A 1,153,433-nucleotide genomic window follows, 5' to 3' on the forward strand; every position below is an offset into this window, starting at 1 on the left:
GTCATGGTTGGTACCATCATAGATGAAGGGGCTTCTGTGAGTATCCTTTCCTTGACTGCTTGGAAAGCGCTTGGTTCGACATCGCTTTTGCCTGAGATGAAAAATCTAACAGGCTTCGACAAAGGAACCAGTCGACCATTAGGGATCCTTCCATGTTTGCCTATAACTTTGAGAATGAAAACCATTTATCTAAATGTAATGGTAGTCCAAGGACCTTTAGATTACAATCTACTCCTTGGGCATGACTACATTTATATCATGGGAGCAATTGTTTCCTCACTCTTTCGAGTGATGTGTTTTTCGCATGAAGGAAGAGTGGTCCAGCTCGTAGACCAGCTTTCATTCCCCAGTTCACACATAGCTAATAGTCAAATGCCATCCCTAACAGGTCTTTTTGTGAAAGGAATGTCTTATAAATCTCCAGTCCATCCACCTGATGAACATGAGTGATTCGGTGGTTGTGACTGAAGCCCATGGGGCATGCACCCTAGTCTGCTTCAACAAAAAAACTTCAGGTATAGGGTAGGTTTCCACGGAGGATATATGACTAGTCTGACACACCCGTCCATTTAGGAAAATGGGATTAGACCGAAATAAGATACCTTTGTCAGAAGGTATGCGTTTCCCGACAGAACAAATGTTTTGTCTACAAATTGAGGGGTAACCTGGGAAACTCTACTTCGCTATACCTGGGAGCATGAAAACCTTTTTGGGTGAAAGTGAAAAGTGACCATTTATTTTCTTAGTTTGTAGGTTCTTAACCCTTTAAACTCATAGGATTGGTCATTCCTAGCTTACATAATAAAAGGAGTCGAAGCATAACTTTGAATGGTGCAAGCTCCCTAAAAAATGAACCTATCGATGAGATATCCTTATTATACAACTGGCAAGAGCAGTTTTATGCGAAGTTCAAGCTCATTAAAAATTAAACCTAGCAATGAGCATATGTTCCACCAGAGTTTAAGCTCATTAAAAAATGAACCCACCTCCGATAAATAACCATTGTGAATGAGTATCATCAGCTTTGAGCCTTGGTCGTGTTCTTACCATCACCTCCACTCTGTTTTAGCCGATCATTCGCCTCCATTTGATTGTTTACCCCTTTTGAGGAACAGTTGCAGCGAATGATCCTATTAGCCACCTTCTTTACACTTCCATGATTGGAAAGTTCCAAACCTTACATGGAACCAGCTGCTATCTGAAAACATCACTCGTTCCTCAAAAAACGAGTCTCCTTTAAGCTCTTTTCATCTGACTCGTAAAATATGAAAAGATTGTCGAGCAATTGGCCTCTCCAGCTCATTAAAGTGATTGGAAGTGCCATACCTCCTCTAGATTTTAATCTTTTTGGACCTGAGGGATCATTACACAAAAAGATCGAGCGTTTGTCTTGTTCGACTCGTTAAAACTATCGAAAAGTCATCCCTTTCGCATTTTTTTATACTTTTTGAGACTTAAGGGATTATATTACGAAAAAGGAATAGTGGAGTTTCCTTTCTGTCTCTTTTTAGACTCTCTAAAATTGAAAAGGACCGAGTTATCCTTGTCGTTAAACTCGTTAAAACAATAGCGACAAACTTGTCCATTCAGACAAGAGTGAGTTTCACTGTCGCTAGGCTCGTTAAAACACAGTGACGGGTTTGCCCGAAGGGCAAATTATAGAAAAAGCATATGTTATCCTCCTCAAGCTTGACAAAAATAAAGAGGTATTGGTCAGAAATTACTGGGGAAAATTGGGAAGAAAACTTGAAGAAACTTTATTGGTAGCAGGTCGCTCTTGAACATGACACTTTCACTCCATCACCATGATTGAGTCGGGTTGGGTTATTTTGTTCACCAGTCATATCACCATTGGTCCACCGTACCATCCACTTTTGGGGTTAACGCTACCAATCCATTTCAATGTCGCCGATATCTTCAAGAGAAGTCGCTAAGAGGATTCACCTACCCAGCTTGTGTCTCATCCGCTGCAATACCTTCACACTTCATTCTTTCATGACCACCACCCTGAACCTTCTATCATCAGATCATTTTCACCTCTATAAAATCATTTGCTCCGTTCCGTGTTGCAGATGTGAGATCCATTAATGCCCTCCTACAACGGGTCACTTCTTGTCGACATCAATTCATTATCCAAGAAGCTGACCTAGGGACAACCCTTTCAGTACTTTGAAGCTTGCATGCCTCAATGGCAAGTTTCTCACTTCCGACGACAGGTTTACATTAATGGCCTTCAACCAAAAGATTTTGTGTGGTGTTCGACATCGACTCATGTATTCGCACCACGTGAATTGTACTACAGTACCTTGAGGGTCATCATCATCATCGGTGATTCCTCTCATTCCTGTTAACAACTTACATCATTGGCTGGTAATCAGGCGATGCCCTTCCATGTTCGACATCAGAACATCTTTTTCACATGGATCGACTTGTACTTTCAGGCGAAGATCGAACGAGTTTTGAAGACCCCAGATCTATTTTCATCCATCTGGGCTGTGATATATTTAGGAAAAATAAAGACATGAAATGTACATCATTGCTGCATACATAATCATCCAAACTAAGGGATGATGGCTCTACCAAAATCATCAGTGTGTACATAGACGGTTGTCTGTCCTATCTACATGAAAATGAATTTATCAAGCTAAGCATGGGAATGCTCGCCTCAGTTAGATCATGAAAATATTATGAAGATAATGTATTGTATTGTATCTTATTACAAGTCACCTTCCAGTTCGAAAAACCTCGGATCCTCATTATAAAGCATTTCACCCGACATCAAGAGATTTACAACCTCATGCTTTAGGGGGAAACAGTTATATACATATTTGGGCACTGCAACCCCAATCACATATGTCCATAAAACAAGGGCTTCTAAGTCCCTAAAAGTGTTGTTTCATACCCTAAAGGAGCAAGGTCAGTTGATTACATCATCTCCCAGAAGTTTTCCATGAAAAACCACTCAGAACTGGTCAAAGCAGGGCCATACAGACTGCCCAGTGCAAAGGGTGCAATGCATCTCACTTGCCACTTGTAAAAAGTGGATTGCATACTGGAAAGACCTTCTGTAGGGTGCGATGAGCGAGAGCAAACAAATGGCATAAGAAGTTTGCTAGGTGGAGACCCCGAGAATCTTTTAGAAGCTGCTCATTTGACACTTGCCTCCCTGAGTTCGCCCAAGGATGAGTAAGAGATCACGAAATATCCAAGTGGAACCAAGAACTATTAGAGAGATGACACTAATCAAAATCCCAGAAGCTGACTCACCCCCCTGCAAATATCTATATATGGATCCCTCATCCCAGAGATCCAGAGGTTGGAATTGGGTAATTTGCAAAGAGGTGTTGTTGGTTCCTCTTTGAAGACATTGTTGGGTGATCTTGCTTTGTATGAGGTGAAGAGGGCTTTCAAGCTGGGAGGATGGCGTTGGGTCAGACCAAGTGGTTATAATCCTCTCTTCTACTACTTTTATCAATAAAGCTATTTAAGTTTTCCTCCATATTCTTGTGTATCTCTGAATATTGTGTTGATATATGCATTTGTATGGTCACTATATATCTGATACTATATTGTTTACAGTGATAGATCTCTATGCTTTGATGGTATTACGCTGCTGTGACTCTACAGGTGCTCTTTGAAGCAGGACAAGTAAGGAAGCAGTGACGAGATTTTTTCAAAGGGGAAAGGAAACAAGCAAGGAGCCAAGTGAAGGACTGAGGTTGGTACTCTTTTCTTCTTTCTCATCTCTCTCTCGTAAAGAAAAAACAAGTGACTTTAATTTGTTTGTTTCTAAGATAGCTACCCGTCTTAGTGGGACTAGCAGTTCTAAATAGACACTAGATTTCTCGGTAACAACCCGCAACATTTGAGAGCCATATTTTTACAATGTTTACACTACAAAATTTGACTCAATCCACATAAATGTGTGTTTTGTGTTGGTTCTGATCATTTTCTTCATTTTGTATGTCCAAAGAAGGAATTCTACTCGACCCCTTAAAGGTTAAGGCAATTCTTGATCTGCCTCCACCTTCCAATTTACTTCAGTTACAGAGACTCCAAGGGAAGGCTAACTTTCTAAGGAGATTCATTCCCAACTATGCTGAAATGGCTAAAGGATTCAATTGTCTTTTGAAAAATGGAATTCCCTTCCATTGGGACCAGGTTGTGCAAGCTTCCTTTTATGCTCTCAAAGATACCCTGATCCGAGCATCATTAATGTATTCCACTAATTATCAAAATGACTATTTCTTGTATCTTGTCACTGCAGATACAACCATTGCTTTGGTTTTAGTCCAAGAAGAAGATGGGATTGAACAACCGATCTATTATTTGAGTCGTAATCTCAATGATACTGAAGTTAAGTATTCTTACGTGGAGAAGCTAGCTTGGGCTTCCATTCAAGCTGTACAAAAATTTCACCATTATATCCTGCTCCAAAAGACCACTGTCATTTCGAATTGCAACCCTATGACATACATCTTGTCACGTCAATTGTTGGGGGGGAAATATTCAAAATGGATTGTCATTTTGTAGGAATTTGATTTGGAATTCATCAAATCCAAGTCAAAGAAATATCTAGTTTTTACCGAGATTATTTGTGACCTTCCCTCTACCACCATTGACTCAATAATGGAACCATCAATTCTGGATGAGTCTATGTTTCTGATCTCATCATCTAACCCTTGGTATGGATATATATTGATCTATCTCCAAACCCAAACTTTTCAGTTCGATACCTCTCGCTCGCAACAACGACGTATTCGATATCAAGCCAAAGATTATCTGATCATTGGCAACACCCTTTACCATCGTGGTATCGATGCAATTTTTTGTAGGTGCCTCACACATGAGGAGGTCGAGAAAGTTCTAAATTATTATCATTCTGGTGCTTGTGGTGGACATTTATTTGGTTATGCTACCGCACATAAAATTCTCCATGCTGGTTACTTCTGTCCTACCATATTTAATGATTGCATTACTGTTGTCAGAAGTTGTCATGCATGCCAAATTTTTCACTGTAAGACTCAATTACCACCTGCACCACTGCATCCTATCATCGCTGTTGGACCATTTGCAAAATGAGGCATTGATTTCATGACATGTAACCCTCACTCGGCAGGGGGGCATGGGTATATTATTGTCACCATTGACTATTTTACGAAATGGGCCAAGCCAATGCCTACATTAAACAATAGTGGTGAGACATCTGCACTTTTTTCTTCAACCATGTGGTTTCACGGTTTGGTGTACCACAAGCTATAGTTACAAATCATGGTTTGCATGTTCGCAATCACATGATGACTGAATTCACTGCCAAGTTAGGACTCTCACATGATAGTTCTACTCCTTATTATCCACAAGCTAATGGACAAGTTGAAGCCATCAACAAAGTCCTTAAGCGAATGCTTCAACGAATGATAGGAGTTCACAAACAAAACTGGCATTTGATCATGTACTCAACTTTGTGGGCTTACCGAACCTCAATAAGAAACGCAATTGGATTCACACCTTTCAAATTGATGTACGGTCTTGAGGCAATCTTGCCAATACAATGTGAGATTTCATCACTAAAACTCATAATTGACTTGTTACCTGACACTTCTGATGAGGAACCACATTTCTTAGAACTCATCCATCTAGATGAAACATGTCATGAAGCCACATTGGCCAACGAAGCACATAAGAAATGAATTAAGGCACAATATGACCGCAATGTCAAGCCTCACATATTCTCAAAAGGAGACCTGGTCTTGCTTTATGATCAAGAAGCCGATAAATTAGGAATAGGAAAATTTGAACCACTATGGATGGGCCCCTACATTGTCAAGCGTGTTTTGGCAAAAGGCACTTACGAGTTGGTTGATTATGATGGAATTCCATTGTTGCAGCCCCGAAACATGTTGTATCTTAAACATTACTATGCTTGATTGTGCGTAGTAAAAACACTCTATATATGCTTTGATTGCGTGTGTGTGTTACAGTGTGACTTTTGGTGTTTTTATGTGGTTAGTAATTTGCTTTTCATTTATTTCAGATATCGAAATCTTTGGAAACATTTGTTGGTTATGCTGATGGTGCTAGTCGTAGTATGCAGAACCTATCCTTTGCAGCATGGGCCATATTCACTCCAAGTGGCGAGTTAGTGAGCTTTCAAGGGATTTGTATCGGTCGTTCTACGAACAGTATCACTTAGTATAATGCATTGATCGAACTCCTCTCTGATGTCATTTCACTTGGAATTTTCCGAATCATCATTAGGCTAGACTCACAACTTGTCATACTACAACTTACGAATGTTTATACCATCTAAAATCCAAACATTCATATTATATTTCTTAGAGTTCATCTCTTGGAAAGACATTTTGATTACATCCAATATCAACACATTTTCAGAAACTTTAACACATTGAGTGATTCTTTAGCGAACTACGTTTTAATCAGACATTTACGACATATGTAAAGAGTAAATTTTCAATTCACATCAATAGTTGAATAGGATTACACATAAAGATAAAAAAACATTGAAAGTAAAATAGATAGATGTTGAAAGTTTTTACAAAAATTTGTGTCCAAGACATGTTGGTCATCTAACCTCAAAACCTCAAAATGCATATAGTAAATCATCCTAAGTAGATCTAATGATGCTCATGATAGCAAGTCACTGCCTGAGCTATCATGCGCAATAGCCTCATCCAATGGCTAGGTACACCAATAGTATGGCATTGTAGTCTCATCGGTAACTCCTCGATCCGAACATCTGGTATGCTGAGGTTTAACCCCTCTATATGATCTTGCAACTCCACCAATGTCTCAATCAAATCTAAATCCCGAAGAACTGCTCTTCTGACATTTCTCCCCACTAGTTCACCCACCTCCTGTTGATGACCCATTAGTCGAATGGTGTCAACATCTGTATACATGAGAATATTTTTAGCTTAGTCTTGGAAAGATCAAAAAACACAAAAACATGTAAAAACTCAAAAAATCAAAAATACATGGTCAAAACAATTTACCTATAGCACCCCATTGAGCACCTACTGGTAATCTCAAATCTAGATCTCCACGAAAATCCATCCTTGCAAATGGATGCTCCTCGATGAAAATATGTTGTCGATGGAGCCAACTGAACAATGTGGTAGAAAATGAGATTGATGATTGACCAACATGTCTAGCCATCAACTCTACCCATCTCTGCATCCGTGGATCTCTAGGACCAGCTAAACTTAGTGTCACATGCTGAGGTTGCATCAATGGAATTCTCTCCAAAGTAAAAGTGATCAAGATCGATCCATAGCTAAAAATTTTCGTCTTACTGCTTTTTACTTTAGCCAGCTTCTCTTTCATCAAAGAGAGTATTGCCTCACACCAGTTGAACATAGTTGGCTCAAGACACTCGAGCGCATACTGCACGTATGATCTATTCGTGACATGAAGTGTCACGCTACCTGCCAAATTTGCGATAGTAAAGAGGATTGTTTGCAAGGGTAAATCATGAACATCCATGATGTTTATCTATCCATCTTTGCTAGGCACCACGTCTTAACAATCCTGTGAGAAAGTAAATATCATTGATCAATACATGGACCACTTTCTCCCCTGTGTGAAAAACCTATTCCGTTGGATCCCATGAATGAACCAAGAACTGTAATAGTTCTAACTGTTGCCTCATCTTGAATAACCTAAAATATTTGAGTAACCCACTATCTCTAAGGGCCTCAAAAGTATCAGGATCATTTAGGGAAACCATATCCTGTTCTTCATGTTCTCTTTCATGCCATGTGATAGCCATTCTGATCCAATCAAAGTCTGAAATCACACCATAGGCTTAGTTAGGATCCATTTCATGCAAAAAAATAAAGATATTTTGGGTAAGAATGATGAATCAAATTTCCAAACTGCACTCAACGCACCCCTAGTCTGTAGACAATGCGATGCAGACCAACTTCCCTTCTATTTGACTACTCTGTAGCGTAGTTTTTAGTGCATAAGGGTGCCCTAATCCCAGGGGATGATATATTTAACGTAGCGACCCCAAAACCCTAAAAATTTTACCTAAAATTGAAAAAGAATTATCTTAAATGAAAGAGAAGAGGTAGATCTCCTACGTAGTCCTGAAGGCATGAATATTGATCCACAGAATCTCCTGCAATCAGTTGCTGAAGTTTGAGATAAAAAAACTAGTTCATAGCACAAAACTGAATGGTAAATGTCAAATGGCAAAATGACTTAATAAATTCTTGTTTTATGGTTATTTCATGTTCATTAAATAAACTATAGTTTTTACCTATTTTTACCAATGAAACAGGTATGTTTAATCCATTTGGTGGTTGTTTGAGTAGGTTTATAGCTGACATAGTGAATTTGATGTGCATGATCGTAAAATGTACTTTTAACCACATAGCATAGTTTTATCTCTTTTTCGAGCTTTGTTAAAACATCGAAAATGGAACCCCCCTACAGTCCTCTTTCAGCTCTTTTCAGACTCTCAAAATATGAAACGATTGTCGGGCGCTTGTCCTTTTCATCTTGTAAATGGATTGGAAATGACATCTACTCAATGTAAGTTTAACCCTTTTCCGCACTGAGATAGATTACTTACAAAAAAGGAATATGTTGATTGAACATGGTCAATAGGTTCTCTCTTTTATTATTCTACGTATTTTCAGACTTAAGAGACAAATTTACGAAAAAGAACTTGTGGATTTTTCTTTTTGTCCCTTTTCAAACTCACTAAACATGAAAAAGACCGAGTTCTCATTATCGTTAAACTCTTTAAAGCATCAAATAGCGACAAACTTGTCCATCATGACAAGATCGAGTTTCACCTTCACTAGACTCGTTAAAACATCACATAGCAATGGATTCACCCGAAGGGTAGAATTATACATCAATCATATGTTATCCTCCTCAAGCTTGTTAAAAAAATAAAGAGTTAATGGTTATCAATGACTGGGAAAATGGTAAAAGGGATAAACCACTTTGTGGTAGCAAGTCACTCTTAAACATGACACTTTCACTTCATCTCTGTGACTATTTGGGTTGGGTTATCTGCTTGATGGTTATCATACCTATGGTCTATCACACCATCCATCACTTTGGTTTTGGGTCAATGTTGCCAATTCATTCAGTTTCGCCGACATGTTCAAGAGAAGTCACTTGGTAAAATTCATCCTTTGCAATACTCATAAACCTTCATTTTCATGATGCCATTCCTGAACATTGTGTCATCAGTCACATTCTATGTTCAAAATCATTACACTCGTTTCGTGTCGTTGATGGGGGATGTTAGCTTTGTTGGCGTTTGGCCCAAAAATGGATCCAAAACACTCCCAAAGTCTCCAAAGTTTGCTTAAAATCATGCAAATGGATCCAAATATGCTCCAAATCACTCCCTAAGTCTTCAAAAGTGCTTAAGATCATCCATCGATTGAAACAAGAGAGGGATGAGAGCCCTTGGAAGGATAGAAATGCACTATCAGGAGGCTAAAACACTTCAAAATCATGAAAAACCATGTATCGGAGGCTTAAAACTCAAGAATGCACAACAAATGTTAGATCTGGCTGATCAATGGCCCAGATCTAAGTGGCGAATCGTAAATCGGTGTTCGTAGGTAGTGACAATCGGCGCTGGACACCGCCGATTAGCGATCGCCGATGATCAGATCGGCGGGTCGCAATCGGCGGAGGAAAATCGATGATATCAGCACAAACAATATGGAAGTTGCGACTACGATTAGCGATTAAACGTGGACCATCGATCACGCGCGCAGATCGATGGCCCATGTTACATCGCCAGACCACTATCGGTGGAAACCATGGGGCAGGGCCTTTGCATATACATATGGGAAACCTGATAGCCAGACCCGATGGCATTATATATGATCTTTTATAATATTTGAAGTCTGCAGATTGGCCATTTTTAATGTATTTCGTGTATTTTCATTATATAACGAAAATACAAAGGGAGTCTTGGGGCAGTGTGATTGTGATGAAGCTCGGACCTGACAGGGTCTAGGAAGTAAAATATATATTATTTAAAATCTGCCAAAGCCCATTTTTCAATGTATTTTTGTGTTTTCATTGTTTAAACGAAATACAAAGGGAACCATAGGACAGGCCGAGTGTGACTTGCGATGGCGACATGGATGGACCCGATGGGTTTCGAAATAGAAATGCATATATTTTCAAGTCCGCCAAAGCATTTTTCATGCATTTTTTAGTGTTTTTCACATATTTCATAATACGAGGAAAATACACAGGAGCAGGCTTTTTGCGACTTGCGATGGCGACAAGGGCGGACCCGAGAGATTAATAAACTATTTTTGAGGACTTTTGAAGTCCAAAATACACAGAGAAGGTGGGATTTATCAGTGATTGCAGTGTTTTCTGTGTAAATACAGGAAATAGTCAAAGGAAACCTTTAAAGGGATTACAGAGGCCAAAGACCCATTCCACTACATGGCAGAGTCCGGGAGGTGGGCTGCCGGAAAACAGAGACCAGAAAGGGAATAAAAGGGGCCACAGAGCAACACAGCATGACACAACCACAACAACAAACATTGTGGGGCATCTCTGGCACGAGAGAGCTCCCAGACAGCGCAGCAAGCTACCCAAAATATTTGAATGTGATTATTCTTCTGTCAGAAGAAAAAACCTCCAAGCCCATGATTTCCTAGAGGGCATCAAAGTTGTTAACAAGACAGATTAGATAGATTGAGACCTATCGAGCCTCAGAAGGCTTGAGAGCATGTAAAAAGCTATAAATATATGAAAGTAAGATGTAATATTGGTTCAAATTTTGGATATTGTTCCTCTTTGTTCCTTCAAGCTTCTCATATTCATTCTAGCAATATAAGCTTCTTTTGTTATTATATGTTCAATGTCCATTCTATTTGTTGTTCAATGCTTACACTTGAATAGGTTATTCAGGTTTTCTGTTGTGTCTAGTGCCAGATAACTATCATCTTATCTCTGCATTGATAAATTAGATTTTCAAGTCTCATTTACTTCCTGTAGCTGGCCATTCATATGTGTTTATGTATGCAATCTATTGGTATAATCGGTATTCTCCATCTATCCATTGAATCTATAAATTATTGAGCATTGGCGGTCTAAAGCCTTGTATTGGTGAGAGTGTTCATGCATGTCTTGAGTGAGAATAGAGCTGAAAGGGTTATCTGACTTGATCCAAACCATTATCCATTCCAATAGTTCTAAGAACAATATTGAAGATTATATGTTACCAAGCATCTCCAAGCTGCAACCTAGGAGAGTTTCCAGGAGTGATAACATAATTGGTGTTATTTTTGGGGAGAGGAAACTGAAGCTGAGCTTCCCTTGGAAATGACATAGATCCATCTTTGATGATAGACAAAGTCTAGGCACTTTTTTTATTGTAATCATCTATCTGGCGACTCTACTGGATGTCGAACCTCTTGGTGACTCCACTTGATAGTTCTAGCTCATTTTTTGAGGCATACTCGGAGAAATCCTCAGAAGCTACAAGTTGACCCAATGCCTGACCCTAAAAAGATCATTAAAGAAAGAAAGTTATTGCATAAAGGATCATCAGTTTCAGGTAAACCGAAACAATCTCCTATATCTCTTCAAGAATGGCATGTAATAGAACAAATACATGTTGACAGTATAGCATCTAATACTAGCAGTGAAGAAAAACTCTTAGAGATTCATAAAGCTCCTTATTCTTTAGGTTTTCCTTTTGTTATATGCCCAAAGGAAGCCTCACCTCCTATCCATCATACTCCTTTACTCTTATCAATCACTCCTCAACCCTCTATCATTTAGACTACCAGTACTCTTTTAGCCACCACAGCTATGGCAAGTCCACAAGCACCCACCAAAATGGAAAAAATCATAGCTTCTAGGTATGGACCTCTAATACTGCCCACTCCTTTGAATGCCATGCCTACTGGAGAATATCATAAGTATATGCCTAAGTTCACTGGAACTAAAGGTGTTTCAACTGAAGAACATCTTGAGTCATTCTATAGCTATGTTGATAACCTAGACATTAGTGAAGATGATGTCTGGATGAGAGTCTTTGTCCAAAGCCTAGATGGAGAGGCTAGAAAATGGTTCAGGGAAGTAACCCCAGCATCTATAGCAGATATTGAGGCCTTAGATGATGCATTCCTAAAGCATTGGGGGGATAAGAAGGATCTCCTTTACTACCACACTGAGTTTGGGAACTTACAAAGGGAAAATGGTGAGCTGTTGTCTGATTTTAATAAGAGATTTAACCACATGTACAACAAGATACCAGTTGAAGTGAAACCCACCACTACCTCTGCTAGACTCATCTATGCCAGCGCCTTTGATTCTGACTTATGTTTACTGTTGAGGGAGAGGCAATGTGCTTCTTTGGCTAATATGCAAGATGCAGCCCTAGAAGTAGAATCAAACATCATGGTTGCAGAAAAGATCAAAGGTAATGCTGACAGAAGGAGATAGAGGGGCAAGCCTTCATCATATTCAGATCCCAAGATCGATAAAATGGCCAAGATGATAGAGTCATTAGCCTCTAAAGTTTCCAAATTAAAGGTTGAGCAACATTCTGGGAAAGGAAGGGTTCCTAATACCTTTGCTCCTCCAAATCCAAATCCATATAGAAGAGCAAATGACCAGTTACAGATTTTGCAAAGAAGCAAAGAGACCAATGAAGACCAAAGGGTGAAGGTCACTTTTCATAACGCAGTCATGGAAGAAGAGCAGTTTGAGGAAGATGATGAGATCCATTGTATGGAAGACAAAGGCAGCACCAAATTTTTAACCAAAGCTGCCTATGAGAAGTCATTATTCAATGACTAGATCAGCCAAGAATGGGATGGTGAAGTTGTTCTACAAACTAAAGATCAACACCAATATAATCTGAGGTCAATGATGAATAATGTCAAGGAAAATCCTATTCATAAAGTTGTTTTCCCTGTAGAACAGCGAGCTAATAGGCAGAAACAACCAGTAGTTGATCCTATCATCCTCAAAGCTCCATCCATAGAGGTAAGAGGCCTTGACAAGCCCCCTTCTTCTTTCAATTTTCAATTAGAAATTCAGAAGCCAAGAATACCTATGCCTCTGATTAAACCAGTGAAGAATGAATCCTTCAAGAAATCTATCCTTGAGGCTCTTGAGCCTAATGCCATCCAAGCTTCTACTGACCATGTAAATCTACAAGATTATCAACCCGCTGTTATTCTCAACCCAATGATTGAAAATTGTGAAGACATCTCCCCATCATTCTATGTTTCTCTGTCTATTCATGATGAAATCCTTCATAATTGCCTTCTAGATACTATAGCCAGCGATAATCCAATGCCAAAGGTTGTTATGGATAAGCTCAGTCTTGACATTACCAAGCTTTATCAGTTGGCCTCTACACAGCTTAAAAAACCAGTTTGCCAGATCACAGAGGAAGAAGGCCCACAGATTTGGGACATGTTCTTTGATGGGGCTTGCTTTAAGGAAGCTGTAGGAACAGGTGAAGTCCTTGTGTCCCCCAACAAGAATAACAATGTAAACTTTGAAACAGGAACTATATACTCAAAACTGGAACTCTAGCCAAAAAACCCTGAAAAAACATCAAAAACAATGCTAAAAACAAAAAGTGTGTATACTGGAACGATGTTTTTATTTTTTAGGCATCAATTTTGAACATGTTTGAAAAATGGCAGTGACAACGAAATTTACTATGAAATTTTCGTGCAAAATATAGCTTCAAAACGAAAGTGATGATACTGGAACAATGATTTTTTTTTTAGGGTCAATTTTCAAAATTTTAAAAAAATGCTAGTAAAACCAAATTTTTATGTGCCAAACAAAGTTGTTTATGAGGAAAAAAACACATTAATGTTTTTGGTAGAATATCATTTTTCTTTCCTAAGTATAAATTCAACATGTTTTCAACCATAACATGCTAGATACAAAAGAAATTGATATTTTTTCAACTATAAAATTAAAAAACCATGACATTATGAACAAATTACATCACTAAATGAATTCAAAGTCATTATTTGTATATTGAATAAAACATACATTATATCTCTAGTTTAATATTGCATTGTAGATATTTTAAACAATAAAATTTATCATAATTAAGACATATAATCCAACAACATAATAATGCCTCATAACTTCTCATTTAACACCATATGGAAATCATTAATTTTATTTGAAGATACGATGCATACATCAGTTATATAAACTGTCTTAAACAATTATTCAAAATCACTCATATTTTCTTGCACATCATCAGAATTCACATATTCAGATGAGTGACTGGATGCTGACGAAGATGTTCCATATTCTTCTCTTTCATCAACTAGTGCCCCATCTGAGTCCACATGCATGCCCAACATTTCAGGTTTCAAAATTCTTCTAGATCTACAACTGGTTTCAGTAGACTCCCATCTCAACATTGTTCCTTCTGGTAACAACCTTTTCAGAATCTCTATCGTCTTGAAGCGAAGAGTTTCTCTATTTGTTAAATTGAAGTAATAAACAAGTATGTCAACATCCTCCAATTTTAATATGTCTGTGCGGCGGCGATTTATATTTATGCCCTTTCTTTTTCTCTTTCCGCCATTTTTTTTGTCAACTACCATATTTGGCTTATACACACCATTGAATGGGTGTGTATTTGTGGCATACCAATGTACTTCAACACTTGTAACATCCTCATTTTCTGTAAATACCTTTATAACTTTAGAAACCCAGAATGGATAGCCATTGGGATCTCCATCTGCTAGCACTGCAATCATGCAACCCTCCTTAATATCATGTACTGAACCCCTGTAAAGGTCTTCCATGGCTTCACGTTGTGCACAAGATCTTCTGAAACCAATATACATCTCTCTTTCCGCTGCCTATGAAGAATTAATAATACCTTGAGATTGTTGCTGTTCAACAATGTTTATTTCCTCATGTTCATTTGACAGATTTTGTGGCCAAATAAATGGATTTTTCAAAGATATATCTTCATTTGTTGTTGTTGAAATGATATCACTTTGATTATTGAAAAATGACTCCCACCAAACTGAATCAGCAATGTCAAAGTACTCATATGTATATCTAATACATTTTTTAATTTCTTCCAGGCAATCAGAGTAATTTATATCTCTATTCTGTCTGCGTGCATTCTGAACTTCACCAACTGATTGTAATAACAATATTTTTGATGCAAATATTGGATGATCTAGAATGAACTTCAAAAATTGCAAACATGATGACGGTGCCCATTTTGCAATAGTTGAATACTTCTTGCCCCATATTAGTGTTTTCCCTTCAATTTTTTTGATACGAAATTGATGTTGGAAGCTAATGTCATTAAGTTGTTCAATGCATTTCCCCTCACCATATGATCCCAGAATAAACCTTCGCATGTCAACAGTTTCTTCCAACACATCAAAAGTAGACTCTGGCATGTATCATTTCTTAATACATTCAATTAGTGATGGAAAGCTCCCAACTTCCTTACTCCTCAATGTGACTGAAAAACGACTGAACATCTTATCAATATGGTCATGAGTGTGCCCAACAAGAAGGAAACCAACATTTACCTTTTGAAAAATTCTCAATTCAACAAGCATGTTTAGATATCCAAAAACAACTTGATTTTTGTTTTCACGGCAAGTGTTGTCCAATTGTAAATACGAAACTTCAGGAAGATTACCAGACCAATGAGAAATCACATCATGAATTATGGTTATGGTCAGATTTGCATCATTATGAATATTTGGAGCTGTGGGCGGGGGAGGCCATGGGCGACGGGTGTGGGGGTGGACAGGGTCAAGGAGGGCATGCGGGTGAGGGGGTGGGGAGAGTGTGAGTGAGGGGGAAGGGGAGGGCGCGGGGGGGAGTGGGGAGGAGGGCGACGGAGGGGGAGAGTGTGAGGGGTTGGGCGTGGGGAGGGTGGGTGAGGGGGAGGGCACGTGAGGGGGTGGGTGAGGGGAAGGCGTGCGAGTGAGGTGGAGGGCGCGTGGGTGGGAAGGGCGTGGGGAGGGCTGGGGAGGGTGAGGGGGAGGAGGTGAGGGGGAGGGCATGTGGGTGAGGGGGTGAGTGAGGGGGCAGGCAGAGAATGGGAGGGAAAGGGAGGGCGAGGGCAAGGGCGAGGGTGGGTGGAAGGGTGGGCAGGGAGGTAGAGGCCGCGGGTGGGGCTGTGTGGGGATGGCTGTTGGGCAGGGGTGCGTGGGAGTGCCTAGTGTGTGAGGGGGTGTGGGAGGGGTCGGGTAGGTGGGGGAATGTGAGGGGGAGGCGAGAGGGGTGAGGGAGAGCCGGGTGGCTGTGAGGGGGTGAGGAAGTGTGTGAGGGGGGGGGGGGGCAAGAGGGATGAGGGAGAGGCGGGTGGGTGTGAGGGAAGAGGGTCGGCGTGGGCGCGTGGGGGTGGAAGGGGCCGGGTGTGGGTGGGGATCGAGAGGTTGGCGAGTCAAGGGGGCTGGGTGTGGGTGAGCATGGGGAGGTTGGGGGTCGACCCACCCGGCCCGCCCGCCCCTGCACGCTCACCCCCACCCACCATCCGCCTGCCCACACTCGCGCACCCCTCTCGCCCACACCCACCCAGCCCACCGGCCGACCCCGCCCACCCTCACCTGCCCGGCTACCCACCTCGCCCCGTCGTCCCTCACCTGACCTCCCGCCCGCCCACTGACCCAACTGGCGTCGACCCGCCCACCTACCCGTTAGGGGTGGCTGGGCAATTCTGATTATACAAATAAAAAATCTATGATATATTTTTGTTGTTAGTTTAAGTTAATATGTTTTTGTTATTTACTGATTTATGTGTTTCTATTTTTCAGGAAAATGGCATCAAAGAAAATTTTTGTGAATCTTTTTGGACCAAAGACACTTAAAGGTGCATATTCAAGAAACATTGGTGAAAGAACTCCACCTGAGATCATGGTTACAAATATTTCAAGTGCCTCAAGTGATAAGAAGATGATTTCAGACTGGAAGAATTCAAAAGAGGTGAAATTTCCATCAAGAATTTGGTATGTGAAAGAAAGAGAAAGCACAAATGTGAATATATATCTATATATTGATATACCGAATGATAATGGAATTTTTGAGGTGATGGGAAGAGTCATAGATATGTGTTCGGTACCAGACATTGAAGATGTTTACGTACTTGCAAAAGCTCCCAAGTCACATGAAAGGATTAAATACTGACTATCATATTCATTGTATGACATGAGAGAGGTATCTACAAAGTTGTGTAAACAAATCGTAAATGAGATGACACAAAACATCGTAAGTATTGTTATTTATATTTGTATTTTGCGTTCTTGAAAGTGTCTCGCTATATTTTTTTAACTTTGTTTTCATTGACATATGATATTTTGTTTGGCAGAATTTTGTTAAAAGTTGTTCAATTAGGTTGGGAGGCATTCATTTCATAGAGCATGATATCATGAAAGTTGTCAACAGTTTTTACTCAATGTCCAAAGAAGATATGGAAAATAAACAAAATGTAGTAATTGATGATGCTACAAAACTACATCCAAAGAATCAGAAAAAAAAGGCCTCTGGTGGATAAATCTAGCAAGGGTAAACAAGTTACTTTTGAGGACAATGAAGTTGAAACTAACAGTGAAGCATATGTTTCCATTACTGAAGATGACATTGGAACTGAGAAGAGCTGTAAAAGACCAAAAGTAACAATGCCCAAGAATAAATCTATTGGGAATTTTATGACGAAGAAAAGTAAAGTTGAATATTTTGAAGTAGTCCTTACTAGCAGTCAAGAACCTAGTGAAACTTCAAAAGAAAGCAGAGAAATCATTACACTAGGAGTTGATTTAGATGATGGCATTATCAAAACAAAACAAAATGCCATTCGACAGAATTTGACAAAGAGAAACTTAATTGATGGTGGTCATTGTTATGAAACCAGCTCAAGAAAAGATAGAAAAGATAGATCAACGCCTTAGAATTCAGCCTCTTCGAGGGGGCAACCTCCTTTACATTACATAAATGAACAATTCTTGGATGATACAAATGACAAAACCTCCTTTCTATATATAGGAGTCTAAGGAGTCACAATATAATCCAGCCGACCTAACAATAATAATATAAAGCCACAAAAATAACAATAGAGGGATTCTATGGGGCACAGAAATAACAATATGGGGGTAATAGGGGCACAACAATATAAATAAGGGGTATAACTACAATAGTAATGGGGTAATCACTAGTATTATAGGGACCCAACATGCCCCTCTCCTTCAAAAAGTGTTGTCCTCAACGCTTGAGTAGTTCTGGATACTTCTGCATAAAATTCTCATCCTCCCATGTGGAATCTTCAGCGGATAAGTTCTTCCACTTGATAAGATACTCTGAAATTGATCGATTTCGTAGCTGTCGAGTTCTTGTTTCTGTGACTGCTTCCGGTTCCAATATAATTTTTCCTTCCTCGTCAAGTTCTGGCAATATTGTTTGAACTGGGAGCTTGTCGCCTATAACCTTCTTTAAACATGAAACATGGAAAACTGGGTGCAATCGAGAAGCTGCAGGAAGCTCCAATTTGTATGCCATAGTACCAATCTTTTGCAACACCTTGTACGGACCATAATACTTTGGTGATAATTTATTATCCTTCTTAGCTTGCTTTAGGGACATTTGCTTATATGGTTGTAGCCGTAGGAATACCCAATCACCTACATCAAAACTTCTTTCACTGCGATGTTGATCTGCCTGTTGTTTCATTCTATTTTGTGCCAACACGAGGTTATCCTTTAAGAGTTGGAGGACTTGTTGTTGATGTTCGATGTGATGTTCCACTGCCTGAACCTTAGAATTTTCTCTTAAATATGATGTGATGGATGGTGGTTGATACCCATAAAGTGCCATAAATGGGGTCATTTTTGTTGCTGTATGGAAGGAAGTGTTATACCACCATTCAGCCAGAGGCAACCATTTGACCCATTGTGTCTGTTTATCAGATACAAAGCAACGAAGATATCCTTCCAAACATTTGTTTACTATCTCAGTTTGCCCATCAGATTGAGGATGATAAGATGAGCTATGAGCTAACTGAGTACCAAGACAAGAAAATAATTCTGTCCAAAAATTTCCAGTGAAAATGGGATCTCTGTCACTTACAATAATCTTTGGGTTTCCATGTAGCTTTTGAACTGTTTCCATAAATGCAGTAGAAACTGTACTGGCTTTAAATGGATGTGATAATGCACAAAAGTGTGCATACTTGGTAAGTCTGTCAACTACCACCATGATGACACTCTTTCCCTCAGACTTGGGTAAACCTGTGATAAAATCCATTGAAACCTCCTCCCAACGTTGGCTTGGAATGGATAAAGGTTGTAATAGACCCGGTGTCTTAATTGTTTCAACTTTATTTTGTTGGCAAACCAAACATTCCGCCACAAACTTTTGAATATCTGATTTAAGGCCATCCCAAAAAAATTCCTTCTTAACCCTGTGGTAAGTTTTTAAAAATCCTGAGTGCCCTCCTAAGGGAGAAGTGTGCAATTCCATAAGAATCTTTTGTTTTAGCTGGGAATTCTTACAGAGGTATAAGCGATCTTTGTACCATAACGAATCATTTTGCCAGCTAAATGTATCAGAAGTACTGGAATCTTGTTGTAGCTTTCGAATAAGTGCCCACACTTCTTCGTCATTCTTCCATTCCTCCCTTGCTTCGTTTATCCAATCTGGTTGGATAATAGAAATGGCACACAACAATGCTTCCACATCCTCATCCTTTCTTGAGAGTGCATCTGCCACCACATTTTGCTTCCCTTTTTTGTAGATGATTTCAAAGTCATAACCCAACATCTTTGTGACCCACTTTTGTTGCTCTTCAGAGGATAATCTTTGTTCTAAAAAGTATTTAAGGCTATCATGATCCGTTTTTACCTTGAAGTGTCTTCCCATTAGGTAGGGTCGCCATTTCTTAAGTGCATGGAGTATTGCCAACATTTCCTTCTCATAAATAGCTTTGCTTAAAAACTTTCCCTTGATTGGACGACTTTCAAAAGCAATGGGTCTTTCATCTTGCATTAGAACAGCACCAATTCCATTTCCTGAAGCATCACATTCCACAATAAAGGTTTTTGTGAAGTCCGGTGTAGCTAAGACCGGTGCTTGGCACATTGCCTCTTTAAGATGTTCAAAGGCCTTTGTTGCTTCCGGAGTCCATGAAAATGAATCTTTCTTCAATAATGTTGTTAGAGGTGCTGCTATTCTCCCATAATTCTTAACAAACTTGCGATAATACCCTGTCAACCCAAGAAATCCTCGCAGATGCTTTATGGATGTGGGGATTTTCCATTCCTTAATGGCTTTAATTTTGCTAGGGTCTACCTTAACTCCTTCATGAGATACAATATGACCCAAATATTCCACCTCCTGGACTCCAAAGAAACATTTGGATCTTTTTGCATATAATTGTTTCTCCTCCAATAGTTGTAGCACCCTGTCAACATGTTCAACATGATCCTTCCAAGACTTGCTGTAGATTAGTATATCATCAAAAAATACTAACACAAATTTTCTAAGGAATGGTTTGAAAATTGAATTCATCAAACCTTGAAATGTTGAAGGTGCATTGGTAAGGCCAAAAGGCATGACCAAAAATTCATAATGACCCTCATGAGTTCTAAATGCCGTTTTCGGAATGTCTTCAATCTTCATTCTGATTTGATGATATCCCGAACGAAGATCCAACTTGGTGAAGTAAATTGATCCATGCAATTCATCCAGTAATTCATCAATGACAGGAATGGGGAACTTATCTTTAATAGTGAGCTTGTTGAGCTCCCTATAATCTGGACACATGCGCCATGATCCATCCTTCTTGTGCACCAATACTACTGGAGCTGAGAAAGAACTTTGACTCGGTTGAATTATACCAGCCTCTAGCATTTCTGCAACCATACGTTCAATTTCACTTTTTTGGACATAGGGATATCTGTACGGCCTGATGTTTGGAGGAACACTTCCTGGAATCAGATGAATAGCATGATCATGATCACGCATAGGTGGGAGACCTTTGGGAGTCTCAAATACCTTGGAATGATTGTCCAGGACTTTTTGGAGATCTGGAGAAATAGATGATTCCAATGTGGAAACATCTAGCGAACATAATTGTGCAATTACACCTCTTTGCTCCTTTTTTAGAAGCTTTGTCATGCCATTAGAGCTGATTATCTTTCCTGGTTTCCCTGCAATACCCCTTAATTCAACTTCCTTTCCTTCCACAGAAAATTTCATGAAAAGTTCTTGAAAATTAAAAGCTATTGTACCCAAGGATTGTAGCCATTGGACTCCTAGTACAACATCAGCACCTCCCATTGGAATGGAAAGCATTGGGCTAGTCAATACATATTCTCCCATGGATAGCTTGATATTATGGCACTTTCCAGAACAATTTATTGTTCCTCCATTTGCAATCATCACTTGACACTCTGGTGCTGGATATAGGAAGCAATTCAATTCTTTTGCTACCCTACAATGAATAAAATTGTGGGTGCTTCCTGAATCAATCAACACTATTACCTTTTTCTTCTTGATTTGTCCTTCTATCTTGATGGTTTGAGGAGTGGTAATTCCCGCCAATGCATTACAAGATATGGTCGGATTTATTTGTTCTTCATCTAGGCTTTGTTCCTGGAATATATCCTCTTCTTTTGACCTTTCTTGCTCCTTTTCTTCTTCCTCTTCACAATCTATGTAGAATAATTTCTTCTCAGCACACTTATGACCTTTTGTGTATTTGCTATCACAATTGTAACAAAGCCCTTTTGCTCTTTTTTCTTCCAATTGTTGTGGTGTCAACCTTGTAGGTTGTGGAAGACTATGGGCAACAACACTTCCGTCTTTATAGTTGTGAATGGTATGCTTCCTAGTTGCCATAATTTTGCTTTCCATTTTTCTTGCTAACCTGAATGCCTTCTCTAATGAATCAGGTTCCCAAAGGCGCACATCATGTTGGATATTATCCTTTAAAGACCCTATGAACACATCAATCCTATGCTCCTCTGGAATATCTTTTACCCTTATGTTCAATTTTTGGAACTCCTCAATGTGCTCCATTATTGAACCCTTTTGTTTGAGACTTATCAATTGGCTAAAAAAAGTGTTGCTTTTTGTATCCTCATAATGTGCTATCAATTCTTCCGTAAAAATTGCCCAAGTGATAAATTGTTTACGAGAACAAAGCCATTGATACCATACAAACTGATTTGGTTCCAAATATAAAGTTGCCATACGTACCTTTTGTGTGTTTTGCACATTATTGAGATCGAAGAATTGCTCCATCTGTAATATCCATGTGGCGGGATCCTTGCCATCAAACTTCCTCATATCGATTTTTGGAACATGGTGAGTCTTCGATCCAACATTAGAGTCTATGGAATCATGATTAACATTTCTTTTGTTCTCATCATGAGTTTCCTTTACTACTCTTTCACCTTAGTGACCATTTCTTGTAGCAACTTATTCATATTTATCTTCAATTCTTCCATCTTATCATCCATGCCATCAATTTTAGCGTCCATGCCATTCACCTTAACTTCCATGCCATCCATCTTAGCTTCTACGTCTTTCTTTAAACATCCATCTTAGCTTCTACACGTTTCTTTAAACCATCCATCTTAGCTTCTACATCTTTCTTTAAACCATCCATCTTAGATTCTGTTCCTTTTTGTGCAAGGGACATTTGTTGCACTTGGTCTTGTAATTTTGATATATCATGTAGCATTTCTTCCTCTTCTTCATGAGTCATGCTAGAGCTTTCAGGTTCCTTACTAGGTGTTTGCATTTTCTTTCCTCGGGGCATCAGTTACCGATAATAATGCTCTACTATGCCCTTTGAATTCCTTCAAAATAAATTTTCAAACCAAGCTTAAGCAAAAATTTAAAAAAATCTACACACCTTTTTTCACTTTGTAGGAGCTTGATATTGCCTCTGATGTATCTCTGTACTTTCCAATCATCTAGTTCTAAATTGTGACCTGTAGTAGCTCTCTGTGTCCTCTTTCCAATGCCACCAGTCTGATCCAAATTGGATTCTCCAAGAAAGAGTTATGCACAATCTCCCAAGTGACTTGATTATAGACTTTCAGTAGAGCGAACTTGTATGAAGTGCCACGTGTACAATTTTCAACCTTTGGTTCTGAAAAAGATATACAAGAAACTACAGTCCGTCCTCTTTCTGTACCTTCTTACGAAATTTCAATTCGATCCCCAGAGAGAAAGTTATGACGATTTTCCCTAGGTCACCTGTTTTGAATGTAATTCAGGAGTCTGCAAAAAGACCAACTTCCTCAGATCATATCTCCGCAAATATCACGCGAAAAGCTCTGAAATTTATACCCAAGGTTCAGCACAATTTCTTCTCAAATGGGTTTTTTTTGTGACTTCTGAAACATCACAGAAAAAAAGTTATAGCGAAAATGCCACGATGACCTGTTTGGAGCAGCGAAACCCTAGAATCCAAAGCTCTGATACCAAATGTTATGAAACCAGCTCAAGAAAAGATAGAAAAGATAGATCAACGCCTTAGAATTCAGCCTCTTCGAGGGGGCAACCTCCTTTACATTACATAAATGAACAATTCTTGGATGATACAAATGACAAAACCTCCTTTCTATATATAGGAGTCTAAGGAGTCACAATATAATCCAGCCGACCTAACAATAATAATATAAAGCCACAAAAATAACAATAGAGGGATTCTATGGAGCACCGATAATAGAGAGCAAACTACCAGAGGATCATAATAAAGAGCTGGAACAAGACCTCACTGAAGAGGAAATCAGAGCGGTGACCTTCAGCATGCAGCAAGACAAGGCTCCGGGCCCAGACGGTTATACGGTAGCTTTCTACAGGCAACATTAGGAAACAATCAAAAAGGATTTTGTGAGAATGATAAAGAATGTTTTCAGAAATCACAAGCTGGGAGAAAAAAAAAAATCTTCCCACATTGCTCTGATTCCTAAGGAAGCAAACCCCACCTCATTTGACAGATTTCGCCCTATTTCGCTCTGCAATGTCTCATACAAGATTATAACAAAAATAATCGCCAATAGGCTAAAGAAATTTCTCCCTCTTTTAGTCTCTGAAAACCAGGGAGGCTTTGTCCCAAGCAGGCAAATCACAGACAACGTCATATTAATTCAGGAAGCCATACACAGCAGCCTTAATAGAGGAGAGCGCGGAATGATAATCAAACTGGATATGGCCAACGCATTCGATCGGGTGGATCACTCTTTTCTAAGAGCAGCTCTAAAAAAATTTGGGTTCTCTTCCAACTTTATCAGCATCATCAATGGCTGTATCTCCAATCCTTGGACCGCACCCTTGATCAATGGCCGTCCTAGCAAGTACTTCAGAAGTTCCAGGGGGCTGAGACAAGGCTGCCCTCTCTCCCCTTTCCTTTACATACTTATGGCTGAGACCTTGAGCATTCATCTAGATCATCTTCGCAGCAACAAAGAGATTACGGGAATAAGCATTGAAAGAGGGATAAAGGAGATAAATCACTCGCTCTTCGCGGATGATACTCTCTTAATTGGGGGAGCCTCCAGTCTGATGGCAAGGAGATTCAAAAGAGTTTTGGATGCCTTCCTCTCAGCCTCTGGGGGCAAACTGAACAACAGGAAATGTAAAATTTATACATGGAATGTTTCCTTCCAGATTCAACAAAGAATATCCCTGATTTTGGACATTCCAATACAAAGAAATTGGAGCTCATTCTCTTACTTGGGTTTGCCTATGGCAAAAGAACCTATCAAAGCTGAGGTTTGGACAAAACATATAGAAAAGATGAGAGGTCTCCTCCAGAGTTGGGGAGCCTCTTGGCTCAACTTAGCCGGCAGAACCATCCTCATCAAGGCTGTTCTTTCAGGCCTCCCAATCTACCAATACGCGGTAATCATGGCCCCAGCCAGCATCCACAAACATATGGAACTTATTATGAGAAGTTTCCTCTGGCAGGGAGGAAAACAGGAATCCAAGAAATTCAGCCTCGTCAATTGGGATCAGGTCACTCTCCCTTATGAAAAAGGAGGCCTCTCCTTAAAAATTCCAAGTCTTTCCAATCAGGCTCTGGGGCTCAAACTGATCTGGAAGATTCTCTCAGGGAACGGATCGTGGTGGGTGGAGACTATAAAAAGAAAATACCTCAGAGGCTCGAACTCCAACATACTCATCGAACCAATTGTGGACAGGCCTTGCACCCCGATGTGGAGACTTATTAAAAAAGTTCTGCCTCACTTTAAAGAAAATGCCTCCAAACTCCCAGGTAATGGAAGGGATACCAAGATATGGACCGACAGAATAATGGGCTCAAATCCGAGAAACCTTCTCCAAGGCCTCCGGCCACTGCAAGATTGGATGGAGGAACGAAAGTTAACCACCCTGTTTGACATATCTTCCTGGAATCAAAACAGATGGCTCGATTGGAAGGATTTGCAACCCCCCCCCCCCCCCCCCCCCCGACCTCAGAGAGCTATGGCTCAATCTAAGACATTCTCTCTCTGGTTCTGCTCCAACCAACATGGGGACTGAAGATAGATACATCTGGGACACCTGTGGAGGGAACTTCACGGTGAAAGAAGGATACAAATCCTTGCAAAACATAACTCCCACAGCAAACTGGAATCTCCACACAGCTGCTTGGAAGTCAGAATGCCTTCCAAAGGTGAAACACTTTAACTGGACTCTTTTAAAAGGGAAAATTCTTACAGCGGAGAACTTAAGGAAGAGAGGAATTCAAGGCCCCTCGATTTGTTGTTTCTGCCAAGCAGAGGAGGAGTCCATCCAACATACCCTCTTACTCTGTCCCTTCGCTCAGAGTTGTTGGAAGCAGCTGACAAGTCCCATGGAAGCCCGAGAAAGCTTTGATCAGGTCTACAATCTCCAGAAAAATTGGAAGAAAGGTTACCCCTTCTCCAGAAAAGGCAAGAACAATCTAATCAGAGTGTGGAAATGCATCCCTGCCACCCTTTGCTGGAACCTCTGGCTAGCCAGAAACAATCATGTATTCAACAACAAACAGCCTAATATGGCCAATATCCTTGCAAAGACAATCGCCAGTATTTCTGAAGCTATTAGTGCAAACTACATAGCTCTCCCAGACCAGACGAGCTGGGCTCAAGAAGAGAGAAACTGGTACAACAAGTTCAACATTAACCACTCTCAAATTCACCCCCCCCAGGCCAAAGCTCATCAGAATCGGCCCAACTGGAAACTCAGAGGATCCAAAGATGAGATATATCAATGGATCCTCAATCAGAAGCGCTCTTTCCTCCTCTTTGATGGCGCTTCGAAGAACAACCCCGGGAAAGCCGGAGCAGGGGGTATAATCAAAGATCACAATGGGAAAACCATTCTCAGCTACGAATGGGGATTGGGGAATGCCTCCAATAACGCTGCTGAAGCCTATAGCCTCCTCCTGGGCACTTCAATTTTGTCTAGACTGGGCTTAAGGAATGTAATAATTCTGGGGGACTCGGCCATCATCATCGCCGCCATGACCACAGGTAAAGAGTTCATTAAGGCTGGCCTTAACAACATCAAGACCAGGATTCTTGACAATCTCAGGCACATGGGCAACACAACGTTCCTTCATGTGCTAAGAGAAAGCAATACAGAAGCTGATTCCTTAGCAAACAAGGCAGTCAACAGGCAACAAGGACAAGTTCGAGAGAATGAAAGGCTTTATGAAAAGGCAATCCCGTAGGAGATCAAGCTGTCAGACAGCTCATCCGATCAGCACCCCCAGAACTCGACCTAACAGCAGTCATTTCATTAGTTCTTCCCTCCTCGCTCCTCACTACGCCTCCATTACGCTGTCTTTCCCTCTATCCATCGCTTCCAGAGCAATGCATCCTCTTTCTTCTCGTGACCTCCCCCCTGCAATTTCAGGTAAACGTCCCCTCCGCCTCCTCTCCGACTGCACCACGAATCTGGAACAGGATATGCACTCATCCCTCACAAATAAAAATAATCCGCATCTCCATCATGACTGGCCTCCCACTTTCCTTTATATACACTTCCCTTCCCCCGATCTCCACAGAACTTCTCTGCTTCTTCAGAATCAGACTTGCAAATTTGCGCGCTCAGAGAGGGGCAGTTTTGCTCCCACCAGCAGAAGCAAACAGTGCGCTCTCAAGACACTGTTGTCTCTCTCGCACGACCTCTTCAGCATCAAGCGAGGCAGTCAGCAGAGCAATCACGAAGAGCTCGCTCCCTTCATAGCCTTCAGGTATAAATCGGACCACTCTCAAGCTATTTGTTTGCTAACTCACCTTTTCTTAGCAATGGCAGAGCCCTCAGAGAGCAGACAGCAGCAAGAAGCTCAGGAGGGTCAGGAGCAGCAAGAGAACCCGTTGGACCGAGTGCTCGGAAATAACACCTGTACTCTCTGTAAAGAACACTGCTTTATGATAGCACGGTTTGTCAAACACCACAACGAGCTCAGAAATGACTTCCAAGCTGACAGCAGGTCCAAGCGGAAAAATCTAGAAAAACAAAAGAAAGAGATAGAGAGCCTCAAGGAAAAGTGCCAACACCTGGAGGAGGCCATCGCTCACATAAAGAATATTACAGAGAGTATGCAAGCAGAGGCATCCACTAAGGCAAGCCAAAAGGAGCATCAGAAGGAAGACCAGAAGGAAGACATAGTTAATCAGTTTTGGTTAATTTTTATATGTCAAGCAAAGTTTGTCTCCTAGCTGGCCTTTTTGTCAGACAGTATAGTCGTTATCTATTCCAACATATTCTCTTTAAGTTAAACTCTCAGAAGCCAAGGGCTGCGACCCTATTCTGGACTTCTTCCCACCTTCTTCTTCTCGCATCCTATGTAACAGCTCCTGCTTAATGCAGTTTTTTATAATACAAGAGTAGACAACCATGTTAAAAAAAAATATAAAGCCACAAAAATAACAATAGAGGGATTCTATGGGGCACAGAAATAACAATATGGGGGTAATAGGGGCACAACAATATAAATAATGGGTATAACTACAATAGTAATGGGGCAATCACTAGTATTATAGGGACCCAACAGTCATACATTTCAGCTTAATATCAGACAAACTTATAAGGCAAGTGAAGGACAATGTTAATTTCAAGTCAGAAAGCCACATCATCTTCATGTTCACAACTTGAAAATCCATATGCTCATGTGGTTAGTTATGTGCTTCTTGTTGATCCACTTCAAGTTCCCAACAAAGAAGCATTTGATAAGTCAAAATGTTTTGAATACAATTATTATGTGCTTGGGGGGAACCATTCTGTAGAAGCTCAAAGACAATTGATGGAGGAATATCCTAATAACCCACATTTTGAAACAATGAAATGTATCATTTATGCTGGTTTATCAGAAACAGAAGCAAAGTTAGTGGCATGAGATCATAATTCAGATAATGAATATAGGATGTCTATGACTTTCATCCAAAGGGTTAGATTTATTCATAGTGAATTTCAAGAAAAATGTGGTGGGGATAGGATAAATGTTACTGCAGATTTCCGAAAGGAATGTTGTATGGAAATAGGCTATCAAATTGAAGAGAAAACCAATTCAAAAGGTGGAAAAGGCAACAAAAATAGTGACTTATTCAGAGGTGTTGATAACATTTTCCAATTGGCATTTAGAACTAGAGATGTTTGGCAGTTGATTGATGAGATTTTTAGCATGTGGGAAGACATTGGCATTAAAAACCAAAGGGTCAAAAAGTCTAAGCCATTGATATGTAGCAACAGTGAATCGGCTCCTGAAATGAAGCAACTTCCAGATGATATGACTATCACACCTTGGAGGGCGATGCAAGGAGTGAAAGATGAAAAATTTTCAAAACAATATTATCTCGTGTGAGATCAGGGGAATTATCATTGGAGAAAATGTCTGAAGAATTTCAAAAGTAAGTTTGCTGAATTATTTTTATTTATTTCTAGATTATAGTTATCTTTTAAATAAAACATGTTGTTCTTGGTAGTATTTGTTATACAAATCATTATATTAACTTTTTGTTACTTTATCTATGCAGTCATAAAGTTTACATGAAAATTCAAGAACAAATGTTTAGATTTTTGAATGAAGATAGTTGGGATGATGTTGTACGTAACTATCCAAATTCAAGTTCTACATCAACATTAAAAGCTTTTTATCTTGCATTTAAAAAGGTATCTTGATTTATACATTCATTTTTATTCATCTATGTACTATTTTTAATTTATAACTTACACATATATTTGTTTATTTTATAAAAGATGAAGGAAGATAATGGAGCACCATATAGTTTCAAAACCTTTATTGAAAAAATAAAGATCGAAAGACTGAGGAAGCAACGTATTAAGAATGTTGAACTTGATCCAACTCTTAATCATTTCATTTGGAATGGGCTAGACACTATTCAATATCAAGTAATACAAGGCGACTGTGAAGACATTGCTAAACTCATACTGAAAAGGGATTATGCCCTAGTTATTGCAGATATTCCCCATGGTTTCAATCTTCCAAACATTTACTATGATAGTGACTCTTATACTTATCAAGCTCTTAGTAAAGTGGTTGTGGGAGTTGTAGAATTCATGTCATCACCATTATGGAGATTTACGACATTTCATTCAGACACACAATTGACAATGATATTGTCAAGCTTCAAGGGGAAAACAAATTCAAGGATGCAGCGTACATGGTAAGACGTTTAAAATGTATATTTGATTAATGTTGAAAAATTCATTTATGTACAAGTTAATTGAAATTTTACTATTTCATGTTACAGGCAAAAATCAAATCTTCTTAACAATGAAGATCAGCAATTTATAAATGATTGTGAGTTCATTCATATTGATAGTTGAGCAAAAGATGATAGCTACATGTATATGATTTTTAATCGGGTAGACAGAAAGAGTCATAGCCAAATACTGACTTATGATGCTATTGTGAGAAAACTAACATATGAAGACAAAGAAGCAAAAGGAGAGATAGTTAACATTTATCAAAAACCACAATTATTGATTAACTATCTTATAGACATATGTTCAAATGAAGGAGATTGGGTTCTGGATTTATTTTATGGCTTAGGTAAGTTTTATTATATGGAATTGAATTTCAATATATTATTTTTTAATTAATATGTCATTGTACTATTTTACTTCATTATTTCTTTTGTGCTTGATAATTAGGTACAACACTAGCATGTTGCCTTCAAAAAGGAAGAAATTGCATTGCAATTGAAAAAGATCCATTATAATGCAATTTCATTCAGCAAAGAATTAATGCTCTTGAATTTCTTGCAGATGCAATGCAAAAAATTGGGTTGAAGAAAGGGGACTTTAGTGAATCATGTGTGGCAAAAAAGGCAAAGGAACCCCAACCACCATTACATGGAATGTTTGGAAAGACATATATTGGGATATTCGCAGACATCAAAGATCCATTAGAAGAGGAAAATGAGCAAAAGGAAGCATAAAATATTGTGGAAGAAGACAATGATGAAACTCTAGAGGACGAAGAGTTTGGATTACGTGACATTGTTGATTAAATTTAAGTTATGCTTGGAAATCAAACTTTGCAATGTTTTGACTATGACATTTTATGAGAAGAATAAACACGCAATTAAGGTTGTTATGCGTTCAATATTTGTAATATGTGATTTTCGCATTGATTTTTAATTTAATCATTATTTTTTGAAAAAAAATGATTATTATTATTTTTTTGACATGAAATTCATAAAAAAAACTATTATTTAACCATTTTTAGTTAAAATTTTCGTATAAAAATTGTGATTTTGACATGTCAATTCTAGCAAAAAAATATCAAAACGTGTAGTTTTTTTTGTTATATTTATGTTAAAAGTGGTTATTTTTATGTCCATTGTTAAAAAATATTGTGTTTTAGAAACAATTATTTCATGTGGATTGAAAAATTAATTAAGGATGTATAAATATGTAGAATATCGAAATTAAAAATATCGACTTTCTAATTTAAAAATGCAAAACAATAAAAACCTCACTACAAAAAAAATAAAATTAAAATAAAAAACAAGAAAATATGAAGAAAACGACCACTTCAAAAATTATCAAATTTAGAAAATAATTATTTACATTTCATACATTAGAAAATTTAAAGTCAAAAAATAGGTCTTTTAAAAAAGGGTGTGATGCAGAATACCCACCTTTTTAAATAAGCATGAAAATCACTACCATTCTAAAACGTAATGTACATAAAAAAATTAAAGTGCCAAAAACCATGCTCTAAAAAAACCATGTGTGTTCTGCATCACCCCTTTTGAAAATCAGGTCACTTTTTTGCTATCTCTACGAAACGGGTAACAGTATCAGTTCATGTTTCAAAGTTTACAATGTTGAATGCATTGATTCATCTTTTTTATTAAATTTTTAGGCCACAAATGACACAACAGAGTATGAAGCAGACCTTATCATTCAGCAGGTGTACAAAACCTTCCAAGAAAAACATCCAAGGCTAAAAGCATACAGAGAGGAGGTGAAATATAGACCATCTATGCCTGATAATGTCAAATGCTGGAAAGTTTTTGAAGTAGATGATCAAATTAATAGGATTTTGCAAGTCTTTGATGAATTTGCTGATATACACATTGACCAAGAGAAAGAAACCTTTGTTAGAAATGTAAAAAGGGTCAATTTTCAGTTTAGAGACTGTTTTCTCAAAGGGAATGCATTAAAGGAAGGAGGAGATGTTTTTGATGGCCCATTCAATGGGCTGTTCTTCGAAATTTATTTCAGTTAAGGCTTTCAAGCCTTGGTATTGTAAATATGTTGTTTTCAATTTTTTATTTCATGCTAAATAGACTCCATGCCCAATGCAACATTAGGAAGAAGATTTGATCTTGTTTTTTACAGGAAAGGCATTTTTCTATAGTTCTTGAAACCTCACAGGGAGGCTTTCATCCCCAGAAGGAGCCAATGTTAGCTTTGTTGGTGTTTGGCCCAAAAATGGATCCAACACACTCCCAAAGTCTACAAAGTTTGATTAAAATCATGAAAATGGATCCAAATATGCTCCAAAGCACTCCCTAAGTCATCAAAAGTGCTTAAGATCATCCATCGGTTGGAACAAGCGAGGGAGGAGAGCCCTTGGAAGGATAGAAATGCACTATTGAGAGGATAAAACACTTCAAAATCATGAAAAACCATGTATCGAGGCTTAAAACTCAAGAATGCACAGTAGCTGTTAGATCTGGCCGATCAACGGCCTAGATCTAAGCGGCGAATCGCAAATTGGCGGTTGCAGACAGTGGCAATCGGTGCTGGACACTGCCGATCAGCGATCACTGATGATCGGATCGGCGGGTTGCAATCGACAAAGGAAAATTGGTGGTATCAGCGTAGACAATATGGAAGTTGTGACTACGATCAACGATTAAATGTGGACTGTCCATCACGTGCGCAGATCGACGACCCAGGTTACATCACCAGATCGCTATCAGCGGAAACCATGGGGCAAGGCCTTTGCATATACATATGGGCAACCCGATAGCTGGACCCGATGGCATTATATATGATGTTTTATAATATTTGAAGTCCACGGATTGGCCATTTTTAATGTATTTCGTGTATTTTTGTTATATAACGAAAATACGAAGGGAGCCTTGGGGCAATGCGATTGCGATGAAGCCCGGACCCGAAAGGGTCTGGGAAGTAAAATATATATTATTTAAAATCTGCCAAAGCACATTTTTCAATGTATGTTTGTGTTTTCATTGTTTAAACGAAATACAAAGGGAACAATAGGATAGGCTGACAGCGACTTGCGATGGAGACATGGGTGAACCCGATGGGCTTTGAAATAGAAATGCATATATTTTCAAGTCCGCCAAAGCATTTTTCATGCATTTTTTAGTGTTTTTCACGTATTTCATAATACGAGGAAAATACACAGGAGCAGGCTTTTTGCGACTTGCGATGGCGACAAGGGCAGACCTGAGATATTAATAAACTATTTTTGAGGACTTTTGAAGTCTAGAATACACAGAGAAGGCGGGATTTATCAGTGATTACAGTGTTTTCTGTGTAAATACAGGAAATAGTCAAAGGAAACCTTTAAGGGATTACAGAGGCCGAAAACCCATTCCACTACATGGCAGAGTCCGGGAGGTAGGCTGCCAGAAAATAGAGACCAGAAAGGCAATAAAAGGGGCCACAAAGCAACACAGCATGACACAACCACAACAACAAACATTGTGAGGCATCTCTAGCATGAGAGAGCTCCCAAACAGCGTAGCAAGCTACCCAAAATATCTGAATGCGGTTATTCTTCTGTCAGAAGAAGAAACCTTTGAGCTCATGCTTGCCTAGAGGGCATCAAAGTTGTTAACAAGACAGATCAGATAGATTGAGACCTCTCGAGCCTCATAAGGCTTGAGAGAATTGTAAAAAGCTATAAATATCTGAAAGTAAGATATAATACTAGTTCAACTTCTGGAGATTGTTCCTCCTCTGTTCCTTCAAGCTTCTCATCTTCATTCTAGAAATATAAGCTTCTTATGCTATTATATGTTCAATATCCATTCTCTTTGTTGTTTTATGCTTGTAATTGAATAGGTTGTTCAAGTTTTCTGTTGTGTCTAATGCCAGATAACTGTCATCTTATCTCTACATTGATAAATTAGATTTGCAAGTCTCATTTACTTCCTGTAGCTGGCCATTAATATGTGTTTATGTATGCAATCTGCTGGTACAGGTATTCTCCATCTATCCATTGAATCTATAAATTATTGAGCATCAGTGGTCTAAAGCCTTGTATTGGTGAGAGTGTTCAAGCATGTCTTGAGTGAGAATAGAGCTAAAATGGTTATCTGACTTGATCCAAACCATCATCCATTCCAATAGTTATGAGAAAAATATTGAAGATTATATGTTACTAGGCATCTCCGAGCTGCAACCTAGGAGAGTTTCCTAGAGTGATAATAGGGGATACATCAAGGCCCTCCTGTGACAAGTCGCTTCTTGTCGACATCAGCACATTATCCAAGAAGTTGACTTAGAAACACCCTTCCAGTACCTTGAGGCTTGCATACATCAATGGCAAGTTTCTCACTTCTCGAGACAGGTTGACATCAAAGGCCTTCAACCGAAATATGTTGTATGGTTTTCAACATTAAAACATCTATTCACACCATGCAGAATGTACTGTAGTACCTTGAGAATCATTATCATTATTGTTGATTTCTCTCATGTCTTTCCATGTTTGACTTCAGATCACATTTTTACATGGTTAGACTCGTACTTGAGAAAACGATTGGACGAGATAGAAGACCCCAGATCTAGTTTCATGCATCTGGGCTGCAATTTCAAAAGAGTACTAAATCAGCTATACGATGGACTTACACAGATGATCATCTTATCATGGGTCTATATCTATAGACGACTATCTGATTTATGTACATGTAATGAAAAGTTTATATGCTAAGCATGAGTACGCCTTTCCTCAGCAATTCATGAAAAATTCAAAGATATCATGATATTATATATTGTAATTGTTGCAGGTCACTATCTTCTTTAGATCCTCCTCATCACATCATAAAGAATATCACTCAACATTATCATTTTTGACTTCATGCTTTAGGGGGCATCTGTTACAGGTCTATTTGGCACATCACTCTCGATGATCAGATCAGTGTAAACAGGTTCTATCAAACTCTAATTTAGTTGCTACATGCCCTAGACATGCCACCTCATTGAGTGCTTTCATCCATGAGAGTTTCCTGACTTCAAAACTTGTTGATGTGCTTCCTTGGGCCACTAGTGCACCCCTGGTCAAGGGTAAGTGCTTTGCAGAGCAGGTAGCCCCATTCAAAGCTATGTTGCAAAGCACCTAAGCCCACTCAAGGCTATGTTGGGCGAGAATTCTCAAAATGTTCATTGGATCCTGAGTATATTCCTTCTTTTTAGAACCTTCTAGAAGGAACCCAGCTCCTATCCTATCAAGATGAGCTCGACTTAGGATAGCCTTGGATCATCTAATCCTCTATACTCTCATCCCTTTGAACATGGAAATTAATCATCCAATTATGGAAAACCATTCAATGCCATATTAATGACAAAATCACTCGCATTCATCTATAAATTGGCCTCCCATCAAAGAGCCAAGGAGCTTGGATATTATAGAGAAATATTGTTGGTTTAGAGACTTGAAATCATTGTCAAGTAATGTTATGTTGTTGTATTGATGTTGCTATTGGTGTGATGAGGGTTTGGACTAAGCTAGATGAATGACACAAGATTGAACCACATTGGGTGTAACTTCTCCTTCTATCAATCAATAAAGTTGTTTGTTCCTTTTCCAATACTTTTGTCTATATCTATGATGAATTTATGTTCAAATGTTGTCGATTCCATTTTTTTACAATAAATAGATCATATTCTTTGATTGTTTTTGTCTTCTGTTATGTTGGTAGGTACCAATTGAGTGAATTCAGATTGAGCAGGAGCTGCGGGAGAAAATCACAGGAGATCAAAGGAAGCAAAGGATCACAAGTAGGTTCTTTTATCTTATCTGTTTATTGTAGGAAAAGGTTAAACATCTTTACTTCAGTTGTTCTAAGTGTAACTACCCACTTAGGGAAGATATACATATCTGTAGGTATAAATTTCATATAACAGTAGCAGTGACAAAGAAAGGGATGTAGAATTTTCAGTAAGTAAACAGTCACTTTTTCGACATAGTCCTAATTCTATGGACTATAAGAGTAGCACTTACAATGCACATGAGGGAGAATATCCAATAAACATCGAGTCAAATTTTCCATTTAGTCCTAATTCTATGGACTATGACAGTAGCACTCAAGAAGGCGAAGATGAAGAATATCCTCCAAGTCAGTGTTTCAAAAGCACAACTGATCATAGTGAGGATAACATTCCTCAAAATGATGATGAAAATGCTTATACAAATGATGATCCGATGATGGAGATGTTTCCAGGAAATATTGTATCGAGGAGTAGGAGCAGACCTTCTCGTATCAATCCAAGACATTCTAGTTATACAAGGGGTAGAGCAGAATATCTTACGAGAAGAAGTTCTATCAACACTCTCATTTCAAGTGAATGTTGTCAAAAATATTACTTGAAACATATGGATTTCAAATTTTCATTAGAGAAAAGGAAGAGATATTTGTCAATGAATAAAATCATGCAAAATTCATATTTAGTTGGGTGCATGCAATCTACATTGTCATGTTATGATTATCATATTCATTCTTTATTTATTTGTAGAAAGGCTTTCAAAATGTTTCATTCGATGGGTAATTTTTGTCTCTCAAGAATCTAAGAAAATTTGTAAAAGGATCCCACATTTTATTCAGAAGTACGTCATAAATGACCATTTGGGCCATTATAAAACACTGCGATGTCATGGATGAAAGATTTATTTTCAAAGCATGGAGAGTGTATGCCAAATAGAGAGACAATACATATTCCAGATAATTTTTCAAGATGAGAAATCTACAACTTGTACAAAGAATATGTAGAAGGTTCTGAGGGACATGGTAGGTTTATTACATATCAATATTATGTGAAGGTATGGAAGAAAGAATTCAACAATGTCTGTATTCCTAAGAAGAAAAGGATGGGGATTTGTAGTACATGTGCTTCTCTTAAATAAAAATAGGACAAATGTGAAGGGTTAGAAAGAGGTAAGCATTCATAACTTTAACTTTTAAAATTGTATAGTTGTTGGGAACGAGTTCCCCCAAGAACAGTTTTGGGATAATTCTGTAATAAAGTTGTAAAAGTCTCTGCATTTTTTGGTCGCAGAGCGTGAAGGTGTCAAGAGTCATAAAGGGTTGTCCGCCCTTATTTTTTAAAGTTTCAAGTCAGTTGTAAAGGTCTACCAATGGTCCGCAGACCATGGAATTGTATAAAAAGGAGCTAAGTAAGTAAGCTCTAAGTAGTAAAAAAGAGTAGGGAGAATAGAAGAATTGGAGTTTTGGTAGGGAAGTCTAAGTGTTTTGGGTCTTACCGTAGGTATAGGCTCTGCAGCTGAGTGCACAGAGGCCTAGGGTGAAAGTCTGCAGATGAGTGTGTGGACCCCTGCAACTATGTGCGCAAGGTGGATAGAGTCTGTATTAAAATGAAAGTTATCAATAAAGAGAAGTATTATGCAAATTTTGTGTATTTATTTCTTGTTAATGCACCTGATTATATTACATTTTGGGTTTAATTTACAATGTTCATGTGATGCACGAATATATGTGTTTGTATTGGTTAATTCAACGCAAGTAAGGATATCAGTTTACGTGGCATTAACTGTGATAGATTAGTAAGATAAGTAACACACTTGAGATAACTTGGGAACCTACATAATACATTGTCATAGCTGCATGAAAGTACCTGGACCACGGGTTAGGGCTGTGTGAAGTTCAATCGTACACCTTCACAGAGACACTGAAGAGTGAAATAAAGAGTAGACTGACAGAGCCCTAAATCTCAGTGACCTGCATGAAAATAGGGGCAGAGGGTATAAACCGACATCATGACCATCTCAGGGTGTGGAAACGTGGTTCCAGCATCCCCCCATACTGCTTCAGGTGAGACTTCGGTCCACGCTCCGCGGGCTGACACCAAAAGGGCCAGTAGTGTAGGGATTTGTTTGGCAAACTAACGCTGAACTTGGGTCAGGCCCCACAAAGCCAACAAATGGTTTCGTTGCCAGGACCAGAATCTGCATGAGATATGTGTGATGTCGTATCACTGGAATCCAACTAAGAAAGAGGTCAAAGACTGGTTGGATAGGAAGATCCATGAATTCTTGGCATAGGAGAATAGAAATCCATGACTGACAAAGGAACAGTGGCTAGACAGGTACCTATATATATAAATCCAAGAGATCTTTTTATGTTCCTTTCCAGTTGAGTTATACAAGTGGATCACGAAGCTAGTGATAGCCAAGGAAGGTGGAGGCTTGACAGTCCTATTGTCTGGACTCCAGAGCTGGTACAGATACTGGAAGCCTCTAAGGATAAGATCGCCCACGATGTTGATCATTGGCTCGATCATATCATAGGAGGATTTGTGATAGAATTCGCAGTCGATACCTTAGTTAGTTACAACAAGGCAGAGCAACACTTTTTCAAAGGTCCGTGAGGTAAGTACTTGAAGTCCTTAAATACCTAGATTAAGATGTTATTGTACGAAAAATGGGTTATGCAGCTACCTTGATGTTCGAAGCTAAACGAAGTGGAAAGACTTACATGAACAAAGGAAGAAAGGGTCCTGAATATAGCCCACTGATTTCACCTCCATTGGGTGATGAAGAGGGAGTAGCGTAGGTTTCTCTGCGAAGTTCAGTTCAATTAATAAAACAGGGATTCTCGCGACTACCACCTCCACCTACACCACCTCCAACTTCACCACCGTCACCTGCGACTTCGCCCACACCACCCCCACCTCCACCACAGTTCAATATGGCAAATTTAGTGAAGCTCCCTTTGTTTAAGGGCTTGGGAAATGAGGACTCAGACCAATTCTAGTTCGTCGTAATAATTATATGGGAAGCTTAGGGCATCACAGAAAATCACATGAAGAATGCAACATTGGTTAGAACTTTGTAGGATCGTGCACTAACTTGGTACATCAAGTAATCTAATGATAACCCAAACATTGGATTGGCAGAAATCTAGACCACGCTAAATAAAGAGTTCAATAGGCCTAAATCCGAGGTGCAGTCGATTGTGGGGTTCAAGTAAATCACAATGAAACTAGGTGAGACAACTTGGGAATTAGATCAGAGATTGAAGTGTAAAATACGCAAAGCTAATATGAACTTAACAGATGGAAAACATCGAAAATGGTTTGAGGCTTCACCCCTGCCTCACCTAAGGGTTGCACTGTCACAAAAGAAGATTAAGACTCAGGCAGAGGCCTTGGAGATTGCAATAAGACTGCATAAAATGCCGATGCAAGATCCAAATCTAGGGGTTCAGCAAATCCATGTGCATTTGCAAAATATTTGCCTTGAAATGCAAAGTTTGAAGCAGGACAGAACAATTTGACCGGAGGCACACGAAGAGATATGGTGCCTGAAATGTAAAGGTCAGGGGCATGATAAATACCATTGCCCAGTCTTTGCAAACTATACTATAGGAGGAGGACCGATGCCTTTGAGGCCGAAAGCCCAAGAAGGACTGAGTGTGGGGCTTGCGTTGTGGTGTGATATATGTCAGGTAGCAGGGAAACATACGACTGATAACTGTCATTTGTTGCAAAAGTTTGTACAAACACTGCAACAACTGTTCTGCAACTTCTTTAGGTTGGTAGGGCATGATGAGAGCAATTGTTGAAGTTATGAATTAATGATGGAAAGATCACCTACCTATAGAGTTCAGGCAGAAACGCAGCCCCCTGACCAGAGCATTGGGATGGCGCGAACATGATTTTAGGGGCGCGAACGAGGCCGAGGTAGAGGAGGACCTGGCAGAGGTTGGGGATGGCTAATATGCTACAATTGTGGAGGACCAGGACACTATGCCCGTGAATGCACTAACCAAATGCATTCGTCATGCAAATAGTGTACTCAGTTTGATCATGAGATAAAGGATTGTCCTACACTAATAGCAAGGATACGTGACAAAGGGTTGCTACCACTGCAGCCAACTTAGAACCTACAATTGATGAGGGATGAGCCTCGCGAAGAGGATCCAAATGTCAATATAGTGCTCTGAAGTGGGATTGCAACAGGCAACTATAAGGGGAAATAACTCGAAGACAGAACATGGGTTTGCAAAGCTCCGGCGAAGGAGGCTGAATTTGATTTGGAGCGCGCACGCGAAACGTTCATGGAAGCAAAGAAGAACTTCACTGAGACCTGTACCTCAAGAAGTTGGGATAAGCTTGATCAGGAAATGGACCCTTCTATGCTTACGACCTTTGTAGAGACTTGCATGAAGCTGTTGCGTGATAGCAAGGTTGTGAAGGGGTTACATGAACTTATAAATAGATGCGCTGGAAACACTTCAGGGGAACCGCGTGTGGTACAAAAGATTGGTAAGCATAAAGCAAGGATAGGGCATGAGATGAGAGTCACCATGCAAATAGGAGAATATGAAATGGATCAGGTTATTCTGGACCTAGGGTCAGATGCGAACATTTTACCAAAGCAGAATTTGGAGAATATGGGGAGACCCACGCTGCAGTGGTCTTCGATTCAGTTACGGATAGAAAATCAGCAGAAGATCATCCCCATGGGACAACTGCAAGGAGTAATTGTAGATATTGAAGGCGTGAGTGCATTGACTAATTTTTAAGTAATAGAAATTGTGGATGACAACAACCCCTACCTTGCGCTCCTTAGAATTGATTGGGCTACTGACATGAATAGGGTAATCAACCTAAAGAAGTGAAAGACGATATTCGAAAAGAAATTGCTTCGTGTAATAGTACCCCTATATCTTGCTAAAGGATCATGCTATAAGGAACCAGTCCGTGATTACGAAAGAAATGACGATTTGGACTGCATATATAAAATAATAACATGAGACCAAGATTGGGTGAATTTGACAATGGATGGCCGAATTACATGGGATCGTGAGAGTTCCTACACCTCAGAATTAGATGAAGAATTAGAGTGTTGGTAGAATCGGCTACATGAAGTAACCACGTTGAGCTGTAACATGATGACCCAGTCGCTACACTATGTGTCATCAGAGGTAAGACATATACCCACTTACAATGGCTTGAATGATGTGGATGTGTTTTTGGATGCATTTGAGAGGGAAGTACCAGAGAAGAAGCGCTTCCAGGATTTTGACTGGGCACTGTGCGCTACGCCCGCGAGATAGTGGGGTACACACAAGGGTAGCTTTAATGATTGGCACAAGTGTAGGAGGATGATGTGAACATGCTTTGGGAAGTTGAAGGTACGAGTGATAGACAAATATGACAGGAAGGATGATCCGCGCACACACTTGGCCAAATGGGCTAAGGTTTATGGAGCGAAACCCCAACTTGAATGGGTGCACTTATTCTGTCATACCTTGGATGTCATCCCGGTGAACTGGTACTTGGAGACAGATCTCTGCCATGGCATAGGTGAATTGGATATTCTACGCGAAGGATTCATAATGACATCCAGCTTCAAATATGGGTTTGACTGTATTGATGAAGCCCTACAATAAGTTAAAGCAGCAATATTTAGGATACCGCAGGATCCTTTGGATCTTATTCAACCTGATTGGACTACTCAGCTGAGCCACGTGCTGGAATGCTATAACGTGACTACTGAATAAGAAGACAAGGATCCACGAAAGATTAATATCCCTGAAATCGAGAGTCACCGTGAGGTCGAGGGACCACAGATCGAGAATCTTGATATAACCACGCCACTGAAAATGAAATAGGTAAATATTGGGAAGGAGGTAGAGCCCAAATTTGCAAAAATTGGAGCTTACTAGGATGACGCGATGGTGTTTAAGGTCGCCGAATTGCTCTGCGAATACTAGGATTTGTTCCCTACCAAGTTTATGGAGCTAAAGGGGATAATAGGAGACCTGGGCGTTATGAAGATCATGTTAAAACCTGACGCGAAGCCGGTTAAGCAAAGACCTTACCATCTCAATCTGAAGTATAAGGAGAAGGTCCGCTTAGAGCTAGACAAGATGCTCACGGCAGGCATCATTGAGCCCGTAGAAGAATCTGATTGGGTAAGCCCAATGGTGGTATAGGAAAAGAAGTAGAAGGATGAAATAAGGATATGCGTAGATCTCAGGAAGTTGAATGACGCTTTGTTGGGTCCCTATAATACTAGTGATTACCCCATTACTATTGTAGTTATACCCCTTATTTATATTGTTGTGCCCCTATTACCCCCATATTGTTATTTCTATGCCCCATAGAATCCCTCTATTGTTATTTTTGTGGCTTTATATTATTATTGTTAGGTCGGCTGGATTATATTGTGACTCCTTAGACTCCTATATATAGAAAGGAGGTTTTTTCATTTGTATCATCCAAGAATTGTTCATTTATGTAATGTAAAGGAGGTTGCCCCCTCGAAGAGGCTGAATTCTAAGGCGTTGATCTATCTTTTCTATCTTTTCTTGAGCTGGTTTCATAACATTTGGTATCAGAGCTATCCATGGGAGAATATGTATTGACTAGCCCAATGCTTTCCATTCCAATGGGAGGTGCTGATGTTGTACTAGGAGTCCAATGGCTACAATCCTTGGGTACAATAGCTTTTAATTTTCAAGAACTTTTCATGAAATTTTCTGTGGAAGGAAAGGAAGTTGAATTAAGGGGTATTGCAAGGAAACCAGGAAAGATAATCAGCTCTAATGGCATGACAAAGCTTCTAAAAAATGAGCAAAGAGGTGTAATTGCACAATTATGTTCGCTAGATGTTTCCACATTGGAATCATCTATTTCTCCAGATCTCCAAAAGGTCCTGGACAATCATTCCAAGGTATTTGAGACTCCCAAAGGTCTCCCACCTATGCGTGATCATGATCATGCTATTCATCTGATTCCAGGAAGTGTTCCTCCAAACATCAGGCCGTACAGATATCCATATGTCCAAAAAAGTGAAATTGAACGTATGGTTGCAGAAATGCTAGAGGCTGGTATAATTCAACCGAGTCAAAGTTCTTTCTCAGCTCCAGTAGTATTGGTGCACAAGAAGGATGGATCATGGCGCATGTGTCCAGATTATAGGGAGCTCAACAAGCTCACTATTAAAGATAAGTTCCCCATTCCTGTCATTGATGAATTACTGGATGAATTGCATGGATCAATTTACTTCACCAAGTTGGATCTTCATTCGGGATATCATCAAATCAGAATGAAGATTGAAGACATTCTGAAAACGGCATTTAGAACTCATGAGGGTCATTATGAATTTTTGGGCATGCCTTTTGGCCTTACCAATGCACCTTCAACATTTCAAGGTTTGATGAATTCAATTTTCAAACCATTCCTTAGAAAATTTGTGTTGGTATTTTTTGATGATATACTAATCTACAGCAAGTCCTGGAAGGATCATGTTGAACATGTTGACAAGGTGCTACAACTATTGGAGGAGAAACAATTATATGCAAAAATATCCAAATGTTTCTTTGGAGTCCAGGAGGTGGAATATTTGGGTCATATTGTATCTCATGAAGGATTTAAGGTAGACCCTAGCAAAATTAAAGCCATTAAGGAATGGAAAATCCCCACATCCATAAAGCATCTGCGAGGATTTCTTGGGTTGACAGGGTATTATCGCAAGTTCGTTAAGAATTATGGGAGAATAGCAGCACCTCTAACAACATTATTGAAGAAAGATTCATTTTCATGGACTTCGGAAGCAACAAAGGCCTTTAAACATCTTAAAGAGGCAATGTGCCAAGCACTGGTCTTAGCTACACCGGACTTCACAAAAACCTTTATTGTGGAATGTGATGCTTCAGGAAATGGAATTGGTGCTGTTCTAATGCAAGATGAAAGACCCATTGCTTTTGAAAGTCGTCCAATCAAGGGAAAGTTTTTAAGCAAAGCTATTTATGAGAAGGAAATGTTGGCAATACTCCATGCACTTAAGAAATGGTGACCCTACCTAATGGGAAGACACTTCAAGGTAAAAACGGATCATGATAGCCTTAAATACTTTTTAGAACAAAGATTATCCTCTGAAGAGCAACAAAAGTGGGTCACAAAGATGTTGGGTTATGACTTTGAAATCATCTACAAAAAAGGGAAGCAAAATGTGGTGGCAGATGCACTCTCAAGAAAGGATGAGGATATGGAAGCATTGTTGTGTGCCATTTCTATTATCCAACCAGATTGGATAAACGAAGCAAAGGAGGAATGGAAGAATGACGAAGAAGTGTGGGCACTTATTCGAAAGCTACAACAAGATTCCAGTACTTCTGATACATTTAGCTGGAAAAATGATTCATTATGGTACAAAGATCGCTTATACCTCTGTAAGAATTCCCAGCTAAAACAAAAGATTCTTATGGAATTGCACACTTCTCCCTTAGGAGGGCACTCAGGATTTTTAAAAACTTACCACAGGGTTAAGAAGGAATTTTTTTGGGATGGCCTTAAATCAGATATTCAAAAGTTTGTGGCGGAATGTTTGGTTTGCCAACAAAATAAAGTTGAAACAATTAAGACACCGGGTCTATTACAACCTTTATCCATTCCAAGCCAACATTGGGAGGAGGTTTCAATGGATTTTATCACAGGTTTACCCAAGTCTGAGGGAAAGAGTGTCATCATGGTGGTAGTTGACAGACTTACCAAGTATGCACACTTTTGTGCATTATCACATCCAATTAAAGCCAGTACAGTTTCTACTGCATTTATGGAAACAGTTCAAAAGCTACATGGAAACCCAAAGATTATTGTAAGTGACAGAGATCCCATTTTCACTGGAAATTTTTGGACAGAATTATTTTCTTGTCTTGGTACTCAGTTAGCTCATAGCTCATCTTATCATCCTCAATCTGATGGGCAAACTGAGATAGTAAACAAATGTTTGGAAGGATATCTTCGTTGCTTTGTATCTGATAAACAAACACAATGGGTCAAATGGTTGCCTCTGGCTGAATGGTGGTATAACACTTCCTTCCATACAGCAACAAAAATGACCCCATTTATGGCACTTTATGGGTACCAACCACCATCAATCACATCATATTTAAGAGAAAATTCTAAGGTTCAGGCAGTGGAACATCACATCGAACATCAACAACAAGTCCTCCAACTCTTAAAGGATAACCTCGTGTTGGCACAAAATAGAATGAAACAACAGGCAGATCAACATCGCAGTGAAAGAAGTTTTGATGTAGGTGATTGGGTATTCCTACGGCTACAACCATATAAGCAAATGTCCCTAAAGCAAGCTAAGAAGGATAATAAATTATCACCAAAGTATTATGGTCCGTACAAGGTGTTGGAAAAGATTGGTACTATGGCATACAAATTGGAGCTTCCTGCAGCTTCTCGATTGCACCCAGTTTTCCATGTTTCATGTTTAAAGAAGGTTATAGGCGACAAGCTCCCAGTTCAAACAATATTGCCAGAACTTGACGAAGAAGGAAAAATTATATTGGAACCGGAAGCAGTCACAGAAACAAGAACTCGACAGCTACGAAATCGATCAATTTCAGAGTATCTTATCAAGTGGAAGAACTTATCCGCTGAAGATTCCACATGGGAGGATGAGAATTTTATGCAGAAGTATCCAGAACTGCTCAAGCGTTGAGGACAACACTTTTTTGAAGGAGAGGGGCATGTTGGGTCCCTATAATACTAGTGATTACCCCATTACTATTGTAGTTATACCCCTTATTTATATTGTTGTGCCCCTATTACCCCCATATTGTTATTTCTGTGCCCCATAGAATCCCTCTATTGTTATTTTTGTGGCTTTATATTATTATTGTTAGGTCGGCTAGATTATATTGTGACTCCTTAGACTCCTATATATAGAAAGGAGTTTTTTTCATTTGTATCATCCAAGAATTGTTCATTTATGTAATGTAAATGAGGTTGCCCCCTCGAAGAGGCTGAATTCTAAGGCGTTGATCTATCTTTTCTATCTTTTCTTGAGCTGGTTTCATAACACGCTTGCATGCATGATCCCTTCCGACTCCGTTCATTGATGAGGTATTGGATAATGTAGGTGGCCCGGAAGCATACTCCTTCGTTGATGGGTTCTTTGGGTACCATCAGATCAAAATCATGCCTGAAGATAGAAGCAATATGACCTTCGTGACTGAATAGGGGTGTTTTCAGTACACTGTAATGCCTTTCGGATTGAAGAATGTGCCTGCGATTTTTTCACGCGTAGTCATTGCTGCATTCAAATAATTAATTCATAAGTTTTTGGAGGTGTACTTCGATGACTGGACTATGTTTGGGTTGGTAAAACACCACATGGCTAGTTTTCTCTTAATTCTAGATACTTGTCGAAGGTACCAGATTGCGCTCAATCTAAAGAAATGTTTGTTTTGTGTTCTTTTTGGGACTTTGCTAGGTCATGTGGTTTGTAGACAGGGACTGATGGTATACCCCATGAAGATCATAGTGATACCTAACTTGGAGGCGTCGAGGAGTGTAAAAAAGTTGCGCACAACCTTGGGACATACTGGGTACTACAAGAAGTTTATCAAGGGCTATGCCTAGATCACCCCGCTTATGGAGAAGTTGTTGAAAAAGGATATCACATTCTGTTGGAACAAGGACTGTAAGAAAATATTGGATGTATTGAAAGGAAAAGTGGTCACCGCACGGATTTTAGTCTTCCCGTATTGGAAGAAGGAGTTTCATGTACATGTAGACACATCATGTATAGCACTGGGAGCAATACTGACATAGGCCGACAGAGGAGAATTTGACCATCCTATCGTGTTCGCAAGCAGGAGGTTATCCAAGGCTGAGAAGAACTATTCCACGAATGAGCACGAAGGATTAGCCATGGTTTACACGCTCCAGAAGTTTAAACACTATTTGTTGGGTGGGTATTTTAACATGTATACGTATCATTCTGCGTTGAAATACCTGGTCAATAAGCCTATGTTGGGGGTGGAGAATCTGTAGGTGGTTGTTATTGTTCGAGGAGTGTGATTTTGAAGTTATTATGAAGCCTGTATCACTGAACGTAGGACTAGGCCATCTGTCGTGCATCGAAACAGGGGAAGAGCCTGCTAATTTGGAGGCTGGATTGCCTCACGTGCAGCTATTTGCAGTGCACATCGCGGATGGCCACTTTGAAGACATCATACACTTCCTAATGATAGGAACTGCCCCAGAAGGTTACACCATCAAGAAGAAAAAGGAGTTAGTAGTGCGGGACAGACTTTTCTGTCACTTCCGGCCATCTACAAAAAATGGGATCTAATGAAGTATTACAAAAATATGTATCAGAGTTTGAAAGGAGCAGTATCCTTGCAGACGCTCATGGGGGCATTGCGGGAGGGAATTATGTAGGAAGGGTGACCGAGCAGAATATTCTACTTGCAGGGTTGTGGTGGCCAACCCTCCATCAGGATTCCAAAGCCTACTACAGGGCGTGTGATGTGTGTCAAAGGACTGGCGGGTCATCATGGAGAGATGAGCTACCTCTAAACCCACAAAAAACGTTACAACCTTTCGAGAAATGGGCTATAGATTTTGTGGGACCCATTCAGCCCCAAGGAAAGAAGACAAGAGCGTGGTACATTATCACCGCGACTGAGTATTTGACTCGATGGGTGGAGGCACAACCTATGAAGGACTGCACAGGTGCGACCACCGCGAAGTTTCTCTTTGAGTATGTATTAACGTGATTTGGGTGTCCAAATATTTTGATGAGTGATCGTGGTACGTACTTTTTGAACAAGACGATCAGCGTGCTGATGAAGGAATTTCAGGTATATCAACAGAAAAGCACGCCTTCTCACCCATAGGCTAATGAAACGGTGGAAGCATTCAATAAAGTGCTAGAGAATGCGCTGACCAAGGTTTGCAACGCTCAACGTAGTGATTGGGACCTGTGCATACTGCCGTACTATGGGCATATCAAACGACATGCAAAATGTTGACTGGACAGACACCCTTTAGGCTCGTATATGGTGTTGAAGCAGTGATTCCCATGGAATACATTGTGCCTAGTCTGTGCATAGCGGAACTCACAGATATGACGGATCACAGAGCCTTGGAAGAGAGGCTTGCACATCTTGCTGAGCTTGAGCAAGAAATATTTCTTGCTGGATTTCACCAACATGTCCAAAAGTAGCGCGAAAAAGCATGGCATGATCAGCACATTAAGCTGCACACCTTTAAGCTAAATGATTTGGTTTTGTTATATGATAGTAAGTTTGATAAATTTCCAGGGAAATTCATATTGCACTAGCTAGGGCCCTATGTCATTAAGGAGATTACCGATGGTGGAGTAGTTCAGTTAGTTAAATTGAATGGAGATCCCTTCCCAGGAAAGGTGAATGGCATCCGATTGAAGCCATACACCAGTGATCCATCCAAGTGACTATATGAGGGTAGCATAGTCTTAGCACTCCAGGCAGCTGAAAGGAGGCGTGGGACTATAAACTACACTACCCGATTTGGGGAACTTCATGATTAGAGGATTGTGCAGAACAAAGAAATGTCACAGGGTTCGTGACAGCACGACGAGAGCCGCACTAACCCGGGAAAAATCACACAGGTCAACAAAAAAGTTACCGTTAAAGTCATTGTTCATGATTTGACGATAAGAATGTAGCCAAATGGAGCGGGCAGCCGACATTTAAGACAAAATTTATGGGTAAGATCCTTGGAAATCTGCCACCAATCCAGCATTAATGAACCGAATGTGGGGGGAACGATCGGATTTGAATTCAAAATGGCCTATAAATTATAGGTGGAGGCCCAACGAAAAACACTTGGCATTTTGAACATTGAGTTGGTGAGCTCTTAGATGTGCATGATCTGCGTGTTCCTCAAAGCAATGCTTGACTACCCAGTGTTTGATTGATTTCCAGAATCCAATCGCAATTTCGTTTATGATTTTATCCTAGGATTAGAAGATATGGATGCCAAAGCAGTGAGAACCGAGAGGGTTGTGCCAGAGGTTGTTATGGAGGCAGAGGGAGTTGCTCCAAAAGTTCCAAAGGTACTGGCTAAAGTCCCCAAGTCACCACGGATGCCTATACCAAATCCCACCTCGACCAAGGAGAGTGAGAAGGATAAGAAGCGCAAGCAGGCTGCGATACCGTTGCGCACGTCACCCAGAAGAAATTCACAAAAGTGTAAGCCCACTGCATAGGAAAAGGGAAAAACCATTAACTTGGAGCTGGAGGAGGAACAAATTGAGGACATCTTGATGGATGATGAGGACTTTGGGGTGGAAGTGGAGGAAGTTGAAGTCAAGGGTTCTGACCCTATCACTAAGTTGCCTGAATACATCCCTCCATGCAAAGGCAAGACCAAAGTACTGGAGGAAATTGACGAAAGAAAGGTCGCCTTGCAAACTGTTGGGCATGGAATCCCCCAAGGCAGGTTTTGGGGCTTAAAGCCCAAGTTTTGACCGAATTTTTTTGTAAAAGCTCCGCGAATTGTGGGTGCGGGGCACAAAATTATAATAGAGTCACAGGGTTGTCTGCCCTATTTTTTGTACTGTAATGTCGGCTAGATAGACCTACCCATGATCTGCGGAACATGGGATTGTATAAATAGAGCAAGGCTCTAAATGTATAAGATAACTAATAGAGAAGATAGAATAGAAGAGCATGAGAGGTCTAAGTGATTGAGAAACAATGAAAAGTGTGTCTTTTGGGTTGTAGAGTAGGAAAAGGCTCTGCAGCTGAGTGCGCAGACCCCTGCAGCTAAGTGCGTAGGGCAGGTTGAGTCTGTAACCATTGGAGGAATCAATAAAGAGAAAGTTTACCATACTTCTGTGCATCTTTTCCTATTTTAATATATGATTGGGTATAATTTATGAGTATACTGTTTATATGCTGCGCGAAATTATTTAAATGTTTTGTATAACTAATTATAAAATAAGACATCCAAGTATGCAAAGGTAATTAACTAGAATAGGAAGATAAGTAAGATCATGAGTAATAGCACAGAGTGTGGCTCTATTAGCGCGGAAGCTCCACAATCCCTGGTTAGGGCTACACGAAGGCAGTGTATTAGGGCATAAGGGACAAGGAAGTGTGCGGAGTGACCTGCGCGTAGGAACAAATAGTGGGACCAGTCGAACCTCTCAAACATCTCAAGGGTGTGGAAATCTGGTTCTAGCACCCTCCCATATTACTTCAGGTGAGACCTCAATCTGCGCTCCACAGACTATTACCGAAAGGGCCAGTAGTACTGGGATTTGTTTGGCTAATTAACTCCGAATGTGGGTTAGGCCATAACCAGCCAACAAATGGTTCTGTCGTCAGGACCGGGATCTGCATAGATATGTCTAATGTCGTATCACTGGAATCCGACAAAGAAAGGAATTGAAGATTGGTTGGATAGGAAGATTCACGAGTTCGCAGTGTAGGAAAATAGGAATCCACGACTATCAAAGGAAGAGTGGTTAGACTACTACTTATATACAGAGATCCATGAAATTTTCTTTGCATCCTTCCCCAATGAGTTGTACGAGTGGATCGTGAAGCTAGCAGATACCTAAGGAAGGTGTAAACTCGATAAACCTATTGTGTGGACTCCAGGAAGCATCGGAAGATAAGATCGTGCACGCTGTCAATCACCGGCTCGATCAAATCATAGGAGGATTCATCACCAAATTTGCGGTAGATACTTCAGTCAGTTATAGCGAGGTAGAACGATGCTTCATCAAAGGACCGCGAGGTAAGAATGTCAAATCTTTAAACACTTGGATTAAAATGCTACTGTTTAAAAAGTGGGTTATGTGAATAAATTGATGTTTGGGGCTATGCAAAGTGGGAGAATCTACAGAAACAAAGGTAGCACAAAACTAGAGACTAGCTCCTTGATTTCACCTCCGTGAGGGGGTAAGGAAGAGCTCGTGAAGGTCTCGCCAAAAAATGCAATCAATCTGATAAGATAGAGAATTCCGCACATACCACCCCCACTAACATCACTGCCATTTTCACCGTCTTCACCCTTGTCTTCGCCCATACTACCTCCACCACCACCCTGAAGTAGTATGGCAAGCGCAATAAAGCTACTAGTGTTCAAGGGAGTAGGGAATGAAGATCTGGACCATTTTTGGTTCGTGATAAAGGTTGTATGGGAAGCACAGGGAGTCACGGAAGATAATATAAAGAAGGCAATGTTGGTCCGCACTCTGTAGGATCGTGCGCTGACCTGGTACATTAAGAATTCCAATGATAATCTGAGACCCCGTGTGAATTGGATCAAAGACTGAAGTGCACAATTCCTAAAGCAAACATGACATTAATAGATGGGCAACACCGTGAATAGTTTGTAGCATCATTAATGCTGCTTCTATGGAATGTGTTGGCAATAGAGGCTAACCACTTAGGCCGAGGCCTTGGAGGTCGCGATGAGATTGCACGAGACCCCGATACAAGATCCTAACCTGGGAGTTCAGCAGATTCACGCATAGTTGATAAACTTGTGCCTGGATATGCAGAGTTTGAAACAAGACTAAACAACCCGCCCAGAGATGCACAATGAGGTATGGTGAGTAAAATGCAAGGGCCAGGGGCATGACAAGGACCACTGCCCGGTGTTCGTGAATTACCTTGCAGGAGGAGGGCCAGTGCCACTAAGACTGGAGGCACAAGTAGGACCAAGTGCGGCGCCTGCACTGTGGTATGCGATTTGTTAGATAGGGGGAAAGCATGCTACAGATAACTGCCATCTATAACAGAAGTATACACAAAATTCACAGCAGTTGTTTTGTAATTTTTGTAGGTCAGTAGGACATGCTGAGTGCACCTATATAAGTTATGAGTTGATGATGGATCAAACTCCTACCTACAGAGTTCAGGCCGAAACACAGCCCCTCGATCAAAATGCAGGAATGGTGCGCACCAGATTTCAGGGGTGCGGACGAGGCGAGGTGGAGGGGGACCAGGAAGAGGTCACAGAAAGCTGATATGTTACAATTGTGGAGGGTCAGGGCATTATACCCACGATTGTATGAATCCAACATGACCATCATGCTTGTATTGTACATTTTTTGATAATGAGATGGAGGACTGTCCCACACTAAAAGCGAGGTTGCGCGATAAAGGAGCACTCCAAACTCCCCCGACTCAGAACCTGCAAATGATGAGATCTGAGCCGTGCGAGGAATACCCTAATGTAAATATCACGCTCCGAAGTGGAACTATGACAGCGGATGACAAAGGCAAGAAACCTGAATAAAGTACCTAGGTTCGCAAGGTTCCAACAAAGGAACTAGTATTTGATTTGGAGCGCGCTAAGGAGACTTTCATGGAAGCTAAGAGGAGCTTCATTGATGCCTCCATTTTAGGAAATAAAGATAGACTAGAGCTGGAAATGGACCCATCGATGTTCACTATGTTCTTGGAGACATGCATGAAGCTACTACGCGATAGCAAGGATGTAAAGGGGCTGCAAGAACTCATAACTATATGTGTTGGGACCTCGCCAGGAGAACCACATGTAGTCCAGAAGCATGGGAAGCACATGACGTGAACAGGAAGAGAGATGAGATTGATCACGTAGATTGGGGAATATGAGATGGACCAAGTGATTTTGGATCTAGGATCGGACACGAACATCCTGCCAAAACAGGCATGGGAGCGCATGGTTAGGCCTACGTTGTAATGGTCTCCTATCCAACTGCAAATGGCGAACCAGCAAAAGATCCTACCTGTGGGGAGGTTGTAGGGAATCATAATAGATATTGAAGGAGAAAGCGCACTAGTAGATTTCGAGGTAATATAGGTTGTTGATGACAATAATCCCTACCCCGCGCTATTGGGAATAGATTGGGCCACTGACATGAATGGAGTGATAAATCTGAAGAAGCGCAAGATGATCTTTGAGAAAAAGTCACTATGCATAGTGGTAACCTTAGACCCTCCAGAAGGATTACACTACATGGAGGCAGTGCGCGACTATGATAGCGGCGACGATCTGGACTACATCTACAATATAACCGTGTGGAAGCAAGACTGGGTAAATCCAACCACAGATGGCCAAATCTCAGGGGAGCACGAAAGTTCTTGCACATCAGATTCTGACGAGGACATAGAATGAGGACAGAACCAGTTACACGAGGTAACCACACTCAACTATAACATGATGATGAGATCGTTGCACTGCATAGCGACAAAGGTAAGGGATCTGCCTACATATGATGGGTTAAGCGAGGTGGATGACATCCTAAACAAATTTGAAAGAGAAGTACCAGAACAACAGCGTTTCGATGCTCTGAAATGGGTACTGCGATCTACACATGCAAGATGGTATGGTACGCACCAAAGAAGTTTTGAGGACTGGAACGAATGCAGAAGGATGATGCGCATGTGGTTTGGGAAGCCTCTGATGCGATTAACAGGGCAAGATTGTCGAACAAACTGACACGCACACCCACCTATCTAGGTGGATACAGGCATATGGCGCGAAACCTGCACAAATGAATATCATCCTCATGATAAGAGACACGATCAGTAAGCAGGTGCGGGTAAGGCAATGGCGCAAAAGACCCCTTCGGTTGGGACCACAAAGTATGGAAAGACCAAGTGCGCTGAAGGATATCCACGAAGAATACTTTAAAAAAGTACGCGAAGCACTGAACAAGGTCCACAATGCGAAGCGAACTGACTAGGACCTGTGCGTACCAGTAGTTATATGGGTTTATAGGACCCCGTGCAAGAACCTAACTGCACAGGTATCACCAAGGCTAGAGTATCAAGCAAACATTGTTAGCCCTATAGGTAGAAAGCTTAGACCATGCATGATAGCACCGGTAGATACAACAATTCGCAGAACCTTGGAAGAAGAAATCCAACTGGGAAATTCTAGGCTCCAAGAACTTGAAGAAGAAAGGGTACGATTAAGGAAGAAAAGCACTCTGGTGGACGTGGAATTCAAAAAGATGGAGGACGAGATAAAGGGATATTTTCTCGGTAAAAATACTAGGGTGATAAGGCAAGATGCGCACGATCACAATAATAGGATTGAGGCCTATCGCTGCGAATTTATCAGTCTGAAGCCTTGGCTGGACCGCACATTACTAAGTGAATCGACTAGGGTAGCACATTGCAAATGATAAAGTGCGCAATGTTGCCTATAACAATCAAATGTAGGTATTTTCCAAGAAACATGATAGATGATAAGATGAAATTTTACATAGGTGGTGCGACCACCTGACTAGCCAAGGGAAGTAGAGTCTTAGCACTCCAGGCAGTTGAAAGGAAGCGCGGGACTATAAACTACTCTGCCCGAGAGCTGCGCGATGTTGGAGCTGCGCGAAAAAGCAAAGAGTCAGAAGCTCCATGACCGCACATGGGGGGTTGCGTTGCCATGCAAGTTGGCTAGAAAGTGACTTTGAAGTCACTACTCATGATGGGATGCTCGACTTGAGACCAAATGGAGTGGGTGGCAGGCATTTAAGACGTGATTTATGGGAAAGATTTGGGAAAATCAGCTACCAAGGGATCATTAATGAACCGGATTTGGGGGGAACAGTCGAATTAAAATTCAAAAAGCACTATAAATTACAAGGCACTGCCCAGCAAACAACACTTGGTCATTTTTGAATTGAACGATTGAGCAGAGCCCTGTTTGTTTTGTACCGAGCGTTGATTGAGCCCCTGAGTTCACAGGTGCTAGATTTCTGGACGGACACAATGGAAACAATTGAGGAAGTTATGGAGATAACAGAAATTACCTCCGCAGAGGCCGTGCAGGCCTTGACTGTGGGGGATGATCCAGAAGGCGCTGGGATTGTGGCAGAAATCCTGAAATCACCACGCATGCCAAGACCCAAGAAGGACAAACAAGCGATGGTTCCCGTGTGTGTCCCCGCGAAACCCGCTGCGCACCAAGTTGTCAATGGAGGACAGGGGGAAAGTCGCCGCCATAGAGACTGATGAAGAAGAAGAAGACTTTGAGGTCCTAATTATCGAAGAGGATGAGGACGAAGGCATGGAGGAGGAAGCTGAGCCTGCGCACCCCTGATAAAGCTACCTGCCTATGTCCCCCCGTAGAAAGGGAAGGTTAAAGTGCCCAAGGACCTTGATGAGACCAAGAGCTCGCTCCAGACCCCGCTCCGCCCAGACAACATTATTTTTTAAGGGACGCACCTGGGACGGGTTTCGAGCTAAAAATTCGAAGATTGGGACCTCACTGACCACGAGAAGTTCCCTCACCTTGAGACTGTGCACCTCATGAAGCCTAAGTAGAACACTGCGATAGGGGTTACAGAATTAGAGCCGCGAAAGTGGTTGCGTGGAGTGGAAAAGGAAGGGCTACTTAACCTGCTCTGGGTGTCGTATTTTCACCGCGCCCTAATAACCATTTTCATCATTAGGTAGCTGCTCTACCTGGTGCATGATGGGTGTTTGTGGCTGGAGGAGGCCATCCCCATCACGGCAGATTTGATTCACCACATTTCCAGGCTTCCATGCAAAGGGGAGGATGCCTTAGACATCTCAAAAGGGAAGAGCAGTGACTTGGCCAGAGTGGAGGCCATGAAAAAGAAGTACAAGCTAGCGAAGAAGAAAAGGGGCTACACCATATCCAACATCAACGATAAATCAATGAGAGTGGCCACCCAAATACTGGCCAGTAAGGTTATGCAAAAGTGCCGCGCGGACGAGGTACCTACGTCGGTGGTAGCACTTGCTGAATAGTGTACGAAGGGGGTCTAGTTTAACTGGTCTGAGATCCTCTGTAATGAATTCTTGGAGAATTTCCGTGAAGCTCAGGAACAGGGAAAAATGTTTCACTATGCATGGCTTCTGCTATCCATAGTGCTCATGGCAAGGGAATTTCTGGAAGATAGTCAATTCCCCACAATTTACAGGGATCTGCAGGAGGCCGCTTAGTACACTTTGCTCTGGGCCACAAAGGATGCCAATAAGATCCCTGACAGTAAATCTTTTGGGTGTTAATGGAGATGAACCTCAGAATGGGGATCAATCACAAGCCGCGGTTGTCACCCACTGTCTACAACAACCTACAGAGTTTTATGGAATTTAAAGCGGACATCCATAGCATATACATTAGAGCATGCAAGGACCCGACCAAACAATGGAGGAAGCTACCCTTTGTAGCCACAGACGACGTCATGTTTGACGTCTTAGAGACATGGTCGCCAGAGTGGCACACCCCAGACATTGCGGAGATAGAGAAGTCAGTGGCACAAAGGAAGAAAGAAGAGGCCAAACTGCGCATCTCATAGTTGGTAGAAAAAATAAGGAAGGAGACAGTGACAGCAGAAGCGCAGGTAGCGCTGGACACTACACAAACAACAACTAAATAGGAAAAGGCCGCAGCTGTAGCAGTAGTGCAGGAGGTAGCTGTGAAGGTGTGCAAGGGCCAAACATCGCCTTCACAGGGTAGGAAGTAGAGGAAGAAGAGGGAGGCATGGACCCACAAACCGCGTCAACACAATTGAAGCACCAGCACCCAACCGAGCAGATAGGGTGTTATAGACATATTTGGGCACTTCAACCCCAATCTTATATGTCGATAAACTAAGGACTCTTTAACCCCTAAAAGTTTTGTTTCATACCCTAAAGGATCATGGGATTACATCATTCCCCAGAAGTTCCACCTGAAAAACCACTAAGAACTGGCCAAAACAGGACCATACTAACTGCTCCACTGTCAAGGTGTGATGCATACTGACTGCTACACTAGCCAGGTGTGATGCATACTGAAGAGGCTTTCTGTAGGGTGTGCCGAGAGAGGATGGACAAATGTCCGAGACAGTTTGCTAAGTGGATGCTCATGGAATCTTCTAGAAACTTCTCCTATGACACTTGCCTCTCTGAATTCGCACAGGGATGAGTAAGATATCCAAGAAATCTCCAAGTGGAACCAGGAACAACAAGTGGAATGACACTAATCAAAAACCCAAATATGACTCACACCCTTGCACACATCTATAAATGGATCCCTTATCTGAGAGATCTGGAGGCTGGAACTTTGTAATTTTCTAGGAAGTGTTGATAGTTTGTGGTTGAGAAAGAGCATTAAATTGTTGGTGTGATCTTGCTTTTCATGAGGTGAAGAGGGCTTTGATGCTGGATTAGACAGCTGGGTTGAATTCTCCCTTCATATTTAATAAAGTTCTTTGAGTTTTCCTCCATACAATCGTGTATTTGTGAATGTTGTTATTTGTGAATGCCATTGTATGTTCATTGTATTTCTGATTATACAATGCTTATGATATAATAGATCAAGATGCTTTGATGGTGTTTTGTTAATTTGTTTCTAAAGATAGTCTCTAAGCGGGATAAGTAGGAGAGGAGTTGCAAGCTCTGTCAAGGGGGAGAGATATCAAGCAAGGAGTCAAGTGGAAGATCCAGGTTGGTTCCTTTGCCTCTCTCTTATCTATCATACACAGAGGAAATCCCAAATTGCTTTGATTATTTGTTTCTAGGATAGCTACCAATCCTAGAGGGATAGCAGATCGAAAAGACACTAGTTTTCCCCGAAACACAGGGCCGTGCAAGAAGGTCAAGGCATCAAAGTTGTCTATTGACCCGATCACCATATCAAGGGTGATCTGCATGACATCGGTGAGACAATGCGCGATGTCACCTCCGAGGCCCTCCGAAATTTCATGCAGGAGAACCAGATTATGTTGGGGGCCCTTAGAACGCAGTTGTAGGAGTTGCAAGTGCACCCTCCTTCAGCTCGTACCCTTTCAACCAGCCTCATAGTTGGAACAATGACAGCAGAAAAGATGATGCGCGCTCAGGTGATGAATACCATAGTGCTTCTAGAAGGGTCACTAGTGACAACAAATGAGGTCGACAGGCCTACGATTAGTGCACTGAAGGATCTCAACATCAACCTGGCTACACTCCCGCAGGAGACCTTATATGTTCTGCATGATGGGATAACTACAAAACTATGAGCTAGGGAGAGTCGTGCACTGCAAGTCCTCAATGAGCAGAAAATCAATATGGAACAGTTGAAGTTGTAGCGTGATGAAATGTTGTCACAGAATCAACAGCTGGTACAGGTAGTAGATGAATCTTGTCAAAGCATCCTGGAGCTGGCCATCCCAACAGACACACCAGTAGAGGTGCGCATCCACAAGTTAGCAACAGGGGTGCATGAGGCTAAGGAGGAAATGGCAAAGGTTCAGCTGGAGCTAAACCTTCAGATCACTGATCTGCGGTTAAAGGTGTAGCCATCCACCCCTCTAGAAGTTAGATAATAGCGCGCTAGCGCTATTACAACGGGAATGGATGAAATTGGCAGTGCAGTGCGAGACTGCACCGGCATGTTGGAAGAATCATTTGAGCTCCTCACAAATCTAGAGGAGGATCCCAACATCCAGTGCTTAGAGACAAAGGTGTGAGAATTCCAACAGCAGTGTGACAACGTCAAAGGAACTGCGCAGATGGTGGCCCTCACTCAGAGGCTCGCGCGGATGCAATAGGCCAAAGCGCTGAAAGAACAGGTGGACGTGGCATGACATAAGGAAGCAATCCTAAAGGCGCGCGTTCAACCTTGGATCGACGAGGCCTTCACCATCACAGTAGAAATTGAAGGCAAGCTCGCACACATGTAGTTCATACACGCACAGATGCAGAGAAGCACTTCCGACACTGCAGTCTCGGAACAACGCACACAACATATCCAGCAGGCAGCGGCTCAGTGTGCTGCCGACCTTGCCGCAATTCAAGTAGAGTTGGAAGGACTCCGCGCAAAGATCTTCGCACCGATAGAGTGACTCGAGGGTGGGTCACAATGTTTTTGTTGGGGGCCTGTTGGGCATGGACTTCCCCCAAGGTAGGTTTTGGGGCTTAAAGCCCAAGTTTTGACCGAATATTTTTGTAAAAGCTCTGCGAATTGTATGCGTGGGGCGCAAAATTATAATAGAGTCACAGGGTTGTTCGCCCTAGTTTCTGTAATGTAATGTCAGCTGGATAGACCTACCCATGGTCTACAGACCATGGGATTGTATAAATAGAGTGAGGCTCTAAGTGTATAAGATAACTAATAGAGAAGATAGAATAAAAGAGCATGATAGGTCTAAGTCATTGAGAAACAATGAAAAGTGTGTCTTTTGGGTCGTAGAGTAGGGAAAGGCTTTGCAGCTGAGTGTGCAGAGGCCTAGTAGTCCACAGCTAATTGCATAGACCCCTACAGCTGAGTGCACAGGGCAAGTCAAGTCTGTAACTATTAGAGGAATCAATAAAGATAAAGTTTACCATATTTCTGTGCATCTTTTCCTGTTTTAATATATGATTGGGTATAATTTACGAGTATACTATTTATATGCTACGCGAACTTATTTGAATGTTTTGTATAACTAATTATAACATAAGACATCCAAGTACATGAAGGTAATTAACTGGAATAGGAAGATAAGTAAGATCGCGGGTAATAGCATAGAGCATGGCTCTAGCAGCGCGAAAGCTCCAAATCCCTGGTTAGGGTTGCACGAAGGCAGTGTATCAGGGCGTAAGGTACACGGAAGTGCACGGAGTGACCTGCACGAAGGAACAAATAGTGGGACCAGTCGAACCTCTCAAGCATCTCAAGGGTGCAGAAACCTGGTTCTAGCACCCTCTCATACTACTTCGGGTGAGACCTCAATCCGCGCTCTGCAGACTGTTGTCGAAAGGGCCAGTAGTACCGGGATTTGTTTGGCTAATTAACTCCGAACTGGAGTCAGGCCCCAACCAGCCAACAAATAGTTCCATTGTCGGGACCAAGATTTGCATAGACATTTCTAATGTCGTATCATTGGATTCCGAGAAAGAAAGAAATTGAAGATTGGTTGGAAAGGAAGATTCACGAGTTCCCAGTGTAGGAAAATAGAATCCGCGACTATCAAAGGAAGAGTGGTTAGCTGCTAGTTATATACAGAGATCCACGAAATTTTCTTTGCATCCTTCCCCACTAAGTTGTACAAGTGGATCGCGAAGCTAGCAGATAGCCAAGGTGTAAACTCAATAAACCTATTGTGTGGACTCTATAATTGGTGCATAGACTAGAAGCATTGGAAGATAAGATCATGCATGTTGTCGATCACTAGCTCGATTGAATCATAGGAAGATTCATTAATGAATTCATGGTAGATACTTCAGTTAGTTATAGTGAGGCAGAACGACGGTTCCTCAAAGGACCGCGAGGTAAGTACGTTAAATATTTAAACACTTGGATTAAAATGCTACTATACAAAAAGTGGGTTATGTGAATAAATTGATGTTTCGGGCTATTCAAAGTGGGAGAATCTACAGAAAAAAAGGTAGCATAGAACTAGAGACTAGCCCCTTGATTTCACCTCCACGAGGGGGTGAGGAAGAGCTCGTGAAGGTCTCGCCAAGAAGTGCAATAAATCTGATAAGACAAAGAATTCCACGCATACCAGCCCCACCCACACCACCACCAATTTCACTGTCTTCACCCCTGTCTTTGCCCATACCACCTCCACCACCACCGTGAAGTAGTATGGTGAGCGCGATAAAGCTACTAGTGTTCAAGGGAGTAGGGAATGAAGATCCAAACTAGTTTTGGTTCGTGATAAAATCTGTATGGTAAGCACAGAGAGTCATGGATGACAATATAAAGAAGCCAATGTTGGTAAGCACTTTGCACTGACTTGATACATTAAGCATTCCAATGACAATCTGAATGCGGGGATCACGGATATCTAATCTGCGCTAAACAAAGAATTTAGCAGGCCAAAGTCAGAGGCACAGTTGATCATTGGATTCAAAAAAATCACAATGCTGCCAAGTGAGACCCTATGGGAGTTGGATAAAAGAATGAAGTGCACAATTCGTGAAGCAAACATGACATTAACAGATGGGAAACACCACAAATGCTTTGTAGCATTGTTAACGCCACATCTATGAAATGCGATGTCGCAACAAAGGCTAAACACTCAGGCTAAGGCCTTGGAGGTCGCGATGAGATTGCACAAGAACCTGATACAAGATCCTAACCTAGGAATTCAGCAGATTCATGCGCAGTTGAAAAACTTGTGCCTGGAGATGCAAAGTTTGAAACAAGACAGGACAACCTGCCCAGAGATGCGCGATGAGGTATGGTGCATAAAATGCAAGGGCTAGGGGCACAACAAGGACCACTACCTGGTGTTCGTGAATTACCTTGTGGGAGGAGGGCCAATGTCACTAAGACCGGAGGCATAAGCAGGACCAAGCGCAGCACCTGCATTGTGTTGCGCGATTTGTTAGATAGGAGGAAAGCATGCTACAGATAACTACCATCTATTACATAAGTATACATAGAATTCACAACAGTTGTTTTGTAATTTTTGTAGGTCAGTAGGACATGATGAGTGCACCTATAGAAGTTATGAGCTGATGATGGATTGAACTCCTACCTACAGAGTTTAGGCCAAAACATAGCCCCTCGATCAAAATGCAGGAATGGTGCGCACTAGATTTCAGGGGCGCAGATGAGGTTGAGGTGAAGGGGGACCAAGAAGAGGTCGCGGATAGCTAATATGTTACAATTGTGGAGGGACATGGCATTATGCCTGCGATTGTATGAATCCAACACAACCATCATGCTTGTATTGTACATTGTTTGATCATGAGACAGAGGACTGTCCGAAACTGATAGCAGGGTTGCGTGATAAAGGAACACTCCAAACTCCCCCGACTCAGAACCTACAAATGATGAGGTCTGAGCTGCGCGAGGAAGACCCTAATGTAAATATCGTGCTCTAGAGTGGAATTACAACAAGGGATGACAAAGTCCATCAACCTGAAGAAAGTACCTGGGTTTGCAAGGCTCCAATTAAGGAACCAGAATTTGATTTGGAGCGTGCTAAGGAGACTTTCATGGAAGCTAAGAGGAGCTTCGTTGATGCCTCCACTTCAGGAAATAAAGACAGACTGGAGCTGGAAATGGACCCATCGATGCTCACTATGTTCTTGGAGACATGCATGAAGTTGTTGCGTGACAACAAGGCTGTAAAGCGGCTGCAAGAACTGATAAATAGATGCGTTGGGACTGCGCTAAGATAACCATCCGTAGTCCAGAAGCTCAGGAAGCACACTACGTGAATAGGAAGAGAGATGAGATTGACTGCACAGAATGGGGAATATGAGATGGAAGAGTGATTCTGGATCTAGGATCGGACGCGAATGTCCTGCCAAAACAGACATGGGAATGCATGGGCAGGCCTACATTGCAATAGTCTCCTAGTCAACTACGAATGGTGAACCAGCAAAAGATCCTACCTATGGGGAGATTGCAGAGAATCACGGTAGATATTGAAGGAGCAAGTGCGTTAGCAGATTTTGAGTTAATAGAGATTGTTGATGACAACAATCCCTACCCCATGCTATTGGGAATAGATTGGGCCACTGACATGAATGGAGTGATAAATCTAAAGAATCACAAGATGATCTTTGAGAAAAATTCACTACGCATAGTGGTACCCTTAGACCCTGCAGAAGGATCACACTACACGGAGCCAATGCACGACTATGACAGTGACGACGATCTAGACTACATCTACAAGATAACTGCATGGGAGAAAGACTGGGTAAATCCAACCGCAGATGGCCAAATCTCATGGGAGCGCGAAAGCTCTTGCACATCAAATTTTGACGAGGAGATAGAACGATGGCAGAACCAGTTAGACGAGGTAACCACGCTCAACTGTAACATGATGATGAGATCGTTGCGCTGTGTAGCGATAGAGGTAAGATATATGCCTACGTATGACGGGTTAAGTGAGGTGGATGAATTCTTGAACAAATTTGAAAGAGAAGTACCGGAATAGCAGTGTTTCAACGCTCTGAAATGGGTACCACGAGCTACGCCCACAAGATGGTGGGTTACACACCAAAGAAGTTTTGAAGACTGGAATGAATGCAGAAGGATGATGCACATGTGGTTTGGGAAGCCTCCGATGCGATTAACAAACAAGATTTTCAGACAAACCGGCCCGCGTACCCACCTATCCAGGTGGATACAAGCATATGGTGCGAAACTTGCACAAATGAATACCGTCCTCACGATAGGAGACACGATCAGTAAGTAGGTTCGGGTAAGGCAATGATGTGAAATACCCCTCCGGTTGGGACCATGAAGTATGGAAAGACCAAGTGCGCAAAAGGATATCCACACAGAAGCCTTTAACAAAGTATGCAAAGCATTGAACAAGGTCCACAATGTGAAGCGAACTCATTGGGACCTGCGTGTACCAATGGTTCTACGGGCTTATAGGACCCCGTGCAAGAACCTGACTGCGCAGGCATCACCAAGGCTAGAGTATCAAGCAAACGCTATCAGCCCTATAGTACATAGAAATTTTAGACCACACATGATAGCACTGGTAGATATGACGGTTCGCGGAACCTTGGAAGAAGAAATCCAACCGGGAAATTCTAGGCTCCAAGAACTTGAAGAAGAAAGGGTACGATTAAGGAAGAAAAGCGCTCTAGTGGACGCGGAAGTCAAGAAGCTGGAGGACAAGATAAAGGGAGATTTTGTTGGTAAAAAGACTAGGGCGATAAGGCAAGATGCGCACGATCACAATAACATGTTTGTGGCTTATCGTCACGAATTGACCAGTCTGATGCCTTGGCTTGGACCACACATTACTAAGAAAATCAACTAGGGTAGCTCATTGTAGATGATAATGTGCATGATGTCGCCTGTAACAATGAAAGATAGGTATTTTCCAGGAAATGTGATGGATGACAGGATGAAATTTTACACAGGTTGTGTGACCACCTAACTAGCCGAGGGAAGTACAGTCTTAACGCTCAAGGTGGTTGGAAGGAAGCACGAGACTATAAACTACTTTGCCTAGGAGCTACGCGATGTTGGAGCTATGCACAGATGCACAGATTCACAAGGTCTACGAAAGCACATGGGGGGTTGCGTTGCCACGCGAGTTGGCCAGAAAGTGTCCATTGAAGTCATTATTCATGATGGGATGCTCGACTTGAGACCAAATGGAGCGGGTGGCAAGCATTTAAGACATGATTTATGGGAAAGATTTTGGAAAATCAGCCGCTAAGGGAGCATTAATGAACGGGATTTTGGGGGAATGATCGAGATCAAATTCAAAAAGCACTATAAATTACAAGGTACTACCCAGCAAACAACATTTGGTCATTTGCGAATTAAGCGATTGAGCAGAGCCCTGTTTGTTTTGTGTCAAGCGTTGAATGAGCCCCTGAGTTCACGAGTGCTATATTGTTGGATGGACACGATGGAAATAGCTGAGGAAGTTATGGAGATAATAGAAATTACCGCTGAAGAGGCCACACGGTCCCTAATAGTGGGGGATGCTCCAGAAGGCGTCAAGATTGTGGCAGAAATCCTGAAATCACCACACACGCTAAGACCCAAGAAGGAAAAACAAGCGATGGTTCCCATATGTGTGTCCCCGCGGAACCCACTGCACACCAAGCTATCAATGGAGGACAAGGGGAAAGTCGTCACCATAGAGACCGATGAAGAAGAAGAATACTTGGAGGACCTAATTATCGAAGAGGACAAGGATAAAGGAATGGAGGAGGAAGCTGAGCCTACACACCCCCTCACAAAGCTTCCTGCCTATGTCCCCTCACGGGAAGGGAAGGGTAAAGTGCCCAAGGACCTTGACAAGACCAAGAGCTCGCTCCAGACCCTACTCCTCCCATACAACATTATTTTTGAAGGAATGCACCTGGGATGGGTGCTGGGCTTAAAATTCGAAGATTGGGACCTTGCTGACCACGAGAAGTTCCCTCACCTTGAGACCGCACACCTCATGAAGCCTAAGCAGAACACTGCGACGGGGGTTACAGAATTAGAGTCACGAAACTGGTTGTGTCAAGTGGAAAAGGCAAGGCTACTTAACCTGCTTTGGGTGCCGCATTTCCACTGCACCCCAATAACCATTTTCATCATTAGGTAGCTGCTCTACCTAGTGCATGATGGGTTTTTTGGCTAGAGGAGCCCATCCCCATCAAGATAGACTTGATACACCGCATTTCCAAACTTCCATGAAAATGGGAGGACCCCACAGACATCTTGAAAGGGAAAAGCAATGACTTGGCCATCGCAGAGGCCATGAAAAAGAAGTACAAGCTAGAGAACAAGAAAATGGGTGACACCATATCCAGCATCAACGATAAATCAGTGAGAGTGGCGACCAAAATATTGGCCGGTAAGGTTATGCGAAAGTGTCGCGTGAACGAGGTACCCACGCTGGTGGTAGCACTTGCTGAATAGAGCACGGAGGGGGTCTAGCTTAACTAGTCCGAGTTCCTCTGCAGGGAATTCTTGGAGAATTTCCACGAAGCTCAAGAACAGGGAAAAACATTCCACTATGCATGGCTTCTACTGTCCATAATGCTCGTGACAGGGGAATTGCTGGAAGATAGTTAATTCCCCACAATTGATAGGGTTCTGCCAGAGGCTGCGAAGTATGCTTCACTCTGGGCCACAAAGGATGCCAATAGGATCCACGACAGTAAAATATTCTAGGTTTTCATGGAGATGAACCTCAGAATGGGGATCAACTGCAAGTCGCGGTTGCCTCCCACTGTCTACAATAGCCTACAGAGTTTTACAGAATTTAAAGCGGACGTCCATAGCATATACATCAGAGCGCACAAGGACCTAGCCAAACAATGGAGGAAGCTACCCTTTGTAGCCATAGACGATGTCATATTTAACGTCTTGGAGACACGGTTGCCGGAGTGGTGCACCCCAGACATCGCAGATATAGATAAGTTGGTAGCACAAAGGAATAAAGAAGAGGCCAAACTGCACATCGCACAGTTGGTAGAAAAAACAACGAAGGAGGCATCGGTAGTAGAAGTGTGGGCGGCGTGGGACACTACACAAACAACAATTAAACAGGAAAAGGCCACAGCCACAGCACCAACGCAGGAGGCAGCCGCAAAGGCACGCAAGGGCCAAACGTCGCCTTCACATGGGTAGGAAGAAGAGGAAGAAGAGGGAGGCGCGGACCCATAAACCACATCAACACAGTTGAAGCGCCAGCACCCAACCGAGTGGATAGGGTCACGCAAGAAGGTTAAGGCATAAAATTTGTTTATTGACCCGATCACCCTAACCAAGGGTGATCTGCATGACATCGGTGAGATAATGCACGATGTCACCTCCAAGGCCCTCCAAAATTTCATGCAGGAGAACCAGATTATGTTGGGGGCCCTTAGAGCATAGCTGCAAGAGTTGTAGGTGCGCCCTCCTTCGGCTGGTACCCTTTCGACCAGCCTCACAGTTGGAACAACACAGCAGAACAGATGTTGTGCACTTGGATGATGAATACCATAGTGCTGCCAGAAGGGGAACTAGTGACAATAAATGAGGCCAACTAGCCTACGATTAATGTGTTGAAGGGTCTCGGCATCAACCTGGATGCATTCCTATGGGAGACCTTATATGTTCTACAGGATGGGATAGCTGCAAAACTGCGGGCTAGGGAGAGCTACGCAATGCAAGTCCCTATCGAGCAAAAAATCAATATGGAACAGCTGAGCTTGCAGCGCGACGAAGTGTTGTCATAGAATCAACTGCTAGTACAGGTAGTAGATGAAGCTTGTCAAAGCATCCTGGAGCTCGCCATCCCAGCAGACACACCAGCAGAGTTGCACATCCACAGGTTAGTAATAGGGGTGCGTGAGGCTAGGGAGGAAATGACAAAGGTTCAGCTAGAGTTGAACCTTCAGATCGTCGAGCTGCGGTTAAAGGCGCAACTGTCCACCCCTCTGGAAGTCAGAGAATAGCGCACTAGCACTATTACAGTGAGATTGGACGAAATTGGCAGTGCAGTGCGAGACTGCACCAGCACGTTGGAAGAATCATTTGAGCTCCTCACAAATCTGCAGGAGGATCCCAACATCTAGCACTTAGAGATAGAGGCGCGAGAACTCCAATAGAAGTATGACAATGTCAAAGGAACTGCATAGATGGTGACCCTCACTCAGAGGCTTACGCGGATGCAACAAGCCAAAGCGCTGAAAGAACAAGTTAACACGACACGACACAAGGAATCAGTCCTGAAGGCGCACGTTCAGCCTTGGATCGACGAGGCCCTCACCATCATAGCATAAATTGAAGGCAAGCTCGTACACATGTAGGGGATACATGCACAGATGTAGAGAACCACTTCTGACACCGTGATCTCAAAACAATGCATGCACCAGATCTAGTAGGCAGCAGGTCAGTGCGCTGCCAACCTTGCCGCAGTTCAAGTAGAGTTGGAAGGACTCCGCACAAGATCTTCGCGCCAAGAGAGTGAGTCAATGGCAAGTCACAATGTTTTTGTTAGGGTCCTGTTGGGCATGGAATCCCCCCAAGGTAGGTTTTGGGGCTTAAATCCCAAGTTTTTACCGAATCTTTTTGTAAAAGCTTTGGGAATTACAGGCATGGGGCGTGAAATTATAATAGAGTCACAAGGTTGTCTGCCCTAGTTTTTGTAATGTAATGTCAGTTGGATAGACCTACCCATGGTCCGTGGACCATGGGATTGTATAAATAGAGTGAGGCTCTAAGTGTATAAGATAAATAATAGAGAAGATAGAATAAAAGAGCATGATAGGTCTAAGTCATTGAGAAACAATGAAAAGTGTGTTTTTTGGGTCATAGAGTAGGGAAAGGCTCTGTCGCTGAGGGCACAGAGGCCTAGTAGTCTATAGCTGAGTGCATGGACCCCTGCAGCTGACTGCGCAGGGCAGGTCGAGTCTGTAGCCATTGGAGGAATCAATAAAGAGAAATTTTACCATATTTTTATGCATCTTTTCCTGTTTTAATATATGATTGGGTATAATTTACGAGTATACTGTTTATATGTTGCACGAACTTATTTGAATGTTTTGTATAACTAATTATAACATAATACATCCAAGTACACGAAGGTAATTAACTGGAATAGGAAGATAAGTAAGATTGCGGGTAATAGCACAGAGCGTGGCTCTAGTAGCGCGGAAGCTCCACAATCCCTGGTTAGGGTTGCGCGAAGGCAGTGTATCAGGGCGTAAGGGACAGGGAAGTGCATGAAGTGACCTACGCACAGGAACAAACAGTGGGACCAGTCGAACCTCTTAGACATCTCAATGGTGTGGAAAGTTGGTTCTAGCACCCTCCCATACTACTTCGAGTGAGACCTTAGTTCGTGCTCCACAGGCTGTTGTTGAAAGGGCCAGTAGTACCGGGATTTGTTTGGCTAATTAACTCTGAACCTGGGTCAGGCCCCAACAAGCCAACACACACACCTCTACTTCCAAATGGGATTATATGTGAAGGACCATGCTTGGTGTGGGTTCCTCTGTTAAAACTATAAGATTGGGACTTAGCTGACCATGAGAAGTTCCCACACTTGGCGACAGAGCAGCTAATGCGCCGCGTTGTTCACACAACAACCAGGATGACCGCATTAAAACCACTGAAGTGGCTCAGGGGAGTAGACAAGGTAGGTCTTCTCAACCTGCTATGGGTGCCATACTACAATCGCACACCCATTACTGTATTGGTCATTAAGCAGTTGCTATGCTTGGTGCACGATGGGTGTCTATGGCTGGAGGAGCCGATACCCATCACTGATAGGTTAATCCATAGGATCACGTGGTTTCCCTATACATGGGAGAATCCAGACATGACATTGGGCAGAAAAGGTGGCGATCAGGCCCTCACGGAGTCTAAGAAGGATAAATTCAAGCTCATAAATAAGCCACCAAGCTATGCCATCTCGAGTATAAATCCCCTTTGCGAACAGAGACGATCCCTACTAGCCCAGACCGGGTCTAACAACAATCAAACAATGCTATCACGCAATTTCCTAATTGCAAATTAAAGGTGGATGATGAGAACCTACTTGGATTCCAACAATAATATTCGTAGAAGAGACGTCGCTCTTGTTCCTTTGCTTCGGTCGGTCACGATCCCCACGATCTCCGTGATTGGACACCTGCACATGCAAAGAACAACACAAATACAAGCATAAAATCCAATAGATGCAATTATATATCAGTTAGAAAAGATATAAATCAACATCAATTATTACAAAGGACAATTAGATTGGAACCATAATGATAGTCATCTATTATTGATAAACAACAAAGAAGAATACAACCATAGTTCTGACGTCAAATCCTCCTTTGGCTGGGTGATCAGCTACACAAGTCTTGCAAAGCTTGTTGGGATGGGAAACAATCCTCTCTCTCTTTGGTGACAAGAATCTCCTCACTTAGATTTGGCCTTATGGATGCAAAGAAGGCTCTTGCAACTTCAATCTCTTGAACTCCTGGAACTCTTACTATCACTAGCACTTTGCTGGAACAAGCTTGCTCAAGGCATAGAGACAAGCTTTTATAGATAGAGGGGAAGGAGATAAGATCAATCACAGTTTCCATGGAATTGGCTTTATCACTTAGAAGCTTCCATGAAAGGTGGAAAACCACTTCCCTTCTATGGAGATTTGAAGCCAAACCATCCTAGCTCAACATAGATTCAGTTGATGAATGGGTTAGGGAGAACCTTCGGAAGTTTGTTTGTTAAAAACTTTACCCAACTGGGTTGGTGCGAGTGCGACACTGAGACAGAGCGCCAATGGTGCGCCCTCTTTAGAGGATTTCCCTCATTGGCGCGAGCAGTACACTATGGAACCGCACCAATGCAAAAAGAGGTCTTTTTATGGGTATTCTGCAGGAGATGTCTTCAGGGCATATGAAGCTCATACTTAGAGGAATATAATGCAAGTGGTTTCAGGTCATGCCACTTCTCACAGGTCCCGGAATGAGTCCTCCAGCGTGCGGTAGAGGGGTAACAAGGACGATGACAAACGGTGACAAATTACTGTGTAACAGATGCCCCCTAAAGCATGAGGCCCGAGAGAGAGAGAGGGGTGAAATGCTTTACAAGAACATGTGTAACTGAAAACACCACCGCCGGAGAACCTGCGTAAAGAAGTACAACTGATATCTCAAGTACATGATATATGTGGTAGGGGCGTAGCCATCCATAATAGAGTACACAATAATCTAGATCCAAGGTATGGGCACAGCCATCCAGTGAGGATCAATAAATAGACTCAGGCATGGTCACATCCATCCAGTGAATGAGTCATGTAATGATCATAATAAGCCACAAATTGCAGCCTAGATTCCAATAAACAAAATCTAGGGTCTTGCGCTCCATCTCGACCCGAACAGAGTACAAGTTCAGGCATGCGAATACATGAGTTGGAGTCGAACATGCATGAACATCGTCTGATTACCAGCCAATAGTGAAAATTGTTAACAGACGTGAGAGGTACCACCAATAATGAAAATGGCCCTCAAGGTACTATCGGTACAATCTACGGTGTGCGAATGAGTGAGCTGGCGTCGAACACTCGTAGAATCATTCGATCGGAGGCCAATGATGAAAACCTCTTGTCGAACACGAAGAACCTACCATTGAGGCATGCAGGTTCCAAGGCACTGGAAGGGAGTCTCTAGATCAGCTTCCTGGATAATGAGCTGAAGTTGATAGGAAGTGACCTTGATCAAAGGTGGGCCATAGTATTTCCCACATCATTGACATGAGACAGAGGAAGAATGTTGTGGTGAATCAGAATTATGTGAGGTATCAGAGGGAGGTTGTAATTCTGCAGAGGTCTTCTCTTGAACATATCGGCGGCACGACAGTGGACTTGGCAGTATTTGACATCAACGGATCAAAGGTCATGGTGACGAAGCAATGAGTAGATGAGAGGTCAAACAGGATAACCCAAACCCACGGAGGCCAGTGTAAAACAAGATGAGAGGTTCCCACCCAGAAACGAATGCAGACAAGTGCCATGTTCAAGAGTGACATACTGCCGACACGACAATAATTATGGGTCCATTTTCCCCACCATTTCTGGCGAGTACCCCAGTTATTTTTAACAAGATTTACAGGGATAGCATATGCTTGAAAGGTGTCATTATGACAGAATCCGATGTCATTAAGTTTTAACGAGTCTGACAAATGAAGAACTCGGCGTCTTTTCCTGTTTAGAGAGTCTGAAAAGACAGCAAAAAAGTGAACTCCAGGGGGGTCCTTTTTCGTAAAGTTGTGTCTCTCGAGCCCGAAAAAGTATAAAACAATGCTCAAAAGAACCGCCTGATCATTACGATCGAGGAGTACTTTTCATATGTAGTGATTTCAACCTGAAAAAGTAAAAAAGCGATCGAAACCACGTCACTTCGTAACCGTTAACAAACCTGAAACGACAAGGGTCCGACGATCTTTTCGTTTTTACACGGTCGGAAAAGGGTTTAAAGATGACCGCCTCTTATTTACGTTTAACGAGTCAAGAGGAATAACTCGGCAATCTTTTCATCTTTTAGACGGTCAGAAAAGAGCTAAAAGCAGACCTCCATTTTTATTCTCTTTAACGAGTCAAAAAGGGAAAAATACTCGGCAATCTTTTCATCTTTTACGAGTCAGAAAAGAGCTTAAAGGAGACTTGTCCTAGAGGAACGATTGGTATAAAGGGTAGCAACTGGTTCCAGTAATGGTGGAACTGCTCAAAACATGTAATGGTCAAGAGGCTGGCTAATAAAACCACTCATCGCTGCGGCTCCTCAGGAAAGGAAAAACCACCAAGTGAGAGCATATGATCGGCCAAAGAGATGGTAGCAATAGAATGAAACAACCAAGGCTCATTTAGCAAAATTTAGCGGATAAATACAGCAATCATGAGATGTAAAATGGGTATGGGTTCATTTTTACACAAGCTTGAACCATGGAGAACTTTGCTTGGATTCAGTTTCATGTTTACACAAGCTTGAAACAAAAAACTATGCTTGTTATAAGTTCGCATGCCCCCAGCATAATGACACAAATCGAGGTACATGCCCCCCAAGCTTCATTGCATTCGACAAAGTGAATGGAAGGAAGGTTCACTTTCGAGATCTTGGAAAGACTCGACTTGGATTTTATGAGATCTTAATCAAAGACTCGATTTGGAAAAAGAGGAGTTGTTTCATATTTTAATGAGGTTGACACAGTAAAAGAACTATCCTCATAACCCTTGTTTCATTTTTTTAACGAGCTTGACACAAGATCAGGAACTATGCTCGACCACTTTGTTTCATTTTTTAACGAGGTCGACACAAGATCAAAACTATCCTCGGGACACATTGTTTCGTTTTTTAACGAGGTCGCCACAAGATCAAAACTATCCTCGGACACCTAGTTTCATTGTTTAAGGAGCTTGACACAGGGAAACGAACTATGCTCCATTGGAACTTCACCATAATGAATAGGAAGTTGAGGCTCCCAAGAGTGCCACTCCTGATGGAAGGCCAACATCTTGGAAGTCAGGGCCCAATGCCTCCAGGACACTATGCACGACGGTGGCATCACTGGATCCAGGCACGGGATAGGTGGCCACGTAGTTGATCTGTGATGGGGCAGATGCAACTGGTGGATGAAAACTAGGAGGGGATGACAACTGCGCAGGAGGCACCCGGGGACGGACGAACGATAATTGATCTATCGTCACTATTCTTCCATCGTGTGGAAAGAAAACCACCCGGAAAAGTGAAGAGACCAGGGCCCCCATGGCATAAACATAGTCACGGCCAAGGAGAAGACTGAAGTCTAAAGCACCTTGGGTAACCGATACGTCTATATAGACGGTCTTGCCTCCCAAAGTAACAGGGAACTATGGAAGGATCCCTAATGGTTGACTAGTTCCTCCATCAAAAGCCGTCAGATTCAGTGCGATTGGCACAAGATGTGGGGAACCCAAGGCTTGCCAAGTAGTGGCAGGCATAAGACTAACCGATTCTCCCTCATCCAACACAGTGCCAAGTAGCGCCTTATTATAGGCATGTACCGTGACCCAGAAAGGCACATGGGATGGAAGGCGGGAGGTAGTCAAACGACTCCAGTCGAAGGAAACGACTGAACTACTTGGTGGGGGAATCATATGATTGCCCCCCTGCTATAAAGGAACTGAAGCAGGACTCTCGGGAGCAACTGGGATAGGAGAGTCATTTCTGGACTCAGGGGAATCTGAGGAGACGAGAAGAACATGGGAGTGATGCTCTTCCAAAACGGAGTGATCGATGGGTGGTGAACTCGAGTTGACACTCTTTCCGACCAATGGTTGGTCTAGAACAGGCTGGGCATAGCCAGGTTCGGGAAGAGGAGGCTGGACAAGAGAAGAATATGAATCAATCTCGTTGTCAGCAGGGGAACGATCTGCGGCTACAGAGAGACGTTGATAACCAACGGGAAGTTGGGGTGAAGGAGCTGTAAGACTTTCCAAGACAACGGAGGCTTTATCCATGAGTGGACAAAGGTGAAGGGGATGATTGCCTTCACAAAGTCTACAGGGGATTCGAATCTTCCCTTTTCCCTTACCATTCCCAACTGATAAGGTAGCATCACCGTGAGCTTCAGAGGACGATGAGGGGCGGGCCGGATCGCAAGACCATACTTCTAGTACCTTGGGAATGCCAGGACAATCGCGAAGAAGATGGTCCTCCTTGCATAATCGACAAGGAAACTTGACCTTCCGCGGAGGAGCAGAAGGGGGCCCAACTTTAGGTATACTTGAGGGGGTAGCTGCACTTGTAACCTCTCCCTTAGGAGCCTTCTTCTTCTTCATTTTCTTCTTCTTCTTCTTAGCCACCTTGTTACTCGAATCTAGACTTTCACCAGGTGAAGTAGAAGATGAGGACGTAGAAGTGGGCGTAGAAGGGGAGAGATCCACCTTAGAATCAACATGATGTTGTTCAGGTGGAGGGACGGATTGACTAGATGGTGAGACGACAGGGACCAAAGAGGTTGAGAACAACCAAACCGGCAACCCAACAGTTAACCCTGAGAGGGACAACGTTGCCATATAAGGAGCATCGACATTTCCAAAAGGAGCGAAATGACCAGGGTTCCCGTCAGAGGGGATCCCTGGGTTGGTGAACCTCGGAAAAGTTGCCATCGAGAACGAAAAGAAGCCTACTCAAGCCAACGCAAACGAGATCTAACCGGGTAAATGTGAACGCGGCCGAATAAATTTTAAGACAAAGGAACTGAACTTGACCTTTTCATGTTTTAAGAGTCGAGAAAAGGACAAAAAGGTGACTCTAATCGCCTTCAAATGTTTGTGAGCCCGAAGTGACAAGTGCTCAAGGGAGCCTTTTCTTTTAAGGAGTCCGAAAAGGATCAAAAGTGACTACTCTGGAGAAACTAGGCAAAGGGTTTACCAGACAACCCGTAGAACTGCATATACACCTTGGCAATCATATGAAAACCAAGGACTTTCCGTACGGCAGTCAATCTTCACGAATGTTGTGTTCGATGCGTTACGGCTTGTAAGGCGATAGACACGGCTTCCTGTGGATAAAGGATGATAACCTAGTGGGGTCTCCCCATATACTCGATGGTACGTCGGAGCTCAAGTCCGTGCTAGACCACTTGTTGCGTCACGAAAGGAGGAATCACCCAACCTTAAGTGAAACAAAAGTGACTAGGTTTGACGACGCCAGAGCACATCTCTAGCCTAGACCTCTAGATGTTTGCGTTATGTTCCAATGCGTTATTAAGTTTATTCAGTTCATTTTACGGTTGATCTTTGATTAGGTTTCGATTTCCAGGTCCTAGCATATGTAATCCCTCACAATTCCCTAAATGCAAGCTATATGCCAAAATATATCATTTTGTTCGATGAATGCTAACTAGGAGAGGGTTGAGAGCTTTCACACAAACAAAAATGACCATAAAACAATCAACAATAACTCTAATGCAGCTAATGGCAATTAACAAAACTTTTCTCTAAAGTTACTAATCGCTAATAACAACGAAAAGCTTTATTTTCCATTAACTAATGCAAAGCAAAAGAGATTGTTTGTTTCTTTTTTGATGGCAAAATGCACTAAACAAATTTTGAGAAAAAATAACAAAGAGTAAAAAGACAAATTTCACTCAATGAAAATACAATCAAGTCCATAAATACCAAGGCAGTCCTTCAGAACCAAGAGAAGATCTCAAAGACCTCAATGGGCCATGTAATATAAGCCCAAAACGAAGCCAAGCGAAATCCAAGCGAAAAGAAGAGAATCACTCAAATAACGCAATAAAAAGTTTAACAATCACTGAACAAGTGCAAGAGAGTAACCAAAAAGTTGACTGGACCAACAGAAGACCAAAACTCCTAAGGAAGGCTCGATGCACAAAGCCACTAGATGCCCTAGGGCTAAAATGTGAAATCAGTGGAAAATGGCAAACACCCAAAGTATGCAAATGTAATCTATGGACACTTTTCGTTCATATCCTGAAAATGAGAATTCTAATTATGCAAGTGTGATCTATGCAAGAGAATTCTCAAACACACGATGATTCTAATGTAATCTAAGAACCAATCAAGTGCAAATCAAGAAAAACGGGTGTGAGTTCCAAAGATCATAAACTAAAAACACTCAAAGGCGATTAACACTCATACACAATGATCAAAGGAAATTGTGAAAAGACTGAGACAAACCTCCAAGTAATGATCAAAGGAAATCAAATTAATAATTTGCCAAAAAAAACTCAAAACCAGTCAAACAAGACTCTGACACACTCAAGTGATTGAAAAAGGTGTAGCTAGACAGAAAACCCAAGCTTGGAAGGCTGCAAACAAGAAAACTGGAAAAGTTCACAGGCCTGGCGCGACTGTCAGGTGGAAAACTAGCGCCAATTGAGGATTGGCACGGTCTATACACTGGCAAGTGGCGCCAATTGGCGCGAATGTCATGCAAAAAAGAGCGCCAATCAAGTTTGCTATCTTAAAAATAAAAACAAGCAGTCCAAGGGTTGGTCGACAGTATCCAGACAGACCAGGCAGCAAGAGACAACAGAGCATCCAACCCAGAAAGCTATCTAAGCAATCAAAACAAGAGAAACCAAAGAGACAAGACAAACTCCAAGTTGTTTAGTTCGTAAACCAAACCGGAGATTGACTGAAGTGGCGTTGATCTACTTCGCTAATGCAAAGAAATAGTGTTTCGAAGGCTATCTGGCCGTACTTCAGGCTCCATCTAAAGTTTACAAATCAAACAACAAGCTAACTCCCCAGTGGAGTCGCCAAATTGTTGTGGAGGTAAATCCCCTCTGCGGACAGAGACGATCCCTACTAGCCCAGACCGGGTCTAGCAACAATCAAACAATGCTATCACGCAAGTTCCTAATTGCAAATTAAAGGTGGATGATGAGAACCTACTTGGATTCCAACGCTAATATTCGTAGAAGAGACGTCGCTCTTGTTCCTTTGCTTCGGCCGGTCACGATCCCCACGATCTCCGTGATTGGACACCTGCACATGCAAAGAACAACACAAATACAAGCATAAAATCCAATAGATGCAATTATATATCAATCAGAAAATATATAACTCAACATCAATCATTACAAAGGACAATGAGAGTGGAACCATAATGATAATCATCTATTATTGATAAACAACAAAGAAGAATACAACCATAGTTCTGACGTCAAATCCTCCTTTGGCTGGGTGATCAGCTACACAAGTCTTGCAAAGCTTGTTGGGATGGGAAACAAGCCTCTCTCTCTTTGGTGACAAGAATCTCCTCACTTAGATTTGGCCTTATGGATGCAAAGAAGGCTCTTGCAACTTCAATCTCTTGAACTCCTGGAACTCTTACTATCACTAGCACTATGCTGGAACTAGCTTGCTCAAGGCATAGAGACAAGCTTTTATAGATAGAGGGGAAGGAGATAAGATCAATCACAATTTCCATGGAATTTGCTTTATCACTTAGAAGATTCCATGAAAGGTGGCAAACCACTTCCCTTCTATGGAGATTCGAAGCCAAACCATCCTAGCTCAACATATATTCAGTTGATGAATGGGTTAGGGAGAACCTTCGGAAGTTTGTTTGTTAAAAACTTTACCCAACTGGGTTGGCACGAGTGCGACTCTGAGACAGAGTGCCAATGGCGCGCCCTCTTTAGAGGATTTCCCCCATTGGCGCGAGCAGTACACTGTGGAACCGCGCCAATGCAAAAAGAGGTCTTTTTATGGGTATTCTGCGGGAGATGTCTTCAGGGCATATGAAGCTCATACTTAGAGGAATATAATGCAAGTGGTTTCAAGTCATGCCACTTCTCACAGGTCCCGAAATGAGTCCTCCAACGTGCGGGAGAGGGGTAACAGGGACGATGACAAACAGTGACAAATTACTGTGTAACACTTGCTGTCAAGGTGTCCACGCAGATTTTGGCAGGAAAAGTTATGAGGAAGTGTCGCGCAGATGAAGTTCTGGCACCAGTCGTCACTCTAGTGGCCCAATGTGCCGAAGAATTCTAGTTTAATTGGGCACGCTATCTCTGTGGTGAGTTCCTTGCGAACTACCACGAGGCACAGGAGCTCAGCAAGACCTTCCACTATGCGTGGCTCTTGCTGTCTATTGTGCTGGTAGCCTTGGAGCTACCGGAAGACAGTCAATTCCCCTCGGTCATGTCGGACCTACCAGAAGCAGTGAAGTATGCTTCATTGTGGGTGACCAAGGATGCTAAGAACATCAAGGATAGCAAGATCTTCTAGATATTGATGGAAATGAACATATGCATCGTTATCAATCGCAAATCGCGATTGTCGCCTACTGTGTTTACCAAACTATAGGAGTACGCAGAGTTCAAGGAAGACTTTCACTATGTATCGATTAGGGAATATAAGGACCCTAAGCAGACGTGACATGAATTTCCTTACTTGGCAATGGACAACGCGATTGGTGCAGTTCTTGATCATTGGCCGGTAGAGTGGCACACTGCCTCAGACTTGGCGGTGAGGTGGAGTAAGTCTGCCGCACAATGCAAAAAGGAGGAGGCCAAGCTCAAGATGGCGCAACTTGCCTAGAAAAGGAAGAAGGAGGTCGCTAACAAGGCCCAGGTAGAGCGCGATGCTGCCCAGCAGGCAGAAACGCAGACAGGTGAAATAGAGCGGGGCTCTGACAAAGGCGTGAGGTCGCCTTCGCTCAAAATAGAGGAAGAAACGGATGAGAAAATAGAGAAGCATGGAGTGGACCCACAGATGACGTCGAACTGCATTGAACGTCCAAGAGAACAAGAAAATGTGGGGCAACATATGAAATCCAAGGCCAACAAGATGTTGCTAGACCCAATCACCCTAACAGAGAGAGATTTGCATGACATTGGAGACACAGTGCGGGATGTCACCGTGGAGGTACTGCAACAGTTCGAGTAGCAGTAGTAGCAACTATTGGGGGCCATCTAGATGGGTCTGCAAGAGCTACAAATCTGCGCATCACAAGCTAGCACGATGTCCACCAACCTTACTATCAGTACTTTAGAAGCTGCTGAGATGCTATGTGCGAAGCCTTCACGAGCAATAGTACTACTGGATGGAGCACTGACCACAAAAAATGAAGCTAAGAGGCCCACTATCAGTGCCCTCATGGGAGTGGGGTTGAACTTGGCAGCGCTCCCTGGCTAGGCACTCCACCTACTACAAGATGGACTGATCACGAAGTTGAGGGCCCACGAACAGCACGCTGTGCAAGTGATCAGTGAACAAGAGATCAATAATGTGTAGCTGGCCCTAGAGCAAGACTCTTCCCTCGCCACCCTGACCGAGGTAACCGACTGAAATAAGCGCATAGTTCAAGTCGTGGAGGAGGCATACCGAATGGTCCTAGAATTGGCCATTCCCGAGGGAGAACGGATCAAGGTGCGTGTTCGCAAGCTTGCTACAGGGGTGCGCGACGCTCGCACAAAGTTGGCTAAGGTTCAGCTGGAGCTGAACCTATAGATTACAAATTTACAGTTGAAGGCCTAGCCTTCAACTTCGCCAGAAGTAAAAGTGTAGCGTGAAACCGCTGTCACGGAGGTGATATCAGCGGTAGATAGTGCAATAGCAGACTGCACACGAATTTTTCAATAGTCATTCGAGGTCCTGACGAGCCTGGAGCAGGATCCTAATGTACAGTGGATGGAGATAGAGGCGCGAGAACTGCAACAGTGCTATGACGAAGTAAAAGGTACAGCACGCACCGTCGCTCTCACGTAGAGACTGGCAAAGCTGTAGGAGGCCAAAACATTGAAAGAACAGGTAGATGCAATGTAGCACAAAGAGGTGGTGCTGAAGGCGTGCTTGAAGCCTTGGTTGGATGAGGCTTATTCAGTCATGGCCTCTATTGAAGGCAAGCTTGCTAATCTGCAAGTGACTCATCAGAAGCTTCAGGTTGACAGTTTAGGACCAATGACAGAGTAGTTGGTTAACGAAGTGAAGCAGGCAGCCGCATAGTGCACCACCGAGGTTGTCGTCATACAGATCGAGCTGGGAGGTCTTCGTGCCAAGATCTTCGCACCCGCAGAGTGACTCGAGGGTGACTCACCATGTTTTTTTTGGGAGCCTGTTGGGAACACGTTCCCCCAGGAATAGTTTTGGGGCTAAAAGCCCATGTTTTGGGATAAATCTGTAATAAAGTTGTAAAAGTCTTCACATTTTGTGGTCACAGAGCACAAAGGTGTCAAGAGTCATAAAGGGTTGTCCGCCCTTATTTTTTAAAGTGTCAAGTCAGCTGTAAAATTGTATAAAAAGGAGCTAAGTAAGTAAGATCTAAGTAGTAAAAAAGAGGAGTAGGGAGAAGAGAAGCATTGGAGTTTTGGTAGGGAAATCCAAGTGTTTTGGTCTTAGTGTAGGTAGAGGCTTTGCAGCTGAGTGTGTAGAGGTCTAGGGTGGAAGTCCGCAGCTAAGTGCGTGGACCCCTGCAGCTATGTGTACAGGGCAGATAGAGTCTGTATTAAATTGAAAGATATCAATAAAGAGAAGTATTTTGCAAATTTTGTGTATTTATTTCTTGTTAATGAACCTGATTATATTGCGTTTTGGGTTTAATTTACAATTTTCATGTGATGTGAAAATATATGTGTTTGTATTGGTTAATTGAACGCAACTAAGCATATCAGTTTATGCAGCGTTAGCTGTGATAGATTAGTAAGATAAGTAACAAACTTGAGATAACTTGGGAACCTACATAATACATTGTCATAGCTGCACGAAAGTACCTGGGCCACAGGTTAGGGCTATGCGAAGGTCAATCATACACCTTCGCGGAGGTATTGAAGGGCAGAATAAAGGGTAAACTGACAGAGCCCTAAAGCTTAGTGACCTATGCGAAAGTAGGGGAAAAGGGTATAAATCGACATCACGACCATCTCTGGGTGCGGAAACTTGGTTCCAGCATCCCCCCATACTACTTCGGGTGAGACTTCGGTCCACGCTCCATGGGCTGATGCCAAAGGGGCCAGTAGTGTAGGGATTTGTTTGGCTAACTAATGCTGAACCTAGGTCAGGCCCCACAAAGCCAACAATAGTCATCAACTATGAAAACGTATTTCTTAATGACTTTCTTTTATGTTGTGTATATTCCATTGTCAAAGAACTTTAGGAGCATTGCGAACAATAAACAAGTGAAAGGAAAAAGTTGTACAAGCATTGAAAGAAGTGTTATGATAATCCGAATAAATATGTGGGTTTGATAATTGATGGTATGGACTAGAAGAAAACACTTTTACCACATTTTGTTCGTACACCCAAAAATTTACAGGAGGAAAATTTTATTCAATATCACTTGGTTGATTGTATGGTATTCAATGGGAAAATGTTGCCAAGGTTGTACTTCACAGCTCCAAATATTCATAATGATGCAAATCTGACAATAACCATAATCCATGATGTACTTTCTCATTGGTCTGGTAATATTCCTGAAGTTTTGTATCTACAATTAGACAACACTTTCCGTGAAAAAAAAAATCAGGTTGTTTTTGGATATCTAAACATGCTTGTTGAATTGAGAATTTTTCAGAAGGTAAAGGTTGGTTTCCTTTTTGTTTGGCACACTCATGACCATATTGATCATATTTTTAGTCGCTTTTCAGTCACATTGAGGAGGAAGGAAGTTGGGAACTTGCCATCATTAATTGAATGCATTAAGAAATCATACATGCCAAAGCTTACTTTTGATGTGTTCGAAGAAACTGTTGACATGCGAAGGTTTATTCTGGGATCGCATGGTGAGGAGAAATGCATTGAAAAACTTAATGACATTAGCTTCCAACATCAATTTCATATCAAAAAAATTGATGGGAAAACACTAAAATGGGGCAAGAAGTATTCAACTACTGCAGAATGGGCACCGTCATCAGGTTTGGAATTTTTGAAGTTCATTCCAGATCATCCAATATTTGCATCAAAAATATTGTTATTACAATGAGTTGGTGAAGTTCATAATGCACGCAGACAGAATAGAGATATAAATTATTCTAATTGCCTAGAATAAATTAAAAAATGTATTAGATATACATATGAGTACTTTGACATTGCTGATACAGTTTGGTGGGAGTCATTTGCCAATATAAAAGTGATATCATTTCAAGAACAACAAATGAAGATATACCTTTGAAAAATCCATTTATTTGGCCACAAAATGTGTCAAATGAACATGTCGAAAGAAACATTGTTGAACAGAAACAATCTCAAGGTATTATTAGTTCTTCATAGGCATAGGAAAGAGAGATGTATATTGGTTCCAGAAGATCTCATGCACAACGTGAAGCCATGGAAGACCTTTACAGGGGTTCAGTACAGGATATTAAGGAGGGTTGCATGATCGCAGTGCTAGCAGATGGAGATCCCAATGTCTATCCATTCTAGGTTGCTAAGGTTATAAATGTATTTACAGAAAATGAAGATGTTATAGGTGTTGAAGTACATTGGTATGCCACAAATACACACCCATTCAATGGTGTGTATAAGCTAGAGATGGTAGTTGATAAAAAAAATTGGCAGAAAGAGAAAAAGAAAGGGTACAAATATAAATCGTCATCGCACAGACCTCTTAAAATTGGAGGATGTTGGCATACTTGTTTATGACTTGAATTTTACTAAGAGAGGAACTCTTCTCTTCAAGACGATAGATATTCTGAAAAGGTTATTACCAGAAGGAACAGTGTTGAGATGGGAATCTGTTGAAACTAGGCATAGATCCAGAAGAATTTTGAAACCTAAAATGGTGGGCATGCATGTGGAATCAGATGAGGAACTAGTTGATGAAAGAGAAGAATACGGAACATATTCGTCTGCATCCTGTCATTCATCTAAAGAAGTGAATTTTGATAGTGTGCAAGAAAATATGAGTAATTTTGAATAATTGTCTAAGACAGTTTATATAATTGATGTTTGCATCATATCTTGAAATAAAACTTTTGATTTCCATATGGTGTTAAATCAGAAGTTATGAGTAATTTTTATGTTGTTGGATTATATGTTTTAATTATGATGATTTTTATTGTTTAGAATATCTACAATGCAACAATAAATTAGAGATATAATGTATGTTTCATTCAATCTACAAATAATGACATTTTGATTAATTTAGTCATGTAATTTGTTCATAATGTCATGGTTTTTTAATTTTATGGTTGAAAATTTTCCATTTTTTTTTGTATCCTTAATGTTATGGTTGAAAACAATTAGAATTTTAGCAATATTTAGTGTGATGTTATTATATGTTTAACAACATTGATGAAAACTAATAGAATTTTAATGTGTTTCAGATCCCATTATTTTATCTTTATTGACATTACTAAAACATGTTGAATTTATACTTAGGAAAGAAAAATGTTATTCTACCAAAAACATTAGTATGTTTTTTCGTCAAAAACAACTGTTTTTTCGTCAAAAACAACTGTTTTTTGCACATAAAAACTCAATTTTATTGGAATTTTTTTAAAATGTTGAAAATTGACCCTAAAAAAAAACATCATTCCAGTATCAACACTTTTCATTTTCAGGGTGTTTTTTGCACGAAAAATTCGTTTTAACTGCCATTTTGAAAACATGTTCAAAATTGAGCCTAAAAAAAACCATCGTTCCAGTATACACACTTTTCTTTTTTAGCACTATTTTTGATGTTTTTTCGGGGTTTTTTGGCCAGTGTTCCCATTTTGAGTTTATTGTTCCCATTTCAAAGTTTACATTATTCCAACCAAGTCATTGAAAAATAGTGTTGTGCCCAACCCAAAGTCTCCCTTTGTCAAAAACTTCTTTGACCAACCCCTTATAATTGTAACCATAGGCTTGCATCCTACAATTCCTATTCTAACCTTCTCCTAACACACTTTTTCCTTGAGACACCTGGAATTCATTGACACTCCTTGACACACACACTTATTTGTTCATTTCCATGTATTTTGACCCAGTTCTCCCTTGGCATGCCCTAACACTCCCTAACATTCCTCAACATGCATCAGCAATGTTTGACATGTGTTAGCATGCCTTTTCATTCCTTAGCAGGCCCTGACACTCCTTAGCTATAATGCCATCACAACTACCTTTACTTTTTTTGGGACTTGGGTACCCAACCAATTCTTGCCTCGACTATATCAACTTGACCAAGTTACAGTTACTACAACTAGAATATGCCTTGTTCACCTAGGAATTGACTATACCTCATCTTAGGCTACTCGTGTATAATCTCAACTATCCAACTTAACAATTTACAAGTTACCATGTCAAGGCTCACGTCCAACCATGGCCATAAAAAAACTAAGCAACATATTTTACATCTTGACATGCCATAAACCTGGCACATCTAACAATCCCTTGGAACTATGTGGCACGTGTTAGAAACCCCTACTTTCCTTGTCATGCTTTCACATGCTTTGGAACTCCCTAGCACTCTCTAACATCCCCTCGAAATCTAGCATGCCTTGGCATTGTCTAGCATATAACCTTGTCACTTCCTCCTTAACACACCCGAAACTCACCAACACTCCCTATCACATGTTGATTTTCCTGTAGATTCACAACTCATGTAATGTACTAAAACACAAGACAAGAATCTACTCTACTCTTTAAACTGCGAAAACCAATAGATTGATGAAAACAATAATGAACAAGAGGAAGATAATCAATGGCACATAACACAATAATTTCTCTCAGGAAAGCCACTGATCAAAACCCCGACTATCTATTGCATTAATCATAAATATGAGTGATAATACAAAGCTTGTTCTCACAAGAACAATTCCTGCACAAGTATGACCAACTCTTTGCCTCACAAGCCCGCTCAAGCTAATACTTAGCCAATTATGTTTCCTGCCAAGCCCCTATTTCCTTGTGCAATTCCTTTGAGGATCAACCTATATTTAATGTGGGAAATCCATTCTCAAAACTATGCAATCCAAATTAGGTCCTTTTCTTGATTGCATGCATGATATGTACTACTTGTATCATAATACAAATGATAGTACACTATCCCTACACTCTAGTATCAACTGGATCTTTCTCTAAACTGACATGCTTGAATTTCTCATGAGGAAATCTTCGGTTAGTTGGAGTAGCACCCAAGGATGCACCGGTGCACCAACTCACTACTAATCCTCTACTAGTTCGACAAACAGTTAGAACTAGTTTAACTGTCTATAACTCAGTCAAACTGAGTTATCTAATTGCAACTCAAATAAACTCATCCCAAAACCATTAAATTTAGGGAGAACATATACATGACTACAGAAACACTTCCAACTCGAAATTCCTAAGCCAATTAAGTTAATTAAACTTAATTAACTATTTACAAGTTGCTATGAGAATAGAATTCGATTTTAACTCTCAGTTTAATTCAAGGACAAATTAAACTAGAATTCCTTGTTTCCATTTCTCAACACTCCCTCTCAACAAGAAAGGGATTATCAGCTACCCAAATCCTATCTCTGTGAAACTCAAATCTACATATTGACAATTTCTTTGTCAAAATGTCAGCATCTTTCTCCTCCGTGAGAATGTACTCTAACAATATAATTTGCCTCAATACACAATCTCAGAGATGATGATATCGAATATCAATATGCTTGGACTGATCATGAAAAACTAGATTTTCAGAGTGTTTGATACAACTATGATTACCACATTAAATCATAGTTGGATCCATTTGCTGACCAAACAAACCAACCAAGATTTTCCTCATCCAGATGGCCTCACATGCTTCCTGACTTTCAGCCATGTACTCTGCCTCTACCAAACAAAGTGAAACTGACCTTTGTTTCTTGTTGTACCAAGAAACTACCACTGACTCAATACTGAAGATCCCTCCTGATGTTCTCTTCCTAAAGGATGGACTCCCTACCTGAGCTACATCAGTGAAGCCTTGAAGCTTCACTTCCCCTATCTGTCTATACCACAATGCATACTGAGAATTGCCCCTGAGTTATCTCAACACATGCTTTTCCGCCTTCCAATACATCTTGGTAGGCCTAACCATCGCTTGACTAAGTTGGTTAACTGCATAACACATATCCGGTCGTTTTTTCACCAAGTACGTGAGTGAACCCATAAGTTGTATGTAAACAGTAGCTTTCACTACTTCCCTCGAAGTAGCATCCTCCTTCCGCCAGTTACCTGCTAAAGGAGTCTCCATGGGTTTGCTGCTCTCCATGTGGAACTCCTAAGTATCTCATTGACATACTTTCCCTAAGACACAAAAAACTACCCATCACCCTACCATACTTCCATGCCTAGAAAGTAATGCATGAGCCCCATGTCCTTATCTCAAACTCTCTTGCAAGATCCTCCTTGAAGACTTGATCAGTTGATCATCACCTTTCATAATCAAATTGTCAAAATACAAAACTATGATAAAAAATTTACCTTCCACCACTATGTGGTAGAGGTTCGTATCTAGTTCACTCTTAATGAAGCCCAACCTAGTGAACTAGTTATCGATCCGGGTGTAACAAGCATGGGGTGCTTGCTTCATCCCATATAACGCTCTCTTGAGCCTGCACACATGCGACTCACGGTCGAAGGTCTGAAAACCTTCAGGCTACTCTATGTACACATCTTCCTCAATCATGCCATTAAGGAGGTTTGTCTTTACATCCATCTAATGTATCTTCCAACCCATCTACACTGATAGTTCCAATATAGATTTAGTCGATGAGTACCTTGCAACAAGAGCAAAGGTCTCATCATATTCAATCCCCTCGACATGTGAAAAGCTACGGGCCAAAAATATGGCCTTATGCTTCTCCACACAACCATTTGCATCTTGTTTTACCTTGTAAAGCCATCAGGAGCTCACCACTAACTTGTCCTCCGATCTTAGAACCACATCCCAAACATTGTTACAAACTATGGAGTCATACTCCTCCACTTGTGCACTTGTGCTTCCAAATATGTGAACTCAACAATAAAACACACCTTAAAATACATGAATGTCTCTCAACATGTGAAAGAAGTAAACCCTTACCTAAGTCTTCTTTTGTTGGAAATTTGGGCTTTTTGTCACAAGATATCTCCTCTTCTTTGGAAAGAGGACATAAACAAGATTTTTTATGTTTCTAAATGGAGTACTCTTCACCTATGTCCTTCTCCTTTATGCCATGTGATACAAATGCCAATTTTCTTATTCTTGGCTATGGTGTTCTTCTTTTATACATGTGACCCTTGATTATGCCATAAAATCCTCCAAAATATTCTTAAAGGATGGGAGCTCCTCTTCATGCATGAAGCTAGTGGAATGTGACAAGTCAATTATGCCTCTTGTTGATGATGAAACCAACACCCTAGTTGTGCAAGGCTCTTGCCATTGTCACCTCAGCAATCAATCCTCTCACTTTGGATTAATTATTGAATCCTAGGGGTGTCCCAAACCACAAATTTATGGGGTCTTTATGTGACTATATCACTAACATTGAAAACCATCTTTATATTGGATGGTTTAACATCTTGATGATCCTTGTCCTATATACCACAACTTTTCTATTCATTATTGCTTTCATCGCGACACCTCCAGTAGATATTGATGGTGTTCATGAGCCTATTTTTAGTTGTGATAAGGGGATTAGGGGGCCCAAGGGTGTAGTTGTAGCGGTATTGGGACCAAATTTGGGGGTTCATAACATTAGGAAACGTGGAATGGCATGACCAAAAAGGTTGTGTGGGGGTATGTTATGGTGTATTGAATGGGGCAAGGGGACACAAGGGTAGAATGGATGGTAGAAGTCAGAGGTAAAAGCATGCTTTACTAAGATCTATAATCCTAGAATTAGAGAATGAGAAGGGGGCTTAGGACTTAATTTCATATGGTCTATGGGACCTAGTTCTCCCTTGTATTTCCTTGGCGCTCCCTAACACTTCCTAGCATATGTTGGCACAGCCTGGCACCTAGCACATATTGGCCACATGTCGCCCTGGCACTCTAACATGACTTAGTGTTTCCTAGCATACCATTTCACTCCCTCCTTAGCACACCTTGAACTTACTGACACTCCCTGTCACACACTCTTATTCATTCATTTCCATGCATTTTGACCGACTACTCCCTTGTGTTTCCATGACACTTCCTAACACTTCCTAGCACATGTTGGCACACCCTCGCACCTGGCACATCTTAAACACATGTCACCTGGAAATCTAGCATGACTTAGCGTTGCCTAACATAGCATATCACTCTCTCCTTAGTACACCTGGAACTTGTTGAAACTCCTTGTTACACACTCTTATTTATTAATTTCCATGCATTTTGACTTGGTACTCCCTTGTGTTTCCCTGGTACTCCCTAACACTCCTTAGCACACATTGGCACACCTTGCACTTGAAACATCTTGGTATGATTCCCTAGCATTTTAGCATTCCTTGGCACTGTTTAGCATACCTTTTCACTCCCTCCTTAGAACACTTGGAACTTGCTGACACTTCATTTCCATGCATTTCAAATTGGTGCTTCCTTATGTTTCCCTAGCACTTCGCCCTCACACTCCCTAGCATGCGTTCACCCACACCCTGGCACCTGACACATATTGGCATGCCTATCATGCCTTAGAACTATCTAGCATGTGTTAATACTTCCTGACATTCCGCAACACACCTTGGTACTCCCAAGCTTTCATGGCAATTCATGCCCTCGTAGATAGCCTTACTTTTTTGTGACTTTGGAACCCAACCAAGTCATTGGAAAAACATTGTTGTGCCCAACCCAAAGTCTCCCTTTGTCTGAAACTACTTTGTCAATCCCCTTACTATAACCATAGTATTTCCTCCTACAAGTATTATTCTCACCTTCTCCTAACACACTTTATCCTTGAGACACCTAGAATTCAATGACACTCCTTAGCACACACTCTTATTCGTTCATTTCCATGCATTTTGACCTAGTTCTCCCTTGTGATGTTTTGGCACTCCCTAACAATCCTGAACATGAATTGACATTATCTTGCATGTATTAGCACACCTTTTCATTCCTAGGCATGCCCTAGCACTCCTTAATTATCATGCCCTCACAACTACCCTCACTTTTTTTGGGACTTGGGAACCCAAACAAGTCTTGCCTTGATTACAACAACCTGACCAAGTTACGGTTACTACACCTAGACCGTGCCTTGTTCACCTAAGAATTGAATATAACTCATCTTAGGCTACTAATGTCCAATTTCAATTTATCCCACTTAACAAGTTACAACTTACCAAGTCAAGATGCACGTCCAACCATGGCCATAAAACAAATAAGCAAAAAAGTTTACATCTTGACATGCCATAACACCTGGCACGTTTAAAAATCCCTTGGCAACAAACTTTACATCTTCTTGACTTGGGTATTATTCTTTTGTAAATATAACCCTTGACTATGCCATGAAAACCCTCCAAAACATTTTGTTGATGGTGTTGGACCTGCCAACATGTCAAAGGGATCTCCCTGGTAAGAAGTCCCAATTAGACCTCAGACCATTTTGTGTAGGAGTCCCAGTGGTGGGTCATAAGGTAATGCCTTGACCGCGACGTCACACAGAGGCAAGTAAGATAACTCTGCCAGTAGAAAGGGTGTGACTGATGCAGAGAGTCAAGGAATGAGTATGAGAGGTTCCAACACTTCAAAGGGAGAGGAAGGTGAAGGTGAGTTCTAGGTTGAAAGGGATCAATCCCAACTTGGCTAGGAACACACAACACAAAGAACTTGCACAGCTTCCGGCAGAGCATTTGACACGGATCCGGTAGTCACAACATATAATGTAAGATAACATGAACAACACTCATGGATCAGTCTGAGACGAGTGTGACAGTTGATATAACAAGGTTCAGAGAAAGATCTGTCTAATGTCTGGCAGAGCAGTCGACATGGATGGTGACATAATTAGCAACATATTTAACAACAACATCCATATAATTGCATACAAATCAGTTCATACGTAAGTTAAACAACATATATCATTAATGCAACCAGAGCAGTCCAACTACAATAACAACATATGCATGAAAATGTGTTGGATTTTATTATATAAAGAAGTGTAAGTCACAATCATACAATACACCATGTAAACCTACTAGCCCTCTCAGTAGAACGTTACAGCCACATCCACCTACTCCTCCAAAGAGATGTACTAGCTCCGTGTAGCGGAGAAGCCAAGGCATGTTACAATAATGTCCAAGCCTTCTTCAAGATAGTCCTAGTAGAAGTTTGGCTGACCAAATTCCTATACAATGAGTTATGAGGGACTATTTATATCAAAGGGTGGGGTGACCCTTGACACTCCCCTTTGTGATAGTTCAACTACACTCATGACTCTTCACCTACTCTATGACTGTTGCATCCAACTGTTGACACTCGACTTACACTTGTCATGACTCAACATTACAATGCACATGTACTCATGTGAGACAACATGGCTTGAGCAAGCCTTGCAAGACATCACTGACACTCGGTCCACTGTGGTGAGACCAACTCTTTGACATGCTTGTGACCTAGTGAGCTAATGCCAAGCTTGGTCATCCGTGATGGTGTGCATGCACCTCATGGTGACATCTTACTGAAGTGAATTCTTGCCTCTGTTGCAACTAGTGCATTGGTTCAACCCCTTCATCCAACTCGTCCGCTAACATGTGCATGGTCTTCTTGGGTACAGCTGAACTAGAAACACACTTATGCATAGTGTCTGTGCTGATCTTCAAGTGTGCGTTGGTGGTCATGCACATAACCTTGTTGAAGTGCATGTTCAGCCCCAGTTGGACTGGACTCTTGTCTTCGCCTTGGTGAGTGTGTTGAATGGGTTGGATTGCATGTGTGTGCTCAACGACATGCATGTTTTTGGATTCTTTGCATGCAATCAACAACATTCCTCACCATGTTTTCTCTGTGTCAACTGCTAGGATGGATCCTTAACTTGTACTGGCGCAGTTTCATCCATAAGTGCATGTTGCACCCACTATTGTTCATGTTCCTACTGCAACTCATTGGACTATTTGTGCAACTTCATTTTCTTCCTTAGTTGCTTCTTCAACACATGCAACTCCTTCTTTGTTCCATCTTTTTCCTTCGCTCGATCTTCATGTCACGTTGTCACTTCATAGCTTGAGTCTCCAAAGTTTCTTTCATTATCAGTGGATATGCTTGATCTTGCAACTTTTCTCTACCTCTATGTTGTTAAAAACCTTCCCTTTGCATTCTTTGTGTTCACTTCATTTGTTTCATTCGCTACGTTCGGTATGCTGCCTTTAGTTGTTGTTCATGATACTACTTGTTGTGATGTTGTTGCTTGATGTCCTTGTCCATGAACTTAGGTAACCCCATGGACACTTGATCGACTACATCCCCAAGCGTGCTCTAAATGGTGTATTCATCTCTGCTCCCTTGGAAACCATTGTACTTGTACTGCTAAGAGACAGATGAACACCTGTGATACCTGGAGACATGAAAACACTCATAGAAAGCAATCTATTAGTCAAAAAACAAAATGAACATGAGAAATAACTTGCAACATACCTGGGTGAATGATCATGAAGGTTGTGCAATTTCGACCGGGAGGTGAGGAGACTGACTACCAAGATTGCACAAGGCATAGTCTGGGCTACTGGGAGACTTACTGACTTCTGGAACTGTGCAATGCACAGTCCATTGGGCAGTTGGATGTTGGGATTGTGCAATGAGCAATCCCCGCTAGGAAGGACTGTTGGCCCAAGGGCAAATTTGCACAAATTTTTGGGCCAACTAACCTTTAGAAATGCGCAATCAATCCAAGAGGCCAGTGTTTGGCCATAATGTATAAATCTAGAGAGGAAGGTGAGCCTTCCTTCTCCAGATTGCGCAATGTAGCCTTGGTGAAGGCACCAGGCCAAGGTTGGCCCAACTCATCGATGGGCAACTAAAAGCAATTTAGTCGATGAAATGCATGGTGACATTAAGTGATAGCAGAGGTGATAAATAATGCATGCAAAACATGAATGTAAGATTGAACAAACAGATCAACATGCATGTGGGTGAAGTCGTTCACTGGTTGGGCGAACGTCTGTGCAAAGCAGTTTCATGAATGCAACAGTAGTTAGATAGCAACGAAAATTGAAATAGAGCTAGGAAAAGATATAATATATGTAAATGACAGTAGCGAATACACAAAAAGCGACAAAAATGCAGTACAAGGCATGGGAAGCGAGCTTACCTCAAAACAACTGAGATGAATGTGCCGACTACTCCTAGATGTGATGTTGGATGTCATAGCTACAAGGTTGATGTGAGGAATGAGCTTTGCAGTGTCCGGTTGATGAGTTTTGATAACATTGAGGTTATGACACACATGCCACAAACCTAGGGGAAGCGACACTTGGAGGGAGGTTTCAGAATTACTCCTTGCATGTAACCTCCAACAGCTAAACATAGATCCCTAAAACAAGTAATGCCTTTTCATTTTGCCTTGGGAGAAGCATCCTATGCATGCAAGTCTGTTTTGCTCAATCCCGGTGGGAACTGGTCAACTCAGTTGCACATGCAAGAGACTTTTTGACTGTTGGAGAAAAATGTGCATTCTTGACTGTAAGCTAGGCTAACTGCATAGGGGATTGCACAATTTCTAGGCCTAGAAATTGACTACTGCCTAGATTTGCACAAATCCTAGGTTGTACTACCTGTTGATGGGAAAATTGCAAAAATCCATCTGGGAGGGTTGGCTGGCAGGATTGTGCAATCCTGGAGCCCAGCAGGTTGATAGAGAGGATTGCACAATTCTTGGAGGGAACTACTGGTTTCCCTCCAGGAACACACAATTTTCAGGGGGAAGCTTCTCAACCTGCTACTGGACCAAGTTCGAGTAAGCAGCCTATGAGGGGAATGGATCAACTGTGTTCGACAGGCTACCTTTGTACGAGGAAAGTACTAAAGCTTGAGTACTTGACAAAGCAAGACAAAGTGTTGTGCAAGGTTGGTAGGGAGGCTCCAAAATAGGATAAGGAAAAATTTTGGAGGGTGGTTGTAGTCGCTACAACACTTGGTGACACACTACTAGAACTCCGACTCTCTGCATAGACCTTGTTCGTGAAAAGCAAGTCTAACACCTCTGGAAGTATTGTTCAGTTCTTAGCTCATCTTGGTTTCACACTAACTTGATTTTAAGATGTAGCATCTGCCAAACTCTTGGTCAATTGACACACATTCCAAGCCAAGGAAACAAAGTTGTTTTGATTGGGGTTGAGGGGTATATGAGTGTGCAAGCAATATAGTCGTCAAAGTCTTAGTTTCATCTCTAGTGTTGCTCCACTACCAGCAAGCCTGGATAGTACCCCAATGGAGTCACATAGGAACACAAGCATGGCTCCGCTACCAACGAGCCTGGTCAATACCCCAGCAAAGTTACTTGCATCACCTTCCTATGTAGGAAGCCTTTATCTCCTTTCACCTTATTCATTTTTTCCATTTTGAATTTTTTGACTTTTCATTTTTATTTTCATTTCATTTTCACTGTGCATAGCACTTATTCATTTCAGAGGCGAAAGAGGGATCCCGAATTATTGAGAGAAGAGGAGGCTTTTCTGGCAGAGAAGTAGTTTATTATATCTCTGACGTGCTTGTTAAGGTTTTCCCCTCACCTTACTCTACTTGACTGAGCTGACAAGGGTTAACCCAAAAACAATCGACTAGAGAAGGTGACACTAGTTAGCGCACAAGCATTGTGTTTACACCAAGGTTCACTTCGAAGAGTACGTATTTTCCTTTGATGTATCATGGACTAAGAGTAACAAGTTCATCATACAGAGGTATGATGACAGATAACTAAGTATCAATAGTTGTACAAACGCTCTTGGACTTTACCTAGCTCGTTTTATGAGTCACACATGGTTTCATGCAAACTAACCTACGAACGAATGAAACAAACAAACAAATCAAAGCAAGAGTAGAAGTAAAAGTGAAAGAAAACAAGTGAACAAGCAAGCACACAAACAAGTGAACGAAGCATGAAACTAAAAAAGCATGCAAGCAGACAACTGAAAGCAAACACTACTCCTACTCCTACACTAACGGTGCATGGGCCTGATCACATGAAGTGATACTTCCAATACAACCACCAACGCATTGGTAGACCCATGAGAGTGAAGGCTTGGTCCGCAAGTAACTCAGTTGTGTAGACTAGCATACAAGGAAGATATGACAGTGAAGACAGCCACACTTCGTGTTTCAAAGTGCCCACAAGACATAATGAGTGCATGTGCATGACGAGCAGTCCGTGGACTTAATATGATGATTTCTGACACTACGTGCAACTTTGAAGCAAAAGCACACTCTTGACTAAGACATGCAAGAAAACTAAAGAAATAAAGATAACTTGCGTCGCACATGAGTGCTTGCAATGTAAGACTCCTCCAATGCATGACTGATGGGATCGTGCAGTTCAAGTGGAGGAAGTGTGATATGTGTGTGAGATGGATCTTCAATGCATACATATGAGTGATGAGGAGTTGAACAATTTCATGATAAGAAGTGATACTAACCCCAAGAGGGCAAGGGCCTGACATAACCATCAACTTGGGCTGAAGTGCCTCAATAGTCTTGGGTGTATTAACTTCATCATCAGGTAGATCATCATAAACCGGTGGCTCAGAAAGATCAACTGCGATAGATTCGTGATCGTGATCAAAATTGGAAGAAAATGGATCACGACTACCATGATCAGAAAAATCAATGAATTCTTCAGCATCCTCATGATCAAATGAATCAAACTGAGGGGTAGATGAAAAGTGAATGAACTCATCCTTTGTGTTTCCAGAAAAGATAGATGAAGGATCAAGTGGATTTTAAATGAATGATTGGTCCTCTCCGTTTTTGGATGATGGGCTAACATACGGTGTGTCCTACGAAAGATCAATAATGGATGCATCCATGGATGAAGACACACATGCAAAATCATGGATAGAAGGTTCACCAACGATGTTAGGAAAGAACGGAGGGGGCTTAGATGGAAGGGATTCATCCTTTGCCGAGTGTTGATGCTTAAGCTCCCACTGATACTCTTCATGAATGACAACGCATGTTGGTTGTGCAATGCTGACTCCGTCAGTGGGTTGTTCCTCATTTGCAAAAAGTGAATAGTCTGGAATGGATGAAAACAAGACATTATCATCCAGAGGAACACCTAGGTGCCAAGACGGAGGTCAAAAAAAAGAATGCATATGAGAACTCGAAGGACTCACAACCAAAACTGCGCGAAAATTGTGTGGAGTGATGTTGGGAGGGTGTGAAGGTTGAACAGGTGTTTGAACATGATCCTCAACATCACAGAGCAATGGTGGAATTGTTGAGTGAAAGGGAGGCGGACAATCCATTGAGATAGTGCCTACTCCTGCATGGGATTGTGCAGTTCCATCAATGAAAAAGGTTGAGCGAGGTTTGACATCAAGATTTCTCTTGGGATGGGCAGATTTCTTAAGATAGTACTCGAACCGGTCCTAGAGATAAGCGAACTTCATCTGGCTCCTCGGAGCTTGAAACTATAATTCAAGGAAGCGCTACCAAAAATCAATAACAGATTCATACGAAGCCCTCCATTGCTGTAACATTTTACGATGAAGATGGTCTAGATCAAAATGATGGAACATGTCTTCAACAAGATCACAGAAGTGCTCACATGAGTGCATGGTGTCAGCCAGTAGGTTGAGTACCCAACGAAATGGGGATTCGCGAAGTGTGAATGCAAGCAACAGAGTGGTCTGTTCATCAGTAAACTCATCTTCCTCATAAATCATGGAAAGAAAGTTATGTAAGTGCTTAGGCCAGGCCACTTCACCTTCACCATCATATGTGTGAGTGGACAAGAGATTGAAAAGATTCCCTAAGATGGAGACATATTCATGATTCAAAAAATGCCTCGGGGGAAGAAGAATGCAAGACTCCATGGAAGATATGCAAAGGTTCAAAATTGGATGAGAGGACACTTCTTATCATCAGGCCCTCCTTCTAGTGCCAGAAATGTTGATGGTGCTAGACCTGCCAACATGTTAAGGGGATCTCCCTAGTAAGAAGTCCCAATTAGACCGTTTGGTGTAGGAGTCTTAGCAGTGGGTCGTAAGGTAATGCCTTGACCGCGATGTCACACAGAGGCAAGTAAGATAACTATGTTAGTAACAAGGGTGTGACTGATGTAGAGATTCAACGAATGAATATGAGAGGTTCCAACACTTCAAAGGGAGAGGAAGGTGAAGGTGAGTTCCAGGTTGAAAGGGATCAGTCCCAACTCACCTAGGAACACACAACACAAAGGACTTTCATAGCTTCCCGAAGATCAGTCGACACGGATGCAACAATCACAACATACAAGGTAAGATAACATGAACAACACTCATGGATTAGTCCGAGACAAGTGTGATGATTGATATAACAATGTTTAGAGAAAGGTTTGTCTGATGTCCAACAGATCTGTCGACATATACGGTTACAGCATTAACAACATATGCAACACATTAACAACAAGATTCATATAATTTCATACAAATTAGTTCATATACAAGTATGTAAGTTAAACAACATATATCGTTAAGGCAACCAGAGCAGTTCAACTACAATAACAACATATGCATGAAAATGTGTTGGAATTTATTATATAAAGAAGTGTAAGTCACAATCATACAATACACCATATAAGCCTGCTAGCCCTATCAGTAGAACGTTACAGCCCCATCCGTCTGCTCCTCCAAAGAGATGTACTAGCTCCGTGCAGTGGAGAAACCAAGGCACATTGCAATACTGTCCAAGCCTTCTTCAAGGTAGTCTTAGTAGAAGATTGGTTGACCAAAAACCTATACAATGAGTTATGAGGGACTATTTATAACAAAGGTTGGGGTGACCCTTGACATTCCCCTTTTTGACTGTTCAACTACCCTCATGACTCTTCACCTACTCTATGACTATACATCCAACTGTTGACACTCGACTTACAATTGTCATGACTCAACATTACAATGCACATGTACTCATGTGAGACAACATGGCTTGAGCAAGCCTTGCAAGATGTCACTGACACTCAGTCTATTGTGGTGAGACCAACTCTTTTGCATGCTTGTGATGGTGAAGCTGGTGAGCTAATGCTAAGCTTGGTCATCCGTGATGGTGTGCATGCACCTCATGGTAACATATTGCTGATGCAAACTCTTGCCTCCGTTGCAACCTGTGCATTGGTTCGTCCCCTTCATCCAACTCATCTGCTAACATGCACATGCTCTTCTTGGGTATGGTTGAACCAAAAACACACTGATGCATAGTGTCCATGCTGATCTTAAAGTGTGTGTTGGTGGTCATGCACATCAACTTGCCGAAGTGCATGTTCAGCCCCAGTTGGACTTGCTTCTTATCTTCGCCTTGGTGAGTGTGTTGAATGGGTTGGATTGCATGCATGCACTCAACGACATGCATGTTGTTGGATCCTCTACATGCAATCAACAACACTACTCACCATGTTTTCTCTGTGCCAGCTACTGGGATGGATCCTTAACTTGTACTGGCGCAGTTTGATCCATGGGTGCATGTTGCGCCCACTATTTTTCTTGTTCCTTCTGCAACTCAATGGATTGTCTGTGCAGCTTCATGTTCTTTCTGAGTTGTTGCTTCAACATATGCAACTCCTTCTTTGTTCCATCTTCTGCCTTCACGTGATGTTCATGTCGCATCGTCACTTCATAGCTTAAGTCTCCAAAGTTGCTTTCATTATCAGTGGATTTGCTTGATCTTGCAACTTTTCTCCACCTCTATGTTGTTAAAAACTTTCCTCTTGCATTCCCTGTATTTGCTTGTTCAGTATGTTGCCTTCAACTATTGTTCATGATGCTTCTTGCTGTGATGTTGTTGCTTGATGTCCTTTTCCATGAACAACTTGATGTCTACGTGAGTAGGTAAGCCCATGGACACTTGATCGACTGCATCCCCAAGTAGGCTCTAAATGATTTATTCATCTCTGCTCTCTTGGAAACCATTGTACTTGTACTTCTGAGAGGCAGATGAACACCTAGGATACCTGGAGACATGGCAACACTCATAGCTAGCAATATGTCAGTCAAAAACCAAAATGAACATGAGAACTGACTTGCAACATACATGGGTGAATGATCATGAAGGTTGTGCAATTTCGGCTAGAAGGTTGAGAGACCGACTGCCAAGACTACACAAGGAATAGTCTGAGATGTTGGGAGAATTATTGACTGCTGGAACTGTACAATGCACACTCCAGTCAGGAAGTTGGCTGCTGGGATTGCGCAATGAGCAATCCTAGCTGGGAAGGACTGCTGGTCTAGGGGAAGATTTGTGAAAAAATTTGGGCCAAGCAGCCACTGACCTCCAGAAATGTGCAATTCAGTCCAGGAGGCCAGTGTTGATCCATAATGTGCAAACATAGAGAGGAAGGTGAGCCTTCCTTCTCCAGATTACGTCATGCAGCCTTGGTGAAGGCAGAGATCGGGCCAAGGTTGGCCCGACTCAGCGACGGGCAACTGAAAGAAAGTTAGTCAATGAAATGCATGGCAATGCTAAGTGATAGCAGCAGTGATAAATAGTGCATGCAAAACATGAATGGAAGATTGAGCAAATAGATCAACATCCATGTGGGTGAAGTCGTTCGTCGGTTGGGCGAACGTCCATGCAAAGAAGTTTCATGCATGCGACAACAGTGAGATAGAAATCAAGCAAAAAACACTCACACAAGCGAATACAAAAAAAGCAACAGAAATGTAGCACAAGGCATGGGAAGTGAGCTTACCCCAAAACAGCTGAGCTGAATGTGCCAACTACTCCTAGATGTGATGTGGGATATCAAAGCTACAAGGTTGATGTGAAGAATGAGCTCTGCAGCATCCGGTTGATGAGTTTTGATCATCGAGGTTATGAAGCACATGCCACAAATCTATGGGAAGCGACACTTGGAGGGAGGTTTCATAATTACTCCTTGTATGTAATCTCCAACTGCTATATATAGATGATTGAAACAAGGGATGCCTTTGCATGCTACCTTGGGAGAAGTAGCCTATGCATGCAAGTCTATTTTTCTCAGTCCCGGAGGGAACCGGTCAACTCAGTTGCACATGCAAGAGACTACTTGACTGCTAGAGAAAAATGTGCATTCCTAAGTGTAAGTTGGGCTGACTGCCTAAGGGGATTGTGCAATTTTTGGGCCTAACAGCTGACTGCTACCTAGATTTGCACAAATCCTGGGCTGAACTGCCTGTTGATGGGAAAAATTGTGCAAATCCTGCTGGGAGGGTTGGCTGGCAGGATTGCGCAATCCTAAAGCCCAACAGGTTGATAGAGAGGATTGCGCAATTCCTGGAGGGAACTATTGGTTGCCCTCCAGGAATGTGCAATTTTCAAGGGGAAGTTGCTCAGCCTACAACTAAACCAATTCTAGGTAAGCAACTTGTGAGGGGAATGGATCGACTGTGTTCGACAGGCTTCCTTTGTGCGAGGAAAGTACTAAAGCTTGAGTGCTTGACAAAGCAAGACAAAGTGTTGTGAAAGGTTGGTAGGGAGGCTCCAAAATAGGCTAAGGAAAAATTTTGGAGGTTGGTTGTAGCCACTACAAGACATTCTTAAATTATGGAAACTCCTATTCATGTATGAAGCTAGTGAAATGTGATAAGTCATCCAAGATACCTCCAAATATTTGATTTGTGCTTTAGGGAATGTGAAAGATACCTTTAATAGAAGACATGCATAAAAATTTATAGCCAAGTTCCCCAAATGTGATATGTTACCACTTGTGCAATTTTGCTTCCAAATATGTGAACTCAACAACAAAACATGCCTTAAAATACATGAATGTATCTCAACATGTGAAATAAAAAGTAACCCTTACCCTAGTCTTCCTCTATTGGTAATTTGGGTCTTTTTTCACAAGTTATCTTCTCTTATTTGGAAATAGGACAGAAACAAGCTTTTAGATCTTTCTAAATGGAGTACCCTTCACCTATGTCATTCTCCTTTATGCCACATGATACATGAAATGCCAATTTTCATATTCTTGACTATGGCATTCTTCTTTTATACATGTGACCCTTGACTATGCCATGAAATCCTCCAAAATATTCTTAAAGGATGGGAGCACCTCTTCATGCATGAAGCTAGTGGAATGTGACAAGTTATCCAAAATTCCTCCAAATATGTGATTTGTACCTTGGGAAATGTTAAAGGTGCCCTCAATGGAAAAACACATAAAGATTTGTGGCCAAGTGCCCTAAATGTGATATGTTTCCACTTGTGAAATTTTTCCTCCTTTTGATGCTCAAACTGGCACCCTAGTTGTGCAAGGGTCACAATATGTCACTTTGGGTCAACTTAGGGTTGTTGGTATTGTCACCTTATCAGCAAATCCTCTCACTTTGGATTACTTCTTGAATCTTGGGGGTATCTCAAAGCACACATTTATGGGGTCTTTCATGTGACTAGATCACTATCACTAAAAACCATCTTTACATTGGATGGTTCAACATCTTGATGGTCCCTATCCTATTGACCACAACTTTTGTATTCATTATTGCTTTAATTGCAACACTTCCAGTAGATATTGATGGTGTTCATGAGCCTATTTATGGTTCTTTTCTTTATGGAAACAATATTATCTCCAAGGCACATGGTTTTGTGGATCCAAGGCTTGAAGGAAGCATGACATAGGGTTTTGTGGCTCCACTTAGCAGATTGAGGCTTGAAGAAAGCATGGTATAGGGTTTTATCACTCCAGTTTTTGATGGGGTCTTACCTCTTTCTGGAGATTTACTCAAGGCGGGTTTTCATTGGTGGGATTCTATTCAAAGTAACAACATGGGTACAACTAGATATTAAAGTCCTCACACTAGCATTAACAATTTTCTAGAATCCTCTATTAGACGGGGTTTACATTCCTCGGAGGGTTTCTTATTTCCATCTCCCCCCAATCTTGTCTATTTTTGATGATCTACTTGTAGGTTTTAACCCCGTACATAAATTACGTGCATACGAATTCTAAGACACAAAAAATAAACAATGCGAGAGCATAACTGAGAAGAAGGTACAATATCCCTGGATCCCAAAACCGGGACTTCTAGATTGATTTTTTATTATGTTCCTTTCAATGTTACAATACATATTTATACATGTCTAGGCATCCAATACCATGGACCGAAAACCATCATGCCCAAAACCATGTGTGAAAACCATGCACAAAACCATAGGTAAGTCCGCCCAACCTAATATAGGGTCCAAAAAAACTTTCCCTGGGGCGCTGCCCTGAACCCCGTTGAGGGGGGCTGCCCGCCCCCCTCAAACCCCCTATGACCCCCCACTGTGAAATCAATGCAACGAAGGGGGGGATCTGCCCCCCCTCTAACCCACCAGCTAACTAGGGAGGCTAGTCATGGAAAGAATATAACACAACCCAACATTCTCCCACCTGTTGTTTTATTTCCACAGGGGGCCACAGGAGAAATTAGTCATTTATCCAGCCCTGCAATGCCCATTGTTTCTCTACACCAAGAGAACTTCTCAAACATATTTTTTCAATGCATCTGCAGTATTCTTCAAAGTATCCACCTTTACCAGCAACACCTTTTTGTCTTCTATCATATCCCTCACAAAGTGATACTGAACATCAATGTGCTTTGTCTTTGAATGATAAGCAGGCTTCTTTGCCAAGAAAATTGCAATTTGGCTGTCACAGTGTATCCTTATAGCTCCTTGTACTAACCCCATACTTGAACACAATCTCTGCAATCAAACTGCTTCCTTGCTTGCATGCGTGGTTGCCATGTATTATGCCTCTGTAGTTGATAGTGCCACTACAGATTGTTTCTTACTCATCCAACTAACTGCACCTCCAAATAGGTTAAACACATACCCACTTGTAGATCTTCTATGATCCAGATCTCCAACCTAGTTTGCATCAACAAAGCCACAAATATCCAAAACTCTGTCTAATCCTAGTCTTCCTTGGTAGCAAAACCCATAATCACTAGTGCCACACAAATACCTAAAAACCCACTTCACTATTGTCCAATGCTCCTTCCCTAGTTTTGACATAAACCTGCTTAATACTCCCACTGCATGTGCAATGTCTGGTCTAGTACATACCATCAGATACATCAGGCTACCAACTGCACTTTCATATGGAACACGGGACATGTCCTCTTCCTCCTCTTGTGTCTTGGGACACTGTTCAGCAGATAGCTTTACACCTACATGAATAGGAACCTTCACCAGTTTACTATCCTGCATATTAAACCTCTGCAATATTGCCTTGACATACTTCCTCTAGTTTAACCAGAGCTTCCTCTTTTCCTGATCTCTTTTAATTTCCATGCCCAAAATATAGTTTGTAGCACCAAGATCTTTCATGTCAAATTTGGAGGACAACTCGGTCTTCAAATCCCGGATAATTTCTTTGTCATTTCCAACCAGCAACATGTCATCCACATACAAGACTAGATAAATAACATGATCACCAATTAATTTAAAATACACACAGTGATCTGCTTTGCTTCTGGTGAAGCCAAATCCCCGTATAAATGTATCAAATTTCTTATACCACGTCCTTGGTGATTGTTTTAGCCCATGCAGAGAATTCTTTAACTTGCATACCAGTTCTTTCTTACCCTTCACCGCAAATCCTTCTAGTTGCTACATGTAGATCTCCTCTTCTAGATCCCCGTGAAGAAATTTTGTCTTCACATCCATCTATTCTACCTCAAAATCAAAAGCAGCAGCAACAGATAAAAGCAATCTAATAGAAGCTACCTTGACAACAGGAGAAAAAATATCACCAAAATCAATTCCTGGCACCTGGGAATATTAACCTTTTGCTACCAACCAAGCTTTGTATTTCTCCACCTTTCCTTCTGCAGTCTTCTTCTTCTTGAACACCCATTTGCTACCAATGGGTTTCCTTCTAGCCAGCAACTCCACCAGATCCCAAGCCTCATTTTTGTGCAAAGATGTTATTTCATCAACCGTGGCCTCTTTCCAGAGTTTTCCATCCTCTAAATCTACTGCTTCCTTCACAGTTCTGGGATCATCATTAGTAATAGATAAAGAAAAAATTGAACATAAAGCAAATGGACTATATCTTTTTGGTTGCCTCCTTTCTCGAATTGATCTTCTCACAACCAGAGTTTGTGGCTCTTCATCTTTTGATTCCTCTTCTACTATAGAGTCTGATTGTTCCTCCTTTAGCTCAAACTCTATCTTCTCAGGTTCCTTTGATGGTACTTCATGTTTAATAACATTTTTCACCTCTCTGAACACCACATCTCGGTTTTTCACAACCTTCCTTGTTACTGGGTTCCAAAACTTATAACCCTTTAAACCATCCTTATACCCAATAAAGATGCACTTTTCATATTTACTATCCAACTTTGTTCTTTTCTCCTTTGCAACATGTACATATGCATCAATTCCAAATACCCTCAAATGTGAAAGAGAGGGTTTCTTACTAGTCCATACCTCTTATGGAGTCTTATCCTCCAACGCTGATGAAGGTAATCTCTTGACCAGGTAACATGCTATCTCCACCGCCCCTACCCATAATTCTTGTCCTAACCCAGAACCACTGAGCATGCTTCTTGCCCTTTCCATCAACGTCTTGTTCATTCTTTCTGCAACTCCCTTTTTCTCAGGTGTGTATGGAGTAGTCTTCTATCATGCTATACCACACTCCTTATAGAATTCCTCAAACTCCTTGTTGCAAAACTCTCCACCGTTATCTATCCTCAGCACATTTATCTTCTTCTCTGTCTGGTTTTCCACCAGAGCCTTAAATTATTTAAACCTATCAAAGACTTTAGATTTCTTCTTGAGGAAATATATCCATGTATTCCTTGAGAAGTCATCTATAAATGATACATAGTACACAGACTTACCCAATGATGGAACCCTCATAGGTCCAAACACATCACTGTGCACAAACTCTAATATCTGTTTCGCCCTCTTACCACCAGAGGGGAAACTCACCTAATTCTGCTTCCCATAAACACAATTTTCACAAAAAACAAAATCCAAAGAGCTATTAGTCATACCTTCTACCATACCTTTACCATGAAGTATGAAGGCCCTTCTTTGCAATATGTCCAAGCCTTTAATGCCACAACATGGTATTTTCTCCAGAGACCACTAGATTTTCTGCTCCACTTTCAGGAACCACAGAACTGTTGCACCCATCAATAACAATGCTACCTTGCAGCTTGTACAGAGTTCCAATCCCAACTCCCCACATCAATACCAGTGCTCCCCAAACCATCTTGCAGGCATCTTTCTTGAACACTGTTTTTACACCTGCATCATCCAACTTGCTTACAGAAATTAGATTTCTGGCTAATGCAGAACACCCGGAAGTGTTCTAATCCTTCCACCTTGCAACTTCAACTTAAATTTTCCGCAACCAACAATTCTAGCCTTCCAGTCATCCCCCAAGAAAACATCACCACCATCACATTTCTCATACTCGCAGAACCACTCTCTATGGGGAGTGAAGTGAAAGGATGCATCTGAGTCAATAAACCATGCCTCATGATCTACATGTGTACTTGAAGAAGCCAAATACACATCCCCACCTTCATCTGAGGTGGTTTTTTCCTCTGCGTAAGGAGCATCATCAGATCCCTTTCCTTTGTCATGAGCTTTAGATTTACAATCCTTTTTGTAGTGCCCTTCCTTTCCGCATTTCCAGCACACCACCTTTACAGGTTTTCCTGGATATTTAGATCTCCCTCTAGATTTAGATCTCCCACTCGATGACTTATTTTTGTTTTTGTTTTGGGACCGTCCTTGTACAGACAAGGCATCACCATTTTGGCTCTCCATATTTTTTCGTCTCATCTCCTCCGTCAGCAAGGATGAGACTATTTCATCAAACTGCAAGGCAGTTGCATTGCTACCTATTGCAATAACCAAACTGTCCCATGAATCTAGTGGAGAACACAACAAACTGATGCACTTATCTTCATCTGAAATTTTAATATCAATAGATAATAACTAAGTTTCCATAGTATTAAATGCGTTCAGATGCTCTGTCACTGAGTCTCCATCTTTCATCCTCAAGTTATACAGATTTTTCCATAAGAACAGTTTATTCACCAAAGACTTACATTGGTACAAAGTCCCTAACTTGTCCCACAAAGCCTTCATCGTAGCTTCCCATGATACATTCAACAATACTGAATCTAAGACAAACAATCATATTGTGCTCTTTTCCTTCCAATCCAACTTCTTCCATTCTTCATCGGACAATCCCGTTGCTTTAGTACCCAGATCTACTGCGATCCACTGATCTTTATCCACCAACAGATCCTCCATCTTGAGTTTCCACAACTCAAAACTCTGACCATTAAATTTCTCGATCTCTATATTTCCACTGCTCGCCATCTTCTTTCACCACCAGAATCGATCCCGCAGATCTCGCACTGAACAGGGTCTACCACGGGCCCGAGAGAAACCCATTAGCAACAAAGGTGTCCCCATGAAGCCAAAACAACTCTGATACCAAATGTAGGTTTTAACCCCGTACAGAAATTACCTGCATATGAATTCTAAGACACAGAAAATAAACAATGTGAGAGCATAACACATAAAACACATATACACGGGGATTTTCCCCTAGATCCCAAAATTGGGACTACCAGATTGATTTTTCATTATGTTCCTTTCAATGTTACAATATGTATTTATGCATGCTGAAGCATCTAATACCATGGACCGAAAACCATCACGCCCAAAACCATGTGCAAAAAACATGCACAAAACCATAGGTAGGTCCGCCCAACCTAATATAGGGTCCAAAAAAAATTTCCCGGGGCGCTACCCTGAACCCCGTAGAGGGGGACTACCTACCCCCCTCAAACCCCCTATGACCCCCCCACTATGCAATCAACACAACGAAGGGGGGGCTCTGCCGCCCCTCTAAGCCCCTGTTAACTAGGGAGGCTAGTCGTGGAAAGAATATAACACAACCAACACTAATTGCATATGGGCCGCCAACCATGGTTTTCTCCTTGTGGTTATTTTCCCCATGTATTTCTCCTCATGGGTTACCTATTTACGTTACAGAGCCCTACCTTTATGAAAATATTTCATTGTTGTTGACAGAACTGACTACCCTTGTTGCCCATGGGCTCTCTTCCCCCTCGTAGCCTCTAGATATCTCTATCTTGCCTGTCGGTTTTGAAGGATTGATTCCTTTCAATTCTTCAAAAATTGATCCTCCACCTAACAGTCTTGCCTCCATTCCTTTTTCTTCTCACAATGTAGTCCCCCCACCAATCTCATTGAAACCTCCTCCCTTGACCACAATCCCCTCCACAAGAGCCCACTCATTCCCCCAAGCCCAACCCCCCATTTTCTACTAAAAAATGAAAGAACCCCTCATTTAAGGAAATAAAGGCCAACTCTCCTTAATTTTGGGTGACAGGATTGAGATGCATGAAGTAGTTTAAATGTATGAGTTTACATTGATGGGTTGCGCTCGTGGTCGTCATTTTAGTGGGAAGACAATATCAGAATGGATGATAAAGGAGGAGGGGGCTCATTCAACTCACCACCAACTTTCAAATACCAGTAAGAGGTTGGGTCATTTTATTTTTCAACAACTCTAGAGAGGTTCATTGGGATTTGAATAAGGTTTGGAGTATCGACTCCAACCCTTTCATGCTTAATCATTGGACCCCTCTTTTTTATCCCACTTGGATAAAGGCTAGATAAGGCCCCTATATGGGTTCAAATTCCAAAACTAAAAGTATAATTCTAGTCAGAGTAAGCTCTTAAGGAAATTGGAAACAAGCTGAGGGAATGCTTGTAGGTTGATCTCACTTTCAAAGACTCTGTGGAGATGAAGGTGGCAAGTGTATTGGTAAATTTGGACATCACATATGAATTATGGGGTGAAATGAAGCTCCAACATCAAGGCATCCCTTCTCTTCATACTTTACACTATGAGGTAATCCCCTTTATATGTTGTAGATGTTAGAAGAATAAGCACAATGCTATGAAAATTTCACTGGGGTTACATGGCATCAAAGGAAAGTACAAGCCCTTGTCTCCCAAGATGAAAGAAAAAGGATTTGTCCTGATGATGATGACTCTTTCTGTCTTTTCTGTAACTGTCTTAGCTACCCCTACTATCTTGATGGCTTCAACTCTCGAACTCACTACAATTGTTCCTATGATTATTGACGGGTCTTCCACAAAGCACGGATATGATCAGCCACAACTCCACTTAGCCACTACTTCGATGGTGCCGCCTTTGGGTACTCTCTCTTCACCTGTTTCTTTAACTTCTATTCTTAGTTGTATTTTGGATTTGGGGAAATATTGGAATACAATAGAACATGAAATCCTTGTATATATGTTATTGAAAGCGATTATAAGTTTGTGTGGCTAGGAGCAGGTGGTAGATATCAACTTCTTCAATGAGTCCTAGAAGTCACATCCCTTGGGTAGATGACTTCAAGAACAAACTAAATCTAATTTCCATTGTGGCTAATAATTAGAAATGGTTAACTTGATATGAAAAAGGGTATTGTAGGAAAGCCTTATGATTTTTTGATAGCATGATTAGATCCTTAGATCAAATGCTTGTTATGCAACCAACTCACAAAATAGCAGAAAAGATAAATCAACAACTTGAGAAATAGCCTCTTCGAGGGGGAAACCTCCTTTACATCACATAAATGAACAATTCTTGGATGATACAAATGATAAGACCTCCTTGGTATATATAGGAGTCTAAGGGGTCACAATATAATCAGAGCCTACATAATAATAATAATGTAAGGGCACAACAATAACAACATGGGGGATGCATGGGCACAACAATAACATTAGGGAGCTACACTAACAATAACAATAAGGGGGATACACTAGTATTATAGGGACATAACATGCCCCTCTCTTTCAAAAAGTATTGTCCTCAACGCTTGAGTAGTTCTGGATGCTTGTGTATAAAATTCTCATCCTCCCATGTGGAATCTTCAATGGGTAAGTTCTTCCACTTAATGGTTAGGTATATCACGATCTAGACAATTTTCCTCGTTACTGCTCAAATAAGCCATGTCGGGAGAAATAAATGGGAAACAATTGGGGTATGCCCACAATCCACATGGATCCATATGTTTACACTAACAATAATAATAAGGGGGATACACTAGTATTATAGGGACACAACATGCCCCTCTCCCTCAAAAAAGTATTGTCCTCAACACTTGAGTAGTTCTGGATGCTTTTGTATAAAATTCTCATATTCCCATATGGAATCTTCAATGGGTAAGCTCTTCCACTTAATTGTTAGGTATATCATGATCCAAACAATTTTCCTCGTTACTGCTCAAACAAGCCATGTTAGGAGAAATAAATGGGAAACAATTGGGGTATGCCCACAATCCACATGGATCCATATGTTTATCGAGCAAGTTCACTTTAACATATTGATGTCACTTTTAGAGATGGTGTACCAATTACCCTCTATGGAATAGAGATTAAAAATTTAACCACCCAAAGGTTTTTTATTGTTTTATCTCAATGGGAAAGGAGAAAAATCTCATGCATGAAAATTAATTTGTAGGTCTCTCCGCTGTGAAGACAACTTGTGTGAATGAAAAGTAGTAGGATAAAACACAAGTGTAGGTGATATATGGTTGCTTCTAACAGTGTAAAGTCCAAGAGTAGAGGTGATATATGCATTGTTTTCACCTACAACATCTCCTCCATCCACTCTTATCGACTTTCCTTTGTACCTTTTCATAAAATTGCTAGTTTTAATAATTTAAAAGATTAGAAAACACTTCGTGATTTGAAACGCGTCGACTCAAGAATATGTAATGTGATTTACCGAAAACGTTATCTTGAAAAATCGCTATGAATCACATAAATTTTCATTCTCAAAAAATATATATATTATAACAAAAATTTTGAACTTAAATCTCATTGGGAAGAAAAAAATTTATATTCCATTAGGAGGGAAAGACATCTCTTTATCTTTCCTTTTTAATGAACCATGTCACTTTTTGAAACCTTCACATATTTTCTCTAATTCACAATTCATGCAGGTCGCCATTTTTTCCCACCTATTACCTACTTTCAAACCTTTCGTTTATGCAAGTATAGTTATGCTCTACCCCACTTTTATAAGGTAAACTCCAAGTCGTGCATTAATTTTTATCTAAATTCAACGACTAGCAATTTTTCCCTCTATATTCACCATACTCAACTGGTCTAGCATTCGATGGTAGCGGATCCTAGCAACGCGGGTGTGCCTTCTCTGTGTCCTAAAAAAAATGATGAGTAAATATGATGCATATGTTGGGGTTCCAAACACCCTCAATGTCAGGTAAGAAGAAGGAATCTGATCTCTCTCCTGCAAGTCCTTGGACTCCTACAGTCGCGGGTTCAGCTGGCCCGGCTAGGTAGCTGAAGTCGGTGGACTACGATGAGAAGGGAAAATTTAGAATTAACATGAGGCCGCACTACTCTTTAGCTATTCAAGGGGCCCATCAGCATCATTTCTGTTTGTGGCCAAGGACACATTTATTAGGAGGTCGATATTTCGATTGGAGGCAGAAACTATTCAAAATTACCAGAATTATCTCAAGGACAAACTCAATTACTGGAAGGCCAAGCCCATCAAGCATTGTGACCATATTTCTGAAGAGGATGAATCTATCTAGAGGTGGATTTATTATCATAGGGGTTGAATTATTCAGTTAGGGAAAGATCCTCATTTTCTGAAGCCCTATCCTTAAGCAAAGAGTAGCAAAAGTTGTTGAAGGTTCCAGTGTTTTGGAAGACCAAGATCAGCTTCTTCTAAAAGCCGAGTTGTTTCATTGTTGCCAGATCTATAAGCCAGGTTCGACAATGCATTGTAAATCTTCAAATCAAGCTAATATGAATCATCATTTTGTCCCTTTTATATCTTTGTTTCATTTGTTCATTACTTTGTCTTCCCAACATTTGACGAAATGTTTGTCTTTGAAATGTTTGAAGAAATGCATTAAAGAGAGATTTAATTTTTTGTGAATTAAAACCAACATATTTTAGCTTGGGAACATTACATGACAATATCTCCCTTTATCTTTTGGAATTTCTTCATGCTCTCATCATCCCATTTAAGATCTTACTCCTTCAACAAATTTGATATGGGTTTGGTAATCTCTACAAAATTTAGTATGTACCTCTTGATGAAATTTATTTTATCAAATGAAGATTGATCTAATTTCTTGCTTCTAGGTAATGAGATTTTTTGAATTGCTTATATGATGGTTGGATCGAATTGGATGCCTTCCTTTGACACTATGTTCCTAGGGAGATTTTTTTCATAAACTTTGACAACTGACTTCTTTGGATTCAAGGATATCCCATACTTTCAACTTCTAAAGAAAACTTATTAAAGAAAATATATTTAAGAAGATGAACATGGGCACTTTTTTTTGGACATAGATTACCTTAGGGATCCGCCCCTTGTATTGGATAAGAGGAAACCTAATGTGAGGGAAGGTACCACTGAGGTGATAATGGTAGTCTTTCTAAGTTTCCCTTGGGGTTTCACATTTATAGTTGGGGATTTTTATCATAAGTGAGAACTTGGGTAGTAACAGTTTGGCATTATTACCAAGGATGCCCATTTCCTCATGTATTAAATTTTTACATTCATATATTGATGATCCTACAGTTAAAATTTATAAAATTCCATCTAGTGACTCCACATAAGGAGGTTGTGTTGAAGAGATATTCTACAATAACATCCTCATAGGGCATTTTTCACTAGATTGCAAAACTAGAAAGTTATTATAGAAGAAAGGTATACAAACTAGCACGCCAGTCACAAAAGTCATGTAGCTCAAGTATTTAGTTTATTGATGATATAAGTTCCTTATTTTTAATAGATATGGCCACACCATGGTTAGATGACATCTACAAACCACTTGAATTCTCTAAAATTAATGAAGCTCCATATGACGTTCTATAAAATTCCATTGATAACATTCCTACATTCCAAGAAAATAATGTTCTTTTTGCCTTGGATCATTAGCCAAAATTAGGAGTGTGATATTTAAAATGGGAGGAGCGAGACACTTAGATGTCACCACAAAGTTGTTTACATTGTCTCATGTGGATGGTGTTGTGGAATGGTGGAAAGGATTTCTTGATAATTAATTCAATGAATGGCCCCCTTCAAAATTCTTTCCTTGAGAAATGGGGAGAACGAAAAGATAATAGATACTTATTGGTTTCTCTTAGTAGTTCTAAAGGAAATCAGACTGAAACTATAGAAGAGTTTAATAAGTGGTTTAACTGGATTGTGGAAAAATCACCATGCAAATATTAAAAGTCTAGAGGCAACCATACTTATATATTACCTTGATTCAATTGATGAAGAGCATGGTTTCCAGATCAAAGAAAATGATCCCCAGAACCTTAAGGTGGTCCAAATTTGTTGAGTTCAGGATAACATGTTCTTTCTTAATATAAATACTTCAAATTCCATGTCAACCCATTTGTTAGTCCAATTCACTTTCATTAGCACTGAATCATTATTACATTGAGAGAAACTTAAGAAATAACATATGATCGAATCAGAAAACAAGCCAAGACAAGAGAACACAATAATTGGCACAAGCTATGGAAAAACCCCAAGATGGGGGAAACCCTTGATCAAATGTTCATATTATCAATATCAAATGTTTAATAGAGAAAGAGAGAAAGAGAGTACAATCAATGTCAAGGTTGACTTGCCAATATGATGACTAGAACCATTGACCATGTGCCAAATATACAACCCAGACAAGTTTGCAATTATGTCTTCAAATAATAGCAGACAAGTTCTACCCTAACCAGTAGACAATAGTATTCAAAGCTGCAACTCAATAGGTTCCAAAATGAGCTTGGTCCTGGTTTACTTCAAGCAGCTTCCTTTGTTGATTATAAAGAGGCTAAGACATTCCCAAATTGAGCAGTGAAGCCTGGTCAAAGGGTTGACAAGTTCTGAGGTCGAAGATTTGTAGTTAGGGCTTGTAGATTAGCCTAGATCTTGAGACACTTGTTGTAGTCCTTCCTTCAGGAAAACCTGATCTAAGGTTCTATGCTACAAACAAATTCCATCAAGGTTTCATGTCTACTTGTACTGTGGCATGTTCTGCCCCTTAGAACAGCCTTTCAGCCCCCCTGTCCAAGACTCACAAATCATGCGACCCTCCTGAAATAATTACAAGAAGATGCATCCTTCAATAGAGAAGAAATATCACCAAAATTATATGCCCTGACCTGCAGTTGCCATACTACTTCAAGATCGAACCTATGGAAGGAAGAACACACCAAAAACATACCCAATACTTTTCCTCCTAGCTCCTTCAAGCTATTACTACCTCAAAGATATATTAGAGCCCTTGAGATGTGTCAAATGACATTGAAAGGAACCTTTTTATATACAATTCAATGGGGTTGAAGAGACGTGATTTTTGGGCTTATTGAGCCGACATATAGGTGAGGCCGACCTTGATGATTCTATATGATAGAAACATAAATTCAAAAAACTCACTTTTCCTTAACCAAATTTGATGAACTTTAGGTTGATTTAGTCCTCTCGGAGAGAGGAATTCAATGCATTAATTATCTTCTTCAAGAGACCTGCACAAAGTGGAATTTGGCCCTAGTTTTCAATTTTTACACTCCCTCTCAATTATGGAGAATTCCACCTTCCAATCCATCCAACATCAATCATGCCATCCTGTCGTCGTGAACCATCTCAATATCTCTTCTCTGGTCTGCTCTGTTGAACACTGATATGAATAATAAAGAAGAATCGATCGAGAGTGAGTCACAAGACCTTGCCACTCTCCACTGACAAAAGTCAGTCCATATAACCAAAGGGTGAACTCCAATCAGACTTGATCCCAAGTGATCAAGTTGAAGAAACATCATTCATCCTAGACATAGGGAGTATGACAGTACATGTGTCCATCGATAGTGCTATGGTCCCAAACCATTTTTCCCAACTCATTGGCCAGATGAGAGGTACTTCCCATGTGTCCCGGACTACATGGGTAGGATGATGCAAGAACATTAGTAGGGAAAAGAATATATCACATCCTGCTCACAACCACTTGTAGGGAAAGGGGAAACCACATCCTACAAACACATGTCATAATCACACGTACGGAAAGGATGAACTGCATGCTACAAACACATATCATAATCATCATAGGGAAAGGATAAAGCACATCCTACATACATGTAAAACAACAATAGTAGGAAGGATCCTACATGTGAATAAAGGATGAACCACATCCTGCAGATATTTCAACCACAAATCGTACGGAACAAGCATCCTACATGTGGGGAAAGGATGAACCACGTCCCACCGACATGTCAACAGATGCCTATATGCATCTCTCACTAGGGTATCCATAGGAGAAGGTAAACCACTCATCCTGCTCATATGCCATAGGAGAAGGTAAACCACTCATCCTATGCATATGTCAGCAATAGTAGGGGAAGGTGAACCACTCACCCTGTAGACAACACACCAATAGAGGAAGGTGAACCACTCACTCTATGGTCACTCATAGCTCAATAAGTACCCTAGGCCCCAGGAGCTCCTAGAGCTCAATGTTCAACCAGGACCCTCATAGTAGGGTCTATCTATGACTGCCTGTCTCTCCCCGAAGAAAGATAATCTTGACCTTACCATGAGGATGATAATAATATGCTCATCCAACCAATAATGATGGAGCTTGGTAGCTCTCCAATGTACCATATCAAAATAAGGCGTAACCAATACTTGGAGTTGTCATGGAACATGGATTCCCTGACAAATGAACCCCACTCAAAAATATCACAATATACCATGGTGGTTACTAGTACGTGCTCAAATGGCTCACTAAAGAGCTTCCTCAACCAACTAGCTTCATAATAAGCCATACTTGATCCTATATACATCCAATGTCAATAGTGCTTCCAGAGCAACCAAATCAAGAGATACAACACTGAATGTCCTTTTCTGTCCAACACGCTGCCAGCTGATCCAGTATCAGAATATCCAATATATGAGGCTTTATCCATAGATCAACTCAGAGTCTTCATAGCGAGGCATATGACTGATACAGTTTTTATCAAGAATACCAGGGATCCCACAAGATATACATAAGAAAACTTGCAGCGTTTCCAACTCATCAGACCTTTAAGTGTAGGAAATAGTGCAACATGGCTAGGTCTTTCATCTTGACTTTAAAGGTCAACTCCCTCTTACATTGATAAACGAGAGGGTCATCAATCAAACATCTGTTGAAATTCCATGACCTTGGCTCTAGGTTAGAGTCTTAAATCATTAACACTACCAAACCAAGAGTCTCAACCATAAACTACTTTTCACAGCGGAAAATCTAAAGCAGTAAATCATACAATGCACAATGAACACGGTTTTAAACAAAATTGTACAATGATGTACAATGACCAATCTTCATTATATTAATACAAACTGATAAATACAACAGCCTATGGTTACAAGATACAATGACAAACTTGTTTGCAGCACTTCTTGTCGTATATTCTCCTGTCGGTTGCGTTGCACCCATTCTTCTCACTAGTAGTGCCTTAGTCCATCAAGGCCACTACACATCGAGACTTTAGGAGGGCTGCCCTGTAATATTGTTGCACATCCTTCTACACGGTGTACTTGGGCTGATTCAATCTACTCCTATGGGTTGGTCAATACCCGTGATCCAGTCCAGGCTAGCATTAACTTTCATCCATCAAAGTGCTGCACTTTGGCACCGTCCTTCACCCAACCTTCAGCTGCTCTTTTTCCTTCAAGATAGCTTATCAAGGGCTCCTTTGGGTGGTCAACTCACTACCCTCCAACAGCTCTATGACACCCAATCCTCCACTGCAGAATCTGCTCCTTATTGAAGTCTTCCAAACACCCTTGTCCACTCCAATACTTGGCTTCCATAGTCACATCACCAAACTGATCCAAACTAGTCAAATACCTTGACCCAACACTGTTGTTGCACCTTGTTGTACCACTACACGTTGCACCTCTGGTTAGGGCACACTTTCCAACCCTACACCCTTCAAATAGTCAGAAACCAACCTTCTATAAAATTGTGGATCACCTAGGAGAGACTCTCCACACCTACGCTACCCCAAATCTGGGCTTATCTCTTGAACACATACCTTTGAGATAGCCTAGCTACTAGCTATGGCCTATGGCCTAGCATAGTAGCTCCTATAGGCTTACAGTCCCCTCCAACTCTGCCCAGCAACCCTGAAAAACAATATCATATCCTTTGATCCCCTCGGCCTTCATTGCACAATAATTCATACTTGAAACAGGTTGATTTCCTAGTTGTTCCAACCCTAAAAACAAACCGCAAACCTGCCTAGAAAACACAGAAATTCTCTAGTGTCTAGGGCACACCCAAAACATTGTTCCAAGTCTCCTTCTGTGGTTTTCATATCTGTAACCGAGTTTATTGGAGGAATATTGACAAAAAGGATGCCTCAAATGACTCCATTCGACCTCTATTTATACTAAATGAGGCCTCCCCAAAGCCAATCTTGAACCGAAATTTCTTTATGGAATTTCTCACATTGACCTACCTGGAACTCATGTCAGCTTGCTTAAAAAAATCCATAATTATTATGTCGAATTCAAAATTTAATATCTCCCAAACAACAACTCGGATTCAAACGATTTTCAATGTGTTGGAATTGTCTTTCTGAGCACAATCATTCAGATCCATCACATGCAATGAGACCATCATATTTCAGCCCCAAAAACATGATTGGTTCTAAACCCCCTTTCTTGGGTTCCAAGCCCACAAGCTTCCCTTGTATTGCTTTGTCCTCCAACCCCTGAACCCCTAGGGCTTGGAGTACCTCCCAAGATAAAAAATTCAACACTCCCTCTTAGCAAGGGAGGTACCTCCATGCCTCAGAAGTACTTCATCTTCATCATCACTACTCGCAACACTTACCTAGCTCCTATTACTCACAATAGCAGCAATCCCAGAAGCATGAACTATGCCTCCCTCAGAAGTGTTGTTGTCGCTTGAAGCCTCCTACTTCTTTTTCTTTTCCTACAATTCTTTCCATTCCTTCCATGGTTCCTTCGTGCCAAATGTGGAAGCACCCTTGCTCCCCACTGACCATGCGCTCTTCTTGGGTTATTTTCTCCCTCTGAGTCTGCAAACTCCCTCTCAAACTTGACTCCCTCTAAGCCTCTGGATCCTGGACTTTCTCAGAAAAGTGTACCTTCTTCTTGGGAACCTGTATCTACTCCTTTGAAGTCTGCAATTTTACCTGCACCTGTTCATGCTCCTCTGGAACCTGGACTTGCCCCTGCTTCTTTATATGATCCTCAGGTTCGCCCGTCAACTTGTAGAGACCATTCTCCCTGACTCCAAGCACAATCCCATTGGACTTAGAGCCTCTAGTCTTGAGTCTTTCTTTCCCATCTTGGAACGAGACCTCAAAACCCTTCCTCTCTAACATCGAGATGGAGAGAACATTATACCTGAGTCCTGTTACAAATAGTACATCCTGGACACACAAAGTATGTCCTGTCTCCAACCTGAATGGCACCACAACCGATCCTCAGATCTCCAACTGACTCTTGTCACCCAACACCATGTGCAACTTCGAGTCCCATTTAGATAGAGTCTCTAAAACATCCCGTGACCCTATCATATGCTTCGTCGCAATATTGTCCACATACCATCCATCCTCTTTGATAGTACTTTATCATAAATGAGAAATTAGTGAAAGGGAATCCTCTTCTTCTTCCATCTTTTCTTGATGGGAAATAAGTGAGTTCTGCTTCCCTTTTTTCTTCTCATCATCTCCTTTCTTATTCAGATATTTTGATGCATAATGACCCATCTCGCCATAGTGAAAACACTTGATTTTAGTCAAGTCATTCTGCTTACCCTTCTTTTTTGTGGAAGTGCCACATCCTCGTATACCTTCTTGGAAGGATGAAGATCCACATCTCGCAACTCTTCCTGAATGAAGTCTTCCCATAGTATATTCTAGTCTGGAAGCTTCTCCTGGCAACGATTCCTTTGATGAAGGGTTTCCATTCCTTGGTGAACCCTTTCAAGGAAATCCTTACCATCTCCGCATCTGAAACTTTGACCCCGACAGCAGCAAGCTCATCTCAAACCTGAGATATCCTTGTTAGATACGAAGTCGTTCCTTCACCCTTTATCATCTTGGTGGATTTCAACTTATCCTCCAATACCATCACTCGGTTCTCATTCTTGTTCTGGAACAAATTCTAAAGAGCCATCCACATCTCGTGTGCATAGTTCTTCCTGAACACATGAGGTATCAAGGGATCCTTCACACCATCAAGGATGATCAACCTCACTTTCGTATCCAATTCTTCCCATATTTCCAGCTCCTTAGGGTCAAATGACTTCTTGATCTCTTTCTTGGAAAAATACCAGATCATGTTGACCTGCAAGACCAACTTGATCCTTTCTTTCGAAGTAGTGTAGTTGGACAACCCTTCCAACATGTCTTCATACCGAAGACCAACCTGCAACTTTGACATTGTAGTGACTCCTTCACTCACAATGTGACCAAATCCCTCTCACGCTATACTTCGTTGTGTAATCTCTAATTTACTAGCTTTCAAAGTAGCTCTGATACGCTCTGATACCATGTTGAAATTACGTGACCTTAGCCTTAGGTTAGAGTCTTAAATGACTGATGTTACCAAACCAAGAGTCTCAACCATAAACTACTTTGCACAATGGAAAATCTAAAGCAGTAAATAATACAATGCACATTGAACATAGTTTTAAGAAAATTTGTACAATGATGTACAATCACCAATCTTCGTTATATTAATCCAAACTAATAAATACAATAGTCTATGGTTACAAAATACAATGAAAAAATTGGTTGCAACACTTCTTGTCGTATCTTGTCCTGTTGGTCTGTCGCACCCATTCTGCTCACGTGCCTTAGACATCAAGGCCACTACACATCGAGACTTCAAGAGGACTGCCTTCTAACATTGTTGCACATCCTTTTGCACGGTGTACTTGGGTTGACCCAATCTACTCCTCTGGGCGGGCCAACACCCGAGCTCCAATCTGCCAGGCTAGAGCAACTTTCATCTATCAAAGTGTTGCACTTTGGCAATGTCCTTCACCCAACCTTCAGCTGCTCTTTTTCCTTCAAGATAGTTTGTCAAGGGCTCCTTTGGATGGTCAAATCACTGCCCTCTAACAGCTCTATGACACCCAATCCTCCACTGTAGAATCTTCTCCGTATTGAAATCTTCTAGACACTCTTGTCCACTCCAATACTTGGCTTTCATAGTCACATCACCAAACTAATCCAAACTAGTCAAATATCTTGACCCAACACTCCTCCAACGTTGTCGTTGCACCTTGTTGTACTACTACATGTTGCACCTCTAGTTAGGGCACACTTTCTAGCCCTACACCCTTCAAACAGTTAGCAACCAGCCTTCTAGAAAACTACGGATAACCTAGGAGAGACTCTCCACACTTACGCTACCCCAAATCTAGGCTTATCTCTTGAACGCATCCCTTTGAGATAGCCTAGTTGCTCGCTATGGCCTGCGGCCTAGCATAGCAGCTATTGTAGGCTTACAGTCCCCTCCAACTCTGCCCAATAGCACTCAAAAACAGTACGGTATCCTCTAATCCCCTCGGCCTTCACTACACAACAGTCTGCACTTGAAACAGGTTGCTTTCCTAGTTATTCCAACCCTAAAAATGACCGCAAACCTACCCAGAAAACACATAAATGTTCTATTGTCTAGGGACATCCAAAACATTGTTCAAAGTCTCCTTCTGCAGTTGTATTGTCTTTCACTGAGTTTTCTTGGAGGAATATTAACAGAAAGGATGCCTCAGATGACTCCATTCGACATCTATTTATACTAAATGAGGCCTCCCTGAAGCCAATCATGAATCAACACATCTTTATGGAATTTCTCATGTCAACCTACTTGGAATTCATGTCGACCTACTTAAAAAAAACTCCATAATTATTATTTTGAATCCAAAATTCAATATCTCCCAAACAACAACTAAGATTCAGAGTATTTTCAATGCGTTGGAATTGTATTTTTTAGCACTATCACCCTCATCCATCAAATGCCATGAAACCATCATGGTTCTGCCCCAAAAACACAATTGGTGCCAAAACCCCTTTCTTGGGTTCCAAGCCCACAAGCTTCCCTTGTGGCGCTTTTTCGTCCAACCCTTGAACCCCTGGGGCTTGGAGTACCTCCCAAGCTACAAAATTCAAGAACATCATTAATAGTTTCATCTTTACAATCAACATGGCTTGTCCATAACTCCCTCTAAATATAGGGAAAGTGACCATGCCAAAGCATAGTCACCAAGCCATCTATAACCTGACCCTTTTCCTTAGGTCCATGTGACAAAGTCATCAAACATAATTTGTTTCCATGACTTGCCTTTGTCAACAAACATTAGGCAAGAAGACTCATTAGGATATACTATTAGGTGTTCTGAAGCCTTGCTTGATGAGCTTCTTATGAGAAAGACTTTACATAAGTCACCTGCAACAACAAACTTCTAAGAAGCTTACCTTAGAACAGAAAGAAAGCTTTGTAGAATCATCATGTCCTTCTTCAACCAAAATGAAGAAATAAATGCATTATCCTCCTTTGCTAGATGACAATGACCAATGAATTAAATTACCTTGTCCATGATGTCCATGTATCCATATTCATAAGCCTATCTTTCATAAGATCTGGCCTTAATGCATCAAGGAACTCAATAACATAATCAAGATGTCAAGATCAGGGTCCTCATAGTTCCATCTGCTTATCGTGCTTGTCAATACACAGGGTTTGATATGTTTTCATGCTAATAAGGGATATTATAAGGAATATCTCCAAAAATTCCATGAACTTTTTCTCCTAGCTGCCAGACTTCCAAGGATACTCAAGGGTACCAATATAAAGGTGTTGCATAAAATTCCATTGCTCCAGCTGCTAGATAAATATGTAAATGTTTGCTTCCATACACTATCATTGATCCTTTGATTATTTCTACAATTCATTACGTCAAATACCACCATCATTGCTTTAAATGACAATTTTCGTTGCTCCTCCATTCCTCCTGCACTTCTCTGTTTAAATTTTTTTTGTTGACTACTTAACTCATCAAGTTCTTATAGACATTAAAGTCAAAGATAATTTCTTATTGATTATTGTCATGAACACTCCCAGTGGAGCCTCTAGCATCTCTAAACTTAAGGGCTCTGATCTAGAATCATATATTAATCAAAAGCATCTGAAACAACTTACCTACTGTACTTTGTTTTGTTGTGTTAATGATAATTACACCTCAAGTGTAATGATCCTTTTTGTACTTGAAGCATCTTGTTATCAATAATACATCACAAGGAGTAGGCTGGTTGATGCTTTTAGGATCCCTTCAGGTTGATGACCTTGATCTACAAACCACTCATTCAATACCATGCCAACAAACTCTAGAATATCTCTGTGCTAGTGAAACAATGTGATCTTTAGAACTTCCTTACCCTAGGTATTCTTCAGTTAGGCCCACAGGTGGACTATCATGAAAAATTTAGGATTACGGTCATACAAACAATTACTATCACTATGGTGATGTGTCAAATTGATAGTCTTAAGCAATTTCTGTAGGGAAATGATGAATTTTCTCTTCCCTTACTACTGTGAAAGGATGCTTGACCTATCGTAGTAACACTGCAAATATTGATGAAGTCCTATCAGCTATAATATTGCAACTATCCTTTAAGACCCTTTATTGTAAAGGTCGTATCAGGAATACATATACAATCATTGAGATGAACGTTCAATTTTTTCTACCAAAAGTGCACTGTAGCTTTATTTAGGAATTGTTTATTCAAGTTTCAGGAGAATGACTTCAGCATGTCTCTTAATTTTCTATATGTAGATAATCACTTTCCACGCTACTTCTCAATAAAAAATTCTTAAATGAAGGCCAAGCTTGGAGAATGCCTTTCAGTAGCCTAAACCTTCATGCTATTTTCTGAATCGGTTCCCTAAACTCTTTGCTACCCAGACAATACAAAAGAATTGTCACAGATCCTTCACAACTGCACTGAATGATGTCATTTATAGTCTTGCATTGAACATACAGAAGATGAGACTTAGCTTAAGAGAGCTATAACAACCCTTCAAGACTTGTAGAATATTCTCAGATCCAAACACAAACTTTGTTCTTCACCTTGCAGAATAGTTTCCCATAAACAAGAGAATTATGTTGTGTCTTAGGTCTTTAGGTCTGCAAAATAAAAACAACTTCGGTGTTCTACAATTGATGCCCTAATTGGGGCTTGTCAATGGAACTTCTTTCTTCTACCTCAAGGATGACCATATCCCAATTAGACTGTTTGATCTTTTTCAGTCTGGGATATACAAGAGGATGTCCTCAAAATACTTCAGTTTTTACCAGCAAGAGAAAGGAATACACCTCAGCAAAATACAGGTCTACAAAATATTCAGCTCTTTGGTCTAGAAGAAAAACAAAATAAAACCTTTTTTGTTGTGCATTAGCATCCCAGGACTGCAAATATTTAGAGAGAATCGAATTCTCTGTCTTGGACCATTCGCTTTGATCAGAATGCTCTGAAAGAATGCACTTGTATCTTGACTTGAAATAGGAACTTGGTTCTAGGTATGCTACTAAGAAACTGGCCTTCTTTTCAACCATTTTTGAAACTCTGACAAACCATAGATCTGTAACTTCAATTGTGGCTATTTCCATACATATTCTTCAAGAGAAAGGAGCTCTATATCAGACCTTGTGGAGACTTGGTCTAGTACAAGGTTTCTTTGATTTTTGAGTCAAAACAAAAGATTCATCCTTCTTTCTGTTGTTGATCAACAAAATTCACTTAGTGATGCTTTCTCTTTCACTATTGCTTGGGCTTTTCCTCACCCAAGCTCTGATACTACGTTGAGTTTAGGATGACATGTTATCACTTAAGATAGATACTTCAAATTCTATATTAGCCCATTTTTTAGTCCATTTCACTTTCATTAGCACTGAATCATTATCACATTGTTAGAAACTTTTGAAAGAACATATGATCGAATCAGAAGACAAGACAAGACAAGAGAACACAATAATTGGCACAAGCCAGGGAAACACCCCAAGATGGGAAAACCCTTGATCAAATAATTTTTTTATCAATATCAAATTTTCAGTAGAGAAAGAGAGAAATATAGTAAAATCAATGTCAAGGTTTACTTGGCAATATGATGACTAGAACCACTTACGATGTACCAAATATACATTCGAGACAAGTTTGCAATTCTATCTTCAAATAATAGTAGACAACTTCTACCCTAACCACTAGACAATAGTATTCAAAGCTGCAACTCAATAGGTTCGAAAATGAGCTTGGTCATCGTTTACTTCAAGTGGCTTCCTTTGTTGATTATAAAGAGGCCAAGACAATCCCAAATTGAGCAGTGAAGCCTGGTCAAAGAGTTGTGAGTTTTGAGGTTGAAGTTCTACAGTTAGGGCTTGTAGATTAGCCCAAATCTTGAGACACTTGCTGCGGTCCTTCCTTAGGCAAACCTGATATAAGGTTTTGTGCTAAAAGTAACCTCCATCAAGGTTTCATGTCTACTTGTACTGCAGCCTTTTCTTCTCCTTAGAACAGACTTTCGGCCCCCCTGTCCAAGACTCACAAATCATGCGACCCTCCTAAAATTATTACAAGAAGATGCATCCTTCAATAGAGTAGAAATCTCACCAAAGTTATATGCCCTAACCTGCAATTGCCATAGTGCTTCAAGATCGAACCTATGGAAGGAAGAACACACCAAAAACATTCCCAATACTTGTCCTCCTAGCTCCTTCAAGCTGCAGCTACCTCAGAGATATATTAGAGCCCTTGAGTTGTGTCAAATGAGGTTGAAAGGAACCTCTTTATATACAATTCAATGGGGTTGAAGAGACATGACTTTTGGGCTTATTGAGATGACATATAGGTGAGGTCGACCTTGATGATTTTATATGATAGAAACATAAATTCAAAAACACACTTTTCCTTAACCAAATTTGATGAACTTTAGGTCAATTTTGGCCCTCTTGGAAAGAGAAATTAAATGCCATAATTATCTTCTTCAAGAGACCTTCCCAAAGTGGAATTTGGCCCTAATTTCCAATTTTAAAAAAATTTCAACAGTTAAAATTGTGAAGAAGATGACCATTACTTTGGCTCCATGCAACATTAGTTGCAAGCAGATAAAGCCCTTCCATGATTCAAATCAATCACCGAGATTTAATTAGAATACCCTTTATTACATATTCACATCCTACATGTTTATAGAAGTAGGAAAGTCAGTATTTGTCTACTCTTTCTTTACTAGGAATATATTTTAGTTAGCATGGCTAACATGCACACCATGTACTCGATTACATCCTAAAATTCAATGGCATTAAATCTGCACAAATAAAACAAATTGAAAGACCTTGAACTTATAGAAACCACAATTTTGTAATATGGTGTACCTTCAAGGACCACAACCACTCATTTCATTAGGACTGGAAAGTCCCATACAATAGGAAAGCAAGCAAAAGTTGAAAATTTTATTTAATTAATCCATATAGGTCAACTGATGGAGGGTCACTAACAATGAGAACCAAGGTATATATTCTCTCTTATATATCTTAGCAAGGGGTCATAACTTTATAGCTCTTTGTGAAGATTAATTATTGTAACCAACACTATTACTAATATAACTACCACTAATTTTATCAGAGTTTTTAGTTGGGACTGTGAAGATGTTTTAATCTAACTTATTTTGAGTTAACATTTCACTCATCATCAAAGAAGTGAACTCTTCAAGAAAAATGTGTCATATTAAATCTTTTTACACTGTTCATACCAAAACTCAATAGTGTTAACCTGAGAAAGCCTCCACTTGAATTCTACTTGATTATTACCAAGGCACATCAACTATAACATGGAATATAAAAACCATTTCTAGAGCATCTCTCATAATCTTTTGGATCATTCTAGCACTTAACATCTGCTTGTTGAATGATTTGTTTGCGTGGATGCATGTTAGGATCTTTTGCAGGATGTTATTTTTATTACTATGGAATTTCTTTAAAAATGAAATGCTTTTAGAATTGAGATTCCTTTGGTACTTCCAATTCTGGAATGGTGGCCTTTGACACTTATACATCTTCTTTAAAATATCTTGGGCTTGGAGCTTCAAATAGCTTATTGTCAAATCTCTACTTGACCTCAAGGAAAAAAATTTAGTACCATATAACTTGTTTTTTGCATCATAACAAGAATCCTAACAAACTTTTCTTTCTCTAGAACTTATAAACTATATAGACACAAGCACCTTTTTAGGTTTGGCAATGAAGCAGGTGTGATGCCCCATAGTTTCAATTTAAAATTGTTAGAATGATACCCACAAAAAATCAAAAAATACATTTACATCATAACCTTTCCTTCCCCTCCCTACACTCAGGAAAGGTATTTCCTTCGCCTATCTATAGGTTTGGGATTCTAAATCATCGAATATTGGGCTTTGATGCTCCATGCGTGCCCATGCATGATGAGGGGAGAGGTTGAGCGCTTATTTCTTCATGGGGGGGGGGGGTGATGTGTTATTAGGCATGCATGAATCCTACTTCAGTCTATGGTTACGATTAAGTGACACTGGTGGAGGTTTTTCAAGATCTCCCTAATAATTAGGCCCCACGAGGATGCGCAAGCAGGCTCGGCTAAAAGGAGAGGAGGCGGAGGTTCCACTTCCATGACTATACGTAGATTTGAATAACCAATTTTCTACCAATACCCTATTGTTATAGACATTTTTGGGCACTGCAACCCGAAGCATAAATGTCCGTAAACCAAGGGCTCCTAAGTCCCTAAAGGTGTTGTTCCAACCCCTAGAAGAACAAGGTCAACTAATTACAGCATCTCCCAGAAGTTCTCCATGAAAAACTACTCAGAACTGGTCAAAACTGGACCATTTCACCTGCTCCATAGACAAAGTGCATTGCATCCCACCTAAATACACACAGTAGGTGTGTTTCATGTCAAAAATCCATTCTATGGGGTGCAATGGGCGAGAAGGGACAAATGGCAGGGTCAATCCGCAAGGTGGAGAAGCATGGAATCTTCCAGAAAATTCTCCTGTGACACTTGCCTCTCTGAATTCGACCAGGGATGAGTAAGAGATCATCAATCTCCAAGTGGAATCAAGAACTATCAGAGGGAAGACACTAATCAAATCTCAAGCTGACTCACCTCCCTTGCAGACATCTATATATGGATCCCTCATCCCAGAGATCCAGAGGCTGGAATTTTGCATCTTGTAAGGAAGTGTTGTTGGTTTCTTGAGACAACATCATAGTGTTGGGTGATCTAAGCTTTTCATGAGGTGAAGAAGGGCTTACTTACTGAGAGGATGATGCTGGGTCAGAACAATCGGTTGTAATTCTCTTGGCTCTTTCTTGATTATCAATAAAACTATTCAAGTTTTCCTCCATACACTTGCGTGATTGATGTTTTATGCATTTGTGTGGTTAATATACATCTGATCCTATATTGCTTATGATAATAGATCTATGTTCTCGTATAGTGTTATGTTGCTTTGATTCTACAGGTGCTCTGTGAATCTGGGTACGAAAGCAAGTAGCAAAGGACTATCAGAAGAGAGAGGAATCGAGCAAGGAACCAAGCGCAAGATAGAGGTTGGTCTCCTTTATTCTTCTCTCATCTATCTCTCATAAACGAAAACGAAAGTAGTTTTAGTTTGTTTGTTTCTAAGGTAGATACCAGCCTTAGTGGGATTAGCAGTTCTGCATAGACACTATTCCCGGTAACAAAATGGCGACTCCACTAGGGAGCGAGTAGATTGTTTGTTCATCTACATTTGTTTACTTTATAAACTTACAGATGGAGCCTGAAGTCAAGCCAGCTAGCCTTCGAACTGCATTTGCTATGCAAGTGCAAAGTAGATCAACGCTGCTTCAGTCAATCTCCGGGTTTTGTTTATGAATTAAACAATTGATTTACAAGCTTTCTAATTGCCCTCGTGGTGGCTCTAGTAACCTCCTTAGATCTACCCCTGTGATTGATTTACTGATTACTACTTGCTTGGTCTAAATCCCTGAACTGAACTGCAAATTGTGACCCCGAATCCAATCAAAGTCTCGTCCCTAGTCCAGTGCACTATCTGTTATGTGAACTTCAAATTTAGCGCACTTCCCGAGTGTAGTAGGTGCGTTGCATTTCAGTTTCACTGTGTTATAGGTGCGCTGATCAGACAAGGCCTTTTTCCTAAAATTTTGGTTTCTGTGTTCACGCTTTTCAGCTCTATTCAGGAGTTTTGCTGCCTGTAGTCAGTACACCTCTATTTGAAACCCCTTTCCTTGCTGTTATTCCACCTCCATTGTGCAAAGAACTGTAAATGTTTTTATGTATTTTGAGTCATTTTCAGTTCTCCTTTACAAAGAAGTAGCATAATTGTACTGTCGTTTCTTGATTTGAAAGTGTCGCAAGTGTCGTTTTCAGTCATAGAAGAGAATCTGATTGTTCTTGATAGTCGATTACACTGTTACTATTGTATTTGATATGAATTAGTAGTTTTTCTAGTGTCAAAAGCAAGTTTTCAATTCCAAATCGCAAAGTATTGTCATTGTCCTCATTTTGTTTTGAAAAGAAACTTGTTAGTAATTGTCGCTTTGGAAAATAATTTAGATTTGCGCTTAGCTTTCTTTTTATCATTCGCACATTAAGAGGGCTGAAAACAAATACATGCATGTGCATTTGCATTTAGACTGTTTGTCTGTTTGATTTAGGACATTGCATATACTGTGTGCTCTTTGCTCTTTGTTGAAAGAACGCCATCTCTCTTTCCTTAGTAGCTAGGATTTTCATTGCAGAAAAGAAATTAAAAACGACTATTTATCATCTTAGATTGCATTTTAGGAATTGTACATCTACATCACGTGGTGAACCTGAAAGGAAAATTTCTTAAGCAAGATCAACTATAAAATAAATTTAATGAATCTAAAAACGCTTTGGAACCTAACACACAACATCTAGAAGTCTAGGCTAGAGACGTATTCTGGCATCGTAAAGCCTGGTAACTGTTGTTTTCACTGTTGGTTGGGTGATTCCTCCACTTTGAGACGATAAGTGCCAGTACGGACTTGTGCTCCCACGTACTATTGAGTGTATTTTGGGAGACCACAATAGGCTTTATCCTTTATCCATAGGAAGCCGTGTCTGCTGCCTTATCGATCGCAATGCACTAAACACAGCATTCGGGAAGATTGACTGCCGTACCGTAAAAAGTATTCTGCAGTTTTGCGATTGGTTTGGTAATCCCTCTGTCTAGATTTCCAGAGCAGTCCCTTTCGTTCCTTTTTAGACTCCTTAACGGAAAAGGTCCATCTGAGCACTTGTCACTTCAGGCTCATTAAAAATCGAAGGCGACTAGAGTCATCTTTTGTTTTTTCTCAACTCTTAAAAATTGAAAAAACAAGTTGTGTCAAAGCGTCTAAAATTTATTTTAAATGGAATAATTATCACCTTTCCTACGTTGGTCTTAGGTTGAGGAAAATGGATTCCACCAACCAAGGAGTTCCCCTTGGAGGAAATCCTAGTCCCTTCTCCTCTTGGTGAGATGTTGGTGCACCCCATATGGCCACATTGTCACTTCCAGGATTGACAATTGGCTTGCCCGTATGGCTCCTCTCAACCTCCGTCGTTCAGAACACCACGATTCCTGAACAATCGAGTCAGCAACTAAACGATTCCAGAGTTACCCCAAAACCCTCTACTTCATCCAATTCTTCCTCTCCTCCTTCCTCTTCGCTTGATGAAGCTGGTAAAGCCAAAAATCAAGTACCTAAGAAGAAGAAGGAAAAGAAGAAGAAGAAGGAGCCAAAGGCGAAAAGGGGCAACCAAGCATCGTCTAGCAAAAATCCACACACTGCACCGAACAAGCCTAAATCGCCATGTGTCATTTGCAAAGGAGACCACTTCCATCAAGATTGTCCTTGCATCCCTCGGATCTTAAGGGACTGGTCCCCTCGTTTGCACAACCTGGTGTCGTCAACCTCTGATGATCCTATTGAAAATACACCGTCAACTAGTGAAAGTGAAGCCCCTGGACAAAAAGGAAAATGTAAATTTCCTTGTAAACTATGTGAAGGCGATCACGCCTTCCACCATTGTCCCTTCTTAGACGAAGCTAAAAGAGTCTTGGAGGACTGTCCGGTTTCACCGTTACGGCTTCCTCCTGGATACAAGAAACTCTTGTCGAGTCTGTCACTAGTTGAAAATCCGGCTGACACGCCCTTATGGTCGGTTGAAGCATCTATCATTGGAGAAAAACCATCTGAATCCATACCAGACGGAAGTCAAAAGGTCGAGGCGGTAGTTGACCCGGTGGTGTCTTCAAAGGATCAATCTTCAGATGATACAGTCACCGAAGAGAACAAGAATGACACCATTCAAATTCTCTTTGTAAACACAGACTCCAATGAACATGGAAGCAGTCTACCCGTTCCTTTACCGCAGGAAGGAAGTTCGTCACAGTCATACCCGGTCATCTATTCGGTCCCACCTCCAAGCAACCTAGTTGTTTCCTTTGACTGGAATCTACTAGGCAGACCCCGTTTACCGGCTAGTGTACCATTCCAAATCATCACTCAAGTATATAGAATGGTTATGGCCGGTACCATCATAGATGAAGGGGCTTCTGTGAGTATCCTTTCCTCAACTGTTTGGAAAGCGCTTGGTTCGCCATCGCTTTTACCTGAGATGAGAAATCTAACAGGCTTTGACAAAGGAACCATTTGACCGTTAGGGATCCTTCCCGATGTGCCCATAACATTGAGAGGGAAAATCGTTCACATGAATGTAATGGTAGTCCAAGGACCCCTGGATTATAATCTACTCCTTGGACGAGACTATATTTATTGCATGGGAGACATTGTCTCCTCACTCTTTAGAGTAATGTGTTTTTCGCACGAAGGAAGAGTGGTCAAGCTCGTAGACCAGCTTTCATTCCCTGGTTCACGCATAGAAAATAGTCATATACCATCCCTGAATGGTCCTTTTACGCAAGGAATGTCTCATCAATCGCCAGTCTGTCCTCTTGATGAGTGCGAGTGATTCGGAGGGCATGACTGAAACCCAGGGGGCATGCACCCTGGCCTGTTTCGACAGGAAAACTTCAGGTATAGGGTAGGTTTTTGCAAAGGATATCTGACTAGTCTGACACTCTCGTTCGTTTAGGAAAAGGGGATTAGACTAGAATAAGATTCCCTCGTCAAAGTTATGTGAGTGGAGGCGTCTGCGCCACTCACCTTTGTCTATTTCGATAGACATCGTCAAAGAAATGTTTTGTTTGTGACACAAATAGAACAATCATTGGTAACCTGAAAAAGGTAGGCCTTTCCCGATAAAACAAATGTTTTGTCTGCAAATTGAGGGGTAATCTGAAAAGGTAGGCCTTTCCCGATAAAACAAATGTTTTGTCTACAAATTGAGGGGTAACCTTGAAACTCTATTTCACTATACCTAGGGGCATGCAAACCTTTTGGCATGAAAGCGAAGAGCGACCATTTATTTTTTAAATTTATAGGCCCTCTAACCCTTTAAACTCGTAGGATTGGTCGTTTCCTAACTTGCATAAAGAAAGGATGTGGGGCAAAACTTTGAAATAATGTCGTTTTTATATATGAGACATCCTTATTATGCGACTGGATTACTCGAGCATTTTTAACGCGAACCTCAAGCTCATTAAAAAATAAACATAATCAATGAGCAAGTGTTTCCTCCAGCGTTTAAGCTCATTTTAAAATAAAATATGAACCAATTTCCAGTAAATAACCATCGTGAATGTATTACTTCAGCCTTTGAAGCCTTGGTCATGTTCTCATCATCACCTCCACTCTGTATTGGTCGATCATTCACCTCCACTTGATTGTTTACCCCTTTTGAGGAACAGCTGTGAAGAGTGATCTTGTTAGCCATCCTTGTGAGACTGCCGTGATTGGAAAACTCCAAACCTTACCTGGAATCAGCTGCTACCCGAATCTATCACTCGTTCCTCAAAAAACGAGTCTCCTTTAAGCTCTTTTCAACTGACTCGTAAAATATGAAAATATTGCCGAGCCATTGGCCTCTCCAGCTCGTCAAAGTGACCGGAAGTGTTATCCCTCCTTTAGATTTTAATCTTTTTGGACCTGAGGGATTATTACACAAAAAGATTAAGCACTTGTTTTGTTTGGCTCGTTAAAGTTACCGAAAATTCATCCCTTTTGTATTATTTTATACTTTTTTGGACTTAAAGGATTAGATGACGAAAAAGGATTTTTGGAGTTTCCTTTACGTCCCTTTTTAGACTCTCTAAAATTGAAAAGGATCGAGTTATCTTTGTCGTTGAACTCGTTAAAACCTAATAGCGACAAACTTGTCCATAACAGACAAGAACGAGTTTCACTATCGCTAGGTTCGTTAAAACATAGCGATGGGTTTGCCCGAAGGGAAAATTATAGAACAAGCATATGTTATCCTCCTCGAGCTTAAAAAAAATAAAGAGGTACTGGTCAGCAATGACTAGGGAAAAATTGGGAAGAAAACTTGAAGAAACTTTGTTGGTAGCAAGTCGCTCTTGAACATGACACTTTCACTCTGCATCTGAGTCGGGTTGGGTTGTTCCATTCACTGGTCACATCACCATGGTTCCATCACACCATCCACATTTGGGGTTAATGCTACCAATCCATCATGTCAGTGTCGCCGATATGTTCAAGAGAAGTTGCTCAGAGAATTCACCTGTGTCTCACCCACTATAATACATTTTCGCTCCATTCTTTCATCACCGCCACCCTGAACCGTATATCACGAGATTGTTTTCACCTCCATTAAAATCATTTGCTCCGTTCCGTGTCATTGATGTGGGATTCACTAAGGCCCTCCTCTGACAGATCGCTTCTTGTCGACATCAGCTCATTATCCAAGAATTCGATCTAGGAACAACCCTTTCAATACTTTGAAGCTTGCATGCCTCAATGGCAAGTTTCTCACTTCCGGCGACAGGTTTACATCAATGGCCTCCGACGGAAATATTTTACATGGTATTCGACGCCAAGTCCCTTATTCACACCACGTGAATTTTACTGCAGTAGCTTGAGGATCATTATCATTATCGGTGACTCCTCTCGCACCTGTTAACAACTTACATCATTGATTGGTAATCAGGGGACGTCTTTCCATGTTCAACTCCAGAACATCTCTCACATGGATCAACTTGTACTTTGAGTGAAGATCGAACGAGATTGAAGACCCTGGATCTAGTTTCATCCATCCGGGCTTCGATATATATTTAGGAAAATAAAGACATCAAATGTACATCATTGCTGCACAGATAATCATCCAATCTAAGGGATGATGGCTCTACCAGAATCATCAGTCTACACTCAGACGATTGTCTGTCCTATGTACATGAAAATGAATTTATAAAGCTGAGCATGGGAATGCCCGCCTCAGCTAGATCATGAAAATAAAATGAAGATAATGTATTGTATTGTATCTTATTACAGGTCGCCTCCCAGCTCGAAAAAACTTCGGATCCTCATGATAAAGCATTTCACCCGACATCAAAAGATTAACGACCTCATGCTTTAGGGGGCAACTGTTATAGACATTTTTGGGCACTGCAACCCCAAGAATAAATTTCTGTAAACCAAGGGCTCTTAAGTCCCTAAAGGTGTTTTTCCAACCCCTAGAAGAACAAGGTCAACTAATTACAGCATCTCCTAGAAGTTATCCATGAAAAACTACTCAGACCTGGTCAAAACTGGACCATTTCACCTGCTCCATAGACAAAGTGCATTGCATCCCACCTAAATACACACAGTAGGTGCATTGCATGTCAAAAATCCCTTCTATGGGGTGCGATGGGAAAGAAGGGACAAATGGCAGGGTCAATCCCCAAGGTGGAGAAGCATGGAATCTTCCAGAAACTTCTCCTGTGACACTTGCCTCTCTGAATTCGACCAGGGATGAGTAAGAGATCATCAATCTCCAAGTGGAATCAAGAACTATCAGAGGGAAGACACTAATCAAATCTCAAGCTGACTCACCTCCCTTGCAGACATCTATATATGGATCCCTCATCCCAGAGATCCAAAGGCTGGAATTTTGCATCTTGTAAGGAAGTGTTGTTGGTTTCTTGAGACAACATCATATGTTGGGTGATCTAAGCTTTTCATGAGGTTAAGAAGGGCTTACTTGTTGAGAGGATGATGCTGGGTAAGAACAATCGGTTGTAATTCTCTTGGCTCTTTCTTGATTATCAATAAAACTATTCAAGTTTTCCTCCATACACTTGTGTGATTGATGTTTTATGCATTTGTTTGGTTAATGTACATCTGATCCTATATTGCTTATGATAATAGATTTATGTTCTCGTATAGTGTTATGCTGCTTTGATTCTACAGGTGCTCTGTGAAGTTGGGTACGAAAGCAAGTAGCAAAGGACTATCAGAAGAGAGAGGAATCGAGCAAGGAACCAAGTGCAAGACAGAAGTTGGTCTCCTTTATTCTTCTCTCATCTATCTCTCATAAAGGAAAACGAAAGTAGTTTTAGTTTGTTTGTTTCTAAGCTAGCTACCAGCCTTAGTGGGATTAGCAGTTCTGCATAAACACTATTCCCGGTAACACCTATCCATTCCCATCATGAAAGGTAGGTTCCACTTCCAAACCGAAGAATAACATTCCATCCTCGGTCCACACTGCCACTAAAATAAACTTTTGTAACATATAGGTCCATTATATTCAATGACCAGATACATTCTCACATTAAAAAATAAAAACTTGAAGAAAAGTGACAATCTAGAATCAAAACTTCAATAAGTTAGATGCTTTATTACATTTTATGAGAAATAATTCTTTGTAGTTGCCCATTTTGTTTGGGACAAATTCTTTAAATGGTGTTTCATGTAATTTATTTGAATCTTGTTGGATTGTGATAAAAAAAAAATATAATTTGTACCTTGGTTTTACATTTTTTGGGATTCCTCTATAGAGATTTATGACAAAGCTTGGTGGACCTAAATTCTCTTTTCAACATCTTAAGGTAATGTTCTTTGATAAACCCTAGTATACATGTTGATTTTTAGTTTTGCAAGACTTCAGAAATTCCATTAGCTTTATGTGTGACCTAATTAGTTATATTTTTTGCATGTGCATGTTGGAGTGTACATCTAGACCAATTTAATCATTTTAATTAAAAAATTGTTCAGAATATTAACAAACCATAGTATGACACTTGTAATCAATTATGCAAAATTTCCAAGCAAACATAAATAATTATATAACATATCACTAAAAAGAGGTACCAAGCATTTATGGAAGCCAAATCTATACAATCTTTATTAACTTTTCATTGGCATTAAGAATGTAAAGTCTACTTTTATGATTATTGAGAAGTAGGGAACTTTTATAAGTGAATATTTATTCACCTAGTGGATGAGTATCCCTCATGGTCTATAACTTTTACCATATTTTCCCTATTAATATCTTTCAACAAAGCACACTTCAAGGGCCCCTACAAGCAAAACGTCCTAGTATTTTTAGGAAAATTTCACATGATTTTCTTGAGGGAAGTAGAGCCAAGTTTATGATATATTTTTTGGCCTTTTTATGGTTCAAACACACTCTGGGATGGAGTAAATTTTTCTAGTAAATTCTAGATTAAAAAATGAAACAAAATGGTGTAAAAAGGAGAAGAATTTTGGATTTTTTTTATTAACAAGGGAAGAAGCCTAGTGCATTGATATGTTATGGGCGCATTATAGCAAAATATAGCACCTAGTGAAAAGCCACACTATCTTGAAGAGAGCAAGAGTATATGAAAATGTTGTTCTTATATAAAATATCTTTGAGGCAATCCAACCTTGTTGTGAAATACATTGCCTTTAAAATGGGCTATGATTAACTTAATGACAAATGATATGCAAAGTAAAAAGTACATAACACATCTGACCTTGTTGGTTTGCTTTTGTTTTTATCAACATATAGATCACACACATCGTAATCAAGTAGAAGAATATGGTATTAATAGCATGATATTCAAGAAAAATGACATTTTGCAATGAAGATAACTTGTTCTGAGCCATGACCATAGTGGCTTTCTTTGACTCAAATGCTTCCCGAGTTGACAAAACCACATAGGAGCTGTGTGCTAGGTGATTATGACTTGGCTAAAGTTCCTCTTGGTAAGTAGTGAACTCAAGCTAGTGTTGGCAAGCATTATCAACAAGCTTTTGTACTGATACTTGCTTTATTCGAATGCTTCAGCTTGAGTTTGTGTAAGAGTATCAAGGCCTTGCAAAGCAAGACTTTGGTCATCCAATAATAGTTTTTTTTGACCCAATGACAAAGTCACTGCATTGCCAATGTTATCTATTTTATTTTGAATATTGTCTAATTGAGATGATATAGTGCTATCCACTTCAATGATTTGCTTTTATATCTGTGAAGTTAATTTTTGAAGGTACCCGATGTCTTGTCCTAATATTACATAGAAATTTTGAAGACCAACCATACTAGTATCCACAACCTTCTGCATATCAAACTAATGTTCTTGCAACTTAAATTGAGTGACAATTATCTGATGAGATTGCTCAAAATAATGGAATTGCACTGATTTATAACATTTGTGATTTTATCTTTTACAACCTTTGAATTTGAGCCAGTAGTTCTTCTTGAGAATCAATAGAGTCTTTGGAATTATGGTTTTCGTTAGAGTTCTCCAACTGAGAATTTGGTTGTTGCTCTCTTTTATCCAATTTGTTCACTACTCAATGAGTGGATGACTTCAAATCATTTACAACCCTTTATGTATCTTGCTTGAATGCATTTCTCTGCAAATGATGGCACATAGCTCTTGTACCCTGTATGCAATAATGTAATCTCCAGAACACTTCTTTGTAGAATCTAATACTAGCATAATAACAACAGTAAGTAGGGAGTACTCAACTTGATATGATAATTACAGGTAGAACAGAGAATAACTCTGCTTCTTACTGACTTGGTTCTAGAATTCTAACATAATTTAACAACAAAGGTGAAAAATGTAGGCAATTATATCGTCTCTTCATCAATATTAGTATATATAAACCCTTAATTCAAGTAGAGACAAATTCAGTTAATAAACAAAACCAAGAATTTGTATTAAGTTTTATTTTTTCCACTGTTGAGAAGATATTAATTTCATTTAATAGTTGATCTACTCCATGAGAAATCCCAAAATGGATCCCTTTTATAGCAATAAGGTGACCATCAATGAGCCTCCCAACATATATAGTCCCACAAGCACTATGTCCACACTTTTTTTTGTAGTAGCAAATATTTTAGTGTCCTTATCCAACATATTATAAGAGAATAGATCAGGTTTGAATTCTTCAGAGTGCATAGGTAGAAGGCTTGCAAGTTGGCTTCCTCCCTGGACTATCTAATTCAAAAACTAAGTTATTTATGTTGTCTGTATAAAGCAAGTGCAATAAGACTTGTTTCCACAAGTGTTGTCGAAGCCACAAGCCCAACTACAAGGATTATTCTCTTTGTTGCATTTTTTTCTCTTCGAAAGTCCTTATCGTATGCCTTCTCACCATGCTTTTTGCATACTTACGTATCCAGTGCCTTGACAAAACTCATCTCCTTGATAGCCATCTTTACAAGCACACCTCACATTGTCAGTTACATCTACTACATGTTGATAGACCACATTGGGTTCCTAGTGAACATCATCAAAAAGTTCCCATAACACCCAATTCCCACGTAGCCCACACTATGCATCCAAACGGGCCAATATGGGTGTGAGTATCCAACTAATGAAACTTTGGCACTGCAACTAGGAGAATTGAGAAAAGTCATCATCTCCATGGTGCCATATTGTCTCATTCAGAAGGGGATAGCAAAATGTCCTATCAAACATGCACTTCTCATTGCAGCTCTGCATATAAGGAATATTACACTTCAACAGACAATCTGGAGTGTTCTTGCAGTCAGACAACTGGAGAAAGTTGTTGATATAAATTGCATAATTCTTCATGCCTTTGACACTGAAGCCCTTGAGATTTTTAGGATAGGAAGATTTGAGAGGATTGATGATGATCCCATCTGATGAGAAACTTATAGTAAAGGTTTTTCACTTAAATCCTCATAGTATTGTTATAGCATTGCAATTTGAATCCATCTAGTTGATAATGCCTTGAATTGATATAGAAAGGATATGGAATTGAGGCATTCCCATTGTCCACAACTCTCGTTGCATTTACTTGTGCCCTGGGCTATGTTAGAAAACATTCTAATCGAGAAGAATTGAGATAGCCATGAACCCAAAAAGGCCAGAATAAAAAGATAGGAAAGGCTAATACTCATTTGTCTTGAAAGTTACCACATCATTTTAAGGGATTCTAAGACAATAGATACTTCCTAGAATTACAAAGAAAATACCTATGTATGTTTTGTATATCCACCTGGTTTTGAAGCCTGCTATGGGAAGATTTTTCACCCTATATGATGGTAGTGTTCATCCTATGCTCATTACCTACTCTAAACTTCCTCTTTAAGCTTCACTACTTCATTCGATTGCAAAGTCTACAATGGTCTGTATAAAATCAACCCAAAAGTAGGACAATCATGACTCAATATATATATATATATATATATATATATATATATATATAGATATATATATATATATATATATATATATATATATATATATATATATATGCATTCAATTTCTTTGTTCATACTTCTTCTTCTTTTTCTCCACAAGGTAAGAGGTTAAATAATTGCTTAGACACTATAGTAGCCTGTCTTTCATAGTGTGCTTGATTAGTATTTCATTGTATGTCCACAACCACTGAGTATATGTCATATATATTTAATTAGCCTACTACATATACATACTACATATCTATCCAAATAACAAAAATGAGATTTTGGACATGTGGGTTCAAACCTCTTTCATTTGGGTCATGAATCATGACTGGTGCTTCATTTTCGAATCCTGACAGCTACTGTGTATACATCCTAGTCTACAATATACACATAGGGTATATCACAAAATCCTTGAAATGAAATATTTTTGCATGTAGGCCAAGAGTCCTACATTTCAGTCGCCCATTCACAATATAAAATATCAGGAAACCACCACTTTGATACGAGTGCCAAAATTCAAGTTCCACTATGATAATATGTTTGTTTGCACAAGAACCAGGAAGTAGTTACACTGAGGCATATGGAATTCAATTCCATATCTCTGCAATTAGTGCAATAAAACATTTATTTTGCATATATTTTTACCAATCTACCAAATCTTGCAACGCTTTGACAATAGCCATGAACCATTCCAATAAAAAAATACAATATATACCCGAGGAGGGGGTCTTCATTTTTGTCTAAATAGAAGTATTACCACTTGGTGAAAGTTTTCTTAGGAAAAATATGGAAGAGACTACAATGATTTTGGATCTTCGTAAACATTCCTGGCCACTGCTATGTGCCAAATTGTAAATTGATAAGCCGTGACAATCATATGACCTCTTAAGTGGATATTTAATAAGAATAGAGCTATGTTTGAGATTTGAGCAGTTTGAAATAAAATTGAATGTCTGAATATAGAGGCATTTGGTGCTACTTGTGCAGTTGATCCACCCTTTGTTAAACTTGGGGAGAAAACTTTAGAGGGAGACCATTTGTACTGCCTCAACGCATATTCTTAGTGGAATTTTAACAAACACTTCCCTTGCAAACTCTAATCTCTCACTAGGAATACCACTTCTGTTGCAAACTCATATGCTAGTGTTGTCATTGGTAGGTTGTAGGTTCCAACCCCACAACAGCTAGCTTTCACCAGATTGTGTGGCCCACCAGTTCGATGTGCATGGTAGTCTTCAAGTTAGGTGGCTTCCCATTTTAACTTGAGTTCACTTATGATAGTGTGTACATTGAATTTCCTTCCCTACTTCAAAGTTGTTAAATGAGCACATGAACTTAAAACACTAACAAAGGTGACCCAATCTATCTTCATTCTTGCCAAAAACATTTCTCTAAAAATATGTAGGGCTTTCTCACCATACCCAACCTGGGCATATGTTGCCATCATTGCATTCCAAGAAACTGCATTCCTTGTAGGCATTGTATCAAGTAATTGGTGTGCACTCTCTAAAGTGCAAAATTGGTAATGATTAATGTCCATGAAATGACATCTCATATAACCATTTTATCAAACAGAAGGTGTGCATCATCAATACTCCAACACATTTAGTATACATGTTCGCAAGGGAACTCCTGAAAAAGACATCCCATTCAAGTTCACTTATGATTATCAAGCCATGTAGATGTCTTCCTTGCTTAATGGAGTGTAAGGTAACAAGAATTGAGGGCACTATTGAAGGTAATAAAATTCAGCCACATGCTAGACCTATGCATTTCATGAAACTGTTGGAGGAATTCCTCACTATTCCCATGTTGGGTGTAGATCCCAATCAATGTACTCCAAGAGACCACATCCCTCTCAGGAATCATATCAAACAATTACCTTGCACGCTCTAACCTACCGCATCAGGCATATCCAACAACCAAAGAATTCCATGTGAAAACATTAGGCACGCAGATGTGATCAAACACTTGGATTGCATCCTCCATTCTATCACACTTAACATACATTTCAATAAGAGAAAGCTCTAGAAATGAATTTGATTCAAATCCCACTTTGATTACCTTATCTTGAACTTGTGCACCACAATGCGGACACATCAAGTTGGCACATGGATTTAGACCACTTGTCAATGTAAATTGGTATGGCCTTAAACTTGAAAGCTTCATCTAAAAGTAAATATTTTGAGTCTCCTTATTGTGATCTTGTGTGGAAAAAGCTGAAATGATTGCATTCCAAGACACAAAATCCCAATCAAGCATTTTGTCGATGAGTTCAACTGCATCTTCAATATTTCCCCTTAACAGCCCGGGGTGGAGATATTTCCTTGGATTCCTGAATGTTTTTGTTCTTAAGCAACCCTCCTTATGCCCTGGAATCTCGCTTGGGGGTGATTGGATAGTAAGAAAGACCACAATGTTTCCCAATCTATGGCTAGGTGGAAAATCTTAGTCCCTAACTCAGTTTCCCATTTTATCTGAGGTTAGTACTTCTTATGATTGAAATGTCCATTAAACTCTAGGTCAAATTCAAGGTATGAGGCATAATATTTTATAAGGCAATATATCACTGATGATATTTCTTGATAGTGCATGAATTAATTTGATGGTTGTAAGAGTTCAATTACAAGCATATGAGTCCAACCTTGAAGCATATACAAGTGCAGTTTATGAGTTAGATATGCATTTTTTCTTGTCACATTACAACCATTATCACTATGCTTTAATAATCATATCAACATTATGATGCAATCAATAATGGAAACTTGTAATTTATCCTTGTTTCTTTCTATCCTAACTGTGACATAGAAATAGTTGCAACTACTGTATATCCTAAGGTCTGCTAGAAAATGCAGATTTGGTAGCAAACTTTTGGGGGTTGTCATCTTTTGTTTTGCAGTTGGTATTTTTATTCTCTTTATCCAACATTTATTTTTGTTATCCAATGGTTTTACCTATGAGCCATTGACTATTGTAAGAATACATCTAGCTTAAAGAGCATTGAAAGGCTTACAAACAACCTATAGGCTTAATTACACACACACACACACACATATATGTGTGTGTTTGTGTGTGTGTATCACCCACAAACTTCATGATACCTAAAGGAATAAATAATCACATAGGTAACATCGATCTGTTTTGATGTGTAAGTTGTGGTTTTACCTAGTGATTGAAATAAGGGAGAAAGATCTCCATTTACAGGAACTTTCACATAGTCTTTCCAACTCTAAACCTTGACAGTTATTAAAGTTTCCCTCATTGTAGAGGTTGTCAATGACAAGAAAGTGAATTATTTGAGAAGCTAAAGTCCCAAAAGTGTGGTTAACAGTATGTCCAAATTCTATAATTCTGTGCTTTGGTTTCTAAACTATCCTGCAAGGTAGATATCTCCTTTCTTTCATTTCTATCTTCATTTTCATTTTCTAAATGTTGATGAAATTGGTTTGTTGCTAATAAACTGACTCAGCTTGTAAATCTCTATATACATCCAAAAGATAATGTTCACAATTGATATTATAATTTAATGGAATGCATTATCCCAATGATTCATGATTGTCACCGTTATGAATATTTGAAAGGTATTGAAAGTGTTACAATTGTTGGATTATTGAGCGCTTAATAATTTTTTTGGTTGGTGACATATTAAATTTAAATTTAGATTTTATGACTCTTTAAATGGAACAAGTGTCCTTAAAATGAATTTGTAAGTTTTTCACCTTAACCAATTCTGAATGATTAATCATTCAGTTATGGACTTGAAGAAACAATGCCGACTGCTAATTTTCAAATTGTATTATGTCTCCTGTGAGATTGCCCATTGAAGTTTGTTTAGCTTGAAAGTGTTTCATGAACCTTAATCTAAATGAAACTTATGTTATGTATAAGTGTACCTTATTATGTGGTTGTTTGCTAAGTCCCCTTGACATGTAGTTGAATTTATCCTCCTTAATCTTCACTGTCACAAAGATATATTTTTCTTTTCATTGATGTGTCCCAAATGAGAGAGAATCCTCCTCTATATATAAAATTTAGTGGAGTTGAGGGGGTGTGACTTGATCTTCTCAAGATGACATATAGTTGAGGTCGACCTAAATAATTTACATGAGAGAAACATAAATTCAAAATTCCACTTCTACCTATCCAAATTTGATGATATTTAGATCGATTTTGGTCCTCTCGAAAAGAGGAATTCAATGCCATAATTATATTCCCCAAAGGATATATTCAAAGTGTAATTTGGCCCTAGTTTCCATTTTTAACAAAAATAACCATCAATAATTTTTTCTAGCATTTTGGGCTAAATTCACAATAGTATGCTAAAAAGTGTCATTTCAATGTGTAGAAATTAGGATATATAAATGTGAGATATATACTCTACATATCTGGGTTATCTCCTTTTCAAATCTGAGCTTTTTTAGGCTACATGTTAATTTTTTGAACTTTGAACTTTGAAGAAATTCCTGAATGGACTTCGTAAATACTCAAATGAATGGACTTTGTAAGGCAATGGTACCATAAATTGTGTTATTTCAAATATTTGACTTCCATATTTTCACAAAATACAATGTCCTCAATAAATACTTATATGTATAGATACTTATGTTTAGGATTATATATGTGTTGGAGTGGTTCCTTTATGTTTTACTATAATCCTGATGTTGACAAGCTTTAGTTGACTTTTTTCAACAACTTTTCATATGATATGCAAAAGGAAATGATTGTCAAAATTTTAGGTCCCTACACTACTCATGTTAGGTCCATATACTACTAGTGTAGGGACCTAACACAAAATGTGGAAAAAATTACATTTCTCCTTATTTCTTTTTTTATTGTTCATGACAAGGTAATTATGTTGCAATAATGAGTTATCCTACAATGTGTTTCAATTTGTGGATTTTTTTTTCCTCCCATTTTTTACAACGATGTAGATTTCATACATGTTGATGGTTTTTGCATGTATCTTATCTAGCCCCAAATGTTGGTAATGGAGTGGATCTTGAGAAGTAGTCATGGACAAAGACTCTATCAGAGGTTAATGTTACAATACCACTTCCACCTGGTATCAAAAAAAATTTAATGGTCTGTGACATAAAGAAGATTTATTTAATGACAGGGTTGAAAGGGCATCCTCATGACTTAGTTGTCAGCCATTTATTTGTCTTTCTTAGCTGTAATTCATTTGTTTGATTTTGATCTTTATCAGATCAATTATTTCACTAATCCAGTATGCATGGCCTGTATTTCTCAGTCGATGTTAGTTACTTGACATGGTTGATATAACATTCAATTCTAGGCCACTTTTATTTTAAGTCAGATATTTTATTGATTAAAAGGATGTTCATATTTTAATTTGTTTACTTGGAGTTTGATTTAAAAGAGTTTTGTAAATTCCAGTAAGGTTAGATGAATCCTAGAACATAGATATACAACAAGCGCATCCTTGGCCTTTGTTGTGTATCTGTTATTCTTTATATCATTGATGGATGGCTACTGATTGATGTAAAACAAAGGATGGGAAGGTCTTTCCAATTCTCTTCACAAAACAAAATCAAATGGAGTGGTAGAATTGTGTTTTAAAGGGTGAGCCAAAAATTGGCACTTTAAAGGTAAAACTTGAGAACAGAAAGTTATATGACCAGGATCTAGAGACACAACAGGCCCTGGAAAAAAATGATGGTAATGGCAAGTCTTCCCTGCAAATAAGCTCTAACTGTTAGACCACTGCCCAAATTTCAGTTATCTGCAATGGAAATAGTGACTCTAGATTTATTTGTATGAATAGCTACTTTGACCATTGTCTTGTTCGTTTCCTATGAATGATTTTGATTTTCAAACTCCAACTAGTTTGCGTTAAACTAATTAAATCTTTGATGACAAACATATAGTTTACAAATCTCTTTTCTAAATCTATTTTCTTGAGCAAATTTTTCTTTTTACTTTAGGTACTGTCGAATGCTATCATGTGACGTATGCTATGACATAATTGCATGGATAAATAGACAGAAGTGGTGTACAATGTAGTCTTTTTTAAATCTAAAGAAACATAATTTCCAAATACAAATTTTATTAATTAATAACATCTTTTAGACTTCTTAGCTAAGTTACGATTATATTTTTGTAGGGGATTTTGTGTACGTTGATATTGTGTTGTCTCTTTGGTTTTTTTCAGGTAACAATGATTAATAAGGAATGTGTTCTTGAGAAGCAGGCACACATCTTATTCTACTATCGACATGGATCTCCATGGTTTTCAGGCATGGCAACAAAGATTTCAGTGGGATCTCCAAAGTCCGTGTCGGATGAATTTAATACTAGTGATGATTTTGATTCCTTGTCAGATAAAGAATGTCACAAGTCAAATTCAAATAAACAAAAGTAGCTCAAGAATGAAGGTGATGCTATTTCTTTCTGTCCAAGTCAATTTTTTTTATTTGTTGGTTTTTGTTATGGTTTGAGTGCGTACTCGTGAAATTCCAAATTGCATGTTGGTTTATGTGAAGGGCGAATATATATATATATATATATATATATATATATATATATATATATATATATAATTGTAACCTATGACATTCATGGTTTCTTGAGATCCATGTTACATTTGCACATAAGTTTAGATATCATTCAGATATCTAAACACCGAACAACAAAAACATTGAGATTTTTCTTTCACTCAACCTATAATATATTGTATCTGTCTTCATCAATGCTCTTCTTCCATATGCTATCCACTTATTCCATTTCCTTTGCAATATTTGGTGCATTTGGTGGTTATAGTTCATTTATAGGTTATAAATGTCTTCAGATTTTCACTTCTAATTGAGTATTCAACTTAACATATTGATTCTCTTATATGTAACTATTTTTCCCTCCACCCACATTTCATAACTTCCATAACCATTAGGTAGGGACCTGCAACTTCGATGTTGCTTTGCTTGTTTAGTAAAAGATTTCCGAGACTTTAATTTATTGAAAGTTGTAGAATTTACAATTTATGAAGTTTCAAGGTCTAATTTTTAAAAGTCTAATTCTTTAAAGGGTGCTAGCTCAATGGAAGAGCATCCGCTTTACAAGTAGGAGGTTGGTGGTTCGATTCCATCGTGCCTTGATATCCATATGGAATGGTAACGATCAATTTTTGGTGATGGAGGCTCTTTTGCCCATCACCAATGAGCTTATGGTGACATTTTTTGACCCTCACCAAAATATGAAATGGTGACAGTCAACGAATGCCACCATATATACGCATCAATAGTGACGACCATGAAAGGTCCATAACCATAAATCATTGTCATTTATATGAAATGGTGACGGTCTTTGTCTGTCATTATAGTCATTATTCGTGATGGACCTTGAATGTCACCACAACACCTATACTTTTGGTAATGTGACTTTTGGTGACGATCAACGAACGTCACCATATATATGCACCAATAATGACATCCATGAAATATCCATCACAATAAATCATTGTAGTTCATATGAAATGGTGACGATCACTATCCCTCATTATAATCAATATTCGTGACGGACCTTGAATGTCACCATAACGCTTATACTTTTGGCGATGCCACCTTTGGTGACATTCAGTTTTTGGTGACCAAGGCTATGGTTCGTCACCATTGCTCATATGAAATGGTGATGGTCTCTATTTGTCATTATAAATCATTTTTGGCGACGAAATTTGAATGTCACCACAACACCTATACTTTTGGCAGTCCCACCTTTTGTAACGTTAAGTTTTTGGTGACAAAGGCTCTTTTGACCGTCACCAATGAGCTTATGGTGACATTTTTCGCCCCTCACCAATGTCCTTTTTTCTTATAGTGGTTGATAAATAGAGTTGAGAAGCCCTTGGGAGTTGCAGCACTCTTGGTGCAATACTAGGGCTCACCATTTTTTGGCACCGTTGCTGGGGAGGTGTCTGGGTAGATGTTATTTTTTCTTAAGCAATGCTTTCTTTTTTGCATACAATTTTGAAGAAATCACATAAAAGAAGAAAAACATTTATTTCACTCATTGTAGGAATATATATACTCAAGGAAAAATCTTACCAAACACCTCCACACCCTCAAACAATCAACCTTCACTCTTCTTCGGTGACTGTCATCTTCCCTCTCTGATTATAGGGGAGTTAGAAGATCCCTTAGGTGAGAAACCTGAGATTTTTGAAGAACCTATTGGGGAAGAAGAAGAACCCATTTCACCTACCCAAACCATGGCTGAAAACATGAATGAGGACGTTTTCATTATCAAAGAGACTAATGGAGAGGTTAGAATGAAGAATACAAGCCCTACTTCCCTTCCTCCCTTTCATGGCTTAACATCTAAGGATCTTGATACTTTTATGTTTGAATTTGTCATTGTTTATAGAACCTATGACTATATCTTTGATGACCAAAAGATGAAGTTATTCCCATGTACCCTTATAAAGATGCAACCTTGCGTTCATTTATGGGTCTTCCTAGGGATAGCATCACTACCTGGGCTTAAATGCAACAAGCCTTTAACAACAAGTACAAGGAATAATGTATTCCCAAAGAAAGAAAACAAAAAATCTTTAGAATGACTCTTGGACCTAATGAATCCCTAAAGGACTATGAGGAGAGATTCCAGCTCAATTATAGGAGGGCCAGATGCACCCTTGATCCTGAATCACTCAAGTTAGATCTTCTCTGAGGGATCGGGGAGGACATGATGGAAACATCAACATGACATCTGGGGGAGAAATCTACTAGTTATCCTATGAATACATCAAAACAGTGTTCAAGAGCCACTCTAGGGCTACTAGGAAAAATGGCAGGGCAGGTCAAGCTTTGGTCAGTTCCTATCCCTCCACAACATCCACTAAGAATGAAATTGGAAACATGTTGGAGGAATTTACAAGTGAAATGTTGCATACCTTTTCTTTGCAAATGGATACCTTGTAGATCAAGAGGAGATAATAGGAAGCAGAGAGTGCCTTAGCCATTTTTTTCTCTAAATGCACTAGAAGGCACCCCATAATGAATGTCCATTAAATGTCATAGAAGGATGCTCAGTCTGTGAGGAAAACCATGCCACAGATAAATTTTCTTCTTTGCCTGGAAAAAGTTGTATACCAAGGGGCAGAAGGTGGGGTTGAGCAACTCTATTTTATAAATCAAAGGAGACCTCAAGGACCTCGACCATACCAGTAGGGCATGCAAGGTGCATCCTACTCTTATTACCATCATAACCAGAATGCACCCTTGCCACCTTGGTACTCTTCCACTCATCCATAATGGTCCACACCTCCTTCTTTGCCTTATGCACCTCAATATCCTCCCCAACTTTCCAATCAACCATTTCAGCCATATGCTTCTTCACATCCTCAATGGAATAAACCATCACAACAGAGGAGGCCTCAACTTAACCAAACTCCTGCTTTACTACCTCCACCTCCACCTCAACCATAGCTCACTCATCTTGCCCCACCCAAGCAACCTCAGATGCTTTCTCAACCCAATCTGAACACGAATAATAAGCAAGCACAACAGATATTGGGATGAAGAAAATACAAAAGATATTTTCGACCTCCTAAGAGAATATGATGACTCGTTTCCTTCATCAGTTGCAGAACTAAAATGGATCAAGGGAGACCTAGGGGAGATGAAAATTGTATTAAAACTTGATGCAAAGCCAATGAAGCACTGGCCTTACAGACTAAACCCAAGAGTCAAAGAGAAAGTGAAGAAAGAGATAGACAAGATGCTAGAAGCAAGGCTTATTTTTTTGGTGGATGAGGTAGAGTGGGTGAGTCCTATTGTAATACAAAACAAGAAATATGCTACAGAAATAAGGGTTTGCATGGACTACCACAACTTGAACAATGCTTGTGTGCATGACCCATTTCCTACACCATTCAGTGATGAGGTTCTAGATAATGTAGCAGGGAACAAACCATACTCCTTGACATATGGATTTTCAAGCTATCACCAAGTCAAAATCATCGAGGAGGATAAGAAGAAAACTACCTTCACTACAGAATGGGGATCCTACACCTATCATGTTATGCCATTTGGTCTCAAGAATGCACCTTCAATGTTCACGAGTTGGAATTGCATCCTTTAGGGATTAAATCCATAGGTTTTTGGAGGTCTGCATGGATGACTAGACAGTCTATAGTCTACTGAAGAAACATTCCAGTCTGCTCAGGATAATGTTTGATCATTGTAGACAGCTACATATACCATTGAACTTCAAAAAATGTGTATTTGCAGTCTCATTTGGTACACTCTTGGGCCACATAGTGTGCAAAGAAGGGGTATGCGTAGATCCTGCGAAGGTTGTGGTGATATTGAATATGGACCCACCCGCAAGTGAAGGGGTATGCGTAGATCCTGCCAAGGTTGTGGTGATATTGAATATGGAACCACCCGCAAGTGTAAAACAACTCAAATCCACTTTGGGACATACCATATACTACAAAAGATTTATCGCAACTACACCTCCATTATTGCACCAATGGAGAAATTATTGAGGAAGGCTGAATGATTTACGTGATCAGAGGAGTGTCAATCTGCACTCAACATACTGAAAGAGAAGTTAGTAAGTGCATTGATTATGTTCTACCCTGACTGGAACAAGAAATTCCATGTCCACATTTATGCATCCAGTATTCCTCTGGGGATTGTTTTAGCTTAGTTGGGGAAAGGAAGCCTCGATCACCCAATCTACTTTGCCAACATCAATTATCCACAACAGAAAAAAATAAAAAATAAAATAAAAATAAATAAAAAATAAAAATAAAAATAAATAAAAATAAAAAAATAAAAAAATAAAAAATAAAAAAATAAAAGGGGTATGCATAGATCCTGCCAAGGTTGTGGTGATATTGAATATGGACCCACCCGCAAGTGAAGGGGTATGCATAGATCCTACCAAGGTTGTGGTGATATTGAATATGGAACCACCCGCAAGTGTAAAACAACTCAGATTCACTTTGGGACATACCATATACTACAAAAGATTTATCGCAACTACACCTCCATTATTGCACCAATGGAGAAATTATTGAGGAAGGCTGAATGATTTACGTGATCAGAGGAGTGTCAATCTGCACTCAACATACTGAAAGAGAAGTTAGTAAGTGCATTGATTATGTTCTACCCTGACTGGAACAAGAAATTCCATGTCCACATTTATGCGTCCAGTATTCCTCTGCGGATTGTTTTGGCTTAGTTGGGGAAAGGGAGCCTCGACCACCCAATCTACTTTGCCAACATCAATTATCCACAATAGAAAAAAATAAATAAAAATAAAAATAAAAATAAAATAAAATAAATAAAAAATAAAAATAAAAATAAAATTAAAAATAAAAATAAAATTAAAATAAAAAATAAAAATAAAAATATTCCACGACGGAGCGAGAGGCTCTCACAATTGTATATTCACTCCAAAAATTTAGACACTATTTGCTTGGGGCCCATTTAAGTTTTTCATTGACCATTCCACTTTGAATTACTTGGTGAACAAGCCTATGCTGGAGGGAAGAATTTCAGGTGGTTGTTGTTATTTCAGGAATTTACTTTCGAGGTAATCGTTAAGCCTGTCTGACTGAATGTGAGACATGATCACCTCTCACGTCTGGAATCAGGAGAAAGTGGAGGATCCTTGGATGATCAGCTACCAGATGCCGACCTGTTCCAGATTGAAGTAGTACCATATTACCTAGAAGATATTGCAACCTTCTTAGCTATAGGAAAATTTTTGGATGAATACACAACTACACAAAGGAGACATATGGTCGTTCAAGCGATCGATTATCAATTAATCACGAGACAACTGTATAAATTGGGCCTTGATCACATGTTGCGTCTATGTGTCCTCCACCATGAGAGACATGATGTGCTATGGGAATGTCATTCAGGAGTCACGATTGGCCACATTGGAGGAAAAGCTACCGCAAGGAAAGTGTTGCAGCAAGGACTATGGTGGTTGATGGTTTTCAAAGACACAACATAATATATGCCAAAGTATGCGATGTGTGCCAAAGGGTTGGAAGGCTGTCACATTAATATGAACTCAAATTGCAACCGGTATGTGCATTGTATATATTTGAGAAATGGGAGGTATATTTCATAGGACCAATCAATCCATCAGTGCGTCACTCTCATGCTAGGTATATAATCACCGCAACATAGTACCTCACTAGATGGATTGAAGTAGCACCTGTAAAGGACTTTACAACAGATATCACTGCCAGATTCATAATTGAGAACATTATATCCAGATTTGTGTGCCCCAAGATTCTCACCAACGATCAAGGGACCCACTTCATAAATGATACATGTGCTTCCCTACTTCATAATTTCATGATATAGCACCACAAAATCAGTCCATACCACCCGCATGCCAATGGTACCTAGAGGTATTCAATAAGATATTAGAAAAGGGTTTGAATAATATATGTTCAGCCAACCAAGATGATTGGGATGAGAGGGTGCCAATGACTTTATGGGCATATCGTACAACTATCAAGTGATTACGCAAGCATACACCTTTCCAACTTGTGTATGTATGAAAATTCGAAGTGTCGGTTAAGTTCGTTATCCCAAGCCTTTTCATCGCCCAAGCCACTCAGATTACAGAGGAGGAATCACTTCAGAAGAGATTAGACGAAATATCGGAGCTTGATAAGGCAAGATTTATGGCATATTTCCACCAAATGGTTGAGAAGCAAAGGCAGAAGGCGTGGCATGACCGGCCTATCAAGACGAAATGATTCGCAGTCAGCAGACATGTTCTATTATACGACAGTAAGTTCCTGAAGTTTTCTAGGAAGCTACAAATGCACTGGTTAGGATCATTTGTTGTTGTGGAGGTAGGAAGTCTCGAGCTGTCAAGCTCATGCAACTAGACGAGGTATTGCTACCAAGTTGGGTGAATGGTGCATGCTTGAAACCCTTCCACACATCAAACAATGTTACTCCGAATTGATTGGATCTCTGAAAGGGGAACATCGGTAGGAATAGGAAGAATCAATATGAGTCATTTAGTTGCACCGCCATTCATCGTGTCAATCATTTTTTTTCATTTCTTTTGCTTTGATAAGTCAGTCCTTGACATTTCCAAATAAGGCTCCGCTAAGTCAGTCCGAGTTGTGGATTTCATTCCACCACACCGCAACTATTTGTGGTCGGGGGGGATTCACACATGTTAAGCGTCCTTTCCAAAATAATTAGACAATAATTCTGGTGTTAGCCCAGATTCCCATAAAATATTTCCCACTATATAAATAATTAATTCCTAAGCGTCTTCAATTGCGATAACATAATTACCCATCAACTCCTCCTTTCCTTTTTCATAATTGCGTCAGCCAAGTCAGGTCCATCTCAACTGACGACATGATTAACATGATCAAATCTGCATAGGGAAAGTTTTCGTAGTAATTAGTTAGAGGGTCTCATCAGAAATGTCGTGTCAAGCTGGTCTACTTAATTTTCATGGAAATGTTGAATTCCACAAAGTCTGAAGGAAAGGTGGTAGATTCGCTCCATTTGCAGTTTGGTTCAAAGTTTTTTTGTTCAAGGATTAGCTACCATCCCTCGGTGATTTTAGTTTATCAACGCCACTGTAGTATGATGTGTTTTTCCTCAAAATTCTGTTTTGAGGAAAAAACAGAGTATTTTTCTTTTATTGTACAAAAATCATGAAATTTTGTTTTCTTCATTGTATATCACTCCATCTGCAACCCTGGTTTCTTTCCTTAGCCCCAGTAGTTCCAACACCTGCAAAACAAGCAAAGCTCAGGTCATTTAGTTCATCACAAAGCTCAAATGAAGTGAAAAAGTCCAAAAAACAGAGTTCGAAAATAAAGTCATTTTCAAAACATTATGAAAGTGGGTTTTGCAAAATTAAAATTTAAAAGCTCCATGCATAAATCATGTCTCTAAATGTTTAAAGCTCATTTGCACTCCAAGAGCAAAGAGGAAGCAAGGCAAAGTCATTTTGGTGAGCAAGTGAGAAATTTTGGTGAAAATCGCTCCAAGTCGCTGGGCGCGGCGCACTTACCAGGCATGGCGCATTGGGCCGCATTACTCAGTGCAAAAAGACACGGGCACGGCGCATACACTGGGTGTGGTGCATTGGGTTGGATGCGCGGCGCACACAGCCAGAGAGCCCGAAAACTGCCAGAACTTGCTCCAATCACCCAAAACGCATGAATTGTCACTTGTCCAAGTAGGTTGACCCTTTGTCATTGCTCTTTGTCCAAATTTGATGGTTGTTTGATGGTGTTTGTTTCATGGTGAATTTTTAAAGGAAAACAAACCCTATCTCTTCAAAATTTTCAAAGGAGATTGCTGCTAGGGTTTTGTATTGGTTGTTTTGCTACCAAGTATCCCCTCACCTCATCACTCCCTTATTTCATATTTTCCTTTCTTTCCCTATTCCCCAAATTCACATACCCCTAAATTCACTAATCCCATACCCCAATTCCCTTTCCCAAAATCCCAAATGCACCAAACCCTGGTCTCATAATTAAAACTCCCAAACTACACTCTAATTCCCTGTTCCCTTAACTAACCCTACTCCAATAGTCCCTAATTCCATATTTCCCTAAATTACCCCTCCACAGTCCCTCATTTCACTGTTTTCCCCTGGTGGCAGAGGTCAAACACATCACTAAAGACAGTTCAAGATAGTTTAACACATCAGCACCTACAAACTCCAAGATAGTTTATCCACCAGTAGACATGGCATCTGATCCTTCATATGATTATGAAGAGGAGACCCACAGTGACTCACCTACAAAGGGACATGCACCCAGGAGGCCTCATAGAGGTGGCAAACACATTAGAGAAGAACCAACCACTCTTGTTGAATTACAGGCCTACCCTCTTGCCATCTCTTGTTTCCAACATCAGTCATGTTATGAATTTTGTGAGAAGGTTGCTAGCATTCGATTTCATCATGAGTTGGCTCGTTTGTTTGTACTGCATTTACATAGTGATCAAGCCACTCTAGCTGGTGTCACTTTCACATTAACACCAAAATCCATTTCACTAGCAACCAATATTCCCAACATTAGAGAGCAATGGAACAAGAGGCAGAAAATTGACCCGCAGCATTATGAACCATACATCAAGCCCGACTTTTTGAGACAGCTCAAGAGAATGTTTCCTTTTCGGTACCTCAAAGACGAATATGCTCCTTTAATGAAACTGATCATGAAGTATTTCAGCTGTGAGGGTTGGTTGTCCCGTTTATATGCTTATCATTTCAGGCTACTGATGCATTTTACCCGACTACGGATGATGAACATTCCTTACTTCATGTACCGAAACATAGAGAAGATGACCACCCTAGTACAGCACAAGACTCCTCAACAACAGTTCAACAGTATTTACCATTTTGCTCTCATCAAAATTGTGGTCATTCATCAACTTGGCTTACAGGGCATCACTTGGGAGGACTTCATCTCTCATGATTTTTTCAGAGCTCAACAGGAACCTTGAGAGGCTTGACATGAGACAGGTGGACCTTCTTATCAGCATGAGGGCCATGAGACACAGATCGCTAGTGTGTCGGTGTTCATCACCCATCAGAAGGGCACTAAATGGTTGTTTGCAGCAGCAAAGCGAGTGTTATCTCCATCCGGGGTGGAAGGGGCCTCGCTTCCGTCATCAACACAGCAGGTTCAGGACCAAGGCAAGAGGCCACTACAGGAGGAAGGACCATCAGGTGAGCAGGAGACTGATTTCATTCTCATCAAGGGTGATGATACTGATATGGGCCCGCAAAGCACAAATCTTAGAGAAATCATTCAGGAGCAGCAGGCAGACATTGATGCCTTGTCTATCAACTTGGATAGAACCCAATGGACAATACAGTACCTGTAGCAAAGGAATAAGCAGCTTGAGGACCAGCAGGTGATTATGGAATTGCAAAACATTCGGGAGAATCGCCAAGCTGCCCAAAGGAGGAGGGTGGAGCTCACTTCACTTGAGCAGGAGATTAATGCCGATAGGGAGTCATGGATTGAAAGAGCCAATATCCACTTGGAGAGGAAGCTATAAAATTCCAACAAGGAGAAAAACTTGTTGAGACACATGGTTGTTCATTACATGGCGAGGAACAAAGTTTGCAAGGCGAGAATCAAGAATTTGAAAGAAAAATTGAAGAAGGCATCAAAGAGGCAAAAGGAGCATGATCGACTTCAAATATTGGCCGAGGCTTCCTTGGCCCAACATAGCTCTTGATAGAGAAGACTCAACCCAAATTTCAAAAAATTTAGAGCAATTTTTGCATTTTGGAAATTTTTGGCACAAAAACAGGATTTTTTGCCCTATGCGCCGCGCCACGTGGCACTCTCTTTTTCTAGGAGCATCCAAATCACAAAAACTCAACATTTTTGGATTTGGAATGAAAAATTATTCTTTCCTACCTATGCCCAAGAAATTTGGGCAGGTTTTGAGCCCTCAAAAGGGTCAAAAACACTCAAAAAATGACCTCACTGCCCCTATTTTGACACATAGGAAGCAGTGTTGGGAGAACTGACTTTTGGAGGGGCAAATGGAGGCCAAATTGAAAAATTCCACTTGGGTTGGAAAGTAGACAGGTAGACCTTTCCAACAAAGAACACCTGGAGCTCATTTGGACACTAGGAAGGCCTCCAAAAGTGGGTCCAAACAGGCGCGATGCATAGAGAATCAGGCATGGCGCATAGAGGAAAATTTGCCAGTTTGACCAAGTTTTGCTCTATTTTTCGCCCAGTTTTGGCTAGTTTCACTTTTTCACTTTCCTAATGGAAAATTTGTAATGTAATTTAATGTACATTGATGGATCATGAGGTAAATATGTCAAATTTTCACTTATGGAGGTAGATTCATCCATGAAAAGGTAGTTTGCAATTGAATGAATAAGTTCCCCAGTTTATAGAGGCAATCTGTTCCACTGCCTAATTTGTAGTTCTCAGTTTAGAATTAGTTGGAATAGCTCCTAAACTCATGAGCTCGACCCTTAGAGGCTAGGATGAGCTTTTTTTTTCCTATATCTTATTTTTTTTCAGTCATTAGCATGGTTGGACTTTTGAGAAGGCCTTGAGCTTCATTGTACACTCATATCAGCATTTTGGCTAAGGAATTGAGATCAAGATTTGCAGCACTCTTTGGGATCCCTGTGGAATTTTTTTTGGTACAGTGCTTTTCTTTGTAATTGTGAATTTACTTGTGTTATGTATGCCATTATCTCTCTTATTTCTTCTCAGCTAAATCAAACAAGTGTGTAAGTAGAATCCATTGAAATTGCAGTGCTCTACTTGAGGTTTGCTTTAGTCTTTGATGTTTTCAACTGTTTGGGGAGGATCCATGATTGCTCTTGCCCTCCTCAACACCTCACTTGTATATTCCTTCCATCTCATTCAATTTTAAGTGCCAAAAAAAATTACCTACCTTGCCCCATTGAGATCTCTGCAGGACTGAGCCTCAATCCCCACACCCAAAATCTATCTTTCCATCCGAGCCAACAAATCATCATTTTATTCAGTCAAACTCTATTGCACATATACCTAGCCTAAGATCAGTAGATATTTCAATCATATCAAGCCCTCATCAATCACAATTTTCTGAGATTGACCCAAAGAGAGCCCTCTCCTAACCTGGTAGGGCTAGCTACCAGGCTGAGCGTGGTTTGATGTTGGCCCTAGATCCTACATTTTCAGCCTCAGGTAAATCTAGGCACTAACATAGTGGCAACCATACTAGGGAAAGAAAGTTTATTATCATTGTTTTGCTTTATATACTACAAATGGAGCCTAAAGTTAGCCAGGTAGCCTTCGAAACGCTTTTGCTTTGCATCAACGAAAGTAGATAAATGTTGCTTCAGTCAATCTCTAGTCTAGTCTTATAAATGAAATATCTAACCTACAAAATGCCCCAGTACATGTATCAAGTTCAGATCTTATTGTTGATGGTGGACAACGATCAGACACTAGCAAGGCTAAAATCATTCACCAGGCGACTCTAAATCAGTTTCGAGATTAGATCCAAGGACTCCATTGGAGGATCAACCTGACCAGCAAAAACATGAAAGGACAATATGGAAAGATAAGGTATTCAAGTTGGAATTTCATCCAAGACATTTTGTTCTTTGTTATAAATTATTTCTTCTCTTTTCCCAAGAATGTCAAGAAGGCTTTGCAAAGTATACTATGTTTGAGAAGAGATCCTCGGCCTGCATTTGATTCCTTCCCTTTGAAGATTGTAAATACCAAAGATTTGCATGCCTTTGAGCTTGATCAAGACCCTTCTTCTGAATCTTGTGATGACCGTCTTCAAATTGATGAGCCCCAAGAGACCAAGATTGATTCTATACCTTCTGTACATACCCCTACACCTTGTAAAATTCCAGATCGATACAAGCCTCTGATTTTACCTCCTATATCCCATGCTTTCCCTAAAAATCATGACCTATATCTACCAAGATTTGATGGTGAACGCGACAACATCACTACTGAGAGACATGTTCTGAATTTTGAGTCTTTTCTTGACCTTTTTGAAGTTGATGAAGAGGATGTCAGTATTAGGCTTTTTGCTCTTTCTTTGCAAGGAAAAGTCAAGAGTTGGTTCAAAACCTTGCCTAATGCGAGCATCTCAAATTTCCAGCAGTTCGTCAAAGTTTTCCTCGATAGGTGGGTGGTCAGAAAAACCCTTTCGTGATTATAGAAGAGTATAACCAGCTGAAAAGACAGCCAGGGGAGACAGTACAACAATTTTCTGCCAGATTTAACCAAGTTTATTATTTGATGCATGTTAATATAAGACCTCCTCCTAGATCCGCTCTCTTGCACTACCCGGGTGCCTTTGATCCGGAAATGGAGTTTCAGTTGAGAGAAAGGAATCTTGCAACACTTGAAGAGATGCAGAATAGTGCAGTAGATGTAGAGGCTCATTTGCTAATCCGAAGGGCAAAGTTGAAGGAAGAAGAGATGAAAAACATAGATCCGGAGGAATCGACATCTCTAGAGGTAAAGCTTGACATTTTGGTAAGTGCAGTGGAAGAGATGATGCAAAGGATCATCACAAGGAATGAGTATGATGTTCAAGATCATGGCTCGCTGATTGAAGAATAACAAGTTGCTGATCCAAAACATCTTCTTTCTTATCCCAGTTGTCATAGATCTGATAATAAATGTTTTGTAGATCATTTTGGGGAAGAGAGATCTGTTGATATGACATGTATGCTTGATGATGTGTTTTATACTGATGATTTGCCTCAGTTTGATCAGTATGATGATGATTATGTTCTTCAAATAGAAGCTACTCTTGCAAACAAATCAGCAGCTAGTTTGTGGAAGGAGGAAGTTCACTTTCAGCAGCTCGAATACAGTGATCAACCGATGCATATCAGCTATGACAGTGACGAGGAAAGTGTAGCAAATTTTGAAGTAAGTGAAGGATCTTTGCCTTTTTGTTTTGCTTCATTTCAGTTCATCAGAGACAACATTCATGCACTCAGAAATCAATTGTCGACAAGTTTTGATCTGGATCATCTTGAGGACAATGAAATCCTTGTGCAAGACTTCTCATATCCAGATTTGCAGTCCCCAAATGCCATTGATTGTCAAGTTGCAGATGAAGACTTGGAAGCCGGCACATATGATCAGATGATGCAAGATGATTTCGTACCTTTCTGTTTTGAATCATTTCAGTTTTTGAAGGGGAAATTGCATAGTATATCTTCAAATGAGCAGCCTGTATAAAGTCATGCAATCTCATCGGAACTAATAGAAAATGGGTTGTAGAAGTCTTTTCAAGTTTTTCATGATCCAATAGCTGATGTTTTGGATGAGGTCTGCAGTCAAAGTCCTTCTCCATTGACTACATGTGAGCTTGAAACATGTACTGATATAAACTTGATCTGGCAGCTAGTTTCTTTGTCATTTTCAGCAAGAGTCTCGTCACAAAGCTCAGATGAAAGTTTGCATTCACGGTATGAGGAAAAGAGAAGTAATCCATTGGATGAGCTAAGTCCCAGTGTGCATGAACTTCAAGATCCTTATGCAATGTTTTTGGAGGCGGATAGAGAATCCATATTATTCAACGGATCTATTCACAAGTTTTCATGGGAGCTGCCTTTCAGTAGTTCTCTCTTATTGTTCAAAAGCGAGCACTTGCAGAGAATTCAAACAGCAGTCAAAATGCTTGCTTGGTTGCATTGGTTGTTCCATTTCACTTGATCAAGTGATGAATGGAACAACTAGAGTAGGTCATATTGAATAAGCTTCATATTGAGCATATTTTCCAATTTCTCGGTTGTGTTTAAGTATCGAGTCAGTTTTTAGTTGAGTGAGAGTCAATTTGTGTCGTCAATTCATCAGTTTTCAGTCATGCATTTCAGCTTGAGTTTTTGACTCCATTACCCAATGTATGAAGGCATTGTCTGCTTTCCAAAGATCTGTAGTTCTTCGCACCTCCAAGGAGCTACCATCCCCATTGGAGCCAATGTTAGTGTCGGTATCTTCATCCCTCCGTCAGAGATCAAATCCTCTTGTTGCATTTCATATTAGGTGTCTCGCCTAGTCATTTGCATTCCATTAGGCACATGGATTATCTGACGATAGTGGCTTTCCTACAGTCTCCCTGATGTCATATATCTGTTGGGTCATGTTTGTTCATTTCAAAGCATATACAGTTTTCTTTTTGTCTTAAAGATTGCAAAGGTCTTTTAGGGTTTCATTGTCAATTAGGTCTATGATTTCATTAGGGTTTCGTCAAAAAATATTTCAAAGTGTCTAATAACAACTAGTAGGCCATGAGGAGGTTTTAGCATCAATAAATTTCATCATCAAGTGTTCGAAAATGTGTTTTTCCTCAAAACTCTGTTTTGAGGAAAAAACAGAGTATTTTTCTTTTATTGTACAAAAATCGTGAAATTTTGTTTTCTTCATTGTATATCACTCCATTTGCAACCCTTGTTTCTTTCCTTAGCCCCAGTAGTTCCAACACCTGCAAAACAAGAAAAGCTCAAGTCATTTAGTTCATCACAAAGCTCAAATGAAGTGAAAAAGTCCAAAAAACAGAGTTTGAAAATAAAGTCATTTTCAAAACATTATGAAAGTGGGTTTTGCAAAATTGGAATTTAAAAGCTCCATGTATAAATCATGTCTCTAAATGTTTAAAGCTCATTTGCACTCCAAGAGCAAAGAGGAAGCAAGGCAAAGTGATTTTGGTGAGCAAGTGAGAAATTTGGGTGAAAATCGCTCCAAGTCGCTGGGCGCGGCACACTGGGCAGGAGGCGCGGTGCATTGGGCCGCATTTCTTAGTGAAAAAAGACACGGGCACGGCACATACGCTAGGCATGGCGCATTGGGTTGGATGCGCGGCGCACACAGCCAGAGAGCCCGAAAACTGCCAGAACTTGCTCCAATTGCCCAAAATGCATGGATTGTCACTTGTCCAAGTAGGTTGACCCTTTGTCATTTCTCTTCGTCCAAATTTGATGGTTGTTTGATGGTGTTTGTTGCATGGTGAATGTTTAAAGGAAAACAAACCCTATCTCTTCAAAATTTTCAAAGGAGATTGCTGCTAGGGTTTTGTATTGGCTGTTTTGCTACCAAGTATCCCCTCACCTCATCACTCCCTTATTTCATATTTTCCTTGCTTTCCCTATTCCCCAAATTCACATACCCCTAAATTCACTAATCCCATACCCCAATTCCCTTTCCCAAAATCCCAAATGCACCAAACCCTAGTCTCATACTTAAAACTCCCAAACTACACTCTAATTCCCTATTCCCTTAACTAACCCTACCCCAACAGTCCCTAATTCCCTATTTCCCTAAATTACCCCTCCACAGTCCCTCATTTCACTGTTTTCCCTTGGTGGCAGAGGTCAAACACATCATCAAAGACAATTCAAGACAGTTTAACACATCAACACCTACAACTCCAAGACATTTTATCCACCAGCAGACATGGCATCTGATCCTTCATATGATTATGAAGAGGAGACCCACAGTGACTCACCTACAGAGGGACATGCACCTAGGAGGCCTCATAGAGGTGGCAAACACATTAGAGAAGAACCAACCACTCTTGTTGAATTACAGGCCTGCCCTCTTGCCATCTCTTGTTTCCAACATCAGTCATGTTATGAATTTTGTGAGAAGGTTGCTAGCATTCAGTTTCATCATGAGTTGGCTCATTTGTTTGTACTGCATTTACATGGTGATCAAGCCACTCTAGCTAGTGTCACTTTCACATTAACACCAGAATCCATTTCACTAGAAACCGGTATTCCCAACATTGGAGAGCAATGGAATAAGAGGCAGAAAATTGACCGGCAGCATTATGAACCGTACATCAAGCCCGACTTTTTGAGACAGCTCAAGAGAGTGTTTCCTTTTCGGTACCTCAAAGATGAATATGCTCCTTTAATGAAACTGATCATGAAGTATTTCAGTTGTGAGGGCCGGTTCTCCCATTTATATGCTTATCATATCAGGCTGCTGATGCATTTTACCCGGGTACAGATGATGAACATCCCTTACTTCATGTACCGAAACATAGAGAAGATGACCACCCTAGTACAGCACAAGACTCCTCAGCAGCAATTCAACAGTATTTACCATTTTTCTCTCATCAAAATTGTGGTCATTCATCAGCTTGGCTTACAGGGCATCACTTGGGAGGACTTCATCTCTCGTGAGTTTTTCAGAGCTCAACAGGGACCTTCAGAGGCTTGGCATGAGATAGGTGGACCTTCTTATCAGCATGAGGGCCATGAGACACAGATCGCTAGTGTGCCGGTGTTCATCACCCATCAGAAGGGCACTAGACGGTTGTTTGCAGCAGCAAAGAGAGTGTTATCTCCAACCGAGGTGGAAGGGGCCTCGCTTCTTTCATCAACATAGTAGGTTCAGGACCGAGGCAAGAGGCCACTACAGGAGGAAGGACCATCAGGTGAGCGGGAGACTGATTTCATTCTCATCAAGGGTGATGATATTGATATGGGCCCGCAAAGTACAAATCTTAGAGAAATCATTCAGGAACAACAGGCGGACATTGATGCCTTGTCTATCAACTTGGATAGATCCCAATGGACAATACAGTACCTGGAGCAAAGGAATAAGCAGCTTGAGGACCAGCAGGTGATTATGGAATTGCAAAACATTCAGGAGAATCGCTAGGCTGCCCAAAGGAGGAGGGTGGAGTTCACTTCACTTGAGCAGGAGATTAATGCCGATAGGGAGTCATGGCTCGAAAGAGCCAATATCCACTTGGAGAGGAAGCTAGAAAATTCCAACAAGGAGAAAAACTTGTTGAGACACATGGCTATTCATTACATGGCGAGGAACAAAGTTTGCAAGGCGAGAATCAAGAATTTGAAAGCAAAATTGAAGAAGGCATCAAAGAGGCAAAAGGAGCATGATCGACTTCAGATATTGGTCGAGGCTTCCTTGGCCCAACATAGCTCTTGATAGAGAAGACTCGGCCCAAATTTCAAAAAATTTGGAGCAATTTTTGCATTTTGGAAATTTTTTGGCACAAAAACAAGATTTTTTGCCCTATGCGCCACGCCACGTGGCGCTCGCTTTTGCTAGGAGCATCCAAATCACAAAAACTCAACATTTTTGGATTTGGAATGAAAAATTATGCTTTGCTACCTATGGCCAAGAAATTTGGGCAGGTTTTGAGCCCTAAAAAGGGTCAAAAACACTCAAAAAATGACCTCACTACCCCTATTTTGACACACAGGAAGCAGTGTTGGGAGAACTGACTTTTGGAGGGGAAAATGGAGGCCAAATTGAAAAATTCCACTTGGGGTGGAAAGTAGACAGGTAGACCTTTCCAAAACGCACACCTGAAGCTCATTTGGACATCAATAAGGCTTCCAAAAGCGGGTCCAAACAGGCGCGATGCATAGAGAATCAAGCGTGGCGCATAGAGGAAAAATTGCCAGTTTGACCAAGTTTTGCTCTATTTTTCGCCCAGTTTTGGCTAGTTTCATTTTTTCACTTTCCTAATGGAAAATTTGTAATGTAATTTAATGTACATTGATGGATCATGAGGTAAATATGTCAAATTTTCACTTATGGAGGTAGATTCATCCATGAAAAGGTAGTTTGCAACTGAATGAATCATTTCCCTAATTTATAGAGGCAAGTTGTTCCACTGCCTAATTTGTAGTTCTCAGTTTAGAATTAGCTGGAACAACTCCTAAACTCATGAGCTCGAACCCTAGAGGCTAGGATGAGTTTTTTTTTTCCTATATCTTATGTGTTTTCAGTCATTAGCATGGTTGGACTTTTGAGAATGCCTTGAGCTTCATTGTACACTCATATCAGCATTTTGGCTAAGGAATTGAGATCAGGATTTGCAGCACTCTTTGGGATCCTTGTGGCCTTTGTTTTGGTACAGTGCTTTTCTTTGTAATTGTAAATTTACTTGTGTTATGTATTCCATTATCTCTCTTATTTCTTCTCAGATAAATCAAACAAGAGTGTAAGTAGAATCCATTGAAATTGCAGTGCTTTACTTGAGGTTTGCTTTAGTATTTGATGTTTTCAGCTGTTTGGGGAGGATCCATGATTGCTCTTACCCTCCTCAACACCTCACCTGTCTATTTCTTCCATCTCATTCAATTTTAAGTGCCAAAACAATTGCCTACCTTGCCCCATTGAGATCTCTGCAGGACTGAGCCTCAATCCCCACACCCAAAATCTATCTTTCCATCTGAGCCAAAAAATCATCATTTTATTTAGTCAAACTCTATTGCACATATACCTAGCCTAAGATCAGTAGATATTTCAGTCATCTCAAGCCCTCATCGATCATAATTTACTGAGATTGACCCCGAGAGAGCCCTCTCCTGACCTGGTAGGGCTAGCTACCAGGCTGAGCATGGTTTGATGTTGGCCCTGGATCCTACCTTTTCAGCCTAAGGTAAATCTAGGCACTAACATGATGAAGGAAATTCTATCTATTCCGCAGTTCGAGCTGGATGAAAGAATTGCAGTAAAAGAGCCGCTCTATGGCAATTATGACAAAGCAAAACTAGTTGATAATGATCTTTCAGACTCATTCCAATTTCCAGCCATGAAATGCGAGGTTTACACAGGTTCAATCACAAAATATGATGCCATGACAATAATCAAATTCAGTAGTCCACCCTACTACATTTGAGGAGTTTGCATTTGTTTGGCACAACTCTGGCAGCGATTGAATGCACCAAGTTGTTGATTAGAAGAATGCATGGCAGGTTTCTCTAGCTAGACAAGGAGTACCTAATTCATGCAGTTGACATTAAAAGGATTAGGGGTCTATTGGCGGTAGGAGTTGTAGTTTCAACCACGTTCTAGACTAATTCCAAGAGAGTGAATAAGGAAGTTGATGCAGACTACTACACCAAGTATTCTACCCTGAGAGGAGGAAAGGGAGCATGCATAGCTCTTATCAACTCTCCAAAATTAAGTTCACCTGCCACATTATTGTGGGGAAGTTGATGCATCACTTTTTTAAGAATGAGTGCACGCTGGATACGATTCCAGTCGTGGAGCATTGTGTAGCAGGCGCTCAGCTGAACTGGTGTGCTTTCCTCCTCCAAGAATTGTTCAAAGCATGTGAATATGTCTACAAGCGGTCCATTAATTTAATTTACAGTTATCTTGTCATTGTCATGGCAATGTGGAAATGGTGTCCACCAGAGGGCCAAGATTTAACTCCAGTCATAGAAGACCAGCCTTTGGCCCTCCGATATGTGCCTTGGAGAAATTCACGAGACCCGAGCAGCAAAGAGATAAACGAGGCTTCATTCAACCACTAGTACATAAAGATAATTAGAGTTATGGAACGAAAATAATTAGTATTCAATAGAGATTTGGTTCAGTGTTTCTCATGGAGCACCTGGGTGAGGCTGCACTATGTTCACCCTCATACCTTCCAAATTCAGGCTCAGAAGTTTTTATTATCAGCCGAACCTTCCACACAAAGGTCAGGTCGTGGTCAGGAGTTACAGGGGAAATTCGAGAAGGAAGGTACATATATTTCTTTGACGGGATGCTGCCTCCACTGGTACTAGGGGAAATAGTTGTGGAGTCCAAAAAGAAAATGGTTGAGTAGAAGCTACAGTCAGTCATCAAAAAATTGAAGAAGCACGTGAGCTTCTTAGAGGAGACAATTGCCAATATCAACATATCAGCAAGTTTGATTTCCAAATTTTCTAAATCCCAAGGTTTAATATAGCAGAATCCGTTATTGCCCCTCTTGTTGTTGCAATGCCAGTTGTAGGGCCCCATTCTCAATCCAAGCCCACCATCCCAAAACCTCGCAAAGAAAAAGTTATTAAACCTTTAGTCAAGGCCAAGAAGCAGAAATCAATCCCTGCCACTCACATTGTTGACCTCACCCTTAAAGCGCCCCAATCCAACACTACCTCATCCATAATCAAAGAGATTCCACCTTCCACTTCGGTTGCATTGTGTAGCTCACACAACCCATCCCCACACATAGCATCCACATATGACACCCTCTCAAACATCATACCCTCTGGGACACTGTTGGGCACAGAGATAGACATGGAAGTTGATTTAGTTATCTAGTATATCACGATAGTCTCCAGTGGAGGAGTTGTCACCGCTTCCATGATGTTTTTATTACTATATTTAGGTCCACTACTGAATATGAGGCCCATCATTACACAATCACTCACCACCACCGTCGATCCCACCCCACTACCACTTCATCCATTTCCTCCCATTTCCTCACTCCCTGTTCCCATCCAGACAACTCCTCCAATTGTTGAACCGTCGCAACAAGTTACCTCGCCTCGTGGACACTCAGACAAGTTCATCGCCAATGGGAAGCCCCTACAGAGTCGATCCATCAACCATGTAGAATAATGATCTTCAGGGCTGGTCAACAGTCTAGTTGTTCAATTTTATTCAATAAGCCGCACAAAGGGTCACAAAGCTACATAAAGACCTAATTTTTTATCATAAAGAACAACAACAACAAATTTTTGCACTAGCAACTGAACGTGATCAACTCCAAAAAGACAAGAAACAACTCCAGGAGCAAGTCAAGCAAATCACGTCATAATTCCAGGCACTGTGGTCATCCATTTCTAATGTTGTAACCGATGCTCCAAAATATTTCTCAACTTGCACATTGGTTGAATGCTACGACCATATCCAAACCGCATGCAATGATTTAAACATGACCAATAAAGAGCTTAGGAAAACCCTTTCCGCTACAAGGAATGCATTTTCATACCTTGCCATTGTTGAGAATAGCAACAAGAAATGCTAAAAATAGCATTTAGAATATTCCAATTTTAATTTGTCCTTGAATTAAAATTAAGAATTAAAATTCGAATTTAGTCTCACCAGCTGCTTGGAAAATAATTAATTAACTCATCTTGAGTTAATTAGTTGGAGAAATTCAAGCTAGAAGTCTTTGTGAAGTCATGCAACAGTTATCCTGTAAATTAAGGAGATTATCCCTTGATTAAGGAGATAAGAGTGAGTTGTATTTGAGTTGTAATTAGTTAGCTCAGTTAACTAAGTTAAGTCCAGTTAAATTAGTTCCAAACAGTTTGAGGAAGTAATTGTGAGTTCAGTCAGTTAATGCATGCATGCATCAAACTAGTGTACTCCAGATAACTGAAGATTCTCTCATAAATAACTCATGCATGTCTATTTAGAGAAAGACCCAGTTGAGATTAAACATAGGGACGTTGTACTATCAGTTGCATGAGTTTTCCTATAAAGGAAACTCATCCATGCAGAAGGAACAAGGTTCCTTAAGGATAGTGTAGTTTTACAAGGTGTGAGATTAGTGTGAGTGATCAATGTTACACTTGGTAGCAGTAGGATCACCCAAGAGAAATAGTGCAAGGAAATAGGAGGCTTGGAGGGCAGAGAAAAAGACTTTTGAGAAGATTTGTTTGCCTGTGAGCATCCAAGAGGATTGTACTGAGATTTGGATAGTTGTGGGAGCTAAAGCATTGTGTGATCTTGATGTATTTCCACCTTGTATGATAATATAGATAGTGGGGTTTTTAGCTGAGGCTTTCCCCTGAGTATTTTCTGTGTTTCATGTGTATTGATTCTTCTTCTTCTGGTTCTATGTGTTCAGCTCGATCTTGCTCGATCTTTAAGCTTCCGCAAGTTTGATAGTAGAAGTAGATTATAGTATTTTGATTTGGTATATTGCATTATTGAGTTAATCTACAGTCATATTTTCTACATAGATCTCGAGGTAGATTTGTAGAGAATTTGCAGGAAATTCTACATGGTATCGAAGCTAAGTTTATCAGAGCAAAGTTTATCAAAGCTGTGAACAGTATACAGAGAAGGAAATTCGAAGTTTGAAGTTCTTGGTTGCGGGTACAAATCGAATTCATCTCATACTTCAAGTTGGTCAATGGCGTTCTATGGCTTGAGACTTGAGTATGCCTTGGATGGCAGCTCAAATTACATAGCATGGAAGTGGTATTAGAAGACAATGGTTTGAAGGATTTCATTGATTAAGAAATCCCCAAGCCAGTTGCAGCTAATGCACAAGAGTTGTCTGAATGGAAGAAGTGTGTGGCGAGGGTGAGATGGATCATCCTTGAGGGAGTTCAAGACCATATTATCTCGAGTCTCCATGGGAAGAAGACTTTGTTTTCAATGTGGAAGACATTGAAGGACCTCTATCAGAACAGCAGCGGCCAGAGGAAATTGGCGCTCAAGGATAAGCTTCGAAGAATCAAGATGGAGAATGGTGATACTATTTCCACATATCTGAACAAGCTCACCACCTATATAGATAAGCTTGGAAGTGTGCGAATAACTACTACCAATGATGATATGGTGAGCCTTGCTCTCCTTGATCTTCCAAAGATCTGGAATAGCTACCAAGACTCTATGAATGGAAGGGAGAAACTGTCGGATTGGGAATGACTGTGGTTGGATCTCATGCAGGAGGAGATCAGGAGGAGCACACGAGATGGTTCTTCAACCAAGGATGATGAATAAAATCTTGCCTTAGCAAGTAAGGCAAGGAAAGGGAAGGAGAAGGATTCTCATCCCAAATCGAATTCTTCTCATGGAGGGAAGAAGGGTGACAAATCTAAAGTGAGATTATTTAATTGTCATGAGATGGGTCATTATGCGACTAATTGCCCAATGAAGAAGTCCAAGAAGGGATCCTCGAAAGGATCTGAAGGTAAGGCATTGGCCTCTCAGTTCAAAATGGACTTCACCCTCATCGCATGCATGGTGTCTTTGATTATGGGTTGTGGTTGGTTTCTTGACAGTGGAGCCTCATTCCACATGACCGGCGATAAAAGTTTATTCAATACCTTGGAGGAGAAAGACCTCAAGATACTCATAGATGGGGGTGACGATGAAAGATATAGTGTTTCAAGAGTGGGCACAATTTATTTTCAGAGGGAGCATGGAGCTTCTATCACCTTGATAGATGTGAAGTATGTGCCTAGACTGAAGAATAATTTGGTATCAATCGCGATGTTGGAGGACAAAGGCTACGATGTTGTCTTCAGTAAGGGAAAGGTTTTCCATAGACACATCACCACGGGACAAGTGACATAGTTCGGTTCACGAGTTTAGAACCTGTATTCTCTTGAGGTTCAAGATGCATGCAAAGCCTTGAGGAGCAAGGAAAATGTTAGAGACTTGGTGCTTGAGAGGGAGAGTAAATTACCTCTCAACATGCAGCCACTGAAGAAGTCTCAAACAATTGTGGAGGAGCCACAATTGGAGATGCTGAGAGGAGATCGAGTGGAGGCATCCACTCATGCAGAGATCTTCGGTAGGGGGGAATTTCGAGCCAAGTGGGCAGAGGGAGCACATGCAGCCATACCTCCAGGTGTGCAATGGGGCGATGTGAAGTGATAGTCCCAAGAAGGCTGAAATTGGGCAGGGTCCATTGAGAGGTTTTATCTCATGGATCGTACCTTGCTACGGGAGCCCAAAGTACATAGTAGCAGGAGGAATCAGTGGGATTGATGTAGTCAGAGATCAAAGTGGCAGAGGCTAGAGCAGTCAGATACTAAAGAGCACAAAGAAAGATTGACAACAGTGCAGAAAGGCTAAGTCAGCAGAAGCGCAGAGTTTTCAGTCGACAAAGGCAATAGCAGTCAGAGACTTTGATGACAGATGCATCATACTGATTCAGGTTGGATATTTTTTTTGTTTCTGGAGTTGTTGGAGCAACAACACTAGAGAGAAGTGTTGCATGCAGAACATTCCAAAGGTTCAGGATTGGGATCGAGTTGAATTCCTTTCTTGTTGAGAGGGAGTGTTAAGAATAGCAACAAAAAATGCTAAAAATAGCATTCTGAATATTCCAATTTTAATTTGTCCTTGAATTAAAAGTAAGAATTTAGTCTCACCGGCTACTTGAAAAATAATTAATTAATTCATCTTGAGTTAATTAGTTGGAGAAATTCAAGCTAGAAGTCTTTGTGAAGTCATGCAACAGTTATCCCTTAAATTAAGGAGATTATCCCTTGATTAAGGAGATAAGAGTGAGTTGTATTTGAGTTGTAATTAGTTAGCTCAGTTAACTAAGTTAAGTCTAGTTAAATTAGTTCCAAACAGTTTGAGGAAGTAATTGTGAGTTCAGTCAGTTAATGCATGCATGCATCAAATTAGTGTACTCTAGATAACTGAAGATTCTCTCATAAATAACTCATGCATGTCTATTCAGAGAAAGACCCAGTTGAGATTAAAGACAGGGACATTGTATTATCAATTGCATGAGTTTTCCTATAAATGAAACTCATCCATGCAGAAGGAATAAGGTTCCTTGAGGATTGCACAATTTTACAAGGTGAGAGATCAGTGTGAATGATCAGTGTTACACTTGGTAACAGTAGGATCACCCAGGAGAAACAGTGCAAGCAAATAAGAGGCTTGGAGGGCAGAGAGGAAAGCTTGTGAGAAGCTTTGTTTTCCTGTGAGAATCCAAGAGGATTGTACTGAGAGCTGGATAGCTGTGAGAGCTAAAGCTTTGTGTAATCTTGATGTATTTCCACCTTGTATGCTAATATAGATATTGGGGTTTTTAGCTGAGGCTTTCCCCTGAGTATTTTCTATGTTTCATGTGTATTGATTATTATTCTTCTGGTTATATGTGTTCAGCTCGATCTTTCTCGATCTTTAAGCTTCCGCAAGTTTGATAATAGAAGTAGATTATAGTATTTTGCTTTGGTATATTGCATTATCGAGTTAATCTACAGTGAGATTTTCTACATAGATCTTAGAGGTAGATTTGTAGAGAATTTGCAGAAAATTCTACAACCATGTCTTATGCCAACCCAATTGAGCAAAAGATAACCGTTGCAGCTGCTCTTAAGGACTCCATTGTCGAGGCGACGAATGATGCATACACCTTGTTGCAGTAGATTCATGACTGGTCAAGTCGCCTGGTAAAGAAGAATCAACCGATATAACCACTCCAAAACTGAGTTAATCAGTTCCCCACTGCTATCAAGAACACAAAGGACAAAGAGCAAAGGAAGCAGTTCCAGTCAAAAGTCACCACTCTAGAAGTCTGCATCTAACATATTGAAGATGAGTCGACATGACAAAACAGATACTTTGTGATCTCTAATCCCCATTTCAAGCATACGTAGAGACACTACATGAGCTAACTGAGGACATGGAAGTACAATGGACTTCCTTGCTAATTGCACAACCATCTCAACCCATGTCCAACACAACAACTGAATTCCTAGTGCAAGTAGCCGCGATCACAGAGACCTGGAAAGCAGTCCCCAATAACTATACTCAATTCTGCCATGAGACTATTGCAGTTGTTCCTGAATTGAGGCCTTCGTTTAAAGAAACTAGCCAAGAAAAAGCAGCGACAACACCAGAGGAAGCACTAGCAGAAGCACCAGTAGAAACAACAACAAAAGTACCCGCAGCAACACCAGCAGAAGTGTCAACAACATCGATGGCACCAACGGAGGATTGACTTGGGGACGAGTCAATGAACTGTGGTTGGGGCCTATTAGGGCCTTCGTTTTTGTGATATTTTGTGGAGAAAGTTGCTAGTGACAAGTGGCGGAAATGACCATTGGGAAGTTGCGCAGCTGACACCCGAGGAAAGACAAGAGACTGGTGGAAGACTAGTAGTTGCGAAGGAGTGGTGGGAAGAAGTAGAGACAGCCAAGCGAGAAAAGAGCAGGAGTAGCCGAGGATGAAGACAACTGAGCAGGGGAGAAGGATATGGTAGTTCGGTTTGGCGTTCAAGAAAAGAAAGAAGAAGAGAAAGAAGAAGATAAAAAGCATAAAGGAGAACCGAGGATGGATTGGTTATGTTTGTTTTTGGTAATTCTATTCGTCTTGTGTTGCGGAGCTATGAGAACAACTTTGTGACTATCTTTATATGAGTTTGTATCCCATCTGTAGGAGTTCTGATGTTGAGGAATAGGCAATGAGCCTGATGTAATATACTTATTTGATAATAATGAAGAAGACTGTTATGGGATCATAGTGTATTCACTGTGTGTTATTCTAGTTATTCAAAAATTTTAAGTATGCACATGTTTAGGTAGTCTCTATGTTACAACATGTATAGACTGTTGCGATTTGGTTGCTTAAGATGTTATTTATGGTTCCTTACTCTTATCCTTTGATATGGTTACCCTGGTATCGGATTCCAACCCTACTCTAACTTAGGTTGCAACATGCCTCAGGTGAGACTCCTTACCCATCCCGAGTAAGGTGAAAATGCCATCGTTGTGCTAGACTACAATGGAGCCTTGTTGTCCCTTGTGCTCGAACCTAAGATCTTAAACCTGTTGCTATTTCTGCACCAACAACTCACATATGCAAATTCTTATTATTCATTTCAAACATACATACTCAGAGGCAGGAGAAGAGCTCTCTCCTCCCCATTCAATGCCCCTCTTTTATTCACAAAGTCAAACAAATTATTCATTTCTCCTTCCCTTTAAATGATGGAAGTCGAAAAGACAATTAGTGAGCTGGAAAATAACTCCCTAACTCAAACTCTTCAAGCTACTCTATTCTTGTATTTACATTAGATAATTAAAATTTCAACAAAGATAACAAAATTGATTTTCTAGCTCAACATGTGACCAATCCGCCACATTGTTGATCCCCATCCATTTCTCCATCACGAGCTTGGTCTAATACTCCTACATCAATAAATCATATCAATGTAATTACTAAGGTGCATGCAAAAACATTCATGAGGAAAACATTATTTGCAGGGAAGGGATGGCTCAAGCATGACATAGAAATAAGATTGTGGAATGAGTTTCATATACCAAACCTAAAGGTATGGAAACATCAATGTGAAAATGAATTATCATATTATGTAAAAAACTTCCTATGAAAATTGGGAGTGGTAATGAAAGGAATTCTCATCATAAAGCTTAGAATATTTTCACATATATTAATATTTCTCATTTGGTGGCACTATAATATAGCATATAACAATGAAGTATAACCTTATATGCAATGAAATAGTATGTCCTATCATAAGTGGCTATGTGGTGACATATATGACCCATCATGTTTCAGGGCTATGTTTCTTTTCAAACTTTTCAGGGAACACCATTTAGGGTGCGAGAGTATAGAGAATGTAAATATGCCAGATGCATACGTGTTTCTTCTTTTTTATTTATTCGCATGACCGAATGGAGAGTATTCATTTGACAATACACCCTTTCTTGACTTACAAAATTAATTGGTTTATATTGGGTGACTCGTAATGAATATTTTGGCAAAGAGTATTCAATGGTATAACGTATGATTTGTAAAGTAGAGAAGTATGACTGGTTGAACATTAAATATAACCTAGTTGAGTGACCATTTCCAAAACAAAAGAATGGATGGACGAAAAAGCAAAGTACAAACTTGACTTAAATGCATAACACGTCAATCTGTGAAATCATGTATGATATATCACCCCGTGTTGTGTATTAAATGCATGGAAATTATAGCTCATAAGGAACAATCCTACAACGTGCAATTTCAACGAAAGAAGGAAAATAAAACAACTACCAATCAAATGTAAATGCGGGAACAAATCAATTCTATATCTCTATGTAAGAAAATTAAATAACACCCTCTTGAAATATTCAATCAATGAGGTGACAAGGTTGATAGATGAGAGTATTATTATAAATGTTTAATTCTATTATTGCATTATTAAACCCTTGGTTTTTATTTATTTTTTTATTCGCAAAATTAAAATAAGATATTAATGAATGTAGAAAAATATATATTAAAGGAAGAATGAATCCTAAAATAATAAAAATAAAGCATGAAATATAACAAGCAAAGAAATGGTTGTACAAAGAAATAACTTGACACATTTATACAAGAGAAGAATAAGGTGTGAGTATTATAATAATAAAAAATCAAACCCAGATGTCACAATAAATGTTTTGATGAGATTTAGACCAGTAAGAGATTATTTATTATTGATTCAAGAATTATAATACACAATTTTACAAATCAGGATGGTAAACACATGTAGGAAGGATGATGAACCAGAGTCAAATTTAAATGAATCATTGGCTGGAAGTGTGATCTTGCTCATGCAAATCCATAACGTTGCCAATACCAACAAAATGATAAAGATTTGAGGAAAAAATGCAGAGAAACAAAATATATACCTTCATCTGGCCATTACTACATAGATCCCCACCTTTCACTTCCTTGGACGCATTCGAGAGGATGAACTGCAATTAACAAACTTCATCAAGCACTACAAAAATCCATGCACAAGAAAACTAATTAATTAAGCAAGAAAAGAAGCCTCTCAAACCAGAAAAACCCTCACTCAATGTTTTGGCAAATTTCATCAAGCACTACAAAAAATCCATGCACAAGAAAGCTACTTAAGTAAGCAAGAAAAGAAGCCTCTCAAACTAGAAAAACCCTCACTCAGCATTTTGGCAGCACGCAAAAATTGGGGATGCCATGAACTAAATGATTGCCTAATTTTCTAGATTTTTTTTTGTTGATGAACGGTCTAGATCGTTCCTAAGAGATTGGTTGGAAGATTGGATGGGTCCTAGATAGTTGCACATGTCTAACTACTTTGGAAATTGTTTCAAATTTTCTTTAAACTTCGCTCCATCGAGTAAATACAATGGGACCACTTTACATTTTAATTGTTTACCTTCCTTCGCTAAATCTACATGTTAAAGAATTTAATAATAGCTTCATAATCGAGGTGAATGAGGTGTGAAATCGCTTCAATCATATAGTATTTTTATTATCTGTAATATTGGTCATTAGTCCAAAATCAAGAATAGCTAATTTTTTATTTGGAGTCTAAATCATATTCCTAAGACATGGATCAACATGGAAAAGACTAATATCAAGTAGTTGTTTGAGATAACATATTACACCAACATTGACCAGTTCTCCAGCATCATCTATTATGCTTTGTGACAACTTTTCCCTTTCAATCTAATATGTGGTTATAACTCTTCTTGAGGCATACTTGGAATATGTTTTTAGCACAACCACCTGAGGAAGGTCCTTTCTCATCATTTCTGCAAACATAATTCTATTTCTCCCCTCATTTATATAGTCAATTTCTTCAAGAAAAATGGTTTTTTGATTCATCTACGAGTCTAAAAACGTCAACTTCTATTTGTGGAAACTTGTGAAGATTCAACCCCGACTTCTGAATAATGAATAAATCAATAGTAATTGTCTCAAGAACAAAAGGACATTACACTTAAAGTGCCACCACATCACCATTTTCTCCTAAAGTACTCATATATACCTATCCTAAAGATGCAACAACAATCGAAGATGGTGAAACTCTGAATATATTTATGTCCAAGATTGGCCTAACTCCTCTTCAAGCAGGGCCATAGCCACATCATCTAGAAATGAAGGAACCTCATAAAAAATGAACTCCCAGAAAAACGCACCTCCCTCTGATAGAAGAAATGTTAAAGTGGCTCTTGTTTGAACTTTTCATGGTTTCTTTCAAAATCAAAGTGTCACATAACTTTAGATTCAAGACTTCCTTCAGGTTGCTTGCTAGAGGAGGTGCAAGCATATGGAATAGATATGTGTACATAACCACTACACCAACCCATTGAACAAATGGTATATATGCATTTACCATGTATTCTATCAACTCCAAATTTCCATCAATTTGGTGCTATCGAGCCACATAAATCTATTCTTCGAAAAGTTATCTCTTTTGTAGATATACAATTATCCTTTGTGCGCTTAATAAACTCCTCATTTTATTGTAGTGACATGTAGATAACGAAGGTGAGAGTGGTGCATAGCCATTTGTAATGAGATTTTGTTAGAATCATGTTACTCGCGCTTTGACCAGTCCAATTCTTAAACATGATGACACTTGCAAATATGGTCAATGTTGCAAACATAACATAGTATATAGGATATACCATAGTGGTATTGAAAGTATCAAGAGCCTTGTTCAAATAATTCAGTTGCAGTGTAATGCATGTAATTTCCATCATTGTAAACAACCATGTTGTGGGATAAACTAGTTGATTTATTCCCTCTATGGTAATTTTTATGGAAGGTTTAAAAACTTCTTATGCTCACTTCATTTGTTTGCAACTAAGCTCATGAAGTGATGCATTCTCAAATGGTACTAAAAAATAATATAATGAAACATCAACTCAGGCTACCGAGCTAAGAAATGACCTGTGATAAAGCAATAAATCATAGATTCCATGTACATTTTCATTTCCAACAAATGCCAAAAGTGATTGAGAAGTATTGTCAATATAGCCATGAAGTCAACAACTCGAGATTGCCTAGCATTTATTTTCTCAAACTCAGATATTTAGTGCAAATCCTCTGTTGTAGTTTACTCCACTTCTAATGAGTAGCCTTGTTAAATCATAAATGGAGATTTATAACATTATCATGCATAATTCCATATGTTACTACAAAAGAGCTAGAGCAATTTGATGCACATATGCCTTCGATTGTAGCTCCAAGTCCAAGATTTAAAGGGAATAATAAACCATAGGGTAATAAATATTCATTTAGCTCTTTCCATCCAATGCCTGGCTCAACTACCACATCCATGTCTTCCAGATGCAATTCTTTGGCATTCTTCATTAATGTCATGTTAATGCATAAGCCTCCATGGGGAGCTAAAGCGTTTCCTTCAATTGATGTAGCCCCACCATATGGTACAATAGGAATCTTGAATTTATTGCATGCCTTAACAATTTTGGACACTTATTTTGTGGAAATGGGACAACTAATAATATTGAGGATATTTACAACAATGTGGAATCTATGTTGAGGCTTTTCATGAAATTATCTCTCATTATAATTCAATATGACTCTATCAGGAGACTATAATGTTGGATTTAGATGCTTGAGGTGATATATTTTAGTTGAGCCAAAATAAACATTGTTGATGAAAATTGTTGTCAACAGATCACATGTTGAAAACTAAAATGAGAGAGCAACCACCAAGCTCATTAAGTCTCCAATATATCCAATGTTTTACTACCCTGACATTTTCCCCATACATGCAATGTGAATAAAATTCACACAGAAGTAGGGTAGCAATATATGTTTTCAAATGAACAATCATAACTTTTGTATGAAACTATAAATATTTCCATATTTGCACATGAAAATAGGAATGTGTAGTATACTCATCTCTTTATTGCACCAAGAGAGAGGGGAATCTACTTACCATTTCGATTTAATTTTTATTGTTTGAACTTTTAATTCTTAGTTTTTAGGAGAGAATCCAATTTCAGCCTAAAAGTGGCCATGTAGACTATTTTTTAATATTATTTTACTTTTATCTATGTTCTACAATAAAAAATAAAAAATATATTATTTCTATTTGTTTACTTTTATCGCACTTATATATATATATATATATATATATATATATATATATATATAATTGTTTATATATATATATATATATATATATATATATATATATATATATATTATATTAATATATATATATTATATTTAATTGTGTATATATATATTATATTTAATTGTGTATATATATACACAATTAAATATAATATATATATATATATATATATATATAATTGCTTATATGTAGATTTTATATTTAATATATATATATATCTATATATATATATATATATATATATATAACTGTTTATATGTATATTTTATATTTAATTGTGTATACATATTTTATATTTAACTATTTTTTTTGTTTTTTAACAGTTGAAGCCACAATTTTGTCTGAAATATATTTTTTCGCTGGTAATTTGTCCTTTCTCGAATACATTTTTTCAACTATTTAACTATTTTTTAATTGTTTAACTATTTTATAATTAATTATATTTAATTATCTTATAATTAATTATATTTACCTATTTTATATTTTACTATATATTCTAGATTTTTGGCAATTTGTCCTTTTTAGAATAAGTTTTTTAACTATTTTATATTTAACTATATTTAACTATATATTTTATATATTTGGCTAGAATCCTGTAATTTGTCCTTGTCCTTTTAAAATGCGTTTTTTAATGGCGTAGTCTAATTTATAGACAAAATGGCCTTTTTCACAACCATTTTTCTGGTCAATTTTAATCAAAATATGATAGAAATTTTTAAAATCTTGAGTTTAAATTGTTTAATTTGCATGATTCGAGTGCCCCTGGGTTTTTCAAGGTGCTAAATACATTTATGCATTCAAAATTATTTTTTAGACAACAAAAAATTGTATTGTCGGATTTTAGTGAATTCAAGCTATTTCATCTATAAGTTAGACTATGTCTTTGTTAACTATTTAATTATTATATATTTAACTATAACTATATTTTATTTTAAACTATTTTATATTTTATATTTAACTACCTTTTAACTATTTAACTAAAATTATGTCTTATTTTTAACTATAACTTTCTATATTTATATTTTATATTTTATATTTAACTGTCCATATATATTTTTATTTAACTATTTTTTTGGTGCTTTTTTCGGCATGGTTATTAATGTCAAATGGACCCCCATTTTTAATTTATATTTTTTCACTAATATCAAGATTTACATTGCATTAATAACTTTTTAGATATTCTAATTCATATGGTAAGGTAGGTAAATAACATTAATAAAATATTTCATGAATACCCAAATTAATAATAAAATATTTCATAGATATCCAAATTAAACAATTTAAAATTATTTAAGGCACATACCTGTTTTTAAATTTAAAGGTTTTGATTGGTTTACATATTATGACATGGAAATTACGTGAAAATTTAATGGGCACTTTTAGGCTAAAATTTCCTCTAATAGTATACGTCGCAATGGTTTGCATTTTTATGGGTAGGTGTGTCAACATTATGGTGATTCTACAATGAGGGTTGTGTGAAATAGATTAGAACTTAGGATATCTAGGGTCATTGAATGTAGCTTTCAACTGTGAAAAAGAGAGTAAGCAAGTTGTCATATGGGTATGGGAAGCAAGGGATGCAAGAAGTGCAAAAAGAGAAATAACCTGTGGTGCTTTTGTGTAGGAAAAGATGAGTAAATAACTACCAGTGTAGCGGTATCATCTTTCACATAAACATAAAGGCGTCTTTCTTTCCTACTGTGAGAATATCTTGTTGATCAATGGTAAAAGATGTTATCATAAAAATATGGAGAGAAAACAACTTCTATTGATCATATCAAAGAAGGACCCAGCTATAATAATGATATTGTTTTACTCAAGCATGGTTGATGAAATAAAAGGATTCAAACAGAAAAGTAAAACAATAAAGAAACAAAGGGTTGGAAAATGAACTTATTCAAAAAACAAACCAAGAAAGGCTAAGTTTTGTGAAAAGAAAAGAAAGGAAAATGATCGAAAATAAAAGAACTTAAGAAAAAATAAAAGGTGTATAAACAAAAGTAAAATGTTGTATTTTATTCCTTATCCACCTCAATGTTGGGCTTAAGTTCAGACCCATTAGTTGTGTAAGAGAACAAGTGATCATTATCATCCTTCAACAAATATGAATTGGTTCTTACAATAGCAATAATGATGAAAGGACCAATCTATAATTTCTAAAACTTTGAATGTTTTCCCTTCTTGACATGTTTGAATCCCACAAAAGGACTTTTTGACCAACCTAAAAAATTAAGAATTTTAGAGTTCTTATCAAAACACCTTTTAAGACTTTGCATTCTTCTTTTTAGATTGTCAAGTGATTGATTTCTCTATTCTTCGAGTGCTAATAATGTAATAACCCTTTGGGGAATGTTAATGGATTTTAATTCTTCATCTTGTAAAGCTAATCACAAGGAGGTTAATTCAAGTTCAACGAGCATAATTGCATCTTGACCATATAAAAGCTAGAAGGGAGACTGGATACTTGATTTGACTATGGTTCAGTTTGCTCGTAACATATATTTCAACATATTGTGCTAGCTTCTCAGTTTATCATGAATGACTTTCTTGAGATTCTGATCAGTTTCTTATTGGTGTATTCAGCCCAACCATTACCTTGAGAGTAATAGGTCAAATATGTGGAATGTTTGATTCGATATTTGGCACAAAATGCAGTGAATTTGGTTGAAATGAATGTTGTCCCATTATCAGAATCAAGTTCAAGGGGAAGACAAAATCTAGAAAAAATATTACTTTCAAGAAACTCAATCACTTGTTCATCCTTAGCATTCTTCAAAGGTACCATATCTTCCCACTTGGTGAACTAGTCAATGGTAGATAAGATGAAGATATGTCTAGCTGAAGAATGTGGGTTAATAGGACTTATGAAGTCTAAACCCCATTTTGAAAAAGGAAAATCAAGCATAATTGATTGTAAAAGCAGCACATAGAATTTCGCTTTTCCAATAACCTTTGAGCACTCATCACAACTATAAACAAACTTATAACCATCTTTGAAATTAGTTGGCCACTAGAATCCATATCTTAATATTTTATGAGTTGTGGACTTGGCAACAAAATGGATACCAATATGCATGTAAAAAAAGGTAAACCCATGCAAGCCTTTTAAGAGCATATCGATCACTTTGTCATCTTTACAATGTAACAAAAGTGCATCAAAGCATCTAAAAAAGAGCATAGCCTTAAGAATTAACTCTTTGGAAGATTCAAGTTGTACTCTCCTATGTTGAGATTTATCAAGATTATCTGGAAATTTTTCATTTTGTAAATAAAATACTATATCATTATACCATAGATGATTTTCAAGGTCTATTTGTGCTCATTAATAAGAAAAGGAGCTAATAAGGAATCATTGTTGTCATCAACTTCACTTGGCTCAGGGTGTTGGACCACATGAAGGGTGAGACCACATCCCTTAATAGTTTTTGAAGTGATAATCGTCAAATCATGTTCTTGGATCTTAGCAAGCCAATGTGCCAACTTCCCAAACAATAATGTCTAAGAAAGAAGAAATTTAATAGTAAGTAACAAGACCCTTACAAGTGTGTGCTTACCCAAGATATAATGCCAGAAATTTTCTATAGCCTTAACCAATGTGTAAGTGTGTTTTTCAATCAATGAGTATTTAAAGTCATCATCTAATAAACTCTGACTCATATAGGCTATAGGGTGCTCCTCACCCTGATCATTATTTTTCATGAGAATGTTGGAAATGGATTCCTCTATCGTAATAGTGGCTAGGAAAGATCTTTGAGAAGCATGATCCCATTGGAAAGTTTGATCTTTCTTAAGAAGATTATGGATTGGTTTAACAATTCTAGAAAAATCACAAATAAAACCTCAAACAAAATTAATTTTACCCATGAATTATTGAATTTTTTTTCTTGGAATTCAAGGCTGGAAGGTTTTTTATTTCCTCAATTATCTTTGGATCAATACCAACTCCAACTTCAAAGACAATGCATCTGAGGAGTTTACCCGCAATTACACAAAGATGGAATTGTTAGTGTTGAGGGACATGCCATACTTCCTGCATCTTTGGAGTACTCTTCTAAGGTGATCAAAGTGATTAGAACGACACTTAGAATAGACAGTTAAATCATTGAGATATATTGATATGGTATTCTCAATGAGGTCTACAAAGGCTATTTTTATAACTCATTAAGAGGTAGCACCCGCATTGATTAGCCCAAAAGGCATACATTCCTAAGCAAAGATGCCCCAATGTGTAGTAAAGGTGGTTTTATATTTGCTTTCCTTCTTGAGGCAAATCTAATTGGAACCAAAAAGGCCATAGAGAAGGGGCATCATCAGTGAAATTGTAACTTGTTGTAAAATCTAATCCATGTTAGGAAGGGGGAATTATATTTAACACTTGCTTTATACAAGGATTCATAAGTCACACATAATCAAATTTATTTGGTTTTATTTCTAATTGGGACTAAATTAGCTACCATTCTAAACATTTTATAGGAAAAATAATATGGGAAGCAAGAATTTGTCGATCTCCTTCCTGGTCGTAACTTCTAAAGCGAGGTTTAAAAATCTCTACCTCTACTTAACTAGATTGGAATTCATTAATTAGAATAGCCTGTTGAATTATGCATGGATCAAAACCATGAAGATCCTTCTAGAACCAGGCAAAGACATCATTGTATTCTTAGACAAGGTCAATTAACTTATTCTTCTAGTCTTCAGAACATTGGGCCCCAATTCGTAGAATCTTAGGTTCCTCAAGGGTCCCAATGTTAACCAACACAATTTCACCGATTTTTCTTTTAGACTCCTCCTTATGTTCCTTCCTTATATTTAGTGCATCTATGGGAGAGAAAGAATTTTCTAAAGGATAAATCCCACTATGGTACTTATTGTCTTTTAAAGAAATTATCTCATTTTTATTAGATGGTTGATTTTGGATGAAAGCATAGATGCTCTCATCTTTGGAAAATACCTACCAATATTCTTCTTTTTTTCAGAAGACGAGGCCTATATAAATATTGAAGAATACAATCAATCCTTTCAAGTAGGATGTGTCTTGAAGGATTAGCAACGTACACAACCAAGCGATCATCCAAGGAATTTAATTCCCTCCAAACATGAATGATATTGAAAGTAAGGAGTTCATATATTTTCTACCAAGCATCCTACATGTATCAATTAATAAATTTGTTATAAGGAGAATAAACGTTCTTAACCAAATTAATAGTTCTAAATCACCAAATGTGGTGAGATATTTACAAAGTAGGTTAAGAGCTTGTTCAATTCCCAAAAGTAATGCTTCAAACTCAGCAATATTGTTAGTACAATCAAAATCAAGTCTAAACACATATTGATGCATTTTACTTTGAGAATAAAAGAGCACAATCCCTGCACCATTCCCTACATTGGAAGATGCTCCATCAAAGTGTAGATGCCAAAATTGGTCATCTTGATGGACTTCAAGTGGAGGAGGTAGATCTTCTACAGTAAAGAGAGAATAAATGCCAATATCTTCTTTAATTATAATTTACATGAGGTTGAGGTAAGCATTCAATTTAGGGATACATCTTCCTTCCTGTTAAGACAATTATGTTCTTACCATCCTTAAGAAGACTCATATGGATACCATCAAAAGACAAATACCCACATGTTTTCATTTTCCAGTCTCTTCCAAAAATGACTAAATAGTTACTTACTGACATGTCCATCATCTAAACATTGCAGTTGGTTCTTATTCCTAGATTAGCACTCAAGACGAACGTTGTAGGTTTAAACTATACAAAAATTACCTACAAATGAATTCTTAAAAATGGAAAATATACAATGGTGAGAACTTTAAAATATACACAAAGATTTTATCCTGGAACCCAAAACTAGAAAAACTAGATTTATTTTTCATTATATTCCTTTCAATGTTACAATACATTATATACATGTCGAAGCATTCATAAACCCCAATCCATTAACCCTGGATTATAAAATACCATGGGAGGAAACCATCATGCCCAAAACCATGTGCAAAACCATGGGTAGGTCTGCCCACCATCCTTGGGTCTTCCCAACCATTATTTTGTCCACATAAAAAAAATCTGCAGGGCACTACCCTGAGCCCTATGTAGGGGGGATACCACCCTCCTACAAACCCCCCACAAGGTGGCTACTATTCCCTCTACCCCTAGTGCAACGTAACAATACTTGGGGATAGTCGTGGAAAGAATATAACACATGCCCAACATTCTCCCACTTGTTATTTTCTTTCCACACAAGGGTGCGCAGGAGTGTATAATCATTAGTCACTGGCTACAACACCCATTATTTCTATACACCAAGAAAACTTCCCATTTCTCACAAACTTTGCCAATACATATGCAACATTTTTCAAAGTGCCCACCTTTACTAGTAACACCTTCTTGTCTTCAACCATATCTCTCACAAAGTGATATTGAACACCAATGTGCTTTGTTTTTTAATGATACGCAAGGTTATTGTCCAAGAAAATTGCACTTTGGCTATCATAGACTATCCTTATAGCTCATTGTACCAACCCCATACTTGAACACAATATCTACAGCCTTTGTAGCTAAAAGTGACACTACATACTATCTCTTGGTCATCCAACTAATTGTTCCTCCAAATAGGTTAAGCACATACTCACTTGTGGTTATTCTCTGATCCATATCTCCATCCCAGTCTACATCAACAAAGACATGTATGTCCAACACTCTGTACAATCTTGGTCTTCCTTGGTAGCAAAAACCATAATCACTAGTGCTACACAAATACCTGAAAACCCGCTTCATTGTTGTCCAATGCTCCTTACCTAGCTTTGACATAAACCTGCTTAATACTCCCACAACAGTGTAATGTCTGGTCTAGTATAGACAATTGCATACATAAAGCTACCAAATACACCCACATATGGAACACAGGACATCTCCTCTTCCTCTTCCTGTTCCTTGTGACATTGTTCACTAGATAACTTTACACCTACAAGAATAGGAACCTTCACCAGTTTATTATCCTATATATTAAGCCTCTACAATATTGTCTCAACATACTTCCTCTAGTTTAACCAATTTTTCCTATTTTCCCGATCCTTTTTAATTTCCATTCCCAAAAGATAGTTTGTAGCACCAAGATCCTTCATGTCTAATTTAGAGGGAAATTGAGTCTTCAAATCCTGGATTATTTCTTTATCATTTTCAATCAACAACATATCATCCACATACAAGACCAAATAAATAATATTGTCACCAATTAATTTAAAATACACACAGTGATATACTTTTCTCCTTGTGAAGCCAATTCCCCGTATATATGTATCAATTTTTGATATCACGTCCTTGGTGACTATTTTAACCCGTACAAAGACTTTTTTAACTCGTGTACCAGTTCTTTCTTGCCCTACACTACAAAACCTTATGGTTGCTTCATGTAAATATCTTCTTCTAGATCCCTGTGAAGAAAAGTTATCATCACATCCGTTTGTTCTACCTCAAAATCAAAAGAAACAACAATAGATAAAATTAATCTAATAGAACCTAACTTGGAAACAAGTGAAAAAATATCACCAAAATCAATTCCCGAGATCTGGGAATAACCTTTTTCTACCAACCGAGCTTTGTATTTCACCACCTTTCCTTTTTCATTCATCTTCTTATTAAATACCCATTTACTACCAATGGGTTTCCTTCGAGCCATCAAATCCACTAGATCACAAGCCTCATTTTTGTCAAAGGCTTCCATTTCTTCAACCATGGCCTTTTTCCAATGATTACCATCCTTTGAATCTATTGCCTCCTTGACAGTTATGGGATCATCATCAGTAGTAGATAAAGCAAAATTTTAATAGAAATCATATGGACTATACCTATATGGTTTCCTTCTCTCTTGAACTGATCTCCTCAAAACTGGAGTGTGTTCCTCTTCCTCTTCTGATTCATGTTATGTTGTAGAGTATGATTCTTCCTCCTTCAATTAAAACTTTATCTTCTCTGGTTCCTTTTTCTTTGGTAGAAATTCATGTTTAATAACATATTTCACCTCTCTAAACAACACATTTGAGTTGTACACAACCTTCCTTGTTTCTGGGTTCAAAATCTTAGAAAATTTTAAACCATCTTTATACCCAATAAAGATGCACCTTTCAGATTTACTATCCAACTTGGTTCTTTTCTCCTTTAGAATATGTACATATGCATCATAGCCAAATACCCTAAGATGTGAGAGAGAGGTTTTCTTACCAGTTTGTTATCACTCCTCCGGAACTCCAAGGCTGAGGAAGAGTCTAGCTGAGGTAACCACAGACCAAAATTTTGACTTGGTAGTTAGCCCTACCAAGCTGGAGAGGGCTCTCTCCAAAGGATCACAGCCAAAACGGACTAGATGGAATAGGGTTTTAGGCTAGATATAGTAGCTCAGGGTTTTGATTTGATTTGATTGGGGTAGTCACTAGATGATTGAATTAGGTCAGAGAGTGAACTAGGTCAGGGCAAAAGACAATCAGAATTGCAAACATTTGATGGGGCAAGGTAGGCAAGTACTTTAAAACTTTGTAGTATATTGATGAAATGCTTTAGACTGATGAGGTGCTAAAAAGACCATGGAAATCATGAATTCTTTTTACACTGAAGAAATGAAACAGATTAGGATGATTTTCCCAAAACAGAGCATAGAAGATGAATTTTTCTTCACACTTTGAAAATAAAACATATTTAGAAGTGAAATGGATCAAGGAAGATACAAAACATTCACACACATGTAACTGAATAAGAAACAATATCAAAATACCATGCCACGGGAATCCCACCAAAATAGTTACAACTCATCCAGTATATTCCATGCTAAAGTCTGAAACACTAGTACAACATCCAATGGAGTCCAACCTCTCAAAAAGTGAAGAAATGGAAGATATAGACCTAAAAACAAACTCCTCCCAACCTCAGGGGTCGAATCCATGAGAAGAGGATCAATTCCACCAAAATCTAAACTGATAGCTAAAGTGTAGGGTGGTCAAAGTGACTCATCCCTAATTACAGTGCAACTAATTCATCTGACCTGATGAATAATATTAACCTAACGTATTTAACCATAGGTAATAGTAAAATACCATAATTACATCTATCATATCCATTACATCAGTAAAATTTGATTTTCCATAGGTAAAAATCAAATCTGGAGTGGAACAGTGAAAAACTAGGCCAATTGTCAAGTGCGCAGCACCTGTGTAAGCGCGCATTGCCTATGGAAAACGCATATCACCATATTCAAACCCACTTTTTCCTTCCTTCTCGGGGTCCAAATTGAGCCCAGGATAGCTCTTTGGAAATATTATCTTGTCTAGTTTCTAAATACACCCTTATTTTTCAAAATGGGCTTGATTTGACCCTCCAAAACTTCATTCTCCCAAGACTGGTCAAGTGCACAGCGCCTAGCTAAAAAAGAGGGCAGAAACATGATTTTAGCTAGTTTTTTTCCCTTTTCACCTGCCAATTTTGCAATCCAGGGCTGGAAACATGGTTTTCCTAGATGTATTGGTCCTTCTACATCCATTGGTGGCTTCCTTTTCTCCAAAAAGTGTCCCAAAAAAGTGCGCAGTGCCCTAGGCGCTATGTGTTTGACTAGGAAAATCATATTTAATTTGCCTAAAAAACACAGAAAACATATATTTGCCAAAATATGCTAAGAGACTTCAAAATTGGTCAAGGAGCTGATGTTTGGTGTAGCTAGGCTTGGAGTGAAGCCTCTGCAAGTATTTCAAGCTTCTCCTTCTCCTTTTGGTGAGTTAGGGCTTCAATTTTTGCCTTTGTAGCCTTGAGTTTTTCCCTGGCATTCCTTTCTCTGTTGGCATAGTGTTTTGCCATCTTCTTCTGAATCTCATTTTGCTATTTAGCTTTGTCTAGGAGCTTCTCTAGATGTTGATTGACCTTATCAACCCAATGCTCCCGGTTTTCATTGACCAAGATGGCAAATTTCTCATTCCATGTGAGCTCATTAGCAAGCTCAGCCTCCTTTTGTTTCTCTAGTTCTAGAGCTCTTTTTAGCCCTCTAGTTCTAGGTATTTTTCTAGGTTCTTTCTCTTCTTCAGGTTCACCATACCTGTCATAGGCCTCATCTAGCAATGCCTTGGCTTTCATTGCTTCCCTCTTTGCCTTGATGAGCTTAATCTCCATGACATCATGTTTGGCTTGAAGTTGCTTATTCTCCTGCTCATAATATGAGATGATGTATTTTGCTCTCTCTAGGTTGATCTGGAGCTCCCTGATGAGTGCATATTTTTATTTGATGACAATGCTTGTGCTCTCATTGTCATCATGCTCACCTAGGTCAACCAAGTCAAAATCCTACTCTGTCTCATGGAGGTCCTCCTCCTCATGTTGAACCTCTATCTCTGTCATCTTTTCCTTACCCTTCTGTACCTGCTTTGCTGATGAAGAAGGCAGGGCCCCTCCCACAATTTGTGGGGCAAACACTTTCCTATGGCATCTCTAATAAATGTGTGTCAAAGTGCCCAAATCGGCCCCTTTAGGCTTGATGACCTCAACTTATCCAATATGCTCCTGCTCTCTAATTTCATCTTTGTTAGGTGAATGGAAATGCTCATGAAATGGTGATGATTGAGGTGATGATGAGGGTGACTGATCAGATGAAGATGAATGATCTATGGGCCGAGATGGAGAAATGGAGGTGGAAGGGTGAGATGATGAAGGGATACTTTGAACATTCTGAGTGGATGAATAAGTGAATATGGGATTGGCTATGAAGGTACTCCATGTAATGTTGAGCTCTTTGAGATGATAAAGGACTATTATTTTAATGAGGGAATGATGAAAGAGACTATTCATTTGTTGCTTATACTCCCTTTTCTGGACAATGTAGGCCATCTTATCAATGCTCCAGAATAGATAGTATGGTATATTGAGCATTTTCACCCTAGTGAAATGCATTAAAAGCAAATGTGATAGGTATAAAGCATAGAAAATCTACCTTCACATGAAAAGTATTTCATGATAATTTTCATCATGGGAGCATATCTGTCTAGTAGGTGAGAAAAAGGAAAATAGCCCTTTATTTCATTTATGTGCCTTGGTTTTATGAAAGGCTCATAATAATGTCACTCCAAATCACCTTGTTTAAACCATTTCTCCCCAACATTTGGGATTCAAGTGGTAGCTGATATAATTGTAGAAGATAAAGTAAAAGTGAAACCTGCTAAAGTAACTTGGTTGTCTTGGAGTTTAGATATGAAGAGTCTAGTCAACATAGGATGGTGTTGGAATGCCTGAACTTGCTCACAAAAATTATAACAACCTAGATATTTGAAGGATGTCACAACCATAGGAGATACCAAGAGTCCCCTGAGATCTGTTGGCTCAAATATGAGTATCTTGCCTCCTTTGTGTGTTTTATTGACCTTTGTTGATTCTCCCTCTATTTCTTCTTCCTCATTGTATGGTTTATATTCCTCTTCTGCCATAGTGTTGTAATATCAAACCCTAGGGAGGTATAAGGTAGTTGGAATGTGGTTTTTTGGGAATAGGAAATGGGGAAGGGGAAATATGAAGGAGATGGGTGAAGGGATGTATGTAATGGAGGAGGATATGGGGTATTAATATGATAGATTTTTGGGATGGGGAAATTGTTTGCAATGTAGGGGGTTTGGGAGCCTAGGTAGTTGTAACACCTAGGACTTAGGGTTTAGGTACAAAGGTTTAGAGAGTATTTGGGATAAAAGGGTTTAGGGAAAGGGAATGAAGGTGTAGGGGGTGTATGAAAGTGTAGGGGAGTTAAAATTTAGGAATTGAGAGTGCAAGGGTAGTTTTTAGGGAGATACTAGGGTTTAGATGTGAAAATAACACAAAGACTTCAACAAATTTTCAAAACACCATGAGAATGATTTTGGGAGGAAGAAACAGGTAATTTTCAACAATTACTTACTTGTGGGAGGTCGAATGCAACTTTAGTGGAGCTGAGGAGGCGATTTTAGCTCTCCTGGACATACGCGCAGTGCCTGTGGGGAACGCATAGTGCCTGTAGCAAACGCGCAACACCTAAAGAGAACATGCAACACTAGAAGAGAACATTCAACACCAGAAGAGAACGCGCAACACCTGCTCTATTTGGTGACTTTTGCCCAGAATTGGTGAAAAATGGTCTCTTGGGGGTTTTCTCAAGAAATGACAAGAGGCAATGGAGTTGAGTTAGATTCTAGGAAAGCCTTTATACTCAAATGAATTTGATATTTTAGCTTTTAAACCCACTTTATAATGTTTCATTTCTCCTTTTTGAAATGCTTGCTAATTTCCCTTTACTCTCTAATTTTCTTTTTGCAGGTTGATGATGCATGGAGTTTTGGCACTCTTCACATTTGAATTTGCTTGGATGAAGTTGGCACATAGTTCTTTGAGTTGACAACTTTAGGAATAGTAAATTATTACATATAATAAACATAAAATTACATGAATTAGAAAAAAATATTACATCTATTTTTTGAAATAAAATTACACTCTGAAATAGAACTGATACTTGGAATAAAAATTAGAACTTGGGAAAACATAGTCACATGTTTACCAATCCTTTTCAAATGACAAAAGGATATTATTTTTCTCACTCTCATACTTTTTTGTTGGCTTTATGCAGTGAAATGGAGTATTATTGGACCTTGAAAGAATGAAACCTAGTGACCTAATGGGACCTTGAATGAGCAGACTCCAAGTGGACTTGACTGACACAAAACATGATGAAATGAGCCTTTATGGTCAATGTATGCTTAGTAGGACACATGAAGGTGGGCCAGCAAATATTGATTTTTTGAGAGAGAGTAGGGCTTTTGACATAGGGCTACCATCAGTGAGTAAATTTTTAAATGAGGACCTAGGTGGAATGACAAAAATTTCAGAATGGGACCCTAATATGATATAAAAGAGGGGTTTTGATCACTGATGGCAGTATGCAAATACTGACTCTAACATCGGCCTTATTTGGGGATGACAACTCCTTGGAGGTGTCAAGAACACCATAGACCAAGTGCCTAACCATGTGGGCCAATACAGTCAAAAACTTATACTGAAATGCATGACTAAATTCTGATGACTCGAATAACACAAACTGACTCAAAACTGACTTACTTAACTGACAACTGAACATTGAAAATGGCAGAAAATTAGTGAAGCTCCATGGCCTTCACTTCGGGCTCCGAACTCCAGTGATTCTCTACTTCACACTTGCAGAAAGTTAAACTGTTATGTACAATGAAACCGGGACAATTCAGAAAAGATAGTGCTTAAGGAGCCTACCATTGACTGGTCCTCCTAAGCATGGTTCTCCATTCATCTCATCCAACAAGAAAGAATTTTGTCCTCGAAAAGTTGAAATCTGATAAGGGCCTTTCCACAGATTTTCAAATTTACCATGCTTACCCTTGTCTTCGTTTCTGGCATCCCAACAAAGCACCACATCTCCAATTTTGAAATCATCCTCCTTTGTTTTCCAGTCATAGATTTTCTTTATCCTCTCATGGAGCTTAGAGGTGTTCTGAAATACCTCATCCTGTGTCTGTTGTAGGTGAATCATTTGATTGATCCGGTGTTGAATATCATTCTCTTCACTTCCCGCTTCTTGTAACAATTTCATGACCGGGACTGCTAATGATGAAGGAAAAACAATATCTACTCCATACACAATTTGAAAAGGAGAACGTCCAAGAGATTTCTTAGATCTGCCCACAATGCATTGATCAGCTTTTTGTGCCAATTATTTTTGTTGGCCTCCAACATTTTCTTGATGATGTTGATTAAGGATTTATTGGAGGATTCCGCCAGACCATTTCCTTGTGGATAGTATGTTGTAGAATGTCCCAACTTAATGTTGTATTTTTCACAAAACTCTGTCATCTTTTTAGACTTGAAGGTTTCCACGTTTTCTGTGATGATCTTAATAGGACAACCAAAACGGGACAAGATATTAGTTTCTAAAAACTAAATGATAACTGAATCTGTTGCTTGCTTGGTTGTGCAGATGATGATGGGTTAATCTTCCCTATGAAATCTAGGCCCCACTGCTGAGAAGGTGCATGAACTGATATAGGTTGTAGAGGAAAACAAAGAAGTTTTCTTTTACCTTGGAAAACTTAACACTCGTGACAACTCATTACTGCCTTGTAGATATCTGAAAAACGTGTAGGCCAATAGTAACCCGATCTCAGTACTTTGTTCGTTGTGGTCTTCCAGTAAAAGTGGCCCCCACAATCTCCTTTGTGGAAGTCATTTATTACTTCTTTAGACTCATCTTCGCTCAAACAGTTCAGCAACACACCTCCAGGATCTTTCCAATAAAGTGCGTTGTTCACAATGAAATATTTAGAAGCCTTCAGCTTCAATGACCTACTCTTACCCTTAGACATGCCCGGAGGGGGGTTTAGATGTTGCAAAAACTAAATAATATCAAAATGTTGTGGAGATGATAGGAAGATATCAGATACCTGAATGAGATCTACTTCTTCCTGATTGTCAGACAATGCTGCTACAAGGTTGATATCTAGAGCATGGAGATTTGACTCAGCCATGAGTTTGGCTAAGCCTTGATCCTTGATCAAGTTGGTAGGCTTGATCTCAAGATCATATTCTAATAATGTTGTTATCCATCTACCTCTTCTACCTTTTGGGTCATTCTGCACAAGAACTTCTTTTACCACTGCATTAGGCACATAAGCAAGAGTATGCAAATGTAGAATGTAAGCTCTAAAATCTTTCAATGCCTTTACCAAAGCCAAGGCATGTTTCTCAATGATGTTTTACTTAAGGGCTGCATCCCTGACATTGCGACTGAAAAATGTTATTGGCAGCTCAGTTTTATCTCTTTTTTGTGTTAATATTGCTGTCATGGTATGTTTAGAAGCAAAAGAGAATATAATAAAATCATTGGAGTAATCGGGACTGATTAAAACAGGGGCAGTGGTGAGGGCAAGATTTATTGCATGAAAGGACTTGCGGGCTTCTTCAGACCACTTTACATCATTCTCTTTTTTCAACATATTTGTCATCTCTCTAAGATGTTCAGCCAAATTAGGAATAAATCTGTGTAAGAAATTCATCTTACCATTGAATGCTTGGATTTCTTTCTTGTTGCAAGGGAAATCAATTTTTTGAATAGCTTCTACCCATGAAGGGTCTATCCGGAGTCTGTCCTTTGAGATGATGTGGCCAAGAAGTTTGCCTTCCTCCATATCAAACAAACATTTCTTCGGATTGAGAGAGATCCCGAACTTTCTACATATGTAAAAAATAACTCTTAAATGATGAAAATTCTCATCATCTGAATGTGAAAATACCATTACATCATCTAAATATACAACCAAGAAAACATATTTTTCATTGGCAAAGGCTATGTCCATGGCACGCTGAAAAGTGGCCCCTGCCTTTTTGAGATCGAATGTCATTTTTGCATATTTAAATGTCCCCCAAGGTGTGGTGAATGTTGTCTTGTCTTAATCTTCCTCATGCACTAAAATCTGATTGTAACCGGAATAGCCATCCAGTAGTGACATCCAGGAAGCGCCAACAACTCTCTGAAGGATATGGTCCATTTTGGGAAGCGGATAATTATCTTTCAGAGATAATTTGTTTAAGTTTTTGAAGTCTACACAGAGCCTAATTTCTCCTATCTTCTTTCTCATCAGGACTAGATTTTATATCCAATCAAAAAATCTGATGGGAACAATGATGCCCGCCTTAAAAAGTCCGTTAATTTCTTTCTCTATGGATGGCAGCAACCTTGGGTTAATCCTTCTTATCTTTTGTCTAAAGGGATTTTGATCCAGTTTAATTGGGATGATATGTTGAATTATTTTCTTGTCATACTCCTTTAAATCTGCATAATCCCATGCAAAAACATCACAAAATTCAAACAATAAATGAATATATTTTTCCTTTACCTCGGGAGATAATATTTTGGATAGCTTGACAATTTTTGGTTTGTCTATTGTTCCAATGTTCATGTCTTCGACACCTTTCTCCATAGGAACTAATGTAGGCTTCCTTGCTACATCATCCTGATCAAACAAGTCTTCCAAAGGTACAAGACCTTTCGGAATATTGTTGTCCTTCAGTTGTAGTATATCAACTTGGGTTGCCTCGATGACTTGATCATCCTTGTCATAAACTTCATCCATGGAATAATTCTCAAACTCTCCTTCACTCAGGAGAAAGTTATTTACCTGCTTGTCATCCCAGAATACTTGCCAGTGTCGCATGTTGTTAGGAATAGAGGGCCGGTGCTTTACATGAATCTCAAATTTCTTGTTTGAGAAGATGGGCATTTTTAAATTACTTGCAGTTGTAGCCAAAGAATCTTCCATAAGATTCTAACTCCTTGATACAACTGAAAGTGTATATTCCGGAAACATTCTCAAAATATCTAATACAAAATTTCTATATTGTCTCATCCGTGGATGGTGAGCTTGATATTCACCTTTAACTTGCTTGATCACAAGTTCTAAATCAACATACACAGAGATTCTTTGTGCACCCAATCTTTTCAAGATCTTTAAGCCTGTGATCAGTTCTTCGTACTCTGCCTCATTGTTAGTGCAATCAAAAGTTAGCTTGTATGAGCATAATCTAACATTCTGAGGGACCTCATCTTGCTGATGATGTGGACTCTACATCCAAATTCCAATGCCTACCCCATCTTTCCGGAGAGCATCATCAAAGTCCATGGTCCAAAGACCGTGCTCCTCTTCCAAGGGCTGTAAATTTGGTCTCTTCTTTGGGTCAATTTTCTGAACTTTCTCTTCAGGTTGTTCTAAATTTTCCATTACCTTCTCTGATTGCTTTTCTGAGCCTTTCTTTGCCTTGTCCAATGGTTGTTCAGATGAACTTGGCAGCTTTTATTTTTCCTGATCTGAAACTGTCCTTATACAATTGGAAACCTCCAGTACATCTTTAATTGCCACAAGCTAACTATCTACATCATTTAGCCCACTATGATTATATAAAATAAATGACTCTAAATATGTATGTACAACATTTATAGGATGATTATTGGGCTTCTCCTTGCTAGTTATCATGAATTTCATTTTGGTTTCTCGGTACAATTTCCTCAATTGCCCGAAAACTGGAATAGTGGCATAGGAGAAGTCTAACTGCAATGTGCCTCTTAGTTTCGCTCCCTAGGACCTTGACAATAACATACCAAACCATGGTGGTATATCAGCTACCACCACATCCATTAAGACATTCTTTGTCGGGATTTGGTCGAGGGATACTACCAAATCTTTTATTAGACCAAGACAACAGACCTTACCAGAATCAAAAGAATACAAGTCATGGTATTCATGAGTTATATCTAGACCCAACTTTTCCATGATGGCCTTGGGCATTAAATTATGGGAGGCTCCGAAGTCAAGCATGGAGTTATGAAGAATGTACTAATGGATTCTTAAACTTAGGTAAAATGGAGGAACCTCACTATCTTCTGACTGACCATCTATGGTTGGACCAAAAATCAATTCAAGCTGGTCATCTTCAACATTAACCATGTCGAACATAGGGTCAACTTTCAACATTTTAACTATATCAGACTTGTAATGGCTATTTTTGACAAGTTCAGTAAGAGGGATTGACACTTTCAACTTTGAAATTTCAGTTTCTAAATTGAATGAGCTAGATTTATCTACCTCTTTTTGGATGATGTCTCTTTTCTCGAGCATATCTTTTGATGTCTGATCTTTCTTCTGACTGTCATGGTCCTTGTTTGGATTTCTTGTAGATGGATGATTTACTTTGTTTTGGTTAGTTGTTGCCAGCTCTTTGCCTTTACTTTGATTACCTTGAGGAATTGTCTTCAGTTGAGTATCCTTCTGCTGTGATGTCCTTTTCTGGATGGGAGTGATCGAGACATCTCTATTTCTCAAGGAATATTGCTTCTACTAAGAGCTAAGTGCATTCAAGTATCCTCTTTGATAATTATCTGATTGGGTTTCCAATGCATAGCCATTTTCTAGTATGAGGTCTTCATCTTTAGGTTCCTCTGCCTTCTCAACATAATTCTCATTTTCAGTCAAGAAAATGGGATAGTAATCTTCCCTAAAGAAGTGGTTTTCTTCAACAATCAGGTTTGTTTCATCCTCTGATTCTCCTTGAGCATAATTTTGCTGCAAGGGTGTCCAAATTTTCTGTTGAGATGTTGATGCCTCAGGAGATTTATGCTCTCTTTGTTTTATCCTGTACTGAGGTTGCTGCTAGTTTCTGAAATTCAGATTCCTAACTTGTGGCTCCTACTGTCTATCTGAATTTATCATTTGGTTAGCCATCCTCTCCATGGTTCTGATCAGGGCATCTAGTTTGAGATTGGTGGAAGAAGAGGGTTCTTCTTTGATTGTTACTTTCTTCTCTGGTTTCTCATGTTTCAACTGAGACTTTTTAATCATCAAGTTTGCTTCCACACTCACTGCATTATTTTTCATTTCTTCTAGAGTGGTAGGATCTCTTTCCCTTAGTTGATAAGCCATCTCCAAATCAAAAGCATCCGGATAATGTTGAAGTGCCAAATTAGTTGGAGGTTTCATGTTCTCTGGAATGGAATTGTAGATCTGATTTAACCTTATATTAAACTCCTGAACTATCTCGTTAGGATTCGTTTTCAATGTATTGTATTCCGCCGAGATCTACAATGGATTCTTCTTTTCCCACCACATGGCTAAGAACAACTAATTTGACCTCTTAGGAGTATCAATGGAGCCAGATGCCAAACCACGGAACCATTTTTCACATCTCCAGGAAAACTTTGAGCCATTAGTCTCATTTTGGCATCATCATCATCAACCTCCTCTAAATCAATGAAATCAGCCATCTTGTCAATATGTTGTTGTGTTGTGATTCCCGGGCTGCCATCAAAAAGAGGAAGTCTCTGGCCATAGGTCTAAGGTAAATCTGCCAACTGACCAGGTAATTGTAAGGGAGAAAATCTCGCCATGACTACTGGGGGAGGGCATACGGGGATTAAAATGGGTTGAGTTGGCTGGGATGAATATGGAGGTGCGGATACGGTTGTTTTTGGAGGTGCAGTAGAGGGTATGGCAGAAGGTAATCTTTCAAGTTGATACTGGATATAGTCTTTTTCCACAATAATTTGTAATTGATCAGCTAGGCTTTGAAGTTTCTCAAAATTAGACCAAACCTCATGCTCAAGTTTTGAAGACTGTGATGTAGCAGAAGGTTGATTAAACAAAGATTTTGAGGCGGGTAAGTATGAATCATTCTTTATGGGATCAAAAACTTCCTCTGTAAGACAAGACTCAGACTTCAAACGAAATAGGGAAAGCTTGAATTTAATATCAAAAGGATTATCCTCAATACTTAGTATTTGATCGGGCAAGGAAGTGGTCCTTTCCAACTTTGTGCTTTCAGTCTCAAGGAAAGGGACTTTAGGTTTTCTTAACAATATTTCAGGATCATCAACAGGAGAAGGAGGGTTCGGGTCAGGGTTTGACCTGGTATATATTTTCGGAGCCAGAATCTAAACAAGGTCAAAGACTATGTAAGGTAAAAGAATTCAGACTCGAGTAGAACAAAGAAAGCTTCAAACTTAACCAGCGAGGAATTTCTTTCAATAGAAAATTTTAATAAGTAACTATCAAGAGATTACCAATGGAATGAGGTTTGACTTGAACTTGTGATTTATAAATTTCTTTATTTTTGAACAAGCTCTGAATATATTCGACCGGATCAACTGGATCGGGATGCAGAATTGGATCTTATTTGTCTCCTTGAAGCCAGCTCTACAATATTGACACTACAATTATGGAATCAACATTTTTTAAATTTAGTCCCATCATCCAAAGGACCAAATTCCAATGAAATCTTGTCGTACACCTAGGGAAAATGAATCTTTCGTTCCTCAGCAACGACGCCAGTATGTTATCACTCCTCCGGATCTCCAAGGCTGAGGAAGAGTCTAGATGAGGTAACCACAGACAAATCTTTTGACTTGGTAGCTAGCCCTACCAAGCTGGAGACGGCTCTCTCCAAAGGATCATAGCCCAAAAGGGCTGGATGTAATAGGGCTTTAGGCTAGATATAGTAGCTCAGGGTTTTGATTTGATTTGGATGGGGTAGTCACCGAATGAGTGAATTAGGTCAGAGAGTGAACTAGGTCAGGGCAAAAGAAAATCAAAATTGCAGACATCTGATGGGGCAAGGTAGGAAAGTACTTTAACACTTTGTAGTATATTTATGAAATGGTTTAGACTGATGAGGTGCTAAAAAGAGCATGGAAATCATGAATTCTTTTTAAACTGAAGAAATGAAACAAATTATGATGATTTTCCCAAAACAAAGCATAGAAGATGAATTCTACTTATCACACTTTGAAAATCAAACATATTTAGAAGTGAAATGGATCATGGAAGATAAAAAAACATTCACACACATGTAACTTAAGAAAAAACAATATCAAAATACCATGCCACAGGAATCCCACCAAAATAGCTGCAACTCATCCAATATATTCCATTCCAAAGTCTGAAACACTAGTACAACATCAAATGGAGTCCAACCTCTCAAAAAGTGAAGAAAGGGAAGATATATACCTCAAAAAAAACTCCTCCCAACCTCAAGGGCCAAATCCATGGGAAGAAGATGAATTCCACCAAAATCTAAACTGATAGCTAGAGTGTAGGGTCGTCAAAGTGACTCATCCCTAATTACATTGCAACTGATTCATCTGACCTAATGAAGACTATTAACCTAATGTATTTACCCCTAAGTAATAGTAAAAGACCATAATTACATCTATTATATCAATTACCTCAATAAAATCTTGATTTCCCATAGGTAAAAATCAAATCTGGAGAGGAACAATGAAACACTGGGCCAACTATCAAGTGTGCAATGCCTGTGGAAAACACACAGTGCCATCTTTAGACCCACTTTTTCCTTCCTTACTGGTGTCCAAATTGAGCCCAAGATAGCTCATTGAAAATATTATCCTGTCTAGTTTCCAAATCTACCTTTAGTTTTCAAAATGAGCTTGATTTACCCTCCAAAACTTTATTCTCCCAAAACTGGTGAAGTGCGCAGCGCCTAGCTGAAAAAAAGGGTAGAAACATGATTTTTAGCTAGTTTTTTGCCCTTTTCACCTGCCAGTTTTGTGATTTATGGTTGGAAACATGGTTTTCCTAGATGTATTAGTCATTCTGCATCCATTGGTGGCTTCCTTTTCTCCAAAAAGTGTCCCAAAAAAGTGCGCAACGCCTTTGACCAGGCAGTTGATATTTAATTTGCCTAAAAAACATAGAAAACATATCTTTGCCAAAATATGCTAAGAGACTTTAAAATTGGTCAAGGATCTGATGTTTGGTATAGGTAGGCTTGGAGTGAAGCCTCTGCAATTATGTCAAGCTTCTCCTTCTCCTTTTGGTGAGTTAGGGCTTCAATTTTTTCCTTTGCAACCTTGAGTTTTTCCCTGGCATTCCTTTCTCTATTGGCATAGTGTCTTGCCATCTCTTCTGAATCTCATTGTGTTGGTTAGCTTTGTCTAGGAGCTTCTCTAGATGTTGATTGACCTTATCAAGCCAATTCTCCCATTTTTCATTGAACAAGATGGAAAATTTCTCATTCCATGTGAGCTCATTAGCAAACTCAACCTCCTTTGTTTCTCTAGTTCTAGATCTCTTTTTAGCCCTCTAGTTCTAGGTATTTTTCTAGGTTCTTGCTCTTCTTCAGGTTCACCATACCTATCACAGGCCTCATCTAGAAATGCCTTGGCTTTCATTTCTTCCCTCTTTTCCTTGATGAGCTTAATCTCCACGACGTCATGTTTGGCTTGAAGTTTCTTATTCTCCTACTCATAATATGAGATGATGTATTTTTCTCTCTCTAGGTTGATCTGGAGCTCCCTGATGAGTGCATCTTTTTCTTTGATGACAATGCTTGTGCTCTCACTATCATCATGCTCACCTAGGTCAACCAAGTCAAAATCCTGCTATGCCTCATGGAGGTCCTCCTCATGTTGAATCTTTGTCTATGTCATCTTTTCCTTGCCCTTCTGTACCTGCTTTGTTGATGAAGAAGGCAAGGCCCCTCCCACAATTTGTGGGGAAAACACTTGCCTATGGCCTCTTTGATAAATGTGTGTCAAAGTGCCCAAATCAGCCCCTTTAGGCTTGATGACCTCAACCTGTCCAATATGCTCTTGCTCTCTGATTTCATCTCTATTAGGTGAATGGATATGCTCATGAAATGGTGATGATGGAGGTGATGGTGAGGGTGACTGATCAGATGAGGATGAATGATCTATGGGTTGAGATGGAGGAATGGAGGTGGAAGGGTGAGATGATGAAGGGATACTTTGAACATTCTGAGTGGATGAATCAGTGAATATGGGATTGGCTATGAAGGTACTCCATGCAGTGTTCAGCTCTTTGAGATGACAAAGGAATATGATTTTAATGAGGGAATGATGAAAGAGACTATTCATTTGATGTTTATACTCCCTTTTCTGGACAATGTAGGCCATCTTGTCAATGCTCTGAAATAGATAGTATGGTATATTGAGCATTTTTACCCTAGTGAAATGCATTAAACACTGGATGTGATAGGAATAAATCCTAGGAAATCTACCTTCACATGAAAAGTATTTCATGATAATTTTCATCATGGGAGCATATCTGTCTAGTAAGCGAGAAAAAGGAAAATAGCCCTTTATTTCATTTATGTGCCTTATTTTTATGAAAGGCTCATAATAATGTCTCTCCAAATCACCTTTTTTAAACCATTTCTCCCCAAAATTTGGGATTCCAATGGTAGAAGATAAAGTAAAAGTGACACCTGCTAAAGTGACTTGGTCGTCATGGAGTTTGGATATGAAGAGTCTAGCCAACATAGGATGGTGTTGGACTGCCTGAACTTGCTCACAGAAATCATAATAGCCTAGATATTTGAAGGATGTCACAAACATAGGAGATGCCAAGAGTTCCATGAGATATTTTGGCTCAAATATAAGTATCTTACCTCCTTTGTGTGTTTTCTTGACCTCTGTTTCTTCTTACTCACTGTATGGTTTATATTCCTCTTCTGCCATACTGTTGTAATATCAAACCCTAGGGAGGTATAACGTAGTTGGAATGTGGTTGTTTTGGAATAGGAAATGGGAAGGGGAAATATGAAGGAGATGGGTGAAGGGATGTATGTAATGGAGGAGGATATAGGGTATTAATATGATAGATTTTTTGGGATGGGGAAATTGTTTGCAATGTAGGGGGTTTGGGAGCCTAGGTAGTTGTAACACCTAGGACGTAGGGTTTAGGTACAAAGGTTTAAAGAATATTTGGGATAAAATGGTTTAGGGAAAGGGAATAAAGGTGTATGGGGTGTATGAAAGTGTAGGGGAGTTAAAATTTAGGAATTGAGAGTGCAAGGGTAGTTTTTAGGGAGATATTAGAGTTTAGATGTGAAAATAACACCAAATCTTCAACAAACTTTCAAAACACCATGAGAATGATTTTAAGAGGAAGAAACAAGTAATTTTTAGCAATTACTTACTTGTGGAAGGTCACATGCAACTTTAGTGGAGCTGAGGAGGCGAGTTTATCTCTCCTAGACAAACGTGCAGCGCCTGTGGGGAACGCATAGCGCCCGTAGCAAATGTGCAGTGTCAGGTGAATGTGCAGCGCCTGAAGAGAACGCGCAACACTAGAATATAACTCTCAGCACCAAAAGATAATGCATAGCATCTTCTCTGTTTGCTGACTTTTGCCCAGAATTGGTGAAAAATGGTCTCTTGGGGGTTTGCTCAGGAAATGACAAGAGGCAATGGAGTTGAGTTAGATGCTAGGAAAGCCTTTATACTCAAACGAATTTGATCTTTTAGCTTTTAAACCCACTTTCTAATGTTTCATTTCTCCTTTTTGAAATGCTTGCTAATTTCCCTTTACTCTCTTATTTTCTTTTTGCAAGTTTATAATGCATGGATTTTTGGCACACTTCACATTTTAATTTGCTTGGATGAAGTTGGCACATAGTTCTTTGAGTTGACAACTTTAGGAATAGTAACTTATTACATATAATAAACATAAAATTACATGAATTAGAAAAAATATTACATCTATTTTTTGAAATAAAATTACACTCTGAAATAGAACTGATACTTGGAATAAAAAATAGAACTTGGGCAAAATAGTCACATGTTTCTCAATCCTTTTCAAATGACAAAAGGATATTAGTTTTCTCACTCTCATACTTTTTTGCTAGGTTTATGTAGTGAAATGGGGTATTATTGGACCTTGAAAGAATGAATCCTAGTGACCTAATGGGACCTTGAATGAGCAGACTCCAAGTGGACTTGACTAACACAAAACATGATGAAATGAGCCTTTATGGTCAATGTATGCTCAGTAGGACACATGAAGGTGGGCCAGCAAATATTGAATTTTTGAGAGAGAGTAGGGCTTTTGACATAGGGTTACCATCAGTGAGTAAATTTTTAAATGAGGACCAAGGTGGAAAGACAAAGATGTCAGAATGGGACCCTAATATGATATAAAAGAGGGGTTTTGATCACTGATGGAAATATCCAATACTGACTCTAACATCAACCTTATTTAGGGATGACAGCTCCTTGGAGGTGTTAATAACATCGTAGACCAAGTGCCTAACCCTGTGGGCCAATATGGTCAAAAACGTATACTGAAATGCATGACTGAATTCTGACGATTCAAATAACACAAACTGACTCAAAACTGACTTACTTAACTGACGACTAAACATTGAAAATGGTAGAAAATCAGTGAAGCTCCATGGCCTTCACTTCAGGATCCGAACTCCAGTGATTCTCTACTTCACACTTGCAGAAAGTTAAACTATTATGTACAATGAAACCAAGACAATTCAGAAAACGGAGTGCTTAAGGAGCCTACCATTGACTGGTCCTCCGAAGCACAGTTCTCCATTCATCTCATCCAACAAGAAAGCATTTTGTCCCCGAAAAGCTGAAATCTGATAAGGGCCTTTCCATAGATTTTCAAATTTACCATGCTTACCCTTATCTTCGTTTTTGGCATCCCAACGAAGCACCACGTCTCCAATTTTGAAATCATCATCCTTTGTTTTCCAGTCATAGATATTCTTTATCCTCTCATGGAGCTTAAAGGTATTCTGAAATATCTCATCCTGTGCCTTCTATAGGTGAATCATTTGATTGATCTAGCGCTGAATATCATTATCTTCACTTCCCCCTTCTTGTAACAATTTCATGACCTGGACTACTAATGATGAAGGAAAAACAGTATCTACTCCATACATAATTTGAAAAGGAGAAAGTCCAAGATATTTCTTACTAGTCACCCGATCTGCCCACAATGCATTGATCAGCTTTTTGTGCCAATTCTTTTTGTTGGCCTCCAACATTTTCTTGATGATGTTGATTAAGGATTTATTGGAGGATTCCACCATACCATTTTCTTATGGATAGTATGTTGTAGAATGTCCCAACTTAATGTTGTATTTGTCACAAAACTTAGTCATCTTTCTAGACTTGAAGGTTTTCGCGTTGTTTGTGATGATCTTATTAGGACAACCAAAATGGGAAAAGATATTAGTTTCTAAAAACTGAATGATAGCGGAATATGTTGCTTGTCTGGTTGGAATCGCTTCGATCCACTTAATAAAGTAGTATGTAGCTTTCAATATCCACTTGTGTTGTGCGGATGATGATGGGTTAATCTCGCCTATGAAATATGGGCCCCACTGCTGAAAAGGTGCGTGAATTGATATAGGTTGTAGAGGGAAAGGAAGAAGTTTTCTTTTACCTTGGAAAACTTGACACTCGTGACAACTAATTATTGCCTTGTAGATATCTGCGAAAAGTGTAGGCCAATAGTAACCCGCTCTCATTACTTTGTTGGTCGTGGTCTTCCAGTAAAAGTGGGCCCCATAATCTCCTTTGTGGAAGTCATTTATTACTTCTTTAGACTCATCTTCAGTCAAACAGTTCAGCAACACACCTCCAGGATCTTTCCAATAAAGTGCGCTATCCATAATGAAATATTTAGAAGCCTTCATCTTCAATGACCTGCTCTTATCCTTAAACATAACTGGAGGGGGATTTAGATGTTGCAAACATAAATAATATCATAATATCGTGGAGATGATAAGAAGATATCAGATACCTGAATGAGATCTACTTCTTCTTGATTGTCGGACAATGTTGCTACAAGGTTGATATCTAGGGCATGGATATTTGACTCAGCCATGAGTTTGCCTAAGCCTTTACGCTTGATTAGCTTGCTAGGCTTGATCTCAAGATCATATTCCAATAATGCTACTATCCATCTACCTATTCTACCTCCCGGGTCATTCTGCACAAGAACTTCTTTTACGCTGCATTAGGCACATAAGCAAGAGTATGAGAATGTAGAATGTGTTAGACTCTGTCTCATGTCAGAGATTGATTCTTCTTCAAAACCCTGTTTTGAAGAAGAAATCATTTAATGTATTGATTTAAATTATGTAATTTATGCTCCAGCTCTTCAAAAGGCAGTGATTGCAGCTCCTACCTCTGTAAAAGCACAAAGAAAACAAAGCATACATCAGACTCTACTGTTGATGAATTTGGTCAAGTTTTATCTTCATATGGTTTCAATTATCATGGTACAGAGGTTCTCTACAGTGGCACATCCAGTCATTCATTTCGAAGCTTTGCAGGCCCTTAGAGCAGCAATACACAATTATCCATCCATTATGTCTTTATGTTGGCATCTAAATTCTTCAACTGTATTGGGACTACTTGAGTCATCTTATTTTGACATTGGCGCACATGCAACATCGACAAAATTCTGCAAGGGAAACCTCTAGGCAAAATCTGAGACCAGTTGATGACAAAACATTGCCGAGTGCTGTAAAGGAAGATTGGGATTCTCAAAGTGATAGTGTGCCAAATATCAGTCCTGTAGTATCAATGTTTCAGTTAAAACAGATAGTATCAGCTGACAGAGAACACAAAACACCTAATGGAAGGTCTGATATTAAGAGATGAAGTGAATCAGAAGATAAAGTTTCAATACTTCCGTGGACAAGGAAATCCAAAAAAGGTGACCATGCCACTGGGGCTTCAAGCGTTTATGATGAAGTAGGATCGAGGACATTACTTGGTTCTGGAGTGGCTTGTATAGATTCGGAATCAAGCTCATCTTCAGGACTCATCTTATCTGAGTTTGCAACAAGTAGAAAGCACAAGTCCCTTATTTCAGATTATCAAAGAGGAACAACTTGGCCACAGAATGGTCTACCCTCAAATCCATTTCTTTCCGCTTTAATGTCTGAAAGTAAGTATAATGGTTATACTTTGCCTCACTTTGCTGACAGTGATCATTCATGGGATATGCCATTATTAAAATCTTTTGAAAGGGCTGCTATCCATAGGTATCCTTATATTTCTGAGACTTTTGTAAAGAATAGGAACATGATTCACAGATCTCCATTGGACTTTAAAGCTTTGAAGCTAGAAAAGTTTAACAATCTTTCAGATGGTGGCCATTCTTTGGATTATGAAATTAGTCGCTGCAATGAAAGAAAATATCCATGATGATAGCCTGTACAAATTTCTGGGCCAGATGTTTGATGCAGATGTTCTAAATGTAGAATTTGGTGGTTTTCCAAAGGTCCAAGGATATGTTCAATTAGGGTTGATTGAGTTACAGTGCTTTGCCCACGCTCTTACACAGTATTTTGTTAGTTGTTAATGGACGTTGGTGTTTATCACAAAATGAATGTACTCTATTGAATGAATAAAAGGATTGGGTCTTTAAAGATAATACACATGGGCCTGGAAGAGGCGGATTGAAGGTCTGATCTTATTTTCAGAAAGTGATTTGGAGAATATGACTGGAGGAAGTATTACATGTATTCTATGGATATCATCTACCGTGTGTTAATGAATTTTTGGTCCATAAATTCTGCTGGAAAGTGATGATTGCAAAGGAGCTGTTTGTCAAGGCATTTATTTGTCAAAAACATGTTAACAGGAACCGGAAGGAGCACTATAATTATGAATTGCACGTTTTTGGTGAACAAAGGAATTAATTGCAGTCAGGAGTTCGAGTTAAAGTCTGTTGCCATATATTGAAAGTTCACTCTGGCTCGCATGGCTTTCAGTTATATGGATCTTCGTTATCTTCAACTAGTAAAGGAAGCAGAAGTAGGATAAGCAGCGATCATTCTTCAAATCACCAATATTCAGTGTCCGATAGCATTGTTTCTTATTTAAGTAGTCCATCTGACAGTTTCCATGGGCAGCATTGGAATGCATTCGCGCAGGGAATCAGCAATGAAAGCCAAAGAGCAGTTTCTTCTACAACAGGACTTATTCCTTGAACTGAAAGGGGCCATGGCATTTTCAAAGCAGAAAACTAAATTCATTGATCGCCATTGTCACCTGCTATATATTGATAGAGGTTGGATGACTGTTGGAGCGTCATTTTGACATGGGATAAGAATTGTTAACTAGAACCAAGATTGGGATGTCTGCCTTAGTTGAAACTCTGGCTAGAGACACGCAATCTCATTTTGGTGCCGCTGTTTGTTTCTATCGAACGAGATTCGATCCATAGGTTTCGTATGTCAGATGAGAAGTCAAATAAAAAATCATAAGCCTGTGTTTATGCTGATGGAAGCGGTTTGGAAGCGGTTTAGACAGCGCAGGCAGAAACAGAGTATCTATATATTGTAGATAAGTTTGATGGTGGCGGTGGCATCAGGTGAGCACTTCCAATAATTGAAAACGTTGATGTATTGCTTGGTCAAGAAACCACAGGCCTTCTTGATCAGCAAAGGTTTGAGAATTTTGTTCAAATGGAACTTCTTGAAGGTTTCTCAGAACATTATTTATACTGGCATCAATCATACATACGCCAAAGGACCCTTTTCACTGCACATCAACTAATGTCAACGCCATGAGGGTGCATATCTCTGAAACAGTTTAGAATTCAAGCTATGTGGACCGGCCACGGAGCATCATTTGCGTATGTATCAGCGCCTGGCAAAGTTCATCAAAGATGCGTGCCAGATAGCGCTCTCCCACCCATACAGATGCGCATAGTAAGGAGATTGGTTTATTGAACAGATTACATAGCATCCAATGACACCAAAGATGGATTATAAAAGCATTTGCATTAAAAAAAAATTTATTAAGTTTTCATTCAAATGACAAATGTAAAACAGGGAACCACGCCAAGGCACTAAGTCCGATCCTCATTCATGCCACCAAGACAACAACCGCAACAGAAAAATAGGAACCAATTTCCTATTTCAAGACCTCAGAAAGATCTGCGCTCCATGTTTATTAGTCAATCAGAGGATTTTTAGGGACATGGTACTGTTTTAGAATAGAAGGATTTTCTCTTTTCGAATTGTTTTGTAATTTCAGTTTCAAACAGCGCCCAGATTGTGGGTCAATCTGTTGTTTTGTTTTAGAATAGTTTATAAAAATAATGATTTTGTAATAAAAAAGAGAGAGAGGGAAGGAGGGAGAGTTTTTTCTGAGCGCTGGGAGCTGCTGGAGAAGCAGAGAGCTTTTTATTGTACAGTTTTATGACAGAGAATTTAATGGAATTTCACAGCTCTGTTTGCTGAGATTCATGTGGTATGTTGATTTAGCATAAGTTTTTCCCTTTGTCTCATATGTAATCAGTTATGTTCCATTTCATTTCATGACCCTTTCAAGCTGAACAAATGAAGTGATTAGGTAGGAATTCATAGTATTATATGCTCCTCCTATAAGTTTGTTCGCATTCGATGTTTTCTACTATTTAAGGAGGATTCAGAGTTATTGTCTGCCCTCCTTAGCTCCTCACCAGTCTTGCCATCCCATTTGAAACCAGATTTGGTGTTAAATTGCATGCCTACCTTGCCTCAGTTGATAACCTGTGTAGTCATTATATTTCTCTGTTTGAAGCTGTGATTTTGCCCATGCAGCGCAGAAAAGCCCCGTCATTCCATTAAAAAAACCCCACAAATCATCAAATCAAACCCCTTATCAATTTACTAGCCTAAAATCTTTATTCTTAATTGGTCAGCCTAATCCTATTGAAAGATCTATCAAATCTGACCCGAGAGAGCCTTCTCATACCTCGTAGGGCTAGCTACGAGGTGAAATGGTTTGATGTAGCCTTGAGAGTTTGTCTATCTCAGCCTAGGTGAATTCCAAGCGCTAACAGAATGTATACTCTAAAATCTTTCACCGCCTTTACCAAAGCCAAGGCCTATTTCTCAATGATGTTGTACTTAAGGGCTTCATCCTTGATATTGCGACTGAAAAATGTTATTGGCAGTTTGGTTTTATCTCTTTTTTTTCATTAATAATGTTGCCATGGTATGTTCCAAAGCAAAAGAGAATATAATAAATTCATTGGAGTAATCAGGACTAATTAAAATAGGGGAAGTGGTGAGGGCAAGCTTTACTACATGAAAGGACTTGCGGGCTTCTTCGAACCACTTTATATCATTCTCTTTTTTCAACATATTTGTCAGCTCTCTAAGATGTTCGGCGAAATTAGGAATAAATCTACGTAAGAAATTCATCTTACATTGAATGCTTCGATTTCTTTCTTGCTGCGAGGGAAATCAATTTGTTGAATAGCTTCTACCTGTGAAGGGTCTATCCATATTTCTTCCTTTGAGATGATGTGGCCAAGAATTTTGCCTTCCTCCATAGAAAACAATCTTTTCTTCAAATTGAGAGATCCAAAAATTTCTACATCTCTAAAAAATAACTCTTAAATGATGAAAATTCTCATCATTTGAATGTGGAAATACCATTACATCATCTAAATATACAACCAAGAAAAGATATTTTTCATTGGCAAAGGCTATTTCCATGGCACGCTGAAAAGTGGCCCCTGCATTTTTGAGGCCGAATGGCACTTTTGCATATTTAAATGTGCCCCAAGGTGTGGTGAACGTTGTCTTGTCCCGGTATTCCTCGTGCACGAAAATCTGTTTGTAACCGAAATAGCCATCCAATAGTGACATTCGGGAAGCACCAACAACTCTCTGAAGGATATGGTCCATTTTGGGAAGTGGATAATTATCCTTCAAAGATACTTTGTTTAAGTTTTTGAAGTCTACACAGAGCCTAATTCCTCTGGTCTTCTTTCTCATTGGGACTAGATTTGATATCCAATCATAAAATCTGATGGGAACAATGATGCCCACCTTGAAATGTCTATTAATTTATTTCTCTATGGATGGCAGCAACCTTGGGTTAATCCTTCTTAGCTTTTTTCTAAAGGGCTTTTTATCCAGTTTAATTAGGATGGTATTCTAAATTATTTTTCTTGTCATATTCCCTTAAATATGCATAATCCCACGGGGAAACATCAGAAAATTCAAACAATAAATGAATATATTTTTCTTTTACCTCGGGAGATAATGTTTTGGATAGCTTGATCATTTTTGGTTTGTCTGATGTTCCAATGTTCACGTCTTTGACACCTTTCTCCATAGGAACTAATGTAGGCTTCCTTGCTACATCATCCTGATCAAACAAGTCTTCCAAAGGTACAAGACCTTTCAGAATATTGTTGTCCTTCAACTGAAGTATATCAACTTGCGTTGCCTCGATGACTTGATCATCCTTTATGAAACGTTTTTTGGCGTAAATCACATGATAATACATTTGTCGACGCGTTTCAAACCAACAAGTGTGGTTCATCGTCAGGGCAAGTTGAAGAATCCGATCATGGCTACAAATTAAATAGGGAGAGCAGATATTCCAACGGCTAGGTTTGGCTGAAAAACGGATATATTAGGTCAAGCATGATAAATGGCTAAAATTGACTAAGAAATGGCTAGATTTGTCAAATCAAATATATAGGAATATTAATATGATAAAACAAATATTATTTTAATACCTATCAGGTGTTATTTTAAGTGAAAAATTTAAGAGATATGAGTTTATAATAAAAGGGATGGAAATGTTAACATATAATAATAGATCTAGGGAAAGTAATTGAAAGGATTTAATATAAACTACATTAATAATATTATTATTATAACAAGGTTATAGTATTAATCTTCATATCACTGGCTTGTCTAACTAATTATAAATTTAATAGTAAGGTTATTTAATGAGAATATTAATAGATCTATGTATATTAGTAATTGTAAGGATAATATTAACTAAACTAATATCAATAATTGTTATATTATATAATATATATTAATAGTAATATACTATTAGTTTTTATTATATTCTTGTTATAGTAATAGTATTATTATTCTTATTATTAATGGTTAGAGTAACTAAATAATATCAATTTATTAGTAAAGTTATCTACTAGGAACATATATTAATAGCTCTAGGGAAAATTAGTAAATGAAAGGATTTATTGTATTATAATATAATAGTGTTATAATAATAGTATTACTATTAAAGGATGGGTATCTGATTAATATAAATTTATTAGTGAGGTTGTCTAATGGAACATAAAATTGTTATTTAAATATCTAGATAATTTAATCCAGTTATGAAAAGGACTATCTCTTAAAAATAAGAAACCAAGGGAGAGGACCAAAGAATTATGGCTAAAGAAAGCAGGTTAAAGGATAACAAGGGAAAAATTATTATTAGAAATCTAGAAAAAGTTACTAATAGAGGGAGGGGAGGAAGGGGAAGAAACGACTAGGAAGAGAGGGCAGGGATCCAGCAACTACTGATCTTCCAACCGTCATCTCTGTTGAGATTGCTTGGCCTTCTTTCAATCTCAATGGCTTCCCTAAATTTTCGGTGATGGAACTGCGCAACTTTAGTAATAACACTGGCCTCCTCAATACAAACATGATGTTTGGTCTTCTCCGCATGCTCTGCTAGTGCAGAAGTCTTGGTTCTCCTATGTTTTAGGTCAGCTACATGCTCATTAATCCTTTGATTAATAGAGCATCCAGTCTCACCAATGTATGGGGTCCCACAGGAACAAGGAATAATATAGACACCCTTCATGTCCTTAGGGTCGATAGGATCCTTTACAGAATGAAGGGATCTACGAATGGTGTTAAGGGGTCTGAAGGTCGAGGGAACATTATGCTTCTTAAGAATCCTCGCAATCTTGATCATCCTTGTCATAAACTTCATCTATGGAACAATTATCAAATTCTCCTTCACTCTGGAGAAATTTATTTACATGCTTGTGATCCCATAATACTTGCGAGTATCGCAAGTTGTCAGGAACAGAGGGCCGATGCTTTACATGAATCTCAAATTTCCTATTTGAGAAGATGGGGATTTTGAAATTGCTTGCAGTTGTAGCCAAAGAATCTGCCATAAGATTCTGACTCCTTGGTATAACCAAAAGTGTATATTCCGGAAACATTCTCAAAATATCTAATACATCATTTCTATATTGTCTCATCTACGGATGGTGAGCTTGATATTAACCTTTAACTTGCTTGATCACAAGTTTTGAATCACCATACACAGAGATTCTTTGTGCACCCAATCTTTTCAAGATCTTTAAGCCTGTGATCAGCGCTTTGTACTCCGCCTCATTGTTAGTGCAATCAAAAGCTAACTTGTATGAGCATAATCTAACATTCTAAGGGACCTCACCTTACTGATGATAAGGACTCCAGATCCAAATTCCAATGCCTGCCCCATCTTTCCCAAGAGCACCATCAAAGTCCATGGTCCAAAGACCGTGCTCCTCTTCCAAGGGTTGTAAATTTGGTCTCTGCTTTGGGTCAATTTTCTGAACTTTCTCTTCAGGTTGTTCTGAATTTTCCATTACCTTCTTTGATTGCTCTTATGAGCCTTTCTTTGCCTTGTCTAATGTTTGTTCAGATGAACTTGGCAACTTTTCTTTTTCCTAATCTGAAACTATCCTTATACAATTGGAAACCTCTAGTACATCTTTAATTTCCACAAGCTGACTATCTACATCATTCAACCCACTATGATTATATAAAATAAATGACTCTAAATCTGTATGTACAACATTTATAGGATGATTATTGGGCTTCTCCTTGCTAGTTATCATGAATTTCATTCTAACTTCTTGGTATAATTTGCTTAATTGCCCGAAAACCGGAATAGTGGCAGAGGAGAATTCTAACTGCAGTGTGCCTCTTAGTTTCGCTCCCCAGGACCTTGAAAATAACATACTGAACTGTGGTGTTATATCGACTACCACCACATCCATTAAGACATTCTTTGTCGGGATTTGGTCGAGGGATACTACCAAATATTTTATTAGACCAAGACAACGGACCTTACTAGAATCAAAAGAATACAAGTCATGGTATTCACGAATGATGGCCTTGGGAATTAAATTACGGGAGGCTCCGGAGTCAAGCATGGAGTTATGTAGAATACACTGATGGATTCTTAAACTCAGGTAAAATGGAGGAACCTCACTATCTTCTGACTAACCATATATGGTTGGACCAAAAATCAATTTAGGCTGGTAATCTTCAACATTAACCATGTCAGACATAGGATAAACGTTCAACATTTTAACTATATCAAACTTGTAATGGCTATTTTTGACAAGTTCAGTAAGAGGGATTGACACTTTCAACTTTGAAATTTCAGTTTCTAAATTGAATGAGCTAGATTTATCTACCTCTTTTTGGATGATGTCTCTTTTCTCGGGCAGATCTTTTGATGTTTGATCTTTCTTCTGACTGTCATGGTCCTTGTTTGGATTGCTTGTAGATGGATGATTTACTTTGTTTTGGTTAGTTGTTGCCAGCTCTTTTCCTTTACTTTGATTACCTTGAGGAATTGTCTTCGGTTGAGTATCCTTCTGCTGCGATGTCCTTTTCTGGATGGGAGTGATCGAGACATCTCTATTTCTCAAGGAATATTGCTTCTGCTGAGAACTGAGTGCATTCAAGTATCCTCTTTGATAATCATCTGATTGGGTTTCCAATGCATAGTCATTTGCCAGTATGTAGTCTTCATCTTTAGGTTCCTCCGTCTTCTTGACATACTTCTCATTTTCAGTCAAGAAAATGGGATGGTAATCTTCCCTAAAGAAGTGGTTTTCTTCGAAAATTGGGTCTGTTTCATCCTCTGATTCTCCTTGAGCATAATTTTGCTGCAAGGGTGTCCGAATTTGTTGTTGAGATGTTGATGCCTCAGGATATTTCTGCTCTCTTTGTTTTATCTTGTACTGAGGTTGCTGCTGGTTTCTGAAATTCGGATTCCTAACTTGTGGCTCCTGCTATCTATCCAAATTTATCATTCAGTTAGCCATCCTCTCCATGGTTCTGATCAGGGCATCTATTTTGATATTGGTGGAAGAAGAGGGTTCTTCTTTGATTGTTACTTTCTTCTCTGGTTTCTCATGTTTCAACTGAGACTTTTTAATCATCAAGTTTTCTTCCACACTCACTGCATTATTTTGCATTTCTTCCAAAGTGGCAAGATCTCTTTCCCTTAGTTGATAAGCCATCTCCAGATCAAAAGCATCCGGATAATGTTGAAGTGCTAAATCAGGTGGAGGTTTCATGTTATCTCGAATGGAATTGTAGATTTGCTTGAACCTTATAGTAAACTCCTAAACCATCTCATTAGGATTCTTTTTCAATGTATTGTATTCCGCCAATATCTTCAATGGATTCTTCTTTTCCCGCCACCTAGCTAATAACAACTCATTTAACCTCTAAGGAGTATCAATGGAGCCAGTTGCTAAACCATGGAACCATTTTTTCACATCTCCAGAAAAAAATTCCCATTAGTCTCATTTTGGCATCGTCATCATCAACCTCCTCTAAATCAATGAAATCATATATCTTGTCCATATGTTGTTGTGTTTTGATTCCTGGGCTGCCATCAAAAAGAGGAATTCTCTGGCCATAGGTCTTAGGTAAAGCAGCCAACTGGCCAGGTAATTGTAAGGGAGAAAATCTCGCCATGACTACAAGGGGAGGTCATACGAGGATTACAATGGGTTGAGTTGGCTGGGATGAATATGGAGGTGCGAATACGGTTCTTTTCAGAGGTGCAGTAGAGGGTATGGCAAGAGGTAATCTTTCAAGTTGATACTAGATATAGTCTTTTTCCACAGTAATTTGTAATTGATCGGCTAGGCTTTGAAGTTTCTCAAAATTAGACCAACCTCGTGCTCAAGACTATGATGTAGCAGAAGGTTGATTAAACAAAGATTTTGAGGTGGGTATGTATGAATCAAACTTTATGGGATCAAACACTTCCTCTGTAAGACAAGACTTAGACTTCGAACGAAATAGGGAAAGCTTCAATTTAATATCAAAAGGAATATCCTCAATGCTCAGTATTTGATCTGGCAAGGAAGTGGTCCTTTTCAACCTTGTGCTTTCAGTCTCAGGAAAAGGGACTTTAGGTTTTCTTAACAATATTTAAGGATCATCAACAAGAGAAGGAGGGTTCGGGTCAGGGTTTGACCTAGTATATATTTTCGGAGCCAGAATCTTAACAGGGTCAAAGACTATGTAAGGTAAAAGAATTCAGACTTGAGCAGAACAAAGAAAGCTTCAAACTTCACCACCGAGGAATCTCTTTCAATATAAAATTTTAATAAGTAGTGATCAAGAGATTACCAATGGAATGAGGTTTGACTTCAACTTGTGATTTATAAATCTCTTTTCTTTTTGAACAAGCTTTGAATATCTTCAACTGGATCAGCTGGATCAGGATGCAGAATTGGATCTTATTTGTCTCCTTTAAGCCAGCTCTACAACATTGACACTGAAATTATGGAATCAGTGTTTTTGAAACTTAGTCCCATCATCCAAAGGACCAAATTCCAATGAAAACTTGTTGTACACCCAAAGAAAATGAATCTTTCGTTCCCCAGCAATGACGCTAGTATGTTATCACTCCTCCGGATCTCCAAGGCTAAGGAAGAGTCTAGCTGAGGTAACCACATACTAATCTTTTGACTTGGTAGCTAGCCCTACGAAGTCGAAGAGGGATCTCTCCAAAGGATCACCTCCCAAAAGGGTTGGATGGAATAGGGTTTTAGGCTAGATATAGTAGCTCAGGGTTTTGATTTGATTTGGTTGGGATAGTCACTGGATGAGTGAATTAGGTCAGAGACTGAACTAGGTCAGGGCAAAAGAAAATCAGAATCCTAGACATCTGACGGGGCAAGGTATCCAAGTACTACACTTTGTAGTATATTTATGAAATGGTTTAGATTAATGAGGTTCTAAAAAGAGCATGGAAATCGTGAATTCTTTTTAAACTGAATAAATGAAACAAATTATGATGATTTTCCCTAAATAGAGCATAGAAGATGAATTCTGTTGATCACACTTTGAAAATCAAACATATTTAGAAGTGAAATGGATCATGGAACATACAAAAAATTCACGCACATGTAACTGAAGAAGAAACAATATCAAAATACCATGCCACAAGAATCCCACCAAAATAGTTGCAGCTCATCCAATATATTCCATGCCAAAGTCTGAAACACTAATGCAACATCCAATGGAGTCCAACCTCTCAAAAAGTGAAGAAAGCGAAGATATAGACCTCAAAACAAACTCCTCCCAACCTCGGGGATTGAATCCATGAGAAGAGGAGCAATTCCACCAAAATCTAAACTGATAGCTAGAGTGTAGGTTGGTCAAAGTGACTCTTCCCTAATTACATTGCAACTGATTCATCTGACCTCATGAAGACTAAGAACCTAATGTATTTACCCCTCGGTAATAGTAAAAGACCATAATTACATCTATCATATCAATTACATCAGTAAAATGTTGATTTACCATAGGTAAAAATAAAATCTACAGAGGAACAATGAAAAACTAGGCCAACTTTCAAGTGTGCAGCGCCTATGTCAAGTGCACAGCGCCTGTGTCAAGCGCACAACGCCTGTGGAAAACGTGCAGTGCCATCTTCAGACCCACTTTTGCCTACCTTCCCAGTGTCCAAATTGAGCCCAGGATAGCTCATTGGAAATCTTATCCTATCTAGTTTCCAAATATGCCTTTATTTTTCAAAATGGGCTTGATTTGACCCTCCAAAACTTCATTCTCCCAAGACTGGTCAAGTGTGCAGTGCCTAGCTGAAAAAGAGGGCAGAAACATGATTTTTAGCTAGTTTTTTGCCCTTTTCACCTACCAGTTTTGCAATCCAAGGCTAGAAACATGGTTTTCCTAGATGTATTGGTCCTTTTGCATCCATTGGTGGTTTCCTTTTCTCTAAAAAGTATCCCAAAGGGCATTGAGCGTTTAACCGGGCAGCTGATATTTAATTTGCCTAAAAAACACAAAAAACATATATTTGCCAAAATATGCTAAGAGACTTCAAAATTGGTCAAGGAGCTCATGTTTAGTGTAGCTAGGCTTGGAGTGAATCCTCTGAAAGTATGTCAAGCTTCTCCTTGTCCTTTTGGTGAGTCAGGGCTTCAAATTTTGCCTTTGCAGCCTTGAGTTTTGCCCTGGCATTCCTTTCTTTGTTGGCATAGTGTTTTTCCATCTTCTTCTGAATTTCATTTTGCTGGTTAGCTTTGTCTAGGAGCTTCTCTAGATGTTGATTGACCTTATCAAGCCAATGCTCCCAGTTTTCATTAACCAAGATGGAAAATTGCTCATTCCATGTGAGCTCATTAGCAAGCTCAACCTCCTTTTGTTTCTCTAGTTCTAGAGCTCTTTTCAGCCCTCTAGTTCTAGGTCTTTTTCTAGGTTCTTGCTCTTCTTCAGGTTCACCATACCTATCATAGGCCTCATCTAGCAATTCCTTGGCTTTCATTGCTTCCCTCTTTGCCTTGATGAGCTTAATCTCCATGACATCATGTTTGGCTTGAAGTTGCTTATTCTCCTACTCATAATATGAGATGATGTATTTTGTTCTCTCTAGGTGGATCTCGGGCTCCCTGATAAGTGCATCTTTTTATTTGATGACAATGCTTGTGCTCTCACTGTCATCATGCTCACCTAGGTCAACTGTTACAGGGAAAAGTGTCTACACAGAACTGCTTATCCCACTAAAGTGTGGTAGCTACCTTAGAAACAAGCAAAGTAAAGCTACTTTCGTTTTTCCTTTATGAAATATATATGAGAGAAGAACAAAGGAGACCAACCTCTGTCTTGCGCTTATCTCCTAGTTCAATTCCTCTCTCTCCTGATAGTCCTTCGCTACTTGCTTCCTTGTACGCCCCGCTTCACAGAGTACCTGTAGGATCAAAGTAGCATAACACTATACAAGAACATGGATCTATAATCATAAACAATCTAGTATCAGATGTAAATTAACCATACAAATGCATAAAACATAAATGACACAAGAGTATGGAGGAAAACTTGAATAGCTTTTATTGATAATCAAGAAAGAGCCAAGGGAGTTACAACCAGTTGTTCTGACCCAGCATCATCCTCTCAGCACGTAAGCCCTTCTTCACCTCATACAAAGCTTAGATCACCCAACACTATGATGTTGTCTCAAGAAACCAATAGCAATTCCTTACAAGATGCAAAATTCCAGCCTCTGGTCTCTGGGATGAGGGATCCATATATAGATATCTGTAAGGGAGATGAGTCAGCTTGTGATTTGATTAGTGTCTTCCCTCTGGTAGTTCTTGCTTCCACTTGGAGATTGATGATATCTTACTCATCCTTGGTCGAATTCAGAGAGGCAAGTGTCACAGGAGAAGTTTCTGGAAGATTCCATGCCTCTCCACCTCGCGGATTGACACTGCCATTTGTCACTTCTCGCCCATCGCACCCCATAGAAGGGTGTTTTGAAATGCAACGCACCCACAGAGTGTACTTAGGTGAGATGCAATGCACTTTGCCTATGGAGCAGCTGAAATGATCCTGTTTTGACCAGTTCTGAGCAGTTTTTCATGGAGAACTTCTAGGAGAAGCTGTAATCAGTTGACCTTGTTCCTTTAGGGGTTAGAACAACACTTTTAGGGACTTAGGAGCCCTTGGTTTATGGACATTTTATGCTTGGGGTTGCAGTGCCCAAAAATGTCTATAACAATTGCCCCCTAAAGCATGAGGTCGTTAATCTTTTCATGTCGGGTGAAATGCTTTATTATGAGGATCCGAAGTTCTTTCAAGCTGGGAGGAGACCTATAATAAGATACAATACAATACATTATCTTCATAATATTTTCATGATCTAGATGAGGCAGGCATTCCCATGCTCAGCTTTATAAATTCATTTTCATGTACATAGGACAGACAATCGTCTGAGCGTAGACTGATGATTCTGGTAGAGACTCATCATCCCTTTGATTGGATGATTATCTGTGCAGTAATGATGTACATTTGATGTCTTTATTTCCATGAATATATATCACAGCCCGAATGGATGAAACTAGATCCAGGGTCTTCAATCTCGTTCGATCTTCACTCGAAGTACAAGTCTATCCATGTGAGAGATGTTCTGGAGTCGAACATGGAAATACATCGCCTAATTACCATCCAATGATGTAAGCTGTTAACAGGCGCGAGAGGAATCACCGATAATGATAATGACCCTCAAGGTACTGCAATACAATTCATGTGGTGTGAATAAAGGACTTGGCGTCGAACACCACACAAAATCTTTCGGTCGAAGGCCATTGATGTAAACCTGTCGCCGAAAGTGAGAAACTTGCCATTGAGGCATGAAAGCTTCAAAGTACTGAACGGGGTGTTCCTAGATCGAATTCTTGGATAATGAGCTGATGTCGACAAGAAGCGATCCGTCATAGGAGGGCCGTAATGAATCCCACATCAATGACATGGAACGGAGCAAATGATTTTAATGGAGGTGAAAATGATCTGGTGATATAAGGTTCAGGGTGGCGGTCATGAAAGAATGGAGTGTAAATGTATTGTAGCGGGTGAGACACAGGTGAATTCTCTGAAGGACTTCTCTTGAACATATCGGGGACACTGACGTGATGGATTGGTAGCATTAACCCCAAATGTGGACGGTGTGATGGGACCATGGTGATGTGACCGGTGAATGAAACAACCCAACCCGACTTGGATGCGGAGTGAAAGTGTCATGTTCAAGAGCGACTTGCTACCAACAAAGTTTCTTCAAGTTTTCTTCCCAATTTTTCCCCAGTCATTGCTGACCAGTACCTCTTTATTTTTTTCAAGCTTGAGGAGGATAACATATGCTTGTTCTATAATTTTCCCCTCGGGCAAACCCATCGCTATGTTTTAACGAGCCTAGCGATAGCGAAACTCGTTCTTGTCTGCTATGGACAAGTTTGTCGCTATTAAGTTTTAACGAGTTTAACGACAAAGATAACTCGGTCCTTTTCAATTTTAGAGAGTCTGAAAAGGGACGTAAAGGAAACTCGAAAATTCCTTTTTCGTCATCTAATCCCTTAAGTCCGAAAAAATATAAAACAATACAGAAGGGATGAATTTTCGATACTTTTAACGAGCCGAACAAAACAAGCGCTCGATCTTTTTGTGTAATAATCCCTCAGGTCCAAAAAGATTAAAATCTAAAGGAGGGATAGCACTTCCGGTCCCTTTAACGAGCTGGAGAGGCCAATGGCTTGGTAATCTTTTCATATTTTACGAGTCAGTTGAAAAGAGCTTAAAGGAGACTCGTCTTTTGAGGAACGAGTGATAAAATTGGGTAGCTGCTGATTCCATGTAAGGTTTGGAATTTTCCAATCACGACAGTGTTACAAGGATGGCCAATGAGATCACTCTTCGCAACTGTTCCTCAAAAGGGGTAAACAATCAAATGGAGGTGAATGATCGGCCAATACAGAGTGGAGGTGATGATGGGAACACGACCAAGGCTTTAAAGGCTGAAGTACTACATTCACGATGGTTACTTACCAGGAAATAGTTCATTTTTTAATGAGCTTAAACGCGGGGAGAAAAATTTTCTCATGACTTATGTTTATTTTTTAACGAGCTTGAACTATGTGCTAAAACTGCTCGATGCGGGTTTATTTTTTAACGAGCTTGAACCCTGCAGTAACACTGCTCGTGGCGGGTTTATTTTTTAACGAGCTTGAACCCTGCTGTAACACTGCTCGTGATAAGCTTGCATTCCCCCAGCATAATAATGCAAATCGACGTGCATGCCCCCCAAGATTCATTGCATTCAACTCGATGGTTGGAATGAAGGTTTACCTTTGAGATTTGGAAAGGGGATTTGTTTCATTTTTTAATGAGGTTGACACAGTAAAAGAACTATCCTCGTGACTCCTTGTTTCATTTTTTAACGAGGTTGACACGAGATAAGAACCGTCCTCGGAATCCACCGTATTTACAGTATTTGATAGAAAATCAAAAACTGAAGGATGATTAAGGTTGCTGGAATAATCTTCGTGGTAATACGGAAGATGGGAGCAATGGTTGTAATCTTCCCATGGTGCCTCTCCTATCACCATTGATTGAATGATTCCTTTCTCTGTAGAATGTACATGCGACCAAGGATCTGAAGAGGTGCCATATTCCTTAGACCTATCTACCCAAACACTCGATGAGCATTGATTTGGGTTTGTCCCCCAGGCCAAGAAAATTGATTGCTACAATATTTCTAAAATGGCGATGATCCATGCTGACAAAATGTTTAGGAATCTTCCGAATCCATTAGATATAGAAGATTTCATATTGCAGGTTTCCATTGTGGCCACTTCCGCCAAATTACTCGGAGGCGGTAGGGCAAAAGTACCCATTAAGGCAGGGTCTTTTAGGAGGCCTACTCCAATATTTTGAAGCGAATGATTGCTTCCATGGATCATTGGAATGCTTCCCGTAACTTGTGAACTGTTGGGGAGAAATGTTTGTTGGTCGACGATTGTAATTCCTCCTTGAAAGGGAAATGCAATCTTCCTGAAGTAGGTCGACACAACTGCGGCCATGGCATATATCCAGGGCCTTCCCAGTAGGATGTTGTAATCGAGGTTTCCGTCGATTACTTCAACATCTATTTCTATTGTTTTTCCCCCTAGTTCAACTTGCAAGTTACTTAAAATCCCATATGGGGTGTATGATCGTCCATCAAATGCTTTTAACGTCGTTGACGATCTCAACAAGGGTGGTGAGCCTAAATTTTTCCAGCAACTCATCGACATAATACATGTAGATGCCCCCTCGTCAATAGTTGTTCAATGAACAGTTTTGTTAAGGGCTTTCACTTGAATAAGGAAAGCTAGTTGAGCTGGTAACTGAGGGTCATATCCTTTGTGATTAAAGGATAGAAGATTGGAATCCGTTGGGTCAATCCCACCTATTACTGATAATAGATCCTACTTTTGGGAGGGGAAATTTTGCGGTACCTCAAGTGTCGACATAGTGGACGGTGATTGGGTCAGGTCCTCTACTATATTATAATTATGTGCTACTTTGGCACAAGGATTAAATGTTGATTTGTGTACTACTCCCTTTGGCGACTTTATCATTGGTTCAGGAATGATGGGTGGCACAACTTCGGTCAAAGTTGTTGTCGAACTACTAGGTTGTTCATTAGCCTTGTTATTCGACAGCTGTGGATTCCCGTAATCTTTATTCCTTGTCAAAGCATCATTTTGCTGCTTTGAAACGGACAGCATAAGCACTTGGGATTGGGAAGCATTTTGATTAGCAACCAGTTTGGTTCCCGGGTTTGGAAACGGATCAGTCAATACTGCTGAGGTTTTTGAACTCTTAAAGAGTTTCTTAACTTCAGCTTTATGTGGACAATCTCTCGTCTGATGATCCTCATCGCATATATGACACCCCGCAGGGGGTTTCTTTTGCCCATAAGGGTTTGCATAAGCTTTTTCAGGAGATGACTCATCCTGCTTCTTTTTTCTCCCTTTCTTTTTCTTCTTGCCCCCTGGTTGCTTCAGTTGTTTGCCCTTGTCGGTCGACACGGCATTTACCTCCGAGGCGAGAAGTTCTTCATTTGCATTTTGATCAGAAATCTTACCGGCTTTCTTAGATGTAGCCTTTGTCGATTTCATGATTGTCATACCTATCACGCCATCACCGGCATGAGAGTCTTTGTTTGATTTATGAGGGGGAAGGACCGAGAATTCCGGTCTGGGGGCGTTAGGTATTTTATCGTAGAGCGTGCCAGACTGAGTGTAAATCAAGTCTAAATATTGCGCACGAGCAATAACTTGCTCTTCGGTGACGACTCCCCTTTTTACCACATCTTCTGTAATGGAAGGTAACAAAGACTTAATAAACCATTCAGCTAAAAGTTGATCACGAACATACGTTTTTACCATTCTACGACGACGTCGCCACTCATGTATATGATCAGATATGTGAGTGGTCATTGTTTGTTTGAAATTGGTAAGAAGTTATGTTCCCGTTTCGTACCTTATCGGTAACTGAAAATGGGTTAAAAAGGTTGTGGCTAGGGTACTGAAGTTGTCAAACGAAGCTCTGGGCAATTCAATATACCATTTTGCTGTCGGATCAGTTAACATCCTCTGGAAAAGGTGAAGCCTAATCGAATCATCGATTAGGGTGTTTGATGAACACCACAGATGAAATGTCATCACATGATTCAACGGGTCTTCACCCGGATTTCCATTAAATTTAATAATATCTGACGGAAGTTTATGCGGAATCGTTGGCCACCAAGGGGCATAAGCAATTGGATCATTCGTCAGCCGGTTTAGATCTGGTAATTCTAGAGTTGCTACAAAGGGCAACTGTTGATTCAGGTTAGGCGAAGCATACCCAGGATAAGATGGAATCGCCTGAGCAGTGGGTCTTTGCATACCAGCATAATGTATTTGATGTTGGCAACTTTGACAAGGTTGATGGGCATAACCATTAAAATATGGTCGTTGATAACCGCTTTGGAATTGCAGTTGCCCATTACTTACAAAGACTTGTTGCTCAGGTCCTTCATATGATTGCTGGAATTGCGGTTGTTGAGATTGAACCAGCCATGGTTGTTGGACCATTTGTTGTTGCCCAATACTGGATGATTGACCAAGATGAGGAGTCATAGTACTTGTTTGAGCCTGAGTCACTCTAGATAAGGAGGTACTAACCTGAGGTTGTGATTGAGTCGTTGAGACAAGAGGCTGTTGTATTGCAACCTGAGAAACTTGGGGTTGACATACAACAGGTAGCGCTTGTACTTGCGACGCAGTCACCATAGCAGGTATAGTGGGAATATTTGACACAGGATGGACTGGTTGCATTGAATATACAACCCTTGGTTGCTGAGGCAGTATTGGTATCCAACCGCTGGATGTAATTCCAGTTTGACCTGAACTTTGTTGTAAACTCTCATATGGTTGTTCTCCAGGAGGGAACAATGAAAAGGCATACTGCCCTCCATATGGTGGAAATCCAGTACTTAAAGGGTAGATTGGCCTTTGAAGACACATTGGATCAATTTTTTGAGTTTCAACATAAGAAATACCAAATGATAATCCAGATGAAGAAATAGGAACTGACCATGTCGTCGAAACAGTCCCTGATTGGACTCCGGCTTGTTGTTGATAACTTGCCAGGACAGATGGTATACCAGCGAACATCGTTGGAGTAGCAGCAAGAGGCTCTGCCGCTGCTACATCAAATGACACAGTCCTGGATGTTGATGGTTGTTCAGACATATCTAGTCTATCCAAAAGATTTCCTAGCTATTCTACAAGAGCTTGCGATGAAGGGAGACTAACCTCTAAGATCAACGAGGGAACAATGACGTTATTCCAATTAAAATAAATTTTAGACGCTTTGACACAACTTGTTTTTTCGATTTTAAAGAGTCGAGAAAAAACAAAAGATGACTCTAGTCGCCTTCGATTTTTAATGAGCCTGAAGTGACAAGTGCTCAGATGGACCTTTTCCGTTAAGGAGTCTGAAAAGGAATGAAAGGGACTGCTCTGGAAATCTAGGCAGAGGGATTACCAAACTAATCACAAAACTGCAGAATACTTTTTACAGTACAGCAGTCAATCTTCCCGAATGTTGTGTTCAGTGCATTGCGATCGATAGGGCGGCAGACACAGCTTCATATGGATAAAGGATTAAGCCTATTGTGGTCTCCCAAAATATACTCGACGGTACATGGGAGCACAAGTCCGTACTGGCACTTATCGTCTCAAAGTGGAGGAATCACCCAACCAACAGTGAGAACAACAGTTACCAGGCTTTACGACGCCGGAATACGTTTCTAGCCTAGACTTATAGATGTTGTGCGTTAGGTTCCAAAGCGTTGTTAGATTCATTAAATTTATTTTATAGTTGATCTTGCTTAAGAAATTTGCCTTTCAGGTTCACCGCGTGATGTAGATGTACAATTCCTAAAATGCAATCTAAGATGATAAACAGTCATTTTATCTTCTTTGTGCAATGAAAATCCTAGCTGTTAGCGCTTGAAATTTCACCTCAGGCTGAGAAAGGTAAACTCCAAGGCAACATCAAACCACTTAGCCTCGTAGCTAGCCCTACGGGGCAGGAGAGGGCTCTCTCCGGTCTATCTCAATAAAGATCTTCAATGGGCGAGATGACCGATAGGGAAACACTGATTTTAGGCTAGTAAACTGATCAAGAGGTTTAATTTGGGATTTTTAAAGTTTTGGTGGAAAATTGGGGAATGGCAATTTCGGGTGCAGGGATTGGACACAGTTTTCGCAGGGAGTTCTTTGGGGCGAGGTAGGAAACAGTATCGATGCCTTTGATAGATATGGATGGATGAGAATGACTAGTGAGGAGTTAAGGAGAGCAAGCAATAACCTTGAATTCCCCTTAAACAGTTGAAAACATTGATATCAAGCAAACTTAAAAGCAGAGCATGACAGTCATGAATTCTACTTTAACACTTCATTTGCCTAATTTGCAGAAGGAAAAGTAAGGAAATGATTCACATAACACACTTACAAGTACAAAGAGAAACACACCATCAATACATGTGACCACAAGAATCCCAAAAAGGACTGCAAAACCCTGGTCTTCCTTTGCCAAAAATTGCAGAGATACAGTGAATAATACAATAGGAGCTTCTCCCTCAAGAGTCCAACCATGAAAATGAGCAAGAGAGTACATAATATAGATCATCTAACATCTTTCCCTGCCTCTAGGGCTCGAGCTCAATATCCTAGGAGCTGTTTCAACCAATTCTAAACTAAGCACTGAAAACTAGGCAGTCAAAACAACTTGCCTCTATAAGCTAGGAAACCAATTCATTCATTTAATTTTCACCTATCTCATGAATGAATCTTCTAGAAGAGATACATAAGTGTAAAAGTGTCATAAAATTACATAATTTACAACAAGGAGGATAAAAATCAACTCCAAAAAGTCAAACATAGTCAAAACTGCGTTTTGCTGAGCTGTAGGCTGAAATCCTGAGCAATTTGCCTGATGGGTCGCGCGCCATTCCTGAACGGGTCGCGTGCCTTTGAGAGCACTTTTGGGGCACTTTCAGGTGTCCAAATGGGGCAAGAGTAGGCTTGTTGGAAAGGTCTGGATGTCTATTTTCAAACCCCAAGTGGAATTTCTGAATTTGGTGGTCATTTACCCCTCAAAAATTGCAATCTCCCAAGACTGCTTTCTGTGTGTCAAAAATGTGGCAGAAAGTCATTTTTTGCTTGTTTTTTGACTTTCTGGAGGCCCAAAACTTCATAAAATCTCTTGGCAATGGGTGAGCATGTGTAACTTTTCATGAAAAATCCAGAAATGCTGAGTTTTCCCGGAACGGAGTAGCCAAATGAAAAGGTCGCGCGGGGGGTGAGACCCGTTGAGGGGACAAAACCTGTTTTTTGCCTAAAAAAACCAAAAATGACCCAAAATGCTCAAAATTTCTTGGAATTTCTGCTGGGGCTGAGCTATTTAGTGCCATGCTCCTTCAAGGAAGCCTCGGCCAAGATGTGGAGGGGGTCGGACCTTTTTCTTCGTTTTTGTGCTTTGGCCAACCGCCTTTGGAGCACTTTCATCTTCGCCTTGCACACGTGCATCTGTGCCCAATAATGATTCTTCATGTTTCTAAGCAATTTCTTATCTTGGTTTGCCTTGGCCAACAGCCTCTCCAAATACGCATTGAGCCGGATAAGCATAGACTCTCGCTCAACGGGTACTAAATAACCGGGTCTTCTTCGATTCAAGTTGCGGTCACTACGAATCCTCCACAACTCATCAAGAGTTTGCTCATCCTCCAACTGCTTGTTGCGCTGCTCTAAATAGGTGATCGTCCACTGTGCCATCTCTAACTTCTGCTGCAACAAGCGGTTCTCAGCCTCCTTTTGCTGAATGACCTCATGAAGCTCCGTGGTAGGAGAGCGGGTATCAAGATCAATGATATCAATGTCGGGATCACCGGTCATTCCCTCCTCGATCATGGGCTGCTTGCCCCTCTGTGCTGCCTGTGCTACTGAAGAAGGCGAGGCCCCTTCCACCTGATGTGGAGATAGCACTCGCTGAGCTAATGAAGAAGGTGAGACCCCTTCCACCTGCTGTGGAGAAAATACTCGCCGAGCTGCTGCAAATAAGGCCCTTTGGCCTCTCTGATAAGTGACCAATGGAGAAGAGCTGACATATCTAGTCACGGGGATGTCATGCTACTGTGATGGTCCTCCCTCCTCATGAACAACCTCAGGATGTGGTGGTGGTGGTGCTGTGAAAAGCTCACGAGAGATAAACTCCTCCCATGGGATGCCCTGCTGAGCCAACTGATGTATGACCACAAGCTGAATCAAACCATAATGATAGAGGCTCCTATACTGCTGTGCTGGGCTCTTCCTCTGCATCAAGGGCACCATCCTCTCAATATTCCGGCACAAGAAAACAGGGATGTTCATCATCCGTACCCGTGTGAAATGCATCAACAGGTGAATATGGTACGAATATACCTGTGAAAATCTGCCCTCACAGGTGAAATAGAGCATGATAAGCCTCATCATGGGGGCATACTCACTCCTCAGAAATCTGAAGGGAAATACACCCGTCAAGTGTCTCATAAATGCAGGTCTAATGAAAGGCTCATACTGAACACTGTCCAACATCTTGCGCTTATTCCACACCTCTCCGACATTAGGTATCCCTGTGGCTTGAGCAATCATCTCGGGTGTCAATGTAAAATCCACCCTGGCAAGGTTCACATGTCCATCATGCAAATGCAAAACAAATAAGCGAGCCAACTCCCTGTGATGCTGAATCCGAGAGATCCTCTCGCAAAACTCATAGCAAGACATATAACGAAAGCATGATACTGCCATTGGACAAGCCTGCAAATCGGTCAAATAGGTGGGCTCCTCTCTCCTATGATGACCGCCCTTTCCACCCTTGTGAAGCCTCCTCTGTACCTCAAACTCTGAAGCTGACGCATGGTCATCACTTTGCTCATAATTGGTTTCGGTTTCTGACATTGTTTTAGGAGCAAAGTGGCTGAAATATACTGTTGTTTCTGCTTTGTAAACCGCTGATTAGAATGTTGTTTCAAGGGGACAAGGAGCACGAGGGAAATGTTAGGGGAGGGATACTTTAAAGGGAAGACGGGAATAATAATAAAACGAGGGAGTTTAGGGGAAGAATTATTGCATATACATCATTATACAATTTGATTTACAAGGATATTATGAGAGGTAGGGTTAGGGTGTAATTTTTTGATTTCTTGGGAAGAGGGGTAGGGTTTAGGGCTTTTCACATATTTGGAAGGGAAATTTACATAGAATGATAAGGAATATGAAATGGGAGATAAAAAAAAATGAGAACAATGGGATACCTCAAAACAGCATATAAAACCCTAGCAATTTGACAACTTCAAACCAAAAGCACAATGGAGACTTTCACTTGCAAATGGAGACTTTTACAAATACAATCATGACCTTCTTGAACTGTAGCAAGCAATAATTTTTTATGATGGAGGGCCTACCTTGCAAAATTTGGCAATTTGTGGTTCCTTGGCAAGTTTGCTGGCAGTTTTGGCAGAGAGAGTGCTGATGGGTCGCGCGCCTCACCCAACGGGTCACGCGCCTTCAACGGGTCGCGCGCGTTATAACTTAACACTGGCACAGGGCGCCTGACAGGTCGCGCGCCTCCAACGGGTCGCACGCCTGGTTCAACGGGTCGCGCGCCTTCCCAACTCACACAATTCGCTCAAACTCTCTTGGAAACAATTGCTCTATCACTTGAATGCACAATGAGGCTTGATGGAGGGAGATTAGGGCTTTTATAGCCTTGTTTGAATTAATTTCATGTCATAACCCACTTTATAATGTTTTTCCATGACACTTTATAAACTTGACTTTTTTGGTTTCCTTTTGTCCTGAAATTGATTGATTTGATGCTTTTCTTTGATAATTTTTGCAGGGATAGCATCTGAGGGATATTGACAAGGGAGCCAGGGTTTTGAATTTTTACAATTTTTACAAAATTTTGAGAAATGACCTTGGCTTTAAAAAACAGGGTTTTTAAATCCAAGGTGAAAATTAACTGTACAAGATGAAATTTTTCGAAGAAACACTTTGAAAATCATCCCTCTGGCTTGTTGGGCACTTATTGACCTTCAGAGACGTGACCTTGAAAACAAACTGGACCTAAACCCTAGACTTAAGACTTTGACCTCAAGACAAGACAAACAACTTTGAAATAGTTTAATGACTGAAACAACTTGATCCAGCAGTGCCAAGAGGGGGACAAAGACACCAGCTCCTCCATCATGGTTATGGCATGCCTAACGGAATGCAAAGAATGACACTGATGAGACACCTATTTATGCAAATGCAAAGAGCTTTGATCGCTGATGGAGGGCTACTAGACCAACTCTAACATTGGCTCCAATGGGTATGGTGGCTCCTTGGAGGTACCAAGAACCTTAGACCTCTGGGAGAGCAGACCAGTGCTTTATCATCATTGGGCAATGGAGTCATTATTTCGGCAAACGACACAAGACTTTGACTCATTTATTGACTGAAACCTGACTCAAGCCGACACAATTATGAAACCAACATGACTGAAAACTGACTCATAAATGACTCATGACTGACTTAATGAAAACAAGAACTTACAAAGCTTATTGAAGGGCAGCAGTCCATCAAGATCTGAAATCATGATGACAACCACCTGTGTTTCTTACAAGACAATATACCATCAAACTATATCAAAATGCCAATGCAACCAATCAAGCAGATGCCTTCTTGATTGGTTCTCCTGATCATATCTTCTAGTCAACAGTACAAACCTCTCATTGGACATCCAAAAACATAGTTGACCATGATCTCCTTCATCACTGAACGCAACAATAATCACTTTCACTGCTGACTGTAACAAATCTGCCATTGGATCCTGGAAAACATGAAGACTTGACATTGCCACCTCCTGCTGAAAGAACAAGGTATCCTTTGTTTCAAATTCTGATCTGCCTTCATCATGTGCTTCGGAAAGAGTATGTTCCTGGTCCTCAAAAAATTCTGAACAAGTAGATGAGCAGATCTCCTCTTGAAACAACATTTCAAAACATGAGACATATGAGGAAGAATCTGAAATGGAATCCTGAATGGTCTGATCTTTTGTAGTTTGAATATATGGTAGGTCATCCTCATATGATATGACAGTCAGATTCTCATTACATTCATTAATCATGAGAAAAGAAATTTCAGATGTTTCGTGAAACCCAACACTAACATTTCTATCTGTTATCATAGATTCATCCGGAGAAACCTTTTCACTTACTTGAACGAAGATCTTGTCTTGTTTTTCACAGAGGCAATGAACTACCTCCTCATGAAGATCTAATGCTGGTGAGATGAGAGCATTTAGGTCTGCTACTCCATTTTCTTCATTTGAGGCAGCCGCGACAATACAACTTTCTTTTATGAGATCCGAAACAACATGTTTTGCCTCATCACAATTTATCTCCCGATCTGATTTATCATCATCACTTTCTGAGATTGGAACATTACTTTCTTGCGTTACCTGCATGTTGTCTTCTTCTATGGACAGATCTGAAACAACAATTTCTCTTTCCTCATTTTCAGCCATATGGAAATCTTCAGCCTGCTGATCTTGATTCTGCTGCAAAATGTCCTGATCATCTTGATGGGAATTCTCTAAGTTTTCTTTATGCTGCTGAAATGGATTCTCATACAGAGCCTCCATGATCTCGACATCCATAAAATTATCATCTTCATAATAATTCTCAAGGCTTTCAATAAAAGTTGAAGCATGTTTGCAACAGTCATGAACCAAATTTAATGATGGATAAGATGCTTGATATCTTTCAATGAACAAGGCATGAAAATCCTTTAAACAGTAAATACAAGCAGGCGGCAAACTTTCATACCATGATTGGGCTTTACCTTCCAGAGTGGCCAAGAATATCTTCATCAAGCAATCTTCAGGAAAATCAACCTTCAACTTGCGAATATGCATGTGAAATCTAACTAGATGTAAAGCAGCATCCTTCTTACCATCATCATTAAATGTAGGCAAATTCCTTGACCAATCTACCTTCGGAATTTTATTTGGAAAACCAGGGATGTGATCTCGGCTCAGGGGAGCGTATCTTCTGGCAATCCGATCCATTTTGAAAAGCTCAAAGCTACTAATCTTCCTGCAGTGAAGTCACCATGAAGCACAGGTTGCTGGAGTTTTCAGTGAAGGAGTCGCCAGTGAATGATTTCAGCCTTGTCAGTGTCTGATCGTTGTCCACTATCAACAATCAGATCTGAACTTGATACATGTACTGGGGTAAAATGCAAATGAAGTGCTGTATTCACAAGCTCATGGAGATGGACTGAAGCAGCGTTTATCTACTTCTGCTTATGCAAAGCAAAAGCGTTTCGAAGGCTACCTGGCATAACTTCAGGCTCCGTCTAAGACTTATGAAACACACATCAACCCACAAACAAGTTTGTTCTCCCCAATATGGTCGCCAGTATGTTAGCGCTTGAAATTTCACCTTAGGCTGAGAAAGGTAAACTCCAAGGCAACATCAAACCACTTAGCCTCGTAGCTAGCCCTACGGGGCAGGAGAGGGCTCTCTCCGGTATATCTCAGTAAAGATCTTCAATGGGCGAGATGACCAATAGGGAAACATTGATTTTAGGCTAGTAAACTGATCAAGAGGTTTAATTTGGGATTTTTAAAGTTTTGGTGGAAAATTGGGGAATGGCAATTTCGGGTGTGAGGATTGGACACAGTTTTCGCAGGGAGTTCTTTGGGGCGAGGTAGGAAACAGTATTGATGCCTTTGATAGATATGGATGGATGAGAATGACTGGTGAGGAGTTAAGGAGAGCAAGCAATAACCTTGAATTCCCCTTAAACAGTTGAAAACATTGATATCAAGCAAACTTAAAAGCAGAGCATGACAGTCATGAATTCCACTTTAACACTTCATTTGCCTAATTTGCAGAAGGAAAAGTAAGGAAATGATTCACATAACACACTTACAAGTACAAAGAGAAACACACCATCAATACATGTGACCACAAGAATCCCAAAAAGGACTGCAAAACCCTGGTCTTCCTTTGCCAAAAATTGCAGAGATACAGTGAATAATACAATAGGAGCTTCTCCCTCAAGAGTCCAACCATGAAAATGAGCAAGAGAGTACATAATATAGATCATCTAACATCTTTCCCTGCCTCTAGGGCTCGAGCTCACTATCCTAGGAGCTGTTTCAACCAATTCTAAACTAAGCACTGAAAACTAGGCAGTCAAAACAACTTGCCTCTATAAGCTAGGAAACCAATTCATTCATTTAATTTTCACCTATATCATGAATGAATCTTCTAGAAGAGATACATAAGTGTAAAAGTGTCATAAAATTACATAATTTACAACAAGGAGGATAAAAATCAACTCCAAAAAGTCAAACATAGTCAAAATTGCGTTTTGCTGAGCTGTAGGCTGAAATCCTGAGCAATTTGCCTGATGGGTCGCGCGCCATTCCTGAACGGGTTGCGCGCCTTTGAGAGCACTTTTGGGGCACTTCCAGGTGTCCAAATGGGGCAAGAGTAGGCTTGTTGGAAAGGTCTGGATGTCTACTTTCAAACCCAAGTGGAATTTCTGAATTTGGTGGTCATTTACCCCTCAAAAATTGCAATCTCCCAAGACTGCTTTCTGTGTGTCAAAAATGTGGCACAAAGTCATTTTTTGCTTGTTTTTTGACTTTCTGGAGGCCCAAAACTTCATAAAATCTCTTGGCAATGGGTGAGCATGTGTAACATTTCATGAAAAATCTAGAAATGCTGAGTTTTCCCGGAACGGAGTAGCCAAATGAAAAGGTCGCGCGGGGGGTGAGACCCGTTGAGGGGACAAAACCTGTTTTTTGCCTGAAAAAACCAAAAATGACCCAAAATGCTCAAAATTTCTTGGAATTTCTGCTGGGGCTGAGCTATTTAGTGCCATGCTCCTTCAAGGAAGCCTCGGCCAAGATGTGGAGGGGGTCGGACCTTTTTCTTCGTTTTTGTGCTTTGGCCAACCGCCTTTGGAGCACTTTCATCTTCGCCTTGCACACGTGCATCTGTGCCCAATAATGATTCTTCATGTTTCTAAGCAATTTCTTATCTTGGTTGGCCTTGGCCAACAGCCTCTCCAAATAAGCATTGAGCCGGATAAGCATAGACTCTCGCTCAACGGGTACTAAATCACCGGGTCTTCTTCGATTCAAGTTGCGGTCACTACGAATCCTCCACAACTCATCAAGAGTTTGCTCATCCTCCAACTGCTTGTTGCGCTGCTCTAAATAGGTGATCGTCCACTGTGCCATCTCTAACTTCTGCTGCAACAAGCGGTTCTCGGCCTCCTTTTGCTGAATGACCTCATGAAGCTCCGTGGTAGGAGAGCGGGTATCAAGATCAATGATATCAATGTCGGGATCACCGGTCATTCCCTCCTCGATCATGGGCTGCTTGCCCCTCTATGCTGCCTGTGCTGCTGAAGAAGGCGAGGCCCCTTCCACCTGATGTGGAGATAGCACTCGCTGAGCTGATGAAGAAGGCGAGACCTCTTCCACCTGCTGTGGAGAAAATACTTGCCGAGCTGCTGCAAATAAGGCCCTTTGGCCTCTCTGATAAGTGACCAATGGAGAAGAGCTAACATATCTAGTCACGGGGATGTCATGCTGCTATGATGGTCCTCCCTCCTCGTGAACAACCTCAGGATGTGGTGGTGGTGGTGCTGTGAAAAGCTCACGAGAGATAAACTCCTCCCATGGGATGCCCTGCTGAGCCAACTGATGTATGACCACAAGCTCAATCAAACCATAATGATAGAGGCTCCTATACTATTGTGCTGGGATCTTCCTATGCATCAAGGGCACCATCCTCTCAATGTTCCGGCACAAGAAAACAGGGATGTTCATCATCCGTACCCGTGTGAAATGCATCAACAGGCGAATATGGTACGAATATACCTGTGAAAATCTGCCCTCACAGGTGAAATAGAGCATGATAAGCCTCATCATGGGGGCATACTCACTCCTCAGAAATCTCAAGGGAAATACACCCGTCAAGTGTCTCATAAATGCAGGTCTAATGAAAGGCTCATACTGAACACTGTCCAACATCTTGCGCTTATTCCACACCTCTCCGACATTAGGTATCCCTGTGGCTTGAGCAATCATCTCGGGTGTCAATGTAAAATCCACCCCGGCAAGGTTCACATGTCCATCATGCAAATGCAAAACAAATAAGCGAGCCAACTCCCTGTGATGCTGAATCCGAGAGATCCTCTCGCAAAACTCATAGCAAGACATATAACGAAAGCATGATACTGCCATTGGACAAGCCTGCAAATCGGTCAAAGAGGTGGGCTCCTCTCTCCTATGATGACCGCCCTTTCCACCCTTGTGAGGCCTCCTCTGTACCTCAAACTCTGAAGCTGACGCATGGTCATCACTTTGCTCATAATTGGTTTCGGTTTCTGACATTGTTTTAAGAGCAAAGTGGCTGAAATATACTGTTGTTTCTGCTTTGTAAACTATTGATTAGAATGTTGTTTCAAGGGGACAAGGAGCACGAGGGAAATGTTAGGGGAGGGATACTTTAAAGGGAAAACGGGAATAATAATAAAACAGGGAGTTTAGGGGAAGAATTATTGCATATACATCATTATACAATTTGATTTACCAGGATATTATGAGAGGTAGGGTTAGGGTGTAATTTTTTGATTTCTTGGGAAGAGGGGTAGGGTTTAGGGCTTTTTACATATTTGGAAGGGAAATTTACATAGAATGATAAGGAATATGAAATGGGAGATAAAAAAAAATGAGAACAATGGGATACCTCAAAACAGCATATAAAACCCTAGCAATTTGACAACTTCAAACCAAAAGCACAATGGAGACTTTCACTTGCAAATGGAGACTTTTACAAATACAATCATGACCTTCTTGAACTGTAGCAAGCAATAATTTTTTATGATGGAGGGCCTACCTTGCAAAATTTGGAAATTTGTGGTTCCTTGGCAAGTTTGCTGGCGGTTTTGGCAGAGAGAGTGCTGATGGGTCGCGCGCCTCACCCAACGGGTCGCGCGCCTTCAACGGGTCGCGCGCGTTATAACTTAACACTGGCACAGGGCGCCTGACGGGTCGCGCGCCTTCCCAACTCACACAATTCGCTCAAACTCTCTTGGAAACAATTGCTCTATCACTTGAATGCACAATGAGGCTTGATGGAGGGAGATTAGGGCTTTTATAGCCTTGTTTGAATTAATTTCATGTCATAACCCACTTTATAATGTTTTTCCATGACACTTTATAAACTTGACTTTTTTGGTTTCCTTTTGTCCTGAAATTGATTGATTTGATGCTTTTCTTTGATAATTTTTGCAGGGATAGCATCTGAGGGATCTTGACAAGGGAGCCAGGGTTACATGCTGTCCTTTGAATCATTTTGAATTTTTATAATTTTTACAAAATTTTGAGAAATGACCTTGGCAAATTTTGAGAAATGACCTTGGCTTTGAAAAACAGGGTTTTTAAATCCAAGGTGAAAATTAACTGTACAAGATGAAATTTTTCGAAGAAACACTTTGAAAATCATCCCTCTGGCTTGTTGGGCACTTATTGACCTTCAGAGACGTGACCTTGAAAACAAACTGGACCTAAACCCTAGACTTAAGACTTTGACCTCAAGACAAGACAAACAACTTTGAAATAGTTTAATGATTGAAACAACTTGATCCAGCAGTGCCAAGAGGGGGACAAAGACACCAGCTCCTCCATCATGGTTATGGCATGCCTAACGATTTGCAAAGAATGACACTGATGAGACACCTATTTATGCAAATGCAAAGAGCTTTGATCGCTGATGGAGGGCTACTAGACCGACTCTAACACTAGCTACTAAGGAAAGAGAGACATTATTCTTTCACAAAGAGCATAGAGCACACACTATATGCATTATCCTAAATCAAACCAATCGAACAGTCTAAATGCAAATGCACATGCATGTATTTGTTTTCGGCTTTCTTAGTATGTGAATGATAAAAGGAAAGCTAATGCGCAAATCTGAATTGCTTTTCAAGCGACAATTACTAACAGGTTTCTTTTCAAAATAAAAAATGAAGAAAATCACAACACTTTACGATTCGGAAATGAATATTTGCTTTCGACACTAGAAAAACTACAAATTCAGACCAAATACAATAGTAACAGGGTAATCGACTATCAAGAGCAACCAAACTCTCTCCTATGACTGAAAACGACACTTGCGACACTTTCAAATCAAGAAACGACAGTACAATTATGTTACTTTTTGCAAAGGAGAACTGAAAATGACTCAACAAATACACAAAAACATTTACAGTTCTTTTGCACAATGGAGGCGGAATATCAGCAAGGAAAGGGGTTTCAAACAGAGATATACTGATTACAAACAGCAAAACTCATGAATAGAACTGAAAAGAATGAACACAGAAACCAAAACTGAGGAACAATGCCTAGTTTGATCAGCGCACCTGTAACACAGTGAACTTGAAATGCAGCGCACCTACTACACTTGGGAAGTGCGCTGAATTTCAGATTCACAGAACAGAGCCTGCGTTGGGCCAGAGATGAGACTTTGCTTGGGTTTCGGGTCACAGTTTGCAGTTCAGTTCAGGGGTTTTGGCCGAGCAAATGGTAATCAGTAAATCAACAACAAGGGTAGATCTAAGGAGGTTCCAAGAGCTACCACGGGGGAAATTAGAGAGTTTGTAAATCATTTGTTTAATTCATAAACTAATCCCGGAGATTGACTGAAGTGGCATTTATCTACTTTACATTTGCATAGCAAATCCAGTTCGAAAGCTACCTGGCTCGACTTCAGGCTCTGTCTGTAAGTTTATAAAATAAACAACAAGGAAGATAAAAAAAAACCTAGTCAATCCCCAACGAAGTCGCCATTTGTTATAGGGAAAAGTGTCTACACAGAACTGCTTATCCCACTAAGGTGTGGTAGCTACCTTAGAAACAAACAAAGTAAAGCTACTTTCGTTTTTCCTTTATGAAATATAGATGAGAGAAGAACAAAGGAGACCAACCTCTGTCTTGCGCTTATCTCCTAGTTCGATTCCTCTCTCTCCTGATAATCCTTCGCTACTTGCTTCCTTGTATGCCCAGCTTCACAGAGTACCTGTAGGATCAAAGTAGCATAACACTATACAAGAACATGGATCTATAAGCATAAATAATCTAGGATCAGATGTAAATTGACCATACAAATGCATAAAACATAAATGACACAAGAGTATGGAGGAAAACTTGAATAGCTTTTATTGATAATCAAGAAAGAGCCAAGGGAGTTACAACCAGTTGTTCTGACCCAGCATCATCCTCTCAGCACGTAAGCCCTTCTTCACCTCATACAAAGCTTAGATCACCCAACACTATGATGTTGTCTCAAGAAACCAATAGCAATTCCTTACAAGATGCAAAATTCCAGCCTCTGGTCTCTGGGATGAGGGATCCATATATAGATATCTGTAAGGGAGATGAGTCAGCTTGTGATTTGATTAGTGTCTTCCCTCTGGTAGTTCTTGCTTCCACTTGGAGATTGATGATATCTTACTCATCCTTGGTCGAATTCAGAGAGGCAAGTGTCACAGGAGAAGTTTCTGGAAGATTCCATGCCTCTCCACCTCGCGGATTGACACTGCCATTTGTAACTTCTCGCCCATCGCACCCCATAGAAGGGTGTTTTGAAATGCAACGCACCCACAGAGTGTACTTAGGTGAGATGCAATGCACTTTGCCTATGGAGCAGCTGAAATGATCCTGTTTTGACCAGTTCTGAGCAGTTTTTCATGGAGAACTTCTAGGAGAAGCTGTAATCAGTTGACCTTGTTCCTTTAGGGGTTAGAACAACACTTTTAGGGACTTAGGAGCCCTTGGTTTATGGACATTTTATGCTTGGGGTTGCAGTGCCCAAAAATGTCTATAACATCAACCAAGTCAAAATCCTGCTCTGTCTCATGGAGGTCCTCCTCCTCATGTTGAATCTCTATCTCTATCATCTTTTCCTTGCCATTCTGTACCTGCTTTTTTGATGAAGAAGGCAAGGCCCCTCCCACAATTTGTGGGGAAAAAAGCTTTCCTATGGCCTCTCTCATAAATGTGTGTCAAATTTCCCAAATCATCCCTTTTAGATTTGATGACCTCAACCTGTCCAATCTGCTCCTGCTCTCTGATTTCATCTTTGTTAGGTGAATGGATATGCTCATGAAATGGTGATGATGGAGGTGATGGTGAGGGTGACTGATCAGATGAGGATGAATGATCTATGGGCTGAGATGGAGGAATGGAGGTGGAAGGGTGAGATGATGAAGGGATACTTTGAACATTCTGAGTGGATAAATCAGTGAATATGGGATTGGCTATGAGGGTACTCCATGCAATTTTGAGCTCTTTGAGATGATAAAGGACTATGATTTTAACGAGGGAATGATGAAAGAGACTGTTCATTTGATGTTTATACTCCCTTTTCTGGACAATGTAAGCCATCTTATCAATGCTCCAGAATAGATAGTAAGGTATATTGAGCATTTTTACCCTAGTGAAATGCATTAAAAGCCGAATGTGATAGGAATAAAGCCTAGAAAATATACCTTCACATGAAAATTATTTCATGATAATTTTCATCATGGGATCATATCTATATAGTAGGTGATAAAAAGGAAAATAGCCCTTTATTTCATTTTTGTGCCTTGATTTTATGAAAGGCTCATAATAATGTCTCTCCAAATCACCTTGTTTAAACCATTTCTCCCCAACCTTTGGGATTTTGGTGGCAGTTGATATAATGGCAAAAGATAAAATAAAAGTGACACCTGCTAAAGTGACTTGGTTGTCTTGGAGTTTAGATATGAAGAGTCTAGTCAACATAGGATGGTGTTGGACTGCCTAAACTTGCTCACAAAAATCATAACAACCTAGATATTTGAAGGATGTCACAGCCATAGGAGATGCCAAGAGTTCCCTAAGATCTATTGGCTCAATCTGAGCATCTTTCCTCCTTTGTGTGTTTTCTTGACCTCTATTTCTTCTTCCTTTGTTTCTTCTTCCTCACTGTATGGTTTATATTCCTCTTCTGCCATAGTGTTGTAATATCAAACCTTAGGGAGGTACAAGGTATTTGGAATGTGGTTTTTTGGGAATAGGAAATGGGGAAGGGGAAATATGAAGGAGATGGGTGAAGGGATGTATGTAATGGAGGAGGATATGGGGTATTAATATGATAGATTTTTTGGGATGGGGAAAGTGTTTGCAATGTAGGTGTTTGGGAGCCTAGGTAGTTGTAACACCTAGGACTTAGGGTTTAGGTACAAAGGTTTAGAGAGTATATGGGATAAAAGGGTTTAGGGGAAGGGAATAATGTGTAGGGGGTGTATGAAAGTGTTGGGGAGTTAAAATTTAGGAATTGAGAGTGCAAGGGTAGTTTTTAGGGAGATACTAGGGTTTAGATGTGAAAATAATAGAAAGTCTTCAAAAAAAATTCAAAACACCATGAGAATGATTTTAGGAGGAAGAAACAGGTAATTTTCAGCAATTACTTACTTGTGGGAGGTCGCATGCAACTTTAGTGGAGCTGAGGAGCCAATTTTAGCTCTCCTGGACAAACGTGCAGCGCTTGTGGGGAACACGTAGTGCCCGTAGCAAACACGCAGTGCCGAGTAAATGCACAATGCCTGAAGAGAACGTGCAACACTAGAAGAGAACACGTAGCACGAAAAGAGAATTCGCAGCGCCTGCTCTGTTTGTTGACTTTCGCCCAAAATTGGTGAAAAAGCGTCTCTTGGGGGTTTGCTCAAGAAATGACAAGAGGCAATGGAGGTTAATTAGATGCTAGGAAAGCCTTTATACTCAAATGAATTTGATCTTTTAGCTTTTAAACCCACTTTCTAATGTTTCATTTCTCCTTTTTGAAATGCTTGCTAATTTCCCTTTACTCTTTGATTTTCTTTTTGTAGGTTAATGATGCATGGAGTTTTGGCACTCTTCACATTTGAACTTGCTTGGATGAAGTTGGCACATAGTTCCTTGAGTTGACATATTTAGGAATAATAACCTATTACATATAATAAACATAAAATTACATGAAGTAGAAAAAATATTACATCTGTTTTTGGAAATAAAATTACACTCTGAAATAGAACTGATACTTGGAATAAAAATTAGAACTTGGGCAAACATAGTCACATGTTTACCAATCCTTTTCAAATGACAAAAGGATATTATTTTTCTCACTCTCATACTTTTTTTTTGGCTTTATGCAAGTGAAATGGAGTATTATTGGACCTTGAAAGAATGAAACCTAGTGACCTAATGGGACCTTGAATGAGCAGACTCCGACTGAGAGTAGGGCTTTTGACATAGGGCTACGATAAGGGCGTAAATTTTTAAATGAGGACCTAGGTGGAAAGACAAAAACTTCAGAATGGGACCCTAATATTATATAAAATAGGGGTTTTGATCACTGATGGCAGTATGTGTTGGGAATGGAATCCCCCCAAGGCATGTTTTGGGGCTCAAAGCCCAAGTTTTGACCGAATATTGTTGTAAAAGCTCCATGAATTGCGGGCATGAGGCACAAAAGTATGATAGAGTCACAAGGTTGTCCGCCCTAGTTTTGTAATGTAATGTCAGCTGGATAGACCTACCCATAGTCTGCAGACCATGGGATTGTATAAATAGAGCGAGGCTCTAAATGTAAAAGATAACCAACTAATAATGAAGAAATAAGGAAGTCTAAGTGATTGAGCCGAAGTGTAAAGTGTGTCTGTGGATCGTAGAGTAGGAGAAGGCTCTGCAGCTGGGTGCGCAAAGGCCTAGTAGTCCGCAGCTGAGTGCGCGGACCCCTGCAGCTAAGTGTGTAGGGCAAGTCGAGTCTGTAACCGTTGGACGAATCAATAAAGAGAAGTCTTGTTATAATTTTGTATATCTTTTCCTGGTTTAATGGATGATTGATATAGTTTGCAAATATCCTATTTATTTACTGTGCAAACCTATATGAATGTTTTGTATTGTTAATTATAACTTAAAACACTGAAGTAGGCGAATGTGCTTAAACAAGACTAGAATATAAATAATATCTCAAGTAAAAGCGCAGAGCGCGGCACAGCCCCTGGTTAGGGTTGCGAAAAGGCAATGTACCAGGCAGTGAGCAACGGGAAAAGTACGCAAAGCCACCTGCGTGCAGGGACAAACGAAGGACCAGTCGAACTCATCAGGCATATCCAGGGTGTGGAAACCAAGGAAAATTTTAAGGATGGAAAATTTTCTTGAAGTTTAAAACATTGGCGAATCTCACTAATCCCTAATATGCAAATTATAAATGTTTATTGATATATTTGTAAAATTAATCAAATTTATAATTATTTTATATATAGTCTCTCTATAATGTTGGCGATTTTTAAGGTAAAATAATTTTATATTCTAAAATTTGGGCGAATCGTCTTTTATAAAATTGGAAATTGGCGAATCTTTTTTTTGGAAAAATCATGGAAAATTAGCCCACTGGGCGAACATTAGCCCCTAAAATTTTCCATGGTGGAAACCTAGTTCTAGCACCCTCCCATACTACTTCAGGTGAGACCTCAGTCCGCGCTCCGCGGACTGTTGCTGAAAGGGCCAGTAGTACCGGGATTTGTTTGGCTAATTAACTCCAAACTTGGGTCAGGCCCCAACAAGCCAGAAAATGGTTCTGTTGCCAAGACTGGGATCTGCATAGAGATGTCTAATGTCGTATCACTAGAATCTGACCAAGAAAGGAATTGAAGAGTGGTTGGATAAAAAGATTCACGAGTTCGCGGTGCAAGAAAATAGGAAGTCGCGACTATCAAAGGAAGAGTGGTTAGATTTCTACTTGTATACGGAGATCCACGAAATTTTCTTTGCATCCTTCCCTACTGAGTTGTATGAGTGGATCGCGAATCTAACAGATAGCCAAGGAAGGTTTAAACTCAACAAACCTATTGTGTGGGCTCCATAATTGGTGCACAGGTTGGAAGCATTGGAAGATCAAATCACGTGCATTGTCGATCACTGGCTGGATCGAATCTTCGAAGGATTCATCACTGAATTCGCAGTAGATACTTCAATCAGTTATAGCGAGGCAGAACGACGCTTCCTTAAGGGACCGTGAGGTAAGTACGTTAAATCTTTGAACACTTGGATTAAAATGCTACCGTGTGAAAAGTGGGTTATGCGAATAAATTGATGTTTGGGGCTACACGGAGTGAGAGAATCTACAGAAATGAAGGTAGCACAAAACCAGAAACCAGCCCCTTGATATCACCTCCACAAGGGGGCAAAGAAGATCTCGCAAAGGTTTTGCCAAGAAGTGCGATCAACCAGATAAGGCAGAGAATTCTGCGCATACCACCACCACCAGTTTCACCATCTTCAACCGCAACTTCTCCCATACCACCTCTGCCACCACTGCGAAGCAGTATGGCCAGCGTGATAAAGCTACTAGTGTTCAAGGGAGTAGGGAATGAAGATCCGGACTAGTTTTGGTTCATGATAAAAGCTGTATGGGAAGCACAGGGTGTCACAGACGACAATACAAGGAAGGCAACATTGGTTAGTGCTCTGCAGGATCACACACTGACTTGGTACATTAAACATTTCAATGACAATCTGAATGCAGGGATAGCAGATATCTAAACTGCGCTAAATAAATAATTTAGCAGGCCAAAGTCGAAGGCACAATAGATTATTGGATTCAAGGAAATCTCAATGCTGCCAGGTGAAACCCCGTGGGAGTTGGATCAAAGACCGAAGTGCACAATTCGTGAATCGAACATGACCTTAACAGATGGGCAACACCGCGAATGGTTTGTAGCCTCATTAACATCGCATCTATGGAACATGTTGTCACAACAAAGGCTAACCACTCAGGCTGAGGCTTTGGAGGTCACGATGAGATTGCACGAGACTCCCATACAAGATCCTAACCTGGGAGTCCAGCGGATTCACGCGCAGTTGAAAAACCTGTGCCTTGAGATGCAGAGTTTGAAACAAGATAGGACGGCTCGTCCAAAAGTGCACGATGAGGTATGGTGTGTAAAGTGCAAGGGCCAAGGGCACGACAAGGACCACTACCCGATGTTTCGCAAATTACCTCGCGGGAGGAGGACCAATGCCATTGAGACCAGAGGCACAAGTAGGACCAAGCGTGGCACCTGCATTGTGGTATGCGATTTATCATATAGAAGGGAAGAATGCTAAAGATAACTGCCATCTATTACAAAAGTATACGCAGAATTCCCAGCAGTTGTTCTGTAATTTCCACAGGTTAGTAGGACATGATGAGTGCACCTATAGAAGTTACAAATTGATGATGGATCGGACTCCCACCTACAGAGTTCAGGCCAAAACATGGGCCCTCGATCAAAATGCAGGAATGGCGCACACTGGATTTCAGGGGCACGGATGAGACCGAGGTGGAATGGGGCCAGGAAGAGGTCGCGGAAAATTGATATGTTACAATTTCGGAGGACCAGGGAATTATGCCCACGATTGTACAAATCCAACGAGACCATCATTCTTATATTGTATGCAGTTTGATCATGAGATAGAGGACTGTCCAACACTGATAGCGAGGTTGCACGATAAAGGAGCACTCCAACCTCCCCCGACTTAAAGCCTACAAATGATGAGGTCTGAGCCGCACGAGGAAGACCCTAATGTAAATATCGTGCTTCGAAGTGGTATAACGACAGGGGATGACAAAGGTAAGTAGCTTGAAGAAAGTACCTGGATTCGCACGGCTCCAACGAAGGAACCAGAATTTGATTTGGAGTGCGTTAAGTAGACCTTCATGGAAGCTAAGAGGAGCTTCGTTGATGCCTCCACTTCAGGAAGTAAAGACAGACTAGAGCCGGAAATGGACCCATCGATGCTCACTACGTTCTTGGAGACATGCATGAAGCTGTTGCGCGAAAGCAAGGCTGTAAAGGTGATCTGGAATTTATCCAGGACAAAGAATTAAAGGTATTACAAACTCATGTGCATGGATGTGCCTATGTTACTTATGCAACGGATCGATATTATTGCTAGAATACATAGACACTGAGGCAATCAGAGAAAACATAACAATCAAACATGTAAACAAAACAAGTTTAATAAGGAGTTCACCCAATGCTCCTGGGCTATGTCTCCTGGTCCAGAATTTTAGTGGTGGCCTCTCTATTATGTTTTCAAGCAGAGTTTTTACAGCAGTGAGCTCGATTCGAGACTCACTAAACAGAATGAAGTCAGTAGGAATGGAGTGCACAGAATCTCCTTACTGGAACTCGAAGTCTGAGGGACACAGTAGTATGACAGGCCTATGCCGAGGAGTTTGCTTGAACCTCTCAAGCCTTCAATGGAGTACACAGACTTTCTGACTCTCTCTGGCTCTGTCTGGCTTGATACTACCTTCAGGTTAGCTCGGGTTCTACTCTATGTTCTCTGCTATTAGCTGCTTGCGTCTATGTGTGTGCCTGTCCTCTGCTTCTGTCAGTTCATGGCTTTAAAGCCAGTATGTTCTTTGACTGCTCATTTCCACTTCCCAGCCTTTTGGTTTCCTTACCTCTGTCCATTCGAATTCCTCTGCTCTACGTCATCATCACTGGGTAACGCCTCGCAAGGAGGTGGCCACCTATTTCCCAACGAACTAGGTGTCAAATTCCTTGAATCATTTTTGAATGGCTGTTAATTCTGTTTACTTCAAGATCGCCTGTGAATCATGAATCCTTTGCCAACTCATCATCCACGTCAGACTTTAAATCCTCTGTCATCTTACTTTTTGACCTGTCAAATCCAGTCAGTCATCGGGATGCATCTCCGTCGTTGATCTGGGCCCCCCAGATCCTACGGTTGTCCTTCATATCGGGCGGACAAGTCGCACGATGTTTACCCGTCCGATGCGGGCGGTTTTCTCTCTCATCCACCGGACGCATGTCGCTCGATGTGTGGCATCGAGCGGGACTCAGTCAAAACTGCTTACTACCTCGAAGCCTTTTGATATCCTGCCAGTTTGGGGAATCCTGCACTACGGAACTGAAATAGTTACTTTTCTATTTTTTTATAGCGATTTCAGGTCTGGGTGCTTCAGGGCTTTCCTTCACTGAGGGGGATGCCCTACGATATGCGATTAGTGCTAAAGCGCTATTCGCGTATCAGAAACCACCCCTGTTTCTTGATTTGACCTCCCATTTTACCAGTTTGTACCAGTGCGCATTACCATGGGCCAGCGGTCTACACGCTCGACCAAGGGTCCTCGTTGCTCCACTCTGGCCAAAACTGCAACTATTTACGAGGATTCCTTCTAATAACTTTGATTTTTCTCAGACTTGAATCTTTTAGCATAGTTTGAAACAGTCATGAAAACTTAGAGAGTGTTTTAGGATCCAATTCAAATCAGGGCCTTCCCACTGAAAAAGCTTTTGGACCACCAAAATTTGGTTTTCTTTCAAGCATCAATCAAGTGAGGATATTGCTTCCTCGCTTGCTCAATTTCTATCCATTTCGTACTGCTTGGCTTTGAACCTTTGAGTCTGATCCTGAGGTACTCAGCATTCCCTATGTGTGTAGTTCTTACCTTCCTGTCCAGAACTGTATCTTCCTACTACTCATTAAGATATTCAGGTAACAGATCATCAATAGAAGGCAATTGACTCTGCTCTTCGAGATCTTCAATTAATGAAGGTTCAAATAGTCTCAAGTTGTCTGCATTAACAACTGAGTAGATGTCCATGTAAGCTGGTAGATCAAGGTGAAAAGCATTCTCACCAATTTTCTCAAGTATCTTGAAAGTCCATACCTTATTGGCTTCAGCTTCTTACCTTCACCTTGCATTCTGTCTTTGCTGATATATAGCCAGACTTGATCACCAACTTGGAAACTATGCTCCATCCGATGCTTGTCATGCCTTGCCTTGTACTTGGCTTGGCTCTTTTCCAGTTGTTCCTGTACTGCCTAGTGAATCTCTTGGATTTGTTCAATGAACTTGGTTTCCTTGTCCACATCACTGTGTCCATCAACTGCTATGTCTTTACCAAAGACAAAATCCAAGGGAGACCTTGGTGTGAAACCAAAACAGGTCTCAAAAGGAGATCTCTGTGTAGAAGAATGTTTAGCTCGGTTGTAAGCATGTTGCACATAACATAAATGTTCATCCAAAAGTTTGGGATGCTTGCTGCAATAGCCTCTGAGAAACTGGATCACTGTCATGTTGACCACTTCTGTTTGGCCATCTGTTTGCAGGTGAAAAGTTGTGCTCTTCTTTAGCCTGGTGTCCATCAATTCCCACAAACTTGACCAAAATTTTCCAACAAATCGGGTATCTCGATTAGATATAATGGAAGTGGGTAATCCAAAATGAACCCATACATGCTGAAAGAACAACTTTGCAGTTTGTTCAGTTGTAATATGTTTGTTACAAGGTATTAAAATACATATTTTGTTGAACCTATCCACAACAACATATAAATAGTCATGACCTTTCCTAGATTTAGGCAGTCCTCCAACAAAGTCCATGGAAACACTTTCCCAAGGATGAGAAGGAACTGGTAGTGGATTATACAAGCCTAGTTTTCTATTGTTGGGCTTGCTTTTAGCACACATGGTACACCCTCTTACATATCTAGAAATTGTCCCATTCATTTTTGGCCAATAATAAAATCTTTACAGCTATGCAACTGTTTTACTTACACCAAAGTGACCTGATATTAGAGGTGCGCTTCTCAAATTATCTTTACTCTTTCAGTTTGTGGAATGCATAGCTTCCCAAAATGATACAAGAGTTGGTCCTTAACATGATAATCCAATTCTTCTACTCGTTTGCCTTGACTTAAAGTTGCATATACATTTTTAAAATCTATATCTTAAGCATATTGTTTAATGTAGCTCTCATGCAATACTGAATTATGCTTAAGTATAGTAGATGCATTTATAATTGGTCTGGACAACATATCTGCAACTTTATTGTGTATGCCCTTTTTATATCTGATGACGAAATGAAACTATTGTAGAAAACCCATCCATCTATAGTATCTTGATTGCTACAACTTAGTTTGGGAGTGTCTCTTGGCCCATTAAGTAATGTTTCCACTTTTTCACACTCTATACTAATGCATACAATTCTTTATCATATGTGGGATAGTTAACTACTGCAGAATTAAATGTCTCAGAATGATAACATATGGGTTTATCGTGCTGCATCAACACTGCTCCCATGGCATAGTCACTGGCATCTGTTTCAATCTCAAATGGTCTTTGAAGATCAGGCAGTGCTAGTACTGATGCTGTACTAATCTTTTCTTTCAAGGTGTCGAAGGTTTTCTGCTGTTTGCCTCCCCACTGAAACACCTTGTTCAATCCTGTTAAAGCATGTAAGGGAGCTGCAATTAAGGAAAAGTTAGAAATAAACTTTCTCCAATATTGTGCTGCTCCTAAGAAGCTTCTAACTTCTGTAGCAGATTTAGGTTTAGGCCAGTTTACAATGACTGCAACCTTAGAGGGATCTATCTTCAATTCACCACCCCCTACTATATGTCCCAAATAATTCAAGGATGTTTTTCCAAATTCACATTTTGAGAGTTTAACATAAAGATTTTCTCTTTTCAAAACATCTAGTGTCTGCTTAACATGCTTTAAATGTTCTTCCCACATTTTGCTAAATATAAGAATGTCATCCAGATATACAATAACAAAATCATCAAGAAAAGGTCTGAGTACATGATTCATTACTCTCATGAAAGTATCAGGAGCATTAGTTAAGCCGAAAGGCATAACTAGCCACTCATACAATCCCTACTTTGTTTTGAAAGTAGTCTTCCATGCATCTTGCTCTGCAACTCTAACCTGATGATAGCCACTATGCAAGTCTAACTTGGAGAAATAAACAGCTTCTTTCAACTGATCTAATAGATCATCTATGCGAGGAAGGGGATAACGATTTTTTATCGTTATCTTATTCAATGCTCTGTAATCAATGCACATTCTCCACCAGCCATCTTTATTTTTCACCAAAACAATTGGAGACCCACATGGTGATGTGCTAGGTCTGATGAACCCCTTCTCGAGCAGCTCCTGTACCTGTTTCTTGATTTCTGCATTCTCTAAAGCGGACAACCTGTACATTTCGATGTTAGGCAATGGAGCATCTTACTGCAAATTAATATCATGCACTATCTCCTTTTTGGGTGGCAGACCTTTAGGTTCTTGAAACAATATATCATATTTTGAAACAACTTTTTCTAAATCAGCTTGTTGTTTAGCATCACAACCCTCAAATACATTGGTTTTATCAGGTTTCTTTTCCTTTAAAACCATCAGTAGAAATTGTTTGCATGAATTTACAATTCATGTCATTTTCCCTGAGTTTATGAGAGTATAATTATTCTTAAGCTTATGAGCTCTTACAATATATTTGATTCCATCTTTAACGAGTAGATACTTGTTCTCAGATCTATAGAAAATAGCTTTTCTATCATACAAGTAAGTACTTCCTAAAACAATTCCACATATATCCAAAGGAACTATATCTAACTCAACCTCATCTACAAATGCTGACCCAAAAGAAAACTTAATTTTACATTTTCAAGTCACTTGTAGCTTTGCTTTATCACATAGCCAACCTAATGGATATGGTTTCTTGTGAGGTGTGGTTAGTAATCCCAACTTCTTTACAATTTCTTCAGAAATTAAATTTACTTCTGAGCCACTATCAAACAAAGTATCAATCTTTTGATGGTTGGAAATAACTCAAATACGAAAAAGCTCATGTCTTTCTCACTCATTTTCTTCATTATCAGTAGATTGTGCAAAATTACTAGTAGATGCTTCAAAAATTTTACCTTTTATACCTGTGGCTACGATTGTTGCTTCATCTCTTGAGTCTGACCCCAAATCCTTTTGAATAGCTGCAACAGTCTTCTTCTTCTTGCCCTCGAACTTCTTAGGTTTCAGCTCCAGATGCAGAATCTAGCAGTGTTCACCGTTATGCCCATCCTTCTTACAGTGAGTGCATGAAGACTTGCTTTTCTGTACAGTGTTTGTCTTCCTCTCTTTCCATTTCTGTTTTCTTTTCTCCTTATTTTTGCTTGCAGTGGGTTGGGATGATCCCCCAACTTTTGGGTTCCCATTCTTACCTCTAGCTTCTAGATGTGTAGCCTGAATGGATACCTCATCTATGCTAGTGGGATTAAACATGAGGATAGTGTGCCTCATGTAGCTGTGTAGACCACCTATATACTTCAACAGAGTCTCAGGTGAGTCTAAAGAAATTCCTAGAATCAAAGCTCTTTTCCTAAATTCTTGGGTGTAACCTTGTACACTTTGCCCTTTTAGTTGTCAAAGAGTTTGCCAGCTCATCATGGCTTGCTGCATGTAGGCTAGTAGATAGAATTGGTTTTTAATTGCAGAAACAAATTCACTCCAGATAGAAAGAATCTCGCCATGTTTCTTTATGTCAGCTTATGTCCTGCCTTCCCACCATACCAAGGCAGTGCCTCCAAGGCGCAGGCTGGCCCGCTGAATCTTACTCTTGTCTGAGTCAATGCTCTGCACTCTGCAATAAACATCAATCTGTCTAATCCAATTATCCAGCTTCTCTGCATTCAACTCTCCATCATATATTGGTAAATCAAATTTAACATCTAATTTAATCAAAGATGTCTTCTTTTTATTTTCAGGGCTATTAGGAGACGTGAGAAATTTATCTTCTTTCCCTTTGCCCTTAGAGTGGTCATGGAGGGAAGATTCTTCTACTCCTTTGTCTTGTTTGGAGTTTGATGAATCTTCATCTCTAGCTTTCTTAAATTCCCTATAAATTTCCTCCACCATGGATCTCATGGTCATAAAACTATCCATGAACTGGGGGTCTGATTCCAAGGGATTTTCTTCTGACATTTTCCTCTTAGAATAGACTCTTCCAATTTCCGGGCTAGTTTTAACCAACTCTCCTTCTCCTAATTTAAGCTTTGATCTAGTTAGCATTCAACAACAAGATCTAGCACAAGCTTGTCTAACCTTAGTAACCTAGAGCTCTGATACCACTTTATCTAGAATTTATCCAGGACAAAGAATTAAAAGTATTACAGACTCATGTGCATGGATGTGCCTATGTTACTTATGCAACAGATCGATAAGATTGCTAGAATACATAGACACTGAGGCAATCAGAGAAAAATAACAGTCAAACATGTAAACAAAACAAGTTTAATAAGGAGTTCACCCAATGCTTCTGGGCTATGTCTCCTGGTCTAGCCTTTCAGTGGTGGCCTCTCTATTATGTTTTCAAGCAGATTTTTTACAGCAGTGAGCTTGATTCGAGACTCACTAAACAGAATCAAGTCAGTAGGAATGGAGTGCACAACCTCTCCTTACTGGAACTCGACCTCTGAGGGTCACAGTAGTATGACAGGCCTATGTCGAGGAGTTTGCTTTAACCTCTCAAGCCTTCAATGGAGTACACAGACTCTCTAACTCTCTCTAGCTCTATCTGGCTTGATGCTGCCTTCAGGTCAGCTCGGCTTCTACTCTTTGTCCTCTGCTATTAGCTTCTTGTGTCTTTGTGTGTGCCTATCCTCTGCTTCTGTCAGTTCATGGCTTTAAAGCCAATCTGTTCTTTGACTGCTCGTTTCTGCTTCCTGGCCTTCTAGTTTCCTTACCTCTGTCCATTCAAATTCCTCTACTCTGCATCATCATCAGTGGGTAATGCCTCACAGGGAGGTGGCAACCTGTTTCCCAACGAACTGGGTGTCAGATTCCTTGAATCATTTTTGAATGGTCGTTAATTCAATTTTCTTCAATATCACCCGCGAATCATGAATCGTTTGCCAACTCATCATCCACTTCAGACTTCAAATCCTCTGTCATATTTCTTTTTGACCTGTCAAATCTGGTCAGTCATCAGGATGCATCTCCACCGTTGATCTGGGACCCCCAGATCCTAGGGTCGTCCTTCATATCAAGCGGACAATTCGCACGATGTTTACTCGTTCGATGCGGGCGGTTTTCTCTCTCATCCACCAGACACGTGTCGCTCGATGTGTGGCATCAAGCGGGACTCAGTAAAAACTACTTACCGCCTGGAAGCCTTCTGATATCCTGCCAGTTTGGGGAATCCCGCGCTACGGAACTGAAACAATTACTTTTCCATTTTTGTATAGTGATTTCGGGTCCAGACACTTCGGGGATTTCCTTCACTAAGGGGGACACCCTGCGATACGCGACTAGCGCTTTAGCCTCCCCTGTTTCTTGATTTGGCCTCCCGTTTTGCCAGTTTGCGCTAGTGCGCGTTACCATGGGCCAAGGTCTGCGCGCTCGACCGAGGGTCCTTGTTGCTCCTCTCTGGCCACAACTGCAACTGTTTACGAGGATTCCTTCTGATAGCTTTGATTTTTCTCAGACTTGAATCTTTTATCATAATTTGAAACAGTCATGAAAACTTAGAGAGTGTTGATGATCCAATTTGGATCAAAAGGGGTTACAAGAACTCATAAATAGATGCGTTGGGACTGCACCAGGAGAACCGCGCATAGTCTGGAAGCTCAAGAAGCACACGACATGAACATGAAGAGAGATTAGATTGACCATGCAAATTGGGGAATATGAGATGGACCAAGTGATTCTGGACCTAGGATTGGATGTGAACGTCCTGCCAAAGCAGACATGGGAGCGCATGGGCAGGCCTGCGCTACAATGGTATCCTATTCAATTGCAAATGGAAAACCAGCAAAAGATCCTACCTGTGGGGAGATTGCAGGGAATCACAGTAGACATCAAAGGATCAAGCATGCTAGCAGATTTCAAAGTGATAGAGATTATGGATGACAGCAATCCCTATCCCATGACAACGACAGTGACAACGATCTGGACTGCATCTACAAGATAACCGCACAGTAGCAAGATTGGGTAAATCCAACCACGGATGGCCGAATCTCTTGGGAGCGTGAAAGCTCCTGCACATCAAATTCTGACGAGGAGATAGAATGATGGCAAAACCAGTTACATGAGGTAACCATGCTCAACTATAACATGATGACTAGGTCACTGCGCTGCGTAGCAGCAGAGGTAAGAAACCTGCCTACGTATGACAGGTTAAGCGAGGTGGATGACTTTTTGAACAAATTTGAAAGAGAAGTACAGGAACAACAACGTTTCGACGCTCTGAAATGGGTACTGCGCAATACACCCACAAGATGGTGGGTATGCACCAAAGAATTTTTGAGGACTGGCGCAAATGCAAAAGGATGATGCTCATGCAGTTTAGGAAGCCTCAAGTGCAACTGAAAGATAATTATGACAGACGAACCAACCCGCGCACCCACCTATCCAGGCGAATATAGGCATATGGTGCGAAACCCACACAAATTCCTACCGTCCTCGTGGTAGGAGACACGATCAGTAAGTAGGAACGAGTAAGGCAATGGCGCGAATGGTTGGGACCATGAAGTATGGAAAGACCAAGTGTGAAGAAGAATATCTACACATTAGCGTTTAGCAAAGTACGCGATGCACTGAACAAGGTCCACCATGTGAAGTAGACCGACTGGGACCTGCGTGTACCAGTGGTTCTCTGGGCTTATAGGACCGCGTGAAAAAGTCCGGCCACGCAGGCACCACCAAGGTTGGAGTATGAAGCAACCGTAGTAAGCCCAATAGTACTTGAGGAACTTAGACCGCGCCCAACAGCACCAATAGATACGATGGTTCGCGGAACCTTGGAAGCAGAAATCCAACAGGGAAATCTTAGACTCCAAGAACTTGAAGAAGAAAGGGTACGGTTAAGGAAGAAAAGCGCTCTGGTAGACATGGAAGTCAAGAAGATAGAGGATGAGATAAAGGAATATTTTCTCGGCAAAAAGACCAGGGTGGAAAGGCTGAATGTGTACGATCGCGATGACAAGTTTAAGGCCTATTGCCATGAATTGATCAGTCTGATGCCTTGGCTTGGACCGCACATTGCTAAGCATAGTGACTAGGGTACCACGTTGCAAATGGTAAAGTGTGCATGACAACCGTAACAATAAAAGGTGATTCTCTAGGAGAGATGATGGATGATAGGATGAAAATTTTCACAGGTGGTGCGACCACCTGACTAGCTGAAGAAAGGACAGTCTTAGTGCTCTAGGCAGTTGAAAGGGAGTGCAAGACTATAAACTATTATGCCCGAGAGCTGCGCGATGTTGGAGCTCTGCGCAGAAGCAAAGAGTCACAAGGTCCGCGACCGCGCATGGGGGCTATGCTGCCACACGGGTTGACAAGAAAGTGACTGTTGAAGTCACTATTCACGATGGGATGCTTGACTTGAGGCCAAATGGAGTGCGCGACAGGCATTTAAGACATGATTTATGGGCAAGATTTGGGAAAATCTGCTGCCAAGGGAGCATTAATGAACTAGATTTGGGGGAATGGTCGAATTGAAGTTCAAAAAGTGTTATAAATTACAAAGGGCTCCCCAGCAAACAACCCTTGGTCATTTGTGAATTGAGCTATTGAGCAGAGCCCGGTTTATTGAGTGTCGAGTGTTGATTAAGCCCCTGAGATCGCGAGTAATAGATTTTTGCACAGATACAATGGCAACAGCTAAGGATGTTATGGAGATAATAGAAATAAGCGTCGAGGAGGCCGCGCAGGCCCTGACTGTGGAGGGTGCTCCAAAAGGTGACGGGATTGTGGCAGAAATCCCAAAATCACCACGCACGCCAAGACCCAAGAAGGACAAACAACCAATGGTTCCCATACATGTGTCCCCACGGAACCCGCTGCGCACCAAACTATCAATGGAGGAGAAGGGGAGAGCCGTCACCATAGAAACTGATGAAGAAGAAGATTTGGAGGATCTTATCATCACTGAGGATGAGGATGAAGGCATGGAGGAGGACACTCAGCCTATGCACCCCACGACAAAATTGCCTGCCTATGTCCCCCAGCAAAAAGGTAATGTTAAAGTGTCCAAGGACCTAGACGAGACCAAGAGCTCGCTCCAGACCCCGCTCCTCCCAAACAACCTTATGTTTGAGGGCACGCACCTGGTACGCATGACAAGCCTGAAATTCAAATATTGGGACCTCGCTGACTGCAAGAAGTTCCCTCACCTTGAGACCGGGCATCTTATGAATCCCAAGCAGAACATCGCGCGCAAGGGTTACAGAGCTAGAGCCACGAAAGTGGTTGTGCAGAGTGGAAAAGGCTAGGCTACTGAATCTGCTATGGGTGCCGCACTTCCACCACACCCCAATAACCATTTCTGTCATCAGGTAGCTGCTCTACCTGGTGCATGATGGGTGTTTGTGGCTGGAGGATCCCATCCCCATCACGGCAGACTTGATTCACCACATCTCCTGGCTTCCATGCAAAGGAGAGGACCCCATGGACATCTCGGAAGGGAAGGGCAATGACTTGGCCATCATGGAGGCTGTGAAGAAAAAGCACAAGCTAGAAAAGAAGAAGAGGGGCTACGCCATCTCCAGCATCAAGGAGAAAGCAGTACGCGTGGCGACCCAAATCCTGGCAGGAAAGGTTATGCGCAAGTGCCACGCGGACGAAGTACCCGCGTCGGTGGTAGCACTGGCTGAGCAGTGCACAGAGGGGGTCCATTTTAACTGGTCTGAGTTCCTCTGCAAGGAGTTTTTAGAAAATTTTCGCGAAGCTCAAGAACAGGGCAAAACGTTCCACTATGCATGGCTTCTACTGTCCATAGTGCTTGTGGCTGGGGAATTGCCAGAGGATAGTCAATTCCCCATAATTGACAGGGATTTATCGGAGGCCGTGAAGTACGCTTCGCTCTGGGCCACAAAGGATGCTAAGAGGATCCGCGACAGTAAAATATTCTAGTTTTTCATGGATATGAACCTCAGAATTGGGATCAACCGTAAGCCGCGGTTGTCACCCACTATTTACAACATTCTGCAGAGTTTTGCAGAATTCAAAGCGGACATGCATAACATTTATATAAGAGCGCACAAGGACCTGACTAAACAATGGACAAAGCTACCCTTCGTAGCCATAGATGACATCATTTTCAATGTACTGGAGGCATTGCTACCGGAGTGGCGCGCCCCAGACATCACATAAATCGAGAAGTCGGTGGCACAAAGAAAGAAAGACGAGGCTAAGCTGCGCATCGCATAGTTGGCCGAAAAGTGAAGGAAGGAAGCAGTGGCAGCAGAAGTACGAGCAGCACGGGACGCTGCACAAAAAGCAACTGAGCAATAAAAGGTCGCAGCAACACAGGAGGCAGCCGCGAAGGTGGGCGAGGGTCAAATGACGCCTTCGAAGGGGCAGGAAGCATAGGCAGCAGAGACAAAAGAGGGAGGCATGGACCCACGAACCACATTGACACAGCCAAAGAGCCAGCACCCAATAGAGTGGGAAGGGTTGCATAAGAAGGTCAAGGCATCAAAGTTTTCTATTGACCCGATCACCCTAATCGAGGGTGATCTGCATGACATCGACGAGATAGTGCGCGATGTCACCTCTGAGGATCTCCAAGATTTCATGCAGGAGAACCAGATTGCATTGAGGGCCCTCATAGCGTAGTTGCAGGAATTACAGTCGCACCCTCCTCAGGTTGGTACCCTTTCAACCAGCTTCGTCGTCGGCTCAACAGCAACAGAGCAGATGTTGCGCGCGCAGATGACGAATACCATAGTGTTGTTGGAAGGGGCACTAGTGACATCAAATGAGGCCGACAGGCCTACGGTTAGCACACTGAAAGGTCTCAGTCTCAATATGGCTACACTTCCGCGAGAGACCTTATATGTTTTGCAGGATGGGATAACTGCAGAGCTGTGAGCTAGGGAGATTTGCGCATTGCAAGTCTTCAGTGAGTAGAAAATCAATATAGGACAACTGAGCTTAAAGCGCAACAAAGTGGTGTCGCAAAACCAACAACTGGTATAGGGAATATGCGACGCTTTCCAAAGCGTCTTGGAGCTGGCCATCCCAGTAGACATGCCAGTAGAGGCGTGGATCCACAGGTTAGCAACAGGGGTCCTCAAGGCAAGGGAAGAAATGACAAAGGTTCCGCTAGAGCTGAATCTTTAGATTGCTGAGCTGCGGTTGAAGGCGCAGCTGTCCACCCCCGCAAAAGTTAGAGAACAGCGCGCTAGTGCTATCATAGCAGGACTAGAGGAGATTGGCAGTACAGTGCGAGACTACACCAGTATGTTGGAAGTATCACTTTAGGTCCTCACAAATCTGCAAGAGGACCCCCATATCCAGTGTTTAGAGACAAAGGCACGAGAACTCCAACAGCATTATGACGGCGTCCGAGGAACTGTGCAAACAGTGGTCCTCACTCAGAGGCTCACACGGATGCAACAGGCTAAAGCGCTGAAAGAGAAGGTGGACGCGGCACGACACAAGGAAGCAGTCCCGAGGGCGCGCGTTCAGTCTTGGATTGACGAGGCCTTCACCATCATGAAATAAATTGAAGGCAAGCTCGCACACATGCAGGGGATGCATGCCTTAATGCAGAGAAGCACTCCTAACATAGAGGTTTCTGAACAACGTATGCAGCAGCTCAATGTGTTGCTGACCTTGCCGCAGTTTGAGAACAATTGGAGGGACTCCACGCAAAGATCTCTGCGCCGACAGAGTGACTTGAGGGTGAGTCACGATGTTTGTGTTGGGGGGCATATTAGGCATGGAATCCCCCCAAGGCATGTTTTGGGGCTCAAAGCCCAATTTTTGATCGAATCTTGTTGTAAAAGCTCTATGAATTGCGGGTGCGGGTCGCGAAAGTATGACAGAGTCATAGGGTTGTCCACCCTAGTTTTGTAATGTAATGTCAGTTGGATAGACCTACCCATGGTCCGCGGACCATAGGATTGTATAAATAAAGTGAGGCTCTAAGTGTAAAAGAAACCAACTAATAATGAAGGAATAAGGAAGTCTAAGTGATTGAGCCGAAGTGTAAAGTGTGTTTGTGGGTCATAGAGTAGGAGAAGGCTCTGCAGCTGAGTGCACAGAGGCCTAGTAGTTCGTAGCTCAGTGTGCAGACCCCTGTAGCTGAGTGCGCAAGGTAGGTCGAGTCTGTAACCATTGGACAAATAAATAAAGAGAAATTTTGCTATAATTTTGTATATCTTTTCCTGGTTTAATGCATGATTGATATAGTTTGCAAATATCATGTTTATTTACTGTGCAAACCTATATGAATGTTTTGTATTGTTAAGTATAACTTAAAACATTAAAGTAGGTGAAGGTGCTTAAACAAGACTGGAAGATAAATAAGATCTCGGGTAAAAGTGCAGAGCGCGACACAACCCCTGGTTAGGGTTGCGTGAAGGCAATGTACCAGGCCGCGAGGAACGGAAAAAGTGCACGAAGCCACCTGCACGCAGGGACAAATGAAGGACCAATCAAACTCATCAGACATCTCTAGGGTGCGGAAACGTGGTTCTAGCACCCTCCCATACTAGTTCGAGTGAGACCTCAGTCCGCGCTCCGCAGACTATTGCCGAAAGGGCCAGTAGTACCGAGATTTGTTTGATTGATTAACTCCGAACCTGGGTCAAGCCCCAACAAGCCAAAAGTATGCAAACATTGACTCTAACACAGTCCATACCTCATGTGGAGTCTTATCCTCCAACGTTGATTAAGGTGATAAGTTAAATAGATAATATGCAATATCCACTACCTCTGTTGAGAATTCTTGTCCCATCTTGGCACTACTGAGCATGCTTCTTTCCTTTTCCATCAATGTCTTATTCATTCTTCGTGTGTATGGAATAGTCTTATGTCATGCTATAACATACTTCTTACAGAACCCCTCAAATTCCTTCATGCAGAACTCTCCACCATTCTCTATCCTTAACACTTTAATCATATTCTACGTTTTATTTTCTACTAGAGCCTTAAATACTTTAAACCTATCAAAGACTTCATATTTCTTCCTAAGGAAATATATCCATGTATTCCTGGAGAATTCATATATAAATGAGACATAATACATAGACGTACCTAGTGATGGAACTGACATAGATCCAAACACATCATTGTGCACAAGCTCTAATATCCCTTTCACCCTATTAGCACCAGAGGGGAAACTCACCCAATTTTTCTTCCCATATACACAATGTTCACAAAAATAAAAATCCAGAGAGAAAGTAGACATACCTTCGACCATACCATTACCATGCAGTATTCGAAAGCCCTCCTCTCCAATATGTCCAAGTCCTTGATGCCACAACGTAGTCTTTTCTCCAAAGATCACTAGATTTTCTACTCCACTTTTAGGAACCACAGAACTATTACACCCATCAATAAAAGTGATACCCAAAATCTTGTATAGAGTTCCAATTGAAACTACCTGCATCAATACCAATTATCCCAACCATCTTATATTTATTTTTCCCAAACACTATTTTCACACCTGCATCATCCATCTTGCTTACATAAATTAGATTTATGGCCAATGCAGGAATGTGTAGAAGACCAGGAAGTGTTCTAATCCTTCCACCCTATAACTCTAGCTTGGATTTTCCACATCCTATGACGTTGGTCATGCTTTAAAACCCTAGGAATACATCATGACCATCATATTTATTCTACTCATAAAACCAGTCACCATGTGGAGTCATATGAAAGAATGCACTTGAGTCAATGAACCAAGCCTCATGATCTACATGAGTACTTGAAGAAGAAGCCAAGTACATATCCCCACCTTCATATGAGGTGGTGCTTTCCTCTACAAAATGGGCATCATTAGTCCCTTTCCTTTCTCAGTAGTTTTAGATCTACAGTCCTTTTTGTAGTGCCCTTCTTTTCCACATTTCCAGCATACCTTTACATATTTTCCTGGAGATTTATATCTCCCTCTAGATTTAGATCCACCACTTGAGGACTTATTCTTGTTTTTGCTTTGGGACCATCCTCTTATAGAAAAGGGATCTTCATTTTGGCTCTCCATATTTTTCCATCTCATCTCCTCCAATGACAAGGATGAAACTATTTCATCCAACTTCACTATCCAACTACTACTTATAACAACAACCAGATTATCCCCTGAGTCTGGTAGAGAACACAACAAACTGATGCACTTATCTTTGTATGAAATTTTAATATAAACATATAAAAATGGACATACCATAGTATTGAATGCATTTAGATTCTCTATCACAAGTCTCCATCCTTTATCCTCAGTTTATATAGCTTTTTCCATATGAACAGTTTATTCACAAGAGACCCAAATTGATACAAAGTCCCTAACTTGTCCCACAAAGCCTTTTTTGTAGCTTCCACTGATACATTCAACAATACTGAATCTGAGAGACATAATTATATTGTTCTCTTCACGTTTCGATCTAACTTTGCCCAGACTTTTGTCGACATTCCTGTTGGTGTCATACTTAGATCTACAGTAATCCATTGATCTCTATCCACCAACTAATCCTCCATCTTGAGATTCCATAACTCAAAAATTTGTCCATTGAATTTCTTGATCTTTATCTTTCCATTGTTATCCATCTCCTTTCACCGTAAGAATCAACCCTCCAAATCTCCCACTGTAACAGGGTCTACCACAGGCCTGAGAAAAACTCCTCAGCAACAAAGGTGTCCCCTCGAAGCCAAAACTACTCTGATACGAAATGTAGGTTTTAACCCTGTACAAAAATTACCTAAAAATCAATTTATATATATATATATATATATATATACAATGGCGAGAACTTAAAAATATGCATAGATATTTTATCCTCGAACCCAAAATCAAAAAACCCGTATTGATTTTTCATTATATTCCTTTCAATTTTATAGTACATTACATACATGTCGAAGCATTTATAAACCTTGATCCATTGACCCTAGATTAGAAAATACCATGGGAAAAAACCATCATGTCCAAAATCATGTGCAAAACCATGGGTAGGTCCACGCATTATCCTTGGTCCGCCCCCCATCCTTGGGGATTCCCAACCATTAGTGGGTTCGCGTATAAACAATTCTTGGGCACTACCTCGAACCCCGTGCAGGGGGGATACTAGCCCCCTGTAAACACCCCAGAAGGGGGGATGTCACCTGTGTTGTACCCGACACAATGTAACAACACCCGGGGCTAGTTGTGGAAAGAATATAACATATACCCAACATTTTCCCACTTGTCATTTTCTTTCCTCAAAGGGGGGTTTGCAGGAGTGCAACCATTGGTCCCAGGATACAACACCCATTGTTTCTCTACACCAAGAAAACTTCTTAATGCTCACAGACTTTGTTAATGGATCTACAACATTTTTCAAAGTGACCACCTTAACCAGCAACACCTTTTTGTCTTCAACCATATCCCTCACAAAATGACACTAAACATTGTCTTTGAATGATAATAAGGGTTCTTTGCCAAGAAAATTACACATTGGCTCTCAAAGTCTATCCTTATATCTCATTTTACCAACCCCATACTTTAACACAATATCTATAGCCAAATTGTTTCATTGCTTGCATGAGTGGCTACCATGTATTTAGCCTCTGTAGTTGAAAGTGCCACTACAAACTGTCTCTTTCTCATCTCATTGATTGCTCCTCCAAATAGGTTAAACATATACCCACATATAAATCTTCTTTGATCTATATCTCTAGCCCAATCTACATCAAAAATCCACGTATGTCAAACACTTTGTCTAATCTTGGTCTTCCTTGGTAGCACAAACCATAATCACTAGTGCCACACAAATACCTGAAAACCCGCTTCACTAGTGTCCAATGTTCCTTCCCTAGTTTTGGCATAAACCTACTTAATACTCCCATTGCATGTGCATTGTTCGGTCTAGTACATACCATTACATATATCAAGATGCCAACTACACACATATGGAACATGGGAGATGTCCTCTTCCTCTTCCTATGTCTTGCAGGGAAACTGTTCAGTAGATAACTTTACACCTACAGGAATAGGAAACTTCACTAGTTTACTATCCTACATATTAAGCCTATGAAATATTGTCTCAACATAATTCCTCTGATTTAACAAAAAGTTTCCTCTTTTCCCGATCTCGTTTAACTTCCATGCCTAAAATATAATTTGCAGCACTAAGATCCTTCATGACAAATTTAGAGGACAATTGGGTCTTGAAATCCTCGATAATTTTTTTATCATTTACAATCAACAACATATCATCCACATACAAGACCAAATAAATAACACCATCACCAATTAATTTAAAATACACATAGTGATCCACTTTTTGCCTTGTGAAGCCAAGTCCCCGTATATATGTATCAATTTTTTTATACCACATCCTTGGTGACTGTTTTAACCCATACAAAGACTTCTTTAACCTACATACCAGTTTTGTCTTACCCTTCACTGCAAATCCTTATGGTTGCTTCATGTAGCTATCTTCTTCCAGATCCCCATGAAGAAAATTTGTCATCAAATCCATCAGTTCTACCTCAAAACCAAAAGCAGCATCAACATATAAAAGTAATCTAATAGAAGTTAATTTGGCAACATGGGAAAAGATATCACCAAAATGAATTCCCAACACCTAGGAATAACCTTTTTCTACCAACCAAGCTTTGTATTTCACCACCTTGCCTTTTGCATTCATATTCTTCTTAAACACCCATTTGTTGCCAATGGTTTTCCTTCTAGTTGGCAACTCCACCAAATCTCAAGCCTCATTTTTCTCCAAGGCTTCCATTTCTCTAACCATGGCCTTTTTCTAAAGTTTTTCATCCTCTAAATCCACTGTCTCCTTGACAATTCTAGGATCATCGCCAATAATAGATAAATAAAAATTTGAACAGAAAGCAAATGGACTATACCTCACTAGCTTCCTTTTCTCTTGAATTGTTCTCCTCAAAACTAGAGTGTGTGTCTCTTCCTGTTATGGTTCGTGTTCTACCGTAGAGTTTGATTCTTCCTCCTTCAATTCAAACCATTAGAGAAATTCGGAGGTCCAAAATAGGCCTCCTAAGGAATATTATAAAATAATAATAGTGGAAATAATAAAATAAGATTAAATTACATCATCAAATTTTAGAGGGAAAAAAGAAAAAAACTACTTTTTCAACTCGTATTTTCAACTTATCTACCTACGGTTTTACTCAAATTTCAAGTGAGAGCACTTGTTGGATGTGGAATTTAATTCCTCATCCAAGGAGTACCCACATTGCATAATTTCAATAGACCCTGATACAAGAGAAATGAGAAATAGATGAAAAATCATTATTGTAATCATGCTTTTCATGTATTTCTAATTTTTCATGTAGCGGGGTCCATCAAAAATATGAAACATGGTTACTCCTTGGCTGAGGAATTAAATTATACATCCAACGAGTTCTCCTGCTCAAACTTTGAGTAAAATCGTAGGGAGATAAGTTGAAAATACGAGTTGAAAAAGTAGTTTTTGTTGTGTGTGGAGCATGATTGTTCAGAGGTCTTTGTTTCAGCTGGATGTATACCCCAGGAAGTTTTGTACACCCCTCCACGCGGGGGGGTGCGGGGGGGACTTATCCCCCTCGCGGGGGTTCAGGGGCCAGCGGGGGCTCAGGGGCAGCGCCCCCGAAGCCAAAAATAAATGTAAAATTGCCTTGTAAAAGTATAGTAATTTCTAGTCAATCTGGGCCGTTCATTAGGCGGATGATCTGACATAGAATTTATGTTTAGTTTAGGGTTTTTTGCCCTAGAAGGCAACCCCTCTATTTGTATGAGGGTATTGTATTTGAGGCTGTGAAATAGATGTGTATTCTGTGAGCGAGAAACAGAGAGGTGAGACTGTGAGAGAAAACAGAGGATATTACAGCGGATTTGCTGTAGGTTGTGTCTCTTCATTTTGCTGGATAAGAGAAAGGAAGGACTGGCTGTTCAGGGTAGATGTAGCCCAAACTGGGTGAACCACGTATATCTGTGTCTCTCTTGTTTTGTGTGTTTTCTGTGTTTATATTTTTGCAATATTTTATGTGTTACATTGCTCCGTAATATATAATTTTCTAACAACTGGTATCAGAGCCGAAGGTCTATTTGTCTGATAAACTCGCAGGAAAGAAGGGTTCCTAGTTCGAGTGGGAGCAATGGCAGAAGATGGTAAGTTTAGGGTCGAGAAATTTAATGGCCAAAACTTCTCGCTGTGGAAGATGCAGATGGAAGATTATCTGTATCAGAAAGATCTATACCTACCATTGGGCAGAAAAACAAAGATGCCGACGGGTATGAAAGACGAAGAATGGAACCTTCTCGATAGAAAGGCACTCGGAATAATACGGTTGTGCCTTGCTGCATCAGTCGCCTTCAACATTTCGAAGGAAACCACGAGAGAGGGTTTGATGCAGACGTTGTCGAAACTATATGAAAAACCCTCGGCCTGAAACAAGGTATTTCTTATGAAACGGTTATTTAATATGAATATGTCGGAAGGTGGATCTGTTGCAAACCATTTAAATGATTTCAATACAGTTACAAGTCAGTTAAGTTCTGTAGGGGTAAACTTTGATGATGAAGTTAGAGCTCTGTTATTCTTGTGCTCATTACCAGAAAGTTGGAATGGTTTGGTAATGGCCATTAGTAACTCCATTTCTGGATCTAGTACTTTAAAGTTTGATGATGTTGTCAGTGCTATCCTTAGCGAGGAAATGCGACGGAAAAGCTCCGGTGAGACATCGGGAAATGCTTTGAGTGCAGAGTCTAGAGGAAGAAAAATGGAAAGAGGAAAGAGCTCAGGATATCGCAGTAAATCAAGGAAAGGCAGATCCAAGTCCAGATCGGGGATAGTGTGCTGGAAATGTGGAAAGAAAGGACACCTAAAGAAATACTGTAGATCTCGAAAGGGAAAAGAAGGAGATGCACAGCAAGAAAACAATCATGAAGCAAATGTGACAGGTGAGGTGTTACAAGATGCTTTGATTCTTTCTTTCGAAAATATTACTGATTCCTGGGTGGTAGACTCAGGGGCTTCATTCCATGCCACACCTGATAAGAAATACTTTCATGACTATGTTCAAGGAGATTTTGGACAAGTTCATCTGGGTGATGATAAACCCTGTAAAATCGTTGGAATGGGTAAGGTTCTTGTAAAACAGCAGAATGGAAACCAATGGCTATTAAAGGAGGTAAGGCATGTTCCAGATCTAAAGAAAAATTTGATTTCAACAGGGCAGTTAGGCAGTGAAGGTTGTGTGAAAACTTTTACAGATAAAGCTTGGAAGGTCACCAAAGGAGCCCTGGTAATAGCAAAAGGCGAAAAGGTTGGTACATTGTATTTATGCAATGGTATTTCTAACTCTGTTAATGCTTTAACTTCCAAAGGAGCAGATGCAGCATTATGGCATCATAGGCTCGGACACATGAGTGAAAAGGGGATGAAGATTCTTCACTCAAGGAATTTGTTGCTAGGTTTGAAGAATGTTGATTTGGACTTCTGTGAGAATTGCATTTATGGAAAACAGAAGAGAGTCAGATTTCTTAGAGTTGGGAAAGAAAAGAAGAATGAAAAATTAGAGCTTGTGCATACAGATGTATGGGGACCTGCTCAGGTATCATCTCTCGGTGGCTCTCATTATTATGTTACTTTTATTGATGATGCAACTAGAAAAACTTGGATTTATTGTATTAAGAATAAATCTAATGTATTTGATACTTTCAAGAAATGGAAAGCTTTGGTTGAGATTGAGACAGGAAAGAAATTGAAGTGTCTTAGATCAGACAATGGAGGTGAATATTGCAGAAAAGAGTTTGATAGGTACTGTTTAGAGCATGGAATTCGTAGAGAGAAGACAGTTCCAAGAACACCACAAGAAAATGGTGTGTCAGAAAGGATGAACAGAACAATCATGGAGCGTGCAAGGTGCATGAGATTGCATGCAGGATTGCCTTTACAGTTTTGGGCAGATGCTGTAGATACTGTTGTTTATCTAATAAACAGAGGGCCTTCAAGTTCCTTGGATGGTGGTGTTCCAGACGAAGCATGGACAGGTAAAAAGGTAAACTACTCTTTTTTAAAGCCTTTTGGTTGTGAGGCCTTTGTCCATATTGATAAAGAAAATAGAACAAATCTTGAGGCAAAGTCAAAGAAATGTACCTTTATTGGATATGGTGTTAATGATTTTGGTTATCGCTTATATGATTATGAAAATCACAAAATCATTAGGAGCAGAGATGTAATATTCAATGAAAAGGTCTTGTATAAGAATCAATTGCAGGAAAAGAAGCAAGAAAAAGAAAACAAGGAATACGCAGTTCTTGACGAAATCACTGAAAAAGTAAAGGTGCCTGAAAATAATAATAATCAACAACCACAACAACAGCAACCACCACAACAGCAACAGGCACCCCAAACACCTGAAAGTGGTGTTAGAAGATCTACCAGGATAAGTAGACCCCCTGAACGATACTCTCCTTCATTATATTATTTATTGTTGACTGATTCTGGTGAACCCGAATGTTATGAAGAAGCAGTGCAGGTAGAAACCATGAAGAAGTGGGAGCAATCCATGAAGGAAGAGATGGACTCCTTAGCACATAACCAGACTTGGGACTTAGTCAGGTTGCCTGCAGGTAAAACAGCATTGCAGAATAAATGGGTTTATAGGTTGAAGGAAGAAGATGGAGGAAAACAGAGGTACAAAGCTAGACTTGTGGTAAAGGGGTTTGCATAGAAGAAAGGTATTGATTTTGATGAAATATTTTCTCCTGTTGTTAAAATGACTTCAATCAGAATTATTTTAAGTCTAGTAGCAGCTGAAGATTTGCATCTTGAGCAGTTAGATGTAAAGACAGCCTTTCTCCATGGGGATTTGGAGGAAGAGATATATATGCAGCATCCACAAGGATATGAGGTGAAAGGGAAGGAGAAACTAGTGTGCAGGTTGAAGAAGAGCCTGTATGGCTTAAAACAGGCTCCAAGGCAGTGGTATCTAAAATTTGACAAGTTTATGTCTGAACAAGGTTATACTAGATGTCACTCTGATCATTGTGTTTATCTGAAAAAGCAAAATGATGGCAGCTATATTATATTGTTATTGTATGTGGATGACATGCTTGTTGCAGGATCTAACATGCAAGAAATAAATGTACTCAAAAGAAAATTAGCAAATTCATTTGCAATGAAGGATTTGGGAGCTGCAAAACAAATCCTTGGTATGAGAATCACTAGAGACAGGAAAAATCACAAATTAACATTGTCTCAGAATGAGTACATACAAAAGGTCTTGAAAAGATTTAATATGCACAATGCAAAACCAGTTAGTACACCTTTTGCTAGCCATTTCAAACTTTGTAAGGAAATGTGCCCAAAGACCCAAGAAGACATGGATTATATGTCTAAAGTTCCATATGCATCAGCGGTTGGAAGCTTAATGTATGCAATGGTCTCCACAAGGGTTGATATTGCACATGCAGTGGGAGTTGTAAGCAGGTACATGAACAATCCAGGAAAGGAACATTGGATGGCAGTGAAATGGATTCTCAGATATTTGAAAGGCACCACAAATCAAGCATTATGCTTTGGTGGTTCAAACATCTCCCTACAAGGATATGTTGATGCAGATATGGCAGGTGACAGAGATAACAGGAGGAGCACTACAGGATATGTATTTACTGTTGGAGGAACAGCTGTCAGTTGGGTTTCAAAAATCCAAAGTGTTGGTGCACTTTCAACAACAGAAGCAGAGTATGTTGCTGCTACAGAGGCTAGTAAAGAAATGATTTGGTTACAAAGGTTTATGGGTGAGTTGGGTAAGGAGCATGATATGGGCAGGTTATACAATGATAGCCAAAGTGCCATTCATCTTGCAAAGAACTCAGCATTTCATTCCAAGACTAAACACATACAGCTCAAGTATCATTTCATACGATCAGTGTTGGAAGATGGAGAGTTGAAGCTGGCAAAGATACACACTAGCCAGAATCCTGCAGATATGCTAACAAAAGTTGTAACCAGGGAGAAACTGAGAACATGCTCAGTTTCAATTGGTCTTCAAGGATGATGATGAAGATGAGAAACAGCCAGGTCCAAAGAGGAGTCATTGTCCAGCAAATGAAGCAGCGGTGGAGTTGCTACAATCATTCTCCAAGTGGGAGATTGTTGTGTGTGGAGCATGATTGTTCAAAGGTCTTTGTTTCAGCCGGATGTATACCCTAGGAAGTTTTGTACACCCCTCCACGCGAGGGGGTGCGGGGGGGACTTGTCCCCCCCGCGGGGGTCCGGGGGCCAGCGGTCCCCCGGCGGGGGCTCGGGGGCAGCGCCCCCAAAGCCAAAAATAAATGTAAAATTGCCTTGTAAAAGTATAGTAATTTCTAGTCAATCTGGGCCGTTCATTAGGCGGATGATATGACGGTAGAACTTATGTTTAGTTTAGGTTTTTTTGCCCTAGAAGGAAACCCCTCTATTTGTATGAGGGTATTGTATTTGAGGCTGTGAAATAGATGTGTATTCTATGAGCGAGAAATAGAGAGGTGAGACTGTGAGAGAAAACAGAGGATATTACAGTGGATTTGCTGTAGGTTGTGTCTCTTCATTTTGCTGGATAATAGAAAGGAAGGACTGGCTGTTTGGGGTGGACGTAGCCCAAACTGGGTGAACCACGTATATCTGTGTCTCTCTTGTTTTGTGCATTTTCTGTGTTTATATTTCTGCAATATTTTATGTGTTACATTGCTCCGTAATATATAATTTTCTAACAGTTTTTTTTTATTTTTTTATCTTTTCATATTTTTACTTTTTTACTCCAGAAATAGTGGATCATCCCCCATACTTGACATCATCATCTTGAATCCTGTTGGTTCTTATAAATTTTATTTTGGTTGTACATTTTTGTTTTCAAACCCATTTTAGACCTCAAAACTTTTGTAATGTCTATCTTCTCTATTTCCTTCTCCTTTGGTAGGACTTCATGTTTAATAACATCTTTCACCTCTCTAAAAACCACATCTCAGTTGTAACCTTCCTTGTTTTTGTGTTCCAAAGCTTATAGCCTTTTAAACCATCTTTATACCCAATAAAGATGCACCTTTCAGATTTACTATGTAACTTGGTTTTTTTCTCCTTTGGAGCATGATATTCATCACAACCAAATACCTTGAGATGTGAGAGAGACGCTTTCTTACCAGTCCATACCTCATGTGGAGTCTTATCCTCAAACATTGATTAAAGTGATATGTTAAACATGTAACATGCAGTATCCAATGCCTCTACCCAGAATTCATGCCCTAACCAAGCACCACTGAGCATGCTTCTTACCTTTTCCATCAACATCATGTTCATTCTTTCTGCAACTCCATTTTTCTGGGGTATGCATGGAGTAGAATTTTTCCATGCTATACCACACTTATTATAAACATTTTTAATTCCTTCTTGTAGAACTGTCCACCATTATCTATGCTTAACACCTTAATATTCTTCTATGTCTAATTTTGCAACAAAGCCTTAAATTATTTAAATGTATCAAAGACTTCAAGTTTCTTCCTAAGGAAATATATCCATGTACACAGACTTACCCAGTAATGGAATTGATACAGGTCCAAACACATCATTGTGCACAAACTCTAATATCGCTTTCACCATCTTAGCATCAGAGAGGAAACTCACCTAATTCTTCTTCCCATATACACAATGTTCATATAAATATAAATCCATAGAGAAATTAGACATACCTTATACCGTACCATTACCATGTAGTATTTGAAGGCACTTCTCTCCAATATTTCCATGTCTTTGATGCCACATCATAGTCTTTTATCCAGATACCACTAGATTTTCTGCTTCACTTTTAGGAACCACATAAATGTTGAACACAACAAACTGATGCACATATCTTCGTTTGAAATTTGAATATCAATAGATAACAACTAAATTACTATAATATTGAATTTAGATGCTCTATCATCAAATCTCCATCCTTCATCCTTAGGTTATATATATTTTTTCCACAGGAACAGTTTGTTCACCAGACACTAGATTGATACAAAGTCCCATACTTATCCAATGGAGCCATTTTTGTAGCTTCCTCTGGTACATTCAATAATATTGAATCTGACAGACCTAATCATATTGTTCTCTTCACCTTTCGATCTAACTTTTCCCAGTCTTTTGTCAACATTCTTGTTGGTTTCGTACCTAGATCTACAACAATCCATTGATCTTCGTCCACCAACGAATCCTCCATCTCGAGCTTCCACGGCTCAAATATTTTTCCGTTGAATTTCTCAATCTCTTTATTTCCACTATTCGCCATCTCCTTTCACCACAAGAATCGATTTCATGGATATCCCACTATAATAGGGTCTACCACAAGCCCAAGAAAAACCCCTCCGCAATAAAGGTGTCATGTGAAGCCGAAACTGCTCTAATACAAAATGTAGGTTTCAATCTTGTACAAAAATTACCTACAAACAAATTTTTTAAAATATAAAAATATACAATGGCGAGAACTTAAAAATATACACAGATATTCTATCCTAGAACCCAAAACTAGGAAAAATAGATTGATTTATAACTATATCCATTTTAGTGTTACAATACATTATATACATGTCGAAGTATTCATAAACCCCATTCCATTAGCCATGGATTAGAAAATATCATGGGCAACACCCATCATGCCCAAAAGCACACACAAAACCATGGGTAGGTTCGCCCACCATTCCATGGTCCTCCCCCTAGCCATTATTAGGTATGCATAAAAATAATTCTTAGGGCACTACCCTAAACACCTTGCAGGGAGGCTCCTGCCCCCTGCAAACCCCCCCCCCCCCCCCCCCCCCCACCCCCCTGCTTCACCCAGTGTAATGTAACATCACCTAGGGCTATTTGTGGAAAGAACATAACAAATATCCAACATTCTCCCACTTGGGTATGTGTTATATTCTTACCACGATTAGCCCCAGGTTCTACAAGAAGAAATTCAAAGAAAACTTCTCAGTGCTCATAAACGTTGTCAATGCATCTGCAACATTTTTCAAAGTGTCCACCTTTACCAGCAACACCTTTTTGTCTTCCATCATATATCTCAAAAAATGGTACTAAACATCAATGTGTTTTGTCTTTGAAAGATAACAAGGGTTATTTGCAAAGAAAATTTCACTCTGGTTATCATTGTTTATCCTTATAGCTCATTGTACCAACCCCATACTTGAACACAATCTTTACAACCAAACGTCTTCCCTTCTTTCATGAGTGGAAACCATGTATTCAACACTTGCAATTAAAAGTGCCATTACATAGTATCTCTTGCTCATCTAACTGACTATCTTCCAAATTGGTTAAAAACATACCCACTTGTAGATCTTCCTTGATCTAGATCTCTAGCTTAGTTTGCATGAAAAAAGCCACGTATTTCCAATACTTTTTCCAATCTTTGTCTTCCTTGGTAGCACAAACCATAATTAATAATGCCATACAAATACTTCAAAACCCACTTCACTGTTGTCCAGTTATCCTTCCCTGGTTTTGACATAAACCTACTTAATACTCCCACTACATGTGCAATGTTCGGTTTGTTATAGACCATTGCATACATCAATCTTACAACTGCACTCGCATATAGAACACGGTACATGTCCTCTTCCCCTTCTTGTGTCTTTGGACACTATTCAATAGATAACATTACACCTACAGGAATAGGAACCTTCACTGGTTTAGTATCCTACATAGTAAGCCTTTACAATATTGTCTCAAAATACTTCCTCTAGTTTAACCAAAGTTTCCACTTTTCTCGATCTCATTTAATTTCCATGCCCAAAATATAGTTTGCAACACCAACATCCTTCATGTTGAATTTATAGGATAATTTGGTATAAAAATCCTAGATAGTTTCTTTATCACTTCCAATCATAAACATATCATCCACATACTGTTATAGGATTAAATGCACAGCGTATGGAGAATGAAGAGACCCTCAAGGGTCTTCCCGGGACCCTTGGCAGACTGTAAGATTATCTGCAGTTTTCACAAAGCTACATGCATGTCCATACTCAATAACTAACTATCAAAGCAAACTAGATTCATTACCTCAAGTCTCTATGTAGATTTGATGGAGAGCACTATGCAGCGAGGTGGAAGTCCCCTGAGCCGGATACAGATCAAGTCCTACACATAGAAGAGACAAGCGTAATCACAGCATAAAACTTTAACAATTAATGCATAAATATACAAAAGACATCTAGTTGCACATAAATAAGCTACTCATGTTAAAATGCATTGAACAAACAAATAAATGAATTATAGTACCAACACCATGAAGTAGACAGTACAACTGCAGTTCTATATTAATGTCGAAAGAGTGATTACAACCATCAGTTGCATCAACCTTCCTTACCCCTACAGCTCATCTCTCTCTCTCCCTTCTTACCAACTTCTTATGCTTAGGTTTGAGACTCTGCTCGACAATCAAGTAAGCTATCCTTTCAAATGATCTAACCCTTATCACAATAGCCCTAGCTATGCTTATGTAGCATTCAAGGTTAGGGTTGCCAAGTTTCTCCATGAGTTTCCTTAGGTCAAAGCAATGATGTTGCCATTCTTTTGAGCTCTGTCCCATTTTCCTTCTTCATTAGGATTAGAAATCCCTCAAATAGGTCGAAATTTGATGTTTCCTTGCTTTTCTGAGTAGATTTAGGAGATAATGTAGGGATATTTCTTAGTCAATTCGCTCCTTTTACCTTTAGATCTTCGTTAGGGTTCACTAATGTTGTCCCCGAACTAACAAGTAGAGTTACTGGGGTCACTAACGCTCCCTTAGGCTTGCAAATAAGCTTTATAAAGCATGTTGTCAATGTATAGGCAACATTAGCTTGGAAACAAGGCTTGTGAACTTGGCCATTGTTTCAGCCATCATGTCTTTCCCCTCTAAGCTAATGAGGAGGTCATTTTGCTATATAACAGATGCCCCCTAAAGTGTGAGATCAGAGGCTGCGATGATGGCCGAAATACTTTACTTAACTGTTATTTTTCTTCTTTGACAAAAAGAGAGAGAGGATCGGAGCTTCGGGTGGTACAGGAAACCTGATACAACACATATATATAAAACAACTAAAATCATGTCCTGAGTCGGGCATTCCCACGCTCAGTAGCTATGTCAGAGTGATTTTCTCATAAAAGAGATATGACGATGTTGGCCGCCGATAAGCACAATGCAGAACCGGTGTCATAATAAGATCATTCTGATGATTTGTCTCCAACAAGGATAATTTTAGGGGCGAATGTTCGCCCTTTGGCGAAATTAAAGGGTTTTAAATTTTTAGTGGGCGAATATTTTGTATCATAGTACATTTTTACAAATCACCTCAAATAGCCCACCTTATTTTAAGGGAGAGGGTAAAAAAGGTAAATTTTGCCCTTGAAATTAGGACTTACAACCTTCCATTCGCCCATTTTCAAGAATATGTTTTATTTAAGTGAATCCATTCTCCCATTTTCAAGAATAGGTTTTATTTAAGTGAATCCTATGGGCCAAATACCATATTTATAAAAGAGGTATGGTAAATTAATAAAAATATAAATAAATGAGAGGTATGGTAAATAAATAAAACATTTTTTATATTTACTCCATAAGTCACCTTATATACATGTAAGGGTGTAAACAAATAAAAATATAAGTAAAGTCGAGGTATGGTAAATAAATAAAACATCTTTTTATACTTACTCAAAAGGTATGGTAAATAAATAAAAATATAAATAAACTAGACGTATGGTAAATAAATAAAACCTCTTTTTATATTTAGTCCATAACCCTCATTATATTTATGAAGGCTCAAGAAAGAGGTTTTATTTAAGTGAATCCTATGGGCCAAATACCATATTTGTAAAAGAGGTATGGTAAATTAATTAAAAGTATAAATAAACGAGAGGTATGGTAAACAAATAAAACATTTTTTTATATTTACTCCATAAGTCACCTTATATTTACGAACACTCAAAAAATGGGTTATATTTAGGTGAAACCTATGGCCAAAATACTATGGGACAAATACCATGGACTAGATTGTTATTGATACCATGCAAAAAACCATTATTAACCCTAATATTAGAATTAATAAAAATAAAAATGGCACATGGTATTCACCAAAATGGCACATGGTATTGACCCATGGTATTCACCTGGAATGTAGCCTATTTAAATGGGGGAATTAAACCAGCATGTAGCCTATGCTAAGATTCACTAGGACTTTACAAAGTTTTATTATTTAGTGAAAGACCCGCCAAGATCTTACAATATTTTATAATTGAGTAAAATATTCGCCATGCCTGGTGAGAGATTCGCCAAAAAAATATCTATACATATTATATTATTGATAAAATCGCCTTTCATTTTTCTTATATACCATGGAGATTCGCCCATTTATTATATTTATAAATTTAGGGGGGTTCTTAAAATTTTCCCTAGTCTCCAAAAAACAATATATGCAACTTGGGAGAGGAAACAAGGTTGAGTGATGCAAGCCTCTACCCAAGGTCTTGATTTCCGCTTCACCAAACAGCATAGATCGATGCATGCGAATATATGTGTTGATGTCGAACATGCATGAAATCGTCTAATTTCCAGTCAATAATGGAGACCGTTAATAGAAAGCCACCAATAATGGTGATGGTCTCCAAGATGCACATTACAATCTAGCAAGTGTGAAAAATGGTTTTGTCGTCGAACACTTGTAGAATCGCTTAACCAGGAGCCAATAATGAGAACCCCTGGTCAAACACAAGGTGACCTGCCACTAATGTCTGCAAGTACCAAGGCACTGAATGTGTTTATGGCTTGTCTTCCTAGATAGAGTGTTGAAGTCGTGTTGGCTTATATGGGCCTAACCCAGGTTCGGAAGAGTTATTTAGCCAAACAAATCCCGCAGCTACCGGCCCTTTCAGCAACAGCCCGCGGAGCGCGGACTGAAGTCTCACCCGAGGTAGTAGGGGAGGGTGCTGGAACCAGGTTTCCGCACCCTTGGGATGTCTTGATGTGGTATAGAGGTTTCGCGCACCATTCGGTAGCCTCGCACTGCTCTGCTTCCATGCAGATTCGAAACAGGGCTATTCCTCAATACTAATTACTTAATGAGTTATTATAGATTAGATCTACTTCTTATGGTCTTTAAGCAAACATTTAATAGAAATAACCAATTCACGCACTTAGAAAAGATACAGATTTGCATAAACTCATACCATAAGCATACGCACGTAGATCAAACAGTTATATTAACCCCAAATTAGCCAGATCCGCAATAATTTAGATTTAACACAGAATTTTAGAATCAACTTATCTTTATTCAATTCTTTCACCAATACATCCAGATCCGTCCTACGCACTCAGCTGCAGGGGTCTGTGCACACAGCTGCGGACTCTACTAGGCCTCTGTGCACACAGCTGTAGAGCCTCTATCTACCTACCAACACCCTTGACTCGGACTTACAGACGCTTCAAGACTTTGCTCCTCAAAACCCCATTACATTCCAGATCAAAAAGTACATACTAAAAAACTGCTTTCTACCCCATAGAGCCTCGCTCTATTTATACATTCCCATGGTCCATGGACCATGGGCAAGCCAACTTACTTCCTATTATTCTATATTATTTCTTGGGCAGACCACCCTTTGACTCGATCTATTACATTTCGTGCTCCGCATATTTTGGAGGTTTTACAATATTTTTATCCTAATTTATAGGCTCTAAGCCCCAAAACTGTTACGCGGGACCTCTGCTACCCAACAATCCCCCAACACAATCATCATGACTCATCCTGAGTCACTCGTTGGTGCAGCGAGACGTGCTACCTAGGCTCCGCGGTTCACCTCCCCGTGAGTGACATCCTTCATTCTGCTGCTCCTTCTTCGTCTCCTGCAACGCTTCTTCCAACTCTTGCTTCGTCGTTTCTACCAATTCTCGCAACCGATACTGCTCATTCTGCTCTGCTCAGTTAACATAGAACACCCCCTCATAGGATTTTAGCTCTAGCTGGGGTGCCGCATACGGGACCTCCTTGTACCAACGCAACCAATTTCTAAGTTCGTAGCTTCTCTTCGCACTGTCTGTTGCAGCTTGTGTTGCAATTTTGCAAGACCATTGTTGTTGTCCGTAAGATCCCAGGCTTCAAGATACACCAGGGATGACTTGTTAACTACAATTCCACCAATTGGCTCTGTATTCACAGCTTTTCCTTTACCCTTTATGGTTCGCTGACCAGCCCATGGGTAAGGCGACGACATCCAGACCAATTCTTCTTTGTGTCTATAAACTTCCGACACACCCCCTCCTGTCGATGCTGAATTCTGCGTGGTGCCTGCATCTATCCACATCGTATTTCTCAGAAAGCCCGGCATCTTTGGCCATATCACCACTCTCGGCCTTACTCCTTGAGCATAGATAATGAAGAGTTCCATAGCGGCGGGGAAGCACAATAGCTTAAGATTCTCAAAAGCATAGCTTGTTCGGTGAAGGCCCCTCTATGATTTATAAGTGTTTCAAAATTCAAATTTGTTGGCGCCCACCTTTTCCGGTGTCCTCATGTTAAGCCTGCAATAGATCGTTCCAGATCTGGTTTGTACCGTGTCTCTTAATTGCCCGTCGCCCACTCCCTTTTGCCATAACTCAGACATCTTGTCATGAATAGTGACAGCAATGGTCACCTCTCTGCTTGTCAACGCAGCAGCGCATCCCTGTCCACACAACCATGACCCTTGTGACAGACCATATCCACGCGCACCCCGGTGGTCGCGCAACTTCCCCCTAGACTGCTTTATCATCCCACGCTCTCTTTCAACTGGCTGGAGTGGTGAGACTGTCCTTCAGTCGGTTAGTCAGGCGGTCAACCCACCCGTGTAGAGCTTCAGGCAACTGCCATTTACTCTTCCCAGGAAGGGGTCTCCATTGAGCTTAGCAAGCTGGACCGTGCCTCCATCTATAACTTCTTTGACTACATAGGGACCCAACCAATGCATTTGGAGCTTGCCAGGGAATTTTTCAAACTTGTTGTCATACAGTAATACTAGATCATTCTCCCCGAAAGTGCGCACCTTGATATGGGAATCATGCCACGCTTTCTCTCGTTGTTTTTCTACTTGCTGACGGAATCCAGCCAAAAACCGTTCCTCCTCGAGTTGCTCCAGTCGTGCGAGCCATTCCTCCAAATCCCTGCGGTCGGCCATTCCTGTTATTGCCACAATTTGCAAACTCGGTACAATATATTCCATGGGCATAACGGCTTCCTTACCATAGACTAACTAAAAAGGTGTCTGGCCCATCAACTTCTTGCACGTGGTTCAGTAAGCCCATAGCATAATAGGGATGCGCAAGTCCCAGTCATTTCACTGCACGTTACAGACCTTAGTCAACGCAGTCTCCAAAAAAAATTTGAACGTTTCGACAGTCCCATTTGCTTGCGAATGGTATGGCATACTCTGTTGATGATAGATCTAAAATTCCTCAGTGAGTGCGTTGATTGTTTCATTTAGAAAGTGCATTCCCCGGTCGCTCATTAGAATTTTGGGACATCCAAACCGTGTCAACACATTCTCGAACAAAAATTTCGCCGTTGTAGTAGCCATGCAGTCCTTAACCAGTTGTGCTTCTACCCACCGAGTCAAATATTCTGTTGCGGTGATGATATAGTGTGCACCCGTCTTCCCTTGAGGTGCAATAGGTCCCACGAAGTCGATTGCCCACTTCTCGAATGGTTGCAGCGTCATCTGTGGATTGAGCAGCATTTCATCCCTTCACGATGGTTTCCCAGTTCGTTGACATACGTCGCAAGCCCGATAGTATGCTTTCGAGTCTTGATGTAGAGTTGGCCACTAGAGTCCTACACGAAGCATCTTCTGTGTTGTGGCGCGACCCGCATAATGTCCTCCAGCAACTCCTCCATGTTCTTTGGCTAGGATTTTTCCTCGCTCGAATTCAGGTACATATCTGTGTAATATTTCATCATTGCCCATCTTATAGAGGTGTCCTACAATAACAATAAATTCTGTTGCACGTATTACCAATTATTTCTTCTGTTGAACGGAATATCCTTGCGGTGTGGTTCCTGTGGTTAAGAAGTGGATTATGTCCTAAAAATGGCCATCCGCGACGCACACTGCATACAACTATGCATTCGGTAGTCCTTCCTCCAAGTTTGTGGGCTCTTCGTCATTCTCAATTCGATATAGGTGGTCTAGGCCTCTGTTTAGGCATCCTAGCTTTACGACAACTTCGAAGTCATATTATTGAAATAATAATAGCCACCTACAAATGCTCCCCCCCAACATAGGCTTATTCACTAGGTATTTTAGCGTTGAGTGGTCAGTATACATCTTAAAGTGCCCTCCAAGCATATAGTGGTAGTATTTCTAGAGCACGTATACCTTCGCCAATCCTTCTCGCTCAGTAGTGGAGTAGTTCTTCTCAGCTTTTGACAATCATCGACTTGTGAACGTGATCAGATGATCGATTCCCTCCACTCCTTCTTGAGTGAGTACTGCGCCTAATGCGATACACGACGTGTCAACGTGCACATGAAATTCGATGTCCCATTTCGGAAAGACCAATATAGGAGCTGATGCCATATTTTCCTTAAGCATTTCCAGACTTCTGTTGCATTCCTCATTCCAGTAATAAGTAGTATCATTCTTCAGCAACTATTCCACTAGCGTCGTGATCTGCGCATAGCTTTTTATGAACTTCTGATAGTAACCAGTGTGTCCCAGTGTGGCACACAGTTGTTTGACACTTCGCGGTGCTTGCAAATTGAGTATGACAGTGATCTTCACCGGATCCACCATCAGACCTTGCTTACAAACCACATGGCCGAGCAGGTTCCTGAAGGGGACAAGGAAAGTACACTTCTTTAGATTAAGCGCAATCTGGTGCCGTCGGCAAGTATCCAGCATTAACCGTAAGCTCACGGTATGTTTCTTAACTAGCCCAAATACGGTCCAATCATCAAGATATACCTCTAAGAACTTGTGTATAAACTCCTTGAATGCAGCTACCACAACGTGGGAGAATATCGTCGACGCATTCTTTAGTCCAAAGGGCATCACCGTATACTGAAAACAGCCCCACTCAGTGGCGAAAGTTGTCTTACTCCTGTCCTCTGGCGCGATCTTAATCTGGTGGTAACCCAAGAAACCATCCGTGAATGAGTAGGCTTCCTATCCTCCCACATTTTCTAGTACCTCGTCAGTAAATGGCGTCGGAAAGGGGTCGTTGACACATGCATCATTGAGCTTTCTGAGATCGACACAGATGCGAATTTCACCCTTTTGTTTCTTCTCCTGCACAACCATAGGACTTACCCAGTTAGACTCTTCTACCGGTTCAATTATTCCTGCTGCAAGCATCTTATCCAACTCTTCACGAACCTTCACTTTGTATTTTGGATTCAACCGGTAAGGCCGCTGCTTAACGGGCTTTGCATCCAGCTTCAGGGTTATCTTCATCATTCCTAGATCACCGAGGATCCCCTTTAACTCCGTGATTTTTGTGGGGAATAAGTCTTGATATTCTCAAAGCAACTCGACCACCTTTTCCATTGTGGCATCATCCCAATAGTCTCCTAGCGTTGCATACTTTGGCTCTTCCTTTGTTCCGATGTTTACTTGTTTTGTTTTCAGTGGCGCGGTGATGTCTGGATCCTCGATTGTTGGTCTGCACACCTCGCGACTCCCCTCTATTTCTGGAATATTGATGTTTCTAGGGTTGTCCTCATCATCTTCTACCTGCACATTGTAACATTCCAAGGCCTGGCTCAACTGTCGCGACCAGTCTGGCTGCACGATTTCTTCTAGTTCCAATGGTATTTTGAAAATAGTGGCCTTTACCACTTGCAATGCATCGTCCACAGTATCCATCCATTGATCCTCAAAGAGGAATGTTGACAGAAACCCTTCGCGCAGGATATCCCATTCGCTTGTGCCATGTCGGAGCTCTGTTTCAGTATACCAATTCCTTGGGACAATGTCCAGGGTATGATAAAATAAGTGTACCCACTCCTGTTGAGGCTCTTCTCCATAGGCTTGGACCCATCTGGTCAAGTGCATGCGCGGATCATCACGTCCATCGTATTTCTCTGTTGTGCGTAGTTTCGGCCTCCCAAATCTTATCTGCATCATTCGCCTACAGTTGCGCCAATTTTCGAAGGTTCCTTCATGTGTGCCCCACCAACGCACAGGCGTCGTATGCAATACCCATTTCAACACATCGAACCACTGGTGCTCTGGTATCGTGCTTTCAAATTTGATCAAGAATTCATCTACTATTGTTAACCCATCATACATCGATAGTTCACGATCCTACGCTTTAACGCAACACAGCGATTTAGTCACCATATTGCAATTTAACGTGGTTACCCCATTCAGTCGGTTACGCCATCGCTCATCTTCTTCATCTGAATCTTCGGTGCAGGATTCTGCATGCTCCCACGATATTCTTCCTTCCACCGTCGGATTGTCCCATACTTGATGTCATGTAGTGATTTTATAAATACAATCTAATTCATCATCACTACCTCCGTCGCACATGGGTTTAGTGTAACGCGGTCCTTCATCCAGGTCTAGCAGAATGACTACGCAGAGCGACTTCTTCTCGAAGATCATTTTCCGCTTCTTTAAATTAATAATTCCATTCATGTCAGTGGCCCAGTCTATTCCTAATAATGCAGGGTAAGGGCTACTTTCATCCACAATTTCGATTACCTCGAAGTCTGTTTGGGTGCTTGCGCCTTCTATATCTATCGTAATCCCTTGTAGTCTTCCCATGGGCAGGATCTTTTGTTGATTCGCCATCCTCAATTGAATAGGAGACCATTGTAGTGTGGGCTTGCCCATGCGCTCCCACGTTTGTTTAGGTAGTACATTTGCGTCTGAGCCCAAGTCCAGAATGATCTGATCCATCTCATAGTCACCAATTTGTGCTGTTAACCACATTTCCCGCCAGTGCGCGACAAATGTTTTCCCAATTTCCGGATCACACGAGGTTCACTTGACCCTGCACACCTATTTATCAATTCTTGCAAGCCCTTAACCACTCTATTGTCGCAAAGCAATTTCATGCATGTCTCTAAAAAGGTAGTCAGCATCGAGGGATCCCTTTCTAGCTCGGATTGATCCCTACTACCTGGGGTAGAGACCTCTGCGAAGCTCTCCCTAGCTTCCAGACCTGTCTCCTTGTGAACTCCTGCGTCCTCCTTAGTTGGTTTCCCCTTATCTTCTCTTGTGATTGTGCCACTTCTGAGCACCATATTTACGTTGGGATCTTCTTTGTGCGGTTCGGACCTCATCATCTGGATGTTTTGTGTCATCGTAGGATGTGCTACCTTTTTCTCATGAATCTATGCTATTAGTGTGGGGCAATCTATCAGTTCATGGTCGAATTGTTCGTAATAAGGGCACGATATTATGTTCGGATTGGTACAGTCCCATGCGTAGTGACTCGGTCCTCTGTAGTTGTAACAGATGAACTACCCGTGACCCCTTCCTGGCCCCATTCCTCCCCGTCCTCATCCACGTCCCTGGAACCCACCGCACGCTATCGCCACGGCTGGATCCTGACCTCGCACTTCAGTCTGCATTCTATAGGCAGGTGACTGGTCCATCAATAATTGATAACTACGGCAGTCTCGTTCCTCGTGGCCCACTGATCTACAAAAGTTGCAAAATAGCCGCTAGGGAGGGGTTTGTCTCATGTTCTGTAATAGATGACAGTTGTCTATGGCATGCTTTCCTCCCTCCTAACATATCGCACACCAGAGTGCGGGTGCCACGCTTGGCCCTACCTGTACCTCTGGTCGCAATGGCGTTGGTCCCCCCACTGCCACATAGTTCGCAAAGACTGGACAATGATCTTTATCGTGACCCTGGCTTCTACACTTTATACACCATACTTCCTCCCAAGCTTCTGGGTGAGGTGCCTATTCCTGTTTTAATTTCTTCATTTCTAAACACAAGTTTTGTATCTGCGCTTGGATTTGCTGAACTCCCAACCCCGGGTCCTGTAACGGAGTTTCGTGCAACCTCATCGCTGTCTCCAATGCTTCAGCCTAGGTTGAGATCTTTTGTTGTGACAAAGCCGTCCTCAGATGCGGTGTCAATGACGCCACAAACCAAGCACAGTGTTGTGCATCCGACAGTGTCATGTTCGCCTCGCGGATGGTACTTTTCAGTCTTTGATCCAGATCCCACGGGGTTTCACCAGGCATCATCGCGATCTCCTTGAACCCTATGATCAACTATGTTTCTGACTTTGGCCGACTAAATTCTTTCTTCAATTCGGTCTAGATCTCTGCTGTCCCCGCATTCGGGTGATCGCTTGAGTACTTTATATACCATGTCAGTGCTCGGTCCTGTAGTGCACTAACTAAGGTAGCCTTTCTGATATTATCGTCTGTAATTCTGTGTACGTCCCATACCAATGTCACCACGAACCAAAATTGTTTTGGATCTTTGCTTCCTGCTCCTTTGAATATTGGTAGCTGGATCGCGCTCGTCATTTTTAACCTCTGGTTTGCGTGTCAGTGTACTTTGAACTACTATTGTTCCTGATCCCTTTGATCCTTAAATTCTTTCTCTATAGAGTTCCAGCATTCCTACATCAGACACCCCTTAGGCAGATCCCGGTCCCAACAATGGAACCATTTGTTGGCTTATATGGGCCTGACCCAGGTTTGAAAGAGTTATTTAGCCAAACAAATCCCGCAGCTACTGGCCCTTTCGGCAACAGCCCGCGGAGCGCGGACTGAAGTCTCACCCGAGGTAGCAGGGGAGGGTGCTGGAACCAGGTTTCTGCACCCTTGGGATGTCTTGATGTGGTCTGGAGGTTTCGCGCACCGTTCGGTAGCCTCGCACTACTCTGCTTCCGCACAGATCCGAAACAGGGCTATTCCTCAATACTAATTACTTAATGAGTTATTATAGATTAAATCTACTTCTTATGGTCTTTAAGAAAACATTTAACAGAAATAACCAGTTCGCGCACTTAGAAAAGATACAGATTTGCATAAACTCATACCATAAGCATACGCACGTAGATCAAACAGTTATATTAACCCCAAATTAGCCAGATCCGCAATAATTCAGATTTAACACAGAATTTCAAAATCAACTTATCTTTATTAAATTCTTTCACCAATAAGTCCAGATCCGTCCTACGCACTCAGCTGCAGGGGTGTGTGCACACAACTGCGGACTCTACTAGGCCTTTCCGCACATAGCTGCAGACTCTACTAGGCCTCTGCACACACAGCTGCAGAGCCTCTATCTACCTACCAACACCCTTGACTCGGACTTACAGACGCTTCAAGACTTCACTCCTCAAAACCCCATTACATTCCAGATCAAAAAGTACATACTAAAAAACTGCTTTCTACCCATAGAGCCTCTCTCTATTTATACATTCCCATGGTCCGTGGACCATGGGCAAGCTGACTTACTTCCTATTATTCTATATTATTTCTTGGGCGAACCACCCTTTGACTCGATCTATTACATTTCGCGCTCCGCATATTTCAGAGGTTTTACAATATTTTTATCCTAATTTATAGGCTCTAAGCCCCAAAACTGTTACGCGAGACCTCCACTACCCAACAAGTCGATAGGAAGACACTTGTCGAAAGGTAGGCAATAATGTGTCCTACATCAATCGACACGAAACAGGACAAGAATGATTTGTTTTTTTAGGAATATTTGAGCATTTGGTCAAAATGACAGAGGGCATGATGAAAGGATATGCTTGATGGGTTGATGGAGGAAACAAAAGGTTAGCCCTTGAACAATAGAAGGCACGACAACAGTTTTAACCATGCAGCACTAGACTCATGAACACCAAAGAGTGTTAGGATACAAAGATGCAAGAACATCGGGGTATTTAGGCTAAACTCATAGGATGGTAGGATTCATATTGAGAGGCCATCACAAGGAAGGTTTATCTAAGGGAGTGCCATGTTCAAGGGAACGACTGCTGCCAAACCACGGTTTCAAATACTGAACATAGTTGTATTGTCTACTTTCCCAATCTGATTAGTTTAGTGAGTCCAACAGGGTAAACTCATCGACCTTTTCATATTTTAAGAGTCTGAAAAGGACCACAAAAAGAGAGACTCTATGCCCTATCTGATTAGTTTAATGAGTCCAGACAGGGAAACTCGTCGATCTTTTCATGTTTTATGAGTCTAAAAAGAATCGTAAAAAGAGTGACTCTATGCCTCCTCTATGTAATTTAATGAGTCTAGATGAGACAACTCGATGGTATTTTCATATTTAGAGATTCTGAAAAGATCGTAAAGAATGACTCTAGGGTGGTCCCTTTGTCATATTTTTTAACTGGGTGCGACAAAAGTTTAATAGTATACCCAGATCAGTTAATTTTCCGTGAGTTAATCTATTGAGTCAGGATAAAGAGAAACCTATTCTCAATAGATGTTGACATCATTTTGTTACGAGTACGAGGAGATGGACTAAACTCGATATTCATCGTGAATTTTTATTGAGTCACGCGACAACAAACTCAATACCTTCATCGAATTTTAACGAGTCAAATGAAGAAAACTCAAGGTATCTTTTTCAGTTTAGTGATCAAGGAAAAAGAGGTAAAAGAACTACTCATTCCTTCTTCATATATTTAACAAGCCCGATGACTAAAACTCAGGATTTTTCAGTTTAACGAGCAAGAAAAGTACCTAAAAGAATGCTCAGTCATCTTCATAAGATTTTAACTAGCCTGAAGAAAAAACTCGGGATTTTTTCAGTTTTATGAGTGAGAAAAAAGTGCCTAAAAATAATGCTCTAATGATCTTTTTCAGTTGAATGAGCTAGAAAAAGAGCGAAAAAGAGTTTCTCAGACCATCATCGTATGTGTTTAACAAGCCCAACGATGAAATACTCAAGGATTTTTCAGTTTTAGAGCAAGAAAACATCCCATAAAAGAAAGTGATCATAGAGAATTGCATGCAGTGATTACTGCCATTCATTCCTGAAAGTACTAATTCATCAAAAAGCGGAAAAAGAAAAAAACAAAAACAAAACAAAAAAAACAAAAAACAAAAAAAGCAGCAATTCCTATCTGTTAGTGTCAGTCTTTGCAGCCTTCCTTCAGCGATCAAATATGCTCTTTCAAAGTGATTTTAAAGTGTCAAGGTCAAATTTTGTCATTTCAAAGAGTTTTCAAGCAAAATTTGGTCACTAGCCATTAGGTCTAGGGTTTGCCCAAATGTCAGTCTATGTCATCATTCAGCTAAGTCTATCATCATTCAGAGTGTTGTCATCATCATGTCAGTGTCTAATGAGTCATTTTACACCTTGTTCATGCTTCCTGTTGCGCCCAGGCAAGGTCATTTCCCTCTCCTAGGGTTTTGAAAGCAATTTCTCTTGGGCGGTCAAATCACCGGCAAAACTTGTTTCCTGATGTTCATACACTTTCCCTATCCTTAAAGTACCTTATCAAACACTTCCCATCCCTTAGATCCGCCAAATTCCTCATTTTTGCACAAACCCTAGTTTCTAGCTACAACCTGGCAATTTTCTAGGTTTGACCTGTGTTTTTCCCTTTTCGACCCCTTCCCCTCACTCAATCTCTGAGATTCCACTTTCCCCTGCTTCCTAACATCCCTCCCCACTCCCAAAAATTTCCCCAAGAATTTAGAAGCCCTCTATCCCCTTCATTTCGCTCCATTTCGACAAAATCCCTTGTTTCACACATCGGGACAAGTTTCACTCAAAAGCTGTTTCTGAGCAATCAAAGATGAATTTTGCAAAACTGAGAGAGGTTTTTGTCCAAAACATGCCAAGGAAGAAAAACCTCTTTCACTTTTTACACAGGTGTCATGGTTTGAGAGAAATGTCAAAAATACCGGCGAGAACGAAGGTGCTCCAAGGACAGTTGGCCAAAGCACAAAAACGAAGGAAAACGTTCGATCCACTCCAAATTTTGGCCAAAGCCTCTTTGACTGAGCATGGTACTTGATTGGGGACTCCCAGCCCAAATTTCAAGAAATTTGAAGAAAATTTTGTCATTTGTGAATTTTTTGTGTAATTTACAGGTTTTGGCCGTGGAATGGTCTCACCCCGGGTGAGACCATTCTGGAGGATTGCTCGGAATTTTGAAAACTTGGCATTTTTGGAAAGGGCATGCAAAGAGAAAAATTACCAATACTTGGGAGAAGCCTGATTTTGAGATTTGAGCCTCCAAAAGCTCAAAATACATCAAAAAATTGACTTTCTGCCCACTTTTTGAGTTGCAGAAAGTGACCTTGGGAGAAATGGTTTTTGAGGGGGAAAAACAACTCCAAATTCAGAAATTCCACTTGGGATGGAAATTAGACAGACCAAGCTTTCCAATGAACCATCTTGCACCTGATTTGGATCAGTGGAACCCACTCAAAAGTAGCTGCAAAGGGGCGCGACCATTTGAACAGGGGGCGCGACCATTCGAGCCAGCTTTACCAGAATTGACCTTTTTTGTCAAAAAACACTGTTTTGACTATGATTGACCATTTTTACTTGTAGATGATGGATAAATGTAATATTTTCATGGCACTTTGATAGATTTTATCTCTCTTTACCCTTCTAGAAGCTTCCATGATGTAAAAAGTGAATAATTAATGCATGAATCAGTTAGCTAAGTAATAGAGGCAAGTTGTTGGACTGCCTATTATCTAGTGCTTGATTTAGAATTAGTTCAAACTGCCCCTAGGAAGCTGAGCTCGACCCCTAGAGGTGGGGAAAGGAGTTAGATGGTCTAGATGGTCTATATTATGCTCTCTCCTTCTCATTTTCATGGTTGGACTCTTGTGGGAGAAGTATTATTGTATATTGTACATCTATTACTGCAATTTAAGGAAAAGGAAGGCCAGGGTTTTGCAGACATCATTGTGGATTCTTGTGGATTGTTGTGTTGATGGTGTGTTTTCTACATGTTCTTGTAAGTTTGTTTATGTATTCCACATCTCTCTTTTGCTTCTAATTGGACAGATGAAGTGGTAAAGTTTGAATTCATGCTTTGACATGCTCAGCTTTTTAGTTTGTTCAATATTTATGTTTTCTACTATCTAGAGAGGATTCAAAATGGTTGTTTGCCCTCTTTAGCTCCTCCTCTATCATTCCTGATCATCCACCTTAGATTAAGGCATCAGCACTCACTCCTACCTTGCCCCTAAGATCACCCTGCAAAAACTGTGCTCATTCCCCGCACCCTGAATTGCACTTCCACCAATTGCCACCAAAAACCCCAAAAACCATTAAATCAACCCCCCTTATCAATTTACTAGCCTAAAATCTTTATTATTAGTTGGTCAGCCTAATCATATTGAAAGATCTATCGAATCTGACCCGAGAGAGCCTTCTCATACCTCGTAGGGCTAGCTACGAGGTGAAATGGTTTGATGTAGCCTTGAAGATTTACCTTCCTCAACCTAGGGTGAAATCTCAAGCGCTAACATAGTGGCAACCATACTGGGGAGAACAAACTTGTTTGTGTGTTGATGTGTTTGTTTCATAAGTCTTAGACGGAGCCTGAAGTTACGCCAGAAGCCTTCGAAAACGCTCTTGTTTTACATCAGCGTAAGTAGATAAACGCTGCTTCAGTCAATCTTCGTGAGCTTGTGAATACAGCACTTCATTTGAATTTTACCCCAGTACATGTATCAAGTTCGGATATGATTGTTGATGGTGAACAACGATCAGACACTGACAAGGCTGAAATCATTCACTTGGCGACTCTAAAACATTTTCGAGATCAGATCTAAAGACTCCACTGGAGGATGATCCCGACCAGCAGAAACATGAAAGGAGAATATGGCAAGATCAGGTATTCAAGTTGGAATTTCATCCAAGATATTTTATTCCTTGTCGTAAATTATTTCTTCTCTTTTCCCACGAATGTCAAGAAGGCTTTGCAAAGTATATTGTATTTGAGAAGAGATCCTCGACCTACAGTTAATTCTTTTCCTTCGAAGATTGTGAGTACTAAAGATTTGCATACCTTTGAGCTTGATCAAGACCTTTTTTCCGAATTTTGTGATGGCCATCTTCAAGTTGATGAGCCTCAAGTGACCAAAACTAATTCCATACCTGTTGTACATACCCCTATACCTTGTAAAATTCCAGATCGGTATAAACCTCTTGTTTTACCTTCTTTTCTTCATGCTTTCCCCAAAAGCTATGATCTATACTTGCCGATGTTTGATGGTGAATGTAAGAATGTCAACGCTGAACAACATGTCCAGAATTTTGAGAATTTTCTAGATCTTTTTGAAGTTGATGAAGAAGATGTTAGTATAAGGCTTTTTGCTCTTTCTTTGCAAGCCAAAGTGAAGAGTTGGTTCAAAGCCCTGCCTGATGCGGGCATCTCAGATTTCCAGCAGTTCGTCAAAGTTTTTCTCGATAGGTGGATGATTGGGCGAAACCTTTTCTTGATTGTAGAAGAGTATAACCAGCTCAAAAGATTGCCAGGGGAGACAGTACAACAGTTTTCAGCGAGATTTAACCAAGTTTATTATTCAATCCCAGTTGATATAAGGCCTACTCCTAGATCTGCTCTCTTGCACTATCCGGGTGCCTTTGATCCGGAGATGGAGTTTCAGTTGAGAGAAAGGGATATTGCAACACTTCACGAGATGCAAAACAGTGCAGTGAATGTAGAGGCGCATCTGCTGATCCGACGGGCAAGGATGAAGGAAGAAGAGATGAAAAACATAGATCCGGCCGAATCAACATCTTTAGAGGTAAAGCTTGATATTTTGGTAAGTGCAGTAGAAAAGATGATGGACAAGATCAACACAAGGAATGATTATGATGTTCAAGCTCATGGCTCGCTGATTGAAGAAGAACAAGTTGCTGATCCAAAACATTTTGTTTCTTACCCTAGTTGTCGTAGTGATTGTTTTATAGATCATTGTGAAGAAGAGAGAGTTGTTGATATGATGTGTATGTTTGATGATGATTTGCCTCATTATGATCAGTATGATGATGATTATGTTCTCCAAACAGAAGCTAATCTTACAAACAAATCAGCAGCTAGTTTGTGGGAGGAAAAAGTTCATTTTCAGCAGCTTGAATACAATGTTCAGCCATCACATATCAGCTATGACATCGATGAGGAGAGTGCAGCAAATTTTGAAGTAAGTGAAGGATCTTTGCCTTTTTGTTTTGATTCATGTCAATTCATTAGAGACAACTTCCATGCAATCACAAATCCGTTGTTGACTAGTCTTGATTTGGATCCTCTTGAGCGCGATGAAAACTTTGTTCAAGACTCCTCATATTCAGATTTGCAACCCCCGAAAGCCATTGATTGTCAAATTGCAGCTGATTTAATGATTCAAGGTGACTCCGTGCCATTCTGTTTTGAATCATTTCAGTTTTTGAAGGGTCGATTGCATAGTACATCTTCAAATGAAAAGCCTATAACAAATCAACAATCACTCAGTTTTAATGTTGAGGATGAAGGTCAGATTATAGATGAAGTTGTGGAAGATGAAATACATGATGTGATGATGCAGGAAGATTCTTTACCCTTTTGTTTCGAAGCATTTCAGTTTATAAGGCAGAATTTTCATATTATCTCTAAAGAACAAGATGAGCAACATGTAAGAAATCAGGTAGTCACATTGGAACCAATAGAAAATGGGTTGCAGCAGTCTTTTCAAGTTTTTCATGATCCAATAGCTGATGTTTTGGATGAGTTTTGCAGTCAAAGTCTTTCTCCATTTACTATGTGTGAGCTTGAAAAATGTGCTGATATGAATTTGATCCGGCAGCCAGTTTCTTCGTCATTTTCAGCAGGGGTCTCGTCACAAGGCTCAAATCAAAGTTTGCATGCATGGTATGAGGGAAAGAGAAGTAATCCATTGGATGAGCTAAGTTCCAGTGAGCTTGAATTTCAAGATCCTTATGCAGTGTTTTTGGAGGCGGATAGAGAGTTCATATCATTCAATGGATCTGTTTCTCAGTTGCAATCAGAGTTGCCTTTTAGTAGTTCTCTCTTGTTGCTCATAAGCAAACATTTGTGGAGGTTTCAACCAGCAGATGTGATACTTACTTGGTTGCATTGGTTGTTTCATTTCACTTGATCAGGTGATGAATGAAACTGTTAGAGTAGGTTGTGATGAATAAGCTCCCCTTTGAGCATCATTTTCAGTTTGTAGGTTGTGTGTAAGTATCGAGTCAGTTTTTAGTTGAGTGAGAGTCAATTTGTGTTGTTAGGTACTCTGTTTTCAGTCATGCATTTCAGCTTGAGTTTTTGACTCCATTGCCCAATGGATAAGGCACTGGTCTGCTCTCCCAGAGGTCTAAGGTTCTTGGCACCTCCAAGGAGCTACCATCCCCATTGGAGCCAATGTTAGTGTCAGTCTTTGCAGCCTTCCTTCAGCGATCAAATATGCTCTTTCAAAGTGATTTTAAAGTGTCAAGGTCAAATTTTGTCATTTCAAAGAGTTTTCAAGCAAAATTTGGTCACTAGCCATTAGGTCTAGGGTTTGCCCAAATGTCAGTCTATGTCATCATTCAGCTAAGTCTATCATCATTCAGAGTGTTGTCATCATCATGTCAGTGTCTAATGAGTCATTTTACACCTTGTTCATGCTTCATGTTGCGCCCAGGCAAGGTCATTTCCCTCTCCTAGGGTTTTGAAAGCAATTTCTCTTGGGCGGTCAAATCACCGGCAAAACTTGTTTCCTGATGTTCATACACCTTTCCCTATCCTTAAAGTACCTTATCAAACACTTCCCATCCCTTAGATCCGCCAAATTCCTCATTTTTGCACAAACCCTAGTTTCTAGCTACAACCTGGCAATTTTCTAGGTTTGACCTGTGTTTTGCCCTTTTCGACCCCTTCCCCTCACTCAATCTCTGAGATTCCACTTTCCCCTGCTTCCTAACATCCCTCCCCACTCCCAAAAATTTCCCCAAGAATTTAGAATCCCTCCCCCTTCATTTCGCTCCATTTCGACAAAATCCCTTGTTTCACACATCGGGACAAGTTTCACTCAAAAGCTGTTTCTGAGCAATCAAAGATTAATTTTGCAAAACTGAGAGAGGTTTTTGTCCACAACATGCCAAGGAAGAAAAACCTCTTTCACGTTTTACACAGGTGTCATGGTTTGAGAGAAATGTCAAAAATACCGGCGAGAACGAAGGTGCTCCAAGGACGGTTGGCCAAAGCACAAAAACGAAGGAAAACGTTCGATCCACTCCAAATTTTGGCCAAAGCCTCTTTGACTGAGCATGGTACTTGATTGGGGACTCCCAGCCCAAATTTCAAGAAATTTGAAGAAAATTTTGTCATTTGTGAATTTTTTGTGTAATTTACAGGTTTTGGCCGTGGAATGATCTCACCCCGGGTGAGACCATTCTGGAGGATTGCTCGGAATTTTGAAAACTTGGCATTTTTGGAAAGGGCATGCAAAGAGAAAAATTACCAATACTTGGGAGAAGCCTGATTTTGAGATTTGAGCCTCCAAAAGCTCAAAATACATCAAAAAATTGACTTTCTGCCCACTTTTTGAGTTGCAGAAAGTGACCTTGGGAGAAATGGTTTTTGAGGGGGAAAAACAACTCCAAATTCAGAAATTCCACTTGGGATGGAAAGTAGACAGACCAAGCTTTCCAATGAGCCATCTTGCACCTGATTTGGATCAGTGGAACCCACTCAAAAGTAGCTGCAAAGGGGCGCGACCATTTGAACAGGGGGCGCGACCATTCGAGCCAGCTTTACCAGAATTGACCTTTTTTGTCAAAAAACACTGTTTTGACTATGATTGACCATTTTTACTTGTAGATGATGGATAAATGTAATATTTTCATGGCACTTTGATAGATTTTATCTCTCTTTACCCTTCTAGAAGCTTCCATGATGTAAAAAGTGAATAATTAATGCATGAATCAGTTAGCTAAGTAATAGAGGCAAGTTGTTGGACTGCCTATTATCTAGTGCTTGATTTAGAATTAGTTCAAACTACCCCTAGGAAGCTGAGCTCGACCCCTAGAGGTGGGGAAAGGAGTTAGATGGTCTAGATGGTCTATATTATGCTCTCTCCTTCTCATTTTCATGGTTGGACTCTTGTGGGAGAAGTATTATTGTATATTGTACATCTATTACTGCAATTTAAGGAAAAGGAAGGCCAGGGTTTTGCAGACATCATTGTGGATTCTTGTGGATTGTTGTGTTGATGGTGTGTTTTCTACATGTTCTTGTAAGTTTGTTTATGTATTCCACATCTCTCTTTTGCTTCTAATTGGACAGATGAAGTGGTAAAGTTTGAATTCATGCTTTGACATGCTCAGCTTTTTAGTTTGTTCAATATTTATGTTTTCTACTGTCTAGAGAGGATTCAAAATGGTTGTTTGCCCTCTTTAGCTCCTCCTCTATCATTCCTGATCATCCACCTCAGATTAAGGCATCAGCACTCACTCCTACCTTGCCCCTAAGATCACCCTGCAAAAACTGTGCTCATTCCCCGCACCCTGAATTGCACTTCCACCAATTGCCACCAAAAACCCCAAAAACCATTAAATCAACCCCCCTTATCAATTTACTAGCCTAAAATCTTTATTATTAATTGGTCAGCCTAATCATATTGAAAGATCTATCGAATCTGACCCGAGAGAGCCTTCTCATATCTCGTAGGGCTAGCTACGAGGTGAAATGGTTTGATGTAGCCTTGAAGATTTACCTTCCTCAGCCTAGGGTGAAATCTCAAGCGCTAACACTATCCATATGGGGTCATGCATGACAAAAAATCATGGGGAATGGACTACTTCCTCTTTAATTATTTCAAAAAATCATGTCTCCAAAAATAAATATAAGAAAATTCGTTGAGCTTTCATATTCACCATTTTCACTATTTGAGAACTGTGAGAGCATTTTGGAGCCAAAGAGGAACAGATTTTCCACGGACCATTATGGGAGATCCGAGTGACCATTTGATGTGCCGTCAATTCCAGGTAGATGCCAAAACCTTGCTCTATGTGTTTCTTAACCTTTCTTATCAGTTTCTGGGGAGCCCTAAAGCAGTATTTGCGCACTAATGCCCTCTGGCAGGCCTGCAGGGAGTGTTAAATGCCCTATACGACCTGCTGGAGGGCATTAATCCTCCTTGTGTACTACTGGGGGGAGCGTTAAAGCTTTAGGGTGCAGTTTAAAACCCCATGAAACTATTCCTGAGGCTTTTTTGCCCCATTTTGACTGATTTTTGGGTTGTTTTGCATAGGTTTCAGGCCATAATGACTAGCCTATGGAGAGAACGGGCCCATGATAGCCAGGAAATGCTGATGCGAAACGATCCAGCATGCATACTTGCTTTGCACCGCTGCGATTTGCTAAAGTATGAAAAGTTGGAGCTGATGAAAGGGCAGGAGGATTTGTTGAGATGGATTATCCAGCACTAGGATGAACATGAGTAGGTGTTTAGGCTTATAGATTGTCAGGCCAGGCAGTAACTCTCCAAAGGCAGTAAAACTGATTCGTTTGATTATTCCATAGGTAGGTTATTGTTATATACATTAGGAGTGATTGTTCAGTTCATCTCCCGATGATTGTTCACATTCCTGATTTATTTATTTACAAATTCCCCCAATCACAAAGATTAGGTGTCAACATTCCCCCCCTTAATCTGAAGGGATGTTGGTGAATCCAAGCATCATTCTGAATCATTCAAGCTTTTCCTTTCCAAGTGCTTTGGTGAAGATGTCTGCAATTTGCTCATTTGTGGAACAATGACGGAGATGGATTGTTTTGGCCTCAACATGATGTCGAATCAGATGATATTTAGTATTGATATGCTTTGTTCGATCATGGAACTTTGGATTCTTGGCCAACTTTATTGCAGAGGTGTTATCAATCATGAGTGGAGTTTATTGTACTTGTTTTACCTGTAAATCTTCAAGAATTTTCCTGAGCCACACAATTTCTTTCGTTGCTTTAGCTGCTGCCACGTATTCTACTTCTGTTGTGGAATCTGCTGGAACTGATTGTTGGTGTGATCTCTAGGAGACAGCTCCTGATCCAAGACTCATAGCATATCCTGAAGTAGATAGCCCAGTTTCTTTGTCTCCATCGAAGTCTGAATCAGAGTATCCAATCAAGCTGAAGTCGTCCACCTGTGTATACTTGATTCCAAGGTCTTGAGTTCCCTTCAAGTACCTTAGAACTCTTTTTGTAGCAGACCAATGTCCCTCACAAGGCTTTTGCATGAACCTGGAGAGGATTCCAACAGTAAATGAAATGTTTGGTCTGGTAGTAGTGAGGTAGATGAGACTTCCTACAAGCTGTCTATACTTTGTTGCATCCTCAAATTCCTTTCCTTCAATAGATGTGAGCTTTAAGTTTTGTTCCATTGGAGTAGAAAGAGGATTGCACTCTGTCATGCCAAATCTGTTTAACAAATCTCCAATGTATTTCTTTTGAGAAAGAAATATGGATTTTGGATGTTGGGTTCCTTCAATGCCAAGATAGTAATGAACATAGCCCAAATCAGTCATTTCAAAACTTTTCCCCAATTCCTTCTTTATGGATGCAATGTAGCATTCATTGTTCCCTGTCATTAAAAGATCATCTACATATACCACAAGATACACAACTGTTTTGCCAACTTTCTTGACAAATAAAGTTGCATCATCAAGATCAAAATGATTGAAGTTGAGTTTCAGAAGATGCTCAGTTAGTTTTTCATACCAGGCTCACGGTGCTTGTTTGAGGCCATACAAGGACTTCACAAGTTTTCATACTTTATGTTCATGTCCTTTCACAGCAAATCCTTCAGGCTGGGACATAAAAACATTCTCTTTTAGATCTCCATTCAAGAATGTAGTTTTTACATCCATTTGATGGACTTTCCAACCGTTCTGAGCTGCTAATGCAAAGAGTGTCCAGATGGTGGCCCATTTTGCTGTGGGGGCAAAAGTTTCCTCATAATCGACCCCTTCCTTCTGTGCAAAACCTTTTGCCACAAGCCTAGCTTTGTGCTTGTCAAGTGAGCCATCAGCTTTGTACTTGTTCTTGTAGACCCACTTGCAGCCAATTGGTTTGGTTCCAAATGGAGGATCAACCAGCTTCCAAGTGCCATTATTTATGAGAGCATCATACTCCTTTTGCATCGCTTCTTTCCATTCATCATGAGAAGCAGCTTCTTTGAAGGAAGTTGGTTCAAAATATGTAGACAAGTTCAATTCACAATCATAAGTAACATCCATATCAACAGGTGAATTAGAGTCATCTACATCACATCCATTTTGTCGGTTTGAATTTCTGGTTCCTGTTTTTCCAATTTCATCAGGATGAACACTTTCAAGTGTCTTTGTCAGCCACTTTGGGGGACCTTTCTGAGATGGTCTAGGCTGCTCTGTTGATTGAGTTGGGACTGAATCAAGATTGAGTCTCCCAATTCTATCAATTAAATCACTTAAAGCATCATCCGTTGTTGGAGTTTCATGCAGAGGAGATTGTTCTTCAGAAGAAGATTCCACATGTTGATCTAGTATAGGAATCCTCCCTTCAAGATGTGGAATCTGATTATCAAACTCTTGAAATGATTTCGTTTTTGCAAATCTATCCAAGCGATCAAGTTTCCACTCAACAACATTGTCAGATTTGGATGATTCAAGAAAAATTACATCTCTAGATACAACAAACTTTTTATTTACTTCATCATAGAGGCGGTATGCTTTGGAGGTGTTCAAATACCCCAGGAAGATACACTTACGACTTCTAGCACCAAGTTTGTTTCTATGTACCTTTGGTATCAAAGCATAACAGGTGGAACCAAAGATCCTGAGATGTTTTACCGAAGGAACATGTCCATACCACAATTCATAAGGAGTCTTGTTTCTTATAGCATTAGATGGACATCTATTCTTTATATATGCAGCACATAGAACAGCATCAGCCCAAAACATTATCTTTACATTTTTGAAGAAAAGCATGGATCATACCATATTCAAGATTGTTCTATTCATTCTTTCAGCTACACCATTCTGTTGGGGATTATAAGGCACAGTTGTTTGATGTTTGATCCCATGTTGGTGAAGATAGTTTTCAAATTCATTTGATGTATATTCTTTTCCATTATCAGTGCGAATAGACCCAATATGAGATTGTGCATCATTTTCAATCCATTTATGAAAATTCTTGAATATTTGAAAGGCATCAGATTTGTTCTTCAATAAATAAACCCAACACATTCTGGTGTAATCATCAATAAATGTCATGATATATTTATTTCCATTTGGAGAAGGAACAGGCATTGGACCACATAAATCTGAATGAATGAGTTCAAGCTTCCTATGTGCTCTTGAATGTGAATCATGAAAAGACTGTTTGCTATGCTTTCCTAGAATGCAAGCATCACATTGCTTATGTTTCCTAGGAATTGTAGGCAAACTAGCAACACCATTTTTCTTCAATAAGCGGAGATTGTCATAGTTTAAATGTCCAAATCTAGCATGCCATAATAAACTTGATGGAAGTGTACCTTCTTCATGATGAGAAATATATGAGAAATGTTGTGCATGAGCAGAGGTTCCTTGCAGTTTGAGAAGTCTTTCTTCTTCTATTCCCCTCATGACAAGTGAGTGGTCAGATGCTTTTCTTACCTCAAGCTTGCCATCAAACATATGGATGGAGTGACCTTGCTGGCAGATGTGGACCAAGGACAGCAAGTTTCTCTTGAGCTATGGGAGATATAGAACATGATCCAAAAGAAAGTCTGGAAGACCAGGCAGTTTAAGCCTGATTGTGCCAAGCCCTGATGGCTTGATTTTTGACTGATCTGCAAAATATATTGCTCCATCAACATTGTCAGTGAAATCTTCAAAAAAATCTTTTCTATGAGTCATATGATAGGTTGCTCCTGAACCAAGCAACCAACCATTTTTCGAAGAAGCAAGTGAAGCATTAAACAAATCTTAATTTACTCCAATGTTACATTGTGCCTCAATATAGTGAGCGGATTCAAGTGATTTACCTTTGTCTGTATCATCAGTTTTACCTTTCTGCTGGTTTCTTTTCTGCTCAATTTTGTCCCATGGTAGCTTGCATGTAGAAGCATCATGTGATCCATTTCTTTTGTAGCGAATGCAATGCAGATCTGCCTTTTCTCCTTGAGAATGTCTGTCCCCCCTGCCTCTGAAGTATCTTCCTCTTCCTCTTCGTCCACCTCTTCCTCTTCTAAAATCTTGAGCAGGATGCTTTTCTTTATGAGCAAGGCACACAGTCTCTTCAAAAGATTCAAGGGTTGTCTTCTTTCCAAAGGCTTTCTCTCTTTCAGCAAACTTTTTCACAAGAGAGTCAAAGATTATATCTTTAAGATTTCCATTTGCTTGTAAAGACTCAAGATAATTGGAGTAGGTAGGATAGAGTGCCTTGAGAAAAGCAATAAGAGGGATATCCAGCTCAACCTTAGTGGATTTGATATCATGCATTATAGACTTTACTTCAGATGCAAGAGCAAGAGGATCATTATTTTTCAGTTCAAGAGTGAAGAGTTTAATCATGAGCTGAACAACTTTAAGTGCAGAATGTGAGTCATAGAGTTCTTTCAGCTTTTGTAAAGCTTCAAAGGCAGTTGAATATGATGAAATATGGCGACTCACCTCTTCATTTACAGATGCTGCGATTAATGCATAGGCTTTGCTATTCTTGTTTTCCCAAATGACGAGCTCTTTGTCTGATGTAGGCTGCACTGGATCATTGTCTCCTTCTCCAACACACAGTCCTTTCCACAACTCATTGAAGATGAGGGTGTGTTTTATCATCCGGGACCATTCAGGATAGTTCTCCTTGCCAGTGAGAACTATTCTTAGCATAGAGATGATTGAATGCATTTTGTTAAAAATACTTCTGTTGATAAAAAAAAACTTCTGCTGATATACAGTGAAATTGCACTCAAAAAGGCATTCTCAAAGGATTTCAAATCTCTTCCTTACGCTACAACTTTATGCACTATATTTTCTTCAAATCCCTCTAATGTTAGATAAAAGCATCAGCATACCATGTCATGGGCATTTAATATCAACGCATACCCATCACAACTCATAAAGCTGCACTAACTATATTCCATATTACATATAATTTCATTGCATCAAATGTGTATGCACAATATTCAATAGTGTGAGCAAACCACAATACCCAGAATTTTACCCCAAAAATCTAAGCCAAAGGAACTCCCCAGAATCGCAGCGGCTATGTGTCGAAACCGCAAAAGGAGGCCCAAACTGGTAAGGACCAAAATGTTGGAGGCAGAATAAATCGTAGCTGGCGAGTGCAGAGATTTAGGGTCTCGCCGGGCACTTGGACGCAACCCGGATGCTTTTGGAGAGCGGGGCAATCTGTGCCGAGCACACCTTCGATGGGGATCGTTGCCACTATGCGGCGCTCAATCTCAAGGTCAGGAGGCTCCTCAAGGCCTTCGAAGCTCGGCCCCCGCCCTTGGCTCCTCTCCAGAGCGCCCTCCGTGATGTCTTCGTTAGCTGCAAAGCCAACGGACTCTTTCACCACGAATATTCCAATACAGGGCTTCGGCTACGCCTGCACTGCAATCTCCATCTCTATTTCTTCTACTAATAACAGCTCAGGAGCGCATACCAAAAATAAACAAATCTCCAATATTAACATAACAAATCAGCGCAAATTCAAATCTACGCTTCAGGTTCTGCTTAAAACTTTAATGGATATAATCGAGATGTTTTCCAACGGATGGTTTTGCAGAAAAGATTCAATATCTAAAAGTCAATGAAAATGGAGGAAGTAAGCAGTTTGTGAAGGCATTCTCTTTTCAATTTCGAATACCCCTCCTTAGCTTCTTACTGAATGGCCTGCATGCTTCAATGCTCAGGTCTACAGCTGCAGTTAGTGCCATGAAAAGTGTGTGCCACAGAGAGCCAATGTCTGGAAAATTAACCCGAAAAGAAAACCACGGAACTCGTGAAATCGATTCATTGACGTAAACATTGGGGCAGTGGAAATGGCACAAAAGAGGAAACCGTTTCTCCAACGGGATGTACACAGAATAATCAATGGAGGAATAACGCTTTTTTTTAAACGTTTATGACATGGCTCTGACTGTTCAGAGAGCGATTATTGGTATCAGATACCATGTCAGTCCATGGACAGAGGCAGAGCAGCGCTATATCTGCTCATGGTCTAAACAGAGGCAGAGCAGCGCTATATCTGGTCAGGCAATGGACAGAGGTAGAGCAGCGCTCAGGACAGAGGCAGTGGCAAAAATGAAGGGAGTTACAACTATTTTTAGAACTGGCTCTGATACCATGTTAGGCCAGGCAGTAACTCTCCAAAGGCAGTAAAACTGATTCGTCTAATTATTCCATAGGTAGGTTATTGTTATATACATTAGGATTGATTGTTCAGTTCATCTCCCGATGACTGTTCACATTCCTGATTTATTTATTTACAAATTCCCCCAATCACAAAGATTAGGTGTCAACATAGATCATGAGCTGGCCATTGACCGTGATGACATTTACTTTTTGACTAGTTTTTCGTGTCGAGGAGCATAAGCAAACCTGACTGGGGGTAGGCCTGATCCTCGACCCACCCTAGAGCTAGTTCAATCCTACTGCATCCCTGAGAGTGGACTTGTCAACAACAGAGTCCCCATACAGAGGATTAGGTCCAGGTCTATGAGGGCCATTTTATGGTTGATTGTGTGTTTGGCGAGGTCAAAGAGTCCCCATGTTGCAACAAAAACCCAACTGTTGCTTGTAGTTGACAGTGTCCAGCCTCAGATGTTCAACTGGTGTGAATTATTGCTTCACCAGTTGAAGGCATAATTAATCGCATGCAAGACTCGAACCCAACAGAGTTTTGGGTACGACACTCTCATTGTCTCATTCATTCTTGAGAGGGTACATGTCATGTGCCCAAGGATGAGCTTAGGTCCCTTTGATCCGAGGGAGCCAAGGCAGGGGCAATGGTCATTACTTGATCCTCGCACAGGAGGTGGAACTATCTGACATTTCTTCAAGGAATATTTCTTCCAGTGGCTTCGTGGCCATATTGTAATGATTGATGACTATGCCTATAAGGGCATGGACTTCACCGGCGACCCTGACTTGATGCTGCCGCCTAGGACCAACTGGGGTCCTCAAGGTGAGAATGATTTTTGAGAGTACTTAAAGTATTTTTTAGCTTTTGAATATTTATGTGATGTTTTTGTTGATTTTATGGGTGAACAAGTACTGACATGAAGCTTTTTGCTTGACACAGATGTGGCGCCATTACGACCTGCAGGCAAACCCCGCCACATGAGGCGGGGAGGCCAACTACCTACTGGGGGTAGTGATGCTGACAGTCTTCACGAGGTTCTAAGGAACCTGGAGGGCTTAAGGATGGGTGTGCCCCCCTTCCTATGAGAGAGATCCACGCTCATATACAGCGGCACACAATCAGTGTACCTGAGTGGTTTCTGGTTCCTTTTTAGAGGATAGCTAGAGCAGTTTTAGAATTTCAGGAGCAGTAGGATCTTTTTAGCAGGTGTTTTGGCATAGCCAATGGGTGTTTATAGCTAGGCTTAGTAGCCATTTTGTACTTAAAACATCCAAGTTTTGGAATATTTTGATGTAAAATACTGGATTCTATCTATATATATCTACAGACATTTTGGTATTTGTATGGTGTAAATGTTTTTTAAGTGTTTTTAGTAAATTTTTAACTCTGTAAATTTTTACTTTTCATGCATGTTTCTATAGTGAATGAGACAAATGCCAATCTAACACATAGTTTTCCAATGAATCAGCAACTGTATTAAATTCTCTAGGAATGTGCTCATATGTGATAACTTCAAATTGACGTTCCAAGAGTCGTACCCTTAAATAATGACGTAACAAGGTTGGATTATGAATGTGATAATGATTTGTCAATTGCATAAGAACAAGCTGAGAGTCTATCCTAACCACCAAATTGGAGATATCCCTTGATGACACTTCAGTGAGAAGTGAAATTATGGACATGTACTCAGCAATATTGTTGGTGGCAGTACCAAGAAAGACTCCCCTGAAACAAAACAATTCTGACTCAGGTGTGTAGATGATCCAAGAAACTGATGCAATGTGCCATGTGTGACGACTGGCACCATCCATGTATCCTACGTATGCTAAGGGTAATGAAGGCATCTGCATTGCAAGAAAGATGTATGAGACAAATACTTCAATAAATACCAAAACAATCCAAACAAATCAAAAAGAAGCAAAACTTATAAATACATAAAATTACAAAGCACATGCCTAGTGCAATACAAGGCATAATACTTTTTCAGATAGAACCCATTTCGGGGATCAGCGAGCGGGACTCCTTCCCAATCCTGAAGTTCATATGCCCCTTTTGAGAGAGCTTTTTTGACGACATATAGACCGAGCCATAAGGGTTGAAGCATTCCTGCCCCCAAGAGGTCATGTTTTTCATCGTAGAGCAAAACAAGATCTCCCTCTTGGTAAGAATGAGGCTTGACCTTTTTATCGTACTGGGCTTTTACCCGATGCTTGTGGGCCTCGAGTGCCAATTTGGCATCTCGACAGGTTTCATCCAGTTGATTTAGGTATAGCAGGCACTCTTCTTTGGCAGTAGTGTCAGGCAAGAGTTCAACAGCGATTTGTAGGGAAGGAATCTGACACTCAATTGGTAAAATTGCTTCCAAGCCATAAGCTAGTTGAAAAGGTGTGAAGCCCGTAGCAGTCTTAACTGAAGTTCGGTATGCCCATAGCGCCGAATATAACATTCGATGCCAGTGATTTTTATGATTCCATACTAACCTATGGATCATGGTCTTTAAGACGCCATTGACGGCCTCTAATTTACCATTAGCTTGGGGGTAGTAGGAGGATGATTAGTCCTGGTGAAAACCTAGCAACGATGTTAAGTCAGACATCATGTGATTTTGAAAATGAGACCCATGGTGTGTAACGATCGTTCGGGGTACACCGAAGTGACAGATGACCTAATTAAACAGGAATAGCGTCGCGGTTTCCCCATCGGCCCGGAAGGTGGGAAGGGCTTCGGCCCATTTCGTGAAATAGTCCATAGCTACAATAATATAGTTGTGTCCAACAGAGGAAACAAGATTGCAAGTTACAAAGTCTATCCCCCATTTCGCAAAGGGGCTGACGAGGATAATTGGGTGTAGTAGGGTCGGAGGAGCGCACATTTTCTTTGTGAACACTTGACAAGGATGGCATTGCCAGATTTCCTTGACACAATCTTTGAACAAGGTCGACCAGTAGTAGCCTGCAAGCAAAAATTTTTGTGCAATAGATATGCCAGAAAGATGACCGCCACATGCCCCAGCATGGCAATCATTTAAAACATGTTTCACCTCTTCATGAGTGAGGTAATGTCGAAGAACTGTATCCGCACCATGACAATATAATGAATCGTTAATCACTAGATAGTGTTGCTCTTGGTGGCGGATGCAATGACGGTCACTTGACGATAGCTCGAGGCGAAACTGTTGCACTTGGAGGTAGACAAGAATGTCACCATACCAAGGGTCAATAGTGTCGATAAGATAGATAGCTTCATCCAGAAGAGGATCATGGGCTATCTCGTTAGGATCAACAATGGGAAGATCCGACAAAATTTCAGCGAAGACTAAGGAATTTTTCACCTTGCCAGTAGTGAAAACCAAATCAAATTGTTGGAGGGTCATGATCCATTTTGAATATTTCCCTCCAATTACTTGACGAGACAAAATGTGTCTCATGGGATTCTCTAAGGTGATGACAGTAATCTATCCCAGTTGTATGTAGTGTCGGAAGCAGTTAACAACAAAGACGACTGTCAATGACAGCTTTTCCACATGTGAATATCTAAGTTTGGGCCCAGCCAGGCCTTTTGACAGATAATATATCACATATTCACTCTGATCATCATGATTTTGAACTAAGACCATTCCGAGAGAGGATGGCGAACCTACTAGGTATAGAAGAAAGTTGTGGCCATAGTTGGGAGCATTAAGGAGTGGAGCTGATATAAGCGCCTTTTTCAAGGCATCAAATGATTGTTGAATTTGATCATCCCACAAATATGGAACTCCCTTCTTAAGTAGGCGCATAAATCCTTTCGTCAACTCAGCATAGTTTACGATGAACCATCGTAAAAAGTTTTCTTTCCCTTGCAAATGTTGGAGCTGCAGAATGGATTGTGGTTTGGGCAATTGAGTAATTGCCTTTACCTTGTCAGGATCAACCCTATTCCCGTACTTGGAGACAATGAATCCAAGTAAGCGTCTAGACTCGACAAAGAAAATGCATTTATGTAGATTCAAACGTATGTTATAAAACCAACACCTAAGAAAGATGGATCTTAAATGATTTAGGTGTTGTGTTCGCTGCTTGGAATGGGCTGGAAGGTCATCCAAGTAAGCTTGAACGATATTACCGATATCGTGAAATGCGTAGTCCATGGCTCTTTGAAATGTTTCTACAGCATTCTTTAAACCAAATGGGAGTTTTTGATAAGCAAAGATTCCCCATGGGAAAACGAAGGCGGTTTTGTGCTAGTCTTTGGGTTTTATAGTAATCTGGCTATAACCTGAGAATCCATCCATGAATGAAAATGATTCACAATTGGCGCAGTCATTGATGATCAGGTCGATGAACAGTGTCAAATAATTATCCTTGGGACACACGGCGTTCAAGTCTCGATAGTCGACACATACGCGGATGGCTCCTTGTTTCTTATAGACATGAACCAGATTGGAAACCCATTCTGTTAAAGGAATAGGATAGATGAAACCAGCATGTAACAACTTTTCCACCTCATTTTGGATGGCTGCCGTTTTGCCGGGATGGACCGGTCGAAGCCTTTGGAAGACAGTTTTAGCATTGTCATATATCTTGATCTCATGCTCGACAATAGACGGATCTATGTCAAGCATTTCCTCGTAATACCAAGCGAATACATCACGGAATTCATTAAAAAGGCAGGTGAAGCTTGCAATTTCCTCAGGATTGCAATCTGCTCTAATCTGGATGTTTTTCACGATGCTTGTCGTGACAGAAATATCAATGAGGAATGTATTTTAAGTATTGCCCATGTTTCCTTCCATGTCCAAAGTTTGGATAGTCGTATATGGTGAGGAAACAATTTCAGGTGTGTCGGGTGACAGGATTTTAAGAGGCATCATGCCTGAATCAAATATCGAAACACGATGGTGCGAGTCCTCCCAAGGTCGCTCTTCTAAACTCATGATTTCTCTAATAGCTTCATCCATAGGTAGGACTTGATTGAGTGGATCGAAAGAAGGAGCAGTTATGGAAGGGGCAGTGGTACCATTGGTCGTAACCAAAGTGACCGGAGATTCAGATGCAGATTGAATGGCTTGGTAGGCCAATTTAGCTGGTGACAGCGGCATTTGTTCTCCATAAGTGTCAATGTCTGAAGGGTCCAGTAGGATCCAAGGATTGATCGATGCATGTGGAATGGATGAAACCATATTGACTGTCTGTGCAACTATTGGCAGTAGAAGAGGGAAACAATCCATCAACGAAGAAGCCTTCAAAATACCAGTACCGATACTAATGTAAGAGTCAGGTACACCACCCACTAAGGGTATAGAGCCGCTTGGTAACGGGGAATAATCAGGGGTGCAAAAGGACAGTTGGTCCATTGTGACTACCTTTCCATCCAATGGAAATAGGATGATGTGAAAGATAGTAGACACAATGGTCATCATGGCATAAGTCCAACTATGACCCAGCAAGAGATTATAGTCGAGCTTTTTATCTACGACTTCGATGTCCACCATTACCGTTTTCCCATACAAGGTGATGGGGTAGCTAGCTAGGTAACCTTTTGGGATGAAAGTGTGGTCGTCGAAAGCTTTAAGGGAGTTCGATGGCAGGGATAGGGTTGGAGAACCCAAAGCAAGCCAACATGAAGCCAACATTACGCAAGTAGAAGCACCTTTGTCGATGACAGTTCTATGTATACCTTTACCTTTCGAAAACATTTGCACCTGAAATGCAAGCCAATGAGAAAGGGGAGGTTTACACTTTTCCATGTTGAAAATTGCAAGCATGGAATCCTGTGGTTCGATACCACCAATGCCCGAAAGAAAATCTTTCCTTTGCTTTGGACATGTTTGTAATACTTCAAGCACCGACATAGCCAACGGCGCTTGCGCCAAGTCTTCTACAATGTTGTACTTTTTGGCGGCATGTGCAGATGTATTATGCATTGTGCATCAAAGTTCCCCTTTAGGGGGGCGAATCACAAGGTCAGCAACCGGCCTTTCGATATGAAGATCATTAGGCAGTGGTGGGTTTTGACTTGAGGAGGGTTCCTCTGCATGAGCGACAGGAGCTCCATAAGATTTGGCTCTAGTTTGTAGATCTACTATTTCAAAGGTGTAAATGGTAGAGGGTCCTTCAGTTGAAGGATGTTGTGAACCACCATTGCCCCCTTGCGGGGGTTGGGGTTGGTTTGCAATAAGGTGTTGCTGCTGTTGAGCGGGGAAAGGATTATTCAGGACAGCAGGGGTCCTACCAGTATCCTTTTTAGCAATGAAATCTGTGCATTCCTGAAGACGCGGGCAGCGATAGGTCATGTGGTCTTCAGCACAGATTTTTCAAGGGAATCTGGCAGGTTTATCCTTTCCATCGTCAGGGGGTGTAGCGGCCTTCTACTTTGGGTTTTGCTGCTTTTTTTACTGCTCTTCAGAAGGAGCAGTCTTTTTCTTATTCTTCTTGTTCTTACCACCAGGTTTTTGTGTAGACTGCACAGAGTTGATCGTGGTGGTAGGAAGAGCAGTCGATTTGGTAGAGGGGTCCACTGACATCTGGGCAATGTGACCGCTAAGTTGTTTTACAGCAGCCCCAGAGGTTGCGCCAATAATCCCATCGGCGTGCGCTCCGGGTTGCTGAGTAGCGGGAGCATTGGAGTTGCGAGGGGCATTGGGAATTACGTCATATAGAGTGCCATACTACGAATATATCATATCTAAGTGATGGGCATGACGTATGGATTGGTCTTCTATGGCTGTACCACCTAAGGCGACATCCTTAGCAATTTGGGGGAGTAGATAGTTGCAGAACCAATCCGCTAAGAGATAGTCTGAGAGGGGAGCTTTGACTAACCTCTGCCTACGTCTCCATTCATGTATATGATCAGAGATGTGGGTGGCAGTATCCTAACATAATGAAGTGATGAGTTTCGTCCCAATTTCATAGCAGATGGGTAGCTGGAAGTGCTTTAAGAATTCCACTGCTAGAGCGTCAAAGGTATTCACTGACGCGCATGGTAACTCGATATACCACTTGGATGTGCCTGTAAGGGTGCGAGGAAAAAGACGTAACCGGATACTATCATCCACCATGGAGTTAGATACACACCAAATATTATAGGTGGTGATATGGGTACCCGAATCCTCCCCTTGTTTCCCTTCGAACTTAGGGATGTATGTCGATATTTTATGCGGGATTGGCGGCCAGAGTAAGTTATGATAGATGGGGTCATTTGTAAGTTTGTACAAGTTGGGGATATCAAGTGTTGCCAAGAAAGGAAGAGTGTGTGATGCCCCCGAATCGGACCAAGGCAATGACATATGACTTGAGGATCCTTGTGGTCCTCCCATCATGTGATTCCCAATATTATACACAGGTTGCGTGGTATAGTAGGTGCCTTGGGGTATGGTATTGTAATGTGGATTTCCATAGGGATTGTTAGGCTGGGGTATAGAGTTGCCCCCAGGATAAGCAGTTCCCCCTTGACTCATTTGAGGTTGTGAGTAGGGTGCCCCCATGGATTGATTTGGACCTCTTTCAGGATTCCCGCTCACCACATAGCTAACCATAAGTCCTTGACTAGCATAAGGAGTGCTCATGTCAATCAGTGACTGACCATGCATGCCTGAAAACGGAGGGGGAACTGTTATGTTCCCGGCCGGTATATGCATATTGGGAGTGCCCCCAGATACTTGAATCTAGGGTTTATAACTATACAATGGATGCCAACCATATTGTTGGTTGAAGGGACCCACACTAACTGTTCTATATTGAGTGTTATAAGGAGTGTTGTATGTAGCACTTGTCGAAGGTATAGAGTTTGACACTAAAGGGGTGGAACCCAGAATAGACTGGGTTCCACTCATGGAGGGTGTCATGTTAGGGGTTGTACTTGGGACAAATGGGATAGCAGGGTTTGCCATCAAAGGTGTGGTATTGACTGTCGACTGGGGAAGTGGTGGGGGACCAAAAGTGTCCAAAAAGTCCCACAACCCGTTAGTCATCGACGGGATGGGTGGAAGTGTTCCAACTGAAGACAAAGGAGGTACAAATGCAACAGGAACCAAGAGTGGGCCCAACGAATTTGTGATCGGAGGATTGTATGGAGGAATAAATCCTGCAGTAAAGAAATCCTCCGGTAAGCTTGAATTGTCGGATGTCCAAACTGGTCCTATGTCAGAGACTGATTTCCCAACGACAGAGAATCCAGTTCACTGGAGCTTGGTGGATCCTCCACAATGAGTGGGGGAAGTCCTAACAATCGTCTAGATTGATGATGAGGGCCGGATGTAGCCACAGTGGCCGATAATTTTTATCAATAAATTTTTATAGTGATGTTTATTAAAGTCTCAATGATAACACTCTGGCACCTAAAAAATAAAAAAATACACTAAGTGAATCAATCAGCAAGCAGAGGGAAATGACCCTATCTGATAAGCACCAATCACTGGAGATGAAACCCAGTATCACAATGAATAACAGAGAGAGTTGGCCAAATGTATAGTTACGATTACTCTAGAGCTTCACCCAAACCTCAGATTGAGGGGCCAAGTACTCTCGTGAAGACGAGCACCCTCCCAAAAATTGAAGATAGAGTAGGTCCGTCTGTGTTAGGTACTAGGGAAGCCCGCCCTAGTCACCTTGTGTTAGTCCCTAAAAGTATGGCCACTAAGGATTCCTTAGATCATAGACACTACTGGGGGGGCCATAGTCGCAGACAGTATGCTATGTGGGCAGGATACCTAAGTCCCCGACTCAGCTCCGATATCCCCGAAGGGATCCCCGATACACAGAATACCCAAAGGAGATGCAAGCGAAGGTGGGCTACCTTCACTTACAGTCCGATGTTGTCTCGTATTTAGCTCTGCTTTTACTGGAGTGGTCTCGATAGTAGTAGCGCAGAAGGATTTCTCTCTTTTAATGACACTAGTTTTGGTGTATGATCTTGCGCAGTTTACTCACAATGCCTATCCCAAGATCCTAGCCTAAACTAATGTTTGTTTTCTATAGAAAGAATTACTGATTGATTTTAGGTAGATTTTAAGTGTACTTTGTTAGTCTTCGGTAGGGGTGTTGACGTATGATATTTGGTGGGACTTTGACTCAAATCATGCAAAAGACAATGCTTGTAAATTTTCAATTTCGATGAATAAGCTGTTTTTTACAAAGGGAGAGTCTTTCATACATCAATATTCATTCCATGCATCCTATTCATTACAACACTAGCATAACCGACAAAAATTTTCAATGCTCTCTAACAACTACTGAAACCAAATAATGCAGAACTTAACCAGCTAAGCAGAAAAATAAATAAAAAATTTTGATTTTTTCTTTTATGAAAATAAAAACTTTTAAGAAGAAAAGCTATTTTCTTAAAAAAAAAAAATCTTTCAAGACACAGATCTTGCAAACAAAACACAGCTACAGATCCCTTATCAGTCTAGAAGCAAGTTTCCCAACCCTTTGAGGTCACAGACACAGCTGTATATCAAAATTTGGGTGACTAACACTCTGTGCTAGAGGCCACAGAGAGTTATTGGAGGCACTAACGCTCTGTTTGTGCAGACACAGAGCTTTATAAAGCTCTGTTTACACTGCTAACCTACGTTAGTGAGGGAAAACACTTCAAAAAGGGTTGTGGGGATTAGATCCAAGGCTGAGCAATGAAAGAAGAGTGTTGCAAGGTCCTGATGGGTCAGAAAAGGAATGAAGAAGTACAGGAAGGTCTAGAAGGAGGAGGAAACTAGGAACTTTCTGGGTAAACCAGGAACTAAAGTGTAGTCCCCAGTGGAGTCGCCAATTCTGCTATAGGATTAAATGCACGGTGTATGGAGAATGAAGAAACCCTCAAGGGTCTTCCCAGGACCCTTGGCAGACTGTAAGATTATCTATAGCTGTCACAAAGCTACATGCATGTCCATACTCAATAACTAACTATCAAAGCAAAACAGATTCATTACCTCAAGTCTCCATGTAGATTTGTTAGAGAGCACTATGCAGCTAGGTGGAAGTCCCCTGAGCCGGCTCCAGATCAAGTCCTGCACATAGAAGAGACAAGCGTAATCACAGCATAAAACCTTGACAATTAATGCATGAATATACAAAAGACATCTAGTTGCACATAACTAAGCTACTCATGCTAAAAGGCATTGAACAAACAAATAAATGAATTATAGTACCAACACCATGGAGTAGACAATACAACTGTAGTTCTATATTAATGTCGAAAGAGTGATTACAACCATTAGTTGCATCAACCTTCCCTTACCCCTCCAGCTCCTATCTCTCTCTCCCTTCTTACCAACTTCTTATGCTTAGGTCTGAGACTCTACTCGACAATCAAGTATGTTATCCTTTCAAATGATTTGACCCTTATCACAATAGCCCTAGCTCTACTTATGTAGCATTCGAGGTTAGGGTTTCCAAGTTTCTCCATGAGTTTCCTTAGGTAAAAGCAATGATGTTGCCATTCTTTTGAGCTCTTTCCCATTTGCCTTCTTCATTAGGATTAGAAATCCCTCAAATAGGTCAAACTTTGATGTTTCCTTGCTTTTTTTAGTAGATTTAGGAGAGAATGTAGGGATATTTCTTAGTCAATTCGCTCCTTTGACCTTTAGATCCTCATTAGGGTTCACTAACGTTATCCCCAAACTAACAAGTAGAGTTACTGGGGTCACTAATGCTCCCTTAGGCTTGCAGAGAAGCTTTATAAAGCATGTTGTCAGTGTATAGGCAGTGTTAGCTTGGAAACAAGGCTTGTGAACTTGGTCATTGCTTCAGCCATCATGTCTTTCCCCTCTAAGCTGATGAGGAGGTCATTTTGCTATATAACACATACAAGACCAAATAAATAACACGATCGCCAATTAATTTAAAATACACACATTGATCTGCTTTTCTCCTTGTCAACCCAATTCCTCATATAAATGTATCAAATTTATTATACCACATCCTTGGTGACTGTTTTAACCCATACAAATGTTTTTTTAACTTGCATACCAGTTCTTTCTTACCCTTCACTGCAAATCCTTCTGGTTGCTTCATGTATATCTCTTCTTCCAGATCCCTGTGAAGAAAAGTTGTCTTCACATCCATATTCTATACCTCAAAATCAAAAGCAACAGCAACAAATAAAAGTAACCTAATAGAAGATAACTTGGAAACAAGGGAAAAAATATCACCAAAACCAACTCTTAGCACCTAGGAATAAATGTTTTCTATCAAATGAGATTTGTATTTCCCCACCTTTCCTTTCGCACTCATATTATTCTTCTACACCCATTTTTTTCAAATGGGTTTCCTTCCAGCCGACAACTCCACCAGATCCCAAGCCTCATTTTTTTCCAAGGCTCCAATTTCTTTAACCATGGCTTTTTGAAAGTTTTCCATCCTCTGAATCCACGACCTCCATGACAATTATGGGATCATCATGAGTAATAGATAAAGAAAAAATTGAACAAAAATCAGATTGATTATACCTCTCGGGTTGCCTTCTCTTGCAAACTAATCTCCTCAAAACTAAAGTGTGTGCCTCTTCCTCTTTTGATTCATGATTTTTTGTACAGTTTGATTCTTCCTCCTTAAATTCAAACTCTGTATTCTTTGGTTCCTTTTCCTTTGGTATGAATTCATGTTTAATAACACCTTTCACCTCTCTAAACACCATATCTCAATTATACAAAATATTCCTTGTTTTTGGGTTCCAAATCTTATAACCTTTTAAACCATCCTTATACCCAACAAATATGCAACTTTTAGATTTACTATCCAACTTGCTTCTTTTCTCCTTTCGAACATGTACATATGCATCACAACCAAATACCCTGAGATGTGAGAGACAACTTTTCTTACCACTTCATATCTCATGTGGAGTCTTATCCTCCAATGCTTATGAAGGTGATATGTTAAAAAAAATACATGCAATATCCATTGCCTTTGCCCAAAATAATTGTCCTAACCCATCACCACTAAGCATGATTCTTGCCTTTTCCATCAACGTCTTGTTTATTCTCTCTACAACTCCATTTTACTGAGGTGTGTATGGAGTATTATTCTGCCATGCTATACCACACTTCTTACATAACTCTTTGAATTCCTTCTTGCAGAACTCTCCACTATTATCTGTCCTTAAACCTTAATTTTCTTCTATGTATGATTTTCCACTATGGCCTTAAATTCTTTAAACCTGTCAAATACTTTAGATTTCTTCTTGAGGAAATATATTTATGTATTCTTTGATAATTCATCTATAAAAGAGACATAGTACATAGATTTATCCAGTGATGGAAACAAAACAGGTCCAAACACATCATTGTGCACAAGCTCTAATATCCCTTTTCACCCTCTTAGCACCAAAGGGGGAACTCACCTATTTTTCTTCCCATAAACACAATGTTCACAAAAAATCAAAATCCAGAGAGAAATTAGACATACCTTCTACCATACCAGTACCATGTAGTATTTGAAGGCCCATCTCTCCAATATATCCATTTCTTTGATGCCACATCATAGTCTTTTCTCCATAAACCACTATATTTTCTACTCCACTTTCAGTAACCACAAAATTGTTGCACCCATCAATAACAATGTTACCTAGAATCTTGTAGAGAGTTCCAATACAAACTCTCCACATCAATACTAGTTCTCCCCAAACCATCTTGCAGGTATCTTTCTCGAGCACTAGTTTTACACTTGCATCACCATATTTCTTACAAAAATTATATTTTTGGCCAATGCAGGAATGTGCAAAACACCAGGAAGTGTTCTCGTCCTTCCACCTTGAAAATTTAGCTTTAGTTTTCCACATCCTATGATTCTGGTCTTTCTATCATCCCCTAGGAAGACATGACCACCATCATATTTCTTGTATTCTCAAAACCACTCCCTATGGGGAGTCATATGAAAGGGTGCACTTGATTCAATCATTCATGCCTCATGATATGCATCTGTAATTGAAGAAGAAGCGAAGAGCACATCCCCACCTTCATTTGAGGTGGTTTTCACCTCTATAGAAGGAGAATCATCATATCCCTTTCCTTTCTCAAGAGTTTTAGATCTATAGTATTTTTTGTAGTTCCCTTCTTTTCCACATTTCCTGCATACCTTTATAGATTTTCCTAGAGATTTAGGTCTCCCCCTAGATTTAGATCTCTCACTAGAGGGCTTATTCATGTTTATGATTTTGGACCGTATTCTTACAAACAATGCATTTCCATTCTATATCTCCATATTTTTCCATTTCATCTCCTCCAACAACAAGGATGAAATTATTTCATCAAAATTCATGGTAGTTGTATTAATACCTATAGCAACAACCAGAATACCCCATGAGTCTGGTAGATAACACACAAAAAATGATGCACTTATCTTCCTATGAAAATTTAATATCAACAAATAACTACTAATATACCATAGCATTGAAGGTTTTTATATGCTCTATCACCGAGTCTCCATCCTTCATCCTCAGGTTATACAATTTTTTTTTTTTTTTATTTTTTTTTTTTTTCTGTGGGAACAATTGTTCACTAGAGACTTAGATTAATACAAATTCCCTAACTTGTCCCACAAATCCTTTTACGTAGCTTCCCCTAATACATTCAATAATGTTGAATCTGAGATACATGATCTTAATGTGTTATTCACCTTCCGATGTAACTTTTCCCAGGTTTCCACCGACATTATTGTTGGTTCTGTACCAAGATTTATAGAAATACACTAATCTTTGTCCACCAACAGATCCTCCATCTTGAGCTTCCACAGCTCAAAAAAATTTCCATTGAATTTATCGATCTTTATCTTTCAACTATTCATCATCTCCTTTCACCGCAAGAATCGGTCTCATAGATCTCCCACTATAACCAGGTCTACCATGGGCCTGAGAAAAACCCCTTAGCAATAAAGGCAACCCCTTGGAGCCAAAAATGCTTTGATACAAAATGTAGGTGTTCACCCTATACAAAAATAACCTGCAAATGAATTCTTAAAAATAGAAAATATACAATTTTGAGAACTTAAAAATATACACAGAGATTTTCTCCTAGAACCCAAAATGGGAAAAACCAAATTGATTTTTCATTGTATTCCTTTCAATGTTACAATACATTATATACATGTTGAAGCATTCAATAAACATAATCCATTAACTATGGATTAGAAAATACCATGGGAAAAAACCATCATGCTCAAAACCATGGGTAGGTCTTCCCACCATCCTTTTGTCCGCCCCCACCCTTGGGTCTGCCACCCCATTATTGGGTCTGCATAGAAAAAAATCTTGGGGCACTGCCTCGGACCCCATGCAGGGGGGATACTTGTTACATATCATTTTGTCACTATCCCTACACTCCATGTTCCATGATCTTGGAGGACATCTATAGCGAACCATATATTATTTCCCATCACGAAGAAACTCCCATCATATCCCTCTTCATGAGCAGAACAATTCCCTTTTGCATCATTTCCCGAGAATCTTCCTTTTACCCCAGTTTACAAGACCAATGCTACTGATCAGTTTCCTCCTCGCGCCGATTTGCAGAGATTAAAACTAGGACTAGCATTGTATGGCGCTACTGAGCCTTTTCTCAGTCGCATTGATCCTCTTTTGGCAAGTTTTTTAAATATGGAGTCGAAGCTTCCAAGTCTAGAAGCTTCGTAACAGAAGTCTGGTAAATGGTTTGGATGGATGGAGCTGAGGAAGTCAATTTGGGCTCCTTTCCCATATTAGGATGGAACCAACCCAAGATATAAAGTCTTCTCCCATGATAAGAGGAACCATCTCCCCTCTATCCAAGCTATATAAACCCCTCCTTTTATAAGCTTCACTAGTTTCAATATTGGTATTTTTGGAGCTTGAATAATCAGCAAGACATCTATAGCTTGTAGCTTTCTAGTGTATGTTTGAGGGAGAATAGTGTGTTTGGTTTGGTTTGAGACTAAAGGGAAGAGGCCTTAAAACTTCCATTATTGGGGTTATCCATGAGATGCTAGCAGAAGTGTAGGAACTCGGATACGTCAGAGGAGGCCAGCAACATCAAGGCATTGGTTGTAATCTCTTTCTGCTATTGATTGATTTCCTACATTGATGTGTTATCTTACATTCAATGGCTTAATGTTCCTTGACCTGTTAAGTAGGTTGAATACAATATTGTATGATATCACGTTTGTTGTTGTTGCTTGTTTGCTTGCTTGAAGTATTCAAAGGAAGGAAATGAAAGGTAGCTGGAGTGAGGAAGCGGGATCATCCTCAAGCGGAATAGCGTTCTAAGAGGTAGGCCCTCTTATTTGATTCTAGCTTAAGGATATTTTCTGTAGATTGTTTTTTTGTTGCTAGAGGAATTGTTTGTGTCCACACTGAGAATTTACTTGCACCACAAATTGGCAACTCCATTGGGAAGCCAATCCTTTTGTTTGATTTATTTTCATTTTATGGTTTTGTGTGAAATTTTCTAGTATCACCATTTCCCTTTATTGTTCTATGATTTTCCTGGTTTACTGCTCTGAGCCTGAAATTTACAATGGCAAGTGTGGTTTTAGCCTTTGAAAATTTTTATTTTTTTCCTTCAATCCTCGGTCAAAGCATTTATTTTTCTGACAGTCGCACCGATCAGTGCAAGTTTCTCAAAAATAGTCGCGTCGACCCCCTTCTAGCGCTTGTTGTCAGATAGGCAATCGCGCCGATTCTTGTAGGCAAAGATCAGGGTTTCCCCTATATCAGAACCAGTGTTTCTTTCCCTTCTGATTTCTGTCTCTTAGCTTGTTTTGACTGTGTTCTCCCTGACTGGAAAGCTCTATTAGCTTGGTTTATATGCTTATTTGTTTTTCATTTTCTTCACTTGGTTTCTTGATTTCTTGGATGGTTTGTAGCCCTACGGAATCTAGGTCGTCATCCATTCACCTGTTTGTGTGCTCAACAAGTCAAGTTGATAGTTAAGTTACTCCTTGCATTTCATTTTTAGTCCTTTTGTTGCTTTGATTTCCATTTAACAAGTTTGAAAAGTTTCGTTTGTTGATTAAGCATCTCTTTTCGGGCATAGATCACATTGCTCATCATGTTTTTGGTTGAGTCTCTACATCATTAGTTTGGAAGGAATTCTTTTTTTTGCCTTACATTTGCCTGAGGTTAATTGTATTGGAAATGTTTCATTGAAGTGTTTGTGAAAGATTTGTTTTCTCATTTCATAGAAAAATACATAATTCTAGTTTGATGAATCAATGTGTTACATTAGTTAACATCATTGAAGGCTAGAGTTGCATTGTCATTTGCATTGGAAAAGAAATGGATTCTCTTTACTACTCGAAGTGCGTTTGGTAGGAAAGATAGGAATTGGAAAGAGTTTTTCATTATTTTGTTTTCAAAAAGCGAAGTAGTGAAAAGGTCATTTTTCTTTCGATTGCTTGTTTTGTTGCATTGAGTGTTTTTTCTACTCTCATTAGTGTAAACAATTCATCGAATTGAAAGGGTCTTGTCTCATTTAGCTGCATATAGGAGTTTTTCGAGTCACATTGATAAGGCCTGAAAACCGAGACATAATTTAAAGATAAACTCTAAAATGTATTCAATTAACCTAAGGTGCATTTGAAACCTAACGATCACATTTAGAAGGTCTAGGCTAGAGACGTGTTCCAGCGTCTTTAAACCTAGCAGTTGTTGTTCGCTTTGGCACTAGACAGCACTAGTACGGACTTGTGCTCCCCGTACCGTCGCGTATATAAAGGGAGACCCCACTAGGTTGCAATCCTTTATCCATAGGAAGTTGATTTTGCCGCCTTGTAAACGTGATACACTGAACACAACATTCAGGGAGATTGCCTACCCGTACTTCTTAGTTCGCCGAGAGGTATTTTGCAGTTCACAGTTACCTGGTAATCCTTTTTGCCTAGATCATCCTGAGTAGTCATTTTGATCTTTTTGACTCCCTAAATATAAAATATCACCCGAGCGCTTGTCCTTTCGAGCTCGTTTCAAACCAAAAGTGATAGAGTCACCTTTGCTTCTTTCTCGACTCTTAAAACATGAAAGAGCACCAATTTGTTTTTGCGTCTTAAAAAATTGTTGCCCACGATCATATAACATTCCTATTAGTATTTTTCTAGACCACATCGTGAGTATACCTTTAAATACATTTTAAAGCCTTGGAATCAATCTCTCTCTTCTGGTTAATTGAGACAAAATCATCGTGGCTGAACCATCAGGTTCACCTAGTTCCTCTTCCTCTCCTCTGTCTGAAAGATCGTCTGAGGAGCCTTTTCCTAAATTTCCGCAGTCACTTGAGGACCAAGGTGTTGAACTTGGAATTGTTCTGAGCATTCAACCTTTGTCATCTCATCCTCCCCCTCCCTCAGATACTGGGTCACTTTCTGACATTGGCCCGGAATCTTCGGATAATCCTATCCAGACTCCCGAGAGTCCGCCGACTTCTGAAGGTCAGCTTGGACTAGTTGTTTATCCTCTAAATCCTTTATTTGATCTTGTTGTGATATCACCGCAGCATCCATACAGTCTATACGATCAACCGGGTATTCCTCTAGAATTATCCCCTTGAACATCTTCGGTAGTCTGTCATTGCATGTTTTCACCCATGGAATCAGAAGGTGAAATCCCAGTCTCCTCTCCAGGTCACTCAGAGGTTTCCATTCCACGCACACTCGAGGAGCAGGAATATCATTTCCCTCCTGAAGATTTCCCTTACACGGGAAGCATTTCGACCAGTGTTCATCCTAAGTTGCCTCGTAATTACGTGACTTTAGCTCAGTTGATTTCTGGTACACCTACTGCCTCATCACTATATCACAACCCTATCTTGGCATCTGGTGCTATGCCTACCTTAAGTCTATTCATTCAGAACCCGACCTCCCAATCAATGGTGCATTCTATAGTTACTTCAATTTCAGTGCAACCCACCGTTCTGAATCCTCTTGTTTCGTCAGTCTAAGTAACCCATCTGATTCAATCGATGGTCTCGAGTCATGTCTCTATCAATTATTCAATCCCTCTTGTAAGTGGACAGAATGTGCCACCGCCTGGGGGACAAAGTTTGAATGTTTCTATGATGTCTGGCACAACTAATGTGAGTGCCTCACAAGCTCACATGGTTGGAATGAACCAGCCCTCTTCAGGTGCCATTCTAAACCCTGTTGGTCCTACTGGATCGAGTAATGTCCAGTACCAATAGTTGAACCTTGTTGGTCCGTCTAGGTTAAGTAACATCCAGTACCAGCAGCCTAATATGGCTCAGGTTCAGTACCAACCTCCTTATGTTCCATATGGTTCACAAGTGATGGTTAATCCACCTTACATCCCTCAGCTTGGACCTTATGTCCAGCCTGGTCCATCCGTCGCTCCTGGTGGATATGGCCAGATACAGTTCGGGAACTTTCAAGGTGTCATTCTGGGAACTGTTCAAGTACCCTTGTAGCAGCAAGGACAACTTCTACAGCAACAAGGGAAACTTTTGTTGCAACAAGGGCCATCCATGCAGCAGCAAGGGAAGATGATGTCGCAACAAGGACAACTGCAACAACCGCAAGGGCAACCCTTGCAATCGTTGCAGCAAACCATGCAACCACAAGTGTAGTATGTGCCACAATCCTCCCAGCCTATTCCTTCACAAGGTTAACCTCTACAGCCACAAGGACAACCTTTACAGCCACAAGGTCAGCCCTTGCAGCAACAAGGTCAACCCGGGTAGCAGCAACCCTTATACTCATATCAACAGGGTCAACCTTTGCAAGGGCAAGGTCAGGGTCAAGTCCTACAGCAGCAGGCGCAAAATCCTTATGTCCAAGGGCAACAGGTTCAGCATCCTTTTGTCTAAGGGCAGCAGGTCCAAAATCCTTTTGTCCAAGGGAAGCAGGTGCAAAATCCTTACGTCCAAGGGCAGTAGGTCCAAAACCCTTTTGTCCAAGGGCAACAGGTTCAAAACCCTTATGCTCAGGGACATCAGGTGCAAAATCCATATGTCCAAGGCCAGCAGGCTCAACAACCTTTTAACCTGTATGTTTCTTATCAACAGCCTATGGTTGGATAGTTTCAAGGCTTTTAAGGTCAGAATCCTCCCTACGGGAAAGGTAACCTATAGTGGGGGGAAAAATCAAATGCCATATGGACAAAACCCTCCACTATGGGGACAAAATCCTTACCAGCAGGGATGGGTCCCACCAATTGGGTCCCCTTATCGACCTCAAATGCCTTTCAATACCCAATTGTCATTCTTGGCTACATTGGAATTTCCAAATGTGTCTAGACTCACAAATGACCTGATTCTTCATTCACCATATTGGCCTCCAGCTCCATCCAAGATCTCAAGTGATTTTTCGAAGTTTGAAGGAAAAGCAAAAGAGGATCCACAAGCCCACGTGATGACATATCACCTCTGGTGCTCCTCGAATTCCTACGTTGATGATTCCATTCGTCTTCAGCTTTTCCAATGAACTCTTACAGGTGCTGCAACCAAGTGGTATATCGAGCTACCTCAAAATACCTATCATGACTTTAACACTCTCGCCATGGCCTTTCTCACACATTTCTAGTTTCCAGTTCGCTATGAAACTGGCACCCATATGCTAACATCGCTCAAGCAAGACACTACGACCCACATCTCTGATCACATCCATGAATGGAGATGCAGGTGTCACCTGATTAAGTTTGAAATTGTTGATCATTTGTTAACCGAGTGGTTCACCAAATCATTCATCAACAAAATTGTTGAGGACATTGCTATGGGTGGATGCATCACTGAGGAACAAGCCATTGTGCGTGCCTAGTATCTAGACCTCGTATATTCACAATCTAGCATGTTATATGATGTGTTACCCAATGCACCCAGACCATCATCTGATCTGATGACATCTAAGTCTCCAGCTACACCTCCTGTTGATGGAGTAATTGGTTCAGTGACTCAAACCCCTGCAAAATCTTCTTTCAAACAGAAGTCGATCTCCAACACTGCGATTCCTCTCACAATTCATCAGGCCCTAGTAAAACCTCATAGGTTCACATTGTCCAGTCTACCGCAATGGAAAAATCCTATAAAGGTAAGAAGAAAGGCAAAGGCAAGGGTAAAGTCGATGCCCCGAAACAGGGCCCTCCTAAGTCATCTACTGGTGATGCTTCCCAACAGAAGCCCAAATATCCATGCCTCATCTGTGAGGAGGATCACTATACTAAGGATTGTCCCAGACGATCTGAAGTTAGTCATTTTCTCAAAGGGACCCCAGCTATCCTGAAAGATCCCTTTCTATCCCAGCAAACCCAAATGGTAGACCAGCCTCAGTCATTCGCTTCCTCAGGTTCATAAGTTTTCATGATGAATACACCAATTAATGTGGCTACCAGGTCAAAAGATTATCAAACTCCTACCCTGACAACAGGGAAAGAGAAAGAAGGTACCCCTTCTTCTTCTGCCCCGTCCATTTCTGGTCCTCTCCATATAGAGCGACCTAATCTTGATTCCGCCATTCGACCACCTTCTCGAGGTGTGCTACGAAAGTCCTCGTACAATCCAAACGCTCGAGTTGCTCAACATTATAACATTATTGAAGATTTGGCTCAAGCGCCATCAGCTATGTCTGCTCTTGAGGTCCTTCAAAGTTGTCCTTCTCAGCGGAAATCATTACTGTCAACTATTGGGGGTATTGATCCAACTGACTCTAATCTCATTTGTTTTGATCTAGAAAACCATATTCCGCATTTACCTCATCAGATTGCCTTTCTCATTCAGGTGATCATAAATGAGAAAACCATTCATAGGACCATCATCGATGAAGGTGCTTCTACCTGCATCATGTCTGTCACTTGTTGGAAGGAAATTGGTTCTCCTACTCTGAACCAGTCCCCTAACACTTTGGAAGCTTTTGACGGGCGCGATTCACGACCATTCAGTGTCCTTCCCAACCTTGCCATTACCTTGGAGGGCAAGATAGTACATGTCGAAGTAGAGATCGTTGACGCTAATCTTAACTACAATCTTCTACTCAGACGGAGTTGGACCCATGCCATGCATGTTGTAGCCTCCTCCCTTTTCCGTGTGATTCGTTTTCCCCATCAAGGGAAGATAGTCATAGTCGACCAACTGTCCTTCTTTGCCTCTTCCTCCTTGGATGGCAATGTTCCTTATGTAAAGAACAACGGTGCTACTTATGAGAGTGTGGGGGCAGGACTCTTTAAAGATCCTTCCTTTATGGGTATTTTTTCTGCTCCCGCCTCCTCATATTGCCTCTGTCAACATGATTTCGGTCAAGTCTTATCCTTGGGTCATTCCCTCACAAGATCTTGTTGATACATGGGGCAAGGTTATGCCATTAAGCCCTGCCGAAATTAATTATATGGAAATCGTTTCGGCTTCACCTTCGGTATCCTCTGACGTCTCTGTTTTGATAACATCTCTCGATGTGTATTCTCAATCCCCGTGGCTTGGTTCTTCGGAATCTCCCGATCACTTATCCGAGACTTTTCTTTCTGACAAATTATCATGGAAGTAATGTCTCTAGAGGAAGTACCTTGGGACGACACTCATCATCATTCCTTGTTCTTGCCTGGCCCGGCGGTCATGTCTACTTGTCTCGAGAAGTTCTCTTCTCAGTTCCGAACCTACCACTTCAAACACAAATCATGACTCATGAAGTTTGATCGGAAGGGAACATGGGTAAAATTACCCAAATGATGCCAATTGATATTTCTGTCAAGCCTAGTGTCGTTGAAAATGTCCATATCGGGGTAACTTGTTCTCCAGATGAGATCAAGCTCTATACTTGTTTGTTCCAAGAGTTCCAGGATGTTTTTGCATGGTCATATGAAGAAATGCCCAACATTGACCCAAGTATAGTCGTGCACGAGATTCTGACTTACCCTCATGCGAAGCCTGTTCGCCAACGACTTCATCCAGTGCACCCTAGAAAAGTGGCCACCATCAAGGGTGAAGTTGAAAAACTTTTGAAAGCTGGATTTATTTATCCAATCCCTCTTATAGATTGGGTGTCGAATATTGTACCGGTGACAAAGAAACAAGGCATTATTCGTGTTTGCGTCGATTACCGTGATCTCAATCATGCCTGTCCAAAGGATAATTACCCCACTCCCTTCATTGACCAGATCATTGATGAATGTGTTGGGAGTGAATTATTTTCCTTTATGGATGGTTTTTCTGGTTACAACTAGATAAACATTGCGCTGACTGATCAAGATAAGACAACCTTTATCTGTCCGTGGGGGACCTTCGCGTATAAAAAGCTCCCTTTTGGCCTTAAGAATGTTAGGGCTACATTTCAAAGAGAAATGTATTATGCATTCCACGACATTTGAAACATCATTCAACCTTACTTGGATGATCTCCCCACTCATTCTCATAAACGCCATGATCACCCTGATCATCTCCGGCAAAATTTTCTTCATTGTCGACACTACAACATTCGGTTGAATCCACATAAATTTGTCTTCTATGTCAAATCCGAATGACTCCTCGGATTTATCATTTCAAAATAAGGAATTCTCCTTGATCCTATTAAGGTTGAGGCCATATTTAATTTACCCCCTCCATATTCATTGCATCAACTGCAGAATCTACAGGGAAAATTAAATTTCATTCGTCATTTCGTATCGAACTATGTCGAGCCAAATTCAGGGTTCACCTAGATGCTCAAGCAAGGAACCCCATTTGTTTGGGATGGGGTCGCCCAAAAGTCTTTCGATGACCTAAAAGTTGTCATCATCAATGGTCCTTTGCTACACCACCCGAACTATCATCGTGATTACTTCCTTTATCTAGTTGCAACCTCTAGTACCATCGCTATGGCGCTGGACTAGGACAATGACGAAGGAAATGAAAATGTTATTTACTACCTCAGTCGCAACCTCCTCAACACCGAGATGCATTATGCCCATGTCAAGAAGTTAGCTTTGATTGTCGTACAAGATGTTCAGCATTTTCGGCATTACATTCTCCTCCGCACTACCACTGTGATTTCCGAATGCAACCCCATGACCTACATCCTGACTCGTCAGTTGCTGGGGGGAAAGTATTCGAAGTGGATTGTTATCCTCCAAGAATTTGATTTGGTGTTTACTACTGCCAAATCTAAGAAATCATTGGTCTTCGCTGAGTTGATTTTCTCCCTTCCCTCTGCTTCTCTTCCTATTGGTGTCGATGAGCAACTCCCAGACAAGACTCTTTTCTTGATTAGCACTCTCGACCCCTGGTACGGTGATATCATCATGTATCTCCAGACATCCACCTTCTGTTCTGCATTGACCAAGGATGATCTCCGACGCATTCGGAATCAATCCCAACCTTACCATATCATTGCAAATACTTTATACCGCATCGGTGTCGATTAAATTCTTTACCGTTGTCTCACTCTCGAGGAGGCTGAGAGAGTCTTGAATGACTGCCATTCTAGTGCATGTGGTCACCTCTCTAGATATGCTACTTCTCAAGAAATCCTTCATGCTGGTTATTTTTGGCCCTCCATCTTCAAGGATTGCATCCTTGCTATTCGCAAGTGCCATGAGTGCCAAATTTATCAGTGAAAAATGTGCGCCCCACCCACTCACCTACACCTCGTTATTACCGTTGGTCCTTTTTCCAAATGGGGCATCGACTATATGACCTGTAACCCTTGTTCGGTTGGGGGGCATGGGTATATTATTATTGTTGTGGATTATTTCACCAAATGGGCCGAAGCAATGCCTACATACTCTGTGGACGGTAAAATGGCGGCTCAATTTCTATTCAATCACATTATTTCCAAGTTTGGAGTGCCTCAGGCCATTGTCACTGACCATGGCTCCCATTTTCGAGATTACATGATGGTTGAGTTGACTTCTATGTTGGGTCTGTGCCACGATGGCTCAACCCCATATTACCCTCAGGCCAATGGCCAAGTTGAAGTTGTGAACAAAGTCTTGGTTACGATGCTTCAGTGCACCATTGGGATGCACAAGTCAAATTGGCATCTCATGCTCTTTTCATCTTTGTGGGCTTACCGAACCTCGACCAAGGATGCAACTAGATTCACACCGTTCCAGCTAGTCTATGGTCTGGAAGCAACTTTACCGATTGAGTGTGAAATTCCATCCCTCAAGCTGGTTGTCGAACTTCTCCCCGAGACCTCACCTCAAGAAGAGTGCCTCTTGTATTTAGAACGACTGGATGAGACTCGCCATCTTGCTGCTTTGGTCATCAAAGCACAGAAAAAGTGGGTCAAGTCCCATTTTGATTAGTCTGTCTCTCCTCGAGCTTTTTCTGAGGGAAATTTGGTTCTTCTGTATGATCAGGCTAATGACAAGCTGGGGGCAGGCAAGTTCGAACCCATGTGGCATGGGCCCTACATTGTTAAACGTGTGTTACAGAAAGGGGCCTATGAGCTAATTGACTATGAGGGAAATCCCTTAGATAAGCCTCATAATGGGCTTTATCTCAAAAAGTATTATGCCTAGTTCATCTTGCATGGCTACTTTTGTACCATAGTGTGTTATTCATTTTTGTGCAGTGTGGTTTGGTGTGTTGTTTTGCAAGCAGCTTTCTTGCTTATTATGTTTCTACCTGCTTTGCAGAAGTCGGTATATCCTCACATCGGTTTCGCTGATGGTGCTTGTCGTAGTATCCGAAATCTATCATCCATGGCATGGGCCATTTATGACCCCCATGGTGAGTTGATTGATCTTCAAGGTATTTTTTTAGGTCGAACAACTAATAACATTGTTGAGTATAGCACAGTTATTGAATTGTTGTCAGAAGCTATTGCTCTTGACAACTGGGAATTGGTTGTCAACCTTGATTCATAATAAGTTGTTCTTCAACTCAACAGGCAATATTTCATCAGAAACCCTCAGATATTGAGAATATATCTATGTATTCGTCTATTGGATATAAATTTTGATTACATTACATATCATCATATTCCTAGGCATATGAATACATTAACAGATGCATTAGCTAACTATGTGTTGGATAGACATTTGTGAAACATGTGAAAATAAAAAACAAAACATTTATATCATAGTAAGAAAGAAAATATAGCGTATATATATATATATATATATGATAATGTTTGTCATACATCAAAACCCCAAAAAATAATATGTGTGTTCAAATACATTTGTGGCTCGCAGGCCTTATACATTCGTGGCTCGCAGGCCTCAAAAATGTGGAATGCTAGACCTATGAACTAATCGGCATGGTGCTCATGGTAGCATGTAACTGCTCGTACTACACGAGTCAGCAGTCGGCGGATCCGGTCTGATACCCCCACTGTGTGCCTCTGATACTGGCGTGGGATGTCACCCAGCCGGGCATACTCTGGGATACCATGGGTCAATCCCTCAAGGTTCCATGCGATCTCCTCCTCATTATCGCTTCCTTCCTGATAAGGAGTGATATCGAACTACCGAGCAACGCGCCTGGCAATCGGGGACATCCTAACAGGACGCTCTGGTCCCACATCTACATTTACAAAATCAAAATGTCATGAATGCATGTATTTCAAAAAAAATCAAAAATCAAAAATTAAAATTGTTTGTTTTTACCTCCATCATCATAATCCTCTCCCTCTAGGAGTGGCATATTTGGATCACCGCTATAGGGCCAGTTCTCTACTACGATTAGCTATCTTCGTAGCCACGATAAGAAGGCAGGCTTATAGGACATCTGTTGGAACCCAGTAATCCTAGGCATCAATGCATTCCAATGGACAATCTATGGGTCTCGTGGAAATGATGGTTCCACATCAGCAAGTCGGTAGTGAATAAGTGTTACCCGCTCTAGAAAGAACGTCACTAGAATGGAACCATAGCATAACTACTTCAGGTTTCTCGCCTTGGCTTTAAATAGTTGGCGCTTCATGTTTACCTTCATGGCTTCCGCCCAGTTGAAGATAGTTGGTGTCGTACATTCGATAGCATACTGAAACTTCGACTTGTTGGACTCATGATGTGCTTGAGCCCCAGCCACTCTGTTGATGGTCAACAGTAGCACTTTCAGCACAAGATCCTGAACACTCATGATCTCTATCTTTCCGCTCTTTGATTTTAGTGCTTCCAGGCAATGTTCTGCGAGCAACATGTTCACACTTGCCCCAATAGGCCTAGACCCATACAGATTGACTGGTTCCCCACTTGGAGATAGTCCTGTGATGAAATAAATTGTCGAAAATTTCAAACTCCAGTTCTTGGTCACAGATCATAAAAACTTCCAAATTGACATTCGAGAGACTGATCAGATACCGTAGTAATTCAGGTTGAGCCCACAGACCTGGTGTGAGGAAGAATTTGAGGAGCCCACAGACCTGGTGTGAGGAAGAATTTGAGGAGCCCACAGACCTAGTGTGAGGAAGAATTTGAGTAGCCCACAGTTCCTCAGAGCATTCAAGCAATTTGGGTCTGTCATTACTTCTGTGTCAATGTCCTCATGCTCACGTTCCTTCCAATCAACCATTTTTCACGATGTTTTCCCTGCAAAAACCATACAATCAAGTCTATAATCATCCTTGGCTCAAATAATTTGGATTAAATTAGAGAAATTAGGCAAAAACTTGGAAATTTTATGTTCGCGGTGTCGGCATGACTGTTTTAAAAACAGTAGCACCGACAGCACACTTGAAAGTGTTCATAACCCCCAATCGGTGTGATTCCGTGCCCGAAAATCACGCTAACCGAGGGCCAATTTTTTTTGCTAAATCCTCCTCAAGAAATCCAAAAAATGGTTAAAAACAGGAAAAACAAGCATGAAAATGAAACTAAAAGTCTCGGCTCTTAGATACAACTGACGGATCGTCAAATGGCCTCCTGAATCTCATGCAATCTACTCCTGAAAAACTAGGGCACAAATGGGTGAAAAGTTCTTCACACAAGGTAAAATGGTAAAAATTATTTACTTTTTCCTCCTTTTATTCTTTTTTCATGAAATATCAGGGTTTTTAAAGTATTTTTAACTTATTTTGCCTCAGAAATTGGATAATGCATTTACCTTTTTTGCAGCAACAAATGACGAATTACTGATGATGGTACTGGAGTCACGTTTAAGCTCTTTTCTCAACTCATAAAACTCAAATGAAAATATCGCCGAGTATTTTTCCCTTTTTAACTCGTAAAAGAGAATAAAATGGGGGGTCCACTTTCAAGCTCTTTTCCGACTCTTTAAACATGAAAATATTGCCGAGCTCTTGCATTTTTGAACTCGTTAAAGGCTACAAAATGTCGTTTACCTAGTATATGTTTACCCCTTTTTCGGGCTGGGCTAAACTATTTACGAAAAAGGTACTCCTTGACTGAAATGGTCAAGCGGTTCTCCCAACTATCGTTTCCTACCTTTTCGGGCTCGAGGGACACAAATGTATGAAAAGGGACCATGTGGAGTTTTCTTTTCCATGTCTTTTTCAAACTCTCTAAACATGAAAAAGATACCGAGTTACACCTTTGTCGAACTCGTTAAAACATTAAATGACATTGGATTCGTCGTCATGACGAACGTGAGATTCTCCTTCCTAGGGCTCATTAAACTTACTAGGTCAGATTCGTCCGAAGGATGAACTTATAGTGCGAGCACATGCTATCCCCTTCAAGCTTGCAATAAAAAATAATTGTGGTACCTGCCAGAAATGGTGGGTGAAAATTGGAAATTCTATCAGTCGTGTCGGTAGCTCACTCTTGAACCTAACACTTTCTACTTCGTGTCGGGTTGGGATATCCTCCTTTCATCTTTGACCTTCTAGGGTTGGGCCATTTATTTTTTCCTTCCATTTGATCTTCGCCACATCATCATGACCACCGATCCTATGGATCCAAAAGCTGCCAAACTCCGAAGTCGTGTCGCCGATATGTTCAAGAGTTATTCCCTCTACAGTTACACTTACTCCTAATTCTTTGTATCATTTGAAATCATTTCCATCCCTTCGTCTCGTGTCGATGATGTGGGATACATCATGGCCTTTCTTTGACACGGTCGCTTCCTATCAACTTTAGCTCATTATCTAGGTGAAGCTAGCTGAGAGACTCCCTTCCAGTACCTTAGAGCTTGCATGCCCTAATGGCAAGTTCTTTGCACTCGACAACAAGTTCACATCATTGGTTTTCGATCAGGTGATTTCACGGATGTTCGACTTCAGTTCCTTTATTCACATTCCGTGAACTGTGCTGCTAGTACCTTGAGAGCCATTGTCATTATTGGTGGTTTCTCTCGTGCTTGTTAATGGTTCACATCATTGACCAGTAATCAAGCGACTTTCTAGCATGTTCGACTTCAACACATTCATTCACATGTTAGGATTTGTACTTTGATCGTGTTGTTTGGAGTGAAAGACCCTGGGCTCAGATTACACAAGTCTAGGTTGCGAGGTGATGTGACATGATCATTTTTATATATATGACTCTTTCAGATGGATGGCTGCGACCATACCATGAGTTATTCTATGTGATCCTTCTCATTATTGGATGGTTGTGACCATACCTTGGTTTCATTATGATCCTCTCTATTGGATGGTTGCGCCCATGCCTTAGATCCATTTACATGATCATTCTCTAGATGGTTGCGTCCATACCATGATTCATGTATCATTTGTTAGATTTTTCAATGATGTATATGTATCTATGCTTGCTTGCAAGTTTTCCGACGACAGACTCTAGTTCCCCGTATCCACTTGTAAAGAATTTCACCCCACTCTAGTTCGGCCTTCATGCTTTAGGGGGCATCTATTACACAACATTTTGTCATTATCCCTACACTTCTCATTTCCACAATCCTAGAGGACCTCTACAGTGAACCCTATATGCTTTCCCATCATGAAGAAACTCCCATCATGTCCCTCTTCATGAGTAGAACAATTCCCTTTTGCATTATTTCCCAAGAATCTTCCTTTTACCCTAGTTTAAAAGACCGACGCTACTGACCAGTTTCCTCCTCGTGCCAATTTGCAGAGATTAAAACTAGGAATAGTGTCGTATGGCGCTACTGAGCCTTTTCTCAGTCACGTCGATCCTCTTTTGGCAAGTTTTTTAAATATGGAGTCAAAGCTTCCAGGTCTAGAAGCTTCGTAACGGAAGTCTGGTAAATGGTTGGGTTGGATGGAGCCGAGGAAGTCAGTTTGGGCTCCTTTCCCCTATTAGGATGGAACCAACCCAAGAGATAAAGCCTTCTCCCATGATAAGAGGAACCATCTCCCCTCTATCCAAGCTATATAAACCCCTCCTTTTACAAGCTTCACTAGTTTCAGTATTGGTATTTTTGGAGCTTGAATAATCAGCAAGACATCTATAGCTTGTAGCTTTCTAGTGTATGTTTGAGGGAGAATAGTGTGTTTGGTTTGGTTTGAGACTAAAGGGAAGAGGCCTTAAAACTTCCATTGTTGGGGCTATCCATGAGATGCTAGTAGAAGTGCGGGAACCTGGATACGTCGGAGGAGACCAACAACTTTAAGGCATTGGTTGTAATCTCTTTCTGAATTTATATGAATACAACTATTTATTGGTTTCCTACATTGATGTGTTATCTTACATTCGATGGCTTAATGTTCCTTGGCCTGCTAAGTGGGTTGAATACAATAGTGTATGATATCACATTTGTTGTTGTTGTTTGCTTGCTTGCTTCAGGTATTCAAAGGAAGGAAACGAAAGGTAGCTGGAGTGAGGAAACAAGATCACCACCAAGCGGAATAGTGTTCTAAGAGGTAGGCCCTCTTATGTGATTTTAGCTTAAGGAGATTTTCCATAGATTGTTTGTTTGTGGCTAGAACCGCTCTCTCGGACTAAAGTAATTGTTTGTGTCTGCACTAAAAATTTACCTGCACCACAATACTACCCCCCTCCAAACCCCCCAACAAGGGGGGTTTCCACATCCACTGCGCTTAGCGTAATGTAATAACACCTAGGACTAGTCATGGAAAGAATATAACACATACCCAACATTCTCCCACTTGTTATTTTCTTTCCACAAAGAGGCCTATAGGAGTGCATAGTCATTGGTCCTAGACTAAAACGCTCATTGTTTCTCTACACCAATAAAACTTTCTCATTGCTCACACACTTTGTCAATGCATCTGCAACATTTTTCAATGTGCTTATTTTTCAAAGTTCCCACCTTTACCAGCATCACTCTTTTGTCTTCAACCATATCCCTCACAAAGTGATACAGAACATTAATGTGATTTATCTTCGAATGATAAGTAGGTTATCTTCCAAGAAAATTTCACTTTGGCTATCATAGTCTATTGTTATAGCTCATTGTACCAACCCCATATACTTGAACACAATCTCTAGAACCAAATTTCTTCCTTTATTGCATGAGTGGTTTCCATGTATTCAACCTATGTAGTTGAAAGTGTCACTACACACTGTCTCTTCCTCGTCCAATTGACTACTCCTCCAAATAGGTTAAACACATACCCACTTGTAGATCTTCTTTTATCCAGATCTCTAGCCCAATTTGCATCAAAAAAGCCACCTGTCTCCAACACTATCCACTCTTGGTATTCCTTAGTAGCACAAAACATAATCACTAGTGCCACACAAATACCTAAAAACCCGCTTCACTTTTTTCCATTGCTCCTTCCCTGGTTTTAACATAAACCTGCTTAATAATCCCACTACATGTGCAATGTTGATACATCAAACTGCCAATTACACTCTCATATGAAACACGTGACATGCCCTATTCATGTTCACGTGTCTTGGGACACTGTTCAGTAGATAAATTTACACCTGTAGGAATAGGAACCTTCACTAAGTTACTATCATGCATATTAAGCCTCTACAATATTGTCTCAACATACTTCCTCTGTTTCAACCAAATTTTCCTCGTTTCCTGATCTTATTTAATTTCCATTCCTAAAATATAGTTTGTATAACCAAGATCCTTCATGCCAAATTTAGATGACAATTAGGTCTTCAAATTATGGATAATTTTTTTAGCATTTCCAATCAACAACCTATCACCCACATACAAGACCAAATAAATAACATTGTTGCCAATTAATTTAAAATACACATATTAATCTAATTTTCTTCTTGTGAAGCCAAGTCCCCGTATATATGTATCAAATTTTTGATACCACATCCTTGGTGACTGTTTTAACCCATATAGAGACTTTTTTAACCTGCATACCAGTTCTTTCTTTCCCTTCACTACAAATCCTTATAGTTGCTTCATGTAGATCTATTCTTCTAGATACCCATGAAGAAAAGTTGTCTTCACATCCATATTTTCTACCTCAAAATCAAAAGTAGTGACAACAGATAAAAGTAATCTAATAGAAGCTAACTTGGAAATAGGGGAAAAATATCACCAAAATCAATTCTCAGCACCTAGGAATAACCTTTTTCTACCAAATGAGTTGTGTATTTTACCAACTTGCCTTATGCATTCATCTTCTTCTTCTGCTATAGATTCTAATTCTTCCTCCTTCAATTCAAACTATATCTTCTCTAATTCATTTTCCTTTGGTATGAATTCATGTTTAATAACATATTTCACCTCTCCAAACAGCACATCTCGATTGTTCAAAACCTTCCTTATTTCTGGGTTCCAAAGCTTATAACTTTTTAAGCCATCCTTATACCCAATAAAGATGCACCTTTTAGATTTACTCTCCAACTTGGTTTTTTCTCCTTTCCAACATGTACATATGCATCACAACCAAATACCCTTAGATGTGAGAGAAATTTTTTCTTACGAGTCCATACCTCACATAGAGTCTTATCTTCCAACACTGATGAAGGTGATCAATTATAGGTAACATGCAATATCCACTTTCTCTACCCAGAATTATTGTCCTAACCCAACACCATTGAGCATGCTTCTTGTCTTTTCCATCAACGTCTTGTTCATTCTTTCTACAACTCCATTTTTCTAAGGTGTGTATGGAGTAGTATTCTACCATGTTATACCTCACTTTTTACAGAACACTTTGAATTCCTTCTTATATAACTCTCCACCATTATCTTTCCTTAAAACCTTAATCTTCTTCTATGTATGATTTCCCACTAGAGCCTTAAATTATTTAAACATGTCAAATACTTTAGATTTCTTCTTGAGGAAGTATATCCATTTATTCCTCGAGAAATCATTTATAACTGAGACACATTACATCGACTTACCCAGTGATGGAAACAACACACGTTCAAACACATCATTGTGCACAAGCTTTAATATCCCTTTCTTCCTCTTAACACCATGGGGAAAACTCACCAGATTTTGCTTCCCATATACACAATGTTCACATAAATAAAATCTAGAGATAAATTAGATTACCTTCTACCATACCATTACCATAAAATATTTAAAGGCTCTTCTCTCCAATTGTAAATCCCCCACCACACATTTACCCACTTTTACAATCTCTCCAGGGTAAACTCGAGTTGAGTGATACTATGACATGACCCAACCTCCAAGTTCTGGTGATGGAAGTGGAGCCTAAAAACTAACAACTTACTGGAATCCTTTAGGGAATACAGATCACTCATGAGCCTGACAACCACCCCAGTTGATCAATCCCTGAGCTGGAACTCTTTTTCTCTAACCTAACTCCACAAATTCACCCTTGACACTTCATGCATGCGGTTATGAGGCTATAACCGCACCCACAAGATTGTCTTCCAATGGTTATGACACAAAATCCCTTATTTTGTGCATGCAGTTACAAGATCTATGCCACTTTTTTAGGCTAGCATCCAAACCACTGCCTATAACTACCTGTAACTTTCCAAAATCATGATAATGATGATAATAATGCTAAATAATCGAGTGGCTTGAGCAACATATTGACCAGAACATGCCTAGTACATGACATACATTTTGTCAAAACTATGGTAAACATGAAGGCACATCTAATCATAATCTTTTGAACTTCATATGAGAATCACCAAGAAGGTTCAATGCCATCTCAAGCTATCTACAACAACACTTTTTATCCCATGCATTCATCAACCATTCCATAAACTATCAAATCATGAACAAGAGCCATAACTAGAGCACATACTAGAACCATGCTTATAACCAACATATAACCTGTAACACCCTCCTCCCACATCCACCCAAGTAACCATGCCAACCGCGGTAAACATGAGATGAGAGGCTACTATGATCAAATTCGACCTCCTAGGTGACAAGGAGACAAGGCAGCCAACATCATCAACAGAACCTTCAGGAGACAAGGCAGCCACTCAGATAGCCTGTCCCTGGGTCCCACTGTTGTTCTAGACCTCTTAGGCCATAGTTGCTTGCATGCTATGCGTAAGGGAGCGACCAGAGACCTAAAGTCGCTCTCATAGGCCTTAATGCCAGCGACTGTGGACCAAACTTGCCAGTTATGTGCCAGCGACCTTGGAATTTAAGCCACTTTTTCAGGCCCAGAGCCCAGGTCACTGCCCAAAATGGAATGAAAGCTTAAAATCAGGAAAAGTACATGGAAATAATGATGCAAAATTAATAAGTTCAATAAGAACTTAACTAGACCCCTACTAGCTAAGACAGGCATTTCGTCAAACATATCATCGACATGTAACCTACAGGTGTAAACAACAGAATTAAGTGTAGGGATCTCATACTTTTTGAGAATCACTATAAACCATTGTTCCCTCATGTCATTTTTTCCATATTCATCTATTAGGTCATAGACACATTATCCATTCATATACAAGTAAAAACATGCTGAGAGCCTGACGTAACCGCTACAACACCACCCAAATTTTTGGGCATATCCAAAATTTTGGGTGCCTCACCACTCACCCTAAGTTTTTAGGGTTTTGATAAGGCCCCCAACCGGTTTCTCTCCTAGCGAATTTGCCTACCCAACCCCCTTTTCTGTGCCCACTCACATTTTGTTCATTGCATCTGCACACCATGTTTTATCTCAAACATATGCCTTAGGACTGCATTAGGGTTTCAAAGGTTGGTGGATTTATTAATGCATCAAGAGTCTCATGATTTTGGAGCCCATCTGAGGAAACGTACATGCAATTTAGCTTTCCTTACGATGGACAGTTTTGAGGTTTGGGCGAAACCCTAAATGGGAAAAGGTGATCCCCCTCAATTTTGACCTAATTCGCATCCCATTGAGAGTGTGTTCCCATCGACATTGTCGATCACCATGGAAGAAATTGTTGCATGTCATAGGACCCTAGGTTCATGATTGATTCCTCATCTCGGCATGCACATTAAGATTTTTTTTCAAGGCTTTCGTTCCCATGGGTATTCAAAACCCTAGATCGTGGTAACCTATAGTCCAACCACTATAAATGTTTCAAGAGACTAACTCTATGAGTGCATCACCCCTCGAGCATCAAGTGTTATCAAAATCGATTGTAATTGATAAATCCATGAAAGCATCGGAATGTTGAGTTGGCCTCCAAAGGACGCCCTAAAGGTACCACGAACTACGCTACATTTACAGAAGTGGTCCCTTGGCACGACAACACTAAGACGCTCTGATGCCAGAATTCCTTAATTACATGGCATGGTGGATGTTTTAAAAGTTATAAATGGATTATGTTTTGGAGTTTTAGCCATCACAATGCACCCACAAGTTGTATGGGAGGTCTCTTCACTCAAAAAACCATAAAATCCAACAAAAAAACCGAAGCAAGGCATGGGGACGTAGATAAAAAAAGGGATGGAAAGCATATTTCATTGAAGGTGCCATCAGAGGTATAGATCAAAGGAAATGTTTGAGCCCAGCACGGTTATTTAGATGCTAGGTGGAAGCAATGCCTCAAGCTTGTCGAAAGGTTCCCTAGCTATTCTAGTTTGGATCTTCATCTATAGTTATCGTTCTCTCTTATTTGTTGCAGCTCAAAGTACAGATCTTGTTGAAGTTGTTGCCCTTAAAAAATTTTAAGGCGAGTCTTGGAGATCCACATGGAAACCTAAAAACTAGGGGAAAGGTGATCCATTGTAACGTACCTTGGACATAAGTGATATGCTATAATGCAAATCTTTCAGATGGCTACTTTCATAACCATGAACCTAACAGGAAATATAGCTCCAAAAATCAAAAATTTATGGCAACTTAAAATTTCGGGTTTCATGTGGAATAATATAAGCGGCAATATTCCGAAGGAGATTGGAAATATAACAACTCTTCACTTTTGCTTATGAACGGAAACAATCTATCAGGTCCATTGCCTGAAGAGCTTGGTAATCTTTCCAATTTGGGCCGAATACAAATTGATCATATATTCCTTACGTGAGGTGGTTTTGTCTTTTGCCAAAATGAGCTTTGAAAGAGGATCATAAAAATAATCGATGTTAATATAAAAGGGTGTTGAGCACCTCTTAGCAGCCCCTAATGTAAACCCTTCGAATACGACCAACAGGTTCATGGACCCCTCGCGCAGACAGAGGTGTTGTTTGTACACCATTCGAACCCGTGAATATTTGTGTTCACATAGCCAAAGCAATATTGAAAGCCCAATTATCACACGGAGACCAAGGGAAGGTGGTTGGGTTTCATATCAAAATGATGCAACGCTTTCTATGTCATAACCCACAAGCCATGTTTATTCATTGAAATCGCATTTGAATAGACTCCTCTAGGCATTGGACAGGACGGTCAAGCTAGAATAGACGCAGATACAAATGAGTAAGAAAGAACATAAGAAGTCATGATATAAGGTAAAACAGAGACGAATACCCAAGGATTGGGTGTTTACATATCGATGGATACGGTCAGATCCTCTACGCCACAACATAGCCAGGCCAACCTTCCAGTTTTACACGGTTGCAGAAGTTGAATACTGAAATGACTTGTTTTTCTGCACTGTCACTAGTCGCAATTCCGTCGGCAAACCCGTAAGTCACAGAATCGCACTCTAGGAGAAGACTGGGAATGCGACCTACTGTAAAGCATGACTATGCAACCTCTTGGAAGTCACACCTCCACCAGAGTCGCAACATCGCACTACACAAGAGGCCAAAGGGTGCGACCTTCATTGTAATACGACCATGCGACCTCACCAGGGGAATGCTGATCTCAAATGCATTGTCTCCCACAGCCTTAGTAATGGTGTAAGGACCATATCGGAGTGGTCTCAGTTTCTGATAGGCTCCAGTAAGGCATTCCTTTTGCAAATGCAACCAGACTTTGTCGCCCACCTAAAACTTGTGTGGCACCCGATGTTGATCATGACGCTCCTTGTACTTGGCATTTGATTTCTCCAGAATGTCATGGACCTGCTCACGAATATGTTGGATTTGCTCAATGAAGTTGGTTGCCTTATCTGTTTTGGACTGGACATGAGCCAAATCTGTGTGAGTAGCTGCAAGTGGCATGGCCACATCAATGGGGCATAGTGGCTGGAATCCCAAGCCCACCTTAAAAGGGCTGTGGCCAGTCGAGTTGTGAAGAGCTCGATTGTAGCTGTGTTGAACATAGGGGAGGCTCTCGTCCCATGTTTTTGGATGCTATGAGTTGTACATGCACAGAATGTGTATAATCATCCGATTAACAACCTCTATCTGGCCATCAGTTTGAGGATGGAAGGCTGTGGACTTAGTGAGTTTGGTGTCCAACATTGACCAGAGACTGGACCAAAATGTACTGAGGAACCAATTGTCCTGATCTGAGATGATAGACTGTGGGATCCCAAATTGCACCCACACTCATTCAAAGAAGAGTTTAGCAGTGGCTTCTGCTGTGATATTCTTCTTGCAGGCCGCCATAAAAGGCCATCTTCGAGAACCTGTCGACGACCACAAAAACACAATCATTTCCATGCTTAGTGGAAAGAAGGCCTGACATGTAATCCATGGAGATGAATTCCCAAGGTCGACTAGGGGTAGGCAGCGGGGTATAGAGGCCTTGCTTCTTCATGGTTGGTTTGGCAATGGCACAGGCAGTACATGATCTGATGTACTTCCCGACATCCTGTCGAAGATTTGGCCAATAGAAATACTTTTGCAGTACTGCCACCATTTTCTCACCCCGAAATGCCCAGCAGCCCGACTATAGTGTGCTTCCCAAATCATCTTGGCACGCTCGCTTGAAGGAACACAAAGGTGACCCAAGTGGCATAACAGGGCATCCTGGAGGTGAAAATCTGGAACATGCCGACCCCCCAAGAGTGTCTGGTATGTGTGGCCAAATTCTAGGTCACTTTTGTAGAGAAGTGGCCAATCAGAAGTCTCGTGCCCACAAGAGTTGAGCACGGTGGTTAACGCCATGATCGGTGGTCAACTGAGGCAATCTGCAACATTATTGGTGTTGCCCTTTTTATACTTAATATTCAAATGGAACTATTGCAGATATGTAGACCACTTCTTATGGTGATCATTCTGCAATTTCCCTTGGGTCTGTATGAACTGCAGGGGTCGGTGGTCTATGTGGATGACCGTTTCCTTCCCCAAAATGTAATGCTTCCATTGTCGGCAGGCCTGCACAATGGAATACATCTCTTTATCATAAGTGGGATACTTCCGGACCGTGTCTGAAAGTTTTTCACTGTGATATGCCAGTGGATGCCCGTCTTGAGTAAGGCTTGCCCCAATAGCATAGTCAGAGGCATCTGTCTCAACCTCAAATGGTTGTTGTAAATCTGGTAACGCAAGAACTGGTGCCGTGCAGAGGGGATATTTCAACTCTATGAATGCCTTCTATTGAGATTCAGACCAAAATAATTTTGCTTTCGCTCCTCCCTTGGTGACTTGACTTAAGGGCCAAGTGATATGAGAAAACCCCAACACGAACCTGCGGTAGAAGTTGGCAAGACCTAGAAAGCTGCGGAGCTCTGTCAGAGTGGTTGGAGATGGCCAATCCCGAATGACTTGGATCTTGGCCGGATCCACATGCACCCCCTGTTCATCAATAATGTATCCCAGATACTAAACCTGGGTCATGCCAAAAGTGCATTTCTCCAAATTGCCACATAGCTTGTGTTGCCGCAGTGTTTAAAGAACCTGTCGGATGTGGTGGAGGTGCTCTTCCCAACTCTGGCTGAAGATCGGAATGTCATCCAAGTATACCACTACAAATGAGTTGGTGAATTGCCGCAAGATGTCATCCATTAGCCTCATGAAGGTTGCAGGAGCATTCGTCAATCTGAAAGGCATAACCAACCATTCAAAGAGGCCCTCCTTGGCTTTGAAGGCAGTCTTCCACACATCAGAGGGTTCGATTGGTACCTGGTGATATCATGACTTCAGATCGATCTTGCTGAAATATTTTTCCCCCTTTAGTTGGTCCAAGAGGTCATAAATCCGCGGGATTGTGTACCTATTACGAATAGTGATCTTGTTCAGTGCCCGATAGTCAATACAGAGTCTCCAAGTCCCATCCTTCTTCTGTACCAACACAATCGGGCTCCCACAAGGCGATGAACTCGGATGGATGTGACCTTTCTATAGTAGCTCCTAAATCTGCCTCTTGATTTCATCATTCTCCATAACGGAGCACCGATAAATTGGTCCATTGGGTAGCAGCGCATCTGGGGCCAAATCGATGGAGTGCTTGACCTGACAGTGCAGAGGAACCCCTGCAGGGGAGGTGAAGATGTCCTCGTACTCCTTCATGACCTTATCCATCTGTAGTTGTCGTGTAGAGGGGTCCTATATGGAGGCCGTGACCACCATCTTCTTCTTTCCTTGAGGGTGTATCATCAGGAAAACAAATTTCCCAGTCTTGGAAATGAGCTTACTGCATTGTTTTACAGTAATCAAAGAGATGGCAGTAGGTGGTGCTACCTCTGGTATCCTGTACAACTTATTCCCCAATGTAATAATAATTGCACGGGGCCTTTATTCATACACAACATGTCGCTTCCACAAGTATGGTTTTCCTAATAATACATCACAAACTTCAAGGGGAGCAATGTCACACAATACCTCATCCGTGAAGGGCTTGATGTTGTACGGAAGGCGACACTGCTGGCTCACGCGAAGATCCCGTCCTTGGTGAAGCCACCCGATGGTGTATGGTTGTGGATGTGCTATGGTTGGTAAGCCCAACCGCTTCATGACCTCTGCCGAAATGAGGTTCTTTTGGCTCCCGCTATTGACAATGAACTATAGCAGGGAGCCCTTTACCCACATCTGGGAGTGGAGGAGATGCTCCTCTGCCTCTGGATATTCGGGTTCATTTTTCTGGACCTTGGCGGTAGTAACAGTGGTGTTGGGATCTGCATCAATGATCTGCTTCCCTTTGTCATTCCCCTTGTCGGGTTCTAACTCAGAGTCAGAACATGCATCTGATTCTGGAACCTTTAGCTCAGCCACCAGTGAGTGCTTGGCCCGACACTCACTGGTGTTGTGAGTGGAGCTCTTATGGAACTCACACCATTTTCCCGTGTCTTTTTTCGTCTTCGCGGCGCTATTCTTTGCCTGCAGCTTTGGCGGGTTGTCTTGGGCTACCCCGCCTTGGCTTTGTCCTTTGTTCTGTGTTTTAGGGGCACCTTTCCCTTGCTTCAGATTCGCAAATCCAAAGTCTCGCTTCTTTTGTTTAAACTTCTGCTCGACCTTGACGACATATTGGTACGCTGTGCCGAGCGAGGAGATGTTCAGGAATTGTATTTCTTACTGGATGTACTTGTGCAAGAAGCTGTGGTATTTTAGTATCAAATGCTGCTCCGTATCCTTGATACCCAACTTTGTTCGAAGGGTATGGAAAATATTGGTGAACTCCAGCACGTCTTGGTCCCTTCCCTGCCGCAACGTGGTCCATTTTATGTATTCATCCTCATAGCTTCCGACAGGGTAGTACTGCTCCTTGAAGGTATCCCGAAATGCATTCCAGGTGGGTGCAGCTAAAAATAGTGAGCCGATATTTTCATCCTTCTGCTCGCAGTAGGTTTCCCACCAGTCCTTGACGTGTGGGGCTACTTTGAGAAGAGCGAAAACAATCTTTTCCCGACTCGAAAATTCATGAACAGAAAAATAACCCTCCAGCAGATTTAACCATTTATCTATGGCATCTGCATCTATCTGACCCTCAAATATGGAGATTTTAAAATTAACTTATGCCTTAAAGGGCGTGGCGTTTCCAGAGTAGCTGCTGGAAGCCGATGCGTTGCTTCTGGATAGCCACTAAAGGATTTGGGCAAAGATGTCCATCATCGCGTTCCGTTGTCGCTCGAGAGCTTCTTCGAGCAAGATTTTGATAGGATCTCCTGCCCCCTCATTTTTCTTCTCATCCACCATAGGAGGCTATCGGGATTTGTGAGGCTGGTCTCACAAAGGTTTGACCAGTTCAAGCCCTAACTCCTTATATCCTGACCTCGTTGGGGACATGCAAAGAAAAACAAAGAAAAAGCAGACCGCTCTGATACCACTGATCCAGACTTAAACAGGAACGCAACAAATTACAGAGATAACCATAAACACAGATATGCAGCGGAAATAATAATTCACTTCATTAATATAAAATACTGAAATATGCTTACAAATAGTAATGGAAATAAACCAGCTAGGGCGATGGTAGCTTATCTCTGAGAAGAGATGTGGTGGCTACATGCCTCTGAACTGTCTTACAATGAGGCTCGAAGGCCTATTTATTGTTGAGAAACAATGGAAAACCCTTAACATTCCAAAACATAACCCTAGAAGATGAAACACCAAATTGTGGGCCCCGTTTGGGTAAATTGGTACATCAACTTCCCGGGGTCATAAATTTGGCATATGATCTCCGTTTGACGCGTACAATAGCTCGTTAGAAAGATCTATCTGAGCACTACCACTTTGGGAGGCAACAACAATCCATGGACCCATGTTGCCCCGGATTTCCCAAAAAACATCGTTTAGGGCCTCAAAACGGCTCCGGAAGTTCAGGACCCGAAAAACTGCTAAAAATAGTAAGTTTTGCTACAATTAAGGAAATTGAAAATGCTGAGAGAAATAATGGTGGGGGTCCAGGTGGACTTGGCAGGTGGCCACCAAGATCCACCTGGATCAAAGACTCCTTCGGTCGCAGCTCCTTTCAAGATCTTGGGAACCTCTAAGTCGCAGCTCAGGGCCTCAATGATACAATATGACCAACCTTATTGCGACCAAGCATGGTCATGTCTTAATGCCTCAGCGAGCTTTCACAGAATGCGACCAGCCCTGCCCTATGACTTTGCGACTCTCAATAAAATTTCACTCTTACATAGGTCGCAAAGTCACGTTTTCAAGCCTCGGGTGAAGCCATAAGCATGACTAGTCATTATTTGCGACCATGCGACCTCTGGTCATGGAGTCACACTCCAGCATGAAACTAGAAATGCGACCCGCCCTCTGCTCCGACAACGCGACCACTTCGACAGAGCTGCAACCTAAGGAACACACATATACAACCTTCGTTTTCCACTGACATCTTCCTCATGATAAAAGGAAATGGGAATAGGAAGGGCGCACTATAGCAACACGCAGGCCCGAAAGGTCAAATTCAATGTGGACAAACATATAGGTGCACGATATTATACTCAGAGCAGCAAATTTACAGGATAGATCATCTTCTAGGGAGGGATCTCATCGAGAACCTGACAGTATTGCGCTTCTCTAATCTTGTCTTTGTGCCTTTATGGAGCCGGACATACATACGAAATGTATAGGTGATAGTATTAGAAGATTGGGGAATGGAAGGAAGAGGATGATATTTTAAGAAATATGAAATTGTTCGTGATATCGTCCAAAGTCATAGTTTGCAGACCATTGCCTTATTTGCTATAGGTCTTGATGGAGAAGATTTTCGAAATGAAAATCTCTACAGGTTAAGGTTTTGTGGTCAATGAGAAGCTACACCTTGAAGATGTTGTCCTTGGTCAGTATAAAGCGAGAGCTTTAAAATATGGGGACAAATCCGATGTCCTCTTGAACAATCTTACTCCAACTTTCATAGTTGCAGCTTTATATATTGATAATGCCCGTTGGGATGGATTCCCTTTCTTGATCAAAGCTGGAATGGGGCTTATAAAGCATAGGGGTCTAAATTAATTACTTATTAATTTCGTTCTTTCAATTACTTGATTGTATTTCCGGTATTATTCTTTTTTGAAAAGTAAATATGAACCATTCCGTTTGTTTGCAAATAGAAAGTTTGCATTGAAAGAGTTGTGGTTTCCACAGAAGCTACAACTAAGGTTTCAAAAAGATTGAAACTGGATCCATTCAATCCCTTGAAATACAGTGGAAATGTCAAGAACACAACATCATAGGTGATTGGATGTAAGCAAGGTGCAACGACATGTATTCCAACAATCCAGGTCTTCATGATTTCTCAACAATGTTGGCAATGAGATCTAGCACCAGGGTTCCTTCTCAACAAGCCAGTTGCTCCCTTCCAGGTGCCAAGAACCTTTTTAGTGAATGTGAAGGTGCATCAACAGAAGATTAATGAATGTTAGTGAAGCACAATGGTAGGAAAATAAGGCGGTTTCAGGACCAAGCATCTGCATCGTTCTGAAATATGGGCAACAAGCATTTTAGGGTTTTCAATAACCCTCTACACCCATCTCCTCTCTCTTTGTAAATTTCACCCACCATTATATCAAGAGGTATGTTGGGACTGATGTGCGCATGTAACAAGCATTCTTGGCTTGAGAAAGAAGTGAGGAAGCTCAAGAGTCAGGAGGGTAGCCGAAAGGGCATGGGGAATGTCAAGAGTCACGGTAGGTGAACAGTCACCTGACCCCTATAAACGTACCCTCATACCTCATAACAAAGGACTTTAGCACTTGAGTTGAGGCCAATAGAGATAGTTGATTGATGCTTGAGAGCTAAGGCCACTCAGCTCTTGGTAGCTAGGAGAGTGGGTTTGCAGTAGGGCTAGGGTTTTGACACTAGGTGATGGTATGAACAGTCCATGTTCCACTATTGGGTATTGACCAGTTGCATGATATGTATTTGAAGTTGCAACAATATTAATAAGATGTTTTATTTTTCCCTTTGCACTGATTCCCATGTTGAATCATGGTGGTTGTATTAGTTGTCTGGTACCTCACCATATCTGTATGAGTGCTTTCATATACGTGAGATGTTATGTACTGATACATAGTGGTTGCATGTATGTTTTGCTTTAGAATCTGTGTTTACTTGTTCCTTGCCATGTCAGTGACCTATTGTGAACTACTTCGCAATTGACCTCCGACATGTTCTTGTTTATTATGTCCGATGGGGTTTTAGCTAACTAATCATCCTCATCGTTCATCTCTTCTTATCATTGTTGTGACTTGTTTAAACCTCTTTCTGCAATTTGTCAATCTTGGTCTGATTTTGTTTCGTTGCCCGAGCACTTCATTCCCACCCCACTTTGGCACCTTCTCATTTGATAACCAAGAGCAGAAAACATTCATGGTGGCAGTCGGGCCCACATACTGGATGGGGCTCCTATCCCAAACGGTGTGAGGTCTAATTGGGACTTCACACTGGGGAGACCCCTTAGTTGTTGGCGGTACATTTTTGGCCCGTCAACATAGCCATACATAGTTGTTGCCATAAAATGTACATGTAACCAGCATAATAGGAACAGAAATTTAATAAACATATCAACCATCAAAATCCAAACATACACCAGTAAATTTACATGTGAAAATCAATGGAATGAATTTCTCATTAATCGATGCAACGAACCAACCGGTGATGGGACTACCATGTTCCACCCGACCATAGATTGGTTGATGTTATAGACATTTTTGTGCCTTGCATCACTGAGCATGAAATGTCAATAATTAAGGGATCCAAAGTCCCTAAACATGTTGTTCCTACCCCTAGAGGAACAAGGCCAGCAAACCACAGCAGTTCACAAAAGTTCTCCACCTGAAAACACTAAAAAACAGGCCAATTCTGGATCATGTCAACTGCTCCATTGAGCATCTGCGCTGAATGTCAACTGTTCCACTGTCTACCTGCGCTGAATGTCAACTGCAAAGAAGGCTACCTGCGCTAAGCGTAACTGGACAAGTGGCAGACTCATTTCTCAAGGTGTCAATGCCCAGGAAGCTTCCAAAATGACACTTGGATCAGGGAATTCGACTGGTGATGAGTAAGAGGTTCCAAATCTCCAAGTGGAAGCAAGAACCTCCAAGTGGACTCAAGAACTGAAGTGGGAGAGGACACTAGTCAGCTCCATGCCAGCCTCAAGCTGACTCATCCTTTCTCCAAAACTCCTATATATAGATCTCTCTCAGGAGGTCATGGGAGGCTGGAATATTGTATTTGCAAAGAATTGATGTTAGTTTGTGGTTAGATCATTGGGTGTTTATGCTTTGAAAGGGGCTGAAGGAGGAATTCCATTCTGCTGGGAAGGAGATGCTGGGTTGGAATCCTTTGGGTTGTATCTCTTCCTGAACCTTGTTTATCAATCAATAAAGCTTCTTGGTTCTTTCCTATATGCTGGTGTTTATTGTATGATTTGCATTAGTGTATTTGATTTACTTCTAATCCTGAATCATTTATGAATATGTATATTTGCCTTTGTATTGTGTCCTTCTCTTGTTGCATGTAGCTGTTCTCCTGTGATCTCGTGGGAGCAAAAGCGAGGAGGCAAGTAGCTGTGGACACACAAAGAGGAGAGGATCTAGATCGAGGGACAACCAAAAGATAACGGTAAGTCTACCAATCTCCTCTCTTTCATATTTCATAAAGGAAGAAACCGAAGTAGCTGTATTCGTTTGTTGCTAAGGTACTGTCACACCTTAGGTGGATAGGATCGTCCTGCATAGGCATTTTTCCCCACAACAAATTGGCGACTCCGCTGGGGAAGAACTTTGTTTTAGTCATTTTGTTTGTTTGCATCATTGTTTACCTCATAGACTTAACAACAACAATCGAACTGCTTTGCAAAGTAGAATGCTGCTGCTTTGATCCCTCACTGGGTTTTTGTCTATGATCTCAACAATGGACTCACAAATGAATTGATGATCCTTTGTGATAGTCTTTAGTACCCTCTCAAAGCATCCCTCTGTTTATACCTTGCTTGTGTTTCTGATTTGGCCTGAAACAGTTGATTTTTGAGCATTTTATGACCCGGAAACCAAGAGAAACGAGAGTTTCTCCTTTCAGCGCAGACACTGTGAAGGCAGTCTGCATTTCAACGCAGGTCCCGTGAAGGCTACCTGCGCTGAATGTCAAACTGACAGTGTTACACCTGCGCTGAATCAGTGTGGCCTTGTGCAGCTGGGGTTCCTTGCTGTCTTTTGCCCTGTTTGATCTCTATTTTTGCAGCCTTTAACCAGCATAGGTACCACCTCTGATACCCCTTTTCTTTGCTTGAATTCCGCCTCATTTTTGTACAAAAAGACTGTAAGTGTTTTTATGTGTTTGTGGCGTCATTTACAGTTTTCCTTTGCATGAGCGAAATAGTCATCCTGTAGCCTTGATTCAGATCTGATTGATTGATTGATTGTGATCTTAGGAGAGAGTTCATTGGCTGTTTGCAGTTTGATTATCATTTGCTTTTGCTTATTGGTTTGAATTTGTCACTTTTAAGTGTCGAAACGAGTATTCCTTTCGAAAAATCGCAAAGTGCTTGTAATCTCTTCTACCCTTGCTGATTTTGGAAAAAGTAAACTTGTTTATTTTCAGTCATTTAAAAGCAAATTCGAAGTTGTACAAAAAGCTTTCTTTGTAGGCATTTATACTAGGAAAGTGAAAACAAACACCTGCATTGTGCATTTGCATTTTGATAAGTTTGCATGTGTGATTTAGGAAGAGTGCATTAGAGTGTGCTGATTTCTCTTTGAGAAAAGATAGTCGCTCTCTTTTCCCTTAGCAGCTAGGATTTTCAAAGTTGAAAGATTATAAAGCTTGCTTATCATCTTAGACTGCATTTAGGAATTTGTACCAATACATCTCGTGGTGATCCTGAAAGACAAACTTTAAAAAGATCAACTTAAAATATATTGAATGAACCTAACAACGCTTTGCAACATAACGCACAACATAGAGGTCTAGGTAGAGACGTGTTCCGGCGTCGTTAAACCTAGTGACTGTCGATCTCGGGGAAGGTGGGTGATTCCTCCTGAGGGACGATAGCGCTAATACGGACTTGTGCTCCCACGTACCGTCGCGTATATATTGGGAGACCCCTATAGGCATATATCCTTTATCCTTAGGAAGCCGTGTCGGCCGCCCTACTGATCGCAATGCAGTGAACACAGCATTCACGAAGATCGACCACCCGTACCGTAAAAAGTATTCTGTGGTTTTGCGAAAAGTTTGGCACACCCTCTGCCTAGATCTCCAGAGCAGTTTCTTTTGGCCTTTTTCAGACTCTATAACAGAAAAAGTCCATCCGAGCATTTGTCACTTCGGGCTCGTTAAAACATCGAAGGAGACTAGAGTCATCTTTAGCTTTTTCTCGACTCTTTAAAACTGAAAAAGCAAGTTGTGTCTAAAGCGTCGTTAACAATTTATTTTAAACGGAACAATCACCCTTTATTCCTGCGTTGATCTTCGAAGTTAGTCTACCTTCATCACAAAGTTCTTGTAGAATCGTTAGGAAATCTTTTGGATAGACTAAATATATCTGAACAACCGACGACATCCAGGACTGTGTCATCCGACACAGCAGCGGCAGAGCCTCCTGTTGCTACTCCAACGATGTTCGCTGGTATACCATCTGTCCCGGCAAATTGTCAACAACAAGCTGGAGTCCAATCAGAGACTGTTTCGACGACATGGTTAGTTCCTATTTCTTCATCCGGATTATCATCTGGTATTTCTTATGTTGAAACTCAACAAATTGATCCAATGTGTCTTCAAAGGCCAATCTACCCTTTAAGCACTGGATTGCCACCATATGGAGGGCATTATGCTTTTTCATTGTTCCCCCCCGGAGAACAACCATATGAGAGTTTACAACAAAGTTCAGGTCAAACTGGAATTACATCCAGCGGATGGGTACCAATACTGCCTCAGCAACCAAGGGTTGCATATTCAATGCAACCAGTCCACCCTGTGTCGAATGTTGCCACTATACCTGGTATGTTGATTGCGTCGCAAGTACAAGCGCTACCTGTTGTATGTCAACCCCAAGTTTCTCAGGTTTCCATACAACAGCCTCTTGTCTCGACAACTCAATCACAACCTCCGGTTAGTGCCTCCTTATCTGGAGCGACTCAGGCTCAAACAAGTACTATGACTCCTCATCTTGGTCAATCATCCAGTATTGGACAACAGCAAATGGTCCAACAACCAGAGCTGGTTCAAACTCAACAACCGCAATTCCAGCAATCATATCAAGGACCCGAGCAACAAGTCTTTGTAAGTAATGGGCAGCCGTATAATAACGGTTATGCCCATCAAGCTTGTCAAAGTTGCCAGCATAAAATACATTATGCTGGTATGCAAAGACCCACTGCTCAGGCGATTCCATCTTATCCTGGGTATGCTCCGCCTAACCTGAATCAACAGTTGCCCTTTGTAGTAACTCTAGAATTACCAGATCTAAACCAGCTGACGAATGATCCAATTGCTTATGCCCCTTGGTGGCCAACAATTCCGCATAAACTTCCATCGGACATTCCTAAATTCAATGGAAATCCAGGTGAAGACCCATCGAATCACGTCATGACTTTTCATCTGTGGTGTTCGTCGAACACCCTGAACGATGATTCGATAAGGCTTCGCCTTTTTCAGAGGACATTGACGGGTCTAGCGGCTAAATGGTATATTGAATTACCTAGAGCCTCTTTCGACAATTTCAGTTCCCTAGCCACGACTTTCTTAACCCATTTTCAATTACCGATAAGGTATGAAACTGGAACGGAAATCTTAACCAACTTCAAGCAGACGACGGCCACACATATATCCGATCATATACATGAGTGGCGTCATCGTCGCAGGATGGTAAAGACTTACGTTCCAGATCAGCTGTTAGCTGAATGGTTTATAAAGTCGTTACTTCCTGCCATAACGGAAGATGTGGCCAAGGGGGGAGTCGTAACGGAGGAGCAAGTTATTGCTCGTGCACAATATCTAGACTTAGTATATACTCAGTCCGGCACGCTCTATGATAAAATACCTGACGCCCCTAGACCGGAATTTTCAATTCCTCCTCCTCCTAAATCAAATAGTGACTCTCATGCTGGCGATGGCGTGATTGGCGCAACAGACATGAAATCGACAAAGGCTATATCTAAAAAGGCCCGTATGATTTCCGGTCAAAATGCAAATGAGGAACTTCTTGCCTCGGAAGTAAGTGCCATGTCGGACGACAAGGGCAAACGACTGAAGCAACCAGGGGGCAAGAAGAAAAAGAAAGGGAGAAAAAGGAAACTCCCTACGGGGTGTCATATATGCGATGAGGATCATTGGACAGCAGATTGTCCATACAAAGCTGAGCTTAAAAGATTCTTTAAGAGTTCGAAAACCTCAGCTGTATTGACTGATCCGTTTCCAAGCCCGAGAACCGAACTGGTTGCTAATCAAAATGCTTCCCGATCCCAAGTGCTTATGTTGTCTATATCAAAGCAGCAAAATGATGCTTTGACGAGGAATAAGGATTACAGGAATCCAAAGCTGTCGAACAACAAGGCTAATGAACAACCTAGTAGTTCGATAACAACTTTGACCGAAGTTGTGCCACCCATCGTCCTTGAGCCAATGATAAAGTCGCAAAAGGGAGCAGTACACAAATCGACATTTAATCCTTGTGCGAAAATAGCACAGATAGAGGACCTGGCCCAATCGCCGTCCGTTATGTCGACACTTGGGGTACCGCAAAATTGCTTCTCCCAAGAGCAAGCTTTATTATCAGCAATAGGTGGAATTGACCCAATGGATTCCAATCTTGTGGCCTTTGATCATAAAGGATATGACCCTCAGTTACCAGCTCAACTAGCTTTCCTTATTCAAGTGAAAGCCCTCAACAAAACTGTTCATCGAACAATTATTGATGAGGGGGCATCTACATGCATTATGTCGATGAGTTGCTGGAAAACTTTAGGATCTCCAACCTTGTCGAGGTCTGCGACGATGTTAAAAGCATTCGACGGAAGGACATATACCCCATATGGTATACTAAATAACTTGAAAGTTGAACTAGAGGGAAAAACGGTAGAAATAGATGTTGAAGTCATCGATGGGAATCTTGATTACAACATCCTACTAGGAAGACCATGGATATATGCCATGGCAGCTGTTGTGTCGACCTATTTTAGGAAGATTGCATTTCCCTTCCAAGGAGGAATTACAATCGTTGACCAACAAACTTTTCTCCCCAACAGTTCGCAAGTTACGGGAAGCATTCCAATGATCCATGGAAGGAATCATTCGCTCCAAAATATCAGAGTAGGTCTCCTAAAAGACCCTGCCTTAATGGGTACTTTTGCCCTACCGCCTCCGAGTAATCTGGCGGAAGTGGCCACAGTGGAATATGAAACCTTCTACATCTAATGGATTTGGACGCCGAGGACGGTTCTTATCTCGTGTCAACCTCGTTAAAAAATGAAACAAGGAGTCATGAGGATAGTTCTTTTACTGTGTCAACCTCAATTAAAAATGAAACAAATCCCCTTTTCAAATCTCAAAGGTAAACCTTCATTCCAACCACCGAGTTGAATGCAATGAAGCTTGGGGGGCATGCACCTCGATTTGCGTTATTATGCTGGGGGCATGCAAACTTATCATCGAGCAATTTTACCGCGGAATTTATGCTCATTAAAAAATAGAAAAGCGAGATCCGAGCAGTTTTAGCACATAGTTCATGCTCGTTAAAAAATAAACATAAGATTGAGCAGTGTTTTGGCACATTCAAGCTCGTTAAAAAATGAACCCATACCGGTAAATAACCATTGAGTATGTAACTTGATCAACCATAAAAGACTTGGTCGTGTTTGTGTACCGTCACCTCCACTTTTCATTTGGCCGATCGTTCACCTCCATATGATTGTTTACCCATTTTGAGGAATAGCTGCGAAGAGTGATTTCACCTAGCCATCCTTGTGACACTGTCGTGATTGGAAAATTCCAACCTATACCTGGAATCAGCTACTAACCCTGTTCATCACTCGTTCCTCAAAAGACGAGTCTTCTTTAAGCTCTTTTCAACTGACTCGTAAAATATGAAAAGATTGCCGAGTTTTGGCCATCCAGCTCGTTAAACGACCGGAAGAGCTATCCCTCCTCTAGATTTTAATCTTTTTGGACCTGAGGGATTATTGCACAAAAAGATCGAGCGCTTGTTTTGTTCGGCTCGTTAAAAGTACCGAAAACTCATCCCTTCTGTATTGTTTTATACTTTTTCGGACTTAAGGGATTAGATGACGAAAAAGGAATTATGGAGTTAACTTTATGTACCTTTTCAGACTCTCTAAAAATGAAAAGGGCCGAGTTTTCCTTGTCATTAGACTCGTTAAAATCACTAAATAGCGACAAACTTGTCTTTAGACGAGAATGAGTTTCACTATCGCTAGGCTCATTAAAACATAGCGATGGGCTTGCCCGAAGGGCAAGTTATAGAACAAGCATATGTTATCCTCTTCAAGCTTGACAAAAATAAAGAGGTACAGGTCAGCAATGACTGGGGAAAAATTGGGAAAAATCAAGAAGTCTTTGATGGTAGCAAGTCGCTCTTGAACATGACACTTTTCCTCCGTACCACATCGGGTTGGGTTGTTTCATTCACCGGTCACATCACCATGGTCTTTGCCACACCATCCATATTTGGGGTAATGCTACCAATCCATCGCATCAGTGTCGCCATATGTTCAAGAGAAGTCGTTCAGAAAGAGTCAACCAGGTCCCATCCACTGCCATACATCCTTCATCCATTTCATGACCGCCACCCTGAATCATATGTCACAGATTGTTTTCACCTCCATTAAAATCATTAGCTCCGCTCCATGTCACTGATGTGGGATTCATTAAGGCCCTCCTTTGATGGATCGCTTCTTGTCGACATCAGCTCATTATCCAAGAAGTTGATCTAGGAACAACCCCTTCAGTACTTTGAAGCTTGCATGCCTCAATGGCAAGTTTCTCACTTCCGGCGACAGGTATACATCAATGACCTTCGACCAGAAGATTTTGCGTGGTGTTCGACGCCAAGTCCTTTATTCACACCACGTGAATTGTACTGCAGTACCTTGAGGGTCATTATCATTATCGGTGATTCCTCTCGCGCTTGTTAACGGTTTACATCATTGACCGGTAATCAAGTGATGTCTTTCCATGTTTGACTTCAGCGCAATTCTCACATGGATCGACTTATACTTAGAGTGAAGATCGAACGAGATTGAAGACCCCGGATCTAGTTTCATCCATCCGGGCTGCGATATATATTCAGGAAATATAAAGACATTTGACATGTACATCATTGCAGCAGATGATCATCCTACTCAAAGGATGATAGTTTCGCCAGAATTATCAGTCTACCATCAGACGATCGTCTGTTCTATGTACCAAAATGTATTTATAAAGCTGAGCATGGGAATGCCCGCCTCAGCTAGATCATGAAAGCAGAATGAATCATAATGTATTGTATTGTATCTTATTACAGGTCTCCTCCCAGCAAATGGATGAACTTCGGACTCCCCTGGATAAAGCATTTCACCCGATAAACGGCCTCATACTTTAGGGGGCAACTGTTATAGACATTTTTGTGCCTTGCATCACTGAGCATGAAATGTCAATAATTAAGGGATCCAAAGTCCCTAAACATGTTGTTCCTACCCCTAGAGGAACAAGGCCAGCAAACCACAGCAGTTCACAAAAGTTCTCCACCTGAAAACACTCAAAAACAGGCCAATTCTGGATCATGTCAACTGCTCCATTGAGCATCTGCGCTGAATGTCAACTGTTCCACTGTCTACCTGCGCTGAATGTCAACTAAAAAGAAGGCTACCTGCATTGAGCGTAACTGGACAAGTGGCAGACTCATTTCTCAAGGTGTCAATGCCCAGGAAGCTTCCAAAATGACACTTGGATCAGGGAATTCGACTGGTGATGAGTAAGAGGTTCCAAATCTCCAAGTGGAAGCAAGAACCTCCAAGTGGACTCAAGAACTGAAGTGGGAGAGGACACTAGTCAGCTCCATGCCAGCCTCAAGCTGACTCATCCTTTCTCCATAACTCCTATGTATAGATCTCTCTCAGGAGGTCATGGGAGGCTGGAATATTGTATTTGCAAAGAATTGTTGTTGGTTTGTGGTTAGATCATTGGGTGTTTATGCTTTGAAAGGGGCTGAAGGAGGAATTCCATTCTGCTGGGAAGGAGATGCTGGGTTGGAATCCTTTGGGTTGTATCTCTTCCTGAACCTTGTTTATCAATCAATAAAGCTTCTTGGTTCTTTCCTATATGTTGGTGTTTATTGTATGATTTGCATTAGTGTATTTGATTTACTTCTAATCCTGAATCATTTATGAATATGTATATTTGCCTTTGTATTGTGTCCTTCTCTTGTTGCATGTAGCTGTTCTCCTGTGATCTCGTGGGAGCAAAAGCGAGGAGGCAAGTAGCTCTGGACACACAAAGAGGAGAGGATCTAGATCGAGGGACAACCAAAAGATAACGGTAAGTCTACCAATCTCCTCTCTTTCATATTTCATAAAGGAAGAAACCGAAGTAGCTGTATTCATTTGTTGCTAAGGTACTGTCACACCTTAGGTGGATAGGATCGTCCTGCATAGGCATTTTTCCCCACAACAGTTGAGCTAAGTCTCTCTTCAGCCAATCACTCCATGCCATATTCAAAGGATGAATGTGGGACTCATAGAACACATCAAAAACACCAATCAATGTGGATGCCACCGTAGTTCTCCACCTACACTGTAAGGAATTTGAGTGCCTCCTAGTCTCTCAGGATTTACCATGCATCCGCAGTCTGATCTAGGGATCACTAGGTGTTACACCGAGACATACTCTCCAGGATTTATCATGCATTCCATCTCGGAATCAATAGGCCCAACGAAGAGAAAATCCACCTCTTGGATTTATCGTATATCCCACCATTCCCCGGCAAGGATTGCTAGGCCCACCGAGGCACACAATCTGGTTACTATGCCAGTGGCTTCGTGCATCCTCAATCTAGTTCAAGGACCACTACACCATGTGATTTTCAATTCACAGATCCACCCCACTGAACTTTGAATCCAATCCAGCCATCCCACATAAACTGAATGAGAGAACCCATCTCATCAAAGCTATCAGGAAATGGCAAGGCTAAGCTGAAAATACTGACACACCTAGAAAAACCCATGCCATGGTAGAAAAGAAACACATGCAATCCCATGCATGCCAAATCTAGCGAGGAAAATACACATGCAAGCCGATACCTGCAATGAAGCATATTGTAGCTACTTGATCCTGCCTTTCCCTTCTTGATTTTTTCTTCCTCTTGTCTTCTTTGACTTTCTTGCTCAAATGCCAAAGTGCTCCAAGAAAACTCTAAGTGTCCAAGAGTATGAGAGAGAGAGAAAATAATGAAAGAATTCCAAAGCTAAACTAACAAAAGGTTACCAATTGATCCCCAGAAGCCTTTTTATGAATGAGGCCTCTATTTTCTTCATTTTCCTCCTCACATGCAACTTGTGACTTTTCTCCTCATTTTCTCCTAATTTCCATTATTTTCGTAAATAATTGTGCCAAAAATGGCATTTTGCCTTTCCAAAGCCTTAGCCACTACCTTTGCCAATTTCCTTAGCCATAAACAAGCAAACGAACACCCCCTAGGATGTCTTGCCCAACATTCATCTTGGAATAAGTGTCCCATTCATCCGTGGTTATTGTTTTTAACTTTTATTACATGAAATTTTCACCCATTTTGTTACAAAACCCTCTCACTTGGGGGACACCGTCCTTGGAGTTCAATCACTCATATGCCTCAGTAACCTGCTAAAAGAAGACATACTTCTCATGAAGCTTTATAACATAGCTCGATGCAGTATTTACAATTAAAGATTTTCTCAAGAGAAAAACATCATGACAACATACCGCATATTGTAGCTTTATATCGCAGCGCATTATACCAAACAATATGCCAAATCATATACCAAAACATATATCAAACATATATTAGTCATCATATCTAAACACATATCAAAACATCATATAGCATATATGAAACCATCATAAAGCTTATATTGAATCACCATAAAAGCATATACCAAACCACCATAAGCAAATACCAAACCACCATGTCAAGTTGCTTTGCCTCAACCGGAAAACAAGGAAGGATACATGGCCCGCGTCTGATCCATCATCTCCAATGTAGCTTCATCGGGCCCAACGTGCTTCCATTTCACTTTAACTTGCTCGATTGCTCAGTTCTAGAGCATGAGCACCTTTTTCTTCAATATACACTAAGGCTCTTGCTGGAATTATCAATTTGGTTCCACCTGCAATACACACCAATCAATTACATGATCAACATCTTTAGCATACTTCTTAAGCAATGAGACATGGAAAACATCATGGACTGTCATTGTCAGAGGCAGTGCAAGTAGATAGGCTAATGGCCTAATCCTCTCAACGATACTGAAGGGTCCACAAAATCGGGGTGCCAGCTTGGCACATGATCCACTCCGCAAGGGTCTCTTCTTTGGTTTGATGCGCAAGTACACTTATTCCCCAACCTTGAACTCCTTGAACAACTTGTTCCTATCAGCATAACTTTGTTGCCTATCCTGTGATGCATTAAGATTTTTCTTGATCACCTGTGTTTCCTGTTCCATGTCTGTTAACATATTTGGTCCAATCAATATCCTGCTAACCGGATTACTCCAACTGATGAGAGTGTTGCAATTTCGCCCATACAATGCCTCAAAAGGACTCATCCTCAGTGACTCCTGATAACCATTGTTGTACACGAACTCTACCAAGGGGCTCTTCCCACTTCTGTTGTTGATGCATCACATACATCCTCAACATGTCCTCTAATATCATGTTGACCCTCTCTGTCTTTCCATCCATCTGCAGATGATAAGCTATGTTGAAGGCCAACTCTATGCCCAAACCTGCAAATAACTCCTTCCAAAACTTGGAAGTGAACTTTTCATCCCTGTCTGATACAATCTTCTTTGGAATGCCATGTAGTCTAACCACATCTCTAATGAATACCTGTGCCACATCACTAGCTGAGAACGTAGACTTCACTGGAATGAAGTGTGCAACCTTTGTTAACCTATCCACAATGACCATGATGGAATCATGTTGCTTCACTATCTTCGGCAACCCTATGATGAAGTCCATGGAAATGACCTCCCATTTCCATTCTGGAATCACAATCAGTTGTAGAAGTCCACCTGGATGTTTACACTCTGCTTTCACTCGCTGATAGTCGAAACACCTCGCCACAAACTCTGTTAAATCCCTCTTCAAATTCGGCCAATAGAAAGATCTCTTCGCTACTCTCAGTGTAATTTGGTAACCTAGGTGACCTGAATATGGTTTCACATGAAACTCCCTCAAGTTCTCCTTCTTTAGATCACTGTCATCCAGCACATATATCCTGTCTTGGAACTTGACTAATCCATCTGTTGTAAGAAAATAGTCCAAGCCCTGTGCACCTGCACTTGTACCTGTAACTGTACCTATACATGTACCATCACCTATACCTCTACCATCACCTATACATGTACCTATACCTGTACTCTACCGCAACTTGTGCACAATCTCCATATATCAGACATCCTAATATCCTGCCTGCAAGATCATCTCCTGTAAATCTGTCCCATAAGAGCTCATAGCTACTAAGTGATTCACCTGTACCCGCCTGCTAAGGGCATCTGCCACTATGTTCTCCTTGCCTTTGATGTATCTGATCTCAAAATCAAACTCGTTGATCATGGCCAACCACCTGGCCTGTCTAGCATTCAAATTTGGTTGGTCAAATAAATACCTCAACCCACTGTGATCACTCATCAATGTGAACCTCATGCCCAGGAGATAGTGTCTCCACATCTTCAGTGAATGTATAATTTCCACCAACTCAAGATCATGCGTGGGATAGTTTTGTTCATTCTCATTTAGTTTCTGTGACTCATAGCATACTACATGTCCATCTTGCATAAGGACTCCACCAATTACTCTCTTGAACGCATCTATGCACACAACAAACTCTCTTTCCGGGTCTGAAATCTTCAACATCAGTGCATGTGTTAACAACTGCTTGAGCTGCTCAAAACTAGACTCATGCTCCTCAATCCATTCAAACTTCTTACCTTTCATTTGCAATGATGTGATAGGATAAGAAATACGTGAGAAGTTCCCGATGAACCTCCTATAGTAAGCGACCAAACCCATGAAGGATCTCACCTCATCCACATTCTTAGGAGCTACCCACTCCATGATGGCTCTTATCTTTTCTAGATCTACTACAATGCCTTCCTTGGAGACGACATGCCCCAAGTAATGTACCTTCGTCTGAAAGAAACTGCATTTGCTAAGATTAACATACAATTGATGCTCTCTCAACAATTTCAACACTGTTGCTAGATGCTCGACATGCTCTTTTTCATTTTTAGAATATACCAGTATATCGTCAATGAACAGAATAACAAACTTATCCAAATATGGACACAATACATTATTCATCAAACACATGAATTTAGCTGGAACATTAGTTAAGCCAAATGGAAAAACAACAAACTCATAATTCCCATACCTCATCCCACATTAGGGGAATTTTGAGGTCTAAAATGGGCCTCCTAAGGAAATTATAAAATAATAGTGGAAATAATAAAATAACATAGATTGCATCATCAAATTTTAGAGGGAAAAAAGTAAAAACTACTTTTTCAACTTGTCTCCATATGGGTTTACTCAAATTTCAAGTGGGAACACGTGTTGGATGCAGAATTTGATTCCTCATCCTAGGAGTACCCATGGTGCATACTTTTGATGGACCTTGCTACACAAAAAATGAGAAATACATGAAAATTGTGATTGCAATCACGTTTTTCATGTGTTTCTCATTTTTCGTGTAGAAGGGTCCATTGAAAGTATGTAACATGAGTACTCCTCGAATCAAATTTTGCGTCTGACAAGTACTCCCACTCAAAATTTGAGTAAAACCTTAGGGAGATAAGTTAAAATACAATTTGAAAAAGTAGTTTTACTATTTTATTATTTTTAATCTTTTAACTTTTTTACCCCAAAAGTGGTGAATCATCCCCCATGGTTGACATCATCATCTTGAATCTTATTGGTTATTATAAAATTTATTTTCGTTGTACATTTTTCATAGGAGGCCCATTCTAGACCTCAAAAGTTCTCTAATGAATGTAGTCTTGTAAATTTCCTCCTCTTTGATGCGTACCTAATGGTATCTGGATCTCAAGTCAATCTTCGAGAACACTGCTACTCCCTTCAGTTGATCAAATAAGTCATCAATTCTCGACAAAGGTTACTTGTTCTTGATAGTCACTTTGTTCAATTGCCTGTAATCAATCCATAATATGAGGGTACCATCTTTCTTCCTCATAAACAAGACTAACGCGCCCCATGGTGATAAACTTGGCCTAATGTATCCTTTGTCCAACATTTCCTTCAGTTGTAGCTTCAATTCTACCAACTCGGGTGTGCTCATCCTGTAAGGTTCTTTTGATGCTGGAGCTACCCCTGGCACTAACTCAATAGAAAATTCTACCTCCCTGTGAGGTGGAAACTCTGTAATGTCCTTGGGAAATACATCCCTAAACTAATGTAAAACCGGGTACTTGTTCAACACATCTGCATTCTCAACCTCCTTACCCTTATCACTATAAATATGCACTACGAATAGCTTGCACCATTTCCTACAACTATGCTTTTCTTTCATAGTTTTCACCATCCTAACTGATGTGGCCTTCTTCTTACCTTGTAAGACTCTTGGTTCTCCATTGTCATCAACACACTCAATATTTTTGTCGTAGCAGTCTACCTTGGTTCTATGAAGATACAACCAATCCATGCCCAACAACATACTGTATGATCCCAACGGTAATACATTTAAATGTGATTTTGTAGGCATACCATTCAAATCAAATGCACAAGCTCTTACCCAATGATGAAATCGCTTCTTCATACTTGTAGCCAACTACACTAACCAAGATTCTACATGCAATTCCTTACTCAACTGACACTTATCCACCAAGTCAGGACTAACATAACTATAATTAGATCCAAGTTCAATCAAAACAAAAATAACTTGATCGTAAATCTTATGGTCCATCTCAATGATAGATGCATGGTGTTCTACCTGCCCATTGTCCACTGCTGCATAGATACGTGGAATACTCTAACCAATATCCCCAACAGTCTGCACCTCATGTACACTGTATATCTCAGGCCTTCCACGATGATGTTGCAAACAATCTCTCCTAGGGTGTTCCTCACCGCATGTGCAACATTCCAACTAGCCAGTGCCCTCACCCCTATGTTGTTGTTGTTGATTTTGTGACCCATGTCCCTGTCTAACTGCATTAAATCTCTTTTTCGGAGCCACATTTTCTTTATCATCTACATGTTGATGCCTTGTCCTCTTAGGCTGTCATTTACCTCTACCTTTGTCTTTTCCCTTCCATCCATGTTGAGATTCATTATTACACTTTGATTACTCATAGAAATTCTTCAATTTCCCAATAACTTCCTCAAGTGATTGAGGCTCATCATACTCAATCCAATCTCTAAATACTAATGGCAAACCACTGACAAATCTATGAACTTTAGCCTTCTCATCAGTAAGATACAATACATGCCTCAATAGTTCTAGAAACGTGGTCGTGTACTCTTCGTATGTCATTGATCCCATCTTTAACTCATAGAATTATTTTGCCTTACTATCGTAGCACCTTTCTGACAAGTACTTCTTCCTGAAAAGCCTCTTGAATTCCTACCAACTCAATTCATCTGTCTTTATGTCTCTAACCCGCTTAACATCTTCCCACCAGATGTCTGCTTTACCTTTCAAGATGAAGATAGTTATTCTAGCCTTCATGTTATCTATGTACTCATGCAACTCAAAGAATTTTTTCATCCCAAGTATCCAAGCCTCTGCATCTTTTGGCTTCTTCACATCTCCATCAAAAGTAGGTGGTTTTTCTTTCTTGAATTCATCTGGAATGTTTCCCTTATCATTCCTCCTATAAGGATGATAGCAACGATGATCATGATGTCTATCAGAACCAGAACTAGAATAATACTTGTACTCATCGCCCCTCCTTTCCGGAGTGTCCAACAACCTTCCATCTCTCATTGTGTCAAATCTATCTGACCTGTGTCTACCAGGAGATCTACTGCCATATGCTCCATTATTCCCATCCTCATGTGCATGGTTGATCTGAAGCGGACCTTGTAGCTAAAGTTCTAACAAACTCTGAAGAAGTATAGCATTGACCTCTACTTTCTTCTCTTGTGCCTGTATGATTCGATCATTCTTTGCCTTACAACTCCTTATCTCTTCCTTCAATCTTCTCAATGTATTGACCAAATCAGAAGTATGCCCCACACAACGCTTCTCATTGTTGATCAGTGGTTGTCATTGATGTCAACCCAAGTAGCACCAGGGGTTACCCTGATCTTGCATGGGAATTTTGACTTGACAACTCATCATATTCTGAGTCAAGGATATTTTATATGGATTCTACTCGTCTATATGTTTCCGTTGATATATGGCATCCCGCATAGTTCTTCACGGTTTGAGAGTTACTCGTGTTTGAAGTTAGTAACCCCAGTTAGTGGGCTATAACCCCATGGGGTTGTGGCATGGCACTCATCGTTGGTTGTGGTCATTGAATAATCAATAATTAATAATTTTTTGTGCTCCTAAAATCCTTCCAATGTTCACTTGGTGAAGACCCTCCCAACCTAAGAATTTCTATAAATTGTGACCCTCATATCCTCCTCATGTAAGCACTTTTAAACGAACTATATTGTGAGAATACCTCTGTAATTTTTCGACCCTCATGAGCTTCCAATGCAAGATCTGTTGCATGGAGTTTAAGGTTTCGTTAAGGTCTGGTTAGGGTAAAAAATTATGATCAAGTTTGAAGGTTTGTTTTGAAGCAAGTTTAGAGCCTTGGATTCTAGAATTTCACTGCCTTGAACAGGCCATCATGGAATTGTCACTATAACTTATTTTATACGAATATTGTAAAGCTAAAATTAAAACCCATTTCAGCTGACATCTTGATGAACCTTGTGACCAAATTTTAGATCTTGGTTCGCTATATTTTCAGAGATATGTTCTAAGGAAGTTAGGGTTTTTGCAGGCTCCTAAATTCCATGTCAAACAGGTGACCTTGGGAAAAATGTCATAATTTTCTCTCTAAGAATTGGATTCAAATTTTTCAAATAGTGACAGGATTTAAGATGGAATTTAGTTTGTTGGGTACCATTTTCAAGGCCGAAGGTCGAAATAGTGACACGTGGCACTTCGTACAAGTTCTCTCTACTGAAACCGTCTATAATCAGGTCATCGTGGGATATTGGGTATAACTCTTTCTTGAAGAATCCAATCTTGATCAAACTTGTGGGGTTGGAAAGAGGACTCAGAGGGATACCACAGGACGTAATTTCAGATCTTGGAGATCCGAAATTACATAGATACAACATATTCAATATCGAGCTCCTATAAGGCAAGAAAAGGATCATTGTAATAAGGACCACACATCAAAGGTCAAGGGTAAGTCTACTACAACAAGGTATGTATGATTAGTGTTTGCATTTGAATTTTGAATATCATCTCTGATATGTGTTTTTGCATGACAATGTAAATATTTTATTTGTGTATTGGTTTGGGTCTTGTTCATTAATGCATGTGCAGGAAGGAAGACACTTCAGGACAACTCGGACACATACTAGAAGGACATGCAGCACCAACGTACCATTACTTGAAGCAAGCACAACAGTACCTCAGCAGATGCAAGTGATCCAAGAAGTCGTGTCAATTCAAGGTCAGTCTTGTAAAAGATCATCATTGTAAAATTGTAAAAGAGTCAATCTACCTAGAGTTTAAGAGGCATTGTTAGGAGGTATAGGATTCATTGTCAAATGATGTCATGATTGGGTTGTAGGTCATAGTGTGATTGGGTAATTGGTCAAGTATAATAAAATCATTGTAAATCATATTGTATCGTGGATCATTGTCCCAGGTACGGGAGTCCACTCTCTTGTCTCATTTATGGTTATTATAAGGTGGAAGGGAGGTGCTAGGCAAGTGCATGAAGTCGCCTACAGGTTGGAGCCTGTGAACACTTCAGGGTGGTAACTTGGTCTAGGATGTTGAGGCATCCATTCAGTTGACTATTGAAGAAACCAGGGCGTTGGGGCGTCCTTCCAGTGGGAGCTGGAGAATAATGCTTTTCTAAAATTCTAGGAATTTGTAACTTTCATTTCAGTTGGAGCTGAAGATTAAAGAATTTATTAGAAAATCATTCGGTGGTTTTTGACCCAGAGGGGTTTTCCACCTAAAATTCTTGTGCCTATTGTGTTCTTTTGTTTATTGTTGTTACTGGATATGTTGGAAACGGGGGGGTGAATCAGTGTTATCAAATCAGTATAACTTTTCATTTCCATATATAGATTCATATACGCTACTTCAGTTAAGGCAAACCGCGTGTATACGCAACTATGTTTAATGCAACAAGCGTATATCCAGTAAACTTATGATTCAGTTAGTTGATCCTTAATGAGTGCATCAGAACATTATGAACAGTAAACAGGAGCAGTAAAACAGAACAAATAATCACACACAAGAAGCACACATGAACACCATGATATAAGGTGGAAACCCAATGTGGGTGAAAACCACCTGCTGCAAGTCGTCTCTATATTCTTTTAATAAGAAACTTCTTTTTACAATATTTCTGTACTGGTGCAGTCTTATACCAGTACACAGGCTTCTACCTGCAGAAGGCTACAACCTTCTCTCGTTCTCCAACTTCTCCTGGAAGGGAGCTGCAACCCCCTTTGCTCTTGTACTAGCCGATCCTTTTACTAGTACGTAGGTGTCGGCCTACTGGATACTCGTTTTCCAGCTGCTACTGGAAGGGAGCTACCACCCACTTAGCTCTTGTACTAGCTGATGTACTAGTACGTAGGTGCCGACCTACAGAAGGCTACAACCTTCTCTTTCTTCCTCCAGGTACCACGTTTCATAAATTTTCAGACTGGATACTCCTGAAGCACAACACCATAATCTGAAAGGCCACGTTTCATCCAATTTTCATACTAGACCCATCAATATCATTGAAGCACAAAATCAATCAACACTAGCATCATCAATCTTTGAATCACTCAATACTGAATCACTGAAACCCTGTCAACAAACTGCAATCACCAGAACACAGAGCAGAACACAGAACTCTGCAACAATATTCAGAACCAATTGTATCATTAGAAATCATGCATACGCTACTTGGAAGAGCCGAACTAGCGTGTATACGCAACTTCACCAAAGTGAGCCAGCGTATATGTCAACAATTACTTACTGATAACTTAGTTGCACTTCCTGACTTCAGACATACCTAGATCATTACATATACAAGGATAATACATATGTTAGCAACCAAATCTAGTGCATCAGATCACATAAAGATAAGTCATTATGATCCTGATCCATTATAGATCTCATCCATCAAAATTGAAGCTAAACATACTCAGCCAATCTGAATATGCAGAATACTAACACCAGTAAACAGTCACCAGAACTCAGACTTTGCATCAACAACCAGAACCACCTGTAACTTCAAACATCATAGTTCATATTGTATACGTTACTTAGATGTATCTAACCTGCGTATGTACGCGCTTTTATCAAAGTAAACCAACATATACATCTATAAATATTCATTCATGAGTTGTAGCTATTTCAAACTTAAGTTATACCCAGATCAGAATATTACATGCGTCAATATACAGATCTAGAATAAGCATAATCAAATCATATAGAGATGATTCATTCCAAACCATTTGATCCCGATCTATCCTTAGATCTTGTTCTCCATCAACCGGTGAGATTCCTCCTTAGCTCAGATCAAGCAAAGCATCATGAACCCATAACCTGCATACTGGATCTCATACTTCATCAGATATTCAAGACTTTCTCCATACATTTGCCTAATGATCTTCTCCTCCTTTTATAGTCTAAGGCCTTACTCAATACCATGGTCCTAAACCATAAATAATCAATATATTGGACCAAATACATGGGATCAACACTTCAAACGAGATACCATGGTCCAAAACCATAGGTCCAATTACCAAGGACTAAATACCATGGACCAAGCCCAATGTACGCGCCTTCCCTTACATGAAAGTGCATGTATATGTATACGCACCTTTTGGTCGGTTAACCCGTGTGTATACGCGGATTTATCAAGTGTAACCTACGTATATCTCTTTTTCTTCATTCTGTGATCTGTCATCTGAGTAAGTTGCCATCAAGGACAACACCTGTATCATAATGCCAACAACTCCCCCTTTGGACTTGATGGCAAAGCTAACTTGTCATACTGAGAACTGTCATCTTAATGAGTTGTCATTGTTCATTACATCTAAACTGATTCCTTTGAGCTGTCCTGCATCCCATGTATTCTGTCACATCTAATATCTCTTCTGTAGATTCATCCAGTTATATATAAGTGAGTTGTTCTTCTACGAGTGGGTTGCCATCAAGTACAACACATGCATCATAATGCCAACAATCTCCCCCTTTGGACTTGATGGCAACAACACCAAATCACTCTCTGTTATGAAACCAGCTCAAGAAAATATAGATCAACGCCTTAGAATTCAGCCTCTTCGAGGGGGCAACCTCCTTTACATTACATAAATAAACAATTCTTGGATGATACAAATGAAAAGACCTCCTTTCTATATATAGGAGTCCAAGGGGTTATAACATAATTAGAGCCGACCTAACAATAATAATATAAGGGCACAATAATAACAATAGAGGGCTTCTATGGGGCACAATAGTAACAATATGGACACTACATGGGTACAACAATATAATAAGGGGTTGTACTAATAACAATAAGGGGTAATCACTAGTAGTATAGGGACCCAACATGCCCCTCTCCTTCAAAAAAGTGTTGTCCTCAACGCTTGAGTAGTTTTGGATACTTCTGCATAAAATTCTCATCCTCCCATGTGGAATCTTCAGCGGATAAGTTCTTCCACTTGATAAGATACTCTGAAATTGATCGATTTCGTAGCTGTCGAGTTCTTGTTTCTGTGACTGCTTCCAGTTCCAATATAATTTTTCCTTCCTCGTCAAGTTCTGGCAATATTGTTTGAACTGGGAGCTTGTCGCCTATAACCTTCTTTAAACATGAAACATGGAAAACTGGGTACAATCGAGAAGCTGCAGGAAGCTCCAATTTGTATGCCATAGTACCAATCTTTTGCAGCACCTTGTACGGACCCTAATACTTTGGTGATAATCTTCTTAGCTTGCTTTAGGGACATTTGCTTGTATGGTTGTAGCCGTAGGAATACCCAATCACCTACATCAAAACTTCTTTCACTGCGATGTTGATCTGCCTGTTGTTTCATTCTATTTTGTGCCAACACGAGGTTATCCTTTAAGAGTTGGAGGACTTGTTGTTGATGTTCGATGTGATGTTCCACTACCTGAACCTTAGAATTTTCTCTTAAATATGATGTGATGGATGGTGGTTGATACCCATAAAGTGCCATAAATGGGGTCATTTTTGTTGCTGTATGGAATGAAGTGTTATACCACCATTCAGCCAGAGGCAACCATTTGACCCATTGTGTCTGTTTATCAGATACAAAGCAACGAAGATATCCTTCCAAACATTTGTTTACTATCTCAGTTTGCCCATCAGATTGAGGATGATAAGATGAGCTATGAGCTAACTGAGTACCAAGACAAGAAAATAATTCTGTCCAAAAATTTCCAGTGAAAATGGGATCTCTGTCACTTACAATAATCTTTGGGTTTCCATGTAGCTTTTGAATTGTTTCCATAAATGCAGTAGAAACTGTACTGGCTTTAAATGGATGTGATAATGCACAAAAGTGTGCATACTTGGTAAGTCTGTCAACTACCACCATGATGACACTCTTTCCCTCAGACTTGGGTAAACCTGTGATAAAATCCATTGAAACCTCCTCCCAACGTTGGCTTGGAATGGATAAAGGTTGTAATAGACCCGGTGTCTTAATTGTTTCAACTTTATTTTGTTGGCAAACCAAACATTCCGCCACAAACTTTTGAATATCTGATTTAAGGCCATCCCAAAAAAATTCCTTCTTAACCCTGTGGTAAGTTTTTAAAAATCCTGAGTGCCCTCCTAAGGGAGAAGTGTGCAATTCCATAAGAATCTTTTGTTTTAGCTGGGAATTCTTACAGAGGTATAAGCGATCTTTGTACCATAACGAATCATTTTTCCAGCTAAATGTATCAGACGTACTGGAATCTTGTTGTAGCTTTCGAATAAGTGCCCACACTTCTTCGTCATTCTTCCATTCCTCCCTTGCTTCGTTTATCCAATCTGGTTGGATAATAGAAATGGCGCACAACAATGCTTCCACATCCTCATCCTTTCTTGAGAGTGCATCTGCCACCACATTTTGCTTCCCTTTTTTGTAGATGATTTCAAAGTCATAACCCAACATCTTTGTGACCCACTTTTGTTGCTCTTCAGAGGATAATCTTTGTTCTAAAAAGTATTTAAGGCTATCATGATCCGTTTTTACCTTGAAGTGTCTTCCCATTAGGTAGGGTCGCCATTTCTTAAGTGCATGGAGTATTGCCAACATTTCCTTCTCATAAATAGCTTTGCTTAAAAACTTTCCCTTGATTGGACGACTTTCAAAAGCAATGGGTCTTTCATCTTGCATTAGAACAACACCAATTCCATTTCCTGAAGCATCACATTCCACAATAAAGGTTTTTGTGAAGTCCGGTGTAGCTAAGACCGGTGCTTGGCACATTGCCTCTTTAAGATGTTCAAAGGCCTTTGTTGCTTCCGGAGTCCATGAAAATGCATCTTTCTTCAATAATGTTGTTAGAGGTGCTGCTATTCTCCCATAATTCTTAACAAACTTGCGATAATACCCTGTCAACCCAAGAAATCCTCGCAGATGCTTTATGGATGTGGGGATTTTCCATTCCTTAATGGCTTTAATTTTGCTAGGGTCTACCTTAACTCCTTCATGAGATACAATATGACCCAAATATTCCACCTCCTGGACTCCAAAGAAACATTTGGATCTTTTTGCATATAATTGTTTCTCCTCCAATAGTTGTAGCACCTTGTCAACATGTTCAACATGATCCTTCCAAGACTTGCTGTAGATTAGTATATCATCAAAAAATACTAACACAAATTTTCTAAGGAATGGTTTGAAAATTGAATTCATCAAACCTTGAAATGTTGAAGGTGCATTGGTAAGGCCAAAAGGCATGACCAAAAATTCATAATGACCCTCATGAGTTCTAAATGCCGTTTTCGGAATGTCTTCAATCTTCATTCTGATTTGATGATATCCCGAACGAAGATCCAACTTGGTGAAGTAAATTGATCCATGCAATTCATCCAGTAATTCATCAATGACAGGAATGGGGAACTTATCTTTAATAGTGAGCTTGTTGAGCTCCCTATAATCCGGACACATGCGCCATGATCCATCCTTCTTGTGCACCAATACTACTGGAGCAGAGAAAGAACTTTGACTCGGTTGAATTATACCAGCCTCTAGCATTTCTGCAACCATACGTTCAATTTCACTTTTTTGGACATAGGGATATCTGTACGGCCTGATGTTTGGAGGAACACTTCCTGGAATCAGATGAATAGCATGATCATGATCACGCATAGGTGGGAGACCTTTGGGAGTCTCAAATACCTTGGAATGATTGTCCAGGACTTTTTGGAGATCTGGAGAAATAGATGATTCCAATGTGGAAACATCTAGCGAACATAATTGTGCAATTACACCTCTTTGCTCCTTTTTTAGAAGCTTTGTCATACCATTAGAGCTGATTATCTTTCCTGGTTTCCCTGCAATACCCCTTAATTCAACTTCCTTTCCTTCCGTAGAAAATTTGATGAAAAGTTCTTGAAAATTAAAAGCTATTGTACCCAAGGATTGTAGCCATTGGACTCCTAGTACAACATCAGCACCTCCCATTGGAATGGAAAGCATTGGGCTAGTCAATACATATTCTCCCATGGATAGCTTGATATTATGGCACTTTCCAGAGCAATTTATTGTTCCTCCATTTGCAATCATCACTTGACACTCTGGTGCTGGATATAGGAAGCAATTCAATTCTTTTGCTACCCTACAATGAATAAAATTGTGGGTGCTTCCTGAATCAATCAACACTATTACCTTTTTCTTCTTGATTTGTCCTTCTATCTTGATGGTTTGAGGAGTGGTAATTCCCGCCAATGCATTACAAGATATGGTCGGATTTATTTGTTCTTCATCTAGGCTTTGTTCCTGGAGTATATCTTCTTCTTTTGACCTTTCTTGCTCCTTTTCTTCTTCCTCTTCACAATCTATGTAGAATAATTTCTTCTCAGCACACTTATGACCTTTAGTGTATTTGCTATCACAACTGTAACAAAGCCCTTTTGCTCTTTTTTCTTCCAATTGTTGTGGTGTCAACCTTATAGGTTGTGGAAGACTAGGGGCAACAACACTTCCGTCTTTATAGTTGTGAGTGGTATGCTTCCTGGTTGCCATAATTTTGCTTTCCATTTTTCTTGCTAACCTGAATGCCTTCTCTAATGAATCAGGTTCCCAAAGGCGAACATCATGTTGGATATTATCCTTTAAAGACCCTATGAACACATCAATCCTATGCTCCTCTGGAATATCTTTTACCCTTATGTTCAATTTTTGGAACTCCTCAATGTGCTCCATTATTGAACCCTTTTGTTTGAGACTTATCAATTGGCTAAAAAAAGTGTTGCTTTTTGTATCCTCATAATGTGCTATCAATTCTTCCGTAAAAATTGCCCAAGTGATAAATTGTTTACGAGAGCAAAGCCATTGATACCATACAAACTGATTTGGTTCCAAATATACAGTTGCCATACGTACCTTTTGTGTGTTTTGCACATTATTGAGATCGAAGAATTGCTCCATCTGTAATATCCATGTGGCGGGATCCTTGCCATCAAACTTCCTCATATCGATTTTTGGAATATGGTGAGTCTTCGATCCAACATTAGAGTCTATGGAATCATGATTAACATTTCTTTTGTTCTCATCATGAGTTTCCTTTAGTACCCTTTCACCCTTAGTGACTATTTCTTGTAGCAACTTATTCATATTTATCTTCAATTCGTCCATGTCTGTCTTCAAATCTATCTTCAAATCATCCATCTTAGCTTCCACGTCAATCATCTTAGCTTCTACGCCTTTCTTTAAACAGTCCATCTTAGCTTCTACACCTTTCTTTAAACCATCCATCTTAGCTTCTACATCTTTCTTTAAACCATCCATCTTAGATTTTGTTCCTTTTTGTGCAAGGGACAGTTGTTGCACTTGGTCTTGTAATTTTGATATATCATGTTGCATTTCTTCCTCTTCTTCATGAGTCATGCTAGAGCTTTCAGGTTCCTTACTAGGTGTTTGCATTTTCTTTCCTCGGGGCATCAGTTACCGATAATAATGCTCTACTATGCCCTTTGAATTCCTTCAAAATAAATTTTCAAACCAAGCTTAAGCAAAAATTTAAGAAAATCTACACACCTTTTTTCACTTTGTAGGAGCTCGATATTGCCTCTGATGTATCTCTGTATTTTCCAATCATCTACTTCTGAATTTGTGAGCTGTAGTAGCCCTCTGTGTCCTCTTTCCAATGCCACAAGTCTGACCCAAATTGGATTCTCCAAGGAAGAGTTATGTGAAATCTCCCACAGTGACTTGCTTATAGACTAGTTCAGTAGAGCGAACTTGTACGACGTGCCACGAGTCACTGTTTCGACCTTTGGATCTAAAACAAGCATACAAGAAACTACAGTCCGTCCTCTTTCTTTACCTTCTTACGAAATTTCAATCCAATCCCCAAAGAGAAAGTTATGACGATTTTCCCCAGGTCACCTGTTTTGAATGTAATTCGGGAGTCTGCAAAAAGACCAACTTCCTCAGATCATATCTCCGCAAATATCGCGCGAAAAGCTCTGAAATTCGCAACCAAGGTTCAACACGATTTCTTCTCAAATGGGTTTTTTTTTGCGACGACTTCTGAAAAAAAAAAAAAAAAAAAAAAAAGAAAGAAAGAAAGAAAGAAGGTTATAGCGAAAATGCCACGATGACCTGTTTGGAGCAGCGAAACCCTAGAATCCAAAGCTCTGATACCAAATGTTATGAAACCAGCTCAAGAAAAGCTAGATCAACGCCTTAGAATTCAGCCTCTTCGAGGGGGAAACCTCATTTACATTACATAAAGAACAATTCTTGGATGATACAAATGAAAAGACCTCCTTTCTATATATAGGAGTCCAAGGGGTTATAACATAATCAGAGCCGACCTAACAATAATAATGTAAGGGCACAATAATAACAATAGTGGGCTTCTATGGGGCACAATAGTAACAATATGGGCACTACATGGGTACATCAATATAATAAGTGGGTTGTACTAATAACAATAAGGGGTTACACTAGTAGTATAGGGACCCAACACTCTCCCATTTTGAGATCAAGGGCAAAGGGCGGACCAAGATATTCTCTTTCCTTGATAAACATTCCGTTGGGCATACTCCCCCTGAGGACCTGCTGAAATCTCTGATTGAGCTCCCCTTTGTATATGCCAAGGTGTACCAATCTGTCCATGCTCCCTCTGAGTACATGTTGAAATCTCTGCTCTGCTGAAGTGTGATGTTCATGCTCCCCCTGACTGTAAGCAAGGTCTGCAAAAGGATGTTCTACAAGAATAACATGACTCTATACATCATAAATGAACTTCCTATCACCAAAGACTTATACATAAATCCATCTCCCAACCAAGCGGGGATGCACCAGATACCAATACATGACTGAAATATTACATCATCCTTCCCATTTATAGTGGGGGTACAAATTACATCAAATGACCAAGAGGGATTCATCAAATGACTACAATAGATAGAGACAAACTATTACATCATGAGTCTTGATATGACCTTTACATTGAATGATATACATGACATTTATAACAGAGACCAAACATCACAAAAAAAAGACCATGATAGTCATTAGCAACTATCATACATAGTGTATGATTTGCTCTATAAACATCTGTCAACAGCAACCAGACCAGCAACATGTATACGTCGATTAGTGTAGATAACATCAACCTGTGACAAAGTATGTCTGCATATAGATATCAACTCATCCTTTTGAATATTATCATAGCCTTCCATGAATGAATTCTGCATATGACATACAAAATCATTCACATTATATCATATGTGAAAAACACCATAGCCATCTCATCAACATCAAGATCTGCATGATCTTATATATCATCCATGTATCATCACTTGGGAACATCTGCATCAATCAACATATGTAAGTATCAACCTATCATCATATAGGTAAGAACTCATCATCATCATGTCTCCAACAATGCAACTTTGAGTAATCATTCATGTATCAAGCATACTGAATATAGCACTATGTATCTTGAGCTCAAGATCATTTTTTAAGATTTCTTGATATCATCAACAGCAACAATCCTCATCCATATGAGTGCCAAGAACTATAGGAATCCTGCATCATGATCTTTATGCATATGACGACAGCAGCCTATGAGTGACTCGTCATCAAGAAATGAAATTGTGTATTCAAGCTTTGTACTTCTCCTTATCCTTATGAAGATCACCATGTAAGCACCATATATGCATCATCAGAGAATCAACCACAAATCTGATCTGAACACCAACTATGTAACCCCAAGAATCATATGAGATTTTATCATGGAAAACTCATAACCATATCATAGCAAGATGTATCATTTAGCCATATAAGCATCATCACCAAGGACTACTAACCATAATGCCAACAATGCATTATTAAAAGCATATGCTCCCCCTAAACCTGTGCCATCTTGTTTACTGTCAGATCTGATCATGCATATATCAGCAAGAAGTATCAAGGCATCATCATCAACAAGTTAGGATCAAAACACTTCTAAACATCTTACAAGTATCAAGACATTTCCACACATCATCAGCAGATTGTAACCATCATCAAACAGAGCAAGTGATGGACTGAATCATATCAGACCCTTTTCCTGAGGCTGTCTCACTGCTTTTCTCAAACTGACATATACGCGACTATGCATTGTCTAACTCGCATATATACGCGACTTCTCTTTATGAAACTTGCGTATTAGATTGAGAACACTGAATTTTTACACTTTCAGCTTCCTCTGAGTCTGTTATGTCTGTATATTATGCTGAGCCACATCTTTCTGACTGTACTTGCTTCTTCTTCCATATCTTCAAGTGTGATGATGTTTTCTCCTTTTGGTATGGTGCCCATACTTTGTTCCTGCATTCCTTTGCCTTATGTCCCAGCTTGTTACATGCATAACATCTTACATGTTTCATATTCCTTCTGTAGCAATCAACAGCTTTGTGACCAAACATATTGCAAGAAAAACAATATCCCTTAAAGTACCTAGAACGTGATGATCTTTCTGTGTGATGATCTTGAACCATTCTACTTCTGCATCTAGCTGCAACATGTCCAAGATTATGACATACATAACATTCAACATTATTCATCGGAGGAGTAAAAGATTTTCTTTGAAGAATTTCTTTCCTTGGTTGTTGATGGGGTTGACCTCTCATCTCCTTGTTGAGTATTTCAGATTGTGCATTAGAGTTCCTTGTCATATTTTGTGAACTATATTCACCTTCAATAGATTCATGAAAACCAAGATCAGTTTTGATAGCAGGAGACCTTTGACTACTAAGAATATCATCCAAGATCTTAGTGCTATCTTGAAATCGTAAGAGCTTATCCTTTTCTTCTAAGTTATCTTTTAGAATATTTACCTCAACCTGAAGTTTCTCTTCCTTTTCACGATATTGCTTCTCCATGTTTTCTTCAACTTTTCTTCCTTCTTCCAACTAATGTCTTAATTTAAGAACTTCGTTTTCTTGTTTTTCAAGAGCTTGGAGTAGTTCTTTATTCTGCTTATTTGATTCTTCAAGATCTTCTTTTAGCGAGAGGATCGTAGCTTCAAGACTTTCATAGTAACTGGATCTATCTCTGAGTTTCTTGATTGTTGTGCTCCTCTCATTGACTTCATTTCTTAATGATGTCACTTCATCCTGCAACTTTTGACATTGATCTTCCTTGTCCTTGAATAACTTCCTTACCTTGTTTCCTTCCTCTAGTTGAGCTTTTAGTTTGGTAGCTTCTTCTTTGAAGGCACATTCCCTTTTGTTCAATAGATCTTGTTGATCTCTAATTTTGTCTGTAAGCCTTTTAAATTTTGCCTCTATTTTATATCTTTCTTGCTCGCCCATAAGAGAAAATTCAGTTGTTTCGCTATCACTTTCATCATCTTCAAATGGATGGATAAATGTATCACCAGAGAACAACAAATTCATACCTGATAGTTCTTTTGCTTGTTCATCTTCATTCTGAAGTGATTCTGAATCTGAAGTGCTTCTTCCACATATTCCCCAATCGATTCTCCCACTATCATAGCTCTTCTGAGATGTCTTCTTCTTCTTAGGCACTTTCTTCTTAAGCTTCTTTCCCATTGTTCTATGGATCTCCTTCAAGCGATCAAGCTTCTACCAAAGGACCTGCTCTGATACCAATTGTTGGAAATAATACTGAGAGGGGGGAGTGAATCAGTATTATCAAATCAGTATAAATTTTCATTTCCATATACAGATTCATATACGCTACTTCAGTTAAGGCAAACCGCGTGTATACACAACTATGTTTAATGCAACAAGCGTATATCCAGTAAACTTATGATTCAGTTAGTTGATCCTTAATGAGTGCATCAGAACATTATGAACAGTAAACAGGAGCAGTAAAACAGAACAGATCATCACACACAAGAAGCACACATGAACACCATGATATAAGGTGGAAACCCAATGTGGGTGAAAACCACCTGCTGCAAGTCATCTCTATCTTATTTTAATAAGAAACTTCTTTTTACAATATTTGTGTACTGGTGCAGTATTATACCAGTACACAGGCTTCTACCTGCAGAAGGCTACAACCTTCTCTCGTTCTCCAGCTTCTCCTGGAAGGGAGCTGCAACCCCCTTTGCTCTTGTACTAGCTGATCCTTTTACTAGTACGTAGGTGCCGGCCTACTGAATGCTCGTTTTCCAGCTGCTACTGGAAGGGAGCTACCACCCCCTTAGCTCTTGTACTAGCTGATGTACTAGTACGTAGGTGCCGACCTACATAAGGCTACAACCTTCTCTTTCTTCCTCCACGTACCACGTTTCATAAATTTTCAGACTGGATACTCCTGAAGCACAACACCATAATCTGAAAGGCCACGTTTCATCCAATTTTCATACTGGACCCATCAATATCATTGAAGCATAAAATAAATCAACACTAGCATCATCAATCTCTGAATCACTGAAACCCTATCAACAAACTACAATCACCAGAACACAGAGTAGAACACAAAACTCTGCAACAATATTCAGAACCAACTGTATCATCAGAAATCATGCATACGCTACTTGGAAGAGCCGAACCAGCGTGTATACGCAACTTCACCAAAGTGAACCAGCGTATATGTCAACAATTACTTACTGATAACTTCACTGCACTTCCTGACTTCAGACATACCCAGATCATTACATATACAAGGATAATACATATGTTAGCAACTAGATCTAGTCCATCAGATCACATAAAGATAAGTCATTATGATCCTGATCCATTATAGATCTCATCCATCAAAACTGAAGCTAAACATAATCAACCAATCTGAATATGCAGAATACTAACACCAGTAAACAGTCACCAGAACTCAGACTTTGCATCAACAACCAGAACCACCTGTAACTTCAAACATCATAGTTCATATTGTATACGCTACTTAGATGTATCTAACCTGCGTATGTACGCGCTTTTATCAAAGTCAACCAGCGTATACATCTGTAAATATTCATTCATGAGTTGCAGCTATTTCAAACTTAAGTTATACCCAAATCAGAATATTACATGCGTCAGTATACAGATCTAGAATAAGCATAATCAAACCATATAGAGATGATTCATTCCAAACCATTTGATCCCGATCTATCCTTAGATCTTGTTCTCCATCAACCGGTGAGATTCCTCCTTAGCTCAGATCAAGCAAAGCATCAAGAACCCATAACTTGCATACTGGATCCCATACTTCATCAGATATTCAAGACTTTCTCCATACATTTGCCTAATGATCTTCTTCTCCTTTTATAGTCTTAGGCCTTACTCAATACCATGGTCCAAAACCATAAATAATCAATACCTTGGACCAAATACTTGGGATCAACACTTCAGACGAGATACCATGGTCCAAAACCATAGGTCCAAATACCAAGGACTAAATACCATGGACCAAGCCCAATGTATGCGCCTTCCCTTGCATGAAAGTGCGTGTATATGTATATGCACCTTTTGGTCGGTTAACCCGCGTGTATACGCAGATTTATCAAGTGTAACCTGCGTATATCTCTTTTTCTTCATTCTGTGATCTGTCATCTGAGTAAGTTGCCATCAAGGACAACACCTATATCATAATGCCAACAGGATAAACATTAATAATATTTGAATATTAACTAATGCTATAAAAGGATTTAAAAGTGATAATTGTTAAGGAATACTGGTTCACCCCCCCTCTCAGATCAAATGTATGAGATCAGATAATGGCGGAGAATTCACGTCCAAATAATTTCAGCAACACTATGACGAAAATGGAATAAAAAGGCAATTCTCAATAGCCAGGACAACACAGTAGAATGGAGTTGCTGAAAGAAAACACAGAACCGTACAGGAAATGGCTAGAACAATGTTAAATGACTCAAGATTTGTTGATAAACTATGGGTTCAAGCAATTGATACAATCGTATTCATTATAAATAGGGGTCTTCTCAGGAACAATTGTAACATGACTCTATATGAACTATGGAAAGGAAGACCGGCTAACGTAAAATACTTCAAAATATTTGGGAGTAAATGCTACATCAAAAGAGAAGACTAAAAATTGGGCAAGTTCGATTCCCATGTTGACGAAGGTATTTTCATTGGTTATTCATGCAAAATAAAGGCTTATAGATGCTACAATATAAGGCAAAAACAAACAGTTGAGAGCATAAATGTTACTTTTGACGAAGACTATGTTCTGAAGGATAACAATGAGATTGCCTCTTCAAGCAAATCTGAGGGGCCTGAAGTAGAAAATGTGAGGGATGAAGAAGAAGCTCCAGAACAAGACCAATCAAATAAGGAAACAACAAACAACCAAGAGGAAATAAGAAATGATCAGTAGGATGTACAAGAAACTTCTCCAAAAGTTTTAAAATAATGGTGTCAAAATAATCATCCGTCAAATCAAATTATCAGTGACATAAATGAAGGAATTGGAACCAGAAGAAGTTGACAGCTTCATTCATCACAGCAAGCCCACCTTGCTCTTTTAGAAACTTTTGAGCCTAGCAATTTTTAGGAAGCTAGTCAAGATGAGAAATGGGTAGCAGCTATGAATGAATGAAGAACTGGATCAAATTGAGAAGAACGACACTTGGGAATTAGTTCCATGACCAAAGGATAAAAATGTTATTGGAACTAAATGGGTCTTCATAAACAAATTGAATGAGGATGGACAGGTTACCAGGAATAAGGCAAGATTAGTTTGCAAAGGATATGCACAAGTAGAAGGAATTGATTTTGAAGAAACATTTTCTCCCATTGCCAGAATGGAAGCTATCAAGATGTTTCTCGCTTATGCATGCTCGAGAAAAATCAAGGTGTACCAAATGGATGTTAAGTCAGCCTTTCTAAATGGTGAATTCGAAGAAGACGTTTCCATTGAATAACCCAAAGGTTTTCTTCTCTTTGACAAGGAAGACTATGTCTGCAGATTAAAAAAGGCACTATATGGTCTCGAGCAAGCTCCTAGATCTTGGTATGCTCGTCTTGATGGATATCCACATAAACAAGAATTCAAGAAAGGAAGCACCGCCATCAATCTCTATGTGAAAGTGGATCAAGATAACTTAACAATTATCGAGGTATATGTGGACGACATAATCTTTGGAAGAAATGATGACATATTAAGTAAAAAATTTGCCACAAAGATGCAAAGTGAGTTTGAAATGTCTCTACTTGGCGATCTGACATACTTTTTAGGGCTTCATATATCTCAGCAAGATAAAGGAATATTTATATATCAAACCAAGTACATCAAGGAAATGCTCAAGAAATTCAATATGGAAGATTGCAAGCATGTATTTACCCCAATGGTAACACGTTACAAGTTAAGTTTAGAAGATTCGTCAAAGTATGTGGACCAAAGGTTGTATAGATCTATGATTGGCAGTCTTCTATAAGTGACAGCTTCTTAGCTAGATGTAATGCAGGCAGTTGGACAAGTAGCAAAATTCCAAGTAGCACGAAAAAATTCTCATATTATTGTCATCAAAATAATTTTTAAATATTTTAAGGGCACTGTAGAATATGGTTTATGGTATCCCAAAGGAAATGATCTAGTTATACAAGCTTATAAATATGTATATTGGGTAGGAAATGTTGATGATCGAAAGAGTACCAGTGGAGCAGCATTCTATCTAGTTGGTTGCCTTATTTCATGGTTAAGTAAAAAACAGTCTTCAATCTCATTATCCACAATGGAAGCAGAATATATCGTGGTAGCAGCTTGTTATACTCAAGTTCTCTGGATCAGTATCTCCAAGAATCCTGTGATTCATTCCAAAACAAAGCACATTCAAATCAAATATCATTTCGTTAAAGAGCAGGTCGCCGAAAAGAATATCAAGCTTGAATATGTTGGCACAAAGGAACAACTTGCTGACATCTTTACCAAATCATTACCTCGTGAAGAATTTGAGTATCTTCGCCAAAATTTTTGGATTCTTCCAAGTTCTCATTAGACTCTTTCTCTTATCTAACTAAATAGAAAGGGGGAGTGGAGGTGTGTACAAGTCCGCAGGATGACGGCTTGTCAGGGGAAGTTACCCTTTTCCATTGATGACAAAGGGTGAGAGAAGGCAGTAGGAAGAGTTGTCATGATCACAGGGGGAGTACTTGTGTTTACATCAATGCCAAAGGGGGAGATTGTTGGTCAGTGGTTGTCATTGATGTCAAACCAAGCAGCACCAGGACTACCCTGATCTTGCATGGGAATTTTGACTTTACAATTCATCCTATTTTGAGTCAAATATCTTATAGATGGATTCTACCCGTTGATATGTTTCCATTGATATATGGCACACCACATAGTTCTTCACGGTTTGAGAGTTATTCGTGTTTGAAGTTAGTAACCCCAATTAGAGGGATAAAACCCCATGGGGTTGTGGCGTGGCACTCATCATTGGTTGTGGTCATTGAATAGTCAATAATTAATAATTTCTAATTCTCCTAAAATCCCTCTAGCATTCACTTGTTGAAGACCCTCTCAACCTAAGCATTTCTAAAAATTGTGACCCTCATATCCTCCTCATGTAAGCACTTTTAAATGAACTATCTTTTGAGAAGACCTCTGTAAATTTTTGGCCCTCATGAGCTTCTAACACAGGGTCTATTTCAGGGAGTTTAAGATTTTTTTGAGGTCTGGTTATGTCACAAAATTATGATCAAGTTTGAAGGTTTGTTTTAAAGCAAATTTAGAGCCTTGGATTCTAGGATTTTGCTGCTTCAAATAGGTCATCATGGAATTTTCGCTATAACTTTGTTTATATGAATCTTCAGAAGCATAAATTAAAACCCATTTGAGCTGAAATATTGATGAACATTGTTACCAAATTTTAGATCTTGGTTCGCTATATTTTCGAAGATAGGATTTGAGTAAGTTAGGGTTTTTGCAGACTCCTAAATTCCATTTCAAACAGGTGACCTTGGGAAAATCGTCATAACTTTTTCTTTGAGCATTGGATTCAAATTTTGTAAATAGTGATAGAAATAGGACAAACCATAGTTTTTTAGGTAATAATTTTTCGGGCCGAAGGTCGAAATAGTGACACGTGGCACTTCGTACAAGTTTGCCTTTCGCTCTATGGAACTAGTCTATAATCAGGTCATCGTGGGAGATTGGATATAACTCTTTCTTGAAGAATCCAATCTCGATCATACTTGTGGGGTTGGAAAGAGGACTCAGATGGCTACCTCAGGAACAAATTTCAGACCTTGAAGATCCGAAATTACATAGATATAACAGGTTTAATATCGAGCTCCTAGAAGGCAAGAAAATGATCAATGCAGTAAAGACCACACATCAACAGTCAAGGGTAAGTCTGCTACAACAAGGTATGTATGATTATTGTTTGAATTTGAATTTTGAATATCATCTATGACATGTGTTTTTGTAAGACATTGTAAGTATTTTGTTTTTGTATTGGTTTGGGCTTTGTTCATTAATGCATGTGCGGGAAGGAAGACACTTTAGGACAACTCAGATACATACTAGAAGGACATGCAGTGCAACATACCATTACTTGAAGCAAGTACGACAGTACCTCAGAAGCTACAAGTGATCCAAGAAGCCGTGTCAAGTCAAGCGTCAGTTATTTTCAAGAGTTAGTATTGTAAAAGATCATCATTGTAAAATTGTAAAAGAGTCATTGTTGTAATAGAGTCAATATGCCTAGAGTTGAAGAGACATTGTTGGTAGGTATCAGAGTCATTGTTGAATGATGTCATGATTAGGTTGCAGGTTATACTGTGAATGGGTAATTGATCAAGTACAAGAAAATAATTTTAAATCATATTGTATCATGGATCATTGTCGCTGGTACAAGAGTCCACTCTCTTGTCTCATTTCTGGTCATTATAGGGTGGAAGGGAGGTGCTAGGCAGGTGTATGAAGTCGCCTACAAGTTGGACCCTGTGAACACTTCAGGGTGGTAGGTTGATCTAGGATGTTGGGGCATCCATTTAGTTGACTAATAAAGAAACCAAGGCATTGGGGCATCCTTCCAGTGGGAGCTGGAGAAGAATTCTTTTCTACAATCATAGGAAGTTGTAACTTTCATTTTAGTTGGGGTTGAAGATTAAAGAATTTATTAAAAAAGTGTTCGGTGGTTTTTGACCCGAAGGGGGTTTTCCTCCTAAAATTCTTGTGCCTATTGTGTTCTTTTGTTTACTGTTGTTACTAGATAAACATTAATAATAATTAAAGATTAACTAATGTTATGAAAAGATTTAAAAGTGATAATTGCTAAGGAATATTGATTCACCCCCCTCTCAGTATTTCCAGCATTCATCTGATGCATAGGGAGATTCTACGTAATCTAACATCTCACTAGACATTTGATATTTCTCTTCCTGCAATGCATAATATGCCAAATAAACCAAATCACAATAAACCAACGTACCTTAGTATAGATTGGGGAGGATACCTTATATGCAAGATCACCAAATCAATGTGATACATGTATAACATAATCATAACAGTGTATAGACATTCGCAAGTAATTATATCAACACATAATCATCACTCTAGTTAGGGTCCAGTCATCAATGCAATGCCATATCAACAATACATGCTATGACCTCATGCCTGACAACAACCATTACTCCATTATACACACTGCTACATGAAACTGAAAATATACATAAGAAATGCCTAACCAACGACAAATACGCATAAACGCATGTAGTCTAACATAATCGTTCAGTTCTTGCAATCAACCTACAAAAATGATACATGTAATCTAAATATAAAAAATGTAACCTAACATACAAGGATGTAAGTAGGTGACATAAAATCAAAATGTAAGTGAAAAATAACCATATATAGTTAGTCACATACTCATGTCAAATACTCTTCACGAAATCAACATCAAATTTTCCATGATTATTGACGAGCCTCGATATTGCGACAAGAATGTTGCAACTCCCAAGGCTACCAACCTTAATTATCAATCTGGGGTTCATACAAACTTAAGAGGTATCGACACTATATGTGAAACATACATTGTGTCCTTCCTTGGATGTCATGATGTAATGGAGTGAATGTAATAAAATCAGATCCTAAACTAATTGCAGAAAATGAAATGTTTGAAATGGAAACCTTAACCTATTGCAAGAAAGAAAATACAAGGAAATAAACCTATTCTATTTTCATAAAATAAAGATCATGAACTAAATTTAAACCATTAAATTTCAAAGAGTTTAGATCCATTAACAGAGTTCATTGGAGAAAATCATCATTGGATTATCCAATTCATAAATTTGTCCATTAACCCAGATCGTTGAGATATTTTGCATGGGTAAAAAGGCAAGTCTTAAGTGGTGTTTATTCCTCCTAAACCATTTATTTAGAGTCTAGGGGCCATGATTCAACCCTAAGGGGAAAAAACCAAGCTTCTTGAGCGAATCTGGGCAAGTATATACATGTTGGAAAGCTACTACAGGAGATCCTGTGGCTGCTACAGGAGATCTTGTAGCTACTACAGGAAACTGCAAATTTACTACAAGAAACTATAATTCACCAAATGACCAAGAAAATAAAATCAAAATTGGATGGGACAAACTTTTTTATTGACTAAGATGTCTTAGGTCTCCATTCCAAGTGGAATCACTAAAAAATGCCTCTCTTAACCTATGTTAAAAATAACAAAAAATTACTAGTCTAAAATCTAGAAATTTGAGAACTAATGAGCTAGTAAATATATCAAATGCCTAACCTAATCAGGTGCAAATGAAATGGGGGGAATTTTGTTATTAAATAGAATATTTTTGTGATCTAATTCAAGTGGAATCAACTAGATTGAAGCTCGTTAGCATGTCCTAAAAAATAGCAGAAATTTATTATTATTTCCCACAAGGGACTTCCAGAAATCTAGATTTGGGAATAAGCAAACTAATCCAAGTATCTCAATGATTACTATGACCTTCCAAAGCTTTTCCAAGGATGAAATGATGCTTTTGATCTTGCAAAAGAAATTAATTGAACCATTTATCCCAATCCTACAACAAGAAATCATCAATACTAAATGCAGAAATAGGAAAAAACAAGAACAAGAAATGCATGTGAATAAGAAGTGGAAAGAATAAAAGCAAATGATACAAAAGGGCTATGAGGATCCTAGAATGGCCAAGCACAAGGAAACCCAGATTTCTATGAAGAAGACCAATATTTAGAAGTTGAACATCGTTCCAATCTTCATTATTTCCATCAATACAATTACATCCCTACAAGAAATGAAAGTGGAGCAGCAAAAATACGAGTTCTCTCCACAAGAAGACTAAGAAAAATAAACCCCTAGAGGAAAATTCGACTTGGTACTTATACAAAATGATTAGGAAGAATTCCCCATGAAAGGAGGAATCTTTCCCCACCAAAATCCCTTAATTAGTGGATCTGGTTCCCAATACTAGGAATTTGCATTAAATGACAGGGAACACATTCCTAAATTTTCTCAATCATTGGAGCTCCAGAATCTGTGCAATTATTTCAGAATATCTTCTTGATTTATTATTTAATATTGATCCTCTAGTAATAGGGATAAAGTCCCTAAATTATTAGGCACAAATATGCAATTATCCATAAACCTTCCTAATGAACATATTAAAGTTAAAAATACATTATCTAATACAAAAAGAGAGGTTTAATGTGCTAAAGGATGGTCAAATGGGCCTTAATTTATGTCTAATTTAGAAGCCCATCAATAACCATACTACAACCCTAATCCATCATCAAGTAAACATAACAATAATATAAGTGTAAGGGGCACACATGCAATTGACATGCATGCATGACTAACACATTCAACCCATCCAGTCTGAGAGTTGAACCATGCTTTAATACCACTCTGTAACACCCTCCTCCCACATCCACCCAAGTAACCATGCCAACCGGGGTAAACATGAGACGAGAGGCTACTATGATCAGATTCAACCTCCTAGGTGACCTTAAGGAAGTGTAATCGACGAAGCATCACACACAGTCATTCAACATTGTCAAAAAAACCCTTAGGATACAAGTCATCCACTCAGACAGCCTGTCCATGGGTCCCATTATTGTTATGGACCTCTTAGGCCATAGTCGCTCTCATGCTATGGGAAAGGGAGCGACCATAGACCTAAAGTCGCTCTCATAGGCTTTCATGCCAACGACTGTGGACCAAACCTTCTAGTTCTGTGCCAGCGACCCCAGGATTTAAGCCATTTTTTCAAGCCTAGAGCCCAGGCCACTACCCAGAATGGAATGAAATCTTGAAATCAAGAAAAGTACAGGGAAACAATGATGAAAAAGCAATAAGTTCAACAAGACCTTAACCAGACCCCTACTAGCCATGATAGGCATTTTGTCAAACATATCATCGACATGTACCCTGCAAGTGTAAACAATAGAATTAAGTGTAGGGATCTCATACTTATCTGAGAATATCTATAAAGCATTGTTCCCTCATGTCATTTGTTGCATATTCATCTATTAGGTCATAAACACATTATCCATTCAAATACATGTAAAAACATGTTGAGAGCCATACATAGTTGTTGTCATAAAATGTACATGTAACCAACATAATAGGGAAAGAAATACAATAAACATACCATCCATCAAAATCCATATATACACCAATAAATTTACATGTGAAAATCAATGGAATGAATTTCTCATTAATCGATGTAACGAACCAATCCGTGATGGGACTACCACGTTCCACCCGATCATAAATTGGCTGAACCAAGTCTCTCTTCAACCAAACACCCTCATGCCATATTCCAAGCATGAATGTGAGACTCATAGAACACATCAAAAACACCAATCAATGTGGATTCCACCGAAATTCTCCACCTACACCGTGAGGAATTTGAGTGCCGCCTAGTCTCTCAGGCTTTACAGTGCATCTGCAGTCCGATCCAAGGACCACTAGGCCCTACACCGAGACATACTCTCTAGGATTTACCGTGCATTCCATCCTAGAATCACTAGGCCCAACAAAGATAAAATCCACCTCTTAGCTTTACCGTATATCCTTCCATTCACTGGCAAGGATTTTTAGGCTCGGCGAGGCACACAATATAGCTTTACCACAACCCATAGTCTGCTCCAGGGGTTACTAGGCCAGTGGCTTCATTCATCCTCAATCTGGTTCAAGGACCACTACACCATGTGTTTGTTAATTCGGAGATCTACCTCACTCAGCTTTGAATTCAATCTGGCCATCCTACATAAACCGAGTGAGAGAACCCATCTCATCAAAGCTATCAGGAAATGGCAAGGCTAGGTTGAAAATATTGTCACATATGGAAAAACCCATGCCATGGTAGAAAAGAAACACATGTAATCCCATGCATGCCAAATCTAACAAGGAAAATACACATGCAAGTCGATACCTGCAATGAAGCCTGTTGTCGCTGCTTGATCCTGCCTTTCCCTACTTTACCTCTGCTTCCTCTTGCCTTCTTTGCCTTTCTTGCTCAGATTCCAAAGAGCTCCAAGAAAACTCTAAGTGTCCAAGAGTATGAGAGAGAGAGAATATTGAAAAAATTGACAAAATGTTACGAATTGATCCTCAAAAGCCTTTTTATGAATGAGACCTCTATTTTCTTCATTTTCCATTATTTTCATTCATTTTCCTCCTCACATGTAACCTATGACCTTTCACCTCCTTTTCTCCTAATTTCCGTTATTTTCATAAATAATTGTGCCAAAAATGTAATTTTGTCTTTCCAAATCCTTAGCCACTGCCTTTGCCAATTTCCTTATCCATAAACAACCAAATGAACACCCACTAGGTTGTCTTGCCCAACATTCAACTTGGAATAAGTGTCCCATTCATCCATGGTTATTGTTTTTAACTTTTATTACATGAAATTTTCACCAGGGATGTTACATAACCATAATAGTAACCATGAAAAATCAACCATAAAATCCACATAATAACAGGTACATGTGATCATTAATTACATTAGAATAATAGATCATATTAACTTATGCATAATCCAACCAAGTCGTGACTTCCATGTACCACCCAACCATAGATTGGGATGAACCAAATCTTTCTTTCAGTCAATCACTCTTGTGACATATTCCAAGCATGAATGTGGGATATCGTGGGTTAAACCAAGACACAATCAACCAGGGATTTCATAGATTAAAACACGTCCACCCTAAAGCTACCCTGATCTCACCTATACCGGTCCCGAGATCACAAAACCAAACCAAGCTTAGATTCCTCAGAATTTCCTCACCATACCTTGAGGAATTTTCTTGTCTCCACCCACCTGTCGAGGGATTCTTGGAGAAAATGATCTCCACCCCCAACCCTTGGGATTTTCTTAAGACCACCTCACCCGGTTCCAAAACCTTCTAGAAACCCAAAGCTCAACCAAGCATGAATCCCATCACACCATGGCTATCCAAGAAATGGCAAGGCAAGGTTGAAACCACTATCAAACCAGGAAAAACCCATGTGAATGATAGAAAATTAACCAAATAAACAAATGAATGTACCATGCATTCACATCCCAACAAAGGAAATCACACATGCAACTTTTTACTTGCAAAATCTTCTTGTTGAAGCTACTGATCCAACCTTCTCCTTTTGCTTCCTTGTGTTCCTTTGCTTCTCTTTTCTTTTCCTTTGCTTTCCTTCTCCAAATCCAAGTGAATGCTAAAATGCTCCAAGAATACTCTATGTGTGCAAGAGTGTATGAGAGAGAGAGAGAATGAAAGGAGAGAACCAAAATTGAACTAACAAAAGTTGTGAATTGATTCTTTGATGCCTTTTTATCATTGATCTCCCTTTTTCTTCATTTTTCTTATAATTTTCCCTTGCATGAAATTTGTGTCTCTTCACCTTCCTTTTTTCCTATTTTCATTGATTTTCATAATTAAATTCCATTTATTACCTCTTTTCCTTTTCCAATTTCCATATCCATTAATAAACCACAAGTGATGCCCACTATAATGCTTGCCCAACATTTAGCTTAGAATATGTGTCCCATGATCTTGGTCTTATTTGTATTTGACTTAAATATCCTTTATTACATGAAACTTTAACTCGGGGTGCTACAAACCCCTCCCCCTTGGGGGAACATCATACTTGGTGTTCTATGACACCTATGACCATCAAATTGTAGAAAACAAAACATACTACCTATGAAGCTTTATAATACAGCTTATTGCAGTATTTATAACAATACATACACACACAAACATATATATATATATATATATAGATATATATATATATATATATATATATATATATATATATATATATATAATCATCTATCTCCCATGTAACTTCATCAGGCCCAAAGTGCTTCCACTGCACTTTAACTTGCTTTATTGCTCGGTTTCAGAGCATGACTTGTTTCTGTTGCATAATGCATTGTGGCTCTAGCTAGAACACTCCCTCTGGTTCCACCTATAATATAGACCAATCAATCACATGACCAACATCCTGCACATATCGGTTAAGCAATGAAACATGGAAAATATCATGGAATTTCACTGTTGGTGGAAGTGCAAGTCTATAGGCCACTGGTCCAATCCTCTCAAGGATCTCAAAAAGGCCCACAATACCAAGGTGCCAGTTTGGCACATGATCCAACCCTCAAGGATCTCCTCTTGGGCTTGATGCGGAAGTACACATGCTCCCCAACCTGAAATTCCTTGAAACTCCTGGGTGACCTGAATATGGCTTGAGATGAAACTCCTTCAAGATAATCTTCTTCAATTCGATGTTATCTAGCACATAAATATTGTTCCTAAATCTCACCAAGCCATCTATGGTGAGGTGATACTCCTCATCCCTATCACCTTCACCCTGTTACAACCTATACTTCAATTGCTGGTACCTATCATCATTTTGCCTTGTCTGCAAGATCTACTCCAACAAATTTATTCCATTAGAGCTCACAACTAAAATATGATTCAATTGCACTCTCCTACTGAGAGCATCTGCAACCCAATTCTCCTTGCCCTTAATGTATCTGATCGCGAAGTCAAACTCACTAAGCATATCCATCCATCTAGCTTGCCTGGAATTCATATTAGATTGGTAAAACAAGTACCTCAATCCACTATGATCACTCATCAGATAAACCTCCTGCCAAGGAGATAATGTCTCCACATCTTCAATGCATGAATGATAGTTGCTAACTCAAGATAATGAGTCACATAGTTATGCTTGTGCTCATTCAAATTCCTTGACTCATAGCATACTACATTTCCTTCCTACATCAGGACTCCACCAAGTCCTTTCTTGAAATCATTTGTACAAACCACAAACTCCTTATTAGGATTTGCAATCTTCAAGACTAGATCATTTGTAAGCAAATGCTTCAACTGCTCAAAACTAGTTGCACAATCTTCAGTCCATTCAAACTTCTTCCCTTTTCTCTGCAATAATGTAATAGGATAGCCAATCCATGAGAAGTTTTTGATAAACCTCTTGCAATAACCTGCTAGTCCCATGAATGACCTGACCTCATCCACATTACTAGGAGTTGGCCACTCCATGACAGCCTTAATATTTTCTGGATCCACTATTATCCCTTCCCTGAAAACAACATGTCCCAAGTAATGAGTTTGAGACTGAAATAAATTGTACTTGCGAAGGTTGGCATATAAATGATGCTCTCTCAATAATCTCAACACTACTTCCAGGTGCTCTGCATGCTCCTCCTCATTATTGGAGTATATCAATATATCATCAATAAAAACTATCATAAAATTGTCCAGGGAAGCAACAAATTGTTCATCAAACACATGAAAGTGGTTGGACAATTACTAAGACCAAAAGGAACCACCACAAACTCATAATGCCCATGTCTGGTACAGAATGCATTCTTGTAGATATCTTCTTCTTTCATGTGCACTTGATGATATTCTAATCTCATATCAATCTTTGAGAATATCGCTACTCCCTTCAGTTAAGCAAACAAGTCATCAATCCTCGACAATGGATACCTATTCTTGATCATCACCTTGTTCAGTTGCCTGTAATCAATGCACAATCTGAGAGCACCATCCTTATTCTTTACAAACAACACTAATCCACCTCAGGGCAACACACTTGGCCTTATGTATACCTTATCAATAATTTCCTCAAGCTGCAACTACAATTCCACCAACTCTAGAGTGTCCATCCTGTAAGGTGCCTTTGATTTGGTTTTTGCTCTTGGTACCAACTCAATAGAGAAATCTACTTCCCTGTGAGGTAGTAACTCTGAAATCTATGCAGGAAACACATCCCAAAACTGCTGCAAAATAAGGTACCTCTCCATAACTTCATCATCCTCAACATCCTTCCCTTTGTCATTGGAAAAATGCACTACAAGCAACACACACCCCATCCTACTACTACATTTATTTTGCATAGTTGTAATGGTTCTCGCTAATGTAGGATTCTTCTTTCCCTGTAATATTCTCCTTTCTCCATCATTATCCAGGAACCCAATGGCATTCTCATAACATTATACGTTGGTCCTATGAGTAAACAACCAAACCATACCCAAAAGAAGGTTATATGAACCCAAAGGAAACACATTTAGATGTGCTGATGTAGGCATACAATTTAGCTCAAATGCACAAGATCTCACCCAATAATGAAATCTTCTCTTGGTCGCTACAGCCAACTACACCAATCAAGATTTTTCATGCACTTGTTTACTAAAATGACACATGTCCACCAGGTTAGGACTAATATAACTATAATTAGATCTAGGATCAATCAAAATGGAAACAACCCGATCACAAAGCTTACCTTCCATCTCAATGATGGATGCCTAGTGATCTACTTGCTTGTTCTCAAGTGTTGCATAGATTCGAGGAATTCTCTAACCAACATCCCCAATTATTTGCACCTCTTGAGCATTGTAGATCTGAGGCCTGTCACCCTAGTATAATGGAAAATCCTTCTTTCGATGGTCCTTGCCATAAATCCAACGCTGCAATGGTTCTATGCCACTACATTTATTCTGTTGAGATCCATGTCCTTTCTTAGCCACATTGAACTTCTTGTTAGCATCCACATTCTATTTATCACCAACATCCTGAGATATTCCCTACTTCTAAGGCCATTTTCCCTTAGTCTTCTCATTCCCTTTTCATTCACCTTTGTTCTCAGGCTTACTATCCGACTACTCATAAGAATGCTTCAATTTCCTGATGGCTTCCTCTAATGACCAAGGATCATAAAACTCAATCTGGTCTCTGAATGTTATTGGAAACCCATTGATGAACCTTTGAATCTTTGCTTTATCATACTTGATGTAAGGTACATACCTCAACAAATCCAAGAATCTGCAAGTGTACTCATAATCTATCATAGAACCCATCTTCATCTTATAGAACTCCTTGGACCTACCATCATAGTATCTTTCGAATAGTTATTTCTCCTTGAAAATTCTCTCAAACTCATCCCAAATCAACTCCTCTTCTCTAATGCTTTTGACATTCTTCGCATCCTCCCATTAGATATTTTCTTTCCCTTTGAGACTGAAAGTTTCTATCTTGGCTTTCACGTTATCTGAATAGTCATGTAATCTTAAGAACATCTTCATCCCAAGCAGACATGCTTCTGCATATTTTGACTTCTTTATCTCTCCATCAAACATAGGAGGCTTGACTTTCTTGAAATCCTTTGGAAATTACTCACTCCTCATATAGCATTAGCAGTGATGATGATGATGTCTACTAGAAGAAGAACTAGAATAAAACCCATACATACTAGTCCTCCTGTTAGGCGTCTCAAAGAATTTTCCACTCTTCACTGTATCCTCCCTATCCAACTTGTGTCTCCTCTGAGACTTGCTACCATCTGCCCCATTAGTCTTTTTGTTTGTCAATTTAATTGTCTTAAATTGATTACATAAATTATCGACTGTAGTTGGTAAACTTGTGAAGTGAAAGTGCACAATATATGCTAGAAGCCCTTTTTATTAAATTGGATTATTAATATGAATGATTGAGTTATTGAAAATTTATTTCTAAGATTTATTTGATATTTCGTATTTCAAAATGAAATCAACATTCCTATATAGTGAAATGAAACTAAAGCAAACTTCTTACTTGAAAAATGGAACCGTAGTAAAATCACACTAGCATAATGAAACTATAAATAATTCACACTTGCAAAATGAAATCACTCTTACCAAATGAAACGAAAATAAACTCACACTTGCAAAAATAAAAACTAAATTAACTCTCACTTCCTAAATGAAAACTAATTAACTCACACTTGCAAAATGAAATTAAGCAAAATCACACTATCTTATTAAAGAAACTAGATTGATCTATTGCAACACACATCTAAATTTCTAAAAGATTAATTACCTATCTATTGATCTATCATTCTTACATAAACCCAAAGATGAAATTGAATTCTAAAAGTTCATGCTTGAAAATGAAACATTCTATGAATGAAAATTCATAACGAAACACACTAATACACTGAAAGTAAATTCACTCATGCGCTGAAAGGAAAATCACTCTTAATTTTAAATGAAGCTACGAAGCATCCTATGATAAAAATCATTACTCTGCAACTATCAATTCAATCTACTTAAGAATGATAACGGAAAAGCACATGAACACAATTAGATGACTATATCAATTGATGAAAGGAAGGCATATAAATGACTATATCCAAGGAAGCATGTAAATGACTAAATCTAATGATCAAAGAAAGCATGTAAATGATTGTAATAAAAGACAACTGAAACTACATCAAATGATAATGAAAACATGATAAAAACTACAACAATTGATAATAATAAAAAATATGTAAATGAAAAACCTTCACTGTTTGCAGGGGCCCTCCACAAACAGGCAGTATCAAAGCTTTAAACAATCAGTCAGCCATGCATTGGAACTTCAAGATGTCTTCTTCATTAACAGAGTAAAAGAAACAGAGATTTCAAATCAATACTGTTGCATATCAAAATTAACCCCCTCTCCTTTGCTTCAATGGAGTGTTTATATAATGATTACAATGTAACTTCATGGAGATTCATATGGCTAAATATCATAACTGAATGGACACACAATGTCCAAGAATTTGATGAAGCACAATCCATTCCAACCTCTATTTGCTTGACTGGGCGTTTATAGATACATATGTGCATTGTTTGCTCACGCAACCTGCAAAATAGAGCTCCAAAGAATCAAAAATATCTCCCAAATGGTAACGAATTTGGGAAAATTGCTTCTTAGAAACATAATTGGGTCCGTTCTAAACAAAACCCATGTTTTTTTTTTTCTTAGATTCACTTTTATTTGCTAAGAAAACGCGTTTGAAGTTAACTGGTCAAAACTGCTACGATTTTCCCTTGATCTTTACTTGGAGGTCCACATGTGCGAGCTGGGTGGAATTTGACCAATCGCAATCCATATTGGAGCTTCTAGAAACAATGTCCATGTGTCAGATTTCATTCTAGAGTTGTGCTACTACCTCAACCATAGAGGCAGCTACGGAAACTTGACAAATTTGCAGTAACTTGAACTTGCTAAACTGTCATTAGTAAAACCATGCAAAAGTCTTAATTCATTAAAAATAATGGAATAATAATAATAAACCATGTAAACATGTATACGAAAATTTGGTGCGTTTTATGGAGGAATATGGTTAAAAATGCTAACAATGGATTAAAGGAATGATGTAAAATGGATAGTTTGGTTAATGGAATTATGACAATTTGGAGGCCCAACATTCCCCCACACCGAAGATTTTGCATGTCCTCATGCAAATAAAGCATTGCAAAGTTTTATAATCCAACCGGTTCCTTGTGTTCCTTTATTCTGTCATTTCAACTACATCCTTGACCAAAGCTCCAAGAGATCAATATTGACCATCTATCTCAATAAGATGCACTTTTCTCTCTCCGTTTTTCAAGATTACATATCTGATATCATAACTCTTTATTTCCACATTTGCTTGTTGTGTCGTAAGAAAGAAGAGTTACCCATCCTCCTTTGAAATTCAAATAAGTTGAAGTCTTCACATACTAGGTTGCTCATGGATGCTATAAAGGTAGAAGCAATGCCTGTTGATTTGTTCTTCTCCAATAAAACAAACATCCCTGCATTACTTATTAGCTCCTTGCACATTATCATATACAACTTGTGTGAAGGGAAAGGGTGCCCACAAAGTAGCACATCCAAGTACATTTTCATTGTTGTCAAAGCCTTTGCAAATTCATGTTTTTTTTTTTAAATATAACTCTTTCAATAACTTGGAAACTATTTATGAGGTTCTTGTCACTACTGAGTTATGCACAATTTGTTCAATCCTTGGTAGAATGTCATATTGTGAAGAACACATCAAGACTCTTACTACATCCATATAATGTGCTTTCCCTCTTTGTAAAATTCATCCCATTAGCATGGTTGGAAATGATCATAAATTGCATCCTATAATGATTATCTTCTTATCATCCATGCATAGAAACATTTTTTTTTATACCAACCAATCCTACTTCAACAATGTTATCAAATAGTTTCTTCAAGAACTCACAAACTAATGAAATAAGAAGACTTTCCAATGTGAAGCTTTGATAAGATGAGTTGCACTTAACATAAAATAAGAGTTGTAGGTGAGGGTTGTACAATTTATGAAAACCTAAAATATACTTCCAAGTGATTTCAAGCGTGTGAAAAAATCCTTCTTGCAACCTTTTAGTGTCAGTCTTTCCAGCCTTCCTCCAGTGATCAAACGTGCTCTTACAAAGTGATTTTGAAGTGTCAAGGTCAAATTTTGTCATTTCAGTGAGACTTCAAGCAAAATTTGGTCACTAGGCATTAGGTCTAGGGTTTGCTCTCACTCTTTTCAAAGTTGCCCAAATGCCAATCTATGTCACTATTCAGCTGAGTCTATCATCATTCATAGGGTTGTCATTATCATGTCAGTGTCTAATGAGTCATTTTACACCTTGTTCATGCTTCAGTTGCGCCCAGGCAAGGTCATTTCCCTCTCCTAGGGTTTTATTGGCAATATCTCTTGAATGGTCAAATCATTAGAAAAACTTGTATCCTGATGTTCATACACCTTCCCCTATCCTTAAAGTACCTTATTAAATGCTCCCCATCCCTTAGATCCGCCAATTTCCTCATTTTTGCACAAACCCTAGTTTCTAGCTACAACCTGGCAATTTTCTAGGTTTGGCCTATGTTTTGCCCTTTTGGACCCGTTCCCCTCACTTGATCTCCGCGATTCCACTTTCCCCTGCTTCCTAACATCCCTCCCTACTTCCAAAAATTTCCCCAAGAATTTAGAAGCCCCTTATCCCCTTCATTTCGCTTCATTTCGACAAAATCCCTTGTTCCACACATCGGGATAAGTTTCACTCAAAAGATGTTTCAGAGCAATCAAAGATGAATTTGGGAAAACTGAGAGATTTTTTTTTCCACAACATGCCAAAGAAGAAAAACCTCCTTCACTTTTTGCACAGGTGTCATGGTTTTAGAGAAATGTCAAAATTACAATCGCCAGATCCAAGGAGGTTGGCCAAGGCACTAAAACGACGGAAAAGGCCCGATCCACTCCAAATTTTGGCCAAAGCCTCTTTGACTGTGCATGGTACTTGATTGGGGACTCCCAGCCCAAATTTCAAGAAATTTGGAGAAAATTTTTTCACTTGTGAATTTTTTGTGCCAAACACAGGTTTTCTCCACCAACAGGTCGCGCGCTGCGCGCGACCTATTCGATGGGCAACTCCATTTCGGGAAAACTCAGCATTTTTGGATTTTTCATGCAAAGATACACCTTCTCAGCAATTACCAAGAGATTTCATCAAGTTTTGAGCCTCCAGAAGGTCAAAAAACATGCAAAAAATGACTTTCTGCCACCTTTTTGACACACAGGAAGCAGTCTTGGGAGATTGCAATTTTGGAGGTGCAAATGGCCACCAAATTCAGAAATTCCACTTAGGTTGGAAAGTAGACATCCAGACCTTTCCAACAAGCCCACTTTTGCCTCATTTGGACACCTGGAAGTGCCTCAAAAGCAGCTCCAAAGTAGCGCGACCTGTTCAGGATCAGGGCGCGACCTATTGGGCAGTTTTCACAGAAATGCACCTACAGCTCAGGAATTCGCCCAGCTTTGACCAGTTTTGACTTGTGATGGGATTTTTCACCCTCTTTGATGTAATTAATGTAATTTTATGATGTCATGGCACTTATTTATCTCTTCTAGAAGATTCATTCATGAGATAGGCAAAAATTTAATGAATGAATTGGTTTCCTAGCTTATAGAGGCAAGTTGTTTTGACTGCCTAGTTTTTAGTGCTCAGTTTAGAATTGGTTGAAACAACACCTAGGATGATGAGCTCGACCCCTAGAGGCAAGGGAATGGGTTGACTTGCCTATATTATGTATTTTCTTAGTCATTTTCAGAGGTTGGAGAGGTTGAACTCTTGAGGGAGAAGCTCTATTGTATTACTCATTGTATCTCTGCAATTTTGGCAAAGGAAGAAAGACCAGGGTTTTGCAGTCCTTTTTGGGATTCCTGTGGTTACATGTATTGATGGTGTGTTTCTCTTTGTACTTGTAAATTTGTTATGTTATTCATCTTCTTACTTTTCCTTCTGCAAATTAGGCAAATGAAGTGTTAAAGTAGAATTCATGATTGCCATGCTCTGCTTTTAAGTTTGCTTAATATTTATGTTTTCATCTGTCTAAAGAGAACTCTTGAAGGTTTCTTGCTCTCTTTAGCTCCTCACCGGTCATTTCTATCCATTCAATTAATTTAAAGGCATCAGTACAGTCTCCTACCTTGCCCCAAAGAACCCCCTGCAAAAACTGTGTCCAATCCCCGCACCCAGAATTGCCTTTCCCCAACTTTCCACCAAAATCCTAAAAATCATAAATCAAACCTTTTATCAGTTTACTAGCCTAAAATCAGTGTTTCCTCATTGGTTATCTCGCTCGTTGAAGATCTTTACCGAGATAGACCGGAGAGAGCCCTCTCCTGCCTTGTAGGGCTAGCTACGAGGCTAAGTGGTTTGATGTTGCCTTGAAGTTTACCTTTCTCAGCCTGAGGTGAAATTTCAAGCGCTAACACAACCTTCTTCTTCTTATGGATTTGTAGTCATTATTTCTTGGCTTCCATTAGAAATCTGAAGATGAACAATATAACACAATCCAAATGCCCCATGTACTTTTTTATCATGTACTACAACCATGTACTCTAATGGCTAATTAAGAAAATCATCTCCACATTTGAATTAGTCTCATATGAAAGTCAAAAAGTTCAAATTGTTCATCAAGAAGATATAAGCCAATTTATATTGCAACAAGAAGATAAAGTTAAACATGAGAATGGTGAGAAACAACATTATTACTAGGGAAAACATAAGACCTTGTGAAGGAAAAGATTATGCAATCATGGTATGGGGTTCAACCATAACAAGGTTTGTAGAGTATCCAATAAGGAATGAAGGCTGGAAACAATTATTGGGATTGATTATGCATGCAAAGTAGAATATGAATGAAGGATTGAGAAAATGGTTTGAAGAGTGTGGATATGAGTTAAACATGAGAATGGTGAGAAACAACATTATTACTAGGGAAAACATAAGACCTTATGAAGGAAAAGATTATGCAATCATGGTATGGGGTTCAACCATAACAAGGCTTGTAGAGTATCCAATAAGGAATGAAGGATGGAAACAATTATTGGGATTGATTATGCATGCAAAGTAGAATATGAATGAAGGATTGAGAAAATGGTTTGAAGAGTGGGGGTATGATAGGGTTAAATATATAGATCACATGTTTTACAATAGCTTTCTTATTACAATTTCCAAATTTTTTAGCAAATTAGGAAGTTTAAGGCTAGTTTTACCTCAAGTTTATCTTTTGGAATTGGAGAAGAGAACACGATCTGATGGCTGATTCGGTGTTGACTTGGCTCAGGTACTCTACTCCATGATGCGTTGACCTCTACTTTGACCTTGCTCCACAAAATGTATCTTTTTCATGTAGCAGACTTGTTTTTCCCATTTCTCTCAAATGGTAAATCATATTCTCCTAAATTTTTTTGATATTGTTACCATTAATATTATGCATCTTCCCACAAAAGATATCGTCCAATGGGTGCATGAATTTCGAGAAAAATGAGAAATGGTTGTAGGTGAAAGTGACCAATTTCTTGAAAACTACACACTGGAATTTCTTGAAATTTTGTGTATTTATTTACCCTACCTCAATGCATTTACCATAAAAATTTCAAGACCAACGGATGCACAGTTTGCAAGATATGGTCAAATCAATTTATGCCCTATTTCACCCTTCACATTGCCCAATGTTGCAACAAAAACATGTCACGAACTCATTTTAAGGCCAAATTGAGTGCTTCAAAAAGGAAATGGTGTATTTTTACCTTTTTTAATGCCTCAAGCCTTTAGAATCCCATTTTGATGAAGAAAATACGTTGTTGTGCAAAAATACCGAAATCTGGCCTAATCTATCCATAATGGTGAAAAATGAAAATCTACCTTAAAATCCTGCTGAAAAATCCTGAAAATTTGCACTTTTTTGGAATTTTGTTCGCGTTTTACTCAATTTACCATATTCTGAGAAAAATCAGAAGCTCGGAATTTTTATTTATGCTCCAATCTCCTACAATATTTGTGCCAAAACTACCTCTGGAACAAACTGCTACAGCAAAAACAGGCTGTTACAACAATAGCTGTAGAAACTGCAACTTCCCGCAGTTGTTGCAGAAAAAGTCAATTTTTGCAGAGAGTTGTTTTCTCCGAGTTTGAACTGTTGATTTGGATTGTGTACTGCATGCTGAAGTAAAAACCATGAAACATAATGCATATTGACTGAAATAGGCCCAATTTTATTGTTTTGCTTGAAAATGAAATGAATGAAAAAGTGTTGTAATGGTGCCATCATGGTGCTGTTGAAAAACAAGATGAACATGCTGCTACAAGAAACTAATAAAATATACTGCTACAAGTTGTTGTTGATTCCATAAAACCATTATTCTTCATCCAAAACCAAAAATCATGGTACAATTTTTACCATGTGAATGAATGTGCCGAAGTCAAGCATGGAAAGAAATCATTGGATTACCGATCATTAATGAAAATCATTAACCAATGCAAGACAACTCACCAATAATGTAAATGAGTGTCAAGGTATCTAATTGCATCTTGACAGGGACGACTGACTGTGTTGAAGTCGAGTCACCTGAAAGATCTGAAAATCAAGAGACATTGTTGTATTCCCATTGTTGTCAATGAGGAGGCTTGCCATTGATGTATGCAAGTTCCAAGGCACTCCAAATAATATTTGATCTGGATCCCAGATAAGGTGTTGACTTAGATGAGACAAGATCTTTTGGGAGGTGGGCCTTAAGGAATCCCACATCAGCCAACTCGAGCATAGAAACAAAAAATGATTTGAAGAACCATAATAAAATATTGAAACCATCATAAAATTGCAGAACTTATTGTGAACTTTGCTCACCAGTTGCCTGGTTTTCAAGCAAAGATCATGTCCAATTGCGCTAGCAAGCTGGTTTTCACAATAGGACTTATTTTTCTCTTTACTTTTTTTTTATATGTCCTACTCTACTTGAAAAAGAAATCTCGTTCAAGTATATGAATACTTCCAATGGAACCATGTGTGTAACAAGATGATAGATAAACTCATATGCAGGTTTGAAATATACTCTTTGATATGTACCAGTATATGAGAGACCAACTGCCTTGATTGAGATGATGTTAGAAGATACTAAAGAATGGAGTACTGGGATCCAATGACTGTCTTGAACCAAGATTCAATGTAATCTTGTCTTCCTTGGCTTCCTGCTATCGTGCCATGCAAGTATTTAGAGATGTGATTTCCATTCATAGAATCTGTTGATAGGCATGCATGGAACTTTTCAATCTCAGGTTCCAACAACTGCTCTTTATTGACAGGCATCCATGATTCTTGGACCTTATCTAAATCTTCTTCTTCTGGTTTTTGTTCTTCAATGGTAGTTGGTGAATCATTTTGCAATACCTCAACATTGTAAGTGGATTGAGGTGTTTTATTGTTGGGGATATGAAATGGTTGTGTAGGTAGTGGAGTGGGAATGGATTTTTGGGGTGCTTGTGTGGGTGGTAATGGGAAAGGTTGAATTGTGGTCAACTGAGGGTGATATTGATGTTGTGGTGGAGGTGAATGGTATGGATAACATTGATGTTGGTATTGAGGATAGTGAGGAAAAGATTGAGGATATGGTGGATTTCCTCTGTAGGGCCTTTGCCAAGATTGGTGTTGAGGTTGGGATGGCCAAGGTTGCAAAGGCAAGGGTGTATTCCAATTACCTTGAGACTATTGTGCATAACCTTGAAATTGTGCATAAGGATATTGCATCATATTGGGTTGATGAGGCTGCCATAGCCCTCTTGGAGCTACATAACAGAGTTGTTATTTTGCTTGATTCACTCCGTTATCCTTCTGGTAAACTACCTTCAACCCTGGTAATGATGGGAAATCTTCAGTAGTATGTGATCCTGCACAAATTTTACAAATTTTAATGTTATCAAGTGGACATTCATGCAAAGCATGTTTCTTTCTACATTTAGGGAAAAATATAAATGAAGCAACATTCTCAATTTTTTGCTTGTTTTGCATTCTTAGCATATCAATTTGTTCATTTAAATTACCAAGAATGTCTAGCAAATTGTTAACTTTAGTTTGACTTACCAATCCTGATGTCGACTTACTTACTCTTTCCATAACTAGATCTTGAGGGGATCTTCCATACTTTGCTTTTCCTCTTAATATGTTCTTGCACAGTTCACAAATTTCTTGAAATGACAATTGAGATACATCTCCTTCTCCCACCAAGATAAGAAGATCAATCCATTCATTCATTATAGTATTTAGTAAGAGAGTTTTTAATGTGTATGATTCTAAATTATATAATTTAGATCTTTTGGTATGATACGTAAATCTCTTCACTAAATCTTCTAGGATTTCATCCTCTTCTTGGTTCATCTTAAAGATATGATTTCTAAGGTTATGTTGTATGCAATAGTTTTTATATTTTTCCAAAAATACTCTTTTCATATCATACCATGTCCTTATAGAATTTGTTTCTTAAGTCATGAAACATTTAAGAGCTCTATCCTTCAATGTTGTCAGAAACAAATTCAATTTTTGAATGTGTAATGAGTAGCCATAAGATCTACAAATTATTTCAAATTCAAAAATAAAGGTTTCCGGGTCTTCTGATCTCATACCTTTGAAGTTAGGAAGTATGGATGGAGGGATGTTCTTCATATGAACATTCATATCAGTTTCTTGAATGGGAAATCCAAAAGGATCTTCCTCATTGTCATCATCTCCATCCATTTCTTCAACCTCTTCTTCTACCTGCAAAAATAAGAATTCATGATGTGGATGTGTGGCTCTTACTGCACCATGTGATATAGTGGGGGTGGTAGGTGATTGAAGTTTTTTTGATTTTGTTTTTTTTTTTAATGAAAATAAAAGGACTCCTATATACACTTCCCCAGCAACGGTGCCAAAATGTTTGTCAATTTAATTGTCTTAAATTGATTACATAAATTATCGACCGGAGTTGGTAAACTTGTGAAGTGCAAGTGCACAATATATGCTAGAAGCCCTTTTTATTAAATTGGATTATTAATATGAATGATTGAGTTATTGAAAATTTATTTCTAAGATTTGTTTTATATTTCCTATTTCAAAATGAAATCAGCATTCCTATATAGTGAAATGAAACTAAAGCAAACTTCTTACTTGAAAAATGGAACCATAGTAAAATCACACTAGCATAATGAAACTATAAAGAATTCACACTTGCAAAATAAAATCACTCTTGCCAAATGAAACTAAAATAAACTCACACTTGAAAAAATAAAAACTAAATTAACTCTCACTTGCTAAATGAAAACTAAATTAACTCACACTTGCAAAATGAAATTAAGCAAATTCACACTATCTTATTAAAGAAACTAAATTGATCTATTGCAGCACACATCTAAATTTCTAAAAGCAGAATTACCTATCTATTGATCTATCATTCTTACATAAACCCAAAGATGAAATTGAATTCTAAAAACTCATGCTTGAAAATGAAACATTCTAGGAATGAAAATTCATAAAGAAACACACTCATATACTGAAAGGAAATTCACTCATGTGCTGAAAGGAAAATCACTCTTAATTTGAAACGAAGCTACAAAGCATCCTATGATAAAAATCATTACTCTGCAACTATCAATTCAATCTACTTAAGAATGATAATGGAAAAGCACGTGAACGCAATTAGATGACTGTATCAATTGATGAAAGGAAGGCATATAAATGATTGTATCCAAGGAAGCAGGTAAATGACTAAATCTAGTGTTCAAATAAATCATGTAAATGAATGTAATAAAATACAACTGAAACTACATCAAATGATAAAGAAAACTTGATAAAAACTATAACAATTAATAATAATAAAAACATGTAAATGAAAAACCTTCATTGTTTGCAGGGGCCTTCCACGAACAAGGGGTATCAAAACTTTAAACAATCAATCAGCCACGCATTGGAACTTCAATATGTCTTTTTCATTAACAGAGTAAAAGAAACAGAGATTTCAAATCAATACTATTGCATATCAAAATTAACCCCCTCTCCTTTGCTTCAATGGAGTGTTTATATGGTGATTACAATATAACTTCATGGAGATTCATATGGCTAAAGATCAGAACTGAATGGACACCTAATTGCCACGAATTTGATGAAGCATAGTACATTCCAACCTCTGTTTGCTTTACTGGGTGTTTATTGACACATGTGTGCATTGTTTTCTCACGCAACCTGCAAAATATGGCTCCAAAGAACCCAAAATATCTCCCAAATGGTAATGAATTTGGAGAAAATCCTCATTAGAAACTTAATTGGGTCCATTTTGAACAAAACCTATGTTTTCGTTTTCTGAGATTTTATTTTATTTGCTCAAAAAATGCGTTTGAAGTTGACTGGTCAAAATTGCTACGATTTTCCCTTGATCTTTGCCTAGATGTCCAAATGTGCAAGTTGGGTGGAATTTGACCAATCACAATCCATATTGGAGGTTCTAGAAACAATGTCCATGTGTCGGATTTCATTCTAGAGTGGTGCTACTACCTCAACCATGGAGGTAGCTACGGAAACTTGACAAATCTGTAGCAACTTGAACTTGCTAAACTGTCATTAGTAAAACCATGCAAAAGTCTTCTTAATTCATTAAAAATAATGGAAATAATAATAATAAACCATGTAAACATGTATGCAGAAATTAGGTGCATTTTATGTAGGAATATGGTTAAAATGCTAATAATGGATGAATGGAATGATGTAAAATGGATAGTTCGGTTAATGGGATTATGACAATTTGGAGGCTCAACACTTATCCTCCTTCCTATCTCCATGAGTGTTCCCCATCTGTCCTTGCTTATATAGCTTTGAAAGACTATAAAATCATTGCATTAACCTCTACTTGCTTTTCCTGAGCTTTGACAAGCCTTTCTTGTGCCTCAATCAAATTTTTATTATCTTCCTTGCAACTTCTGATATCTACCATCAAACTCCTCAATGTATCTACTATATCATGATAATACTCTTCTCCTTGCTGCTCAACTTACTTCTTCCATTACATAGAATTCACATCAGGCTTGTAAGGGGAGTCATGTGAACTATATTCCACCATTTTTGACTTCATCTTTGACCTTCTCTTTCTTGCAAACATGTCATGTTAGATAAACCAAAAATAAACATAATCAAAATCATACCCCAATGTATTTTAGGGGAGGCTATCTCGTCTACACAAATCAATCCAAAATAGCACGATATACATGTATATATATATATATATATATAATGACATCAATATACTAACATATTGACATCATGCATCATAACCATAACCATCACAATGCATGTTGTTATACATGAATTTAGCCCATCCAGTCCAAGTGTTTGAACCTGGAATATCTTATACTAATATGTAACCCCCCACCCCATGTTTACCCACTTTTACAAGCTATTTAGGGTAAACATGAGTTGGGTGCTACTATGACATGACCCAACCTCCAATTTCCAATGATGGAAGTGAGGCATACAAACTTACAGCTTACTGGCATCCCTCGTGGACTACATAACACTCAGGAACCTGAAAACCACCCAAGGTGATCAATCATCAATCCCTAAGCTAGAACTATTTTTCTCTAACCTAAATCCACAAACGCACCCTTGACACATCATGCATGCATTTATGAGGCTATAATCGCACCCACAAGCCTACCTCCCAGTGGTTATGACCCAAAATCCTCTTTTTGTGCATGCGACCATGAGATCTATGCCACTTTTTTAGACTAACCTCCAGACCACTGCCCAGAAATGCCTGCAACTTTCTAGAATCATGACAATGATGATAATAATTCTAAAAAATCAATACTTGAGCAAGATCTTGACCAAAACATGCCTAGTACATGATAGACATTTTGTCAAACATATGGTAAACATGAAAGCTATATGTCATGAATATATATCTGATCATAAAATTCTAAACTTCATCTGATAATCACTAAGAAGGCTCAGTTCCCTCTCAATCTAGATGCAACAACACTTGTTAGCCCATGCATTCATCAACCATTCCATAAACTATCAAATCATGAACAAGATCCATAGCTAGAGCACATCATAGAACCATGCTTATAACCAACATATAACCAAAATAGAAACCATGACAAATCAGCCATAAAATCCACATAATAACAAGTACATGTTCTCATTAATTACATTAGAAGAATAGCTCATATTAACTTATGCAAAATTCAACCAAGCTAAGGACTTCCATGTATCATCTGACCATATATTGGGCTAAACCAAATCTTTCTTTCATCTAATCACCCTTGTTCCATATTCCAAGCATGAATGTGGGATCTTATGGGATAAACCAAGACATAATCAACCAAGGACTCTAGAGGTTAAACCGCCTCCACCCTCAAGCTACCGTGATATCACCTAAACTGGTCTTGAGATCACAAAACCAAACCAAACTTAGATGCCTTAGAATTTATTCGCCATACCTTGAAGAATTTTCCTATCTCCACCCACCTTTCGAGGGCTTCCTAGAGAAAACCATCTCCACACCCAACCCTTCGGATTTTCTTGAGACCACCTCACCTGGTTCCAAAACCTTCCGATAATCCAAAGCTCAACCAAGAATGAATCCATCACACCATGGTTATCCAGGAAAGATCAAGGCAAGGTTGAAACCATTGTCAAACCAGGAAAAACCCTTTCAATGACAACAAATGAACCAAATAAAAAAATGCATGTGTCATGCATTCATATCCCAGCAAGGAAATCACACATGCAACCTGTTACCTATAAATATTCATGTTGAAGTTGTTGATCCAACCTTCTCCTTGTGCTCCCTTGCTTTCCTTTTCTTTCCTTTGCTTCCCTTTTGCTTTTCCTTTGCTTTCCTTATCCAAATCCAAGTGAATGATAAAATGCTCCAAGAATACTCTAAGTGTGCAAGAGTGTATGAGAGAGAGATAATGAAAGGAGAGAGCCATAACTAAACTGACAGAAGCTGTGAATTGATTCTCTTATGCCTTTTTATCATTGATCTCCCTTTTCTTCATTTTCCTTCATTTCTCTTCTAATTTTCCCTTGCATGAAAATTTGTATCCCTTTACCTTCATTTTCTTATATTTTCATGATTAAATGCCATTTATTACCTTTTTTTATTTTTCCAATGCCTTTGCTAATTTCCATAGCCATTAATAAACCACAAGTGATGCTCACAATAATTATTTCCCAACATTCAACTTGGAATATGTGTCCCACAACCTTGGTCTTATTTTTATTTTCCTTTAATATCATTTATTACATGAAACTTTAACCTAGGTTTGTTACACCAATATATCCCGGTCTTTGATGCCACAACATATTCTTTCCTCGAGAGACCACTATATTTTCTGCTCCACTTTCAAGAACCATGGAATTGTTGCACCCATCAATAATAGTGCTACCAAAAATCTTGTGCATAGTTCCAATCCAAACTCCTCGCATCAATGCCATTTCTCCTTGAATAATCTTGCAGATATATTCTTGAACAATGTTTTTGCACCTACATCATCCATATTGCTTATAGAAATTAAATTTATAGTCGATGGAAGAATATGAAAAACACCAGGAAGTGTTCTAATCCTTCAACCTTGCAACTTTATCTTGACTTTTCCACATCCTATGATTCTAGTCTTCTTGTCATCCCCTAGGAGGACATCAACACCATTATATTTCTTGTATTCGCAGGACCACTCCCTATGGGGAGTCATATGAAAGGATGCAATGGAGTCAATCAACCACGCCTCATGATCTACATGGGTACTTGAAGAAGAAGCCATGTACACATCCCCACCTTCATCTAAGGTGGTTTTCACCTCTACAGAAGGAGCATCATCAGATCCCTTTCCTTTCTTACGAGTTTTAGATCTACAATCATTTGTGTAGTGCCCTACTTTTCCACATTTCCAACATACCTTTATAGAGTTCCTTGGAGATTTATATTTCCCACTTGAGGAATTATTCTTGTTTATGTTTTGGGACCATCCTCTTACAAACAAGGCATCTCCATTCTGGATCTCCATATTTTTTTTATCTCATCTCCTTCAACAACAAGGATGAAATATTTCATCAAACTTCAAGGTAGTTGTATTACTACCTACAACAACAACCAAACTATCCCATGAGTCTGGTAGAGAACACAACAAACTGATGCACTTATCTTCATATAAAATTTCAATATCAATAGATAACAACTAAATTACCATAATGTTGAAGCCGTTTAGATGCTCTATCACTGAATCTCCATCCTTCATCCTCAATTTATACAACTTTTTCTATAGGAACAATTTGTTCATCAGAGACTTAGATTGATACAAAGACCCTAACTTGTCCCACAAATCCTTTGTCTAAGCTTCCCCTAATGCATTCAACAACACTGAATATGTGAGACATAATCGTATTGTGCTCTTCTCCTTCTAATCTAACTTTTCTCAGTATTCTTCCAACATTCCTGTTAGTGTCGTACATGGATCTACAAAAATCCATTGATCTTTTTCCACCAATAGATCCTCCATCTTGAGCTTCCACAACTCAAAACTTTGTCCAATTAATTTCTCGATCTCTATCTTTCCAATGTTCACCATCTCCTTTCACTGCAAGAATCGATATTGCAGATCTCCCACTATAACAGGGTCTACCACAAGCGTGAGAAAAATCCCTTAGCAACAAAGGTGTCCCCGTGAAGCCAAAACTGCTTCGATACCAATTGTAAGTTTTAATTTTGTACATAAATTACCTACAAACAAATTCTTAAAAGAAGAAAATATACAATGGAAAGAACTTAAAAATATACATAGATATTTTCTCCTGGAACCCAAAACCGGGAAATCCAAATCGATTTTTCATTATATTACTTTCAATGTTACAATACATTATATACATGTTAAAGCATTCATAAAACCCATCCATTAACCTTGGATTAGAAAAAACCATCATGGCCGAAATCATGTGTAAAAACCATGTGCAAAGCCATGGGTAGGTCCACCCACCATCCTTGGGTTTTTTCCCCCATCCTTGGTTATTCCCAACCATTATTGGGTCCACGTAAAAAAAAATTCTTGAGGCAATGCGCCTGGTCGCCATAACAACACCTGAAGCTAGTTGTGGAAAGAATATAACACATACCCAAAAAATGTCACATCTTCAATTTCACCAATGGTTTCTTGAAGTTAATTTTTGAAGGTCAATACTTTCTTGGGTGTCAAATCATAACACTCTAATCCTAGACCTTCCATAATAATCTTTGGCATCACAATAGGGCGTCAACTACCATCAACTAGGCAACAATGTGTGATTTTATTGAAACATAAAAGGGAGGGTCTTTTGGAAAATTCCTAGAATTATATACCACTAAGACCCTGTATTCGAATGGATCCTCTTCTTGTTACCTAAAAAGTATGTACAAGAGAAAGTATTCCTCCTTCATGGAAGTTTTTCAATTGTTGCTGATGTTTAGGGATAGTGGCCATACCATGCAAAGAGAGCATCAACTTTAATGTTAGACATATTTTTAAGAATGTCAAATCAAGGAAATATTAAAGAGGAAGAGGAATTACAATTTTCATTCAAGGGAGAGGGTATAGTGCAAGGGGTTTCTGTATTCTCATTTTCTTTGAAAGATTGGTTTCTACCATTTTGAGCCCTAAAAACGTTTCTAGTTTATACAACCATTACCTCATTGTCATCAACCTAATCTAATGTGGCAATTGTAGGATCAATATTTTTCCAAAAGTTTCTCTCTTGTGTATTTTCTTAATTTTGCAAGTTTTCTCATCATGATATTATTTACAGAAATTACACCATGGATGAGAGAGGAGAGAATTTACTTGATAGGCTTGGGGGGATTCCTTATAAGCACTGAAGTTGAAGCCTCAGGATGAGGTTGCATTTGTGATCTTACTTTCAAAGGAAATCATCCAATTACTCATGTATTGCATAAGTTGAAGGATTGAGGACATCTCAGATTGATTTGTATGATCCTCTAATGGAAGACCAATTCGGTGTGACTACTCACTCCAAACAAAATTGAAGTGCAGACCCTAAATTGTCAGCATTTTTCTTTTTTAATCAATGATGATAGGGAGGAAGCGAAGTGTTGTAATAATTCATTGTGGCTGATTGATTATGTAGCCTGATGATATTGGGAATTTGATTGAATAATTTAGTAAAGTGTTGATTACAAGATTTGATAGATTCACCTTTTTAGAAGCTGACATTATTGTATTCCCATAAAATATCGGCAGGGCTTTGGGTTTGGCCATAAGTGTATCTAAACCAATAGAAAAATTATGCCCAGGTAGATAAAACCTTAGGTCGTAACTCGGAAAAAAATATGTGTTGCCTTCCCTTGTAAATAATTAACAAAAAGGCACCTACATGTGTCATTATCATTAGCACCAATATTATGAAAAGCATTTGAGAAGGCTATTAGATGCTCATTAGTTGTGATTGTACCGTCAACTAAAAATTTAGGTAGATGATCCTTGAATTTAGGTAGTGGTGCATTAGCAGAGGTCATATTCAAGGAAGAAGACACATGCCAGGGAGAGGCATTCAAGTCCTCTTCAATTTGAAATAGTCTATATTTCATGATCATTTTGGTAGGATTCATCATAGATTGAACAAGATTAAATGTAGAATAGAGGCTACCAATTGAACAAAGAATGAAGTGGATGATGAAGATGATGTAGAAGAGGAATAATATTGAATTGAGGATTGGGTAGAAGCCTGAGTTCCAAACATGATTTTGCGTGAAGGAGTAGTCCTTGAAGAATAACAGAGGTCTTGAAGGAATTGTTGACTAGCTTGGACAACAAGAATAACCTTTCATCATTGGATCTCATCATTAATATTCTATTTGGGACTTTGGCCATGAATTTTCCTAGATAAGCAGGAGTCATTGGTTATAAGCCAATTATATTTGAGCAACACACTCCCAGAGATGCATTTATAAGGCTTCTCTCTTCTCTTGTAGTTCAATGTCTTGTACTATAACAACCCAAGACTGTTCAATTTCACTGAAAGAATTTAAATTATAGAGGATGTAATCAAATAAATAATGTGCAAAATTATGTTGATCATTCAATTGGATTGGAAGATTAGGTTGATTAGGGGATTGAATGGTCATATATCAAGAAATATTAATCAATCAAGGATATTTGGATTGATGTCCCTAGTATGTTCGCCAAAAGATGTTGATGGATGAATTCTTTGTGCTTCACCAACAAATCCTTGAATTTCATAGGGCATGTGAGATAATGGAACTAGTCTTGGTGCTTAACGTCCTTGGTTTTGTGATCTACTATTTATTTATAATGATTATTTGCAACAAAGAAAATATATACGATACAATATATATTTCAAATAAAGTAAAGTATGTACAATAGGAAAAATTGTAATAGGAATGAAATAAAGATATCAACAATAGTATGAATTGAAATGAAAGCTAGTTTATGAGCGTATTTAAAGAAATACTCCATTAGTTACAAGGCTATGCAAGCATATAACAGACAGTGATGTAAGTTGTTCATGAATATAAATAAAATGCCATAAAGGTATTCACAATAAATATGGCTAAAAAATAATTGATTTTATTGATAAAAAGTGAGTGCAGGTTGTTGTTCATATAGTTCTTGTGAAAGCTATTGACCAAAACTTAATTCAAAAAGCAATATAGCATTGCAAATCCTTCTAGGGTCATTCTGATATGATAATTTCCAATTCAATTCTACCAACTTCTAAGTTGCAGAACCTAAGCATACAAAAGGATTACAATCCAACACTTAAAAATTTCTAAGAAATCATAAACAAATATTTTTGGGTTGTTGTTGTAGATCTTCCAACCATTCTTCCCACAAGAAAGGTGATAGGCAAACCTTAAATTACAATTTTGCAATATAAACCTACTTAAGTAGTAAAATAAATTCCACAAGAGAAGAACAAAAATAAAATACAAAATAGGGACTAAATTCTCTAGGTTGGGCCCAAACCCAAGGGTTTTAGCCCTCCAAAACTAACTCAGATGGAGGCCAATAGTAAACTTTCCATTAACAGAAAATAAGAGTCACATACATAGCATGAAAGATGAAAATAACAAGGTCAAGCACTAGGCTCTCAATAGCTATCCTATCTCCCACAAAATTTTGAATCCTAATGAGCCTTTAGGCTTGTTTATTTATACAAAAAGTAGTTGAGGGAAGCTCCCTTGAAAAGAGGAGTGATTCCCTCCAAAATCTCAAGATTGGTGGATCTGGTTCCCTTGGATCTTCACATGCACTTGAGTTCCTCGGCTGCTAGTGAATTCAAGTTATTGGTGAGGAATATTTGATCTAAAGCCAAGTTGGGGAGTTAATGCAGTGGACAAGCCCCCTTATATTCTCTCTAGATGTCTCCAATTAGCCTCTGCATAGTAAATATCTCCAAAAATGCTTCTTTTACCTGCATATTAATCACATTAGACCATGAAATACGACAAGCACCCTTTAGTCTTCGTATTAATCATATTATGGTTAAAAATGCAAATTAATGTGAGAAAATGAGAGTTTTAATGGCTGGAGGATAGCACAATGGGCCTCAAAATATACCTATTGATGGGACCCATCATCACCCCCCTTCTGAAGATGTTTCTCACCCTCTAAGAAACTCAGTCACTGATATGAAGTTCATTCATGGCCCTAATGGCCTCTTTGACATCCCAAGGCATCTCTGATGGTGTGCCTTCTTGTGGATAGAAAACTACATTTTCTTTTATGCATGTCCATTCCTTTTATTATTCTTATTGGTTTCTTCTCTCCTGTAGGCCCAATAGTAAGGGAGGACTAAGTTTGAGTCCTATCCACTTGATATTCAACCTTTTCATGATTCTCTTGTATAGTGGGGTTCTCTCTAAGGCATTCCTTAGTATTTCTGGAGAGTGATACTCTCTGATTTGCAAATTGTGAGGCAAGGCATGCCATATTTTTGGGCAAGTCTGAAAACTTTCTGTCCCAAACATGCTAAAGGTGTATTCAAAATGGAGGACAGTTTGTTTTTGGGCTGCCATATATTCCAATTCAAGTTCAGTGGAGTTGAGGTTGTGACCGTTACTGATGATAGTCTTGGGACTCACTAATTCTACTATGATGTATAAGGGATCCCTCCCTTCCTTTGCAATCACCCTATTTACTTCCTTGGCTCTTGTTTCCTAATGAGTCAACCAAGAGGCTAATTCCATTAGTTTCATGTCCCCCAACATTGATTTGGGGTCCCATAAATTCATGTTTGTGAGGATCATATTGCGCATGCAGAACTCAGCCAATTTGGCTTTATCCTCAATACTTTCCTTTTTCCAAAAGTCAATGAACTTCCTATAGTCTTGAAAAGGTAGAGAGCCATATTGTGCTATGGTCTTTATCTAAAATTGCAACCACTTCACCTTGAGGAAGATGGCATAGGATTTGGATGGTTGCTTGCATTGTATGGATTCAATGGATAAACTTGCCATAGTGGCAAGTTGTACCTCTTTTTCTTGTAGCTACTCTCTTAGCCTTATGTTTTCTAAGTGTAGCTACTCCCTCATTATTGAATCCCTTAGCCTTAAGCTGCTTAATTCCTGTCTCATTTCATTCACTTTCTGCTCCACGAGGTCAACATCTTCCACCTTTTTAGATTTTTCAATTTGCATCCACCTATAAGTCCTGCCTCTTTCCTTTTCCAACTAAAAGAAGAGTGGTATAGCAAATTTCTTAGGTATAATCCTACCTCCTTCAACAAATTTGTAATAGGATTTGAGGTTAGGTTGTGGGTCAGGCTCCTGGAATTCTTAGGGACCTTCTTCCTCCCTTTTGACGTGGTAGCCTCTTCCTGTAGCATCTCATGTTGCTCTTGTAGCAGCCCTTGTTTCTCCTATAGCAGTCCTTGTTCCTACTGTAACAGTCCATGTTCCTCCTATAGCTCCTCCGTTTTCTCCTATAACAGGGAATCTTGTGCCTTAATCTTGTTATATGTGATTACTCTAGTGGTGGGCCTCCCTATGGGTGGTACAGGTTATCTACTTTTGGCGTTGGGAGAGGTAATTTCTTCAATATTCCCTTCACTAGGTACAACTTCTTCCCTTTTCCTTGTTGATTCCTCAATGATGATAGGGACCTTTGAAGGAGGTTGAGGCTTCCCTTGCCTTATCCTGGTGCTCTTCCTTGTTTTAAAGTACAAGGGGCCTTGTCTTGGCTGCCTCCTTTTGGGCTTGACTGGTGTACCCGGTGTGGCCAATGTGGAAGCCACCTCTTGCTCTATGTTTCTTGGTGAGAGGATCATTTGTTTCCCTTATCTTTCTGTCCCTTGAGGTTTGGAGGGCTCCTCAGGGTTCTCTTCCTCTACTTTTTGTTCCTCTTCCTCTTTTTCCTCTATTTATGTTTTCTCCTTCTCTTCTTCCTTCTCTTCCCTACCCCCAGTACTAGAGGTTGGTGTTTCTTCTTACTGTGTGGAGGTGAGGGCTTGTGTTTCAATGAAAATATCCTTGTCCATGTCTACAAATTCATTCCATAGCATAAGGTTTCTTAGGTGTCTCAAGGCATCCATGACAATTAGCTTGATGAGGCCATGATGGACAATGTGTTGGTGCTTCCCTTCCCTCACTTTTTGGCTCATTTCATTGATGTATCGCAAGAGGAAATGTGGGATATTGAGTCTATTTGGAATGAGTAACTCTATCTGGAACCTTATCTCATAGAGAAACCTAAATTTATGGGCATACACAATGCTCAACATCCCCTCACATAATATGTCTTTGAGGATGTGATAGGCCACTTCATCCCAAGATTAAGGGAGGCTCTTTCTTTTTACTCCATTTTTGTCTTCCATAGGCTTCTCTCTATGGAGGAAGAAGTATTTCTTGGTTGTAACACTTATTACCTTATCCTCCTTTCTCCATCAAACTCCTAAAGATATGGTGGTTACTATACTTATAAGTTCTACGCTAAAATGGATTGCAAGTCCTCTAACAACAGTAGTGGCACTATTTTCTCCCTAAGAGTTGAGGGTCGTGGAAAATTCTTGAGTTATCTCATCATCATATCCCTTTAATTTCTCAAAGAATCCCATCCATTGATGTCTCAGAAAAATGTCTAGAACATGGGGATGCTAATGGATTCCTTTTGTGTCTATGGGTTATCTTCTGTTGAAACCTCCTCCCATTGCTCCTACTGCTCCTTCTCGAAGTTATCTTAGGTGTATTTTCAATATTTTCCTCATAGAAGTCTTAGGTGCAAAGATAGTGGTTGGTTTTCTTTTTGACAGGGGAGGAGAAGGATTATATTTTTATTATGAAAAAAACTTTTCTTTGTCCCTATATTGCCTTCTTATATGATAAATTTTCAAAGGAAATTATTGCACAATGGTTGCTACAGGGTACCCAATTTAAGTAGAATTCTTCATGCAGGTGTATGGAAATTAGAGAGGGATGAGGCCACTTACCCTTTTCATGATGACTCTTTCATGTGCATGAGGGTTTGAGGAAAACTTTTGGTGGTTTTGGCTCCCTTTCCCCCTTAATTTATCCTTACAACTTCTTTTTTGTGCTCCTGTAGCACCTGCAACTTGACCTGTAGTACTTCGGTGGCACCCTAGGCAGACTCTGGTAGAATCTAGCTCATCCTTCAGTACCTTAGTGGGTCTCTCTAATTGTTTTCTAAAAATGAGCAATTGTGCAAATGGAATCGAGCCTCATACTTTTATTCCCTTTTTTGGAAATGGCTCAGAGCACTTTCGTGACTTGGTTCTTACATGAATATCCCTTTCTTAACTATTTCTCCCACTCCTTGTAATCATCACCCCACTTAAGTTGAATTTTACATGTGCATGGGTGGCTGAGTGAACTGTAGTTTACTAATCAAAGGTGGCCAAGTTTACTGGCCACCTCCAACCCATAAAAACTCCATTCTCGGTCATTAAACACATTTTTTACCATTATGTGCATAGGGAAGAGGTGAGGGGTGTCATACCTGAGCCTACCTGTGATGTCAAAGTGTTGGAGATGCATGCAGGTTGTTGCTAAGCTGATGATTGATTAAATGACCCTTGGAAGTGTTGTCTTTGTTTGTTTGTTTATGCACAGGGCTTCACACATAGTAATGTAGTCGACTAATGAAATTTGTCTTCCATGCATACCTCTTTCTAGTGTTTAATTTATTGTTGTTGGAGTGGATATATGACCTTATATCTACCCTTTAAGGATGGTGTGGCCTTTATAAGCTTCAGGAATGGCCTCATGATGACTTAGGGTGACTGAATCTTCTACTCTAGAGCTATAAAAAAAATTGGTTCAAGGTCTTGCTGGAACTGTGCAATCTGCTACAGGCCCGATCTCCTTCATGTAGCAGTCACTTAGTCCCCCCTTAAGACACCATATTGTATTTAGGGAATAGGACAAATAATATTCGGTCTAGGGACAGGATTATAATCATCAGAGGGTGTTGAAGGTGGTGAAAAAGGTGAAGGTAGAGTCCTTTTCCTGTGTTTTTTATGTATGGAAGAAGTGGAATTTTAAGGATGGGTGTGGTTGAATGGGGTGGATGAGTGATGAAGGGATTTTAGTGGACCCCTCCCAGGATTTCCCATGGGAAAACATGACCTTCTTGGCCCCTTTTTCAAGTGGATCTCCCTCCTATATCATTTCAAGTCGCTCTTATATCGTTTCAAGTCGCTCTTATAACATTTCAGGGAGGAAGAATTCGATTTAGTTGCTTACTAGATGGTGGAGAGAGGTAGGGAGGTGGATGGATGAGGATGATAATGCAATGGATGGATAGAAAAATGGAGGAATGGGCTATGCACTCTATCCTATAACCACTATCCCTTTGACTATTTGGAGTCCGACAAAAAAAGAAATGTTAGCAAAATCGATATAAGGACTCCTCCTTGTGTTTTTTGCCTCTTTCTCTTTTTATTTTGAGACATGCAAACTACCTATGAAGAGGTTTTCAACCTACATGCCTACCCTAGGTGCCTCAGAGGAGGTTTTCACCTGGGATATTTTATTATATATATATATATATATATATATACCTCATAGAGGTTTTGAACCCAAGAATTGGCCTCAGATGCCTCATGGAGGTTTTCATCTAGGCATTTTTTTCTTTTTCTTTTTTCTTTTCAGAAGCTTGGTGCACTGAGGGTTGTGAGCCTCCCAATCACATTCAATTCCTTGCTAATTGAAGTAATTAACTCTTTTTTAGACGGAGGTATTTTGTACAACTTCAACCTATAACCATCAACCAGCAAGGGAATTCCTTCTTCATCAATTGTTTTGATTTGGATAAACCCATTCTCATGAAATATTTCCACCAGATAAGGACCCAACCATCTTGTCATTAATTTTCCTTTAAAATCCTTGAATTTGGAATCATACAGCAGGGCCCAATCACCTTCTTGAAAATTCCTCTCCCTAATGTGTTTGTCATGCTAAATCTTTCTCTGTAGTTGGATTACCTCAGTGTGTAGGAGAGCTTGCAACCTAAATTCATCTAAACCATTGAGTTGGAGCAGCCTCTCTTGTTGTGTTGCAGTGAGGTCTAAGTCTAATTGAGCTGCCATCCTTAAGGTATTGTATTCAAATTCAATGGATAGCAGGGCCTTCTTCCCATAAACTAGTTCAAATGGGGTAAATCCAGTGGTGGTCTTCCAAGTGGTGTTGTAGGCCCAAGTGGATTCTACAAGTATGTATTCCCAATCCTTCTACTATAGCTAACAACCTTGGTTATAATTTTCTACAATGACCTGTTTGTGACCTCCACTTGCCCATTTTCCTGAGGGTGATGGGCAGTGGATGTCCTGTGCTTGATGTGGTGCTGCTTCATAAGGTCCTCAATTAAATTTGATGTGAACTGTGTTCCTTGATCAGTGACTAACTCTTGGAAAATAAAACTTGTAGAAGATGTTCTCCCTCAGAAATTCAACTATCTTCTACTCAATTTCTACCTTAATTTCCTTTGTTTGATCCCATTAGTTAAGTAACCATTGCACACAATGATATACTTCTTCTATCTTAATGAGGGATAAATGGGCCCAATGAATTCCATGTCCCATTTCTCAAATGGCTCTAGAGTCACCTGAGGTTGTAAGGGCATTTCAACCTTAGGTGTACGCTTACCCATCCTTTGGCACTGATCACACTTGGTGGTGTATCTTCTCGCATCTTGATGTAGAGCGGACTAGTAATATCTTGCTCATAGAACCTTGAAGGTTGTCTCTTAGAAGCAAAATGGCCTCAACAAGGTCCATTATGGCATGTTGAGAGGATTTCAAATACCTCCTCTTCTCTCACACATCTCCTCAATATCTGATCTAGACCCAACTTGAAGAGATTTCCCCCAATCCAATTGAATGGGGCACTTTTCCTAACAATCTTGATTTTCTCCTTGGAAGATAGATTAGGAGGTAACCTTCCAGTAACCAAGTAGTTGGCTATATCAAAAAACCAAGGAGAGAGCGTTGATATGGAAAATAGGTGTTCATTTGGGAGCTAATCATCTACCATTTCTTCCTTTTCTGTAGGCAAGGTTATTCTTGATAAGAAATATGCAACCACATTCTCTTTTTCTGGTTTGCCAGTAATAGTCAAATCAAATTGCTGTAATAAAAACCATCTAATTATCCTAGCGTTAACATCAGGTTTATTCACTAAATACTTAATGTATGCATGGTCAATGTGAAAAAAAGTTTGATAACGAGTGATGTAATGCCTAAACTTGTTCAAAGAATATACCATAGCCAAGAGTTCCTTTTTAGTGACTGTATAATTTAACTCGGCTACAGAAAGGTTCTTGCTGATGAAATAGATAGCATAATGAAATTTTCCTTCCACTTGTCCTAAGCAAAACCCTACATCTTTATGTGAGGCATCTATGTGTATATGGAAAGGTAATTCCCAATTGGGACCCCTAAGGATGCGTGGAGGGGTCAACTTTTCTTTTAACACTTCGAAGGCTTCCTGACAATTGTCTATCCAACAAAAGTATGAATATTTAGCCAATAGTACAAACAAAGGTGAAGCCAAATTACTAAATTGTTTAATAAACCTTCTATAATACCCTGATAATCCAAGGAAGCTTTGTACATCTCTATTTTTTTAGGGACAGGGACCCTTTTAATGATGGAATTCTTTTTTGGGTCAACCTGTATCCTTTCCTTAGATATGGAATGGCCAAGGACAGTCCCTGCATTCATTAAAAATTCACATTTCTCAAGACTCAATGAAAGATTCATTTCAATGCATTTCTTTAAGAATTTTCATAGGTTAGAAAGAGCTTCGTAGAAGTCACATCCATAAGGAGTGAAGTCATCCATGTATATCTCAACAGTGTCATGAACAAGTTCATTAAAGATACTTAGAACTAGCCTTTGGAAGGTAGCAAGGGCATTGTTGCACATACCGAATAGAAGGAATCTATAGGAAAAGGTACCCTAAGGACATGTGAATGTGGTCTTATCTCATTCTTCAGGGCTAATCGGTATTTTGTTGTACCCATTAAATCCATCCAGGAAGGAGAAGAATTTCTTCCCTGCAAGGTTATCTGGTACTTGGTCAATGAAGGGAAAAGGAAAATGGTCCTTATTTTTAGCCTTGTTAAGTTATTAGTAGTCAATACAGATCCTCCACTTCCCATTTTTCTTGGGGACTAAAAAAGAGGGGACACCCACTCACTATCTAAAATGGGATATATGAACCCTTCATCTAGTAGGTTTTGCAATTCCTCTTTCACAATGTCCTTAAGAGTTGGGTTCATCCTTCTCTAGGGTTGGTGCATGGGCTTGCATCCCTCTTTGATGTAGATATGATGAGTACAGACTGAGGGAAATTTCCTGAGGCCCAACGCACTTGACTGTTAATGACAAGGGGGGTCTACTATGGGCGACAATGGCTATAACGTCAATTTTAAAATCAATAGTGGAGATTGAAAGTGAACCCACCCCCTCTCTTTATCACCTAACTGTTAAGGGGGGGGGTGACTGTGACCGTAACATGAACATGAACACATCATGTGATCATGGATGTGGCTAATCGACAAGTGATGGAGGGGCCAACAGATGATGTGACACATGGAAGATAGATGTAGGGCCAATGGACATGTGACAAGGGCATGACAAGGACACATAAGAAGACAAGTGGCAGACGATGGTTTTCTCCCTCTTCCTTCTCCTTCGCTCTTCTTTATTCTTTTCTTAGTGCAGAGATTGAATGCTTGAAAGAATGTCTTCTAACCCTTCTCAAGGGGTTGAATAAGCCTCTCCTAGGTAAAATTTCTTTCACAAGGCCAATTTGATCTTGGGAGTCAAAATTAACTTTCTAGCATATATTTTTTTCTTATTACAAAATGCCCAAATGAGTTTTTTACATATGACAAGGACTCTTTTGACTCATTAAACCCTAGGAGCATGAAGAACATGCTTGACCTATACTTGAGCATGAAACCCATTCTTAAATAAAATTATTTTTCTTCTTTTTTTCATGAAATACAAATTGATACAAGTACAAAGATAATTATGAATATCGAGCCTAGTGACTTTTCCAACACCTAGAGGCAATGGAGATGGGGACTAAAAGGATTGAGCATGAATGATCCACATGGGGATCTAAGATACCTAGTAGCCAACACTTGTACATATCATCCAACATGATAGGGAAAAAATTCCACACATTTGGGCTTCTAATGATGTTGACCATGGAAAAAAATGTAGGGTATGCTATAGAGGATTTGGGGTGTAATAGGTACTAGATAATCCTTTAAGGCGATGACTATGATATTTAATGGATTTTAAAATGAATGTGTGTAAGTATGACAAGGACATGAGAGATATGGAGGGGTGGGGGATTAATAAGGTGGTTAAGGGGAACTGTTTTAGGATAATTATTTAAAATTTGACATAGGGGGCAAACAAATTATGGCATCTTCGAATTGTTTTTGTGAGAATAAATTTTTCTATCTTGCTTTTATGTTAACCCATATTGGTTGTGAGGGCTTGTCCTTGATATCTTATAAGTCCCAATCTACAATGACAATTATGCCAATGGGGGTAGCTACGAGGGATTGATATCTCCTACTAACATAATTGTTGACTATTCTGGGGTGAGTATGTCTCCTTGCTTGACCTTCCATCCTCCTTTGTGGTACATGTCATGTGGGTACATATGTGTGAAGCAATAATCATATACATCTACTTATGGTGCCTTAAAATTGCTTTTATGACCATAAAATCTCCTTTACTCCATGTGTTTTATTGCACATTGATTGTAAGGGTTGATCCACATTAGAATCTAAGTCTCAACATACCATGATCCTTATGCTAATAATGGTATACATAAAGGAGTTGTGTCTCTTACTAACATAATGGTTAATTGGTTGTGGGATGAGTATTTTTCCATACTTGACCTTCCCCTCCTCTTTTATAGGATGTGTTATGTGGGTGAGTGTGTGAAACAAAAATAATAACTTGTATTGAGTACAATGAATATTCCTCACTCTTATTATGCAATAGTTTAATGGTGATTTTGGATCCCCCTTTCACTTCTATGTTACTGAAACCAAGATTTAAAACACAGTTTTATCCCTTTCACAAGAGCATTTATCTAAACTTAGTTATTATAAAATATCATAATTTTGACCTCCCTATATTGAAGTAATCCTATCACTTCAGTGGGTCCCATATTTCCTTACACCATAATGGCAGAGTTAAATTTTACCCAATTTTCCTTTTATCTTGTTGCTCATCTTCTATCTTTCAAACAAGAACACAAGAGAAATTATCAAAGGCAACACTCAAACATTATGAGTTAAAGGCAATTATTTATTATAAATCTCTATCGTTATATTTATATTTGAAGGCAGGGGTTGAACACTAGGTAAGAAATCCCCCTTTCTAATTTTTGATGAATTGGCTATATATTCCTTTTAGGAGTAGAATTAGAGGGACCAAACAACATGTGGAGAAATAATTCTTTCATACGATCAGGTACTGTAGGAGCATTGTTCTCAATAGGCTTAAAAATGCAGCTAAGGAATGAATTGTCGACTATCTATCCTTAACAAAATGTAGGGTTACAACTACTCCTCTCTCTACTATGGATGGATCTATGCTAACTAAATACTATTTATTAGTGCTACGCCATGCCATGCATAGTAGTTTCCTGAGTTGCACCCATTATTGGAAAAGAGCGGTACCAACAAGAACTGGTCAGGTAGGTAGCATAAAGGTCCCAATATACTATGATCTTTACAAATCATCCTACTAACATAACCACTCAATGGTAAGCGAATATGCATGCTTACTTGACCTTATCCTCTCTCTTTCGTATACTCTTTCTATAAAAGTATTTATGTGAATAATAAAGAAATATTAAACAACTCAATTTTTAAAAAATTCTTCATTCAACCATAAAATCCCTATCCTTATATACATGTGACAAAATTATAATTATTGATACAACTCAAAATTATTTGGTTCCCTCAACTTTATTTGGACTCTTGTGAACATAAAATACCTTCTCTATTATGTTTCCTAAAACATCAAATATATAATAGTTAATATTTTAATAAAAAGGTTTTCTAGCACATCTTTTTTTTTTTTTTTTTTTTTTTTCGTTTTTTTTATTAGGTGTGAAAACTTATCATAATTAGATTTTTATTTTTTATTAAAACATGGCAAAACCTATCATAATTCAATTGTGCATTGACAATGAGGACAACCATCCTTAATTACTATTCACAAATAAAAATTGACTTAATAATATAATCTATCTTAACAAAAAAACTAAATCATTGGAAATGAACCATGGTTTATAATTTATAAGGGCACAACACACTTAAATACTTCTAAATCTTATGTTATTAACATATTTCTTTATATATAAAAAAACAAACTCTTAGTTAATTGAAAATAATTATATTTATAAATAATGAATCACAACTTCACAACGAGAAAAGCATATACCTTTTATAATAATAAACTTTAATCCTATGCATAAAACAAAAGCAAAATACATAAACACATTGTTAAATTATAAATAAACTATTTTTATATTAATTTATATATATATATATATATTTTCACTATACTCACCTCAAATATATAATCTCGGTATTGAGTATATATACCAAAATATTGAGTATATGGGTTTGTCTATCCAAATCACAATAATTTTGTTAGGATTATTAAATTCTGGCCGGAATCCAATTTTAGAAGTGTATGAATCTTTTTTTGTGAAAATTGATTAAACACTATTAAAAAAATCCTTGAAACGCTCAAAATCCTAAATTTTTTCTGAATTTTAGATCACGACATCCTAACTTTAGCAAGTATTTTAATGGAAAGTCGTACTCACAACACGCGTATAGGTTTTGTCTATGAATTATACTACGCGCACACCTATATAATATAATAGTTTGATGAAAAGTATCCCAACTTTTTCGAAACACCAAACAGATCATATTATGTTTTAATGAAAAGTCGTACTGATAGCAAGGGGCTGAGCTATATCTAAGGTACCTTTTTGAAGCCTCAGAAGCATAAAATCGTCGACTCATCATACCGAGACGCAATTTAATCTTTGATCTAACGTGTTTAGGCCCAGGGTTTCGAATTTGAATGGAGAAGTGGAGGCGAAGTTCGCGGTCGATCCTTTCAGCCATAACAAGATCAAATGCAGGTTCTTTCTCATATTCCTGCACTTAATTATGGCTAATATCAACTGTAATCATTTCATAAACGGATTCGAAACGAACAACCATATAAGTCTTTGTGCCTCTGAATATAATTTCGAACACAGTAATCCACCAACAAGAAGTTCAAACGCAGAGCTGCATCATCCATCACGGATAGGCGGTATTCGGACGAAAGAATGGCGTGATTAAATTTTTGCGTGACAATTTAAAGATGATGTTACTTCGGTTTTTTATTCACTTGTAATTTCTGAATTTGCCGTGGACATTTAACGCGTGATATTTACGGATTGGTTTCGTTAAATAATCTCAGAAATATGACGAAATCTTGGTCCTCTTTGCTGAGTCTGCGTAGCTATTTACGCTAGACATTTAAGGATTAGTGTTGTTAAATTATTTCTTGAATTATGAGAAATATATTGAAATCCCGTTCCCAACTCTTGAGTTTAATTCCGAAAACAGTCATCTATTAATCAAAATTCCAACACAGAGCTTTATCCATCAATTTGACAGAAATGTGAAATTTGAAAAGAGAATTGCGTGGTTAGATATCTCCGCGATTATTTAAGGATTACGTATGTTTTCATCTTCACTTATAAATGCTTAGTTTTCCGTCCTTATTGTTCAGTTGTGCGTGGCAAGTCATCCCTAGATATCCAAGGATTAGTTTTGTTAAAATATTTTGTGATTTTTCAGGAATATAACAAAATTCCCGTTCTCAATTGTTGATTGTTCCGTTTTATTCTGCCGCCGGATCTTTAAATATTCGTTTCGTTAAATTATCTCTTAAATTGTCAGAAATATAACAAAGTTATTGGGCCCTTGAGTTTTCTTGTCAATTTATCACAGTGTCAATTTATCAGTATATTATGCCAAATATAACTACTTTATAAATGTGCCAATTACAACATGTCTCGTCTCGGCCTAGATTTGAACCTACGCCACTGGGAGCCAAACCGCTAGAACTAAGATTTTTTTGAGTTCCATTGTGATTTATCACGAACATTTAAATATTGGTTTTATTAAGTCAATTTTAAAATGTATTACAAAAAGCCGATTCCACTCTGATTCCCTGCACATCGCCTATCAGTGGTTTTAGTTTCATATCATCAATAGGAAAAACTGGGATATATATTAAACCGCCTTGAGTCGAATCGAAATTTTGGTTTTAGTTTCATGTCATCGATAGGAGAAACTGGGGATAGATTAACCCGTCGGGAGTCAACCTGAAATTAGCAAGTTGATAAACTAATATGTATTTTTGTAGTGTAAGATGATGCAAGGCCAGATTCCACCTCAGTAGTTTGCATTATAAATGCTGAAGTTTGACCAGAATTTTTGGCCTAAGTGTAGTTGTCAGGTGTTAAAAACATGGAGAAATTGAGAACAAATTTGTGGCATATGCCATTCATAGTTTTAACTTTTCGGTGGATTAGGCCACTTTACACATACTTATCTTGGCAGATTATGAAGTGTTCTCAGACTAGGTTATGATGCTTTTAATAAATATGTTTCTTTGAATACCTGGGACTTCTATTAGAGAAATTGTGAATGGGTGAACCACAAGGATCAAAAAATTGTAAGTAGTTGTTGTGCTCCTCCCAAGATGCAGTGAGACAACAAAAAGTCAGTCTTAGTTCTAGCATTCTAATTCAAAAGATTAATTTTTAGAAACCCTGGATTGCAAAAAATAAACAAAGGAAAAGGGAAAAGGGTGAGAAGGTTTTTTGGTTGAAAAGATCAATAAGACTGTTGCTTAAGAATGGCTATGGAATTCTGTTAAATTATGGTATGTTCTATGCTTAGAGCAATTTACTTCAATTCTTCTTATTAGCCCAATGTCAATTCTCAGTATAGCAATCACATTAACATATAAGTAAAATGCTAATAGAACATAAATAAAATCGACAGAAGACAAGCCAAAACAAGAGACACAAGATGTGGCGGCTAGCCAGGGACAAACCCCAATGTGGGGAAACCCTTTGATCAATTCTTCAATAATTCAGCAGAGAGAGAGATAGTACAATATCACAAATCTATGATTTATAACAGCAGCAGCATAAATCAAATCAGCAAGGTCAAAGCTGGTCAAACAACTCACCAATGACCTTAAGATATCCTAGGAGAACTCGGCCTCCAACAGCAAGTATGTGCAGCCCAAAACAGTCCAAGTAAGAGGGACAAATCAGCAATGAAAGCTACAGCAACCTGCAGCCAGCCCTAACCAGTCAACGCTGTCCCAAATCAGCCCTCCAAAAGTCAATGCAGCACTTCGTCTAGCCTAGGAGAGGCTGCCCATGTAAAGCTGCAGTCAAAGAGGGTAAGGCGCTGGTCAAAGCAGCCCTAAATCACCCCAAACAGATGGTTGTACCCTCCTGCGTCCTCGCTGCCCTAATCTGCGTCCTCACAATGATGCCCTAGAGATTTGCGTCCTTCTTCAAAGCTGCCCAAGAGATCTGCGTCCTCCTTCCTTGTGTATACCCAAGAGACAAGGAAGAGATGAGAGGATGAGAGTGAGTGAAATGAGACACAATGTCTCCTCCTTTTATATGCAACGTTGAGGTTAGTTGGGGGTGTGCAACACAACTTAACTTGCTGGCCGACCTTGACAAATTGTCAAGAAATACAAATAAATTCATATCTCCATGAATACATGTCAGAATCGGATGATCGTTAGATCAATCCTACACCTCTCGACGAGAGGAATCCAAGAAAAATATCAACTGCCATAAATAAGATTACCCACATGGAGTTTGGCCCTAGTTGTCAATTTTAACACTCCCTCTCAACTAGGGAGAACTCCATCTGCTAATCCTGTCTGTCGGTACCATCTTTGCCATCAAATACACTGCTCTGTACTGCTAAAATCTGCGTTGCTCTGCTGAACTATGAAGAAGAAGAAATGATCGAGAATGTATCATACCATCCTCTACTGACTCGAAGTTAATCCCAGATAAAAGAAAGTGCCCAATAGCGCTCTTATTGACCCGAAGTCAGTCCCAATGAAGAGAGTGTGTCATACCACTCTTACTGATCCTAGATCAGTTCCAAAAGAGAGTGAGTTATATCACTCTTACTGACCCGAAGTCAGTTCCAATTGATCCCAGATCAATGTCATCCTAGCATAGGGAGTACGGTAGATACACGATGCATCCATCGGTACTACTATGGTCCCTATCCTCATTTCCCTACTCATTGGCTAGATGAGAGGTACTTCCCATGAGTCCCAGACTGCATGGGTAGGATGTCTCGACAGGAGAAGGATGAACCACTCATCCTGCCTACATGTCGCCACGGGGTATCACAGGGGAAGGCTGAACCATTCACCCTGTACACAGTGCACCACTAGGGGAGGGTGAGTCGCCCTATGGTCGCTCGTCGCTCCAAGAAGTACCCCAAGCCCCCCAGAGCTCCCAAAGCTCAATGTATGCATCATACAGGACCCTCATAAGAGGGTCTCTCAACGACTCCTAGTCGTTCTCGGAAAGTCAAGAATTTGACCTTTCCCAGGGGCTTCGTTAGAATGTCGGCGACTTGCTCATCTGTCCCAATATGATGGAGCCTTATTTCTCCTCGCTGTACCATATCCTGGATAAAGTGGTACTTGATATCGATGTGTTTGGAGCGATCATGAAATACAGGATTCTTTGATAAACGAATCCCACTCTGGTTGTCACATAGGATCACGATAGTATCCAGCGTATGTCCAAATAGCTCACTGAAGAGCTTCCTCAACCAGACAGCCTCACAGGAGGCCATACTTGCAGCAATGTACTCTGCCTCAGCTATTCTCAAAGCCACCGACTTCTACTTCCTGCTCATCCAGGAGATCGAGGCAGAACCCAAAGAGAAACAACACTCGGAAGTGCTCTTTTGGTCCACCACATTGCCTGCCCAATCAACATTGGAATATCCATGTAGCCTCACATCTTCGGCAGTGTATCTCAACCCATGAGTGATTGTGCCTCGAAGATATCTCAGAAGATTCTTGGCACCAATCCAATGTGAGTGATGAGGCTCAACCATATATTGGCTCAACGTGTTGACTGCAAAACATATATCCGGATGGGAGTTCACCAAGAACATCAATGCTCCTATGAGTTGATGATACTCAATAGCATTTCCCAAATCAGGTCCGACAACACTACCGCATAACTTCTTGAAGTTAAGCTCCATTGGGGTAGTCATGGGCTTGCAGTCCACCATACTGAATTTCTCCAATATTTTCACCATGTATTTTCCTTGAGATAGGAAAATCTCTCCTGGCTTCTGCTAGACCTTCAGCCCTAGGAAATAGTGCATCAGTCCTAGGTCTTTCATCTCAAATTCGGAAGCCAACTCCCTCTTACATTTGTGAATGAGAGGGTCTGCACCTGTCAGGAAGAGGTCGTCAACATACAACACTAGTATGAGAGGCTTATCATCCTCAACCTTAAAGTAAAGGTTTGGATCGACTTCATTCCTAGTGAAGTGAATCCCAACTTCATTAAGTAGCTATCGATCCTCTCATACCAAGCTTGGGGTGCTTGCTTCAGCCCATAGAGAGCTTTCTTCAACCTGCATACGTGAGATTCCCGATTATGAATCTCAAACCCCTTGGGTTGTTCCACATAGACTTCCTCTTTAATCGAACCATGCAAGAACACGGTCTTGACATCCATTGATGTAGGTTCCATCCTTGCAAAGCAACAAGGGCTATGATCAAGCAGATGGTGGTGTATCGGGCAACAGGTGCAAATATCTCATCATAATCTACACCTTCCTTTTGAGAGAAGCCTCGAGCAACAAAGCGAGCCTTGTATTTTTCAGCACTCCCATCAGCTCCATGCTTTATTTTGTAAAGCCACTTCGAGGTGACAACTGTTTTGTCCTGGGGTGTGGGAACCACATCCCAGACATCGTTTTTCATGATGGAAAGAGTAACATATCATAGTTGCTATTCATCGATAACACCAATGTCCATGTACAAGAAGCAACCATTCAAGGAAAGAAAATTGAGCTATGGAAAAATCACTTGCCATAATGGCCTGCATGCCTTCAACACCACTGATACCAACTCCAATATCTACCTCTTGAAGCATGCATACATCATTGGCCCCATCAACAATTGCTAATGTGGTTTTCCCGATACCTTCCTCAACCAACCGTTTAACAAGTGCTTTCAATTTTGGTGAGAGTCCACAACAAATAGTTGATGCACAACTGTTGACGGTGCTGGACCCGCCAACATGTCAAGGGGATCTCCTTGGTAAGAAGTCCCAATTAGACTTCAGGCTGTTTGGTGTAGGAGTCCCAGCAGTGGGTCGTAAGGTAATGCCTTGACCGCGATGTCGTATAGAGGCAAGTAAGATAACGCTGTTAGTAGCAAGGGTGTGACTGATGCAGTGAGTCAAGGAATGACTATGAGAGGTTCCAACACTTCAAAGGGAGAGGAGGGTGAAGGTGAGTTCCAGGTTGAAAGGGATCAGTCCCAACTCGGCTAGGAACACACAACACAAAGGATGTGCATAGCTTCCGGCAGAGCAGTCGACACAGATGCGACAGTCACAACATACAAGGTAAGATAACACGAACAACACTCACGGATCAGTCTGAGACGAGTGTGATGGTTGATATAACAAGGTTCAGAGAAAGGTCTGTCTGATGTCCGACAGAGCAGTCGACACAGACAGTGATATCATTAAGGCAACCGGAACAGTCCAACTACAATAGCAACATATGCATGAAAATGTGCTGGCTCTTATTATTAAAGAAGTGTAAGTCACAATCATACAATACACCATGTAAACCTGCTAGCCCCATCAGTGGAACGTTACAGCCACATCCGCCTGCTCCTCCAAAGAGATGTACTAGCTCCGTGCAGTGGAGAAGCCAAGGCGTGTTACAATACTGTCCAAGTCTTCTTCAAGATAGTCTTAGTAGAAGCTTGGTTGACCAAAAGCCCCTACAATGAGTTATGAGGGACTATTTATAGCAAAGGGTGGGGTGACCCTTGACATTCCCCTTTGTGACAATTCAACTACCCTCATGACTCTTCACCTACTCTATGATTGTTACATCCAATTGTTGACACTCGACTTACACTTGACATGACTTAACATTACAATGCACATGTATTCATGTGAGAAAACATGGCTTGAGAAAGCCTTGCAAGACATCACTGACACTCGGTCCGCTGTGGTGAGACCAACTCTTTGACATGCTTGTGATGGTGAAGCTGGTGAGCTAATGCCAAGCTTGGTCGTCCGTGATGGTGTGCATGTACCTCATGGTGACATCTTGCTGAAGCAAACTCTTGCCTTCGTGTTGCAACTGGTGCATTGGTTCGGCCTCTTCATCCAACTCGTTTGCTAACATGCGCATGGTCTTCTTGGGTACGGTTGAACCGGCAACACATTGATGCATAGTGTCTGTGCTGATCTTCAAGTGTGTGCTGGTGGTCATGCACATCAACTTGCCGAAGTGCATGTTCAGCCCCAGTTGGACTTGCTTCTTGTCTTCGCCTTGGTGAGTGTGTTGAATGGGTTGGATTGCATGCGTGCACTCAACGACATGCATGTTGCTGGATCCTTTGCATGCGATCAACAACACTGCTCACCATGTTTGCTCTGTGTCAGCTGCTGGGATGGATCCTTAACTTGTACTGGTGCAGTTTCATCCGTGAGTGCATGTTGCGCCCACTGCTGTTCCTGTTCCTGCTGCAACTCATTGGATTGTTTGTGCAGCTTCATGTTCTTCCTGAGTTGCTGCTTCAGCACATGCAACTCCTTCTTTGTTCCATCTTTTGCCTTTGTGCGATCTTCATGTCGCGTCGTCACTTCATAGCCTGAGTCTCCAAAGTTGTTTTCATTATCAGTGGATTTGCTTGATCTTGCAACTTTGCTTCGCCTCTATGTTGTCAACAACCTTCCTCTTGCATTCGCTTCATTTGTTGCGTTCGCTGCATTCGGTATGCTGCCTTCAACTGCTGTTCATGATGCTGCTTGCTGTGATGTTGCTGCTTAATGTCCTTGTCCACGAACAACTTGATGTCTTCGTGAGTAGGTAAGCCCATGGACACTTGATTGACTGCATCCCCAAGCGTGCTCTGAATGATTTCTTCGTCTCTGCTCTCTTGGAAACCATTGTACTTGTACTGCTGAGAGGCAGATGAACACTTGTGATACCTGGACATATGGAAACACTCATAGCAAGCAATTTGTCAGTCGAAAACGAAAATGAACATGAGAGCTGACTTGCAACACACTTGGGTGAATGATCACGAAGGTTGTGCAATTTCGGCTGGGAGTTCGGAAGACCGACTGCCCAGACTGCACAAGGCACAGTACGGGCTGCTGGGAGACTGACTAACTGTTGGAACTGCAAAATGTGCAATCCCGTTGGGCAGTTGGCTGTTGGGATTGCGCAATGCGCGATTCTAGTTGGGAAAGACTACTGGCCTAGGGACAAATTTGCGCAAATTTTTGGGCCAAGCAACCACTAACCTCCAAAAATTCACAATTCAGTCCAGGAGGCCAGTGCTGGGCCAGAATGCGCAAATTTGGAGAGGAAGGTGAGCCTTCCTTCTCCAGATTGCGCAATGCAACCTTGGTGAAGGCAGAGACGGGGCCAAGGTTGGCCTGACTCGCTGACGAGCAACTGAAAGCAAGTCGATAAAATGCATGGCGACACTAAGTGATAGTAGAAGTGATAAACAGTGCATGCAAAACATGAATGGAGGATTGAGCAAACAGATCAACATGCATGTGGGTGAGGCCGTTCGCCAGGTTGGGCGAACGTCCGTGCAAAACAGTTTCATGCATGCGACAGCAGTGAGATAGCAACGAAAATTGAAACAGAGCTAGGACAAGCTAGTATACATGTAAACGACAACAAGCATTCAAAGAAATCAAGCAAACAATACTCATACAAGCGAAAACCCAAAAAGCGATAGAAATGTAGCACAAGGCATGGGAAGCGAGCTTACCCCAAAACAGCTGAGCTGAATGTGCCGACTGCTCCTAGATGTGATGTGGGATGTCAGAGCTACAAGGTTGATGTGAGGAATGAGCTCTGCAACATCCGGTTGATGAGTTTTGATAACATCGAGGTTGTGACGCGCATGCCACAAATCTAGGGGAAGCGACACTTGGAGGGAGGTTTTTGAATTACTCCTTGCATGTAACCTCCAACTGCTAAACATAGATCCTTGAAACAAGGGATGCCTTTGCATGCTGCCTTGGGAGAAGCAGCCTATGCATGCAAGTTTGTTTTGCTCGGTCCCGGAGGGAACCGGTCAACTCAGCTACACATGCAAGCGACTGCTCGACTGCTGGAGAGAAATGCACATTTCTGACTGTCAGTTGGGCTGACTGCCCAAGGGGATTGCGCAATTTCTAGGCAGAGTAGCTGACTGCTGCCCAGATTTGCGCAAATCCTGGGTTGAACAACCTGTTGATGGAAAAAATTGCGCAAATCTTGCTGGGAGGGTTGGTTGGCAGGATTGCGCAATCCTGGAGCCCAGCAGGCTGTCAGAAGGAATTGCGCAATTCTTGGAGGGAAGGCTGGTTGCCCTCCAGAAATGCGCAAATTTCACTGGGAAGCTGCTCAGCCTGCAGCTGGACCAAGTCTGGGTGAGCAGCCTGTGAAGGGAAAAGATCAAATTGTGATCGACAGGCTGCCTTTGAGCAAGAAAGACACTGAAGCTTGAGGACTTGACAAAGCAAGGCAAGCTGCTGTGAAGGTTGGTAGGGAGGCTCCAAAACAGGCTAAGGCAAAATTTTGGAGGGTGTTTTAGCCACTACAACAACAACCAATAGCCACACTTAGAAACTTCTCTTTAATTTCATTCTCCAATGCATATGCCAATGAATTCCCACCAATAATCAAAGGTAATACATCATCATTGCCCCTTACTGTACTCACTTGCATTTTTCCATTGCTAATTTTTTTTCGTATACTTTCCTTGGAGACCTTTGAAATGACTTCCTTGTCTCCTTGTGCCTTTACAATTCTACTACATTTATCTCAGGTGTAACTAATGTGGTTAGTATTTGCTTCATTCCTTGTCTCAAAAAACTACATGCAAATCCAATATTGATGGCAATTTCCAATTTATCTCTAGTCAAAATCAAATCTTAATACCAGTCTGTGATAGCTTGTCAATGCACTAAGGAACCCCTTCTGTAGTTTGTCCTCGACAACAGTTGCGCCAATGAGAATCAATTCCCTCTTAGTTTTGTCTGTCACAACATCCACTTTTGCATCCCGGTCTGCACTTACAATATTTATAGCCTCCATAAATTCTTCATTCCAAACTTTGTACTCCTCTTCATCAAGCTCACGGTATGCAATTGCCAAGGTTCTTAACCCAACATCAACATATTTGTTTATATGAGTTCTTGTGGCTTCCTCAAGCTCTCTTCCTTGATTCTTTGACGATCCTTCAAAAATGATACTGTATGCACCCTAGTCATGCAACATAACAATTGTCTCTGTACGTTTGAAAAATTCAAAGCCAAGCTCCCTTGCTACTACAACAAAGTCTACTTCATTTGGTGACTCAACTTCGTAACTGATTTTACCAATCTAATCATATTCTTCAGGGATTCCAGTTTGCAAAATGGCCAAAATACAAAAAACATGCAAATAACATCTTCATGCAGCTCCTGCTGCCAATGTCCGTTTATGCGGCGTTTGTCTCTAAAATTGAAACCTTTAACACGAGGTTTAGTCTCCATTTCAGTGTCGACTTGATCATTTATATCATTGTCTTCAAAGGACAAGTTTTGTAGCTCTACAACATCTTTTCCTAGCCTTTATGTAATATCCTTGCTAGGAGATCTCCCTAGGGGAATCTCTCCAAAAACCTTGCCATGCTTATTCAACTATAAGTGAATATCTGCTTGATTTTGTTGGTTCTGATTTGACGACTTCTGGCTCGTAATTAGATATTCTTCTATGCAATCTATATCTCTATGCTTGAATATAGCCTCCATTCACTTGGCTGATACAACTCGGGGAGCACCATTGGACATACCCCTCAACATTACCTTATTGCCATTTCAGGCTTTGAATTCCATTTCCATTATCTAGTATTTCATTGAGAACTTCCCCAATGAGTATAACCAGTGTATCCCCAATACAACATTGGTGTTTGCATGATCTAATACATGGAAGTCATCGGTAAATGTGTAGTTCCCTAGTGTCACATTCAAGGGTGGAATCCTCTGTGTGCATGTCATGCTATACCCATCAACCACCACAACGTTAAAGCCCTCAGACTCTTCTGCGGGGATGCCTCTCTTTGCCACCAAAGCTGCATCAATGAAGTTGTGAGTTTCCCTGCCATCTACCAAAGCTATGACTCGTTGTCCCAGTATGACCCCCTGATCTTGAAGGTGTAGTATCTATGGACTTCAGAAAGAGTGGCGATAGTATCACCCTTAATTCCTGTACAAGGTCTCTCATCCCCTTTAGATTCCTCATGTGACTACTCCCCTTCTGAACTACTAGGCTCATTGCTTGGTGTTAGCATTGTATATTCTTCATCGTCCCTGTCTGACATCACCATACTATGGTGGACCTTTCCCTTTCCCAAGCATCTGTGACCTGGTTCCCATAGTTCCTGCAACTGAAGCAAAGTTTTTTCCTTCTTAGCTCACTTTGACTCTTGTCATCTAACCTGTCTTTCCTAGCCCAATCTTTCTGAAATGGCTGCTTATCTTGTTGAAATTTCTAAGTCTAACTTGTTAGAAATTTTCCTGCACTATCTAGTTTATTTCACCTACTTGTTTTATTCTTTAACAAGTTATTTAACCATATAAATACAAACGCAATCTCAACCATCTACAGATCATCAACTGAAAGAAATAAACAAACACACAAGGGACACCATTATTTTTGGACAATCTTCCCTAGAAAAACCCAACTTGGGAAAATTGGTGTAACAGTTCTAAGGGTTTTATTATTAAGCAACTTTTCTTAAGTACAACTGGGTGCCAAACTGGCTCACTCGACAGAGAAATCAATCTGGCAATAATACCTCTCTTCGGAAGCAGATATTCGGCAAGTCTGCTCCACGAAAGTCTCTCCAACGCATCTCTGAGGCTCTGCGTCAGTCCTCCTGGCCTCTGCGTCAACCTGAAACCCTCTATGTTAGCCCTTTGATGCTCTGCGCAGGCTTTTTGGCCCTCTGCGTCACTCACGCAGGCCCTCTGGCCCTTTGTGCAGTCACTCTGGCCCTCTGTGTGGCTTCTACTGGCTCTGTGTAGCCTTCTCTGCCTCTGCACTAGTCTTCTGACACTATCTCTGCCTCTCTGCTATGCACTTACTAACCCACGCTGCAACTTTGATCACTGGTTCGATTTCTCTCAACAAACCCCGCTCCAGAAAATCACACTGACTGATCAACTTGGTGTTTCTCCAACTGACCCTCAAGCCTCCTCTTATACTTTTTCTGTTAAGTCTTCAACGACCGAGATTAAGTCCCTAATCAACGACTAAGATTAGATTTGGCTTGATCCATGTCATTTAGAACCTTCTCACCCAGTTTTATATTAATACCCATTAATAATTTTATTTTCCTAAGTTTAGAATTAGGAACCCATTAAAAATATTAATTATTTTAATATCTCTCTAACGGGGTGGAATTTCCCCAAACCATTTCTGGGTCTTGGAGATCTCATGTGCTTTAGCCTCTTCACCAATTTTCATGGCTAGAGCACATCCGATGCTACCCCAAATCAACGTATCTTTTTTCTTTTGAGGGATGAGTGGTCTGGATGTAAATTTAACTTAAAGTACTGCATCTTCCATGTCTCACATCCTAATGATGGCATCTTGTAAAGTGGTGGGTTTGAAGGCCTTGACCCAACCACATAGTGGTTCGGCTAAACCTTCTGTGAAGAGCATGATTATCCTTTGTTCAGATATTTCTATGACCATAACAACTACTCCTTAAAATTTTGAAATGTAGGCATTTGGTGTTCCAATCCGCTTGAGTTGTGCTAGCTCCTTGAAGTGTATTTCCAGATCCTTTCTGTCAAATCGATCTATCAACCTTTGTGTGAAGTTCACATAAGAAGTAATGCTAGAATGTCCTAGGGTGACCAATCCATGGTACCACCATTCATGAGCTTCTCCTTCTAGATGCAAGGTGGCGATTTTGTGAAATTTTAATACTGTTGCAATCACTGGTTATTATTCTCTTATCTTTTCAGATTATTTGTCAACTGCGAAATACTTATGGCAAATACTGAATAAAACATAACTGCAACTTCACTGAAAAATAAATAACCACAGGAACTGAGAAAATTATGCACACATACAAATATTGAACACTAGTATTTTTGGACAAATGTCCTTGGAAAAACCTCGAAGGGAAACCAAGTTTAGCAGATGAGGGTTTTATTTATTAATTTTTCAACAAAAATATTACAATTGGTTGCCGTAGAATGGAAAACCTTCGGAAAGTTTTTCTGATCACTCCTGCTAGTCTTGTTGACCTCTTGGAAGCAATTCGTCCCACCAAAACCAATTTGGCCTCCCACTAAAGCTAGTTTCAACTCACATGTGCAGCTTGGCAGATTAACTCGGCCCCTGGCGACTCACACTGGCTGGGAAAATTATCTCGGCCTCCACTAAAAAATCTCGACCTCAACTGGCAATTTGGTCCTCCTGTGCATATCGATCTCTTGTGCAAATTTCCTTGCTCCAGAATTTCTCCATCTTTGAGCAATTCACATTGCCTGTTTGGGTAATTCACACCCCCTGCTGAAGCAACTGTGTTAATTTTAGGTATGTTCTATGCTTAGAACAATTTATTTCAATTTGCTTAAAGTAAACTGCAGATAGAACACAAACATAAATCGCAGAAGACAAGCCAAGACAAGAGGACACAAGATGTGGCGCTAGCCAAGGACAAACCCCAATGTGGGGAAACCCTTGATCAATTCTTCTTATATGTTCTTCAATAGTTCAGCAGAAAGAGAGAGAGAGAGAGAGATAGTACATTTACAACAGAAGTCAACACTTTGACTTATCTAGATAAGAGCATAGATCATCTCTAAGAAGTGGATACATGAGATTAGTTGAAGACATGTTGCTTCAACTGATTCTCCAAGGTGACTCCACCTATCATAGTGCTGCATCTCGTCATCATGTTGCACCTCACCGTGTTGCACCATGCTGCGCCCTATGTTGCACTGCTGTCACATGTGCCATTGTAGAACCATATTGTCATGCAACATGTCTCATGTGCTTGCCACAACTATCCATGTTGTCCATGCTTGCCATGCTGCACCATGCTTGCCATGTTGCGCCATGCTGTCCATGCTTGCTCTTCCATTGTGCCACTGCTGCACAATGTCATTGCTGTCCCATTGTGCCACTGCCTCATCATTTTGCTGTACCATTGAACATTGTGGCACAATATCATCTCTGTCTCATCATACTGCTGTTCCAACATCTTACAACGGTCTCATTGAACATTGCAGCACTATATCATACTGCTGTCCCGACATCTTACAACTGTCCCATTGAACATTGCAGCACTATATCATACTGCTGCAGCACTATATCATACTGCTGTCCCAACATCTTACAGCTGTCCCATTGAACATTGCAGCACTATATCATACTGCTATCCCAACATCTTACAGCTGTCCCACTGAACATTGCAGCACTATATTGTACTGCTGTCCCAACATCTTACAACTGTCCCATTGAACATTTCAGCACTATATCATCTTGTTGTCCCATGCATTTTAGCAGCGCTATGTAGCCTGCTGTCCCATTTACTTTGCTGCACTAGTTAGCAGCACCATGTAGCCCAGCTGTCCTATTTACTTTGCTGCTGTCCACAACACTGCGGTTCCAATGCTGCCATTACTGCTACTTATATGGTGACTGGTTAGGGCATCTGGCAGCCCTTACACACCCAACTATCCGTCCACAAATAGTAGCATATTGCTTCTATTCTCCTCGGCCTGGTTGCTTGCTTATGGTGCACTTAATCGTCTTGTCCCCAGGGCCCACGCAGTCCCTACAGCCTCCACGTTGTCCTTTTGATCCTTCATGCTGCGGCTAAGGCTCCGTTGTCACACAGCCCTTTACGCTGTCCCTTTGACCCTTCACATCAGCGTCCTCCTTCTTCTTGAGATGCCTTAGGGTAGTTTCTTTAGGGCCGCCTTTAGATCTGCATTAGGGCAGCCTTTAGGTTTGTGTTAGTAGGGACCAACGTATAGGTTTAGGGCTCCTCCTTGATAAAGTTAGGGCTTTTCTTCATGACTGCGTCCTCTAGATTAAGGCATTGTATTTCTTCTTGACTGCGGCTAGGGCAACTTCTTATCCTCCAACGTCTAGGGCTTCCACTCCTAGATTTTTCTTCCACTAAAGCCCAAGACAAGTGGAGAGAAATCAAGATAGAAGTGCGTGTGAGAAATGACTCTCAAGTCATCTCCTTTTATACTAAAACGTTGAGCACATGTGGGGTTTATTTGGTTGCTGGCCGACCTTGACGAATTGTCTTATAACACAAATAAATTCATACCTCCATGAATACTTATTGGAATCGGATGATCTTTAGATCAATCCTACACCTCTCGATGAGAGGGATCCAAGAAAAATATCAGCTGCCATAAATAAGATGACCCACATGAAGTTTGGCCCTAGTTGCCAATTTTAACACTTCCTCTCAACTAGGGAGAACTCCATACGCTGATCCATATGTCTGACTGTACTACCTCTGCCATCAGTGCCTTGCACTGCTCTGCTTTGCTGAACCATGAAGAAGAAGAATTGATCGAGAATGCCTCATACCATTCTCTACTAACCCAAAGTCAGTTTTATTGATCACAGATCAATATCACAAGAGAGTGTCTCAAACCACTCACACTGATCCCTGATTAGTTTCATTGATCCCAGATCAATGGAGGTCATCCTATCATAGGGAATACGGTAGATACAACGATGCGTCCATCGATAGTACTACTATGGTCCCTAAACCCATTTCCCTGCTCATTGGCCAGATGAGAGGTACTTCCCATGAGTCCCATACTGCATGGGTAGGATGCCTGGACAGGAGAACCATTCATCTTGTCCCTAAGTCGCCACGGGGTATCACGATTCACAGGGGAAGGCTAAGCCATTCTCCCTGTACAAAGTGCACCATTAGGGGAGGATGAGTCGCCCTATGGTTGCTTGTTGCTCCAATAAGTACCCCAAGCCCCCCGAAGCTCCCAGAGCTCAATGCATACAACATGCAGGACCCTCATAAGGTCTCTCCATCACTCGAAGTCGTTCGGGAAAGTCACAAATTTGACCTATCCCGGGGGCTTTGACAAAATGTCTGCGACTTGTACATCAGCCTCAATGCGATGGAGCCTCCTTGCTCATCGACGTACCATATCCCAGATAAGGTAGTATCTGATGTCTATCTGTTGGAGCAATCATAGAATACGGGATTCCTCAACAATCGAATCCCCCCCTGGTTGACACTGAAGATCATGGTGGTATCCATCATGTGTACAAACAACTCACTGAGGAGCTTCCACAACCAGGCAGCTTCACACGAGATCAGACTCGTAGCTATTTATTCTGTCTCAGCGGTGCTCAAAGCAACCGTCTTCTGCTTTCTGCTCATCTAGGATATCGAATAGAACCCAAAGAGAATCAACACTCAGAAGTGCTCTTGAGATCCTCCACACTGCCTGCCTAGTCAGCATTCGAACAATCATGCAGCTTCATATTTTCGGCAGTGTATCTCAATCCATGAGAGATTGTGCCCCGAAGATATCTCAGAAGATTCTTGGCACCAATCCAGTGAGGCTCAACCATATATGAGCTCATCATACTAACTGCAAATCATATGTCCGGACGAAAGTTCACCAAGAACATCAACGTGAATGAGTTTATGAAACTCAGAGGCATTTCGCAAATCTGGTCCGGCATCACTACCATATAACTCTCGAAAGTTAAGATCCTCGAGGTAGTCACGGGCTTGCAGTTTACCATTCCACATCTGGAATCCAACTCCCTCTTACTTCTGCAAATGAGAGGGTTTGTACTTGTCAGAAATAGGTCGTCCTCAGAAGGTGTCGGTATGAGAGGTCTATCATCCACAACCTTCAAGCAATGGTTTGGATCGGCTTCACTCCTAGTGAATCTCAGCTTCGTCAGACAACTATCAATCCTCTCATAGTACGCCCGGGGTGTTTTGCTTCAAGCCATAGAGGGCTTTCTTCCACCTGCATACATGAGATTCCCGATCATGAATCTCAAACCCCTTGGGTTGTTTCGAACTTGTGGACCAACTACATGAGGGGAATGGTCCCCTTGATTTTCCTTCGGTACATCTCACACATGTACCTTCATGCTCCTTTTGAATTCAGGCATCCATGTCACCATATGACTCACATTGGGGAGGGCCCCATAAAGTAGACCTCCGGTGCTATAAATGAGATGTGTCAACTGACATGGTCCCCAATGGACTTCCTGCAACTTGATACAAATTTCCAACCTTGAACTCAAAAGCATCTTTGAAATTTCCATTTTCAAATACGTACCTTTCCATCGATGAATGCCACCCTAAAACCTTTGACTTCCATTGCGGAAATGGACACCAGGTTCTTCTTGCGATCAGGTACACGAAAGAGATTTTTGTAGATGAATCGAGTTACCCTCATTCACTTGAGGGGTAACATTCCCTACACCCTTTTTGGGATAGGTGGCATCGGCTCCAAGTATAATCCCACGATTGTTTCCATCTCTACTAAATTAGAGAGAGCACCCTTCTATCCGATGAAGTGCCTTGAAGCACTACAATCAATAAGCCAGATTCCCAAAGAATTTGAAGGAGAGGGCTAATACAAGATAACGCTTCTTTATCTTATCAGAAACAACATTTGATTCTTCATACCTGGGGTTCCTTGCTTTCTTTGAAGAGGCAGCCGTTTCCTTGATGACCTACATTACCTGTCATTCCTCTGATCATTGAAGAGGTCCCTGGAATGATTGTTATCATCATCAAGTGATGTGTCCTTGCCATTCGGACACTCCTTCGCATATGTCTTTCCTTCCACCCTTAGATCCGGACTTCCCGTTGAAGTGATCTGTAGGCCATCAGAAACTTCCGCTGTGCCATTCTAATAACATTCTCTGCTTCAACTTCACCCTTGGTGAATTAGAAGAGGGATGAGGAATCCATTGATCCTTTTGTCCTTTCCCAATTGTCTTTGGTGATTGCTCTTTCACCCTTGCTTGGGCATTGTCTTCACCTCAACTTTGATTCCATGTTAATTTTAGGTATGTTCCATGCTTAGAGCAATTTATTTCAATTTGCTTAAAGTAAACTGTAGATAGAACATAAACAAAAATCATAGAAGACAAGCCAAGACAAGAGGACACAAGATGTGGTGCTAGCCAGGGACAAACCCCAATGTGGGGAAACCCTTGATCATTTCTTCTTATATGTTCTTCAATAGTTCAACAGAGAGAGAGAGAGATAGTACATTTACAACAGAAGTCAACACTTTGACTTATCTAGATAAGAGCATAGATCATCTCTAAGAAGATGATACCTGAGATCAGTTGAAGACATGCTGCTTCAACTGATTCTCCAAGGTGACTCCTTCACCTATCATAGTGTTGCATCTCGTCATCATGCTGCACCCTATGCTGCACTGCTGTCGCATGTGCCATTGTAGAATCATGTTGTCATACAACATGTCTCATGTGCTTGCCACAACTATCCATGCTGTCCATGCTTGCCATGCTGCACCATGCTTGCCATGGTGCGCCATGCTGTCCATGCTTGCCATGCTGCACCATGCTTGCCATGGTGCGCCATGCTGTCAATTGTGCCACTGCCGCACAATGTCATTGCTGTCCCATTGTGCCACTGCTGCACAATGTCATTGCTGTCCCATTGTGCCACTGCCTCATCATTGTGTTGTCCCATTGAACATTGTGGCACAATATCATCTCTGTCCAATCACTGTTCTGTCTCATCATACTGCTGTCCCAACATCTTACAGTTGTCTCATTGAACATTGCAGCATTATATCATATTGTTGTCCCAACATCTTACAACTGTCCCATTGAACATTGCAGCACTATATCATACTGTTGTCCCAACATCTTACAGCTATCTCATTGAACATTGCAGCACTATATCATATTGCTGTCCCAACATCTTACAACTGTCCCATTGAACATTGCAACACTATATCATACTACTGTCCCAACATCTTACAACTGTCTCATTGAACATTGCAGCACTATATCATATTGCTGTCCCAACATCTTACAGCTGTCCCATTGAACATTACAACACTTTATCATCTTGCTGTCCCATGCATTTTAGTAGCGCTATGCAGCCTGCTGTCCCATTTACTTTGCTGCACTAGTTAGCAACACCATGTAGCCCAACTGTCCTATTTACTTTGCTGTTGTCCACAACACTGTTGTTCCAATGCTGCCATTACTGCTGCTTATATGGTGACTGGTTAGGGCATCTGGCAGCCCTTACACACCCAACTATCCGTCCACAAACAGTGGCATATTGCTTCTATTCTCCTTGGCCTGGTTGCTTGCTTATGGTGCACTTAACCGTCTTATCCCCATGCTGTCCCTACAGTCTCCACACTGTCTCTTTGATCCTTCATGCTGTGGCTAAGGCTCCGCTGTCCACACAGCGCTTTACGCTGTCTAGGGCCGCCTCCACGTTGTCTCTTTGACCCTTCACATCAGCGTCCTCCTTCTTCTTGAGCTGCCTTAGGGTAGCTCCGTTAGCGCTGCCTTTAGGTCTTAGTGAGGGCTGCCTTTAGGTCCGCGTTAGGGCAGCCTTTATATCTGCGTTAGGGCAGCCTTTAGGTCTGCGTTAGTAGGGACCAGCGTATAGGTTTAGGGATTCTCCTTGATAGGGTTAGGGATTTTCTTCATGACTGTGTCCTCTAGATTAGGGCATCATATTTCTTCTTGACTGCGGCTAGGGCAGCTTATCCTCCAACATCTAGGGCTTCCACTCCTAGGTTTCTTTTCCACTAAAACCCAAGACAAGTGGAGAGAAATCAAGATAGAAGTGTGTGTGAGAAATGACTCTCAAGTCATCTCCTTTTATACTAAACGTTGAGCACATGTGGGGTTTATTTGGTCGCTGGCCGACCTTGACGCATTGTCTTATAACAAAAATAAATTCATAACTCCTTGAATACTTATCAGAATCAGATGATCTTTAGATCAATCCTACACCTCTCGATGAGAGGGATCCAAGAAAAATATCAGCTGCCATAAATAGGATGACCCACATGGAGTTTCGCCCTAGTTGCCAATTTTAACACTCCCTCTCAACTAGGGAGAACTCCGTCCGTTGATCCATATGTCTGACTGTACTATCTCTGCCATCAGTGCCTTGGACTGCTCTGCTGAACCATGAAGAAGAAGAATTGATCGAGAATGTCTCATACCATTCTCTACTGACCCGAAGTCACTTTTATTGATCCCAGATCAATATCACAAGAGATTGTCTCAAACCACTCATACTGATCCCAGATCAATGGTGGTCATCCTAGCATAGGGAGTACGGTAGATACAATGATGTGTTCATCGACAATACTACTATGGTCCCTAACCCCATTTCCCTGCTCATTGGCCAGATGAGAGGTACTTCCCATGAGTCCCAGACTGCATAGGTAGGATGCCTCAACAGGAGAACCATTCATCCTGTCCCTAAGTCGCTTTGGGGTATCACACGGGATGGCTAAGCCATTCACCCTATACACAACACACCATTAGGGGAGGGTGAGTCGCCCTATGGTTGCTTGTTGCTCCAATAAGTACCCCGAGCCCCCCGGAGCTCTCAAAGCTCAATGCATGCAACATGCAGGACCCTCATAAGAAGGTCTTTCAACGACTCCAAGTCGTTCGGGAAAGTCACAAATTTGACCTTTCCCCGGGGCTTTGACAAAATGTTTGCGACCTGCACATCAGTCTCAATGCGATGGAGCCTGTTGTCGCGCAAATTGACACGACAACGCTCAGACCGGGGGCTGTCACTCTGATCCCCGATCCCTCCGTTTAAGCCTGTCTCCCGCGGCTAAGGGGGGTAGACCCTATGAAATGACGAAGGCCAACTGTCGACCAGTTGGTTGGGAGACACGGGACACGATATGATAAGCACCAGAAGGATTTAGAAGTTAAAAGACCAGTGCCTTAAGAGATTATTGTTAAAACGATTACTTGTTAGATGATATAGAAACATAAACAGTGAACAGCAATCATTTGTCATCGCAAGATATCAGTTAAACTCATAATGCTCTTAGAATGACCAAAACGATATCTAGCAACTGAGAATTTTGAAGAGATGAATGCTTTAAACCACCACGAGAATCATAAATCATTAACCAGATATCATATTCGTGCCCAGACTTGAAAATTTAAATCTCCTAAGGATTCTTTCACTTCTTTACAAGACATTGTCAATGCTTTCAAAGATAGATATGGTTATCCAAACAGCTTGCCTTCTGCCTCTAAATTAAAATCATTACCTATATTGGGATCTTTGTCATCAATATCACCCTCTAAGCATTAAAATAAGATAGAAAAGTGATAGCATGCCAAGTCAAGATTTTGTTTGAGTGATGGGTATTTTTTTAGAAGGCTCATGATAGAGGAGTTCAACAACTAATGGCACTAACATTGAGGTACATAGAGGGCTTGGTGCTCTTGATTAAATACTAGTTCCATATCCTCGTACATAAGAAAATCCAATGTAGCATTGTAATCCCCCTGTTGACCACTACGTGTCAACTTCCCATAGCAGTACACCCCCTTTTTTCGCAAAAGGGATAGCGCTTAATCGACATGTCCGTGCCATTTGACAGTCATCGTCGACTTGATCAATTTATGTTGTAAACCCAGTCTGCATGTGTGAATTGTAAATAATCTTAGCAGAGTTGAGTCATGTATGTAAATTGCCTAGGTGGACCTAATTTTCTAGTGATAATCTACGTTCCGGAAGGTTTTTTGTCTCACCGATCCATGATCGGCAGAGTTTTCCTTCAGCCTAACCCCAAAGCCAGAATGAATTTTGTCATTAGAATCTTAGAGGAATCCTAGTGTGTTGATCTACTAGATTATATTTGGTCGCAGAACTGGGTGGTCTATGAGGGTCTATGTCAAATGGGTTTCCCCTTTGAGATGTAAAATTGTAAAAGTCATGATGTAAAGTGTCTTGAGGGTTATAAAATGTTTTAATCCCCTCATAAGTCTTAAATCCTAGGTCCTAGGTGATTTTTCCAAAGGCTAAGTTCGAGGATCCAAAAATAAAAATTAAAAAAATTAATTAATTAAAAAATAGATAAAAATAATAATAATATTTAAAATTTTTAAAAATAATTAAAAAATACAAAATAAATAAAATAAAATTAAAAAAAATAAAATAATAATAAGTCAAATTTTTGAGTAAATAAATGCAGAATTTTAATTTTTTAATATATTAAAATGCATTTAAAAATTCGACGGATGAGATTAAAAGAAATCTTGATCCTCATCAACGGGCGAGATTAGTTTGACATGGATCACTCGAACTAGCTGTTGCGGATTTTTCCTTTAAATAGGGTGCTAGGGGTCATTTGAGATCAGATTGGATCTGAGAGTCTGGTGCTACAGAAAGCTCTCTTGTAGTCATTTTTGTGCAATAAAGAAAGACTTTTGGGGTTAAAAATCTTGCTGGTGTTACTCTTCTGGAAATGTTGTAAGATTGTTTTATTTTTCTGCATAATTTTATTTTCAGCCATTGATGATAGCTTAATGAAGATTGATCTAGGCACAAGTATCTTGTCTGATCTTTGGGGTTTGAATGATAGTTTAGATTCTGAAATATAGTGGCAGGCATCTCCATTTGATCTGGGTTTCACTATTGTTTTCTCCCTCTATGTTAATGGTTGATTTTACACTGTGCAGGAAATCCTTTTTTTCAGATTACCAGGTGTTATGGGAAGTTCTCGGTTGAACCAGCCAACTCACGGATTGTGTTTTCTGAAAGAGCCCAGCCAGTTCTTGATCCCGGGCTTATCATTTAAATTTTTTTTTATGAATGCATGCAGGGTTTTCCGAAGTGTCTCACATTGAAATTAAATTCTGAAAATATTACTGTGATTATTGACAAATCTGGCTGCTAAAGAGCCTTGGATTTGTAAATACTGTAAATTTTTAGCTGATTTAGGGTTTCAGTTTTGTTTCTGGGACATTTTACTTCTCGGTGTTCTGTTTTTGCCATTGCAGGTTGCAGGTATAGATTTTAAAATTTTGCGGGGTTTTTCAGCGGACAATGTGAAGCAGCTGGTTCAAAATTTTAAGAGGCCTGGTAAATCTTAAAAGGGTTTTCCGGCCATTTGTTTTCTGATCAGTTTCTTCAGATTTGTTGTCTACAGGTTTCATTTTTATTATAGGAAAAATTTCAAATTTTTCTGTGGGCAATCCGATTTTTCCTGTGGCTCCCATACCCTGTCCTCTACGTGAGCTGCCATTTCCCACGCCGTCCCATCACTCAGCATCTCTACCATACTGCGTCCCTCTTCGTTGCTGCTCAACCTTCATTCACGCCAGACTTGCAAACACACATATTTGTTATCCCTCAAGCGTCCTTTGCTCCGCAGCTTCTCTCTCAGATGCATTTTTCCTTCTACGATTTTCCTTACGCAGCCCCACTCTCATGCAAAGAAAAAACCTTACGTTGCCCATCCACTGGAGCTCCACTCTGCCTGTACGCTGCCAAAGTCTGCAAAATTATTACACTGCTCCCATTCCACGCAAACGCTCCACGCTGCCACCATAACCTTGCATCGATTTCCTTCAGCTGCCGTCCAAGCTTGCACGCAGTGCAGCAGCTGTTGCTCCACGCTGCCACTGAACCGTTGGTCCTCCCTCAGCAAATCCACGCTGCCAGAAATTTGTAACCTCTGCCTGCACGCTGGTTGCTCCATTACTCCTGCCACGTAGTTTTATCATCGCAAAACAGACCCTAAGTTTTCCATTGGCTGCTGCAGCTCCTCATACGCTCGCCATCCACTGACCTGCACACGCAAACAATGAAAATCAAGAGGAAAATTTGATGTGCGTAAGTCTTTGCGTAGGAAAAATTCGAATTTTTTTTGTTTGTTTAACGTAAATACGTTTTTTTTTTTTTTTTTTTTTTTTTTTTTTTTTTTTTTTTTTTTATCTTCAGATTTTGGTTTCATACAATAAGGAAATAAAAAAGGGGCAATTTCGTTTTGTTACATTTAGACCATAGTTTAGTTTTAGGGTTAGATAAATTTTAATTTTAGCATTAGCATATATAAATTATAGAATTTAGGATTGTGATTTGCTTTGATTTTAGACATTTAAATTCTAAATTTTTGTTTCAATCTTAGAATTAGCCTAGTTTAGTTTTAAAGATCCTAAAGCTTAAAAAAAAATAAATAAATAAAAATAAAAAAATATGTTATGTTAGTGTAATTAGATTAGATTTTGATTATGATAACTTAGATCTTAGTCTTTTAAAATTAGTTTTTTTTTTTTTCATCTAATTTAGAATTAGTTTTATTTCATTTAAAAATACAAAAAAATAAAAAATAAAAAATTCATAATTTTTTTTTCTTCATATTTTGTTTAAGATTTATTTGATTTTAGGATTAAATTTTAATGATTTCAAGTTTCATTTAGTTTAGTTTAATTTAGAATAGTTTTAAGTTTTATTTATTTTAGTTTTATTAAGATTTTAGTTTTGTTTTATTCTTAGAAAATAATATATATATATATATAATATTTTTTTTTTTGTGGTCCATTTTTCTATAGCTAAACGCACTTAAAATGTTTATTTACAAGTTGGCTATATGAAAGTGGTAGCTGGTCAGCATTTAAATTTTATGATCATTTAAAGCATTTAATTTTTCTTGAAGTTTAATTGCTGGATCATTTAAAGGCGTTGTGCATTTGTTGAAAATCTTACATCGCTTGGGTTATTTGATGATAAATGATTGTTCTACATGGTTTATATTTCTGCAATATTCAATAAATAATCATTTAATCATTAGCTCCTTAAGGCACTGGTCTATTAACTTAATAAAATCAATTAAGTGCTTGTTTCCCCTCATGTCTCCCAACCCAACTGGTCCACAGTTGGTCATCCATTGTCCCATAGGGTCTACCCCCCTTAGCCGCGGGAGACAGGCTTAAACGGAGAGATCGGGGATCAGGGTGACAGCCCCCGGTCTGAGCGTTGTCGTGACAATCTGTGCGACAACACCCCCCAATCTTGAAATCCTGGAAAATTAATTGTTAAGTCTGCTGGATTTTGAGTGAGATCTAAAATTCTACTTTCTCCATATGAAATCCAATGAGGTGAAAACCACTCTCAAACATCTTGAGTCATTTCATGGTAATGTTAAAATTTAAGTAAATATGTCACTTTACTTAAATTTACTTAAAATGTAAGTAAATATGAAGTGCATAGCAATAGTAGGGCCATATGCTTGAATATTAGGCACTTATTCTGGGCTAGTTCCTAGCTAAGACAAACATTAAAAGAAAAAAAGCAAAACAGGCCCCACTTGCTGCGTTCTATGTGGCTTTACCGTATTGAACCAGACAAAAATGGTTCAAGTCACCTGTTCGAACCGGTTTTTGCCTCAAAATTGTCGGACCGTTTTGAACCGGCCGATCTGGTTCGGTCATTATAACACTACTTGAGCCTGAGGCTCTGAGGGTTTTAAGACCCTTTGTTCTTGATTAGTTTCAGTGGAGGTGATCCCACCCTACCTAGACACCTTTTTTCACTGTTCTGGCACAACATTCTCTTCTAAGGTGCTTGGATCTGTCTGGTTAGCAAGGAAAATCTATACAACGGTTTGTTTTAGAGCAGCAGAAGTCTTCCTATGACTCCAATCACAGAGTATCCTGTGCAGCGGATTTTTGTGATTTTTTTGGGAGGCACTGAGGGAAAATTTAGGACAGTGAGGTCCCTATTCCGGGATCAGAACTTCCCCTTTTTGTCTGTTTGTACAGCTAGTGAACAAGGATTCAATCTGCGGCCTGTTGAAGGGCAGAGTGTCGTTGTTGCTAATAGGGAATGCCCAAAAGGGACAGCATAGCAGTGAAAACAGCGAGACAGCACTGTAGGACTGCATGCCGCAGACAGCTACAGGGAACCACAGGCCGAAGGCCACCACATGGCCGAAATTTGCCTGCAGTATGATCAGCCAAAATTGCAGATTGCAGCACACAAGACAGCGGGCAAACTTGAAGGTTGAAAGGCGCAATAGCCGAACTGGATCTAATTAGTAGTGTTTCATGTTATCAGGGCTGTCCTCATTGTTGCAACAGCCCTAGGGTGAACTCATTTAATAACTGGAATTGTTTTGGTGAATCCTTGTATTACTGCTGTTATGTGGAACTGCCATTGTTATAGATCAGAAGTGCTGGATTAGTTGTTAAACTGTACTGTTCCAAGTCATCGATGTGTTCTGGAGTTTACTGCTCAATTACAGTGTTGTGTATTTTATATTATCCCTCTCTGAAGTTGAAAGGAATTCTGTGAAAAGCAACACAATTCATCTTGCAAACCCTATAACCCTGAGGACAAAAGTTACCCTAGGACATTACAAATTCTTTAAGGAATAATATTGCTAATAAAAGTTTGATTATCAGATGTGCCATCAAAATAAATTAGTACTGATGAATTGCTATTCTTGATCAGTTATAAGTTATAACTCAAGCCTAACTAGTGGGCATTTAGCAGCTGCAATGTGACTCTTCTGGCTGTGATCATTGGAATATGCCCAGAAATTCTTTTGGCTGTGATTATTTGGCAGCTGCAAAATGTATCTCTTTGGCTTATCTAGATTGTAACGAATTAATCATGAGTTATTATGGCTGGAATTCTTCCACATGCAAATGATTGATTCTATGCACTTGCTTCACTGAATGTTTAAAAAAGGCTTGCAGTGATATTTGTGTACACCTCTATTATAGAGAGGACAGAGGTTAAGGACACGTAAGGCTATGCTGTGGCTAGTTTTCATGCACTGTAGAAACGTAAACATGCAAGACATTGTAGGAGCTGAGTTGGATATATACAAATAAAAATAATATTCATGATTTTATACGTTGAATTTTTTGTGGGTTAAGTTCTCGAGTGTATTGAATCACCACTTACCAATTGCATTTGCTGTATTAATAAGTATATATAGTGTTCTTTATTATCTATTATTTAGGACTCTAATTCCACTTATGTAGGTTTCTTTTGAAGTATTGCTAACACTTTTTGTTAATTATACTTATCTGAATGAATTATTCAATTAAGTCTTAACTGATTGAGCTTGTCCCTCATCAACTTGTATAATCTGAGTGTCTTCACATTTCATTTTCAAACTGAAGCTTTTAAAATGGTATTGAAAGTTTAAGGGAAAATTTCCATTCTGGAGCATTCTCCTGCAATGGTGAAGAGATAAGAGAAGACATGATAATTTTATTAATGTCTGACAGATGACCACAAAAGTAGGTCAATTGACTATCAAGAGCAAAATCTGCACTGGATACTAGTATCTTCGGGAAGGAAGAATGATAAGATAAGTTTATTAATGTCCAACAAATGACCAAAAATAGGTCAACAAGACAGTTCAGTACAGAAGTGGCAATAATGTGATACAAATTTTGACTCCAGTTTGCAGCTGATTATTGTGTTTCAACTTTCAGCAAGAATTGCAGAGGCAACACTCTTTTATGATTAATATATATTTATATATATATATATATATTGTACTGGAAAAAGCAAATAGCATTCACAATCTTTATATTCTTAGTATTACCAAGATTTAGTTGATGTATGCCTCTTGCACCAACGAATTATATATTCTAAGATACTGTTATTTTGTGTTTCTTTCGTGCAGAATATGCTTCGTTTATGTGCTCCAAGTTATATAGATCGGAAGACAATTTATGTTTGGAAGTTTTACCTCAATTGGGAACTGATAGAAAAAAAGTCCCTAAGTTCAGCATGAGGCTTATGAATAAACGACAGCCCTTTCAATCGGCATGCAAGTCTTTTTGGTTTTCTCATTTTCCTCCACTTCCAGAGCTAGAAAGTTTATATGATTCCCAGACAAGATCTTATGGAACTGCAGCTACGAAAATACAGAGAAATCCTTCCTTTTCTATGATAGAAGCTAGAGATATTCTTCATTTTCAAAATATACTTGGAGAGAAAAATGTCATTCAGGATAAAGATGAATTGGCTACGGCAAATCATGATTGGATGAGGAAATATAAGGGTTCAAGCCAACTCCTACTTCGTCCTAGGAACACTGAAGAAGTACACACTTAACTTTCTGTTGCTTATGTCTTCTTTCTTACATATTGTCACTGTCAGTGCCAAGGATATTCCTGATAAGATCTGTGATCTTTTTCGTTTATCATTGCTTTGTATCGTCTTTCCACAAAATATCTGTTGAATATGATTGCATATTTTCTAACATTATTGTGATGTATAATTTGTTTCTGACCTTATACAACTTAGATAGTGAAGACTTCATTGGACTTTTCTTGTGAATTTTTGTAAGTTCAATGGAGGTTTTACACGTTAAAAATAAGTTCAATTCTGTGGTTGGAATACTTAAGCAGCATACTTGAACATGACATGATGTTAAAACTTAAAACACTTGATCTTGATTTATTTAATCATGGTAACATAGATCTGTATGAAGGACCATCAAAAAGCTGATGTTGTTATAAACTTTTGTAATGTTCCAAATTGAAATTTACAGCTAATAACAGACACAGGAACTAGGCTATAGCAAATAAAATCATGAACATGCACGCACCATAAAAAATGCCAAGAAGTTGGGCAAATAAGCTGAGCCATTTTATTAAATTATGAGCTCTAAGGAGTAAATATTGCAAGGAACAAGTGCACCTGGGCTTGCATAAGAAAGCTGGAGCAAACCCAAGTGGAGGAAATGACCCCAAGAGCTAGGAAACTTCGGCCCAATATCCTTCTGCATAGACCCAGAAATTGGCAACTGCTGCTGCACTAGAAATGCTGAGAATGACCCTCTATGATGCCTGGAATTGCCTGAAAATGCAGCTGTAGCTTCTCCCAAAAATACTCATCCAAACCCAGAAAGGAATCTGCCCCAAACCAACCACCCAGAAAACCCACAAAATGGTGCAATTACTGACTGAATAATAAAACACACTGTTGGACAAAAAGGGGATTTCTGGCCTAAATACTGCCCGGAAAATTATGCAAATTTAACCCTGGACTCCTCTCAACAAACCCACAAAAATCCAAAAAGGGTTTTGGCTAATTCCGACCTTCCAAAATTGCCCTATTTTGGCACTACGCCCTCCTGAACAAAGACTGCGTCCCCCAGTGATGAAATCTGCTGAAATCCTCCTTATTTCTCCTCAATCTGCAATAGGAATGATAAAGGAAGTTTTCTCGGATGTAGGGGAGAAGTCTCACATCAAATCCCGACACAAGATAGTTGAAACCAGCTCCACAAAAACGTTGTCCAGTGACCCCCTGCACAGGCCCTAGGAAGATAAATTCGTTCCCCTCAATAGAAGCCATCTCAAGCTCCAAAATTTTCCACAAAGGCTGAGCTCTCCTTCGAGCAACTCCACTAATTTTCTCCCGGCAAAATACCCTCGGAAGCTAGCTGAAATGAGTGGTATGATTTCTCTACTGTGTCCTCCCTGGAGTACGAATTGGCTGAAAGAATCTGTTGAGATGTGCCACAATACTCCACAACACTCTCACCAAAGTAACAATGGCTTGCCTCCCTAGGTTGGCACTCGAAGTCCACCAAAAGAAGGGTGAGTTCTCCCCTTGGAGAACTCTGTGCTAAGCAGCACTAGGGACTCAGCTAAACAGCTTGAGCAACAAAGGAAATAAATGAGTGAACAAAAAGACCCCAGTAGCTTCTATGCTCCTTCTATTTATAATTTTTCCTTGCCTCCTCATGTGGGTCCCTCCATCCAATATTTCGACCTCCTTCCCTTAGCACTTCGATTTTCTCTCGAAGTGGTGCGTATTTCTTGTAGGTGTGGCCCCCACATTCCACTAGCAAATTAATTTTCTATCCCTCCTAAGTCCTCAATTTACAAAATGTCTCCAATGCTCAATTTACAAAATTGTGCTATGCTTAGCACCTCCCCAATAAACTCCATTAACTCCATCAGATGAAAAATAAAAATTGGGGACATTACAGTCCTCCCCACCAAAAATTGCTTGTCCTCAAGCAATGCCTGAACGAGCGCCCTCTCTCACTGTGGATCCTCACTATCACTGCAAACTTCACCAGGGTTCCAAATGTGCCATTGGATCATCCCTGATCTCTATATTGACCTATAGTGAAGGAGTCCCTCGATACCAGGATCCCAAACCAATCTGATCAATGTAAAGCACCACTTGCTCCACCCACTATCCTTCCAGATATGGGCATTAGAATCCCTCTGTCTACTGCCAACAAGTAGAGCATCCTGACAATGTAAAGATTTGTCCCAATCCCCATGAAGCTGCCCTACCAAATAGTCCACCTCATGCACCCTGATTGTGGGCCCCTGAAGATACAACTCAATCCCTATGCGAATGAAGTCTCTCCTGCATGAGCTCCTCCTGAAATCCTCCTGCTAGCCAACTTGCCATGCTGATGAAGTCTCCCACGCCATCAGCAAATCACTGAAACTTGATGGAAAATCTAGATGACCCTCCCTTGCAGAAACCAGCTCACCCCTATGGGTAGTTGAACCGCTAAGTACTGTGACGCTAGGGCCCCATTCCCATCGCAGCAAGAAACTATCCCGTTGGCCCCACAACACCCTAGTCATCACTAATTGTCTAGCATGCTTGTACCCGAGCCTCCTCTTGCATAACTCTCGGCCATAATTGTTAATTTTTGGTATGTTCTATGCTAGAGCAATTTATTTAATTTCTTTTCCATATTAGCAATCACATCAGCGTAAAGTAAACTGCAGATAGAACATAAATATAAATCGCAGAAGACAAGCCAAGACAAAAGTACACAAGATATGGCGCAAGCCAGGGACAAACCCCACAATGTGTGGGGAAACCCTTTGATCAAATCTTCTTTTATCTTCAAAGTTCAGCAGAGAAAGAGAGAGAGGGAGATAGTACATTTACAACAGAAGTCAACACTCTGACTTGCCTAGATCTAAGCATAGATCATCTTCAGTTGAAGACATTCTGCTTCAACTGATACCTATCATCGTGCTGCATCTGGTCCTCTAGTTGCACCACTGCATACTGCACCATGCTGCACTAAACATGATAATCATCATGCTGCCCATGTTCATGATCTTATCATGCTGCCCATGTTCATGATCTTATCATGCTGCCCTTCATGTTCATGATCTTATTATGCTGCCCATACTAATATGCATCATCATCAAGCTGTTGTCCTTACAGATGTGTATCTAGAGAGTAGGTCGAGACAAGGAGTGTCCCTTCAAGACTCTTGTCTTCACAAGTATCCTTGAGACAACGTATCTCCATGACTATGCATAAGGTGTCTACCTATAGCGTATAGATATATCCATGACCTGCATATAAATGTTGCCATGGCCTGCAAATAAATGATTCCATGTCCTGTATATAATTTCCATGGCCTATATATAAATTCCATGGCTGCGTATATGTATCTCAATGCCCTGCGTATAAGTCTTCTCCTTTATAGTGTTAAGGGCATCACGTGGTTGTAGTTTAGGGTTACGTAATGATGTCATCTTCACACTGTGATTGGCAGTTACAGGTCTCTCATGACTGTGGCTTCCTTCTATGACTACGTTGATATGTCTCCCATGACAGCGTGAAGATGCCACTGCCTTCATTTGCCTGCAGATCTTTATGTCCTGTGAGGTATATCACCATGACTGCCCTGCATATCATCACTGTCCAGCATTTCAATATATCGTAATGAGATCTGCGAGATATATCTCTGTGTGGACAGCATATATATATATATATATATATATATATATATATATATATATATTGCGTATAGTTTCCAAATCTACACTGCCAGATCTCAGATCACACACGGATTCATCATTTCTGTCCTGCGTATATTTGTTGCGTGAGGGTATCACTTAACTGTTTTCATACGTCATGAATATGACCGGCTATATGACTGCGTTATATATCCGCGTTCCTTATATGTGACAGTCTAGCGTGAGGCGGATATTTAAATTGCGTTCACCATAATCCTGACTGCGTTGATGCACTGTGTACCACGCTGCTAGATCCATTATAGGCGGAGTCTGATATATTACAAGACGAGACTGTCTCAACATGACTGCACCTAAACATGGTGCAGTCAATACCCTTTTATGACTGCGGCTAGGTTAGAACAGCGTATGACATATATTTTTTGCGTAAGGTCTCATCCATTAATTCCATAAGGTCTCCCAGCTGTTCATACATTCATGACCTGTGTATAGATGATTTCATGGTTGCTTCCAAGAACTGCGAATGTGATAGTGTATAAGTACTCTTTATGCCTTGCGTATAGCTGAGGTAGGGCTCCTTCCATCTGCGGCTTCACCATGACCAACGTGTAAGGTTATGACTGCATTGGATTTAGGGCATCATCAAACTAGGTCAACGTATTCCTTTTGTGACTCTCCTTCTCCAAAAACCCAAGACGTGGAGAGGAGATCACATCAAGAATGTGTGTGAAGAAATGACTTCAAGTCCTCTATATTTATACTAAATCATATATGATGAATAGTCATGACGTTTGGGCTTCCTGACTCTATGTAAGGGCTGGTCGGCTAGATAATAAAACCATAATCTAAATAAATTCATATCTCCATAAATACATATCGGAATCGGATGATCTTTGGATCAATCCTACACCTCTCGACGAGAGGGATCCAATAAAATTATCAGCTGCCATAAATAAGCTGACCCACATGGAGTTTTGCCCTAGTTGCCAATTTAACAATAATCTATGTGATGATAGAGGTTAGGCCCAACCTGCCAAAGCGACTCAATAGTGCCAGTGCCTATCACTCCATGGATGGCCCCAATCCCGAGCAACAATCTCCCTCGCCCTATGGTGAGGGCTTTGGTGATTTCCCATGTGTCCGCCTGTGAATGAATTAGTTCGCCTATTATCCTGACCATGCTCATTGAGGAGTGGAGCATCCCACCAATCCACTGGATCCCTGGATCCCATAACCATACTAGAGGTCCACAACCCCCAATCCTCTCTACTTGTCATTGTGATATGCTACTAGCTATTATGACCCCTCTGTTCCCCATCTTCGACTCCTGTAGGTATCCAATAAGTAGGCACCGAGCATCAAGAACTTGTGCCGCAAATAACCAATTTCTCTATGCCTGCCAAATCACATAGTAAGATCTGTTGTCCCAGCTCCTGATGATGTGCTCGGGTATCGCTGAAAGCCTAGGCATCATCCTGCCAACAAGGACTACCATCCCCCGCACCTCATGCTCACCTAATGCCTCAAGTTGTCCAGCTAAAAAAGCACCATGCAACTCCCTCTCGGTCACCTCCCCAAGTGTGAGCCCAGGGGTGGAACATAGGCTACCTCGACAATCAACCATGCCATCCCTAAGCCTGTATCCGTCAACTCGTGCACCTACCAAATGTCTCAACTGGAGAGTCTCCTCCTAGCTCATGACACGCGGTGTCTCATCCAACTGCCTAGGGTGAGCCTCCCATGCCCTGCTGCCTGAATGGAAAGTGTCAAGGGGCAACAACCAAACACTCTGCGACTGTAAGAAACACTAGAGGAGGATGGGTGGGTATGTCCCAAAGGGTATGATCAAGAGTTTGCCGAAATGCTCAAGAGTAATCCTATGGACGACCCTTTCTCCGCCTCGGATCTGCTGATAACCCCCTCAAATTCCTTTCTTCACTAAACATGGTGTCCCCAGATGCTCAACAATGTCCTCATCGATCCTAGGTGAGCTACATCCAGTGGTACACCTAATGCCCCTGTCCATAAGTCTCCTTGGAGGCAATGCTCCAAGAGCTTGCTGCACTGCATCATGCATCACCACATACCACCAAGCATCACTGCACTCCTCGACATGCCACTATACGCTGCAACCTGTCCCTCTACACCACTGGATACCCCCGACTACAGCGATACCATCCTGTATTGCCCTATGTCCTACCTGTGTCATTGCACCTATCACTCCCCGCATGTACTCAATGCGATGTGAGGCACTACCACTCCACAATGTAGTCCAACATACTACGACACACCCCCATGCGTCTCCATGCCCATCTGCAGACCACTGCTCCATGCTAGATGCTCCTACCCATCCCTGGATGTGATGGCCTAAAGCTATGCCCACATACGTTGGCCCACACCCGACCTGTATCATCATCTTCACTGTCCCATCACCATGCTCTCCGATGAGGGGATCTCCCCTCCAAATCCTCCCTGAGGGGCCCAAGAAATGAATCTCTCTAGGTACCAGTAGTGATGCCACCACTGCTCTGCTCCTTTGTGTCCTCTGTGCCTATGCAAGTGCGAGGAATCCCCAACTCCATACAAGGCACTGTCTAGTGGTATGCCAGTACCACCTCCTCTGACAAAATCTTGCCATAGTATGTTGATCATCCTGTGATCCCATGCACAACCGTCATACCAAGACAACCGAAGGAGTTTGCCCATAAGCTGGTTGGCCAATGGTGCTGACCAAAACTCCCCTAGCGAATGCGCGTGCTCAACTGTTAGGTCAACTATACCATCCAGGTTGTAGTCAACCTGTATACCTGCGAAATGATAGGTGGTCCCCCCTGGATCCCAATGCCAACTTGGGCTTCTGGCATCCCCAGTGCTTGGAAGATCCTGCTGAGCTACACCTGGGTCCACTACCATCTCCATGGACCACTCCACTGGGTACCAACACAGAATCTCTCGCCATCCAACCCCAAGGGAGGGATCAAATGCACGAACTCCCGCACATAGAACAACCACAACATGCGGATGCTGCACCTTGTGCAACTCAGGTCATCTCATCTCGCTATCCTGGTCAACACATGAAATTTGACTAGGTAGATTATCTCTCTCTCTCCAATGGGAAAAGGTAACCTAACAGTGCTGCCGGCCTCGTCTATATATGCCTGAAGAGGGCTGCTCCGACACTCCAACGTGCACTCTAGCTGCACTAGTAGGGACTCCAGCCGCTCCCCGATGTGAGATAATTTGGTCGTGGACTCTACAAAAACTGCCCTCATGCCCTCCAGCTCCTCGTTCTGCTGCAGAATAGCCTCTTGCACTGACGTGACCTTCCTTTCTAATGATAGAAGGTCGGCCTTGTTACCCACCATTTTGTGGTGATATCCCGAGGAGAATTGTTTTTCTCCAAGACGGTTCTCAGCCAATAGCTAGTAGCGCCTTGCAACCACCACCTAGCTCATTGTGCCATTTCTTCGCCACCTGAGCTAGCCATGTGGTCCCTCGCCCATTTGCCATGATCGTGTATTTGAAGGCGGGCCTCCCGAACCTAAAGGTATGCCTTGTCATTTGGTAATTGAGTATTGTTGATTTCTGGTAGGATCGGATGTGCTCTAGCCATGAAAACTGGTGGAGAGGCTAAAGCACATGAGATCTCCAAGACCCAGAAATATTTTGGGCATATTCTAACTGGTTTGGGAGATATTAAAATAATCAATATTTTTAATGGAGTTCCTAAGTTTAAACTTAGGAAAAATAAAATATTAATGGTTATTAATATAAAACGGGGTTAGAATGTTCAAAAAGTCATGGATCAAGCCAAACCTAATCTTAGCTATTGTTTAGAGATTTAATCTCGGCCGTTGATGACTCAACGAGAAAATTTTAAGAGGAGGCTTGAGGGTCAGTTGGAGAATACACCAAAGTGATCAGTCATTCGATTTTCTAGAGCGGGGTTTGCTAAGAGAAGTCGAATCAGTGATCAGTTGTAGCGAGGGGCAGTGAGTACGAGGGGACAGTGCTGAGAGACAAACACTGAAGCAGAGAGAGGCGGACGCAGAGCTAGAGGGAGCCACGCAGAGGCAACAGAGACTGCACAGAGCCAGAAGGGACTACATCATCCATGCAAAGGCAGAGGGAGTGACGCAAAGAGCCAGAGAGGCTGCATGGATTCCAGAAGGCTTTTGCAGAGGGTTTCAAGTTGACGCAGAGGCCAGGGGGGCTGACGCTGAGCTTCAGATTGTGCTGGAGAGGGTTTCGTGGAGCAGACTTTCCGAATATTTGCTTCCGAAGAGAGGTATTGCTGCCAGATTTTGTATCTCTGTCGGGTGAGCCGGTTTAGGCACCTAGTTGTACTCAGATAGACTGCATAATAATAAAACCCTCTGAATAGCTGCACCGGTTTTCCCGCATTGAGTTTTTCCGGGGACATTGGTCCAAAAATAACAGTGTCACTTGTGTGCTTGTTTTCTTTCAACTGATGATCTGTAGATGTTGATACTGTACTTGTGTTTATTTTCAGTACTTACATGGTAAATAACTGGTTAAGTAATTAAACAAGTAGGAAGAAATAAACTAGACAGTACGAGAAGAATTTCTAACGGGTTAAACTTAGAAATTTCAACATGGTATCAGAGGGTCGTTGCAGATCACATGAAAAATGAAGGCATCAGCCAAGCAGAGCATTTGCAGCAGATTCAACTGTCTCGAGTGACAGAGCTAATCCTTGCAGAAGGCAACAGAGGAAGGAGTGACTCAGAGGGACTGCGTCATCATTCTGGGCCAGAGAAAGGCAGCGCAGAGGCTAAGGGAGGCAGAATTAGGCTCACGCAGAGCCCAGGAGGGTTGACGCAGTTGGCTAGGGGAGTTGATTTGCCGGTGCCGGGATTGCGCAGAGCCAAGTGGCTCAATCCTTCAGTTGCTGGGGCATAGGAGGCTGTGGGTATGTTGCGGAGCAAAGCTGGTGGGGTACTGTGGTGAGAACAGTACCTAACAGTGCAAGACCAAGGTGGAGGGAGTTGCTGCCAAGGCAGATTTCTAGCTGAGGAATCCGGATCAGCAGTGCAGTTGTGCAGACGATCGGAGTGGGGAAACTTGACGTTGGCAGAGGGATTTCCAGAAGGGAAATCGAGACCTAGAGGGAGTTGAATTGAGAACTTCCAGATGGGAAGTTGAGAGACTCAGCAGGAGTTGAACAGAGGACTTCTAGGAGGGAAGAAGAGAGACTCAAAGGAGTCGAAAGAAGAGCAGCGAGATGGCCGTGAATGGGCTGAGAGATCAGGATAGGCTGGACAGAGCGTCCAACTTTGTGGTCTAGGAGGCTAGGATCTTGTCCATTGCAGACAGACGTCGCCTCAAGGGCTTCGTCACAAGAGTGATAGCTGTCCTAGTTGACTCGGTAGCTAATCAAAGGTACGAGGAGGCAATGGCGAAGGCTAAGTGCATCATCCTTGATGGGGTCGAGGATCATGGGTACCACATATTGCCAAGAAGGAAACGACAAAGGAGATGTGGGATGCCTTAAAGACATTGTACCAGCATACTTCCGTGCAGAGGAAGATGCTCCTGGAGAATCAGCTAAGGGCATACCAGATGCAGAAGGGGGAGCAGATAGATGTCTTCCTCGGTCGCTTGAAGGAGATCCGTGACCAACTTATTTCCATAGGGGCCACGCCGGATGAGGAATTGATGGTGAGGACAGCACTGAACACAGTTTTTGAGTATTGGGAGGTATTTGTCCAGAGCATACTAGGCAGGACGAGTCTTCCAGATTGGGAAGGACTGTCGGCGACTCTTCGGCAAGAAGAGATCAGACGGCTGACCCAGGCGGGGAGTAGCAACAAAGGGGTTAGAATCAAGGAGGAAGAAGAGGATGTGGCTCTAGCATCTGCGGGGAAGCAGGAGAAGAGGAAGAAGAAGGACCTCTCCAAGGTCAAGTGTTTCCATTGTGGGGAACTGGGTCATTTTGCGAACCAGTGTCCTAGGAAGAAGAGTAAGGGAGAGGCTTTTGAGACCAAGGCAGTGCCAGCGAGGGTGGATAAAGAAGTCAAGGAGGACGACGATTGTGCCATGAGTGCTTGTGTACCACTTGAGAAGCACTGGGGAGACATCGAGCTGTAGTCAGACGAACTAAAGGCGATGAGGGGCAGGATCCTTGAGGTACCCAACCTCTTGGATTATACCTTGCTACGGGAGCCCCGAAGAGGAGTAGTAGGACTGGTCGATGTAGGTAGAGACGGATGTGGATGAAGCGACAGAGAGTGCTACAGTGCAAGAGTCCTCGAATAGCGCGAGGCTAGTAAGCTTCAACAGTGCCAGAAGCACGGGAGTGTTGCACCAGTGCAGGATGGCACAGAGAGCTGTGCAATGGTGCGAGATGCAGGGAGTTGTTGCAGCAGCGCAGAGGTCAGTAGAGGGAGCACTTGTTGGTGGCAGAGGGAGCTTCAGCATTAGGAGTGTTTCTAGCCTGACAGGGATGTCAAAAGTTGGGTAGATCAGCTACTTACTTCTAAGTAACTGAGTTGCGGTGCAGTAGCATGATGCAACATGATGAGAGGGGATGCAGTGATGGGAAGATGGACCAGCAGCAGCACGGATGCAGAAGGAGTTGCAGTACGGATGCAACAGTGGTAGTAGCAGGGCCATGGGTAGCAGTACAGGATGTAGCAGTGCAGAAGATGTTGGGTGGGGAGGCCTAGCATCAGCACAGGTACCAGTGCTAGATAATCATAGTGATGCTCAGTGAGGAGTATTACTAGAGAACGGTCCTCGCTAAGAGGAAGTGTTGATTTGTGGTAGCATCGGATGTGCTCTAGCCATGAAATTGGTGGAGAGGCTAAAGCACATAAGATCTCCAAGACCCAAAAATGGTTTGGGTAGATTCTAACTGGTTTGGGAGTTCCTAAGTCTAAACTTAGGAAGAATAAAATATTAATGGGTATTAATATAAAACTAGGTTAGAATGTTCCAAAAGTCATGGATCAAGCCAAATCTAATCTTAGCTGTTGATTAGAGATTTAATCTCGGCCGTTGATGACTCAACGAGAAAAGTATAAGAGGAGGCTTGAGGGTTAGTTGGAGAATACACCAGAGTGATCAGTCATTCGATTTTCTAGAGCGGGGTTTGCTAAGAGAAATCGAATCAGTGATCAGTTGCAGTGAGGGGCAGTGAGTACGAGGCAGAGAGGCGGGGATAGTGCTGAGAGACCAGCGCAGAAGTAGAGAGAGGCAAACACAGAGCTAGAGGGAGCCATGCAGAGGCAACAGAGGCTGCGCAGAGCCAAAAGGGTCTGCATCATCCACGCAGAGGCAGAGGGAGTGACGCAGAGAGCCAGAGAGGTTGCACAGAGCCTCAGAAGGCTTTTGCAAAGGGTTTTAGGCTGACGCAGAGGCCAGGAGGGCTGACGTTGAGCTTCAAATTGTGCTGGAGAGGGTTTCGTGGAGCAAACTTTCCGAATATCTGCTTCGGAAGAGAGGTATTGCTGCTGGATTCTGTATCTTTGTCGAGTGAGCCGGTTTAGGCACCTAGTTGTACTCAGATAGACTGCATAATAATAAAACCCTCTGAATAGCTGCATCGGTTTTCCTGCATTGGGTTTTTCTGGGGACATTGGTCCAAAAATAACGGTGTCACTTGTGTGCTTGTTTTCTTTCAGTTGATGATCTGTAGATGTTGATATTGTACTTGTGTTTATTTTCAGTGTTTACATGGTAAATAACTTGTTAAGTAATTAAACCAGTAGGAAGAAATAAACCAGATCGTACAGGAAGAATTTCTAACGGGTTAAACTTAGAAATTCCAACAAGTATTGTGGTTTTCTTATCATGGACACTTATGGGCATGGATTGATGAGGGGATTCGACGAAAAGAATGGGCTAGGTCTGTGCTCTTGTCCCCTAGACCCCTTTTGGATATTAACCTTGAATTCTAATCCTATGGGATCTCTTTTACTGACCATTTGGCTTCAGGGATTGTATTTCACGGGAAACCCCGTTTTTGGTTGCATGGTCCCACTCCCATATCTGCATATATTAACCCCTTTCCACTCATTATTGCCCCATTCATCATCTCTCCCACCTGGGTCCACATTCCTCCACTGGGTCCACATAGGGTTGGCTCACCCCTTCCCCTTGCCCGCACCTTGGGTCAGGCCTGGAATGATGCCCCGAAGGTTGATGCAGCTAAAAGGAAAGACAAAAGCATATTTGGCCACATTCAATAGGAAAATGTACCACAAAATGCAAAAGATGGTCGGGACAAACACATTTAGCATATGGGCAAAAGCCAATACATGAGCTCTACTCCATCATCATGGCCATCACCTTGGTTCTTACAGGTTCTATGAGCCTCCTTCATCATATAGGAACCATGATTGTCCCAACCCTTGGTGGGAAATGAACTGGCCTACCTTAAAAGGGGGTATTCACTGCTATATCTTATACATCATGCTCTTACCCCTTGAGCCTCGAGCAATTAATCAAAGAAAAGCATAAAAAGGAAAAAGGCATTGAAAGAAGGGTGGAAAAATCAAGGTCGGGGCTCCTCATGTACCACGATTGCTCCCTCCTATACGTTATAAACCCAAGTGTGGGCTTACCTTTAAATAGCTACCCTTGTACCCCAACATGTGGCCCAGGGCTGCCCCTTCTCATCCCCGACTTCATTCACCAATCTGTCACATGCCACCACCTTTTGAAGGGCGTACCTTGAACATATTATCCCCTTTAGAAGTAGAAACCACCTAATAGGATACTTGGTTAACCCCATGTGGAGTTTAAGAGACATTGGCACATCCTGAAGCCCATTATGGAAGGGCAGGACATTATGAAGTCCCCACTTGTGGTCCATGGTTGGTAAGCTCATTTACTCGATTTCTCTAATGACTTGTTGTATTGGAAGGTTAGGGGACACATTGGATCTTATAAAGGATTGCAGATGGTCTCCATCTTGGGTTTGGTCTCCCTATACGGGGTCCTGATCCTCCAAAGGGCTACATTGGCACATGTAGGGTGTGTGTTGAGAGCCATGGGCTTCCACAACAATAGACAACACTCCATGGATCCCCGAGGATGGTCAGAGATGCTCGAGATACTCCCATTGGACGAAGATGCACCTGGTTCATTTTTGCCCAGTCGCCCCCATAGATGTATCATGCACTTGGTAGCTGACCCAGGACTTGTAGGACGATGTGGCATACCCCACATCATCATCAAAGCCCTTGCAGATGATCTACATGCATCTTCAACTCATTTGGATACCCATGAGGTTATTGTTGTGCCCCCACACCCATTGGGAGCACCACAGGTTTATTGTTTGGACTCTGGAAAACAAGGGGACAACTCCTTGTCCATCACTTTTGAGGGTCCTACTCTTCATTATGGCGCCCATGGACCTCATTAGGCCTCTTAGAGGGCCCTACGACATGCATAGATTATTATTTGACCTCTTGAGAGGCTTGATCTTTCATTTATGAGCTAGTTTGATGGACTTGTCACCAAAAGTTAGATGGGCTCCATTAATCGCGTACCAACTCATCACCTCTCTCCAGTCCAACGCTTGGCATAGGCCAAGGTCAGTCCCATTATGTAGATCCAGGCCTTAAGGGATGGAAAGTTGTTGGCCTACATGCCACCGCTGAATGGAGCATGTAGTACTCCTCATGTCTATAGTCCCTTGCTGCACTATGCTCCCGAATGAGAATATCGTGCCACCAACAGGATACCAACTCATGATCTCCCTCCAATCCATCCTATGGGAAGGATCAGATGCATGTGCACTTGTATATGGTACGATTCCACTATGCTGCACCATGCTCAACTCATGCAGCTCCGCCAAACCAATCAACCGGGTATGTCTAGGAATCCCTACCTCTCTGCCTATAAGTGGGCAATCCATGTTGCACGCGCTATCTATGTACTCCTGGAGAGGGTTGCTGCTTGGAAATACTACAACTTTTCTAGCTGCTACTGCATCTACCTGCACCTCGTCAATGGGTAGACCTAAAGATGGATGCACCACTGTCTCCAAAAGAGCCTCCCTCATTTGACCAAAAAGTCCATGCTCCACCGGTCCACTCGTCGCCTGCAAAACTGTCTTGTCAGGTCTCAGTGCCTCTTGACGACCCATGTCTGCAAATACTACCTCCTTGGTGGCTGTCTGTACATCTACCTTCTCCTCATCAATGCCTGGCCCCAAGGAATCTTGCTTATCCTCTTCCAACATGGGCTCAACATGATTCACTAGATGACTCTCGAAAGATGGCCCATCATGCGCACTGTGCTCCACTATGTGTTGCTCATGCTGAATGGGAACAAGTTGTTTATCATCAATATCCTCTAACAAACATGGCTGTGTCTCTGAGCTGTTGTCAACAACTCCCCATGACTGCTCATGCTCCTCAGAGGTGTCCTCGTAAGAAACCATAGACTCAACTATAGAAGAAGAATCCTCATCTTGAAAGTCGGAAGGAATCCTCTCATGATCTCCCCCTATCGTCTCCTCGGTGCCATCCATGCATGAGTGGTTAATGTGAAATTTTCTGAATCTTTACAAACAAAAATCCTACTGTGGTCACTAGTTTAACATCTCCTACTTGTTATTTCATTCAACAAGTTATTTAATTTATAAATAGTGATTTAAAACACTACTGCAGATTACATTGACAGATAGATCATAAACTAAAACATAGATGAGACAAACACACAAGGGACACTGTTATTTTTGGACAACACGTCCCCGGAAAAAACCAATGCGGGAAAACCGGTGCAACAGATAGAGGGTTTGTATTATTAAGCAAGCAGAATTTGAGTACAACAGGTTGCCTCTCACATCAGCTAACCTTTCAGAGAAATCACGGTAGCAAGAAATACATACGAGGGTTTACCTCGTTCCTCAAGTCTCATCTGGTCCAATGAGTGATCTAGCTCCTCCCAGCAAACACTGTGAAGTCCCTACGCAATCACTACATGGGCCAACATCTTACCTCTAGAGAACTGCGTCACCCCTTCTGCTGGATCGATTTGTTGGATGAAGACTGATGTTTAGCCCTCCAGGCTCAGAACCTCGCATCTCCAGCAAAATCTTGGACTACTGACGAATACTCTGCACTGCCACTATAAGAGACCTTCCTGGCCTGCGTCAGCACTGCGTGAGCCCCTCCTGGGCTACGTAGGCCTCTACGCTGCCTCTCTGTCACGTACTCTTTGGCTCGGAACTCCTTTCCAATCCATATCTCTGCTTTTGCCCCTCACTGCAACTCAGATCACTTGTTCGATTTTCGCAACAAACCACATCCCAGAAAAATCAAACTGATTGATCAACTTGGTGTATCTCCAACTGACCCTCAAGCCTCCTCTTATACTTTTCCTGTTGATGAATCAACGACCGAGATTAAGTCTCTAATCAACGACTGAGATTAAAACATGACTTGATCTGCTTTCTAGATCATTCTCACCCATATTTTGATTAATACCCATTAATATTTTTATTTTCCTAAGTTTAAACTTAGGAACCCCATTAAAAATATTAATTATTTTAATAACTCACAATCCGGGTGGAACTTCTCCAAACGATTTTTGGGTCTTGGATATCTCATGTATGCTAGCCCCTCCACAAAATTTTGGAGCTGGAGCACATTCGATGCTACCCAAAATCAACACTTCCTCTTGGCGAGGAATGTGGTCTAGCAATACTTCCTAATAGAAGCATCACATTGATCCACGACATCGGTCCTCTGTGTTGCTGATGCTTGGCCCGCTGCCCTTCATCAACTACACTGCTGCATCCTGTACTGCTGCCCATAACACTGCCACTGTCACTGCTACATCTGTATTGCAACTCCCTCTCAATATGCTGCATCATGCTGCCCATAACACTACCACTGCTAATTGCTGCACTGCAACTCAGTTGCTGAGAAGTAAGCAACTAAAAAAGTCACCCAAAGTTGACATGCTGGTAAGTCTGGATACCCCGTGATGCTGAGGCTTCCTCTGCTGCTAATCTGTGCTGACCCTCTGATGCTAATGCGCTACTGTTGTATCTGCTCTGTGCCTCCCGCACTGCTCAACAGTCTACTGTGCTGCTTCAGACTTTGGCATTCCAGCTCTTCCATTGTTGCTCCATCATCCCTTGTGCCAACTGACTCCTATCATTCTGCTACTGTCATTAAGGGCTCCCGTACAGGTATGTGATCCAAGAGTTTGGGCACCTCAAGGATCCTGCCCCTATGTAGTCCTCTCGACTACAACTCTATGTCGCCCCACCTCTTCTCCAGAGGTGCATGAACACTCATGGCACAATCGTCATCCTCGCCTTCTCTGCCAGCTTTCGCTGTAGCATCCTTCAAGTCAGACTTCTCTTCCTTGCCCTTCTTCTGAGGACACTGTGGGGCGAAATGTCCCAGTTCCCCACACCTGAAGCATATGAGTTTGGATATGTCTTTCTTTTTCCTCTTCTGCTACCCTTGCTGTCTCGTTGATGCAAGAGTTGCATCCTCCTCTTCCTCCTTCTTGGCTCTGACTCCTTTGCCGCTACTTCCCGCCTTGGTTAACCGTCTAATCTATTCCTGTCGAAGAGCTGCCCACATCTCCTCCCAACTGGGGAGAGAAGCCTTGCCCAAGATGCTTTGGACAAAGGTCTCCCAGTCTTCAGTGGCTGCGTTCAAGGCAGTCCTGACCATGAACTCAGGATCTGGTGTAGACCCCACAGAAGTCAGCGGGTCTCGAATCCCTTGCAACTTGAGACGGAAGGGATTGATTTCTTCTCCCTTCTGCATTTGGTACTGTCTTAGCTGATTCTCAAGCAACATCTTTCATTGAACGGAAGTTCCCTCGTACAAGGTAGTCAAGGCCTCCCACATTTCCCTTGCTGTGTCCTTTTCAGCAATATGTGGAATCACATGATCCTTGATTCCGCCCAAGATTGTGCACTTTGCCTTTGCTTGAGTCTCCTCATATTTCTTAAGAGGATCAACATCGATCGGAACAACAACCATCTTCAAGGCATAATCCTTGATGCGATTCTTGTCCAAGACCCCCAGGATCTTGGCCTTCCAAATGACAAAGTTGGATGCTCCATCCAATCTGTCTTGATCCCTCAGTGCATTAACTGCCATCTCCGCTCAAATGAGTGTCAAACAGGTTCTCTTCTCCCTCTTTCGCTGCTGCCCAACAAAACTCGGATCTGGATTTCTTTGTTGCTAGAAAACCTCTAAGGAACAAGTTCCCTCTAGACACCCTCTGAGTCCTGATTTCCTTCATGGAAATATTTCTGCCAAACAATGTCGAATCACTCCTCTCTAATCCTCCTTTGTTGTTGCTCAGCAACCCGGACCTAGATTTCTTTGCAAGAAATCTGTTAAGGTAGTGACTCCCTCTACCTTGGTTCAGTCTCCTCAAACACTGTTTTTCAGCAGCAGCAACAACATCCCACCAGCACCACAGATCTGATCTGCACTGCTCCCTCTGCCCGAGCAACTGAAGAATCTGAGCTCCTCAGGCACTGCACAGTCATTGCGTGAGCTAGATCATCTCCTCCTGGCCATTGCGTCACTCCTTCCTGGTCTAGAAAGATGACGTGGTTCTGCGTGAGCCTCATCTGCCCCTCTTCGCTACTGCTTTGGCCTAGATAGATGACGCAGTTACTGCGTGGGCTCCTTCCAGCTATTGCGTCACCCTCACCTGGCTTAGAATGCTGATGAAGGCATTGCGTGAGCCTCTGCGTCACCTCTTCTGCATTGCGTCACTCTCCCTCTGGGTCTCTGGCTCTGGAATAAAGCTGTCACTCGGGACAGCTGCCTCTCTGCAGTAGATTTGTTGGATCTCCCGGCTGATGGCTTCAGTATCCTATGATCTGCAATGCTCTGATACCATGTGAAAATTTCTGAATCTTTACAAACAGAAATCCTACTACAATCACTGGTTTAACATCTCCTACTTGTTATTTCATTCAACAAGTTATTTAATTTATAAACAGTGATGAAAAACACTACTGCAGACTACACTGACATACAAATCATAAACTGAAACAATAGATGAGACAAACACACAAGGGACACCGTTATTTTTGGACAACACGTCCCTGGAAAAACCCAATGCGGGAAAACCGGTGCAGCAGATAGAGGGTTTGTATTATTAAGCAAGCAGAATCTGAGTACAACATGTTGCCTCTCACACCGGCTAACCTTTCAGAGAAATCACGATAGCAAGAAATACATATGAGGGTTTACCTCGTTCCTCAAGTCACAGCTGATCTAATGAGCGATCTAGCTCCTCCCGACAAACACTGCAAAGTCTCTATGCAATCACTGTGTGGGCCAGCATCTTGCCTCCAGAAAAGTGCGTCACCCCTTCTGGTGGATCGATTTGTTGGATGAAGACTGATGTTTAACCCTCCTGGCTCAGAACCTCGCTTCTCTAGTAAAATCTCGGACTACTGACGAATACTCTGCACTGCCATTGCAAGAGACCCTCCTGGCCTGCGTCAGCATTGCGTGAGCCCCTCCTGGGCTGCGTAGGCCTCTACGTTGCCTCTCTGATGCTACTGCTGCCTCTCTGCCACGTACTCTTTGGCTCAGAACTCCTTTCCGATCCAAATCTCTGCTTCTGCCCCTCACTGCAACTCAGATCACTTGTTCGATTTTCTCAGCAAACCATGCCCTAGAAAAATTGAACTGACTGATCAACTTGGTATATCTCCAACTGACCCTCAAGCCTCCTCTTATACTTTTCCTGTTGATGAATCAACGACCGAGATTAAGTCTCTAATCAACGGCTAAGATTAAAACATGACTTGATCCACCTTCTAGATCATTCTCATCCATATTTTGATTAATACCCATTAATATTTTTATTTTCCTATGTTTAGACTTAGGAACCCCATTAAAAATATTAATTATTTTAATAACTCACAATCCAGGTGGAATTTCTCCAAACAATTTCCGGGTCTTGGAGATCTCATGTATTCTAGCCCCTCCATAAAAGAGCACATTCGATGCTACCCAAAATCAACAGTTAGGTCCCCAAGGTTCCTTGCAGATGAAACAAAGACTCTTCCTTAGCTCATTCTTGCTGCATGACCTGAGCAACTCCTCCTTGGTCAACTATCTTCTGAACAACCCAATGTTCTGCTCAACCAACCTTTCCGCTAGTTCATAAGCAGCAGGCGAGACCAATTGTTCTCTCCTCCAAATGGTCAACAATCTAGTCCGCAACTCCCTGCAAATGGCATCACAACCTCTCATACATGAAGATAAAATTGACTGCATATGTTTTATGATTGTGTCAGGATGATGTTTCGTAATGCTAAAGAAACATTGGAACATTTGGAGAATCAGGTCATCACACTCCACATCAAACATGATGTCATAATATCTAACAGGGCCATGATGTCTAGAATTCAAGCTTCTTCCCAAATGTAGGGCCCTCATTGTTATCCAAATATTGAAAGGTCTCTACTATCAGTCTTGTTGACCACTGGAGTGGCACTTGATGATTATATGAAGACTCCATGCCCAAGGATGATCCAGAGGACACTTGTACCATTAGTTATCTTTAGTCAACATTGTTTTTTAACTCTACTTCTATCTTCTCATCATCTTTCTAGTACCCAAATTCCACACCCTGCGGGGAATTGTAATAAGTGATACTAGTAATGATGAGTTTTGAGTCTGTAACAGGCCTAGGATGTTGGGACTCGATCAACAAACGAGTACACCTTGGAGTGTTTTTTTAGCTGGTTAATTATACCTTATTTTTCAGAGGCGGATAATTTTCTAGATTTTTTCATTCACGTTTTATCCCAAAGCCGGGGTGACGGTTTGAAGATTGAGCCCTTGACACATCTTAGTGTCTAGAGTTGATGTATATTACCATACTAGATCAGAGTTGCAGGAAGCGCCCCCCCCGGATCCTAGGCCGGAATCGCGCCCCGTACGGAAGCGTTTCGGAAGCGCCCCAGGAAGCGCGATTCCGTTTTTTTAATGCGCTTCCTGGTTTTTAGGAAGCGAAACCAGGAAGCGTGGGCCCCGAAAAATTAATTTGAACCCCGAAAAATTAAGAGGCCCCGAAATTTGACTTCGAACGGTTTCCTCTCTCGCTATGTGTAAAAGTAAACAGCTTTGAAAATGTGGGATATACATCGTCGCATGTGACCGCCGGCTGAGAAGCTTCTCTTTTAAACTTTTCTGCCTGCCTGGTCTTCCTCCTTCCAGCTAATCGACTTCGTATTTCAGTTGTGGTTACCGTATTTTAGACTCTCTTCGTATATACGTGTATGCATGGGTATATATGTATACACTGGGAGCAATATTCGACGTATTTAGGTAACAGAGAGAATACAGGAAAAATATATAATATTAAAAAGTGTATCTCGGTTTTTTTCTCCCCTGAAAAATATATTGAAAAAGTGTATCTCGTTTTTCTCTCCCCTGAAAAATATATTAAAATATGTATCCTTTAAAGTCAATCAAAAAATTAAAGTAGGAAAATAAGGTTCCGTGCCTTCAAGTTCAAGGCATGGGAGATGGCTAAAGTATTTTTATATAAATAATCAGTGTGTAAATAGCCTTCGGTTGACAGAGTTACAATACTCCGGACATTTCTCTACCAAAAGTCTTCCTTGAACATCGTACCTTTATATTTTTTTATAATTTCTTTGAGTTTCATTTCATTATTTATTGGATTGTTTATTATTAAAATATTTATTAATATTAAAAATATATTATTTTTAAATAGTTTCCAAAATTTTAATTTAAATATTAATTATTATTAGTTAGATGGTAAAAATTTCAGTTTCACTGGATATTTATAGAATATTTTTAGTGATAATCATGAAAGAGGTTCTAATTAATTTGGTATTTGGGATGTTTGTTTTGAGTATAAATGCAAAAAAATATAAAAAAATATATATATATAGCAGACGCTTCCACGGACACTTCGCTTCCTAGATTTTTGGAAAATGACGCTTCCGCGCTCCCGCTTCCGCTTCCGCGCTTCCGCTTCGCTCCCGCTTCGTGCAACATTGTACTAGATCACACAAAAAATTTCGTGGAATTTGGCTAGGTCTAAGTAGGATTTTTTAATAATTAAAATTTTCCCGCAAAACGAGATTTTTTAATTATTTTCTATGTAATGATGTAAATAAGTGGCCTTAGGAAATGTCTGGGGCATGTGACTACTCGAAATTCATCCTCAGAGGTTCAGCATTATCCTAGGGCCCACTTTCAGGGTCAAAAGGCAACTTATAGTCCCTCAAAAGCCGATTTTCCTAGTGACAGTAGCAAAAATGAGGAAAAAATTCAAAAAAATGAATAATTGGAAAAATTTATAAATTTTTCCAAAGTCAAAATAAGTCAAATTTTGACATGGAAATTATGTGGAGAGTCAAGGGTGATGTGGCAAGCACGTGGGACCCACCTCATAAGGTACAACAGGCTCAAGTCAAAGTCAAAGGGGCCCACAATGAGCTCATGAGAAGTGCGTACAAGCAAATGTATGAAGTGACTTTGATTTAATTTAAATCAAATGTTAATTAAAGTGTAAGGTGAAAAAGTTAAAAGAAGTCGGAGGGACCCCACATAACTATAGCCTATGCATTAGTTTTATAAAAGGCACATGATAAAAGAAGCTTCCACGTACAGCGACAGCAAAGGAATATCCACGTTAGTCAAATATATCTCCACGCAGCAAAAGAAAATCATCATAGACTTTGATGGAATGTCAAGTAAGGTTAACTCAAGTTTTTGCGAGGATTGTCTATGCATTAACTCCACTTAGCCTCCACGCTGCCAGCTAAAAGGCACCTACACCAGTCAACGCAGACTAGCAAGAGACAATACACATTGGTCATTTAAATGAGGATTTATCACAACAATCAAAACTTTGGTTTGGTGGTAGTTTACGACAGCAAATTGATGGGAGTTAAACTCCTCCTTATCTCCACTCATACTCACACTTGGCAGCAAAAATATGGCACGTTAATCTTCAAGAGAAACACGCAGAGCAGATCAACCTCTACGCTGGCTGCTATACACAGATTTGATTGGCAGCATTGGTCTTTGGTTGTAAATGTGTCAAATCACAGGTTTTAGTTGAAGATTTGGGTGGGAGTTTGTCTCCTATTTACTTTAGTTATATATGCACTTGGCAGCCATAAAGAATATGCACCAACAGTTGGATGAACGCTGATTCTCAAGGGAGATATACACAGCCAGTTAGGGAGCAGTTTACAACAGTGATCTCCAGCACTTGGACAGTTCTTGCAACCACTTGCAAATTCGTTTTTGCTTTGGGATCTTCACCCTTCCACTTGTCACTTGCACTCACATTGGGATTGGCTCCCATTTTCCTATTTAAATGAGCTTTGGCTCTCATCTTTGCATCGATAGAACGAGCTGTTGGGCTTGCGGAGACTCTGCTGGATTTTGTATTCATCTTTCATATAAATAAATAAAAGTCTTTGGGGTTACTAGCTTCTCTTGTGGTGCATTCTTTGGTTGATGAGGTATCCCTGTGTCATTTGATGTTATTATTCATTTGATTTTACATTGCTATCTAGTTATTTTTTTTGTGCATTTGCCTGAGGGCATTATTGTCTAGGGAGGAGAGATTTGCAGCTATCTCAAATCTCCTTTGGGCTTGGTATATTTTGAGCTCTTGTTGTAGCTTGTTATTTTCGGTTGAATGACAAGCTCAACTTGGTCTCTATATGCCAAGTCTCTTTTGCACTAACAATTGGTTTGCAGGCATTTTTGTGTTCAAATGATAGGTTGCCAACTCTATTGGAGTGTGAGGACTTCTTTGGTTGGAATAGTCACCTCCAAGGATATCAAAGATCCCACAAGTTGTTCAAGCCAACAATCTCATAAGACATCAAGAGATTTATTTAAGAGGGGGTTTCATGAGCCCTTTGCTTCTTTTCTATCTTGAAAAAATATCATATATTTTCTTCTTTCATTTGTGTGCATATTGGTTTTATCTAGCATTTGAGGCCCTATTTCTTTTGCATGCTAACTCTTTTGCTTGCTTTCCTACAGGTGTTCTTGGAGGCAATTCAAGTTTGAAGAAAGAAAGCTAAAGCATAAGCTAAGTAACCCTTTTCCATTTGGAAACCCAAGTCCAAGGTTATTTGGGCTTTCATTTGAAAGCATTTCACTTCATTCTAAGCAAAAAAAAAAAAAACAATTTCATTTCTTAAAGAGCAATACTTTGAAGGCACTGGTTGTTTATGTATTTCATGCTTATCTTATGTGTTTATGGTTATTGCTCATATCAGGTTTGCTTATAAATCTTAAATAAATAATCTATTTAACTCTAACAATTCTCCTAGAAACTCACATCTTTTCTAACTTAACTTTTCATTAGGGACCACCCCCCTTAGCTAACCTAGGAGATAGCTCAAACGGAGAGAGTCGAGATTAGTGTGACAACCCCTTCTCTAAGTTCCCTGCCACCAACCACACCTTGTGGGGTTGAAGGCTTTTCTCACTGACTTGTAGGTAGGTGTAGGTGGCAGGGTCAACAAGTCTAAAGACTCTCCTCATTATGACATCACTGTAAGGAGGTATAGGTGCGGTCATCATCATGACACTGCTGAAACAAGAGGCAACTGGAAGTGTGACCCCTTCATAAGGGTGCTCCAAGAACTTGTTTTGTATAAGGGCAAGCATAACTGCTTTTAGGGCCCAAATTAGTTTCTTCCCCTCTAATTGGTGCACATTGGAAAGGAGTGCATCTAGTTCTTCTAGTTTGAAAAGGCTTTCACCGTGATCGTCACGTGTTTCAAATCTGTCCCAAGTTTAAAGATTTTGTGTCCCAACTCATGTTCTTTTTGTGGTTGCTCTTGTTGTAGCAAGGTAAGTATTCCTGTTGTCGCGCAAATTGACACGACAACGCTTAGACCGGGGGCTGTCACTCCGATCCCCGATCCCTCCGTTTAAGCCTGTCTCCCGCGGCTAAGGGGGGTAGTCCCTGTGGGTTGATGAAGACCAACCGTCGACCAGTTGGTTGGGAGACACGAGATACGATTAAGATAAGCACCTAAAAGACTCGATTTATTTAGAAGACCAGTGCCTTAAAAAATGATTTCTTTAAAACCACCACAAAGATCTGTAACCAGATATTGTATTCATATCTCGACTTGAAAAATTTAGCATGAAAGATATAACATGAGAAACCATTGATTTTCCACAAAATTTCAAAATTTTTTAAATCTTTTTCAAAAAAATCCTGAAAAAAAAGTTAAAATTTTAAAACTAAAATCTAATCGTTAGAAAATAAAACTAAAAATATATTTTTTTTATTTTTTTTATTCAAAAATTAAAAGCTAACTTAAAGTTAAATCTAAAAAAATTTTAAAATCTAACCAAGCTTAACATCTAAATTTAACTAACCTAATGTAACTTGAAACTAAACTAAAATAAACAAATGAAGTTAAATCTAAGTTACCTTAAACTAAATTCTAAAATTCAAAACTTTAAAATCTAAAATCTAAAAAGGAACTAACCTAAACTAAAGAAATACATTAAAAATCTAAAAATTAAAATACATCACCACTTCAAATCCTAAACTAATTCTATGCCAAACCTTTTGGATTTTATTTGAAATACAAATTAAACAAAATGAAAACAAAACTATAACGTAACCCTCATCTAAAACCTACGGAAATAAAAAAAACGTGGAAAAATTCTATAATCGACTGAGCGTAACATGATATTTCAATGGCGATTTTACCTGCGGATTTCGAATGGCGCAATGGAGCACGTAACTTCCACAAGGCACGATGAGAGACGGCAAACGATTTTATGCTACAGCAAATGATAAGCTTACCGACGCATATACCTTTCACCTTCTGCCTTTGGTCATGCAGAGAACCCGTCTGAGCGTGATTTACCTGGTCTCCACGATTTGGCAGCGGAAATTTTTATTTGCAGGTTATTTTGACGGCGTGGAAGCAGTCTTCTGGTCCAGAAACGAAACTGACGGAGATCTTGAGCCGAAAATCGTATATCATCAAGCATTAAGCAGAACGTATAACCAAAAACGCTGAAAGGTAACACGATGCCGGACAAATGATAAAATCGAGTTCTGTAATGGCGGATTTATTTTGCGGTTTTGGAGAATGCTGAGGCTCAGATTACACGCAGTCACGAAATTTCATTTCCATCTAGTCGCTGGCCTTATGTCAATAGAAATTTATTTTGAAATGCTCCGATGTGTACAGGCCTGCGATATCTCAGGATATAATGCTCGATGCAGTGAGGGTCAAGGAGATTGACGGCGGTCCTGCAAAAAAAACAAAACCCTATATCAAAACTGTACAAAGCAAACTCTTGAAACCCTAATAAAAAAAATTGTGAAAAGCAGAAGCTTGAAAACCCTAAAAAAAAAAAATGATTAATGTACAGATTTAGCCCCTTAGCAGCCGGATTTAGCAGTAAACACAGAAAATTTTTAAAGATAAGAAATTTCAGATTGTCACTGTGAAAAAGCTTCAGAAATTCTCTCATGCAGATCAGAAAGATAAAACCGAATGATAAACCCAGGATCAAATCCACTGGGCTCAGCAGAAAATGCTTGCGGGAGTTGGCTGGTTCAGCCGAGAACTTCCCCGAACGCCCACAAATTCCTTCAGAAAATGTTATTCTGCACAGCTCAAAACAATCGTCAATAAAGAGGGCAAAATGCTGCTAGATCTCAAACAGTAATGGAGATACCTGCCATTACTCCTGAAACCCTAGCAGCACCCAAACCCTAGCAAGTGAGCAAGATACCTGTACCCACAATACTCTAGAAAAGCTATTATTAACAGCTGAAAATAACATATGCAGAAAATGAAATGATCTCACAGCATTCCAAGAGAGTAACACCAGCAAGATATGGACCCCAAAGTCTTCCTTTATTAACCAGAAACAGATTTACAAGAGAGCTTCTTTAGCCTTAGACTCACAGATCCAATGATCTGAAATGACCCCCTAAGACCCTATATAAAGGAAATGATCCCAACGGCTAGTTTTGGGTGATCCATGTAGAACTGATCTCGACCGTTGATGAGGATCAAGACATCTCTTGATCTCATCCGTCGATTTATTAACTTAAAATATTATTATTTTATTAGTTAGGGTTTTTGCTTCATTTTTTAATTTTTTATTATTTTTTATTATTTTATTATTTTTATTCATTTTTTTAATTTTTTAATTTATTTTAAGATGGATCATCAAACTAAGCCGTTGGAAACATCACCTAGGACCTAGGACTCATGAGGGGATTTACAACATTTCTCGACCCTCAGGACACATTACATCATGACTTTTACAAAATTACATCTTAAGGGACAAACCCATTTAATACAGACCCTCACAAAACACCCAGCTCTGCGACACAACGATAATCTAGCAGATCGACACACTAGGATTCTCCTAAAGCTCTAATGACAAAATCAATCCCGACTTTGGGGTCAGGTTTGAAGGAAAACTCTGCCGATCCGTGGATCGGTGAGACAAAAAACCTTCCGGGACGTAGATTATCATCAGAAAGTTAGGTCCACCTAGGCAAATTACATACATGACTCATGTCTGCTAAGATTATTTACAATTAATACATGCAGACTGGGTTTACAAACAAAAATATCAAGCTGCTGATGATGGCAGGATGGCACGGACATGCTGATCAGGTGCTGCTTCTTTCTGTCAAAAAAAACGGGGTGCACTGCACGGGTAGTTGACCAGTAGAGGTCAACAATTCCCTTGGAAAAGGATCTGTTGATTGTTGCTGCTAGTTTATTAAGGGCCTTTGTGAAGGTTTGATCCGTGTTTTGTTCAGTGATGGCTAGTATATCAAGCTATGAATGACAACACAACAATGATATCATAGTGGTATGACCAATTGTCAACATAGACCTTTCATGACACTTGTACTGTGGTACTAGGGTGCACAGATTTCTAAAAAACAAGTGTTGAGATAGTAAAATACAGTATTTCTGAGGTAGCCTGTAGGTGTTTCCTCACAATTTTAGCCTCAGTAAATATGCATCCCAATATAAGTCTTCAAAGAGTTCAAATCGGTAAATATAACATTCGACAATTTACATCTTGCTAGTGTATGTTGATAAGAAAATGAATTGGATCAACCTTCTTTCACTTTTAACAAACGAAATACACAGAGAGAGCATAAAGTAATAGAGGAACCTACGAAATTTATTTTTCTGCAGCCTCCAATATATCAGTGATAGTAGGAAAAGAGACCAACATATAAACTTGGAAATGGCAACCCCAAAACTGATACATAATGTACCTTTGTCCACAGTGAGAGTAGGCCACACAAAACTGGAAAATGTTTGCTCGACCAACAAGAGAAGGAATGCACGGTCCAACTGATAGTAATCTCCAACAAAACTACATGTTCTTCTCAGCTAGTAAACCGTCACAAAATCGGTCCCTTGAGGAAAGTGTTGAAGAATGTAACTAGTGTCAGTCTTCATAATTGTACTTGAGTCATGATTTAATATATATTTGTCAATTATTATTATTATTATTATTAAATTGACTTATTAAAGCATGAGTTTCATGCTTGGGTCAATAATCAATAGGTCAAAGCACCCATTGAGTGCTCTAAGATTTTTGTTGAGTCAAAGTCAAATTAATTATGTAAGAAGCCCTTCTTGTGTTGATGGTGTCAAAGATAAAAATCTATTTTGTCATGTCACAACCTCTTCCATCAAGTCACCTTGCAAGTCGACCTCTAGATTGATCCTCTACATGTCGACATCCACAAATTATTCATGTCAGCTCATTTATAGTCAGAAATAACTATAAATACCCATGTGAACTCGTCTCAACTGTGATGTAATGAATTAAGTTCGGATAGATAACAGACAAGGAAGAAGGATGATTCAGATAATTTACAAGGTCGAAGTATTGGGTGATTGCAGAGTCGAGGTAATAAGCTATTACAGGACCTATTATCGCTCAAATTGTACAGGCACGATGCGACGACTCAGGTCGAGGGCTGTGACTCTAATCCTCGACCTCTTCATTCTAGTTGTCTCCCAACAACAGGCTATGGGGGGTAGTCCCTATGGAAGATGGAAATGCAAGACTTTTTGGCAACCAACAAGTCCGAGAGACATAATTGAATGGCCTAGCCATTTGGTTGATTTCAGCAAGCTAAAGGATTAGATTGAATTATTTATGAGCCCAGTGCCTTATGGAGTCAATTGCTTGCTTTAGATCAATTAAATATCAGGTGACTGGATGAACAATTGCTGCTTAGATGCTTTTCTATCCTATATGAAATGAAAACCCTATAATCTGTTGAAGGAAATGTAACTAGGTTCAGTCTTCATAAATGTACTTTTGATATTTGTATTTATCCAAGAAAAGAAATATTATTTTTATGATATATGTCAATGAGTTTCTTGCTCATTGAAGTAGGTCTAGCACATGTTAAAGTGCTATAGGTAAGTCAAAAGGTCAAAAGAATTATGTTAAAGACCTTAAGGGTATGTTACATTGTGTATAAGAGTCAAAGAAGTCACCTCCAAGCAAAGTCAAGTCTCCTCCTAGCAAAGTCACCATCAAAAGAAGCAATGGCACCATTAAAAGCACCCATCGAAGCAAAGGAAGTCAAGTCGGCCTCAAGGCAGCAAGTCGGCTTAAAGGAGGGACAATCCTCTATATATAGAGGTTGTCCACTCCTCCAAAGAGAACACAATCATCTTTGAAATCAACGAGCAAGTGAAGTCAAATAAAAGGTGGAAAAGTCGAGTTTAAAGGAGCCTCTAGTGCAGCGAAGGAGGAGGAAATATAACCGAAGTATAAAGGACTGTTTTAGGGTGAATTGCAGCCACACGTGCGAGGAATAGGAGGGCTGTCTGCGGTCACTACAACAGCAACATTAAAGTTTCTCATCTCTCATCGTTTGGGCTACAAACTAGGCCTACTAGGCCTCCTATCCAAGCGAAGAAGGAAGGACCTCAAGCGAAGGAAAAAGGAGCCATATAACATCAACAAGAACTCTCACACGTGCAAGAATTAGGGTTGCAGTGCTGTCACACTAAGCCTACCACTATACATCAAGAAGGGACTCGGTTGATCAAGAGAAGGAAGGAGTATTCTTAGGTGAAGGATATCACTAAAGATAAGTATCTCTTCTAGAAAGACTACTAACAGTGAAAGGAAGAACGAAGTGCCGGAAGGAGGACGAAGTGCCGGGGAACAAAGTGTTGGAAGAAGGTGGACAAAGTGCCGAGGAGACATAGTGCAGAGAAAAGGAAGGACTTGACTTGTGCTTGGAGGATCTTCTAGTCAAGGGTCTAGGGTTTGGCATTGATCAAGAAATAAGCTTCAATAAGAGAAAACTTACCGAAGAGTTTTCCTCTAAAGAGAAGAGAGGTTTTGGCCCTGGCAGAGAGCTAATATCTTGTGTTCTTGTTTTATGTTTTGATAACAGTTTGATGAAGTACACACACATGCATTAATAAAAAAAGAAGAAGATTAAGCTAACAAAGACAAGAAAAGTAAAAAGACTTCACAAATTGTTATATAGTTCCGAAGAATCACTCTACACCTAATTGCCCAAGATTCTTCAACATAATCTAGGTGAAATGCAAACTCTTGGTTTATTTTAATTAAATGCCTAGCTAAGTAAATCCCTTAATCCTCACCTATTTTGAGGCGAGTCTCTAAAGTAGGTGGTAGAGAGAAGTGAAGGTGAAGCAAGCAAAGGCTTGGTTAACGATACCTCTCCTTGAAATCTAACATACCCAATTCCTCCAGCGCTGCAGAAACTGTGGCTCTGACGACTGCAAAGTCACCGCTTTAACGACTAGAGAGGGTCTAGAATTCGCAAGCTAAGAGATAAAGGGTGTTCCTATCTTTCTATCAACCAAGCTTATGCTTGGAGGTAAGTTGATTAATGCAAATCTAGGTCTAGGATGCAAGTGCAAATTGATTGAGTGTTCTTGAGTTAAGATTGCTTATGATATTTAGTACTTATTTACGATTTATCTTATGACAAAGAGTACTTAACAATGAATGAAAGACAATCTTGAACACAAGATGAAAGTGCTCAATTTTCAATAGTGCTAAAAAGATATACCCAATGAACCAAGATAATTGCTCAAGTACAACGATCTACCAATGTGCCAAAGATAAAATTGTCATCCACAATATATATTAACCATGAAACAAAAATGACAATGATGGCAAGTAAAGGAGATTAGAGCACTTGTCCATTTAGAACAATTAACCAAATGTAAGATGCCAATGACAATTATTCAAGAGATAGACAATAAGATCACCAATGATTACTACAAATCACCACTATGCCAATCTTATGTATTTAGATTCTCAATGTAAACAAGAGATGTCAATATTCAATAGCTCCTTGAATCACCAATTTAAACAATCTTAACCAATCAACGAGGTATTAGATCTTAGGATTATGTGCTTATGTGAGTGATCTTATTAGGTGCAAATTAGTAACTCTAGAGATTGTGAAACTCACAAGAAAACATAATGTTAGTTCTCCTTAAGCAATATAACCAACTTGCCAATAAATACTCCAATGATAGAGTACTAACAAATATCAAGAACATCCCAAGTGCAGTTCCAGTTTGGGTCCGTCTCCCTCATCTGCCGCTACATTGTTGGGGAGACGAATCAGTGAAGGCCATCGGGAACGCAGTAGGCAAATTCATAGACAGATCTGAGCCAAGGGAAAACATGCATGCATGCGCAAGGATATGTGTAGAAGTTGACTTGGGGAAAGGCCTTCCAGAAGCCATAAAGATCAAAGTCGACCAATGGACGCACATCCAACAGCTGGACTATGAGCAGCTGCCCTTCAAATGCAAGGTATGTCACGAATATGGACACTTTGCGAATAGATGTAGTAAAAATAAATCAAATGAATCCACTGAAGATGAAGAATCACCAAATGACCAATGGGAACAAGTAAAAAGGAAAAAACCTTCTCATCCTCAAGGGACTAGCTCCAAGCCTCCTCTGAATAACCCCCTCCCTCCCCCTCCCCCCCTTGATAGCTCAGCTCCCTCCTTCCCTTCCACCTCCAACCCTTTTGAATCCCTGGCAGTGGAAGATCCTTCCTCTCCTCCCCCCTCCCCTCGCACCACCCTAGCTGTCATTTCATCTCAGATCCCTCAGCCTTCTCCGCCCCCGACTATTGAAAGAATCCTCACTAGAAACAAACTGAAAGAGACCTCTCTTACCTCAGAACCTCCAAGAAAAGCAGGCCGAAAATCAAACAAGGAACTTCGAGACGAGGCAGCCGCAAAAGAGATGGCCACGGGAGCTCAACAACCAATGGACACCTTTCTAGACAGGCAAAAAGGAAGTGGGGAAAAAACCAAGGAGAGAGGTGGATCTCACCAAAAATCTGGTAAATGATGAATATGGTCTCTTGGAACTGTAGGGGAATGGGCTCCTCTCTAAAAATAAATGCAATCCGGGATTTAATTAATCAGGAGCAGCCAGACTTTCTCCTCATCCAGGAGACCAAAACATCAGAACAAGATTTTCAAAAGCAAGTGAAAAGATTCAAAAATTTTGAAGGTTATTCAATAGGATCAGAAGGAGTCTCTGGAGGCATTGGAACCCTCTGGAACAGGAACAAATGGACTCATATCAACCTCAAAGCGTGCAACTGGTGGATCAAAACCGAGCTCAGACAAAAAGCTTCTCAAGAAATATTCAGCATATATAATATCTACGCACCAAATCATTATCGGGATAAAGCAAGATGTTGGGAATCATTAACTCTGGAACTACAGTCCCTTAATGACAGTAAAATAATTTTGGGCGGAGATCTGAACCTTATAAGAAACGTGGAAGAAAAACTTGGGGGGAAATACTATGCAGATCCCTCCAGAGAGGCATTGGAGGACATAATCCAGACTCACAACCTTTTAGACATCCCTCCCTCCAACGGGAAATTTACATGGAGTAATAAAAGAATAGGCAGCCATAACATTAAAGAGAGGCTAGACAGGTTTTTATTGCAGGAAGGAATCACAGCAAGCTTCTCCTTCATCAAAAGCAAAATCATCCAAGCCTCGGCCTCCGATCATAAGCCAGTAGCGATCAGCATGGAAAGAGGGAGAAATTTGGGGCCCCTCCCCTTCAAGTATAATAAAATCTGGGATCAAATTGAAGATTTTCGCTCCCTGGTTCAATCGCATTGGGCACTGGAAGTCTGGGGGTCGCCTCACTATGTATGGGAAAACAAATTAAAGTCTCTTAGAACAGCTATCAAACAGTGGGCCAAGGTGTACGCTGCCACAGAAAAAAAGAAAAAAACTGATCTCCTCATGCAAATGGAGAAGTGGAATAAAGACAAGGAGAACATTCAACCCTCCAATGAAGATCTCAGCCATGAAAAGGAAATGTTTAGAGAGCTCTACAGACAAAATCGAATAGAAGAAGAGGAACAAAGACAAAAGTCAAGGTGCATATGGCTAAGGGCGGGCGACAAAAACACAGCCTTCTTTCATAACAATATAAAAATCAGACGTGCAAGGAACCAGATAGACAAAATCGAGGTGGATGGACAAGAGCTCAGTGACCAAGATGAAATAAAGGAGGCTGCCTTTAGCCATTTTAAATCCCTCCTAACAGCAGGCCCTCAGCAACAGGACAGCTCCGCCTTCCTCAGTGCTATAGAGAACAAAATATCAGATCTACAAAACAGAAACTTGGATCAGGAGGTCACAGAAGAGGAGATCAGGGAGGCGGTTTTTAGCATGCAACAGGACAAGGCCCCGGGGCCTGATGGTTTCACGGTGGCTTTTTATAGAAATCACTGGGATACTATCAAAAAAGATTTTGTGCGGATGGTTAAAAATGTCTTTAGAAATTACAAGATGGGAGACAACACAAAATCCTCTCATCTGGCTCTCATCCCCAAGGACATCAACCCTCGCTCCTTTGATCGCTTTCGGCCAATCTCCCTCTGCAATGTGTCCTACAAGATTGTAACCAAAATTCTGGCCAACAGGCTCAAAACGCTTCTTCCCCACTTAATATCAGCAAATCAAGGAGGATTTGTCCCCCACAGACAAATCACAGACAATGTAATCCTTATTCAAGAGGCAATCCACAGCAGCCTCAGCAGGCAGGAGCGAGGAATGATCATCAAACTCGACATGGCAAATGCCTTCGACAGAGTCGACCACCATTTTCTAATTGAAGTTCTGAAAAAGTTTGGGATATCAAACAACTTTATAAGCACTATCTCGGGGTGCATCTCCAATCCTTGGACTGCTCCTTTGATAAATGGTCGACCTAGCAGGTATTTCAGAAGCACCAGGGGATTGAGGCAAGGCTGCCCCCTCTCCCCGTTTTTATTCATCATCATGGCTGAAACTCTAAGCATCCACTTAGAAAATCTTCGCAAACAAAAATTGATAACAGGTATTGGAATAGAAAGAGGGACCAAAGAGATCAATCACTCGCTTTTTGCGGACGACACCTTGCTCATCGGGGGAGCCTCAAGCACAATGGCAAAAAGGTTCAAGAAAGTTCTGGATGCCTTCCTAGCTGCCTCTGGAGGGAGGCTGAACAACATGAAATGCAAGATCTACACTTGGAATGTTCCTGAACAAATCCAACAAAGAATTTCCTTGATCCTGGATATTCCAGTACAAAGGAACTGGAGCTTTTTTTCATATCTAGGCCTACCTCTTGCAAAAGAAACAGTGAAGACTGAAATATGGGTTAAACACATAGAGAAAATGAGAGGCCTCCTTCAAAGTTGGGGAGTCTCTTGGTTAAATCTGGCCGGCAGATCGATCCTCATAAAAGCTGTACTCTCTGCTCTACCTATCTTCCAATATGCGACCACTCTGGCACCTGCCAGCACCCACAAGCACATGGAGTTATTAATGAGAAGCTTCTTATGGAAGGGGGGTAAGCAAGACTCCAAGAAATTCAGCCTTGTCAAATGGGATCAAGTCATCCTCCCCTACGACAAAGGTGGGCTTGCTATCAAAATCCCGAGTTTTTCAAATCGGGCTATGGGATTCAAACTCATCTGGAGATTTCTCAATGACAAAGGATCCTGGTGGGTGGAAGTTCTGAAGAAGAAATACCTGAATGGCCCTTTTTTTAATCTACTTTCAGACCCAATAATTGAAAGATCTTGTACCCCGGTTTGGAAGTTAATCAAAAAAGTCCTCCCCCAGTTTAGAGAAAACATTTCCAAAGTTCCTGGAAGCGGCAAGGAAGTTAATATATGGACTGACAAGATCATGGGAACAAGACCGAGAAGTCACACTCAAAATTTCAGGCCTCTGCAAAGCTGGATGGAAGCAAACCATCTAACATCATTATTTCACATTTCAAATTGGGATCAAAATAATTGGCAGGGCTGGAAGGACATCCAAACCCCCAATGAACTCAAAGAGCTATGGCATAACCTTAAGGTCTCTCTTACAGGCGCAGCTCCCACTCATAGAGAGAAGGAGGACAGGTACATATGGGACCCAAGCGGGGGGAAATACACTGTAAAGGAAGGTTACAAATTTCTTCAGGAATCCACCCAGGTAACTAAATGGAAACTTTCCACAGCTGTCTGGAATTCTGAATGTATTCCCAAAGTCAAACACTTCAACTGGACCCTTCTCAAAGGAAAGGTGCTCACGGCAGAAAACTTAAGGAAAAGAGGGATTCTGGGGCCTTCAATCTGTTGTTTCTGTCGCGCTGAGGAGGAGAGCAGCCATCACATTTTCTTACACTGCCCTCTTATTCAAAGTTGCTGGTCACAGATAGTCAAACCAATGAAAATTGAGGGGACCTTTGATCAAATAACCAATCTTCAGGAACACTGGACAAGAAGCTATCCTTTTCCCAAGAAAGGCAAAAATATCATCATCCGCATATGGAAGTGTATCCCGGCCACTTTGAGCTGGCAAATCTGGTTGTCAAGAAACAATTGCACCTTCAATGAAAAGAAGCCCAACATCTCCAGCATTCTGGCTAAAACAACAGCGCTCATATCAGAAACAATAAGTGCAAACTTGGCAGCACCTCCAGACCAATCCAACTGGAACAAAGAAGAGCTAGAATGGTTCAACAAATTCAACATCAACTACAGCAGCAACCTCCTAATCCACCCCACCTCCAGCTCGAAGAGAATCCTATGGAAGCTCAGGGGCACAAGGGAAGAAGTAAACAAATGGCTCCAAGAACAACAACGACACTCCTTGCACTTCGATGGGGCAGCCAAAAACAATCCGGGCAGAGCTGGCGCAGGAGGCATCATAAAAGATACTCAAGGCAAAATACTGGTAAGATATGAGTGGGGTCTGGGCCAAATGACAAACAACCTTGCAGAGGCATACAGTTTATATCTAGGCACACTAATTTTGAACAGGCTGAGAATTAAAAACCCAATCATAGTGGGAGACTCAGCTATTGTAATAGCAGCAATGGTGGAGGGAACAAACTTTAAAAAAGAAAACCTCAACAATGTTAAGTTCAGGATTGAATCGAATCTCAAAGAAATGGGAAGAACGACTTTCAAACATGTACTAAGGGACAACAATGCTGAAGCAGACTTCCATGCCAGCCAGGCATCCAATCGACACACAGGCCAAGTCAAGGAAAATGATTTCTGCTACGAAAAATCTATACCGTAACTGGAACAGCTGCCAGTTCAAATCTCGGGCAAGTCATTGTAGCATCCAAGAGAATCTCCGGTCTATCACTTCTACCCCTCCTTCAGGCGATATCTGGCAAATTCTAGTCCTTTCACACGCAGCATCTCAGGCCTCGAAATCCGACCTATCATCTCCTCAGTTCTCCACCGTAAACCCGATCCCTCACCCTCCCCGTGATTCTCCTCTGCAGAACCTTGTCAAAAGTCTTTTCAAAATCCCCCTGGATCGCTGCAGAGATCTCATGATGAAGATTAAGCTTCACCTATGCCTTGAGCTCATGGCGCTTTATTGGACCGATCTCCCTCCCTCTTCTCTCTATATATTCACACTTCCCTCTCTCCAAGCGCACATCAGAAGCACGCTCATCTCTTGGCATGCGTACAGAGGCACTATTCTTGGAGTTCAGCTCAAGAAGCGCAGTCACAGACGAGATAGTTCTTCTCTCAATCCAAGTGGGAGACCGAACCTCTCAGTCCAAAGGGAAGACAACAATCTCAAAGCTCGGATCATCGCACTCAGATCGGCTGTTTCTCAACCTCAAGACAGTTCGGTAACTTTCAGATTTTGGTTTTTCACTATTTCATCTTTATCTCCTCTGATATTTGTTGTTTCTCACTCCGCTGATCAGGCCCCCTCCTCACTCAGAACAACGCCCTGTTTTTCCTTATTTTCTACCCGTCTTTCTGCTGGGAGATCTCCCATTCTCAGCGCTATATCTCCCCCGCTAGCCTCTTCCCTTCCCTCTCTTGAGCAGATCCCCTCCACTCTCAGGCCTGTTACCCTTCTTTTCCCTTCATCCCCGTCCTTTTGCGCCTCTGAAATGGCTGAGAACCAGGACCACAGCGTCCCTGCAGACCTCCCAGAAAATCAAGAAACGCCTGAGAACCCACTGGACAGAGTTATCACTAACAGCAACTGGAAAGAAAGAAGTTCAGTATGATGACTCCGTTAATCAGTTCTAATAATCCCTTTAATGACCAGCCAAATTTGCTTTCTTGCAGGTCTGTTTGTTAGGCTTTACAGTCGCTATCTCTTCCAATCTATCCTTCTCAAGTTTATCCACAAGAAGTCAGGGCCTGCGTGCCTATTTTGGACTTCTCTAATGCTTCTCTTATCCATCTATGTAAACAGTTTCAGCTCCAAGCTTTTTTATAATATATAAGTATCCGACCCTGTTAAAAAAAAAAAACAAATATCAAGAGCTTTTATGCAATTCTACGTTCCAATGACATCCAATGAGCAATAATTAAATTCTTAGGACAGCAGTAAACAAGTTATGACAACAGTGATTTAATCTTATGTCAAATGTGCCAAAAAAGTCCCAAAATTATCTCTTTTTCTTGATTAAATAAGAGCACTTTAGATGAGATTGCAAATAATGAAAGAATGCCTATGCATGCAAGATATGAGTGCTTATGCCACTGTTATATTTCAGACCTTAATATGTACTTCAAAACAATATGACAGTCATCCAAATTAGTGAAATTTGCCCACACAGTGAATGCACAAGTGATGCAAATGATTTAGAAATGTGTTAGGTGATTTATTAGGTGATTTTATGCCACTTGAATGCATTATATGTCACTATTATCAAGTAATTATATGGCTGTAAGTAAAACAGTGAGGGAGCAAGGGTTTGAGAGAGCAAACCACTTGGCCTTTAGGCCTTGGAGATGACACACTTGCTTGCCCAAAATTCTTCTAGTGAAATGACCACCATGAACATTGCCACAAAAGGGCTAGTGGCTTCCTTCTTTGCCTTGATGTTGAGCTTGGAGGAGAAATAGAGGGTGGATCTTGCCTTCCTAGGCCTAGATCCACCTTTAAAAACCCCAACGAATTTTTCAAAGGCTAGAAACCCTTGAATCTCTTCCAAAATTTCAGATCTGGCTTGAGAAATCACCTGCACAAATGAAATAAATTTTCTCCCGAAGCCCCACTATATACAAAATTTAAAAAATAACCCCAAACCCCAATTGCTGCAAAACAAGGGTTAGACAAATATTTTACAAAAAATAAATAATTTTACAAAATTATATACAAATATACAAATATACAATGTTTATAAGATTTTTTTTTTTTTTTTTAAATAACGACAATGGATCAATGTGTTTCAAAAGTTATAGTATTTATCACAACCTTTAGCGAAGTAAGAAAATCACATAAAAATCCCCAAAGCCCAAACAAGGTCGGCTATTCTCCTAAGTTAGTGAACTTGGAGCACAAGGGCCGATGTACCTGCAAATCTCTATATATTTCTTCAAGCAAACTTGTTAGACATAAGGTGAATCAGATCACCTAATATAGACCCAAAATCTACCAATAGAATGTTCTTATCGCAAACAAATGAAATAACAAGCTTATATAAAAATTTAGCACAATATAGGAAAACACATAACCAACACGTACCACAGATCAATGGACAAAGAACACCATGAACTAAACCCCAAAGTCTTTTTATTATGATCTCAAACGTTCCCAGGGGATTAGTGGATTAATACTAGTGTTACAAATTTACATAGTCGAGAACTAGAGTTATCATCATGATTTGAGAAGTAAAATGACTTCTAACTTATAGAGAAATCCTCCAAGTAGAAAATAATGGCTGGTTGGCTTGATCCCCGTCAAAATAATCTCGACTGATGATAAAAATTTGATGATTTTTTAATCTCCACCGTCGAAAATATTATTTTTGAGGAATTTTCGAATTTCTCTTAAAAACCATTTTTATTAATTCAAAAATAAATATTTTGGATTAATTTCTTCAAAATTTTGACTTTGACTTAACAACCAAGGTCCAAGGGCTCAATTTAAAATATCCATTTTTTCCTTAGTAGGGGGGCCTCCAAAAATTAACTTCTTTTTGACCCACAAATTTTTCCACTTGGAGAAATTATTTTATTTCCCATAATTATTTTTTGACTCTAAATTAATTAATTTTCTGATTTAGGATTTAATTTTATTTTTTCCACAAAAATTAATAATTGACACTAGAGGCGATTACTTATTTTTCCATCTTCAAATATTTTAGCCATGTTGTCTAAGTATGAGGGACTATGCATTAAAATATTTTTTACATCAAATATTACAAATTTCAACCCTCAAAGGGGAAATACATCTTTACATATACACCCTCAAAATAATTACCCAATTCTACGACACAATATGATCTAGTAGACCAAGTGATTTATAATAAAATAATTTAGTGAAATAGCTTAAATTATTCCCAAACCACTTTTACAAATACTCTATATAACACTAGGACTCACTTAAGTTCTTGTTAGTAAATTGCACCCTAGCTTTGGGGTTTAAGCTGGAGGAAAAACTCTGCCGATTATCCATGTTTAGAAATACACATAATGCGGTGAGGTTAAGAACCTCCTAGGATGAAATTCGTTGCCAAAATCAAAGACTTGCCTAGGTGTTGTTACATAATTAGATGGTCGTACTAACATCATTTGCATTACAATTTGCATAAATTGGGTTTGCAATGCAACATCAATGTGTTGGCTGATGATTTTGAACTTTAACGAAATTTTGTACACTGCTTCCTTAGACTTGTGACAAAATGGGTGCAACAGGACTGAAGCATGGCAATATTACAGGGCCGAAGCAGGACATAATTACAGGACTGAAGCATGGTACTGAACCCTGTCAAGATTGCAGGAACAAAGCTCAATATGATCACAAGATCGAATTGAGGTATCACAATATTGAAGGACCAAAGTGTTGCAGGACTGAGGTATTACATCTTTCCAAGAACAAAGTGTTGAGTACCTCAACAAAATGTTGAATACAAGACTTAGAACTGAAGCATGATGTGTCACTTAGGAACAAGGTTGACTTGATGGATGGAAGGAGTCTTTGGTCTAGGTAATAAGGGTCTTGGTCATCTCAACTTATTTTGAATCTACTGAAGGAAGAGTTCTTGACTGGGTTTTCCCCTACCTAGGGGTTTTTCCCTAGCTGTGTGCCTACATCTTGTGTCCCTTGTCGTGATCTTCATTGTTTTGGCATTTGTCTTGATGAAAGAAACATAATAAATTATAAGAAATCTAATAAGAAGTAAAGAACAATCACAAGCAAATGTCAAAGTATAAGAGAAATCTATCTAAAGAATTTAATCACTATAATGCCCTTGATTTCTCAACATGGTATCAGAGCAAGGTTCATTTGCATAAAGGGCAGGAAGGAGATCACAAAGGCTACTAATCATGACAAAGAAGTCTGGTAGGGCTACCGAGCTACTAAAAGAAGTATAGCAGAAATCTGGGCACTATAAATAAGCCCTAACCATTGTAATAGGATCACAAACATATATATGAAAAGCGAAGGCCTAAAAAGATTTGTTTAAGAGGACCAAAAAGGATAATTAATCAGCCCAAAGAACGTTGAGTCCATCAAGCCTAGGATCGAAGTCCTGGGCACATTCTACAAGGACTGAAATCATCATTAAAAGAAGTCTGAAATCTGGTGCTATCTCAGAGATCCGAATTTCTGGGTACTTTCTGTAATCAAGGAATAACCTTTATGATCAAGCAAGCTAGTGTGAAGTGTTTATAGGACTGGTTGGAAGATTCACCTTATCACTATAGGAAAAGAAGATGAGTCTCCTTAGACCTGGGCATGAGCCACAATCATCTTGTGAAAGGGCCATTGAAAAACGAATTGTCATCTATCCTTAAGCTCACTACAGTCACCCTAAGAGAGGAATCAAAAGTTTTGGGCATAAGTATTTAAAGAAAGCCGAAACTCCTATTGTAAAGAAGCTTCAGTCATTTGGAAAAGGAGTTGAGCCTCCTACCTGGGCTTAAATGTACTCACTATCATCTTAAAGGGATTGAGACATTTTTACAGACCTATGCATTAAGAAACAAATTAAATTTGATATCCATCTAAAGGAGAAATGAAAGCAGATTTGTACATGCATATCTATAGTGATGGAAAGGACATCAAGCTTAAATTGAAGAAGAAAGCAAGCAATAGAAGATCATTGTGAGGTCTTGTAGCTGTCACTTATAAGAATCATACCTGTCTGCTATGAAAAGAAAGCATTTGATAGTCTTGAAGGCGATAAGAAGATCATGGCTTCTAGTAGCAGACCTTGAAGCAACCTTCATAGTTATGAAAGATAAAGGTACATAATCATAAGGTATGTATAATATATTTATTTGATAAAGGAATGTTTAAGGTTAGCTACTTATATGGTTCTAGGGATAGTTGTCTTCATTATCAAAAGTTATTGATATTAGACCCTAACCTTAACTTGCTTGTTCCCTCATATAGAAATCCTAACCCTAATCACTCATTACTATTGACTTCTAGGGTTTGTAAGTAGTCTAGGGTATATAGTAAACCCTAGTGATGATTGATGAGGATGATAATTTGATTTTTACTAGATCTAAGGATTGTACTTGGAAACCCTAGGATTACATCCTCCATTAATCCATGAAAACCCTAGATTGTCAAATTGACATCATGTTTTTGGTATTGAACATTTTGCTTGGTTGTATTTGTCAATTAGTATTGCAGGTATAAAAATTATAGCTAAATTCAGAGGGAGCACTTCAAGGAAACCCTACAAGGTTTGTAAAGGAGTAACACAAGGTATGTAAAAAGTCTTATTCATTAAAAGTATGATCATTTTAAAAAAAATTGTTGGGTATTACTAACTCTCTCATGTCTAGGTTTTCGAATCATAAGGATTCTTGTTAGGGTGATTAATATCTTGATTGAATCTACCCTTGTCATATTATCTTTTGCTACTTTTTTATGAAACCGTAATCGTAAGGTTCACTTTAAAAACACAAGTCTCTTGACGCTAAGGGTATGTTGATGAAACCCTTGTCTACTTAGGGTTTGTACAACAAATTCTATCCTTGCTTAGGATATGTTAACAATAATGTTGAAACCTTAGTCCTTTTAGGGTTGTTAATAAAGAACCAATGATGAAAAGACTATTCTTGTAATATTTAGGGTTTTGGTATTGTTATGGAAAAATGTTAGTCTTTTAGGGTTTGTTGTTATTATCCTAGTAATTGTAGGAATTTACAGGGTAAGTTCCTTAGATAGAACACCATTCACAAATAGATTGCAGATTAGTACGCCAATATTCTTGACGTGGTTAAAACCCTCAAAGAGGGAAATAGTCCACGACTTGAGCCAACATGACCACTTCTGGCAATCTATTAATGTAAAAGAAAGAAAATTTACATAAACTTCTCTCATGAAACGGTCACCTAACAAATGACCCTCCATGCTCTTTAAACAGAGATCGTGGACCAATCAGGGGTTAAGCCACGGATCAAGTGTCGGTAATACCGAGGAGAGAATGAACCATCAGATCACTTCATGTCTAGAACATATCGTGACCGTCGGATTGTAAGTTACAAAAAGTACGTACTAAAGAAACACACTTTACCTAACTATACACTAGACCAAGTTGTACTAAATTATTTCCTATGTGTCGGAATATCCTAACATCCCCCCTTAAGAACAACTTGGGATAAGATTGAAGGATGTACAAAGATGACACAATAGGAGAAGGAAGGAGGCATTAAAGCTTATCCCCCCTTAGTGACAACTTCTTGAACTCTAACCATAAATCAAAGTTTAGTAAACTTCGCCTCTATGAAAGCCTTTGTAAAGATGTCTGCAACTTGATCCTCGGTTGAACAATATTTCCCTTCAAGAACATGGTCATGAATGAGCTTTTTGATGAACTGCATGTGTAGTTCAATGTGTTTGTTGCACTGATGCTGGACTGGATCTTTGCATAGTTGAATGGCACTTTGATTATCACACCAAAGTGTACTCGGATGCTACTGCTGAAAACCAAACTCTGACAGGATCTGACGAAGCCACAGGGCTTCCTTACTAGTTTCAACGGCGCCACGATACTCTGCTTCTACGGAAGAAAGAGAAATGGCACTTTGTTTCTTACAAGCCCATGTAATAGGTCCAGAACCAAGAATGAAGACATAACCTGCAGTAGACTTCCGATCATCAGGGTCACCAGCCCAATCAGAATTAGTGAAACCAACCAATAGAGAAGATGCTTCTGCACTGTAATGAATCCCAAACTGAACTGTACCTCGAATATAACGAAGTATTCTTTTAGCTGCTTTCCAATGAATTTTATGTGGGTTTTGCATAAATCGAGCAATAAAGCCAACAACAAAGGAAAGGTCAGGACAGGTATGGGTCAAATATAAAAGTTTTCCAACAAGCTGACGGTATAAGGTAGCATCAACTTCAGGGGAAGTACAAGTGACTGAAAGTTTGGCTCCAGACTGAAAGGGAGAAGGGGTTGGCTTACAGTCTTCCATGTGAAAGTGGCGTAGAAGATCACAGGCATACTTGGACTGGGAAAGGGAAATACCTTCTTTGGATTGCAAGACTTGAAGACCAAGAAAATAATGCAAGTGTCCTAAGTCTGTCATTTCAAACTGCTTTTTAAGGTTGGAATTCACATGGTTTATAAGGTTGGAATCACTACCAGTAAGGGTAAGATCATCAACATAAAGAACAAGAATGATAAGGGACTTACCCACTTTCTTGGTGTAGACAGTGTTGACCACTGCGTGTCAACTTCCCATAGCAGTACACCCCCTTTTCTTCGCAAAAGGGATAGTGCTCGATTGATGTGTCCGTGCCATTCGACAGTCATCGTCGTCTTGATCATATTATGTTGTAAACCCAGTCTGCATGTGTAAATTGTAAATAATCTTAGCAGAGCTGAGTCATGTATGTAAATTGCCTAGGTGGACCTAATTTTCTAGTGATAATCTACGTTCCGGAAGGTTTTTTGTTTCACCGATCCATGATCGGCAGAGTTTTCCTTCAGCCTAACCCCAAAGCCGGAATGAATTTTGTCATTAGAATCTTAGGAGAATCCTAGTACGTTGATCTGCTAGATTATAGTTGTGTCGCAGAACTGGGTGGTCTATGAGGGTCTATGTCAAATGGGTTTTCCCCCTTGAGATGTAAAATTGTAAAAGTCATGATGTAAAGTGTCTTGAGGGTTAGAAAATGTTTTAATCCCCTCATAAGTCCTAAGTCCTAGGTCCTAGGTGATTTTTCCAAAGGCCAAGTTCAAGGATCCATTTAAAAAATAAAAATTAAAAAAATATTGAAAAAAAACAATAAAAAAATAAAAGATATAAATAATTAAAAAAAATTAATTAAAAATAATAATAATAATAATAATAATAGGTCAAATTTTTGAGTAAATAAATGCAGAATTTCAATTTTTTAATGCATCTAAAAATTCGACGGATGAGATTAAAAGATGTTTTGATCCTCATCGACGGTCAAGATCATTTTGACATGGATCACTCGAACTAGCCGTTGGGAATTTTCCTTTAAATAGGGTGCTAAGGGTCATTTGAGATCATTCGATCTGTGAGTCTTGTGCTGAAGAAAGCTCTCTTGTAAACTTTTTCTGGTGCTAATAAAGAAAGACTTTGGGGTTGAAATCTTGCTGGTGTTACTCTCTTGAAGTGCTGTGAGCTGTTTTATTTTCTGCATATTTTTATTTTCAGCCATTAGTAATAGCTTGATGTAGAGTATTGTTGAACACATGTATATTGTTCACTTACTAGGGTTTGAAGGGTAATAAGATTTCTGAAATAATGGCAGGTATCTCCATTGCATCTGGAATCTAGTACTGTTTTTCTCTCTTTATTGATGGTTGAAGTAAGCTGTGCAGGAAACCCTCATCGAGAAAATCAGTGGGCGTTTGGGGAAGTTCTCGGCTGAACCAGCCAACTCCCGCAAGCATTCTCTTGCAGAGCCCAGCCAGTTTCGATCCTGGGTTTATCATTTAAGTTTGTTTTATGAATGCATGAGAGATTTCTGAAGTATCTCATAGTAAATATGATATTTTGATAATATTACTGTGATTATTGACAAATATGGCTGCTTAAGAGTCGAAAATTTGTAAATGTTGTAATTATTTAGCTGATTTAGGGTTTTAGTTTTGTTTTTTGCACATATTATTTTTGGGTGTTTGTCTCTCCATTACAGGTTGCAGGGTTTTCTGAAGACTTCCGAGGGTTTGATCAGCTCCCTGCTATTGCTCAGGGTTTTGTTATGTTACAGGTGGATTTGGGCATTGTAGAGCACAACCAATATTTTTTATGAAGTGTAACCCCTGCTTGTTGCACTTAAGTCTCTTATTCGATCTGCAGCGTTTGGGGTTTTTATGCCATTCTCATAGCTGCCTACCCACGCAGCTCCAGCTCTCACGAATTTTATTGACCTGCATAAGACGTGGCTCCATGCGTTGATTCGTCCTGCGCAGTCGCTCCACGCTGGCCATCCCACATACGCTGCAGCCTGTCTCACGTGATTTACGTTTCCTTTTTCTCACCAAGCTCCTGCCAACGCCAAGCCATCCATATTTGTTCTCTGCTGCTCCAAAAATCTGCACGCTGCCCACGATAAACACTGCAAACCTACACACGCGCAGAGTAAAACCCCTGAACACATTTGAGTCTCCACTCATCTATGCCTGATCCACGATTTCCTCAGCTGCATATCCATCAAGCAGTCGCCAGTCACCTGCGTATCAATCTCTCTGCCCACGCTGCCACTTTCGGTCTCACCCTGCGCCTTTCTAAGCTCATCCAAACTGCCGGTCTCTTCCTTCCTCTCCAAACGCAATCTCCCTCATCACATGATCTACCATCGTTGATCTCTGCCGCCGTCCTGTTTCCTCCTGCCGTCGAACATTCGAACCTGCAATCATACGTTGAAACCTTTTGTTTTTTTTTTTAATTTATTTATGCGTTGGTATGGTTTAGCTTAGGGTTAGTGTTTTATTTTTCAAAGATTTTTCGATTTTGTTTTAGGATTTGATTTATCCGTTTTAGTTTTGATAAAAAGAATTTCAATTTTAAATTTAGATTTAGATTAGATTTTAGTAATTTCAAGCTTTGTTACTTTAGCTTAGTTTAGACTAGGACTTTATTTTTGTTTTATTGCAACCTTCAAAAAAAAAATATTATAAAAAGTTTAAAAGTTTCTTTTTACTTTTTAGACTTTAGTTTTAGATTTTAATTTAGGATTTCAATTTCGTTCTATTTTGATATTTTAGCTTTAAAAAAAAAAAATCGACTTTTTATTTTGTCCTATAGTTTAGAATTTTCTTTAGATTTAAAGTTTCATCTTTAGTTAGTTTAGTCTTATTTTATTTAAAAATATAAAAATATTTTTGGAAATTTTTTGCCAGTTTCAGTCTTGGCTCAGGGATTTGTTATGTTTTATCTTTTCTGTTGAGGCTAAAATTTTGATGTGGGAATAATATTTATCATTTCTTTATATGGTTAAACATGCTTAAATGTTCATTTGAAGATTAACTACATGAATGTGATCTCTAGTTAGCATTTTACGTGGTTGTTTAAAGCACTTTATCTTTCGAAATTTTAATTGCTGGAGTATCATTAAGCCATTGAGCATTTATTGATTATCTCGCATTTGGTAAAAGTTAACCTTTGTTTGAGTTGATTGATGGTAAACGATTGTTAATGAGTCCATATTTCTGCAGCATTTGATAAATAATCGTTTAATCATTTATTTCATAAGGCACTGGTCTATTAATTTAATAAAATCAATTTAGTGCTGGTTTCCCTTCGTGTCTCCCAACCCAACTGGTCCCTAGTTGGTCATGCACTATCCCACAGGGTCTACCCCCCTTAGCCGTGGGAGATAGGCTTAAACGGAGAGATTGGGGATCAGGGTGACAGCCCCCGGTCTGAGCGTTGTTGTGACAATTTGTGTGACAACATTTTTTGGCGCCGTTTCTGGGGATAGAGTTTTTTTTGTCCTTAGTCCTTTCATTTCAAGCTTTCTGTGTTTCACTTCCTGTCTGGGTGGCGACTCCACTTCATATATTATCTACAAGAGTGTATACTAGAAGACATCCAAGCAGTCTGTGCAATCCTGCTCCTGCTCCTGAAAGGGCCCTTAGGGTACGATTACACAAACTCTCTTCTCGTACACTTCTTGTTAACCTCGGACAAGAAGCCCTCTCTGATATCCATTTACTTTTTACTAGTCCAGTTGAGCACGACATCATGGACATATTCGCCCCATGTAACTTTGCTAACATTCAGGGTTATCCCAATGATATTCCAAAACATGGAATGGATAAATTGCCTATCTTTCAGGGAGATAACACAATCAGTGCTAATTCACATCTGAAAGCTTTTAGTTCATGGCTGGGGAAGTACGCAAGGGCCGCTGATTTTAATCATGAAGATGTTAAAATGACCCTTTTTGTTCTGACCTTGGAGGGTGATGCTTTAGATTGGTTTACGGAAAAGCCTCAAAATTCATTTGATTCCTTACAATCGATTGTTAATGCCTTTAAGGAAAAGTATGGAGATAAGAGAGAAGGAAGACACCTTGTGAAAGCTATCAGCATAATCAAAAAGAGAGAGAATGAAACCGCTGAAGAATTTAATAAAAGGTTTAATGATATTATTAAAGAATTACCTCAAGACTATAAACCTACCGACAAATCTCTTCGAGATTTTTACATTGATGCCTTTAGTCCTGAGCCATCTTATGAATTGAGGCGTGCTAGACTTAATGATTATAGGGCTTGCCAAGCCTTAGCTATCGAGCTTGAAAAGGACAAGGCGGCATCTGGGAAGTCTAAGATCCCAGGTTTCGATAGGGCTGCTATGAAACTAAAAGAACCTAAAGGAAAAGCAATTCAAGAGCCTGAAAGTGAACTTGTTCTCAAATTGCTCCAAAAGATTGAAACCATGGAAATTAATCATAATAAGGAGATAGCCACTTTGCAGAATAGGTTGGTCCAAATGGAAAGAGCGCAAACGCAAAACTTTCAACCTCGAAATAATAATAACAGAAATAACAATTGGCAAAAGAAGGGTCAGTCTAGTGAGCAGAGACCTCCTAATCCATTAGCTAATTTGGTTGATAGTGCTCCTCCTTACTGTCGGGTTTGTGATGCTCTTCATGAAGAAGCCACTTGCCCTATCGTTAGAAGAATCTTGGATAATGGAATGTTTGGGACAGGTGATCAAATAAATGTGGTAGGTAGCAAGTTTCCTTTGTCTATGGATGATTGGATAGAGGTCAAGGAAAATAGTCGTGATGTCATGAATCCTTCATCAGCTTTTAGTATAAATAACCTTGAAAATGAAGATGACATTTTGGCAAGGTTATATGGTGAAAAACCCTCTCCCGAGCAAATCATGGAAATTGCTAGAGATAAAGGTTTGACCTATCAGAGAAGGGATAAAGATCAGAGCGGGAATCAAATTCCCCCTCAAACCTTTAACCCTGGTTTAAATTCTGGATTAGATATCGATTTGGGAAGTTGGTTCAACAATGCGAAAATCTGGGTTCCTATCTTCGAGATTGCTAAAATCCCTTCCCAAAGAGACAAGTTACTAAAAGCTATTCTAGGTCCTCAAGTAAATACTTCTCAACAGAAGACTCGGGAAGTTGACTATCATGATGCTCCCATATATTTGCAAAGCTTAGATGCAGATAACAAAGATCACCAACCTTTCTTTATCACCTTGTTAGTTAATGGATATAAATTGAATAATTGCATGTTGGATTCTGGTGCATCAGCTTGTGTAATGACTAAAAGGGTCATGGAACAGCTTAACTTAAGAGTTTCTAGACCCTACTATAACATATGTGCCATGGATTCTAAGAAAATTGAAGTGCATGGTTTGATCAAAGATTTGCAAGTTCATCTATTAGTTTACCCAGACATCATGATTGTCATGGATATTGTTGTTGTGGATGTGCCTGATGCCTGGGGTATGCTTTTATCCAGAAAGTGGGCCTCTGATCTAGGAGGAAGTATTCAAATGAATTGGTCATATGCTATGATTCCTTCTCCTAGGGGTGATGGTTTTGTAAGACTAAATAGAGAGCCCGAAAGAAAATTTCATGTCGAAGATCCTAAGAGACCTCACAACGAGATAATCAAAGAGCAATCTGACATTGGGAACTATGCCATCATGTCTAATTTCATAGTTCCTCCCAATGATAAGATTAAGGATCTCAATGATAGAGTTTGGTACATGTACTTCGATGGTGCATCGTCTAGGCATGGTAAAGGTGCTGGAATAGTGCTTAAATCTCCCCTTGATCACATTTTCAAGTTTGCCTATCGATTAGAATTTGAAGCAACCAACAATGTCGCTGAATATGAGGCTATATTGTTGGGTCTTGAATTGGCAAAATCTTTGAAGATTAAGTTGCTTAGCATTAAGGGTGATTCTGATTTAATTATCATGTAGCTTAAAATGAATCGAATTATAAAACAAAGGAACCGACCTAAAACCTAACCGTGCCAAATAATAATGAAAAAGGAAATCAAATGCTTTGTTTATCGTTGTGCAGTTGCAGGTTAAAAAAATCGATGGCGGAAGAGGAATGGAGATGGACAGAACACAAGGGAAGAAGAGCTAACAGATGAGGAAGGGAAACTTGACAGAGGGTTATGAGGTCGCTTTTCGATTGTGTTTGCAGGTGGAGGACGAAGAGCAGATTGAAGGTCAGGCAACGATGGTGTATGGAGAAAAAGTGTGGTGGGAGAATAGGGTAGAGACAGAACGGTGAAGGAGATCACGCAAAGAGGGAGCTGTTTGTAGTGGGCAGGGTTTTCGAAAAGCAGCGTGCAGTAATCTGAGGAGATACAACGGAGCAGTGAAAGAGGAGAGGATATCCACGGAAAAGTGGCAGCGTTTGGAATGCAATGGCAGTGCAACAGGGACGTATGCAAAGAGGGCCGCAAGGTATGGAGGGAAGAAAAAAGACGCGAGGAAACACAACAAAAAAAAGCTGCATTTGAGGGAGTTGGGCTAGCAGAAGATGAATTGGACAGCAGGGATCTGAGATGCCCAAGGCGAAAAATGGAAAAAACGCAGCCTAAAAGAGACTCAATTCGGCAACAAATAGAAAATTGGTAGCCCAAAAAAAAATTAAGAAAATTTCCCAAAAAAATTCTGTTTAAAATTTTCTTTCCAGAACGTATGAATTTTTTAGTAAATTTAATCCCCTTTAGATTGTAAAACCCTTATAAAATTTTTTCCAGATTAAAAAAAAATAATTTAAAACCCTTGGACTGCAAAAAATATGGATAGTATCCCTGGAAAAATGATCCAGAGGCCAGATCTTACCCTCCAGGGCCTAGATCTGGCTTCAAACCAAACTTCACCTTCAGATCTGCAACTTGTACCTGAAAATAAAAACACCCAGAACCCGGATATACAAAAAAATAAATAAAACCCCAGAAATCCAGATCTTATCCTCCAGGGCTTAGATCTGGGCTCTACAAAGATTTCTTCCTCAGATCTGTAGCTGCACGACAACAAGAAAACACCCAAATGATATATACAATGATAAAAACTAAAAACCAGAAAACCCAAGTCAGAAAACCGAAAATAATTACAGATCTATGCATAGGAATGGCAGATCTATTAGATTTGAAGAATGTGAGTCCAACTCCTCTCCTAGATTTGATAGTCTAAGGCTCTCAATAGTTAGATCTATCAATTTCACACATAAAAAATTAATTTTTTTGAAGTTTAAAGGAGGCGATGAGCTCAAAACCCTTCATGCATCGCCCATAAAGTATCTTATGATAAGCCTGGGATTAAATTAAGTTGGGCTCTTCAGAAAACATGGATTGGGAGTTGGCTGGTTCAACTGAAAACTTCCCGGAACGCCCGATGATCTAAAAATCAAGACTTTCCTGCAAAACTCAATTCAGCCATCAAAATAGAGCGAGAAAATGATAATAAAATTCAGATAAATAGAGATATCTGCTATTACATTCAAATTTAAATTAACACTTAAACCCTAGTGACTGAGCAAGATATCTGTACTCAAATCACTTTTCAGAAGCTATTATCAATGGCTAAAAAAAAATTTACGCATGAAAAACTACAGATCTTATAGTATTTCCATGAAGAGTAACACCGACGAAAATTAACCCCAAAGTCTTTTTTTATTATCTGAATAAAAATTTACACGAGAGCTTTTCGCTTAGCACACGACTCAAAGGTCGGATGAATGGAATGATAAATGACTTCCTATTTAAAGATAAATCCTCCAACGACTAGTTCGAGTGATCCTCCTCAAAGCAATCTCGACCGTTGATGAGGATCAAAATTTGTTTTAATCTCATCCGTCGAAATTTTAAATTCTTGAGGAAATTCGAATTTTTCAATTAAATGTATTTTAATTAATTCAAAAATTAAAATTTTGAATTAATGTCCTCAAAATTTTGACTTTGACTTAACCCCAGCGATCAAAGGCTTAAAATTTATCAAAATAATTAATTTACCTTAGTCCCGGGACCTTTTAAAATTTGAATTTTAAGGACCGACGAATTTTGCCTTCGGAGAATTTAAATTTACCTAGGACTTAGAATTAATTAAATTTTTGGCTTAGGATTTTAATTAATTTTTGGCTAGAAAATTGAATTAATTAACTTATGAGGGGATAAATTATTTTTTCAACCCTCAAGACACTTTACATTATAATTTTCATATTTTTACATCATAAGGGGGAAAACCCATTTGAAAAAGACCCTCACAGACTACCCATTTCTGTGACACAAATATAATCCAGCAAACCAAGCAATTTGTAATAAAATAACCTAACCAAATAGTTAGGATTATTCCCAAATCAATTTTACATAGACTCGATCTATAACACTAGGACTCGCCTAAGATCCTAGTGACAAAATCCATTCCGGCTTTGGGGTAAGGCTGAAGGAAAACTCTGCCGACCATTCGAGAATGGATCGGTGAGACAAAAAACCTCCCGGAATGTAGATCATCACCAGAAAAGTAGGTTTACCTAGGGAATTACATATGCAACACGGATCTGCTGAGATTATTTACATTATACACGTGCATAATGGGTTTACATTATAACATGATGATGAGGCTGATGATGATAGCTAGACGACACGGACACGTCGATCATGCGCTATTCCTTTTGCGAAAAAATGGGGTGTATTGCTATGGGTCGTTGACACGTAGTGGTCAACATCTGGCTCTACTTGGGGACATGCTGTTGCACTGTAGGAATGTGAGAATCCAGAATCTGCATCCACACACAATATAACATAAGTAGCGTCCATTCAAAAAATCGTCATATAATGTTAAGCACAGGAAAGATATAAGCTCTTCATTTATTAACTATCCTAATAACATGAAAACCATAAATCTAACTACAGATTGAAATATTGAAATAACAAGCTATAAGGTTAGAAATACAATACAAAGATGCCCCATGGCATCAGATGCGTTCAGTGTAGTGCATGTTGAGCATTTGCCTACATTCAGGCAAATCTATTGGCTGATTCTCAGATGTGCCATGTCCAATCCTGCTATGTTGTAAGTCAGTTCTCAAGTTCATTTTGGTTTTCGACTGATAGATTGCTTTCCATGAGTGTTGCCATGTCTCCAAGTATTGTAGGTGTTCATTTGCCTCTCAGCAATGTGGTACAATGGTTTCCAATAAAGCAAAGTTGAAGACACCATTCATAGCACACCTTTAGATGTAATCGATCAAATGTCTATGATCTTTCCTACTCACAAAGATATCAAGTTGTTCATGATGTTGCTCGTTGTGATGTTGCTGCTGTCATATATTGATGTCCTTGTCTATGAACAACTTGATATCTTTGTGAGTAGGAAAGACTTTTTCCTATCCGAAAATCAAGTTGCTCGCAGCCATCAGATGCATCAAACCGCTTTCTTATTCTCTTTCTCTTGCGTCTTTTCTTTGTGGCAGGCTGTGTCACTGATGATGTGGAGCATTTTGCTTCAAAACTCTCAGATGAAGTATGTAAGATATGCATGACATGTTTTTCTTCATTCTGCAACTGCTCTGTCAAGAATGATGGATCAGTCCCATAGGTGTCATGAATTATAACTTGATCTTTTATGACCGGTGGATCAAACATGTAAGCATCAACCTGATTCTTATTATTTTCCATTTTATCCGAGTCACCTTCAATTAGCCACTTTTCAGTGGAACAAATGAACTCATAATAAGATGGAGCTTGCTGCAGCAGATAGGGAGGCTTATGATCTGTTGACATTTCCTTGTTTCTTTCATCCTCCGTAACGACCTATCTATAAATATAGAGAACGCAAGAATAATAACAGGGATACGATGCATGCATATGATAGCTACATATGCATGTGTCGCATACACCACACTAGTATTTATATATTAAATTAACTATAAGTACTAAATACCATGACACTTCTTCGAATAAAGGTTCTACTCATCCATCAACACCCATATTGCTTAATGTATGGGTAAATATTAAAAGAGGACTATATAAATTATATATTCCAGATTATTAATAAAAATTATATTAATAAATTAATAAAATAATTAAAAATATATATAAGAAATTAATTAAAAAGGGGTACTAAGTATAAAGTTATAATGTTTATATTAAAAGGAGTACTTTAATAAAACATAATGTGATTTATTAAATCATAAAACATATATATACGTGACCTTTAAAAGAGATAAGGGAGATGATACGTGACATGGGAGGGTGTCACTAGCAAACTAAGCGGTGGGCTGTTGGTGGAAGAGCAGCCACCGCCAAGAAACCGGATAAAAACCACGGAACAGAGATTTAGAAGGGGGATGGAGGGAAGAAAATCTGAAGGAGGAGGAACATCATCTACGGAAATCATCCACAGGAAGAGCCTGAATTGTTCTGAGGTTCTGGGCACGGGGAACATTCGGCTTCAACTAAGAAGCTTACTGGATTGAGTAGCCAGGTTCTGCTCAGTTTGGCTGGGTGGATTCAGTCTTTTGGTAACCGAAGCAGGGAGCTGGAGGCATCATCAACTGCAAGGGCATAGGTAGGTACCCTCAACAGTTTTGTTAGATAATTTGTTAATTAATTCTGTAAGAGTTCAGGAAAATAATTACAGGTTCAGGGTAAAATCTCCTTTACTGTTTTTGCATCTGTTTTACGGTCCTCTCATCCTCTGACTGATGCTGAAGTTTCTATACTTGTATTGTTATGGCATCCATTTGGGTAGAGTGTTCAACCTTCATAGCACTGACTTCCTTGGCATGGTTTTCCTCCATGGTCAATAACTTATTCTGAAGACATATCTGACCAACTTCCATATTTTTTATTACTTTGTCATTATCTGCTTTTATGGTCATCAAGCAATGTTGCATAGAGTTTATCTCTTTCTCATGATTTGCTTGTATGATAGCTAACTGATTATTATAATCGAATCTCATGATGGTCATTTCTTCATCCATAGTTGAAAATCTATTCTGAGTCGAACTTATTTCTTCATGATATCTTGTTTCCATGGCAGTCACGTGATTTGAATGATTAAATTCAATGATCATCATATTTTCCTCTAGGGCTAATAACTTGCTTTGCATAGAATTAATTTCCATGTCATGATTAGCTTTCATGGTTTCCATTTCCTTAGCATGCTGACTCTGCATGTCGGTCCTCATATCCTCCATATTCTGAGCACACTTTTCTACTACGGTGGCTACGTGATCAGAGTGTTTAATTTTCATGATTTTCATCTCCTCATCACGTTTTTCCAGTTGAGTGTACAAAGTTCTCATATCCTTGACGTAATCAGTTATAAATTTTTCTTGATTAAGCTCCATATATTTTACCAGCTGTGTTTGACTGAACTGCATGTCTTTAACCAACTGCTTTAGTTCTTCTATAAGATGCTTATCATTCTCCCTTTCATTGTAGACACTGATTTGTTAACTTGTTCCTGCGTTTCCACTATCATGGATTTGTCTTGCAACGGTACAAGTGGATGGCACATTATGATATGGAGAATTGTCTTGAAATCTTTCATTGACAGTTGGATCCCCTACAAGATCACTTTCATTCTGTTGCATAGAATTAGGGGCACAAGGCGAGCCACCTTGATCACCATATCTATCTGTAAAAGCATGATGATGTCTTGTAAAGAAGCTAAAGAATCTTCAGGACAATTATGAAGCCAATTCAAAGCATCACCCTCTAAAGAAAAGGCAAATAGACACATCTTGACATGTTCATGTTTATATTGGGAAGAACTACAATATTTGATTTTTGTATGAGTAACCCTGCATAGATGCTTTCTAGTAGCCACTGAATCACCACCTGAGAACAAAGGCAATTTATGAATGGCCTCTTCCAGCATATCATGGAGAAACTTAGTAAAATGACGCAGGGTAAACAAGTCATCCATGGTGACTTGCTTAAATGGATAAGGAGGGACCAAATGGATGCTAGAGAGAGACCCCTGCCCAAGAAAATCAAGAGATTCACAAGAAGCGAGCTTCTAGTAGAAATTCTTGTAAGAAATGAAAGAAGTGGAGTCTCCACTTGAACATGAATCTAGCTCTGGGATCCAAAAGGCAAAAATAACTGGATATAAGGGAGGGCTTCTTGTCTGAGAAATAATAAAGGAAAGAAGTAGAGTCGCCACCCGAACAAGAAACGAACCAAAATGTCCAGGTGCTATAAGTGCGGATGAAATGATTAATGAGATGACGAAAGATAGGGCGATGAAAATATCAAATGACGCCAGGAAATGTTGTCCTGATGGGATAAGAAATGATGAAAGATTAAATGAATAGAAAAATGTCGTGAGGACCAAGGACAAAAAAACTCTATCCCCGACAACAGCGCCAAAAAATGTTGTCGTTGTCGGCTCAAATGAAAAGATGAGAAATGAGAAGAATGATGAGGAAATGTTGTTGAAACGCTGAGAATAAAATGTCCCTGGCAACGATGCCAAAAAATGTTGGCGTTGCTGGCTAAAATGAATGATAGAAAGATGAAAGATGAATGTCGTAAAGCCAAGACCCAATAAATCGGTCCCTGGCAACGACGCCAAAAAATGTTGTCGCACAAAATGTCTAGGCACCACGACAACGACTCAGATCGGGGGATGTCACCCTGATCCCCAATATCTCGTTTAAGCTGTCTCCCTACAATAGGCTAAGTGGGGTAGACCCTATGGAAAAATGGAATGAAGAAGAACTAGTTGGGAACCAACCAGTTCGGGAGACACAGTGAAGCGATCAAGCACTTGATTAAGATTTATCAAGACTTCTAGGATTTGATTAGATTTTAACGATTGATATCAGTGCCTTATGGAGTCAACGATCTTGCTAGGGAAATTAAGACCAAGTAATCGATTAACAACTACTGCTTAGATGAATGACTATTTTATATGAAATGCAAATCCTAAAACTAATGTGATATGCAAGAATCTTGGTTAATTTTAGTTAAATGCCTATTTAAATGTGAATCTTTCGATCGTTTCTATGTTGAGCCTGATTTCGTAGTAATTGGCAGAGAGAAGATAAGGCAAAGCACACTAAGGTGTGATTAACGATATCTCTCCTGAAAATCTAACATTCTTGGAGCCTCCGCCACTGCAGAGAGCTGTGGCTCTGACGATTGCAAGGTCACCGTTTTAAGTACTATTAAAAGCAGGCTTCTCAAGCAAAGATGGATGGATACCTATCTCTCTATCGACCAAGCTTATGCTTGGAAGTAAATTTTATTTATGCAAAGCTAACTTATATGCGAATGCACTAGATGATGGGATGAAGTTAGACTTGAGGATTAAAACACTTGTGTTGCAGAATCCCTTAATCACCAAAATTAAATGTTTGCTTTATGGATGAAGACTTAAAAGTAAACTCCTGAAAATATTACAATTAAACAACAAGCTTATTTCAAATCTTTTTGATACAATTATAGCTCAAAGAGAACAAAAACTTCTTCGCAATTTAATATTAATGTCAACAGATGCTCACAAATATTCAAATTAGGAAACAAAGATATGCAATCTATTATAATTCCACAACAGAGTATTTTAACAATTACTTGAAAATATTCGCAATATACATCAAATAATTCAAACAATGACGATCAATACAATAGATGCAAGATATTCTAGCAGTTAAATTTCTAGAGATCAAAATAATTTAAAACACCATGAAATTTAAATGCTAATCAATTCCAATCCTAGAATTAAAATGATTTATGCTTAGTCACCCAAATCTAGGAAAATTGACCACTTTCCTATAGTTAATTTTTAAATGCAAAAAATTTAAGTGCGTTTAACTATAGAGAAATAAAAATGTTAATACCACAAAAGTTTTCTTTAGATTTTACCTTTAGCCCGAAAAGATACCAAGAAGGAATTTTAAATTGACAATTTAATTAGTCCTTAGGAAAATTTTTCGATGTGCTAAGTTTTATGAAGCAAGACTAATGTGGCAAATCTATATATATATATATATATATATATATCTATATATATATATATATATATATATATATATACTTTTTAATGTGACCCAAAAATGAAAATCAAAAGTACTTAGTTAAATTTAAATTTTTATGGGCGATGAGCCACATAAAAATTAAAATGTGAAAGTTTAAGTTTTTTTATTTAATTTATTTGTAATTTCAAAGTCACAAAAATAATTTTTTTATGATTTTCTTAATTTTTTAAATTTTTAAGTTTTAGAATTTTTTAAATAAAAATCATAAAAATAAAAAAAACGTGAACTTAAATCAAATAAAAAATAAAAGGAAAAAAAACAAAAAATAACCAAAACCCAAAAAAAAAGAAAGGAAAAATCAAATTCTAAAACTAAATCTAACCAAAGCCCAAAATAAAAAAAAGAATCGAATTATAAAACAAAGGAACCAACCTAAAACCTAACCGTGCCAAATAACAATGAAAAAGGAAATCGAATGCTTTGTTTATCATTGTGCAGGTGCAGGTTAAAAAAATCGAAGGCGAAAGAGGAATGGAGATGGATAGAACGCAAGGGAAGAAGAGCTGACGGATGAGGAAGGGAAACTCGACGGATGGTTATGAGGCCACTTTTCGATTGTGTTTGTAGGTGGAGGATGGACAACGGCTTGGAGATCAGGTAGCGATGGTGTATGGAGAAAATGTGCGATGGGAGAATAGGGTAGCGGACAGAACGGTGAAGGAGATCACGCGGAGAGGGAGCTGTTTGTAGAGGGCAGGTTTTCGAAAAGCAGCGTGCAGGAATTTGAGGAGATACGATGGAGCAGTGAGCAATGTTTTACAACTCGGACTTGGACTCGGACTCGGCCGAGGATCGACTCCGACTCGGACTCCGACTCGGTAATGACTCGGCCGGCTCGATTTCAATGACTCGGTCGTTGTAAAAAATACATTAAATATTTATTTTTTTTATAAAAAAACATAATTTTAAATATTTTAAACATAATTTTAAAGATTTTCATTCAAGTTTCCAAACACACAACATTATAATATACATGGAAGACAACATATGATCAAAGTAGGCTCATGAACCAATCCATTATATCAAAATGGTACGGTGGTACCCAATGGCAATAGTAAATACATAGTCAACTGTAGTCTGTCATACATGATCAAAGACTCAAGAGTCAAAACAAAATACAAATAACCAAGGAGGCTAGTAGCTACTGCCAGAGGAGCCAAGATCATCTCGACCAATCTCTGGATCATCATCATCAGAGTCAGATAAGGGGCCCCATCAATGACCAGTACTGGCTACTGCTAGAGTTGCCAACATCATCTAGCTCAGTGTTACTTGGGAGCAGGAGCGGAAATGGGGAGCGAGAGCGAAAACGGGAGCAGAAGCGACATTTTCAGAAGCTTCAGGTTTGAGAGCGAATCCCAGAGGAGTTCAACAACCAATGTCACTAACATCAAGGTACACAGAGGGATTGGTGCTCTTGATTAAATACGAGTTCCATACCCTAATACATGACAAAATTCAATGGAAACATTGCAATCCTCCAATCCTAAAACCCTGAAAAAATGATAAGTCTGCTGGATTTTGAATGAAATCTAAAATTCTACTTTCTCCATATGAAATCCAATGAGGCTGGAACCACTCTTAAACATCCTGAGTCATTTCATGGTAATGTTAAAAATTTAAGTAAAAGGATGAAAATGAAGATTAAGGAGAATGTCACTTTTACTTTAAGAATTTAACATTACCATGAAATTTGAACATCATATCAATACTAGGAGAGGGGAATGGACCCCAAATAGCACTTAACCAATTTAGAAAACACCTTGGAGTCCCCAACAATCAGCCAAATGTTAAAAAGTTAAAAAAAAAATAGAAAAATCGTTGTTTCTTTGGGTGACTGGCTGAATTTAATGACTCGGCCGAGTAGATGTGCAAAACGGCCGGGTTGACCGAGTCATGACTGACTCGGCCGAGTCATGCAATAACTCGGCCGAGTCAGTCATGACTCGGCCTCCCGGACTGGTTTTTCTACCGGGTCACTCCTCAAGGCTTCAACTCGGTTCGACTCGGCCGTTTCGGTTTCGAAACGGCCGGTTTGTAAAACAATGGCAGTGAGAGAGGAGAGGATATCTGCGGAAAAGAGGCAGCGTTTGGAATGCGATGGCAGTGCAGCTGGGACGTATGCAAAGAGGGACGCAAGGTATGGAGGGAAGAAAAAGGATGCGGGGAAACGTAGCAAAAAAAGTTGCGTTTGAGGGAGTTGGGCTAGCAGAAGATGAACCAGACAACAGGGATATGAGATGCCTAAGGAGAAAATGGAAAAAACGCAGCCCAAAAGAGACTCAATTCGGCAACAAATAGAAAATTGGTAGCTCAAAAAAAAAAATTTCCCAAAAAAATTCTGTTTAAAATTTTCTTTCCAGAACTTATGAATTTTTTATAAAATTTGAAACCCTTCAGATTGTAAAACCCTTATAATTTTCTTTTCAGATTAAAAAAAAATATTCAAACCCTTGGACTACTAAAAATCTGGATAGTATCCTTGGAAAAATGATTCTGAGGCCAGATCTTACCCTCTAGGGCCTAGATCTGGCTTAAACTAAACTTCACCTTCAGATCTGCAACTTGTACCTGAAAATAAAAACACCCAGAACCCGGATATACAAAAAAATAAATAAAACCCCAGAAATCCAGATCTTATCCTCCAGGGCTTAGATCTGGGCTCTACAAAGATTTCTTCCTCAGATCTGTAGCTGCACGACAACAAGAAAACACCCAAATGATATATACAATGATAAAAACTAAAACCCAGAAAACCCAAGTCAGAAAACTGAAAATAATTACAGATCTATGCATAGGAATGGCAGATCTATCAAATCTGAGGACTGTGAGTCCAACTCCGCTCCTAGATCTAATAGTCTAAGGCTCTCAACAGCTAGATCTATCAATTTCGCACATAAAAAATTAAATTTTTTGAAGTTTAAAGGAGGCGCTGAGCTCAAAACTCTTCATGCATCGCCCATAAAATATCTTATGATAAGCCTAGGATTAAATTAAGCTGGGCTCTTCAGAAAACACAGATCGGGAGTTGGCTGGTTCAACTGAAAACTTCCCTGAACGCTTGATGATCTAAAAATCAAGACTTTCCTAAAAAACTCAATTCAGCCATCAAAATAGAGCGAGAAAATGATAATAAAATTAAGATAAATAGAGGTACCTGCTATTACATTCAAATTTAAATTATCACTTAAACCCCAATGACTGAGCAAGATACCTGTACTCAAATCACTCTTCAGAAGCTATTATCAATGGCTATAAAAGCATTTACGCATGAAAAACTACAGATCTTACAGTACTTCCATGATGAGTAACACCGGCAAAAATTAACCCCAAAGTCTTTCTTTATTATCCGAATAAAAATTTACACAAGAGCTTTTTGCTTAGCACATGACTCAAAGGTCAAATGAATGGACTGACAAATGACTTCCTATTTAAAGATAAATCCTCCAACGGCTAGTTCGAGTGATCCTCGTCAAAGTAATTTCGATCATTGACGAGAATCAAAATTTGTTTTAATCTCATCCGTCGAAATTTTAAATTTTTGAGGAAATTCGAATTTTTCAATTAAATGCATTTTAATTAATTCAAAAATTAATTTCCTCAAAATTTTGACTTTGACTTAACCCCAGGGATCAAAGGCTTAAAATTTATCAAAATAATTAATTTACCTTAGTCCTGGGACCTTTTAAAATTTGAATTTTAAGGACCAACGAATTTTGCCTTCAGAGAATTTAAATTTACCTAATACTTTGAATTAATTAAATTTCTGGCTTAGGATTTTAATTAATTTTTGGCTAGAAAATTTAATTAATTAACCTATGAGGGGATAAATTATTTTTCCAACCTTCAAGACACTTTACATCATAATTTTCATATTTTTACATCATAAGGGGGAAAACCCATTTGAAAAAGACCCTCACAGACTACCCATTTATGCGACACAAATATAATCTAGCAGACCAAGCAATTTGTAATAAAATAACCTAACCAAATAGTTAGGATTATTCCCAAATCACTTTTACATAGACTCGATCTATAACACTAGGACTCACCTAAGATCCTAGTGACAAAATCCATTCCGGCTTTGGGGTAAGGCTGAAGGAAAACTCTGTCGACCATTCGAGAATGGATTGGTGAGACAAAAAACCTCCCGGAATGTAGATCATCACTAGAAAAATAGGTTTACCTAGGCAATTACATACACGACACGGATCTGCTGAGATTATTTACATTATACACATGCAGAATGGGTTTACATTATAACATGATGATCAGGCTGATGATGATAGCTGAACGACATAGACACATCGATCAGGCGCTATTCCTTTTGCGTAACAAGGGGGTGTACTACTATGGGTCGTTGACATGTAGTGGTCAACATGGTGTTAAGCCACGGATCAAGTGTCGGTAATATCGAGGAGAGAATGAACCGTCGGATCACTTCATGTCTAGAACATATCATGACCGTTGGATTGTAAGTTATGAAAAGTACATACTAAAGAAACACACTTTACCTAACTGTACATTAGACCAAGTTGTACTAAATTATTTCCTATGTGTCGGAATATCTAACAGTAATAAACCAAAACCTTAGACCTTTTAAGTTAGTGTTTGCTACTAATAAATCAAAACCCTTGTAATAACTAAAAGGAGGTCCTATGAATGAAACCCTAGGAATGTATTCTTCTGCTCAATTGGACCCTAGCTTGTTTTTGTTGTGTATCTAACTTTGATGTTTGTTTCTAGGGCTTACCAAAGTAAGTATTGATATAAGTTTCTAGTATACAATGATGAAACCCTAGATATACATATGTTAGTATGCTAACTTAAGTATTGATGTATCTAGGGTTTATAACAAAAACCCTAGCAAAGTCTGTCATGAATGCATATTGTTGAAACCCTAGATGTATAGTACTTTGATTAAATACTAACTTGATTTGATTGCTAATAAGGCTGTATGTTTTGAATTTAAAGTCTAGAGAACTTTACTCTATTTCAAATATCAACTCAAGAATTATTCCTAATGAGCTTTGAAAATTAACACAATGCCAAAATATTCTATTGAATATGAGAGAGAAAATCAAATTATAAGTCAGCAGCCTTGCTTGTATAGAAAAAATCCTTACTAAGTGCATTTCATTATTTTGCCCACTAAGTCCTCCTTTCCCTGATCACCTCTCCATATTGCCATTTCATGCTATATCAAGGTAACTTTATTGTTTTTCCATGGGATATGTTTCTTCTTTGTGCTGCAAGCCACACCATAGGAGAAAGAAAACTTTTTTCAAACTAAGTGAGTCCTCAAATTTGGTGGCTTTTCTCTTGCCATGTATTTCAAAAAAAGATTGGATGTTTTCTTTTCAGTTCTTATATATACTTTGAATGAAATATTTATTATTTCTTTGAAGGCACTTGATTATGGTTAAAAGGTTTAATTTCAATATTCTTTACGACCAGTTTAAGAAAATTTCAGCTTATATCTCTGGTCATTTTCCTTTTTTGCAGGTCTCACAGATCCTAAAATATTGTAATTCAAGATGTCTAGCAGTTGTTCCACAAGGTGGTAATACTGGCCTCGTGGGTGGGAGTGTCCCTGTTTTTGATGAGGTATTGAGATTATCAGTTTTTCTGCATCGCAAATCTTTTTTGATAATTATCTAGGATCTAGGAATTCTGTGCCTATGTGAAATCCATGTTGATTTTCTTTGCTATGGGTGCAGGTGATTGTTAATCTTGGGTTGATGAACAACATAATTTCCTGTGATAAGGTGAAACACAAATGTGTTGTGTACTTTGGGTGCATTCAACCTTCTTTTTTTGGTAGTTGTTGAAAGCGTGCAACATGACTAGAAGTATAGCAAAATGGCTCCACATGCATGATTAGTTTCACAAATTTTTTGGCATGCATGTATTTTCTTCTATTGCTTTTGTGGATGAAGTAAAGAAACAGTAGAAGAACATTGTTACATTGCTGACATTAGTAGGGATGCTTAGAAGGAACAATTCTTATGAAAATTGGAATAACACTGATAAACAAGGTTGTTGAGAGGTAGCATGAAATGCCAATTTCCGAAAGACTTTGGGAGTGAAGCGTGCTTGGAGTGTTGTTGTATAATATGTATTTTAATACATTTTTATGCATATATATTTGAAAAGTCCATGCATGATGCCGAATTAGTTGCAGAAAGTATGAAAACATAGAAATTTGTGCTACTTGTTGACAAATAATACAGTTTTTAGAAGCTTAAAATGTGTTCCATAGTATATGAATGATAATCATTAAAGTTTCATCCATTAAATACACAAATAACAATAACCATATAGAAGTGATATTCTATTGTTGATTTTATAGTGCAATCAAGACGAGTATAATTTTTCAAAATTGATAACTACTTCCAATGATAATTAAACTTCTTCTAGCATTCCAATCATTAAGCAGTTACACATGAAAAACTTCAACCATTCAATCATCAATAGATCATAGAGATCACAATGAATAGTAAACAAGAGACAAGAGACACCGAAATTAGGCTCACAGCCAAGGCAAAACCCACAAGGGGGAAAACACAACCAATCTTTAGTTGTGAGAGAGAAATTCTGTCCAATTCCAATTTGTACAATAACCAGTCAAAGGTCGATTATTGATCATCCAAAATATCCAAGTCAAACTGAGTCAACTGAGAGAGAAACCATACTGATCTTTTCCACAGGCAAAGTCAAGTCAACAGGCCAAATTTCGTCTTGTAGAAGTTTGGTCAAATTGCAGGTCAACACAAAAAGTCACCACATAAAGTCAATGTCGAAAGTCAACATAGATCACAGAGTCAACAAGACTGAAGTTCGGTCAACCACAGTGAAATATGCCACATAATATTTGGCCCCCTGAACAGTCCGGTCAAACGACAAAAGGACTAGTCAATGCTGGTCAAAGATGCTCCTGTCTTCGTACGTGTGAAAGATTCCCTGCAATTTGAGATTGAATTTTGTGTGTGATGAGATGCCAAAATGAGCTCCACAAAGTCATGTTTATATGTGGTTGAGGAGGTGCCTTTTCACATATGTGGGGTTGACTTGTCCTTCTTGACGCTGACTTGGTCAAAGTTGAAAATATGAATTGTCTCCATTATTTTCCAATGAAAATACTGATTGTAGCTACCTAATTTTTTCAACACTCCCTCTTATCTAGGTAGGTTCTTTTCATTCTCTCTCAAAATCAATTTCCCTGGCCAATCCATAGGTCTCTCGGCTCACAGCCTAAAGAATAAGCACAAGTCTCCCTCTCTATCAAGATCAATCTCCCTGACCAATCCATAGGTCTCCTGGTCCACAACCTAAGGGAGAGATCATCAGTCTCATCATAAGGAAAAATACATAACATCCAACACATCCCACAAGCCACAACCCCATGGCATCCAGGTCAGTGCCCCACTGACTAGTGGGATCAACCAATGAAGCCAAACCAATCATATGCACAGGATTCATCTCCTCGATCAATCCATAGATCTCCTGGTCCATGACCTACGGGAGGAAACTCGAGATCAGTGTACCTGACCAATCCATAGGTCTCTCAGTCACTGCCTAAGGGAGAAATCACAAAATCAATGCCCCCGACCATACTGGTCTCTCGGTAAAAACCTAAGAGATCACTCCATGCCTCAGAATGAGCTCCACATCTAGACTTACTGGCCCCTTGGTCAATCAACCTAAGGGAGTGACAATCTTCCCGACCAATCCATAGGTCTCTCAGTTGTAGCCTAAGGAAGATTGTCCATCATATGTTATTTTACGATTAGCGCTCCCGCTCTCTCAGATAGGGGTTCTCAACAACTCCAAGTTCTCTAAAATATTCAAACTTCATCTTGGACAATGCCTTTGTTAACACATCAACAATTTGCTGATCAATAGGGACATACTCAAGCCTCACAACTCTCCTCTAGACAATATTCTGGATGTAATGATACTTGATATCAATGTGCTTTGACTTGTCATGAAACACTAGGTTCTCAGAAAGCTTCACACAACTTTGATTATAACAATATATAATTGTCTATTCCAACACTTGATCAAACAATCCAACAAACAACTTTTGAAGCCACACAACTTCACAACAGGCTGAACATGCAACTATATACCCAACTTCAATGGTACTTAGAGCAATAGAAATTTGGTTTCTACTAGACCATGAAATCATAGTCGAGCCCAAGCCAAAACAAAATCCAAAAGTGCTCTTTCTATCATTAGATTTTCCAACCTAATCAACATTGGTAAATCCATATAGCTGCCATTCTTCATTAGCAGCATATTTCAGACCATATTCAATAGTACCACACAAATATCTCGCAATATGTTTTTCTGCAACCCAATGCATATGCCGGGGCTCAACCAAGAATTGGCTCAATGTGTTCACAACATAACAAATATCAGGTATAGTGTTCACAAGATAATCACACAGTTTGCAAGACATAGAGGGATCATTCAAATCAGAGTCACAACCCTAGATTTTCTTTAAATTCATCACCATAGGAGTGTCCATGGACTTGCAGTCCATCATGCCAAATATCTGAAGGATTGAGATAGTGTATTTTTCTTGGCCAAGAAAGATTCCATTAGGCTTTTGCCAAATTTCCAATCCCAAATAGTAATGTATAAGACCAAGATCCTTTATTTCAAATTCAAAAACCAACTCCCTTTTACACTGGACAATCAAAACTTCAGCCCTTGTCAGAAACAAATCATCTAAATACAACAACAACATGAAAGGTTCGCCTTCAACAACTTTGAAATATAAGTTTGGATCAACATTGCTCTTCTTGAAACCAAGACTCAATAAATAACCATCAATGTTAGAGTACCATGCATGAGGAGCCAGCTTCAACCCATATTTCTTCAACTTGCAAACATGCGTTTCGCTATCATACACCTCAAAACCTTGAGGTTGCTCAATATAGATATCGTCTTCAATAACCCCTAGTGTTGCTTAAAATGTACACCTAAGTGTGGGAAAAGTTTCCAACCCCATAGGTGTTGATTTGGGGTAGCATTGGATATGCTCTAGCCACGAACACGAAATTTGGTGGAGAGGTTGGGGCACATGAGATCTTCAATACCTAGAAAGGGTTTGGGCAGATTCTAAACAGATAAGGAGATATTAAAATAATTAATATTTTTAATGGAGTCCCTAAGTCTAAACTTAGGGAAAATAAAGTATTAATGTGTATTAATATGAATCTGTGTTAGAATGGTCCAAAAGACATGGATCAAGCCAAATCTATTCTTAGTTGTTGATTAGGGACTTAATCTCGGCCGTTGAAATGTAAACATAAAAAGTATAAGAGGAGGCTTGGGGGGCACTTGGAGAACACACCGAGGGAGACAAATCAGTTCAAATTTTGGAGCAGGGTTTGCTGAAAAATTGAACCAGTGGTTTGGAGAGCAGTCAGGAGGCAACAAGTACGAAACAGAGAGACAAGAGGTCAGCATAGGAGAGGCAGACGCAAAACCAGAGGAAGCCACGCAGAGGCAACAGAGACTGCGCAGAGCCAGAAGGGACCGCGTCATCCACGTAGAGGTTGCAGGAGTGACGCAGAAGCCCAGAGAGGCTACGCAGAGCCTCAGTAGGCTGACGTAGAGGGTTTCAGGCTGACACAGAGGGTTTCAGGCTGATGCAGAGGGTTTCAGGCCGACGCAGAGGGTTTCAGGCCATAACAGAGGTCAGTAGGGCCTATGTTGGGTTTAGGAAAGTTCTGGAAGTTTGTCTATTTGTGGGTAAGCCAGTTTGGCACCCTGTTGTACAAGAAAATTGTTGAATAATAAAATCCTCCCTTGCTGCACCGGTTTTCCCACATTCGGTTTTCCGGGGACATTAATTCGAAATAATTGTGTCAATGTGTGGATATTTTTGTTTCTGCATTACTAGGTGATATCTGCAGTAGTATTTATTTTAATGTTTGTTGAAGTAATTTCATGAATAACTTACGATGAAATAAGTAGGAAAAGTAAATCAGTTGCTGCAGTGATAGAATTTTCACAATAAGGTGTACTCTTTATGGCCCAACGCTTAGAGAAGGGGCCTTAGTTAGAATAGCCTTATAGAATGAGTAGTTAGAGTAGCCTTATAAAATGAGCCCCTTTCCCTTTTTATAATTTCCTTTTGTGGGTCCAATCTCTTGGCTTACACCACCCTGCGACCCTTATCAGTCGACGGACCACGTTTCAAAATTTTTAGACTAGATCCCCTTGGGCTCAAAAGAATAAGTAATCATTAAATCATTGCTGGCTTTTGTCGTTTTGTAGTAATGCACAAAGTCGTCAGCAGATACAACTTCTTATGTTCAATGATCAAACCCTGGTTGTTAATACCAATGCAATGCTTCAACTTCCACAACTGAAACCCTAGCTTCACAATTATGACCAACATTATTCGTCATATAGATATATTTGTTAATGACTCTAGTAGTAGTGTATCTGATCAACAATCACAATGACCTACACTATATATGCTTTTGCATCACAACACTGTAATACTACCACTGCTAACACTATTGACTTGTGCCCATGTGCACAAGCCTAGATGTCACAAATCCGACCTATGCCCAATTGTAGGTTGTGTTATCAACTGGGCTGGAGCAGGTTGGGATGTGTCAACCTTCAACCGAGTGTAACTATTTCAAACCAACTTTTGACTGGAATTTAGCCCTTCCAATTTGAGAGGGCTCTCTCAATATATTTAAAAATATAGATGGCTAACTCTGGTTTTCATGTGATTTTTGCAGGTGAAAGAGTGTGAGTTCAACTACCATTGGACATGGAGTTTTTAGTTTACTAATGTGAATATGGACATTCGTAGTAATCACAACAAATTGAAGGAAGTTGGAGCAATCTAACATTGAATTCCAAGTAATCAAATAAGCTATGAAAACTAATATCAACATAGAAGCATGATAAGATGGAACTGAAACCGAAATGAATCTCAGGTTAAAACAAAGTATTGCTACAAACTGTATTTCTATTAACTGAAAAATATACAACAGTGGTTTCCTCACATTATCTCCCCTCCTTAGAGTCGAAAATCTCATTATTTATAGAGTGAGATCTCTTTTACAAAATCTGCCACCTGGGCTAGATTCGATTGACAACTATGAGATCTAATCCTATTTGATTAATAAAACATTGAGCTTTCATAGGGATTTTTTGTTTTAACAGAGTTCGAATACAAATGGGAGTCACATAAACTGTTACAATAATTTAGGGAAATAAGACTGTTTGAAGTGCGGCACTATATTTGTGGAAATTCATACATCTGGCCCTTTGAATCTTGCTGTGTTGTTTGCTATTGAAAGTGGCTCGCTGTCTTCTTGAGCGGAAAGCGAAATGGATGTTTTAATATTCATTGACCTGGGCCTACTGTTATCGCAATTAGAATATAGGAGGGGGGCCTTTTACCATATTCCATAATGTTCACCAACTGTCCAGACACGAAACTTTTAATAAAACATGACACATAGAATATCGCATCCGGAACGAGGACTTCGCATATCGCCATTGGGAAGGAAGAAGTGTTGTTAATACTGATTTATGGTGATTTTCCAATATGTCGGACTTGAAATTTCACACAACCATAATGCATAACTTTTTGGGTCCATCGCAATCGCAAGTCAGAAGGGAATTCAGTGGAGAAGGGATTTGTGACTTGAGCGATCTCTGATTGCGATATCACAATCGGCGGGGGAGGACTTATCACAATCGGTGAGGGGAGACACATCGCAATCGGTGAGGGGAGACACATCACAATCGGCGGGGGGACGAAACTTTATGCGATATCGAAATCAGCGGGGAGGAATTGTGATATCGACGGAGGAGTGGTGACGGGTTTATGCGATATTGCAATCGGCAGGGAGGACTTACGATATGCAATATCGCAATTGCAATCGAAGGGGGAACACGGGCGGATATGATTTCACAAAAGGGAAGGGACCGATAGCGATATGGTTTGTGGGTCCCATCCATTTAAAAAGAACTGCGCTTAGAGTTTTTAAAAAAGGGATGCGGCTATAGTTTTAAATATGGGCTACAGCTAGAGTTGAAATATGAGATGTGGCTAGAGTTTTAAATGCAGGTTACGGCTAGAGTTAAAATATGAGATGTGGCTAAAGGATGAAATGGGATTAGTGAAAGAAATGGGTTTTAGAGAACGAGGGAATTTCTCCAAAACAAATTAAACTGGACCTGTTCTTCCTTCTTTAATCTCCAATTGTAAGCATAGCAACCTCTTTCAGCGAAGCAGCAGATCGATGCAAAGAGCAGTGGTGAAAAACCTTATCTAAAATGACTATCAAACTAAAAATTAGTTCTAGGAGTTATCATGGATAACAATGGCTCCAATGGGGATGCTGCGCCCCTGTGGTGCAAGAAAGAACTAACAGACTATTGATTTGTGGTAGCATCGGATGTGCTCTAGCCATGAAAATTGGTGGAGAGGCTAAAGCACATGAGACTTCCAAGACCAAGAAATGGTTTTGGGAAATTCCACCCGGTTAGAGAGATATTAAAATAATTAATAAATGGAGTTCCTAAGTCTAAACTTAGGAAAATTAAAATATTAATGGGTATTAATATAAAACTGGGTGAAAATGTTCTAAATGACATGGATCAAGCCAAATCTAATCTTAGCCATTGATTAGAGACTTAATCTCGGTCACTGAAGAGTCAACAAGAAAAGTATAAGAGGAGGCTTGCGGGTCAGTTGGAGATGCACCAAGATTGATCAGTCAGTTCGAATTTCTGGAGTGGGGTTTGCTGCAGTGAGGGGCAGTGAGTACATAGCAGAGAGGCAGAGATAGTGCCTCAGGGTCAGCGCAGTGACTAAAGAGGCTGACGCAGAGGTAGCCAGACCTACACAGAGGTAGTAGGAGCCACGCAGAGGCAACTAGAGACTGTGCAGACACTGAGGGGCTTACGTGGGTGATGCAGAAGGCTGCAAAGCCGACGCAGAGAGGTAGAAGGCTGACACAGAGGGTTTAGGAGCTACATAGAGGCTAGCAGGGTTGACGCAGAGCCTTGGAGAAGCGCCGGAAGGATTTTTGTGGGGCAGACTAGTGTTGAGAAGCTGAATATTTGTCTTCGAGAAGAGGTATTACTGCCGTGCAAAAATCTCTATTGGGTGAGCTAGTTCGACACCCTAGTTGTACTCAAGAAATCTGCATAATAATAAAACCCTCAAAATTGCTGCACCGGTTTTCTCGCATTGGGTTTTTCAGGGGACGATTGTCCAAAAATAACAGTGTCCCTTGTGTGTTTGTCTAGTATTTCAGTGGTTGATCTGTATATGAGTTAAGGCTGCATTTTTGTTTATTTTCAGTATTTATGTGAATAAATAACTTGTTAAGGAATAAACAAGTAGATGAAATAAACTAGATAATGCAGTAGGGATTTCTAATGGGTAACATTTAGAAATTTCAGCATGGTATCGGAGCATTGTAGATCACAGGAGCACTGAAGGCACTAGCAATATCAGAAATTTGCAGCAGTAGCAGCTCTCCCAAGAGACATAGCTACTCCTAAGCAGAAGGCAGCAAAGGAGGAGTGACGCAGAGGGCCTATGTCATCATTTCGAGCCAGAGAGAGGGCTAGCGCAGAGGCAGAAGAGGCTCACAAAGAGCCATGTCATCCTACTTAGCTAGGTAGGCTTGACGCAATTGGCTAGAGGAGTGATTTAGCGTTTGCTGGGATTGCGCAGAGTTGGAAGGCTCAGTTTCTTCAGTTGTCGGGGCCTAGGGAGCTGTGGGCAGATTGTGGAGTTGGTGGGGTGCTGTTTTTGTCAGAGCAGAACAGTACCTAACGGGACAGAACCAAGGTAGAGGGAGTCGCTGCCTTGATGGATTTCTAGCCAAGAAATCCAGATCCGAGTTGCAGTTGCAAAGAGGATTGGAGAGGAGCGGTTCGACAGTTGGCAGGAAGATTTCCAGCAGGGAAATCAGGACTTAGAGGGAGATTTCCAGGAGGGAAGTCGAATCTCAGAGGGAGTCTAGAAGAGGAGCGGAGATGGCAATGAACAAACTGAGGGATCAGGACAGGTTGGACGGGGCCTCCAACTTTGTCATTTGGAAGGCCAGGATCTTGCCTGTTTCCGCATCAAGGGCTTCGCCTTGAGAACTGTGGCTATCCCAGTAGATCCAGTTGATAATGAGAATTATGAGGATGCAATGGTGAAGGCAAAGTGCATAATCCTTGATGGGGTCAAGGATCATGTCGTACCACATATTGTCGTGTTCAGAAGAACACGACAAAGGAGATGTAGAATACCTTGACGACATTGTATCAGGGCACGTCCGTGCAGCAGAAGATACTATTAGAGAATTAATTGCGGTCATATCAGATGCAAAAGGGGGAGCAGATAGATCTATACCTCCTCAGATTGCAGGAGATTCGGGACCAACTTACTTCCATAAGGGCCACACCGGATCGGGAGTTTATTGTGAGGACCGCCCTGAATGCAGTGTCCGAGGAGTGGGAGACATTTGTCCAAGGCATTTTGGGTAGAGCTATTCTTCCAAGATGGGAAGAGATGTGGGCAGCTCTTTGCCAAGAAGAGATCAGATGATTGACCTAGGAAGTAGCAGCAAAGGAGGACGAATCAAGAAAGAGGAGGAGGATGCGACTGTGGCATCTGCAGGATAGCAAGGGAAGAGGAAGAAGGAAATCTCTAAGGTGAAGTGCTTCCATTGTGGGGAGCTGGGTCATTATGCATCCCAATGTCCTAGGAAGAAGAACAATGGAGAGGCTTTTGAATCCAAGGCAACTTCGACTAAGGCAGAGAAAGAAGTCGAGACTAATGACGACTGTGCCATGAGTGCTCATGCACCTCTAGAGGAGAGGTGGGGAGACATCGAGCTGTAGTCAGGAGGACTACAGAAGATGAGGGGCAGGATCCTTGAGGTACCCAAACTCTTGGATCATATGCGACTATGGGAGCCTTGAATGACAGTAGAAAGATGACGGATGTTGGTAGAAGCAAGATGCGATGGAGCGACAAGGAAATGCTAGAGTGCCAGGGTTTGTAGCAGCACAATGGGGGTTGTGAGGCACAAAGGTGGTTGCAGTAATGTGAGAGGCACAGTGGAGGTTGCAGCAGTGCGAAAGGCACAGAGGTGGTTGCAGCAGCGCAGAGGTAGCAGAGGGAGCATCAGATAGAAATAGAGGTAGCTTCAGTATCAGGAGGCTTCCAGACTGATAAGGATGTTAGTATTTGGGTGGATCAGTTACTTACTTCTCAGTAAATGAGTTGCAGTGCAGCAGTTAGCAGTGGTAGTGCTATGGGCAGCATGATGCAGCACGTTGAGAGGGAGTTGCAATACATATGTAGCAGTGGCAGTGGCAGAGCCATGGGCAGCAGTACAGAAGGAAACAGTGCATTGGATGTACGGCAGCAAGCCCAGCATCAGCACATGTACTGGTGCTGGAGGATCAGTGTGATGTTAAGTGGTGGAGCATTACTAGAGCATATTCCTCGCTAAGAGGGAGTGTTGATTTGCGGTAGAATCGGATGTGCTCTAGCCATGAAAATTGGTGGAGAGGCTAAAGCACATGAGATCTCCAAGACCTAGAAATGGTTTTGGGAAATTCTGCTCGGTTAGAGAGATATTAAATAATTAATATTTTAATGGAGTTCCTAAGTCTAAACTTAGGAAAATTAAAATATTAATGGGTATTAATATAAAACTGGGTGAGAATGTTCTAAATGACATGGATCAAGCCAAATCTAATCTTAACCATTGATTAGAGACTTAATCTCGGCCGTTGAAGAGTCAATAGGAAAAGTATAAGAGGCTTGAGGGTCAGTTGGAGATACACCAAGATTGATCGGTCAGTGCGATTTTCTGGAGCGGGGTTTGCTGAGAAAATTCGAACAAGTGATCTGTTGTAGCGAGGGGCAGTGAGTACATAGCAGAGAGGCAGAGATAGTCCCTGAGGGTCAGCGCAGTGACTGAAGAGGTTGACGCAGAGGTAGGAGGAGACACGCAGAGGCAGCTAGAGACTGCGCAGAGGCTGAGGGGCCTGCGTGGGTGACTCAGAAGGCCAGAAAGATGATGTAGAGAGGCAGAAGGCTAACGCAGAGGGTTTATGAGCTACACAGAGGCTAGCAGGGTTGACGCAGAGCCTTGGAAAAGCGTTGAAAGGATTTTCGTGGGGCAGACTAGCGCTGAGAAGTTGAATATCTGTCTCCGAGAAGAGGTATTACTGCCGTGTAAAAATATCTCTTGGGTGAGCCAATTCGGCACCCTAGTTGTACTCAAGAAATCTGCATAATAATAAAACCCTCAGAACTGCTGCACCGGTTTTCCCGCATTGGGTTTTTCCAGGGATGATTGTCCAAAAATAACAGTGTCCCTTGTGTGTTTGTCTAGTATTTCAGTTGTTGATCTGTATATGAGTTAAGGCTGCATTTGTGTTTATTTTCAGTATTTATGTGAATAAATAACTTGTTAAGGAATAAACAAGTAGGTGAAATAAACTAGATAATGCGGTAGGGATTTCTAATGGGTAACATTTAGAAATTTCAGCACAGATCAGTTGCGTGACCATTGAGCTGATCCCAATTTGAAGACTACATTCAAACCCACTTCACCAAACTGGAAAGCAAACTGCAAACCAACTGAAAACCAACTACTACTGCTGCAATATGATATCAAATTGCTGTACAAACTGAAACTAACAACTGTAAAATATTTCCTAAAGTTGAAGGAAATGCTTGCCCAACAAGCTTATTTATGTACCAATAACCCTACTCTAACATCTGAAAATCCACCTGCTTAATTCAAGCAATATGAAACCTCCAGTATAACCAGTCAAAGAGTAGATTCAACGCTTGGGCTTCTTGACTGTATTTAAGTGGACCATCAATTGGCAACTCAGAATAAAAATTGAATCCATCACCTGAGCTTATAAATGAAAGAAACTCTAGCTTCACTGATGACTGTAATAGACTTACCAAAGGATCTTGATAATCACGAAAAATCACCTTTTCTAGATGAGTAACACCATGAGGACTGAATTCATTCATAACTGATAGTCTCTGTTGTCCTATGTCTTCAATTCCAAGAACATCATCAAATAAAAAGGCAACAACAGATTTATCTTCCCTTTCAGGTAAATCAACAAAACCATCCATGTATCCTTGAATATCTTCAAATATGACATCCATATTGTGTGTATCAAAACTAATATTTTTCTTAGCAAACAAATCAGATATAACCTTTGGTAGTTTTGCTTGAGGAATGTCATCTTGAGTCTGAACACTAACAATTCCTATACAAACAACTTTATGCATTTCATCCATGTCATTTTTATGATCCTCAAATAGAATAGGTAAAACTTGTATATTCAGCTCTTCATGTAACTCAGGTTTACCTAAAAGTGAACTTTCATGCACTTCAAACGAGACAACATCATTAACAGAAAAAAGTTCTTGTCTAGGTAGACAACTTTCTTCACATGTTACCTTACTGTCCAAAATTTTCATGCATGTATTTTCAACAACCTGATCTTGAGGAGTTTTTTCTTGACATAAAATCTCAGAAATGGAATGAGCTGAAAAACAATTTGAATGATTTGGTTCATACCTCTGACTGCATATAGATTGATAGGGCTGCAAATATTCATGGATTTCATGTACTATGACTTGACTGTCAAATTGCTGATCCATTTCATCTTCAACTAAAGAAGAGACATGTACTTGTTGGAAAACTTCTTGATTTTCATGATAACTAGCTTGAGAAGAAAATTCATAAAGTGCTTCTAATATCTCTTCATCATCCATACATTCTACATCATCATCAATACTTTTGAGATATTGAATGAAACCTTTCCAAAAATTACAACAATCTTGAAACAATGGTGATGAAGGATGAGACTTCCCATAATGTCCAAAAAATATTCTATGGAAATCTTTAAGAGAACATAAGCTCCTTGATGGCAACCCTTCATACCATATTCTAGCTTTGTCTTCAAGGGTAGCCATAAACATCTTCATGAGACAATCCTCAGGAAACTCAACCCTCATTCTACATACATGTAAATGGAATTTAACCAAATGTAGACCAACATCATTTTCCTTTTCATCTTTAAATATGGGAAGATGGGTTGACCAATCAACACAAGGCATAGGATTTGGAAAACCATAGATGTGAGACCGATCCATAGGAGCATACCTGACATTTCTTCTTGCGGTAAAACTCATCTTGGAACTTCTTCAAGCTACTGATCTGTAAGTAGTGGAGTCACCATGAAGCTTCGATCTTCAGGATTTGGAGTCGCCAGACTAATATCACAACCTTCAGAAAACTCTGATTTCCTGTTACCCTTTGGAATCAGAATGAAGAGATTCAAAGAAAATCCGGGAAAAGGAGCTTTTCGGCTCCCAACAGACGCACCAAAATGTTATCAACTGGGCTAGAGTAGGTTGGGTTGTGTCAACCTTCAACCCAGTGTAACTATTTCAAACCAACTTTTGACTGGAAGTTAGCCCTTCCAATCTGAGAGGGCTCTCTCAATATATTTAAAAATACAGATGGCTAACTCTGGTTTTCTATGTGATTTTTGCAGGTGAAAGAGTGTGAGTACAACTACCATTGGGCATGGAGTCAATTAAAGAAAATCAATTACAAACAACACTATTTTGTGGAAGCTGAGGCATTTTTAGTTTACTAATGTGAATATGGACATTCGTAGTAATCACAACAAATTGAAGGAAGTTGGAGCAATGTAACATTGAATTCCAAGTAATCAAATAAGCTATGAAAACTAATAAAAACATAGAAGCATGATAAGATGGAACTGAAACCGAAATGAATCTTAGGTTAAAACAAAGTATTTCTACAAACTGTATTTCTATTAACTGAACAATATACAATAGTGGTTTCCTCACATTATCTCCCCTCCTTAATTTCAGAAATCTCATTATTTCTAGAGTGAGATCTCTTTTACAAAATTTGCCACCTGGGCTAGATTCAATTGACAGCTATGAGATCTAATCCTATTTGATTAATAAAACATTGATCTTTCATAGGGATTTTCTGTTTTAACAGAGTTCAAATACAAATGGGAGTCGCATAAACTGTTACAATAATTTAGGGAAATAAGACTGTTTGAAGTGTGACACTGTATTTGTGGAAATTCATACATCTGGCCCTTTGAATCTTGTTGTGCTGTTTGTTGTTGAAAGTGTCTCGCTGTCTCTGTGTCTTGTTGCCCTCTTTTCTCTGCGTTCTGTTTGATGACCATGCTACTGAATATACGCTGAAAATACCCTCGTTGTCTTCTTGAGTGGAAGGTGAAATGGATGTTTTAATATTCATTGACCTGGTCTGTTGTTATCGCAATCGGAATACAGGAGGGGAGCCTTTTACCTTATTCCATAATGTTCACCAATTGTCCGAACATAAAACTTTTAATAAAACATGACACAGAGAATATTGCATCCGGAATGAGGACTTCACATATCGCCATTAGGAAGGAAGAAGGGGTGTTAACACTGATTTATGGTGATTTCCTAATATGTCGGACCTGAAATTTCACACAACCATAATGCATAACTTTTCGGGTCCATCGCAATTGCAAGTTGGAAGGGAATTTAGCGGAGAAGGGATTTGTGACTTGAGCGATCTCTGATTGCGATATTGCAATCGGCGGGGGAGGAATTATCGCAATCAGCAAGGGGAGACACATTGCAATCGGCGAGGGGAGGCACATCACAATCGGCGGGGGGACGGAACTTTATGCGATACCGCAATTGGCGGGGGGCGAAACTTTATGCGATACCGCAATTGGCGGGGGGCGAAACTTTATGCGATACTGTAATTGGCGGGGAGGAATTGCATTATCAACGGAGGAGTGGTGACAGGTTTATGTGATATCGCAATCGGCGGGGAGGAGTTGCGATGTACAATATCGCAATCGCAATCGGAGGAGAAACAACGAGCGGATATGGTTTCATGAAAGGGAAGGGGCCGATAGCGATATGGTTTGTGGGTCCCAACCCTTTAAAAAGAACCGCGACTAGAGTTTTTAAAAAAGGGATGTGGCTAGAGTTTTAAATATGGGTTACGACTAGAGTTGAAATATGAGATGTGGCTAGAGTTTTAAATGCGGGTTACGGCTAGAGTTAAAATATGAGATGTGGCTAAAGGATGAAATGGGATTAGTGAAAGAAATGGGTTTTAGAGAACAAGGGAATTTCTCCAAAACAAATTAAACTGGACCTGTCCTTCCTTCTTTAATCTCCAATTGTAAGCACAACAACCTCTTTCAACAAAGCAACAGATAGATGCAAAGAGCAGTGGTGAAAAATCTTATCTAAAATGACTATCAAACTAAAAATTATTTCTAGGAGTTATCATGGATAACAGGTTGTATCCTTGATGTGCTTGGGATCATAGGATGCCGAAACAATATGCTGCAACAAAACCCTAGCTTCTCATACCAACATCACCAACTACTAAAAATGCTTTTGATCTCAATGCTTTCCCAGTTCTTAATTTGGATCAATAATGCTCTAAAAAATTATATAGTAAACCATGCATTCTACAAATTGTCCAACGTCTTCTAGTTCTCAATTTGGATCCAAAATAACTATGCATAACCATATATCAAATTATGTGTTCTACAAATTGATTCTTTCAGGCATCCTCCAAATGACCACACACATTTGTTAATTTTGCGATAAAATAACCCTTTTAAAACACAAGCAAAATAAGGATTTTCATCTTACCACAAAGGACATGTTACCACTCAAATCAGTAGGGGACCTAAAGGGGTTCCTAAGAGGACAACTGCTAGGTTAAGGGCAAGGGTGGAGGCTTAGCCCACTATCACCGCAACTAAGTCTCCCTGCTCTTTACAGACTTTCACTGATAGGAGGAGTCTCGGTAGTGTAGGGATCACTTGTAAAATATATGTCAATGGATGGGTGGAAAGTGACCCTGGAAACCCTTTCCCAAGGATGGAGTCAAGAATGGAACTTGCTTGCTCTTTAAGTAAGGCACTTGGTCCTCCAGGGGTAAGGGGTAAGGATTGGAGGGGACACTTGCTAAGAGTGTGGGGTTCCTGTGGGGGTCTGCTGGGCATAATGTACCAAGCATATCACCATCATCCCAAAAGTGGATCGCTAGTAGTCTTTGAGCATCGATGAAGATCCATGGAGTGTTTTCTGCTACCGTGGAGGCCAATGGCTCTCTGTGCACACCCTATATGTGCCAATGTAGACCTCTGGGGGTTGGGATCCCATATAGGGAGACCAAACCCAAATGGAAACCATTTGTAATCCTGCATAAGATCCAATGCGTCCCCTAGGCTTCTAGTACAACCAGTCATTAAAATAATCAGGTAAAAGAGCTTACAAATCATGGATAACAAAGTGGTCACTTCACAATGGCATGCCCTTCCGTAGTGGGCTTTGGCATGTGCTAGTGTCTCCAAGCTCCAAAGGGGATTAGCCAAGTACCTTATTAGGTGTTTTTAGCCCTTAAAGGGGATAGTATGTCCAAGGTACATCCCTCTAATGGGGGTGGCAAGTGATAAATAAGTGGAATGGAGTAGGGAATGAGAGGGGCAATCCTGGGCCACATATTGGGGCATAGGGGTAGCTAGATAAGGGGAGGCCCACACCTGGGTATGTAATGTATAGGAGAGAGCAATCGTGGTACATGAGTTGCCCTGACCAATTTTTCCACCCTTCTTTGTATACTTTTGCCTTTTATGAATTTTCTTTAATTAACTGCCTAGGGTTCAAAGGACAAGAGCTTGACGTGGAAGATATAACAGTGATTACCCCCTTTTAGGTGTGAAAATTCCTAGATCTAACAATCTCTGGAATCCTACTGCAACCAACTGAATCTAATTCACCTAGATTGTAACTTACATTACAAACTTATTTCAAATTTCTTCTTGAAACATTGAAGTAAATTACTGAAGCAACCTACACCAAATTAAATATGATTCTAAAACATAGACACTTAGCAAAGAAATGAAAACACATAGGACACCGTTAGTTTTGGACAAATGTCCCATGAAAAACCCAATGCGGGAAAATTGGTGCAGCAACTTTGAGGGTTTTATTATTATGCAGGAGAAAATCTGAGTACAATTCTAGGATGCTCAACTAGCAATTCGATACAGAGAGAATATTGGACAAAATATTGTTGAAATGATCTCACCCTATTACTGGGAAAATCAGTGACTGACCTTGTTGAATTGGAGGCTCTGCGTCACCCTCTACGTGGCCTCTATGCAGAACTGTGTCACGCCCGGTAGTTTCTGCGTCACCCCTGCAGGGTATTACGCTGCCCCTCTTCCAAATCCTCTGCTGGCTGAGAAAATCGATCTTCTGCCTCTCGAACTCACACCCTAGCTTTCGGTAACTGAAACTCGACTTCCCTTAGCAGGAAACTCGACTTCCCTCTATGGCCTGCGCTGCCTCTGTGTTAGCACTGCGTGGGCTAGTGTCTGCCCCTCTCTGGACGTCTTTCTGTCCTCCCTTTGCCTCATAGTCTCTGGAAATTCCTCCTTCCATATTCTCACTGGCCATCTGTTGCAAGAAATCTCCTCAATCAATTTTTCCTCTTGAGAACTTCTCAGTTCAGAAAATTGATTTCTTGATCTCTCTTGGTGTATTTCCAAATGACTCTCAAGCCCCTTCTCATATCTTCCTGTTGGACAATCAATGGCTTAGATTAACTCCTAATCAAAGGATCAGATCATTTTGACTTGATCTTCGTCTTTATCTAGAAGATTCACCCACAATTAGATTAATACCCATTAATATTTTAATTTTCCTAAGTTTAAACTTAGGAATCCCAGTAAAAATATTAATTATTTTAATATAATCATTTTTGGATGGAATTTGTCAAAACAATTTTTGGGTTCTTTAGAATGCATGTGCCCAAGCCTCCCTGCAAAATTTTAGGCTTAGAGCACATTTGATGCTATCCCAAATCAACACTCCCTCTTAGCGAGGAATGTGCTCTACCAATATACTGTTGTTGCATAGTGCTTTGACTCTGAAGCATCGTCCTCTGCGTTGCTGATGTCTGACATGCTGTCCATCAACTACTACACTGCTGCTGCTACTATACTGCTGCCTTTGACAATGCCACTGCCAATGCTATATCTGTACTACAACTCCCTCTCAAATGTTGTATTTGCTATGCTGCTAGTACTACCACTGCTAACACTATATCCGTACTGCAACTCAGTTGCTGAGAGAAGCAACTGAAAACACCCAAAACTGGACAAGTATCCAGTGGATACACCTCAGTGCTGAAAGCCTGACTGCTGCTAGTCCCACGCTGTCTTCTGAAGCCATTGCACTGCCATAGCTCTGCATTGTGCCTCTATGCACTGTTGCCTCTCTGCTCCGCGCTTCTCAAGTTCTGGCACTGCTAACTACTGCATCTGTCGCTCTAACACTCCATGGCACCAACTGAAAACTCCTCCATCCCGCTATTACTGATCATAGGCTCCCATAGCAAGGTGATGATACAAAAGGTGGGCTCCTCAAGGATCCTGCCCATTTGTAGCTCTATCAAACTACAATACATTATCAACCCACCTACCTCCTGGAGGTATCTTGGCTGTCATGGAGACGTCCACATCTGAAACACTTCACCTTGGAGACGTCCTTCTTTCGTCTCTGTTGCCCTGACTGACCCTTCGATGCAAGGGTTGCATTATCATCCTCCTCTACTTTGGGCTTCGGCCAACTACTGCTGCGGCTTCCGTCAAGTTTGACCTTGACTAGGTCTCTCCTCAGCTCTTCTTGTTTTAGAGCTGCCCACATCTCATCCCAGTTCGGCAATGCTGCTCTGCCTAGGATACTCTAGATAAAGACTTGTCATTCATCCGAGACAGAATTTAGAGCTAGTATCACTAACTTTGAATCCTGAGGTGTATGCCCCGCAACCGACAACTCATCACGGGTCTCCTTCAATTTCGTGAGGAATGGATCCACACGTTCTCCTTTCTACATTGGCGCAGATCTCAACTTCTGTTCCAAGTACATCTTCCGCTGCTCTGAAGATCCCTGATACAATGTTGCCAAGGTATCCTACATCTCCTTAGTAGTCCCTCTGCTAGCAACATGACACATCACGTGATCCTTGACTCCATCCAGGATCATACTCTTTGCCTTCGCCATCTCAGCTCTGTACTTCTTTAGCGGATCTGCATCCGCAGGGAAAACTACCACACTATCAACATATGTCTTGAGGGCATGCTCATCTAGAAGGAAAGACATTCTAGCCTTCCAGATGACATAGTTGGAAGCTCCGTCCAACCTGTCTTGATCCCTCAAGCCACTAGTTGCCATATCCTCTGAAAATTGTCGAACAACTCCCTCTTTCTCCCTACTGTGTAGCTTCTAGGCTGGCTTACACACTCCCTGATGGAGCTGGTAAGTCTGCTGCTCCTCTGCTGCCCAGCAAATGAGAAATACTGATTTCCTTGGCAAAAAATCACCGAGGAAGTATTCGCTCACTATGTGATTTGCTTCCTTCTTCTGACGGCTTTTCTGCTCTGCACTCAGCTTGCAAAAAACTGCGTCCCTCTAGGTCTGCGCTGAGGCTTTGCGTGACTCCCTTTGCCTTGGCAAATTTTCGATCCAGCAGTCTTACCTCTCTGTCACCGCACTTAGAGAGAGACAATCTCGAAAATATAGCCCTCCTGGCTAGAACTACGCAATCCCTTAGGGGATTCGAACTGCTGCTTGTTGCAGCAAGTTGGCCCTTGCTTCAGTGCTTGATATGCACTTCATTGTTTCACATCAACAACTCTGATACCATGTGAAAATTCCTAGATCTAACAATCTTTGGAATCCTACTACAACCAGCTAAATCTACTTCACTTAGATTGTAACTTACATTACAAAGTTATTTCAGATTTCTTCTTGAAACATTGAAGTAAATTACTGAAGCAACGTACACCAAATTAAATATGATTTTGAAACATAGAAACTGATCAAGGAAATGCAAACACATATTACATCGTTATTTTTGGACAAATGTCCCCGGAAAAACCCAATGCAGGAAAACCGATGTAGCAAATCTGAGGGTTGTATTATTATGTAGGAGAAAATCTGAGTACAATTCTACGATGCTCAACTAGCAATCCAATACAGAGAGAATATTGGACAAAAGTTTGGTGAAATTATCTCACCTTGTTACTGGGAAAATCAGTCACTGATCCTGCTGAACTAGAGGCTCTGGTCACCCTCTGCGTGGCCTCTGCGCAGAACTGCGTCACCCCTGCTGGGTATTACACTGCCCCTCTTCCGGATCCTTTGCTGGTTGATAAAATCAATCTTCTGCCTCCTAGACTCACACCCTGACTTCTGACAACCGAAACTAGACTTCCCCTTATGGCCTGCGCTGGCTCTGTGTTAGCACTGCGTGGGCCAGCGTCTGTCCCTCTCTGGACATCTTTCTATTCTCCCTCTGCCTCGTACTCTCCGGAAATTCCTTCTTCCGGATTCTCACTATTGATTTGGGGTAGCATTGGATGTGCTCTAGACATGAAAATTGGTGGAGAGGTTAAAGCACATGAGATCTCCAAGACCTAGAAATGGTTTGGATAGGTTGTACCCAGTTTGGGAGATATTAAAATAATTAATATGTTTAATGGAGTTCCTAAGTCTAAACTTAGGAAAAATAAAATATTAATGGGTATTAACATAAAACTAGGTTAGAAGGTTCCAAAAGTCATGGATCAAGCCAAATCTAATCTTAGCATTGATTAGAGATTTAATCTCGGTTGTTGAAGGACCAACGAGAAAAGTATAAGAAGAGGCTTGAGGGTCAGTTGGAAGATACACTAGAGTGATTATCCGTTCATTTTGCTAGAGCGTGGTTGGTAAGAAAAAGTGAATCAGTGATGAGCAACGAGGGGCAGTGAGTATTGGATAGAGAGGCAGCGACAATACTGAGAGACCAACATAGAAGCAGTGAGAGTGAGAGCAGCAGCCAATTCAAGCCACACAGAGCCCAACATAGACAGCGCAGAGGCTAGAGCGTCTGCGTCATCCATGCAGAGGTTGCTAGAGTGACACAGAGGGTCCCAGAGGTTGCGTAGTGCCTCAAAGGGCTGACGCAGGTCAGCAGGAGGCTGATGCAGAGGCCATAAGGGCCAACGTTGAGCTTCAGTTGTGTTAGAGAGGGTTTCGTGGGACATGTTTTCTGAATACCTGTTTCCGAATATAAAGGTATTGCTGCCGTGTATTTTTTCTCTGTTGAGTGAGCCAGTTAGGCACCCAATTGTACTCAAGGAAATACTGCATAATAATAAACCCTCAGAATCACTGCACCAGTTTTCCCGCATTGGGTTTTTCCGGGGACATTTCTCCAAAAATAACGGTGTCAATTGTGTGCTTGTTTTCTTTTAGTTAATGATCTGTAGATGTTGTGACTGTATTGTGTTTATCTTGGTATTTAAATGTTTTAAATAACTTGTTCAAAATTTACAAGTAGAAGAAATAAACTAGCAGAATATAGATTAATTTTCTAACAGATAGACTTAGAAAATTCAACATGGCATCAGAGCGTGGTTGCAGATCACAAGAGAGTTGAAGGCATCAGCTAAGCAGAGAATTTGTAGCAGAATCAACTATCCCGAGTGACAGTACCTGATCCTTGCAGAAGCGATAGAGGAAGGGTTGACGCAGAGGGACTGCGTTATCAGTCTGGGCCTGAGAGAGGCCAGCGCAGAGGCTAAGGAGGGCAAAAACAGGTTCACGTAGAGCCATGCAGAGGTCAGGAGGGCTGACTCAGTTGGCTGAGGGAGTTGTTTTGTCGGTGCCAGGATTGCGTAGGGCCAAGAGGCTCAATCCTTCAGTTGTTGGGGCAAAGGAAGCTGTGGGCAGTTTGCGGGAGCAAAGCTGGTGGGGTATTGTGGTTAGAACAATACCTAACAGGGAAAGACCAAGGTAGAGGGAGTTGCTGCCGAGGCGGATTTCTGGCCAAGGAATCCGGATTAGTGTTGCAATTGCACAAATGATTGGAGAGGGGCACCTTGACGGTTGGCAGAAGGATTTGCAGGAGGGAAATCGAGATTGAGAGGGAGTCCAAAAAAGAACTTCTAGACGGGAAGTAGAGAGACTTGGAGGAGTCGAACCGAGAACTTCCAGACGGGAAGTAGAGAGACTTTGCAGGAGTTGAGCCGAGAACTTCGAGGCGGGAAGTAGAGAGACTCGGAGGAGTCGACAGAGAAGAGCAGAGAGATGGTCGTGAATGGGCTGAGGGATTAGGATAGGCTGGACGGAGCGTCCAACTTTGTGGTCTGGAAGGTCAGGATCCTGTCCATTCTAGACAGACATCGTATCAAGGGCTTTGCCTTGAGAGTAATGGCTGTATCAATTGACCTGGTAGCTAATGAAATTTACGAGGAGGCAATGGTTAAGGCAAAGTGCATCATCCTTGATGGGGTCAAGGATCATGTGCTCCCACATATTGCTGAGAAGGAAATGACAAAGGAGATGTGGGACACTTTGAAGACATTGTACCAGCATACTTCCGTGTAGAGGAAGATGCTCCTAGAGAATCAGCTAAGGTCATACCAGATGCAAAAGGGAGAGCAGATAGATGTCTTCCTCGGTCGGTTGAAGGAGATCCGTGACCAACTGACTTCCATAGGGGCCACGCCGGATCAAGAGTTGATGGTGAGGACTGCACTTAACGTAGTCTCCGAGGAGTGGGAGACATTTGTCTAGAGCATACTGGGCAAGGTGAGTCTTCCAGATTGGGAAGAACTGTAAGAAGAGATTAGACGGATGACCAAGACGGGGAGTAGCAGCAAAGGGGTCTGGATCAAGAAGGAAGAGGAAGAGGATGCAACTCTGGCATCTGCGGGAAAGCAGGAGAAGAGGAAGAAGAAGGACCTCTCCAAGGTCAAGTGCTTCCACTGTGGGGAACTGGGTCACTATGCAAATCAATGTCTGAGGAAGAAGAGTAAGGGAGAGGCTTCTGACTCTAAGGTAGCGCCAGCGAAGGCAAAGAAAGAAGTCGAGGAGGATGGCGACTGTGCCATGAGTGCTCATGTGCCACTAGAGAAGAAGTGTGGAGACATCGAGCTGTAGTCAGGAGGACTACACGTGATGAGGGGCAAGATCCTTGAGGTACCCAACCTCTTGGATTATACCTTGCTATGGGAGCCCCGAGGAGGAGTAGCAGGACTGGCGGATGTCGATAGAGATGGATGCGGATGAAGCGGCGGAGAGTGCTACAGTGCAGGAGTCCCTGGGCAATGCGAGGTTAGCAGGCTGCAACAGTGCGAGAGGCATGGGAGTGTTGCACCAGTGCAGGATGGCACAGAGAAGTGTGTAACGGTGCGTGATGCAGGGAGTTGTTGCAGCAACATAGAGGTCAGTAGAGGGAGCACTTGTTAGCGACAGAGGGAGCCTCAGCATCGGGAGTGTTTCTAGCCTGACAGGGATGTCACAAGTTGGGTGGATCAGTTACTTACTTCTCATTAACTGAGTTGCAGTGCAGTAGTAGTATGCAGTAGCATGATGCAACATGATGAGAGGGGGTTGCAGTGCATATGTAGTGTTGGGAGTGTGGACCAGCAGCAACACGGATGCAAAGGGTGCTGCCGTACAGATGCAACATTGGCAGTGGCAGGGCCATGGGCAACACTACAGGATGTAGCAGTGCAGAGGATGTTGGGTGGGGAGGCCTAGCATCAGCACAGGTACAGATGCCGGATAATTAGGGTGATGCTCAGTTTGGAGTATTACTAGAGCACAGTCCTCGCTAAGAGGGAGTGTTGATTTGTGCATCAGATGTTCTCTAGCCATGAAAATTAGTGGACAAGCTAAAGCACATGAGATCTCCAAGACCAAGAAATGGTTTGGACAGATTGTACCCGATTTGGGAGATAGTAAAATAATTAATATTTTTAATGGAGTTCCTAAATCTAAACGTAGGAAAAATAAAATATTAATGGGTATTAATATAAAATTGGGTTAGAAGGTTCCAAAAGTCATGGATCAAGCCAAATCTAATTTTAGCTGTTGATTAGAGATTTAATCTCGGCCGTTGAAAGACCAACGAGAAAAGTATAAGAGGAGGCTTGAGGGTCAGTTGGAAGATACACCAGAGTGATCAGTCATTCATTTTGCTAGAGCGGGGTTGGTAAGCAAAAGTGAATCAGTGATGAGCAACAAGGGGCAGTGAGTACTGGATAGAGAGGCAGAGACAGTATTGAGAGACCAACACAGAAGCAGGGAGAGCAAGAGCTGCAGCCAGTTCAGGCCACGTAGAGCCCAGCAGAGATAGCGCAGAGGCCAGAGGGACTGCGTCATCCACGTAGAGGTTGCTGGAGTGACGCAGAGGGTCTTAGAGGTTACGCAGTGCCTTAGAGGGCTAACGCATAGGGTCCTGGGGTTGACGCAGGTCAGCAGGAGGCTGACATAGAGGCTTGAAGGGCCAACGTTGAGCTTCAGTTGTGCGGGAGAGGGTTTCGTGGGATAGGTTTTCTGAATACCTGTTTTCGAATATAGAGGTATTGCTGCCATGTATTTTTTCTTTGTCGGGTGAGCCAGTTAGGCACCCAATTGTACTCAAGGAAATACTGCATAATAATAAACCCTAGAATAGCTGCACTGGTTTTCCGAAATTGGGTTTTTCTGGGGACATTTGTCCAAAATAACGGTGTCACTTGTGTGCTTGTTTTCTTTCAGTTGATCTGTAGATGTTGTGACTGTATTGTGTTTATCTCAGTATTTAAATGTTTTAAATAACTTGTTCAGAATTTACAAGTAGAAGAAATAAACCAGTAGAATACAGATTAATTCTCTAACGGATAGACTTAGAAAATTCAACACTCATTGCCCCTCGGCTGCAAGAAATCTCCTTAATCGATTTTTCCTCCTGAGAACTTCTCACTTCAGAAAATCGATTTCTTGATTTCTCTTGGTGTATTTCCAAATGACCCTCAAGCCCCTTCTTATATCTTCCTGTTGGACAACCAACGACCTAGATTAACTCCTAATCAAAGGCTCAGATCATTTTGACTTGATCTTCGTCTTTATCTAGAAGACTCATCCACAATTAGATTAATACCCATTAATATTTTAATTTTCCTAAGTTTAGACTTAGGAACCCCATTAAAAATATTAATTATTTGAATATAATTGTCTATGGGTGGAATTTCCCAAAACTGTTTTTGGGTTCTTTGGAATGCATGTGCCCAAGCCTCCGTGAAAAAATTGAGGCTTAGAGCACATCCGACGATACCCCAAATCAACATTAGGTAGGGTGGTTCATTGCCCTCCAGGTGTTGGGACAATCATGGTTTCCTGAATGATAAAGGAGGCTCATCTAAGGCCTATGGAACCAGGATGATGACCATGGATTGAGGTAGAGCTCATGCATTGGCTTTTGCCCATGCGCTAATTATTGTCCCGACCATCTTTTGCATTTTGTGGTACAATTTCCTATTAAATGTGGCCAATTATGCTTTTTTTCTTTTTCTTTTAACTGCTTCAACCTCCAGGGCATCATTCCAGGCTTGACCCAAGGTGGGGACAAGGGGATAGGGACGCTGACCCTATGTGGACCTAGAATGGAAATGTGCACGCAGGTGGGAGAAATGATGAATGGGGTATAGTGAGTGGAAAGGGAGTAATATATTCGAATAAAGGAGCGGGACCACGCACGCAAAGTCAGGGTTTCCCATGTAGTACCAGCGTAGAACGACATGGTCAATAAAGGAGATCCCATGGGACAAAGATCGGAGGGTAACAACCAAAAGTGATCAAGGGGACAGGAGCACAAACTAAGCCCACTCTTTCCGCCAAATCCCCCTATCAATCCATACCTAGAAGTATCCATGATAAGTAAACCCAATACTCAATTACCAAATGACAAGACATACCTTTAGATTCAAGAGGAAAGCCTTCAAACATACGATCAATACAGGTGTGTGACGGACCACATGGCTGGCTTAGGTGGTAGAAAAACAACACAATGAGCTAGTAGGAGGTTGGAAGGGGCTATTGGCTGCCGACTGAGGTTCACCATGGAGAAAAATTTCTCCTGGGGATATCACCCATGAAGTGGTGGGTAACATCTGGCTCAAACTGGGACGTGATCTCTCGAATAAGTGGACGAGGCGGCTCGAATGGGAGGTCACGAGAAATGTGAAAATTATATCACTGCAACAACTAATTTATTTTACCTACTTATTTTCAATAAGTTATTTACGAAAACCCTTCAGTAAATATTAAAATAATTAATAAATTCTATTGCAGATATCACACCATAATACATAAACAAATACATGCACAAGAATCAAACACATCAACATAGATATTTTTAGATAATTGTCCCCGGAAAAACCCAATGCGGGAAAACCGGTGCAGTAGAGGAGGATTTTATTATTAGATAGCTTTTTTGAGTACACTGGGTGCCAAACTGGCTCACCCGACTGAGATAAATTATCCGGTACCTCTCCTAGCCTCAGCGTTAGACCAACTAGCCTCTACGCAGCTCCCAGACCCTTTGCGTCAGCACTGGGCCTCTCTGCGTCACCCACACAGGCCCTCCAGTGACTGCGCAGTCCTGTTGCCTCTGCGTCTTCCTGAGTTGCTCTGCCTCTGCCTTTCTTACTTTTGCGTTGATGCTCTGGCACTATCCCTGCCTCTCTGCTCCATACTCGCTACCTCTTGCTGCAATCCAGACCTCTAGTTCGAATTTCTCAGCAAACCCCGCTCCAGAAATCGAACTGACTGGTCTCCCTCAATATATCTCCAACTGACCCTCAAGCCTTCTCTTATACTTTTCCTGTTGATGAATCAACGACCGAGATTAAGTCCCTAATCAACGACTAAGATTAAAATAGACTTGATCTTCGTCTCTTAGAAGCTTCTCATCCTTATCTTTATTAATACCCATTAATATTTTTATTTTCCTAAGTTTAGACTTAGGACCTCATTAAAAATATTAATTATTTTAATAACTTTTCATCCAGATGGAATTTTCCAAAACAATTTCTGGGTCTTGGAGATCTCATGCTCTTTAGTCTCTCCACCAATTTTCATGGCTAGAGCACATCTGATGCTACCCCAAATCAACACTCCCTCTTAGCGAGGAATGTGCTCTAGTAATACTCCACACTGAGCATCACTTTGATTATACGGCACCGGTACCTGTGCTGATGCTAGGCCTCCCCGCCCAACATCCTTTGCACTATTGCATCCTGTATCGCTGCCCATGGCTCTATCACTGCCACTGCTACACTGTACTGTAGCTCCCTCTGCATCCGTGTTGCTGCTGGTCCTTCTTCCCAACACTGCATGTGCACTGCAACTCCCTCTACATCTGTGGTGCTGCTTGTCCTTCTTCCCAACACTGCATATGTACTGCAACATCATACCCATTTCTGCTACTAAAATGGATTCTTTATCATCCCCATGTTCTCCCTGAAATAATCAAACTTTGTTCTTCCAAGGGCCTTCATAAGGATGTCTGCCACCTGTTCTCTTGTAGGAGTGTAGCTCAATTGCATAACTCCTTGTTGGACACAGTCTCTGATAAAGTGACACCAAATGTCAATGTGCTTTGACTGATCATGAAATACTGGATTCTCGGAGAGCTTGATGAAACTCTGATTATCAAACATGATCTTGGTCGCTTCCATCTTTCTTCTGAATAGGTTCACAAGCAGTTTTCTAAGCCATATGGCTTTGCACGAAGTTGTGCTTGCGACCATATATTCTGCTTCAGCTGAGCTTAGAGCTACGGATTTCTGTTTCCTACTGCACCAGAAAGTCATTCCCGATCCAATGTTGAAACAATACGCAGAGGTACTTTTCTGATCCATTGAACTTCCAACCCAATTTGCATCAGTAAATCCACTCAATCTGATATCCTTACTCCTGGTGTACAAGAGTCCATAATCGATTGTTCCCTGTATATATCTGAGAACATGTTTGGCTGCTGCCCAGTGCACCCTCTTCGGTTCCACCATGAACTGACTGAGGGTGTTGACAGTGTGACAAATGTCTAGCCTGGTATTGACTAGATACATCAGGGACCCTATGAGCTCCCTGTATAAGGTGGGATCAACATCCTTGTCTTCTGATGCATCAATTTTCTTCTAGTTGGTGATCATTGGAGTAGCCATGGGTCTACAACCGTGCATCCTGAATCTCTTCAGAATTTCTATAGCATATCTCCCTTGTCCAAGGAAGATCTCCCCCTTTTGCTGCCAAACTTCCAACGCTAGGAAATAATGCATCTGTCCCAAATCCTTCATGTCGAATTCTGTGGTTAGATTCTTCTTGAAGTCATTGATGAGCTTGGATGATCCCGTCAGGAAGAGATCATCGACATATAATACTAGGATTAGAGGCTCATTCTCTACAACCAGATAGTAGAGATTTGGATCTGCGTCGCTCTTGACGAACCCCATCTTCTACAAGTAGCCATCAATTCGACCATACCATGCTTTAGGTGCCTGTTTTAGCCCATACAAGGCTTTCTTCAATCTGCATACATGAGACTTCTTCTCATGTGTCTCAAAGCCTTCTAATTGTTCAATGTATACCTCCTCTTCTATTACCCCATTCAGGAATGTCATTTTGACATCCATCTGATGAATCTCCCATCCCATCTATGTTGCAAGAGATATCACAGTTCTAATATATGTATTCCTGGCTACTCGGGCGAAGGTCTCTTTGTAGTCAATTCCTTCCTTCTAAGCATACCCCTTAGCCACAAACCTGGCTTTGTATTTTTCACACTACCGTCTGCATCGTATTTAATCTTCTAGATCCATCTCGAACCTACCACCGATCTGTCTTGAGGCCTAGGCACTACCTCCCAGACATCGTTCACCATTATAGAGTTGTATTCCTCTACCATCGCATCCAACCAAACCTGATGTTGAGCAACCTCCTGAAAACTGGAAGGCTCCCCATCCTGAGCTACTAATGCTTGATATCTATCTGGCTGTTTTCGCTCCCTTTTATTGTTTCTTGGTGCACCGATGAAATCTTTTGCATCTCGCAGAATTTGTCGAAGTTCCCTGCTCGTTCTTCCTCTGGTAGCAGGTGCTTCTGTTAGCTCCTCCTCCTCCTGTGATTCTTCCTGTTCTGAGGAAGAATTCTTGGCTTCCGTTGGTTGAAGTGGTTTGACCAATGGCTCATCTTTTGACTGCTCCTCGGAAGGCATTTCTCGAGATTTTCTAAAGGCCCTATCTTCCATGAACTTCACATCTTGTCGAACTACTACCTTCCTTCTTCCTGGAAGATAGATTCTATATGCCTTAGCTTTCTCGCTATATCCCACTAGATATCCTTTCTCTGCAGTTTGATCTAATTTCTTCTTTTTCTCCTTGGGTATACAGCAATATGCTAAGCTCCCCAATATCTTGAAATGGCTGACTTCAGGAGTCTTTCTGGTGAAGAATTTCTCTGGGGTAATCTTGCCCAATGCCCTATGAGGAGTTCCATTCTGGACATAGACTGCCGTGTTGCATGCTTCTATCCATAGGAATTTTGGCATATCCTGATCATACATCATGGCCCTAGCTGCTTCCACGATAGTCATGTTCTTCCTTTCTGCTACTCCATTCTGCTCTAGATTGTAAGGAGTTGTCCACTCTCTTCTGATGCCCTCCTTAGTGCAAAAATCAGTGAAGTCCTTATGGACATACTCTCCACCATTATCTGAGTGCAAAACTTTTATTTTCTTCCCTGTCAGGTTCTCCACCAGAGCTTTGAACTCTTTGAATTGACAGAAAACCCCATCCTTGGTTTTCAGAAAATAAATACAAGTTTTCCTTGGGTGGTCATCAATGAGAGTGATGAAGTATTCGGCACCACTAAGGGCTTTAGTGGACATAGGTCCGCAGATATTTGAGTGTATCAATCCTAGCACACTCTTGGCCCTGTTTTTACTTCTAGGAAATGCTGCTTTGGCATACTTGCCCAGAGCACATCCTCTGCGTACATCATCTCATTCTGTACTAAGATCTGGAACTCTTGTTACGGTTTTCCTGAGAATTCTCACAACCCCATGGTGCAAATGTCCCATTCTTTTGTGCCATAGTTCGTTCAAATCCTTGTTTTCATTACTGCCTATTAGTGCCATTGGTCATTCTAATTGTAATATGTACAACCTGTTACTTCTGATTCTGATATGCACTTTCTTTTTCCAGCTCGGGTGTTTGACGTATACTTTCTCCTTGATGAAGAAAACGTCATAGCCCTTGCCTTGAAGTTGCGATATGGAAAGTAAGTTCATCCCCAATCTTGGTACATGCAGCACATTGGTAGCATGGAACCGCTCTCCCGTTTCTGTTTGAAAAACTATGGTACCCTTCCCTATTGGAGTACACTTTGCCTTATTCCCCATGGTGATCTGAAAATTCATCCTTTCCTCCTGATAATCTGAGAAACATTCTCGGATTCCTATCATATGCCAGGAGGCTCCACTGTCTATATACCATACCTCTGATGATGCAGAGCTTGTCACACAAGCAACTTCTTCTTCCAATCTGGAAGCCAACATAGAGAAATCGAAATCACTGTCTCTTGTGCAATTTTCTGAAAATCTGCGTGAGTCTCCTGACATAGATGCCTCTGCATCATGGTCTTGACCCATAATTGATTTTCCCTTCTTGTCTCTGATTACTTGCTTTGATACCATGTGAAAATTCTATCACTGCAGCAACTGATTTATTTTACCTACTTATTTTCAATAAGTTATTTACGAAAACCCTTCAATAAATATTAAAATAAATTCTGTTGCAGATATCACACCATAATACAAAAACAAATATATGCACAAGAATCAAACACATCAACACAGATATTTTTGGACAATTGTCCCTGGAAAAACCCAATGTGGGAAAACCGGTGCAACAGAGGAGGATTTTATTATTAGATAGCTTTTCTGAGTACACTGGGTGCCAAACTGGCTCACCCGACTAAGATAAATTCTCCGGCACCTCTCCTAGGCTCAGCGTCAAACCAACTAGCCTCTGCGCAGCTCCCAAACCCTCTGTGTCAGCACTTTGCCTCTCTGTGTCAGCACTAGGCCTCTTTGCGTCACCCACGCAGGCCCTCCAGTGACTGCGTAGTCCTGCTGCCTCTGTGTTTTCCTGAGTTGCTCTACTTCTGCCTTTTTGACCTCTGCGCTGATCCTCTGGTATTGTCCCTGCCTCTTTGCTCCATACTTGCTACCTCTTGCTGCAATCCAGACCTCTAGTTCGAATTTCTCAGCAAACCCCGCTCTAGAAATTGAACTGACTGGTCTCCCTCAGTATATTTCCAACTGACCCTCAAGCCTTCTCTTATAATTTTCCTGTTGATGAATCAACGGCCGAGATTAAGTCCCTAATCAACGACTAAGATCAAAATAGACTTGATATTCATCTCTTAGAAGCTTCTCATCCTTATCTTTATTAATACACATTAATATTTTTATTTTCGTAAGTTTAGACTTAGGACCTCATTAAAAATATTAATTATTTTAATAACTTTTCCTCCAGATGGAATTTTCCAAAACGATTTTTAGATCTTGGAGATCTCATGCTCTTTAGTCTCTCCACCAATTTTCATGGCTAGAGCACATCCGATGCTACCCCAAATCAACATTGATCACCATAGACCTGTTATCTGCACATGTCAAAGATTAGAGCCACAGGGCATCATGTTTTTCATGGTGTCTTATGATCACCCATGCTTAATGTTAGCCCATAAACCAACAAGAAATAAAATAATGCAATTTTTTTTCTTTATCTAAATGCAATCTAATCTATCATGAGAAATATCATATGATGTTAGTTCTAATGAGAAAATGAACATGTAATGCATCCCTACCCTAACATGCATATAGTAAGGCTAATACCAAGTATAATCATAAATCCATTGTAACCAACATATCATCACATCAATATTCATATGCCTGCTAGTATGATTACTCATGTAGCAACCCCCAAATTGAATGTGGACATAGTCACATGGCAGATGAAGCGGGTGGAAGGTGGGAAAATATGATCTCCATTCGAGGTAGAGGGAAGTCCTAGGAGAAAGAAAACTGGTCAATCTAGAGGTTCAAGGCTCTCCTTCTAGGTACAAAATGGAGGAATGAATGATCACTTTCGAGAACTCCTCATCACAATCACTGTTTATAATATCATGCTTCGGGGATGTCATATGGTTGTGATGAGAGGGGAATGAAGGGTGAGAGAAAGAATGAGTACAACAAATAGGTCTCTCGATGTGATGGTCACATCAGAGAGGGGAGGTCACGGGGTGATCATAATCCTGAGGATGGGTCAAAGGTCATTCGAGGTGATACCAAAAGGGATGAGGGACTTACTTGAGGAAGACTCAAGGTGATGAACAAGAGGGAGGCAAGGGGGAGGGTGAAGTGTCATATTCAACGAGTTTTCCTTCCTGACAATCTAAAGGCTCAAGTGATTTGAATACATAATCATAAGGTGGGTAGGTAAGAGCGTCATTTCTTTCCTCATTATAAGCATTGAAGATTGGGCCTTCATTAAAAGGAGAGTCAAAGATTGGGCTTTCATTAAAAGGAGAGTCAATCACTTCCATCAAAGATTGTCCTTCTTTATGCAAGGGAGAATAATAATTCTCCTTCCAAAGGGTATCAATGGGTATGCCATCATAAATAGCGCTGAGGGGAAGGGAAGGCGAATCTCATCCTCATCTTGTTTGTTGGTGTCATAAATGGGAGCACCATCAAATTGAGGACCAACAATTTCCCATTTCTCCTTTTCAATGTGGAAATAATCTTCAATGTCATTTTTCAAGGGGCTAATGGGATCATCTCTCTCAAGGTTTTCAAAAGAGGATTCATTGGGAGTAATATCCTTGAGAAAGGTAGGGTTGGTCTCAATTTTACTTTCCATAAATTCATCCTTCCCAGCGCATGTGTCTTCAAAATCATCACTTTCTTCATGTGGACCCAAGGAGGACTCATCTTCTTGCTCATTACCTAGATTCTCAATGTCTTGATGATGCTCGATGAGGGCTTCCTCTTGGATGCTTAATGCAGGATGTACTTGAAAATGTCTAAGAAAGCCATCAACGAACTCTTCAATAGATGAGATGCTCCTAGGTTCATGATCATGCAGCCATGAGTTATGACCACCGAGAGATCCCATGAATAATAACATAAGGACATCTTGATGTACAACCTTCTCTCTTGAAGTATGTGCATTAAATCTTTCTACGTGGTTAATTGCGAAGAGTGGATCACCATCAAACATGGGCATCCCATGTAGCATTCTTCCCGCGACATGATTAGGATGTCCAGGGATACTAGCAATGTCCAAAGCGAGAAATTTAAGAAAGAACGACAACCTATTTGAGGTATACATGAAACATATGTAGGAGTCGCCAGGGTGAAATTGAAGATGCCTAGAAAAATGCTTGTTTCACCCTACAAGCATCGACCTTAAAGTTCAATGAAGAACTAGGGCTTCATTCTTCCAATGGAGTTGCTAATAATGATATGTTGATATGTCATATAGGGAACAAAACACGTGTCGTTTCCCAGCAACGACGCCATAAATGTTACCACTCAAACCAGCAGGGGACCTAAAGGGGTTCCTAAGAGGGCAACTACTAGGTTAAGGGCAACAGTGGAGGCTTAGCCCACTGTCACCACAACTAAGTCTCCCTGCTATTTACGAACTTTCACCGATGGGAGGAGTCCCGGTAGTGTAGGGATTTCTTGTAAAGTATATGTCAGTGGATGGGTGGAAGGTGACCCTGGAAACCTTTTCCCAAGGATGGAGTGAAGAATGGAACTTTCTTGCTCTTTAAGCAAGGGACTTGGTCCTCCAGGGGTAAGGGGTAAGGATTGGAGGGTTGAGGGAGAAGGAATAGGTTTATAGATGAGGTTCTCAATCCCTATAATCCTTGGGAAAATTGGATTCCCAAATGGTCCTTGACAAATAATCTTTATTGAGAAGTGAGACCACACGGGGCCAAGTGGATCGAGTACAGGTTCGGGGATGGAATGTAGCAACCAATGATGTTCCTATCCTGGACAAGGTGAAAAGAAAGGACCAAACAAGAATATTTACTTCAAAAAGTTGAATTGATCCTGTTGAGGTCTAGCCTTGGGGATGCCTATGCAAAATTCGATCCTAGAGCTAGGGCTTGGGATTCTTGGAGATTCCACCATTAGAATTTCCCCAAATTTGAAGGATAGAGAGGGGACCCACCAACGCAGTAACCTGTAGGAGATCAAATTTTTTCCTTGGGTCAAATCTTGAGAAATTGATGTCGTAGGTGACCTAATGGGGCTAGACCTAGGGAAAAAGGGGAAAAGGGTAAAAAGAGGGTTAAAATGATCACCCTTTTTGATGGATCAGTGCCTAATTCACTTGGGGATATGGAGTCAAGGATAATGATGAGCAAGAACTTGGTTTCTTGATCAAGGAGGCCTGGAAATTCAACTTCATCTAATGTTGAGAGAAAGAAAAGAAAAGTGACCTTCAAGCATTTATACTTCAAAGAAAATGATGCAAGCTTATTGAGAGAAATAATCTCTAGGACATTTCATTCATATAACACTGGCTCATACATTAAATTAAGCTAAAACATGCTTAATTCCACATTTTAATTATGCAGCAACTAGCCCTAATTTTAGCCATATGCAGCAACAAGAATAACGACGTCAAAATTTACTTACAACGTTATAGAATATATCCAACCAACATTTCTTTTGCAAGACAAAGCTCCAAGACAAGAAAAATAGCCCAAATCCATACGTCAAAATTCATCCATCTCTAAAAAAATATCCTCCAAGGAAAAGATGCGAAGTTCTCTATGATTAGAGAGATCCCAAGTCAAGTGATGATTCAAATGAATGTGTCTAACATTAATATATAGCCTCCTAAGGAGTTCGAATTAGCCTATGGGCCTACATTAGCCCCTAATGATAAAATAATGTGCAAATAAAACCCCTATTGGTGACAAGCCCACCAAACTAGCTCACAAGTGTAAAAATAAGCCTCACAAGAGGCCAAATAATAATATGTACATGTCTAAGGGCCCTCCAAAGGAATAATAATATCTAGAAGTGCCATATTGAGGAATAAATTCCTTGAAATATGATGGACAAGGGGGTGACACCTTGTTCTCCAGGTAGTAGACCTGTGGTGCTCCCAGTGGGTCCGAGGGCACATAAATGACCCCATGGGTCTCCATAGGAATCAGAGATACCTGTAAATCCCTGCAAGGGTCCAAGTGGTGGAATGAATGCTGCCATGACATCATACAAGTCCTGGGACACCTGCCAAGAGTGTGGGGCTCCTGGGGGGCCCTGCTAGGCATAATGTACCAAACATATCACCATCATCCCAAAAGTGGATCGCTAGTAGTCTCTGAGCATCGATGGAGATCCACGGTGTTATTGGAAAATCTAGTGTCTATGCAGAGCTGCTAGTCCCACTAAGATGGGTAGCTATCTTAGAAACAAACAGATTAAAGTTACTTTCATTTTCCTTTATGAGAAGTAGATAGGAGAGGATCAAAGAATACCAACCTCGATTTTTTGCTCAGTTCTTTGCTTGTTCCTTCTCCTCACCGACAGGTCTTTGCCGCTTCTCCCTTGACGACTCCGCTTCAAAGAGTACCTGTACATTCAAAGCAGCATAATACCTTCAAAGTGTAGAGATCTACAATCATAAGAAATATAGGACCAGATATGTATTGACCACACAAATGCATATATTATCAGACATACAAGAATGTAGAGGAAAAATTGAATAGCTTTATTGATATAAAGATTAGAAGAGAGGATTACAATCCATTGATCTGACCCAGCGCCATCCTCCCAGCATGAAAGCCCTTCTTCACCTCACGGAAAGCTTAGATCACCCAACACTATGATATTCCACCAAGAAACCAACAACACTTACAAGATACAAAATTCCAGCCTCTGGATCTCTGGGATGAGGGATCCATATATAGATGATTGCAGGGAGGTGAGTCAGCTTCTGGGATTTTGATTAGTGTCTTCTCTCTGATAGTTCTTGATTCCACTTGGAGATTGATGATCTCTTACTCATCCCTGGGCGAATTCAGAGAGGCAAGTGTCACAGGAGAAGTTTCTAGAAGATTCCATGATCATCCACCTCGCAAACTGTCTCTGCCATTTGTCCATTCTCGCCCATCGCACCCTACAGAAGGGCTTTCCAGTATGCATCGCACCTTTTACACTGGGCAGGTGAGATGCATCGCACTTTTTACACTGGGCAAGTGAGATGCATCGCACCCTTAGCACTGAGCAACCTGTATGGTCTAGTTTTGACCAGTTCTGAGCAGTTTTCTGTGGAGAACTTCTGGGAGATGATGTAATCAGCTGACCTTGTTCCTTTAGGGCATGAAACAACAGTTTTAGGGATTCAGAAGCTCTTGGTTTATGGACATATATGATTGGGGTTGTAGTGCCCAAAAATGTCTATAACAGTTGCCCCCTAAAGCATGAGGTCGTTAATCTTTTGATGTCGGGTGAAATGCTTTATCATGAGGATCCGAGGTTTTTCGAACTGGAAGGCGACCTGTAATAAAATACAATACAATACATTATCTTCATAACCTTTTCATGATCTAGTTGAGGCGGGAATTCCCATGCTCAACTTTATAAATTCATTTTTATGTACATAGGATAGACAACTGTCTGTGTGGCAGACTGACGATTCTGATAGAGCCATCATCCTTTGATTCGGATGATCATCTGTGCAGCAATGATGTACATTTGCTGTCTTTATTTTCCTGAATATATCGCAGCATGGATGGGTGAAACTAGATCCGGGGTCTTCAAACTTGTCCAATCTTTGCCCGAAGTACAAGTCGATCCATATGAAAAATGTTCTGGAGTCGAACATGGAAAGACATTGCCTGATTACTAGCCAATGATGTAAGCTGTTAATAGGCGCGAGAGGAATCACCGATAATGATGATGACCCTCAAGGTACGATAGTACAATTCGCGTGGTGTGAAAATGGGACTTGGCATCGAACACCACGCAAAATCTCTCGGTCGAAGGCCATTGATGTAAACCTGTCGTCGAACGTGAGAAACTTGCCATCGAGGCATGCAAGCTTCAGAGTACTGAAAGGGTTGTTCCTAGGTCGACTTCTTGGATAATGAGTTGATGTCGACAAGAAGTGACCCGTCGTAGGAGGTCTTTAATGAATCCCACATCTACGACATGGAATGGAGCAAATGACTTTTGGAGGTGAAAACGATCTGATGATACAGGGTTCAGGGTGGCGGTCATGAAAGAATGAAGCGTAAAGGTATTGCAGCGGATGAGACACAAGATGGGTTGGTGAATTCTCTGATCGACTTCTCTTGAACATACCGGTGACACTGAAAATGGATTGGTAGCGTTAACCCCAAAGATGGATGGTACGGTGGACCAATGGTAATATGACCGGTGAACGGAATAACCCAACCCGACTCAATCATGGTGATGGAGTGAAAGTGTCATGTTCAAGAGCGACTCGCTACCAATAAAGTTTCTTCAAGTTTTCTTCCCAATTTTTCCCCAATCATTGCTGACCAGTACCTCTTTATTTTTATCAAGCTTGAGGAGGATAACATATGCTTGTTCTATAATTTTCCCTTCGGGCAAACCCGTCGCTATGTTTTAACGAGCCTAGCGACAGTGAAACTCGTTCTTGTCTGTATGGACAAGTTTGTCGCTATTGGTTTTAACGAGTTTAACGACAAAGACAACTCGATCCTTTTTCAATTTTAGAGAGTCTGAAAAGGGACGGAAAGGAAACTCCAGTGATCATTTTTCGTCATGTAATCCCTTAAGTCCAAAAAAGTATAAAATAATACGAAAGGGATGAATTTTCGATAGTTTTAACGAGCCGAACAAGACAAGCGCTTGATCTTTTTGTGTAATAATCCCTCAGGTCCAAAAAGATTAAAATCTAGAGGGATAGCACTCTTGGTAGCTTTAACGAGCTGGAGAGGCCAACTGCTTGGCATTCTTTTCATATTTTACGAGTCAGACGAAAAGAGCTTAAAGGAGACTCGTTTTTGAGGAACGAGTGATAATTTCAGGTAGCAGCTGATTCCAGGTAAGGTTTGGAATTTTCCAATCACGGCAGTGTCACAAGGATGGCTAACAGAATCACTCTTCGCAGCTATTCCTCAAAAGGGGTAAACAATCAAATGGAGGCGAATGATCGGCTAAAACAGAGTGGAGGTGATGATGAGAACACGACCAAGGCTCAAGAGCTGATGATAATGCATTCACAATGGTTATTTACCGGAAATTGGTTCATTTTTTAATGAGCTTAAACTCTGGGGGAAACATTTGCTCATTGCTTAGGTTTAATTTTTAACGAGCTTGAACTTCACATAAAAATTGCTCGTGATAATGGTCATTGATTATTTGATTTCACTGCTAACACTTTGTTCTTTCGACGGTCGTACTGCCTGTTCAATTGCTTCATCAAACTGATTAGAAATGAACAATACATGCTTGAAAAATGAGTTAAAACACTAATACCTTACTCGAATTACGTGAAAAGTAATTTAAAAGTGGTTTTTACCCCTCATTTTACCATTTCATTTGAACTTTGGTTTGTTGGAGCTTTGGAGGTGCCTTCCCCCCTTGATTTTCACTAGCTGATTCCGGGAGATTCTGTGGACAATTCTCGGCGCCGTCTGGACTAGGTAAGAGCTAAACCTGAGCTCTTCAGTTGCATTCCTTCCTTTTTGAATTCTGAGCATGTTTCCCTGTTTTTCTGAGCCTCTGGGGTTTGAAAAATTCGCCCTGGCTCCATCGCACCCTTCCTATATCGAAAGGTGTGATGCATACTGGCCTAGCCATTGGCCAGTCAGTATGCATCTCACCCAGTACACTGCTGGGTGCGATGGGCGCAAGAAAGGAAACTTTTGCACTGTTTTCTCATGGAATTTTTGCCTGTTTTTTGCCAAATCAGGACCTTGACTCTTCTCTTGTTTGTTTTGCAAAGATTCATTGGAGCAAAATGGTTGTTACATGGCTAGAACGCGAGCATGAAGAAGAGGACATGGTTGCTTTACATGATCCGGGTACGGTAACTGCATTGCGGAATTGTGGCCTGCTCAAGTTTTTCCACATCTCTAGCATGAGGCAACAAATCAACTTGTTGTAATATTTCCTCGATGCATGGGATCCTACCAACCAGGTGTTCCAGATCAGAGGCAAATCCATCCCCTTGACTGTCGTGGACATCTATTTTTTGACCGGTTTATCGAGGTGTGGTGCCCCTCTCTCATTATCAGGTTCCGCCCGTGGGGGCGAATCCGTGAGAGATTACATTCGCCAGTACTGCAGAGAGGGATCTCAGCCGAGTAGGGACGGCAAGATCAACATCCGAGATGTCACTGACCGGTCCTTGAGGACCATTCTGTTCACTTTTGCTAGACTGGCTGGTAGTGCGGCTCTTCACGTGGCTAACAGGTCCTATATGCAGTACGCCTTGGAATGCCTCGAACCAAAGGTGTTCAACTGGTGTGACGCAGTACTCCCTGTGATGAAAGAACAACTGACCAAGGTAAAAAGCGGAAGATCCAAGAATTTCGGCTATGGTTCTATTTTGACCGCTTTCGCCTTGGAAAAGATCCCATTGATGCAGCCACAGTACATTTCACTTGGTTTACCTCCACCGATTGAGCCACGGATGCAGAGATGGGTTGACCTCATGGCCCGACATGCTGGTTAATCCCAGGTTTCTTTCTCTGATACCTTCTTCGAGTGGTTCAACCGTCAGGAGATGGTTTTTGCCGAGTGTCCATATGTTGGTATGGATTTCCGGGCTGACTCGGATTTGGTGCTGCCGGCTGGTGCGCAGTGGGGTGCTATAGGTAAAATCTCTGACCATATCTCTGTTTATTGTTTTTTATAATGCTCTCGTGCTTTCTTCTATCAAGGCTAATCAAAACTCATGTGCTCATGCAGATATTGGACTAGTTCGGCCAGTGGTACGTTTGAGAGCACCAGTTGCCGTTCCAGCAAGAGAGGCTGTGGGGAGGGCTATCGTTTGCGACCTTGATGTGGCCGAGACTCTTTCAACGTTGCAGGATCAGGTCGAAGGTCTCACTCTTGGTATTCCGGATGTGAGGACCGACGAGCTGCCTCTGAGGTTGCAGCGACATACTACTGGCGTGCCGAGTCGATGGACTAGGATTTTACGCATGATTGCACAGGCGGTGACTTGTTATCACCAGCATCATTAGACTAGGGTGCCCCCTAGCATTTTGAGTTTTGGGTCATTTGACCGATTTTGTCTTGGTTACAGAACATTATGTATAAACCATAAACAATTATATATATATTTTTGATTTTCGGAGTTTTATTTTGGTTAAGTTACATGATCTTGATGCAAATATTGATGAAATGCTTCTTTTATAAATGTTGCAAATGTCTATCTAACACATAATTTGCCAATGAGTCTGTTAATGTGTTTAAGTTTCTGGAAATGTGCTGATATTGAATAGAATCAAACTGCCTTTCCAAAATCTTGACCCTTAGGAACATGCGATAGATAGCTAGATTCCGTACGGAATAGATATCGGTGAGCTGTAGAATGATGAGTTGTGAGTCGAGCCTGATGACAAGTCGGCGTATGCCATGTGTGATGGCATCAGAGAGGAGTTCTATCAACGCGCTGTATTCAGCAATGTTGTTCGTTGATCGACCAATACATACCCCTCTAAAACTCACTAACTCGCCGCTTGGATCGAAGATGGCCCATGCCGCAGAAGATAGGTTCTGCGAACTACGACTCGCTCCGTCGGCATATCCAACAAATGATTCCAATAGGTTCGACATTTGCAACAAATGCAAAAGTGGATCACCTAACCAAAACAATTACTCTTAGCGAAAACAAAAATGTAATAAAAGCATATGGGTTACTATCTTGAGTCAAACATAGTAATGCTTAAGGTACAACCCATTGTGGGGTTGCGCCAGTGGAATCCCATCATAATCCACTAACTCGTAGGCTCATTTTTCTAGTACACGCTTAACAATATAGGGGCCCATCCATAAAGATTTGAACTTACCTGCTCCCAATTTATCAGACTCCTGGTCGTAAAGTAAGACCAGGTCACCTTCTGAGAAGACACGGGGTTTGACATTCTTGTCAAACTGCGCCTTGACTCGTTTCTTATGGGCTTCGTTAGCCAAAGCAGCATCACGACGGGTTTCATCCAATCAGATTAGTTCCAAGAAATGAGCCTCCTCTTCTGAAGTTCCGGGGAGAAGGTCGACTGCGAGCTTGAGGGACGAGATTTCGCACTGAACTGGTAAGATCGCTTCCAGGCCATACACCAGTTGAAAGGGTGTAAACCCAGTTGCATTCCTCACCGACGTCTAGTATGCCCACAAGGCCGAGTACAGGATCAAGTGCCAACTTCGTTTATGGACTCCGATCATCCTTTGCAGCATGCGCTTCAGGACCTTGTTGATTGCCTCAACTTGTCCGTTAGCTTGCGATAATACGGAGTAGAGCTGTCGTGGGACAGTCCTAATTTGGCAGCCAACTCAATCATCATGTGATTGCGAAAATGCGATCCATGATCTGTAACTATGGCCTGTGGAACGCCGAATCTGGAGACTACATGATTGAAAAAGAAGAGGGCAGCCATTTCGCCGCTGTTGTTTAATGTAGGCATCGCCTCGGCCCATTTGGTAAAATAGTCTACTGCGACTATGATATACCCATGCCCCCCGGCCGAGGTGGGGTTACATGTCATGAAATCTATGCCCCATTTGGCGAATGGCCCAACAACAACTACTGGTTGCAGAGGTGTGGGTGGTATTCTGGTTTTGTGATCGAAGATTTGACAGGCATGGCAACTTTTGACTGCTGTTATGCAATCTTTGAACATTGTTGGCCAGAAGTATCCTGCTCGTAAAATCTTTTGCGCCGTAGTGTAACCAGATTGATGCCCCCCACACGCGCCTGAATGGCAATCATTCAGGACCTTTTCGGCCTCCTCGTGGGTGAGGCACCTCCGCAGAACTGTATCGACACCAAGACGGTAAAGCGTATCACCGACAATCATGTAGTCTTTTGCTTGGTATCGAATGCGTCGTTGTTGTAGATCTAACCTAGAAATATTATGATAATAGAAATAACCCAAGAATAACAAGATAGAAATAGATAGAAATGCTTCTTTATTGATCAAACCCTTAAGGTAGGGCAACACCATACATTCACTCCTTAAGGAAGGAGAACACTCCACAAGCCATATGCCTGTTCATACAATAATCCTTGACTATATTCCTTGACTTGGAGTCTCTAGCCTCTATATAGGCCTCATACATACAATACCATGGGTCATTACCATGGTTCCCTCATACCATCAACTAATACCATGGGCCCATTACATTATTATTAACTACTTGTGGTCCCTTACATGATATGGGTTAACCACCTTATTTATTACTATGGCCCATCCCATTATTACATTATTACCTTGGGTACCTCCCTTGGTACCCCATATTATCCCTCCTAGGTATATAACATTCCACCCCCCTAAGCATGTTTCATCCCCGAAACATGGGAAGAACACAAATAATAAGATCTACTCAAAAGAGTAGTCCACTGGTACCATGAACGTGCATCTAGCCATCCAAGAGAAAGGTGAACCCTCGATCTCGCTGGTGCCTCGTTCGCTTGAGATGGAAGTTGACCGTGGCAGCTCTTATGTGTGTAGTAGGTGGATCGTCGCTCCTCGCTATCCATCATACGGGGGTTGTTGTCCTTGTGGCTAATTGGTTGCCATCTTGTTGGTTGTTGTCTTGCGGGGTGATGTGGGTGATGATATGTTGAAGTTTTAACCCACTGTGTCTCTTTTTTTAATTCAGCCTGCTGTGGTGCCCGTTGTGGTGTCTTCTTTTCCAATATGACTTCAACCACTGAACCCTCATCAGATGTGTCAGCACCTGTTACCTTTTTGGCTTCAGCCTCTGTTTGTGTTTGATTGTCGACCATCAACTGCTCATCATCTGACATGTCATTCCCTGGAACATCTTCTGCGTCAACCTACGTGGACTCTACCTGTTTATTGATGGAAATATCCTGTAATGTAATTTTCTTCTTTTTATACCAGAGCTTCAGGAATTTCTTCTGCACATTAATATTTATAGTACCCACTGATTTCATCCACGGGTATCCCAAAACAACATCCATATTATCTGTCTCTGAAGCATAAAAATCACCATGCAACACATACTTATCCATAGAAATCTTCAAATCCTTATATACTTGAACATCCTCATTATCAATCTGTGCAATTTCAATGTGTTGTGCTAGAACTTGCAATCTTTTTGCCAAATTAACACTTATAAGATTTTGCTTGCAACTAGGATTTATAAACACAACGATTTTCTCCTTCTGAATCAATCCATGAACCTGCAATAAAGATATACCAGCAGGAAATAACCCCATATGTTTCTCCTTATCTTGGTTTCTAGCATGAGACCACCTGTCTAAAAGGAATTTTTCAAATGCTTCATCAGGCAAGTTGTAACACTTCGTTTGGTTAAGTAATCCTCACCATGTGGCCGCCTCATCTATAAAATCCTCCACTGCCCACCATTTCCATTTGTTTTTCCATACCCACTTCTTTTGTTTTATGTATTCTTCAATAGTAGGACCACTATCTTTTCCTGTAAAATAAAGAACCTTGCTAGAAGCCATGAAGAGAGTTTTGAAAAAAAATCACTTACTTGGCGAAAATTTGAAATTGTCACAGTTTAGTCAATATTGCTCAGAATCCCTATTATGACCTGTTTTTGGAAATGGAACAATCATTCTGCATCTGCCCATGTGGTAGAAATCTTGATCCAGACACTTGGAATTTCAGATCTGCGCTGCAACTCTCCCGCCGTCACCAAAATTTCTGCAAAAAGAGCTGATTTTAAATCAGCGATATCTCCCTCATCCGGACTCCGATTCGACTGATTTTTTTTTTGAAATTGAGTGTTTTTTCACACAAAATCCAGATCTACAATTAGATTTTGCAGATCGTGCACCAGGACGTCCAGATCTGCGCCGCAAACTCGCTGCCCTGAAAAATTGTCTGCAACCCCACTGATTTTTAGATCAGCGATATCTCCTTCATTCGGACTCCGATTCAACCGATTTTTTTTTTGAAATCACTATTTTTCACAAAGAATACAGATCTGCAATTAAATTTTGCAGATCTTGCACCAAAACATACAGATCTGATCTGCAAACTCGCTGCCCCCGAAATCCTGCAAAAATAAAAAAAATTTCTCCATTTTTGTGCCCAAGAAAGTGCTATGATACCACTTGTTGTAGATCTAACCCAGAAATATTATGATAATAGAAATAACTCAAGAATAACAAGATAGAAATAGATAGAAATGCTTCTTTATTGATCAAACCCTTAAGGTAGGGCAACACCATACATTTACTCCTTAAGGAAGGAGAACACTCCACAAGCCATATGCCTGTTCATACAATAATCCTTGACTATATTCCTTGACTTGGAGCCTCTAGCCTCTATATAGGCCTCATACATACAATACCATGGGTCATTACCATGGTTCCCTCATACCATCAACTAATACCATGGGCCCATTACATTATTATTAACTACTTGTGGTTCCTTACATGATATGGGTTGACCAACTTATTTATTACTATGGCCCATCCCATTATTACATTATTACCTTGGGTGCCTCCCTTGGTACCCCATATTATCCCCCCTAGGTATATAACATATTAGACCTATATGTTTGGGTTTGGAGATAGATTATTATGTCTCCATACCACGGATTGCTTGAAGATATCAGAAACAAAGATTTGTCCACGATCGCTTCTTCTGATGTTGCATCGTTGGACGACGATGGGAGATTGCATAGTAACTCCGCAAAAACCAGGGCTTTCTTCGATTTGGATTTTATGAATTCTAGATCAAACTCTTGTAAGATTGCTATCCATTTTGAATATTTTCCCCCCAGCAACTGTCGCGACAATATATAAGTCATGGGGTTGCAATCTGACAAAATGGTAGTTTTTCGAAAGAGGACATAGTGTCGAAATCTCTGTATCGCTTGAACAACTGTGAGAGCTAGCTTTTCAACATAGGAGTATTTGCTTTCCGTATCATTTAAGTTTCTACTATAATAATATATAGGATGCTCAATTCCATTGTCTTCTTGAACTAAAACGATTGCAATGGTTGTATCTGCTACAGCCAGATACAGGTTAAAGTCTTTTTGATAATCAGGAGCATACATTAATGATGCTTTTATTAGGGATTCCTTTAAAGCATCAAAGGAAGCTTGCGCGACCTGATCCCAGATGAAAGGTACTTCTTTTTTCAATAGACGAGTATAACCTTTAGCAAGTTCGACATAATTTGGAATGAACCTCCTCAGAAAGTTTGCTTTCCCTTGGAGTTTCTGAATCTGAAGCAAATTTGAAGGTGGAGGCAAATCAATGATTGCCTGAACCTTACATGGGTCGAGTCGAATCCCGTCCTTTGAAACCACAAAGCCAAGTAAATGACCAGAACTGACACAAAACACACATTTGTGTGGATTGAGTCGTATCTTGTAGTGTCGGCAACGTAGAAATATCACTCTCAAATGCTACAGATGATTGGTCCGCTTTCGCGAATGAGCCGGAAGATCGTCGAGATATGGTTGAATGATGTTCTTTATGTCATGGAAGGCATAATTCATTGCCCTCTGAAATGTTGCCCCTACATTCTTTAAACCAAAGGGTAGCTTGCGATATGCGAATGTGTCCCACGGACAAATAAATGCAGTCTTTGACTGGTCCTGTGGGCGGATGTTAATTTGATTATACCTGGAAAATCCATCCATAAATGAAAAGATTTCACATCCAGCACATTCATCAATTATCTGGTCAATGAAGGGTGTAGGGTAGTTGTCTTTCGGACAAGCTTGATTTACATCCCTATAATCGACGCACACTCTAATCGTTCCTTGTTTTTTCATTACAGGAACAATATTCGATACCCAATCGGTTAGAGGAACCGGGTAAATAAAACCAGCATGGAGAAGTTTTTCAACTTCTGCCTTGATGGTAGCGGCTTTCTTGGGGTGCACCTGCCGTAGCCGTTGTCGTACCGGTTTGACATCTGGATACATCTTAATTTCGTGTTCAACTACGCTCGAGTCAATGCCTGGCATTTCATTGTACGACCAAGCAAAGACATCTTTGAACTAGCGAAAAAGAGCATAATATATTTCCAGTTCTGAAGAAGAACAAGATTTACCAACATGAATATTCTCTACAACATCTGTTTTGGTCGAGATATTTATGGCGATAGTCTCTTCAATATTGGACAAGTTTCGTTCGGAATCCACCATGTTTACAGTATTTGATAGAAAATAAAAAACTAAGGGATGATGAAGTTCACTGGAACTATCTTCCTTGTAATCCGGAAGATGGGAACGATGGTGGTAATCTTCCCATGGTGCCCCGTCAATCATCATTGACTGAACAATTCCTTCGTCTGTAGAATGTACTTCTGACCAAGGATCTGAAGGGGTGCCATATTCCTTAGACCTATCTATCCAAACGCTTGATGAGCATTGATTTGGGTTTGCCTCCCATGCCGAAAACATTGATTGCTACAATATTTCTATTAGGCTTGGAGGCAATACCTGCAGATGATCCATGCTAATATCATTTTCGGACATCTTTTGAATAGAAGATATCATATTGCATGTTCCTACTGTTGCCACTTCCGCCAGATTGATTGGAGGCGGTAGGGCAAAAGTCCCCATTAATATAGGGTCTTTTAGTAGGCCTACTCCGATATTTTGAAGCGAATGAGGGTTTCTATGGATCATCGGAACGCTTCCTGTAACTTGCAAATTGTTGGGGAGAAATGTTTGCTGGTCGACGATTGTAATACCTCCTTGGAAGGGAAATGTAATCTTCCTGAAGTAGGTTGACACAACGGCAGCCATAGCATATATCCACGACCTTCCCAGTAGGATGTTGTAATCGAGGTTTCCGTCGATCACTTCAACATCAATTTCTACTGTTTTGCCCCCTAGTTCGACTTGCAAGTTACTTAAATCCCATATGGGGTGTATGTTCGTCCATCAAATGCTTTTAATGTTGTCGAAGATCGCGACAAGGGTGGAGATCCTAAAGTTTTCCAGTAACTCATTGACATAATACATGTAGATGCCCCCTCATCAATAATTGTCCGATGAAAAGTTTTGTTGAGGGCTTTCACTTGAATAAGGAAAGCTAGTTGACCTGGTAACTGAGGGTCATATCCTTTATGATTAAAGGCCACAAGATTGGAATCTGTTGGGTCAATCCCACCTATTGCTAATAATAAAGCCTATTTTTGGGAGGGGCAATTTTGTAGTACCTCAAGTGTTGACATAGCGGACGGCGATTAGGCTAGATCCTCCACTATATTATAATGCTGTGTTGCTCTGGCACGAGGATTAAATGTTGATTTGTGTACTACTCCCTTCGGCGGCTTTATCGTTAGTTCAGGAATGATGGGTGGCACAACTTCGGTCGAAGTTGTTGTCGAATTACTAGGTTGATCATTAGCCTTGTTGTCCGACAGCTGTGGATTCCCGTAATCTTTATTCCTTGTCGATATCAAAGCATCATTTTGCTGCTTTGAAACAGACAACATTAGCACTTGGGATGGGAAGCATTGTCACTAGCAACCAGATTTGTTCCTGGATTCGGAAACGGATCAGTCAATACCGCCGAGGTTTTTGAATTCTTAAAGAATTTTCTAAGCTTGGCTTTATGTGGACAATCTTTCGTCCAATGATCCTCATCACATATGAAGCATGGATGACTTGGTTTCCTATCTCCAGAAGGGTTTGCAGAAGATTTTTCAGGAGATGACTCCTCCTGTTTTTTCTTCTTCCCTTTCTTTTTCTTCTTGCCCCCTGGTTGCTTTGGTTCTTTTCCTTTGTCAGTCGACATGGTATTTACCTCTAAGGCGAGAAGCTCCTCATTTGCATTTTGACTTGAAACCGTACGAGCCTTCTTTGATGTAGCTTTTACGGTTTTCATGCTAGTCGCACCTATCACGCCATCACCAGCATGAGAGTCTTTGCTTGATTTAGGAGGGGGAGGAACGGAGAATTCCGGTCTAGGAGCATCAGGGATTTTGTCGTAGAGCGTGCCAGACTGAGTATATATTAAGTCTAGATATTGCGCACGAGTAATGACTTGCTCTTCAATGACGACTCCTCCCTTTGCCACATCTTCCGTAATAGAAGGTAATAATGACTTAATAAACCATTCAGCTAGCAGCTGATCAGGAACATATGTTTTTACCATTCTATGACGACGTCGCCACTCATGAATATGATCAGATATGTGAGTGGCCGTTGTCTGTTTGAAATTGGTAAGAAGCTCTGTTCCTGTTTCGTACCTTATGGGTAACTGAAAATGGGTTAAAAAGGTTGTGGCTAGGGTGCTGAAGTTATCGAATGAAGCTCTAGGCAATTCGATATCCCATTTTGCTGCCGGACCAATTAACGTTCGCTGAAAAAGGCGAAGCCTAATCGAATCATCGTTTAGAGTGTTAGATGAACACCACAGATGAAAGTTCATCACATGATTCGACGGGTCTTCACCCGAATTTCCATTAAATTTAGGAATATCCGACGGAAGTTTATGCGGAATCACTGACCACCAAGGGGCGTAAGCAATTGGATTGTTTGTCAGCCGATTTAGATCTGGTAACTCTAAAGTTGCCACGAGGGCAACTGTTGATTCAGGTTCGGCGAAGCATACCCAGGATAAGATGGGATTGCCTGAGCAGTGGGTCTTTGCATACCAGCATAGTGTATTTGATGCTAATAACTTTGGTAAGGTTGATGGGCATAACCACTATGAAATGGTTGATGTTGACCGTTTTGAATGTACAGCTGCCCATTACTTGCAAAGATTTGGTGCTCAAATCCTTGGTAAACTTGTTGGAATTGCGGTTGTTGATATTGCACCAGCCATGGTTGTGAAACCATTTGCTGTTGTCCAATACTGGTTGTTTGACCAAGATGAGGGGTGATGGTACCTGTTTGAGCCTGGGTCACTCCAGTTAAGGAGCCACTAATCGATGATTGCGGTGGCGTCGTAGAGACAAGAGGCTGTTGAACTGCAACCTGAGAGACTTGAGGTTGGCATACAACAGGCAATGCTTGTACTTGCGACACTGTCACAATAGCCAGTGTAGTGGGGATATTTGACATAGGCAGACTTTGTTGCATTGAGTATACAACTCTTGGTTGTTGAGGCAGTATTGGCACCCAACCACTGGATGTAATTCCATCATAATCTGAGTTCTGTTGTGAACTCTCGTATGTTTGTTCTCCCGGAGGAGACAATAAGAGGGTATATTGCCCTCCATACGGCGGTAATCCAGTGCTCAAAGGAATGATTTGCCTTTGAGGACCGGGTTGCCCAAATTGACATTGCGAAGGATCAATTTGCTGAGACTCAACATAAGAGATTCTAGATATTATTTCGGACGAACAAATGGGAACAAACCATACTGTCGAAATAGTCTTTGGATGGATTCCATCCAGCGATTGAGAGTTAGTTGGGACAGATGGTATGCCGGCGAACATTGTTGGAATAACAGCAGGAAGTTCTGTCGTTGCTATGTCAGATGACACAGTCCTAGATGTCGACGGTTGTTCAGACATATCTAGTCTATCCAAAAGATTTCCTAGCGATTCTACAGGGACTTCCGATGACGGGAGACTAATTTTTGACGAAGAAGGATACAGGGTGATCCCAACTCCAAAATGCGATGGAGTACTAGATGGAGGATCCTCCACAATCTCTTCTATAGCAATCAATCCAGGTGGAAGAGGGAGACCGTCAGGTCCGTAAAATATTTCCGGTGCTGAAGAAGGTATAGATTCTGCAGCGATAGATGTTTGGGGAATAACACCTTCCGAATCAGCTGTAGATGGAGCCAGTTCAGGAATAGAAGTGTTTACCTTCACACTAGGATCAGTTCTACTGTCCTCTTGTGGCTGCGGAACTTCTTCTGTAGAGGCAGGGATACTAGAAATGTTTGGAGTAACCGGAGTCTCTGAGGGTGTCGGAACACTTGTTCCAACCAAACCAAGGGACTTTGATCCGGTTAAACGAGTTCGCTTTGTCTGGAATAGTTTTGTTTCTAGAGACAAAGATGGTTGACTCGTAAGTCTCCGCGAATGACGGGGTTTCGATTGACTTTCCTCCACGATTGCGGATTACTCAATCAACTAAAAATAAAGGGGAAAATGATTCTGAATTAAATAAATTTTAGACGCTTTGACACAACTTGCTTTTTCAATTTTTAAGAGTCGAGAAAAAACAAAAGATGACTCTAGTCGCCTTCGATTTTTAATGAGCCTGAAGTGACAAGTGCTCAGATGGACCTTTTCCTTTAAGGAGTCTGAAAAGGAACGAAAGAGACTACTCTGGAAATCTAGACAAAGGGATTACCAAACCAATCGCAAAACTGCAGAATACTTTTTACGGTACGGCAGTCAATCTTCCCGAACGCTGTGTTCAATGCATTGCGATCGATAGGGCGGCAGACACGGCTTCCTATGGATAAAGGATATAGCCTATTGTGGTCTCCCAATATATATTCGACGGTACGTGGGAGCACAAGTCCGTACTGCCACTTGTCATCTCAAAGAGGAGGAATCACCCAACCTACGATGAAAGCGATAGTTACCAGGATTTATGACGCTGGAATACGTCTCTAGCCTAGACTTCTAGATGTTGTGCGTTAGGTTCCAAAGCGTTTTTATGTTCATTGAATTTATTTTACAGTTGATCTTGCTTAAGAAATTTTCCTTTCAGGTTCACCGCATGATGTAGATATATAATTCCTAAAATGCAATCTAAGATGATAAACAATCGTTTAATCTTCTTTTTGCAATGAAAATCCTAGCTACTAAAGAAAGAGAGATGATATTCTTTCAACATAGAGCAGAGAGCACACACTAGATGCACTGTCCTAAATCAAACCAACAAGCAGTCTAAATGCAAATGCACATGCATGTATTTGTTTTCCACTTTCTTAATGTGTGAATGACATAAAGAATGCTGAGTACAAATTTGAATTATCTTTTCAAAGCGACAGTACTAACAAATTTCTCTTCAAAAACGAAAGGAAGATAATGACGACACTTTGCGACTTTGAATTGAAAACTGCTTTCGACACTTGAAAAACTACTAATTCAAATCAAATACAAGAGTAACTGTATAATCGACCATCAAGAACGATAGGATTCTTTTCTTTGACTGAAAACGACACTTGCGACACTTCCAAATCAAAAGACGACAGTTTGATTACACTACTTTTTGTAAAAGAGAACTGTAAATGGCGCACAATACATAAAAACATTCACAATTCTTTGTACTATGGAGGTGGAATCATGCAAAGGAAGGGAGTTTCCACAGTGGTATACTGATCACAGACAACAAAACTCCTGAATAAAGCTGAAGAGAGTGAACAAAGAAACCAAAATCTGGAAGCAAAAGAGGTCTTATCTGATCAGCGCACCTGCAACACAGGGAAACTGCGATGTAGCGCACCTACTGCACATGGCAGGTGCGATGCATCCAGATTCCCAAGAGGAGAAAGTGCGATGGTCCAGGGACGAGACTTCAACTTGGTTCTTGGTCACAGTTTGTAGCTTAATTTAGGGATTTAGGCCGAGCTAATGATGGTCAGTAAATAGAAATCACAGGGGCTGATCTAATAAGGTTACTAGAGCCACCACTAGGGCAATTAGGATGTTTGCAAATAGATTGTTCAGTTTATAAACAAAACCCGGAAATAGACTGAAGGAGCATTGATCTACTTTGCACTTGCATAGTAAATGCAGTTCGAAGGTTAGCTGGCTTAACTTCAGGCTCCGTCTGTAAGTTTATAAAGCAAACAAGTATAAACAAGCAAACAATCTATTCGCTTCCCAGTATGGTCGCCATTTTGTTATCGGGAAATCTAGTGTCTATGCAAAGCTACTAGTCCCACTAAGACGGGTAGCTATCTTAGAAACAAACAGATTAAAGTTACTTTCGTTTTCCTTTATGAGAAGTAGATAGGAGAGGATCAAAGAATACCAACCTCGATCTTTCGCTCGGTTCTTTGCTTGTTCCTTCTCCTCATCGACAGGTCTTTGCCGCTTCTCCCTTGACCACTCCGCTTCAAAGAGTACCTGTAAAGTCAAAGTAGCATAATACCTTCAAAGTGCAGAGATCTACAATCATAAGCAATATAGGACCAGATATATATTGACCACACAAATGCATATATTATCAAACATACAAGAATGTGGAGGAAAACTTGAATAGCTTTATTGATATAAAGATTAGAAGAGAGGATTACAACCCATTGATCTGACCCAGCGTCATCCTCCCAGCATGAAAGCCCTTCTTCACCTCATGAAAAGCTTAGATCACCCAACACTATGATATTCCACCAAGAAACCAACAACACTTCCTTACAAGATACAAAATTCCAGCCTCTGGATCTCTGGGATGAGGGATCCATATATAGATGATTGTAGGGAGGTGAGTCAGCTTCTGAGATTTTGATTAGTGTCTTCTCTCTGATAGTTCTTGATTCCACTTGGAGATTGATGATCTCTTACTCATCCCTGGGCGAATTCAGAGAGGCAAGTGTCAGAGGAGAAGTTTCTAGAAGATTCCATGATCATCCACCTCGCAAACTGTCTCTGCCATTTGTCCATTCTCGCCCATCGCACCCTACAGAAGGGCTTTCCAGTATGCATCGCACCTTTTACACTAGGTAGGTGAGATCAGGGTTGCAGGAATCGCCCCCCCCCCGCCGGATCCAAACCCAGAATCGCGGTTCGGAGCGAAGCGTCCCGGAATCCTTGCTGGAAGCGCGATTCTCATTTTTAGGTGGCGCGGATCCTGGCAAAAAAAACGATTCCGGGCGTAATTTCTGTTATTAGCCATTCATAAGTAGGGAGGGGCAATATACATTCGGATCCGTCCTTTAGTTGATGTTTAAAGTGTGCTTTCAATGGTGCTGCTTTTATTAATACGCAGTCGTGATATTCTCCGTGGGAATAGAACAGATTACAATTTCAAACAGATTATATTTCCTTTTTGCCCCCTGTAACTCGAAGGTGTAATTGTTGTTATGGTCTATCTTTGTGACAAGCGATATTCTGTTTCTGATGATGTACTAGATCAAGTATCAAGTGTTATCTGAAGGTTATGCTGTAGAGGTTCAGTTTGACGCGGCAAAACAATATTTCAATGGCGTCCAATGATATATTTGCCATTGAACATTCAATTTCTGAACGGTCTCAGAACCCGTTTCTCTGGTGCCTGAAAGCCCTTGGGGTATAATTCATATTTTCGTTTCGTTAATGGGACGTGGGAAAGAAATTACGCGTGGCCCAATTACGTAGAGCTTAGGGCCTTTTCATAAGACTGTAGAGCTTAGGGCCTTTTAATACGTGGAAAAACAATATATCACAATTATATTTATATTTTCATATAATCTTAATGCTTTTGAAAGTAATAAAATAAATAAATTTTTATAATATATCTATATATATAATAAATTTTTTATTTTATATATATATATATATATATATTCGAGTACAAAAATAAATATATTTAACAATTATTTATTTATTATATTACATAAATAAATTATGAATATATTTAATAATTCTTTATTTATTATCATGTCAAAACATAATCATTTTTAATATTTTAAATGGAGAAGAAGTGAGTAACATGTTGCAAAGTATATAATACCATTTAAATTTATGATCCAGATTCTAGAACAAAGTTTTTGGAATAATAGCGCCATATTAATAGAACAAAGTTTTGGAATCATGGATGCTATATCTATCTTGATTTATGCAAAAATATGCATGTTTTCATGTCTTCTACAATTAATTTGGTATTTGGGATGTTTGTTTTGAGTATAAATGCAAAAAAATATAAAAATATATATATATATAGCAGACGCTTCCGCGGACGCTTCGCTTCCTAGATTTTTGGAAAATGACGCTTCCGCGCTCCGCGCTTCCGCTTCGCGCTTCCGCTTCGCGCTTCCGCTTCGCTCCCGCTTCGTGCAACATTGGGTGAGATGCATCGCACCCTTAGCACTGAGCAACCTGTATGGTCCAGTTTTGACCAGTTCTGAGCAGTTTTCTGTGGAGAACTTCTGGGAGATGATGTAATCAGCTGACCTTGTTCCTTTAAGGCATGAAACAACACTATTAGGGACTCAGAAGCCCTTGGTTTATGGACATATATGATTGGGGTTGTAGTGCCCAAAAATGTCTATAACACATGGAGTGTTGTCTGCTGTCGTGAAGGCCAATGGCTCTCTGTGCACACCCTATACATGCCATTGTAGGCCTCTAGGGGTTAGGATCCCATATAGGGAGACCAAACCCAAATGGAAACCATCTATAATCCTGCATAAGATCCAATGCATCCCCTAGGCTTCCAGTACAACCAATCATTAAAATAATCAGGTACAAGAGCTTACAAATCATGGATAACAAAGTGGGCACTTCACAATGGCATGCCCTTCCGTAGTGGGCTTTGGCATGTGCTAGTGTCTCCAAGCTCCAAAGGGGGTTAGCCAAATACGTTATTAGGTGGTTTCAGCCCTTAAAGGGGACAGTATGTCCAAGGTACATCCGTCTAATGGTGGTGGAAAGTGATAAATAAGTGTAATGGAGTAGGGAATGAGAGGGGCAATCCTGGGCCACATATTGGGGCATAGGGGTAGCTAGATAAGGGGAAGCCCACACCTAGGTATGTAATGTATAGGAGGGAGAAATCGTGGTACATGAGGTGCCTCGACCTTGATTTTTCCACCCTTCTTTATATGCATTTTGCCTTTTATGAATTTTCTTTAATTAATTGCTCGAGGCTCAAAGGACAAGAGCATGATGTGTAAGATATAACAGTGATTACCCCCTTTTAGGTAGGGCGGTTCATTGCCCTCCAGGGGTTGGAACAATCATGGGTTCCTGAATGATAAATGAGGCTCATCTAGGGCCTATGGAACTAGGGTGATGACCATGGATTGGAGTAGAGCTCATGCATTGGCTTTTGCCCACATGCTAATTATTTTGTCCCGACCATCTTTTGCATTTTGTGGTACAAGTTCCTGTTAAATGTGGCCAATTATGCTTTTTTTCTTTTTCTTTTAACTTCTTCAACCTTCGGGGCATCATTCCAGGCCTGATCGAAGGTGGGGGGTAAAGGGATAGGGAGGTTGGGCCTATGTGGACCCAAAATGGAAATGTGGACCTAGGTGGGAGAAATGATGAATGGGTTATAGTGAGTGGAAAGGGAGTAATATATTTGGATAAAGGAGCAGGACCACGCACCCAAAGTCGGGGTTTCCCAAGTAGTACCACCCTAGAACAGAATGGTCAATAAAGTAGATCCCACGGGACTAAGATCCAAGGGTAACAACCAAAAGAGATCAAGGGGGCAAGAGCACAAACTAAGCCCACTCTTTCTGCCAAATCCGCACATCAGTCCATACCTAGAAGTGTCCATGATAAGTAAACGTAATACTCAATTACCAAATGACAAGGCATACCTTTAGATTCGGGAGGCACACCTTCAAGCATACGATCAATACATGTGGGTGAGGGACCACATGGCTGGCTCAGGTGGCAGAGAAATGGCACAACGAGCTAGTAGGAGGTTGCAAGGGGCTGCTGGTTGCCGGCTGAGGTTCACCATGGAGACAAATTTCTCCTCGGGATATCAGCGACGAAGTGGTGGGTAACAGGGCCCACCATGCTTATAATATAAATTGAAGTATATAATATGCCCAATATACTTGCCTTTACAAATTTACATACACAAAAATTCAATCTAGCTGGCAGATATAAATGATGAGAGGCTTGTAAGACCCATCGCTGTTTTGAAGGAAATGTAACTAGGTTTGGTCTTCATAAATGTACTTTTGATCTTTGTATTTATTCAATAAAAGAAATATTATTTTTATAATATATGTCAATGAGTTTCTTGCTCATTGAAATAGGTCTAGCACAAGCTAAAGTGCTATAGGTGAGTCAAATAGTCAAAAGAAATTGTTAAAGACCTTAAGGGCATGTTGCATCATGTATATGTTTGTATAGAATTCAAAGAATACTCCTCCAAGCAATGTCAAGTCTCTTCCTAAGCAAAGACACCGTTAGGTCCCTATACTACTAGTGTAATCCCTTATTGTTATTAGTGCAACCCCTTTATTGTATTATTGTGTCTGTAAAGCCCTGAAATTTTTAACAGGATATAACTATTCAAAATATAAGAATTTATCAATCTGATGTTGAGTACTTACCTGATGTTGAGTACCTACCTGGCTGAAGATGTTGCTGATTTGCTCTAGTTCCCGCTCCCGTTACCAAAAGACCAAAAACCTCCCAACCAAACTAGGTACAGTCTCAGCACCCAACCCCAAAATACTTCAAATTCGAAGCATTTTGGTCCCCGCGCCCAAAAGTATCAAGAACAACTGCTCAAGCTCCATTATTCTCTATGTCTTCCTCTTTTCAGTTCCTCCTCTGCCTCTCCCTGTATAAAAGAATCTCCCCCTTCTATAATACCCTTCCTCCTTTTATGCCCTTCGAGACTCCTCCACTGCTTCCTTTTTCTTTATTGTTTTAATTTGATAAGTTCATAAGTTGTAGAGGTGGTCACCGTCTTCTCCCCTTCCCAATTTGCTGACCATGCACTCTTATTTATACAATATCTCCTTTATCACAATGTTATGTTTCACTTTTGTTTAAATCGAATTATTTTCATAGTATTATGGTTTTATATATATTCTTCTCTTTATTATATTCACTATTTAATATATATATATATATATACTTTCCTTTGACTTTATAGAATATGTTGTTTCTTTTGTAGAATAATATGTATATCATAACTCTTTTGTACATAGTACTTTTGGGTATAGTTCCTTTGTATGTAATAGGGTACATACTTCCTTTGTTGTGAGTTCACTATACTGCATTTATCTTCAATTTTATATAGTAGAATTATATATATGTATTATAGTGGTGGTACGTATATCATATACCCTACTGTATTCTTGTAAATTGAGTATTCATTTCAATAGTTAATTCGTTACCTAAATATGGACTTTTTTTCAATATTAAATAATATATACTAGTGCAGTGCAGACGATGCATGCATATGTAGCTATCATATGCATGTCTCGTGTGCATGCTAATATCTCTATGTCCGGCAGTGTATTTCAACCCATGAGTGATTGTGCCACGAAGATATCTCAACAGATTCTTGGCACCAATCCAATGTGAGTGGTGAGGCTCAAGCATATGTTGACTCAATGTGTTGACTACAGAGCATATATCCGGATGGGAGTTCACCAAGAACATTAATGCTTCGACGATTTGACGATACTCAGTAGCATTTCGTAAAACAAGTCCGGCAGCACTACCGCTTAACTTCTTGAAGTCAAGCTCCATTGGGGTAGTTACGGCCTTGCAGTCCACCATGCCGAATCTCTCCAATATCTTCACCACATATTTTCCTGGTTTCTGCTAGACTTCCAGTGCTAGGAAATAGTGCAGAAGTCCTAGGTCTTTCATCTCGAACTTAGAAGTCAGCTCCCTCTTACATTCGTGAATGAGAGGGTCTGCACCTGTTAGAAAGAGGTTGTCAACATATAGCACCAGTATGAGAGGCTTGTCATCTATAACCTTAAAGTAACGGTTAGGGTCGGCTTCACTCCTAGTGAATCCCAACTTCATCAAGTAGCTATCGATCCTCTCATACCATGCTCGGGGTGCTTGCTTTAGCCCATAGAGGGCCTCTTCAACCTGCACACATGAGATTCTCGATCATAAATCTCAAATCCTTCAGGTTGCTCCACATAGACTTCTTCTTTGATCGAACCATGTAAGAACACAATCTGGACATCCATTTGATGTAGGTTCCATCCTTGCGAAGCAGCAAGGGTTATGATCGAGCGGATGGTGGTATATCGTGCAACAGGTGCAAATATCTCGTCATAGTCTATACCTTCCTTCTGGGAGAAGCCACGAGCGACAAAACGAGCCTTATACTTTTCCACACATCCATCAACTGCATGCTTTATCTTGTAAAGCCATTTTGAAGTGACAACTGCTTTGTCCTGGGGTCTGGGGACCACATCCCAGACATCGTTTTTCATAATGGACTCATATTCCTCAGTCATAGCATCCTTCCATACTTGATTCTTGACAACATCTGTGAATGACGAAGGCTCATTTTAGATGATCGTGCTCATGATGGTCAGGTATCCCTGATACTTGTTCGACTTCTTCCTTTCATGGAAGGTTCCTCGGGGTGCAATGTGTCCTTTAGCATCATCAAGTGTCCCCCTAAGCCATGAAGGGCTCTTCCTAGAAGAGGAAGGCTCTTGCGGAGGAGGATCAATAGGATCCATAGGTTCTTCCACATCAGGCATCGTCTCATCTTCTTTTTCCTTCGGTTCCCCGGTGTCAGCTTCTTTAGATCCCCTTAAAGTAAGAAGATTGTCTACCTTTCTAGGAGCCATATCTTCGTCAAAGGTGACATCATGACTAATCTTGACTTCCCTTTGACCAGCTACATAGATTCTATAGCCCTTAGTATTTTCGCTATAGCCCACGAAGATTCCTTTCTTTCCAGATGCACCCAATTTATTCCTTTTCTCTTTCAGCACATGAAAATATACAGGGCTTCCAAAAATTCTAAAATGAGATACATCAGGTTTCTTACCGGTGAACATTTCTTCGGGAGTCTTGGAACCCAATGCTTGATGAGGGCATCGGTTTTGTACATATATAGCGGTATTTACAGCTTCGGCCCATAGAAACTTCGGAAGTCTTTGATCATGGAGCATAGCACGGACAACTTCCACAATTGTACGATTCTTCCTTTCCGCCACACCATTCTGTTCAGGAGTATATGGTGTAGTAGTCTCCCTCTTAATGCCAGCCTCTTTGCAAAAGTCATGAAACTCATTGGATTCATATTCAGTCCCATTATCAGTCCTTAAGATCTTGATCTTCTTTTCGGTTTGATTCTCGATCAAGGCTTTGAAGTGCCGAAACCAGGAGAACACTTCATCCTTCTTTTTCAAGAAGTATATCCAAGTCTTGCGAGAATAATCATTTGTAAAAGTGAGGTAATATAAATATCCTCCCAAGGAGTTCACAGGCATCATACCGGATATGTCTGAGTGAACCAACTGCAATATATCGGAGGTCTTGCTTTGGCTTGAGGGGAATGGTCCCCTTTTGAGCTTCCCTTCGGCACATCCTGGACATACACCTTCTTGCTCTAATTTGAACTCGGGCATCCCGGTCACCATTTTTCTTACATCAGGTAGAGCTTTATAATGAAGGTGAGAAAACCTCCGATGCCATAGTTCGGATTGAAGAGATGTGTCACAAGACATGACACCTAGCGGACTTCCACCGACCTGATATAATGAATCAACTTGAAACCCAAGAGTAAAAGCATCTTTAAAGTTCTTTTTCCATACACGTACCTTGCCATCGCTGAAGGCCACCTTGTAGCCTTCGTCTTCCATTGCCGAAATGGACACCAGGTTCTTTCTGAGATTAGGTACATATAATACATCTTGTAAGTGGATGGTATTACCTTGATTCAATTGAAGAGTGACATTTCCTACACCTTTCACGGGATATTTTGAATTATCTCCAAGAACAATTTCTAGGTTGGTTTCCTTCTCTATCAGATTATAGAGAGCTTCTTTGTAACCATTGAATTGCCTTGAGGCACCACTATCAATAAGCGAATTTCCTAGCGAGTCTGGGGGAGCAGTAGTAGATAGAGTTGCTGGTAGATAATATTCATCTTGCTTTTTGTTAATAGTGTTAGATTCATACTTGTAATTTCTTGCCTTCTTGAATGGTTGTCCTCTTCCTTGATTTCTGACACTTCTTTTACCTCTGCCATTTGACCTGCCATTCCTTTGATTGCCTTGAGAGGGATTTTGATCATCGTCCCGGTGTGAGTCCCTTTTATCAGGGCACTCCCTTGCATAGTGACCAGTTTTATTGTAATTGTAACATTGTCCTTTTCTTCCACCCTTTGGTCCAGCCTTCCCTTTGAATTTAGCCCCGGAATTGTTTCTTCTTTTAGTATGAGAAGAAAAGGCAGAGGGATGACCTTTAAGTATGGGAATTTCTTGCTCTTCCATCCTTGTTTCTTCTTGAATGCATCTGGCCATTAATTCCTCAAATCCAGGAATTACGTTATTGTTGAGAAGAGTAGTCCTGAATATATACCATTCAGATGGTAGTCCTCCAAGAGTTGTGAGTGTCATTTCCTTGTTAGGAATTACTTCCCCAATAGATAGGAGATCGTTCTTGATCTCGGTGATCCTTAAGAAATATGCTTGCATACTCTCATCTTTGCCCTTCTTAATTTCCTTCAGCATATTTCTAGGAAACAAGACTTGATTTGCATCATTAAATTTAAATAAACTCACCGGTCTATCGTAGATTTCCTTGGAGGTGTTCAGCTCAGAAACATAGGCCACCAAGCGCTTGTCGATAGAGTCCTGGATGATCTTCCTTGCTTTGACTTCTCCCTTGGTCCATTTGTTCCTAGAAGCAGTGGATGCATTTGATGGAGGCTCAACAATACCGCCTCTCACATGGTCCAATACTTCCGGCTCTTCTAATGTTAGATCGAGAGACATCTTCCATCTGTGATAATCAGACTTCTCACGGAGTTTGTCTTCAGCAGGGAAGTGTGTTGAAGACCCCATGATTTCTTTAAGATAGCCTTGCCAACCTTCTCTTCGGTGATTGCTCTTGCTCTTGCCCTTGCTTGGGCTTTGTCTTCACCTCAGCTCTAATACCATGTTAAATTATGGTATGTTCTATGCTTATAGCAGTTTACTTATTTTTCTTCTTATTATCCACAGATTAGCAATCACATATACATTAAGTAAAGTGCAGATAGAACATTTAATGATCAATAGAAAACAAGCCAAGACAAGAGACACAAGATGTGGCGGCTAGCCAGGGACAAACCCCAATGCGAGGAAACCCTTTGATCAAATCTTCTTTTATTTTCAATAGTTCAGCAGAGAGAAATAGTACAAAATCTGAATTCTGTAATTTTATATCAGCAGCAGCAAACCCTAGATCAGCAAAGTCAAACTTCGTCAAACTAGTTGAAATTGACCTCTAAAATACTTGGCCAATTTTTGGTTAACTTGTCCTCGAACAGCCTGAAGAAATAACGCTTGAACAACCCCAAAAGTTTAGTCAATTTGCAGATTTCTGAAGTCAACTTGCAGCCCTAAACTAGGGCAGTCAATATTGGTCAAACCAGAGGTCAAATCACCTCGATTTTTGTGCCAAAAATTGCGGCCTGCCTATGAGAGGCAACACACCCAATCTGCACTTCAGGAAGGTCAACGCTTGGTCAACGCCGGTCAAAGAGATGACTTGCTGCCCTAGCGTCCTTCTTTCTACGTCTTCCTTGCCCTATGACGTCTTCCTTTCAGCCGCACGTGTGTGAGAGAGAGAGGCTCCTTTTATGTGTGGGAGAGAGAGAGAGAAGAAGAGTGAATTGAATTGTACAAATGAGGAGAATGCTCCTTCTATTTATATGCAAACGTTGAGGTTGAATAGACATGACTGTTGGGCTTCTGAGCCTACATAAGTTGCTGGTCGACCTTGATAATTTGTCCATAATCAAAATAAATTCATATCTGCATAAATACTTATCGGAATCGGATGATCTTTAGATCAATCCTACACCTATCTATGAGAGGAATCTAGGAAAAATATTAGAAGTCATAAATAAGGTGATCCACATGGAGTTTGGCTCTAGTTGCCAATTTTAACACTCACCGATGAAGTTCTCTGCATCACACAAAATTTGATGAAGTTCCCTGCTAGTTTTTCCTCTGCCAGCAGGTGCTTTTGTTCGCTTCTTCTCCTCATCTTGAGAATCTTCTTGACCTAAGGAAGCATTCTTCACTTCCGTTGGTTGAAGAGGCATGACTAACGGATCCTCTTTCGGCTGCTCCTCGGAAGGCATTTCGCAAGATCTTCTGAAAGCTCTGTCCTCCATGAGCTTTACATCTCGTTGTACTACTACCTTCTTGCTCCCTGGAAGATAGATTCTGTATGCCTTAGCGTTCTCACTATATCCCACCAGATATCCCTTTTCTGCAGTCTAATCCATCTTCTTCCTCTTTTCTTCGGGTATGCGGCAATATGCTAAACTCCCAAAAAACTGATTGCAGGCGTCTTCCCAGTGAAGACTTTCTCTGGAGTAATATTGCCCAATGCCCAATGAGGAATCCTGTTCTGAACGTAGACAATTGTGTTGCACGCTTCCACCCCCAGGAATTTTGGCATATCCTGGTCATACAACATGGCCCTAGCTGCTTCTACAATAGTCCTGTTTTTTCTTTTTGCCACTCCATTTTGCTCCGGATTGTAGGGAGTTGTCCACTCTCTTCTGATGCCCTCCTTAGCACAATAATTAGTGAAGTCTTTATCGACATACTCTCCACCATTATCTGAGCGCAAGACTTTTATATTCTTCCTAGTCAGATTCTCCACCATTGCCTTGAACTCCTTGAATCGACAGAAAACCTCATCCTTGGTTTTCAGAAAATAAATCCAAGTTTTCCTCGAGTGGTCATCAATGAAGGTAAGGAAATACTCGGCACCATTGAGAGCTTTGACGGACATAGGTCCGCAGATATCTGAGTGTATCATTCCTAGTACATTCTTGGCCCTGTGTTTGCTTCTAGGAAATGCCGCCTTGGCATACTTTCCTAGAGCGCATCCCCTGCATACATCATCTCGTTCCGTATTCAGACCTGGAACTCCTGTTATAGTGCTCCTGAGAATTCTTAGAGCTCCATGGTGCAAGTGACCCATCCTTCTATGCCATAGTTCATTCAAGTCCTTGTCCCCATGACTACTTATTAGTGCCATTGGTGATTCTAGTTGTAATCTATATAACCGATTACTTTTGATCCCAATCTGCACTTTCTTTTTCCAGCTCGGGTGTTTGACGTATACCTTTTCCTTGATGAAGTAGACGTCATAGCCCTTGCTTTGTAGTTGTGACACGGAAAGTAATTTCATCCCCAATCCTGGTACATGCAGCACATTTGTGGCACAGAACTGCTCTTCCTATTCTGTCTGAAAAACTATGGTACCCTTTCCTATTGGAGTACACTTTGCTTTGTTCCCCATGGTGATCTGAATGTTCATCTTCTCTTCTCGATATTTTGAGAAACACTCCCTGATTCCTGTCATATGCCAGGAGGCTCCACTGTCTATATACCATACTTCTGATGATGTAGCACTAGTCATGCACGCCACTTCTTTTCCCAGCCTGGAAGCCAACATAGAGAAATCAGAATCTCTTTCTCTTGTGCAATCTTCTGAAAATCTGCGTGAGTCCCCTGAGGTGGATGCCTCTGCATTGTGGTCTCGACCCATAACTGATTTTCCCTTTCTGTCTCTGATTACTTGCTCTGATACCATGTGAAAATTATATCACTGCGGTAGCTGATTTACTTTTCCTACTTATTTCACCATAAGTTATTCATGAAATTACTTCAATAAACATTAAAATAAATATTGCTGCAGATATCACACCGTAATACATAAACAAACATATGCATAAGAATCAACACATTGACACAATTATTTTGGACTAATGTCCCCGGAAAAACCCAATGTAGGAAAACCGGTGCAACAAGGGAGGATTTTATTATTCAGCAATTTTCTATTACAACAGGGTGCCAAACTGGCTTACCCATAGATAGACAAATTTTCCAGCAATTCTTCTGAACCCAACGTCAACCCTACTGACCTCTGCGTGACCTAAAACCCTCTGCGTTAGCCTGTTAAGACTTTGCGCAACCTCTCTGGCCTTCCGCGTGACTCCTGTAGCCTCTGTGTGGATGACGCAAGCCTTGGTGGCTCTGCGCAGTCTCTGCTGCCTCTAGCCCTGCGTTTGCCTTTTTTGCCTCTGTGCTGATCTCCCGTCTCTCTGTTCCGTACTTGTTGCCTTTTGACTGCTCTCTAGACCACTGGTTCAATTTCTCAGCGAACCCCGCTCCAGAAATTGAACTGACTGGTCTCCCTCAGTGTGTTCTCCAAGTGACCCTCAAGCCTCTTCTTATACTTTTCTCGTTGACAAATCAACGGCCGAGATCAAGTCCCTAATCAATGGCTAAGATTAGATCTGGCTTGATCCATGACTTTTGGACCATTCTAACACAGTTTTATATTAATACACATTAACATTTTATTTTCCCTAAGTCTGGACTTAGGGACTCCATTAAAAATATTAATTATTTTAATATCTCCCAAACTATTTAGAATCTGCCCAAACCCATTCTAGGTATTGGAGATCTCATATGCTTTAGCCTCTCCACCAATTTTCGTGGCTAGAGCACATCCGATGCTACCCCAAATCAACAAGGTCCTTATCGACATACTCTCCACATCTGAGTGCAAAAATTTAATTTTCTTCCCAGTCAGATTCTCCACCAGAGCCTTGAACTCTTTGAATCGACAGAAAACCTCATCCTTGGTTTTCAGAAAATAAATCCAAGTTTTCCTTGAGTGGTCATCAATGAAGGTGAGGAAGTACTCGGCACCACTAAGAGCTTTAGTGGACATAGGTTCGCAGATATCTGAGTGTATCAATCCTAGTACACTCTTGGCCCTGTTTTTACTTCTAGGAAATGCTACTTTGGCATACTTTCCTAGAGCACATCCTCTGCATACATCATCTCGTTCCGTACTAAGATCCAGAACTCCTATTACAGTGCTCCTTAGAATTCTCATAGCTCCATGGTGCAAATGTCCCATTCTTTTGTGCCATAGTTCGTTCAAATCTTTGTCTCCATGACTGCCTATTAGTGCCATTGGTGATTCTAGTTGTAGTCTATACAACCTGTTACTTTTGATCCCGATCTGCACTTTCTTTTTCTAGCTCGGGTATTTGACGTATACTTTCTCCTTGATGAAGAAGACATCATAGCCTTTGCCTTGAAGTTGCGACAAGGAAAGTTAGTTCATCCCCAATCCTGGTACATGCAGCACATTGGTAGCATGGAACCGCTCTCCTGATTCTGTTTGAGAAACTATGGTACCCCTCCCTACTGGAGTACACTTTGCCTTGTTCCCCATGGTGATCTGAAAGTTCATCTTCTCCTCCCGATAATTTGAGAAACATTCCTGGATTACCGTCATATGCCAAGAGGCTCCACTGTCTATATACCATACTTCTGATGATGCAAAACTAGTCATACAAGCCACTTCTTCTTCCAGCCTGGAAGCCAACATAGAGAAATCGAAATCACTTTCTCTTGTGCAATTTTCTAAAAATCTGTGCGAGTCTCTTGACGTAGATGCCTCTGCATCATGGTCTCGACCCATAATTGATTTTCCCTTCCTGTCTCTGATTACTTGCTCTGATACCATGTGAAAATTCTATCACTGCAACAACTGATTTACTTTACCTACTTATTTTCCAATAAGTTATTTATGAAATTCCTTCAATAAACATTAAAATAAATTCTGCTGCAGATATCACACCATAATACAGAAACAAACACATGCACAAGAATCAACACATCGACACAAATATTTTGGACAACAGTCCCCGGAAAAACCCAATGTGGGAAAACCGATGCAGCAAGGGAGGATTTTATTATTCAGCAATTCTTCAGTACAATAGGGTGCCAAACTGGCTTACCCAACAGAGAGAAAAATTCTCCAACACTTCTTCCAGTCTCAGCGTCAACCTGGCTGACCTCTGCGTAGCTCCTAGACACTCTGTGTCAGCCCCTGCCTCTCTACGTCAACATTGGGCCTCTCTGCGTCACCCACACAGGCCCTCCAGCGACTGTGCTTTCTGCTGCTGCCTCTGCGTCTGCCTCTCCAACCTGTGCGCTGGTCTTCTGGTGCTGCTCCCGAATCTCTGTTCCATACTTGTTGCCTCTTACTGCTCTCCAGACCACTAGTTTGAATTTCTCAGCTAACCCCGCTCCAGAAATCGAACTGACTAGTCTCCCTCAGTGTGTCCTCCATCTCACCCTCAAGCCTCTTCTTATACTTTTCTCGTTAGTCCATCAACGGCCGAGATTAAATCTCTAATCAATTGCTAAGATTAGAGTTGGCTTGATCCATGACTTTTGGACCCTTCTAACCGAGTTTTGTATTAACACCCATTAGAATCCGCCCAAACCATTTCTGGGTCTTGGAGATCTCATGTGTTTTAGCCTCTCCACCAATTTTCATGGCTAGAGCACATCTGATGCTACCCCAAATCAACAAGAAACTAGGCTAAGTGGGCCATGATATCCCACTGTAAACGGTGAGGGTGGCTCTGGTGGTTGGTAATGGCATTGTTTTGAGAAGTTTCTATCCCTTCACCAGTGGATGACTCTCCAAGGTAGCCCTTGTTTTGTTCCACGTCCTTATTTCCTCCACCATTTATTTTTGTCCCTTAGATAGGTCATTTAGAGTGTTTAGAAGGCTCTGGAATGCTGCCTTGTCCTTGTCTATTCCTGTCATTTCAACCTCTTTTGATGCAGTTGTTTTTTCTGTTCTGTGTATTGTAGAATCTGGCCCTGAACCCATTTTCAGCCCTTTTTCCCTGTTTCTGGGCACTTGTCTTCTATACGTCACGTTTTGGAATCTTTCTGGGGTCATAAGTTTAGGTACCACAACTGGCCATGACCATGCTCTGATGCCACTGTAATATATCGACACTAAAATTTACACAAAATTTCTTCAAAATTCAACAATTCCTGTAGTAGACTTTAACAAACAATTTACATGCAACTTGGACACACACCCAGAAAATTTACTTCTGCAAACACACTCGGAATTTTCTTCAAATAGTTAACATGCAGGCTGGAATAATTTGCAACAGCTAGTGGAAATACACGGAATTTATTCCAATATAACACCATCATTATATTAGCTGGAAAATTATCCTTTTTACAAGAAATGGAGTAAGGAAACCTGGGACAATAGCTGGCTGTAGATGACAGTACGACTCAGCCCCCTTGAAAAGACCATGACCCCATCAAAATTAACCTTTCAGCCCTCCTCAAAACTGTGCTTGTTCACTTCATAAAAATTCTAGAAATTGCATTTGGAATTTTTCTGTGGGTTCTTTGGCACTCAACACTTTGCCCTCTTGCAAATGACACGGCCTCCCTATTTGAGCAATTTGGTCTCTTTAGCTTGACACCATGCAGCCACCAAAAGAGAGAGATTTCAGCCTCTGAAGGAAACTTGTCCACCTCAAAATTGGCTCCTGAAAATTAACCAATTCGTCCTCATAAAAATTTTGCATCCACTTCAGAACTCAGCCTCAAAGGTTGATGAGAATTTGGCCCACACCCAAGGAATTCGGCATCTCCACAATTGTAGAATTTGGCCCCTCTAGCCAAGCAACCCGCCCCCACCTGAGAATTGAACTTAGCCCTTGATAATTAGCAATTCGGCCCCTTTTTCACAAGATAATTTCGGCCCTGTCCTGGAACAACTCAGCCTTCACTAAGAATTCGGCCCGCACTCTGAAATTCATCCTCCTTAGCAAATGGGCCACTTCTTGCAATTAAATTTGTCTCTGAGACTCTTGCAGAAGTTTATCAAAATCCTGGCAAGTAAAACCCAACTAGAGTGGCAAATACTTCCACTGGAATTTGGGGTCCAGCTAGGGTTGCAATTAAATCTACTGAAACTTGGTGGAGAATTTCCCTTGAAACTTTCTTGGTGAACTCACTTGAGCTCTTCTTCAGCTGCAATTAGAAAATGATCAGTTAGAATATCCTTCCAAAATGAACCCCTTTCCCTTTTTATAATTTCCTTTTGTGGGTCCCTTTTTAATTTAAAATTGAGTTGACCTATTTGCCACCTTTTTACCAGAATATAGAATACCAAAATTACCCTTTTGCCACCCTTTTTCCAAAATTGATCAAAATTGCCAAAAATGGATAAAATATGCTGCTGTTCAAAATGGTGGGGACATTACATGACCTGTATATATATGAAATTAAATATTTATTATATAAATTTTGTTTTAAGAGTTGATTGATTAGATAGGGGAAGGTCGACAAGATTATTTCTGCTGTAGAAACCTGTTGTGAGCTTGTTATGGTTAACACAGGAAAAGGATGTTTGTATGGAGTCTACTTTCTTGTTCTTAGATTGGCCACTCTAAGGTTATTCTGTTGGTTTCATATTTTGCTAAATAACACTCAGGTGACTTATTGAGAGATTCCCTACACATGATGAATGCTTTTGCTAGTTCTGAAAGAGCTCAAAATTTTTTATCCTCTCCATCAGCCTTATGCTTTGTTAACAACATCTGCATGTTCTCTAGAAGCACAATCACACTTGCACTGTTTCTCAGAAAGTTCCTGGACCTTCTTCTGAAAGAGCTTCACATATTCAACAGCCTCATCTAGGATGTCTGCGGTATTTGTTTGTTTTTCTATATTTAGTACAAGCTCCTGTAATTTTCTTATTCAATCATTTATACGTGTTCTTAGCACCTTCTCTGCAAGTACAGAACCAAAGGTAATCTCAGGAACAATGTACTATGACATTGAACCATAATTCTGAAAGAAACATTAGTTTGTTTAGGATCTTCAAACAACTACCAAGGGTCAAGCAAATGCTGCTTTGCAATTCCAAAATTTCAACATATTTGTGCTGTCCAAATGATAACAAAGGAGACTGAGGATGATATGGGTCAAGTTGACAATGTAACTCTATTAAATTGCATGATCGAGCTATGCATCTTTAGGGTTTCTTCATCTTTGTCAATGGTCCATTCACCCTTTGACATCATTGACAATCGTTCCAACAGGTAATAGGTCCCATATATCTAGCTATCTTGGAATCATGCTGTTCCCATCATTACACGCACCCTTAATACTGAATATGAAATATAAATTGATAGCATTGAACTCAAAGGTAAGATTGATTTCAAGCTTTATACTTTTAGTTTGTTGCAAACTATGTTTACATAAGCAAATGTGAACCTCATAGACCGTACGTCTAAAAAGGTCGAGGACTTGTCTGTTGCCCTATAGATATTATTTTATTTCAAATTTGTTATAATTTCTATTCCATGTTTGCAATTATGAGAAATGCTTGGCTGAACATCATGTATGCATATTTAATGAATTAGTTTTTGCAGGTTAGTGGCATCTTGGTTTGTGAAGCTGGTTGCGTCCTGGAGAATCTTGACACATTTTTAGCTGATCAGGGGTATAAAGTGATTCCCTTCCAGAGTGACTGCTGAAAATTCTGACAATTTTGATGAGACGTGTTGATCAGTGCTGCTTGACTTCATTGGAAAATCATATGATCTGCACTTATGGAATTGACATGAATCAGTTGTTTGCCTATGCAGGTATATGATGCCCATTGACCTTGGTGCAAAAGGTAGCTGTCAAATTGGTGGAAATATTTCCACAAATGCAGGGGGCATACGTCTTTTTCGATATGGGTCTCTTCGTGGAAATGTTCTAGGTGAAGATATCTTATATTTGCAGGCTTGTTTACCTTATTTCTGGATGTTCTAGGATTGACTTTTCCAGCTGTTGTAAAATATGACTGAACAAGTGTTCTAGGTATTATGCAGAACCGTGTTAAGAATTCTTGATAAACTCAACAAGAGGCAGACAAGTTTGCTGAAGATTTGCTTGATAATTGTGATATGAGTCGAAGTTTCTTGGGATAACCATTAACTGCTGGTGTGGGTTGGTCTTGCAACTGTTTCCATTTTGAGTCTTTCCTTGAATGTGTTGTCTAAAGGATATGCTGCCACAAAGTCAAAATTCTTATGTAGCTGCATTATATGTTTATCTTGGGTTCATCCAGCCATTTGAAAGATTAAATTTTAAACCTCCTATGATATTTGACCTTGTAAGTCTATATCCCAAAGTAATCAGGTTGACCACTGTAGAAAGTCATTGAATCTGAAATTCAATAAACAACCAAAAACAAAAATCTTAGGAGCGGAAAGATAACAACTCTTGCAGAGATATTGATGATGAGGTTGATTAAATGAGGCTTTGTGGCTTCAAATGAGATGCTAGTTTGATTTGAGTTCATAAATCTGTTAATATACCGATTGATCTATTGGGCTTTGTCGAAATTCTGTAGCATGTGCAGTAGAATACAATTTTCTGCTCTGATAATTACTTCCTAATGATTTTTAAACAATATTTCTCATGGCACTAAATCATTCAATAATTACACACAAAAAATCTCCACTGTAAATGCAGCGGAAACAATAAAGATCATAGAACGACAACCATGCATAGTAGACACAATATTTTTCACCTGGGAAATCCAACCCGATAGAAAACCCAAAATCTTTTCTTGAGCAGAAATTGTCTTTTCAGCAAGGTTTACAAATTAGAATTGTCTAGAAATCTGAGCCAATATTACAAGTCAAATCACCAGTCAAACCTGGTTAAACAGCTACTGGTCAATGCTGGTCAACCCAGTCAAAAAGTCAACTTAGTCAATGCTGGTCAAACTGCAGCCTGCAGTCATTCGAATGTGCGGCTGGTCAAATGTGGTTGTACAGATTTTGGTCAACGTTGGTCAAGTTCTGCAGTCAAACCCTCACACATGTGGTTGTACGGAACAATCAACGCACTGGTCAAAGCTGGTCAAACCTTCACACCTGCAGCCTCCAAAGTATAGATAGAGTGATGAAGAAAAGATAAGAGATGAACAAATTTCTCCTTAGTTGAATTTCTCCTCCATTAGAAAAGATGAATTAGCTTGCTATGTTGATGAGTGTCTCCTCACATGCATGTCTATTTATATACAACTCCAATGTTGAGTGGAAACCCAATAAGAAGCCCCTCATCACAAGGAACCTTCAAGATCACTGTATAGTCAGCCTTCAAGCCAGTTGTTCACCTATCCTTTGATGAACAAACTTCAGATAACCAACTTAGCAACTCAACTACTCCAACATATCAATCCTCACACTGTCTCTCTGCCTGAGGTACTTCGCTGCCTCTGTTCTAGATTTGAGGTCAATTTCGGCCTCTTCTAGGTCTCGGCCTACCACAAAACTCCTGCGTACCTTTTGGCCTTCCACAGTAGACAGATTTGAGGCTTGTTAGGCTTCTTTCTAGGGCCTTGGCCCTCTCCCCTTACATAGAACATAACTTGTCCTCTACACAGAATTTCGGTGGGCCCTTCCTCCTTATTTTGGTCTGGATAGGACCCTTTTAGGGCATAGAGCATACACAAAAATTTCGGCCTATCTTCTGCGCAGACTCAACCTCTCCACATCATAGATCAGACCATTAAACTCACTCTTCCACTAGCTGCGGCTGCTCCTTGAGGTCATGCGGCTCCTTCTTGGGCTAATGTTGATCACAAGATGAGTTGCTATGTTGGTGAGACCTCTCTTTTGGTCTCCCACATAAATATCTCTCCAATTAGTGTCTTAGGAGCCCTTGGATCCCTTTAGGTGTCTCCACTACAATAATTAGAATAAACAAGGAATATCTTTGGTTCTAAAGCCCACAACCTTGGGTCCTAAACCCATTGCTTGGGTACTTTTCCAACAAAATTCTATTTTTGTGGGTTTTCTCCACACAAACCTAGTACCCAAGGCTTGTGGGAGTATCTCTTGTTGACCACACTTTGTCAACATTCCATGGAAACAAGATGCAAAGACGTGAATAAATTTTTTCAAAGTTAAAAGTCATCAACCAACACTATTGTATCATTGTAAACCCAATTTTTGCAAGTTATATTGTAAATGATGCTAGTATGACCGTTTAATTATGTAACAACACCTAGGTAAGCCTTTGAGTTTGGCATTCTAAACACGGATAATCGACAAAGTTTTTCTTCCAGCTTAAACACCAAAGCTAGGGTGAAATTCTTTGACAAGGTCTTAGGTGAGTCCTAGTGTTATATCGAGTCTTTTGTAAAAGTGTGTTTGGGAATAATTTAAGCACATTTGGCTAAAATATTTATTACAAACACACTTGGTTTATACTAGATCATATTGTGTCGCAGAATTGGGTAAATTGTTGAGGGTATGAGTCTAAATGTGTTTTCCCCTTTCAAGGGTTGATATTGTAATAATTTGATTAATAAAATATTTTAGTGCATGGTCCCTCATATTTAGACACCATGGCTAAAATATTTGAAGGTGGAAAAAATAATTAATCCCCTCTAGTGTCAATTAATTAATTTTTCTAGCAAAATTAAATTAAATCCTAAGCCAGAAAATTAATTAATTTTGAGTAAAAATAACTATAGAGAATTAATGTCTCTCCAAGTGGAAAATAATAAAAAAAATTGTGGGGCAAAGGAAAACCAATTTTTGGAGCCCCCCCCCACCAAGGGAAAAATGGATATTTTAAGAAAATTTGAGCCCTTGGACCTTGGTGGTTAAGTCAAATTCAATTTTTTGAGGAAATTAGTCCAAAATATTAATTTTTGGATTAATTAAAAGTGGGTTTTAAGAAAAATTCGAATTTTTCCTCAAAATTAAAAATTCGATGGTGGAGATTAAAAGATGATCAAGCTATTTTCAATGACCAAGATTGTTTTGACGGGGATCAAGCCAACTAGCCGTTATTTTCCACTTGTTGGGGTTTCTCTATATTGAGGTGTCATTTTGCATTTATTGAATATCTTTTGATGATGTAATTCTTGAATGCTGGTATTGAGTTGTTGCTCTGCTGAGAACATTTTGTATCGTAATAGTAATACTTTGGGGTTTAGTTCATAGTGTTATTCTTCTGCTGATCTATGGTATGTGTTTTGTATGTGTGATCCTATATTGTGTTGAATATTGTTATTTTATTTTTCGGTGATAAGAACATTTTATTGGTACACGCTATCTTAGGTGATCTGATTCACCATATGATCTAACAAATTTCTTGAGAATATTATAGATATTTAAAGGTATGCTAGCCCTTGGGCTCCAAGTTCACAAACTATGGCAAAGAGCTGAGTATGTTTGGGCTCTGAGATTTCTTTATGGTATTTGATTTTGCAGGAGGGTTTCAGCCAATATTTATTTTTCGAAATTTACTCATCCATTGTTATTTATCCAAAATTATTTCTCCAAAAAAAAATAAATTTGTAAAATTGTTTATTTCTAAATAATTTGTAAATTATTTCTAGCTCATTTGTTTTGAAATAGTTGGGTTTTTTTTTTGGGTTTTATATTTTTGTAACTATTTGGGGTTTGGCATTCTTTGATTTATTTGTGCAGGTGGACTTCAAGTTGATCAAGAAATTTTGTTGGGGTTTTGAGGCAGATCTAGGCCTAGGAAGGCAAGATCTAGCCTCCAAGCTCAACGTCCAACCCAACAAGGAAGTTGTCCAACTTTTTTGTAGTAAATTTGTGGATAAAATTTTGTTTGTAGGGGTTTCAAAATTTTTTAGACCTGAAGGCCTAACCGTCTCCCCTTTTTTGGCCCTATTTTCTCCTCGGGCTCCTTGGTTTGGCTAGCCACAAGCTTGAAAAGGCCACGACCTCCCTTGTTTGAACTTTTCCTTAGCCGTGGGCCTGAAAAGGCCTCAACCCTCCTTTAGAGGAGTCGTCCAACCCTCAAGGGGCCTCAGTCCTCCTCCTTGACCCCTACCGTGGCCTCTAAGAGGCCCTCCTCCCTCTCGTCCTTCCTTCCTTGCCTAGCCGCAACCCCTAAGGGGCTTTTTCCCTAGCCATTGGCCCTTCTAGGGCCTTTCCTAGCCCCGTGTCAGCCTCTAAGTGCTTGAAGTCAGCCCTTGTGGGCTTCTCTTTGCTCATTCATCCCTTTTCCGACTTCATTTGTCCCCTCTTTTCACTTCTTTGGCCTCTAGCCTTGTCTTGTGCCTCTTCTAGCCCTAGTCTTGGGGTTTCCTAGCCTTTTAGCCCTTGCCCTAGCCTTGTATTCAATCATTTCTGATTTTTGCATTGTTTGAGTGGGCTAACATTTGGTTTTGCAGTAATTATTTAGAGCTAACTTGGTGGTTGCATGTTCTCAAGATCATTGAAATTCAAACTAGCCATCAACAAAGCCATATGTTGATTTGGGGTAGCATCGGATGTGCTCTAGCCATGAAAATTGGCGGAGAGGCTAAAGCACAAGAGATTTCCAAGACCCAAAAATAGTTTGGGCAGATTCTAACCGATTTGGGATATATTAAAATAATTAATATTTTTAATGAAGTTCCTAAGTTTAAACTTAGGAAAAATAAAATATTAATGGGTATTAATATAAATTTGGGTTAGAAGGGTCCAAAAGTCATGGATCAAGCCAAACCTAATCTTAACCGTTAATTAGAGATTTAATCTCGGCCAGAGCGAGAGCCAGAGCCAGAAAGCATGAGAGCTTTAGAGCCAGGGATAAGATGGTGTTCTAAGCCCATTGTTTCTGTGTAATCCAATTGAGTTGAGCGTGGAGTTTGTAAAATAATTTATGCCATAATCCCAGAGAGCCTAGTTGAGTTGACTAGAGCTAACAAAGACGTAGCCCAAGAGTTTTGGTTGAACTCCTAATTATATTATTGTCTTATGTGTTTGCTTACTTGCTGCTTTATTTATTGGTACATGTATTTAAATATCAGCATAAGCAACAAAACTTAAGGCACTTAACATTTAAAAACAAACACAAGCATACACCTCTTTCAAGTATTTTTAATTTCGCAATTGGTTAATCATAAGATCTAGGAAATATTTAAGCTTTGGAAGTGGGAGAGGTTCTTGTAAGCTGACAAGAAGCCTTTAGTGCCCCATTTGTAGATCATTCAGTCATCATATTGTTGTGAAAATGTGAACCATGATTTGTAACTATAGCTTGTGGTACACCAAACCGTGCAACCACATGGTTGAAGAAAAAAGAGCAACCGTCTCACCAAATATAAACCTGGGTTAGAAGGGTCCAAAAGTCATGGATCAAGCCAAATCTAATCTTAGCCGTTGATTAGAGATTTAATCTCGGCCATTGATGGACCAATGAGAAAAGTATAAGAAGAGGCTTTAGGGTTAATTGGAGAACACACTGAGGGAGACCAGTCAGTTCGATTTCTGGAGCGGGGTTAGCTGAGAAATTCGAACTAGTGGTCTGGAGAGCAGTAGGAGGCAGCAAGGAACAGAGAGTTGGGAACAACACCAGAAGACCAGCGCAGACGTTGGAGAGGCAGACGTAGAGCCTCTCAGGCAGACGCAGAGGCAGCAGTAGACTGTGCAGTCACTGGAGGGCCTGCGTGGGTGATGCAGAGAGGCCCAGTGCTGACACAGAGAGGCAGGGGCTAACGCAAAGTGTCTAGGAGCTATGCAGAGGTTAGCCAGGCTGACGCAGAGATTGGGAGAAGTGCTGGAGAATTTTCTCTTTGTTGGGTAAGCCAGTTTGGCAACCTGTTGTACTGAAGAATTGTTGAATAATAAAATCCTCCCTTGCTACACCGGTTTTCCCACATTGGGTTTTTCCGGGGACTGTTGTCCAAAATATCTGTGTCAATGTGTTGATTCTTGTGCATGTGTTTGTTTTTGTATTATGGTGTGATATCTGCAGTAGAATTTTTTTTAATGTTTATTGAAGGAATTTCATAAATAACTTATTAGAAAATAAGTAGGTAAAGTAAATCAGTGGTTGCAGTGATAGAATTTTCACATGGTATCAGAGGAAGTAATCAGAGACACGAAGGGAAAATCAATTATGGATCGAGACCATGATGCAGAGGCATCTACGTCAGGAGACGCACAAATTTTCAGAAAATTGCACAAGAGAAAGTGATTTCGATTTCTCTATGTTGGCTTCCAGGTTCGAAGAAGAAGTGGCTTGTATGACTAGTTCTGCATCATCAGAAGTATGGTATATAGACAGTGGAGCCTCTTGGCATATGACGAGAATCCAGGAATGTCTCTCAGATTATCGGGAGGAGAAGATGAACTTTCAGATCACCATGGGGAACAAGGCAAAGTGTACTCTAGTAGGGAGGGGTACCATAGTTTTTCAAACAGAATCGGGAGAGCGGTTCCATGCTACCAATGTGTTGCATGTAACAGCATTGCTAATGAACTTACTTTCCATGTCGCAACTTCAAGGCAAAGGCTATGACGTCTTCTTCATCAAGGAGAAAGTATATGTCAAACACCCGAGCTGGAGAAAGAAAGTGCAGATTGGGATCAAAAGTAATAGGTTGTATATACTATAGACTGCAACTAGAATCACCAATGGCACTAATAGGCAGTCATGGAGACAAGGATTTGAACGAACTATGGCACAGAAGAATGAGACATTTGCACCATGGGGCTCTGATAATTCTTAGGATCACTGTAATAGGAGTTCCGGGTCTTAATACGAAATGAGATGATGTATGCAGAGGAAGTGCTCTAGGAAAGTATGCCAAAGCAGAATTTCCTAGAAGTAAAAACAGGGCGAAGAGTGTACTAGGATTGATACACTCAGATATATGCGGACCTATGTCCATTAAAGCTCTCAGTGGTGCCGAGTACTTCCTTACCTTCATTGATGACCACTCAAGGAAAACTTGGATTTATTTTCTGAAAACCAAGGACGAAGTTTTCTGTCGATTCAAAGAGTTCAAGGCTCTGGTGGAGAATCTAACTGGGAAGAAAATAAAAGTTTTGCCCTCAGATAATGGTGGAGAGTATGTCAATAAGGACTTCACTGATTTTTGCGCTAAAGAGGGCATCAAAAGAGAGTGGACAACTCCTTACAATCTGTAGCAGAATGGAGTAGTAGAAAGGAAGAACAAGACTATGGCAGATGCAACTAGGGCCATGATGTATGATCAGGATATGCAAAATTCCTGTGGGTAGAAGCATGCAACACAATAGTCTATGTTCAAAACAAGAATCCACATTGGGCATTGGGCAAGATTACTCCAGAGAAAGTTTTCACAGGGAAGACACCTGAAGTCAGTGATTTTAGGATATTTGGGAGTTAAGCATATTGCCGCGTACTTGAGGAAAAGAGGAAAAAGCTGGATCAAACTGCGGAAAAAGGTTATCTAGTGGGATATAGTGAGAACGCTAAGGCATACAGAATATATCTTCCAGGGAGCAGGAGGGTAGTGGTTCGACGAGATGTGAAGTTCACGGAGGATAGGGCTTTCAAAAAATCTCGAGAAATGCCTTCTGAGGAGCAGTCAAAAGAGGAGCCGTTGGTTAAACCTCTTCAACCAACGTAAGTAAAGAATTCTTCCTCGGGTCAGGAAGATTCACAGGATGAGGAGGAGCTAATAGAAGCACCTGTTCGCAGAGGAAGAACTAGCAGGGAACTTCGTCAGATTCTGTGAGATGCAGAGGACTTCATCGGTGCGCCAAGAAACAATAAGAGGGAGCGAAAATAGCTAGATGGATATCAGGCATTAGTAGATCAGGATGGGGAGCCTGCTAGTTTGCAGGAGGCAGCTCAACATCAGGTTTGGCTGGATGCGATGGTAGAGGAGTACAACTCCATAATGGTGAACAATGTCTGGGAGGTAGTGCCAAGGCCTCAAGATAAATCGGTGGTAGGTTCGAGATGTATCTACAAGATCAAATATGTTGCAGATGATAGTGTTGAGAAATATAAAGCCAGGTTTGTGGCTAAGTGGTATGCTCAAAAGGAAGGAATTGATTACGAAGAAACCTTCGCCCCCGTAGCCAGGTATACATCTATTAGAATTTTGATATCTCTTGTAGCACAAATGGGGTGGGAGATCCATCAGATGGATGTCAAAACGACATTTCTGAACGGGGTGATAGAAGAAGAGGTATACATTGAACAACCAGAGGGCTTTGAGGCATATGAGAAGAAGTCTCATGTATGCAGGTTGAAGAAAGCCTTGTATGGGCTGAAACAGGCACCTAGAGCATGGTATGGTCGAATCGATGGCTACTTGTAGAAGATGGGATTTGTCAGGAGTGACGTAGATCCAATTCTCTACTATCTGGTCGTAGAGAATGAGCCGCTAATCTTAGTATTGTATGTGAATGATCTCTTTCTGACAGGATCATCTAGGCTCATCGGGGACTACAAGAAGAATCTAGCCACAAAACTCGATATGAAGGACCTGGGATGAATGCATTATTTCATAGGGTTGGAAGTTTGGTAGCAAAAGGGAGAGATCTTCCTTGGGCAAGGGAGATATGCTACAGAAATCCTGAAGAGATTCAGGATGGAGGACTGTAGACCTATGGCTACTCCAATGATCACCAACTGGAAGAAGATTGATGGAGCAGAAGACAACGATGTTGATCCCACCTTATATAGGCAGCTCATAGGGTCCCTGATGTATTTGGTTAATACCAGGCCAGACATTTGCTATGCTGTCAACACCCTCAGTCAGTTCATGGTGGAACCAAAGAGGGCACACTGGGCAACAACCAAACATGTTCTCAGGTATTTAGAGGGAACAGTCGATTATTGTTAATTTTAGGTATGTTCTATGCTTAGAGCAATTTATTTCAATTTTCACAGTTAGCTCAATATCTTTTCTATATTAGCAATCACATCAGCATTAAAGTAAACCGCAGATAGAACATAAACATAAATCGCAGAAGACAAGCCAAGACAAGAGGACACAAGATGTGGCGCTAGCCAGGGACAAACCCCAATGTGGGGAAACCCTTGATCAATTCTTCTTATATGTTCTTCAATAGTTCAGCAGAGAGAGAGAGATAGTACGTTAACAACAGAAGTCAACACTTGGACTTATCTAGATAAGAGCATAGATCATCTCTAAGAAGATGATACATGAGATCAGTTGAAGACATGCTGCTTCAACTGATTCTCCAAGGTGACTCCTTCACCTATTGTTGTGTTGCATTTCGTCATCATGCTGCGCCTCACCGTGCTACACCATGCTGCACCCATCAACACTATGCTGCATCTCATCATGCTTCATTAATCATGATTGTACCCATCACTGTACTGCATTATGTGCCATTGCTGCACCATGTTGCCATACTGACCTATGTGCTGGCTGCATGTTGCTTGCTTGTTGTCCCTAGCATGCTTGTTGTCCTTTGTATGCTTGCTGTTGTATGCTAGCTGTCCCTTGCATGCTAGCTGTAACATTGCATGCTTGGTGTATTTGCTACTAAGTACCATACAATTGTCCCAATGTTAGTTAGTTGTCCCTTGCATGCTGCTCTCCTTCGGAGACAGATGCTCAGGCTGTTCCGGCAGTTTCGGCAATTTCGGTTGTTCTCGGCAGTTCTGGTAGTTACAGCAATTCCGGCTATTCCCGACAGTTCTGACAGTTCCGATAGTTCCGACTTTTCCCGACAGTTCCAACCGTTCCCGACAGTTCCAGCTTTTGCCCTCTGCGTCAGCTTTCTCGGTAGTTTCGGCTATTCCCCGTAGTTCCGGCTATTCTCAGCAGTTCCGACAGTTCCGGCAATTTCAGCTATTCCCGGCAGTTCCTGGCAGTACTGGCAGTTCCGCCAATTCCGTCTATTCTCGGTAGTTCCGACAGTTTCGGTTTTTCCGGTAGTTCCGGCAGTTCTCGGCAGTTCCGGCAGTTCCCAGCAATTTCAGCAGTTCCCAACAATTCCGACAGTTCCGGCTTTTCCCAATAGTTCTGGCTTTTCCCGGCAGTTCCAGCAATTCCCGGCAGTTTCGGCAGTTCTGGCAATTCCCGGTAGTTTCGACAATTCCGGCTATTCCCAGCAGTTCCGACAGTTCTGACAATTCCAGCTATTCCCGACAGTTCCAACAGTTCTTGGCAGTTCTGGAATTTCCGGCAATTTCAGCTATTCCAGGTAGTTCCGGCAGTTCCGACAGTTCTTAGCAGTTTCGACAGTTCCGGCAGTTCCGACTTTTCCCGGCAGTTCCCGGCAGTTCCGACGGTTCTGGCTTTTCCCGGCAGCTCCGACAGTTCCGACTTTTCCCGACAGTTTTGGTAGTTCAGGCAGTTCCGGCTTTTCCCAGCAGTTTCGGCTTCTGCCTTTTGGATTAGGGCAGCGTTATTCCTTAGGATCTCTCTTCCTACTAAAACCCAAAGACAAGTAGAGAGGAAGAGATCCCAAGTGTGTTGAAATGACTTGAAGGGAACCTCTATTTATACTAAAATGTTGAGCACAAGTGGGGTTTATTTGGTTGCTGGCCGACCTTGACGAATTGTCCAATAACACAAATAAATTCATATCTCCATGAATACTTATCAGAATCGGATGATCTTTAGATCAATCCTACACCTCTCGATATGTTCGACTATACTATCTCTGCCATCAGTGCCCTGCATTGCTCTGCTGAACCATGAAGAAGAAGAATTGATCGAGAATGTCTCATACCATTCTCTATTGACCCGAAGTCAGTTTCATCTGAAGAGAGTGTGTCACATCACTCTTATTGGCCCGAAGTCAGTTTTATTGATCCCAGATCAATATCACAAGAGAGTGTCTCAAACCACTCATACTGATCCCAGATCAGTTTCATTGATCCCAGATCAATGGAGGTCATCCTAGCATAGGGAGTACGGTAGATACATCGATGCGTCCATCGATAGTACTACTATGGTCCCTAACCGCATTTCCCTACTCATTGATCAGATGAGAGGTACTTCCCATGAGTCCCAGACTACATGGGTAGGATGCCTCGACAGGAGAACTAATCATCTTGTCCACAGGAGAACGAATCATCTTGCCCCAAAGTCACCATGGGAGAACTTATCATCCCGGCCCACAGGGGAACTAATCATATTGTTTCACAGTTGCCACAGGAGAACTAATCATCCAAGCCCATAGGAGAACTAATCATCCTGTTCCACAGTTGCCACGGGAGAACTAATCATCTCGGCCCACAAGAGAACGAATCATGTTGTTCCACAGTTGCCATGGGAGAACTAATCATCTCGACCCACAGGAGAACTAATCATCCTGTTCCATAGTTGCCACGGGAGAACTAATCATCTCGGCCCACAGGAGAACTAATCATCCTATTCCATAGTTGCCACGGGAGAACTAATCATCCTGACCCACAGGAGAACTAATCATCCTGTTCCATAGTTGCCACGGGAGAACTAATCATCCCGGCCCACAGGAGAACTAATCATCCTGTTCCACAGTTGCCACAGGAGAACTAATCATGCAGTTTCATATTTCCGCCAGTGTATTTCAATCCATGAGAGATTGTGCCCCGAAGATATCTTAGAAGATTCTTGGCACCAATCCAGTGAGGCTCAACCAAATATGAGCTCACCATGCTAACTGCAAAACATATGTCCAGACGGAAGTTCACTAAGAACATCAATGTGAATGAGTTTATGAAACTCAGAGGCATTTCCCAAATTTGGTCCGACATCACTACCATATAACTTCTGAAAGTTAAGATCCTCGAGGTAGTCACAGGCTTGCAGTTTATCATTCCACATTCGGAATCCAACTCCCTCTTACTTCTGCAAATGAGAGGGTCTGCACCTGTTAGAAATAGGTCGTCCTGATAAGGTGCTAGTATGAGAGGTCTATCATCCACAACCTTCAAACAATGGTTTGGATCGGCCTCACTCTTAGTGAATCTGAGCTTCATCTGACAGCTATCAATCCTCTCATACTACCCCCGGGGAGTTTTGCTTCAGGCCATAGAGGGCTTTCTTCCACCTGCATACGTGAGATTCGTGATCATCAATCTCAAACCCCTCGGGTTGTTCCAAACCTGTGGACCTACTACATGAGGGGAATGGTCCCCTTGTAAGGTTTTCCTTCGGTACATCTCAAACATGTACTTTCATGCTCTTTTTGAATTCAGGCATCCCTGACACTATCTGACTCACAGACCTCCAGTGCTATGTGTCAATGGACATGGTCTCCAGTGGAATTCCTGCAACTTGATACAACCCTGAACTCAAAAACATCTTTGAAAATTCTATTTTCAAAAACTTTCCTTTCCATCGATGAGTGCCACCTCGTAACCTTTGACTTCCATTTCTAAGATGGACACCAGGTTCTTCTTGCGATTAGGTAAATAAAAGAGATTCTTGTAAATGAATAGAGTTACCCTCATTCAATTGAGGGGTAACATTCCCTACACCCTTTACGGGATAGGTAGCATCGACTCCAAGTTTAATCCCACGATTGTTTCCGTCTCTACCAGATTCGAGAGAGCACCCTTCTATTCGATGAGGTGCCTTGAAGCACTACGATCAATAAGCCAGATTCCCAAAGAATTTGAAGGAGAGGGCCAATACAAGATAATGCTTCTTTATCTTATCAGAAACAACATTTGATTCTTCATACCTGGGGTTCCTTGCTTTCTCTGAAGAGTCGGCCGTTTCCTTGATGACCTGCATTACCTGTCATTGCTCTGATCATTGAAGATGTCCCTGGAATGATTGTTATCATCATCAAGTGATGTGTCCCTACCTCAGACACTCCTTCGCATAATGGCTGAACTTATTACAACCAAGGCATCTACCTTTCCTTCCACCCTTAGATCCGGGCTTCCCATTGAAGTGATCTTTAGGTTGCCATTATAAACTTTTGCTGTGCCATTCTGATAATATTCTCTGCTTCGACTTCACCCTTGGTGAATTTGAAGAGGGATGAGGAATCCATTGATCCTTTTTTCCTTTCCCAACTGTCTTCGGTGATTGCTCTTTCACTCTTGCTTGGGCATTGTCTTCACCTCAGCTCCGATTCCATGTTAATTTTAGGCATGTTCTATGCTTAGAGCAATTTATTTCAATTTTCACAGTTAGCTCAATATCTTTTCTAGATTAGCAATCACATCAGCATTAAAGTAAACTACAGATAGAACATAAACATAAATCGCAGAAGACAAGCCAAGACAAGAGGACACAAGATGTGGCGCTAGCCAGGGACAAACCCCAATGTGGGGAAACCCTTGATCAATTCTTCTTATATGTTCTTCAATAGTTCAGCAGAGAGAGAGAGATAGTACGTTTACAACAGAAGTCAACACTTTGACTTATCTAGATAAGAGCATGGATCATCTCTAAGAAGATGATACATGAGATCAGTTGAAGACATGCTGCTTCAATTGATTCTCCAAGGTGACTCCTTCACTTATCGTTGTGTTGCATTTCGTCATCATGCTGCGCTTCACCGTGCTACACAATGCTGCACCCATCAACACTATGCTGCATCTCATCATGCTTCATTAATCATGATTGTACCCATCACTGTACTGCATTATGTGCCATTGCTGCACCATGTTGCCATACTGACCTATGTGCTGGCTGCATGTTGCTTGCTTGTTGTCCCTAGCATGCTTGTTGTCCTTTGTATGCTTGCTGTTGTATGCTAGCTGTCCCTTGCATGCTAGCTGTAACATTGCATGCTTGGTGTATTTGCTACTAAGTACCATACAATTGTCCCAATGTTAGTCAGTTGTCCCTTGCATGCTGCTCTCCTTCGGAGACAGATGCTCAGGCTGTTCTGGTAGTTTTGGCAATTTCAGTTGTTCCCGGCAGTTACGGTAGTTCCAGCAATTCCGGCTATTCCCGGCAGTTTCGGTAGTTCCGATAGTTCCGAATTTTCCCAGCAGTTTAGGCACTTCCCGGCAGTTCCAGCTTCTGCCCTCTGCGTCAGCTTTCCCGACAGTTCTGGCTGTTCCCGGCAGTTCCGGCTATTCTCGGCAGTTCCAACAGTTCCGACAATTCCAGCTATTCCCAACAGTTTTGGCAGTTCCTGGGAGTTCCGGCAATTCCGACAGTTCCAACAATTCCGGCTATTCTTGGTAGTTCTGGCAGTTTCCGTTTTTCCCGGCAATTTCGGCAGTTCTCGGCAGTTCTGGCAGTTCCGACAGTTCTCGGCAGTTCCGGCTTTTCTCGGCAGTTCCGGCTTTTCCCGGCAGTTCCAGTAGTTCCCTGCAGTTCCGACAATTCCCAGCAGTTCCGACAATTCCGGCTATTCTTGACAGTTCTGGCTATTCTCGGTAGTTCCGACAGTTCCGGCAATTCCAGCTATTCCCGGCAGTTCTGGCAGTTCTGGCAGTTCCGACAATTCCAGGAGTTTCGGTAGTTCCCGACAGTTCCAGCTTTTCCTGACAGTTCCCAGCAGTTCCGGTAGTTCCGACAGTTCTGGCTATTCCCGGCAGTTCCGACAGTTTAGGCAGTTCCAACAGTTTCGGCTTTTCTCGGCTGTTTCGGCTTCTGCCCTCTAGATTAGGGCAACGTTATCCCTTAGGATCTCTCCTCCGACTAAAACCCAAAGACAAGTAGAGAGGAAGAGATCCCAAGTGCGTTGAAATGACTTGAAGGCCACCTCTATTTATACTAAAACATTGAGCACAAGTGGGGTTTATTTGGTTGCTGGCCGACCTTGATGAATTGTCCCATAACACAAATAAATTCATATCTCCATGAATACTTATCAGAATCGGATGATCTTTAGATCAATCCTACACCTCTCGATGAGAGGGATCCAAGAAAAATATCAGCTTCCATTAATAAGATGACCCACATGGAGTTTGGCCCTAGTTGCCAATTTTAACAGACTCTTGTACACTAGAAGTAAGGATATCGGATTGAGTGGATTTACTGATGCAGATTGGGCAGGAAGTTCAGTGGATCGGAAAAGTACCTTTGGGTACTGTTTCAGCATTGGATCAAGAATGACCTCCTGGTACAGTAGGAAACAAAAGTTTGTGGCTTGGAGCTCATCTGAGGCCGAATATATGGAGGCGATCACAACTTCGTGTGAGGCCATATGGCTTAGAAAATTGCTTGTGAACCTATTTAGAAGAGAAATGGAGGCGACCAGGATCATGTGCGATAATTAGAGTTGCATCAAGCTCTCTGAGAATCCAGTGTTTCATGATTGGTCAAAGCATATTGATATCCGGTGTCACTTTGTCAAACACTGTGTCCAAGGAGGAGTTGTACAGTTGAGCTACACTCCGACAGGAGAACAAGTGGCAAACATCCTCACCAAGGCCCTTAGAAGAACAAAGTTTGATTACTTTAGGGAAAAGATGGGGATGATAAGGAATCCATTTCAGTAGCAGAAATGGGGGTGATGTTGCAGTGCAGATATAGTGTTGGGAAGAAGGACCAACAACAGCATGGATGCAGAGGGAGTTGCAGTGCAAATGCAGTGTTGGGAGAAAGGACCAGCAGTAGCACGGATGCAGAGGGAGCTGCTGTACAGATGCAATAGTGGCAGTAGAAGGTCTATGGGCAACAGTATAGGATAAAACAGTGCAGAGGATGTTGGGTAGGGAGGCTTAGCATCAGCACAGCGACTGATGCTGGATGATCAGGGTGATACTCAATGAGGAGTATTACTAGAGCACCGTCCTCGCTAATAGAGAGTGTTGATTTGGGGTAGCATCGGATGTGCTCTAGCCATGAAAATTGGTGGAGAGGCTAAAGCACACGAGATCTCCAAGAGCCAAAAATGGTTTGGGTAGATTCTAACCGGTTTGGGAGATATTAAAATAATTAATATTTTTAATGGAGTTCTTAAGTCTAAACTTAGGAAAATTAAAATATTAATGGGTATTAATATAATATTGGGTTAGAAGGGTCCAAAAGTGATGGATCAAGCCAAATCTGATCTTCGCTGTTGATTAGATTAAACGTTGATTAGATATTTAATCTTGGTCGTTGATGGACCAACAAGAAAAGTATAAGAAGAAGCTTGAGGGTTAGTTGTAGAACACATTGTGGGAGACCAGTCAATTCGATTTTTGGAGTGGGGTTAGATGAGAAATTCGAACTAGTGGTCTGGAGAGCAGCATGAGGCAGCAAGTACAGAACAGAGAGTCGGGAACAACACTAGAAGACCAGCGCAGACGTTGGAGAGTTAGACGAAGAGGCAGTTGTAGACTGTGCAGTCATTGGATGGCCTGCGTTGGTGACACAAAGAGGCCTAGGGCTGGCGTAGAGAGACAGGGGCTAACGCAAAGTGTCTGGGAGCTACGCAGAGGTCAGCCAGGCTGACGCAGAGATTGGGAGAAGTGCTGGAGAATTTTCTCTTTGTTGGGTAAGCCAGTTTGGCACCCTGTTGTACTAAAGAATTGTTGAATAATAAAATCCTCCCTCGCTGCACCGGTTTTACCACATTGGGTTTTTCCGGGGACTGTTGTCCATAATATCTATGTCAATGTGTTGATTCTTGTGCATGTGTTTGTTTCTATATTATGGTGTGATATCTGTAGCAGAGTTTATTTTAATGTTTATTGAAGGAATTTCATAAATAACTTACTGGAAAATAAGTTGGTAAAGTAAATCAGTTGTTGCAGTGATAGAATTTTCAGACCATAAGGCCTCTTGGTTTGCTCTTTAACCCTTTAATTTCATTAGTGTCCAAATCTTAACTTCTGAAGTATTTAATGACAGCAGTATATTTAAGGGCCTAACACATTTTTAATAAGCCTAAATTCATCAATAACTCACCTAGTGCATTAAGAAGTAAACCTATGTTAATTTGAGTGCATATAAGGGATTTTCTTGTGGGCTGTTTGGTTTATTTCAAATCTGATATGTTTGCTACAGCCACATAAAAACATCTACAACAGTGATTAAATCTCATAACAGTGGCATAATAACTTATTGGTAATCATATTTCATCATTAAATTGTCATTTGCACTCATTGAGCTTGCACCTCTATGCATATTTGATCATTTTCTGAAGGCTGTATTAATATTTCAGGGTCTGAAATTTACTGCATAAGATCTGATATAAAAATTACAGTGGTGATAAAAGTAGTTGAAAGTCATCTAATATTATTTAGCTTTTGTCTCTTATACCTTGTGGATCTTGGATGAGTGTTTAATTGAGTAATTGGGTGATTTTCCTATTGCTGCAGTCATATGTTTAGTCGTTGGTCCATCTTTGTTTTTTTGCACTCTTGCATCAACACACATAAGTGCCCTAATCAAATTGATAAGTGTTTAATAAGGTTGGATAATAGCTCTAAGTGACATTGTGATTAATGATCTTGTTTCTCATTGCTATTATAATCATTGGATAATTGGATAAATTGCTCATTGTTGGATTGGATATCTCTTGTGGATGCTCTAGTATCTAATTGGCATATTAGTGATTCATTGATTACTGTTAATTATCTTAAGAAGCATTGATCTTGTTCTAATCATTTCAGTAATTGGTATTCCGTCAACGCCACATTTTCCGGCACCGTTAAGTTTTGAGCACCTTTTATCGTGGTTGAGATTGTCATTTGTCTATTGTGTAAGTACTTCATTGTTCATTGAGGATCATTTGTAATATCCCAAATACAAATTTTCACCAGATATTGCTTACAAAAATTACTCCACAAATTTTCCCAGTGAAATCAATAGCACAACAAATAAAATTTGCAAAGAAACCCAGAAATGTGACAATTGCAAAGACACAAGAAATGAGAATAATGCAGCTTTATTTATGCACTGAGAAATTTACATATAAACCCTCCATAGAAGATAGTTGCAATGATGAAAATCTAAAGATCTGCCACAATGTTGCACTGGCTCTCCACCAAAACTGAACTAAATTGCCACTGCTAAGCTCTCCTATGAATTCTGGATAAATTCACCAAGGGGAGATGGGTACTCTCTCAATCTCACCAAATCACCCAAGGTTTTTCGTCTTGGGGCTACCAATGAAGTAGAGAACCAGGTTCTCAACCTCTCATACAAGAAATGTCAAATCTAAGATGTCCCCCAATGGCCTCCTCCTCTTTTATAAATCTGGTGGACCCCTCTAGAACCTCCTATTTTATTATTATTTTAATCATTGAGCACATTTTCCTCTTTTTATTTCAATTAAAATATTCTTTTTAATGGGGAAAAATGTTAAATTGGCCACCATGCCTCCTAAGGTCACTGTAAATCACTCCTAACCATCCCATCTTGTAGATCTTCTCATTCTGGTTTCAACGAGCTATTACACTAAGGGGTTCCGTCAAGTATTCCTCTCAGAATGCCACTTTAAGTGTAATTAATTGAGTTAGGCCCAATAATAACCTTGTTTCTCGAAAGTTGTTGGAATGCAACAAAATGAAAGACAAGTTGTGCAGATGATGGAATATGCCAAGAAAATGCCATTAGATCTCATAGAAACTCCTCAAAACCCCATGAAACATCTCCAAAAGCCCCTGGGCCCACTGATGAAGTAAACCTGCACCTATGACCTGTTTGCCTCCAACCCTGAAATTCCATCCATAAGGAACACTAGAAAAAGGAAGATCACAAATCCTCTTGCCCCAAGATTGCTTGCCCTCAAGCAATCCAAACCGTTGGGCCAGCCTGGTGGCCCAATGCAACTGAGAACCAATGCCCAAATCCCATACAAACTATTGGGTGATGCTATGCCTCTGTGTCAACCCACCATAAACAGATCCCTCAATGCCCAGATCCCAGACCAATCTCTGACTGAACCTGTCATCAACAAATCCTCCTGGATCTCAATGTCACCAAGAACAAGCATCAATGCACCATGGCTCCTGCTGTGCTATAGCTCTGGCTGTGAATGCTGCCCCATCAACTGTGTACCAACTTATTACCTCTCTCCAGTCCAACCTCTAACTCAATACAATGTTTTTAATTTTGGATTAACATGTTCTTTGCTTAGGTTAGTTATTTCATCTAACCATGAGCCCATTAAATCATTAGCAATCACATTGAATATTAACTAATGAAAGAACATGAATGATAAGAGCTGAAGACAAGCCAAGACAGAAGAACACGAGAATATGGCTCAAGCCAGGGAAAAACCCCATAATAGGGAAAACCCTTGATCAATTCTTCTTATTATAATAATCAAGTGTTCAACAGAGAAAGAGTACAAGAATTCAGAGTCAAAATTGACTTTCCAAATTGGAGATTCAATATCACTGCCCCTAGACAAAGAGAGCTCTCATAAGATGATGACATACTGATGTAGAAGCTTGATCTGGTTAGGGTTCCACTGTCTCATATAGCAGCTCCAAGATGCCTCCTATTAACTGCTTCAATCTCTTGTTTCCAAGTCCAAACACCAATCATACTAGGCTGCCCTTCAAGCCCTTTTCCAACACAGATATAGGCCGGGGAATACTTCACAAGATACACAACAACAATCAGAATGCTAAAGCAAGGATGACTGATCAAGTGAAAATACCTTTGATCTCAATGCTGCTCCATGGAGTGACTACGGGCTGCGGCTTTTTGAAATTTCTAAGTATTACCCGTTAGAAATTTTATCTGTATTCTCTGGTTTATTTCGCCTACTTGTTTAATTACTAACAAGTTATTTAACCATATAAACACTAAAATAAACACAATACAGTCTCAACCATCTACAGATCAACAGCTGAAAGAAATAGACAAACACACAAGGGACACCGTTATTTTTGGACAATCATCCCTGGAAAAACCCAACTTGGGAAAACCGGTGCAACAGTTCTGAGGGTTTTATTATTAAGCAACTTTTCTTGAGTACACTGGGTGCCAAACTGGCTCACCCGACAGAGATAAAAAATCTGGCAGTAATACCTCTCTTCGGAAGCAGATATTTTGAAAGTCTGCCCCACAAAACCCTCTCCAGCACAATCTGAAGCTGCGTCAACCCTCCTGGCATTTGCGTCAGCCTGAAATCCTTTGCGTCAGCCCTTTGAGGCTCTGCACAACCTCTCTGGCCCTGTGCGTCACTTCTACAGCCTTTGCATCAGTGACGCAGACCGTTCTGGCCTCTGCGCAGTCACTACTGGCCTTTGCTTGGTTCCCTCTAGCTTTGCGTCTGCTTCTCTGCCTCTGTGTTGGTCTTCCAACACTATCTCTGCCTCTCTGCCTTGCACTCAGTGCCCCTCGCTACAAGTCTGATCACTAGTTCGATTTCTCTTAGCAAACCCCGCTCTAGAAAATCGAATTGACTAATCAATCTGGTTTGTTCTCCAACTGACCCTCAAGCCTCTTCTTATACTTTTCCTGTTGGTCCTTCAACGGCCGAGATTACATCTCTAATCAATGGTTAAGATTAGATTTGGCTTGATCCATGTCCTTTAGAACCTTCTATCCCAGTTTTATATTAATACCCATTAATATTTTATTTTTCCTAAGTTTAGACTTAGGAACTCCATCAAAAATATTAATTATTTTAATATCTCTTTAACCGGGTAGAAGCTGTCCAAACCATTTTTGCGTCTTGGAGATCTCATGCGCTTTAGCCTCTCCACCAATTTTCATGGTTAGAGCACATCCGATGCTACCCCAAATTAACATTCCCTCTTAGCGAGGATTGTGCTCAAGTAATACTCCACACTGAGCATCACTCTGATTATACAAAACCAGTACCTGTGCTGATGCTAGGTCTCCCCGCCCAACATCCTCAGCACTACTGCATCCTGTACTGTTGCCCATGGCTCTGCCACTGCCACTGCTAAATCCGTACGACAACTCCCTCTGCATCCATGTTGTTGCTGGTCCTTTCTCCCAACATTGCATCTGCACTGTAACCCCCTCTCATCATGTTGCATCATGCTACTGCTAACTGCTACTGCATTGCAACTCAGTTACTAAGAAGTAAGTAACTGATCTACCCAACTACTAACATGCTTGTCAGGCTAGAAAACCTCTCGATGCTGAAGCTCTCTTTGCCGCTATCCTTTGCTCCTTGTGTTGCCTCTGCGTTGCTGCAACACCTCTGTGCCTCTCGCATTGCTGCAAGCACCTTTGTGCCTTCTTGCACTGCTGCAACCTCCTTTGTGCCTATCGCACTGTTGCAAGCCTTTCTGCTGTGCCAGGGACTACTGCACTCTAGCACTCTCTATCGCTCCATTTGCATCTGCTTCTATTGCCATCTTGCTACTGTCACTTCTGGGCTCTCGTAGCCAGGTATGATCCAAGAGTTTGGGTACCTCAAGGATCTTGCCCCTCATCGCCCATAGTCCTCCTGACCAATGTTGCACGAAGCGGGGACAAAACGGGGACGCTTTTTGGAAGCAGGGACGCGGAAGCGTCATTTTCCAAAAATCTAGGAAGCGAAGCGTTTGCTATATATATATATTTATATTTTTTTACATTTATACTCAAAACAAACATCCCAAATACCAATTTAGTTGTAGAAGACATGAAAACATGCATATTTTTGCATAAATCAAGATAGATATGGCACCATGATTCCGTTGTTGTTACTAGTATGTACATCAATGATTAATTATTCGAACATCAACCATCTATATTCTAGCAATTACAAACATACATCAAATTTTTAAGCATATTATAAAACATAAAACATAGAGCATATTATGATTTATCTAGCAAGTGAGCAACTCTCAACATTTGTCATGTCCAAAATTCAAATAGTAATGTTTACAAAATATGTCACTTGGTCACCGCTAAGACAAAAAAGGTTCGAATTCACAAGCCTACAAGTCTAATGATTAATCTATGACAAAAGTAGTAAATTGTGAATATATCTACTAATCTCTCCTCCTTCCACCACGAAGAGAACGTGGCGGCGGGCCTCCATGTGGTGGCAATGAAGAAGATGGTGCCTATGGAAGTTGTGGCAGTGGCACTGAAACTGATGAAGATGAACCCCTTGCTGTTGGTGTTGAACCATGGAACCTAGGAACCAAGGGACCAGATGGGGGTGGCATCTCAACACGATCATCATCATCCTAGAATCGCTCAAAAAATTCATACAAAAAAAAAGCACTAGTTAACAAAAAAATTAAAAACATGAATTAGAGAAATGCTTTATAAGGAAAATTCATACCACAATGGACATACTTGGATAAGAGCATCCTCTAATTGCTCTAATCGCAACACTCCATCCTCCAAATTGGGCTCTTCTGGATTCTTGTCCCAAATCTTAAGGTCTTTATTAGTCTTTGCATCATCACAGTAATGGGACAATAATCGCAAGTTGTAATGAACATAAACCAAGTTCTCTGCCCGGTCTAAACTCAACCTGTTCCTTTTAACACTGTGGATGAAAGAATAAGAGCTCCAACACCTCTCTGCAGAAGAAGTGTTTACCACCTGTGATAGCACCCGCAATGCCAAAGTCTGTAGAAGTGGAGTAGCCCCTCCATGCATGTTCCACCACTCAAAAGAAGAAAAAGTCTCTCGATCTCTAATTGCATGCATGCTCCCAAATGGACCAGTTTTAAGCGTATAGTTGCTCAACTGTCTTCGTACCATGGCAGCCTCCTCCTCATCAGGGACTAATTTACTCAATGCAATCATATTTTTTTTGTGAACCTCTTGATCTTCCCCCCCCCCGCAAGGTGCTGGTGTTGAAAGCCATGATGGATGATAGTATTTAGGTGTCAAAACATATGCTAATGCATGCAATGGAACATTTAGCATTTCCCATCGATTTTCCACCTCTCCATGAATATAATTGTACAACGTGATATCTCTAGGCTCAACAATGTCTTTAATCTGCCCCAACATGCTATCCATTTGCTCATACACGTCCCCAATTATTGGTCGATCTGACTCTCCAAACTTGATCATGTAATAAATTGGTTTGGTGAATTGCAAAACATATTTAACCTGTGACCAAAAGTACATGTCAAGAATAGTGTCCTTGGTTGCATTAGCACCATCTCTATCAGTGTTAATTTCATCCCATGTTTTAGCACACACCATATTAGTTAAAGCTTGTTTCACCTTCACTAGCCGCCTAAAGGTGAGGTAATAACTCGCAAATCTTGTCTTTCCAAGTTTAAGCAACTGCAACTTGGAGTAAGTGCCATAGAAGTAGTTTGCCCTTCTATGCCCTATGATGAATTTAATGAGTTGCTTCCCTCTCCTGTAAAGCTCATTAATCCACCCACATTCTTTATGCTTCACAATATCATGCATCAAAAGGTTCAATGTGTGAACCAGGCACCTAGACCAAAAGATGTGTGGATGAGTACGCTCAATAATTTTTCCTGCTGCTTTACAATTTGCTGGATTATCTGTGATCACTTGAACCACATTATTCGGACCAACATCTTTGATTGATTGCAATAGGAGATCTGCAATGTTTTGTGAACATGCACTGTTGGAGGAGGAGTCATGACATGTAATAAATACTGCACCACTAGCAGAAACACCAAGAACATTTATCAAATGTTGGTTTCTAATATTTGTCCACCCATCTAATACAATGGATACTCCACAATCTACCCACTCATTTGTAAAACGTGTCAAAGCTCTTTGAACCTTTGCTTTTTCTCTTTCTAATAACACTGTTCTAGCTTTCTCATAGTTGGGGGATTGCATCCTTTTGGGGCTTCATTGATGACCTTTACCATTTCATGCCAATAGGGAGAGCGAAGCACATTGAATGGTACACCGCAAGCACAAAGAAATCGGACTATCTTTCCATCCACATCATCCTCCCAACAACATTCTGGAAATCCCCTATTGTTCTTTTACCTCCAGAGCTTTCAGAAGTACCATGAGGAGATGAGCTGCCAAATCTAGAGGTTGCACTTGATTCAGAATGAGTTTTTTGTTTCTTTCTTTTTTGTTGTGTAGCCTCCTCTATTTGGATGTATTTTCTTCTTTGTTCAGATGAAATGTTTGGGCAGATTTGTATCCCCATAGCACCCTTTTTATCATCACTGCCCATCACCCCACAAAGATGCCTCCTCACACGGGTATATGAACCACTAATGGTTTTCCTCCATGACAACCATGAGGGCACAAAAATTTGTAGCTTCCACCACCCTTTCCCCCTTCAAGTTTGGTCACATAGTTCCACAAGGGTGTTAATGCAGCTTTCCCCTCTAGTGTTTCAGTTTCCCCTTCAGGTTCAACTTCATCCCCTTCCTCTTCAAACCCTTCCTCCTCATCATACATTAGGTCACTCATATTGGGACCACTGTCCTCTTGTGCTTCTTCCCTTCTATTCCTACTCCCCCTTGCCATCATTAAAACCAAAAGTGGAATGATACATAGAAGCCAAAAGAACACCATCTTGGAATATGGATATAGGTGGTGGACAACTTGCAAGTAAATGAGCAAGTAGAAACAATGGGAAAGAATAGGAGAGGCAGGAGAAAAATACAAAAAAATAAGGGAGTTTGGGGTTTGCACTTACCTCTTTAGCTCTTGTAGATGAAGTCCTCCAAGCTCCTCCTTCTCCTAGCTCCTCCTCCTTCACTCCTCCAAGCTCTCCTCTCTTCTCTTCTCCAACTCTCATAAACTCAAAGTGAGAAAATGAGAGATGAATGGGGGCTTTAATCCCTTCATTTCTCACCCTAACCCAAGGTGGACCCACTCCCAACAAGTCAACATACACAAAAATAAAAAATTAAAAAAACAACGATTTTTTGGCCACGCGGCAGAAACAGAGGAAGCACATACGAAATCGTACGCGATTCGTACGATTTTCCCTCCGAAGCGTGGCGCTTAGTATGGCCGAAGCGCCATACGAAATGCGATTCGGAAAGACCGAAACGCGCTTCGGGCACATGCTTTTAGAATTTCCAGGAAGCGTGTTTATCAATCCGAAACACGTTTTGGTTTCTCCGACGCGCGTTTTGGACGGCGCTTCCCCCACGCATCCGTACGGATCGCGTTTCGGAGTTTAGATCCCGGGGGGGGGACGTTTCCTGCAACATTGCTTCTGACTACAACTCAATGTCTCCCCACCTCTTCTCTAGAGGTACATGAGCACTCATGGCACAGTTATCATCATCCTCTACCTCCTTTTCCGCTTTCGTTGGCACTGCCTTGGAGTCAGACGCCTCTCCCTTATTCTTCTTCCTCAGAGACTGGTTTGCATAATGGCCCAGTGCTCCACAGTTGAAGCACTTTATCTTTGAGAGGTCCTTTTTCTTCCTCTTCTCCTGCTGCCCCGCAGATGCTAGAGCTACATCCTCTTCCTCCTCTTTCTTGACTCGGGCTCCTTTGCTACTACTTCCCACCTTGGTCAGCCATCTGATCTCTTCTTGACGAAGAGATGCCCATAGTTCTTCCCAATCTGGAAGATGTTCTTTGCCCAAAATGCTTTGGACAAACGTCTCCCACTCCTTGGAGATTGCGTTCAGGGCAGTCCTCACCATTAACTCCTGATCTGGCGTGGCCCCTATGGAAGTCAATTGGTCTCAAATCTCCTTCAATCTGCTGAGGAAGTGATCTACTTGCTCCCCCTTCTGCATCTGATATAACTACAGCTGATTCTCCAGTAGCATCTTCCTCTGCACGGAAGTGCCCTGATACAATGTCGTCAAGGTGTCCCACATTTCCTTTGCGGTATTCTTCTCGGCAATATGCTGGACCACATGATCCTTGACCCCATCAAGTATTATGTAATTTGCACTTCCTGGTGGAACTACGCAGTTTTGGGAGAAATTCGCTTAGATCTCCCTCTGAACTGCGAAAGGTACTCCCTCTCACAATCGACAACTGATTGGGGATTTGGTGTTTTTGGTCAACACTAGACCGGATGTATGTTATGCTATTAACACCTTGAGCCAGTTCATGGTGTAACCTTTGCATGCTCATTGGGTGGCCGCAAAATGTGTGTTGAGATATCTACATGGGACGATCTATCGTGACTAAGATATGCCTTTGATGATGATTTGTGACTACATGGACATACAAGTGCAAATTGGGTTGGGAGTGTTACCGATAGGAAGAGCACGTTAGGGTGTTGTTTTAGCTTGGGATCTGCCATGATTTCTTGGATGAGAAGGAAGCAGATGTTTGTCACTCTCAGTGAAACTGAGGTCAAGTATATTGCAGCTAATATGGATAGTTGTGAGGCAGTGTGGCTGCGGAAGTTCTTTGCTAAGTTGTTTGATCATGTGCCAGATACGACCATGATATACTGTGACGATCAAAGCAATATCAAACTTTTAGAAAATCCAGTATTTGATGACAGGTCGAAGCACATCGAGGGTACCACTACATCAGAGATATGGTACAGAGAGTGAAAATTTATGAATCTTTACAAACATAAATCCTACTGCAGTTACTGGTTTAGCATCTCCTACTTGTTATTTCATTCAACAAGTTATTTAATTTATAAACAATGATGATAAACATTACTACAAGCTACACTGACATACAGATCATAAATTGAAGCAATAGATGAGACAAACACACAAGGGACACCGTTATTTTTGGACAACACATCCCTGGAAAAACCCAATGCGGGAAAATCAGTGCAGTAGATAGAGGGTTTGTATTATTAAGCAAGTAGAATCCGAGTACAATAGGTTGCCTCTCACATCGGCTAACCTTTCAGAGAAATCTTGGCAGCAAGAAATACATATGAGGGTTTACCCCGTTCCTCAAGTCACAACTGATCCAATGAGCAATCTAGCTCCCTATGCAATCACTATGTGGGCCATCGTCTTGCCTTTAGAAGACTGCGTCACCCCTTCTGTTGGATCGATTTGCTGGAGGAAGACTGATGTTCAGCTCTCCTAGCTCAGAACCTCGCTTCTCTAGCAAAATCTCAAACTTCTGACAATACTCTGCATTGCCACTGCAAGAGACCCTCCTGGCCTGTGTCAGCTCTGCGTGAGCCCCTCTTGGACTACGTAGGCCTCTGCGCTGCCTCTCTAATACGTACTCTTTGGGTGAAAAAGTTCTTTACGATCCAAATATCTGCTTCTGCCTCTCTCACTGCAACTCATCACTTGTTCGACTTTCCCAGCAAACCACGCCCCAGAAAAATCGAACTGATTGATCAACTTGGTGTATGTCCAACTGACCCTCAAGCCTTATCTTATACTTTTCCTGTTGATGAATGAACGATCGAGATTAAGTCCCTAATCAATGGCTAAGATTAAAACAGACTTGATCCTCATCTCTTAGAAGCTTCTCACTCATATTTTTATTAATACCCATTAATATTTTTATTTTCTTAAGTTTAGACTTAGGAACCCCATTAAAAATATTAATTATTTTAATAACTCACAATCTAGGTGAAATTTCACCAAATGATTTCTGGGTCTTGGAGATCCTATGTATTCTAGCCCCTCCACAAAATTTTGGAGCTAGAGCACATCCGGTACTACCCAAAATCAACATTCCCTCTTAGAGAGGAATGTGCTTTAGCAATACTTCCCAATAGAAGCATCACACTGATCCATGGCATTGGTCCTCTGTGCTGCTGATGCTTGGCCTGCTGCCCTTCATCCACTGCATTGCTGCATCCTGTACTGCTGCCCATGACACTACCACTGCCACTGCTAAATCTGTACTGCAACTCCCTCTCAATATGCTGCATCATGCTGCCCATATCATTGCCACTGCTAACTGCTGCATTGCAACTCAGTTTCTGAGAAGTAAGCAACTAAAGAAGGCACCCAAAAGCTAACATGTTGGTCAGTCTCGATGCCCCTTGATGCTGAAGTTACCTCTGCTGCTAATTTGTGCTGACCCTCTGATGCTACTGCGCTGCTATTGTATCTGCTCTGTGCCTCCCGCACTGCTCAACACTCTATTGTGCTGCTTCAGACTTTGGCACTCTAGCTCTGCCACTGTCGCTCCATCATCCCTCGCACCAACTGACTCTAGTCATTTTGCTACTGTCATTAAGGGCTCCCGTAGCCATTTGTGATCCAAGAGTTTGGGCACCTCAAGGATCCTACCTTGTGTAGTCCTCCCGACTACAGCGCAATATTGCCCCAACTATTTTTCAGAGGTGCATGAGCACTCATGGTGCAATCCTTGTCATCGTCCTCCTTGTCAGCTTTCGCTGGAGCAGCCTTTGAGTCAGACTTCTCTTCCTTGCCCTTCTTTCGAGGGCACTGAGTGGCGAACTGTCCTAGTTCCCCACATTTGAAGCATCTGACTTTGGTTATGTCTTTCGTTTTCCTCTTCTACTGCCCTTGTTGTCCCACTGATGCGAGTGCTGCATCCTCCTCTTCCTCCTTCTTGACTCTGACTCTTTTGCCGCTACTTCCTGCCTTGGTTAACCGCCTGATCTCTCCCTGTCGAAGCGCTGCCCACATCTCTTCCCAACTGGGGAGAGAAGCCCTGCCCAAGATGCTCTGGACAAAGGTCTCTTAGTCTTCAGTGACTGCATGCAGGGAAGTCCTGACCATGAACTCAAGATCTGCTGTAGACCCCACGGAAGTCAGCTGGTCTCGAATCCCTTGCAACTTGGGAAGAAAGGGATTGATTTCTTCTTCCTTCTGCATCTCATACTGTCTTAGTTGGTTCTCAAGCAACATCTTCCGTTGGATGGAAGTTCCCCCATACAAGGTGGTCAAGGCCTCCCACATCACCCTTGCTGTTTCCTTTTTAGCAATATGTGGAACCACATGATCCTTGACCCCGTCCAAGATCATGCACTTTGCCTTTGCTTGAGCCTCCTCGTATTTCTGGAGAGGATCAGCATCGACCGATACAGCAACCACTTTCAAGGCATAATCCTTGATGTGATTCTTGTCCAAGACTGCCAGCATCTTGGCCTTCCAGATGACAAAGTTGGATGCTCCATCCAATCTGTCCTAATCCCTCAATCCATTGACTGCCGTCTCTGCTCAAACAAGTATAGAACAGGTTCTCTTCTTCCTCTCTCATTGTTGCCTCAGCAAGACTCGGATCTGGATTTCTTTGGCGCTAGAAATCGTCTAAGGAACAAGTTCCTTCTAGACTCCCTCTGAGTCCTGATTTCTTTCATGGAAATCATCCCGCTAAATAATGTCGAATCACCTGTTCTCCTATCCTCCTTTGCTACTGCTCAACAACCTGGACCTAGATTTCTTTGGCAAGAAATTCGTTAAGGCAGTGAGTCCCTTTACCTTGGTTTCGTCTCCACAGACACTATTCTGCAACAACCACAACAACGTACTACCAGCACCACAAATCGAATCTGCACTGCTCCTATTGCCCCGACAACTCACTGATCTGAGCACCTTTGGCTCTGCGCTGGACCAGAGAGTTGACGCAGTCACTGCGCGAGCTCCTTTCGGCTACTGCGTCTCTTCCTCCTAGCTCAAAAAGCTGACGTAGGCATTGCATGACCTTCTGTGTCACTCCTCTGGCACTGTCACTCCTTCAGTTGCTTCTCTGGCTCTGAAACAACGCGGTCACTCGGGACAACTACCTCTTTGCGGCAAATTTGCTGGATCTCTCGGCTGATGGCTTCAGTGTCGTATGACCTACAATGCTCTGATACCATGTGAAAATTTCTAAATCTTTACAAACAGACATCCTACTACAGTCACTGGTTTAGCATCTCCTACTTGTTATTTCATTCATCAAGTTATTTAATTTATAAACATTGATAAAAACCACTACTGCAGACTACACTGACATACAGATCATAAACTGAAACAATAGATGAGACAAACACATAAGGGACACCATTATTTTTGGACAACACGTCCCCAGAAAAACCCAATGCGGGAAAACCAGTGCAGCAGATAGAGGGTTTGTATTATTAAGCAGGCAGAATCTGAGTACAACAGGTTACCTCTCACACCGGCTAACCTTTCAGAGAAATCTTGGCATCAAGAAATACATACGAGGGTTTACCTCGTTCCTCAAGTCATAGCTGAGACAAACACATAAGGCACACCATTATTTTTGGACAACACGTCCCCCAGAAAAACCCAATGTGGGAAAACCGGTGCAACAAATAGAGGGTTTGTATTATTAAGCAATTAGAATCTGAGTACAACAATTGCCTCTCACATCGGCTAACCTTTCAGAGAAATCTTGGCAGTAAGAAATACATACGAGGGTTTACCTCATTCCTCAAGTCACAGCTGATCCAATGAGTGATCTAGCTCCTCCCGACAGATATTGCGAAGTCCCTATGCAATCATTGCGTGGGCCATCGTCTTTCCTTTAGAAGACTGCGTCACCCCTTCTACTGGATCGATTTGCTAGAGGAACACTGTTGTTCATCTCCCCTGGCTCAGAATCTCGCTTCTCTAGCAAAATCTCAGACTTCTGATGATATTCTGTACTGCCACTGCAAGAGACCCTCCTTGCCTGCGTCAGCGCTACGTGAACCCCTCCTGGGCTATGTAGGCCTCTATGCTGCCTCTTTAATACGTACTCTTTGGCTCGTAACTCCTTTTCGATCCAAATCTCTGCTTCTGCCCTCTCAATGCAACTCAGATCACTTGTTTGATTTTCTCAGCAAACCACGCCTCAGAAAAATCGCACTAATTGATCAACTTGCTTATCTCCAACTGACCCTCAAGCCTCCTCTTATACTTTTCCTGTTGATGAATCAACGGCCGAGATTAAGTCCCTAATCAATGACTAAGATTAAAACAAACTTGATCCTTGTCTCTTAGAAGCTTCTTACCCATATTTTTATTAATACCCATTAATATTTTTATTTTCCTAAGTTTAAACTTAGGAACCCCATTAAAAATATTAATTATTTTAATAACTCAAAATCCGGGTGGAATTTCACCAAATGATTTCTAGGTCTTGGAGATCTTATGTATTCTATCCCCTCCACAAAATTTTGGAGCTAGAGCACATTTGATGCTACCCAAAATCAACAGAGAGGAGCAGTGAGGCTCCAAAACATTTCAATAAACAAGGAGGTTGCAAACATTCTCACCAAGCCATTGCCCAAAGCGACATTATTATTCTTCAGAGAGTAGCTTGGAGTGCAGGAGAATGTATCCCTCCTTAGGAGGGAACACTGCTGATTAAGAACACTGAGCATATGCTCTTCCCTAATCTTTCGACTAATCATGATCTTGGTGGGGGGGATGAGCAGTGAGGCTCCAAGGTGTGAGGTTACTCCTTGGAGCCATGGACTTTTCTGAGTACACAACCTAGTATGCATCCTACCCACAAGTCACCTTCGTGTCATTATTGACCCAGGGCCATATTGAGATGGTTAAACTTGTCGGGATTACCACCCATCTGGCAAGTGGGTGAGGAGACTTAGGTGTGTGTGATGTTTACCAAGTTCGGATGCGACTGCCATGGACTTGGTTGTGGTAAATTGATCTCCCTAAGTGTTGGATGCAGGTGTTCTACCACTTGATCGTTGAGGATCAAGTTGGGTGAGGATTAGCCAGTGGACATAGGGTGCGTGCAATCTTTACCAAGGTCATTTATGACTCCCATGGCCTTGGTTGTGGTAAATCGATCTCCCCTATTGTCAGTGTGGATCATTCTTCTTCTTATATGGATTGAGTCTATTGTCACACAAAGTGTCTAGGCACTGCGACAACGCTCAGAGTAAGGGCTGTCACTCCTAATCCTTACTCCGTTTAGACTCTCTCCTAGACGAGTCAAGGGGGGTAGTCCCTAAGGTAAATGGATGAGAAAAACACTGGATCATGGGCTTTAGGAGATTTTAATGATGAACAACTTGATGAATCTAAACGATTAAATCAAATTGGTAGATTAAACGCTAATGTAACCAAGACACGACCACAAGATAGAAACAATTATAGACCAATGCCTTCGATATTTGAATTAACCATCAATAAAACAAGTTATCAAGAACGATTTTCAATATGTGACGAAAAGTGACAATCATAAATAATCCACAAAAATGCCCAACACTGTATCACGCAAGATATTCCAGATTTAAGACGATTATCGTTAATGACCAAGATCTAGATTCAATTAGTTTTCTCCAACAGTGAATATAACTTAAAACATTTATCGCACTTTGACCATCATAAAAAATGCATTTTATGACCAAATGACACTAAGGAACTTTAGGCTAAATTTTTTTAATTATTCCTTAGGCAATAATTTTTTATGGTAACTGAAGAAATTAAAATCTTTTGACGGAAAAATGAATCAAAGGGCTTAAAAATAAAAAATTTAATGGGCCATAGGCCACATTTAAAATTTTTAACTTTAAAGTGCAAATCCCTTTAAATTATTTCTCTAGCCACCAAAATTAGATTTAAGATTTAAAGTTTTTAATTTTTTAGAATTTTTAATGTTTTTGGTTTTTTTAAAATTTAAATTTTTTTTAATTCTTTTAGATTTTAGATCATAATAAAATCAAAACCATAAATAAAAAATAAGAAAATCAAAATCAAACCAAAAAAAAAAAAAAAAAAGAAAATCGAAATCAAATCAAAAAGTCAAAATAGCAAATCGAAAAAAAAAAAAAAAAAAAAAAAAAAATCGAATTTAAAAAAAAAATCAAAAATTAAAATACATTCTCAAAACTGACTTTTTAGTGTATATACAAACCTAAATGTAAAACGAAAATCAACTAATAAAAAGCTAACCTAACGAACATGCATTCATATAAGTGAAAGTAAAATAAAATAGAAAATCGAATTGTATTTGTTGTTGTGTTTGCAGGTTCTGACGGCGGAAAGGAGCTCGATGACAAAGAAGGCTGCGAGGGATTGGAGAGGTGAATACACATAGGGTACTGGGATTACTACGACAGTGGATGGCGGAAGAGGATGAGGGAATATGCAGGTCCAGGGTGAGAGACTGCGTGGAGGAGGAGCAGGGTTATGAGGGCTGAGGGCTACGACAGGGAATGGACACGCAGCCAGGGAGATAGCACGCAGATGGAGGTTGCGGAAATGATAGCAGCGATGAAGGGAAGCGCGGACAGGGATAGCCGAGAGCAGAGATGGAGCGATGTTCTAGTAGCATGGAGAGGCAAGGAGCAAGGCAGGTTTGATGGCAACGTAGAGGAAGGACGAGGAGGCTCGGGCTTGCAGCTGCGGGTTGACTGAGCGGAAAGCAATGCAGAAAGCCACGTGAAATGCTTGCAGGTTGGATGGGGAAGAGCTAGACGGTAATGAGGAGGGTGGAGCTCGAAGGTTTAGGCTAACAAATTTGATGTAAATGAGCAGCGGAATGAGTGGAAGAGAAATCGCGGGCTAAGAAGGATGGACGGACTTAGAGCAGTGATCTGATAATCACCCTACGAGTGACATCAGTTAAAGATTTGTTAACTAAAGATATTACAGACTCATGCTGGTGTGTGTTCTGTGTTATTGAAGCAACGGATCGATTAGATTGGCAATACACAGACAATTAAATGGAAAGACAGCAGAGAAACACAGTAGCAAATACAAGAACACAAGAAATTAATAAGGAGTCCACCCTATTCTCCAGGGCTACATCTCTAGTCTAGCTCTCAATGGTGGCCTTGTTTTATTGTGTCTTTAAGCAGAGAAATTATAATGCAAGGACTCAATGTGAGTTCTCCTGAAGCAGGTTAGCTTGGCAGGGTGGTTCTTGGATTCCCCAAGCCACTGGAGTGCACAGACTCTATTTGCCTATCAGCTCAGTGACCTACTAGTCTACAATGGAAAGAGCCCAATGTGGTGCTCAGTCTGGACAGATTCCTCTATGGGACGGCTTGAATCTCTCAAGCTCTCTGGTGCTCAATGTTGCCTTTGGTCAGCTCGACCCTCTGTCTTCTTCTGCCTTTGCTTCACTGTCTTCTTTCTCTGTGTTCTGTCCTCCTCTCGGGATTCTGGTCTCTCTGTCTTCGGGGTTCTCTGTCCCTCTCTTCGTCTCTCGGACTGACTGTGTATTCTGTCTTTGTTCATGGCTTTTAGCCATTCGTTCCAAGACTGTTCGGTTCCTCTTCCGCCTCTGTCGATTCGCCTTCTGCAGCTGCGCTTGGAGTTCCCTATTCGGCGTCATCATCAGCGCTCAAGGAGTGGCCACATGTCCTCCTCTAAACGGCGCCAACTTACTTCATCGGTTCATTTCTTTAGTTACGTCGTGGATGAAGTCTTTCCTCCACTGTGGCGGTCAAACGGACTTCAAATCCTTCTAAATTGCGGCTCATTCCTTCGTTGATTCCGCTTCCCCCATCGGGCACGATCTTAGCCGTCCAATCTGGGTCCCCCAAATCCAACGCCATACGCACATTTCGCGCGGTTGACTTTCTCAACCTTTAACGCGCGATCAACGACGATTTTCTCTCACCTCCGCTTGCCACGCGTCGATCGTTGAGTGGGATCACTAAAATTTCTCCAAAACCGCTTGCCGTTTGAGGGCGACCCGATCAATACTGCCGGTTTCCAAAGTGCGGGTCCTGCCTTTGTCCTTTTAGTGCTTTTTTCCTTTTCGCCTGCGGTTCTCCGGCTCCCCCATGCGTCCGAGTGCTCGGGCTTCCTCCATTACGGCCCTGTTCGCCCAACAATGCGCAATCATCAAAAACCTCCTTATTTTCCCGATTCGGGCCTCCCAGGGGCTACTTTGACCTCCCGCGCAGTCTCCATGGGCCTCGGTCAGCGTGCTTTGACCGAGGTCCTTGTCGTTCCATGCTAGCTGCCATTGCCACTGGTTTAGGGTGTTTTTGATCGCTGTTTTGGAATTCTTTAGAGATTTGTCCCGACCTGATACAGTCATGGTTCCTTGACAATTCTTTATGGATCCAATTCGGATCACGGCCTTCCCACTGAAAAGCTTTTGGACCACCAAAAGTTGGTTTTTAAGCATCGACTAAGTGAGGGTATTGTTTTCTCACTTGTCCAATCTCAATCCATTTTGCACGGCTCAGCTTTGAACCTTTGAGCCCAATCTTGAGGTACTCAACATCTCCCCTGTGCGTCGTCCTCACCTTCCTGTCCAGCACTGTGTCTTCCTGTAATTCATTAAGATATTCAGGTAGTAGGTCATCAATAGAAGGCAACTGACTCTGCTCTTCAGGGTCCTCAATCATTGAAGGTTCAAACAATCTCAAGCAATTTGCATTTAAGACTGAGTAGATGTGCATGTAAGTTGGTAGATCAAGGCGAAAAGCATTTTCACCAATCTTCTCAAGTATCCTAAAGGGTCCATCCCTGAACGGCTTTAGCTTTTTACCTTTACCTTGCATCTTGTCCTTACTGATATACAGCCAGACTTGGTCTCCAACTTGAAGACTATGCTCCATCCGATGCTTATCATGCCTAGCCTTGTACTTGGCCTAACTCTTTTTCAGCTGTTCCTGTACTGCCTGGTGGATCTCCTGGATCTGTTCAATGAACCTAGTTGCCTTGTCCACATCACTGTGTCCATCAACCATGGTATCTTTACCAAAGACAAAATCTAATGGAGGCCTGGGTGTGAAACCAAAACAGGTCTCAAAAGGAGATCTCTGTGTAGAAGAGTGTTTTGCTCTGTTGTAAGCATGCTGCACATAACACAAGTGTTCATCCCAAAGCTTAAGATGTTTGCTGCAATATCCTGTCAGTAACTGGATCACTGTCATGTTTACTACTTCTGTCCGACCATCTGTTTGTGGATGAAAAGTTGTGCTTTTCTTTAGTTTGGTGTCCATCAGTTCCCACAGACTTGACCAAAACTTCCCCACGAATCGGGTGTCTCGATCAGATACAATGGAAGTGGGTAATCCAAAATGAACCCATACATGTTCAAAGAACAATTTTGCAGTCTGTTCAGCTGTAATCTGTTTATTACAAGGTATTAAAATACACATTTTGCTGAACCTATCCACAACAACATATAGATAATCATGACCTTTCCTGGATTTAGGCAGTCGCCCAACGAAATCCATGGAAACACTTTCCCAAGGGTGAGAAGGAACTGGCAATGGAGTGTACAAGCCTAGTTTTCTGTTGTTGGGCTTGCTTTTAGCACACATAGCACACCTTCTTACATATCTAGAAATTGTTTCATTCATTTTCGGCCAATAGCAGAACCTTTGCAACTTACTCCAAAGTGACCTGATATCAGAGAAGTGTGTGCTTCCCTAATTATTTTTACTCTCTCAGTTTGTGGAATGCAGAGTTTCCCACAATGATATAAGAGTTGGTCCTTCACATGATAGTCCAATTCTTCTACTCTTTTGCCTTGACTCAAAGTTGCATATACATATTTAAAGTCCATATCCTGAGCATATTGTTCTATGTAGCTTTCATGTAGCACAGAATTATGCTTAAGTATGGTAGATGCATTTATAATGGGTCTAGATAACATCTCTGTAACCTTGCTATGTATGCCCTTTTTATATCTGATGACTAAATGAAACTGTTGTAGAAAACCCATCCATCTGTAATGTCTTGATTGCTGCAACTTAGCTTGGGAGTGTAGATATTGAAGTGGTTGATGATTAGTATGTATTACTGTCTCTTTTCCCATTAAATAATGTTTCCAGTTTTTCACACTCTGAACTAATGCATACAATTCTTTATCATATGTAGGATAGTTAACTACTGCAGGATTAAAAGTCTCAGAATGATAACATATGGGTTTATCATGCTGTGTCAACACTGCTCCCATGGCATAGTCACTGGCATCAGTTTGGATCTCAAATGGTCTTTGTAGATCTGGCAGTGCTAGTACAAGTGTTGTACTAATCTTTTCTTTCAAGGTGTTGAAGGCTTTCTGATGTTTGCCTCCCCACTGAAACACCTTATTCAATCCTGTTAAAGCATGTAAGGGAGCTGTAATTGAGGAAAAGTTAGAAATGAACTTCCTCCAATATTGTGTTGCTCCTAAGAAGCTTCTCACTTCTGTAGCAGACCTGGGTTTAGGCCAGTTTACAATGACTGCCACTTTAGAGGGATTTATTTTCAATTCACCTCCCCATACTATATGACCCAAGTAGTTTAGAGATGTTTTGCCAAATTCACATTTTGAGAGTTTAACATAAAGTTTTTCTCTTTTTAAAACATCTAATGTCTGCTTAACATGTTTTAAATGTTCTTCCCACGTTTTACAAAAAATCAGAATGTCATCCAGATACACAATAACAAAATCATCAAGAAAAGGTCTGAGTACATCATTCATTAATCTCATGAAAGTAGGAGGAGCATTAGTTAAGCCAAAAGGCATAACCGGCCATTCATACAATCCCTGCTTTGATTTGAAAGCAGTCTTCCATGCGTCTTGTTCTGCAACTCTGACCTGATGGTATCCACTGTGCAAATCCAGCTTGGTGAAATAAACAACTTCCTTCAATTGATCTAAAAGATCATCTATGCGAGGAAGGGGATAATGATTTTTGATTGTTATCTTATTTAGTGCTCAGTAATCAATGCACATTATCTATGAGCCATCTTTCTTTCTCACCAAAACGATTGCTGACCCACATGGTGATGTGCTAGGCCTGATGAACCCTTTCTCGAGCAACTCCTGCACCTGCTTCTTGATTTCAGCGTTCTCTAAAGCAGACAACCTGTACATCCCAACGTTAGGCAATGGAACATCTTGCTGCAAAATAATATCATGTACTATTCCCTTTTTGGGTGGTAGACCTTTAGGTTCTTGAAACAAGACATCATAATCTGAAACAACCTTTTCTATATCAGCTTGATGTTCAGCATTACAGCCCTCAAATACATTGGTTTTATCAGGTTTTTTTTCCTTTACAACCATCAGTAAGAATTGTTTGCATGAATTTATCATTCTTTTCATCTGTCCTGAGTTTATGAGAGTATAATTATTTTTGAGCTTATGAGCTCTTACAAAGTATTCGATTCCGTATTTAACAAGTAGATACTTGTTCTCAGCTCTATAGAAAATAGCCTTTCTATCATACAAGTAAGGACTTCCTAAAACAATTCCACATATATCCAAAGGAATTATGTCTAACTCAACCTCATCTATAAACGCAGACCCAAAAGAAAACTTGAGTTTGCACTGTCTAGTCATTTGTAGTTGTGCTTTATCATTCAACCATCCTAATGGGTATGGTTTCTTATGAGGTGTAGTTGCTAATCCCAATTTCTTTACAATTGCTTCAGAAATTAGATTTACTTGTGAGCCACTATCAAACAAAGTATCAATCTTTTGATTTTTGGAAACAACTCGAATATGGAAAAGCTCATGTCTTTTTCTCTCATTTTCTTCATCAATAACAGATTGAGCAGAATTACTAGTAGATGCTTCAGAATTCTTACCTCTAGCTTCTAGATGAGTAGCTTGTACAGATACCTCATCTATACTAGTGGGATTAAACATGAGGATGGTATGCCTCATGTAGCTGTGTAGACCACCAATGTACTTCAAAAGAGTCTCTGGTGAGTCTAATGAGATACCCAACATCAATGCTCTCTTTCTGAGCTCTTGAGTATACCCTTGCACACTTTGCCCTTTCAACTGTCGAAGAGTTTTCCAACTCATCATGGCTTGTTGCATGTAGGCCAATGGATAGAACTGCTTTTTGATTGTAGCAACAAATTCACTCCAGACAGAGATAATCTTGCCATGTCTTTTCATATCAGCTTGGGTTCTGCCTTCCCACCAAACCAAGGCAGTGCCTCCTAGGCGTAGGCTTGCTAGCTAAATCTTACTCTTGTCTAAGTCTATGTTTTGTACCCTGCAATACACATCAATTTGTCTAATCCATTTGTCCAACTTTTCAGCATTATCTCTCCATCATATATAGGCAAATCAAATTTAACATCTAACTTAAAGATGCTTTCTTATTATGCACAGGGCTATTAGGAGGTGTGAGAAAGCTTATTTACCCTTTCCTTTGGAGTGGTCTTGGTAGTGAGACTCATCTTCTTCTTTGTCTTGTTTAGAACCTGATGAATCTTCAACCTTATGCTTTCTAAAGTCCCTATACATTTCTTCTACCATAGACTTTATAGCTAGGAAACTTTGTATGAATTGAGGGTTTGGCCCCACAGAACCTTCCTCTGACATTATCTTCCGAGAATAGACTCTCCCAATTTCAGGATTAGTTTCCACCAACTCTCTTTCTCCTAATTTGAGCTTTGATCTAGTGAGAATTCATAGCGAAACCAACACAAGCTTGTCTAACTTTACAGCCTAAAGCTCTGATACCACTTGATCTGATAATCACCCTATGAGTGACATCAGCTAAAGATTTGTTAACTAAAGGTATTACAGACTCATGTGTTGGTGTGTGTTCTGTGTTATTGAAGCAACGGATCGATCAAATTGCCAATACACAGGCAATTAAATGGAAAGACAATAGAGAAACACAGTAGCAAATACAAGAACACAAGAAATTAATAAGGAGTTCACCCTATTCTCCAGGGCTACAACTCCTGTCCAGCTCTTAGTGGTGGCCTTGTTTTATTGTGTCTTTAAGCAAAGAAATTACAATGCAGGGATTCAATGTGAGTTCTTCTGAAGCAGGTTAGCTTGGTAGGGTGGTTCTTGGATTCCCCAAGCCACTGGAGTGCACAGACTCTATTTTCCTACCAGCTCTGTGACCTACTGGTCTACAATGGAAAGAGGCCAATGTGTTGCTCAGTCCGGACAAATTCCTCTATGGGACGGCTTGAATCTCTCAAGCTCTCTGGTGCTTGATGCTGCCTTTGGTCAGCTCGGCCCTCTGTCTTCTTCTGCCTTTGCTTCACTGTCTTCTTTCTCTGTGTTCCGTCCTCTCGGGATTCTGGTCTCTCTGTCTTCGAGGTTCTCTGTCCCTCTCTTCGTCTCTCGGACTGACTGTGTATTTTGTCTCTGTTCACGGCTTTTAGCCATTCGTTCCAAGACTGTTCGGTTCCTCTTCCGCCTCTCTCGATTTGCCTTCTGCAGCTGCGCTTGGAGTTCCCTGTTCAGCGTCATTAGCGCTCAGGGAGTGGCCACTGTCCTCCTCTAAACGGCGCCAGCTTGCTTTGTCGGTTTGTTTCTTCAGTTACGTCGTGGATGACGTCTTTCCTCCACCGTGGCGGTCAAACGGACTTCAAATCCTTCTAAATCGCGGCTCATTCCTTCGTCGATTCTGCGTCCTCCATTGGGACGATCTCAGCCGTCCGATCTGGGTCACCCAGATCTAATGCCATACGCACGTTTTGTGCGGTTGACTTGCTCGAGCTTTAACGCGCAATCAACGTCAGTTTTCTCTCACCTCCGCTTGCCACGCGTTAATCGTTGAGTGGGATTGCTCCAATTTCTCCAAAACCGCTTACGTTTGAGGGCGTCTCGATCAATACCGTCGGTTTCTAGAGCGCGGGTCCCGCCTTTGTCCTTTTAGCGCTTTTTGCCTTTTCGCCCACAGTTCTCCGGCTCCCCCATGCATCTGAGTGCTCGGGTTTCCTCCATTACGACCCTGTTTGCCCAACGATGCGTGATTAAGGCATCAAAAACCTCCTTATTTTCCCTAATCGCGCATCAAAAACCTCCTTATTTTCCCGATCCGGGCCTCCCAGGGGCTACTTTGACCTCCCGTGCAGTCGCCATGGGCCTCAGTCAGCGCACTTTGACCGACGTCCTTGTTGTTCCACGCTGGCTGCCATTGCCACTGGTTCAGGGTGTTTTTGCTCGCTGTTTTGGAATTCTTTAGAGATTTGTCCCGACCTGATACAGTCATGGTTCCTTGATAGTTCTTTATGGATCCAATTCGGATCAAGTAGCAAGAGAGCAAGCTGACAGAGGATGTGCAGAAATGGACAGCGATGGCAGGGGTTTCGAGGATTTGGAGATGATGATTGGATGGCTCAAAGCAGGAAACGTAGATGAAAGGATGGAGCTGCAAATGAAGTGGGAAGCTCACGCGGACAACTGAGGGTTATTGCAGTTTGAAGATAGCGTGGATCTGTGTGGAAATGACGCTGCGTGGAGAGGGTTTGGATAGCAGTAAGAAGGGATCAGATCTGAGAGTAGAAGAAGAAAAACGCAAGGAAAAGGAGAAGATGCAGTAGAAGGGAGAAAACCCTAGGCATCGAAAATACTTCCAAAATTTTCTGTTGAAAAACCTTCAAAATGTAGACAGAGAGAAACCCAGCAGAGAACGGTAGACAAAGAACCAAAAAATTTCTAGAAACCATGATTAAAATGTCACATTTCTGCTTTAGATTTGTCAGTGAAACCCCATAAAAATTTTCTGAAAATTAAAAATTTTAAATTTAAAACCCTGGACTGCAAAAGGCTGAATAATATTCCCTGCAAAATTTGATGTCATTGAACCCCAGAGATCCACATCTTACCCTCCGGGCCTAGATCAAGACTCTGCACAACCTTCAGCTTCAGATCTGTAGCTGCAATACAACAAGAAACACCCAAATGATATATACAATGACCCAAAAAAAAACACCCAAGTCAAAAAACTAAAATTTTACAAATCTATGTACATAAATGGCAGATCTATTAGACCTAGGGAGTGTGAGTCCGACTCCGTTCCTAGATCTGATGATCTGAGGCTCTCAACAGCCAGATCTAACGATTTAGCACAGAAAAATTAAATTTTTTTAAATTTTAGAGGAGGTACCAAGCTCCAAACTTTTCATGCATCACCAAAAAAAAAAAAATCTTATGATAAGCCCGGAATCAAATTTAAACTAGGCTCTTCAGAAAACACGGATCGAGAGTTGGTTGGTTCAGCCGAGAACTCTCTTGAACATCCGATGATCTAATAATTAGGGATTTTTCTGCAAAACTCAATTCAGCTGTCAACATAGAGCGAGAAGACGATAATAAAATTCAGATTTAATAGAGATACTTGCTATTATATTCAAAACTTAAGTTATCATTCAAACCCCAGCGACTGAGCAAAATACCTGTACTCAAATCGCTCTTGAGAAGCTATTATTAATGGCAAAAAAGAAATTACACACGAAAATAATACATCTTACAGCATTTCCATGAAGAGTAACACTGACGAAATTTAACCCCAAAGTCTTTCTTTATTGTTCATAAAAAGATTACAAGAGAGAGCTTTTCGCTTAGTACACGATCAAAAGATTGGATGACACTGATTGACAAATGAATTTCTATTTAAAGATAAATCCTCCAACGGCTAGTTCGAGTGATCCTTGTCAAAGAGATCTCGACTGTTGATGAGGATCAAAATTTCTTTTAATTTCATTTGTCGAAATTTTAAATGTTGAGGAAATTTCGAATTTTTCAATTAAATGCGTTTTAATTTATTCAAAAATTAAATTTTTGAATTAATATTCTCAAAATTTTGACTTTGACTTAACCCCAGGGACCCAAGGCATAAAATTTAGCAAAACAATTGATTAACCTTAGTCCCTAGATCTGTTAACATTTAATTTTTTAAAGGACCCACGAATTTTGCCTCTGGAAAATTTGAATTTACCTAGAACCTAGGGACCTATGAGGGGACAAATTATTTTTCTAACCCTCAAGACACTTTACATCATGATTTTTTACATTTTTTACATCTCAAGGGGGAAAACCCTTTCAAAAAAGACCATCACAGACTACCCATTTCTGCGACACAAATATAATCTGGCAGACTAAGCAACTTGTAATAAAATAACCTAACCAAATAGTTAGGATTACTTTTACACAGACTCTATCTATAACACTAGGACTTGCTTAAGATCATGGTGACAAAATTCATTCCGGCTTTGGAGTAAGGCTGAAGGAAAACTCTGCCGACCATCCGAGAATGGATTGGTGAGACAAAAAACCTCCCGAAATGTAGTTCGTTACTAGAAAAATAGGTTTACCTAGGCAATTACATACATGACACAGATGCATCACATATATGTAGAATGGGTTTACATTATAACATGATAATTAGGCTAATGATGATAGCTGGACGACACGGACACATCAATCAGGCGCTATCCCTTTTGCGAAAAATGGGGTGTACTGCTATGGGTTGTTGACACGTAGTGGTCAACAGAATCATCATTGTTCAACTGAGATGAGATGAGATGAGATGATGGTGCAACTATTAGCTTCCCTTGTGTTGATACATGTACATTTGAGATGGGACTTATGACGCAACTGGAAATTCCTCCCTAGCTAAGAGGGAGTGTTGCAATTGTCAACTTTAGTTAGAATTTTCATTAGCATATCATGAATAAAAGTCCAAATTTTGACTTTGACCAAGTCAGTGTCAAAGTGCACAAGTCGTCCTACATGTGTACAAAGCCACTACATGAAACACATAAATAGAGGCATCGTTGGAGCTCATTTGACACACTCATCACACATCAATTTGATTTGAAATTACAAGTGTCTACTCACATGTGCGAAGGAGTCAAACGAGGCTTTCTTCTCTGTGTTGACCAACCTTTTCCTCTTTGTTTGACTTGTGTTGACGTAGGCTATTGTGGATTTGTTTGAACGAGATTTGGACCGAGGAAAGAGGCTGAATATTTTGTGGAATATTTCTACTATGTTGACCGAATCTTTTTCTCTACGTTGACAAAAATTCAGATTGTCTTTCTAGGCATTAATTGCAGGGCTTGACATAAGATTTCAGGGATCCATTGACTGAGGTTGGATTGTCTTCCACAAGCTGAAATTCGGCCCTCTATTGCAGAATGTAATATTTGACCAGCATTGATTTTTCTCTCATTTGATTGGATTTGACTTGGGAAAGTTAAAGGTTGACTTGATTGTTTATGGATGTACAAATTGGATTATGTATCTCAGCTGAACATTGATTGAATATCTAAGAAGAAGAAGAAGAATTGATTTGGGTTTTCCCCTTGTGGGGTTTTGCCCTGGGCTTTGACCAAAAATCCTCGTGTCTCATTGTGCTCTGCTATCTTCTATTGTGCATTACTGTTTACTATTCTATCTATATTTGCTTAATTGTTTTGGGGTGAATGAAATGGAATGCTACATTGTTTAAGTAATTATAACAACATAGAACTTGAGAAAAGTTAACACTTCCTAGGGCTCTTTGCTCAGTGGATCAAACAACTAGGATTGCACAACATGCCCCTGTTAGTTTTTGGTAGCATCAGAAGTGCTCTAGTCTTGAAAATTGGTGGAGAGGCTAAGGCACATGAGTTATAAAGAACCCATAAACTATTTGATGAAATTCCACTCGGATTGTATTTTATTAAAATAATTAATATTTTTAATGGGGTTCCTAAGTCTAAACTTAGGGAAATTAAAATATTAATGGGTATTAATCAAAATATGGGTGAGAATGATCTAGAAGGCGGATCAAGTCATGTTTTAATCTTAGCCGTTGATTAGAGACTTAATCTCGGCCGTTGAAGATTAAACAGAGAAAATATAAAATGGAGGCTTGGGGTTCATTTGGAAACACACACAGAGATAGAGAAAATTGATTTTCTGAGGTGAGAAGTTCTTAGGAGGAAAATTGATAGGGGAGATCTTGCAGCTGAGGGGCGGAGAGAATCTGGGTGAAGGACTTTTCGGAAAATACAAAACAAAAAGGCAGAGAAAGCTTGCAGAGAGGCAACATAGTAGCCGGGAGAGCTGACGTAGAAAAGATGTCTGTCACGCAGAATCCAGAATTGTCGGAACAACCGAAACTGCCGGGAATTGCAGGAATAGTCGGGAGAGTTGATGCAGAGGCAGCGCAGTAGCTAGGAGGGGGATAATATGGGGTACAAAGGGAGGTACCCAAGGTAATAATGTAATAATGGGATGGGCCATAGTAATAAATAAGGTGGTTAACCCATATCATGTAAGGGACCACAAGTAGTTAGTAATAATGTAATGGGCCCATGGTATTAGTTCGACGGTATGAGGGAACCATGGTAATGATCCATGGTATTGTATGTATGAAGCCTATATAGAGGCTAGAGACTCCACATGGAGAGGATGTCAAGGAATATTGTATGAACAGCCATATGGCTTGTGGAGTGTTCTCCTTCCTTAAGGAGTGAATGTATGGTGTTGCCCTACCTTAAGGGCTTGATATTAATAAAGAATCATTTCATATTATTTCTGGGTTTATTTGCATTATCTTATATTTTCATATCAGATCTATAGTATTTTTGGGTTGGATCTATAACAAGTGGTATCAGAGCACTTTCTTGGGCAAAAATGTGGAGAATTTTTTTTATTTTTTGCGGGATTTCGGGGGCGGCGAGTTTGCAGATAAGATCTGTACGTTTTGGGGCAAAATCTAGAAAATCTAATTGTAGATCTGGATTCTTTGTGAAAAAATACCCGATTTCAAAAAAAAAATTCGGCCGAATCGGAGTCTAGATGAAGGAGATATCGCTGATCTAAAAATCAGTGGGGTTGCAGACAATTTTTGAGGGCAGCGAGTTTACGACGCAGATCTAGATGTCCTGGTGCAAGATCTGCAAAATCTAATTGCAGGTCTGGATTCTATGTGAAAAAATACCCAATTAAAAAAAAACAGTCGAATCGGAGTCCGGATGAGGGAGATATCGCTGATTTAAAATCAGCTCTTTTTTCAGAATTTTTGGTGACGGTGGGAGAGTTGCAGCGCAGATCTGAAATTCCAGTGCCTAGATCGGGATTTATACCACATGGGAAGATGCAGAATGATTGTTCCATTTCCGAAAACAGGTCATAATAGGGATTCTGAGCAATATTGACGGAATTGTGGCCATTTCAAATTTTCGCCAAGTAAGTGACTTTTTTTAAAACCTTCTTCATGGCGGTTCTATATTTTACAGGAAAAGATAATGGTCCTACTATTGAAGAATACATAAAAGAATACAAGAGGTTATGGAAAAACAATTGGAAATGGTTTGTAGTGCAACTATTTAGAGATGATGCAGCCACATGGTGGGGATTACTTAACCAAAAGAAGTGTTACAACCTGTCCGATGAAGAATTTGAAAAATTTCTTTTAGACTGATAGTCTCATACTAGAAAACAAGATAAGGAGAAACATGTGGGGTTATTTCCTACTGGTATATCGTTATTGCAAGTTCATGGATTGATTCAGAAGGAGAAAATCGTTGTGTCTATAAATCCTAGTTGCAAGCGAAATCTTATAAGTGTTAATTTGGCAAAAAGATTGCAAGTTTTAGCAAAACACATTGAAACCGCACAGATTGATAATGAGGATGTTCAAGTTTATAAAGATTTGAAGATTTCTATGGACAAGTATGTATTGCATTCTAATTTTTATGCTTCAGATATGGCTAATATGGATGTTGTTTTGGGATACCCTTGGATGGAAGAGGTGGGTACTATCAATATTAATGTGCAGAAGAAATTCCTGAAGCTTTGGTATAAAAAGAAGAAAGTTACATTACAGGATATTTCCATTAATAAACAGGTAGAGTCCAAGGAGGCTGAAGCAGAAGATTTTCTAGGGACTGACATATCAGATGATGAGCCAGTAATAATTGACAATCAAACACAAACAGAGGCTGAAGCAGAAAAGGTTACAGGTGCTGATACATCAGATGAGGGATCAGTGGTTGAAGTAATATTGGAAGATAAGACACCACAGCAAGCACCCTCAAATAACAATCAGGGTGAATTAAAGAAAAAGACACCGTGGGTTAAAACTTCAACATATCATCACCCACATCACTCCGCAAGACAACAACCAACAAGATGGCTACCAATTAGCCATAAGGACAACAACCCCCGCAGGACAGATAGAGAGGAGTGAAGATCCACCTACTACACATCAACACAGAAGAGCTACCATGGTCAACTTCCATCTCAAGCGAGCGAGGCACCAGCGAGATTAAGGGTTCACCTGTTTCTTGGATGGCTAGATGCACGTGCATGGTACCAATGGACTACTCTTTTGAGTAGATCTTATTATTTGTGTTCTTCCCATGTTTTGGGGACGAAACATGCTAAGGGGGGTGGAATGTTATATACCTAGGGGGGTAATATGGGGTACAAAGGGAGGTACCCAAGGTAATAATGTAATAATGGGATGGGCCATAGTAATAAATAAGGTGGTTAACCCATATCATGTAAGGGACCACAAGTAGTTAGTAATAATGTAATGGGCCCATGGTATTAGTTTGATGGTATGAGGGAACCATGGTAATGACCTATGGTATTGTATGTATGAGGCCTATATAGAGGCTAGAGACTCCACATGGAGAGATGTCAAGAAATATTGTATGAACAGACATATGGCTTGTGGAGTGTTCTCCTTCCTTAAGGAGTGAATGTATGGTGTGGCCCTACCTTAAGGGTTTTGATATTAATAAAGAAGCATTTCTATATTCAGACTTTATTATTTCTTAGGTTTATTTCTATTATCATATATTTCTGGGTTAGATCTATAACAAGTGGTATCAGAGCTATAACAAGTGGTATCAGAGCTATAACAAACGGAGAGAATCTGGGTGAAGGACTTTTCGGAAAATACAAAACAAAAAGGCGGAGAAAGCTTGCAGAGAGGCAACGTAGTAGCCGGGAGAGCTGACGTAGAAAAGATGCCTGTCACGCAGAATTCAGAATTGTCAGAACAACCGAAACTGTCGGGAACTGCAGGATTAGCCGGGAGAGTTGATGCAGAGGCAACGCAGTAGCCAGGAGAGCTGACGCAGAAAAGCTTCCTGTCATGCAGAATCCAGAACTGTCGGAACAGCCGAAATTGCCGGAATTGCAGGGCACTGCCGAAATTGCTGGGACAGATGATGCAGAGGGCAGAGAAGGTGACACAGGGCTGACGCAGAGCCAACGCAGAAATAGCCAAGGTTAGCCAACCTTGTGCCAGATCAGCCAGAATTCTGCGGGGTGAAGTGAGATAAAACTCACTCAGATTTTCCGCCAGTATTTTCTCTGTAAAGGATTGCTAGATGAGCATCCTAGATTGGTATTCAAATATTTCTCCTGCATAATAATAAATCCTCAGAACTGCTGCACTGGTTTTCCCACATTGGGTTTTTCTGGGGACTATTGCGTCTAAAAATAAGTGTGTCCTACGTATCTTGTTCTTTGCTCTATTTTTTGTTTCATGAGATCAAATATTTAATTGGTGTAGGTTGCATAAGTAATTTGCTTCAGTATTCAGAAGAATAACTTGATGAATGTAATTGAAAAATCAAGTAGGTGAAGTAGATTCATATTTGTTGCAGTAGGGGTTCCTTTAGAGTGTAAGAATTTTCACATGGTATCTTAGGATTGATTTTGAAACAGGAAGAGCAGATCTAGTACTGAGAAGTGAGGCTGAACGTTGCACTTGGAAGCAATTTGAATCCCCTTGAAGGGATTGTGCAGTCCTTGTCGGGAAGAAGATCTGAAGAAATCTCTCTCTGAGTGAGACGACAGAGAGGTACGATTTCTAGTTCGTGAGTTTGTAGAGGCAAAGGGAGTGACGTAGAGCCTCGTCATAGTGCTTGAAGGGCGCAGTTTCTGTTGGGGCAGAAATCTGCTGGAAAAGAACGAAGACACATAGAAGGGAAATTTTCTCCTCAGAGAACTTTCCACCAAAAAGTTCGAATTTCTCACTCGCTGAGTAGTTGAGCAGTGTAAGCAATGACTAGAGGAGTTAGTGACTAGAGCAGCCTTCACAAATATATAGATCAACAACTGAAATAAACTGAGACAACACAAGGGACACCGTTATTTGTGGACAATCATCCCTGGAAAAACCCAATGCAGGAAAACCGGTGCAGCAGATATGAGGGTTTTATTATTATGCAGTTTCTTAATACAACTAGGGTGCCAGAAATGGCTCACCCTTCAGAGATTTTCCTTGGCAGAAGTACCTCTCCTCGGAGACAGATATTCTGGTTGATCAGCGATCGGATGATTGATCCGACAACAACTTCGACAGTTCCTTAGCTAGACAGCAAAAGATGCTCCAAGCTTCTCCCTGGAACTGCGTTACCCTCTACTGCTCTGTGTCTGCCTCTCAGCTCTCAGTCTGTCCCATGAAAATTCCTCAGCGCTGCCTCTACAGCCCAACGTTAGCTCTGCAACCCTTTGCACAGCTTCTACTGCCTCTGCATCAACCTCTTGTCCCTCTGCGTCTTCTGCGCTTGCCTCCTCAGCCTCTGCGTCAGCCTTCCTAGGCTTTGCACTGTCTCTTCGACACTTTCTCTGCCTCTCTGATATGTATTCTCGGCCTTCTGCCAAGCTGCCTCTCGCTGCAACAAATCACTAACTTGATTTCACAGCAAACCCTACCCCAGAAAATCGAATTCTTGATCAACTTTGTGCATCTCCAACTGACCCTCAAGCCTCTTCTTATACTTTTCCTGTTGATGATTCAACGGCTGATATTAAGTCCCTAATCAACGACTAAAATTAGATTTGGATTGATCTTCATTATTTAGAACTTTCTCACCCATATTATATTAATACACATTAATATTTTAATTTTCCTAAGTTTAGACTTAGGGTCTCATTAAAAATATTAATTATTTTAATATCTCTCCATCCTGGTGGAATTTCCCGAAACGATTTCTAGGTCTTGGAGATCTCATGTGCCTTAGCCTCTCCACCAATTTTCATGGCAGAGCACATCCGATACTACCAAAAATCAACAAAAAGGAGCTTCCAACTATGTCATATGAAATACCAAAATCTTAGCTATTCTGGAGGAGCATGATCTCGAGGCCTACGTCAATAGTGTTGTAGTTGTTCCTGCTGACAACAATCAAAAGAAGAAGTACAAAACCGAGCAAGGGAAGGCAAGGAGGCTCATTCTCGATGGAGTTCAAGATCATGTGGTCTCACACTTGCAGGGCAAGGATACAACCCGAGAGATGTGGGAAGCCTTGTCTTCTCTGTATGAAGGCTCTTTCGAACAACGAAAGATGTATTTAGAGCAGAAGTTGCAGCGGACCTTGATGCAGAAAGGAGAAGGGGTGAACCTCTATCTTTAGCGTCTTCAGGACACTAGAGACCAACTTGCTGCAGTGGGGTCCACTCCTCAGCCAACCACGATGGTGAGGATAGCCCTGAATGGAGTCTCAGATGAATGGCAAGTTTTCGTCCAAAGCATATTGGGCAGAGAAAAACTACCTTCATGGGAGGAGATGTGGGCGACTCTTCAATAGGAGGAGTTAAGGAGGGACCTAATGAAGGTCAACCTCAGTGGCAGCAGTGGGAGTGTCATAAAGACGAAGGAGGAGGAGGAGAACGTTGCTCTAGAATCGAAGGGACATGAGAAACTGAAGCGAAAGAAGGGCATTTCGAAGGTGAAATGTTTTAGTTGTGGCGAGTTGGGCCACTATGCATCCCAATGTCCTTTGAAGAAAAATGACAAGGATGAGAAACATGATCGTAAGGCTGCTTCAGCAAAGATTGATGAGGATGAGTTTTCCATGAGTTCCCACACATCTCTAGGAGGGAGATGGGGCGATATTGAGCTATAGTCGAGAGGACTACATGTGGGCAGGATCCTTGAGGAGTCCACCTCTTGGATCAATTCCTTGATACGAGAGCCCAAGATTCAACAATAGGGAGATGGACTTAGTGTCAGATGATGCAGTGGAGTGTTTGGAGGACAAATGCAGTAGATGGGGACCAGAGATTGATCAACGCAAAGCAACATTGGTAGCAGTGTAGATGGCAGAGTGCAAAAGTCAGTAGCAACACAAAAGATTCAGAGGGTCAGCGATAGTCAGACTCCAACATTCATTGTATTATGTTGAACATAGTTAAGTTCAACTAATTTTGGATGTTTTTCACTTGCTTCTGTCAGCAACTGAGTTGCAGTACGGATGCAGTGTTAGCAGTGGCAGTGCTAGCAGCATAGCAGATGTAGCATTTGAGAGGGAGCTGTAGTACAGATGCAGCAGTGACAGTGGCAATGTCATGGGCAGCAGTAAAATAGCAACAGTGTCACAGTGTTGGTGGCAGCAGCAGTGCAGAAAGGTGCTGCTTCAGAAACAGAGCAGCATGCAGGTGGACATTGTTGCTAGAGCACTTTCCTCGCTAAGAGGGAGTGTTAGTTTTTGGTAGCATCGGAAGTGCTCTAGCCTTGAAAATTGGTGGAGAAGCTAAGGAACATGAGTTCTAAAGAACCCATAAGCTGTTTGATGAAATTCCACCCGGATTGTATTTTATTAAATAATTAATATTTTTAATGGGGTTCTTATGTCTAAACTTAGGGAAATTAAAATATTAATGGGTATTAATCAAAATATGGGTGAGAATGATCTAGAAGGCAGATCAAGTCATGTTTTAATCTTAGCCATTGATTAGAGACTTAATCTCGGCCATTGAAGACTCAACATGAAAAGTATAAAATGGAGGCTTGGGTTCATTTGGAAACACACACAGAGAGATTGAGGAAATTGATTTTCTTAGGTGAGAAGTTTTGAGGAGGAAAATCGATTGGGGAGATCTTGCAACTGAGGGGCAAAGAGAATCCGGGAGGAATTTCTGGAAAATACAGAATAGAGAGGCAAAGAGAGCTTGCAGAGAGGCAACGCAATAGGCGGGAGAGCTGACGTAGAAACGCTGCTTTTCACGCAGAATCCAGAACTGTCAGAACAGCTGAAATTGCTAGGAACAGCTGGGAGAGTTGATGCAGAGGCAGCGCAGTAGCCAGGAGAGTTGATGCAGAGGCAGCGCAGTAGCCGGGAGAGCTGATGCAGAAAAGTTGTGTCACGCAAAATCCAGAACTGCAGGAACAACCGAAACTGTTGGGAACTGCCGGAACTGCAGGGAATTGTCAGAACTGCCGGGAGAGTTGACGCAGAGGGCAGAGAAGGTGACACAAGGCTGGCGAAGAGCCAACGTAGAAATAGTTGGGGTCAGCCAGTCTTGTGCTAGAATTTTGCCAGGTGAAGTGAGGTAAAACTCACTCAGATTTTCTGCCAGTATTTTCTCTGTAAAGGATTTCTAGATGAGCATCCTAGATTTATATTCAGATATTTCTCTTGCATAATAATAAACCCTTAGAACCGTTGCACCAATTTTCCCACATTGGGTTTTTCTAGTGACTTTTGTGTCCAAAAATAAGTGCCCTATGTATCTTGTTCTATACTTTGTTTTCTGTTTCATGAGATCAAATATTTAATTAGTGTAGGTTGTAGAAGTAATTTGCTTCATTGTTCAGAAGAATAACTTGATGAATGTGATTTAAAAATCAAGTCGGTGAAGTAGATTCAGATTTGTTGCAGTAGGGGTTCCTTCAGAGTGTAGGAATTTTCACAGCCCCTTCCAAGATACAATATTTCTCTCCAAATGATTCATCATATGCTTTGAAATGATAATGCAATGCAAACTCATTGGGATGCACATTTTGAGGAATCTTAAAATAAAGTTTACCAAATGGGTCATTAATTCCAAATATAAATTCACTCTCCTCTTTAAGCATAGAATTGAGTTCAGTTAATAAGAATGGATTGTCCTATTGGTGGCCTCATTTTTTTGGTAAACTTTTGCTGAAATGGATACCATCCATCATTGGAAGCATCAAGAATGGATTTGTACCATGTTCGTGCATCCCATTCAAGGGTTTGCATAGACAACTTCATCACTACATTCTCATAGCATATTTCAAAATTGTTCACAAATTTTAAAAATGCATCAAGGTGATCCACTTCGACTACATTGTTTCCTGCAAACTATTCTGATAAATAACTATAGAAAAATCATGAGGTTGATCAACAATTCCAATTAAATCTATTGGGTTATAAATAGTAAGTGTAAATCTCATTGGATTTCCAATTGTTGCCATTTAAAATACAATGATGAAAATAAGCAGGACTATCGGCATAATATGAACTTTGAATAAAAATATGTATGAAAGAAAAGAAAAAAGGGGTTGAAGATACACTTACTGGAGAGCTTGGAAAAGTTAAAGGTGGAAGGCAATGAACTCACTAAAGAATATCATATGCTTACCAATCTATATGAAATTATTGGTAGAAATCTAATCTCGTTCCAGAAAAGATACTTGGGTTCACTTAGGCTCATAAATATGTCTTAAGTATGATCACATCATGAGGATTTCGCCTTGTCAACCAGTGTGATTCAACACTATCTGCAATGGAGTTGCCAAGTGAGTAAATTAAAATATGGTAATATAAACAAAAACTCACTGATGTTGTGGTAATGCTGAGAATTTGATGTCCTTGACGATGGTACGAACTTGTTAGCTCTAATTTCCAATGTTGCACGACCCGTACTCGTATAAGAATCGTCGCGACATCGACTCGTCGACTCGTATAAGACTCAAGAACGACCCTTATAAGACTTGTATAAGCCTTGTCAAAATACAAAAAGAAAACTTAAAATATGGTAAATTTTAAGCACAAAAAAGAAACTAATGACAATTCCAATCTGCCACATAATTTGTTGCATTTTCCATGATTACTTGGACAACATTTGCAACCCCAACTTGCTCCACCACATCAGCCAACAATGAAAAAATCAAATGTGCATCTTTTACATTTGCAGATGCATCAATGGATTTTAGGAACATGGTTCCTTTACGGCAAACTACAACAAAATGTATTATTGTTCTACCCCTCTGATCTGTCCACCCATCAAATATAATTGTACAACCTATAAATTTCCATGAGATTTCAATGCTCTCCAATTATTCCTTGACACACTCAAGCTCCTCATCTAGCTCTTTCCCCCTAAGTGCATTATAAGATGGGGCTTTGTATCCAGGGCGAACACTTCCAATGACATCCACCATGGGCTAATAAAAATAAGACTTTGCATAGTTGAATGAAAGACTGTTATGGTACCAAAACCTCCTCACTGCCATATCTGCCTCCTTCCTCTTCTTTTCATTGAAACTGTCCAAGGTTGGTTGAGATCTTGGAATTGTACGAGGACTGAAGAAAGAAGTAGTTATACTCCTGTTTACCACAACACTTGAAGAGGAATTACCAATACCTGGACTTTGAAATTGTGTTTCACTCTGAGATGAAGATCTACCTATCCCAACAATCTCATCCTTCCTTCTTGCCCTCTTAGAACTTGCTTATTGAATGGATTCCAAAGCAGCTACCATTTCAATAGCAACTTCATCAGGGCAACTTTGACAACATCCCACACCATTCCCAGTAATTCTGGCTAGGTGGTATTTCAGTCTGTTTATGCCTGCATGCATTGTGGCATTGCAATAATTGCACTTGGTATTGTGGTCATTACTGGCAATGATTCGTTGACCATGTGCCCATGCCAGATCATGAGACTGTCTGAAACACTTTGGTGGCATGGTGACAAAATCTGGAAGAAAAAAATATATATATATATATCTATATTTTTTTTTTTTTAATTTGCAATTTTTTTTGGCCCCGTGGTTTAGTTTCTCAGCTACACAGGGCAACTGTGCGGTTGAGAAACTCTGCCACAGGCAACCCCAAACATATATATATTTTTTAAATTTGCAAACATAAAAAAAAAATTAAAAACAAAAAAAACAAAAATGAATACATGGAAAACATTCTAACTAGGTTCATGGAGCCTACCTGAAGTTGAGTCGATTCGATGAAGCCTCCTTTAGCCTCCTCCAACAACTCCTTCAGCCTCCTTTAGCTTCATTCTCAACACTCACACAAATTAGCCAAACACTCAAATGACAAGTGAATGAGGAATGGAAGGGAGAGAGGTGCTTATAAAGCATTTTTTTCCCTCCAATTTCCCTTTCCCTCCACCTCATTTCCAAGAAAGAAAAAAAATCAAAATTCTGGACAGTTTGTGCCTTTTCATGCCCGACAGGTCCTATATGGGTCCAATAAGGGTTGAATAGGCTACTGCGGGTTTGATACGGGTAGCCGGGTCTTATGAAAAACTCGTCGGGTCCGGGTCTAGACCGCGGGTTCTAAACTTCCATGCGGGTGACCATCCCAGCAGAGGAACCATCCTTACCCATGGGTTTTATGCGGGTCGTGCTTCATTGCTAATTTCTACACCCTGTAAATTGATGTAAACTTTAAAAATCAGCAGTAGAAATCAATGAACATATAGGAAAATATGCCCTAAATGTCACTAGCAAATGTCCTTCATTTGTGCTGGTGCTTGTCAACCTTAGGGGGGTGTCCCTAGTCTTTGTTCCTGCAGTTCTAACTGGTAAATCTGCAATAAATCATAGAAAAAACAAGAAGATAATGGCTGTTTGACTAGCAAGAAGTGTATAAAAATTCTTGGATTTGACATATTGACTGGTCCTTTGCAAATCAACCTTTAATATGGAAAAAATTAAAAATAGAGTAAGAAGAAAGTATTTAAGTGTCTAACTGACCAAATAAATATTTGAAATAACTCTTGATAAATTGCACAAGATAATATTGAATCAAACAAACCAGAGTGAGTGGATCAAAAATGATTTTTTTTTTTGCAAGAGCCAAAGGATTGGCTGTACCAAGATGACTATCACAAACCTTGAAAGCAATGATATCCAGAAACAAATTAATAAGAGCTAGAAGAAAGAGAGAGAAGAATGGTGGAGAGAAGAGAAAAGGCTGCTTGCTTTGCTAATGTCAATTTGAATTGGAAGGTTGTGTGAAAATTTCTCCTCTGAAATTCTATTACAACATCTGCAATGAACTATTCTAACTGTTAATTAATTATGCAGTTTATTGCTATGACAACAACAAATTAATTACATTGCAATCTTCACAAATAAAAACACTGCAGAATATAAACTGGAAATTGAGAAAATACTGGTGCACACAAACCAAATTATTACACCGTTATTTTGGACTAAAGTCCCTTGAAAAACCCAACTTGGGAAAATTGGTGCAACAACTGAGGGTTTTTATTATTAAGTGGCAGTGAGAAAAATCTGAGTACAATTGGATGCCCAAATTGGAAATCCACTATAGGAAAAATGGCCCCAAAAGTTAGTGAGACAAATTTGTCTCACTCGACATTGATCCAGCATTGAGACTAACTCCAATGGGGCTCCACGAAACCCCTGGATCACCCTATGCGTCAAATATGTGCAGGCACTTGTACACTTTGCCTGGAACCGCAACTGATCAAGTTGTCTTCCCAATCCAGCCTCTGAGAGTGACTCGCTGGCCTCTTCTGGAAATTCTCCCGGCCTCCAACAACTAAATTGACCCTCTGTCTGGTCAAATCGAACTCTACTTTTGAAGCTTGTGCGCCAGGACTGCGCAACCCCACTGAGGAAACTCGACCTTCCTATAGCTGACTCTCTGGAACTGGAAGACTTCCTCCAGAGTCATAGTCTCTACCCCTCTTTATCTCTGCTTCCCTTCTCTGGCTTGAACTCTTCCGGCAGAACGCTGCTGCTCTCTGGAAAAATCGAACTGCCTAAGGAAATCGATCTCAAGTATGTTCCTCCATCTACCCATCAACTTCTTCTTATAATCTCACTATGGAACTCCAACAACGAAGATTAAAACTTAATCAATGAATGAGATTATTTCCTAGTCGATCCGTGTAAGTTTCTAGAGAAATCTCACCTTCCTTAATTAATTCCTGTTAATTAATCATTTTTCCTAAGTTAGACTTAAAAAATAATTAATTACTGATTAATTAACTTAATTAAGGCATTTCTAGATGGATTTTTCCGAAACCTTTTCTGGGTTATGGAGTCCTAGTGTTTCTTAGCCTCTTTGACAACTGTCAAAACTTGAACACCATCCGATGCTTCAAAAACTAATGCTCCCTCTTAAGGAGGAAGGTGTTCTAGTGCTGAATTGCTCCAACACCCTGTCTTTGCATCACCCTCTGTACATGCTACTGATGTCTAGCCAATGTGATTGCCTGCCACTGCCCACCAACCACTGCGCAACTCTGATGATGCATCTGTGTTGCTGCTGACACTGCTATATTGCTTCCAACTCTGCATCTGCACTACAAATCCCTCTCACTGCTGCTACTGCTACTGCAACTAGGAATCATCTGAAATATTGAATCAACTATCTTTGTGCTGCCTCTGTCTCTTGAGCATCTCACTGCTACAAGCCACTCCACTGTTAGTTAGGAATATGACTGCATCAACTGACACTGATCCATCCTGCTATTGAATACTGTGGGCCCCCTTACCAAGGTAATGATCCATGAGGAAGACACCTCAATGGACCTTGCCCAACCCTCTGTGCAACTATGGGACTATAGCTCCATATTGCCCCACCTCACTCTTGGAGGTATATCTGCAAACATGGCAAAGTCTTCCTCCAACCTAGTGGACAATTTGTTTATCTTTGCGGAAGTTGTTGCCTGGTCCTTCTTCTCCTGCTTATGCTTCTTCCTGAGAGGACACTGAGTACTGTAGTGTCCAAACTTGCCATACCTGAAGCACTTGACCTTAGATAGGTCCTTATTCTTCCTCTTCTCCCCCTGTCCCTGACTGGGACCTTTTAATGCAAGGGCCACATTCTCTTCCTCGTTCTCACCCTTCGAACCCTTACTGATGCTTCCATTGATGGAGCTCTTTACTAGAGCTCGCCTCATCTCCTCCTGCTTGTTGATTTCGGGTAGCATTGGATGTGCTTTAGCCATGAAAATTGGTGGAGAGGCTAAGGCACATGAGATCTCCACTACCCAGAAAGGGTTTGGGCAGATTCTAAACAGTTTGGGAGATATTAAAATAATTAATATTTTTAATGGAGTCCCTATGTCTAAACTTAGGGAAAATAAAATATTAATGTGTATTAATATAAAACTGTGTTAGAATGGTCCAAAAGTCATGGATCAAGCCAGATATAATCTTAGCTGTTGATTAGGGACTTAATCTCGGCCGTTGATTTGTCAGCGAGAAAAGTATAAGAGGAGGTTTGAGGGTCACTTGGAGAACAGATTGAGGGAGACCAGTCAGTTCAATTTCTGGAGCAGGGTTCGCTGAGAAATTGAACCAGTGGTCTGGTGAGTAGGTAGGAGGCAGCAAGTATGGAGCAGAGAGGTGAGATCATCCACTGGAGATCAACGCTGGGGTAGGAGAGGCAGATGTAGGGCTTTTCATGTAGACACAGAGGCAGCAAAAGACTGCGCAGTCACTTGTTGGGCCTGCCTGGGTGACACAGAGAGGCACAAAGCTGACACCATCAAGCAGGGGCTGATGCAGAGGGTTTGAGAGCAACGCAAAGGTCAGTCGGGCTGACACTCGGATTGGGAGAAGTGCTGGAGAATTTTTCTCTGTGTGTAAGCCAGTTTGGCACCCTGTTGTATCGAAGAATTGCTGAATAATAAAATCCTCCCTTTTGGTTTTTCTAGGGATTGTTGTTCAAAATATTTGTGTCAATGTGTTAATGCTTGTGCATATGTTTGTTTCTGTATTACGGTGTGATATTTGCAACAGTATTTATTTTAATGTTTATTGAAGTAATTTCATAAATAACTTATTGTGGAATAAGTAGGAAAAATAAATCAGTTGCTGCAGTGATAGAATTTTCACATGGTATTAGAGGAAGTAATCAGAGACAGAAAGGGAAAATCAGTTATGGGTCGAGACCACGATGTAGAGGCATCCATGTTAGGGGACTCACACAGATTTTCAGAAGATTGCACAAGAGAAAGAGATTTTGATTTCTCTATGTTGGCTTCCAGGCTGGAAGAAGAAGTGGCATGTATGACTAGTGCTGCATCATCAGAAGTATGGTATATAGACAGTGGAGCTTCGTGGCATATGACGGGAATCAGGGAGTGTTTCTTAGAATATCGAGAAGAGAAGATGAATTTTCAGATCACCATGGGGAACAAGGTAAAGTGTACTCCAGTAGGGAAGGGTACCATAGTTTTTCAAACAGAATCGGGAGAACGGTTCTGTGCTACAAATGTGTTGCATGTACCAGGATTGGGGATGAACTTACTTTCCGTGTCGCAATTACAAGGCAAGGGCTATGACGTCTACTTCATCAAGGAGAAGGTATACGTCAAACACCCGAGCTGGAAAACAAGAGTGTAGATTGGTATCAAAAGTAATCGGTTGTATAGATTACAACTAGAATCACCAGTGGCACTAATAGGCAGTCATGGAGACAAGGACTTGAACGAACTATGGCACAAAAGAATGGGTTACTTGCACCATGGAGCTCTGAGAATTCTCAGGAGCACTATAACAAGAGTTCTGGATCTGAGTACAGAACGAGATGATGTATGCAGGGGATGTGTTCTAGGAAAGTATGCCAAGGCAACATTTCCTAGGAGCAAACACAAGGCCAAGAGTGTACTAGGATTGATACACTCTGATATCTGCACAACTATGTCCATCCAAGCTCTCAGTGGTGCCGAGTATTTCCTTGCCTTCATTGATGACCACTCAAGGAAAACTTGGATTTATTTTCTGAAAGCCAAGGATGAGGTTTTCTGTCGATTCAAGGAATTCAAGGCTCTAGTGGAGAATCTGATTGGGAAGAAAATAAAAGTTTTACACTCAGATAATGGTGGAGAATATGTCGATCAGGACTTCACTAATTTTTGCGCTAAGGAGGGCATCAGAAGAGAGTGGAGAGCTCCCTATAATACGGAGCAGAATAGGGTAGCAGAAAGAAAGAACAGGACTATTGTAGAAGTAGCTACGGCCATGATGTATGATCAAGAGATGCCAAAATTCCTGTGGGCAGAAGCATGCAACACAACAGTCTATGTTTAGAACAGGACTCCTCATTGAGCAGTGGGCAAGATTACTCCAGAGAAAGTCTACACAGGGAAGGCACCTGAAGTTAGTCATTTTAGGATATTTGGGAGTCTAGCATATTACCACATATTTGAAGAAAAGAGGAAGAAGCTGGATTAGGCTACGAAAAAGGGATATTTGGTGGGATATAGGGAGAACGCTAAGGCATACATAATCTATCTTCCAGGGAGCAAGAAGGTAGTAGTACGATGAGATGTAAAGTTCATGGAAGATAGGGCTTTCAGAAGATCTCGCAAGATGCCTTCCAAGGAGTAGTCGAAAGAGGAGTTGTTGGTTAAGCCTCTTCAACCAACAAAAGTAAAGAATTCTTCCTCAGGTCAGGAAGATTCTCAGGATGAGGAGTGAACAGAAGCACCTGCTGGCAGAGGAAGAACTAGCAAGGAATTTCCTCAGATTCTGCGAGATGCAGAGGACTTCATCGGTGCGCCAAGAAACAATAAGAGGGAGCGAAAACAGCCAGATAGATATCAGGCATTAGTAGCTCAGGATGGAGAGCCTGCCAGTTTCAAGGAGGCAACTCAACATCAGGTTTGGTTAGATGTGATGATAGAGGAATACAACTCCATAATGGTAAATGATGTCTGGGAGGTGGTGCCAACACCATAATTGCAGGAAGCGTTCCCCCCCCGGTTCCAAGGCTCGAAGCGCGTCCCATGCGGATGTGTCCAGGAAGCGTCCCCGGAAGTCTCGCCTGTTTTGGACGCTTCCGCCTATTTGGGATGTTTGTTTTGAGTATAAATGCAAAAAAATATAAATATATATCTATATATATATATATATAGCAGACGCTTCGCTTCCTAGATTTTTGGAAAATGACGCTTCCGCGTCCCGGCCTCCAAAAAACGTCCCCACTTTGTCCCCGCTTCGTGCAACATTGGCCAAGACCTCAAGACAGATCAGTGGTAGGTTCAAGATGGATCTACAAGATCAAATATGCTGCAGATGACAGTGTTGAGAAATACAAGGCCAGGTTTGTGGCGAAGGGGTATGCTCAAAAGGAAGGGATTGACTATGAGGAGACCTTCGTCCCGGTAGCCAGGTATACATCTATTAGGACCGTGATATCTCTTGCAGCCCAGATGGGATAAGAGATCTATTAGATGGATGTCAAAACGACATTTCTGAACGGGGTAATAGAGGAGGAGGTATACATTGAACAACCAGAGGGCTTTGAAACTCATGAGAAGAAGTCTCATGTATGCAGATTGAAGAAAGCCTTGTATGGGCTTGTTGACCACTACTGGTCAACTACCCATGCAGTACCCCCCCCTTTTCTTTGCAAAAAGGGGCAGCACCTGATCAGCGTGTCCGTGCCATCCTGCAGTCATCAGCAGCTTAATCATTTTGATTGTAAACCCAGTCTGCATGTATTAATTGTAAATAATCTTAGCAGATACGAGTCGTGTATGTAAAATTGCCTAGGTGGACCTAACTTTCTAGTGGTAATCTACGTCCCGGAAGGTTTTTCGTCTCACCGATCCATGGATCGGCAGAGTTTTCCTTCAAACCTGACCCCAAAGCCGGGATGGATTTTGTCATTAGAACTTTAGGAGAATCCTAGTGTGTTGATCTGCTAGATTATAGTTGTGTCGCAGAACTGGGTGATTTGTGAGGGTCTGTATTAAGTGGGTTTGTCCCCTTAAGATGTAAATTTGTAAAAGTCATCATGAAATGTGTCTTGAGGGTTGAAAATGTTTTAAATCCCCTCATGAGTCCTAAGTCCTAGGTCCTAGGTGATCTTTCCGAAGGCTTAGTTCGATGATCCATTTTAAAATGAATTAAAAAAAATTAAAAAATGAATAAAAATAATAAAATAAATAGAAAATTATTAATAAAATAATTAAAAATTAAAAAATTAAAATAAATAAAAAAATAATAAAAAATAAAAAAAAAATAAAGCAAAAACCCTAACTAATAAAATAATAATATTTTAAGTGAATGCATGCAAAATATTATTTTTTAATAAATCGACGGATGAGATCAAGAGATGTCTTGATCCTCATCAACGGTCGAGATCATTTCAGCATGGATCACTCGAACTAGCCGTTGGAGACATTTCCTTTAAGTAGGGTGCTAGGGGTCAGTTCAGATCATGGGATCTGTGAGTCTGGTACTGAAGAAGCTCTCTTGTAAATCTGTTTCTGGTTAATAAAAGAAGACTTTGGGGTCCATATCTTGCTGGTGTTACTCTCTTGAAATGCTGTGAGATTGTTTAATTTTCTGCATATGTTATTTTCAGCCGTTAATAATAGCTTCTTGTAGAGTATTGTGAGCACAGGTATCTTGTTCACTTGCTAGGGTTTGGGTGCTGTTAGGGTTTCTGAAGTAATGGCAGGTATCTCCATTACTTTTTGAGATCTAGCAGCATTTTTGCCCTCTATACTGATGGTTGTCTTGAGCTGTGCAGAAAAAATTTTCTGAAGGAAGATTGTGGGCGTTAGGGGAAGTTCTTGGCTGAACCAGCCAACTCCCGCAAACATTTTTTGCTGAGCCCAGTTGGATTTGATCCTGGGTCTATCATTCGGTTTATTTTTCTAATTTGCATGAGGGATTTTCTGAAGTTCTTCACAGTGAAAACCTAAAATTTCTGTTTCTTTGAAATATTTCCGCACTCATTGCTGAATTTGGCTGTTAAGGGGCCAAATCTGTACATTAATCAGCTAATCTAGGGTTTCAAAATTTTGCTTTTATACAGTTTTCATTAGGGTTTTCAGTTTTGATTTTATGTATATATTATTTTTGGATGATCAGGTCTATTTCACGGTTTCATGATGCAATCTCAGCAGGTTATCCGCACACGAATCCTGATGTTTAGGTTCTCATCTTTGCTGGGGAGGTGACTGTATGTGAGACAACGTTTTAAAAGCAGGGTGTCCAACTGCGTGAGCGACAACTGAGAATTTGAATTCCAGACTTTTGAGGATCAGCGTAGTTCTGGAATACATCTGGGGTTTCACCTGGAATTAAAGCCCTGAATGGCATCTATGTAGGAAGATCACGCTATTTAGCTGTCCGCCGCCATCAAGGGTATCCGAAGACTGGCTAGAGATCCTCAATGACTGAGATCTGTCTGTTGACTGCACCATCGGGCCAGGCTTTGATGTATTCATTTCTTATGCAATCGGTGACAATTTAAAATACATCTTCACGCTGCTCTGACGGCCGCTTTTCCTCACGTTGACCTGTGTGGACGCTGCGTGGAGTATTTTCCATCGATCCTGCGTGATTTAAAGTATCGAAATTGTGTACGCCAGGTTCTCTGGCTGACGGGAGAGATACGCTGGCTCTAAGCAAAATATATGCAGATCAGCGAACGAAAAGGCACTGTTAGTGTTTATTGCCTGCGCGGGGGGTTCCGAAAACGTTCAAGTCACAAACTATTAGCTGCCTCAAAACGAACAGTGGTATCGAACGTCCACCGGTGCCTGCAACGTAGAAATTGTTTACCCATGCGTTCAGCTCTCTCTCTCTGCGGGTAAATAACAACCCATCACGCAGGTTTTACTCGCTGAAATCCGTCATCAATCGTTCAGGCACACGCACAACAGGTAATCGGTCCGGAACAGGTAAATCCAGTTTCCATTTACGCATTTTCGAGGTTCTGCGTCGGTTTTGACTGCTCGTTGCTGTATTCATAATCCTTGTTTTGCCTCGTTTTAGACTTAGGGTAATATTTGTAGTTAGATATTAGATTTGTTTCTTTTTTTTATTTTAAATTTATATCATGAAAATAAAAATGAAATGCGATTTTCCTTTTTTTTTATTTTTAAAGTAGAGTTAGCGTAGTTTAGCTTTAGGTTTAAAATTTGTATATTTAGACTTTAATTTATTTCTTTAGTTTAGATTAGTTTTTTATTTTTAGATTTAAAATTTTGTTTTATTTTGGTTTTATGATAAAAAATATAAAAAGATTTATTTAGGTTTTGTTTTATTTTTTATATAGTTTAGTTTTAATATAATTTAGTTTTAGAATAGATTTTAAATTTTAAATTTTTAGATTTTAAATTTTCATTTTTATAATATTGAAAAATAAAAAATTGAAAAAAGATTTAAAAAATTTGAAAAAATATTAAAATTTTGTGGAAAATTAGTTTTGCCAGTTTCAGTGGTTTTTCATGTTATATCTTTCATGCTGAGATCTGAATTTTTTCAAGTCGAGATGCGAATATGATATCTAGTTAATGGTTTAGGATTCTCGTGGTGGTTTAAAGCATTTATCTTTTCGAAACTTTCAGTTGCTGGATATCGTTTTGGTTATTCTTAAAGCATTGTGTTTTAGCTGATGCCTTTGATGACAAATGATTGCTGTTCACGGTTTATTTTTCTACATCATCTAACAAGTAATCGTTTTAATAACAATCTCTTAAGGCACTGGTCTGCTAAATTAATCAAATCCATCGAGTCCTTTTTATATCGTATCTCGTGTCTCCCAACCAGCTGGTCGACAGTTGGTCTCATCATCTCACAGGGACTACCCCCCTTAGCCGCGGGAGACATGCTTAAATGGAGGGATCGGGGATAAGAGTGACAGCCCCCGGTCTGAGCGTTGTTGTGTCAATCTGCGCGACAACATTTTTTGGCGCCGTTGCCGGGGATAGAGTTTTTTTGGCCCTGGCGTTTCAACGACATTTATCCTTCTCATTTCTTATCTTTTCATCTGGCCCGGCAACGCCAACATTTTTTGGCGCCGTTGCCGGGGATAGAGTTTTTTTTGTTCCTGGAGCTTCATCGACATTCATCTTCTCATCTTTCTCATCTCTCATTTGAGCTGGCAGATTCGACCTTTGGGGGTTATCATTTGGATCTTTCATTGCCTTATCAGTGTCTTTTCAGTGCGTTTCTTGTTTGGGTGGCGACTCCATTTTCTTATTTTTCCCATACAAGAAGCCTCCCGCATATCTGTTTGTTGATTACTTCTTGGATCTTGGAATCAGATTTATTGTTCAAGTGGCGACTCCACTTCTTTCATCTTTTGATTTTCTTGAGCAGAGATCTAGTTCTATTATCCATTTCATCCCTTATTGTTCATCATGGATTATTCATGTAAACCATGTCATTTTACTGATAATCTCCATGATCTTCCGAAAGAGGCCATTTCTAAATTATTTAAGTTCTCGGGTGGTGATTCGGTCGCTGTTAGAAAGCATTTAAACATGTTTACTTGTGTAATGATCTTATATTGTAGACTTCCTCAATATAATCATGAAGATTTCAAGATGCGTCTATTTGTCCATTCTTTAGAGGGTGATGCCTTGAATTGGTTTAATAATTTTCCTGATGATTTTTTCACTTCTTTACAAGACATTCTCAATGCTTTTAAAGATAGATATGATAGTCCAAACAGCTTGCCTTCTACCTCTAAAATTGTGCAAACGAAAGAAAGTAATCTTATAAAAAATCCAGCTGTTGAAGAAAGTTTTCAAGATCAGAATGTGTCATCCACCGGAAATATTGCAGATCATCATAGTGGAAAATCAGGGACAAATAATAATGAAAGGGAAGAACAAAAGCAAATTATACAAGATCTAATGATGCTGGTAAAAAATATGGAGGCTAATCAAACTAATTATGTCAATGACGTGAGAACTTTGTGCACCCACCTTGAAAAACGTAATAGGGAGATAGAGATTATGCAAAATCAGCATGCTAAAGAAATTGAGGCCATGAAAATTAAATATGAAACAGAAATTAGAAGCATGCAAAGCAAGATGTCAGTCTTAGAGGAAAATATGGTGACCATGAAAACTGATCATGATAGGGAAATTGACTCTATGACGTTCAATCATAACAATCAGTTGGCTGACATGCAAGCGAATCATAAAGAAGAAATAAATTTCATGCAACATTGCTTGATGGACATAAAGGAAAAGAATGATAAAGTAATAAAACACATGCAAGAACACCATGCCATACAAATCAGTGCTATAAGGGATGATTGCTCTAGTCAGATGGATGCCATTAGAATACAGGTTCAAAAGTTTCAGCAATTGGAAGATGAAAGAAACCAGGTAACATCAATAGATCAGGACCCTTCTCATTTGTTGCAACAAGCTCCATTTTATTATGAGGAGGTTATTAGTTCAGTTGAAAGATGGTCGATTGAAGGTGATCCAGATAGACTTAAGAATGATAAAGATCAGATGCAGGATAAAGAAAGACATATCACGCATACTTCATCTAATAGTTTTGAAACAGAAAGTACCAGATCATCAGTAATTCAACCTGCTAGAAAGAAAAAGCGCAAGAGAAATAAAATAAGAAGAAGATTTGACGCATCAGACGGCCGCGAGCAACTTGATTTTCGGATAGGAAAGAGTCCTACCATATGCAAAATTGGACATGGCACATCCGACAAGCAGCCGACAGATTTGCCTGAAAGCAGGCAAATGCTCAGTATGCACTATATTGAACACATCTGATGCCGTAGGGCATCCTTTGTATCGTATTTCTAACCCTACTCCTTGTTTTTTCCGCATTTTTATTTCTGCTTTAGATAGTTAATAAATGAAGAGCTTTTATCTTTCCTGTGCTTAATGTATATGATGATTTTGGATGGACGCTACTTATTTTTGTGTTGTATGGATGCAGATTCTGGATTCTCACATTCCTGCAAGCAGCAACATGTCCCCAAGTAGAGCCAGATGTTGACCACTACTGGTCAACTACCCATGCAGTACCCCCCCTTTTCTTTGCAAAAAGGGGCAGCACCTGATCAGTGTGTCCGTGCCATCCTGCAGTCATCAGCAGCTTAATCATTTTGATTGTAAACCCAGTCTGCATGTATTAATTGTTAATAATCTTAGCAGATACGAGTCGTGTATGTAAAATTGCCTAGGTGGACCTAACTTTCTAGTGGTAATCTACGTCCCGGAAGGTTTTTCGTCTCACCGATCCATGGATCGGCAGAGTTTTCCTTCAAACCTGACCCCAAAGCCGGGATGGATTTTGTCATTAGAACTTTAGGAGAATCCTAGTGTGTTGATCTGCTAGATTATAGTTGTGTCGCAGAACTGGGTGATTTGTGAGAGTCTGTATTAAGTGGGTTTGTCCCCTTAAGATGTAAATTTGTAAAATTCATCATGAAATGTGTCTTGAGGGTTGAAAATGTTTTAAATCCCCTCATGAGTCCTGAGTCCTAGGTCCTAGGTGATGTTTCCGAAGGCTTAGTTCGATGATCCATTTTAAAATGAATTAAAAAAAATTAAAAAATGAATAAAAATAATAAAATAAATAAAAAATTATTAATAAAATAATTAAAAATTAAAAAATTAAAATAAATAAAAAAATAATAAAAAATAAAAAAAAATAAAGCAAAAACCCTAACTAATAAAATAATAATATTTTAAGTGAATGCATGCAAAATATTATTTTTTAATAAATCGACGGATGAGATCAAGAGATGTCTTGATCCTCATCAACGGTCGAGATCATTTCAGCATGGATCACTCGAACTAGCCGTTGGAGACATTTCCTTTAAGTAGGGTGCTAGGGGTCAGTTCAGATCACGGGATCTGTGAGTCTGGTACTGAAGAAGCTCTCTTGTAAATCTGTTTCTGGTTAATAAAAGAAGACTTTGGGGTCCATATCTTGCTGGTGTTACTCTCTTGAAATGCTGTGAGATTGTTTAATTTTCTGCATATGTTATTTTCAGCCGTTAATAATAGCTTCTTGTAGAGTATTGTGAGCACAAGTATCTTGTTCACTTGCTAGGGTTTGGGTGCTGTTAGGGTTTCTGAAGTAATGGCAAGTATCTCCATTACTTTTTGAGATCTAGCAGCATTTTTGCCTTCTTTACTGATGGTTGTCTTGAGCTGTGCAGAAAATATTTTCTGAAGGAAGATTGTGGGCGTTAGGGGAAGTTCTCGGCTGAACCAGCCAACTCCCGCAAGCATTTTTTGCTGAGCTCAATTGGATTTGATCCTGGGTCTATCATTCGGTTTATTTTTCTAATTTGCATGAGGGATTTTCTGAAGTTCTTCACAGTGAAAACCTAAAATTTTTGTTTCTTTGAAATATTTCCGCACTCATTGCTGAATCTGGCTGTTAAGGGGCCAAATCTGTACATTAATCAGCTAATCTAGGGTTTCAAAATTTTGCTTTTATACAGTTTTCATTAGGGTTTTCAGTTTTGATTTTATGTATATATTATTTTTGGATGATCAGGTCTATTTCACGGTTTCATGATGCAATCTCAGCAGGTTATCCGCACACGAATCCTGATGTTTAGGTTCTCATCTTTGCTGGGGAGGTGACTGTATGTGAGACAACGTTTTAAAAGCAGGGTGTCCAACTGCGTGAGCGACAACTGAGAATTTGAATTCCAGACTTTTGAGGATCAGCGTAGTTCTGGAATACATCTGGGGTTTCACCTGGAATTAAAGCCCTGAATGGCATCTGTGTAGGAAGATCACGCTATTTAGCTGTCCGCCGCCATCAAGGGTATCCGAAGACTGGCTAGAGATCCTCAATGACTGAGATCTGTCTGTTGACTGCACCATCGGGCCAGGCTTTGATGTATTCGCTTCTTATGCAATCGGTGACAATTTAAAATACATCTTCACGCTGCTCTGTCGGCTGCTTTTCCTCACGTTGACCTGTGTGGACGCTGCGTGGAGTATTTTCCATCGATCCTGCGTGATTTAAAGTATCGAAATTGTGTACGCCAGGTTCTCTGGCTGACGGGAGAGATACGCTGGCTCTAAGCAAAATATATGCAGATCAGCGAACGAAAAGGCACTGTCAGTGTTTATTGCCTGCGCGGGGGGTTCCGAAAACGTTCAAGTCACAAACTATTAGCTGCATCAAAACGAACAGTGGTATCGAACGTCCACCGGTGCCTGCAACGTAGAAATTGTTTACCCATGCGTTCAGCTCTCTCTCTCTGCGGGTAAGTAACAACCCATCACGCAGGTTTTACTCGCTGAAATCCGTCATCAATCGTTCAGGCACACGCACAACAGGTAATCGGTCCAGAACAGGTAAATCCAGTTTCCATTTACGCATTTTCGAGGTTCTGCGTCGGTTTTGACTGCTCGTTGCTGTATTCATAATCCTTGTTTTGCCTCGTTTTAGACTTAGGGTAATATTTGTAGTTAGATATTAGATTTGTTTCTTTTTTTTATTTTAAATTTATATCATGAAAATAAAAATGAAATGCGATTTTCCTTTTTTTTTATTTTTAAAGTAGAGTTAGCGTAGTTTAGCTTTAGGTTTAAAATTTGTATATTTAGACTTTAATTTATTTCTTTAGTTTAGATTAGTTTTTTATTTTTAGATTTAAAATTTTGTTTTATTTTGGTTTTATGATAAAAAATATAAAAAGATTTATTTAGGTTTTGTTTTATTTTTTATATAGTTTAGTTTTAGAATAGATTTTAAATTTTAAATTTTTAGATTTTAAATTTTCATTTTTATAATATTGAAAAATAAAAAATTGAAAAAAGATTTAAAAAATTTGAAAAAATATTAAAATTTTGTGGAAAATTAGTTTTGCCAGTTTCAGTGTTTTTTCATGTTATATCTTTCATGCTGAGATCTGAATTTTTTCAAGTCGAGATGCGAATATGATATCTAGTTAATGGTTTAGGATTCTCGTGGTGGTTTAAAGCATTTATCTTTTCGAAACTTTCAGTTGCTGGATATCGTTTTGGTTATTCTTAAAGCATTGTGTTTTAGCTGATGCCTTTGATGACAAATGATTGCTGTTCACGGTTTATTTTTCTACATCATCTAACAAGTAATCGTTTTAATAACAATCTCTTAAGGCACTAGTCTACTAAATTAATCAAATCCATCGAGTCCTTTTTATATCGTATCTCGTGTCTCCCAACCAACTGGTCGACAGTTGGTCTCATCATCTCACAGGGACTACCCCCCTTAGCCGCGGGAGACAGGCTTAAACGGAGATCGGGGATAAGAGTGACAGCCCCCGGTCTGAGCGTTGTCGTGTCAATCTGCGCGACAACAGGGCTGAAACAGGCATCGAGAGCATGGTATGGTCGAATAGATGGCTACTTGTAGAAGATGGGGTTTGTCAAGAGTGACGCAGATCCGAATCTCTACTATTTGGTTGTAGAGAACGAGCTGCTAATTTTAGTATTGTATGTGGATGATCTCTTTCTGATAGGATCATCCAGACTCATTGGGGACTGCAAGAAGAATCTGGCCACAGAATTCGATATGAAGAATTTGGGACGAATGCACTGCTTCCTAGCGTTGGAAGTTTGGCAGCAGAAGGGAGAAATCTTCCTTGGGGAAGGGAGGTATGCTACAGAAATCCTGAAAAGATTCGGGGTGGAGGACTGTAGACTTATGGCTATGCCAATGATCACCAACAGGAAGAAGATTGATGCATCAGAAGACAAGGATGCCGATCCCACCCTATACAAGCAGCTCATAGGGTCCCTGATGTATTTGGTCAATACTAGGCCAAACATTTGCTACGCTGTGAACACCCTTACTCAGTTCATGGTGGAACCGAAGAGGTCGCACTAGGCAGCAGCCAAACATGTTCTCAGGTATTTACAGGGAACAGTCGATTATGGACTCTTGTACACTGGAGTAATGGTATCAGATTGGGTGGATTTACTGATGCAGATTGGGCAAGAACTTCAGTGGATCAGAAAAGTACCTCTGGGTACTGTTTCAATGTTGGATCAGGATGACCTCCTGGTGAAGTAGGAAACAGAAGTCCCTGGCTCTAAGCTCATACGAGGCAGAATATATGGCAGCAAGCACAGCTTCATGTGAGGCCATATGGCTTAGAAAACTGCTTGTAAACCTATACAGAAGGAATATGGAGGCGACTAGGATCATGTGTGATAATCAGAGTTCCATCAAGCTCTCTGAGAATCCAGTGTTTCATGATAGGTCGAAGCATATTGATATCTGGTGTCACTTTGTCAGGGATTGTGTCGAATGAGGAGCTGTATAGTTGAGCTACACTCCTACAGGAGAACAAGTGGTAGACATCCTCACCAAGGCCCTTGGAAGGACAAAATTTGACTACTTCTGTAATATTCCTAATTAGCCAAGGCTAATTGGAATATTCAATTTTGCTCAATTTTGCCTTCTATAGTTATTTATAAATAAGAAGGTGAGGAAAAGGGGGACATAACTCACATTTAGAATAAAGTCACTTCCTAGTAGCACAATGTTGTGACTTAAAGGGGAGCCAAGGGGGCCAAAGGACCACGCAGACACTTGGAGGGACTACGCAGATGGAAAGGGACACGTGGCAAGAAAGGGACTGCGTAGGAGGAGGTGGGCCTTGGGATTGAGAGAGGCCAACGCTATAAAGGAGAGGGGAGCCTCTTCATTTTGTCATTCGATTATGTGCATTTGAGCTAGTCACTTCGACTTAGAGCACGCTGACTGTTTAGCTAGTCTGCAACACTGTTTAGTGCATCGAGTGTCTTCGTTCGGAGATCTCACCCTTAGCCCCAGGGGACTTCGAGTGCCTGCTCGGGCACGGTAGTTTTCAACAGCCTTTTGCAGGAGTATTGATCTTTGGAGGGAGGAGGAATTGAGCATTTTGGATAACTGCGTAGTCTTGAGAGAGGGACGCAGTTCTTTTGGTGGGAGTTCCGGATTGAGGGTTTTGTGGAGGATTTGAGCTGGGAGATTGAGCAGGGGATCAACCCTTGCATATTGGAGGATTTTGGCAGAGTTTTAGGTAGAGTTTTGGAGGATTCTATTCAGTGGTAGCGCAGAACCCTGAGGGACAACGTAGATCCCCAAGGGGGTGATTTTCAGGGGTCGGCTATTTCAGAAAAGCTTCCTGGGTTTTTCTGGGTTTCTTGAGTAGAGTCTGATTCTAGAGTTTCAGCATTTTCTGAGGAGGGGAACAACCCCAAATCCTCATTTGATTTCCAGTAGTAGTAGCAGCACGACAGTTCTCCAGCAGCTTGGACGCAGTTCAGAGAGAGGCCATTCTTTTGCTATTCTGAGTGTATTTCTTCACTTGCCTTGTGCAAGTCGAGGATCTACCTGTCTGATCACCTCTTGTACTCTTTCCATTACTCAGTATAATAAAATGGCTTAGCATTTCTCTCTGCATTACTTGAGTATCTGCTTATATTTCATGGTCACATTATTATATGTTGTACCACTGTTATTTTTATCACTTTGAGTTTCCCGGTCACTATATCATTTGGACGTGTTTGGTTGGAGTTTGCTTGGGTTTGGGGGATATCCCGGAAACGGGATATTACAATGGTATCAGAGCATAGATTTGGCTCAGCCTGTGGAGCTAGCAATCTATGACACCAGGGGAAAAGCCCTACCTCTGTTACAGAGGTAGGAGGTACAGAGACACTGGGCGTAGGTTGGAGAACACCTACGGAGAGGGAGACTGTGTCCAGTGGTGGACGCAGAACAGGAGGAACCTGTGGTGGATGCAGGACAGGAGGAGCCTGTGGTGGACGCAGAGCAGGAGGATCCGATGGCAGATGATGACAGGAAGAAATTTGCAGACATGATCCTCAAATCAGTGCAGGATTTGTCGAGGCAGATTGAGGTGATGGGGCAGAGATTCACGGCAGTGGAGGCTAGACAGCGTTAGAGCCCACGGGTTTTCCAGGTTGGAGAGGGATCAGGTGCATCTCACCATTTGCCAGAGCAGGGTGCCACTCAGCGTGATACTACTCAGCAGGTGGCCTCACATGCCCCTATATGCTCTACCATGCCCACTTTCCTAGGAGCAAACACGGGGGTCGGAGCACAGCAGGAGGTAGAGCCCGGTAATATGGGCGATTATTTTGTGGAGTACCAGGCCTATGGGCAGGAGTTCAGGGATGTTCTCTCATTCAGAGATTTTGTTCAGCTCCAGCGCGATAGTAGACCCCGCGACCATCACAGAGGATACCGACATTATCATGATGGAGACACTCACCGCACAGCTAGTAGATTTCACTTGCCTATGTTTGATGGCTCATCAAACAGTTCGACAAAGTCTTGGGTGGAGAAGCTAGACATCTATTTTCAGCTTAACCAGATGTTGGAGACAGAGGCCATCAAGGTGGCGACATCACATTTGGATGGTGAGGCCCAGGACTGGTGGTTCCATGGGTTGGTTACACTCAGACACTCCACAGTGACGACATATGCCAAGTTCACCAGGAGACTGATAGAGAGGTTCGACCGGAGGGATCCGGAACAACATTTTGTTGAGCTGACGAGGCTCAAACAGACCAGAAACCCAGAGACCTACATTGCAGACTTCTTGAGGGTTTCAGTGATGGTGCCAGATCTATCCACGACATGGAGGATCTACATGTATGTCGAGGGGTTAGCAGAGCCACTTCGGGGTCTAGTCAGGTCCACTAGACCAGCCACACTCCATGATGCTATTAGCAAGACCCGGGACTTACAGGATGCCTTACCCAGGACCCGGACACCTTACCCCCAGAGACAGGCTTTCCAGCCTAAGGGGAAGGATGTGAGGATTCCGCCTCCAAAGGGGAATCCAGGACGAGCACAGGTTGATGATGATGCCAAGAGGGAGTTGAAGAAAAAGCGGTTGTGCTTTACTTGTCAGGAGCCGTGGGCACTGGGACATGGATGTGCTGCTGTCAAAGCACATTTTGTTGAGGTCTTCTCCGAGAGCAGCGGGGAAGAGGATGAGGAGGATGATGTGGAGGCAGGAGGTAGTCATGCCGCGCAGGATCGTTTGCCACCTCCACCACCAGCAGCAGGTGGTGCAGCTTTTGCACCTACCAGAGGGGCCCTTGCAGCATTGCGAGGAGTTCCCAAGTATTTGACGTTGCGCGTACGGGGGATAGTACGTGGCCAGCGGGTATCAGTTTTGGTTGACAGTGGGGCAACCCACAACTTCATCGATGCATAGATGGTTGAGCGGAGAGGTATACAGATAGAGAGCTTCAATGGATTTTCAGTTTTGGTCCTAGGAGATCAGACCATGGTGTGTGCTCGTTATGTCCCAGAGTTATCAGTGACGATGGGCACCTATACACTGACTGACCACTTTTTTGTGGTCGATATTCTGGACACCAACAAGATATTGGGTGTTCAGTGGCTTATCACTCTAGGGAAGGTCACGACAGATTGGAAGACCCTAGAGATGGAGTGGGATGATGAGAAGACAGGGAAGCATGAGAAGATACGGGGACAACACACATATCCGCCTCATACTGTTTCGGCTCATCGAATGGAGGCAGTCTTCCGGAAGGGAGACGTAGAGTGGGCAGTAGAGTTGCGTGCATTAGAGACACAGACTACAGGGCAGATCGTGCACCTGGAGATACAGTCCATCCTTGACTGGTATGCCATAGTATTTGGGGAGATTCCGCCGAGACAGCCACCGGACTGGGGGTTTGATCACACCATTGAGCTTGAGCAGGGCATACAAGCAGTGATTACTACCCCCTATAGGCATCCCAAGGCCTATCGGCATGAAATTGAGCGGGCCATTCGGGAGTTGCTGGCTCTTGGGCACATTCGGTCGAGCATGAATCCTTTTGCTTCTTCCGTGGTGTTGGTGAAGAAGAAGGACAACACATTGAGGATGTGCATTGACTATAGGGCCCTGAACGAGAAGACATTGAAGAACAGGTACCCCATACCTAGGATCAATGAGTTGATGGATGAGTTGAGAGGAGCACGGTTCTTCTCAAAGATTGATTTGAGATCTGGGTACCATTAGATTCGCGTGAGGGAGTAAGACATTCCCAAGACCGCCTTCAGGTGTCACTATGGGCACTTTGAGTTTTTGGTGATGCCCTTCGGGCTAACCAACGCCCCAGCTACATTCCAGTCTTGCATGAATCACATCTTCCGCAGTCACTTGAGGAAATTTGTGTTGGTATTCTTTGATGATATCCTCATTTACAGCCGGACTTGGGAGGAGCATCTCTAGTACATTGAGACAGTATTGCGCATCTTGGAGGAGCAGCAGTTCTATGCCAAACTCTCCAAGTGTGAGTTTGGATTGACGAAGATGTTATACTTGGGACACATCATAGGGGTGGACGAAGTGAGGGTCCACGAGGAGAAGATCAGGGCCATCAGAGATTGGCTGGAGCCGAGGAACGTGACGGAACTTCGGGGATTCATTGGTATTTGTACTTACTACCGGAAGTTCATTAAGGGTTTCTCATCGCTGGCTGCACCCCTGACAGATTTGACAAGGAAGGGGGCATTCAGTTGGTCGGATACAGCGCAGCGAGCCTTTGACAGGCTCAAGGAAGTGATGAGCAGTTGCTCAGTGCTTGTATTGCCAGATTTTTTGCAGCCATTTGTTTTGGAGTGTGATGCGTCGGGAGAGGGGATCGACGCAGTATTGATGCAGGGAGGTCACCCTATAGCCTTTGAGAGCCGGAAGCTCCTTTCGCACGAGAGGTTGTATTCTATATACGACAAGGAGATGCTGGCCATCATGCATGCATTGGCCAAGTTCTGGCAGTGTTTAGTGGGTAACAGGTTCAGGGTGAGGACTGATCACAATAGTCTCAGGTTCTTTTTCGAGCAAAAGCAGCTACAGGAGAGGCAGCAGAAGTGGATCAGTAAGATCCAAGCATATGATTTTGACATTGAGTATGTCAAGGGTAAGAACAACGTGGTAGCAGATGCCCTTTCACGTAGACCAGCCACGTTGTCTCTTATGAGCTTGGACACAGATTGGAGGGCTCGACTCTTAGTAGAATACTCCAAAGACAGATTTGCATGTGATGTTCTGGATGGGCTGGTGGTGGATGACAGGTATAGGGTGGTCGATGAGATCATCTACTACAGGGACCGGATCTTCTTGACTGAGAGATCTCAGCTCAAGAAGAAGATACTTCAGGCGTCACATGATTCACCATTGGCAGGCCATCAGGGGTTTACCAAAACCTACAGGGCCATTAGAGAGAGGTTCTCATGGAAGGGCCTCAAGGAGGACGTACTCCAGCATGTCCGGGAGTGCGACATTTGCCAGAGGAACAAGGGGGAGATGAGCCATCCCGCAGGATTATTGCAGCCTCTTCCCATTCCGGAGGGGAAATGGGAGTGTATTTCGATGGACTTCATCACAGGGTTGCCCATGGTACAGGGCAAGGATTGCATCTTTGTCGTCGTTGATCGACTGATGAAGTACTCACTTTTTCGCCATATCTGCACACTACACAGCAGCACAGGTGGTCGAGCTGTTCTTCAGAGAGATCTTCAGGTTACATGGTCTTCCCAAGACCATCACCAGTGACAGGGACAGCTGTTTCATGGGCGGATTTTGGTAGGAGCTTTTCCGGTTGGTGGGGACGGAGTTGACACCAAGTACCAGTTATCACCCACAAACGGACGGGCAGACAGAGATAGTTAACAAGTGGCTGGAGGGCTACTTGCGTAACTATGTCAGTGGGCAGCAGCAAGCATGGCTGAAGTGGCTGCATCTGGGGGAGTACTGCTACAACACTATACATCACATGTCCATCGGTATGTCACTATTCTATGCTTTGTATGGATATCATCCTTTATCTTTTGCTGACGTGATGTTTGGTGCTAGCAAGGCTCCGAGAGCCAAGATTTGGATCCAAAAGAGTCAAGATATTCTCCGAGCTCTCAAGGATAATATGGCTACAGCGCAGAACCAGCAGAAGCTGTATGCTGACAGGGGTCGGGTGGAGAGACAGTTTGAGGTAGGGGACTTGGTCTACCTACGATTACAGCCATACCGACAGTCGTCACTGAAGCAGAAGGGGGCTGAAAAGCTCAAGCCCTGCTTTTATGGGCCATACAGGGTGATACGCAGGATTGGACAAGTTGCGTATGAGTTGGAGCTGCCCCAAGGCAGCAAGATTCATAACGTCTTTCATGTATCATGCCTGAAGAAGGCATTGGGATAGCATGTGACAGTGACAGATGAGCTACCGCCCACGGATGATGAGGGGCATTTGGTGTTGTAGACAGTGGCTATTATTGATACCAGGGAGAGGCAGCTACGAAACAGGACGGTCTGGGAATTCTTGGTGAGGTGGAAGAATTTACCGGATGAGGATGCCACTTGGAAGAGTGAGAAAATTTTGCAGCATCCATCACTTCAGTTGCTTGAGGATAAGCAACATTTTTCTGGGGGAGACTGTAATATTCCTAATTAGCCATGGCTAATTGGAATATTTGATTTTGCTCAATTTTGCCTTCTATAGTTATTTATAAATAAAAGGTTGAGGAAAAGGGGGACATAACTCACCTTTAGAATCAAGTCACTTCCTATTAGCACAACGTTGTGACTTAAAGGGGAGCCAAGGGGGCCAAAGGACCATGTAGAGATGGGGCACACACAGACACTTGGAGGGACTGCGCAGATGGAAAGGAACACGTGGCAAGAAGGGGACTGCATTGGAGGAGGTGGGCCTTGGGATTGAGAGAGGCCAACGCTATAAAAGAGAGGGGAGCCTCATTTTGTCATTCGATTATGTGCATTTGAGCTAGTCACTTCGACTTAGAACACGTTGGCTATTTAGCTGGTCTGTAGCACTGTTTAGTGCATTGAGTGTCTCCATTCAGAGATCTCACCCTTAGCCCTTGGGGACTTCGAGTGCCTGCTCGGGCAAGGTACCTTTCAGCAGTCTTTTGCAGGAGTATTGATCTTTGGAGGGAGGAGGAACTGAGCATTTTGGATAGCTGCGCAGTCTTGAGAGAGGGACACAGTTCTTTTGGTGGGAGTTCTGGATTGAGGGTTTTGCGGAGGATTTGAGCTGGGAGATTGAGCAGGGGATCAGCCCTTGCATATTGGAGGATTTTGGCAGAGTTTCAGGTGGAGTTTTGGAGGATTCTATTCAGTGGCAGCGCAAAGCTTTGAGGGACAACGTAGATCCCCAAGGGCGTGATTTTCGGGGGTCGGCTATTTTAGAAAAGCTTCCTGGGTTTTTCTAGGTTTCTTGAGTAGAGTCTGATTCCAGAGTTTCAACATTTTCTGAGGAGGGGAACAATCCCAAATCCTCATTTGATTTCCAACAGTAGCAATAGCATGGTAGTTCTCCAGCAGCTTGGACGTAGTTCAGAGAGAGGCCATTCTTTTGCTATTTTGAGTGTATTTCTTCACTTGCCTTGTGCAAGTCGAGGTGCTACCTGTCTGATCACCTCTTGTACTCTTTCTATTACTCAGTATAATAAAATGGCTTAGCATTTCTCTCTACATTACTTGAGTATCTGCTTATATTTCACGTTCACATTATTATATGTTGTACCATTGTTATTTTTATCACTTTGAGTTTCCCGGTCACTATATCATTTGGACGTGTTTGGTTGGAGTTTGCTTGGGTTTGGGGGATATCCCGGAAACAGGATATTACAACTTCAGGGAAAATATGGGGATGGTGAAGAACCCATTTTAGTAGCAGAAATGGGAGTGATAACTGCAAGGATGCAGAGGGAGTTGCAGTGCGGATGCAGTGTTGGGAGAAAGGACTAGCAACAACACGGATGGAGAGGGAGTTGTCGTACGGATGCAGCAGTGGTAGTGGCAGGGCCATAGGTAGCAGTACAGGATGCAGTAGTGCAAAGGATGTTGGGCAGCAGGTCTAGCATCAACACAGGGACCGATGTCGGATGATTAGGGTGATACTCAATGAGGAGTATTGCTAGAGCACAGTCCTCGCTAAGAGGGAGTGTTGATTTGTGGTGACATCGGATGTGCTCTAGCCACAAAAATTGGTGGAGAGGCTAAGGCACATGAGATCTCCAATACCTAGAAAGGGTTTGGGCAGATTCTAAATAGTTTGGGAGGTATTAAAATAATTAATATTTTTAATGGAGTCCCCAAGTCTAAACTTAGGGAAAATAAAATATTAATGTGTATTAATATAAAACTGTGTTAGTTTGGTCCAAAAGTCATGGATCAAGCCAGATCTAATCTTAGCCATTGATTAGGGACTTAATCTCGACTGTTGATTTGTCAATGAGAAAAGTGTAAGAGGAGGCTTGAGGGTCACTTGGAGAATAGACCGAGGGAGACCAGTTAGTTCAATTTCTAGAGCGGGGTTAGTTGAGAAATTGAACCAGTGGTCTGGTGAGCAGTCAGGAGGCAGCAAGTACGGAGCAGAGAGGGGGGATCAACCACTAGAGATCAACGCTGAGGTAGGAGAGACAGATGCAGGGCTTTTCAGGTAGACGCAGAGGTAGCAAAAGACTGCGCAGTCACTTGTTGGGCCTGCGTGGTTGACGCAGAGAGGCCCAGGGCTGACATAGTCAAGCAGGGGCTGACGTAGAGGGTTTGAGAGCCACGCAGAGGTCAGCCGAGCTGACACTGGGATTGGGAGAAGTGCTGGAAAATTATTTCTCTCCGTGGGTAAGCCAGTTTGGCACCCTGTTGTACCAAAGAATTGCTGAATAATAAAATCCTCCCTTGTTGCACTAGTTTTCCCACATTGGGTTTTTTCAGGACTGTTGTGCAAAATATCTGTGTCAAATTTCAATGTGTTAATGCTTGTGCATATGTTTGTTTTTGTATTACGGTGTGACATCTGCAGCAATATTTATTTTAATGTTTATTGAAGTAATTTCATAAATAACTTATTGTGGAATAAGTAGGAAAAATAAATTAGTTGCTGCAGTGATAGAATTTGCACATGGTATCAGAGGAAGTAATCAAAGATAGAAAGGGAAAATCAGATATGGGTCGAGACCACGATGCACAGGCATCCACGTCAAGGGACTCACACAGATTTTCAGAAGATTGCACAAGAGAAAGATATTTCGATTTATCTATGTTGGCTTCACAAAGACTTGCCATTCCTCTAGACACTGTTTAGGGCCAAACGCACAAGCTCTGTAGGATGAGGTGCCTCTCCAATTGCTGAAAGTTGATCCCAGATTTCCTGAATTCTGGTGAGGAAGGGATCTATGCCTTCACCTTTCTACATCCTGATGTTTCTCAACTTCTCTTGAAGGAACATCTTCTGCTGCTCAAAAGGATTCTGATATAGTTGAGCGAGAGCATCCCACATTTCTTGGTCATATTCTTGGCTGATATATGTGAGACTCTATGGTCCTAGACTCCATCCATGATCCTCTACTTCGCCTTTTCCATCTATTTCCTATATTCCTTCAGCAGATTTGCATCGTTCGGTACTGCCACAACATTATCTGTATAGGTCTTCAGGCCAAATTCATCTTGCAAGAAGGACATCCTAGCCTTTTAGATGACATAGTTGGAGGCACCCTCCAACCTATCCTGATCTTTAAGCCCAACTGTGGAAATATCAATAACTTGAACGAGAAACTATCTCTTTCACTTGCTTGGCTGTTGAATATGCTATTCGCCTCCCTTCTAGAGTGAAACAATCTACTTGCAGCTACTGCTGATTGCAACTGGAAATTTGGATCTCTAGGCTAGAAACCCTCTGAGAGAAATTTCCCTCTGTGTGTGCACTTTCTCTTCCACCCGGCATTGATTGTTAATTAATTAGCAGTTTATTGCTACGACAACAATGAATTAATCATACTACAATCTTCACAAATTAAAATATTGTGAAAGGTAAACTGGAAACTGAGAAAACACTGGCACACACACAAAATTATTACACCGTTATTTTGGACTAAAGTCCCCTGAAATACCCAACTTGGGAAAACCGATGCAACAACTGAGGGTAAGCAGTAGTGAGAAAAATCTGAGTACAACTGGATGCCCAAACTGACAATCCACTATAGGGAAAGTGGCCACAAAAATTAGTGAGACAAATTTCGTCTCACCCGACACGTATCCAATTCCAAAACTAGCACCATATGGCCTCTACGAAACCCCTGCGTTACCTTTGCGTCAAATATGCACAAGCACTTATACGCTATGCCTGGAACTGCAATTGATCAAGCCCTCCGCCCAATTCATCCTCTAGGATTGACTCGTTGGTCTCTTCTTGAAATAATCTCGGCCTCCAACAACTGAATCGACCCTTTGTCTGGACGAATTGAACTTTGCCTCTGAAGCTTCTGCGCCAACATTGCGCAGTCTCACTGAGGAAACTCAGCCTTCCTGTAGCTGACTCTCTAGAATTGGAAGACTTCCTCGAGACTCACTGTCTCTGCCCCTCTCTGTCTCTACCCCACTTCTCGGGCTCAAACTCTTCTAGCAAAATGTTGTTGCTCTCTGGAAAAATTGAATTGCCCAAGGAAATCAATCTCAAGTATGTTCCTCCATCTACCTGTCGACTTCTTCTTATAATCTCACTGTGGGTCTCCAACGACCAAGATTAAAACTTAATCAATGGCTGAGATTATTTCCTGGTCTATTTGTGTGAGTTTCTAGAAAAATCTCACCTTCCTTAATTAATCCCTGTTAATTAATCATTTTTCCTAAGTTAGACTTAGGAAAATTTTAATTACTCATTAATTAACTTAATTAAGGAAGTTTAGGTGGATTTTTCTGAAACCTTTTCTGGGTTATGGAGTCCTAGTGTTTCTTAGCCTCTCCAACAACTGTCGAGACTAGAACACCGTCCGATGCTACAAAAACTAACAGGTTGGCCTTTCACTGTGTTTGTAATAATTTTTCGCTTTCAATTCATACTAAGAGGAGGAGGAGGTCGACTTCTCCATTCACGGTCATTGATGCACATGGTTGGTCCAAATGAGTTCTAATTGTTGAAGAAAACCAAGTTAAGTTGCCCGTGCTTGAGTTGAATTGAAGTCTCCAAGATGTCACGTGATAAAAATATCTCTGAGCATAATTATAGCCAATTCAACTTGGCTAAAAGCATCTTTGAGTATTTTGAGAAAATTCAACTCATGATAAAATTATCCTTGGGTAAATTTCGCAGTTTCAAACTAGGTTGTTTTCCTCAAATAAATTTAGTAATTTCAATTTGGCATAATTTTCCTCAAACCATCTTTAGTAAATTCGACTTGGTATATGTTGATTTGGGGTTAGCATGAGATGTGCTCTAGCCTTGAAAATTGGTGGAGAGGCTAAAGCACATGAGATCTCCAAGACCCAGAAATGGTTTGGGCAGATTCTAACCGGTTTGGGAGATATTAAAATAATTAATATTTTTAATGGAGTTCCTAAGTCTAAACTCAGGAAAAATAAAATATTAATGGGTATTAATATAAAACTAGGTTAGATGGTTCCAAAAGTCATGGATCAAGCCAAATCTAATCTTAGCTGTTGATTAGAGATTTAATATCGACCATTGAAGGACCAATAGGAAAAGTATAAGAAGAGGCTTGAGGGTCAGTTAGAGAACACACTGAACGAGACCAGTTAGTTCGATTTTTGGAGCGGGCTTAGCTGAGAAATTCGAACTAGTGGTCTGGAGAGCAGCAAGAGGTAACAAGTACCGAATAGAGAGTCGGGAACAACACCAGGGGAACAGCGCAGAGGTTGGAGAGGCAGATGCAGAGCCTCTTAGGTAGACGCAGAGGCAGCAGACTACGCAGTGATTGGAGGGCATGTGTGGGTGATGTAGAGAAGCCCAGTGTTGACGCAAAGAGGCAGGGGATGACGCAGAGGGTTTGGGAGCTACGTAGAGGTAAGCCAGGCTGACGTTGAGACTGAGAGAAGTGCTGAAGAATTTTCTCTCTGTTGGGTAAGCTAGTTTGGCACTCGGATGTACTAAAGAATTAATGAATAATAAAATCCTCCCTTGCTGCACCGGTTTTCCCACATTGGGTTTTTCCGGGGACTGATTGTCCAAAATATTTGTGTCGATGTGTTAATTCATGTGCATGTGTTTGTTTCTGTATTATGATGTGATATCTGCAGCAGAATTTATTTTGATGTTTATTGAAGGATTCTCATAAATAACTTATTGGGAAATAAGTAGGTAAAATAAATCAGTTGTTGCAGTGATAGAATTTTCACAGTATAATTTTAGAGGATCAAATTAATGTGCTTTTTAGTTGAGGGAAAAAATCATTAAAATAAGGAGTAGAAATAGGAAAAGGGGAGGGAAATGTGGAGAGGAATTAAGTGGATAGATAGGAGGGAAAATTGGAAGGAAAGAGTGAATGGTGGAGGGAAACTAGGAGTAGGAATAGAAGATAAAAAGGGAGTCCAAGTAGGAGAGAAATGAATAGAGGGAAACACATTAGGAGAGAAAATATGATGCGAGAGAAAAATAAAATTTATTTCCATGTTAAACTTATGCACTTTGCCACCTCATTGATGACTCATCTAAAATCTTGCCACTTGTCCATTCCATCTACTGCCATGTGTCAACCCCTTAGACTGTCACATCATCCTGCTATAAATAGACATGCCAAAAATAATAGTGCCCCTGAAAAAAACAAACAAGTAGGAAATGCCCCAAATAAATGGGGGGCCTTGCCATATATAGTATGTCTAAAAATAAGCATTGCTAAAAATAGAAATCTGATTTCATGTCTACAATATTACATTGATTAGACTTTAGAATCTAACAGGGAACCCAAATTCACAATCAGCGTTGCCATGCCAAGACTACAAAAAATATAAATTCCTTAGAATTGGCTGAATCCATCATCATCAGACTCAAAACTTAGTGGGGAGTCCAAATGTGTGTTAAATTGGAAACTAGGGCCAAACTTCATGTGGGTCATCTTATTCATGGCTAATAATATTTTTACTAGATTCCTCTCGTTGAGAGGTGTAGGATTGATCTAAAAATCATCCGATTTCAATAAGTATTTATGGAGATATGAATTTATTTTGATTATGGAATTATTATCAAGCCGACCTACAACTCATGTACGCTCATTTGCACTCAGTCATCTCATCACATCTCACTCTCTCTCTCTTGCGCAGAAAAGAGGGTCTTCTCTACTGCACAGAAAAGAGTCTCTCTCTCACACATGTGGAAGGAAGCTGCTGAAACAGAAGCTGCAACTGCAGATCCAAAGTTTTCCAAAGTTTGACTAGTGTGGACCATCAAACCTCCTCTTCTAAATTACGTTGTAGGTTCATCTGAACCTCCTTTCAACGCTGCAACTTTTGGTGGTGGAATCAATTCGATCCGACGGTCGGTTTGCGAGATATCGACTGCCCTAGTTTGAAGGAAGTTGCTGAAACTGAAGCTGCAACTGCAGATTCAAAGTTTGATCAGCGTGGACCATCAAACCTCCTCTTCTGAACTGCGCTGTAGGTTCATTTGAACCTCCTCTGAAGGCTGCAACTTTTGGTGGTGGAATCAAGTTGATCTGACAGTCGGTTTGAGAGATATCGATTGCCCTAGTTTCAAGGAAGCTGCTGAAACTGAAGCTACAACTGCAGATCCAAAGTTTGACTGGCGTGGACCATCAAAACTCCTCTTCTAAACTGTGATGTAGGTTTATTTGAACCTCCTCTGAAGGCTGCAACTTTTGGTGGTGGAATCAAGCCGATCCGATGGTCGGTTTGTGAGATATCGACTGTCCTAGTTTGATGATGAAGCCCCTAATGCTGTTGCTGCAGATCTAGGGTTTGATACTGTTGATATAAATCAGATTTATTGTACTATTTCTCTCTGTTGAATTATCGAAGATAAAAGAAGATTTGATCAAAGGCTTTCCCCACACATTGTGGGGTTTGTCCTTGGCTAGCCGCCACATCTTGTGTCTCTTGTCTTGGCTTCTTTTCTGTCGATCGTTTAATGTTCTATCTGCAGTTTACTTTATGTACATGTGATTGCTAATTTGTGGAATATAATAAGAAAAATAAGTAAACTGTTATAAGCATAGAACATACCATAACTTAACATGGTATCAGAGCCGAGGTGAAGACAAAGCCTGAGCAAGAGCAAGAGCAATCACCGAAGAGAAGATAGGCAAGACTATCCTAGAACAACGGAGTGTTGGACCATGTGAGAGGCAATATTGTTGAGCCTCCATCAAATGCATCCGCTGCTGCCAGGTACAAATGGAAAACCGGAGAAGTCAAAACAAAGAAGATCATCCGGGACTCTATCGACAAGCACTTGGTGGCCTACATCTCTGACCTAAACACCTCCAAGGAAATTTACGATAGACTGGTGAGTTTATTTAAAGTTAATGATGCAAATCAAGTTTTGTTTCTTAGAAATAAGCTGAGGAAATCAAGAAGGGTAAAGATGAGAGTATGCAAGCATACTTCTTAAGAATCACCGAGATCAAGAACGATCTCCTATCTATTAGGGAGACTATTATTGATAGGGAAATGACACTCACGACTCTTGGAGGATTACCATCTGAATGGTACATGTTCAGGACTACTCTTCTGAACAATCATGTAATTCCTGGTTTCAAGGAATTAATGGCTAGATGCATTCTAGAAGAAGCAAGGGTAGAAGAGCAAGAAATACCCTTGCCTAAAGGTCCTCCTGCTGCCTTTTCTTCTCATGCTAAGAAAAGAAATAATTTTGAATAGAAAAAGAAGGTGTATGTTCGGGATGTGCTGAAGGAAAGCTCAAAAGGGGACCATTCCCCTCAAGCCTAAGCAAGACCTCCGATATATTACAGTTGGTTCACTCAGGCATACCTGAGGTTGGCATTAAGAGGGAGACTACTACACCACATACTCCAGAGCAGAATGGTGTGGCACCGTATGATTGTGGAAGCTGTCTCTATGGGTAGATGATGTAACAATGCCTGATGTGGAAGAACCGATGGATCCTATTTATCCACCTGAGCCTTCCTCTTCCAGGAAGAGGCCTTCATGGCTTAGGGGGATACTTGATGATGCTGAAAGACATGCTGCACCCCGAGGAACCTTCTGTGAAAGTAAGAAACCCAACAGGTATCAGGGATACCTGACCAGTATGAGCACAATCATACAAAATGAGCCTTCATCATTCTCATATGCCGTCAAGCATCGAGTATGGAAGGATACTATGACCATTATGGAGAATGATGTCTGGGAAGTAGTTCCCAGACCCCTGGACAAGACAATTGTTACTTAAAAATGGCTTTACAAGATAAAGCTGCAGCAGATGGAAGTACGGAATAGTATAAGGCTCGTTTTCTTGCTCGTGGTTTCTCCCAGAAGAAAGGTATAGACTATGATGTGATATTTGCACCTATTGCCAGATATATGACCATCCGCTTGATCATAGCCCTTGTGGCTTCACAAGGATGGAACCTACATCAGATGGATGTTAAGACCGCGTTCTTGCATGGTTCGATCAAAGAAGAGGTCTATGTGGAGCAATCCGAAGGATTTGAGATTTATGATTGAAAATCTCATGTATGCAGGTTGAAGAAGGCTCTCTATGGGCTGAAGCAAGCACCCCGAGCATGGTATGAGAGGATCGATAGCTACTTGATGAAGTTGGGATTCACTAGGAGTTGTATATGGATAACCTCTTTCTAACAGGTGCATACCCTTTCATTCACAAATGTAAGAGGGAGTTGACTTTTGAATTTGAAATGAAGAACCAAGGACTTGAAGTGTGGCAGAAGTCAAGGGAAATTTTCCTATCTCAAGGAAAATATGTGGTGAAGATTCTGAAAATATTTGGTATGGTGGATTGCAAGCCTGTGACTACCTCGACGATCTTAACTTTCAGAAGTTATATGGTAGTGATGTCGGACCAGATTTGGGAAATGCCTCTGAGTTTCAAAAACTCATTCGCGTTGATGTTCTTGGTGAACCTCCGTCAAAACATATGTTTTGCAGTTAGCATTGTGAGCTCATATTTGGTTGAGCCTCACTAGATTAGTGCCAAAAATCTTCTGAGATGTCTTCAGGACACAATCTCTCATGGATTGAGATACACTGCTGAAAATATGAAACTGCATGATTATTCGAACGCTGATTAGGCAGGTAGTGTGGAGGATCACTGGAGCACTTTTTAGTGTTGTTTCTCTTTGGATTTTGCTTCGATATAATGGATGAGCAGGAAGCAGAAGTCGGTTGCCATAAGCACCACCGAGACCGGATACATATCTACGAGTATGATCTTGTATGAAGCTGCCTGGTTGGGGAAGCTCTTCAGTGAGTTGTTTGAACACATACCACTGTGATTCTTTGTAACAACCAGAGGTGGGATTTGATTATTGAGGAATCCCGTATTCGTCAATTGCTCCAGCAGATAGACATCATCTGGGATATGGTAAGGTGATGAGCAAGGAGGCTCCATCGCATTAAGATGATGTACAGGTCGATACACCTTGTCAAAGCCTTGAGGAAATATCCAATCTGTGATTTTCCCAAACAACTTGGAGTCATCAAGAAAACCTTGTACAAGGGTCCTGCATGTTGCATACATTGAGCTCTGGGAGTTCTGAGGGCTTACGGTTCTTACTGGAGCAACATACGACCATAGGGTGACTCACCTTCCTCTGGTGGTGCGCATTGGAACAAGATGATTCGCTCTCTTGTGGGACAAGATGATTCGCTCTCTTGTGGAACAGGATGATTCGCTCTCCTGTGTAGCAGGATGATTAGTTCTCCTGTGAGGCCTGGATTGATGTGTTCTCCATGGCGATTGTAGCACGATTGATGTGTTCTCCTGTGAGGACGGGATTGATTAAGTTCTCCTATCGAGGCATCCTACCCATGCAGTCTGATACTCATGGGAAGTACCTCTCATCTGATCAATGAGCACGGAAATGAAGTTAGGGACCATAGTAGTACCGATGGACGCATCGTTGTATCTACCGTACTCCCTACACTAGGACAACCTCCATTGATCTGGGATCAATGATACTGGTCTGGGACTAGTGGTAGGAGTTGTACCATACTATGACACTGACTTCGGGTCGGTTGAGACTAGTTTGGGACCAGTGGTACATACTCTGAGACTGACTTCGTGTTAGTGCAGTACTGATCTGGGACCAATGAGAGTGGTACATACTATGATATTGACTTCAGGTCGGTTGAGATTGGTCTAGGACCAGTGGTACACTCTCTGAGACTGCGACACTGGTCTGGGACCAGTGGTAGGAGTGGTACCTACTATGAAGCTGACTTCGGGTCGGTTGAGACTGGTCTGGGACCAGTGGTATGCACTCTGACACTGACTTTGAGTCAGTGGAGGATGATACTGGTTTGAGACCAGTGGAGTTGTACTCACTATGACGCTGACTTCGGGTTGGTTGAGACTGGTCTGGGACCAGTAGTACATACTCTAAGACTGACTTTGAGTTAGTATGATACATCTTCGATCATTTCTTCTTCTTCATAATTCGGACAAAAGCAGAGCATAACAAACCAATGCAAGAACAAAGCAGAACATAGCAGAACAATATAGATCAGTACAGGGCAGAACAAGACAAAGCAGAACAAGCAGAATAGAACAGAGCAGGGCAAGGGTCAGGCTGTACAGGGCAATGCATTTGATGGATGAATAGTAGCGACCGATAGGCAGATTGCAGATGAAGTTCTCCCTAGTTGAGAGGGAGTGTTAAATTGGCAACTAGGGCCAAACTTCATGTTGGTCATCTTATTCATAGCTAATAATATTTTTATTAGATTTCTCTTGTCGAGAGGTGTAGGATTGATCTAAAGATCATCCGATTCCAATAAGTATTTATGGAGATATGAATTTATTTTGATTATGGAATTATTATCAAGCCGACCTACAACTCATGTAGGCTCAGAAGCCCAACAGTCGCATCTATTCAAACATCATCAGTTGTGTATAAATATAAGAGGACTTTTCCTCATTTGCACTCACTCATCTCATCACATCTCTCTCTCTCTCCTGCGCAGAAAAGAGGGTCTTCTCTACTGCGCAGAAAAGAGTCTCTCTCTCACACATGTGGAAGGAAGCTGCTGAAACTGAAGCTGCAACTGCAGATCCAAAGTTTGACCAGTGTGGACCATCAAACCTCCTCTTCTGAATTGCGCTGTAGGTTCATCTGAACCTCCTCTGAAGGCTGCAACTTTTGGTGGTGGAATCAAGTCGATCCGACGGTCGGTTTGCGAGATATCGACTGCCCTAGTTTGAAGGAAGCTGCTGAAACTGAAGCTGCAACTGCAGATCCAAAGTTTGACCAGCGTGGACCATCAAACCTCCTCTTCTGAACTGTGTTGTAGGTTCATATAAACCTCCTTTGAAGGCTGCAACTTTCGGTGGTGGAATCAAGTTGATCTGACAGTCGGTTTGTGAGATATCGACTGCCCTAGTTTGAAGGAAGCTGCTAAAACTGAAGCTGCAACTGCAGATCCAAAGTTTGACCAGCGTGGACCATCAAACCTCCTCTTCTGAACTATGTTGTAGGTTCATCTGAACCTCCTCTGAAGGCTGCAACTTTTGGTGGTGGAATCAAGCCGATCCGACGGTCAGTTTGTGAGATATCGACTACCCTAGTTTTGATGATGAAGCCGCTAATGCTGATGCTGTTGATCTAGGGTTTGCTACTACTGATATAAATCAGATTTATTGTACTATTTCTCTCTGCTGAATTATTGAAGATAAAAGAAGATTTGATCAAAGGGTTTCCCCACACATTGTGGGGTTTGTCCCTGGCTAGCCGCCACATCTTGTCTCTTGTCTTGGCTTGTTTTCGGTCGATCGTTTAATGTTCTATTTGCACTTTACTTTATGTACATGTGATTTCTAATCTGTTGAATATAATAAGAAAAAGAAGTAAATTGTTATAAGCATAGAACATACCATACCTTAACAATGTGTAATCAGAACTGACATGTGACCATTGCTAAAAATAGGAAGTGCTTGGAATCTCGTGAAATCTTACTCATTGGATTCGTCTTTTACTAAGGAATCCAAATCCATGATCAGAATCAACATGAAAATATTGCTAAAAATAGAAAATGCTTACATGTTGCCCGTGAGTAGCTAATTGGACTCAAAATCTTGCAATAATTCTAAATATGTCATTATCTTTGACATGTGAATCTTCGGATGAAACTTGCTAAAAATAGTAAGTGCCATGCATGTCACCCGAAAAAGCCTCACTAGATCTTGAGTTTGTAAGGACTCCGAATACGTGATCAGTACTGTTGTACCATTCCTGGAACTCCGTCTCCTACAAAGCAGGGAACTTACTAAAAATAACAACTCCCTCCAATTTGTATAAAATTGTTTAAATTACCACTAAATCAACCCTGCAACTAGTCTCCTTGGGAACCAACCCCTAGCTTGTATTTGCATCTGTCTCTGAACCTTCAGCCTGATGAAATGTGTTGGTCTTTAACTCTCTAAAATTTGCAAGGGGCCAATTTAGCGGTTAACAATTCCATAATGCCAAGATATGATCCCCATGCTAAATGACCAAACAAGTGTAGGGGTGTTTCCACACAATACCCATCTCTGATCATACATTACCAATGTTTAACCAAAGTGAGGGCTAAATCATCATAAAATAGTAAATACCACTGTTGATAATATCGGCGATATATCGCCGAATATCGGAAATATCGCGATATTTTCGGCAAGCCGATATATCGCCCCGAAAATATCGCGATATTTTCGGGTCCCAAAAATATTGCGCGACGATCTAAAATATTGCCGGGCGTGTTTTTCCGCGGCTATAAAAAACGAAAATTGTTTTTTTTTTCTTCATTTCTGTTTCTGAGTGTTGGAGAAGAAAGGGAAAGAGTTTTGTGGTGCTTGTCAAGGAGGGTTTGAAGATCAAACGATGATTATCACCACCAATTAAGATTTTTTTGTGGATCAAAGATTGAAGAATAGTGAGACAAACTTCATTTCTTCCATTAGCAGGTATGTTCTTAAAAACCCCTATGTTAATGATTTTTTCATAGATTTAGGGTTATGCTTGCTTGCCTCTTTGCCTACCAACATTTTGTTTCTTTGTTTTTTTCCATTTGCTATGATTTTCATGCCCATGAATCAATGCAAGGGTTTTCTCCATATTTGGACAGCAAGCTTCATTTTTTTTTTCAACTTTCTTATGCACCCTCTTATTGCCATTTTTCATTCACATTGCAAAATGCAAATAATGTAGTAATTTTTTTTGAATGAGGTTGTTATTACTTATTATTTTTTCATTTTGTGTTGGGGGGTTTAATGCCAATTTTTTGTTTTTTTTGTGCCCTAGGTTTGAATTAGTTCACTACAAATGTCAAATATGCCAAAAGCCTTGGACCCATTTTGGGAGTATGGGGAGGCTGTTGGTGGGGCAAATCAGGCATATATATCATGCAACTTGTGTGGGACCAAGATGTCAGGAGGGATTACACGATTGAAATACCATTTGGCTAAACTCTCTGCATATGATGCAGATGTGATGCCTTGTATGGTTTCTAGTGCAGAGGTTATACAAAAAGCTCGTGAAGCAATTGCTGAACAAGACAGAAAGAAAGCTGCTAGGGAGAGGCCAATGGTCTCAGATAGATAGCTGCTAGTTTTATTTGTTTTGCAACTTTTGCTACATATAAGTTTATAACTCATGATGATGAAATACTTTTAAAGTTTTATATATGTGATGTTGTTTTGTTTGAGTCCTTGATTGGACAATTATCACTATCAGGGATCAGCAGGATATGTGATGTTATTTTGTTTGAGTCCTTGATTGGACAATTATCAATTTATCACTATTAGGGATCAGTAGGATATGTGATGTTATTTTGTTTGAGTCCTTGATTGGACAATTATCAGGGATCAGCAGGATTTGGTATCGCCTTTGAAGTTTGATGTATCATTTCTATTTGACATCATATATATCAATGCCTTCTTCATATTTATGTGCCAATGTGTTTAGTTCATGTTGTTATTGCTTTATATGTTTAGAAATCTGAAAAAAATGAATATATTATGCATTTTTTATGTTTGCCGATATTTGCCGATATTTTGCCGATATTTTCGCCGATATTGCCGATAAGATATTTTCCGGACCCTCGCCGATATTTTCCCGATACCAATATTATCAACACTGGTAAATACTGTGTTATAGGTGGAGTGCTCTCTCCAAGTTATCAGCAAATATACCACACTTGAAAGTTTGAAACCATAACACTAAAAGATTGCATGTGACCAAGGACTTTCCACAACATGAGTTGTCAGATATGACAAACAATCCAAAATTGAGAGCAATGAATCTCCTTCAAACTAAGCACTGAACCAATACAAATGGACCAACCGACACAACCATCTCCAAGCTAGTCACTAGTGGGGAAGTCACAAGGATCAACTAAATGTGTAAACGAATGACTTCCATTAAGAGTCCTCAACACCCATCCGGAGGTGGTCAATAGATAAACTATTACAAGGGAAGCAATTCTATAAAATTCGGCACCAAAATGTTCCCCCAGTCTATCAAATGCTCCATCAGCTTCATCCTGAAACCTCTGACACGTGTGTTGAAAATCACAAGGGTGTGATAGAAGTGACAATTGTCGTGATGAAAATCACTGGTGTAAGGCCCCATACAATGTATAACAAAGGGTAACACTGTCCTTGAGTCCTCTCAGTCACCTGTGCACATTTTCTTAAGTTGAGAGGCGAGCAGCAAAAGCATGCAGGAAAATGTGCTAGTTTCAGAGGGTTTCCGATGCTTTTATAGGTCAGCCTAAGTTTAACTCACCTGAGAGTTGAAACTGTTTGTTTGAAGGCCAAGAATAGGAAAACTTGGGGACTTGCAAGCCTGATAACATTGATTTAAACACATGATAATTATAATTACATGGGTCAGAATTCTGTGGGTGTTGTTTTCTTTTTGTTTTTGCACTGGATCATGTATGAGAACATGTTTTCTTAAAGATAACCCGATGTATGTTTTTAAAATTTCTGAAATGTTGCATCGTGTGGTTTTGGAATTGGACTCTTGTGATTTTATTAACTGTATATACAATACTCAGGGCTTGAAGTTGTTCTTGCAAATGGCACTGTGGTTGATATGCTTGGAACCTTGAGAAAAGACAATACGGGATATGATTTGAAGCAGTTATTCATTGGTATGTTATTATTTTCAGTACACTACAAGGTACACCATTCAATATGCTTCAAGAGAGTGCTTTACATTTAAGAATGATTTGAAATTGCTTTCTAATCAAGTCAGGGTCATCCTAACAACACTGAACCAATTTTTTTATTATGCTGTTTTCCATAAAACTTTACAGGAAGTGAAGGCACCCTTGGCATAGTCACAAAGGTTTCAATTCTTGTACCACCAAGGCTTTCATCAATAAATCTTGCCTTTCTTGCATGTGGAGATTACTTGAGCTGCAAGGTGGGCTGATGTTTCAACTTCATTGCTGTTCCTTTATTTTCCCTCTAACTTATGTTTTACTCTTATTATTTATGAATATTGTGGTGATCTGTTGCTACTCTAAGAGAAGTAGATGGTTTTACCACTCAAATCCACACCAAGGGTGCCTAAGTCCAAAGTCACTAAACCTAAACACAGTTTGGAGGGGTCACACTGAAAATTCGGAAACCCCGAATCTTACTACAGCAACTGATAATGTTCTATTTGTTAAATTAATCAACCAAATTGAAATAAAAATCTTCTGATACGCAGAGTTATATGTAAAAATATTTTATTAAAATGATGAATAGATAGATGATGATGTTTACAATGGGGTTCCCTGGCTGATATACCGCCATTGGCACTCTTTGGGAAAGGGCATGATGTTATGATCGTGCCCTTTCATCTAATTAAACCTAAAATTAAATAATAACCTAAAATTAACTAATTTTTTACATAACATTGCCTTCCTCTTGAAAGAATGCTTTGTCCTCAAAGCATAAGTAACGATGGATGTTGTTGAAGAATGATTCATTCTCCCAAGAAACGTCTTCTTCGGCAAGTCCTTCCACTTGATTATATATTCCAAGATGATCAAGGTCCCACACTTTAAAAGGTCTTGGATTAATCTCTCAATTTCCGTTTTTTGGAGATGTGGATATCGGTATGGCTTGATGTTGATGGGGTCTGACCCTGCCTTGACTTCTATTGTATGCTCAATTTCCCTATTAGGCGGCATCTTCATAGGTAGGTCTTGAAATACTTTTTCATGCTTCCGAATCATATCTTGTATCTCTGGTGACTCTTCTCTGGTCATATTTGCAGATAACATTTCTAACTGGTGACATTGTACTGCATAAGCAGGTGCTCCTCTTTGACTCAGCTTCATCATTTGAGAAGATGATACAACTTGATTTTCGGGTGCTTGGAATCCGTGTAGTTTGTACTTCTGACCTCCCCATTTGAATTTTATAAATTGTACTTGATGGTTGGCGGCATAAGTACCTAAAGTTTGTAGCTATTGGATACCTAAGACTACATCTACTCCTCCTAACGGTACCGTGAAGAATGGAAACTCTAGATTAAAGTCTTGAATCTGCAAATTGACCTTATGGCATTTCCCTACCTTTTCAATCTTCTTACCATTAGCTACCATCACTTTCATGTTTGGTAAAGGAAATGAAAAAATATTGAGTCTCCTTGCCACGGTTGCATCTAAAAAATTGTGTGTGCTACCTGAGTCGATGAGAACCACTACGTTGTTCTTCTTTATGTGCCCTTTTAACTTTAAAGTCTGAGGTTGTGATATACCTGTCATAGCTGATAATGACACTTGCGGAATACTTCCGTCGTCTAATTTTGGTGAGAATTCTGGGGTGTCTTCTGTGTCTTCTATGTCATAATCTTCACTGTTTGAATCATTGGTTGCGTCACAATTATATAGGTTCTTTGGTTCTTTTCCTTTAGCACATCTATGTTTGGGGTCCCATTTCTCACCACAGCGTTTACATTTACCCTCTTTTATCCTTTGTATTTCCACATTAGATTTTTCATCTTCACGACGATGTGGTGGAACATATCTTGTATTATTTGAGTCCACATACTGGGGTATCCTTCGTCTTGCATAAGTTTTTTCTGCTTTTGACCAAAATATTGGTTCGTATTTCTTTTCGGCTGTTTTTTATTTTCATCTTGCTACTTCTATAGATGTAATGTCATGCATCTCAGGTTCTGCTTGTAAATGGGTTTTGAGTCCTGAGATGTATGACTGAATTAGACGAGATTCTAATAACCCAGGTACACCTGTTACTAAGGTCTCCCATTCTTGAGTGTATTCGTCCACACTTCCTTTTTGTTGTAACTTGATGAGTTTTGAAAAGAACTCTTCTTCTCTTACACCTTGGAATCTCTTAAAAAATGCATCTTTAAATTTTCTCCAGCTAATGACGTGTGTTTTTTTTTCCACCACATATACCAGTTATATGCTTCTCCTTCCATTTTCATGGATGCATGCCTGAGCTTTTCGTCATCGTCATTGATGTCATATATCTCAAAGTATTCTTCTGCTTTATTTATCCATGCAACATTGTTTTTTTCGTTTCCATCGAATTTAGGCATCTTGATTTTTGCCCTTCACTGGTATGTTGCTAATGGTTGAGCGAAAAAAGGGTGTTGATTGGTAAAGTTATCCTAGAGTTGCTTGTTTGTAAAGGCCGTGTTACTCGCTTCTTGCTGGGGTGTCGCTGATTTTTTTGGGGATTCAACTTTTTCATGAGAGTTTGTTGACTTTGTTGAATTTGACGAGATGTGTTCTTGATTCTCTTCACCTTCTTTTAGTAGTTGTTCGGGTGTACAATTCGACCTTTTACACAGAATTTTCAGCATTGTTAAGACCTCTCTAATGCCTGCTTCTGTTTGGACATGGTAATTTTCCATCTTTATTTCTATTCGATTTGTCGTATCGTGAAGATTTTTGATTTCATCAGCGTGCTCCCCAAGCTTGATCTGGAATTCATTTAATTTTTTACTGACCTCGTCGTGGTTGTTATTTATCTTATGCTCCGTATCCAACAATTTTTTTGGAAATCCGCCATTGTCATTGTCGACATCGAGCGGGTTTGCGGGGGCGTGTATTTGCTTGCCAGCTAAAATATTTTTCCCCTCCTTTTTTTTTTATTAACTAAAATAAATTTTATACATATAACTTTTAATTAATTAAAATAATTTTAATTAATTAAATTAACTTATATGTATATATATATATTTATTAATTAAAATAAATTTAATTAATTAAATTAACTTATATATATATATATAACTTTTAATTAATTAAAATAAATTTAATTAATTAAATTATATATATTATATATAATATATAATATAATTATATATATTATATATAGATTAGTGTTTTATAACGTTATGTATATCTCACGTTATAACTAATTTAAGGTTTTGCTGACCGTCACGTCCCGCAGCAATTAACTCTTCCAACGGACAGTTTAATAGAAGATCTCAAGCGGAAATCACCGCAGAGCCACCACAATGGGCACAACTTTTGACGGCGGAAGAACAGAATCTTTTTAACACTGTGTAATAATTTATTTAATTAACCGCAGGGACAGTTCTGAACGTCACGTTTGATCGTCGAATTTTTAGCGGATACACTGTTCAGCTCACCGCAGGTTACGCGGACCACTGCACGTCACGTTTGACCTCTTGACTGTTCAAAAAAACTCGAATTTTACCGCAGATGTAACGCTGGGCGGATGGACAGAGGCACGATGAGCGGATGGACAGTGGGTTCTGACAGAGGCAGCGGAACGGTGAGCAGATGCACGATGAGCGGATGCTGACGGAGGTAGGGACACGATGGCTGCAAAAAAATATGACTGGTGGAAGGCTGGAGCGCGTGGCGGATGGGTAAGACTGGACAGCGGATTGTAGTGGACAGGGGTTTTAATGTATGCGCAGGAGCAGTGTGGGGGCGAGAGTGAATGTGAGGGATAAGGAAATTGATGAACAGTGAATCGGGAAGACGAGTGAACCTAGTATGATAGGCACAGTGAGCTGTGCAGCTATCTGCCGAGAAAAGAACCGCTTTGATACCAATGAAATAAAAAACTTCTGATACGCAAAATTATATATAAAAATATTTATTAAAATGATGAATAGATAGATGATGATGTTTACAATGGGGTTCCCTGGCTTATATACCGCCATGGGCACTCTTTGGGAAAGGGCATGATTTTATGATCGTGCCCTTTCATCTAATTAAACCTAAAATTCAATAATAACCTAAAATTAACTAATTTTTTACATAACACAAATTATTTGCAGTTTCCTACGGAAAATATTGAAACATATACATTGCAGCCTTCACAAAATAAATATTGCGGAAGAAATAAAAACACTGGAAGAATAGATGCACACACACAATAAAACACCGTTATTTTTGGACCAATGTCCCTGAAAAAACCCAACTTGGGAAAATCGGTGCAGTAGCTGAGGGTTTTATTATTATGCAGTAGTAAATCTGAGTACAAATCTATGGAAGCTCAAATCTAGCTTTCCATATAGAGAAAATGACTGACAAAAGTCTAGTGAGAAAAATCTCACTTCCACCAGTGATCCGACACTGACCTTAGCTCAAGATGAGCTGCTTCTTGCTGCCTTTGCATCACACTACGCAGATTTGCATCAGCCTTGCTTGGACCAGCGTCTCTCTCACTTTGCTGATCAGCTCCCATTCTAGCCCCTGCCACTGAATCTCGACTACTCCTCAGCAAAATGCGGATCTCCTCTTAAAGATCTCTGTTGCCTCTTTGCGCTGCGTTAGCCTCTCTGTGGAGTACACCGTCTCTTTGTTATGCACTCATCGGACTGGAAAAACTTCCTTCCGGCCTTACTATCCCTGCCCTCTCTCATTGCTATGAAACTACTGAATCACCTTCGACAACACACAACTGCTACTCTGGAGTTTGATTTCCTAGCAATATCAAATTCTTGTGGCTTCAAGTGTGTTCTCCAACCCCCATCAAATTTCTTCATATAATCTCTCGTTGAGGCTTCAACGGCCAAGATTAAAACATAATCGATGGCTAAAATTAACTAGAAATCGATCCATGTCTTCTTCTAGAAGATTCTCACCATGACTTAATTAATACCCTTTAATTAATTAGTTTTCCTAAGTTTAGACTTAGGCACCATTAAAAAAAGATTAATTATTTTAATTAAGTCGTCTCTAGGTGGAATTTCTAGAAATGATTTATGGGTTTTGGAGAATACATGTATTCTAGCCTCTGCACAAAGTTTTGTGGCTAGAACACATCTGATGCTACAAAAATCAACACACACAATATCTTTTTTGTTAACCATGGTGAATCAATAATGTTAGTGCAAAATATAGCCTGCCTCTAAGGAGAGAAACCTATGGGACAATTGCTAGACTAAGTGACAACAATGGGATGATGACCCACTCTCACCATAGTCAATGTCCCCTGCTCTTTACGGACTTTCACCAATGGGAGGAGTTCGGTGGGAAGGTAATGACTTGGGATAAATAGATTAATGATTAGGTATGTCGTGATTCCACAAATCCCATTCAAGGAGAGACACAACAATGGCTCAATGCTTCAAAGAAACTAAAACACTCTCCAAGAAAAGCCTTACGTTGTCATGTTCCCAATAAATATTTTTCTAAGTAAAATCATAATTTTTGCAATTTTGGCATTGAGAAATATTTCTGGCATATAAAACTTAAGAAATGTGGGTTATGGAGGCTCCACTTAATTTTTGGAGAAAAAAAGGCTGCAAACATTAGAAAAAATAAATTTTAAATGTAGTGGGATGTGGGGGCCACCCAAAAAGGGGAATTCGAACCCCTTAGGAACATTGAACCAAGGGAGGAGGCAAAAAAAGGAGTTTGAACTAGTGGGGGCCACAAGGAGGAAAGGGAGCAACAATTATAAATAGAGGATGAGAGCCTCATTTTGACATCTTTTGGCCATTTGATTTTAGAACTAGAGTTTGATTGAGCTGCTTAGCCAAGTCAACTAGTGCTGCTTAGCACAAGGAATTTTCGAGCAGGAATTCCAACTCTTCTTCGGTGAACTTTGAGTGTCACCCTAGGAGATAATATGAGAGTTGATTCCAGGTTATTTGGGGAGCAATTTTGTAGTGATTCTTCAGCTAGTGCGAGTTTCCTTAAGGACGCAGAAGAGATTTCATGGTGTGGAGGAGGACCAACAAATATCGGGATTTGTGCAGGATAATTTGCGGGAATTCTCCCTCAAGAAAGACAAGAATTTTCCTTGGCGATTTGCAGGTTGGAAGTACTGTTATTTTGGGAGGCCGAATTTATTTTTTCAGGGCCTGCACAGGGGTCTCTAGCTTCCTTCTGCACAGTCTTGTGAGCAACAACTTTCGGGAGTTGTGTAAGGAGAAATAAGGAGGATTGGAGCAGCTTTTTACAGGGGATTCAAAGGGTGAATTTTGCAGCAGTGTTTTTGGGGGCATATTTCATTAGTTCTTCTTCCAACTTCTTTAGCCAGTCGGTTAGATCCATACACACTTCTTGGGGTCACCAGGACACTTTGGATTCAACCTAAACCTTTTCTGGGTTTTGGTGGGTTTATTGAGAGGAGGCTTCAACTAATTTTGCAGAATTTTTCGGGCAGTCTTCGGACCATAATCCTCCATTCTTATAGCAGGGAGTATCACTAGTCAACTGGGAAGTTGCATCACTTTGTGGGTTCTGTTTTGGCTTGGAGTTGAGCCAAACCTTTTCTGGGTATTTATGGGTTTTAGGAGAGGAGCTCGTGGCTGCAATTTCAGAGCCTTCATTACCACACCTAGTCCTATATAGCCTCCTAATTGTTGGAAGGCTCGCTATCTGCCAATTGACTAACTAATGCCATGAAGCCAGTGTATGATTTTGCTTGTCTCCGCTCTCTCCCGCTCGCCATAGGAGTCCTCATAAACTCCTGAGCATTTATGAGTGTAGCCTAAACTTCATGATTCCTCATGCCAATAGTGGAGTTAGGAATATCTACCTCCTTATACCCTTTATGCATCTCCCGGGTTTGCTGCATCTATTCCTCCGTGCTTTGTGAAGCCTCAGGAGCACTCGCACCTGAAGTTGTGCTCGTACTGGTCACTGTACTCATTCTTTGCTGCTACCCCTGATTCTGCTGCTCAACTCTAGGAGCTTCTGCTGGCTGCTCACTTTGATCTTCAACTGCTGACAACTCTCTAAACCATTTGTATGCCTTGTCCTCCATGAACTTGACATCCCGCTTGACTATAATCCCCCTGGTCCCTAGGATGAAGATCTTGTATGCCTTCGAAGCTTTGTTGTAGCCAACAAAGTAATCTCTCTCTGCAGTTTGTTCTAGCTTCAACCGTGTCTCCCTTGGAACATGATAATACGCTAGGCAACTAAATATCCTAAAGTGACTAAGATATAGCTTCTTCCCGATGAATGCCTCGTTGGGAGTCATCTTGCTAAATGCTTTATGTGGGACCCTATTTTGAATATAAATAGTTGTACTGCATGCCTCAGCCCATAGGTAGCATGGGAGATTCTTGACATACAACATTGCTCTTGCTGCCTCCAGACCAGTTCTTCCTCTTATCAACCCCAATCTACTGCAGGTTGTAAGGAACTGTCTACTCTCCCTTGACTCCTACCCTGGTACAAAACTCCTGGAACTCCTTGCTGGTGTACTCACCTCCATTATTTGACTGAAGAGTCTGTATCTTTCTACCTGTCACATTCTCAACTAGAGCCTTAAACTCCTGAAATCGAATGAAGACCTCATCCTTGGTTTTCAAGAGATAGATCCAAGTCTTCCTGGAGAAATCATCGATAAAAGTATAAAATTATTGATACCCTTTGAGAGATTTCGTTGACATGGGCCTGTTACCGCTCAAACTGGCAGGGGTCCTAGGAGGGAATCCTAAAGGGACAATTGCTAGGTCAAGGGCAATAATGGAGCAATAGCCCACTGTCACCTCAGCTAAAGCTCCCTACTCTTTACGAACTTTCACTGATGGGAGGAGACCTAGTATGATAAGGATCACAAAGATGAATAGACCAAAGATAGGATGAAGGGTGATCCTAGTAGCCTATTAACAAGAGAGGCTCAAGATTGTGGCTTGCTTGTCTTGGAAGACAAGATGGAAGGCTCTCTAGGAAGGGCTTGGGGAGAATTTTAAGGGTTAGGTTTTGAGTATATGTCTTATAAAGGAGATCCCCAAGCCCTAGAATTCTTGTGGAAACTTGGGTTCCAAGTGATCTTTGAAGAATTAACCTTGATAGTGCATGGGATCACACAGGACCAAGTGGACCCGAGGTTAGGTCAAGAGGATAAGCTTTATCAACCAATGATATACTTGAGCTAATTAGGGAGGGAAAAGGGATCAATGAGTGAATTTTCAATGTAAGGAAATGCAAGGATCCCAGTGAGGTTTCTAGCCTAAGGGAAACCAAGGGTAAGAATTGGTCTTCGAGCTAGGGCTTGCGATATCTCAAGATCCCATCATCGGAATCTCATGAATTTTGGAGGGCTTCTTGAGGACACTCCATCGCAGTTGTGGACTAGAAATCAAAGTATTTGGATGACTAGATTGTGAGATAATTGATGCCCTAGGTGACCTATGTAGGCCAGGCCTAGAAAAAGAGGGGAAGGTGAAAGAAATAAGATTTAAAGTGATCACCAGAGGAGGACCAATGGTTTTTCTTTTGGGAGAGATGGAGTCATGGAAGATTTAGAGTTTGGATTGATTTCTAGTTGTCAAGGAGGCCTAAAAGACAACTTCGTTGGGCATTAGGGCTTAATGGAAGTAGCTTCAAGGTCATTTATACTTCGTTCAACAATATTTGGTGAATTGTCAAGACAAGGGTGTCTCTAGGAACATTCATTCATTCAAACATCGCCCAATCATGATACAACACTATATAGAGATTTAATTTCCACAATTTTTTTCCAAGAAAAGCAACAAATTAACACTAGAATAGCGAAAATCCCAATATCATGAATGCAGCAAAATAAAGAATCAAAATAGAATTAACATAGTACTTATATGTAAGAAGAATATATCTAATCACCAAGATATGCCAATCATAGAAGCTCCAAGACAAAGAAGAATAACCAAACATTGAAATTGATCCATTCATCCAAAAGGTCTCATCCTCAAAAGATAACGAAAATCTCAGAAGATTATATGATCCAATCCAATCGATGATGCTAAATGAATTCACATCACTTGTATTTATACACTTCTAATGAGTTTGATTTAGTTAATTTGGCTTACATTAGCCCCTAAAATAAAATAATGTGCAAGATAACTAACTTTTGGTGGCAAGCCCACCAAACTAGCTCATAAACAAAAGAATAAGCCTCTCAAGAGGTCGAATAATGAATAGTGCATGTTGTTGGGCCTTGGAGGAGGCCTAATGGAGTCCATATGTGCCATAATGTGTAGTTGAACTCCCAAAAGCAATGGACAAGGGGTTGGCCCCTTGTAATAACATGTGGTGCTCCAAATGACATGTGGGGGCACACAAGTGTCCTCATGGGTCTCCAAACAAATCGAAGATGCCTATAGATCACCTGCAAGGGCTGGGATGATGGTGTAGGTGATTCCACATCATCGTGCAAGTCCTGGATCATCTGTCAAGTGTATGGTGCAACTCTAGGGGCCGACTAGGCATGATGGATTAGGTGGATCTTCCTCGTCCAATAAGTGAACCACGAGCAATCTCTGAATGGTTGTGGGATCCATGGAGTGTTATCTGCTGTTGTGGAGGCTCATGGCTCTCTACACACACCCTACATGTGCCAATGTAGTCCTCTAGGGTTACGACCCTGTATAGGGAGACCAAACCCAAATGGAAACCACCTGCAATCCTGCATAAGATCCAATGTGTCCCCATGCTTTCCAGCACACGAAGTCATTAAAGAAATCAAGTAAAAGAGTTTATAAACCATGGATAAGAATTTTGATTTGGGGTAGCATCGGATGTGCTCTAGCCATGAAAATTAGTGGAGAGGCTAAAGCATATGAGATCTCCAAGACCCAGAAATGGTTTAGGTAGATTCTAACCGGTTTGGGAGATATTAAAATAATTAATATTTTTAATGGAGTTCTTAAGTCTAAACTTAGGAAAAGTAAAATATTAATGGGTATTAAGATAAAATTGGGTTAGAAGGTTCCAAAAGTCATGGATGAAGCCAAATCTAATCTTAGTCGTTGATTAGAGATTTAATCTCGGTCGTTGAAGGACCAAAAGGAAAAGTATAAGAAGAGGCTTGAGGGTCAGTTGGAGAACATACTGAGGGAGACGGTCAGTTCGATTTCTGGAGCAGGGTTAGCTGAGAAATTCGAACTAGTGGTCTGGAGAGCAGCAGGAGGTAGCGGGTATGGAACAGAGAGTTGGGATCAACACTAGAAGACCAGTGCAGAGGTTGGAGAGGCAGACGCAGAAGCAATAGACTGCGCAGTCACTGGAAGGCTTGCGTGGGTGACACAGAGAGGCAGGAGCTGACGCAGTAGGTCTGTGCGCTGTGTAGAGGCCAGTAAGCTTGATGCTGAGGTTGGGAGAAGTGTTGGAGAATTTGTTCTTTGTTGGGTAAGCCAATGTGGCACCCAATTGTACTGAAGAATTGCTGAATAATAAAATCCTCCTCTGCTGCACCGGTTTTCCCACATTGGGTTTTTTTGGGGACATTTGTCCAAAATATCTGTGTTGATGTGTTGATTCTTGTGCATGTGTTTGTTTCTGTATTATGGTGTGATATCTGCAACAAAATTTATTTTAATGTTTACTGAAGGGTTTTCGTAAATAACTTACTGGCAAATAAGTAGGTAAAATAAATCAGTTGTTGCAGTGATAGAATTTCTACATGGTATCAGAGCAAGTAATCAGAGACAGGAAGGGAAAATCAATTATGGGTAGAGACCATGATGTAGAGGCATCTACGTTAGGAGACTCGTACATATTTTTAGAAAATTGCACAAGAGACAGTAACTGCGATTTCTCTATGTTGGCTTCTAGGCTGGAAGAAGAGGTGGCTTGTGTGACTAGCTCTGCATCATCAAAAGTATGGTATATAGATAGTGGAGCCTCTTGGCATATGACGGGAATCCGGGAATGTTTCTCAGATTATCAGGAGGAGAGGATTAACTTTCAGATCACCACGGGGAACAAGGCAAAGTGTACTCCAATAAGGAGGGGTACCATATTTTTTCAAACAGAAATAGGAGAGTGGTTCCGTGCTACCAATGTGCTGCATGTACCAAGATTTGGGATGAATTTACTTTCTGTGTCGCAACTTGAAGGCAAAGGCTATGGCGTTTTCTTCATCAAGGAGAAGTATATGTCAAACACCCAAGCTGGAAAAAGAAAGTGTAGATCGGGATCAAAAGTAACAGGTTGTACATAGTACATACTACAACTAGAATCACCAATGGCACTAATAGGCAGTCATGGAGACAATGATTTGAACGAACTATGGCACAGAAGAATGGGACATTGCACCATGGGGCTATGAGAATTCTCAAAAACACTGTAACAGGAGTTTTGGATCTTAGTATGGAACGACATGATGTATGTAGAGGATGTGCTCTGGGAAAGTATGCTAAAGAAACATTTCCTAGAAGTAAGAACAAGGCTAAGAGTGTACTAGGATTGATACACTTAGATATTTGCGGACCCATGTCCACTAAAGCTCTTAGTGGTGACAAGTACTTCCTTACCTTCATTGATGACCACTCAAGGAAAACTTGGATTTATTTTCTGAAAACCAAGGACGAGGTTTTCTATCGATTCAAAGAGTTCAAGGCTCTGGTGGAGAATCTGATTGGGAAGAAATAAAATTTTTGTGCTCAGATAATGGTGGACAATATGTCGATAAGGACTTCACTGTTTTTTGCGCTAAGGAGGGCGTCAGAAGAGAGTGGACAACTCCTTACAATCCAGAGGATAATGGAGTAGCAGAAAGGAAGAACATGACTATTGTAGAAGTAGCTAGGGCCATGATGTATGATCAGTATATGCCAAAATTTATGTGGGCAGAAGCATGCAACACAACAGTCTATGTTCAGAACATAGCTCCTCATCGGGCATTGGGCAAGATTACTCCAGAGAAAGTCTTCACAGGGAAGACGCGTGAAGTCAATCATTTCAGGATATCTGGGAGCTTAGCATATTGCCGCGTACCCGAGGAAAAGAAGAAGAAGCTGGATCAAACTACAGAGAAAGGATATCTAGTGGGATATAGTGAGAACGCTAAGGCATACAGAATCTATCTTCTAGGGAGCAGGAAGGTCGTAGTTCGACGATATGTGAAGTTCATGGAGGATAGGGCTTTCATAAAAATCTCAAGAAATGCCTTCCGAGGAGCAGTCAAAGGAGGAGCCATTGGTCAAAACTCTTCAACCAACGGAAGTAAAGACTTCTTCCTCGAATCAGGAAGAATCACAGGATGAGGAGGAGATAACAGAAGCACCTGCTGGCAGAGGAAGAACGAGTAGGGATCTTCGTCAGATTATGTGAGATGCAGAGGACTTCATCGGTGTGCCAAGGAACAACAAGAGGGAGCGAAAACAACCAGATAGATATCAAGCATTAGTAGCTCAGGATGGGGAGCCTGCCAGTTTTCAGGAGGCATCTCAACATCAGGGTTGGCTGGATGCGATGGTAGAGGAGTACAACTCCATAATGGTGAACGGTGTCTGGGAGGTAGTACCAAGACTTCAAGACAGATCAGTGGTAAGTTCAAGATGGATCTATAAGATTAAGTACGCTGCAGACGACAGTGTTGAGAAATACAAAGCCAAGTTTGTGGCTAAGGGGTATGCTTAGAAGGAAGGAATTGACTACGAAGAGACCTTCGCCCCAGTAGCTAGGTATACAATATTAGAACCGTGATATCTCTTACAGCACAGATGGGGTGGGAGATTCATCAGATGGATGTCAAAACAACATTTTTGAACGGGGTGATAGAACATTGAACAACCAGAGGGCTTTCAGTCTGTTCATGGCCATCTCTACTCTTCTTTCCGACTCCTCTAAGTCTTTACTTCCCTCCTAGAATTTCTCTCTTCGACTCCCTCTGAGTCTCTACTTCCCTCTTGGAAGTTCTCTTTTAGACTCCCTCTGAGTCTTAATTTCCCTCTTGGAAATCCTTCTGCCAACAGTCGAATCGCACCTCTCGATCTCCTATGCTCCTGCAACATTGATTTGGGTTTCTTGGCTAGAAATCCACCTAGGTCGCGACTCCCTCTACCTTGTTTCTGTCCCGTTAGGTACTGTTCTGTCTTGACAGCAACAACACCTCACCAGCGTCACTCTTTGCAATCTTCCCACAGCTTCCTATGCCCCAGTAACTAAAGAACTGAGCCTCTAGGCTCTACGTAATCCCGACAAGGCTGATTTGCTCTCCTGGCCAACTGTGTCAACTCTCCTTGTCTCTGCGTGGCTTTTCATGAGCCTCTTTTGCCTTCCTCTGCCTCTGCGCTAGCCTCTCTCTGACTCGAACTGATGACGTAGGTCCTCTGCGTCAACCCTTCTCTGCCGCTTTCTACCTAGGAACAACTTTTGTCACTCGGGACAACTGTTTTTGCTACAAATTCTCTGATTCAGCGAGCGCCTTCTGCTCTCCTGTGATCTGCAACCTTGCTTTGATACCATGTTGAAATTTCTAAGTATTACCCGTTAGAAATTTTATTTGTATTCTCTGGTTTATTTCGCCTAATTGTTTAATTACTAACAAGTTATTTAACAATGTAAACACTGAAATAAACACAATACAGTCTCAACCATCTATAGATCAACAACTAGAAGAAATAGACAAACATACAAAGGACACTGTTCTTTTTGGACAATCGTCCCCGGAAAAGCCCAACTCGGGATAACAGTGCAACAGTTCTGAAGGTTTTATTATTATGCAATTTTTCTGAGTACAACTGGGTGCCAAACTGGCTCACCCTACAGATAAAATAATCTGGTAGTAATACCTCTCTTCGGAAGCAGATATTCTGAAAGTCTGTTGCACGAAACCCTCTCCAGTGCCTCTCTGAGGCACTGCATCAGCCCTCCTGGCCTCTGCATCAGCATGAATCCCTTTGCGTCAGCCCTCTGAGGCTCTGCACAGCCTCTCTAGCCCTTTGCGTCACTTTTGCAGCCTCTACGTCACTCACACAGGCCCTTTTGGCCTCTGTGCAGTCACTGTTAGCCTCTGTGTGGCTCCCTCTGGCTCTGCATCTGCCTCTTTGCCTCTGCGTCTGCCTCTCTGCTTCTACGTTGTTCTTCTGGCACTATCTCGGCCTCTTTGCCTTGCAATCACTACCCTTCGCTGCAACTCTGATCACTGGTTCGATTTCTCTTAGCAAACCCTGCTCTAGAAAATTGAAACGACTGATCACTTTGGTGTGTCTCCCAGTGACCCTCAAGCTCCTCTTATACTTTTTCTGTTGAGTCTTCAATAGCCGAGATTACATCTCTAATCAATGGCGAAGACTAGATTTGGCTTGATCCATGTCATTTAGAACCTTCTAACCCAGTTTTATATTAATACCCATTAATATTTTTATTTTCCTAAGTTTAGACTTAGGAACCCATTAAAAATATTAATTATTTTAATATCTCCTTCACCGGGCAGAATTTTCGCAAACCATTTCTAGGTTTTGGAGATCTCATGTGCTTTAGCCTCTCCACCAATTTTCATTGCTAGAGCACATGCGATGCTACCCCAAATCAACAGGAATGTAGTAGGGAATGAAAGGGGGCAACCTGGATCACATGCCATGGTACAAGGGTAGCTAATAAAAGGCAAGCCCACATTTGGGTAAATAATGTGTAGGAGGGAGCAATCGTGGTGCATGAGTTAACCTGAGCTTGATTTTTCCACCCTTTTCATATGCCTTTTGTGTTTTTGTGATTTTCTTTGGTTAACTGCTTGGGGCTCTAGGTAACGAGAGCATGATGTGTAAAGTATAGCAGTGGATACCCCCTTATAAGGTGGGGCAGTTCATCGCCCATCGTGGGTTATGAAAATCATGGTTTCTTGAATGATAAAGGAGGCTCATCAAGGGCCATGTAGGAACCGATGTGTTGGCCATGGAATGGGGTAGAGCTCATGTCATGACTTTTGCCCACGTGCTAAATGCTTTTGTCCCGACCATATTTTGCATTTTGTGGTACAATTTCTTGTTGAATGTAGCCAATTATGCTTTTTCCTTTTCTTTTAGTTGCATCAACCTCCGGGCATCATTCCACGCCCAACCCAAGATGTGGGGGCAAGAGGAGGGGGTGGCTGACCCCATGTGGACCTAGTGGAGGAATGTGGACCCAGGTGGGAGGAGAGATGATTGGAGGTGTAATGAGTGGAAGGGGAGTAATATATGTGAATCGGGGAGCAGGACCATTCAACCAAAATTAGGGTTTCCCATGTAGTACCGTACCCTAAAACCAATATGTCAGTAAAAGAGATCCCACAGGACTAGGGTGTAAGGTTAACATCCCAAAAGAGGCCTAGGGGACGAGCACATACCTAGACCACTCTTTCCCCCGAATTCCCCCATTATTTCATGCCTAAAGTTTCCATGATAAATGAACTAGAATATTCAATTATCAAATAACAAGGCATACCTTTAGGTTTGGGAGACCCACCTTCAAACATACAATCATGACAGATGGGTGAGGGACCACATGGTTGGCTCAGGTGGCAGAGAAATGCCACATCGAGCTAGTTGGTGGCTGCGAGGAGCTGTTGGCTGCCGGCTGAAGACCATCATGGAAAAAAAAAATCTCCTAGGGATACCACCCACAAAATGGTGGGTAACATCTAGCTCCAACTGGGACATGGTCTCTCAGAAAAGTGGGCAAAGCTACTTGAATGAGAGGTCATGAGAACACCAACAATCTCTTGGTTACCATAGAGCTATTACTTGCACATATCAAAGACTAAAACCACAGGGAAACATGTTTCTATGGTGTGTTATGATCACCCATGCTTAGTGTTAGCTTGTAAAATCAACAGAAAAATAAAAATATGCAAATTTTAATCTAAATGCAACTAATCTACCATGAGAAATATCATATGTCATTAGTTTTAATGTGAAAATCAGCATGCAATGCATCCTACCCTAACATGCATATGGTACAAAACTAATACTAAGTGTAATCATAAAGCCAATGCAACCAACATATCATCAAATCAATATAAATATGTCGGCCAATATGGTTACTCATGTAGCAAATGCCAAAGTGAATGTGGATAGAATCACATGGATGATAAGGCCGGGTGGAGGTATGAAAATAGAATTCCCACACATGGATGATCACGTGAGAAGAGGAAAGAAAAGGATGTAATCTAGTCCATGAGATCCTCTCTTCTAGCCAAAATATAGAGATGTCAATGATTAGGCTCATAAACGTTTGATAGATGGCAACCTTAGGCATATTATTTCCATTATGTTCCTTATCATTTATGTTATATTTTATGTTCTCTATAGGATTATGATTAGTAGGCAAGGCAGATTGATGAGACGGAAAAACACAAGTAGGTTGTCCATGATGATCATACTAAAAAGGGGGGATTATAAATTGATCATGATCTTGAGGGTGTGTCAAAGGAGATAAAGTATAGTCAATGAGGGGTTCTTCCTTGACACAATACTTAGAAGGGGGAAAGGGCTCATGGTCACTTGGGATCATTTGAAAAGGGGTGAGGGAATCACTTTTGGAAGACTTGAAGTGATGAACAAAAGGATAAGGCAAAGGGGAGGGTGAATTAATATATTAAATGGGTTTTTCCTCCTCAAAATCATCCTTTTCATGTAAGTGAAAATAATGACCCTTCTTCTCAAGGGTATCGATGAATATGTCATCACAAATAGACCACTCTCAACCTCATCTTCCTTGTTGGTGTCATAAATGGGAGCACAATCAAATTGAGGATCAACATCTCCCATTTCTCCTTTTCAATGTGGAAATAATCTTCAGTGTCATCTTCCAAGGGGCTAATGGGGTCAGCTTCATCAAGGTTCTCGAAAGGAGATTCATCGAGAGTAATATCCTTGAGAAAGGTAAGGGTAGTCTCAACTTCACTTTCCATCGACTCAACGTTCCCAACACTTGTTCTCAAAATCATTCTTTTCATCAAGTGGACCCAAGGAGGACTCATCTTCCCATTCATCACTTAGATTCTCAAGGTCTTGATGATGCTCGATGAAGCCTTCCTCTTGAATGCTCAATGTGGGACATACTTGAAAATGCTTAAGAAAGCCATCAACGAACTCCTCAATAGATGAGATGCTCCTAGGTTCGTGATTTTGCAACCATGAGTTATGACCATAGAGAGAACTAAAGAATAACAACATAAGGACATCCTGGTGGACCACTTTCTCCTTCGAAGTATGTGAATTAAATCTTTCCACATGGTCAATTGCGGAGCTTGGATCACCATCAAACACAGCTAGGCCACGTACCATCCTTCCTGTGACATGATTGGGGTGCCTAGGGACGCTAGCGATGTCCAAAGTGGGAAAATCATCAAAAAAAGACACCCTACTTTGGGTATACGTGTAAATTCTGTAGGAGTTACCAAGGTGATTTTAAAGATGCCTAGAAAAATGCTTGCTTCACCCTACAAGCATCGACCTTAAAGTTCAATGAAGAACTAGGGTTTCGTTCTTCCAATGGAGTCACCAATAATGATATGTCAATGTGTCGTATGGGGAACAAAACACACGTTTCGTGTCCCCAACAATGGCGCCAAAATGTTGTGAAAATTCGGCAAACCCTGAATCCTACTGCAACAACTGATTAAGTTTCTTCTATTTGTCAAATAAACTGAACAAATTATTTACTGTGTTCTATGGTAAATATCAAAACTAATACATTACAACCTTCACAAAAAAAATACTGCGAAAGAAATAAAGAAAACGTTGGAAGAATAGATGCACACACAAAGTACAAAATATTTTTGGACTAAGTTCCCGGAAAAACCCAACTCGGGAAAATCGGTGCAACAATTGAGGGTTTTAATATTATGTAGTAGTAAATCTGAGTACAAAACTATGGATGCTCAAATCTAGCAATCCATACAGAGAAATGACTGAAAATAAGTCTAGTGAGAAAATTCTCACTCCCATTGGCGATTCAACACTAACCTTGGCTCAAGATGAGTTGCTCTGTGCTACCTTTGCGCAGTCCCTGCATCAGCCTAAGCAGTACTGTGTCCCACAACTCAGAATTGCGTCTCTCTTGCTATCTAATCAACTGTTGTCTGGAAGATGGAATCTCCTGGCCTCCGAGCTCCCATTTTGACTTCTGACACTGAATCACTGCATCTCCCCAGCAAAATATAGATTCCCCTCTAAAGCATTGCACTGGCTCTGCGCTGCCTCTTTGTGGCACTCACTGCCTCTCTGCAATGCACTCACCAGAGCTGGAAAATCTTCCTCCGGCCTTACTATCCCTGCCCCTCTCTCACTGCTTCGAGCTCACTGGCTCTCTCTCTGACAACTCAACTTTGGAGTTCAATCTGCCAGTGAATTCAAACTGTTGGTGGCTCAAGTGTGTTCTGCAAGCCCCATCGAATTTCTTCTTATAATCTCTTGTTGAGGCATCAACAACCAAGATTAAAACATAATCGACGGCTATGATTAACTAGAACTCAATCCATATCTTCTTCTAGGAGATTCTCACCATGACTTAATTAATACCCTTTAATTAATCATATTTCCCAAGTTTAGACTTACGAAACATTAAAAAACGATTAATTATTTTAATTAATTCGTCTCTAGGTGGAATTTCCAGAAACGATTTCTGGGTTTTGGAGAATACATGTATTCTAGCCCCTCCACCAAATTTCGTGGCTAGAACACATCCGATGCTATAAAAACTAACACTGCCTCTTAGCGAGGAATGTGTTCTAGCGCTGCAACCCACTGAAGCAACACCCTGTCTCTGCACCACCTCTTGTCATGTTGTTGATGTTTGGCTGCTGTTGCCCACCAGATACTGCGCAACTCTGATATATGCTGCATCTGTGCTGCTGTTGGCTCTGCTGAGCTGTTGCCAACACTGCATCTATATTGTAACTCGCTCTCCATCTGCTGTTGCTGCAACTGCAACTGAAAAATCCAAAATATTGAATCAATTGTGATTAGTATGATGCATTTGTCACTTGAGTCATGACTGCTGCTAGACTCTGCGCTGTCACTAAAGCCTCTGCGTTGCTGCTGACTTTGCTTTGTGCCAATTACACTGCTAGCAACTCTGCACTGCGCTGCCCAGTATCTGACCACTTCTAGCTATTGCATCTATCACTCTGGCACTTGACTGCACCAACTGCCACTGGTCCATCCTGCTATTGCATGCTATGGGCTCCTGTAGCAAGGTATTGATTCATGAGGCAGACCTCCTCAAGAATCCTGCCCATCTTGTAGCTCTCTGGGGCTACAAAACCAAATCACCCCACCTCACTCTTGGAGGTATATCGGTGATCATGGAAAACTCTTCCTCCAATCTGGAGGACAATCTATCGATCTATGCGGATGCAACCTGCCGATCTTGCTTCTCTTTGTCCTTCTTTCTGAGAGGACATTGAGTGTTGTAGTGGCCAAGCTCACCACATCTGAAGCATTTGACCTTGGAAATGTCCTTCTTCCTCCCGCGTTGCTCCTGCTGCCCCTTTGATGCAAGAGCCACATTTTTTTCTTCCTTTACTTGCTTCGTTCCACTGCTGCTGCTGGTGCCCCTGATGGCGCTCTTCACCAAATCTCACCTCATCTCCGCCTGCTGCAGATCAGCCCACATTTGATCCCACTCTGGTAACTTGTCTTTGCTTAGAATACTTTGGACGAAGACCCACCAGTCTTAGGAAATGTTGTTGAGAGCTAACCGCACCAATTCTGTAGGTTGGGGTGCTGACCCTACTGCAGACAGTTGGTCCCGGACATCCTGAAGCCTAGTGAGGAAGGGGTCTATGCGCTCCCCTTTCTTCATCCTTGTGCATCTCAGCTTTTCCTCAAGATACATCTTCCGTTGCTCAAAAGATCCCTCGTATAGTGTAGCAAGAGTTTCCCACATCAGTCGGGCAATATCTTTGCCAGCTATGTGAGACACCACGTGATCTCGAACCCCATCGAGAATCAACCTCTTTGCTTTTTCCATCTCCTTCTTGTAGGTCTTTAGTGGATCTGCATCTGTGAGTACAGCTACCACATTATCATTGTAGGCTTTGAGATCGTATTCATCTGGAAGACATGAATTTCTTGCATTCCAGATCATGTAGTTGGAGGCTCCATGTTGATTTTCGGTAGCATTGGATGAGCTCTAGCTCCGAAATTTTGTGGAGGGGCTAGAATACATAAGATCTCCAAGACCTAGAAATCGTTTGGAGAAATTCCACACGGATCGAGAGTTATTAAAATAATTAATATTTTTAATGGGGCTCCTAAGTCTAAACTTAGGAAAATAAAAATATTAATGGGTATTAATAAAAAGATGGGTGAGAAGCTTCTAAGAGGTGAGGCTCAAGTCTATTTTAACCTTAGCCATTGATTAGGGACTTAATCTCGATCGTTGATTCATCAATAGGAAAAGTATAAGAGGAGGCTTGAGGGTCAGTTGGAGATACACCGAGTGATCAAATCAGTTCGATTTTTCTGGGGCGCAGTTTGCTGAGAAAAGCGAACTAGTGATATGAGTTGCAGCGAGAAGGGCAGAAGCAGAGAGTTGGATTGGAAAGGAGTTCCGAGCCAACGAGTACTAGGTAGAGAGGCAGCAGTAGCATTAGAGAGGTAGCACAGAGGCCTACGCAGCCCAGGAAGGGGCTCATGCAGTGCTGACGCAGGACAAGAGGGTTTCTTTCAGTTGCAATGCAAGATATTTGTCAGAAGTTCAAGATTTTGCTGGAGAAGCGAGGTTCTAATCCGAGAGGGCTGAACAACAATCTTCCTCCAGCAAATTGATCCAGCAGAAAGGGTGACATAGTCTCCTAGAGGCAAGACGTTGGCCCAAGCAAGGATTGCGTTGGGATTTCGTAGTGCTTGCCAGAGTTAGGCCACTCAATGGATTAGTTGTGACTTTGAGAACGAGGTAAACCCTCGTATGTATTTCTTGCTGCCGAGATTTCTCTGAAAGCTTAGCTAGTGTGAGAGGCAACTTGTTGTACTCAGATTTTGCTTGCTTAATAATACAAACCCTCTATATGCTGCATCGGTTTTCCCGCATTGCGTTTTTCCGGGGACGTGTTGTCCAAAAATAAATGTGTCCCTTGTGTGTTTGACTCATATTGTTTCAGTTTATGATTTGTATGTCAATGTAGTCTATAGTAGTGTTTTTCATCACTGTTTAAAAATTAAATAACTTGTTGAATGTAATAACAAGTAGGAGATGATAAACCAGTGATTGCAGTAGGATTTCCGATGTGAATATTCAGAAATTTTCACACTCCATCCAACTGATCCTGATCTCTTAGCCTTGCTGATGCCATTTCCTCAAAAATTCGAATTCCTCCTCTTCTCCTCTGCACGACCACTGACTGGGTCTAAGCATTCCCTGTCGGAGTGGGCAAATCTGCTCAGAACTACTCCTGCTCTATTGGAAAATCGAACTTCTGGACTAGAAGTTCCCTGAGAAAAGAATTCTCTCAGTGTGTGCTCTTTCTTCCTCCTAACACTACTTTGTACTAGCAAACTGCTGCAAAATAACTGTGTCCCAGCTAAAGATCTGCTCTGCAAGGAAAATACTACTGTTGCCTATGCCTCTGGTACTCTTTGATCTGTAAAATTTATCCTCTCTCGACTCTCTCAGAAAATAAAATTTTCCTCAAAACTCGACCCTCTTGGCCAAAGGAACTGCACTACCTCTGAGGGTTTCGAACTGCTGCCTACGCAGAGTTTCAAAATTCCTCTTCCCTTCTGCTACTGAGCTCTCCGACATATTATATGTGCTCCGATACCATGTGAAAATTCGGCAAACCCTGAATCCTAATGCAACAACTGATTAAATTTCTTCTATTTGTTAAATAAACTCAACAAATTATTTACTGTGTTCTACAGTAAATATCGAAACTAATAGAATGCAGCCTTCAAAAAATTAAATACTGTGGAAGAAATAAAAAAAGGGTCAAAGAATAGACGCGCACACACACAAGTACACAATTATTTCTGGACTAAGTCCCCAGAAAAACCCAACTCGGGAAAATTGGTGTAGCAGCTGAGGTTTTTAATATTATGCAGTAGTAAATCTATGTACAAAACTATGGATGCTCATATCTAGCAATCCATACAGAGAAATGACTGATAATAAGTCTGGTGAGAAAAATCTCACTTCCACTGGCGATCCAACACTGACCTTGGCTCAAGATGGGCCACTCTCTGCTGCCTTTGCACAGTCCTTGCGTCAACCTACATAGTATTGCGTCCAACAACTCGGAACTGCATCTCTCTTGCTATCTGATCAGCTGTTGTCTAGAAGAAGGACTCTCCTGGCCTCCAGGCTCCCACTCCGACTTCTGGCACTGAATCACTGCTTCTCGCCAACAAAATACGGATTCCCCTTTGAAGCACTGTGCTGCCTCTCTGTGGCACTCACTACCTCTCTGCAATGCACTCATCGAAGCTGGAAAATCTTCCTCCAACCTTACTATTCCTGCCCCTCTCTCACTGCTTCGAGCTCACTAGCTCTCTCTCTGGCAACTTAGTGCTTCTACTCTAGAGTTCGATCTGCCAGTAAATTCGAAATGTTGGTGGCTCAAGTGTGTTCTCCAAGCCCCATAGAATTTCTTTTTATAATCTCTTGTTGAGACATCAACGACCAAGATTAAAACATAATTGATGGCTAAGATTAACTAGAACTCGATCCATGTCTTCTTCTAGAAGATTCTGACCATGACCTAATTAATACCCTTTAATTAATCATATTTCCTAAGTTTAGACTTAGGAAACATTAAAAAACGATTAATTATTTTAATTAAGTCGTCTCTAGGTGGAATTTCTAGAAACAATTTTTGGGTTTTGGAGAATACATGTATTGTAGCCTCTCCACCAAATTTCGTAGCTAGAACACATCTAATGCTACAAAAACTAAGAAATGTTATTGCTCAAACTAGTAGGGGTCTTAGAAGGGAATGACAATTGCTAGGTCAAGGGCAACAATGGAGCAATAGCCCACTATCACCTCAGCTAAAGCTCCCTACTCTTTATGGACTTTCACCGATGGGAGGAGACCCGGTATGATAAAGATCACAAAGATGAATAGATCATAGATAGGATGAAGGGTGATCCTAGAAGCCTATTCACATGAGAGGCTCAAGATTGTCGCTTGCTTGTCTTGGAAGACAAGATGGAAGTCTCTCTAGGAAGGGCTTGGGGAGAATTATAAGGGTTAGGTTTTGAGTATATGTCTTATAAAGGAGATTCCTAAGTCCTATAATTCTTGTGGAAACTTGGGTTCCAAGTGATCTTTGAAGAATTAACCTTGATAGTGCATGGGACCACACAGGACCAAGTGGACCCGAGGTTAGGTCAAGAGGATAAGATTTAGCAACCAATGATATACTTGACCTAATTAGGGAGGGGAAAGGGATCAAGGAATGAATTTTCAATGAAAGGAAATGCAAGGATATCAAATTGCAGAGTGATTAGTATGCATAAATACAGAGTAACAAGTAATGTAGTGATGAAACTTATTGATAACATGTACTACAACAACAAACTATTTTTTGGTTATGGTATAATTTTGTTTAGTAGGAGTGAGGTTCTTATTGATGTAATAAATAGCATAAGGTCATTGATCCCCCTTTTGTCCCAACACAACTTCAATAATAGTGTTTGAAGCATTGGTAGATAAGTGAAAGGTAAGGATTAGTTTGGCCAATGAAAGATTGGTTTGATTGACAATTTTTCTTTCAAGGCTTTGAATATGATTTGGCATTGGTTAGTCCAGTAATATTTTGCATCTTTTGTAAGTAATTGAAATAAAGGGGATGCTATCTCGATGAATTTCCCTACGAATCTTCAATTGTACCTTGTGTGTCCTAAAAAACTGCAAACATTGTTCTAGGTCACATGAATTGGGAGCTTTAGGATGACCTCTATCTTGGAAGGATCTATTTGAATTCTTGCAGGGAATATGTGGTGGCCCAATACAATTCCCTTAGTCCGTAACATATGACACCTCTTATGGCTAAGAGATGTTTGTCTCCTAACACCTGATCAAAACTTTCTCTAGATTGTTTACGACTTCTTCAAAGGTATCTCCATATATAGTAAAGTCATTCATATAGATTTCCACATAGTCATTGGTTAGGTAAGAGCATTGCATAATCTGAAAGGAAGGACTTGATAAGCATAGATTCCCCAATGTAAGTTGAAGGTGGTTTCCTCTTGGTATTTTAGTGAAATATGTATTTGATTATAGCTGTTGAACCGACGATGATATGAAAAGAACTTTCCCCTGCTAGTATATCCAAAACCTGGTCAATGAATGATAGAGGAAGATAATCCTTTAAGGTGTCCTTATTCAATTCTTTGTAATCCACACATATATGCCAATTCCCATTCTTCTTGGGCACAATGCTAGGGGCAAAACCTATTTTCTATCGAAAATTGGGTAAATTTCAAATCAAGGAGTTTTTAGAGCTCCTCCTATGTGTTTTAATGTTGGATTCATTCTTCGCTGGAGTTGCCAAAAAGGTTGAGAATCCTCCTTCATATAGATATGATGGCTACATAAGTTAGGGTGGATTCCCTTCGTATTTGTATAATCCAAGCAAATGCATTACTTTGTCTCCTTAGCATCTGAATAAGTTGCCTTCAGTGAAAGGGCTTTAATTTGCCATTGGTGTTCAAGGTTTTTCCCGTATGGATTTCAACCAATAAGCTTTGGTTGCCAGATATAGCATCCAAAGGAGCCACTGTGTCTAGTTGTGTTAATTCAATTGGTTATCAAGTTTCTTGAGAATGTTTCTCCAAAATAAGCTTAAGGGAAGGGTGGTTGGATGTATGGGGGTGTGCTAGGAAATTGCAAATAAGATCATCTTTTGTGTCTTCTCTATGTTGAAAAATGTGTAACTAAGTTCAGTCTTCATAAGTATGAAATGTATTCTTGTGAATATAAAATGAAAAAGAAATTATTATTATTATTGGAGCATGGGTTTCATGCTCAAGTTCTTTTATTTTATAGGTCAAGCACCCATTGAGTGCTTCTAGAGTTTGCCTTAGGTATAAGAGTCATTTTCGTATATTGAAGACCCTATGGCACATTGTAAATTGAAAGGAAAAAATTATTTTGTCTTTAAAGTGTCAAAATACCTCCAAGATCAAGTCGGCCTACATGAAGAGCAACGTCCACCCTTGAAGAAGCCTATATATAAGAGGAACTTGTCCTCCATTTGGATCAATCACTCAATCATCTCTTATGCGAAGAAGCAGAAGAAGAAGTCAAGAAGGAAGTGCGAAGAAGAGGAAGTCAAAGTTTTTGGACCTTATCTATTCTTCTGGGAAGATCGAAGTTAGGGTTTTTTGCGCTAGATCTTCTAGGGTTTGATTTTGGAAGGAGAAGAGAAGGGAAGGCAAGTGAAGGTCTCTTAGGGCATCCAACTAGCCCTAGGACTCAAGTCAATGCAAGCAAAGTCAAGGGGAACGCTATTAGAGGGAGATTGAAGTATCCTAGAGGATCAACAACAGTTGTTGGGGAGTAGAATTTTGGATCTATTGGGAGGTCGAAGATATTGCAACTGGAGGCCATCGTAGACTTGATCTTGGAGGGTATTTGTTTGAGTCTAGGTCATGGTATTCGTCAATTGAAATATCTGAAAGATAAAGAAGAGATTTATAGGTTTTCCTCTCAAGAGGAGGGATTTTGGCCCTGGGTTGTAGCTTATATACTATGTCACTATTCTTACTGTTTTGATAGCTGTTTGATGTATTGCACATTGGAATAATAACAAACAAAGCTAATAAGTAAAAGGTAACACAAACAGTTATCAAGTTAAGAGAATTAACATATTCATTGCCCTATTGAATTCTCAACATGGAATCAGAGCTTTGGTTCTCTAAGGGCATCATGAAGATCTCCTCTACAATGAAGAAGTTCATCAAGAAGATTGCAAGCCATCTCAAGAAAGGTATCAAGGAAGCATGGAGTCTCTTATTCTCTTCAAAGAAGGCATCAATCAATGAAAGGGATGAAGGTCTCTTTTTGGCTCTCTCTAGTACATTCCAAGACAAAGACATCTGGGTAATTGATAGTGGTGCATCAAGGCACATGACTGGTCACTCCAACCAATTGAAGACCTTATCAAAAGGAAAATCCACTTACTCTATGGAACTTGGAGACAACAAAAGCTATCCGATGAAGGGCATTGGATCAACTTCCATAAAAATCAAGGATGGAAGCAACATCCACCTCAACAACATTCTATTTGTTCTAGGTTTGCACAAAAATTTACTTTCTATTTCAAGTTTAGAAGATAAAGGAAATAGAGTAGCCTTCATTGATGGAAAGGTAGTTGTTTGGGGAAAGGACTAAAGCATAGATCAAGCAAAAGTTATTGGTATCTGAGAAGGAAGGCTTTACAGATTAATTTCTCCTGTAAACCAAGCCCTAGTTCACATTGAGATTATTCCATGTGAACTTTGGCATCGAAGGTTTGGTCATCTACATCTCAAAATTCTTCCAACTCTAAATTCCATAGTAGATGGAATCCCGAATCTAAAGGAAGATCATGAAGGTGTCTACAAGGGATGTGCATTGGGCACAAAATACCAAGAGACCATTTGGACGTAATGCTTCACGGTCGAAAGAAATCTTGGATCTCATTCACTCTGATGTGTGTCGCCCTATGACTCCAAAATCACTTGGAGGCCATCTATACTATGTCACATTCATAGATGATCATTCAAGAAAGAAGAACCTTACAGAAAGAAGAATCAAGATACTAAGATTTGCTAATGGAGGAGAATATACATCCAAAGAGATTATAGCATTTTGTAAGGAGTTTGGGATTAAGAGGGAGCTGATAGTCCCATACAATCAGAACAAAATGGAGTTGCAGAAAGAAAGAACAAATCCATTGAAGAAAGTGTAAAAGCAATGTTACACGATCAAGATCTACCTAAGTTTTTGTGGGGTGAGGCAACCAAGACATTTGTCTACATTCAAAATCAATGTCCTCACAGATCTCTAGATAACAAAACTCCGGAAGAAGTGTTCACTGGGAAGAAGCCATCTGTAGATCATCTTCGAATCTTTGGGTGTCCTGTGTATATTCATATACCAAAGGACAAAAGAAAGAAGCTGGATCCTTCCGGTATGAAGGGAATATTTGTTGGGTATAGTAACTCATCAAAGGCCTATAGAATCTATATGAAAGATGGACATCACATTGAAGTTAGTTGTGATGTCATATTTGATGAGAGTAAAGCATTCAAGAAGTCAAAAGAACTTTCCATAGATTCTGATGACGGAGAACTTCCAATATTTGAGGAGGACGCTGACAAGGAAGGAGAAGGATCACACCATGAAGAAGAAGGGCCAAGTGAACCTGTTCAACTCGTGGTCATTCCTGAAACAAAGAAAAGACCTAATTGGTTGAAATCCACACTACTTGATGCAAAAGGTCATGGGGCAGCACGAGGATCATTTAGAGAAAGTAAGAGACCCAAGAAATATTCTGGGTATGCTGCATAGATGACAAAATTAATAGAAACAGAACCATCCACCTTTGAAGAGGTTGTAGAACATTGAGAATGGAAGGATGCCATGAATGAAGAGTATCAATCTATAATGAAGAATGGAGTTTGGGAGATCGTACCTAGGCCCGAAGACAAATCTGTGGTTACTTCCAAGTGGATCTATAAGATCAAGCATGCAACTGATGGAAGTATAGATAAGTATAAAGCAAGATTTGTGGCTAGAGGGTTCTCTCAACTTGAAGGCATCGACTATGAAGAAAAATTTGCTCCAACAACAAGATATACAATGATTCGATCATTAGTCTCTCTGGCAGCATCGATGGGATGGAACATCCACCAAATGGATGTCAAGACTGTGTTTCTGAATGGCACTATAGATGAAGAAGTCTATATAGAACAACCCTTGGGATTTGAAGTCAAAGATAGGAAGGCATATGTTTGCAGATTGAAGAAAGAATTATATGGCCTCAAGCAAGCACCAAGGGCATGGTATGCTAGAATGGATGCATACCTATAGAGAATAGGCTTCACAAAAAGTTCTGCTGACTCAAACATTTATATTAAGGTTGTAAACAATGAACCTGTAATTATTCTTCTGTATGTAGATGATCTTCTCTTGACAGGTGTTGAAGGTCGAATTGACGAATGTAAGAAGCAACTGGAAGTAGAATTTGACATGAAGGATCTTGGGTTGATGCATTACTATTTAGGACTAGAAGTCTGGCAATGACCGAATGAAATATATTTGGGTCAAGAAAAGTATGTGATCGAGATTCTAAAGAAGTTTGACATGATGGACTGTAAACCTATGACCACTCCGATGATCACAAACTTGAAAAAATTGATGAGTTTTGAATCAAGCCCTGTGGATCCTTCTAGGTATAGACAACTTGTTGGCTCATTGATGTACTTAGTGAATACTCGACTAGACATATGTTTTGCAGTAAATGTACTTAGTCAATTCCAAGTGGAGCTGAAGCATGATCATTGGATAGCAGCAAAGCATATTCTGAGATATCTGCGAGGAACCATCAACTATTGTTTGAAATATGATAGAAGGAATGATGTCCAATTGATTGGGTATACAGATTCCGACTGGGGAGGAAGTGAACATGATGGAAGAAGCACTACAGGAGGATGTTTCAATTTAGGATCCTCCATGGTCTCATGGATGAGCAGAAAGCAAGACACCGTTGCTTTGAGTAGTGCTGAGGTTGAATATGTTGCAGCATGTGAAGTAAGCAGGGAAATAATATGGTTAAGGAAGTTGCTATCCGACTTGTTTGAAGGACCAATGAACCCTACAGTGATACTTTGTGATAAGTCCAGTTGTATTTGTTTGTCTGAGGATCCAGTGTTTCATGGAAAGGCAAATCATATCAACAACAAGTATCACTATATTCGAGAGCTAGTACAAAATGGCATGTTGCGGCTACGGTGTATCTCCACTGATGAACAGGTAGCTGACATATTGACGAATATACTTAAGGGACAAGCTTGGTTTGGTGGATTTGTCCTCCCTAATTGAGAGGCAGAGATAGACACTACATTCTTATCTTCACTTGGGAAGAAAGAATGGAGGATTGGGTAACCATATGGAATTCGATACTCTTTGAGAATGTGGTAGGGAATTCAAGACAAGAGTAGTTGTGGACCAATATTCTTTGAGGATTAGCTACCCAAGATAAGAATAGTCCAATGGGAGGTCATACTTTGTGAACACCCGGGTGGGGTATGTACCTTGGGAGACAATGATGATGGTGTCTATACATCATTGGTCTCGCCAACATTGTGCTCTAATCTTGTGGAGAGATAGAGTTGTTAGTCAAGGCCTTGCTATGTGACAATGTTGGTTAATATGATGCTAGACAGATGGGTTACCAATCTGACTCTTCTTATGAGATCTCTTCAGATTGAGAATGACCATGTACCTCTTATGAATACCTCCCTAGTTAAGAGGGAGTGTTGAAAAATGTGTAACTAGGTTCGGTCTTCATAAGTATGAAATGTATTCTTGTAAATATAAAATGAAAAAGAAATTATTATTATTATTGGAGCATGGGTTTCATGCTCAAGTTATTTTATTTTATAGGTCAAGCATCCATTGAGTGCTTCTAGGGTTTGTCCTAGGTATAAGATGTGAAAATTACTACACATGAAGGTGTTGATTTGGGGTAGCATCAGATGTGCTTTAGCCATGAAAATTGGTGGAGAGGCTAAAGCACATGAGATCTCCAAGACCCAGAAGTGGTTTGGGGAAATTCTCCCCAGTGAAGGAGATATTAAAATAATTAATATCTTTAATGGGTTCCTAAGTCTAAACTGAGGAAAATAAAAATATTAATGGGTATTAACATAAAACTGGGTAAGAAGGTTCTAAATGACATGGTTCAAGCCAAATCTAATCTTAGCTGTTGATCAGAGATGTAATCTTAGCCGTTGAAGACTCAACATAAAAAGTATAAGAGGAGGCTTGAGGGTCAGTTGGAGATACACCAGATTGATCAGTTAGTTCGATTTTCTAGAGCGGGGTTTTTTAAGAGAAATCGAACCAGTGATCAGAGTTGTAGCGAGGGGTAGTGAGTGCATAGCAGAGAGGCAGAGATAGTGCCGGAAGACCAACACAGAAGTAGAGAGGCAGACGCAGAGCTAGCAGGAGCTAGGCAGAGGGCCAGAGGGCCTGCGTGAGTGACACAAAGGTTGCAAAAGTGACGCAGAGGACCAAAGAGGTTGTGCAGAGCCTTAGAGGGCTGGCGCAGAGGCCAGGAGGGCTGACGCAGTGCCTTAGAGAGCCACTGGAGAGGATTTCGTGGAGTAGAGTTTCAGAATATCTGCTTCCGAAGAGAGGTATTACGGCAAGATCAATTTCTGTGTAGGGTGAACCAGTTTGGCACTCAATTGTGCTCAAAAAAGCTGCATAATAATAATCCTCAAAACTGCTGCACCGGTTTTCCCAAGTTGGGTTTTTCCGGGAACGATTGTCTAAAAATAATGGTGTCCATTGTGTGTTTGTCTATTTTTTTTCAGTTGATGGTCTGTAGATGGTTGAGACTGCTTTGTGTTTATTTTAGTATTTATATGGTTAAATCTTGTTCAGTAATTAAACAAGTAGGATAAATAAACCAAATAGTGTAGGAAAATTTCTAACGGGTTAGACATAGAAATTTCAACAGAAGGAACCCCTACTGCAACAAATCTAAATCTACTTCACCTACTTGATTTTTAAATTACATTCATCAAGTTATTCTTTTGAATACTGAAGCAAATTACTTCTGTAGCCTACACTAATTAAATATTTGATCTCATGAAACAAAAAACAGAGCAAAGAACAAGATACATAGAACACACTTATTTTTGTTTACAATAGTCCTCGGAAAAACCCAATGCAGGAAAACCAGTGTAGTAGTTCTGAGGGTTTATTATTATACAGGAGAAATATTTGAATACAACTCTAGGATGCTCATCTAGCAATCCTTTACAGAGAAAATACTGGTGGAAAATCTGAGTGATTTTTACCCCACTTCAATCGACAGAATTCCAGCTAAACTAGCACAAGACTTGCTAACCCCGGCTATTTTTGCGTCACTTCTTTTTCCCTCTGCATCAACTTTCTTGACTGTTCCGGCAGTTCTCGGCAGTTTCGACTTCTGCCCTCTACCTCAGCTTTCCTGGTTGTTTCGATAGTTCCGACTGTTCCTGACAGTTTCGACTTCTTCCCTCTGTGTCAGCTTTCCCGACAGTTCTCACAGTTTCGGCTTCTGCGTGACAGGAAACTTTTCTACTCTGCTGGCTCTCTCCGCCTCTCTGTCTGTATTCTTTGTAAAGTCCTTCTCTCGGATTCTCTTTGCTCCTCTGCTGTAGAATGATCACTTAACTTGAAATCCTTAGCAAACCCTGCCCTAGGAATTGAATTCTTGATCAATTTGTTCTCTCCGTGTGCGTTTCCAAATGAACCCCAAGCCTCCATTTTATACTTTTCCTGTTGAGTCTTCAACGGCTGAGATTAAGTCTCGAATCAATGGCGCAGATTAAAACATGACTTGATCCGCCTTCTAGATCATTCTCACCCATATTTTGATTAATACCCATTAATATTTTAATTTCCCTAAGTTTAGACTTAGGAACTCTATTAAAAATATTCATTATTTTAATAAAATACAATCCGGGTGGAATTTCACCAAACGGTTTTTGGGTTCTTTAGAACTCATGTGCCTTAGCCTCTCCACCAATTTTCAAGGCTAGAGCACTTCCAATGCTACCAAAAACTAACATAAGAGTCATTGTCATAGATTGAAGACCTTATGGGCACATTGTAAATTGTAAAGAAAAAACTATTTTGTCTTTAAAGTGTCAAAATACCTCCAAGATCAAGTTGGCCTAATGCGCTGTCTAGTCAACCTACATGAAGAGCCACATCCACCCTTGAAGAAGCTTATATATAAGAGGAACTCATCCTCCTTTTGGATCACTCACTCACTCATCTCTTATGCGAAGAAGCAGAAGAAGTCAAGAAGGAAGTGCAAAGAAGAAGAAGTCAAAGAAGTTGAAGTTTCTAGGCCTTATCTATTCTTCTGGGAAAATCGAAGTTAGGGTTTTCTGTGATGGATCTTCTGGGGTTCGATTTTGGAAGGAGAAAAGAAGGGAAGGCAAGCGAAGGTCTCTTAGGGCATCCTAATAGCCCTAGGACTCAGGTCAAGGTAAGCAAAGTCAAGAGGAAGGCTATTAGAGGGAGATCGAAGTCTCCTAGAGGAGTAGTAGCGGTTGCAACAGTTGTTGGGGAGCAAAATTTTGGACGATATTGCAGTTGGAGGTCGTGGCAAACTTGATCTTGGAGGGTATTTGTCTGATTCTAGGTCATGGTATTCGTTAATTGAAAGATTTGAAAGATAAAGAAGAGATTTACTGGTTTTCCCCTCAAGAGGAGGGGTTTTGGCCTTGGCTTGCAACCTATATACTGTGTCATTGTTCTTACTGTTTTGGTAGCTGTTTGATGTATTTCACATTGGAATAATAACGAACAAAGCTAATAAGTAAAAGGTAACACAAACAATTATCAAGTTAAGAGAATTAACATATTCATTGCCCTATTGAATTCTCAACACTCTAAAGGTCATTGCTTGGTCTGTTGAGAAATCTATAGAGCAATAAATATGATGATTTCTCTTTCTATTACTTATTAGCTTCTTCTCTTATTATTATGTTCTTTTATCATAAAAAACTACCAAAAACAAGAATAACAAAAGTACACAGGATATAGGTTGCAAGCCAAGGCCAAAACCTCTCCACTTGAGATGAAAACCCATAAATCTCTTCTCTTCTTATAGATTCTTCAATTGACGAATTCCAAGACCTCTAGACCAAGACCAATACCTTCCAAGACCAACTTCAACCTCTCTTGATGATGTGCTTGCTTTGTCCAAGTCAAATCTAGTCAAATCTCTTCCAACAACACAACTTTGACCCCCCAACTTCAGAATTTCAGCCTCTATTGTAGGTCTGAAATTTTTGGGCCCCAGGAACTGCAAGTGTATCCACACGTGTGAGTTCGATTTAGGCTTCCAAGGCCTCTCAGCTACTTTGCTTGCTTTGCTTCCTTGTCTAGGGCTAGAATATGACCTAGTAGGTCCTTCTTCCAACAACTGTGATCCTCTTTTAATGAATAGAGAATGTTGACCTTGAAGCAGCAAACCCTAGCCTTGTTTCTTCGCACATGTGAGATAGAATTAGCCAAAAACTTCTTCTTTCATCCTCTTCCTTGTTCGCTAGCTTTTTTCTGCTCCTCGTTCACTTGAATGAGATGTGTGTTGAATGTGTCTCAAGGAGGTCGAGTTCCCTCCTTTATATAGGCTTCTCAAGGTGGATGTGTCTCCTCAAAATAAGCCAACTTCTCAGCTACTAGGCCGACTTGGTCTTGAAGGGTATTTTGACACTTTTAAATACAAAAATAATTTTCTTTACAAGTTACAATGTGCCCGATGGAGTCTTCAACTTATGACAATGACTCTTTTGACTTCTTGACCTAGGACAAACGCTAGAAGCAGCAATAGGTGCTTGACCTATAAAATAAAAGACCTTGAGCATGAAACCCATGCTCCAAAAACAATAATAATAATTTTTCTTTCATTTTATAATATATAAGAATAAAAATGTACATTTGATATTTATGAAGACAGAACCTAGTTACACATTTTTCAACACTCCCTCTTAACTAGGGTGTTGAAGAATGTAACTAGGTTCGGTCTTCATAATTTGTACTTGAGTCAAAACGTAATATTTGTCAAAAGAAAGCAAAATAAATTTTTATTATTAATTGACTTATTAAAGCATTGATTTCATGCTTGGGTCAATTGTCTTAGATCAAGCCTCCATTGTAGGTTTTAGGTTATTGTCAAAGTCAATTTTGTTTGAAGACTCCTCCATCCATGAAGGTCTCCTTGCTGTTGGCCTAAAAAAGAATCCTCATGAAGTCGGCCTCCCTCAAAAGGACACATCTCGGCCTACACAGAGACACATCTCTTCATGATGATCATGTTGGCTCATTTATGATGGACGAACCACTATATATACAAGCCTAAGGACTTCGCCTAACATCACAGATTAGAAGTTCGGATCTTAGAGAAGGTTGCGGTGATCTCAGAGATGAAGTTTCAGTGATCTTATTGGAAAATTTTCGGTGATCTTAGAGATAATTTCGATAACCACAGAGACAAGCTTCAGTGACATTCTCGGCATATAGAATGAGGATTGTAGTGGAGAGAGTTTGTTGATGTGTCACAGTGACTCGGTGCTATTTCAGTCTCACAGTTTTTGTGCTACCTTAGTTTCGGTGTTATTACAATGATCACATTTTGGTGATATTACAATGATGTATCTTGGTGCTATCACATTGCTACCACATTGAATGTCTTGGTGTTAGCACAGTGATGTAGTCTCGGTTCTTCAGTATCTCGATGTTATCATGTTGCTATCACAGTGATAAGGTTTTTATGCTAATGGATAAAACTTCAATATTATCAACTTTCAGAGCTATCTCAGTGAGTAAGTTCGATGCTTTCACACAAGGATGATTCAAAGATCATTGCTATCTCCAGATACAAGTCCAGTGCCATTGCAAGGATCAAAGTGTGAAGAAGAATGACTACTACAAGAGTTATAGAATTGAAGAATGATAAGATTGACTTGATGGATGGAGGTCGATGTTATCATATTTCTATCACAGTGATAAGGTTTTTATGCTAATGGATAAAACTTTGATATTATCAACTTTCAGAGCTATCTCAGTGAGTAAGTTCGATGCTTTCACACAAGGATGATTCAAAGATCATTGCTATCTCCATATACAAGTCCAGTGCCATTGCAAGGATCAAAGTGTGAAGAAGAATGATTGCTACAAGAGTTATAGAATTGAAGAATGATAAGGTTGACTTGATGGATGGAGGTAGTGTCGAGTCTAAGTTGTAAGGGTCTTGGTCGTTTCATCTTGAATCTACTTGTTGTCGCACAAAATGTCTAGTCACCATGACAATGGCTTAGATCGGGAACTCTCACCTTGATCCCCAATCTCTCCGTTTAAGCTGTCTCACTACAACAGGCTAATGGGGTAGACCTTATGGAAAAATTGAACGAAGAAGAACTAGTTGGGAACCAACCAGTTCGGGAGACACAGTGAAGCGACCAAGTACTTGATTAAGATTTAGCAAGACTTATAGGATTTGATTAGATTTTAAATTATTGATACTAGTGCCTTATGCAGCCAACGATCTTGCTAGGGAAATTAAGACCAAGAAATCGATTAGCAACTGCTGTTTAGATGAATGACTATCTTATATGAAATGCAGATCCTAAAGCTAATGTGAGATGCAAGAATCTTGGTTGATTTTAGTTAAATGCCTATGTGAATGTGAATCCTTCGATCCTTTCTATGTTGAGCCTAATTTCGTAGTAATTGGCAGAAAGAAGATAAGGTGAAGCACACTAAGGTGTGATTAACGATACCTCTCCTGAAAATCTAACATACCCGGTGCCTCCGCCGCTGTAGAGCGCTGTGGCTTTGACAACTGCAAGGTCACCGTTTTAAGTACTATTAAAAGGAGGCTTCTCAAGCAAATATTGATGGATACCTATCTCTCTATCGACCAAGCTTATGCTGAGAAGTAAATTTTATTTATGCAAAGCTAACTTATATGCAAATGCACCAGATGATGAGAAAAAGATAGACCCGAGGATTAGAAACACTTGTGTCGCAAAAGCCCTTAATCACCAAAATAAAATGCTCGCTTTATTGGATGAAAACTTAAAATAAACCCCTGAAAATATTACAATTAAACCACAAGCTTATTTCAAATATTTTTTGATACAATTATAGCTCAAAGAGAACAAAAACTTTTTTGCAATCAATGTTAATAGATGCTCAAAAAATACTCAGTTTATGAAACAAAAGATATGCATTTTATCACAATTCCATTACAGAGTACTTAATTTTCAAAAATTAATTTTTAGGACAACTGTAAGAAAAACTTTATAACAGCAGCAATATGACAATGAAAACAGTAAGCTATCAATGATATCTTAATGCCAAAAATTTACCGAAAAGTTTCCAAACTTGCCCACATGCATTATAAAAAAATTTCAGCTTGTTATGATGTGATTTCTAGAATCACATCAGATCTGATATACTTATTACAGCCAACAATTAAAATATGAAATAAGCCTAATGATGAATGCCCAACTCAAGAAATTAATTCCTTAATGTATTAGACAATTTAGGAACTGATTTTAGGCTAACCCACATGAAATTTTGCAACTGTTATATTTCAGACTTCAGTAACAGAATTATTCAGATATAACAATCACTCAAAATGTAGATCTAGGTCAAATTCTTGATACACATCAAACATAAATGACTTATTAATGTATTTAGCAATTGTTTTAGTTAATTTCAAACCACTTAGATATGTTTTTTATCACTATTAGAAAGGTATATGACTGCTATAGAAAACAGTGAGGAAAAAATGGTTTAGAGATCAAACCCTTAGGCCCTAGGCCTTGAAGATCACTTGCCCAAGTTGCCAAAAAAATTTCAATACTTGAAACACAAATTTTTACGAAATTTTCTGCAAAAACCCACCAATGATTAGCTTTAAAAAATCAAATATTCAAATAAAAAATGGAGCAAGGGAAATCTAGGGCTAATGAGAGCTAGCACTAGGCCCAATAGAACTAGCGTTGGGCTAGGAGAAGGCAGATCTGGGCTTAGGAGTCCCAAACTTGAAACCCTTGTTCTGAAAAAAATAATTTTGCTTAAGATTTTCAGATTTATTGCAAAATATTTAATGACTGGCCTTGCAAAAATATTTGGGACAAGATATTGCCCTCCAGGGCCTAGATCTGTTTCAAAACCCCTAGATCTGCTTGAAAAAATCTCAGATCTAAAATTTGTCTTGGCTGATTTCTCATATCTATTTCTGCACGCAAACTTTGAACTCAAATCTGGCCCTCCAGGGTCTAGATCTAGCTCAGATATGAAGATTTTCTTCGCTGATTTCTCAAATCTATTCCTACACAAGTGAAAAGAGAAAACTCAATACCCAATATGTACAAAAATAGAGAAAATTCCAAAAACCCAAGTGTTAAAATTCAAAATTATGTTACAAAATTTCAGATCTACACAAGTAAATAACAGATCTTTACAAATACTTTATAGATCTATACAAATAATCTATAGATCTATCAGATCTGAGGAGTATGAGTCCAACTCCGCTCTCAGATCTGATAATCTAAGGCACTTAATAGCCAGATCTATAAAAATTTCCACAAAATATTTAAAAGATTTTGAAATTTTAGAGAGGTACTAGTTCAAAAACACCCTGCAGAAAAAAACATTATCATTAGATAAATCATGAGGCATATATGAAGTAGGCTCTTCAGAAAATATGTGTTGAGAGTTGGCTGATCCAACCGAGGACTATCCCCAAACGCTTAATGAGAACCTGAGAGATCTTCTGCAAACACTAGATCAACCATCAAATCAAGTAGAGAAATAGAACAACAATAAAATTATGAAGAAATAGAGATACCTACTACTTCAATCAAAATTAAAAATGTTACCCTAGATCCAACAAACTGAATAAGATACATGTATTCACATTATTCTAATAGAGCTATTGATTGATAGTTTTCACATAATATTAAGCAGAAATTAAAACAATGTTACCATAAATTCATGAAAAGGAACACTACAACACGTTGAAACCCCAAAGACTTTTGCATTAATTCAAAAAAGTATACAAGAGAGCTTGAGAGCTTAGTACACGATCCAGAGATCGGATGGATCAACTGACAAATGACCTCCTATTTAAAGATAAATCTTCCAATGGCTAGTTCGAGTGATCCTTGTCAAAACAATCTCGACCGTTGATGAGGATTAAAATTTCTTTTAATCTCATCTGTCGAAATATTAAATTCTTGAGGAAACTCAAAATTTTCAATTAAATGCATTTTAATTAACTTAAAAATAAAAAATTTGAGTTAATTTCCTCAGAACTTTGACTTTGACTTAAACCCCAGGGACTAAAGGCTTAAAATTTAGCAAAATAATTAATTTACCTTAGTCCCGACACCTTTTAAAATTTGAATTTTAAGGACTGACGAATTTTGCCTTTGGAAAATTTAAATTTATTGAGGACCTAGAATTAATTAAATTTCTGGTTTAGGATTTTAATTAATTTTTGGCCAGAAAACTTAATTAATTAATCTGAGGGGATAAATAATTTTTCCAACCCTCAAGAAACTTTATATCATAATTTTCATATCTTTTACATCATAAGGGGGAAAACCCATCCGTAACAGACCCTCACGGACTACCCATTTCTACGATACAAATATAATCTAGCAGACCAAACAATTTGTAATAAAATAACCTAACCAAATAGTTAGGATTATTTCCAAATCTTTTATACATAGACTCGATCTATAACACTAGGACTCACCTAAGATTCTAGTGACAAGATATATTCTGGCTTTGGTGTAAGACTGAAGGAAAACTCTGCCGACCATTCGAGAATGGACCGGTGAGACAAAAAACCTACCAGAATGTAGATCATCACCAGAAAAGTAGGTTTACCTAGGCAATTACATATACGACACAGATCTGCTGAAATTATTTACATTACACACATGCAGAATGGGTTTACATTATAAGATGATGATCAAGCTGATGATGATAGATGGACGACACGAACACATCGATCAAGCGCTATCCCTTTTGCAAAAAGAGGGGGTGTACTGCTATGGGTCATTGACACATAGTGGTCAACATCTAGCTCTACTTGGGGACACGTTGATGCACTGGAAGAATGTAAGAATCCAGAATCTGCATACACGCAACACACAATATAACATAAGTAGCGTCCATCCAAAAAATCATCATCTAACGTTAAGCACAGGAAAGATATAAACTCTTCATTTATTAGCTATCCTAATAACATAGAAAACATAAATCTAACTACAAAATGAAATACTGAAACAGTGTTGCGGGGGAGCACCCCGCCCCCCTCGATCCCGCTCCCAATCCGTGCTCTGGGCGAGAGAAACTCGGGAGCGGGTTGGAAGCGCGCTCTCGAAATCGCTCTCGAATGATTTCGGGAGTGCGCTCCCTAAAAAAAAAAATTTCGCTTCGCGCCCCCTAAAAAAAAATTTCGTTCCCTGCCTTTTCGAGAGAGTTTTTCCTTTTTTGCAATTTTTGTTTTGTAGTAATGTTCGAATTGCAATTTTTTTTGAAAGAAACAAATACTTTTTGAGTGGGGCAATTTAATGATCAAGTCTAGGCCCTAGTATTGATATGTTATTCATGGTAATGTTAAATTCTTAAAGTAAAAGTGACATTCTCTTTAATCTTCATTTTCATCCTTTTACTTAAAGTTTTAACATTACCATGAAATGACTCAGGATGTTTGATAGTGGTTCCGGCCTCATTGGATTTCATATGGAGAAAGTAGAATTTTAGATTTAATTCAAAATACAGCAGACTTATCAGTTTTTCAGGATTTCAAGATTGGGGGATTGCAATGTTTGCATTGAATTTTGTCATGTATTAGGGTATAGAACTCGTATTTAATCAAGAGCACCAATCCCTCTATGTACCTTGATGTTAGTGACATTGGTTGTCGAACTCCTCTATCATGACCCTCCTAAAAATGTACGCATCACTCAAACAAAATCTTGACTTGACATGCTATGCTTTTTCTATCTTATGTTAATGCTTAGAGGGTGATATTAATGATAAAGATCCCATACAGATACAGAGGTAATGACAAAGATACCTCTGGATATTAATGCTTAGAGGGTGATATTAATGACAAAGATCCTGAGTTTCCAACAGGACTAAAAAATTAGACATTTCTCGTGGTGGCAAGAGACCCAAGCATAAGAAATAGATAATAGATTTACTTCTCTTTTCTAGTTTCTAGTAGCTTTTATAACTATTGACTCTTTCATATTTATTATGATATTTTTTTAGACAATATATGACAATTTAAGTTTGAAGTTGGCAATTATAACTCATTAGTAATGAATTATGAATATGATGCTTCATGAAAGTTGAAAGTTGCTTCATTTCATTTTATTTTATAACATTTCATTTCATGTTAGATATTATTTGTTGTAATGGTTACACTTAGCTTACAAGTACAACTTTGGTGATCAATGATGATAAATGTTATATATTGAATTTTGAAAGCTTGAAACTTTAAGATTGATGAATCATGAGACTCAATATGTTGTATGTTACTAACTTCTGGACGTGGTTGATGAAGATTAAAACTTCTAGATGATTGTTGTTATATTGTTTAATCTATGTTTTTTTATATCTAATTCATTATTCTACATGTTTTTGTTGACATATATGTATCAGAATATAAAAAATATATATATTATATAAAAACGCTCTGGGATTCGCTCCCAAACCGGGAGCTTCTGAAAATGTCACTCCCGCTCCCATTTTCACTCCCGCTCCCGCTCCTAAGTAACACTGTACTGAAATAACAGGGCATAAGGTTAGAAATATAATACAAAAATGCTCCATGGCATCAGATGCGTTCAATATAGTGCATGCTGAGCATTTGCCTTCTTTCAGGCAAATCTGTCGGTTGTTTCTCAGATGTGCCATGTCTAATCTTGCATACGGTAGGAATTTTCCTATTCGAAAATCAAGCCGCTCGCGACCATCGATGCATCAAACTGCTTTCGCATTCTCTTTCTCTTGCGCTTTTTCTTTGTGGCAGGCTGTATCATTGATGATGTGGAACATTTTGCTTCAAAACTCTCAGATGAAGTATGTAATATATGCATGACATGTCTTTCTTCATTCTGCATCTGCTCTGTCAAAAATGATGGATCAGTCTCACAGGTGTCATGAGTTATAACTTGATCTTTTATGATCGGTGGATCAAACATGCAAGCGTCAACCTGATTCTTATTAATTTCCATTTTATTCGAGTTACCTTCAATTAACCACTTTTCAATGGAACAAGTGACCTCATAGTAAGATGGAGCTTGCTGCAGTAGATAGGGAGGCTTATGATCTGTTGACGTTTCCTTGTTTCTTTCATCCTCTCACTGATGTTGAAGTTTCTGTACCTGTATTGTTATGGCATCCATCTGGGTAGAGTTTTCAACCTTCATAGCACTGACTTCCTTGGCATGGTTTTCCTCCATGGTCAATAACTTATTCTGAAGACATATCTGACTAGCTTCCATATTTTTTATTACTTTGTCATTATCTGCTTTTATGGTCATCAAGCAATGTTGCATAGAGTTTATCTCTTTTTCATGATTTGCTTGTATGATAGCTAACTGATTATTAGAATCAAATTTCATGATGGTCATTTCTTCATCTATAGTTGACAATTTGTTCTGAATCGAACTTATTTCTTCTTGATAACTTGTTTCCATGGCAGTGATGTGATTTGAATGATTAAATTCCATAATCGTCATATTTTCCTCTAGGGCCCCCAGATGCGGGTGATTAATTGGAATTTAATGGAGATTAGACATTAGGACGGCAAATGGCTGAGCCACATGGCCACCCGCGTCCCCATCCATGCCAATTTATGGCGAGCCACCGTCAAACTGCAGGTGCCATTACGCTGGTGCTTAGGTCAAGACGCTCGCGACAGACTTAAAGCTATGGCTTTTGCAAGCATGAACTCCTTCACCCCTTTCCCTCTCAATTGCTCTTGCCCCCTTAATGCTGCAGAGCCGAGCTCTTGCACGACAACAGTGTAAGGGCCATTAAAGTAGATTCATGAACCTGTAACTAATTTCTTAATTTTTTTTGCAGAATTAACTAACAAAATTAATGAAGGTACTTACCTGTGCACTTGCGGTTGCTGATGTCGCTAGCTACTCTGCTACGGTTACCAAAAGACCGAATACGCCCAGCCAAACTGAGCAAAACCTGACTACTCAGTCCAGTAAGCTTCTGAGTTGAAGCAGACTGTTCCCTTGTGCCAAGAACCTCAGAACAATCCGCGCTCTTCCTGTGGATAATTTCAGTTTATGATCTTCTTCCTCCTTCAGTTCTTCCGTTCTTTACCTTCCTTCCGGCGCCCTTCTAAACTTTTGTTCAGTGGTTTTATCTGATTTCTTGGCGGTGGCCGCTCTTCCACCAGCAGACCACCGCTCAACCTTTTGGTGACACCTCCAATGTCACGTATTACATATCTCTATTATGGTCACGTATATGTTTATTTCATTTATAATTTAATTAATTATTTTTCTTTATGATTTATTAAAGTACTTTTTAATATTAAGATTATAACATTATACTAAGTACCCTTTTAATTAATTTCTTATATATATATATTTTTTTCATTTTATTAATTTATTAATATAAGTTTTTTATTAATAATCTGAAATATATAATTCATATAGCCCTCTTTTAGTTTTTATCCATTAATCATGATACATTAAGCAATATGGGTGTTGATGGATAAGTAGAATCTCTATTCAAAGAAGTGTCATGATATTTACTGCTTATAGTTAATTTAGTATATAAATACTAGTGTGGGGTATGCAACACATGCATATGTAGCTATCATATGCATGCATCGTATGCCTGCTATTATTCTTGCGTTCTCTATATTTATAGATAGGTTGTTACAAACAGGGAGAAGTTGTTGGCTACTCAGCTGTGTTGATTTAGGGAATGGCTTCCATTTCTCCCATACTGCTCATTGTGCTCAGAATTCTTCACAGAATACCACTGTTCCTCGCCTGAATAGCTCTATCAACTCCAGCGTAAACTCTGCCTCACCCTCTGCAATCAGTGCCAATACTATTGTCATCTCGGCCCACACCATTTATAGCCATCCTGCCCAGAGAGCCATGACGCGTCTTCGCCACCGGATGCACAGTAGGAGAGGCAGCAGCCGCGACCGAAACATTCCTCCCCCTACACCGCCTCCTCCTGAGCTAATTACCCCTTCTTCCTCCCCTTCGTCTTCTCCGTCCACAAGTCATTTTTCTGGCAGATATCCCGCCACCCGTAGTGGAAGAGGTTGAGCCCAAGCCTATGGTGTGAGCAGAAGGAACACAGCTTCTCAAGCGACTAACTCCCTTGCTCCCTCATCTGTCGCACCATTCAACCCAACTCCGCTTCCACAGTACCTTGAATCAGCCTGTTATCATTGCCACTGTCACAGTGGCCTTTAGTGAAGAAATTCGACCGCAGGATGAGCAAGATGCTCAGACCCATGATCCAGTCCTAGAGACAGAGGATAACAACAAGAAGAAGAAGGCAAAGGAGAAGCAAGCTATCAGAGGATGGCAACACTCGAATAGCAGGTCTGCTTCGCCTGGTCACAAAGATGGCCATGACAACATTCCGTAGGGTGAAGACATCTCTGGCGGCAAGCATGTAGACGAAGGCAGTTTGGGTGGCATGCAAGCAGAAGGGAGCATCCCTGGTGGCACGTTTGCAGCGGTGGAGGACCGGGATGAGTATAGATGTTTCATTGTGGAAGAGCCTCTACCAAGCGACACCTGCCCAAGAGGATCCATGTAGCCTGCTGCTCAAGACGCCAAGTTTCTTTTTCAATGATTCATCTGGTTTTTTAATGATTTTTCAAACTATGTGGCTAATTTGGTAAAATTACTTAGATGTTTATGTTGGTTTTAATTGGAACCCCTGCGTGGGCATTTTTTTTTTTTTGAGTTTACTCAGACTGGTTTCTCCTCGAAGGGCAATCCTGTTTCAGTTTTTATTGACTAATCATGACGTAACTCTGTTCCGCACCGCAGAGGCCAGAGCCTCGTTGTATTTTTATTGTTTCTTTTAATAGAATTAGCATTACTTAGGAAAAAAAAATTATTTTCGTCTAGGGCTAATAACTTGTTTTGCATAGAATTAATTTCCCTGTAACGATTAGCTTTCATGGTTTCCATTTTCTTAGCATGCTAACTCTGCATGTCGGTCCTCATATCCTCCATATTCTGAGCACACTTTTCCACTACGGTGGCCACATGATCAGAGTGTTTAATTTTCATGATTTTCATCTCCTCATCATGTTTTTCCAGTTGAGTGTACAAAGTTCTCATATCCTTGACATAATCAGTTATAAATTTTTCTTGATTAAGCTCCATATTTTTTACCAACTGTGTTTGACTGAACTGCATGTCTTTAACTAACTGCTTTAGTTCTTCTATAAGATGCTTATCATTCTTCCTTTCATTGTCAACACCGATTTGATAACTTGTTCCTGCTTTTCCACTATCATGGATTTGTCCTGCAACGGTACAAGTGGATGGCACATTATGATATGGAGAATTGTCTTAAAATCTTTCATTGACAGTTGGATCCTTTACAGGATCACTTTCATCATGTGGCATCATGCTAGGGGGCATAAGGCGAGCTACCTTGATCACCATATCTATCTGTAAAAGCATTGATGATGTCTTGTAAAGAAGCGAAAGAATATTCAAGACAATTATGAAACCAATTCAAAGCATCACCCTCTAAAGAAAAAGAAAATAGACGCATTTTGACATCTTCATGTTTATATTGGGAAGAACTACAATATTTGATTATTGTATGAGTAACCCTGCATAGATGCTTTCTAACAGCGACTGAATCACCACCCGAGAACAAAGACAATTTATGAATGTTCTCTTCTGGCATATCATGGAGAAAATCAGTAAAATGACACAGGGTAAACAAATCATCCATGATGACTTGCTTAAAGGAATAAGGAGGGACCAAATGGATGCTAGAGAGAGACCCCTGCTCAAGAAAATCAAGAGATCCACAAGAAGTGAGCTTCTAGTAGAAATTCTTGTAAGAAATGGAAGAAGTGGAGTCGCCACTTGAACATGAATCTAGCTCTAAGATCCAAAAGGCAAACAACTGGATATAAGGGAGGGTTTCTTGTCTGAGAAATAATGGATGAATAAGTGGAGTCGCCACCCAAACAAGAAACGAACCAATATGTCCAAGTGCTAAAAGTGCAGTTGAAACGATTAATGAGATGACGAAAGATGAAGTGATGAAAAGATCAAATGACGCCAAAAAATGTTGTGCCACTTGACAGGCTAATGAATGGTGGAAAAGATGAGATGTTTAAAACGATGTCGAGGAAACCAAGGATAGAAAAACGCTATCCCCAGAAACAGCGCCGAAAAATGTTGTCGTTGTCGGCTAAAATGAGTGATAGAAAGATGGAAGATGAATGTCGAAGAGCCAAGGCCCAATAAATCAGATCCCGGCAACGATGTTAAAAAATGTTGTCACACAAAATGTCTAGGCACCATGACAACGACTCAGATTGGGGGCTGTCACCCTGATCCCCAATCTCTCTGTTTAACCAGTCTCCCTACAACATGCTAAGGGGGGTAGACCCTATGGAAAAATGGAACGAAGAAGAACTAGTTGGGAACCAACCAGTTCAGGAGACACAGTGAAGTGATCGAGTATTTGATTAAGATCTAGCAAGACTTATATGATTTGATTAGATTTTAAATGATTGATACCAGTGCCTTATGGAGTCAACGATCTTGCTAGGGAAATTAAGACCAAGAAATCGATTAGCAATTGCTGCTTAGATGAATGACTATTTTATATGAAATGCAGATCCTAAAGCTAATGTGAGATGCAAAAATCTTGGTTGATTTTAATTAAATGCCTATGTGAATGTGAATCCTTCGATCCTTTCTATGTTGAACCTAATTTCGTAGTAATTGGTAGAAAGATGATAAAGTGAAGCAGACTAAGGTGTGATTAACGATACCTCTCCTGCAAAATTTAACATACCCAGTGTCTCCACCACTGTAGATCGCTGTGGCTTTGATGACTGCAAGGTCACCATTTTAAGTATTATTAAAAGCAGGCTTCTCAAGCAAAGATAGATGGATACATATCTCTCTATCGACCAAGCTTATGCTTGGAAGTAAATTTTATTTATGCAAAACTAACTTATATGCAAATGCACCAGATGATGAGAAGAAGTTAGACCCGAGGATTAGAAATACTTGTGTTGCAAAAGTCCTTAATCATCAAAATAAAATGCTCGTTTTATTGGATGAAAACTTAAAAATAAACCCCTGAAAATATTACAATTAAACCACAAGCTTATTTCAAATATTTTTTGATACAATTATAGCTCAAAGAGAACAAAAACTTCTTTGCAATCAATGTTAACAGATGCTCAAAAATACTTAGTTTATGAAACAAAAGATATGCATTTTATCACAAATTCATTACAGAGTACTTAATTTTCAGAAATTAGTTTTTAAGACAGCAGTAAGAAAAAATTTATGACAACAGAACATAGTTGCGGGGGAGCGCCCCCCCCCCCCTCGAACCCACTCCAGAATCGCGCTCCGGAAGGGAGCGGCTCGGGAGCGCGCTCCCGAAAAAAATTTGCGCTCCCTGCCATTTTCGGGAGCGCTGTAGGGAGCGGTCGCTCTGTCGCTCCCAGAGCGAAATTTTAAGCCCGGGAGCGATCGATTAAAAAATTGCTTCGGGAGCGTTTCGGGCGGCGCCGCGAGTGATTCGACGGAAAAAAATTCAGCGGACCTCAAAAAAAAATTAAATTTAAAAAAAAAAATATTGTTTTAAAAGCCCAATGGGCCTAAAAAAGCTTCATTATCACTTCATTGAGTTGAGTTTGTTGGAGAGCAAGAGCAAAGGAGCAAGGAGAAGCGAGGAGCAAGCGCCGAGGAGCGAGGAGCAAGCGCCAAGGAGCGAGGAGCAAGCCTGCAGAGGTAAGTAACTTAGTAATTTAGTTAGTTTAGTTAGTTTAATTTAGTTAGGTAGTAATTTAGTTAATTTAGTTTAGTTTATTCAGTTTAAAAATCATGAATTTAAATTAAATTAATAAATTAAATTAATTAATCCCAATAAATTAAATTAATTTGCAAATTCAAAACCCTAAAAACATCAAACACCATGGACCTGGCTATATTTCTTGGCATTTTCCTCTTCTTGATCCCTTTTATGGTTATTATGGTGCTGGAGAGTAGGAAACGGAGGGGCCAAACTGAAGAGGGGGATGAAGAAGCTGGAGAAAGTCGAATTGATGAAAACCTCGGTGAGGAGGAGCTGGAGGAGGGTGAACATGACCCTCAAAAAACTAAACAAGACCAAACCCCATTGTGGAAATATGTTAACAGGGCTGAAATAGGGAGAGGGGGTGGAACCACTAAATTTCATTGACCCCATTGCAACACTGATTACACAAGTTCATACACCCGTGCTAGAAGACACCTCTGCGGGAAAAGGCCATGGGATGGAGACAAACAAATAGGAATCAAAACTTGTATAGCGGTGACAGCAGCGGATAGAGCCAAATAGATAAGGGAAGAGGAGGAAGCCCAATACAAATCAAAAAAATCAAGGGGTTTCTTTGAACCAAGCTCACAATCATAAAGAACTCCTTCAGCATCCTCCCAAGGCAGTGGATATGGAGGCACAGGGTCATCATCTTTAAGGCGTAGAACCATATCAGATTTCCTTGATGAGGGGTGTAGGAATGATGTGGATTCAAAGGTTTACAGGTTTCTCTATGCATGTGGGATACCATTCAATGTTCTTCGCTCACCTTATTGGCACGAAATGGTTTCTGCCATAAATGATGCCCCTAAAGGATACAAGAGCCCTGGGTATGACAAGGCAAGAACCGTTGGCCTTGATCATGAAAAAGCAAAAATATCATATTCTTTGAATAGAATGACAAGTTCTTCGACTGACCATGGGGTGTCCATTGTATCTGATGGATGGACAAATGTAAAAGGCAAGCCATTGATAAGTGTTTTTGCTGTGTCTGTTAGTAGTCCCATCTTTCTAACTGCACATGATTACTCAGACAAGTTCAAGACCGCCATCAACATTGCAGAAGCATTACTTGAAACAATTGACCGTATTGGGCCATACAATGTCATCCAAGTCATCACTAATAATGCTCCTAATTGTAAGGCAGCGGGATCAATTATTGAGGATAAATACCCCAACATATTTTGGTCTGGATGTTTGGTTCACACATTGAACCTTCTGTTACATGATATTGTCAAGAACAAAAATGAACAATACCAATGGATTGATGATTTGTACAATAAAGGCAAACAAATGATAAAATTTATTACAAATCATCGCAATACCCATGGCCTTTTCCGCAGTCACTCGAGATTGGAGTTGTTGAAGATTGCAAAGACCAGATTTGGTAGCTATTACCTCACCTTCAGGTGCCTTTTGAAGGTAAGAGAGTCATTGGCTAGCATGGTATCAAGTGCACATTGGCAGGTATTAAAGGAAAGGGCTACAAATGCAGCTGACAGGGGAGGTTTTGAAATGGTGGAGGAGGCCGCTCTTGATGGTCAGTTTTGGACAAGTGTGAGGCAAGTATTGGATTTCACCAAGCCCATTTATCACATGATTCAGTTTGCAGATACAGACAAACCAGTGATTGGCGAGGTGTATGAGCAGATGGTACCATGTTGGGGGGAATAAAAGATATTGTTCATAACAGAGATCCCGACTTGTACAAACTGATTCATGATTGTGTGTGTGAACGGTGGAATAGACTTAATCTTCCACTACATTGCTTGGCGTATATCCTTACACCAAAATACTACTCTACATCTTGGTTGGGCCAACCTGCAGCAGGGGGTGGGGTTAGGACCAAACCCCATTTAGATCTAGAGGTAACTAGAGGATATTTGGAAGCATTAGAAAAGTTGGTACCTGACAGGGAGGAATGTGCAGCTGTGCGCTTTGAAATAGGCAAATACTTCAGTGGCACTGGTTTGTATGGTAACTTCCATGCAATGGACGACAGAGATAGATTTGATACTCTCACATGGTGGGAAACATATGGTGGCCAGGGACTTTTGCCAAAATTGGCAAAAAAAGTTCTTTCACAGGTTGTAAATACTTCTTCTACAGAGAGGTGCTGGAGCACCTACAGCTACATACATAATGTGAAAAGAAATAGACTCAATGAAAACCGAGCAGAAAGCTTGGTTTATTTGCACTACAACTTGAGGTTGTTGAGTCATTACTGTGATTGGGCTTATGAGGATCCCACATATAAAATTTGGGATAATCACCCAGAGGATGACAATTTGGAGGATGGCATTGTACATATTGAAGAACTGGAAGAGGAACTTGTAAGGGATGAAGATGAAGCAACTGCAGCAGCCATGCCACCTCCACCTCCACCTCCACCATCCAGTAGCAGTGCTCAAGGTCCGAGTCTTGTTCCTTTGCTGTCGCCACCTCCATCTACACCCTCACGTGGAGGTTCTAGTTCTGGTCGTCGGTTGGTGCCGGAGACTCCTAGAAGACCACCACGACCTGCTTATACTCCTGGAGACTCTCGTGGCAAGGGCCACATGTAGATTTACAGTTTACTTGGCTTTTTTACTTTCTATTAGACTTTAGTTTTCATCACTGTTGAGTTTTGAGTCCTTGACTCTTGACTCTTGACTCTTTCATATCATAATGATATTTTTTGTAAACAATATATCACTGTGACAATGAAAATTTGAAGTTTGAAGTTGGGCCTTGGCAATTATAACTCATTGGTAATGATTGTGAATTATGAATATGATGCTTCGTGAAATACTAAAGTTGTTTCATTTCATTTCATTATTCATGTTTCATTTTATAAATTTATAACATTTCATATCATGTTAACAGTTAGAAGTTAGGACTTAGAAATATCTAAGATATTACTTCTTGTAATGGTTAAACTTAGCTTACAAGTACAACTTTGGTGATCAATGATGATAAATGTTATTGAATTTTCAATTATGAAAGCTTGAAGTTGAAACTTTAAGATTGAATTTGATGAATCATGATTCATGAGACTCAATATGTTGCAGTTGTAATATGTATTTTACTAACTTGTGGACATGGTTGATGACGATTATAATTTCTAGATGATTGATGTGATAAGGTTCAATTATCAATCTATGTTTTTTTTATGTTTTTTATGTCTAATTCATCATTCTACATGTTTTTGTTGACATATATGTATCAAAAATTAAAAAATATAAAAACTATATATATTTTAAAAAAATCACTCCCGGATTCGCTCCCAAATCGGGAGCTTCTGAGAATGGTTGCTCCCGCTCCCCGCTCCCGCTCCCGCTCCCAAGCAACATGGAAACAATATGACAATGAAAATAGTAAGCTATCAATGACATCTTTATGCCAAAAATTTACCGAAAAGTTTCCAAACTTGCCCACATGAATTATTAAAAATTTTCAGCATGTTATAATGTGATTTCCAGAATTATATCAGTTCTGATATACTTATTACAGCCAGTAATTAAAACATGAAATAAGCCCAATGATGAATGCACAACTCAAGAAATTAATTCCTAAATGTATTAGACAACTTAGGAATTGATTTTAGGCTAACCCACCTGAAATTTTGTCACTGTTATATTTCAAACTTCAAAAACAGAATTATTCAGAGATAACAGTCACCCAAAATGTAGATCTAAGCCAAATTCTTGATACACATTAAACATAAATGACTTATTAATGTATTTAGCAAATTTTTTAGTTAATTTCAAACTACTTAGATGTGTTTTTCACCTCTATTAGAAAGATATCTGACTGTTGTACAAAACAGTGAGAAAAAAATGGTTTAGAGATCAAACCCTTAGGCCCTAGGCCTTGAAGATCACTTGCCCAAGTCGCCAAAAAATTTTCAATACCTAAAACACAATTTTTTACCAAATTTTTTGCAAAAACCCACCAATGATTAGCTTCATAAAATCATATATTCAAATAAAAAATGGAGCAAGGGGAATCTAGGGGAAAATGAGAGCTAGCACTAGGCCCAATAGAACCAGCGTTGGGCTAGGAGAAGGCAGATCTGGGCTTAGGAGCCCCAAAACTTGAAACCCTTGTTTTGAAAAAACAATTTTGTTTCAGATCTTCAGATTTATTGCAAAATCTTTAATGGTTGACCTTGAAAAAATATTTGGGACAAGATATTTCCCTCCAGGGCCTAGATCTGTCTCAAAACCCTCTGATCTGCGTGAAAAAATCTCAAATCTGAAATTTTTCTTGGCTGATTTCTCAGATCTATTCCTGCACATAATCTTTGAGCCCAGATCTGGCCCTCCAGGTTCTAGATCTAGCTTAGATCTGAAGATTTTCTTCGCTGATTTCTTAGATCTATTCCTGCACAAGTAAAAAGGGAAAAACCGAATACCCTGTACAAAAATAGAGAAAATCCAAAAAACCTGTGTTAAAATTGAAAATTCTGTTACGAAATTTCAGATCTACACAAGTAAATAACAGATCTATACAAATACTTTACAGATCTATCAGATCTGAGGAGTATGAGTACAACTCCGCTCCTAGATCTGATAATTTAAGGCTCTTAATAGCTAGATTTATCAAAATTTCCACAAAACATTTAGAAGATTTTAAAATTTTAGAGAGGTACTAGTCCAAAAACACCTTGCAGAAAAAAACATTATCGTTAGATAAATCCTGAGTCTTATATGAAGTAGGCTCTTTAGAAAATATGTGTTGAGAGTTGGCTGGTCCAACCGAGGACTATCCCTAAACATTTAATGAGAACCTGAGAGATCTTCTGCAAACACTAGATCAACCATTAAATCAAGTAGAGAAATAGAACAATGATAAAATTATGAAGAAATAGAGATACTTGCTACTTCAATGAAAATTAAAAATGTTACCCTAGATCCAACAAACTGAATAAGATACTTGTATTCAAATTATTCTAAGAGAGCTATTTATTGATAGTTTTCACATAATATTAAGCAGGAATTAAAACAATGTTACCATAAATTTATGAAGAGGAACACTATAGCACGTTGAAACCCCAAAGACTTTTGCATTAATTCAAAAAAGTATACAAGAGAGCTTGAGAGCTTAGTACATGATCCAGGGATCGGATGGATCAACTGACAAATGACCTCCTATTTAAATAAAATTCTTCCAACGGCTAGTTCGAGTGATCATTGTCAAAACAATATCGACCGTTGATGAGGATTAAAATTTCTTTTAATCTCATCTGTCGAAATATGAAATTCTTGAGGAAATTCAAAATTTTCAATTAAATGCATTTTGAGTTAATTTCCTCAAAATTTTGACTTTGACTTAAACCCCAAGGACCAAAGACTTAAAATTTAGCAAAATAATTAATTTACCTTAGTCCCGGGACCTAGAATTAAATAAATTTTGCCTTCAGAAAATTTAAATTTACCTAGGACCTAGAATTAATTAAATTTCTGGCTTAGGATTTTAATTAATTTTTTGCTAGAAAATTTAATTAATTAACCTATGAGGGGATAAATTATTTTTCCAACCCTCAAGACACTTTACATCATAATTTTCATATCTTTTACATCATAAGGGGGAAAACCCATCTGTAACAGATCCTCATGGACTACCCATTTCTGCAACACAAATATAATCCAACAGACCAAACAATTTGTAATAAAATAACCTAACCAAATAGTTAGGATTATTCTCAAATCACTTTTACATAGACTCGATCTATAACAATAGGACTCACCTAAGATCCTAGTGACAAGATACATTCCGGCTCTGGGGTAAGACTGAAGGAAAACTCTGTTGACCCTTTGAGAATGGACCGGTGAGACAAAAAGCCTCCCAGAATGTAGATCATCACCAGAAAAGTTGGTTTACCTAGGCAATTACATACACGACATGGATCTGCCGAGATTATTTACATTACACACATGTAGAATGGGTTTACATTATAAGATGATGATTAAGCTGATGATGATAGCTGGATGACACGAACACATCGATCAGACACTATCCCTTTTGTGAAAAAAGGGGGTGTGCTGCTATGGGTCGTTGACACGTAGTGGTCAACACTACTGAAGGAATAATTTTGACTGGGTTTTCCCCTGGCAGCGTGCCTACATCTTGTGTTCTCTTCTATTTGTTGCCTAGCATTAGTCTTGATGATACAAAAGATATGTTGATTTGGGGTAGCATTGGATGTGCTCTAGCCATGAAAATTGGTGGAGAGGCTAAAGCACATGAGATCTCCAAGACCAAAACTGGTTTGGACAGATTGTATCCGGTTTGGGAGATATTAAAATAATTAATATTTTTAATGGAGTTCCTAAGTTTAAACTTAGGAAAAATAAAATATTAATGGGTATTAATATAAAACTGGGTTAGAAGGTTCCAAAAGTCATGGATCAAGCCAAATCTAATCTTAACCATTGATTAGAGATTTAATCGCGGTCGTTGAAGGACCAACAAGTAAAGTATAAGAGGAGGCTTGAGGGTCAGTTGGAAGACACACCAAAGTGATCAGTCATTAATTTTGCTAGAGTGGGGTTGCTAAGCAAAGTTGAATCATTGTTCAGCAGCGAGGGGAAGTGAGTACAAGGCAGAGAGGCAGGGACAGTACTGAGAGACTAGCACAGAAGCAGAGAAAGCGAGAGCAGCAGCCAATCCAGGCTACGCAGAGCCCAGCAAAGTCAGCGCAAAGGCTAGAGGGACTGCGTCATCCATGTAGAGGGTCCCAGATGCTGCGTAGTGCCTCAAAGGGTTGACGCAAAGGGTCTTAGGGCTAACGCAGAGGGTCTTGGGGCTGACGCAGGTCAGTAGGAGGCTGACATAGAGGCTAGAAGGGCCAATGCTGAGCTTCAGTTGTGCCAGAGAGGGTTTCATGGGATAGGTTTTCTAAATACATGTTTCCGAATATAGAGGTATTGCTGCCGTGTATTTTTTCTCTGTTGGGTGCGCCAGTTAGGCACCCTATTGTACTCAGAAAGATTGAATAATAATATAACCCTTAGAATAACTGCACTGGTTTTCCCGCATTGGGTTTTTCCGGGGACATTTGTCCAAAAATAATGGTGTCACTTGTGTGATTGTTTTATTTTTGTTGATGATTTGTAGATGTTGTGATTGTATTGTGTTTATTTCGATATTTAAATGTTTTAAATAACTTGTTCATAATTTACAAGTAGAAGAAATAAACCAGTAGAATACAAATTAATTTTCTAATGGGTAGACTTAGAAAATTCAACATGTTATCAGAGGGTGGTTGCAGATCACAAGAGAGTTGAAGGCATCAACTAAGCAGAGCATTTGCAGCAGAATCAACTATCCCGAGTGACACTAGCTGATCCTTGTAGAAGCGACAGAGGAAGGGTTGACGTAGAGGGCTGCATCATCAGTCTGGGTCAGAGAGAGGCCAGCGCAGAGGCTGAGGAGGGGCAGAGAGAGGCTCATGCAGAGACCGGGAGCGTTGACGTAGTTGGCTGAGGGAGTTGTTTTTGCCGGTGCCGGGATTATGTAGAGCCAAGAGGCTCAATCCTTCAGTTGCTAGGGCAAAGGAAGCTGTGGGAAGTTTGCTGGAGCGAAGTTGGTGGGGTACTATGGTTAGAATAGTACCTAACGGGGCAAGACCAAGGTAGAGGAAGTCGCTGCCGAGGTGGATTTTTAGCAAAGGAATCTGGATCAGTGTTGCAGTTGCACAGATGATTAGAGAGGGGCAACCTGACGGTTGGCAGAAGGATTTTCAGGAGGGATATCGGGACTTAGAGGGAGTCCAGAAGAGAACTTCGAGACAGGAAGTAGAGAGACACAGCAGGAGTCGAACCGAGAACTTCCAGACGGGAAGTAGAGAGACTCAGCAGGAGTCGAACCGAGAACTTCCAGGCAGGAAGTAGAGAGACTCGGAGGAGTCGACAGAGAGCAGCGAGATGGCCGTGAATGGGCTGAGAGATCAGGACAGGCTGGACGGAGCGTCCAACTTTGTGGTCTGGAAGGCCAGGATCTTGTCCATTCTAGACGGACATGTTATCAAGGGCTTCGCCTTGAGAGTGATGGTTATCATAGTTGACCCGGTAGCTAATGAAAGGTATGAGGAGGCAATGGCTAAGGCAAATTGTATCATCCTTGATGGGGTCAAGGATCATGTGGTCCCACATATTGCCGAGAAGGAAACGACAAAGGAAATGTGGGACACTTTGAGGACATTGTACCAAAATACTTCCGTGTAGAGGAAGATGCTCCTGGAGAATCAACTAAGGTCATACCAGATGTAGAAGGGAGAGAAGATAGATGTCTTCCTTGGTCGGTTGAAGGAGATCCGTGACCAACTGACTTCCATAGGGGCCACACTGGATTAAGAGTTGATATTTTTGATCACTAACTTGATTTCCTAAGCAAACCTCACTCCAGAAAATCAAATTATTGATCTCTCTTGGTGTATCTCTAATTGACCCTCAAGCCTCCTCTTATACTTTTCCTGTTGATGATTCAACGACTGAGATTAAGTCCCTAATCAACGAGTAAGATTAGAACTGGCTTGATCCTCGTCACTTAGAACTTTCTCACCCATATTTTATTAATACACATTAATATTTTTATTTTCCTAAGTTTAGACTTAGGAACTCATTAAAAATATTAATTATTTTAATAACTCTTCATCTGGGTGGAGTTTCTCCAAACGATTTCTGGGTCTTGGAGATCTTATGTGCCTTAGCCTCTCCACCAAATTTCATGGCTAGAGCACATCCGATGCTACCCAATTATTAGTGGCAGTGCTAGCAGCATAGCAGACGCAGCGTTTGAGAGGGAGATGAAGTACAGATGCAACAATGACAGTGACAGTGTCATGGGCAGCAGTACAGTAACAGCTGCAGTGTAGAAAGGAGGTGCTTCAAAAACAGAGCAACATGCAGGTGGACATTGTTGCTAGAGCACTTTGCTTGCTAAGAGGGAGTGTTAGTTTTTGGTAGCATCGTAAGTGCTCTAGCCTTGAAAATTGGTGGAAAGGCTAAGGCACATGAGTTCTAAAGAACCCAGAAATTGTTTGGTGAAATTCCATGCGGATTGTATTTTATTAAAATAATTAATATTTTTAATGGAGTTCGTTAGTCTAAACTTAAGGAAATTAAAATATTAATGGGTATTAATCAAAATATGGGTGAGAATGATCTAGAAGGCGGATCAAGTCATGTTTTAATCTTAGCCATTGATTAGAGACTTAATCCCGACCGTTGAAAACTTAATAGGAAAAGTATAAAATGGAGGCTTGGGGTTTATTTGAAAACACACATAGAGAGATTGAGGAGATCAATTTTTGGAGGTGAGAAGTTCTCAGGAGGAAAATCGATTGGGGAGATCTTGCAGCTGAGGGGCAGTGAGAATCCGGAAGGATTTTCCGGAGAATACTGACAGAGAGGCGGAGAGAGTTTGCAGAGAGGCAATGCAGTAGCCAGGAGAGCTGATGCAGAAAAGTTGTCTGTCACGCAGAATCCAGAACCACTGGAACAGCTGAAACTGCTGGAACAACCAGGAAAGCTGACACAGAGGCAACACATGAGTCGGGAGAGTTGATGCAGAAAAGCTATCTGTCACGCAGAATCCAAAACTGTTAGAACAACTAGAACCGCTGGGAACGGTCGGAACTGCTGGAAACTTCCAGAACTGCCACGAATTACCGGAACAGTCGGGAGAGTTGACGCAGAGGGCATAGAAGGTGACGTAGGGTTGACGCAGAGCCAACGCAGAAATAGTTGGGGTTAGCCAGTCTTGTGCCAGATCAGTCGGAATTCTGCCGGGTGAAGTGAGGTAAAACTCACTCAGATTTTCCGCCAGTATTTTCTCTATAAAGGATTGCTAGATGAACATCCTAGATTTTTATTAAGATATTTCTCCTGCATAATAATAAACCCTCAGAACTGTTGCACCGGTTTTCCCACATTGGGTTTTTCCGGGGACTATTGTGTCCAAAAATAAGTGTGTCCTATGTATCTTGTTCTTTGCTCTGTTTTTTGTTTCATGAGATCAAATATTTAATTAAGTGTAGGCTGCATAAGTAATTTACTTCAGTATTCAAAAGAATAACTCGATGATTTAAAAATCAAGTAGGTTAAGTAGATTCAGATTTGCTGCAGTAGGAGTTCCTTTGAGTCTAGGAATTTTCACATTGGTGCCTCAAAATTTACAAGGTTGGAGCCTTGGAAGTCTATGTCGGTGCTTGGAAAATACAGGTTGGAGATTGGGAGATTGAAGATTGGTGTCTTCATCTAGGGTTGGAGCCCTATATATATTGTACTTGATTTATTGTAAAGAAGAAATAAATAAAAGCATTTATTCTTATTGTTCATTTTGTGTTCTAAATATAAGTGATCTAACTGGTAAAAGTAACAATTGAAAAGAAATATTGATTCATCCCCCCTCTTAGTATTTCCAACATAGCAAGATCGACCTTGACTCCGAAATATCAGAGTCCATCACAACTAGTCTCTGAAACTCTGCTATATACGCCTCAGCATTGCCTATCAGTCTCGAGTTAGCCAAAGCCCGGAAGTGTAGCTTTGGGTCCTTCCGGTCAAATCTCTTTGATATTTCGGACATAACCAACCTATGGTACCACCATTATTGCGCATCTTCGTCCAAGTGTAGAGTGGAGGACCTAATAACATCGGTCTCTTGCATGGGGTTCAAATGGAGGTGGGTGTCCAACTTTTGTATCCATGCCCTAGCCAAACTCCTGGCTGACCCATCAAAGTTCGGGAGTGTAGTCTTCCCTGCTAACTTTTGCTTATCCTAGTTCTGATTCTGTTGACTGCCTTTGTATGATGTTCTAGCTCTTGATCTGTTCTTTTCCTTGATATGAATAAAATCTCCAAATGATAAAACCCTCTTGATCCTAGGGTCCAACACATCATACTCATTAATCCCATCTTCGAAGGATCTCATCAAATATGCAAAGGTGTCCGGATATCTCTCCCCTTCAGGTTCATCTAAAAAATGAGGCATGGTAGGATAACTAGTCTGGCCATATGTGTGGGTGTGGTTTTGTTGAAATGTGTGTGGCTTTCTTCTCCTGTCCAGGAACCACCTTCTCCATTATTGAGTTGACCCTACTGGTTTTGTATTTGCATTCCCATCATTTGTTTCATCATCTCTAGAACTTGCTGGTTCCACCTCCTCAATTATTGGTTCTACCTCACTGAATCCTCTAGAAACTATCTTTGACTATCTTGTTTAGGCTACGCGTTGCCTTCCTGGTTCTCCATGTGCTCCTTGGCATGTTTAGGCTTTGTTTATGAAAACAGGTCGAGTTCTTCTCCCCTACCTCAACCTCTCCCTTTGCCTCTGCCTTTGCCTCTGTGAAACACTACAACATACCTGGGTGGCATCACCTGCTATTTTTCCCACAACTGGCCATGAACATGCTCTGATACCACTATAATATTCCAACTAGGAAATAACAATGAAAATCAAGAACATGCACTAAGCTATAGCAATAAAATTTTAAAACATGCATGCACAATCAGTAAACAAAATAAACTGGGCAAGAAAGTTGAGCCATTTTATTAATATCACTAGAAACTGGGTACAATAGAGTAAGAACAATGGAACCTGGGCTTGCTTCTGCAAGCAATGCAAAACCTAGGTGAAAATGTGTAGACCCAAGTGTTGGAAATGGCCCAAACTAGTAGCTCGCATTGCCAAGGAAATTTTGCAACTCCCGCTGGAAAGGAACTAGATTTTTTGCCCTCAAAATTGCTCAAAAAATCTTTCAATAATAGCTCCAACCTTCACACACCAAAACCACAAAAGCCCAGAAAAACCTTCGGCTGATTCTAGCTGACCTAGAAATCCCCAAGAAGTGTGAATTGCCTAGGTTGGCTAGCTCCTCGCACTGCAAAAATAACACTGCTGATTGAAGCCCAAATCCTCCAATGCAAAGTCCCTGGGATTACTGCAAAATTCTTCTCTGGAAATGGGTCTTCTTTTTAGGCCCCAACTCTAACAATCTTTGCTTCCTCCAAACCCTGCGTAGTGACTACTCAATGACTTCTGTGCACAATCATAATTAGACAAATTCGGCCCAGAAAACACCCTCAACTCTTGCAAATACACGGGATCTCTAACCAACTGAAGCTGCCCCAAATAGCCTATACGAGCTGCCTTCTGCACCAAAGGGAACATGCAAAACTGGGTAAATCTCCTACAATATGCTCAAGGGAAGCCCTGAATTAGACTCCCAAGTTTCCTCACTAGGGAGACACTCGAAGTTCTCTAAAATGAGGGTGGAATTCCACCTAAAATTCCTGTGCTAAGCAACACTTCTCTTCTTGTGCTCAACAACTCCAAGAGAGTTCGATTTCTGAAATAGAATAGGCAGAGGATACAAATTGAAGGCCTCCTTGTGATATTTATAAGTGTTGATTCTCTCTCCCTTGGTGGGCCCCAATTTCCACTAGCTCACACTTCTTTTTCTCTCTCCTCCCTCCTCTAGTGCGAATTCCTCATGTGGTTCGAACTCTCTCCTTGTGGCCCCCACATTCCACTAGCATAATAATTTTCCCCTTCTTTCTCATGCACATGACCTCCCTAGCCACCAAAAATCGAGTGGGGATCTACTTAACCCACTTATCCATCTCCAAACATCAAAATCTTCTCCTAATGTCAAACTTGCAAAAATGGGAATATGCTTAGCAAAATTATTTAGTGGGGACATCACATTTTCTTCTTGGCAACATAAGCCCCCTTTGATTCACCTTGACTGCATTGCCCTTGTTGGATTTGGCACTAATCTCTACTTCTTTAATTCACCTCTTTTATATCCTAAAATACCAAGAACATTGTTTTACGAAAGCTACTCTAGCTTTACCTTGTACCTCATTGCTTAGCTTTGGTAATTCTATTGGGGATACCCTCCTTGAGTCGGAGAAGAGCTGGCCTAAAGTGAAGGTGATAAGTTACTTAGGTGACAATGATGGCTATCCTAGGAGTTGTCTCTTGGGTTGTGCTTTGTGGATTAGGGCTTTTATCATCAAGTTCAACTTGGGAGGTGACTGGTGCCTTGGAAGACAACTTTATGCATATCTAGAGTGCTATATGTTAATGATGCATTACAAGTGCTTATGCATGTTAGTCAAACTGTAGGGATAAAGCATGCTTAAGAGAAAACCTCCCATGCAGTAGAAATAACATGGTTATTTGACGTTAATTGTTATTCCTTAGGAATCCAAAACAAACATGGTCCTAGCTCACTAATCTAAGACTCCATCAACTTGGCATGTCCCTCCATCGGTCCTACACACATTTAGAAAGTGAAAAATAGTTGTATTTTTAAGTTGTTTACCTTTGAAACTATATATAAGTGTGGTGTAATCTATTAATTATGCCATTCCCATTGGATATGATTATATTGCCATAGGTTGCAATTTATTCTGACTTCATTGTGATTGATAAGTACTATACCTCAATATGATGTAATAAATTAAGAGTTTCACATCAGTGTAAAGGCAGAGGCAGTACAAGCTTATATAACGATTCTAATGCCAAATCTAAGGCTGCTGATGATGTATTTATGAAAACAATTATTTTTTTATATGCATGAGCGATAAATGCAGTCATGCAAAAAATGTTTTATTTTGAAAGATAAAGAAAGCTAAGACACAAAGAAGTACCTGAATAATTACAGATCCTCTCTAAAGCATCTAGCAAGAATTTCAGGTTAGTTTTATCCCATGTAACTGAACCCAGCTAAGAAATTGAGCATTGCTTTTAGGTGCTAAAGAATGACTTTGTTTCTGTTTCACTTTTTTTATTACGTCCCTAATGGCTAGAAACTAGATTTTATTTAATCCTATATTAGTGAACCCAGCAAAGGAATTGAGCATTTTTTTAGGTGCTAGAGAATGACTTTTGCTTTGTTTCTTCTTTGAATCTTTCGATTTCATCCTTCTTGCTAGAGTCTAGATAACGTAAAGACCATAAAAAGAGGGACTCATGCCTGATTTTTATTTTTGGTCAGTTTCTCCATAACCATACAAGTAATTGTTATTTTAAATGTTAATTAGGTCCTGAAGTACAATTGTTTTTTGAATCCCACAGGACAGAAGATGGTCACCATGGATATTAAATTTATCATTTAAAATTTAGATCTGTTGGTTTTGACATATTTGGCTAGGAATGCAAAAGAAAACATAAAAAAAAAAGATTTAACCATTGCTATTGAAGTCTCCATTGCTTAACTCCATAATTGGTAAATGATCAGATGCAGATTTATTTGTATAAAATGTGTGTATGACAGAGAACCTTTGCTAATTAGGTTGTTTAAAAAAATTGTACTTGCTGGTTGCAGAGACTTCTCTCTGAAGCTAAAAGGAAATTGGGAGAGATTATCTCAGCATTCGAATTTTTGGATCTTGCTTCTTTGGACATGGTAAACTGATTTTAATTTAAAATTGTCTTTGTAGTGCTTTATGAAGATCATGGTGTGTACTTACTAGTGATCACAGTTTTATTTTATTTTTTATTAGGCAACTTCTGAAAATACCACCTGAAATTCACATGATACTCCTTTCATGCTATGAATTCATATTTTTGTTTAGATGCATTATTCTAAACACCTGTTATCGCATCTCAAATTTGGAGGAAAATCAGTGGGTTTTGAAATGTACCCTGTTACCCATTATACTAGTGGGGGTACCTAAACATTCATTGCAGCATTTTTGCTTCATTGTAAGCCCAATGTCACAGGTTAAAGCCATGAAACAATCATGTGAGGCCTTGTTTGGTCAGATCCATTGTCGATGCCTATGAGTTTACTTTTGTTCCATTCGTCCTAGATAGAGTTGGAGGATCTTTAATGGGCCTACTTGAAGACTCATGGTTTTAGAAAATCCTTTATTTTGTAGGGGCGATCACTAGTGTAGGGGCTAGTCCATCCCATGTCAGGTGTGTTGTCACTCGAATTGTACAGGCACTGCGACAACGGCTCAAGGCGGGAGCTATCACTCTGATCCCCGCCCACTCCGTTCTATCTGTCTCCCAACAATAGGCTATGGGGGGTAGTCCCTATGGAAGGATATGATGAAAGACAAGTTGGGAACCAACTTGTTCAGGAGACACAATTGAGTGGCCTAGCTACTCGGTTAAATTTAGCAAGACTTAAGGATTTAACTAGATTTAGAAATTAGACCAATGCCTTTTGGAGTCACAATTCTTGCTTATTACAAATCAAAGCCAAGTAACCAGATGGACAACCACTGCTTAAATGATAGACTAACCTATATGAAATGCAAGACCTAAGATCTAATTGTAATGCAAGGATCTTGGTTACTTTTAAGTTATATGCCTAGTTCAAACGGAACCTCCCTCTTAACTATTTTGAGACCAGTCTTTAGAGTGTTGAAGAAAAGTGTAACTAGGTTTGGTATTTGTCAAAGTAATTTTGATCTTTGTACTTGTCAAGAAAAAGAAATATTATTTTTGTAAATTATAAGAATGAGTTTCTTGCTCATTCCATAGGTCTAGGAAAGTCAAAGAGTCAAAGAGCTCTTCTTGAGCATTTATGTAATATATATGGGTCAACCGAATGTCTAAGAACAACCCTCCAAGACCAACACAATCATCTTGAAGACAAGCAAGCAAAACAATGAAAAGCACAGTCACGTCGGCCAACAAATGAATTAAAAGGGAGTCATGTCGGTTCACAAAATAAGACACATCGGTTCACTGGGAAATGTCGGCTTGATATGGAGACACAACACCTATAAATAGGTAGCTAAAGTCTCCGCAAAAGGACAAAGAAACATATCACATTTTCTCTTTGAAGAAGCTCAGATGGGTACAGGTCTGTAACTTCGCATACTTTGAAGGAACACTCTCTCGAATGAGTATAATATAGATACCATCTCGGACTCACCTGTGTTAGTTTTTGGTAGCATTGGAAGTGTTCTAGCCTTGAAAATTGGTGGAGAGGCTAAGACACATGAGTTCTAAAGAACCCAGAAACCGTTTGGTGAAATTCCACCCAGATTGTATTTTATTAAAATAATTAATATTTTTAATGAGGTTCCTAAGCTAAGTTACCAGGATTCGGATACGGATTCGGATCCGGATCCGGATTCGGATACGGATCCGCTAGTTTTTTGAAAAGCCAGGATCCGGATACGGCAAGTACAAACAATATAAAATATTTTATAATTTTTAAAAATTAAATTTATATAAAAATAAAATAAAAACATATATTAATTTTTAAATATATAATTTTTATATAGAGTACCTATAAAATAAATATTAGATATATTAGATAAATAGTATCAGAATTAATATATTATTTATAAATATTAATTAAATTTGTATAAAATAAAAAAATTATAATTTCTGTTTAAAATTTTAAATATAAAACTTCTATATAATATTTTTAAAATAATTATTAATTTCAGATGGAAAAAATAATTATTAATTTAATATATTAAAATTAATGTATCATAATATTGAAACATTAATTACTAGTTATTAATAAGTTACCAGGATCCGGATACAGATCCACCAGGTTTTGGAAAAACCAGGATCCAGATACATTAGGAAACGGCAAGTACAAATAAATATAAACATATTTTTATAATTTTAAAACTTAAAAATATGTATGAATATCTATATCTATATAATATTTATAATACATATAATTGATAATAATTTTTAATGTTTCTCAAATTATATATTCATTTTATTATATAATAATAATATATAAATTATATATATTCATTTTATTATATAATAATAATATATAAATTATATATATACAAGTACTATAGAAAGTTACATTAATATAAAAATATAATGTAAATTACATTTATTTCACAATTTATTTAAAAATTAATTTTAAAATAGTCGTGGCTAGAACATAGTGGCACGGCAAGCTATTTTTAAACTTAGTCGTGGCTAAAACATAGTGTATTGGCAACCACCATGGTTGATTTATGAGAACTGAGGACGCATTGGAGCATGGTGTCAGACAGAGAACACAGTGAATTGATGCATGAGGGCACAGTCCAGCAGGACAGACAGAGCATTCACAGCGCAACACGACGAACAGGCTTGAGGGCACATTCATAGCATAACACGACGGACAGGATCGAGGGCACATTCTAGCGCGAAAGAGAGAGCATTTGATAGCATAACACGACGAGCAGGGTCGAGGGCACATTCTAGCGTGAAAGACAGAGCATTTGAGGAAAACCCGAGGGCACTTTTCATGACATGACCTTCAGACCCATCTAAAAACACGTGAAACAGAAAACTATTAGAACCGTGCATTCCGACCGAATCTAATAAACTTAATCGAAATTATGCGACCTTTCTTAATATGCATAGAATTTTGAATTTTAAGAGTGAATTTCCGCAAAGGGGTTGACTTAGGCCGACGTTAGTTTTTGTTGTACGTAAAAATTTCATGTTTGCACAAGCGGATCCCAGCGGATCCGAATCCGAATCCGTATCAGATCCGGGGATCCGCAGATCCAACACCCGAGCCTGACGGATCCGGTAACGTAGTTCCTAAGTCTAAACTTAGGGAAATTAAAATATTAATGTGTATTAATTAAAATAAGGGTGAGAATGATCTAGAAGGTAGATCAAGTCATGTTTTAATCTTAGCCATTGATTAGAGACTTAATCTCGGTCATTTAAGACTCAACAAGAAAAGTAAAAATTGGAGGCTTGGGGTTCATTTGGAAACACACACACTGAGAGAGAATTGATTTAAAGTTTGATTTTTGGGGCTAGGAAGTTGAGAAATTTGAACTAAGTGATCATTCAGCAACAGAGGGGCAGAGAAAATCTGGGAGAAGGACTTTCTGGAGAATACTGACGGAGAGAGCTTGCAAAGAGGCAGCGTAGTAGTTGGGAGAGCTGATGCTGGGCCAGTCTGGGCCCACGTAGTCTTGATGCAGAGCCAGAAAAGCCTACGTAGAGCAGAAAAGCTGCCTGTCATGCAGAATCCAGAACTGTTGGGAACAACCGGAATTGCCAAGAATTGTAGGAACAGTCGGGATAGCTGACGTAAAGGGAAGAGAAGCTGACACAGGGCTGACGTAGAGCCTACGCAGGGCCAACGCAGAAATAGCCGGTGTTAGCCAGTATTGTGCTGGATCAGCTGGAATTCTGCTAGGTGAAGTGAGGTAAAACTCACTTAGATTTTCCGCCAGTATTTTTCTTTGTAAAGGATTGCTAGATGAGCATCCCAAATTTGTATTTAGATATTTCTCCTGCATAATAATAAACCCTCAGAACTACTGCACCGGTTTTTCCCACATTGGGTTTTTCTGGGGACTATTGTGTCCAAAAATAAGTGTCCTATGTATCTTGTTCTTTGCTCTGCTTTCTGTTTCATGAGATCAAATATTTAATTAGTGTAGGCTATAGAAATAATTTTCTTTAGTATTTAGAAGAATAACTTGATGAATGTAATTTAAAAATCAAGTAGGTGAAGTAGATTCAGATTTGCTGCAGTAGGGGTTCCTTCAGTGTAGGAATTTTCACAACCTCAAATCTCGCAAATAAGTCTCAATCTTCTCCTCATTACAAGCCTCGGTGCATTACTGATCTAGTCCACTCCTCAGTGAAAAGAGATGATAAGAATTTTCGGTGAAATGATAAATGAAGTCAGAAGTATACACCCTCGGCAAGAAGGATCTCTTTCTCAGCTTACATACATCATAGACACAATCACTATCTCGATGATCACAGTCACATAGTCTTGATGTATTCATAAGGAAGAGGATCGATGTGATCTCTGTTGTAATGCAGCAGCCATGAAGCTCATAGCTATGATGAGTCTCTCAGTGGAAGTATAGGAATATTCTCAGTGATGTCGCAGTACTAATGTATATCTCCATGGTGCAGTGAAGATGATGATTTCAGCAGTATGAAGAAGATGATTGGTGGCTTGGTTTTGGAGTGGCTCAGTTAGTCAAGGGTCATGGTCTTGGTGTTCGTCAATTGGAATCTCTATAAGAAGAATTTTATGTGGGTTTTCCTCGCCAAGAGGGAGAGGTTTTGGCCATGGCAGAATGCCAACTTATTTTGTTCTTGTCTCTTTGTTATGGTAGTTATTTAATGACTAAAAGAAGATACACTAATTATTAACAAGCTAAGCATTAATAGTTATCATGTAAAGAAGAATCTCATTAACCCGGTGCCCTAGATTCTTCAACATGGTATCAAAGCTATGGTTGCAGTCTAAGGAAGGGAATAAAAGAGACACTTAAAATATCATTCTCCAACCAACATCAAGAAAAGTCAATATCAATCTCAGTTAAGGTGAAGGAGGACACACTCTGTATCAACATCCATATGCAAATGTTGAAGTTTCTAAGTCTACCAGTTAGAAACCCTCCATGTACTTTTTCTGATTTATTCCTACCTACTTGTTTTGTTACTTAATAAGTTATTTACCATGTAAATACTGAAAATAAAAACTAGTGCATGCTCAACATATTACAGATCAACAACTAAAGGAAACAGAAACAATCACACCAAATGACATCGTTATTTTTGGACCAATGTCCCCGAAAAAACCCAATGTGGAAAAACCGATGCAGCTATCTGAAGGTTTTCTTATTAAGCAATATCAGAGTACAATTTGGGTGCCGAAACTAGCCTACCCAACAGAGAATTTCCTTGGCAGTAATACCTCTTAGTTTGAGACAAATTTCCTGGCTGAAACCACGGATAATCCTTCCGGCAGCTCCTCAACTCCAATCTGCCCAAGAAACCCCAGTGTCTGCCTTTCTGGACTGCACCAGCCCCTCTCTGCCCAGCGTTGGCTTTGCGTCACCCTGGATGGGTATGCGTCAGCCTTAGGAGGCCCTGCGTCAGCCTTTTGGCCCTCTGTGTCAGCAACGCTGACCTCTCTGAGGCTCTGCGCAGCTTCCGGCTACCTCTGCGTGGCCTTGTGTGAGCCCTGACTGCTACTGCGTCACTCTCTCTGGCTCCTGCGTTGCTCTCCTGACACTATCTCTGCCTCTCTGTCTCTCTATACTCAATGCCCCTCAGCTGAAACTCCGATCACTGATTCTATCTCTCTTAACAAACCCCGCTCTAGAGAATAGAATGACTAATCAATTTGGTGTGTTCTCCAAGTAACCCTCAAGCCTCCTCTTATAATTTTCCCGTTGACATCTCAACGACTGATATTAAGTCCCTAATCAATAGCTAAGATTAGATTTGGCTTGATCCATGTCTTTTGGACCACTCTAACACAGATTCATATTAATACACATTAATATTTTATTTTTCCCTAAGTTTAGACTTAGGGACTCCATTAAAAATATTAATTATTTTAATATCTCCTAATCTGTTTAGAATTTGCCCAAACCCTTTCTGTGTATTGGAGATCTTATGTGCCCCAACCTCTCCACCAAATTTCGTGGCTAGAGAACATCTAATGCTACCCCAAATCAACACTCCCTCTTAGCGAGGACTGTGCTCTAGCAATACCCCTCACTGAGTATTACTCTGATCATTCGACATCGGAACCTATGTTGATGCTAGGCCTTCCTGCCCACCATCCTCTGCACTACTGCCTCCTGTACTGCTGACCATGGTTCTGCCACTGCCACTATTGCATCAGTACGACAACTCCCTCTGCATCCGTGCTGCTGTTGGTCCTTCCTCCTAGCATTGCATCTGCACTACAACTCCCTCTGCATCTATGTTGCTGCTGGTCCTTCCTTCCAACACTGCATCTGCACTGCACCTCCTCTCATCATGTTGCATCGTGCTGCCCACTGCTACACTGCAACTCAGTTACTGAGAAGTAAGTAATTGATCTCCCAACTGACCTCCCTGTTGGGCTAGAAACACCCTTTGATGTTGAAGCTCCCTCTGTCGCTGACAAGTGCTCCCTCTCTGACCTCTATGCTGCTGCAACAACTCCCTGCATCTCACACCGTTCCACACCTCTCTGTGCCTTCCTGCACTGGTGCAACACTCCTGTGCGTCTCGCACTGTTGCAGCATGCTAGTCTTTCGCTGTCCTGGGACTCCTGCACTGTAGCTCTCTTTGCTGCTCCATTCGCATCCATCTTTACCCGAACTCAGTTAGTCCTGCTACTCCTCTTTGGGGCTCCTGTAGGAAGGTCTAATCCAAGATGCTGGGTATCTCGAGGATCTTGCCCCTCATCGCCTGTAGTCCATCTGACTACAGCTTGATGTCTACCCACTTCCGGTCAAGTGGCATGTGAGCACTCATGGCACACAGAACAGAAAGGATCTTGGCCTTCCAGATGACAAAGTTGGATGCCTCATCCAACCTGTCTGGATCCCTCACCCCATTCATGGCCATCTCTTTTCTCTTCTTGTTGACTCCTCCGAGTTTGCTTCCCATCTAGAAGTTCTCTATTTGATTCCTGCTGAGTCTACTTCCCGTCTGGAAGTTCTCTGTTCGACACCTGCTGAGTCTACTTCCCTTCTGGAAGTTCTCTGTTCGACTCCTGCTGAGTCTACTTCCCGTCTGGAAGTTCTCTGTTCGACTCCTGCTGAGTCTACTTCCCGTCTGGAAGTTCTCTGTTCGACTCCTGCTGAGTCTACTTCCCGTCTGGAAGTTCTCGGTTCGACTCCTACTGAGTCTCTCCAATTTCGTCTGGAAGTTCTCTTCTTGATTCCCTCCAAGTCCCGATTTCCCACCTAGAAATCCTTCTACCAACGTCAAGTTGCCCCTCTCTGATCGTTTGTGCAACAACAACATTGATCCAGATTCCTTGGCCAGACATCTGCCTCGGCAGCAACTCCCTCTACCTTGGCCTTGCCCTGTTAGGTACTGTTTTGACTACAGTACCTCATTAGCTCCACTCTACAATGTTCCCACAGCCTTCTAAACCCCAACAACCTGAAGGTGAGAGCTCCTAGGCTCTGTGCAATCCCGACACCAACAACCCAACCTCCTCAGCCAACTGCGTCAGCCCTCCTAGCTTCTGCGTGAGGCTCCCTTTGCCTTCCTTGGCCTCTGTGCTGCCTCTTCCTAGCTCACCCTTGATGATGCAGTCACTGTGTCACCCTTCCCCTGTTGCTGCTCTACGAGAAACAACTTCTGTCACCTTGAGACAATTGTTTTCTCCTGCTATTGCTCCGCTCGGCTGATGTCCTCACTCCTCCTGTGATCTGCGATCACGCTCTGATACCATGTTGAAGTTTCTAAGTCTACCAGTTAGAAACCCTCCATGCACTTTATCTGATTTATTCCTACATACTTGTTTTGTTACTTAACAAGTTATTTACCATGTAAATACTGAAAATAAACACCTGTGCATGCTCAACATATTACAAATCAACAACTGAAGGAAACAGAAACAATCACACCAAATGACACCGTTATTTTTGGACCAATATCCACGGAAAAACCCAATGCCGGAAAATCGGTGCAACTATCTGAGGGTTTTCTTATTAAGCAATATCAGAGTAGAATCTGGGTGCCGAAACTGACCTACCCAATAGAGAATTTCCTTGGCAGTAATACCTCTCAGTTTGAGACAAATTTCCTTGCTGAAACCCCGTAAAATCCTTCCGGTAGCTCCTTAGCTCCAATCTGCCCCAAAACCCCAACGTCTTCCTTTCTGGACTGCGTCAGCCCCTCTCTGCCCAACGCTGGCCCTGCGTCATCCCGGATGGGTCTGCGTCAGCCTTCTGGCCCTCTGCGTTAGCAACGCTGGCCTCTCTAAGGCTCTGCGTAGCTCCCGGCTACCTCTGCATGGCCCTGCGTGAGCCCTGGTTGCTATTGCGTCACTCTCTCTGGCTCCTGTATTGCTCTCCCAACACTATCTCTACCTCTTCGTCTCTTTGTACTCAATGCCCTTCAGCTGAAACTCCGATCACTGGTTTTATCTCTCTTAGCAAATCCCGCTCTAGAGAATAGAATGACTGATCACTCTGGTGTGTTCTCCAAGTGACCCTCAAGCCTCCTCTTATACTTTTCATGTTGACATCTCAATGGCTGAGATTAAGTCCCTAATCAATGGCTGAGATTAAGTCCGTAATCAACGGCTGAGATTAAGTCTCTAATCAACGACTAAGATTAGATCTGGCCAACTTATTCTGTTCTTGTCTCTTTGTTATGGTAGTTATTTAATGATTAAAAGAAGGTACACTAATTATTAACAAGCCAAGCATTAATAGTTATCATGTAAAGAAGAATCTCATTAACCCCGTGCCCTAGATTCTTCAACATGGTATCAGAGCTATGGTTGCAGTCTAAGGAAGGGAATAAAAGAGACACTTAAAAGATCAGTCTTCAACCAACAACAACAAGACAAGTCAATATCAATCTCAGTTAAGGTGAAGGAGGACACACTCTGTATCAACATCCGTATGCAAACACTATCTCCGCATTCCTATCTTGGTCTCCTCATGACTATAGTATTCAACGCAGTCACTGTAATACCATTTCAGCATGCTCGAAGGAGAGAAATAGAGTATCTCGGTTTTGGTAATCTCTCAACATAGTCTCGAAATACATGTAATGAAAATTGTAGCACACCTTTGTCAAGGCTTTAGATAGATGTAATAAGAGAACTTTGATGATCGAACAAAGACATACTTTGTCTCATCACAGTCATAATCGAATATAGTCATAACGAATCTCAGTACAATTGTGACATGCATTGTCACGTTTGGATGAAAGCCATGATCTCGAAGTGCATAGATGATCTCAATAAAGAAACAGTGAAGGTCTCAGGAAAAATGTGACAATAAAGGATGCAACAGTGTTGAAGCTCAGGTGGGGAGAAATTACATAGTCTCACATAGATGCAGAGGATCATTGAAGCACTCATGGTGTAGACATAAATTATAATCTCAGTTTTGATGCTAAATTACAAGAGTAAGTCTCGAGGTCCTTACTACCATGATGTCATTCAAACAAAATATTGTTGATTCGAAAAAAGAAGACAGTCTCGGTAATAAGATAGTCTCTCTATACACTGTGAAAATTCTATCACTGCAGCAACTGATTTACTGTTTCTACTTATTCCACAATAAATTATTTATGAAATTACTTCAATAAACATTAAAATAAATATTGCTGTAGATATCACACCGTAATACAGAAACAAACATATGCACAAGAATCAACACATTGACACAGTTATTTTGGACAACAGTCCCTGGAAAAACCCAATGTGGGAAAACCGGTGCAGCAAGGGAGGTTTTTATTATTCAACAATTCTTCAATACAACAGGGTGCCAAACTGGCTTACCCACAGAGAAAAAAAAAAAAAATACTCCAGCACTTCTCCCAATCCTAGCATCATCCCGGCTGACCTCTGTGTGGCTCTCAAACCCTCCGTGTCAGCCCCTGCTTGACTGTGTCAGCCCTGGGCCTCTCTGTGTCACCCACACAAGCCCAGTTAATGACTGCGCAGTCTCATGCTGCCTCTACGTCTGCCTCTCCTGCCTCAGTGCTAATCTCTAGTGGCTGATCCTGTCTCTCTGTTCTGTACTTGCTACCTCCTGATTGCTCACCAGACCATTGGTTCAATTTCTCAGCTAGCCCCGCTCCAGAAATTGAACTAATTGGTCTCCCTCAGTGTGTTCTCCAAGTGACCCTCAAGCCTCCTCTTATACTTTTCTCGTTGACAAATCAACGGTTGAGATTAAGTCCCTAATCAACGGCTAAGATTAGATCTGGCTTGATCCATGACTTTTGGACCATTCTAACATAGTTTTATATTAATTCACATTAATATTTTATTTTCCCTAAGTTTAGACTTAGGGACTTAATTAAAAATATTAATTATTTTAATATCTCCCAAACTGTTTAGAATTTGCCCAAACCATTTCTGGGTATTGGAGATCTCATGTGCTTTAGCCTCTCCATTAATTTTCGTGGCTAGAGCACATCCGATGCTACCCAAATAAACACTCCCTCTTAGCGAGGACTGTGCTCAAGTAATACTCCTCACTGAGTATCACCCTGATCATTTAGCATCGGTCCCTGTGTTGATGCTAAGCCTCCCTGCCCAACATCCTCTGCATTGTTGCATCCTGTACTGCTGCCCATGGCTTTGCCACTGCCACTGCTGCATCTGTATGACAACTCCCTCTGCATCTGTGTTGCTGTTGGTCCTTTCTCCCAACACTGCATCCGCACTGCAACTCCCTCTGCATCCATGCTACAATCACTCCCATTTCTGCTTCTGAAATTGGTTTTTCACCATCCCCATCTTTTCCCTGAAGTAGTCAAACTTTGTCCTTCCAAGGGCCTTGGTGAGGATGTTTGTGACCTGTTCTCTTGTAGGAGTGTAGCTCAACTATACAACTCCTCGTTGGACACAGTATCTGACAAAGTGACACCGGATATCAATATGCTTCGACCTATCATGAAATACTAGGTTCTCAGAGAGATTGATGCAACTCTGATTGTCGCACATGATCCTGGTCGCCTCCATATTCTTTTTGAATAGGTTCACCAGCAGTTGTCTAAGCCATATGGCCTCACACGAAGCTATGCTTGCTGCCATATATTCTGCCTCAGATGAGCTCAGAGCCACAGATTTCTGTTTCCTACTACACTAAGAGGTCATTCCTGATCCAATGTTGAAATAGTACCCAGAGTTAACTTTTTCGATCCACTGAACTTCCTGCCCAATTTGTGTCAGTAAATCCACTCAAACTGATATCCTTACCTTTAGTGTACAAGAGCCCATAATCGACTGTTCCTTGTAAATACTTGAGAACGTGTTTGGCTACTGCCCAGCGTGTCCTCTTTGGTTCCACCATGAACTGACTGAGGGTGTTTACAGCGTAGCAAATGTCTAGCCTGGTATTGACCAGATACATCAGGGACCCTATGAGCTGCCTGCATAGGGTGGGATCGACATCCTTGTCTTCTGATGCATCAATCTTCTTCCAATTGGTGATCATTGGCGTAGCCATAGGTCTATAGTCCTCCATCCCGAATCTTTTTAGGATTTCTGTAGCATACCTCCCTTGCCCAAGGAAGATTTCTCCCATCTGCTGCCAAACTTCCAACCCTAGGAAGTAGTGCATTCGTCCCAAATCCTTCATATCGAATTCTGTGGCCAAATTCTTCTTGCAGTCCCCAATGAGTCTGGATGATCCTGTTAGAAAGAGATCATCCACATACAATACTAAGATTAGTGGCTCGTTCTCTACAACCAGATAGTAGAGATTCGGATCTGCATCACTCTTGACAAATCCCATCTTCTGACAGTAGCCGTCTATTCGACCATACCATGCTCTCGGTGCCTGTTTCAGCCCATACAACGATTTTTTCAATCTGCATACATGAGACTTCTTCTCATGAGTTTCAAAACCCTCTGGTTGTTCAATGTATACCTCCTCTTCTATTACCCCGTTTAGTAATGTCGTTTTGACATCTATCTGATGGATCCCCCATCCCATCTGGGCTGCAAGAGATATCACGGTCCTAATAGATGTATACTTGGCTACCGGTGTGAAGGTCTCCTCATAGTCAATCCCTTCCTTTTGAGCATACACCTTAGCCACAAACCTAGCCTTGTATTTCTCAACACTGCTGTTTGCAGCGTATTTGATCTTGTAGATCCATCTTGAACCTACCACTAATCTGTCTTGAGGCCTTGGCGCCACCTCCCAGACATCGTTTACCATTATGGAGTTGTATTCCTGTACCATCGCATGTAGCCAAACCTGATGTTGAGCTGCCTCCTTGAAATTGGTTAGCTCTCCATCCTGAGCTACTAATGCCTGATATCTATCTGGCTGTTTTCGCTCCCTCTTATCGTTCCTGGCGCACCGATGAAGTCCTCTGAATCTCGCAGAATTTGACGAAGTTCCCTACTAGTTCTTCCTTTGCAAGCAGGTACTTCTGTCTGCTCTTCCTCATCCTGAGAATCTTCCTATTCTGAGGAAGAATTCTTTACTTCTGTTGGTTGAAGAGGCTTAACCAACGACTCCTCTTTCGACTACTCCTCGGAAGGCATCTCGCGAGATCTTCTGAAAGCCTTGTCCTCCATGAACTTTACATCTCTTTTACTACTACCTTCCTGCTCCTTAGAAGATAGGTTCTGTATGCCTTAGCGTTCTCGTTATATCCCACCAGATATCCCTTTTCCGCAGTCTGATCCAGCTTCTTCCTCTTTTCTTTGGGTATGCGACAATATGCTAAACTCCCAAATATCCGGAAATGACTGACTTCAGGTGTCTTCCCTGTGAAGACTTTCTTTAGAGTAATCTTGCCCAATGCCCGATGAGGAGTCCTGTTCTGAACATAGAATGCTGTGTTGCATGCTTCCGCCCACAGGAATTTTGGCATATCCTGATCATACATCATGGCCCTAGCTGCTTCTACAATAGTCCTGTTCTTTCTTTCTGCTACCCCATTTTGCTCCGGATTGTAGGGAATTGTCCACTCTCTTTTGATGCCCTCCTTAGTGCAAAAATTAGTGAGGTCCTTATCGACATATTCTCCACCATTATCTAAGCGCAAAACTTTTATTTTCTTACCAATTAGATTCTCCACTAGAGCCTTGAACTCCTTGAATCGACAGAAAACCTCATCCTTGGTTTTTAGAAAATAAATCCAAGTTTTCCTTGAGTGGTCATCAATGAAGGTAAGGAAATACTCGGCACCACTGAGAGCTTTGACGGACATAGGTCCGTAGATATCTGATTGTATCAATCCTAGTACACTCTTGGCCTTGTGTTTGCTCCTAGGATATGCTGCCTTCGCATACTTTTCTAGAGCACATCCCCTGCATACATCATCTCGTTCCGTACTCAGACCCGGAACTCCTGTCACAGTGCTCCTGAGAATTCTCAGAGTTCCATGGTGCAAGTGACCCATTCTTCTGTGCCATAGTTCGTTCAAGTCATTGTCTCCATGACTGCCTATTAGTGCCATTGGTGATTCTAGTTGTAATCTATACAACCGATTACTTTTGATCCTGATCTGCACTTTCTTTTTCCAGCTCGGGTGTTTGACATATACCTTCTCCTTGATGAAGTAGATGTCATAGCCCTTGCCTTGTAGTTTTGACATGGAAAGTAAGTTCATCCCCAATCCTGGTACATGCAACACATTTGTAGCACAAAACCATTCTCCCGATTTTGTCTAAAAGACTATGGTACCCTTCCCTACTGGAGTACACTTTGCCTTGTTCCCCATGGTGATTTGAAAGTTCATCTTCTCTTCTCGATATTCTGAGAAACACTCCCTGATTCCTGTCATATGCCACGAGGTTCCACTGTCTATATACCATACATGCCACTTCTTCTTCTAGCCTGGAAGCGAACATAGAGAAATCGAAATCTCTTTCTCTTGTGAAATCTTCTGATAATCGGTGTGAGTCCCTTGACATGGATGCCTTTGCATCGTGGTCTCGACCCATAACAGATTTTCCCTTCCTGTCTTTGATTACTCGCTCTGATACCATGTGAAAATTCTATCACTGCAGCAACTGATTTACTTTTCCTACTTATTCCACAATAAGTTATTTATGAAATTACTTCAATAAACATTAAAATAAATACTGCTGCAAATATCACACCGTAATATAGAAACAAACATATGCACAAGAATCAACACATTGACACAGTTATTTTGGACAACAGTCCCCGGAAAAACCCAATGTGGGAAAACCGGTGCAGTAAGGGAGGTTTTTATTATTCAGCAATTCTTCAGTACAACAGGGTGCCAAACTGGCTTACCCACAAAAAAAATAAAATATAAAAATCTCTAACACTTCTCTCAATCCCAGCGTCAGCGCGACTGACCTCTGCGTGGCTCTCAGACACTCTGAGTCAGCCCTGGGCCTCTCTGCGTCATCCATGCAGGCCCAGTTAATGACTGCGCAGTCTCCTGCTGCCTCTACATCTGCCTATCCTACCTCAGCGCTGATCTCGTCTCTCTGTTCCGTACTCGCTGCCTCCTAACTGCTCACCAGACCACTGGTTCAATTTCTTAGCTAACCCCACTCCATAAATTGAACTGATTGGTCTCCCTCAGTGTATTCTCCAAGTGACTCTCAAGCCTCCTCTTATACTTTTCTCGTTGACAAATCAATGGCCGAGATTAAGTCCCTAATCAACGGCTAAGATTAGATCTGACTTGATCCATGACTTTTGAATCATTCTAACACAGTTTTATATTAATTCACATTAATATTTTATTTTCCCTAAGTTTAGATTTAGGGACTTCATTAAAATATTAATTATTTTAATATCTCCCAAATTGTTTAGAATTTGCCCAAACCATTTCTGGGTATTGAAGATCTCATGTGCTTTAGCCTCTCCACCAATTTTCGTGGCTAGAGCACATTCGATGCTACCCGAAATCAACATACACAATCCAGTTACCATCTCTGTCTATGTTATTCGGTGGCAAGTTTGGGCTCACATCACAGTACCTCTCTACATACATCACATGTATAGTGTTCATAAGTACAATGTCACAGTGATATACTTTTCACAATTTCGAATCTTGTTTATGAACATGATCTCAATGGCATGGCGCTTGGATCAGAGTATGAGTCTATCTATATCATAGTTTGGATGATGCTCGATATAGGAGTCTGTTGATACACTCCTGATAAAGTTCACTTGTGGAATTGCAATATCTCTAGCATGACAATAATGTGTTCAAATGTAGGAGTCCAAAGTACCTTGAAGATGAATTAGGAGTCAAGATGATCTAAAGATCATAAAAGTAGTTTTGGTGATGACAAGATCACAAATGTCATAATGCTAGAAGGTCTCCAAAGAAGTTTTGTTAAAAGGATATGGTTCATGATGGGCAGCTCAAGCAAAGGAAGCATCAAGGTAAAGATCTCCTTTTCACATACCAAGTAAGTATCTCTCATGTTTAATCAATTTTTGGTTTAATGACTTTGGTTTGCAAGGTAATGGAAATGCTAGAGGATAATCATAATCCTCATAAAAATGTCCTTGCATGAAATAAGGACGATAGTTATGGTCCTCATAAGATGAATGAAGTCGTTGCATGAGGTCTCCTTTGAATTCATAAGGTAGACATTAGGGAAGCTAGAAAAGGAATTACAAACAATATGATTCTTAAAAGAACATTGATAGAAGGAAAAGAAAATTCATGTCACTAGATAAGATGGAAGAAGCTGAATGCAACCCATGGTAAGAGGTGTGAAAATTTCTGAATGTAACAAACCAGAAATCCTACTGCAGTAAACTGATTTGCATTACCTACTGGTGTTTTTCATTTAAAAAGTTATTTTCAGAAATATTCGAAATATTAATGCAAATACACTGCAACCTACACCAATATACAAATCAAGTATTGAAAAATAAATGAGACAAACACACAAAGGACACCCTTATTTTTGGAATAAACATCCCCGGAAAAACCCAAAGCGGGAAAACTAGTACAACAGATTTGAGGGTTTTCTATTATTAAGCAGTAGTTCTGAATACCAATGTTGGTTTCCCTCCCGGCAAACTAGTGACAGAGAAATACAATGGCAAAAAAACCTGAGTGAGTTTTACCTCACTTCACCTGGGAGATTCTGGCTGATTCGGCAACAAAACTGGCTATCCCCGGCTACAACTGCGTTGCCCCTTTGCTGTAACTACGTGGGCCTGCGTGGAGCTCTCTAAGGCTCTGCGTCAGCTCTTCTGCCCACTGCGTCAACTTTCCCGGTTGTTCCGGCAGTTCTCGACAGTTCCGAATCTTTGCGTGGAAGGCAACTTTCTCCCTCTGCGTTGGCCCTTTTGGCTCTGCGTCAAGGCTACATGGGCCCAGACTGGCCCAATGTCAGCTCTCGTGGCTACTGTGTTGCCTCCAAAAGCTTCTCTCCGCCTCTCTATTAGTATTCCCGAGCTATCCCTACCCCTCAGTTGCAAGGTTTCCAATCGATTTTCCTCCCGAGAATTTCTCACCTTAGAAAATCGATTTCCTCAATCTCTCTGTGTGTGTTCTCTAACTGACCCCAAGCCTTCCTCTATACTTTTCCTTTTGAGAAATCAATGGTCATGATCTAATCTCTAATCAACGGCTAAGATTAAATTAGACTTGATCCTCGTCTCTTAGAAGCTTCTCACCCATATTTTCATTAATACCCATTAATTTCTTCATTCTCCTAAGTTTAGACTTCAGAACCCTATTAAATATATTAATTATTTTAATAAAATACAATCCGGGTGGAATTTCACCAAACAATTTATGGGTCTTGGAGATCTCATGCGTTCTATCCCTTCCACAAAATTTCGGAGCTAGAGCACATTCGATGCTACCCAAAAATCAACACTCCCTCTTAGCGAGGAATGTGCTCTAGCAATACTTCCCAATAGAAGTATCACACTGATCCATGACATTGATCCTCTGCACTGCTGATGCTCGGTTTGCTGCCCCTCATCCACTGCGCTGTTACAATATGTACTGCTGCCCATGACACTGCCACTGTCACTGCTGCATGTGTACTGCAACTCCCTCTCAAAATGCTGTATCATGCTGCCCATAGCATTGCCATTGCTATTTGCTGTACTGCAACTCAGTTGCTGAGAAGTAAGCAACTGAAAAGTCACCCAAAAGATGACATGTTTCTCAGTCTGGATGTCCCTGGACGTTGAAGCTACTTCTGCTGCTAATCTGTGCCGACCCTCTGATGCCAATGCGCTGCTGTTGTATTTGTTCTGTGCTTTCTGCACTGTTGCAACACTCCACTGCGTTGCTTCAGACTTTGATCACTCTAGCTTTGTCACTGTTGCTCCATCATCCCTCGCATCCACTAACTCTCGTCATTCTGCTACTGTCATTAAGGGCTTGTTGACCACTACGTGTCAACTTCCCATAGCAGTACACCCCCTTTTTTCGCAAAAGGGATAGCACTTAATCGACATGCCCGTGCCATTCGACAGTCATCATCGACATGATCATATTATGTTGTAAACCCAGTCTGCATGTGTGAATTGTAAATAATCTTAGCAGAGTTGAGTCATGTATGTAAATTGCCTAGGTGGACCTAATTTTCTAGTGATAATCTATGTTCCGGAAGGTTTTTTGTCTCACCGATCCATGATCGGCAAAGTTTTCCTTCAACTTGACCCCAAAGCCAGAATGAATTTTGTCATTAGAATCTTAGAAGAATCCTAGTGCATTGATTTGCTAGATTATATTTGGTCGCAGAACTGGGTGGTCTATGAGGGTCTATGTCAAATGGGTTTTCCCCCTTGAGATGTAAAATTGTAAAAGTCATGATGTAAAGTGTCTTGAGGGTTAAAAAATGTTTTAATCCCCTCATAAGTCCTAAGTCCTAGTTCCTAGGTGATTTTTCCAAAGGCTAAGTTCGAGGATCCATTAAAAAAATTAAAAAAATAATAATTAAAAATAAATAAATAATAATAATAAAATATAAAAAAATAAAAAATAAATAAAGAAATAATAATAATTAAAAAATATAAAAAATAAAAAATAAAAAAAAAGAATAAAAACTTAAAAAAAAAATAATAATAATAGGTCAATTTTTTGAGTAAATAAATGCAGAATTTCAATTTTTTAATGCATTAAAAGTTCGACGGCTGAGATTAAAAGATGTTTTGATCCTCATCAACGGTCGAGATCATTTTGACATGGATCACTCAAACTAGCCGTTGGGAATTTTTCCTTTAAATAGGGTGCTAGGGGTCATTTGAGATCATTTGATTTGTGAGTCTTGTGCTGAAGAAAGCTCTATTGTAAACTTTTTCTGGTGCTAATAAAGAAAGACTTTGGGGTTGAAATCTTGCTGGTGTTACTCTCCTGAAGTGCTGTGAGCTGTTTTATTTTCTTCATATTTTTATCTTTCAGCCATTAGTAATAGCTTGATGTAGAGTATTGTTGAACACAGGTATCTTGTTCACTTACTAGGGTTTGAATGGTAATAAGATTTCTGAAATAATGGCAGGTATCTCCATTGCATTTGGAATCTAGTATTGTTTTTTCCCTCTTTGTTGATGGTTGAAGTGAGTTGTGCAGGAAACACTTATTGAGAAGATCAGTGGGCGTTTGGGGAAGTTCTCAGCCGAACCAACCAATTCCCGCAAGCATTCTCTTGCAGAGCCCAGCCAGTTTCGATCCTGGGTTTATCATTTAAGTTTATTTTATGAATTCATGAGAGTTTTTCTAAAGTATCTCGTAGTAAATCTGAAATTTTGAGAATATTACTGTTGATTATTGATAAATCTGACTGTTTAAGAGTCAAAAAGTTGTAAATGCTGTAATTGTTTAGCTGATGTAGGGCTTTAGTTTAATTTTCTGCACATATTATTTTTGGGTGTTTGTCTTTCCATTATAGGTTGCAGGGTTTTCTGAAGATTTCCGAGGGTTTATCCAAACTGTTTTGCTGTCCAAAGGTTTCAATTTCAGTTGTTTTCAGATCTGGAGGGTTTCGATTGTATTGCAGGAAGAAAGTTCTCGAAAAAAAATTTTGTGACCTGGGTAAAGCCCTTGCCGCTTTGCTAGCTGCCTGTACGCTGCCATAGCTGCAAAAAATAAATCGCTGCACTCACATCCCTCTGCCGTAGTGTCATCTTTTCTCTCTGCATTTTCACTCCAGCACTCAACGTATCAATCCCTGTAATCATTTTTCATTACCCCCGTTGCTCAGCCTTCATCTTAGCTCCTCCCGTGGTTTTTCCCTTGCTCAATCGTTGGTTTCTGCAACACGTTTCTCCATCAACACCCTCACGCAGCTCTCTTCTCCCTCCTTGCTGCTGCAGCTTCATCGCATCCCCCTCTGCCTGCGTCAAGCTCCTTCATCTCTCCACGCTGCCATATCTGCATATTCCAGGCACCTGCAAACAACAAGCAAGCGTTGGGTTTCTTATTGTGTTGATGCAGCAAGCAAAAAACTCAAGACGCTGCCATTTCTGCGTTGATTCCACGCTCAGCTCGTTGGGTTCTCAGCTGCAAACAAAAACCCAAAACACTGCCTCTTCTATGCTCAGCATTCAGTATTCTTCAAGCTTTTATGTGTTTCACTTCTTGTCCGGGTGGCGACTTCACTTCATATATTATCTACAAGAGTGTATACTAGATGACATCCAAGCAGTCTGTGCAATCCTGCTCCTGATCCTGAAAGGGCCCTTAGGGTATGATTACACAAACTCTCTTCTCGAACACTTCTTGTTAACCTCGGACAAGAAGCCCTCTCTGATATCCATTTACTTTTTACTAGTCTAGTTGAGCACGACATCATGGACATATTTGCCCCGTGTAACTTTGCTAACATTCAGAGTTATCCCAATGATATTCCAAAACATGGAATGGATAAATTGCCTATCTTTCAGGGGGATAATGCAATCAGTGCTAATTCACATCTAAAAGCTTTTAGTTCATGGCTGGGGAAGTACGCAAGGGACGCTGATTTTAATCATGAAGATGTTAAAATGACCCTTTTTGTTCTGACGTTGGAGGGTGATGCTTTAGATTGGTTTACGGAAAAGCCTCAAAATTCATTTGATTCCTTACAATCGATTGTTAGTGCCTTTAAGGAAAAGTATGGAGATAAGAGAGAAGGAAGACACCTTGTGAAAGCCATCAGCATAATCAAAAAGAGAGAAAATGAAACCGCTGAAGAATTTAATAAAAGGTTTAATGATATTATTAAAGAATTACCTCAAGACTATAAACCTACCGACAAATCTCTTCAAGATTTTTACATTGATGCCTTTAGTCCTGAGCCATCTTATGAATTGAGGCGTGCTAGACTTAATGATTATAGGGAGTGCCAAGTTTTAGCTATCGAGCTTGAAAAGGACAAGGCGGCATCTGGGAAGTCTGAGATCCCAGGTTTTGATAGGGCTGCTACGAAACTAAAAGAACCTAAAGGAAAAGCAGTTCAAGAGCCTGAAAGCAAACTTGTTCTCAAATTGCTCCAAAAGAATTAAACCATGGAAATTAATCATAATAAGGAGATAGCTACTTTGCAGAATAGGTTGATCCAAATGGAAAGAGCGCAAACGCAAAATTTCCAACCTCGAAATAACAATAATAGAAATAACAATTGGCAAAAGAAGGGTTAATCTAGTGAGCAGAGACCTCCTAATCCATTAACTAATTTGGTTGATAATGCTCCTCCTTGCTGTCGGGTTTGTGATGCTCTTCACGAAGAAGCCACTTGCCCTATCGTTAGAAGAATCTTGGATAATGGAATGTTTGGGACAAATGATCAAATAAATGTGGTAGGTAGCAAGTTTCCTTTGTCTATGGATGATTGGATAGAGGTCAAGGAAAATAGTCGTGACGTTATGAATCCTTCATCAGCTTTTAGTATAAATAACCTTGAAAATGAAGATGACATTTTGGCTAGGTTATATGGTGAAAAACCCTCTCTCGAGAAAATCATGGAAATTGCTAGAGATAAAGGTTTGACCTATCAGAGAAAGGATAAAGATCAGAGCGGGAATCAAATTCCTCCTCGAACTTTTAACCCTGGTTTAAACTCTGGATTAGATGTCGATTTGGGAAGTTGGTTTAACAATGCAAAAATCTAGGTTCCTATCTCCGAGATTGCTAAAATCCCTTCCCAAAGAGACAAGTTACTAAAAGCTATTCAAGGTCCTCAAGTAAATACTTCTCAACAGAAGACTCGGGAAGTTGACTATCGTGATGCTCCCATATATTTGCAAAGCTTAGATGCAGATAACAAAGATCACCAGCCTTTCTTTATCACCTTGTTAGTTAATGGATATAAATTGAATAATTGCATGTTGGATTCTGGTGCTTCAACTTGTGTAATGACTAAAAGGGTCATGGAACAACTTAACTTAAGAGTTTCTAGACCCTACTATAACATATGTGCCATGGATTCTAAGAAAATTGAAGTTCATGGTTTGATCAAAGATTCGCAAGTTCATCTATCAGTTTACCCAGACATCATGATTGTTATGGATATTGTTGTTGTGGATGTCCCTGATGCCTGGGGTATGCTTTTATCCGAAAAGTGGTCCTCTGATCTAGGAGGAAGTATTCAAATGAATTGGTCATATGCTATGATTCCTTCTCCTAGGGGTGATGGTTTTGTAAGATTAAATAGAGAGCTCGAAAGAAAATTTCATGTCGAAGATCCTAAGAGACCTCACAACGAGATAATCAAAGAGCAATCTGACATTGGGAACTATGCCATCATGTCTAATTTCATAATTCCTCCCGATGATAAGATTAAGGATCTCAATGATAGAGTTTGGTACATGTACTTCGATGGTGAATCGTCTAAGCATGGTAAAGGTGCTGGAGTAGTGCTTAAATCTCCCCTTGATCACATTTTCAAGTTTGCCTATCGATTAGAATTTGAAGCAACCAACAATGTCGCTGAATATGAGGCTATATTGTTGGGTCTTGAATTGGCAAAATCTTTGAAGATTAAGTTGCTTAGCATTAAGGGGGATTCTGATTTAATTATCATGCAGCTTAAAAATAAATTCACATGTAAAAATCAAAGATTAAGAAATTATCAAAACGCTGTGTGGGATACTATGGAGCAGTTTGATGCCCTTGACCTCAAAGCTATCCCAAGAGAGCAAAATAGTTTGGCAGATGAACTTGTCGTAGCTGCTACTACTTTCCAGTTATCTGATGAGCTAATTAAGGATAAGATCAAAATGGAAGTAATATTTAGACCATCTGTTCCAGATAACTTAGAGCATTGGCAAGTCTTTAATGATGAAAAGCAAGTCATTCGTTTTCTTAATAGTTTGGATGAGTTTGAAGATTTCCGGATAGATTCTCAGGAGGATGGATCTTTAAATCATGAGCATATCATAAATCCTACTCCTAGGAATGTGGTTGCTTTAGAGCAACATTTTGATCGGCATGATGCCACGAAGTTGAGAGAAGAAAATAAAATGGACCCAGGTGAATATCTCAAGATAAACATTGGTACTTCTGAAAACCCAAAGATTGTTAAAATTGGTAGAGGTACTAGTGTGGAGGAAAGAAAAAAGTTAACTAATTTACTTCGCGAATATCGAGATGTTTTAGCTTTTTCTTATGATGAATTAAAGGGCTATAGGGAAGATGTCATGGAACATACTATCCCCTTAAAAGATGAAATGCTAAACCCTTTCGCCAGAAACTTAGGCAAATTAATCCTAAATTAGCCCCTTTGGTTCAGAAAGAGCTTGCGAAAATGCTTGCAGCAGGAATTATCGCTCAAATAAGGCATTCGACATGGTGTTCAAATCTGGTGATTGTTAGGAAAAAGAACGGTATGATAAGGCTTTGTGTCGATTTTCGAAACCTTAATCTAGCATGCAAGAAAGATAATTACCCTTTGCCAAACATGGAGACTTTGTTGCAAAGAGTAACCGGTTCTGGAATGATGTCGTTGCTAGATGGTTTTTCTTGGTACAATCAGGCATGGGTTAAAAAGGAAGATCATCATAAAACCACATTCACCACGCCATGGGGTACCTTTGAATACATCAAAATGCCCTTTGGATTAACCAATGCTAGGGCTACATTTCAAAGGGCTATGGATTATGCCTTCAAGGGGTTAATCAAGAAATTTATTGAGATTTATCAAGTTGATCTTACTGTATTTTCTAAAGATGGTATTAGTCATGTAAATCATCTTAGGCAGGTTTTCGATAGATGTAGAGAATAGGGATTTCTTTGAATCCAGCTAAGTCCGTTTTTGGAGTAACGGAAGGGAAATTACTTGGCCATATCATTTCTAAGGATGGAATCAAGATTGATCCTGAAAGAATTGAAGCAATCCAAAAGATTCCCCTCCCTCATAATCTTAAATCCCTTCAGTCTTTCCTTGGAAAGACAAATTTTCTTAGAAGGTTTATTCCAAATTACGCAGAAATAGCTAAGCCTATTCAAAGTCTTCTAAAGAAAGATGCAAAATTTGTTTGGCAAGAAGACGGCAAAAAGGCTTTTCAAGAAATCAAATGTGCTATTGCAAGAGCTCCTATCTTAGTTAGTCTCGATTATTCCAAGGATTTCATGATTTTTTCTTTCGCTTCCGAAGATACCATTGCTGGTGTCCTGTTACAAAAGAATAAAGATGGTCACGAGCAGCCTATTGCTTTCATGAGTAGAGCGCTTCAAAATTCTGAATTGAAGTACAATACCATGGAAAAGCAAGCTTATGCCCTGGTCAAGTCTCTTAAGCACTTCAAAACTTATGTGGGTTATTCTAAAATCATTGCTTTTGTCCCACATTCTGCTGTTAAAGATATATTAACTCAAACCGATTGCTTAGGGACTCGTGCTAGGTGGGTTACTAAAATACAAGAATATGATTTAGAGATCAGACCCACCAAGCTAGTCAAAGGCCAAGGTTTGGCTCAAATGTTGACTGAAGGTAACGAAAAGACTCTTGGTTTATTTTGTCTTAGCGATCTATCTTCACCTGAGTTGCAAAGATTAGGAGAACATGAGTGGTACAAGGACATAGTTTATTACTTGATGAATCTTGCATGTCCTAACCATTTAGTTGCTCATAAGAGAAGGGCTCTTAGACTAAAAGCCACTAAGTATTGCCTTATGAAGGATGGCCTTGGATGGAGAAATCCTGAGGGCATAGTGCTTAGGTGTGTTGATGACATTGAGTCCAAGAAATTAATCTCTGAGTTTCATTCAGGATTTTGTGGTGGTCATTATGCTGCTAGAACTACTGCCCACAAAATCCTGAGAGCTGGTTATTATTGGCCTTCAATTTTTTCTGATGTGCATAAGTTTGTTAGAACTTGTCAAGCCTGTCAACTTTTCACTGGGAAACAGAAGGTTGTTGCCCTGCCCCTACAACCTGTCATTGTAGAGGCACCTTTTTAGCATTGGGGTCTGGACTTCATAGGGAAGTTCCATGAAAATTCTAGCAATGACTACTCATGGATTTTGACTGCTATGGATTATTTCACTAAATGGGTTGAAGCCATTCCTGCTAAGAATGCCACTGAAAAGGTTATTATGGATTTCATTGAAAATAATATCATTACTAGATTTGGTGTCCCTGCTAAGATCACTACTGACAATGCCAAAGCTTTTAGTTCCTCATAGTTTTCATCTTTTTGTTTCAAGTATGGCATTATCTTATCTCATTCGTCAAATTACTATCCTCATGGTAATGGTCTGGCTGAATCAAGTAACAAGAATCTCATAACCATTATCAAGAAGATAGTAGGAGATAATAAGAGATCATGGGATAGAAAAATCAAGTATGCTTTATGGGCAGATAGAATCACTAAGAAGAAAGCTACTGGTAAATCTCCCTTTGAATTAGTTTATGGCTTGGATGTAACCTTACCTGTGCACCTGAAATTGCCAGCATATCAGCTCCTTCAAAATTTTTCTACTAATAAAGATGTTGTTCAGAATATAATAGATTAGATTGTGGAGTTAGATGAAGCTCGTAGGACAACTTTTGATGCTATATGTAAAAATCAATCTAACATTAAGAAAAACTTTGATAAATTCTCTTGATCTAGAACTTTGCAGGTGGGAGCTATGGTACTTCTTTGGGATCGCAAGAATGAGAAACCAGCAAAACATAAGAAGTTCGATAGTTTGTGGCTGGGACCGTACATCATTCGAGATATAGCTGGACCAAACTCATTCCACTTGAGCAGATTGGATGGCGAAACACTTGATCTACCAGTGAATGGCTAAATGCTCAAGCTGTTCTTCAAAGATGATATCTGATGCCATGGGGCATCCTTTGTATTGTATTTCTAACCCTACTCCTTGTTATTTCAGCATTTTATTTTTGTTTTAGGATTAGATTTACTTTCCTTGTTAATAAATGAAGAGCTTTTATTTTTCATGTGCTTAAATGTTATATCATGATTTTTGGACGGACGCTATTTATATTTTGTTGTGTGTTGTGTGGGTGCAGATTCTGGATTCGCACATTCCTACAGTGCAGCAACGTGTCCCCAAGAGGAGCCAGATGTTGACCACTACATGTTAACTTCCCATAGCAGTACACCCCCTTTTTTCACAAAAGGGATAGCGCTTAATCGACATGTCCGTGCCATTCGACAGTCATCATCGACTTGATCATATTATGTTGTAAACCCAGTCTGCATGTGTGAATTGTAAATAATCTTAGCAGAGTTGAGTCATGTATGTAAATTGCCTAGGTGGACCTAATTTTCTAGTGATAATCTACGTTCCGGAAGGTTTTTTGTCTCACCGAATCATGATCGGCAGAGTTTTCCTTCAACTTGACCCCACAGCCGGAATGAATTTTGTCATTAGAATCTTAGAAGAATCCTAGTGCGTTGATCTGCTAGATTATATTTGGTCGCAGAACTGGGTGGTCTATGAGGGTCTATGTCAAATGGGTTTTCCCCCTTGAGATGTAAAATTGTAAAAGTCATGATGTAAAGTGTCTTGAGGGTTAGAAAATGTTTTAATCCCCTCATAAGTCCTAAGTCCTAGGTCCTAGGTGATTTTTCCAAAGGCTAAGTTCGATGATCTATTAAAAAAAAATAAAATATTAATAATTAAAAAAATAAAAAATAATAATAAAATATAAAACAAATAATAATAAAATAAAAAATAAAAAATAAATAAAGAAATAATAATAATTAAAAAAATAAAAAATAAAAAAATAGAATAAAAACTTTAAAAAATAATAAAATAATAATAGGTCAAATTTTTGAGTAAATAAATGCAGAATTTCAATTTTTTAATGCATTAAAAATTCGACGGATGAGATTAAAAGATGTTTTGATCCTCATCAACAGTGGAGATCATTTTGACATGGATCACTTGAACTAGCCATTGGGAATTTTTCCTTTAAATAGGGTGCTAGGGGTCATTTGAGATCATTCGATTTGTGAGTCTTGTGCTAAAGAAAGCTCTCTTGTAAACTTTTTCTGGTGCTAATAAAGAAAGACTTTGGGGTTGAAATCTTGCTGGTGTTATTCATTTGAAGTGCTGTGAGCTGTTTTATTTTCTGCATATTTTTATCTTTTAGCGATTAGAAATAGCTTGATGTAGAGTATTGTTGAACACAAGTATCTTGTTCCCTTATTAGGGTTTGAATGGTAATAAGATTTCTGAAATAATGGCAAGTATCTCCATTGCATCTGGAATCTAGTATTATTTTTTCCCTCTTTGTTGATGGTTGAAGTGAGCTGTGCAAGAAACCCTTATTGAGAAGATCAGTGGGCGTTTGGGGAAGTTCTCGGCTGAACCAACCAATTCCCGCAAGCATTCTCTTGCAGAGCCCAGCCAGTTTCGATCCTGGGTTTATCATTTAAGTTTATTTTATGAATGCATGAGAGTTTTTCTAAAGTATCTCATAGTAAATCTGAAATTTTGAGAATATTACTGTTGATTATTGATAAATCTGGCTGTTTAAGAGTCGAAAAGTTGTAAATGCTGTAATTGTTTAGCTGATTTAGGGTTTTAGTTTCATTTTCTGCACATATTATTTTTGGGTGTTTGTCTTTCCATTACAGGTTGCAGGGTTTTCTGAAGATTTCCGAGGGTTTATCTAAGCTGTTTTGCTGTCCAAGGGTTTCAATTTCAGTTGTTTTCAGATCTGGAGGGTTTCGATTGTATTGCAGGAAGAAAGTTCTCGAAATTTTTTTTTGTGACCTGGGTAAAGCCCTTGCCGCTTTGCCAGCTGCCTGTATGCTGCCATAGCTGCAAAAAATAAATCGCTGCACTCACATCCCTCTGCCGCAGTGTCATCTTTTCTCTCTGCGTTTTCACTCCAGCACTCAACGTATCAATCCCTGTAATCATTTTTCATTACCCCCGTTGCTCAGCCTTCATCTTAGCTCCTCCTGTGGTTTTTCCCTTGCTCAATCGTTGGTTTCTGCAGCACGTTTCTCCATCAACACCCTCACGCAGCTCTCTTCTCCCTCCTTGCTGCTGCAGCTTCATCGCATCCCCCTCTGCCTGCGTCAAGCTCCTTCATCTCTCCACGCTGCCAGATCTGCGTATTCCAGGCACCTGCAAACAATAAGCAAGCGTGGGTTTCTTATTGTGTTGATGCGGCAAGCAAAAAACTTAAGACGCTGCCATTTCTACGTTGATTTCACGCTCAGCTCGTTGGGTTCTTAGCTGCAAACAAAAACCCAAAACGCTGCCTCTTCTACGCTCAGCGTTCAGTATTCTTCTCACACTTCACTCCTATGCAGACTCCCTCCGCCATCCATTGCTCAATCTCCTCATCCGCTGCTGCACCTGCCCACGCACAACGCAGAAATCGTTGAAATTATACAACGTGGGTAAGAATTAAGGGTTTCTCGTGGGCATTGGTTAAATTTTTCTTTTTTAGCTTCGATTCAAATGTGAGTTCATTAAAATTAGCGTTAGATTTTAAAATTAAAAGTCTAGTTTTAGATCAATTGAAGTTTTATATTTTAATTCAGATTTTATTTTTTCTATAGTTTAATTTAGTTTTATTTTTATATCAAAAAACCAAATAAAAAATAAAAAATTCATAAAAAATAAAAATTCCTTTTTTTTTAGACTTTAGTTAGGATTTTAGTTTTATTTAATTTTTAGATTTAAGTTTTGTTTAATTTTTAGATTTAAAGTTTTATTTTATGGTTTTAGATCAGATTTTAATTTAGGATTTCAATTTCTTTCTATTTTGATATTTTAGCCTAAAAAAAAAAAAAATACTTTCAAAAAGCATAAAAATTAATTTTTAGACTTTTTATTTTGTTCTATATTTTTTATTTAAGTTTCATCTATTTAAACTTTAGCTTTTGTTTAGCTCAGTTTTGTTTTATTTGAAAATATAAAGATACAAAATATTTTGGAAATTTTTTGCCAGTTTCAGTCTTGGCTCAGGGATTTATTATGTTTTATCTTTTTTGCTGAGGCTAAAATTTTGATGTGGGAATAATATTTATCATTTCTTTATATGGTTAAACATGCTTAAATGTTCATTTGAAGATTAACTACATGAATGTGATCTCTGGTTAGCACTTTACGTGGTTGTTTAAAGCACTTTATCTTTCGAAATTTTAATTGCTGGAGTATCATTAAGCCATTAAGCATTTATTGATTATCTCGCATTTGGTAAAAAGTTAAGCTTTGTTTGATGGTAAATGATTGTTAATGAGCTCATATTTCTGCAGCATTTGATAAATAATCGTTTCATCATTCATTTCATAAGGCACTGGTCTATTAACTTAATAAAATCAATTTAGTGCTTGTTTCCTCTCGTGTCTCCCAACCCAACTGGTCCACAGTTGGTCATCCATTGTCCCATAGGGTCTACCCCCCTTAGCCGCGGGAGACAGGCTTAAATGGAGAGATCGGGGATCAGGGTGACAACCCCCGGTCTGAGCGTTGTCGTGACAATCTGTGCGACAACAGGCTCCTGTAGCCGTATGTAATCAAAGAGTTTGGGCACCTCAAGGATCCTGCCCTTACTATAGTCCTCCTGACTACAACTCAATATCGCCCCACCTCTTCTCTAGATGTGCATGAGCACTCATGGTGCAATCATCATCGTTGTCCTCTTCATCTTCTTTCGCTGGAGAAACCTTTGGGTTAGACTCCTCTTCTTTGCCTTTTTTCCAAGGACACTGTGTGGCGAAATGACCCATTTCTCCACATCTGAAGCATCTGACTTTGGATATGTCCTTTTTCTTCCTCTTTTGTTGCCCTTGTTGTCCCGTTGATGCGAGAGCTGCATCCTCCTCTTCCTCCTTCTTGACTCTGATCCCTTTGCTACTGCGTCCCGCCTTGGTCAACTGTCTGATCTCTTCCTATCGAAGAGATGCCCACATCTCCTCCCAACTGAGAAGAGAATCCCAACCCAAGATGCTTTGGATAAAGGTTTCCTAGTCTTCAGTGAATGCATTTAGGGCAGTCCTGACCATGAATTCAGGATCTAGTGTAGCCCCTACGGAAGTTAGTTGGTCACGGATCCCTTGCAACCTAAGAAGGAAGGGATCGATTTCTTCTCCCTTCTGCAACCGAAACTGTCTCAGCTGACTCTCAAGCAACATCTTCCGTGGAACAAAAGTTCCCTCGTACAAGGTAGTCAAGGCCTCCCACATTTTCCTCGCTGTGTCCTTCTCAGCAATATGTGGGATGACATGATCCTTGACTCCGTCCAAGATCATGCACTTCGCTTTTGCCTGAGCCTCCTCGTACTTCTTGAGAGGATCAACATCGATCAAAACAACAACTGTCTTCAAGGCATAATCCTTGATGCGGTTTTTATCCAAAATTGCCAGGATCTTGACCTTCTAGATGACGAAGTTGGATGCTCCATCCAATTTGTCCTGATCCCTCAGTCTGTTAATTGCCATCTCTGCTCAAATGAATGTCGAACTGGTTCTTTTCTCCCTCTTTTGCTGCTGCCCCGACAAAACTCGGATCTGGATTTCTTTGGTGCTAGAAATCCTCTAAGGAACAAGCTCCCTCTGAATTTCGATTTCCTTCATGAAAATCCTTCTGCCAACCACTATTGAACCACTCCTCTTTGATCTCTCTTTGCTGTTGCTTAGCATTGGATCTAGATTTCTTGGCAAGAAATCTTATGAGGAACTGATTCCCTCTACTTTGCTTCTGTCCCACTAGGTACTATTCTGCACCAATAGAATCAGCGCCCCACTAGCAGCTCCAAATGAAATCTGCACTGCTCCTCTGGCCACGACAACCAAAAAAACGAGACTCAACAGTATCTGCGCTTGCCCAGTAATCATTGCGTTGTCCTCTGCAGCAACAACGTCACCCAATCAGGCCGATGCAGGTTTTGCATGAGCTTCCCTTGGTGGCTGTCACCCCTCCTCTTCTCTATTGGCCAGAAACTGCGTTATCTCCAGGACAACTTTCTTCACACATAGATTTTCCATTGTCCTTTCATCGATGGCTTCAGTCCTCCTTGATCTACAATCGCTCTAATACCATGGGAAAATTTCTGAATCTAACAAACCAGAAATCCTATTGCAGTAAACTGATTTGCATTACCTACTTGTGTTTTTCATTTAACAAGTTATTTTCAAAAATATTCGAAAATATTAATGCAAATACACTGCAGCCTACACCAATATACAAGTCAAGTATTGAAAAATAAATGAGGCAAACACTCAAAGAACACACTTATTTTTGGACTAAAGGTCATCGGAAAAATCCAATGCAGGAAAACCGGTGCAATAGCTCTGAGGGTTTTCTATTATTAAGTAGTAGTTTTGAATACAAATGCTAGTTGCCATCCCGACAAACCAGTGATAGAGAAATACAATGGTGGAAAAACTTGAGTGGGTTTTACCTCACTTCACCCAGTAGATTCCCGCTGATCCAGCAACAAAACTGGCTATCCCTGGCTACAACTGCGTTGCCCCTTCGCAGTAACTGGGTGGAGCTCTCTGAGGCTCTGCGTCAGCTCTTCTACTCACTGCGTCAGTTTTCTCAGTTGTTCCAGTAGTTCCCAACAGTTCTGGCTCTCTGCGTGGAAGGCAACTTTCTCCCTCTGCGTTGGCCCTTCTAGCTCTGCGTCAAGGCTGCGTGGGCCCAGACTAGCCCAGTGTCAACTCTCTTGGCTACTGCACTGCCTCCACAAGCTTCTCTCTGCCTCTCTGTCAGTATTCCCGAACTATCCCTGCCCCTCAGCTGCAAGATCTCCCCAATCGATTTTCCTCTTGAGAACTTCTCACCTCATAAAATTGATTTCCTCAATCTCTCTGTGTGTGTTCTCCAACTGACCCCAAGCCTTCCTTTATACTTTTCCTGTTGAGAAATCAACGATTGTGATCTAATCTCTAATCAACGGCTAAGATTAAATTAGACTCGATCCTCGTCTCTTAGGAGCTTCTCACCCATATTTTCATTAATACCCATTAATATTTTATTTTTCCTAAGTTTAGACTTAGGAACCCCATTAAAAATATTAATTATTTTAATAAAATATAATCCGAGTGGAATTTCACCAAACGATTTCTGGGTCTTGGAGATCTCATGTATTCTAGCCCCTCCACAAAATTTCAGAGCTAGAGCACATCTGACGCTACCCAAAAATCAACAAGAGGGAGTAGAATTCTTTAAGTTAGTCTCTCTCTATAAGTCTCCTTCTGGGCTCCTATATCCTGCAAAGAATGTGACTACAATATATTATTGGATATGACTTGACATTATGGAAGTATTAGAAACAAGGTCTCGTGATGTATTAGAAACAAGGTCTCATGACATCATCACGAGGGTGACTATAATCACAAGGATGAGTAAGATACCTCTGTCAACAACTTAGGGTTTCTATGAAAGAAGGAAAGGCAACAACTTTGAAGAACTCAAACATTTGGAGAATGCTCATATGCATCAAAAGGGAAACATCTATTGGATAGGGATCTGTAAGATCCTCAAGATTCTTTGATGGAATCTTCTCTAGAAGATTCATTGATCCACGGATGAAGCAAGTGTTTCAATAGAAACTCCAACCTGTGGAATTCATGAATAATGATATGATGACGTAAGAGTAGTTCAAGGGGTTGAAGATATTTCAATCAAGGAAGTTGTTGAAAGAAGCCTGGACAACCTAAAGGTAAAATGAGGTATGTATACTTGTATTTAAGTTTTATAATGTCATGTCGTATGGTTGCAGATCAATACCTCTATCTTGAGAAGCATGATCGAAGGAAAAGGATCTCCTCCTTTGAAAGGATGTAGAAAGACATAAAGTCACATTAGATGAAATCAACATAATATGTCCACATACGAAATATGAGGTGGTTGACTACAATTACATAACTCTGATTAGAAAACCACTAGTAATGGAATGTGAGGAAGGAAGAGGTATGTATACTTGTATTTAAGTTTTATAATGTCATGTTGTATGGTTGCAGATCAATACCTCTATCTTGAGAAGCATGATAGAAGGAAAAGGATCTCCTCCTCTGAAAGGATGTAGAAAGACATAAAGGCACATTAGGTGAAATCAACATAATATGTCCACACACGAAATATGAGGTGGTTGACTACGATTACATAACTCTGATTAGAAAACCACTAGTAATAGAATGTGAGGAAGGAAGAGATCGTACGATACGCAACCATGGTAAAGACAATCAACATCCCAGGACCAAGAAGAGTTGACTAGGAAATCTCCCGGAAAGATACAAAGACTCCGATGGAAGTCTGGAAAAGATAGAGACCCTTGACAATATATATTTGGGAAATGAGTCAACATGTATGCAGGATGTTGATACCTACATAAATGATGTCATGATAGAAAGCCATCTCAAAATGTATGATTTGATTTATTGTTATGCCTTGATTTCTTGAATAATGTCTGGATGAGTTCATGCAGGGCTACTGGAACAAGAGTTGTAAGCGCAAGGACAACTAGCATTCATGTGGTGGATGGAAATTCCTGAAAGAAGCATGAAGAGAAAGAAGTAGCCAGATGGAGAAGGTTCTAGATATGTACCAAGAAGGCCACTTTCCATGAAGAAAGGAATGACATGACAAACTAAGGAGGAAAGTGATCAATGACTGTTGCCCTACAAGAAAGAAGCTCAACTAACTTTCATGACATCAAGGAGAGAATTTGATCAAGCAGCTGAAGGACCCATGAAGAAGAAGTTGCTGATGTATTGAAAAGTCCCTAGCTAAGAGGAAGCTCTGACATGTCCTTGATCAAGAGGGAGCTTGAATTAGATCACCCCTAATTATAAAGGAGTGACAATTGTGTTTTTCTATTTCATGTGTCATGCACTAGACCAGGACTAACAACCATAAGTCTAGGTGAAGGCCATGGATGGAAATGAAGACACATGATAGACACAACATTCTTGTCTTCACCTGGGAAGAAAGAATGGAGGGTTGGGTAATCATCTGGCATCCGATACTCTTTCAAAGTTTTGAGTAGGATAGGAGCATGTAGGAATAGGATAAAAATACATGGCTAGAAACATCTTCTAGAATCTAGAAGCATGAAGTACATAGAGTTATAGATACTCATGTAGAAAGAGCATTTATAGATGAGAACAAAATGCATGGCTAGAAATATCTTCTAGAATATAGGAGCATGGTATATATAGCTCAAGATATTCATGTAGAAGGAGCATACTTAGAATAGGACCTCATCCACAATGAAAGAAAATTGATCATGATTAAGAATCTTAGAAGACCTCCATCATCAAAAGGAAAGAAACATTTGTAGGGTAAGGGTCTTCAAGATCCTATGATGGAATCTTCAAAAGAAGATTCATAAACAAAAGCAAATGTCTCATTGGGAATCCCATTCATGGGATTCAAGAAAAAGATGATATGCAGGCAAGCTAAGATGAAGCAAGAAGGGCCACACCAAGGACAACCAAATTGAGCTAAGATGATCAAAGGAGAATCAAGATGAGGTATGTATGCATCAAAGTTCAGTCATGTTATCATTTGTATATTATTGAGTCATGGGAATAATTCTATAACATGATCAAGTAGGAAAGAATCTCTTTCACCAATGACATGTTCGAAGGCATGTACTATAATGCAACGAAGGTCAAAAAAAGAAAATACTCTAAGTCTATCCGTTAGAAATTCTTCCTGTACTATCTGATTTATTTCTTCCTACTTTTTTAGTTACTTAACAAGTTATTTACCATGTAAATACTGAAAATAAATACAAGTACAGTATCAACACATACAGATCATCAACTGAAAGAAACAAACACACAAGCGACACAGTTATTTTTGGACTAATGTCCCCAGAAAATCCCAATGTGGGAAAACTGGTGCAGCTATTTAGAGGGTTTTATTATTATGTAGTTTTCAGAATACAACCTGGGTGCCAGAAATGGCTCACCCAATAGAGAATGCCCTCGGTAGTAGTACCTCTCAGTCGGAGACAGATATTCTGGCTAAATCACTTGATGAACGATCCCATAGCAACAATACAACTTTTGCTGCTCTTCGTCACCCTGATAGGGACTGCATCACCCTATCCAGCTCTCCAGCTCCAATCTATCCCATGAAAATCTCCTAGCGCTGCCTCTAGCGCCTACGTCAGCCGCTCTAGCCCAATGTTAGCCTATCTGGCCCAGCGTCAGCCTCTCGGGGCTCTGTGCCAGCCTCTAGAGCCTCTGCGTCTCACACGCTGGCCCTCTCTGGCTTTGTGCAGCTCCTCGCTGCCTATGTGTGACCTGTGGCTGCCTCTGCATGGCCTCTAGCTAGCTGTACGTCAGCCCTATCACGGCTTCTGCACTGATGCTCCTGGTACTATCTCTGCCTCTCTGCTATTGTATTCACTGCCCCTCAGCTACAACTCTGATCACTCCTTCGATTTCCTCAACAAGCCCTGCCCCAGAAAATCGAATTCTTGATCAACTCAGTGTATTCTCCAACTGACCCTCAAGCCTCTTCTTATACTTTTCTCGTTGACAATTCAATGGCCGAGATTAAGTCCCTAATCAACGGCTAATATTAGATCTGGCTTGATCCATGACTTTTGGACCATTCTAATTCAGTTTTATATTAATTCACATTAATATTTTATTTTCCCTAAGTTTAGACTTAGGGACTCCATTAAAAATATTAATTATTTTAATATCTCTCAAATTGGTTAGATTCTGCCCAAACCATTTCTTGGTCTTGGAGATCTCATGTTCTTTAGCCTGTCCACCAATTTTCAAGGCTAGAGCACATCTGATGCTACCCCAAATCAACACTACCTCTTAGTGAGGACTGAGCTCTAGTAATACTGCTCACTGAGTATCACCCTGATCATCCAGTGTCAGTCCCTGTGCTGATGCTAGGCTTGCTGCCCAACATTTTTTGCACTGCTACATCATATATTGCTACCCATGGCCCTGCCACTGCCACTGTTGCATCCGTACGACAGCTTCCTCTGCATCCATGTTGCTGCCCATGGCCTTGCTGCTGCCACTGCTACATCTGCATTGCATCCCCTCTCATCACACTGCATCATGCTACTACTCATAGCACTGCCACTGCTAACTGTTGCACTGCAACTCAGTTATTGAGAAGTAAGTAACTGATCTCCCAACTCTGACATCTTTGTTAGGCTAGAAACACTCCAGATGCTGAAGCTCCCTTTGTCGCTGACAAGTGCTATCTCTCTGACCTCTGCGCTGTTGCAACAACTCTATGCCTCTCGCACTGCTGCCTCACGCTGTGTTGGGACTCTTGCATTGTATCCCTCTCTGTCACTCCATCCGCATCTGTCTCTACCGACATCCGCCAGTCCCGCTACTCATGTTCAGGGCTCTCGTAGAAAGGTGTAATCCAAGAGGTTGGTACCTCGAGGATCTTGCCCCTCATCGCATCTAGTCCCTCTGACTACATGTTAAACTTTAGGTATGTTCTATGCTAAGAGAAATTTAATTCAATTTTCACAGTTAGCTCAATATCTTTTCCAGATTAGCAATCTCATCAGCATTAAAGCAAACTGTAGATAGAACATAAACATAAATCACAGAAGACAAACCAAGACAAGAGGACACAAGATGTGGCACTAGCCAGCGACAAACCCCAATGTGGGGAACCCTTGATCAATTCTTCTTATATGTTCTTTAATAGTTCAACAGAGAGAGATAGATAGTACATTTACAACGGAAGTCAACACTTAGAATTTCTTGATAAGAGAATAGATCATCTCTACATGAGATCAGTTGAAGACATGCTGCTTCAACTGATTCTCCAAGGTGACTCCTTCACCTTTCATTGTGCTGCATCTCGTCATCATGCTGCACCTCACCGTGCTGCACCATGCTGCACCCATCACCACATTGCTGGACCTCATGACCATGTTGTACACATCATCATGTTGCACCTTATGTTGCCATTGTTGTCCCATGTACCATACTGCACTTTGTTGTACCATGTACTAGTTGTCCCATCTATTGTTTCATGTACTGCTGTCCATGTATTGCATCATGTTGTACTGTTGTCTCATTTACTTGCTCCATCAAGCTTCATTGCTGCTCCATGCATCACCATCCTTTACCATGTTGCTGCTGTCCATGCTTCACCAAGCTTCATTGTTGTCCTATTGCTGCACCATGTACTAGCTGTCCCAATCAGACATGATGTACCTTGTTGCCATGTACTAGTTGTCCCAATCACCTCAGGGCACCCTATAGATCTTAGATCCGCTACATCAAGGATTTGCTATCCAATGATAATCATCCAAATCTGTTGTAGTGTATGAGGCTCCTCCTCCACGTATCCTACAGCCAACTTGTACCAACCAACAACATAAAACAGCCCCAAACAATAAGGAAGAACCTTTGTCCTACTGCGCTTTGTCCTGGGCATATGCGGCCTAGAGAGAGGGCCTCAACTAGCCTTTCGGCCCTCACAAAAAGGTCCTCCCATGCAGCTGTAGCAACAACCCTATTCAGTGGTTGTGTGACAGAGATAACCCACACATAAATACTTCAACTTACCTCTGATTTGCTGCAGCCTGATTTGACTAAGAAAACATACCTACATTTCCCATAAATCCGCCCTTAACCACCTTCCTAGCTGCTTAGAGTTGCAGTCTTCTTCCGCAGAGAATCCGCACCAAATCCGCACTTCAAACGCCGTGGCTAGGGCACCTTTATTGGATTTCGGATTATCTCCTCCTTAACGCTGCTAGAGCTCTCCTTTGACTACGGCCACATCTCTTTAGGGCAGTGTATAAGGGTTCCTTTGGATAGCATATGAGGGCAGGTTAGGGCAGCGAATGGGAGGCTCCTTATTGCTGTTAGGGTATCCCTTTTGCTGCGTCTAAGGGCTGTCTAAAACCCTTTCAGGACAACGTATATATTAGGGCATAATAGGACTGCGTTAGGGTCTGCTGTTAGGCCTCCTTCACCATGCTAGATCTCCCTTCCTTCCTGCGTCTAGGGCTTCTTCATTAGGGCAGCGTAGATCTCCATTAGGGTAGCGTTATCCCTTAGGATCTCTCCTCCTACTAAAACCCAAAGACAAGTAGAGAGGAAGAGATCCCAAGTGAGTGTGTCCAAATGACTTTCAAGGCACCTCTATTTATACTAAAACGTTGAGCACATGTGGGGTTTATTTGGTTGCTGGCCGACTTTGACGAATTGTCCCATAACACAAATAAATTCATATCTCCATGAATACTTATCGGAATCAGATGATCCTTAGATTAATCCTATAGATCTCGATGAGAGGGCTCCAAGAAAAATATTAGCTGCCATTAATAAGATGACCCACATGGAGTTTGGCCCTAGTTGCCAATTTTAACACTCCCTCTCAACTGTGGAGAACTCTATCTGTAGATCCATATATCCGACTATACTATCTCTGCCATCAATGCCTTGCACTGCTCTGCATCTAGGGCTTCTTCATTAGGGCAGCGTAGATCTCCATTAAGGTATCGCTATCCCTTAGGATCTCTCCTCCTACTAAAACCCAAAGACAAGTAGAGAGGAAGAGATCCCAAGTGAGTGTGTCCAAATGACTTTCAAGGCACTCTATTTTTTTATTTTGATTTTTTGATTTTTTTATAATTTTTATACTTTTATGATTTTAAAATTCAAAATTAAAAATTTAAACAAAACTAAAAGAACTCAATCTAAAGTTAAACTTTAATTTTGAAATCTAAACGAAAAAAATTTGAAACCTAATGAAATGTTAATTAAATTTGAGACGTGAACTAAAATAGAGCGTATAAAATGAAATCCTAAAAAGAACGAATTCTAAAAAAAACCTAAAGAAAAAAAATTAACCCTCAGCTAAATCGTATGTGCATGCATTGATAATAAACAAAATCGATTTTTCTTTTTTCTTGTGTTTTTGGTATGCAGGTGATGCCCAGAAGAAAAACGCAAGAGGAATCGATTTGCAGGTGGCCCGTCGATCCAAAGAAACTGCGTGGAACGGGAGGGGTTGCGTGGAACGCTACTCGTGGACAGGCTGTAGGCTTCACGTGAGGGATGAGAGGACGCAGGGTGGAGAGGTATGGTGTTGCGGATGAGGCTACGCTTATGTGAGGAGCAGCAGATAATGGAGGACGCAGGGCTCCACGGGTTAAGTGAGCTGGATGGAATAGCGTGGGGAGAAAGGGAGCTGGCAAGGAGGCGGAAGAAAAGATCTGAGCGATGGAAGGAGGGATAGCGTAGGAGAGTCGACAACGATCAAATATGGAGCAGCGTACAGGTTTAAGGAGCGAACAGCGTGAGGAGTACGCAGGAAGAAGTCTTGCTGTAAAGAAAAAATCGATTTTTTGTGAGTGTTTTGAGTTTTTGTCTTGCTGTGCGTGAGGAATCGTGGAGGTTTGATATTCGCGTGAGGGGCTACGATTTTGAGTAGGCAGAAACGTGGAGATGGCTGCAGACAATGATGAGGGGTGATAAAGGTGCGTGCAGGCTGCGTGGAAAGGGGGTACACAGGTAAGAAGAGAGCATGTGAAAACAGAGGCTTGCTGGCAGATTCGGCACGTTGAAGAACAACAACTGATGGTGGTGTACAGTGAGGAGGGCGAGGGGTATAGTAAACACTGCAAGGACACTCGAAACTTTCCAGAAACCTCAACACAGCATCAGACAAGAGAAGAAAGCAGATCGGTGCCCCAGAAACCCTTGAAGCAGTTTTAATAAAAAATTTAAATTGCCCTGCTTCAGATTTAACTGACGAAAACCCCAAAAATTCTCCAGATCTGAAATAAACACCCCTGCAAAAGCTATTTTCTGGGGCCAGATCTGGCTTCACACACAAAAAATTTCTTCTCAGACCTGCAACCTGCAATGGGAAAACAAGCACCCGGAGAATATATGCAAATATTAAAACTAAAACCCTGCAAACTGGTCAAAAATTACAATATTTACAGAATTATAGCTCTATAACAGCCAGATTAGTCAGTTATCATCAATAATATTTTCAGAACTTCAGATTTGCTATGAAAAACTTCAGAAATCTCTCATGCAATTTAGAAAAACAAACTTAAATGATAAACCCAGGATCGAAACTGGCTGGGCTTTGCAAGAGAATGTTTGCGGGAGTTCGCTGGTTCAGCCGAGAACTTCCCCAAACGCCCATTGATCTTTTCAATAAGGGTTTCCTGCACAGCTCATTTCAACCATCAATAAAGAGAAAAAATAGTACTAGATTCCAGATGCAATGGAGATACCTGCCATTATTTCAGAAATTCTAATACCATTCAAACCCTAGTAAGTGAATAAGATACCTGTGTTCAACAATACTCTACATCAGGCTATTACTAATGGCTGAAAATAAAATTATGCAGAAAATAAAATAGCTCACAGCGCTTCAGGAGAGTAACACCAGCAATATTTCAACCCCAAAGTCTTTCTTTATTTGCACCAGAAAAAGTTTACAAGAGAGCTTTCTTTACCACAAGACTCACAGATCGAATGATCTCAAATGACCCCTAGCACCCTATTTAAAGGAAAAGTTCCCAACAACTAGTTCGAGTGATCCACGTCAAAATGATCTCGACCGTTGATGAGGATCAAGATATCTCTTAATCTCATCCGTCGAATTTTTTAATGCATTAAAAATTGAAATTCTGCATTTATTTACTCAAAAATATTATTATTTTATTATTTCTAAGTTTTTATTATTTTATTATTTTTATTTATTTATTTTTATTTATATCTTCAATTTTTTATTGTTTTTTTATTTTTTCAATTTTTAATTTTTTAATTTTTAATTTATTTTTAAATGGATCCTGGAACGTAGCCTTTGGAAAAATCACCTAGGACCTAGGGCTTAGGACTTATGAGGAGATTAAAATATTTTCTAACCCTCAAGACACTTTACATCATGACTTTTACAACTTTACATCTCAAGGGGGAAAACCCATTTGACATTGACCCTCATAAACCACCCAGTTTTGCGACACAACTATAATCTAGCAGATTAACACACTAGGATTCCTCTAAGATTCTAATGACAAAATTCATTCCGGCTTTGGGGTTAGGCTGAAGGAAAACTCTGCCGATCATGGATCGGTGAGACAAAAAACCTTCCGGAATGCAGATTATCACTAGAAAATTAGGTCCACCTAGGCAATTTACATACATGACTCATATTTGCTAAGATTATTTACAATTCACACATGCAGACTGGGTTTACAACATATAGTATGATCAAGTCGACGATGACTGTCGAATGGCACGGACATGTCAATCAAGTGTTATCCCTTTTGCGAAGAAAAGGGGGTGTACTTGCTATGGGGAGTTGACACGTAGTGGTCAACAGGCTGACGCAGAGGTCAGCAGGGCTGATGCTGGGCTTTAGATTGTGCCGGAGAGGGATTTCATGGAGCAGGCTTTCCAATTACTTGTTTCTGAAGAGAGGTATTTCTACCAGATTTTTTATCTCTGTTGGGTTAGCCAATTTGACATCCAGTGTACTCAGAAAAGAGCTGCTTAATAATAAAACCCTCAGATAGCTGCACCAGTTTTCCTGCATTAGGTTTTTCCAGGAACATTACTCCAAAAATAACGGTGTCGTTTGTGTGCTTGTTTCTGTTTCCTTTAGTTGATGATCTGTAATATGTTGAACATGGACTTGTATTTATTTTGAATATTTACATGGTAAATAACTTGTTAATTAACATAACAAGTAGGTAGGAATAAATCAGTGAAGTGCATGGAGAGTTTCTAACTGGTAGACTTAGAAACTTCAACATGGTATCAAAGCGTGGTTGTAGATCACAGGAGAACTGAGGACATTAGCAGAGCAGAGCACCAGTAGCAAAAAACAGTTGTCCTGAGTGACGGAAGTTGTTCCTGACAGCAAAGCAGCAAGCAAGGGGTGATGCAGTGCTTGCGTCATCAATTTTGAGCCCATAAGAGGTTGCACAGAGGCTAAAGGAGGCAAAGACAGGCTCACGCAGAGCCACGCAGAGGCTAAGAGGGCTGACGCAGTTGGTTGAGGGAGCTAGTTTGCCGGTGCAGGGACTGTGTAGAGCCTAGGAGCTCTCACCTTCAGGTTGTTGGGGTTTAGGAGGCTGTGGGTAAGTTGCAGAGTGGAGCTTGTGGGGTACTGTAGTCAAAACAATACCTAATAGGGCAAGGTCAAGGAGGAGGGAGTTGCTACCGAGGGTTTCTAGCCGAAAAATCCGGATCAATGGTGCAGTTGCACAGACGATCAGAGTAGGGGGCATCTCGACATCGACAGAAGGGTTTCCAGGAGGGAAATCAAGGCTCAAAGGGAGTCACATCGAGAACTTCCAGGAGGGAAGTAGAAGAGCAGCATGGCACTGCACAGAGTAAGAGACCAGGACAGACTAGACGGAGCCTCAAACTTCGCATTTCGGAAGGCTAAAATCTTATCCGTACTTGACAGAAATCGTGTCAAGCACTTCGCCTTATGGACGATAGCAATCCTAGTTGACCCAATTGATAACGACAAGTATGAGGAGGCAATGGCGAGGGCCAAGAGCATCATCCTTGATGGGATCAAGGACCATGTAGTACCACACATCGTCGAGAAGGAAATGACAAATGAGATGTGGGAGGCCCTAAAGAAATTGTAGCAGCATACCTCTATGCAGAGAAAGATGTTACTAGAAAATCAGTTGCGGTCATACCAGATGAAGAAGGGAGAATCGATTGTCACCTTCCTCGGTCAACTGAATGAGATCCGGGATCAACTGGCTTCCATAGGGTCGCGCCGGATCAAGAATTGATGGTGAGAACAACCATGAACGCAGTCCTAGAAGACTGGGAGGTATTTGTCCAGAGTATACTGGGCAGAGCGACCCTTTCACATTGGGAGGAAATGTGGGTAGCTCTTCGCCAAGAAGAGATCAGAAGGCTAAGCAAGACGGGAAGCAGCGGCAAGGGGATCAGAGTCAAGAAGGAGGAGGATGTTGCCCTAGCATCTGAGGGAAAGCAAGATCAACGGAAGAAGAAGGACCTCTCCAAGGTCAAATGCTTCCATTGTGGGGAGTTGGGTCATTATGCGACCCAGTGTCCAAGGAAGAAGAACAGGGGAGAGGCCTCCAAGACCAAGGCAGCGCCAACAAGGGCAGTGAAGGAAGTGGAGATAGACGATGAATGTGCACACGCCACTTGAGCGGAAGTGGGGAGACATCGAGCTGTAGTCAGACGGACTATTGGGGATGAGGGGCAGGATCCTCGAGGTACCCAACCTCTTGTATTAGACTTTGCTACGGGAACCCTGAAGAGGAGTAACAGGACTGGCTAAGTCGAGTAGAGACGGATGCGGATGGAGCAGCAGAGAGAGCTAAAGTGCAGGAGTCCCGAGACAGCGCAAGGCTAGCAGGGTGGAACAGTGCGAGAGGCACATGAGTGTTGCACTAGTGCAGGATGGCACATAGAGGTGTGCAACGGTATGAAATGCAGGGGTTGTTGCAGCAGCGCAGAGGTCAGAGAGGGACCACTTGTCAGCAGCAGAGGGAGCTTCAACATCAATGGGTGTCTCTAGCCCAACAAGGAGGTCAGAGTTGGGAGATTAGTTACTTACTTCTCAGTAACCAAGTTGCACTGCAGCAGTGGGCAGCACGATGCAGCGTGATGAGAGGAGGTGCAGTGCGGATGCAGTGCTGGGAGAAAGGACCAGCAGTGGCACGGATGCAGAGGGAGCTGTCGTATAGATGCAGCAGTGGCAATGGTAGAACCATCAACAGCAGTACAGGATGCAGCAGTGCAGAGGATGTTGGGTAGGGAGGCTTAGCATCGGCACAGGGACCGATGACGGATGATCAGAGTAATACTCAGTGAGGAGTATTGCTCAATGTTATCAGACTCGTAATCAGCAATAAATTGGCGAGGCAAAAGAGCGAAGAGTTTTAATCAGATCGGGAAAAAATCGATGAATTCATTAAATAAAAATATACACATATATTGAATTAAAAAAAAAAAACATTTTTCATTAATATTCGGTAAAGGCATGTCCAGACAATGCATAATATCAATAGATGTCCAGAATATCATGAATGAATAAGTATCTCATATATGTTATGAGTCCAAACATGATCCAAAGTACTGAGTCTTGACTCCTGAGTCCTAACCAGTGACTACATAGAACCAAAAGCATATGCTTCTAAAAGTTTACAAAAAATTGCATACTAATCAGAAAAAAATCAGTAACTAAGAGTCTAAGACTCTTAAGAGTGAGAACTAGAAGCGATTCCTCCCACTCCTTTGCTTACTTGACTCTCAAAGTTCTCCAAGTCATGAAGGCTTAAAAGAAGAGCCTCCTCTAATTGGACCCAGTCTGCCGCATTTGTAGTTTGCAAATCTATCTCTTCAAGGTTGATTGGTGAATGATCCAAACCTGTCATTATCATGAAACATTGAAATGTGAATTAAAGATTCACTTTGAAGTTTGAAGTTTGAACTTTAAAGTACGAACTAGATTATGAAACCTTCAAATTCAAGCTCTCGAGTCTCACCTAGTATTTGTTTGTTGCGAAGTCGTAGATTGTAATGGACAAATACAAGGTCATTTAAGCGTTTTTGTGTCAATCGGTTGCGCTTCTTAGAATATATTTTCTCAAACATGCTCCAGTTGCGCTCACAACCTAAAGCACTGCATGCTTGGTTTAAGATTCGAATGGCAAATCTCTTCAAATCTGGCATATCACTACCAAAATTTTGCCACCATAGACCTAACAAGTGGCAAGGGTTTGTGAGTAGAAGTACTAAATAGTAAAAACTTAAAAAGACAAGAAAATTTAATAAAACATTTAAGATACAAAATAAAGTTTAAACAAATTTAATGAATTGATGAAGCCTTCAAGCTGGGTACCTGACAACATCTTAGACCTTTCTCTTATAGCACTGGTATAGGCAAACAATTTAGATGGTGCCTTATAATCTTGTAGTTGGAAAAGACACGACTTTGAAATTCTGGATCAGGGAAGCACCTTTCCATGCATGTCATAAGTCCTCTGTCAACCTCCCCATCCTCATTAAATTTGCTCTTATCATAAAAATATTGTGGGTTTAAGAAGTACCCAGTAGCATGTAAGGGGGAATGCAATTGTCTATCCCAACGTGCATCTATAATGTCCCAAAGAGGCATATACTTTGTCTCATCATCCCCATATTTTCTTTTGATGGCCTCCTTTGCGAGATCCATCGCCTCATAAATGTAACCCATAGCAGGTTTGTCACCACGAACCATCCTGAAAGTTCAAGCATTCAAATTTAAAGAAATATGAAACATTGTAAATAAAAATAAGCTTGAAATGAAATTTAAAAAATGAAAAAGTTAAAAGACTTGAAGTACCTGAGAACTCTAACAAGGGACTCCATCACAACAATAATCTCTTCGGCATCTTTCCAGAAACCATCATTAAACACAAGTGCAACAATTTCAATGCCTTCAAGGGTCTTGGAATGTTTAGATGTCATCCACTCAGGTCCCAAGAACATCCTCTTCAGATTTATCTTTTTCTCAACCACAGATTGCAAAGTTATGAAATTTGTTGCAAATCTAGTCACTGTAGGTCGAACAATTTCTTTACCTTCAATGTAGTTTCTCATCGTGTTTAGGACAATAGTGTGGTTGTATAGGTATTTGGTTATGGATTTTTCCTTCTCCACAACCTCATGTATCCAATGAAGCTTACCAATGTCCTCAAGCATTAAATCTATACAATGGGCAGCACAAGAGGTCCAAAAAATAGTGGGCTGCCTAATCTCAAAAAGTCTACCAGCAACCATATAATTAGCTGCATTATTGGTGACAATTTGTACAACATGTTCTTCTCCCACTTCTTGAACGACTTCCTCCATCATTTCACAGATAAGTTGGGCAGTCTTAACCTTGTTTGAAGCATCCACTGATTTGAGAAACATTGTGCCTGCAGGACAAGATACAAGGAAATTTATTAAAGTTCTATTCCTCTGATCTGTCCATCCATCACTCATGATGGTGCACCCTATTTCAACCCATGATGAATGAAACTCAGCTAGCACAAGCATGACATCTTCAACACTCTCTAACAACAATTATGTCCTAAGGCTCTCTGATGTAGGGGCTTTGAACCCTGGACCTGCAATAGCAACTGCATCAATCATAGCTTGCCAATAAGGACTTCTGGCACAGTGGAAAGGTATGTCAAAATAGTACCAAAAGTTAGCAATGTCCTTCCTTGCTTGACTATGGATATTATTTTTCCAACCAGTGGCATCCAAGGTAGGTTGGGAACTAGGTTTTGTGCGGGGAGCAAAGAAAGGTGTTTATGTTTCCACCTCCAGTGTTGAAGGAAGGACTCATTTGGCCTTGAGTTTGACTTGGACTTGGAGGCATGTGTGGGAAACTTGGGAACGACATTGAGGATTCAACAGAGGGAGGTGACAAGGGGGTAGTGGAAGAAAAACCGTCAACTCCAAGAGTTCCTATTTCACTATTTTGCTTTGCTTTCTTGGCATTATGCTGACGCAACATATCAATGGCCAGGGTTGCTTGGTGTTTGACATTATCATCAACCTTGTTGCAAAGACCTATATCATGGCCAGGTATTTGTGGAAGGTGGAACTTAAATCTATAAATGCCTCCACTACATTTCGCTTTGCAAAATTTAAAAGGAGCTTGGGGTCTCCGGGAATCTTGTCACAATAAGCCCAAGCAAAGTCCTTCTCCCTCGGCATTGTTGTTGTTTTGGACTTGTGTTTAATTTGTGGCTTCTGTTAAGATTTGGAGTCGTGGCTTCTATTTAATTTGTGGCTCCTGTGAAAGACAATAAAAAATGAAATTTAAAAATGTTCCAAAAATTTAAAATATGTTAGAAATCTAAAAAATTAAATGAAATCCCTTTTTGCTTAGTTATAAGAGGGTGCTTTGTCTATATTAAAAGCCAATGAGGCATTTTAATTGTTTCCTTTGTCTACTTTACATAATACTAGAGACCCTCTCTGAGAACATTTGCAGTCTACTCTAGGTTTTATTGAGGTGTGTTCGAGATCACAATGCCATGTTATTTGAAGGTATTTCAGGCTCTTTGTGAACACATTTAAGGACACTCGGAAGGCACTCTTTTATGATAAGTTCCCAACTTTACTTAGTAACTTGACTAGGAAGGGGTAGATCCCCCAACAGGGATGAAAACAAAGAAGCTACCCACAGAACCTATAGACCTATATCCCACTTTGAAATAGAAATTACCTAGATAGAGTTGACAGAGGATTTTCCGCGACTTCCAGGACCACTCAGGGAATTTCCATTTTGAAGCCCACTCCTTTGCCTAGAACCTATGTGGTGTTGCGTGCATGCTTCAGATAAGTTCACTGTTGTTTGCCCACGAAGATGGAGGATTAATAGACTAGGGCTATCCCACAGTTCACAGTGGAAACTGGAAAACCCGTCTGTCAGCAAACTTGCAAAGTGAACTGCGGCTTCTTTGCCCGTCTGTCTGGAAAGCTCTCTGCGGCGTCGTGGAATGCGGCTTCTCTACGATGTCTGTTTGGAAAGCTCTCTGCGGCGTCGTGGAATGAGGTTTCTCTGCGGCAGCGAAGTGAAAAATCAAATTGGCGACAGCGTAGTGAACAATGAAAACCCGATAAAGTGACAATCCTCAACCGGCGGGACCCAGGAAAAAAACGTGAAAATCAACCCAAGCAGACTTGCGAGTCAAACTCGCATTGACCACGAGTCAAATTTGGTCAACGCGATTTGACTCACAAAGTTTTGACTCTGCTTGTTTGACGGTTGATCCGATTTTAACTCGCAAGTACTCGCCGATTTCTGTTACACTGGTATTGCTAGAGCACAATCCTCACTAAGAGGGAGTGTTGATTTGGGGTAGCATCGAATGTGCTCTAGCCACGAAATTTGGTGGAGAGGTTGGGGCACATGAGATCTCCAATACTCAGAAAGGGTTTGGGCAGATTCTAAACAGTTCAGGAGATATTAAAATAATTAATATTTTTAATGGAGTCCCTAAGTCTAAACTTAAGGAAAATTAAAATATTAATGTGAATTAATATAAAATTGTGTTAGAATGGTCCAAGAGACATGGATCAAGCCAGATCTAATCTTAGCTGTTGGTTAGGGACTTAATCTCAGTCGTTGATTTGTCAACGGGAAAAGTATAAGAGGAGGCTTGAGGGTCACTTGGAGAACACACCAGAGTGATTAGTCATTCTATTCTCTAGAGCAGAGTTTTGCTAAGAGAGAGAGAATCCGTGATCGGTGGCAGCGAGGGGCAATGAGTACGAGGCAGAGAGGCAGGGACAGTGCCGAGAGACCAGCACAGAAGCAGAGAGAGGCAGACGCAGAGCCAGAGTGAGCCACATAGAGGCAGCAGAGACTGCGTAGAGGCAAAAGGGCCTGCATCATCCATGTAGAGGCTGCAGGAGTGACGCAGAGAGCCAAAGAGGCTATGCAAAGCCTTAGCAGGCTGACGCAGAGGGTTTCAAGCTAATGCAGAGGCCAGCAGGGCTGATGCTGGGTTTTAGATTGTGTTGAAGAGGGGTTTCGTGGTGCAGGCTTTCCGAATACCTGTTTTCGAAGAGAGGTATTCTACCAGATTTTTTTATCTCTGTCGGGTTATCCAGTTTGGCATCCAGTGTACTCAGAAAAGGGATGCTTAATAATAAAACCCTCAGATAGCTGCACCGGTTTTCCCGCATTGGGTTTTTCTGGGGACATTAGTCCAAAAATAACGGTGTCATTTTTTGTGCTTGTTTCTATTTCCTTCAGTTGATGTTCTGTAATATGTTGAGCATGCACTTGTATTTATTTTCAGTGTTTACATGGTAAATAACTTGTTAATTAATAGAACAAGTAGGTAGGAATAAATTAGTAAAGTGCATGGAGGGTTTCTAACTTGTAGACTTAGAAACTTCAACAGAGGGCCAGAGAGGCTGCACAGAGCCTCAGAAGGTTGACGCAGAGGCAAGGAGGGCTGACGCAGTGTTTCAGATTGTGCTGGAGAGGGTTTCGTGGGGTAGACTTTCAGAATATCTGCTTCCGAAGAGAGGTATTACTGCCAGATTATTTATCTTTGTCGGGTGAGCCAGTTTGGCACCTAATGTACTCAAGAAAAGATGCTTAATAATAAAACCCTCAAAACTATTGCACCGGTTTTCCCAAGTTGGGTTTTTTCGGGGACGATTGTCCAAAAATAACGGTGTCCCTTGTGTGTTTGTCTATTTCTTTCAGTTGTTGATCTGTAGATGGTTGAGACTGTATTGTGTTTATTTTAGTGTTTATATGGTCAAATAACTTGTTAGTAATTAAACAAGTAGGCGAAATAAACCAAAGAATACAGATAAAATTTCTGACGGGTAATACCTAGAAATTTAAACATAGCTAAGCCCTAGGACAGAACCCTCAGGTTTACTATTGCGTGTTGGATGAAAACCCAACACTCTTGAAGAGATTTCATCCAGAAGTCTCACAGAGCCTCAATTTTATCAACAGATTGGAGTGGGGATCACACAAATTTCCAGTTTGGGTGTCATTTTTAGTTGAATTTTTGGAGGCCCGGTTTAGTGATGCTGCAGATATATCATATTTTTGGAGGCCACCTCAGATATCTTCCAGCTCAGCTATTGGTAGATGTACTGGCATGTATATAAATAAAGCTGAGGTTGCCTGTGTACTTTTGAGTTGCAGTTTATGTGTTTACATTGCAAATCTATCTGTTGTTTTGATTGAGTTTCAATTGAGCAAATTTGCGGTGTAAATTTTGAAGTAAAATTGCAAAAAAATTGCCAAATAAAATTTAGGGATATTACATTTCCCTTATGATGCAGTTAGGGTGGATTTCTAGGGTTGGTGTCAGTGAGGTCACAAGAGTGATATTACATCATCGGTGGGCCTGAAGGGTTTTGGAGGAGTTTTATGAGGTTCAGTTACTATATTTCATCATCAGGGTCAGTTCCACAGAATTTGTTTTTGGTTCTGTTGCATTTTAATGATTTCCATAAAATGGGGATATTATCAGTATATTTTAATTAAATACATTAAATGTGTGATAGGGGAAGAATTATGTGGAGAAACACCTTAGTGTAATAGCTCATTGGAACCAGAATGAAAAGATCTACAGGATGGGATGCCAAAAAGTAACTTTCAGTGGCTGGAGAGAGTAGAGGCAGATTTACCATTTTCCGGGATTAGAAGTGACTTAAATAAAATAAAATAAAGTCACTTAAGTAAAATATGAAGGAGAAGCTTCTAGAGTGGGAATAAAAGAATAAAATAAAAGTGCTTCTAGAAGGCTGGAGAGAGATCCATCCAATCTTTAAAAGGAGGGGGAGCAAGTCATTTGGATATATTGGGAATTTGCAGTATATTATGTTGGAGAGGTTTTGGGAACGTGCTTCTCAGAGAGCCCTAGGATGGAAACCCTTAGGTTCCTTCTATGTGTTGGACGAAAAACAATCACACTATTGAGAAGATTTCATACAGAGATCTCATTGGGTTTCATTTCTAGTTTCAGTTTGGGAGGTCAGAGTCGGTGTTGCAGCAGATTTTGGAGGCCATCTCAGCTACTCTCCAGCTAGTTTGCCAGCTTTTTCTGCAGATTATCATTGTAATTGCTTCTTAATATTAAATAAATAAACAGCTGGATTTTGCAGTTTATTGTCTACCTGTGCATTCTTTTCTCAGCAAATTACGGAGTAGATCTTTGTAAAATTTCTTAAGTCTGATGGATATAAAAATATTTGTAATTGCCGATATTTGTAATTTTCATGATATTTTGGATGAAGTTCATGAAGTAATTTTGCTGGAAGAAAATCCCTAGTAATTTAACAAAAATAATTAAAAGGGATATTAGAGAATGTGGGTGGCCTCTTCATATACTGAGTTTAGTCATGGAAGTCTTGTCTGTACTCTGCATAATCTACGATATAATTTTCAACATATTTTTAATTTGTTTCAACGTCTAGTGGCATGCATTTTCTATCTAGATGAAAAAGAGTATGAGCAGTTCTTGTGATTATAAAAGTGATACATTAGATCCTTAGTTCGCTGTTCAACAGTATAGTGTGCTTTATCAAAGTTTTAATCCGTTATTCATGTTCATTTTAAATCTTGCAGGCTTTGAATCACTTGGAAGGTGTCAGGAACCCTTTACCTTCTTCAAAGGAGAAATTCTATGTTTTGATTGAGACTACTGGTAGCAACCAGTTGCATGACAAGTAAGAGATCCTGGCTATCTGATGCAACTCCTTGTACACAGTATGAGCTACGTTATTTGTCATGATAGACTTTCTTCTTATGAAATAATATAGGATTTGCAAGTAATTGCTTACCTACCTCCTCTCTGACTTCAATCTCTGTAGAACTAATGTTCCTAAAACCGTGGGATATAAAATGTTTTCTGACTGTTTGTGATAAGCTACTTCATCCATCTAAATGAGCTTCTCGTATATTCTTTTACAGAGCAAAGTTGGATGCCTTTCTGGAGAGTTGTCTTGAAAATAGTCTCATTGTTGATGGTAGTGTGGCACAAGACTACAATCAGATTGCTGCATTTTGGCGAATACGTGAGGTTAGTTAGAACACCTTACTGCTTGATAAATTAACCTTTTTTTCTAATAATTTTCTTTCTTTAAATATCAATATAAATAGAGATGTAATGTGCTTTTTATACGAAAGGAATGGGCTCCATATGCAGCTACCGCAAGCACTAGTTAAGCTCAAAAACTGGATTGACTTATCATCTTAGGAAGCTACTTGTCACTCAATCCTGCAAAGATAAAAAATTCAAAGAAGAAAATCTAAAAGAGATGGGAATATTTAGATTGACAATCCTCCTGCTCAATCTTTTCCCAAACTGAACATAACTTAGCCTATCAGAGAAGATGCTTTTCTGAAAATCGGGCCAATAAAGGTCAATAAAAAGTCTCCTTACAGGATTACATATCAACTATAAATGCAAAACAATTCAAAGATTGTGAATTTTCTAGAAAGACATAAATTTGTTCCGTAAAGAATTAATACTTGTTTTTCTGCACTGATGACACCTTCAACTTCAGCCAGTTTGGTATTAAAAGAATTCACCAAACATCAGTTTTTAAGAGAGGATATGCAGGCAATTTTGAGAAACTATATCAAGTCCCTTGGTTACTATCATAAGTCATGTTCCCTATTAACCAATTTTCATATCTGTTACAAGTTGGTCTCCTTATCCCTAAAACATATTCTCAAATGCAATTGTTGAGAGGGGTTGCAAGTAAATGTACCTACTTAATGTTGAGGAGATAGTGGTAATAAATGATCCTAGAAGACACCTCACATGAAATGATAGCATATGGCCATCAGAAACCTCCCATTTCATTGAAACTGACATAATTTGATGTTGTTCTTGTTACGCTAAAGTGTAAAAGTCCAAATGTTAATTTTAGGATAACAATGGTATGTTTTATGCTTGGAGCAATTTTACATCAATTTTCTTTATTAGCCCAATATCATATCCAGTATAGCAATCACATCAACATGATCGTAAAATGCAGATAGAACATAAACAATAACAATAGAAGACAAGCCAACACAAGAGGACACAAGATATGGCACCAGCTAGAGCCAAACCCCAATGTGGGGAAACCTGTAACGACCCATCTAAACTTTATATTAAAACTGATATGAGTTAACTTTAAAAATAAATATGAATTAAACGTTATAATAAATATAAATTTAAAATTAATAAATATATAAAATTAAACTTCATAAAATTAAAGTTTATAATAAAAATAAAATTTGAAACCTTATGTAAAAGGTAAACGCATCAACCAAACCTGGAATATAAACAAAGTACATAGATCAGATGGATAAATATCTGAGAGTGAAATGCATGCGGAGGCGTGTCGAGAGGAGGAAGAGCGGTGGCCGTAGGCGGGAGGGCGGCCACCGCCAAGCCTGCAATTATAAAACCACTGATCTGAGCCGATCAAGGGGGAGGGGGGAACGCAGAAAAGGAGGAGAAAATCAGGAGAGAAGGGAGGGCAAACCAAAGGAAGACATTGACCAAGGGAAGAGCTTTAGGCATTTTGAGGTTCTGGGCACGGGGGACAGTGAGCTTCTGTAAGAAGCTTACTGGATTGAGCAGCCAGGCTCTGCTCAGTCTGGCTGGGTGGAATTGTTTTCCCGGTAATTGGATCAGAGTAACCACAACGCCATCAACTACACCAGAGCAACACCAGAGCAGGCAGCAGTTCAGGTAGGTGTTCAAAATCCCTTACGGTTACTGCATTTCAGTTTTGGTTCTTACTGTATTTCAGTTCTGGTTCTTACCGTATTTCAGTTAATGGTCATTACACATGGTATCAGAGCGTTGTTCAAACCTTTTTTTGACCTTACAGGCCCACAATTCGCTGTTCTTTGGTATATGGTGAATGAAATGGATTTCTTTAATTGCCCTTGCCTGCGTTCTTTCCTTTCCCTGTCAGCTGTATCACCTGTAGCTGCAATAAAGCAAGCGAAATAATTATGTTCCTGTGCTTTGGATTCTAGCCTTAGGGCATCATTCCGACACTGCAGCAGCTCGCGTCCTTGAATTTCGTCAATTTGTGCGTCTGTCGAGATTTTCCCTCATTTCTGAGATTCGGCCGTTTTCTTGTTTGAGAATCATTGGTTGCCGCGGCAATAGAGCATTGCTGTGAATATACAATGACATTATTTCTCATGGCAAGTAGGGCGGAGTACCATTCCGGAATTAAAAAAAAAGCTTCGTTTTCTTAAAAACAACCACCCTTTAGTGCCATTCATATGAAGTTCAGCTGGTGATGCATGATTCAATTTCCTCACGCAAACTCAGCAAATATTTGGGTTTTAGTTGAAAATATCCGAGAGAGTTGAAAATACACCGTTGTTTCCTGCCGCGTCCGTGACGATAAATTAAAGCTAGCCACTATTGCATTTAGAAGTTCGTGGTTCGGACAAAGGAATTTCAGAGTGGAGCTTCAGTGAACGGAAATTTAAGAACAATCATCCCGTGTTTGACCGGAGCCTCCTTTGTGTTCCTTCAATGTCTGGCTGGGTGGCTCGCAAGGTCAAGCGGGATTTCAAAGTTCGGAAGAAGTCAAAAACGGTGAGCAGCAACCTGTAGGAAATTTAATTGCGGGACGATATTCCTTGCGGCGGTGCTGTGTGCCATAAATGTGTGCAGAGCTCGCCGCGCCGTCCTACGGCTGTTTCTCATGCTTTTCGAAACCTTGCTTCAAATTTTCTCATTTTTAATTTCAAATAAGGAAATGCGATTGTTCGATTTATGCTTTATTTATTAGTTTTCATATGAGCACAGGGTCTCTGTTAATTCCGAACCACTGTCACCTAGGATCCCATTGCCCCACTCTTTTCAAATGATCGTAAGTCACCTGAAGGGGGGGGGGGGGTTTCCCTAATTAATACTCATGTACTCTGGGCTATAAAGCATTGGTGTAGAAGGGATTGGTTTCTCTGTTTGTATATGAATGTGTTCCAGGACAACATTTAGTTTTAAACGATTGCCTGGAAGTGCTCAACATTATATAGCTACGGTGTTCTCGAGTTTCCTTCTTATGGACAAACAGATTCGATTTTATGAAAGTGTAACTCTCTGGTGAAGCTAATGAATTTGTTACCAACCTTTAGATTATTGTATAAAGCATACGAATGGAGCTATTATCACATGGAATAACAACAGGGAAACAGAGCCACTGAGCTTTAGTATTAACATATTTTCAAAATATACCGATAGCATTCAAACAGGAAAGCATGAAGGCACACTAATAAACCTGAAACGGAAATGAGGTATATTTTCCTTGAACTGTAACAAAATTTCCAATCGTACAACCATTGTTGAGGTCTTTCCACTTCCTGGACCTGCCAATATCAGTAAAGATTTTGAAATATCACTTGTAGCTGCCTCTCGTTGTGTCTCATTCAAAGACTGTAGATATGCCGGCAGGCTATCAGATGCAGATATTGATGAGGCACCTGAACTGCATGAATAACCTACTAAATCGTCTGACTGATTTGATGAAAGGGGTTGATTTGTTGCTTCAGCAAACACAGGATTACCAGAAGGCATCCAGCCCTGGTTTCCTCCCAGTACGAACAAAGCCATTGCTTATAGAACCTTGCATCCAAGTCTGGACGAAGCCTACATCTTCTCTATACTCATATATTGTAGTTGTTATCTGTTTTGCCAGATCAACTTTAAATGCAGTGAACCCTTCTAAACAGGTTCCTTTTTATGTTCCTTGACAGTAATCGATTCTAACTTGATAGGTTCCCGGATATGTTGTTGATCATTCATAGCCTCCTAGGATTGCCAGTTTCCAGTTGACAGGAACAGCTAAATTTCTCAGGTAATATCTATGCAAGTTTTCTGCCAAATATTGTGAAATCTGACCTTTATTGATAAGATAACATGTAGTACTTATCTATATGGATACGTTTAAGCTACAGGTATCTAAAGGTAACAATACTCGGTAAATAGTTGCTATATCCTTATTTATAATACGGTGCTTAATAGTTATGATCAAATCCCATATGTGTAATCACTAGTGTTAGCAACAGGATATGGAGCTAAGTATTCACAGTAATCAATCATTATGCTTATAACATAAGTAGGAGTGTATCAATGGAGATACTATTATAGTCATCACCTTTCTACGTATGAGTAACTGCATATTACTGATTCACTGTTGAACTAGTGTGACGGTATTTACATAAGTAAGTTAAGCAGCTTTCTATACAATGAGCATGGTTACAGTGTTACTACAGGTCAGCTTAGCTCACTACAACCTTAACAAGAAGAGTCATCATCATTTTAAAGCACAGTACTTGTACAGACTATCTGAGAGTAGCCCGTTGTTAGACCAGTTATTCCTTGCCTATGAGTGTGGTTCTCCGGTGTGTAGCACAAAATTTTTCCATGAATCCTATTGCAGTCAAATTTGCACTTACATCAACCATTAAAGTGTTATGTGCAATTCACAAAAACTACTTTTCAAAAGCATCAGTTAGAGAACAAAATTATACTAATTATATCCTTTGACGGAGTCATTCTTAAAACAAAACTGGTTCTAAAATTCATAATCACATTTTATCCTAATTTATTTCCTCCGTTTAAACCCAATCTACTATTTATGATATACTGCTGAACTGTATCTCTTCTAGATTTTAATCATGACATGTCTATGGTAAATTTTTCGGCTAAAGGTCAAACTGATATGGAACCAAAACAACCCTTCATTTTTATAGATTTAATCCATATCCAAGTAATATATTCAGAATATAAATATGTATGACCTTCCTTAAATGTAATAGCTAGATTGAGGTATGGCGGGTATGTTACCGACATATATTGTAACGAGACATTTAACATTTTTCAATCGTGGATATTATTTGGTGAATAAACTTTGGATGTCTTACCTTAGGAGCTTATAACCACACTTCTGCATTATTCATATTAGGATAGAATACCCTGCATTAGGACAAGGAGGTCGCGAGACCACCCTCCTTGACCTCGGTACCAGTAAGATCCGCCTAGCGGATAAAAATAGCAAAACTATACCCGTTTATGAATGTGAAGTTGCAAAAGAAAATTATGTGTTGAATTCGGTTGTCTACCTCAAAATTTTTATAGACTTTTATTATGTGTTCAGGAACCATTACAATGGTAAGGACGTATGAGCGACGACGATGTGATCAGGCAGCATCACCACCAGTAATGCCGCCACCGTCGCCATCATCATCCCCATCACCATCGTCACCACCAAGACCATCATCAACATCAATCGCCCCAGCGCCAGAGTTAACTGTGATAATGAATTCTTTGGAAGCCTTATTGGAAACATTAAAAGAGTCATCTAAGGCCAAAACCAAAGGGGAATTTCAACATGTAGCCACCAGTTCAGTGGAACCAAATACTTTTTGAGCCCAGAAGATCGAAAGAAGACATTTCTAGGGAGCTGCAGAAAATTAGACTCCCAGAATTCTCAGGAGGTCGAGCAGGTGAGCGCGCTGAAGCATGGTTAGAAGGAATGAACAGATGCTTTAGGTTAAGAGAATATTCTTCTTCGGCAAAAACAAAAATTGTCGTGTTTCAACTAAAGGAAAGTGCCTTGATTTGGTGGGGAAATCTGGAAAAGCAGCTGCACCTTACATCGGATAATGTCCCTTGGGAACTATTTGAGGAAAGGTTCCGCGCAAAGTATTTACCTCCATACTTTCAATAACAACAAGCCAGAGCCTTTCATACATTAATTCAGGGAAATAAAATGGTGGAAGAGTACGAGATAAGGTTTATGGAGCTTGTAAAATACATTCACTACTTAGATTCTGATGAACGTCAAGCTGAACGCTTCATATTTGGGTTAAATCCTCGCATCAGAGCCTTGGTAAGCATGTGGAAACCATCATCAGTAGCCGAGGCAGTTGAATGCGGTCGTTATGCAGAAGAGCACCTTGGAATCAAAAAAGATATGGGGCCAGCAGGGCCTTTACAATCAGGATTTCCAGGAAAGACTCCTCGAAACTTCTTCAGAGGAGATAGCTCGAGGCCACCTTACGGTAACAGGTTTACCCCAAGAAATATAGGGACAAGAGCTCCCATGGCAGTAAACACTATAGCCGCGGAATCATCAAACACCAGTCCATGGACATCTCGAGGGACTGCCAGTAGAGGAAGAAATTCGAGAGGAATCAACATGAGAGGACGAAGCTCGTTCTCTAGAAATTCACGTCCTGATTCAAGAGGATCAACGCAGCTTAATTGTTGGGGATGTGGGGGACCGCATTTTCAACGTGACTGCCCAGAAGCTTCATCGAATATATTGCATAGGACTGGAAAGGAGCCGATATCAAACAATCGAGGTAATCATAGAATTCATGCAGTAGTCAACCACGACCAAGCAGCCCATCAATCCACTGTAGTGGAATCTTCAGGTATTATCAATGGTATAAAACTCAAAATCTTATTTGATACTGGTGCCACAGATAGTTTCATTTCGTCATATGAATTAAACAAATGTGAGCTGGTAGCTCATAGACAAAATGATTTCCATCAAGTGGAAATGGCTTCAGGAGAACTCCAAACCGTGGGCTTGAGTGTGGATCAATGCAAAATTGACCTAGGGGTCTGTTGGACTAAACTGATAGTTTATGTCACGGCCTTAGGTACTCAGCTAAATTTAAGCACTGCTTACCATCCTGAGACTGATGGGCAAACTGAAAGAGTAAATCAAGTACTTGAAGACATGTTGCGAATGTATGTGATGGATCAGCAATCACATTGGGAAAAGTACTTACCCTTAGTCGAATTTGCATACAACAACAGTTACCACAGTTCGATTGGGATGCCTCCATTTGAGGCATTATATGGCAGACCTTGCAGAACACCGTTAAGTTGGGACAGGTTAGAAGATCGAGTGATAATAGGGCCAGAATTAATCCATGAAATGGAAGCGCATGTAAGACAAATTAGACAACAATTAAAGGAAGCACAGGATAGACAAAAGAGTTATGCTGATGCTCACCGAATTGATAGGAGGTATGAAGTAGGAGATCAGGTCTTCATTTGCATCAAACCAAATAAAAGTACTATTCGATTCGGAAAAGGGACAAAGTTGTCGCCCCGATTTATTGGACCGTTTAAAGTCGTGGAAAGAGTTGGACCTGTTGCCTATCGTCTTGCCTTGCCACCCCACCTGCATAGAATTCATAATGTATTTCATGTTTCTGTATTAAGGCATTATATAGCTGATCTATCTCATAACCTTCAATGGAAGGAATTGCAGGTATCGGACGAGGGAGTCGTAACGGTCGAACCATTACGTATACTGGAACGTAGGGTTCGACAGCTGAGGAACCGCCTAGTGGATCATGTTAAGGTCCAATGGGACAAGTATAGTCCTGGATCAGCAACTTGGGAAATACAGAGGACATATGTCAAAGATACCTTAATCTATGTCAATTTTGAAGAACTTTAAACTATGTTTAGTATATATTTACTTCACTGCAATCAGAGACTCAGAAACATTTTGAATGATTATAGATATACGTGAAATTTTGTGACATAATACATGTTTAATTTTTGTTAGGACATGGATACCAAAACGATATATGTAGTTCATTTTACTAAATTATAGTTGTCAAGGTAAAGTTAAAAAACGTTAAATGATTTTACTTTTGATAGAAATTAAGATATTATAAATCTGTTTTATTTCTGCATGTCAACATGAACAATGGAATAGAAGTCAGGAAGTGAATACATTCTAGATGAAAGTCAAAAGATATGCATGGAATATGGCAAAATATGTTATGCTGTAATGTCATATGTGAATAATACATGAGTTATTTTGAATATGCTAATGCACATTTTACAAATGTATGGGTAAGTGTATGATTGCAGATAATGAACAGTTACCGGGATAACCACGTGATGACAGAACCTCAGAACCATTAAAGCTCAAAGTGATTCTATGATAAAGTATTAGCCCTAATTCTACTGGGAGGGGTGGAGGTGTTACCCACCGTTTATCCTCCGAACCCTGGAGTCATGGGAGGACTATGTGAATCACACTCCCCTAGACATGTGATGATGACTGTCGGATGCCTACTGGGAATCAGGTCGGTATAACTGACGCTGTCACCTTAGAGTTTATGAATGGTTAGGTCAGTAAAACTGACGCCATGGCATACTTCAGTAGAGGACGGATAGGATGGGAGCGGAAGAGATTAGGAAGGATAGGATGATTTTAGAATAGCTTGGGAACCTGGGTAGGATAAGAATTATCCATTTAAAATCATAAACCTAAAACTTTGATTTTATAGTCTCTTGATATTAAAACAAAAATTTTGAAATCTAAGAAGGGGGTACCAATTACTATCTTAAGTTAAAAAAAAAAAAAAAAAAAAAACTCTAACTTCGTGACGAAGTTTTCTGAAGGGGGAGTGTATGTAACGAACCATTTAAACTTTATATTTAAACTGATATGAGTTAAACTTTAAAAATAAATATGAATTAAACATTATAATAAATATAAATTTAAACTTAATAAATATATAAAATTAAACTTCATAAAATTAAAGTTTATAATAAAAATAAAATTTGAAACCTTATGTAAAAGGTAAACGCATCAACCAAACCTGGAATATAAACAAAGTACATAGATCAGATGGATAAATATCTGAGAGTGAAATGCATGCGGAGGCGTGTCGGGAGGAGGAAGAGCGGTGGCCGTAGGCGGGAGGGCGGCCACCGCCAAGCCTGCAATTATAAAACCACTGATCTGAGCCGATCAAGGGGGAGGGAGGAACGCAGAAAAGAAGGAGGAGAAAATCAGGAGAGAAGGGAGGGCAAACCAGAGGAAGACAATTGACCAAGGGAAGAGCTTTAGGCATTCTGAGGTTCTGGGCACGGGGGACAGTGAGCTTCTGCGAGAAGCTTACTGGATTGAGCAGCCAGGCTCTGCTCAGTCTGGCTGGGTGGAATTGGTTTCCCGGTAATTGGATCAGAGTAACCACAACGCCATCAACTACACCAGAGCAACACCAGAGCAGGCAGCAGTTCAGGTAGGTGTTCAAAATCCCTTACGGTTACTGCATTTCAGTTTTGGTTCTTACTGTATTTCAGTTCTGGTTCTTACTGTATTTCAGTTAATGGTCATTATAAAACCTTTGATCAATTCTTCAAAAGTTCAGCAAAGAGAGAGAGAGAGTACAATTTACAATATTCACTTGCCCAAATTGATCAATCAAGACTCAAAACAACATAATTGAAAGCCTTAATTGTTGATTTGTGGTAGCATCGGAAGTGCTCTAGCCATGAAAATTGGTGGAGAGACTAAGGCACATAAGATCTTCAAGACCTAGAAATGGTTTGGGGAAATTCCACCCAGTTGGAGAGATATTAAAATAATTAATATTTTTAATGGGGTTCCTAAGTCTAAACTTAGGAAAATTAAAATATTAATGGGTATTAATATAAAACTAGGTGAGAATGTTCTAAAAGACATGGATCAAGCCAAATTTAATCTTAGCCATTGATTAGGGATTTAATCTCGGCCATTGAAGGCTCAATAGGAAAAGTATAAGAGGAGGCTTGAGGGTCAGTTGGAGATACACCAAATTGATCAGTCAGTTTGATTTTTTGGAGTGGGGTTTTGCTGAGAGAATTGAACCAGTGACCTGTTCAGCGAGGGGCAGTTCGGCATGAGGCTGAGAATACATAGTAGAGAGGCAGAGATAGTACCAGAGAGACAACATAGAGCTTGGAGAGGCTGATGCAAAGGGAGCTAAGTGTTACGCAGAGGCAGTTGGGAGCTACACAAAGGCTAAAGAGGCCAACATGGGTGACACAGAGGGTCCAAGATGTTGACGCAGAGGCTAGCAGAGCTGATGTAGGGCCAAGAGGTAGCGCCAAAAGAATTTTCGTGGGACAAATTGAGTGTTGGTGAGCGGGAAGGGTGATGCAGTCCCTGCAAAGGGATGCAAAGCAGTGGAAGTTGCCACAGTTGCAGTGGGATCGTTCATATGGTGACTGATCAACCGGAATATCTCTCTCCGAGGAAAGGTACTACTACCGAGGGCATTCTCTATTGGGTGAGCCATTTCTGGCACCCTAGTTGTATTTAGAAATTGCATAATAATAAAACCCTCATATCTGTTGCACCGGTTTTCTCGCATTGGGTTTCTCCGGGGACAATTGTCCAAAAATAACGGTGTCCCTTGTGTGTTTGTCTCAGTTATTTCAGTTGTTGATCTTATATGAGTTAAGGCTGCATTTGTGTTTATTTTCAGTATTTATATTTATAAATAACTTGTTAATGAAAGAACAAGTAGGAGAAAATAAACCAGATAATCTAAGTCACCTGACACAGGGATTCGGGATTCGTAGGATACAGGAATTCGAGAGTCGGATTCGGACAGGTTGACCTCCCGGAACAGGACACGTAGGATTCATTATATATTAGTTTATTAAATATATATATATTAAAAATTAGATATTTCTTACACAGATTCTCATTAATGATACAAATTCATTGTGTTCAAACATACATCTTCATCTAGATGTTAGTTTTACTGTTTACAAAGTAAGTTAGTAACATTATAGCATGCATAGTACATACAAAATCCAAATACATGTCACATAAATCATGATTCATAAATGAAAGACAACTTACAAGATAGTAAGATAAAGACACTGAGAACTGTAGTTTTCTCATTAAGTCATCAAATCAAAATGTGTTACATAGGTAGTGCAATGCCAATGGCAAATAGAAATATAAAATATAAAGAAACTACAGGTATACTAGCCCATGACTCATGAGTCAACAATCCTCATAGTCATCATCAGAATCAGCATCAATGTCCTCATCATCATGGTCACTAGACTCACCACTGCTCTCCTCTGCATCATCCTCCTCCCCTGTATCCATAGTTGCCTCTGCTTCTGCTGGTGTGGAGGATGACCCCTCTAAAATATCATCGTCATCAAATCTAACAGGCTCTAGCACTGGATCATTGAGATCCATGTTGGCCAATGCCAACTCAACACTTCTATCCAAACCTATATCATCAGGAAAGACATCCCACATCTTTGTCTTTCCCCTCGACCACTCTTCCCTCTGCCTGTAAATAAGACGAAGGTTGGTGTGCACATACACCATTGTCTCTGCCCTGGACTACTCAAGCCTGCTTTTCTTCACACTATACAAATTCCCATATGTGCTCCAATTCCTCGCAACAAGAGGATGATGTCACTTGAGAGAGGAGCCTCATGGCTAACTGCTGAAGAGGAGGGCTTGTTGCCCCATGATTTTCCCACCAAGAATAGGGCTTCTTAGTCCCCATGTCTCTAATCACATCATATCCTGCAAATCGACCAGTGCCAGTGGAAAACTCTGCAAAAGCATCCTCCACCTCATCAAGCAATGCTCTATCTTGAAAAACCCGCCTGAATGCATCTTTCCTCCCCTGTGCGATTTCACCATCCACGTGAGGAGGGAATCTGCGGGATGGTCCACCATTCAGCCACTCCTGGCTGTAGTATTTTGGGTTCAATGAGTGAGCCAAACAATGTAAAGGTGTGCAATTCTTGTCCCATCTGCTGACAAGATTATCCTGTATAGTACCACAGAAGGCCTTTGGTGATGTCTCATACTCAGGGCACTCACTCTGTAGAATAATGCTCCTCACAGACTCAATCATGGAATTCCATCCCTCATAAACCTCTCCTAGGATGGGTTTGTCTGTATCTGCAAGTCGAAGCAAAGAAATGATAGGGTCCATGATCTGAATAATTAGATCTACCCTCTCCCACCAAGCATCATCTAGCACTGTGTCCTTCACTCTTTTAGAGGCTACTTGCTCTGTCTTTCTCTAAAAAGACCAAAACTTAGAAATAACCATGGCCCCAAGAGCGGTCTTGACCTCCCTCAACCTCTTCAACATCATGAATGGAGAGGCAAACCGTGTATCAACAATCTTCAACAATGATAGATTGTTGTACTCCTTGTAGCTATGTTGCGGGGGAGCGCTCCCCCCCCTCGCTCCCGCTCCCAATCCGTGCTCCAGGTGGGAGCGACTCGGGAGCGGGTCGGGAGCCCGCTCTTGAAATCGCTCCCGAAATGGGAGCGACTTTGGGAGCGCGCTCCCTAAAAAAATTTCGCTCCCTGCCTTTTCGGGAGCGTTTTACCTTTTTTGCAATTTTTTTTTTGTAGTAATGTTTGAAATGCAATTTTTTTTGAAAGAAACAAATAATTTTTGAGTGGGGCAGCTTAATGATCAAGTCTAGGCCCTAGTATTGATATGCTATTCATGGTAATGTTAAATTCTTAAAGTAAAAGTGACATTCTCCTTAATATTCATTTTCATCCTTTTACTTAAATTTTTAACATTACCATGAAATGACTCAGGATGTTTGAGAGTGGTTCTGGCCTCATTGGATTTCATATGGAGAAAGTAGAATTTTAGATTTCATTCAAAATCCAGCAGACTTATCAGTTTTTCAGGATTGAGGGATTGAGGGATTGCAATGTTTTCATTGAATTTTGTCATGTATTAGGGTATGGAACTTGTATTTAATCAAGAGCACCAATCCCTCTATGTACCTTGATGTTAGTGACATTGGTTGTCGAACTCCTCTATCATGACCCTCCTAAAAATGTACGCATCACTCAAACAAAATATTGACTTGACATGCTATGCTTGTTCTATCTTATGTTAATGCTTAGAGGGTGATATTAATGACAAAGATCCCTATACAAATACAGAGGTAATGACACAGATACCTCTGCATGTTAATGCTTAGAGGGTGATATTAATGACAAAGACCCTGATTTTCCAACAAGACTAAAAAATTAGACATTTCTTGTGGTGGCAAGAGGCCCAAGCATAAGAAATAGATAATAGATTTACTTCTCTTTTCTAGTTTCTAGTAACTTTTATAGCCATTGACTCTTTCATATTTATTATGATATTTTTTTAAACAATTATGACAATTTAAGTTTGAAGTTGGCAATTTTAGTAATCAATATGAATATGATGCTTCATGAAAGTTGAAAGTTGTTTCATTTCATTTCATTTTATAACATTTCATTTCATGTTAGATATTATTTGTTGTAATGGTTACACTTAGCTTACAAGTATAACTTTGGTGATCAATGATGATAAATGTTATATATTGAATTTTGAAAGCTTGAAACTTTATGATTGATGAATCATGAGACTCAATATGTTGTATGTTACTATGTAACTAACTTGTGGACATGGTTGATGAAGATTATAACTTCTAGATGATTGTTGTTGTATGGTTCAATCTATGTTTTTTTATGTTTTTTATATCTAATTCATTATTTTACATGTTTTTGTTGACATATATGTATCAAAATATTAAAAATATACATATTATATAAAAAATGCTCCGGGATTCGCTCCCAAACTGGGAGCTTCTGAAATTGTCGCTCCCGCTCCCGTTTTCGCTCCCGCTCCCCGCTTTCGCTCCCGCTCCCAAGTAACATTGCCTTGTAGATAGTGAGGGCATTTGTATGATTTTGCACAAAGTTACAGATATGTCGTGCATCCTCAATAATGTTACCAATCCAAAGCACATCAGAAGCAATGGATTTCAGTGCTAAGTTCAATGAATGGACAATGCAAAATGTCCAAAACACTTGTGGATATTTAGCTTTCACAATCATGCCAGTAGCCTTGCAAACAAGTGCATTATCTTTAATTATTTGCACACAAGAATCAACACCTACATATTCAATAACTTTAATAAATAACTCACCCATAAATTGTGCATCCTTGTATTCTCCAAGTGTATCCACTGCTTTCAAGAAAACTGGACCATTCAAGGAAGACACCATGAAGTTGATGATTGGGTGTCATGCTGGATCTGTCCATCCATCAGAAACAATGCTAACCCCAGATGTTGGCCATGATGCTTTAATAAGCTCAAGCATTTTTTGCACCTCTTTTTTTCCTTTGCCAACAATGTGGTTCTAAGCTTCTCTGAACTAGGTGGCACATACCATGATGGAGACCCATGAGTTAGAGCTCGACACATCTCAATAAATAGAGGTGAGTGTGCAACATTAAATGATATGAAGTTTTGATAGAAAAAGAAGGCAATGGTGAGATCAAGTTCTTCCCGTTTCTCTTTTTGAAAAATCTTGTCCATTGGACCAAGTGAAATTGCTCTTCTTTTTGCTGCTCGTCCCCAATAGAATTCTCAAATGGAAATTTGGTGGTGCTTTTCCTCAAAAATGGAAGGGGGTCTTCATTCTTGGTTTTTGTTGATTTTGCAGCCACATTTGTCATACCAACAGTGAACTCTTTTTCCATTTCTTTCCTCTTTTATAAAGGAACAGCTTTACAAGCTCCAATTCCACAACCTGGTAAAGCCAACAAATGGCTTTTCACACAGTGATATGTGCTTTTGAAAGAAATGTGGCAAAAGTTTCATCTCCATTGCACATTGCCTCCTCCCTTCCCCTTGGTGCTTGTCCCATCCTCTCTTGTGACATATTTCCACAAGGGATATTTCTCAATGTTGTCTTTAGGTCCTCCTCTTCCCTCAACATTACTTGCAGTAGACTCTGATGATATTGGAGGAGGAGAGGCATCTCCAATGGAGGCATTCTTCCCCTTCCTTTGCCCCCTAACTGCTGCCCTTGATTGAGCCATGAATACTGTAAAAAAGTTAAACAAAACATGCACAAATTTGTAAAAAAAATTCATATACAAACTGTTGTAATAGAAATGCAAAAAAATAGAGATGAAATGCACTTACCTGGTAATTGAATCTCCTTGCCGAATGCTCCACACCCTTAGCTCCTTCCTCCAAACCCTTATCTCCTTGCCCACAGCTCAATGTATGCAAAACTGAAAGAGGGAAATGGTAAATGACTGATAGAACAATGCAATTTTATGCCCGCGGGTTTCCCTATTTTGCGATTCGAATCCAAAAATCGTGACACGTTGTGTCCTAACGTGACACGTGCGGGATTCGATCGTGTCACGTTCTAGGATTCGAATCACCATCGAATCGTGTCCGATTTGTGGGATTTGGATACGCAGGCCATTTCCAGCGAATCCAGTTTCATAGCAGATAATGCAGTAGGGATTTCTAACGTGTCAGACTTAGAAATTTCAACACTAACCAGAAAGTCAACACTGGTCAACAAGGCTGAAATTGACCTCCAAAACAGCTCGGTCAACCTTGGTCAACTTGGCCTCCAAAGACAAGATAATGTAGCCCAAAACAATCTGAAAATTGTTGAAATTTCTAAGTATTACCCGTTAGAAATTTTATCTGTATTTTCTGGTTTATTTTGCCTACTTGTTTAATTACTAACAAGCTATTTAACCATAAAAACATTGAAATAAACACAATACAATCTCAACCATCTACAGATCAACAAATGAAAGAAATAAACAAAGAGACAAGGGACACCATTATTTTTGGACAATCGTCCCCGAAAAAACCCAACTTGGGAAAACCGGTGCAACAGTTCTAAGGGTTTTATTATTAAGCAGCTTTTCTTGAGTACACTGGGTACCAAACTGGCTCACCCAACAGAGATACAAAATCTGGCAATAATACCTCTCTTTGAAAGCAGATATTCTGAAATTTTGCCCCACAAAACCCTCTCCAGCACAATCTGAGGCTCTACGTCAGCCCTCCTGGCCTCTGCGTCAGCCTGAAACCCTCTGCGTCAGCCCTCTGAGGCTCTGCGCAGCCTCTCTGGCCCTTTGCATCACTTCTGTAGCCTCTGTGTGGATGACGCAGGCCCTTCTGGCCTCTGCGCAGTCACTGCTGGCCCCTACGCGACTCCCTCTGGCTCTGCGTCTGCTTCTCTACTTCTGCGCTGGTCTTCCGGCACTATCTCTGCCTTTGTGCTGGTCTTTTGACACTATCTCTGCCTCTGCGCTGGTTTTCTGACACTATCTCTACCTCTCTGCCTCGTACTCACTGCGCCTCGCTGCAACTCTGATCACTGATTCAATTTCTCTTAGCAAACCCCGCTCTAGAAAATTGAATGACTGATCACTCTAGTGTATCTCCAACTGACCCTTAAGCCTCCTCTTATACTTTTTATGTTGAGTCTTCAATGGCTGAGATTACATCTCTAATCAACGACCAAGATTATATTTGGATTGATCCATGTCATTTAGAACCTTCTAACCCAGTTTTATATTAATACCCATTAATATTTTTAATTTCCTAAGTTTAGACTTAGGAGCCCATTAAAAATATTAATTATTTTAATATCTCCTTCACTGTGTAGAATTTCCCCAAACCATTTCTGGGTCTTGGAGATATCATGTGCTTTAGCCTCTCCACCAATCTTCATGGCTAGAGCACATCCGATGCTACCCCAAATCAACAATCCATCTTAGCGAGGAATGTGCTCTAGTAATACTCCACCACTGAGCATCACTCTGATTATACGGCATTGGTACCTGTGTTGATGCTAGGCCTTCCCGCCCAACATGCACTGCACTGTTGCATCCTGTACTACTGCCCATGGCCCTACCACTGCCACTGCTACATTTGTACGGCAACTCCCTCTGCATTCATGCTACTGTTGGCCCTTTCTCCCAACACTGCATCTGCATTGCAGTTCTCTCTCATCATGTTGCATCATGCTACTGCTATTGTTACTGCACTGCAACTCAATTATTGAGAAGTAAGTAATTGAACCACCCAACTACCGACATCCTTGTCAGGCTAGAAACCCTCCTGATGTTGAAGCTCTCTTTGCCGTTATATTGTGCTCCCTCTACTGCCTCTGCGCTGCTACAACAACTCTGTGCCTCTCGCACCGCTGCAAACGTCTTTGTGCCATCCTACACTGCTGCAGCCTCCTCTGTGCCTCTTGCATCGCTGCAAGCCTCTCTGCGCTGCTAGGGACAACTGCACTTCTAGCACTCTCTGCTGCTTCATCCGCATCCGTTTCTACTGACATCTGCCATCCTACTACTCTCACTTCAGGGCTCCCGTAGCCAGGTATGATCCAAGAGTTCGGGTACCTCAAGGATTCTTCCCCTCATCGTCTGTAGTCCTTCTGATTACAGCTCAATGTCTCCCCACCTCTTCTCTAGAGGTACATGAGCACTCATGGCACAATCTTCATCATCCTCTACCTCCTTTTCCTCCTTCACTGGCGTTGCCTTGGAGTTAGATGCCTCTCCCTTATTCTTCTTCCTCGGACACTGGTTTACATAATGCCCCAGTTCCCCACCGTTGAAACACTTTGTCTTGGAGAGGTCCTTTTTCTTCCTCTTCCCCTGCTTCCCCGCAGATGCCAGAGCTGCATCCTCTTCCTCCTCTTTCTTCACTCGGGCTCCTTTGCTGCTACTTCCCGTCTTGGTCAGCCGTCTGATCTCTTCTTGAGATTCTCTCTACCCAGAATGCTCTGGATGAATGTCTCCCATTCCTCGGAGTTTGCATTTAGGGCGTCCTCACCATCAACTCCTGATCCAGTGTGGCCCCTATGGAAGTCAGTTGGTTTCAAATCTCCTGCAACCTGCTAAGGAAGTGATCTACCTGCTCCCCCTTCGGCATCTGGTACGACCGCCACTGATTATCTAGTAGCATTTGTTGATTTGGGCTAGCATCGGATGTGTCTAGCCATGAAAATTGGTGGAGAGGCTAAAGCATATGAGATCTCCAAGTCCCAGAAATGGTTTGGACAGATTGTACCCAGTTTGGGAGATATTAAAATAATTAATATTTTTAATGGAGTTCTTAAGTCTAAACTTAGGAATCTGCAATAAGCCTGGGTTGGAAACAATGGAGGAGCTTTGCTGCCATCGACCTACATACAACAAAAACCCTGGTTAATAGTAAGCTCCCAACTGTTGTGGTCAACTCGACTCCCACCGCAGCTTCGATCCCTGCTTGCACCTATCTATCTCCGTGGTCAGCATGGACAGAATGGACCTTGATGCTGTTGATTACTCATAGGATCCGTTAGTCGATCAGGTCATTTTCCATAACCCTACTCAGAAGTTAGTTGTCGCCTCCTCCGTTCCGTCCTGTTCGCATCCTGGGTCGGTTGTCTCTTTGCCTGGGCCACCTGATAGCTCTCCCCACCTCGGATACCTCTCTGTCGACTCTCCCGGGCTGGACTGCCCTCCCCTCTCACCCATGACCCTCAACCTTCTCACCTCCTGCTCCATCCCGCTATTTGACCCGGCTCCTCCTACTGACCACTGTTTTCCGCAAAACCCTAACCCTAACCCTCCCCAAGGGTCGCCTGCTGAAAACCCCTCCCAGCCAGCTGCTCACAATACTAAATCTAGGTACGTGCCATCGGTATCCGACAAACCCTCGCGCTGTTTTGTAACGCCTGTGGTTGGGGTTCAAGCTGAGGACACTCTGGCAACACCACTCAGTCCGGTCGATCATCTGCATTCGCACCCTACTGCGCCGCTCACTGGTAAGAAAAAATCAAAGTGCATCAGAGCCTCTGGGAAAGACTACACCATCAAGTTCGGAGAAGGACTTGCAATGGGGGATATCGCAGACAATGCCAACAAGGTTCTGGTAGGCAGGGTCCGTGGATGGACATACACAGCTGAGCAATTAGGGCTCTGGGTAAAGGAGATTTGGGGGCAGACCTTCCAGCAACTGCCCACGGTGCAAACCCTAGCTTGAGGATGGTTTGTTCTCCAGTTTGCGAACGAGGATTACACTAATTTAGCTCTGGCTCGCTTCTAGCATATCAAAATGGCACCAATGCTCCTCAAGCGTTGGAGTCCACTATTTGACCCAGAGCGAGAGCAGATCGGAGCAGGCCCACTTTGGGTAAGGCTACCGGGGCTTCCATTACAGTATTGGTCCGAGGAAGTCTTCATCAAAATTGGTAACACTCTGGGTACATATTTGGATTACGATAAAACCTAAGTCACCTGACACGGGGATTCGGGATTCGTAGGATTCGAGATTCGTGGTGTCAGATTTGGACACGTTGACCCCCCGGAACAGGATACGTAGGATTCGTTATATATTATTTTATTAAAATATATATATATATATTAAAAATTAGATATTTCTTACACAAATTTTAATTTATTGAAAGAGTGAATAGTTATAAAAGCTACTAGAAACTAGAAAAGAGAAGTAAATCTATTATCTATTTCTTATGCTTGGCCCTCTTGCCACCACGAGAAATGTCTAATTTTTTAGTCTTGTTGGAAAATCAGGATCTTTGTCATTAATATCACCCTCTAAGCATTAATATCTAGAGGTATCTTTGTCATTACCTTTGTATCTGTATAGGGATCTTTGTCATTAATATCACCCTTTAAGCATTAACATAAGATAGAACAAGCATAACATGTCAAGTCAAGATTTTGTTTGAGTGATGCGTACATTTTTAGGAGGGTCATGATACAGGAGTTCGACAACCAATGTCACTAACATCAAGGTACATAGAGGAATTGGTGCTCTTGATTAAATACGAGTTCCATACCCTAATACATGACAAAATTCAATGGAAACACTGCAATCCCCCAATCCTAAAATCCTGAAAAACTGATAAGTCTGCTCGATTTTGAATGAAATCTAAAATTCTACTTTCTCCATATGAAATCCAATGAGGCCAGAACCACTCTCAAACATCCTGAGTTATTTCATGGTAATGTTAAAAATTTAAGTAAAAGTAACAATTAAGGAGAATGTCACTTTTACTTTAAGAATTTAACATTACCATGAATAACATATCAATACTAGGGCCTAGACTTAAACATTAAGCTGCCAAAACGCTTGCCAAATGAAAATATGCGTGGCTGTAATGACCAAATGCGGCCTTTTCATACCCGCGCAGGTCACTTTTGCTGCCTAACGAGTCCTGGAAAACAGGACATGATTTCCAAAATCGTGACACGCTGGGGGATTCGACGTGTCAAAATAGGACACGACGTGTCATGTTTTTTGGACACAAATTTTGAGAGAATTGTGTCGGACACAATGGATTCGGATTCGTGGGCCCTATAGAACGAATCTGGTTACTTAGGATAAAACCATTGTACAGTCCAAAAATCGTTCCTTAGCGTGCATATTGGTACACTTGGACACTCGGGAGGGTGTGGAAGAAAAAATTACACTCCAGTGGAGGAACTTCACCAGGGTTCAGATACTGGATTACGAGGGCGCGCCTTTTCGATGTCGCAGATGCCATAAGGTCGGCCACATTTTCAAGGAATGCTCCCTGGTCACCAAAGCACAGGAGACAGCAACAATGCACGGATCGGCATTTGCACATGGTACCTCAGTTCAACATGGGAAGAACATCAAACCGGGACCTGATCCACCTCGCAAGGTGACTCCATCCAAGCCTGCGAGCCCTGCAGCGAGTACATCCACTGGCCCCCCATCTCCTCCACTAACTCAAGCATGAGCAGCGGTGGAAGCGGCTCGATCAGCGGGTGCTCCTCTTCCCTCATCTCCTGTTCTATCTTATATTGATGTTTCAAATGTTATGCATCTGCCTGCATCTCATTCCTTTTGCATCCCTCATTCTGCATCCATTTTCTGCAGTTCCCCCCCTCATTTTCTGGTTGACTCCACCACCGCTCCCACCATTCCCCCGGTGAGTCATTGTCCACCCTCACCTCCTCCACTGGATACCCCATGCCCCTATAACCTCATGTCTCGAACATCGACAGGTTTTTCCCTACCACTCTCGGGCCTGGGCCTCACTCCCCCCATTTCATCGACCAGACCATCACGGGGCTGAAAATCTTTCTTATCACATGCCATCCTCCGAGCAGGGGCCGAGGTCCTCTCTGGGAGACAGTCATCAATTGATCGGGTTCTTAGAGCAAAGCCAACCCCTGCCATTGTTTCCCCATGAAATGCCTCTCTTTCAACTGTAGGGGCATGGCTAGCTCCCCCAAAAAGCTAGCCCTTCGCAGACTATTCTCTGTTACTCCTGTTGACATTATCCTTCTGCAAGAAACCCTAGGAGGTGGCATGCTAGTCTCTTCCACTCTTCAGTCCATCTGCCCTGGATGGAATTTCACGGCTCTAGATGCCTCGGGTCGTTCAGGGGGTTTGGCTATTGGTTATAACCCTTGCTTTATCAAAGCCCTTGCAACTTGGGGAGGCAGGGGATACTTGGGATTGGACCTCTATTCTGCTGAATTGGGTAAGGAGCTCAGGGTTATGAATGTGTATGGGCCATGTCAGGGAAGAGAGGCCTTTTGGAATCACCTCCTAACCTTATCCCTGACCTCTGTTGACAACCTCATCCTAGGAAGGTAAAATTTTTGCATGGGTGTCTTGGAAATCCATCGCCCTGCCAAAGAAATGGGGGGGATGGGGGATAAAAGAGCTCCCTCAATTTGCAAAAGCTCTTGCAGCCAAAATGAGTTGGACCCTCCTCACTGCTAGCAATCTCTGGACAACTGTTTCATTCCACAAGTACATCTGGCCACTACAGATCTTGGACTGGGCACGTCAACAAACCTGGAATAGTGGAGGCATCTCTATTGTTTGGAAAGCCATTCTACAAACAATGCCTTTTATAAGGACTGCTCTTGCTTGGCGCATCAACAATGGTCACTCTGTGAGAATCGGTATCGATCCTTGGATTGGGGGGGGGGGAATCTGTATCATTTACCTCCGGATCTTATAGCCTTCCTACACCACAGAGAGGTCTCGACCATTGCCCACATTGCCACCCAAAACCCTTGGTTTTATCTAGGACATCAATGGAAATCAACTCATGATCTCGACATCCCTGAGCAATGGCAGCACACTTGGTCTATGTATACAAGGGCACTTCAGGAGGCACACATCATACTAAATCAAGAACCTGACACCCTCGTTTAGACTCTAGCTGCACATGGGAAATATAGTCCAAAGCTCGGATACCTTCACCTGATGGAAGCTTGGAAACCTTTACATCTACAGAACTGGTGGCAGAACCTATGGAAATTAAAAGTTGCCCCTCGATCAAGGCTTTTCATGTGGTCGGTACTTAATAACAAGACCCCCACGGGCGAGGCCCTCATGCACAGAGCGATTTATGGTCCGAGCAGATGTGTTTTATGCCAGCAAGCTTCCGAATCCAATGAACACTTATTCTTGTTTTGTACACTTGTCACACACTTCTGGCAAGATATCACACAACAACTTAGAATCAGGAATACATGGCAAGGGGCATCTCTTATTCAAGCCTGGCATTGCTGGACAACGACTCACCCTAAACATAATGAACAGTGCCTACCTCTCATTATTTGCTGGACTATTTGGCTTGGAAGGAATCGTTGCATCTTCAAGAACCAGCCTGTAAACTGGCAGCTGCTCACAGTACAAGCTCTGTCTGCTTACAATGATGTCCCTGAGGATCTGCCTACTTGATCCCGCATTATTATCGACCGGGAAACATTGATAAAACTCGGCCATGGGCCTACTTCGACGGGGCCGCACAGATACATGGTTGTGGAGGGGGATTTTGCTTATACCTCTCCAAACAACACTTCTACAAAGTCAAACTAGGCCTGGGAGATGGAACCAACAACTATGCTGAGCTATTAACCCTTAGACATTTGCTGCATTTCACCCTTGCGCATGATTGCATCTCTGTTCAGATTTTTGGCGATTCACAAATTATCATTAATTGGTTCAATGATATAAATCAATGTCATGCCATTTCCCTTCAAAATATTTTATCTGATGTGAAAAATCTCAAAACAGGATTTAATCTGATCACATGTCAACACATTCACAGGGAAAACAATGAAGATGCTGACGGGCTTTCCAAGGAGGGCTCGTTACTTCCCAGAGGCTTGTGGATAATCAGCGAACAGGTGGACACAGAAATATATCAATACCACCATAGGCCGTACATAGACCGAGAATATCACAGGGTGGATCGGCCATAGGAATATGGTTGCTTTTTTGTTTTGTTTATATGCAGACTATCTATTGAAAACCACTGTATATTTATTTTTTTGCTTTTTGTTATTAGCTCAACACAGACAGTTTTTATATTTTGCAAGATGACCGGCAGGTCATGATATTTTCACTATGCAAATTATGTATATAGCTCACATCTGAATCAGTTTGATAACGCATATGCCTACAGGCATCTACTACATGTAATTTTTTCTCATCAATGAAAAGATTACGATTTTTCTCTTTGGAAAAAGTCTAAACTTAGGAAAAATAAAATATTAATGGATATTAATATAAAATTAGGTTAGAAGGTTCCAAAAGTCATGGATCAAGCCCAATCTAATATTAGCCGTTGATTAAAGATTTAATCTCGGCTGTTGAAGGACCAACAGGAAAAGTATAAGAGGAGGCTTGAGGGTTAGTTGGAGAACACACCAGAGTGATCAGTCATTTGATTTGCTAGAGCAGGGTTGCTAAGTAAAGTCGAATCAGTGATCAACAACGAGGGGCAGTGAGTACTGGACAGAGAGGCAGAGATAGTGCCGAGAGACCAGCACAGAGGCAGAGAGCGAGAAGCAGCAGCCAGGGCAGGGCACGTAGAGCCTAGCAGAGACAATGCAAAGGCCAGAGGGCCTGCGTCATCCACGCAGAAGGCAGCAGGAGTGACACAGAGGGTCCCATAGGCTATGCACTACCTCAGAGGGCTGATGCAGAGGGTTCTGAGGCTGACGTAGAGTAGCAGGAGGCTGACACAGTGCTTCAGAGTTGCTGGAGAGGGTTTCGTGGGACATGTTTTTTGAATACCTGTTTTTGAATAGAGAAGTATTACTGCTGGTTGTTTTTCTCTATCGAGTGAGCCAGTTTGTCACCTAGTTGTACTCAAGGAAATATTGCATAATAATAAACCCTCAGAGTAGCTGCACCGGTTTTCCCGCATTGGGTTTTTCCAGGGACAAGTTGTCGAAAAATAACGGTGTCACTTGTGTGTTCGTTTTCTTTCAGCTGTTGATCTGTAAATGTTGAGACTGTTGTGTTTATTTCGTTATTTATATGTTTTAAATAACTTGTTCAGAATTAACAAGTAGAAGAAATAAACTAGAAGAATACAGATTAAATTTCTAATGGATAGACTTAGAAATTTCAACAACATCTTCCTCTGCATGGAAGTGCCTTGATACAATGTCTTCAAGGTATCCCACATTTCCTTTGAAGTCTCCTTTTCGGCAATATGCTGAACCACATGATCCTTGACCCCATCAAGGATTATGCATTTCGCCTTGGCCATCGCATCTTCATACTTTTCATTGTCAGCTGGGTCAATTGGGATAGCCAGGGTTCTCAAGGTGAAGACCTTGATGCGATGTCTATCTAGAACGAATATCCTGGCCTTCCAGATGACAAAGTTGGACACCCCGTCTAGCCTATCCTGATCCCTCAGTTCATTCATGGCCATCTCTCTGCTCTTCCTTTCGACTCCTCTAAGTCTCTACTTCCCTCCTGGAAGTTCTCTCTTCGACTCCCTCTGAGTCTACTTCCCTCCTAGAAGTTCTCTGCTAGACTCCCTCTGAGTCTCAATTTCCCTCCTGGAAATCCGCCTGCCAACCGTCGAGTCGCACCTCTCCGATCTCCTATGCTCCTGCAACATTGATCTGGATTTCTTGGCTAGAAATCCACCTAGGTAGCGACTCCCTCTACCTTGGTTTTGCCCTGTTAGGTACTGTTCTGTCTTGGTAGCAACAACACCCCACCAGCTTCACTCCCCGCAATTTTCCCACAGCTTCCTATGCCCCAGCAACTGAAAGACTGAACCTCTACGCTTTGCGCAATCCTGGGAAGGCTAATTTGCTCCCTTGGCCAACAGCGTCAACCCTCCTGGTCTTATCATGGCTCTTCATGAGCCTCTTCTACCCCCTGCCTTTGCACTGGCCTTTCTCTCGCTCGAACTGATGACACAGACCCTCTGCATTAACCCTTCTCTGCTGCTTTCTGCCTAGGAACAACTTTTGTCACTCGGGACAACTGTTTTTGCTGCAAATTCTTTGATTCAACTGGCGTCTTCAGCTCTCCTGTGATCTGCAATGCTTTGATACCATGTTGAAATTTCAAAGTATTACCCGTTAGAAATTTTATCTGTATTCTCTGGTTTATTTCGCCTACTTGTTTAATTACTAATAAATTATTCAACCATATAAACACGGAAATAAACACAATACAGTCTCAACCATCTACAGATCAACAACTGAAAGAAATAAACAAACACACAAGGGACATCGTTATTTTTGGACAATCATCCTCGGAAAAACCCAACTTGGGAAAACCGGTGCAGCAGTTCTGAGGGTTTTATTATTAAGTAGCTTTTCTTGAGTACACTAGGTGCCAAATTGGCTCACCCGACAGAGATACAAAATCTGGCAGTAATACCTCTCTTTAGAAGTAGATATTCTGAAAGTTTGCCCCACGAAACCCTCTCTAGCACAATCTGAGGCTCTGCGTCAGCCCGAAACCCTCCCCGTCAGCCCCTTGAGGCTCTGCGCAGCCTCTCTGGCTCTCTGCGTCACTTCTGCAACCTTTGCGTGGATGAAGCAGGCCCTTCTGGCCTTTGCACAGTCATTGTTGGCCTCTGCTTGGCTCCCTCTGGCTCTACGTCTGCTTCTCTACCTCTGCATTGGTCTTCCCGCACTATCTCTGCCTCTTTGCCTCATACTCACTGCCCTTCGCTACAACTCTGATCACTAATTCGATTTCTCTTAGCAAACCCCGCTCCAGAAAATCAAATGACTGATCACTCTGGTGTATCTCCAACTGACCCTCAAGCCTCCTCTTATGCTTTCTGTTGAGTCTTCAACTGCTGAGATTACATCTCTAATCAATGGCTAAGATAAGATTTGGCTTGATCCATGTCATTTAGAACTTTCTAACCCAATTTTATATTAATACCCATTAATATTTTTATTTTCCTAAGTTTAGACTTAGGAACCCATTAAAAATATTAATTATTTTAATATCTCCTTCACCGTGTAGAATTTCCCCAAACCATTTTTGGGTCTTGGAGATCTCATGTGCTTTAGCCTCTCCACCAATTTTCATGGCTAGAGCACATCCGATGCTACCCCAAATCAACAAAAATAACCAGTTAAATCTGGTCAACGCAACACCTGAATTAGGGAAGTCAACACTGGTCAACGCAGGAGTCAAACTACCTCGTTTTTGTGCCTAGAATAGCAGCCTGTCCAAACAGAAGTCTCCCTCAGGAAACCAAAGACAAACAGGGTCAACGCTGGTCAAAGTCAGTTTCTTGAAATTTCAGCCTTCTGAAATTTCGGTCTCTTGAAATTTTTGCCTCTTGAAATTTCGGTCAAATCTGGTCAGCGCAACAGCTAGAAAAGACAGTCTTCCTTTCACACGTGTGGAGAGAAAGAGGCCCAGAAATCCGTACCTAATCAAGATGAGAGTGAGAAAGATGAATGAGATGAGATGCCAAAATGAGGAGGAGGTACCTTGTATTAATATGCAACATTGAAGGCTGGAGGAGGCTAATTTGATGGTTGGCTGACCTTGACAATATGTCCATAATCAAAATAAATTCATAACTTCATTTGTACATATCAGAATGGGATGATCTTTAGATCAATCCTACACCTCTCGGAAAGAGGAATCCAAGAAAAATATCAACTGCCTCGTAAGAGTTGTCCAGACTCCAAAGTGATGTTTGGCCCTAGTTGCCAAATTTAACACTCCCTCTCAACTAGGGAGAACATCGCCTGCCAAACTATCTGACAATCTGTACCATCGTTGTCACTGCACTGCTCTACTCTATTGAACCATGAAGAAAGAAGAAATGATCGAGAATGTATCACACCATTCTCCATTGACCCGAAGTCAGTCTCCAATAACAGAGAGTGTGTCATACCACTCTTGAGTCTTAACTGACCTGTAGTCAATTTCCATTGATCCCAGATCAATATAGACATCCTAGCATAGGGAGTATGGTAGTACACAATGCGTCCATCGGTAGTACTATGGTCTCTACCTAATTTTTCTACTCTTTGGCCAGATGAGAGGTACTTCCCATGAGTCCTGGACTGCATGGGTAGGATGTGCCGGCAGGAGAAGGTGAACCATTCATCTTGCTCATATGCCATAGGGGAGGGTGAACCACTCAGCCTATGCATATGCCACCATGGGGTATCACAGGGGAAGGTGAACCATTCACCCTGTACATAGTGCACCATTAGGGGAGGGTGAGTCACCCTATGGTCGCTCATCGCTCCAAGAAGTACCCCAAGCCCCCCGGAGCTCCCAGATCTCACTATCCATCTCATACAAGACCCTCATAAGAGGGTCTCTCCATGACTCCAAGTCGTTCATGGAAGGTTAAGAATTTGACCTTGCTGTGGGGCTTCCTAAGAATATCAGCGACCTGCTTATCGGTCCCAATATGATGGAGCCTTATTGCTCTCGGTTGTACCATATCCCAGATAAAGTGGTACCTAATATCAATATGCTTGGAGCGATCATGAAATATGGGATTCTCAGAAAGACGAATCCCACTCTAGTTGTCACAAAAGATCACAGTGGTTTCTAGCACATGTCCAAACAGGTCATTAAAGAGCTTCCTCAACCAAACAGCTTCACAGGAGGCCAAACTAGCAGCAATGTATTTAGCCTCAGCGCTGCTTAAAGCAACCGACTTCTGCTTCCTGCTCATCCATGATATTGAAGCAGAACCTAGAGAGAAGCAACATCCTGATGTTCTTTTGCGATCCACCACACTGCTAGCCCAGTCTGCATCAGAGTAACCATGGATCCTCACATTTTTGGCAGTGTGTCTCAGTCCATAAGTGATTGTGCCCTAGATATATCTTAAGAGATTCTTGGCAGCAATCCAGTTTATATGATGAGGCTCGACCATAAAGTGACTCAATGTGTTCACTGCAAAACATATGTCCCGACGGCAGTCCACTTAGAACATCAGAGCCCCTATTAGTTGACGATACTTAGAAGGATTTCCCAAATCGAGCCCGGAAGCACTTCTGCATAACTTCTTGAAGTTAAGTTCCATCGAAGTAGTCACGGACTTGCAGTCCACTATCCCAAATCTTTCAAGTATCTTCACAACATATTTTCCTTGAGAAAGGAAAATATCCCCTGTCTTTTGCCAGACCTCCAACCCTAGGAAGTAATGCATCAGTCCTAGGTCCTTCATATCAAATTCGGAAGCCAACTCTCTCTTACATTGATGAATAAGAGGGTCTGCACCTGTCAGAAAGAGATCGTCCACATACATGTGTCTGACGATCTTGAAATTCAAACCCCTCAGGTTGTTCCACATAGACTTCCTCCTTAAGTGAACCATGCAAGAAGGCAGTCTTGACATCCATCTGGTGTAGATTCCATCCTTGCGAGGCAGCAAGGGCTATAATCGAACAGATGGTGGTGTAGCGAGCAACGGGTGCAAATATCTCATCATAATCTACACCTTCCTTTTGAGAGAAGCCTCGAGCAACAAATATAGCCTTGAACTTCTTAGCACTTCCATCAACACCATGCTTGATCTTGTAGAGCCATTTAGAGGTGACAACAGATTTGTCCTGGGGTCTAGGGACCACATCCCAGACATCATTCTTCATAATTGACTCGTACTCTTCGTTCATAGCATCCTTCCATACTTGTTGCTTCACAACTTCTTCGAATGAGCAAGGTTCAGACTAAATAATGGTGCTCATAGTCGTTAAGTACCCTTGGTACCTATTAGGCTTCTTGCTTTCACGAAATGCCCCCCTCGGTGCAACATGTCTCTCAGCATCTTTGAGAGTTTCCCTCAGCCATGAGGGTCTCCTTTTGGAGGAGGAGGATCAATGGGATCCATCGATTCTTCAACATCGGGCATCAATTCATCCTTCGAATCTCCTTGATTTCCTGCATCTACTTCTTTGTCCTTCCTCGGAATAGGAAGGTTGCTAATCTTCCTTAGGGCAGTATTGCCATCGAAGGTGACATCATGACTCAACTCTACTTCTCTTTGACTAGGCATATAGATTCTATATGCCTTAGAAGTTTCACTGTAGCCCACAAAAGTTCCTTTCTTCCCAGATGCCTCCAATTTACTTCTCTTTTCTTTCGGCACATGAAAGTATACGGGACTACCAAAAATTCTAAAATGAGAAACATCAGGTTTCTTACCAGTGAAAACTTCTTCAAGAGTTTTGGAGTCCAATGTTTGATGAGGGCATCAATTTTGAACGTACACAACAGTGTTGGCAGGGTCTCCCCATAGGAACTTTGGAAGTTCTTGATCATGAAGCATGGCACGAGTGGCTTCTATAATGGAACACTTCTTCCTTTCAACAACACTATCTTTCTTAGGAGTATATGCAGTAGTAGTCTCCCTCTTAATGCCAACTTCCCTTCAATAGTCATTGAATTCATTTGACTCATACTCAGTTCCATTATCGGTCCTCAATATCTTGATCTTCTTCCCTGTTTGATTTTCCACCAAGGCTTTGAAATTTGAAGGCAAGGAACCATGAGAATATTTCATCCTTCTAATTCAAGAAATATATCCAAGTCTTGCAAGAGAAGTCATCCACAAAGACAACATAATATAAATATCCTGCTAATTATGTTAGGGGCAAAATATCAGATAGATCAGAATGAACTAATTGCAAAAATGTTTATGGTCTTGCTATCACTTGAGGGGAATGGTCCCCTTGTATGTTTTCCCTCGGCACATCCCTGACATACACCTTCATGCTCTATTTTGAAATCGGGCATATCGTAACCATCTTCCTTTCATCGGGCAGAGCCTTATAGTGAAGATGAGAAAACCTTTGGTGCCATAGTTCAGATTGAAGAGATGTGTCGCAAGACATGGCTCCTAGTGGACTTCCTTCAACTTGATATAAACTGTCAACCCTGAATCCAAGAGTAAATGCTTCTTTGAAATTTCTTTTCCACACACGTACCTTTCCATCGATGAATGCCACCTTGAATCCTTTGTCTTCCATCGCCGAAATAAACACTAGATTCTTCTTTAGATCAGGTACATATAGTACTTCTTGAAGATGAATGGTGTTACCTTGATTCAATTGAGGGGTAACATTCCCAACTCCCTTCACGGGATAGGTGGCATTGTCTCCAAGGATAATTTCCAAATTTGTATTCTTCTCTATCAGATTTGAAAGAGTTTCCTTGTACCCGGTGAAGTGCCTTGAGGCACCACTATCAATCAACCAATTTCCCAAAGTATCCAGAGGAGAGGCAGTAAAGAGGGCAGATATAAGATAAAATTCCTTTTGCTTAGAATTTACAACATTAGACTCATCATACTTGGAGTTTCTTGCTCTTTTAGAAGCTCGACCATTTCCAAGTTGAGTAGCGGAAGCATTCCTGTTAAGTTATGGTATGTTCTATGCTTATAACAGTTTACTTCTTTTTCTTATTATATTCCACCGATTAGCAATCACATGTACATAAAGTAAAGTGCAGATAGAACATTAAACGATCGACAGAAAACAAGCCAAGACAAGAGACACAAGATTTGGCGGCTAGCCAGGGACAAACCCCACAATGTGTGGGGAAACCCTTTGATCAAATCTTCTTTTATCTTCAATAATTCAGCAGAGAGAAATACTACAATAAATCTGATTCATATCAGCAGTAGCAAACCCTAGATCAGTAGCATCAGCATTAACGGCTTCATTATCAAACTAGGGCAGACCATATCTCACAAACCGACAGTCGGATTGACTTCATTCTACCACCAAAAGTTTCAGCTTCCAGAGGAGGTTCAGATGAACCTACAGTGCAGTTCAGATGAGGAGATCTTCTAGGCCACGCAGGTCAATCTTTACTTCTGCAGTTGCAGCTTCAGTTTCAGCAGTTTCCGGCTTCAAACTAGGGCAGTCGATATCTTGCAAACCGTTCGTCGGATTGACTTCATTCCACCACCAAAAGTTGCGGCTTTCAAAGGAGGTTCAGATGAACCTACAGCGCAGTTCCAAAGAGGAGATCTTCTAGGCCACGCAAGTCAATCTTTACTTCTGCAGTTGCAGCTTCAAATTCAGCAGATTCCGGCTTCAAATGTGAGAGAGAGAGAGACCCATTTCAGCGCAGTAGAGAAGAGACTCATATCTGCGCAGTAGAGAGAGAGATCTGATGAGATGAGTGAGTCCAAATGAGGAAAAGTCCTCTTATATTTATACACAACGTTGGTGGGTGAATAGATGCGACTGTTGGGCTTCTGAGCCTACATGAGTTGTAGGTCGGCTTGATAATAATTCCATAATCAAAATAAATTCATATCTCCATGAATACTTATCGGAATTGGATGATATTTACATCAATCCTACACCTCTCGACGAGAGGAATCTAATAAAAATATTATCAGCCATGAATAAGATGACCCACATGAAGTTTTGCCCTGGTTGCCAATTTTAACACTCCCTCTCAACCATGGAGAACTTCATCTGCAATCTGTCTATCGGTCGTTACTATTCATCCATCAAATGCACTGCCCTATATAGCCTGACCATTGCCCTGCTCTGCTCTATTCTGCCTGTTCTGCTTTGTCTTGTTCTGCCCTGCACTGATCTGTACTGTTTTGCTCTGTTCTGCTCTGCTCTTGCATTGTTCTATTCTGCTCTGCTTTTGTCCGAATTATGAAGAAGAAGAAATGATCGAGGATGTATCATACTGACTCAAAGTCAGTCTCAGAGTATGTACCACTGGTCCTAGACCAGTCTCAACCAACCCGAAGTCAGCGTCATAGTGAGTACAACTCCACTGGTCCTAGACCAGTATCATCCTCCACTGACTCAAAGTCAGTCTCAGAGTGCGTACCACTGGTCCCAGACCAGTCTCAGCCGACCCGAAGTCAGCTTCATAGTAAGTACCACTCCTACCACTGGTCCCAGACCAGTATCATTGATCCCAGATCAATGGAGGTCATCCTAGCGTAGGGAGTACGGTAGTTACAACAATGCGTCCATCAGTACTACTGTGGTCCCTAACTTCATTTCCCTGCTCATTGATCAGATGAGAGGTACTTCCCATGAGTCCTAGACTGCATGGGTAGGATGCCTCGACAGGAGAACTAATCAATCCTGTCCTCACAGGAGAACACATCAATCCTGCTACAATTGCCATGGAGAACACATCAATCCAGGCCTCACAGGAGAACACATCAATCCTGCTACAATTTCCATGGAGAACACATCAATCCAGGCCTCACAGGAGAACACATCAATCCTGCTACAATTGCCATGGAGAACACATGAATCCAGGCTGCCATGGAGAACACATCAATCCAGGCCTCACAGGAGAACTAATCATCTTGCTACACAGGAGAGCGAATCATCCTGTTCCACAAGAGAGCGAATCATCTTGTCCCACAAGAGAGCGAATCATCTTGTTCCAATGCGCACCACCAGGGGAGGGTGAGTCACCCTGTGGTCGTATGTTGCTCCAGTAATAACCGCAAGCCCTCAGAGCTCCCAGAGCTCAATGTATGCAACATGTAGGACCCTTGTACAAGGGTTTCTTGCCGACTCCAAGTCATTTGGGAAAATCACAGATTAGATCTTTCCTCAGGGCTTTGACAAGGTGTATCAACCTGTACATCATCTTAATGCGATGGAGCCTCCTTGCTCATCAACTTACCATATCCCAGATGATGTCTATCTGCTGGAGCAATCGATGAATACGGGATTCCTCAATAATCGAATCCCACCTCTGGTTGTTATAGAGAATCACAGTGGTATCCAATGTAAATCCAAACAGCTCACTGAAGAGCTTTCGCAACCAGACTGCCTCACACGAGGTTATGCTAGCAACAATATATCCTGCTTCGGCGGTGCTCAAAGCCGTCGACTTCTGCTTCCTGCTCATCTAGGATATCGAAGCAGATCCCAAGGTGAAACAGTAACCGAAAGTGCTCTTACGGTCCACCACACTGCCTGCCCAATCAACATCAGTATATCCAAGTAGTCTCACATCTCCGGCAGTGTATCTTAATCCATGAGAGATTGTGTCCTGAAGACATCTCAGAAAATTCCTGGCATCAATCCAGTGAGGCTCAACCAAATATGAGCTCACAATGCTAACTGCAAAACATATGTTCGGATGGAGGTTCACCAAGAACATCAATGCGAATGAGTTTTTGAAACTCAGAAGCATTTCCCAAGTCTGGTCCAACATCACTACCATATAACTTCTAAAAGTTAAGATCCTCGAGGTAGTCACAGGCTTGCAGTCCATCATACCGAATCTTTCCAATATATTTACCACATATTTTCCTTGAGATAGGAAAATTTCCCTTGGCTTCTGCCACACTTCAAGTCCTAGGAAGTAATGCATCAGTCCTAGGTCTTTCATTTCAAATTCAGAGGCCAGCTCCCTCTTACATTTGTGAATGAGAGGGTCTGCACCTGTTAGAAAGAGGTCATCCACATACAACACCAGTATGAGAGGCTTGTCATCTTCAACCTTAAAATAAAGGTTAGGATCGGCTTCACTCCTAGTGAATCCCAGCTTCATCAAGTAGCTATCGATCTTCTCATACCATGCTCGGGGTGCTTGCTTCAGCCCATAGAGAGCTTTCTTCAACCTGCATACATGAGATTTTCGATCATAAATCTCAAATCCTTCGAGTTGCTCCACGTAGACCTCTTCTTTGATCGAGCCATGCAAGAACGCAGTCTTGACATCCATCTGATGTAGGTTCCATCATTGTGAAGCGGCAAGGGCTATGATCGAGCGGATGGTCGTATATCTGGCAACAGGTGCAAATATCTCATCATAGTCTATACCTTCCTTTTGGGAGAAACCTCGAGCAACAAAACGAGCCTTATACTTTTCCGTGCTTCCATCTGCTGCATGCTTTATCTTGTAAAGCCATTTGGAAGTAACAACAGTCTTGTCCTGGGGTCTGGGAACTACTTCCCGAACATCATTCTTTATGATAGACTCATATTCGTCGGTCATAGCATCCTTCCATACTTGATGCTTGACGGCATTTGAGAATGACGAAGGCTCATTTTGTATGATCGTGCTCATGATGGTCAGGTATCCCTGATACCTGTTAAGTTTCTTACTTTTATGGAAGGTTCCTCAGGGTGCAGCATGTCCTTCAGCATCATCAAGTATCCCCCTAAGCCATGAAGGCCTCTTCCTAGAAGAGGAAGGCTCATGTGGAATCGGATCCATGGGTTCTTCTACATCAGACATTGATTCATCATCCTTTTCTTTCAATTCACTGGTGTCGGCTTCTTGAGAGCTACTCAAAGTCAGCAGATTGTCCACCTTGCTGAGAGCCATATCTTTGTCAAAGGTGACATCATGACTAATCACGACTTCCCTTTGACCGGTGGTGAACATTTCTTCAGGAGTTTAGGAACCCAATGCTCGATGAGGGCATCGATTTTGTACATATACGGCGGTGATTGTAGTTTTAGCCCATAGAAACTTTGGAAGTCTTTGATCATGTAGCATGGCCCAGACAGCTTCCATCATCGTGTGGTTCTTCCTTCCCACCACACCACTCTGCTCAGGAGAATGTGGTGTAGTCTCCCTCTTAATGCCAACCTCAGGTATGCCTGAGTAAACCAATTGTAATATATCGGAGGTCTTGCTTTGGCTTGAGGGGAATGGTCCCCTTTTTGAGCTTTCCTTTGGCACATCCCGGACATACACCTTCTTTCTCTACTTGGAATTCGGGCATCCTTGTTACCATCTGTCTTACATCGGGTAGAGCTTTGTAATGAAGGTGGGCAAACCTCCGATGCTAAAGTTTGGAATAAAGAGTTATGTCACAAGACATGACACTTAGCGGACTTCCATCGACCTGATATAATGAATCAACACTAAACCCAAGAGTAAAGGCATCTTTAACATTATTTTTCCATATACATACCTTGCCATTGCTGAAGGTTACCTTGTAGCCTCTGTCTTCCATTGCCAAGATGGACACTAGGTTCCTTTTGAGGTCAGGTGCATTTAATACATCCTAGAATTTCTAGCCTTCTTGAATGCTTGTCCTCTTCCTTGATTCCCAACTTTCCTCTTACCTTTGCTGTTGAATTTGTCATTCCTTTGATTTGCCATCAGAGGGATTTTGATCATCGTCCCGGTGTGAGTCCTTTCTTCTCTTTGCATGAGAAGAAAAGGCAGCAGGAGGACCTTTAGGCATGGGCATTTCTTGCACTTCTTCCCTTGTTTCTTCTTGAATGCATCTAGCCATTAATTCCTCGAAACCAGGAACTACATTATAGTTCAGAAGAGTAGTCTTGAACACGTACCATTCGGATGGTAATCCTCCAAGAGTTGTGAGTGCCATTTCTCTGTCAGTAATAGTTTCCCCAATAGATAGGAGATCGTTCTTGATCTTGGGGATTCTTAAGAAGTATGCTTGCATACTTTCATCCTTACTCTTCTTGATTTACCTCAGCTTATTTCTAAGAAACAAAACTTGATTTGTATCATTAACTTTAAATAAACTCACCAGTCTATTGTAGATTTCCTTGGAGGTGTCCAGTTCAGAGATGTAGGCCACCAAGTGCTTATTGATAGAGTCCCGGATGATCTTCTATTGTTTTGACTTCTCCATTTTTCCATTTGTTCCAGGCAGCAGCGGATGCATTTGATGGAGGCTCAATAATATTGCCTCCAACACTCCTTGATTCTCAAGGGTTAGATTGATAGACATCTTCCATCCGTGATAGTCAGCTTTCTCACGTAGCTTGTCTTCGGCATGAAAGAGTGTTGAGGACCCCATAGTTCTTTTAGGATAGCCTTGCCAATCTTCTCTTCAATGATTGCTCTTGCTCTTGCTCAGGCTTTGTCTTCACCTCAGCTCTGATACCATGTTAAGTTATGGTATGTTCTATGCTTATAACAGTTTACTTCTTTTTCTTATTATATTCCACCGATTAGCAATCACATGTACATAAAGTAAAGTGCAGATAGAACATTAAACGATCGACAGAAAACAAGCCAAGACAAGAGACACAAGATGTGGCGGCTAGCCAGGGACAAACCCCACAATGTGTGGGAAAACCCTTTGATCAAATCTTCTTTTATCCTCAATAATTCAGTAGAGAGAAATACTACAATAAATCTGATTCATATCAGCAGTAGCAAACCCTAGATCAGTAGCATCAGCATTAGAGGCTTCATTATCAAACTAGGGCAGACCATATCTCACAAACCGACAGTCGGATTGACTTCATTCCACCACCAAAAGTTTCGGCTTCTAGAGGAGGTTCAGATGAACCTACAGTGCAGTTCAGATGAGGAGATCTTCTAGGCCACGCAAGTCAATCTTTACTTCTGCAGTTGCAGCTTCAGTTTCAGCAGTTTCCGGCTTCAAACTAGGGCAGTCGATATCTTGCAAACCGTTCCTCGGATTGACTTCATTCCACCACCAAAAGTTGCGGCTTTCAAAGGAGGTTCAGATGAACCTACAACGCAGTTCCAAAGAGGAGATCTTCTAGGCCACACAAGTCAATCTTTACTTCTGCAGTTGCAGCTTCAAATTCAGCAGTTTCCGGCTTCAAATGTGAGAGAGAGAGAGACCCATTTCAGCGCAGTAGAGAAGAGACTCATATCTGCGCAGTAGAGAGAGAGATGTGATGAGATGAGTGAGTCCAAATGAGGAAAATTCCTCTTATATTTATACACAACGTTGGTGGGTGAATAGATGCGACTGTTGGGCTTCTGTGTAAGAACCGGAAAATAAAACTGAAATACAGGAACCGTAAAATATTTAGAATACCTACCTGAACTGTTGCGTGCTGCCTGCTCTGGTGATGATGCTGCGGCTACTCTAATCCAATTACCGGAAGACCAATTTCCACCCAGCCAGACTGAGCAGAGCCTGGTTGCTCAATCTAGTAAGCTTCCCAACCGAAGCCCACTGTCCCCCGTGCCCAGAACCTCAGACGGATTAAAGCTCTTCCAATGGCAGAGCTCTCTTACTGCTGAATTCCTCCTCGGGTTTCAAACTCCATTTTTTTTCTCCCCCCTCTCGGTTCAGACCTCCAGTTTTAACCACGGGCTTGGCGGTGGCCGCCCTCCCGCATGCAACCACCGCCTGCCTCCCTGTTGCCACGCTTCTGTCCACGTCTCTCAGACCAGAAGCTAATCCCTCAGTTCATTACGACTCATTCACTTTATTTACATGGTTTTTGCCCTTAAATCCTATTACGTTTAATTTAATTGATTTTGATATTCAAATTCTAAATTATAAAGTTTGATTTGTATTTTTAATATAAGGTTTGATTTACATATATATTTTAAATATGAAGTTTATTAATAAAATATAAAGTTTATAACTTTATATTAATTAATTATTTTTATTATTTCTTAACTTTTATAAATGGGTCGTTACATACACTCCCCCTTCAGAAAACTTCGTCCCGAAGTTAGAGTTTTATCTTATCTGATCACTTATGATAGTAATTAGTACCCCCTTCTTAGGTTTAAAATTTTATTTTAATATCAAGAGACTAAAACAAAATTAGAATTTTAGGTTTACGATTTAATGGATATATCGTGCTCCATCCAGGTTCCCAAGCTATTCTAAAATCAACCTATCCTTCCTAATCTCTTTCGCTCCCATCCTATCCGTCCTCTACTGGAGTATGCCATGGCGTCAGTTTTACTGACTCGGCCATTCATAAACTCTAAGGTGACAGCGTCGGTTATACCAACCTGATTCCCAGTAGGCATCTGGCAGTCATCATCACACGTCTAGGGGAGTGTAACAACCCATCTAATTAAACCTTTTAAAAAAAAGATAAAGAAAAAAAAATAAAATGTTAAATTTTATAATATATGAAGATATCTATATATATATACATTAACCTTTATGACATATAGCTAGACTTTACAATTATAATTTAAAATGATATATATATATAACATTAAGTGATTATAACATATTTGAAATATTATAAGTATATATATATAACATTAAACATTTATAAATATTTGATAAAATAATCATTTAATATTTATAAAATATACTAAACAAAGGTTAAAGGAAATATCAATAAAGTCATACAATACATTAAGGGAGGGTCACGTATACATATAGGAAGGTTATGAACTTAAGCAAATTAGCATGCCAGCATGATATCGATCAACCATATAAATATCCCCTATAATATCTAAAGCTCATAAAGGCTACCCATCCACTGTAAATTTATGACAAGAAATATCGCAGAGGGGCGTTAATGCTGAGAGGCGGTGGCTGCAAGTGGGAGGGCGGCCACCGCCAGGAGAAGGGGATTTATAGCAGAAACCTGACCCAGGTGAAGGGGGGAGAAAGCAGAGAAGGGAAGAACGATTATCAGAAAACCCGGAGAAGAGATTTTACAGTAGAAGAGCTTGATTGATCTGAGTTTTGGGCACGGAGGGACAGAGAGCCTCGGTGGAGAGCTTCTCTGGATTGAGCAACCAGTTGCTCTGTCTGGTCGGGTGGAATTGGCCGTCCCGAAATTGAATTAAATCAACCAACAGTTCAGGATTTTCGGTTCTGCAGTGCAATTGGGAGCCCGCCAACGGTTCAGGTAGGTACAGTTCCATTTTTTTTTATGCATTGCTGTTCTCCAATTTATGAGTAATTCCATGCTGCTGTAATTAGAAATTTGCACACTACACATGGTATCAAAGCCCTGTTCAAACCTTCGGACCTCCCAACCCTACGCCCCTGTGCTAGCTATCTCTCTTGCAAGTGCTGGCAGCTCTTCAACCAGCGTTTGTTCGTTTCTGCTCTGACTGCCCATCTCCTGATAAACCAATCTAACTGCTCTCTGGAACTGCCTAATTCCACATTACCCTTGTCAGCAGCAGCAGCAACCTGTTGTTTTGCAGGTTTGTGACCAGCTTTTACAGTCGGTCTTGTTTTATCTTTGTCTTTGAACAACTTATGCTGAGTGGATAGGGTTGCTTCTTCTTCTTCTCCATTTTGAAGTCTCTGAGGCTCGTTTTTCTTGAATTTTTATTTTTATTTTTAGAGAATGGATTCGTAGCCTTAGCGGACCTTTTTTTTTGAGAATGTTTGCTGTCTTTGCGGACCATCTTCTTCGCCATCGCCAAAAGGCTACGACCTCTATGGACCAGTTTCGCAACCTGCTAATTGTTTCTATGTTTTACCCGCTGCTGAAAGCCTAGTACGCTCATACGCTCATCGTATTCAAAAGTATTTACGCTGCGACAATATTTGCCAGCTGCTGTAAGCCTAGTCCCCTCGTACGCACATCGTATACAAAAGTATTTACGCTGCGACGATGGCTGTTATTTACTGTTAACAAGATTAAAAATTGCAACACAGACAGAAGCAACATTCATATCAAATTTGCAACCTTCTAAAAATAAAAATAAATTTGCGTCAGCATAATTTCTCCACGGAAAGGAATAGTAACGTTAGAACCGGAATGCCTCGAATGGCATCTGATTCTTGACATCTGTGTTTGTTATTTTGGGGGTTTACCGCTTATACGCACATGACCATGTGGTGAGTTCAAACACAGGACTTAAGTGGGAGTCAAACCGACAGCGGCGTCTCCTTTTCCGCGTTTTACGTGGCCCTTTGGCTAAGCAACAAGCCGCAGTCGTTTGCCAAATGGCCTTAATGTATAAAACCATGGCCTTTGTGCATTCATTCCAGACCAATATTAGTTTTAATTTTGTCATTTAAAGTGTTTAAGGTCCAAAACGCAGTTAGTCGAACTCGCTACCTCCTTTTTCCAGCGATATCAAACAACCATCAGAGTAGCCGAGTAGCCAGGACCCACCGCTGGGTAATTGTTTTATTTACCGCCTGCTAACCAATCCGCCACCGCACTAAAATATTATGTGTGGATGAGATGAGACATTATGTGTAAAAATATTTGAAAAATTCATTCGCAAAGTATAACAGAAGTGGTCACTTTACTAAAGGGAGGAAAGAGAATTCAGGAGTCTTGAAGCTGTACATTTCGTAAAAAGCTCACAAACATTTGACAATAGTGCTCAGTACAGTTGCGCATTACGGCCTCACGTATGCCAGCAAAAAAAAAAATATATATATATAATAAAAATATAAAAATAATAAAGCATTACAAAATATGAGATTAGAATTTGGTATATAAGTGACAGCATGTAATGGCCAACTTAATCTAGTCAAGCGTAAGCTGTGAAATTTTTTTGGCTATGCAAGCAGTGAAAATGTTTTAGTGGTACTATTATTGGCTAAGGGACTGAGGAGCTGGACCCTTGGCGCTATCAGAAGTTTGGATATCACCCTGTTTATGGTTTCTTGTACTTTAGTTTCTTTTAGAAATTGAACATGCCAGGACCACTGAATTTCCTTTTCGAATTTAATAAATTCAAATGAATTCTTGGTTGATGTCAGTTGTCTGTTCAAGGGTTCCCTTGATTAGCAGTTCATGTGCTTATGCGCAAGTTTGCTTTTTACAATCTGTTAACCATGATACAATTCAGGCTTTTCATCCTCTCAAACTGTCATGAAGGTATGCAGGTTATTACATTTGTCTGCATTCTTCTTTTGTACAGGAAACGATGCACCAAGGTGTTAGAAATAGATGAGAAATCCATCTGTTCCTCCTAGCAGGAAATTCTATATCATGCAAGATATAATGTCTCTTTTGCATAGTTATTCTAAAAATTTAAAAACAGTTTGACGGTTGGTCATTTTAGTGCTAAAATGGCACCTTGATAAGGGAAGTGAATGAAACTTTAAATAGAATTTAATAATGAATGGAAAAGTGCACTGATGGAAAAGATCCAACATTTCTATTATATTCTACATCTAGACTTTTTGTCAAAACATCAATCCTATAAAGTAAAAATGAATTGTTAGTTAAAACCAAAATAGTTGAACAGAATAATTCTCTAAGAGTCGTTACAGAGTATCATACAGCAAAACATTATATTGTTTTCAAACTGCAGCCTAACAATTCCTTAAATATTTTAAGGGCGGTTTAATTTTTTTGTTTGCAAGATATTTAAAAGACTTGACAAATTTTTTTTTGTAAGGAGACAGAATTTCTTTTTAAGCCTACGCACAAAATCTAAGTCCTATTTGGGTAGCTTGTACTAGATTTGGGTTAACGTATAAAAATAATTCTGCTGCCGCACCTATACTAATGAAATTTTTTAGATGTCTGATCTTGTTTCATGATGAGATATTTCTGGTTTCAACAATAATTCCAGTTATCGCATGATTTTTGTTAAGTTTTTTTCATGAGACTTCAAGGTTTGCGGTATTATTAAAACTTGCGAGTAAGGTTGGCAAACCACCTTGCTTTACCTCTGTCAATGAATGTAGTTGTAGCAGATAATCCAGATTCTTGGGGTATACTCTTGTCCAGAAAATGGTCTGCCAAATTTAGGAGGTAATATTCAAATGGACTAGTCTAAATGCCAAAATTCCAGTTCAGTAGGGAGCCTTTGCCACCCTATAAAGGGAGATCGATATAAAGTCCTCAAGTTAAAGATGATTGTGATGCTTGGAATAAATTGGACTATAAAGATATATATATTTATAAAGGATGGGTTTTATCCATGACTAAGTAATATATTCAAAAATATAAATATATATGTCCGTCTTTAAAAATAATAGCTAGATTGAGGGGTGACGGGTATGTTACCAATGTACCTTGTGATCGGGACATCTAAACATTTCATTTTGTAGATGTTGTTAGGTAAATAAACTTTGGATGTCTTACCTTAGCGGCTAATAACCATACACTTCTGCATTATTCATTTTTAGAAAAACCCTGCATTAGGACAAGGAGGTCGCGTGGCCACCCTCCTTGACCTCGGTACCAGTAAGATCCGCCTAGCGGGTAAAAATAGCAAAACTATACCCGTTTTAAATGTGAAGTTGCAAGGAAATTGGTGTGTTAAAATTCGGTTATCCGCCCCATTTTATTTTTATATATATATATACATTTTATTTTTATTTTTTTGTTCAGGAACCATTACTATGGTAAAGACGTATGAGCGACGACGACGTGACCAGGCAGCATCATCACCATTAATGCCGCCACCGTCGCCATCGCCGCCGCCACCGTCGCCATCCCCCTCACCCTCGTCACCACCAAGGCAGCAGTCAACATCAAACGCTCAAGCGCCAGAGTTGGCTGTGATAATGAACTCTTTGCAGGCCTTGTTGGAAACATTAAAGGAATCAACTAAGGCTAAAAACAAAGAGGAATCTCAGCATGTAGCCACCAGTTCAGCGGAACCACATAATTTGGAGCCCAGAGGATCGAGAGAAGACATCTCTAGAGAGCTTCAGAAAATTAGACTCCCAGAATTTTCGGGAGGTCGAGCTGGGGAACGCGCTGAGGCATGGCTGGAAGGGATGAACCGGTGCTTTAGGTTAAGAGAATATTCGCCTTCAGCCAAGACAAAAATTGCCGTGTTTCAACTAAAGGAAAGTGCCCTGATTTGGTGGGGAAACCTGGAAAAGCAGCTACACCTTACATCAGACAACGTTCCTTGGGATCTGTTCGAGGAAAGGTTCCGAGCGAAGTATTTACCTCCATATTTTCAACAACAGCAAGCCAGAGCCTTTCATACACTAATTCAGGGAAGTAAAACGGTGGAAGAGTACGAAATAAGGTTTATGGAGCTGGTAAAATACATTCCCTACTTAGACTCTGATGAACGGCAAGCTGAACGCTTCATATTTGGGTTAAACCCTCGCATCAGAGCCTTGGTAAGTATGTGGAAACCATCATCGGTAGCCGAGGCAGTCGAATGTAGCCGTTATGCAGAAGAACACCTTGGAATCAAAAAGGATATAGGGCCAGCAGGGCCTTTACAATCAGGATTTCCAGGGAAGGCTCCCCGGAACTTTTTCAGAGGAGGTAGCTCGAGGCCACCTTACAGTAGCAGGTATACCCCAGGTATGGGGACAAGAGTTCCCATGGCGGTAAACACTATAGCTGCAGAATCGTCCAGCACCAGACCATGGGCACCGCGAGGGACCTCCAGTAGAGGAAGGGGTACGAGAGGAACCAGCTTAGGAGGACGCGGCTCGTTCTCTAGAAACTCACACCTTAATTCAAGGGGACCAGCGCAGCTCAATTGTTGGGGATGTGGGGGGCCGCATTTCCAGCGTAACTGCCCAGAAGCGTCATCGGACATATTGCAAAGCACTGGGAGGGAGCCGATATCAGCCAAGCGAAGTAATCATAGGATTCATGCAGTAGTCAACCACGACCAAGCAGCCCATCAATCCACTGTAGTGGAATCTTCAGGTATTATCAATGGTGTAAAACTCAAAATCTTATTTGATACTGGTGCCACAGATAGTTTCATTTCGTCATATGCATTAACCAAATGTGGGCTGGCAGCTCGTAGACAAAATGATTTCCACCAAGTGGAAATGGCCTCAGGAGAACTCCAAACCGTAGGCTTGAGTGTGGATCAATGCAAAATTGACCTAGGGGTCTGCTCGACTAAACTAAAAGTGTACGTTACCGCCCTAGGGACGTATGATCTTATCATAGGTATGGATTGGCTGGAAGCTCACCAAGCGTGGGTAGATTGTTATGGAAAAAGGATTCTGGGCTTAAATGATGAGGGCGAAGTAATCCAAATTCAAGGAGTTAAGAGAGAAATTTCTTTGCGCTACATTTCGGCAATGCAGGTGAAGCGTTGTTTAAGGAAGGGTTGTCAGGCTTATGCAATTCACGAAGTAAGCCAGGAAAAGGGGCCATCCTTAGAACAATATCCGGTGTTAGCCGAGTTCCCGGATGTGTTTCCGAAGGAACTACCAGGATTACCCCCGGTAAGAGAAGTGGATCTCACTATTGATTTAAAGCCAGGTACCCAACCGATCTCTAAAACGCCTTATAGAATGACAGCTCCAGAACTTCAGGAATTACAAATCCAGTTGAAGGAACTACTCGATATAGGGCTTATTCGACCCAGTACCTCACCTTGGGGCGCTCCTGTAATTTTCGTGAAGAAGAAAGATGGATCCTTAAGATTATGCATAGACTATCGAGACTTGAATCGAGCTACAGTAAAGAATCAATACCCTATGCCGCGAATCGATGATCTTTTCGATCAAATGAAAGGAGCCTCTGTCTTCTCAAAAATTGATCTTCGATCAGGATATCATCAGCTAAGGATTTCTGAAAATGATATCTCTAAGACAGCATTCCGGACACGTTTTGGGCACTATGAATTTACTGTGGTACCATTTGGGTTAACAAATGCGCCAGCCGTATTCATGAATCTTATGAACAGTGTTTTCCGTCAGTATCTTGATAAATTTGTACAAGTCTTTTTAGATGATATTCTCATCTATTCCAAGAATGAAGAAGAACATAAGGAGCATTTGCGGCTAGTATTGACCTGCCTTAGAGAACGTCAGTTATATGGAAAACTGTCCAAGTGTTCCTTCTTTCAGGAAAAGATTCATTATTTGGGTCACATCATATCAGGTGAAGGAATCTCAGTAGATCCTGAGAAGGTAAAAGCGATCATGGATTGGCCAATACCGAGAAATGCACATGAGATACGAAGCTTTATGGGCTTAGCTGGTTATTACCGGAGATTTGTGGAAGGGTTCTCCAAAATCGCAAAGCCAATCACAACCCTCCAGCGTAAAGGTGTTAAGTATGAATGGACCGAGGAATGTAATAATGCATTCTCTGAACTCAAAAGACTACTCACCAGCGCACCAATCCTAAGAGTCCCTGATATGGGCAAAGACTTTACAGTATGTACTGATGCATCCAAGCAAGGGCTGGGTGCAGTATTGATGCAGGATAGGGGAGTGATAGCTTATGCTTCCAGAAAGCTAAAACCTCATGAAGAACTCTATGCTACTCACGATCTAGAATTGGCCGCTGTGATGCTAGCTTTAAAGATCTGGAGACACTATTTGGTAGGACGAAAGTTTACACTTAAAAGCGACCATCAAAGTCTACAATATTTGTTCACCCAAAGAGACTTAAATGCCAGGCAAAGGCGATGGAGCGAATTCCTAAGTGAGTATGACTTCGGAATATCATATATTAAGGGAAAGGAAAATGTGGTAGCCGATGCCTTAAGCAGGAGACCCCGGATATTTTCTCTCATACCCATTAAGGTGGACTTAAGACAGCGAGTGCTGGATCGCCTTATAAAAGACAGCTGGTATTTAAAAGTAAGGGCAAGTCTTGAGGGGATTAAGGCGAAAGAATCTAAGTTCGAGGGTTATGAATTAGAAAGCGATGGGATCTTGCGATTCCATGGAAGGATGTACGTTCCTGATGATAAAGATCTCCGAGATATCATCCTCAGGGAAGCTCACAAAGCCGTATATTGTGCTCATCCTGGAGTAGGGAAAATGTATGCGGATACCAAGAAACTCTTCTTTTGGGCAGGCATGAAGCGGGATATCACTCAATTTGTTGCAAAATGTTTGGAATGTCAGCAGGTAAAGGCAGATCATTGTCACCCAGCGGGTCTCTTACAGCCCCACGACATTCCTATGTCTAAATGGGAGACCATTTCTATGGATTTTATCACTGGACTACCTCTTACTTCTCAAAGACACAATGCCATTCTGGTAGTGGTGGATAAATTAACAAAAAGCGCTCATTTTATTCCGGTAAAAGATACTTATGATGTTGCCGACGTGGCTCGAGTATTCATAAACGAAATTATCAGATATCATGGAGTACCTAAGAAGATTATATCCGATAGAGATTCGCGATTCACTTCCAGATTCTGGACGTGCATGCAGACAGCCTTAGGTACTCAGCTAAATTTAAGCACGGCTTACCATCCTGAAACTGATGGGCAGACTGAAAGAGTAAATCAAGTGCTTGAAGACATGTTGCGGATGTATGTAATGGATCAGCAATCCCACTGGGAAAAGTATTTACCCTTGGTTGAATTCGCTTACAACAACAGTTACCACAGTTCGATTGGGATGCCTCCATTTGAAGCTCTATATGGAAGACCGTGCAGAACACCGTTAAGTTGGGACAGGTTAGAAGATCGAGTGATTATAGGACCAGAATTAATCCATGAAATGGAAGCACAGGTCAGACAGATTAGACAGCGATTAAAGGAAGCACAGGATAGACAAAAGAGTTATGCTGATGCTCACCGATCTGATAGGAGGTATGAAGTAGGGGACCAGGTCTTCGTCCGCATCAAACCAAACAAAAGTACTATTCGATTCGGGAAAGGGACAAAGTTATCACCCCGATTTATAGGACCGTTCAAAATCGTGGAGAGAGTTGGACCTGTTGCCTATCGTCTTGCCCTGCCATCCCACCTGCATAGAATTCATAATGTATTTCATGTTTCTGTATTAAGACATTATGTAGCTGATCTATCTCATAACATCCAGTGGAAAGAATTGCAGGTTTCGGACGAGGGAGTCATAACGGTCGAACCGTTACGTATACTGGAACGTAGAGTTCGGCAGCTAAGGAACCGCCTGGTGGACCAAGTTAAGGTCCAGTGGGACAAGTATAGTCCTGGGTCAGCGACTTGGGAGGATACAGAGGACATATGTCAGAGATACCCTAGTTTATGTCCATTTTGAAGAACTTTACACTATGTTTAGTATATATATTTACTTCACCTCTGTCAGAGAACCAAAAACATTTGAATGATAAGTGATAAGTACGAAACTTTGCAGCATAATATATGTTTAAATTCATGCTGGTACGTGGATACCAAAATAATATGTGTTTAATTCCTGCTGGTACATGGATACCAAAACAATATATGTGATTATGTTACTAAATAATAAATGTTGAAGTAAAGATTAAGACCGTCAAATGAATTTACTTCTGGTAGAAATGAACAATATAAATCTGTTTTATCTTTTGCATGTCAAAACGAGCAACTGAAATAAAAGACAGAAAGGGAATACACCCTATAGAAAAGTCAGAATACATGCATAGAAAATGAACAAAATTCTGTTATATGTAGATCATACATAAGATATTTCGAATATGCTGATGCACATCTTACAATGACGGGTAAGTATAAGATTGCAGGTAAACTTGCAGGTAAACTACGATTGCAGATAATTGATCCAATTTTCGGGATGACCACGTGATGACAGAACTCAGATCAGTTAAGCTCAAAGTGATTCTATGATAGGGTAGTAGCCCTGATACTACTGGAGGGGTGGAGGTGTTACCCACCGTTTATCCTCCGGAACCTGGAGTCATGGGAGGACTGTGCGAGTCACGCTCCCCTAGACGTGTGATGATGACTGCCGGATGCCTACTGGTAATCAGGTCGGTATAGTCGACACTGTTACCTTTGTGTTATGAATGGTTAGGTCAGTAAATTGACGCCATGGCATACTCTAGTAGAGGACGGATAGGATGGGAGCAGAAGAGATCAGGAAGGATAGGATGAGTTTGAATAGCTTGAGAACCTGGATAGGAAAGGGCATGTCCGTTAAAACCTTGAACCTGAAGCTCTAACTTCGGGACGAAGTTTTCAGAAGGGGGAATGTATGTAACAACCCATCTAATTAAACCTTTTAAAAAAAAGATAAAGAAAAAAAAATAAAAGTTAAATTTTATAATATATGAAGATATCTATATATATATACATTAACCTTTATGACATATAGCTAGACTTTACAATTATAATTTAAAATGATATATATATATAACATTAAGTGATTATAACATATTTGAAATATTATAAGTATATATATATAACATTAAACATTTATAAATATTTGATAAAATAATCATTTAATATTTATAAAATATACTAAACAAAGGTTAAAGGAAATATCAATAAAGTCATACAATACATTAAGGGAGGGTCACGTATACATATAGGAAGGTTATGAACTTAAGCAAATTAGCATGCCAGCATGATATCGATCAACCATATAAATATCCCCTATAATATCTAAAGCTCATAAAGGCTACCCATCCACTGTAAATTTATGACAAGAAATATCGCAGAGGGGCGTTAATGCTGAGAGGCGGTGGCTGCAAGTGGGAGGGCGGCCACCGCCAGGAGAAGGGGATTTATAGCAGAAACCTGACCCAGGTGAAGGGGGGAGAAAGCAGAGAAGGGAAGAACGATTATCAGAAAACCCGGAGAAGAGATTTTACAGTAGAAGAGCTTGATTGATCTGAGTTTTGGGCACGGAGGGACAGAGAGCCTCGGTGGAGAGCTTCTCTGGATTGAGCAACCAGTTGCTCTGTCTGGTCGGGTGGAATTGGCCGTCCCGAAATTGAATTAAATCAACCAACAGTTCAGGATTTTCGGTTCTGCAGTGCAATTGGGAGCCCGCCAACGGTTCAGGTAGGTACAGTTCCATTTTTTTTTATGCATTGCTGTTCTCCAATTTATGAGTAATTCCATGCTGCTGTAATTAGAAATTTGCACACTACAGGGAGCGTGGTTCACACAGTGCTCCCATGCCTCTAGGGTTCGGAGGATAAACGGTGGACAACACCTCCACCCCTCCCAATAGAACTTAGGGCTAACACCCTATCATAGAATCACTTGGAGCTTTAATTGTTCTGAGGTTCTGTCATCACGTGGTCATCCCGGTAACTATCTATTACCTGCAATCAGACACTTATCCATGCATCCGTAAAATGTGCATCAGCATATTCAAAATAACTCACATATTATTCCCTTATTAATTCATTTATGATACTACAGTACAACATATTTTTTCCATATTCCATGCATGTCTTTTGACTTTCATCTAGAATGTAGTCACTTCCTGATTTCTATCCCATTGATCATATTGACATGTATAAATAAATCAAATCTATAATATCTTAATTTCTATCAGAAGTAAAATCATTCAACTGTCTTAACTTTACTTCGACAACTATAATTTAGTAAAATGAACCACATATATTGTTTTGGTATCCATGTACCAGCATGAATTAAACATATATTATGCCACAAAATTTCACGTTTATCCATAATCATTCAAAATGTTTCCGAGTCTCTGATTGTAGTGAAGTAAATATATACTGAACATAGTTTAAAGTTCTTCAAAATTGACATAGATTAGGGTATCTTTGGCCTATGTCCTCTGTATTTTCCCAAGTTGCCGATCCAGGACTATATTTGTCCCATGGGACCCTAACTTGGTCCACCAGGCAGTTCCTCAACTATCGAACCCTACGTCCCAGTATACGTAATGGTTCGACCGTTATGATTCCCTTGTCCCATACCTGAAGATCCTGCTATAGTGGGTTGATGCGCTGCTTGGTCGTTGCTGATTACCGTATGAATTTTATGATTACCTTGATTGTTTGACATTGGTCCCTTTCCAGTCCTATGCAACATATCCGACGAAGCTTCAGGGCAATCCCGTTGAAAATGCGATCCCCCACATCCCCAACAATTTAGCGACGTTGATCCTCTTGACTCAGGACGTGAATTTCTAGAGAACGAGCTTCGTCCTCTCATGTTGATTCCTCTCGAATTTCTTCCTCTGCTGGCAGTCCCTCGAGATGACCATGACCTGGTGTTTGATGATTCCGAGGCTATAGTGTTTACTGCCATGGGAGCTCTTGTTACTATATTTCTAGAGGTAAACCTGTTACCGTAAGGTGGCCTTGAGCTACCTCCGTTGATAAAGTTTCGAGGAGTCTTTCCAGGAAATCCTGATTGTAAAGGTTCTGCTAGCCCTATCTCTTTTTTGATTCCAAGGTGCTCTTCTGCATAACGACCACATTCAACCGCCTCGGCTACTGATGACGGTTTCCACATGCTTACCAAGGCTCCAATGCGAGGATTTAACCCAAATATGAAGCGTTCTGCTTGACGTTCATCAGAATCTAAGTAGTGAATGTATTTTACAAGCTCCATAAACCTAATCTCGTACTCTTCCACCGTTTTATTTCCCTGAATTAATGTATGAAAGGCTCTCGCTTGCTGTTGTTGAAAGTATGGAGGTAAATACTTTGCGCAGAACCTTTCCTCAAACAGTTCCCAAGGGACATTATCTGATGTAAGGTGCAGCTGCTTTTCCAGATTTCCCCACCAAATTAAGGCACTCTCCTTTAATTGAAACATGGCAATTTTTGTTTTTGCCGAAGAAGAATATTCTCTTAATCTAAAGCATCTGTTCATTCCTTCTAACCATGCTTCAGCACGTTCACCTGCTCGACCTCCTTAGAATTCTGGGAGCTTAATTTTCTGAAGCTCCCTAGAAATGTCTTCTTTCGATCTTCTGGACTCAAAATTATTTGGTTCTGCTGAACTGGTGGCTACATGATGAAATTCCCCTTTGGTTTTGGCCTTAGTTGATTCTTTTAATGTTTCCAATAAGGCTTCCAAAGAATTCATTATCACAGTTAACTCTGGCGCTGGGGCGATTGAAGTTGATGATGGTCTTGGCGGTGACGATGGTGATGGAGATGACGATGGCGACGGTGGCGGCATTATTGGTGGTGATGCTGTCCGATCACGTCGTTGTCGCTCATACGTCCTTACCATTGTAATGGTTCCTGAACATATAATAAAATATATATATATAAAAAATTTGAGGTAGACAATCAAGTTTAACACATAATTTTCCTTTTGCAACTTCACATTCATAAACGGGTATAGTTTTGCTATTTTTATCCGCTAGGTGGATCTTACTGGTACCGAGGTCAAGGAGGGTGGTCTCGCAACCTCCTTGTCCTAATGCAGGATATTCTATCCTAGAATGAATAATGCAGAAGTGTATGGTGATTAGCTCCTAAAATATCTAAATAATATCCACAAAATGAAAATGTTTAAATGTCTCGTTACAATGTACCTTGGTAACATACCCGTCATACCTCAATCTAGCTATTACCTTTAAAGAAGGTCATAAATACTTATATTTTTGAATATATTACTTAGATATGGAGTTAAACCTATAATAAAATGAAGGGTTGTTCTGGTTCCAAATCAGTTTGTCCTTTAGCCGGAAAATTTACCATAAACATGTCATGATTACAATCTAGAAGAGATACAGTTCAGCAGTATACCATAAATGTAGGTTGGGGTCAACTGAAGGATAAATTTAGATCAATAGTCAAATTGTACCTAAAATGTAGGTCAGTGGCCTACATATTGTAGTTGATCAGGCAATGTAGAAAATAGTTCTTTTAATGTTTCCACAGCATCCTACTTTGAAATTTGAGTGACCGAGGACCAAAGGCACCAACACTGTGCGACATCCATTTTTACTAAAATCATGGTAATCCAAGCTCTCTTCCTGAGCGGTTGCGTTGCCCCATTTCACAGCATGTGATATTCAAGGAGCAAGCCTAACTGACCCTTCTCTCAAAGTTAGATTTCATGTCTTTGTAACCAGGCTCTGAACAAGCCACACTAGATTAGTATTTTCTTATTATCCTCATTTGTTTGAGGTGAATTGCTTTTGCTAAAACTGATAAGTACCTACTCCTCATTCTTTGTACCGGACTCTTTTAAAATGAGACTCAGTTTTGTATTGTAAGAATTATTGTGATGGCTTCTATATTTTACTTCTATTTATAGACATGATTATTTCTTAGTATGAACTTACCATTAATTGGAAACCCAGCTCTTACAATTTAAAAGAATATATATGTTGCATATATAAAGGGCATAGAAGTGTGTGCTAGACCAATTTGGAGTTTTATGATCTACTGATTGGATGTACTTGGAAATGACTTCTATTCCTTAATCTTAGTGTTATGTGCTGTAAAGTATACACAATGTTTCCTAATTAAGCTCTGTATAAGGTCATACATGCAGTTTTGTGCTTCTGTACTTTAATTCGAAATCCCTGTGTTGAATGAACTAATCCCAAGTATACCCAAGGTGAAACCGAATGGCCCATTGTCCTTCCTCACCCGTTTAGAATAACCCATGCATACATTACTTCCATGATTTAACATCCGTCATTGAGTATTCGACTGCTAATGCAATACTTATTCCACCGTGCATTTGTTCAAAATGTAATTGGCATAAATAATTAAGTTTTTAAAGTGGACATTCAGCGGATAATGTAGGATAAAGGCAATATAAGGTATGCAATTTTAACAGTTCACCTTGGCACATGACAGAGGGGTAATTGGCATTTGCATTCAGTAAACTTGAATGTATTTGGGAACAGTGTAAAGATTATAAGAGGTTAGTTTAATAGTATGTAAATAAAAAGATCTATACTATCCTTTCCTACATTAGTGCACCCTCTCATTTCTAGATGTTTAAGAGCCACCTACAGGCATTATGTAATGGGACTACAAAATCAAAACTTTGTAAGGTCATGACAATGTTAGAGCTACTTTAGAGATGACCTAGCAATGCTTTATGTTGAAACTACTCTGTATCTAAACACAAATCCTTGTATGTAAGTATGTTTATGTACGTCTAATTTTTGTTTATAAGCTCACGAGATTGTACTGGAAGATCATAGAGTTATGGTTTTGGAAAAATACTAGATTGCTGAGTTTAATCATTATTGTAGAACCTTCATAATTTCAGCATGGAACTTAGTTTTGAAGAATTATTGAAGCAGTATCGATGATAACAAGTATGGATTAAACTTTTTACTAGCCACTTCTAAAGATTGCACAGATGTTGCAAAAATTCATGATGCTGGAGCAATTAATCTACGAAAATGATTGACCTCTTTCCAAATCTTTGCATTATTTTAAACTGATAACGCTGCCTTTTTCTCGATTCCTTATTAAAGGAATTGATGCAATAGCAAGGTTTTGATGATTTCCTTGTGGTTACAAAAAGTGCCTATGGTAATAAATTACCATTGTTTTTATATTTATAGCAACAGGAAAAATGGAGATGAGATAAGGAGTTTAAAGGACCTATGGCTAAGAGACCTGGAGATACTCAAATGGGTCCCAAAACATGCTATCTTTGATTTAATGATTGCTATCAGGGTTGCTATTATGCACAATGTACAACATGCAAAATTATGACAGCAATAGCAAAACAACCTATAATTCATGGTAATCAATAATTAAACAAGGCTATTGAATAAATAAAAAGGGTTGCAGCAATTTTCTAATGGTTGAAAATGCATAAAACAGCTATTAAATTGTAAGATGTCAGCCTTAAAAAGATGGCTGAAAGAGAAAAAAAACATAAAAGTGATATCTTTTAATTCAATTTAGTATATGTAAAGCCTAACCCTAGGAATGTGAGGTCAAAGGTATTTTATGCTATTTAATGCAGATTTTGCTGTAACCTAACCCAGGCGAGCAGTCCCCAACAACAAAATTTCTGGGTGTTAAAGATTCACTTTTATTTCAAGGACATAAAATTTCGCATAAGGATGGAGCATCAAAAGGTGGTCCTGAACCTTATGATTCAAAACCTAAAATAATAAATAATAAAAAAAAGTTTTGGACGGACAATGCCGAGTCAGAAAACAGACATAGAGCTCAAATTTAATACAGAGAAAAGTCTACTCGAAAATTTAGAAGTTACAAGGATAGAAATGGGCAAGATTTGAACACTCTATACAAAAGAAACAGGCGCAGTCATAAGAGGAAGCATGCCAAAGCTAAAACTGCCATGCCTATTCAAATGAACTGCCCGAATCAGGTCGTTGCCATGCGAGAATGTAGATTTGGAGGCCAACATTACTAGAGAAAAAGAAAAAAAGAAGAAAAACATCAAAGATCAAGAGAAAAGAAACACCTAGCAAAGCGAGAAAAAGATATTTGTCCCTCTTCAGTGTGAGAACCCTGAAAACATGGAACTTAGGTATCAATCAGTTGCTGCAAATATGAAAACATTTGAAGACAGCATCACCTTCAACATCTCCGAACGTCGTTCCCCTTCCTCCAAACATTGGCCTTCTAGTACTTGATTGTAGATACATACAAATTCATAAACTTTTCCAGTGTCCTGGGAAGACTCATAGTGAGAGCCGCAAAGCGGTATAGTTTTCACCATCTTCGAACTCCGCGATGTCACTGCTTAGGTGAACGAAATCACTGGAGGCTGGTTGAGGTATATCCCCAGAATCATTAACTTGGTTCTCAGGTTTTTAATGAGATACCATGCCCGCAACTGCAGATATGGGTATCTGTGCTTTCAATATTATAAAATAAATGATGAATCGAATCAAAGACAATCCAGAACCACGCCCCATCCCATCGTAAAAAGAAAAACATTTAGATTGGTGGAAACAGAAATGAAGAGAGGATTTAAAATTAAAGAGCAGAAACGCGCATGAATTGAATTGAAACGATTTGCTTCACGCACATAGTGGTCACTGATCACTTGGGTTTGTGTACTGTTACGATTTGCTTCACGAAATATTGAAACGCGCATGTATATACATATAAAAAAAAAAAAAAAACAAGAGTAGAAAGCTTGCCCCACACCTCTGTCTCCCCTTAACATGCACAGTTACCTGTCCTAAATACCCAGTAGTTCCACTTTCTACCAGAGGAACTCCGGCGGCCAAGCAAAGCCTGTTCACAGGTCTGCGAGCATCCAGATTGTCCAACCCATTTAATACAACATTAAACTGCTTAAAAAAAAAATCTACACCAAACTCCGGATCCTTAACATTGGCATGGTGTGCAGCAATCTTCATATCAGGTCTGAATTTTAAGACAGCCTCCCGTGCCACACTAGCTTTTGATTGCCCAACGTGGCATTTACGAAATAGAAATTGCCTGTTTAAATTGCTAACTTCAATTGTAGCCATGTCAATGACGTGGACATCTTTGAAGCCCGTAAGTGCGAGGGTTTTGAGAAACTCGCATCCAATGCCGCCGGCACCGACCATCAAACTTTGGCACCCTCAATCGCTTTTAATTCGTCCACGGATAGTTTAAGGATGCGTGGGAATCCCGCTAGGAAACGAAAGAGAAGTTTGGTCGCTGTGCTGCCGAGGGTTTTGTTTAATGCATCCTTTTCCGCTGTCTCTGAAATTTCCCCACACAGGAAAAGGAGGGAAAAATTATTGTAACTTCGCTCAGGGAAAACATGAAGGGGCTAATTTTTGTTTGCTAAAGTTTTCACGCAGCAGAATTCAGCCACACAAAAAAAAATTACACGAGCGTAGGCCTATGAGGTCGAAGGGTTTGAACACTGCGCTCTGATACCATGTGTAAGAACCGGAAAATAAAACTGAAATACAGGAACCGTAAAATATTTAGAATACCTACCTGAACTGCTGCGTGCTGCCTGCTCTGGTGATGATGCTGCGGCTACTCTAATCCAATTACCGGAAGACCAATTTCCACCCAGCCAGACTGAGCAGAACCTGGCTGCTCAATCCAGTAAGCTTCCCAACCGAAGCTCACTGTCCCCCGTGCCCAGAACCTCAGACGGATTAAAGCTCTTCCAATGGCAGAGCTCTCTTACTGCTGAATTCCTCCTCTGGTTTCAAACTCCGTTTTTTTTCCTCCCCCCTCTCGGTTCAGACCTCCAGTTTTAACCACGGGCTTGGCGGTGGCCGCCCTCCCGCATGCAACCACCGCCTGCCTCCCTGTTGCCACGCTCCTGTCCACGTCTCTCAGACCAGAAGCTAATCCCTCAGTTCATTACGACTCATTCACTTTATTTACATGGTTTTTGCCCTTAAATCCTATTACGTTTAATTTAATTGATTTTGATATTCAAATTCTAAATTATAAAGTTTGATTTGTATTTTTAATATAAGGTTTGATTTACATATATATTTTAAATATGAAGTTTATTAATAAAATATATAGTTTATAACTTTATATTAATTAATTATTTTTATTATTTCTTAACTTTTATAAATGGGTCGTTACATTCTGAGCCTACATGAGTTGTAGGTTGGCTTGATAATAATTCCATAATCAAAATAAATTCATATCTCCATGAATACTTATCGGAATTGGATGATCTTTTTATCAATCCTACACCTCTCGACGAGAGGAATCTAATAAAAATGTTATCAGCCATGAATAAGATGACCCACATGAAGTTTTTCCCTGGTTGCCAATTTTAACAATTCCTTTTCCCTTTGTTGTTGAACTTGCCATTCATTTGATTGTTGTTGTTGCCCCTGGAATGATTGTGATCATCATCATGAGATGTGTCCCTTCTATTTGGACACTCCCTAGGATAGTGACCAAACTTGTTGCAAACGAAGCATCTTCCCTTCCTTCCATTTTTGAATCCCGGTCTTCCTTGACTTTGCTTCTTTGAACCTGCATTGTTCTTCCTCTTGGCATGAGCAGAGAATGTGGTAGGATTATTCATATTCGAAGGCATCTCCAATTCCATCATCCTTGTTTCTTCTTGAGAACATCTAGTCAGCAATTCTTCAAAACCTGGAATTTTGTCGTTATTGAGAATAGTAGTGTTGAACACATGCCATTTGGGAGGAAGACCTCCAAGGGCAATGAGAGTGAGCTCCCTGTCAGTGATAGCTTCACCAATTGAAAGAAGATCATTTTTGATTTCGGTAATCCTCATGAAGTAGGATTGAATATCCTCACCTTTTCCCTTCTTTATATCCTTCAGCTTGTTCTTGAGGAAAAGAATTTGATTTGCATTGCTAGAGTTGAACATGCCAACCAACCTGTCATATATCTCCTTTGATGTATTCAAATTGGAGATGTAAGCAACTAAGTGCTTATGCATAAAATCCCTGATGATCTTCTTGGCTTTGACTTCACCCTTCTTGTACTTTGTCTTAGCAGCAGCCAGTGCATTTGAAGGAGGTTCTGGAATCTTTTTCTACACATAATCCATGACATCTTGCTCTTCTAAAGTCAAATCAAGAGACATCTCCCATGCATCATAATTAGACCTATCATGAAGCTTATTGTTAGACTTGTAGTAGGATGTGGAGACCATTGAGACTTGTTCTTGATTAGTGATTGCTCCTCTTAGTGATTGCTCTTCACTCTTACTTGGGCTATGTCTTGACCTCGGCTCTGATACCATGTTAATTTAAGGATAACAATGGTATGTTCTATGCTTAGAGCAATTTTACTTCAATTTTCTTTATTAGCCCAATATCATATCCAATATAGCAATCACATCAACATGATAGTAAAATGTAGATAGAATATAGACAATAACAGTAGAAGACAAGCCAACACAAGAGGACACAAGATATGGCACTAGCCAAGGACAAACCCCAATGTGGGGAAACTCTTGATCAATTCTTCTTATAATTTTTCAAAAGTTCAGCAAAGAGAGAGTACAATTTACAATATTCACTTGCCCAAAGTGATCAGTCAAAGCAGCAGAAACAGAAAGCCCTAACCAGAAAGTCATCGCTGGTCAACAGGGCTGAAACTGACCTCCGAAACAGCTCGGTCAACCTTGGTCAACTCAACCTCCAACAGCAAGATAATGGAGCACAAAACAGTCTGAAAATAACCAGTTAAATCTGGTCAACAAAAGTCAATGCAGCAACCAGAATTAGGGCTGTCAACGCTGGTCAACGCAAGGATCAAACTGCCTCGGTTTTTGTGCCCAGAATAGCGGCCTGCCTGAACAGAAGCTGCTTGTCACTCAACCCTGCAAAGATAAAAAATTCAAAGAATTAAATCTAAAAGAGATGGAATATTTAGATTGACAATCCTCCTGCTCAATCTTTTCCCAAACTGAACATAACTTAGCTTATCAGAGAAGATGTTTTTCTGAAAATAGGGCCAATAAAGGTCAATAAAAAGTCTCTTTACAGGATTACATATCAACTATAAATGCAAAACAATTCAAAGATTGTGACTTTTATAGAAAGACATAAATTTGTTCCGTAAAGAATTAATACTTGTTTTTCTGCACTGATGACGCCTTCAACTTCGGCCAGTTTGGTATTAAAAGCATCCACCAAACATCAGTTTTTAAGAGAGGATATGCAGGCATTTTTGAGGAACTATATCAAGTCCCTTGGTTACTATCATAAGTCATGTTCCCTATTAATCAATTTTCATATCTGTTAGAAGTTGGTCTCCTTATCCCTAAAACACATTCTCAAATGCAATTGTTGAGAGGGGTTTCAAGTAAATGTACCTACTTAATGTTGAGGAGATAGTGGTAATAAATGATCCTAGAAGACACCTCACATGAAATGATAGCATATGGCCATCAGAAACCTCCCATTTCTTTGAAACTGACATAATTTGATGTTGTTCTTATTATGCTCAATCTGTCATCTTGAAAGTGTAAAAGTCCAAAGCACTAAGATGATAGATTTGGGTAACTAGGAGGTTAGCCACGGTCACCTTGCCAATCTTCCTCTACTCTTTAGGCTGGCTAAACTCCAGTTCAAGTGAGGCTTCCCTAATTAGGGTTGCTAGAAATTAAAGCTATGAAGTGCAAGGTGATGTGAAGGGTAATTTCTAGCACAACAGGTTTGAAAACTTATAGAAATAAAAGTGGATGGAAGGACTAGAAATCAGTGCCTAGTCCATTGGCTGAATACAGTCATAACAAGGTTCAAATGTGAGCCTGTTTGAAATATGATAAAGGGACAATATGGCTGAAAAGTACGAGCTAAAAGTCCCCTTTCCTTGCTTTCTTGTATTGTAGAAATATTGCCAAAAGTGTTTCATATGTAGAAAACACTCAATATTTGAGGATATTAAAGCTTGTTGAAATTTGGTACCGGAGGACAGGTGGTTCCCTTAGGCTTTGATCTTTGGCCTAGGGAAAAGTGTCCAAAAGAATTTAATTTTTCTCCTAAAGTGACTTTATAATTTTATAAAGTTAAATCTAATTTAAAAGTGACTTTAAGTGATAAAGTTATTAAGTCTAATTTTAAAGTGACTTTTATAAAGTCAATGAAAAATTAGAAAGGAAAAGTGACTTTGGAAATAAATGACTAAGTGGGTCTTTATTAAAGTGGGGTGAATTAAAAAATAGAAAGTGAGATTTAAATGAGCATTTAATCTCAACCATTGATCTAAATCTATTTCAACCATTGGATTTAGAGATCACCCAAAAGTCACTTGGATCACCCAAAAGTCACTTGGAGTTATATTAAAGGAGGAAAAGGAGGAAAAGGTCATTCATTCTTTCATGAGCAGATTGGGAGAAGGAGAGCAAGAGAGCAAGAGAGATTTCTGAACAGGAAGGAGAAGGAGACAGCAGCCTGGCACACATTCCAAGGCAGCAGTTGAGCAGATTTGTACAGCTGATTCAGCACATAGTGAAAGACAGATTTTTGCACAAAAATCGAGGAGCAGTTTGCTGATTTTTCTGCACACAAAACGGAGGTCGTACAACATTTATTGCTGTCCTGTTTGCTGTAATTTCCAGATTGCTGTGAGGCACGGGAAAGGAGATAAGTTGTAAATTTGCTTGCTGATTTTTGCTGAATAATTTTCACTGTAAAAAGACAATTTTCAGAAATAAAGAAGAGCTCTCAAACTGGTTTTCCCCAAGAGTTGTAGGGGGTTTTTCCAGGGTCAAGTTGACCAAAAATATCAGTGTTTTAATGTGTTTTAATGACTGTTTTTGATTGCTGATTTTTAATTCTGCAATTTCCAGCATTCTGAAAAATTTCCAGAATTTGTGTTTTCAGCAATATTTATTTTTTTCAGTCTGTTAAATGTATGGTTATGGGAATGGGCATTTAACTACATGGGAGAAATAAGGAGAAACTGAAAACCGGGGTGGGAAAACAGAAATTTTTACATGGTATCAGAGCTTGAGTGCTGAAGGGCAGTTTGGGACAGCAAAAGGAAAAATTACAGTCGCTGATTTTTCACTCAGAAAATTCCAGCAAGCTGATTTTTTCATAAACAACAGTTTTATCTTTACTACAGCAGTGCTATTTTTCAGTTTTAGGACAGCAGGATGTCATTGGGATTGAGGGTGGAGGATAGGCTGGATGGGCATATAAATTACAGCGTTTGGAAGGAGAGAATGCAGAGTATCTTTGAGGAGGCAGAAGTCTGGGATATCATGGTGCATACCACACAGAACCCTATTGTTGTGCCCACTGATGTTACTCAGTTGGCTGAGTATAAAAAGAAGAACAATAAGGGTAAGAGGTTGATTCTAGACGGAATCAAAGACCATTGCATTCCTCATGTGAGAGGAAAGAGCAATGCCCATGAGATGTGGACAGCATTGTTCAATCTCTACCAGAGTACCAATGAGAACCGGAAGATGGTCCTGAAGGAGAAGCTAAAGAACATTAAGATGGGTAATGATAGTGTAGCTGGATATCTCACAAAGATTACCAATGTGAGAGATGAGTTGGCAGCGATTGGAGAGGCCATTCCATCCACTGAGTTGGTGCGTATTGCAGTGAATGGCCTCCCCCGTTCATGGTTGAACTTTGCTGATGGGGTTTGTGCACGTGAGACCCTTCCCACATGGGAGAGGTTTTGGGATGATTGCATTCAGACAGAGATCCGGAAAGGACAGCTTGGGGCAGCCAAGCCAGTTGAGCAGGATGAGGATGTAGCACTGGTGGCAGGAGGCAAGAAAGGCAAAGGGAAGAAGCATGCTTCCACAAGCAGTGGTGGGGGCAAAGGCAAAGGTAAAGGTAAACCGGGGAACACACAGAAGGACTATTCCAAGGTGAAGTGTTGGAATTGTCAAAAGATGGGACACTATGCAGTTGTGTGTCCGGAGAAGAAGAAGAAGAAGGGAAAGAACCAGGACGTGGCAGCTTCAGCTGAGATTGAGGACTTTGCAGGTCGTTTTGACCGGGAGTTTGCGTTCACTACATGTGAGTCCTCTAGTGCAGGATCACCTGCCACATAGGTTCAGAGGGAGCATGCTTTTCCCTCGATTAGCGGAGCATCTACAGGTATTTGGTATGTGGACAGTGGGGCTTCACGTCACATGACAGGAGTCCGTGAGTACTTCTCAGAGCTTTCAGAGAGTGGCACTGATATTGAGGTAGTACTCGGTGATGACAAAGTTGTTAGAGCAGTCGGGGTGGGGACAGTGACATTTCAGAGGGAGTCCAAACCTCCCTTGAAGGTGTCAGAGGTTCTTTATGTGCCAGGGATGAGGAAGAACCTCATATCCGTCTCAGCTTTGGAGGACAGAGGATATGACGTACTGTTCAGGGGAGGACAGGTGTTGATGTATCCCAGGGACACTCCAGCTAATTCAGCTAGAGTGATAGGTGTACGCCATGCAAAGGTGTACAAGTTTGCATTTCAGCCCCTTTTGGCATTGAGCAGTAGTACTGACAGCAGAGCTAGCAGTTCTGAGCTGTGTGATATTTGGCACCGCAGGATGGGACATATGTATCATGGAGCCTTGAGGACATTGCGGGAGATCACTACAGGTGTGCCAGATTTCAGTACTGATCACTTTGATACTTGCAGAGGTTGTGCGATGGGCAAATTTGCCAAATCCCCTTTTCCCAGCAGTGACAGCAGAGCGACAGGGATACTTGATTTGATTCATTCCGATGTGAGCGGTCGGATGTCTCATGTTTCCTTGAGTGGGTATGAGTACTATGTTTTATTCATTGATGATCACTCCAGGAGGACCTGGATTTATTTCTTGAAGACCAAGAGTGAGGTCTTCAAGCGGTTTCAGGAGTTCAGAGCTCTTGTGGAGACACAGACAGGCCGAAAGATCAAGTCCTTGAGGTCGGACAATGGAGGAGAGTACACCCTTGGAGAGTTTGTTGACTATTGTGCGGAGGCAGGCATTAGGAGGGAGTTCACTGTTCCTTACAACCCCCAGCAGAACGGGGTTGCGGAGAGGAAGAACAGATCCATCATAGAGGCTGCCAAAGCTATGTTACATGATCAGGGGTTGCCATTGTTCTTGTGGGCAGAGGCCTGCAACACAACTGTTTACTTGCAGAACAGGAGTCTGCATCGTGCCTTGGGGCACATGACTCCGGAGGAGGCTTTTTCTGGGAAGAAGCCTGATCTTGGTCATCTTCATATCTTTGGATGCATTACATACTCCTATATACCCAAGGAGAAGAGGACCAAACTAGAGCCCACCGCAGAGAAGGGTATCTTTGTGGGCTACAGTGAGACCTCAAAGGCCTTTCGGATTTACATTCCTGCACAGAGGAGAGTTGTTGTCAGACGGGATGTGAAGTTCGAGGAGGGCAGGGCCTTTAGGAGGTCACGGGAGTTAGAGTATCTGGATCAGCCAGACCCTCAGCAGCAGTTGAGTCAGTCGCAGGGATCCAGTGGGCAGGGATCAGGAGGATCCGGAGGTACATCTATGAGGATGTCAGGTCCGTCAGTGAGCAGTGGCTCATCGAGCCAGAGGGGTGGTGCTCCGGGCAGCATGCAGAGCAGTTCACAGAGCAGTTCACTAGGGAGTCCACTGATGGACAGTTCACACGGTACCTCAGCTTCTACAGGTTCAGGTGCAGGCAGGAGGACAGCAGACAGACAATCAGGAGTTTAGGCTACTGATGATGATGAGGAGGAGGAGTTTCATTCTCCGGTGGAAGAAGTGCGCTCAGGGAAGAGGAAGCCCAAGTGGCTTCAAGACACCTTGAGAGATGCCACATCTGTTGCTGAGCCGAAGAGGCCGGTCAGAGAGAGTAGACCACCTGAGAGGTTTTGTAGTTATATGGCGATGGTTACCAGCATCCTTGACTCTGAGCCTTCTAGCTATGAGGAGGCAACTAGCCAGCAGGTCTGGAGAGAGGCCATGCAGGAGGAGTATTCTTCTATCATGAAGAATGATGTTTGGGAGGTGGTGCCGAGGCCTGAGGGCAAATCCGTGGTTACTTCCAGATGGCTTTACAAGGTAAAGCATGCTGCAGATGGCAGCATTGAGAAATTCAAAGCGAGGTTTGTGGCTAGAGGGTTCTCCCAGGTAGAGGGAGTTGATTATGAGGAGACCTTCGCTCCCGTGGCTCGATATACTTCGATCCGCTCCATTATATCGATAGCAGCAGAGATGGGTTGGAAGATCCACCAGATGGATGTGAAGACCGCATTTCTCAATGGCTTCATACAGGAGGAGGTGTACATTGAGCAGCCACAGGGCTTTGAGGTGCATGGGAAGGAGTCTCATGTGTGCAGATTGAAGAAGGCCCTTTATGGCCTGAAGCAAGCTCCCAGAGCTTGGTACTCCAGGATAGATGCATACTTGCAGGGGATGGGTTTCACAAAGAGTGAGGCAGATCCGAACCTTTACTTTATTGTGATTGGTGAGGAGCCTCTCATTCTGGTGATGTATGTGGATGACTTGATCATTACAGGTGCAGAGAGACTCATAGAGCACTGCAAGAGAGATCTTGCGGCGGAGTTTGAGATGAAGGACATCGGCTTGATGCATTACTTTTTGGGTTTGGAGGTGTGGCAGGAGGAGGGGCATTTCTTCCTGGGGCAGGGGAAGTATATTGTGGACATCCTTAGCAGATTTCACATGGAGGATTGTAGACCCATGTCGACACCGATGATCACCAACTGGAAGAAGCTTCATGCTTCGGATTCCGAGTTGGTGGATCCCACATTGTACAGGCAGCTGATTGGTTCCTTGATGTATTTGGTCAACACTAGACCAGATATCTGTTTTGCAGTCAACACGATGAGTCAGTTTATGTGTGAGCCTAGGAAGGTTCACTGGGTGGCTGCAAAACACATTTTGCGGTACTTGCAGGGGACAGTGGATTATGGTCTGGACTACAGGCAGGGAGATGGAGTGAGATTGGCAGGATACACTGATTCTGATTGGGCAGGTTGTGCTTCTGATAGGAAGAGCACTTCAGGGTGTTGTTTTGGGTTGGGTTCAGCAGTAGTGTCATGGTTCAGCCGGAAGCAGCAGTCAGTAGCACTGAGTTCAGCGGAAGCAGAGTATATGGCAGCCAGTCTAGCTAGTTGTGAGGCCATCTGGCTTCGCAAGATGTTGTTTGGCTTATTTGGTCAGCCGTTGAGACCTTCAGTGATTTACTGTGATAATCAGAGTTGCATTAAACTCACGGAGAATCCAGTATTTCATGACAGGTCAAAGCATATCGGGATCAGATATCATTTCATTAGAGACTATGTTCAGAAGGGAGCTGTGAAGCTTGAGTATATTTCCACTGATGAGCAGGTTGCAGATATCCTTACCAAAGCCTTACCACGGGGCAAGCATGTCTACTTCAGAGACAAGATGGGTGTGGTGAGGAACACCTTCCTCGGTAAGAGGGAGTGTTGAAATTTGGTACCGGAGGACAGGTGGTTCCCTTAGGCTTTGATCTTTGGCCTAGGGAAAAGTGTCCAAAAGAATTTAATTTTTCTCCTAAAGTGACTTTATAATTTTATAAAGTTAAATCTAATTTAAAAGTGACTTTAAGTGATAAAGTTATTAAGTCTAACTTTAAAGTGACTTTTATAAAGTCAATGAAAAATTAGAAAGGAAAAGTGACTTTGGAAATAAATGACTAAGTGGGTCTTTATTAAAGTGGGGTGAATTAAAAAATAGAAAGTGAGATTTAAATGAGCATTTAATCTCAACCATTGATCTAAATCTATTTCAGCCATTGGATTTAGAGATCACCCAAAAGTCACTTGGAGTTATATTAAAGGAGGAAAAGGAGGAAAAGGTCATTCATTCTTTCATGAGCAGATTGGGAGAAGGAGAGCAAGAGAGCAAGAGAGATTTCTGAGCAGGAAGGAGAAGGAGACAGCAGCTTGGCACACATTCCAAGGCAGCAGTTGAGCAGATTTGTACAGCTGATTCAGCACATAGTGAAAGACAGATTTTTGCACAAAAATCGAGGAGCAGTTTGCTGATTTTTCTGCACACAAAACGGAGGTCGTACAACATTTATTGCTGTCCTGTTTGCTGTAATTTCCAGATTGCTGTGAGGCACGGGAAAGGAGATAAGTTGTAAATTTGCTTGCTGATTTTTGCTGAATAATTCTCACTGTAAAAAGACAATTTTCAGAAATAAAGAAGAGCTCTCAAACTGGTTTTCCCCAAGAGTTGTAGGGGGTTTTTCCAGGGTCAAGTTGACCAAAAATATCAGTGTTTTAATGTGTTTTAATGGCTGTTTTTGATTGCTGATTTTTAATTCTGCAATTTCCAGTATTCTGAAAAATTTCCAGAATTTGTGTTTTCAGCAATATTTATTTTTTTCAGTCTGTTAAATGTATGGTTATGGGAATGGGCATTTAACTACATGGGAGAAATAAGGAGAAACTGAAAACCGGGGTGGGAAAACAGAAATTTTTACAAAGCTATCAAGAACTAAAAGAGAAGCTTCAATCCATGAGTAGAGAAAGAAATATATCTCTCGACAAAGCCCTCATGATAACAGGACATAGAAGATGGGAATAGTATGCCAACTTCAAACCCATGAAATATATGTCCAACTATATCAACAAAAAAGGGAGCAATAATAAAAGATATACAAACATCCGCACCCACAAGAAGTTGTTGGTTCTCCAAGCACCTCCAAGAGACTTGCCATGAAACTCCATGGGTGAGAGTTCTCCCAAATCAAACCACCATGCCATAGAAATGAAGGAGTTTCTCGTTGAACAGAGTCTTTATCTCAACCTCTTACAATTAAGCAAAGCAATATCTCCCTTACTCGGGAAAGTGCTAGAAGTGTACAAGAATCAAGATGAACCATGCATGGTATGGGGGAGAGAGTAACGTTGAAGATGTATGCTTAGGATGGCCCATGCAAATATAATATGACCAATAAACCATAACATAAAGACATAACCAAACCTATCAAACAACCAAGTGAAATATGTATTTTGTGAGAAGATGCATAAACCCTGTTGTTGCTCAAATTGTATAGGCACCACGACAACTGCTCAGGACATGGGTTGTCACTCTGATCCCCGCCCACTCCGTTCTAGCTGTCTCCCAAACACAGACTATGGGGGGTAGTCTCTATGGAATGAGGTGAAGGAAAACAAGTTGGGAACCAACTTGTTTGGGAGACACGGATGAGTGGCCTAGCCACTTGGTTGAATTTGAGCAAGATTATTAATTAGATTGGATTCTCATGTATGAGACCAGGGCCTTAATGGAGTCAATATTCTTGCTTATTTTAAATTGAAACCAAGTGACCAGATGGACACCCATTGCTTGAATGATTGACTAACCTATATGATGTGCAAGTCCTAGGGCCTATGTGAGATGCAGTGATCTTGGTTAATTTTAATTATATGTCTACTATAAGTAGAACCTTAACCGTAACTATTTTGAGAAACAATCCCAAAGTAAGTTGTGAAATGGAAGCCAACGAGAAGCAGACATTGACCTGATTAACAATACCTCCCTCTGTGTTCTACTCACTCAGTGCCTCGGACGCTGTAGAGACTGTGGTTCTGACGATTGCAAGGTCATTGTGTTAACTACTAGGAAGATTTGAACATCTCAAGCTAGTTTGAAAAGGGTTGCCCTAATCAACCTAGCTTATGCTAGGAGGTAAATTCTTAATGCAGGCTAGATCCTAGAATGCTTATGCAAGATGATGAGTGAGATTATCTTGAGTTAAGATTGTTTATGTTACTTAAGTACTTAGTGTGAATCGTCTTATAGCAAGAGTACTTAACAATATTGAGATGACAATCTTAAACAAGATAAATGCTAACAGATACAAGTGCAAACTTCAACCAAAGATTAATCTACGAGATGCTTGACCAGTTCAAAGAAAACTAAAACACTTATCCAGTAATGATTATCCACAAGATGTAAAATGCCAATATTTCAACAATGTTCAATACCACTTAGGATAAACCAAACACCACTTTTAAGATAACCAATGAAAAACTTAGATGCCAAGTGCTTAAGATGATCAACCCAGATGCCAAAGACTTAGAGCAATGATTCAATTATATGCCAAACACAATGATGCCAGTTAGATTTCAAGTATTAGATCAACTTATACCAATCACAAGATCAAATCTTTAGAGCTTAAGTGTAGGAGTGCTTTAGGTGCCAAATTCAGAAAATTTTGCAAACTTAGAACAAGACACACAAATGTTAGATTTCAATAATCAAATCAACAGTAGCACTTCAGAAAATTTCAGCACTTATTAGTGTTGTGACAACAGTAGAAAAGTCACTCTAGATTATAGAATTTGTCCAACACATGAAGCATAAAACTTTCCAATGACCAGCAAATGTAAATCTAAGAGTTTAGCTTACTTTATGATGATGTATTCAACAATATTTCAGATATGTAATAAGTTATTACAACAGTAAATAAACTACAAATCAACAAGCTAGTAATGCTAAAGACAATGCTTAGAACACCCAAAAATAGGAAAATTTCACTGAACTGAAAATTTTAAATTTTTGACCCTTTTTAGGTGTATGCTTCAGAAATTTCAGATCTGAAATCTTCAGTTATGCAGTAAATTCCAGCAAACATAAAAATAGATTTAGGGTTCCAAGTGGCCAAAATTTAAGAAAATGAAAATTTTGCAATTTTAAACAATTTTGACCAATTTGCATGTGATTTTAGGGCCTAATTATCACTGATTTAACTGCTGTAATAAAATAGAGAGAAAACAAGGGTTTAGAGGTCAAACCCTAGGCAAAAGGCCTTGTAGATGCACTTGCCCAAGTGACCCAAAATTTTATGATGAAGAAACCACCTGAAAATCAATCTTTTGGAGCTCAAAAATATGCAAAACCACCAAGGAATCAGTCTCAAAATTCCATATGAGAGTTTAGGGCAGATTAGGGCAAAAAAGAGCCAAGAAAATCCAATGCTAGGCCAAGGAAGGCCAGCGTTGAGGGAGGAGAGGCTTAGAAGGGTAGAACAAGGGTCAAGAAGGTGAGACTTGAGAGAAGGCTGGAAAGAACAACGTTGGAGGAGGAAGAGGCTCAAGGGCTTGACGTTGGGGGTTCTAGGGGAAAGGGCTAGGGTTTAAGGGTTGAAAAGCCCACGACTAGCACTAGGGGAAGCCGTCTAGGCTTCTAGAGGGAGGATGAGGACCCTTTAGGCCACAACCAGGCCAAAAATGGCATTAAACCCTCTGCGTAGGGGCTTGGAGAGGAGGCCGAGGCCTCTAGGGCTCACGACTTGTCCTCAAAGGGCCGAAAAGGGATGACACAGGGGCTAAAAGGCTGGCGCTAGCCTTGGAGAGGCCAGATCTGGTCCCTGGAGGCCTGAAAATGAAAACACTTATCTCAATTTTTTTTTGCCTTTTAGGATTTGAATTTTGTTGCAACGTGGAGCAGTACAACTGTAGTATGTCCCCACAGGAGATCAGGTAGAAGACGTACTCACAAAGGCTCTAGGAAGAGCTAAGTTCATCCAGTTCAGGGAGCAGATGGGTATGGTAGAGAACTCGTTTCAATAGCAAAAACATATGGTTTCTTAGTTGCAACAGTGGCAGAGTTGCAGCGCAGATGTAGTTGACAACAGTATGCAGAGTCAGTTGTGGCACAGATGCAACATTTGCGCAGTAGTTGGTGGGCAGTGATGTCAGACATCAGCAACGCAGAGGGAGATGTTACAGAGTCAGGGTGATGCTTCAACAGGTTGCATTACTAGAGCACATTCCTCACTAAGAGGGAGTGTTGATTTCTAGTAGCATCGAATGTGCTCTAAGCCTCAAAATTTGTAGGGAGGCTAGGACACATGTATTCCAGAATACCCAGAAATCGTTTTGGGAAATTCTACTCAGAGACAGTTTTATTAAAATAATTAATTATTTTTAATGGATGCCTAAGTCTAAACTTAGGAAATTAAAATAATTAAAAGGTATTAATTAAACTGGGGGTGAAACTTCTAAAAGAAGATGAGGATCAAGTCAAAATGATCTGAGCCATTGATTAGAATCTAATCTGGGCCGTTGATTACTCAACGAGAAGATTATAAGAAGGACTTCGATGGGCATTTGGAAAACACACCAAGCAGATACTGAGTTTCAGGCATAGTCTCAACAGGCTGACGCAGGGGGTTTCAGGCCACGCAGAGGTCAGTAGGATTGATGCTGGGTTCAGAAGAAGTGCTGGAGAATTTGTCTATCTGTGGGTAAGCTTGTTTGGCACCCTGTTGTACTAGAAAATCGCTGAATAATAAAATCCTCCCTTCCTGCACCGATTTTCCCACTTTGTGTTTTTCCGAGGACATTAGTTCAAAATATCTGTCAATGTGTTGATTCTTGTGCATATGTTTGTTTCTGCATTACAGTGTGATATCTGCAGCAGTATTTATTTTAATGTTTATTGAAGTGATTTCATGAATAACTTATGGTGGAATAAGTAGGAAAAGTAAATCAGTTACTGCAGTGATAGAATTTTCACATGGTATTAGAGCAAGTAATCAGAGACAGAAAGGGAAAATCAGCTATGGGTCGAGACCACCACAATGCAGAGGCATCCACCTTAGGGGACTCACGTAGATTTTCAGAAGATCGCACAAGAGAGAGATTTCGATTTCTCTATGTTGGCTTCCAGGTTGAAAGAAGAAGTGGCGTGCATGACTAGTGTTGCATCTTTAGAAGTATGGTATATAGACAGTGGAGACTCGTGGCATATGACGGGAATCAAGGAGTGTTTCTCAGAATATCGAGAAGAGAAGATAAACTTTTAGATCACCATGGGGAACAAGGCAAAGTGTACTCCAGTAGGGAAGGGTACTTTCAGACAGAATCGGGAGAGCGATTCCGTGCCACAAATGCTCTGCATGTACCAAGATTGGGGATGAATTTACTTTCCGTGTCACAACTACAAGGCAAGGGCTATGACGTCTACTTCATCAAGGAAAAGGTATACGTCAAACACCCAAGCTGGAAAAAGAAAGTGCAGATCGGGATCAAAAGTAATCGGTTATATAGATTACAACTAGAATCACCAATGGCATTAATAGGCAGTCATGCGCATAAGGACTTGAACGAACTATGGCACAGAAGGATGGGTCACTTGCACCATGGAGCTCTGAGAATTCTCAGGAGCACTGTAACAGGAGTTCCGGATCTGAGTATGGAACGAGATGATGTATGCAGGGGATGCGCTCTAGGAAAGTATGCCAAGGCGGCATTTCCTAGGAGCAAACACAGGGCCAAGAGTGTACTAGGATTGATACACTTAGATATCTGCGGACCTATGTCCGTCAAAGCTCTCAGTGGTGCCGAGTATTTCCTTACCTTCATTGATGACCACTCGAGGAAAACTTGGATTTATTTTCTGAAAACCAAGGATGAGGTTTTTTGTCGATTCAAGGAGTTCAAGGCTCTAGTGGAGAATCTGACTGGGAAGAAAATAAAAGTTTTGCACTCAGATAATGGTGGAGAGTATGTCGATAAGGACTTCACTGATTATTGTGCTAAGGAGGGCATCATAAGAGAGTGGACAGCTCCCTATAATCCGGAGCAAAATGGGGTAGCAGAAAGAAAAAACAGGACTATTGTAGAAGCAGCTAGGGCCATGCTGTATGATCAGGATATGCCAAAATTCCTGTGGGCGGAAGCATGCAACACAATTGTCTATGTTCAGAACTGGACTCCTCATCGGGCACTGCACAAGATTACTCCAGAGAAAGTCTTCACTGGGAAGGCACCTGAAGTTAGTCATTTCAGGATATTTGGGAGTTTAGCATATTGCCGCATACCCGAAGAAAAAAGGAAGAATCTGGATCATACTGCAAAAAAGGGATATCTGGTGGGATATAGCGAGAACACTAAGGCGTACAAAATCTATCTTCCATGGAGCAGGAAGGTAGTAGTACGACGAGATGTAAAGTTCATGGAGGACAGAACTTTCAGAAGATCTCGCAAAATGCCTTCTGAGGAGCAGTCGATGGAGGATCCGTTGGTCATGCCTCTTCAACCAATAAAAGTGAAGAATTCTTCCTCAGGTCAGGAAGATTCTCAGGATGAGGAGGAGCAAACAGAAGCACCTGCTGGTAGAGGAAGAACTAGCAGGGAACTTCGTCAGATTCTGCGTGATGTAGAGAACTTCATCAGTGAGCCAAGGAATAGTAAGAGGGAGCGAAAACAGCCAGAGAGATATCAGGCGTTAGTAGCTCAGGATGGAGAGACTGCTAGTTTCAAGGAGGCAAGTCAACATCAGGTCTGGCTAGATGCGATGGTAGAGGAGTATAACTCCATAATGGTGAACGATGTTTGGGAGGTGTTGTCAATACCTCAAGACAGATTTGTGGTAGGTTCGAGATGTATCTACAAGATCAAATATGCTGCGGATGGCAGTGTTGAGAAATACAAGGCTAGGTTTGTGGCTAAGGGGTATGCTCAAAAGGAAGGGATTGACTATGAGGAAACCTTCGCCCCAGTAGCCAGGTATACTTCTATTAAGACCGTGATATCTCTTGCAGCCGAGATGGGATGGGAGATCCATCAGATGGATGTCAAGACGACATTTCTGAATGGGGTAATAGAAGAAGAGGTATACATTGAACAACCAGAGGGCTTTGAAACTCATGAGAAGAAGTCTCATGTATGCAGACTAAAGAAAGCCTTGTATGGGCTGAAGCAGGCACCGAGAGCATGGTATGGTCGAATAGATGGCTACTTGCAGAACATGGGGTTTGTCAAGAGTGACGCGGATCCGAATCTCTACTATCTGGTTGTAGAATACGAGCCGCTTATCTTAGAATTATATGTGGATGATCTCTTTCTGAAAGAATCATCCAGACTCATTGAGGACTGCAAGAAGAATCTAGCCATAGAGTTTTATATGAAGGATCTGGGACGAATGCACTACTTCCTAGGGTTGGAAGTTTGGCAGCAGAAAGGAGAAATCTTCCTTGGGCAAGGGAGGTATGCTACAGAAATCCTGAAAAGGTTCGGGATGGGAGACTATAGACCTATGGCTACGCCAATGATCACCAACTGGAAGAAGATTGATGCATCAGAAGACAAGGATGTCGATCCCACCCTATACCGATAACTCATATGGTCCTTGATGTATCTAGTCAATACTAGGCCAGATATTTGCTATGCTGTCAACACCCTCAATCAGTTCATGGTGGAACCAAAGAGGGCACACTGTGCAACAGTGAAACACATTCTCAGGTATTTATAGGGAACAATTGATTATGGGCTCTTATACACCAAGGGGAAGGATATCAGGTTGAGTGGATTTACTGATGTAGATTGGGTAGGCAGTTTAGTGGATCGGAAAGGTACCTCTGGGTACTGTTTCAACATTGGATCAAGAATGACCTCCTGGTGCAGTAGGAAACATAATTCTGTGGCTCTAGCTCATCTGAGGCAGAATATATGGCAACAAGCACAGCTTTATGTGAGGCCATATGGCTTAGAAATTGCTGGTGAGCCTATTCAGAAGAAATATGGAGGCGACTAGGATCATGTGCGATAATCAGAGTTGCATCAAACTCTCTGAAAATCGAGTGTTCATGATAGGTCGAAGCATATTGATATCCGATGTCACTTTGTCAGGGACTGTGTCCAATGAGGAGCTGTATAGTTGAGCTACACTCCTACAGGAGAACAGGTGGCAGATATACTCACCAAGGCCCTTGGAAAGTCAAAATTTGACTACTTTGGGGAAAAGATGGGAATGATAAAGAACCCCTTTCAAAAGTAGAAATGAGTGTGTTAGCAACACGAATGAAGAGGGAGTTGCAGTGCAGATGCAGTGGTTGGAGAAAGGACCAGCAACAACACAGATGCAGAGGGAGTTGTCATACAGATGCAGCAGTGGCAGAGCCATGGGTAGCAGTACAGGATACAACAGTGCAGAGGATGTTGGGCAGGAAGGCTTAGCATTAGCACAGGAACCGATGTCGGATGATCAGGGTGATGCTCAGTGAGGAGTATTGCCAAAGCATAGTCCTCGCTAAGAGGGAGTGTTGATATGGGGTAGCATCGGATGTGCTCTAGCCACGAAACTTGGTGGAGAGGCTAAGCCACATGAGATCTCCAATACCCAGAAAGGGTTTTGGCAGATTCTAAACAATTTGGGAGATATTAAAATAATTAATATTTTTAATGTAATCCCTAAGTCTAAACTTAGGGAAAATAAAATATTAATGTGAATTAATATGAAACTGTGTTAGAATGGTCCAAAAGTCATGGATCAAGCCAGATCTAATCTTAGCTGTTGATTAGGGACTTAATCTCAGTCGTTGATTTGTCAACGAGAAAAGTATAAGAGGAGGCTTGAGGGTCACTTGGAGGACACACTGAGGGAGACTAGTCAGTTCAATTTCTGGAGCGGGGTTAGTTGAGAAATTGAACTAGTGGTCTAGTGAGCAATCAGGAGGCAGCAAGTACGGAACAAAGAGACGGGAGATCAGTGTAGAGGCAGAAAAGGCAGACGCAGGGCCAGAGGGAGCCACGCAGAGGCAACAGAGACTGCGCAGAGCCAGTAGGGCCTGCATCATCCACGCAGAGGCTGCAGGAGTGATGCAGAAGGCCAGAGAGGCTGCGCAGAGTCTCAACAGGCTAATGCAAAGGGTTTCAGGCCACACAAAGGTCAGTAGGGCTAACGCTGGGTTCAAAAGAAGTGCTGGAGAATTTGTCTATCTATGGGTAAGCCAGTTTGGCACCCTATTGTACTAGAAAATTGTTGAATAATAAAGTCCTCCCTTGTTGCACTGGTTTTCCCACATTGGGTTTTTCTGGGGACATTAGTCCAAAATATCTATGTCAATGTGTTGATTCTTGTGCATCTGTTTATTTCTATATTACGGTGTGATATCTGCGGCAGTATTTATTTTAATGTTTATTGAAGTGATTTCATGAATAACTTATGGTGGAATAAGTAGGAAAAGTAAATCAGTTATTGTAGTGATAGAATTTTCACAAAGTATTGTATATAGACAGTGGAGCCTCTTGGCATATGACGGGAATCCGGGAATGTTTCTCAAATTGTCGAGAGGAGAAGATGAACTTTCATATGACCATGGGGAACAAGGCAAAGTGTACTCTAGTCGGGAGAGGTATCATAGTTTTTCAAACAGAAACGGGAGAGTGGTTCCGTGCTACCAATGTGCTCAATATACTAGGATTGGGGATGAATTTACTTTCCGTGTTGCAACTTCAAGGCAAAGGCTATGACGTTTTCTTCATCAAGGAGAATGAATACGTCAAACACCCAAGGTGGAAAAAGAAAGTGCAGATCGGGATCAAAAGTAACAGGTTGTACAGACTACAACTAGAATCACCAATGGCACTAATAGGCAGTCATGGAGACAAGGATTAGAACAAACTATGGCACAGAAGAATGGGACATTTGCACCATGGGGCTCTGAGAATTCTCAGGAAAACTGTAACAGGAGTTCTGTATCTTAGTACAGAACGAAATGATGTATGCAGAGGATGTGCTCTGGGAAAGTATGCCAAAGTAGCATTTCCTAGAAGTGAAAACAGGGCCAAGAGTGTACTAGGATTGATACACTTAGATATCTGTGGACCTATGTCTACTAAAGCTCTCAGTGGTGTCGAATACTTCGTCACCTTCATTGATGACCACTCAAGGAAAACTTGGATTTATTTTCTGAAAACCAAGGATGAGGTTTTCTATCGATTCAAAGAGTTCAAGGCTCTGGTGGAGAATCTGTCAGGGAAGAAAATAAAAGTTTTACGCTCAGATAATGGTGGAGAGTATGTCGATAAGGACTTCACTGATTTTTGCGTTAAGGAGGGCATCAAAAGGAAGTGGACAATTCCTTACAATCCGAAGCAAAATAGAGTAGCAGAAAGAAAGAACAGGACTATCGTAGAAGCAGCTAGGGCCATCATGTATGATCGGGATATGCCAAAATTCCTGTGGGAAGAAGCATGCAACACAACAGTATACGTTCCGAACAGGACTCTTTATCGAGCATTGGGCAAGATTACTCTAGAGAAAGTTTTGACAAGGAAGACGCCTGAAGTCAGTCATTTCAGGATATTTGGGAGCTTAGCACATTGTCACGTACCTAAGGAAAAGAGGAAGAAGCTGGATCAAACTGCAGAGAAAGGATATCTAGTGGGATATAGCGAGAACACTAAGGCATACAGAATCTATCTTCTGGTGAGCAAGAAGGTTGTGGTTCGACGAGATGTGAAGTTCATGGAGGACAGGGCTTTCAGAAAATCTCGAGAAATGCCTTCCAAGGAGCAGTCAAAGGAGGAGTCGTTGGTCAAACCTCTTCAACCAACAGAAGTAAAGAATTCTTCCTTGGATAAGGAAGAATCTCAGGATGAGGAGGAGCTAACATAAGCACCTGCCGGTAGAGGAAGAACGAGCAGGGAACTTCGTCAGATTTTGCAAGATGTAGAGGACTTCATCGGTGCACTAAGGAACAATAAGAGGGAGCGAAAACAGCGAGATAGATATCAGGCATTAGTAGCTTCGGATGGGGAGCCTGCCAGTTTTCAGGAGGTAGCGCAACATCAGGTTTGACTGGATGCAATGGTAAAGGAGTACAACTCTATAATGGTGAATGATGTCTAGGAGGTAGTGCCAAGGCCTCAAGACAGATCAGTGGTAGGTTCGAGATGGATCTACAAGATTAAATACGCTGCATACGACAGTGTTGAGAAATACAAAGCCAGGTTTGTGGCTAAGGGGTATGCTTAGAAGGAAGGAATTGGCTACGAAGAGACTTCCGCCCCGGTAGCCAAGTATACGTCTATTAGAACCGTAATATCTCTTGTAGCACAGATGGGGTAGGAGATTCATAAAATGGATGTCAAAACGACATTTCTGAACGGGGTGATAGAAAAGTAGGTATACATTGAACAACCAGAGGGCTTTGAGACACATGAGAAGAAGTCCCATGTATGCAGATTGAAGAAAGCCTTGTATGGGCTGAAATAGGCACCTAGAGCATGGTATGGTCAAATCGATGGCTACTTGCAGAAGATGGGATTTGTGAAGAGTGATGCAGATCCAAATCTCTATTATCTAGTTATAGAGAATGGGCCTGTAATCTTAGTATTGTATGTGGATGATCTCTTTCTGACAAGATCATCCAGGCTCATCGAGAACTACAAAAAGAAACTAGCCACGGAATTCGATATGAAGGATTTGGGACGAATGCATTGTTTCCTAGGGTTGGAAGTTTGGCAGCAAAAGGGGCAGATCTTCCTTGGGCAAGGGAGATATGCTACAGAAATCCTGAAGAGATCCAGGATGGAGGACTGTAGACCCATGGCTACTCCAATGATGTCCAACTGGCTAAGTCACCTGACACGGGGATTCGGGACACGTAGGATTTGAGATTCGTGGTGTCGGATTCGGACACGCTGACCCCCCGGAACAGGACACGTTATATATTATTTTATTAAATATATATATATATATATATATTTAAAATATATATATATATATATTAAAAATTAGATATTATCATATTTCTTACACAAATTTTAATTAATGATACAAATTTATTGATTTCAAACATAGATCTTCATCTATAGCTATTAGCATGCACAGTACATAAAAAATTCAAATAAATGTCAGTGGTACTAGTCACATAAATGATAAATCTATTAAAAATTTAAATCATGATTCATAATTCATAACTGAAAGACAACTTACAACTACAAGATAGTAAGATAAACACACTAACAACTGTAGTTTTCTCATTAAGTCATCAAATCAAAATGTGTTACATAGGTAGTGTTGGTGCAATGCCAATGGCAAATAGAAATAGAAAATATAAAACAACTACAGGTATACAAGCCTCAAGGCATCAATCAGCGTTAGAATCAGCATCATTGTCCCCATCATCATGGTCCCCACTACTCTCCTCTGCATCCTCCTCCTCCCCTGTATCCATAGTCACCTTTGCATCTGCTGGTATGGAGGTTGACCCCTCTAAGTCATCAAATCTATCAGGCTCTAGCACTGGATCACTGAGATCCATGTTGGCTAATGCCAACTCAACAATGGTGTCTAGACCCATATCATCAGGAAAGACATCCCACATCTTTGTCTTTCCCCTCAACCACTCTTCCCTCTGCTGTAAATAAGACGAAGGTTGGTGTGCACATACACCATTGTCTCTGCCCTGGACTGCTCAAGCTGCTCTTCTTCACACTACACAAATTCCCATATGTGCTCCAATTCCTCTCGCAACAAGAGGATGAAGTCACCTGAGAGAGGAGCCCCATGGCTAACTGCTGAAGAGGAGGGCTTGTTGCCCCATGATTTGCCCACCAAGAATAGGGCTTCTTAGCCCCCCTATCTCTAATCACATCATAACCTCCAAATCGACCACTGCCAGTGGAAAACTCTGCAAAGGCATCCTCCACCTCAGCAAGCAATGCACTATCTTGATAAATCCACCTGAATGCCTCTTTCCTCCCCTGTGAGATTTCACCATCCATGTGAGGAGGGAATCTGCAAGAAGGTCCACCATTCAGCCACTCATGGCTGTAGTATTTGGGGTTCAATGGGTGAGCCAAACAATGTAAAGGTGTACAATTCTTGACCCATCTGTTGACAAGAATATCATGTATGGTATCACAGAAGGTAGAGGCTAATGTCTCATACTCGGGGCACTCACTCTGTAGAATAATGCTCCTCACAGACTCAATCATGGAATCCCATCCCTCATAAACCTCTCCTAGGATGGGTTTGTCTATATCTGCAACTCGAAGCAAAGAAATGATAGGGTCCATGATCCGAATAATTAGATCTACCCTCTCCCACCAAGCATCATCTAGCACTGTGTCCTTCACTCTTTTAGAGGCTGCCTGATCTGTCTTTCTCCAAAAAGACCAAAACTTAGAAATAACCATGGACCCAAGAGCGGTCTTGACCCCCCTCGACCTCTTCAACATCATGAATGAAGATGCAAACCGTGTATCAGCAATCTTCAACAATGATAGATTGTTGTACTCCTTGTAGATAGTGAGGGCATTTGTATGATTTTGCACAAAGTTACGGATATGTCTTGCATCCTCAATAATGCTTCCAATCCAAAGCACATCAGAAGCAATGGATTTCAGTGCTAAGTTCAATGAATGGACAATGCAAGGTGTCCAAAACACTTGTGGATATTTAGCTTCCACAATCATGCCAGCAGCCTTGCAAACAGGTGCATTATCTGTAATGATTTGCACACAAGAATCAACACCTACATCTTCAACAACTTTAATAAATAACTCACCCATAAATTGTGCATCCTTGTATTCGCCAAGTGTATCCACTGCTTTCATGAAAACTGGACCATTCAAGGAAGACACCATGAAGTTGATGATTGGGTGTCGTGCTGGATCTGTCCATCCATCAGAAACAATGCTAACCCCAGATGTTGGCCATGTTGCCACAATAGGCTCAAGCATTTTTTGCACCTCTTTTTTTGCCTTCATCAACAATGTGGTTCTTAGCTTCTCTGACCCAGGAGGCACATACCCTGCTAGAGCCCTTTGAGTTAGAGCTTTGCACATCTCAACAAATAAAGGTGAACGTGCAACATTAAATGATATGAAGTTTTGATAGAAGAAGAAGGCAATGGTGAGATCAAGCTCTTCCCGTCTCTCTTTTTGGAAAATCTTTTCCATTGGACCAAGTGCTCTTCTTTTTGATGCTTGTCCCCCAGTAGAAGTAGAACTCTCAAATGGAAATTTGGTGTTGGCTTTCCTCAAAAATGGAAGGGGGTCTTCATTCTTGGGTATTTTTTATTTTGAAGCCAGTGCCACATGTTTCATACCAACATTGGCCTCCTTTTGCAATTCTTTTCTCTTTTGTGAAGTAATGGCTCTACAAGATCCAATCCCACAACCAGGTAAAACCAAAAAGGTGATTTCACACGGTAATATGTGCTTTTGAAAGAAATGTTACAAAAATTGCATTTCCATTGCACATTGCCTCCTCCCTTTCCCTTGTTTTTTGGCCCATCCTCTCTTGTGACATATTTCCACAATCGATATTTATCATTGTCTTTAAGTTCTCTTCCCTCAACATTACTTGCAGCAGACTCTGATGATATTGGGGGAGGAAGGGCATCTCTACCCATGACATTATTGCCCTTCCTTTGCCCCCTAACTGCTGCCTTTGATTGAGCCATGAACACTGTTACCTGTAAAAAAAATGAACAAACTTACAAAGCATGCACAAATTTGTAAATAAAAAATGAAAATCATATACAAACTGCTGTAAAAAATGCAAAAAAATGGAGGTGAAATGCCAGTCTTAGAACAGAGACAGTTTTAGCATGTCTTTTGGAAATTCAAGGTTGCAAAAGACATGCCAAGCTCGTACAGGATTTCAGTGTATTTGGGCAGCCAAGTTTTCTCCAAGATTGCAGTTTGATCCTGTGGAAGGAGAGGCCGAGGATGAGTGTGACTGACTAGTACAGTGACTAGTAATTTAGTTGTAGACTGTAGTATGAATTATTGACAGACTTTGGGTTAAATCCATATATAAGGACCTGGTTTCATGTTTACCAAATATGAATAGAAATGCAATTTCCTTGTGTACTACTGCTCCTAATTGCCAAATGCTATAACTGCATTAGGAAGTAAAACTGTGAGAAATATAAATTAAGGGATTCTGTTGATGTTATTTATCTGCCTATTACTGTATCTTTATGGTCATTAAAGATAGTTGAAAAAGTGCTGGAATTTTGGTGCAATATTCTCTTATTTTCTTAAACCCTAAGGGAAAAAAATCCCCTCAGGACATTACACCACCTAACACAATGTTAATCTGGTCACTGACTGTGCATTAATCAATTTTAAGTGTCACAGGCTCACAGCATTCAAGATTTGAAACATCGATTCTCTGTGATCAAAATGTTTACAATGCCAAGGTTTCCATCAATCCAACAACAATCATACCACAGAGGATATACCAAATGGCAAACAGCAATGCCTCAGTGTTAGAAAAGCAATTGTGATATGCGGCTATGCCAATAAATAAGATTTTCCCACTATCTTAAGATCAGAAAACTCTGTTCTGAATACGCAAATCCAAGGAAGTTTCGTTATAAGTTTATAACCCTTCTTTGCTGCGATTGGAGTGGTTGACCGTTGAATAATAGTGTGATTGGAGTGGTTTCGTTATCCAAGTAAGTTGAGGCCCTTGTAGATGGAGACCGAGGATTGTCAAAGGGCTTGACTGGTAATGGAGCTGCTCAACGTAAACTATAAACACTGAAGTTTGAACAGTGAGATTAGAACTTACCTGGTCGATTCTCCTTGCTGAATGCTTTACTCCTTGCTGCAACAGCACAAATCACTTGCCAAATGAAAATATTAATGAGCAAACACGCCCTTTTCATTCCCGCGCTGAGCTTAGCGAGTCTTGGAAACTGGACACGTGTCCCAAAATCGCGACACGCTTTTGAAAATCGTGACACGACCTCGGATTCGACGTGTCGGAAACGGACACGACGTGTCATGTGATTTGGACACGAATCCGGACCGAATCGTGTTGGATTCGCTGGATTCGGGATTCGTAGGGGGTTTAGGACGAATACGGTGACTTAGCCAACTGGAAGAAGGTTGATGTATTTGGTCAATACCAGGCCTAACATTTGTTACGCTGTCAATGCCCTCAGTCAGTTCATGGTGGAACCGAAGAGGGTGCCTTGAGCAACATCGAAACATGTTCTCAGATATATAAAGGGAACAATCGATTATGGACTCTTGTACACCAGCAGTAAGGATATCAGATTGAGTGGATTTACTAATGAAGATTGGGTGGGAAGTTCAGTGGATCGGAAAAGTACCTCTGGGTATTGTTTCAACATTGGATCAGGAATGACCTCCTGGTGCAGTAGGAAACAGAAATCCGTGGCTCTGAGCTCAGCAGAGGCAGAATATATGGCTGCAAGCACAACTTCGTGTGAGGCCATATGGCTTAGAAAATTGCTTGTGAACCTATTCAGAAGAAAGATGGAGGCGACCAGGATCATGTGTGATAATCAGAGTTGCATCAAGCTCTCTGAGAATCCAGTGTTTCACGATCGGTCAAAGCATATTGATATCCGGTGTCACTTTGTCAGAGACTGTGTCCAACGAGGAGTTGTACAGTTGAGCTACACTCCTATAAGAGAACAAGTGGTAGACATCCTTACCAAGGCCCTTGGAAGAACCAAGTTTGATTATTTCAGGGAGAAGATGGGGATGATAAAGAATCCATTTCAGTAGCAGAAATGGGTATGATGTTGTAGTGCAGTAGCAGTCAGCAGTAGCATGATGCAACATGATGAGAAGGAGTTTGCAGTGTTGGGAAGAAGGACTAGCAGCAACACGGATGCAGAGGGAGTTGTAGTGCAAATGAAGTGTTGGGAAGATGGACCAGCAGTAGCACGGATGCAGAGGGAGCTGCAGTACAGATGTAGCAATGGCAGTGATAGAGCCATGGGCAACAGTACAGGATGCAATAGTGCAGAGGATGTTGGGCAGGGAGGCTTAGCATCAGCACAGGTATCGATGCCATATGATCAGAGTAATGCTCAGTGTGGAGTATTATTAGAGCACAGTCCTCGCTAAGAGGGAGTGTTGATTTGGGGTAGCATCGAATGTGCTCTAGCCATGAAAATTGGTGGAGAGGCTAAAGCACATGAGATTTCCAAGACCCAGAAATGGTTTGGGCAGATTCTAACTGGTTTGGGAGATTTCAAAATAATTAATATTTTTAATGGAGTTCCTAAGTCTAAACTTAGGAAAAATAAAATATTAATGGGTACTAATATAAAACTGGGTTAGAAGGTTCCAAAAGTCATGGATCAAGCCAAATCTAATCTTAGCCGTTGATTAGAGATTTAATCTCGGTCGTTGAGGGACCAACAGGAAAAGTATAGGAAGAGGCTTGAGGGTTAGTTGGAGAACACACTAAGGGAGACCAGTCAGTTCGATTTTTGGAGCGTGGTTAGCTAAGAAATTCGAACTAGTGGTATGGGGAGCAGCAGGAGGCAGCGGGTACAGAACAGAGAGTCTAGATTAGCACCAGAAGACCAGCGTAGAGGTTGGAGAGGCAAACGCAGAGCCTCTCAGGCAGCAGGCTGCGCAGTCGCTGGAAGGCCTGTGTGGGTGATGTAGAGAGGCCCAGTGCTGACGCAGAGAGGCAAGAGCTGACGCAGTAGGTCTAGGAACTGCGTAGAGGCCAGTAAGCCTGATTCTGGGGTTGGGAGAAGTGCTGGAGAATTTGTTCTCTATTGGCTAAGCCAGTTTGGCACCCAGTGGTACTGAAGAATTGCTAAATATAAAGTCCTCCTATGCTGCACTGGTTTTCTCGCATTGGGTTTTTCTGGGGACATTTGTCCAAAATATCTATGTTGATGTGTTGATTCTTGTTCATGTGTTTGTTTCTGTATTATGGTGTGATATTTGCAGCATAATTTATTTTAATATTTACTGAAGGGTTTTTCGTAAATAACTTATTGGCAAATAAGTAGGTAAAATAATTCAGTTGTTGCAGTGATAGAATTTTCGCATTGGATCACTTGGGCAAGTGTTTCTACAAAGCCTTGGGCCTAGGTATTGACCTCTAAACCTGTGTTTTACTTCAGTCTGATTACAACAGTCAAATCAACAACAATTAAGCTCTAAAATCATATACTTAACTGTCAAAATCACTTAAAATTATAAAAATTTATTTTTCATGAGTTTTGGCCACTTGGGCATCTTGGATTTGACCTAGATCTAAATTTTTTCTTGTTGGAATATTCTGCGTAAATTGTTGAATCAAGCCTGCATAATTTTTTGGATCAAATACTTAAAAGAGGGCCAAAATTTTTGAATTTTCAATATCCAACGAAATTTACTATTTTTTGATATATTGGGAATTGTCTTGAACATTGTTGGGTTGCTGATCTGTCATCTATTTATTGCTTTAATAAATAAATCAGATCTTAAAATTTTTGAATCACATCATCTCAATGTGGAAAAAGTCAAAGTTGGGATTAAATCGGCAAGGGTCCAAAAGTTGAAAAACTCGTTAAAGTCGGGAGTTTTTTGAAAAAGTCGGCAAAATTATAAAACACAAAATATTCATTTATTTTTAATTTTTTTAGCATCTAGAGTATCCACAATATCAAATGAATGCATTTCCACATAAACATGTAAAGAAAGTTAATATATAATATGCATATGAAGTCTAGTGCTACATCACATATCAAAATAGTGAATCAACTCTTGAATCATGAGTCTTGTCTGAGTCTCAACTCTCAAGATGGCCGACTTTTTTAGTCGACTCTCGATAAAATCAGGATTAATTCGATTAAATCACGATTTTTTTAGCAATGAAAAAGTCTGCAAAAAGTTGGCCGATTTAATCATGCTGCTGAAAAAAATGGGTTTTTGGAATTTAATCTCGACTTTTTGTCGACTTTTTCCACGCTGCATCATCTAAATAACCCTAAAAATTAACTTTTTCAAGTTTTGGTGAAATTTTACTATTTTTGGACATCTTAGGCACTGTTTTGGGCCTCATTAGTGTGCTGATCTGTGATTTATTTACTGCTGTTATAAATGTATCAAACCTGAAATATCATTGAATACTTCATCATAAAGTGAGCTAAACAAGTTAATTTACATTTGCTGGTCATTGGAAATTTTTATGTTTCATGGTTGAGCAAAATTTCATGATTTAATGTGGCTTTCTCATTGTTGTCATAACACTAATAAAGTCTGGAATTTATGAATTATCACTGCTGATATAGGCTGTCATAAATCTGAAATTGGCTTATCTCATCTTGGTCTTAAAGGTTGTCTAACTTTGCACTCAAAATCTAAAGTTAATCTTGTTGATAGAGTTATCTTGGGCTTCTAAGTTTGAATTGGCATAATATCTTGTGTTGATAATCATTGGTGGATAAGTTGATTTACTTAAGCATCTTGTGGATTGACTTGTAGTTGAATTTTTCAATTGTATCGTTAAACACTCATCTTGTATTGAGATCGTTTTTCCTATTATTGTTAAGTACTATTGACATAAAGAGTAATCATAACTTAAGTACGTACGAAACTCAACCAATCTTAATTCAAGATAACCTCACTCATCATCTTGCACTTAGCGTCCTAGATCTAGCTTGTATTAATAATTTACTTCCTAAAGAGATAAGCTAGGTTGATAGAGATATAGGGCAACCCTTTTCACACTAGCTTTCTCCTAGTAGTTAAGATAGTGACTTTGTTGTCGTCAGAGCCATAGTTTCTGCAGCGCCAGAGGCATTGGGTGAGTGAAACACAGGGGGAGGTATTATTAATCAGGCCGCTGCCTGCTTCCCATTGGCTTCCATTTCACAACTTACTTTGAGAATTGCTTCTCAAAACAGTTGGGTAAAAGGTTGCATTTAGACTAGGCATCTAATTAAAATTTACCAAGATCAATGCATCTCACACAAGTCCTAGGTTTTGGATATCATATAGGTTAGTCAAGCATTCAAGCAGTAGGTGTCCATCCGATCATTTGGTTCCAATTTATAGAAAACGAGAATTTGTGACTCCATTAAGGCACTGGTCTCTTAATAGAAAACCTAAATCTAATCAATAATCTTGCGTAATTTCAACCAAGTGGCTAGGCCACTCATTCGTGTCTCCCAAACAAGTTGCTTCCCAACTTGTCTTCCTTCGTCTCATTTCATAGGGACCACCCCCCATAGCTCGTTGTTGGGAGACAGCTAGAACGGATTGGGTAGGGATCAGAGTGATAGCCCCCGTCTCAAGCATTGTTGCGGTGTCTGTACAATCCAGGCGACAACAAGGCCCTAGCCTACTTCCTGTTGGCCTCCTTCCTACAACCTACCTTGGAGCCCAGCTTCAAACTAGTTAAAGGAAGGTTACATCTAGATTAGGCATTTAATTAAAAATAACCAATATCTCTACATCACACATAGGTTTGCATATCATTCATGTTAGCCAATCATCTTATGCAGCGGGTGTCCATCGGGTCATTTGGTTTCATTTTACTATAAGCAAGAATTTGTGACTCCATTAAGCCATTGGTCTCATACTTTAAAATTTAATCTAATCAATAATCTTGCTTGAATTTAACCAATTGGCTAGGCCACTCATCTGTGTCTCCCAAACAAGTTGGTTTCCAACTTGTTTTCCTTCATATCATTCCATAGGGACTACCCCTCATAGCCTATTATTGAGAGATACCTAGAACGGAGTGGGCGGGGATCAAAGTGACAACCCCTATCCTAGCATTGTTTCGGTCCCTATACAATCTGGGCAACAACACGACCAAGCTTATGCTCGGATGTATGTTTTAGAAATGCACTTCTACCATAGAGTGAAGATGCAAGATGCGTGTAATTGCTTCACTGAAATTATTAAATGTATTAAGTACTTCAACAAAGTAAGTTACTTGGGATCCAAACGCTTATAGTGATATTCAATACAAGATGACAAGAGCAATTAAATGAAGTGCTTAGAAAACAAATTATCCCAATGAAACAAGATTAACAATTTCAATTATCCAAGATGTTATTAGAGCATATTAAGATCTCATTCAATTCCTCTTATGATGATGTTACCTGACACTTAGGCGCAAGAACAAAATGAGAGCAATTATCACTTTAAATCATAACCTGATGAAGCACAATAGATGACCTCAAACACAATACTGGCAAGCTCAATAAGAGATTGCTAACAATGTTTTTTAACAAGACCAATTAATTAATTAATTAACTAATTTCCCCTAACTCTTGGTCCAGTGAAACTTAGTTGTGGTCCAGTCAATTATAGCCGTTTCCCTTGTTCAAAAGTAACTGTTTCTTTCTAGCCGTTTGATTGATCAGTCTCTCTATTTAATGTGTTGCTAGGATTTGCTTCTTCATCTTGTCCTGGCGATGAACAACACTTGTTTGTTCGAAACGCATCGACAAATGAATTTTGATGTGATTATCACCGAAAACCTGTCTCAAAAGACTAATGCAACTACACAAATGAGATGCCAAGGATGCAAAACGACATAAAGGCAATACAAGGATGCAAATGCAAGAGTTAATATGCCAAAGAGGGAAGCTAATATGTGATTATACAATATGCAAAATGCAACTCAAATGTCAATGCAATGTTTTTGCAATGATAGGATATGCAATGGAAGGCTATTGTTAAGATACCAATGCAACTTAAGATATCAAAAAACACCTCTTATATCACTGTTATAGATCAGCAAACAAATTGCACAAATAACAGTCCCAAAATCCACTTGAATTACAATCACTATTCCAATGACAAGGCCTTAAGCAATTATGAAATGAACTTCAGGCTTATAAGGCTTATTGGATTTAAGTCTTAGGCACTTACGTCAAATCTGATCAGACCTCTTTAACAATGATATCAGTCCAATGTTTCAATTGCAAAGAAGATAAAACAGTGATGAATTTACGCTCAAGTTTATTAGTGAATTTCTTTAGGATTGTGAGGTTAATTAGATTAGTTTTAGGACTTTTTATTTAATAATTATGCCCCACCACTTATGTCACTGTTGCTACTACTTCAGATCTGATGTAAATGTTAACAGTGAGGAGAGAATGATAGGATAAGAGATGTAAACCCTTAGAGACCAAGTTTGATGACACCCAAGAAAGAGATCACTCCTCCAATCCCTGCACCCACAAGAGGTTAGCTTGAAACACAAGGAGCAGATCTCTTAGATCACTGCAACCACAAATTGTTAGCCCAAATACATATGCAAATAATGGATCAGATTTGTATAGAGCTAGCTAACAAGACTAGGGATTAGAGTTTTGATGTTTTGGCCTTGTAACTCCTCAAAAGAATCCTGCAACACCAATGGATCAGCCTCAAAATAATGATGTATAATGTATCTAGTCCTTCAAAGGCTGCGTCTAGGCTTAGGAAGCCCAATGAGGCTTGCAGCCTAGTGAGGAAGAGGCTTTAGGCCTCACGGCTAGGGCTTTTAGCCCTCCTTATGCTAGCAGCTAGGCCTCCAAGGGATTGGATGATGAGGCAAGTGAACTCTGAACCCTTGAAACCTTTTCTATGGATAATAAGCCCACAAAATCAGGATTAGTCCACAACTTGACAAAAATAGAATGAGAAACCCTTCAAAACCCTAACCAAATTTTTTTCTAAGCCTGCAAAACAAATTATTAGCCCTTGAAATCACTTGCGAAAATGAATTTAGGCCCTCCTAGGCTTGTGGCTGAGTCTCCAAGGCCTAACTAGGCCTGCGACTTTCTTGTGGAGGCTGAAATGGGGTTGCGGCTAGGGATTTTAGCCTTAGAATCTCTGCAGCTAGGCCTCAAATGGCCTCAAACCCTTGCGGCTAGGCCAAACTAGCCTCAAAATGTTGAGAAAATGCCCAAAACTGAATTTGATCTTGAAAATGCACCTACAAAACCACTTTGGATGAGAACGATATATGAAAAGCCCTATTGCAGCAATAGAAAAGCTCTCTAGGGCTAGCAACTTCCTCTTCTAGGCTAGGCGTTGCAAAAATAACACTTGAGTCTTGTAGCTTGAGGGTTCTAGACCCCAAATCCGCCCTTCTTGGTTGAACAATCTCTTCTTTTAGGCTCTACAACTCCTCCTAACTCTAAAAACTGCCTCAAACCCTAACCGTCTAGGCTAGGTGAGGGCTACGATCTTCACACTTGAGTTTCTCTTTGAAATGCTAATCCTTTAGCACTTGCAAGCTAAATAAATGGAGCCCAAGACGCGAGATCTAGAAATTTCTAAAATAAAACCCAAAATTATAATTTACAAATAATATACAAGGGTTAGAAATATTTTACAAATAATCTACAAATTATTTACAATAATCTACAAGAAAATATTAGCTTTGATTAGCAAATAATTAATTTATAGCCCAAGTAGATTTTGAAAATAAATGATAGAAATAATTTGTATCTTAATGTACCAATCCAAACCTTGCACAATAGATCGTTTGATAAGCTCAGAGTCCAAACAAGGTGTGATCACCTTGTTAGTTTCTGTAGCATTGGATGTGTTCTAGCCACGAAATTTGGTGGAGAGGCTAAAATACATGAGTTTTGCAAGACCCAAAAATAGTTTCTGGAAATTCCACCTAGAATTGTCTCAATTAGATTATTAGTTGTTTTTTAAATATTTTCTAGATCTAAACTTAGGGAATAAGGTTAATTAATCAGTATTAATTGAGATAAGGTGAGAATCATCTAGAAACTCACACAGATCGACTCCAAGATGATCTTAGCCATTGATTAAGTTTTAATCTTGGCCATTGGTGCTCCAACGGTGGATTATAAGAGGAAGTCGATGGGCACTTGAAAAAGACACTTATGAAGTTCGATTTTCTTGCCAGATCGATTTCTAAAGAGTAACAACAGTTGCCGGAGAGCCAAAGATCGAAGCAGGGTCAGTGAGGGGCAGAGACAATGATCCAGAGGAAGTTTTCCAGATCTAGAGAGGCAACAGCAAGAGGGTCAAGCTATTCCTAGTGAGGCAACGTAGAGGATTATGCAGTTGCTTCAGAAAGGCAGTTCGAATTCCTAGAGAGAAATTTGTTCTAAGTTCCAGAGGTCAGGTAGAGGGTCCAGAGTGTCGGAGAAGTGACTTCCTCAGCAGAGACGAGCATAACAACTTCATGAAAGGTAGTTCAGAGGCTTGATGTCATAGGGTCTGCGCAGAGCAGCGCAGAGGTTGATGCAGAGGGTCAAGAAGGACGAGTTTCTGAAGAGAATTCATGCCATGGTTGCTTATGGAGGAAGGGTAATTCCTTTAGATAATTTGCCAAGATTTTCTTGCTATTTGGATTGCCAGTTGGGCATCCATAGATTGTACTCAGATTTCACTGTTGCACAATAAATAAAACCCTCATGTGCTGCATCGGTTTTCCCGCATTGGGTTTTTCTAGGGACATTTGTCCAAAACTAACTGTGTTAATTATTGTGTGTGCATGCTAGAATTTTCTCAATTTCTAGTGCTATTTATTTTCCGTAGTTTTTATTTGTGAAGGTTGCAGTCTATTTATTTCGATGTTGTCTTAGCAATAAACTGAATAATTAATTTATCCATTAGAAGAAATAATACCAGTTGCTGCAATAGGATTCCAATTCTTAGGAATTTTCACATGGTATCAGAGTGTGAGTGATTAGCTAGAAATCTCAGAACTGAAAGAAGAAATTCCGCAGCTCAGTAGGAGCAGCAGGCCGAAATTCCTAGAGGCATCGTAGTTCATTGACAGGGAGGCCGAATTGCTGGGGCAGAAATTCGATTTTCAGTTGCAGGTTGGCAAAAAAGTCGAGTTGCTCGTGGTAGTGATTCCCGCAATTAGAGGGAGTAGCAGCAACTCAGATTTTCGCTGAGCAGATTCCTTGGTTGGACGCAGAGTATTTTGCAGCAGCAGAATCAATGTTGGGTGGAAGAGAAAAGCACACATGAGGGAAAATTTCTCTTAAAGGACTTTGAGTTTTAGAGGTTCGAGTTTTCCAGGAAAATTGGTAGTAGCTGAGTGCAAATTTTCTCACTCCAGAAGGGAGTGCAAATAGCAGTTCTAGCAGTCGAGCAGAGGGAAAGAGGGAGATTTTCGAGGTTTATTTTCTCCAGTTTTGAGTTTTCAGATTTTGCAGCTCTATAGGGATGACCGTACGAGATTTCTAGAGGAGGCCGTGCAAGTTAGCCAGAATGCAGATCGACTTCCAGTTGTCGAAGGAAGATGTTGGAGGAAGTGCGAGTTGTCTAGTATGATTTGCAAAAAAAGGAAGGGTCCCATCCAGAGACTAGGCTTGAAAGGAGATAGTTGTGCACTAGATCCAGGAGGTGGAGGAGTATGAGACTCCAGTGTGCCAGATGGGAAGGGTCCAATGTAGTTGCAACAAGGAGATCAGTCAGATCAGTTCTAGATTGTTGCAGCGGGACCATCACCTTTGCTACAGGAGCCCACAATATCATAGTAGCAGGTTCAGTGTCAACAAACGCAATTTGTCATTAGATAATTGCAAATCTAGTTGCAGTTAATACCTACGAGATAGTTGTAGGGCTAGATGTAGTGACACAGGTAGTGTGAATTGCCCAGTTGCAATATGCAAGAGCAATTCTAGCCAAGAGATTCCCAGCATAGAACTTCGCAGTACAGTTTCTAGTGTAGGAGGGCAGTGTGTGTTGCCATGAGGGAGGAGAGAGATTTCCCATAGGGAGATCAAGACTCAGAGGGAGCATCCCTATGGAGGCTAATACTTTAGGATCTGGGGAGATCATACTCATCATTGCAGGAGTTGCAGCAGCAATGCGAAAGGATTAACAGAGCAGTAGCAGCAGCAATATGAGTAGATCAAATTTTTCTATGTTTGCAGCTATACCTCCAGGAGAGAGGTGGGGGGACTTGGAGTTGTAGCCCTAGAGAGCTACAAAGATTAAGCAAGGTCCTTGAGGAGTCCACCTCATGGATCATTACCTAGCTACGGGGGCCCACAGTATTCAGTAGTAGGATGGATTAGTGGCAATTGATGCAATCAGTACCAGGGTGACAGTTGCAAACTAGTGGCAGTTAGATGCTGAGGAGCGCAATGCAGTGTTGACAGCAGACCAGGTGACTCAGTAGCGGAGTCAGTAGCAGTGTAGATTATTTAGTGATAGAGCAGATGCTAGTAGCAGTCAGAGACTCGGGAGACAAATGCATCATATTGAACATAGTTGATTCAGTATTTTGGATGCTTTTTAGTTGTAGTAGTTGCAGTTGCAACAACAACAGATGAGAGGGAGTTGTAGTGTAGATGCAGTGTTGATAGTAGTTCAACAGTGTCAGCAGTAGCAAAAATGCAGCATCAGAGTTGCGTAGTGGTTGGTGGGTAGTAGTAGCTAGGCATCAACGTTGTGACAGAGGTGATACAGAAATAGGTGTTGTAGCAGCAGGGTGCGTCAACTTATAGCAGGAGTTGTTGAGCACTAGTTGGAGAGAACACAATCCTCGCTAAGAGTGAGTGTTATTTTCTATAGCATTGAATGTGTTCTGGCCATGAAATTTGGTGGAGAGGCTAGAATACATGAGTTCTCCAAGACCCAGAAATTGTTTCTAGAAATTCCACCTAGAAGTGTCTCAATTAGATTATTAGCCATTTTTAAAATATTTTCTAAGTCTAAACATAGGGAATATGGTTAATTAATCAATATTAATTGAGGTAAAGTGAGAATCATCTAGCAACTCATATGGATCGACTCCAAGATGATCTTAGCCATTGATTAAGTTTTAATCTTGGTCATTGGTGCTCCAACAGTGGATTATAAGAATAAGTCGATGGGCACTTGGAGAAGACACTTTTGCAGTTCGATTTTCTTGGTAGATCGATTTCGAAAGAGCAGCGGAAATTGCCAGAGAGTTAGAGATCAAAGCAGGGTCAATGAGGGGCAAAGACAGTGATTCGAAGGAAGTTTTCCAAATCTGGAGAGGCAACAATAATAGGGACGAGTTACTCCCAGTGAGGCAGCGTAGAGGACTGCACAATTGCTTCAGAAAGGTAGTTTGATTTGCTAGAGAGAAATTCGTTCTCAGTTCCAGAGGCCGGGTAGAGGGTCGAGAGTGCCGGAGAAGCAATTTCCTCACTAGAGAAAGGCAGAACGACTTCATCAGAGGCAGTTACGTAGAGAAGAGCAGAGGCTGAAACAGAGGGTCCAGATGGATGAGTTTCTAAAGAACATTCGTGTTGGGATTGCTTGTGGAGGAAGGGTTATTCCTTTAGATAATTTTGCCTAGATTTTCTTCTTGTTTGGATTGCCAATTGGGCATCCATAGATTGTACTCAGATTCACTGATGCATAATAAATAAAACCCTTATCTGCTACACCGGTTTTTCCGCATTGGGTTTTTTTGGGCACATTTGTCCAAAAATAACTGTGTTAATTATTCTTTGTGTGTGTGCTAGAATTTTCTCAGTTTCCAGCACTATTTATTTTCTGTAGTTTTTATTTGTGAAGGTTGGAGTGTGTTTATTTTGTTGTTTCCGTAGCAATAAATTGAATAATTAATTTATCAGGAATAAATAATACCAGTTGCTGCAATAGGATTCCAATTTCAAGGAATTTTCACACACCTCAAAGTCCATGAACTTGAGATTTCCCCAAGGGTTGAAACACCCGAGAGATCTCTACACACTCAATAGATAGATCATTAGTTTCATAGGGGTTTGATTCACATAAATAGACTAGTGATCTAGAGATACCTGCTAGATCCACCAGTTTCAATGTGTTTACTCTAGCCCAAAACCTAAAGAAAGATACCTGTGTTAATAGATAGTCCAACCACTGGCTATGAAACAATAATCTTCATTTAAAGCATAAAATTAGAGCATTAAACCTGTTGTCACACAGATTGTCTAGGCAGCGCGACAACGCTCAGACCAGGGTTGTCACCCTGATCCCCGATCTCTCCATTTAAGCCATCTCCCTGAAGCAGGCTAAGGGGGGTAGACCCTATGGGAAAAAGGAAGACCAACTGGGAACCAGTTGGGTTGGGAGACACAGCAGGGGGAAACAAGCACTTGATCGATTTTAGAATTTGATTAGATCTTTAAATGCTTAAGACCAGTGCCTTATGGAGTTAATGAAAACCAAGTAATTAATTAGCTACTGCTGCTTATGAAGTAATTTAATGATTGCTTGAAAATATTTACAAAATATCAAACATGTAACGAGCATTATATAATCCAAGCAATGATTAATTTCACCAGATGCAAAATATTCAATAGATGCGCAATGTTCTAGCAAATAAATTTCAAAAGATCAAATACTTCAAGAAACCACGAAATTTTAAATGCTAACCAGCTCACAAAATGATTCACCACTTTTCAATAGCTAATCTTTAAATAAACATTTAAGCGCATTTAACTATAGAGAAGTGGAACATAGATACCACAAAAGACACCAAAATGAATTTTCAATTTTTAGTTAATCTTTTCAAAAAAATTTAATTTTTATATATTTTTATATTTTTATAATAGTTTAAAATCAAAATAAAACAAAACTAAAATCTAAATAAAATTAAAATCTAATCTAAACTAAGACCCCAAAAATAAAAAAAAAATAAAAAGGAACCTTTTTTCTTAAACCTTTTATGATTTTTTATTATTTATGAGATTTTTGTAGATTAAATGAAAATCTAAACCCAAAATAAATCAAACTCTAGAATTAACGTTTTATGCCTTTATATATATATATATATATATATAGATGATTTTACTTTCTATATTTTTTATTGTTATATTCTTTAATTAAATGAAAACTAAACAAAATAACTCAAAATCCTAAATATTAATCTAATCTAAATCTAAACCAAATTCAAAATTAAAATTCTCTTACCAAAATAAAATGGAAATTAAAATGAAACTTAGACTAAACTAAAACTAAAGACTAACTAAAAAAAATCAAAATTTAATCTAAATCCTAACTATACAACGCTTAAATAAAATCTAAATAGAATAGAATAAAAAATCAAACTATAATTTAAACTAAATGAAATTTAACAAAATAAAATCAAAAATCAAACCTAAAATCAAAACTAAAAGCCCAAACTAAAACCTAATGGTGCCAAACAAAATATATAACAATGAAAAAAGGAAATTCGAATGTTTTGAGTTTTGTTGTGTTTGCAGCTACGCGTGAGGAGCTAAAGCCTGTTCAATAGAGGACGACAGCGTGGGATGCAGCGTTTGCATGGAAAAGGTAAGCAATATGCAGATGGCAAGGGAAGCATGATGAAGGGGAAAGGCAGAGGAGGATATAGCTGCGGGAGAGAGCCAAGATGAAAGAGCAGGAGAGAACGCGGAGAGATAGTGAAGACTGCGTGGAAGTGAAGGGCAAAAGGCGTGGAGCAGTGGCAAGGAGATGGAGGCCGCGGGTTTGCGTGGAGAAAATCCACGTAAAGGGAGAGATGAGGATGGAAGGATGACTGCGTGGTTGGGAAACATAGGAAGCTCGTTGCTTGAGAGAGATGGTTGCTGCGGACAAGGAAATGCGTAAAGGAGATGGATGCAGTTGCGTGAGATGGACAGGAGCAGCACGTTGAAGAATGCGTGGATTAGGAGGAGAGGCAGCGTGGCGTTGCAATGAAGCCACAACAGCTATGACAGAGGAAGGGACAGTGCACTGGTTAGGGAGTACGTGGAGAGGTTTAGGAGATGAACACAGGAGGAAGCCAGCAATAGCTAAGGCTGCAATGTAAGGATGAAGCCTACGTATGGAGCAAAGGGATTGCAACGGATATGGACAGGGGTGTGGCAGTAATGAAGAAACATGGGAGTTGAGATTGTGCGCAGATCTGGCAGAACGTTGGAGCAGAGGACGCAAGCCCCTAAAAAAAATTTCGAAATTTCCCTGTAACCAAAATGAAACCCATAGGCAACAAATTTGAAGAAACTGATCAGAAAACAAATGGTCAGAAAACCCTTTTAAAATTTACCAGAACTCTTAAAATTTTGATTCAGCTACTTCAAATTGTCTGATGAAAACCCTGCAAAATTTTCCAGATATGAAGTAAATATTCGTGCCAAAACTGAACTGGAGGCCAGATCTTACCCTCCAGGGCCTAGATCTGGCTTCAGACAAAATGTTTTCCTCCAATCTGCTACCTGCAATAACAAAAACTGAAAACCAAGAAATAAAATGTGCAAGAAACAAAGCTAAAAAAAAAAAAAAAAACCCTAAAATCAGCTAAATAATTACATAATTCACAGTTTAAAAGCTCTAAATAGCCAGATTTGTCTGTATGCCACAGAAATATTTTCAGAATTTAAATTTACTATGAGATGCTTCAGAAAACCCTTCGTGCATTTATAAGAAAAATTAAAATGATAAGCCCAGGATCAAAACTGGCTGGGCTCTTTAGAAAATGCTTTCTTGGTAGTTGGCTGGTTCAGCCGAGAACTTCCCCAAACGCCCGTTCTTCAAAATCAAGATTTCCTGCACAACTTACTTCAACCATTAACAAAGAGGAATAAAACGATACTAAAATCCAAATCTAATGGAGATACCTGCCATCATATTCAGAAATTTAACTACCATTCAAGCCCTAGCGACTAAACAATATACCTGTGTTTAAATTCACTCTTGATAAAGTTATTATCAATGGCTGAAATTAAAATCATGCCCAAAAATGAAACATCTTACAGCAATTCCAGAAGAGTAACACCAGCAAGATTTCAACCCCAAAGTCTTTCTTTATTGCGCAAGAAAAATATTACAAGAGAGTTTTCTTCAACACAAAACTCACAGATCAAATGATCTCAAATGACCCCTGACACCCTATTTAAAGGAAAAATTCCCAATGGCTAGTTCGAGTGATCCATGTCAAAGTGATCTCGACCGTCGATGAGGATCAAAATCTCTTTTAATCTCATCCGTCGAAATTTTAAATTCATTTTAATATATTAAAAATTAAATTTTCGCATTTATTTCCTCAAAACTTTGACTTTTTATTATTTTATTATTTTTTTTTTTTTTTAATTTTTTTTTTTTGAAATTAATTTTTAATTTTATTATTTTTATTTGACCCTCGAACTTAGCCTTTGGGAATTTTACCTAGGACCTAGGACCTATGAGGGAATTAATTCTTTTCTAACCCTCAATTTTCAAGACACTTTACATCATGACCTTTACAATTTTACATCTCAAGGGGGAAAACCCATTTGACATATACCCTCATAGACTACCCAGTTCTGCGACACAAACATAATCTAGCAGATCAAGAAATTTGCAATAACCTAACCAAATAATTAGAATTATCTCCAAATTACTTTTACATAAACTCGACCCAACACACTAGGATTCCCCTAAGATTCTAATGACAAGATCCATTTTGGCTTTGAGCTTAGGCTGAAGGAAAACTCTGCCGATCATGGATCGATGAGACAAAGAACCTTCCAGAACGTATATTATCACTATAAAATTAAGTTTGCCTAGGCAATTTACATACGTGACTCAGATCTGCTAAGATTATTTACAATTTACACATGTAGACTGGGTTTACAACATAACATGATCAGGCTGATGATGGGAGTCAAATGGCATGAACACGATGATCAAGCGCTACGCTTTTGCGAAAAAAGGGAGTGTACTGCTATGGGTAGTTGACACATAGTGGTCAACAAAACCCATTCAGCACATACCATGAATCATTAAGCGAGAGACACCTTGAATTGAAACCCCGAAGACTTTTTATTAATGCAAAAATTCTAGCAGAGCTTAGCTCAGTACAAAATATTTTCAACAACTGTTGAAGTTACAATGAGGAGCTTGAGAGCTTCCTTATATAGGAAAAATGATAGGGAATAACCCCTCCAAGTGGAAACCCAGTCTACATGTGTAAATTGTAAGTTCCTTAGATAGAACACCAAACGACACTGCTCACAAACAAATCATAGATTAGTACACCAGTATTCTTGACGTGGTTAAGACCCTCAAAGAGGGAAACAGTCCATGGCCTGAGCCAACACGGCCACTTCAGGAAATTTATTAATGTAAAAGAAAAAAAATTTACATAAGCTTCTCTCATGAATGGTCACCAAACAAATGACCCTCCATGCTCTTTAAATAGAGATCATGGACCAATCGGGTGTTAAGCCACAGATCAAGTGTCGGTAATACCGAGGAGAGAATGAACCGTCGGATCACTTCATGTCTAGAACATATCGTGACTATCAAATTGTAAGTTACAAAAATTACATCCTAAAGAAACACACTTGACCTAACTATACACTAGACCAAGTTATACTTAATTATTTCCTATGTGTCAAAATATCCTAACATCCCCCCTTAAGAACAACTTGGGATAGGATTGAACGATGTACAAAGATAACACAATAGGAGAAGGAAGGAGGCATTAGAGCCTATCTCCCCTTAGTGACAACTTCTTGAACCCCAACCATAAATTGAAGTTTAGTAAACTTCGCCTCTGTGAGAGCCTTTGTAAAGATGTATGCAACTTGATCATTGGTTGAACAATATTGCACTTCAAGAACATGGTCATGAATGAGCTTTCTGATGAAGTGTATGTGTTGTTCAATGTGTTTGTTGATGTTGAATGTTAGTTTTTGGTAGCATCGGATGTTCTCTAGCCTTGAAAATTGGTGGAGAGGCTAAAGCAAATGAGTTCTAAAGAACCCAGAAACTGTTTAGTGAAATTCCACCCGCATTGTATTTTAGTAAAATAATTAATATTTTTAATGGGGTCCCTAAGTCTAAACTTAGGGAAATTAAAATATTAATAGGTATTAATCAAAATATGGGTGAGAATGATCTAGAAGGCGAATCAAGTCATGTTTTAATCTTAGCCGTTGATTAGATACTTAATCTCGGTCGTTGAAGACTCAACAGGAAAAGTATAAAATGGAGGCTTGGGGTTCATTTGGAAACACACACAGAGAGATTGAGGAAATTGATTTTCCGAGGTGAGAAGTTTTCAAGAGGGAAATCGATTGGGGAGATCTTGCAACAGAGGGGCAATGAGAATCCGAGAGAAGGAATTTCCGGAGAATATAAGGCAGAGAAAGGATAGAAAAACATCTAGAGGAGGGCTGACGCTGGCCTACGTAGTGCTGACGCAGAGGCATTGCAGTAAGTGAGGGGAATTTGAAATTCTGCAGAGCAAATTCGATTTGTAGTTGCTGGGAGCCAGGGTGTGAGAATGGAGGCAAGAAAGTCGAATTCTCAGCCAGTTTAAGATCCAGAGCAAAGAGGCAACGTAATACCCATCAGGGATGACGCAAAAGCTGCCCAGGGTGATGTAGGTTGACACAGAGGCCATCATAGGGTAGCGTAATACCCAGCAGGAATGATGCAAAAGTTGCCCAGGGTGATGCAGTTTGATGCAGAGGCCATCAGAGGGTGATGCAGAGCCTCCCAAAGCTGAGAATCAATCACTATTTCTCCAGTGATAGGGTGAGATCATTTCACCAGCCTTTTGTCCAGTATTTTGTTTGTAAAGGATTTCTAGATGAGCATCCTAGATTTGTATTCAGATATTTCTCTTTCATAATAATAAACCATCTGAGCTAAAGCACCGGTTTTCCTGCATTGGGTTTTTCCGGGGACTATTGTGCCCAAAAATAAGTGTCCTATGTATCTTGTTCTTTTCTCTATTTTCTATTTCATGAGATCAAATATTTAATAAGTGTAGGCTACAGAAGTAATTTGCTTCAGTATTTAGAAGAATAACTTGATGAAGTTTAAAATCAAGTAGGTGAAGTAGATTCAAGTTTGTTGCAGTAGGGGTTCCTTCAGTGTAGGAATTTTCACATTGGACTAGATCTTTGCATAGTTGAATGGCACTTTGATTATCACACCAAAGTGTAGTCAGATGCTACTGCTTAAAACCAAACTCTGACAGGATCTGACGAAGCCACAAGGCTTCCTTACTAGCTTCCACAACGCCACTATGCTCTGCATCTACTGAAGAAAGAGAAATGGCACTTTGTTTCTTGCAAGCCCATGTAATAGGTCTAGAACCAAGAGTGAAGACATAACTTGCAGTAGACTTCTGATCATCAGGGTCACCAGCCCAATCAGAATCACTGAAACCAACCAATAGAGGAGATGCTTCTACATTGTAATGAATCCCAAAATGAACTGTACCTCGAACATAACAAAGTATTTTTTTAGTTGCTTTCTAATGAATTTCATGTGGTTTTTGCATAAACCGAGCAACAAGGCCAACAACAAAGGAAAGGTCAGGACGAGTATGGGCCAGTTACAAAAATTTTCCAACAAGCTGACAGTATAAGGTAGCATCAACCTTAGGGGAAGTGCAAGTGACTGAAATTTTGACTCCAGATTGAAAGGGAGAAGAGGCTGGCTTACAGTCTTCCATGTGAAAGTCGCGTAGAAGATCATAGACATACTTTACTGGGAAAGGGAAATACCTTCTTTGGATTGCAAGACTTGAAGAACAAGAAAATAATGCAAGTGTCCTAAGTTTGTCATTTCAAACTACTTTTTAAGGCTAGAATTCACATGGTTTATAAGGTTGGGATCACTACCAGTAAGGATAAGATCATCAACATAAAGAACAAGAATGATAAGAGACTTATCCACTTTCTTGGTGTAGACAGTATTGTCAAAATGACACCTAAAAAATTCAGTATCTAAAAGAAAGCTATCCATTTTGGCATACCAAGCCCGAGGGGCTTGCTTGAGACCATAAAGGGATTTCTTAAGCCGACATACATAGTGTCATTTTGTATAAAGCCAGGAGGTTGTTCCATATAGATTTCTTCATGCAAGTCCCCATGCAAGAAGGTGGATTTAACATCCATCTGATGGACTTCCCATTTGAAAGAGGTAGCAAGGGAAAGAACAAGGCAAATAGAGTTCATTTTGGCAATAGGGAAGAAGGTTTCAGTATAGTCAATGCCTTCAACTTGTGAAAAACCCTTAGCAACAAGACGAGCTTTATGTTTATCAACTTTTCCATCTGGTCCAAACTTAGTTCTGTAAACCCATTTGCATCTAACAAGTTTTCGTCCCTTTGGAAGAGGAACAAGGTCCCATGTATCATTTGCCAATAATGAACGATATTCTTCATTCATAGCTGCGTCCCAATCTAGATGGCCTGAAGCTTCTGCAAAGGTGTCAAGATCATAATTCGCTGAAGCTTGAGCCAGTAAAGAAGAGGCTCTATCGAACTGAGAATGTGTACGATGTTGATTTGTAGGATCACCTGCAAGAGCACCTGCTGCATCCCGAGTAGCGCGAACCCATTTTGGAAGTTGAGGAGCTGAAGGAGGATCCCGAGAAGGTGGGGGAGGATTGTCATCCTCGTTGTCATCATCTGAAGAAGGAATATTTTCAGAAGTAGAAGGGATAGAGAGAGGTGGCACATCCGCCGAACTAGGCTCGTAGGCCGATATATTTTCAGCAAACTTTACATCTCTTCTAATGATAACATTTTTGGATTTAGGTTGAAGAAGTCTATATCCTTTGACATCTTCAGAATATCCAACAAAAATACATTTTTCACTCTTAGGTTCTAAGGCTTTATGTTTCTCATCTGGAATATGGGCCCATGCTTCACTTCCAAAAACATGAAAGTGAATTACATATGGTTTAATGGAGCTCCATGCTTCTTCTGGAGTGATATTCTTTAAAAACTTAGTGGGATTGTGATTTACTATGTAATTTGCACAGTTAATTGCTTCTGTCCAAAAATTAAGACTAAGTCCTTTAGATTGAAGCACACAATTATCCATTTCCTTTAAGGTACAATTCTTCATTTCAACTACACCATTTTGTTGTGGAGTATATGGAACAGTATGTTGCAATTGAATTCCATGCTCAAATCAAAAGTTGATGAATTTGTTGTTAACATATTCTCCGCCATTATCAGATCTTAGCTTAAGAATTTGATGTTCAAATTATTTATCAACAAAGGCCTTAAAGGCCAAAAACATCTTAAAGACTTCACTCTTGAGTTTAAGAAGTATACCCAAGTGCGTTTGGAGAAATCATCAAGGAAAGTTACGAAATACTTGTAGCCAGAAAATGAAACAACCGGAAGTGGACCACATAAGTCACTATGCACAAATTGTAAAGGGGCTGAGGCGTGCCAAGAGGCATGTTTTTCAAAACTATCTTGATGATGTTTTCCGAGTACACATCTGGAACAAACACCATCATTATAAGATACCATAGGAAGACCTGTCACGATATTTTCTTTACATAGATTTTGAAGGGAGCGATAGTTTAAGTGACCAAATCGCTCATGCCAAAGTTTGCTCACTTCATCGTTATGAGCAACAAATATCGAGGGAAGAGTTGATGACCCAAATTTGTTAAACTTATACAACCTTATAGAATCATTAGCAATACCAGTAGCTAGAATCTCTCTAAGATCTCTTAGGTCCTTAATTACAACATCATGAGGTGAAAATTCAACGGTTTTACCTTCACCTAAATGAGTTATCTGATATACAGATAGAAGGTTGCAAGATAAGGTAGGAACACATAATACATCATTGAATTGACCATTGTCTAAATGAATAGTTCCAGTCCCTACAACACTAAGAGATCTATCATCACCAACATATATATTTTTGGTGTTACAATCATTTAAAGAAGAAAACATGGCTTTGTTTTTGGCCATGTGATAAGAAACTCCAGAATTAATGAGCCACTTATGAGAATGAGAAGGAGAAGATACATTTAGTGCATAACCAAATCGAGATGCTTGACAACCACATGCAAAAAGTGCTATTCCTGAAGATGAAGTTGAAGTTGAAGAGAACTCCAAATGGATGTTATGCTTCTTCATGGCTGCTTCCAAGGTTTCCATCTTTTTAAAGCATTTGGATTCTAAGTGGCCATCACGATTACAAAAGTTGCAATGTCTATCAGTCTTCTTCCCTTTGTTTTTATTTGCCTTATCATTTTGTTGAATTGATTTTTCATTTTGAGACTGAAATTGCTTAGGACCCTTGTTTGGTTTAGGGCCATTCTTTTTAGGATGTTGCTTCTTAGGATTCTTTGAATTTGGTTGTTGTTGGGCTGTTAAGGCTTTCTTAGAAGAGTTTCCAGTATTAAGAAGACCAAGATATAAGAGTTTTTCTTGTTCTCTTATTAAAGAATAACAAAAGGCATCAAAAGAGGGGGAATTGTAGTCTTGTCCTTGAGAAATAGAGGCTTCTCTAGTGGAATGGAAGGTGGAAACAAACACAGAGTAGGCTGGTCTTAACTTAATAAGAATGGAATAGATAAGGCTACCATCTTCCTTCTTAGCCTTAACACCTTCCACGAGAAGTGTAAAGATCTTGAACTTGGACAAAAAAATTTCAATGGAAGAAAAATTATTGGGGTCCAAAGTAATCAACTCATTTTCAAGTTGATGGGCTCTAATTTCATTTTTAATTCCAAAAACAGTACTGGGCTTTTTCATTGCTTCAGTGGGTGTATCAATTTCTGCGATATGGAATCTAAGGTTGTAGTGTGAGTTATTCAGTATTTGTTGTAGGAAATAGTAAATAATTTGTTAAATTTAATTAACAATTAGGAGAATAATTTCCAGTTGCTGCAATAGGATTCGGGGTTTCCGAATTTTCACATGGTATCAGAGCGCAGTTGATCAGCCAGAGAGATCAGTAGCGAAGAAAGAAGGAGTTTCGTTGTTCAGTGTGGGCAACAGATCGAAACCCCAGAGGGCAGCGCAATCACTTTTCCAAGAGGTCGAATTTCTTGAGGAGATTCGATTTTTCTGAGAGGGACAGAAAAATTTGATCTCTCCAGATCGAGGGATTCTAGAGGCAGAGGGAGCAACCCAATATTTTCGCAGAGCAGATCTCTAGCTGGACGCAGTAGTTTTGCAGCAATTTGCTAGAGCAAAGCTAGCGTTGGGTGGAAGAAGAGCACACACCAAGGGAAAATTTTCTTCAGGGAACTTCTAATCTCGAGAAGTTCGTTTTCCCTTGCAAATAAACAGTCGTTGTGAGCAAAGTTTCTCACTCCAGAAGGGAGTGCGAATAGCCTAGTAGCAGCTGAGTAGAAGGGAAGAGCAAATTTTCGACATTTGTTGAGATGGCCACTGTGAAGCTTCAAGATCAAGACAGGTTGGATGGTGCCTCCAACTATGTCATCTGTAAGGCAAGGATGTCCTTCCTTCTGGATGAGTTTGGCCTGAAGACATATATAGATGCAGTGGTAGTAGTGCCCCCGGATGCAGATCAGCTGAAAGAGTACAGGAAGGAGATGGTGCGAGTGAAGAGGTTGATCCTAGATGGGGTTCGAGATCACATTGTTTCACACATAGCTGGAAAAGGGACTGCTAGAGAGATGTAGGAGACTCTCTCCACGTTATACCAGGGTTCTTTCGAGCAGTGGAAGATGTACTTAGAGAAGCTGAGCTGCATTAGGATGCAGAATGGGGAAAGCATAGACCCCTTCCTCACTAGGATTCAAGAGGTCTAAGATCAATTGTTAGCTGTTGGAGCAGTGCCTCAACCCACAGAGCTAGTGTGATTTGCACTAAATAGTGTCTCCGAGGAGTGGCAGGTGTTTGTCCAAAGTATTTTGGGCAGAGATACCTTGCCAAGTTGGGATAGGATGTGGTCCAATTTGCAGTAGGAGGAGTTGAGGCAAGCTCTGTTAAAGAGCTCCATCAATGGCAACAACAATGTATCGAAGCAGGTGAAGGAGGAGAAGAATGTGGCCCTCCAATCAAAGGGTCTCAGTCAGGGACAGGGGGAGCAGAGAAAGAAGAAGGACTTGTCGAAGGGCAAGTGTGTCAAATGTTGTGAGCTTGGTCACTACAATCCCCAGTGTCCTCTCATGACAAAGGACAAGGAGGAGAAGCAGGACCAGCAGGCAGCATCAGCAGAGATCGATAGGTTGTCCTCTAGGCTGGAGGAAGACTTCGCCATGTTCGCTGACATTCCCGCAGGAGTGAAGTGGGGTGAGTTAGTTTTGTAGCCCCAGAGTGCTACAAATGGGTAGGATCTTTGAGTAGGTCCACCTCTTGGATCAGTGCCTTGCTACGGGGGCCCACAATTTTCCAATAGCAGGATGGATCAGTGACATTAGATGCAGTTAGAGGCTGAGTGACAGTCGCAGACTAGTAGCAGTCAGATGTTGGGGAGCGTAGTGTAGAGTAGGCAGCAGTGCAATTGGCACAATGCAGAGTCTTCAGTAGACAGAGCAATAGCTAGTAGTAGTCAAAACTCAGAAGACATATGCATCATGCTGATCACAAATGATTCAATATTTAGGATGCTTCTCAGTTGTAGTTGTTGTAGTTGCAAGCAACAGGTGAGAGGGAGTTGCAGTGTTGGCAGCAGTATGGCAGTGTCAGCAGCAGCACAGATGAAGCGTATATCAAAGTTGCACAATAGTTGGTGGGCAGTGTTACCACTCAAACCAGCGTGGGGCCTAAAGGGGTTCCTAAGAGGGCAACTGCTAGGTTAAGGGAAATTGTGGAGGCTTAGCCCATTGTCACCACAATTAAGTCTCCCTGCTCTTTACGGACTTTCACTAATGGGAGGAGTCTCAGTAGTGTAGGGATTCACTTGTGAAGTATATGCCAATGGATAAGTGAGAAGTGTCCTTGAGAACCCTTTCCCAATGATGGGGTGAAGAATGGATCTAGCTTGCTCTTTAAGCAAGGGACTTGGTCCACCAAGGGTAAGGGGTGAGGACTGGAGTGTTGAGGGAGAAAGGATAAGCTTATGAACAAGTTTCTCAATCCCTATAATCCTTGGGAAACTTGGATTCCTAGATGGTCCTTGACAAATAGTCTTTATTGAGAAGTGGGACCCCATGGGGTCAAGTGGACTGAGCCCAGTTTCGGGGATGGAATGTAGTAACCAATGATGTTCCTATCTTGAACAAGGTGAGGGGAAATGACCAAACAAGAATACTTTCTTCAAAAGGTTGAATTGATCCTATTGAGGTCTAGCCTATCTTGAACAAGGTGAGGGGAAATGACCAAACAAGAATACTTTCTTCAAAAGGTTGAATTGATCTCATTGAGGTCTAGCCTTGGGGATGCCTATTGATTTGGGGTAGCATCGGATGTGCTCTAGCCATGAAAATTGGTGGAGAGGCTAAAGCACATGAGATATCCAAAACCCAGAAATCGTTTTGGAAAAATCCATTCGGATGAAGAGCTATTAAAATAATTAATATTTTTAATGAGTTCTTAAGTCTAAACTTAGGAAAATAAAGATATTAATGGGTATTAACAAAGATAAGGATGAGAAACTTCCAAAAGATAAGTATCAAATCTATTTTAATCTTATTCATTGATTAGGGTCTTAGTCTCAGCTGTTGATTCATCAACAGGAAAAGTATAAAAGGGGACTTGAGGGTCAATTGGAGATATACTGAGGGAGACCAGTCAGTTTGATTTTTGGAGCGGGGTCAGCTGAGAAATTCGAACTAGAGGTCTGGTTTGCAGCAAGAGGTAGCGAGTACGGAACAGAGAATCAGGAACAACACCAGAAGATCAGTGCAGAGGTTAGAGAGGCAAACGCAGAGGCAGCAGGACTGCGCAGTCACTGGAGGGCCTGTGTGGGTGACGCAGAGAGGCCCAGTGCTGACACAGAGAGGCAGGAGCTAGCACAGAGGGTCTGGGAGCTGCACAGAGGCCAGCAAGCCTAACGCTGAGTCTAGGAGAGGTGTTGGAGAATTTATCTCTGTAGGGTAAGCCAGTTTGGCACCCAGTTGTACTAAAAAATAGTTGATTAATAAACTCCTCCTTTGCTGCACTAGTTTTCCCGCATTGGGTTTTTCTAGGGACAATTGTCCAAAATATCTGTGTTGATGTGTCTGATTCTTGTGCATGTATTTGTTTCTGTATTATGGTGTGATATCTGTAGCAGAATTTATTTTAATGTTTACTTAAGGGTTTTCGTAAATAACTTATTGGAAAATAAGTAGGTAAAATAAATCAGTTGTTGTAGTGATAGAATTTTCACATGGTATCAGAGCAAGTAATCAGAGATAGGAAGGGAAAATCAATTATGGGTCGAGACCATGATGTAGAGACATCTACATCAGGAGACTCGCACAAATTTTCAAAAAGCTGCACAAGAGACAGTAATTTCGATTTCTCTATGTTGGCTTCCAGATTGGAAGAAGAAGTTGCTTGTGTGACTAGCTCTACATCATTAGAGGTATGGTATATAGACAGTGGAGCCTCTTGGCATATGACGGGAATCCGTGAATGTTTGTCAGATTATCCGGAGGAGAAGATGAACTTTCAGATCACCATGGGGAACAAGGCAAAGTGTACTCCAGTAGGGAGGAGTACCATGGTTTTTCAAACAAAAACGGGAGAGCGGTTATGTGCTACCAATGTGCTACATGTACCAGGATTGGGGATGAACTTACTTTCTGTGCCACAACTTCAAGGCAAAGGCTATGACGTTTTCTTAATCAAGGAGAAAGTATAAGTCAAACACCCGCGCTGGAAAAAGAAAGTGCAGATCAGGATCAAAAGTAACAGGTTGTACAGACTACAACTAGAATCACCAATGGCACTGATAGGCAGTCATGGAGACAAGGATTTGAAAGAACTATGGCACAGAAGAATGTGACATTTGCACCATGGGGCTATGAGAATTCTCAGGAAAAATGTAACAAGAGTTTCAGATCTTAGTACAGAACGAGATGATGTATGCAGAGGATGTGCTCTAGGAAAGTATGCCAAAGCAGCATTTCCTAGAAGTAAAAACAGGGCCAAGAGTGTACTAGGATTGATACACTCAGATATCTGCGGACCTGTCTACTAAAGCTCTTAGTGGTGTCGAGTACTTTGTCACCTTCATTGATGACCACTCAAGGAAAACTTGGATTTATTTTCTGAAAACCAAGGATGAGGTTTTCTATCGATTCAAAGAGTTCAAGGCTTTGGTGGAGAATCTGTCAGGGAAGAAAATAAAAGTTTTGCGCTTAGATGATGGTGGAGAGTATGTCGATAAGGACTTCACTAATTTTTGCGCTAACGAGGGCATCAGAAGGAAGTGGACAACTCCTTACAATCCAAAGCAGAATGGAGTAGCAAAAAGAAAGAACAGGACTATCGTAGAAGTAGCTAGGGCCATGATGGATGATTAGGATATGCCAAAGTTCCTGTGGGCAGAAGCATGCAACATGGCAGTCTATGTTCAGAATAGAACTCCTCATTGAGCATTGGGCAAGATTACTCCAGAGAAAGTCTTCATAGAGAAGACACCTGAAGCCAAACATTTCAAGATATTTGGGAGCTTAGCATATTGCTGCATACCCGAGGAAAAGAGGAAGAAGCTAGATCAAACTACATAAAAAGGATATCTACTGGGATATAGCGAGAACGCTAAGGCATACAGAATCTATCTTCCAGGGAGCAGGAAGGTAGTAGTTCGACGAGATGTGAAGTTCGTGGAGGACAGGGCTTAAAGAAAATCTCAAGAATTGCCTTCCGATGAGCAATCAAAAGATGAGTCGTTGGTCAAACCACTTCAACCAACGGAAGTAAAGAATTCTTCCTCGGATCAGGAAGAATCACAGGAGGAGCTAAGAGAAACCCTTGCTACCAGAGGAAGAACAAGCAGGGAACTTCGTCAGATTCTACGAGATGCAGAGGATTTCATCGGTGCACCAAGAAACATTAAAAGGGAGCGAGAACAACCAGATAGATATCAGGCATTAATAACTCAAGATGGGGAGCATGCCTATTTTCCAGAGGCTGCTCAACAACAGGTTTGGTTGGATGCGATGATAGAGAAATACAACTCCATAATGGTGAACGATGCCTAGGAGGTAGTGCCAAGGCCTCAAGACCAAGGTTGCATGAAACAGGGAAATGGGTACGAGTTTTCGAAACGGGAACGGGTACGAAACGCGACCTCCCCAAATTTTGGAAATGGGGAAACACGCATATATATATATATATATATATATATATATATATATTAAAAATATTTAAATATATATATATATATATATATATATGTGAAATCATAAAGCATAAATGATACACTATAATTTATTACATTTAAACATTGTGATTAAATTTACATCACATTTACTCATGAATGATCACATAATGAAAATAAAAATATCGGAATATCCAAAAGCAACCTTTATTATATATCCAAATCTCAAAATCAGCCTTTATTTATATTAATATATGAGGCTGCAAGTACAATAAAGACTATAAGGCTACAAGAACTATAGAGACAAAAGACTAATCCTCATCATAACAATCCTCATCAAAAATAGAAGCAGTACAATGCTCAATAGTGGATGGTGGTGCTGAAGAAGATGATGCGCCAATTCCACTTCCAGACTCGACCTCAATATTCAGGGCAACAAGAGAGAGATCCAAATCAGGATTTTCTGCATCCACATCCCATTCTTTAGAAGGACCACTGTTGTATTCTAGACCCCTACGAGATGCAAGGCGAAGGTTGGAGTGCACATAAACAAGATCCTCTGCCTTCTGTGAGCCCAACCTATTGCGCTTCACAGAATGAATAAAACCATAAGTGCTCCAATTCCTTTATGCTAATGAAGAGCTTGCCACTTGTGAAAGAGTATGAATGGCAAGGTTTTGCAAATGTACACCATTTGCTCATGACAAATCCACCACCTAACTGGATTCATGGTGCTTCTCTCCTCCAAAGCTGATATATCTGCATAATCATCTATTCTTGCAGCAAAACTGGCAAATTCCTCCTTTACCTCCCTGTGCAGATGAGAAGGAAACATTCTCATAAGGGCTTTTTTCACCCCATTAACCATCTTTCTATCCTTAGGGGGTGACTTCCTCTTCCCATTGCTTTGAGCAATAAGCTTCTCATCATAAAATTTGGGTTCAAAGCATGTGCTAAAGTGTGCAATGGAGTGTTGAAATTGTTCCACCTATCAACAATGATTTTCTTGACTAAACCAGCAAAATGATCATCAACAAACAAAAGTTGTGGAGACTCTTGCGAAATGATTTCCATAGTTTTCTCAACCATGGAATCCATGTCATCATATACCTCTCCTAAGAAAGGTTGGTCAGTGTCAGCACTCCGGAGAAGCTTAAATGCAAGGGTTGTGAACTTTAGCAAGAAATCTACCTTTCTCCACCAATCCTCATCAAGGCACAATCTATGCACCATAGATCCCCGCTCTGAATCTGCTTGTCTCCACTCAATCCAAAGTTGACTCACCACCATAGAAACTAATGCATGCTTAACCTCAACAAGGCGGCACAACATCAAGAAGTTTGAGGCACATCTTGTCTCAGCAACTTTTAACAACTCCAATTTGGAATACTCTCGAAATATGGCCTGAGATTGGTGGTGGTTGGTGATGAATTTGACAATCTCCCTTGCTTCCCCTGTGAGTTCCTTTATCCATGAAACTTTGTTGTCGATCTCCTCTAAGATCAGATTCAGATTATGGACAATGCATGGTGTCCAAAAGATGTGGTCATACCTCCCCTCAATAATTAAACCTGCAGCTTTGCAAATTGGTGCATTATCTGTGATGACTTGCACCACCTTGTTAGGCCCTATTTGTTCAATAGCTTTTATAATAACATCAGCAATGAACTGTGCATCTTTCACGTCTCCTGAGCAGTCTTCTGCCTTGATAAACATTGCTCCTTTGGGGGAAGTGGCAATGATATTTATCAATAGTCCGTGCCTTGTATCTGTCCATCCATCTGAGACTATGGTAATGCCAGAGCTACTCCAGGAAGAACGAATTGGTGATAAAATATCCTCCACAAGCTCCTTCTCATTTTTGAGACACTGGGTTCTGACTTTCTCATAGTTGGGCCCCTTGTACCCTTGAGGAGCTTTGTTAATTGCCCTTATCATATCTTGCCAGTGAGGAGAGCGAACAACATTGAATGGGATACCACATGCATAAATGCACCTAGCCACTCTGGAATCAATTTCTTCTCTTGCTTGAACATTCACCAATTTAGCAATTTTTCTATCCTAAACTGAAAGGGATGCCCCTCTGGTATTTTTGGGTGCTGGTTGTTCATGTTGTTGAGTGGCACTGGCTCTTCTCTTTCTTGCTTCAAGTACAATCCTTGGCTCAATGTTAGATGGAGCTTTAGGAGTAGCTTGAGTAAGCTCATCATGCCTTCTTTTAGTACCATCCGCCTCATCTTGCTCTCTTTGATATCCCTCCTTGCCAATGGATCTATTGTTTTTGTGCAACCTGCAATCCCCTGTCTTCATCCATGCAAAAGATGTGCCTCCACTCTCGGGTAGGAGCCCTTGTACGAATTATTACAAAGATTGCATCGTCATTCCAATGAGCCACCACCTGCACATTTTTTAAGCTTCGTCCTCCAAAGAGGATAATATTCAGCCCTTGGGTTGGCCCTAGGGCTTGAACTTGCAGCTGCACTTTGGTTGGAAGCCATTGCTGCAAAAATAAATTAAAAAAACAAATTTGTAAATAAAAAACGTTTTTCATATTTTTGGCAGCATAAACCCTAGAAAAATTGAAGAAATAGTAGGAAAAAACTAACAAAATGAATGTTGCTTACCCAAATTAATTTTCTGTAGCTGAAGCTACCCCAAAATGCCAGAAAAGAGAAGAGAAATATGGCTGTAGCTGAGCCAAAAAGCCAAGAATGTCATAGCTGGAAACTCTGCACTCCAAATCTGCTGCTGAAATCTCTTTCTCTTGCTACTGAAATCTCTTGCCCTTGCTGCTGAAATCTACTTTGCTCACTGCTCAAAACACCCTAGCTGAAACCACTGCTCTCTTCCTCTCTTCTCCTTTGCTAAAATCGCCAGTCTCCAAGAGAAACGATTTGTTGAATTTTGTGGTGAGAAAATGAGACAAAGTTCACTTTTATAACTTTAGACAGGCATCTAGAAGCAACTAGAAGGCAATAGAAAAACCTAATTAAAAATTAGAAGACAAATTAAGAAAAAAAAAAAAAATTAAAAAGTCAAGCTGTGTGTGGAAACGGCATCGTACAGCCCAGAAACGTGTTTCCGGCCGTACTAGCCACGTTTTTGCCTTGAGAAATGTGCCAGTACGGCTGGAAACGCATTTTTGGGCCGTACTGTACGCGTTTCTGCGTTTCGTTTCCATTTTCATACGGAAACTCCTCCTTTGCCAGCGTTTCCTGCAACTTAGCTCAACACAGATCGGTGGTAGGTTCGAGATGGATCTACAAGATTAAATACGCTGTAGATACCATTGTGTAAAAATAAAAAGCCAGGTTTGTGGCTAAGGGGTATGCTTAGAAGGAAGGAATTGACTACGAAGAAAACTTCGCCCCAGTAGCCAGGTATACATCTATTAGAACCATGATATCTCTTGCAGCACAGATGGGATGGGAGATTCATCAGATGGATGTCAAAATGACATTTCTGAATGGGGTGAGAGAAGAAGAGGTATACATTGAATAGCTTGAAGGCTTTGAGACACATGAGAAGAAGTCTCATGTATGCAGATTGAAGAAAGCCTTGTATGGGTTGAAACAGGCACCTAGAGCATGGTATGGTCGGATTGATGGCTACTTGCAGAAGATGGGATTTGTCAAGAGTGACATAGATCCAAATCTATACTATCTGGTTGTAGAGAATGAGCCTCTAATCCTAGTATATGTGGGTGCTCTCTTCCTCACAGGATCATCTAGGCTCATCGAGGACTGCAAGAAGAATCTAGCCACCGAATTTGACATGAAGGATTTGGGGCAAATGCATTATTTCCTGGGGTTGGAAGTTTGGCAGAAAAGGGGGAGATCTTCCTTAGGAAAGGGAGATATGCTATAGAAATTATGAAGAGATTTAGGATGGAGGATTGTAGACCCATGGCTACTCCAATGATCACCAACTGGAAGAAAATTGATGCATCAGAAGACAAGGATGTTGATCCCACCTTATACAGGCAACTCATAGGGTCCTTGATGTATCTGGTCAATACCAGGCCAGACATTTGTTACGCTGTCAACACCCTCAGTCAGTTCATGGTGGAGCCGAAGAGGGCGCACTGGGCAGCAGCCAAACATGTTCTCAGATATATACAGGGAACAATCGATTATGGACTCTTGTACACCAGGAGTAAGGATATCAGATTGAGTGGATTTACTGATGCAGATTGGGCTGGAAGTTCAGTGGATCGGAAAAGTACCTCTGGGTACTATTTCAACATTGGATTGGGAATGACCTCTTGGTGCAATAGGAAACAGAAATCCGTAGCTTTGAGCTTAGCTGAAGCAGAATATATGGCTGCAAGCACAGCTTTGTGTGAAGCCATATGGCTTAGAAAACTGCTTGTGAACCTATTCAGAAGAAAGATGGAGGCGACTAGGATCATGTGTGATAATCAGAGTTGCATCAAGCTCTCTGAGAATCCAGTATTTCACGATCAGTCAAAGCATATTGATATTCGGTGTCACTTTGTCAGAGACTGTGTCCAACGAGGAGTTGTACAGTTGAGCTACACTCCTACAGGAGAATAGGTGGTAGACATCATTACCAAGGCCCTTGGAAGAACCAAGTTTGATTATTTCAGGGAGAAGATGGAGATGATAAAGAATCCATTTCAGTAGCATAAATGGGTATGATGTTGCAGTGCAGTAGCACGATGCAACATGATGAGAAGGGGTTGCAGTGCAGATGCAGTGTTGGGAAGATGGACCAGCAGCAACACGGATGCAGAGGGAGTTGCAGTGCAGATGCAATGTTGGGAAGATGGACCAACAGCAGCACGGATGCAGAGGGCGCTGCAGTACAGATGTAGTAGTGGGAGTGATAGAGCGATGGGCAGCAGTACAGGATGCAGCAGTGCAGAGGATGTTGGGTTGGGAGGCTTAGCATCAGCACAAGTACCAGTGCCGTATAATCGGAGTGATGCTCAGTGTGGAGTGTTACAAGAGCATAGTCCTCACTAAAAGGGAGTGTTGATTTGGGGTAGCATCGGATGTGCTCTATCTATGAAAATTGGTGGAGAGGCTAAAGCACATGAGATCTCCAAAACCCAAAAATCGTTTTGGAAAAATCCATTCGGATGAAGAGTTATTAAAATAATTAATATTTTTAATGAGTTTGTAAGTCTAAACTTAGGAAAATAAAAATATTAATGGGTATTAATTAAGATAAGGATGAGAAGCTTCCAAACGATAAGGATCAAGTCTATTTTAATCTTAGCCGTTGATTAGGGACTTAATATCGACTGTTGATTCATCAACAAGAAAAGTATAAAAGGGGACTTGAGGGTCAGTTGGAGATTTACTGACGGAGACCAGTTAATTTGATTTCTGGAGTGGGGTCAACTAATAAATTCGAACTAGAGGTTTGTTTTGCAGCAAGAGGTAGAGGGTATGGAACAGAGAGTCAGGAATAGCACCAGAAGATCAGCGCAAAGGTTAGAGAGGCAGATGCAAAGCCTCTCAAGCAGACGCAGAGGCAGCAGGACTGCACAGTCACTGGAGGGCCTTTGTGGGTGAGGCAGAGAGGCAGGAGCTGACGCAGAGGGTCTGGGAGCTACACAAAGGCCAGGAAGCCTAACGCTGAGTCTAGGAGAGGTGCTGGAGAATTTATCTCTATAGGATAAACCAGTTTGGCACCCAGTTGTATTGAAGAATAGCTGATTGATAAAATCCTCCTCTATTGCACTGGTTTTCTCGCATTGGGTTTTCCGGTGACAATTGTCCAAAATATTGTTGATGTGTGTGATTCTTGTGCATGTGTTTTTTTCTATATTATGGTGTGATATCTGCAGCAGAATTTATTTTAATGTTTACTGAAGGGTTTTCGTAAATAACTTATTGGAAAATAAGTAGGTAAAATAAATCAGTGGTTGCAGTGATATAATTTTCACAATGCCTAGGCACAATTCAATCCTAAAGGTAGGGCTTGATATTCCCAGAGATTCCACCGTTAGAATTGCCTCAAATTTGGAGGAGAGGGAAGGGACCCACCAATGTAGTTGCCTATAGGAGATTGAATTTTTTCCTTGGGCCAATTCCCAGTAAATTGATGCTCTAGGTGACCTAATGGGTCTAAACGTGGGGAAGAAGGGAAAAATGGTTAAAAAGGGGTTGAAATGATCACCCTTTTTGAGGGATCAGTGCTTAGTTCACTTGGGGATATGGAGTCAAGGATAATGATGAGTAAGAACTTGGTTTCCTGATCAAGGAGGCCCAGAAAGTCAACTTCATCCAATGTTGAGAGGAAGAAAAGAAAAGTGACCTTCAAGCATTTATACTTAAAAGAAAACAATGCAAGCTTATCGAGACAAATAATCTCTAGGACATTTCATTCATATAACATTGGCCCATACATTTAATTAGCTTAAACATGCTCAATTCCACATTTCCATCATGCAACAACTAGCCCTAATTTTAGCAGTATGCAGCAATAAGAATAATAATATCAAAATTTACTTACAACGTTATAGAGTATATTCAACCAGCATTTCGTTTACAAGACACAGCTCTAAGACAAGATAAATAGCCCAAATCCATACGTCAAAATTCATCCATCTCCAAAAAATATCCACCAAGGAAAAAATGTGAAGTTCTCTAAAGATAGAGATATCCCAAGTCAAGTGATGATACAAATGAATGCATCCAACATCAATATATAGCCTCCTAAGGAGTTCAAATTAGCCTATGGGCCTCTAAAGATAAAATAATGTGCAAATAATAACTCCTAATGGTGACAAGCCCACCATACTAGCTCATAATGTAAAAACAAGCCTTACAAGGGACCAAATAATGATGTATGCATGTCGTAGGGCCCTCCAAAGGCTCAATAACATCATGAAGAGTCATATTGAGGAATAAATTCCTCGGAATATGATGGACAAGGGGGTGGCCCCTTGTTCTCCAAGTAGTAGACCTGTGGTGCTCTCAGTGGGTCTGAGGGTCAATGACCCCATGGGTCTTCATAAGAATCTGAGATGTCTGTAGATCCTCTGCAATGGTCGAGGTGGTGGAAGGAATGCTGCCATGACATTGTACAAGTGTTGGGACACCTACCAAGAGTGTGGGGCTCATGTGGGGGCTTGTTGGGCATAGTGTTCCAATCATGTCACCATCTTCCCAAAAGTGGATCACTAGTAGTCTTTGAACATCCATGAAGATCTATGGAGTGTTGTTTGCTGCTGTGGAGGCCCATGGCTCTCTATGCACACCCTACATGTGCCAATTGTTGGAATTTCTAAGTTTAACCCGTTAGAAATTCTTCCTGTACTGTCTGATTTATTTCTTCCTACATGTTCAACTACTTAACAAGTTATTTACCATGTAAATATTGAAAATAAATACAAGTACAGTATCAACACATACAGATCATCAACTAAAAGTAAACAAGCACACAAGTAACACCATTGTTTTTGGGCTAATGTCCCCGAAAAAACCCAATGCGGGAAAACTGGTGCAGCTATTTAGAGGGTTTTATTATTATGTAGTTTCAGAATACAACCTAGGTGCCAGAAATAGCTCACCCAACAGAGAATGCCCTCGGCAATAGTACCTCTCAGTCAGAGACAGATATTCCGGCTAAATCACTGGAGGAACAATCCCACAGCAACACTGCAACACTTCTGTTGCTCTCTATCACCCTGATAGGGACTGCGTCACCCTACCCAGCTCTCCAGCTCCAATCTACCCCACAAAATCTCCCAACATCAACCTCTAGGGTCTGCATCAACCTCTCCGGCCCAACGTCAAGCTCTCGGGGATCTGCGTCAGCCTATGGAGCTTCTGTGTCTCCCACACTGGCCCTCCTCAGGCTCTGGGCAACTCCTGGCTACCTCTGCGTGGCCTCTAGTTGGCTTTCCCTCAACCCTCTCTTGGCTTCTGCATTGATGCTCCTAGTACTATCTCTACCTCTCTGCAACTGCATTCACTACCCCTCAGCTGCGACTCTGATCACTCCTTCAATTTCCTCAGCAAGCCCTACCCCAGAAAACCGAATTCTTGCTCAAATCAATGTGTTCTCCAATTGATCCTCAAACCTCTTCTTATACTTTTCTCGTTGACAATTCAACGTCCGAGATTAAGTCCCTAATCAACGGCTAAGATTAAATTTTCCTTGATCCATGACTTTTGGACCATTCTAATTTAGTTTTATATTAATTCACAATAATATTTTATTTTTCCTAAGTTTAGACTCAGGAACTCCATTAAAAATATTAATTATTTTAATATCTCCCAAACTGGTTAGATTTTGCCCAAACCATTTATAGGTCTTGGAGATCTCATGTGCTTTAGCCTCTCCACGAATTTTCGTGGCTAGAGCACATTCGATGCTACCCCAAACCAACACTCCCTCTTAGCGAGGACTATGCTCTAGTAATACTCCTCACTGAGTATCACCTTGATCATCCGGCATCGGTCCCTACGCTGATGGTAGGTGTTGACCACTACCGGTCAACTGCCCACAGCAGAACGCCCCCTTTTTCTTTGCAAAAAGGGTAGCGCTTGATCGACATATCCGTGCCATCCTTCAGTCATCGACAGCTTGATCAATTTATGTTGTAAACCCAGTCTGCATGTATAAATTGTAAATAATCTTAGCAGATATGAGTCATGTCTGTAAATTGCCTAGGTGGACCTAATTTTCTAAGTGATAATCTACGTTCCGGAAGGTTTTTCGTCTCACCGATCCATGATCAGCAGAGTTTTCCTTCAGCCTAACCCCAAAGCCGGGATGGATTTTGTCACTAAAATTTTAGGAGAATCCTAGTGTGTTAATCTGCTAGATTATAGTTGTGTCGCAGAACTGGGTGGTTTATGAGGGTCTATGTCAAATGGGTTTTCCCCCCTTGGGATGTAAAGTTGTAAAAGTCATGATGTAAAGTGTCTTGAGGGATAAAAAATGTTTTAATCCCCTCATAAGTCCTAAGTCCTAGGTCCTAGGTAATTTTCCCAAAAGCTAAGTTCAAGGATCCATTTAAAAATAAATTAAAAAAATAATAAATAAATAAAAATATAAAAATAATAAAAAAATATAAAAAGTAATAAAAAAAAATATATATATATATATATATATATATATAGATAATAAAGTAAAAAACCTAAAAATAATAAAACAATAATATTTTGAGTAAATAAATGCAGAATTTCAATTTTTTAATACATAAAAAAATTCGACGGATGAGATTAAGAGATATCTTGATCCTCATCGACGGTCGAGATCATTTTGACATGGATCACTTGAACTAGCTGTTGGGATCTTTTCCTTTAAATAGGGTGCTAGGGGTCATTTGAGATCATTCGATCTTGGAGTCTTGTGCTGAAGAAGCTCTCTTGTAATCTGTTTCTGGTTAATAAAAGAAGACTTTGGGGTTCAAATCTTGCTGGTGTTACTCTCTGGAAGTGCTGTGAGCTGTTTTATTTTCTGCATATTTTATTTTTCAGCCATTAATAATAGCTTATTATAGAGTATTGTGAGCACAGGTATCTTGTTCACTTGCTAGGGTTTGAATGGTATTAGGGTTTCTTAAGTAATGGTAGGTATCTCCATTCCTTTTTGAGATCTAGTATTATTTTCTCTCTCTTTACTGATGGTTGAAGTGAGCTGTGCAGAAAACCCTTATTAAAGAAGATTAGCGGGTGTTTGGGGAAGTTCTCGGCTGAACCAGCCAACTCCCGCAAGCTTTTTCTTGTAGAGCCCAGCCAGTTTTTACCCTGGGTTGATCGTTTAGTTTACTTTTCTAAATTTGCATGAGAGATTTTCTGAAGTTCTTCATAGTAAAATCTGAAACTTTCGATAATATTTCTGCTGTTATTGCTAAATCTGGCTATTAAAAGAGTCAAACGCTGTAATTTTGTTTAGCCGATCTGGGGTTTCAAATTTTGTTTTATGCATATATTATCTTCTGGTTTTTTTGTTTCCAGGTTACAGGTGCATTTTTTTTCAGGAAATAGCTTCTGGGCTGTTCCCTCTTCATCATCCTGCTTCCATCAAACAGCAGAGAGAGAGAGCAGGTTGTTTTACTGAGCGCAGCTTCCGTCAGCTTTCCAGCCTACGCCCAAGAAACTGACCCGCAGCTTCCTTCACTGACCTGCACAACAAGCAAACAGAAGTATGGTTAACGCAGTCTGTTGAATCGATTTCTAGTGAATGCGGGCCAGATTGTGGGTATGTTCTGGTGTATACCCCTTAGCGTGCTCAACGTATGCCCCCTTTTTTTTTTTTTCTTTTCGGTCACATTTGTAAACAGTCAGGCTCCCATCGCACCTTGTTTAGACCCTGCCATTGAGCTCTCTCCAAAATACGCATCGATCCGTGGCCTTGTCAGCTCATTTCCAGATCGCAGTTTTTCTCTCTGTCCGTCAAGCATTCCGCAGACGTCATCACCTTTTTTTTTTCTTAACGTGCTGCCCTCCTTGCATAACGTCGACTCCTCTGCTGACCCGCAAATACAATCTCTCCTGCCATCGAGCGTCCTCACACCCTTCTCCACTTGCAAGCCCTCAGGATTTTTCATTTGTCCGCCGTCGAAGTTATTCGCCGACAAACAAGAACGTATTGTTACGCAGGCCATCACGCAGATGGTAATATAAATCTTAGTGTTCTTTTTTGGGTATTGCGTTGGTGATTCAATTAAATCATTTTTACTTTTACTTGCCTTAGGTTTCGACTTGGATAAAATAAAATAAAAATATAAAATAAAAATATAAAAAAATAAAAGGTTTTGATTTTCATTTTATATAGGTTGTTTAAATATTAGATTTTTAGGTGTTAGTTTTAGTGTCTAGTTTTTTTTTCTTTATAAAAAAAAAAAAAAAAAAACAAAAAAACAAAAAAACTTTTTTCCTTCTAGTTAGAATTTCGATGTAAAATAAACTTTTAATTTTTTTTTTTTTTTTTTTAATAGTTATGTTTTAGTTTAGGAGTTAAATTTTTAATTTAGCTTAGCTTAATAGTTTAAATTTTATTAAATTTAAAGTGTTAGATTTATTTTAAATAGTTTCACTTTTTTTTTTTATTTAGACTTTATAGTCTTGTTTTATTTTGAAAAGCATAAAAAATATTGTGGAAAATTTTTGCCAGATTCAGTTTTTTGCCTCGGGAACTTATCACGTTCTATTTTCTCCTGCTGAGATTCAAATTTTCGATATTTATCATTTTATGCAAATCTGCACATGAATGATCATCTTGAAGATTTAGCTGCATGAATATGATATCTGGTTAATGATTCATAATTGCGTGGTTGTTTAAAGCATTTATCTTTTCGAAATTTTTACTGGATATCGTTATTGAGCTTTAATCATTATAAGAACTTTGTGATTTTACTGAATATCTTGCATTGTTCAAGTTATTGGATGATAAATGATTGTCGTACATGGTTTACATATCTGCAATATCTAGTAAGCAATCGTTTAAATATCAAACCCATAAGGCACTGGTCTTTTAACTTCACAAAATCATTTTAGTGCTCGTGTCTCCCAAACCAACTGGTCGACAGTTGGTCTTCATCACCTCATAGGGTCTACCCCCCTTAGCCGCGGGAGACAGGCTTAAACGGAGAGATCGGGGATCAGAGTGACAGCCCCTGGTCTGAGCGTTGTCGTGTCAATCTGTGCGACAACATTTTTTGGCGCCGTTGCCGGGGATAGAGTTTTTTCTGTCCTTGGTTCTTTCATCTCAAGCTTTTTCGTGTTTTACTTCTTGTTCAGGTGGCGACTCCACTTCATATATTATCTTCAAGAGTGTACACTAGAAGACATCCAAGCAGTCTGTGCAATCCTACTCCTGATCCTGAAAAGGTCCTCAGGGTACGATTTCACAAACTTGCTTCTCATACACTTCTTGTAAACCTTGGACAAGAAGCCCTTTCTGATATTCATTTGCTTTTTAAAGGTCAAGTTAGGCACAACATCATGGATATGTATGCCCCTTGTGATTTTTCTAACATTCCAGGATATCCCAACGATATTCCATCTATTGGGATCGATAAATTGCCTAACTTTCAAGGAAATAATGCGATTAGTGCTAACTCTCATTTGCGAGATTTTAGCATATGGATGGCTAAGTATGCAAGATCTGCTGATTTCGATCAGGTGGATGTCAGAATGACTCTTTTCATCTTAACTCTAGGAGGCGATGCTTATGATTGGTTTGCAAAAAAACCTCAGAATTCATTTAACTCCTTACAGTCGATCATTAATGCATTTAAAGAAAAATATGGAGATAAGAGAGAAGGAAGACACCTTGTAAAAGCTCTTAGCCTAATAAAAAAGAGAGAGGACGAAACTGTGGAAGAATTTAATAAAAGGTTTAATGGTATTGTTAGAGAATTACCTCAAGACTATAAACCCACAGATAAAACTCTCCAAGATGTTTACATTGATGCTTTTAGTCCTGAGCCATCTTATGAATTAAGGCGTGCTAAACTTAATGATTATAGAGATTGCCAAGCCTTAGCTATAGAGCTTGAAAAGGACAAGGCCGCATGTGGAAAGTCTGAGATCCCAGGTTTCGATAGGGCTGCTACAAAACTAAAAGAACCTAAAGGGAAAGCAGTTCAAGAACCTGAAAATGAGCTTGTTCTCAAATTGCTTCAAAAAATTGAAACTATGGAAATTAATCATAATAAGGAGATAACCACTTTGCAGAATAGGTTGATCCAAATGAAAAGATCGCAAATGCAGAATTTTCAACCTCGAAACAATAATAATAGAAATAACAATTGGCAAAGGAAGGGTCAATCTAGTGAGCAGAGACCTCCTAATCCGCTAACTAATTTGGTTGATAATGCTCCTCCTTACTGTCAGGTTTGTGATGCTCTTCATGAAGAGGCCACCTGTCCCATCGTTAGAAGAATTTTAGATAATGGAATGTTTGGAACGGGTGATCAAATAGATGTAGTAGGCAGCAAGTTTCCTTTGTCTATGGATGATTGGATAGAGGTCAAGGAAAATAGTCGTGATGTTGTGAATCCTTCATCAGCTTTTAGTGTAAATAACCTGGAAAATGAAGATGATATTTTGGCTAAGTTATATGGTGAAAAACCCTCTCCTGAGCAAATATTGGAAATTGCTAGAGATAAGGATTTGACCTATCAAAGAAGGGATAAAGATCAAAGCGGGAGTCAAATTCCCCTTCGAGCTTTTAAACCTGGTGTAAACTCTGGAATAGATGTCGATTTGGGAAGTTGGTATAACAATGCAAAAATCTGGGTTCCTGTCTCCGAGATTGCTAAAATCCCTTCCCAAAGAGACAAGTTACTAAAAGCGATTCAAGGTCCTCAAGTCAATACTTCTCAACAGAAGACTCGGGAAGTTGACTATCATGATGCTCCCATATATCTGCAAAGCTTAGATGCTGATAACAAAGATCACCAACCTTTCTTTATCACCTTATTAGTTAATGGGTATAAATTGAATAATTGCATGTTGGATTCTGGTGCATCCGCTTGTGTAATGACTAAAAGGGTCATGGAACAGCTTAACTTAAGAGTTTCTAAACCCTGTTATAACATATGCACCATGGATTCTAAGAAAATCGAAGTGCATGGTTTAATCAAAGATTTGCAAGTTCACCTTTCAGTTTACCCAGACATCATGGTTGTCATGGATATTGTTGTTGTGGATGTGCCTGATGCTTGGGGTATGCTGTTATCTAGGAAGTGGGCCTCTGATCTAGGAGGAAGTATTCAAATGAATTGGTCATATGCCATGATTCCTTCTCCTAGGGGTGATGGTTTTGTGAGACTAAATAGAGAGCCCGAAAGAAAATTTCATGTTGAAGATCCTAAGAGACCTCACAACGAAATATTCAAAGAGCAATCTGACATTGGGAACTATGCCATCATGTCTAATTTTATAATTCCTCCCAATGATAAGATTAGGGGTCTCAAGGATAAAGTTTGGTATATGTACTTCGATGGTGCATCATCTAGGGCTGGTAAAGGTGCTGGGATAGTGCTTAAATCTCCCCTTGGTCACATTTTCAAGTTTGCCTATCGATTAGAATTTGAAGCAACCAACAATGTCGCTGAATATGAGGCTATATTGTTGGGGCTTGAGTTGGCCAAGTCCTTGAAGGTTAAATTGCTTAGCATTAAAGGGGATTTTGATTTAGTTATCATGTAGCTTAAAAATAAATTCACATGCAGAAATCAAAGATTAAGAAACTATAGAAATGTTGTGTGGGATACTATGGAGCATTTTGATGCCCTTGACCTCGAAGCAATTCCAAGAGAGCAGAATAGTTTGGCAGATGAACTTGCCGTAGCTGCTACTACTTTCCAGTTATCTAATGAGCTAATTAACGACAAGATTAAAATGGAAGTAATATTCAGACCATCTGTTCCAGATAACTCAGAGCATTGGCAGGTCTTCAATGATGAAAAGCAAGTCATTCGTTTTCTTAATAGTTTGGATGAGTTTGAGGATTTCCGGATAGTTTCTGAGGAGGATGGATCTTTAAATCATGAGCATATCATAAATCCTACTCCTAGGAACGTGGTTGCCTTAGAGCAACATTTTGATCGGCATGATGCCACGAAGCTGAGAGAAGAAAATAAGATGGACCCAGGCGAATATCTCGAAATAAACATTGGTACTTCTGAAAACCCAAAGATCGTTAAAATTGGTAGAGGTACTAGTGTGGAGGAAAGAAAAAGGTTAATTGATTTACTTCGCGAATATCGAGATATTTTAGCCTTTTCTTATGACGAATTAAAGGGCTATAGGGAAGATGTCATGGAACATACTATCCCCTTAAAGGATGAAAATGCTAAACCCTTTCATCAGAAACTTAGGCAAATTAATCCTAAATTAGCCCCCTTGGTTCAGAAAGAACTTGCGAAAATGCTTGCAGCAGGGATTATCGCTCAGACAAGGCATTCGACATGGTGTTCGAATCTGGTGATTGTTAGGAAAAAGAATGGTACGATAAGGCTGTGTGTCGATTTTCGAAACCTCAATCTAGCATGCAAGAAGGACAATTACCCTTTGCCAAACATGGAGACTTTATTGCAAAGAGTAACCGGTTCTGGAATGATGTCGCTGCTAGATGGTTTTTCTGGGTACAATCAGGTATGGGTTAAGAAGGAAGATCGTCATAAAACCACGTTCACCACACCATTGGGTACCTTTGAATACATCAGAATGCCTTTTGGATTAACAAATGCTGGGGCTACATTCCAAAGGGCTATGGATTATGCCTTCAAAGGGTTAATCGGGAAATTTATTGAAATTTACCAAGATGATCTTACTGTTTTTTCTAAAGATGGTACCAATCATGTAAATCATCTTAGACAGGTTTTCGATAGATGTAGAGAATACGGGATTTCTTTGAATCCAGCTAAGTCTGTTTTTGGAGTAACGGAAGGGAAATTACTCGGCCATATCATTTCTAAGGAAGGAATCAAAATTGATCCTGAAAGGATTGAAGCAATCCAAAAGATTCCTCTCCCTCATAATCTTAAATCCCTTCAGTCTTTCCTCGGAAAGATAAATTTTATTAGAAGGTTTATTCCAAATTACGTAGAAATAGCTAAGCCTATTCAAAATCTTCTAAAGAAAGATGCGAAATTTGTTTGGCAAGAAGATGGCAAAAAGGCTTTCCAAGAAATCAAATGTGCTATCGCAAGAGCTCCTGTCTTAGTTAGTCCCAATTATTCCAAGGATTTCATGATTTTTTCTTTCACTTCCGAAGATACCATTGCTGGTGTCCTGCTTCAAAAGAATAAAGATGGTCACGAGCAGCCTATTACTTTCATGAGTAGAGCACTTCAAAATTCCGAATTGAAGTACAATACCATGGAAAAGCAGGCTTATGCCTTGGTCAAGTCTCTTAAGCACTTTAAAAATTATGTGGGTTATTCTAAAATCATTGCTTTCGTCCCACATTCTGCTGTCAAGGATATATTAACTCAAACTGATTGCTTAGGGACTCGTGCTAGGTGGGTTACTAAAATACAGGGATATGATTTAGAGATCAGACCCACCAAATTGGTCAAAGGCCAAGGTTTAGCTCAGATGTTAACTGAAAGTAATGAAAAGACTCTTGGTTTGTTCAGTCTTAGCGATCTATCTTCGTCGGAGTTGCAAAGATTAGGAGAGCATGAGTGGTACAAGGACATAGTTTATTACTTGATGAATCTTGCATGTCCTAACCATTTAGTCGCTCATAAGAGAAGGGCTCTTAGACTAAAAGCCACTAAGTATTGCCTTATGAAGGATGGCCTTGGATGGAGAAATCCTGAGGGCATAGTGCTTAGGTGTGTTGACGACGTTGAGTCCAAGAAATTAATCTCTGAGTTTCATTCAGGATTTTGTGGTGGTCATTATGCTGCTAGAACTACCGCCCACAAAATCCTGAGAGCTGGCTATTATTGGCCTTCAATCTTTTCTGATGTGCACAAGTTTGTTAGAGCCTGTTAAGCCTGTCAACTATTCACTGGGAAACAGAAGCTTGCTGCCCTGCCTCTACAACCTGTCATTGTAGAGGCACCTTTTCAGCATTGGGGTCTGGACTTCATAGGGAAGTTCCATGAAAATTCTAGCAATGGCTACTCATGGATTTTGACTGCTACGGATTATTTTACTAAATGGGTTGAAGCCATTCCTGCTAAGAATGCCACTGAAAAGGTTATTATGGATTTCATTGAAAATAACATCATCACTAGATTTGGTGTCCCCGCTAAGATCACTACTGACAATGCCAAAGCTTTTAGTTCTTTAGAGTTTTCTTCTTTTTGTTTCAAGTATGGCATTGTCTTATCTCATTCGTCAAATTACTATCCTCAGGGTAATGGTCTAGCTGAATCAAGTAACAAGAATCTCATAACCATTATCAAGAAGATAGTAGGAGATAATAAGAGATCATGGGACAGCAAAATCAAGTATGCTTTATGGGCAGATAGAATCACTAAGAAGAAAGCTACTGGTAAATCTCCCTTTGAATTAGTTTATGGCTTGGATGTAACTTTACCTGTGCACCTCAAATTGCCAGCTTATCAGCTCCTCCAGAATTTTTCTACTAATAAAGATGTTGTTCAGAATAGAATAGATCAGATTGTGGAGTTAGATGAAACTCGTAGGACAACTTTTGATGCCATATGTAAAAATCAATCTAACATTAAGAAAAGCTTTGATAAATTTTCTCGATCTAGATCTTTGCAGGTGGGAGATATGGTATTGCTTTGGGACCGCAAGAATGAGAAACCAGGAAAACATAAGAAGTTTGACAGTTTGTGGCTGGGACCTTACATCATTCGAGATATAGCTGGACCAAACTCATTCCATTTGAGCAGACTGGATGGCAAACCACTTGATCTACCAGCGAATGGCCAAATGCTCAAGCTGTTCTTCAGAGATGATATCTGATGCCATAAGGTATTCTTTGTATTGTATTTCTATCCCTATTCCTTGTCATTTCAGCATTTCATTTCTATTTTAGATTAGATTTACTTTTCATAGTTAAAGAGCTTCTATCTTTTATGTGCTTAAATGTTATATGATGATTTTTGAATGGACGCTACTTATTTCTGTTGTGTGTTGCGTGGATGCAGATTCTGGATTCTCACATTCCTACAGTGCAGCAACGTGTCCCCAAGTAGAGCCAGATGTTGACCACTACCGGTCAACTGCCCACAGCAGAACCCCCCCTTTTTCTTTGCAAAAAGGGTAGCGCTTGATTGACATATCTGTGCCATCCTTCAGTCATCGACAGCTTGATCAATTTATGTTGTAAACCCAGTCTGCATGTATAAATTGTAAATAATCTTAGCAGATATGAGTCATGTCTGTAAATTGCCTAGGTGGACCTAATTTTCTAAGTGATAATCTACGTCCCAGAAGGTTTTTCGTCTCACCGATCCATGATCGGCAGAGTTTTCCTTCAGCCTAACCCCAAAGCCGGGATGGATTTTGTCACTAGAATTTTAGGAGAATCCTAGTGTGTTAATCTGCTAGATTATAGTTGTGTCGCAGAACTGGGTGGTTTATGAGGGTCTATGTCAAATGGGTTTCCCCCCTTGGGATGTAAAGTTGTAAAAGTCATGATGTAAAGTGTCTTGAGGGATAAGAAATGTTTTAATCCCCTCATAAGTCCTAAGTCCTAGGTCCTAGGTAATTTTCCCAAAAGCTAAGTTCAAGGATCCATTTAAAAATAAATTAAAAAAATAATAAATAAATAAAAATATAAAAATAATAAAAATATATAAAAAGTAATAAAAATATATATATATAATAAAGTAAAAAACCTAAAAATAATAAAATAATAATATTTTGAGTAAATAAATGCAGAATTTCAATTTTTTAATACATTAAAAAATTCGACGGATGAGATCAAGAGATATCTTGATCCTCATCGACGGTCAAGATCATTTTGACATGGATCACTTGAACTAGCTGTTGGGATCTTTTCCTTTAAATAGGGTGCTAGGGGTCATTTGAGATCATTCGATCTTGGAGTCTTGTGCTGAAAAAGCTCTCTTGTAATCTGTTTCTGGTTAATAAAAGAAGACTTTGGGGTTCAAATCTTGCTGGTGTTACTCTCTGGAAGTGTTGTGAGCTGTTTTATTTTCTGCATATTTTATTTTTCAGCCATTAATAATAGCTTATTATAGAGTATTGTGAGCACAGGTATCTTGTTCACTTGCTAGGGTTTGAATGGTATTAGGGTTTCTTAAGTAATGGCAGGTATCTCCATTGCTTTTTGAGATCTAGTATTATTTTCTCTCTCTTTACTGATGGTTGAAGTGAGCTGTGCAGAAAACCCTTATTGAAGAAGATTAGCGGGTGTTTGGGGAAGTTCTCGGCTGAACCAGCCAACTCCCGCAAGCTTTTCCTTGCAGAGCCCAGCCAGTTTTTACCCTGGGTTAATCATTTAGTTTACTTTTCTAAATTTGCATGAGAGATTTTCTGAAGTTCTTCATAGTAAAATCTGAAACTTTCGATAATATTTCTGCTGTTATTGCTAAATCTGGCTATTAAAAGAGTCAAACGCTGTAATTTTGTTTAGCCAATCTGGGGTTTCAAATTTTGTTTTATGCATATATTATCTTCCAGTTTTTTTTGTTTCCAGGTTACAGGTGCATTTTTTTTTTCAGGAAATAGTTTCTGGGCTGTTCCCTCTTCATCATCTTGCTTCCATCAAACAGCAGAGAGAGAGAGCAGGTTGTTTCACTGAGCGCAGCTTCCGTCAGCTTTCCAGCCTACGCCCAAGAAACTGACCCGCAGCTTCCTTCGCTGACCTGCACAACAAGCAAACAGAAGTATGGTTAACGCAGTCTGTTGAATCGATTTCTAGTGAATGCGGGCCAGATTGTGGGTATGTTCTGGTGTATACCCCTTAGCGTGCTCAGCGTATGCCCCTTTTTCTTTTTTTTTTTCTTTTCGGTCACATTTGTAAACAGTCAGGCTCCCATCGCACCTTGTTTAGACCCTGCCGTTGAGCTCTCTCCAAAATATGCATCGACCCGTGGCCTTGTCAGCTCATTTCTAGATCGCAGTTTTTTCTCTCTGTCCGTCAAGCATTCCGCAGACGTCATCACCTTTTTTTTTTCTTAACGTGCTGCCCTCCTTGCATAACGTCGACTCCTCTGCTGACCCGCAAATACAATCTCTCCTGCCATCGAGCGTCCTCACACCCTTTTCCACCTGCAAGCCCTCAGGATTTTTCATTTGTCCGCCGTCGAAGTTCTTCGCCGACAAACAAGAACGTATTGTTACGCAGGCCATCACGCAGACGGTAATATAAATCTTAGTGTTCTTTTTTGGGTATTGCGTTGGTGATTCAATTAAATCATTTTTACTTTTACTTGCCTTAGGTTTCGACTTGGATAAAAAATAAATAAAATAAATAAATAAAAAATAAAAAAATTGATTTTCATTTTAAATAGGTTTAAATATTAGATTTTTAGGTGTTAGTTTTAGTGTCTAGTCTTTTCTTTATATAAAAAAAAAAAAAAAAAAACTTTTTTCCTTTTAGTTAGAATTTAAATGTAGAATAAACTTTTAATTTTTTTTTTTTGATTTTAATAGTTATGTTTTAGTTTAGGAGTTAAATTTTTAATTTAGCTTAGCTTAATAGTTTAAATTTTATTAAATTTTAAGTGTTAGATTTATTTTAAATAGTTTCACTTTTTTTTTTTTATTTAGACTTTATAGTCTTGTTTTATTTTGAAAAGCGTAAAAAATATTGTGGAAAATTTTTGCCAAATTCAGTTTTTTTGCCTCGGGAACTTATCATGTTCTATTTTCTCCTGCTAAGATTCAAATTTTCGATATTTATCATTTTATGCAAATCTGCACATGAATGATCATCTTGAAGATTTAGCTGCATGAATATGATATCTGATTAATGATTCATAATTGCGTGGTTGTTTAAAGCATTTATCTTTTCAAAGTTTTTACTGGATATCGTTATTGAGCTTTAATCATTATAAGAACTTTGTGATTTTACTGAATATCTCCATTGTTCAAGTTATTGGATGATAAATGATTGTCGTACATGGTTTACATATCTGCAATATCTAGTAAGCAATCGTTTAAATATCAAACCCATAAGGCACTGGTCTTTTAACTTCACAAAATCATTTTAGTGCTCGTGTCTCCCAAACCAACTGGTCGACAATTGGTCTTCATCACCTCATAGGGTCTACCCCCCTTAGCCGCGGGAGACAGGCTTAAACGGAGAGATCGGGGATAAGAGTGACAGCCCCTGGTTTGAGCGTTGTCGTGTCAATCTGTGCGACAACAGTAGGCCTACTGCCCAACATCGTCTACATTATTGCATCATGTACTGCTACCCATGGCCCTGCCACTGCCCCTGCTGCATCCATATGGTAGCTCCCTCTGCATCCGTGCTGCTGCCCATGGCCCTGCCACAGCCACTGCTGCATCTACACTGCATCCCCTCTCATCAAGCTGCATCGTGCTGCCCATAGCACTACCACTACTGACTGCTACGCGGCAACTCAGTTACTGAGAAGTAAGTAACTGATCCTCCCAAATCTGACATCTCTATTAGGCTAGAAACACTCCCGGTGTTGAAGCTCCCTTTGTCGCTGACAAGTGCTCCCTCTACAGACCTCTGCGCTGCTGCAACAACTCCATGCCTTTTGCACTGCTGCCTCACGCTGTCCTGGGACTCTTGCACTATAGCCCTCTCTATCTCTCGATCCACATCCGTCTCTACCGACATTCACTAGTCCTACTACTCTTCGAGGCTCCCTGTTGAAAATGGCAACAAGAAATGCTAAAAATAGAAGTGCTAAAAATAGCACTAGCTAAAAATAGCAGTTTGGGTACTAGTGCTGGATTGGGCAACAGGGAATGAAAAATGGAAGTGCTAAAAATAGCATTCTATTTGTAGCAGTTCGGGATGGATTCCTATTTTAGTCAGTCCCTGGGCTAAACATAGGAAGTAAAATTCGAATTTGATATTAACAACAGTTTGTAAATTAATTAATTAATTCATCTTGAGTTAATTAGTTAAGGAAAATCAAACTTGAAGTCTATGTGAGGACATGCAACAATTTATCTATTAATTGAGGAATTTATCCATCAGTTAAAGAGATAAGAATGAGTTCTAATTTGAGTTGTAATTATTTGGCTTAGTTAACAGAGTCAAGTCCAGGTAAATTGATTTAAACAGTTTGTTTAAATTAATGTGAGTTCAGTTAGTTAATGCATGCTTGCATATAACTGTTGTTCTTCAGATAACTGAATATTCTCTCATGAATAACTCATGCATATCAGTTCAGACAGAGACCTAGTTGAGATCAGATGAGGCACAGTGTACTATCAGTTGGATGAATATTTTTCCTATAAAGGAAGCTCATCCATGATGAGGATTTATCTCCTTCAGGACTGCGTAGTTGGATCAGAGGTTAGTGAGTGTGTGAAGAGGCCAATTCACACAAGTGGCTGCACTGGACCCCAATCAAAATTGCGCAAAGAAATATGAGGCTTGGAGGGCAAACCAGAGGTTAGATAGAGGCCTTTGACTGTCTATGAGCAGCAGAGGTATTGCAGAGAGAGCAGGATAGCTTTTGAGCTAATTCTTTTTGTAATACTGGCTATATTTCCACTTGTATGATAATACAGAGTTGGGATTTTAGGTTGAGGCTTTCCCCAGGTAAATTCTTCTGTGTTATGTGTGATTGATTCCTTCTTATTAGTTATATGTGTTCTTATTGATGTTGCTCATGTTCGATTAAGCTTCCACTAAATTATTTGTAGAAGTAGATCAAATGTTTTCCTTTAGTACATTGCATTACCAGGTGATCTACAGTGGGAATTTCTACATGGTATCAGAGCACAGGTGATCAAGGAAGAACAATATACAAGAAGGAAGAAGTTGAAGTTTGTGGTTTCTGAATATTGAATTGAGTTCTTGTCACATCTATTTCACCGATGGCATTCAATGGTTTGAGACTCGAATATTCCCTTGATGGCAGTTTGAATTATATAGCCTGGAAGGATCGCATGGAGGTAGTATTAGAAGATAACGGTCTAAAGGACTTCATTGATCAAGGAGTCCAAAAGCCTGCTGATGCTACTCAACTGGGCGGAATGGAAAAAGTGTGTGGCTAGAGCAAGGAGAATCCTCCTGGAGGGAGTTCGAGATCACATTGTCTCGAGCCTCCATGGGAAGGAGACTCCGTTTTCGATGTGGAAAACATTGAAAGATCTTTATCAGAATAGCAGTGATCAGAGGAAGCTGGCACTGAAGGACAAACTTCGAAAGATCAAGTGTGAAAAGGGTGACATGATCTCTATGTGTCTGACCAAGCTCACCTCATGCAGCGATGAGCGTGGAAGTGTAGGGATCGTGACAGCTGATGATGACATGGTGAGTCTTGCAGTCCTCGGTCTTCCTAAGAGCTGGCATAGCTACCAAGACTCGGTTAATGGAAGAGAGAAACTGCCAAATTGGGAATGACTTTGGTCGGATTTGATGCAGGAGGAGATAAGAAGAAGCACCAGAGATGGTTCTTCATCCATGGAGGATGAAGAAAATTGTGCCTTAGCGAGTAAGGCGAAGAAGGGGAAGGAGAAGGTTTCTCTTTCCGAATCCAGTTCTTCCCATGGTGGGAAGAAGTTTGAAAAATCGAAAGTGCGATGCTTTCGTTGTCATGAGGTGGGCCATTTTGCTACAAATTGTCCACAGAGGAAATCCAAGAAGGGATCTGGGGAAGGATCTGAAGGTGAGGCACTTGTTTCACAGTTCGAGTTGGATTTCACACTCTTCGCATGCATGGTTTCATCCATGGTGGGAAGTGGTTGGTTTCTTGACAGTGGAGCTTCTTTCCACATGACCGACGACAAGATTTTGTTCAGTACTTTGGAGGAGAAAGATCTCCAGATACTCATAGCGATGGGTAATGATGAAAAGTATAGTGCCTCAGGTGTAGGCACCGTTATTTTTCAGAGAGAACATGGAGCTCGCCTTACCTTGACCGATGTCAAGTATGTACCAGAACTAAAGAGAAACTTGGTGTCGATCACGACACTGGAAGACAGAGGCTATGATGTAGTCTTCAGTAAGGGAAAAGTTTTCCTTAGACACATCATCACTAGACAGGTGAAGCAGATCGGTTCACGGGTCAAAAACCTATATGCTCTTGAGGTTCAAGATGCATGCAAAACCTTGAGCAGCAAGGAAATTGATGGAGATTTGGTGGTTGAGAGGGAGAGTATATTATCTCTCAACATGCAATGCTAGAAGAAGTGTTAGACTATTGTGGAGGAGCCACGATTGGTGCAGCAGCTTTAGGAGGTTGTGGAGCAGCCACAACAGGGGAAGCTGAGAGGAGATCGAGTAGAGACATCTACTCATGCAGAGACCTCCAGTAGGGGCAAACTTCGAGCCAGGTGGACAGAGGGATCACATGCAGCCATATCTCCAAGTAGGAGGTGGGGCGATGTGGAGTGATTGTCCCAAGGAGGAGGGGCAAGATCCTTGAGGTACCCAACCTCTTTGATTCAACTTTGCTACAGGAGCCCCAATGAGGAGTAGCAGGACTGACTGATTGGGTAGAGACAGATGCGGATGGAGCAGTAGAGAGAGCTACAATGTAGGAGTCCCAAGATAGCGCAAAGCTAGCAAGCTGCAACAATGCGAGAGGCACAAGAGTGTTGCACCAGTGCAGGTTGGTACAAAGAGGTGTGCAATAGTGCGAGATGCATGGAGTGTTGCAGCAGCTCAGAGGTCAGAGAGGGAGCACTTGTCACAACAGGTAGAGCTTCAACATCACAGTATGTTTCTAGCTCAACAAAGAGGTCAGTTGGGAGTTTTTTTTTTTTTTTTTGTTCCGAGAGTTGCTGGAGCAACCACACTTGGTAGAAGTGTTGCATGCAGAACATTCCAAAGGTACACGATCGGTTTCGAGAGGAAGCCTTTCTTGTTGAGGAGTGTTGAAAATGGAAACAAGAAATGCTAAAAATGGAAGTGCTAAAAATAGCAGTTTGGGTACCAGTGCTGGATTGAGCAACAGGGAATGAAAAATGGAAGTGCTAAAAATAACATTCTATTTTTAGCAGTTCGGGATGGATTCTTGTTTTAGTCAGTCCCTGGACTAAACATAGGAAGCAAAATTCGAATTTGATATTAACAACAATTTGTAAATTAATTAATTAATTCATCTTGAGTTAATTAGTTAATGAAAATCAAACTTGAAGTCTATGTGAGGACATGCAACAGTTTATCTATTAATTGAGGAATTTATCCATCAGTTAAAGAGATAAGGATGAGTTCTAATTTGAGTTGTAATTAGTTGGACATAGTCAAGTCCAGTTAAATTGATTTAAACAGTGTGTTTAAATTAATGTGAGTTCAGTTAGTTAATGCATGCTTGCATATAACTGTTGTTCTTCAGATAATTGAATATTCTCTCATGAATAACTCATGCATGTCAGTTCAGACAGAGACCCAGTTGAGATCAGATGAGGGACAGTGTACTATCAGTTGGATGAATATTTTTCCTATAAAGGAAGCTCATCCATGATGAGGATTTATCTCCTTCAGGACTGCGTAGTTGGATCAGAGGTTAGTGAGTGTGTGAAGAGGCCAATTCACACAAGTGGCTGCACTGGACCCCAATCAAAATTGTGCAAAGAAATAGGAGGCTTGGAGGGCAGACCAGAGGTTAGATAGAGGCCTTTGACTGTCTATGAGCAGCAGAGGTATTGCAGAGAGAGCAGGATAGCTTTTGAGCTGATTCTTTTTGTAATAATGGTTATATTTCCACTTGTATGATAATATAGAGTTGGGGTTTTAGGCTGAGGCTTTCCCTAAGTAAATTCTTCTGTGTTATGTGTGATTGATTCATTTTATTAGTTATATGTGTTCTTATTGATGTTGCTCATGTTCGATTAAGCTTCAAGTGTTTTTCTTTAGTACATTGCATTACCAGGTGATCTACAGTGGGAATTTCTACACTCCCGTAGCAAGGTATAATCCGGGAGGTTGGGTACCTCGAGGATCCTGCCCCTCATCGCCTGTAGTCCATCTGACTACAACTCGATGTCTCCCCACCTCTTCTCTCAAGGTGCATGAGCACTCATGGCACAGTCGTCATCAGTCTCCACTTCCTTCTCCGCCTTAGCTGGCGCAGCCTTGGTCTCAGAAGCCTCTCCCTTGCTCTTCTTCCTAGGACACTGGTTCGCATAGTGACCTAGTTCCCCACAATGGAAGCACTTGAACTTGGAGAGGTCCTTCTTCTTTCTTTTCTCTTGCTTTCTTGCAAATGCAAGAACCGCATCTTCTTCTTCCTCCTTCTTGACTCTGACCCCTTTTCCGCTACTCACCACCTTGGACACCTATCTGATATCTTCTTGACGAAGAGCTGCCCACAATTTCTCCCAATCTGGAAAGCTCGTTCTGCCCAGTATGCTCTGGACAAATACCTCCCAATTCTCTGAGACTGTGTTCAATGTGGTCCTCACCATCAATTTCTGATCCGATGTGGCGCCAATGGAAGTTAGCTGATCACGGATCTCCCTCAATCCAGCGAGGAAGACATCTATCTGCTCTCCCTTCTGCATTTGATACGATCACAGCTGGTTTTCAAGTAACATCCTCCTCTGCACAGAAGTATGTTGGTACAATTTCTTCAAGGCCTCCACATCTCATTTGTCGTCTTCTTCTCGGAAATGTGTGGCACCACATGATCCTTGACACCATCAAGGATGATGCACTTTGCCCTGGCCATTGCCTCCTCGTACTTGTCATTTTCAGCTGGGCCAACTGGGATCGTTGTTGTGTTCAGGGTGAGTGTTTGATGCGATACCTGTCTAGAATGGACAAGATCCTGGCCTTCCAGACTACAAAGTTTGAAGCTCTGTCCAGTCTATCCTGATCTCTTAGCCCATTCACTACCATTTCACTGCTCCTCTTTCGACTCTTTCAAGTCTCTCTACTTCCCGTCTAGAAGTTCTCGGTTTGACTCCCTCTGAGCCTCGAATTCCCTTCCGGAAATCCCTCTGCCAATCCTCGACAACAACTCCCTCCTCCTTGGTCTTGCTCTATTAGGTATTGTTCTAACCACAGTACCCCACCAGCTTCGCTCCACAACTTACCCACAGCCTCCTATGCCCCAACACTCTGAAGGTTAGAGCCTCTAGACTTTGCGCAATCCCGGCACCGGCATAATCTGCACCTCTTGGCCACAGCGTCGATCCTTCCTGGCTGAGAAAGATGACCAAGCACTGCATAGGTTAGGTCTGCACCTATCTGCCTCATCGCTAATCCTCCTCCTGGCTCGAACTGATGATGCAAGCTCTCTGCGTCACCCCTTCATTGCTTCTTTTTGCTAGGAACAACTTCTATCACTCAGGATAGTTGTTTCTGTTGCTGTTGCTACTCAGCTAATGCCTTCAATTATCTTGTGATCTACAACCACGCTCTGATACCATGTTGGAATTTCTAAGTTTAACCCGTTAGAAATTTTTCATGTACTGTCTAATTTATTTCTTCCTACTTGTTCAATTACTTAACAAGTTATTTACCATGTAAATACTAAAAATAAATAAAAGTACAGTATCAACACATATAGATCATCAACTGAAAGTAAACAAGCACACAAGTGACACTGTTGTTTTTGGACTAATGTCCCCGGAAAAACCCAATGCGGGAAAACCTGTGCAGCTATTCAGAGGGTTTTATTATTATGCAGTTTCAAAATACAACTTGGGTGCCAAAAATGGCTCACCCAACAGAGAATGCCCTTGACAGTAGTACCTCTCAGTGGGAGACATATATTCCAGCTAAATCACCGGAGGAACAATCCCATAGGAACACTGTAGCACATCTACTGCTCTCTGTCACCCTGATGGGGACTGCGTCACCCTATCCAGCTCTCCACCTCCAATCTGCCCCACGAAATCTCCCAGCATCAACCTCTAGGGTCAGCGTCAGCCTCTCTTACCCAGCGTCAGCCTCTAGGGTCAGCGTCAGCCTCTCTCGCCCATCGTCAGCCTCTTGGGGCTCTGCGTCAGCCTCTGGAGCTTCTATGTCTCCCACGCTAGCCCTCCTCAGGCTCTACGCAACTCCTAGTTACCTTTGCATGGCCTCTGGCTACCTCTGCGTGGCCTCTAGCTGGCTCTGCGTCAACCCTCTCCCGGCTTTTGTGCTGATGCTCCCGGTACTATCTCTGCCTCTCTGTTACTGTCTTCACTGCCCCTCAGCTGCAACTCTGATCACTCCTTTGATTTCCTCAGCAAGCCCTGCCCCAGAAAATCGAATTCTTGATCAACTCGGTGTGTTCTCCAACTGACCCTCAAGTCTCTTCTTATACTTTTCTCGTTGATAATTCAACAGCCGAGATTAAGTCCCTAATCAATGGCTAAGATTAGATCTGGCTTGATCCATGACTTTTGGATCATTCTAACTCAGTTTTATATTAAGTCACATTAATATTTTATTTTTCCTTAAGTTTAGACTTAGGAACTCCATTAAAAATATTAATTATTTTAATATCTCCCAAACTGGTTAGATTCTGCCCAAACCATTTCTGGGTCTTGGAGATCTCATGTGCTGTATCATCTCCACCAATTTTCGTGGCTAGAGCACATCCGATTGTACCCCAAATCAACACCAATGTGGACCTCTGGGGGTCAGGATCCCATATAGGGAAGCCAAACCCAAATGGAAACCACCTACAATCTTGCATAAGATCCAATGCGTCCCCTAGGCTTTTAGTGCAATTAGTCATTAGAATAATCGGTTAAAGGAGCTTACAAATCATGGATAACAAAGTGGGCACTTCATAATGGCATGCCCTTCCGTAGTGGAGTTTGGCATGTGCTAGTGTCTCCAAACTCCAAAGGGGGTTAGCCAAGTACCTCATTAGGTGGTTTCAGCCCTTAGAGGGGATAGTATTTCCAAGGTACACCCTTTTAATGGGGCTAACAAGTGACAAATAGATGAGATGGAATAGGGAATGAAGGGGGTAGCCCTGGGTCACATAATGGGGCGTAGGGATAGCTAGATAAGGGGAAGCCAACACCTGGGTATATAATGTATAGGAAGGAGCAGTGGTGGTACATGAGGTGCTCCGGCCTTGATTTGTCCACCCTTCTTTATATGCCTTTTTCCTTTTATGAATTTTCTTTAATTAACTACCCGGGGCTCAAAGGACAAAGTGTGATGTGTATAATATAACAGTGATTACCCGTTTTGAGGTAGGGCAGTTCATTGCCCTCCAGGGGTTGGGACAATCATGGGTTCATAAATCATAGAGGAGGCTCATCTTGGGGCTATGGAACTAGGTTGATGGCCATGGATGGGGTAGAGCTCATATGTAGGCTTTTGTCCATGTGCTAATTATTTTTGTCCCGGCCATCTTTTGCATTTTGTGGTACACTTTCCTATTAAATGTGGCCATTTATGCTTTTCACTTTTTCTTTTAATTGCTTCAACCTCCAGGGCATCATTCTAGGCCTGACCCAAGGTGGGGACAAGGGGATAAGGAGGCTAGCCTTATGTGGACCCAAAATGGGAATGTAGATCTAGGTGGAAGAAGAGATGAATGGGGGTATAGTGAGTGGAAAGGGAGTGATATGTGCAGATAAAAGAGCGGGACCGCACCCAAAATCAGGGTTTCCCAAGTAGTACCACCCTAGAACCAAATGATCAATAAAGGAGATCCCACAGGACTAAGATCTAAGGGTAACAACCAAAAGAGACCAAGGGGACAGAAACACAAACTAAGCCCACTCTTTCCGCCAAATCCCCCCATCAATCCATACCCAGATATCCATGGTAAGTAAACCCAGTACTCAATTACCAAATGACAAGGCATACCTTTAGATTCGGGAGGCCCACTTCAAACATACGATCAATACAGGTGGGTGAGGGACCACATGGCTGGCTGAGGTTGTAGAGAAATGGCACAACGAGCTAGTAGGAGGCATCAAGGGGCTATCAGCTGAGGCTCATCATGGAGAAAAATTTCTCCTGGGGATATCACCCACAAGGTGGTGGGTAACATCTGGCTCCAACTGGGACATGATCTCTCATAGAAGTGGCCAAGGCTACTCGAACGAGAGGTCACGAGAACTCCAACAATCTCTTGGTCACCGTAGACCTGTTATCTGCACATGTCAAAGATCAAAGCCACGAGATAACATGTTTTTCACAGTGTCTGATGATCACCCATGCTTAATGTTAGCCCATAAACTAATAAAATATGCAAATCATATATATATATATATTAAATGCAATCTAATCTATCATGAGAAACATCATATGCAGTTAGTTCTAATGCAAAAATCATCATGCAATGCATCCTACCCTAACATGTGTATGATAATGCTAATGCTAAGTGTAATCATAAAGCTAGTGCAACCAACATATCATCATATCAATATACATATGCCTGCCAGTATGATTATGTGAAAATTCCTAAATGGAATCCCTACTGCAACAACTGATGATATTTCTCCTATTTGTTAAATTCCTTTAAACAAATTATTTGCAGTTTCCTACGGAAAATATCGAAATACATACACTGCAGCCTTCACTTAATTAAATATTATGCGGAAACAAGAGACTGAGCAAGAAAGAAAATACAACACAATGACACCGTTATTTTTAGACAGATGTCCCCTGAAAAACCCAATGCGGGAAAACGGTGCAACAGTTCTGAGGGTTTATTATTATTAAGCAATATTAAATTATGAATACCTCAAGGGCTATTTAGTTATAGAGAGAGAAACACTGGCAGAAATATTTGTGAGATTACTGCACACAATCACTGAGAAAAATCCGGTTGATCTGGACACTGGATGAGTTGCCTCTGGTAGGCCTTGCTCTGCCTCTGTGCAGTCCTCAAGCAATGCCTGCGTCAACCCCTCTAGGCACAGCATCACCCAGCCAGCTAATCGATTTGCTGCCCGGAGTCACTGCTCTCATCCTCTCGGTCTCACACCTCGACTCCCGGCTTCTGAAACTAACTCTGCTGCAAAATTTCAAACTCTCTCTCACCCTCTGTGTGGTCATGCGTAAGCGTTTGCATGAGAGCTGCTAGATCACTCTCTGCCTCTCTCTGTTGATGATTATCCGACTGAGAAAAATCTCTCTCTCCGGATGTTATCCCTGCTCCTCAACTGCAAGAAATCTACTCGATCAAAATTTCCTCCTGAGAACTTCTCACTTCAGAAATTTGATCTCTCAATCTCTCGATATGTTTTCCAAATGACCCTCAAGCTTCCTTAAATAATCTTCTCGTTGACATTTAACGGCCCAAATTAAAAGCTAATCAATGGCTAATATCATTTTAGCTTGATCCTCGTCTTCTTCTAGATGTTACACCCACAATTAGATTAATACCCATTAATATTTTTAATTTCCTAAGTTTAGACTTACGGGCCCATTAAAAAATATTAATTATTTTAATAAAATTGTTTCTAGGTGGAATTTCCCAAAACGCTTTCTGGGTTCTTTGGAATACATGTGCCCAAGCCACCTTGGAAAATTTGAAACCTGGAGAACATCCGATGCTACCCCAAATGAACACTCCCTCTTATCGAGGAATGTGCTCTAGAAATATCCGTTGCTGCATACTGCTATGACTCTGATGCATCTTCCTCTGCACCGCTGATGTCTAACATGTTGTCCACCAACTACTGCGTTGCTGCTGCAACTGTACTGCTGCTGACACTGCCACTGTGACATTGCATCCGTATTACAACTCCCTCTCAAGTGTTGCATTTGTGCTGTTGCTAGCACTGCCACTGCACTACAAGTTGTTGCTGCTACCCCATCAACAACGAAAAAACATCCAAAATTACTGAACTAACTGTGTTCGGTGTGATATCACGTGAATGCTGTGTGAAAATTTCTGAATCTACACATCAGAAATCCTACTGTAATCACTAGTTTACCATCTCCTACTTGTTTTTACATTCAACAAGTTGTTTAATTATTTAAACAGCGATGAAAACACTATTGCAGACTACACATACATACAAATCATGAACTGAAAATAGAATGGGACAAATACACAAGCGACTTCGTTATTTTTGGACAATTGTCCTTAGAAAAACCCAATTCGGGAAAACCGGTGCAGCAGCTCTGAGGGTTTTATTATTAAGCAGTAGTTCTAAATACACTCTAGATGCCCTCTTGGCGATCCAGTTACAGAGATAAAATATATATATATATATATATATATATATATATATATCTATATTTATATATATATATATATTTATATATATATATATATATAAATATAGATATATATATATATATATATATATATATATATATATATATTGGCAAAAACCTAAGTGAGATTACCTCACTTCACCCAGCCTGCGTGGAGCACACTGGGACACTGCATCAGCACTGCGCTGCCTCCTCTACCTCCTAAAGCTCTGATTTCAGCCTCTCTAGCTGATTCTATTGCTCCCCAGGCTGAATTCAAATTTCTGCTGGAGGGTGGCTCTTCCCTTTCGCTGGAAATGCATGGGCCCTTCCTGGCCCAATGTCAACCTCATAGGGTTTGCGTTGCCTCCTCTGGCGTCTTTCTACCTCTCTCTGTTGTGTATTCGAGGTCCCGGAGAAGATCCTCCAACCTCAACTATCCCTGCCCCTCTGCTGCAACAAATCACTTGTTCGATTTTCTCAGCAAACCTCGCCCCAGAAAAATCGAACTCTTTGATCTCTCAAGTGTATCTCCAACTGACCCTCAAGCCTCCTCTTATACTTTTCTTGTTGACAAATCAACGGCCGAGATTAAGTCCCTAATCAACGGCTAAGATAAAAATAGACTTGATCCTCATCACTTAGAAGTTTCTCACCCATATTCTTATTAATACCCATTAATATTTTTATTTTCCTAAGTTTAGACTTAGGAACCCATTAAAAATATTAATTATTTTAATAACTCCTCATCCGGGTGGAATTTCTCCAAACGATTTTTGGGTTCTGGAGATCTCATGTGTTCTAGCCCCTCCACAAAATTTCGGAGCTAGAGAACATCTGAAAATCATAGCAGAGGGTCAGTTTCAGTAGTCGAAAGCCGGGGTGTGAGACCAAGAGGCTAAGAGGAGTGACTCTGGGTTTCTGATTGAATTCCCAGCTAGGTGACACAGTGCCTGAAAGGATTGACTTTGTGACAACATAGAGGCAGTGCAGAGCTAGCGCAGTGCTTGCTAGGGGCATCTCAGCGAGTCGCCAGAACAACCAAGACTTTCCTCAGTGATTGCGTGAGGTAAACTCACAAAGCTTCTGTCAGTATTTCTCTCTGTAATTGAATAACCTTGTGAGGTATTCAGTGATGTATTCAGATTTTGCTGTTGCATAATAATAAAACCCTCAGAGCTGCTGCACTAGTTTTCCCGCGTTGGGGTTTTCAAGGACTATTTGTCCAAAAATAACTGTATCCTATGTGTTGTATTTTTCTTTCTTTCTCAGTATTTTGTTTCTGCATATATGTAAATTAAGTGAAGGCTGCAGATGTAATTACTTCAAAATTTACCGTAGAATACAGTAAATAACTTGTATGATTTAATCAAGTAGGAGAAATAACATCAGTTTGTTGCAGTAGGGATTTCGACTTTGGAATTTTCACATGGTATCAGAGGTAGTGCAGGTGAGACAAGAAAAGCATAGCCAGAAACCCCAACACTGAGCAGAAGAGGAAATCGAAAAGCAGCAGGAGGCAGCAAGTCGAAATCCCAAAGGGTTTGCGCAATTCTAGCCAGAGGATCGAAAATTCGAGTTTGTCTCTCTCTCCGAGTGAGTTGACAAAGAGAAAAAGCTTCAGTTCGAATTTTGCCGTGGCAGAGGGAGCAACGCTAAGCCTTAGTGTGAGGAGCAGTTGGTGGACGCAGATTTTTCAGTACACAGCTTTGCTGAGCTGAAAAGCCGTCAGAAGAAAGAAGCAACGAAGCATAGTGAGGGAATACTTCCTCAGTGATTTCTTGCCGAGGAAATCAACATTTCTCAATTGTTGAGTAGCAGAGGAGCAACAGCTTACCAGCTCCATCAGGCTGTATGTAAGTCATCCTAGGAGTTACGCAGTAGGGAGAAAGAGGGAGTAGTTCGACAGTTTTCGGAGGAGATGGCAACCAGTGGCTTGAGGGATCAGGACAGGTTGGACGGGGCTTCCAACTATGCCATCTGGAAGGCTAGGATGACCTTCCTGCTAGATGAGCATGCCCTCAAGATGTATGTTGATAATGTGGTGGCTGAACCTGCGGATGCAGATCCGCTGAAAAAGTACAAGGTTGAGATGGCTAAGGTGAAGAGGATGATCCTGGATGGGGTCAAGGATCACGTGGTGTGCCACGTTGCAAGCAAAGGAACCACTAAGGAAATGTGGGATGCCTTGGCCACATTGTATCAGGGAACTTCCGAGCAACGAAAGATGTACTTAGAGCAGAAGTTGAGATCTGCTCAGATGCAGAAGGGGGAGCGAGTGGATCTGTTCCTTACGAAACTGAAGGAGACCCGTGATGAGTTGTCAGTTGCGGGACATACTCCTCAAGACTCAGAGTTAGTGAGATTGGCTCTAAACTCCGTCTCAGATGATTGGCAGATCTTTGTCCAGAGTATCCTGGGCAAGGTAGCATTGCCAAATTGGGACGAGATGTGGGCAGCTCTGAAACAAGAAGAGATGAGGAGAGACTTGCTCAAGGTAAAACTTGGCGGGAGCAATAGCAGCAGTGGGTCGAAGCCCAAAGTGTGGAAGAGGATAATGCAGCCCTTGCATCGAAGGGACAATTGGGGCAACAGAGACATAAGAAGGACGTCTCCAAGGTGAAGTGCTTCAGATGTGGCGAGATGGGCCACTATGCATCCCAGTGTCCTTTGAAGAAAAAGGACAAGGATGAGAAGCATGATCCGAAGGTTGCAACCACAAAGATTGACAAGGAGTTCGCCATGACAGCTAAGATACCTCCAGGAGGGAGGTGGGTTGATATAGAGCTATAGTCGGGAGGACTGCAGATGGGCAGGATCCTTGAGGAGCCCACCTCTTGGATCATCACCTTGCTACGAGAGCCCATGACCATTAGTAGCAGGATGGTGGAGTTTTCAGTTGGTGGCATGCAGTGTTGATTCGACAGATGCAGTGGCTAGAAGAGCCAGACACTGAGCAACGTAGAGCAGAGAGGCACCTGTGCGAGGAGGCACAGTGTAGAGCTTCAGCAGCGCAGTGGATTTAGAGGCAGAGTGGGACTAGCAGCAGTTAGGATTTCAGCATTGAGGAGTATCCACTGGATACTTATCTAGTTTTAGGTATTTTCAGTTGCTTCTCTCAGCAACTAAGTTGCAGTGCAGATGCAGTGTTAGTAGTGGCAGTGCTAGCAGAATAGCAGATGCAACGTCTGAGAGGGAGCTGCAGTACAGATGTAGCATTGACAGTGGCAGTGTCAGAGGCAGCAATACAGTGGCAGCAACAGCGCAGTGGTTGGTGGATAGTACGTCAGACATCAGCAACGTAGAGACGATGCTTCAGAGTTAGAGCAGTATGCAGAGAGGTAGTACATTGCTAGAGCACATTCCTTGCTAAGAGGGAGTGTTGATTTGGGGTAGCACCGGATGTGCTCTAAATCTCAAATTTTGCAGGGAGGCTTGGGCACAAGTATTCCAGAGAACCCAAAAAGTGTTTTTGGAAATTCCACCCAGAAGTGATTTTATTAAAATAATTACTATTTTAATGGGGCTCCTAAGTCTAAACTTAGGAAAATTAAAATATTAATGGGTATTAATCTAATCAGGGGTGAAACTTCAAGAAAAAACCATGGATCAAGTCAAAACGATCTGAGCCTTTGATTATGTTTTAATCTAGGCCATTGGTTGTCCAACAGGAAGATATAAGAAGGGACTTGAGGGTCATATTGGGTTATGATCAGTGGGAAAGGGAGGCCAACAAGATGGAGAAACACCAGTAGGTTGCACATGATGATTACACTAGATAGGGGAGACTATGAAGTGATCAAAACCCTCGAGGGTGCATCCAAGGATGAAAAGTATAATCGACGAAGGGCTTTTCCTTGACACTATACTCGAGCGGGGGGAAGGGCTCACAGTTACTTGACATCATATGACCAGGGATGAGGAAATCACTTGACAAAGACTGAAGATGATGACCAATAGGGAAAAGGGAGAAATAAATATTGCATTCAATGGGTTGTGCTTTCCCAACATCATGATCTAAAGGCTCAAGTGATTGTAACATAGAATCATGCTCAAGAGAAGTGGGAGCCCTATCAATGTCCTTGGTACCAAAGACTAGGTCTCTTCTAAAAGGAAAATTGATCACTTCCAATTGCTCCTCTTTATGAAAACGTAAATGAAGATTCTCCTTCCTAAGGATATCAATGGGTATGTCATCATAAGTAGTGCCTGAGGGGAAAGGAAGATCAATCTCATCCTCATCCTCATCCTCCTTGTCGGTGTCGTAAATGGGAGCACGATCAAATTGAGGACCAACAATTTCCCATTTCTCCTTTTCAATGTGGAAATAATCTTCAATGTCATATTCCAAGGGGCTAATGGGATCATCTCTCTCAAGGTTTTCAAAAGAGGTTTCATCAGGAGTAATATCCTTGAGAAAGGTAAGGTTGGTCTCAACTTCACCTTCCATGGACTCATCCTTCCCAACATGTGTTCTCAAAATCATTATTTTCATCATGTGGACCCAAGGAAGACTCATCTTCCCATTCATCACTTAGATTACCAAGGTCTTGATGATGCTTGATGAAGCCTTCCTCTTGAATGCTCAATGCAAGGCATACTTGAAAATGCCTAAGAAAGCCATCAACAAACTCCTCAATAGATGAGATGCTCCTAGGTTCATGATTTTGCAACCATGAGTTATGACCATAGAGAGAACTAAAGAATAATAACATAAGGACATCTTGGTGGACCACTTTCTCCTTTGAAGTATGTGCATTAAATCTTTCCACATGGTCAATTGTGGAGCTTGGGTCACCATCAAACACGGGCATCCCATGTAGCATCCTTCCCACGACATGATTAGGATGTCCAAGGATGCTAGCAATGTCCAAAGTAGGAAATTTATGAAAGAATGACAGCCTATTTGAGGTATACATGAAACATATGTAGGAGTTTCCAGGGTGAAATTAAAGATGCCTAGAAAATGCAATAGGATTTGGGGTTTCTGAATTTTCACATTAGGTAGTGTGAAAATTTGGTGACCCTAAATCCTACTCAGCAACTGATTAAGTTTCTTCTATTTGTTAAATAACTTGAACAAATTATTTTTTGCATTCTATGGTAAATATTGAAACTAATACACTGCAGCCTTCACAAATACAATATTGCGGAAGAAATAAAAATACTAGAAGAATAGAACACACACACAATAATACACTGTTATTTTTGGACCAAAGTCCCCAGGAAAACCCAACTTGGGAAAACTGGTGCAGGAGCTGATGGTTTTATTACTATGTAGTAGTAAATCTGAGTACAAATCTATGGAAGTTCAAATCTAACTTTCCATACAGAAAAAGTGACTGACAGAAGTCTAGTGAGAAAAATCTCACTTCCACCAGTGATCCGACACTAAACTTGGCTCGAGATGAGATATGCCTTGCTGCCTCTGCGTCACCCTACGCAGATCTGCATCACCCAGCTCAGACCAGCGTCTCTCTTGCTGACTGATCAACTGCTACTCTAGAAACTCGATCTTCCTAGCCTCTGGGCTCCCACTCCGACTTTTAGCACTGAATTTCGACTTCTCCTCAACAAAATACGAAGCTCCCTCTGAAGCTCTGCGCTGCCTCTCGGCACTGCGTCAGCCTCTGTGGAATTCTATGTCTCTGCTATGCACTCACCGGACTGGAAAAACTTCCTTCCATCCTTACTATCCTTGCCCCTCTCTCACTGCTTCAACTTTACTGTATCACCTTCGGCAACTCACCACTGCTACTTTAGAAATCGATTTCCCAGGAAAATTGAATTTCTGGTGGCTCCAAGTGTGTTCTCCAACCCGCATCGAATTTCTTCTTATAATCTCTCGTTGACGCTTCAACGACCAAAATTAAAACATAATCGATGGCTAAAATTAACTAGAAATCGATCCATGTCTTCTTCTAGAAGATTATCACCATGACTTAATTAATCAATTTTCCTAAGTTTAGACTTAGGCACCATTAAAATAAAATAAAAAAATATATTTTAATTAAGTCATCTCTAGGTGGAATTTCCAAAAACAAATTCTGGGTTTCGAAGAATAGATGTATTCTGGTCTCTCCACCAAATTTTGTGGCTAGAACACAACCGATGCTACAAAAATCAACAGGTAGTGTCTCTTATTAGATGTTACAAATGCATTATAAAATGTTCTCAACATAGTAAGCATATTAAAAGATTATTCCTTACATTAAATATGATAGCAAGACATTAGGTGTGCTATCCTTATATTAATGATGTATGACAGTCCTTAGAATTCAAGCAGTTGTACTTATGCAGTTTCTTTCTGTGTGTTTAGAAGCTTTCCTCTTCTTAGTGCTTCTCATCTCGTTTTTATCTAAGTTGCACGAAACAGGGAAACGGGTACGAGTTTCCGAAACGGGAAGCGATACGAAACGCGACCTCCCCAAATTTTGGAAACGGGGAAACGCGAATATATATATATATATATATATATATATATATATATATATATATATATATTGAAAATATTTAAATATATATATATATATATATATATATATATATATATATGTGCAATCATAAAGCATAAATGATACATTATAATTTATTACACTTAAACATTACGATTTAATTTACATCACATTTACTCATGAATGATCACATAATGAAAATAAAAATATCGGAATATCCAAAAGCAACCTTTATTATATATCCAAATCTCAAAATCAGCCTTTATTTATATTAATATATGAGGCTGCAAGTACAATAAAGACTATAAGGCTGCAAGAGAGAGATCCAAATCAAGATTTTCTGCATCCACATCCCATTCTTTAGAAGGACCACTATTGTATTGGGAGTCTCCTCCTACATAGTCGAACGACCTTAGTGCTGACTTGATTAAATACACGTTTCATACCCTAGTACCCTACATGATCTTGATTATTGGGAGTTTCCCCTGCATAGAGGGCTTGGTTCTCTTGATTAAATACAAGTTCCATACCCTAGTACATGATAAAAGCCAATGGAAACATTGCAATCCATCCAATCCTGAAATCCTGAAAAACAAACAAGTCTGCTGGATTTTGAGTGAGATCTAAAATTCTACTTTCTCCATATGAAATCCAATGAGGGCGAAACCACTCTCAAACATCCTGAGTCATTTCATGGTAATGTTAAAAATTTAAGTAAAAGGATGAAAATGAAAGATAAAGGAGAATATCACTTTTACTTTAAGAATTTAACATTACCATAAATTGCATATCCCTAAATTCTAGAACATCTTGGAAACCCTAAAAAAATTTAAAAACAAATTAAAAAAAATAAAAAATAAAAAACAACTGTTTTTTTGGGGAAACGTGGCCCGTACGGTCTGGAAACGCGTTTTTGGCCGTACGGCCACGTTTCCGTTTCGGGAAACGTGGTCGTACGGCCGGAAACGCGTTTCCAGGCCGTACGGTACAGGGAAACGCGTTTTGTTTCGTTTCCCCTGGGGAAACGACCCCTAGGGCCACGTTTCCTGCAACTTAGGTTTTTATACTACTGCTCATATTAGTAGCATGCATACATTTCACACAAACATACAAGTTTTAGGAATTTCTTAACGTAGTTTTTCTCGAGTGATGTATTAAGGTATTGACCTAATGTTTAACCAAGTTTTGAAGATGGCTAGAGAGACCCCACAATATTGGATAACGCATATAAAATCTAAACACCTAGTAATTTTATTATTAATAATTAACCACAAATAAATGCAATGCAATATCCAACTAAGCAATTTGAAATTCAAATAGTTGAATCATTTGTTTCTTTCCATTAAATGAATATGAAAATTCAGTGATGCCTGCATTCCTCACCATCTAACATAATATAACAGTTTTACATGACTTGATTTTTAATTGATGTAGTTCATAGTCATACATTATGCATGATACAAGAAATAAAATAAAATAAAAACGAAAATGATTCCATCCTCTCATACAGGGGACATAGGGGATGCAGCCATTGTAAGCTTTGTTATTACTTGATCTACTGGCATAGAACAACAATAGAACATGGATGAATTATGCAAAAATTTCAATCAAATTTGGACAATTGGTTTCATTTCATATTTTCTTTTGTATCTTTTGCTCAATGGATCTCTCCAGAATGTGTTTTTGGTTTCCTATTATAGTAAGTATTTATTTTGAAATTTACACTCAATTCCTCTCTAAGTATGTTCTTCAGATTTTGGAAGTAGCTTGCATGATATGCTTTTTGAAAGCTTTTCCCTGCTATTTGTTGGTTTAGGGTATTGCAGAGGCACTAGGGAGAGCAGGTGCTGTTTACAAATATGATTTATCACTACCTATTCAACACCTATATGAACTTGTTGATGAAATGCGCACGAGGCTTGGTAATACCTTTTACACTAACATTCATCCAAATTTAGTTGCTGATTAAATATTATGGATTTGTACTTTTCCATTTATGATACAAATATTGAGTCAGCACCTCGTTAAATCTAGCCCCCATTCCTTCTCTTTCTTCCTTCTGACATTACTTGATGTCGCTCCTCCATGCATTCCTCCTCTCATTTAGTTTAGTTTATTTTACTTGATGCTTTCAGAGTAGCTGTAGGCACTCTTGCAGGTGCTTATTCCTGATTATACTTTATTCAGTTATATAGACCTACCTTTTTGGTCATTAGTCAGACATTAATATATTTGTATTATCTTTATTTTTTCTAACTAGTAAAAAGATGTTCTAGATAAGGATTATTCTACGTATCTATGATTTTAATCATACTTTGTCAAATGTTGCTGTAGTGATAGGCTAACGGCAATTTTGTCTTCAGTTTCCTAGAGAAACAAGACATAGGATTTTGAAGCCTTGGCACATTTAATTTAGGCAAGCCATGAAAATATTGCATTGTAGTTACTTCTAATACTGGTCAATTTTTATTGTGCAATAAGCCTCCCTTCACATGTGATCAATGGCACATGGTTCATGTTTGTTAAAACCTAATTATGCGTTTGAGTCTGAGCATTTGAGTTAAAAGCATATTGTTGCATGCTTAAGATGGATGATCTTGTATCTAAAGGATCCTTCTATGTATTTTGATGCATAATCTTTCATTGAGGGTACCTTTTGACGCATATCACATAACTGGAGGTGGAATTTGCATATTTGGAGGCATTTCACAGAAACCAGAAAAGCCTTGAAGTTGCGCTTCTACAAGCTATTAGAGAGGTACAACTACTGCAAAACAGCACAACAAATTCTCTATTGTACAGCACTGCTATATAGATTGAACAGCTGCTGTACACTGCTGCAGCACAGAATCCATATGACTATACAGACTTGTATGGTACCATCCGTATGGACATTTTTACGACCGATGTCTCAAACTATGTGCTGGCTGGGAATGTCTCTTGGATACCTGATTTGTCTCTCCCTCTCTCTCTACCACTCAAGTTTGTGTGTAAATACCTCTACCTTGTCCTGTCTTTGTAGTTTTAGTGGAGAATCTATTTTTAAGATTACCCCTAGTCCAAGTACAATTTTAGACTCAACTGCTAAAAATAAGACTTTCACATTTTTTATTTAATTGTATTACAAAGAAGAATGACTTCCAAAATTATAATTACTTTTCAAAATATCACAAACTACTTCTGCATGTTCACAATGAAACATATTCTGAAACTCCTATTTGAGCTATAATTTTCAACACTCCCTCTTAGTAAGGAATTTTTCACCAATCCAAGTCTCTTTGAATGCCTCAAACTGCCATTTTGCTGAGGGCTTGGTTAGAATATCACCTACCCATTGATTCATGAGAATATGTTGTTAGTTTCTATAGCATCGGATGTGTTCTAGCCACAAAATTTGGTTGAGAGGCTAGAATACATGAGATTTCCAAAACCCATAAATCGTTTCTGGAAATTCCACCTAAAGATGACTTAATTAGATTATTAACCAATTTGTTAATGCTTCTTAAGTCTAAACTTAGGAAAACTGGTTAATTAATCAGAATTAATTAAGTCAAAGTGAGAATTCTCTAGAATCTCACACGAATCAATCCAGAAATGATCTGAGCCATCGATTAAGATTTAATCTTGGTCGTTGGAGTCCCAACATGAAGATATAAGAAGGAATCAATGTGGTGATAGAGAACACACCAGAGTCACATGGAGAATTTGATTTTCCAGAGTAGCAGCAATTAGTTGCCAAAGAGTTCGAGTTTCAGTGAGAACGCAGAGACAGTGACACTGGGGGAAGATTTCCAAATCCTATGAGTGCATTTGCAGTGAGGCAAAAGGGCCACAGTGAGGCTGATGCAGGGACTGCGCAGTAACCTCTAAAGGCAGTGCGATTTGCAAATTCGGGAAATTGTTTTAGTGTTCCAGTGGTAGAAGAATTTTGCAGAGGCTGGGAGAAGTATTTTTAGAGTCAGTGGCAAACAAAAGAAGCAACTCAGATTGAGATCTAGGTTGTACGAACTAGAGCCTTGCGCAGAGCCCACGCAAAGGGTGACATAGGGAAATTCGTAGAGGGTTTCAGAGGCTAGTCTTCAGTGTTGGATTTGCCTATGGGGTGAGGAAAATTTCTCACTAGATTTTTGTCAGTATTTGTCTTTGTAGGATTATTAGATTCGACATCTAGATTATTGTACTCAGATTTTGCTGCTGCTTAATAATAAAAACCTTTAGCAGTTGCACTAGTTTTCCCAAGTTGGGTTTTTCCGAGGACAATTGTCCAAAAATAACGATGTCATATTTTCATGTGTGTGTGCTAGATTTTCTCAGATTCCAACGCTATTTTTCTTCCACAATATTTGTTTGTGAAAATCACAGTGTGAATTATTTGGTATTTGTCGTAGCAAACTACAAACAAATTGTTAAATAAATTAACAATTAGGAAAATAATTTCCAGTTGTTGTGATAGATGAAATTTTCACATATGTTGGAGCTTCACTACTCTAAAGTAATATGTGGTCTTTATATGCTTGGACTTGTCATGAAACATTGTATTCTTAGAGAGCTTGATACAATGTTAATTATCATAACAAATGACTATAGGCTCCAACCCTTGATCAAACAATCTTGCAACTAATTTGTGAAGCCAAATGGCCTCACAATTAGCAGTACTAGCTACCATGTATTTTACCTCTACTGAGCTAAGTTCCATAGAAGCTTTCTTCATGCTAAACCACGATATCATCATTGACCCAAACTAAAGAACACCTTGTGGTGCTCTTCCTATCTTCTACACTCCTGGCCCAATCTGAGTTTGACCTTGGAAATATCTTTCTTCTTTCTCTTTTGCTGCCCTTGTTGTCCCGATGATGCGAGAGTTGCATCCTCCTATTCTTTCTTGATCCGAGGTCCTTTGCCGCTACTCCCTACCTTGGTCAAACTCCTGATCTCTTCTTGACGAAGAGTTGCCCACATCTCCTCCCAACCGGGGAGAGTCGCTCTGCCCAAGATACTTTGGACAAATGTCTCCCAGTCCTCGATGACAACATTCAGGGCAGTCTTGAGTCTTGACCATGAACTCAAGATCTGGTGTAGACCCCACAGAAGTCAACTATTTGTGAATCCCTTGCAACCTGAGGAGGAAGGGATCGATCTCTTATCCCTTCTGCATCTGGTATTGCCTCATCTGATTTTCTAATAGCATCTAACGTTGGACGGAAGTGCCCTGATACAAGGTGGTCAGTGTTTCCCACATCTCCCTTGTTGTGTCCTTAGTAATGTGTGGGACCACATGATCTTTGACCATGTCTAGAATCATGCATTTAGCCTTCTTCTGGGCCTCGTACTTTTGCAGCAGATCAGCGTCGATTGGAACAACAACAACTTTCAAGGCATAGTCCTTGATGCGGTGTTTGTCTAGGATTGCCAAGATCTTGGCCTTCTAGATGACAAAATTGGATGCTCCATCCAATTTGTCCTGATCCCTCTGTCCATTGACCACCATCTCTACTAAAAAAAATATAGGATTGGTTCTCTTCTCCCTCTCTTGCTGCTAATCCAACGAGACTCAGATCTGGATTTCTTTGGCACAAGAAACCCTCTAATGAACAAGCTCTTCTAGACTCCCTCTAAGTCCTGCTTTCCTTCACGAAAATCCTCTTGCCAAATGTTGAATCACTCCTCTCCAATCCTCCTTTGTTGCTACAACCCGGATCTAGATTTCTTTGGTTAGAAATCTCTCAAGGAAGTGACTCCCTCTACCTCGACTTTGTCTCCACAGACACTGTTCTACAACAACAGCAACAACATCCCACCAACTCCACTGATCGAATCTGCTCTGCTCCTCCAGCCCCGACAACTCACTAATTCGAACCTCTCAGGCTCTGTGCTGGCCTAGAGATCTGACGCAGTCACTATGTGAGCTCCTCTTGAGTTCTACGTCACCCTCTACAGACTCAAAACACTGACGCAGGCACTGCCTGAGCCTCTACGTCACTTTTTGGCTCTGTGTCACACCTTGAGTTGCTCCTTTGCCTCTGAAACGAAGCTGTCACTCGGGATTGCTGCTTCTCTGCAGCAAATTCTCTGGATCTCTCAGCTGGTGTCTTCAGTCTCCTATCATCTGCAATGCTCCTATACCATGTGAAAATTTCTGAATCTACACAGCAGAGATCCTACTGCAATCACTAGTTTATCATCTCCTACTTCTTTTTACATTCAACAAGTTATTTAATTATTTAAACAATGATGAAAAAACTATTGCAGACTACACATACATACAGATCATGAACTAAAGATAGAACGAGACAAATACACAAGAGACACCATTATTTTTGGACAATCTTCCCCGGGAAAACCCAATTCGGGAAAACCGGTGTAGCATATAGAGGGTTTGTATTGTTAAGCAAGCAGAATTTGAGTACAACAGGTTGCCTCTCACACAGGCTAACCTTTCAGAGATATTATGGCAACAAGAAATACATACGAGGGCTTACCTCGTTCTCCAAGTCTCAACTAATCCACTGAATGGATGACTCCGGCAAGAACTGCGAAAATCCCACCACAATCTACTTTCTGTGGTCCAACGTCTTGCCTTTGGGAGATTGCGTCACTTCTCTGCTGGATCATTTTTCCCTTAGAAGCTTCGACTTCAGCCCTCCTGGCTGAGAACATTAAACTCCAAGAAAAATCTCGAACTTCCCTCGGTTATCTCACATTGCCACTATAAGAACCATCTCGGCTTGCATCAACTCTGCGTGAGTCCCTTCCTCGGCTACGTAGGCCTCTGCACTGCCTCTCTGATGCTATTGCTGCCTCTCTGCCTAGTACTCGTTTGCTCAAAACTCTCTTCTGATCCAACTCTCTGCTATTGCCCCTCTCACTGCAACAAATCACTTGTTCGATTTTCTCATCAAACCTTGGCCCGAAAAAATCGAACTGACTGATCTCTCAAGTGTGTCTCCAACTGACCCTCAAGCCTCCTCTTATACTTTTCCTGTTGATGAATCAACGACCGAGATTAAGTCCCTAATCAACAGCTAAGATTAAAACATACTTGATCCTCGTCACTTAGAAGTTTCTCACCCATATTATTATTATTACCCATTAATATTTTTATTTTCCTAAGTTTAGACTTAGGAACCCATTGAAAATATTAATTATTTTAATAACTCTTCATCTGGGTGGAATTTCTACAAACGATTTCTGGGTCTTGGAGATCTTATGTGCTCTAGCCCCTCCACAAAATTTCGGAGCTAGAGCATATCTAATGCTACCCAAAATCAACACATGATAGTAAAATGCAGATAGAACATAAACATAAACAGTAGAAGAGAAGCCAAGACAAGGGGACACAAGATTTGGCACTAGCCAGGGACAAACCCCAATGTGGGGAAACCCTTGATCAAATCTTCTTTTAGTCTTCAATAGTTCAGCAAAGAGAGATAGTACAATTTACAAATCTGATAATTTATAAGAGCAACGAAAGAGCCCTAACCAGAAAAGTCAACTCTGGTCAACATGGCAGATTTGACTCTCAGCAAATTGATCAACTTTAGTCAACTTTGGCCTCCAAACAGCAAGATAAAAGAGCCCTCAAAACAGTCAAATTCAGCCCAGTCAAAGTTTGGTCAAACAACCCACCTACAATCAGCGCTAGCTGCAATCAACGTTGGTCAACAATCAACGTTTAGCCTCAATTTCTGTGCCCAGAAATGCGGCCTGCCCAAACAGAGATAGCCCTCACAAAACGTAGTCAAAGGAGGTCAACGCATGCTAGTCAATGCTTGGTCAAACTGTCCAGAAATTCGGTCTCCTAAAATTTTGGCCTCCTGAAATTTCACTCTCTTAAAATTTCGGCCTCCTGAAATCTCGGTCTCCTAAAATTTCGGACATGTGGAGAGAGAGGCCTAGAAATCCGTACCCAATCCAATGAGGAGAGAGAGAGAAGTGTGAAGATGAGTGTGTCCAAATGAGGCTAAGTCACCTTCTATTTATATGCAACGTTGAGGATGAATAGACGTGACTGTTGGGCTTCTGAGCCTAGATAAGTTTGTTGGCCGACCTTGATAATTTGACTATAATCAAAATAAATTCATAACTTCATTTGTACATGTCAGAATCAGATGATCTCTAGATCAATCCTACACTTCGCGGAGAGAGGAATCCAAGAAAAATATCAGTGGTCATAAATAGGATGACCCATGTGGAGTTTGGCCCTAGTTGCCAATTTTAACAATAATACACTGTTATTTTTGGACTAATGTCCCCGGAAAAACCCAACTTGGGAAAATCGGTGCAGCAGCTAAAAGTTTTATTATTATGCAGTAGTAAATCAGAGTACAAATCTATTGAAGCTCAAATCTAGCTTTCCATACAGAGAAAATGATTGACAGAGGTCTAGTGGGAAAAATCTCACTTCCACCGGTGATTCGACACTGACCTTAGCTCAAGATGAGTTGGTCCTTGCTGCGTCTGCGTCACTCTACACTAATCTGTGTCAGCCTTGCTTGGACCAACATCTCTCTCACTTTGTTGATCAGCTGCTACTCTGGAAACTCGATCTTCTGGCCTCCGAGCTCCCACTTTGGCTCTTGCCATTGAATCTCAACTTCTCCTCAGCAAAATACAGATCTCCCTTTGAAGCTCTGCGCTGCCTCTTTGTGGAGTATGTTGTCTCTTTGTCATGCACTCATCGGACTAGAAACACTTCCTTCTGGCCTTACTATCCCTTCCCCTCTCTCACTGCTTTGAAATTACTGAATTACCTCCGACAACACATAGCTGCTACTTTGGAGTTTGATTTCCCAGCAATATCGAATTCCTTGCTCCTCAAGTGTGTTCTCCAACCCCCATCGAATTTCCTCTTATAATCTCTCGTTGAGACATCAACGGCCAAGATTAAAACATAATCGATGGCTAAGATTAACTAGAACTCGATCCATGTCTTCTTCTAGAAGATTCTCACCATGACTTAATTAATACCCTTTAATTAATCAGTGTTTCTAAGTTTAGACTTAGGTACCATTAAAAAAAGCTTAATTATTTTAAGTCATCTCTAGTGGAATTTCCAGAAACGGTTTCTGGGTTTTGGAGAATACATGTATTCTAGCCTCTCCACCAAATTTCGTGGCTAGAATAGCACCAATGCTACAAAAACTAACACTTAGTGTAATAACTCGTTGGACCCAGAACGAGAAGATCTATAAGATGAGATGGTGAGAAGTGTTTTTTAGTGGCCTGAGGAGTGATGATGGCCGATTTACCATTTTCCTTAATTAAAACGGTATTTTAATTAATTAATAGGAGGGAAAATGTACTAAGTGATTAAAATAATAATAAAATAAATGCTTCTAGAGAGGTCCATGAGATTTGTAAAAGAGGTGGAGGAGACCATTTGAGGACATTTGGGAGTTTTGATATTTTCTCGTTGGAGATGTTTGGAGAATCGCGAGTTCCCAACTTGAATTGTAGCCCCAGAACGGAAACCTTCAAATGATTTAGAGAGACTGTGGGCGAGAACCCATCTCTCCCCTTAGTGAATTCATCCAGAATCCATAGGTTGTATTTAACAGATCAATTATTTGGAGCCCTATTGCAACAATATTGTTGATCTTTTAAGGGCATCACTCAGCCATCTTTAGTATTTTGTATTAGCACGCTATTTCATATTCCATATTAATAAAATAAGGCTGAGATTCTCTACATGTCTATTTTTTTAATTCTTCAGTTGAAGATTGTATTTTCCTATTTCGCCATTAAATTTATAGTTGAATGGGTGCAAATTGTTATTTAATTTGACGGCTTAATTTTCTGAAGAAATTATGTGGAAAAATTATATTTAGGATATGACAAAACCTATTAGCTTCCTGTATGTCATGGGATCCACTAAGTTTGAATATGAAGTTGTCACCTTCTTCAGATTAGTGAATATGGGTGTGACCATTATTGGGATTTTGGGTAACTCGAAAGGTATTTCCGAGAAGGATACCCACCAAAAGCCATTGGTCGAACAATTTACCCAAAAGTGGGGTTTTGGAGCTAAATTGTGAGTTTAGGACCTAAAAGAAACTAATTGTTTGTTAATGGGTTGAGAAGCTAAAACCCTAGGGTTTTCGTCAAAGAAACCCTAAAAGCAAAAGTATAAAAGGACCCCAAGGAAAGGCTCATGAAACACATCAATGAGAAGGAATTCATTGAGTGGAGAAGGCCAAAGAATGTAGCCTTGGCAAGCAAGAGGAGTTGTGGGATAACCCTAGAGGAGCCAAGTCAAGAGGTTGAGTAGGGTTGGAGGAGCCAAGTTCTGTCCAAAAGACATTGAGGATGATGATCCAATTTGTTCTACAAGAGGTTGAGACTAGCAGGACCGTTCTTGGGAGGCATAAGCCTAAGTCTTAGGGGTCGAGGCTAGTGTGGCAAGGAGAGGGCTAACTGTAGCCACAAATAAGGTTTGTAGTAGCTTGAGAATGGGCACAAAGTATAAAGTACTTGGAAAAAAGGGGTCGTGGGCTCCTCCAAGAATAACAATCTATCCTACTATGAATACTAAAACAATAAGGGAAGTCGCAACATCTCCAATAGAAGTCTAAACTGTTTTGAAGGTCTATTTTGGTTATTTGGAGGAGCAAAAAGTTTAGCGAGGAGGTATGTTTCAGTGCCAAGGAGGAGGGTCATAGCCTTGGTAAAGGGCCACAAGGCCTTAGTAATCTGCCCAAAACTTGTCGAGGACCAACAAGAGATATTTGAGGGTTCTTTGTCCAGCAGCAAGGGTATATACTAGGCCGAGAAACCTAGAGAAACCTTAGGCAAGAGGAATAGAAGGTTCGATCTGTAGCTTCAAGAGGGTTGAAGACTTCCACAACAGGCTATGGGTATTTGAACTATTGTAAGGCTGATATGTGTGGTTTATGTTGACTTTGGTAGACAACAGGAAGGTTGTGGGAGGAGGTATTCTTTGAAAGAAAGATTGTTGAGCATATTTCCTAAGGTCTGTTCACAAATGGAATTGTGAACATAGTGTTTTTCGAGGGCTTATCTGCAGTGTGCTTAATGGACAAAGCCACTGTGAGTAGCAAAAGTTTTTGGAGATGATGCATACAAGAAGTTTGAAGGATTTGATTTGTGAGCAATAGTATATGACAAAGATCTTAAAGGAGCCAGATCACTGTGTGCTGGTGGCAAATGATGGCCAGGTGTCAAGACAAAGGGGACTGAAAGGGTTGGTCATGAATGGACATCTTCAACAAGTTAAGTTTTGTTCTAGTCTTCTTTTCTGGGCAAATTGCAGATTTGAAGTAGCAAATCACAAGTCCTAGTTTTGTATACTATGTATACCAACTGTAATAATGATCGAGAGCCATGATCCCTAGCACAGGAGCCCCATGATTCTTTTATTGATGGACTAATTCAATAATCGAGCTTTGGGCTTGTTGTCGCGCAGATTGACACGACAACGCTCAGACCGGGGGCTGTCACTCTGATCCCCGATCCCTCCGTTTAAGCCTGTCTCCCGCGGCTAAGGGGGGTAGACCCTATGATATGACGATGACCAACTGTCGACCAGTTGGTTGGGAGACACAATATGAAAAGCGCTGAAAGGATTTGATTAATTTAGCAGACCAGTGCCTTAAGTGATTGTTGTTAAAATGATTACTTGTTAGATGATATATAAAAACATAAACCGTGAACAAGAATCATTTGTCATCAGCTAAACTCACAATGCTCTTAAAATGACCAAAACGATATCCAACAACTGAGAATTTTGAAAAGATGAATGCTTTAAACCACCACGAGAATCATAAATCATTAACCAAATATCATATTCCTATCCAGACTTGAAAATTTAAATCTCAGCATAAAATATATAACATGATAATTCCCTGAGGAAAACAACTGAATCTGGCAAAATTTCCACGATGTTTTTTACGCTTTTCAAAATTTTATTTTATTTTATTTTATTTTATTTTATTTATTTATTTATTTATTTTATTTTTTTTGGACCCCAAAGTCTTCTTTTATTAACCAGAAACAGTTTACAAGAGAGCTTCTTCAGTACCAGACTCACAGATCCAATGATCTGAAATGACCCCTAGCACCCTATTTAAAGGAAATGATCCCAACGGCTAGTTCGAGTGATCCATGTCGAAATGATCTCGACCGTCGATGAGGATCAAGACATCTCTTAATCTCATCCGTCGATTTATTAAAAAATGATATTTTGCATGCATTCACTTAAAATATTATTATTTTATTATTTAGGGTTTTTGCTTTATTTTATAATTTTTTTATTATTATTATTTTTATTTATTTCATTTTTTAATTTTTTAATTTTTTAATTTTTATTTATTTTATTATTTTATTTATTTTCTTAAATGGATCATCGAACTAAGCCTTTGGAAACATCACCTAGGACCTAGGACTTAGGACTCATGAGGGGATTTAAAATATTTTCCAACCCTCAAGACACATTACATCATGACTTTTACAATTTACATCTTAAGGGGAAAACCCCTTTATCATAGACCCTCATAAATCACCCAGTTTCTGCGACACAACTATAATCTAGCAGATTAACACACTAGGATTCTCCTAAAATTCTAATGACAAAATCAATCCCGGCTTTGGGGTCAGGCTGAAGGAAAACTCTGCCGATCATGGATCGGTGAGACGAAAAACCTTCCGGGACGTAGATTATCATTAGAAAGTTAGGTCCACCTAGGCAATTTTACATAAACGACTCATATCTGCTAAGATCATTTACAACTCATACATGCAGACTGGGTTTACAATTAAATTGATCAAGCTGCTGATGACTGCAGGATGGCACGGACACGTTGATCAAGTGCTGCCCCTTTTTGCCAGTAGTGGTCAACATCTGGCTCTACTTGGGGACACGTTGCTGCTCTGTAGGAATGTGAGAATCCAGAATCTGCATCCATACAACACAAAAATAAGTAGCGTCCATCCAAAAATCATCATATACATTAAGCACAGGATAAATAAAAGCTCTTCATTTATTAACTATCTAGAAAAGTAAATCTAATCCTAAAATAGAAATAAAAATGCGGAAAAAACAATGTTACTTGGGAGCGGGAGCGGGAGCGGGGAGCGGGAGCGGAAGCGGGAGCGGGAGCGACCATTTTCAGAAGCTCCCGGTTTGGGAGCGAATCCCGGAGCGATTTTTAAAAATATATATATTTTTTATATTTTTAAATTTTTGATACATATATGTCAACAAAAACATGTAGAATGATGAATTAGATATAAAAAACATAAAAAAGCATAGATTGAACCATATAACAACAATCATCTAGAAGTTATAATCTTCATCAACCACGTCCGCAAGTTAGTAACATAGTAACATACAACATATTGAGTCTCATGATTCATCAATCTTAAAGTTTCAAGCTTTCAAAATTCAATATATAACATTTATCATCATTGATCACCAAAGTTGTACTTGTAAGCTAAGTGTAACCATTACAACAAATAATATCTAACATGAAATGAAATGTTATAAAATAAATTGAAATGAAACAACTTTCAACTTTCATGAAGCATCATATTCATAATTCATTACTAATGAGTTATAATTGCCAACTTCAAACTTAAATTGTCATATATTGTTTAAAAAAATATCATAATAAATATGAAAGAGTCAATAGTTATAAAAGCTATTAGAAACTAGAGAAGAGAAGTAAATCTATTATCTATTTCTTATGCTTGGGCCTCTTCCCACCACGAGAAATGTCTAATTTTTTAGTCTTGTTGCAAAATCAGGATCTTTGTCATTAATATCACCCTCCAAGCATTAATATCCAGAGGTATCTTTGTCATTACCTTTGTATCTGTATAGGGATCTTTGTCATTAATATCACCCTCTAAGCATTAACATAAGATAGAAAAAGCATAGCATGTCAAGTCAAGATTTTGTTTGAGTGATGCGTACATTTTTAGAAGGGTCATGATAGAGGAGTTCGACAACCAATGTCACTAACATCAAGGTACATAGAGGGATTGGTACTCTTGATTAAATATGAGTTCCATACCCTAATACATGACAAAATTCAATGGAAACATTGCAATCCCCCAATCCTGAAATCCTGAAAAACTGATAAGTCTGCTGGATTTTGAATGAAATCTAAAATTCTACTTTCTCCATATGAAATCCAATGAGGACGAAACCACTCTCAAACATCCTGAGTCATTTCATGGTAATGTTAAAAATTTAAGTAAAAGGATGAAAATGAAAATTAAAGAAAATGTCACTTTTACTTTAAGAATTTAACATTACCATGAATAGCATATCAATACTAGGGCCTAGACTTGATCATTAAGTTGCCCCACTCAAAAACTATTTGTTTCTTTCAAAAAAAATTGCATTTCGAACATTACTACAAAAAAAAAATGCAAAAAAGGCAAAACGCTCCCGAAAACGCTCCCGAAAAGGCAGGGAGCGAATTTTTTTTTAGGGAGCGCGCTCCCAAAATCGGGAGCGATTTTGGGAGCGCGCTCCCGACCCGCTCCCGCCCGGAGCGCGGATCGGGAGCGGGAGCGAGGGGGGGGGGGCGCTCCCCCGCAACACTGGGAAAAAACAAGGAGTAGGGTTAGAAATACGATACAAAGGATGCCCCATGGCATCAGATGTGTTCAATATAGTGTATACTGAGCATTTGCCTGCTTTCAGGCAAATCTGTCGGCTACTTGTTGGATGTGCCATGTCCAATTCTGCATATGGTAGGACTTTTTGCTATCCGAAAATCAAGCTGCTCGCGGCCATCTGATGCATCAAATCTTCGTCTCATTCTCTTTCTCTTGTGCCTTTTCTTTCTGGCAGGTTGAATTACTGATGACATGGCACTTTCTGTTTCAAAACTATCAGATGAAGTATGTAAGATATGCGTGCTATGTCTTTCTTTATCTTGCATCTGATCTTTGTCGTTTTTAAGTCTATCTGGATCTCCTTCAATTAACCACCTTTCAATCGAATCAATGACTTCCTCATAATAAGATGGAACTTGTTGCAACAAATGAGAAGGCTCCTGATCTGTTGATGTGCCCTGGTTTCTCTTATCCTCTGACCATTGTTGAAACTTTTGAACCTGTATTTTAATGGCATCTATCTGACTAAAGTGTTCAACCTTTATATCACTGATTTGCCTAGCATGGTGTTCTTCCATATCTTTTATTACTTTAGCGTTCTTTTCCTTTATGTCCATCAAGCAATGCTGCATGGAGTTTATTTCTTCTTTGTGATTTGCTTGCATGGTGGCCAACTGATTATTATGATCAAACGTCATGATAGTCATTTCTTCATCCATAATTAATAACTTGTTTTGCATAGAATCAATTTCCCTATCATGATCAGCTTTCATGGTCATCATATTTTCCTCTAATCCTGACATTTTGCTTTGCATGCTTCTAATTTCTGTTTCATATTTAGTTTTCATGGCCTCAATTTCTTTAGCATGCTGATTTTACACAATCTCCATCTCCCTATTATGTTTTTCCAGGTGGGTGCGTAAAGTTTTGACATCATTGACATAATTAGTTTGATTGCTTTCCATATTTTTCACCAGCGTCATTAGATCTTGTATAATTTGCTTTTGCTCCTCCTTTTCATTGTCATTTGTCCCTGCTTTTCCATGGACTTGATCTGAAATAGTACAGGTGGATGACACATTCTGACCTTGAAATCTTTCTTCAACAGCTGGAACTTTTATAAGATTACTTTCTTTCTTTTGCACAATTTTAGGGGCAGAAGGTGAGTTGTTTGGATAACCATATCTATCTTTAAAAGCATTGACAATGTCTTGTAAAGAAGTGAAAGATTCCTTAGGAAAATTGTTAAACCAATTCAAAGCATCATCTTCTAAAGAAAGGACAAATAGACGCATTTTGATATCTTCATGATTAAACTGAGGGGGTCTACAATATATGATCATTATGCGAGTAAACAAGCCTAGATGCCTTCTAACAGCGATTGAATCACCACCCGAGAAAATAGGTAATTTAGAAATGGCCTCTTCCGGAAAATCATGGAGACGTTCAGTAAAACGACATGGTTTAAATGAATAATCCATGATGAATGATAAGGGATTAAAAGGATGATAGAACTAGATATCTGCTCAAGAAAATCAATAGATGAAAACAGTGGAGTCGCCACTTGAACAATGAATCTGATTCTAAGATCCAAAAAGGAATCACAAGCAGATACGAGGAAGGCTTCTTGTCTGGGAATAATGAGAAAATGAAGTCACCACCCAAACAAGAAACACACCGAAGAGATGCTGATGATATGACGAAAAACAAGGCAATGAAAGATCCAAATGATAACCCCAAAGGTCGAATCTGCCAGCTCAAATGAGAGATGAGAAAGATGAGAAGATGAATGTCGATGAAACTCCAGGAACAGAAAAACTCTGTCCCCGGCAACGGCGCCAAAAAATGTTGGCGTTGTCGGGCCAGATGAAAAGATAGGAAATGAGAAGGATGATTGTCGTTGAAACACCGAGAAAATAATTTCCCCGGCAACGACGCCAAAAAATGTTGTTGCGCAGATTGACACGACAACGCTCAGACCGGGAGCTGTCACTCTGATCCCCGATCCCTCCGTTTAAGCCCGTCTCCCGCGGCTAAGGGGGGTAGACCCTATGATATGACGATGACCAACTGTCGACCAGTTGGTTGGGAGACACAATATGAAAAGCGCTGAAAGGATTTGATTAATTTAGCAGACCAGTGCCTTAAGTGATTGTTGTTAAAATGATTACTTGTTAGATGATATAAAAAAACATAAACCGTGAACAGCAATCATTTGTCATCAGCTAAACTCACAATGCTCTTAAAATGACCAAAACGATATCCAGCAACTGAGAATTTTGAAAAGATGAATGCTTTAAACCACCACGAGAATCATAAATCATTAACCAAATATCATATTCGTATCCAGACTTGAAAATTTAAATCTCAGCATAAAAGATATAACATGATAATTCCCTGAGGAAAACAACTGAATCTGGCAAAATTTCCACGATGCTTTTTACGCTTTTCAAAATTTTATTTTATTTTATTTTATTTTATTTTTTTTAGTTTTTTTTTTTTATGTAAAGAAATCGAATGTCGTTCTTTAGGTTTAGGTCTTTTGTATATTGTTCAGATTATTTTAGATTTGAATTTATTTTAATTTAGATGTTTAATAATCTTTAATTTTTTTTAATTTTGAACATTACGTTTTAGTTTAGAGTTAATTTCTATTTTAGCTTAATTCAATTTCATTTAGTTTTATTTTAATAGATTTGAGCTTTTAGGTTTTAATAAAAAATAAATATATTTTGTTTTATTTTGGTTTTGAATTAGGTTTTAGATTAGATTAAATTTTATTCAGATTTTATTTTAGTTTTATCTTTTAATTTAGTTAGTTTAAAAAAAAATTTAAATCATAAAAAAAAAAAAAATCATAAAAAAGTTGATTTGTTTAAAGTTTAAAAAAAAAAAAATATATATATATATATATAGATTTAGATTTTAGTTTTGTTTTCTTTTAAATTAAAAAAAATAAAAAATAAAAATAAAATAAAATTTTGAAAAGCGTAAAAAGCATCGTGGAAATTTTGCCAGATTCAGTTGTTTTCCTCAGGGAATTATCATGTTATATCTTTTATGCTGAGATTTAAATTTTCAAGTCTGGATACGAATATGATATTTGGTTAATGATTTATGATTCTCGTGGTGGTTTAAAGCATTCATATTTTCAAAATTCTCAGTTGCTGGATATCGTTTTGGTCATTTTAAGAGCATTGTGAGTTTAGCTGATGACAAATGATTGTTGTTCACAGTTTATGTTTTTATATATCATATAACAAGTAATCATTCTAACAACAATCACTTAAGGCACTGGTCTGCTAAATTAATCAAATCCTTTCAGTGCTTTTCATATTGTGTCTCCCAACCAACTGATCGACAGTTGTTCATCGTCATATCATAGGGTCTACCCCCCTTAGCCGCGGGAGACAGGCTTAAACGGAGGGATCGGGGATCAAAGTGACAGCCCCCGGTCTGAGCGTTGTCGTGTCAATCTGCGCGACAACAGGGCTCAAATCTCTGTGTACTTAATTGATTTCACTGTTTAAGATTTCCACTGTGCAAAGTGCTTGTAACTTAAGGGTTCCTAGTGTGTTTGTGTGCGTGATTAGCCTCAGACCAGATCTAGGTCCTAAGGAAAATTCAACGGCCACAGGTTTGCAATCCTCCATACAAAACCTCTTCAAGATTTGAATTACATTTTTACCCTTCCTAATGAAAATCACCCCTAGTCTCTACCAAACCTTCAATTTCGAGAAGTAATGCATCAAGCCAATGTCCATCTCAAATTCAACTGTTGTGTCTACTTTGCACCTTGTAAAGAGCTTCTCTGCACTTGTCAAATACAAGTTAGCTAAATACAACACCAAAATAACTAAGTTAGTCTAAACAAATATAATAAATTTAGAATATGCTTCACTTTTGCTGAAGTCTATATACTCTACAGATATCCATCATTCTTAGACTATCATGATCTTGGTGCCTACTTGAGTTCATACAAAGCATGCTTAAGCCTGCACACATGGGACCCCTTTCCATGTACTTAAAGCCTTGATTTTCTCTATGTACACTTCTTCCCAGAGTTGCGGGGGAGCGCCCCCCCCCCCCCCCCCCCCCCACCCTTGAACCCACTCCCAATCCGCACTCCAGGCGGGAGTGGGTCGGGAGTGCGCTTTCGATAAAAAAATTTGTGCTCCCTGCCAAAACAGGGAGCGACTTTGGGAGCATCGCTCCCGGAGTGAAAATTAAAGCTCGAGAGCGATCAGGGAGCAATCACTCTCGGGCTTTAAATTTTTGCTCCGGGAGCGATGCGCGCGTCGACGGGAGCGAAAAGAGCGAAAAAAATTTGTGGACGCCAAAAAAAATTTAGTTTTAATTTTTTTTTTTGTTTTATAAGGGCTTGGGGGGCATTTTTTATTTCATTGTGACTTGAATGAGTTGAGGAGAGCCAAGGAGATTGTGCAAAGGAGTGAGGAGGAGCGAGGAGCGAGCGCTGAGGAGCAAGGAGCAAGCCTGCAAGGAGGTTAGTAATTTAGTAGTTAAACTTTAGTTACTTAGTAATTTAGGAATTTAGCTTAGTTTAGTTAGTAATTTAGTAAATGTATAACTTATTTAGTAAATGAATCATGAATCTAAATAAATTAAATTAATAAATACTAAATACATTTTTAATTTTCTCATTCCCATTCCCATTCCCATTAAATTTTGCAGATACAAAAGCCTACAAATATCAAACATCATGGACCTGGTTATATTTCTTGGCATTTTCTTTTTCTTGGTCCCTTTTCTGGTTATTATGGTGCTGGAGAGTAGAAAACGGAGGGGCCAAAATGAAGAGGGGGATGAAGAAGCTGGAGAAACTGGATTTGATGAAAACCCCGGTGAGGAGGAACTGGAGGAGGGTGAACATGACTCTCAAAAAACTAAACAAGACCAAACCCCATTGTGGAAATATGTTAACAGGCCTGAAGCAAGGAAAGGGGGTGGAACCACTAAATTTCATTGCCCCCATTGCAACAATAATTACACAAATTCATACACCCGTTCCAGAAAACACCTCTGTGGGAAAAGGCCATGGGATGGAGATAAACAAATAGGAATCAAAACTTCTGCAGCTGTGTCAGCAGCAGATAGAGCCAAATACATAAGGGAAGAGGAGGAAGCCCAATACAAATCTAAAAAATCAAGGGGTTTCTTTGAACCAAGCTCACAATCACAAGCACAAAGAAATCCTTCAGCATCCTCCCAAGGCAGTGGATATGGAGGCATAGGGTCACCAGCTTTAAGCCGTAGAACCATATCAGATTTCCTTGATGAGGGGTGTAGGAATGATGTGGATTCAAAAGTTTACAGGTTTCTCTATGCATGTGGGATACCATTCAATGTTCTTCGCTCACCTTATTGGCACGAAATGGTTTCTGCCATAAATGATGCCCCTAAAGGATACAAGAGCCCTAGGTATGACAAGGCAAGAACCATTGGACTTGATCATGAAAAAGCAAAAATATCACATTCTTTGAATAGAATGACAAGTTCTTGCACTGACCATGAGGTGTCCATTGTATCTGATGGATGGACAAATGTAAAAGGCAAGCGATTGATAAGTGTTCTTGCTGTGTCTGTTAGTGGTGCCATCTTTCTAAATGCATATGATTACTTAGAGAAGTTCAAGAACGGCATCAACATTGCAAAAGCATTACTTGAAACAATTGACTGTATTGGGCCATACAATGTCATCCAAGTCATCACTGATAATTCTCCTAATTGTAAGGCAACAGGAGCAATTATTGAGGATAAATACCCCAACATATTTTGGTCTGGGTGTTTGGTTCACACATTGAACCTTTTGATGCATGATGTTGTTAAGAACAAAAATGAACAATACAAATGGATTGGTGATTTGTACAAGAAAGGCAAACAAATGATAAAATTTATTACAAATCATAGCAATACCCATGGCCTTTTCCACAGTCACTCAAGATTGGAGTTGTTGAAGATTGCGAGGACTAGATTTGGTAGCTATTACCTCACCTTTAGGTGCCTTTTGAAGGTAAGAGAGTCATTGGCTAGCATGGTATCAAGTCCACACTGGCAGGTATTAAAGGAAAGGGCTACAAATGCAGCTGACAGGCGAGGTTTTGAACTGGTGGAGGAGGCCGCTCTTGATGGTATGTTTTGGTCAAGTGTGAGGCAAGTATTGGATTTCACCAAGCCCATTTATCACATGATTCAATTTGCAGATACAGTTAAACCAGTGATTGTTGAGGTGTATGAGCAGATGGATACCATGTTGGGGCAAATAAAAGATATTGTTCATAACAAAGATCCCGACTTGTACAAACTGATTCACGATTGTGTGTTTATACGGTGGAATAAACTTAATCCTTGGCATATATCCTTACGCCAAAATACTACTCTACATCTTGGTTGGGCCAACCTGCACCAGGGGGTGGGATTGGGACCAAACCCCATTTAGATGCAGAGGTAAATAGAGGATATTTGGATGCATTAGAAAAGTTGATACCTGACAGGGAGGAATGTGCAGCTGTGCGCCTTGAAATAGGCAGATACTTCAGTGGCACTGGTTTGTTTGGTACCTTCCATGCAATGGAAGACGGAGACAGATTTGATTCTCTCACATGGTGGGAAACATATGGCGGCCAGGGACTTTTGCCAAAATTGGCAGAAAAAGTTATATCACAGGTTGTAAATACTTCTTCTGCAGAGAGGTGTTGGAGCACCTACAGCTTCATACATAATGTGAAAAGAAATACACTCAATGAAAACCGGGCAGAAAGCTTGGTTTATGCGCACTACAACTTGAGGTTGTTGAGTCATTACTGTGATCGGGCTTATGAGGATCCAACATATAAAATTTGGGACAACCACCCAGAGGATGACAATTTGGAGGATGGCACTATACATCTTGAAGAACTGGAAGAGGAACTTATAAGGGATGAAGATGAAGTAGCTGCAGCAGCCATGCCACCTCCATCATCCAGTAGTAGTGCTCGAGTTCCGAGTCTTGTTCCTTTGCTGTCGCCACCTCCATCTACACCCTCACGTGGAGGGCATGTGCCTTCTAGTTCTGGTCGTCGGTCTGTGCGGGAGACTCCTAGAAGACCACCACGACCTGCTCATACAGGAGACTCTCGTGGCAAGGGCCACATGTAGATTTATAGTTTACTTGTCTTTTCTAGTTTCTATTAGTTTTCATAACTGTTGAGTCTTGAGTCCTTGACTCTTGACTCTTGACTCTTTCATATCATAATGATATTTTTTGTAAACAATATATGACTGTGACAATGAAAGTTTGAAGTTTGAAGTTGGCAATTATAACTCATTGGTAATGATTGTGAATTATGAATATGATGCTTCATGAAAGACTAAAGTTGTTTCATTTCATTTCATTATTCATAATTCATTTTATAACATTTCATTTCATGTTAACAGTTAGAACTTAGAAATATCTAAGATATTATTTCTTGTAATGGTTAAACCTAGCTTACACGTACAACTTTGGTGATCAATGATGATAAATGTTATATATTGAATTTTCAATTTTGAAAGCTTGAATTTGAAACTTTAAGATTGAATTTGATGAATCATGATTCACGAGACTCAATATGTTGCAGTTGTAATATGTATGTTACTAACTTGTGGACATGGTTGATGAAGATTATAATTTCTAGATGATTGATGTGATATGGTTCAATGATCAATCTATGTTTTTTTATGTTTTTTATATCTAATTCATCATTCTACATGTTTTTGTTGACATATATGTATCAAAATATAAAAAATAAAATATATATATATATATATATATATATATATATATATATATATATATATATATATATATATATATATTTAAAAAATCACTCCAGGGTTCGCTCCCAAACCGGGAGCATCTGAAAATGTCGCTCCCGCTCTCGTTTTCGCTCCCGCTCCCTGCTTTCGCTCCCGCTCCCAAGTAACACTACTTCTTCCTCAATGATCACATTAAGGAAATCTATTAACCTAATTTTTCTCTATGTACACTTCTTCATCAATGATCACATTAAAGAAATCTATCTTCACATCTCTCTGATGTATCCTCCATCACATAAATGAAACCAAGGACATAACAAATCTAATAGTAAGTGAAATTTCCTTAATTCTAGTAATTGCAAATTTAATCTTCTAACTTATGCAGTTTATTTATCTTTAGAAATTATTACGGAAAATAATGATTCACAAATAAATACATGAATTGAGAATTAATGCACACACACAAAATTATTGACACCACTATTTTTGGACAATAGTTCCTGGAAAAACCCCAGTATGGGGAAAACCAGTCTGCAGATGAGGATTTATATTATTAATAATTCTTCAACGAAATTGAGAAATATAATTAGCTTTCCTCTCACTAGCAAAGCTCTGACAATCATTATCTCCACTGGAAAATCGATTTGGAAACCCAAGTTTCCTCTACAAAATCAAAACAGCCTCCTTAGTGCAATTCACACTCCTTCCTGCAACTCGCACTGCCTCTAGAAAATCGTTTTTGCAATGTATACTTCCTCCTATAGCTCGACTGAGCAACTTGCTCTTCCTCCAGCACTTGTCTCAATGAATTGGAAATCGATCTACTGCCCAACTATGCACACTAGCTAACTCGCACTGCCTAGTACGACCTCTCTACAGAATAATTTGACCTCCCCTCCTGTCACTGGAATGTTGGAATCTTTGTGGAGATTTTTTCTGGAAACTCTCTTCCCAATCTCTCTGGTGAAACCCCGCTGCTGGTGTCTCCCTCTACACCCTTGCTCTCGTTGCAATTCGCACCACTAAGTGTCTTTGTGTGTTCTCCAAAGCCTCATCGACTTGCTACTATAATCTCTCATTGAGCAACCGACGACCACGATCTAATCACAATCGATGGCTAATATCATCTTGAACCCATCAAGTGACTTTTCCGAAAGTCTCTAGAGCAAAATCGATTTTCCTCAATTAATCCGATTTAATTAACCATTTTTCCTAAGTTAGATTTAGGAAAATAATTAATATATGGATAATTAATCTAATTGAGGTATTTTCATTAGAAATAATTTCTAGGTCTTAGAGATAATTATCCTTCTATGTTCCTTAGCCTCATAGACACCATAGAGACTAGAACATATGTCCGATGCTACCAAAAACTAACACTCCCTCTTAGCAAGGAAGGTGTTCTCCACTACTCCCATCTTATCCCTAAAGAAGACAAACTTTGCCTTACTCAAGGCCTTCGTGAGTATATTTGCAACTTGTTGGTCTGTGGGAACATGTTATAACTGAACTGACCCATGCTACACAATATCTATGATGAAGTGGTACCTTATGTCAATATGCTTCGACCTATCATGAAAGACTGGATTCTCAGAGAGCTTGATACAACTCTGATTATTGCAATAGATACTGGTCTAATCCATTCGCTAACCAAACAAACCCACTAGCAGCTTTTGAAGCCAAATATCTTCGCATGTGGCCATGATTGCTGCCATGTATTCTACCTTTGCAAAACTCAGTGCCACGAACTTCTTCTTCTTGCTGCACCAAGAGATAACCCCTGATCCAATATTGAAGCAACACCCTTAGGTGCTTTCTCGATCCACTGAGCTACATGCCCAATCTTCATTTGTATATCCACACAAACCGACACCATCACGTCGGGTATATCGCAAGCCATACCTGGTTGTACCTCGTAGATGCTTCAATACATGTATCATTGTTGTCCAATGTACTCTCTTTGGCTCCACCATGAACTATTTAAGAGTATTGACTACGAAACAAATGTCTAGCCTTGTGTTGACCAAATACATGAGAGATCTGATGAGTTGCCTATATAAGGTTGGGTCCAAATTTGCGTCATCTGATGTGGCTATCTTCCTCCAGTTGGTAATCATAGGCGTAGGCATGGGTCTATAGTCCTACATCCTGAATCTCTTCAGGATCTCCATAGTATAACTCTCTTTCCCATGGAAGATCTCCCCATCCGTCTGCCATACATCCAGTCCTAGAAAGTAATGCATCAATATATTTAACCCCCCCTTTTTTTTAATGACCTTTTAACTTAAATGATATATATTTTTTTCTTTGATTCCCTTTTTATACTTTATGTTAATCTTTTCCTCCCTTTTGTTTAATACCCCAACAAAATATACTATACTTTAGATAACTTATAATTATTTTTTATTTGCTTTTTAAATTTAATAACCTATTTCTCTACTTCTTTAATTCCTTTTCACTTAATCTAATATAAATTTTGGTCTATTTATTAAATTAACTATATGCATACCCTTGAGTGATTTGTGAAAGGCCATGATTATTTGAAACAGTGGCTTATAAAACATACTTGCCCATTCGACGATTGATTTTAATCACAAATTGTCAAAAATCAATTGTCACCTCTGATTTGTTAGTCGATTGCAAAGCAATCAGTTGTTGTATAGATGTGGCATAAAGACCATATGAATAATGGGCAGGGAGTAACTGATGACAATATTAATGTGATGGATAGGGCAACATGCAACAATGTTCAGTGTTAGTAGCGGTGACAATCGAAAGTAGCGTGGGAGAGTCAATGGATGTCACAACTTTATAATTTTATTATTTTCTAATATATATATATATATATATATATAGATATATATTGTTCTTTTTTTTATAATTTTTTGCTTTTTTTTTCTAATATATAATCTCTTTTCTTTTCTTTTTCTCATTTTTTTTAATGGCCAAAGGCCTGACAGAGAAATGGAGAATCTCCAAAATTGAGTAGTGAAACTCTTGAATCACAACAGAAACGAAGTTGACGATAGATTTATGGCCAAAGGACAAATCGAACTCACTTTGTGCAACAATTGAGCAACCAGAGGATCGTATAGCTTTGATACTAATGTAACGAACAAAGTTTGTACATGCAGCAAAATACTCAGAATATCAGGTATATGTAAATATCTATTATAGGAGATATATATTATATAAGAAATGTACGGAAGATATGAGATGATTACAAATGAGGGTGAGGACCTGCTTATATACCTAAGCAGGTATGTTGAAAAATGTGTAACTAGGTTCAGACTTCATAAATATGAGATGTACTTTTGATTCTTGCACATTGTAAAATGAAAGAAAAATTATTATTATTATTTTTGGAGCATGGGTTTCATGCGCAAGGTCTTTTATTTTATAGGTCAAGCACCCATTAAGTGCTTCTAGGGTTTTTCCTAGGTCAAGAAGTCAAAAGAGTCATTGTCATAAGTTCAAGGCCCCATCTGGCACATTGTAACTTGTAAAGAAAATTATTTTTGTCATTAAACTGTCAAAGTACCCTTCATGACCAAGTCGGCTTAGTAGCTGGGAAGTCAGCGTAATTTGAGGAGCCACGTCCACCTTAAGAAGCCTATATAAAAGAGGAACTCGACCTCCTTGGGTCACATTCATCACTCACTCATTCCAGCAAAGGAAAAAGAAGAATAAGGCAACGAAGAAGGAAGAGGATGAAGGAGACTTGCCTTTGGGCTATTTCTCTCTTACACGTGTGAAGGAAGGCTAGGGTTTCTGTAGCTAGTCTCGGGTTTTTCTTCTGTAGGTTTGACCTCAAAGAAGGAAGGGAAAGAAGATCAACGAAGTTCACAATACGCCATCCTCAAGCTCCAGAAGGAAGAGAAAGCCAAGAGAAGGTCTGAAGAAGCCTTGGGAGGCCAAAAGAACTCACATGTGTGGTAGCAGCTGCTGCAGGAGGGCCGAAAATTTCAGACCTGTAGTAAAGGCCGAAATTCTGTAGCTGGAAGTCAAAGTTGTGCTACTGGAAGAGATTTTACTAGGTTTGACTTGACAAAAGAAGCACATCATCCGGAAACGTTGGACTTAGTCTTGAAGGGTATTGGTCTTGGTCTAGAGGTCTTGGAATTCTTCAATTGAAGAATCTATAAGAAGAGAAGAGATTTGTGGGTTTTCCTCTTAAGTGGAAAGGTTTTGGCCCTAGCCTGCAGCCTATATTTGTTGAAATTTCTAAGTCTAACCCGTTAGAAATTCTTCCTACACTATCTGGTTTATTTCACCTACTTGTTTAATTTCTTAACAAGTTATTTAACCATATAAAAACTGAAAATAAACACAAATGCAGTCTCAACCATCTACAGATCATCAACTGAAAGAATAGACAAACACACAAGGGACATCGTTATTTTTGGACAATCATCCCCAGAAAAACCCAACTTGGGAAAACCGGTGCAACAGTTCTGAGGGTTTTATTATTAAACAAATTTCTTGAGTACAACTAGGGTGCCAAACTGGCTCACCCAACAGAGAAATCAATCTAGTAGTAATACCTCTCTTCGGAAGCAGATATTCAGCGAGCCTGCTACACGAAAATCTCTCTGACGCTTCTCTGAAGCTCTGCGTCAGCCCTACTGGCCCCTGCGTCGCTTAGAAGCCCCCTACGTCAGCCTTCTGCTACTCTGCACTGGCTCTCTGGGCTTCTGTGGCACCCACGCAGGCCCTGCTAGCCTCTGCACAATCACTCTGGACCTCTACGTGGCTCCTGTTGGCTCTGCGTAGCCTCCTCTACCTCTGCGTTGGTCCTTCGGCACTATCTCTGCCTCTCGAGTCTCTACTATGCACTCATTGCCCCTCGCTGCAACTCAAATCACTTATTTGATTTCTCTCAGCAAACCGCGCTCCAGAGAATCGAACTGACTGATCAATCTTGGTGTATCTCCAACTGACCCTCAAGTCTCCTCTTATACTTTTCTTGTTGAGTCTTCAATGACCGAGATTAAATCTCTAATCAACGGCTAAGATTAGATTTGGCTTGATCCATGTCTTTTAGAACATTCTCACCCAGTTTTATATTAATACCCATTAATATTTTTATTTTCCTAAGTTTAGACTTAGGAACCCATTAAAATATTAATTATTTTAATATCTCTCTGATCGGGTGGAATTTCCCCAAACCATTTCTGGGTCTTGGAGATCTCATGTGCTTTATCCTCTCCACCAATTTTCATTGCTAGAGCACATTCGATGCTACCTCAAGTCAATATCAGAGAGCAGAGACTCAAACTCAGAACTCAACAACAACTTGCCTTCATTCGCTGATTAAACAAATATTTATATAGGACAGAGAAAGTTCTGGAGATTGATTGGGGCGGTGGATTCTTCAGGAAGCTTGCCCATTGTCAACAAATTCTAGATCCTGCATTTAAAGCTTCTGTTGAATTCCAGCCTCTGTAATAATGTGGGTAGTTAGAATAGTTCCTTCCAACACTCCCCCTTAATTCCAACTATATAACAAATATATAAAACATACTCTTAATTGATATGCCTGCTGGTCTAAGTCTCAGCTAGGCTTACAACATAATTTGGATTTTCTACAACACACAACTTACTTCTACACATTTCAAATTTAACCTTTCCAAGAGGCTTGGTGAATATGTCAGCCACATTTTCATTTGTATTACAATATGATAAGTCAATTTCTTTTGATTGCAATTTTTCTCTTACAAAATGATGTTGTGTGTCAATGTGTTTCGTGCTTGCATGATATATGGGATTATTTTCCAATTTGATAGTGCTTTGATTGTCACATCTGATTACTGTAGGTGCTTGTTGTGTTTCTCGAACATCTTCAAGTATCTCCTAAGCCATATTGCTTCACAGGTAGCACTGCATAATGCTTTATACTCAGCGTCAGTGGATGACAATGAAACAGTTGGTTGTTTCTTACTACTCCATGATATTGGTCCTGAACCAATATTGAACATGTATCCAGTAGTAGATTTCCTATCATCTAGATTTCCAGCGCAGTCAGAATCAAAATAACTTGCCAATTCAACATCAAATTCATCAGTATACATAATACCAAAATTAAGTGTTCCTTTCAAATATCGAAGGACTTTCTTTGCTGCTTTCCAGTGGCTTTCACAAGGCTTAGCCATGAACTGACTAAGTATGCTGACAGAATATGCTATATCTAGTCTGGTAGTGGTGAGATAGTTCAGACTTCCCACCAGTTGACGGTACATAGTTCCATTCACCTCTTTGGTTCCATCATCACTGCACAATTTGACATTCTGTTCTAAAGGAGTAGATGTTGCCTTGCATTCAATCATATTGAATCTTTTAAGGATTTCCCTTGTATATTTGCTTTGTGTGATTAGTGTCTTACCAGATTCCCTCCAAACTTCAAGACCTAAACAATAATGCAATTCCAGAAGATCCTTCATCTCAAATACATGTGACAACTGATTTTTAATTTCATCAATCAACTTGCATGCATTTCCTGTTATGATAAAATCATCAACATATACAGATATTAAAGCAACATTCTTGCCTTCATCTTCCTTGATGTATAAGTTAGGATCATTTTTGCTTATTATAAAGGAAAGAATCAATTTTCACATACCATGATCTTGGTGCTTGTTTCAAGCCATATAAAGCTTTCTTTAACATGTAAACCAGATGCTCCTGTCCCTGTTTTACAAACCCTTCAGGATGAACTAAATAAACTTCTTATTTTAACTCACCATTCAAAAATGCAGATTTAATTTCTAACTGATGCATTTTCCAATTATATTTTGTAGCTAATGCAATCATGATTTTAATTGTGTACAACTTAGCTACAGGTGCAAAAGTGTCTTCATAATCAATTCCCTCCTTTTGTGAATATCCTTTTGCAACCAATAGTTTCTGGAGGTGGCATTGCTGCACCAGGAAGATACTTTTGCACCTATGGCTAAGTTGAACACAATTAGAATCATGATTGCATTAGCTACAAAATATAATTGGAAAATGCATCAGTTAGATGTCAAATCTGCATTTTTGAATGGTGAGTTAAAAGAAGAAGTTTATTTAGTTCAGCCTGAAGGGTTTGTAAAACAGGGACAGGAGCATCTGGTTTGCAGGTTAAAGAAAGCTTTATATGGCTTGAAACAAGCACCAAGATCATGGTATGTGAAAATTGATTCTTTCTTTTATGAGAAGCAAAAATGATCCTAACTTATACATCAAGGAAGATGAAGGCAAGAATGTTGCTTTAATATTTGTATATGTTGATGATCTTATCATAACAGGAAATGCATGCAAGTTGATTGAAGAAATTAAAAATCAGTTGTCACATGTATTTGAGATGAAGGATCTTGGTGAATTGCATTATTGTTTAGGTCTTGAAGTTTGGAGGGAATCTGGTAAGACATTAATCACACAAAGCAAATATACAAGGGAAATCCTTAAAAGATTCAATATGATTGAATGCAAGGCAACATCTACTCCTTTAGAACAGAATGTCAAATTGTGCAGTGATGATGGAACCAAAGAGGTGAATGGAACTATGTACCGTCAACTGGTGGGAAGTCTGAACTATCTCACCACTACCAGGCCAGATATAGCATATTCTGTCAGCATACTTAGTCAGTTCATGGCTAAGCCTTGTGAAAGCCACTGGAAAGCAGCAAAGAAAGTCCTTCGATATTTGAAAGGAATACTTAATTTTGGTATTATGTATACTGATGAATTTGATGTTGAATTGGCAGGTTATTCTGATTCTGACTGGGCTGGAAATCTAGATGATAGGAAATCTACTACTAGATACGTGTTCAATATTGGTTCAGGACCAATATCATGGAGCAGTAAGAAACAACCAATTGTTTCATTGTCATCCACTGAAGCTGAGTATAAAGCATTATGCAGTGCTACCTGTGAAGCAATATGGCTTAAGAGGATACTTGAAGATGTTGGAGAAACACAACAAGCACCTACAGTAATTAGATGTGACAATCAAAGCACTATCAAATTGGCAAATAATCCCATATATCATGCAAGGACAAAACACATTGACACACAACATCATTTTGTAAGAGAAAAATTGCAATCAAAAGAAATTGACTTATCATATTGTAATACAAATGAAAATGTGGCTGACATATTCACCAAGCCTCTTGGAAAGGCTAAATTTGAAATATGTAGAAGTAAGTTGTGCGTTGTAGAAAATCCAAATTATGTTGTAAGCCTAGCTGAGACTTAGACCAGCAGGCATATCAATTAAGAGTATGTTTTATATAGTTGGAATTAAGGGGGAGTGTTGGAAGGAACTAATTCCAACTGTCAACACTCCTTCTTAGTGAGGAATGTTCTCTAGTAATGCTCCACCACTGAACATCACCTTGATCATCCGGCATCGGTATGTGTGTTCATGCTTGGCTTGCTACCCAACATCCTCTGCATTGCTGCCCATGGCTCTGCCACTGCCACTACTACATCTGTACTGCAACTCCCTCTGCATCTGTGATGTTGCTGGTCCTTCCTCCCAACACTGCATCTGCACTACAGCGCTCTCTCATCATGCTGCATTGTGCTACCCATAGCACTACCACTGCTATTGCTGCACTGCAACTCAATTACTGAGAAGTAACTAATCTACCCTACTACTGACATCCTTGTTAGGCTAGAAGCCCTCCTGATGCTGAAGCTCCCTCTGCTGCTATCCTGTGCTCCCTCTATTGCCTCTACGTTGCTACAACAACTTTGTGCCTCTCGCACTACTGCAAACACCTCTGTGCCTTTCTGCATTGTTGCAACCTCCACTGTGCCTCTCGCACTGCTGCAACCCTCATTGCGCTGCTACAGATCCCTGCACTCTAGCATTGTTCTGCCGCTCCATCCGCATCTTGCTTCTACTGACATCCATCATCCTGCTACTGTCACTCGGGGCTCCCGTAGCTGGATATGATCCAAGAGTTTGGGTACCTCAAGGATCCTGCCCCACATCTCTTGTAGTCCTCTTGACTACAGCTCGATGTCACCCCACCTCTTCTCTAGAGGTGCATGAGCACTCATGGCACAGTCGTCATCTGTCTAGACTTTTTTCTCTGCCTTAGCTGGAGCTGCCTTGGAGTCAAAAGCTTCTCCCTTATTTTTCTTCCTGGGACACTGGGTTGCATAATGGCCCAACTCCCCATAATGGAAGCACTTTAACTTGGAGATGTCCTTCTTCTGTCTCTTCCCCTACTATCCCATAGATGCCAGAGCCACATCCTCCTCCTCCTCTTTCTTGATTCGACCTCCTTTGTTGCTACTTCCCGCCTTGTTCAGCCGTCTGATCTCTTCTTGGCGAAGAGCTGCCCACGTCTCTTCCCATCCTAGAAGATTAGCTCTGCCCAAAATGCTTTGGACAAATGTCTCCCACTCCTCGGAGACTTCATTTAGGGTGGTTCTCACCATGAACTCTTGATCCAGCGTGGCCCCTACGGAAGTAAGTTGGTCTTGAATCTCCTGCAACCTAATGAGGTATAGATCTATCTACTCCCCCTTCTGCATCTGATACAACTACAACTGATTCTCTAGTAGCATCTTTCTCTGCACAGAAGTGCCTTGATACAATGTCGTCAAGGTATCCCACATTTCCTTTGTCGTGTTCTTCTCGGCAATATGTTGAACTATATGATCCTTGACTCCATCAAGGATTATGCACTTTGCCTTGGCCATTGCATCCTCTTACCTATCAGCTGGGTCGACTAGGATAGCCACAGTTCTCAAGGCGAAGGCCTTGATGCGATGTTTATCCAGAACAGACAGGATCCTGGCCTTCTAGATGACAAAGTTGGATGCCCCGTCCAACTTGTCTTGATCCCTCAGTTCGTTCATTTCCATCTTCGCTCTTCTCTTCGACTCCCTCTAAATCTTGACTTCCCTCCTGGAAGTTCTCTCTTAGACTCCCTTTGAGTCTCGATTTCCCTCTTGGAAATCCTCTCCTCTACTCCCTCTGAGTCTTGATTTCCCTCTGGAAATCCTCCTGCCAACTGTCGAAACGCTCCTATCCAATCCCCTTTTCTCCTGCAACACTGATATGGATTTCTTGGCTAGAAATTTTCCTAGGTAGCGACTCCCTCAACCTTGGTTTTGTCCCGTTAGGTATTGTTCTACTTCGACAGCAACAACACCCCACCAACTTCACAAACCACAATCTGCCCACAACTCCCTAGGCCCCAACAGCTAAAGAAACTGAGCCTCTTTGTTCTACGCAATCCTGGCAAGGCTGAATCGCTCCTCTGGCTAACTGCGTCACTCCTACCTGGCTGAGCAGGATGATGTGGCTCTTTGTGAGCCTCTTCTGCCTTCCTATGCCTCTACGCTGGCCCTCTCTTTGGCTCAAACTGATGACGCAGGCCCTCTGCGTCACTCCTTCTCTGCTGCTTTCTACATAGGAACAACTCTGTTTCTCGGGACAACTGTTTCTACTGCAAATTTTCTGATTTCCGTTGATGCCTTCAGCTCTCTTGTGATCTACAACGCTCTGATACCATGTTGAAATTTCTAAGTCTAACCCGTTAGAAATTATTCTTGCACTATCTGGTTTATTTCACCTACTTGTTTAATTTCTTAACAAGTTATTTAACCATATAAATACTAAAAATAAACACAAATGCAATCTCAACCATCTACAAATCATCAACTGAAAGAATAGACAAACACACAAGGGACACCGTTATTTTTGGACAATCATCTCCGGAAAAACCCAACTTGGGAAAACTGGTGCAGCAGTTCTGAGGGTTTTATTATTAAGCAGCTTTCTTGAGTACAACTAGGGTGCCAAACTGGCTCATCCAACAGAGAAATCAATCTGGCAGTAATACCTCTCTCTCTTCGAAAGCAGATATTCAGCAAGTCTGCTCCACGAAAATCTCTCTGACGCTTCTCTGAAGCTCTGCATTAGCCCTCTTGGCATTTGCGTCACTTAGAAGCCCCTTGCGTCAGCATTCTGCTGCTCTACATTGGCTCTCTAGCCTTCTGTGTCACCCACGCAGGCCCTACTAGCCTCTGCGCAATCATTTCGGCCCTCTACATGGCTCCTACTGGCTCTGCGCTGGTCCTTCGGCACTATCTCTTCCTCTCTGCTATGCATTCACTACGCCTCGCTGCAACTCAGATCACTTGTTCGATTTCTCTCAGCAAACCCCGCTCTAGAGAATCAAACTAACTGATCAATCTTGGTGTATCTCCAACTGACCCTCAAGCCTCCTCTTACACTTCTCTTGTTGAGTCTTCAATTGCCGAGAGTAAATCTCTAATCAATGGCTAAGATTAGATTTGGCTTGATCCATGTCTTTTAGAAGATTCTCACCCAGTTTTATATTATTACTCATTAATATTTTTATTTTCCTAAGTTTAGACTTAGGAACCCATTAAAAATATCAATTATTTTAATATCTCTCTAACCGGGTGGAATTTCCCCAGACCATTCCTCCACCAATTTTCATGGCTAGAGCACATCCGATACTACCCCAAATCAACAATATTTTGTGTTATTGTTCTTCTTGTTTTGGTAGTTGTTTGATGATACACAAATGTAATAATAAGTAAGAAAGGTATGAGGAAGCCTTGGGAGGCCAAAAGATGCTCACACGTGTGGCAGCAGCTGCCGCAGGAGGGCCGAAAATTTCAAGCCTGCAGTAGAAGCCGAAATTCTGCAGCTGGAGGTCAAAGTTGTGCTACTAGAAGAGATTTGACTGGGTTTGGCTTGACAAAGGATGCACATCATCCGGAAAGGTTGGACTTGGTCTTGATGGGTATTGGTCTTGGTCTAGAGGTCTTGGAATTCTTCAATTGAAGAATCTATAAGAAAAGAAGAGATTTGCGGGTTTTCCTCTCAAGTGGAGAGGTTTTGGCCCTGGCTTGCAGCCTATATTTTGTGTTATTGTTCTTCTTGTTTTGGTCGCTGTTTGATGATACACAAATATAATAATAAGTAAAAAAGCTAAATAAGTAAGAAAAGTAAAAAGACATCACAAGCAATTATCAATAAAAGAGAAATCACTCTAATCATTGCCCTTTAGATTTCTCCATTGGGTACCCCTTTACAAACGGTCATGTCCTTAGAGACCTGCCTCTTCAATACTAATCACTAATTAATTAATCATTATTACAATTATCATCATTATTTATATTTATATATATTTTATTCATAACACAATTTTGTATAGATAATATTCCGTGCCCACTTATTGAACAGTAGATTAGTGTGAACATCATTTAGTGTTTACATGTCTTTTTCAATCTTCTTACAGATCTATGTCTATTATAACTTGAGAAAATCCCGATCCAGTCATTCATTCTACTTTATTGGAACGTTGGCAGGTGAATCAGTTAAAGTTCTGGGGTATGGTCATCTTGGAGATGGTAACCTACATCTGAATATATCAGCTCCCAAATATGATGACAAGGTGCTTTGCAACTACATTATGCAATTTAATGTCTGACTAATATTTAAATGAGTCTATGCTTACAGTTCTCTGTTTTGACAGTAGATCCACGAGGGTAAGAATGCATGGGATTAATCTTACCTATCTGCACATTACTTGTAAGATTTGGCTGTTGACTACCTCCATTTTCTATACAGATATTGGAACAAATTGAGCCTTTTGTATACGAATGGACTGCACGTCACAGAGGCAGCATTAGTGCAGAGCATGGACTGGGTTTGATGAAAGCTAATGAAATATATTACAGCAAACCTGCTGAAGCGGTAACATCTGTTTGAAACTGGCTATCTTTGTTGCTATAATTGTCCCTTTTACCCCTATTGTTATTTCAGTTGGTTTTAGTAGGTTCATTCCTAAAATCTATTTATCTAAAGAATATTATGGTGCATGCAATTGGGTCCATCTGGTATGTATGGTATGGAATTCGCAGGACAAAATCAAGAATATTGAGCCGTATGTTTCCTTCAATTTATATCCAGCATAATCTTCCTTGGGATCGTGTATGGTTGACAATATGCTTTAAACTCCTTGATATTCATAATTCAAAACAAGTCTAAGGATGGGTCGTGGAGTCAATATCATCACATGTGCTGCTGACTGTACTAAATTTCTCTACAGATTTTGATATATATGTTGTTCTTGCAATACAGGTGCAAATAATGGCTTCCTTCAAGAAACTTCTAGACATCAATGGTATTCTGAATCCATACAAGGTTCTTCCTCACTCCATATGGTCGCCAAATGCATTTGATGTGTAATGCATCTCAGGTTGCTCTGCACATGATTAGTATTGCAATAAACACATGGGACAGAAATGTTGTTATTTATTGCTTTGAGTAATTACAGAGATGCACTGGAAAAATATGCTGCTGTCTAACTCTTCTATGTTTTGGCCCTTTTCTTGTCATGTTTTCCGGTCAATTTTGCCTGAAATCCGGCAGGAATTTGTTAGAATCACAAGTTTGAGCTGTGTGCTGTCAATCCAAGTGCCTTGGGGTTTTTTCAGGGTGCTGAATCCATTTATGTATTTGAAGGCACATTTTAAACAACAAAAAATCAGTCTTGCCAAAAAAGTTATCACCAGATTTTGGCGAAAAAGCCAAAATGTAGAACCTTCAAATCGTCAAAAAATATTATAATATAATATACAATATACATTCTAGTTGGTGGAACAACTCATTTGCTTTTATTTGGCACAATTCATTTTTTTGCAGTTATTGGATGATTGAAATTGATTATTATGCTGATCACCTTTTTTCTTCATTAGCTAATAAATGAATAGTCCCTTGGTGCTTACCAAGTAGTTCACTGTTACCATGGGAAGAGAGAATTTAGAATAATAATCACCAGGATTTCTATGGGCTATTTACTCAAGTACGATGTATCTACTCCATTGCTAATACTAGGATAAACCAGTTTTAATTAACCTACATTTGCTAATACTAGGATAAACTAGTTTTAATTAACCTACAACTATGTTCAGAAACCATGACAAAAATTCCTGCATCAAAGATGCATAGAAAGGATCTTGAATTGTTTTGCAATAAAATAGCATTTTTGTACTTGAAAAATATTTATATAATAAATGAAATTATGTTTTGGGATCCTGTAAAAATTATTGTTTTCGTCATATCATAACTTTCTAAAATTCGAGTATTATAATGTCTCTTCAATCCAGCTCCTTTTGCAGCTTCGACCCTTCCTTTAGGTTCCTCTAGATCGACCAAGGCAGACTCTTTTGGGCTTAAAATAGAATCCCTTCATGCCACATGTATTTCTCTCAAGGCCTTTGCCTGTTCCAGCTATCCTAATTCAGGATCCACTCCCTCTACCATTCTCACTGGCATATGCCCATGGGTTCACTTGAGAATGCTCCCTACTAGGAGTCTGATCTGATATGCATATTAAGGTGACTGTCACAATCAGTTGTTTCTCCAAATGGGTGGCAAAGACATGGGGCAACTTAGTCCAAGGGTATTCTAGGCGATGGTTTTGAACCAAAGGATTTGTCCTTGGATGTTTCTCTTCAAAAGACCAAAATGTAGTTCCCCAAGAAATCCCCTAGTTTTGCAGTGAGGCCAAAGGATCGCATTTGGGTTTTAATATTGCAACAAAATATTTTGAGTCTCTACCTGGCCTAGTGTCTAGGTTATATCACTTAGCGTCCCTTCCTTCCTTTCAATTGCGAAAAATTCTTTAGACGATTGGTAATCAGTGGAGAATTTTTTTATTTTGGGACCTGTTACCCACCACTAGTGAGTGACCCCTATAGGAGAAATTTTCTCCTAGATTTGTCTTTAGCCAGTAACCCCTTGCAGCCATCTGATAACTCTATGTGCCACCGTTCTCCGCCATTTGAGTCAGCCCTTGTGTGCTCTCGCTCATATGTTATGATCGTATGTTTGAAGGTAGGCCTTCCAACCCCAAAGGTATGACTTCTCATTATGTAATTGGATGTTTATGCTTGCTTTTCTTGGACACATTTGGACATGGATTAGTGGTGGGATTCGACGGAAAGAATGGGCTTGGACTATACTCTTGTTCCCTTATCTCAACTTGGGAGTTAATTTTGTATCCTAGTCTCGTGGGATCTCCTCTCCTGGCTATTAGCTTTAGGAGTAGCACTACATGGGAGACCCTAATTTTGGTTGCGTGGTCCCGCTTCCCGATACCATATATCTTGCTTCCCTTTGCTCATTACAAGCCCTTTTCACATTTTCCCAATCTGGGTCCACATCTGTCCATTAGATCCATAAGGTGTTAGCCTACCCTTCCCCTTGTCCACACTTTGAGTCGGGCTTGCAACGATGCCCCGAGGTTGATGCAAATAAAAAGAAAGATTAAAGCATAATTTGGTCACTTACAACAAGAAATGTACGACAAAATGCAAAAGATGGTCGAGACATAAAAAATTAGCGTGTGGGCAAAAGCTAAACATGAACTCCACCCCTATCACTATGGCCATCACCTTGGTTCCTAGGCCCCCTATGAGTGACCCCCTGCATCATTAAGGAACCCATTATTGTCCCAACCCTTGGTGGGCAATGAACTGTCCAACCTGAAGGGGGTAATCACTACTATATCATACACATCATGCTCTCATCCCCTAGAGCCCCAAGCAATAAAAGGAAGAAAATTCAACAAAAGGCAAAAGGCATATGAAGAAGGGTGGAAAAGAAAAGGTCAGGGTAAATCATGTACTACGATTGCGCCCTCCTACATTCATGCACCCAAGGTGTGGGCTTCCCTCATCATAGCTACCCTTGTATCATGGCATGTGGCTTGGAGCCTTCCCTCTTGCCCTCACTCCATTCCATCAATATTTCACATGACACCTCCATTTGATGGATGTGCCATGGACTTGTCACTCCCCTAGAGGTTGAAGCCACCTAATAGGGCCCTTCATTCATCTCTCTTATCGAGCAATGTAACACCTAAACATTTTAAAGCCCATTTGGAAAGGCATGCCACTATGAGGGTTTTGAAGTTTCAATGATAATAGGTGTTCACAAGATCAAGATCAAAGAGAAATGGTTCCGTACCATGACAATCAACTATTCCAAGGCTCCTAGAACCCTCAAGAAACTCCTTAAGTTGAGGAAGAGAAACTAAGGTTTCCCTCTTAGGGCAAGAGCTTTTATGGATGAAATTTGAGTGGATGCCCACCAAATTGATAGGTTAGGTAGCCTAGACCTATCTCTTGATGTTTAGGCTCTCAAATCACCAAAAAACCTCCTCCCTAAAATTTCGCTCCAAGCCCTAGTTTTTCTCCCTAGCCTTAAAAGGACCGAATTTGAGAAGAGAAAATTATGGAGAAAATTTAAGATTGATCACCAAAGACTTGGACTAGTGCCTTGTCCTTTGGGCATATGGAGTCAAGGATGCTCTAGATAAGCCTAATTTGTTGCTAAGGAGGCCGAAATTTGATGCCCTAGGTATCAAAATTCCAACATTTACCCACTCAATGATAAATGGAGTTTGATGGAGAGTTATAAGAATTCCTCCACTAGGAACATTCATTACATGTTATACAATGATTAACATATGCAATTATCAACTAGATAAACTTGAACATTTATTTTTAACAAATTAGGGCACAAACAAGCATAATCTAGAAGCAACAATTCCATACATAAGACAAATTCAAAATGATAATCTTCAACAATAGGAACTCACAAGATAACATGTAGTATATCCATCCATTCACCAAAGAAATAACTCGAAAGACATTCTTAGCTCATGCAATGAAAACATTACATCATGTTGATGGTGAGGACGAGGTTGATAAATTGGATGCAAGAAAGCCAAAATCAAGAGGGAGTTGACATTTCCCTATAACCCTCAAAAGATAAGCACTTTATATCTATCTTCCTTGATTATTATTGTTATTAGTTTACTATTAGTTATCCTCTGGCTTTTGTTTCTTTTGCTTGGTTGTAATTGTTCTACCATGACCTCCTAGTGAGGATTGTAAGTACATAATAAAGGTTTCCAAGTCTCTGGAAGCAGATGGAATTAGTAGAAGAACAAAGAAAAGCTTGCAACAAGAGGACTCTCCCATAATCGGTGATTTTTGTTGATTGATATTGTACTAAGATGAGATCTGAGCTAAGAGGGAGCAAACAAATTAGCAAATTTGACGTATACCTTGATTGTGCCAAAGGGAAGTCGGTGGTGACTTTTAAATGGATCTACAATATCTAGCATGTTGTGGATGGCAGCATAAACAAGTACAAAGCAAGACTTAAAACTAGAAGGTTCTCCCAGAAAGAGGGAGAGGATCAATTAACAGGTACACTTCTATTAGAATTATTGTTGCTTCTGTTATGGAATTACTTCAGATGATTGTAGAGACTGTTTTTCTCTATGAAGAGTTTGAGGAAGAAGTGTGCGTGGAACTACATCAAGGCTTTGAGGGTCATGAAGAAGTCTCTTGGTTGCAAATAGAAGGTTGCACCAAAGATTTGGATTGATCAATCAACGTGATCATATATGATTTGTTTCTGACAGAAGCAGGGCTCATGTGTCAGAGGGAGCACCTGTGGTATAAATATTTGCTCCCATAATAGAGGGAGAAATCAAGGATACTTGTTTTAGCTTCAAAAGAAGTTGACCTCTAAGTTCGAAATGATATATTTTCATTGAGATTATTAGGCTTAGTTAATATGCTAGAAAACAACAATGTCGCAAAGTGCAGAAGACAAAAAGAGCTCATCAGGATATTGCTCCAGTTTGGGGTTATGATTTCTTGGATGAGCGGAAAGCAAACAACTGTCGCACTCAATATTGCAGCTTGGTTAGCAATTGGAGAAGCAGTATGGCTTCAAAAAATACTTGCAGGATTTTTTGATCAAATGCAAGTGATGACCATGATGACAGGTCAAAGAACAATGAGATCTAGTACCAAGAATTTTCTACAGTGAAGCACATTGTTGACAAAGCCTTTGTGCCCGAATGAAGTCTGTGTACTTCGAGGACAAGCTAGGAATGATTGAGCATGTCTCTCTCAACAAGAGGGAGTGATGAAATTGCAACATCAAGGAAAGTTATTCTTCTTAGGTCAGGGTGACCAAGATTAGGGAGAATGGTTCGAAGTGTTGATGTGGTAGCATCAGGGACAAACATTCTCCCTCTGTCAAGTGTGTTGACCGGATTTGGGAGAATGGTCTAGTAGAGGACAATTATTCTTCCCATGTCAAGTATGTTGACCAAGATTAGGAAGAATGGTCCTAGAGGCCAAAAATCACTCAGTTGAGTGGGTTCCTTTCAACATTAGGCTTAGACTCCAAGTAGGTTGAGTGAGCAAATTTAGAATCAGGCTTGGAATTAATCATGGAGAGTGAGGCCTTTGGAGATTCACCGTGAGTCAAAGATATTGACTAAGATGATGTTGAACCAAGACTAGTATGTACCCCATGTGTCAAAAGGACCAGAATTATGGTGACTAGTTGATTTTAATGATTTACCATGCGTCAGGAGTATCGACCAAGATATGGTGCACCATAGGTCAAGGGTACTGGCTAGTGTTGAAGAATGTAACTAGTGTCGGTCTTAATAATTATATTTTGAGTCATGATGTCTTGTATTTGTCAAAATAAAATTTTATTGTTAAATAAATTGACTTATTGAAGCATGGGTTTTATGCTTGGGTCAATAGTTAATAGTTCAAGGCACCCATTGAATGCTCTAGGAATTTGTTGAGTCAAAGTCAAATTTAATTATGTAAACCCTTCTTGGGATCATTGTGTTAAAGAAAGAAAATAATTTGAGTAATGATAACTCCTCTACCATCCAGTTACCCTTTGTCACCTTGCAAGTCCACCTCAAATTAATCTTCTACAAGCTATTACTCATCTCGGCTCATTTACAGGCAACAACAACTATAAATACCTGTGTTGCACGGGTACCCGCACCCGGGGGTGGGGTTCTCGAACCCGTCCCGGGTTCCCGCACCCAAGTACCGGATTCGGGTACGGGTTCTTCCCAGACGAACCCAGAAGAACCGGGTTCTTCAAAAAAGAAATTTGGGTTCTTTTCCTTTAACGGGTTCTTGGGTTCTTCGGGTGCTTGGGTTCTCGGGTTCTTCGGGTTCTTCGTGTGCTTGGGTTCTTGGGTTCTTCGGGTTCTTCGGGTTGGGTTCTTTGGGTTCTTCGGGTTCTTTGGGTTCTTCATAAAAAAACTATATTAAAAATTTAATTTTCAAATAGTTTTTTTTATTGAAATTTAAAAAATGATATGCCATAAACAAATGATATGCCATAGAATATAGAATATATGCCATAAACGAATGATATTATTTTTGGAGTCATTGATGGTCATTGGTCTGGATTGTCCTTCAGAGATGGTTGTAAGGTCTTCTGAATGTTTCTCAAGGAAATTTTCTACCATCATTTCCAAAGATTATAGTTTCCAAAGACTGTCTTTGTTCACATGCCTTAGCATTGCTCTGTGGGCATGACGTGCTGCTCAAGGGTAATGAATCATTGTAAAAATTTATCAACAGTGATAAGTTTTTCAAAACTAATGAGCGACACAGTATTCTGAAATCATATATGATTATGATATCTCAATATTATAAAAGGAACATTATGGGTGTACAATCCCACAAGCAGAATATCATATCATATTGGTTGTAGCTTTGTGGAAATATTTAATAAGGTGATGACCATAGTTGGAAAAAAAAGGGTAGCTGTTTGCACATTCATGAGTCCCTTCCTACCGCAGGAGACTCTTATGATCAGTCTCTCCATAGTCTTATGCTATAAATTTATAAAAGCAATTTCAAAACTTATGCCCAAGGTTTGTTAGAGTCTCAATGTAAATTATGAATCTCCTGTATTTGTGGATCTTCAATGCCTTTAATATTATATGGCATCGAAACCAGAACTGGAAAAGAGACCTCTTACTCTGTAATTTGAGCCTGCAGATTCTTGTAAATCAATTTGGAATGAATTTATGAAACATTCATTCCCGAGCCAAAAAAGTTAATAACCATCAAATTATAAACTGTAAATGCACACATACAGATTCAGACATTTTCGGTCAAATAGAAAGTAGGATTGAGACCAGCCATAAGCTGTAATCAGCTGATGATGTTAAATGGCGAAGGGCTATTTTGGAAAATGGCTAAATTAAGTATCAAAATCTGCCAATTTCTCACAGCATTCTGATAACATCATGTTAAGATTAAAACTAGGAAAATATGCCTAAATGAATAAGCGTGTTTTGTGGAAGGGTAAGGCTACCACTGTTTTAACTTTTTGGGATTGCTTTACCGCAGAGCACACCATGCATGGGGCAGGTGGATGATTAGACATCAAGAAAAGTCTAGACCACTATCAAGTTGAGAAGAATCTCCTATGAAAAAATTGTGTTTTTATATGGGAGAGATTAAACATGTTTAAATGATTATCATTAAAGTTTTCTTGTTTAAAGTTGAAAAAATATACAAATTCAAATTTCATATATATTATTAATTATAAATTTATAATTTATAAAATATAATTATTAAAATTTAATATTATTATATTACCCGACGAACCCACACACCCTATTTCCAAAAATGTCGTCCCCGTCCCCGCACCCACGTTTCCTGGCAACATAGATAAATACCCATGTGTACTCAACCCATTTCAGAGAACAATTAGTCAAGTTCATATATTACAGAATAGTGAAGCACAACGAGGCTTCACAGGACCGAGACATTATTGCAAGATTGAAGTATGAATTAAAGGAACTAAACTCTATTACAAGACGTTGAAGTTTGAAGTTTATAAGTGTAGGAAGTCAAAGTCTCTATGATTGCGGGAAGTCGAAATTTCTTGAATTGCAGGAGATGTCAATAAGGATCAAAACTTGAAGATTTGTTCTGGAAGAAGAATACTTCAAAGGCTGACTTGATGGTGGAGAAAGGTTTAGGTCAAGAGTCTTGGTTGTCTCACTGTGATTTGAATCTACCGAAGGAAGAGTTATTGACTGGGTTTTTCCCTACCTAGGGGCTTTTCCCTGGTTGTGTGCCTATATCTTGTGTTCCCTTTTTGTTTGTGTTCTTCATGAATTGACATTAGTCTTAATGATAAGAACATAACAAATTGAAAGAAAAATATAATAAGTAAAACATTATAAGATAATGTCATTACAGGAGAAATCGAGTTAACTACATGATGCCCTAGATTTCTCAACATGGTATCAAAGCAAAGGACATCAGAATGAGGGCAGTTAGAATGTCACAAGAGCTTCAAGACAAGGAAGAAAAGCTAATTCTTTAGGACCGAGCTCCTAGAAGGAAAATCTGAATGAAGAATTAAACATTTTGAGCATATTTGAAAGACACATTCCCTATGGTTAGATTGTATGCCTCAATTAAGATGAGAAAAAGAATTTAAAGCATTGTTTGTGGGATCTTAAGTGCTAAGATACAAGCGTAGACTAGGCTGAATCCTTTGGAAGAAAAAACAAAGATTTGTGTTCACATCCGAATTTTAGTGTCACCTTAGAAGGTCTGGAATTCAAGTTCTGTGCATCATTAAAGAGATAACCGAATCATATTTTTTTAGATGCCCTTTGTGGACTAATATCAGCCCCAATCTCTAGCGAAGACCCTTCTTCAGAGGTAAGCCAAAGTTAAATTTTTTAGAGGCCTTATAGGCCTAGCTGGAAGGTCTATTATGAAGTATCAGTCACCATAATATTTGATAATAGCAGAGATCCCTATGGAAAAATACTAAGATCTGGGCATAAATACAAAGTTCTGTGAAATCTGGAATTTTGAAATAAACATTCAAAACAAAGGTACAATGATACCATAGTAACCCAAAGATTGCAGTAAGAAGCATCACACTTACAGAAGAAGACCAAAAGCTACGTTAATTTGCCTATCCAAAATTGCAAGTCTATCATCCGAACTTGCAATGAATCAAAAATTGCATGTGTAATCCAAAGTTACAAGCTTGTCATACAAAATTAGTCTATCTGAAGTTGCATATGAAAGTGCAAGTCTGTCCATCCAAATGAGTAAACGAAAATACAATGACCCAAATATGTAGTTGAAGTTATTGTGATCCGATCTTATAGTCAAAGTTGGAGTGATTCTAGGTTGCAATAATAGCTCAATAATTTAAAGAAAATTACAGTGATCATGGGTTGTGTGGCACAAAGCTATAGTCGAGTAGACTTGTAGAGGAAGAATTGCAGTGATATTTCAAAGGGTTGAATATTTGCAATAAGAAAGTGGCATATGGTTTATGAAAGCTAAGATGAAAATCTACAACAAAACACCTTAAACAAAAGAAGCAAAAGTCAATCTTGCCTTGAAGGCAAAACTAAAGATGGTACAACTTTATCCTTGAAAGGAAGTCACTTGCAAAGTTAGGATGATGTAAGAAAGATATAAGGTATGTATAATTATTTTTGCAAATCTCTAATTAGTTTTTCTTTTTTTATATATCTCACTTTCTAGATCTAGGGTTTTTAACCTTTATGAAATTATTGGCATCTAAACTCTTGTAAACCTTAGTTAAGAAACTATAACCCTATTCTCTACCCTATTAGTCTCTAGGGTTTGTAGGAAGTCAAGGGAAATATTGGAAACCCTGGCAAAATATGGAATTGAATTCGAAAGCCCAAAGTTGATATCTTAAAAGATGACTTAAGGTTTGAAGTTTGTTATCATATTCTTGTACTTGTATATTTTTGAGTAAATGTTATAGGTATATAAAGAAATGTTGATATTTCAAGGTAAGAGGGAGCCCTTCAAGAAGAGACCCTACAAGGTTTGTAAAAGAAGTATCTCAAGGTATGTATAAAATTTCATAGCTAAACTTTTTTATGAAAAGGATACAATCTTTTAGAAATTTGGCTTGTATTACTAACTTTCTTATGTTTAGGATCTTGAATCACAAAGATTCTTGTTAGGGTGATCAATCATTAGATTGAATCCACCCTCATTACATTATCATTTGTTCATTTTTGTGAAACCCTGATATGTAGGGTTCACTGTGAAACCCTAGCCTCTTAATGCTAAGGGTATGTCAATGAAACACTACTCTACCTAGGAATTATACAATAAAATTCTATCCTTGCTTAGGATATGTTAACAATAATGTTGAAACCCTAGTCCTCTTAGTGGTGTTGTGATATTTAGGGTGTTGGTATTGTTATGAAAATAAAATCCTAAGTCATTTAGGCTTTACTACTATGATCTGAAACCCTAGGTATGTATTCTTCTGCTCAATCGAAACCCTAGCTTGATTGAAATTGTTGTATATCTAACTTTGGTGTATTTTTCTAGGGTTTACCTAAGTAAGTATTGATATGAGTTTCTTGTATGAAATCCTAAATACGCATATGCTAGTATGCTCATTGAATTGTTGATACTCATTAAATCTAGGGTTTGTAACATAACCTTAGTAGAGTTTGATGTTCTAGGATATAATGATATTTCTTTCTAGGGTTTGCAATAAATCCTAGTAGAATCTGCCATATAGCTCTGAAAGTAATGTTGAAGCCCTAGATATATAGTTTTGTAGTTGTATTGTAATTTGATTGTTGAAGTTTGAGTTTAGGGTTTATAAATTATGACAAATCCCTAGCAAGAATTTGAAAGTCTAAAAGATATGTCTCTTGTCAATTATGAACTAAGTTTAGGTATTTGATGTCTGAAAGTTTGAATGCCTTGATGCTTCCATTATGTTAATATGATATAGTTAATTTTATGCTTTCGTGTGTTCTTGCTACTAAGGCTTTTGCAAGTACATGATCTTCACGATGCTGAAGATGTTCGTAATGGAAGAAATTCACAATGTTCAGCACGATGAAAGAAGATATAAGAATGATGATAATCAAGAAGCATTGAAAGATGTAGTTTCTCTAATATTACATAAGAAGGAAGTTGCTAAATCTCTTCAAGTTAAGATGGAACCTGGATAGAAGATAAGTACATCTCTCTAATTGAGAGGAAGGGCATAGTGAATACCTTGAAAAAAGGATGAAATCAAAAGTACTACATATGGAATTTACAAAGTACAGAGGTTGCAAGAAGAAGAAAAGCTTCCTACAAGATGTATTTGATATAAGTTGCATCAAGATGATTGAGAACCCCGAAGGTTTTTGTTTGCTTGTATATGTATATTTGAAAGTTTATTGTTGATTGGGTTTGTGTTTGAACAAATGGATCTTGAACGAATGTTTTGTGTTTGTGTTTGATTCAGGATCTTGCATATGTATATTTGAAAGTTTATTGTTGATTTGAAAGTATATTTGAAAGTTTATTGCATGCTTGGAGAAATGGATATATCTAGTTTATTAGAGATAGATGAAGCATCTAATGGCGGATGCTTGGAAGGACATTTGGTCAACCTATGTGTTGATGTCTAGATCCCGAAAAGGGAGGGTGGCGTTGGTCATGGAGCTCTAACTTTGGATATGCACCTAGATCCCTGGGTTGATGGTTAGCAAGTAAGCCTAATGGTACCGAGACTGGTTGAAAGCTTGAGTCCATCTTAGTCTGACCCGGATAGATTACCCTTGTTAGGTATCTAGTCCGTAGCACTGAGTGTGTTGGAACTCTTCGTAGTTAATTTCATTTTGAGATCTTCCATGTACCTTCATACGTATTATGAATACCTCCCTAATTAAGAGGGAATGTTGAATGTAACTAGTGTCAGTCTTCATAATTATATTTTGAGTCATGATGTATTGTATTTGTCAAAATAATTTTTTATTGTTAAATAAATTGACTTATTGAAGCATGGGTTTCATGCTTGGGTCAATAGTTAATAGTTCAAGGCACCCATGGAGTGTTCTAGGAATTTGTTGACTCAAAGTCAAATTTAATTATGTAAACCCTTCTTAGGATCATTATGTTAAAGAAATAAAATATTTTGAGTCAGGATAACTCCTACACCATCAAGTCGCCCTTTGTCACCTTGCGAGTCGGCCTCGAATTAATCTTCTACAAGCTATTCACATGCCTTCTCATTTACAAGCAACAACAACCATAAATACCCATGTGTACTCTACCCATTTCAAAGAATAGTCAGTCAAGTTCGGTTATTACAAAATAGTAAAGGACAACGAGGTTTCACAGGACCGCGACATTATTTCAGGACTGAAGTATGAATTAAAGGAACTAAACTCTATTATAGGAAGCTAGAGTTTGAAGTTTATAATTGCAGGAAGCCGAAGTCTCTATGATTCCAGAAAGTCGAAATTTTTGGAATTGCAAGAGATGTCAAGAAGGATCAAAACTTGAAGATTTGTTCTGGAAGAAGAATACTTCAAAGGTTGACTTGATAGATGGAGAAAGGTTTAGATCAAGAGTCTTGGTTGTGTCACTATGATTTGAATCTACTGAAAGAAGAGTTCTTGACTGGGTTTCCCCCTACCTAAGGGCTTTGCCTTGGATGTGTGCCTATATCTTTTGTTCCCTTTTTGTTTGTTATCTTCACGAATTGACCATAGCCTTAATGATAAGAACATAAAAATTGAAAGAAAATATAATAAGTAAAGCATCATAAGATGATGTCATTACAGGAGAAATCAGGTTAACTACATGATGCCCTTGATTTCTCAACAACTAAAATTATGGTAACTACTTGATGTTATTGGTTTACCATGCTTCGTAGTTGTTGACCAAGGCTATGGTAATTGAATAATGTTAATGCTAATGATGAATTGTTATAACATTTTCTTAGAGAAATTTGTCAACATGAGAGCATGTTGATGGTCATTATGAATGCCTCCCTAGCTAAGAGGGAGTGTTGAATTTTGTAGCTATGGTCAGTCTTCATAATTAACATTTTAGCTCTTAATGTATATGTAATAATATATTGTGGACATGTTCTTCATGTTGGTTTCAAAAGAAAGAATTTGTAATTTTTGAAATATTGAATTTTTGGATCCAAATCATAAAGTCGGCCCTCCAAGAAGTCAGGTCAGCCTACCCCTTTGGTCACACCCATTTGGCTTCCTAGAAGAGTTTAAATAAATGCCTCGACCTCCTCCAAAAGAGAAATTTGATCATTATCTATAAAAGCAATTCAGATCATTTGAGGGAGAGAAGAAGGAAAAAATATGAGGCTAAATGGAGGGATGAAATCTAAGGAAGACTAAAATCTTTGAGGCAAAAAATAGTCATTTTATGAGTAGACCAAATCTTTGAGGCAAACAAGTTCTTGGGCAAAGGACTGAATCTGGACAGACTTGTTTCTTAGGTAGAGGACCGAATCTAAGCAAACCTATATCTTGGGCAGAGGGCCGAATTATGGGCAGACCTATCTCTACATAGTTTGGCTAGGTTTGACCATATTGATATTGTTGGTCAGGTTGACCTTGTTCTTGGCTAGAAGATTTAGATGTATCTTTGTTGAACTTAATGATTTCTCTAAAAAAAACGTTGTTGGGTTTTTCCCCCATGTGAGTTTTCCCAGGGTAAATTCTTGTGTATCTTGTTTGGTTGCCTCTTTATGATCGTACATTTTGTTTCTGTTGTTGAGATCTCATGTGTAATTGTTTTATGATGAATTTGAATGCAAGAAAATATTAAAGTAAGAAATCATAAGAAGCAATTATCAGTTATAAGATCCTATGAAAAATCAACACACTAGAAGTATGCAAAATCAACCCAACACTTTCCAGATAGATATGGGTATGAAATCATTCAGTTTCCTCCATCATACATGAGAACTTGTTCCAACAGTGAGCAGATTCTAGACTTCCTTCAAAATCAATAGCAAATTTTGTCCACGAATCTTGTTCATAAAGATGGTTTCTCTAGTCCCTTTTAAATTAAGTAGCTTTGTCTCTTAAAAACTATTATAGTAAAGGCAATCTTCAATTTTAGAAATTACTCGGCCTTGAACTCTTCAAAATCATTGCAACAGTAGGAATAATTTGTCCTCATTCTTCAAGAAAATTTCAGTCTCGAAGACTAATGGGGAACTTGGCCTCTTTTGCATTGTGAATGCCCCATTTTAATTTTTGTGTCATCAAAACTCTACTCAACCCCTGTATATGATCATTATGGCATATAAAAACATTTTTGCCTTTAAATTCAAATCAAAATGCCCAAAGAGTTCATGACACTTGAAACAGGTGTATCCCAAGTACATTTTGCCTCAACAAGAGACCTCAAAATGTTTGCTTCAAATTTAGTAATGTTTTGAAGCTTCTCCTTCAAACAAAGGTTAAATAACCTCTCCAAAGAATTGTCATGGCAATAATTATCCTCTCAGTTCAAGCAACCCTTCACATAGCATACTTTTCAATATCAGTAATAAATGGCAATGTTTCTTGCACATGATCATTCTAGGGTGCTTCTTAACTCCCTCTGGTTCAGAGAGGAACTTCCTTTGTGGATCAATTAGAGATGTATCCTTGATTCAATCATATTTCTAAAACTCTACCATATAAGTAATGGCACCAAGGCATCTTCAACTTAATCTTTTCCCTTTAAAATTATCAAAAACATGGAGTAACAAAGATGCCCTTAACAAAGTATGTCCATACAATTTGCTATAGAGATTGTAGTACTTACAAATTGAATATGCCTTTCAGGCTGATAAGAATTTGACGCTTCAGGATGTGAAAATTTTACCATTGAAATCCTATTGCAACAACTCGAATTAATTCCTCTAACTATAAATTAATTAACAATTTATTTGCTACGACAAATATCGAATAAATCACACTGCAACGTTCACAAATAAAAGAATACCGTGGAAGATTAAAGTGCTGGAAACTGAGAAAATACTGGCGCACACAAAAATTTGACACAGTTATTTTTGGACAAAGGTCCTTAGAAAAACCCAACTTGGGAAAACTGGTGTAGCAGCAGAGGGTTTTTATTATTAAGCAGCAATGAAATAATCTGAGTACAATCTATGGATGCCCAGCTAGCTATCCAATCAACAAGTATCTAACAAAAGTAATTAGAGAGAAAAATTGTCTCACTCCACAAGATATCCTGGCACATAAAATCTGGTCATCCAAACCCTTATGCAAGCCCTCTGCGCAGTCCTTGCGCTGCCTCTCGCATGTGTGGCTCTGATCAAGTCGTCTTGCTAGTCTCTGTTGTTGGAAGTGACTCTTTGAGCCTCTATAAGACTTTCCCAGCCTCTGGAAGCTGAATCGACTTCCTCTCCGGCTAAATCGAACTACTCTGCTGAAGCTTTTGCACGGCCCTTGTGCAACTTCTATGTGGAATACTTCTGCCACTTGTTGTTTCCTTTCTGGATCTGGAAAACTTCCTCTAGATCACTGTCCCTGCCCCTCTCTATCTTTGCTCCCCTTCTTTGGCTTGAACTCTTCTGACAATTTCTTATGCTCTCTAGAAAATCGAACTACCCAAGGAAATTGATCTCAAGTGTTTGTTCTCCATCTACCATCGACTTCCTCTTTTAATTTTCTGTTGGGACTCCAACAGCCAAGATTAAAACTTAATCAAGGGCTAAGATTGTTTCTCAGTCGATCTTTGTGAGTTTCTAGATGATTCACACATTTCTCAATTAATACTGATTAATTAACCCATGTTCCTAAGTCTAGACTTAGGAAATATATTAAAATAAGCTAATAATCTAATTGAGACACTTCTATGTGGAAATTCCAAAAATGATTTATGGGTTATGGAAAACTCCTGTGTTTTAGCCTCTCCGCAAAGTTTCAAGACTAGAACAACTCCAATGCTACAAAAACTAACACTCCCTCTTAGCGAGGAAGGTCTTTTAGTGTTGCACTACTGTTACAACACCTTGCTTCTGTATCACGCTCTGTCACACTGCTGATGTCTGGCTATTGTGACTTCATGCCATTGCCCACCAGCCACTGCACAACTCTGATGTTGCATATGTGCTATTGCTAACCCTATTATATTGCTGCCAACTATGCATCTGCACTACAACTCCCTCTCAATTATTGTTGTTGCTATTGTAACTACCGCAACTGAGAAGCATCCAAAACACTGGATCAAATGTGCCTTTGTGTTGCTTATGTCTCTTGAGCATCTGACTACTACTAGCACTTGTACTGTCCACTGGAGAATTTGCGCTGCTACTGAGCCTGTTTTGCTATCAACACTGCACTACGCTCCTTAGCACCTAACCAGTTTGCAATTGTCACTCTGGAATCTGACTGCATCACTGACACTGATCCATCCTGCTACTAAATTGTGTGGGCCCTTGCAACAAGGTGATGATCCATGAGGACACCTCAATGGACCTTGCCCAATCTCTGCAACTTTGGGACTATAGCTCCATATCGCACCACCTCACTCCTAGAGGTATAGCCGCAAACATGGTGAAGTCTTCCTCCAACTTGGAGGACAACTTGTCTATCTTTGCATACGCAACTGCCTAGTCCTACTTCTCCTACTTGTGAGAGAGTGTATTCCAAATGAATTCGATTTGCTTCTATTTATAGGCTTCAAGGGAGGTCGAATTGATATCCTTATGCCAACTTGATGTGGATGATACATAAATTACATTTGACTCAATAATTAACCTTTTTACATGATTCAAAAGCCCAAGAAGTGTCTCTTTAAAATTACAATGACTCTATTGACTCAAAATAAATCTTAGAAATCCTCAATGGGGAATTTGACCTAAAATGTGGTGACCCAAGCATGAAACACATGCTTTAATAAGTCACAATAATAATAATAAAAATTATTTTCTTATTCTTTTGATAAGTACATTACAAGATGACTCGGATACATTTAATGAAGATCAAACCTAGTTACATTTTCCAACACTCCCTCTTAACTAGGGAGGTACAGGTATTCATCATATACAAGTACAAGGAATATCTCAACTATATGAACCTGTTGACATGGCTAATGTTCGCTACCAACAAGGGGAACTAACCCAATCGCAAGCCCTGATTAGACCTGCTTTCGTTTGGAATGGCTAGCTCTAATGGGTTTTAAGCTACCCCGTAAACTGTTTGAACATGTCAAAAGATTTCTTCCAGGAGAAAGACTTCAATTAAATCAACAAAATAAAACAGCTAACCTCTATGTGTTAAATCCTATCTATACTACTTCTAATTACTCTACTCTAGTCCTAGCTATCCTAATCTATCCTGCAAGAGCATAATACAAAGGTTTAAACATCATATATATGTTCAGCAGAGGCGTGATAAACAAGGTTAAACATCATACATAGATTCAAGTCCAAATGAATCAATCACTGAATTCACAGCTGGACAAGACTGTATTAAAGCTAAATTGCAATCCAATCACTCATATAGGAATCCACATTCTTCTATGAAATTAAAACTTGCAACTAGTGTTTAACTTAGTTTCAAATCAGTGACCATTCACAAGTTAACCATGACACTGAATCACATTCAATTTAACAAGACTAATAGTGAATTGTAAGTCACCAATATGCATAAATACAAATCACATTTACATTCATGCCAGTAACAACACTCTGATCCAAAACAATACACTGAGTCTGAAACTATGGCTCCTCCTTGAACCAAACAGTCCCCTTTATTCACAATAAATTAAAATTATTCTTCTCCAAGCCAAAAAGCCCTTTTTCCTCTTCAAAGGCAATATTTATGCAAAAGCTCTTGACTCTAGGTCTACCCTGCCTCTTCATCTACCCCACTGCTTTCGATATGCAAATCGAGTATACAAATACAAAACCGTCAGCCTAACCGCTGCCGCGTAGAAAGCATATCTATTGGAGCGATTAGTTTCATGAAGAAGTGAACAGATGTTGGCAAAAGGGGTGACTGTGTTGCCTCCTCATGATGAAAACTGGGACATCTTTGCTCTCGGACTGTACAACCAATGCGTGGGGCTCCGACTCGGAACGCTTGAGGCCAAACCTTCAAACATAATGCTTCTGCACATATGGCTCTTCGAATCCACTCTTACGTCTTTTACTGCTCCCCTGCAGAGATAGATGTCATTAGCTTCATGATTGTGAACAATATAACAGAAATATTCACATAAAACACAAGCGCTACCTTCATTAACTTTTATAAACTACAGAACATGTGTGAAAAGGATTTATGCCTAAGACACAGCCAACAAACAATTCCCGCTCAATCCATAGGCTTGGCACGGCGTTCGAGGGCTTCTTTTAATCGTAATCGGGCGTCAGCCCCTCCGCGGGTCGCAATACCCATGCTTTTCATTTCTCCGATGCATAATTACACTATCGAGACTCCACATGCCTGCCTTCCACAATGAAAACTCGTTCCCTTTGTTATTTTGGAAAATTTGGAAAACACAGGAAAACAAGAAAAATCATGCCCTGATCGCTCAAGCTGGACCTAAAATGTTATATATCGACACTTATAAATATCGTTGGGTCCGGCATATCGCATATCGCAATATGCATAAGCCTAGGGCTCCACCGATATGCGATATGCGATATGGCCCCGGACCCGAAAACATATTTATACGCGTTAATAATGCTAGCGGATCCACAATACAGGCTTGCCTTTGAAAACCGAGATTTCAATATTTTTTGAGAAACAAAGGAATATACAAGGAAAACCATGTCCATCCATAACGCCAGACTTGAAATGCTATACACTTGAGTTCATAGAAATCGGCAAATCCGCCACATCGCCGCACACACCATGTATAAGGCTCGATCCACCGATATGCGATATGCGATGTGGCCCTGGACCCGACAATGTATACAATGCGGTTAATAATGTCGTCGGGTTCGGAGGCCAGTGGCGTGCCATATATATGCATAAACCTTGGACTTAGGCCGATTGCGATATGTGACGGGCTTTCGGACCCGACATATATATATTGTGGTTTATAATGTCGTCGGGTCTGGCCCTTATGGCATGTGTTATGCACCCACATTGAGTGTGATAAGTGAAAGAGGGATGGTTTATGTATTTTGTGAAGGGTTTCCTTTGTAAAGGGATTGTAACGGGACAATGATGTGATGAAGGGTTTTCGCTATAAGGCATTGTAATGGGAATAATAATGTGATGAGGGTTTTGAGGGGTTAAACAAATCCTGATAAACATAGGAATGAAAGGCTTAAGCGAGGGATTTGTTAAAGGGCTTTACCCATTTGTGAATGGAATATTTGGCTCTCCACAGAGTTAAAATCACTGGGATGAAACAAATCATTCGGAGAGATGAAAGACGGGATTTATAGGGGACCCATTGAAAATTTGCTATCAGAGCATGTTTTAATAGGGTGATAGTTGTGGCCACAACAAATGGCGAACCACTGGGTGAACCAATTATCTCTGTTTCCAAATAACCTTCAGATCAATAAAACATCAGGATGTTAAGATAAACTTGAAATGAAAACTATATAGATGGACAAGCATGGGTTCCACTTAAACATTAACTGCTTCAGGAGGGATAGAGACAAATAGCTTCTACTTACTGATATGATTTTGACAGGCATTCTCCAATGGCAGTATTATGGGGTTTATTGACCTTCCTTTACCTGTTTCCCACTTTCAAAATCCCTTTGGGGCTGTCACTGGTCTGTCCATACCTGTTTAGGTGTGTACCTCAACTCTTTATTGCTCATCAAGCTTGATGTAGACATGTTTTTCTTGCACTTTATATGAGAATTTCAGTGCTATATTTTCATTGATTGAATGGGGTGCAGTCATGGATCATGCCATATTTTTAAACCGCTTAAGTAAGGTTGGGCTTGTTATGTCAACTAGTACTCTGAGCCCAGCAACAGTCCTTACTCTAACCGGCTTCCCAAACAACCTGTCCTTCTAGATTGGCGCAAGGACTTGACACTTCATTTCTTTTTAGATAAGTCCTTCCAGTTTTAGGCACAAGGACTAGAGCATAATTAGATTTTCCACAGGGTATGAGACAGTGAGCTTAACCCATGAAAGGAGGTTTACTTGTGAGTAACAGGTATTGGACCATTTAGTGTGGTGGATGGGACCAATGGAGAATGACTGTAAACCTTACAAGCAAGTATAGGCTAGGTCTGAGTGGGATTTATTTAAATGTAGCATTCCTCCATGCCAGTCCAGCTGTAGTTACACATTTTTTGTTTTATAAAGATGCCCCTACATGCTCCAGATATCCAAGTTATCAATAGATCTCACACAGTTCCCAATAGATGCCAATGAGGGGTTTCGGTTTGCATTCCACTGTTGATTCTCAAGTGCTCATGGGCTGATAGAAAGTTTGTTTGATTTGTAGGGAAATGATGGATTCAGGAACAACAGAATCATCAACAAGTTAATGAGGAAGGGAAAGGTCGAGAGTGGTGAATGAGGGCAAATCTAAAAGGTAAAACGAGACTGGAGGACCACCATCAACTGGCTGAAAAGGAATGTAATTCAAAACAGCAGGAAAATAGACTTTGCACAAAACAAAAAGAAAGGACAGGAATACAACTACACTAACAGCAAAATGAAATGAACTCTAACCTACTCAGGAGGTAACCACCATGTGGTGGCTACTAGAAGTATCTCTTGAGATGTTGGCCATTAACAGGGAGTTTTTTAGTTTCTCCCTGTAAGGTTTTCAATCTGTAAATTCCATGACCAATTTTTTCCACAACTTGGAATGGGCTCAACCATGAGTGTTGTAATTTTGTGTGCTTACCTGTTGGCTCACTCATGAGAGATGAAAAGTAAATAAATTTCTCAATGAAAGATATCACCTCATCTTCACTTCCGTTTATAAGTTTTTCATGCTCCTTTTTGTTGATGTCTGCATTTCTGAGTGTTCTTTCGCAATGCAAGAACTCAAGGATTTAATTATCACCTTCGAACACCTGCCAAGTTGAGATGTTATCAGTTACGGATGATTGCAGCCATACCAGCCATCAGATTGGCATCGTGGTTGTACTTTTGAGGTATGTATGTAACATTGAAAGAATCAAAATTTCCAATTAAACTCCATACCTCATGTTGGTACCTCACTAGGTGTGGCAGACTGCAGTGTATCTTTTTCTTTACTTGGTTCACCATTATTTGTGGGTCATCAAAAACTCTGATATTTTTTACATTCCTTTCAATGGCTCTTCTTAGGCCTTTCAGCCAGCCTTCGTGTTCTACTATGTTGTTGGTGCACATGCATTCCAACCAGCTGGCCATCAGGCATTGGTTCCTTAGTGGGCCAATGAAAATGCTCCCAATGCCTGCAATTTCAAGATAGTTAGAGTCATCAAAGTGGAGTGTCCCGAAAATAAACTCTAATGTTACGCTAAAAGAACTACTTCCTGTGAAATTAGTCCTATCATCTACTATAATACAAGGTAATTCATCAGTTGGATTATGGGGTTGTTTAATTCTTTCTTCCAACTGTGTGTTTGTCAAAGCCTCCTTGACTGTTTTTGCATGGCACTCCCTGAAACAAGTTTCCGTGGCATAAACATCGGAACTGTAATTCCCAAGGATAGAGTTATAGAACATTACAAGTTCATTGGGACTGTTTGGTTCCGTTACCACATACTTCATGTATCTTCCCCAATCCACTCTCAGCATATCACTTTTTCCCCTTTGAGGCAACAAAAGATGGGACCAATCGGTTGAGAAATATCCATTTAGATTTGATGACCAGCCCCTACTAAGCAGCATCCCATAAGCCTCAGGTATATCCACTACCACTATATCAATGACTTGAGTGTATTGAGGTTTGGCAGCCATCCGAATCAACACATCTTTCAGCTCCCCAATAAATCTCACATTCGTTTTGTCCAACTGCATAATTCGAGTTTCAGTTTTATCGGGCATTGCCTAAAGTCTCTTAGCAATAGCGCAAGGCATAATAATGGATGAGGCGCCAGAATCTACCAAGAAATTATGCACATTCATGTTGAAGATTTTGAATGTGATAAGGAAGGGTGGAGTCATAGATTTTGATTTCCTCCCTATCATGGCTGCACTGACATCTTGGGGCTTTCGATTCATTTTAGATAACATGGCCTCCATAGCTGATGGTATTTGGGCTGCGCTAGTCATACTAACAGGTTTGGACATTGGCTTCTTGGTTTGGGTGCATGAGGTGGTGGGCATTTTGCGGTTCCACACATTCATAGCTTTTAGCAGCAAATCTCTTTGTTGCGTTAATTTTAACAAGTCAAAATATGTGATATTAGCCCTAGACTTCTTGAGATCACCCATAATATTGTAATCAATGTTATAAATAGGATATGGCAGAGTAAACATACCTATTTTTCCATTCTTAGATGAGAGTTTACCGTCTTGAGTAGCCTTTGTTGCAGTGGGAGATGCATTTTCTTTCTGTGGGTGACTTGCAATAGGGGCATTCTTGGATTGACCGCCAGGTCTACTATTCTCGACAGGAACTCTGGGATCGAATGATTTTACAAGGCGAACATCTTGCTTTGTTCGGTTTAAGGGCTTTGTCGCATCTAAGAGCGGACCTTTACTTCGCGTGTGGATTTCGTTAGCATTGATTTCTGCAATGTTATCTCCTTCGTCGTCATTCTCATCACTATGGAAATCCCACAGCACATTAATCTGGGTTTCCTCATCCGAGGGTTCTTCTACTTGGTATTCCTCCTCGTCTCCTTATTCTGGTTCGAGCTCCAGTATAGGTTCTTCTTTGTTAAGGAGCGATCCAATAAGAGCCAACTCTTCTGTGTTTAAAGCCCCTTCATTAGGTGGAGCAGGCAATGCAAGCTGGCCATGACCACCTTCTATTTTCTTACGATAGAAAGGCTTGAAGGGCTTTCTGTTGTTATAGTCTCCTCCATTACCACTAGTACTCTCTCCATGATTCCTTTTCATATCAATGACTGTGTTTGTTAGTTTCTTAATGATCTGATGCAACCCTTCCACATCCATGGTGTCCTTTTCTTTAGTTTCAGCCCCTTTGTTATCATTTCCATTATTCTTCTCAGATGCCTGGGAGGCTTTCTTTTCTCCAGTTGTAGGGTGGCATGCTGTAAGACTGAGCATTTCATTCTCTACCTTTACTGCTTCATCAATAGCACCTTGTAAGGTTTGCACATTACTCCTTTTAACCCACATCGTTGTAGGGACAGGGAGAGCAGAGATATAGAATTCCATTAGCACCTCTTCAGTAGGTCTAGCGGTGGTTGGGATTTTGTTGAACAAGGTGTTGAACCGGATGTTAAAATCCTTAACTTTCTCCTTGCTTTCCATTTTCAGACGGGATAATTCTAAAACTAAGGCCGCAGGTGTTTTGTCATCACCAAACTTGTCCAAAAAGGCCTGCTGAAAAGCATCCCAAGAGGTGATTGACCCTATTCTCAAGCTGAAATACCACGTGGAGGCTACACCAATCAAAGTAAAAGAGAATAGGCAGCACACCACATCTTCATTGGCGACCCCCATCCTGCACAAGGCTAGGAAAAAAGAGCTAATATGGTTATCAATGGTATCTCCCCACTCAGGGTCAAAATTGGGTAACACTCTTTTTGTATTTTTGGGTAAGGGATGTTGCTGCCCAGGTACCGCTACAGCATCCTGTGCAAACCAGGGAGGGAGTGCTCCCGGAGGAGGTGGGGGTTGATTCCCACCCGGAGGAGGAGGTGGAGGTTGATTCCTACCCAGAGGAGGAATGTTGGCCATATTATGGGCAAGGAAGTTTTGGTCAGAGGCTTCTCCGTTAGGCTTCTCAAAATCAAGCGAGGAGTTACCTTTAGGAGAATCCTCAAGAATTTCTTCCCAAGGGGTGTCGATACTTTGCAAGGATTCTAGCACAATGTCTTCGAGAGAAGTGGTTGCAGATGTATCTTTGCTCAGGGTAAAGATCCTTGGCTTTCTCTTAGTTGTCAGAGGTAAAGAGTGAAATATTGGAAGCTAAGAGAGGGAACGAGCATAAGCCTGCGTAAGTGTTTTGACTGGTTGTTCCTAAGTGACAAGATACTCCCACAGTCTTTCTTCCTTGGGTGACCTAGAAACAGGACTTCGAGGGGTATCTATTTATTCAAAATGAGGCTCTTTCAAATGTGTGGCAGGATCTCTCCGACCTTTACGATCCATACATTAATCCTTTTGAATCCATGCGTGGCACTTATAGATGAAATCTTGAAAAGCTGGAGAGGGCAGTTCAGGCCCTCCTTCTAGCGCCAATTTGTTGACATGGCTAATGTTCGCTATGCCAACAAGGGGAACTAACCTGATCGCAAGCCCCAATTAGACCTGCTTTCGTTTGGAATGGCTAGCTCCAACGGGTTTTAAGGGACCCCGTAAACTGTTTGAACATGTCGAAAGATTGCTTCTGGGAGGAAGACTTCAATTAAATCAACAAAATAAAACAACTAACCTCTATGTGTTAAATCCTATCTATACTACTTCTAATTACTCTAATCTAGTCCTAGTTATCCTAATCTATCCTGCAAGAGCATAATACAGAGGTTTAAACATCATATATATGTTCAACAAGAGCATGATAAAGAAGGTTAAACATCATACATAGATTCAAGTCCAAATGAATCAATCACTGAATTCACAGTTGGACAAGGCTATATTAAATCTAAATTGCAATCCAATCACTCATATAGGAATCCACATTCTTCTATGAAATTAAAACTTGCAACTGATGTTTAACTTAGTTTCAAATCAGAGACCATTCACAAGTTAACCATGAAACTGAATCACATTCAATTTAACAAGACTAATAGTGAACTGTAAGTCATCAATATACATAAATACAAATCACATTTACATTCATGCCAGTAACAACACTCTAATCCAAAACAATACACCGAGTCTGAAACTATGGCTCCTCCTTAAAACTGTAAGGCCCAGTTGTATACTCAAGTGTAAAGACCACATCCAGACTATATACATTTTTTTTTAAATCACAGCAAAATACAACTAGAAGAGAAACACATTGGGAATTCATTTCAGGAAACATATCAGAACATTTACATACATTTAACTAAGACCAAAATAGTATTGCAACACATATGTACTGTTCACCAGAAGACGAGACTCCATTTGCTTTGTTGTTGCTAGTATTCCCTTGTTGTTGGTCACCTCCGCGAATGAATGGCGATGTACTTGATCCGAATGCGATGACCCACCGGTTAGCCTCCCAGCCTACTCCTTAGGTACTCTTCTTCCCCGCGGACCCCCGAGCTACAATGGGGTTGTACAATGGAGAATTGCAATAGCTTGTAGAGGAGAGAACTCCTTGGCTCAAGAGTCCCCTCTCTAAAATCCTCTACCTCACCAAACTCACTATAGGATCGTAATCACTGCTTGGACATCATCTCATCCATCCAACCATAGGGTTCCCAAAAAGTCCCTTCTCTCATGGCTTGCCCCTTCTTTTATAGGAGTCCTCATAGGTGACACTTGGCATGTCATGCATAATTAGTTATTTTTTTATAATTCAATAGCTTGATTATTCACCCACCCAAGTGTCACTCTCTCATCAAGGGTCTACCAAAATTATTTACTTAAATTTTAATTTAAAACTAATATTTTCCTCACCTCAACAAGATTCCTATTTCTTCTCCTAGTTGCCTCTTTATCCCCCTTTTTATTCCTTAATTTGGGTTCATTACTAAAGTCAATTAATGAGTCAAGATTTGATCCCCTATCTACCCCCCTAATTTAACTCAAGTTATCTCTTAGATGGATAGTCTTATGTTGGTTGTTGCCACATGGAGGTTCTCTACATTTCTCTAAATTTAATTTATTATTCTTATTTTAATTTACCTTCCTCTTCTCTTAATTAGGCTTAATTACTTTAAGATTAATCTTTATCCTTACAATTATGTCCATCTTTCCCCTTTTACCTAATTAAACTACATAATCTACCTAATATATTTCAACATGGAGAGGGTAGAGTTTTTAAGATAAAATATTTTATTTTTTCCTATGATCCTCTTAACCCAAGTTTTATTCTTGATTTAATTACCTCGGTTTCTAACATCATTTACCCTTGATGTAAATTTACCTAGTTTTTATTTCTTGATTATATTTATTAATTTATTTATTTTTAATGATTCCAAGGTGCCAAGTTTGGGTCGTGCCCTTCAAGAACTTCCCTTGAAGGTCCAAGGGTGCCACGCCTAACAATTTATTTGTGATGCCAAGGGTGCAAAGTTGGTCGTGCCCTTCAAGAAATTCCCTTGAAGTTCCAAGAGTGCCACGCCTAACATTTTATTTGTGATGCCAAGGGTGCCAAGTTGGTCGTGCCCTTCAAGAAATTCCCTTGAAGTTCCAAGGGTGCCACGCCACTTGCCCTTCAAGCATTCAGTGACTACGAGGGGAAAGTATAGGTGCAATGTCATAGACCGCTATCATCTCTTATGTTGCCTGCTATAGTGAGACTAATGGTGTCGGGGATCAAGGAATCCACCTTGATGCGCGACCCCCGGTAAAATCCTCATGAGCGACCCAACTTGGGGACCTGCCCTCATGGCATCATGATCTTCAAGGCGAAGGTGTTTCAACCCTTCCAGCCCAAGTCACGGCGGGAGTGCTAGTGGGTGAGATCAGGGACACTGTCCCACCCCTCCCATGTAGTTCCATCCACTTGTACAACCCCATCACCCATATGTGAGTCATTCGGCCAAGCAACTAATCTGTGCCTGCAACCATTAACATATCACCAGAATATAGATAAACATATATAGCAGGTTTCAAAATCGATTAGAATTTCAAAGATAAAATAATATAAATTTTCATCAAACCAGGTTTCGTCAACTCATCATGTGCGAGTGCCTCTGGTGGTTTCCTGCCATACTCAATAATAATCAGTAACCAGGTTTCTTATTGTTAGTCATTGTCATAATAGCATTACTACCATCACCTAGTCAGTCACATCATTGTTCATTGTGAACCAGAACTAATGTAAGTAGCTAACATAGGGGATACCTCCATCATGGCTAGCATCATCATAACCTTAATGGAACAATACATATAGATCAAAGCTATCATCATTATAACATTAATAGAAACATGTCTATCCTTTACTACTATCACCATCATGATATCAATAGAGAGTACGCATAACCATTAATTATATCGTAATCATAATATTAATAGAGAACATACATAACCATCACATTCACTAATAATAGAGTCACGTTTCTAGATCCTCAACCTGAGTTCTTCATAGACTAAAGTATGTAAGATAATGTCATATTAGGGTCAGGGAACTAGAGTGGGCACTACATACACCCCCTCTTAACAATGGACTTCGTCCCGAAGTCCTTAGAACACAAAGGAGAAACGACGACACATAATCTTAGGAACCCTTCCTGAAACTCTTGCCAACCTTCTGGTGGGCAGGTTATAATTTTCCCAAGGTATCTATACCACGAATTCCGTTATAACTAAAGGACTATATCTAGGGAACATTGCAGCCCATTTTTTTTATTTTTTTCGGACTAAGCAACAACAAAACAAGTGCAGGATAATCATAATCAATATTCATCTCATGGTACAATTAATATATGATGCTTTCAACCAAGTAAAGTCGTCTACATAATGTACTCCTGTAGCCTCCAATTATAGTTGTTCATTTCCAACTATGTCTACATGACCCTATAAGTGCCAATATCGGGGACAATATGTAACACAAAGTGATTTGTATAATCATCATTGCATATGGCAGAGTTCATTGTCATAGATGTTGCAATAATATTGTCATAGAAGAAAAGATCGTATAAATTATTCCAAAAGTTGCCCATACGTTTGATATTTTCAAGTCTTAAATTTTAAGTTATCCCTTTTGATAATTCTGCAATATTTCCCTAATATCTCAATAAGTGTCATTTTGGACCCTTGTCATTATATTTGTAGCACCGTATTTAGGCCATAGGCGGAAAATGTCAAAAGAGGTGGACAAGTAAGAATAAGAAATTCAATTGGCGAACTTAAGCTTATGAGCTAGCAAAAAGATGAAGGACTTTGATGTCAAAAGTGCTAAAAATTAAAACATTCTTATTAGCAGTTGTAAATAAATAAATAATTAGATAAATTACAAAGTAAGTGATTGTGCGTCAAGATGTAGTGTTCAATGAATAGTTCCTAGGAGTTCATCCAACCAAGAAACTCTTTGAAACATCACCACATTACTTAATTATAGATAATATCCTAGTAAGCAATGATGTTAGAGTCTCAACTAGTTAGAGATGATGTGGCACATGACCTAACAATGGAAGAATCTTGATAATATATCAAGCATTGAATTGGGCATAAAGAAGAATACTCTAAATAAGGAAATTATGCTAATCAATCAAAAACATACTTCTCAATCCAAGGAATCAAAACTATCGAGAGGAATCAAATTGGTTATAACACCTACCACACCTCGCCTATCAAGAAAGAGATAGTGACATCCTGCTATCACTCAAGTTCATCTCCAAAGAAAAATCCCAACCTTTTTCAAAGAAAACCCAAGGATACTGTTAAGTGATCACAACTTGTGACCAGTGACCACTCCACTTCACCTTCTCATGCATAAATAATTAAATAAATTATCAAATTATCATAGCAACCTATTGAAAATATGATATCCAAATTATAATATATATTTATATCAATAATAATATTTATGAAAACTATAATTTAATTCATTTTAAAATAAACTACTAACTTTTCATGTATCCATAAAATAAAATAAAAACAACATCCTTTTGCAATCAATATTTAATTATTGTCTTTTCTTTAATACATACAAGTATATAAAAATTCTATACAATTGATGTAAATATTAAATTTAACCAAGATATTACTACATAAAACATAATTTCCATATGTCAATTTTTTTTATGTGGCACTTTCAGCTCGTTATTAGTTTTTTAAAAGAATGGCTTGACTATTGTTAGAGCATTAACATGCTTCACATCCAACCACTCATAAAGCCTAAACCAAGAAAATTAGCATATGACGAAGTCAAGATTAAGTTTTTGGTATTATAGGACGAAAAAAAAAGACAACTTATTGAAATGAGGTGGAACTAGTTTCATCAGTTAAACTTATTCTTATGTTTTATTTTATTATCATTTTCTGGTGATTGTTAATCATTAGATATATATATATATATATATATATATATATATATATATATATATATATATATATTGAGCACATTTAAACATCCTTAGCTGTCATAAAACATGTGCATTAACCAGTTCATTTTAAGGATGAGGGCTTCTTAGTTGTATATTTCAATACCACCCAAAACAGAGTCTTTGATTCTGTAGCTTTAGCAATTCAATATGTGTATTAGAAATTGTAAAAATAAATTCCATAATCCATTAATTCATAAATAAAGCTTCTTTCTTAATTGGTTAAATTCATTGAAAGGATCCCATTGGTACTTGCCAGTGATATTTTAGTGCCTTCATAGAATTGGTCCAACTTTTAGTGACTTTTAATAAATGATTTTGTAAAAATCGAATACTTTTATAGAATTAAATTTGTAATGTTTATCTAGAAAGATTCTCACTCTTGGAATAGCTTTCAAATTATAGTAGTGTTGATCATGAGCCATTTTGGCATATTTTAATTAATGTCAAGAAAGTTGATGTAATTATGGACAACCAAGGTTTGTGGATGACTTTGTGCTCTTCACATAGAAACCATAATATATATATATATACAATTATTTTAATTAACAAATAATGTTGTCTTACAATGAGATTTGACTGTACCAATCTTATCTTTGCGACCAATATTTAATTAGTGTAGATAATGGTGAACGAGATCTAGAATCACTCCTCATTATCAAGGCCGAGATCCATCTTATCTTTGCGACCAATATTTAATTAGTGTAGATAATGGTGAACGAGATCTAGAATCACTCCTCATTATCAAGGCCGAGATCCAATGCTCACGTTGTAAATGGTGCAATCTATGTTATAAATGACATTGTTTACAATATTTAAACTCTATACCAAAATCAACTATCATAGATTTTCTTATAATATTGTTTACAATATTTAAACTTTACGCCAAAATCAACTATCATAGATTTTTATTTTATTTTTGGCTATATATATATCTATATTATACCAAGGTAATCTCAAGTTTAATTCAAATAAATCAAAACCATTAATTTAACCATTCAAAATAATTGATTTTTCTTATACATAAAATTACACCAACAATCTAATGTATGGATTTTTTTTTTTTACTTTAATCGTAAAATTACCCAAACCCAAACAATGTAATGTATTCAAACCAAAGTGAAAATCAATAACTTTGATCTCTTTAAACTAAAACTGCGCTTGTAAAATATGAATAAACTTATGTTGAAAATGATCAAAGCTTTATACATTTAACAAAATTAATGTTGAACGAAGGCCTTTTTAATTTTGGCTAACTTTAATTCTAAAATACAATGACAAAGAGGAGAGTTGATGTGAATTTTTTTTTTTTACCAAAAATGGTTGGACATCATTTCAGTTTTGTTTCCATCATTATTATTATTATTATTATTATTATATATACTCTGCTGATACTCTATGGCTTTCGAGCTTGTAGCTGCTCACTTTCAAATTAAACTTCAAGGATGTAATATTCAATCTATTTTGAAATAAATTAAATAGTTGAATGCAATGGCTTCAAACACGGTTTTCAGGTTGAAATTTTATCTCAAGAAGAGTCTGAAAGAGTGCAGAGCGAAATCGTTTCCTTGCTCTTCAAAGAAGTCATCGGTATTAAGAAAATACTGAAGAGTAAAACGGAGTTGGAGTTTAAACGCCTAGTGGATTCTTATCTTATTTCATAAAAATAATGTTAATATCAGCGAACCTTCCTATATGTCCCGCATCCAATATGATATGAGACTATCGTTTTTTCCTGGGAATATTGACTAGCTGTTATTCAAGTGTCAATTAATAAATTTGATCAGAAAGAAATTAATGTACACGGATTGAAAGTCACCATCTCCATCACTTGTAGTACATTCTAAAAGACAACAAAAATCTCTTTACGGGTCAAAGCTAAGTTGACTAATATCGCATCTCAGTGCATGCATGGTAGTGTTGTGTTGGCCTTAGCAGAATATATATAACTATTCGCAGGATCCGTGGAAAACAATGTAACACTCGATGATTATTGCCACCTCGCTGTAATATTATCACACCCTTCTCCCCTTTTGTTTGGCTTATGGCACACAATTGTTTGTTACACTCTGTAATACACATTGCCTTAAATAATTCTTTGTCTATAGAGATTAACTCCTACGGCTACCATGAATCATTCTTCACATCAAACACCACTACCGTTGTTTCTTGTACCATTGTTGGATCCACTGCCAACACACAAAACGTTCATTCACAATTATAGGGTAGTTTCTATACTTCTTATGACAGAATCTCTTCCAGTTTGGACCTCTTTCCATTATTTTCCACATATTCTCTTTAAAGTTGTAAACATATGTAGATGACGATGAAGAAAACAGTACGAGCTTGCAAACGCTATGTTTCCGATCGAAGGCTATTCCTCGCAACCAGGTGTGGGATTTAGAATAGCGCATATTCAATGAACAACGTTCCCCTGGAAAAAGAGGGTTCACCACCCACCACAGATCAGAACTTGCCTCAAACACAAAAAACCCATCACCAGAAGTCAACAGATGGGGCATCTCTGATCTTGGCACATTAGATAATCTCTGTAGCAACCTGGGTCCAGTCACGGACCTCGACATGGCATCCTCATGTTGTACACATAAAACAATATCGTGACTGAAAAAGAGGCCATTGCCCCCGCGTCTCGCCCAGCTCAAGGAACGAACAAGGTAGTTAGGGTGAGCGGTGCGGTCATACTTAATAGCAATGGAGGGATTTGAGAATAAGGAATAAAATTACTTGCATGTCAATTGCAATCTGCATATATTCTCCGCAGAAAGCCTCGTTACAATTTGAACCTGCAATTCATGAGGCAGCTTATCCCACAACTTCTCCATGCGCCTCATTTCATATCAGAGAAATTTCTAAACAAAGTCATCGCAGTCGTTGTCCGTCATAATGATAATATCACTTAACAAGATCAATTGCAACAAATGTCAATGTAAGTTGGAGTTTATCAAGTAAATCGGTTTCCACCCTGCCAAGAGTAATTTCCAAACGAAAAATGTCAACTACCACGATTTGATCGAGCCACGTGTAATTTCTGAGATGAAGTCTGTTAATTACTCTGAGTTCGACTGCGCCAAAATTTACAGAAAAATAAGAGTTCAGAGATAGATATTGAGAGTTTCCAACAATTAAAGATACCATCTGTTAATAAAATGATTCCACTTGGAAAAATGATACACAAGTACATCTGTGAATGAGTTCAAAAGGATTAAATGGTCATAATCAAACTTGAGTTTAACATAAATGTTTTGAAAATCTCCAAATCGCACTCTATCTTGCTAGCTACGACCACATCCCGATAGCTCCATTGCTTGGGTCTGACAGCTTGTAAGCTAATGATCATATTCCGTGGGCAGTACGCAGCAGATCCCTCAGGACCATGAAAATAGAAGAATTTGGACAGTCTTCAGATGATCAGAAGAATAAGAAGGGATCGAGAAGCAGATTCAAGAAGAACAGAAGGAAGACAATCTGAAATGGGTCTTGGAAGCTCACCTTTTTAGTCGAAGGCTGGGGAAGTGCATCGGGCATTCCCATTGGAATTTTTTTTTTTTAGTTACTAAACATAATCTTTTTAGATGCTTCCACCCAATAGCTACCTGGTCTTTACCCATTTAAAACAACCGGCTACAGGTGAATATTTCTTGGGATTTTTTAATTTTTTTTTCAACCTATATGTTTATGTCGGCTGCTTAAGTCATTCAAACCATGATCCTTGGGTACTTTTGCCAAAATCTTTATTGTTTTCGAATTTTGTTCAGGATTTTCTCTTTTCATGGCAAAGAATTCGATGTCTAAAATTTAGTGTGAAATGCCCATTCTTTCTGTAACTCTGTAGCGATTTCGACGTTTAACCATGGGCTTTTAGATCGGGCGAAAAGGTCAATTTTCGATGGGGTCGTGAAATGATTTATACGAGCGGGGGTTTATTTCTGGGGACATTGGAAACCCTGATTTTCATCCAAGGAGTTGCACTCTGCAGAGATTATTGCTACTATTATTGCGTTCAGCCATGCAGTCCTCTGTTGTTCAAATCAAGATTGCTCCAATCCATCGGCCAAGGTGAAAAGAACAAAGTTTGCTGCTCTCGAACACAGCAGATTGTAGGCATTTGTTATATTGATTAATCTGTTATGCTCGAAAAAGAGCCAATTCTAATATCTCAAACATTAAGGAGGATTTGGTACAAGAGAATTCTCTAGGAATGTTTAATAAAATTATTGGCAAGCGGTCTAGTCATAAGAATTCGAAGCCTGAAAGCAATGAAAGTCCGGGCTCGACGACAATCCCGCGAATGCATCCAGGGGCAAAGCGGTTGTATCAGCAGGGAATTCCACAAATTCTAGGAATTCTGGGTCGGAAGAAGGACATTCAGGATCTAAAATAGCCATAAACCATGTTCTTAGGAACAGTCTTTCCTTGGCGGCACTGCATCATCAGGCTGCAACTCGAATGCTGCTTGGGAAGGAAAAGTCTCCAGGAAGCACAACTATTACCACCGCTAATGGAGATTTTTCCCTATGGAAAATCTGCCAGCGTTCAAAGAAGTTGTTTCTTTTGAAAGACTGAACCTATTTTCAAAGAAGCTGAGTCTTTGTTGTCACATGTTTGATTTCTTGGATCCTATAAAGAATGTAAGAGAAAAAGAAATAAAACGACAAACTCTGCTGGAACTCGTCGATTTTATTCAGACCAATTCAAATAAGATTAATGAATCTCTACAGGAAGAGCTGGCAAATATGTTCTCGGAAAACCTTTTCGGCTCCTTCTGTTTATGGAAATACAATATCTGAGATCTTCATACAAACTAGTCATGCATGCATGGGCCGATAGGTCTCAAGGGTTGAACATAGCTCTGATACCAAGTGTAAGGACCAGTTGTATACTCAAGTGTAAAGACCACATCCAGACTATATACATTTTTTTTTTAAATCACAGCAAAATACAACCAGAAGAGAAACACATTGGGAATTCATTTCAGGAAACATATCATAACATTTACATACATTTAACTAAGACCAAAATAGTATTGCAACACATATGTACCGTTCACCAGAAGACGAGACTCCATTTGCTTTGTTGTTGCTAGTATTCCCTTGTTGTTGGTCACCTCCGTGAGTGAATGGTGATGTACTTGATCCGAATGCGATAACCCACCGGTTAACCTCCCAGCCTACTCCTTAGGTACTCTTCTTCCCCGCGGACCCCCGAGCTGCAATGGGGTTGTACAATGAAGAATTGCAATAGCTGGTAGAGGAGAGCACTCCTTGGCTCAAGAGTCCCCTCTCTAAAATCCTCTACCTCACCAAACTCACTATAGGATCGTAATCACTGCTTGGACATCATCTCATCCATCCAACCATAGGGTTCCTAAAAAGTCCCTTCTATCATGGCTTGCCCCTTCTTTTATAGGAGTCCTCATAGGTGACACTTGGCATGTCATGCATAATTAGTTTTTTTTTTATAATTCAATAGCTTGATTATTCACCCACCCAAGTGTCACTCTCTCATAAAGGGTCTCCCAAAATTATTTACTTAAATTTTAATTTAAAACTAATATTTTCCTCACCTCAACAAGATTCCTATTTCTTCTCCTAGTTGCCTCTTTATCCCCCTTTTTATTCCTTAATTTGGGTTCATTGCTAAAGTCAATTAATGAGTCAAGATTTAATCCCCTATCTACCCCCCTAATTTAACCCAAGTTATCTCTTAGATGGATAGTCTTATGTTGGTTGTTGCCATATGGAGGTTCTCTACATTTCTCTAAATTTAATTTATTATTCTTATTTTTATTCACCTTCCTCTTCTCTTAATTAGGCTTAATTACTTTAAGATTAATCTTTATCCTTACAATTATGTCCCTCTTTCCCCTTTTACCTAATTAAACTACATAATCTACCTAATATTTTTCAACATGGGGAGGGTAGAGTTTTTAAGATAAAATATTTTATTTCTTCCTATGATCCTCTTAACCCAAGTTTTATTCCTGATTTAATTACCTCGGTTTATTTACCCTTGATGTAAATTTACCTAGTTTTTATTTCTTGATTATATTTATTAATTTATTTATTTTTAATGATTCCAAGGTGACAAGTTTGGGTCGTGCCCTTCAAGAATTTCCCTTGAAGCTCCAAGGGTGCCACGTCTAACAATTTATTTGTGATGCCAAGGGTGTAAAGTTGGTCGTGCCCTTCAAGAAATTCCCTTGAAGTTCCAAGGGTGCCACTCCTAACATTTTATTTGTGATGCCAAGGGTGCCAAGTTGGTCGTGCCCTTCAATAAATTCCCTTGAAGTTCCAAGGGTGCCACACCACTTTCCCTTCAAGCATTCAGTGACTACGAGGGGAAAGTATAGGTGCAATGTCATAGACCACTATCATCTCTTATGTTGCCTAATATAGTGAGACTAATGGTGTCGGGGATCAAGGAATCCGCTTTGATGCGCGCCCCCCGGTAAAATCCTCATGAGCGACCCAACTTGGGGACCTGCCCTCATGGCATCGTGATCTTCAAGGCGAAGGTGTTTCAACCCTTCCAGCCCAAGTCACGGCGGGAATGCTAGTGGGTGAGATCAGGAACACTGTCCCACCCCTCCCATGTAGTTCCATCCACTTGTACAACCCCATCACCCATATGTGAGTCATTCGGCCAAGCAACTAATCTGTGCCTGCAACCATTAACATATCACCAGAATATAGATAAACATATATAGCAAGTTTCAAAATCGATTAGAATTTCAAAGATAAAATAATATAAATTTTCATCAAACCAGGTTTCGTCAACTCATCATGTTCGAGTGCCTCTGGTGGTTTCCTGCCATACTCAATAATAATCAGTAACTAGGTTTCTTAGTGTTAGTCATTGTCATAATAGCATTATTACCATCACCTGGTCATTCACATCATTGTTCATTGTGAACCAGAACTAATGTAAGTAGCTAACATAGGGGATACCTCCATCATGGCTAGCATCATCATAACCTTAATGGAACCATACATATAGATCAAAGCTATCATCATTATAACATCAATAGAAACATGTCTATCCTTTACTACTATCACCATCATGATATCAATAGAGAGTACGCATAACCATTAATTATATCGTAATCATAATATTAATAGAGAACATACATAACCATCACATTCACTAATAATAGAGTCATGTTTCTAGATCCTCAACCTGAGTTCTTCATAGACTAAAGTATGTAAGATAATGTCATATTAGGGTCAGGGAACTAGAGTGGGCACTACAGAAACAAACAGTCCCCTTTATTCACAATAAATCAAAATTGTTCTTCTCCAAGCCGAAAGCCCCTTTTCCTCTTCAGAGGCAATATTTATGCAAAAGCTCTTGACTCTAGGTCTACCCCGCCTCTTCATCTTCCCCACTGCTTTCGATATGCAAATCGAGTATACAAAGACAAAACCGTCAACGTAACCGCTGCCGCGTAGAAAGCATATCTGCTGGAGTGATTAGTTTCATGAAGAAGTGAACAGATGTTGGCAAAAGGGGTGACTGTGTGTCGCCTCCTCATGATGAAAACCGAGACAGCTTTTCTCTCAAACTGTACAATCAATGCGTGGGGCTCCGACACGAAACGCTTGAGGCCAGACCTTCAAACACAATGCTTCTGCATATATGGCTCTTCGAATCCACTCTTGCGTCTTTTACTTCTCACCTGCAGAGATAGCTATCATTAGCTTCATGATTGTGAACAATATAACAGAAATATTCACATAAAACACAAGCGCTGCCTTCATTAACTTTTATAAACTACGGAACAAGTGTGAAAAGGATTTACGCCTAAGACATAGTCAACATAGAATTTCCTACTCAATCCATAGGCTTGGCACGGCTTTTAAGGGATTCTTTTAATCGCAATCGGGCGTTGGCCCCTCCGCAGGTCGCAGTACCCATGCTTTTCATTTCCTCGATGTGTAATTACACTATCGGGACTCCACAGGCTTGCCTTCTACACTAAAAACCCGATCCCTTTGTTATTTCGGAAAATTTGGAAAACACAGGAAAACAAGGAAAATCCCGCCCTGATCGCTCAAGCCAGACCTAAAATGTTATATATCGGTGCTTATAAATATCGTTGGGTCCAACATATCGCATATCACAATATGCATAAGCCTGGGGCTCCACCGATATGCAATATGCAATATGGCCCCAGACCCGAAAACATATATATACACGTTAATACTGTTGGTGGGTCCGCAATACAGGCTTGCCTTTGAAAACCGAGATTTCAATATTTTTTGAGAAACAAAGGAATATATGGGGAAAACCATGTCCAGCCATAATGCCGGACTTGAAATGCTATACGCTCAAGTTCATAGAAATCGGCGGATCTGCCACATCGCCACACACACTGTGTATAAGGCCCGTGCTCTGTCGATATGCAATATACGATGTGACCCCAGAGCCGAAAATGTATACAATGCGGTTAATAATGTCGTTGGGTCCGGAGGCCAGTGGCGTGCCATATATATGCATAAACCTTGGACTTAGGCTGATTGCGATATGCGATGGGCTTTCAGACCCGACATATATATATATTGTGGTTTATAATGTCATTGGGTCCAGCCCTTATGGCATGTGTTATGCGCCCATATTGAGTGCGATAAGCGAAAGAGGGATGGTTTATGTATTTTGCGAAGGGTTTCCTTTGTAAAGGGATTGTAATGGGACAATGATGCAATGAAGGGTTTTCGCTATAAGGCATTATAATGGGAATAATAATGCGATGAGGGTTTTTAGGGGTTAAACAAATCCCGATAAACATAGGAATGAAGGGCTTAAGTGAGGGATTTTTTAAAGGGATTTACCCATTTGTGAATGGAAGATTTGGCTCTCCACAGAGTTAAAATCACTGGGATGAAACAGATCATTCGGAGAGATGAAAGACCGGATTTATAGGGGACCCACTGAAAATTTGCTATCAGAGCATGTTTTAATGGGGTGATAGTTGTGGCCACAACAGAACCATGAAGAACTTTAGGCACTGCAATGCCATAGACTAGATTCTTGACCAGGGCAATCTATCCATTGGTCTCTCAATAATTTAGGCACCACAATGCCAAGACTAGATTCCTAACCAGAGCAGTCTATTCAGTTGGGACTAAGATGGACTCAAGTTTTCAACCTCTCTAGGTACCATCAGGCTTACTTGTTAACCACCAACCCAAAGATCCAAGGGTGTATCCAAAAACAGAGCTCTATAATCAAGACCACCTTTTCCAACTTTGGGACCTCGACATCAACACAGAGTGTCAGCTAGATGTCCTCCCAAGCAATGCTTCACTCACAAAGCCTCAACACTCCTAGATCCAGCAAATCAAGTATAACCAATCTCTCCCAATCAAACCGATTGGTAACTAGCATGCTATCAACACCTTCAAGAGATTCACCTGGACAGACACAACCCCAATCAATAATATACTTTCATATGTACATAATCAAATACAAACCTTTGGGGTCTTCCAAACAACTTGATGTTGCTTCTCAACTTTTCATAGTAGGAATATCAACCGAATCTCTGACAGAAGATTCCTCAATCATACACTTTCCTTTCCTACTTCCCATGCAACAACATATCCTTCGAAATTCATTCTTCAATCAAAACCAAGTTATGCCCTCCCTCTCAACCAAGGAGCACCTCTTTATCCAGACTCCCTCTTACTCTAAGGGAGATCTCTTCTATTTTTGTCATTGGAGAATCTTTCGTGGCTTCCAACCATTTCATCAAAGTTATCATCATCCCCATCATGCTTATCATATCAATGAACATCTTCACCATTTTGAAGATTGTGTACCTACACAACTTAGATAGAAAATACAACCAAAACTATAGAAGCATGATGTTATCCATATTAGAATTACGGAAAAATTTCAACCTTACATATATTAGATACCCAAACTTAAACAAGAGACACATACTCTTCAACATCTTGCTAGTGACGTTGTCATAAACCCTAGACTACTTCATAACAACTTTTATTATGTCTAGGGTTTCAATGTTTCTTCCAAAAGTATGACATACCTTACTACAGCACATAGCAAACCCTAGAAGCAATTCAAACAAATATAGATCAACAAATTATCTAACAACTTTCAGAATTCATATGTTAGACTTCCACTAGGGTTTCATACAAATCCTATATTTCATACAAGAGTATTAAAACCAGTCATGACTTAGTCATTAACATGACTAGCTTTTACGAGGGTTAGTTGCAAGCCCTAGATTTTCAATCAAACATCAATCCTAACTAAAACTTAGATTTTAACAATCTTACACAAATCTCAAATTATCATATTTTCATCATTCATCAAGGATTTTTACTTCTACTAAGGTTTAACTCCAAAACCCTAGAATTTCACAAGTATTGCCATCCTAGAAAGACAAACTTTGACTAAAGCTTGTTTGAAAACCCTAGGATTCATAACCACCGACAAACAGGTCAGCTCATACATCTAGGACATCATCCTCATGCATAGGCATTTCATATCATGTGTTAGTCAAACCCAATTTCACAAATATCAATACAACAAACTTGATTAGACTAGGGTTTGATCAGATAAACACACACATACCAAGGAAATCATTTCTAAGACATTATAAGGGTCTTGCTTACACATTCCACCAAACCTTAATGAGTTAGAGTTTCAATATAGGAACATAAAAAACCCAAGATTACCAATATTCCACAGGTTCAGGATTTTAGACTTTATCATTCAACCCTAACAAGTTAGGTTTTCCCAATCATACCAAAATCCTAAACATGACATTATCAACAAAAACTTCAAATAGCATTTCTCAATAACCCTAAACAATTTAGAGTTTCAAACATTCACATTAGCATACCCTTAGGTTAGGGTTTTCCAAAGAACCTGTCTAGGGTTCTATAAAATCAGTTACGAATAGGAGTGGGGTAGATTTATCAAGTGATGAATCACCCAAAATAAGAATCAATATGATTCACCATAGCTAGTCACAAAAATGTCACTAATCGATTGTCAAATGAATGAACTCTTATTATAAAGAAATAAATGTTTAAATGCATACCTTTGTTCCTTGACAAACCTTGTCTTAAGAGGTCCTCTTTCATACTCCTTGAGAATATAGCAGATGTTTTCCTAATCAAGACAATAGAGGGAGAATGATGATTTGTATTTAATATAATCACAACTAAATGAGTACATGAAACCAAAAATTGAAAGGAAAAGAAATACTTATCTTTGGGGGTTGTTGGGGGATCCCTCCAAAGCTTGAGGGATAGCTATAAACTTACAAAAAACAAAAAAATGTCTTTTTCCAAAAACATGTTAAAAACCTATAAATTCTAAAACATCAAAAATATAAAATAAGATATCTAAGGCTACAAGCAAAGGACTTAGTAGTGTAGGTCCCTTATGTCATATTCCTTGGGTTTGACTTTCTTTAGGTCTTCTTCTTCAACAACATTGGCTTGATCTCTTTCTCCCTTCGTATTTCTTGGATGTCAAGATAGTCACTCTTGTAGTGACTCTTCTTATGACATTGATAACATTCTACTATGGGCATGTCTACTTTCTTCCTTGGTCCTTTCGATTTCTTTCCTTTGTACTGAGCAATGTGGGCATTTGAAACATCTTTAGAATTGGCGACTAATGAGATCCTCAATTCTTCCTGACTGCAGGCAGTCCATAGTTCTTCAAAAGTGGGAGCTTCCTTCCAATTGTTAAGACCTGCAGCAAATGCACCCCGAGTAGGTGGCAATCCTAATAGAAATGTGATCACGAGTTCTTTGTATGGAACAATTTCATCAAGCCAAAAGATTATTTCTTCTTCTTTCTATCTTCACAAAGAAGGAGGCCATTGTATCTTCTTTAGTCATCTTTGTGGTCCTTAGTTCATTCTTCAAGCTTGCTATTTGACCAATGGTCTTAATAGTGAATAACTTTGACAAGGCTTCATACATTTTCTGAGCATGATTGATGTTGGCTATAAATGGGACAAGATTGTCATTTATTCCTTCTACCATTAGAGTCATGGCCACCAATTATAATTCTCTGAATTTTGCTTTGTCAATGTCACTAGTCATATGTAGGCTTCTTTACTTTTCCTCAACTAAGTCTAGTACCTTGTTCTTTTCAAGGATGAGGTCAATCCTCTTATTCCAAGACATATAGTTTGAGGCTCCTTCAAGACATGTCACAAATATGCATTTTACAAGTCATAATAATAAATCTGAGCATAAAGGTCTTATACTTATCTTTTAATCGCTAAGAAGCATTGATGTCTTATCACATTAGCTGCATTATCATATATTAGGTCATACATTCATTGCTCAATCATTTGCAAATCAAAACATGATGAGAACCATACATTTTCACTATCATAAAGCATATTCACAACCAACATATAAACAATAGAAATAATGAGGATATAACAACGATAAATGCCACATATAATCCAATACTTTTACATAGAAAATACCAAGGAAAGGAACTCGTATTAATGAAGGAAAAAGTCAAACCGGTATGGGACTACCATGTTTCATCCGAACATAGATTGGTTGAGCCAAATCTCTCTTTATCCAATCACCCATGCCATATTCCAAGCATGAATGTGAGACTAAAACCAAAAGAACCAACAAGGGCTTCCTGAGACTAAACCACCTCACCCTCATCAATAGAATCGGGCTTTACCGCAATCCTCACCGGATCACTAGGCCATAAACAAGCATGAATGCCACTGGATTTCTCCACCTATCCCACGAGGAATTTTCCTCTCTCCTAGTCTTTAGGTTTTACCGCAATCCACAGTCCAATCCAGGGATCACTAGGCCATAATCGAAACACCACCGTTGAGGCTTTACCATATATCCCTCATTCACTGGCAAGGATTCCTAGTATTGATCAAGGGAAACCACCTCCAGGAATTATCGTATATCCCGACATTCACCGGTTGAGGATTCCTAGGCCTACCGAGGCACACAATACATGGCTTTACCGCAACCCACAGTCTGGTTTAAGGGTCACTAGGCCAATGGCTTTAACGCAATCCACAGTCTGGTTCAGGGATCACTAAGCCACGTGTTCTTTCATTCAGAGATCCACCTCACTCAACTTCGAATCCACCTGGCAATCCAGTTCAACCAAAACATGAGAAACTCATTACACCATAGTTATCCAAAAATGGCAAGGCAAAGCTGAAGAACATTGTCACACCTGGAAAAACCCATGCCCATGACAACAAGAGAACCAAGAACACACATACATAACCATGCATGCCAAATCTAGCAAGGAAATTGTTGAAATGTGGCAACAAGAATATTCCAATTTTAATTTGTCCTTGAATTAAAATTGAGAATTAAAATTTGAATTTAGTCTCACCATCTGTTTGAAAAATAATTAATTAATTCGTCTTGATTTAATTAGTTGGAGAAATTCAAACAAGAAGTCTTTTTGAAGTCATGCAACAGTTATCCCTTTGATTGAGGAAGTTATCCCTTAATTAAGGAGATAAGGATGAGTTGTATTTGAGTTGTAATTAGTTAGCTCAGTTAACTGAGTTAAGTCCAGTTAAATTAGTTCCAAACAGTTGGAGGAACTAATTGTGAGTTCAATCAATTAATGCATGCATGCATGAAACTAGTGTACTCCAGATAACTAAATATTCTCTCATAAATAACTCATGCATGTCAGTTCAGACAAAGGCCCAGTTGATATTAAAGGCAGGGACAGTGTACTATTAGTTGCAAGAATTTTCCTATAAGAAAATCTCTTGCATGCAGAAGGAATTCATTCCTTGATATTTGCGCAGTTTTATAGTGTGTTGGAGCAGTGTGTGAGATCAGTGTCACACAAGGTTACAACTAGAGCACCCATGGAAAACCACGCAAGGAAATAGGAGGCTTGGAGGACAGAGGGAAAAGCATATAAGTTGTCTATTTTGTCTATGAGCAGCAGTGAGGGATTGTACTGAGAGCTAGATAGTTATGAGGAGCTAAAGCTTTGTGTAATCCTGAGATATTTCCACTTATATGATAATACATATAGCAGGGTTTTTAGCTGAGGCTTTCCCCAGAGTATTCTTCTGTATTTCATGTGTATTAATTCTTCTTCTCTGTTATATGTGTTCTACTTGATCTTGCTCAAAATCGATTAAGCTTCTGCAAGTTTGATTGTAGAAGTAGATTAAGTATTTTTCTTTAGTCTATTGCATAATCAGGTTAATCTACAGTGAGAATTTTTACATGGTATCAAAGCAAAGGTGATTAGAGCTATGAACAGCACACTGAGAAGGGAAAAAATCGAAGTTTGAAGTTCTTGATTGCAGGTACAAAATCAAATTCTTATCACACCTCAAAGTTCACCAATGGCGTTCAATGGCTTGAGACTCGAGTATGCACTGGATGGCAGCTTGAATTACATAGCATGGAAGGATCGCATGGAAGTGGTATTAGAAGACAATGGTTTGAAGGATTTCATTGATCAAGAAATCCCCAAGCCAGCTGCAACTAATGCACAAGAATTGGCAGAATGGAAGAAGTGTGTGGCGAAGGCGAGGAGGATTCTTCTGGAGGGAGTTCGAGACCATATTTTCTCGAGTCTCCATGGGAAGGAGACTCTGTTTTCAATGTGGAAGACATTGAAGGACTTATATCAGAACAGTAGTGACCAGAGGAAATTGGCGCTCAAGGAAAAGCTTCGGAAAATCAAGTGTGAAAAGGGTGACACTATTTATACATATCTAAACAAGCTCACCACCTGCAGAGATGAGCTTGGTAGTGTAGGAGTAATGACAGCCAAGGATGATATGGTGAGCCTTGCTCTCATCGGTCTTCCAAAGAGCTGGAATAGCTACCAGGACTCAGTGAATGGAAGAGAGAAACTGTCGGATTGGGAACGACTGTGGTCGGATCTGATGCAGGAGGAGATCAGGAGGAGCACTAGAGATGGTTCTTCATCTAAGCATGATGATGAAGAAAATCTAGCCTTAGAAAGTAAGGCAAGGAAAGGGAAAGGGAAGGCTTCCCATTCCAAATCGAGTTCTTCCCATGGTGGGAAGAAGATTGACAAATCTAAAGTGAGATGCTTTAATTGTCATGAGGTGGGCCATTATGCTACTAATTGTCCATTGAAGAAATCCAAGAAGGGATCCTCGAAAGGATCAGAAGGTGAGGCACTGGCCTCTCAGTTCGAATTGGATTTTACCCTCATAGTATGCATGGTTTTTGGTACCTAGATAGTGGAGCCTCATTCCACATGACCGGCGATAAGAGTTTATTTAGTACCTTGGAGGAGAAAGACCTCAAGATGCGCATACGGATGGGCGATGATGGAAAGTACCGTGTTTCAGGTGAAGGCACGGTTATTTTTCAGAGGGAGCATGGAGCTCCTCTCACTGTGACTGATGTAAAGTATGTACCTAGACTGAAGAAGAACTTGGTATCGGCCGCAATGTTGGAAGAGAAAGGCTATGATGTTGTCTTTAGTAAAGGAAAGCCGTTCCTGAGACACATAGCCACAGGTCAGACCAAGAGGATTGGGATTCGAGTAAAGAATCTCTACAAGCTGGAGCTAGATGATTGTGCTGCATTGAGTTCGAAAGCAGAATTGGTGTAAAGCCAAGACATTGGCGAGTTATGGCATAGGCAGTTGGGCCACTTACATCATGGGGCCTTGAAGATAATACAGCAGATTTCTACCAGACTTCCCAAAGGTAAACTTGAGCAAGTGGACACATGCAAAGCTTTTACCTTAGGAAAGTACGCCAAGTCTTCCTTTCATGATCGATACAGTCAAGCTAAAGCAATCTTGGAGCAAGTTCATACATATGTGTGTGGACCATTCTCGACAGCATCCATCGCGAAACAAACGTATTATGTGATTTTCATTGATGATTTTTATCATAAATGCTGGATCTATTTCATGCAGAAGAAGGATCAAACCTTCTCAAAGTTTTGTGAGTTCAAAGCTTTGGTTGAGAAAGAATCAGGGAAGAAGATCAAGGCCTTGAGAAGCGACAATGGTGGAGAGTATGTCTCTCAAGAGTTTAAGGAATTTTGTGCAACAAAAGGAATTAAATGGGAGTTGACGTCACCTCATAACCCACAAAAAAATGTGGTGGCCTAGAGGAAGAACAGAACAATTGTTGGGATAGCTTGGGCGATGCTGCATGACCAAGGCCTACCACTTCATTTGTGGGCTAAGGCATGCAACACAGCAGTGTATTTGCAGAATAGAAGGCCGCATCGCATTCTTGGGATGAAGACACTAGAGGAAGCTTTCTCCGGGAAGAGACCAGATGTGGGTCACTTCAAAATCTTTCGCTCATCAGTATATTTCCATGTGACCAAGGATGACTAGAAGAAACTTGAGCAGATAGTTGAGTTGGGGATACTTGTGGGGTACACTGATACAACTCACAACTATCGGGTGTACTTGCCTACCAGTCGGAGGATTGTGGTTCGCGGATATCTTAAGTTTGATGAGCAGAAGGCCATGCGAGTTTCCCTTGAGAGGGAGCTCCAAATACAGGCTGTGGAGGAAATTTTGGTTCCTAAAGAGGAGGAGCCTCAGACTGAAGCGGAGCAGCCGCATGCAAAGGTTCCAAGAGTGGAGACATCCACTCAAGTAGAGTCTTCCAGAGAGGGACAAAAGCGCACAAGAGAAGATGACAGATTGTTGTCGAATGCAAGAGAGAATGTGGGAGAACCATCTTCTCAATGCAGACAGAGGAGGTCACCTGATAGGTACACTGGATACATGGCCCTTGTTGGGGAATGTGTTGAGACTGAGCCATCTTCCTTTGAGGAAGCAGTGCAGTAGCCGATTTGGGTTGATGCTATGGTGGAGGAGTATGACTCCATAGTTCAGAACAGAGTTTGGGATGTTGTTCCAAGACTGGAGAACAAGTCAGTTGTGAGTTCTCGTTGGCTTTACAAGGTAAAGCAAGCTACTAATGGTAGTGTGGAGAAACACAAGGCAAGATTTGTTGCTCGTGGTTTCTCACAAGTAGAGGGGATTGATTATAATGAGACTTTTGCTCCTGTAGCAAGGTACTCATCTATCAGATCGATGTTGACACTATCAACAAAGATGGGTTGGAAGATCCATCAAATGGATGTAAAGACTGCATTCCTCAATGGCAAGATTGAGGAAGAGGTGTACATAGAGAAATCGGAAGGTTTTGAGACCTTCGATCATGATTCGCATGTGGGCTGACTCAAGAGAGCTTTGTACAAGCTGAAGCAAGCATTTCGTGCTTGGTACACCAAGATTGACAACTACTTCATCGGGTTGGGCTTCACAAAGAGTGAAGCGGATGCGAACCTGTACCACATCATGGTAGAAGGTAAGCAGTTGATCATTGTTCTTTATGTTGATGATATCATATTAACAGGTGATGATCAATCGGTCATGTCTTGCAAGGAGGACCTTGCAAGAGAATTCGAGATGAAAGACATGGGTCTCATGCACTACTTCCTTAGCATGGAAGTGTGGCAGAAGGATGGGGAGTTGTTTGTGTCTCAAGGCAAGTATGCCAATGAGATACTCAGGAGATTCCACATGGAGAAGTGCAAGCCCATGCAGACTCCTCTAGCAAGTAACTGGAGGAAGGAGGATGCTACTTCAGGAGAAGTAGTAGAAGCTACTATGTATCGGCAGCTTGTGGGTTCACTGACGTACTTAGTGAACACACGACCAGATTTGTGCTATGCGGTGAACCAACTGAGTCAAGCTATGGTTCAGCTTACAAAGTTGTTTTGGAAGGCATCTAAGCATGTTTTGAGATACCTCAGAGGCACATCTTAGTATGGATTATGGTACAGACAGACATAGAGAGTAAAGCTACAAGGCTTCACAGATGCAGATTGGGTAGGGAGTCCATTAGATTGGAAGAGCACATCAAGAGGAATTTTCAACCTTGGGTCAGCTGTAGTTTCTTGGTACAACAGGGAACAGGGGTCGGTTGCACTCAGCTCAGCAGAGGCTGAATACATGGCTGCAAGTCAGGAAGCATGTGAGGCCATTTGGATGCGTAAAATTCTAGTTGGTTTGTTTGATTAGAGGATGGATTCAACTGTGATCTATTGTGATAATCAGAGTTGTATCAAACTCTCTGAGAATCCAATATTTCATGACAGGTCCAAGCACATCGACATTCGGTATCATCATCTCAGAGACTGTGTGGCGAGGAGGATTATGTTGTTGCAATATATTTTGATCGAAGAGCAAGATGCTGACATTTTGACTAAGGCATTGTCAAAGTGTAAATTCAAGTTCCATAGAGACAGGATCAGGGTAGCAGATAATCCCTTTCTTGTTGAGAGGGAGTGTTGAAATGTGGCAACAAGAATATTCCAATTTTAATTTGTCCTTGAATTAAAATTCAAATTTAGTCTCACCAGTTGTTTGAAAAATAATTAATTAATTCATCTTGAGTTAATTAGTTGGAGAAATTCAAACAAGAAGTCTTTGTGAAGTCATGCAACAGTTATCCCTTTGATTGAGGAATTTATCCCTTAATTAAGGAGATAAGGATGAGTTGTATTTGAGTTGTAATTAGTTAGCTCAGTTAACTGAGTTAAGTCCAGTTAAATTAGTTCCAAACATTTGGAGGAACTAATTGTGAGTTCAATCAATTAATGCATGCATGCATGAAACTAGTGTACTCCAGATAACTGAATATTCTCTCATAAATAACTCATGCATGTTAGTTCAAACAAAGGCCCAGTTGAGATTAAAGGCAGGGACAGTGTACTATCAGTTGCAAGAATTTTCCTATAAGAAAATCTCTTGCATGTAGAAGGAATTCATTCCTTGAGATTTGCGCAGTTTTATAGTGTGTTGGAGTAGTGTGTGAGATCAGTGTCACACAACGTTATAGCTAGAGAACCCAAGGAAAACTGCGCAAGGAAATAGGAGGCTTGGAGGACAGAGGGAAAGGCATATGAGTTGTCTATTCTATCTATGAGCAGCAGTGAGGGATTGTACTGAGAGCTGGATAGCTGTGAGAGCTAAAGCTTTGTGTAATCCTGATATATTTCCACTTGTATGATAATACAGATAGCGAGGTTTTTAGCTGAGGCTTTCCCCAGAGTATTCTTTTGTGTTTCATGTGTATTGATTCTTCTTCTCTGTTATATTTGTTCTATTTGATCTTGCTCAAAATCGATTAAGCTTCCACAAGTTTGATTGTAGAAGTAGATTAATTATTTTGCTTTAGTCTATTGCATAATCAGGTTAATCTATAGTGAGAATTTTTACAGAAATCACACATGCAAATCAATACCTATAGGTAAACATGTTACAGTTGTTTGATCTTGCTCTGTCTTGCTTGATCTTTTGCTTCCCCTCACCTTCTTTGCCTTTCTTGATCCAATGTTGAAATGCTCCAAGAAAACTCGTGTCCAAGAGTGTGAGAGAGGGAGAATAGAGAGAGAACTCCAAAGTTGAACTAATCAAAAGCCATGAACCGATCCTTAGAAGCTCTTTTATTAATGTGGTCTTTATTTTCTTCATTTTCCTCCTCACAAGTAACCTGTGACCTTTCACCTTCCTTTTCTCCTAATTTCCATTATTTTCATAAATATATTGACAAAAATGCCATTTTTCCTTTCCAAAGCCTTTGTCACTGACTTTTCCAATTTCCTTAGCCATAATAACCACAATGAACACCCACACTATGATGTTTTGCCCAACATTCAACTTGGAATAAGTGTCCCATAACCGTGGTTATTATTTTGTCTTTATTAACTTTTATTACATGGAATTTTCACCAGGGCTCGTACAGAACCCTCCTCCTTGGAGGAACACCGTCCTCGGTGTTCAATGACAACTATAACCAACAAGATTGTTTTAAGCAAAACATACTGCCCATGGAGCTTTATAACTTAGCTCGTTGGATTGTTTACAATGGTCAACCCGCTGAGAAGCAAACCAATGTGACAACATAATAACATAACAATCATATTGGCATGACCCCTATTAGCGCTTGAAATTTCACCTCAGGCTGAGAAAGGTAAACTCCAAGGCAACATCAAACCACTTAGCCTCGTAGCTAGCCCTACGGGGCAGGAGAGGGCTCTCTCCGGTCTATCTCGGTAGAGATATTCAACGGGCGAGATAACCAATAAAGAACACTGATTTTAGGCTAGTAAATTGATAAAATGTTTGATTTGAGTTTTTTAGGATTTTGGTGGAAAATCGGGAAAAGACAATTTTGGGTGCGGGGATTGGACACAGTTTTTGCAGGGGGTTCTTTGGGGCAAGGTAGGAGACTATATTGATGCCTTTGAATTAAGTGAATGGATAGGAATGACCGGTGAGGAGCTAAAGAGAGCAAGAAACCTTCAAGAGTTCTCTTTAGACAGATGAAAACATAAATATTAAGCAAACTTAAAAGCAGAGCATGACAATCATGAATTCTACTTTAACACTTCATTTGCCTAATTTGCAGAAGGAAAAGTAAGAAGATGATTCACATAACAAACTTACAAGTACGAAGAGAAACACACCATCAATACATGTAACCACAGGAATCACAAAAAGGACTGCAAAACCCTGGTCTTTCTTCCTTTGCCAAAATTGCAGAGATACAATGAGTAATACAATAGAGCTTTCTCCCTCAAGAGTCCAACCATGAAAATGACCAAGAAAGTACATAATATAGGCAATCTAACATCTTTCCTTGCCTCTAAGGGTCGAGCTCACTATCCTAGGAGCTGTTTCAACCAATTCTAAACTGAGCACTAAAAACTAGGCAGTCAAAACAACTTGCCTCTATAAGCTAGGAAACCAATTCATTCATTAAATTTTTGCTTATCTCATGAATGAATCTTCTAGAAGAGGTAAATAAGTGTCAAAATATCATAAAGTTACATCATTTACAACAAGGAGGATCAAAATCTACTCCAAAAAGTCAAATCCAGTCAAAACTACGTTTTGCTGAGCTGTAGGTGAATTTCTGTGAAAACTGCCCAACACGTCGTGCGCCTTTGGAGCTGATTTTGAGGCACTTCCAGGTGTCCAAATGAGGCAAAAGTGGGCTTGTTGGAAAGGTCTGGATGTCTACTTTCCAACCCAAGTGGAATTTCTGAATTTGGTGGCCATTTGCCCCTCCAAAATTGCAATCTCCCAAGACTGCTTCCTGTGTGTCAAAAAGGTGGCAGAAAGTCATTTTTTGCTTGTTTTTTGACCTTCTGGAGGCTCAAAATTTGATGAAATCTCTTGGTAATTGCTGAGTAGGTGTATCTTTGCATAACAAATCCAAAAATGCTGAGTTTTCCCAAAATGGAGTTTCCCATCGAAAGGGTCGCGCGCGGCACGCGACGTGTTGGTGGAGAAAACCTGTTTTTTGCCCAAAAATTCACAAGTGACCAAAAATGCTCAAAATTTTTTGAAATTTATGCTGGAGTTAAGTCATTTAGTATCATGCTCCTTCAAGGAAGCCTCAGCCAAGATGTGGAGGGGATCGGGCCTTTTCCTTCGTTTTAGTGCTTTAGCCAACCGCCCTTGGATCACCTTCATTTTCGCCTTGCATACGTGCATTCGGGCCCAATAGTGGTTTTTCATGTTCCAGAGCAGGTCCTTATCTTTGTTGGCCTTGGCCAGCAGCCTCTCCAAATGAGCATTGACCCGGAGAAGCATAGCCTCTCGCTCAACGGGTACCAAATCACCGGGTCTCTTGCGCGCCAAGTTGCGGTCTTCATGGATCCTCCGCAACTCATCAAGAGTGTGCTCCTCCTCAAGTTGCTTGTTGCACTGCTCTAAGTACGTGATCGTCCAATTTTCCATTTCCAATCTTTGCTGCAATGAGTCATTTTCAGCCCTTAGGTGCTGAATGATCTCCTTTGACTCTAGGCTAGGAGAACTGATATCAAGATCAACAACCTCTATGCCTGGAACACCTGATGGCCCCTCATCAATCTTGGGCTGCTTGCCTCTCTCTGGTACCTGTGCTGCTGTCGGAGACGAGGCCCCTTCCACCTAGTGTGGAGATAACACTCGTGGTGCTGATGAAGAAGGCGAGACCCCTTCCACCTGGTGTGGAGAAAATACTCGCCTAGCTGATGCAAATAAGGCCCTGTGGCCTTTCTGATATGTGACCCATGGAGGAGAACTGACATGTCTGGTCTCAGGAATATCATGCTGCTGTGAAGGCCCTCCCTCCTCATGAACAACCTCAGGGGGTGATGATGCTGGTGCTGTGAAAAAATCTCGAGAGATAAAATCCTCCCATGGGATACCCTGCTGAGCCAACTGATGTATGACCACAAGCTGGATCAAACCATAATGATAGATGCTCCTGTGTTGCTGTGCTAGGCTCTTTCTCTGCACCAAGGGCACCATCTTCTCAATATTCCGGCACATGAAAAATGGTATGTTCATCATCCGTACTCGTGTGAAATGCATCAACAAGCGAATATGGTACGAATACAAACATGAAAATCTGCCCTCACAGGTGAAATAGCGCATGATGAGCCTCATCAAGGGAGCATACTCATCCCTCAAAAATCTGAAGGGAAACACACCAGTCATGTACCTCATGTAGGCAGGTTTAATGTAAGGCTCATACTGAAATCTGTCCAATAGTTTGCGCTTGTTCCACTCTTCTCCCACATTGGGTATCCCTGTTGCTTGAGCAATAATTTCAGATGACAATATAAAATCCACCCCTGCAAGATTTACATGCCCATCATGCAGATGCAAAACAAACAAGCGGACCAATTCCCTATGGTGCTGAATTTGAGAAATCCTCTCGCAAAATTCATAACATGAGAGGTAGCGGAAACATGTGACTGCAAGTGGACAAGCCTGCAAATAGGTCAAAGAGGTGGGCTCCTCTCTCACATGGTGACCACTCTTACCACCCCTGTGAGGCCTCCTTTGTTCCTCAACTTCTGGTGTTGACTCACGGTCATCACTTTGCTCATAGTCGGTTTCGGTTTCTGACATGGTTTTAAGAGCAAAGTGGCTGAAATGTACTGCTGCTTCTGCTGAAATGACCTGCTGTTTTTCCCTGTTTGAAATGCTGCTTCAAGGGGACAAATAACATAAGGGAGATGTTAGGGAAGGGAGACTTCTAAGGGGAATTAGGGAAAATACATGAAAAAGGGAATTAAGGGAAGGAATCATGACATATACAACATCATACCATTATCATTTGCAAAGATTTTATGGGAAGTAGGGTTTAAGGTTATATTATTGGATTTTAGGGATATGGGTAGGGTTTTGGGCCTTTGATATTTTTTGGTAGGGAGATTAGGTAAAAATGATAAGGGAGATGGTTGGGATGTGGGGGAAAAAATGGGAGTGAAAGGGATGACCTTGAGAGCAGCAAAACAAAACCCTATCTCTATTTGCACTTTGACATTTTTAAAGCAAATATACATGAACTTCTCATTTCAACTTGATGGCATTAAAACACATTTCCCATGCCCATTTTCCTTTATCAAGCAAAATACTTTGATGATCAGAGGCCTACCTGCAATCTTGAAGAAATTTGGGGTCGTTGGGCAGTTTACAGGCAATTTTTGTGGATGAATTCCCAACAGGTCGCGCGCTGGTCTGGACGGGTCGCGCGCACCCAACACGTCGCGCCAGTGTTATTTCCCAACTGCTAGGACCCCCTTGACACGTCGCGCCTGCCCAACACGTCGCGCGCAGGTCTTGACAGGTCGCGCGCGGGCTCTGTCTGCAATTTCACCCAATTTCTCTCCAAATCGCTTTTCACTAGTGCTTTGAGGCAAATGATGATCAAATGGAGGGAGAGAGGGGCTTTATAGGCTTGATTTAAATTAATTTCCCCTCAAACCCTCTTTCTAATGTTTACAACTTGACACTTTTTTAAAATTCAAATGCTGTTGACTTTATGGTTTCTTTTTGTCCTGAAATTGGTTGAACTGATGCTTTTTCTTGAAAATTTTTGCAGGGATAGCTTCTGAGGAATCTTGGCAAAGGGGACCAGGGTTGCATGCTGACTTTCGAAGAATTTTGAATTTTTACAACTTTTTACAAAAATGAGAGAATGACCTTGTCTTTAAAAACAGGGTTTTTAAATCCAAGGTAAAAATTAGCTGTACAAGATGAAATCTTTTGAAGAAATACTTTGATAGTCATCCCTCTGGCCTGCTGGGCATTTATTGACTCTTAAAGACATGACCTCAAAGACAAATTGGACCTAAACCCTAGACCTAGGACTTTTGACCTCAAGACAAGACAAGTAACCTTGAAAGAGTTTATTGACTGAAACAACTTGATCCAGCAGTGCCAAGAGGGGAATAAAGACACCAGCTCCTCCATCAAGGTTATGGCATGCCTAATGGAATGCAATGAGATGACACTGATGAGACACCTACTTATGCAAATGCAAAGAGCTTTGATCACTGATAGAGGGCTACTAGACCGACTCTAACATTGGCTCCAATGGGGATGGTAGCTCCTTGGAGGTACCAAGAACCTTAGACCTCTGGGAGAGCAGACCAGTGCCTTCATCCATTGGGTAATGGAGTCCATTATTTCAACAAATCAACACAACTGAAGACTCAACTTATTAACTGGAAACTGACTGAATTGATTGAAAGACTAATTCGGCAAACTTCAAACTAATCTGTAATGAAACTGGAACAAGATGCTGCCTTTTGGCTGCTTATTTATTTACAACATCTACCCTACTTTGTTGTACAAACAATAGATTAGGTAATACTAAAATGCGAGATTAACCATTCAAGTAAACCTGAAAATGATGCTGCTTTAGAATGCTTCCACCAGGACGGAGATGTTATTGCTGGCGGCCCTTCATGCACATAATGAGCCTGGTCACGTACAAGACAACCTGATCTATCAATCAAACTGAAAAATGTGTCCATGTAAGTTGCCATTGGATCGCGGAAGCCGGACTCTGTTGGCTACCCCAACTCTGCAATACATACCTCCAGCTGCACACTGTCAATGTAAACATCTGTAGGCAAGTCTATGATTTCTTGTTTCAATGGAGGAAGGATTTCCAAGAACTTTTTAGGGTCTTGGAAATCATATGACTGGATTTGCTCATCTAAATCTTGAATCTCCCTTTCGATTCTTTCAACAATTAACTCACAAAATTTAGCTTTGAACCGAGGGAACTTTGAAGATTTCAACCATTGAAACAAGGCACTGAAAAGATCTTCATCAAATTCAGTATTTGCTAAGTCATTTCTTATTTCTTCTACAGCTTCACACAGGGCAGGGTTTGCCACATACCCTACCATTGCATGAGTGAATCAACAAGCACTGGAGTGTCTGGATCGAATTGGAGTCGCCAGGTGAATGGTTCAGCCTGCATATGTGTCTGACTGCTGTCCACCATCAGCATCAGATCTGCAATTTGATTTCATGTACTGGGACAAGACAATCAACAAGTCGAATGTTCTCCCCAGTATGGTCGCCAATATGTTAGCGCTTGAAATTTCACCTCAGGCTGAGAAAGGTAAACTCCAAGGCAACATCAAACCACTTAGCCTCGTAGCTAGCCCTACGGGGCAGGAGAGGGCTCTCTCCGGTCTATCTCGGTAGAGATCTTCAACGGGCGAGATAACCAATAAAGAACACTGATTTTAGGCTAGTAAATTGATAAAAGGTTTGATTTGAGATTTTTAGGATTTTGGTGGAAAATCGGGAAAATGCAATTTTGGGTGCGGGGATTGGACACAGTTTTTGCAGGGGGTTCTTTGGGGCAAGGTAGGAGACTGTATTGATGCCTTTGAATTAAGTGAATGGATAGGAATGACCGGTGAGGAGCTAAAGAGAGCAAGAAACCTTCAAGAGTTCTCTTTAGACAGATGAAAACATAAATATTAAGAAAACTTAAAAGCAGAGCATGACAATCATGAATTCTACTTTAACACTTCATTTGCCTAATTTGCAGAAGGAAAAGTAAGAAGATGATTCACATAACAAACTTACAAGTACGAAGAGAAACACACCATCAATACATGTAACCACAGGAATCCCAAAAAGGACTGCAAAACCCTGGTCTTTCTTCCTTTGCCAAAATTGCAGAGATACAATGAGTAATACAATAGAGCTTTCTCCCTCAAGAGTCCAACCATGAAAATGACCAAGAAAGTACATAATATAGGCAATCTAACATCTTTCCTTACCTCTAGGGGTCGAGCTCACTATCCTAGGAGCTGTTTCAACCAATTCTAAACTGAGCACTAAAAACTAGGCAGTCAAAACAACTTGCCTCTATAAGCTAGGAAACCAATTCATTCATTAAATTTTTGCCTATCTCATGAATGAATCTTCTAGAAGAGGTAAATAAGTGTCAAAATATCATAAAGTTACATCATTTACAACAAGGAGGATCAAAATCTACTCTAAAAAGTCAAATCCAGTCAAAACTGCGTTTTGCTGAGCTGTAAGTGAATTTCTGTGAAAACTGCCCAACACGTCGCGCCCTAATCCTGAACATGTCGCGCGCCTTTGGAGCTGCTTTTGAGGCACTTCCAGGTGTCCAAATGAGGCAAAAGTGGGCTTGTTCGAAAGGTCTGGATGTCTACTTTCCAACCCAAGTGGAATTTCTGAATTTGGTGGCCATTTGCCCCTCCAAAATTGCAATCTCCCAAGACTGCTTCCTGTGTGTCAAAAAGGTGGCAGAAAGTCATTTTTTGCTTGTTTTTTGACCTTCTAGAGGCTCAAAACTTGATGAAATCTCTTGGTAATTGCTGAGTAGGTGTATCTTTGCATGACAAATCCAAAAATGCTGAGTTTTCCCAAAATGGAGTTGCCCATCGAAAGGGTCGCGTGCGGCATGCGACGTGTTGGTGGAGAAAACCTGTTTTTTGCCCAAAAATTCACAAGTGACCAAAAATGCTCAATTTTTTTTGAAATTTATGCTAGAGTTAAGTCATTTAGTATCATGCTCCTTCAAGGAAGCCTCAGCCAAGATGTGGAGGGGATCGGGCCTTTTCCTTCGTTTTAGTGCTTTAGCCAACCGCCCTTGGATCACCTTCATTTTCGCCTTGCATACATGCATTCGGGCCCAATAGTGGTTTTTCATGTTCCGGAGCAGGTCCTTATCTTTGTTGGCCTTGGCCAGCAGCCTCTCCAAATGAGCATTGACCCGGAGAAGCATAGCCTCTCGCTCAATGGGTACCAAATCACCGGGTCTCTTGCGCGCCAAGTTGCGGTCTTCATGGATCCTCCGCAACTCATCAAGAGTGTGCTCCTCCTCAAGTTGCTTGTTGCGCTGCTCTAAGTACGTGATCGTCCAATTTGCCATTTCCAATCTTTGCTGCAATGAGTCATTTTCAGCCCTTAGGTGCTGAATGATCTCCTTTGACTCTAGGCTAGGAGAACTGATATCAAGATCAACAACCTCTATGCCTGGAACACCTGATGGCCCCTCATCAATCTTGGGCTGCTTGCCTCTCTTTGGTACCTGCGCTGCTGTCGGAGACGAGGCCCCTTCCACCTGGTGTGGAGATAACACTCGTGGTGCTGATGAAGAGGGCGAGACCCCTTCCACCTGGTGTGGAGAAAATACTCGCCTAGCTGATGCAAATAAGGGCCTGTGGCCTTTCTGATATGTGACCCATGGAGGAGAACTGACATGTCTGGTCTCAGGAATATCATGCTGCTGTGAAGTCCCTCCCTCCTCATGAACAACCTCAGGGGGTGATGATGCTGGTGCTGTGAAAAAATCTCGAGAGATAAAATCCTCCCATGGGATACCCTGCTGAGCCAACTGATGCATGACCACAAGCTGGATCAAACCATAATGATAGATGCTCCTGTGTTGCTATGCTGGGCTCTTTCTCTGCACCAAGGGCACCATCTTCTCAATATTCCGGCACATGAAAAATGGTATGTTCATCATCCGTACCCGTGTGAAATGCATCAACAAGCGAATATGGTATGAATACAAACATGAAAATCTGCCCTCACAGGTGAAATAGCGCATGATGAGCCTCATCAAGGGAGCATACTCATCCCTCAAAAATCTGAAGGGAAACACACCAGTCATGTACCTCATGTAGGCAGGTTTAATGTAAGGCTCATACTGAAATCTGTCCAATAGTTTGCGCTTGTTCCACTCTTCTCCCACATTGGGTATCCCTGTTGCTTGAGCAATAATTTCAGATGACAATATAAAATCCACCCCTACAAGATTTACATGCCCATCATGCAGAAGTAAAACAAACAAGCGAACCAATTCCCTATGGTGCTGAATTTGAGAAATCCTCTCGCAAAATTCATAACATGAGAGGTAGCGGAAACATGTGACTGCAAGTGGACAAGCCTGCAAATAGGTCAAAGAGGTTGGCTCCTCTCTCACATGGTGACCACTCTTACCACCCCTGTGAGGCCTCCTTTGTTCCTCAACTTCTGGTGTTGACTCACGGTCATCACTTTGCTCATAGTCGGTTTCGGTTTCTGACATGGTTTTAAGAGCAAAGTGGCTGAAATGTACTGTTGCTTCTGCTGAAATGACCTGTTGTTTTTCCCTGTTTGAAATGCTGCTTCAAGGGGACAAATAACATAAGGGAGATGTTAGGGAAGGGAGACTTCTAAGGGGAATTAGGGAAAATACATGAAAAATGGAATTAAGGGAAGGAATCATGACATATACAACATCATACCATTATCATTTGCAAAGATTTTATGGGAAGTAGGGTTTAAGGTTATATTATTGGATTTTAGGGATATGGGTAGGGTTTTGGGCCTTTGATATTTTTTGGTAGGGAGATTAGGTAAAAATGATAAGGGAGATGGTTGGGATGTGGGGGAAAAAATGGGAGTGAAAGGGATGACCTTGAGAGCAGCAAAACAAAACCCTATCTCTATTTGCACTTTGACATTTTTAAAGCAAATATACATGAACTTCTCATTTCAACTTGATGGCATTAAAACACATTTCCCATGCCCATTTTCCTTTATCAAGCAAAATACTTTGATGATCAGAGGCCTACCTGCAATCTTGAAGAAATTTGGGGTCGTTGGGCAGTTTACAAGCAATTTTTGTGGATGAATTTCCAACAGGTCGCGCGCTGGTCTGGACGGGTCGCGCGCACCCAACACGCCGCGCCAGTGTTATTTCCCAACTGCTAGGACCCCCTTGACACATCGCACCTGCCCAACACGTCGCGCGCAGGTCTTGATAGGTCGCACGCGGGCTCTGTCTGCAATTTCACCCAATTTCTCTCCAAATCGCTTTTCACTAGTGCTTTGAGGCAAATGATGATCAAATGGAGGGAGAGAGGGGCTTTATAGGCTTGATTTAAATTAATTTCCCCTCAAACCCTCTTTCTAATGTTTACAACTTGACACTTTTTTAAAATTCAAATGCTGCTGACTTTATGGTTTCTTTTTGTCCTGAAATTGGTTGAACTGATGCTTTTTCTTGAAAATTTTTGCAGGGATAGCTTCTGAGGAATCTTGGCAAAGGGGACCAGGGTTACATGCTGACTTTCGAAGAATTTTGAATTTTTACAACTTTTTACAAAAATGAGAAAATGACCTTGTCTTTAAAAACAGGGTTTTTAAATCCAAGGTAAAAATTAGCTGTACAAGATGAAATCTTTTGAAGAAATACTTTGATAGTCATCCCTCTGGCCTGCTGGGCATTTATTGACTCTTAAAGACATGACCTCAAAGACAAATTGGACCTAAACCCTAGACCTAGGACTTTTGACCTCAAGACAAGACAAGTAACCTTGAAAGAGTTTATTGACTGAAACAACTTGATCCAGCAGTGCCAAGAGGGGAATAAAGACACCAGCTCCTCCATCAAGGTTATGGCATGCCTAATGGAATGCAATGAGATGACACTGATGAGACACCTACTTATGCAAATGCAAAGAGCTTTGATCACTGATGGAGGGCTACTAGACCGACTCTAACAACCCCATACCGCTAATTGGAGCTTTATAACATAGCTCATGGCAATGTTTACATCCACATACATATGTACATATACCAAAACATCACACCAAAGCATATACCAAAAACATTCACTCAACCAATGAAAAGAGAAGGATACATAGCCCGCATCTGATCCATCATCTCCCATGTAGCTTCATCGGGCCCAAAGTGCTTCCACTGCACTTTAACCTGCTCAATTGCTCGGTTCTGGAGCATGAGCACCTTTCTTTGCAATATACACTGAAGTTTCAGTTGGAATTCTCCATATGGCTCCACGTACTGTACAAACCAGTTAATCACATGATCGACGTCTTTAACATACTTCTTAAGAAATGACACATGGAAAACATCATGGACTTTCACTATCGGAGGCAATGTAAGTCGATAGGCTACTGGCCCAGTCGTTTCAAAAATCTTGCAAGGTACACAAAACCGAGGTGTCAACTTGGCACATAATCCAATCCTCAAGGAGCTCTTCGTGGGCTTAATGCGCAAGTACACATTTTTTCCAACCTAAAACTCCTTAAACAATTTGTTTTGATTTGCATAACTTTTTTGCCTATCCTATGCTGCCTTTAGATTCTTCTTGATTACTTGCATTTCCTGTTCCATTTCTGCTAACATGTCTTGTTCAATCAATACCATGTTCACCAGGTCACTCCAACTGATGGGAGTATTACAACTCTGCCCATACAACGCCTCAAACGGACTCATCCTCAGTGATTCTTGGTAGCCATTATTGTAAGCGAACTCAACCAATGGAAGGTAATCCTCTCATCTCCTTTGTTGATGGATCACATACATCCTCAACATGTCCTCCAATATCATGTTGACCCTATTTGTATGGCCATCTGTCTACAAATGGTAAGATGTACTAAAGGCCAACAATGTACCTAAACCTATAAACAACTCCTTCCAAAACTTGGAAGTGAACTTTGCATCCCTGTCTAACACAATCTTCTTCAGAACACCATGCAACCTGACCACATCTCTGATGAACACTTGTGCCACGCCACTAGCTTAATATGTAGTGTTCACTGGAATGAAGTGTGCTAACTTAGTCAACCTGTCCACCACAACCATGATGGAATCATGTTGTCTAGATGTCCTCGGAAAACATGTAATGAAATCCATGGAAATGACCTCTCATTTCCATTATGGAATCAAAATTGGTTGTAATAGTCCACCCAGATTCCTACACTCTACCTTTACCTGTTGACCGTCCAAGCATCTTTCCACAAACTTTGCCACTTCTTTCTTCAAGTTCGACCAGTAGTAGAACTTCTTCACCACGGTCAATGTCTTTTGATATCCCGGATGACTTGAATACAGTTTCACATGAAACTCTCTCAAGGTAAGCTTCATGAGCTCGCTATCATCTGGCACATATATCCTGTCCCTAAATCTGATCAAGCCATCTATTGTGAGATGATAGTCCACATCATGTGCACCTGTACCTACACCTGTACTTGTACTTGTACTCTGTTGTAACTTGTGCCTGAGCTCCATGTACATGTTATCCTGTTGACCTGCCTGTAAGATCCGAGCATGTAGATATTTTCCATAAGAACTCATAACTGTTATGTGGTTTACCTGTATCCGCATGTTAAGAGCATCTACAACTCTGTTCCTTTTACCTTTAATGTACTTGATCTCAAAGTCGAACTCATTGATCGTGGCCAACCATCTATTTTTTCTGGCATTCAGATTCGGTTGGTCAAATAGATACCTTAATCCATTGTGATCACTCATCAATACAAACCTCCTACTAAGAAGATAGTTCCTCCACATCTTCAATGCATGGATGATCGCTAAGAACTCAAGATCATGTGTCGGATATTTCTACTCGTGCTCATTTAGTTTCTGTGACTCATAGCATACTACCTGCCTCTCCTGCATAAGAACTCCACCAAGTCCTCTTTTGCAAGCATTTGTGCATACCACAAATTCTCTGTCCAGGCCTGCTATCTTTAGCGCTGGAGCATGTGTCAACAATTATTTCAACTGCTCAAAACTTGTTTCACATTCCTCTGTCCATTCAAACTTCTTACATTTCCTTTGCAATGATGTAATGGGATATGCAATATGTGAGAAGTTCCATATGAACCTCCTGTAATAACCTGCTAACCCCAGAAATGACCTTACCTCATCCACATTCTTAGGAGCTGCCCACTCCATGATAGCCCTTATCTTCTCTAGATCTACTACTATGCCTTCCTTGGAAACCACATGTCCCAAGTAATGTATCTATGTCTTAAAGAAACTGAATTTGCTAAGCTTGGCATCAACCGATGTTCTCTTAGCAATCTCAATGCTACTAATAAGTGCTCAGCGTGTTCTTCTTCATTTTTAGAATATAACAATATATTATCAATGATTACAATAACAAACTTGTCCAGATAAGGATGCAACACACTATTCATCAACCACATAAACATAGATGAAGCATTAGTCAAACCAAGTGGAACTACAACAAACTCACAATGCCCATACCTAGTCTGGAAAGTTTTCTTGTAAATCTTTTCTTCCTTGATGCGTACCTAATGATATCTGAATCTCAAATTAATCTTTGAGAACATTGTTGCTCCCTTTAAATTATCAAATAAGTCATCACTCCTCAGCAACGAGTACTTGTTCTTAATGGTCACGTTGTTCAAATGCATATAATCAATGCATAACCTGAGAGTACCATATTTCTTCTTCACAAACAAGACCGATGCACCCCATGGTGATACACTTGGCCTAGTTTATCCCTTGTCAAGCATTTCCTTCAACTACAACTTCAACTCTACTAACTCTGGAGTGCTCATCCTATATGGTGCCTTTGATGTTGGTGTTGCCCCTAATACCAACTCAATGGAGAATTCCACTTCTCTGTGAGGCGGCTACTCTGAGATCTTTGTTGGAAGCACATCCTGAAACTGTTGTAAGATCGGGTACCTTCTCAATATCTCTGCATCCTCATCCTCCTTACCTTTATCACTAGAAATGTGTACTGCAAATAACACACACCCTTTTCTGCGACTATGTTTTTCCTGCATAGCTATGACCATCCTAACTGATGTTGCTTTCTTCTTACCCTACAAGATTCTCTGCTCCTTGTTGTCATCCAAGCCCTCAATGGCTTTGTCATAATATTCCACTTTGATCCTATGAAGATATAGCCAGTCCATACCCAAAATCATACTATATGACACCAATGGTAATACATTCAAATGTGTTGAAGTAGGTGTACCATTCAATTGAAATGTAAAAGCTCTTACCCAATGACTAACTCTCTTATTGGTACATGTAGCCAACTGCACTAACCAAGATTCTTCAAGTACGTATTTATTCAAACCACACTTATGCACCAAGTCAGGGTTGACATAACTGTAATTAGATCCAGGGTCAATCAAAATAGAAACAACTTGATCACAAAGCTTATTGTCCATCTCAATGATAAATGTGTGATGATATGCCTGCCTAATATCCAGCATTGCATAGATATGGGGAATGTTTTTTCCAACATCCCCAATAGTCTGTGTCTCCTGTGCACTATAGATCTGAGGCCTACCACCCTGATTCTGCAGACAATCCTTCTTAAGATACTCCTTACCACATGTCCAACACTCCAATTGTCTTGTACCATCACCTCTATTATGTTGTTGTGTCCCATGTCCCTGTCTCGTTGCATTGAACTTCTTATGTGGTGCAACATTCTCTTTCTCTTCTGCATTCTGAGGCCATGTTCCTTTCGGTTGTCATTTACCTTTACTTTTATCTTTCCCTTTCCATATTTGTTGAGATTATGTATGCTTTGACTGTTCATAACAATGCTTTAGTTTCCCAAAAACTTCCTCAAGTGATCGAGGCTTATCATACTCAATCCAATCTTTAAATGCTAATGGCAATCCACTGACAAATCTCTCAACTTTAGCTTTTTCATCTTTAAGATACGGTACATACCTTAATAGGTCCAAGAACTTGGTAGTATACTCCTCATATGTCATAGAATTCCTTGGCTTTGTTGTCGTAGTACCTTTCTGAAAGGTACTTCTTTCTTAAGAGTCTCTTGAATTCATGTCAACTCAACTCCTTTATCTTGATGTCTTTGACCCGTATTACATCTTCTCACCAGATATCTATGTTCCCTTTAAGGTTGAAGATAGTTATTCTAGCCTTCATATTCTTTGTATACTTATGTAGTTCAAAGAACTTATTTATGCCAAGTAACCAAGCCTCTACATCCTCGGGCTTCTTCAAATATCCATCAAAAGTAGGGGGCTTCACTTTCTTAAACTCATCTGGCAAGTGTCCCCTATCACTCCTATAAGGGTGATAACAATGACGATCATAATGCTTGTCAAAACCAAAACTAGAATTGTAGATGTGTCCATCACCTCTCATTTCTGGAGTATCCAAGAATCTACCATCTCTGATCATGTCATCTCTATTTGACCTGTGACCACCATGATGTTGAAGGAAATCTAATTAGGTTCAGTCTTCATAAATGTACTTTTGATACTTGTACTTATTCAAGAAAATAAACATCATTTTTATAATATATGTCAATGAGTTTATTGCTCATTGAAATAGGTTTAGCACTAGTTAAAGTGTTATAGGTGAGTCAAATAGTCAAAAGAAAAGGTTGAAGACCTTAAGGGCATGTTACACCTTGTATGTGTATGTATTATGGTCAAGATAATACCTCCAAGGAAAGTCACGGGCCTCATCCAAGCAACGACATCCTATAAGGAAGAAATCTGAAGCATAAAAGTCAGGTCGGCCTCAAGTCATCTAGTCGGCCTAAAGAAAGAGCAGACACTTATATATAAGGGTCATTACACCTCTCCAAGATAACGAAACTCATCTCTAAAATCAGTGAGTAAGGGAAGCTGAGAAAGGAGATAAAGAAGATGAGTTTAAGGATCCTCTAGTGCAATGAAGAAGGATAAGACAAGACCGAAGGTTAGAGCATTATTCTAAGGGTCAAACACAGCCACACGTGCAAAGGAAGGAGGCCTCGTTGCAGTCGTAACAACAAAAATACATCAGTCCAATACTTATTGTTGTTTGGGATAGAAATTAAGTTTTATAAGGCCTCCCTCTAAGAGCAAAGAAGAGACCCTCACAAAGGAAGGAAGAAGGAATAAGGCCAAGGAGAAGAGGATTGTTTCTAGGGCTAGAAACAGTCACACATGCGGAAAAGAAGAGGACAAGTCTGCAGCTGGTAAATAGTCCATGGCATATCATTGTTTGGGTGAGAAATCAAGTCTACAAGGACTCCCAAGCCTAGCGAAGGTGGAAGGACCCTAATTCACTAAGGGTACCTTCCACACATAATAAAACTAGGGAAACATAACAACAGTACAGTCATACACCTACACATCAAGAAGGATCTCACTTAAGAAGTCTACTTGAGCAAGGGATATAAGAGGAACACCTCATCTAGAAGGCTCACTCAAGGAAGGTCTATCTCTAAACAAGAATCAAAGAAAGAGGATGAAGTGTCGGGGAACGAAGTGCTGGAAGGAGGAAGCCTATGTCCTGAGGAACAAAGTAGGGAAAGGAGGAGAGGACTTGACTTGTGCTTTGAGGATATTCTAGTCAAGGGTCTAGGGTTTGGCATTGATCAATAGAAGCTTCAATAAGAGAAATTCACTCAAGGGTTTTCCTCTCAAGAGAAGAGAGGTTTTGGCCCTAGCATAGAGCCAACATTTTGTGTTCTTGCTTTTATGTTTTGGTCGTAGTTTGATGAAGTACACACACATGCACTAAGAAGAAGAAGAATAAGCTAACAAGGAAAAGTAAAAATACTTCACAAATCGTTATCAAGTAACGAAGAATCACACTACACTACTTTTCCCTAGATTCTTCAACACATGAGACCTACTGTCATATGCCCCATTAGTCCCATCCTCCTGTCTATAACTGATCTAGAATGGTCCTTGTCTCAGCAATTCTAACAAACTCTGGAGAATTATTGCATTGACTTTTGCTTGTTTCTCTTGTGCCTGCATGATTCTGTCACTATATGATTTACAACTTCTTATTTCTTCCTTCAAACTCCTCAATGTGTCTGCTAAGTCAAAAGAGTGCCCAACACCACATTTCTCTTCTGATTTGTAGGGAGAATCTTTGTAGTCTACCATCTTGCTAGTCATCTTGATCTCTTCCTGCAAGGCATACTATGTAAGTTAAACCAAATCATAAATAAACTAGCGTACCTTAGTATAACTCAGGGAGGATATCTCATTTGTAAGACCGACTAGATTAGCACAATACATATATAAACATAATCATATCAGTGTTTAATCATCATCTCAACCATTATTATCCAATCATCAATGCATGACCATACCCACCACACATCATGACCTCATGCATGGGAACCATAACCATATCATTGTATGCATAAAAACATATGTATGACATGCACACATACACATTATGAATATCCAGTGCATATCCTACATAAACTCATGATAAACACATCTAACAAACCATTAAATTTTCACATGGCAACGCCACTGCAACCATAACCAACACCTTGCATACACAATCAGTACATAGACCACAAACATGAGAACAATTATGCAACCAACATGAATGCATGACCAACACACCATCCATCTAGTCCAAGGGTTGAACCATGCTCTGGTACCACTCTGTAACACCCTTCTCCCACATCTACCCAAGTAACCGAACAACTAGGGAAAACATGTGATGATAGGCTATTATGATCTTATTCAACTTCCTAGGTCACCTTAAGGAAGAAGAACCGACAAAACACAACCAAATTGACCATCCATGCATCCTGTAGAACCTCCAAGAGCTACCCGACCTTTCCAAGTGACCAACCCCTAAGGAAACTCAGTAGTTCAAGGACCTAGAGCCCTAGTCGCTCCCTTTCCAAGTCATCCAAGCGACTGAGGGTCCCAGACACTCCCATGAGTCTACCTGAGTGCGGTTGTAGCCTTTTTTTGCTAGTGCTATGCCAACGACTACGAGATTTAAGGCTAAATTCCAGGGCTAGGACCCAATCACTACCCATAACTTCATGAAATTTACAGAAATGAAAAGAAACATAGAGACAATGATGCCAATGCAAATTCTTAAGCAAAGACTTTACTGGACCCCTACTAGCCATGACAAACATTTTGTCAAATGTGTCACAAATATGCATTCTACAGGTCATAATAACATATTTGAGCATAAGGGTCTTATACTTATATGAGAATCGCTAAGAAGCATTGATGTCTTATCACATTAGTTGCATTATCATCTATTAGGTCATACATTCATTACTCGATCATTTACAAATCAAAATGTGATGAGAACCTGTTGCGGCCACAACCACCACCCTATTAAAACCTACTCTGGCAGCAAATTTGAATGGATCCCCTAGAAGTTTTCTCTTTCATTTCCCCAAATGATTACTCTCTGAAGGATCTGTTTCTATCCCAAGGGTTTCAACTCTATGCGGAGTCAAATCTTCAATTCTTAATGGTTAAGGCCCCCTAATAAATCTCTACCGTATGATTCATATATAACCCTTTCCAGCCCTTCATTCATATTATTCATCGGGACTTTTCAACCTTCAAATCCTCCCATCGCGTCCTTATTTCTATATCAATGCCTTGATAATATAAATACTATACAACATGCACATGAATATTACCTTTTCCACCTTGCCTCGGTCTTCACACATTGTGCATGCTTTTATCACTTATCGCAATCGTTGGTCAGCTCATTACGTACCATATCGCATATTGCATTGATCAAGGGCAAGGCCTACCTCTTATGAATAAATGCAATGCAAACATGCCTTCAATCGCAAATCGCAATCGCACCTTGCCAAGACCCAAAGCCCAGGCTTCAACGTTCTGCGAATGGTGGACCCGTCGGCATCATTAACCATAACGCATATCTATTTCGGGTCCGGAGCCCATTGCAAGTCGCAATCGGCGGAGCCCGGGGCTTATACATAAAGCACACTATGATATACGGACCCGCTGGGACTATTAAACATGGCACATATATTTTTCGGGTCCACTCCCCAATCGCAAGTCGTAATCAGCAGAACCCAAGGCCCATACACAAGGCGTTCTACAATATGGCAGACCCGCCGATATTATTAAGCGCATCATATATATTTTCGGGTCCGGAGCCTATCGCTAATCGCAATCGGCAGACGACAAAAGTGAAGCCCATGCGATATGCGAAGGGGTGATGAGCGGACCCGGTGATAATTATATGCCCGGGTGCGTAATATTTCAAGTCCGGCCGTGGGTTTTCCCGTGTTTTCCTAGTGTTTTAGATAAAGTGTTCCGATCTAGGTTTTCAAGGGAAAATCCCGTAAAGTGAATGGTCCGCTTATGAAGCATTTTTAAAGCAATCCTTGAGCAAAAATGAATATTATGGGCAAAGAAAATACATGCCACAGCAGGTTCAATGGTCTAATAATTATAGTGGCTCTGCATTGCAAGATTAAATAGAAACTGTGGCTGAATGCAAGGTTTGTTTGTGAGCATGTTTGTCATAGTTCTCATAATCATAGCTAATATGAATTATTTATGCAGGCGAGTTCGAGTGGACCTGGTAGCTGATAACGGTGGTTTATATCAAGATGACACCTCTGCACCACCGGTGTCGATATTGCACAGACATATTATGTAGAAAGGGATATGAACCACCATAGTGCATAATGGAGGCACGTGCCATGTCAAGAGGAAGCACAACACAGATACATCAAGATGCTATTACCTCCAAACTCACCTCCAATCATGCCAGATGTGGGATGACGAGCGCAGTGTCTTCAATTTCCTTCAGGAAATGATAGGGAATAACGTCCGCTCAATACAGGTGCGAGGGAATGACACGCAACCACCCTCTTTTAATCAACGTCTATTCATTTCCACAAGAAATGAAGCGCTCTAGCAGATATGCCCTCTACGTGTCAGCGGTTACGCTGACTGTTCTATGATTGTATATTCGGATTTGTATATTGAAAAAAGGAGGGAGGTGAAAGGTCAAAAGGGGACCGAGGGTCAGTTCCTTAGGCATAAATATTACCTTCGGAGATGAAGGGAGGACTTTTTTTTGGGCAAGACAACTTTTGATTTATTGTGAATAAAGAAGACTGTTTGGTCGAGAAAGAGCCTTTTTCAGATTCATTTGCTTCTCCTTTCATGTGTTTAGAATCAGGATGTTGTTGCTGGCATAAATATAAATGTGATTTGTTTTGTGCATATTGATAACAGACATTCATGACTAATCTTGGTTATTCAAATATGATTTGTTACCATGGTTAATTCAAGAGCGATTGCTGATTTGAGACCTTGTTAAACATCCGTTGCAAGTTTTATTTGTATGGAAAGGAATGTGTATTCATGTATAAGTAATTAGATTGCAATTAAGTTTTAACACGGCCTTGTTCATTTGTGAACCAGTAATTGATTCATTAGGACTTGGAATCTATATATGATGTTTAACCTCCTTTTGTTATGCTCCTACATGATAGATTAGAATAGTTAGGACTAGCATAAGTAGTTAGAATTAGTGTAGATAGGATTTGATACATATAGGTTAGCTATTTCGTTTGTTGATTTAATTGAAGTCTTCCTCCAAGAAGCAATCTTTCATCACATATAGCAGTTTACGGGATCCTCTAAAACCTGTCGGAACTAGCCATTCCAAATGAAAGCAGATCTAATTGGGGTTTGCAATCGGGTTAGTTCCCCTTGTTGGCATAGTGAACATTCGCCACGTCAACAAATTGGCGCTAGAAGGAGGGCCTGAACTGTCGTCCACAGCTTTTTATGATTTCATCTATAAATGTCACGCATGGATTCGAAAAGATTAATGCATGGATAGTAAAGGTTGAAAATATCCTTCCTCCCATTTTGAAAAAGCCTCATTTCGAAGAAGAGACACTATGGGAGTATCCTGTCACTTAGGAACAACCAGTCAAAGTACTTACTCGGGCTTACGCTCGTTCCCTCTCTCAGCTCCCCATCTTTCACTCTTTACCTCTGAAAACTAAAAGAAAGCCAAGGATCCGTTCCATAAACAAAGAGACATCTACATCCTCGTCTCTTGAAGAGATTGTGCTAAAGTCCTTGCAAAGTATCGACACTCCTTGAGAAGAAATTCCTAAGGATCCACTCTCTGAAGGTAATCCCTGGCTCGATTTGGGAAATCCTAATAAAGAACGCCTCGAAGAAACCTTCAACCAGAACCTCCCTATCCATAATATGGCTAATGTTCCTCTTCCAGGTGGGAATCAGCTTCAACCGGGTGGGAACCAACTCCCACCTCCTCCGGGAGCACTCCCTCCCTGGCTTGCTCAAGATGTCATAGTGGTACCTGGGTAGCAACATCCCTTGCCAAAGAATGCCAAAAGAGTACTGCCTAAATTCGACCCTGAGAGGGGAGACACCGTTGATAACCATATTCACTCTTTCTTCCTGGTCGTGTGCATGTTGGGGATAGCCAATGAAGATATAGTATGTTGCCTATTCCCTTTTACCCTGAGTGGTGCAGCCTCCACATGGTACTTTAGCTTGAGAACATGATCAATCACCTCGTGGGCTGCCTTTCAACAGGCCTTTTTAGACAAGTATGGTGATGACAAAACACCTGCGGCCTTAGTTTTAGAACTATCCTATTTGAAAATGGAAACCAAAGAAAATGTCAAGGATTTTAACATCCGGTTCAACATTTTGTTCAACAGAATCCCAGCTAACACTAGACCTACTGAGGAGTTGCTCATGGAATTCTACATCACTGCTCTCCCTATCCCTACTGCGATGTGGGTCAAAAGGAGCAACGCACAAAACTTATAGGATGCTATCGATGAAGCAGTAAAAGTCGAAAATGAAATGATCAGTCTCACAGCATGACATCATACAATCGGAGAAAAGAAAGCCTCTCAAGCATCCAAGAAGCATAATGGGAGTGATAACAAAGAGGATTAAACCAAAGAAAAGGATACCATAGATGTGGAAGGTTTGCATCGGATCATTAAGAAGTTGACAAACACAGTGATCGATATGAAAAGGAATTCGAGAGAGAGTACAAGCGGGAATGGAGGAGATTAAAACAACGGAAAATATTTCAAACCTTTCTATCATAAGAAGACAGAAGATGGTCACGGTCATCTTGCACTGCCTGCTCCACCCAATGAAGGGAATTTAAATATGGAAGAGCTAGCCCTTATCGGATTGCTCCTTAACAACGAAGAACCTATAGTGGAGCTGGAGCCAGAACAAGAAAATGAGGAAGAATACCAAGTAGAAGAGCCTGTGGATGAAGAATCTCAAATCAATGTACTGTGGGATTTCTATACAAATGAGAATGATGACGATGAAGGAGATAGTACGGCAGAAATCCACACATGAAGTAAGGGGCCACTTGTGGGCGTGATGAAGCCTATAGACCAGACAAAGAAAGATGTTCGCCCTTTGAAGCCATCCGCTCCCAAAGTTCTTGTTGAGAAGGGTAGACCTAGTGGTGATTCCAAGAGTACTCCAATTGTGAACTATCCACAAAAGATAATACATCTCCAACTACAACGAAGGCAACTCAAAATAGTAAACTCCCACCTAAGAATGGAAAAACAGGTATGTTTACTCTGCCCTACCCTATTTATAACATTGATTACAATATTGTGGATGATCTTAAGAAATCCCGAGCTAATATCACATACTTTGATTTGCTAAAATTAACGCAGCAAAGAGATCTGCTCTTGAAAGCTATGAATGAACGGAATTGCAAATCTCCCACCAATCCAAGTAGTAAAACCAAAACTTCGATGTCTAGACACTTTAGTACCTCCAGTACATCCCAAAAGTCACCAACCATGGAAGCCACTCTATCAAAAATGAATTGAAGCACCCAAGATGTCAGTGCGGCCATGATAGGAAGGAAATCAAATTCCATGACTCCACCTTTCCTTATCACATTTGAAATCTTTAACATGAACGTATACAATTTCTTGGTAGATTTCGGTGCCTTGTCCACTGTTATGCCTTACGTTGTTGCTAAAAGACTTCAGGTAGTACCCGAGAAAACTGGAACTCAAATTATGCAACTCGATAGAACGAATGTGAAAGTAATTAGAGAATTGAAAGATGTGTTGATTCGGATGGCTGCCAAACCACAATACACACAAGTCATTGACATAGTGGTAGTCGACATACCTGAGGCATATGGAATGCTACTTAGTAGGGACTGGTCAGCAAATTTGAATGGGTATTTATCAACTGATTGGTCCCATCTCTTGTTTCCTCAGAAGGGAAAAGGTGACATGCTGAGAGTTGATCGAGAAAGATACATGAAGTATGTAGTGACAGAACTAAATGAACCTAATGAACCTGTAATGTTTACCAACTCTATCCTTGGGAATTATAGTTTCGATGTTTGTGCCATCGAAACTTGTTTTGGAGAATTCCATGCAAAGACAGTTGAAGAAACTACAATAAACACATGGTTGGAAGCTCTCCCCCATAGTCCAACTGATGAGCTACCCTGTAATATGGTAGATGATAGGGCCAATTTCGTAGAAGGCAGTTCATTTGATATAACGTCAGATTCTATGTTTTGGACACTCTATTTTGATGGCTCTAACTGCCTAGAAGGTGCAGGTGCTGGGAGCATTCTCATTAACCCGCAAGGGGACCAACATTCGATGGCCAACCGGTTGGAGTTTGCGTGCACCAACAACACGGCAGAATATGAAGGCTTGCTGCAGAGCCTAAAGAAAGCCATTGATATGAAGGTGAAAAATTTTAAAGTTTTTGGTGACTCACAGATAATTGTCGACCAAGTAAGGAAAAGGATACATTGCAATTCGCCACACCTGGTAAGATGCCAGCATGAGGTATGGAGCTTAATTGAAAATTTTGATTCTTTTAATATCACATACATACCTCGAGGGAAAAACCGAGATGCCAATTTGATGGCTAGTATGGCTTCAAAACTTTTGCCTGATATTAGATTAAACAAGAATAAATATTATGTTGAATTTATTTTCAGACCATCCGTGCTTGATAACATCTCAAATTGGTAGGTGTTTGACGATGACGATCAGATCCTTGAGCTCCTGCATTGCGAGAAGACATTCAAAAATGCACTCATTGATGAAAAAGAGCATGACAGGCTTATGAATGAGAGTAAAGACGAGGTAATATCTTTCATGGAGAAATTTATTGTCAACAGGTTTGGCATCCCTGACGTTCTCATGTTTGATAACGCTTCTTATTTTTCATCACTAAAGTTGACTGAATTTTCTATCGATAAATCAATTCGCATAAGACATGCATCAAGCTATTACCCCCAGGGAAATGGAGTTGCAGAGTCCTCAAATAAAAACCTCATCCGCGTAATCCGTGCATCTGTCACCGACAACCAGAGGAAGTGGCACAATGCTCTAACAAATGCCCTCTAGGCTGATAGGGTCACCCCAAAGGGTAAGCACGCGAAACTCCAACACTTATGGCTGGGCCCGTTCCAAGTTGAGGAAAAAATTGGTCAGGGAACTTACAGATTGAAAACTTTATAGGGAGACACTGAGAAACTCCCTGTTAATTGCCAACATCTTAAGAGATACTTACAGTAGCCACCACACGGTGGTTACCGCCTGAGTAGGTTAGGATTCATTTTGTTTTGCTGTTAGATTAGTTACATTTTCGTTCTGTCCTCTCTTGTTTTATGCAAAGTTTATTTTCCTCTTGAATTTCAGTCCTTTTCAGCCAATTGATTTCAATCCTTCAGTCTCGTCTTCACCTTTATAACTCTCTTCAGATCGCCCTCATTCACCACCTTTAGCTTTTTGCCTCCCTCATTAACCTGTTGTTGAGTCTGCCAATCATAAATTCATCATTACCTTGCAAATCAAGCAAACTTTCAATGAGCCTGCGAGAACTTGAAAATCAGCTATGGAATTCAGATCGAAGCCACTCATTAGCATCTGTTGGGAACTAGGTAAGATCTGTTGATAACCTGGATACATGAAGCATGTGGGGGCATCTTTATAAAATGAAAAATGTGTAACCATAGCTAGACTGGCATGGCGGAACGCTACATTTTTAAATATCCCACTCAGACCTAGCCTATACTTGCCTATAAGGTTTGCAGTTATTCTCCATTGGTCCCATCCACCACACTAAGTTTTCCAATACCTGTCATCTACAAGTAAACCTCCTTTCATGGGCTAAGCTCACTGTCATATACCTGTGGCAAATCCAATTGTGCTCTAGTCCTTGTGCCTAAAATTGGAAGGACTTATGTAAAAGAAAATGAAATGTTGAGTCCTTGTGCCAATCTGGAAGGATAGGTTGTTTGGGAAGCCGATTAGAGTAGGGATTGTTGTTGGGCTCAGAGTACCGATTGACACAGCAAGCCCAACCTTGCTTAAGCAGTTTAAAAATATGGCATGATCCATGACTGTGCCCCATTCAATCATATGAAAATATAGCACTGAAATTCTTACATAAAGTGTAGATAAACATATCTACATCAAGTTTGATGATGCAATAAAGAGCTGAGGTACACACCTAAACAGGAATTGTCAAACTGGTGATGGCCCCGAAAGGGTTTTGAAAGTAGAAAACAAGTAAAGGAAGGTCAATAAATCCCATAATACTACCATTGGAGAATGCCTGTCAAAACCCTATCAGTAAGTTGAACCTATTTGTCTTTATCCCACCTAAAGCAATTAATGTTGAAGTGGAACCCATGCCTGTCCATCTATACAGTTTGCATTTCAAGTTTATCTTAACACCTTGATCTTCTATTGATCCAAGGTTTATTTGGAAACAAAGATAACTGGTTTGCCATTTGTTGTGGCCACAACCACCACCCTATTAAAACCTGCTCTGGCAGCAAATTTGAATGGGTCCCCTAGATGTTTTCTCTTTCATTACCCCGAATGATTTGTTTCTATCCCAGGGGTTTCAACTGTGCCGAGTCAAATCTTCAATTCTTAATGGTTAATGCCCCCTAATAAATCTCTGCTGCATGATTCATCTATAACCCTTTCCAGCCCTTCATTCATATCATTCATCGAGACTTTTCAACCCTCAAATCCTCCCATCGCGTCCTTATTTCTATATCAATGCCTTGATAATAGAAATACTACACAAGATGCACGTGAATATTACCTTTTTTGCCTTTCCTAGGTCTTCACACATTTTGCATTCTTTTATCACTTATCACAATTGCTTGTCGGATCATTACATACCATATCGCATATTGCATTGATCAAGGGCAAGACCTACCTCTTATGAATAAATGCGATGCGATCAGGCCTTCAATCGCAAATCACAATCGCACCTTTCCAAGACCCAAAGCCCAAGCTTCAACGTTCCATGAATGGCAGACCCGCTGGAATCATTAACCATAACGCATATCTATTTCGGGTCTGGAGCCCATTGCAAGTCGCAATCGGTGGAGAACGAGGCTTATACATAAAACACATTGCGATATACCAGACTCACTGGGACTATTAAATGTGGCACATATATTTTCGAGTCCACTCCCCAATCGCAAGTTGCAACCGGTGGAACCCGAGGCCCATACACAAGGCGTTCCACGATATGGCAGACCCGCCGATATTATTAAGCGCATCATATATATTTTCGGGTCCGAAGCCTATCGCTAATTGCAATCAGCAGTTGGCGAAAGTGAAGCCCATGTGATATGCGAAGGGGTGATGAGCGGACCCGGCGATAATTATACGCCCAGGTGCATAATATTTCAAATTCGGCCTTATGGCCCGGCCGCGGGTTTTCCGGTGTTTTCGATAAAGTGTTCTGGTCTGGGTTTTCAAGGGAAAATCTCGTAAAGCGAATGGTTCGCTTTTGAAGCATTGTTAAAGCAATCCTTGAGCAAAAATGAATATTATGGGCAACAAAAATAAATGTCACAGTGGATTCGGTGGTCTAATAATTATAGTGGCTCTGCGTTGTAATATTAAATAGAAACTGTGGCTGAATGCAAGGTTTGTTTGTGAGCATGTTTGTCATAGTTCTCATAATCATAGCTAATATGAATTATTTCTGCAGGCGAGTTCGAGTGGACCTAGTAGCTGATAATGGTGGTTTATATCAAGACGACACCTCTACACCACCTGTGTCGATATTGCATAGACATATTATGCAGAAAGGGATATGAACAGCTAGAGTGCATAATGGAAGCATGCGCCATGTCAAGATGAAGCACGTCACAGATACATCAAGATGCTATTACCTCCAAACTCACCTCCAATCATGCCAGATGTGGGATGATGAGCACACTGTCTTCAATTTCCTTCAGGAAATGATAGGGAATAATGTCCGCTCCATACAGGTGCGAGGGAATGACACACAGCCACCCTCTTTTAATCAACGTCTATTCATTTCCACAGGAAATGAAGCTCTCCAACAGATATGCCCTCTACGTGTCAGTGATTACGCTGACTGTTCTACGATTGTATATTCAGATTTGTATATTGAAAATAGGAGGGAAGTGAAAGGTCAAAAGGGGACTGAGGGTCAGTTCCTTAGGCATAAATATTACCTCCACAGATGAAGGGAGGACTTTTTTTGGGCAAGACAGATTTTGATTTATTGTGAATAAAGAAGACTGTTTGGTCAAGAAAGAGCCTTTTTCAGATTCATTTGCTTCTCCTTTCATGTGTTTAGAATCAGGATGTTGTTGCTGGCATAAATATAAATGTGATTTGTTTTGTGCATATTGATAACATACATTCATGACTAATCTTGGTTATTCAAATATGATTTGTTACCATGGTTAATTCATGAGCGATTGCTGATTCAAGACCTTGTTAAACATCAGTTGCAAGTTTTATTTGTATGGAAAGGAATGTGTATTCCTGTATAAGTAATTAGATTGCAATTAAGTTTTAACACAGCCTTGTTCATCTGTGAACCAGTAATTGATTCATTAGGTCTTGGAATCTATATATGATGTTTAACCTCCTTTTCTTATGCTCCTACAGGATAGATTAGAATAGTTAGGACTAGCATAAGTAGTTAGAATTAGTGTAGATAGGATTTGATACATATAGGATAACTGTTTCGTTTGTTGATTTAATTGAAGTCTTCCTCCAAGAAGCAATCTTTCAACACATATAGTAGTTTACGGGATCCTCTAAAACCTGTCAGAACTAGCCATTCCAAACGAAAGCAGATCTAATTGGGGTCTGCAATCAAGTTATTTCCTCTTGTTGGCATAGCGAACATTCACCACATCAACAAAATCATACATTTTCATTGTCATCAAACATATTCATAACCAACATATAAACAACAGAAATAATGAGGATACAACAACCATAAATGCCACATATAATCCAGTACTTTTACATAGAAAATACCAAGGAAATGAACTCTTATTAATGAATGCAAAAGCCAACCCGGTATGGGACTACCACGTTCCACCCGACCATAGATTAGCTGAGCCAAATCTCTCTTCAGCCAATCAGCCCTGTGCCATATTCCAAGCATGAATGTGGGACTCAAACCAAAAGAACCAACCAGGGCTTCCCAAGGCTAAACCACCTCACCCTCATCAATAGAATCAGGGTTTATTGCAATCCTCACTGTATCACTAGGCCATAAACAAGCATGAATACCATAGGATTTCTCCACCTACCTTGTGACGAATTTTCCTGTCTCCTAATCTCTAGGGTTTACCACAATTCACAATATGTTCCAAGGATCATTGGGCCATAATCGAGACACCACCCTCCAGGCTTAACCGTATATCTTGCCATTCACGGGTAAGGATTCCTAGTCCTTATCAAGGGAAACCACCTCTAGGATTTACCATATATCCCGCCATTCACCGGTCGAGGATTCCTAGGCCCACTGAGGCACACAATATCTGGCTTTATCTCTTGCCATAGTCTGGTTCAGGGGTCACTAGGCCAATGGCTTTACTGCAATTGATAATCTGGTTCAGGGATCACTAAGCCGTGTGTTCTTTCATTCATACATCCACCTCACGCAGCTTTGAATCCATCTAGAAATCCAGTTCAACCAAAACATGAGAACCCCATCACACCATGGCTATTCAGAAATTGCAAGGTAAGGCTGAAGAACATTGTCACACCTAGAAAACCCATGCCCATGACAACAAAAGAACCAAGAACACACATGCATAACCATGCATGCCAAATCTAGCAAGGAAATCATACATGCAAATCGATATCGCAAGTAAACGTGTTGTAGTTGCTTGATCATGCTCTATCTTGCTTGATCTTTTGCTTCCTCTTTGCCTTCTTTGCCTTTCTTGATCCAATGCTAAAGTGCTCCAAAACTCTAAGTGTCCAACACTGTGAGAGAGAGAGAATAGAGAGAGAACTCCAAAACTAAACTGACCAAAAGCCATGAACTGATCCTTAGAAGCCTTTTTATTAATGTGGCCTCTATTTTCTTCATTTTCCATTATTTTCCTTCATTTTCCTCCTCACATGCAACCTGTGACCTTTCCTCTTATTTTTCTCCTAATTTCCATTATTTTCATAAATATATTGTCAAAAATGTCATTTTTCCTTTCCAAAGCCTTTGTCATTGCATTTGCCAATTTCTTTAGCCATAATAACCGAAATGAACACCCACACTTGTAGGAATTTACAGGGTAAGTTCCTCAGATAGAACACCAAAGGACACTGCTCACAAACAGATCACGGATCAGTACACCAATTTTCTTGACGTGGTTAAAACCCTCAAAGAGGGAATCAGTCCACGGTGTGAGCCAACGAGTGGTAGAAAGGGGACGATTCATGACAAAAAATCAATTAAATATCATAACATATAAAAAAAAAAAAAAAAAAAAAAAAAAAAAAAAAAAAAAAAAAAAAACTCACAAAAATGTGTTAAAAAAATCATAATTAACTAGAAAAAATGAAAGATTTTAATAAATAAATTGATTAATTAAACAAAAAAATAATTAAGAAATATAAAACAAAATATATATATATATATATATATATATATATATATATATATATATACATTTTAAGTAAAAAAAAAAACATCATTCAAAAAAAGTTAAATAATTACCAAAAAAAAAAAAAAAAAAATTAATAAATTTGATACAATTAATATATATATATAGATTATAAAATTTAAATTATAAAAAATAAAATAAAATAAAAAATATTTAAAATTTAAAATTTAATTAAAAAAATTAAAAATTAAAAAAAATATATATATATATATATATATATATATATATATATATATATATTATTAAAAAAAAAAAAAAAGCAATTTGAAAAAATCGACCCTTCCCCCTCACCTAGCCCAACCACAACCGCACCCCCTTGCTCCACCCAACCCCAACCCTACCCTGCTCCCCTTCCCCTCCTCTACCCTAGCCCCCTTCCTCCTCTCTCCTCTCCCCATCCTCCCCTAACCACCCCACCCGCTCCCAACCCCCAGTCATCACCTCCCTCTTCCTCCCCCCTCCACTACCCCTAGCCCCCCGCTCTCCCTCACCCCTCGGCCCTCTCCACCCAGCCCTCCCCGTGGAATAAGCCTGCGGCCTCTTGGCCACTGGCTCGTGGGAGGGCGCAGGTGGGGTGGGATCGAGGGAGGGAGTGGCAGAGGGAGGGGAGGAGGGGTTAGGGTGTAGGGGGCGAGGGAGAGCGGGGTGGGGTTGAGGTTGGGTGGAGCGAGGGGGTGGGGTTGCAGTTGGGCTGAGCGAGGGGGGAGGGGTCCATTTTTTACAAATTGTTTTTTTTTTTAATTATTTTTTTTATAAATTTTTTAGTTTATATATATTTTAATTTTTTTATTTTAATTTTAATTTTTTAATTATTTTTAATGCTTTTAAATTTCTTTCCTTTTTTTAATTTTATTAATTTAAATTTTTTTGTTTTTTTAATAGTTTTGATCTTTTTTTTAATGTTCCCTTTTTTTAATTTTATTTTTTTTAATGTTTTTTTCTTTTAAAATTTGTTTTTAAATTTTTATAATTTAATTTTTTTATTTTTATTACTTTCTTTCAATTTTCTTTTGTGTTATTTATTAATTTTTGTTGTTGTTGTTGTTGTTGTCGTCTTTTTTTTTCTAGCTTTTTATAATTTTAATTTCAAAAAAAAAAAAAAAAATTGTTTATTTAAATTATTTAATTTAAATATTTTTTATTTTAATTGATTATTTTTTGGTAATTATTAAAAAAAAAAAAAAAGTTCTAATGAGGTTTTTGTTTTCTATTTGTTTTTTTAACTCAAAAAAATGTTTTTAGACTTTTTTTTAGTTTAATTTGTTTTAGTTTATTTTTTTTTTTAAATCATTTTTTATTATTTTTTTGATATTTTTTAATTTCTTTTTTGTTGTTTTCCGTTAATGTTTTATTCAATTTTTTATTTTTTATTTTTTATTTATTTTTTTATTTTTTTACGAGTTAAATTTAGTTTTTTTTTTTTTGCATTTTTATAGTTTTTTTGCTTTTTTTTCTTTTTTTTCTTTTCTCTTTTATATTTTTTTTTATTTGATTTTTTTGTCAAGTTTTTTTATTTTTATTTTTATGTTGTATTACTAACATGAAAATCACCAACATTTAAAAAAATTTATCCACACTTAATTCATTAGAAAATTTAAAGTGTAAAAACTAAGCCCTCTGAACAAAAAGGGTTGATGCTCATCAACACTTTTCAAAATCAAGATAAAAATCACTAAAAAAAAAAAGTTCACCTTTGACACAAAAAAAATTTAAAGTGTAAAAAATAAGCCCTCTAAAAAAATGTGTCGATGTTGCATCAACACTTTTCAAAATCAACATGAAAATCACTAACATTTAAAAAAATGTGTTGATGTTGCATCAACATTTTTCAAAATCAGCATGAAAATCAGTAACATCGAAAAAAATGTTCATACTTGATACATAAAAAAATTTAAAGTGCCAAAAATATGCTTAAAAAAAAGTGTATTCTGGCATCACCACTTTTCAAAATCGGGTGATTTTTTGCTAACTCAAAAAATGGGTACCAGTTCACTTTCTTGTTTGATCGGTAACTATGTTTACTATGAGATTGACGATTTCTTCTTCATTCCTTTTGTTGAGGTTCTTGGCGTGTTCTTTTACCTCCTTCAATTCGGCTTCCAAAGAATTAACATTTTTCCTTTCTGCTTTGAGTTCTTTTATAACTCTGACAACTTCGTTTTGAAATTCGATTTCAATCATTTCTTCTTCTTCATCTTCTTCTTTGTCAGGTGCTTCCATCTTGTTATGCTTAGCCATAAATAATACTCTTTCTTTGTTTTCTTCATCACTGTCACTTTCTTCTTCAAATGAGGAACTATCTTCCTTGGAGAGGAAGTTTTTCTTAAACCCTTTCTTCTTTGCTTGTTGAAATTTCTTTGACCCTTCTTTCCTTTCGTAAATGTTTCATTCTTATGAGGGCACTTAGCAGCAAAATGACCAATCTCACCATAGTCAAAACATACTAATGGAAGTTTTCCTTTGTACTTACCTATTCCTCTTTTCATCTTCCTCATAATGTATGCAAATTATTCATCTAAAAGTTCTTATTCTTATTCTTCCTCTTTACAACAACTAAATCTAGGTTTGGATACATGTTTTGTTGGCATTATGGTACATGTGTTGTCATTGATGGAAACTCACATATGTGATAACCAGATGTATCCACAGGTCATTTCAAAAATGATAAAGTGATGTATGATGGCAACTCACATTGTAACAAGTCAATTCAGAGGTAACAAAGTAATGACACAGAAGAATAGGATGATGGGACAAAAGATTACAAATTAGAATCAAGAAATTGAGGAAAGAGAATGTTTTAAGCTATATATGATGTTTAACCTAGTCCAAGTTGCGTATGTATGTGGGTACATAGAATAAAAGGCATGTATACGTATGCATATAGTTTCACATAAGAAAAAGTGTGTATGGGATGGAAAATTAAGGTTAAAGAATACCAAGGGTCCATACCATGGTATTAGCCCACAATATTGAGCAGAATAACGGTTACTTTATCCCGTCTAAGAATACCATAGGTTCTAAGTGTTGTTTTGGTTCATGGTATTGACAAAGGCTCTAAGTATATAAGGAGGAGAAGATGAAAGGGCTAAAGGGGCAAGTGAAAGGGTTTTTCATGAATACTTCTATCTGAAGTATATTTTGTGTTGTAAGGGCTATGGTTATGATATAGATCTAAAACATCTTGTGCACCCTTGGATACAATGTTGGATCAAGATCATGAACCCTGAAATGACTTATCATTGATAATGGACAGGCTAGATCTGAGTGCTAACGCATGTTTTATCCTTTAAATGTTGTGATCTGGGTATATTTGAAGTCTTGAAAAGCTACGAAGTTATAAGTCATTATTTGCATATCTATACGCAGGTTAGCCTCAGTGAAGGCGTGTACACATGCGGATTCGGCACTTTCAAGTAGCGTATGCAGAGGAAGGGCTTGTTGTTCAAAAATGTCTGATCTATCTGATCAGTGCTGCTTCTTTACCATTGTTTGTCAATGATGTCTTCATTAGATCTGAAGTTAAACTAATTGTATAAGGAGATTGAGTTTGGATGACTGATTGATTGAGTAAGAAGGGTGATCTTTTGCTACTATCTGTTTAGAACTCTGTAATATGACAGTAGATCTTTAGAATGTCTTTTGTTAGTACAGTTTTTGGTTCAGAAGTTTTATGATTCAGTATATTTAGAGGTATACATAGGTTGAGTTACAGAAAGTAGCGTATACACACAGGTTGTCCTCATTGAAGTAGCGTATACATTCTGACATATGATTTTTGAGGTTGCAGTTGGTTCTGGTTGTTGATGCAGTGTTCTGGGTTCAACTCTGTGTTCTGGTGACAGTGATCTGATTGTTTAGATTGATTGATTGTGTTTTGCTTCAGAGTTGATGGGTTTCAGTGATTGGTTGATGCAGTTGTGTTTGATGGTTGTATTGCAGTGGTGATTGATTTTGAGCTTCAATGTTACTGATGGGTCTAGTCTGAAAATTTGATGAAACGTGGCCTACATATTGTGTTGATGTGTACCAGGAGTATCCAGTCTGAAAATTTATGAAACGTGGTCCCTAGAGAATAAGTGAAGGTGGTAGCCTTCTGTAGGTCAGTGCCTATGTACTGGTAATCATATCAGCGAGTACAAGAGCTAGGGGGTTTGAACTCCCTTCTAGTAGCAGCTCGAAAACGATTGAAGGTTGTAGCCTTCAGCAGGTGGATGCCTGCGTACTAAAAAGAGTCTTCACCAGTACAAAAGTCATAAATAATTTTAATAATAAGAAGATTGAAGAATGAGATGACAACAACGGTGGTTTTTTCCCACATTGGGTTTCCACCTAAAAAATCTTGGTGTTCATGTGTGTTGATTTATTCTGTTCTTACTGCTTAGTAAATGCATCACACTCTTAGTTAAGTTCAACAGATAATGAATTAGTTGTTTTACAAGTTTATTATCTATACACTGGTTTCATTCATTATAGTCGTTGACATACGTTGTTTGGTTTCTGTAAAATCATGTATACACTTTGAAAAGGAAAATTATTATTGTGAAAGTTTAAAATATTGATTCACCTCCCCCCCTCTCAATATTCCCCCCCAACAATTGGTATCTGAGTGAGTCCTTCAGAAGAAGCTTGATCACTTGAAGGAAGATCTCTCAAGATGAGAAATCAAGATGGAATGGAATCTATCAGACCACCACTCTTCAATGGAAATAACTTAGCATATTGGAAGATAAGAACTAGAGCCTATCTTCAATCACTTGGAGCTGATGTTTGGGAAATTGTGGAAGGAGGATACCAATATCCAGCAGAAGTCCCCACAGATGCAACATAAAATAAATTATATGAAACCAATGCCAAAGTCGTCAATGCATTATTGGGAAGTCTATCAGAATCAGAATTCGTCAAAGTCATGCAGCTCAACACAACAAAAGAAATATGGGACAAAATCATTCAGAGCTATGAAGGAGACTCCCAAGTAAAACGTGCTAAACTCCAAACTCTCAGAATTCAATATGAAACTCTCAAGATGCATAGTGATGAAAGTATTGCTAGTTACTTTTTATGAGTAGATGAGTTTGTAAATCGCATGAAGAATCTGGGTGAAGAAATAAAGGAAGCTACTATAGTAGAGAAAATTTTGAGATCTCTATCTTATAAATTTGAGTCAAAAATATCAGCCATTGAAGAGAAGTGTGATCTACAATCTGTTACTGTTGTTCAACTTCATGGAATTTTAACTGCCTTTGAAATGAGGAAAGGAGGTCCATCAGAAATCAGAGAAGTCGCTTTCAAAGCTTATGCAAATGAAAAATAAAAAGAATATCTCAAGGAATCAGGATATATATCAGAAGAAGATAAGGTAAACTTTATGAAGAAAATTCAACTAGGTTCCAAAATATTCAAAGGTAATCTTCCCTTCAAATGTTTTGCTTGTGGTAGAGTTGGTCATTATGCTGCTAAATGTCCTCATAAAGATAACCATGACAAAGGAAAGAATTCTGCAAAAGGTAATAGGAAACAGTTTGTTAATAGAAGAAGTTATTATAATCATGAAGATAGTGATGACCTGTCTAATAGTGATGAAGGTGAATCTGATCAAGATATTAAACTGCTAATGGCTTATGAAAATGATAAGTTTATGGATGCCTTAGAAGAAGAAGATTTTCTTGAAGAAATCACTCAATTCAAAATCTTCTTGGAAGAAACGAATATAGTCATAGACACTTTGACACATCAACTCATGGAAAGGGAAAAGCACAATGAAAAATTAGAGCATGAAGTAGTAAGTCTAAGAAAGGAACTTGAGAAGAAAAAATATATGAATATTAGATTTGTTAAAGGATCAGAAACCTTAGATGAAATCATCAAGGTTCAACATTCTCCTCTTATAAAGACTGGTCTTGGATACACTGGAGAAACATCCCAACCAGAAAAGTCTTCAGCCATCACCAGAAGCTATCTTAATGCAGCAAAAACCAGTCAACAATGCGTCAATCCTCAGCAAAAGCCTAAAGGTACTCCCCAGGTAAATCATGCTCATTTTACTCCAAGGGTGAACATCAATAGAAGCACTAACCAAAAGGTGAACAATACCAAAAGATTTTATGGTCACATAAACTTCTTCTTTAATGGACAATGCTTTTCATGCCATAACTTTGGTCATAAGGTTGCTCAATGTGTTTCTTACAAAACTATCATGACTAGAGAAGCAAGAAAACAAAGGAGCGTGACAGGAATCAAGAAGAGCTCTTATAATAACTTTTCACCTCTTGAAGATGAAATTGAATGTTCATTTTGCAATAACTTTGGTCATGAAGAATTTGAATGCAGGAGAAAATTCTGGCCAACATATCAAAAGGAGAAAACACCATCAACTCCAAGGTATGGAAAAAGAAGGAATTACAGTCAGAAATATGTGGCATAGCTCTATTTGCAGAAGGACAAGAAAATCAGTGGTACATTGATAGTGGATGCTCAAAACACGACGGGTGATAAAGATAAACTCATTTCATACAATGCTTTAGAAAATGAAAGAATGTCTCTTTTGGAAATGACTCACTAGATGTCATTAAGGGTAAAGGTTCTATTTATCTAAAAGAACAGGTTAAATCTGGAAATGTCATGTATGCTGATAGATTAAAGCAAAATTTATTGAGTGTAAGTCAAATTTGTGATCAAAGAAATGAAGTAGTGTTTTGATCAAAAGAATGTGTGGTTCGTGAGCTTGACACAGGAAATACCATAATAAAAGGCAGAAAAACTCCAAGCAATCTATATATGCTAGAAGGAGGTCAAGAAAAATGTTATCTTAGCAAAGTAGAAGAGAACTGGTTACGACACAGAAGATTGGGCCATCTAAGATTTTCTCAAATAAGAAAATCATGCAAGCTCAAGGTTGTTTGTGCTCTTCCAAATATCATCATCCCAGAAAGTACCATCTGCAAACCATGTCAATTCGGTAAGCAAACCAGAGTTCAATTCAATGCCAAAGAAGGATCAAAAAGTAAGCCTCTTGAACTCATTCATACTGATTTGTGTGGACCAACAAGGAAAAAGTCACCTCGTGGAGAAGAATACTACATTTTATTCATTGATGATTTTTCTAGAATGTGTTGGATTGGTTTACTAAAACATAAAGATGAAGCATTTGAAAAGTTTAAGGTCTTCAAAGCTTTAGTTGAAAATGAATTAGATCTAAAAATCAAATGTCTCAGATTTGATCGGGGAGGAGAATTCATATCAGATGAATTTTTTGAATTTTGTGAACAACATGGAATAAAGAGACAGTTCTCTATTGCCAGAACTCCTCAACAAAATGGTGTGGTGGAAAGAATGAATAGAACAGTTCAACAAATGGCTCGAGCTATGCTTGATGAGTCTATAACTTATTACACCTTTTGGGGTGAAGATGCGCATACTGCAGTAAATATTCTCAACAAAGCTCATGTATGTGTAATAGTGATAAAACTCCATATGAACTTTGGTATGGTAATCTTCCCACTATAAAACACTTCAAAGTTTTTGGAAGCAAATGTTTCATCAAAAACATTGATGAAAAACTTGGTAAGTTTGAACCCAAAGAAGACGAAGGAATATTTCTTGGTTATTCATCTAGAAGTAAAGGATACAAATGTTATAATAAGAGACTTCAAAAAATTGTTGAATGCATTGATGTTGTAATCAATGAAGCATGCAGAAATCCGAAACAGGTGACATCAGCAAAAGAAGATGATAATAATGAAGATGGTGAATGCTTTCCTGTATCAAATCGAAATGATATAGAGGAAGAAACCAATGAAGCATCAGAAGAATATACATCCGACGGGGAAAAGGCTCTATCCAGGTATGTTCAAAAGAATCATCTAGAATCTCAAATTATAGGAGAAAAGGGTTTTGGATTACAAACAAGAAGAACTCCTGTAGGATCTCCTAGTTATCTAGCCTTATTATCCTCCATTGAACTACAAAATGTAAATCAAGCTACCAAAGATGAATGTTGGGTTAAGACCATGAATGAAGAACTTGACCAAATTGAAAAGAATGATTCTTGGGAATTAGTTCCTAGACCTCATGATAAAAATGTTATAGGGACCAATGAAAATTGAGAGGTAATTAGGAACAAAGCAAGGCTTGTTTGTAAAGGGTATGCACAAAAAGAAGGTATAGACTTTGAAGAAAAATTTGCACCTGTAGCTAGACTTGAAGCCATAAGAATGTTTCTTGCTCTTTCAAGTTTTCGAAAATTCAAAGTTTATCAAATGGATGTAAAATATGCATTTCTTAATGGAGATCTAGAAGAAGAAGTATACGTTGAACAACCAAAAGGATTCATTCTGGGAAATGATGCAAAGCTTGTATGCAAACTCAAAAAGGCTTTATATGGACTGAAACAAGCTCTGAGGGCATGGTATTATCATCTTGACAAATATCTTCAACAATAAGGCTTCACAAAATGATCCACAGACAACAACTTATATACAAAAATTGAGAATGATAAACTGCTAATTATTGTTGTTTATGTTGATGATATCATCTTTGGAAGTAATGAAGAATCTATGAGTCAAAACTTTGCTTCTGTTATGCAGCAAGAATTTGAAATGTCTTTACTTGGAGAACTAACCTATTTTCTTGGTCTACAAGTGCAACAAACAAAATATGGCATCTTTCTCTCGCAAACTAAATATCTCAAGAAGATTATGAAGAAGTACAGAATGGAATATTCCAAACCTGTATGTACTCCAATGGTAACAGGATGTAGTCTCAGTTCTAATGATGATTCTCCTACAGTGAATCAACCAAAGTACAGATCTATGATTGGAAATCTACTTTATCTAACAAGTACTAGAATAGATATCATGCATGTGGTAGGAATTGTTGGAAGATTCCAAGCCCATCCAAAGGAATCACATCTTCAAGAAATAAAGAGAATATTCAAATATCTCCAAGGAACTCAAGACTTTGGTCTATGGTATCCTAAAGATGCAGATCTCACCCTTCATGCATATATAGATGCGGATTGGGCTGGGAATGTTGATGACCAAAAAAGCACTAGTGGAGGTGCATTTTATATGCTATCATGATTAGTATCTTAGTTCAACGAGAAACAAAGTTTGATTGCCTTATCTACAATGGAATCAGAATATGTGGCTGTTGCATCTTGTTGCACACAACTTCTATGGATGATGCAAACATTACAAGATATTCAAATTAAATGTTCTCCACCCATCTTTATCTAATGTGACAATACAAGTGCGATTAGTATTTCAAAAAATCTTGTTATGCATTCCAAGACCAAGCACATGCCCATTAAGTACCACTTTCTATGGGAACAAGTGCTTGAACAAAAGGTTAAATTAGAGTATATTCCCTCGAAAGATCAGGATGCTGGTATATTTACCAAACCTCTTCCTAGAGAAGCATTTGAATATCTCAAACCAAAGCTGGGAGTTGTTTCTACCTCATCTTGCTGTTAAAACCAATTTGTTCAGTCTGAATGTACAAAATCAGAAGATTTTTTTCTATAAGTGGATCTCATGATGCAGAGTCATGTATATACGTGAGTTTTTGTGCCAGCAGTAGCGTATGTGTTTTTCTGACAGAAAAACAGTGGGTCAGACTCAAAATCAGTTTCTGACATGCATGTTTAGTATGATGTTAATGGATACATTCTACTAATATGATTTTCTCATTGATGTTTATTTGATTGATGAAGATGCCTTGATGAATGATTTGTTGACAATGCACAGGTAGCACAGGTTCAGGGGGAGCATTAGCCTTCAAAATATTATGCATTGTTGGCATCATGGTTGTTGAATTTAGCTATGGTATCACTTATTAATGCCATTTGATGAAATGGTCATGTAAATACCTATGGTGTAATAATATATCTCTTTCTGTCATAGTCTATTATGGATGAGTCATTTTGGACACATGATGTAATTTGTACCCCCACTATGCATGGGAAGGATGATGTAATAATTGTTATTTTTAGTCATGTATGAACATTTGATGTATCCCCACTTGGCTGGGTGATTGATGTATGTATAAGCCATTGGTGATAGGAAGGTCATACTCACATAGTTGAGTTATAGAGTCATGTTATTATTTTGAAAAATATTTCTGCATACTCTGCATGTGCTCAGGGGGAGCATGGACAGTATAATGCATCTCAGAATGTACTTAGGGGGAGAATATCTTGGTCTGCCCTTTTCCCTTGATGCCAAAGGGGGAGAGTATCTTGGTGTTGTTTGATATATCTAACATGTTCTACAGCTTGAAGTGATCAACACCAATATGGTTGCCATCAAGTCCAAAGGGGGATATTGTTGGCATTATGGTACATGTGTTGTCCTTGATGGCAACTCACATATATGATAACCAGATGTATCCACAGGTCAGTTTAGAAATGATAAAGTGATGTATGATGGAAACTCACATTGTAACAGGTCAATTCAGAGGTAACAGAGTAATGTCACAGAAGAACGGGATGATGGGACAAAGTATTACAAATCAGAATCAAGAAATTGAGGAAAGAGAATGTTTTAAGTTGTATACATTGTTTAACCTAGTCTAAGTCGCGTATACTGTTAAGTTATGGTATCTTCTATTCTTAGAGAAGTTTACTTCTTTTTATTATTATTATCCACAGATTAACAATCACCTATATAGTAAGTAAAGTGCAGATAGAACATTAAACGATCGACAGAAAACAAGCCAAGACAAGAGACACAAGATGTGGCGGCTAGCCAGGGACAAACCCCAATATGGGGAAACCCTTTGATAAAATATTCCTTTATCTTCAATAATTTAGCAGAGAGAAATAGTACATAAATCTGATTTACATCAGCAGCAGCAAACCCTAGATCAGCGGCATCAGTCAATATCTTAATATCATCTAGATCAGTGGCATCAGCATCATCGACATCACCGACATCACTGGCATCACCGGCATCATCGACCTCACCGCATCACCGGCATCATGAGCATCACCGGCATCATTGGCATCATCGGCATCACCGGCATCAGCATCATCGGCATCACCGGCATCATCAGCATCACCGGCATCACCAACATCACCGGCATCATCGGCATCATCGGCATCACCGGCATCATCGGCATCATCAGCATCACTGGCATCAGCAGTGTCCTTCCTTCCACACGTGTGAGAGAAGAGTCCCTTTCTACACAGTAGGAGAAGAGCCTATTTTATATGGCCTCCTATATTTATACACATTGATGATTGAATAGATGTGACTGTTGGGCTTCTGAGCCTACATGAATTGCTAGTCGACTTGATAATTATTCCATAATCAAAATAAATTCATATCTACATAAATACTTATCAGAATAAGATGATCTTTAGATAAATCCTACACCTCTCGATGAGAGGAATCTAATAAAAATATTGTTAGCCATGAATAAGATGACCCACATGGAGTTTGGCCCTAGTTGCCAATTTTAACACTCCCTCTCAACTAGGGAGAACTCCATCTACAATCTGTTTATTAGTCGCTACTATTAATCCATCCAATGCACTACCCTGTACAACTTGACCCCTACTCTGTTCCGCTTTATCTTGCGTGCTCTGCTCAGTTATGTTCTACCCTGTTTTGATCTGCTCTGCTCTGCTCTGCTTTGTCTGAATTATGAAGAAGAAGAAATGATCGAGGATGTATCATATTGACTCAAAGTCAGTCTCAGAGTGTGTAACACTGGTCCCAGACCAGTCTCAACCAACCCGAAGTCAGCGTCATAGTGGGTACAACTCCTACAACTGGTCACAGACCAGTATCATCCTCCACTGACTCAAAGTCAGTCTCAGAGTGCGTACCACTGGTCCCGGACCAATCTCAACCGACCCGAAGTTAGCATCATAGTAGGTACCACTCCTACTACTGGTCCCAGACTAGTCCTCCACTAACCTGAAGTCAGTCTCAGAGTATGTACCACTGGTCCCAGACCAGTCTCAACCGACCCAAAGTCAGTGTCATAGTAGGTACCACTCCTACTACTGGTACCAGACCAGTCCTCCACTGACCCGAAGTCAGTCTCAGAGTATGTACCATTGGTCTCAGACCAGTCTCAACCGACCCGAAGTTAGCGTCATAGTGGGTACAACTCATACCACTGGTCCCAGACCAGTATCATTGATCCCAGATCAATGAAGGGAATCCTAGCATAGGGAGTATGGTAGATACAATGATGCGTCCATCGGTACTACTATGGTTCCTATCCTCATTTCCCTAACTCATTGATCAGATGAGAGGTACTTCCCATGAGTCCCAGACTGCATGGGTAGGATTCCTCGACAGGAGCACTAATCATCCTGTCCACAGGAGAGCGAATCATCATGTCCCACAAGAGAGCGAATCATCTTGTCCACAGGAGAGCGAATCATTCTGTCCACAGGAGAGCGAATCATCCTGTCCCACAATCGCCATGGATAACACATCATCTAGGCCTCACAGGAGAACTAATAATCCTGCTACACAATCGTCATGGAGAACACATCATCCAGACCTCACAGGAGAACTAATCATCCTGCTACACAATCGTCATGGAGAACACATCATCCAGACCTCACAGGAGAACTAATCATCCTGCTACACAATCATCATGGAGAACACATCATCCAAACCTCACAGGAGAACTAATCATCCTGCTACACAATCGTCATGGAGAACACATCATCCAGACCTCACAGGAGAACTAATCATCCTGCTACACAATCGTCATGGAGAACACATTATCCAAAGCTCACAGGAGAACTAATCATCATGGAGAACACATCATCCAGACCTCACAGGAGAACTAATCATCCTGCTACACAATCGTCATGGAGAACACATCATCCAGACATACACCTTCTTTCTATACTCGAAATTCGGGCATCCCTGTCACCATTTGTCTTACATCAGGTAGAGCTTTATAATGAAGGTGGGCAAACCTCTGATGCCAAAGTTCGGACTGAAGAGATGTGTCACAAGACATGACACCTAGCTGACTTCCACCGACCTAATATAATGAATCAACTCGAAACAAGAGCAAAGGCATCTTTAACTTTAAATAAACTCACCTGTCTATCGTAGATTTTCTTGGAGGTGTTCAGCTCAAAAACATAGGCCACCAAGCGCTTGTTGATAGAGTCCCGGATGATCTTATTTGTTTTGACTTCATCAGTTTTCCATTTGTTCCTGGCAGCAGTGGGTGCATTTGATGGAGGCTCAACAATATGCCTCTCACATGGTCCAGCACTCCTTGATCTTCTAAGGCTAGATCGAGAGACATCTTCCATCCGTGATAGTCAGACTTCTCACGGAGCTTGTCTTCAGTAGGGAAGAGTGTTGAGGACCCCATAGGTCTTTTAGGATAGCCTTGCCAATCTTCTCTTCAGTGATTGCTCTTGCTCTTGCTCGGGCTCTGTCTTCACCTCAGCTCTGATACCATGTTAAGTTATGGTATGTTCTATGCTTATAGCAGTTTACTTCTTTTTATTATTATTATCCACATATTAGCAATCACCTGTACAGTAAGTAAAGTGCAGATAGAACATCAAATGATCAACAGAAAACAGGCGAAGACAAGAGACACAAGATGTGGTGGCTAGCCAGGGACAAACCCCAACATGGGGAAACCCTTTGATCAAATCTTCCTTTATCTTCAATAATTCAACAAAGAGAAATAGCACATAAATCTGATTTACATCAGCAGCAACAAACCCTAGATCAGAAGCATCAACGACATCAGTCAATATCTGTCAGATCATCTAGACCAGCATCATCGACATCACCAGCATCGCTGGCATCATCGACATCACCGGCATCATCGGCGTCACCAGCATCATCGGCCTCACCGGTATCACCGAAATCACCGGCATCACCGGCATCATCGGCATCACCGGCATCATCGGCATCACTGGCATCACCGACATCACCGGCATCACTGGCATCATCGGCATCACCGGCATCAGCATCATCGGCATCATCGACATCATCGGCATCATCGGCATCACTGGCATCACTGACATCATCGGCATCACCGACATCATCGGCATCACTGGCATCATTGGCATCACTGGCATCATCGGCATCACTAGCATCATCAGCATCATCGGCATCACCGACATCAACAACATCCTTCCTTCCACACGTGTGAGAGAAGAGTCCCTTTCTGCGCAGTAGGAGAAGAGCCTCTTTTCTGTGCAGGAGAGAGAGAGGGATGTGATGAGATGTGTGTGACCAAATGAGAAAAATACCTCCTGTATTTATACACAACTGTTGATGATTGAATATATGCGACTGTTGGGCTTCTGAGCCTACATGAGTTGCTGGTCGGCTTGATAATTATTCCATAATCAAAATAAATTCATATATCCATAAATACTTATCAGAATCGGATGATCTTTAGATCAATCCTACATCTCTCGACGAGAGGAATCTAATAAAAATATTATCAGCCATTAATAAGATGACTCACATGGATTCTGGCCCTAGTTGCCAATTTTAACATATACACGTGGGTACACAGAATAAAAGGTGCGTATACGTATGCACACAGTTTCACATAAGGAAAAGTGTGTATGGGATGGAAAATTAAGGTTAAAGAATACCAAGGGTCCATACCATGGTATTAGCCCACAATATTGAGCGAAATAACAGTTACTTGATCCATATAAAAATACCATAGGTTCTAAGTGTTGTTTTGGTTCATGCTATTAACAAAGGCTCTAAGTATATAAGGAGGAGAAGATGAAAGGGATAGAGAGGCAAGTGAAAGGGTTTTTCATGAATACTTCTATCTTAAGAGTATTTTGTGTTGTAAGGGCTATGGTTATGATATAGATTTGTAACATCTTGGCACCCTTGGATACAATGTTGGATCACGATCATGAGACTTGAAATGACTTATCATTATATGATCTGATAATGGATAGGCTAGATCTAAGTGACGATGCATGTTTTATCCTTTAAATGTTGTGATCTGGGTATTTTTGAAGTCTTGAAAAGTTGTGAAGTTACAAGTCATTATTTGTAGATCTATACGTAGGTTAGCCTCATTGAAGGTGCATACACACATAGATTCAGCACTTCCAAGTAGCGTATGCAAAGGAAGGGCTTCTTGTTCATAAATGATTGATCTATTTGATCAGTGATGTTGTTTTACTATTGTTTTTCAATGATGTATTCATTAGATTTGAAGCTAAAATAATTGCATAAGGGGATTGAGTCTAGATGATTGATTGATTGAGTAAGAAGGGTGATCTTTTGCTGCTATTTTTTAGAACTGTGTAATATGATAAAAGATCTTCAGAATGTCTTTGGTTAGTACTGTTTTTGGTTTAGAAGTTTTATGATTCAGTATATTTAGAGGTATATGCAGGTTGAGTTACAGAAAGTAGCGTATACACGCAGGTTGTCCTCAATGAAGTAGCGTATACATTCTGACATATGATTTTTGAGGTTGCAGTTGGTTCTGGTTGTTGACGCAGTGTTCTGGGTTCAGCTCTGTGTTCTAGTGACAGTGATCTGACTGTTTAGATTGATTGATTGTGTTTTGCTTCAGAGTTGATGGGTTTCAGTGATTGGTTGATGCAGTTGTGTTTGATGGTTGTATTGCAGTGGTGATTGATTTTGAGCTTCAATGTTACTGATGGGTCCAATCTGAAAATTTGATGAAACATGGCCTACATATTGTGTTAATGTGTACCAGGAGTATCCAGTATGAAAATTTATTTAACGTAGTCCCTAGAGAATAAGTGAATATGGTAGCCTTTTGTAGGTTGGTGCCTGCGTACTGGTAATCATTTCAATCAGTACAAGAGCTAAGGAGTTGGAGCTCCCTTCCAGTAGCAACTGGAAAATGAGTGAAGGTTGTAGCCTTCAGCAGGTGGATGCCTGCATATTGGAAAGAGTCTGCACCAGTACAAAACTTGTAAACAATTTTAATAATAAGAAGATTGAAGATTGAGATGACAACAGCAGTGGCTTTTTCCCACATTGGGTTTCTACCTGAAAAATCCTAGTGTTCATGTGTGTTGCTTATGTTTGTTGATTTATTTTGTTCTTACTTGTTAAAATTGGAAACTATGGTAAAACTCCATGTGGGTCCTCTTATTCATGGAAGCTGATATTTTTCTTGGACTCCTCTCGTCAAGAGGTGTAGGATTTATCTAAAGATCATCCGATTCCGACAAGCATTCATGGAGATATGAATTTATTTGTGTTAATTGACAATTCGTCAAGGTTGGCCAGCAACCAAATTACCCCCACTTGTCCTCCACGTTTTAGTATAAATAGAGATGCCTTGCAAGTCATTTTAGACTCACCTCTTATGATCTCTTCTCTCCATTGTTTTGGGTTTTAGTGGAAGGGGAAGTCCCCAAGAGGATACGTTGTCCTAAGAAGAGATTTGTCATACCCTAAACCGCAATTCTAAAAGGGACTAGGACGCAGTTAAATGAGGGACTAGAACACAATAAAATAAGGAGTTATATGTTGGTTGCAATATCCCTAAAATCTGAGATGAGGAAGCCCTACTTAGAGTTAAGTAGAAGCCCAAACGATGTCCTAAATGAGGGATGCCCTAACTGTTATTCTAATTGAGATCGAGGCACAGTCAATAAAGCATGCCCTTGACCATAACACGGTCAAGAAGGATATATCCTAACGTTGTCACCTTAACGTTTTTATGGAGGATTTATCCTTACCCTAGCCGCAGTCCTAAAGGGTGAGCTAAGACGCAAAGGGAGAGGCCTTAACCAGCAGCATGTGAAGGCCTAAACTGTAGTTCTAAAGAGCCCTCATTGTTGTTCAAAGGGTGGCCCTTATACACAATCAAGAGACTCCTATACGTTGGCAGAAAAATCAATGTTTGTAAAGCTCTTATACGCAGCAAACAGAAGGATCCTTTAGGTAAGGAAAATGGTCTCTATTCTAAGAACAAGGGTAGTGGAACTTCCAACATGGAAGAGAAGGACTACCATTGTTTAGAAGCAGTCATGGAGGAAGACTTATTACGCAGCCCTTATCTGCAACTAAGAAAGGCCCATTAGTAGTCTTGTATTGTTGTTCAAAGAGATCCTTACTGCTATCCTAAGGTGACTTAAATCGTTGTCTATTAGCAGCTCAAAGAGAACTTGTTGCAATCACCTTACATGTTGACATGATGCCACATTACGGTAGGTGACAACGTGACATAATTAAGGACTGTTTGGGCATATTGGTGATGATCCGTGAGCTTAATTTGAAGGGTTGCTTAATATACAACTACAGCCAGCTGCTTTGTTAGGTTGCAAGCCATAGAAAGTAGCTAAGGTTGTCCCATGACAATATTGTAGTATGCAGCATATAGGTGACAATGATGATGAGTGCAACATGGTCCAGCACATTGGTGATTAGTGCAGCATGATGAGATGCAGCATAATGGATGGGTGCAACATGATGATGAGATGCAACATAGTGATGGGTGTAGCATGATGATGAGGTGCAGCACAGTGATGAATGCATCTCAGTGATGGGTACAACATGGTGATGGAATCACCTGAGTTCAAATCTGCTACCTCATGTGTCATCTTCTTAAATATGATCTCTACTCTTATTTTGTCAAGTCAAAATGTTGACTTCTGATGTATATGTACTATATCTCTCTCTCTATGCTGAACTATTGAAGAATATAAGAAGAATTGATCAAGGGTTTCCCCACATTGAGGTTTTTCCCTGGTTAGCGCCACATCTTGTGTCCTCTTGTCTTGGCTTTCTTTCTACAATTTATGTTTATATTCTATCTGCATTTTACTATCATGCTAAATGTGATTGCTAATATGGAATTGATATTGAGCTAATATGGAAAATTGAAGTAAATTTGCTCTCAGCATAGAACATACCTAAAATTAACATTACGGCATCTATTTACTGCTTAGTAAATGCATCACACTCTAATTTAAGTTCAACAGATAATGAATTAGTTGTTTTACAAATTTATTATCTACGTTGGTTTCATTCATTATAGTCATGGACATACGATGTTTGGTTTGTGTAAAATCGCGTATATAGTTTGAAAAAGAAAATTATTATTGTGAAAGTTTAGAATATTGATTCAACCCCCCCCCCCCTCAGTATTTTCCCCAAACTTGTTTTCCCTTCTCAATCTTCTTGGATGATGTATATGTTGTTTCTATATTAAATGAACCACTTTCCTCTTCAATCCTTATTTCATATGTTGTAAGTATCCCATGTAGTTCATATATACTCAAGTTGCTTAAATTTGATCTATCTTCTAAGACAAAAACCTTAGGATTAAATCTTATTGGAAGAGTTCTGAGGACTTTCCAAACAATGACATTTTTGTCAATTGGTTCTCCTAATCCTTCCAAGGCATTTGTTATTTCATCTACACGTTGAAAGTAAGCTGCAATGTTCTCATCTTCTTTCATCCTTAGTTGTTCAAATTGAGCTTTGTAAAATTGAAGTTTTGCTTCCTTTACCTTCAAGTCTCCCACATATATGTTTGAAGCTTGTCCCATAGTTCCTTAGTTGTTTTACAACCCAATATCTTAACATAGCCAATTTGAGTAAGCCCACTTATAATAATATCATTTGCTTTGGCATCATTTTTTATATTTTTCTTACCTTGTTCATTTGTTGTTTCTTTGTAGCCCTGCTCGACAATTTCCCAAACTTCATATCCTTGCGCAAGTAAATGAACCTGCATCCTTCCGCTCCAAAGTGCATAGTTATATCCATTAAATAGAGGAAATATATTCTTAGTGTACTCCATGATCTCCTTCCAATTGTTAAACTGCTACTGAAGGAACCAAGCTCTGATACCAATTGTTGGAAATACTGCGAGGGGGTTGAATCAATATTTCTTAGCAATTAGCACTTTATTAATCTTTTTCAGAGCATTATTTAATCTTCAGTTATTATTATTATTTTTCAGTAAGAGCAGTAAACAACAATCCAAAAATAGAGACGGTAGGCACAAGATTTTTAGGTGGAAAACCCCTTCCGGGTCAAAAACCACCAAACGCTTTTCTAATAGGTTCTTTAATCTTCAGCCCCAACTAAAAATAAAGCTACAACTTCCTAGAACTATATAAATCATTCTTCTCCAGCTCCCAGTAGAAGGATGCCCCAACGCCTAGCTTTATCAGTAGCTAGTTGAATGGATGCCCCAAAACCCAAGTGAGCCACAATTCACCCTAGCAACACCCTACCACCTTGAAAGTGTTTATAGATCCCAACTTATAGATGACTTCATTTATCTGCCTAGCACCACCCTACCACCCTATAGAAACAAAATTGAAAAAGGTGTGGACTCTTGTACCTGGGACAATGATCCATGTTACAATGATGTTCAATACATAATAAATAACACTAGGACAATACACTTTATCCTGATATATTTTGACAATAAAACTAAATTTCCAAACAATGCCTTTTACAACTCTTAGGAATTTTGACTCTTTTACAAATATGGGCTCTTGTACCAGAGATAATTGTCCAGTTACATTGATTTGACTCTTGACTTTGACAATGCTTCTTAATACATGGACAATTGTTGATGATGTGAGAAGATAGTTATTCTCCCTTCAAGAATTATCTCATTGTAATGCTTCCTTCAAGAGATGATGATTTGTCTCTTCAAGTTCTTGAATGTCTTCTTGGATGTCCTTGAGTCTTCTTCTACTTGCATACAAATTTTCCCAAATGAGGCCCAAACCCAAAAGAAAAAAAAAATACCCTTCAACTTACCTCTACCTGCAATACACATGTAAGTACATAATAATGAAAGAACAAGTATTAAATGACTATAGTACATACCTGAAGTGAGCTTATGTCTTGCTTATTGTCCTTGTGTTTTGGCTTGTTCAATCATTACCATTGATCTAAAAATGGACAGACTGTTGACTGCAACAAATCTAATTAATACCTTCAATTCTATCTAGACCTAACAACACGCCATAAATGTTATACAAGAATCCAAATGAATTTTGATTACAAATTTTATAGAAACCTTAATCAAGCACAGTACACAACTCTACAAAACTAAATGCAAACCTTAACATAATTAAACACAATATAAATAACCACAACTTGTAATGCAATCCTTAACTTGTCACAACAAACTATTAGTGCCCTCAACTTATTATAGACCTATTTACTATACAATCGTAATTACCATACAAAAATCTAACAATTATACTTACTGAATCTCAACAAAGCCCAAATGTCCTTTTATGATGTCCTTTGCCAATTAAAGAAACAAACTTTTGACAACAGTTGATATGGACCCTTAATCAAGCATGATTACCCAATAGACTACCAAAACAAGGCAACACAACCAGATCTTAGCCTTAACCATATCTTAACTATTGTAATGGAGGACCGAGATTGTTAGATGTTTGAGGTATCCGAGATTTGTATGCCCTTGTTTCCCTTTTTTAGTCCTGTGGTAGAGGTCTAAGACCTCAATGCATCTAAATCAATGTAAGAACCAAAACCATCAATTGTTTCTTTGCTAGACCTATAGTTTGTCTCTCTTCTTAACCAAGTCCAAAACTTCGCTAACACTTGATAGAACTTTCCCAATAATTTCACTAATATTTGATAGACCTGTAATAAACTGAGCCCTAACAACAATTTATTTTCATTGATTATCCTTTAGGGCAATCCCGAAATCTCAAAGATATTCATTCAATTCATAATGTTATCATTGCCAAGGTTTCACAATATATATATATATATATAGGTATTAAGGTTGTCAATTAGACATTAGGAGACACCACATACTTATGTAACAATATTTATCATTTGACCATTGGGTGTCAAGGAGGGATTCTTAATGTACGTTAGAGGAGTAATTTCATAATATATTTGGAATGTTAAATATTTTAAAATATGTAGTTTTTTATTCTAAAGTAAGTAGAGCACTTTAATATTCCTCCTAACATTTTTATTAATACTTATTGACTTAAATTATTTCTTATTAGTGACATACCCTTAATAACTCTTCTTAAATTTGATGTTAATAGAAAGCAAACCAATGATTGGTTGAGTGCATTTTGTCCTACGAAGATTATGAATTCAATGATTGATTTATTGCCTTTGGTTCTTGAAATTTATTCAACTTATATCGTACTTATTGCAACTATCTTCAAATGAATTTTGATGTCATATATTGACAACCATAGGAGAAAAAATGATAAGGTGTCATGTCACTACCCCTTGGGGTTTTAGCCCACAAAACTAGGCCTTCAATGTCAACCTCAATTTTCGCTCAAATCAGGAGGAACCACGAGGCATACCACATATCAATAGAAACATCTCTTCGAGGAGAATCTAATAATATTGGTTTGGAGATAAGAAACCATGAATTTTCATGTCAAATTTGTCGACAAAGATCAGGGTAGCTCCAAGTGTTGCTTGGGTTGACATCAATGAAAATCACATATCAACATATATTATTATTATGCATTTGTTCACTAAACTGATCTATATTTTAAGTGTAATTGAATATCTAAATACTTTGGGACATTATAGTTTCTTTTCCCAAGCCACAAGAGGGGTGATAACTGACTACCAGAATGTGATGCCCCTGTGCATCAAGCTAAAGTTACTATAAGTGGGCATCAACGAAGTTACTGGAAGCAAGACTGATTAGACAATCAAAGTTTCATCTAGATATTCATGTCAACAATATGTCCAGTTAAAAGATATTTTGATTTTCATCTATGAGAATCTTTTAGTACCAAACAATCTTCTTATTTAAGAAGATCATTTGATATACATGTTTTGATTAGATGGACGGTTGCATCCACTATTGTAATTTTGTAATATTTAGTCACATAGTTACAACTATCTATCTATGACTGTCGGCCTAAACTTTAGCTCTCACATATTATATATATTTTTGTAACTACTTGAAAAATATTAGATGTAATTATGCTCCTGAATTTTTATTGTGGCCACCCTTTCCATTCTAAAACTTTGTATTTTCTCTTTGGATGGTTTAATACATAAATACATTGTTGTTGGTTTCTATCGTCGTGTGAAGTTTACTTTAACCTATAGTGCTCCCAGTCAGGCAGGGCCCCCTAAGCTGGGATGCACTTGCAGTATTTTAGTTGTGTGAATGTGTGTATTAGTGTGAGTTTCTTTACAGTGATGTATGTTTAAATTCTTAAGTGAATTATTCTTTGTGTTGATTAGAGACTTGTGTTGTTTATGAGTATTTCTGTTGCTATGAATTGGATTGTGTTAGTGAACATAATAAAGGCCTTCTTACAGAAGAATAATGACCTAGGAATCCATACGAGGTTGTAAACACAACCTTAAGACCTGTATTGGTATTCTTCAGTTGGTTGGATTGTTTTTATTACCAGCATCGTGTGATTTTCTTAAATTGTTGCTCTAGTTACTAGATTAATTACTTGTCCCTTTGATGCTTATGAATTGAATGATTATTATATTTAAATCTTTTAATTCATTCATGTGACATATGAGGGGTGAGTTTATGCTTTGTTATGATATACTAATTTTCAAATGTTGTTACCTTTGATTTAGAGGTAACCAATTAAATCTAGTTCTACAAATATTTTGTGGGTGCATCATCAGTTTATGATCCCCCACTTGATAATTTAATGTACAACCATTTAAGTAATTAAATTTCTTGTCACGTGTCATAATAAAAGAATCAGTATCTCAAGTTCAACAGAATTGCAACACCACTTAGACCATTTCGCTATTAGATCCAAAACAAACTCAATTTGAAGCAAATAAACATAGAACTTGGTACCTGCACCTTGGGTGTATTAGAGTAGGAATTTATGCTCGTATACATAGAGGCATAGATTCCTATTTTATTTGTATTGTTTGTGACCTTACCCACAAAAATTTCTCTAATTCCTTGATAGGAGGGATTATTGCCCCATTATCTAATGGTCCTGTATGGTTCAACTACTTTCCAAACTTTTCAATACATGCTTTTGACAAACATCTTGGGGACATTCTGAAACTTCAAATTAAAACTATAGGTTTTGATATGAGGGATCATAGAACAAATATTTCTATTCAATCTCGTGGCTATTCAAGACACACTAATACCATGTATCCAACTATCATTCATACTCTTAATCAAGAATCACAATCCAATACTCTTGTTCTTATCGATCCATTGAACCAAAAGATGGAACACCAAATGATTAAATGGGAATATCTATTCCCCAAATAAAAAGTTGTTGCTTATGCAAATATCCAAGAATCAAGTTCATCTGTAGTCATTTATTTTCCTTCTACAACTTATCAACCACAATGTCTACACTCTTCACTACAAAAGTTAACCCAGCCTTTGGGTTCTATCCATACTCCGTTAAATTCCTCAACTACACACAACTCATTTCTCTCGCGAGTTTAATAGCCCAACGTGGTGAATCTCCGCATTCAGTCTAGTTTGAACTTAAAAAACATAATCAAGGACTAATACCCCACCACCTATCTCTACCTTTGTTGATCCATGTCTACACCTAAGATGTGCAAATATTCATTTTGCACATGATGAACACATTTTTATGATACATCACATGCCATCTCTAGAAACTTTAGATCCACGACTACAAGAGATATTTAGTTTTTTCCAACCACTATGTACCCTAAGGTGTGGTCTTGGATATGTAGAACAAATTGACTCTGTTATACCTGAGTGTAGATTCAACAATGCAATCCCAAAATATATGAAAAATCCATCAGTACCAGAAATGTACAAGTTATTCTCACTTATGAAGGGATGCAAAAAATGGAAAGTAGATCCTGATTGGATGAAAATGATGATAAATTAGGATTTATACACTCATCCTAAGTCAATTGAATTTGGTATTACAACTCCACATGAAATGAAAAATAAATTAGCTTCAAAATGGAAAAATTTCACGCAACAAGAAAATTTTTAGATATCTTTCTTTACTGGGAATGTCAAACAAGAAGAGAAAATTGTTTAGAAGTAGAAATGAAATCTAAAGAAGAATCTGGAAGCCCTAGGCATAAGTGGAAAAGCTTATATGGCCAAAAGATTGAATCTTCTTCTTCATTTCCTCCTTTAGGAAGTATAGTATTAGAAGAAGATGAAAAACAATCCAAAGCCCTTGCTTTAGTGTTGAAGGAAGAAAGTCAATTACCAGATACTTATAAAAGGATACGAATAATTTCAGGAAAAAAAATTAATTAATTGGACAAATATTATTCTGAGAGGCATAGAAGCCCATGTTTATGCTAAGAAAAGACAAAAAGAAAATTTGCAAGTGTCTGTAAACTCAGTAGTCTCCTCCATGACAATCTAAACATGAAGGTTATAGAAATCGAAGAAGAAATTGTAGAGACAAAAAATGTGTTGATAAATGATACAACCTCTACTAAAAAATTAAGAGAAGAACTGACAAAAGGCTTAGGAGCAACTTTCTCTACAATGGGAAAATTATAACAAGTATTAACGAAAAATTAGAAATAAATTGAAGAAAAGGTTTCAAAGATACATAGGGGGATTCCTCCAAATTGCATAGTGCATACCAAGCTACCATAACTTTATGAACAAGGTTCAATTTGGCTCCAGGAAGAAGAAACATTGGACACTAGAGAGTGTTGGTGCATAATCAAGGAAGTAACAATTCAATGGAAATATATGCAACTAAAAGATGGCACATGTGAATCGACGATGATTCTCTAATAATTTCCCCACTATCAACCTTGAGGATGATGCTACTTTTAAAGGAGGAGGGCATATTAGGGTCTTATCCTAACATCCTTACTTAGGTACTTTATTAATATATGATGTCACATTCCTTGAATAAGACTAATTAAAAATTTAGTTAATAAACATTCATTATAAAAAGGGTCATTTATTACTAAATCTCAGATAGTTGGTTGGCCCTCATTATAATGGGCTCATAGGTAGATATGATTTTCAATGCATAGCTATATAGAGAGTAGAAGGTTACATAATTTTTTGTCAAGAATATTTATTATATCTGGATCAATGCTCTTGGAGGTTTCCCCCTTAAAAGAGCAAGTGATCATACCTCTTTATGTTTTATTATAGAAAGAAATCATTCTTAGGGTTCATCTCTCTTTTCTCTTGTGTTCTTGGGTTTTTCATTATATTTTATATGAATTACACTACAATTGAGCTTGACCAATTTTGTAGCCATTTATAATTTTCTTATTAATTAATTATAATTGTTATTTTTTGTGGTATTTTATCAGTTGTTATTTTTGAGTTTTCCTTCATGTTGATGAGTATAGTATAACCAGCCTAGATCCATCTTAACTCCGGATCTATCAAGCGCCGACAGGGATCCAATCTCTCGAGGTGCAAACCTCTTTTTTGAGTGCAAAACTTGAAGAAAGGTTTTCACCTCGAGAGATTTGATCTGTCTTAGCGCTTGATAGATTCAGAGTTAAGATGGATCTAGGCTGGTTTTAGTCATGTGCGGCCAAATAAAATCTAACAAACAACTGATTGATTTTATCAATAATATGTAAAATCATCTAATATTAATACAATCATTTTAAATATGTATGTCTCAGATTAATCTGGTCATTTTAATTTTAAATTTTCTTATTTACCTTAGTTTGTTGAGATGATAAATATTATGAATAACTTTAACGATGAAATAAAAAATTTGAATGTAAAGTGACAATGTAATAGTGTTGAATGATAGAAAATGTTTATAATAAGAATATAATAAATTACAAATATCCTTCATTGTGATTAATCTCAAACTATTTTCTTCTACTATTTTTATTGTCACCCTTGTTACTTTTGTCGCCTTTTCATATCAATTATATGAAAAGGACAGGGTAAATCATAAACCATTTAAATATTTAGATCGATATATTGTAGTAAACATCGTACCTTGTCTCTCTTTCTCTCCAATACTAATAGGTTGAATTACTATAACACAAAAATCAATGTACATTATCAATAATTTTTTATGCCTACACTGAAATCAATGCACAATATTAATCCAATCACTTCAAAATTAATGTACCATCATACATCCAATTACATCAAATCAGAAATCAACATCTAGACTGAAATCAATGCATCTAATGCAAGAAATTAAATAATATTAGAAAATAACATTTACACTGAAATCAATACATCTAATGGAAGCAATCAAATACGATTAGAAATCAATGTTTACACTTAAATCAATGCATCTAGTGCAAGTAATAAAATAGGTTTATAAACCAACATTTACATTGAAATCAATGCATCTAGTGCAAGTAACCAAATAGGATTATAAACCAACATCTACACTGAAATCAATGCATCTAGTGCAAGCAATCAAATATGATTAGAAATCACCATCTACACTAATATCAACGAATTTAGTGCAAGAAATAAAATAGGATTAGAAATCATCTACATTGAAATCAATGTATCTAGTGCAAACAATAAAAGATTATTAGAAATCAACATCTACATTGAAATCAATGCATCTAGCACAAGAAATCAAATAGAATTAGAAATCACCATCTACACTGAAATCAATGCATCTAGTGCAATAGATATTCTTCCCTCTCTCCCCCCTCCACACACACACACACACACACACACACACACACACACACACACACACACACACACACATATATATATATATATATATATATATATATATATATCCCTCCATCTCTCCTTCTTTGTCTCTCTATCTCAACCCCCCAAACACACACACTCTCTCACTCCATATCTATCAATCTCTTTGTCCCTCCCTCTCTCTCCCCCTTTCTCTCCTACCTCCCTCTCTCTTCCCCCATCACTCTCTCTTTGCCCTCCAATTCTCTCTCTTCCCCCATCACTCTCCTCCTCTCTCTCAAATATTGTCTCTCGTTCTTCCTCTCTCTCCCTTTCTCTCTCACTCTCTCTCTCTTTCTCTAACCATGTTACTATATCCCTCCCTCTATCCTTCTCTCCCCCCCTTCTCTCTATCTCTCTTTCTTTGTCTCTTTATCTCACCCCTAAACATACTCTCTCTCTCTCTCTCTCTCTCTCTGTAGTATACCTAGGGTGGATAGTATGGGGTACAGAGGGAGGTACTTAAGGGAATAATGTAATAATGGGATGGGCCATAGTAATAAATAAAGTGGTTAACCCGTATCATGTAAGGGACCACAAGTAGTTAGCAATAATGTAATAATCTCATTGTATTAGATAGATGGTATTGAGGGAACTATGGTAATGACCCATGGTATTGAGGGACTAGGGTAATGACCCATGGTATTGTATGTATGAGGTCTATATAAAGGCTAGAGACTTCCCATTGAGAGATGTCAAGGAATATTGTATGAACGAACATATGGCTTGTAGAGTGTTCTCCTTCCTTAAGGAGTGAATGTATGGTGTTGCCCTACCTTAAGGGTTTGATCAATAAAGAAGCATTTCTATATTCAGATCTTGTTATTTCTTGGGTTTATTTCTATTATCATATATTTTCAGGTCATATCTATAACAAGTGGAATCAGAGCACTTTCTTGGGCAGAGTGGAATTTTTTATTTTATTTTTGCACGAACTTTTTGGGGCAGCGATTTTGCAGATAAAATCTATACATTCTGGTGCAAAATTGGTAGAATCTAATTGCATATATGGGTTACTTGCGAAAAAATACCCAATTTGAAAGAAAAAGATCGGCCGAATCGAAGTCTGGATGAGGGAGATATCATTGATTTAAAAATCAGTTGTGTTGTAGACATTTTTTGGGGCGGCGAGTTTGCGAATTAGATATGCACATTCTGGGGCAACATTTGTAGAATACAATTGTAGATCTGGGTTATTAGCAAAAAAATACCCAATTAAAAAAAAATCGACCGAATTAGATTCCGGATGAGGGAGATATCGCTGATTTAAAATCAGCGCTTTTTTCAAAAAAAATTGTGACGGCAGGATAGTTGCAACCCGAATATGAAATTCCAGTGCCTAGATCAGGATTTCTATCACACGGGAAGATGCAGAATGGTTGTTCCATTTTCGAAAACAGGTCATATTAGGGATTCTCAACAATATTGACTGAGTTGTGGCCATTTCAAATTTTCGTCAACTAAATGATTTTCATGGATTCTTTCAAGGTTCTATATTTTATAAGAAAAGATAATGGTCCTATTATTGAAGAAATCATAGAAAGATAAAGTTCATTATGGGAAAAAAGGTGGAAAGGTTTAGTATGGCTTAGTATGAAAGATGAGGCTGTCAAATGGTTTAGATTAGTTGAGAGAAAGAAGTTGTACAACCTTTCAGATGAAGAATTTGAAAAAGTCCTTTTAGACAAATGGTCTCATGCTAGAAAATAGGAGAATGAGACATGTAAGGGGTTATTTTCTACTGGTATCTCCTTATTGCAGGTTCATGGATGTATTCAGAAGGAGAAGATCATTGTGTCTATAAATCTTAGTTGCACGCAAAATCTTATAAATGTCAATTTGGCAAAAAAATTGTAAGTTCCAGCAAAACACATTGAAAACACACAGGTTGATAATGAGGATGTTCAAGTTTATAAATATTTGAAGCTTTCTATGGATAAGTATGTGTTGCATTATGATTTTTATACTTCAGATATGGATAACATGGTTGTTGTTTTGGGATATCCTTGGATGAAATCTGTGGGTATTGTCAATATTAATGTGCAAAAGAAATTCATGAAGCTCTGGTATAAAAAGAAGAAAATTACATTACAGGATATTTCCATTAAAACCCAAGAAGAGACTATGGAGGCAGAAGCACAAAGCTCTAATGACACTGACACATCATATGATGAGCCTTTGATGGTTGAAAATCAAACACAAACATCAAACTAGGTACCAGGAAAATAAGGAGTGTCCAAGGACGCTGAAGCAGAAAATGTTATAGGTACTGATACATCAGATGAGGACTCAGTGGTTGAAGTAATATTGGAAGATAAGAAACAAGAACAAGCACCACAACATGTACCAGATACAAATCAGGCTCCATTAGGTGGTGAATTAAAGAAAGATACACCGTTGGTTAAAACTTCAGCATATCACCACCCACATCACCCCGCAAGAAAACAACCAACACGATGGCAACGAATCAGCAACAAGGACAACAACCCCCACATGACAGATAGAGAGGGGCGACGATCCACCCACAACATAGCAACACAGAAGAGCCGCCAAGGTCAACTTCCATCTCAAGCGAGCGAGGCACCAACTAGATCGAGGGTTCACCTTTCTCTTGGATGGCTAGATGCACGTACATGGTACCAGTGGACTACTCTTTTGAGTAGATCTTATTATTTGTGTTCTTCTTATGTTTTTGGGACAAAACATGTTTAAGGGGGCTGGAATGTAGTATACCTAGGGGGAATAGTATAGGGTACAGAGAGAGGTACCCAAGGGAATAATGTAATAATGGGATGGGCCATAGTAATAAATAAAGTGGTTAACCTGTATCATGTAAGGGACCACAAGTAGTTAGCAATAATGTAATAAGGCCATTGTATTAGATAGATGGTATTGAGGGAACCATGGTAATGACCCATGGTATTGAGGGAACCAGAGTAATGACCCATGGTATTGTATGTATGAGGCCTATATAGAGGCTAGAGACTCCCCATTGAGAGATGTTAAGGAATATTGTATGAACGAGCATATGGCTTGTGGAGTGTTCTCCTTCCTTAAGGAGTGAATGTATGGTGTTGCCCTACCTTAAGGGTTTGATCAATAAAGAAGAATTTCTATATTCAAATCTTGTTATTTCTTGGGTTTATTTCTATTATCATATATTTGCAGGTCAGATCTATAACACTCTCCATCTCTCCCTTGTCACTTCCTTTCTCTCTACTTCTCACTCTATATGTCTTTCTTCTTCCCTCCCTCTCTCCTCCTCTCTTGAAATTACTCTCTCTCCCTTTCTCTCCTACCTTCCTCTCTCTTTCCCCATCTCTCTCTCTCTCTCTCTCTCTCTCTCTCTCTCTCTTCGCCCTCTAATCCTTTCACTATATCCCTCCCTCTTTCCTTCTGCCTCTCCCCCTCCATCTTTGTGTCTCCCTCTCCCTCTCTTACCCTTCTCTACATCTCTCACTCATCTCCCTCTCTCTCTCTCTCTTCATTTCTCCTCTCCCCTATCCTTAAGTTTATCTCCATCTCTCCCTTGTCACTACCCCTATCTCTCCACCTCTATCACTCTATGTCTTTGTTCTTCCTCCCATATATATCTAGAGTTAATATATATCATGATATATTATAATATAACAAATTTAATATTGTATTAATCGAAAGTTATTAAATTTAATAATATTATATTATAATATATTAATATGAATATTAGATTTAATAATAATAATAATATGGTTAATAATGTTTTTTGTGTGATATTAATAATAATTTGACCCATGGTATTTGGCCCATAGGGGTCACCTAAATAAAACCTATTTTTAGAGTGTTAGTAAGTATAAAGAGGTTTATGGAATAAATATAAAAAGAGGTTTTATTTATTTACCATGACTGGTTTATTTATATTTTTATTTATTTATCATATCTCTTTTATTTACCATGGTATTTCCCCCATAGGCTTGGTATATAATTAGATGTTGATTTATAATCGTATTTGATATATTTTTATTTATTTATCATACCTCTTTTATATTTATTTATTTACCATACCTCTTTTGTAAATATGGTATTTGGCCCATGGTATTAATAATTATTTGTCCTCCGGTATTTGGCCCATAGACTTCACATAAATAAAACATATTTTTTGAGTTTTCTTTAAATATAAAGAGGTCTATGGAATAAATACAAAAGGAGGTTTTATTTATTTACCGTACCTCTAGTTTATTTATATTTATATTTATTTACCATACCTATAGTTTATTTATATTTTTATTTATTTACCATGCATCTTTTTTGAGTGTTCGTAAACCTCTTTATATTTTAAATTTATATTGTGTTTATACATACTAATAATTAGATTGATTTTTAAATAGAGCGACACATTTACATTTATGTTTATATTTACATGTTTACGTTTTTATGTGAGATCTACCCCATACTGGGTTGTTTACATTTACAGACACTAATGCAATATCAAAGGACTTTGTGGTCTATGAAAGATTTGTTAATCGTAAGATAATATGCATCTTATTGTATACAAGCTCTCTTAACAAAGAAATTGAAGGATTTGTTTTGGTGAAACTCAGACGCAGTGAACAGAATGCAGTTGTTAAAATGTGGAATTTTAGAGGGGCAAAATTGTTCTCTAATCTCTAAATTTAACACCACCGTTAGAAAGTAAAAATTCATCCATTTTGAACAAACAAATTTGCAAGTCTCGGTGCAAAATGTTTATTGTGAGCCGAAATTCATAATGAAAAAGATAAAATATAAAGACAACCCTCTGGATTGAACAGAATATGCCAAAAAAATTGCCGTTATCTGAATAAAAATAAAAAAGATTCACAGAGAAAGAAATCAAACCTAGAAACAAAATGTACAAAGGAAGAAATCAAATCTAAAAAACGAAATTAAAAAGATTCACGGAGAAAGAAATCAAACCTAGAAATAAAATGTACGGAGGAAGAAATCAAATCTAGAAATCATGTTTTCTGAATAAAAATTAAAAAGATTCACAGAGAAAGAAATCAACCCTGGAAATAAAATGTATGGAGGAAGAAATCAAATCTAGAAATCCTTCTCACACCGAAATCTCAGTTGTTTCTCACACCGTTTCCCACTTCAAACATATCTTGGAATATTTTCGCAGTGCAATTCCTCATAAATAGAATTGGACAGTTTGTTTTTGTGTCATTTATATAGTTAGGGAGAGCCGTGTTTTTTTATTAGGGCCGACATTAGATTAATTAGATTATATTTTCATTAGATTAAATTTTCACATTACATTTATGTTTTACATTTATTTACATTTACATTTACATGTTTATGTTTTTTTACATGAGATCTACCCCATTTCATTATACTAAATTTTCAAATAACATTAAGTTTATGTTTACATTTTTAGGTGAGATATACACCACTAGCTTTACGTTTAGGTTTACTTTTACGTTTACGTTTTTACTTGAGATCTACCCCCATAGAGCGCCTCTTGGCGCAATGATACTTTAGGTTATGAGTTTTTAAAATTTTGTAGCCTTAACCACTGCCATTGTAGGAAGGTAGACAATGGTATATTTCAAAGTTGGATATTGCTAGGGTTAGAGAGCTACAAATTTGGGTTGCAATTCTTACACATTTGTTACAAATTGTTATTCTTATAAGATCATCGAACTTCTTTAAGAATGGATTTACTAATCCTTAATAAATGTTTGCTTGAAGAGGCTATTGGTGAATGCACCTTTGTATGTGTCATTGCATCTACATTTGTATTTCAATGTGTTCTGATTTTTGGTTTTATAGTTAGAATAATTATTAATGGATTTACTAATCCTTAATAAATGTTTGCTTGAAGAGGCTATTGGTGAATGCACCTTTGTATGTGTCATTGCATCTACATTTGTATTTCAATGTGTTCTAATTTTTAGTTCTATAGTTAGAATAATTATTTTTTGTGATTATCCTCTTGCGAGCATACCACAAATATGTGGTTGGTTAAAGCAACTATTGTTTTTTTCAAGTAATTATATATTAGGTTTATTTCCAAAGCATTAAATGTACTCTTCAATACTTAGTTTGTATTCTATAGCATTAAGTTTTGAGTAATTTATTTTACTCTTACTAGAAATGTTTCATTTTGAATTATAAAGTTTTGTAGCACCAACTAATGAACCTGTTAGTGTCGGTCTTGAGCCCTCCGTCAGTGATCAATAACTCTTTGCATATGCATTTATAGGTGTCTCATCAGTGTCAGTTTTGCATCCCATTAGGCATTCCATAACACTGAATGGAGGAGCTGGTCTTGTTCCCTTCTTGGCTTTGCTGGAATCAGGTCATACCATTTGAAAAAACCTTGTGTCACACTTGTTTCATTTTTGTCTTGAAATTCCAAGTCTAGGTATAGGGTTTTGGTCAAAATCATTGCCAGGTCATGAGTCAAAAGTCTGATGGTCTTCAGCAAGCCAGAAGGAGGTTTGTAATTATGTTTTATTGATAGTTTTCATCTGCTACAGCGTATTTTTACCTTGGTTTTAAAAACTCTGTTTTTAAACCCAAGGTCATGTGAAAATGGCAACAATAAAGGAAATTTTCAAAAATCTTTAGAATGCCGGCAACAACCCTGGTTTCTTCCTCAGAATCCATCAGAGAATTAGCCTGCAAAAAGAACCAAGTGAAAACACTCAAAAGATCAATTTCAGGCAAAGTGAAACTTAAAAAACAGTGTTAAAATGAATGTCAAAACATACAACATTATAAAGTGGGTTTGATGATTTAATTTTTTCTAATGTGGACCTACAAAGATTAAAAAAGCCCTCTTCATGGCCTCATTATGCATTTGCAAACTTGCATGACACAAGAAAGAAGCAAAGAAAGGCGATTTTGCAGCGATTTTGGTCATTTCTGGAGGAGCGACTAGTCGAGTTTGAGGTGCGACTAGTTGGGCAGGTGCGACGAGTCAGAGCTGCTCTCACAGTGTAATTTTTGAACTGGAGCGACGAGTCAGAGGGGTGCGACTAGTTGAGTGGGAGGTGCGACTAGTCGAGCTGGGTTTGCCAAGAAACGTGCCAAATCACCCAAATCGCCCTCCCAAACTGCTAAATCGACCAGGTAGGCTCTAAATTCACCCATGATGGCAAGTGATGATTCAATGATGATGTGTCTAATGGTTTTCTTCTTCAAAATTTGCAAGAGAAAGGGTGAAATGTAGCTGTTGTTAATATAGGCAAATGTGCTAGGGTTTGTTTGTTTTTCAAGGTTAAATCCCTCTTATCCCATCCTTGTTTCCTTGTCAATTAAATTCACAAATGTTGCTACATGTTTATCTTATTATTTCATTTATTTCGTTTGCAAGAAATACAAAGTTCCCATCCCATATTCCTACCTTCCCAAATTCTTTCACTAAACCCTAATACCCTTCATATTCCAAACAAACCCTAAAATGCCCTTCTCCTTCCCACAGCAAGCAAATTAAATGGACCTACAGCAAGGAAATAAAACAAAAGAATATATATAAAAAATTGATGTGAAAAAAAAACTAAAAATAAAATTGCCAAAATGACCCAAAAATATAAAAAAAAAGATATGGTTGGGTATATATAAAAAAGGCAGGCTGCTGTTATGAAATTTATAAAAAGAAAAATCAAAGATTGCAGCTGTGTATATATTCATAATGGACATATTGCTGTAGTTTTGGTCTATAAAATTATGTTGCTGTGCTTCCCGAAAATAAACTCTGTTTTCCCTTTTTTCCCTTTGAAGCTGTCAAATCTCCTTTTGATAAAAATACAAATGAAACCCTCTTTCCTTTGTCACCAAATGTATATAAATCCCTTTCAGATAACAGAGTTTGCTTCATTTAAAGGACAAAAATCAAATGGACAATGTTGTCCCATACCCCTGTCATAACATATGTTCTTTCCCTTGGTCCCTATCATACATGGTTTCGTTGCAAATGATTTCTTAAAAATGATAAGATGGTATGTGTTACATTTTGTGAATTTTCCCTAAAAATCCCTGTTTTTATTTCCCATTCCTTATTAAAAATCCCTCCCCTAACAGTTCCCTTATGATTTTTCCCCTTGAAAACATCATACTTCTCAGCATTTTGCAGGCAGAGGCAGCAGTTCTATTTACCTTTCAGCTTGCTCATCTGGTTCCAAAACCATGTCAGACACCGAGAGTTATGAGCCCAGTGATGACCATTCATTAGCTACAGAAGTGGTGGTACAGCAGAGGGTTCCTAAGAGGGGTGGTCATCATAGGAGACAGGAACCTACTTCTTTGGCAGCATTGCAGGCTTGTCCTTTGGCAATGAACGGTTTTCGGTACATGTCATGTTTTCAGTTCTGTGAGAGGCTTTCTCACATTCAGCATCATAGTGAGTTGGCACGTTTATTTGTTTTGCACCTTCATGATGGGCAGGTCACTCTTGCAGGGGTGAATTTTGTGTTATCTCCAGAGATGATTTCAGAGGCTACCGAGATACCGAATGTAGGGGAAGTGTGGCCCAAGCGCAAACTGCTGGACTTTATCTTTTTTGAGCCATATGTCAGGCCCTCATTTGTGAGCCACTTGTCAGGAATCTTTCCTTCCAGATTCCTCCGGGCGGAGTATGTTTCGATCATGAAGCTTATCATGCAATACTTTACATGTGACGGAAGATTTTCACTGGTCTCCACTTGTCATATTCGCATGTTGATGCACTTTACCAGGGTGAGGATGATGAACATCCCAGTTTTCTTCTGCCAGGACTTTCAGAGGATGTCATCCGTATTTCAGAGGCGGACCCCAGCCCAGCAGCATAGGAGTCTGTACCATCATGGTCTCATTCAGCTCATTGTTTCCCATCAGTTGAGGCAGCAGGGCATTTCATGGGCAGACTTCATTTCTCATGAGGTTTTTACAGCGACATCACGGCCACAGCCAGAGCCACAGAGAGGTCAGCCAGAGCCACAGATCATTCATGAGGGGGGAGGTCCATCACGCCAGGCAGAGATTATTGTGCCTACACATGTTGTTTCCCCACTACAGTGTACATATCAGAGGGGTCATAGGACCTTGTTTGCAGCAGCTCGACGAGTATTTTCTCCACATCAGGTGGAAGGGGTCTCGTCGTCATCATCAGATTAGCGAGTGTTATCTCCACACCAGGTGGAAGGGGCCTCGTTGCCGACAGCAGCACAGGTAGCAGAGAGGGGCAAGCAGCCCATGATTGAGGATGAGAGAGCTGGCGATACACGTCATGATTTCATTGATTTTGATGCTCATTCTCCTTCTTCTGATTTTTATGAGCTTATCAGACAGAGAGAGGAGGAGAACCTCGTGTTGCAGCAGAAGCTCGAAATGGCTCAATGGACCATCACTTATCTGGAGCAGCGCAACAGACAATTAGAGGCAGAGAAAGAACTTGACGAGCTATGGAGGATCCGTGGTAATAGAGGCTTGAACCGTAGGAGGCCTGGGGACCCATTGCCTGTTGACCGGGAGTCCATGCTCATTCAGGTGAATGCCCACTTGGAGAGGCTGTTAGAGAAAGCCAACCGGGACAAAAGGCTGCTACGAAACATGAAGAACCATTACTGGGCAAGGTTGCACGTTTGCAAGGCAAAAATGAAGATACTCCAAAGGAAGTTGTCCGAGGCCCGCAAGAGGAGGAAAAAGACCAACCCGCTCCGTATCTTAGCTGAGGCCTCTCTTACTCACCATGATACTGACTAGCCTTCTTCTAGCAGCAAAACCAAGAAATTTTGAGGCATTTTTGGCATTTTTTTTGGAATTTTACAGGTTTTGGCCACTCGACTCGTCTCACCCCGTACGAGACGAGTCGTCGATACAGCTCAGAACGGGGAAAACTCTACATGGTTGGATTTGTCTTGTAAAAGTACACTTTCCTATGGAAGGGTTTCAAATTTTGTGAAGATTTGGGCAGCCAAAAGCTCAAAATACATGCAAATTTTGACTTTCTACCCCTTTTTTGAGTTGCAGAAAGCAGTCTTGGGAGAAATGATTTTTGAGGGGTCAAATCAACTCCAAATTCAGAAATTCTGGTTGGGTTGGAAAGTAGACTTCCAGACCTTTCCAACGAGCTATCCTTCACCTGATTTGGACTCCGGGAAGGCCCTCAAACAGAGCTGCAAAAAGGTGCGACTAGTCAAGCCAGAGGTGCGACCAGTCAAGCAAAATTTGCCAGTTTTTGACCAGTTCGGCTAGCAAAGCACTGTTTTCACTTTGGTTGACTATTTGGGCATGTAAATGATGGATTCTTGTGTAAATGTCATGGAATTTGATACTTTTACTCTTCTTTACCACTTCTAGAAGCTTCTTTGATGTAAATGGTGAATATTTAATGCATAGATAAGCTTCCTAAGTTTTAGAGGTAAGTTGTTGAGCTGGTCTATTATCTAGTGACTGATTTAGAATTAGTTGCAACAGCTCTTAGGAAGCTGAGCTCGACCCCTAGAGGTGGGGAAAGAGGTTTGACCTTCTATATTATGCCTTCTCTTTCTCATTTTGATGGTTGGACTCTAGAGGGAGAAGTGCTATTGTATTTTTGACTTGTATTTTCTGCAATTTGAGGAAAAGGAAGGCCAGGGTTTTGCAGACTTCATTGTGGATTCTTGTGGATTATTATGTTGATGGTGTGTCTCCTACTGTTATTGTAAGTGTGTTTATGTGTTCCATTTCTTAATCTCTTGCTTCTATTTAAACAAAAGAAGTGATAAAGTTTGAATTCATGCATGCCATGCTCAGCTTTCAATTTTGTTTAAAATTTATGTTTTCCACTGTCTAGAGAGGATTCGAATTCGTTGTTTGCCCTCTTTAGCCTCTCTTCTTTCTTCCCTGATCATCTCTTTCAGTTAAAGGCATCAGCATAGACTCCTACCTTGCCCCAAAGATCCCCCTGCAAAAACTGTGCTCAATCCCCGCACCCTGAATTGCACTCCCTCCAATTGCCACCAAAAACCCCAAAAATCATTAAATCAACCCCCCTTATCAATTTACTAGCCTAAAATCTTTATTATTAATTGGTCAGCCTAATCATATTGAAAGATCTATCGAATCTGACCCGAGAGAGCCTTCTCATACCTCGTAGGGCTAGCTACGAGGTGAAATGGTTTGATGTAGCCTTGAGAGTTTGTCTATCTCAGCCTAGGTGAATTCCAAGCGCTAACATATTGGCGACCATACTGGGGAGAACAAATTAATCGTTTGCTCATTGATGTGTTTGTTTCATAAGTCTTAGACGGAGCCTGAAGTTACGCCAGAAGCCTTCGAAAACGCTCTTGTTTTACATCAGCGTAAGTAGATAAACGCTGCTTCAGTCAATCTCCGTGAGCTTTTGAAACCCTCACTTCATTGACACTTTACCCCAGTACATGTATCAAGTTCAGATCTGATTGTTGATAGTGGACAACGATCAGACACTTGAAAGGCTGAAATCATTCACTTGGCGACTCCTTTCGCTGAAGAATCCAGCAACCTATGCTTCATGGTGACTTCACTGCAGGAAGATCAGTAGCTTTGAGATTTTCAAGATGGATCGGATTGCAAGAAGATATGCTCCCCTGAGCCGAGATCACATCCCAGGTTTTCCGAATAAAATTCCAAAGGTAGATTGGTCAAGGAATCTGCCTATATTTAATGATGATGGTAAGAAAGATGCTGCTCTTCATCTAATCAGATTTCATATGCATATTCGCAAGTTGAAGGTCAATTTTCCTGAGGACTGTTTGATGAAAATGTTTATGGCTACTCTGGAAGATGAAGCCCGATTCTGGTATGAAAGGTTGCCATCTGCTTCAATTTATTGTTTAAGGGATTTTCATACCGTGTTCTTTGAAAAGTATAAAGAATCATATCCATCTTTGATTTTAGTTCAGAACTGTTGTAGCCATGTACATAATTTTATTGAAAGCCTTGAGAAGTATTATGAAGATGATAATTTTATGGATGTTGAGATCATGGAGGCTTTGTATGAGAATCCATTTCAGCAACATGAAGAGAACCTAGAGGATTCCCATAGAGACGATCATGAAAGTTTGCAGCAGGACCAAGATCTTAGTATGGTGGAAAATGAAAAAATTTCGCCTCTTGACAATCAACAGAAATTGCATGAAATGGATCAGCAGTATGAGGAAAATCTGTATACTCCTTCACTTGAAATCAATGAAGACAATCACTGTTTGAGCAGAAGAAAACAAAAGGCATTATCTCCTTTGTCCGAAGAGGAGATAGATCAGCTCTTGAGAGGTCTTGCTCCAGATCAAGTTAATGCAGATTTGCAGTGCACACATGGTCAAGAAGATGATGGTGGACCTTCTTCCTCTTCTGAAAAGGATGACAGTCTTGTAAGTAGCTTTATAGATCAGCAGGTGGAAATTTGTTATATGGCTGAAGATGGTGAAAGAGAAGAGCTCATTTCAGATCTGCCTACAGAAGAAGACAGCATGCAAAGCCTGCATGAGGAGGTAATTCACTCAGTTCATGAAAAGCAAGATGACATCTTCATTCAAGTAAGTGAAACAGTTCCTTTGGATGAATTTATGATAGATGATAGAACTGTCATTTTTGCACCTCAAGAATCAGCTGAAGTTTCTTTCCTTATGATTGAAGAATGTAATGAGAATCCGGCTGTCATATCATATGAAGATCACCTACCATATTGTCTGACCACCGAAGATTATAGCATACAGGATTACCTTTCAGATTCTTCATATGTTTCATGTGCTGAAATGTTTTTCCAAGAAGAGATCTGTTCATCTACTTGTTCATAATTTTTTGAAGCCCATGAGCATACTTTTATCGAAGCACATGATGAAGGAAGATCAGAGTTTGAAGCAAAAGACACCTTGATCTTTCAGCAGGAGGTGGCAGTGGCAAATCTTCATGTTTTTCACGATCCTCTAGCAAGTTTGTTGCAGCCAGCAGTGATAGTGTTTATTGCAGTGTTCAGTGATGAAGGAGATCACGGTCAGCTATGTTTTTGGATGCCCAGGGATAGGTTTGTAATGTTGACCAGAAGATCTGATAAGAAGAATCAATCAAGAAGGCATCTGCTTGATTGGTTGCATTGGCATTTTGATATAGTTTGATGGTATTTTGTCTTGTAAGAAACACAGGTGGTTGTCATCATGATTTCAAATCTTGATGGACTGCTGCCCTTCATAAGCTTTGTAAGTTTTGTTTTAAGTCAAGTCATGAGTCATTTGTGTTTGGTCTGTTGAGTAAGTTTTTCAAGTTATTTCAGTTTGCCATCGAGTTGGTTTGAGTCAAGCATCAGTTAAGTTTCTGTCAATTGTCTAAGTCAAATAAAGTTGTTTTTGAGTTGGTCACATGTGAATAAATTGACTCCATTGCCCAATGAATAAGGCACTGGTCTGCTCTCCCAAGAGATCTGAGGTTCTTGGCACCTCCAAGGAGCTGCCATCCCCATTGGAGCCAATGTTAGTGTCGGTCTTGAGCCCTCCATCAGTGATCAATAACTCTTTGCATATGCATTTATAGGTGTCTCATCAGTGTCAGTTTTGCATCCCATTAGGCATGCCATAACACTGAATGGAGGAGCTGGTCTTGTTCCCTTCTTGGCTTTGCTGGAATCAGGTCATACCATTTGAAAAAACCTTGTGTCACACTTGTTTCATTTTTGTCTTGAAATTCCAAGTCTAGGTATAGGGTTTCGGTCAAAATCATTGCCAGGTCATGAGTCAAAAGTCTGATGGTCTTCAACAAGCCAGAAGGAGGTTTGTAATTACGTTTTATTGATAGTTTTCATCTGCTACAGCTTATTTTTACCTTGGTTTTAAAAACTCTGTTTTTAAACCCAAGGTCATGTGAAAATGGCAACAATAAAGGAAATTTTCAAAAATCTTCAGAATGCCGGCAACAACCCTGGTTTCTTCCTCAGAATCCATCAGAGAATCAGCCTGCAAAAAGAACCAAGTGAAAACACTCAAAAGATCAATTTCAGGCAAAGTGAAACTTAAAAAACAGTGTTAAAATGAATGTCAAAACATACAACATTATAAAGTGGGTTTGATGATTTAATTTTTTCTAATGTGGACCTATAAAGATTAAAAAAGCCCTCTTCATGGCCTCATTATGCATTTGCAAACTTGCATGACACAAGAAAGAAGCAAAGAAAGGCGATTTTGCAGCGATTTTGGTCATTTCTGGAGGAGCGACTAGTCGAGTTTGAGGTGCGACTAGTTGGGCAGATGCGACGAGTCAGAGCTGCTCTCACAGTGTAATTTTTGAACTGGAGCGACGAGTCAGAGGGGTGCGACTAGTTGAGTGGGAGGTGCGACTAGTCGAGCTGGGTTTGCCAAGAAACGTGCCAAATCACCCAAATCGCCCTCCCAAACTGCTAAATCGACCAGGTAGGCTCTAAATTCACCCATGATGGCAAGTGATGATTCAATGATGATGTGTCTAATGATTTTCTTCTTCAAAATTTGCAAGAGAAAGGGTGAAATGTAGTTGTTGTTAATATAGGCAAATGTGCTAGGGTTTGTTTGTTTTTCAAGGTTAAATCCCTCTTATCCCATCCTTGTTTCCTTGTCAATTAAATTCACAAATGTTGCTACATGTTTATCTTATTATTTCATTTATTTCGTTTGCAAGAAATACAAAGTTCCCATCCCATATTCCTACCTTCCCAAATTCTTTCACTAAACCCTAATACCCTTCATATTCCAAACAAACCCTAAAATGCCCTTCTCCTTCCCACAACAAGCAAATTAAATGGACCTACAACAAGGAAATAAAACAAAAGAATATATATAAAAAATTGATGTGAAAAGAAAACTAAAAATAAAATTGCCAAAATGACCCAAAAATATAAAAAAAAAGATATGGTTGGGTATATATAAAAAAGGCAGGCTGCTGTTATGAAATTTATAAAAAGAAAAATCAAAGATTGCAGCTGTGTATATATTCATAATGGACATATCGCTATAGTTTTGGTCTATAAAATTATGTTGCTGTGCTTCCCGAAAATAAACTCTGTTTTCCCTTTTTTCCCTTTGAAGCTGTCAAATCTCCTTTTGATAAAAATACAAATGAAGCCCTCTTTCCTTTGTCACCAAATGTATATAAATCCCTTTCAGATAACAGAGTTTGCTTCATTTAAAGGACAAAAATCAAATGGACAATGTTGTCCCATACCCCTGTCATAACATATGTTCTTTCCCTTGGTCCCTATCATACATGGTTTCGTTGCAAATGATTTCTTAAAAATGATAAGATGGTATGTGTTACATTTTGTGAATTTTCCCTAAAAATCCCTGTTTTTATTTCCCATTCCTTATTAAAAATCCCTCCCCTAACAGTTCCCTTATGATTTTTCCCCTTGAAAACAGCATACTTCTCAGCATTTTGCAGGCAGAGGCAGCAGTTCTATTTACCTTTCAGCTTGCTCATCTGGTTCCAAAACCATGTCAGACACCGAGAGTTATGAGCCCAGTGATGACCATTCATCAGCTACAGAAGTGGTGGTACAGCAGAGGGTTCCTAAGAGGGGTGGTCATCATAGGAGACAGGAACCTACTTCTTTGGCAGCATTGCAGGCTTGTCCTTTGGCAATGAACGGTTTTCGGTACATGTCATGTTTTCAGTTCTGTGAGAGGCTTTCTCACATTCAGCATCATAGTGAGTTGGCACGTTTATTTGTTTTGCACCTTCATGATGGGCAGGTCACTCTTGCAGGGGTGAATTTTGTGTTATCTCCAGAGATGATTTCAGAGGCTACCGGGATACCGAATGTAGGGGAAGTGTGGCCCAAGCGCAAACTACTGGACTTTATCTTTTTTGAGCCATATGTCAGGCCCTCATTTGTGAGCCACTTGTCAGGAATCTTTCCTTCCAGATTCCTCCGGGCGGAGTATGTTTCGATCATGAAGCTTATCATGCAATACTTTACATGTGACGGAAGATTTTCACTGGTCTCCACTTGTCATATTCGCATGTTGATGCACTTTACCAGGGTGAGGATGATGAACATCCCGGTTTTCTTCTGCCAGGACTTTCAGAGGATGTCATCCGTATTTCAGAGGCGGACCCCAGCCCAGCAGCATAGGAGTCTGTGCCATCATGGTCTCATTCAGCTCATTGTTTCCCATCAGTTGAGGCAGCAGGGCATTTCATGGGCAGACTTCATTTCTCATGAGGTTTTTACAGCGACATCACGGCCACAGCCAGAGCCACAGAGAGGTCAGCCAGAGCCACAGATCATTCATGAGGAGGGAGGTCCATCACGCTAGGCAGAGATTATTGTGCCTACACATGTTGTTTCCCCACTACAGTGTACATATCAGAGGGGTCATAGGACCTTGTTTGCAGCAGCTCGACGAGTATTTTCTCCACATCAGGTGGAAGGGGTCTCGTCGTCATCATCAGATGAGCGAGTGTTATCTCCACACCAGGTGGAAGGGGCCTCGTTGCCGACAGCAGCACAGGTAGCAGAGAGGGGCAAGCAGCCCATGATTGAGGATGAGAGAGCTGGCGATACACGTCATGATTTCATTGATTTTGATGCTCATTCTCCTTCTTCTGATTTTTATGAGCTTATCAGACAGAGAGAGGAGGAGAACCTCGTGTTGCAGCAGAAGCTCGAAATGGCTCAATGGACCATCACTTATCTGGAGCAGCGCAACAGACAATTAGAGGCAGAGAAAGAACTTGACGAGCTATGGAGGATCCGTGGTAATAGAGGCTTGAACCGTAGGAGGCCTGGGGACCCATTGCCTGCTGACCGGGAGTCCATGCTCATTCAGGTGAATGCCCACTTGGAGAGGCTGTTAGAGAAAGCCAACCGGGACAAAAGGCTGCTACGAAACATGAAGAACCATTACTGGGCAAGGTTGCACTTTTGCAAGGCAAAAATGAAGATACTCCAAAGGAAGTTGTCCGAGGCCCGCAAGAGGAGGAAAAAGACCAACCCGCTCCGTATCTTGGCTGAGACCTCTCTTACTCACCATGATACTGACTAGCCTTCTTCTAGCAGCAAAACCAAGAAATTTTGAGGATTTTGAGGCATTTTTGGCATTTTTTTTGGAATTTTACAGGTTTTGGCCACTCGACTCGTCTCACCCCGTACGAGACGAGTCGTCGATACAGCTCAGAACGGGGAAAACTCTACATGGTTGGATTTGTCTTGTAAAAGTACACTTTCCTATGGAAGGGTTTCAAATTTTGTGAAGATTTGGGCAGCCAAAAGCTCAAAATACATGCAAATTTTGACTTTCTACCCCTTTTTTGAGTTGCAGAAAGCAGTCTTGGGAGAAATGATTTTTGAGGGGTCAAATCAACTCCAAATTCAGAAATTCTGGTTGGGTTGGAAAGTAGACTTCCAGACCTTTCCAACGAGCTATCCTTCACCTGATTTGGACTTCGGGAAGGCCCTCAAACAGAGCTGCAAAAAGGTGCGACTAGTCAAGCCAGAGGTGCGACCAGTCAAGCAAAATTTGCCAGTTTTTGACCAGTTCGGCTAGCAAAGCACTGTTTTCACTTTGGTTGACTATTTGGGCATGTAAATGATGGATTCTTGTGTAAATGTCATGGAATTTGATACTTTTACTCTTCTTTACCACTTCTAGAAGCTTCTTTGATGTAAATGGTGAATATTTAATGCATAGATAAGCTTCCTAAGTTTTAGAGGTAAGTTGTTGAGCTGGTCTATTATCTAGTGACTGATTTAGAATTAGTTGCAACAGCTCTTAGGAAGCTGAGCTCGACCCCTAGAGGTGGGGAAAGAGGTTTGACCTTCTATATTATGCCTTCTCTTTCTCATTTTGATGGTTGGACTCTAGAGGGAGAAGTGCTATTGTATTTTTGACTTGTATTTTCTGCAATTTGAGGAAAAGGAAGGCCAGGGTTTTGCAGACTTCATTGTGGATTCTTGTGGATTATTATGTTGATGGTGTGTCTCCTACTGTTATTGTAAGTGTGTTTATGTGTTCCATTTCTTAATCTCTTGCTGCTATTTAAACAAAAGAAGTGATAAAGTTTGAATTCATGCATGCCATGCTCAGCTTTCAATTTTGTTTAAAATTTATGTTTTCCACTGTCTAGAGAGGATTCGAATTCGTTGTTTGCCCTCTTTAGCCTCTCTTCTTTCTTCCCTGATCATCTCTTTCAGTTAAAGGCATCAGCATAGACTCCTACCTTGCCCCAAAGATCCCCCTGCAAAAACTGTGCTCAATCCCCGCACCCTGAATTGCACTCCCTCCAATTGCCACCAAAAACCCCAAAAATCATTAAATCAACCCCCCTTATCAATTTACTAGCCTAAAATCTTTATTATTAATTGGTCAGCCTAATCATATTGAAAGATCTATCGAATCTGACCCGAGAGAGCCTTCTCATACCTCGTAGGGCTAGCTACGAGGTGAAATGGTTTGATGTAGCCTTGAGAGTTTGTCTATCTCAGCCTAGGTGAATTCCAAGCGCTAACATATTGGCGACCATACTGGGGAGAACAAATTAATCGTTTGCTCATTGATGTGTTTGTTTCATAAGTCTTAGACGGAGCCTGAAGTTACGCCAGAAGCCTTCGAAAACGCTCTTGTTTTACATCAGCGTAAGTAGATAAACGCTGCTTCAGTCAATCTCCGTGAGCTTTTGAAACCCTCACTTCATTGACACTTTACCCCAGTACATGTATCAAGTTCAGATCTGATTGTTGATAGTGGACAACGATCAGACACTTGAAAGGCTGAAATCATTCACTTGGCGACTCCTTTCGCTGAAGAATCCAGCAACCTATGCTTCATGGTGACTTCACTGCAGGAAGATCAGTAGCTTTGAGATTTTCAAGATGGATCGGATTGCAAGAAGATATGCTCCCCTGAGCCGAGATCACATCCCAGGTTTTCCGAATAAAATTCCAAAGGTAGATTGGTCAAGGAATCTGCCTATATTTAATGATGATGGTAAGAAAGATGCTGCTCTTCATCTAATCAGATTTCATATGCATATTCGCAAGTTGAAGGTCAATTTTCCTGAGGACTGTTTGATGAAAATGTTTATGGCTACTCTGGAAGATGAAGCCCGATTCTGGTATGAAAGGTTGCCATCTGCTTCAATTTATTGTTTAAGGGATTTTCATACCGTGTTCTTTGAAAAGTATAAAGAATCATATCCATCTTTGATTTTAGTTTAGAACTGTTGTAGCCATGTACATAATTTTATTGAAAGCCTTGAGAAGTATTATGAAGATGATAATTTTATGGATGTTGAGATCATGGAGGCTTTGTATGAGAATCCATTTCAGCAACATGAAGAGAACCTAGAGGATTCCCATAGAGACGATCATGAAAGTTTGCAGCAGGACCAAGATCTTAGTATGGTGGAAAATGAAAAAATTTCGCCTCTTGACAATCAACAGAAATTGCATGAAATGGATCAGCAGTATGAGGAAAATCTGTATACTCCTTCACTTGAAATCAATGAAGACAATCACTGTTTGAGCAGAAGAAAACAAAAGGCATTATCTCCTTTGTCCGAAGAGGAGATAGATCAGCTCTTGAGAGGTCTTGCTCCAGATCAAGTTAATGCAGATTTGCAGTGCACACATGGTCAAGAAGATGATGGTGGACCTTCTTCCTCTTCTGAAAAGGATGACAGTCTTGTAAGTAGCTTTATAGATCAGCAGGTTGAAATTTGTTATATGGTTGAAGATGGTGAAAGAGAAGAGCTCATTTTAGATCTGCCCACAGAAGAAGACAACATGCAAAGCCTGCATGAGGAGGTAATTCACTCAGTTCATGAAAAGCAAGATGACATCTTCATTCAAGTAAGTGAAACAGTTCCTTTGGATGAATTTATGATAGATGATAGAACTGTCATTTTTGCACCTCAAGAATCAGCTGAAGTTTCTTTCCTTATGATTGAAGAATGTAATGAGAATCCGGCTGTCATATCATATGAAGATCACCTACCATATTGTCTGACCACCGAAGATTATAGCATACAGGATTACCTTTCAGATTCTTCATATGTTTCATGTGCTGAAATGTTTTTCCAAGAAGAGATCTGCTCATCTACTTGTTCAGAATTTTTTGAAGCCCATGAGCATACTTTTATCGAAGCACATGATGAAGGAAGATCAGAGTTTGAAGCAAAGGACACCTTGATCTTTCAGCAGGAGGTGGCAGTGGCAAATCTTCATGTTTTTCACGATCCTCTAGCAAGTTTGTTGCAGCCAGCAGTGATAGTGTTTATTGCAGTGTTCAGTGATGAAGGAGATCACGGTCAGCTATGTTTTTGGATGCCCAGGGATAGGTTTGTAATGTTGACCAGAAGATCTGATAAGAAGAATCAATCAAGAAGGCATCTGCTTGATTGGTTGCATTGGCATTTTGATATAGTTTGATGGTATTTTGTCTTGTAAGAAACACAGGTGGTTGTCATCATGATTTCAAATCTTGATGGACTGCTGCCCTTCATAAGCTTTGTAAGTTTTGTTTTAAGTCAAGTCATGAGTCATTTGTGTTTGGTCTGTTGAGTAAGTTTTTCAAGTTATTTCAGTTTGCCATCGAGTCGGTTTGAGTCAAGCATCAGTTAAGTTTCTGTCAATTGTCTAAGTCAAATAAAGTTGTTTTTGAGTTGGTCACATGTGAATAAATTGACTCCATTGCCCAATGAATAAGGCACTGGTCTGCTCTCCCAAGAGATCTGAGGTTCTTGGCACCTCCAAGGAGCTGCCATCCCCATTGGAGCCAATGTTAGTGTCGGTCTTGAGCCCTCCATCAGTGATCAATAACTCTTTGCATATGCATTTATAGGTGTCTCATCAGTGTCAGTTTTGCATCCCATTAGGCATGCCATAACACTGAATGGAGGAGCTGGTCTTGTTCCCTTCTTGGCTTTGCTGGAATCAGGTCATACCATTTGAAAAAACCTTGTGTCACACTTGTTTCATTTTTGTCTTGAAATTCCAAGTCTAGGTATAGGGTTTCGGTCAAAATCATTGCCAGGTCATGAGTCAAAAGTCTGATGGTCTTCAGCAAGCCAGAAGGAGGTTTGTAATTATGTTTTATTGATAGTTTTCATCTGCTACAGCTTATTTTTACCTTGGTTTTAAAAACTCTGTTTTTAAACCCAAGGTCATGTGAAAATGGCAACAATAAAGGAAATTTTCAAAAATCTTCAGAATGCCGGCAACAACCCTGGTTTCTTCCTCAGAATCCATCAGAGAATCAGCCTGCAAAAAGAACCAAGTGAAAACACTCAAAAGATCAATTTCAGGCAAAGTGAAACTTAAAAAACAGTGTTAAAATGAATGTCAAAACATACAACATTATAAAGTGGGTTTGATGATTTAATTTTTTCTAATGTGGACCTATAAAGATTAAAAAAGCCCTCTTCATGGCCTCATTATGCATTTGCAAACTTGCATGACACAAGAAAGAAGCAAAGAAAGGCGATTTTGCAGCGATTTTGGTCATTTCTGGAGGAGCTACTAGTCGAGTTTGAGGTGCGACTAGTTGGGCAGGTGCGACGAGTCAGAGCTGCTCTCACAGTGTAATTTTTGAACTGGAGCGACGAGTCAGAGGGGTGCGACTAGTTGAGTGGGAGGTGCGACTAGTCGAGCTGGGTTTGCCAAGAAACGTGCCAAATCACCCAAATCGCCCTCCCAAACTGCTAAATCGACCAAGTAGGCTCTAAATTCACCCATGATGGCAAGTGATGATTCAATGATGATGTATCTAATGGTTTTCTTCTTCAAAATTTGCAAGAGAAAGGGTGAAATGTAGTTGTTGTTAATATAGGCAAATGTGCTAGGGTTTGTTTGTTTTTCAAGGTTAAATCCCTCTTATCCCATCCTTGTTTCCTTGTCAATTAAATTCACAAATGTTGCTACATGTTTATCTTATTATTTCATTTATTTCGTTTGCAAGAAATACAAAGTTCCCATCCCATATTCCTACCTTCCCAAATTCTTTCACTAAACCCTAATACCCTTCATATTCCAAACAAACCCTAAAATGCCCTTCTCCTTCCCACAGCAAGCAAATTAAATGGACCTACAGCAAGGAAATAAAACAAAAGAATATATATAAAAAATTGATGTGAAAAGAAAACTAAAAATAAAATTGCCAAAATGACCCAAAAATATAAAAAAAAAGATATGGTTGGGTATATATAAAAAAGGCAGGCTGCTGTTATGAAATTTATAAAAAGAAAAATCAAAGATTGCAGCTGTGTATATATTCATAATGGACATATCGCTATAGTTTTGGTCTATAAAATTATGTTGCTGTGCTTCCCGAAAATAAACTCTGTTTTCCCTTTTTTCCCTTTGAAGCTGTCAAATCTCCTTTTGATAAAAATACAAATGAAGCCCTCTTTCCTTTGTCACCAAATGTATATAAATCCCTTTCAGATAACAGAGTTTGCTTCATTTAAAGGACAAAAATCAAATGGACAATGTTGTCCCATACCCCTGTCATAACATATGTTCTTTCCCTTGGTCCCTATCATACATGGTTTCGTTGCAAATGATTTCTTAAAAATGATAAGATGGTATGTGTTACATTTTGTGAATTTTCCCTAAAAATCCCTGTTTTTATTTCCCATTCCTTATTAAAAATCCCTCCCCTAACAGTTCCCTTATGATTTTTCCCCTTGAAAACAGCATACTTCTCAGCATTTTGCAGGCAGAGGCAGCAGTTCTATTTACCTTTCAGCTTGCTCATCTGGTTCCAAAACCATGTCAGACACCGAGAGTTATGAGCCTAGTGATGACCATTCATCAGCTACAGAAGTGGTGGTACAGCAGAGGGTTCCTAAGAGGGGTGGTCATCATAGGAGACAGGAACCTACTTCTTTGGCAGCATTGCAGGCTTGTCCTTTGGCAATGAACGGTTTTCGGTACATGTCATGTTTTCAGTTCTGTGAGAGGCTTTCTCACATTCAGCATCATAGTGAGTTGGCACGTTTATTTGTTTTGCACCTTCATGATGGGCTGGTCACTCTTGCAGGGGTGAATTTTGTGTTATCTCCAGAGATTATTTCAGAGGCTACTGGGATACCGAATGTAGGGGAAGTGTGGCCCAAGCGCAAACTGCTGGACTTTATCTTTTTTGAGCCATATGTCAGGCCCTCATTTGTGAGCCACTTGTCAGGAATCTTTCCTTCCAGATTCCTCCGGGCGGAGTATGTTTCGATCATGAAGCTTATCATGCAATACTTTACATGTGACGGAAGATTTTCACTGGTCTCCACTTGTCATATTCGCATGTTGATGCACTTTACCAGGGTGAGGATGATGAACATCCCGGTTTTCTTCTGCCAGGACTTTCAGAGGATGTCATCCGTATTTCAGAGGCAGACCCCAGCCCAGCAGCATAGGAGTCTGTGCCATCATGGTCTCATTCAGCTCATTGTTTCCCATCAGTTGAGGCAGCAGGGCATTTCATGGGCAGACTTCATTTCTCATGAGGTTTTTACAGCGACATCACGGCCACAGCCAGAGCCACAGAGAGGTCAACCAGAGCCACAGATCATTCATGAGGAGGGAGGTCCATCACACCAGGCAGAGATTATTGTGCCTACACATGTTGTTTCCCCACTACAGTGTACATATCAAAGGGGTCATAGGACCTTGTTTGCAGCAGCTCGACGAGTATTTTCTCCACATCAGGTGGAAGGGGTCTCGTCGTCATCATCAGATCAGCGAGTGTTATCTCCACACCAGGTGGAAGGGGCCTCGTTGCCGACAGCAGCACAGGTAGCAGAGAGGGGCAAGCAGCCCATGATTGAGGATGAGAGAGCTGGCGATACACGTCATGATTTCATTGATTTTGATGCTCATTCTCCTTCTTCTGATTTTTATGAGCTTATCAGACAGAGAGAGGAGGAGAACCTCGTGTTGCAGCAGAAGCTCGAAATGGCTCAATGGACCATCACTTATTTGGAGCAGCGCAACAGACAATTAGAGGCGGAGAAAGATCTTGACGAGCTATGGAGGATCCGTGGTAATAGAGGCTTGAACCGTAGGAGGCCTGGGGACCCATTGCCTGCTGATCGGGAGTCCATGCTCATTCAGGTGAATGCCCACTTGGAGAGGCTGTTAGAGAAAGCCAACCGGGACAAAAGGCTGCTACGAAACATGAAGAACCATTACTGGGCAAGGTTGCACGTTTGCAAGGCAAAAATGAAGATACTCCAAAGGAAGTTGTCCGAGGCCCGCAAGAGGAGGAAAAAGACCAACCTGCTCCGTATCTTGGCTGAGGCCTCTCTTACTCACCATGATACTGACTAGCCTTCTTCTAGCAGCAAAACCAAGAAATTTTGAGGATTTTGAGGCATTTTTGGCATTTTTTTTGGAATTTTACAGGTTTTGGCCACTCGACTCGTCTCACCCCGTACGAGACGAGTCGTCGATACAGCTCAGAACGGGGAAAACTCTACATGGTTGGATTTTTCTTGTAAAAGTACACTTTCCTATGGAAGGGTTTCAAATTTTGTGAAGATTTGGGCAGCCAAAAGCTCAAAATACATGCAAATTTTGACTTTCTGCCCCTTTTTTGAGTTGCAGAAAGCAGTCTTGGGAGAAATGATTTTTGAGGGGTCAAATCAACTCCAAATTCAGAAATTCCAGTTGGGTTGGAAAGTAGACTTCCAGACCTTTCCAACGAGCTATCCTGCACCTGATTTGGACTCCGGGAAGGCCCTCAAACAGAGCTGCAAAAAGGTGCGACTAGTCAAGCCAGAGGTGCGACCAGTCAAGCAAAATTTGCCAGTTTTTGACCAGTTCGGCCAGCAAAGCACTGTTTTCACTTTGGTTGACTATTTGGGCATGTAAATGATGGATTCTTGTGTAAATGTCATGGCATTTGATACTTTTACTCTTCTTTACCACTTCTAGAAGCTTCTTTGATGTAAATGGTGAATATTTAATGCATAGATAAGCTTCCTAAGTTTTAGAGGTAAGTTGTTGAGCTGGTCTATTATCTAGTGACTGATTTAGAATTAGTTGCAACAGCTCTTAGGAAGCTGAGCTCGACCCCTAGAGGTGGGGAAAGAGGTTTGACCTTCTATATTATGCCTTCTCTTTCTCATTTTGATGGTTGGACTCTAGAGGGAGAAGTGCTATTGTATTTTTGACTTGTATTTTCTGCAATTTGAGGAAAAGGAAGGCCAGGGTTTTGCAGACTTCATTGTGGATTCTTGTGGATTATTATGTTGATGGTGTGTCTCCTACTGTTATTGTAAGTGTGTTTATGTGTTCCATTTCTTAATCTCTTGCTGCTATTTAAACAAAAGAAGTGATAAAGTTTGAATTCATGCATGCCATGCTCAGCTTTCAATTTTGTTTAAAATTTATGTTTTCCACTGTCTAGAGAGGATTCAAATTCGTTGTTTGCCCTCTTTAGCCTCTCTTCTTTCTTCCCTGATCATCTCTTTCAGTTAAAGGCATCAGCATAGACTCCTACCTTGCCCCAAAGATCCCCCTGCAAAAACTGTGCTCAATCCCCGCACCCTGAATTGCACTCCCTCCAATTGCCACCAAAAACCCCAAAAATCATTAAATCGACCCCCCTTATCAATTTACTAGCCTAAAATCTTTATTATTAATTGGTCAGCCTAATCATATTGAAAGATCTATCGAATCTGACCCGAGAGAGCCTTCTCATACCTCGTAGGGCTAGCTACGAGGTGAAATGGTTTGATGTAGCCTTGAGAGTTTGTCTATCTCAGCCTAGGTGAATTCCAAGCGCTAACAGAACCAAAGGCATTTTATGCTTGGATGAAGTTTTTTGCAAAACACCAAATCTCATGATGTAGGAAAAATGAATCTATAACACATGTATTTTTTATTTCTTAAATAAAAGTAAAACAATAAGTTACATGACATTATAAATGTTGAGTAATTTATTTTACTCTTACTAGAACTGTTTCATTTTGAATTATAAAGTTTTGTAGCACCAACTAATGAACCAAAGGCATTTTATGCTTGGATGAAGTTTTTTGCAAAACACCAAATCTCATGATGTAGGAAAAATGAATCTATAACACATGTATTTTTTATTTCTTAAATCAAAGTAAAACAATAAGTTACATGACATTATAAATGTGATGGTCAAACTTTTACACAACGCAAGTCTTCCAATTATTCTAGTTAACAGTTTGTGTATTTCTTTAAAATTCAACATCCTTTATCCTTATAATTTTCCATCCTACAACATTATTTATATGTAAAACTTTTAAAATATTATTAATATAATAAAACAAATATCTTCTCTACATGATTGAATATAAAATAGGAGTTGAAGATAGATTTTTTTAAGTGTTAGGTAGACTTCTCAAGTAAAATAGGAGTTGAAGATAGATTTTTTTTTCAGTGTTAGGTAGACTTCTCAAGTGTTATATTTGTAGAGACAAACAATTATGCAACATTATATATTGGTTAGAAAAACTTAAAGAAGGTCTGGGTTCACTAATTAGCCTATATTGCAAGGTACAAGTGATCTGAATTGGATCATTATAGTGTTTTTCATCAATTTTGATGCATTTGGAGTGGAAAAAGTGGAGGAATCAACTCATGGAACCATTTTTACCAGTGGGACCCAGTTTGGCGAAACGGGATCTGAAACCTTTCGGGAGCGTTTTGAGGCATCAAACGACGTTTTTTGGGGGTAAAAATTTTCCTTTTTAGTTTAGCACAATTTAATGTTATTCTACACACAGATACCTTTCCAACGGCATAAGAAGTGCATCAAGCAGAGTTCGTATGCAAAAGTTATGCTACTCATAAGTTGACCTTCTTGTTTTCACACCTATAGTTCAGGAGGATGTCACGTTAGCCCCCATTATTTATGGAAAGGGGGGATATTCACATTTTTTTTATGTAAAAGACTTTAGAAGGGTCTATTTTGTAACTCTTGATGAGAGTTACTATATTCAAACTTAACCACTAGTAGGTTATCGGGTTGCATTATAGTCGGTGCACTAGGAGGAAGAGGCATTCCATTCTTTCAAGAGCATTTTGTTTCATAGTTGAGCAAATATAGCCATGAGAGATATGAGGTAGAGAACATAGAGAAGATTTGTGTAGTGTAACAGCTTACGGGCCACATGCATTACTTCTTTGTACCTGCAGCCATATTTCCAGATAGAGAAAGAGAGTGAAGCGACCTCACCTTCTAGCTGGGTTTTTCTCCTGAAAAGGTTTCCCAAAGATCATATCTTGAGTCTTATGTGTGCATAAGCTTATTTTTCCATTCTCTACTTTTCTGCATAATTTTGATTCACATGCATGCACTAATTGTAGTAAAATCTACAAATCTAGAAATTAAATAAAACTGTAATAGTGTAAAATTGGAATATTTTAATATATTATTATCAGATCTTTTGCAATGAATTGTCCAGTGGAATATCTGGCAGTTTACAAATCAATAAGAGACCATTTATTAAGGGAAGACACCTACATTGCTGAAGTGGTCGTCTCTTAAGAGGCTAGCCATAGGTTTTCTAAAGGGAGACACTAATTAAATATGGAAATCACTCTCATATGAAAGTGTTTTTCCTCCTAAGAGAACATTAAGAGAACATTCATCAATAGGAAGGATTTTACCTCTTAACGAAGAGAATAGGATCCTCTAAACACAACATACCATACCAAAAAATTAGCTAATAACAAAAAATTATGTTCTTAAAGATGGTATGCCCATAAAAGCACTATAATAAATAAATTTGAATCAACATTAATAATATTTTTTAGAATACCACAAATGCTTGGGCACTTGCATAAGGTGCTTGCAACATAAATATAGGTTGATATCATTAAATTTTTTGTTGGTATATTAAATTTCATGCCAATAATATAAACTTGGAATGGAGAGATGTTGTCATAACTTCAACTACTTATCATAGGTCATTCACTTCCTTTACATATAATATCTTATCTTTGTAGTTGCAAAAATCATATATGAACAAACTTGGTAACATGAGTATGGGAGAGGAAATATTATGGTGCATACCATGGATGAAACCAATGAAGGTTCAATATGTTAGGCTCATTATCTAGAGGAACTAGGTAACAATGATGCCATGTGAGGTGAGCAAGTACAAAGAAGTAAATACAATAGAAAGGATGGAGATTCCCTGTATCATTTCATTATTTATCCATTTGATATATCCAAAAAGTTCGATGGAAGATGTTGAATGCAATATGTTGAGCTATATGTATTAGGCATTGACCTATGGGATGAATTTAGCCTATGGGTTTTCCTTTGTAATAACCTTCTTAATGTTGGAAATGACACTATTAATTCCATCTCTTTTCAATAACTTCATTAGAGGAGAGAAAATTAAGACATGGAATTAAAAAACTTGAGTTCAAGTCTCATGCTCTCCATAATTTCACTCTTTGGTACTGTGGTAGCATTCCTTCAACACCATTTTTATCCTTTAATCTCTTAATAAATACTCCTATCCATCCTTTATATTTCACTAAATAAATAACCAAATTTTCACTTTTTTGAAGCTATAAAATACCTTATTTGTATTTTTTCAATTTATTACCCATTCAAATGTTCCTTTCCCCTTCCACTATTGCAAAATAATTTAATGTTGAAAATGGATTCAACGTGTTTATTTTTCCATGAAATTTTAAACATAACCTTGTAATGGACCCTACTTTGCGATGACTATAAGACTATCAATTAGAAACTGAAATATTCAATGATGTTTTAGATCATGCATTTATGAGAAAATCAACCTAATATTGGAACAACCAACCATATGCCCTTGAAAAATAATTGGCATGCAACCTTGTTTTCTAACCTACCATTGTAGGAGTAAGAGGTTACAAATTAGTTGTAAATTAAGTAATGTAGGTGTAAGAGGTTAGAAATTGCTTGGAAATTCTTGATTATGGATAAGAAGTAAATGTTGTGCCTAAACAAGATTTGGGTTCAATATTCTTTCATGTTTTTGGCAAAGTCCCCCCTATAGATAAATTGAATTATAGGTAATGATATTTTGTCTTCAAATCCATTAATTGGTGGAAGTGAAAGGGGTGAAATCACTAAGTTCTAAGGACCATTATGCACTAGCCAATGTTTGTATAACAAAAGATATAGAGCAAAATATGAAAATTAGAATATTTACATTGAAATGTGAACAAATAGAAGAAAGGGGGAAGTGACCAAGTTTGTTGAGAAATGTGACCTAAAGAGGTCTATCTCACTTATGGGTTTTGTCCAAACTTTTAAAAGTTGGGACATAGTGGAACCATGGATAAACCTAGGGTCATCATGTATGCCAACAATCTTAACAAAGGATTTTTTTCAAAGAAAGGATGCACAATAAATATATATAATCATGCAATACCAATAAACCAAGCAGATTAAAAAATATGAAATTCTTGTTAAGGTAGACTATCTTTTGAACCATTTGGAGATGGTTTAAAGAGACTAAAGTAGTTGTTTATGGTAATAAGTTTGTCTTTTGATGAAAAGCATAATCAAGTAATTTTAACCAACCCTAAAATTAATTTGTAGGTATTCACATTCTTACTAAGATAAAGAATATAAATAATTGAACTTTGAAATGGGTTTCTCTAATCCTAAGTTTTTTGTTTAATTAAAGAGAGACTAAAACCTAAAAAAAATTGAGAAGCTAACTATGAAAGAATAGGAATTGAAAGAAGTGGTTGATGAATATAAGTTATCAAATTTCACCTTAACCTTGAGGTTTTCCAAATCTATTCCTTGTGAACATTCATCCTCAGGGATGAGATTATAATAGCAATATTCCACTTCCTTTAGACTTATATTCACATGATGTTGTAAGAGGATAACTACCATGTAAGTGTACTTCAATGCCAAAAAGTTTTATCCCTTACAACACACTTTACAAGCATATAACATATATGAAAATTTTTATTAACATATTATAATAATAGTAAATATATTGTATTATCTTCTAGATATGTGTTAATTAACTTAACGAATACAACTTTATGTTATGTCAAACCAATATGAATAATCAAAGTTAAAATATAATTAATCATGAAGACACGATAAGTTGAAAAATCAAATATGCAAGTGCACGAGATATGGATCACTAGAAACATCATCTCTCTCTCTCTCTCTCTCTCACACACACACACACAAATACATACCACAACTTCATCACAAAGCTAGTTCAAGTGAATCCCTTCAAATCCTAGCTAGTGAACCATATGAAATCCCTTGCCACGAAATTCTCCTAGCTAGGAACCACTCCCAATAGAAGTTGGTCACTCTACAAAATATCTTCAACCCATTACCATCACTAGCAAAACATCCTTGGCATCTATACTAAGATTGTATCGCATAAGTTCCTCACATTAGTTTCCTTGTCTTCATTAGGGCCTATGAACCCTAAACCTGGTGTATCACATGTACATGGAAAGGTAACTCTAATACTAACCTCTAACTCTACATGTCCATCCACATATTGGTTACCTATTACATTGAATCAACTATGAGATAGTGATATTAATTAATTTGGTTTATGCCCTTGTTTATTAGTGTAATTGGTACATAAGTTAGATTATTGGGGCCTCTTGAAGAATTAATGAATGTTGAAGTGCAACATTCCCTCCTCCACAAGAAGTAGCTACTACCTACTGATCTGGAATTTATCCAGGACAAAGAATTAAAGGTATTACAGACTCATGTGCATAGATGTGCCTATGTTACTTTATGCAACGGATCAATAAGATTGGGAAATACACAGACACTGAAGCAGTTAGAGAAAACATAACAGGCAAACATGTAAACACAACAATTTTAATAAGGAGTTCACCCAATGCTCCTGCCCTACGTCTCCTAGTCCAGCCTTCAGTGGTGGCCTCTCTATTGTGTTTTCAAAGCAGAGTTTTACAACAGTGAGCTCAATTTGAGTCTCACTCAATAGATATAAATTAGTAGGAAGGGACTTGGATCCCCCCAAGTCTCTAGAGTACACAAACTCTCCTTACTGAAACTCGAACTCTATTGGTCACAGTAGTATGAGCCCAATCTGAGACTCATACATGACAGGCATGTACAGAGGAGTTCGCTTGAACCTCTCAAGCCTTCTCTGGAGTACACAGACTCTCTGACTCTCTCTGGCTCTGTCTGGCTCGATGCTGCCTTCAGGTCAGCTCGGCTTCCTCTCTCTGTTCTCTTCTCTTAGCTTTCTTAACTCGCTTTTCTTACTACTTGCTTTGTTTCTGTCAGTTCATGGCTTTAAAGCCAATTCTTCTTTCTGACTATTTGTTTCTGCTTCCTGGCGCTCTGGTTCTCCTACCTCTGTCCGTTTGAATTCCTCTATTTCGCATCATCATCATTGTGTAATGCCTTACAGGGAGGTGGCCACCTGTTTCATAAAAAATTGAGTGTCAGTTCTCTTGGAAATGTTTGAATTGTCGTTATTTCCGTTTAACTTCCCAGAATGCTCGCGAACATGATTCCTCTGCCAACTCATCATTCATGCCGGACTTCAAACTTTTATACAACTTAGCCTATTTACCCCATTGAATCCGGTCATCCATCGGATTGCATGTTCGCCGTCGATCTGGAGCCTCCAGATCCTATGGTCTCCATCCATATCGGGCGAGTAAGTTGCATGATGTTTACCCGTCCGATGTGAGCGGTTTTCTCTCTCTTCCGCCAAACGCATGGCACCCAGTGTGTGGCATCGGGCGGGACTCGGTTGAAACCGCTTACCACTCGAAGCCCTTCCGATATCCTGCCAGTTTTCGTGTGGGACCCGCCTCTAACGGAATTGGTGAATTCCGTACGATTTTTGACTTTTCAAGTCCAGGTCGCTCAGGGCTTTTCCATCTTTGAGGGATTTGCCTAGCAATATGTGATTAGCAACTTGTCGCTAATCGCATATCAGAAACCTCCCCCATTTCTCAAAAAGGCTTCCCATTTTGTTGTTTTGTGGCAGCGCGCGTTACCATGGGCCAACAATCGGCACGCTTGACTGAGGGTCCTCGTTGCTTGGCGCTGCTCACAAATTACAATTGTTCAAGGATATTTCTGATAAGCTCGACCTTTGTAAGTCTTTGAAACTTTGGCATGAATTTTTCAGAGTTATGAAAACTTAGAGAGTTCTTTAGGATCCAATTCGGATCACGACCTTCCCACTGAAAATATTTTGGACCACCAAAAGTTGGTTTTTAAGCATCAATCAAGTGAGGGTATAGATTCCTCGCTTGCCCAATTTCTATCCATTTCACACTGCTTGGTTTTGAACCTTTGAGTCCAATCCTCAGGTACTCAACATCCCCCCTGTGCGTAGTTCTCACCTTCCTGTCCAGAACTGTATCTTCTTGCAACTCATTGAGATATTCAGGTAATAGAACATCATTAGAAGGTAATTGACTCTACTCTTCAGGATCTTCAATCAATGAAGGTTCAAATAGTCTCAAGCTATCTGCATTAACAACTAAGTAGATGTGCATGTAAGCTAGTAAATCAAGGCGAAAAGCATTCTCACCAATTTTCTCAAGTATCTTGAAAGGTCCATACCTTATTGGCTTCAGCTTCTTACCTTCACCTTGCATTCTTTCTTTGCTGATATATAGCCAGACTTGATCACCAACTTGGAAACTATGCTCCATCCGATGCTTATCATGCCTTGCCTTGTACTTGGCTTGGCTCTTTTCCAGCTGTTCCTGTACTGCCTGGTGAATCTCTTGGATTTGTTCGATGAACTTGGTTGCCTTGTCCACATCACTGTGTCCATCAACCACTATGTCTTTACCAAAGACAAAATCCAAGGGAGACCTTGGTGTGAAACCAAAACAGGTCTCAAAAGGAGATCTTTGTGTAGAAGAATGTTTAGCTCGGTTGTAAGCATGTTGCACATAACATAAATGTTCATCCCAAAGCTTGGGATGCTTGCTGCAATAGCCTCTGAGCAACTGGATCACTGTCCTATTGACCACTTCTGTTTGGCCATCTGTTTGCGGATGAAAAGTTGTGCTCTTCTTCAGTCTGGTGTCCATCAATTCCCATAAACTTGACCAAAATTTCCCAACAAATCGGGTATCTCAATCAGATATAATGGAAGTGGGTAATCCAAAATGAACCCATACATGTTGAAAGAACAACTTTGTAGTTTGTTCAGTTGTAATCTGTTTGTTACAAGGTATTAAAATACACATTTTGTTGAACCTATCCATAACAACATATAAATAGTCATGACCTTTTCTAGATTTAGGCAGTCCCCCAACGAAGTCCATAGAAACACTTTCCCAGGGGTGAGAAGGAACTAGTAGTGGAGTGTACAAGCCTAATTTTCTATTGTTGGGCTTTCTTTTAGCACACATGGTACACGCTCTTACATATCTAGAAACTGTCTCATTCATTTTTGGCCAATAACAAAATCTTTGCAGTTGTGCAACTGTTTTAGTTACCCCAAAGTGACCTCATATTAGAGAAGTGTGTGCTTCTCGAATTATCTTTACTCTTTTTGTTTGAGGAATGCATAACTTTCCCAAATGATACAAGAGTTGGTCCTTAACATGATAATCCAATTCTTCTACTTGTTTGCCATGACTTAAAGTTGCATATACATCTTTAAAATCTATATCTTAAGCATACTGTTCAATGTAGCTTTCATGCGATACTGAATTATGCTTAAGTATAGTAGATGCATTTATGATTGGTCTGGATAACATATCTGCAACTTTATTGTGTATGTCCTTTTTATATCTGATGACTAGATGAAACTATTGTAGAAAACCCATCCACCTATAGTGTATTGATTGTTGCAACTTAGTTTGTGAGTGAAAATATTGAAGTGGTTGATGATCAGTATGTATAATTGTAGAATTAAATGTCTCAGAATGATAACATATGGGTTTACCGTGCTGCATCAACACCACTCCCATGGCATAGTCACTGGCATCCATTTCAATCTCAAATGGTCTTTGAAGAAAGGGCAGTGCTAGTACTAGTGTTGTATTAATCTTTTCTTTCAAGGTGTTGAAGGCATTCTGTTGTTTACCTCCCCACTGAAACACCTTGTTCAATCCTGTTAAAGCATGTAAGGGAGTTGCAATTAGGGAAAAGTTAGAAATAAACTTTCTCCAATACTGTGCTGCTCCTAAGAAGCTTCTAACTTCTGTAGCAGATTTGGGTTTAGGCCAATTTACAATGACTGCAACCTTAGAGAGATCTATCTTCAATTCACCACCCCCTACAATGTGACCCAAATAATTCAAAGATGTTTTGCCAAATTCACATTTTGAGAGCTTAACATAAAGATTCTCTTTTTTCAAAACATCTAGAGTCTGTTTGACATGCTTTAAATGTTCTTCCCATGTTTTACTAAATATAAGAATGTCATCCAAATATACAATGACAAAATTATCAATAAAAGGTCTGAGTACATCATTCATTATTCTCATGAAAGTAGCAGAATCATTAGTTAATCCAAAAGGCATAACCAACCACTCATACAATCCATGCTTTGTTTTGAAAGCAGTTTTCCATGCATCTTGCTCTGCAACTCTGACCTAATGATAGCCACTATGCAAGTCCAACTTGGAAAAATAAACAGCTTCTTTCAACTGATCTAATAGATCATCTATGCGAGGAAGGGGATAATGATTTTTGATCATTATCTTATTTAGTGCTCGGTAATCAATGCACATTCTCCATGAGCCATCTTTCTTTCTCACCAAGACAATTGGAGACCCACAAGGTGATGTGCTAGGTCTTATGAACCTCTTGATTTCTGCATTCTCTACAGTGGACAACCTATACATTCTGATGTTAGGCAATGGGGCATCTTGCTGCAAATTAATATCATGTACTATTTCCTTTTTGGGTGGCAGACCTTTAGGTTCTTGAAATAGTATATCATATTCTGAAACAACATTTTCTAAATCAGCTTGTTGTTTAGCATTACAACCCTCAAACACATTAGTTTTATCAGGTTTCTTTTCCTTTACAACCATCGGTAAAAATTGTTTGCATGAATTTACAATTCTTTTCATCTGCCGTGAGTTTATGAGAGTATAATTATTCTTAAGTTTATGAGCTCTTACAATATATTCGATTCCATCTTTAATGAGTTGATACTTATTTTTAGCTCTATAGAAAATGGCTTTTCTATCATACAAGTAAGGACTTCCTAAAACAATTCCACATATATCCAAGGGAACAATATCTAACTCAACCTCATCTACAAATGCCGACCCAAAAGAAAACCTAAGTTTACATTGTCTAGCCACTTGTAGTTGTGCTTTATCACATAACCAACCTAATGGATATTGCTTTTTGTGAGGTGTGGTTAGTAATCCCAACTTCTTTACAATTTCTTCATAAAATAAATTTACTTGTGAACCACTATCAAACAAAGTATCAATCTTTTGATGCTTGCAAACAACTCGAATATAAAAAAGCTCATGTCTTTTCCTCTCATTTTCTTCATTGTCAGTAGATTGTGTAGAATTACTAGTAGATGCTTCAGAATTTTTACCTTTTATACCTGTGGCTGCAATTGTTGCTTCATCTCTCAAATCTGACCCCAAATCTTTTTGAATAGCTGCAACAGTCTTCTTCTTCTTGCCATCTTACTTCTTGGGTTTCAGCTCCGGATGTGAAATCCAGCAGTGTTCATCATCATGCCCATCCTTCTTACAGTGAGTGCATGAAGATTTGGTCTTTTGTACAATATTTTTCTTCCTCTCTTTCCATTTCTATTTTCTTTTCTCCTTATTCTTGCTTGCAGTGGGTTTTGATGATCCCCCAAATTCTGGCTTCACATTCTTACCTCTAGCCTCTAGATGTGTAGCTTGAACAAATACCTCATCTATGCTAGTGGGATTAAACATGAGTATAGTATGCCTTAAGTAGCTGTGTAGACCACCTATATACTTCAGCAGAGTTTCAGGTGAGTCTAAAGAAATTCCTAGAATCAAAGCTCTTTTCCTAAATTCTTGAGTGTAACTTTGTACACTTTTCCCTTTTAATCGTCGAAGAGTTTGCCAGCTCATCATGGCTTGCTGCATATAGGCTAGTGGATAGAATTTCTTTTTAATTGCAGAAACAAATTCACTCCAAACAGAAAGAATTTTACCATGCTTCTTCATGTCAGCTTGTGTCCTGCCTTCCCACCATACCAAGGCAGTGCCTCCAAGGCGTAGGCTAGCCAGCTGAATCTTACTACTGTCTGAATCAATGCTCTGCACTCTGCAATAAACATCCATCTGTTTAATCCAATTATCCGGATTCTATGCATTCAACTCTCCATCATATTTGGGTAAACCAAATTTAACATCTAATTTAATCAAAGATGTCTTCTTTTTGTTTTCAGGGCTACTACGAGGTGTGGGAAGTTTTTCTTCTTTCCCTTTGCCTTTAGAGTGGTCATGGAGGAGAGATTCTTCTGCTCCTTTATCTCGTTTGGGGTTGGATGAATCTTCCTCTCTACCTTTCTTAAATGATCTATACATTTCCTCTACCATGGCTCTCATGGTCATGAAACTATGCATGAACTGAGGGTCTGATTCCAAGGGATTTTCTTCTGACATTTTCCTCTTAGGATAGACTCTTCCAATTTCAGGGTTAGTTTTAACCAACTCTCCTCCTCCTAATTTAAGCTTTGATCTAGTTAGCATTCAACAATAAAATCCAGCACAAGCTCGTCTAACCTTAGTAACCTAGAGCTCTGATACCACTTGATCTAGAATTTATCTAGGACAAAGAATTAAAGGTATTACAGACTCATGTGCATGGATGTGCCTATGTTACTTTATGCAACAGATCGATAAGATTGCCAAATACACAGACACTGAAGTAGTTAGAGAAAACATAACAGGCAAACATGTAAACACAACAAGTTTAATAAGGAGTTCACCTAATGCTCCTGGGCTATGTCTCCTGGTCCAGCCTTCAGTGGTGGCCTCTCTATTATGTTTCCAAAGCAGAGTTTTACAACAGTGAGCTCAATTTGAGTCTCACTCAATAGATATAAATCAGTAGGACTAGACTTGGATCCCCCCAAGTCTCTAGAGTACACAGACTCTCCTTACTGAAACTTGACCTCTATTGGTCACAGTAGTATGAGCCCAATCTGAGACTCACACATGACAGGCATGTACAAAAGAGTTTGCTTGAACCTCTCAAGCCTTTTCTGGAGTACATAGACTCTCTGACTCTCTCTGGCTTTGTCTAGCTCGATGTTGCCTTCAAGTCAGCGCGGCTTCCTCTCTTTTTTCTCTGCTCTTAGCTTTCTTAACTCGCTTTTCTTACTGCTTGCTTTGTTTATGTCAGTTCGTGGCTTTAAAGCCAATTCTACTTTCTGACTGTTCATTTCTGCTTCTCGGCGCTCTGGTTCTCCTGCCTCTGTCCATTTGAATTCCTCTGTTCTACGTCATCATCACTGTGTAACGCCTTACAAGGAGGTGGCCACCTGTTTCATAACGAACTGAGTGTCAGTTCTCTTGGAAATGTTTGAACTGTCGTTATTTCCATTTAACTTCCTAGAATGCTCGTGAACATGATTCCTCTGCCAACTCATCGTTCATGCCAGACTTCAAACCTTTATACAACTTGGCCTGTTTACCCTGTTGAATCCAGTCATCCGTCGGATTGCATGTCCGTCGTCGATCTGGAGCCTCCAGATCCTACGGTCTCTGTCCATATCGGGCGGGTAAGTTGCATGATGTTTACCTGTCCGATGTGAGTGGTTTTCTCTCTCTTCTGCCGGATGTGTGGCACCCAGTGTGTGGCATCGGGCGGGACTCAGTTGAAACCGCTTACCGCTCGAAGCCCTTCCGATATCCTGTCAGTTTTCGTGTGGGACCCGCCTCTGACGGAATCGGTGAATTCCATACAGTTTTTGACTTTTCGAGTCTGGGTCGCTTGGGGCTTTTCCATCTTTGAGGGATTTGCCTAGCGATATGCGATTAGCGACTTGTTGCTAATCGTATATTAGAAACCTCCCCCGTTTCTCAAAAAGGCTTCCCGTTTTGTTATTTTGTGGTAATGCGCGTTACCATGGGCCAACAGTCGGCACGCTTGACCGAGGGTCCTCGTTGCTTGGTGCTGCTCACAAATTACAACTGTTCGAGGATATTTCTGATAAGCTCAACCTTTGTAAGTCTTTGAAACTTTGGCATGAAGTTTTCAAAGTTATGAAAACTTAGAGAGTTCTTTAGGATCCAATTTGGATCACCTACACATCTAAGTAATGAAATTATAGTAGCAAAAAACCAAACAATTACCTATAGTCCTATGCCTCACTAATGTCTAACCATTGTTCCAAACTAGTGTGTTAACAAGAAGTTGTGAACTAGGGGGAATCATGTCCAAGGAACATCTTTGCACCCAACCAATGTAGCCACCCAAATTAAGTGCCCCATTTGAGAAGGGAACAAACTAAACAAGGTATAGGATACGCCACCAAGTACCCAACAAGTTTACTCAGTAAGTCTCATAGACCAATTTAGGGATTGAACATATATTATGTCCAACAAAATTAAATTAAGATTAAACATCCCACCAATCAACAATATTGTGGTGGAGAGGCTCTTGGACTTATAGGACTACCATACCCTACAAGGTTATTCAAATTTCTTACTACTACTCAAGCATTTGATGTATACCTTGGTTGGTCATGCACCATAGTCCACAATGGTGCCCCTTTGAAAGGATATTACTACCACTCTAGCCCCCAATGAATACCCTTAGTTGGTATAACATCATATTGAATTATGACATCCTAGAAGTCCAAATAAAAAATAATGAATAAGGACGAATGAACATCAATAACTTTCATTGGTCAATTGCACTCCTAATCCCATCTACTCACACAAACTTAGTTAGGGAAATGATAATGATACTCCCATAAATTCATAATCAAAATAGATATATTACTCAAGGTAAAACACCCTAATGATCTATTGTGGTACTCAACAACCCCCCATTATCTTTAGACTTGGGAAAAAGAATAATGGGGACCCTTTAAAAATTTTAGGATAGAATCCTTCTTTGTTTAGATAAAATATGATAAGTTTTATATTTACTCTTTTATTTTTTAATAAAACAAGAAAGTTTATGAATAAGGGCATAAAACCTTTTAGGAATCCTTTTGTAGTTTTAGAAGATAAATTACAAGTCTAACGAATCCCAAAATCATAACAAATAAATGAAAAGCCATAAAAGAATTGGTCTTACTAAAAGGTATGCATGGTGTCAGCGATTTCAAAGAATAACCAAAAAGCTAAACAGTGAAAAGCCAAAATGCAAAATTGCGAAAAGCCGAAATGCGAAATTGCGAGATGCGAAATAACGAAAAGCCAAAATGTGAAATGTCGAGCAGATATTGCAATCTGTCAAGAGCCGATATTGCATTCCGTCAATTGACGGATGTTGATATCGCATTATGTTAAACTCTAGTATTTCTCCAAGACAAATCCTGTGCCTATATACTTTTCAGAAATCGCAACTTGCTGAACTATGTAATGTCACCCGATACCACACGCCGATAAAAGATTTTCTGATATAATGACAAGTGTCAGTATCACATGAACAAACGTTTGCAAATTAAATGACCACTCTGCATAGTACTAATTTCAAGGTTTTTTTATGATTTGTAATAATTTTGAGTTAATGTGAAAGGATTCCCATAAAACTCGCATTGAATTGATATGACTATTTGCATCCTTCGAAGCTCTTGTTGCTTATCTTGGTTTGTTTCTTTACAGGTAAATTCTAATAAAGAGCAGTTAAAGGACATGTCAATAATAATCAAGGTGAGGAGGAAGTCTGTAATACAGCAAGAACTAATCTTGCCCCCTGAAGAAGTGTCTGAGATGTGTCCATTGTTTACAGATACTACATGCACTATGGTTGCAGGTTATGTCTCCTAGGAGGTGATATACAAACTATTCAAGGATGAAAATTCGAGAATAATTGTGAAACAGACTGCTACTGCTGATGATTCTCATCCAAGTAATAGCACCACTTGTAATGATGCACCCAATTCATTTCTTCACAGAATTGTTGCCCCCCTAAAATTCTACCATATACAGATATGGTGAGATGGGTTGTCGACTAGCTAGATATTATGAAAAAAACATTTATAACTTCAAAGAAGATAGTTATTAGGCCTTTTAAAGATGAGGATTTAAGGAAAATCTATCATCTACCTCAACCTCAGAAGAGGTATGATACACAATTTATGCAAGAGAATCTGAACCCTGCAGACCTAATCAAAGAATGGAGAAGGGACCCGAACAAACACAGGCAAGAGAACAGGGGTATGTATTCATTAGCCTCTATTTTTGGCACTTTATCTCATATTGTTGTTATGTTATGTCGCCTCTATGGTTATCCAAATACGCAGAAATTCTCTAAAAAATGGGTGTCATTGATAGAAGCCTCTATTGATGACTATATCATGGATTGGGAAACTATATTATCCAACAATTTGACCGCCCAAATCTGCAATTACAGAAAAAAGTGCAATGTTCTTGAAAGAACGATTCCTCCTTTCTTTATGAGTGCTTATGTCATGGACGTGATTTATTTTTCTTATGATTTTCCATCTCTTGGATGGAAATGGACAAACCAATTTCCTAGTCCTATATATGTTTATCTCGATATCCTTTGGGAAACAAAATATCATGCTCACTTCTAAAAAATCTGTCATAAAGTCATGCTCCCTATCCATCAAGAGGTGTTTAGCAAAAAAGCCCCTAAACTTAATGCAGAAGCCATTAAAGACCTAAAGCCTATAGGAAAGTGGTTTGGGGAAGAGTCATTTACCTACATTCAGGTTTTTGGTCGCCTTGCCCATCCTCATGTTTTTCCCCTTTTTTCCCAGATAAGTTGCTAGCCAAAGAAGTCGCTTATCAAACAATTGGTAAGGGCTTAACTAAAGTACTTAAACATGCCAAGAAATTCACATGGCCATGCTTTCCCATCTCTTGTGACACCTATGCCTTAGATAATTTCAAGCATTTCTTAATTGAAATTGAACAATTAAAAGCCTATAGTTTTCAAACCATACTAAACGGGCCATATGACCGTCATGGCATAGCGAAAGATGTTACAACACAAGCTAAGCTCAAACTGCTTTCAAGCGAACCTGACAAGTTTGATGATTTGTTTGAAATGGTTCGAGAGTATAATATGGTATATAAATTGGCATCAGATCGTCTAAGTCCTGATGAATTGATTAGATTTAATCAATATCGTCAGTGAAGAATAACCCATTTTCCAGAATCCCTGTTAAAGCAATTTCGACAGAACTCAAAATCTTCAGATGCATCAACTTCCTCTTCAAAAGCTCTAATTATTTCCCAAGTCTCTGAAACAACTACTATAGTTTTTGAGCAAACAAGTGAAATTAAAGAGGAGAACAAATTGGATGAAGTATGGGAGGATTTCAACTGTGTTTTGACAAAAAAAGAAACTCAAGTTGCAATTACCTCGGCCGATATACAAGCAGAGCAAGTTATAGTCAACAGAGAGACAGAACAGGTTCCAAAAGCTACAGGGATAACCTTGCTTACAGTTGAGGCTTCCCAAGGGGATACTATTCCTAAAAACTCTTGAGAAAAACATTAATGCTGAGATTTTCAATCAAACAACTGTTACTAAAAATATGGAAATAATTCCTGCATTTCCTACTGACTAGATAGTCCTCAAGATTGAAGAAATCCTGCGTTTGGACGTATTTTACAGTCCAAATCATAAAGAAGTGATGAGCAGGTCAAGAAAGAAAACACAGCTAGAACAATCACAAGTGCTAGTTATAAATGAGACTCCTTTTCAAGTTCTTTGGAAAGGAACTCAAATAGCCACTGACGGGGAATTGAACAGATTATCTCAGTTCGCAGGAGCTTATGTTAGTGCTACCATTGATAAAGCTGTAGAAATACAATTGATAATGAAAGAAAAGGATCAAAGGATTGTTCAATTAGAACAAACTTTCCAGATTGAAAAGCAAGTGATTGAGCAACAATGGCAAGCAAATATTACCGAGTTGCAGAAAAGATTTAATGATTTAAAGCTACAATTTGAATATGAAGTGAAGGACAAGGATGAACAGATATTGCAGTTGCAACAAAGGATAAACTAGTTGAGGGAAAATCCAGATATAAATGAAGTCTGCAAGGAAGCATCAAAACTAGACATACTCCTAACAAAGCAGCAGGCTATCTTCTGTCACAAATTGGCTTTAATTCATGACTTGTCAAAGACCAACGATTCTTTAGTAAATCAATTGTCTAATTTGAGGACATTTTATGAAGATATTGACGAGAAAATTTCTGAGTATATAGATTGGCAAGACAGTGCTCAAGGAAGATCATATGATCTTCCTTGGATTGAAGAATCACAAAAGGATATCATGTTTGGTGACTGGGACATCAAAATGAAATGGGCAAAAATGGATATTATCAGAGCCAAAAATATTGCCTCAAATTTCACTGAATACATTACAGATACCTTATTGCAAGCTAATCTAATTCAAGAATGCCCAAAGGACACCTTTCCAGATGTCAAAGCTTTAAAACAATCTTGGAAGGAAACATCTAAAAAGAAGGTTCAAGACATTCAGAGTTTATCACAAGCAAACCTTGAAAGTTATTGGCATTTTCTAGTGAAGCCTCATAGTCAGTGGCTCATGCTAAGGTGTCTCTCGAATGCAACAATATAGTTTCTTCCAGCGCTTAATGATGCAATGTTTATGAGACAAATGCGCATGAAACTGGTACATCCCCCTAGCTGAAGCCACTCAAGGACATATACAATCTCAGGGAGCAAATGAAGAATCAATCTGGAGCAGAGTCATGAGTTCTTGTTTCAATAGATCACTAATTTAGTTGTCCTTTATCTTAGCTTAGTTTGTTTAATATTTTTTTAAGACTTTACTATTTTTGTAATATTAATAGGTTATTTAAACCCCTTTCATGCATTTAGAAAGGGGTCTATAATTTTGAGAAGACAGTTTTGAACTTGCACTATTATTTGATCCAAAGTTATCTAATTAAGAAGTTGAGCCTGAAAGCTATCTTTTTCATAAGAAGAGCGCTAATGCATCGGGTACTATTATATTTGTGATATCGTTATGTATTATTGAATTAGATAGTGAATCTCTTATGCATTATTTCGTTATATAAATGCTTTGAAAACAATCAATCATTATCACTATTGATGTGCAGGATTGAATGATTTGTGATTATGTATGAGATAACGAGATCTTTTTATGTGATTGAGTTTTAACTAACTAAATTAATTAACTATTTAATTAATTTAGTTTATCATATATGCTTTCTTTTCATTAAAGTATTGAATGATCTATATTGTTATTTACTTTGTGAAATATTTCTTTGAATCACATACAAAGATGTATTATCCCGGGAAATAAGTAGAATAATTTTATTTAGTAATTTTACCATTATCTATAAAATCATTTCATCAGTTCATTTTCTTACTATATTAAATCTCCTTAAAATAGGGAATTGGTCCCTTTATACCCAGTCGAACCCGCCAATTTCAATGGAAATGGAGTTGCTTTAAGCTCTCAACTAGATGGTGTTCCCTGATGTTGAGGCATTCAAATTCCAGCCTTCAACCTTTTTGGCACTAGAAGGAGGGCCCTCGGCTATTAATGTCAATAAATTCTAATCCCAAATCAAAAGGTCATCTAAAGAGTCATTTTCCCTCAAAATCTCCCTGACTTCCAGATCTCACTCGAAATCTCCAACCCCTAGAATGGAAGTTGTAACAAAATCTCCTAGTACACGCCCTAAGACAAATGATCAACCTCCTTTGCAGGAGTTACCTGAAGTTCAAACTTTAATTGAGAAATTAGAAGGAATCTCTATTTCCCAAGAAAAGAGTCAACAATCTGAGTTATCTAAAGGTAGTGTATCCTCATCTTTTCCCACTTCACGTATTTTGACCCATTCTCAAAGTGATAAATTTGAGATATATCCATTTGAGTTTCCCTTACCTTCCCACTGAAGGACCCAAAATTCTGAAGTTCAATCATCCACTAGTGAGATTTTATCTTCATCTCCACCAAAAACACATTTATTTCATTCCACCTCATTAGCTTCTTCTCATCCAACTGATCCATTCATCCCTATCGCCCATTCCCAACCAACAAGTGCTAGTTCAATTAGTACTAGCGCAGGGGCTACTTCTTCCACACAGCTAGCCTCTTCTACTACTACAACCTCTTTTATTCAAATTCCCATAATGGCAGGTAGTAAACAAAACCCATCAGCAGCTAGACCATGGACTAGTCCTGGAGCTGTTCAGATGGAAGCACCTATCCATCCTCTACCTAAGCATCTTGAAAGATGGTTACCAAATTTTAATCCTGACGATGGACTTCCTGCTGAAGAACATCTCCATAATTTTATGCTCGCCATTAATCTTAATGGAGTAGTAGAAGAAGACTATGTAGTGAGATTATTCCCATATACCTCTGAAGGATCTGCAGGTTCGTGGCACTTCTCATTACCACCAACATCTATAACTAGTTGGGATATATTTGAAGAATAATTTTTTACTAAGTTTGGTGATGATCGCACAACTGCTACTCTAATCAATGGTCTATCCAATCTTAAAGCCAACCCCAATGAGAAAAAAAAGATTTCAATTCTAGGTTTAATAAATTTTTAAATAAAATTCTAGATACCTCTAAACCTGGTGTTGATGTTCAAATTGAGTAGTATATTTCTACTCTTCCTTCTAATATCGCAATTTTTGTAGACAGGGCTAATAGAGCCACTTTAATTGATAATATGAAAGAGTCAATAGCTGTAGAAAAAAGGATTCTCACCTTAGAAAAGAAAACTACTCAAGAAGAGAGGAAAACTAAGAAAGTGACTTTCAAAGAGGAACCAAAGAAGAAAACTCATAAAGATCCTTTTGATCTTGAAGGATTACAAAAATTTCTTATATCTATGTCAAATGACATGGTAGATATCAAAAAGCAGTTAGCTGAGTCTTCTAAAAAGCCTTTTTGATCTTTTAGGAGATCCCAGACAACAAACCCTCAACCTCCTAATGTCATATCAAATGTTGAATCTGATCAAGAGGAGGAAGAGGAAGAAACAACATTATCTGTCGATGAATTCCAAGAAGAAGAAGAGCTAGTCGAAGCACATGGATTATGGGATTTCATCCTCACTACATCAGAAAATGAGGAAGAAGAAGAAGCCTTACCTGTAGAGACTAGAAGTAAAAAATCCATTGATTCACCTTCTTCAAGTGCAAAACAAAGACTAGTTACTCCTGTCAATAAGGATAAAACACAACGAAATGATCTCCTCCCAAATCTACTGAATCCATCCCATCCTCTTCCAATTCTCCTTCTACATCAAAAACTCTTATTATTTCTGATAAAGATATAGAGTATAATATTGTGGAAGATATGAAGAAAGTAAAAGCTAATATTTCCATGTATGAGGTAAGTAAACTTAAGCAGCAACAAAATTTTTTTCTCAAAGAATTAAATGTTGTCCTTACATCTCCTTTGCCAACCGCAAAAGCCTCATTAGGAAAAGGAAAGCCTCCAGATGATACTCCTAACAAGATTGATGCCTCAAATGCAATTCTAATTGGAGATCGGTCCAATTCTCATACCCCTCCTTTCTTATTGACCTTTGAGATTTTCAATAAAAATTTTCACAATTGCCTTATAAACTCATGTGCTTCTTCAAATATAATGCCATATTCAAGCTATCTCAAATTGAACATAACACCTAAAAAATCTGTTGTGAAAATTGTGCAATTAGATAGAACCAAAGTCAAGGTCTTCGGAAAAATAAATTTTGTTTTAATAAGATTATCCTCAAATTCAAGGGTTTGTCAGATTATTGATATATTGATTGTTGATATTCCTGAATTCTATGGTCTTATCTTAAACAAGGATTGGTCTGAGAAATTACACGATTATTTCGCCACAGCTTGGTCACATATCTACCTTCCTTACAATGGAAAACCAAATTAGATTTAGGTAGACAGAGAAAACATATGAAACACTCAGTTACTGATTTGGATGAAGAGAATGAGCCTATAGTTTTTACGAATAACATCCTTGGCAATTATTCTTCGGAATCTTTCTTTGGAAGTTTTACAGCTCAGGAATCTCCTTTTTTAGCAAACTTTGTTTCTTCTCAAATTGAAAATTATTCGCAAACAGATTTGACTAGGTGTATTAATGTTGTAGATATTGTTGTAAAAAAACATGAATCTTTATTTTGTATGCTTTATTTTGACAATTCTAAATCTAGTGAAGATGCGGGAGTTGGATGTATATTAATAAGCCCTATTGGTGAAAAAACTATGCTAGCATGCAAGCTAGAATTTGAATGTACTAATAATATTGCAAATAATGAAGCATTAGTACAAGGATTGTATAAAGCAATAAATATTGGCGTTGAATATCTTCAAATCTTTGGTGATTCTGAAATCGTTATAAAACAAGTCAAAAACAATATCCATGGTGTTTCAAATCACCTTAGGCATTATCAATCCTTAATTCAAAATATTACTTCACATTTTGTAGCATTCAATATTTCTCCAATACTAGGAATATAGAACACCAGTACTAATATTTTAGCCAACATTGCATCCAAATTAATCCCATCTAAAGATTTTAGTCCAAACAAATTTTCTATAGAGTTGATTTTTCGCCCATCCATTCCCGATAATGTCACCAATTGGCGAGTATTCAATGATGATAGAGATATCCTAGACTTTTTAACATCCGAAGAATCCTATCTTGACCAAGTAATTGATGAGGATGAACATGATTCTCAATTGAATAAATCAAAAGAAAAAAATGCTCTACCAAAACCTGTAGTTAAGCTTGAGGATCTTTATGATCTTAAAGACATATTTAAAAAGGTCAACAACTACAAACTTCAAAGTTCAACTTTGAGATTTGAATTAGTTAACCTAGGATCTGATATAAAACCCCAAAATATTAACTTAGGTCTTGGTCTCTCATCTGAAGAAAGAAATGCATTTATTCATCTGTTAAAGAAATATAAAGATATCTTTGCTTGGAATTATCAAGATCTGAAAACTTATGATGCCTCCATCATTCAACACATCATCCCAATGGTACCATATGTTAAACCCATTCAGCAAAAACTTAGGAAGATACATCTAAATTTGGAAACTCAGATTAAAAGCGAGTTGAATAAACTTTTAAAAGTTAAAATTATCTTTCCAGTGACACATTCCAAATGGGTTTCCAATCTTGTACCAGTTAGAAAGAAGAATGGTGATATTCGCATTTGTATTGATTTCAAGAATTTAAATAAGGCATGTCAAAAGGACAATTTCCCCTCCCATCAATGGAACAAGTTCTACAATCAGTTGTTGGTTCTAAACTAATGTCTTTTTTAGATGGATTTTCAGGATACAATCAGATCCTTGTTCATCTAGAAGACTGATTAAAAACTACATTCAGAATAAAGTGGGGAACGTATGCATATCAGAAAATGCCTTTTGGATTAATGAATGCAGGAGCTACATTCCAGAGAGCGATGGACATTGCTTTCAAAGGGTTGATTAATAAAATTGTTGTGGTATATCTTGATGATATTACCATATATTCAAAGAAGAGAAATAATCATTTGCATGATTTAAAGTAGATCTTTGAAATATGCAGAAGGTATGGAATTTCTCTAAACCCCAAGAAATCATTTTTTGCTCTCAGTGAAGGTAAACTCCTTGGTTTTATTGTATCCAAACATGGAATTTGTATTAATCCAGAAAGAATTAATTAATTTCAGAAATTCCATTATCACATACCAAAAAATCAATGCAATCTTTTCTTGGCCAAATACATTTTGTTAAGAGATTTGTCCTTGAATTTTCTCAAATTGTCCTACCATTACAAGCAATGATTAAAAAAGATTCACTTTTGAAATGGGGTGAACATGAAAGAGAAGCATTTAAAGCAATAAAACAAGTTGTTATTGATGCCCATTCTCTATTAACCCCCAATTTTTCTGATCAATTTATTTTATATACTTTTGCCTCTGAGTTATCATATGCATTTGTCTTAACGCAACCAAATAAACAGAAATTCGAAGTTCCTATTGCTTTTTTTAGCTCAAATTTTCAAGGAGATGAGTTAAATTATCCAGGAGTAGAAAAGAAAGCCTTTGCAGTTTACAAAGCTATCAAATATTTTAGATATTTTCTTCTAAAAACTCATGTTAAAGTTATTGTTCCTTTCTCAGCAGTCAGGCAATTGCTTATTCAAAAGGAGTTAGGAGAAAAGATAGCTAACTGGGTTATTACATTGCAAGAATATGATCTAGAAATCAAACCCGCTAAAATTGTAAAAGGTCAAGGTTTTTGCAGGTTAGTCACAGGAATGAATGATACATAAATAGATGAAGTAACAGATAATATTGAACAAATCACAGAGGTACTCCCTATTAGTACTCAGTCTCAATATGTTGACTTAATATTTTATTTGAAAAATGGTTATGCTCCACTTGAACTAGATGTTAAGAAAAAGAGAGCCTTGAGATTGAAAGCCAATCAATATCAACTCATCAATGATGTGTTATTTAGGAAAAATTATGATTCTGTTTTATTAAGATGTTTGGAAAAAACTAAAGCAGAAAAGGTCTTACAGGAACTGCATGATGGACCAGCAGGTGGACATTATAGTGGAGATACAACAGCTCACAAAATTATGCATGTTGGATATTACTGGCCAACTTTATTCAAAGATACCCACATGTATGTAAGAAGATGCAAAATTTGTCAAACCGCTTTAGGAAGATAGAGGAAACCTTCCATGCCCTTGCAACCAGTTAACATCAAACAACCTTTTGAGCAATGGGGACTGGACATAATAGGTGAGATCGTTCCTCATTCTTCGAAACAACATAGGTACATTTTGACTACAACAGATTATTTTACAAAATGGGTAGAGGCAATACATTTGAAGCTAGCCAATCCTGAGAGCATCATGGAATTCATTGATCAATTTATTATTACCAGGTTTGGTATCCCTCATGCTCTTATTTTTTACAATGCTTCTTATTTTTATGGAAATGCAATAACTGAATTTCTTTAAAGAGAGGATTTAAACTTAAGTACTCTGCAAATTATTACCCTCAAGGAAATGGCTTAGTCGAATCCACTAATAAAAGTCTTACAAGGATCATCGAACGAACTATTGACCAAAATCAAAAGAATTGGAACAAAGCTTTAATATTTGCTTTATGGGTTGATAGAATAACCGAGAAAACCTCAATAGGTACTTCTCCTTTTCATTTGGTATACAGGAAAGAAGCTATCATACCTCCAAATCTAGCTCTCCCCTCATCAGCCCTAGTTCAATTTATTGAAGAACAACCTTCTTCTGCTTTACAATTACAAATGTCTCAAATCCTAAAGCTAGAAGAAGAAAGAAATAAAGCTAAGCTAGTCCATGCTCACCATCAACAATTGGTCAAAGCTTCATTTGATGTCAATTCAGTCAAAGATAAAAATTTTGAAATCGGAGACTTAGTTTTGAAATGGGATAAAGTGCATGAGGACAAAGGAAAACATACAAAATTTCAAAAACTCTAGCTTGGTCCCTTTCAGATTTTTGAGAAGATAGGTCCATCAACTTTCATTTTGCAAGATTTAGAAGGGAAGAAGGAAATTCTTCATGTTAATGGACTTATACTCAAAAAATATTTTTCTTGAAAGAACATGAGTTGTTTTGTACAATATGTAAATATTTATTTTTATATATCATTTCCTTTTGTTACTAAAAGTACTGCGCTTCTCAAAAACACATTGGAAGTTTCTCTTTATTTTTGAATTGTTAAACTTATTTAGGAAAAAATTTAGAAAGCAAAACTTTAAATTGGAATCTATTTTAAAGCTTTGAAATAAAATAATCATTTAGTTGTGAAATATTTTGGTTTGAAACTCTTTAAAAAATCTATTTGTTATGAAAAGTTATATTTATAAAAGCAAAAATTACTATGAAGTCTTTAGCATATTTTACTTAAAGAGGTCATCCAAGACTCGTAAAGAGTAAATGAAACTTCCCCATCCATTTATTTTAAAAAATTTCAAAGTGTAATTCAAAAATATAAAAAGCTTAAAAGTTAAGAGGTATCATCACAAGCATGCTTACCATGATCATAAGAAAGTAATAAGATTGGCATTATCACTATTGGCAACCAAACCAAGATAGTGGCTCTTAGTCACCAGACTTTGAGACAAGAGATCTCATCACGAGTTGGCTTGTTCAATTTTATTACAATTTGTGAATAGCATTATCATTTTATGGGTACCAAACCAGGATAATGACTTTAAAGTAAAAAAATAAATAATATAAAAAGAAGAAAGAAAAAAGAAAATTCATTGCCTCTAAAGAATGTTATTATAATATGGATGAGATACTAGTTCATATTGGTTAAATGGTAACTCTGTCGAGGCTATGAACGCCTGTTGGTAGTAGTGGCTCTACCAATGACTAATAGGTTTATTCAATATGCTAAGCTTCGAATAGTTTTTACTTTATCTTTTCAACCTATTCGAGACTAATTTATACAAAAAAATATTTTCATCTATCACAAACCTTGAGAAAATTTAATATAAAACGAATTATTTCATTTCAATGTTATCTATATCGATCTAGATTTCAATCATTTTTAAACTTTCTAAAAAAAATCTTGATAAATATTGACATCTTACAGAGATTAACTGTTTCGTCTAGTGTGTCGCCAATTGTTGTGGTACTCAACAACCCCCCGTTATCTTTAGACTTAGGAAAAAGAATATTGGGGACCCTTTAAATTTTTTAGGATAGAATCCTACTTTGTTTAGATAAAATAGGATAAGTTTTATATTTACTTTTTTATTTTTGAATAAAACAAGAAATTTTATGAATAAGGGCATAAAACCTTTTAGGAATCCTTTTGTAGTTTTAGAAGATAAATTACAAGGCTAATGAATCCCAAAATCATAACAAATAAATGAAAAAGCCATAAAAGAATTGGTCTTACTAAAAGGTACGCATGGTGTCTGTTAGCACTCCAGGAAACTCTCCTAGGTTGCAGCTCGGAGATGCCTGGTAAGATATAATCTTCAATATTGTTCTTAGAACTATTGGAATGGATGATGGTTTGGATCAAGTTAGATGACCATTTCAACTCTATTCCCACTCAAGACATGCATGAACACCCTCAACAACACAAGGTTTTAGACCATTAATGTTCAATAGTTTGTAGATTTAATGAATAGGTGGAGAGTACTGACAGTACCAGCAGATTGCATACATGAACATAGATGAATGGCTAGCTATAGGCATCAAATGAACTTACTGACTATACTGGAAAATGCATATATAATAACACATATAAATGGCTAGCTACAGGCAGCAAAGAAGCTTGATAATCTAATATATCAAAGCAGAGATAAGATGAAAGTTATCTGGCCTTAAACACACAGACAACTTGAACAAATTGTTCAAGTGCAAGTGTAGAACAACATAAAGAGGATGGACATTAAACATATAATGGCAAAAGAAGCTTATATTTCTTAGAATGAAGAAGAGAAGCTTGAATGAACAGAGGAGGAATAATCTCCAAAAGTTGAACCCTTATTACATTTAGTTTTTTGCCTTTTATAGGCCCTTTACAATGCTCCTGAGCTCTCTAGAAGGCTTGGAGTCTTAATCTATCCCCTTTGTCCCTTAGTTGTTTGATTCCCTGAAGGAAAGTACGGCTTGGAGGTTTTTCCTCCTTCTAACGGAGGAATAACAACTTTCAGATATTTTGGGTAGGCTGTTATGCTGTCTGGGAGCTCTCTCGTGCCAAAGATGCCCCATAATCATTCTGTTTGTTGGGATGGGCTGTGTTGTCTATCCCATGATTGATTCTGTTGTTGTGGCTCTTTCTATTTCCCTTCTGGCCTCTGTCCCTATCTCCCAGCCTTCGTTAGATAATGGAAAGGGTCTTCGGGCCTGTGTAATCCCTTAAACATTTATAAATGAGTTTTTTTCTGTTTTACACAGAAAACACTACAATACTGTGGAATCTCACCCTCTCCGTCCTTTTCGGACTTCAAAAAGTCCATAAACGTGGCTTATTATCCTATCGGGTCCGCCCTTGGGGTTATCGCAAGTCGCATTCGGCCTGGCCTATGTATTTCCCTGTATTTGGAAATCCGCAAAAAACATTGGAAATACATTGCAAATGGCCCCCCCTCCGGACATCAAATATTATAGGTTTCACTTCCCGGGCCCTTTCGGGTCCGAGCTTTATCGCTATTGGCGCTACCGTGTGTTCCTTTGTATTTCGTTTAAACAATGAAATACATTAAAATACATTAAAAGTTGGGCGCTGGCGGAACTGAAAAAATATACATTTTAACTCTGAAACCCTTTCGAGTCCGGTTATTGGGTCGCACCATATGCATATGTTAAAACCCCGCCCCTTTGGTTTCCGCCGATGTGATACAGCGATGCGATCCGATCGCAATCGTTGATCGCTCATTCCCCGGGCCTTATATATATATATATATATATATATATATATATATATATATATCTATATATATATATATCTATATATATATATATATATATATATATATATATATATATATATATATATATATATATATATATATATATATATATATATATATATAGATAGATAGATAGATAACATAGCTCCCCACCAATGTGACCCGCCGATGCGACCCAACGATGCAACCATTGGCAATCGCTGATCGGCAGTGTCATGCGCCTGCTTTAAGCCTGTCACCTCTGCCCGACCAATATGCGATTTGCCGTTAGATCTGGGCTGTTGATTGGCCAGATCTAATGGTGGTTGTTCAATGCCCAGTTTAAGCCTGCGGTAATGGGTTTTCATGGTGTTTGAAGTGTTTTTGCCTCCGATAGTGTATTTCTGCCCTTCCAAGGCCTTTCCTCTTGCACGGATTTTGATTGATGGATGACTTTAAGCACTTTTGAAGACTCAAAGAGCATTTTTGGATCCCTTTGCGTGATTTTAAAGCACACTTGGAGACTTTAGGGCATATTTAGATCCATTTTTGGGTCAATGGCCTCCAAGGCTAACATTGGCTCCTTCTGGGGATGAAAGCCTCCCTGTGAGTTTTCAAGAACTACAAATCAATGCCTTTCCTGTAAAAAAACAAGATCAAAACTTCCTCCTGGTGTTGTATTGGGCATGGAGTCTATTTAGCATAAAATAAAAACTCGAAAACAACATATTTACAATACCAAGGCTTGAAAGCCTTAACTAAAATAAAGTTCGAAGAACAGCCCATTGAATGGGCCATCAAAAACATCTCCTCCTTCCTTTGATGCATTCCTTTTGAGAAAACAGTCATCAAATTGAAGATTGACCCTTTTTTACCTTTGTATGAAAGGTTTCTTTCTCTTGGTCAATGTGTATATCAACCAATTCATCAAAGACTTGCAAAAGCCTATTGATTTGATCACCTACTTCAAAAACTTTATAGCATTTGATATTATCAGGCAGAGATGGTCTATATTTCACCTCATCTCTGTATACATTCAGCCTTGGATGTTTTGCTTGGGAGGTTTTGTACACCTGCTGAATAATAAGGTCTGCTTTATACTCTGATGTGTCATTTGTGACCTGAAAAGTTAATATAAAAGGTGAATCAATGCATTCTTGTGTGGGGGACACAAGGACTTCACCTGTTCCTGCAACTTCCTTAGAGCAAGCCCCATCAAAGAACATGTCCCAAAAATGTGGGCCTTCTTCCTCTATGATCTGGCAAACTGGTTTTTTAAGTTGCGTAGAGGCCAACTGATAAGGCTTGGTAATGTCAAGATCGAGCTTATCCATGACAGCCTTGGGCATTGGATTATGGCTGGCTCCAATGTCTACAAGGCAATTATGAAGGATTTTATCAAGAATAGTCAGAGAGACATAGAATGATGGGGAGTTGTCTTCACAAATTTCAATCATTGGGCTGAGAATAACAGTTGGTTGGTCATCTTGCAGATTTACATAGTCAGAGGAAGCTTGGATGGCATTAGGCTCAAGAGCCTCAAGGATAGATTTCTTGAAGGACTCATTCTTCACTGGTTCAATCAGAGGCATAGGTATTCTTGGCTTCTGAATTTTTGATTGAAAACTGAAAGAAGAAGGGGACTTGTCAAGGCCTCTTACCTCTATGGCTAGAGCTTTGAGGATGATAGGATCAACTGTTGGTTGCTTCTGCTTATTAGCTTGTTGTTCTGCAGGGACAGCAGCTTTATGAACAGGAGTTTCCTTGACATTATTCATCATAGACCTCTGATTATATTGGTGTTGATCTTCAGTTTGTAGAACAGCTTCACCATCCCATTTTTGGCTGATCTGGCCATTGAATAATGACTTCTCATGGGCAGATTTGGTTAAAAAAGTGGCGCTGCCTTTGTCTTCCATACAATGGATCTCATCATCTTCCTCAAACTGCTCTTCTTCCATGACTACATTTTGAAAAGGGGTCTTCACCCTTTGGTCTTCATTGGCATCTTTGTTTCTTTGCAAAATCTACAACTGCTCATTTGCTCTTCTATATGGATTTGGATTTGGATGAGCAAAGGTGTTAAGAACTCTTCCTTTCCCAGAGTGCTGCTCAACCTTTAATTTGGAAACTTCAGAGGCTAATGACTCTATCATCTTGGACATTTTATCGATCTTGGGGTCTAAAGATGATGAAGGCTCGCCCCTCTGTCTTCTTCTATCAGCATTACCTTTGAGCTTTTTTGTAGCCATGATGTTTGATTCTACTTCCAAGGTTGCATCATGCATATCAGCCAAAGTAACACATCGCCTTTCCCTCAACAGTAAACAGAAGTTAGAATCAAAGGCACTGGCATAGATGAGTCTAGCAGAGGTAGTGGTGGGTTTTACTTCAGCTGGTATCTTGTTGTACATGCGGTTAAATATTTTATTAAAATCAGACAACAGCTCACCATTTTCCCTCTGTAAAGTCCGAAACTCAGTGTGGTAGTAAAGGAGATCCTTCTTATCCCCCCAATGCTTTAGAAATGCATCATCTAAAGCCTCAATGTCTACTATAGATCTTGGGGTTAGTTCTCTGAACCATTTTCTAGCCTCTCCATCTAGGCTTTGGACAAAGACTCTCATCTAGACATCATCTTCCGTAATGTCCAGGTTATCAGCATAGCTATAGAATGACTCAAGATGTTCTTCAGCAGTAACACCTTCAGTCCCAGTGAACTTAGACATATACTTATGATATTCTCCAATAGGCATGGCATTCAAAGGAGTGGGCAGTATTAGAGGTCCATACCTAGCAGCTATGATTCTTTCCATTTTGATAGGTGCTTGTGGACCTGCCATAGCTATGGTGGCTTAAAGAGTACTGGCAGTCTGAATGATAGATGGCTGAGGAGTGATTGATAGGACTGAAGGAGTATGATGGATAGGAGGTGAGGTTTCCTTTGGGCTTAACACAAAAGGAGAACCTAAAGAATAAGGAGCTTTATGAATCTCTAAGATATTTTCTTCATTGCTAGTATTAGAAGCTATACTCTCAACATGTATTTGTTCTATTATAGGCCTTTCTTGAAGAGATATAGAAGATTGTTTAGGTTTACCTGAACCTGATGCTCCTTTATGCAATGCCTTTCTTTCTTTGATGGTCTTTTTAGGGTCAGGTACTAGGTCAGCTTGTAACTTCTGAGGATTTCTCCGAGTATGCCTCACAAACTGAGCCAGAATTATGAAGTGGAATCACCAAGAGGTTCGGTCTCCAATAGAGTCGCCAGATAGATGATTACAACCAAAAATGTGCCCAGACTTTTTCTATCATCAAAGCTGGATCTGTGTCGTTTCCCAGGGAAGCTGAGCTTCAGTTTCCTCTCCCCGGAAACAGCGCCAATTGAAGGAGCCAATGTTAGCCTTAGAGGAAATTGACCCAAAAATGGATCTAAATATGCCCCAAAGTCTCCAAGTGTGCTTTAAAATCACGCAAAGGGATCCAAGAATTCTCTTTGAGTCTTCAAAAGTGCTTAAAGTCATCCATCGATCAAAATCTGTGCAAGAGGAAAGCCCTTGGAAGGGCGAAAATACACTATCGAAGGAAAAACACTTCAAACACCATGAAAACCCATTACCGCAGTCTTAAACTGGGCATTGCACAACCACAGTTAATCCTAGCCGACCAACGGCCCAGATGTAACGGCAAATTGCATATCGGCCGGGCAGAGGTGACAGGCTTAAAACAAGCGCATGACACTGCTGATCAGTGATCATCGATGGTCACATCGTCGGGTCGCATTGACGGGGAGCTATGTTATATATATCTATATATATATATATATATATATATATATATATATATATATATATATATATATATATATATAAGGCCCAGGGAATGAGCGATTGCGATCGCATCGCATCGGCAGAAACCAAAGGGGTGGGGTTTTAACATATGCATATGGTGCGACCCGATAACCGGACCCGAAAGGGTTTCGGAGTTAAAATGTATATTTTTTCAGTTCTGCCAGTGCCTAACTTTTAATGTATTTCGTTGTTTAAACAAAATATGAAGGAACACACGGTAGCGCCGATAGCGATGAAGCCCGGACCCGAAAGGGTCCGGGAAGTGAAACCTATAATATTTGAAGTCCGGAGGGGGGCCATTTGCAATGTATTTCCAATGTTTTTCGCAGATTTCCAAATACAAGGAAATACACAGGCCAAGCCGAATGCGACTTGTGATAACCCCAAGGGTGGACTCGATAGGATAATAAGCCACTTTTATGGACTTTTTGAAGTCCGAAAAGGACGGAGAGGGCGGGATTCCACAGTATTGTAGTGTTTTCTGTGTAAAACAGAAAAACACTCATTTATAAATGTTTAAGGGATTACACAGGCCCGAAGACCCTTTCCATTATCTAACGAAGGTCGGGAGACAGGGACAGAGGCCGGAAGGGAAATAGAAAGAGCCACAACAACATAATCAATCATGGGATAGATAGCGCAACCCATCCCAACAAACAGAATGATTGTGGGGCATCTCTGGCACGAGAGAGCTCCCAGACAGCGCAACAACCTACCCAAAATATCTGAAAGTTGTTATTCCTCTGTCAGAAGGAGGAAAAACCTCCAAGCCATGCTTGCCTTCAGGGAATCAAATAGCTAAGGGACAAAGGGGATAGATTAAGACTCCGAGCCTTCTAGAGAACTCAGGAGCATTGTAAAGGGCCTATAAAAGGCAGAAAACTAAGTGTAATAAGGGTTCAACTTTTGGAGATTATTCCTCCTCTGTTCATTCAAGCTTCTCATCTTCATTCTAAGCAATAAAAGCTTCTTTTGCCATTAGATGTTCAATGTCCATCCTCTTTATGTTGTTCTATGCTTGCACTTGAACAATTTGTTTAGGTTTTCTATGTGTTTAAGCCCAGATAACTGTCATCTTATCTCTGCTTTGATATATTAGATTAGCAAGCTTCTTTGCTTCATGTAGCTAACCATTTATATGTGTTATTATATATGCATCTGCCAATATAGTCAATAAGTTCATTTGCTGCCTATAGCTAGCCATTCATCTATGTTCATGTATGCAATCTGCTAGTACTGTCAGTACTCTCCATCTATTCATTAAATCTACAAACTATTGAGCATTAGTGGTCTAAATCCTTGTGTTGTTGAGGGTGTTCATGCATGTCTTGAGTGGGAATAGAGCTGAAATGGTCATCTAACTTGATCGAAACCATCATCCATTCCAATAGTTCTGAGAACAATATTGAATATTATATGTTACCATAAATCTCTGAGCTGCAACCTAGGAGAGTTTCTTGGAGTGCTAACAGTGTCAGTGATTTCAAAGAATAACCAAAAAGCTAAACAGTGAAAAGTCGAAATGCGAAATTGTGAAAAGCCGAAATGTGAAATTGCGAGATGTGAAATGTCGAAAAGATGAAATGTGAAATGTCAAGACGATATCACGATCCGTCAAGAGCCGATATCGCATTCTGTCAATTGATGGATGCTGATATCGCATTCTGTTAAACTTCAATATTTCACTAATACAAATCTCGTGCCTATATACTTTTCAGAAATCACAAATCATTGAGCTATGTAATGTCACCCGATACCACACGCTGATAAAATATTTTTTGATATAATGACAAGTGTCAGTATCACGTGAACAAACGTTTGCAAATTAAATGACCACTCTGCGTAGTTCTAATTTCGAGGTTTTTTGATGATTTGTAATAATTTTGAGTTAATGTGAAAGGATTTCCATAAAACTCGCATTGAATTGATATAACTATTTACATCATTCAAAGCTCTTGCTGCTTATCTTGGTTTGTTTCTTTACAGGTAAATTCTAATAAAGAGTAGTTAAAGGACATGTTGTTATAGATCTAACCCGGAAATACTATAAATCTGATATGAAATATAAGACAATGCAAATAAACCCAGAAATAATATGAAATGATTCTTTATTGATCAAACCCTTAAGGTAGGGAAACACCATACATTCACTCCTTAAGGAAGGAGAACACTCCACAAGCCATATGCCTGTTCATACAATAATCCTTGACATCTCTCCATGTGGAGTCTCTAGCCTCTATATAGGTCTCATACATACAATATCATGGGTCATTACCATGGTTCCCTCATACCATCAAACTAATACCATGTGCCCATTACCTCTTTACTAACTACTTGTGGTCCCTTACATGATATGGGTTAACCACTTTATTTATTACTATGTCCCATCACATTATTACATTATTACCTTGGGTACCTCCCTTGGTACCCCATATTATCCCCCCTAGGTATATAACATTCCACCCCCCTTAGCATGTTTCGTCCCCGAAACATGGGAAGAACACAAATAATAAGATCTACTCAAAAGAGTAGTCCACTGGTACCATGCACGTGCATCTAGCCATCCAAGAGAAAGGTGAACCCTTGATCTCGCTGGTGCCTCGCTCGCTTGAGATGGAAGTTGACCATGGCAGCTCTTCTGTGTTGATGTGTAGTAGGTGGATCTTCGCTCCTCGCTATCCGTCATACGGGGGTTGTTGTCCTTGTGGCTAATTGGTTGCCATCTTGTTGGTTGTTTTCTTGCGGGGTGATGTGGGTGATGATATGTTGAAGTTTTAACCCACGGTGTCTTTTTCTTTAATTCACCCTGTTGTGGTGCCTTTTGTGGTGTCTTCTTTTCCAATATGACTTTCTCCACTTTTGCCCAAGAAAGTGCTCTGATACCACTTGTTATAGATCTGACCTGGAAATATTATAGATCTGATATGAAAATATAAGACAATGCAAATAAACCCAGAAATAATATGAAATGGTTCTTTATTGATCAAACCCTTAAGGTATGGCAACACCATACATTCACTCCTTAAGGAATGAGAGCACTCCACAAGCCATATGCCTGTTCATAAAATAATCCTTGACAATATTCCTTGACATCTCTCCATGTGGAGTCTTTAGCCTCTATATAGGCCTCATACATACAATACCATGGGTCATTACCATGGTTCCCTCATACCATCAAACTAATACCACGGGCCCATTACATTATTACTAACTACTTGTGGTCCCTTACATGATATGGGTTAACCACCTTATTTATTACTATGGCCCATCCCATTATTACATTATTACCTTGGGTACCTCCTTTGGTACCCCATATTATCCCCCCTAGGTATATAACATCCCACCCCCCTTAGAATGTTTCGTCCCCGAAACATGGGAAGAACACAAATAATATGGTCTACTCAAAGGAGTAGTCCACTGGTACCATGCACGTGCATCTAGCCATCCAAGAGAAAGGTGAACCCTCGATCTCGCTGGTGCCTCACTCGCTTGAGATGGAAGTTGACCGTGGCAACTCTTCTGTGTTGGTGTGTGGTAGGTGGATCTTCGCTCCTCGTTATCCGTCATACGGGGGTTGTTGTCCTTGTGGCTAATTGGTTTCCATCTTGTTGGTTGTTTTCTTGCAAGGTGATGTGGGTGATGATATGTTTAATTTTTAACCCACGGTGTCTTTTTCTTTAATTCACCCTGCTGTGGTGCCTGTTGTGGTGTCTTCTTTTCTAATATGACTTCAACCACTGAGCCCTCATCTGATGTACCTGTAACCTTTTTTGCTTCAGCCTCTGTTTGTGTTTGATTGTCGATCATCAAAGGCTCATCATCTGATATGTCAGTCCCAAGAACATCTTCTGCTTCAGCCTCCATGTACTCTACCTGTTTATTGATGGAAATATCTTGTAATGTAATTTTCTTCTTTTTATACCAGAGCTTCAGGAATTTCTTCTGCACATTAATATTGATAGTACCCGCAGATTCCATCCAAGGATATCCCAAAACAACATCCATATTATCCATCTCTGAAGTATAAAAATCACCATGCAACACATACTTATCCATAGAAATCTTCAAATCCTTATACACTAGAACATCCTCATTATCCACTTGTGTGTTTTCAATGTGTTTTGCTGGAATTTGCAATTTTTTTGCCAAATTAACATTGATGAAATTATGCTTACAACTAGGATTTATAGAAACAATGATCTTCTCTTTCTAAATCAATCCATGAACCTGCAATAAGGAGATACCAGCAGAAAATAACCCTTTAGGTTCCTTGGTTTCCTTCTTTTCTGTAAAAATAAAATATTTGCTAGGCTGTGTGTCTGTCTGTGTGAGCTTATCCTCAAGATTAGTTTTACAGTCAAAGTGGTCCATAAGATCTTTTGTGAATGTGTCCCAAGTCAAGGGTCTTCGATAGCAACGTTGATGCCATTGCCACCATTGCCGTCTTTCATTGTCCAAGTACAGTTTTCCCACACTCAACTGAGTCTCATCATCCATGATGTAATTCAATCTAAAATATTTCTCCATTTGTGCTAGCCATTTGGCTGGATGAGAGCCATCAAATTTATACAAGTCCCTGAAATTCTGACCTAGGGCCGCCATCACAAAAAAAATGGCGAAAATTTGAAATGGTCACAATTCCATCAATATTGCTCAGAATTCGTATTATGACCTGTTTTCGGAAATGGAACAACCATTCTGCATCTGCCCATGTGATAGAAATCCTGATCCAGACACTAGAATTTCAGATCTGTGTTGCAACTCTCCCGCCGTCACCAAAATTTCTACAAAAAGAGCTGATTTTAAATCAGTTATATCTCCTTCATTCGGACTCCGATTCAACCAATTTTTTTTTTTAAATCGGCTATTTTTCACAAAGAATCTAGATCTGCAATTAGATTTTGTAGATCTTGCACCAAAACATATAGATCTGATCTACAAACTTGCCGCCCCCGAAATCCTGCCAAAAAAAATCTCCACTTTTGCCCAAGAAAGTGCTCTGATACCACTTGTTATAGCTCTGATTCCACTTGTTATAGATCTAATACCACTTGGACCTGTTTTCCCAAGAAAGTGCTCTGATACCACTTGTTATAGCTCCGATACCACTTGTTATAGATCTATCCCGGAAATACTATAGATCTGATATGACAATATAAGACAATGCAAATAAACCCAGAAATAATATGAAATGATTCTTTATTGATCAAACCCTTAAGGTAGGGCAACACCATACATTCACTCCTTAAGGAAGGAGAACACTCCACAAGCCATATGTCTGTTCATATAATAATCCTTGACAATATTCCTTGACATCTCTCCATGTGGAGTCTCTAGCCTCTATATAGGCCTCATACATACAATACCATGGGTCATTACCATGGTTCCCTCATACCATCAAACTAATACCGTGGGCCCATTACCTTATTACTAACTACTTGTGGTCCCTTACATGATATGGGTTAATCACCTTATTTATTACTATGGCCCATCCCATTATTACATTATTACCTTGGGTACTCCCTTGGTACCCCATATTATCCCCCCTAGGTATATAACACATGTCAAGAATAATCAAGGCGAGAAGGAAGTATGTAATACAACAAGAACCAGTCTTGCCCCCTGAAGAAGTGTCTGAGATGTCTCCATTGTTTATAGATACTACATGCACTCCGGATGCAGGTTCTACCTCCTGGGAGGTGATATGCAAACTATTCGAGGATGAAAATCCGAGAATAATTGTGAAATAGACTACTAATGTTGATGATTATCCTCCAAGTAACAACGCTACATCGAATGATGTGGGCAATTCATTTCTTCATAGAATTGTTTCCCACCCTAAAATTATACCATATACAGATATGGTGAGATGGGTTGTCGACCAGCTAGACGTTACGGATAGAACATTTATAACTCCGAAGAAGACAGTTATTGGGTCTTTTAAAGCTGAGGATTTAAGGAAAATGTATCATCTACCTCAACCTCAAAAAAGGTATGATATGCAATTCGTCTAGAAAATTATGCAAGAGAATTTGAACCTTGTAAACCTAATCAGAGAATGGAGAAGGGAACCGAAAACACAAGTGAGAGGATAGGGGTATGTATTCATTAGCCTCTATTGTTGGCCCTTTTTCTCATATTGTTGTTATGATATATCGCCTCTATAGTTATCCAAATATGCAAAAATTCTTTGAAGAATGGGTGCCATTGATAGAAGCCTCTATTGATGGCTATATCATGGATTGGGCAACTATATTATCCAACAATTTGACCACCCAAATCCGCAATTACAGACAAAAGTGCAATGTTCTTGAAAGAACGACTCCTCCTTTCTTTATGAGTGCCTATGTCATGGACACGATTTATATTTCTTATTATTTTCCATCTCTTGGATGGAAATGGATAGACCAATTTCCTAGTCTTATATCTGTTTATCTCGATATCCTTTGGGAAACCAAATATCATGCTCACTTCTACAAAATCTGTCATGAAGTCATGCTCCCTATCCACTAAGAGGTCTTTGGCAGAAAATCCACTAGACTTAATGTAGAAGACAATAAAGACCTAAAGCCTATAGGAAAGTGGTTTGGGGAAGAGTCATTTACCTACATTCGGGTTTTTGGTAGCCTTGCCCATCTTCATGTTTTGTCCCTTTTTGTCCCAGATAAGTTGTTGGCCAAAGAAATCGCTTATCAAACATTTGGTAAGCACTTAACTAAAGTACTTAAAGATGCCAAGAAATTCGCCTGGCCATGTTTTCCCATCTCATGTGGTACCTATGCCTTAGAGAATTTCAAGCATTCCTTAATTGAAATTGAACAATTAAAAGCCTTTAGTTTTCCAACCATACTAAACAGGTCATATGACCCTCATGGCATAGTGAAAGATGTTACAACACAGGCTAAGCTCAAACCATTTTCAAGCGAGCCTGACAAGTTTGATGATTTGTTTGAAATGGTTCTAGAGTATAATATGGTAGAGAAATTGACAACAGACTACCTAAGTCCCAACAAATTGATTAGATTCAATCAATATCGTCAGCGAAGAATAACCCATTTTCTAAAATCCCTGTTAAAGCAATTTCGACAGAACTCAAAAGCTTCAGATGCATCAACTTCCTCTTTAAAAGCTCCAATTATTTCCCAAGTCTCTGAAACAACTACTATAGTTGTTGAGAAAACAAGAAAAATTAAAGAGGAAAACAAATTGGATGAAGTATGGGAGGATTTCAACCGTGTTTTGACAACAGAAGAAACTCAAGTTACAGGTATCTTGGCCGATATACAAGCAGAGAAAGTTACAGTCAGCAGAGAGACATAGCAGGTTCTAGAAACTACAGGGATAACCTCGTTTACTATTGAGGCTTCCCAAGGGGATACTATTCCTAAAACTCTCGGGAATAACATTAATGCCGAGATTGTTAATCAATCAACTGTTACCGATGATATGGAAATAATTCTTGCATTTCCTATTGATGAGATAGTCCTCAAGATTGAAGAAATCCCGCCTTTGGACGTATTTTACAGTCCAAAGCATAAAGCAGTAATGAGAAGGTCAAGGAAGAAAAGAAAGCTAGAACAATCGCAAGCGCTAGTTACAAATGAGACTCCTTTCCAAGTTCTTTGGAAAGGAACTCAAACAACCCCTAACGAGGAATTAAACATATTATCTCAGTTCATAGGAGATTATGCTAGTGATACCATTGATAAAGCTGTAGAAATACAACTGATAATGAAAGAAATAGAACAAAATTTCCAGATTGAAAAGCAAGCGATTGAGCAACAATGGCAAGCAAATCTTATCAAGTTGCAGAAAAGATTTAATGATTTAAAGCTACAATTTGAATCTGAAGTGAAGGACAAGGATGAACAGATATTGCAGTTGCAACAAAGGATAAACCAACTAAGGGAAAATCCATATATAAATGAAGTCCACAAGGAAGCATCAAAACTCGACATACTCCTAACAAAGTAGCAGTCTATCTTCTGTCACAAATTGGCTTTAATTCTTGGCTTGTCAAAGACCAACGATTCTTTAGTAAATCAATTGTCCAATTTGAGGACATTTTATGAAGACGCAATATAATTTTTGAGTATATAGACTGGTAAGAAAGTGCTCAAGGAAGATCATCTTATCTTCCTCGGATTGAAGAATCACAAAAGGATATCATGTTTGGTGATTGGGACATCAAAATGAAACAGGCAGAAATGGCTATTATTAGAGCGAGAAATCTTGCCTCAAATTTCACCGAATACATTACAGATACCTTATTGCAAGCCAATCTAATTCAGGAATGCCCAAAGGACACCTTGCCATATGTCAAAGCTTTAAAACAATCTTGGCAGGAAACATCTAAAAAGAAGGTTCAAGACATTCATAGTTTATCACAAGCAAACCTTGAAAGTTATTGGCATTTTCTAGTGAAGCCTCATAGTTAGTGGCTCGTGCTGAGGTGTCTCTCGAATGCAACAGTACAATTTCTTCCAGCGCTTAGTGATGCAGTGTTTACGGGACAAATGTGCATGCAACTGGTACATCCCCCTAGCTGAAGCTGCTCACAGACATATACAATCTCAGAGAGCAGATGAAGAATCAATCTGGAGCACAGTCATGAGTTCTTGTTGCAATAGATCACTAATTTAGTTGTCCTTTATCTTAACTTATTTTGTTGAAGCTTTTTTGAAGACTTTTATTTTAAGTTTACTATTTTTGTAATATTAATAGGTTATTTAAACCCTTTCATGCATTTAGAAAGAAGTCCATAATTTTGAGAAGACAACTTTGAACTTGCAGTATTGTTTGATCCAAAGTTATCTAATTCAGAAGTTGAGCCTGAAATCTATCTTTTTCATAAGCAGAGTGTTAATGCATCGGGTACTATTATCTTTGTGATATCTTTATATATCATTGAATTAGATAGTGAATCTCTTATGCATTATTTCGTTTTATAAATGCTTTGAAAACAAGCAGTCATTATCACTATTGATGTGCGGGATTGAATGATTTGTGATTATGTATGAGATAATGAGATCTTTTTATGTGATTGAGTTTTAACTAACTAAATTAATTAACTATTTAATTAATTTTTCATATATGTTTTCTTTTCATTAAAGTATTGAATGATCTATATTGTTATTTAATTTGTGAAATATTTGTTTGAATCACATACAAAGATGTACTATCCAAGGAAATAAGTAGAATAAGTTTATTTAGAAATTTTACTATTAGTTATAAAATCATTTCATCAGTCCTTAAAACGGGAAACTGGTCCCTTTATACCTAGTCAGACCCGCCAATTTCAACGGAGACGAAGTTGCTTTAAGCACCTGACCAAGTGGTGTTCCCCAATGTTGAGGCAATCAACTTCCAGCCTTCAACATGATCCAACAACAACCTATTCCTCTTAGGGAATATCTCTCTTTTCCAATTTCTTAAATATAACAACTACCTCCAACACTTTGGCCCTTCCATTCCCCCTAACAAATCACACTAAAGGGTGAAATTAGGCTTAGGAGCATATCTACTAATGTTAAGAAATGAGTAAATAGTGTATTACAACCTTTCACCTTTAGGTTTTATACCCAAGTTAATTTTTTTCCAAGTCAATTTTCTTTGGAAAGGCTCTCTAGGTAAGAAGATTAAGTGGTCACCTTCTCTTTCCCTTCAATGTGAGTCTGTAACCCTTTTATCAAAGTTTTAATTTACAAAAGGTTATCCTTTTCTAATAATATATACATACACAAATGAATAGATGGTGGTATATATACATCACTAATAGTGTGTGTATATACACATACACTATTAGTGATGTATATATACCACCATCTAGTTAATAATAAATGTTGATCATTATCATCATTGAAGAGATATTCATCCTATGCAGTGAAATGAAAATTTTGTGCGAATTATGGAGTATATATTATATTTTAATGTTCAACATAAATAATTAAAAACTATTTATTGGTAATTTACTATCATCACGGAAGAAAAACTCGTTAAGGAAACACCTATTAATAATCCACCAAAAAAATATCAATAGATAGAGTGCACCACACTGTTGGCTCTTCTTGAAGTTTAAGGAAGAGCATGGCTAAACAGAGTTAAACATATAAATCTTAATAAGGAAAAGAGGGATTGCAGCGCTATACGTTTTCATGACGCCAATTACTGCCATCTCTGGATTTCAATGATGCTTTGATTTATGCATGCAGCGACAATGGTAGAATGTGATTTATAAAGGATTCAAGCTCAGAAAGAAACCCCACCCATGCGTGGCCATAGAACAGACTTGTGTTCCCTCATCAACACGTATTTGACATCTACTATTGTGAGTAATGGCCTTCAAATAGAAGTAGAAAACATGGTTTCAGTATCAAGAGGGTTAGGTAGATGCTGCTAGGTTTAATTGTCTTTCTAAAATCAAAGAGAGACTTATGGTGAGTGAACCCTAAACAATTAGGGTTTTGAAAAAAGAGGGCCGCCCGAGAAAATTCAGTGTATTGTATATTTATGCCAATGATTTTTGTGCCCATAGGTGCATTTTATAGCTCGATACAAAAGAGATTTGTTATTCTTTCTGTGCTATTTTTTAGATTGATGCATAGGAGGTGTAAAATTTTTTTGTGCTCAATCTCAAATAATGATCTTCAAATAAAACTGAAAGCATGGTTTCAGTATGGGAGGGTTAGTGGATTAGGTGGATGATGCTAGGTTTAATCGTACTTTTAAAATCAGAGAGACCTATGGTAAGTGAACAATAAACAATTAGGGTTTTGGAAAAGAGGGCCGTTCGAGAAAACTCAGTGTACTCTACGTATATGTCAATGATATTTTCTCTAAATTCCGTATGCATAACTAAATAAAGTGCCACAGCAGTGGCGGATGTCCCTGCCGAGGAGGTATCGATTATGGCCTGTTGCAGAGTCCAGACCAGGATTATGGCCCCAGTTAAAACCATTAAGTATAGCTGTAGAGAAATCATAGGTGGTTCAATCCCAACCTCTTGTCTGGAAAGTGAAAGCCCAAATACATAGATCTTTCCTGAAGCTGAAAGTGGTTAATCGAGATATCCTGCGCAAATCTTGGGAGTGAATGCAACTTACCAAGTGCAGCATAATCTGGTCTCTAGGAAAATAAACAGAATGTTAGGTAAAGTTCAAAAAGCTATTTCACATCCAACAACGAAGGGTAAAGGTGACCAGTACCACATGCCGAGCATTTAATTACTCATTTCCTCATGGAATTTGACTGGTTTCTGTATGTATAAGTAGATAATGTGATGGAAGAAATCAGAGTCTCCTCAACTATGATTGACCATCCTATTAAATGACTCAATCTAAAGAAGTATATGATTTATTTTGGTTTTAATAAATAACATATTTTAAAAGAAAACATACCATTTTAAAAATATATTCAATATGAGCCATCTCCACAAGATCAGTGGAATGCAATTATGGGAATTTTATTGAATTGAAAATTAATTTATTATAAATATGTCTGAATATTATTACCACTAACTCTATAACAAGTTCCTAGCAACTCAAGATTTAAACAATTTTAATATATGAGTAATATTCAAGATGTTCTTGCAGTGGTTTTTGTATATATCTCAAACCGTCTAAAGTGAAAATATGCATCTCATTTTAGTTTTTTCCTTTCTTTAAACTGCAAATATGCATTTAATTTTAATTTTTTTTCAAGAAAGGAAAAATACTTACTTCCATTACCAAAGAAGTTTCAAGTACACAGGCTAAGTAACCTAACACGGGGATTAGGATACGAGGATTCAAGTGTCAGATTCGGACACGTTGACCCCCCGGGTAGGTTTGGTTATATATATATATATATATATATATATATATATTAAAAATTAGATATTTCTTACACAAATTCTCATTAATGATACAAATTCATTGATTTCAAGCATAGATCTTCATCTAAATGTTACTTTTACTGTTTACAAAGTAAGTCAGTAACTTTATAGCATGCATAGTACATACAAAATTCAAATACATGTCACATAAATCATGATTCATAAATGAAAGACAAGATAGTAAGATAAAGACACCGACAGTTGTAGTTTTCTCATTAAGTCATCAAATCAAAATGTGTTACATAGGTAGTGCAATGCCAATGGCAAATAGAAATAAAAAATATAAAACAACTACACGTATACAAGGCTCAAGGCAGTAAGTAAACCATGACTCATGAGTCATCAATCCTCATAGTCATCATTAGAATCAGCATCAATGTCCTCATCATCATGGTCACCACTGCTCTCCTCTGCATCCTCCTCCTTCCCTGTATCCATAGTCGCCTCTGCATTTGCTGGTGTGGAGGATGATCCCTCTAAAATATCACCGTCATCAAATATAATAGGCTCTAGCACTAGATCATTGAGATCCATGTTGGCCAATGTCAACTCAATACTGCTATCCAGACCCATATCATCAGGAAAGACATCCCACATCTTTGTCTTTCCCCTCAACCACTCTTCCCTCTACCTGTAAATAAGACGAAGGTTGGTGTGTACATACGCCATTGTCTTTGCCCTGGACTACTCAAGCCTACTCTTCTTCACACTACAAATTCCCATATGTGCTCCAATTCCTCTCGCAACAAGAGGATGAAGTCACCTGAGAGAGGAGCCTCATGGCTAACTGCTGAAGAGGAGGGCTTGTTGCCCCATGATTTTCCCACCAAGAATAGGGATTCTTATCCCCCCTATCTCTAATCACATCATATCCTACAAATCGACCAGTGCCAATGGAAAACTCTGCAAAGGCATCATCCACCTCATCAAGCAATGCTTTATCCTGGAAAACCTGCCTGAATGCATCTTTCCTCCCCTGTGAGATTTCACCATCCATGTGAGGAGGGAATATGCGGGAAGGTCCACCATTCAGCGACTCATGGCTGTGGTATTTTGGGTTCAATGAGTGAGCCAAACAATGTAAAGGTGTGCAATTCTTGTCCCATCTGCTGACAATAATATCTTGTATAGTACCACAGAAGGCCTTTGGTGATGTCTCATACTCGGGGCACTCACTCTGTAGAATAATGCTCCTCACAGTCTCAATCATGGAATCTCATCCCTCATAAACCTCTCCTAGGATGGGTATGTCTGTATCTGCAAATCAAAGCAAAGAAATCATAGGGTCCATGATCTAAATAATTAGATCTACCCTCTCCCACCAAGCATCATTTAGCACTGTGTCCTTCACTCTTTTAGAGGCTACTTGATCTGTCTTTCTCCAAAAAGACCAAAACTCATAAATAAACATGGCCCCAAGAGCGGTTTTGACCTCCCTCAACCTCTTCAACATGATGAATGAAGAGGCAAACTGTGTATCAACGATCTTCAACAATGATATATTGTTGTACTCCTTGTAGATAGTGAGGGCATTTGTATGATTTTGCACAAAGTTACGGATATGTCATGCATCCTCAATAATGTTACCAATCCAAAGCACATCAAAAGCAATGGATTTCAGTGCTAAATTCAATGAATGGACAATGCAAGGTGTCCAAAACACTTGTGGATATTTAGCTTCCACAATCATACTAGCAACCTTGCAAACATGTGCATTATCTATAATGATTTGCACACAAGAATCGACACCTACATCTTCAATAACTTTAATAAATAACTCATCCATAAATTGTGCATCCTTGTATTCTCCAAGTGTATCCACTACTTTCAAGAAAACTGGACCATTCAAGAAAGACACCATGAAGTTGATGAGTGGGTGTCATGTTGGATCTGTCCATCCATCAGAAACAATGCTAACCCCAGATGTTGGCCATGATGCTTTAATAGGCTCAAGCTTTTTTGCACCTCTTTTTTTGCCTTCGTCAACAATGTGGTTCTAAGCTTCTCTGAACCAGGAGACACATACCATGATGGAGACCCGTGAGTTAGAGCTCATCACATCTCAATAAATAGAGGTGAGCGTGCAATATTAAATGATATGAAGTTTTGATAGAAAAAGAAAGCAATGGTGAGATCAAGCTCTTCACGTTTCTCTTTTTGAAAAATCTTGTCCATTGGACCAAGTGAAATTGCTTCTTTTTTTTGCTGCTTGTCTCCCAATAGAACTCTCAAATGGAAATTTGGTGGTGTCTTTCCTCAAAAATGGAAGGGGGTCTTCATTCTTGGTTTTTCTTGATTTTGCAGCCACATTTGTCATACCAACAATGAACTCTTTTTCCATTTCATTCCTCTTTTGTAAAGGAAAGGTTTTACAAGCTCCAACTCCACAACCTGGTAAAGCCAACAAATGGCCTTTCACATGGTAATATGTGATTGTGAAAGAACTATGGAAAAAGTTTCATCTCCAATGCACATTGCCTCCTCCCTTCCCCTTGGTGCTTGTCCCATCCTCTCTTGTGACATATTTCCACAAGGGATATTTCTTAATGTTGTCTTTAGGAGGAAGTTTTCCCTCAACATTACTTGCAGCAGAATCTAATGATACTGGGGGAGGAGGGGCATCTCCAATGGGGACATTATTCCCCTTCCTTTGCCCCCTACCTGCTACCCTTGATTGAGCCATGAATACTGTAAAAAAATAAACAAAACATGCACAAATTTGTAAAAGAAATGCATATACAAACTGCTGTAATAGAAATGCAAAAAAATAGAGATGAAATGCACTTACTTAGTGCTTGAATCTCCTTGCCGAACGCTCCAAAACCTTAACTCCTTGCTCCAAACCCTTAGCTCCTTGCCCACAGCTCACTGTTTGCAAAAATGAATGGGAGAAATGGTAAATAATGAAAAGAACAACATTGTTTTAAAGCCGCAGGTTTTACTTTTTTTGGGATTCGAATCCCAAAATCGAGACACAACCGAGATTCGATCATGTCCCACTAGGACACATCGTGTCCCATTTTTGGGATTCGAATCCCATCGAATCATGTCTGATTCGTAGGATTTGGACACATCGCTTATTTTGGACGAATCCAGCTTCAGAGTACACAGGTTTTCATCAGCTATCTCTATATCACATTAGGAAAGAGAATATATCCTTTTTCACTTTCTGCCCTTTTTCACTTTCTATCGGATATTCGATAACATTCTATAGACCTATTCGTCCCTTCATCGCTTGAAATAATAAGCTAGGAAATCCATCGTACAAAATAATTCAATCTATTCTTCTAATAATCTATTTTAAAACTATAAAAAGTCTGACAATGTGGTTCTTAATAAAAAACAAGGTTTACGATCAAAAAAGAACTAGGAAAATGTCTAGACCAGTCCCTTAAAGCATGAAATTTCCATATCTCTGGAAAATGTCATTCTCAAAAATCTGATAGAAGATCATACTCGGTGTCGAGGTGCATCCCATTTTAGACAGCGAGTCCGCTACCTGATTTTGGGCTCTGAAAATGTGGTAGAGGGTGATCCTCTGAGAATCATTAATTAGTAATCTGGTCCTGGAAATCCAATTTGAGAGATCAGGAGCCTCCAACCCATGTTTTGAAGTTTCCCAATCGACAATCGCCTTGGAATCTCCATAGACATTTATCTCCCTCCTCTTGGCGCAAAATAGGATACCCCAAAGAGCGAGCAACTTGGCTTTGGTATTTGTGCCTTTACCACTAAACCAGTCGAAGCAGTAGGAAACTCTGGGACTAATGATTATATGCATCCCACTGCCACATATGTCCAAGGAGGATGTTGGGTCCCTATAATACTAGTGATTACCCCATTACTATTGTAGTTATACCCCCTATTTATATTGTTGTGCCCCTATTACCCCCATATTGTTATTTCTGTGCCCCATAGAATCCCTCTATTGTTATTTTTGTGGCTTTATATTATTATTGTTAGGTCGGCTGGATTATATTGTGACTCCTTAGACTCCTATATATAGAAAGGAGGTTTTGTCATTTGTATCATCCAAGAATTGTTCATTTATGTAATGTAAAGGAGGTTGCCCCCTCGAAGAGGCTGAATTCTAAGGCGTGGATCTCTCTTTTCTATCTTTTTGTGAGCTGGTTTCATAACATTTGGTATCAGAGCTTTGGATTCTAGGGTTTCGCTGCTCCAAACAGGTCATCGTGGAATTTTCGCTATAACTTTTTTTCTGTGACGTTTCAGAAGTCGCAAAAAAAACCCATTTGAGAAGAAATCGCGCTGAACCTTGGGTCCGAATTTCAGAGTTTTTGCGCGATATTTGCGGAGATATGATCTGAGGAAGTTGGTCTTTTTGCAGACTCCTGAATTACATTCAAAACAGGTGACCTGGGGAAAATCGTCATAACTTTCTCTCTGGGGATCGGATTGAAATTTCGTAAGAAGGTACAGAAAGAGGACGGACTGTAGTTTCTTGTATGTGTGTTTCAGATTCAAAGGTTGAAACAGTGACTCGTGGCACGTCGTACAAGTTCGCTCTACTGAACCAGTCTAAAAGCAAGTCACTGTGGGAGATTTCACATAACTCTTCCTTGGAGAATCCAATTTGGTTCAGACTTGTGGCATTGGAAAGAGGACGCAGAAGGCTACTACAGGTAGCAATTTCAGAATTGGATGATTTGAAATTACAGAGATACATCAGATTCAATATCAGGCTTCTATAAAGTGAAAAAAGGTGTGTAGTTTTTTTTTAAATTTTTGTGTAAGCTTGGTTTAACGGAATTCAAAGGGCATAGTAAAGCATTATTATCGGTAACTGATGCCCCGAGGAAAGAAAATGCAAACACCTAGTAAGGAACCTGAAAGCTCTAGCATGACTCATGAAGAAGAGGAAGAAATGCTACATGATATATCAAAATTACAAGAACAAGTGCAACAAATGTCACGCTCACAAAAGCTAACAGAAGCTAAGATAAATGGCGTGGAATCTAAGATAAAGGGCATGGAAGCTAAGATGGAGGATTCGATGGCAAATTTGAAGATAGATTTGAAGACAGACATGGAAGAATTGAAGAAGTTGCTACAAGAAAGGGTCACTAATGGTGAAAAGGTAGTAAAGGAAACTCATGATGAGAACAAAAGAAATGTTAATCATGATTCCATAGACTCTAATGTTGGATCGAAGACTCACCATGTTCCAAAAATCGATATGAGGAAGTTTGATGGCAAGGATCCCGCCACATGGATATTACAGATGGAGCAATTCTTCGATCTCAATAATGTGCAAAACACACAAAAGGTACGTATGGCAACTTTATATTTGGAACCAAATCAGTTTGTATGGTATCAATGGCTTTGTTCTCGTAAACAATTTATCACTTGGGCAATTTTTACGGAAGAATTGATAGCACATTATGAGGATACAAAAAGCAACACTTTTTTTAGCCAATTGATAAGTCTCAAACAAAAGGGTTCAATAATGGAGCACATTGAGGAGTTCCAAAAATTGAACATAAGGGTAAAAGATATTCCAGAGGAGCATAGGATTGATGTGTTCATAGGGTCTTTAAAGGATAATATCCAACATGATGTGTGCCTTTGGGAACCTGATTCATTAGAGAAGGCATTCAGGTTAGCAAGAAAAATGGAAAGCAAAATTATGGCAACTAGGAAGCATACCATTCACAACTATAAAGACGGAAGTGTTGTTGCCCATAGTCTTCCACAACCTACAAGGTTGACACCACAACAATTGGAAGAAAAAAGAGCAAAAGGGCTTTGTTACAATTGTGATAGCAAATACACAAAAGGTCATAAGTGTGCTGAGAAGAAATTATTCTACATAGATTGTGAAGAGGAAGAAGAAAAGGAGCAAGAAAGGTCAAAAGAAGAGGATATATTCCAGGAACAAAGCCTAGATGAAGAACAAATAAATCCGACCATATCTTGTAATGCATTGGCGGGAATTACCACTCCTCAAACCATCAAGATAGAAGGACAAATCAAGAAGAAAAAGGTAATAGTGTTGATTGATTCAGGAAGCACCCACAATTTTATTCATTGTAGGGTAGCAAAAGAATTGAATTGCTTCCTATATCCAGCACCAGAGTGTCAAGTGATGATTGCAAATGGAGGAACAATAAATTGTTCTGGAAAGTGCCATAATATCAAGCTATCCATGGGAGAATATGTATTGACTAGCCCAATGCTTTCCATTCCAATGGGAGGTGCTGATGTTGTACTAGGAGTCCAATGGCTACAATCCTTGGGTACAATAGCTTTTAATTTTCAAGAACTTTTCATGAAATTTTCTGTGGAAGGAAAGGAAGTTGAATTAAGGGGTATTGCAGGGAAACCAGGAAAGATAATCAGCTCTAATGGCATGACAAAGCTTCTAAAAAAGGAGCAAAGAGGTGTAATTGCACAATTATGTTCGCTAGATGTTTCCACATTGGAATCATCTATTTCTCCAGATCTCCAAAAAGTCCTGGACAATCATTCCAAGGTATTTGAGACTCCCAAAGGTCTCCCACCTATGCGTGATCATGATCATGCTATTCATCTGATTCCAGGAAGTGTTCCTCCAAACATCAGGCCGTACAGATATCCCTATGTCCAAAAAAGTGAAATTGAACGTATGGTTGCAGAAATGCTAGAGGCTGGTATAATTCAACCGAGTCAAAGTTCTTTCTCAGCTCCAGTAGTATTGGTGCACAAGAAGGATGGATCATGGCGCATGTGTCCAGATTATAGGGAGCTCAACAAGCTCACTATTAAAGATAAGTTCCCCATTCCTGTTATTGATGAATTACTGGATGAATTGCATGGATCAATTTACTTCACCAAGTTGGATCTTCGTTCGGGATATCATCAAATCAGAATGAAGATTGAAGACATTCCGAAAACGGCATTTAGAACTCATGAGGGTCATTATGAATTTTTGGTCATGCCTTTTGGCCTTACCAATGCACCTTCAACATTTCAAGGTTTGATGAATTCAATTTTCAAACCATTCCTTAGAAAATTTGTGTTAGTATTTTTTGATGATATACTAATCTACAGCAAGTCTTGGAAGGATCATGTTGAACATGTTGACAGGGTGCTACAACTATTGGAGGAGAAACAATTATATGCAAAAAGATCCAAATGTTTCTTTGGAGTCCAGGAGGTGGAATATTTGGGTCATATTGTATCTCATGAAGGAGTTAAGGTAGACCCTAGCAAAATTAAAGCCATTAAGGAATGGAAAATCCCCACATCCATAAAGCATCTGCGAGGATTTCTTGGGTTGACAGGGTATTATCGCAAGTTTGTTAAGAATTATGGGAGAATAGCAGCACCTCTAACAACATTATTGAAGAAAGATTCATTTTCATGGACTTCGGAAGCAACAAAGGCCTTTGAACATCTTAAAGAGGCAATGTGCCAAGCACCGGTCTTAGCTACACCGGACTTCACAAAAACCTTTATTGTGGAATGTGATGCTTCAGGAAATGGAATTGGTGTTGTTCTAATGCAAGATGAAAGACCCATTGCTTTTGAAAGTCGTCCAATCAAGGGAAAGTTTTTAAGCAAAGCTATTTATGAGAAGGAAATGTTGGCAATACTCCATGCACTTAAGAAATGGCGACCCTACCTAATGGGAAGACACTTCAAGGTAAAAACGGATCATGATAGCCTTAAATACTTTTTAGAACAAAGATTATCCTCTGAAGAGCAACAAAAGTGGGTCACAAAGATGTTGGGTTATGACTTTGAAATCATCTACAAAAAAGGGAAGCAAAATGTGGTGGCAGATGCACTCTCAAGAAAGGATGAGGATGTGGAAGCATTGTTGTGTGCCATTTCTATTATCCAACCAGATTGGATAAACGAAGCAAGGGAGGAATGGAAGAATGACGAAGAAGTGTGGGCACTTATTCGAAAGCTACAACAAGATTCCAGTACTTCTGATACATTTAGCTGGAAAAATGATTCGTTATGGTACAAAGATCGCTTATACCTCTGTAAGAATTCCCAGCTAAAACAAAAGATTCTTATGGAATTGCACACTTCTCCCTTAGGAGGGCACTCAGGATTTTTAAAAACTTACCACAGGGTTAAGAAGGAATTTTTTTGGGATGGCCTTAAATCAGATATTCAAAAGTTTGTGGCGGAATGTTTGGTTTGCCAACAAAATAAAGTTGAAACAATTAAGACACCAGGTCTATTACAACCTTTATCCATTCCAAGCCAACGTTGGGAGGAGGTTTCAATGGATTTTATCACAGGTTTACCCAAGTCTGAGGGAAAGAGTGTCATCATGGTGGTAGTTGACAGACTTACCAAGTATGCACACTTTTGTGCATTATCACATCCATTTAAAGCCAGTACAGTTTCTACTGCATTTATGGAAACAGTTCAAAAGCTACATGGAAACCCAAAGATTATTGTAAGTGACAGAGATCCCATTTTCACTGGAAATTTTTGGACAGAATTATTTTCTTGTCTTGGTACTCAGTTAGCTCATAGCTCATCTTATCATCCTCAATCTGATGGGCAAACTGAGATAGTAAACAAATGTTTGGAAGGATATCTTCGTTGCTTTGTATCTGATAAACAGACACAATGGGTCAAATGGTTGCCTCTGGCTGAATGGTGGTATAACACTTCCTTCCATACAGCAACAAAAATGACCCCATTTATGGCACTTTATGGGTATCAACCACCATCCATCACATCATATTTAAGAGAAAATTCTAAGGTTCAGGCAGTGGAACATCACATCGAACATCAACAACAAGTCCTCCAACTCTTAAAGGATAACCTCGTGTTGGCACAAAATAGAATGAAACAACAGGCAGATCAACATCGCAGTGAAAGAAGTTTTGATGTAGGTGATTGGGTATTCCTACGGCTACAACCATATAAGCAAATGTCCCTAAAGCAAGCTAAGAAGGATAATAAATTATCACCAAAGTATTATGGTCCGTACAAGGTGTTGCAAAAGATTGGTACTATGGCATACAAATTGGAGCTTCCTGCAGCTTCTCGATTGCACCCAGTTTTCCATGTTTCATGTTTAAAGAAGGTTATAGGTGACAAGCTCCCAATTCAAACAATATTGCCAGAACTTGACGAGGAAGGAAAAATTATATTGGAACCGGAAGCAGTCACAGAAACAAGAACTCGACAGCTACGAAATCGATCAATTTCAGAGTATCTTATCAAGTGGAAGAACTTATCCGCTGAAGATTCCACATGGGAGGATGAGAATTTTATGCAGAAGTATCCAGAACTACTCAAGCGTTGAGGACAACACTTTTTTGAAGGAGAGGGGCATGTTGGGTCCCTATAATACTAGTGATTACCCCATTACTATTGTAGTTATACCCCTATTTATATTGTTGTGCCCCTATTACCCCCATATTGTTATTTCTGTGCCCCATAGAATCCCTCTATTGTTATTTTTGTGGCTTTATATTATTATTGTTAGGTCGGCTGGATTATATTGTGACTCCTTAGACTCCTATATATAGAAAGGAGGTTTTGTCATTTGTATCATCCAAGAATTGTTCATTTATGTAATGTAAAGGAGGTTGCCCCCTCGAAGAGGCTGAATTCTAAGGCGTGGATCTCTCTTTCTATCTTTTTGTGAGCTGGTTTCATAACAGAGGAAGCCCCATCAAAGAACGCTATTGGAAACTTGTTCCATATTTCTTTCTCACTGATGTAGGGTTGCGGGGGAGCGGATCCCCCTCGAACCCGCTTCTGGAGCGCGTTCCCGAAATCTCTCTTGCAGGGAGTGAATTTCAGGAGCGACCCCGACAGCGAAATTTCCCTCCCTAACCCTTTTTGCAGTAACATTCCAATTGCAATTTTTTTCAAAAAAACAAATAATTTTTTAGTGGGGTAGCCTAATGATCAAGCCTATGGCCCTACTATTGATATGCGATTCATGGTAATGTTTAAGAATAAAGTGACATTCTTCTTAATCTTCATTTTCATCCTTTTACTTAAATTTTTAACATTACCATGAAATGACTCATGTTGTTTGAGAGTAGTTTCGACCTCGTTGGATTTCATATGGAGAGAATAGAAATTTAAATCTCATTCAAAATCCAGCAGACTTATCAGTGTTTTAGGATTTCAGTATTGGCGGGATTGCAATGTTTCCATTGGATTTTGTCATGTATTAAGGTATGGAACTCGTATTTAATCAAGAACATCAATCTCTCTATGTACCTTGATGTTCATGACATTGGTTGTCAAACTCCTCTATCATGATCCGACTAAAAATGTACCCATCACTCAAACAAAATCTTGACTTGACATGTTATGTTTTTTTTATCTTATGTTAATGCTTAGAGGGTGATATTAATGACAGATCCTAATTTTCCAACCAGACTCAAAAATTAGACATTTCTCGTGGTGGCAAGAGGCCCACGCATTAGCAATAGATAATAGATTTATTTGTCTTTCCTAGTTTCTAGTAGTTTTTATAACTATTGACTCTTTCATATTTATTATAATATTTTTTGTAATATATGACAATTTAAGTTTGAAATTTGACGCTGGCAATTATAACTCATTGGTAATGAATTATGAATATGATGCTTCGTGAAAGTTGAAAGTTGTTTCATTTCATTTCATGTTAGATATTCTTTGTTGTAATGGTTACACTTAGCTTACAAGTACAACTTTGGTGGTCAATGATGATAAATGTTATATATCGAATTTTGAAAGCTTGAAACTTTAAGATTGATGAATCATGAGACTCAATATGTTGTATGTTACTAACTTGTGAATGTGGTTGATGAAGATTATAACTTCTAGATGATTGATGTTATATGGTTCAATCTAAATTTTTTATATCTATTTCATAATTCTACATGCTTTTGTTGACATATATGCATCAAAATATATATATATATGATATAAAAAATCGCTCCCATACAGAGAGTTTCTGAAAATGTCACTCCCACTCCCAAGTAACCTTGGACTGAAACAATTCTTTGTTATCTTTGTAAACATCACTTTACACCTACCCTTTACACCTAGCTGATTCACAGAAGTAATATTTCCAGGGCGAGTTAGTTTGAAAGCAAATCGAACTCTTTCAATATTTCCACAGCCGATTCACAGAAGTAATATTTCCAGGGCAGGCTAGTTTGAAAGCAAATCGAACTCTTTCAATATTTCCACAGCCAGCCAATGGGCATGTTTGTGCAACAAGTTTGGGCATGCTCGTGTATAATGTTGGTTAGTTTTGTGTTGGTCTATTTTAATACAATTATGAGATTATAAAATTGAACATAAATGGGATCATAAATATGCAGGTTTAACTCCAGATTTAAACAATTTTATTTATAACAAATTCATAGCAAGTCAAGATTTAAACAATTTTAATATGGGAATAAGATGTACATCTCAAAATGTCCAAACTCTCAATATGCATCTAATTTTTATTTGCGAACATCACTAAACTCTTAATATGCATCTAATTTTTATTTGCGAACATCACTTTAAACAATACTAATATCTCCATGCTAGGTTAGTTTGAAAGCAAACTGAACTCTTTCAATCCTTCCAGGCCAAAGGGCATGCTTGCCGAGCATCTTGTGTATAAGGTTGGGTAGTTTTGTGTTTTTGTGTAATCTTTCTGCGCCAGACGGCGCACTTTCCCAACATGTTTGTGTATAAGGTTAGGTAATTTTGTGTTTGTTGAATTGAATACAATTAGCAAGTGTCTCACAAGGAGTAAAGAGATGTTGATAGGAATGTTAAATTGAAAAAGTTGTATTTTGGTTTCCTATATAGGACTGATGACACCATGTGACAGAGAAAACACAGATAGCAGGGCATGGCACACCTAGGGCAAGATCTGTGATGACAACTTGTGTTCATGAATGTGAACAATAAGCTAACCTCGTCACAAGCTAACCTCGTCACACTTGCATGGAAAAGTTTGGTAAACCTTATAGGCATGCATTCAGCAAATATTAAAATAAAAATTATAATAAATTTCACAACTTTAATTAAAAATAACAATCACCTACGCCCCAATCTAAGGGAAAGAAAGACCGCCAACCCCAACTGGGCGAATTTTCTTCATAAAAAGGTATGCCCTGTCACCTATCTTAACGAAAAAAAGTTGCTTCCTTATAAAGTAAACATACGCATCGAGCGTCGTGCGACTATGTTACATACGGATTCGCCTATGTGAACATAAAATAAAGCAAGCATGATATAAACATGTCAGCTATGATCAGAAATGTTTATTTCAATGCATTAAATCTGATCTATAGTGAATAGTGCAGAAATAAATCAGATTCTTTCATAAGTTGCCACCTTTCTGAAGAATTTGGCCTTGAATGTGTCCCAAACTTGGTATTTGTAGTGATTGAACACTACAAATCCTCTGGGAAGGTTCATGTAATGATAACCCTGTCTGAGATAAAAATGATGGACTACATTTATCAGACTTTGGTTCAATGCAGATAAGAGAACGAATTTATGCCTCTCAGTTCTGTTCAGCCTGCAGGTGTAAACTGCTATCACACCATCATCTGGGTGTTTCTTCAATCCAGATGGGCCAAAGCTATGACAATCAACTCTGATTTCTCCTATTTTGAATAAGCCTGAATATGCAGATGTTGCATGTAAGGCCTGTTTGTGTAGAATATTTTGGCATAGTGTCATTTTCAATATATTCTATAGGATTCAGAAATTCATCTGCGTCCATGAATGCCACCCATTCACATTCTTGGTGAGCTCGCAATGCACAATGGAGAATCGAGCCTCTTGAGTTTTTAATCCATGGCCACATATGTCTACTCACATTGAAAGAACCCAAGGATGCTACCATTTCTTCTATGTTTTCATCACGGTTGTTATCATAAAGGAATCACCTCTGGACACCTAGATAGCCATGGTAGATGATTCATTCTCTGAGAAATGGAGTTTGGTTCCAAAGCATTGCGCAAGCTCAGACCTGATCGAGAGGACTAAACATCTGCACAGGTTTCGAGTTCATCATTGATTTAACTTCAAGCCTAGCTACAGATGGAAGTAAACCTATAGTTCACCTATTTCTTTCCATTTTACGTTGTAAAAGATAGTTACCTATTTCTATGTTTTATGTTCATGGTGCATACTGCACGCATTTATAAAGAATATTATTACATTGAAACTTACACCTTGGTTGGTTAGCCATGTGATTCGCATCATCATTTTATACTTGTCACGCCTAAGTAAAGGAAATGTAATGGATATCTTTAGCATGAGATTTATTCTGAATATTATCCAGGTCAAATTGACATTTTCCGGCATTGTATTGCTCCTCGTGATGTCTGCAATGAATACCAAGTCTCCAACACAGATCTCTTTAATGCCCTCCCTTTTGGTAATGCTTTGTAGCGAGCATGCACTTTTTCCACGTTTTTGGTTGATCTCGTTAGTCCTCAAGCAATTTTAAATCTGATTTCCTCTCTCAACATTTAGATAAAAGCCCCTATCTCGACTCTCCCTTGGTATCGTTTAGTTGCTTTTCAAGTTTCGTAAACTATTATTTGAGTGTTTCTTTTATATTTTGTTGTTGTATTGCAACAGTGATATTTAGTACAAATTCTTGTAAAGCTGTTAAATACCCTTGTGTGTTCTTTGGAAAATGAATCAGGGATTTATTTGCTGTGTTAAGATGCATCATATCCTTAAAATTTGGATCCTGGTAATCACAAAACTGTTTCTGAAATTATTTTATCACAAGGGGATATTACATATAGTGAGTCCATGTTGAGTTTTTACGTGGTACTTTTCATATCGTTAATTTTTGTCAAAGGGATCTGAATCTGGGCTATTTCTATCATAGATTTAATAAATGCCATTGGTCAAAGGAGTTATTATAAGATATTAAAATGTGATGAAAAATAATAATTAGCTTTATTTGGTACTTCATATGTTTTTAGGCATTTTCCCTTTGTTTAATTTTATATTATTTAATATGATGGATGATGTTTCATTTTCATAAGAGGAAACTAAACAGGTGTTTATAAAACTGTAAAATTTGGGAAAACATGATTTCAATGATATGATTATCTTTATGTCTTATAGATTGTCAAACGCCGAGTGAGGAGAGTAGCTTGGCAAAGATTTATCCCAAAAGATATGAGAGAAAGCAGTAATGCAAAAATATTCACCTTAAGAAATTTGTTTGTTTGCCATTTTTAATCAAAATGTAAAATCTATCTTAAATAGGACAACTACACCATGTATCATGAGCGTGTGAAAAATATACTGAAGTGTTTGTGTGGTAATAATTATTAAGTTTTCATAGGCTATTAACTGAAGATTTCCAGAGTGCTAGAAAAAGCTATAAAGGAAATTTTGCTGCCAAGGTTACTTCTTGTAGTTTATCTTTTGTGCATTGTGTGTTTTCTATTATATTATTATATTAATTCTTTATAAGTGGATGCATTGTGTGTTTTTTATTATATTAATTCTCTATAAGTAGATGTTACTGAGAAACAAAATTACAATAGAGAGAGTAGAAATTGTCTTAAATCTAAATGAGAATGATAAGACTGGTATGAAATTGGTAAGTATCTTCTTTTCTTTATTTTATTTTACAAAAAAAAATAGCAGGGAGAAAATTGTGATTTTTTCAAAATTTTCTCTTTTATGCAATGTTTTTTCTTCCCCTTCTTATGGACTGCATTCAACTTATTCACTAATATACCCATGCTTCATTGAAATGAAAATGTGAACTCTATATAGCTTCATAAAAAATTGTACACGTGTAATTTTTTGTAAATCTATTTTTTTGGAATTTATGTACCATTACATCCAAGAAATAAGAAAAATGGAAGGAAAGACATAAAAGAAGATTCTCGTTCTCTTAGGCCCTCACCACTACTGGATCTCCATACAAAAGCATTCATCCCTTGAATTTCTTGTATTTCTAAGCCATTAGGCTTCTCACATCTGATCACTTGTTGAGCAGCCATCAAAACCTTCGTCTTAAAAACCTTGCTGCCCAAATCCACAGTATCCCATTTCTTGAAAACCCTGGCATTAAGCAAATCGGTGTCTAAATAGGAACCAAAAACACATACAAGATTATCAGTATCAGAAATCCTGCCTCTCCTCAGGTTCAATTCTTTGACCAACTAAATCACACTGCCTAGTTCTATTACTGCCTCATAATCAAGCATATTCCATGCAAAATTATTTGGATACCTAGCTTGTGAAGGGACTAACATTCCATTTTCCTTGAGTTTTATAAGTCAATCCTTTTGCAGACTTTGGTTGTGGAATATGTGGGCACCTCACAATCTACAAGTGTTGTTCTTTCATATCCATAGAGCTGGTGGGAGTACAAAGGCTCTCACCAAACACACATTCAAACTCATCTTTCTGCGAGGCAAAACATCCATCACATGTTTTCAAGGGCAACAAAACAAGCTCTAGCAAAGTGACGAGATCTTGAACCAGAAGAGAGTTATCCTTGTCCATGACTCATTCTTCAACTGCATTATTTCTAGCCAGGAGTCAAGGATGATGTGCTTGGATCACAAGCCTTCCTCCAAATGGAGGGTAAATATTTGCCACACAATGAATCCCAATCACACGCAACCTCTTCACTGCAAACTCCTCCTCGCTCTGCATCGAACCCTTGTACACAACCCCTGCTCCTACCTTCCCTATAATATTCTCTCCTTTCAAACACTCTAGGACATCTTCACAGGCAAGGTTCACCCTCTGGAACGTTGCTAGTGAGGCAAAGACACAAATGATGACAGTGGTGGAGACACAGGTGTAGGTAACTAAGAATGCTCCACCAATATCGAAATCAGGGAAGATATTAAATATTTGCCTAGGGGACTAGAACTCACAACTCCTTCAAGCACATGTCATGTGAAAATTCCTAAAACCGGAATCCTATTGCAACAACTGGAAAATATTCTCCTAATGGTTAATTAAATTTAACAATTTATTTACTATTTTCTACAGCAAATACTAAAAAAATCACACTACAACCTACAAAAATAAAACTACGAAAGAACAAATGCTAGAAGAAATGCTAGCGCACACATAAAATAACACAGTGATTTTTGGACAAATGTCCTCGGAAAAACCCAACTTGGGAAAATCGGTGCAGTATTTAAGGGTTTTAATATTAAGCAGCAGTGAAATAATATGAGCACAATTGGATGCCTTAACAGCAATCCTACAGAGAAATACTGGCAAGAAAAAGCTAGTGAGGAAAATTCCTCACTCCACAAGCAAATTTGGGCTCTGACCTCAGCTCCAAGTGAGTCGTTTAAAGTGCCTCTTCGTAGCCACTGTTTCACACTAGTGCATTCCCTTCTGCACTCAGTTCGAACCAACTTCTCCTCAAGCCGTTTGGTCTACTGTTGTCTGGGAAAATGTCTCTCTTGGCCTTTGGAACCTCTGTCTAACTTCTAGCACCGAATATCGTCTTTCCCCAGCAGAATCGAAAATGCCTTTAGAGGCTACTGCGTTGCCTCATCATCAGCCTCTCTGTGTCTCTTTTGCCTCTCTGCAAATGCACTCACCGGATCTGGAAATATTCCTCGGACTTCATTGTCTCTGCCCCTCTCTCACTGCTTCAATCCCACTAGCTCTCTCTCCCGCAACTGACAGTTGCTAATCAGGAAATCGATCTACTCATGAAATCGAACTGCTCAAGTGTTTTCTGTGAAAATTCCTAGATCTAACAATCTCAGGAATCGTACTGCAACCGACTGAATCTATTTCACCTAGATTGTAAATTACATTACAAGCTTATTTAATATTTCTTCTTGAAACATTGAAGTAAATTACTAAAGCAACCTACACCAAATTAAATATGATTCTGAAACATAAAAATTGAGCAAGGAAAATAGAAACACATAGGAGAGCTAATTTTGGACAATATATCCCGGAAAAACCCAATGCAGGAAAACTGGTGCAGCAGCTCTGAGGTTTTAGTATTATTAAGTAGTAGCAATTTCTGAATACATCACTGAATACCTCAAAGGGTTATTCAATTACAGAGAAAAATATTGGCAGAAGCTTTGTGAGTTTTACCTCACACAATCAGTGAGAAAAAGTCTTGGTTATTTCGACTTCTGGATGAGGTGCCCTTGGCAGGCTCTGCACTATCACTGTGCTGCCTCTACGATGTCCCAACGTCAACCCTTTCAAGCACTGCATCACCCAACTGAGGAATCGATCAGTAGCCCAGAGTCTCTGCTCTCAGCCTCCCAGTCTCACACCCTGGCTTCCGGCTACTGAAACTGACCCCGTCCTCTAACTTTCGACTTTCTCTCTCTCACTCTGCACTGCTTCTGTGTGGCCCTTCTAGCCCTACATCAGCCCAAGGCTACAGGATAACTCTCTACTGATGATTCTCTGGCTGAGAATCTCTCTCTCTCCAGAAGCTCCTATCCTCCCCCCTTTGCTGCAAGAAATCTCCTCAATAGATTTTCCTGTTGAGAACTTCTCACTTCAAAAAATCGATTTCCCCAATCTCTCTGTGTTTTTTGTCAAGCCAGGAGATAACTCTTCAAATCGAATTGCATTTCTTCATAAAGGCTTCTCATGGTATGTATAAGAAGGCTTCACCTCCCAGTGTCTCTTCATTTTCTTATTCTCCATTATTTACTATTTACATTATTTACAAATGTTCACCCAATCCCAATGATTAGGTGTCAACATTCCCCCTCTTAATCTGAAGGGATGTTGGTGATTCCAAGCATCGTTTTGAATCTTTTGAACATTTCTCTTCCAAGCGCTTTGGTGAAGATGTCTGCAATCTACTCATTAGTGGAACATTGGCATAGATGGATTGTCTTGGCCTCAACATGATGTCGAATCAGACGGTATTTTGTATTGATGTGCTTCGTTCAATCATGGAACTTTGGGTTCTTGGCCAACTTTATTGCAGAGGTGTTGTCAATCATGAGTGGAGTTGAATGTACTTGTTTTACCTGCAAATATTCCATAATTTTCCTGAGCCACACAATTCCTTTTGTTGCCTCAGTAGCTGCCACATATTATGCCTTTTTTGTGGAATCTGATGGAACTGATTGTTTATGTGATCTCCAGGAGACAACTCCTGATCCAAGACTCGTAGCATAACCTGAAGTAGATACCCCAGTTTCTTTGTCTCCATCGGAGTCTAAATCAGAGTATCCAATCAAGTTGAAGTCGCTCACCTGTGTATAGTTGAGTCCAAAGTCTTGGGTTCCCTTCAAGTACTTTAGAACTCTTTTTGCAGTAGACCAATGTCCCTCACAAGGTTTTTACATAACCTGGAGAGGATTCCAACAACAAATGAAATATATGGTATGGTAGTAGTCAGGTAGTTGAGACTTCCTACAAGTTGTCTATACCTTGTTGCATCCTCAAATTCTTTTCCTTCAATGGATGTGAGCTTTAAGTTTTGTTCCATTGGAGTAGTCAAAGGATTGCACTCAGCCATGCCAAACATGTTTAACAAATCTCCAATGTACTTATCTTGAGAGAGGAATATATACTTTGGATGTTGAGTTACTTCAATTCCAAATAGTAGTGAACATAGCCCAAGTCAATCATTTCAAAACCTTTCCTCAATTCCTTCTTTATGGATGCAATGTAGCTCTCATTGTTCTTTGCCATCAAAAGATCATCTATATATACCACAAGATATACAACTATTTTGCCAAATTTCTTGACAAACAAAATTTCATCATCAATATCATAATGTTTGAAGCTGAGTTTCAAAAGATGCTCAGTTGACTTTTCATACTAGGGTCGAGGTTCTTGCTTGAGGCTATACAGGGATTTCACAAGTTTGCATACTTTATGTTCATGTCCCTTCACAACAAATTCTTTTGGTTGGGACATAAAAACACTTTCTTTTAGATCTCCATTCAAAAAAGGAGTTTTTACATCCATTTGATGGACTTTCCAATTGTTCTGAGCTGCCAAGGCAAAGAGTGTCCAGAGGGTAGCCCATTTTGATGTGGGGGAAAATATATCCTCATAATTGACCCCTTCCTTCTATGCAAACCCTTTTGCCACAATCCTGGCTTTGTGCTTGTCAAGTGAGACATCAACTTTATACTTGTTCTTGTAGACCCACTTGCAGCCAATTGGTTTGGTTCTCAATGGAGGTTCAACCAGCTTCCAAGTGCCATTCTTTATCAAGGCATCATACTCCTTTTGCATTGCTTCTTTCCATTCATCATGAGAAGCAGCGTCTTTGAAAGAAGTTGGTTCAAAATCTGTAGACAGATTCAGTTCACAATCATAAGAAATATCCATATCAATAGATGAATTAGAATCATCTATATCACCTCCATTTTTCCTAGTTGAATTTCTTGTTCCTGTCTTTCCAACCTCATCGGGATGAGCACTTTCAAGTGTATTTGTCAGCAATTTTGGGGGACCTTTATGAGATGGTCCAGGCTGCTCAGTTGATTGAGTTGGGACTGCATCAAGATTGAGTCTCCCAATTCTGTCAATCACATCACTCAAAGTATCATCAATGGCTGGAGCTTCACATGGGGGAGAGAGTGCCTCAAAAGAAGATTCCACAGATTGATCCAATATAGGAATCCCCCCTTCAAGATTTGGAATCTGATTATCAAATTCTTGAAATGATTTTGCATATCTGAATCTATCCGAGCGATCAAGCTGTCGCTCAACAACATTGTCAGCTTCGGAAGATTCAAGAAAGATTACATCTCTAGATACAACAAACTTCTTATTAATTTCATCATAGAGACAGTATGCTTTGGAGGTATTTGAATACCCAAGAAGATACACTTGCGACTCCTTGCACCAAGTTTTTTTCTTTGTACCTTTGGTATCATCATCAAGAGATCATCATTTTGTAATTCAAGACTGAACAATTTAATCATTAATTGGACAACTTCAAGTTCAAAGTGTGAGTCATAGAGTTCCTTCAACTTCTGTAAGGCTTCAAAATCATTTGAAAATGGTGAGATATGGTGACTCGCCTCTTCCTTTACATATGTTGCAGTCAAGGCATAGGCCTTGCTGTTCTTGTTTTCCCAAATGGCGAACTCCTTATCTGAGGTGGCCTTTACAAGTTCATTATCTCCTTTTCCTACAAAAGCTCATTTCCACAACTTATTGAAAATGAGAGTGTTTTTTATCTTCCAAGACCACTCAGGATAGTTCTCCTTTCCAGTGAGAACCACTCCCATGATTTGATATCAATGAATGTAGAAGTTCTATAACAAGAGAACATACAAAGTTATTCATAGCGTTGATGTAGAAGTAGGTGAATCACTCCCGCACAATGATGTTCTTATTCTAGATCAACATAATTCAAATATATTTCAAGAATATCCATCTGAAGAACTAGAAGACGAAGAATTTGAAGAAGTTCAGATAGAAGAGCATGATCCTATGAAAGTTAAGACTTCATCTAGGTATGTGCATAAAAAGAATATAGATAATCAGATTTTGGGAAATAAAAATTCAGGTGCTCAAACTAGAAGAAAACTTATAGATGCATCACGCAAAGAAGACACAACATTTTTGTCCTTAACGGAACCACAAAATTTTTCTCAAGCTAGCAAGGACGAACATTGGATCAAGGTCATGGATGAAGAATTGAAACGGATTGAAAATAATCAAACTTGGGAATACGTTTCTAGACCAAAGGACAAAAATGTAATTTGAATCAAGTGGGTGTACAGGAAAAAACTTTATGAACATGGAAAAGTAGTACAAAATAAAGCAAGACTTGTTTTCAAAGGCTATGCATAAGTGGAAGTGATGCAGGAGCATTCAACCAAAGAGAAAATCATTGTATTTAGTAGACATAAGGGGTCAAGTGTTTTAAGGAAGTTAGATTCCTAAGTGATGAATTAATGTAACATTTAGGCTTTTGAGTGAGTAGGATAAGCATTAATTAGATAATGTGAGGTTGTTTGTAAATTCTCTCAAATAAATGAGAACATGAGTGGTTAATAAAGACAAAAGAGTTCAAAGTCAAATATAACTCTTAAAGCAATTCATGATTCGAGGAACTAGAGAGAGTTCTTAGGAATTAAATGAAGTTAGAAGTGGACATAGAGGATTTATGAGTCAGTTCATTAGATTTAGGAATTGAACCAGAATTAGTTCAACAGAACTCTCTGGTATAAATGTAAGCCTACGAGCAAAGGAGGAGGAGGCCACTGATAGTTGAAGATCAGACCTGTGAGAGACACGGAGTCTCGAATGTAATCATTTGTTTATACTTATGTATACAGAAGTTTATTTCTAGCTGTGTAAATGTGTGAAATGAGTATTTTATGAATGAATTACATATGAATTCGTAGGTTCTATAATAGGGTTGCACACAGAATTCTGTAGAACACGCAGAGGGAAAGAATGATTCAGAGGAATCATGACGGGTTTTAGAATCCAGTTGAAGGAACAAAGTGAAGCTCTAGAGAGAAGTAGCAAAGTGAGAATTCGCAGAGGAGTTAAACTCAGAGAAGTTGAGCATCAGAAGCGGAAAGTGAAACTCTGAAGAAAAACCCAAACCACAGAGAAAACGCTGAAGAATTAGTGTAAATTCTAAGTAAAAGGGATGAGCGGAGAAGTGAGGCATTGGCACAGAGTCACTATTGGATCCCAGTGATCAACGGTCCAGATTAAACAACAGAGGAACTGACCGATGGAGTAGATCAACGGTCATCGCATGTGAAAGAGCGCAGGAGTTAACGCAATGAAAAGGCGGATTTATAACCTCGAGTGGTATTTCGGGCAGCAAAGCAATGGTAAGTTGTATCGAGGGCTTGGCTCTAATTCCACTAATCGGAGGACACGTAGCAGTGGAGGAGTGAGGGGAAACCGCTTTACAGGCGGTTAATCCCCATGTGTGTTGTCAACCCGAAGCAAATGTGAACCGTCGGATCTACTAAGAGTAGATCAACGGCGGAGGTTTAATATGCAAGTTGGTCGATCGGGGATCGGGGTATGGAAGTGACACGCGATAATGCGAAGGGTCGATGGGTGCAGACCCGATGAAGTTATGAGTGCGGGTTTATAAAGTTTGAAGTCTAATAGTTCAATCGCATATCGGATGCGGAGGAGGTGTGTATTAATGTGACCCACGGAGGAGCCAATACCCGATTGCAATAAAGGTGGAACCTCGAGAAGCATGTCAAGACCGTACTAAAGCGGAAAGGTTTGTTTTGTGGGTATTTCCTTTGTAATGGTTTATAAGGAAATAGCATCGATGGAAGGTTTTTATGTGTTAATTATATATAACCAATGTTAAGAAAGGAAAAGGTTATATATACGTGGTTAAGGGGTAACGAAGGTTATGAGGGTTTGAAAGTCCCAATAGGAAGGGTTTAATGAAAGACTTTAATAAAGTCTTAAATGGAGGCTTTAATTTTGATTAAAGTCCCGGTAAGTATATATGGCTAGGAGTTAGCCTATGTTGAATAATAGGGCCTTAACCATTGGAGGGTGAAGATTTTGACTCCTTAGAGAGTTAAAATACCTGGGACAAGTGTGATTATGCATATTACATGCATATTGTGGGTGTAAGCAGGGTAACCTTTCATCATTTGGTATCAGAGCAGAATTGTAATTGAAACAATTGGTGTTAAAACAGAACAAAGAAATTCCATGTGAAAGAATTGAGAACAGGTTATGTGTCAAAGATGTTTATGCAGGCAAGGTAGGATCAGATTCTAATACGATAGAAAGTAGGCACATAGAGGGATGTGTAGCAGAACTTGCAGATGTAAGAAACAGAGGACAATCCATTTAAGGTACAAGTGGAATGGTGAAACAATATCATGCTGAGATCTTGAAGGTGAGGTGATATGTTTTGTTTTGATTTGAGAATGTGTGTTTGTACATTAATGCACAAATAAAGGTGATAAGGTTGCAGAAATCTAGAGCGAGGAGTGCTGAATTGGTTCCAGAGGAAAGAACCAAAGAGATGCTAAAAGACTGAGCTCAAAGGAGAGAAGCTTAGTGAGGCATATGTAGCAAGAAGGAGACTTGTTACTGTAGAAGTATTGTTGTAGATCACAGGGGAAATTCCACAGAGGATGTGGGTAGAATTACTAAGGGATGAAGAAAGCTGGTAAGTCTTTCTAAGTGAAAGAAGAGGTGGTCAGAACCAAGTATTTCATTGTGATTGAAATACAAGAGGACAGTTGTGTTCTTGAGAAGTGTAGATGAGTTGAAGCCTAGAAGGAGCAGAGAGAAGTGTTAAAAGGAGGTTCCAGAGATAGAGAACCAAGGGTTTTCCAAAAGACCAAGTACAGAGGAAAGCTTGGTGAGGTAAGTTGCAACAAGGAGTACTTCTTGTTGCAGAGGCTTTAATGCATCTCATAGTGAGTGAGTGAGGAGCTCATGAAGATAGAAAAGAAGAAGATGGCTACTGATAGTCATAGTAGAGGTTCTGAGAATGACCACAGCAGAAGAAAGATGAAGAAATAGGATGCCGAGGCAAATGGCAAGAGGATGAGTCAAGAGGAAATTGACAAGGAACTTCCAGAGTTAAAAGAACAACTCAATGCATTAAGGAGAATACTTGAGGAAAGCCAGAGACTAGGTTGGGTCTTGAGGAAGAAGCCAGTGAAGTGGCATAAGTTGTAGAGGAAGCTACAGTAGAGGCAAGTAAGGTGGCTGAGGGAAAAACTCAAGAAAGTTTAATTGGAAATGGAAGAGTCCATTTGTGAACCAGAACAGGGAGAAATTCTGGGAGAAAGTGAAGACTACACTGAAGATAAAGAATGGAGATCAAGTGAAGATCTCATGGACTATTGGGATAGTTCAAAACAACATGAGGAGATGCTGACTGAAGATGAAGACTTGAAGACTGAAACTTCAAGTGAGACCAAAAGGTTTGATGATTTTAAATCTAACAATTTGTGTATGTTTGCAGGTCAAACATGTGAAGGACAATTTTTTGATATTGTCATAAAGGAGGAAGAAGAAAAACAAAATCTAAATTCTATTATGGAAGAAGATGGGATAGATAGGTCTCATATACAGTTGGGGAAGATATCAAGCAACCAAGTGAAGGGCTTGAGGAGATTGAAGAGGAGACCATCGAAGAATTTTTTAATCATATGAAGGATTTAGAATAGCAAGGAGATATGATGGCTAAAACATCAAGTGAGACCATAGGGTCTTATGTTTTTAAGACGGATAGTTTGTCTGTGGATGCAGAACAAATGTAGGAGAATATTAATGCAGATGGTGAGACAAGGATAGCTCTTGGAGAAGGTAAAAAACAAGAGATCAAAGGCAAACTTGAAGAAGAGACTATGTTAGCTGAAAACGTAGTAAAGGATTATCAGTTCACTATGATGATAGGCACAGTGGAAATAGCCATGGAAGCTATTGAGACAGTCAGTAAGAAAGAAGGACATCTACTGAAAGCTGTTAAGAAGGAAGAAACCTATGCAAAGGATTTAACCTTGGGAGAAAGAACACTAACAAAAAAATGTTTTGCAGAGAATGAGCAATCTCTTGAAGCTGTCAGAAGTATGGAAAGGTATCTTTTAGAAGATGACTACTCTAGAGTAAAATACAAGGGAGAATGTCTCTTAAATGAGAGAAGCAGTGATTTACTGCAGCAGAAAGAACTTAACAATGCATGGATGTGTGAAGATGTGACAACACAGGAGAAAGTTCTTGTGAAAGAAGGAGATGAAATTCAGTTTGAAGAGCTGATATGTGAAGCAACAGTTGAGACTGTTGAACCTTATGATTTCCAAACTAATAATTTGTGTACAAATGCAGGAAACCTAAGTGATGATGAAATACTTATGAAGTGTCACAAAGAAATTGCATTGCTGGAATATTTGCTGGAAAATTCATAGTATGACAGTGTGATTGCAGAAGAAGGAGTTCACTACAGTGGACAAGAGTAGGAAGATATCATTAGAGCAGATGGTGTGGGGGAGAGACTAGTTGACAGTCTCATGAGTTCTTTTGAGAATTCAAAACAGCATACTGATGTGCTGACAGAGGAGAAAGAAACAGAGCAACAAACTGAATTGTTGCCAAAGGAAGATAAGGCACATAAGCCTTATGTTTTTTATTTTAACAAGTGTTTTGTGAGTGCAGGTTTTGTTGCAGATGCTGAAGAAAATTTGGCACAGATGAGCAGCCAAATAAAGATGAAAGAAGAAGATTTTATGGAAGAATTTAATCCATGGAACAGA

General features: G+C 39.9%; 1 protein-coding gene and 1 pseudogene across 3 annotated transcripts; one reads left to right on the forward strand and one right to left on the reverse strand.

Annotated features, from left to right (window-relative positions):
- Positions 1-411,904: 411,904 nt before the first annotated feature.
- LOC149188087 (D-2-hydroxyglutarate dehydrogenase, mitochondrial-like) lies at positions 411,905-956,168 on the forward strand. 3 transcript variants are annotated; one of them, XM_089411563.1, is made up of 16 exons: positions 411,905-412,005; positions 412,089-412,169; positions 439,092-439,513; positions 501,716-501,817; positions 501,931-501,978; positions 570,530-570,600; positions 570,746-570,864; positions 662,892-662,987; positions 663,153-663,262; positions 724,150-724,230; positions 774,681-774,781; positions 775,026-775,134; positions 921,959-922,064; positions 954,865-954,950; positions 955,127-955,252; positions 955,640-956,168. In XM_089411563.1, exons 2-16 carry the CDS (start codon positions 412,109-412,111, stop codon positions 955,745-955,747), a joined length of 1,746 nt encoding a protein of 581 aa, XP_089267689.1. In that variant the 5' UTR covers positions 411,905-412,005; positions 412,089-412,108; the 3' UTR covers positions 955,748-956,168. The 3 variants fall into 3 exon arrangements, with proteins under 3 accessions (XP_089267689.1, XP_089267688.1, XP_089267690.1); XM_089411562.1 differs by lacking the exon at positions 411,905-412,005 and having other exon boundaries at positions 412,012-412,169; XM_089411564.1 differs by lacking the exons at positions 411,905-412,005; positions 724,150-724,230 and having other exon boundaries at positions 412,012-412,169.
- Positions 956,169-1,140,552: 184,384 nt separating this feature from the next.
- On the reverse strand, positions 1,140,553-1,143,891 carry LOC149188088 (glycosyltransferase family 92 protein RCOM_0530710-like; annotated as a pseudogene).
- Positions 1,143,892-1,153,433: the final 9,542 nt, after the last annotated feature.

The sequence above is a fragment of the Pinus tabuliformis genome, chromosome 3_1 (assembly GCF_031772625.1).
Source record: "Pinus tabuliformis cultivar Carrire ecotype Pingquan chromosome 3_1, CPIR1, whole genome shotgun sequence".
In the NCBI taxonomy this organism is placed as follows: Eukaryota; Viridiplantae; Streptophyta; class Pinopsida; order Pinales; family Pinaceae; genus Pinus; species Pinus tabuliformis.

What these genes read in the sequence shown, in the direction of transcription:
- LOC149188087 (XM_089411563.1), top strand. Translation starts at nt 412,109, where the DNA reads ATGGAGAAGTGGAGGCGAAGTTCGCGGTCGATCCTTTCAGCCATAACA. An exon ending in ACATTTTTAGCTGATCAGGG is followed by an intron (nt 570,601 to 570,745) that starts GTATAAAGTGAT and finishes TTGCCTATGCAG; the next exon opens with GTATATGATGCCCATTGACC. An exon ending in ACAGCAAACCTGCTGAAGCG is followed by an intron (nt 955,253 to 955,639) that starts GTAACATCTGTT and finishes CTTGCAATACAG; the next exon opens with GTGCAAATAATGGCTTCCTT.